Source organism: Mesoplodon mirus, assembly GCF_964341445.2.
Source record: "Mesoplodon mirus genome assembly, chromosome: 6".
Lineage (NCBI taxonomy): Eukaryota > Metazoa > Chordata > Mammalia > Artiodactyla > Ziphiidae > Mesoplodon > Mesoplodon mirus.
The window spans coordinates 115,889,343-117,042,775 of record NC_138982.1 but is presented as its reverse complement, the minus strand read 5'-3'; the positions used below and the strand labels follow the sequence as shown (position 1 = coordinate 117,042,775).

General features: G+C 35.6%; 1 protein-coding gene across 1 annotated transcript; it reads left to right on the top strand.

Moving 5' to 3' along the window:
* Positions 1-232,691: 232,691 nt before the first annotated feature.
* ROBO2 (roundabout guidance receptor 2) lies at positions 232,692-814,917 on the top strand (the record flags this gene model as incomplete). Its single annotated transcript, XM_082624487.1, has 28 exons — positions 232,692-233,323; positions 292,244-292,570; positions 656,051-656,208; positions 658,940-659,060; positions 669,935-670,073; positions 693,017-693,144; positions 697,892-697,903; positions 716,878-717,002; positions 721,715-721,886; positions 726,397-726,602; positions 731,064-731,145; positions 731,579-731,741; positions 733,345-733,511; positions 736,630-736,751; positions 744,125-744,356; positions 747,390-747,514; positions 749,851-750,022; positions 759,940-760,122; positions 769,227-769,269; positions 770,700-770,827; positions 775,892-776,173; positions 781,487-781,643; positions 790,144-790,404; positions 794,623-794,828; positions 803,801-803,983; positions 806,222-806,395; positions 812,619-812,891; positions 814,682-814,917. The coding sequence occupies exons 1-28, from the start codon at positions 233,263-233,265 to the stop codon at positions 814,915-814,917; spliced, it is 4,638 nt and encodes a 1,545-aa protein (XP_082480613.1). The 5' UTR covers positions 232,692-233,262.
* Between the last annotated feature and the right edge of the window lie 338,516 nt (positions 814,918-1,153,433).

The window sequence follows — 1,153,433 nt, the reverse complement described above, 5'->3', positions numbered from 1 at the left end:
TCAGACCTGGAATACCGAATACCAATCTTTGTCACATCAAGAAAGGATTGAGAAGAAGATTGTGCTGTAATTTCAAAACCTTGTCCCTATTTCTGTTCTCCAGACTGCTTTCCTGGCTTTTTGTATAGTTTCTTGTGCTTCATTTTTTTCTTGGCTTGGGGAACAAGATATTATTGAAAGGCTTTTTTTTTTTTTCTCTAAACTGTCTAATTTATTTTATGTTAAGTAATTTACAGCATATTTTATTGTAGATTTTATCTATAATTTTTTAATTGTAAAATTGACATATAACATTATATTAGTACAGGTGTACATATAATAACTTGATGTTTGTATATATTGTGAAATAATCACCACAATAAATCTAGTTAACATCTATCACCATACATAGAAAAATTTTTTTGTTGTGATGAGAACTTTTAAGATCTGATCTCTCAGCAACTTTCAAATATGCAGTATGGTATTTTTAGCTGTAGTCATTGGAAGTTGAACCCCTTCACCCATTTTGCCTACTCCCCATCCCATGCTTCTGGCAACCACTAAGCTATTCTCTGTATCTGTGAGCTTGGTTTGTTGTTGTTGTTGATTGTTGTTTTTCTTAGATACCATAAATAAGGGAGAGCACATGGTTGTTCTCTTTCATGTCTAACTTATTTCACTTAGCATGATGTCCTCAAGGTCCATTCATGTTGTCACAAATGGCAAGATTTCATTCTTTTTAATATCTGAATAATATTCCATAACATAGATACACACACACACACACACACACACACACACCCCTTCTTTAACCTTTCATTCATCAGTGTACACTTAGGTTGTTTCCATATCTTGGCTGTTGTAAATAACACTGAAATGAACATGGGATACTTATATCTTTTTTGAGTTAATGTTTTCATTTACTTCCAGACGTGAAATTGCTGAATTATATGATAGTTCTGTTTTTAATTTTTTGAGGAACCTCCATACTGTTTTCCATAGTGGCTATAGAACTTACATTCCCACTAACAGTGCATGAGGGTTCATTTTCTCCACATCCTCACCAACATTTGTTATTTTCTCTCCTTTTGATAATAACCATTCTAACAGGTGTGAGGTGATATCTCTTTGAGGTTTGGATTTACATTTCTCTGATGATTAGTGATGTTGAGCATCTTTTTACCTACCTGTTGACCATCTAAATGTCTTTGGAAAAATGTCTGTTTAGAGCTTCTGTCCATATTTTAATCAGATATTTTGTTTTTTGCTATTGAGTTTTATGAGTTTTTAATATATTGGGGATATTAACTCCTTTCACCTAAATTATTTGCATTATTTTCTCCCATTCAGTAGGTTGTCTTTTTGTTTTGTTGATAGTTTCCTGTTCTGTACAAAAGTTTTTTTTTAGTTTGAGATAGTTGCATTTATTTGTTTTTTTCTTTTGTTGCCTTTGCTTTTGGTGTCAGATCAAAAAAAAATCATTACCAAGACTGATGTCAAGGAGCTTACTGCTTGTGTTTTCTTTTAGGAGTCTTGTGGTCTCAAGTCTATAACATTCTTATTATATTGAAACAAATAGCTACATTACAAACTAAAACTTTAAAATTATATGAATTATAAAGATAAAAGATCTTTTAAAGAAATAGCTTTTGCAGCAGGTCATTTCATGCCCAACTATCTTGGGTATTTAGAATTTCAGCCTTATGTTATCAGAGATTTCTAGATCTGAAGAAGACGGATTTTGTGGGGGATTGGAGTGAAGGAGGAGGCTTTGTCCTGAATTCTAAAATGGAAAACTTGAAATTAAAAAAACAAAAGTTAAACAAAAAAGAACTAATTACCTATGATCTTTCTCTACCTTTATGTATGTATGAGAGAATCAGCTTTTTATGATGAAGCTGCATTTTTCTCTCAAAAAATATTCAACTGTTTCTCTACAAAGTACTAGTTCTCAAATGAAGATATTTATAATTGAAATGAGACAGTAGAGCTTTCTAAAATACATTCATAAAATATCAATAGGTATTCAGTTAGCACTTTTTAAACATTAGAAATGCAACTGTAAAACATGTAGAACAAAATTAGTAAAAGAAGAAAGCTTTTCACAAGTGGCATAATAATGATTAGAAATCCAATTAAATATAATTTCACAAATAAAAAAAAAAAACTTGCTTAGGAGACTCCTCAAAGAGAAGAATGAATAAATAAATACCTCTCATTGTTTGTACTGGCACTCTTACTGGGCAAACTTTAAAACCTGGAAAAATATTAAACCAATTTTTATCAAGAAATTTGAATTAGCATATCACATGGGCTCTTTTAAGCATAGCTATAGCTCATTAAGAAAAACTGTGCCTGCAGCTCCTCTCTCCAAGTACATATACATATGCAAGATGAAAATAATTATATTTAAGGTATTTTCCATGTTTAAATAACATTACTTTTTTGAAACTTTAACCTTGACTGACCTTTAGCCAAAACACCTAAAATTAAAGTAGCACAAAAACTTACTAATCTGTAGATAACATAAGCCTGAGACTTAGGACATATTTAAGTTTGTACTGGCTCCATTAAATGTAATCGTGTGGTAATTTTTATGCAATTGATTTGTCCATCCTTTTGTGTCAAAACATTTTAAAAACTTTATTTAAAAGTAACTTTGTTTACAAACAAGAATAATTTCCCCCATTGTTAAAAAGTTATCTTTTTGCTTTAAGAAAACTTAAAAGCCAAGTTGATTTAGCCAGAATTCTCCACCCTCAATGTCTGTTCATGGGCCTCATCCTTCAGCATCCCCCAGGTGTTATCCGATCACCCTGACTGCCCTCAGCAAGAATCCTGTTAGATCTGTTAGCAAGAATTGACCCTACATTCCACCCACCAACTACCACCCCGACTCTGCTCCATAGCTATAAATTCCCACTTTTCTTTGTATTCAGAATTGAGCCCAGTTCTATCATGAGACCTCCTTTCCTTGATTGCAATAATTTCTGATTAAAATATGCTTTTATCACTTAAAAAAAAAAGAAAACTTAAAAATGCTGGAGAGGGACAAATGATGCTTTAGTTTATAATTAGTTTGTACTTGTTAAGTAATGTTGTAAGGTAACTATTTCCAAACTTATGAAGTTAATGTGATTTTTAAAAGAATGTAAATATTTAAATAATTCCTTACTCAATGTTATAATTGAATAGCCCAGTATCTGTGTTCATTTTAGTTGATCTGGTAACTCTCAAAAGAAATTCACTATTATACATATAAACATATTTCTCAGGGTCCCTATTTTTGGCATTCTCTATGTAAGAGATGATTATATAGAGACAAAGACAGAGAGAACAAACATATGGATAGCAAGGGGGAAAGGAGGGGGTGGAGGGTGGGATGAACTGGGAGATTGGGATTGACATATATACACTATTGATACTCTGCATAAAATAGATAACTAATGAGAACCTACTGTATAGCGCAGGGAACTCTACTCAATACTCTAAAAAAAAAAGATAATTAAAGATGAAAATTAAGGAATATATTGTGTTCTTGATGAAAAATCTGCTTCTACTGATTTAAGGACATTGAAATATAACATACACATTTAAAAGATAAGAACTAGAAAAGTATATCAATCTTTTCAATAAGTCATTTTTAAATGATCACATAATAGCAACATGGGCAAAATATAAGAAGGTCATTCCCAAAAGAAACTCAAATGCTTGGTAAACAAAATAATATTCACTCTCATTAGTAATCGGAAAAATACATAAAAATATATTACAAACTAGATTGGCAAATTAAAAACAGACTCTGTCTAGTTAGTATATGAGAAAATGAGCATTCTCAAGCAATGCTGATAAAAATATAAATTCATTTAAGTAAAAAGTTTCTCTCTGCTCCAACCCTGAGCAAGGCACACATTAATACAAAGGCTAGATGACTATGGCGATGGAGTAAATTATGAATTCTGTTTGTAATCAGAGATGATGCAGAGAAAATGAGATAGAAGTGAGTAGAAGAGAAGGCCTGAAGGAAACTAGGAGTTTGAAGGATGTATCCCTTCCCACCTCTCCACTTCTTGTTTGTCTCTACCAACAAAAAGAACAAAAACCTTCACAGCTGTCATCATGAAGAGTAGTTACGGTACATGTCAGTCTGTCCATTGTATTGGAAACATCCATTTCCGTGATGAGTTAACATGAACCTCTTCAATTAATAGGAAGCAGCTAAACTTGGTTTGGGCAAAATAAATATATTCTTTTAATTAAATTAGTTGGAGCAGTAGAATATATAAAAAAGGTAACAGTTCTTTCCCATCAACCAATTAAATATTTATTGTGAAAAACATGCACTTAGGATGTCTTCATATATTTTAGAATAAAGTTCCCACTAAGAGATGAGTCTGAAAACCATGTAATTCGAGAAGTAAAGAAGGCACTTTAGATGTTTCACCTGGTACGTGTCCTCACAATTTCACATTGTGCCAAAGGGATAATGGATAAAAATAACATGGAAAAAAATTTTCTGGAAAATATAAGAACTTTGTAATAAAGGATTTTATTACTATTTTCTGAACCAGACCACTAAGCAACAAAGAAAAACAAAGAGGCTCATCTGCTGAGAATCTGCTAGTGTTGAGGATTCAGAGAGGAAACCACACAATGCCAGTGCTTGAGGAGTTTATAGTCATATTTTCTCTTCAATTATGATTTTCAAGCGTGAATTGTTAGTCCAGTGGATCTGAAATAAGGAACAGGTAAATAGGCTGCTTATTGGATTCTTCTCACTTGATAGGGTAGCCAAGCTACTGATCCTATTGTCTGACAATAATATTTATGCTGAAGAATTTTTGTCTAAAAAATTCAGCATCTAATTTTTCATAAAGGATCCACGAGGATATTTTTTAATATCAAATGTGTTAATAGTCAGCAAAGAATTAGATAGCAAATATCACCTCTTCTCTAGTAGATACTTTGAAAGTCATCATTACTTATCTCTGTGCAATTTATGTAAGTTATGGTAAAGATTCATTGAGCTCTTTAAGAACTATTTTAAATTTAAATTTGCACAAATATTTGTGTTTGCAGCCTCTCCCCAGTCAATAGCAATAAACGATGACCAGAAAAATAAAAAGTGTCAAAATCAATAATGAGAAACTTACAACTTCTATTAAAAGTACTAGAGGTGGGGGCTTCTCTGGTGGTGCAGTCGTTGAGGGTCCGCCTGCCGATGCAGGGGACAAGGGTTTGTGTCCCGGTCCAGCAGAGCGGCTGGGCCCATGAGCCATGGCTGCTGAGCCTGCATGTCCGGAGCCTGTGCTCCGCAACGGGAGAGGCCATAACAGTGAGAGACCCGCGTACCACAAAAAAAAAAAAAAAAAAAGTACTAGAGGTGATTCAAGACTGTCCCAAATGATAAATATTGTCTGTAAGTTTCTAAAACTGTAGTCACACAATACTTTTTTCTTCCTCTTCTTTTACTTTTTTTTGTCTTCTTCTTCTTTTGTTCTTTTTCTGTTTTAAACAGAATTGCTCTGTAAGGGCTAGAGATGGCCTATCTTCTCAGAAGTTAAATTACATGTCAAACATTTCAGAGTTTAGAAGGCAGCTAATGAGGGTGTAATATTAAAAGGTCAAACATGCACATACCATTTTCTATCTCTTCGTGACTCTGAAACCCTCTGGTAACAACTATAATGATCTGTTTAGGCTTCGGCCCATTGTTCCCTTTCGTCACTTATATTTAGTAATTACTTTCTCCTCAAGTCTGCACTTTTCTTGAGGAAAGTAAATTTCCAAAGCGGTGTTCAGTTTTGAATTAAATTCTGCTTGTATGACAGCAAAGACACATTAGAGGAGTGGATTCACCAGCTTGTAGTTTCCTATTTATTTCCGTCTTTACAAAGTCCCTTACAAAATATTTAAGCATGTTTTTCTGTGTTGAGGAGGACTTTTCCTTCGAAAGCTATCTGACTACCTGCCTCTGGACAACATCAGAGAAGATTTTAGACTGCCTAATATGTGTTATACTCTTTGTTACTCAAACAGGGAGTGAGAAGAGAGAAGGAAAATATTTGTGCAAGTGCTGAGTAACTGAAAACAAAGTCTCTAATGCAGAGACAGGACACTGGTGTTTGAAGACCAAATGTAGATTGGGAATTTTGTTATCAGTGACACTCTAAAGAAGAATGTAATATGATGCAATATGTTTGTTAAAACACATTCTTTCCGATTCTAGTTAATGTTGAAAGTGAATTTACATGACCGATTTTAGTGTCTTGCAGTATTCTATTGAAAGAGTACAGAATCCTCATCAGGAAATGCTCCATGAATAAGTGTAATCATTGAGTGAGCTAAAGTATGTGATTCTGAATTTAACAGTGACCATAATTGCGTTGCTATTGTTTTTAAGTGCAAGGTCAGTCTAATATGTGAGATAGCTATGATACTAGCAACACTTTTTTTTTTTTTTTTTTTTTTTTGCGGTACGCGGGCCTCTCACTGTTGTGGCCTCTCCCATTGTGGAGCACAGGCTCTGGACGCGCAGGCTCAGTGGCCATGGCTCACGGGCCCAGCCGCTCCGTGGCATGTGGAATCCTCCCGGACTGGGGCACGAACCCGTGTTCCCTGCATCGGCAGGCGGACTGTCAACCACTGCGCCACGAGGGAAGCCCAGCAACACTTTTGATATGATGTTTATCATGCTCAAGTGCACATGGTTTGTTCTAATGTCAACCATTAGCCTATTAAAAATAATTCTAAGCTATTGGCAACACCTGGAGCCTCCAAGTACATAAACAAGGAATGAGTCGAAGAATCAGATGGCTGCTATATGGTCCATTCATTAAGCTGGTAAAAATTATTTGTAGCATTGTAGCATGTGTACTATAAAGTTAAGGACGTTTGTGTTTCTCAAGGCATCAGGTTAATTGTATTCCTTATGCTAAAATAAGCTGAGAGCTGTGACTCCAAACCAGAGGAAGAAATCATTAAGAAGTGATAGAGAAAGATGGTCCGGTATTGACTTATCAAGCTCAAACTACCTACCTTAAATTTTCTCCCTAGAAGCCCAGGATAAAACATAACTGCTTTCACTGATCTCAGTTATTTATTCATTCTTTTAACAAAAAATTTTGAGTGCGTGTTATAGGCAAGGAACTAGAAATTTAGGTCAAAATTAGATAAACACAGCCAAACAGATAAGTAACAGTGAATTATACAAGGGAGAAGTGGCGAGTAGTGTGAGTGTATAATAAGGTACTTTAACCTAGTCAGGGGGTCAGGGAGGACATCTCGGTCCAAATGATATTTAACTAGAGATCTGAAGCATGAGTAAGGGTTCACAAAGGGAAAAAAGAAGGAGGGGTTAGGTAGATTAGGCCATGAAGGAATCTGTTATCCCCTTGAATACATTCATCTAGACAAATATTGTCTCCCTGATCCATTGCTGAGCTGAATCATCCTTTATGCTACTAGGCTTTCTCTGGATGTTGTACTTCTTGATCCCAGTGATGTCCTGAAAGGTGTGAGACCCTCTGGAAAACTCTTTCCTCATCCCCAGCCACTGAAACATCACTAAAAATGTGTAATCTCAGGAAGGGAATGGAGAGCATCATCATGATCTCTAGAAAACTAACAAGAGAGAAAACATGGCAGTCTTTTGTTGAGAGCCTTTTATGTTGGGGTTTGGGGGAGTCTGTTTAAACCTCTAGGCTAGTAGATCAAGTTATTTAGTAGAGAAAAAGTTAATATATATTATTTAACTGATCATTTTTATGAATAAGATCTAGTATACCAGAAAACAGCAAAGGGAAATAATCCAATTTGTGTTGTTTTGTTTTAGCAGTTTAAAGTATATTCAGAGCAATAACCAGCACTCTGCTGTTATTATACTGCAACTTCAACTACGACCTGTGTTGTATGAGCCTACACTGGGAGAATTAGGATAAATACTGGCTTTGGTTCAATAGAAGTTTTTAAGCAAGTCAATCTCTATTCTGTCTGTCTGATGACTCTATTTTTCTGTATGTTCTAGTCAAAGACATTACTCACTTTCACGCCAACAAAATGCTCCACCAGGTAAATCATGACTGACAGCCTGACTTGAGTTCAATCCTGGTTCAATATTGCTCTGCTCACATGTCAGTTATTAGAGAAGGCCTGTTGATTGATTTGTTTCATGTACACATTATTTTGATTCACAGTGATTTTAAGCATCAGAATTTCAAGTACAATTATACTCCGTCTAAATCAACACCTCTAGCATTCTCAAACACCCACTCTTTCTTTCATTTCCACACATATGAACATGCATGTTTCTTATCATAAGACAGGAATTTACTTATAAAACTTTTTCTGGCATGGTACTAGTTTCAATATGAAAAATGTCCTCTTATGTACACAAAAATCCATTCCATATTCAGTGGTGAAAACCTATTTATTTTCTCTTATAATTTGAATTAAATAATTAAAATATATAATCTTATATTCTTATGATTATATGTAATTTATGCCATTACCATAGTCCATAATAAAGAGGAAGGAAAATATTATATATTCAGTTTTCCTTTAAAAATCTACGAATGAAAATCTTTAGCTACGGCCAAATGAATTACACAAAATAATAATAATTGCTTGGTCTGAACTAGTTTATACCAGGAAATTCCAATGGGAAGTAGACAAAATTCCCCACACTAATGTACTTTGGAAGTAGGGTTACTTGAGGTGGATTGAAATATGGGAGTCTAAAAATATGCAGCTATTGTTACAATATGTAGTGTAGTATGGATTATTATGTATCTGTTTCATTATGAATCATTCCCACCAATCAGCTACATTGGGAGTTATGTCGTAAGATTTCCTACCAATGGAAAATGTTTTTTATTAAAATTATAATTAAAATTATAACAGAATATACTGATAGGAATATGTAAAGCATAAATGATGTTGGCCTTACAAGAATGAACACTTGGAAGCTGGTGAAAATTTTAAGTTCTTAGGCTCACAGAAATCACTGAAATCATTCAGTTATTTATTTGAAAGTTTTCTAGTTTTTAAAATTCAGGAAATATTCCTCTGTGTATTGTCAAAACAATCCCAATAACAAACACTACTATATAGTTAAGTGTCATATGTTTTCCGTGTATTAGTATTATTTTGTTCTATTCCTACACTTGGGACAGAACATAGACCCAGACTAAAAGTGACTGTTTCTTTTTAGTTATTTCATTAAACAAATGTCTTTTATCATTTCATCGCCCTATGGATTTTATATTTCCTTTACGTATCTCAACAATGCAAATATTGGGTTTGTAGATAAGAATTCAATTAGCATTTCAAAGAGGTTAAATTAATTCCCTCTCAGACAGTAGCTGTTATTTCAGTCTACAAGGTAAAACTCAATTCTATAGTACAAAGCAATTTTAAAATCTTACCAGTATCTTTGCTCATAGAAAAGCAGTAGTGACTCTTTTTAAGTGAAGTTTTTGAACTAAAATCCTTAAGTTATTTAAAAAATATTTTTATCTTCATTAAAAGGCTGTTATGAGGGATCTTGGAGTTAATATATGTGAAGTACTTCCGACTACACCTGGTGTATAATAAATGATCTACAGATATAAGAGTAGATCATAAAATACCCACATTCAAAAGAATCATTATTGTCTATAGTATTATTGCTTACATGATTCCAACATTATTGCAGGAAATCAGTGGCATAGCAAGGGGTAAGGATAGCAGGAGCGTCCCGCCCCAGATGCCTTCAATATTGGGTACTCTGGGGCTTCCCTGGTGGCACAGTGGTTGGGAGTCCCCCTGCCAATGCAGGGGACGCGGGTTCGTGCCCCGGTCCGGGAGGATCCTACATGCCGCGGAGTGGCTGGGCCCGTGGGTCATGGCCGCTGAGCCTGCACGTCCGGAGCCTGTGCTCCACAACGGGAGAGGCCACAACAGTGAGAGGCCTGCGTACTGCAAAAAAAACAAAACAACAACAACAAAAAATATTGGGTACTCTGTAGATGGGATAGGATATAGATTTAAAACAGTAATAACACTGACTAAAAGTTGGTCAGCCTTTTAACTGTAACTATGCACAGGCAATTCTAAACAATATCGGTGATAAAATATTCCCCTCTGCCAGGGTCAACCACTCGCACAGCCCTATCCTGTTTGGTATGCAGCTTCAGAAACTGATAATAAAAGGGCAAATGTTGTTTGACTTCTTAAGTGATAAAACTCTAGTTTTAAGTCATAAACTTTCATTCTCTTAATGTAATACTGAGAGAACTTCTCAGTTCCATTTTTTAGTTCATGTGCTCTTGACATGTGGAATACAAAGTAGGAATTAGTAACAAGAACAATAATAATATTTAACATTCATTGAGTATTTACTATTTCTAGGCAGTGTTCCATGCACTTTATATGTCTAGACTTATTTAATCTTCATACCTGTCACCCCCAATTAATAGAAAATAAATCCTTTTTATGAATAATCATTTTCATTGATGAAACATTATAAATAGTATAAGAATAGAACAAGTTCTGCAAAGATAAAGTGTGGCAGAATATGGGTTAGAGAAAAAATGAGTTTGGATTGAAAGGTCAAATGAAGGAACCCCTACAAATATTCACGGACCCCTAAAGATTAAGAAGATAGGATGTAGATTTCCTATCTTCTTAACTTCATTTCTTCTTCACTTTTTTTTTTTTTTTTTTTTTTTTTTTTGGCTGCGTTGGGGTTTCGTTGCTGTGCACGGGCTTTCTCTAGTTGCAGCGAGTGAGCGGGGGCCACTCTTCCTTGAGGTGCAGAGGCTTCTCGTTGCAGAGCACGGGCTCCAGGCGTGTGGGCTTCAGTAGTTGTGGCACACAGGCTCAGTAGCTGTGGCTCTAGAGCTCAGGCTCACTAATTGTGGTGCATGGGCTTTGTTGCTGAGCAGCATGTGGGATCTTCCCAGACCAGAGATCGAACCTGTGTCGCCTGCATTAGCAAGCGGATTCTTAACCACTGCACCACCAGGGAAGTACCTACTTCTTTTATTTCTATATTTATTTGTCTTTTCTTTATTCTCCACCCACCCCCAAAGTAGCAGTGATATTCTTAGAATAAATAGAGCCAGAAAAAGACATTTCTTCTTATAGCTGTGCACTGATCCTATAAAATTATGGAGAATGGTGGTTAAATAAGAACTTATAACCTGCAGGAACTTGGACGAGTTACCTACTTTTTCTGTTCCTGTCTTAAATATCTTTATCTGTAAACTAGGGAGAAAAATAAACATGTGTGCCTCTATCCATTGCAAATTTTTATGCATATTGAGGCTTAAATTGTCCTATTTTTGATAAGTGGGGGCCTCTTCAGATTGGTTTCTTTTGACATATTGCTAGTAATATTTGATGGCTTTCTAGCTTTCTGGTATGTCAGCAAGTTCCAGGCTTATCTTTTATATTTATTGACCCACACAATGAATCCATTACTCCACAGAATGCTGGTTCCTATTAGTTCAGAATAAAAGTTAAAACAGTAAGCTTTTTAATATTTCCTTTGTATAGAACACTGGGTTAGACTTAATGAAAGTTAGAAAGATGCTTTATTTTCAGAGAATTTATAATCTATTTGATGAGATTAAAATTAAATACAAGAAGGATCCTATTATAAAAAATAAATGCATATCTTAAGTATTCTAGACAGGAGACATTTCATTTTGGAATTGATGCTTAGCCTTGTGACTTGTTCAGAAAATAATTGCATTCATAGTTAGAAAAAGTAGAATTAATCTGGTCAAAAATGTGTTATGGGTGAGATGAGATAATTTTTGAAAGGTGGGAGGTATTAGAAAATGAAACAATAGAAAGAGTAAAAACATTCCAGGCTTATAGAATGACAGAGAAGACCAAGACGATGTTCTAGAGATTGGAAATAATTTTTTGGGGGGATTGAAAAGACATTTGGATATGGAAATAGGGGAATGATAGTTTAATATTTCTGAAAAAGTATAATTAGATAATGACATCTAGGCTGGAAAGACACAGAAACAGTAGTGATTTCCCTGATTGGCAGTTCTGTTAGGGTAAAACGCAGCTGCTATAACAAACAGACCCTAAATTACAGTAGCTTAAAATTATCTTATTCTGTGAATCAGATTTTAGGTGAGTGGTCCAGTTTTGTAGGGGCATCTCTGCTTTTCACAGTCAACCAGGAACGAGGTTCCTTCTAAATTGTTGTTCTACCACGCTTTAGAGCAATGTTGTCATCTGCATGGTCAAAGCTGAGTCACTTTACATCTGGGTTCCCACCAGAAAGGAGGAAAAGAATGTAGTAGAGACATTCATGATCTCTCGAGTCCCAGAGAAGGATGTGACATGTGTTACTTCCACTCATACTCTGTTGGTGAGAACTTGGTCAGGTGGCCATACATAACTGCAAGGCAGCAGGTGAATGAAGACCAGCTGGGCAGTCATGTGTCTGGCTGTAATTCTGTGAATATCAAAAGGAAGATGGCAGATTTTAGCAAAGAGCTAATAGTTTCTGCCATACTGGTCTCCTTTTTCACACCTCCATGGTGTGTTTTCATAGTTTTCCAAACTTTGTAACTTTCAGCTGCTTCATTTGTTTCTTTAATTAATATGTCTCTTTATCCTCTTTCCTGAATATTTTAACTAACTGAATGTATCACTCAGGGTCCAATTAGGAGACAGAATCCATGCCAGTAGTTTGAACACGGGAATTTTAATGCTATTATTAACTAGTATCAGGATATTAAGCACTAAGGGGTAAAGAGAACTCCAAAGAATTCAGAATTAGAAAACACAGAGTCAGCTACTATCCCTAGTGTGGACAGAAAAGGCCCAAGGAAAAGATAGACTTGGAAGCCCCCGCTACCTACTACCCACCCTCCTCCCCAAAGCTGAGTTTCAGACTTTGTTGCAGAGGGTGTGGGAGTAACCCCTGGATGGTAGAGTTTGTTGAGGTGATGCAGGCCAGCAGTAGCTAGCAAGAAACCATCTGCCCGGCTCCTCCTGAGACTGTCTGGGGAAGCTGCCAAATCAAGGACCCGCAAAACTCACTAGGCAGCTTCCCTTGGGGGTGCTGGTGAAACTTGCTGGAATATGAGTACCACTGGATATCCTTTTCTCCACTGGTGATTGTGCACTAGGAGAAAGAATAATAAATTGCACGTGAAGTAAGGGGAAGACCTCCCTCCACCCCCTCCACCAGCCTCTTCCTCAGTAGGGGTCTACCACAAAGGCTGACCATCCTCCCAGCTGGCAAAGGAGATGTGTTTACAGGATCCAGCTCCACTATTATAAAACAAGGCAGAGAAAGGTGGAAAACAATACACTGATAACTGGCACAGTGGCCATGACATAAAATTGTTGTATTATTTCCTTATTGTTTTATCACAATAAAGTTCCTTAGTTTAGAACTGAATGAGATGGAAAATGTCATAGTGCATCAACAGTGCACCAGGGTTCCCTTTTCTCCACATCATCTCCAACATTTTCTGTTTCTTGTCTTTTCTATTAATACCCATTCTAACAGGTGTGAGGTGATTTCTCATTGTGGTTATGATTTTCATTTCCCTAACAATTAGGGATGTTGAGCGTCTTTTCATTTGCCTGTTGGCCACCTGTTTGTCTTGTTTGGAAAAGTGTCTATTCAGATCCTTTGCCCATTTTTGAATCAGGTTGTTTGTTTTTTGTTGTTGAGTTATATGGGTTCTTTATGTGTTTTGGATATTAACCCCTCATTGGATATATGATTTGCAAATATTTTCTCCCATTCAGTAGGTTGCCTTTTCACTTTGATAATGGTTCCCTTGCTGTTCAGAGGCAATAGAAACAACAAAAACTCTCATAAAAAGGAAGGTTGTTTGAGCTTCCCTGGTGGCGCAGTGGTTGAGAGTCCACCTGCCGATGCAGGGGACACGGGTTCGTGCCCCGGTCCGGGAAGATCCCCCATGCCGTGGAGCGGCTGGGCCTGTGAGCCATGGCCGCTGAGCCTGCGCGTCCGGAGCCTGTGCTCCGCAATGGGAGAGGCCATAGCAGTGAGAGGCCCGCGTACCGCAAAAAAAAAGAAAAAAAAAAAAAAGAAAGAAAAGGAAGGTTGTTTTTAATTCATGGATAATCTTCAATCTGCAAACTTCCCCTCCTATTTCCCCCAGTGCTGTAATGGCCGTGAACAAGTTCCTCACCACTATGTACAGGAACCATGAAGGAAAAGTTTGTCAATTGGCTAAACAATGATGGAAGTCCAATTTTGTATAGTCTCAGCTAAAAAAATCTTAGGGTTCATTTTTTTCCTACTTTCACACAAGGCAGTGTCTGTTTCATAGGACTGCTTGTGCCCATCTCCTCAATGACCCTGTCATTATCAGTGTGAGTAGTGAGAAAATGAAAACCAAAGCTGCAGATGTGTTCCTAGAGCCATCTGGCTCCTTTTGAAGGTAATTTGCTACCTAAAAATAATCACATGCATTCGGACTCCCCCCATCTCCCCCCCCACCTCCGCCCTTACCCTAACGTATTCCTAAAACAGTTAACATTCGTTCCGTTGAGTTTACAAAAAAGCATTTCTCCCGTGCACAGTGTTCTTTTGTTAATATTCATGTGCGGTATCTGAGGAAAAGAAGCAACTCTCACACATCCTAGGAAGCAGGAAAAAATCTGTTGATGAGTTTTTTTTTTTTTTTAATCAAAAGCGTTCTTTTAGGCACATTCAATCAGCGAGTTTGTGTTTTTTCTTTTAAGTAGCTGTAATAGTGTCATATTTTGAAGTAGCAATTTAGAGTTTGATTCCAAACTCATTTCTTCATATGCAGAGTTCTGAAAGGTGCGTTTCCAATAGGCTGTGATCGTCTTTGAAAATTTCAGGCTGTGTGTAGCCCAGCCAAGCACTGGAAATTGGAATTCCTTGAGCATGACATTACAATCCCCCATGGAGATAGGATAGCGTAAGGCATACCCTAGGCCCTCATACATCATCCTTTTGTTGTTTGGTTGAATAACAATGAAGACAGTTTAAGTTTGTGGGTGCAGTGCTGTCCACGGCTTCAGTGATATGATTGTGGTAGCCATACCAGATTTCCTTCTGGTAATCAGAGGAGAAGGTAATTTATTATCATGTCATAACATTTTTATACTGTGAAATGCTGATAGTGATTGTTGAGGTAATTCCCATGCACATCAGCTGAGCCGTCTTCAGCTTGAGTGGTGTGACCCATAATGCTATGGGCATGCTTCATAGGGCTAATTATATGGAGGACCACCCATGGTGGTGGGTTCTGCTCTTGTATAGGCTCAGTTTTGAATCTCTTAAGATTGAAGATATAACACGTTAAACACCCAGCATATTGCCTGTATTCCAAAATATAAGCTAGTTGTCTGTTAGTACAATTGGCTTAAAAAGGAAACTATTGATTTTATGCTAGTCTCCATAATTTTACCTGACTTGCTTCTACCCTAAATTATAAAGATGATGCTCTTTTACAACTTTAGCTTGTCAAAGTGTTTTCAAATAGCATAGAAGTAAGAACAAAGTGGAGAAACAGCTGTCCCTTGTTATTTTGTTTCCTGAATACAAATAGTCTTAAATTGCTGTAAATGGAGAGGCTGGAATGAATTCAAACGCTGCTTGTTTAAGTACACTCAGCCTGATGTTTGTGTGTTGGAACCTTTGGAGAGGGCAGCTCTAGAAAATGTTCCACATTAACTTGTCACACATGACAATATACGGTTATAGCTTCTCTTTTTGTTTGTTAGGTAGGGTTGCTTTGGTATCATTCAGAAATTTTTGTGACAGTAAATCACAAGAGATTTGAGCTAAGATATCTGAACAGCAGCATTAACTCCTGAGACATTTGGTGTGATTTTAAGTTTAACTCCTCTTAGGAAAACAAAAGCCCTTTTGAACTTAACTGAGTTCAGGTGGGTATTTTGGATTTTTATAGTATGTCAGGAATGAATGGATACATCTAGTCTTTGATTTTTCCTTCTGGCTTCTGATGGCTTGCTACTTGAGAAGTTAGTCTATATGTAAAAGGCCAAAAGAAAGTGATTTGTTTGTTCTCCCTCCATAACCCATTACTTTAAGGAAAGCCCTACTCCTAAGAGGTTCTTATATAGAGCTCAATCCAACAGCTTTATTGACTAGGTGGGGTCTGAAAGATTGTTTAATGAATTCTTTCTTCTATATTTGAGGAAACAGCAGCACTGAACATTTAAGGAATTTGACAAGGTCACATTTACTGGCTCAGTCATAAATAACTTCTTGGTGTTCAGACTCATGGTCCAGTAGGTTTATCACAAAACCATTTTCACAATTCACTTTAAGGATTCTTTCTGGCTAGGGTGCATACTCTGCAGAGTATCCTCCAAATTCATTATTACACTATTGCATAATATTGCAGATTATTCTCCTGTTGGTCTCACCCACAAACTCACTGCCTAACTCATGATGTGGGAGCTTAGGGGAAAAGTTGTTATGGTTAGCCTTTTGTAATTAAAACTGCCATGATTTGAGGACCTCACAGACTTCTGAAAGATGATAAAGTGACAGTACCAACCAAGCAGAAAAGAAATAAAAGATTGAGGACCATTAAGAAATTAGATTTGTTTATTGGAGAAAATAATAATAAATGGTGAGTCAAAGGGCTTTACATCAAGAGTTGTAGGCAGCAGATAAGGATCAACTGTTTTCTACCCCTAGCACAGATCTAGAAATAAAATTATGTCACTAGACATGATCACAGACTATTTAAAGCAACACCCTGCATGCAGTATTGTGAGACCTGAGTTCATGTCTTGGCCTTGCTTTGTGCCTTTGGATAAATTGGTGAACCTCTGTGAGTCTCAGTTTCTACTTCACTGTGTGACTGTGAGGGTTAAATGAAATAATGTGAAAAGTCCCTACCTAGCACAAGGCTGGCACATGGTAGGTGGCCAATAAAAGATTTCTGTTTTTATTTTATTTATATATTATTATTTATATTATATAATTATAACATGTATATAAATATTGAATTAATACATAATTTAAGTAATTTAAGTATAGGAGAATGATATATTAATTAATTAATATATATTTAATTTAATTATATTTAATTCATATTACCCTCCCACCTAGACCTAGACACTATATAAAATTATATATATATAATTATATATATGTATATATATATATATATAGTTCTTTTTTATTTACACTTAGCACAGACAATGCTCATTTTATGGTATGAAAAGAGAACAAACGCTCAATAAAACTTATCAGTGAGCAAAAATGAATAGAGCAAAAGGTGTGTGTTAGTGAAAGGCAAGAGACTTGTTTGAAAATTCATTCATAAATTAGGTTCTTAGAAGCACTCTCCCATTATTAGGTAATAATTTCCTAGGCTCTTTTAAACATCGTAAAATATTCACTTTCCCAATAAAAATTCACATGGGAATATCTGTTTCTATGTAACTGACATAAAATGCATCTAAGTATATCCAATCACATTGATATTCTTATCATCCCTTATAATCGATAGCTTCCCAATAAAGCTCACATTGCCATCCCTGTCAAAATTACAGAACATTTTTTACCTCTTCTCGCAGAGAAAAAAGCCATTTTTCCCCTTTTACAATCCACGACTCTTGAACCCATTTCTTTTGTTTTTTTCTGATCTATATTCAATCTTACAATTTTTTCCCCTAAATGCATTTTACAGTTCAGCATCCTCTCTGTTTCCTCTTAGACTGAAAAACAGCCTGATTCCCTTCCATCCCAATAAAGACCCTCTCTTAATCCTACCTTCTCTAAATTACCCTCCCTTTTGTTTTCTTCCTCTAACCTTCGAAACTCATATAGTCTCTATATGCAGTTTCTTCTTCCTCACCTTTCAATAGGCAGCCAGCTCTCACCGTTTCTCTTAGTGCTCAAAAATGCTACTAATTGCTAAACCTAGTTGTGTCTTTTCAGACTTTATCTTGGTTAATCTTCCCGCAGCATTTAATGGCATCTCTTTCTTCCTTCTACAAAATCCTCCTTCACATGACCCTCTCTATACTTTTTCTTCATTCTCCTCTTACATGGAATTCCCATGTTGGTTCCTTCTCAGATTCTTTACCCTCCACCACCCCTTAGATACTATGTTTTCTAAGGAACCATCCTCAGTCATTCTTGTTTTCAAGTATATTGAAGAACTTTAACAGACATATTTCTCCAGTCCTGGACTCTCTTGTCTGAAGTCTCAGCCTAGATTTTTCAGTGGTTCCCAGAACACAGTTACCAGAACACCTACAACTCTGTTCCCTTGTGCGTGTTCTTCCTTCACTGCAGCCATCCCTGGGCATCTATGAGTGATTGGTTCTAGACCCCCACAGATACCAAAATCCTCGTCTCTTTTGTAAAATAACATAGTATTTGCATATAACTACAAATCTCGTTTGTAAAGTAACATAGTATTTGCATATAACCTACACACACCCTCCTGTACACTTTGTCATCTCTAGATTACTTGTAATACCTAATACAATGTAAATGTTATGTAAGTAGTTGTAAATACAATATAAATTCTATGCAAATTGTTGCTGGTGCATGGCAACTTCAGGTTTTGCTTTTTGGAACTTTCTAAAATATTTTCAATCAGCAGTCGGTTGACTCCAAGGATGCAGAACCTGAGGATAAACAGAGGGCCAGCTGTGTTCACTTTCTTGATTATTGCAAGAAATATCTGCATATTTGTGTACCTTGGTCACTGTAACATTCATTTTTCCCTCATCCTCACAACTGACTAGCATCTATCAGTTCTATCAATATTAGCTCAGAAATATCTGTTACACATGTTCCATGACTCAGTTTTTACTGATATACTTCAAATTCCTATGCAGAAGATTCTCTCTTTTCTAGTTTTTTTTTTTTCTTTTCTAATCTAGCTTTCATAACTCCAACAGGATATCCTCTCCAAAGAAAAAATCTAATATTATCTCCTAGTCAAAAAAACATTCATTTGCTCCATACTGCTTACATAAGAAAATGAAATATTTTTAGCATTTTCCACAATCTGAACTTTGCCATATCCCAGTTCTTCAGGCAGTTCAAGAATTTTCTCCCCTTCATGGCTTAGTTCATGTCATTTCCATTTTCCACCTATTTATTCTACTTATACTTCAAAACCACTGGTCAGAATCACACCATGGCATGCCCTAATTAGAATTACTTACATTATTTTATAGTCATTCTTTCTAGCACTCACCACAATGCACTTGGATCTTCTTCAGTAGATATTGAGCCCAGTTACTACATGGTATGACAAAATAACACCTAGAGATATGGTGTACGTCCAGAAGTGTCCTATCCTGGGTCAAAATACCCTGGAAAGTAAGAATTAGGGTGGGGGTTGTTTTATTTTATCTTTAAATCGTGAGTTTTCTCTCCATGCTATTTAGGGATATAATAAAATAAATATTTTCAAATAAAAAATATGAAATTTTATAATATGGTAAGTCCAACTACCTATTTAAAGAACGTCAAAAACACTTGCTGATTTTAACAAATCTACAAGGCAGGCTTAACACATAAACAATATGGATTATTGTGAAAAATCTACTAGAATATCTAAAAGTGCAAATTTATATGGGGTTATATTTTTAGGCATAGTATTACCTGAAGTGTTAAGTATTCCTTAAAGTGAAAAAATTTGACTAGTTTTTAAGCTTCTTTAAAATTACCTGTAATATTAAATGCATTCATTTTTCCCCAAGACTCAACTTACTGTAGGACACCATTGCAATCATTTGCACTTGTTTCACATTTATAAATTTGTGTTACCTATTTTCAATCATTTGTTTCCCTTTTTAGCACATATTTCCATATGAGATAAAACATATTAATGTCTTCTCAAATTATTGCCTTAAAGCATCACAAATAAGAACTGTTAGGATGCTTTGAGTTATATTTAGTGGAAATTCCAACATAAATTGCCTTAAACATTTTAGAACACTTTTTGGACCATGTACCTAAAAAGGAAAGGATTTGTGTTGGCCAAATTAGCTAATCTTTGTGCTGAATGGGTCAACTCGGAACCAGTTTTGTGGCCAGGGGAATACCATGTGCTGACTGTTTTAGTCCAGGATTACTGGAATTTACCAGAATAGAAAAGAATACTTATTTGTTTAAACCAGTCAAAGCAATCCATGAAATAGAGGGAGAAAGGAGAAATCAATCCCTTCCAAATTACAGGATTGCTATACATGGGGAAATGGTGAAATTGATAAAATGAATGTTGGGATGACAAGTACAGTGATCACCAATATGATTAATTAATAACTTTGACTTCATTTAATGCCTTCACTTTGCAATGTTCTACATAAGACTGTGAAGAAATTTAACACAAATCAGTGAATTAATTAAAGTCTTTCCATGATATATCCAAAGAAAGTAAAGACTTATTGAACCAATTTTCAATTAATGTCTCTAAATAAGCATAGAATTTGAGGACTATTCTATATTATTCCAGACTATTTCCTGCTCTCTGTTAAAATCAATACGAAGTTATTGCACACTTATTAATGACAAGGATTACAGAATTTATATAAGCTTTGGTCTTTGCCCTCAAGAAATTAACAACTTTGGTTGTGAAGGCAACACCTAAACACGTAAAACAATTGACGAATGACACCATTTAATGCATCCTAACATGCAATAGAGAATAGAATCATGATATAAGATAAACACTCCCTCAAGGAAAGGAAATGTCTTCATTGACCAGAAGTCATGGAGTAGACTTCTAGAAACAGTTGGGAATTGAGATGACTCTGGAAGGATGGTATAATTTGGATAAGTAGAAAAAGGCAGAAAAATCCATTCAAAATAAAGAAAACAAGATAAGTAAGTGCAAATGGTTTGGGAAGATGTTCACAAGATGTCAGTGTGTGTGGGAGTGGGGGAGCTTGAGACAGGTAGGTGGCGAAGAACAGGAAAGATTGTTTGCCCTGAGAAACAGGTCCTTGTTTAAAATAACAGTAGAGGGCATTTTATAGATCCAGTGAGGATAGATTATACCTAAAATTCTAGCATAAGGACAGGTTTCAGGAAAATTGGTTAGTCTTTATCTGAGGGAAAACATGGTCAAAGCAGTCGTCTAAAAATTCATCTGTCTTAGACATACAAATTCAGACACAGCGAGAACAAAGAGATAGGCTAAGTTTCAATCTTGGGGAGAAAGCACATATATCTTAAATCCAACATGACAGGAAAGGGTAAATAAAAGTATTTTAGCCAAAGTCATTTCAGATCAAGAAGTGCAGAAATGAGATTAGGACCTTTTAACTCTTACAAGGTATGGAACCTTAAACAAGTAATTTACCTCTTGACATTTCAGTTCCCTCGTTTATAAAATGAAGGGGGTGGGTTTCAAATCCTTATTAGGTCTGAATATATAGTCGGCAGATGGCAAATATGTCAACAAAATAATTTCCTTTATTCTCCTCTGTTGCTCACTGTGAAACAGGTGGCAAAGGTTGGTGGGATCACACATGTATCCAAAAAATTAAAAAATTAGTATGTAGTAATGTATGATTACCACCAGGTGTCAGATATTTCAGCAAAAGTAAAACAATTAGAGAGAAATTAAAGTTTGTCAGATAGAGTGTTTTGTCTAAGAATTATGAAGAAATAAACTATTTAAAACGTGTAATATTATGTGGAAACACACACGTGTAAGAGAAATATATAGTTTTCATTTAGACTTTGATTGGTGTTGTATGAATATATTTAATAGAGATGTCATCTATACGTTGACATGGTAGTGGGAAATACCAAAAGTGAGCTCATAAAGAAATGTATCTGTATTCCACAACTGCACATAAGCACTTACGCACAAATACTCATTTACTGTCTCTCTTTCCTACCTCTTATCCAGTTCTTCCCTTCCCCCCATCTTCCCCCATCTTCCCTCCCTCCTCTCCATCCCCTCCCTCCCTCCCTCCCTCCCTTCTCTCCCTCTTTGTCTCTCTCTCTCTCTCTCATAATTGCCAATGCACACACAGACACATACACTCTCAGGCAAACATAAGTTTCAAATCTACTTCTTTCAGTTATCGAAATTAATTGAAAGTGCCTACTATGTTCTTGGGCTGGCTAGATTTAGATCTCCAATGATAATGGCATTGTTCCTATTGTCTTCTTGATAGTAGAGATATCCAAACACCCACTGGTGATTCTTTTATGGAATTTATCTAGACTCTGAATTTAGTCTACATCGTTTATTATATCACCCTCCTTAATGAGAAAGCATGCATATATACGTAAATACATGTAATCTCTTCATTGACCAAAACATTACATTCTTCAAATTCTTGAGGCAATCCAAATTATTAAATACATATAAAAATTTGTTTCGATTTGTTGTGGCTTTTACAGAATTCTTGTAAACCAGAAACTTGAAAATTTTACAATTTTACAAAAGCAAAAGCAATTATATCTCATAAACGATAAGAAACCATTTTACAATGATTGTCAATGTACAATGCAAACTTCTTGGCATAAATGAATACTCAATAAGCAAATGATTGAGTTGAGCACAAAAACAAGGTACAAGTTACATTTCCTTGATAGTAAAGAGTCCTTTTAACTTATCTCTTCTAAGTGTTTACAACTGACTTACAACAATGGTAATTGAGAATTTGTATGATGAGAAATCTAAAAATAATCTTGAAAAGTTGTTTTCTTTTTAATATGGCAGTATTGGCGATACTTAAATAGAATTTTTTTCCTATTACATTCTATATGATGCAGTGAGTCATTTTTTTAAAATAAGGATAAACTTCTATTAATGTATATAGGCACAATATACATATATATTTCTACAAACACAATAATATATAATACATTAATTATAAGCAAACACTAATAGATATACACACAGAGTCACACACAGAAATATATATTCAGTTTTTGTTTTTTTTGCAAAAGGATCACTAGTATATGTGTTTAATTTGATATGCACCACAATGACTCTTAGTTATATTTTTCCCGGGACAACATAATTTGCATTTAACATGTTAATTTGTTTTCATGTCCTGAATTATATTCAATACAGGATCTTCCTATTATTGATACTTATTCAGTGTGTTGATAAACTTTTCAACATAGCTCTCTTTACAGTCTCTACTTTTGTCCATTTAAACTGTTTTCTAAAAATTCATGTTTCCTAATATAAAGAATAAATTATGTTTTCCCTGGAATTGACATTCCCAAATCCAAGACCATGTCCCTATAGATATAAAACACACATAAGTTTTGTAACTTATTGGAATTTCATTTGAAGCAACATGAGTAGACACTTTGGATCCTTGAATTTCGTACCAATGAGACTAAGCAGCTCAGAGCCAGTTTTGGTACCAGCTCTGCCCCACCTGATAGATGGGTTGTAAGAACAAGCTCTGTTAATACCCTATATGTAGTAATGAGAATACCATTTGAGGATTTGTTTTTGTTACTTGTACTTGGTTAATATTTATTTGAGCAGGGACTGAGTCATTCAGAATATATTTGTTATGTGAGTGAAATAATGAGTTTGAAGATTTCATTAATACATCATATATGTAAATATCAATGAGGGATTCTCTATATGATCTTCTACTGGCTTCAGTTCTACATGGTCTACTGCTTATTTATTACTACTTCCTTTATTCTAATATGTTCCTAATAGTTAAACAAATATTTTATGAGATTCTCCCAAATGTCAGTTATTGAATTTATGTATTCCCAGTGCCATATTTAATTAAGAACTAGTCCTCTCCCACTACCATATTTGCTCCTACACATTCTTGATTTTGACCCTTTTCTGAGTGAACTGTTATCCTCTTAACTGCATATTTTGTTCATTACTTTGAAACTGTGTGTTAATTTGTTAATTTGTTTAGAGTCCTTAAAAAATAGAACTTTGGATGGAGAAAGTATAGATTTTTTTAGTAGCTTCATTTGTTAATCTCTTCACTTCTACGTTGTGTTTTCATTTTTATTGAGTCCACATAGTTTTTAATTTCCCTTAGAGAGTCCAAAGCCTTTATAATTTCTCCTTTGGTTTTCATTTGACCCATTGGTTGTTTAGAAGTATATTATTTAATTTCCTAATATTTGGGGATATTCCAGATATCTTTCTTTTATTGGTTTCTAATTTAATTTCATTGTTGTCAGAAAATTATTTTGTAAGACTTTAATCCTTTTCAATTTATTTATACGTGCTTTATGAACTAGTATATGATTTATTTCAATAAACGCTCCTTGCACACTTGCATGAATGTTTTTTCTTCTGCTTTTGGGTTGAATAGTCTATAAATATTAATTCAACCAACTTGGTCAATAGTGTTATTCAAATCTTATGTATCTTTAAAGATTTTCTGTCAATATGCCCTATCAATTGTTAAGAGCAAAGTTATAACTGTGGAATGTACTATCACTGCAGAATGAAATATAATATAGTATGATATAATATAACATGACAAAGTATGACAAAATACCTTTCCCATGGCAAGATGTTACCAAGTTAATGTTACTGACTACATGTATTGTTCTGGATAGTGCATTTTTATTACAATGTTGTCCTATAGCTTGCCATGCTGCATTCAAGCAACTTCATACAATCAAGGAAAATTGAGTTGAAGACGTTGAATCTTACTTTATACCAAATTTTGCAGGTGATACATATTTCAAGTGCTTTAGATTTATAGAATATTTAGGATACTGCGTATCCTAAAAACCATTCACTAATATGCTAAGTTATTTCAAAAATCACCATTAAGGAATTTATAAGAGAATACTTCAGTAAGAACCAACCACCTATATAGGTATTTGATTCACATAAATGTAAGTATATTAAAGAAGTTGAGCTTTTTTAGAATACCTCTTATACCCAAAAGAGTTAAACTGATTTAGAAAGCGTACTTACCATTTTATATGGTTATTTTTTTTACTTTTAATGTTTTTTAACATCCCAAATGTTAAAAACAGAAAAATTTGCAATAGTGCAATAAGCTTACATACAACTTTCACCTGGATTCAGAAATTAATATTTTACCATGATTGATGTAACATCCTCTATTTATGTATATTATTAATATTATTATTACTGTTTGCTCATTTGATATAAAATTGCAGACAGAATATCTTCTTCCTCTAAATAATTCAATCTTTACCTCCTGAAAACAAGTACAATCTGTTTCTTTGTAGTTATCAAATTTAGAATATTTAACTTATGCCATACTGTCTAATATACAGTCCATATTCAAGTTTTGCCAGTAATATATCTTATGGGTTTTTTTTTTTCCATCTTGTCTCCTTTTGTTCTTTAATTTGGAGCATATCCTCAAAATATATATGCAGTGTTCTTAGCGCTAAAGAGGCAATATTCTTTCATTTAATGAAACATTTCATTACTCTATACAACATTTAAGAAATATCTTAGGGCTTCCCTGGTGGCACAGAGGTTGAGAGTCCACCTGCCGATGCAGGGGACGTGGGTTCGTGCCCCAGTCCGGGAGGATCCCACATGCCGCAGAGTGGCTGGGCCCGTGAGCCATGGCCACTGAGCCTGCACGTCCGGAGCCTGTGCTCCACAACGGGAGAGGCCACAACAGTGAGAGGCCCGTGTACCGCAAAAAAAAAAAAAAAAAAAAAAAAAAAAGAAAGAAATATCTTAGCTGAAGTCCACTTTTTGAGATTTGGCATATAGATGCCACATACTTCGTGGAGTAGAAAACATCTAGCATTTGAGTAGTTAGAATATGTTCTGAAAAGGAAGAGTTCTAGTGGGAGCCTTTTAGAGCATTTGACCATGGACCTGCCCTGGTGTTTCATGAGCAGTCAGTCCTTTAAGGTCTTCTCAAAATCAGCTTGTATAGGTGACCACATAACCTAAGTTATTTTATAATCATTAGGAGCAGCTTTACATTACTGTGTATATTTTCTAAAGTTTCCTTTGCTGATCTGTATCCAGAAATTGCCACAATGCCATTAGAGCATTGTTGTTCAGTGTTAGGGTTCTGAAGGCAGAATTCTTTTAAACTCTTACTTTACTTAATACACATGATTACAGAGCACAGGGAAGTAGTCAACTCAAATGATTACTTTCTAAAGTAGAAAAAGGAAAAAATATCACAGTAAGAATTTTCCAAAAGCAAAGAGGAATTCAATGTTGAGAACTAAAATGCTAATTAAATAAAAAATTATTTCATGAGACAATATGCTAAACACTGTAGGAAATCAGGGAAATATATCTTGGACCCATCCACGATAATTGGTGAAATAAAGCATGCAGGAAAATATAATAATAATCTGAGATAATAGAGTACTCAGGAACCTTATTGAATGTTACCACTACACCGTAATAATCCTTATAAAATCTGAACAGAGATCCCATCATGGATTTAGTGCTGAAACAAAAAGGCCCTATAAAGGACTCGCAGAATTGATTTGGGCTTTGAAGATAGATAAGATTCAAATAAGAGGGGAAAAGCAGAAGTTAGGAAGGGATGAGTACCGGGTATTCCATTCAAGGAGGTGAAGATAAATACACACACACACTCTCACACACAAGCACACATAAATAAATTAGTCCACCTCAAGTAGAGCATTTGTTTGGGTAAAACTGACAATGTTGGAGAGTAGAACTGAGCCAGATGCAAGGTAATTGATACCTCATTCTTTAGACGAACGTACTACTGAAAAGTTTTAAAGTAGGAAAATATAATCATGCGCAGTTCCTGAGTTGCAAGCATCCAGAGATCTCTGAGTAAAGCCTTGCTAAAATAAGCAAAAGAAAATACTGTAATTGTAGTCAGAGCTCAAATATTCCAAGGGAATTTAGGAGACAAAGTGACAGAATTTGGGTTGCCCCAGGTACAGGACCGGTAGGAATTGTAGGAGATGACTTATAGTAAGTATATTTATTGAGACCTTCCTTTTGTTTGGGGCTTTTCTAATTAAGAAAACAGACTTCCAACTATTTCTTTTAACTCTATGACACTCCCTCAAGATTCTAAGTCCCTGAAGGGAACATCTGAGGGACCAAATAAAGGTCACACATCTAACTCCTTGACTATATCTGAGTAGTGAGTAGAAGACTCTGATCCTTTCTGTTACAGTAGTAAAAGGAAAACGCCTGCATTTCCACAGTACCAAGACTACACACAGTAAGGCAGAGCTAATTCTCCAAACAGAAATAGGAGTGCTGTTAGGAACAAAGGAGAGGTGATGTTTACCAGGTGTCCAAAAAAAAGGAAAGAAAATGTCTACAACATAATGAAAACATTTTCGGGAACTAAAGTCTCGTGGCACTGTGTAAGGGCCATTGGATCAGGAAGATTGAGAAAGAAACAATTGCAGACTTGTACTGTCGCAGGTATGTGGTAGTGATGCTCTGGATTCAAGGACACGTGTGGCTCCAGATGATTGACAGAGCTTCTGCTTTCAATACACAAATTTCTAGCACTTCCCTGTGCACCTGAACAGGATTCCTCTGTATTTTTTCAGTGTCCTTAAATTGTGGTCTTTCTAATTTATATAAGCTAATAACACACATATAAAAGAGGAAGCAAGATATAATATATGAAATGCATATTTTTAGAAAAAACTGTGCACTAAACTGACCAGGGTTCATGGAATTTGTTTGGATGAGGGTTGGTAAATTTATTCTTTTTTTTTTTTTTTTTTTTGAGAGAGAGAGAGAACATGAACAATTCTGACATCCATCTTCTCTTTTTACTCTACATGTAATAAATCCAACTTCATCAGCCTGAAGAGTGCTAATAAAAGATCAATTGTAGCTTTGTAAAAGGCACCACTATTAAGAACATAGAAAGGACCATTGGTGTTTTTTTTCATGCCACCTATTTTAGCACATATGAGAAAAGGGAGGACTTATTAGACATTTCTAAATACTCAAGAAGGAAGGACATCTTTCATACATAAATCTAGAAATATTTTCTTAAGGAGAATTAAAAGTACAATTTAATAGAAATTTGTGTCTGGCAGCTAGCTGAAGCAGAAATTGTCTATTTGCTGCAGCTGATGACTATCAGAGTCCAAGGCGCAGTATGTACCAGCTGAAGTCTGTCAACAGGGAGACCAGCATAAGGGCAACATGATAGTCAAAACAGGATGAAACCACAGTCCAAACAAGATGACATGAGCATTTTTGTAATTAACAGCATCAGCAAAAGGAAAGTTGTGTTTGGAGCATTCAGCCAGGAATCAAAAAAAAAAAAAAAAAAAGGCAGAATGCTTATTTTGCCACAACAGTGCTGTGTTATATCTGGCTAAATAGAATCGATGGCTTGATGGAAAACACTGGGTACACAGGAGTAAAGGATACAGTAGAAGCTGATAACAGACTTGTAAGATGGAAAACCTTACCATGCTGTTGCTACAGTAAGCAAAGCCCATCTCAAAACTAATATTCACTTGATGACAACTCTGGAGCGATGAGTATTACCTGCAGTGATGGCTGTGGACAGGGACTGTGTATTTGTTGCTAGTTTTGTGCCAGGCCTTATGTGGGTTTTTCAGTACTCATTATTTGGTTCAATTTTTAAAGTGTGTGTGGTCTACATTATTAATCCCATTTAACCGATGACAACACCCCAGGGGACAGTTTTATACATCACTGTAGTGGAAAGACCAGGAATTTTGAAGTGAAAAGCTCTAAGCTGAAATACCAGTTCTGCTGTTAATAATTAACTCTAGGGACTTTAGGCAAACCACTTAATTTTTCTGGACTTGATTATTCTTAAATAATATATAAACTTCAGATATGTACCAGGATTGAATGAGATTATTTACTGCTTTTCACACAATACTTGACATGAAATAGGTATTCAATAAATGGTGAAATCAATATTATTATTGCTGTTTTTAGGAGTAGTACGGTGAAAGGTGTTTTGTGAGTATTTTCTCATTTATATGATGTTCGCAGAAACTCAGATTATTAAGAGAACTAATATTTTAAGCTAGTAACTGTAGGTTGCCAACTGTGGGCAGACACAGTGCTAAGGATCTTCCATGCATTATCCCATTCCTTTGTCCCAGCTCTATATGTATGAGTTATTAGTCTCACTTAAGTACTCAAGGAGCAGAGGTTCCTGGAGGTTTGGATTACACAGGTAATAATTTTACTTCAGAGCTTCTCATTCTCCAACCCAATGCTCATTCTACTATTTCATCCTTTCCATGGATTTAAAGGTAACAAAAATAAATAGCATTGTTTTCTACTAATCTAACAAGCAGAAGGTGAGTCAGTCTTTATGGCATTTCCATTTGAGCCATATAAAAGTATCTTATAATTAGTTATTTTGTTTTTTTGTTTGGTTTTTTTTTTGTTTGTTTGTTTTTGCGGTACGCTTGCCTCTCACTGTTGTGGCTTCTCCCGTTGCGGAGCACAGGCTCCGGACGCGCAGGCCCAGCGGCCATGGCTCATGGGCCCAGCCGCTCCCTGGCATGTGGGATCTTCCCAGACCAGGGCACGAACCCGTGTCCCCTGCATCGGCAAGCAGACCCCCAACCACTGTGCCACCAGGGAAGCTCAGTTATTTTGTTTTTGAAATTCCATCAATGACAGCCTTACCTCACAATTTTGTCCTTAAAGATGATTCATTAAGTGTCATGTTTTAAATATATGTATTATTTATTAATATCACGTGCTATTCAAAATCTACTTCCAAGTTAAGAATTGAGAGGTACCATGTGACTCAAAATAGTGCATCTATAGTGCATTACGTTGTTGGTATAGTAAATATTTTATGAGTATTAATGAGAAATTTGAAGCATTACTACCTCTTGACAGGAATATAGGGACACTGACCTCTGTGGTTGGTGCCGTTTTCCTTAGCTCAGATTCCTTAGCTACTTCTTGGGGGCCACAGTCATAATTCCCACCGCATTATATTTGTGTTATTATTGAGCTATTCATAGTTGCAGGATTTAAAAAAAAAACAAAAACTTTTGCTATCATTTGAAGATTTGGTGAAATATTCCTTCTCTATGTGTTTCAGGACCTTGCTGCTACTTGAGAGCAGAATGGACATCATCTGGTGGTTTATTAGAAATGCAGAATCTGGGCCCTCATGCCAGACCTGCTGAATTAAAATCTGCATTTTTACAAGATCCCCAGGTGGTTTGTCTATACATTAAGGTTTTTAGAAGCATTGTTCTAGAAACCACAAGCAGTGAAAAGCTATGATTTTGCTGGGCGTATCTTTCATACATTTTGAGTAGAAGAGTTAGGTTACCTTGATCTTATATAAAGAGGAGTAGAATTGCAGGAGAAAAAAGAAAAAAAAAAGAGCTGGCATCCTTTCAAGTGAAAAAATAAGGTGGAATCATTGAATTGCATCATCATTAAATATAAGGGTTCTAAATCTTACTGGGTTTAAGTTATTTTAGAGATTGAGTGATGTTAATCTTTTTAGAATCATTCAAGTTCTTTGTTGCTAAGGGACTTTGGCATCAGACTTTTTGTTTCTCCAACACTTACACATTTGAATAAACAGTATGTTTATTTGGGGTTAAAATGCTTCATGCAACATTGTTTGCAATTGAGTAAATATGAGCTTGTTTTGATGTAACTGTTATAAATGCTAGTATAATCTATTGGGAATATAATATGGTTTTCCAGTCTTCCTGAACAGATTTCACATTACCAAGCAATCTTAATGTGAATTTTTCTGAATTGGTGAGAGTTTCACACCAATAAATTAGAATATATAGAAAGATCTATGTACACAGTAAACCACATATGCAAATTAAACTTAATCAGGAGAAATGGTTTCTTACATCAGTTGTGAGTTTCAGATCAAGGAACAGTAGTAAGTGAAAACTATGAATTTTTTTTTTTAAGAAAAATCCTTCAATTATCTATTTTAACATTATAACATACTTAAGCCCCTACCTTTTCCTTAGTGGTTTTCCTCTGAGCTTCATTTTTGCCTGGACCCCACCAAAACTTAGTCCCACAAGTGCTATGGAAAGAGATATTTAGAATTTCATTTGTATATACTTTATAATAAATTGTCATCTATTTGTGTAGAATTCTATATTCCTGTCTTAGCACTCAAACCAGAGGTTTGTCTTTCCCACTATCATCTCCTTCTGCCTAAGACCAAAGGAGAAATAAAAAAACTAAGTCTCTGTACACTAGCAAAATAAAGATGTATTTACTGCATTAGAAAAATCAACAGAGTAGTGACTTCAGGCTAGTAAAAACAATGAATTGGGGATAGCAAATTAAAAAAAAAGAAGGAAAGAAAAGACCTACTACTAAACCAGGAAGGCCTTTTGAAAGATCTTTTAAACAGTGTACAAACTGTTTTTAGCCTGGACTTTATCTAGTTTTAGATTGATGAAAATGTAGTCATCTCATTTTTTTCTTTTGAAATGTACAAAATCAACTGTTTCATAGCCTGCCAGTATCTAATAACCCTGGCTTAAAATTAAAGTTAAATCTTTACTACTATAGTTAACAGAAAATAACTTCTGGGTTAATTAGCAATTTAGAAATGCTTACTTCCCATTTGTGTTCTAGAAAAGCATATATATCCTTTATGATCAAATTCATCCTTGATAGAATTACAGACATGACCAATTGAGGGAAAGCAGTAGATCCAATACAGTTTTATTTCATAAAGGTTTTGGTTCTGTTGGAATTATTATATTTTGTTTAAAACAATAAAAAATTCAAATGCAATTTTACATCTTCTAATAGAAAATGTTATCTAAGTCCTTTAAATTTTTCAGCCCTCCAAAAATCCTATAAAATGTGGATAAAATATCTGTAATTTGAATGTTGTTGCCTTTACAAAAATTATTTCCGAAAACCAACATTAATATAATGATTTAAAATTCACTATGTATTTTTACACAGATTATCCCAATTATTTTTATTGAGCTCAAGACTAGTATCACCTCCATCTTTCAAATGAGATTCAGAGATATAGTATGGCTCAACCCAAGATCTCAAAGTTAGTAAGTGTGGATCTTGGATTCAGTCTCAGGTCTTCTGTCCCATATCTTTTGTCCACAGTGCCATGCTGTTATTACTTCATTCAAGTAACTGAGTCTCTTTCTCCCTTTAAAACTTACAGTACATTGTGTACCCATATTTGACTTTTTAATCACTTTCTCTGTGGTGCTTCAGACTTTCTTCAAATATGTTTATGCATAGACAGCATTTCCTCACTCTTATATTTCCTTAATTTTTTTCAATCAACATGATAATCTTTATTTGTGCCTCTTGAATTTCATCATAATTAATTCTGAAAACTTGTGGAATTTCCTAAAGTTATTTTATATTCTCATTCTTTTCCTCTGAAGTGCTCAAGATGTCACTCTCTGCAGCTTATCTGCAAAATTAATGATCATGTTCATGATTCAATCATCAAAGTCACTGATTAAAATGCTCAACAATAAGCCTGGGACCAACCACTGTGAAACATTACTTATGTCACCTGAACTTGGCAATGGCCCATCAAATACAACTCATTGACTATAATCCTATAGCTCTGTGCTGTAACTTAATGGTGGTTGAAATGAGACAATATATCTCAATTTATTGATGACTTCTGGCATGTGGTACAGAACCAAAACCTTTATGAAATAAAACTGTATTGGATCTACTGCTTTCCCTCAATTGGTCACATCTGTCATTCTATCAGGAATGAATTTGATCATAAAAGATATATGTGCCTTACTAGGAATTAACAAAGTAATTATTCTTCCACACTGGTAGTTAACAGAATAGTTATTCTTTGCACATATACTTGTCCTGAAAGAAATATTTTACATAGATTTTCATAGCTTATTGCAATGAATATCATATTCTGCCCAAATTTCACTATGCAGACATTTATACCTTCTGAATTGTGTTCATAATATACATATAGTAAATGTCTTCACATTTTTAGAAATCTGAAAACATGAAAGATGAATGAATGTCCTGTGTTTCTACTTTTGTATTTCTAAATGATGGTTTGAAGAGTCAGTACTTCTATTTACTACCAATGCTGGTACCTTGTTATTCTTAATACTCACTACTGTTGTCTGGGCTGGAAGTGGTTTTGGAAAACCTTTCCTCTATATTTGTACCTGTTTACTGGCTCTTCTGAGATCACATAAGCTAAAATAGCTTATATGCTTTCATTCACGAAACTCTTCATGGTTCCTTAGTCTTTTTTTAAGTCATTTTATTTCAAAAGTTCAAAATTAGTTTCCACATTTTCACTTGTAAGTATACTAGCTGACAAAGAGAGTCAATCCGTATCACACTCTCAGTGATCGTTGCAGTCTGCCTTTTGCCAGTACTTCTCTGTTTCTATAATTCAGTTCAGATGCTGGCTGACCTTGTGATTCACATCTTTCCTGGAACTTAATTAAATAACTGAACAACAATCAACTTATTCACTCTCAGTGGCCCCTCAAGCTGAAAATGTCAATAATAATTCTCCTTTACAAAAACAAATTCATGGTTAATTTACAGCTATTGGTTGGTTTGCTTTGTTAAATATGCCAAACACATACTTGACTGTACCTCCTTGCTTGATTTGTTACTGTACATGAGTTTAGTTTTTTCTCAGGTATCAATCTTTTGATTAGAAAAAGAGGTGACATAAAATACACTATTCCTGTTACATTTTCAGAGGTAGAAAAATAACATTTAAATACATTGGCAATAACTTTCTAGAAATAATTACACACGGAATAATGATATCTGATCTCACTTAAAAGTAAGTGAACATTTTTCAAATAAGTTGAAATTATATTTACCATAGTTTGAAAGCCATGGGGTAGTGTTGATGCCAGGGTGTCCTGATCAGCTATCACAACAGCAGTTGATCAGGCCAGGCTTGAATCTACTCACCTTCTCTGTTGTTAGAGTCCTCATTTTTCTCATTATAAAACTACATGTGATACCCAGGATGATCAAGTTCAGCAAAACGTATTAGAGACTAACAGATGTTTCGGAGTAAGAGATTATTGAGCTTATTAATTTTTCTGAAAGACAGCTCGTAAGGAGACCACATAGTTGTGATCACATTTTCTCTGTAGAAAAGTTAACACTGGAAAAACTTTTCTTATGAGAAATCTACTTAAGTGAGTATAGATAAGGAAGCCAGGAATTTAGATAATCTGATAACTCCTCAGCTAAGAGATCCATGGACACCCTATGATTTTTGTATGACTGGGTATTCTGTCTGGCAACCTCAACTCTCTCAACATTGTTCAAAGCTGGATATAATCATTTTTCAGGATATTGTTCCTACTATCTATTATGCTCGTATTCCAAAGTTCCTGTTCAGCTCGTGACAAAGCTTTTATTGATACATAGTAAGATGGTGGTGAAAGAATGGAAATTTTTCCTTCCTAGGAAGAATTATAATTTATTCTGAGATTATATCTTTTGAATTTTTTTTTTACTTTTTTAGGATTAAATGTTCTTTCAGCTGTGAAATTAAGATGAGAAGATATGGCAATATATTTTTTATGATTTCATTAACAAAATAATAATTGGAAACCTTGTGATGGTCTCAGAATGAAAGGAAAAATTTTAATTGCAATAAAAATATAAATATGAAAACTACAAGTCTATACCATTACTTTCTCATGCTCTAGAGCCAGTCATTATATAAAGCAACACCTCAGCTCTAGACTCATGATTTTTTGGTTCCAGAAACAATTTGGTCACCTAAGTATGATGTATCACACAGGTGAGGTGCTTCTACGAATAAATTTTATGTTGAGTTAAATTAGTTATGAGTTCTGAGACACCTCATAGGCTTTGCTATACAGTGGCAAACTGGTAAATGATGCTGCTAAATGTTGAAGAGGATAGGGAGCAGAACGACTTGATTTGTAACATGTACAATTTCAGTGGTGTAGATACTCCCACCATGATGGATTTCAAGCTCCCAAGGTGAAGTCTCTTCACTGAATTTGGAATTGAGAAGAGATGCTGCACATCTCTGCACATGATCAGCTAAGTAAGCTAGTTGGTACAGGCTTCAGTAAACCACTGCCGCTGCCCCTATATATCTAACTATTGTAGTTTTATCAGAAGCATATCAACATTCTCCACTTGGTAACACGCATTGATACTGGACTTAAAAGAATGGAAAGAATCCAGTGTAAACAAACTGAAGTAAAATCACAGAAAGTTATTTTAATTTTTCCACTAAACAACATTTTTACCCAAGTTTCAACTGATCTTTTTCCTAAATGACTCTATTTCTGGGGCAGTAGAATTCTAACAGATATTTACCATCTTACTACTTTCTGGTTAGTAAAACTATACGATAATATAGACATCAGATATGCTCTGCAGACGTTAATTTCTTAGTAGACAAATAACTTAGAAACCTGTTCTAAAGTCAAGGAAATGGTTTGTCCTAGGTATCACATCGAATAAACCTAGTGAGTGCTCAGTGTTTATTGTCGGAGTGTTATAGCAAGTATCTTGGAATCTCTTATTTGGAAAAAGAAATTTAGGGGAGAAGTAGTATATGTTCCTTTCCAGACCCATATGCTCCCCTAAACTCTGGTTTTCTTTCATTGCAATGTCTGCATTGCATGCTTCAGAATACCACTAGTTTTGCAGCTAAATTTAAATACAGAGATGCATAAGAAGAACCAAAGTCCTTAGGCTTCCATCCCCAGATTTCAAAACCAAAGAGATTCCAAAATAAAAGATCTCCCAAATTAGAAATAATAATAATGCATTAGACTTCCGGGCAAGATGGCGGAAGAGTAAGACGCGGAGATCACCGTCCTCCCCATGGATACACCAGAGAAATACAGCTACACGTGGAACAACTCCTACAGAACACCTACTGAACGCTGGCAGAAGACCCCAGACCTCCCAAAAGGCAAGAAACTCCCCACATACCTGGGTAGGGCAAAGTGGAGAGATTCCCGCACAGAGGATCGGTGCCGAGCGGCATTCACCAGCCCGAGAGGCTTGTCTGCTCGCCCCGACGGCGCTGGAAGCTGAGGCTCGGGCTTCGGTCAGAGTGCAGGGAGAGGACTGGGGCTGGCGGCGAGAACTCAGCCGGAAGGGGGCTAATGAGCCACAGCTAGCCGGCAGGGAGTCCGGGAAAACTCTGGAGCTGCCGAAGAGGCAAGAGACTTTTTCTTCCCTCTTGGTTTCCTGGTGCGCGAGGAGAGGGGATTAAGAGCGCTGCTTAAAGGAGCCCCACAGACGGGCGTCAGTCACGACTGAAAGCACGGAGCCCAGTGACGGGCGTGGGACGCTGGGGCTGCTGCTGCCGCCGCCAAGAAGCCTGTGTGCGAGCACAGGTCACTGTCCACACCGCCCTTCCGGGAGCCTGTGCAGCCCGCCACTGCCGGGGTCCCGGGATCCAGGGGCGGCTTCCCTGGGAGAACGCACGGCGCGCCTCGGGCTGGTGCAACGTCACGCCGACCTCTGCCGCTGCAGGCTCGCCCCGCACTCCGTGCCCCTCCCTCCCTCCCGGCCTGAGTGAGCCAGAGTCCCCGAAGAGGCTGCTCCTTTAACCCTGTCCTGTCTGAGAGAAGAACAGACGCCCTCCGGCGACCTACACGCAGAGGCGGGGCCAAATCCAAAGTTGAGACCCAGGAGCTGTGGGAACAAAGAAGAGAAAGGGAAACCTCTCCCAGCAGCCTCAGAAGCAGCGGATTAAAGCTCCACAATCAACTTGATGTACCCTGCATCTGTGGAACACATGAATAGACAACACATCATCCCAAATTGAGGAGCCCGGAGTCAGTGCTGTGCCTCTGAGGTGGGAGAGCCAACTTCAGGACACTGGTCCACAAGAGACCTCCCAGCTCCACATAATATCAAACGGCGAAAATCTTCCAGAGATCTCCATCTCAACACCAGCACCCAGCTTCACTCAACGACCAGCAAGCTACAGTGCTGGACACCCTATGCCAAACAACTAGCAAGACAGGAACACAACGCCACCCATTAGCAGAGAGGTGGCCAAAAATCATAAAAAGTCTGCAGACACCCCAAAACACACCACCAGACGTGGACCTGCCCGCCAGAAAGACAAGATCCAGCCTCACCCACCAGAACACAGGCACTAGTCCCCTCCACCAGGAAGCCTACACAACCCACTAAACCAACCTTAGCCACTGGGGACAGACACCAAAAATAACGGGAACTACGAACCTGCAGCCTGAAAAAAGGAGACCCCAAACACAGTAACATAAGCAAAATGAGAAGACAGAAAAACACACAGCAAGAGAAGGAGCAAGATAAAAACCCACCAGACCTAACAAATGAAGAGGTAATAGGCAGTCTACCTGAAAAAGAATTCAGAATAATGATGGTAAAGATGATCCAAGATTCTATTTCCCAGATCCAAAATCTTGGAAATAGAATAGACAAAATGCAAGAAACAGTTAACAAGGACCTAGAAGAACTAAAGATGAATCATGCATCGATTAAAAACACAATACATGAAATGAAAAATACTCTAGATGGGATCAATAGCAGAATAACTGAGGCAGAAGAACGGATAAGTGAAGTGGAAGGTAGAATAGTGGAAATAACTGCTGCAGAGCAAAATAAAGAAAAAAGAATGAAAAGAACAGAGGACAGTCTCAGAGACCTCTGGGACAACATTAAACGCACCAACATTCGAATTATAGGGGTTCCAGAAGAAGAAGAGAAAAAGAAAGGGACTGAGAAAATATTTGAAGAGATTATAGTTTAAAACTTCCCTAATATGGGAAAGGAAATAGTTAATCAAGTCCAGGAGGCACAGAGAGTCCCATACAGAATAAATCCAAGGAGAAATATGCCAAGACACATATTAATCAAACTGTCAAAAATTAAACACAAAAAAATCATATTAAAAGCAGCAAGGCAAAAACAACAAATAACACACAAGGGAATCCCCATCAGGATAACAGCTGATCTCTCAGCAGAAACTCTACAAGCCAGAAGGGAGTGGCAGGACATAATTAAAGTGATGAAGGAGAAAAACCTGCAACCAAGATTACTCTACCCAGCAAGGATCTCATTCAGATTTGATGGAGAAATTAAAACGTTTACAGACAAGCAAAAGCTGAGAGAGTTCAGCACCACCAAACCAGCTTTACAACAAATGCTAAAGGAACTTCTCTAGGCAAGAAACACAACAGAAGGAAAACACCTACAATAACGAACCCAAAACAATTAAGAAAATGGGAATAGGAACATACATATCGATAATTACCTTAAATGTAAATGGACTAAATGCTCCCAACAAAAGACACAGATTGGCTGAATGGATACAAAAACAAGACCCATATATATGCTGTCTACAAGAGACCCACTTCAGACCTAGAGACACATACAGACTGAAAGTAAGGGGATGGAAAAAGATATTCCATGCAAACGGAAACCAAAAGAAAGTTGGAGTAACAATTCTCATATCAGACAAAATAGACTTTAAAATAAAGACTACTAGAAGAGACAAAGAAGGACACTGCATAATGATCAAGGGATCGATCCAAGAAGAAGATATAACAATTGTAAATATTTATGCACCAAACATAGGAGCACCTCAATACATAAGGCAAATACTACCAGCCATAAAAGGAGAAATCAACAGTAACACAATCATAGTAGGGGACTTTAACACCCCACTTTCACCAATGGACAGATCATCCAAAATGAAAATAAATAAGGAAACACAAGCTTTAAATGATACATTAAACAAGATGGACTTAATTGATATTTATAGGACATTCCATCCAAAAACAACAGAATACACATTTTTCTCAAGTGCTCATGGAACATTCTGCAGGATAGATCATATCTTGGGTCACAAATCAAGCCTTGGTAAATTTAAGAAAATTGAAATTGTATCAAGTATCTTTCCCGACCACAATGCTATGAGACTAGATATCAATTACAGGAAAAGAGCTGTAAAAAATAAAAACACATGGAGGCTAAACAATACACTACTTAATAACAAAGTGATCACTGAAGAAATCAAAGGGGAAATTAAAAAATACCTAGAAACAATTGACAATGGAGACACGACGACCCAAAACCTATGGGATGCAGCAAAAGCAGTTCTAAGAGGGAAGTTTATAGCAATACAATCCCACCTTAAGAAACAGGAAACATCTCGAATAAACAACCTAACCTTGCACCTAAAGCAATTAGAGAAAGAAGAACAAAAACATCCCAAAGTTAGCAGAAGGAGAGAAATCATAAAGATTAGATCAGAAATAAATGAAAAAGAAATGAAGGAAATGATAGCAAAGATCAATAACACTAAAAGCTGGTTCTTTGAGAAGATAAACAAAATGATAAACCATTAGCCAGATTCATCAAGAAAAAAAGGGAGAAGACTCAAATCAATAGAATTAGAAATGAAAAAGGAGAAGTAACAACTGACACTGCAGAAATACAAAAGATCATGAGAGATTACTACAAGCAACTCTATGCCAATAAAATGGACAACCTGGAAGAAATGGACAAATTCTTAGAAATGCACAACCTGCCAAGACTGAATCAGGAAGAAATAGAAAATATGAACAGACCAATCACAAGCACTGAAATTGAAACTGTGATAAAAAATCTTCCAACAAACAAAAGCCCAGGACCAGATGGCTTCACAGGTGAATTCTATCAAGCATTTAGAGAAGAGCTAACACCTATCCTTCTCAAACTCTTCCAAAATATAGCAGAGGGAGGAACACTCCCAAACTCATTCTACGAGGCCACCATCACCTTGATACCAAAACCAGACAAGGATGTCACAAAGAAAGAAAACTACAGGCCAATATCACTGATGAACATAGATGCAAAAATCCTCAACAAAATACTAGCAAACAGAATCCAACAGCACATTAAAAGGATCATACACCATGATCAAGTGGGGTTTATTCCAGGAATGCAAGGATTCTTCAATATACGCAAATTAATCAACGTGATACACCATATTAACAAATTGAAGGAGAAAAACCATATGATCATCTCAATAGATGCAGAGAAAGCTTTCGACAAAATTCAACACCCATTTATGATAAAAACCCTGCAGAAAGTCGGCATAGAGGGAACTTTCCTCAACATAATAAAGGCCATATATGACAAACCCACAGCCAGCATCGTCCTCAATGGTGAAAAACTGAAACCATTTCCACTAAGATCAGGAACAAGACAAGGTTGCCCACTCTCACCACTCTTATTCAACATAGTTTTGGAAGTTTTAGCCACAGCAATCAGAGAAGAAGAGGAAATAAAAGGAATCCATATCGGAAAAGAAGAAGTAAAGCTGTCACTGTTTGCAGATGACATGATACTATACATAGAGAATCCTAAAGATGCTACCAGAAAACTACTAGAGCTAATCAGTGAATTTGGTAAAGTAGCAGGATACAAAATTAATGCACAGAAATCTCTGGCATTCCTGTACACTAATGATGAAAAATCTGAAAGTGAAATCAAGAAAACACTCCCATTTACCATTGCAACAGAAAGAATAAAATATCTAGGAATAAACCTACCTAAGGAGACAAAAGACCTGTATGCAGAAAATTATAAGACACTGATGAAAGAAATTAAAGATGATACAAATAGATGGAGAGATGTACCATGTTCTTGGATTGGAAGAATCAACATTGTGAAAATGACTCTACTACCCAAAGCAATCTACAGATTCAATGCAATCCCTGTCAAACTACCACTGGCATCTTTCACAGAACTAGAGCAAAAAATTTCACAATTTGTATGGAAACACAAAAGACCCCGAATAGCCAAAGCAATCTTGAGAACAAAAAATGGAACTGGAGGAATCAGGCTCCCTGACTTCAGACTATGCTACAAAGCTACAGTAATCAAGACAGTATGGTACTGGCACAAAAACAGAAAGATAGATCAATGGAACAGGATAGAAAGCCCAGAGATAAACCCACGGACATATGGTCACCTTATCTTTGATAAAGGAGGCAGGAATGTACAGTGGAGAAAGGACAGTCTCTTCAATAAGTGGTGCTGGGAAGACTGGACAGGGACATGTAAAAGTATGAGATTAGATCACTCCCTAACACCATACACAAAAATAAGCTCAAAATGGATTAAAGACCTAAATGTAAGGCCAGAAACTATCAAACTCTTAGAGGAAAACATAGGCAGAACACTCTATGACATAAATCACAGCAAGATCCTTTTTGACCCACCTCCTAGAGAAATGGAAATAAAGACAAAAATAAACACATGGGACCTAATGAAACTTCAAAGCTTTTGCACAGCAAAGGAAACCATAAATAAGACCAAAAGACAACCCTCAGAATGGGAGAAAATATTTGTAAATGAAGCAACTGACAAAGGATTAATCTCCAAAATTTATAAGCAGCTCATGCAGCTCAATAACAAAAAAACAAACAACCCAATCCAAAAATGGGCAGAAGACCTAAATAGACATTTCTCCACAGAAGATATACAGACTGCCAACAAACACATGAAAGGATGCTCAACATCTTTGCTCATTAGAGAAATGCAAATCAAAACTACAATGAGATATCATCTCACACCATTCAGAATGGCCATCATCAAAAAATCTAGAAACAATAAATGCTGGAGAGGGTGTGGAAAAAAAGGAACACTCTTGAACTGCTGGTGGGAATGTGAATTGGTACAGCCGCTATGGAGAACGGTATGGAGGTTCCTTATATAACTACAAATAGAGCTACCATAGGACCCAGCAATCCCACTACTGGGCATATACCCTGAGAAAACCATAATTCAAAAAGAGACATGTACCAAAATGTTCATAGCAGCCCTATTTACAATAGCCCGGAGATGGAAACAACCTACGTGTCCATCATCAGATGAATTGGTAAAGAAGATGTGGCACATATATACAATGGAATATTACTCAGCCATAAAAAGAAATGAAATTGAGCTATTTGTAATGAGGTGGATGGACCTAGAGTCTGTCATACAGAGTGAAGTAAGTCAGAAAGAGAAAGACAAATACTGTATGCTGACACATATATATGGAATTTAAGAAAAAAAAAATGTCCTGAAGAACATAGGGGTAAGACAGGAATAAAGACACAGACCTACTAGAGAATGGACTTGAGGATATGGGGAGGGGGAAGGGTAAGCTGTGACAAAGTGAAAGAGCGGCATGGACATATATACACTACCAAACGTAAGGTAGATAGCTAGTGGGAAGCAGCCGCATAGCACAAGGAGATCAGCTCGGTGCTTTGTGACCACCTGGAGGGGTGGGATAGGGAGGGTGGGAGGGAGACACAAAAGGGAGGGGATATGGGAACATATGTATATGTATAACTGATTAAATTTGTTATAAAGCAAAAAAAAATGTAAAATAAATATAATACATTGTGCATAATACATATGCATAATCATTATACTACATATGGTAATATACATAGCTACAGTTTTTGTAGAGATTTCCTTTTAATATGGGGATGATGAATGACTAATTTCACTTTTTATGCTTTTCTGTAATTTCAGAGTTTTTAGCAAAAAATGTTAGTATATTCATATTAGCATAAAAATGTTTTGGCTTAATAAAAACATTTAAAATGAATAATAATAATAATAATAATAATGCATTAAATTATAAATGCAAATTTTGAATATCATAGTTTATGTATCATTTAAAATACGCACAAAAAGTCCTACTTATGCTTTGTTGTAGTATTATTTTATGGTGAGAAATAGTAAATACAGCTTAGAATTAAGGTGAGGAATAATGAGTTAATATACAAAAATTATTTAGAAGTAGATAGTTGATACAATTAGTATTTACTGTTAAGAATAGTAGGAGGAGTAGAGTATTAAAATATTATGTTGTTCTTTTGTGTATTATGTTGACAAGATTAAGTTCTGGCAATCATTTGAAAACCATTTATTTTGTGCTAATCACTGTGCTAGCTCCTGGGATACAAAGATTAGTATCTCTGTCTGTCTTTAAAAGCTCTTAGTCCATTAAGATTTTATGGCTAAAAAAAGCTATTTTGCACCTTATCTCTTTATGGTACATAACATCTTTCCCATTATATGTATTCAATAAAACAAATACTAATTTAGCAACTACTATAGATTAACCCTGTGCTAAGTATGAAGTGGTCAGAAGCTGGAAAAGCCTCATCATTGGGATCTGCTGACTTCCACATGTCCTGGATCTAATGGGAGCTGACAAATAAATACTCTAGTCCTCTTACTTGACACCACCTCACCCTCCCAAACGGAGATAACTCTGATGTATGCATGTTTAAATTGTATCCCAGAATTTTCTTCATTAAACTAAGCTCTGAGGCCCACATTTTCTGGCTTGATAATGCTCTTTCTTGCTACCTAGCCTTCCCTGCCGGTGTTCTCCACACCTCCCAAATTAACAACCTGTATTTTAATCCTGGCTTTACGGTCTGCTTTCGGGTAACCCCAAAACAAAACACTAAAATAGGTTTACAATTTTACAGATAATGAAAAAACAAAATGTTTAATGACCCCCAAAATTTCAGAATATTATGGCAAAAATACTACCCTGAGAAACTGACACCTGAGCTCTAGCCCTTGCCTCTTTACAAACTTGTTGAAACAAAGACTCTTGTCTTCCCTGGACTCAGTTGTCTCTTATTTGTCAAATAAAGGTTTGGCTGGTTAAATATCAAGAGTCTCTTCCTAGGCTAACTTTATGATTCTAAGATAATTTATCCCTAGAATGTTTGCCTTCATAAATGATTTGTAATACTTTCCAAAATAAAAGTTTGGGTGCAGATAGATATTTCCTAAGAACCTGAGAACTTTTATGTATGCATTCATTCATTCATTCATTCAACAAAATTTATTAAATATCTGCTCTACATTTATCACTGTAGGTCTACATTGTCTAATAGGCAGCCGCTAGCCACATGTGACTAAATTTAAATTTGAATTACTTAACATTAAATAAAAGTAAAATTTCAATTGTTCTGTCCCTCTAGGCACATTTCAGGTCCTCAATAGACATGTGTCTAGTGGCTACTATATTGGACCATACAATTATGTAATATGCCTGTCTCTGCAGAAATTATATTACATAGAGCTGCTTTTAATGACAAAAAATTAAACCAGGCAACTAGTCTTCAAGAAATAATACCTAAAAATTCAGTAAAATGTTAATATGTGATTGGCTGTAGTTGATACCAAGTGAGCATTTCAACCACATACTTTAAAGTCATTTAGATGCACATTTTCAGGGAAGACTTCCTGGTAGATAGAGAATCTGAAGGTTAATCAGAAAAGTAGATTGTTACAGGCATTATACACATTTGAATAGAAACAGGTCAGAGAAATTGGTGACACTGATTAGACTTAAATTAATAGAGAGGAAAAAAAATTGCATAGAGTAAAATCATAAAATAGTCAATAACACTTCTTTAAATATATCCTTACAACCATTTTATTTAAAGCCTTTTAAATATAGTGGTTGTAAGAATACATAGATGAGAATTACAGAAACAATAGAAAGTTTTTTGTCTCATATATTTTAATTTGCTTACTTGATGTAATTGGAAACTAGTTAGAATAGTAAAGAGTTTTCTAAAAAACTTACCTTTGTATTGTTTCTTCAGCTTCATTTTGTTTGTCATTCATATCTTTCTTAGTTGCATCTACCACCATGCCTAACAGTAACTAATAAATACCTGTTGGATGAGTCCATGGATAATCATCACCCTCTCTTCCTGTGACCTTTCTTTTGAAAAAAATATAACGTGATTTAAAACATCTCCTTAATGTTCAGTGTAGTTTAGTAGTGTTTAAATGTGTAAATTTCCTTGGTTTGGATTCAGATTCCCCACCCAGTTCCATGACCTTGAGCAAGATAAGTAAACGCCTCTTCACCTCAAATTCCTCATCTGTAAATGAGTTAATAATACTGCCTATGTCATAAGGTGGCTGTAAAGGAGTAAACAAACTAGAGAGTCTGAAAACACTTAGAACAGTGCTTGGCACATAGTAAGTGTTTGTGGTAAGTGTCGTTTTTATTGTTGTTTTCAGATACTCATTAGGGTATCTGGGCTCCATTAAATATAAAACCTGGGTTAAGATTTCCAGCTATATAATCAGAAGAGCCAGTAAAGCTATTATTGATAATGAGAGAGCAAATCCCTTCGTCCCCCAATGGGACACTTATTAGGAAGCTCTTCACTTTGCCTGTCAGCTGCATTATTTCCCCTTAAAAACTAGAAAAAAGGATTTTGGTGAAGGCTTTGATATCCAAAATAGATATTATAGAATATTCTTTCCCACCATACCCTATGGATATGAATTTCATTGCCTCATGTTCCTTCATTTATTAATTAAAGGGAAAGCATATTTTTTACCCAGATATTAAATAAAGTGCTCAATCTAGGACCCTAAGCCATTTAAACCTATATTCTGACCCCTTAATAGCAGAGGCTCTGCTGCTACCTTTGTCTAAGAAGGATCTCTGTAAGTTCTAGATGTGTGGTAATTATGTTGATTAGCTGAAAGGAGTGTTATTGAGAACATGATGTCATCTCAAGGGTAATGGATGCTTGAGGGTTGTTGAATATTTAATTTGTCAGAAGAGGTCAAAGGAAAGAGATGTTATGCTACTTTTCAAACATTTTAAGAGAGGGAAAATGAGAAGCTCAAACAAATCCATGAAAATAACTAATGAAAATCTCCAAATACAAAACCTAATCTGAATGAACAGTGATATTATGTTAAGAAGAACATATCTATGGGGTGATTAAATACCTTTCATTATTTTTTAGTAATTACAAAATTTACATTAACCAATCTTCCATGTATTCTGCCTATGTGCTTAGCAGTTAGACTTGTATTCACTATTATTTTAAAATCGCATCATGATTATTGTAAATACAGTACTAAAAAAAAATCTGTATACATATACATAAAAACATTGTCATAGTTACATAAACAACTGAGAGTAATTGTTAAGGAATTTTGTGTATGCAGAGAGGTAGTATCTTAGTGACTACTACTTTTTTTGGGGGGGTGGGTACACAGGCCTCTCACTGTTGTGGCCTCTCCCGCTGTGGAGCACAGGCTCCGGACACACAGGCCCAGCGGCCATGGCTCACGGGCCCAGACGCTCCGCGGCATGTGGGATCCTCCCGGACCAGGGCACGAACCTGTGTCCCCTGCATCAGCAGGCGGACTCTCAACCACTGCGCCTCCAGGGAAGCCCAGTGACTACTCTTTTAGGCAATACTGCTTATTTTTGAATTGATATTGAGATTTATATCTTAAAATAACATTAGGCCTCATCACACCCTTGAAACTAGTTTCAAATAAATTTTTTAATGGCAGAAAAACCCACCTTGTTATTATTTTGCTCTTGAAATATAATAAAACTTTCTTAATATTTACTTTCTTTTTTCCCTTAGGCAAATATTTTTAAAAATTTTTCAATAATGATGAAAATGCTGCCAACATACAAAATAACTAAAAAAGGAGTTGGTGAGATGGCCACTTGGGACTCTAAATATATTGCTCTTCAAGAGTTAACGCAGGCTTAGATTATAATCACAAATTTCAATCACATGTATTTCTTTTTAAGGTCTTGTTCAAAGTGATTACTAGAGTCATTCTCTGTATATGATTTGAGAATGAACAATATGTATTGTTCATTCCACATTTATATCATTATTAAAATAAGGAGTTGTTATCCCAAGATTCATAGAATATTAAAGATCCATGGATGATGGTCTTGGAGTGCATGTAATAAATATTGATAAGTCTCCTGAGTTTATTGCACATTTGTGGGTGTGGGCATGTGTGCAGTTTGAGGAGGAGAGGGCCTATAACCTTAACCAAGCTGAAAAAGTGTAACATTGACTGTAAAATTTTAAGATATAAAGTGTAGCTGATTGGATAGAAACTCAAATAATCAAAGTCCACTATAAGAATATTCCCTAACTGTACCTAGTATCCAACACCTGAACCTTTAGGATATGATCATTTTTTCTATGTATACACTAACTCATACTTTTCATAATGTGGTATAGTTTTAGAAATGAATTATTTGCAATTAAAATTTTATTTCTTAAACCTATTTAGCTGATACCTTCACATGATAAATATCTTTTAAAATGCAAAGAGATTTAGAGTGAAGAGTGTATATTCCCACCCTAGTCACCTATAGAGAGAGAATCACTGTTTTGAGTCTCTTATATATCCTTCTGAATAGATAAATAGATTAAATGAATAAACAGAAAAATATATTCTCTCTTTTCTCTCTCATGTTAAAACTATAGCATATTATGTACACAATTTTGTGCCTTGTTTTTTTTTAATTAAAAATACACTTTAAAGATTAGTCCACATCAGTACTTATAGAATTACCTCATTCTTTTAACATCTACAAGTCATCCACTGTATGGGTGAACCACGATTTATTTAACCTGTCCTCTACTAATAGATATTTAGATTGCTGTCAATCCTTTGCTACTACAACTCTGATGCAGTTAATACTTTTGAATGTGGTAAACTTTTATAGGTTCAATGCCTGGAAGTGGAACTACTGGCCTAAATGGTGCATACATATTTAATTTTCATATGTTAGGTGAATTATCCTCCATAAAAATGGTAACAAATTATCCTCCATAGACAAGACTAGTCTACACTGCCACCAACAATTAGTGAGTGTGATAATGCACACTTTTGAGAACTCAGAACCATTTACTTTTGTTTTGTCAACCAAGCCCAGTAGATTGGGGATACAGTCTTCTTGTTTAACTTCTTGGCGTAGTTGAGGAACGGTAACTGGGGGCTTCTTGTTTCAGATCTCTGCAGGTCTCTTCAAATGCCTCGTCTTGTAGAAAAATGCAATGATTGTTTTGCCAAACAATTCACTTGAAATCTTATGATTATTGGGTAAAATACAACCCCAATTCTTCTCGGCCTCATAGTTCCATTACTATTTTATTCAATTAATTAATGTAGAAATGTCCATTAGTATTAGCTATGTCTTTATTTAAGCTATAAACAGAAAGAGAAAAACCTATACCTATTTAAAAGATTGTATCAAACATACCTAAAAGGTAAGCCAAAAAATATTTGAACCAAGTAAGAACTGAATTGTGTATGTGAGAATAATATATTCAAAGGATAGTTTTTATTGCTTCTCTGCATCCTTTCCTTGCCTATAAATGAAAATGCTGAACTGCTTCAGGAAATCTTACGTTTTTGTAACATTTCAACCCTGGTAGTCATCAGGAAGCACTGAAAATGCTCATGAAAACTGTATTCCACAAATTAACTGAAATTCTCACATGGTTAAATAAGTAACCTAACACACCTAAGCAAACATTTTATATGGTTTCCCATTACTCAACCTTCCAAATAAATCCATAGCTGCAGTCTGTTATCATCCATTTAAATTATACCCTCAAATTTAATCAGAATCTTTCTTTAGGGCAAAATAGTCCAATGTGTTCGGATACTGATGTAAATGGTGCCTAAGGAATGGGGCAGACATTTATAAAGTACGACTCAGACTGTTAATGAGTATCTTTACGCACAGCTATCCCATGGCAAGTTGATAGATATTTGGTTTCACTGTCTTTCATAAACCACAAGAGAGGGTGCTATAGTGGATACAGAGTTCAAATCTCAGACCTTTGCAATCTGCATGTACAAAACAAATGTTTTCACAAAATAAAAGAAATAGGTCTTTTTTGATAAGATTGCATAATTCCAAGATCAGCATCCATCTGTGTATATATATTTTTTTCTTTTAGCTTATGTTAATGGCTTTATTTGGCAACTTAATGTTTTCCTTTTCCTCCTAACAGCAGGTGAAAGAATTCATAAATCTGCCATGAACAGTTGCCAATGAATATTCATATCTGGGATGTCTGATTGCAGCAGTTTGACATTTTTATTCGATTTCCATCAAGAAAAAGAACTGCTTCATTTCTTAATTCAAAATGCATTCTAATAGGGTTCAGCACATTATACCACTGGTTAAGTTATTGTAATTGTCAGTATCAACCAATTTATAAAATAAGAATATTTTATATGATCCAGAAAAACAAAGTGACTAAGAAATATCTCACAAACTCACCAAAAACAGTATACCTTTTTTATAGGAAATTTATTTTAAAAAATTATCCATACTGAGCACCTTCATTTTCTGTCCTAATATAGTCTATAGTCTAAAAATTTATCCACACTGAGCACCTTCATTTTCGGTCCCCAATCTTTCTGGCACCAGGGACTATGGAAGACAATTTTTCCATGGATGGGGTGGGAAGTTGGGGGGTGGGGTCGGGGGAGGACGGTTCAGGTGGTAATGTGAGCGATGGGGAGAGGCAGATGAAGCTTCCCTCAGCAGCCAGCCCCTTACCTCCTGCTGTGTGGCCTGGTTCCTAACAGGCCGGGGACCGGTAACGGTCTGTGGCCCAGGGGTTGGGCTACATACTGGTATTCCTTGCTGGTTAAGTCAATCAGGTCTACGTGACGTAGGAGTCCCATGAACAGACAACATGAGCTTAGCGGGATATATTTTCTATAGGTCATTATTATAGGAACAAGAAGACATAATTTGTTCAACGGGAGGCAACACAGGCTTGGTACAATTTTAGTGGATATTTGTGTTTATCTGCCAAAAGTCAAGACATTTGTAGCAGCAAAATTAATTTTTTAATTAATTAAACTCTGCCTTTAGATTGACCGTTTACTATAATCTTTCTTAAATTAAGATATATAAGAATAATTTGGAAACCTTACCAAAATACAGTGAGTTTCTGGGCCATAGTGCAGGTTATTCTTAATCAGCATATCTGTGGTATGCCCCAATAATTTTTTTTCTATCAAGTTCCTAAGTAGTGATGATGCTATCCTACCACACTATCTATAAATATTTTATAGTATTGGCCATCTATTGGTCTTCAGCAAAATATGCACAGATCTTCCAGAAAAAAACAGAGCAGCAAATCATTAAGAAGCCTGTAATGGCAGACAAGTTGCAGAAATTATGGGGGGAGGAGGGTTCAGAACAGCATACACATTCAATAATCCAACACAGCAAGTGTTTTCTCTAATCCTGGTTTTGTATAGTATGCTTGCATATGGTATATATTATATGCAAGGAGTTAAAAACTAAGCAAGAATTTAGTTTTTTAATCCTCTTATGATGTAGAATCTGAATTCCCCACGTTTTTATTGAAAAGTGAAGTATAATGTGACAGTATATTAATGCATCCCTAATCTTAATTATCTGTAAATAAAATACTGGAGAAAAATATCTAAAAGATTAGAAAGCCATGGGAATTAGAGGATATTTCCTTAATCTGCTATTGAACTCAGTGGGTTTATTTTTACTTGCAATTTAAGAAATACTGATCTCTGTGTTTTGCAAAGTAGGCACATATTTTCTTGAAATGTTTTTTATTTTAATACATCTTCATTATCAAAAACAATTTTGTTGGCCTATAGGGTTTCAGCACTGATGGTGAAGAAAAGTGTGTGGTGGTGATTTTTAAGCAGCAACTGTTTTCTCAAGACTTTATGAGAGGGCCAAACTTTCTAACTTTTTTGTATTTCACTCATTCCCTTCCAAGCATTTTCTACTTTGCTGCCAGGCATCTTTCTAAAACACAAATATGATCGTGCAACTCATTATCTTAATTAAAATCTTTCGACATCTTCCCTTTGCTTTTAGCATGAAATAAACATTTCTTAGCCTTACTTACAAGGCCCTTCATAAACTGACACCAGCCTTCCTCTTTGGTTTTATAGCTAAATCTTTTAATCCTGCCATCAAAAACAACTTAGGAGTTCTTAAATATACAATGTGTTCTCAAGCTACTTATCCCCATGCCTAAAATATCTTCATTCCTTATCTTTTCCACTTCATTCTATTTGTCTTTTGACTCACCTCATTTTTCCACTTCTCCTGGGAATTTTCCTCTGTGGTCCCTATTAGGTCCTTATTCTCAAAATCCCCATTTAAAACCCCTGAGATACTTCAAACATAACCACTAGGGACACTAGGCATTGGCCTTACTGTAAGTCTTAAGCTCTTGGAAAACAGGACCTGTGCCATCTATATTTATGTTTATCACAGAGTCAACATGTAACAGCAAATCAATAAGGAGATTTAAAAAAAATTACTAACCATATCATGAGTAATGAGAAGTCAGATTTGATATCTAAAGCAAAATTGTGGAGGACCTACTAAACCAGGCAGAGAAGTTTGATTTTTAACATGATAATTAGTAGAGAACTATTACCAAATTTTGAATTGGAAAGTAACACAATGCAAACATTGATTTAGGAAAACTAAGAGAATGTATTTAAGCTTTTACAGTAGTTCAGATGTGGGATGAGTATAATACACACTTGTATGGTGTTAATGTTGGTGAAGCAGGGGGAGATATGTTTTATGCAAGGCTTGATAACCCCAAGATTTCTGTCCTAGAGGATAAAAAGTGTGATGGTAGTACTTTGGAAATAGGGTGATAATAAGGAAAGCCATTTGTCTCATGGAGGATGATGGGATTTTGGAAACATCACGTTTAGGTAAAGGTCAGTGAGAAATCAGAAAATTCTGTAAGCAATTAAAAGTAAGAGTCCATGGTGTGAATGAGGTTCTGAGGCCCAAATTCTGAAAATGGGCATCAGTTGCATAAGTCAGGGGATTGATTCTATGAGTGTTGAATGCTCACTTTGTCAGAGAGAGAGTAAAAAGAGAAGTCGGAAGGTGAGGAACTGTGGCAGAATAGAGAGAAAAGAGATACTGACCAAAGAACGTGTGATTTCAAGAGAGGAAATTTCAATATTATCATCACAGATATTCCAGTCCAAGCAGATTGTGTGCAACTGCACCTTCTGATGATTCATGCCTCTCTATAGCTCTACTCCCTCCCTTCTATTTCAATCTCTTCCTCTTGCTTGACACCTCTTGGCTTATCTCTCTCTACCCTCTGTCTGCTTTCCTGCCCTGCCTATTCTTTTATTTCTCTCCAGAGAACCCCACCATGGAGGTCCATGAGGATGTGGTGAGACCACATGAGGAAAGCAGAAAAGTTTCCCATAACTGAACAGAACTTTCCTCAGCCACAACCTCCGGCAGCATCTTTTTCCCACCCCTCTGGGGGTGGCCACACATCTCTCTGTTCTGCTGGGTAGCATATGGCAGCTAACCATTCACTGTCCAGCAGAGTCATCATCCCCTGGACCACTTCCCTTGTTCCCACTGCTGCCTTGCTGTTTAAAATTATGTGTGACTCATTGGAACACAAAATAAACCAGATGTGACTTCTGTGGCATCTACCTCTACCCTCCACTGAGCTATCTGGGCATGAATGCTGTTCATCGTCTCTTAATGCTATTATTACCTTCGGTTACAGATGCTATGTCATGATTCTCAAAAGAAGTGCTTTGTGTGGTGATTTGTATTATAGTGTTTTCATATAAATTTAGTTCGATCCTTGAGCAGGTCTTTGATCTAAGGGCAATTATCCTTATTTTACAAAGGAAGTGACCAAGGTTCAGAGTGCCTGCATGATTTGCTCAGAGACACTGTAGATGTGGCAGAGCTGACCCATGGCTGGGACTACTCCCATGACAACAAATGGTGACTTTCAGTTTCTTCATGTTTCTCCTGATAGTGATAAATTCATGAAACATATTTTTATCTCAAAGGCTTTTTATTTCAATTTTTCATAAAAAGTATACTGTTTCAATAGAACTATTTTTCAAGTAAGAAAATTAAGATACCATAATTCTAAAGAAGATGCGTTCTGCCAGTGAATTTGTGACAGAGCTCATACTGGGAGCCAAGCTTTTTAATAATGATCCCCATACTGTTTTATGATGGATGCTGTCATCTGGGTCCTTTTTGGCTTTGTTTCTTTTCTTTGTTCTCAGAAGATAATTAAGAGTGCATTACTTTCAGGTTTTCTTTATTTTCTACTACCTTCTACTGAACCATGAGGACATTTACATCCATGTGCTCCAGGCTAATCCTGCCACACGACCTACTGATGACATTGTCTTCCACAGTTTCTTGCAACTTGGCCAATTAGTTTTCCATCTTCCTTCTGTATTTTTGAACAGTCCACCTACTGAGCTCTTCACTACATAGGATAAATCACACGTGTCTCTTCCGTCTAACAAGGAGCGAACAAAAAAATCCCTTTGTCCTTCGTTTCTTCTCACAGACTCTCACCCTTAATGCACATATGAAGGTTATGCCCTTTCTCTCCATTTTCTCACCTGCCCTTTCACTTCTTAAATACTGCACTTATAGTGTGTGTGTGTGTGTGTGTGTGTGTGTGTGTGTTAAAAGGAAGGCGTGAACTTTCTCTTCAGTCCATTGCATCCATGTCAAACTTTGACTCACCATTCCACTGAGGGGGTCTCAGCTAAGTCACTGGTGACATCCAATATTTCTAGTCTGGTCAGCTCTTAACATCTGACCAGACATCTCTGAACGTTAACATCTCTGAACATTAGTAATAGCGAACAACTTCGTCATTTTGAAATTCTCAACCCTTCTCTGCCATTATTCCATTCTTGAGTTTCTTCTTAACCCTTTGAACTTCTCCATCTACTTTGAGGAAGTCGGGTAGAATAGTAAGGAGCAAAAGCACTGGAACCAGCCTACTGGAAACCACAGCTAATCGTGTAATAGTGTGTCAACTTACTTAACTTCTTTGTGTCTGTTTCCTTTAAAATGGGGATAATAATAGTACCTACCTTATGAGTTAGATAATACCTTAGAGGATTGTTTTGAGGATTAAGAGTGTTAATAGGGCTTCCCTGGTGGCACGGTGGTTGAGAGTCCACCTGCCGATGCAGGGGACACGGGTTCGTGCCCCGGTCCAGGAAGATCCCACATGCCGTGGAGCGGCTGGGCCCATGAGCCATGACCGCTGAGCCTGCGCGTCTGGAGCCTGTGCTCTGCAACGGGAGAGGCCACAACAGTGAGAGGCCTGCATACCGCAAAAAAAAAAAAAAAAAAAAAAAAAAAAAGTGTTAATACATGTAAAGCACTTATGATAATGGCTGGCATATAATAGTTGCTTAGTAAATTATTGTTTTACTGTTAACAGTTACTGTCCACCATCAACAGCACCACTCCTATTAATTCTCTTCCTCTTGCTCCCCCTATTTTCTTTCACCCACAGTCTAGGTATTGATGCTCCCTACCGTTCTTTTCTCAGCTCTCTTACCTCCTCTGTGTGCTCTCAAAGGGCCATCTTATACATTTTTAAAGTCTTCACATCACCACATATATTTTTATGCCTCTCAAGTCTTTATATCCAGCTGGTCACCTGAATTCCAGGACAATATACTTAACTACCTGCTGGACAACATTTTTTGATGTCACTCTGGTATTTTAAAGTCAGAATTTCTAAACATGTCAGTATCTTCTCTCAATACATGCTTTTTAATTGACTTCTTATTAAAATCAGTAATCTTCCAAGCCAGAAGTTTCAACTTACTTTTTCCCTTCCCTCAGATTCTGATTCCTGTATCATTAGAACAAGACTTTACTACATGTAACAGAGACCTCAGGTAGGAATGGCTTAAATATGATCATTTATTTTGTTTTATTTATATCCCCAGAGACTCAGGCTCTTGTAGTTCACTGCTCTTCCTTCCTAAAATGGAGACCTCAAGAGAGTAGATAGAATTCCAGCAATCATGCCTGTAGCTCTGGCAGCAGTTAAAAGGAAGATTTTTTTTTTAAAGGCGCATACCCTCCATCTTATAGGTGGGAATTGTTCCCTAAAGCTGCTACATAATATAATTTCTCTTACATCCCATAACCCAGGACTTAGTTACATGGTTATGGGTAATGACAAAGAGGCTGGGAAATGATGTCTTTATTCTGGATGGCCTTGTTCTCATCTAAAATTCAATACAGAAGAAGATAATATTTTTATTTTTTTAATTTAAGCTTTATTAGGAAGTATAATTGACATGTAAAATGATAAGAAATTTAAAGTATACATCATGGTAATATGTATATACCATGAAAGGATTCCTCCCATCTAGTTGATTAACAAAGCCATCACATCACATTTTTTTGGTGTTTTAATGAGTGGTCTCTAATATCTATTGTTTCATAAATTATAATTCAACAATTTACCATCTTTTGCCTCTTCTCTGTTGCCATTGCCACTGCCCTAGTTTAATGTTTTCATTCCTAAAAAGCAAATGCTATGAATCTTAGTGTCCACATTGCTGATAAAGTCAACTCCCTAGAACACAAACCTGATCATTTAACCTCTCACCTCAAAACTTTTCCTTAACAACCCCAAACTATAACATCTGCAATTTTTTTGTTAAAAAGGGCAAAAACTGCACTCTGTAAAGCAAATCAACCTAATTAAATAATGTTACCTCCCAACAGTCTTTCTACCTTGTCTTCCAGCCACATCAAATTATTTGCAGTCTCTTGTATTTGCTGCTCATCTGTTTGTCTTTGTAGGTTTGTACATGCTGTTTCTTTTGTGTGAAATGTTTTCCCTCTCCTTTCAATCTTATGAATATATGTCCTTCAAGGTCCAACTCAGATATTACTCTCTTATTAAGTTTTTAATCAGATTGAGTTTTCTACTAGCACCTTCATACTCCTATAGATCTGTATCTTGTATATATTATATATTCTAGTATAGAACTTATTCTTTGTCTTGTAAGTAGAATTTTATATATCTGTCTTCCCTTGTAGACGGTGAATGTCATGGGACATAAGCTTCTCTGTTTATCTGCAATACTGATACAAAAGTATAGGTACTCAATAAAGCTTTCATGAATTGATAAATATGTGAATTTAAAATGTTAGTATATATAATAATTATTTTAAGAATATATGTTGGGACTGTAATGACGATAACCATCTCCACCAATCAACATCTCAAGCAGTAACACTAAACTTTATAGGCTATCCAAATCTATATTTGAAAACTGTGAATTAAATGACCTTTTGCTAAATAATTGTCTTTTATTGATGTTTAACAAGATTTTTGTTCCTTAAATAAAAATAATCCTGACAAGACTTAAGGAATTCCACTGTTGTGAAATGTAAATTTTTCTAGTACAGAAGAGTGCAGTATTTCCAGGTGAGCGAGCATTTCCCAGGAACCAGTGTGTTCTCTGGTGCAGTAATTCACTACATATCATTCTACTGAGTTGAACAAACTCCTTTTCCAGAATAGGCTCTTATTTAATAGGATCTGGGCCATAGATTTAAAAAATTATAAATACTTAAGATAAATCTGGGAACTCTGTCATTCACAATATGTTTTATTTGATGTTTATAAATCTATGTTTTTTTCAGTTTAAAAATCTGAATGTTGTTTTATAATATTGGGAATATATTCCTTGATTTATATTTTCAGTAAAATATTCCTCTCTATATGAAAAAAGTAGATTGAATAATTTTTCACTTCAATCATTTTGTCCCAGAATATCAGTTAAGGTATCAAACTTCCTTCACCTTATCTTGATGAATAGGAAAATTATTCCACAGACATCACAGAACTAATCACGAGAATTCCTTAGTCTCTGCATTTCATATCTCATGTTCAGTTTTTTCTCATCCATTACATCTCTAAGGTAGAACTGTCAGAAACTCAAGTTGACATCATAGCATTTCTTACTCCCGGGACGTGCCTTTATTTTGGCATTCATCAAAAACTTTGTCACTGTACATCTGTAAGTACATGCAGGTCTTTAGGCATGAGCATCAGTTTGCCATAAAGAGAAGCAGTTTATCTACACCTTGATAGCAATTTGTGTTTAAGTTTAACATCTGCAGACAAAAAATAATGTTTTGTTTCCTAATAGTTAGTCGAACAGGTTATCAAATTATGTATATATGCAAATATAAACAATGAAAATCAGTCTATATAATGATCTAAATTCAGAAAAAGTACTTTCCATCTGAATTGTTAAAATGACCTAAGAATAGACTTGTACTAAACTAACTAAAAATGGCACGTGTTACAACATGGAACTAGTCTGCACTTTTTTGAAAGTCAAGATAAATTTTAATAATGTACAATATAATAGTTGTCTAACGAATTTAGCATAGCTAAATTGAAAGCACTGTTAGAATGGCAGAAAATCAGAATTTAAATTATTGAGCAATGGAGCTGTCATTAAAAATGTCAAGTATGACATTTATTTTCCCTAGGGATATCTCACGGAATATTCTATTTCCACCCTGTGCTTTTTCTTTTATTTTCTTTTTTAATATATCCAAAAACGTAGACAAGCATATCACCTACTTCTTTGTTTGCAATTTTGTTTTCTTTTGCATTATGTTTTGATTCAAAACTTTCATATAATACAATAAAAATGAATTACTAGAAAAATAAAAAGACAAAGTCATACAAATTAAAATCACCCATTCTTAAAATGATTATTAGACTCAATAGTACCACATAGCTGTCAAATTGCTATCAAAGCTTACTCTTAAGTTCTGTACTTGACACGCCGTGGACTGGTAACAAGCACTTTGTGGACCAGCACTGGTCCAGGGACCACCCTTTGAGTAGCACTGCTTTATGCTATCACAATGTACCAAATTGAGTCGATCTCCTATGTCCTACCATAGTCTAGGTTATTTAAAAGTGTAGATTGTATCTCCAAGGTCATAACCAGATTTGTTACACTAATTTCACCATGTTAGTCCAGATTACTAAATTAAGGTCACTGATATTTTTTTCACGAATATTAATCAACCTGGCCCATGGTAGGTAAATAAAATTTTGTTTAATTGCAAGTATTGAACGAAATTTTAAAAGCTATAAAGGAATATCCTGCTATACCCACAAAGAATATCTTAAACAGGACTGATCTAATTCATTCCTGTTCAAATGCCATGTTACATTTTGAATTAAGAGGCATTTTATTCCTGCAGGTAGAATTTTAGGATCAATTATAGCTACCTTGTATTTTAGTAGGTACTTCAACATGATTATATTAATTTAAACATAAAAATTGGGCTACTTATGCAGGAGTTGAAGTATGAAAAAGCTTCTCAATAGGCTCCTTATTTTAAGCCTTACCAGCCAAATTACAGTGTAATTGCTTTTATTTGATCTTTTCCTATCTAAAAACTGCCTTGGGGGTGCATGTTTCACTCCATTTACTTTGATCAAAGAAAGAGAAGTCCATGAGTTTTTCAAAGAACTTCCAGATTTGAAGTGGTAAAGAATATTCTATATAGTTTTACTACTCCATATGGACAAGTAATTTATACTGCTTTTAAAAAAAGAAAGGAAGGAAAAAAATAAAGGATGTACATAGTGTTTAGCTTTTCCATAAAGTTAATTTTATATTTTTAATATAAAACATTTATATTTGCTATGATTCTGTTATTATCAATTACATAAAGTGTGTGCCTTAACCTCTGTTTACTTTTATTTACTCTGTTTACTTAATTTTTTACTCCGAGATGATATTAACGATAATGGTTATGATGATAATGGTGATTTTTAAATATTATGGCTGCCAGACCTGAATTATGTGCCAAAAAGTTGGTTTTATTAATTTACATTAAAACAAAATTAATCCATTTGGGGACTAAAAATGATAAATTTAATGCTATTCAAGACTCCAAGTTTAGAGAAATATTTGTGATTGTCTTTGTTAGTTAACCATTCAAGTTTCTATTCTATATCTCTTCTTTCCATTTAATTCTCAAATAATATTTTGTTTTTAAACCTTAAACCAGTACTTGTGCTATAAACTTTTTCTGCTATAAATCTGGCAGTTATTTTATTTAATTTTAGTATTTTATTTTATTTTATTTTTGGCAAATAAAAAACAAATGAAAAATGAGGATGATTGTTTATACATAATCAGGTTGAATAACAGAAAAGTAAGATAATTTTCACAATCCACACTAGCTCTAATTATATGCACCTGCACATCTCAACTGCTACTTCCCAGTGTGCTGGGATTTTCTCAAGGGCCTGATCTTCCTCATTTAATGAACTATATGTTAATTGTTCAGCCATTTCTAGTGACTTACCAGGATAAAGTCATTAAGTGACTTGGAATATATAATGTACTGTCTCACAATCAGATAGTAGCTACATTTTAACTGAAAAGTGCGACCACCATTTATTTTTAAGCAAGGAAAGGGAGAGGGCGTTGGTTCAGTTCAACAGACATTTATTAAGTGTTTATATGTTGGAGAGTATTAACCTAGCCTAGATTACTGTTATTTTGTAAGACAGGAGGAAATGGCGTATAATGGACTATCAGCTTGACCTTTGTTCTCCAGAGAAGTCTTGTTCAGTGAAAAACTTGTCATTTGGTCTCTCATAAGGCATCTGTTACTTATTTTAGTAAAGAATATAGGTTAATCGGGCATTTATACATTATACAGACAGCATTCTCATTCTAGTGCTATTGACACATGCATGATCAGGGATCATCTTCAAGAAGAGAGTATTTTATGGGAGGTTTATGTACATTGTAGGATGTTGTGCATTCATTTTGCTTTGTTTGTTGGTTTTTGTTTTAGCTTAGATTTAAGAAAAATTTAGCCCCAGAAATTGACTTTTAAAGCCCACTATTATTGAAGCTCAGTTTTGAGGGCATTTTTATTCAGTGCTGCTCAACAAGATAGGAAGACAACCAAGAAGAACTTGAGTATCCAGTTTCTTTCTTTTTAAAAAGTATCAGCATCAATTTCCAATGGAATGCATTAGCAGTTTCATTCTTCTATTTAAACTGTTTCAAATTAGAAAGGAATTCTAAAAATAAAAGAAGTGTTTATTCAGGAAAAAAACACATGCTCATTCTATCCTGGAAAATGCTTACATTTTGTTCGGAAAATTTAACTCATTGCATGAGAAAGGGAAAGGGAAAGTGCTTCCGAGAAGCCAGAACATTTTTTTCTCCATAGAGTTTTAGATACCACAACAAAGCTGCCAATAATACTTGAAGCAAATGATCAAAGTATCAGGTATGTACTTCATGCCAGGGACTCTGCTTAACACACTCTGCCCCTGTCACCACCCAAAGGTTTATATTTTCTCATGGTATTAGATGCTTGGCAATGTCATCCCATCCCCTGACACACAAACTAATCTTCTTCATTGTAAATTACCATATGATATACATTCAGTTCCATTTTAGGACCATCCTACACAGATACTACTATAGGTTTTTATAGGCAGTGGGTATAAATGTAGAAACAGCAAATATTCAGACATGGTAAAACAAATGCATACATATATCAATTTTATAAGTTACAATTATGTCTTTTATTCAACATGGATTCTTTTTGGCATCCTCCCTAATTTCTGAATCTTTGTTTCTCCTGAATCTTTGCTTCTTCTAAACATCTATAGTTCTTCTTGAGTTTCAGATTATAAATTTATTATCTGTCGACCCAATGACTATGCTCTTCTAAATACTTTTTTCTCTTCCTCTCATCTTCCACTTTGTTCTTCTTTTAGCATGTTTGTCTTAATTCACTGCCCCTTAATGAACAAGAGCTGACCACCAATTCTCTTTGGAGATGGAGCTTTCCCTCTCATGTACATATTTGTTACATTCATTAATACATTAATACTTAAGAATTATCTCAAGACAATAAGTAATAACTTTCAATTTTTAAAGTAGGACAAATTACTCTGGTAAGTTTCTGATAGAATCTTATGAAAGTATATCCAGACAGTTATCAGATAACACTCGAAGTTGCCTCTGTTGTTTAAATCACTAAATAAATTGAATATAAAAATCCCAGCCAAAAATCTCAATAAGAACTCATTGGAACCAGATTCTGTCTTACAGCAATAAATGGATTAACAATGATGACAATACAGGAATAAAAGGAAAGTATCCAAATAGCCTTTAAATGTCATATTATGTTTATGAAACATCTAAAATCACTCCTTGCTTTCACAACATAGATAAGTAGGAACTAAAAAAGCACTTCAGAAGAATAGCCTGTATCATGCTAATGTGTATTTTCTCTCTTAGATGTATCACTAAATAATATTAGGAATAATTATCTCTATCGGTAATATTATGCCTGTGTGAAAACTTTCCATTCTAACCAGAGTATTTTAGTTCAGTATAGATAGATAGATAGATAGGTAGGTAGATAGATAGATAGATAGATATGCCAAAGAAAGGAGTCAGAGAAAATGTATCATAATATTTAATAATCTCTTATTCTGTGCAAGTTTTTTTTCCTTCCTCAGTGCTTTGCATTTATTAACTCGTTTAATCCTCTCCAAGCCCTTGGAAATAGAAATCATAATTCTGTTTTTATAGATGAAGAAACTGAGGCACAGAGAGCTCACGTACTTTGTTGAGAGTGACGTAAGGGATAGAATTAGGAGTCGAAACCAGCTATTCAACCATTGTGTGTCCTGTCTCTCTGTTAATGAAGACATAGATCTGAACAGTTGCAATGCTATTAACTTTTTTTTCAACAAGGAGTGTTTATAGCATTTGGGGAATATCTTGTGCGACTAGTAGATATTGACCTTTTTTTAATATCATGAATTTTATCACTGAAACTGAGAATATCAGAGTTGGAAGAAACCATAAAAATAATCTGTGTCATTGCTTTCACTCATATTGAAAAATAAAGTCACTTCGCAGTCAGATTTGTCACTTGCTATTTATATCTACTGACCATATACTGGGAGCAAAGAAGGGCAATGAAAGTTTAGTGGATTGGTTTCAATTTGATTGGTTCTAATTTAGAGGTGTCCTTTAACAATTTTTATTCTGTTCCTTCCACTCAGTCTTCATGCTCAATGCCAAATAATTATGACACACTTAAGATTTCCTCCTGATTTATTAAACTCTCAAAGGCATTAAAAAAATCCCACAAATATCACATAACCCAACCAATCTCCTAGGAGCTGTTGAATTAGGGCAAACCTGAAAAGAACTTCAACCTCCTACTTGGATTAGGATATTGGTCTCCTGATCCCCTGGCTGGAGTAATGTGGTCTGATAGCCCCCGCGTCCCCAAGCAGTATGGGTTTCTACTAAAATTTGCAAGTTCCAGCAGCTTTGGCAATTCTGTGAGTTGAACAAATATTTGGCTTCTTGTAACATTACCGGAACCAAACTGAGAGGTAAGTTTAGCCTTTTAGTACAGAGAGATTAGGGACAAAAAAATGGTCTTAAAATGTACCTGTAAGCTGTTATCTTAAAAAAAAAAAATCTACTTGTTTAAAACTATTTAGAGACATTTAGAGACTCATGTGTTGAAAAACATTATCTAATATACATACACAAAATTATTACCCTTAAATTATTTTAAGGGTATTACTGATGGTTGTGACAGGTACTAAGGCATATAATTGTGGAGAAAAAAAGATATTAATTTTTAATGGACACAAAGTGGTAAGTTAAAAGATTTTTTTTTAACTGAAATTCTTTGGAACTGAGCAAATGCCCGGAGTTTGTGCAAGCTAAGCAGTGAGCAGTATTTGAAATAGATAATGTCACTGAACTAATGGCAAACACTACTTTCCCATTCTAGTTTAGATAGAAACTTGTCTCTAGGTATAAAAGATGATAGGAAAGAAGAGATAAAACTCTCTGTATACCCAACAAGACACAGTAGAGAAACAAAAAGATTAAACATACTCCTTAAATATCATATTATTTTATATTATTATGAAAAATCTAAAATCATGCATTGATTTTGCAACACAGAGTAGCAGGAATTCCAAAAGCCTTTTTCAGAGTAATAACTTGTATTGTGCTAATGTGAAGTATTTTCCCTTTGGTGCATCACTGAATAATATTATTTTCCATATCAGTAATACTACAACTGTGTAACAACAACAATAATGTGCAAATGACTGACCTCTTAGGATATATCCCCCCCCGCAAGAGTAGATTTTTAACCTTACAGTTATTCACAAACCTGGCTTTCATCAGAATCACCTGGGAGTACATTTTCAATTATAAATTCACACCCCATCTCCAGAGTCTGATGCAATCTCTATTTTTATAAGTTCTTCCAAATGATTCTCCTATTGAACAGCCAAGCAATAGACTGTATATTTAGAAACATGTATTCAGATGATCTTCCAGTTTCCTAGGAAGTCCAGGTTTCTATGAGGTATATCAGTTTAACTTTGAAAATTATCTCTGGTGTACATTAAAGTGAGTTCTCTGCACTAGGCTACAGTTTCTCACTAGACTCTGAACTCCTAGAGAGCATGTCTCATTCATCCCTGTCACCCAGGGTCTAGGAGAGTGGCATTCAGTAAATATTAATTTAACAAGTTAAATATACCAACAAATCAACATAACTTCTCACATTAATTAAAAAGAAATGCATAAGTAAAACATTTTATGTAACAGAAAATGGATCTTGCCTAGTTTGTTAACTGTCAGTTATCTCAAGGATAAGGCAAAACGATACAAGATACACCAGATCTTAAACGTCCATATGCTGAGTCAAAATCGTTAGCCAGAAATCAAAAAAGAAGAAAAAAATTATGAGCCTTATAGTACATTTAAGGATATGGAAAACTGTAGAAAGAGAAGAGAGACAAAAATCAGGTTTTTGTTAGAAGAAAAATCAGATATTAGATGGATGAGGAAAGGTAACATCTAAAAATGTCAGTAATATGCTAGCCAGGAGAGAGCTGGACTTGGAGCTGTCAATATTCATCCATAATACAGTATTTAAAGTGAAAGTAATTGTGTTTGTTAATCATTCAAACTAATACCCAGTATATAAATTTCATAAATAGACAAACATATCAGTTGTGTGTACAATAAAATGACTGAATTTATTACCTTTTTTTCCCCACCAACTGACCTTAATAGATCTAAAGTTTATTATTAAGCAATTTTTAAATTGAAGTATAGTTGACTTACAAGGTTGTGTTAGTTTCAGATGTACAGCAAAGTGATACATATGTGTGTGTGTGTGTGTGTGTGTGTGTGTGTATATACTTCTTCAGATTGTCTTCCCTTATAGCTTTTTAAAAAATTTTGAGTAGAGTTCCATGAGCTATACAGTAGGTCCTTGTTGGTTATCTATTTTATATATAGCAGTGTGTATATGTTAATCCCAACCTCCTAATTTATCCCTCCCCCCACCCCCCTTTCCCCTTTGAGAACCATAGTTTGTTTTCTATGTCTGTGCGTCTCTTTATGTTTTGGAATAAGTTCATTTGTATCTTTTTTCTATTTTAAAGACATAATATAAAAGGTATATTTCTTTTGGCATTTAAATGAAAAAAAAAAAATTAAAGGAACTCTGCCAGTTGCTCCCTCACCCACCATACCTAGAAATAAAATTGGGTTATAAAATATATTTAGTTATTTAATTTTCACTTTATTAAGTATAGGAATTATAACTAGGGGAATGTTTGTAGACTGGAACAGAATATACGGACATTTCTAAATAATGGATTTACATCATCAGGCTATGTGGACTTAATCCATAGAGACAAACAACAATGATGAAGGCATTAAGCTTATTCAATAGTTTTTGGGTTTGAAATGACATAGGACTTGGTGACTGTTTTTGTTTTGTGACATGTGCGACCTGCTCTTCTCAGGAATTGGGAATGTTTTCTCTAAAATCTTTGGTCGTCAGCCACTATTTTGAATTCTCCAAATACCTATCTTTTTTAGTTTAGTTTCTTTTTTAATTCCTCTGTACTCTGTGGCGTTTTATCTAACTTAATCCAAGATTTAGTCTTTGAAAAATATCTATTTAGCTAAAAATTCAAGCAATCACTAACTCACTTCAGGAAATGATTAGTAGAATCTATGAAGATAAAACACATTTTTCAGGGAAATGAAGGAAATTGGTTGGGAGATGAGAAACATGCCTGTGATCATCACCTATTATCTGGAGATTTGTGATTGTGAATGGCAGCCAACTTGTTTCACGGATAGTCTGTGTCTGGCTAACTGTGACAACAGTAGATCCGAAAGGGACTAGCTTTTGGTTACATCAAAATTGAGCTGACCATGGATATAATTAGCATTGAAGGTCTGTGGCTGCAGATGGCTGTAGGGATGTAAACCTGGCGGAAATAGTGACAGGGCTGCAGCTCAGCAGTTAGTCTTCCCAGTTTTTAAAAATTTTTCTTTCATTCTTTTTTAAACGAAAGCTCTAAACTTGGAAAATTATAAGACCTGGAGATTTGTCATAAATGTCACTGAAATATTAATTGAGGCACCAATAGAAAATAACAACTTTTGATTTTCTTGTATTCTGCAAAGATCTTCTCTCTTAAATTTTAGGAACATAATCCAAAAAATAGTATTTTTAAATTGAGCAGTAAACTCTGCTCAACTAAAATATTCCTGTAATTTTTTTTCTGATTTATCTTGCAGACCAGAAGCCAGTGTATTCTTGCTACAACTTTTAAATTAGAATTAAGTGAACTTTTAACACCAAGTTTTTTTGTGTTAAAAATATTCTTACTTGTAGATCTAAGGTTTGGAATTACATGCATCTCTGCTTTTAAAAAATAAATAATTTACCATTAGGACTTACTATATGTTTTTTTTTTATGTTGCTTTTCTTTATACCTGTCAAGTACTTTATATTTATATAGACCAGAATCATCAATGTGCCTGGCTAGCAAAAAAAAAAAAAAAAAAAAAAAAATCACATTCATTATATCAAAGTGAACAACAGCAACATGAAAGTCCTAAATATTCTTAGATGCTGACAATTTCAATAATGTATAATATAAAACTGGTGTTCTGCTCTGTCCATTCAAAGCATTCATATGAATTTTGATACTGTGAATTATCTTTTACAAGAAAAACAAGTCTTGTATTTTTAACTCTTACTTAACTAAAAAATAGCCAAAAACTTCTTACTCTTCAGAAGCATGTTAAACCAAGATTACTTTTAGTGCACAGTAAATGTTACAACGGTTAATAAATGTCACATTACAATGGATCAGTCAATATTTAAGCCTCTTCTAAAGCAAAGTTCACGTGCTCTAGAGCAGGGGAAAGCTTCATAAATATTTTAATTATTTCAGATCTGGAAGAAGGGTATATTGAATGACTTGTAAACCGTGGAAATTATTTTATTTTTTATGTAGTGTCTGGAATCGCTATAGACTCCTGAGGACATTCAGCATTTTAGAAACAGCAAATCCCCTTCGATAATCAGCAAGGAAAACTTTTTGTTTGAATTTCCAATTTCTTTTATAAAATGTTCTTCGAATTGGGAGATGAACTGAACAATTTGCTTTCTGGACACTTGTGGCACTTCTCACTTCCACGGATCGCCTTGTACTGCCAGTTGCAGAAATGGAAAGAATTGAAACAACAGAAGCAGCAACACCCATTTTGAATGTAAGCTTTGCCCTGAAAGCTTTCTGGTAAGATTTGTTCATTTGGCAGAAGAGCTGCCAATGCTAGGAAGGAGTTTCTCTTTCCATTCTTCTTTCCAATTACCAGAGGCAGAGGGGGTATTCTGAAGTTTACCACCCAGAAAGAAAAGGCTTTGGTTGCCTCCTAATTTGATTATTGACCCTGGTGACCTTGAAATAGAGAATGGCACTAGCTAAGATAAATAGAATGGAGAAAGAACCAAACAGAAGCATAACAGAAGTAAGCCAAAGAATGACTGTTTCCCTGAGACCCCCAAGTTAGAGAGGAGAGCAGGATAGTGGGCCAGCCCAGTTGATTGACTGAGGAGATAAGTCACCCTGGGAATCTGAGAAAAGGAATTTAAGTGCCATTAGGTTAAACAAAGGCTTTAGGTTAAAGACTCTATGTAAAAGTCAGTTGTTTGTTTTCAGACCAATAAAAGAAAAAGTGCCTTTGACTTCTAAGAACCATTAACTCTGTTTCTGTCAGCCCATACTTCATCTCACCCATTAAGCATCTTCCAAAGCCGAATTAGGGACAAGTTATTTTGTCCTCAAGTGACCATCAAGTTTCTTGAATCTTTTTTTCCTTTCAATTAATTATTTATTATTGCTCAGAAATCTTACTAAGAAATCCTGAGGGTGCTCCTGATTTCTTTTTAAGCTACATACAAGTTCCGGGGGTTGGGTTGGCATGGTTTTATTTTAAATCAGATGGCAGGAGGGTCTTTGTACTCTGATTCTCAAACCAGTGGAGAGCCCACGCTGTCTCCACTTTCTCCATAGCCCATCACAGAAGTTCATATCCAAGGCTCAGGGGTGGGGAAGAAATGATAATTATTTGAAAAGCATTTTTAATGTGCCTATTTTCCCATAATCCAAGCAACCAAAATTAAAGTTTAATAAAATTTAAATAGACAGGGAAAACCTCTAAAGGGACATGGGATTAGTAAAGAAAATTTGGGAGATGGTGATCATTTTTAATTCCTTCACAGTCAATACAAGAAGAAGGAATATGGTCCAGGCAGGTGAAGTGACTTCCTGGTAACCCAGTTAGTCAATGACAGAGCTAAGACAAAAACACAAATCATCTGACCCAGTGGGAACATTTGATTGAGATGCTACATGTGTAACAGAATTCATTCTTTCTGTGATTTAATTGTTTAATGATTTAACATGAGCATCCTTTCCTTGCTATGCATAGTGTATTAATTTCCTATTGCTGGTATAACAAATTATTGCAAATTTAGTGGTTTAGTGGTCTTATTCAATGTAATAAGACCCTAAACAGAAAAATTACATGCAGGAAGTAAAATCCACAGAATTCTTGCTATTTCACCGCATCTAGAAATTGCTAACACTTTCTCCTAGAATGATAAAGTTAGCATAATCAAAGCATAAATATTTTCTGTTTCATATCCTAAAATGTCAGTAAATGGATTTCTACCAGATACTATTTTATAAAACATTCAGACTCAGAAAAAAAAATTATTCAAAATCCTAAGAGCATATTTTATATTTTCTATAAAAGTAAAAAAAAAAAATCTTGTTTTCCAAGACATTCAAATTACACAAATATTTTATACATGAACATGTAACATAAAATAGTATTATTTTATTAGTATTTGAAAGTCAGAGCTTCTAATAGCAGTATCATAGAATAGGAAATGTAATAATGAAGTTCCTCTGCACAGACTAGCTTGATGTTATCTTAAAGGTTGCTCTTAGAAATATTCTGGTTCTGGTCGAAGGACAGTGATCTGAATTACATGCAAGCAATGCACACCTAATTTCATTTTTCTTTCAGGATAATATGTTGTTAGGCCAGAAACCAAGCCTAATTCATTTCATATTCTGTTCTCCAAAGCTATGTAGAAGTTCTGGAATACTGAGCAGTCAAGAGGGAAAGAAAACAAATGTTTTAGAACTGTAAGGCTGTGGGAGGAAAGGAGATAAATAGAAAACTGGTAGCTGATGTACAAACCTAGGGCCTTGTTGCTCCTAGTATGAAGTAACTTATGAGACAGGTTGGTTTGTTTGTTTTGCTTTTGAGCACTATTTTCTACTTTGTGTGTTCAAAAGTTCTGTAACATACAATAGATATTCTAGAAATATCTGGTGTCTTAGCTCCAGCTGCCATAACAAAATCCCATAGATGAGGTGGCTTAAACAACAAAAATTTCTTTTATCATAGTTCTGGAGGCTGGAAATCTGAGATCAGAGGCCAGTATGGTCAGGTTCTGGTGAGAGCTCTCTTCTGGCTTCTAGACTGCAATCTTTCCCTTTGTGCTCGCAGGCCTTTCCTTGGTGTGTACACAGGAGGAGAGAACATGATCTCTGTCTTCCTCTTCTTAAATGGCCACTAATCCTATTGGATTAAGACCTTACCCTTATGACCTCATTTCACTTTAACTACCTCTTAAAAGCCCTATCTCCAAATACAGTCACATTGAGGGCTAGGGCTTCAACATATGGATTTTGGGTGAGAATTCAGTCCATAGTATTCCACCCCTGGCCCCCAAAATTTGTGTCCTTCTCACATGCAAAACACATTGACTCTACCCTAACAGTCCGACAAATCTTAACTTATTCCCCCATCAACTCTAAAATCTAAAGTCTAAAGTCTCATCTAAATATCTAAGTCAGTTATGAGTGAGACTAGTGGTATGATTCATTATGAGACAAAGTTTCTCTCCAGCTGTGAACCTGTGAAATCAAACAAGTGATTACCTCCAAAATACAATGATGGGGCAGGCATAGATTTGACATTCACAGTCTGAAAGGGTGAAATCAGAAGGAAGAAAGAAACAGCAAGTCCAAAAACTAGTAAGGCAAATTCCATTAGATCTTAAAGCTCAAGGATAATCTTCTTTGGTTTGATACTCTGCCCTCCAGGCCCACTGTGACTGCAGCATCACCCCCAGATTCTAGGCAGGGGTCTCACTCCTGCAGCTCTTCTAGCCTAGGGTCCGGACCCCAAGGCAGTGGCTATCTGGCCTATTGAAACCAAGAAGGTGGCCTTGATCTCTGAATCACCTTCAGGGTCATGTTCCCCTCTTATTTAAGAATAGAGCACATTCACCGCCAAATAGGTCTATTGTTTTTTCCTGTCAAATCTTCCAACAATCTTCCTTCACTTTGTCCCATCTCTAACCCCTTCAGTTCAAACTGGCTCTTTATCAAGTAAAATCTTGTAAGCTCGTTATCAAGTGCTAGTTCAACCATACCCTTGTTGTTTTCTTCACAACATGCTTTCTCATTTTTTTGGCCCAATATGGGTCAACTAAGAATTTTCCAAATCTTCAAGTTCCAGTTCCGTTTTGCTCAATAATTCCTTCCCAATTTCATTTCTCTCCTTTCACATTTTACTATAAGCAGCCATCAGGAACCAAGCTGCTGCTTCAACATTTTGCTTAGAAATCTCCTCAGCTAAATATTCAGCTTCATAGCTTGCAATTCTATCTTCCACAGTAATACAACACAGTTCAGCAAAGTTCTTTGTCATTTTATAACAAGGATCACCTCTCCACCAGTTTCCAATAACATTTTTCCAGATCTCATTTCTGTCTGAGATCTTACCAGAATTACCCTTAATGTCTATACTTCTAGTATGAACCTCAGAATTCATCCAGCCTGTGCCCATTACCCAGTTCTAAAGCTGCTTCCACATTTTAAACTTTTGTTACAGCAGCACCTCACTTCTCAGTACTGAAACCTGTCTTAGTCTGTTCAGACTGCTGTAAGGGAGACAAACTTTTTCTCTATCCTTTTAGGTCTTTTTCTTTTTCTTTTTTTTTTCTTTTTTCTTTTTCTTTTGCTGGTCTAATAATTAAATTGACATAAAACAGATCAACAGGAGAAAACTGTCAAATTTAATTTTGTACATACTGGAACCCCAAAGATATGAGGTTCAAGGAAGTGACCAAAGCAGGCAGCTCTTATCCTTTTTAGACAGTTATTTTTGAAGATTTGACAAAACAAAGGTTTTTTTTGCTTGGGATAGCAAAGTAATAAAGTTTGTTTATACAGCCTTGAATTCCCTATCTCTGGCAATAAAATGCCTCCTATCCTCCTGGTATAGGGAGGATAGCTTCAGATGAGAAATTTATTTCCTGCTTTCAGGAGGACAAAGAAGGGTCAGAGTGTTCTTCTTGAACTGGCCATTTCTCAAGTAACTTTAATTCAAAATAATCAATATGTCAAAATGGTATATTTTGGGGTGGCCTGCCCTGGACCCTATCACTGACATATCAAAATACCATAAACTGGGTATCTTAAACAACAAAAACATATTTTCTTGCACTTCTGGAGGCTGAAAGTCCAAGATCAGGGTATCAGCATGGTTGGGTTCTAGTGAGAGCTCCCTTCCTGGCTTGCAAACATCCGCCTTTTTAATGTGCTCACATAAACTTTCCTCACAGTGTGTGAGTGAAAAGAGAGAGGTCTTTATCTTCCTCTTTTTAGAACCACCAATCTTGTCAGATTAGGATCCCACCCTCATGACCTTACTTAACCTTAATTACCTCCTAAAAGCTCAATCTTCAAATACAGTCACACTGGTGGTGAGAGTTTCAATATATAAATTTTGAGGGGATATGATTCAGTCCAGAGCATTCCATCCCCATGATTCATGGAACACTTTATACATTCCCTTATTTAGGGGGCCTTCAAGAAAATTTATAAGAGATGGATACAGAATTAAATGAAAGAAACTTTTTAACTCTGGATGACAATAATTTTACTAAATCAATTTTAACAACTGGGGAGACTTCCCTGGTGGTGCAGTGGATAAGAATCCGCCTGCCAATGCAGGGGACATGGGTTCGAACCCTGATCCAGAAAGATCCCACATGCTGCATAGTAACTAAGCCTGTGTGCCACAACTACTGAAGCCTGCGTGCCTACAACCCATTCTCCATAACAAGAGAAGCCACTGCAATGAGAAGCCTGTGTGCCACAACGAAGAGTAACCCCCGCTCGCCACAACTAGAGAAAGCCCACACCCAGCAACAAAGACCCAATGCAACCAAAAAATAAATTAAAAAAAAAATTAAATCTTAAAAAAAAAAAAAAATTGGAGTTGTGGAAAGTCCCTTAAGCAGCTACTCTTAGATAAAATAAAGTAAACATTGACACAAAGGAGATTTATTCATTATTGCCTCTCTATCAATGGCTGTTTGAAAGAAGAGGAAAAACAAAGAAAAAGCAAAATGTCATTAAGATTTATTCATTTAACTCTAATGGTATGTTACTAGTTTACAATGAAAGGATTTAGGCTCTTCTTAAATATTTCCTATGGAAATAAGTATAAAATAAAAGAAATATTATCTGATCTTTGTTTTATATTCAATAACATTTAAAGCATTGCTAGAATGTAACACCGAATAACAAAATCTGAGCTAAGACCAATATTAAAAATTGTAAACCAAGATTGCCAAGTAAAATTCTGCCAACCGCCTCTATTTTCTTTTATCACTTATTCATCGGGGAGAAGAAACCTCTTGTAATTGGGGAAGTAGTCTAGGACTTCATCCTGTACATAAGCATCCTGTGCTTATCCAGAACCCACAGACACTATAAAAATAGAAATAAAGTTGAAAAAGAAATGTGGTTATGGTTTCAAACATTTTTTGAAAGAATTTAAATATTAAGCTGGAATAATAAAAATGTGAGGGGGAATAATTTAATAATGTTCTTAAATGTAAAGCTAATTCATTTAAAATGTAAATTTCAGTTGAACAAAGCCACAAAATTTATTCAGCAAAAGATCCATCAGGTGATTCCTCTAGTTCTACTTTTATGTAAACTTCCATTGCTGTATTGAATTTCAATGCCATTCCTAATTGACCCTTTTATACTGAAAGTGAAGTCAAAAGAAATGTGCAGGAGAGAGGAGACAAATCATGTCTTCATTTTCAAACGAGTACAGGCACACCTCGTTTTACTGTGCTTCCCAGATGTTGTTTTTTTATAAATTGAAGGTTTGTGACAAGCTATGTCCAGCAAGTCTATTGGCACCATTTTTCCAACAGCATTTGCACTTTGTGTCTCTCTGTCGCATTTCAGCAATTCTCACAATATTTCAAACTTTTTCATTGTTATTATGTTTGCTGTGTTAATCTGTGATCAGTAGTCTTTAATGTTACTATTGTAATTGTTTTAGGGCAGCACAAATTGTGCCTGTATAAGATGGTGAACTTAATCAATAAATGTGTGTGTTCTGAGTGCTTGGCCTACCAGCTGTTCCCCTGTCTCTACAGCTCTCCTCAGGCTTCCCTATTTCCTGAGATATAATATAGTAATTAGGCCAATTAATAATCCTACAATGACCTCTACGTGTTCAAGTGAAAGGAAGAGTCACAATCTCTCACTTTAAATAAAAAGCTAGAAATGATTAAGCTTAGCATTGGAAACCAGGATAGGCTGAAAGCTCGGCCTCTTTTGTGAATGCAAAGGAAAAATTCTTGAAGAAGATTGAAATTACTACTCCACTGAATACATGGATAATAAGAAAACGAAACAGACTTATTAATGGTTAGGAGAAAATTTTAGTGGTCTGGATAAAAGATCAAACCAGCCACAACCTTCCCTTAAGCCAAAGCCTAATCCAGAACAAGGCCCCAACTCTTTTCAATTCTGCAAAGGCTGAGAAAGGTGAAAAGCTGCAGAAGAAAAATTTGAAGCTAGCAGAGGTTGGCTCATGAGGTTTAAGGAAAGAAGCCATGTCCATAACATAAACCTGCAAGGTGAAGCAACAAGTGTTGATGTAGAAGCTGTAGCAAGTTATCCAGAAGATCTAGCTAAGATAATGAATGCAAATGGCTGCTCTAAACAATAGATTTTCAATGTCAATGGAACAGCCTTATATTGGAAGAAGATGTCATCTAGGACTTTCATAGCTAGAAAGGAGAAGTCAATGCCTTGCTTCCAAGCTTCAAAGGACAGGCTGACTCTCCTGTTAGGGCCTAACGCACATGGTGACTTGAAGTTGAAGCCAGTGCTCACTTACCATTCCAAAAATTCTAGGTCTCTTAAGAATTATGCTAAATCTTTTCTGCCAGTGCTCTAAAAATGGAACAACAAAGACTAGATGACAGCACATCTATTTACAACATGGTTTACTGAATATTTGAAGCCCACTGTTGGGACATATTGCTCAGAAAAAAAGATTCTTTTGAAACTATGAGTGCTCATTGACAAGGCACCTGATCACACAAGACTTCTGATGGAAATGTACAAAAGATTAATATTGTTTTCATGCCTGCTAACACAACATCCATTCTGCAGCCCGTGGATCAAGGAGTAATTTTGATTTTCCAAGTCTTATTATTTAAGAAGTACATTTCATAAGACTACAGCTACAGTAGATATTGATGCCTCTGTTGGATCTGCACAAAGTAAATTGAAAACCTTCTGGAAAGGATTCACCATTCTAAACACCATTAAAAACATTCATGAAACATGGGAAACGGTCCAAATGACAACATTAACAGGAGTTTGGAAGAAGTTGATTCCAACCCTCACAGATGACTTTGAGGGGTCAAGACTTTAGTAGAGAAAGTAACTGCAGATGTGGTGGAAATAGCAAGAGAACTTGAATTAGAAGCGGAGTCTGAAGATGTGACAATTGCTACAATCTCATGATAAAACTTTAATGAATGAGTTGCTTCTTATGGATGAGCAAAGAAAGTGGTTTCTTGAGATGGAATCTACTCCTGGTAAAGATGCTGTAAAGATTGTTGAAATGACAACAAAGGATTTAGAACATTACATAAACTCAGTTTATAAAGTAGCAACAGAGTTCCAGAGCATAGACTCCAGTTTTGAAAGAAGCTCTACTGGGTGTAAAATGCTATCAAACAGCATTGCATGCCCCAGGGAAATTTTTCATGAAAGGAAGAGTCATTCCATGCAGGAGACTTCCTTATTGTCTTACTTTAAGAAATTATCACAGACACCTCAATCTTCAGCAACCTCTACCTGATCAGTCAACAGCCATCAGCATCAAGGCAAGACCCTCCACCAGCAAAAAGATTGACTCACTGAAGGCTCAGATGATTGTTAGCATGTTTTAGCAATATTTTTTAATTAAGGTATATACTTTTTCAGACACGATGCTGTTGCACATTATAGACTACAGTGTAGTGTAAATATAACTTTTACATGCACTGGGAAACAAAAAAATTTTTATGACTTGATTTATTGTGATATTTGCTTTATTGCTGTGGTCTGGATCCAAACCCACAATATCTCCGAGGTGTATGCTTGTGTCTATGTGGTACCTTCTACAATGCTTCTAAAATTTTAATGTGCATTTGGATCACCTAGAATCTTGTTAAACTGAAACTTCTGATTTAGTAGGTCTGGGGTAGAGATCTAAGAATCTGCATTTTAACCAGCTCCCAGGGGAGTTCCATAGACCATCACTTTGAGTATGAAAGTGCTAGAGAACGATGACAGTGGGGAAAATCTAAACAATTCCAGTAATTGTAACATCTTCCTTAGAAAAAATAAGAAGAGAAAAAAAAATCAAATTTAAACAACAGTAAAAAAGGTGTAGCATTAGAATAAATGCAACGAACAGAATGCATCTTTAAAGGTCTCTGACATTATTTCAAATCTAGAAGATTAAGACTAATGAATGCATTCGAGAAGCCAGAGCTGTGGTAATAGAACAAACCTTATATGGACTGTATCTGAGGGGTATCTAAACAATTGTTTAATAATAATGATTCTATGATACCAATAGTAAAGCTAATATTTTATAGCATCTGTACTGTCTACATTGTTTATTCATAGTTGACTTGGATTATAATTAACAGAAACCTGAACCATTGTGTTCTAAACTGTTCAACATCTGCCTCATGAACAAAAGATAATACTAGTAAAAAGATGAAATCAAAAACAAATTGAAAATGGGATATGATACCCTTCATATTTGACCAAGTAAATTTTGCTGTAGGATAAATATATTGGGATTCTGATGCAAATTATTCTTTAAGACAAAGAAAAATAATGGAAGTAGTTCTCAAAGTAATGATTTAAGGCTTGAATTTTACATGTTTTCCAAGGGCCTTTATGACTATACATAATTCATGAATCTGTATTTCTGTAATGTTTGAGATTTTTTTCCCCTGGAAGTGTTTTTTAATGATTAGGTCACATGGCCAGAACAGTCCTTTAATGTCCTTTAATGTCTCTTTTTTTCCTGGTTTATCATTTTTCCATTTTGCTTAGGAATACATTAGCCTTTGCTACATACCCTCAAAACATCTACTTTTGCAATCAGCTTGGAACAGAAAATGAACAGTGGGACCTAATTGAACATTATGTGTTTAAGGTGGCTTAAACGAACAAAATTTTGAAATATAAAATACATACACATACACACAATGAAGAGCAAAATATGATCAGCACTAAATAGAGGAATGTATGCCAGCCGAACATATTTTTGTGTGTACCAAAAGTACTTATTAAATATAAAAGATCTTGCTGTGCTGAAATGATCTAATGTTCCTATATAAGATGGAAGCAGTTTCACACTTTAAAAATTTGAACATTTTCACTTACAGATAGTTTACTTGACATGTTAGTATGGTTTTAATTTGAAAAAAATAGGTTTTTGGAAGCTTTCATTTAAAAAATTCTAGAAATTTAGACATAAATTCAATGTTGGTGGTCTTTGTTTTGCCTAGCAAATCATTACTACTGGTTATCATACCTGATACTGAAGACCTTCTAATTGTTTGATACTCACTTGGTAAATGGAGAAAAACAATCATTTCTGATTACATTGAATGAAAACATCTATGAGTACAGCGAATTTAAAAGATATGCTACAGAACAAAGTAAATATAAGTACTTTAATGCATTCTTAAAAGTTTGGGCTTGGTGACACTTTATTAACACAGACTTTTTAAAATGGGAATTTGAAAAGAACTTTATTTTGTTTACTGCTCAGCCTTTTTTCCTGGGAGAGTTTCCCTATATTAATTGCTTCTGTGCTCAGATGCTTCTAATTATTAACCTGCAGGTGTCTGTAATCACTGTGTCTTCCAGCAGAGTTTTGTTTGAGGGCCATTAGCTGTGATGCTTAATTACAACACACTGTACCTAGTTTTGTGTACTGTTTGATCTTTCTGATGGCTTCCCAGACCTCAGAAAATAGTCATTGGCAATCATTTTCTACAATTAACCACAGTGCTCTGTATCTCTCTGTTATTAAATTGGATCAGAGCGTATAGAATTATCCAAGAGCTAATTCTTAAAACTTGAGACTAAGCTCTAAGACATGCCTAATGATCCTTAGTCTCTAGGATATTCAAACCAAAGAATATAAATTTATTCCTATGTTTTAAAATCTGAAGTCTGAAGTATGTATAAAAACATGTAGAGTCACTGAATCTTCAAGTGTTCAGGGTTCTTAGAAATACTCTAGTTCTTGCATTTTATTTATTTATTTAACATCTTTATTGGATTATAATTGCTTTACAATAGTGTGTTAGTTTCTGCTGTATAACAAAGTGAATCATCTATATGCATACGTATATCATCATATCCCCTCCCTCTTGCATCTCCCTCCCACCCTCCCCATCCCATCCCTCTAGGGAGACACAAAGCACCGAGCTGATCTCCCTGTGCCATGCAGCTGCTTCCCACTAGCTATCTATTTTACATTTGGTAGTGTATATATGTCAATGCTACTCTCTCACTTCATCCCAGCTTAGTTCTTGCATTTTAAAATGAGAAAAGCATAGTTACAATAGACTTCTGCCTAAACGAGACTTTTCTGTTTCTGAGCCTCATCTGCTACATGTTTGACCACTTACTTCCCATGTGCCATTTTCAAAAATTTCAGAAATATGTCAAATTTGAATAATGTCAATATTAGAAATATCCTGCTGCAAAATTATTCTAGAACTACAGACTATGTATCTACTATTTCAAATCAGAATAAATTGCATGTTGAATAAAAATCAACATGCAAATAAAGATGTTCATAGGTCAATAGTTTGCTCCTACTCAGAGTGCTTATTTGGATCTCTGAATATGTCTTTTGACCCAGACGTGGCATCTAAATGGGGCACTATGATTATGGCCCTGAATACGGCAGAAAGCATGGAGGCAAGGCCTGATGTGTGATCAAACATAACTCTGTCCGCTGGTTTTCATGCCCACCCTTGTAATTACTATTTGGTTTGACTTAGCAGGATTACCAGGGCATTTGTTGTGTGGCAGATTGGTTTTCTTCGTGGGCAATATTTATTTTGTTTTGTTTTTGATTTGTTGGTTGTAGGTTTGGGTTTTGTTATTGCTGTTGCTGTTAGTTAGAAACGCTTCTAAAAATAAGCAGAGTAAGTCACAAAGAGAAAGACAAATACCATATGATATCATTTATATGTGGAATCTAAAATACAACACAAATGAACATATCTACGAAACAGAAACAGACTCACAGACAAGGAGAACAGACTTGTGGTTGCCAAGGGGGAAGGAGAGTGGGGAGGGAAAGACTGGAAGCTTGGGATTAACAGATGCAAACTAAACTAGTATATATAGGATGTATATAAACAACAAGGTCCTACTGTATAGCACAGGGAACTATATTCAATATCCTGTGATAAACCATAATGGAAAAGAATATGAAAAAGATTATAAATATATATGTATAACTAAGTCACTTTGCTGTACAACAGTAACTAACACAACATTGTAAATCAACTATATGTCAATAAAATTTTAAAAATAATCATGGAATTAACAATACAAATTCTTGTAGAGGTGAAATACGTGCACTGGTAGTCTATCACATTCAAAATCAGAATTATCATAACCTATGAGGTTACATAGCTTCATTTTTCTGCCAAGATTTTACCTCCAGATACAAAGTTAATCTTCAGTACATTTGAAAATACAATATCATCACTCCTCCCTCACAAATAACTCACTTTTCCCTCCACAACACCGCCCTCACCTTTGCTGCTGCCAGCCACCCTATATTTCAAACGGAGTATCAAAATAGCTTTTAAAAACATTTTGCATTTGTTTTCCTTGAAAATAGCATTTGTATTTTTAGCACTTTCAGCATCTGTTACCTATAGCATGCTAAGCAAAAAATACCTTCAAGTAACAAAAAATAAAATTAGGAAAAATAATTCTGATATAAATTTTAAAATAGGGTATGATTATATGATTTTCAAAATGTATTAAGACGTTTCTGGGAAAAGAAGTTACTTGTATTAATTTATTCACAATTATTTACTGCATTTATTAATTGTTAAATTTTTCTGCCATCTATGAAGTTGAAAGAAATTTATTCTTTCTATGCTAGGAAACTAAAGTTGTATTACACTGGAAACTCAACTCTTGCATAGAAGCTCTAGGCTACTCTGCCAGTGAAGGAGAATTTTGATGATGAATGACTCTTAAACATGATACTTCAAACAGGGTTGGGTTCACAGTCTTAATTGGTTTCCAATATCAATTTGTTTTGTCCATGTTAGGGAAACTCATATCTGTAAAAGGATATTAACCTGGAGTTCTGCCTACAGGAAGGAGAATGGCCTCTTTTGTTTACATAATCCCAAATGAAAATATTATCATCACCCATTAGATTACTTATTTTAGGGTTGCTCTAAATTTTATAAAGCCTTTATCAGCCATATTATAATGATTTCAAAGGAAGCAATTCAGTCTTCTGAAATAATTGCCTAGAATCATGAAAGATCACATGTGTAATTTATCATATATATACTTTACTCCATAATACATATAAATATAAATGTCTGAATTAAAATCGTCATTGAAAATTTCTTTTATATTGTTTTTAAATTAATTATGTAAGTCTACAACACCAAATTCATTACTTCATGGGCTGGCAAGAGGAAAACTATTATAAGTATGTAAGAAATCTTAAAATATTATTGAAACATATTTCTAATCACTTTACACCACTATCATGTTCACATTTTGTGATTTATATAAATGATCCTAAACTTTGTAGTCATTAGCAAAGCCCTCTAATATGCTAGGAAAACAATCTACAGACCTGTTATCTCAGTTCTTTATTCTAATCTTCCTGAATAATGAGGTGACTTCAGTATATTAATAGTATCATTTTCTGGTTTTTATCCTGAACAGAGGCATATGATAGAAACCATTTATCTCAAACCAATTTAGTATCACACTGTAGATGACAGTAAATGGAAGAAGTCTTGTATTATGATTTACTTCATGCCATATGATCTAAGGTTGCTAACTATCCATTTACTTTATCTGGTGTCTAATACTAGGTTGCCTAATTAAATTCTGGTGTCCAAAGAGTAGCTATTATCAAACCAATGGTTTCCTAAGATTGTTAAAAATATTCAGTGTAGAGTTTGTGATGGAACTTGTTGTTCAACAATGTTCTCTTTCAAGATTGCATTAGAGAGTTCTGCTTAAGAGAGTCCTGGCTTTAATTATTCAAGTTGAAGCTATATTCAGGCTATGGAGCAATGCAATGAGAAGAATTCAACTTTAGAGCTAGACACCAGCTGATTTTAAATGATCCAGTATATATTGTCTTTTGTTAACTTTAACACACCCATAATAATTAATAAACATTTATCAACCCTCTGTATGAGCACACTAGGGGATTTAATTATCTCTTCTTGCTTAGTATGGGCATAAACAACATTATGAATCATCTAAGTGGCACATATTTTTTTAATGATAGATAAAACCTTCTGATTAGGAATTAAGTTTAAATTCATCATTATGCTGTCTTAAAATATAACAATTACAAATATGGAGTAAGTACAAATTATCTCGATTGTCAGTTAATGAAATTTAATCTAATATAATATATTTTAAGAGAATTGTAAGAATTGATAAGATTTTATGTGGAAACATGCAAAATTAAAAGTTCTCTTTTGTTATTGTCTCTTCAAACATTTTTGAGAACCTATTACCCCCTAAACTGTGTTGGACATCAGGGATACAAAGATAAGAGAATCCCTGTTTTCATGGAACTCACTTTCTAGTAGGGTGGATGGCTCTGGGGAGAACCAACCACAATGCTGTTACAGCTGTAGAGAACTGTAGCAGAGAAGCCTTTCCAGAAGGACAGCTGTTATGTCAAATCAGGATGTACCAAACAGGCCTCCCTTAAGACCATGACCGCTGTTAGCTTCGGTTCTCAGCTTTGTGATCCAGGAACAAGTTGTCTACAACTAAAAGATCAAATCAAGGTAATGGATTTTTACTTAGCAAATTACTAGAAACATAGAACTGTTGCAGTTTTTTCATGTTATTATTCATAATACTTTCCTATTATATTCTATTTTAATCTTTCCTAGTTTTAATTCTAATGTCATTGCCTATCTAGGAAGACAAAAACATTATATCCAAATGGGAGATGGCTGTAGGGAATGCCTCACTGTCACATCTCCCCAACTAGAAATGATAAATATGATAAACTACCTGCCAGTGGCATAAAGAGGGTGAAATAAAAGCAGAGAAGAGATGATATCTTTTTGAGAAGGTCTGGGTCAATGGAGTTGAGTCAAACACCTAATTTAATTCTATTAAATAAACAATGGATATAAGTAAACCTGAAACTCAAGAGCCAAAATGATAGAAGAAATGTGTGACTGATTTTAAGGCTTTCTTGAGACTTGGAGCCACATAGAAAATACTGACTAGCCAACACCTAGTGGATTCCATTTGGTTTGTATAAACAAACTATATACATAGATATATGTATGTATTTGTATATATTTAATACTGTTCCTAGTGGGTGATTTAAATAATTTTTATGGGTAATTTTGACTGTATTCATTTTATTCCTTAAAAAGGGACTTTAAGAACTTAAGCTTTAGTAAGCTTCAATATACAATATCATCTTTAGAGAAAAGGTGACTTTTGAATTGAGTCTGGGGCATTCATGAAATTTTGCTAGCTCAAAAAGACAAAAGGCCACATCAGGTTGATGAAGTACATCTTTATCAAACAAATATAAAAAAGATTTGTCTAGAGATTATAGGATTTCAACGGTCAAACTATACAGAAATAAAGCTGGTATGAAAATCACCATAATTTATCAATATTAGAGTTAATAAGCGAGTCAGACCACCATTCCTACTCAAACTATCCCAGGATGTGTATTATCTAAAAATATCAGTGTTCACACACTTGTACATTCACTGTCTATAATTACCCCATCACAAAAATAGAACTCAAATTAGAGGCTGTATGCAAACCACCCTTGAGTGCAAAGGCCAAAGAAGACAGAATGAAGTGGCTGGTACTTGTGAACTATATCAGAAACCTCTTAGTGTCATCTTAGAACCTCTTAGCAGGATCTCTCTGAGACCATTGAACACTATATCACTCCAGATACTGTAACTACCTACTTTGCATTGGCCAACATGACTGCATCTCGCTTCATGCCCACATGGTACATTTAGCCTTCCTCCCTGGTGCTTTCTTATTGCTTCTGAGACATGAGATATCATGGGACACATTAGAGATGTTTGCATGAAACCTAGCAGTGTGTGTGTTTGGGTCGGGGGAGGGTGTGTTAATAGCCATGAAGCAAACCTGTGACAACTGAAATGGGAAATGACAGATGCATTTTTCTCCTTTCTTTACCCCAAGGTAGACTGACATGTAGTAGTTCATGCTGCCTCTTAAAAATGGCAGAATTGTGCTTGATGCAAAGTGTAAGGAGTTGGCAAATCACCTCCATGTTTTTGCTCTACCCCCCTTCTTTTTCCCCTCATTGTGACTTCCTTGGAAGAACACTTCCTAATATAGTATTAGCACATAAGTTTTTGTGTGTCTATGCCCTAAGGGCTTAGAGAATAACCTATTACAAAAAAATTCTTGTATAGACCCTGTAGATTATGGATCCTTTTTAATTAAGCACCCAAGGTTTTGTAAAACCTATGACAAATACTTCTTCAAAACTATTTATATTAAGTTTGAAGGGGTAAACTTTTAGCAGACCTCAGCCTTCCATCTCTTTAAAAAAAAACAAATTCCTGGTCCCAAACACAATAAAGAATAGTAAACTCTGTCTCTGAATTTATGGTCTTATATCTGGAGCACAGTCCTCTGGCCACTTGAGAAGTATGGAATGTCAATATTTCTTCTTTGCACTTTTATACATGGCATAAGAATGACAGCTGTCTCAAAGAACACTCCCTAAGACATTTTCTATCCAAATTTCATTTTTTTCATGTCTTTCCAATTCAGTTTCTCTTGGGAAGTCAATACTTTTAACTATGCCCCTCTCCTTAAAACTCTTACCTTTTGATTTTTGTATACTTCTGAATAGTCTACTGGCATTCCCACTTCCTTTTGTCTCTTAACTTGGATGTATTTAAATACTTACTTATTCAGTGTTTTCTTCCTACACTGATTTCCATCAAAAGCTCAACCAATCATATGACTCTAATATCTACAACCTTCAGCCTGATTGTCCCAATTCACACTCAATAGTCATGTATTATCAATTGCTTGTGCAACTTAGACATTTCACACTTTGACATTCCTCAGAATTTACTAGCCCATCATCATTTTTATCGTGCATCACCCAAAGTTTTATTTGGCTCCCAAATGTAATATCTTTGTTTGTTATTGCTGTTCTCTGTATTTCTTATGAAAGGCACATTGAATTGTTTCTAGTTACTCAGTGTCCTTCCATTTCTATTCAACCCAATTCTCAACATGTCTTTTAGACACACACCTTCTTTTCCATGATCACTTAAATGACTCTAGTCCAGACCATCATCACATCATTGCTGACTATTAAAATGGATTTCTAAACACTATTCCATCTAATCAGCTCATCACACTACTGTTGGACTTAAATGTGGAGTTTGTCATTATTCTGCTTGAGAGATGACAATAGTTCTCCATGTTGCATCCATTTTTTTCTGCCTAACTTTCAGAAGTATAATTAAAACATTTAAGCAAACATTTCAATATTCATTTATTCATTCCTATATTAATTTGTTCAAAATACATGTGGCAAGTCATGTGCTTGTGGCTAACACAGTTTTTTTCCATAGAGACTCTTAAAATCTCATAGATGGAAAGGGAGAGTAAAAATATAATTGCCCTAATGTAGGTTAAATGCTGTCTACCTTAGGTGGATGCTGTAAATATGGGGTTAAGGGAGAAGAGGGTTAGAGAGTTAAGACAGCTTCTTAAGGAAAGCTTCGTCTCATCAAATACAAAAGGTGAATAGAAGTTAGCAAGTAAAAGGGAAGTGAGGCATTAGGGAGTCGTACTAACAAAATGTTTAGAAGTCAGGAGAGAGCAGGTGAGTTCATAAAACTGAAATGTAATATGGACAAGCCATAAATTGGTAGGTGAGGGTTTGGTGAAAGGTGAGACTAGAGAGGAAGGAAAGTACTAGGCCTGGGCTGTCTGACATGGTGGCTCCCAGCCACATGTGGCTACTTAAATGTAAACTAATTAAAATTAAATATTTCATTCCTCAGTCACACGTAAGAAACACATTTGAAATGCTTCATAACCACACGTGGCTTGTAGCGACCATATTGGACAGAGCAGAAATATCATAGGATGTTTTATTGGGCAGTACTTGTCTAGGTCTTGGAAGGTGTACTAAGGTTTTCTTAAGGAGCAACTATCTGTAATGGTTGATGGGTTTTAAGTAGCAGTGTTTCCTTCAAAATTATCTATTTACAAAGAAAAGTATGACATTTTATTTTTTAATGTGCACTCTTTGAATACTAGTAAGGTTGCTCTGCCTTTGCTTCAGGAAGCATTTTTTTTAAGGATTGATGTAGTAAGAAAAGCACTGGACTAGATTTCAGTCTAAAAATTAGCCATGTGATCCTAGGGAATCGCCTGGCTTCGTGGCTTCTCTGCTTTTTTCAGTTTGAAGTAAGTTAGAGAAACAAATATCATATGATATCACATATATGTGGAATCTAAAAATATGGTACAAATGAACCTATTTACAAAACAGAAATACAGTCACAGATGTAGAAAACAAACTTATGGTTACCAACGGGGAAACGGGGCGGGAGGGATAAATTGGGAGATTGGGATTGACATATATACACTACTATATATGAAATAGATAACTAATAAGAACCTACTGCATAGCACAGGGAACTCTACTCAATACTCTGTAATGGCCTATATGGGAATAGAATCTAAAAAAGAGTAGATATATGTATATGTATAACTGATTCCCTTTGCTATACAGCACAAACTAACACAACACTGTAAATCAACTTTACTCCAATAAAAATTAATTTAAATAAATAAGGGCATTAAGCTGCCACACCCACTTGTTCTTACCACTCGGCAATAATTTAAAATAAAATAAATGAAATTAAAAATGAATTTTTAAAGAGGTTAGGACCTTTTCTCAAAGAAGCCTCAACTGAGCCCAAAGGTGTAATGGAGGTGTCAGAGACAACACAGTGGCACATGGTGTTGGAATGGTGGTGGTATGGTCTTTACCCTCTGCGTTCTCCACCCATCTCCACACTTCAGTGAAAGAAGCTTGGGTTATTACATTGAGATTGCTAGTATTGCTGCATTAAAAACTATTCTGCTACTAAAACCAATAAAACCAGTTCTCTCCCAAATCTTTTCTGAGATACTCTGGTTCAAGGAAACCTGGACTCTAGCACCAATATTCCACTGCAGTCAAATTATGGGTAAACTCAAGTGCATGCTTTCTATCTGGTGCGTTTATTTGTCAAACCTCAGGAAGCTGTATTAGGAATATAATCTCAGGCTGAGAGTCTTGTAATACTCCCACTCTGATTACTATCTGTATAAGATGGAACTAGTGAGTAATTTGAGGGATAAAGTATTATTACCTAAGGGTTAGATCAAATCCTGAGTGTTGGAAGTTCTAACAATCAACTATATCTAAAAGTCTATAACTATAGATTTATATTCCTCTGACATTAGGGAATTCAAAATATTTTGTTGACTTTACCTACATTCAAATCAAAGTAGTACGGTTACTGGATAGTAAGATCCCAAACAAAAGCTTGTAGGTGAATCTAGTTAAGTATTATGATGGTGAACATCAGCAGAACCAGAGTTAACACTGATTTTCTAATATCCTAATCAGAAAATGGGCATGAAAATCCAATTAAAATAAATATGAATATGAATTAGATAAAATTTTATAACTTCAACCAAACTAATACATGTACTCCATCAGGATTATAACTGAAGCAATATATGGGAAGAATTGTGTTATCTAGGTTTTGTTTACCAAATGACATGGCAATCTTTACGGTTTATAAATCACCATATACACATCACTCTAAAAAAATGACTTTGATTATCTCACACCACTGGAGGACTTTGGCTTTAGTTTTTAATCAGTTCCAGTAAGAGTTAAGGAAGCTGATTTTTTGGCTCATTTTCTGGTGTGAATGTTCACATGTGTGTAATGTTTAAAATCCTCTAATCTCTGTGGAGCCTCTTTAGTTCAGACTTCCTCCAGAAAATATTATCTGTTGAGGTCTAATAACCTTTAACATAAAAGCCAATTTTTCCTGGATCTTGTAATCCCCTCAAAAGTTGACAGATTGTTTGGTCAGAATTTTGAGAAAGTTCTTCATCATTTTTATTCATTCTTCACACTGTTTATACACTTCAGTGGCTCCTCTGTTGGAGCCAGGCCTACACAACTTCCTATGAGCTTCTCCAAATCCTAGCTGTGCCCCTAAGGTTTGACGGATGCTAGGTGTTGAGAATCTGATTCATAGTTACAGTGATAGAGAAAAGCCTTTACTGAGCCAAACTGCCGACTGAGATTGGACTGGCTCACTTGTTTAGTGTAGGCACTGTGGCAGGTTTTTTCAGTCTTGGAATTTGATCTTAAAGTAACTCATGGGAAAGATATTTGAAATGAGGCATTTTTAAAAAAGATTTGTAGCTTGTTATGGTACAGGATCCTAAAGAAATGGATATCAAGAGATGTTTGGGAGAGACCTATGTGGGATATTAACAAAATCATAGACCAGGATAATCAAGGACCACTACAATTAGAAGGTAGCTTTCCTGTAGTAGGAACTACAGGGAGCAAAACGAAAAAAAAATCACTCTAAAATATGCTGATGAAATACAATGAAAACTTTTAATTTTTTTTTTTTTTTGTGTGTGTGTGTGTGTGTGGTATGCAGGGCTCTCACTGTTGTGGCCTCTCCTGTTGCGGAGCACAGGCTCCGGACACGCAGGCTCAGTGGCCATGGCTCACAGGCCCAGCCACGCCGTGGCATGTGGGAACTTCCCGGACCGGGGCACGAACCCGTGTCCCCTGCATCGGCAGGCGGACTCTCAACCACTGCGCCACCAGGGAAGCCCAAACTTTTAATATTTTACAGTCAACATATTAACACACGGAGATAAAATCAGTAACTCCATTTAATAGTGTTATTGTTATAATAATGGCCATTATAATCATGCAACAAATATTTATTGAGTATATATTGTGTGCCAGGCACTGTTTTGGTACTGGGGAAAAAGAAAATAGATGAAAATCCCTTCCCCCGTGCAGATTACACTTTACTAGGGAAGACAACAAAAGACAGTTTTGTGAACTATAATGCTACATAGTGGTAATGGAAAAATAATTTTAAAAGGAAAAGGGAAAAGGGAATGATCAGAGAGAGGGTTTTGGGTTTTGTTTTGTTTTGTTTTTCAATTTTAGATGGGATGGTCAGGGAGTCTGTCTACCAAAGGATGACATCTGAGGAAGGAGACGAAGGAGCTGAGGTAGCAAACTTAGGGCAGAGTGCTCCAAGCAGAGGGAACGACAGATTCCAGTTCCCTGAGAAAGAAGTGGGAGTGGAGTAGGAGAAGAGAGGGAACAAGGGACTGAATAAAAAAAGGGCCATTTAGGCCACTGTAAGGGCTTTGCTTTTACTCTGCCTATAATAGGAAGTCATTTAAGGATTCTGAGCCAAAGATTATCATCGTCTGAATCACTATTTGACAGGGTCACTCTGCGTTGGGAACCAAAGGAGCCGAAGGAAGCAACAGAGAGACCAGTCAGGAAGATAATTGTAACAATCCATGAGAAATATGATGGTGGGTTACTGAACTATTAACACATGCTAGACATTGCACCAAGAAAGTTATACACATCTCAATTCTAACTACAGTCTAATAAAGATAGATATTATTGCCATCCTTTTGTTAAAGCATATTGAGGCTCAGAAGAATGAAATCAACAAACATGCTTAGTACATTGTACAGTCAGGATCTGAAGCCAGTGTTTTCTTTTTCCAGAGTCTACAGGATTCACCACTACACTTTATTACCTAACATCAGGTGAAAACCACTATTAGACTAAATCGTTTTAAAGTGGGACTATCATGGGTGTTTTGCCCCCATCATGAGTAAGTATTCTTAAGAGTTGGTCCTTCCTTTGCTCTAGACTAGGCTTTCCCAAGGTTTTGATATAGGGCTTGGAAATATGTTAGGATGATTTCTAGTTATTTCATATTTACTTTTGTTGCTATAGTGAACTAAATATTTTCTATCATATTTCTATGATCATTTATAATATTACTTTTTCTATACTGTCCTTATAACTCTGCCACTTACTGGACACTCCAACCAGTTTCAGTAAAATATTTTTTTCATTAATTATTTTGTGTTATCTAAGCAGAAACTATTAAACAATGACAGTGCTGTGTGTTTCTTTTTACCACTTGCCTGTCTTGTTTATTCCTGTCACTGGTAAGTCAGTGACAATAGCATCCTTATCTCATTGCTCACCTTAGTGGTAATTATTTCGAATACTTTACTATTAAGTATGATGTTTGTTGAAGGTTTCTGATGGATACTCTTTATCAAATCAAGGCAACCCTTTCTTTTCCAAGTTTGCTAAGCGATTTTGAAAGTCTGGAATGGGTTTTGAATGTTATCAAATGCTTTTTTTTGACATCAATCAAAGTCTCATGGTTTATTTTTTCACTTTTTACTCATTAATATGACTGATGAAATGTATATAACTCCTAATATTTAGCCACCTTTATATATCTCATGATATATTTTTTTAACATCTCTGGATTTTATTTGCTAGCACTTTGTTTAGAATTTTATACTTGTCTTCTTAATTCACATGAGTAATCTTCATAATATAGATATAGATTTCCTTTGTGCTAATATTTTCCAGTTTTGTTATTAAGAATATACTATTTTGTAGACTAAGTTGGAGAGATCTCTATATTTTTCTATGCTCTGGTCCAGTTTAAATAACTTAGGAATCTTTAGTTTTGATTTTTAATAAAAATCAAAGTAAAGCCATTAGAACTTAACATCTTTTAGGATTGGATAGCTGACTCCTTTTTGGTATTTTCTGTGATTGTAGGTCTGTTGGCTCTTTCACCTCTTCTTGAGTTGATATGGATATTAAAATGCGAGAATTATGACAGGAGTGGTGTTGGAGGGAGGGAGAGTGTTTGAATAGGCTCCAGTTGATAGTATTTTACGACACTAAGAGAATGACAGAAAGGTCCCAGGATGACCAAAACAACTGTTGGCGGATGGTTGGATTTAATGGTATAAGCTTCATAAAACTAAAAGAAATTGGGGAGGAAGAGGAGAAATAATGGTCCAGATCTCACTGGGGGCGCCATCTAAAGCACCTTGAGCTCAAGAAAGAAGTTTGTGGGAGATAAAATTTCCTCCACTTAGCAGGGTGTCAGCAGAAGCAATATTCTCACAAGAAATAGCTATTTTAGTTCTGTAACATTCAGAGAAGAAGGTGATGACCCCGAAGGATTTGGGTGATGGTTGGGGGGGCGCATGAGTTCCAGAGAGTGCAATAGAAGGGACTGGGGGTCAGGATAGGTAAAAGAGTTGGTAAATTTAAAGAATATGCATATAAGGATGAAAGTCTTTGTGTTGGAAGATGACCTGGGAGCTGAGCTTCTGGTGACATTGGTAGGATCAGGCCTGATAGATTTTTAGGAAGAGTGTGACAATGAAGCTATAAATATTGGCATTTTTAAAAGGGATACAGAGGTGGGAAATGTTCTGTAGGACATGGAGAACTCTGCTTCAGTCTCTGGTTTAGTCCCCCAGTCCCTGGATGGAGACCACAAAAGGGAGGAGGACCAACCATACACAAAGATCTGTGCTCCTAGGCAACTTCACCAAGATCATTTATGGCTATCTTGAATCTCTGCAATATGACTTTCTACAAGCACGATACATCCACCACTGTAGCCTTCTTTGACTCTGACTCCCGTTATTTTGACCTCTTGTCCTGTCTGCCTATAGTCATCACCATAATCTCAAGTCAAGCATTCTACTCTTAGCTGTCATTTTCTATCTGTCCTATACACCCCATCTACAGCCCAGATAAAAGCAAAAGTTCCAGTTCTTTCAGGTTTTCAATTCGTTGTCTGACACTCCAAACTGCCTTCAATTCTCTCCTTACTTGACTGAAATTTCCTGCTCTAACATAGTAATCAGTCCCTCAAATACATCTCTCCAAGTTTTCTTTCATCTGCCCTACTCATCTGGCAAAAACACAACTCTTGCTAAATTCTTCACTTAGTCTTCACCTGCATAGTTGGAGAGAAACACACAATCAGACTGGCTTGACACATTTTAGATTCATGACCAATGACCTCCAATGGAGCCAAAAACTCCTCCTCCATTTCTTGAGCCAATTCATTTTCTCTCTTTACAAGATGAATATTTCAAACCTTTCCCACTCTCCTCAAACCTATATGAGCTCCTCTTCCCTCCTTCTCGAAGCTGGTTATTTTGCTTGTTAATTCATTGAAGAAATATAAGCAATTAAAGAGAATTTCCACATGCCCCCACAGCTCTTCTACCTACCTTCCTCTTTACCTGTATACTATGACCAACCTCCTACTTCAAAAGGTAACTATTCTGGTTTCTGCCTAAGATCATCTCCTCTAATTGAAACACTGGACCTATCCCATCCCTAGGTAGATCTGACAGTTTTGTTAATTAACTAAATTTTAAAATTTGGCTGCCTTTTTGAAAATATATAATAAACATTATCCTTTGATTTATTTTTGCAGTGCTTTCACAGTTTGGCCAGACACTTGCATGCAGGAATTCATTTAATTCATTTCTGTATCATTTAAGAGGAGAAGTGTGATCAGGGTAACCTTAAAGATAGGAAAGAAAAAATCGCTCAAAATCATAATAATGTCTAACTGAACATACTGATTCATTACTCATGAACTCTTTCAACTAGTTCGTTTTTATTTTTATAAGCAAAGATTAAGTAATTATCCCAGTATATGAACCTACAAGTAGATAGAGGGTTCTGTCTAACTGATATGAAAAAAGTTAAATTTTTCAACAGTAAGCATTAGTAAAGAATTCCCTTGAGCAGTGGTTTTTCTTTTAGAGGTCTTGGTTTATACTTTGTTATTTAGGGAATAGTGCGTCCATTATGTCTTAGGAGAAAAATCCCTTTCTCCTCTTTCACTAAACTTTTTACCATACTTGCATGACAACTTGCTAATTCAATGCATTTCAGATTCCATTAGGCTTTTGGTATACAAATATGGTTTTGACATGTTTTGATATTTCGAAATTTCATCTCTGTGGATCAAAAATATGATAATTGAATTACCTAGCAAATTGATATTTCTGTAGATCTGTTGTCTTCTTAAACTGATAAATGCCTGTTTAAATCATAGATGCCTGTGATTTAGTATATCTTACTATCTTGGATTGGTATGTCAAAATAAGGAATATTATTGTTTTGATGTATTTTTGTAGGTAATGTAATCTCCAATTATTATTATATAATTTTCTTTCAATTAAAGAATGATGCATGGTGTCTTAAAAAACAGATCTATTTATACTACTATGTTTGGCCTGCCATTAGCAGTGTTGTCTTATGAAAGGGATCTCTGCGAATGAAATATTTTATGATTTGTGCTGAAGTAGTCATAGTAAATTATCATAGCTAGTTTGCATTTGAATAGTTTTAGCCTTCTGAATTGCTTACTAACTAAAAGTTCTTCTCGTCAATTTTAGTCTTGTTCATAGATATGAAAACTTTTCTCAGTACATCAGAGTCAGAGTTTCTGGGGAAAACATGCTCATCCAACTCTAGTCACTTAATTTTTTTTCTGAATCATTTGACAGGGTGGACTTAATCCAACTGAATTAACTCAGAGAAACCCAGTTTTTTCAATCCAACCAAAACAAATGGAATTGCAATTGTGTGGAAGAATTGGGATAGTTTTCTTTTACTTAACTTAGTTTTGTTTTTTTGTCCTTTTAAAATTATATTAAAAGGTATTATGTTAATTATTTTCATAATGAGGTTGCTAGTAACAATTAAAACTCTGAAAGTGAAAAAATAGACTTTTAGCTCCAAATTGCAGTTTCCCTGCCATAGAAAAATATTTTTTATTCTTGGTTCAATTTTTCCATTTCCTACACGTCATCATTTTTATCTTCTCTTTTATTTATTTTCTTCTTTTTAAATAAATTTATTTTATTTATTTTTATTTTTGACTGCATTGGGTCTTTGTTGCTGTGAGCAGGTTTTCTCTAGTTGTGGCAAGTGGGGGCTACTCTTCATTGCGGTGCGCGGGCTTCTCATTGAGGTGGCTTCTCTTGTTGTGGAGCACAGACTGTAGGCGCATGGGCTTCAGTAGTTGTTGTGTGCAGGCTCAGTAGTTGTGGCACATGGGCTTAGTTGCTCTGTGACATGTGGGATCTTCCTGGACCAGGGCTCTAACTCATGTCCCCTGCATTGGCTGGTGGAGTCTTAACCGGTGTGCCACCAGGGAAGTCCCCATCTCTTCTCTTCTTGAAATATCTTGGTGACCAATTAAATTTTCTAATGTGTTGGCCCTGATACTATTTGGCTTTAAAAAGTAAACATAAAAAATGCATTTACTAAAGAAATCTCTCAAGTAAAATAAATATGTGCTATTGGTAGTATGAAAAATATCCACTTGATATTTTTTCCTAATCAAAATGCATTGTACCCAAATAAATTTTCAACTAATTTGAAATTTGTGATAGTTCAAACAGGGCTAGAGCATTGTATGTTTCGTGCCAAAAACATATTTCTATTGTATTTATAACTATTAAAATTAACTTATAATATATTCATTATCCATTAACCTTTATCAGAGCATATATTTTTTATAGCCCAGTGCTATATAATTTCTTTAGTGATTATTGAGTAAATCTATTTAATTAGGGCCAACTACATGTTTATATAATAATAGTGTTTTAAAAACAGCTTTGAGAACATTAGTAGGAATCTTCAGAAAAGGAAAAATCACTTTCTTTGTGTTCTTAAAAACTCAAGTTCTTGGGAGTCTGCAATATTAAGCTCAGAATAGCTAAAATAATTTCAAAAGATGATTACATCATAGAGCGCTTAAGAATGGGTGTTATGTTCCTGTTTGAGAAGAGTTTTCATTTATTCGAGTTTGTTTGATTTTTGGGTATTTTATTTTCTGATTTGGAATAAAATGTTATTAAGTAGCTTGAATTCTCTCCAGACTGCTGTATGGATTTCTCATTTTGGCCAAACTGCATCTCTTGCTCCCTTGAACTTGTACTTGGGAACAAGAAGAATCTTTTCTTTTGCTCCTGGGAGAGCTTGACTTGCCTTCTAATCCATCATAACCACATAGGGGAGGCCTCATCTCTGGTTGGAATCCTGTACCTGACCCGCCCCCGGGAGCTCAGTGCTTTAATTGCAATGTTGCTGCCAATTTGGTATATTTAGAGAGTGGACTGTCTCCTCTATCTCTAGAAGACAGAAGGTCCATTCCTAACCTTTCACCTACATCGAAACTATTATTCCCTACTGTAAGCATTATGTATACTGTCAATTTCTGAGGGTAAGACATCAATATTTCTACCTGGAGAATACTGTTATATCATTTAATATTGTCTATCTTTAAATACAAGGAATTAAACTGTTGTATCTACCAGCAAAACTGAACAAAAAGATCTTTCCAGTCAAAATAGTAAAAGCAGCTTCAACCTTAAATTTTTCTAGGACTTGAGCCTAATGATTTTGATGATAAATACTTGAGAATATTAAGGAAAAAATTTTAAACTTTTAGGGAATTTCTGGGTACTTTAAAAATGTTATTTCTTAAGCTCTAAATTTTGAAATATGCAGAAGTCAAATCTTGACCTCTTTCTGTAAGTCACTATATCATTGATGAATGAGGCAGAGGTCCTAAATTATACTTGGGACTTAGTCCACAGTGTGGGCAGCTGTCACTATACACGTGAAAACTAAGCATTCTACTCCTAGAGTCCTTTCAGGTCCTTTAGTTATAGATGGGTCTAAAAATATGATGGACAAAGTGTTCGAAATCTGAGAACCTAGTTTGCATATATACATAAACCATATGCAAAGTAATTTTCATTTTCACTTCATATTTATGATGGATCTATCAGTAATTGGAATAGGATTGAAATTTAGATACACATTACAAATGCTAATTATATTCTTGTGTAACTGCATAACAACATCAGGAAACAGCTGCCTTCACAAAAATGCTGGCTTTAACTTACATTAAAGAGAGTTTCAGCAATTTTGTAAAACTTTGGAACATCCCAACACATTTTTGGATGATTTGTATGAGGCCTGGAAAGTTTATCCATGAAAATGTCTAAGGCATAGGAGGCTCATCTTCTTAAAAGAGCAAAACAGAGGGTATGATACTGACATCAATACTAAGCACATTGAAAAATCATTCCCTGCTACAGTTTTAAAAATGATTTTAAAAATTCATCTAAAATAAGTATTAAATTATAATTGTAAAATACCTTACTTAAGAAGGTGCATAAAATTTATAGGTAATACTTAGTGGAAATTTAATACACATAAAATCAAATTCATTATATATATGTCAGTTGCTATGTTCTCAACAATGTGAAATAATGGGCTAAGATCTTATATTTGGTACTCATACTCTTATTTTGCCATTTTTACTAATGAACATTAACAATTCCCAATTTAAGTTTAGACAAAAATATATATATATATATGTCAACAGACACTCCCCCCCACCCAAAATTCAGTTTTAGGAGAAATTTACTTAGTCTTAATCAATTCAGTTATTCTCTCTAAATTTGTTTGAGAACAGAAAATTTTCCTCCAGCAGTATGTAAGTGGTGGAAAGAATCATTATTACATTAACCTAAATTTCTCTGTATATTTAGGGTCATCTCAAGGTCTTTAGTAATATATATATATATATATATTTCTTAGAAGTACATGCTCTACCATATACAGTATAGAAAGGAAAAATACAGTATTTCTAGCTGGCATTTATTACATTCTAATTATTCCAATCCAGGACAGTGGACATTCACAAACAGAGCCCTGTCTTCCATGTGTTTGTCAGGAGAGAAGAATGGATCGTGTGATAACCCCAGAAAGTGGAAGAAGGGTAATTGGACACCAGTTCCATGTGTTTCCAAGATCACCAGTGCCAGATGCAGGATGTACTCAACCATTCCTCTGCTTTCCTCAAAAGAAAAATCTCTTTTTTATAGCCAATCTAGTGTAGCACTATAAATAAAACCAGATTTTTTTCAAAGGGGGAAGGAGAAGTTTTGATAGAGCTCTTGATCTGGCATTTAAATATCTGTTCACAATTTTTTTCTCAATTGTTATCTTTAAAAAACTTAGAGTACTTAGAAAAGCAAAGACCTAACCCAGTTCCTATGTCAAAAGTATGCAAGTTCAAATATTTGGAGATGTATACTAAGTAAGTGAAGAAAATACCACAGTTTTAATAACTAATGTAAAAAAATGTATTTGGATTTAAATGCCTCCTACATAAAATCTGAAAATTAAATTCTCTTAGACTTATGTTTTAGTTCATAAACATTTGATGAAGATTTTGCTATGTAGCGCTGACATTTTAAAGTTATGCTTTTTTAGATTAGTCAGTTTATTTGATAGCCATTTTCTTTCCATAGAAAGGATGAACCTTTAATATGCACGGGTATGACCTTGACATCTACATAGATTTTTTTTGACATGGACAGGTACCATTTCTTCATTTATTAATCAGACATCTATTGAACACCTGTTGAGTGTGAGACACCATTCAGGGTGAATTTCTTAAACAAAACCCCTGCTCTCATCACGCTTGCATTCTCTTCTCTTCTTGTCTTTGGAGTGTGAATAATTTCACATCTTGTTACTGCATAATCACATACTTAAAATTATTTAGAATTATATGAATATTAATGATTATAATTATACTCATTAGTATATATATATATTTATTATTTATTTATTTTGGCTGTGTTGGGTCTTCGTTTCTGTGCAAGGGCTCTCTCCAGTTGCGGTGAGCGGGGGCCACTCCTCATCGCGGTGCGCGGGCCTCTCACTGTCACAGCCTCTCCCGCTGCGGAGCACAGGCTCCAGACGCGCAGGCTCAGTAGTTGTGGCTCACGGGTCCAGTTGCTCCGTGGCATGTGGGATCCCCCCAGACCAGGGTTCGAACCCGTGTCCCCTGCATTGGCAGGCAGATTCTCAACCACTGTGCCACCAGGGAAGCCCTCATTAGTATATATTTTATACCCATTAGTAGCTATTTTTGAAGTGTCAGCAAAAGTAATCAATAAGCAATCAATAATAAGAATAGAAAAGAGTTTTATTTGAGCCAAACTGAGGACTAACCCAGAAGCCCGCTTCCCAGATTACTCTGGTAAACTGCTCTGGAGAAGCAGGGTTTTCAGCACAATTTTATATCTTGTCAGAACAAAGAACATTTAACAAGTCAGGGTTACATGTCTTCAAGGTTTAAAGACAAAACAAAACAAAAAACAGTCCAGCATGTACACAGCAAGTCAGCATGGCATTGGCACCCAGGAAGGGAGTCTTATCATCAAAGGAAGACCAGCATTTGCTTCCTAGGAAGATATATTTTATTTTTATTGGGGTATAGTTGTTTTATAATGTTTTAGTTTCTACTGTACAGTGAAGTGGAGTTCCCTGTGCTATACAGCAGGTTCTCATTAGTTATCTATTTTATACATATTAGTGTATATATGTCAATCCCAATCTCCCAATTCATCCCACCCCTCCCTTTCCCCCCTTGGTGTCCATATGCTTTTTCTCTACATCTGTGTCTCTATTTCTGCCTTGCAGACCAGTTCATCTGTACCATTTTTCTAGATTCCACATCTATGTGTTAATATATGATATTTGTTTTTCTCTTTCTAACTTACTTCACTCTGTATGACAGTCTCTAGGTCCAGTAGCAAGAGGCATAAATCTTTATTTTTAATATGGATATTCTTTACTTTTGGCCAATGTGTCCTTTTCTCTAATAATTAAGCAGATATACAGTGTATGTTTGATAGGTCACAAACAGGCTATTTTAGTTAGCATAAAATTCAAGTTAACTCATGTACAAGCAAAATGACTTTCCTATGTCTCAATATATGAAAATTTCTTTTGTCAGAAGGTTAAGGGAAAGTTTATACCTCTGGAGCAATGTTAATGGCAGATTTCATGACCATCTATCATGGAATGGAAGTGGACCCTTTTCCCAAAGTTTGCCTGCCTAATTTTAAATTTGACTCTAAGCTTAGACTGGTTGGAGAAGACCTTTCTCTCACAATTCATTAGAAGGTATGTCACTTAAGGTGGTGTCATAATGTGACAATATGCATAATAAGGAAGTTGGGTCAAATCATTAAAAGTATTATCAATATAAATGGATCCTTGATTGTCATATTTTCTCAAGACTCTGGAAGATTTTTTTTCCCCATAGCTGTTGACAAGAGTTACAAACAATTAACTTAATACAGTGATTTTAAAACTCCCATAGAGAAGGTAGCCCACCAGCTAAGGCTAAAATTTGGGACCGATGCTGCTAGCCTATACGTAAAAACAACAAAAAAACACATTACAAGAGAAGCTGTTGATTATTAAAAAGGAAACATTCCTGTGGTTCATTTGAAGGCAAATCTGTAGTAGTCAGCAGAGGATACATGTGACCACATCTGAGGCCTGGAATTTTCAAGGTCCTGTGTGCAATGAGAAACTGAGTGCCACGGCAATGCAGATGAAGAAAAGATGGTATCGAACTGTTTCCTTTCCATCTGGAGTTTTACAGCAGCTATGCTTACAGTTACTGTTAAAGGAAAATAGACTAAAGGAAAAAAATACATTCACAGTCTTGTGTTGTTTAGGCTGAATGGTCTAAACCAAATTATTGCTTAGGAACAAATTAAATACTGAATAAAACCGAGTCCAAACATAAATAATATACACTCGAGGGAAAGGTCTCACTACAATGAGAGCCTGAGCTAATTTGACTTGCCTGGGAGGGAGAAGCTAATAGTACCAGTCCCAAGAATGAGGGTTAACATGTATTTTGCCATTTTCACATTGGATTAAATTGCAACACTCTCAGTGTTCTCTATCACTGTCCCTAATTAATTTTTATCTATGGAATGTATTCCCAAATAGCATATTATAGATTTAACTTTATTTTTGTTTATGTTATTTCTCTGACACTGGAATATAAGCTTCACAAGGGCAAGGATTTTGAAATATTTCATTCCATTTTAAATCCCTTGTTCATAGTAGGCACTCAACATATATCTTTTAAAGAAATAATGAATTAATCTTTTAAATTTAAATATGATACAAGGGATATGATCGCTTATGCAACAAATATTTATTCCAGATGCATTCTAAATAACAAAAACAAGTTTGAGTCCTATGAAGAGGTTTGTTAATTAATCATTCTTTTACCTAGATGCTTGAGAAATATAACTATTTTAAGATATTTTAATATAATTTAAAATCTTAAGAAATATGTTCACATATGTAATTTATATATATACATACATTTGATCCCATGTAAGTTTTTAGTACATTTTTTTCTTTTTTCTACATAGTTTGACTCAACACTAAACTTTTTCTTACTCTTCCCTCCTCGCTCCCACCACAGGCACCTAAGAATACCCATGAAATTCATCTTTCTCCCAAAAACACAGGATAATTTCTATGGAGAAGAATCATGTACTTTTTGTTATATTTCAAGTTTTTTTAAGGATTGACGTTTAAACGAATTTGCTGAAAGAACTGTACTATATTCTTAAAGACATATGCATATTTATGCTAGGGTAAACTCATGATTTAATAATGGAATGATAGGAATTACTCATCATATGGAGACTACAACAAGGGGCTGTAGGTTATGTGGGTTATGGAAAAAGCAATTCTTCACATTTGTTTCAATGCGTTTTCTCATAGTAATATTGCTAAATATAGCAATTACATTTATAGGTAAGCTGACAAAACCTATTGAACCAAGATATAATTGAGATATTTTACTCTCCTAATAAGATTTTAGAACTAAAGTCTATCAAAAGGAATGATTCTGTAAAAGATTGTTTCATGGTTGTTTTTTCCCAGTTGGGGAACCACCTTTGTACATCTCGAGTCATAGATCTGGACAAATCCACACCTTTCTCGCTGCCTCCACCTGCTGACAAGTGAGCTTGACAATTCTCCATCCCTTAGCCCTTAGTCCTGTCATCCTTTTAGTCTAAGGATACATCTTAGTTTGGTCCTGAATCTTTGATATGCCTGTTCTTCTCCCTGCCTTTACCCCATGCGTATGAGCCTCCCAGGGCAGAGAAAATCTCATGCTTCATATCCTCAAGAACATTATCTTAGCCCAGTGTGAGTTTGTTACTGAATTTCTTCTGCCACCGGCTGTTATTTCTGCCTTGTGTTTCTTTTACCCATGACTAATTCTGGTAGGAGTATCCTTTATACCTCTTTACCCTTTCTTCCAAGTGCATTCTTTGAGAGTTTTGAAACATTGCTTATGTAAGTAATGAAAAATATTTTTTAAAGAAATATGTAAGCTACCTCCAAATCTTTTTTTTTTAACATAAATGCCACCAAAAGAAAGGCTGAATTCCAGAGTTTCACTTAATTCTAGGTTATCCTAGACAATGCTTGCAAGGGTTTGGGCGAGATAAATGGAATGGGAACATATTTGAGGAGATCAGTGTTGCACCCCAGCTGCTGTGTAGGACAACAGAGATAGGAGCCACAATTTTCCTCTGTGCTCTTTAGTTGCTCCATCACAAGCCCTACATGCTGGAAAAGGAAGACATTATAGCTGGGATAAACTGAGTAATGAGAAGAGAAAGGGCAAGACAGGCATGTATTAGTGACACATGAAAGATAAAGAGTAGAAGAATGCTAGGCGAGACTAGTGTAGAGTTAGAGAGAGTTTCATAATCTGACACTTGAATATATAATAGGCATTTTTAACATTTACATTTTCAAGTCTCAGATTATCTTGAGAATAGTAGTCAATTTTCACCAGTCCAAAAAGTAAAATCCTACTTTATTCCAAAAGCACGGACGGGCCACAGCCAACCTAGAAGAGGAGCTGTGACCCAAACCCCTATTTCCAGATTCCTATTTCAGTGCCTTTTCACTGCTTTTTCAATCTCGCAGTTTGTAACCAAGAGCAGATATATTTATCCAAGTTAATGAGGGTAAGAGATGCAGTCTTACACCATGGATAAATAATAGGGATAAAATAAAAATTATTGACTTCTCAAAGATTCATTTAATAATTTAATAATATTCTGAGTGCCTACTATGTGCCAAGGATTCTATTGGATACTTAATCTAGAGCCAGGGGCAAAAATTTGCAGTCTAATGGGGAATATAGTCATTAATTAAATGGCTAAATGAAATGACCCTCGCAGATGTTGGTACATGGCCTTTCTAATACTGTGTTTCAAATTAGTCAAAAGTCGTAGATAAATTGTCAACCCTGAAAATTTATATATATATATATATATATATATATATATATATATAAATTTATATATACATATATAATATGTATATACGTATATATACACATATGTGTGTGTGTTTCTTTGTAACATTAATTCCTTTGGATAAAGTTGAATATTTGTGTGAAAAATCAGCATTGAAACTTTAATATGTAGCTCCAACTTGGCAGTCCAGACATTCCAGTATTGTTCCAATTTTAACTCTTTACTAAAATGAGGTTCACCGACAAAGAAGTATTCTCAGCGTAGACCCAGATATATCAGTCGTTGGTCCGACACCATTTTTTAGGAAAAAGTAGGTGATTGGTTTGACTAAACGTCAGAGTAGAATGATTCTCACATCCCCAGCCATGTCAGATTTGTTAACAGAGCCTCATCCTGTCTTTCTTCTGTGGTACTTACATCCAATACTGTGCATTAAACAATTAACTCAGATGATCCTTTTATGAGCTGCTGCTATTCAAGAGGCACTGAGAAGTCGCTAGTAGAGGTGAAAGGTTAATTTGGGGAAAAGAAGACTAGATAAATGACAAACACAAGTGAAAAATATAATTAAAATTTCTCCTTGGGAGAGTTATTCTACTCTTCCTGTTTCATATACACTTGCTTAAGAGAAACCTCTTTACTAGGAAAGGTGAGGGGAATTATACTTTCCAAAGTAGTCAGTGTTCAAATGAATGACTTGGTACATACTATCAAGATAATTGATTTAGTCCTTCAGTTTGATAACGCTAAAATTATGTGCAATCTTATTCATCTTCAACATTTATTTCTAGTTTGATTTTATAAATTTTGAATTTGGAACAATAATGGGCTAATTTACCCTGAAACTTTTGAGATATTGACCCTGTGTAGTCTTATCTAAACAGATGGAAATGAATCCAACAAGATTTTCATTTATTATAGCTTTTTTTTAAAAAAAAATATTTATTTATTTATTTTTGGCTGTGTTGGGTCTTCGTTTCTGTGCAAGGGCTTTCCCTAGTTGCGGTGAGTGGGGTCCACACTTCATCGTGGTGCGTGGGCCTCTCACTATCGCGGCCTCACTTTGTTGCGGAGCACAAGCTCCCGAGGCGCAGGCTCAGTAGTTGTGGCTCACGGGCCCAGTTGCTCTGCGGCATGTGGGATCTTCCCAGACCAGGGCTCGAACCCATATCCCCTGCACTGGCAGGCAGATTCTCAACCACTGTGCCACCAGGGAAGCCCAGATTTTCATTTATTATATCACATGCAGAGTGACAATAATATCTTTGGACAGTGAAAATGAAAGTATAAAGATCAATGGGATCTGACTTCAGCTAAATTTGGTCTCATTGCAACAACTTCTGTATTCAGTGATTCTTCGTGGATTCTTTTTTAAATTGACACTTTCACCTAGCATCTTTTGGAATCCTTTCAATACTTGAGTTTTCCTATTCAAAATTACAGTTTTACAATTCTAGATTATTTAATAAACTCAAAATTTAAGGTAAATTTCACCTCACATAAAACTCTCATTTGGTCTTTCCAAGATAGCAGAAGTAAAGATTAAAGGAAGGGGGGAAAAAATCTGTTTTTCACATTTTCCTCTCCTTGTCATACGATTTACTTGAGAGGGAGAATGCTGTGAGGAAAGGAGCCCTGGATTTTAAATCAGGAAATCGGGAGGTCCCGGTGTTCCCCTCAAGGGCTGTGCAAAGTTAAGCAAGTTTCTTAACTTTCCAAGCTTTCTTTCCTTCCTACTATTTTTGTGAAGCCCTAAAATCAGTATGAAATCATATTTCTTGAACGATGGTACAAAATTACTGTTATTAATAGTAAAATATATATAAGAGTAAGTCAGTGTTGTTGTTCTAAACTTTCCTCATCTTATACACTCATCAGTCTTCTCAGAGAAAAGTTATTTCAGTGCCCTATTCAAGGCGTTTGAATCATCTAGTCGGGACACTGTTCTAAAAATCTGTGGCATTTATTAACTCATTAGCTGCTACAAAAACTATTAAGTGTAAAGAAACTGTTACAATCTCAACTTGTAGATGAGTCCTTTGAATTTTGATAAACATGAAGCTATTTAAATTTATTTTTTTCTTTGTACACTTATGAAATGATGAGAAAGCAGGGAAAATTTGGTGTGAATGGGCTATGAAAATGGAAGCTTCTAGAAATCATACACATTGTGACTATACATATTATTTAATGTTTATAATAAATGAATATATATCATAGAACATTGAGCCTTAAAACATTTTTCATGGTATTAATATTTCATCTTGAGAAGTGACAAGTATCATGTATTTACTTCACAAAGTGATCCTAAGAGAACAGTGATTTTTTCATTGTTTCATGGTGCTTTAAATAGTCTACTTAAAATACTCTCCACAAAATTGTCCCCTAAATGATTTTGAGAAAAATACATGATTTTAATAATATGGGTGTTGGCGGTCATTTGGAAACTTTCTCTAATGTATCTCTGCCCTTCTGAGATACACAAGTGAGAGAGATTAGTTTAGAAACTAAGCAGAAACTTATTTTAATAAATGGGAAACTGTAGTGCTTGCTGGTGATTTCATTTTCAAGATCAAAAACACAGTTGTGGCACACAACAAGGTCCTTTCTGAGGAAATGGAAATGACTGTCAACAAGTGGTGTAATGTTTGTTCCTAACACAAGTCTTATTGATCTGATGTAACCCTTTCTTTCTATCTCACAATGACGTATTTGAGTCTCTGTAAAACTCATTGCCACTTTGTATTTGCAAGGCAACTGGAAAACTTTTCCTGAATACCTGTTTTACTCTCTTAAAATTATGAGAAAAGCATGGCAGTGGATTTCAAATTTAAACCAAAAAAACACAAAGAAATTGAGTTGAATCTATTCAAGGAACAAGAAATTGGTTAGAACTGGCAGGGAAACCTAATGATGATTAAGGGAGGGGAAAAAAAATCAAGGTTACAAGAATAGGCTAGATGAGGAAAGCTTTGCTTAATATAAAGGTTACTTTAAAAATTCAGTTTGCAAAGTAAAACTGTAAAATTAAAACTCAGTGAAGTTTGTCAGCAGTGCCTATAACTACAAATGTTCTTTAGTTAAAAAACTGCAATTCTCCCAGATCCTCAAAATATGTGCTATTACTGTTTCCAAATTTGAAGTTTTTTTTATCATTCTCCAAAGTCATTAATGAATTATTTAAATAGAAAATATTCTAACCAACAATGTATACAATGATTATTACGAGAATGTCCTACAAGTTTTCAAAAGAAAAAAAAAAAGGTAAAAAGAACCTAACACTCTTCCAATTAATCTCTAAGAAGATTTTTCAAGCACAGGTAAAATTTGTCATGACATTTTCAGATTATAAAACCAAAAACCAATCCTATAAGCATAGTGGATAAGATATTGAACACTAGACAAAAGACAAGTTTCTTATGTTGACTGAGTCATGAGTTTTGTGACTTGAGCAGATTACTTCTCTTTATTTGCCTTCTTCTCTGTGAGGAGAAATAACTGAGTTAGATGCTGCCCAAATTTCTTAAATTACTAGAGCACTCATGTTACAACAGCTCCTATCCACAAATCACAATTGAAAAGTTTTTAGTTCTAGTGATACAATAAGGTTTATCTTCAGAAACATGAAACAAAAAATAAGAAAATTTTATTTCTTTTCTGAAGTAATGATTCTCTTTCTCATAATTTTTTGAAATAATGAAAATCACAGGGATAACATAAATTGTCCAAGAACATCTAGCAAGGATTATAAGTTGTTTAGAAGGCTAAAATTCCATTTGGTAGATAAAATAATTTACAATCCTGTCCACTTTATCAACACACAATAATCAGTAGCCAATTAACTTCCTAGATGTTCTTATAATTCTCAATCGATAACAGCTAATTGCTCTATTTTCCAATTAATGACTCTCCAATTAATGACCCAAATACAACTTCAAAAAGAGGTGAAATTTATCACATCAGAAACAACCCCATAATCATTTCATAAGAGGATAATTTATAGATAAAACTTCTGTTTGACGGAACTAAAGCTAATTAGGCAGTATATATTCAACCTCAGGCAATGAATCCTTTTAACCAAAAAGTGTTTTTTTTTTTTTTTTCTGATTTGGGAAGAGGGGATTATTATGATGAATTACTACTTTCACTCTTTACTCTGACATTTCTCAGTTGAAATAGAGAAATACTATGACATAATCCAGAACCCAGGAAGCTAAGATTACATTCTTTGTACAGAGGGAGTTTAAAAAAATAGGTCCTACATGTCCAAAGGGCACACAGATAACTTCTGAGTAACTTAAACATAAACAGGAAAGAAATTTGATAGAAAATCTTGGTGGTAGTCCAGAGCAGGTCTAATTAGCACCACTCCTTGTGAAAAATTTTGAATTAATAGGATGGGAAGACAAAGGAAAAGGCAAAGTATGATGAACCTTCCGACTGTATAATATGAAACCTTGACCCTCTTTCAAAATGGGCCTCTCCCCATGAAACTGCCTGAGTTGATGTATGAATGAATATTTTATGTGGTGAGAGAGGTCTTAAAGAGACATTTCTCTGGTCATTTTACTGTGTGGAACATCATCATTATGGAGGGAGTCAGGCTCTCCCTACTCATGAAAGCATGCAAGGCATTCTAAGGGCATAGCTATCAATTACTTACTGGTGTTAACTTAAGTAGGAAATTATTTGGGTCTGTTATTTAGCATCAATTAGGGCCATGTTTCCATCTGCAGTATGTATGTATATTTTACATATGAATACTTCTTTAAACGTTATTTCTATGTATTATCAGTCAAGAAATCTGTGAATGAACATCTTAAGGGCATTTTTTTTTATTACAAAGATGGTTAAAAATCTTTAATATGATTTTTTAAGACAGATCAAATCTGGTGAATAAATAAATCAGTACATTGTATATGTTTAACAGATTTAGTTTATTCTGCCTAGAAATACTGTGACAGTTACTTCAGTTTCGCCACTCATTTCTTGGGCTGTTGCTGGGCCATTCTAACGTTTCTCATTGGTGAATAGTTCTCCTTAAGATTAGTAAGTGCAACGTGGATTAAAATCCAGTTGGATTCCTGATGTAATTTTGTGAATTAAAATAATGGTTTAGAAGGGAAATCTTTTACCAAAGCATTTTTGTGTTGGGAGTATGTGTATCCATGGGAACTTCTTAAGTATGTATACTCATGGGAATTGCTAAAACGTGTCCTCAATTGCATGGAGTATGCCACATAGGTTAACGCCCCACCCCCAACTCCAAGATTATCAGCATTACACAGAGTTCTCTGCTAAGTGCCTCATGAATTTACCACCAAGAGTAAAATCTTTCCTTGTTGACTAACCTTTTAGAATTAAAATGCACAGATGGAACATAAACTCAGAATTTTCCTACTCAAATATACATAAGAGAGAATAGCAGAGAAAAAGGAAAACTTAGTCTCTGTTTAGTATATTAGCATTCATTAGCACATTATCTTATTTTTTTTAACATCATGAATAACTGTGACCTATTCTACTATGACATCATGAGTACTCACTTTTCTGAAGAACCACAAGAGAAATAATTCTTTTAAAAATATATATTTATTTATTTGGTGGCACCAGGTCTTAGTTGCAGCAGGTGGGCTGCTTAGTTGCAGCTCGTGGGCTCCTTAGTTGCGGCACATGGGCTCCTTAGTTGTGGCATGCAAACTCTTAGTTGCAGCATGTATATGAGATCTAGTTCCCTGACCAGGGATCGAACCTGCACCCCCTGCACTGGGAGCATGGAGTCTTATCTACTGTGCCACCAGGGAAGTCCCCAAGAGAAATAATTCTTAGTTCTTGGTGCCAAGAAATCTGTATCACTTCTTAGTAGGTAGTATATTTTTTACTTAATTTTTGGTCAATTTTGTATCTTTCTCTTTCACGGTTGGATGCAGCTGATTGAAACAGATTTACACAATTGTACAGGACCTTTTGGTATATATTTCAGCATACTGCTATTACACTGACTATATCAAGATGGAGAAGAAAAAGATAATATTGCACTCTTATTTTAGTCAGTTTTCTCAGTTTGATTATAGAGCAAAGTGACAGGTGCACATGTTGGAAGAAGAGAAAGCAAAGAGCAAGAATTTCAACATATGAGAAATCAGGGCAGTTGTCTTCTAAGAAAAGAAAGAGGCATGAACAGCCCCACATTCTCAGTGAGAAGAAGGCTTTCTTGTACCCAGTGGGGTTGACCACTGCCAAACTGAGGTAACTATACATGGGAACAGAAACTAGTCTCTCTAAACTTCAGTATAACATTTTTAGAAAAATTTCCCTCCCCTTTTTTAAGATACCTATTTGTAATTCTGTTAATGTGGCACTTTATTCTTTCATAGTATTCATCATGGTTTGTAACCTTATTTTTATTTCTTTATTGTTGGTCTCACCCACCAGACTGTGTGGGTTCCAGAACAGCAGGGATGATGCCTGTTTTATTCACCACTTTATTTCCAGTGATTAGCCATGTCTAGCAAATAATTTGAAATATATGTTTTAAATACACGAATGATTTGTCTTCTGTGTACTGAGAAATCCATTATGAAAGCTTAAGAACAGAATATTAAATGATTCCAGCCTTAGTACTGTTATGGGTAAGGGCTTAAAGAATGAAGAGAATGACTTTAGTGAGACAGGTCGTGACTGCCTTGTCCTTTCCTGTTTATAATAAGTCTTTTCCTGCTTTTACAGTCTGGGCTCCTATAATAAAAACACCATAGATGGAGTGGCTTAAACAACAAGCATTTATTTCTCACAGTTCTGGAGGCTAGATGCCCGAGATTAAGGCACCAGCCAATCCATTGTCTGATGAGGACCCTCTTCCTAGTTTGCAGACAGCCATCTTCTCCATTGTATCCTCAAATGGTGGGGAACAGAGAGAGGAAGCAGGCTCTGTCATCTGTCTCTTCTTATAATGGCACTAATCTCATTCATGAGCACTCCACCCTCATGACCTAATTACCTGCCAATACCTCCTGATACCTTCATATTGAGGGTTAGGATTTCAACATATGAGTTTTAGAGGGACACAAACATTCACTCTAAAACAAGTTTAGAATAAGTTGTGGAATGTTACAGTTGCTGGTAGTTCTTTTGAATAAAGACAGGGTAGCTTTAATATGCTTATCTTTTACTTGACATTTTGATGTGAATTAAACAGATATATACACTTGAATGAGACATGTTTTTGCAGCAATCTTAACTGTGGTTAATAAAGCCTGATAAAAGAAAATAAAATTGTTAGAAAATGGAAATAAAGGAGATTTTATAGACAGATGCATTTTTGTACGTTAAATACAATTTTTGTGAGCCTCACATGTATTCTAAAAACACATGTGAGGTAGTAGCCAGAGTGATTTTTATCTGGACATTTGAAATTAAATAAAAAAGAATATATTATCTAACACCATAACATTTCTTTCTGAAGGTTGTTCAAAAAGAAAATGAAATTTAAAAATCCAAAGGAATTCTTTGAGTTCACCCAGGAGAGAACAACAGGTCTTTCCTCCCACACAGTTATTATGAGCCACTACATACTTTTTTTTTCAATTAGTAGTAGAGGTTTATAATAATGAAAATACTGATCCATTTGAGGAACAGATAGATTCTGGCTTAATTTTCTAGTTATTTGTTGGGTCATCCTCTCCTGCAGACACCGTATTGACTAGAAAAGCAGATGTGTCTTAGCTTGACAAGGGACCTTTAAATTTTAGTGTCTCTTTAAGGCACTCATTGATAATGACTGACTAAGGGAGGCTGGGATCCATGGACAGGCTGGTATCCATACCCGGAGGAAAGAATGCTACAGCTTGGCATTAGTGCTATAATGTTTCTGCTTCATCTTTATGTTCTATATATGGTAATCAAGAGTCCCATTAAAGTAAAGAACGAATTCTGGTAGTCTGTGGCTTATTATGCACTGGCATCATTGCTATTTGCTTTTTCAGTCATGGTGATTTCTTTTCTGTCGAGAATTATAGACTTTTCCAAGGATATTCTTACCTTGAGAGGATTCAGAAATTGCAGTACCTTCAGGCAACACTTAATGTGGACACACACAAAAAAATGAGGTTCTTACTGACAAGAAAAATGATTGATAAGTATATGCTGAGGAAATCGTGAAAACATTAGGAAACCCAAGAAAACTATTCAGTGGAATCAGCTCCATGCAAATGAATACGAACATTTGCATATTTCCTTTTCCTGCTTCATACATTAAGAGGCCACAGGTGGTGCTGAAACAAGAGCTCAGTTTGTTTTGGGATTCTGTAACAATTTGTGTCTTTTGCTCATTCACCAGCTGTGTCAAATATGGTGAATGATGGCTGGCAGGACCTTCCCATTGAAGAAAAAAATGTTCTTTTTAAAACCTGGTTCCTGACAGTCATTTAAGTGGAAAATATCTGATGAGCTAGAAAACCATGGCTTAAATCTTAAACTCAGGCTTTTACTCTAAGAAAAAATATGGTGCCTTATTGCTTTAGAAAATATAAGCAGGTACAAAGAAAGTTATGTAATCAGTGAGAACCAAAGCACTGGAAAGGGAGAGAAAAAAAAGATCACAGTAAGAAGATATTACTATGTTATCTTTTCTAAATATTAAGATAAACAGAAATGAAAACTTCCCACTTAACTGTTTATTTTAATTAAGAAAATTGGACATAGAAAACTGTGATCAAGGATGGTTACATAATGTGTAGAGCCCACTGCAAAATGAGAATGCGGAGACCCCTGTTCAAAAAGCAGGGGAAAAAATACAGTTAAAGATACTAAGATATGAAGCTATTTCTTTTAAAATATTTTATTACTTATAAAGCATGGTGGGGTAACATGAGTAATAACTTACAAATTGCAAAAAATAATATTCTGGTGTCATAATTTTATAAACTACAGTAATGGTTTGTTAGTATGATATCTTAATTGATCATAAGATATTCCTGGCTCATTTTCCATAAGTTTATTTATTGTCATCAAAATTTACACTTTTAACAACTTCATCTTCAATCAACATTATTACAAATGATGGCAGTTACTCTAGGCAGCTGTCTGATAGCAAACAACTTTGATAATTTTAAATTTAGAAGTATCATTCTGATGACACAACTGAAGCTATTAAGAATATTTTATAGATTGACAATATTGGAATACATTTCTTATAAATTATTTCAAAATGTGGGTTTTAGTTCATATAGAGCTGTTGATTCTCATAAAAAACTTTTTCTGGAAAGATTTATCTCTTCATACAGATCAATTTCATGTTAGTCTGAATTTAATTTTAAAAGTGAATGTATATAATGGCCTTTTCATGTTTCCTCTGATATTTCCTTTAACTTATAGGGCTCATACAATAAACCAAAAATGAGTTCATGATTTGTAAATAACTCAAAGCTCTTATTTATGCAGTCTATCACTGTATCTTTAACTGCAAGGAAAAAATTTTAATTGTCATTTTCCTTAATAATTCATTCACCAAAAACTTGATACTGAAATGGAGTTCTTTTGCACAGAACAGCTATCTTTACGTTTAATTAATTAATTAATTAATTAATTAATTTTGTGTGTGTGGTACGCGGGCCTCTCACTGCTATGGCCTCTCCCGTTGCGGAGCACAGGCTCCGGACGCACAGGCTCAGTGGCCATGGCTCACGGGCCTAGCCACTCCACGGCATGTGGGATCTTCCCAGACTGGGGCACGAACCTGTGTCCCCTGAATCAGCAGGAGGACTCTCAACCACTGCGCCACCAGGGAAGCCCTAATTTGTGTTTTTTAGCCTATGGCTATTTACTTTGCAATGTTGCAGCAGCTTTCAAAAGGAGATTCTGGACTCTGAAGAATTCTAATAATTCCATGATATGCCTTATTGCAGTGTCAAACGTACGCATTTACTTTGTAATAATTTACTGACAGAGTTTACTGCCTGAGCAATTATCTTTTCTAAATGTTAAGGTAAACAGAAAAAGAAACTTCCCACATACCTTAATTTTTTTTTTATTTTTAAAATTTATTTTAAGAAAATCAGACACAGAAGGCTGTGATCAGGAATGATTACATAACCTGTAAAGCCCAGTGCAAAATGGAAATGAGGAGACCCTGTTCAAAAAGCAGGAAAAAAAAATGCAGTAATCCAAAACTCCAGTAAATTCAGGGAACTTTTGCCAATAAAGGTATCTTTTGGCTTTCAGCTATATCATTTTTTTGTGATTTAAGATTCTTTTTTCTTTTTTTTTTAAGAAGAAAAGGTAGCCTAGTCTAAAGTCTCAATATTGTAATAGAAAATGCAGTAGATCTCTAGAACTTATTCATCTTGCATTTAAAGAAGAGCTTTATACCCATTAAGCAACAATTCCCCATCTCCTCCTTCCCCCAGCCCCTGGAAATTACCATTCTATCCTCTGCTTCTATGAGTTTGACTTTTAGATACCTCATTTAACGGCAATCATGCAATATTCATCCTTCTGTGAATGACTTATTTCACTTAGCATAATGTCCTCTAGTTTCATCCACATTGTCACAAATGGAAGAAATTTCTTCTGTTTTAAGGCTATAATATCTATATCTATACACCACATTTTCTTCATCCATTCATCTGTTGATGGACATTTGGATAGTTTCCATATCTTGGCTGTAAAACATGGTACCTATAGCTAACAATATGGTATTGTGCACTTTAAAATATATAAAGAATCTGGATCTCGTGTTGTGTCCTTACTACAACACACACACACACACACAAACACACACACACAAGCCAAAGAACACAAGGAAATTTGGGGGGATAATGGGTATGTTTAGTACCTTGATTGTAATGATGGTACCACAGGTATATGTATGTGTCCAGACTCCTCAAAGTGTACACATTACGTGTGTGATGTTTTGCATTTCAGTTATACTTCAACAAAGCTTAAAAAGAAAGAAATGATAACATGTTTATTAGAAAGTGACAGTTAAAGGCATCAAAACTCACTTTTTTTAGCTTATTCAAAAGACATTCTCTAAAGGAGACAGTTTCAAATATATTATTAATAAATATGCTGTCATCATTTATATCAGATGTCATCTAGGAAGAAAATTTGGGGTTAACTTTTTGATATTTTTGGCCAATATAAATAACCAGTTTCTCTTGTGTACAGAATTGGAGTTTAAAGTTCACCTTTTTCTGGTCAGTTTAAAATTTTACTGTTTGGTCTCTTCTATAAACCAGTTATCCTTAAATTCATAACATATAGTAACCTACAAAATTGTTCATTTGGTGCTGTGGCTACTGCACTAAGCTAAAACTTTTGAAGTTTGAATCAGTGTCTGAAATACTTAGTCTTTCAAAGCTGTATCTTACTTAAAAACATTACATATGAAAGCAACATTCTCTTTACACTAATGTGAATTCTGTTTGAAAAGTTTACATATTGTATATGTTGAAAATCAGTATCAATTAATTGAAACTACTAGGTTCACTGAAAAGAAGATACAAAGTGATACAAAATATATTTCCAAACCAGTACTCAAGTTAACCTTTGATTATGAGTTAGACAAATTTAAATAGTATGAGTTTTAAATAAAAATGCAGTACATAAAATGAAAGTTAAAACAGCAATGATTTTAATAAAGCTTCATTAGAAACTGTGATTCTTGGCAAGCATATCCATTACTATGTTAAGCTATAAAATCTATATGTTCAGAGGGAAAACAGTATTCTCTTTGTTAAGCCAGAGAATGGGAAAAAAAAAAAACTATTTCAAGCTACACCAATAAAGTTTTAGTGAGTCCTTTCAAGTATCTTGCCAAAACATTAGACAGTTTTAGGGGAGAGCTTGGCTGCAAATTGGTCCATAATAAATTGATAGGTGTCATCACTTGAATATATGCCTTCCATGGTCTGTGATTGAGAATGTACTACAGTGGATATGTGTTTGACCCATCAAGAATTCCTCCTGTGAATTGTTTAATTATAAAAAGTAAATGGAAAAAAAGACGTAAATGAGAAATACCCGACATAAGAGTACCCAATTTTTGCTAGGTACAACCTCAAATTTTTGTTATGATAATTTTAATAGCACTGAATGTTTTTAATATGCCAACACTATTCTTGGCATTTGAGATACTCCATAAACAAAAATAGACCCCAAGCCAATCACGAGATTGTCATGTTGCTGCTGTAGTTCTGAAAGAACGTAGAAACATATCTGACTTTCTGGAATTATGTGAGCTGGGGTAATGATGCAAAATTTTTGCCTTAAAATTTGTGGAAATGTTGAGTATGTATATACTAGAAGAATCAGAAAATATCATGGTTTTCTACAAAGCAGAATGAAATAAATTCCAAAATAATTTTCTGTGAATAGGTAGAAATACAAATAGAATGGAATCAGAACAAATTATTTAACTACTACAGAAAGCATAATGTACAAGTTACTATGATGGCAAGTAGAATGAGACACAGTCCTGCACTCACGTAGTTCAAAATCCACTCTTCTACTAAGCCAATGCTGCAAGAACACAAAGAGTGAATACTAATCGTAGCATTAGGCACCATCTTGGCAAAAGAAATAAAACTGAGGCCCAGTCCAAAGCATTCAAACAGAAAGAACCTCCCACCTTTGTTCTGGAAGCATGAGAAGGGTGAGCGAGTAGGTGTGATTTTGAGATGGGGATTGCCGTATTTCAGGTGGGAAAATAGTGGGCCAGGAAGACTTCCCTTAGAACGAAAAGTGAAGACCTATTTTACCCACCCCACCGATTTGGAGCAGGAGGTACTGTTTGTCTCAACATCTCACAGACTTTGAGAGGCAGAAGCTGGAGCTCATTCCTCATTACTTCTCCCATCCCCCCAGGTCTCAATGTACAGGCTTTTGAGCCAGGAGCCTTCCAGAGATCCAGGACTCATTATAAGGGCCTCACTCTACACAGAGCTTTTGTACAGTGCTATATATTGAGCTGCTACCATTTCATTTAGTCACTGAGTCTAGGCTTTCCAACTTTCTTAACAGAGTACAAAAGTACCATGTTCTCAGTCTTCTCATGATCAGGAATTCATTTTTATCCCCTGTCAAGATAACTCAATAAAATAAAGCTTTGTTTCCTGAAGAACACAGTAACAGTGAGGATGTTTACATTCAGTTCTGTTTCTGGCTGTTGCACAGTTACTTCTGGCATAAAGGTCACAGTATATGGGCTCCATTCCTTCTGGTGCCCCCAGGATTTATATCTTCATCCAGGTATAAAGAGGCTGCTATGACAGAGACAAAGCTTACCTCACTCAGAGCCATCAAAAATATGAATCATTGCAGAGACTCAGATGTAATGGCTCCCTGCCATTTAGCTTCTGAATACCATTATTGTCCTTTCTAAAAATAGATGATAATGTTCCCTCATAATGGTCTACTTTGGAAAGTCAATCTCTGTGATTTAAATTTTACTGTGTTTTGCTTTGGAAGGGTACACATGTATGTAAACAGATACAGTATAACTACAAGTATAGCTAAATTGGTATATGGGTACATATGTGGATAATATATATATATTATAATAAGTAATAATATGTAGTCCCTATTTCATCAAATAGGATCCATCCAAACTCAGTGACCTGGAGGAAATGACCATACTGAGAAGGGGAAAATGCTAATAGCTCTAGCTCCTTTTTTGGTTTTCAGTCAGCATTCTTCTGGCTCATTGGCCAGGAATGAGTGAAAAGAGCAAGTAACTAGTGGTAATCATTCTGTTCTGCTAAGTATCGTTGGTACATCAGAAAGATTAATTACAGAAACACTGTGTCCTGTCTACTACTGTGCCAACAGCCTGAAACTAAGCAGTTGTGCTTCTGAATCACACTGAAAGGATTCTGGCAGCCTGACCCTTCCCTCTGTGCTTCTCCAAGTTCAAATGTAAAAGACGAATAAGGAAATGCGACCCCATGAAAAACTGAAAACCGTAAACATGAAGTTGTATAACCTGGAAGTAGTCCATTTCTTCTTAACACATTGTTCAGCAACCAAAAATGAGGTAAATTGGAAACAATATTATAGGTCATGATTGTATTTGACTTTGGAAAACCATTTATTGCTGTCACTTAGATTCAATCTTCTTTTTCCATGTCTCAATGGAGAGAACAGTTAAGAATTTGAACAAAGGTATGTAGACCTTCAAGTTATAATTTCACCTAAACAAGATTTTATCATATAAACTATAATAGATTTTTTTTTTTTTTTTTTTTTTTTTTTTGCGGTATGTGGGCTTCTCACTGCTGTGGCCTCTCCCGTTGTGGAGCACAGGCTCCGGACATGCAGGCCCAGCAGCCATGGCGCAGGGGCCCAGCCGCTCCGCAACATGTGAGATCCTCCCGGACTGGGGCACGAACCCGTGTCCCCTGCATCTGCAGGCGGACTCTCAACCACTGCGCCACCAGGGAAGCCCTATAATAGATTTTTTAAAAAGATTTTTTTAATGTGGACCATTTTTTAAAAGACTTTATTGAACTTGTTACAATATTGCTTCTGTTTTATATTTTGATTTTTTGGCCATGAGGCATGTGGGATCTTGGCTCCCCAACCAGGGATCAAACCTGCATCTCCTGCACTGGAAGGTGAAGTCTTAAGCACTGGACCACCAAGGAAGTCCCTAAACTATAATAGACATGTATCTATTTCTGTCCCTTAACATTCTATTATGTATTATAGTTGTTTATGTACCTACACTTTCATTTTTACAAACTAAAAGCTACCGAATCCAGAATCCACATTCAATTTATTTTAGTATTCCCCCAGTGCATATGGACCTGCCCGTTGCACAAACTCAGTGAATCACTGAGGGATCATTGTACTTTTATTCAGGGACTTTAGATTAAAAATGCCATAAATTAAGATCCCAACTCAACCATCTGACAGTTGTGTCCCCTGTGACACTTACACTCTTAGAGCTCCATTCCTTCCCTTGCAAAATGGGAATAGCTCATACCTAGTGGTATTAAAATGATGGAATGAATTTATATGTGTGAAATACAAAATATAGTGGCTCACAATTAAAAAAAAAAGTCTAGGGGCTTCCCTGGTGGCTCAGTGGTTGAGAGTCCCCCTGCCGATGCAGGGGACACGGGTTCGTGCCCCGGTCAGGGAAGATCCCACATGCCGTGGAGCAGCTGGGTCCGTGATCCATGGCCGCTGAGCCTGCGCGTCCGGAGCCTGTGCTCCGCAACGGGAGAGGCCACAACAGTGAGAGGTCCACGTACCGCAAAAAAAAAAAAAAAAAAAAGTCTAGCTCACTTCTCCTTTTCCAAACCACAGTAAATACTTTTTGGATAAATAAATAAATAAATAAATGACTGTGAAGACCTGACAGGTTCTGTTTTGTTCTTGGGTTACTTAATATATATTTGCCCAATAATAGCCTATCATGGATGTGGAAGCTTTGGAAAAGATTTCTCAAAATTTTACATTTGAAGTTGAGTAAAACTGTAAATATTTCTTAAAGCCAGTTCTGCTAAAACGTCAGGATATTAAATGTCTTCAATATCATAATGTTAACATACCAAAATATTAAAATTAACTCACATATATTTGGGGGAAGGATACTTAACAAAGCAGAAGTATCTATAATTCACTAAAAAGAGTAGAATACTGTTTTCATACTCACAGTGTGCTCCTCATATTCTTATGTGCTTTTAAGTGCATGATGGAGGGGAGGGAATAAAAATGAGAAGGGGATGCTGGGAGTGCTGTATGAACCAGAGCAAATCAAATCCCATAAAGAAGAGCCACCTACAAAAGCGAACTAATTGAAATTTCAAAGATCTCATCACTGAGGGGCTTCCCTGGTGGCGCAGTGGTTGGGAGTCCGCCTGCCGATGCAGGGGACGCGGGTTCATGCTCCAGTCCAGGAGGATCCCACATGCCATGGAGCAGCTGGGCCCATGAGCCATGGCCACCGGGCCTGCGCGTCTGGAGCCTGTGCTCCGCAACGGGAGAGGCCACAGCAGTGAGAGGCCCGTGTACTGCAAAAAAAAAAAAAAAAAAAAAAAAAAAGAAAAAGAAAGAAGATCTTATGACTGAAATATGTATCACCAGATCATAGTAGCAATCATCTTCGATTTATGATGGGGTTTCACCCACTAACCCATTGTACATTGAAAATATCAGAAGTGGAAAATGGCTTTAAAACACCTAACCTACCAAACATCATAGCTTAACCTAGCCTACCTTAAACGTGCTCAGAATACTTACATTAGCCTAAATTGGGCAAAATCATCTAACACACAATCTATTTTATAATAAAGTGTTGAAAATCTCATGAACTTACTGAATACTGTACTGAAAGTGAAAAACAGAATGAATGTATGGGTACACAATGGTTGTAAGTGTGTGAATTGTTTAACATCATGATCAAGGGTAAAATGGGAATTGAGGCTCACTGCCACTGCCCAGCATCATGAGAGAATCATACTGCAAATCACCAGCCAGGGAAAAGATCAAAATTCAAAATTCAAAGTACAGTTTCTACTGACTGCATATTGCGTTTGCACCATGGTAAAGTCAAAACATTGTAAATCGAACGATCACAAGTTGAGGACCATCTATAGATTCATTCATTTATTCAAAAAAATATTGAATGAGTGCCAACTATGTTCAATAGACTCATAGGGATAAAGCCAGATCATAAAAAGTCTATATTCTGGGGACTGGAAGAAGTTGCTGCTGCAGGCAGCCGGGCTTTAGGAAGACCAGATGTCCTCTTGTGCTACTGACCACTGATATGTGCAAGAGACCCTGAGGCCCAGCAGAGTTAGCCGTGTGGCTGACAGGGTCTTGGTGCTCCAGCTGGTGTCAGGCCTGAGCCTCTGAGGTGTGAGAGCTGAGTTCAGGACATTGGACCACCAGAGACCTCCCAGCCCCACGTAATATCAGGAGGCAAGAGCTCTCCCAGAGATCTCCATCTCAACACTAAGACCCAGCTCCACTCAACGACCAGCAAGCTCCAGTGCTGGACACCACATGCCAAACAACTAGCAAGACAGGAACACAACCCCATCCATTATCAGAGAGCATGCCTAAAATCATACTAAGTTCACAGACACCACAAAACAGCACCAGACACGGTCCTACCCACCAGAAACACAAAATCCAGCCTCATCCACCAGAGCACAGGCACCAGTTCCCTCCACCAGGAAGCCTACACAACCCACTGAAGCAACCTCACCCACTGGGGGCAGACACCAAAAACAACAGGAACTATGAAACTGCAGCCTGCGAAAAGGAGACCCCAAACAGAGTAAGATAAGCAAAATGAGAAGACAGAGATATACGCAGCAGAAGAAGGAGCAAGATAAAAACCCACCAGACCAAACAAATTAAGAGGAAATAGGCAGTCTACCTGAAAAAGAATTCAGAGTAATGATAGTAAAGATGATCCAAAATCTTGGAAATAGAATGACAAAAACACAAGAAACGTTTAACAAGGACCTAGAAGAATTACAGAGCAAAAAAACTGATGAACAACAAAATAAATGAAATTAAAAATTCTCTAGAAGGAATCAGTAGCAGAATAACTGAGGCAGAAGAACGGATAAGTGACCTGGAAGATAAAATAGTGGAAATAACTACCACAGAGCAGAATAAAGAGAAAAGAATGAAAAGAATTGAGGACAGTCTCAAAGACCTCTGGGACAACATTATATGCACCAACATTCGAACTATAGTGGGCCCAGAACAAGAAGAGAAAAAGAAATGGACTGAGAAAATATATGAACAGATTATAATTGAATACTTCCCTAATATGGGAGAGGAAATAGGCAATCAAGTCCAGAAAGCACAGAGACACCTATACAGGATAAATCTAAGAAGAAACACGACAAGACGCATATTAATCAAACCATCAAAAATTAAATACAAAGAAAAAATACTAAAAGCAGCAAGGGAAAAGCAACAAATAATATACAAGGGACGACTTCCGGGTAAGATGGCGGAAGAGTAAGACGCGGAGATCACCTTCCTCCCCACGGATACACCAGAAATACAGCTACACGTGGAACAACTCCTACAGAACACCTACTGAACGCTGGCAGAAGACCCCAGACCTCCCAAAAGGCAAGAAACTCCCCACATACCTGGGTAGGGCAAAGCGGAGAGATTCCCGCACAGAATATCGGTGCCGAGCGGCACTCACCAGCCCGAGAGGCTTGTCTGCTCGCCCGCCGGGGCACGCAGTGCTGGAAGCTGAGGCTCGGGCTTCGGTCAGAGCGCAGGGAGAGGACTGGGGCTGGTGGCGAGAACTCAGCCTGAAGGGGGCTAATGTGCCACAGCTAGCCGGGAGGGAGTCCGGGAAAACTCTAGAGCTGCCGAAGAGGCAAGAGACTTTTTCTTCCCTCTTGGTTTCCTGGTGCGCGAGGAGAGGGGATTAAGAGCGCTGCTTAAAGGGGCTCCACGGACGGGCGTGAGTCGCGACTGAAAGCGCGGAGCCCAGTGACAGGCGTGGGACGCTGGGGCTGCTGCTGCCGCCGCCAAGAAGCCTGTGTGCGAGCGCAGGTCACTGCCCACACCGCCCTTCCGGGAGCCTGTGCAGCCCGCCACTGCCGGAGTCCCGGGATCCAGGGGCGGCTTCCCTGGGAGAACGCACGGTGCGCCTCGGGCTGGTGCAACGTCACACCGACCTCTGCCGCTGCAGGCTCGCCCCGCACTCCGTGCCCCTCCCTCCCTCCTGGCCTGAGTGAGCCAGAGTCCCCGAAGAGGCTGCTCCTTTAACCCTGTCCTATCTGAGCGAAGAACAGACGCCCTCCGGCGACCTACACGCAGAGGCGGGGCCAAATCCAAAGCTGAGACCTAGGAGCTGTGAGAACAAAGAAGAGAAAGGGAAACCTCTCCCAGCAGCCTCAGAAGCAGCGGATTAAAGCTCCACAATCAACTTGATGTACCCTGCATCTGTGGAATACATGAATAGACAACACATCATCCCAAATTGAGGAGCCCGGAGTCAGTGCTGTGCCTCTGAGGTGGGAGAGCCAACTTCAGGACACTGGTCCACAAGAGACCTCCCAGCTCCACATAATATCAAACGGCGAAAATCTTCCAGAGATCTCCATCTCAACACCAGCACCCAGCTTCACTCAACGACCAGCAGGCTACAGTGCTGGACACCCTAAGCCAAACAACTAGCAAGACAGGAACACAACGCCACCCATTAGCAGAGAGGTGGCCTAAAATCATAAAAAGTCCACAGACACCCCAAAACACACCACCAGACGTGGACCTGCCCACCAGAAAGACAAGATCCAGCCTCATCCACCAGAACACAGGCACTAGTCCCCTCCACCAGGAAGCCTACACAACCCACTAAACCAACCTTAGCCACTGGGGACAGACACCAAAAACAACAGGAACTACGAACCTGCAGCCTGCAAAAAGGAGACCCCAAACACAGTAACATAAGCAAAATGAGAAGACAGAAAAACACACAGCAGGAGAAGGAGCAAGATAAAAACCCACCAGACCTAACAAATGAAGAGGTAATAGGCACTCTACCTGAAAAAGAATTCAGAATAATGATGGTAAAGATGATCCAAGATTCTATTTCCCAGATACAAAATCTCGGAAATAGAATAGACAAAATGCAAGAAACAGTTAACAAGGACCTAGAAGAACTAAAGATGAATCAAGCATCGATTAAAAACACAATACATGAAATAAAAAATACTCTAGATGGGATCAATAGCAGAATAACTGAGGCAGAAGAACGGATAAGTGAGGTGGAAGATAAAATAGTGGAAATAACTGATGCAGAGCAAAATAAAGAAAAAAGAATGAAAAGAACAGAGGACAGTCTCAGAGACCTCTGGGACAACATGAAACGCACCAACATTCGAATTATAGGGGTTCCAGAAGAAGAAGAGAAAAAGAAAGGGACTGAGAAAATATTTGAAGAGATTATAGTTGAAAACTTCCCTAATATGGGAAAGGAAATAGTTAATCAAGTCCAGGAGGCACAGAGAGTCCCATACAGAATAAATCCAAGGAGAAATACGCCAAGACACATATTAATCAAACTGTCAAAAATTAAACACAAAGAAATCATATTAAAAGCAGCAAGGCAAAAACAACAAATAACACACAAGGGAATCCCCATCAGGATAACAGCTGATCTCTCAGCAGAAACTCTACAAGCCAGAAGGGAGTGGCAGGACATACTTAAAGTGATGAAGGAGAAAAACCTGCAACCAAGATTACTCTACCCAGCAAGGATCTCATTCAGATTTGATGGAGAAATTAAAACGTTTACAGACAAGCAAAAGCTGAGAGAGTTCAGCACCACCAAACCAGCTTTACAACAAATGCTAAAGGAACTTCTCTAGGCAAGAAACACAACAGAAGGAAAAGACCTACAATAATGAACCCAAAACAATTAAGAAAATGGGAATAGGAACATACATATCGATAATTACCTTAAATGTAAATGGACTAAATGCTCCCACCAAAAGACACAGAGTGGCTGAATGGATACAAAAACAAGACCCATCTATATGCTGTCTACAAGAGACCCACTTCAGACCTAGAGACACATACAGACTGAAAGTAAGGGGATGGAAAAAGATATTCCATGCAAATGGAAACCAAAAGAAAGCTGGAGTAGCAATTCTCATATCAGACAAAATAGACTTTAAAATAAGGACTACTAGAAGAGACAAAGAAGGACACTACATAATGATCAAGGGATCGATCCAAGAAGAAGATATAACAATTGTAAATATTTATGCACCCAACATAGGAGCCCCTCAATACATAAGGCAAATACTAACAGCCATAAAAGGAGAAATCGACAGTAACACACTCATAGTAGGGGACTTTAACACCCCACTTTCACCAATGGACAGATCATCCAAAATGAAAATAAATAAGGAAACACAAGCTTTAAATGATACATTAAACAAGATGGACTTAATTGATATTTATAGGACATTCCATCCAAAAACAACAGAATACACATTTTTCTCAAGTGCTCATGGAACAGTCTCCAGGATAGATCATATCTTGGGTCACAAATCAAGCCTTGGTAAATTTAAGAAAATTGAAATTGTATCAAGTATCTTTTCTGACCACAATGCTATGAGACTAGATATCAATTACAGGAAAAGAGCTGTAAAAAATACAAACACATGGAGGCTAAACAATACACTACTTAATAACGAAGTGATCACTGAAGAAATCAAAGAGGAAATTAAAAAATACCTAGAAACAAATGACAATGGAGACACGACGACCCAAAACCTATGGGATGCAGCAAAAGCAGTGCTAAGAGGGAAGTTTATAGCAATACAATCCCACCTTAAGAAACAGGAAACATCTCGAATAAACAACCTAACCTTGCACCTAAAGCAATTAGAGAAAGAAGAACAAAAACATCCCAAAGTTAGCAGAAGGAAAGAAATCATAAAAATCAGATCAGAAATAAATGAAAAAGAAATGAAGGAAACGATAGCAAAGATCAATAAAACTAAAAGCTGGTTCTTTGAGAAGATAAACAAAATTGATAAACCATTAGCCAGACTCATCAAGAAAAAAAGGGAGAAAACTCAAATCAATAGAATTAGAAATGAAAAAGGAGAAGTAACAACTGACACTACAGAAATAAAAAAGATCATGAGAGATTACTATAAGCAACTCTATGCCAATAAAATGGACAACCTGGAAGAAATGGACAAATTCTTAGAAAAGCACAACCTGCCGAGACTGAATCAGGAAGAAATAGAAAACATGAACAGACCAATCACAAGCACTGAAATTGAAACTGTGATAAAAAATCTTCCAACAAACAAAAGCCCAGGACCAGATGGCTTCACAGGCGAATTCTATCAAGCATTTAGAGAAGAGCTAACACCTGTCCTTCTGAAACTCTTCCAAAATATAGCAGAGGGAGGAACACTCCCAAACTCATTCTACGAGGCCACCATCACCTTGATACCAAAACCAGGCAAGGATGTCACAAAGAAAGAAAACTACAGGCCAATATCACTGATGAACATAGATGCAAAAATCCTCAACAAAATCCTAGCAAACAGAATCCAACAGCACCTTAAAAGGATCATACACCATGATCAAGTGGGGTTTATTCCAGGAATGCAAGGATTCTTCAATATACGCAAATCAATCAACGTGATACACCATATTAACAAATTGAAGGAGAAAAACCATATGATCATCTCAATAGATGCAGAGAAAGCTTTCGACAAAATTCAACACCCATTTATGATAAAAACCCTGCAGAAAGTAGGCATAGAGGGAACTTTCCTCAACATAATAAAGGCCATATATGACAAACCCACAGCCAGCATCGTCCTCAATGGTGAAAAACTGAAACCATTTCCACTAAGATCAGGAACTAGACAAGGTTGCCCACTTTCACCACTCTTATTCAACCTAGTTTTGGAAGTTTTAGCCACAGCAATCAGAGAAGAAAAGGAAATAAAAGGAATCCAAATTGGAAAAGAAGAAGTAAAGCTGTCACTGTTTGCAGATGACATGATACTATACATAGAGAATCCTAAAGATGCTACCAGAAAACTACTAGAGTTAATCAATGAATTTGGTAAAGTTGCAGGATACAAAATTAATGCACAGAAATCTCTGGCATTCCTATATACTGATGATGAAAAATCTGAAAGAGAAATCAAGGAAACACTCCCATTTACCATTGCAACAAAAAGAATAAAATATCTAGGAATAAACCTACCTAAGGAGACAAAAGACCTGTATGCAGAAAATTATAAGACACTGATGAAAGAAATTAAAGATGATACAAATAGATGGAGAGATGTACCATGTTCTTGGATTGGAAGAATCAACATTGTGAAAATGACTCTACTACCCAAAGCAATCTACAGGTTCAATGCAATCCCTATCAAACTACCACTGGCATTTTTCACAGAACTAGAACAAAAAATTTCACAATTTGTATGGAAACACAAAAGACCCCGAATAGCCAAAGCAATCTTGAGAACGAAAAATGGAGCTGGAGGAATCAGGCTCCCTGACTTCAGACTATACTACAAAGCTACAGTAATCAAGACAGTATGGTACTGGCACAAAAACAGAAAGATAGATCAATGGAACAGGATAGAAAGCCCAGAGTTAAACCCACGGACATATGGTCACCTTATATTTGATAAAGGAGGCAGGAATGTACAGTGGAGAAAGGACAGTCTCTTCAATAAGTGGTGCTGGGAAAACTGGATAGGGACATGTAAAAGTATGAGATTAGATCACTCCCTAACACCATACACAAAAATAAGCTCAAAATGGATTAAAGACCTAAATGTAAGGCCAGACACTATCAAACTCTTAGAGGAAAACATAGGCAGAACACTCTATGACATAAATCACAGCAAGATCCTTTTTGAGCCACCTCCTAGAGAAATGGAAATAAAGACAAAAATAAACACATGGGACCTAATGAAACTTAAAAGCTTTTGCACAGCAAAGGAAACCATAAAGAAGACCAAAAGACAACCCTCAGAATGGGAGAAAATATTTGCAAATGAAGCAACTGACAAAGGATTAATCTCCAAAATTTATAAGCAGCTCATGCAGCTCAATAACAAAAAAACAAACAACCCAATCCAAAAATGGGCAGAAGACCTAAATAGACATTTCTCCACAGAAGATATACAGACTGCCAACAAACACATGAAAGGATGCTCAACATCTTTACTCATTAGAGAAATGCAAATCAAAACTACAATGAGATATCATCTCACACCAGTCAGAATGGCCATCATCAAAAAATCTAGAAACAATAAATGCTGGAGAGGGTGTGGAAAAAAGGGAACACTCTTGCACTGCTGGTGGGAATGTGAATTGGTACAGCCGCTATGGAGAACGGTATGGAGGTTCCTTAAAAAACTACAAATAGAACTACCATATGACCCAGCAATCCCACTACTGGGCATATACCCTGAGAAAACCATAATTCAAAAAGAGACATGTACCAAAATGTTCATAGCAGCCCTATTTACAATAGCCCGGAGATGGAAACAACCTAAGTGTCCATCATCGGATGAATGGATAAAGAAGATGTGGCACATATATACAATGGAATATTACTCAGCCATAAAAAGAAATGAAATTGAGCTATTTGTAATGAGGTGGATAGACCTAGAGTCTGTCATACAGAGTGAAGTAAGTCAGAAAGAGAAAGACAAATACTGTATGCTAACACATATATATGGAATTTAAGAAAAAAAAAATGTCATGAAGAACATAGGGGTAAGACAGGAATAAAGACACAGACCTACTAGAGAATGGACTTGAGGATATGGGGAGGGGGAAGGGTAAGCTGTGACAAAGTGAAAGAGCGGCATGGACATATATACACTACCAAACGTGAGGTAAATAGCTAGTGGGAAGCAGCCGCATAGCACAGGGAGATCAGCTTGGTACTTTGTGACCGCCTGGAGGGGTGGGATAGGGAGGGTGGGAGGGAGACGCAAAAGGGAGGGGATATGGAAACATATGTATATGTATAACTGATTAAATTTGTTATAAAGCAAAAAAATAAAATAAAATAAAATTAAAAATATATATATATACAAGGGAATCCCCATAAGGTTAACAGCTGATCTTTCAGCAGAAACTCTGCAAGCCAGAAGGGACTGGCAGGACATATTTAAAGTGATGAAAGGGAAAAACCTACAATCAAGATTACTCTACCCAGCAAGGATCTCATTAAGATTTGATGGAGAAATTAAAACTTTTACAGACAAGCAAAAGTTAAGAGAATTCAGCACCACCAATTCAGCTCTACAACAAATAAGGAACCTCTCTAAGTGGGAAACACAAGAGAAGAAAAAGACCTACACAAACAAACCAAAACAATTAAGAAAATGGTAATAGGAACATATGTATCTATAATTACCTTAAACGTGAATGGATTAAATGCTCCAACCAAAAGACGCAGGCTCGCTGAATGGATACAAAAACAAGACCCATATATATGCTGTCTACAAGAGACCCACTTAAGACCTAGGGACAAATACAAACTGCAAGTGAGGGGATGGAAAAAGATATTCCATGCAAATGGAAATCAAAAAAAATCTGGAGTAGCAATTCTCATATTAGACAAAATAGACTTCAAAATAAAGACTATTAGAAGAGACAAAGAAAGACACTACATAATGTTCAAGGAATCAATCCAAGAAGAAGATGTAACAATTGTTAATATTTATGTAGCCAACATAGGAGCACTTCAATACATAAAGTGAATGATAACAGCCATAAAAGGGAAAATCAACAGTAACACAATCATAGTTGGGGACTTTAACACCCGACTTTCAACAAGGGACAGATCAACCAAAATGAAAATAAATAAGGAAACACAAGCTTTAAATGACACATTAAACAAGATGGACTTAACTGATATTTATAGGACATTCCATCCAAAAACAACAGAATACACTTTCTTCTCAAGTACTCATGGAACAGTCTCCAGAATAGATCATATCTTGCATCACAAATCAAGCCTTGGTAAATTTAAGAAAATTGAAATCTTATCAAGTATCTTTTCCAACCACAACGCTATGAGACTAGATATCAATTACAGGAAAAAAAACTGTAAAAAATACAAACACATGGAGACTAAACAATAAACTACTAAATAACCAAGGGATCACTGAAGAAATCAAAGAGGATGAACAAAGAAAACCTGAAGTTAGAATAAGGAAATAAATCATAAAGATCAGATCAGAAAAAAATAAAAAGAAATGAAGGAAACAATAGCAAAGATCAATAAAACTAAAAGCTGGTTCTTTGAGAAGATAAACAAAATAGATAAACCACTAGCCAGACTCACCAAGGAAAAAAGGGAGAAAACTCAAATCAACAGAATTAGGAATGAAAAAGATGTAACAACTGACACTGCAGTGAGACAAAGGATCATGAGAGATTACTACAAGCAACTATATGCTAATAAAATGGACTACCTGGAAGAAATGGACAAATTCTTAGAAAAGCACAACCTTCTAAGACTGAACCAGGAAGAAATAGAAAATATAAACAGACCAATCACAAGCACTGAAATTGAAACTGTGATTAAAAATCTTCCAACAAACAAAAGCCCAGGATCAGATGCCTTCTCAAACTCTTCCAAAATATAGCAGAGGGAAGGAAACACCCACACTCATTCTATGAGGCCACCATCACCCTGATACCAAAACCAGACAAAGGTGTCACAAAAAAAGAAAACTACAGGCCAATATCACTGATGAATACAGATGCAAAAATCCTCAACAAAATACTAGCAAACAGAATCCAACAGCACATTAAACGGATCATACACCATGATCAAGTGGGGTTTATCCCAGTAACCCAAGGATTCTTCAATATACACAAATGAATCAATATGATACACCATAGTAACAAACTGAAGGATAAAAACAATATGATAATCTCAATAGATGCAGAAAAAGCTCTCAACAAAATTCAACACCCATTTATGATAAAAACTCTCCAGAAAGGAGTCATAGAGAGAACTGACCTCAACATAATAAAGGCCATATATGACAAACCCACAGCCAACATCTTTCTCAATGGTGAAAAAATGAAAGCATTTCCACTAAGATCAGGAACAAGACAAGGTTGCCCACTCTCACCACTCTTATTCAACATAGTTTTGGAAGTTTTAGCCAGAGCAATCAGAGAAGAAAAAGAAATAAAAGGAATCCAAATAGAAAAAGAAGAAGGAAAGCTGTCACTGTTTGCAGATGACATGATACTATAAAGAGAATCATAAAGATGCTACCAGAAAACTCCTAGAGCTAATCAGTGAATTTGGTAAAGTTACAGGATACAAAATTAATGCACAGAAATCTCTAGCATTCCTATACACGAATGATGAAAAATCTAAAAGAGAAATTAAGGAAAAGCCCCCATTTACCACTGCAACGAAAAGAATGAAGTACCTACGAATAAACCTACCTAAGGAGACAAAAGACCTATATGCAGATAATTATAAGACACTGATGAAAGAAATTGAAAATGATACAAACAGATGGAGAGATATACCATGTTTTTAGATTGGAAGAATCAACCTTGTGAAAAGGAATATACTACCTAAAGCAATCTACACATTCAGTACAATCCCTATCAAACTACCAATGGCATTTTTCACAGAACTAGAACAAAATTTTTCACAATTTGTATCGAAACACAAAGCACCCAAATAGCCAAAGCAATCTTGAGAAACAAAAACAGAGCTGGATTAATCAGGCTCCCTGACTTCAGACTATACTACAAAGCTACAGTAATCAAGAGAGTATAGTACTGGCACAAAAACAGAAATATAGAGCAATGGAACAGCATAGAAAGCCCAGAGATAAACCCACACACATATGGTCACTTTATTTTTGATAAAGGAGGCAAGAGTATACAATGGAGAAAAGAGACAGCCTCTTCAATAAGTGATGCTGGGGAAACTGGACAGCCACATGTAAAAGAATGAAATTAGAACACTCCCTAACACCATACACAAAAATAAGCTCAAAATGGATTAAAGACCTAAATGTAAGGCCAGACACTATCAAACTCTTAGAAGAAAACATTGGCAGAACACTTTATGATATAAATCACAGCAAGGTCCTTTTTGACCCACGTCCTAGAGAAATGGAAATAAAAACAAAAATAAACAAATGGGATATAATGAAACTTAAAAGCTTTTGCACAGCAAAGGAAACCATCAACAAGAGGAAAAGACAACCCTCAGAATGGGAGAAAATATTTGCAAATGAAGCAACTGACAAAGGGTTAATCTCCAAAATATACAAGCAGCTCAATATCAAAAAGGCAAACAACCCAATCCACAAATGGGCAGAAGACCTAAGTAGACATTTCTCCAAAGAAGATACACAGGTTGGCAACAAACACGTGAAAGGATGCTCAACATCACTAATCATTAGAGAAATGCAAATCAAAACTACAATGAGGTATCACCTCACACCTGTCAGAATGGCCATCATCAAAATATCTACAAACAATAAATGCTGGAGAGGGTTTGGAGGAAAGGGAACGCTCTTGCACTGTTGATGGGAATGTAAATTGATACAGCCACTATGGAGAACAATATAGAGGTTCCTTAAAAAACTAAAAATAGTACTACCATATGATCCAGCAATCCCACTACTGGGCATATACCCTGAGAAAACCATAATTCAAAAAGAGTCATGTACCAGAATACTCATTTCAGCACTATATACAATAGCCAAGACATGGAAGCAACCTAAGTGTCCATCAACAGATAACTGGATAAAGAAGATGTGGCACGTGTATACAATGGAATATTACTCAGCCATAAAAAGAAACAAAACTGAGTTATTTGTAATGAGATGGATGGACCTAGAGTCTGTCATACAAAGTGAAGTAAGCCAGAAAGAGAAAAACAATGACTGTATGCTAACACATAGATATGGAATCTAAAAAAAAAAAAAAAAAAAAAAAGTGGTTCTGAAGAACCTAGGGGCATGACAGGAATAAAGATGGAGACCTAGAGAATGGACTTGAGGACACAGGGTGGGGGAAGGATAAGCTGGTATGAAATGAGAGAGTAGCATTGACATACATACACTACTAAATGTAAAATAGATAGCTAGTGGGAAGCAGCACATAGCACAGGGAGACCAGCTCGGTGCTTTGTGACCACCTAGAGGGGTGGGATAGGGAGGGTGGGAGGCAGACGCAAGAGGGTGGGGATATATGTATATGTAGAGATGATTCACTTTGTTATACAGCAGAAACTAACACAGTAATGTAAAGCAATTACACTCCAATGCAGATGTTTAAAAAAAAGATGTCTATATTCCTCTGGACAAAGAAAAAGTCAAACTGTCCTTCAGAGATGGGGTCAGTGGAATGGTGACAAGGACAGGTCTGGCTTAAATGGCTATCCATTCCTCTTCTGTGGTGATTGTATTAAAAACTACCATGCTACAAATTGGTTGTGGGACAGTATCTTTTGATTTCCATCACAATTAAATTTGGTGCCTTTAATTTTAACTCATATCTGAGAATTTCATGTTTTTCCAGTTTGATTCTAATTATTTTCCTCTTTCCAGAGTCCTAAAATTGCTGTCTCAGAGAAGTATGACTATGTCTAAATGATGTGAAATTCACAGTCAAATGTGGCTGAATTTCTTGGAGTCCTGTTTTGAATTTCCTCTAGTTATATTAAAATTGCATCTTCTTGTTGAGCATGGAGATGCCTTAAGCAAAGACATTAACACAAAAAGATAACAGCATTTTGGCAGTATATGAAGAATCAGAGATAACTGATTCTAGGAGCTAATTATGGAAATGTCTTCTTAGAAACTTTCAACTGGAAACAAGGCACCATAGTCATCTACGAATCTCTGTGGGTCTTTTTGGAGTTTTGTAAATTTGCCTTGATTTTCCTTCAGAAAAGTCATCAGGATAATGCATTTGAAGTATTTATGGAAGTATATTGTCACTAATAGCTTCACTATTCATTTTATAAAGCTCCCTTTCTCCTATTTATTTCGTATCCATAAGTAATTCACTTCACTGAAGTGGATATGTACATACTGGTCTTAATGAGGGAATGTCAACACATGGTAGTAGGTAAAGAGAGAATCTGAGTAGTTTCAGAGATAGGACTAAATCCTGTAATTCAAAACACAGGAAATTTGATTAGTTTGAAATTGTCAACAGTGCGAACTGTGCTAAAGATCCACAGAGGGCCATTGAATAACTCATCAGTAATAACTACCTCAAGTAATTTTTGAGGACAACCCAGCTCAAGGAAACACTATTGCAACCTCTTCCCTAACTCGTTTCATTTAAAAACTGAAGGAGATGAATCATTTTCAAATATTTGAAGCTCAGCAACACATAAAGGAAAAAGTAATTATTTTTATACTAAAAAAAAATTTACTGTAATAAAGTTTCTTGTTACCCAGTCTCCCATTAGATTAAATATTTGCTGAACTTAAGAAATTGCTGAGAATGCAGCAGTATTGACGGGGGCGTTTCCAGACTCTGGGTTGGTATTCCTAATTTTTAAAAAAGTTTCTTTCACATCATACAGAACAGCACTCAATAGATGGTCAAGTAATTGTCGTTTGATTCAAGTGAATAGAACTTTAATATAGCCACAGAAATAGCATTTCAAATATATCTCCATAATGTTGAAAAATTACCCCCTCTCCCCCCCAAAAAACCTTAACCCAAAATAGTTTTCCCAGTAATTTCTTCCAAATTTCTAAGAACATTTTATGATAATCCCTGTAAAATACAAATTATGCTAAACTATATGTAGTTTTCTTCCAATTTTCCCAACAACATAACAATGGACACAGTTGTACATATATCATTGACATCTCTGATTATTTTCTAATGGTAATTCCTAGAATAAGAATTACTAAAGTCTTAAATATTTTTTAAGGTTCTTGCTACATATTGCCAAGTTGCTGTGTGGGAAGGAAATACTATTTTATATAAACAGCGCATAAGAATGCTTTTTTTTTATCAAAGCGTCTTTAACTTTGCCAATAAATAAAGAATATAGCTTATTTTTTTAAATAAACATTTCTTCAACAATATAGAGAAATATGGAAACAAATATATTAAAAATTACAATGATCATCTCTTGGTTATGAAATTGCATAAACTATTATTTTCTTTCTAGTTTTGAATCTTCTAAGGAAACAAACTTATTATATACTTTAACCTCTCCCTCCACAACCACTTCATCTCTCCCCACCACCACCCCCAAACAGTTCCCACCTTAGTTTTGCTATTTATGTTATGGAATGGCCATGCACTCACTATCTTCAGGTCATTTGTGTGTTATCATTGAATTTTGTCTTCTGTCATTTGTATATCCATTATCATCAAAGTCTCTTATTTTTTTCACTTCACACTATCTAGCTTCCTTTCACAGTTCCTCTCCCATCTAAGCCTTGAATTCCATTTCTAAACACAGTGACTCTCTTTAAATTATTGTAATTTTGAATGATAAAAATAAAATCTTAACTAGTCTTTATGACTCTGATCTTTTCCTTGCATAATCTATTTTATTTACCATGTTGGACTAATCTTGCAAACAATGCTTTGATCACCTCATATACTCTTAAAAACCTATAATAAGTCACTATTATTGAATTCCCACTCAGGCTTAAACTGACTTTTTATCTAGGCATATAAAAGAAAAGAACCTTGCTTTTTTTTTTTTTTCAGTTATTTTTCCTAACAGAACACTACATTGTGGTCTTAGGAAATCACATGTGCATTTTATTAATGTATTACTATTCAATATTTGCCTGCTTATTTAAGATTTTTGTATATCTATGCTCTATCCACCCATATGATGTAAAATGTTAAAGAGCATCATCTTTATATTACCATAGAATCTAGCACTTTACATGAAATATAACAAGTGTTTAGTAAATATTCATTTTATTTGAAGGCAGAGAATTTTGTCACAGAAGTTAGAAACGTTAAGAGATTTTTTTTCAGTTTTATTGAGATATAATTGACACATGACATTAGTCCAAGGTGTACAACCAATAATTTCATATATGTATATATTAGGAAATGATTACCACAATAAGTTAACAGCAGTCACCTCACATAGTTACATTTTTATTCTTGTGATGAGAACTTTTAAGATATACTCATAAGAGACTTTGTATTGTGTTACACTTCCAGAGATTGGAAGTACAAGAGAGTTGTTAAGAATATGATAAATTGTCAGTGCCATACAAAGGAACCCATTGATACTGTTAAGAAGCCCAACTCTAAAACTTAGATTCCACATCTTTGTACATCTGTTCTTATTGATTTTGACCCAAGAATGACATAGGTATTTTGTCTCTCGTATTTATCTCATTGGATTTTGTTGACCTCTGACAAGATTTTCCTAATAACAATTCCTAATCATGTTTGCTAACTTTGCTTCTGCCTCACAACCAGTACCTCGCTCTAGTTCTATCATTTCCTTTAAGGCAGTCTGCTGGCTTTGGGCTCTTTCTTTACTTCCTCAACACATAACAAAAACTGAACAATTGCACAATGTGTCACAACTTCCACATCATCTACATTTCTAAAAGCAAAGTTTTGTACATTATCCATTTACAACCTGAACTTCTTTTCACATGTCAAATTTAGAATTTTAAACTTCATCTGTTGTATGCACCTCACAATTATATTTCAAGAGTGTAGACACAATTGGTCAAGTTAAAATGTGTAGTTCTGTCTGTTTAAAAAATTTTTATATGAAATGCACTGGTTTGTTTATTTAGCAGAAAGTACTGGGCTTAGTGGAGAAATAAACATGCTGATACTAATAAGAAGAAAAAGGATAATTTCTTATTCAATAGCAAGGCATATTGTCTGTGTAGTAGGCAGAATAACTGCCCGTGGAAAATGTCCATGTCCTAATCCCCAGAACTTGTGAAAGTGTTAGTTTACGTGGTGAAGGAAAATTAAGGTTGCAGAAGGAACTGAGGTTGCTAATCAGCAGACCTTACAATAGGAAGATTATATTGATTAGGCAGGTGGGCCCAATGTAATCCCAAGGGTATTTAAAAGAGGAAGAGGAAAGCAGAAGAGAGAGCAGGAGATGTGACAAGCAAAGAATGGTCAGAGAGCTGCAACGTTGCTGGTTTTGAAGATAGACAAAGGGGCCCTTCCCTAACCCTAACCCTCACCCTAACCAAGAATGTGAGCGACCTCTGGAAACTACAAAAGGCAAGAGAACACATCCTCCTCCTGAGCCTCCAGAAAGAAATGCAGCCCTGATAACACCTTGACTTTAGCCCAGTAAGACTTGAGTCAGACTTCTGACAAATAGAACTATAAGATAATATATTTCTGCTGTTTTAAGCTACTGTTTGTGATAATTTTTATAGCAGCACCAAAAAAAATTATACATAACAGCCTTCCAGTTCCTGCCCAAAGAATTTTGGCATATTAGACAGGCTTGTTCAAGGTCCTCAGCAAAGGTCTAAAGTCTCCTTCTCTGCCCCTAATTACTCAGTTCCTCCTGTTGTCTGAATGCATTCTTTTAATTTTCTCAGAGGTCTACCAACAATTCTACCAACTCAGACTTTCTACACTAGACTTCCGAGACACCTCTGCTGGTTTTCTTCCTCTCTATCAGCTGTTCCTTCTCAGTCTTTTTTGCTAGTCTCTCTTCAACTCCTACAGTGTCTCGGGGAAGTCCTTGGACCTCCTGTCCTTCCATCTTCTCTCACCTCCTTGGGGAAGTTATCTGGTCTATTGGCTTTAAATCTATTCAATATTCTGATGATTTACACATCTTTAGACCATATTTCTTCCTAAATCACACCCCTCAATGGTTAACCCCCAGCTCAGTATCTCACATGGATGTGCCATGGACATCTCAAATATAAAATATCCAAAACTGAGCTATTGACTTCTGCCCAGTCCCCATCTCAGTAAGGAGGGACTCCATTCTTCCTGGTGCTTAGGCCAGAAACCTTGGAGTCATTCTCTATTCCTCTTATGAACAATACCTGTTCTGTCAGCAAATGCTTTTGACACTCTCTTCAAAATATATCCAGAATGCAACCACTTCTCATAACATCCACCACTCTCAACCTGGCCTAAGCCACCATCATCTCTCTCCTGGGTCCCTATGGTAGCTTCCCAACTATTTTCCCTGTTTCCATTATTCCCCCACCCCCACCCCAGCCTCCTTCAAAATAACCAAGATAAGCCCTTAAAAATGTAACTCAGGATATGAAGCACTGCTCTGAACACTACAGTGGCTTCAGATTTCACTCAGAGTAAACGATAAAACCCTCAATAATAAATGCTGTCCCTTCCATTCTCCTTGGCTTTCTGACTTCATCTCTTATTCATCTTCCTCTCACTCTCTCTACATTGACCTATTTGCTGTTCTTTAAATGTGTCAGACACACTCCCGTCTCAGGGAAGATTCCTGCATGAAATACTCCTCACTTTTCTTTGTGCGTGGTTCTCCCTCTCTTCCACAGACCTTTTCTCAAATGTAGCTTCTGAAGTCTTAACTGACTGCCATATGCAAAATCACAGCCATTGCTCCCAAACACTTCCTATCCACCTTCCCTGCTTACATTTTTTAAATTTTATCACAGTCTAACACCTTATATTCTGCTTAATTATCAAGCTTATGGCCTCCCCCTCCTTCACTAGAATGTAAGCTCTAAGAGTGTTGGGAATGTTGTCTATCTTTTCACTGCTCTATTCCCAATACTGAGAATAGAACCTGGCAAAAAGTTAGGAGCTTCATGAATGAATGAATAAAAGCAAGGGCAAGGACTGTATAAAGGAACAGAGTGGAGGAAAGCTTTCTGTTACTGTCTTACAGAGCTCAGGGATTTCTAGTTTTGCTGCCACTTTATTTTTTGGTTAAAGTTCAAATGTTATTTAAAATTAAAATTTACTGATTTATTTATAGTTCAAAGGTTTCATTTTTTAAAAAACTTTAATTTTAAACCATTAAGGTAAAGCTTTAGAATAACGAAATGAACTAAAATCAATTTGCATTTTTATATTTAAAAATCTATGCCATGCTCTCAGTTTAATTTGCATTTTATTTTACTTAGAAAGTAAAATAGTGAAAGCTGCCAGTTTTCATTTGATTTCAGTTCAACCCACACTTACTGCAGGTCAAACATGCCTTTTTCCCACCCAAGAAAACATATAAAACTTTTGATTCTTTTATTAACTTACACAATTTACTTAAATATTTGCATTACATTTTTAAATATTATACCACCATATATGTATATGCTTTACAAAACACATGTGCACACATATGCACATATATTAGAGCACTTAGTCTTAAACTGATTATATTGTCAGTGTCATCAGCAATATTTTTAAATATTTTTATTAGCCTAATACTCTATTTACAAGGATGTTAAACACATATTTTAAGCTACATATAAATGCCCAGATCTCCACTGAGAATCATCATGCAAAGGTTTTAAAGTAGTTTATATGGTTGTAATGACTCTCAACACCAACTTGTTCTTCAACTTTTATCCGGACTTCTAAACATAGAATACAAATAAAAAATTTAAAGCATCTAAAAAATATGAAGTCTAGTAGCAGTCTCGCTTTGGAATCAGTATTCTACTAGAAGACATGAAAAGGAATATAAAATTTTTACCATAAAGGAAAAATAAAAGACTGAAAAATATTTTATACATTTGTTTAATATGTTTGATAAATAGCTCAGCATCTTCCTAGTGATTTAAAATGGACATTTAGTCTATACCATGAGAAATTGCCCAAGATAAATAGAAAAAAACATTGTATTACCACAAAAAGGGAAAGAGCCTATCTCCTATGTTTCTACACATATATTTAGAAACATACCACACACACATATCCCTGAAAACATAAAGTCTATGTTGCAACCGTAATCCCCAGTGTACTATGTAATGCCTCCACTCTTCCTATGCTATAGCTATTTTTTTCTCTTTACTTGAACTACAAAGAATCTTCTGGCCAAAAAAAGAGCAACTTATTTCTGATTATTGCACAAAAGTATACAAATGAAAAACATCAATTCAAAAGAAAACAAACCGCTGTTTTAAGATTTCTTGTTTAAGAGAACTACCTAAACAAAAAATACTAAACTTTCAATAAAGTCAGTACTCAGATGTTGTACTTCGAAGAAAACATGGAAAAATTAACCTTTCACATTTCACTTTCAACATAAAATTGAAACCTAGGCATATTCCTAAAACAATCCTCCAAGTCCTTCGAGTTGTGAATTTCATCTACTCTCAGATGTTCACAGAAAGAGGATAAAGATAATGAATCCACTTCACTGAAAAATCTCTTGCCCTTACTATTCAAGGCTGAATCGAGAATGATCGTAAACAAACATATTTTGTAATTGTTTCAGCATACAAGTATTTTGTTAGAATAAATATATTATTTTTAAGCCTATACAACTGAAACCAGGTTTGGGAAAGTAGATAGGAAGTGAAATGTAAAATAATAGTTATTGAAATAGAAAATGTTAAGAGTCAAGAATGTTATAGTATTAACATAATCACAAAGTATGTTATAATTCTTCCCCATTCTTATTCTTCATATTCCATATACTGTATAGCCCCCCAAAACATTAATCTAAAATGGAAAATAGTTCCACTTAACTTACCGTTTGTGATTTTCTATCACAGCAAATTTACTACTCATCCTGTCATCCCAGATAAGTTGTGTTCCTTAAATGAACTAGTTCCAATAACTTCAGCACTTTTTAGGGTTTGATTGTCTTCTGGAAAAGCAATCCCTACAGAAAATTTCTTTAACTTCATGGAGTTATGTATACATATATATAATTTGCCGATGTCAATTGTTTTAATAATGAATATTGGAGTCAAAATTATGAATGAAACACCTTTGATCAGAACAAAATATATGAAGAACACTAGAATTGATTGATAGTAATTAGTGATCATGACTTGACTGATTAAATTACAGAAATCAGCTTTGTAGCAACATTTCACACTTGGCTAAAAAGCCTTTCCCCCTCTAAGTTTGGACTGTTGAACTCATACATTATGTATTTACTTTAATGACCCACATAGCCAAGAGATGGCACTTTAAATTGATGAGGGTTATATATTCATATGTAGAACAAATTAGTTTAGGGACAAATGAAGAATAGATGTGCAGTTGAGCTAGCATGAACTGTTACAATTATAATGATTATTATAACCACAGTCTAATACCTTCCAGACATCAGCTATCATTATATGTGTCTCTATCATAAAAACACAATCCTATCTCTCCTAAAAAATACTTTATTACAGAAATATTATCTGTATAAAAATAGTTTGGATGTTGCCAGTATTTCCACATCAGTTGTTATTTTCAGGAGTTTAATATTCAGTAGGATAAAACTTGCTTTAATGCATATCTAGGATTACAATTCATCCATTTAAAAGCTTTTGCTGTATTGTGTTCTAGAAACTTTGTTTTGAAAAAGATTATTGAACATAATGACAATTTAACTCATAGTCAACATAAATTGCTGCCTCATAGCCATATTGTCATACTCCTAGCAACTGACCTGCATATGCCATGAGGTAAAGAGTGGGAAAAAATCCACACATTAAACCACATTTAAAACAAGTTATGGAACAACAACTTTATAGATTTTAAAGGTCCCAAATCAGAAAATATTTCTTTTAAAATGTGGTGATTGTATTTTACTGTTTATATATTTTTAGAATATCAGATTTTTGTGACATTTGTGATTTCCTTGATTAAAAAAATAGATGCATGAATAAAATGTTAAATAGTGTCCTAATGACATGGAGAAAATACTTTGACTTCAATTTGGAAGTTCAGAAGGATTACAAAGTATTATTTCACTAGTGAAATTTTCTGCAATGCCAAGATTGTTTGTAGGAATTATCAGAACAGTCTTATTTTTCACAAACATAAAATGAAAATCTCGGCCCCTTGGGCTCAGAATGTGGAATTTATTTTTTACTTTATTTTAAAATAATTTTATACTTTAAAAATTTTGGCAAAATATAGTACCCACTGTTCTTTTATTTCCCCCATCTACTGTCTTCTGTTTACCTAATTACCTACAATTAACAATAATACAATACTATTAACAAACTTAGAGATCTAATTTAAATCTTGCCAATTCTCCTGCTAATGTTCATTTTCTGGCCCAGGATCCAACCTAGGACATTACATTGCATTTTGGTCTCATGTCTTCTTAGTCTCCACTAATCTCGGACAGTCTTTCATTTTTAATTTTTTTCAGCCTTTCTTTATCTTGCATAACCTTGTCATTTTTGAGAGTACTGGCCCATTATTTTTTTTGAATATTCCTCAACTATCCAAGTCTGGGTTTGTCTGAAATTTTCTCCTGATTAGATTGAGGTACTGCATTTTAGCATGAACACCACAGAAGTGATTTTATGTCCCTCTCATCACATGATATTACAGGACGTATGATGTCCATCCGGAAAAGAAGGGAGACAAAGATAGAAACTATAGATACAAATCACACAGGTGACTTTATGCCCTCATTAAAAAAGTAGATATATTTTTCAGACCAGAAATCTAAGTTCAGTAAATCATAGATATGTCATAACTTTCCAAAATAATGTGAAAATCTATGTCATAGAAGGGTACTTTGTATATGTCCCCCTCTGACCAGGATTTGTGTATTTATTGTTATATAGAAAATATCCATGTAGCCTCTATGCATGCAAATTTTGAAGTTGTAGAGTTAAATATAAATTACACTTGAAATTGAAAATAATTTTAAATGTCTAAGGATTTCATGTGTCACAACTTTGAGGCAGAAAATGAAAATATTATTGGGGATGGAGTTGCCCCTCCAAGTCAGAGAAGGTGTGACCTGAAGTATTTAGGAGGTATTAGAAGTTAACTTTTTGCTGGAGCCAACACATGACAACTAGCACCAACATGTTGACATTAGTAAGTTTTCTTTATAAATGCACGTCTATTAAATATAAATGACACCAGTTATGAAATTAGGATCATTCTTATAACGCTGGTTGAGCAAATCGTTTTAAAGAATTCATTTTAATCACAACTGTGCTCTTTTTAGACTATATAGCAATTACATTTTCGTGTTTAACTCAATTTTATTTTCTTACTTTCTGCCTTTAGCCTTAGTCCTTTTCCTCTTAATGTAGCAACTTGTTTATATATATATATATATATATATATATATATATATATATATATATATATATATATATACATATATATATATACATATACATATATATATATATACATACATATATATACCCACACATATATATGTATGTGTGTGTGTATATATATATATATCTCCCACCCCATAGGAGCATATTTGATCCTGAGCTAGTTGTTTGAAACATTATTCCAAGACAATTACAGAGGTTGCTAGGGAGGCTACTGGGGAGTGTTAAAATCAAGATTAGCTTCTAGATTAACGATGATGTCAATGTAGTGTTCACTGACACCATAAACTGGTATTCATGTTGATCTATCCCTCCTTATCCTCAACCCACCTACATTGATTGATCCTCAATTTTCCTCTTATACTTAGTAAATCCTAAAGTGAAAAGCTACTCTTACTTCACCAGTTGATCTTTATAACACAATATGAGTTTGTGGCAGTTAAAATATACAGTGTCCATGTAAGAGCTAGATAATTTTTCCATTACATAATTATATCTATCTGATTCAAATGTCTACCATACCCATGCCAGAAGAAACAAACAAACTAGCTCAAGTAAAATGTCAGGGTGGTACTGTGTGCTGTAGGTCAGCATGGAAATACAGAAGCCATAGGAGGGAAGTACAGATAGACCTTATAAAACAGGCATCATCGGGAAGCTAGTCAGTAATCAAGGAAGGTATCGAGGCAACTTTTCTTTCCTTGAGGCCACACACTCTTTCTCATCTCAGTATCTCTCTACTCTTGTATTGATCTGCTTCCCTCCTCACCTGATTTTCTCTGCTTCATCTCTTAGATAGAGCCCTACAAGCACCACCAGCCTGCACTCCACTCCTGTCAGCTGATCTTCTCATCTCTGAATTTTTATCGTTCTAGAAATTAGTAGATAGTCAGTTCACATAAGTGACACCACATAGGTGGCAGGCCAGCTAATCCTCCACTTTTTTTCCAACAACTGTTGGCCACATGTAGCTCAATCAATAGTCACCTCAATCAATAGTCACCTCTGCACACACACACACTAAAAGCCCAGCCTTTTACTCTTTCACTGAGTAGAAGGCAATGTACAGAACAGTTTAAGCCAGAAGGGGAGGTGGGTAAGGCAGAAAATTGAAAGATGATATGTTATTGATTTAGTATAGTGAGTTAAAGGTGCATGGTTCTGTTTTAGATATTTTATGATAATAAAAATGAAGAACAAGGGAAAGAAGTTCCCTATACTTAGTGTACTAATTAGGTTTCAAAATCTGTTTATTTTTCCACTAACTTTTCTTGAGGTTATTTAGATATTTCTTGATAAATCTTCATGGTAACATATGTGAAAGCGAACATGTTTTATCTGTGCTTTGGTGGAATGAATTGTCAGAATCCTAGTTTTTAGCATTGGTAAAACTTGTAATAGGTAAAAAGTTCTAATTAAAGAGTGAATACCAGTGATGATCCAAATGATTTTTTTCTTATGGAATTACCCTTTTTCCCTCCAAAATCTAAAGACTGGTGACCACAGAGCAGAGCATTCAATATCCCCATTCTATGACCATTGTACATAACAAATTGCACCCCAACCAGTTCTTCAGTTGACTGAATCTGTTATTGGGACTAATTTTAACACTATGTAAGTTTCTAGACTGGTTTGTATATCAGCATTTAATTTGATGGGGGCCTGGCAGATGAGGGATGGGGCAATAAGAAATTCTGAAACTGCCAAACACTAGAACTACAGACTTTAAAAGGCTTTCTATTTAGCAAAATGGAGAATAAATGGATTTTACCATGTTAATCTAATTGTTATTCTCAAACATTTTCTCAATACAGGGCCAACAATGATTTGGTCAAGTCAGGCCAGCTATTATATTTCTCAGTGAAACAAAAACTCCATTCATCTGCTTGATTCACTGAAATTTTGGATGTATTTTACCAAAAGATTTTTTTCTTTGATTGTATTCAATTTAGTAGGATAACTTTGTCTTTGTCATTCACACTGACTCTAATTCATCCCAAGGTTACTACAATGCCCATCAATCTGCAGAGTTCTAGTTACTCAGATTTGAAAAGATATTGAACACCTTCAACTACATTCACACAAAATAGGCATCAGTTTTATATACAGCTGATCTCACTAGGTTCTTACTTCCTTTTTCACTCTTTCCCCAGGTGATGTCCACCATTCCAATGGCTTTAAATCCATTTATAGTTTGATGATGCACAAATTTGCAGTTTTCATCCAAACTCCTTTTATGAGTTTCTGATTGTATATCCAACTTCTAGCTTGTCTTTTGCACTTGGGTTTTTCAAAGATACCTTCAAATTAACATATCCAAACCGAACCCTTGATTTTTCTCCAAATATTTTCATCCTTAACTCTTTTATTTCTCAGCAAATGATACCAGTCGACAAAAATTCAATTAACTAGCAAGTTAAGAAGAAAAAAGGGAATTTTATTTGAGCCAAACTGAGGATTATAACACGAGAAGCAGATTCTCAGAAAGTTCTGAGAACTGTTCTGCCTGTTAGAAGTCAAAGGAATAGTCATATACCTTTTTGAGACAAAGGATCATACATCAAAATGACATACTGATATTTTACATAAAGTTCACCAAGGATATATAGTTCAGGTAAGCACATCCAAAGTGAGCAGCAAGTCACCATGACCCCCTACAGAGGTGGGAAAGAACACTATTTTTTTTAGAAGGTACACTGCTAGAGTCAGAAGAAAGGAAAAAAAAAATGGTCTTTATGGTTGAGCCGCCACTCCCATCTTTAAGGAGCTCTGGTTTATGTACAATGCATATGCACACTGCACATTAGGGAGGGATGGAGAAGGCCCAAACAAACACAGAGAGAGAGCTTTATGTTTAATTTTTTCTTGTCCTGCCTTAAAATATAAATCTGATTTCATCATACCTTCAACCATGCTTTACCCAAAGTCAAAAGCTTAGGAGTCATCTTCAAAATGTCTCTTACCCCCATCACTAAATGCTGTCAATTCATCCTCCAAACTGTGTTTCAACTGAATGCATTCTTCTTGATCTATTTTGCCACTAGCTTTCTTCAAGTCAATATTACAGTATAGTTTATTTGGCCTCCTTGCTTCCATTCTTGTTCTCTTTTACTACTTTCTCTTCAGAAGCAAAAAACGGAGAATTTTTCAAGTAACTTATTAGGTCATTCCAGTGTTTTAGGTCATTTAAAATGTTTTATGTTACTACTTTATATTAAATGTTTAGAATGTACCCTGCTATAATATACATTCTTCAACCAGATTCACAAGGTCCTTCATGATCTGACTTCTTTCTTCCTCTCCAGAACAGTATTATGCCACTTTCTCCCTAACTCTCAAAGTTTCAGCTCCACTGGCCTTCTTTTAGAGCCTTAATTAAAGCCAAGTTCTTTTAAAGCTGAGTTGTCACACATGCTTCTCCCTGTACTTGAAAGGCTCATTCTCCTTTACCTCGCTAACTCTTGAAATTTCTTGTAATCTATAGTGATAGAAATAATAATCTCTTAGACTAGTAACCTTTTGTAAACATAATGGTCTCCTGAACCCATGCCAGGGTTGTAGCCCAGGCCAAGACCCCTTGTCTCGGCTGAGGAGGTTCTCTTTCCACTCAAGGCACAGCCAATAGCGAAACCAATGCTAACATTAGAACAGCACAAGCTTTATTCAGTGGCCAAAGAATGGATAAGTACGAACTTAGTTCGCAATCAATCAACCTGACTGGAGCTGAGACACAATCTATATATGTGGATTGAGGTAAAAAGGAGGGAATTGAGTAAAGAGAGAGAGGAATATTCATGACTTATCCAAGAATAGTGGTGTGGTTTGGACCCAGAACTGAGGAAACACTCCTTTTCAGTCCTTGTATGGGCTCTTCTGATGGGTGTCATGGCAATGGTCAATGGTAGTGGTGATGGTGGGTGTGTCATTTAACATGCTAGTGCATTACATTGGGCACATAACGAGGTTCAAGGTCTACTGGAGGCCATGTCTTCAGCCATCTCGGGCCTAGCTGGTTCTAACCAGTCCTAGTTTCACTCCTTGCAGCTTCCTCCTTTTGTAATTGGGCCTGAAACTCAGATAAGGTCTGTTAGTTTCCATTCGAAGGGGCAGCAGGAGTATGATTCTGGGGCAACAGTGTGGTAATGCTTTCCCTACATAGCACTTACCTCTTTCTGATTATTATGTCTCTCTACTTCTCTGTAATTTTTGGGAGGGCATTGCTATAGCACCAGAACTTGATATCTGCTGTATTACTGGAGCAAACCCCATGCCTGTTACATAATAATTGCCTAATAAACTTTTTTTGACCAACCAGCAAAATTTTAAAATACATGATATTTTAAAATTAGAGAATAGGATCTCTTCCACTTTAGAAAAGGGACTATCTCTCTTAAGATATAATCTGTATGTTATTAGTAAGAAAGTGTTAACTGAATGATATTATTACTAAAAGTTAGCTAAAAGAAAACATATTTACTTGACTTATTTATAATAAAATTATAGATCAATTTCATAGAAAGATGTTGCTACCTAGTTTATTTCTGAAAGTTATACCAAGTCATTTTAATGTGAAAGAAATTCATGCATACAAAAATTATTTAGATTATTATATGGAAAATTATAATTATTTAGAAATTGGAAATTTAAACTTTTTAGTAGTTTCTATTTTAAACGTTTCTTCTTTCTTGTTGAAACTCATTGATTTGTTTTTCTTTTCATCTTTCAACCCAGCAGGTCTAAGTTTGACATTTTTACCACCCCAGTGGAATGCCTGGTTTTCATTTGCAAGCACACCTCATTATTACAAATAAAACACCATTTCACTTTTACAAGTGAAACACCATGGGCTGAGCAGCACCTACAAACCTAATGACCAGCTCAGCTTTATTGTTTTGAATCCCCTTTCCCACAGACTGGGAATACTCATAACATAAAAGTGTTACATAAGTGGAATTCATTTCAATTTAGAAGGGGAAAACTGTCCGCTGAGTTTGCTTCTGATTCTTTGGATGGGAAGCACCTCTGATGTTGAAAGAGTATTGACCTCACATGTCAACATGTCCATGACAGCTGCTTGTGGAAGTGCAGAAGTTCATGTGTGCCTCGGTACGTTCTTCTACACGCAGTTCCATTGGCTACACATACCCATCTCCTCAACTCAAGGAGACAAAATAGAGACACATCAGTCTGGCTCAGAGAAAACACTGGTCTCTGGGAGTCCAGAAGTCCAGTTTCAGTGCTGGTTCCAACTCCAATTCCCTCTGACACTGAACGGTTCTCTTTGTTTTTAATTTTTTACTTTACTTTAATTTAATTTTTTTATACACAGGTTCTTATTAGTTACCCATTTTATACATATTAGTCTATATATGTCAATCCCAATCTCCCAATTCATTACACATCCCCCACCCTGCCGCTTTCCACCCTTGGTGTCCATACGTTTGTTCTCTACATCTATGTCTTCAATTTCTGCCCTGCAAACCAGTTCATCTGTACCATTTTTCTAGGTTCCACATATATGCGTTAATGTACAATATTTGTTTTTCTCTTTCTGACTTACTTCCCTCTGTATGACAGTCTCTAGATTCATCCATGTCTCTAAAAATGACCCAACTTTGCTCCTTTTTATGGCTGAGTAACATTCCATTGTATACATGTGCCACATCTTCTTTATCCATTTATCTGTTGATGGACACTTAGTTTGGTTCCATGTCCTGGCTATTTTAAATAGTGCTGCAATGAACATTGGGGTGCATGTATCTTTTCGAATTATGGTTTTCTCAGGGTATATGCCCAGTAGTGGATTGCTGGATCATATGGTAGTTCTATTTTTAGTTTTTTAAGGAACCTCCATACTGTTCTCCATAGTGGCTGTATTGATTTACATTCCCACCAACAGTACAAGAGGGTTCCCTTTTCTCCACACCCTCTCCAGCAATTGTTGTTTGTAGATTTTTTCATGATGCCCATTCTAACTGGTGTGAGATGATACCTCATTGTAGTTTTGATTTACATTTCTCTAATAATTAGTGATGTTGAGTGGCTTTTCATGTGCTTCTTGGCCATCTGTATGTCTTCTTTGGAGAAATGTCTATTTAGGTCTTCTGCCCATTTTTTGATTGGGTTGTTTGTTTTTTTAAGGTTTAGCTGCATGAGCTGTTTATGTATTTTGGAGATTAATCCTTTGTCCATTGATTCATTTGCAAATAATTTCTCCCATTCTGAGGGTTGTCTTTTCATCTTGTTTATGGTTTCCTTTGCTGTACAAAAGGTTTTAAGTTTCATTACGTCCCATTTGTTTATTTTTTTTAAATTTCCATTACTATAGGAGGTGGATCAGAAAAGATCTTGCTGTGATTTATGTCAAAGAGTGTTCTTGCTATGTTTTCCTCTAAGAGTTTTATAGTGTCTGGTCTTACATTTAGTTCTCTAATCCATTTTGAGTTTATTTTTGTGTCTGGTGTTAGGGAGTGTTCTAATTTCATTCTTTTTCATATACCTGTCCAGTATTCCCAGCACAACTTATTGAAGAGTCTGTCTTTTCTTCATTGTATATCCTTGCCTCCTTTGTCATAGTTTAGTTGACCATAGGTGCGTGGGTTTCTCTCTGGGATTTCTATCCTGTTCCATTTATCTATATTTCTGTTTTCGTGCCAGTACCATATTGCCTTGATTACTGTAGCTTTGTAGTATAGTCTGAAGTCAGGGAGACTGATTCCTCCAGCTCCGTTTTTTTCCCTCAAGACTGCTTTAGCTATTCGGGGTCTTTTGTGTCTCCCTACAAATTTTAAGATTTTTTATTCTAGTTCTGTAGAAAATGCCATTGGTAATTTGATACAGATTGCATTGAATCTGTAGATTGCTTCAGGTAGTATAGTCATTTTCACAGTGTTGATTCTTCCAATCCAAGAACATGGCATATCTCTCCATCTGTTTGTATCATCTTTAATTTCTTTCATCAGTGTCTTATAGTTTTCTGCATATAGGTCTTTTGTCTCCTTAGGTAGGTTTATTCCTAGATATTTCATTCTTTTTGTTGCAGTGGTAAATGGGAGTGTTTCCTTAATTTCACTTTCAGATTTTTCATCATTAGTGTATAGGAATGCTAGAGATTTCTGTGCCTTAATTTTGTATCCTGCAACTTTACCAAATTCATTGATTAGCTCTAGTAGTTTACTGGTGGCATCTTTAGGATTCTCTATGTATAGTATCATGTCATCTGCAAACAGTGACAGCTTTCGTTCTTCTTTTCCTATTTGGATTCCTTTTATTTCTTTTCATTCTCTGATTGCTGTGGCTAAAACTTCCAAAACTATGTTGAATAATAGTGGTGAGAGTGAACATCCTTGTCTTGTCCCTGATCTTAGAGGAAATGCTTTCAATTTTTCACCATTGAGAATGATGTTTGCTGTGGGTTTGTCATATATGGCCTTTATTATGTTGAGGTAGGTTCTCTCTATGCCCACTTTCTGGAGAGTTTTTATCATAAATGGGTGTTGAATTTTGTCAAAAACTTTTTCTGCATCTATTGAAATGATCATATGTTTTTTCTTTTTCAGTTTGTAAATATGGTGTATCGCATTGATTGATTTGCATATACTTAGAATCCTTGCATCCCTGGGATAAATCCCACTTGATCATTGTGTATGATCCTTTTAATGTGTTGTTGGATTCTGTTTGCTATTATTTTGTTGAGGATTTTTGCATCTATATTCATCAGTGATGGTGGTCCGTAATTTTCTTTTTTTGTAATATCTTTGTCTGGTTTTGGTATCAGGGTGATGGTGGCCTCACAGAATGAGCTTGGGAGTGTTCCTTCCTCTGAAATTTTCTGGAAGAGTTTGAGAAGGGTGAGTGTTAGCTGTTCTCTAAATGTTTTATAGAATTCACCTGTGAAGCCATCTGGTCCTAGACTTTTGTTTGTTAGAAGATTTTTAATCACACTTTCAATTTCATTACTTGTGATAGGTCTGTTCATGTTTTCTATTTTTTCCTGGTTTTGTTGTCCATTTTATTGGCATAGAGTTGCTTGTAATAGTCTCTTAGGATGCTTTGTATTTCTGTGTTTTCTGTCATAACTTTTCCTTTTTCATTTCTAATTTTATTGATTTGACTCCTCTCCCTCTTTTTCTTTATGAGTTTGGCTAATGGTTTATCAATTTTGTTTATCTTCTCAAACAACTAGCTTTTAGTTTTATTGATCTTTACTATTGTTTTCTTTGTTTCGATTTCATTTATATCTGCTCTGATCTTTATGATTTCTTTCCTTCTGCTAACTTTGGGTTTTGTTTGTTCTTCTTTCTCTAGTTCCTTTGGGTGTAAGGTTAGATTGCTTATTTGAGATTTTTCTTGTTTCTTGAGGTAGGCTTGTATTGCTATAAACTTCCCTCTTAGAATTGCTTTGCTGTATCCCATAGGTTTTGGATCATCATGTTTTCATTGTCATTTGTCTCTAGGTATTTTTTGATTTCCTCTTTGATTTCTTCAGTGATCTCTTAGTTATTTACTAACGTATTGTTTAGCCTCCTTGTGTTTGTGTTTGTTTTTTTTTCCCTGTAATTGATTTCTAATCTCATAGCGTTGTGGTCAGAAAAGATGCTTGATATGCTTTCAATTTTCTTAAATTTTCTGAGGCTTGATTTGTGACCCAAGATGTGATCTATCCTGGAGAATGTTCCGTGTGCACTTGAGAAGAAAGTGTAATCTTCTGGTTTTGGATAGAATGTCCTATAAATATCAATTAAATCTATCTGGTCTTTTGTGTCATTTAAAGCTTGCATTTCCTTATTTATTTTGTTTGGATGATCTGTCCATTGGTGTAAGTGAGGTAAAGTCCCCTAGTATTATTGTGTCACTGTCGATTTCCTCTTTTATATCTGTTAGCAGTTGCCATATCTATTGAGGTGTTCCTATGTTGGGATATATATGCATATAGTTATAATTGTTATATCTTCTTCTTGGATTGATCCCTTGATCATTATGTAGTGTCCTTCCTTGCCTCTTGTAATATTCTTTATTTTAAAGTCTATTTTATCTGATATGAGTATTCCTACTCCTACTCCAGCTTTCTTTTCGTTTCCATTTGCATGGAATATCTTTTTCCATCCCCTCACTTTCAGTCTGTATGTGTTCCTAGGTCTTAAGTGGGTCTCTTGTAGACAGCATATATATGGGTCTTGTTTTTGTATCCATTCAGTGAGTCTGTGTGTTTTGTTTGGAGCATTTAATCCATTCACGTTTAAGGTAATTATCGATATCTATGTTCCTATTACCATTTTCTTAATTGTTTTGGGTTTGTTTTTGTAGGTCCTTTCTTCTCTTGTGTTTCCCACTTACAGAAGTTCCTTATTTGTTGTAGAGCTGGTTTGGTGGTGCTGAATTCTCTTAGCTTTTGCTTGTCTGTAAAGCTTTTGATTTCTCCATCGAATCTGAATGAGATCCTTGCCAGGTAGAGTAATCTTGGTTGTAGGTTTTTCCCTTTCATCACTTTCAATATGTCATGTCACTCTCTTCTGGCTTATAAAGTTTCTGTTGAGAAATCAACTGTTAACCTTATGGGAGTTCCCTTGTATGTTATTTGTCATTTTTCCCCTGCTGCTTTCAATAATTTTTCTTTGTCTTTAATTTTTGCCAACATGATTACTATGTGTCTTGGCATGTTTCTCCTTAGGTTTATCCTGTATGGGACTCTCTGTGCTTCCTGGACTTGGGTGGCTATTTCCTTTCCCATGTTAGGGAAGTTTTCGATTATATACTCTTCAAATATTTTCTTGGGTCCTTTCTCTCTCTCTTCTCCTTCTGGGACCCCTATAATGTGAATGTTGTTGTGTTTAATGTTGTCCCAGTGGTCTCTTAGGCTGTCTTCATATCTTTTCATTATTTTTTCTTTATTCTGTTCCACAGCAGTGAATTCCACCATTCTGTTTTCCAGGTCACTTATCCATTTTTCTGCTTCAGTTACTCTGCTATTGATTCCTTCTAGTGTAGTTTTCATTTCAGTTATTGTATTGTTCATCTCCATTTGTTTGTTCTTTAATTCTTCTATATCTTTGTTAAACATTTCTTGCATCTTCTCGATCTTTGCCTCCATTCTTTTTCCGAAGTCCTGAATCATCTTCACTATCATTATTCTGAATTCTTTTTCTGGAAGGTTGCCTATCTCTACTTTATTTAGTTGTTTTTCTTGGGTTTTATCTTGTTCCTTCATCTGGTACATACTCCTCTGCCTTTTCATTTGTCTACCTTTCTATGAATGTGGTTTTCATTCCACAGGCTGCAGGATTGTAGTTCTTCTTGCCTCTGTTGTCTGCCCTCTGGTGGATGAGGCTATCTAAGTGGTTTGTGCAATTTCCTGATGGGAGGGACTGGTGGTGGGTAGAGCTGGCTGTTGCTCTGGTGGGCAGAGCTCAGTCCTGAATGGTTCTCTTAATTCTCAATTTTAATCCCCTCATCTATAAAATATGGAGCTGATTGGATGGACTCTAAGTCTGTCAACTCTCACTTTCTGTTACTCTAGTATTCCATCTTTTAACTGAAAAAAAAAACAGTATTGAAATACTATATTTTATTTTATTAACCATACTGTGGCTAGAAGGTGGTACTCCTTTTCATTTACACTCCTAATATATATACATTTATAATCATACATATTTTGTGACTTTATTTTATTCTTACCTATCAAAAATATTTTGTAGACACGTAGACTTTAATGCAATGCTCCCCTTCAATGTTTGCCTAACTTCATGTGAATTCTTCAGTTGTGCATAGAAAGGTAGAGTATATATTTTAATATGTTAGCAATAAAATGTGCTTTCAAATTTATTTTGGCATTTTTTTCAGTAGATTGACTTTGACTTGGTCATTTCTAGGAAATCTGTATCATGACCTATTGAAAGAGCTACTGAGAGGACTGGTATTTTATTTTGTAAATTACCTTCCATGATCCTCCAACATTTATCTTGAGGTTTGCATACCACTCATTGCTATCTATGTTAGTATCTGTTTCTGCAGACCTGGCAAAAGCATTTAAAAACCTTTCTTGCTTATTATTAAGGTTGTCATTCGACTATAATGTTCTTGTATTTCCAACCTGGTCTTAGTGATCCCAAACCTGGCAGAGATTGAAATGTTGAACTAGATCTTTAAGGAAGTCAGAAAAATACATACGAAGTCTGTAAAACCTATGGGAAAGTACCACTTAAAATTACTGCTTCTTTATAGTTGAAGTCAATTACCAAACTAGAAAATCGTGACCATATTTTAAATCTGGGTTTTGCACAGTACGTTTTGATAACTAAAGAGCACATTCACAGTTAAATTATGGAGCTATTCTAAGAAGCAAAAAAGAGAGAAGCCACCTTTTGTGTCAGTACTTTTTTCTACCTGGTTCCTTAAGAAGTTAGAAAATTTTACTAAGGTTTAGGTTAGTTTTTTGTTTTGTTTTGTTTTCTTTCATCCTTACAATACACTTTTTGCTACAGTGTGCTGAATGCTGTTGACTGATATTAAGCTGTGTTATTAGTTCCTCAAAAGTACATGTAGGACAGGTAGTATAGCTACTACTTTACAAAAGAGGAGTAAAGTGAAGCTATGGTAACATAGCTAATAAATTGGGAGACAAGAATTCAGGCTGGGCTTAGTTATCTAATTCAAAGATTTTTATTTTTTGTTTAAAGAGTAATATAGACTAATTGGAGAAACATTTTGGTGAACATATAGAAAATCAAAATTATTATCTTTAAACACATAGTTTAAATTTTTTAAATACATGTAATTAGAATTAACCTAACAATTAAAGACATTTTCCAGTTAAAAGGTCTTTTATGTTAAACTCTCAGTTGACTTATTATAAATAGTTAGTTTTACAGTCAGTAAGAGTCATATAAAAAATAATGATTTTCTAAGCACCTTGTATACATACTGTGGAGTCCTATTATACTTCTACTTTTTTAGCAAATATATTTTTATAGGTAGTGAAAAGACAAATTCTAGCCTTACCCTGAATGAATTATCACAAATTTTAAAAGTACAAATGAGCAAGGTTGATTCACTCAAAACAAAATAAAATACATTGTATTTACTTAACTAACAAAGAGAAATATTTGGTATTTTCAGATTTTTCTCAACACTCATCTCACACTCCCACAGAACAAATCACACACAATTTTCATGGTTTTACAGAAACAAGAGTTTGACATTTTATAAATCCATAGATATTATAGTACTAAATCAAATCTTGAAAGATTTTAGCCATTAATTTAAAGCATGTTATGTTTTAGGAAACTGAAAAAGGAAAAGGAAAATATAAATTTCAGTTATGTTGGTTTTATTGTCCCCTTTATTATATTGTTTTAAAAATACAGTGAATAGGATATTCTCAAGGCAACATAAAATAAGACAATTGCTTTACAGTGTTGTGTTAGTTTCTGTTGTATAACAAAGTGAATCAGCTATATGCATATGTATATCATCATATCCCCTCCCTCTTGCATCTCCCTCCCACCCTCCTTATTCCACCCCTCTAGGTGGTCGCAAAGCACCCAGCTGATCTTCCTGTGCCATGCAGCTGCTTCCCACTAGCTATCTATTTTACATTTGTTAGTGTATATATGTCCATACCACTCTCTCACTTTGTCCCAGCTTACCCTTCCCCCTCCCCATGTCCTCAAGTCTGTTCTCTATGTCTGTGTCTTTATTCCTGTCCTGCCCCAAGGTTCATCGGAACCTTTTTTTTTTTTTTTTTTTAGATTCCATATATATATGCTAGCATACGGTATTTGTTTTTCTCTTTCTGACTGAATGTTGGACATTTCTACATAAGAAGAGGAATTATTTTCTGATAGTTGACTGTGTCTACCAAATTCCTGAATATCCTAATACCAAATTCCTCCCAAATCCTAATAGCTGATATGAATATTGCAGTGTAGTGTGAACTTATGGAAAGATTAAATATGGCTACATATCTTTAACACTTCTTCCATCAGGAGATGAAGGTCAGTGTCTCCCCTTGAACCTGGGTATGTGCTGTGATGATTTTTAACAATAGAATATGGTAGAAGTGGTGATGTACCAGTTTAGGAGCTAAGTTCTTAAGAAATCAGAACTATTTACATATAATAAGCATTAAATGAATGTTAATTATTAATTTTATTATTAATGTTGTTATCACTATACGTAACAAAAAAACTGAAGACTGAGCTTATTATCCTTCTAATGTTTCTTATGAAATCTGAATTGGAACCTGGAGTATCCTATTACAAATTAGGGCATTTTTTAGGCTGTGAACATATGCTTGAAGTTCATTAAACTACTTGGATCTATGAAACTATAGTTTTCATCCAATTTGGAAAAATTTCATCCATTTATTCCTTTAAACATCTATTCTGCTCCAGCTCAAGCACACCTCCTCTTTTGGATAAACTACAGTTACATGTATAGTATCAGGCCATTTGAAGTTGTTCCACAGGTTACTGATTGTGTTTTTGTTGTTGTTTTTTAGTCTTTTTTCCCCCTCTATGTTTTACTTTGAGTACCTTTATTGTTATGTCTTCAAGATCATTAATCTTTTCTTCTGCAATGTCTTATTGGCTATTAGTCTTATCTCACACATTGTCGTTTCACCTCTACAAGTTCAAATTGATATATTTGTTTTATAGCTTTCATGTCTACATTTAACATGTTCAGTCTTTCGTCTGGCTTTTGAATATATGGGATACAGTTATTATAACTTCTTTAACGTCTTCATCTACTATGTCTACCATCTATGTCATTTCCAGGTTGATTTTGACAGTTTCCTTTTTGTTTGTTTTATACATTATGGGTTGTATTTTCCTGCTTCTTCCTGTGGCTGCTAATGTTTTCTTGGATGCTAGACATTAAGAATTTTAGTTTTTTAGGTGCTAGGTACGTTTATACTCCTAAAAATATCCTTGGGTTATGTTCTGAGATGTGGTTAAGTTACTTGAAAATAACTCAGTCCTTTCTGGTCTTGCTTTTAAGCTTTGTTAAGTAGGACTAAAGCAGTATTTGGTCTAGGGCTAATTATTGCCCTAGTGAAGCAAAACTCTTTTTAGTTCTCTACCAAATGCCCCTTGAAATATGATGTTTTCCACTCAGGCTGGCCAGATCAGTAACTATTCCTAGCCCTTTGTGATCCTCAGGGAGTATTTCCTCGAATTCTTTTGGCTGGTTCTTTGTCCAGTGATGGATATTTGCTCACACATGTGTACTAATCACATGAATACTTGAAAAGAACCCTCTGCAGATCTCCCAAATTCTCTCTGTGTGCAGCTCTTTTCTTTCTGGAACTCTGTCCTGTGAACTTTAGCCACTAGCCTTCCTAAAATATCAGTTCCATTGCCTCAGTTTAAGGAGACTGCTTGGTTCCACCTGCGTCCCCCTCCCTGCATAAAGTCTGCAAACCCTCTCCAGCTGTAAGTTGGGGACAAATATAGGGATCATTTTATTTTTTCCCTCATCTCTCAGGAACTAATGTCTTTCTTTGCCAATGTCTTGAAAACCATTGTTTCATATATTCAGTATGATGTTTTAATTGTTTCAGGTAGGAGAGTATATCCAGTTCCTGTTACTCCATCTTAAATTGAGGCAGAGTTTGAAAACTATTATTCTTATCATTCAAAACTCACCATATGATAAAAAAATTTCCATATCTTTTGTAGGTTCATTAGTGTACTTAACTCCTTTTTCACAAATCAAGAAAAAAATAATATTTATATTAGGATCTTAGTCCAAGAATAATATCTGTTCAGAAGACATATTACAATGTATTTAGTCCATCTATTTAGTACTTGAATTCTTTCTACAAGAACATATATAAGCAGCCTTATGTGTGATACCTCTAGAGACTAGAAAATTATTCATTTCTGAGGAAGTTCTTTTTTTTAGAATAGCCTTGACAAAACAAAAGATTTTCTTTATATTTCATTGAAATCTGTACTTCATTGTTCCTTGATCTACTACCTAGTAAGATTCAGAATAAAACGTAAATGTTCCAGTATGTGACAACATTTATAATTATTTAAGGTAGGTTTTATTTTCCCAAAGTTGTATCTTCTCATAGCTAACAGTTTTAGCAGTTTCAGATTCCCCTGATCAATTTCATATGATGTCGTTTTGTGCTCTGTAACCATTCTCATCTGAAAGCATTACTTTTTACTTCAAATCCTGTCATTGTTTTGTTGTTGTTCTGCTGGAGTTTTTAACCTCAGAAGTTAAAAATTTTATAGTCAATGTTAGTTTTTATTTTCCCACATGTTTTTCAATATCTGTACTCATCATTATTTACTGCATCTCAGAACTTCCTTATAGGATAATTTCCCTTTATTTTTCAGGAACATTTCTAGGATTTCTTTCCCTGACAGTCTAGTGGTGGTCAACTCTCAGCTCTTACTCATATTGGTTTGTGTTTCTTCATGTGTTTTGAAACTTTGGATTAAATGTGCTGTATTTTGTCGGAATCCTTCAAGGTCTATGGTGAAGGTGTGTTTTTTCCAGAGAATTCAATTTTTTTTTCCCCCAGCTCTACATCATCCCCAAACCAGTGCTAACAATGAGGACAACTTTCAATTAATTTATTGACCTGAAATTTTCTGGATGAAGCAGGAAGAGTAAATTTGAACTCCAAACTAGATGGAAGGCAGGAATGTAATTATGAATTATCAGAGAGCCTTATTTTTAAGGTTAGGCTGAGTCTGACAGGCTTCCCACCTGTTTCCAATTGTTAGTGGGTGGACTTTTCTTCTAAAGTACTTTTTCACTGAAGATATAGTCCTTCAAGGGTCCTGACTTTAATGGAATCAACTTGTTTACCTTGTGGGGCCCAGCACTTTGCCTCTTGTCTGCAAGATGGTTGTTAAAACATGACACTTTAGGATTCAGAGGTTGTTAAACATTCACAGGGCAGCTGTAACTCCCATGAAGAGATTTGTAGTCACCTCTATTGCTGCTACTTTGTTTTTTGTCTTCGAAGACTTCCTTTTCTATCTTATAAGCATTTGGAAATCATGATTATGTTATTTTAGTAGATATTTCCAAGGTTTTGTAATGGGAAAGTTTGTGAAGTTTACTAGGTCCAAAATACTGCCTTATCTTCCATAACTTCTTCCAAGTCATTTGGAAACACACTCACTGTGACAAAGATAAAGATGAAATACCATATGGTATTTAATTGAGAACTCTGTGTTGTTTAACAATAATTATAGAGCTCAATCAGCCATTCTACCAATTTCCCAGTCACTTAATTGTCTTTATGATCAGCCCATATTTCTTCATCTTGTCCCCAGGTATAAACAGATAGGTTTGATGTGCAGATAGACTGGGTGTAAAGTCAGGATTTCAGTTTTAATGAAAGAATCCCAAGTCAAACCATCTTAAGCCAGAAATAAGACTTTTTTGGACAATGTACATGAAGAGTCCAGTAGTTAAAATAGGTAATTTCAGGTGCCCTAATGATGTCATCAAAATTCTCTTCATGTCTCAGATCTGCTTTCCTCATATGGTTTCACTTTTTTTCATCAAATTTGGTGGAATGACAACCAGCTTACTCTCACAAATTTGCTACAGTAGAAGTAGATCTTTTCTAATAATTCCAGGAAAAAAAGAAAAATCCCATGTATCACTGTCTTTTGTTTGAGTAAAATGTGAATCCCTGAATCCAGAGTGCAGGGTTAGCCCTATCAAAATGATATGAATAAAAGAGGAGGCAAGGAAGACTCCCAAAAGAAGAGTTGAGTCTATTACTACAATAAGGAATACTGTGCTAGCAAAATCAACAGATCTCACTGCACTGTGTGCCCTCTGTTTTTATGCTCCAACTGTCTAGAAACACTGCAAAGAAAAAAAAAAAAGATGATTCTAAAACCACATCTTCTTAGTGAATCATATTGGGAACAGTAATCAGTACCTTCTCAATACATTCACAAACCATGTCAGTATGATTAGCTGAACTTATTTTCTTCCTATAAAATTAGAATGACCCATACATTTTTGATATCCTTCTTTTTGTCGTGAATTCTCCAAAATCCATCAAATTGGTTTGGTGATTATCTTTTCAATTCCCTGGGATGCAATTCACAGAGGCTAGTGACTTTATTGAATTTACAGTCGTGGGGGCCTTCTTTACAATTTCCTAACTTTGGGAGGACTAAAATCCCTTCTATCAATATTTGTTCTATAGTGTTAAAGTTGAAGATTATAATCGTTGACAGAGTTAAGAAACAGTTGAGGAATTCTGCAACTACATCAGCTCCTACTCAAAGAGAAAGCCAAAATTTTCCTTGGTTTTCTTCTTCCTCTAACAGAATCAAATCAGTCTTTATGTTGCTTAGTCTTTTGTAAGCCTTGATTCCCATTTAAGTAACATAATTATACATGAAATCTTCACTTTCTAAGACAGTGATTCTCATTCTAAAGCTATCTGTGATGGAAAAATTTCAAAAGTTTTATTATTATTGTTTATTTCCAATCCATCATGGATTTTGTAAAATACATTAAAAGTGAATTATAATAAAAATGATTACATACTAGGACGTCACAGCCATTTCGATTGCCATGATGATTTCTAAACATTTACTTTCAACTCCTATATGCATCCCATTATGGCAGTGGGTTATAGACCACACTTTGAACAACAGCAGTCTGGGGTATGCATTTGACCATACCCAGCTGATGCTCCCATATTATAATCAACTCTGAGATATGCTTTATTTCTTTGTCGCTTTCTTAAGGATATGAGTTGAACATAGATTCACTTAATCACAATATTATTATCATCAAGATAATGAAAGTCAAGAATTTATCAGCTTTTATAGGTGTCTAGAAAGTTAAAACCACCATCAGTACTACACTTGGCCTCAGTTCTCTATTGTGATCTAAATCTGAATTCCATATCCCATTCCTTCTTCAATTTTAAGGACTAAACAACTTGTATTCATACAACTTGTATTCTCTTTCTAATGCATTTCAACTCTCTTTTTTGGGAACTAGCACTCTGGTTATAACATCTATCAACACGACAGATTTTTATTTCTTTTAAAGTGGTATAAACTTCAATCATACCATTCCAGTCATTCAACACTATCTAGGTGATATATTTGAAATTATATTTACCTTTCTTCAATATATATGTCACCTTTCAGTAAAGATAATATAGGAAAAATGAACCTGAAATTCTGTATGTGTATGTGTGTATTTAAGTATGCATTTATATGAAGATAGGAAAAAGAGAAATAGAGGCAAAAACACTGTTTTTAATTACTTTCTTGACTTTTTAAAGTGACACATTATTTTTATTTCCATATCATTATGCTTGCTACTCCCCTAGAACAGAAATAGTGTACTACATATATATGAATGTCTTTTCTGTTTTTTCTTATTTAATTAAAATTAATTAAAATTTTCTTTCTTTTAAGAATCATATTCTTCTACTTCTCCATGAGATTTTAGGCGTTCCAAAACTAATATAAACCATGTTCCAAAAAAGTCCCCATTTTCATTTTTCCCATGGCCAACCGCTATAACCTTGGATCATTTTTCTCATCTCCAAAGGCCCAGATAGTACATATAAGTAGCCATTTTTACCTTGAAACTCTCAAGTTCTTCAATTATCTCACCAAGTTTTCACTGGCAGCTTTTCACCAGCTTTGTTCTGCAAGATATAAAATATATTTTTTAGTACACATGATCTATGATTATATAACTTTAGTAAGTTATATCTGGTAGTTTATTTTGTCAAGTAATGTATCCCTCTGAATCAGCATAAGTCAATAACATGTGAGATTGATGAATTTCAGCAGGTCTCCCATCAGACAGTAGATATATTGTCTGAAAACTCAGCCTACATTACGATTGACCATGTCTACTAATATTTTTAAGTCATCCCGTACAATAGTTGATTACCAATGGACATAAATAATTTCTGCCTCAGGGCATGACAAAACAACTCTCCTATTATAAGCTACTTTTATATCTAACCTGTGAAATAAACTTTTTGTAGAGTCAGTTATCATTATCACGTATGGCATAATTTTCTTATCCAGACATTTAGTATGTGTGCATGTGTGTTTGTGTAGATACTTATGTATTAAATATTCAGTTGTTATATTTGTAATAATAAATAATACAATTTATAAACTACATTTGCTTCCCTCCTAGCTTGTTCAGCAGGGAGAATTTAAGTAAACTAAAATTTCAGATTCTATTTTAATTTGTACAGATGTCAGTTTTTTTATTTATTGACTAAAATTTGCACACATTACGTAAACCTCTGCCAAATGGTAGTTATAATTCTAGCATTTTAATGCAATCAAACACCAGGGAATTTTGACAGTATTCATCACAAAACCTGTAGAAAATTTTGCCATTCTCTACCATCCTGACAAAATCATGACAATGTACCAATGCTGAAATTTTTAACAATTTCTATAGAAAAAAGTCAAATAGAAATGTTATCCAGCCTTTTAAAAATTGCTTCTGAATTAGCATCTCTTCATCCTTGAAAATATACATTTTACTATAATAGACAAGTTAGTGGAAGATTGACGCTGCTAACTTCAGCTGTCTGCTGCCTGTAAATGCCACCCAGCTGGAAAGTCACAAAAAAACTTTTGGTAAGTGTGCATTTTAGTTTGAAACAAACAGATATAAGTATTGGAATCAAGGAAACTGCATATAATCATTTAGATATAACAGCTTAATCAAGGGATGAGTGTTTAAAACGGCAAGAAAAGGGCAGAAGACGCCATTCATTACTCCTGTATCGTAGTGTACCTCGGCTACTTTATGGAGCAAACAGGACTTGAGGATATTTAACTGAAACTTAATTTTATCCTGAATGACAAGGATCAGACTTAAAAAGCTGCAAATCTATTCTATATACTCAAAGGCACCAATGTCTTGCTGGTATTCTTATAATTCAATGTAGTACTTCCAATTCAACAAGCACTCTCCCCTGATAGAGTGTTGAATTTCACTTTGGAGATGAATTTTTACAGCAAAATGGTCCTTTCGATCTGTATTTCTGGTTGAGTAAGTACACTATATATCAAACATCATTTTGTATTATGTTTGGTAGAGAGTATGTTTAGCCATGAGGACATACCGTCTGAGAAGCACACACAATGACACACAGACATATACACATGCATGCACACCCTTCCCTCCCTCACATATTAATCTCAATAGGTCAACATAAAAGACCATATGCTCCTTTCTTAATTTGTGTGTGTGTATGTGTGCTACCCCTTTACATTTAAAGGGTGGCAATTTCTGTTTCACCAGGGTAAGTCTTTACTCAAGTGCTCCTGTGCTAGAAGGAATTTTTAAAAGCCATATAGTTATAGTCTTAACCTTGACTGTCTTTCATTCTCAAATATCTATTCAGTTATATGTGCTGAGTGACTTACAACGAAGTGAGAGAAAATTCAGTGACGATTTACAGGTTCCAACTGATTCGTTTATTTATTCAGCAGAGTAAATATTTAGTCAGTGGAATTAAATTGGAAAATGTTTATCAAGTTTGAAACCACCTTTCTTTCAATATATAAAACATAAATCCAGGGGCACAGGCCTAGGGAAATTTGCCTACAAATGTGCCCTACAGAGAAGGGCACATTTAAATGTCCCGACAGGTCTTCATTGGCCGCAAGTTTCTTTTGAAAACGTCTGTCGTATTTTAGGACAGCGTTATTGAAATAGCACCTAATAAACCATAATTTACATGTAACTACACTTTATTAATCATTTTTTTATAATCTTACAATGCAAGAAGTCCCCTGAATGTATTTCTATTTCAGTCCAAAGGTGTAATATCTGTGTTAGTTGCCACACCTGAAGAGTATATATTTCTCTCATCATGTGTAACACCATAGCTGTGTCTACACACTAAGGAAGAGATTAGCTAAAAAATGCTTATGGGGGCTTCCCTGGTGGCACAGTGGTTAAGAATCTGCCTGCCAATGTAGGGGACACGGGTTCAAGCCCTGGTCCAGGAAGATCCCACATTCCACGAAGCAGCTAAGCCTGTGAACCACAACTACTGAGCCTGCATGCCACAACTACTGAAGCCCATGCGCCTAGAGCCTGTGCTCCACAACAAGAGAAGCCACCGCAATGAGAAGCCCGTGCACTGCAACGAAGAGTAGCCCCCTGCTCGCCGCAACTAGAGAAAGCCCGCGCACAGCAATGAGCAATGAAGACCCAAGGCAGCCAAAGAAACAAAATGCTTAATGACCGTAACCAGAAGACAGAATCTTAAAAAACATGTCTCGGCACAATATCATGATGAAAATAAAGGCTTTAGGTCTCTGCTTATAACAATGTTATATGGATAAGCTAACCAAAAATATTGTCCAACATTTCCAATGGTTCTCAGAATGATTTGACTGTCATTAAAGCAATAAAAGCAATAACATTATGCAAATGACCTTTAAAATCTGAGAATATAGTTATTTTACATTTTCATGATGGACAAAATAATTACAAGCCTAGCTCTTCCACTGAAATCAGAAAGCACATCACTGCAATTTCCATGGATATATTCAAGGAAAATAATTATGTATAACAAAACTTACCATTTTAATCATTTTTATGTGTACAATTCAGTGGCATTAGTTACATTCACAGTGCTGTGCAACCATCATCACTATCTGTTTCCAAAGGTTTTCTTCATCCCAAACAAAACTCTATACCCTTTAAGCAATAGCTCCTTATTCTTCAACCCTAGAACCACTGAATTAAAACCTCCAGGGGAACACAAAAGAATTTGCATTCTTAACACAACCGAAGAGTCTTATGATTAAGCAAGTTTTGGAAATAGCGGAGGGCTGTGAGGTGCTGGTCTAAGCTAACCTTAACAACTAGAGTTATATAATTCCCAAGTCACAGATTTAAAAATCGAGGCTTCAAAAGATAACGATTGGTTCCTAAAAATAAAATCTAGGCCTTTGTTTCCACTCCTGTGTTTACACATATATATGTTTAGTATCTGAATTTTAACACGTCATCTCCTTGCAAAATGTTGATATTTTTGTGAGGAAACTATTGAAATGTTTTAGTCTGTTACTGTTTTTTGGTTTCTGGTACTAGAAATAAAAATATATTTCTACCAGATCAATGGTAGAATAGTATATCTGCATTGTAATTTTTTATTTGCGTATTATGTCCATTTTACTTTCAATATTCTCTTGTTCATAAAAGAAAACTCAATTTGGTTTCCTTACATATAATTTGCCTATGACTCTAATTCCCTGCTTTGCCAGTTTTATAAACATCATGTTTCCAACATTAAAGATAATTAAACATTAGAACACCTCTTAGGTCTTTTACTAGGACATGGAATATTTCTGTAATATTTGGATAATGACATGATCTGTGAGCTTTTCCAACTAATTCGTAAAGAATCAATAGTAGCTAATTAGACAGGTATCCACTGCCTTTGATAGAATCAATTATTTTGGTTAGGAAAGTACTAAAATTTAACTCTGGGTGAACTGAAATGAGCCTAAAGACATTGTGTTCACGACCACAGGGTAGAAGAAAGAGTGGAGCTTATCTACGTGGAAGTCCTCTGAGGGGCTTTGAGGCCCAAGTGAAGGAGCTCTCTCTCCTTTTCATTTCTCCTCCCTCTCTTCTTTCCTTCTTTCTTCCTGAGAGCTTTCCTTCAAAAGTGGAATTATGGGGGGGAATGTTGCCCTTTAGAATACAAAAGAAGACCCAAAATAATAAATACTAATTTCATGATTACAGTGAATTAAATATTCCAAACTAAAAGCTTTGTCCCAGTGCTGCCACCGTTGTGTGCTAAGGTCTTGAGACAGTCATCTCAATGTGCCTTCTTATCCACTGGATGAACAGAGGTGGCCTGAGGTTCCTAATTACAATCTGTTTTCTAAGTATTTACATTCCACCTCATATTAAAACAAATAATCTCTCTTCGGAATATAGCTTGTGATTTTTCTCTGTCTGTTCTTCCTCCCTCAGCTTAGGCTTAGGAATTCAACTGCACTGAGTACACACATTTAAAACCCCAATCCAAATGATGCAACTCTGCTGTAGCAATTCATCTGGAGTGCTAAATCATACCAGCTTCATATCACCGGTTTCTAGACTTGTGCTTGTAGAATCACAACTGTCTCAGAGTTTTGAGAAGGGCATATTTTAACATAATTCTCTGAAGCTGTATTTTATCACAGCCCTACCATGAACCCTGCAGCAATTGTCAAACTATAGCTTATGCATTTGGAAGGCTTTTTAAAAGTATGTATTCAGTTTAGTGCCAGTTCACATTATAATAGAGTGATCAAGTTTTATCCACATGGTCACGTGATGAAGCTAAATACAAGGACAATGCAAGAGGCTACAACCTTCTTTTTGTGCATGATATATTCACATTTGTTTTCTGGAAGTAATTGTGGATAAAAGGTTTACCTTTTCACTACCTTTTCAATTACTGTCATAATTGATATTCTTCTTTCTTTTAATACAGTTCCCTCCCCACTTCTTCTCTTAGGTCAGACATTTAGTTATCTCCCTAGCAATATTTCCATCTAATAGAAAGATACATCTTTTGAATGGCTAGCAATGCAACATTAACTGTTAGAACATAACATTTTTCATATTGAAAACATCTGGAATTCACAGCCAGTCAGGATGTATAAAAATGTCTTTGGCTCTTTAGCAGTCACCCAAGGCTTAGCTTGCTTGCTCTATTAGAATTCATTTACAAACAACTCTTATTAACAAGCAATGTTGCGTAATAAAACTAAACTTTATTTCAACATCAAAAAAGGTTTAATTTACAAGTGAAGTTGCTTATAAAGACTCAAATCACCCTTTGTGAAAAAGAGCTTATGGCAGATTTGGGCTGTATTACCAACCTATTACTAGTGCACTAATGCCTCTATTTACGGGCTGATTATGTCCTCTGGCAAAATTCGGAACTGTCTACTACTCTGGTGCCAACTAATCAGTTTTCAAAATTAGTTATTGATCTCAGACTCATTGTGGTGGACCAATTTAGTGGCTGGTTCATTGAGTACTGAAGTGACAACATTTGTGTAAGTAGCAGAGAAGTCACAGCAAATATAGTGTTTAAAGACAGTGCTCAAAGGTAGTTTTCTATTGCAGAGAACTGACAAACACAAGTATTCAAGGATGCTACATTTTTCTCATTAGAGATTAATGATAGATGCATCCCAGCCAGTTCCATGAATTTATGCTTTTCATATACACATTTGTCATTCATATCCTGAATTTAAATAAGTAATGGATGATAAAGCATTAAAAATGCCACTAAGTAAAATATTTCCTGCTGATTCTTCAAACTTAAATTTTATATGAATTTATGTAAAGTTGACTAAAGGGAGTGTTTATTTTACAAGTATAATGTGATTCTTTGCTGATAAACTTATGACGAAAAATGCTAGAAAAGTGAACCAAAAATAATGAGTTTGAAATATTTCAGTGCCTAAATTACACTTCATGTTACTCATAATTTATCAATTCTTTTTGTTTCACTGACTGTTTTATATATTTCTTTAAAAATTTTCTTAATGATTTGCTTTCTATACTTTGTTTCAGTCAATGTTAGAGAGAACTGAGATGTGACAGTTTTCTGAGTATCTCAGAGAAACAAAAGTATGGATTATATAACTTGGCTGCCTACATAGATGGAAACTTTTCAAAAATTGTCCTTAAGTTTTCTCATCAATTTGACATTCCTGAAGAGAGGTTAATCTTTGAGATTAGGATGCAAAATTTACACACAAAACCCCAAATAAGATTCACTTATCTTTAGCTATAATTCTTTTTCAATACACAGTCTGTATAGGCAATACAAGAATCCACACCCACACAGTGACCATACTTAATATTGAGAAGAACTAGAAGTGGCTACAGTAGAAATATCTTTTTATATTTCTTGTTGATGTGGGTTGTTAATCATTTTTTAAACACCTTAATTTTCAACAGTATACTGATTTTTTTCACTTCTCTGAATCTCCTTATAAATGTGTATGTTTGTATATATAGTATGTAAATTTAGAATATAATCTTCAATAATTGTTTTAATTTAAAATATATTTAAAATTTACACATTATGTTTCATTTTTGAAGTCTTCTTTAGTTTCAAGAGTTGTGATTATTTTAAGTTAGAAAAAGAGAAAAAAAACGTTTAAATATATACTTAAAGGTGAAACCTCACACCTAACTGAAATCAACCTTAAATAAAGTTGCTGTGAATTACAAAGGTGTGAACAGCTCTCTAAGGTGCAAAGGTGATACCAACTCTGGTTTACATATTGCCACAGAATTCCATAATTTAAGAAATCCACTTACAGTCCTTTCATTATAATGACCTTTAAAAACCTAAGAAACTGTAGCAGTATTTACACTGCAAAAATATAAAATAACATAATACTGGAGGCAAGAGAAGGTAACTAAGAAAACAATGTGGTAAACTTTTTCAGACCTTCATATTATTAAAATCTAAACCTACAGGGTAAAATGTATATCACATATCAAATAATCAGCAGGTTCTCTAAGATAGCAATTTGAACATCCAATGGCATATTGCATATGAACACTTTTATATGTCTTCAGCACTGGGCACGGTTAACAGATCTAAGAACATTCAGTGAAGTTTTAACTTGGTCTAATGTTAGGACCCATTTTAGGCAGATAATTTCTTTAGGACTCTGTCCCTTCAGAGTAAAAAGAATGAACAAGAAAATATGGTTTAGCCTTCAACTTGAAGGGTGAATATCAGATTAGATAATTTCTCCCATAAAGGAACAAGTTAAACAGTGAAGTATGACATTGTGGAAGGTTGTCAATATTCTTTGGAAATTTTGTGAATCCAGGATTGCTTCTCATATGTGTGGTCATTAAGGAAAAAATGGATAGCACTGAGATTGGCATCACATTGGTTTTAATTCAAATGAAGGTTTAAATGATAGGTCAAATGATGACCTTCTGAATTTCATCCACCTCTTAATATACTCCAACTATATCATTCTCATCACCTTAGTTGTCATCTAAGTGAAATCAGATTTGCTTAGATGACTGATATAGGTCGTTCTTTCTCTCAGATTCTGTTATTTCCCCTGCAATTATATTATTTTTTTCTACACTGTATCATAGCACAAGTTCTAGTATTTCCAGGGTTTTTTGTGTGTTTGTTTTGTTTTGGCGGGGGTGGCTGATTGTTTTTCTGGTGCTCCAGGAAGTGACACAGTAGATATGACCTAAACTCATGGGCAGCAAGTGGTTCAGACTTATTATTGTTGATGATTTCTAAGTTTTAGTAACCTAGAAATCAGCTAGTTAGTTGCTAGCTTACCTCTTTAATGACTGGAAAATACTTAAATGGGCCACTTTGTAATTAATTTTTATTAAGAAATCACATCTGAATGTCTTTGATTCCCCAAATGGGCCTTAAGCTCCTTTCTTTTGGTATTCCCAAAAGAGCTCCTGCTGCTATGCATAGCACAAGTTCACATGAGCAAGTGGATGCAAGAGTAAGAAGTAAACACAATCACTGAGTCAGCAGAAGACATGAGCTGACAGTGAGTTTGGATGAGGACGGTGGACCAGGAATGGAAAGGTGAATCAGCTGCTTATTAGGCTGCAGCCACCCTTCTTCTGAGTTACGGTGGAGGTATCCCTCAGACCCTCTGCCAGACAAATCCAGATAACTTGAATATCACTGCCATGGGCAGAGGTGACCCATGCTCTAGCAAGCTGACTTCCGGTCTACAAATAGGGCAAGGTGTGCCTCTAAGCTACACTTTGGAGTTCAGTTGCCTCAGCCTTCCTGACTGCCCTTGCCTTCGTAGTTGCATTGGTTCCATAGACATCTGCAGATATTCCATGTCTTATTCTTCAGTCATTGCATAGCTATACCACAGAGCGAACTCCCTACAAAGGGGAAATTCCTATAACTTGTATGGGGAGAAAAGTTGGAGCAGCTTCAGAAACCAAATCCTTGCTTTGACACAATAGCCGTGTAACCTTAGGCAAGAAGCTAAATTCTCATTGGCTCTTTCACATCTATAAGAGATGAAAAGTAATACTTTGTTGTTTTAAGAATTAGAGATGTCTGTAAAGAAACTTTCACAATGTCATTATGCAAAAGGTAGTTGCTATACCATTATTATTTTAATATTAATTATTCTTTTGTGGACACTATACATATCTATAATTTTTTCCTACTTGCCCTTTTCTTACATTTATTTACCAGGCAAATCTTTTATTTGACTCATAAAGATGACTTAAAATGCAGACACTCATGGTTTATTCACAAAAAGTTATAAATGCTACATAAATAATATTTATTGAGCCTCTAACACGTTCCAGGCACTGTGCTTAGAGATTTACCTGCGTTATTTCATTTTTTCCCATTTACAATGAGAAACTGAGTCATAGTGTAGTTAAGTACCATTTCCCAAGGTCATAAACTAGAAAATGGCACAGCCAAAGCTTGAGACCAAGTATGCTTTAAATCTTTCTACTATAATGCCTCTTTCTGTGTCTGATGTTGGAGTTTTAAGAATAAGAATAAGAATGCAGAGAAGAGAGAATATGAGCAAATGCATAACTGATGAGTGGAAGCATAAGAAATGAAAAAAGGTTATGGTTTGGTAGGTAAGAGCTTAGTCACTGCTATTAGACTGGGTTCAAATCCCAGATTTTCACTTGCCATCTATATGATTTCAAGCTAGTTCTTTCACCTCCCCTCAATCTTTGCCTCCATCTTGGGACTCTTGTGAGGATTAAATGAGGTAATATCTTGTACACAGTAAACATTCAAATAATAATGAGTATATTTACCATAAGTCCAAAAAGAGGAGGTTTAACATGTAGAGGGAAATTACAATATGTTCTTGTTCTACTAGCTTCTAGTGAAGGTTAAATCTTGAATATTTCAAGTTTTAAAATTGAGGATAGTATACTATTATATGCAAGTTTTCATCAGGTTTGTATTGTTTGCCAGAAAACCATCATAAATATTATAATTTCATCAGTGATTGGTGGATACTGCCAGCTAACTATGTGACAATCTCTGTTGCTATATAGGTTATTCTTTTTACAACAAGGTTTATATTTTAGAATGTTGTTTCAGTGGCTTACATTTTTCAAGAGTTGATATTTCCCATTTAATCCTTTTTAAAAGTTAATTTAGTGACAGCCGCGTAACTGTGTAATCAGTCAGTTTTATTCTACTCAGCATGGATAGCTTTTCATTAATTTATGTTTTAATCTAGGTAATGTGTGTCTTGATACCACAGCACTTGGAGACTTACACATTTATTAAATAAAGACTTGAAGTGAATGAAAGTCATTTCTGTTAACTGTAAGGTAGGACTATCAGCTGGTTCAATGAGATTTGAAAATAAGTGAAAATAGCAGAATTCAATAAGGTGGCTAGGAAATTTGACTTTACCTATTGCAGATTTTAGAATCAATACATAAACATGTTAATATAGAAAAAAATGTAAAAGTATTCCTTATGGAAAATAATGAAGCTTTAATATTTAATGACTAATTGAAATACAAGGCCCCTTTTGTGTGACTGTGGCTTCTCTCATTATCCTAGACCAGAAATTGAGCTGGACTGCAAGGCACATAGAGGGTCTTTGAGAGACTGATCTTCCTTGCAAGAGGCTCTCTAAGCTCCAGTAAATCGTTCCAATAACCTAATTTTATTATTTTAGAGAATCTGATGGACTCTGTCTCTAAGTACCAAAGAGCCACAAAACCCAAGACAGTACGTTTGCTGAATCATACAATCAAACTGAGAGGAGATTTGTTAAAAATAATTCTTTTGAAGAATATATTCAGCCTCAATTGTATATCCTCAGCTGGCCACATGCTGGGTTTCTCTCTTGATGTCTACCCTTTTAGCTTTCCCTTTATGTCTTCTTCCTAGTTAGAAAGAGAGCATTTCAGACTCTGATAATGACTTGCAAGCTTTATTATAAATTATTGGGGGCTTTGGAGATATGTAACAAAGAGGACTGTTATTTCTTAAGCTGTGATAGGACAAATCATATCAGAAAGACTTTGTGTGTCTATGTGTGTCTGTGTGTATGTGTCTGTGTGTATTTGTTAGTTTTAGAATTTTTTGAAGCAGACAATATTTCTTTGATAATCACTGTATCATTAATTTTTAAGAATATAATTATAGCAAGTGTTATAAAAGTACCTTGCAAATCTCTCCAAAAGGACAAGATAAAGCCAACGTAGTTCAAAAGTTCAGGATTCAAAGCTTCAAAGTGTAAGCCTGGAAGAAAGGAAATTCCTCCGAGACCACTATCATTTCTTACATTCCCACCAATGCTTTGCTGGTTTGTTCTGAAGAACCATTCTCCACAGACCCCTCATTACGATTTCTGCTGTGACTGGCCACAGTCACTTGAAACTTGCGTTAAAAGACAAGGTATTTATCCACGTTGTCATTTTGCTTCTCTGTGGCCAGGGGATTAATTGCTTTCTCAAGGGCCTAACTCTACCATTTCCTTTACTTTCGGGAAAGGAGATTTTTAACAAAATGCCACTGTATGACCGCATCTTATTCTTTAGAAAGAAATGTAATATATCATTTAAAGAAAGAAAATTACCAGGAGATAATTTTAGCCAGAACTCAGTTACTTAATTCATATTTGAGAGATGACCTCACTTCATCGTCAAATCAGAACTAGAAGTACCCTTCTAAATATGATGAAAAACTAATGTCTTCATACGAGTGAGCCCCGGGGCCTGGCTGGGTGACAAGCATTTGGTCAGCTTCCATTTTCACCAGCGTAAATCTACAAACTGGAAAAGGGCTAAATGGAAAGTGACAGAAGAGTCTTTCCAGGAAACAAAACTGGTTAGAATGCATAAGGACTGGTGCCTGGCTCAGGCCATGAATCAGTGTAGTGAATTTAGTACTTGTGCTTTAAATGACTCAGTTAGAAGGTTTAATAAACCAATAGGAATTCTCTAAAATACACAAATGTCAAAGAGTGAGTATTTAGGACTAGATAATTTCTAAAGAAAAAATTCATCTAAAGAATATTAACACCTTGTATGTTTAGTTTCTTTAGATTTAATTAATTATTTTATTGAATCCCTTCCATTAACCACATAATGTCACATAAATCATATTGTTACTTTTCCTAGAAAGTGTTTGAAATATATGTTATTGCTATTTCCATTTTATGAACAAGAAAAACTGGGTCGGAAAAGAATTAAGAAACTTTGGCTGACATTACATATTTAATTTGTGACCCAGGATTCAAGTTCTCATCTGTCTTATTCTCAGTCTACACTTTTCTCATTACTCTATGAAATTCTGCCTTTGACATTAATATAAATTAATGTATATCCACTTATTTGTATGTAGTTACTTATAGTAATAAAATACTCCAGAAAAATTGCATTTGAGGAAAATATATTCTATGCATTTAAAATAATGGCAAAAACCCTTTTTTATTCCAAATTTAATCTTTTATGATTAATTGCCCATCATTTTCTCATGAATATTCCCACCTCTCAAACTATAACTGTCATGGATGTGTTGCTTCCACTGATATGAAGATGACTGTAATAGGATTAAAAATCCTTTTATAAAAGAAAAATATGCTAAATATTCCAGAATTTTTTAATCCAAATATATTAAATTTGTAAAAGATTCAATTGCCTAACATCTATATAAATTGAACATATATACCCAGGCTTACTATCAATTTAGGCACAGTTGAATTAACATCAGTTAGATTTTATATGTGGGTGATGCATTAAGATGTGAAGGGTAAATCTGGCAGGAATAAATAGAGAACATAAATGAAAACCATTATATTTACGTTTTTGCATGTGGTTTTTAGTTCAAAGCGCATATGTCTTTGGAGACAAATTATTGAGCAAAACTAAGATTTACCAGATTCTGCTAAGAACTTATTATCTTGTTTCAACTCAACAAATTGTTGTGCACTAGACCCTCAGCAGTAAAGGGAAGCCACGTGTCAGATGATGCAGACATGAGCAGGATCTAACCTGGCAATTCAATCATGAGGCTGATTAACTGTTTCTAATAACGTATTTACTGAACTTTTTTTTGATCACATCTAAATGCAAGCTCTTACAATTTCACTGTTGAGCATCTGATACTTAACTTCCCCGAACAACCTTACTAGACACTATATTTCTATCCTTTTCATCTTTTGCTCAAGACCCCCACAAGAATCATGGCTAACACATTAACGAATGCTTTAAAGGAAATTGTTGGAGGAACTGTATTTCTTACTCAATGAGCTGTAAAACAAAAACTTGATAAGTTTCCGGAGTAGCCACAGAAATCCCACTTGCTTGGTTCGGCCCCATTTCTACAAAGTCTTTTGTGTTTGAAAATGAACTACATTTCACAACCTGCCATTCAAGAAAAAAACTTTATCTGAGTTGATTTCCTTTGTGGAAATTGGTTGTTGAGAAAAATATTTTTTTAAAGACCTCCTCAATAACCTGAAAATTACACTGTTTTGTTAGTTCTTACTGATTTTTTTCTAAGTTTCTTTTGAGTATATAGAAAACTGTTAATTATATTTTATTTTTTGCAAGGAGCATGACTCTTGTACACATTCATGAACATATGTGTATACATTCATATATATTATGGGCATAAATATAATTGATGTTTTCTTACCTTAATGATGACTAACAGCAAAAAAAAATATCAACTGCTAAGGAAACTCATAGTTCTTTGTTTGTTTTTTTTTTTTTTTGATTTTTTCTTATCCTTAAAGTTTTATTAAGAGCTATTTAGTTGTTTAATATAGAAGCTGTTTGTATTAAGTTACAGAACAAATACTCAACTAACATAACCTTGGCCTGTGGACCTGAGAGGCCTCTATAAAGAGAGGGTATTTGTCTCATCTTCAGAAAGATAAGCTAAGACCCAAGTTCAGCTGTATTGAAGCCTAAAGTTTGTATCTCTCAAGCTTGGGCTTCCTTCCCCTCTTCATTTTTCCAGTTATACCTAAACCCTGGCCAGTCCTAGTGGAAAAATCTTAGGCCAAGTCCTACCAACTCAATGGGTAACATGCATCAGTACTCCACTGAAAATTACTACTTAGTCTATTACTTGCTTCAGGTGATTATCTATAAATTTTTTGCCTATCCGCTCACGCTGAGAAAAGAAAAACATTAAAAATACTTTGAAAAAAGAAGTCATTAAAATTCAAGTCAGTATACATAACATTCTATTAATAAGAATACCACAAACTTAATAATTATAATATTCAGTTTATTATTCAATTAATGATTAATGTACAGTCCAAAACCATAACCTCTACTGTAAAGGAAAAGAAATCATCATATCTTATACCTTATCAATAATATTGCCTTCATGTATGATGGATACCATATTTCAACATGCCACAAATAATCAACATCTTTATCTAACTATAGATACAACTACAGGCATGGCATGACTTTTTCTGAACTTTAGACTTCAAATTTCAATGTAATAATGAACACTTACTAAGTTTTAACTATGAATGAGATCTTGTGCTAGGCATAAAAAGAGTAAGATAATAAGAGATAAATTAGATGCTGTCCCCAACTCAACCCCATCTCAGGTGTTACCAGTCTAGCTCAAAATGCAATAGACAATATCATTTTGTAAAGGGGTTTCACTGCATTTGATTAGCTTCAGATCTGTGTAGATTGCAGGGAGGAGGGTATGATGAACTCAGGGAGAAAGAGTATGCCAAAATTATCCTATGAATTTAGGATGAGTTATGGCAATACAAGAAATTTAAAGGCTCTCTTGATCAGATAACAGACAAATACCATTCCATAACACTTTTCTCTTTTTAATGTTGAGGATTCTGTTAACAAATTGCACAATTTTCAATTCTAGAAGAGTTCTTCTTGCGTAGAGTAGCCTTTTAACAATCATATAGCAAAAGGAAATTTTTATCTAATCGTAATTATATGAAAGACAATAATTCAGTGATATTGAAAAGAAAAAACTGTAATAAACCGTCTCTTTTAACATACATTAAAACTAGAGGCAAAGATTTTTGAACTATTTTTTAAGCAGTTCAAACCCGTTCTTTTCTTTTTTCTTTTTTTTCCATTTGATATTCTATTATTCGGTAAAGGAAAAGGGGTTGGTGGACAGCTGGCCAGAAACCGTCAAAAATTTGTAAAGTCCCATGAATTAACTAATTTGATCTTCACAAAATAGGTAATATATTTAACTTGGGCTTACAGATGAGGAAAGTAACTTGCCCAAGGTTGATTATCTAGTAAGTGGAGGAGTCGGAAGGTATGTAATGCCAGTGATCTGGTTACTGAGCTCCTGTTTCTCAAAGGCTTTGTAATTTATTTTAGCTTATTTATTCTTCTCTGACAGGCCCTCTTGTAGTGTCCCAGGAACCGCCCTGATATTGCTTTTGCCTTTTATGCCTTCACTGTAAATTTTAGTTTCTAAATCCCTACAAAATCTGTTGATTGAAATGTGCTTATTTTACTTAGTCTTTGGAACCATCTATTCTTAGAAATGTTTTTGGCATCTCTTCCTCAGCTATTGGTAGCTCTTCAAGGGTTTTGTGGGATGGTAATAGTTTGTTACAGTTGGCTGAATAATACCATTCCGAAAAGCAAAAATAGTGCATAGCTTAAAGACAGCTAAGATATGTCTTAATTTTCCCATCTTCCATAATGGTCCATCCTCACCCTGTAGGAGGATTCTCTTTTAATTTATTATAGTAATACTACTTTATGGGAAATAACAAGATGCTTGGAAGGCAGACATGCTTGTTTTATAAGTCTATTTATTTATTTATTTATTTATTGGCCATACCATAGTGCAGCTTGAACGTTAGCTCCCTGACCAGGAATTGAACGTGGGCCGCAGAAATGAAAGCTTGGAGTCCTAACCATTGGACTACCAGGGAATTCCCCAGACATGCTTTAATATGAATTGATGTCTTATTATGTAACATACAGATGAAAAACAGTAACATATACATGGAAAATACATCATTCTTTGGTTGACAGTCAGTGCTTGCTGTGCATGTGTGTCCTTGGGTCTATGCAACAATTTTCAGCACTCCTGTACTTCAAACCGCATGTTGGGAATGACTGATACAGACCACTGTTATGCTCCATCTCTTTTTATCATATTGTCTTGGTTTGACATTCCATGTAACAGCGAGGACGATGTTAAAATTGTTTCCTCTATTTTCCCCAAGCTTTCTTTCCTAATTTACTCTTGGAGAAAATTATTACCTTTCCTCACAAAAGTGTCTTCTGACTTATTTTAAAATTTTGCCCTTTAAATTTAACCACAGTCATTTTATCACTGTCATTATCGAAACATCAATAATTTTTGAAATTCAAGCATATTTTAAATTAAATCCATTCTTTTAACATTTAAAAAATTAGTTTTCCAGACTGTATGCCTCCAAAACTCTTTTTACAGACATGCTTTAAACTATATACATATATTGATTACGCAAATGAAAGCACAATTTAACTGTGATATAGATGTAACTAGAAGTCAAGTATGATAGATTAATGTTTATGGAATAGACATTCTTAAATTGAACAAGTAAGAAGGGTGTAGAGAGTCTTGTCTGCCACTGAATTTAAGCTCTTTGACCTTTATCAGGGTCGAAATATAGTATTTTTTCATGGTGTTTTGATTAGAAATTAACACAGAATTTAGACAGGCAATGTGTCTTAAATATCTAAACTAAAGAATCACTTCATAGGGCTTCCCTGGTGGCACAGTGGTTGAGAGTCTGCCTGCCGATGCAGGGGACACGGGTTCGTGCCCCGGTCCGGGAAGATCCCACATGCTGTGGAGCGGCTGGGCCCTTGAGCCATGGCCACTGAGCCTGTGCGTCCAGAGCCTGTGCTCTGCAGCAAGAGAGGCCACAACGGTGAGAGGCCCGCGTACCGGAAAAAAAAAAAAAAAAAAAAACCTCTTGGTGATTCTTATGGTTAATTTTCAAACTCTGTTAAAAATTAATTACATTGGTAAAGTGATTAAAAATCCAAACCTAAATAAAGCAGGTCATCTAGCTCCAGATAGTAATAGCACACATTCAAGACCCTGATTCAGGTTTCTATTTTATGTTATAAGCCTATTTGGCGGGGGTGAGGGGTGGGGTGGGGGGGGTGGGTGGTGATGAGTAATTGAAATGTAATAAAGGTTACTTTAGGCATCAGATTTATGGTCAGTGTCAGAATGAAAATACTCATTTTACATGAAACAAAGCACTCTTTTCTATATTTTCATGTCAAAATACATATTGACATATTTTTTATTTGGAAGAAAGAATATCAAGAGTGCTCTTAATGACCTGAGGTCTGTAGGAATGTATCTGAGTGTCTTTTAAAAATGAATAAATGCTACAGATTCTTCTAAATTGCTCAATTTAGCTCTCTGTTGGCAGGTGGAAACTATATTGCTCACAAAATCAAAATGAATAACCAGAGAAATCAATACTTCTCAGACTTAAAACATGAAAACAACATTATAGAGAATATTTTCAAGGTTCTGAAAAAAGGGAGTTGTCTATGCCTCAGAATAATAGGTGACCAGATGCTTGACTAATTTTGAAAAGAGGAACTGCTGCCTTATAATCAATAGTGGAAATAAAGTATGTTTTCACCCTACTGAGGTCATCCACACAAATACACTAAATGTGCACTCATGATTGTTAAAGGGAATTGCCCGAATAAAGACTTAGAACGGTATTTCAGAGTTCTGAGGACTCTTTTAAGTTTCTGTTTTATTTTGATTTCTTTCACTATACTGGAAAAGTGAACAACTTCATCCAATTACTTTTCTTACATAAGCAAACACACACACACACACACACACACACATTTTAAGGTCTTCACTTTCCCATGTATTGTGTTATCTACCTAATGTTCTCTTTTACTGAGTAAAAACGCACTGCTTTCCAGTCCGAGGGGATTCCTGAAAACAAGGCTTGGAAACTTTCATAAGGTCAGGGACTAAATAGGAATCAATTATAGTCACAGACAAAAAAAGGACCTCCTACTCTGAAACCTGACATGGAGACAGAGTAGAAAATTTGTCTCTGATGAATTGTTCCCTAAGGTTATAAAGGAAGTAAACTGCAATATTTAGAGATGATGCTTGGCAGACAGACATCTGGTCCCATACTCCAAGAAATAACTTACTTTGTTTCATGAGAAGGTGGTGAAGCTCAAGAAAGATCACACATAAAACTCTGCAAATGGAAGGATTTTTTTTTTTTCTATTGCTAGCTCTTGGCTGCCTTTTGGTTTTCAAAGTTGTTCTATGTGACATATCCTGAGCTTGATCTCAAGGGAGTTCTTTCTCCATGGGTCTCTAAACCACATTAGCCTATGTAATCAAGGGGTAGAAATAGCACTGCCTATTGCCCCTTAGCCTATTGAATCCATGCTGGCTTTCTAAGTCTATAAAAAAAAAACAGTTCAAGAATGTAGCTTAGAAAGCATCACCTACTTTATGAAGGAAAGTGTGTGCTGAATAGAAGGAAGTTGGAAAATGAACTTTTTTATCCTCCCCCTTTATGCTAGGAGATTCAAAGCAGAATACTACAGTTCATGTTAATGTGATGCATAAATAACAGAAAACATTTTTGTTCAATAAAAGTGGAAAATGAAATAAATGCCTGTTCTCCCAACAGCCATACTGGGAAACAGTATGGAGGTTTCTCAAAAAACTAAAAATAGAACTACCATATGACCCAGCAATTCCACTCCTTGTTATATATCCAAAAACAACAACAACAACAAAAAATTAATTTGAAAAGATACACTCACCAAAATGTTCATAGCAGCATTATTTACAGTGGCCAAGATATCGAAGCAACTTCAGTGTCAATCGACAATTGAATGGGTAAAGAAGACATGGTATATATATATATATATATATATATATATATATATATACAATGGAATACTACTCGGCCATAAAAAATGTTTTTTATTGTTGTTGCTTTTGGTTTGGGATCATATCTAAGAAACTACCAAATCCAAGTTCACCAAAATTTACCCCTTTGTTTTCTCTCTATGTTTTAGCTTTAAAGTTTAGGTCTTTGATCCATTTCAAGTTAGTTTTTGTATATGGTATGAAGTAGATATCCAATTTTGTTCTTTTGTGTATTGATTACAAAATGTTCTAGCATCATTTGTTAAAAAATGATTCTTTTCCAATTAAACATTATTACACCATTATTGAAAATCAATTTCCTGCATATATGAAGGTTTCTGTGTCCTCTCAGATATTTTCCATTTATCTGTATGTTTATTCTAATGCCAGTAATTACATTCTTTTTTGGCTATTATTTACATCATTATTTTTTCCAGCTTTATTGACATATAATTAACTTCTAACATTGCATAAGTTTAAGGTATATGACGTGACAATTTGATACACCTATGTATTAGTAAATGATTACCACGATAAGATTAATTAACACATTCATCACCTCACATAATTACATTTTTGTGTGTGTGGTGAGAACACAGAAAAAAAGTTGTGCTACTCTCTTAGCAACTTTCAAGTATATAATACAATATTTAACTATAATCACCATGCTGTACATTAGATTCCCAGAACTGATTCATCTCATAGCTGGAAGTTTGTACCATTTAACCAACATCTCCCCATTTCCTCTACTCCTAGCCCCTGGTAGCCACCATTCCACTGTCTGTTTTTATGAGTTTGACTCTTTTAGATTCCCCATATACATGATAACATAGTATAGACAGTATTTATCTTTCTCTGACTTATTTCACTTAGCATAATGGCCTCAAGGTCCATTCATGTTTTGGCAAGTGGCAGGATTTGCACCAACTTACATTCCCATCAACAGTGCACAAGGGTTCCCTTTTCTCTACATCCTCACCAGCACTTGTTATCTCTTATCTTTTTGATAATAGCCATTTTAACCTGTATGAAGTAACGTCTTATTGTGGTTTTAATTTGCATTTCCCTGATGATTAGTGATGTTGAGTACCTTTTCATGTACCTGGCCATTTGCATGTCTTCTTTGGGAAAATGTCTATTAAGTCCTCTGTGGTGCAGAAGTACATTGTCTTGATTAGTGTAACTTTGTACTAAGTTTTGTAATTGGCAAGTGTGTCCTACAACTTTGTTTTTCTTTTTCAAGCATGTTTTGGCTAACCTGGGTCCCTTGATTCTCCATATGAATTTTAAGATAAGCTAGTCAATTTTTACTAAAGTACATTTTTATTACATGAAGACATATTATGAAATAAAACAAAATGAAACAAACCATGAGGAAGGGGTTACATCCTGTTAATTTATACCTATTTATTTTGTGATTGCACATAAATAATCTCAAATATAATTTTTGGATATGACTTTTTAAAATTTCTTTATTTTTGGCTGCACTGGGTCTGCATTGCTGCGCGTGGGCTTTCTCTAGTTGCGGCGAGTGGGGGCTCCTCTTCGTTGCGGTGTGCAGGCTTCTCATCGTAGTGGCTGATCTTGTTGAGGATCACGGGCTCTAGGTGCGTGGGCTTCAGTAGTTGTGGCACACAGGCTCAGTAGTTGTGGCTTGCGGGCTCTAGAGCTCAGGCTCAGTAGTTGTGGCACATGGGCTTAGTGGCTCTGCAGCATGTGGGACCTTCCTGGACCAGGGCTCGAACCCGTGTACCCTCCATTGATGGGCGGATTCTTAACCACTGTGCCACCAGGGAAGCCCTAGATATGACTTTTCTATGCAGTGCTAAATTATAATAGAAATTGTATTGAAAATGGTGTTTTACATTAGGAACACCAACAAATGAATCTATATTTTGTTCCATTTCATAACACTGCATTAAGAGGTTTCTCTAAAAATCAATGCTCCTTAGAATTCTTTTTATTCATTTGACTTAAAAAAATCATACCCAAGCAACAAAATATTCAGGTTTAATATTTTTTAAGTAATTAAAGGAAACAGCGTTGCTGTTTATCTCAATTTAGTATTTATGAAATGTATGTATTTAATATTTACAAGAGTGAATAAGAATTAGTAAGTCAACAATTTATGAATTTTCTCAAGGATTTGAAAGGTATATCCTACATTTTTTAGACAACAAATGATTTAGTACATACATTTATCTAAACAAAATATAAGTATAAACTCAAAGGATAAATTATACCTATTAATAAAATGCATCCATGAATTCTATTGGTAATGCCCATATTGATTTCTTTGATGCCTTTCTTTTACCAAATATTAGAGTCTGATCTTATGTTAGAAGAAATACCCAAAGTAACTTCTTTGACAAGAATACTGACTGGTTAAGTAGATTTGACTGGATTTTATTTAAAGTTTTTTTAATATTTATTGAGTACCTATTATGTAGTAGACAATAGTAAAATTGACTTCACATTCATGATCATATTTAATTCACCTTATCCAGATAATATATAATATGTTCTCCATATATATATATATATATTTTAAAATGAGGAAAGTGAGTTCCTATAAGTTTAAGTGACTTGGCCAAAATCAGCCACTGGTAGAGTAGGGATTCATATTCAGGTTATTAGACTCCAAATCTGCATTTCTTTACATTTATCGTCTTGTCTCTTCTCTAATTCCTTTCTCTTAACTTGAACTACTAAACATACACCAGCTATTTTGACTCCCTACTTATTGGAGCTCAGCCTTCTTCAAAGACCCAATGTAATGGGAGATCAAACCATTTAAAAACAGAGGGTTTAAGACAGGTTAGAAAAAACACAAAAGAAGCAAAGTCAGATCCATTACCTGCACTAAGCTTACAGTTCTTCAAGAGTCCAACCACAAGAATATCCATATTCTGTCAGACTAATAAGTGTGGTTTGGCTCCAGAGAAGACAGATGCTTTTACCATAATCCAGAGACAGTTTGGACCCTTTTGCTTTCAGTTAACCATTCCGTTAAAAAAAAAAATGTTTGAAAAATGCATAGAAAGGTTGTGGAAAGGGAAAGATGTAAAAGCAAAAATTATATTCATAAAATATGAAAAGAAGATATACAATTCTGACTCACATCAAATGATTATATTGGGATCAGGATGGTACAAGAAGAATAAAAAAAGAAAATTGATGGGAGGAGTAATGGAGTAGTAGAATGAAGGGACAAAAAATGAGCAATAAATAATTTTATGCTACTATGATTTAAAACGAAATTTATTTAACACAAAGATACATTCTTTCTAATTTTTTCAACTTCACACAAAAATACATATGTATATGTTGGAAATAGTTTACTGTAATCATATATATATTAGTATAATTTAACTCCAAAATAAAATAAGAAATTCCAAATTATTAATCAGTATAGAATTAGAGTTAAACAATAATATTATAATTATTAATCAATATAGAATTATGTGAATAATTTTAGTTTATATGAAACATACCTTTCTACTGCTTTGATTTCTTTGTTCTTTTGTTCAAATTCATAAAGTTGCAGAAAGCCTAATACACTGAATTCATTGGGCTCAGCATTTTCCATTTTAAGCTTCTAATTAACAGTTGAATTAATCAGAATTTTATTAAACATTGAAAATCATCTAAAATATATATGGGTTATACTGAATGACTTTAAAATATCTGTTTGAGGAAAATGTTGGCTAGGAAAACTGTAAAATGAAGATAATTTATATTTGTGTAGAAATTAGAGCATTTCATTTCTCTCTAGGGGGACATTATCAATTTTATAATTATTGCTAGTAATAGCTAATGTCCTTCAGGACTTTTTCCATTGCATATTCAACTTGAACTCAACAGGTGGGGTATAACTCAAGCAACAATGAAGGAACAAAGTGGAACTCTTGGCTATATATAGTTTCAACAATAACATATATGATGCCAGTATTTCCTGAGGATTAATGATCAACTGGAAGAGCCTGTGGTCCTAGGGCCATTAACTCCGTGTAGTCATTAATTTTGTCTGAAATATCTTACGACAAGGACATTTGTAACAATTAATTCCCTTCTCTTAATACAGTTTTTGGGCAGAACTTTTAAAATCTTTTCGTTTTTTGAAGATGCACTTTTGTTACACACTGACCATGAAAAAATATCAGTGACTTTATGATAAGCATTTGAAGCAGATTCTGTTTAAGATAGTTCATGTGCATGTATATTTTGGCATTGTTTTCTTTCTTTTAATACCACAATGGCAAAGATGTATTGCATCCTCATGAATCAAATGGCTCCAAGTAATTAAAGCCAAAGCATCTATTTAAATGGTTTGCTGTATAGTATGCATTGGCCAATGATGAAATTCACAGAAGTCCAAGTTACAAAATGTAGAGTATTTATCTTCAGGGCTGTTTCCTATAGATTAAACTTCTGAGGAGTTGCCAGTGCTTTAAAATTTTATGTTATTCCTTTCAAGACTCAGGTCAAATTCATGGTAGGGTTCTGGTACCTAGCCTTATTTGGGTTTTGTAACACATGATTTCGACCAAAAATATTTTTTCAGTTATTTAATAACAGAAAACAGTGCCTAATTTCCTATGACTTATTACCATAATGCCCATGAAAATACTAATGTTCTACTATAAATTAAATTTTTATTCTCAGAGATAAGAAAATTATTTTTAGTTATTACTCAAATAACATAGGAATATCAGCAATTCTTTAAAAAATAGAACCTATTTAAATAATAGTGTAAATTTAATGTGCATTTGTATGAAAATACTAATCATTAATAGAAAAATACTAAAAAATATATAATTGCACTTGGTTATGCTATTTGCATTAGAGTGTGGAACTCAGTATATTAGCAATTTTTATATTACACACATATATATAATTAACTTCCATCTTTAATTGTTACATATTATTAAAACCATCAGGAAATGTAATAAGTAAACCCCTAGCTGAGACAAGATGCAAAAGCAACTGTAAAGACCATGCCAAATTAAGGCAGAATGAATCCCACACTGCCTAAAATGAACATGATGTTATCAACAACTGATGTCACATCTTATTGACAATAACAGTGCCAAAAGCATACATGTTAGATTAGAGCTAACCTAATCGGAGGATGTGGGATGTTTGAAGTAGACTAATAGAAACAGGCACTAATCTCTGTCATGATATGCTATGTCACCACTACTTGAAATTCCATTGGGCAATATTAATTCAAGCAGAGGTCTGAGCTACTTATAAATGAGGCAAATTGAGTCAATTACTAATTTCATGCTTTTATGATTTGGAGTTTAGCTAGATAATATCTGCAATTTAATACACTGGCCTCTAGAGATCTTGACCATTTACAAAGAACATGCTTTTACAGACCTGTTTGCTCTATTCGTTTTGTTTAAGTTCCACACTGCTAGGGTTATGGGGGATGGGCAGAGAAGGAGGCTGTTAGGCCACAAGGATATTTTCCTTCTCAGGGCTATAGTCTATGTGTGACTTCCCTTTGATTGAAATCTTCATCAGGGTTCATAGTGGAATTCCTTGCCTTCTAGCAGTATTTACTTGGCCTTATTTCTCTTTTGGGAAAAGTAGTCACAAAAGATGAGACAAACCCTATGTATTAATATATTGTACTGGGATACTGCAAGGGGTTTTATGCCATAAAGAATTCATGCACTTTAAAAAACTGGCTTGATCTTCTAGTTTCTCAAAAAGCCAGTTTTATTTTGCGTTCAAATCAGTAATTCTAAATTCCTCTCTTCTACACCCCACCCCTAAAATGATATACCAGTTCTCACATATTCTTTGTATCACTGCTGATCACCTAGTTAATTTGTGCATAAATAGGTATCTCCCTGAGAATAGTTTACATTGAAGTTCTCCCACATGTGCATTTCATTTAGTGTACAAGAATTTTTCCCCCCATGGCAAACATCTGATGAATTAAGTGTGTTTATTAATATTTAAAAGTTTTAACTCTGCCACAGATAGACAATGAGAATCAAAAACATAAAAGTATTAATCTATAAAGATCATTTGTCAGCATATATGCTTTTAGTTTTAAAAATCATACATTTCTTACTTTAAAAATGTATGTACATAGGCTATACTTTACTTGGCTGAAAGGTAATTACAAGACAAACTAAAATTTTATGCAACCTATTTATTGATATGATCATTATAGCATTGCTCATCTTAATTCCTGTTAGAAAAGCAGACTTTTGAAATAATCTTATGAAGTGCTCATTTGTACCAAATCCAAAGGTAGGGCTATTAAGCCTGTTTTGTCCAGTTTCACCAAGGACCAAATAAAAATACAGTTTATATCAACCCTTTCCATCTGTGGTTAACCTGCTTAGGAAGAGGTCAGTAGGGAAATGGATGGTTGCCAAAAATCCTCTTTGCCCACATCCTCACCACCAGAGTGAAGTACTAAATTGAGAATTGAGTTAATTATGCGAATAAGTCAGGCTAAAAAGCACTTTCCAAAGAACTCTATCAATAATTTACCTCAATTGTGTTGTGGGAGTTTGGGCCATGATGAAGGTCAGAAACCTAGGAAAGAATAGCATATTCGTTTTTTTTTTTTTTTTTTTTTTTTTGGCCTCTCCATGCAGCACTTCCCTGACCTTCCCTGACCAGGGATTGAACCCAGGCCTTCAGCGATGAGCACCCAGAGTCCTAACCACTGGAATGCCAGGGAAGTCAAGAATAGAATATTCTTATTCTCTTTCCCCTCCCTCCCTTCCTCCCTCCCTCCTTCCCTCCCTTCCTTCCTTCCATTCTTCCTCTCTTTCTTTCTTCCTTCTTTTCTTCTAAGTTATCTTGATAAATGTCTTATTTTCCACTTCATTCTGCTGGTGTGGGCCTTGCTTCCAATACCCTGTTATTCCCAGTGGAGTAATTTTCTTTGTTTCAGTAGAACTGAGGCATGTGTGCTTCTAATTCTTTGTTCTAACTGACAACAAAGCCTAAAACTTTCTTTCTGAACTGCAGTTTGTGCTCTGTGATCAAGAAATGAATAGACAGTAGCAAAACTGAACCTCACACTGCATTTGAATAGACTTAGTCTAGAAAAGAAATGGTTGTCCCCAGTCCTATCATGATGCTGCTCATTTAGAGATCCACTCCAATGAGAAACTTGAAATTTCCCCACTGTGCTATTTAGAAAATTAATGTACCTAGCTTAAAAATATTATGCCATAATTCAGGATTCCTAGAAGGGATATTAGTCCTGTCTCTTCATATGTATTAGCTCTCTAAGGTCCTTATTAACATGATAATTACACACTCACTGAATACCAATACTTTTCCATACTAATTTTCACTGACCACCAAAAAAAATTGATAGTTTTAACAACAAAAAATCATTTAATGTGAAACTGCTAAAATATTAATAAAATAAGCCACATAGAGTGGATAATAATAGGTAGTTTTTTTTAGGACCTATATAAACTTGTCATATTCTAAGCACTTTACATGAGATATTATGTTCATTTCATGGATTAGGAAACTGAGGTACAGAAAAGCTACCTAAACTGGCCAATGAAACAAAGTAGCTTTTGAATCTGTGCAGGCTGAATCCACTCTTAATCACTCTTTTGTAATCTGGTGAATATAAACAACATATAATATGGTAGACTAAAAATGCCAATTTCTATTTCCCATTAGTAAGTAGATTGGGAGTGATTTTGTTTTAAAGTTGGTCCATATTTTAAGTAACATTTGAACTGAAATGTTTGCTATTAACATGCCATTTTTTTAGAATAACATTTGAAAAAAAATTTAAAAATTGAGTGTTATCCTACTAAAACAAAATTTAATTTAATTTTTTAATTTAAATGTTTAAATGATTCCTTGTTGGGAGAATGTTTCCTCTTATGCACTCTGATTTTCCACCTTATGACCATCCTGATATTTTAATAAGACTTAGCATTTGGTACTGGAACACTGATATAAGCAAGACGGTGGAGAGAAATCTGGCAGGATATTTGGGACAAAGCATTTCAGGGAGCTCTAATGGTAGATGAAATAAAATTTTCTTACATAGTGTATGTGTGTGTTTGTGGACACATGCACATAGGCACAGGGACATGCATGAACAAGGAAACCCTTGTGTTTCTTTTACGTCTAACAGACATTATTTATCTTTCTTCCACCAGAATCCTATTATTAGCATTAAACCTAAGGATTTAAATGAACGAATGATTTGAATTTATACTCTTTTATCTTTTGAGATCTAATAGATCTCAGAATGGCAACACTATTTTTTTCCTTCCCAACCCCAGTAACTTACTTTCTTACTTTATTCAGTAAGTCTCATATTACTTTCTGAGACTTACTGAATAAAGAATTTTGTTTTAATTTCCCCTTTTATCCCCCTACTTAGTTAAGAAGTAAAATAAGATGTAAAAATGTAATAGGGAAGCTTAGGGTACCTATGACCAACTCTATGGGATTCATCTTGATTTAATTTCTTCTTCATCTCTCTTAAAATTACCATTCTGAAAGTCTTAGCCAGAGGTTCAACATGATCAGGTAGCTCTCTTGCCCATATATTTCCAGTTAGGACATATGCACACAAGAATGCATACTGCATCTGCAAAATCATTAATAAGAGAAACAGAGAACTTTTGAAATAACGAAGCTATCTATATTTAAAGTTTGTCATGAGTGTAAAAATTTAGGAAATCAACATATTAAGGTTAATAAATACTAGCTCCACCCAACATTGACAATTTTCTTAAAACATGATATTCAGCATATAACTTAATACATTAACATTGTGAAATAACAGCCATTGAAACTTATGGTTATTTATTCCTATGGGAGTTGATGGCTACCAGTTAATTCAAACCATTGTGTAATATGCTGTATTGCAACATTTCTAAATCATATAAGTAATTAATCTAAATGCAATATCATCCCACAGTATGCATTGTTTTCTAGTTTTCGCTTTCTATGTGTAGTTTGAAGTCATCGATACCAATTACAATGAAATGTAGCTCATATTTTTATAACCACCATGAGCTAGAATCTCTGTGTTTATTCAAGGGAGCTGTATAAATCATGGTTCCACAATGCTGTTTTGTTTTGTTTTATCATGGGATTTATTATTTTGAGGACTTTTGAAGAGATAATAAATTCACAATCCAAAGAAAAGAAAAATAATCTTCTTTACCATAGAAAATATAGATAAAGACCTAATATTAGATTAACATGCAATGCTTTTAGTGTATTAATATGCAGAGCATGAATATCCTGACATTTATTGATTTGCAATAAGAAACCAAGTGAATAGATCGTTAGTGGGAGTAGAAAGGCTTTAACTATCAGAGAAAATAGAGTATGGCAGAGTTCAAAAAGCTCTGAATTCGTGTTTTTCATTCCAGTAAGGCTAATGACCCCAGTGTGGTGGACATATATCCTCAAAAGCACGGTTATTTGAAAGCTTTTAATCAGATATTCACTCTGCTGTACGTATGGAAAACTATATAAATTTAAAGGGGTTGCTCCTTATAATTTCCATGACCAAATAGGGCTTCCAGGTCTTCAATGCTGATGCTTGGTTTTTTTTTTTTTTTATGAGTGTGAAATTTATGCCACCCAGAGAATAGACCTTCCTGTCCCAAGAAAAATTACTTAGTATCCAACAGTGTAAGCAAAATACATTGTTAGAAATAGATCTATCCTCCCACAGAATTATACATGCTCTGCCAAAAGTAAGTCAGACGAGGGACATATAGGACAGAGAAGGCATGGAACCAGTGACATTAATATATTTTCACTCTTAAGATCATTGTCTCCAATACTCTTGCATATCCTATCAACTTTTCTAAAGAAGCCATCTATATCCACATATTAGTAAACATATATTTTAAATTTAACTTTAATTTAAAAAGCTATGAATGAATTTAAAGCTCTGTTCTCCTAAATAACAGATTATACATCACCATTGCTAAGACACATCATGAGGAAGACTTAACACCACCCTGGTCTTCAATTTTTAAAGAGACCCATTTTCTACTGTGATTATTCTAAAAAATAAGAACTCAAAGGTTATTTTGGCTAGAAACATTTTTTTGAGAAAAATCAAAGTATTTCTTGATTTCAAAACTTCTGACTTGCAGTCAATCTCCTGTTCATCAATTTTTGTTCTACCTACCTTCTAAAAGGAGCTACTAATATCATTTCAATGTGCAGTATTATTTTTTATTAAATAATACAATTAGATAAAATTAACAACTTGGACTCTTGACAACTCTGTCGTGAAAAATGAAGGAATAAAGATTTGTGAAATTCAAAGATATCTTCGAGGAAATGATCCTAAAAATCACATACAAATCATTAAAAATAAACTTTTTTTATCTTAGTTAACTGCCCTAAAATGTCTTCACTCACTTTGTCTATTTCTTTTTTTGAACATTATTTTGAAATAGTGCTTGAAATTCTTTCAACTAATGTTGATTTTGGTTAATGACCTGTTTAAAAAAAAACAACAAAAAATGCAAATCTCTCTCTTGAATTTAGTTAAAAGGCTTTCAGTCATTTATACCTCAGTGTGAATTGGTTTAATTATCATGTTTCCATCCTAATTGCTCTCTTTAAACAGGAAGAGGAAATAAAGGTAAGTTACATGCCACACTTTGATGGGTAGGGCTCCTGAGACTTCTTGGGGCCTTAAAGTAAGAGAAAACTTAAAAAAAAAAAAAAAAAGCTGATAAATGAGCCCAAAATACAATCTGTGTACATCTTGAAATGTTAACATTGGACAACCCTGTATAAGAAAAGGAGAAAAAGTATTTTTCTTGCTCCTCTGTATGCCCATCAGTTATCATAACTTGGAACTTAAACTTGTTATATTAGTAATATAATTTAGGTACGTTAATGATCGAATAGGAATTTGTGTTCTGGCCTGGGAACCTAATTATTTCTAATGTTGTTCCTATGGAAAAAGCACATTTGGAGTTCCCAAACACAAACTCTAAAATTTGAATGTGTGGCGTAAGCTAGAAACTGCTTTCATTTGTCATAATTTTCTTTCATAATTCTAAGTGATTGACACTGAAATGATTACAAAGAGCAAAGATGATAACAACAGTGCAGTAATAAAAAAAAATTTGTCATATAACTTTCCCTGAAATTCTAATGTGAAACCTAATTAGTGACAGAGTCAAAATAGCCAGTAAGAAATTGTTTATTATATCTTTTAGCAAACCTTTATTAAGGGCTCATTATGTTCCAAGTCATATGCAAGGCTCTATAAGATACCATACTAAGAAATAGGTAACTTGATACCTGCCTTAAAGATATACTCTTATGAAACTATATCCTCAGTATTCCAGAGAAACCTATGTTAATACTTTGTCCTCATCCTCCAACAAACCACAGAAATGTGCTAGAAATTTCCACATTTCATCAACTAAGTGAATTATTACAGTGAACAGTATAATAAAAACATACCTAAGTCCATAAAACCTTATGTTAATCAATAAGTCCCATTTTTAAAAAAATTTGAAAATGTTACTGGAAAATCTATCCCAGATGTTAATATTGGTAAAGTTTTAATTAATTTAGAATTAGGAATAATTTGAGCATAAGCTTGAAGTTTACTGTTACACTAGATATAAATAAATGAGCAAAATTAGTAATCAAAATGATAATTATGTACAACAGTCTTTGAAGGAGACACCATAAGCTATATTTGACCACATTCTGAATTTCTGTATGTACTTGAAAATAATCTCTTTGAAAATAATTTGTAATCAGCCATTGTTAATTCAGATTGACAGTAGACTTTTATTGAGTATTTTCATATAGAACTTTGGTGGATCATGAAAGAGAGTTTAACAAAGTAATCCAGACCTTCCTTATTTTATTCTACTAGTCATGCATAAGTATTCACTTTTAGTGGCGTCTTGGCTTGATGTTACTGTTTGATTGAAAAAAGCAACACCAACAGTCTGTACCATCATTATTATCAGACACACGTTTTAATATGTGACTGCCAGTGTGTCTGCCCCAGTATTACAGATCTTCTTATTGTCTTTTTTTCTTTTTTTTTTTAAATTAATATTGTATTTTCTAAAGCAGTTTTAGGTTCATGGCAACATTAAGGAGAAGGTACAGAGATTTCCTATATATCCCCTGCCCCATACAAGCATATCCTCCCCCATCCTTATTGTCTTTTTGTGAATAAGTCAATAAGATGAGTAAAAACAAATATTAAGATATAATATGTATGTACAAGTTATTTAGTTTTTATACAATTGTTGTTCTGCTTATTTAGACATAAGATATTTCAGCCTTTTTAAATTCCATACTTATATCTATTCCATGTTTTTATAGAAATTTTTGTTTGGTAGCATAAAATTTAAAAAAAAAAAGTACTGTTTTTAAGTATATATGAAAAACACATCCGTCATATATATCTTTCAATTTAAAATGTGAATACTTATACATGAATGAATATGTTAAAGCACCTGAAACATTTGATCTGATAGTAGAATTGATAATTTTATACTTTATTATGAATTTTTATTTCTCTTATTATTGTATTTTCCTGCTAAAGAATAGTGCTTCTTGAATACTGTCTGTCCCTCTGTGGTTTCTCATCATCCAGGAAGCTAGGCAGGGCTTATTCATATTTTGGTGCACGACTCCAAGAGGGTGCACAGAAGAATGTAAGGTCTCTTGAATCCTGGGCTTGGAAGGGATTCTGCATCACTTCCACTACATTCATTGGTCAAAACAATCATGGAGGTCTAGTGATCCTTAATATGTTTATCAATGACTTTGCTGACTAATTGAGAACGTGCTCACTCTAGATATCCCTAAATCTTAGGGTTTTCTAATATCTGAGAGCACATGAAGACAGTTCCAGTGATATTCACAGATTAGAGAAGTGTTTTCTGATAACAATATCATTATAATGGGACAAGTGAAAATAAATACTGATAGTATGAAAAATAAAAGAAAAATACCAGAGCAAGAATGACATGAGAGAGATTTTATGATTTGGGCTTTTGATGTCTCAGTTCTGTATAACCTGATAACCTGTCATCAGTAGGGGTATCAGTTCATTTTTGTTGCATAACTATTGGTAAATAAATTTAGTGGCTCAAAACAATAACCATTTTATTTTGTTCATGATTCTGTGGATAAGCAATTTGGATTGCTGGGTGGTTTCTCTGAGGTAAGCAGGGCTTATTCATGCACTGGTGGCTGCTGCATTGTAGGCTGGGAAATAGCATAAAATGGATGCAACTGGGAGGGCTTATCTCTTTATCCAGGGGGCTAATATGGGCTTATATACACTTCAGTGCAGGTTTCCAAGAGGGAGTACAAAGTAATGTAAGGCCTCTTGAGTCCTAAGCTCAGAATGGTTTCAACATCAATTCCACTACATTCTATTGGTCAAAGCAAGTCACAGGACCTGTTCAGATGCAAGGGGTGAAGAGATTCCATCTTTTTATGAGAGATTCTACAAAGAATTGTAGTCAGTTTTAAAATCTGGCACAGTAAACATGTATACACTGGCCTACATATTAAGGACTGTTGAGAGTTGCTTATTTTAGGAGGACAAGTTGATTAATACTCACAATCATGTGTTATAAATAATGAAGATAAAGACAGGGGAAGAAAAAGAAAGAAAGGATGGAAGGAAGGAAGGAGGAGAAGGAGAAAGGGAGGGAGGGAGGAAGGGAAGGAAGAAAGGAGACAGAGTGAGTGAGGTAGATTGTATAAAAATTAACCCAAGATAAGATGGCGGAAGAGTAAGACACGGAGATCACCTTCCTCCCCACGGGTACACCAGAAATACAGCTACACGTGGAACAACTCCTACAGAACACCTACTGAATGCTGGCAGAAGACCCCAGACCTCCCAAAAGGCAAGAAACTCCCCACATACCTGGGTAGGGCAAAGCGGAGAGATTCCCGCACAGAGGATCGGTGCCGAGCGGCACTCACCAGCCCGAGAGGCTTGTCTGCTCGCCCGCCGGGGCGGGTGGCGCTGGAAGCTGAGGCTCGGGCTTCGGTCAGAGCGCAGGGAGAGGACTGGGGCTGGCGGCGAGAACTCAGCCTGAAGGGGGCTAATGTGCCACAGCTAGCCGGGAGGGAGTCCGGGAAAACTCTGGAGCTGCCGAAGAGGAAAGAGACTTTTTCTTCCCTCTTGGTTTCCTGGTGCGCAAGGAGAGGGGACTAAGAACGCTGCTTAAAGGGGCTCCACAGACGGGCGCGAGTCGCGACTGAAAGCACGGAGCCCAGTGACCGGCGTGGGACGCTGGGGCTGCTGCTGCCGCCGCCAAGAAGCCTGTGTGCGAGCGCAGGTCACTGCCCACACCGCTGTTCCGGGAGCCTGTGCAGCCCGCCACTGCCGGGGTCCCGGGATCCAGGGGCGGCTTCCCTGGGAGAACGCACAGTGTGCCTCGGGCTGGTGCAATGTCACGCCGGCCTCTGCCGCTGCAGGCTCGCCCCGCACTCCGTGCCCCTCCCTCCCGCCCGGCCTGAGTGAGCCAGAGTCCCTGAAAAGGCTGCTCCTTTAACCCTGTCCTGTCTGAGCGAAGAACAGACGCCCTCCGGTGACCTACACGCAGAGGCGGGGCCAAATCCAAACCTGAGACCCAGGAGCTGTGAGAACAAAGAAGAGAAAGGGAAACCTCTCCCAGCAGCCTCAGAAGCAGCGGATTAAAGCTCCACAATCAACTTGATGTACCCTGCATCTGTGGAATACATGAATAGACAACACATCATCCCAAATTGAGGAGCCAGGAGTCAGTGCTGTGCCTCTGAGGTGGAAGAGCCAACTTCAGGACACTGGTCGACAAGAGACCTCCCAGATCCACATAATATCAAATGGCGAAAATCTTCCAGAGATCTCCATCTCAACAGCAGCACCCAGCTTCACTCAACGACCAGCAAGCTACAGTGCTGGACACCCTATGCCAAACAACAAGCAAGACAGGAACACAATGCCACCCATTAGCAGAGAGGTGGCCAAAAATCATAAAAAGTCTGCAGACACCGCAAAACACACCACCAGACGTGGACCTGCCCACCAGAAAGACAAGATCCAGCCTCATCCGCCAGAACAAGGCACTAGTCCCCTCCACCAGGAAGCCTACACAACCCACTAAACCAACCTTAGCCACTGGGGACAGACACCAAAAACAATGGGAACTACGAACCTGCAGCCTGCAAAAAGGAGACCCCCCCCAAACACAGTAACATAAGCAAAATGAGAAGACAGAAAAACACACAGCAGGAGAAGGAGCAAGATAAAAACCCACCAGACCTAACAAATGAAGAGGTAATAGGCAGTCTACCTGAAAAAGAATTCAGAATAATGATGGTAAAGATGATCCAAGATTCTATTTCCAAGATCCAAAATCTTGGAAATAGAATAGACAAAATGCAAGAAACAGTTAACAAGGACCTAGAAGAACTAAAGATGAATCAAGCATCGATTAAAAACACAATAAATGAAATAAAAAATACTCTAGATGGGATCAATAGCAGAATAACTGAGGCAGAAGAACGGATAAGTGAGGTGGAAGATAAAATAGTGGAAATAACTGCTGCAGAGCAAAATAAAGAAAAAAGAATGAAAAGAACAGAGGACAGTATCAGAGACCTCTAGGACAACATTAAATGCACCAACATTCGAATTATAGGGGTTCCAGAAGAAGAAGAGAAAAAGAAAGGGACTGAGAAAATATTTGAAAAGATTATAGTTGAAAACTTCGCTAATATGGGAAAGAAAATAGTTAATCAAGTCCAGGAGACACAGAGAGTCCCATACAGAATAAATCCAAGGAGAAATACGCCAAGACACATAGTAATCAAACTGTCAAAAATTAAACACAAAGAAATCATATTAAAAGCAGCAAGGCAAAAACAACAAATAACACACAAGGGAATCCCCATCAGGATAACAGCTGATCTCTCAGCAGAAACTCTACAAGCCAGAAGGGAGTGGCAGGACATAATTAAAGTGATGAAGGAGAAAAACCTGCAACCAAGATTACTCTACCCAGCAAGGATCTCATTCAGATTTGATGGAGAAATTAAAACCTTCACAGACAAGCAAAAGCTGAGAGAGTTCAGCACCACCAAACCAGCTTTACAACAAATGCTAAAGGAACTTCTCTAGGCAAGAAACACAACAGAAGGAAAACACCTACAATAACGAACCCAAAACAATTAAGAAAATGGGAATAGGAACATACATATCGATAATTACCTTAAATGTAAATGGACTAAATGCTCCCAACAAAAGACACAGATTGGCTGAATGGATACAAAAACAAGACCCATATATATGCTGTCTACAAGAGACCCACTTCAGACCTAGAGACACATACAGACTGAAAGTAAGGGGATGGAAAAAGATATTCCATGCAAACGGAAACCAAAAGAAAGTTGGAGTAACAATTCTCATATCAGACAAAATAGACTTTAAAATAAAGACTACTAGAAGAGACAAAGAAGGACACTACATAATGATCAAGGGATCAATCCAAGAAGAAGATATAACAATTGTAAATATTTATACACCCAACAGAGGAGCACCTCAATACATAAGGCAAATACTAACAGCTATAAAAGGAGAAATCAACAGTAACACAATCATAGTAGGGGACTTTAACACCCCACTTTCACCAATGGACAGATCATCCAAAATGAAAATAAATAAGGAAACACAAGCTTTAAATGATACATTAAACGAGATGGACTTAACTGATATTTATAGGACATTCCATCCAAAAACAACAGAACACACATTTTTCTCAAGTGCTCATGGAACATTCTCCAGGATAGATCATATCTTGGGTCACAAATCAAGCCTTGGTAAATTTAAGAAGATTGAAATTGTATCAAGTATCTTTTCCGACCACAATGCTATGAGACTAGATATCAATTACAGGAAAAGATCTGTAAAAAATACAAACACATGGAGGCTAAACAATACACTACTCAATAACGAAGTGATCACTGAAGAAATCAAAGAGGAAATTAAAAAATACCTAGACAAAAATGACAATGGAGACACGACGACCCAAAACCCATGGGATGCAGCAAAAGCAGTTCTAAGAGGGAAGTTTTTAGCAATACAATCCCAACTTAAGAAACAGGAAACATCTCGAATAAACAACCTAACCTTGCACCTAAGCAATTAGAGAAAGAAGAACAAAAATATCCCAAAGTTAGCAGAAGGAAAGAAATCATAAAAATCCGATCAGAAATAAATGAAAAAGAAATGAAGGAAACGATAGCAAAGATCAATAAAACTAAAAGCTGGTTCTTTGAGAAGATAAACAAAATTGATAAACCATTAGCCAGACTCATCAAGAAAAAAAGGGAGAAGACTCAAATCAATAGAATTAGAAATGAAAAAGGAAAAGTAACAACTGACACTGCAGTATTACAAAAGATCATGAGAGATTACTATAAGCAACTCTATGCCAATAAAATGGACAACCTGGAAGAAATGGACAAATTCTTAGAAATGCACAACCTGCCAAGACTGAATCAGGAAGAAATAGAAAATATGAACAGACCAATCACAAGCACTGAAATTGAAACTGTGATAAAAAATCTTCCAACAAACAAAAGCCCAGTACCAGATGGCTTCACAGGCGAATTCTATCAAGCATTTAGAGAAGAGCTAACACCTATCCTTTTCAAACTCTTCCAAACTATAGCAGAGGGAGGAACACTCCCAAACTCATTCTACGAGGCCACCATCACCTTGATACCAAAACCAGACAAGGATGTCACAAAGAAAGAAAACTACAGGCCAATATCACTGATGAACATAGATGCAAAAATCCTCAACAAAATACTAGCAAACAGAATCCAAGAGCACATTAAAAGGATCATACACCATGATCAAGTGGGGTTTATTCCAGGAATGCAAGGATTCTTCAATATACGCAAATCAATCAGCGTGATACACCATATTAACAAATTGCAGGAGAAAAACCATATGATCATCTCAATAGATGCAGAGAAAGCTTTTGACAAAATTCAACACCCATTTATGATAAAAACCCTGCAGAAAGTAGGCATAGAGGGAACTTTACTCAACATAATAAACGCCATATATGACAAACCCACAGCCAACATCACCCTCAATGGTGAAAAACTGAAACCATTTCCACTAAGATCAGGAACAAGACAAGCTTGCCCACTCTCACCACTCTTACTCAACCTAGTTTTGGAAGTTTTAGCCACAGCAATCAGTGAAGAAAAGGAAATAAAAGGAATCCAAATCGGAAAAGAAGAAGTAAAGCTGTCACTGTTTGCAGATGACATGATACTATACATAGAGAATCCTAAAGATGCTACCAGAAAACTACTAGAGCTAATCAATGAATTTGGTAAAGTAGCAGGATACAAAATTAATGCACAGAAATCTCTGGCATTCCTATATACTAATGATGAAAAATCTGAAAGTGAAATCAAGGAAACACTCCCATTTACCATTGCAACAAAAAGAATAAAATATCTAGGAATAAACCTACCTAAGGAGACAAAAGACCTGTATGCAGAAAATTATAAGACACTGATGAAAGAAATTAAAGATGACACAAATAGCTGGAGAGATGTACCATGTTCTTGGATTGGAAGAATCAACATTGTGAAAATGACTCTACTCCCCAAAGCAATCTACAGATTCAATGCAATCCTTATCAAACTACCACTGGCATTTTTCACAGAACTAGAACAAAAAGTTTCACAATTTGTATGGAAACACAAAAGACCCCGAATAGCCAAAGCAATCTTGAGAACGAAAAATGGAGCTGGAGGAATCAGGCTCCCTGACTTCAGACTATACTACAAAGCTACAGTAATCAAGACAGTGTGGTACTGGCACAAAAACAGAAAGATAGATCAATGGAACAGGATAGAAAGCCCATAGATAAACCCACGGACATATGGTCACCTTATCTTTGATAAAGGAGGCAGGAATGTACAGTGGAGAAAGGACAGTCTCTTCAATAAGTGGTGCTGGGAAAACTGGATAGGGACATGTAAAAGTATGAGATTAGATCACTCCCTAACACCATACACAAAAATAAGCTAAAAATGGATTAAAGACCTAAATGTAAGGCCACACACTATCAAACTCTTAGAGGAAAACATAGGCAGAACACTCTATGACATAAATCACAGCAAGATCCTTTTTGACCCACCTACTAGAGAAATGGAAATAAAGACAAAAATAAACACATGGGACCTAATGAAACTTAAAAGCTTTTGCACAGCAAAGGAAACCATAAACAAGACCAAAAGACAACCCTCAGAATGGGAGAAAATATTTGTAAATGAAGCAACTGACAAAGGATTAATCTCCAAAATTTATAAGCAGCTCATGCAGCTCAATAACAAAAAAACAAGCAACCCAATCCAAAAATGGGCAGAAGACCTAAATAGACATTTCTCCACAGAAGATATACAGACTGCCAACAAACACATGAAAGGATGCTCAACATCTTTACTCATTAGAGAAATGCAAATCAAAACTACAATGAGATATCATCTCACACCAGTCAGAATGGCCATCATCAAAAATTCTAGAAACAATAAATGCTGGAGAGGGTGTGGAAAAAAGGGAACACTCTTGCACTGCTAGTGGGAATGTGAATTGGTACAGCCACTATGGAGAACGGTATGGAGTTTCCTTAAAAAACTACAAATAGAACTACCATATGACCCAGCAATCCCACTACTGGGCATATACCCAGAGAAAACCATAATTCAAAAAGAGACCTGTACCAAAATGTTCATAGCAGCCCTATTTACAATAGCCCGGAGATGGAAACAACCTAAGTGTCCATCATCGGTTGAATGGGTAAAGAAGATGTGGCACATATATACAATGGAATATTACTCAGCCATAAAAAGAAATGAAATTGAGCTATTTGTAATGAGGTGGATGGACCTAGAGTCTGTCATACAGAGTGAAGTAAGTCAGAAAGAGAAAGACAAATACTGTATGCTGACACATACATATGGAATTTAAGAAAAAAAAAAATGTCCTGAAGAACATAGGGGTAAGACAGGAATAAAGACATAGACCTACTAGAGAATGGACTTGAGGATATGGGGAGGGGGAAGGGTAAGCTGTGACAAAGTGAAAGAGCGGCATGGACATATATACACTACCAAACGTAAGGCAGATAGCTAGTGGGAAGCAGCCGCATAGCACAGGGAGATCAGCTCGGTGCTGTGTGACCGCCTGGAGGGGTGGGATAGGGACGGTGGGCGGGAGACACAAAAGGGAGGGGATATGGGAACATATGTATATGTATAACTGATTAAATTTGTTAGAAAGCAAAAAAAAAAAATAACCCAAGATGAAAGGAAGAGCAAGAGAAACTGAGGATACTTCTCAAAAAATCTTTACTGAAAATTTGAAGACAAAGGTCATAGTCTCAGCTAATATTAACAACAATGCTTATTCAATACATACAGTACTTTTTAGAGTTTTAAAAGAAACTTCCACATATATTTAATCCTCATATGACAAAAGTAATATACCTGTAATCCTCATAATAATCAGTGGGACAAATATTACAAGTTACAGGTAGGGAAACAGAGGCTCATATCATACTGTGCACAGTAGTCATTTTGAATATAGTGGTATTTACTTTTTTTTTTTAATAAACTTATTTATTTATATTTGGCTGTGTTGGGTCTTCGTTGTTGTGCGTGGGCTTTCTCTAGTTACAGTGAGCGGAGGCTACGCTTCCTTGCGGTGCGTGGGCTTCTCACTGCAGTGGATTCTCTTGTTGTGGAGCACGGGCTCTAGGCGCGTAGGCTTCAGTAGTTGTGACACGCGGGCTCAGTAGTGGTGGCTCGCGCGTTCTAGAGCACAGGCTCAGTAGTTGTGGCGCACGGGCTTAGCCACTCCACGGCATGTGGGATCTTCCCGGACAGGAGCTCGAACCTGTAGTGGTATTTACTTTTCAGGAAAAAGTTATACAGGTAATTGAGTATAAAAACCCTTCACATCTTGGTACTCTCAAGTGAGTGCACAACTAGCCTATCACTAATTTTCCTGCCCAGGGGAATTAGGTGATTAATGAAGCCAACAGGCTGGCAGTTCTCTGGAAGGGTTGAATTCAGTGCACCTTCTCACACACACTGCAGAACGATTTGCCAGGTATACTGAGGGTGTAAGTCTGACTGTAGGAAACATTTTTATTTGCTTCATAAAACAGTTTTTAAAGGAACTTAATAAACTTATCTATTTATTGAAGTAATCCCAGCAAGATTTCAACTTATAAGTATTAAATTAGCTCTTAGTTCAAATTAATATTTATATTCAAAATCAATAAAACTATATTAAATTTCATATTGGCCTTCCTCCAAATTAGTCCAAATCCACAAGGTTTTCTGTGTTTAGGCTTACTGCAGACTAATGATGTTGCATCTAGAGTACATTTTTAATCATCTACTGATGGAAAGGCCAAGATATTTTTACATAAACTAGATAATGATCCCAAACGCTTATTTATTTGTTGTGAAATGTACTCTTGTTTCCTCCACTTAGACTCAGAATTAGTACTGTCACCTATAGCCTGGGCGGCCCTCAATCTGAGCATGTGTGAGCAGGAGAGTATACTCCACATTGTCACAAATAATGGCAATAACCCTTTTGTAGATAACTGGGGGTTCCTTTAAAACCCTTACCCCAGATAACAGTGCCCTTTAACTTAAAGTGAAAAATGTCCAATGTGTCCACTGTTACTTACATGTTTTTTTTTTAACCTGCGTCTTTACAGCTCAGCAGAGCCAAATGCTCTTGTCGAAGGACTCCGTGTTAAAGTAACATTAGGTCGTTTAGAAATGTCATTATTCTTTTACCCCCTGGAGAAACTGTAATTTAGTTAATGGTATTCCCTCTAGTAATAATTACAGGAATTCCAATTCTTGACTAAAACCAGAAAAGACCCACATTTGAGAAAGAAATGTGTGTCAAGACTGATAACATACATGAGAAGCGCCTGGGATTTGTATAAAATACATTTTTTAAGAGTTTTACACTTTCTGCCAGTGTTAAGGCTCCTAATGCAGGCCTTACTCCACAGTCCTGAGCTGCAGCATTTTAAGTATGTGCTTTCCAATTCACTGTGGAAACAAATATAACTGTGTGTTCTCTATTTCATGTGTTTTCTTTTTGACTTGGTAAGCTTGACAATACAGATGCATTTCACCTCTTTTGTATCCTCCACTGCAACTAGCACAATACATGGTACATGGTAGGCACTCAGCATAAACTTCCTGGTGAGTTTCTGGCAACCTGTACTCTGTAACTCCCCACATTTTCAGACTTATTTTATTCCTCCTTTATATTACTCTTCTACCTGGGACAAGATGGCCTAATTAATGTCCACTGAAAGCTGAGAGAGAGGGAAAGAGAGAGAGAGAGAATCAATCCTTGATTTGGGCTAAAACTATTACCCCAGAACTTTAAGAACCCTCCCATTAGAAAGAGACCACGGAGGAAGGGTGATTTCACACATGAACTATGGTTAGATGTAGATGGACTCTCTCAAGGTCAGTGGGAGTTGATGACTCACTCCCATCTATACTGGGCATGACGTGATTCAAATGTGTTCTTGGTAGGTCACTGAAGGTCTTCTCATCCTACAAAATTATATAAAACATCAAATATTAAATGTCAAGTTCCAACCAAAAACACACCTACCTCCAGAATTTCCCTTTGCCAGTATCTCAGTGTGAACAGCTTTTCCTCTATTTCTCTGCTCAGTCAAGGTCCTGTCCTTCCAGTTAAGTTCCATGTAAGCTAAGCCTTTGCCAGTCATTTCAGGCCAGAGTGGTCATTCTGTCTTCGGAACCCTTTCAATATTAATGTTTGCAAACACTCACTGGAAATGTACTTATGGGTAGCTGATATTTTGGGGCTACTTTTTCTCTAGGCATGGCCTCATCAAGTGTCTGAAAACTCCCTGAATCAGATGTTTGGGGGAAAGGGGAGTTAAATAGGCTGAGCACAAAGGATTTTTAGGACAGTTTAAATATTCTATATGGTACTATAATGGAGAATACATGTCATGATACATTTGGCAAATATACAATACATAGAATATAAAACACCAAGAGTGAACCCTAATATAAACTATGCACTTGGGTGAAAAAAAAAAAAAAACTCCTTAAGGACAGGGACAATGTCTTATGTGTTTTTATATGCACAGTTCTTAAACCAGAACTTTGAATATAGCAGATAATTGATAAACATTTGTTAATGACAATACTGATCTATTGGGGAAAGGTATCTTGAATGTAAGGAAGTAGAATGGGAGATGGAAATTACATATACAAAATAATAGAAAATAAAGTAAAAAAACTTTCATATCTAAAATACTTCTTAGTTTAAACAAATATTCCCAGGTACTATCTCATTTGTTACAATGTTAGTAATATCTGAATAATGAATTGCTTTCCACCCAGAGGTACCTCCTAAAACCTGCCATGCCGTGCCATGGCTGTTAATATATCCAAGTTAGCACCATATATTTAAAAGGCAGTTTTGACAAGTTTTGACAAGCTTACTCAATAGACATTGCTTGTGTGCCTACTAACTTTCTAGAAATAAGCACAAAGTCTAAAACAGAGAATGCTGGCTTTACCTAAGAACAAGGAGGCAACCAACAGTGCAGCCCCTTTTTTTTTCCTCCTAAAATTATGTTCCATAAGTGAAATCTGATACTACTTTGAGCAAAAGTAGGGCAAGAACAGAGTTATTACTTTAGAACAGACTGATTTTCAAGCAGAAATCCAAATTGGAATGTCAGCTAATGCCAGTAGTAGCAGGGTTTTGGCTACAAAACAGTCAGTTTACGGACTCATTAACAGTTCATAAAATGTATGGCATTCTTCTGGTTCTTGTCACTGGTGAACATGTGCTCTGAATTTGCAACAGACTGAAGCACCATCCCATAAATATTAAAAATAGTTGTGAGCATCACAATGGAAATATTTCAGACAACAGTAGAAACATGATTCTTATTCAAAGAGCAGCAGATCTTTTAGATATGATCAATGATAGATAACACTGCCAACACATGTGGAGGGGGTTTTGAAAGGGGATTTTGAATGGGGATTTTCGAGGTTTTCTAAAGAGCAAAAATTACAACATCTCCATCTCATAAGGATATGTTAAACACCATCCTGTGTAAAATCTATGATTGTTTTTTGGTGATGGGATGAATTAGGAGATTGGGATTGACATATATACACTAATATGTATAAAATAGATAACTAATAAGAACCTGCTGTATAAAAAATAAATATAATAAAATTCAAAAGTTCAAGAAAAAATAAAGAAGATGAAATACAAACTTCTAAAAAAAAATCTATGACTGCTCTAGACCAGAATTCTGAATTGGCTAGTGGTACCAAGATTCCTTGTGGGTGGGCAAAGTGGTCCTCTTAAAAGCAAACTCAAGCAATAACTATGAACATCTTTCTAATCCTAAATGAACTAACAGTTTTACAACTGTATAAAGTTACTCTTGCCTTTTTGCTCCAAAATATAGTTGTACTTAATATATTTTGTTGCACACATGTGGGTGACCATCTTCCTGTTTAGAACAAGAGCTACCCGGTGTTAGGGATCCTGTCTTCTTCTTTGTGTATCCTCTCCACCTACTTAATTGATCCTCACAAAGCATCTAACACAATGTCTAGCCCCAAATTGAACATCAGTAAGTATTGTTTAAATGAATGAAAGTATTTTCAAATCTATTATATCATTGGAGAGAGTATGGTAAATATATCTGTAGAAATAAACATCCTATTTTACTAATTATCATGCATGAATGTATCTTTTAAAATGAATTTTACCTTTCAACCACACTAAAGTATGGTTTCTAAATTTCTTAGTATTTAAGTTAATGTTTTATTTTATTTGTCCCTAGATTACCACTTTCAGACTCTTGGAAAGACCATTATATTCCATATTGGGACTTGACAAACTAATTCTAAGTTTATTAATGTAATTATTATTTACATTAATTTACACATTAAATAAAATGTTTTTTTCTCTCAACATTTTATCTTACAACTCCATATCTTCAATATATAAATTTTAATGGCTCTGACTCTTATTAAAGACATAAATTATATTGATAATACATTATTCTGTATTAAAATGATTGCCATATTCTAGCATCTATTTTATAGTTGAAGATAATTATTTGAAATTCTAAAACTGGTGGTTTATTAAAGTATCTCAGAAGATTCAAAAGTCCAATTAATACTAGAAAAAAATACTAGAATAATAAGATAACTGTGATTCTTCCTGTAACACAGTAGTAACATTTTTATTTACTAAGAAGACCTAACAGACAAATATAAGAATTCATTTCAGCTTTGATGTTTCTAGTCTTGTTTAAACATTGGCAAAGGATTTCAATTTGGATTTTAGTTTTCAATGATATCTTTTTTGTCTCAGTCTCTAAATCCAAGCCATAGATAATTATTAATTTAGTTGCGATTTGTGTTACCTTTTTATGTTTTTCTTTTTGATCTGGCGTACCCACGAAAGCCAGAGAAATAGTACAATAATATTTACATAGTACAGGTCCAGAATACATATTAAAGGAGGAGGGAAATGCCTACTCAAACATTCATGTATAATGACAAGATCAAAGCATTTTGACGATAGACCATATGTCCAGACATACACTGTAATTAAGGTAGAAGAACAGAAATATCCCCTATGACTCTTTTGTTGGAAAACCACAAGGAAAAATAAAAGGAAAAAGCAAGCTCTCTTTTTAGTATATTTACTCTATTATTCTCTACTTTTTATCTCCCTTCAGAGAGTATCTAATATTTTTCTCAACAAATCTGTGAATATGGTAGGTGCTTCTTAAATGTTCTTTGTTACATAGCATCTTTATAGCTCCTTAACTTGCTTGGAATTAATAACCTCTATGAAATAAGAATTAGCACATCACTTCTATTGTTCCAGAAGCACATCAATGCCATGATACTTACTGTTGCTACAGCTGGAGAAAAGATAGGACCAAGAGATGTCTATATTCAGGAGTAATTCAGAGGGGGCAATAAAAATAAGACATTTCTTTCAGAGGAGCACTGTAATGATGTCACATAACTCATAGTGTTGGGAGGATAAATGAGACAATACTTGTTAAAGAGTTAGAAATCAGTACGTTGTACATACTTACTACTCAACAAAAAGAACAATTATTATCACCTTCAGTCTTTGTTCCTTTTCAAGCTATTCTCTACCGTTAGACTGAATACAGAGCAGGCTTTATAGAGATGGAGATTCTTTAATCAGATCTAGTGGAGCTTTCCTGGAAAAGTTGTGAAATGCATCTTCTCTCAGCCTAGCATTTATCTAGTTGGCTGGTCCACTAGCCACTCATTGTGAACTTGGCAGCCTCAGAATATATAACCAAACCTAAAAATGTGTTCTTACGTAGAAATTCATGTTCACTTCTTTAATTGTGTTTCAGTTGATAAATCAGCTTTAAAAAAATGTTTTGAAATATTTAAATTCTTATCTGTGTCAAAGATACTTAATTTTGAGCTGTTTATAGTAAGGTCCTCTATAATAAACTCTGGGCGCTTTAAAAATGTACATCAATACCAAGTGTTCATTGCAGCACTATTTACAATAGCCAGGACATGGAAATAACCTAAATGTCCATCACCAGATGAATGGATAAAGAAGATGTGATTTATATATATATATATATATATATATATATATATATATATATATATATATATATATATATATATATAAAATGGACCATTACTCAGCCATAAAAAGGAATGAAACTGGGTCATTTGTAGAGATGTGGATGGACTTAGAGTCTGTCACATAGAGTGAAGTAAGTCAGAAAGAGAAAAACAAATATCATATATTAACACATATGTGTGGAATCTAGAAAAATGGTACAGATGAACCTAGTTGCAGGTCAGGAAAAGAGACACAGACATAGAGAACGGATGTGTGGACACATAAGGGGAAGGAAAGGGTGGGATGAATTGGGAGATTAGGTTTGACATAAATACACAATCATGTGTAAAATACATAGGTAGTGGGAACCTGCGGTATAGCACAGGAAGCTCAGCTTGGTGCTCTGTGATGACCTAGGTGGGTGGGATCAGGGGGCAGGGGCGGTGGGGAGGTCCAAGAGGGAGGGGATGTATGTATACATATAGCTGATTCACTTCATTGTACAGCAGAAACTAACACAACATGGTAAAGCAATTATACTCCAATAAAAATAAATAAATAAAAATAAAAATGTGCTTCGATAACAGAATTATTTTGTTGTCATGTTAAACTTTTTAGAAACCTCACGATTTAATGGCTATTGACATTAATAAAATCTTCATAGTTCTTTTGGTTGGCTTCTCAAATATAGGAGCAATCTTTGTGACTTGTAATTCTGCCAATGGTATTAAAAAAAAAAGAAAAAGATATAAAGAAAATCCATAGGCAGCAATGCTTTCAGTTTTTTATTTCTTTGTTCCTTGCCAGCAACTGGTTGTGTAATAGTTCAGAACTGAAAGTAGAAGGAGAGATTGTAATTGAAGCTACGCCTACCCTCACATTTTACTGCCTCAGAAAATAGGAACCCCTGTTAGGTCAATCACTTTCCAAGAGCTACACAGCATCCACGGTATTTCTAACTTATGCAGGGAAGCAATCTAAACCAAATGTCTGAATTCAGTTGAAAGTTGCTTATCAAGGAAGTTCTCATTCATGCTTTTGGGACCAGACTGATTATTGAGAGAACTATGGCAGAGTCAGAAGAAAGCGCCATTTATAGGCTTTTTGCTTTCAGTAAAATGTTTTGGTACTGGTATCTGTTTCTTTAGATATTTTGCAACTGATTATCTAAAGTAATATGATGGTGATGAAATAAACTTTTCTTTTTATAGAATCCATCTATCTCAGCAGCTGTACCATGCAATCCCCATCTTGTACATTTCAGAGGCAATATTCCCCCCAAATACCATGTCTTTTTTTTTTTTTCTTTTCTTTTTTTTTTTTTTTTGCGGTACGCGGGCCTCTCACTGTTGTGGCCTCTCCCGTTGCAGAGCACAGGCTCCGGACGCGCAGGCTCAGCGGCCATGGCTCACGGGCCTAGCCGCTCTGTGGCATGTGGGATCTTCCCGGACTGGGGCATGAACCCGTGTCCCCTGCATCGACAGGCGGACTCTCAACCACTGCGCCACCAGGGAAGCCGTACCATGTCTTTTGCATAGAATTTTCCCACTGACTACAACTTCTTCCCACTGCCCAGATGTTGGTACACCTCTATCCATACAAATGACACTACCAGTGGGAAGCATTTCCTAACTCCCATGGCCCCTTGCCCTTCTTTGCTGCCTGGTACTGCATTTTAAGTACCTGGTAACATAGTATCCTTCCAACCACTTCAGAAGCTTCCTGAGGGCAGAGACCATGTCTTTACATTTGTAGTGACAGCACCAAGCACAGTTTCTAGAACAGATTTGATACTCCCTATTATCCTAAGTGACAGTAGAGTATTATTTGTTTGGCATGACAGTAATGTATTATTTGTTTGGCATACAATTCCTTATATTTGTTTTTCAATATGTTTTATAAGTAAAATGGGCTTATGCTAAAAAGGCAAGTATCATTCGGTACTGATGAAATAATTTCATTTCTGGTTCAAAATGGACTTTATATTTTGATAATGTTAATGAGCCAGGTGGAAAGGAAAGGAGTTTGTTGAAGGTATTGGTACACATATATATGCTCTATGAGGACTAATAAACATGTACTTTATATAGTAAAGGAAACTAAATAAGAATGACAAATGACAGCAGAAGACTAAAAGGAGACAAGGCTAGCAACTAACGTATTGTCCGGCTGATTTTGTCGATTCCATCAGGACAGTGAATTACTTACGGTTTGTGTATATGACTCTTAGGAAACTTGACCAAGAATGTGAATTTGGTTTCTGTAGCTGTCCTACCCTCATACTCTTAAAGAAGATTATGCCATAAAAAAGGACACAGTCATTTTTCTTCTACTTGGAAATTGCTGGCACCAGAACTTGACACTCTCCACAAATACTCTGTTTCTTTGTCTGCCAAAGAATTCATTGGTTTTCTGAATTTTTTAATAAGTTGATTATTAGACTAAGCGCTTTCTTAGAGAACTTAATTTAGTGATAACCTTTGTTGACTAAAAAAAAAATCTACAACATGACAGTTGTGAGTTATGTTTTATTTGGGGCAAAAGGAGGACTATAGCCTGGGAGACAGCATTTCAGATAGCTCTGGGAAACTGCTCTGAAAAAGTAAGGGGGGAGGTCAGTATACATGTGATTTTAGTGAAGGGGGTATGCACGGTCCAGCACACATTTTGGCCAGAAGATTTATTTACTTGCAAACTTTGCTCAAGTTCTTTTGATTATCAGTTAATCTTTACCACACAAAGTGTGGAGATAGTCACTCTCTCGTCACCCAGACTTGAGCAGTCTGAGCAAGTTGTCAACAGTTATTACCAAAGATCAGCCCACAACATTTCTAGGCACTGAAGTATAGTAATTAATAAAACACATAAAATCTCCCCCCATAATCTCTAAGAATATAAACGGTAGGAAAGCCTAGTCTGGAAAATAATGACAACAGAATAGCTGAAACAACATAAACCATAGAAAGTTGCTCATGGTTTTAGAAAACCACTTGTTGCTTTTAATTTTTCAGTCTGTCAGATCTAGGCTAGAGATATAGAATTGGAAAACATCTGTTGAGATAGTTATAAATATTAGAGTCTTGTATCAGATTTATGTGAAAGCATATAGAAGGAAAACATAGAATAAAAACTAATCAGAAAATTTAAAGGACCTGAAATAGGGAAGATTCACAAAAATTGAGATTTTTTTTTTCTTGTTTTGTTCACTACTTTATCCCTAGCACCTGGAATTATGTATACCACAATGTAGAGATCCAATAACTATTTTCTAAGTGGATGTGTAAACTATTGTTCGTTTACTTGTATCCTTTTCTTTGGGTGTTAACTCATTAAAAAGTGATGATAAATACATATAATAAAATTAGCAGTAGGGACACTGAAGCATAGTGCTGTGTGGTCAATTCTCTCATTCCAATGAGAATAAATTAACACTTACTTCAAAAGTAGTATTAAACCAGATAATCTGTTTAAAGGACCTTGCCTAGAAACGGATTCTATTATGAATATTCTATTAAGCATGGTAATGATAGCTATTTTTATTATTATTAATGTTAAACTGTGGAATGAGAATTCAGAGTTCTTGAGTAGTTGTCCTCACTCCAGCAATAATTTTACTCAAATACTGAGAAAATACTTTGAGGGTTTGAACTGATTTTTCCCTTTGAGTAAATCAATGTTAACCAATCTAACTTATTTAAAATTTAGGATACTGCTTTTTAAATGAGAAATCAAACCCAATTTTTAAACAATTAAAAATAAAAACTGTAATCCAATGTATTTATATTCTTGATAATTTTCATTACTTCTCTGCATAAGAATTGTATTTAAAATACCAAGCTATTTTGGAAACAATATTTAAATACAATATTATGGTAATGACACTTGGTCTCATCTGGTGTTGACAATTTAGTTTTGTTTCGCTAACAAACCCAAAGGATAAAACCATTTTAAGAAAAGATTTATTCTAAAGTACACACCTTTAACAAACAATTACTCATTAAAAAAAAAGACTTATAACAAAATTAGATCTTGGTTTACAGATATATTCAGCTTTTAATTGGCATAAATTCAGAATCTGATTAATTTGATTGCCATAAACTGTTTATGCAAGAATCCAGAAAGCTTACTGAAAGATCAGTTTTTAGATTTGATCCTATGTTATTTTCACTAAACTTGGTTGATTTCAGAAACCGGAAGTGAGGGAGTTTGATCATTCAAAATTCTTATTAGTAGTTCAATTTCAATGAAATTGAAATACACATGGAGGAATAAGCTACAACCCATATGCAGAATCTGTTCTCACTATCTCCACCTACCACCAGTACACACTACTATGATCTTTAGCCTAGACTACTGCAGTAGTTTTATAACCCGATTCCTGCTTGCCTACACAAAGGAAGATTAAACAGAGCAATATTTTTAAAAGCTCAAGTTAAATCACAACTCTCCTTCTTAAAACTTCTGAAGACGTCTCTACTTTATAATGAAAGAAACACTCTTCAAGGAATTAATAAACCATAATTCCTTGCTTGAGCAGACCACGTGTTGCCGCTCCCACCTCAACTCTCATCAGCCTTACTGACTTCTTCTTGACCCTTTGTTTTCTTCCTTGAATACACCTAGTGTGTTCCAGTCTCAGGATCTTCGCACTTGCTGTTTCTTTTTCGTAAGATGTTCTTCTTCAGATTATCCTGTGACTAGCTTCTCTCAGTTCTTGTGTATTTCACAGAATTCTTCCTTGAACTCTTAACTAAAACACCACCATGGATACCCATGCCCCAGTCACTCTTTATCCTTCAAACTGCACTGTTTTCTTTACAATACTTATAGCACCTAAAATTCTTTCTTTCTCTCTTTACCTGTTTATATACAGAATGAAAGCCCTATGAATATAAGGATACTGTGTGTTTTGTTCACTATTATATCTTTAATGCCTCTCGCAGAGCCTCATGAATAGTAGGTACTCAATAAATATTTGTCAAATGAATGAATGACTAGTTTTACATGCAAATCCAAATAGGTATACATGTTAGTAGCATCAAAAGGATTTGTTCGCTGTGGTGGGTATCTTTATGCTTATTCTTCAAGATCCACCACCACCCTTCACCCTGCTCTGTGCCCTGGGAGACTGACCATTTGGACAATATCAACAGCCTGACTTCTACTTGAGTTTGGCCAATGGGGGCAGTTGCAAGTGATTGTAAAGAAGGGAGAGGTGAACTTGGGAATTTTTTACCAGACTCTCTTCTCAACTATTGAACTGAGTTGGCTGCATCCCTTTAGCCCTCTACAAAAGGCCACAGTCCTATCAGATGGACATCTTCATACAGCTTAGACCTAGGGTAATTTTCCTTAAACTTTGAATTAACTTTTGTAAATAGTTCCTTTATTAGACTTAAAATATCAGAGTGTGCCATCTGTTTCCTGCTAAAAACCTTCTTTTGAAATTTCAATCAAAAGGTTTTTCACCCAGATTTCAAAAATAAGGAATGAATTCATCATTTGGTGGCATGGTATAAAAACAAGAGCTATGAGCACCCAACTTAAAGCAACTTAATCTAGGCTTGAAATATTTTTGAAATATATTCTTCTTCTTCTCTAAGAATGAATATATATGTATTTATACATATATGTTCATTATATATTCTTTTTTTAACATCTTTATTGGAGTATAATTGCTTTACAATGGTGTGTTAGTTTCTGCTGTATAAGAAAGTGAATCAGCTATACATATACATATATCCCCATATCTCCTCCCTCTTGTGTCTCCCTTCCATCCTCTCTATCCCACCCCTCTAGGTGGACACAAAGCACCGATTATATAAGAATATTCTTATCCACATGACCATGTGAAGGCTATATGAAATATGAAATATTTTACTTTATGAGATATTGGGGTTTATTATAATATAAATAAATAAATAAATAAATAAGATATAAATAAACTTGATACTTCAGGCATATGCACAGTTTACACTGTGGTTTTCTGTACCTCAGTGTCTACTACTGCATATCTTATAATCACTCATGGTCCATTTGAAATATATGACTTCAGAGCATAGAAATACCAAAAAATGGAAATTTGCAAGTTTGTTTTGGGGATGTTACCTCTTTTGTTGACTTTCTATTTTAAGGCTTCATGAAGCTTCCTGCATGAAAATTGGCTCCCCTGATATCAAGTTCATATTAACAAACAACAAATGTTAAATAATTCTAAGACACTATCAAACAAACTTGAATAACATATATGAATTTAGTCCCCTGGAAATAGTATATCTGCTTTGTTGTAACTTGAAGAGTCATGTCATAATAGGAATTTCAGTTATGTGGGTGGATAGAAAGATAACAATTGGGTGAAAAGCTTTTATTGTCAAAATTGATTCTATGGAAGCTTAGAAATCAATGATTACCAAATTTTGCTGATTATCAGAATTACCTGATAAACTTTTTAAAATATAGGTTCTCAGTGTGAGCCCAGAAATACTGAATTCAAATTCCCAGGAGTTGGCCTGGGAATCTATTTCAATCAACCCAGGTTCTTCTGATGATCAGCTACTGTGGATTATTTTTTGTGACATCTTCCTAAATCCATTTCAGCTCTATTTCCCTTTGCATGGGCAGATTTCTATTAATTCCACTTTTGCATTTGCAGATTTCTGTTACTACCTGTTTCAATTTCTTTAATAGCACCACCTTTTCTTAGAAGTGTTTCTAGTTTAATTTCAGGTGTTAAAGTAAGAATTAGAAAATGCAGTTGACTAAAGCTATATTCATTTAAGAAAAAGAAATAAAAATTTCTTTAAAAATGCTTTTATCTTTAAGCATTAACCAACATTAGTGTCTTAATACAATTTGCAATCACTAGGCTTCACATCACTAATCTAATAAGAATTGAAATATTTTTAAAGGAAAGTAGAAAAATAATGATAAAATAAATTAGGTTATAGGTGCACCTTAATTTATAAGATAGATGTGTTTCTGAAAGATTGGCTGTTGAGGTAATTTCTATTAACTAAATTATATTTTCTCATTGATTTTGGCTTATAATTGCAAAGGCATGATCCTTAAGAGTGGGGTGCAAAGGAGAATGTGGTCTTGTGGCTAAAAGAGAAAGAAAACATTATTTTAATGTAAAGTTATTTTTGAAATCATATATTTAAACATAACTTATAGCTGTTGATAAAATAATAATACTTGAAGAGGTCAAGAAATAGTATACCTCAACCCCATGCATTTAAGGCTGTAGACATAAGTGAAGAATATGAAACCTATAAGGAGAAGCAGATTACATAAAGCACATTGTTGCTTCCTTCCTGTTGAGTTAATATATCTCTGTATCCCTAGTAAGTATGGACTTTTTAAAGATCCTAAACTTAAAACAAATTTTTATTAACACTGATGCGTTAATTGTACATTGGACTGTGATAAACACTACTATGGGGATTGAGGGGGTGTAGTTAGGAAGAGTGTTTCTAAAAGCTGACTTTTTTATACATTTCCAGTAACCTAGAACATTTTGTAATATAAGTTACCGAGGTTTAGTATTTTGATAAACATTAGTTTCTCTCTGGTTAATTTCCTTTCCGTGAGGTCTGCCCAAATACTAGCAGGGTAATTATAGTTGTGTGAAATCTCATATTCTTTATTTTTGAGCCTCAATTTTAGTCGGTATAAACATGTGGTCTGACAGACTCTAAACTTTTAATGCATTAAACTTTTATAATGGCTGCTAAATTGGCCCTGTCTCTTATTCAACATTCCCCACACAGCCACCTAATGGATTACTTTTTCATTTGACATTCTTTCCTCCCAAGCAACTTAGGTAATTTGTCCAGGCGAAGGAAGACCTTGGTAAAACTCTAATTCAGCTCACAATAACAAACAATGGAATTCAGTCCTTCCCCAGCGAGAGCTGTGCTTGAATAGGGAGCTGACTGAGATACTCACAAGGTGAACAGCATATGAGGACTAGGCTCCAAATGGGGCTACAACCCTGTGATACAGATCCCAGCAGTTTTCACACTCACTTTCTAAGATGTGAAACCCCTGAGAACAGGACAGTGGGTAGGAAGTTTTCAACATCAGTCTCCTCCAGCTCTATTTAAACCGTGGAGTAGCCAGTTCGATTGAAATGTGAGGTGCTATATCAGGCGAGACCTGGTTTTGTTAAGGGAGTGGACAATAGGGGCTGCCGGAGACTGGGGGTGGTCAAAAGACCACCTAAGTTTTATTCTACTGTCACAGAGAAGCAAAGGAGTTGTGGGTTGATGGTGGCCATTTGAAAGACGAGGGGGGCCGGGGAAGCCCAAAGGAACAAGCAGAGCCTTATTCAACACTTGCATGCCTGTTTTCTTAGACTTTTGCTGAATAATGAATCTTTCAACCTATTCCTTATGTTTCTATTATTAAATTTGTCCTGTTTGTATTATTAAAAAAATTATAGATTATAATCATGAATATCTAGTGAATTCTAATAAACTTATCTTTAAAGATAGATAGTTGCTTCTCAATTGTATCATTCCTACATATTCAAAGTTCAACTTTAAAAAAAGTCTCTTAAAAAAGAAAGTATTCTTTTAAGAAAAAAAAGGAAATATATTTCTAGTCAGGATTTCAGGAGAAATCTTGTCATTTCCTTCCAGTGCAGTTCATCATCAAAGCTCTAAGGAAATAGTGTTTAAAATCAATTAACCAAGAAGACCAAAATCAATTTAACAAGAGTTAGCTAATGTTTTACTCAAGCAAACTCTCTTTTATTTAAACATGATTAATATCATTTAGGGGTTGTTATTAGTGGTGTCACTTCTAAAAAGTGTGACCAATTTGTAATGAAAGAGCCTTTGTGTACACGTATGGGATTTATGGGAAGCACAGACATTTAATGCGGTATTAGTGATTACGTCTTTTCCTTGCCTTTGATATTTTAAGAGAACACTCCATTTTTACTCTGTCTCCTTGGAATGTCTCCCCAAAGGTCACTGAAGGATCAAGAAATACTTAACCTATAACCACCCAGGATTAAAACAACTCTATGCAAATTATACTCTAGGATGACATTTAACAATGTTGATATTAAGTAGAATCATAAAAATCAACGGCTTGTAGAGTAAGAAGGGGCTACACAATACAGGCCAGTAATTTTCAAACAATTTTTACCAGCGTACTTCTTATAAGAGCCCCAATACATACAAATGCTTCAAAATGCACCTTGCTATGACTGAAGGGATGGGTCACCTAAACTGAGCCTACTGTGTTTCTCCAGAATCACATCTCCTCACCCACAGCCCAGAGACCGTAGGCTGAAAACCATACAATGATCTCTTATCTCAGCATAACAAGAAACTGAACCTGAATGTGTTAAATGCCTTGTCTATGTCAGCACTGTGCATTCACACATTTGAAACATAGCCTGATCCACATCTGGTATTAATACTACAATTTATTTATTTATTTATGTTGCCTCTCACTATCCATGTTTTAATATGTTGTTTTTACCTACAGAGTTTTACACTTTATATAAATTTGCTTTCTCACATCATGGTGCTACTGCAAATTGGATCCACACATAAATTTATGTCTCTTCTTTAAAAAAAAACAAAGGTATAAAACAAACTGAAAATGTTTTACTGTTGGTTGTCAATAGCACACTTTTCACCATCTTTATATACATATAAGACTCCCCGCCACCAAAAACTACATCATGCTTATCTTCGCAAGTCCAGCTCCTGGTAATAGCGATGCTAATACCAATAGTCTTCGAGGGACTGGAGATCGTATCTTCATATACATTCGGTTGAATCATATAAAATCGCTAATATTTGAATGTTTTAATCTACAAAAACATGTTCATGTGACTTAACCTAATACAACCGGTACTACTTCCAATAGCCCTGTAATGTGACTGTCATCTCCATTCTCTAGGTGAGGAACCTGAGGTTCACAGATGGGATCCTTGCCCAGGGTGACACTGCCAGGAATATTAGAACGGGAATTGGGCATACACATCTCTCCAAATCTCATGCCTTTTACTCTTGCACCAAGCTGCTCTACCTGCTCAGACCATATGGATGTATAAAGAGAGCAAATTTGTTCAAAGCATAACTTAGTTCCATGGGTTCCTGAAAAAGGCAAACAATTTTCAAGTGGAACATATTTCTTTATGAACTAAGCTAAGCATCATATATTATAATAATATGTACTAAAACTGTGATTAGCTATCAGTAGTACAGATTATCTTTTCGGCTACCTCTTAAGCCCACCACTACATCAATCAGCTGTCAATCTTATTTAGTTTACGCTAGTTCTTATGCACAATAATACTTCCCCATCTTATTATCTGACCAGGAAATCTTTATTTTGTCTAGAATGCTGAACTAAAATATAAACATATTAGACCAAAAAACAAGAAAGCAAGGCTATTAAAATGTGAGAATGTTGCCTTGGAATTTGTATCTAATTTCTGAACCTGTTAGGTAGGAAAAATAATCAGACTTTGTGTCTATGAACTTTCATCTTTTAAATTCAAAGGAAATGAGTTAAAAACAAAAAACCACGACAGAAAACCTTCTACTGTAAAAGGAACATAAAATAAATAGATGAGGGAAGTAATGCTGAAGTATGAAAAGATTATTTGACTCCGTCAGGGATAACATCAAATGACTATTAAGACCGACCCAAGAAATTAAAGTGTATATGAAGTAGATTGGCCATGGTTTTCTTTCACAATCATTCCAGAGTATTAGTCCAATAAAAGTACACAAGTGTTGCTTAAGCTGAAAACAATTTGAGAATTTTTTAACATTTATAACATTTTGTTCTATCCTTAGAAAAAGCCACTTAGACCTCTTATATAAATTATATACTTAAAAAGGAAAGGCAAAATTAAAAATGAGACACATCAGGAAAAAACATAAACCTTGGAAGATTCTCATAGTATTTGTTATATTCTTTGCATACTTTTGTTTATTTTATCACTTTTTGTGGACATATATCTGAAGAGCCCAATATTATTCTTAAATAGATGCTGTGATTCACTCAATTTTTAAAAAATAATTTTTTCAATTTCTTCTTGATTTACACTCTAATTGATAATAAACAATACTATGGGCATAAGACTACATTTCTAACAGTTTGTTTTTGTTTTAAATTTATATTAATAGAACATTGATAGCCTAGCCCAAAACCTTTATATTGCCTTCCTATAGAAAAGGTCATGAACATGATGTATATGGTAAGGGAAAGATCTTCTCAGTTTAGAACAATATTTTAAATATATTCTACTACTGACATGTATAAACTCAACAGAGATTTTCTTTTTAAAAAATCAATAGGATGTAAGGGATGTAAGCGTAATCTGGCTGCATCTCCAGTCATGAAACAGTTGTCACAGTTGATTCTGCCACTCTGGATTACCAAGAAAAAACATCCCCACCTGTCTCTGATCCAGGGGCATCCTTTCCCATGTGGGTAGCAGGCCAACAGGGCATTCTTCCAAAATAGAACATCTTTCTTCTCTCAGTGATCTGACATAGCAATGGTCCTTTGTTTGGACCTCAAAGAGCTTAGGATAAACTTCAGATGAGAGCTCCCCAAAATAAGTATTAAAAAGGGGAAAGAGTTGTCTCTGGCTAAAGAACTCAGGAAATTCTTCATGAAAAAATGTGCCTTGAAGGGAATGGAAGGGAGAAGGTAAATAGAAAAGGAAGGAAATTCCAGAAAAGGAAATGTCACATGGGGTAAAGTAGAGTCAGGAATGCCCAAATGGACCCTGCTCTTTAGGAGTTTATCTCTTTCACTTTAAAGGATTTTTGAGTGACCCTTTCATCTGCAAGTATTTGTAACTCTGCTAAGAAGTCCTTTGCTTCAACATTCTGTGGAAAACTGAAAAACAAGGCTAAAGAGCCTGGTTGGTTTCTTCAAAATGATGATTCTACATGGCCTCTTGAAGTTTAAGACTTTGGGTCATATATTCAGACAGATTTGTATCTGAACCACAACTCTGCGACTTCTAGCTAGTTAATTTGGTAAAGGGGATTTAGGGTAATGTGAGGACCAAGTGGGGACTTAGTAATGGGAATCCAAAGGATCATTACCAAGTTCATGTATATAAAATGTTTAGCAGAGCAAACATAAAGCACAGTCATTGATTCTGGTCATTATCATTTTCACTATATTGCTAGAACGATTGAAAGGGAACTTGCTGCTTTTAAATAGTAAGAACAGGAAAAATTATAAATAAATGAAAATTGAATAGGTTTTGGAAAAATAATTTAGATATTCACCTCATTTTATACTAAAATAGAAAATACATCTTGATTTTTATAGTTAAATGTAAAAATAAACCCACAAACAAAGCAGTAAAAACTGAGAACTGAATAATTTATCAAATATCTGGTTGGTGGGAACTCTCTCTACATAAAAGCATTAGTGAAGTAGACACTCTTATTCATGGCTGGTATAATGTAAATGTTTTCTGTTTTTCTCAGAAATATTTTTACAATGCTTATTAAAAACCTTAAAAATGTTCATGTCCTTTGAGTCAGCAAGTCAATCTATTTAAGCAAACACTTATATTGTAATAAATAAAAAAGGTACGCAATGGCTTATAGAAAAATATGTTCAAGACAGTGCTGTTCATAAAGGGAAACAAAGAATATTATGGAATATGTCCCAAATCATTCTGGAAATAAACTAAATGTCCTATAATAAGAGAATATATTAAATAAATATGGCATATCCAAACTATATAATATCACAAACCATAAAAATTATGTTTATAAGTTTAATGATACAGGAACGTTTTCTTTTTCAACACTAAGCTGAAGAAAAGCAGGATACAGAATCATAAATATTAAGCTTGCAACTATAAAGCAGTATATGGAGAAAAATGGAAACACAAGAAAAAAGTGTTTATTTCTTGAATGGTAAGGTCATGAGTTGTTGAATTTTTTCTTTATACATTTTAGTATTTGAACATTTTCTATAATAAACACTGCATGAGCTACTTTAAAAAGAAAACATGCACATTAATATTTTTAATTAAAATATAAAATATACCATAAAATTAAATCTTTTCGATGACATAAAATTTACCATTTTAACCATTTAAAAATGTACTCTTGGGCTTCCCTGGTGGCACAGTGGTTGAGAGCCCGCCTGCCGATGCAGGGGACACGGGTTCATGCCCCGGTCTGGGAAGATCCCACATGCCGCAGAGCGGCTGGGCCTGTGAGCCATGGCCGCTGAGCCTGCGCGTCCGGAGCCTGTGCTCTGCAACGGGAGAGGCCATAACAGTGAGAGGCCCACGTACCGCAAAAAAAAAAAAAAAAATGTACTCTTCAGTGTATTAAGTCAATTCACATTACTGTACAATCATCATCAATCACCACCCATCTCCAGAACTTTTTTCACTTCTGAAACTGAAACACTGTACCCATTAAGTAATAACTCCCCAAGCTCTCCTTCCCTCAGGCCCTGGCAACCATCATTCTACTTTCTCTCTGACGATTCTGACTACTCTAGGAACCTTGTATAGTAGAATCTTACAGTGTTTGTCATTTTGTGACTAGCCTGAGGATTAATGTTTTTGCAAACCCTTTTTTTTTCTCTCTCCAGGAAAGTACTAGAAAGCAAATCAAATAGTGGATAAGGAAATAAAACCATAAAAGGCCAAACAGGCTCCAAAAACTTGTAACATTTTTGAGCTATATTATGATTGGAGTGATGTATAATAATTTTAATAACCATTTGTATGTCAAAGGTTTTAGTATTTTTAGAGTTCAAGGAATTTAGACACTGTTGAAAGGATACAGCCTCTTAGGGGCAGGCATGAAAAGAAACCTAATTACCCCCTTATCAACACAGAATTATGTTATAATATTTCTTTCAAACATAAACTAGACAGAAAAAAAATCAGCCTATACTAGTGAAATTCTTATGCCAAAGTACTGGCTTCTTATTTTGATGGGTCTACAGCCTATAATTTCTACAGCCAAAGTAGTTTTTAGTAACATTCTGATTATACTTAAATTATAAATTATATATAAAATGACACAGTAAAAGTTTCATATCTATATTTTTGAAAATTAAGAATATCTATAGTATTTTTATAGTTACAGTTAGCCACCTTAATATAACAGCTTGAAGTACAAAAATGTGGTATTTCATTTGACATTTTCTTCAGGTCTAATAATTGAGATTCTCTGTATATCAGGTACACTTATGATCAAATACGCACAGGTCATTTCTGCAGAGGGAGCACACAGACTGACATGGATTCACTTAGTTGTCATAAGTTCTCCACATTGCTCCAGAGTACAACTTTATTGATAAGCTTAGTGTGTCCCTACCCAGTTGAACTTCTGAATTTAGGTGAGGCATCATATTGTGTGACTATTTCAGCATAGATGGAATTATTACCTCAGAAATCTTTAAGAGGGGATCAGATGGAAAAGGAAACTGGATGGGCAAGTTTGAGTCCCAAGAACATTCCTGTATGTTTTTTGTTCTGAATATTAGTTTCAGTGCAGAACCTGATCTGGCACTGCGAGAAACTGTGTGGGAAGTGAGACAGTAAAACGGGCAGCTTGAGGGTCTGATGGAGAGGAAGAGAGATCAATAAAACAGAGAGTGATATCAGCTACAAAAGGAAATTGTGTATACCGTTAACACAAACATTTATGATACTCTGATCTAGTGTTTAGAGACAGTGGTATACTTAGAGGAAAAGCTGGAGTTGAGGGGCTTCCCTGGTGGCGCAGTGGTTGAGAGTCCACCTGCCAATGCAGGGGACACGGGTTCGTGCCCCGGTCTGGAAAGATCCCACATGCCACGGAGCGGCTGGGCCCGTGAGCCATGGCCACTGAGCATGCACATCCGGAGCCTGTGCTCTGCAACGGGAGAGGCCACAGCAGTGAGAGGCCCGCGTACCACACACACACAAAAAAAAGCTGGAGTTGAATCTGTAGACTCTGTCCTGAGAGGAATAACTAAGAGATGGAAATGCTGAATTCTGCACTGAGAGAAATAACTGAAGATTGGAGATACCAAGACTCCGTACATACCAGTTGTTATGGATTTTGTTTTGAATAATAATAAAGCAAAAGAGGACGGAAAAGAAATTTGAAATTTGCTTTTATAACATGAATCTTGGCATCACCATTTTGGAGCATTTTCTTATGTTAACTAGTGTTTCAAACATGCATATCTTTCTTTTGAATTGGTGACTTAATACCGTACTGGAAGAGGAACATACATGATTTGAAATATATGAATAGCATGAAGTGAAGATATTGAAGCATGAGTGAACTGACCACTAGTTTGACCTTTTCTTGTTTTATTTTGTCTTTTTTTCTTTTGGACTTTTTTGAAAAGACAGAAGGTCTGTCCTTTGGCAATAAATTAATTTAGTGTGCCTCCTTTAAAAAGCAGGGGACTGGGTGGCTAGCTCCTCCCTTTAGAATGGATGATGGTCATGTGGAAAGGAAGTGGTAATAAACCCCTAACACAAAATACTTAACTGTAATAAAAAAAGATTTCTTTCAACTTTTGCTATTAGGTATTTTAGGTCAATTAAATGTCATTTTCATTCCAAGTCTTAGTTATTATTTTGGACTTTACAAATGACTGTTTAAACCTGCCGTCAGCTCTTAAGACTCCTCCAAAATTGTTCTCCTTTTCTTTAGGATTCTGTTACGATATTGTGCCTTGAAAACAAAATATAATCAAACATGTACAAGTGACTTCAATAATTAAATTTGTGGAAGCTTTCCAGTTTGCTTGGTATAACAAATTCAAGTATAAATTTATTGCTGAGGGCAAATCAAAGTAATGTCCTGCAGTGACTTGGAAATTTAGTTAACATGATAACTAACAAAAGTTTCCGAAAGAATAGACAAATTGCTCCCAACTGAACATAAAAGGGGATGACATAAGGTTAGACAAAAGATTCATGATTTAACTGAATTTCTTTTGAAATGCAAACGACCTCAAAAATCTTTACAGCTCTCCTTGGAAAAAATCTCCTGGGTGGTATCATTTGTGTTGAGGGGATCCTAGAATGGGCTGGTAGGGTGCTAATGGAAAGTACTACAGTCTTGGTGTTTGGAGATTAACATGTGGAAATCCCTGCAGCAGTTGCTGAAGGTGCCCCCATAAATCTCTGCCTTACTCCTTGAGAGGCATTTTCCTTGTTGCTGCTTGTAGCTTGATGTTTTACTCAGTTTTATTGTTTAAGAGGTATCTGACAAAGAAAGAGCCTCGACACTATCTACTGGCAGACACAGTTCTACCATGAGCACCTCAACGTTTCCATTTATTTATTTTAAAAATGCCTTCACCAGGATCGCTGCAACCACCATCAGATCAACAGTCAAAACTAAATGGTCATCATAAGAAGATATCCAAGTGACTTTTAAAAAGTCTGTATGCTCATATGCTTGGTTTTAAATCTCTGGGGTTTTTTTTTTAGATTATTTTTTATGTGGACCATTTTTAAGGTCTGTATTGAATTTGTTACAATATTGATACTCTTTTTTATGTTTTGTCTTGTTGTCTGCAAGGCATGTGGGATCTTAGCTCCCCGACCAGGGATGGAACCCCCCAGCATAGGAAGGCAAAGTCTTACCCAGTGGACCACCAGGGAAGTCCCTGTCTTTTGTTTTAATGTTGAGAGCCTACTGTAGTTTCCTTCAGTCCCATAGGTTTCTAATACTAAAACTTCATGGAATCCCTCCAGACCACTTAGCATCCAGAGGTTAAACATTGACCTTTATGATATCCATATCTGTATCATTATAAGCTGTGCTATATTAGGGATGCTAGTATCCTTTTTTATTTTAATAGAGGGTTGTGATATTAGAATAAAGCAGGTACTTTACACATATGTAATGTAACACTGATGAGCCAGCTACCAGGAATGGCCATAACTTTTCAGTCTACACTTGGCCCTGAAGAACAACTGCTAACATTCTAACAGCTTCCCATAAATACAAGCATGATGGATTAGACCAGATGTGCCAATGGAAGACTATCAAAATAAACACCACTTCATATCATAGCTTTCAAAGTAACTTTGTGTCACAGAATCTGAAACTTGAGGCAGTGATTCTTTATCTTTTGCAAAGGGCTCAGGGCCGATTATTGCTACAAGAGCTGAAATCCATGCTTTCTACATGAGCAAAATAAGTAATAGAATGTCTGCTCTTAAGGAGACTAGTCTTTAGAAGTCACTTGTCCAACTCTTTCATTTTACAGATGAAGGAACTAAAATCTAGAAAAGCAGTGTGTGTTTATGAGACAGACATTTCTGTTATAGGGTGGCATGTAACAGCACTCAATAAACATTTGTTGAGTGATTTGAACAAATGAATCCTTTTTCCCCCAATCTTTTTTATTTTAATTAGTGCACCTCATCATACCTAGGTGACCTATGCAGAAATATATGCGAGTATTTTGTCTAGCATGATATATTTTGGGGTTTGTCTTTTATGTAAAAGCTAGTATTATAAAGCCACAGGTTTTTAAGGGTGAGGTTAATGGATTTGTAACTAGAAGAATAGAGTCATACTGCTACTTATCGAACATTCAGATAAAAAAGCAAATTACATCAGCCATAAAAAGTCATGTAGCTCAAACATCACTTCTAATTTATAAGCGTTTCTGGAGAAAGGGCAAGATATAATTGTATTTCTCAGTTGAAGCAATACTATTTCAAGGAAAATTAATATAGAAGTCTGAAAAACAATTATGTTAACAAATCCCTTCATATGTCTTTCTGATGACAATAGTGATGACAACATCATATTACAAAAAATAATAATAATCTCAGGCTGAGAGAAACAGGTAGAAGAATCCCACTCAAGCCCCTAATGCAGTTGGGTCTCTTGTCAGGCTCATGGACCAGACACTCAGAAAGTGACATCTCCAGGAGACTGGCATTGTGTACGTCAGAGGGGCTGATACTAAATCGCTCAACCACTGCTTCCAAAGCTCATGCAAAGCATACACAGACATTTCTAGTTTGGACACCCCAGAGAGCATATATAGCAGCAAAAGTCAATTGGACAATAAATGCAAAACCAAATTGTGAATAGGAAATTGCTACATGCACTGGCTAAGTTGCTTTAACTCTTCCAAGGTCATATAAAAGGAGCTGTTAAAAACCATCTTTGACAGCATGGTACTTTATTAAACTACAGCAGTTAGCATAGTCCTCTAAGCACTGAGAGCTCGCTTAAAGACCAAACAGGGTCAAACTCAGAACTCTAGTAAGGGTATTAGTCAAGCACTCCTCTCTAACCCACTTTGCATATTTAATTAAGTGGAGGGCGAAACATGACGGCTAAGCTGGCTCAAAAGTTCTGTGGTGTGCACAAATGAGGCTACATCTCAGTTTTCTTACAAGACCAAAGTCAAGTGGGTAGAAAGAAATCAGAAAGAATACTTAATAAGAGCTGCAAAACAAAATTAGAAGCCCAAAGAACATCAAATCACATGGCTTTCTCTAGGTGTTTTTTTTTTTTTTTTTTTTTTTTTTTAGTGAAACCAAGTTTATCAAACACTCCTCTCTCCTTCCTTACCCTCCTGTTTTTCTGTCCTCTCACCTTTGTTTTCCTTTTCTTCTATTTCATTTCCTTACTCCTTTTCTTAACTGATTGAGGCAAACAAGCAAGGAACTGCTCCTGAAATCCCCTAGTTCACTAATTGCCAATGCTTCTCTCAAGTTAAAAATGTTCAGCACACCCTCTCTGTAGCCAGAAAGCAATGATGAACATTAAATTAGTTAACACGGTTTAGTGGAAATGAAATAGATTCTGATGTCAGTGAGGTCTCAGCGCTCATTTATTTTTGTAGTCTTTTGTCAAAGTTACTTAATTTCTCAGAACCTCAATTTTTTGTTGTTCATAGTGAACAGTCTTCTTTGTCTCTTGTCTAAGTCCTCCGAGAACTTTACAAGACCATCTGACATCTCTTGTCTACTTTTATCTTGATTCTATGCATCTGAGTCTTCTCACTTCCCTCCACCTCTGGCTCCATGCTACCATCAATGGGATTCAATACATGTGGAATATTTTCTTCCTTTTCAAAATCTTCTAACATTTAACTTCCTTGTTTCATTACTTTGGTGTCTGTAAGACATTTGATCATTTCTCTCTCCTTTCTAGCACTTCCCTTTCACCCTGAGGTTTCGGTGCAACACATAGCACTGAGTGTAGCACAAAGTTTCATTGATTAATAGCATGTCTATTTATGAATTTAGTTCAGAAGTTGGTCTTGATTTCACGTATGTTTCTCTGTATGAGTATAGCTTGTGATATGTTTCAATCTTTGTTATGGATGTTGCTTTAGATTGAAAGTTAATAGACCGATGAGACTGTACTCCTTCAACTTGATGTAAGAGGCCCAGCATGTGAGTGTGTGTGTGTTACTGCTTGTTAGTAATTTTGGTGACTGGCTGGCTTCTGTTGTGGCTAATGTACATATGAAAAAGTTGCCAAAGATCATGTTTCATAACTTGGGGAGCTTCTAAGTTTAGAGAGTATCTTGTTTTTTGAATTAAAAAAAAATGGAATATAGAAGAAAACTGATGTGGGAAGTGGACTAGTGACATAGAAATTGAGATTTGGCTAATTCTTTTCTTTATTTTAAAACAGAAGAGCTGTAAGAAGATGAGAATTAATCCTTCCCTCTAAGATGATATTAAATAATCAACAGAGGAAATGACATAAGTCTTCTATTTATTTCCATAGGCAGTTGTGTAAATCTGGTTCTGGGATAATCTTTACTACATTCTGCACGAGGCATTCTGTAATAAACATTAATAAGACCAGGATCGAATATTTTCATTTAGTATTTTCGCATAGAGACTATAGTTATTTAGTATTTCTTCTAACATCTTTATGGTATAGAGTTATTTTTAAATTTTGATATATTTTAATTATACAAAGATTTTTAAATGGACTATATGTATAAATTAAATTTTAATCAGGAAATCACTGGCAGGTGTAATAACAATTAACAAAAGACAATATCTAAACTCAAAAATTCTAAGTTAAATTAATATAATTTTTAAAAAAACTAATTTATGAATAAGATAAGGTATCTATTATTAATTTAAATTGGCCTCCTATCCTTGAGATATATAATGAGATTATAATAGATGATCTTAAGGCTATTATTCAATTCTGAAATTCTAAAATGGATCATTTAAAGTAAAGTTTTTAAATTTTAATTTTTCTCTCTCTTTAATCTTCTTTGTGTTAGACATACATGTGTTTGTTTGACTATATATATGATAAACTTTTGATTTAAATAGGCTTAGAATGCGTATTACCATTGTTTCCCAAGATTTCTACTAATCTATCATTCATCTACTTGGCTTTTCATAAACAAAAAGTTATTTTCCCATTTTGAATTTATTAAAACTTGTAATGGTTATATTAATTTCATAGGGCTACCATAACAAGTACGACAGACTTGTTGGCTTAAACAACAGAAATTTATTCTCTCACAGTTCCAGAGGCTAGAAAATCAGGGCCATGTTCTGAAGGCTCTAGGGAAGAATCCCTTCTGACTTCTTTCAGAGTCTGGTGGCTCCAGGCATTCCTTGGTGTAGAACGGCATAACTCCAATCTCTGCCATTGTCTTCACATAGCTGTCTTCTCCCTTTGACTTCCGTGTCTGTGTCAAAATTTCCCTCTTGTCTTAAGGACCCTAGTCATTGGATTAGGGCCCATCCTAATCTAGCATAAATTCATTTTAACTTGATTAAATTTGCAAAGACCCTATTTCCAAACAAGGACACATTCTGAGGTTTTGGGCGGACACTACTCAACCCAGTGCCAAAACATAAAATAATAAATTAGAGTTTCTCTTTAGCCTGCAATAACCTATACTGCCATAATGAATTTAAATAATTCCTTCCAAAAGCAAGGAAGTCTGCAGGGGGTGGATATGTGGGATGGTAAATAGAGCTGATCAACGAATATTTCCAGCTTCTTTGCATCCACGAAGGGGAAGTGGGGTGGATATTTTGTCTTGTTTTGGCAATGAAATATAAGAAATAGTATAATTCGTCCCCAGCCAAGGAATTTAAGAGCCATATTCTGCTTTTCCATTTGTTCAGAAAGTGAGTGCTCCAACAACCTAGATCCTGGAACGAGGATGATGTAGAACAGAGTCTCCAATAGACTCACAATATAGCAAGAAATAAACCTTATTGCTTAAGACTTTGGAATTGTTTGTATTTGTAGAATATGCATCCTTAATGGCAGTGATGTAAAATTGGTTTTGGGGGGCAAACAAAATCTTACTCTTTTTATGTATAAAGTGCATACATACATGCAGCGCATAAACATATGTACTGTATCTGTGGTATAATTCCATGTGGAGCTGATTAGGACAAAAATACCTAAAAATGCATCTTAGAGTAACCGTGAGAAAAAGGTTGAGAAACTCTGCCATAGAAAAACCTAGTCTATCCTGTGTGATACCACAGGTTTGTTGACACTGAATATGAGTTAGTTTCAAATTATGATACTTCCAAAGTTTTTTCAATTTGAGCTTTCATTAACTACTCTGAACTGTGGGGCTAAAAATAACATTACCCTCATATGCTTTGTGCTATTAAATAAGACAATCAATATAAAGACTTATTGAAGTGCTTGCCACATAGTTTTTAAAAGTTAGGTATTTTTCTAATATTAATCATGGTTCAATATCCTGTGAAGAAATAAATACCACATTTCCATTTAAACTTTAGGCAATATTCAAAGTAGCTTCTTATATTTGTCAGAATAGGCTAAGTGCTAAAACAAAGAATACAAAAACTTCAATAATTTATTAAGTATAATTATAAGTTATTTCTTTGCCCAACTCAATGAAAAACATTCAGGAGAGAGTGTGATCATTCGCTCTACATACTTATTCTGGGACTCATTTATTCCATCTGGTGGTTTGGTGTTTTCTACAGGATTTGGCCATCCAATGAATGATAGAATAAAGTGTCTGGGGTGCTATGGGAGGTATCTTAGAGGCCAGTCCCAGAAGTGCCTGCATTGGCCACATCTCAGTCACATGATATCTACCTGCAAGGGAGCTGGGATATTTAACCAAGCTCTTAGTAGGAGAAGGAAAGAAAATAATTCGAGGTTGCCGTACAGCATTGTCTCTGCCACCATGATGGAGATTCATTAATACACTCCAACACCCTAAGTGTTGGAAACCAGTTAAGATGTTCACTGTGCAAGTTCTTTAAAACCATCATTCAGGGCTTCCCTGGTGGCTCATTGTTTGAGAGTCCGCCTGCCGATGCAGGGGACACGGGTCTGTGCCCTGGTCCGGGAAGATCCCACATGCCGCAGAGTGGCTAGGCCCGTGAGCCATGGCCACTGAGCCTGTGTGTCTGGAGTCTGTGCTCTGCAACGGGAGAGGCCACAACAGTGAGAGGCCCGTGTACCGCAAAAAAACAAAACAAAACAAATATCATTCATACACCCATCTGAGTAAGCACTATTTTAATCTTTATTTTATGGTTGAGACAATTGTAAGATCACACTGTAAGTGGTATAACCAAAGTTAGATCTGCTTGTTCCAGAGCTCCAGCTCTTAGCCAGCATGCTCTGTAATTTCCCCAATTAGGCATTAATTCATCATTCCATCTCCTCCCAGGGATAAGGAAGTAGAAATGCTACTTCACAGTTAGATTGGAGAAGAATAAAATTTTCCCAATGATGAATGAATGGTTTACTTAAGAATATTGTAAAGTCCCTGGAAGTCTTAAAATAAAATGTTTTCCTCTCTTTTTTGATAATTTAAGCAAGATTCAGAAAAAAAGGCTGGAAAATAGACTACCAATACACCTATAAATTGTTTCTCCACCTTTGTGACATAATGTCTTTTTAATGTGTGTGCTTGGTGGGAAGTAGAGAAGGGAGGAACAAAATAATAGGTAAGTAATAACCTGAACTTAAGGCCAGATGTAGAGACAAGCTAAAAAAAAAAAAAAAGAAAATTCCACAGTGCTCCTCATGCTATATAATTTTCATTGACCCTGTCTATACCAATCAGTGCTTCAAACACCCATGTTTGCCAGATTGCCGAAGGAAAGGATCATAGATTAGTAGTCTTTGAAAAATGAAAAATTAAAGAATAGAAATTTGGGGCTTCCCTGGTGGCGCAGTGGTTGAGAGTCCGTCTGCCGATGCAGGGGACACGGGTTCGTGCCCCGGTCCGGGAAGATCCCATATGCTGCAGAGCTGCTAGGCCCGTGAGCCATGGCTGCTGAGCCTGCACGTCCGGAGCCTGTGCTCCGCAACGGGAAAGACCACAACAGTGAGAGGCCCGCGTACCGCAAAAAAAAAAAAAAAAAAAAAAAAAGAATAGAAATTTGGTGAAACATTTCTCTCATTGTTAAAAATTATAAGTTAATTTTTATATGCTCAATATAGCTTACATTAGATACAATATAAACATATTTAAATTGTATATTCCTACTAAATATAAAGAGCTAGTCATTGAAAATAAAGTATATTAAAAATTAAAACAAGCCAATTTGATAGGAGGACCATACCATTTGTATGAAATTGTCAAAAACTACACTAGCATTTTTCAATTTTAATGATTTGATTTTTCGATCTTTTTACATTAGTATTAGTATATAATGGAAAAACCAAAATTACTCAAAAAACAAAAGTCACTTATACCTATACTGCTTTTTAGTAAATGATTAATCACTAGAAACTGCTTAAGAGAGACTTTTTATCCAAATTGAAATATTTTGATCTGAAGTACTTTATATGTCATATTATTCCTTCATTTGTAGTTTTGTTTCTAAACTTGTACCATGACAATTTTTCCAGATATTTCACTTTTTAAAAAAAGATTTGTTTTTGATGTGGACCATTGTAAGTCTTTATTGAGTTTGTTACAATATTGCTTCTCTTTTTTATGTTTTGGGCCACGAGGCATGTGGGATCTTAGCTGCCCCACCAGGGATGGAACCCGCACTGCCTGCACTGGAAGGTGAAGTCTTAACCATTGGACCACCAGGAAAGTCCCCAGATATTTCATTTTATCACTTTAGTAAGAGAATGTGTATTTACAGCTCTCATTTTTTAAAGCAAAATTATATTACCTAGCCTCCCTGTTGGTATCTAATAACTAAAAACATAGTACTCGTTGTACTCTGCAGGCAGCCGGAAGTTATTTTTTCAGGCAGAAATAAGATAATTTGGATATTGGAAGAAAATCAGAATTTGCTCCCGACCAGATTAGTTCTTCTGTATGACAGAACCATAGGCAGTTCAATTGGATTACATGTGCCCTTGGATTAATTCCATGATATTATTGTTAAGAGAGAGTAAGCAACTTCTTTTGAATTTGAAGAATCCATTGTTAAATAGTCTAAAAGACAACTCAGTGAGCAGATAACTAAAAATTTTGGCCTATAGGTATGATGAATATTTTTCTAAATCTTTGACAATCCCTTCTTCTTAAGAACAACAAAAATTCTGTTTTGGATTTTTAGAGAAAGCTTCTTATTAGGATTACAGTTGTGTTGCTAAAATTCAATTATACAAAGCCCAGGTTGGAGCAGATGGACATGGAATAGTTTGGCAAAAAATCAAAGGGATTTTCTTGGGTTCATTATGTTGTGGTATAAAAATAGCAGAAAGTGTATTATTTAACATCATTGAAATTAGGCTGTATACTAAAATTAGAACTGGAGAGCTTTAAATAGAGATGATAAAATAACCAGCAGAAAAAGACTATGCAGGGATAGGAAGCCTAGCCTGTTATGGTCAGAAGCCACATAGATGGAGGTGCACCTGTAAATAATTTCTATCTTTGCGAGACTGGCAATTTTGCTTATTTCTAAAAACACTTTCCTAATCTAGATGAAAGGTTATCTTCCCCACCAAAGAGCTACTTTTTAATTTAGGGCCGAGGTTGCGGTTTCATAGATCACTTAAACGGAGGGAGGAGGGTAATGGATAACCTCAGAATGAGGAGTACTGACCTTAAGGAGATAAAATCTCATTGATGAACTCTGAAATAGCTTTATGTGTTTTTAAAAATTCTAAGTTTTAAGGTATACACACTTAAGAGAAACTATGCCTCGATATTATTTATTATTAATACTTAATGTAATATTTTATTTAATCAAAAGCTATGTTAAGTTTGGAAGTATCACTGAAGTTTTCAATCAAGATAGAAAATAATTTTCCAAATTGATTTTAATTCTAAAAAAAAGAAAAATTCTTCTTGACCACAAATGACGGTATTTGGTAGAAAATACTTTGTTTTTGTCATATATTGCTACATTTCAGTCAACTTAAATCTCAGATCTCTAAGAATGGAATATTTTAATAACTCCATGTAATGTACCAAAAGTACTAATCATAGATAGATACATAGATAGGCAGACTGATTACATACAGAGTATTAGTGAATATTGAAAATGAATTGACTGAAATCAGATACTTAGAACATATTTCAGAAGAACAATATGCAATTTATCTTGGCTCCCTCAAATCGTTTTGCAACAAGTTGGAGTGTAATAAAAAGAAGAATAACCTAAGAGCACATGAGTCATTCTTCTCTGATCTGGATTTTTAATGCTTCACTTATTTTAATTGTCCTGTGTTCTTTTGTAGATAGTAACCCATATGTTTCATGTAGATGTGTTGTTTCTGCATAGTATGGTAAGATAATCTTATATAGAAAAATTCAAACTGAACTGATAACAAATGGTCTTCTGGCTGTAAGAAGATTCTTCAATTTTGGAAACAAAAACCGATTATGTATTTCTGTATGTTTTGGTGTACCAGATCTTAAATTAATCAATCAAAGCAATTTATTAAAGTGTTACAGTGTTTCTACAATGTGGAAGATATTTTAAAACCCTTAGGAGCATAGATTTTGTAGAGAGATCTGGATTCAAAGGAAGATTGCACTTTTTATTAATTTGGGTTAGATATCTAAACTTCAATTTTCTCATCTGTACAATGGGAATAATATCAACCACACAAGGCTCTCATAGGATTTAAATGATTTAATGAATTTTTAAAAACTAGAACAATTCCTGACATATAGCAAGTGCTCACCACTTCATAGTAGATATTAAAATTATTAACTACAATTATTAGTTGATTTGCCTATGTATACCACCTTGCAACTATAATGAGGGCATGATGGGAAGAGTAAAAAATAAATAGATTGGGGTTTTTCAAATTATACCACATCCTTTGGGAATCTGGTATGGAAAATAAATATTTAATATTTTATATCTTATATTGTGCAGATTGGCTTCAGATGAGTATTTTATGTTTCTCCAGGAATGCCAACTCAGAAGTGCAATCACAAAGAAGATCATTTGATCACCTTACCCCAGTTAGGGTTAATTATAGTCTCCTACACATAGATATCTTTAGATATCTTAAAATATATATTTATCTGGTAGGCACATTTTGAGCACATCATAATACCATTCCAGGTTTTACATAAAAGGAGACTAGATTTCCATGTACATTTTCTATTTAGCAGCTTGTTTAGAGAAGAAAAAAAAAAAACACTTGATATTTGGGGAGATATAATAGCCAAGTGCCCACTTAATTTTATGTATCTTAAACCTTCTAATTTGGCGGTGTGGGTGCTTCATTGTTCTAAGATATTTCTGGCTTTGTCTTAATGAAAACCTAAAAAAATTTTTTTAGCTAAAGCACTACTAAAATTGAATTTCCAACTTCTACTAGAATGTTCAAGGTTTTAAAGATTTTCCTTTTAGAAAAACCAAGTGAGGAATCCATTTCTTCTATAGACACTGCTCACTAAAATTGTGTTAAATTTAATAGAAATGTAAACTTTTCTCTAATACAGATCTTATCAAACCTCCCAGAAGGTAGTGTCTTTGTTCCCCTTGGATTTATTGTTGTCCATATTACATTTCTGTCTGTAGACTTTTACAGTAACTGTTAGTGTTGAGAGTTTTGGTCATAATCTTCAACCATCACTTGGTATGAGAGTCTTATATGTAAAGTTATCAGTTTTCCTTGGTCACATTTTATGTCAAATGAGAGACCGACAGAGTATTCTTTTTAAACATCATTTATGAACTTACCTTCAAGAAAAATCACAAAACGTAGACCCCTAAATTCCTTTGTTACAGACATTATTAAATAATGTAGGTAATGTATTGCAAAAAGATGGCACTAGACTGAAATCAATGGTGTGTTTTGTCACTTTTAGTAAGTAAAGTATGAATGCAAAATTGGTCCAAAATGCCAAATAAATATAACCAAAGGAATGTCTCTTAAATAAATCTTTTCTCTGTGTGAGGTCATTTGTCATACTCTATACAAGGACAACTTTCTGTGAGATGTGAGGTAACATTTTTCTGCCCTAGGCAACAACAGCAATTGCTAGGTCATTCTCCTTCAAACTACCCTCCTCCAACTTCCCACGCACACCCTTTCTGCCTCCGAGTGACTTTATAGATCACCTAAGGAAAAGCATTTGTAGATGATTGAGTGCAACATATATGAAGTCAAATCTACCTTTTTCCCTCCAGATGAATAGCCATGACAAAACTCTTCAAGATGAAATGTCCCAATATCTTCCTTTCTGAGATCTATCTTAAAATTAAAGAGCTTTAAATCTATATGATTTGTTAATTTCTGCATTATTATTAGGGAGACTTTACTTTCAGAATATTTTCTGTTGTACCCAGGTAGGGAAATTTGAAATAGAGATTGGGGGGTGGTGGTGGTGGTGCATTAGAGGAATAAATTAGACTTTGTAATCCCTGATTTTAAATCTAGTCAGAATGTTTAAAATGAAAAATTTAAAGAATTATAAATTATTTGGCAACATTAAAGATAGATAAGAGAGATATTAATCCAATGAATTTTGTCATTTTCCATGACCACCATATCATCTAAGTTAGACCTGGCCCTTTGGGTTAAAAAAAAAAAAATAGCATGTGAACTTGTCTCCTCCTCCCCTCCCCACTTCTTTTCTTAGAGTGGTAAAAGAATAATACATTTAGAAATCATTACTGTGAGAATTCAAGTGATTTAACTTCAACACACTAATGCACTTTTTTAAAACAACTAAATAATGTATATAAAAATTGTGCTGAAATTACTCTTAATGCTTCACAAGAAGAGTGGCTTGTTTTATTCTTCTGCAAGACTATTTCATTACCATAATTTTCAAGCATGCAGAGGTGCCATAAAAACTCTCCTAATTACTTGAGTGTCACTGACCATTTTTTTTTGAAACCCACAATATCACATCCCTAATAAGCAAGGGAGCGCTAAATTGAGTGGCAACACCAAAATGTACCACCAGACAAAGACTCTTCAAACTGCTTCACAAGGCCACGAACAGAAAGAATCTTTTCTAATATTTTCCAGTAGGGGGAACTAAAGACTCACCATCCAGCTTTTAGTTCGGCTCCGGAACCTGCGTGAGTTCTTATAACCCGCCTTGTAATTATCCGAACTAGCATCAAACAACTACCAGCGAGCCTGTGATCACACGTAGGCCGGGCTCCACCGGCCACACCGGTGGCACCCCAGACACTAGCATCCCTTTGATCTAATGTGGCCTGCATTAATCTTCCTGGTCCTGAATGGCATTCACTTGGTGGGTTCTGCCTTAATTTTCAGGATTTTGTCATCTTTGGGCTGCAATTCAGCTGTTTTTGAGCTTCGTTAGCTCAGTTGGGTTTTCGGGTTTTCCGAATTTCCTTTCAGAGGTGCTAGTCTCTGGAGGGTAATAACTTCGGGTACCGCCCCCCCCCCCGCCCGCACCCAAGCTCCCTGATCTCCTTTCTCCATCCTAAGCGTTTTCTCAACTCCTTGGCATCCCTCAGCCCCGCGTCAAATTCATCTTTGAGGAGGTCATAAGGCAACTGAGTAACAGAAGAGGGGATGCCACCCCTTCCCCTGCCCCCCAACCCGGGATTCCTCAGGGGGCCATAGATCTTGGCTAAAACAAGCCAGTGGAGACTACAGATTTCTGTACATCTCCCTCCCCCCTTTTCTGTGCCTTTTTAACGACGGAGAAAGCACCCCGAAACAACCTCTCCGCTCCAAGAGGTGGTTATATTGTTTCCTTTCCTTTTCTCCCTCCCGCTCAGCTTCTCATTTTGCTAAAAGGTGAAGAGTGAATGTTTGCGTGATTTTAACGGGTAATGAGGCTGCACCCGGGGTCCTGGACGGATGAGCTTTTTTCCAGAAAGCGTGTGCATCTCCGGCAGACGGAGGGATGAATAATTAGGAAGGGCTTCCATGAAATCGCTCACCAAGAAAATTACCTGCCCATTAAACGGGACGCGGCGAAGGGCAGGAGGCTAGAGCCCACCTATCCCCCTCCCGAGGCGGGAAGCAGGGGGGGACGACGAGGCGCAGAGAAGGGGAAGGAGTTGACCGGTAGCCTCGGCTCCGAATTTGTTCATTTCTGTCCCACTAGGACTCTAGGCTTTCCAGCTCCTCCTCCCCGCACTGCCCAGCGGGCCGGCGCCCCCTGTGCGGGCGGGTGGCGGAGCGTGGAAGTGGGGGCTCCGTGCACCCCCTCATCACCCCCCGCACCCCCTCCCCGGGGCAGACTCCAAGCAGCTTTCATTCCTCCCCTCCCCTCCCGCCTCCTCGCCTTCCCTCTAAGTCCTTCCACCCGCGGCAGCTTCAGGAGGAGGCGGACGCTCTGCTGCGGGGCCGCGGGAGCAGCGGCGGCGGCGGCCGTACCAGGTGGACTGGCGGCTAGACCCGGGCGGGCGGCTGCACCGCGCGCTCCCCTGCTCTCCCGCTCCTGGGCCCCTGGGCTCACCCGCCCCGCTCCGCACCCGCCCGCCGCCTGCCGCCGCCCGGGTTCACAGCCGCTCGGAGGCGGCACCGCGGGGGGGGGGGGTGGCAGCAGCCTCAGCCCTGCCCCTCTATCCCTCCCGCCTTCCCTCCCTCCCTCCCTCCCTGCAGCCCCACCACGTAGGAGTTCGGATTCTCCACCCGCCTCATCCCTATTTCCCTTTGCCTCTCTTTCGGAACGAGAGAGGTGGAGGGAGGCAACGGGGTTGCAAAGGAGAGGGCCGCCAAATCGGCCCGCCTGCAAAGTGTTGCTTTGACACATCCTTATTATGGAAGTTTAGTGAAAAAACTCTGGACGTGGAGCTGCTACCCAGACGGAGACCGGGGGAAAGGAAACCAGTGGGCAGGCCAATGTTTTTTTTCGGCAGCGCGCTGGCAAGTTTGTGGAACACTTTCTAGGAATTAGGTCTTTTTCCTCTCCCGTCATCTTCTTGACTTCTGAAGAACGAACTTGGCTTTGGATTGCCATGGAGCCTGAGGAGAGGGGGTTAGACACACTTGAATAATCCCTCCGGCTGGGCTGAATTCGTGGGAATTTAGGAAGCCACAGTGAGGAAATACAGCAGCCTTGGGAGTGCTCCCTGTTAATTTGGATGGATCTACATGTGCCCCATTCAAGACCTCTCCACTAACCCCTTCTGATCTTGCCATTTGCTCTTCTTGACTTTAATTAGCAGCTAGAAAAGTCTAAACTTTGGACCTACCTCTTTTTTTGATACTTATTTTTGTACTTTTTGCTCTCTGGGATTGGTTTCTTAAACAATCTGGATCCTTTTTAATATGTCAAAATGAGTCGGCTGATGTTTACACAACTACTGCTCTGTGGATTTTTATATGTTCGGGTTGATGGTAAGTTAAAATGTTTCTATCCTGTCCCTCCCCCCCCAAAAAAAAACCCCAACATTTCTTTCTGAGTTGGATGTGGGCTATAAATAAAATGACATTATATCTTTCGGTCCCTTTGGGCCAGGCATGGGGACTTTGGGGGAAGCAGAGGTTTTAAGTCTTTTGTTTCTAAACTGCTGCAAATGGAACGTGTTAGGAGTCACCTATTGTTGTAATTTACTTAATTAATTGAGGAGTTGGGTAATAAATGATGGGCTCTCAGTTTTGTTAGAAAAGGAAATATGAAAGTAAATCTCTTGAACGAGTCTAATACTCTTGTGCTTGTTCTCCATTTGGGGTTTGTTCTTGTATCTGAACTTTGGCTTAGAAATTCAAGTGAAGTAAGTAATAGACACCCCAGTGAAGGTGCAGTAGGTTAGGAATTTGAGCCAGGGATCTCAGGGATCAATGTGTATCACCTGCGTGCTGGTAAGTGCTCTCCTAGCGTGATATCAGAATGAAGCTTTAGATCATAGGGAGAAAACTGTCAAAAGTAAGACAGGGCGAGGCTCCAGGAAGGGGGAAGCAGAAGCTGTGGGCTGGCTGTGGGTACGGAACACTCAGCTCAGTCCCTATTGGCAAACACAATGGGGATCTGAAACAGGTGCTGTAGGTGTTTCCCTCTAGGTTGAGTCAGTCTGTCAAGCAGGCAGCATTCTGCCTCTGATTCTCCTGTCTTTTGTTCAGATTTGGTTTCCTGGGGTATTTTCATAGGATGTCAGTTTCCTGTGGGAGGATTGCAAAATCCTTTTTTGTAGCTCTTTTGAATGATGAGTGGAAGTAATCGTTAACATGCTGTTTTGTTTGTTTGTTCTAAAGAAGAAAATCAAAAGAACATTTGGTATTAACCTAGCGACTTTAATTTTCACTTCAATGGAAATAATTAGTATAAAGAGAAGATTAGAGCATGATATTTTTGCCTGCATGTGTGGATTGTAGTACTTTAGATTTTTAATTACTGTACTTATAAATAATCTGAGGTGTATTGGTCCAGATACTTGAGCCATTATAGTAGCTTGTTGCTACATAAACTTTCCTCCAGTATTTACATTGTGGACGAAGTCATTATTTGGGACACTGCCTATTTTCGCCCGCCTGTAGGAGCTAACTTTGTTCCTGGCAGCTGCTGTTGCACAGAGCCCCATGTATCAGACTCAAAAAGGAAGCCCTTCTATAAACATGAGGCAATACGGATGAGTTTACCTTCAGTCAAGTGGCTGTTTTCAACCCTGGACTACATAAGTACCCGTGCCCCCCAGCGATAGTAGGCGAGGCGTTCATGTGGGCACACTGCTTTTTTCTTTTTTCCCTTCTAAGTAGTAGATGTATAGGAGTAAATCACTGTGAATTCTACTGTGGCAATATCTCTAATCATATCTAATCATTCACCAGACATTTTCTTCCTCAATACATTTACCTTTGTAATACATTTAGATTACCATCACAAAAAGGTTTTGTCCCAAGTGTTTTGATTATCACAATAAGACTTTGATATAACTTTTTGGATATGTCCTCACAAGCCATGAATTTATATACTGCAATGCCAGAAATGCATTATAAACTATATATTAGATTACAGAACTATCACCAAGTTTTTGTTTTTTTGTGTTTTTTTTCAGTCGTTGTGTAGCTAGCTGGAATACAATTAAATTGCTCAGTGGAAGTGACAGAGGGAATCAGAAGAGCTTGGTGTTACAGAATGTAATTAATGTACCAGGGTGTTTGGAGATATATGAAACAAATGCAATTAACCACCTTGCTGGAACAGCAGTAGCAAGACATCATTTCCCCCCTGCCCTCCCTCCTTCGTATCCTAGCTCACTCCCTTCTTTCCCGCTCTCCCCTCACCTTACCCTTCCTGTCCCACAGATACACCTAGGACCTTTATTCTGTTTTAACATTATAGGATAAGGGGGTAGTTTGTGTCTGGGCCATAACTGTGCAGCAACATTCATAGTAATGTAGTGAAAAATGCCCAAGATTGAGGAGTTGAAAAGGTAGTATTAAATTCTTGTGTGTGTGAAACTAGTTTTTGTATTTAGCATCTACTATGTCCAAAGCAATGGAAATGGTGGACACTTACTGAATTAGTATGTAAGTCATACGTTTGACATTGGATTGCCTTTGGTTTACCCCCTAATGATGACAGCCCCTCCATGGGAATTGTTAAAAATTTGGGATGTAGACAACACTGCCCTCTAGGCTATTTCAACACACTGGGATTGTGTGTTTGCATATATAATGAGGGGGTTGTTTGTAGGATCTCTAAGCCGCCTTAGTTTTCCAGGGTTCTATGATTTCTAGTTACTTATCCTTCTTAGAAGTGTGTGCTTATTCTCCCCATGAATTTCAAATTTAGAGAAGCTTGTACCATTTCAAAGATATACTGACTCTCCTTGTGCTAGACACAGAAATTAATTTTATTCAGTGACAAATGATCCATAGATTTGCATTGAAATTTGCTTGGTGGGTTATTTATATGTGCATTTTTATAGTATATGAAAAATGTTAGAGTTTTGCATCCTCATGGAAGTTATGTGCCATTATTATTTATGATTTTTCTGTATCTTGTGTCTGTAGGCATCTGTAGAGAATAAATATTTAGTTGAAAACTACAGGCAAACTTTTCTATTTGGGATGTAAATAAAGATTATCTCATTCGATACAGATTAATTAACCAAATGCAGATTTTTCCTTACTATTATGTATGAGAATATGTGTTGAATTTAGCCTTTGTTCTCCAGATTTTCTTTATTTTTAAATAAGAATATGGTTTTGTAATCATTTACAGGGAAATAATATGAACTGTCACAAGACTGTTGGATTACATCTATATTTCATACATTGTGACAGTTCGATAATTTTACAATACTGGTGAAAAGATGTTTTGCCTCTCACTGTTGTGGCCTCTCCCATTGCGGAGCACAGGCTCCGGACATGCAGGCTTAGAGGCCATGGCTCACGGGCCCAGCTGCTCCACGGCATGTGGGATCTTCCCGGACCGGGGCACGAACCCGTGTCCCCTGTATCGGCAGGCGGACTCTCAGCCACTGCACCACCAGGGAAGCCCGAAAAGATGTTTTTAAGATGAAAATATTTCTTGTCTTTAATCCTTAACGGTTGTAAAATGAAAATGGCACTTGTGATATTTGGAGAGATAAAGATGATACATATGCATGGTGCAGATATATAATCTCATATAGGTTTATAGGTTTTGCTAAAGTGCTTCTTTCAGTAATGGACTCATTATTGTAGCCATATGTAGTCCATTTCAGAACTTAAATTGCATATAAGTAACCTGAAATTTCTTCTTGCAACTATACACTAATATCACGTTTGAAATGGCTTTGTTTGAATAACCTTTGATTCTAGGCAACATTTGGACCATAAACCAAAAGGATTTCTTAATACATAGAGAAAAGAGTATCTTAAAGAAAAAAAGGTCATGATTATACCAAAAAAAAAAAAAAAAATTCTAGTCATTGCATCCTTGAGCAACCTGTATAAAATAGCATCTTTGCTAATAAAAATATGGATACATAAGCACATTGCCTACATTTGGATACATATATAGTAATGAAGGAAACTTATGTATGTAGGATGTGTGTGTCCAGTAATATCTGCTTCAGTAGTTCCTGCAGTCCATAGGAGTTATTTATTTATTTACTTCCTATGTGCAGTTTGTTTTTTGAAGAGTTAGAAAAAACAGATTTTCCTTTTTTTTTTTTTTTTTTTTTTTTTTTTGCGGTACGCGGGCCTCTCACTGTTATGGCCTCTCCCGTTGCGGAGCACAGGCTCCGGACATGCAGCCTCAGCGGCCATGGCTCACGGGCCCAGCCGCTCTGCGCCATGTGGGGTCTTCCCGGACCAGGGCACGAACCCGATGTCCCCTGCATCGGCAGGCGGACTCTCAACCACTACGCCACCAGGGAAGCCCAGGCTTTCCTTTTACTTATTTCTACTCCTAGTTCTCCTCTTCTCCTTCTCCTACTTCTCCTGTACCCCCCCTTCCTCTTCCGCCTTCATTTCTTCCTTCCCCTCCTTCTTCTCCTTCTTTTTTGGACCCAGTGGAAGGAATTAAAGAAATATTTGAAGAATGAAGAAAATAGGTGAGAGGTTTCTTGGATAACAATTTAGAAAATCTGCATTTAAAGGAGATATGCTAATAATATTTTAACTTTGGATATACCCAATTGGGGTCTTGACTCATCATTTTTCTTTTACAATCCTGTAGAGCTTGATGCAAACTTATATAGTTCTTTTTCCAGTTTAGGCAGACAGAAGTCTACAGATCTGAGTTCTAGCAGAAAGTTATAGGGTGCTATATTAGTGATTTATTTTCAAAGAGAAGTATTGTTATGTTTCTTATAGTGTTTCCAGGTATAGACCTGTCAACCTAAATCAATACATTGATGTTGTTAATGATTTTCTTCTTTTTTAAATTATTGAATAAAGCATGAATGAATGATGACATAAAGTCTTTTAAGGGGAAATTCCATAAACTCTGGCAATGTTTCAGCATAGCAAAAATCTAATATAGCATCTAAAGTGTAGCATATTCACCCAAAAAACCTGTCTCTAACAAAACAACATTGGAGTAATCTAGGCCTCAGTCCTTAGTGTTTTTTCCTCCATTTGCACCTAATCCTTAATAGCTTTCATCTGGTCACATGGGTTTTACATACTTCTTTATGCTGATGCTTCTCAAATTGCCCTAATCACTTGTGGAAGAATGTAAATTCCATGAGATTACAACTTGGCTCTTCTATATACCATTGTATCTGCAGTGCCCGTACATTACTTGACATATCCAGCTGACTACATGACATCTTTGCTTGATATCTAATAAGAATATATCAGACTTGGATAGTAACTAGATTTGTTGTGATGATCATTTCCCAATGTATACAAATAGCAAATCATTGTGTTGTACACCTGAAACTACTATAATGTATGTCAATTATACCTCAATAAAATAATTTTAAAAATGAATATATCAAACTCAAGCCAGGGATAGAATTTGCTTCTCTTTCCAGTCATCTCCAGCTCAGTAGATGGCATCAGTATTCACAGTTTTTCATGACCCGAAACTAGGAATCATTTTTGACTTGTTCTCACAGCCCCTATCTGACTTGTTAGTAAATCCTTTGAAATATACCCTGATACCTAAAATTTTATGCATGTGTTTGTGAATTTTTCCCCAAAATTTTAATATAAGCATTTTCAAACATGCAACATAGCTGATTTTTACAGTGAACACTCATATTCCCACGTAGATTCTACCATTAATTTACTATACTCGATGACCACATATCTATCCGTTTACCCATTCCCCTAGGCATCCATTAATTCATCTTATTGTATTGATGCATTTTTAAATAGATTCCAAATGTTTCTTACTAATTCAACCACTACCATCCTGGTCAAAACATGGACTATTGGAATAATCTGATCAATGATCATCCTGCTTCCATTCCTGCTCTTCCTATCCCCACACCTTACCTCCATCCAGTTAATTCTCCACCCAGTAGCCACAGGGACCTTTCAAAAGCATGTAAATAAGATAATGGCAGCTCCTTGCTCAGAAGCCTCTAATGGCTTCCACTGATAACTCTTCGAAATAGTTTACAAGACTCTTCAAATTCAGGTCCCTCACTGCCTCTCTGATCTCATCTGTTCACACTCCCTACTGGAACCTAGGTTTAGACCTTTCTTTTTGATGTTTTGTTCCTGACTCAGGGCTTTTGCATTTGTTCTTTCTTTCATCTGAAATGTGCTTCCCCTGATTATTGCATGGGTGAGTTTTTTCAATTGGTTTAATGAGTCCCTATCCAATATCATCTCTTCAGATATATGGACCACCTAATGTAAAAATGCTTCCCTTAAAACACTATTGGACTACCCCCCTTACCTATCTTAATTTTTTTCTGAGCTCTTATCACCTTCTTAAAGTTTATGTGGGTGTGTGCACGTGTCCACACGCACATGCACGTGTTTGTATAAACAGCCTTGAAGGGACTCACATTGTACCCTACTTGTGAGCTAAGAAGTTAGACTGCTACAACTTCATGAATGCTGGCAAAGGACATGAAACTCCTGGGTCCCAGATGGTAGATTTCATTAGTCATGTCACAGCAAGCAGCATGACTTCATGTTTGTATAGATTTACCTTTCCCCTGAAGACCCTTAGGGGCAATGCAGTGGGGCCCAGGTAGATGATGCACACATAATGGGTTAGCCTCACAGCTGATGAGCCCTGAGCTTGGGAACCAGGATATTTTATAGTGGGCGATAAGGAAATCTGCCTAACCTTTGGCCTGGAGGGAAACATTGTCTTGACTATATTAGACAGTAAGCAAATCTGCCTTCTGTTCTGAAGGGAGACCATCTAGAGTTTAGAAGACTGTTTGCTGTATGCATATGTTAGTATGATTATTGTCTGCCTCTTCCACTGAGCTCCTAGGGCATGGACTTTCTTTGTCTATTTTGTTTACCTGTGTTCCTCCAATGCCTAGAGCACAGGATAACACATAGTAAAATCAAGTATTTGTTGAATAAATGAAAATGTGCTTATGGAGTGCTTTTGAGATGTTTATTTTCATGCCCTAGCCCAACATGTGAAACTTTTACCATTTGAACTAGGTTTATTTATTTATTTGGGGGTGTGTATTTGTACGTGTCTCTCATTCTCTCTCTCTCTTTTTAGAGAGAGAGAGTTATCAAACATGCATATTTTGACATAAATGACATCATGATTTCTGATGATTTAGTATTCCACCTTTCACCTGGCAGGAGATATAGAATTGACTATTTGCTTTGATATGTCTCTTTTCTAACCAAGAGTATTTTCAACAATGGTGTGACTTACATGGTCACTCCCAATCCCCATACTAACACTGTTGGATGTTTTAGCACACTGTTGAGTGGTGTATATATTTTGACAAGACACTCCTTCAAATGATTCTAATGTGCCTTAATAGGACCACATACACTCTTATCTGACTAAGGAATTTTGACTTATACAATGATATCTATTCCAAAAAGTGAGAAGGTCCTTCAATAGCTCAGTTGGTAGAGCGGAGGACTGTAGGTACAAAAAGTGAGACTTTTCTTCACCTTTAGGGCAACTTTTCATTTAAGCAACAGATAAAAATGATTACTTTAGTTCAGGCATAGAATTAAAAAGAATACTTTTAAAATTGGTCTCCAATTATATAGCTCACTAATAATTGAAAAAGAAGAGGAAGATTAAAATACCTGCAGCAACTGGAATTACCCTACCCTATCTACTGTTGTAATCATCATGTCTAGGACCCTGTTTACCATCATTGATACTAAACTGAGATATACCCAGGAATTTGGCAGGTAGACCCTCTTTGTAGACCTACTTTTGATTTTAAGAAAATAACTCAAAGGAGTCTTACTAGAAAATTTATTCTTTAAAACTGAGATAAAGCAAACATAGACATTCTCTAAATTTTGCTACTTAAATATTTTCCCCCAACAACTTCACTGAAATGATTGAAATATAATTCACATTATATTTCACAAACAAGTTACTCATGTAAAGTGTACAATTCAGTGGTTTTTAGTGTATTCAGAGAATTGTGCAACCATAACTACAATCCAATTTTAGAACGTTTTTTCATCCAAAAAAAGAAGCCAAGTATCCTGCTCCTTATCTGCCATCCCTTCCCCAGCCCTAGGAAGCCACTAGTCAACTTTCTGTCTCTGTAGGTTTTTCTATTTTGGACATTTCATGTAAATAGAATATTACAATATATGCTCTTTTGTGACTGGCTTCTTTCCCTTCATCTAATGTTTTCAAGGGTCATCCATGTTGTAGTGTATATCACTACTTCATTCTTTGTTATTGCTGAATGGTATTCCACATCGTTTATTCTTTGAATTATCAGTTCATGGACATTTAGGTTGTTTCCACTTTGGGGCTATTATAAAGATCGTTGCTATGAACATTTGTGTATTAATCTTTGTGTGCACATATGTTTTCATTTCTTTTGGGTGTATAACTGGAGTGGACTTGCTGGGTCATATGGTAATTCTGTGTTTAACCTTTTGAGGAACTGCAAGACTGTTTTCCAAAGCAACTATATCATTTTACATTCCCACGGGCAATGTATGAGGTAAATATATTCTTTTAATTCACCATGGAAAGAAAATGTTGAACAGCCTTTACAAGTTGGATATATGTTTGTAGTGAGACAGTTTTATATGATAATAATATGCTTTAAGTTTCCAGTAGTCCTAATTTCTAATCCCTTCAGTGATTGTCTTCTCAATCTTCTTCAGTTGCCCTGTAAAGTTTTACAAATGAAATTAACCCAAATTGAAATTGTCACTTTTAGCAGAGACTTCAACAATACTAAATGTAAATCACAGAATGATAACATCTCAGAGTTAGAAGAAGTTTTTGCAGTTTTGTGGTACAATTCTCTCGTTGGTTGGACAGATGGAGAATGAAGCTCAGAGGTTTTTTTAAAATTAATTTTTATTGGAGTATAGTTGCTTTACAATGTGTTAGTTTCTACTGTACAGCAAAGTGAATCAGCTATATGTATACATATATCCCCTCTTTTTTGGATTTCCTTCCCATTTAGGTCACCACAAAGCATTAGTAGAGTTCCCTGAGCTATACAGTATGTTCTCATTAGTTATCTATTTTATACATAGTATCAATAGTGTATATATGTCAATCCCACCCTCCCCTTCCCCCTTGGTGACCATATATTTGTTCTCTACGTCTGTGTCTCTATTTCTGCTTTGCAAATAAGATCATCTATACCATTTTTCTAGATTCCACATATTTGCATTAACATACAATATTTGTTTTCTTTTTTTTGACTTACTTCACCCTGTATGACAGTCTCTAGGTCCATCCACATCTCTAAAAATGACACAATTTGATTCCTTTTTTATGGCTGAGTAATATTCCATTGTATATATGTACCACATCTTCTTTATCCATTCCTCTGTTGATGGACATTTAGGTTGCTTCCATGTCCTGGTTATTGTAAATAGTGCTGCAGTGAATATTGGGGTGCATGTGTGAAGCTCAGAGTTTTTATGTGCCTTGTCATATAGCCTATTGCTGCTTAGTAGTCGAGCTGAAACTAGAGTCCAGGGATGTTTTTTATCTCTATACCACGCTTCTCTCAAAAGACTATTTCCAGCTTCTCAACCCTGGAACTCCTTAACAAGAGTTCCAGGCTCTTGTAACTAACTGAAAATGGCCAGCTGTTTTCCAAATATGTCGACAAGGGAATTAGCTTGAGATGCCTTGAGGTTATTCATCTGATTCAACACATGCTTATTGAGCACCTATTTATAAACAAAGCACCTTGCTGAGGGCTCCGTGAGGGACATAATGAAGTTAAATAGTTCCCACCTTCAAGGAGGTGATTCTTTAGTAGAGAAGATAACAAATATTCAAGTCACTAAAATAAAAGTAGTTATCTGGTAAATGCGGGGGGCGGTATGTGGGGTTGAAGGAACACAGAACATAGTCTGGGAACTCAACACCAAATGGGTCACTTAATGTGGGCCTTAGAGGAAGAGTGAATTTTTTTTTTTTTTTTGCGGTATGCGGGCCTCTCACTGTTGTGGCCTCTCCCGTTGCAGAGCATAGGCTCCGGACGCGCAGGCTCAGCGGCCATGGCTCACGGGCCTAGCCACTCCGCGGCATGTGGGATCTTCCCGGACCGGGGCACGAACCCGTGTCCCCTCCATCGGCAGGCGGACTCTCAACCACTGCGCCACCAGGGAAGCCCAAGGGTGAACTTTTAATAGACAGAAAGATTAGAAATTGCATTCCAGCAAAAGGAATAACAGGAGGAATGGCATGGAGATGACAAAGGTGTGCTAGGGGAAAGGCAAGGAGTCTAGTTTAATTGTAACATAGTTGTACGGAGGGGCAATGTGAGATGATTACTGAAAGGCAGTCAACAAACACTACTGACTGAGTAAGAGCAAATAATTTAACCATTCTGAGTGTCCTTATCTTTAAAATTGGCATGGTAATAGTGTCTTCTCAAATAGCTGATATGAGGAATAGATTAATATATATTCATCACACACACACACATATATATACCTATGTATGTATATGTGTGTATGTGGAACATATGTGTGCATATATATTGATATGTTATCATATATGGAATTAGATGTGTGTATATGTAATATATATCTCTATGTTACATATATATGTTATATATGTAGAAATTATATTAAAATGCTTTGAACAGCGCCTGGTACTTAATAAACTCCAATTAAGTGTATTTATTATTATTTTTTTATTAGTAGTAGTATTTTTATTCTATTGGTATCCCTTTCCTAGTATGGAGTAGAAGTAAGTTTAAGAGGACTTTGTCTATCAGGCTAATCATGAACTACATTTGAGATGCGTTTCACGAAGATTTTCATATAACCTTTCAAGCATGAGTCTTCAGGTGACTAAATAAGAACTTTTGTTGCCTCTTAAGGGGACTCATCTGTGTCCACACCTATGCAACTGTGACAAACGTGCTATGACATGTATGTTTCCATTGCATCACGTGCTGATTACAGAGCAAATGGGATTCCCAAGTGAGTGATATTATGAATGAAAGGAATAAACAAGAGAGGCATACTACAAATAGAAATTCGTTAACAAACAGAACATGCTAGTAAAACCCTGCGTTTTGGTTCACATTGACTGATTTACATTTTTTACTTGGTGCTTTTGATATAAAGTATCATGAAGATAAATCTTTTAAGAGACAAAGCTTACTGAATTCCAAGTAAACACTTCTAGTACAGAAAATTTTTAAAAATTAACATTGTCTCCACTCAACATTTTTTTCCTACATAGCCCACTTATCTTTCTTACATCTAGTATAGACATCATTGATTCTAATACTTTTTATAATTATACATTAACCAGATTTGCATATTGAGTGGTTGTGTATATCAAGTGTAACCTGACTAAAGCAAAATCATTGCTACTGTGGAAGGGATACACCATGGGTGTCCAGAAGCTGTGGACTCCTCTTTAAGCTTTATCACTAATTAATTGTATGACTTTAGAATCTTATAAAAAAATAGATATTTGACCATGTACTCTTCAATGTCTCAGCCTTAAATTCTCTTACTGTAAGTCATTTAGTTAAATGTCCTATCATTTGCATTATGTTTGAGTACAATTAAAGGGGAAAATTTATCCTGGAAAAAAATTATCCCAAACCATAAATACCCATCTTTGAAAATAATCACGAATTATTGTTCAGTCTGCATGGGGGCTATATTTTGATGTGGGCTTAATGATTTGAATATAGATGACAGTCAAAATCCACTAGCCTTATGATGCACATCCACTTTCATTCATTAATGACCAATGGTACTTATTGTTTCTTTATGAATAAATGGGATTCAAAAATTTAATACTAAAAAAAATAGTCTTAAGCCAATGTACTCACTAGTTTATGGCCACTGTGACTAGAACTGTATGTGACATGGCAGTTTTAGCTCAGGAGAGGGGTTAACAGCCACTTTTTTTTTTTTTTTTTTTTTTTTTTGCGGTACGCGGGCCTCTCACTGCTATGACCTCTCCCGTTGCGGAGCACAGGCTCCTCCGGACGTGCAGGCTCAGTGGCCATGGCTCACGGGCCCAGCCGCTCCGCGGCATGTGGGGTCTTCCCGGACCGGGGCACGAACCCGCGTCCCCTGCATCAGCAGGCAGACTCTCAACCACTGCGCCACCAGGGAAGCCCAACAGCCACTTTTTAATTTCTGTTGTAAGGATTGATGTGGGATCTGTTCCCCTAGTTTTTGGTCCCAAGCCTTTTTGGAAATGAACTGGAGAACATGGAATATAACTCAACTCTTTCATTACACTGCTTTTCAAGCTTAAGCAAAGAACAAGGAAACCATTTGGAATTTAAAGGATTTGTCCAAAACCTGTACAACAGTTATAACCAATTAAAATGTTCATAAGTATGAACAAAAAAGGGAGAACTTTTGACCTTCAAAAAAGTTAAGTCAAGAGGTTTTTTTTATAAAGAAAAGGTCATAAATTTTATAAATCAATGTTATAGCCATACTTTAAAGTTTAACAATATATACTTACAAATACTAGCAAATGCTCGAATACAGTACACTAATTTGTTAAGGTACATCTGATAATTATAAAACGTAGTTTTCAGGGTTACAGTAAATTAAGGGAAATTCAGGATGAACCTAGCAATAGGAATTCTAAGTTGTGTTTTGTATCTTTATTTTAAAGTGAACTTTAATGTGTTGGCAAATAATAGTGTAGTTATTGAAAACTGAGTTAATTGTTGATCTATTAAAACTAAAGCAGGCATTTCAGTTTCCCCACCTTAAATATGCAACTGCTTGTTCATTCTAGAACACCTTTGCATGTCAACAACTACAAGATGCCTTCACCCAAATGCAAATTATGCGAACCCCTCCCTAACTGCATCTGCATCATTGATTAGAGGAGATACTGAGTAAGAAGAATGTTACCTTTCAAAAAGAAAGTGCCTAGTAACTTAACATTCCTCAGCATTTTTTCATTCAAAATGGGCTGTGAGGATACTTTTCTTCGAAACAGTGATAATTTCAAGAGTTAAAAACTAACAGTGAAAAGGTATTTCCATGGCACCTGAGCCCTGTACTCACAAATCTTCAAGCTGTCATTCAACTGAGGTTTGCAGCCTCCTTTTCTTCTCACAAATGCTGTTGAAAAACTTCAGCAGAAAAGAAAGTGCTAACAGAGTTGGTTGGGGAGTTCCTCACTGGCTATCCTGAAAACATGTAGGTGATTTTGCAGCTAAGTACGTTTTTAAGTGTTTCACTTCGCCTTTGTGATTTGAAAGCCTGGATAATGCGAACTTGTAATACAAAATGAAAGAATAAAGAATGGGAAAAATAATGTACAGCATGTGGGTACAGATTTTGGGCAGAGATACCTCTTATCCCCCCCCCCCTGCCCCATACACACATGACTGTAAGATATGAATAAACTTCTGAGTTGTTTGATACCTGCCCTCTACTCACAATCCATCAGACAACTTTTATTTTATGAAGAACATTTCCCGGGCTATGAATTATTATTGTACTTTTCTGTTAAACTGTAACACCTGTGATGTTCGCCAGTTGGATCTTATGAAACTCCCCAGGTTTTTGAGCTGCTCAGTAAAAGCGTCTCATCATGTTAAATTTAAATTCCAAGTTCGTTTAACTTTTCTTTTCAGAAAGTGGTTTTTATCTTTCTAAGCATCAACCAAGCATGGCATGCAAATAAGACAACTAGGCAATTGCTTTTATAGTCTATCTTTCTCAGGGTGCAATTCAAAGCTTTCTGAACTTGGGGTGTTATAGGAGTTTATGTGTGATCTTTGCATTTGAAATAGTCCAGGAAGTGCAAGGATATACCTGGGAGAGGCAGTTTCTATGAACAATGAGGAGTGAGGGGGTGTTGGAAAGTGAAAAGCTGAACATTTGAACGAAATGAATTGGACCAGCATTTGAAACTCTGCTATATAGCAAGCGGACAAGCTGATATTTAGTTCTATGGATTGTTAACATTCACATAAAACAGAATTATTTAGCATTTACTGAATCCTTTTTGATAATCAATTTGGGATCAGATGCAAAAGAACATGTGTCTGGCTTTGTATGACCCCAAATTCTTCCGTTTTCCCTTTGAGCAGATGACATGCCTTCTTTGCTGACTGATATTGGTTGCTAGGAGAAGTGCACTGGTCTGGTCCCCTCTTATCCAGCAGTAGAACTAAAGAGTGTATTGAATAAGAAAAAGAGAGGCGGAACACAGTACAGGCCATGAATCATGACTTGTCTCCAATATGTCCACTTTGCTCCCATTTTTTTCCCCTTTAAACACTTTTGTTTTTACCAATGATGCTTTCTTTCAGCTGCTATCTATAATCCTTTTGGAGCCTGAGGGGAAGAGGGTTGCTAAAGGGAGGCTGTGCTGCTAAGAGTCCACTCAGCCCTAATAAAAGCCTTGAGAGTTATTCATGGGGCCACATTAGTGAGAATGCCCTACTCAGTGAATAGCATCAGTCAGCTGCCTTTGAAATCCAGTGATTAATACCTTCTGTTTTTAATGGGGGGGGGGAGGCAGACAGGAAAAGTCTTCATACTACTTTGGCTCTTTTGCAAATTAGATCTTATATATTGTCAATGCTTTTGAAAAAGAAGTTGCTAAATTTTCAATACCTGCAGTAGTCGTTAAAAAAAATAGTGTTTCATGAACTGTTAATTGTGGCTATTGTCAGATACAACTGAAATGGTAAAAATGTCCCAAATGAGCGCTTATAAGAAAATCAGTTAGCCATTCTTATATTTTGGCAATGTTTTATGATGACCATCAAACTAAAAACATGATGTTAAGTGATTATATTCAAAATGTTGTCTACACTGATCTATTTCACAGCATCCAAATCACATTTTTGTTTGTTTGATAAAGAAACTAATTACAATACTCTTGAGATTTTAGAGAAACATCTAATGAGAAAGTGTTAAGGGCGGCAGGTGTTTCCCATGAGCACTTGGATATAAGGGGCAGTCAGTGATTTACAAAGAAGTTCTTATATATTGATACGTATATACACACACACACACACACACACACACATGTTTATATCTATAGGCTAGTTTAGCATAAGGGATTTGGGATGTTATCATTATAATCCATCCATATTACCTCTCTTTATATATTTTTATTGCATTGAGTACATGGCACAATTCAAATAAAGTTGTGTAAGGTTTAGAAAGCTTGCCTATCATCTGAAGTGCATAGATAGAAAAGCTTCTGGTTCTGGTGCCCCGTGTAGGCAACTAGAAAATGCAAGGTGGTGCTTCTTCATACTGTTTTTCAGTATGATTCTAATGTCATCCAGGCTGTTATTATTTAGATGGTAATTTAAGCCAAGCCTCAGTGTTCTTTTAAAATTATTCTAATTCTTCTGTTCATTTTACATTTATTTTTGATGTAGCAGCTTAGTCTGGCTCTTCAATATGTACTCACGTTCATTAAAAAGGCTTCACTGTAGTCTGAATATGAGAACAAAACAACATTTAAAGAACTCGGCATGATGCTTCCTGTAACCTGTTTTTGACTCTGTGGAAGTGAAATATCTTGTTAAGAGGTGGTAATACCCAAGGGCAATCAGAGATGAAAATGTAACGACTTGGTGGGTGATGTCTAGAGATCAGCTTCGAGTGAGGTCTGCTTTAACATCTTTATTAGTGACATAAAGGAGAGGACAAAATGATAAAGAAATGGACATATTTCAACATTAGAAAGCTATGGGGAACTTTTTCCCCCACCACCTACCCATACCCACTAACGAACATAGAAATGATTTAGAAAACTTTAGGCAGCAAAAATTGTTAGCAGATTATGAACTAATGCCTTATTCCATATATAAATGTAAAGTAATTCTTCAGGGAAATAATCAGAAACCTAGATATCTAACTAGAGAGAGAAGCCAGCAAAGCAATAAAACTGAAAGGGCCCAGGGGATAAATATGGGAGTGGAGACCGGGAGAAAATGCGATTCAGATTAGGAGTGTTATGTCCCAGTTTTAAAGGTCAGGGGATTATAGTGCCCATTTAGGGAGTATTGCATCACTGACTGTGGAGATTCTCTTTCAGTGAGCGTGGCTTAAGTGCAGTTGAAATACTTCTTTCATTTTGCACTTCATTGCCAGAACATGAGTGTGGGAGAGAGATATTGGCAGAATAGAAGCAGGAGTGAGTACAAAGACAGATTCTTTTGGAAGATGTCTGTCCCCTTAAAACTAGAGAAGGATGTACTTATTGCCTCTGTATATCCTGACCTATATAGATGAGAAACAGTATTGAGATGGATCCCATTAAACTTTTTCAAATATTGAGGGGAAAGGTTGGCAAAATGTAACCATGTTTAAAGTGTTTCACCAACCACTTTCCATAACTAAATCAGAAAAACTTGGAAGGAATGAGTTACGCTCAGGGGGAAAATACTCATATTTTAACATTTTTATTGATTTAAATGATAGGAGATGCTTAATACAAAGTTGCACTGTATTTCAAAGGAAGGGTAATAAACAATGAGTCCACTATGTAAATAGACAAGAATTGTAATCAGACTCATTGGCTGAACAGGATCCAGAACATAATCCACTTTCAACATTAGTGAGGTCTTATTAGACATGCACCCTTTGGGGCTATACAGTTTAAGAGAAATGTGAAATACTTGATAGTCTCTGTTCTATAGAGAACTGCAAGATGGTAGCAGGAATGGAAAATAATGTGTAAGATCGGCTTCATGAGTTGGCATTCTTTTTTTCTGTTTTTCCTCTGGTCTCAATATTTTGAATGAATTATTTTGAGGGGGCAGAACAATATCCTGTCATTGGATTTAAAAATCACCTTTCTTGGTTTCAAACATTTTCAGTTGTTTGACAGGCATCATATACAAGCTAGTACCTGAGCTTGGTGATTATTTTATAGCATTAATGATAAGCCCAAGAGAATAGAAAGAATGCAGAGCTGACTGCCAACACTGATCAACGCCATCCTGATCTAACAGTCTTCTGGTACATGTGTTAGGAAAGGGAGCATGATGCTGTGAACTGGGGTGCCTTAGAACTTCAAGAACCAGGTAGTAACTATTTCTGGCTTTGCTGGCCATAAGACACCCTTTGTCACAACTACTCAGCTCTGCCTTTTGAAGGGAGAAGGTGGCCATAGACAATATGCAAATGAATGGCAGAGTTTTGTTCCAGTAAAACTTTATTCATAGACACAGAATTTTTAATTTTTTAATAATTTTTTCATCTCACGAAATAACATTTTTCTTTTGACTGCTTTTTCCCCTATGGTTTAGAAATGAAAAAAAAAAAAATTCTTACCCACAGGTCATAGAAAAACAAGGGGTGGGCCAGCTTTGGCCTAAGGGTTATAGTTTGCTGTAGAATATAAATCATTGCTTTTTCATTAGAGGAGTAGAAGAAAGAATGTGGTGGGATGGGGCAAGAGGCAGATGGAGCCAGAAAATGAACACCCCCACACACACTGCCCATATTATCTCTCCCACTTCCTCACTCTTCATCCATTCTTTCAGCACATGTTCAGAGTGCACCTACTATGTGCAGTGGATTGAGCTCTTTAGATCCCAAGCCCCGACTTAAATACTGTCACTGCCCTCAAGTCCTGCTGCAGTTGAGGTATTTGTACATTGCGCTGAGAACCCCATGCAAGGCTGCCTAGAGCCTTAGGAGAAAGCTTCCTTACTGATTCTCTCAAATCGGTTCCCAACAAGGGCTCTCCTGCCTGGTGTTGCTCATGCCAGTAGTTCAGAAGCAAAGGAAAGCTTTATTCTTTGATCAGAGACTGGAGAGGTGGGCTTTCGCTCTAGAGTACCCAGCTCTACTGACAGGCCGCGGGCAGGGCTGCTTTAAAGGGATCCCATCTGCCGGCGTGAGGCGGGGCCTGGGTTCTCTCGGGGGAAGTCGCAGCTGCTCTGCTCAGCCTCCAGATGGCTCAGCGTCTCTGCGCACGGCCCGCCGCCGCCATCTTGGATTGAGTGTTGTGCGTGGCTTCTGCCTACGGTCCCGGAGCTGAGGTGTCAGCGCAGCAGTTTCTCGGGAGGAACTCTGGTCTGGAGGCCTTGAGGCAAGACCTCTGCACGGGGCACCCTATGAGCAAGTGAGACAAGGGTAAGCATCAAGGAAGAGGTTAGACCTTGTCTTATCACCTAGATTCCATCTTATTTTCCCCTGGGACCCTAATGGGCTTTGCAGGTAACAGCTTCACACCTGTCAGGTAACTTGAGCAGAGTCTTAGAAAGAAAAGGAGTGTTGCGACTGCCATTTGGACAAGCGGTTGTAGAGCTCAGGGATAGGGCGGAACGTATTTAAGGCATGAGATTACTTGATATGGTGTTTCTGGTTGAAGTATATAGGTGCAGAGAGGAGATTCCTCACTGGGAAATGGGGTTGGAGGGTTTCTTGAGAAAGGCTCAGTCATGGAAGGAAGGCAATGAAAAACTCACCTAGAGGTTTTAAAGTTGGTTAACGTTCAAAAATGCAATACATGGGTTTCCCTGGTGGCGCAGTGGTTGAGAGTCCGCCTGCCGACGCAGGGGACACGGGTTCGTGCCCCGGTACGGGAGGATCCCACATGCCGCGGAGCGGCTGGGCCCGTGAGCCATGGCCACTGAGTCTGCGTGTCCGGAGCCTGTGCTCCACAACGGGAGAGGCCACAACAGTGAGAGCCCCACGTACCGCAAAAAAAAAAAAAAAAAAAAAAAAAAAAAAAGCAATATGTGACCTCTATGAGGGTGTTGTTAAACGTGCAAAGACCAAAGGCAGAGAAAGCCCCTTAAGGCTAAAATGGTGAAGGCATAAACAAACAAATTGTCAGGAGATATGAAACAAACTATATTGTCAGTGTATGTGAAATGGATTAAAAAACTATTGAGGTAGATTTGACAGAATTGGACTGGGGGTGGGAAAACAAAGGAAAGGAAGAAAGTTCAGGAGAAAGTATTTTTAGAAGTTTAAGTTTAAATTGGGAATTTGAGAAGGTGAGTCAGAATTAAGACACCTCCCATTCTATTTGTTTTAATTATCTTTCAGATTAAACAAGAAAGATTTTTCTTCATATCCTTTTTTGCTGCTCTAAAGTTGAAAATGTTGGTAGTTCTTTTGCTAGGTGTGATTTCTTCACACTCTACTTTTTTAGGCTGGTGTAAATTTGAATTCAGCTTTAGATTTGCAAGTAATTTAGAGGTATGACATCAACTCCTATGTACATGCTTTCAATTAAAAATTTGTAGTTCTATTTATATAGAGAATATAGCATCTTCAAACTCAAGAAGAGATTCACGAAGCTTTCCAAGAAATCTCTACTGCCTGTCAGTGTATAGCGAGGCCCATGTTTACATCTTAGTGCATTTTATATCTGCTGAATTGTACAAAGTAGGGCTCAATGTTAGATGAATTAAATTTTTCCTTTATAGACAGCATGTTATGCAGAAGCCAATAGAGTTTATGCCACCTGACCCCAAATATGTTCAAGAATAAAACTTCCTGTTGAAGTCAAGGATCTAGCTTTCTTCCAGTAAAAGAGGAAAGTATTGCATGGAGTGGAGCAAGTCTGGACAATGGCTCCTCAAACTAAATATATTCCCTGTACCAATGTGGTAGTTAATTAACTACTCGGCTGGACGATAAAGGGCTGGGAGGCTGTATAAGTGAGATTCTATGCTTGCTGTACAATTATGTGCTGGCTCCTTTCCCCCAGTCCATAGAATTCTCTGTATTTGTCGTTCCTGATGTAAGAGTGTGATAGATAGAAATAGGATGGATCCAGTATCTCAGTAATTTAAAAGTAAAAAATAAGTTAAGATGGACAGTGAGGTGATGAGGGCCAATTCCTAGAGTTACAAATTGGCTTTATTTTTTTCAATTTTATGTTACTGTCATGCTATGGGGCCATATCATAGCTAACATTTGAAAGCATATGGGCATTGTGCCATAACATCTGCAACCAGTGATGGAGAAGAGGCTAACTCTATACAATTTCATCAATATGTGTGTGTTTTATATCTATATCTGTATCTATCTATCTATCTATATTTGCTAAAAGTGTAATATATCAATAATGAGATAAGAGTCCCAGTAACTAAGTGCCTCCATGTTAAATTTGGAGGTATGGTACAGGATAGAGAGGCAGTCATTAATATTTAGAAATAACAGATACAAAAAAGTATTCACCTGGAACTCACCCTTGTATGATTGTATGCTATTTTTATAGTTTGATTTTTTTTTTTTTTTTTTTTAGATTTTTCTCTGTTATCCAACTTCCTTGGCCTCTTCCCATTAACATCAAACACTTTCGCATGTAGTATTCATCATTCTGTAACACAGAGCATATAATATTGAAAAAGATGCTCTTGGTGTTAGGGGTCTCTGCATAAAATTCATTCTCCTGGTGTTGTTATTAGGCCAGTAAATTGCATATTGTATTGATGAAGGGACTTTCATTCTCATAATCGTCTGTGAACTCAGGAGGGACTAGTTTGCTGACAGAGTGTATATAAATGACTAGAACTATAGAAAGTCTCATAATGAATCCAGAATAGAAATATAGATGCTGTAAAAGAAAATACAGTAGTCTCATTTGGGGCATACATAAATGACTAGAACTATAGAAGGTCTCATAATAAATCTGGAATAGAAATATAGATGCTGCAAAAGAAACTACACTAGGCTCATTCTCCTTTTTTTTCTCTTCATTGTGATCTCCTAACATGTTATCCTATCACGATATTTCTCAGTACCTTCAATTTCCATTCCATGTAACGCTTATAAAGAATTCTCCAAATATATATATATGGAGAGCTCATTTAAGTACAATATATTCACATAAAACCTAATATAAATCGGTTTGGACTATAACTTGTGTAATATAAATATAACTAAACTACATTTTTGTACCCTGAGGAACTAATCAAAACCAGCAGGGTAACTTTATTATACCCAATACCAATCAATTTATTTCTGTAAATTTATATAACTGCCAGATCATTTTTTACTTTTTCCCCTCTAATTTCAAGTTTTAAAAGTAGAGTCAAATTAACCAAAAGAAGGTTTGTGAGGTGAACTTGGTTTGGCAAAATGGTGATTGTTATAACACAGCCATTTTAAGTAGCGTGAATGCATTAAATGAAAAAAAGTAAATAGAGTAGTTGAACTGTCCTTATAAATGATGCACAGAACTAATAATATCTTTTGGGAGAGGATTTAGGACATATTTTGTAGGTATTTATCTCACAATAAGAGGAAAGTTTCCTTCACAGAGAAAACATTAGATCACAGGGAGGCCTGAAATATTTGAGTAACAACTTTTTGAAGCCACACTCAGTCTAAACAAGTTCTGGCAAGATAAAGTACTCAGAATAAGACAGAGAATGGCCACAAAGACCTACTACTGTTTCCCAGCTCTTTTCTGTAATGTAGCTAGGACTCTCTTTGATGAAGTCATCCTTTCTCTATTCATTTGTGTAAAAACACATTCTCCCCCTTCCTTTTTTCAAAGGAGGTGGTATTTAGTAAATTTGGGAGAGCTTATGAAGACCTAATTTTGTTTGATGAGATTCACTCGGATTAGCCAATAAAAATAAAGATGTATATTTTTAAATAAAAGATCCTGTATCTTATTATTAATATCTTAATTCAAGATGTGCTTTTATTCACCAGAACACTTGAGAACTGTGTACAATTCTATTCTGGATTGTGAGAAACTAGCAATCTTTCATTTCTTGAAATTATATGGGCAGTTTGAAAAATTAAAGACTGAAATACTGGGAACTGAGCATATAGGAAAAAAATATATAGTATATTTAGTATAATTTTCACAGCTCTAAATATATAGGTAACTCAAAGCTTAGATACAAGATATACATTTTTTTGGCAATTACATTAAGGATTGTAGATACAATAACATAATAATAACTTTTTTCAAATATATTGCTTAATAATTCTAACATGAAACATAACATGGTTGAATTGAAGCCATAATCATAATCCATAACACACACAATGTGTTTTGTAGATTAAGGAATATACATGTAGAAGTATATATGTAATATATGTGTATATAGACATGCATATATGTGCACACATATACACACAAATGCATGCATGCATACATATACAGATATACTTACAATGTAGTTAAAAATTTATACAATCAAGTTGAAAGGCTTTGGCATGTCTATCCTTTTGTCTTAACATTCATGTGAATTAGTTACTGGCATGCAAGCCATCCTTTCTTGCTTTGAATTTTATGGTGTTTCTGTTTAATATGAACTTGGATTGGGATTATGATTGAATTTTGTCATTACGTGTGTGTGTGTGTGTGTGTGTGTGTGTGTGTGTGTTGTTTTTACCATCAGAAAAAGGAATAATTACATTTCTTACTAATTTGCTATTAAGAAAACTCTATTAAAATATTGGGGGGTAAGAAATGTCTTTTGTTAAGTTTTCAAATATCATGTGAATAGAATATGTGAATAAAAACCTTTGGGAATAGTTGCTTTTAGCTTAATAGCAAACTAGGTTTATTCAGTTGCCTTGAGACAAAATTCATGAAAATTAAAGCTATAATACTCTAATATTTAGTTACCTGAAAGTTCCAACCAAATGTAAGTAATATCCACAGTAACCTTGTTATTGTAATTTAAAAAGGCAAATTGTGTCCTATCTGGTACATCCTGCCCTCTGTTCCATAACATCCCTAAGAATGAATCTGTAAATCCTCTTAGGGCTAGTGAAGACCTCAAGTGATATTGTTAATACTCTTGAAAAAGTAAAGGAAAACAATGGGTCTGTGGGATATGGCGCTTAGGGATAAATTGTTATTTTTTAAAAATTTCATCTTGCTTAGCTATTTCCAAGTTTATGACTATTATTACTAGTTTAGATGATAGTGCAGATGCACATTTTTTCATTAGTTCTCTCAGGAAATATTTACTGAGCAATTGCATTGTTCTGGGTGCTTGGAATCGGGTGCTGAGCTTTCAGTTTAAGTTACAAAAAATCTAGAAAATTTAGTTTGTTGGGCCTAGAGGCTTTTGGGGAAGTTATATTTATGCTGGGGCCTGTGGTATTAGAGATAGTCATGTGAGGGGTGGGATCTGGGAAGAGTATTTCAGACGGAGAGAAGGTCCTGAAGAGGGTGGGAGGGGGAAACCTGTCACCTTTGAAAACCTAGAAGAAAAGTAGAGGGGGAAATTGTGAGCCAAGGAAAGGTAGAAGAAGGCTGGGATTAATGGTGCAGATTATATGGGTAAGGATTCTAAACTTTATCCTAAGACAATGGGAAGACAATAAGAAGACACTCTAGCATTGTTTTGCTCCTAGGGGAACTTCCAGGCTGGTAGAAGAGGTTCAGTGGTAAATCGGAATACTATAGAGTGCAGTTAGCTGTTAGCTGTGGTTAGTTGTTAGCTGGAGGTGGCCTCAGGAGGCTATGAAAGCATAATGAACCAAACCATTCTGGGGGGAGGGTTGAGCTAAGGATTCTGAGGGGGATACCTTGGGCTGAGTCCAGACTAAGAGTTAGCTAGAAGCATTGCCCAGTCCTCACCCCAGACCAGTTACATTAAAAAGGCTGGGACAGGAGCCTGGGTGTCAGTTTTCTAAAAGCTCTCTTATGATTCTTCACACTCATCCAGGGTGGACAGTGAGAAGGTAGTAAGGAATAACACAGGAAGAGGTTGCTGAGGAAGTGGAAGTCAGTCGGTGAGACTGGAGCAAAATGGATGATGAGGGGATGAGTTAGAGAGATACCTAGGAGTTTGGCCAAAGTAACTAAAGAAATATATAAATAAAATAAGTTTCAATTATGCTGCAATGAGGGATGCAAATAATGATTGACAGGATCTCCTGTCCCATCAACTCCCATAACTCTTTCTTCATCTCCCTGGATTACATCTTGTTTTACTTGAATTGTAATAATTTATGTATAAGCTTTATGAATCACACTTATGTTAGGCTACTTCATGTCAGGAGCTGTTTCCACCTTATTTGCTATTGCTTGTTGTGGGCGGCAGAGAACTGTACATTTATAAAGTGTTCAGTTGAATTAAATTAAAATGGTCCACTTCATTTAAGTCTTCTTTGTCCTTACTTGTTCTAGACTAAGCAAAAGCTACTCTTTTCCCTTGGTTTTGCTGAATTCATCAATGGTGTGTGCAAATTAAAAATGATCTATTCATCACAATATTTTCCTGAATATACACAATTTATGTATTCTGAATTTGGGCCATCTCCTATCTATATTTGTGTGATTAAATCCAATTTATCATTTAAAAATATTCATAATGTACAATTTGTATTGTAATTGTTAGTTTACTTAACTGGATGGAAGGAAAATCTGTTTTCTTCATGTTAATTTAAAAGTCTGCAGAAAAATTAATGTGCTTATATTACTATTAAGCTTTCTGTTATGTAATGTCAGGAAATTTCCTGTCATGAAATTTTCATGTTTTATGTTTCACTTTTTTCCATTAATTTTCATAGTTTCTGTTGTAAAGAGTTGACTTTACTTAAAAAATTACCTTAAGGGAATCCCCTGGCAGTACAGTGGTCAGGACTCTGTGCTTTCACTGCCAATGGCCAGGTTCAATACCTGGTTGGGGAACTAAGATCCCACAAGCCGTGTGGTGTCAACCAAAATTTAAAAAAAATTACCTTAAAAAGCAAATATATTATGTTAGTTTATTCTTTTCAAAGAAAGAAGATTAAAGTACAATATAAAGATTAGTTTATAAGAGTTTGAAAAACAAAGTCCAAGCATATGAAAAATTTGTAGTAAAAATATATTTATGTAAGTTGCAATTTTATATTATACATATTTTAATAAAATAAATAGTTGAATTCTAATGATATTACAAAATATAATAAAAACATATTATTCTAGAGGAAAAGTGCAGAAGTTTGTAACAGTTTAATAATTTGTGATGTTTAACTACTTGAATCAGAAATATCACAATTTATGTAATGATGATTTGTGCTTTTTCTTTCAAAGATTTTGCTTTTGTTTCCTGAGGAAAAATGGAGGGTGAATTATTTTCTATGATAAAATATTTTCAATAATGATTCCTTGATGTTCTCATTTCCCATTTTTCTGTAAGTTTGACGACCACCAGGGGGATATGGAAGTCTTGATAGCATTAATGCTTCAGGCAAGAAATAGTTTTCTGGAAAGTGACCAGAATTATGTATCTCCCAGATTTGGGAGGCAGGGGTGCTCACAGAGTATTTTTATTCAATGATTTAAATGCAGGGTGGGTCTAGCTTGATCAAGGCCACTACATTAATTTAGGAAAAAAATATTTGCAAGAACTGCATGTAAAATAATAATAGTAACAGTAGTGTTTAATAATATCATGACAGCCTTTCCCTAAGGAGCTTCAAGTGCTTGGCTATTGTCTCACTAATTCTCAGAAGCTCCCTGGGAAGGAGAAGGGCAATAAATCACATGTTGAAGAGAAGATGATTTTAATCGGCTATTAGAAATAGTTGCATTCTTAGTATGTATAGATTGGTCAACAAAAGTTGCAACTCATTTTTATGGAAATACACTTACTCTCTTTCATTATAAGAAATTAATGACCAAACAAAAACTTTCTTCAAAATTAATTGTGAAGTATAGTTCATTGTTTCCCTTTGTATTTTCATTTAATCCCAATTACCTGTCATTCCTATGACCTATTTTCAAAATTCCATTAAAGTCAGCGAGTAACAAGATCCTTAGCAATCTTTAGTCAGGTGTCATTTGACCATCGGTGATCAAGATTGAGAGCACCTTAAATGAGGAGTTTCAATCTATGGCCATCATCCATACTATTGATTAAACACTTTGTTACCTTAGTAATGATCCAAATTTTAAACATTTAGAATTGATTAATTTTAAGATACAATTAAAATAATAAAATAATGTCACTGCATAATTAATTGAAAAATTAATGGAATGTGAAGGTAAATATATATGTTTCTCTTTGAAAATAGTGCCTTGTGCACTATTGGATATACAGATGACCTTTCCACTCTGAGGTCAGAGTTCAAATTAAGCCTTGGGTCCTAAGTAAATTGAGATGAATGGTTTGGCCTCTGTCCCTCGTGTAAAACTAGTCCATATCACAGAATCACCATACATCTGTTTTTGCAAAATTGGCATAATTGGCATTCTCATAGGATTTTGTTGGCAATGAAGGTGAAGCTATTTCTTATGACAAAGGAAGATTCTTGTACAATCATAGATTTCTTTAAAATGTCTGTAAAAATGGCCTAGTATAGGTCTGTTCTTTTTTGAGAAGGGAGGATTATGTCTCATCATCATCAATTTGGTAATTGATAATAGCACAATAACACTTTAATACATTTACTAAGATGGGAACACCTATGGGAAGTGACATAATAAAAAAATTGAAATAATTTTGAAGAGACCACCTTGATCTTACTAGTAGTTTTATAACTATCTTCATTCATACTGAGAAAAATAGAGATTGTTTTTATATTCTAATGACTTGAAAGTTATTCATATTTATCATAAACTTTAAAAAATTTAAATGCATAGCTATGATATTAGATGTCAAAAGACATTTGGCAATAATAATTCTGACAATATTAACTTCAGGTGGAAAAAATGTTTTCAAAATCAGCTCTGTTCCATAGGTTCCTCTGTTAATAATAAATAATCTACATAATTTCTCAAAAATTTATCATGTATATTAATAGTATGTCAATTTAAAAAGTAACCTTAGCCATTCACCCTATAAATTATACAACGATGTGTATACAATAAACTAAAGGACTAAGAGTGGGGAAAATAAGTTAATGTATGCATATATAATATACTCTATATAATAAGGTCTGTGTATACATTAACTTATTTTAATGTATACATAGTCCTTATTATATAGCGATGTATACGTTAATGTTAAAGATGTCCGTATTTCAGTTACATAATTGATCTACATTTTGGGGGATGATTGTTTTTATTTTTTTAATAGTTTTTGATAGTACAAACAAGCAACCTAAAGAATTTTTAAGGAATGTTTACTTAGTGCTGAGTATTGGAAGATTGTATTAAAACATAGAACAGTTATCCCCATTATCCACGTGTTTACTCAAAATAAAACAAACAAATCTTTAGTAGACTTGCAGTAAGTTTTAAAATTAACACTCATGTTCAGGTTAGCAAATTTTAAGCTCTTCATTTGCTTTTGGATTAAATATCATTTTAAGAAAAAGACCCTCTTCCCTCCTCACTGACTCCTACAACATACATGCATACCCCAAAACAAAATTACAAAACAATTTGTAGTTGTTGGTAAGCCTGAGAAAGTTTTCCAAAGATTTCAAGAATTGTCTCTACTTCATTTTTCGTGACCACCAAAGTTGTAGTAATGGGTTAACCAAAGTCATCATTCCCTTTGCGAATCATACTGACTGAAGCCAGAGTCCCTTCAAACATACACAACTCATGGGGTCATTCCCAGTGTGGTGGGCGCTAGTGCTCCCATCAGTTGAATGGTATACTCAGCAAGTCTCAGCTCTGCTCTCTCAAACTTTTTCTTTTTTTGCTATTTGTACTCAGTATTTTCATTATCATCTTTATTTATCAAAAGTTAAGCCAGAGGACAACTGTGAGTACAAAAAAGCAGGAATTTTATTCATATATACCAAAGTGAAAAGAATGAGTATATATCTACAATAAACAGCTTTTGAGTTGGATATGGGTAACAGACAAAAGATTGGGGAAGATGTCATGGGATTTTTTTTTTTTACATATTTATTGGAGTATAATTGCTTTACAATGGTGTGTTAGTTTCTGCTTTATAACAAAGTGAATCAGTGATACATATACATATGTTCCCATATCCCTTCCCTCTTGTGTCTCCCTACTACCTTTCCTACCCCACCCCTCTAGGTGGTCACAAAGCATGTAGCTGATCTCCCTGTGCTATGTGGCTGCTTCCCACTAGCTAACTATTTTACGTTTGGTAGTGTATATATGTCCATGCTACTCTCTCACTTTGTCCCAGCTTACCCTTCCCCCTCCCCATATTCTCAAGTCCATTCGCTAGTAGGTCTGTGTCTTTATTCCTGTCTTACACCTAGGTTCTTCATGACATTTTTTTTTTCTTAAATTCCATATATATGTGTTAGCATACGGTATTTGTCTTTCTCTTTCTGGATGTCATGGGATTTTTATGCAAATGTTAACTGAGATGACACATGAAAACCAACTAGCGCCATGCTTGGCATAGAGCCAGTGCTGATTTAAGTATTTGTTCCTTCTTTCCATAAAGTGTTTGATGAAGGGCATCTGTTCTTTACTGACATATTATCATTAGCCTCAGAGGATACATACCTTTAGTAGGAAGTACGTGAGGAAATCAAGACTGCTGTTAGTATGAAATTCCTGGGAATTAATCCTACATGGCATGTTTCCATTCACAGTTACGAGAGTAGCTCAGTTTTTAAAGAGGATGTAGAGGATGCTTCAAAACATTTTTTTTCTTTTTCATTTTATTGATGACAACTTCATATATTGATTTTTAAAATCATCAACACTAATTCTTACACAGTAGACCACTTTAAGAGCTATTCTTCAACTCTAAACAATCATGTCTAAAACTGCTCTATTTGTTTCTCTTTGTGCTTTCTTTTTCTTTTTTTTTGTTCTTGGCACCTTTTTAGTTGTTCTCAAAATAAGTATAATTGTATATTTGCAAAAATTTCCAAAGAGACACCATTAGCCTTTGTTGTTGTTTTAAAGTCATAATTAGAGGGAACGGGCTGTCTTATTTTTGAAGTTCCACTTCCCTCTTACCACTAAGAATGCACAGGCTTCTTGGTTGATATTTATGCTAAGGGTGTGAACCTTAATTTGATATGAGAAAACATATTTTTGTGGTGAGAGAAAGCTGTCAGTCTTATGTGTTGGAAACAAAGAAGAAAATTAAGACAGCATTTGCAAAGATGTTTCCTTCTGCTGTGCCATCACTTCCCAAGGGAAGCAATAGAAGCCATTCTGTTTTGACTTTTTAAAATGAGAATAAACAAATCACCCTATTGAGAATAATCTTTGTTTAAACGAACATTGTATACATTAAAGCATAATCATTTTTTCCATTGCTAATATCCAAAACCTCCTACCAACCAGTCACTTAACAGCCCCATTTAATATTCACTCTAAAGAAAAACGTATCTTGAAAATATAATTCAAGCACATTATTCATTTGTAGGAGTGGATGAATGGCATCGAAACAGCATGAGAGAAGGTGGAATTGGAAGTAGACCATGTGAATTAAGACTTCAGTGATTTTGTGATCATTAAAGTCAATGTAGTTGCACAGTACTGGCAGCCCACTCCCACATGCTACTGTTTTCCTAGGCTTCATTATAGAACACATGATCTGAAATAGACATGGGCTCCCTGCAGCCTGTGGGCCAAATTCAGTCTGCCACCTGTTTTTGTGTGACCCACAAACTATTATATTTCTGTTTTTTTACATTTTGAAATAGTTGACTAAAAATCAAGAGCAGAATAATATTTCATGATAGGTGAACATTTTATTCAATCTGATTTTCTTGTCCACAAATAGTTTCACTGGAACCTGGCCGTGCTCATATATTCACACACAGTCCATGTCTACTTTCCTACTACAAAGGCAGAGTTAAGTTGCTGTGACAGACAGGGTACGACTCACAAACCTGAAAATATTAACTGTCCTGCTCTTTAAAAAACGTTTGCTGATCTTTGACTTAAAATGAAAAGGATGATCCTTGTACTCTAGCGTGTGTTCTTAGACCATATACGAAAGTGCTAAATTTTAAGACAGAAATAGACAAATTGGAATTCATGTAAGGAGATCACTTAGGAGAGAGGAGGAGGGCTGAGGTGGGTTTGAAAACATGATATGAGAAATGGTTGAAAGAATGATGATGCTTTGCCAGAAAAAGCAGTTGATTAGGATCACAGTTATCTTTAAATATCTGTTATCACATGGGAAAATGATTAGTCTCATTATATTTAACACAAAGGGGTAAAGTTGGAGTTAGGAGCAGTAGGTGGGAATTTTACTGAAAGGTATGTTGATTCAATGTGGGGAAAAATAATATACTAATAGAATTATACTGTTAAAATGGAATCTTTTTTTCTTGTGTGTCATTGACTTCTAGTACTTTGATTATCCAGCCATAAGCTATTTAAACCCTTGGTCAAAATGTCTGGAAGAGGTTGGATTGAATGACTTTCTTCTTTTCTCATTAATTAATTCAGCAAATAGGCATTGAAACCTCTTTCAGGCACTGAGATTATAGTGGTAAGCAGCATAGACCAAGACCTGCTCTTCTAGAGCTGACAGGTTGGAGTCCTTGAGGTGGAGAGAGACAAAGTGCAAGGAATCAAACCAGTTGCTAGATAATTTTAAAAGACAAATTGACGTTGTGAGGATGCAGTTTACTGTTATGACTGTGCCAGGCAGGCCAGGCATTCTTAGGTAGAGTCATCAGGAGAAGTCTTCTTAGGAGGAAATGTTTGAGCTAAGACCAGGATAAGGGCCAGCCTTACAAAGATCTGCAGGAAAAGCATTCCAGGAGAGAGAAGGGCCCATGCAAACCCCTAAAGTGGAAAAGAACTTGCTGTGTTAAAGAATCAGAGAGGAAACTGGTGTATTAGCTTCCTAGGGCTGATGTGACAAATAACCACAAACTTCCTGGCTTACAAATAATAGAAATCTTGGCCTTTGATAGTAGCATCAGAAAAATGTCTGGAAAACGAACAAGCAAACAAACAAAACTCATCGTCTCATAGTTCTGGAGGCCGAAAGTCCAAAATCAAAGCGTAGGAAGAATCCTTCTGATATGGATTGAATTGTGACCTCCAAAAAGATTTGTCAAAATTCTAAGTCTCAGTATCTCAGAATGTGATCTGCTTTGGATATAGGGTCTTTACAGAGATAGTTAAATTAAAATGAGGTCATTAAGGTGGCCCGTATCCAATAGGACTAATGTCCTTATAAAAGGGGGAAATTTGGATGCAGAGATACAAGGAGAATCCATATGAAGATAAAGGCTGAGATTGGGGTAATTTACAAGCCAAGGAATGCCAAAGATTGCCAGCAAACCACCAGAAGCTAGGAGAGGGGGCAGGAACAGATTCTTTTTTTATAGCCCTCCGAAGAAATCAGTCCTACAGACATCTTGGATTTGGACTTTTAGCCTCCAGAACTATTAGATAAAATGTTTCTGTTATTTACACCACCCCATTTGTGATACTTTAATATGACTGCCCTAGGAAACTAATACATGTTCCTTACCTCTTCCAGCTTCTGGTGGCTCCACATATTTCTTGGTTTATAGCAGCATAACTCCAGTCTCTGCCTCCATCTTTACATGGACTTGTCCCTTACACCTCTGTGTGTCTTTTTCTACCTCTTATAAGGATATTCTCTTTGGATTTAGAGACCATTGTAATCCAGTATGACCATATCTTCATTCTTACCTTAATTACTTCTGCAATGACCCTATTCCCAATAAGGTCACATCTTGGGTTTATGGGTGGCCATGAATTTTGGGGGACACTAGTCAACCCACTACAGCTGATATACCTAGAGAGCTGTGAGCAAAGGGGACAAGGTGGTACCAAAAGAAGGTAGAGAAGACAATGGATGGGTTACGTAGGTTATTGTAGATCCTGGTGAGGAGTCTAGATTTTATTTTAAATACAAAGAAAATCCCTTGGATGGTTTTAAGCACACAAGTAGAATAATTTATTTGTATTTTAGAGAGGCATCTTTGGCTGTAGTGTAGAGGATGGACTCTGATGGGAAAAAAGTGGAAACAGGAGAATCATGTTTGGCCCTCGTGGAGAGGTGTACCAGGGGCTCAGCAGAAATGGAAAGAAGTGTGGCCAGGTTTGGAAGATGTGCTGGTGGAATGGATATAAACCAAAATGTTTACGAGTGATGTGATACAGAGTGGGGAGAAATCCTGTATGGTTTTCTTCCTGTTTGTTTGCTTGTTTATTTTTTTTTAATTATTATTATTTTTTCTTTTGCTGTACGTGGGCCTCTCACTGCCGCGGCCTCTCCCGCCGCGGAGCGCAGGCCCAGCGGCCATGGCTCACGGGCCCAGCCACTCCGCGGCATGTGGGATCCTCCCGGACCGGGGCACGAACCCACGCCCCCTGCATCGGCAGGCGGACCCCCAACCACTGCGCAACCAGGGAAGCCCTTGTTTGTTTATTTTTAATAGTAATAGCAGACTGTAAATCTTTCGAAACCTCCAGAAAGTTATACTGTGAAAAGAAAGTCTCCCACCTGGTCCTGTCTCCCAGTCTCTGCTCTAGGAGCAAACGCCAGATTTATCTGCATTCGTCTGAGAAAATAATCTATGTAGAATCTTCTCTTTCTAAGGTGACATATATCTCTTTCTAAACTAGAGTTATTCTTTTTCTGTAAAATCCAGTTAATGAGCAAGTTTCCAGACTAGAAAACTTACTTTTTAGAAACAGCTGTTCATTCAGTAAAAAAAAAAAAAAATATCAGTAAATAAATGAAATTAAAATAAAACCAGTAGTTTTAGTATAAATGTCCCTTATGATATTTGTATAATGAATACTTGTGAAGTTACCTAAGACTTTAATAGCCTAGGCTTTTTGCCTAGAAATAAGAAAAGCACCTCTCCCCCAGTTGCAAAAATCATAAATGAAAAATGAAATGGTTTCTCTCTTCCATTGTTTCTCCTCTCACTCCTTGGAAATGAGTGATGATGTTTTAGAAAGCATAAGCAGCTTGCCCAAGGGGCATGGGGAGTCCCTGGAAGAGTCCATATGAGGTGAAGCCTGGGGTTGGTGGTATGATATTCCCTCCTGTGAGGTACTGCTGCCTTTCTGCTTGTTTCAGGGTGTTTCTAGCCCATTTAAAAAGTGATTAGGAAATCATCAGCTTCCTGTGATAAAAGCATTGAACATAAGAAAGTTTCCTTGCTACCATGAAGCCGAGCTATGTTCTGCTGATTTTGTCTCCTACATAAATAACAAATCTGCTTACTTCTCCCCATACTCACAAGTCACCATCATTTCTTATCTGGGTTGTTCCAAGAGCTTCCTGGACTCTTAGAGAAGGCAGGGCGGTTTTTGAAAATGTGAACCAGATGATGTTAGCTTCCTGAGATGTTTAAAATATCTCTATGCTTTCTGTTGCACTTATGATAGGATTGTAATCATTGATACAGCCTTATAAATTCCTACATAATCTTGGTCTCACTACCTACTTTTTAAACTTTGTTCCACTATTCTTTCCCTTACCATATATTCCAGCTACATTGATGTTATTTCAGTTTCTAGAACATACCAAGGTCATTCATTCCCATTTAAGAGACTGCTTATGGGGCTTCCCTGGTGGCGCAGTGGTTGGGGGTCTGCCTGCCGATGCAGGGGACGTGGGTTCGTGCCCCGGTCCGGGAGGATCCCACGTGCCGCGGAGCGGCTGGGCCCGTGGGCCATGGCCGCTGGGCCTGCGCGTCCGGAGCCTGTGCTCCGCAATGGGAGAGGCCACGGCGGTGAGAAGCCCGCGTACTGGAAAAAAAAAAAAAAAAAAAAAAAGAGACTGCTTATGTTGGATACTCTGCCAGGAATGTTCTTTTCCAATTCTTACTTTAGCTAACTCCATTTATCTTTCAAGTCTCTGCTTACAAGTCACTTACTTAGAGAAGACTTCCTTGCCCAATAATCCAAACTGGTTCTTCTTACTACATCCTTCTTTATAGCATTTTCCACAATTAAAAAAAAATTATATTCTATATACTTATGTACAACCAGATAGCAATCTCTGTGTGTCTCTGCTTTGTTCATTTGTGTGTACCCAGTGTCAGCTGGTAATAAGTACTCAGCATATATATTTGTGAATGAACGTATTTTATGTTTAATACGTAGTAGAGATTATAAACATTCGTCATCCCTAAAGTTTGCGTGCTTTGAGTCTGTGTCCCACATTAATCTGTTTTTATTTAAATTCAGGATTGCATTTATATTTATTTGCTATAAATATAACAGTGAAGTTCATTTTTTCATGGAAGGACTGTAAGGCCATTATGATTTAATTCAATGCAATGATTACTAGAAGTCAAAAGGGAAATCATTTAAAACACATGAATAGGAAATGAATCAGCTAAGCCTTTATTATGTTTGTAACATTGCCGCTTTTGAATGGTTTTGTAGGTAGGTTTTGAGGAAAATGCTTAATAGATATGAAAACAATTGCCCTTTAAAAATTACAGCAAATGAGTATTTAATCCAAAGGGGGTTAATAAATTGCTCAAGGGAAAATGGTTATAATTATATTTAATCACTGTCATTAAAAATAGTCTTTAACAGGTTGAATGCTTTTAACTCAGCATTTTGAATACCAGGTAAACATTGACCATTATTTTTCTAATGTTTACTTTGTCATAAAAAGTGAGCAGAGTGTGAGAGGGACACATTTATATTTGCTAAGAGAAAAAAAGAAAAAAGCGTGCTGTTTCTGAAATCACCTGTAGGGTGAAGTAAATATGAGAGGGACTATTCCTTATAATTGTTTAAAATTCACTGAAAGATTGCTTTTCTATACAAAAAAGGAGAAAAGGTTGTGAGAAGCACATTACAGAAAACAAAGATCAATGGGACAATATGATTAATTTGAAGTAAAAGTAAGGAAGGTCTCTCATTTGTCACCCAGTGCCAATTTGCAGTAAACCTTAGCGTTTCATCAAAGGGTTGCTGTGAACTACTTTAAAGCAATCAACTTTCCTGGAACTGGAACCTAGGGCCTTCTTGATTCCTCTTTGAGAGCACAAAGTCCCCGTGATTAATCTTCTCTTCTGTCAACATGAATATTAAGTGATTTCCTCCCTGGTGCATTATTAAGTTGTCTTATTTAATGCTACTTTCTGGGGACTACACAGCTTGACCCTCACACTCAGGGTGAACAGATAGAATTGTCCTGTGGGTGTGGTGTTCTCCTTAAATGTGAAATTATGCAGATTCATGTGGCTTTAGGCCTAGTTGGAGATTGTGCCCTGAAAATATACACAAAGAAGGGGAATAAATGAACTTCGTTAACTAGATCATACATTTTATCTTAAAAAGTGGCTTTTTTGATAACCATTTTTGATATATATTGCTAAATACAAAAGTGTATGACATTTACATTACAAATTAAAATCCTGTCGTACAAATGAATGCATATAAATACATTTGTACAAAATGTCGTACAAACGCATGAAGCAGGTAATGTTAATATTTCTTTTTTATCACTAGCACTATGAACATTGATGGGTTACAAATGCAGATTCAAATTTTGATGTGGCATAAATATTCACTTATGCTGTGTTCTTTTACTAACATTAATATGTGATGTAATTGTATTTTCTGTTCTCCACACCTGTGAAGGCTATCTCTAAAATGTCAAAATATCATTCTAACTTACTTTCTTTCATCTTTCTTTTCTGTAAGGTTCAGTTTTAAAATATGTTCCCTTCCACCAGTATGATAATTCTAGGACATAAAAGAAGTAGTTAGAAACAGATGATTTTTTATGTGTCTTGTTTCCTTGCAGATGTTTACTAAGGCAATTAGTTACATGCCTGAGAGGGTCTTTGTATTTATTATATTTTGAACGAATCAAGTCATACTCTTTTTAACACATTAAGGTGTTTATTAGTTCAGCTGGTTCGCTGACAGATGTTTCCTTTAGGATTGAAGAAGAACTAATACAGCTAGTTCAGTTAAAAAAAAAAAAAGTCCCTCCCTGGATGAGTTCATAACTTTGTATTTCTGTCCAATTTTTAGAGCAACTCTTCCTGGAGAAAGCATCTCCTTTATTGCTTTTTGTTCCTGCTGTGAAGTATATTAGTCACTGGAACATTACCTATAAATAAACAAATAAATGATGAATGGATGAATGAATTCAATCCTTTGAAGAAATAAGGTTATTTCAGCACAGCATAAATGTCCCTAAGGGCAGGGTGAGATGACAGTGTAGCAATCTTTTGCACCAAGGGAAGTATTCTTTCATGAGTATTTAAAACACTATATTTTTCCTTACCCAATCTTGAGAGGAAAGACTTAAGAATGTCCAACTTTGTATTTTCACTGTTTTCAAGTAAAGGTTTCTGTTGTTTTGCTCCTGTCACATCACTTAAATTTTCATAAATGGAAAGTTGAGTACATTAAAACCTGACTTATGGAAAATGGACCATAAGTAGAAAGGGAGAAGTGACTTTGCTTGTGGTCAGTGTGAATACACACAAATAAATATACATAAAGTGAATCTCTTTATATGTGAGCATTATAATTTATATGTTAGCATTCTTTATTAGCATTATAATGCTATAGAGTGACCAACCAGGTTTATTAGCAGCCATATCTTTCTTTTCTAATTTCAGTTGAGAATTTTTGGGGATCATATCTGTATCTGAAGGTACAGTATGTAGAATACCATGCAGTTGTCCCTCAGTATCTGTGGGAGATTGGTTCCAGGACCCTCATGAATACTAAAATCCGGGATGCTCAAACCCCTTATATACAATGGCGTAGTGCAGTCGACCATCCATATTCAGGGGTCCTGCATTCACAGATTCAATCAACCACGGATTGAACCACAGTTGGGAGCACTTATGTAGATATAGCAATACCTCAGGTGAACATACTGATGAATTTTACTAATAAAAGAAATTGAGAACACCAGTAAGATTTTAAAGTTAAGAGTAATGTTTTCCCTCTCTCACCGAGGCTGGGCAGGCTTTTGAGATGATTTGGGATTCCTTGGAGGTGAGTAGGGGAGGGGTACCCTAAAGTAGTCGCTGTGTCAGGGTTGGGCCTATCTCTGTTTCCTTTAATCAGTAAACTCCTGATGAGAGTAACTAACAGAAAAAGTAACTTTGTTTTGCATTTTTATGTTAATATATACACCAAAATATTGTCAATATATTTCCTGTAGGAGGGGTGCTTTAATTATTTACTATTATTTCTTCTGGCACACTAATGGGACTTAAAATTACTGTTCTTTGCTGAGGTCAGGAAATAGTAATAGCTTGAAAACAGTTTGAAAACTTCAAGCATATTTTGCTGTCTTGCAGTTTTATTTAGGAGGACATTTTCCCCATAATTTTCCTCTTGATTGTATCATAAGATCTAATATATAAATTCTATATTTTTCTCTCCTACACTGTGGTACTGATTTTATTGTGCTTTCTTGTGCTTCCTGGTTTGTCTTATTAATACATTTTAACTTTTTAGGGATTAAATTAGACTGGTTCTTAAAAACACACCTAATTTAAGTGTTTAGAACTTATTTGGCAGAAGGGATATGTTTTAACATATATGGTACAAAAAAGTCTGACAACAATTTGTGTTTCTGGATTTTTTTGCTTAAAGTTTGCTTTTTTAAGTGATAGAGATTTTGAAAGGTAAAGAGAACAAGTAACACTGGAGAGAAGACAAAGTGGTCTTTCTTCTCTTAATTAAACTATATTTCACCAACCACCTATAAATTATTTCAAGATGAAACTGTATGAAATCTTTATGAAGGATTGCCTTAAAATTAATAAAACTTTTCAAATAAATATTAGTTATATTTTCTAATGTCAATAATGTAGAACTTTGCATCATATACAACTCAATATCATGTACAGATAAATCTATATGAAGCATTAATAATTTGCCTCAACTAAAACTATAGGTTTGGCATTTATGGAAAATTTTGAGTTTTGAATGTGTTTATTCTACAAAAAAGAACTCAAAATTATGAGCTTTCAGTTTTGCCTTAAAGATTTCAGCAAACTAAAACTGATCAGTGCAAATTTTGTAATGGACTCTAAAGGGGAGGACAAATATCTTTTCCTTCTACCCTTCTAATTTCTTGGCTGGGGTTTCCATAATAAAACAGATTAACAAGAGAAAAGCTACACATTTCTTTAAGTTTTACATGACACAGGAGACTTCATAAGGAAATGAAAACCCCAAAAGTGGTTAAACCTAAGTGTCTTTATACTAGGTTTGATGAAGAAGGGAAAGTCTTGGGAAAATGTAATAGGACAAAGGGTATGAGGTAAGTTTAGTAAACTGGGGGAAACGTAACAAGGCCTGTTCCTTCACATCTATGTTTCTCCTCATTCCTTTCAGTGTCCCTTAGTCTTTGGAGGTAAGGATGCTCCTTTTTCTTCCAGGTATAAGGAGGTCACCTGTCACATGAGGGTCTTATGACCTGTTTCAGGGGAAGGTCACAAAGTCATTCTTACACCTACCATTCCTCAAATTCCTTTAGCTTAAAAAATTCAATATACAAAGGTGCCCTATTTGGGGGGAGCATGTTCTGAACCCCGTTAACTATTTAAAACTGATGATGCTAATGTTTTTAAGGAGAGGATTTGATGATGGGGAGCTTCAAAGATGGTGCTGAAACAGCTCACTTAAACAAACCAGGACTCTTTCCTGATAAATGTACTGTCTCCTAAATCTTGGGCAAAAACCTCACAATAACATAGCACATTTAAAATATATCTTCTTGCCTTTTGAAAAAAAGGACACAAAATTTCCTATTGTGTTTTGATAATCTTGAGTTCTGTGGATATGAATCTATACAAGCTATTTCAATTCTTGGATTTCTCACCTATAAAACAAGGATAATTATACAAAGGTTGTACTGAGAATGAAATAAAAGAGTCTTTTTTGCCAAAAGTTTGACAAAGTGTAGCTATATTGATAATATTTTGTTATTGAATATTAGAATTATTGAAAATGAGTTAATGTTTGTTACATATATGATATACTAGGGTACTGTGCTAGGCAGCAAAAATACTAAGTTAAAACTTGCAGCAGAAATAAGGTTTATATACATAACTAAAATGATAGAATAACAATTGAGAATATACTTATGGTACACTTGTGTGCAAATTGCTGGCAAGCCTGGTCAATTATGGATTCCGTTTGGGTGAATGATTGCTGGGGAGGGGCTTGACACTGAGAGGTCATTGGTAAAAGTTTAGAAGAGAAATGACTGGAATCAGCTAGGACTGTTGTTAACACAGAGGAAGCTGGAACTGTGTTCCTTCATCAACTGGACCTTCCAATTTTCTCTAGATTTTCAAGGCTTTTTTCTTCAGAGTAGCATCTGTCCCCCTTGGTTATTCTTCTATAATGCATACGTGTGTGTGTGTATGTATGTGCATATATATATATATATATATATATATATATATATGTATATATAGAGAGAAGGAGCACATATACATATATATCAAACATATATATGTGTATATATATGTGTGTGTGTGTATATATATATATATATATATATATATATATACACACACACACACACACAAATACTTACATTTACATACATATTATTATCCATCAAAGGCCATTCTTTGCCTTACCAGAGGTGGGGCACAGGTAGTCTTTGAGTGTGTAGGTGGCTCATCCAAGTATAGAATCATTCCCGTATGTTCTAAAATTCATACCCATTTATATTTCTACTTTAGTTTTGAGGCCAGGATTATGGAAGTGGGCTTTTGACTAATACTTTTACAATTCTGAGTCAGTTTTGTGAACATCGGCATTCAAGGAAGCATGTGACACGTCTGCTTCAGATATTCTACTGCCAAGAGTGGGAAAAGGGTTTAATCAATCAAAGTGCCAGGGCAGAAGACTCTGAATTCCTTGAGGGTGGGACTCCCTCCCTCTAGCACAATGCCTGGCACATGGTATACAGTAAGTGTTTATTTCAGTAACTAATAAAATTACTGATACCATTGAGGTCACTGTTTTCATATGAAAGCCAATCAAAAGTACAATATAAACCATATTTTTCTTTCCACTCTATAGATAGACCTCATTGCAGCACTTGAAACAGTTATATCCTTACAAGTTAGTTCGCCTATATTATTGAAAAGAAGAATGCAATTGAAAAAATAGACACTACCTTCAGCTGCTGAACTGTTACTGCACCTCTAGATTAACTTGAGAACTTGCCATACAAAGACAAATTTCTTAGCTTTTATCCTTTACCTGACATTTATGTTTTCATGAGATACTTTGTTCTAGCTACTCATCTAGACATAATACATTCGTTAATTCTTTTTTTTTCTTGTAACATGGGATAGGAGCTATTATTATCACTATTTTACACTGAAGTACTGAGAAGTTAGTAATTTATCTGAAGTTAACCTAAGTCTGGATCTCATATTTGAGATCCAGAGTCCATGTTTTTAAATGGCCTTGCTCTGGGCTCTTACATTTATTTATATAGTGACTTAGAATTCAAAAATGGTCCTTTACATGAATGATCTCATTTCATCCTTAATACAGTGGATAAAAGCAGACATAATTTTCAGTCCACATTGCAGGTGAAACAACTGAGACTTAGAGCATCAAATCTGTGACTGAGCTAGGTCCAGAAGTGCTTGGTTTTATTCACTGAGTAGTTGCATGTCACCTACTATCTTCGTGCTGAGATCGAAAGATGGATCAATGTCTCTCACCATGCCCCCAGTTCCCCAGTCCTGCCATTTTCCCAGAAGATCCAATGTTGTTGCCCTCTGATTTCTCTACCTGGGTTTCTCTGGTTATTTTGGACACCCAGTGACCCAGCCACAAGAGGCCTTACCTTTTATATCTTACTCTAGTCAAAATTATAGAAATAGATTCTGCATTCAATTGTTTAATCCAACTGTTTATGCTTTATGTTATGCTTTATGAAGGCATTTTGACATTTTTCTGTTTCATAATGTTAATGAGGCTGACTTATCAAGAATTCTTCACTCTAAGACTATGTTATAGATTTAATGATTTTCTATGCTAATTTTTCAAGTTTTTCTAATAGTGAAAGGCTTCCTGAGGCTAAATCCTTATGTGGGCACATGGAACACTTTAGTATTTCTATTTGTGATATCTTGAAATTTGAAAAAAATATTTTAAAATATTATCAAGATACACTGTGTGTGTAAGTATGACTGTAAATTAATGAAACCAAGTCTCCTATGAAAACCGGTTCCACTTCAAAGTAGTTCAGTATAGTGTTTGTCTTTATATGTCTTGGGTCCTTTTATTTATTTACATTTTTGTTAATTACTGTGTCTCCAGAATGATGTTTATTCCACAGGTAGTGCTGCCAGCTTTCTCATAGGGGATGTTTAATTTGTGGTGTTAATTATGGATCACAATGGAACTTTCGTGGGAGTGGAAGTCAGTGCTAGCCAGGGGCTTTATTGTTTTTATGACATATGCTCCAGTGAATAAATTAGTGCATAGTTCCAAAATTCAGAGGCATATTTTAAGAATATGTTTGTCAACAGAAGTTAGGTCTCAGTATGACTTTGTGACGACTAGACAAAACTCCTCTAATACCATATCCTGCAGAGGGTAGGTAACTTTTTAGACCATGCAATATTAAATAATATTCTCACCCCATGTTTGTTAACCTAAAGAGAAGACAGATTGAATTGTAAAGCTCATTTGAGAAATGAGCGTATTTTGCCCTCTTCCTGTAGTTTTCTTCTCTTGGCTTTTGTGTCCAGTGCTTCTTCCCAAGCAGTGTTATGCAAATGAACCAATTAATGACATATTAAATGGTCTTCCTACCTCACAGATTTTGTAACTGGAAGGGCAACACCGTAAGTCACGTACCTATTCAGCGGATTCTATAGGCCACTGCGAGGGTCTGATTAGCTTGACTGTGGAAGACAATCGCAGAGGCATCTGCTCGGTTAATTTTGAGAGAAAATTTACCAGATGGAGGCTGAAGATTTAAGTGATTAGAAGGTAGTAGATTGGAATACAAATTGGATTAAAAGAAATTAGATTGATATAAATCGAATTGAGTCACAACAGTTTGTGTTGTTTGTACCAAGGGGCAGTGGATTATGGGAGAAGCAGATGCTCCAATGAGATAGGAATTAATGTGGCTTTGACCGTCCATCTGCGAAGGTCTGAATATCGAGTACATCCCTAATCTCTCTCTCCATTTATCAATGCCATAATGTTAATTAGTACTTCATTCATTAAGTTACTTACAGAAGAAAAAATCTCACCCCTATCCCCTCTCTGCTTGAGAATCTGTTATTCTGCCAAGAATCGGACAGCTCTCTTCAGCTGAGCTAGCTACAGTTGACTCTGGGGGTACAGTTGACTCCGTGTCCTTTGCCTCATGCATACAACTAACTGCCTTTGGCAGGAGTGCAGTAAGCTTGAAAATCTTTGCTCATATATTTCTGTTCATAAATACATAGTTATTTGAAGTTTTGCGTTAATGACTAGACATGGTTCCACTAAAAATGAGTGGCTATATTAATTTGATTATAAAATTATATATATTCTACATTCTGTTTTTTATAAGATATACATTGGAGTTATCTGTTTTGCTTAATGACTCAAATATTTGACATTAATGTTGAGTGCAGATTCCTCCTTGAAGGGAAGAATGAGAAAAATTTTGTTCCCATAATTCTGTGACTGTGTTTATACCTGTGTGTGTGTGTGTGTGTGTGTTGTCTCTATGCTAGTTTATGGGAAATTTCAAGTTATTGACAGTGTTATGCATTTTGGGGTATAATATTGGACCTGATCCTGAAAGAAAAAAGTTGAATGAAATGAAATTAAAAGAAACACATCATTTTAAATGCCTGTGCTTATATTGGAAATACGACCCTTGAAAATCCAGGGTGCACTGACATGGGAACCTCATTTTTACACCATTGGCCACAGCAGTGAAATTCAGCATAAGGCAGTTCTGTCTTGGATCCCGTCCAAGGGAACAGAGCCAGTGGAGATCCAAAGGTGATCTTACTTCTGAGGCAGCCCAAGTGTGTGGGCTCTAAGGACAGCCATGCAGAAATGCCCCTGTGTATTAATAATAATTCAGGCAAATGCAACTTCTGGAGACCAAAGCAATGAGATGGACAAAAGTGGAACATCGAATCCTGTGATGCAAGAAGCATATCATTAAAGGTTGTGCCACATCATTCAGAAATAATCCTAGTACGGGCAAATGTGGGATGCCAGCTGGTGTACAAACAGAAAAACTTTCTTTTTTTTTATGTGGGGGAAGGCAGTGGCTTGTGCAAAATTGTGTTAAGTGTTTGAAAATTTTTGGTTTTATGAAGAAAATTCTGTGGGCAATGATCTCTTCAGGCAATATTCTTGATGTGGGAATAAGATATATACATGGATATATGTGTGTGTGTGTATGTGTGTGTGTGTGTGTGTGTGTATATATATATATATATAGATATAGATATGATATATATTTCCTATGTGTCTCCTATTTATATGATATATTGACAAAAATGGCCACTTCTCCTCCAGGCTGACCTGGGGCTTCTCCTCAATCCTTATTGGATGGACCCCGGTACTAAGATAGCTTTAGTCACTCTAAATATTGGCTAAATAATGTGACACTCGTATCTTCTACTTAAGAAATAACCTGCCCTCTAGGAGCCAGAACTAAACCTGAGGTCTGTCTAAATCCAGAATCTATGCACTATCTGCTTAGATCCTAGGTTTAGATATTGTTTGTGGCCCATCTTTCTAATTGTATGTTCATTGATACAGGTTAATCGTAATGAAATAGTGTATCAAGCTAGAGTCCAGCAAAATTTAGAAGAGTGAAAAAAAAGCTAACATGTAGACCTGCAAAATGTAAAGCGTAAAGCAGAATTCCTCATTGTAGTAAAGAGCAACCCCTAAAATCTGTCTTTTGCTGTTGTGAGAGTGATTAAATACCACCTAAAAATAATGTAGTATTCAGGGGTCAGTCCCTTGTTCCTGTTTTGACACTTTAGTTTTCAACCTAATTGTCAGTTGTCTAATTGGTGGTGGTTGTCTTCATTAAGAACCATCAGTACATCAAGGTGGTGCTCACTGAGCCTGGCAAAGTCAGACATTGCACTCTTATTCATGCCTTTGTTTCCGTGACTGATCATTGGGTGTTTAATACCTTGTTGAGCCCATTGAGGATAATTAAAGAAGTCATTTGGTTGTAAACTAATGACAACAGATATACAACCTCCTCCATTTCCTGATTGTTGATAGACTTTAGACAGTGGGTGTATTTTTACTGTGAATTGTGTTTCATTGTTTTTGTACATTTGAGTTCAAACTTCACGTAGTAGACATATAAATACTGAGGTTGGTGAATGCGTGTTAACTATATTGAAGCTACTACAGTCTTTTTTTTTCTTATTTTTTTGCTAATTATCTCACAGGGAATGTTTAGAAATTAAATTAAGGTGCTTATTTACTAGGTGGTATTTCTTTATTTTATATTTAAAGGTACTCATAAGTAAAATAGAAAAAAATCAGCCTGATTTTATCAATGCCTGCATCATCATTTCAGAATTCATGTGACAAAGCTGTTCCATAGGCCTGATTTCAGTGTGGGCAGTTTAGATACATTTATCAGCTATAAGCTACCTCAGTAAGTAAGAGTTCTGCATCTCATTTTTTCCCCTGCAGTCAACATATTTTTTCAAATTTGCCGTGAACTCAGAAAATGGAGAAACACAGCCAAGCTTTAATACAGTAAATGATGTTCTGGCACCTTTGACTATAAATCAGTGTTGCAAAGACGTCGTGGCAGCATGAGTAAATGCTATCCAAATAAATGCCGAGCCTTGGCATGATGGTTCAGAGTTTTTGCTTCATCGTAAAACTCACAAGGCAATTTGCTTAATCCTGGCTGCATAAGCTGGACTTAGAAAAGTGCAATTTGTAATTCAGCTGGCTGAATAAATGGATTTTTACTGGCCAAGGGAGTGAAAAGAATTTAGAGCACTCTGTGAAAGTTTGAAAAGATTTAGCTGGCTAACCTACTTCTTTGTTCGCTTAAAGGAAAGTTACACCTAGCTCTCTAAAATCCGAATCTATTTTTCTAGGTATAGAATGATGAGGGAAAGGAATAAGAATGTACTTGGAACTGAGAAACTCTAAGGCTTTTGGAATAATGATAGAGAGGGATGGAAGTGAGCAGTAGACATAAAGTGAGAGAAAGAAGGAAGAATCCACAGGAATCTATGCCTAAGTGGATAACCCTACAACGAGTACTTTTAGTATTAGGGACCTGAAGAAAGATGGAATTATGTCGGGAAGCAGAGAAGGATGAGGTATGGGACAGGAGAGAGGCGAGTGATCCATTTTGAGAGATAGAGAATTTGAGGTTATGAATGAGCATTCAGCAGGCCCCTGAAACAAGCCTAGAGCTTTCCTTAACTGGACATACCAAACTAGAGATTTGGCTGTTGTTGTCATGGAAATGATACCTGACACAGTGTGAGGGAATGAGTCCCCATACACTGAAGAGACGGGCCAAGGTCTTAGGAGGCCTTAACTATTGAGTCAGAAATTATTTGACTTAATTCAAACTTCTAGTTCAGTCGTTTATATTGTAACTCAAAGATTTTTTTCTCCCTAGTGATAGAAATTGATAACAAAAGTACCCAGTAGCAATGTTCTTTATTTTTTAAATGTCAACAACATTTTGTATATCTCATACAAAAAACCCCCAATACAGTTATTGCCTCTTTTGAAAGTAGTATACCTACCTGGAATATTAAGCAAACATAATTAAACCCTTTTAAAATTCATACACCTTTCATTTTCTTCCAGATTTTCAGTTGCTGCTTTTTTATAAATTCCAACTTGTCAGAGTTTGATGTATTGAGTACTTGACTGTAAAAGCAACTTCCTACATTTAAAAAAATAACCACCCTATTCTAAGCTATTGTTATTCTTGTCTTTCACAATGACTGTAACTCCATACTTTTTTATTCCTCTGCCTGTCAGCATTTTCCTTCCCTTCAACATAATCCAGAATAATTCTTTGTGTTCCACTTCTTTTGCTTTGCGACAAGAAAGCATTGCATTTTGAGAGTGGCTGGATGGAGGTTAATTCCATGTCCTTATGGTAATCTGGGAAAACCTGGGGATGATCAGTTTCATTTGATCCCTCATCTGATAAGGCTTCAAAGTAAATGAAATGAGTGGAAAATAACACTTTTCATAAGTTCTCTAGAAACTGCAGACGTTTTTTGAGAGAACCAAGGAATTGAGTCGCTGATGTATTTTAGTGAAACATAATTCAAGCAGAAAAAGATCATTTTAAAATATTTATAACACTCCCATTTGCTGCTTTTCTCCATCCAGCAGAAAAACAAGCTCGTTTTTCTCTATGCAGACAAGCTCTTTTAACTGAAAACTACATTCAGTATTCCTGTTGCAGCAATGATGTTATCTGGTAGTCATTTCACTCTGAAACAGAAGACATCCCTTGAAAGGAAATTTAAAGTTTTATTAAATCACTCATTTTTTAAAGGCATCAACAGATAGCATAAATAAACAAAAATGAAGAGAAAGTAGATCCCCAACTGAAAAGTATCCTGATAATTAAAGTAACTCATATTCTTTATCTGCTAGACTAAAGCTACTCTGATTTTCAGTCTAAATGTAACTAACCATTTGTACACGTTATGACAGAAGTTATATCAAAATCATTGTGATTTACTAAATCAATCTTTCTTTTCTTAGAGACTAATTTAGGTTTACATTTATTTATTTATTATTTTAATGCAATGCATAAAGTGAAGGACAAAATGCCAACTTTGAAATTTTTCGACAGCATGCTAAAGATTTGAAAACATTCAATTCCAAGTCTAAGAACTGTTTGCAACTGATTAAACATGGCTTCTTTTTCAACCTCTTCTGGATCAAAATCTTGTTCAAGGTATTTTTAGTGGAATAAACACTTCAACAGTGAATTTAGGTGCCTATATTGCAAATACCTCCACAGAAATGTGATGCTATCACTTCCATTCGGTTTGGTCAACTGTGAAAGCTCATTCACTCTGAGCTTGATCGTCAGAGACAAAGCAATAAGTATAAGTTGTATTCAGATACCTTTATAAACCTCCTTTACTCTCCAAGGTATAGGCTTCAGAAAAAGAATTACAACATTGTACAACATCAGTCCATTGTACAACATTAAGAAAAACTAGGGCTTCCCTGGTGGCGCAGTGGTTGAGAGTCCGCCTGCCAATGCAGGGGACACGGGTTCGTGCCCCGGTCCGGGAAGATCCCACATGCCGTGGAGCGGCTGTGCCCATGAGCCATGGCCGCTGGGTCTGTGCATCCAGAGCCTGTGCTCCTCAACGGGAGAGGCCACAACAATGAGAGGCCCGCATACTGCAAAAAAACAAAAACAAACAAACAAAAAACTAAATACAATATGGCTGTTCCTACTATGCAAGAGAAAATCTTTTCATCTTTGGGATTGCTATACCCACCTTTGACTTGTCTTTTTATTTATTTTTTTAGTCGCAAGAGATCTTAGCCTTATTTTAAGGATACATAATTTCACAGAACTGTAATTTAGAGACTTCAAGGAAGAAATGTGTTACTTTAAAAGTGAGAAAATGGTTTTATCACCACCGCTTTAAACTACTGGTAAGGGTTAATTTCAGACAGTGTTCTGATAATACTCCTGTTCCTGTTTGTCATTTAACTTCAGTCATGTTATTGTGCCCTCAAAAAGATTCTTTTGATAGTCCTTCTTGTTAAATTTATAATGGAAAAGTCACCAAAAAATAGATTCTTCCCATGTATTAATCACGCAGTGGTTTCAAGATTTACATAAAGAAAAATCATCAGTATTGGTATAACCTATTTCAATAAAATATTTAAGGACACACAAAGAATGATTAAACATCGATATTTGATTAAATTCCAATGAATATAATTTGCAGGTAATTTCTTCAGCATGCCTAGACAGTAATGCCTGGTACTAAAGTCTCATCCATCCAATTTGTCATGAACTACAGTAGAAGTATTCTTTAGTTGCTATAGCTCCACTGAAAGAATAGCAAAAGTGATATATTTATTCATGCATTTATATATAATATTGATTGAGCGCCTAATATTTTCATCTTTAGAACTTGATAGTGTATGTGACAAACCTAAGGTGCAGAGTTGTTGAAAACATGGAGGCTTTAGGGAAATGTAGGTAAGGTATATTATTCAGAATGACCTTTGATTTGGTAGGTAAGAACAGGCAGTAGTAGAAAATCACAATAGAGAGATAGGCAGAAACTTACCTTGGATGACTTGTTATTGCATAAAAAAGACTATATTTTATAGATGGTAGTCTTTAGCTTTATAGGGTCACAAATTCCTTTGAGTATAGATAGAGGTTATACTAATAAAAGAATTATACATTATAGTAACAGTAATAGTAGTGAATATTCACTGAGTGCTTACTGTGTGCTCAACACATGGAAAAATCTCATGTAGTCTTCACAATATTAGGTTGGTACTGCTATATTTTATAGATATGGAAACCAAAGTGTGGAGAGGATAGGAAACTTGCTTGATTTCATACTCCTATCTCATACTTGGACAAGAGCAATTGCAAGTCAGAGTCTTCTTAAGAACAGAAAATCTATATTAACTGTCAAAGATCTGCTTTGTTATTTCTTAAAAATGTACATGCACACATGCAAACAAAATTTTACCCCCAATATCTGAGGTGTCATCCTCTATTCCATGTTTTACCTCTATTCCACATAAGATAATCCATGGTTTAAGAACCATATTTAAAAAGATAATGGTGTAATGCAATGCAATTTCATATGTTAGGCCAAATTGCAGTTGGATGTCAGTTGGAAATGAACAAGTCTAAACCCACTCATTGTGTGTATGACTTGGAGACGATGCAGCTAATACATTTGGCTCATGACAGCTATAATTTTGGGGGTAATGACTTAGCCATTATTCTTTAAAGAAAGTTTCTGGATTGTATTAACATTCTCAATTCTGTTTAAAAAAGCCTTAGTTACTATACAGTAAATGATGTTTGCAATTTTAACTAGGGTTATCGAATCTCAATTTAAATTTATAATAAAACATTTCAGATTAGAGGAAAATATGTCGAGTTTAAGGCAAATTTATCAGAAACTACATATTTAACAGAGCTTATTAGCACAGGTGTAAAATATCAGTGCTGGTAGGAATGGTGTTTTCTGACACTGACCCTGGGATCTTTGACTCTGCAGTTACTAAGATTAATGCTACTGCCACAGCATTTTCAGAATATATTGCTTAGGAAATAGAATAGAAAGCCAAAATGTTATCAGTCCATTAGGAGTTTATGTAAGGAGAATGCTTTTTCTGGAAACCCATTCATAGTCTCCACCAAATAAATATTGATAGTTTTTAGAAAATTAAACATTATTAAACAATTGAATGAGGTTGGAGATTGTTTCATTGCATCATCTTTTGCAAAGCCAAATGCAATTTTAAAACCACATCAAAATATTATAAATACAACAGTAAGAAGCTAAATTTCAAAGATACCTTCCTGGAATACAGATTGTTTTTGTCACCATAAGGCAAATCTGCATAACCCATGAATACCTCTGATTTGGTGGCAAATCACTCTTTAAAGAATGACTTCAACCATGGTAAGATGAAGCAAATTGATTTGAAATAGTTTTGGATGAATGTCCAGGTTAATACGTTGGCTCCTCACTGAATTTTTGGAAAATGAATTTATAAAGTAGGAAATTAATTTTTTATTTCTCAGGAGTAAATCACTACTAAAAACTTACTGGAAACTTAGAGACTTGTGGTTTCAAAATTTCTCTTCAGTTTTATATAGATATTCTCATGTGTTTAACCCCTGTTTTTGATTGCTTTCTGCTATTGGTTTTAACTTGCCCAAACCAGTCCTGCCTTCCGTCTGGATGCTGGTGTTCTGTCACCTGGGCCCACCTGCTCACAAGAGGTCAGTGGCTCACTGCATTGGATGTAGGCAGCCAGAAAATGAATTACTATGTTAAGCAATTAAAAACTTATGTAACAAAGGCACTGAATAACGTGAGGTCGTGGGGAAACAAAGAGGGAGAATGTGTTCCACTTTTAATATTTTCAGTAATTTCTGCTAAGGATACACTGATAAAGACCTGAAATACAGTTTTGAAAGTCAGAGAAAAGTTTTATGAAAGCTGCCTTGGTTACCTTATCCTGAAATAGCAGCTACTCACCCTGAATAAGGAAGGAAATTTTAAATATCTTTAACTAAGATTATATTATAAATAATTGATTGTTTATATTTTAAATAAACAATTTACTTTTAAGATAAGTATCTATGTTTTACCGGTTGGTGTTTGGTTTAAATGATTTGTAGCACCATGTATTTATTGGCAAGGTAAGTAAATTTAACATAAATTTAAGAATAAATTCTAAGTGTTACATGAGCTGCTTTTTAAACAAAAGCTTTTAAATCATTGTTAACCTTTGGAGGGTGCTCTAAGAAGGCATTTTTGGCAATCACTGCTTTTTGATAGTAGACATAAGACCTATCAAGGGCAAACCTTTCTAATCTCTACTTATGTTAAAAGTATGAACATTAATCTATAGTGTATATCTTTAAAAATTTGCTCTGTGGTAATAAATTTAAACTGCTCCCTATTATCTTTTCCTATGGTTATGTCCATTATGATGTGACAGCCATAAAAAGTGTATCATGTTATAAAAAAATGAACCTGCAGCAACTTACTCTTCTAGTTGCCTCAGTTATGGGATGAAGAAATGGTACCATGAGGAAGTTTAGGTAACTTGCTTAAGGTCACATACCTAAAAAACAATGGCCAAGGAAAAAAGAAGCCAAACCAAAACAAACAAAAAAACCCAATAACTGAAATCTAGTACTTGGGACTTTCTATTTTAGACTTACCCAAAATATGGGTAAGGAGGAGGAGAGACAGAGAAGAAAAAGTTATCCTGGAAATGGACTCCCAGCTAAGGCAAAGTGTTCTAGTCTCAGCTTTGGGGAAAGAAACTTCAGTTATTTGCTTCTCTTTTTCTTTCTCCTTCTCAACTCTAAAATGGGGTTTGGGACAAGAGGGTCTCTGGTAGCTCAACGTTTTGCCTGTTGGACCTGGAAGACTGTATACATAGGGACGATACTAGATGCCATATTGTACAACTGAAACGTACAGAAGTAAGGCTGCCAAGTTTGACAAGAAATGTCTTTAATCTTTGTCATTTTCCTTTCACACCCTTGGCCCTTTAGTTTTATGACATTAAAAAGCCAGTTAGGGGGCTTCCCTGGTGGCGCAGTGGTTGAGAGTCCGCCTGTCGATGCAGGGGACATGGGTTCATGCCCCAGTCTGGGAAGATCCCACATGCCACAGAGCGGCTGGGCCCGTGAGCCATGGCTGCTGAGCCTGTGTGTCCGGAGCCTGTGCTCCCCAACGGGAGAGGCCACAACAGTGAGAGGCCGGCATACCGCAAAAAAAAAAAAAAAAAAAAAAAAAAAAAAAAAAAAAAAGCCAGTTAGCACCAAAACAAGGATTAATCTCCAAAATATACAAATATCTCATGCAGCTCAATATCAAAAAAAAAAAACCAATAAAAAATGGGCAGATCTAAATAGATGTTTCTCCAAAGAAGCCATACAGATGGCCAAAAAGCACATGAAAGATGCTCAACATCACTAATTATTAGAGAAATGCAAATCAAAACTGCAGTGAGATATCACCTCACACCAGTCAGAATGGCCATCATCAAAAAATCTACAAACAGTAAATGCTGGAGAGGGTGTGGAGAAAAGGGAACCCTCCTACACTCTTGGTGGGAATGTAAATTGGTATAGCCACTATGGAGAACAGTATGGAGTTTCCTTAAAAATCTAAAAATAGAACTACCGTGTAACCCAGCAGTCCTACTCCTGGGCATAACCCAGAGTAAACCATAATTCAAAAAGATACATGCACCCCAATGTTCATTGCAACACTATTTACAGTAGCCAAGACATGGAGGCAACCTAAATGTTCATCAACAGACAAATAGATAAAGAAGATGTGGTACATAGATATAATGGAATATTACTAAGTCATAAAAAGAAATGAAATTGGGTCATTTGTAGAGATGTGGATAGACCTAGAGATTGTCATACTGAGTGAAGTAAGTCAGAAATACAAATGTCATATGATATTTCTTATATGTGGAATCTAAAAATAAGGGTCAAATGAATTTATTTACAAAACAGAAGTAGAGTCATGGATGTAGAAAACAATCTTATGGTCACTAGGGGATGGGGGGTGGATAAATTGGGAGATTGCAACTGACATACATACACTACTATGTATAAAATAGATAACTAATAAGAGCCTGCTGTATAGCACAGGGAACTCTACTAAGTACTCAGTAATGGCCTACATGGGAAAAGAATCTAAAAAATAAAAGCCATTTAGAATTTTTGTAATAAATAAGTAGTATTTCAGGCCTCAATTTAATTTTGATGTCCTTTCTAATTTAAACTTATTTTTTTAACACTGCTGTGCTTCCAGAAGAAATGAGAATCTTATAAATGTATTTAGTTCATTGCTAAATTAGATCATCTCCTGAGAGAATTTCAGTAAGGTTCAAACGGATAAAATAGTCTTTGTGTTTTCCAAACATTAGCTTTCTCACCACATCTTATCACATCATAGGACTCCTAGGAAAAAAAGTTTCTTGTATCCCTCTTCTATTTCCCCCTCTGATAAGGGAAGTACACTGGAACTTAATCATTATGAAGAATTCAAGGATGGAACAGTTCTAAGGACAGACTTGAGAGAGTTATTAATTAACTCCATTGCATTACAAATTACATTATCTCACTAAGAAATGTGGACAGCATTAGTAGTGGCATTGAGATATGTTTCTTTCTGTGGAGAAAATTTTGAATAGGATTTATTCTGGTAAAATAGAAAGCAGTAACGGCTTTAATCCTTTTGAAATCTAGTGTAAAGCGATCAGCCTGGTCTAGCTAAAATTCACCATGCAGAAAAAATTAATACAAGAATGACCTCAGAAAGGAGAAACTTGTCAGTGAGATTCGTTTTAAGGGGCAAATTTTGGAAAGAATATTTGTAATAGATTATAGACGGGAAATATCAGGTACACTGGATGCTTACCACATGTCCTGGTGATCTGTATATATGATTTCTTTTAATCATCTAAACCAACTCTTGAGACATTGGTGTTCTGATTCGTATCTGGTAAAAGTGAGGCATAAATATTTGCTGGTCAGTAACCCATTCCTTTATTCCTACCACACCACCTCTTTTTTGTGATGGGTCATCCAGCCTTCACTTTTTCATGTTGCACTAGGTACCTCTCAAACTGGGGGAGGGATAACTTCAGTAAGAATCTCTGGTCACACTCAGATCTGGAGTAATCATAGAATATCTTGCTGGCTTTATTTTACTAATTTTTTTGGAAAATATTTTGTTAAAACAAACATACTTATTATGAACTAGGACACCATGTATGTTACATACGTTTTTAAGAAAAAGAAAAACGGACACTGCATAGAAATTTTGCTGGAAGGAAAATTCAGAGAAGTTTGAAACGTGTTGCTTAGCTAGATATGCTATCTAGTATGTGAATGGAAAGTAAAGCTTAGTCCAAGGAAATATTATATTCCAACTGAATAAAGAGAAGAAGTTTACTTTCAAATATGTGAAATGAAATCAACAGGTGTTCTCAGTGCTTCATCCTCCTTTATTATATTATGTAATTGAAATCACTTCTGAAAACAACAGTTCTGTAGCACTCACTGCAGATGAGTGGTTATTGACTACATAAAACTAAATTTAAATATATTCACAAATTATGATTTTATACTTCACCTCCAATTCTTTAAAGTTTAAAGCACTAATAAACCATTCAATTTGTTTTTTATTAAATATTTTACTAAAATCATCACAAAATCATTGTTTGAGAGTCTCTGAGAAGTGGAAATAATCCATTATTTAAATTTGGGTGCTTAGAACATTATTCAAAGATGCATCTCCATTCAGCTCACTAATTTGGTATTTCTGTGGCGTGCTTACATCTAGCCAGATATAAGTGTGTGCCCTTCTCCTGGTAGGCATGCTATAACTGCAGCTTCTTACATCCTTCCACTTGTAACTTCTGATGCATTCTGTTCAATGTGGAGCCAAGAATCTTCATTTAAAAAAATATCCCAGGTGATTTTGATGCCGGTAGTCTAAGAATCACACTTTGAAAAAACAAGGAAGATGTTTTCTGATTTTATTACGACTAGAGGCATTAATTTGACTTATTTTATTGAAATCAATTTTAGAAGGGGTTTTGTAATTAGTGTCATTGTAGTATGCATTCTTTACTTAAGCTTCCAGCATTTTCAGAAGGCTAGTACATTTTGGATGAAAGGCCTTGAGTTCTAATTCTGCTTCTACTAGCTGTTCAATTATGGACAAATCACTTGACTATTTTATAGCTTACTTTCTTGGACAGTAAAAATAAACATTTGGATATTCACCTATAGTACCCTATGACTAATTTACATTGTTTCTTTATAATAGCTAAAGACAGTTGAATAAAATGTTTTAGATTAAACTTGACTATTTTATTGCACAATTCATAATTGAGATATAAAATGATGTCCGAACTTGCTATTAGCTGCAAGCAAAGTTAGAATTGCAGAGAGTAATTCTGATACAGTGCTTAGCACATCTGACCAAATAGAGATCCTGAATATTTCCCATTACATGAGCAAAATATTATTTTCCTGCTGTTGATGTATTTTTTCATCTGAAATCTAGAGAAAAAAGTTCTATGGTCCTATATAAAAAAATAATAAACTAAAGTTATTAATGGAAATTGATAAACAGGTGCTCTAGAGCAGGACTGGCAAACTTTTTCTGCAGAGGATCAGATCACAGTATTTCAAGCTTTGTGGACAATATACAGTCTCATTCTCCCTTCACCTTCTGCTTTTATCCTTCTTCCTCCTCTTTTGTTAACAACATGCTAAAAATGTTAAACCATCCTTAGCTCAAGGTCATGCTAAAACTGTTTAAAGCAGTGCTTCTCAAACTTTAACGCACATATGCATTTCCAGGGAATCTTGTTAAGATGCGGATTCTGATTCTGTTGGTCTGGGGTTGGGCTGGGGATCCTGTATTTCTTATTTGCCCTTGGATATCAAGGCTTTTGAAGTTAAACTGTTTCATGGCTTTTCATGTGATGAACAGCCTCCTCTACTGTTGGGTTTTGAATCCCCAGTGACTTTGGCTGACAACTATCTTTTTTGTTTTTTTTAACCAAATAATGGGGTTGTTTTCATCCTAGTACTTTAGTGGCCCTTCATAATTTTAAAGCCTCAGACCTCTTTGGAAATTTGATGAAATCTGTAGCCTCTCTTGCTACTACTCCCTCCTGCACACACAAGAATACCCATTTTTATACACAACTTCAAAGAATTCACGAACCCATCTAAGGCTTACCCATCTTAAGGGTCACTGCTATAGTTGTGTAATGTCTGAATTTAAGGGAGTTCAAAATTAATTCCCTCACTTTTAATAACATCTTAAAATTTAGATTGCAGCTATGTTTTTGCATATCTCCACATCATTCTATCTATCTATCTACCTACCTATATGACCATCAATCATCTATCTGACTGGTACAACCTTTTAACTTTATTTTATTCCCTATTGGCCATTGCTGGCCTGATGATTACATTTAAACTTAAAACTATGAATGAGGAAAATAACCTAACTATTGGTCAGAATGAACATGAATTGTTACAATGCCTTGTATTAAATTTGTTCACAGTGCCTTTACTTATGCCTTTTTAAAAACTACTTCATTGAGATATAATTCATACATACTTTACTCATTTAAAGTGTACAATATAATAGTTTTTATTATTTTCGTGGAGTTGTCCAACCATCACCATAAATAATTTTAGAATATTTTCATCACCTCCAAAAGATTCTCCAGTCCCCTTTCACCTCTCACCCCCATTACCTACCCTAGACAACTGAAAATCTATTTTTGTGTCTATGAATTGAACTATTCTGGACATTTCTATGTAAGTGGAATCATTTTGTGACTAGCTTCTTTCACTTAGCATAATATTTTCAGTGTTCACTTATGTTATAGTGTGTATTGGTACTTCATTTTTATTGCTGAATAATATTCCATAATGTGGATATATAACATTCATTTATGCATTCATCAGTTAATGGACATTTGGTTTCTTTCCACTTAAAAAAATATTATGAATAATGCTGCTATCAATGTTACAGTTTTTGTGGGTACATAAGATTTCATTTCTCTTGGGTATATACCAGGCAGTGGAATTGCTGGGTCATATGTTAATTCCAAAACTTTTTGAGGAACTCCAGATAGTTTTCCAAAGTGGCTGTACCATTTTACATTCCCACCAGCAATGTATGAGGCTCTCAATTTTTCAATTTCCCAGACAATACTTGTTATTTTACACTTTTTGGATTATTGCCATCCTAGTGGATGTGAAGTATATCTCGTGGTCTTGATTTGCATTTTCCTGATAGCTAATGATGTTGAGAATCTTTTCATGTGCTTACTGACCTTTTGTCTAACTTTTTTGGATAAATGTCTATTCAAATCCTTTGCCCATTTTTAAATTTGTTTATTTGTACTTTTATTTAGTTGTAAGAGTTCTTTATATGTTCTAGATATAAGTCCTCTATCAGATATATGATTTGCATTTTTTTTTCTGATTCTGTGGGTTGTTTTTCCTTTTCTAATGTTTTTTTCAAGAACAAATATATTTGTTGCATGTGATTTTGGTGTCATATTCATGAAGGTTTTGACTAACTCAAGATCATAAAAATATGCTCCTGTAATTTCTTTTCATTGTTTGATAATTTTACCTCTTACATTTAGGTTGTACATATTCTTTTGAATTTTTTATAACAGTGGAGTAAAGTTACTACAAGAACATCCAAATGCAACAGCACTAGAATAGTTTACATATGTTATAGTGATAAATGAGTAAAATTCTCTGAGTGCTATTGGACATGTTAGATTCTAAATCTTATTGTTACATAGTTTAGATGTTTTGCCTCTAATTCTCTTATTAGTCTATTATTTTATATTTTATTTAATAAGTGTTAGTGTATTTCAGGTCCTGTTCAGGCCTTATTCAGGCCTTATTCAGGCCAAAACTGACTAATAAGGCAGAGAACTTTTTGATGTAGAAAATAGCACTCTAAAAACATGGACAGTTAACTTGCTTAGTTTTAATAATAGAACAACTTTGGCATTAGGGAGAATGTAGATGATTGCATATGGAAGATTAGAGAAGAGCAAGGAAGGTATCCACACAAGATAATTGTGGCTACCGTATGTCTGTTACATGAAAAGTGACATATAACTCTTGGTGCATTTTAGTATCAGTTTCTATGGCTATGTGTCCAGACCTTTACATTTGGAAATATGCTACTGATTTGCAAGCTATGGTTAGTTATTCATATTTAAGTACTTTTGGATCTTATTTATTACTTTTTAAAATAATTCTTACTTTTTATATTCTATAAATTCCTCATTTGTGTTAGGACCTCAGTACTAACAATATATAACCTTCTTTATTATTGTGATTCAGGTTGTGATTTTCTGTCCATATTTAAATGCTTTGGGTCTCTTTAGTTCTTTTCTTAAAATTTTGACCTGTGTAGTGTAAATTACTCTTGCTTTAGGTACCTAGCACTTGTAATATACAAGTTCCTTCTTGCATCTGATGAGCTAACAAATGGTAATTGGAAACCTTTAAAAGTTAATCCTCTTCAGAAAAGGTTCATTCACTACCAAATTAAATTCCCTTTATTAAATTCAAATACAAATTTTAAATTAATATTGAAAGTTAACTGGAATAACATTGATGAGTAAATATTACTTCTGTTTATTGAACAGAAATGTGCCAATATTGGGTGATTGGTTGGAAAATTGTAAGAGCTTTTAAAAGCACCAATGTAGATTATCATTATGTCTCCAGACAGAGTTCTCTCAGCCGTCTCCTTTAGAATTATTTGCAGCAGCTGGTAGGACTTTTCCACAAATAATGGCTTTTGACACTTCATAAATTAAAATATTCAAAACAGTACATTATGCAAAATTTTCATCTTAAAATACCAAAAAGGTCCTTCTCTTCCTATTTCTTCTAACTTTTAATGGCCCCATTTTCATTCTAGCCACAGGAAAGTTATTGGTACCTGTCACTCTTCCTTGCTGTATGGAATACCAAATTCTGTCAAGTGTTTATTTTATGGTATAACTTATATCTTCCTTCTTTTTTCTGCCTTAAGTGTTTCAAGGTCAGGTTCTTTTATTTGTTCTCTGGGATATAGAAGTAACTCTCACCTGTCTTTTTTGCCTCCATCGCTATCTATCTTTTACTGTACAGACCAAAAGAACCTTTCTAATACACAGATAGTCATGTCACTGCTCCCTCAAAATCAGTTAGCCATATGGAATAAAAGTCACACTCCTTAGTGTGGTTTTTTAAGCCCTTTTGTCTCCGGCTATAAGACTGCCTTTTACCCTCACATGCCATGTTAACTTCCTCCCTGATTATGAAATGTTTTATACATATATTGTCATTTCTCTGTCCTTTTGCTCATGCTACTTCTTCATTCTGAATGTCTTTCTCCTTCTATTGACATATTCTTTTCATTCTTTACAACTCAATTTAAATGCTACCTTTTTTGGGGAAGCCTCTCACTGTGCTCTAGTTAGAGTTGACATTACTTTTCCCGATCTTTTCCTGTAATACATTTCTTGGACCTCCGTGCAACACTTATTTCAACATAGTGATTTAACCTGAGTTCCTCAGTCAGACATACCTGGATTCAAATCCTGCCTCTACTGCTTACTTCTTCCACAGTCCTGGTCAATATATGTCATTAAACTTCTTCCTCATCTGTTAAATTGAGTTACTATTTGTACATAATATTCAGGTCTTTTTTTGTGTTGACTCTGATAGCACAATGCCAGCATGATAAACGTTTTCTATGTGTGTATTTTAGGCACTTGTCCACTTGGCTTTCTCCCCTAGTACATAGTAAGCACTTTGAAGACAGGAAATTAACCTTACACATCTTAGTACCCATTGCAACTTACTGGTTCCAAAAGAAAATTTCATGCTTATTTTTATTTGTCCTGACACATGGAACATGTTAAACCTAACTCATTAGAATTAACATATTAATTTATTGCTATATTGTCTTGTTCCACAAGGGACTTGGAATGACTTAGGAGATGCATAAAGAACAAAAGACTGAAACATAAATAAAATAGTAGAAAATGCAGTTTGAGTGATTGAATAGTTTAATTTTATCAGTGTGAACCTAAGTGAAACAAAAGCTATAGATAAGGAATGTTAAAGCTTGTCTTCATTCTGTCACATTTTGTAGGATCTCGTCTTCGCCAGGAAGACTTTCCCCCGCGGATTGTGGAGCACCCTTCCGATGTCATTGTCTCTAAGGGAGAGCCCACCACGTTGAACTGCAAGGCCGAGGGCCGGCCAACACCCACCATTGAGTGGTACAAGGATGGCGAGCGGGTGGAGACTGACAAGGATGATCCCCGGTCCCACAGGATGCTTCTGCCCAGTGGATCCTTATTCTTCTTGCGCATTGTGCATGGGCGCAGAAGTAAACCTGATGAAGGAAGCTACGTGTGTGTTGCAAGGAACTATCTTGGTGAAGCAGTGAGTCGAAATGCATCTCTGGAAGTGGCATGTAAGTAAACGTAATGAATCCCATAAATGGCATGTGCTTTTACTTTGATTTTTTTTAATAAGCTTTGATTTGTTCTCATAGATGCTTAATACCTATAGAATAAAACAATCAGTACTCTCTGCATAATTTTACTTTGCCTTCTCCAAAGAAAGCTCGTCAAAATAATGTATAGCCAAGGTGTTTCAATAAGTTTATTTATATTGAAACAATGTGGGTATTATGATATTACATTAAAGCAAGGAGGCGAAGATGCTGGTCGTATTTAAAATTTGAATTATTAATGAGAGATATAATAAAATATTAAGGTTGGCGATGTTAAAATAAAAGTTTACGAGTAACATGGCATCAAATACAAGGTATAAATTCATTATTGTACCTATTCCTGTTACCTATTTATATATAACTAATATATATACATGTATATATTTTTAAAATCTAACTTTTATTGGGCAACTTTAAAAAGTATATACTCTTTAGGTTATATTAACTCTTTTACTTCCAGGCTAAATTCAGGGATCGTTACCCTAGGGATGAAGGGGAAAATATACCAACAACAGCAACTATATTTTTTTATCAAAAAATTCATCAGAGAAGAGAACTGATTCCTGTTTAGGGACAAAATGTGCATATAGAGGAAGGTCTTGCTCAGTTTTGGTAATCAGCAGTAGCTAAGGATTTGTCCTGCCTTTGCCACTTAAAAATATATTTATTTATTAATCAGGTAGCCCAAATAGCATTAGTAAATCAAGGCATCAAGGCTTTGCATCTATTTGATCAATGAGTCTATAACTTTGTTTTTCTGGATGGTTTTCCAGAACAAATTTCAAAATATGTTAGAGTTGTTTTCTGGTTTATAAGTGAGGATTTGGTGTCATAATTATTTTGGTATTCTCTATTTTGAAGGAATACTTTATCAAGAATTATTTGTGAATAAGATGGCAATAACTGAGCTTAAAAAAGTTTGTGCTCTTCAACTTTCTGCTTATACCAGTAGGTGTTCATAGGTAAGAGAATTGAAAAATTTCAGGATGCATGAGTCTTTTTTTTATAGCTGGGATGAGAGTGCTGGATAATAGTTCATGGTCTCATGTCTGCAATTAACTTTGATACTTATACTCACATGCTATATAGTATCACTAAATTATAAAACTTGTGTATATGTGCATCGAAATTCTCACAGTGTATCATTACCTTTATACATGAAAACATCTTTTAGTAAACAAAATCATACAATTTCTTATTCAGCTATCACAATGAAAGCTTTTGCTTTTATGCATCCAGTCTTTTGATTTATGCTTTGTACCAAGAAATCTGGAACCCGGTCCATTCTTGAAATGTGTAAGTCCAATAGGAAAAGACTACAGGAATCCTAAAACCCAAATTTATTATGTGAAGTACTTTGAGATATAAGCATTAGAACTTTTGCTAGCAATGCCATTTTGCGCCAGTTGCTAGGTAATTTCATTTTTATAACTTACTTCAAAAAGCAGTTAGATTAAATGCAGTTTAGTGAGATTTGAAATATACATACAGAACCTCAAGAATGCAAATATTGCTAACTGTCCATTTTTATTTTGAAATATCTTACTTCTGGAACATTTTAAGCATATTGAAATATGTCATTGTCAATTCTATTGATTGTTTTCCCTACCAGATCCCTTTATAGTAAATATAACATGCATTATTCTTTCCTTTTATAGATAAAATGAAACCCATGATGGTTAGGTGACCAAGACTAAGACAATAAATTATTGGGGAATTCAAGATCAGACCATGATTGTTCTAATTTTCAGTTTGAGAGAATTGTACCATATTTCGAAAAACACTCAAACGAAACCAGGCTCATCTTATATAAATAAAAATAAAGAACTTTTAATTACAAGTTTTTCTTTTATCCACTCAGCAGTAAATAACTTTTTTTTTAATTGAGATATAGTTGTTGTATAATATTACATCCGTTTCAAGTACACAACCTAGTGATTCACAATTTTTAAAGGTTAAATTCCATTTATAGTTATTATAAAATATTGGCTAAATTCCCTGTGTTGTGCTGTGTATATCTTTGTAGCTTATTTATTTTAAGCAAATAACTATTTTTAATCCCTCACTAACTTTCTTCTCAATATTAAAGTTTATCTAAATTGGCAAGTCATTTTACTGTTAGACAGCTATAAACTTATCTTTATTCTGATCCTTAGCATTGTTAAAATTGCTCCCAACACACAAGTATCTTGTACTTTTATTTAACATAAAGGATTTCTCTTTCTTAATTGCATCATTGATAATGAATCAAACTGTTTTAGAGGGAAAATTTTAAGCCACGATTTTTTTTTCATGTAATATGACAGTTGCATTTTTCTTTATTTTTAAATCAATGAGCTTTGAGAAATGCTAAAAAATACTTCTGACCTAGAGAGGAAAACAAGAAGAGTTCTAAACTGGATTTAGCTAGTGAATAAAATTCTTTCTTCTAATGCCTTGTCAACAGTTCATGCCATTTGAGGCAACAAAAGATCAAATAATATCCATTTATATGTTGCTCATCCCTTTCACATTAGCTCATCAGTCTTCTCCATTTCCTTATGTGTTTCATAAAATGTGTTAATATGGAAATTTAGGTCAAAGCATTGTGATTTGTCAATCCTATTGGTAACCAAGGTGTATTTTTATAAAATGATAGGAACCGCTGTGGGTCATATAAATGTCTGGCCTTCATATTTTAGGACACTCAACATAATTGCTGAATTATGGCATATCCATTTCTTCATTTGTTAAAGGAAAGAATGGAAACCTAAAAACACTATGTATTTGGAGAGCTGCAGGTAGCTTGATATGAGGTAGGTGGGCAGCGTAAGTTAGAAAGATAGGCATGTGTTGAATCATAAAATCTAGACTTTTTGTTATGTAAAAGGAGAGTCTTTTCTTTCAATTTTGAAAGAAAATTGAAGATAGGGTTAAAGGGATGATGATTGAAGTTGAGCGGAGTTAAGAAGCTGTCAAATCATTCAGAAAAGAGTATATGTTAGATTTTAAACTGAACAAAACAGTGAGGATTAAAAAAAGGAAATAGTTTGAACCGTATTTATAAATTATATCACTTTATGGTTGGTTTGGGGAATAGAGGGTGATTCCCAGATGTTTTTGTTGAAGTGACTGTGTATATTATGATACCTACTATCCAAAGGGATGGCAGATACAGGAGAAATAACTCTAGTGAGAACAGGAAAGTGAAGTCAGCTTGATTGTATTGTTTGACATACCAATGAAATATCAAGGTAAAAATATGCCATATTCCATTAAGAAAAGAGCTTTTGGAATTGAGAAGTCTTTCCCAGATGGAGGCTGAAGCCAGGGGAGTAGATAGACATAGATGTGATTGTCCAGACAAGCTGTGTGTAGGGCTGCGATCACACCCATTGTTTGGAAACAATATTTAACGTTGGGGAAAAGAAAGAAGTCTAGTTCAGGAGGCTCAGAGGAGGTGTTGGAGTGATGGAACATGGGAAGTGGAGTGACAAGAAAAATAAGGAAATAATTTTAAGAAAGAAAAAGTGGTTGGCAATGCCAGTGCCACGTGGTGGTCTAAATAAAAAGTATCTGTGGTCTCTAGGGGTGGAAAGAAAGCACAGCAGCTGAAGAATGAGTTGGTAGTGGAGTTGGAGTGGCAAGTGCTGCCTGTTCTTTCAGGAACTCAGGGGTGGTCAAAATCAGTTGAGAATTGATTTAGGTGTATATAGGAATATCTAGGTGGTATGGATAAATAGCAAACAACCTTGTTGTAACTCCTATTGTGAAATAATTATTGATAAAAAATCTGGAATTTTTGACTCTGCTTCATCTTGATTTTCATTTTTAATTTCAACAATCTTGCTTTCTGCTGTCATATGATATGAGCAGTTTTATTGATAACCGTCTGTCTTGACTGACTGTATAGAAGTTAGCCTGTTTTTATCATACTCTATTCATTCTCTTTTTGTTTTATTAAATACAGAGTTCACTTTTATGTAACAGAACAGTATAATTGAGGAAAAAACTGTTCAGGGCCAATCATTGCAGTGGAGATTTGAATCACTTACCGCATATTTTCTTTTTTCCCCTCTTGGTTTGGAAAAAAAAAAAGCAATCCAGAAAGTACTTTTTAAATCACTTTAACTCAAGGAAGGTATTTAGGGAAAAAAGTGATTTTTACATATTTAGAAAACAGAATTGCAGGTTCTACAAGTAAGGCACTTGGCACTGAAGAATTTAATACATAGTTTTCCAATGGGACCACCAAGATAGCTGAGACGTAGCTGGGGCAGATAGGATTTCAGTTTGAACTCCAGGGCTCCCTGTGTTTGGAGCAGAAGGAGCACAGGGGTCCTCACGCAGATTGTGGCTGCCTGTGATGCAGCCTGAATCAGTGGCAGTGCCTAGAGATGGCAGCTGTAGCCCCAGGTGGTAAATATATGACAGCAGCTTGATCTATCGACCAGGGTAAGATGGGGTTCTGGCCTAAATGAAAATTCATGAAAAATTGATGAAGTCCCCAGATTATTTTTTCCGTTTCCTTTTCTCTGCACTATGCCAGTGCAGAGAGGGGAGATTAAATGAAGTGATGAACGCTTTAGTGGCAAGGAGGTTGTGGTTCAAAGGTCAAGGGTCACTTAGAAACTGGTCTTTTTTTCCCCTTTCCTTCCTTATAAATCAAAAACACAAAAACTTTTCAGATTAGCTATGATTTACCTTTGCTTTGATAAAAATAAAATAAACTGGCTAAATGTTTGAAAGTTGGCTTTTGATGCAACTACAAAAGAGAACAGATGTGGTTCATAAGTCAGTTGGGGAACTAGAAATAGATTGAATTCCATGACTGCAGGGTGATTTCTTTTCCTTTCTTCTTCCTTTTTTTTCCTTTTTGTTTCCACGTATGAAGACCCATGCCTCAAGAAAGTCATTTAGAGAAGGAAAAGGTGTTGCATTATTTATGTCACATATTGTTAGAACAGCAAAGCTATGGAACACTCTACAAACATAATGATCCTGCTTTAAATCCAAAACTAAATTGATGTTTTATCTGTACAAGGAAGAGAGGTTATAGAAGTAGACTGACTTTAGTAACAGAGGTCACAGGTGGCATTAAAAATGAGCACAAGGTGAATTGTTTCATTGGTATTTCCAAGTTAATAAATATGTAATCTTTTTCTTTTTTTACTTTCGGCTGTAAATGAATGTTATCCAGGCAAAATACCTTTATGCTCCAAAAACACATGAGATAAATTAAATTGCAGAAAAGCCTGAGCCATGGAGAGCTTTTTTTAAAAAAATTACTTTATTGAGATATGGTTCACATATAATTTACCCATTTAAAGTGTATAATTTAATGTTTTTTAGTGTATTCACAGGGTTGTGCAACCAACACCACAATCTAATTTGAATATTTTTGTCACTTATAAAGGAAACTCTGTACCCATTAGCAGCCAATTCCCATTCTCCTGGAACCCTTCTGCTATATCCCTAAGCAAACACTAATCTACTGTCTTGTCTCTATATATTTGCCTATTCTAGATATGTCATGTAAATGGGATCATACAATACATGGCCTTTTTTGACTAGCTTCTTTTCCTGAGTATAATGTTTTCAGGGGTAATCTTTGTTGTAGCATGTATCAGTATTTCATTTCTTTACACTGCTGAATAATATTCTATTGTGTGGATATACCACATTTTATCCATTCACTCATATGTTGATGGAAATTTGGGTTGTTTCCATTTTTTGTCTATTACGAATAATGCTGCTATGAATATTTTTGTACAAGTTTTTTTGTGACATATGGTTTCATTTGGGTATTCTCTTGGGTATATATCTAAGAGTGGAGTTGCTTAGTCATATGGTAACTCAACTTTTTAAGGGACTTATAGGTAACTTTTAAGTGTAGATAAAAATATTTATTAGTGTTATTGAATTAACTGTATCCAACTCCCCTCTTAGTACAAGGCACAGCTAGAAACATTGCCAGTATTTGATAAATATTATTGACTGGCTGGCATGTTATACTTCCTTGTGTTATATGTCCATATTTTAAGATAAGATTTAATTAATTAAAAATATAAAATAATTAACTCTATAAAGCCACTGAATGGTCATGAAGTTTCTATTTTTTTCTTTGACCTAGCTATTTAATTCAAGTAGGTATGAATTGATGAAATAAATTCTGAAATCACTTCCCCTTATAAAACTTCTTACCAAACCGTGTTGACTTTGGCCCCAATTAAGTTGGATAGTCTTGCTATTTGAATCTTACTTCACTTTCTGCCACATTTTCATTTGTCCTGAAAGAGGACAGTATTCTGGCTTCTCAGGAGATGACATTATATTTTCTGAGAATAACTGACATAACCTTTCCTGTTCCCAGGTTATTTTTCCTTTCAAAGGTCTTAAAGTTTGTTTGTTTGTTTGTTTTTCTTTCATTTACTAGGAAGGTTTAGAATAAGAAATTAATGGTGATTATAATAGAAGTTGATTAAGTAATTCCAGGAGTAGGGAAACAGAACTGCTATCATGACTCAACCTTCCTAAAACAAACAAATGTATCTATTTAAATGCATAAGAGGCAACTAGTCAATTGGAACTGATATTCATAGATTTTGACTAAGAAGAATATAAGAGCTACTGGCTTTTTCATGATTCCTCTGTTTGTATTTCTACAAATTTCAATAGAGAATGCAGATAATTTGGGGGGAGGGTATACAGACAACCACTCATACCTTAATGTACTTGGGCCATGTTATGCACTAAATTGTATCCCCCCAAATTCATATATTGAAGCTCTAATCCCTAGTACCTCAGAATCTGACTGTGTTGGTAGATTGGGTCTTTAAAGGAATAAATTAAAATACAGTTGTTAGGGTGGGTCCTAATCTATTCTAACTGGTGGCCTTATAAGAAGAGGGCATTTGAACACATAGACACCAGAGATGCACATGCACAGAGGAAAGACCATATGGGGACACAGTGAGAACGTGGCCATCTGCAAGCAAGGGGAGAAACCTCAGAAGAAACTAAAACTACCAACACCTTAATCATGGACTTTTAGCTTCCAGAACTGTGAGAAAATAAATTTCTGCTGTTTAAGCCACACAGACTATGGTATTTTGTGATGGCAGCCCTAGCAAATTAATACAAGCCATTTGTCTTACAGCAAGAGTAACCACTAGTAAGAGACCATATAAAAAAAATAGTGATTTGAATCAAATATTGTTTGTGCTCTGTGGATTTGTACTGCCCTGCATCCACAATGTTGGCCCGAGGCTGTTTTGAAAGAAATCTGTAAACTCAATTGAAAGTATTATAAACTGTGAATGTATGGGCATAGAGGAATCAATCTAAAACATCTTTAACTAGAAAGAAAATCCAATAGCAAATATTTGGTTTTTTTTTTTTTTGGTATTAGAGAACAGTGTTAGAAGATACATGAGTGTGCACACGCACACATCTGTGTTACTTGGGCTGTTTTGTCTGTGTACCTTTTAATTGTGTAATACTCCATCAAATTCTTTCACATACATGTCTCTCCTTTAATCTTCACAAATGAAGGTGTGAAATTACTATGCCTGGAGTACATGTTTGAGCTTATGAGCTATTTAAATATGTGTAATGCTGTATTTTGATATCAGGTTTCTCTTAACTGTATTAGCTGTATTCACCCCCTCTCCCTTTACAAGTCTCAAGTTGCCATTCACTAAAATTAGCCTGAATTAACTCTGATTCCAAGGAAAGCACATAAATAAGAGAAAGAGGAATCTTGATGTTCTCTTCTTTTCAAAAGATTATTTCCCAAAACAATTTAATCCTGAACTCTGCAAACATGTAAATCCTATCCATGGAATGATAGCCAAACATATTCAGTGATACTAAGGTGTATTAAGACAAAACTTGTTGAGTTCAGCTCTTTTCAATCTCAGAATTTTTTATAGATAAAAGTAAGAAAAGACTATTTATGGTTTGGAGGGTTTCCCACCTATGAACCTTCAATTTATTTGATTTCAGCTGGTTTGTAAATATAAATTGATTCTACTGAAAATGTATATAGGTTGACACTGTAGTTAGGAAACGTAATTTTGTGCAGCAACTTGTATGCTTTTCTCTCAAGATATGTGTTTCATCAGAAAGACAGGTCTCCAATTTTCCTTCGTTAGGTTGAGTTTCTTTCTGATAATTACAATATACATTGTTTAATTCTGAAGCAGCTCCCACAAGGTTTCTATAATTACATAAAGGGGGTTGTACTTTTTTCATGCATGAGTCAGTATATATGTTAAGCACTTTAGAGGAGTACAGAAGTAAAAACGGCAGGTGAAATTTTGTTCAACTCTGGAAATTTCTTCTGTAGAAGTCTGTAACAGCCTGTGACTTAACTGCTAAAGGATCAGAGGTTCAGTTGAGGAATCAGCATATTCTTTACACTCTAAATCATTGGAATTGGTTTTCCTCTTAGGATATTCTCAAATGCAAACACAACATTTTCAACCACCTCTTTCTTAATTAGGAGATATTCATACATTTTTGTCAATAGGGTATACGTTTTACAAGAAGTAATCTAGGAAAACAATATTGGGCCCCTGTTTAGGATTTCTGTTAACTCTCTGAAGTTCCCTAGCACTACCCTTCTGGGGCTGCTTAGACATCAGTAGTGTCTCTGACCATTGGAGAGAAGTCAAGCAAGGATTGTAAGAGAGGCAGGTGCTTTGAGGATGTGACAGACAGATATATAGGCCCAGAATCTGGTGGATTCCAATAAGTTTTTGTATGTTTATTTTGTCTTGCTCTTTTGTTTTTGCAGAAATTCTACCACCCAAAATAGCCCATGGTCACTTACTCACTGGTTAGCCTAAGCCTGTTAAAAAATTGATCCTCCCAAAGCCTGCAAGCAAGGGTGTCAGCCTGGGTTACAGGCAGCAAGAAAAGTCCGATTGGCCTATGCCATTGGCCCTTTAAGTAGCATCACAAGTAGGGCCTAGAAACTGAATATAAAGTAACATCTAAGAAGAAAAGGACTATTTTTATCACATATACCTTTTTCTGATAATCAGGCCATTTTCCAGTTATGCAAGTACTTTTTATTTATAAACACAATCATTAAGTTTTTTATGTGGTTATCTAACATCTAAGTCTGTACAAAGACTTTGGCACAAACTTTACAGTTTTTATATATAAACTGTAAAATTATGGAGAGGTTACATGACTATTTTACTTTCATAATGTCGTATTCAATATAGACTGTTATGTATACATATATATCAACCTGCTTCTCTCTCCTCCTACTTGCTTTTTCTGCTTATTCACATTGAATGAGGATGTTCAAAGGTCTTTACTGGCTTTCTTAGGCATTAGGATTAAAAAGCAGCTTAAGAGGTCCATGCCTTCAATTGTGCTTTTGTTATAAGTGAGAAGCCTGGGAAGCCTGATCAAGTAACAGCTAACCTTCCACTGTGGTGTGGGGTAAGGGCCCTCAGACAGGACATGCCACAGACATTAGAAGAAGAAGTGACATCAAATGCTTCTGGATGAATATGAATGGAAAGTGGCCTTAGAAAACTGGAGAGAAGTATAAAAGCAAAGACCTGAGGCTGTGTGTGATTGGCCAGTGTGGGGAGTAATTACTATATTGTTGAATTGGAGAACGTATGTAGGAGAGTAGAGGGAGATAATTTAAATAGGGAAGTAGAGATTGGTCATAATTAAACGAACTAAGGAGCTTGCACGTTATCCTAGAAGACCTGAGGGACCCTTCAATGTTTTTTTGATTTGGGAATGTTACTTGTAAGGTATGAGAGGGGATATGTTAAAGGCAGTATAAGGTGGATTAGAACATGGAAGAGTGTGAAGGTAGGAGATCTATTACCAATTAAGGTATGATAAGAAGAAGGTTGAATTAATTTGATGAATTAAATTGATACCTGAAAGATAGGAGATGGCATTTCAAAGGAGAATTGATACAAATTTAAGAAATGAGTTTGTGGTCCAATGGATAATATAAATTTAGTTTGCTACAATTTTGGACAGTACTTTCTAATTGCTAGGTACTCAGATGCTGAGGATACTGATATTTAAAACAAGAGTTGTTTAATAAGTATAGAGTTTCAGTTTTGCAAGATGAAAAAGTCCTGGATATCTCTTGCACAATGATGTGAATATACTAACACTACTGAACTGTACACTTAAAAATCATTGAGATGGTATATTTTATGTTACCTGTGGTTTTTTTTTACCTCAGAAACAAAAAACAGAACAAGAGATGACTCATGCCATCAAAGAGTGTTCAACAAGATGGTATAAAATGTAACTCCTAGAGTAAGGAACACCTGAACATGTGGGAATTCAGAGGAAGAAAATATTGATTTTACCAAGAGAAATATGGACCAGGTGAAATTATTTCTGTAAGTGGAAAGTCAGTAAAAATAATCACTAGGGCTTCCCTGGTGGCACAGTGGTTGAGAGTCCGCCTGCCGATGCAGGGGACACGGGTTTGTGCCCGGGTCTGGGAAGATCTCACATGACGCGGAGCGGCTGGGCCCGTGAGCCATGGCCGCTGAGCCTGCGCGTCCGGAGCCTGTGCTCCGCAGCGGGAGAGGCCACAACAGTGAGAGGCCCGCCTACCACAAAAAAAAAAAAAAAAAAAAAAATCACTAAATGCCAGGATTTTTTCCTAAGTGTTTTATATTTATAGTTTATTTTGAGTATAATTCTCAAGACAACTTATTATTTTCTTTCTATTATATCTGAGGCCAAATCTTTGTTAACTTAGCAATTTTTGCACAGTAAGAAGAGTCAGGATATGAACCCAGACAGCCTTTGCCTAGAGTTTGCTTTCTTAACTACCATGCTAAGTGGTCTCATTGATTCATTTAAACAAACAAAATCATTTGACACTTAGAAGAAATCATTAGCATTTGTTTTAGGTATTCTATCCAGAAATGGTTATCCAGTTGTATACATACAATGAGAATGCTGGACTACATGAAGTCTAAAGCTTCATTTTGGTGCTAAAATTCTGTGATTCATGGGGTACTAAAGGAAACAAACAACAGAAAGAGTAAGCTTTTCTTTTTTTTAAATTTAGTTATATATTGACATTTAAGAGCTCATTAGTTTATTCAAGGAATTTGATTTTCTCTGTACAGTTCCTAGTTGTCAAATATCAGTATCAGGAAGATCCATCACTTTCAGGTCTTATTGACATGTTTTCAGGCCAAAGCAGCTTGGAGCTTAAGAATCAAATTTATAAGAAGAGTTATCTATCATTTAATATCTAAAGATAACTTGACTAAGTTTTATTTAAAAAAAAAAGGGAGTATGATAATAACAATGATACCCTTACAGTATTTTCTCGAGTTCTTTGGAAGTTATTAACATATTAACATGCATTATCTCATGGCATACATATTTGTAGAAATTTGCTAACTTTGATAGTTTCTTTCTAAGTTCAGTAATTATTGTTAACAATGGTCAATTTGGCTTTCAAATAGCTCTTTTTAATTTAAAAATTGATTAAAGGAGGAAGAATTGTTTTTTCAATAAATGATAACTTAGAGCAATTGGATATTCAAAGGCAATAAAAGAAGCTCAACTTACAGTTCAAACATTATACAAAAATGAATTAAAAATGGATTAAATATTTAAATGTAAATCATAACATTTATAAAACTTTTAGAAAATAGGACAAATATATTTGATACCTTGGGCTTGGTAAAGAGTTCTTAGACATGATACCAAAGCACAACCCAAAAAGATAAAATAAATAAATTTGACATCATTAAGATGAGAAATTTTTATTCTCTGAAAGATCTTGTCAAGAGGATAAAAAGACAAGTTAAATACGAGGAGAACATACTTGCGAACGACATATATCTGACCAAAGATTCATACCTAAAACGTATAAAGATCTCTCAAAGCTCAACATTAAATAAAACAAATAATCCAGTTAGCAAAAAGGGCATAAGACATAAAGAGACATTTCACCAAAAGGATGTATGGCAGGGAAATAAGCACTTGAAGAGATGTTAAAAATCACTAGCCTTTGGGGAATGCACATTAAAATAGACTATGATGAACAATCGCTACCTACCACTTACAACAGCCAAAATACAAAATCGTGATCTCTCATTCATTACTGGTAGGAGTGTAAAATTGTACAGTCACTCTGCAAAATAGTTTGACAATTTCTTAAAACACTGAACGTACACTTACCATACATTTGCACTCCTGGGTACTTAGCTAAGAGAAATGATAACTTACATCTGCACAAAAGCCTGTACACAACTTTAAAGCAGTTTTATTTGTAAAAGCAAAAACAATGGAAACAACAATTAAAATGTCCCTCAATAGGTGAATGGTTTAACAAACCATGTTATATATATACCACGGAATACTACTCAACAATAAACAGGAATGAATTATTGATATGCACAATGACTTAGAGAGATCTCGAGGGCATTATGCTGAGTGAAGAAAGCCATTTCAAAAGGCTACATACTGTATGGTTCCATCTATATAACCTCCTCATAATGACAAATTTATAGTGATGGAAAAGAGATTACTGGTTGCCAAGGGTTAGGGATGGTGGGGAGAGAGCCATGGGTGTGTTTATGAGGGGAGAGCAAGAGGGTGATCTTTGTAATGATGAAACAGTTGTGTATCTTGGTTGTGATAATGGTTACACAAATATACATGTGATAAAATGACATAGAAGCACATGTATTGTATCAATGTCAAATTCCTGGTTTTAATATTGTACTATCATTATGTAAGATGTAACCACTGAGGGGAAACTGGGTAAAGGGTACAGAGGACATCTCTGTACTATCTTTACAACTTCCTATGAATCTATAATTATTTCAAAATAAAAGTTTAAAACAAATAATCTAACTACCTTAAGTAAACATAAGTATATAAAAATGTCTCATTAAAAACTAATAATTTATGACTTTTAAATGTTAAGTGTTTTGCTTAAACTTTGATGAATTCAGATTTTTCCAAATTTCTTTAAAATTCACTTATTCAGATTCACTGTTTGAAATTAATTAAATACAACTTGTGGTATGTTCTACATACAGTTCTGTGAATTTCTTTTTCTATGTTTGATTTTTGCTCCATCATGGTTTTTGAGTTTAATTATAGGGTTTTTTATTGGGGAAAAAGAAACAGGCGTGTTAAAGTAAGAGGGGAGTGGTTGTTCCTAAGAATAAAGAGTCCCCAGTACTTGACCTAATGAACAGGGTCTCTTATTGCATAAAGCTGCCAAAAAAGTCTCTTACTCTAAACTGCATTAATAGTTCAGATTAAGAAATGTGATCCAGCTTGATTTTTTTTCTGCTAAAACTATGGGTGGAATATTGTTAATAGTTCTGAGTACCAGTTTAAATTCACCATTAAAACTGGAATACCACTAGAAGAGAAAGATTAAGTATTTAAGACTGTCACAAGTAGAAAAAGTGGGAGGAATTGGGATTATTATTGAGGAACAACGAAGACACGGGTAGGGCTGGTAGTTCTCACCAAGCACATCAAGAACTGTCATCCCAAAGAGAGAATATATTTGTTCCATGTGACCCTTGAGGAAAGAAAAGGACCAGTGTATGGAAGCTGCAGGTTTTGCCTCAGCATGCCAGACTATAATTATGGTGTACGTGTTCTTTCTTGGGATTTTTAGGGAATTATAGGCAAACCAAGGCCAATATGATGATGTGGTCAGAAGAGAACCTAAAAAATTACATACAACTATATATTTTCTTATAGCTTTACCTTATGTTTTACCTCAAAGGAAAAATCAGTCTTCATGATAATGAAACAAGATAACAAAACTTAAGTACTGGTGACTTATTTAGTCTCATCACTTTATTATACACAAGGAATTCCATAAAGTAGAAATGATTTCCTTAAATTTAGTATTATCATGTTTCATGAAATGTCCTTGGAAAAATCTCACTTATGCATATGTCTTACACATCTTATCTTGAAATCCTTTGAGATTATAAGCAATTAAATTAATTGCATTTTGTAGTCCAACCCCTCATTTATAACATATAATTCCCCAGGACCCACATGTACAGATTCAAGAGTAGCTTGATAGAAAGACTGATTTATTTTTGTTTTCTTCCTGGATCTGCTTTGAATATTCTTAAAAGAAGGAAGAAGATGCTGTGTTTAATATTCATATAAGATTTTCTTTTAAAAGCAGCTTCTCTCAAAAGCCTATTGTTAAACAGGACTACCTAGAAAGGGATGAACTTGCAAAATCCTTCCTAACTACTTGTTTGGTTTTTTAGGGTTGATGGATAAGCTGATAGAATCTAATCTTCATATGTGTCTGTCATTAATAGAGATGTAAGAATTTACATCTCTCAATTTACTTTGTCTTTCTTTTTTCTGTCACATCATAAGGAAAAGCTTTACTAATGAAGTATCCAATGGTAATAACCCATTATATGCTAGGATCTCTCTTTATATCAGATGACATGCAAATGAACTGTTCTATTTCTGTGGAGAAAGAAAGACAAGGAGTGGTGTAGTTAATCATGCTTGAGGGCTGCCATAATGTCTTCTGGGAAATATTACCATTATTCATTCTTATTTAAGGGTCCTTATCCTGTGCATAAGAAAATCTCCCATTCATTTCATTTGGGTTTGATGTTAATTACAGGGGCATTAATGGAAGCTTTCTCATAAGAAATGGATGTAGGACTAAATCAGAAAAAAAAAAAAGCAACCTTTGGGTGAATCAGGTCATCATAAAACCGTGCATGAAGAAGGTGGCAGGTTGGAGGAACCGTAGAGATCATCAGTCCCCTTGTTCAGATGTAGAAACTGAAGCCTTGAGACATGAACTAACTTAAGCAAAGCCCCCAGTTGATGAGAGGCAGGCCTGAGATGACAAATGAGGGAGCCAATTTCATCAGACAGCAATGGAGAGGAAAGATAATTTGGGGAATTTCTTTTCCCAGAAAGGACCAGGTTCTGGCCCTGTTCTCCTATTAACTAGTTCTATAATTTTGGCAAAGCTTTTAACCTCTCTGGGTCTCTTTTCTTGAATTTAAGGTGAGGGGAGTAGACTAGATCATTCGTCCTCCAGAAAAGTGGAAATCTAACTGAGCTACTATAGAGGGTTTGCATGCGACTACTGGACAGAGTTCATTGAAAAAAGATATTTCCAACAGATCATGTATGTTTGGATTCCAGAAACTGACAAGAGCCAACCTTGGATATCAAGTAATTGAGCAGTAGTCTTTTTTTAAATTATTTTATTTATTTATTTATTTATTTATTTATTTATTTATTTATTTATTTATTTATTTTTGGCTGTGTTGGGTCTTCGTTTCTGTGTGAGGGCTCTCTCTAGTTGCGGCAAGCGGGGGCCACTCTTCATCGCGGTGCACGGACCTCTCACTATCGCGGCCTCTCTTGTTGCGGAGCACAGACTCCAGTTGCGCAGGCTCAGTAGTTGTGGCTCACGGGTCCAGTTGCTCCGCGGCATGTGGGATCTTCCCAGAACAGGGCTCGAACCCGTGTCCCCTGCATCGGCAGGCAGATTCTCAACCACTGCATCACCAGGGAAGCCCGAGCAGTAGTCTTTTTAACTGGCCATTCCCCTAGCCTATGAAAAAAACCTTTTTTCTTATTCTAGATAATATTATTTTTTGTTTCTTTTTCACCATTTCTTCAAGCAAATTCTGGTTGACAACAAGTAATTGATAATATTGCTGATAAAATGAAGATTTTCCTTAATCTTCTATGTCTTTTGAGGATTTAACTGATCATGGATCCACATCTATGCAGTCCTTAGTCACCTTGTCACCATGTAATTAAGTCATTTTTCTTTTAGGCATTCAGGTCTAAGGTAAATTTTTTTTTGCAAAAGTATGTATATTCTGGATCAGTGTTTCTGGTCTCTTGAAGTTTAATGTAAACAAATATAAATTTCTAGTATATAAATTGGATTTTTTTTGTTTCTCTAAAAGAAGTATATGAAGCAAAGCAGCTAATTTTTGAGATTTATTTGACTTACACTTAGTGTATAAAAGATTTTATTAGGTAAAATGCATGTTTGTCTTTTACTGAAATATTTTCATAATTATATGAAATTAATTTCATAATTATACACATAAGCAGATATATATTAGACCAACATAACATCGCTATTGTTTCTGGACCCATGTTATCTAAATTACTAAAAAAAACCTTTTTACTGTGTGTGTCTTTTTGTTTGTTTCTACTTTTTTTCTGGTTATAAATACCTTCATTTTTTTTTTATTGGAGTATAGTTGCTTTACAATATTGTGTTAGTTTATAATGTACAACAAAGTGAATCAGCTATACATATACATATATCCCCTCTTTTTTGGATTTCCTTCTCATTTAGGTCACCACAGAGAACTGAGTAGAGTTCCCTGTGCTATACAGTAGGTTCTCATTAGTTATCTATTTTATACATGGTATCAATAGTGTATATATGTCAATCCCAATCTCCAAATTCATCCCACCCCCCTTTCCCCCTTGGCATCCGTACGTTTGTTCTCTACATCCGTGTCTCTATCTCTGCTTTATAAATAAGCTCGTCTATACTAATTCTTTTAGATTCCACATAAATGTGTTAAAATACCATATTTGTTTTTCTCTTTCTGACTTACTTCACTGTGTATGACAGACTCTAGGTCCATCTACATCTCTACAAATGACCTAATTTCATTTCTTTTTATGGCTGAGTAATACTCCACTGTATATATGTACTACATCTTCTTTATCCATTCATTCTTTGTCCATCTATTGATGGACATTTAGTTTGCTTCCATGTCCTGGCTATTGTAAATAATGCTGCAGTGAACATTGGGGTGCATGTATCTTTTTTGAATTATGGTTTTCTCAGGGTATATGCCCAGTAGTGAGATTGCTGGGTCATATGGTAGTTCTATTTTTAGTTTTTTAAGGAGTCTCCATACTGTTCTCCATAGTGGCTGTATCAATTTACATTCCCACCAACAGTGCAAAAGGGTTCCCTTTTCTCCATGCCCTCTCCAACATTTATTATTTGCAGATTTTTTTGATGGCCATTCTGACTGGTGTGAGGTGATACTTCATTGTAGTTTTGATTTGCATTTCTCTAATAATTAGTGATGTTGAACATCTTTTCATGTGCCTCTTGGCCACCTGTATGTCTTCTTTGGTGAAATGTCTATTTAGGTCTTTTGCCCATTTTTTAATTGGGTTGTCTGTTTTCTTGATATTGAGCTCCATGAGTTGTTTGTATATTTTGGAGATTAATCCTTTGTCCATTGCTTCATTTGCAAATATTTTCTCCCATTCTGAGAGTTGTCTTTTCATCTTAGAAATGTTGGAAACTACAGAAAAGTAAAGAAAAAAATTGCCACCAGAAATAAACATCATTATTTCCACTTCCATTATTTCTTTATCAACATTATCACTTTAATAATAGACAATCTGTGAAATGGATTCAGTTTTAATACTTCAGCAAAATAAAAGATGAAACTATTATACATGTAAATAAATATATCTATAATTTGATCAAATTGGATAAGCTCTAACATAATTTATCTATATTTCTTCAAAGAACATTTAGAAATCTTATAATGATGGTTTGCACATGCACTAAGGAAATAGGAATAATCTAAATTGCAAACGTGTTTAATAAGTCGCTACAAATTCTAACATTGTGGTTTTTTGGAAGAGTTTTCATATCATAGTCTTACTGCCAAATACTTTATATCATCTCTGTAAAACAAGTTATAATCATTTATATTTCTGTCACAAAAAAAGTTGTCTTTCAGCTTTCTAACTGTGGTGATACCTTTGTGAATACTAGTCCTTCTTCCACCTTTTTAAAACTAATTACCATATATAACAGGCCAAATTTTACTTGGTAAAGATCAACAAAATAATTTTCAGTGCAGGGACTAACTAGACTTTTATGGGCCCTTTAAAAATGTTTATGTATTTTTTGCTTGGGATTTTAGAGGTAGTTTATTCTTCATTTCTTAAAACTATTTATTTTAATAAATAGATATATTTGGGACTAGAAAGCAAATTGAGAATAGTTTTGTTTTCATATGTGATGTCAGTTCTAAGAAAAATTTGTTTATTTCATCCACCTAGTTTTCTTTTACCTATACCCTAGTCCTCAGTTGGGGTGACATTTGGAGTGACTGGTGTCTTGAGTGGTGTAGTTAATGAGATCTAGCGACATCATGACCCTGACCCCTCTGTGGCTCTGGCTTCTCTCATCCATCTTCTTAACCCCACAGGCTGAATCAGTGTGTAGAATCAGGATTAAACAAGTGTGAATAAACAAGTTCAAGAGTTTTCTGTCATGGCTGCCAGCACATGGAATTGGCAAAGTAAGACATAGAGAACTTAATGATGAGTATGCTCTTGGTGCACCTCCACAAATCCTGTTGGAGAAATCACTAGTGTTTGTGGTCACTCCAGTGCACCTAATCTCAGTTTGCTCCATTCCTGGACAGTGGCGGTGGTTGGCCTTTATAATCACAGAGCTGTTGGCACGTTCAATGAAAGGATGGCTGATCTATCACTTACCTAGTGTCACATGTTACTAAGGCTTTTATCTCATTAACTATGATTAATGTTTGTGTGGAATGGGCTTGTCATGTAACTGTTCACATTCAGCAATTTTCAATCCCTTAGCTTACTTGAACAGATGAGAGCTTTATCTTAGGCACTGAGCGTCCTTATTTGCAATCGCTATTGTAATGTGGCATGGTAACTGCGTGATGTAGCTCTTCCTTGACTCTTGCCCGTTATCAGCATTCAGTGTGTTACTTGTCATTGAACTTGGGATGTCTTTATATAACTGTAGTCAGATTGAAACCTATGAACAGTTTGGCTTATGTAGAAAAGAATAGAAGAAATGAAGTAGAACTGTAATGCAATATTTTTCTGTTATTTCTTAGCCTAAAAGTTGTTTTCCTAATATGATTTCCACTTAAGTCTATTTTCTCAAAGTGAGATGGAAAAAGGTAGAGATTAAGGATGTTATTTTCTTGCCTTTGGCTATGGTTCTTTCTTTATCTGTTCCACATTTGACAAGTCTTTCCCCTTAGCCCAGTGCACCATTTGATAAGTTGACCAGTCAGTGATTAAACATATTTATTTAGTTCAATGGGTCAGAGCTATTGCGACAGATAGAAAATTACTGATGGATTATCAATTTCAGCACCTCTGACATCTGGCCTCAATGTAGTCCATCATCTGAGGACTCATAACACATTTGCTTGGACAATAACATGCTCAGCTACCTGTGTGATCACAGAGCTGGATATTGGAAATATTTTGTGCAGAATTAATAACACAGAAATCACAGAATCTAGAAGAGCTCTGCACCTACACTTGAAAAGTAAAAACACCCAAGAGTTTACACTGTTTAAGGCTGGAATGAAAACTGCCTTGTACTTTAGATATGCTTTGCTGATTTGGGTAATGTTTTTTATAATTTCTTTAATAAGCACATTTTGAAATTGCTGAAATAGATGTTTGGAAATACTTTGGAAACTATAATACATGTAAAAAACTACTTGGGTCAAAATGCTTTATTTGGGCTTCCCTGGTGGCACAGTGATTGAGAGTCCGCCTGCCAATGCAGGGGACACAGGTTCGTGCCCTGGTCCGGGAAGATACCACATGCTGTGGAGCAGCTAGACCCGTGAGCCATGGCCACTGAGCCTGCGCGTCCGGAGCCTGTGCTCCGCAACGGGAGAGGCCACAACAGTGAGAGGCCCGCGAACCACACACAAAAAATAAATAAATAAATAAAAGTTTTATTTAAAAATTGTAATGAAATTAAAAATGGGCTTAAGTTTTGGCCTACTGAAGTTATGGAATTTCCAAAATAAAACCCCAAGTCAAAAATTTACCATTGTAATTCTTTTAAATTATAAACAAGATTTCAAATAGGATTTGTAAAAACCTTTCTTCTTTTTATTGTTACTGTTGAGTGATCCTTTTATCCTAAGTGAATTCTAATAATAAAGAATGTCTTGTAGCAAATGCTAATCTAACATGGAAATAATTCTACTCCTCTGTCCATTTGACTAAAATTTATTCCAATACAATCTTCTTCACATCCTTATTTCAAATTTTCATATAAAATATAAAAATAATCTTGTGATTAGTTTTTTCAAACAAATATGATTCAGGTTAGCAGTTTGTTTTAAGGTATGTTTGTATCTTTTAAAAACTGGTCACACTTGTTAAGAAATTAATAGATCATGACAGACAATAAGCTCTAAGTTTTATTTCAGCTTTATTCTCATTTGTAAATATTTCATGTGATTATCCCTATATCCTTATATCCAATGTCTCTAATGCCCTACTTTTCAGTGATTCTACATTTAATATTTATGTGTTCTGTCATAAAAGTATTTGTGAAGCTGAAAATGATTCTTAATCTTCAGAGGGCTCATTTTCACACATTCTCTTGAATCTACAAACTGGTTAGAACTTAGAAATGTTACCTTTGTTCACAAAATAAAGATTGAACTCACTGACATTATAATTTACATTTATTCACTAAATCCATATCAGAGCTATTTGCCATAAAATTGATAGGCCCTTTGGAATGTCCAGCACAATGTGTAATAACTTGACAATATTACAGGTCATAATAGGTCATTATTTATTGCTACAGACTTCCTGATTTGTCTTGAAATTAAATGAGGTTTCTTCTATAATTTTGTGAAAACGTTTAGTAGTTGACTATAGCATTTAATCAACTCATCTCTCCTTAGATGCCTCTGAGTTGGTTTGGAAAATTCTTGGATGAATTCTAGTTGTAAGATCCTCTCTGGAATCAAGGTGTGTGGTCAGTTAGACTGTCATGCATGTTTAGATCAGACACATTAAAAAATGAAGGTGGTCAGATTAGGATATCTGGATTTGAAGGGTTGTTTTGAGCAGTCACAGGGAAGCCATTGCAACATCTTCCTTAAAGACCAGCCCTTCTAAATATCAGAACATTTCACATCTGTCATTTGCTTTAACTCCTTAAATATGATTCCTAGTACTTAATGCTTCTTAAGGTTTGTGCTTTTAAAATTAGGAGTGCTCACTATGTTCTCCATATTTTGACTAACTTTTACCTGCCTAAGTTTGCCTTTCACTTTTATTTTATACTACCTACTTCTCTCCAAAATAACATTTTTTTTTTTCATTTGCAATTTCTGGCATATGAACTGTATTTAAGTTACCAAGAACAGGTCAACAGATATTTCCATGTGCAACAAGTAAACAGCAATGGAAAAATGATACACATTATTCTGGAACAAAGATCCATTACATGGAAGCGTGATTTAATCAAAATGAAGCAACTTAATTCATTAACATAAATTATGTGTCAAAGTTTCTTTGCATAAAGGGCACTCATATGTTAGATTGCCAGGTGCTCTCATATAGAAAATGATGCTATTATCTGATGCTAATATCTCCCTATTACCACACAGGGAGACTGAGAAATTAAGCAAAGAAATGCATGTGAAAGTACCTTATAAACTATAAAGAGCTCTAATGTGAAGTATGTTATTTTAATGTTGTGTGCATTTTTTGGAACAGAGATGGTAAGGGAGAAAACACATAACTATCCATTCTTAGAGGCTTCTGTGCTGACAGTCTAAGACTTATGGTTTTACAGAATTCATATTGATATATAATTATTTTTCATTCAAGGTTATTAACATTGGCCAATTTCATGTACTAAAATGCTCAGAACCACCGTCTCAAAATGTTGCCCGGGTCAGCATTTGTATCGGTAATTTGGAATGACTTTCATCCTCGACTATTTTTTTTTCATAAATCCTATTAAGTAAGCATCAAATATTTTTTTTCACTCTTTTTATATTATGGGATTACTGCTTTGCATCATCTACAACCTTGATTGCAGCATGTAAACTCCATTTTTTAATGTGATGAACAATTATGGTAGCAAGTAAATGAAAGTATGATTATTTTAACTTGTAACATGCACTGACATTTATTCCAATGTGTCCAGCATATACGTTTCTTCTAAAAATGTACAGGACATTTGGGAAAGATATGGAAAAGAACTGAGTCAATGATGTTGATATAACAACCTAATAACTTTACTTTGATGACCTAAAAGGTTGTAGGCACTGGGGTAATTTGGCAAATTATAAAACTTCTAAAATGTATGCTGAAGGGATTCAAACTAAATCACATTCTACTCCTGAGCTGGATTGATTCACACTGTAATTACCTCTCAAAAAACTGATGATATGTTAATATTCAATTGATAGTTGTAAGTTGACAGTAAAATTTTAAATATGGAGTAGCTACACAAAATATGAAAGGAAAGTTTGCCTTTATTCTTTGAATTTGTGATTAGCCTGGCATAATTATGATTTCTAACAGTTACAGACATAGAATTCAATGGCATAGCTGGAATTACAGTGATAGCTTTGGCTGTGAAAAAATTCCAACTTTGGGCTTCCCTGATGGCGCAGTGGTTGAGAGTCCGCCTGCCAATGCAGGGGACACGGGTTCCTGCCCTGGTCTGGGAAGAGCCCACATGCTGCGGAGCAGCTGGGCCCGTGAGACATGGCCGCTGAGCCTGCGCGTCCGGAGCCTGTGCTCCACAATGGGAGACGTCACAACAGTGAGAGGCCCGCGTATCGAAAAAAAAAAAAAAAAAAAATTCCAACTTTGCCAGCTAAGTATATTACTCTCCTCTGTATTCAGAATATTATGCATTTCAGCTAAGTCTGAATAAAGACTTAAAAAATAATTAATAAAAAGCACTTGAGCGATTTTTTTATACTGAGTTGAAGAGGCAGTTTAAAAATTGGAAATTGTGGGCTTCCCTGGTGGCGCAGTGGTTGAGAGTCCGCTTGCCGATGCAGGGGACACGGGTTCGTGCCCCGGTCCGGGAAGATCCCACATGCCGCGGAGCGGCTGGGCCCGTGAGCCATGGCTGCTGAGCCTGCACGTCCGGAGCCTGTGCTCCGCAATGGGAGATGCTACAACAGTGAGAGGCCCGCATACCGCAAAAAATAAATAAATAAATAAATAAATAAATAAAAAATTGGAAATTGTAGCTGACCAGTCTTGTTTGACAGAATTCTTACACTTAGGAATCCCCAAATTTCTTATAACTCAATGTTTGGGCAAATTAATGGGAGGCACAATGCAGATGTTTAGTATTATTATGCCATCATTAAGTATATACTCAGGTTTTGATATTCTTTTTAAATTATTTAAAACTTTTTGATATTCTGTTAGCAGAATAGTTTGGCTAATAATTTGACTAGTTTCACTGTCTATCCTTGTAAGTCCTTCATTGCTTGAAATTGAGTGAGAAATGGGACATTCTGGTTTAAATATTTTCCAGTTAACTCAGTTAAACCAGATTCCCTTGGTTTGTTTTGTATAAGCAACGATGCTCTGTTGGAAATTGTTATTAAAATTTTTATTTTATACTTTGCATTAGTTGAAATTTCTTGGGTGATTAAGGTCGCATCAGGATACTGTAAGCATTCGTTTTCTTTATATTATGAAACTTGAATGTGCAATGGTATTGCACAGTGAAAAATTCAGCCTTTCCTTTACATAAGTTGAACACTAATTATATTCTGGAAACTTTTCATACTCCGTTCCATCTTCACTCCAAGCCACTGATGTTTAGGATGTTATTTTTCTTCTTTTCATTGTGAAGAAATTGAATGGTAAGTTGGACAAAAACTTTGCCCAAAGCCATACAGCTTGTCAGAGGGGAGTTTTGAATCCCTATGTGTCAGTTCACTGATCTGAATTTCTTTCCACTTAAACAGTTTCTAGAGTATTTGATCTAAGGGAGACTTCTTAGGATTGATCTTTTTGTGAGTATGAAGTGCAACAAGGAATTTTGATTTTTGTGAGAGTTCAGGATCTTGGTTTATAGAGATGTAGCTCTCATTCTCTGCAGATGAAGTAGATAACTGTTCACAGTACTGGAGTGTGTGTGTGTTTATATGTGGGAAGAGAGAGCAACAAGGTATTAAATACTAATGTGCTCTCCCCAACAGTAGAAAGGTGGACTGTTTGCTTTGTGGCCACAAACATAGGCACTTTTTGTATGATTTTAAAATTCAGACCAGTGCCCCTTGCCACCTAAAGCTGCAGAAACGAAACTGAGCTATTTGTAATGAGGTGGATAGACATAGAGTCTGTCATACAGAGTGAAGTAAGTCAGAAAAAGAAAGACAAATACCATATGCTAACACATATATATGGAATTTAAGAAAAAAAATGTCATGAAGAACCTAGGGGTAAAACAGGAATAAAGGCACAGACTTACTTGAGAATGGACTTGAGGATATGGGGAGGGGGAAGGGTAAGCTGTGACGAAGCAAGAGAGAGGCATGGACATATATACACTACCAAACATAAAATAGATAGCTAGTGGGAAGCAGCCGCATAGCACAGGGAGATCAGATTGGTGCTTTGTGACCGCCTGGAGGGGTGGGATCGGGAGGGTGGGAGGGAGGGAGACACAAGAGGGAAGGGGTATGGGAACATATGTATATGTATAACTGATTCACTTTGTTATAAAGCAGAAACTGACACACCATTGTAAAGCAATTACACTCCAATAAAGATGTAAAAAAAAAAAAAAACCAAAACAGATGTATGAATTAGTAAGCATTTCTTAGACAAAAAATTGGGGTTATAATTTAGGTCTCACTGCCCCTCTCCTTTTGTGTGGACTAAAATAGTTAACATATAAATTCTTCATTAGCGTTCATAGTCAAAGAATATGTAGAAATCCAAAAAGTTAGCTGATTTAAACAGATTATCTCTACACCAGTGTTAAACTCATAGAGAATGGCCATTCGAAAGGCTGAAGTCCAGTCAAATATATTTTTTACGGTGATGACAACGTAAAAAATGAACCTATGCTGCTTCCTCAAAGCTTCCTTCTTGGATCTATTCCACATGTGGTGTTGTAGTAATATCGCGAGCAGTGAAGTATTAAAATAGTTTTGTCTTGTGTTCTTTCATTCTGACAGGCCAATGACATAATGCCGACAAGCCAGGTCTGATAGATTCAAAATTAAAAGTGAATGCCCTCTCTTTTTTCCCCAGCTTGTGCCTAATGGCCTTTGAGCCAATGTGCAATTTCACTGCTTCTGACATAGTAAGTCTTCCATAGTAAGTCTGGGAACAGCTGGTGAGGGTCTTTTCTCAGGCTGAAAAGGATGGTTTTATCAAAACCATATTACTTTGTTGTTAAAGGAAAAGAATGGAGAGGAATCAGCAATGAAAACAAAGGCTAGTTCAGGATCTGAACTCAAAAGCAGTTTGCTGATAAAGGTATTAGCCATATATATACAATTTAATACTTTCACAATAAAGTTAACCAGTTGATTTTCATAAACATGCATGGAGCAACAGCATTGAGAAAAATAAAGGTAGAAATTTAAAGTGCTCTGTGGGTTGATTCTTAGTTATACACTATATTGTACAGTTCTAGTAGGGAAGGTGATCAGCAATGTATGGAACCAAGACTTTAAATATATTCTAGGCACATTTTCTCTGCTGCAGCTTTTCCACTGAATCAAAAGTTTTTCTTCTCTGGCTATATAATTCAAGGTGGTTTATTTGACTCTTGCTTTTACAAAGACATATGAAAATATCTTGGAGAATTTAGAAAATAATTGAGGTTGATTATTAGAAAAATCTGCAAATATTTTGTTCATTTATTTATTCAGTCAGTGAAGTACTTACTAGAATTTATTATGAACTTAGCCTGTTTCAGTGTGTTTGAAGGTGTGGTCTTTGCCTGACTGTTTATATACTAATTGGAAGAAATAAGACATACACATATGAAAGTGTTGTCAATTCTAGGTAGAGGGGAAGAAAGTAATAAATGTAAGTAATGCTATAGGACAACAGTTTTAATATGTACACCTGCATGTGTGTGTGCACGTGTGTAAAACATTTGAAAAGATACTTTCTTAAAATCTTGTTGGAAACCCCAGTGTCCAGAGTCCAGGTCGGATAAAAGCAGAGGTTGTTAATTCCTTCCATTTTTGAATCTTCAGAGTTCAAATGGTTAAAAACCATTTTCATAGGATACCAGAGAGGTCTGAGCTGAATGTAGGCTATGGGATAGAGAAGTTGCAGCCTTCCTTGTTAGAGAAATGTTTTTGAATTCAATAATATTCGAAAAATTGGAAGAGAGGAAAGTGGGGTATATTAGAAGGGAAGAACATAGTGAAGGTAGAAACTTGAAGCTAGAAAGGAGCAGTGTTATCTGAACATCTGGCCAACCTGGCAGGAGTGGAGTTGATAATATTGATTTAAGTGGGGCCTAGGTCAGGTGGAGCCAAGTTAACACGAACCACAAATTCCAGGCAGAAAATTTTTGGAGTATCCAGATGGCAAAATGAATATGTTCAGGAAGCTTTGAAAATGGACAGGACACAATGAAATCAGTGTTTATATACTGTAACGTTTGGTGGGGTTGTGGATATGAGTTATTGAGCAAAATAAAATCAAAGTAGGAGCAGAGATTGGAGATGTTTTCTGGATTCTTGAGTTCACTTTGGTAAAATAAATACTGAATTTGAAGTAGTAGTGCAGTTACCTTTATTTTTGTACCGTGCATTAGTCATAAAAAATGTACATCCCAGTATGCATCTTGTTTAAGCAACCATTTTTAATTCCAATTAAAGTAGCAAATTGATTTATTCATTATAATTGCTTACAGCTTTCAAGGACTTGTTTTTCTCCCTTTCCTCCCTCTCTTCATCTTTGCTCTTTTCTTATTTTCTGTCTTTATCTTCTCTCTCTTTTTTTTGCTTCATTTCTTCTTTCTATATCTCTTTCTGACCTTTTAATTATTATAAATATTAAATTATAATATAGTATTATATCTTCATGATACAGGAATATCAGGGTTGAAAGGGGAGAATCCAGGCACTTTTCAAATATTTAGTTTTAATGATGAGAGCTCCCTGTTTTTACTAATTTTCCAGGTAGTATTTAGCTGAAACCTTTATTTGCTATGAAACCTGGGACTATAATAAAATGTAGGCCAGATATCCACATATAGTGGAAAAACCATATTAATTATAAGAGCTGTGGTCTGTCTGCACAATCTCACAGTCATGGTCACATGAGTGTTTCTGGATTTCTACCTCTCAGAGTGCCGTTTAGGTAGATCCAGGTGGTTTTGTTGAAGGAAGAGTTATTGCCTTTGAAGCATAAATCACCACAGCTTTCAACCTTTCCAGGGACTTGGATAGTCGATTGGTGTGTTTTGTTTTTTTTTTTTTTTTTGCTGGTATGCGGGCCTCCCACTGTCATGGCCTCTCCCGTTGCGGAGCACAGGCTCCGGACGCACAGGCCCAGCGGCCATGGCTCACGGGCCCAGCCGCTCCGCGGCATGTGGGATCTTCCCAGATTGGGGCACGAACCCGTGTCCCCTGCATCGGCAGGCGGACTCTCAACCACTGCACCACCAGGGAAGCCCGGTGTTGGTTTTGTTAATTACTTTGAGTTTCATTCAGATGTGGTGCTACTGTTTTAATAGATTAATATTAATTCCGCTCAATTTAAGGCTCTAGGTCTCTATCACTTGCTTTACTACTCTTTCTTCTTCTTAACAAAGAAAAGATTGAGAAGTGAAAGAAAAGAGATAATGTCCAGACTGCTCATGGGTTACTGTGTTCTTTGATGCTTGATTGAAGGTGTGATGTGAGTGAATCTAAGCTTTTCATTACAAGGAAATGTGAAAAAAATGTTTTGGATATAGAGTTTCCTTCACCATAATTGTAACCTTTAAAAAATTATAACCTTTAAAAATTTTTTTAAAAATAATATTTTTTATGAAATTTTCCTGATGTGTAAATTTGAGTAACAGCTGTTTTACAGAGTGCAGTTGTTAGGAATTGACATCATAGAATAACATGTGCAAAATTGTCATAAAAATCTGCCTATGTTTAGCTCATTTCTACTTCTGAAGTACTACTAGTTGTTATAGCTTACATAATTAAAGAAAAACATGTTAACAAAGGCTACAGCCCACAAATTCAAAACAGCTTATTATTATTTATTCAGCTCCCAGCGATTGCACACATTTGACCCTAAATGACAAAGTAAATGAAAGCCCTTTTTCAAAGTAATACAATCAGTTCAAAAAATATTGTGCTAATCAAGTTATATATTCTAATTGAAAGATTGATGGCAATCCATTTAGTTGTTACTAGGTTATTTGTGACAGACAGATGCAGAGTAACCTCATTACAGTCAGAATTGTGATGACTTGTAGCTGAAGAGAGGAATAAAGCTTTAAACCATTGTCATAGTCCATTTCCAAAATGTATTCAGAGGATGATTTAAAAGAAAATATACGACCATTAAATATAAGTTTGAATTGGTTACCTAGTGGTGTTATTATGGAAGCAATGAAGTAATCATCTGTTTGATCCATAATTGGCCTACTTAAAATTCACAAATCGGATTTACAGATTCCAATTTATGGAAAAGAAATGCAGGAGCAAACACTGGATTAAAAACATTATCCCTTGTGGTTTGGTATTTCCAGCTCATATTTTTAGTTGTTTTCTTCTTGATCGTTGTCTATATCAGTTTATTTTAGACATTTCTGTCCACAATCACCAATTCGTGATAAATTATTCAGCACTTTTCATTTGTATGTTCTCTAATAGTTTAATGTCAGGCTTTCAGCACAAGTACTCAGGGGAATTTGATCAACATTTTAAAGTTATGTGGTTGAGAGAAAGAAGGAATATAAATGCACAATAATTATTTGTTTCCGTGTGAAAGATGTTGAAATCTTTGTGGGATATACGTTCTATATATTTGATTTTGAAACTTATCTTTCTCGATTAATAATAATGTAGAAATTTTAACCTAAGAAAAGCTCTGTCTTCCCACAGTCTTCTTACTACAATATCTGAATGTTTCTCTAGAATTTCTTATATTCAGAAGTATCCTCATAGATATCCTTTTTGTTTCAAGTACAATAATAGAGTGGAATGTCTCACATATAAAACCCATTTCATTTCATCACTTCTCATTTCTGGTCCAGTCTTATGCACAGTTGTCCTTGCTTCTCTCATTTGCACTTTCTCCTATTCTTCTGCATCCTGAACTTCTTCTTGGGCTCCTTACAATCACTGCCATGCCTTTCATTACAGCTTATCTTTCATCATGAATTCTAAAATTCTTTTAGATTGACAGAGATACTTTTTACAAGAAGATTCTTGCAAAGTTGATTTAAGGTTGGCCCTAATTTTTTGAGAAAAGTGCATTTAGGGAAAGATGTTCATTGTTCGGATAGGTCAGTTATGTATTGGATATCTCCTAACTGCTAATAACTTTAACATAGTGTTCTTTCTAAGACAGTGACTCTACATAAGGTTGACATTTTATCTGTCCTAAGGAATGAATTAAGAGGAAGTTTAGGATGGTGCTTCTTCTTCCTTGTGTCATCAGTTAAGGCTAAAGTTTTCAGTTGTCCAGGCAAGTGAATAAAAAATGGTGTTCTGCTAGTTAGTAAGATCCTAACCAGCAGAATACCATTCATTTGAGGTTGTGTCATTGAGGTGAGGGGCCAAGGTTGAAGTGGGAACAAAGGACCTTTCTTCTAATCCTAGCTATAGATCACTTCCTTCCCATAAATTACCTGTTAGCTTTGTGACCTCAGGCAAATTATTTAACTTCTGAGTCTTAGTTTTTTTTTTTTTTTTTACTTATAAAACTGGATGAGGATTCTAACCTTACAAAGTTGTTTTGATACTTACAGATATAATTTTATAGTTATAAAAGATTGATTCATTTGTGAGTTATAAAGATTGGAAATGTTTCAAAAAGTAAACATACTTTTTTATTCATTTAAGCAAACGATAGAGTGCATTTACTATGTGCCAGGTTCAGTTCTAGGTGTTAGGGATATGTCAGTGAATAAACTAGAAAAAAAGTTATGGCTTCATGGGACTTATATTCTCAGTGCTTGTATATTCAGTGCAGAAACGTGAAAGATATATAAATGTAAATATACTAAAATAAAATCACTCAGAAGTCTGCTGTTAATGATTTGTGGATGACTATATTTTTGCATGCTTTTATGTGTATCTCTGTTTTGCATTTTTTTCAGATTATCTTTGTAACTTGTCATCTTGCTTCTTTGCATTTCATAAATATTTTCTCATATCATATTCTTCCTCACTATAGTGTTTAATGGTACAACTTTTCATCCTGTGCTGTATGCTAATTTTCTTATTCTTTATCATTGTATATTTAAGTTGTTTCCAGTTTTTCAGGAATGTATATGAATATATAAACTATGAAGAACATACTTTGATGAAAATTCTTGTGCACATTCCAGATTATTTCTTTCCAATAAATTCAATTACATAGAATAGCTGAATCAATGATTATAGATATTTTTAAGAGTTTTGTAGGTTCTTCTGTAAGGCTGTTCCAATTTAAATTCCCATCAATAATGCTTGAGGGTCCAGGTTTACTCATAGCCTTCCTTTTCGACATTTTCCTTTGCCAATATGATAGATAAAATTGTTATCTCCTAATAATTACATTTTATTTCTAGTGAGACTAAAGCTTTTGTTATGTGAGTGTTGGCTTATTTTTCCTCCTTTAGTGAATTTCTTGTTCATGCTGTTTAAGTGTTTTTCCTTTTGGAATGCTGTTTTTATTGGTACTTGAGAGCTTGTTATATATGAAGAATATTGTCCTCTTTTCATGTCCCTGTGTGTCTACATACATAAAGGTTTTCCATTTTTATATAGCAAAACTATCACAGTAACCTCCATGATTTCCTATTGATTACTTCAAAATTGAAACAGATGAATTCCCATCATTCTTTACTAATCTGTTATACTGACAATACTAATATAAGATTGCTTGTGTGTAAACTTATATTAACTAGTTGCAGAAGTAGATTTTTTTTTTCCTATTAGAGTACTAGAGTTCTTATTGGCTTCCCCTTTGATATATATTATTGGAGAAGTTTTAGACACTGCTAGCAAAAGGTGAAAATGACATTAAAGGGACTGAGGTGCAGTGTACTCTTTATGTGGGTGTCATTTCTACCTCCCCAGTTCTATTGGCTTGGTGGAACCCTAGGTCTACACTGAGTCTTTGGGTGAAAGATATCTCCCTAATACCCACCGAGAGATAGGCTGGAGGTATTCTGCCTTATTTTCCTTATTTTAATACAGGCAACTGAAAGGCTAAATACAGACAGGCTCAGCCCTCCTAGTGTTTTGCTATTATGTTCCAATTGCACTTATGCTTTTAGATAAGTCTTGTTCTCTCCAGATATCCACGTGTCCTACAAACCAAATTTACCCACACCTTGAATGATTTACTCATATAGATTACTTTGCTAGACCCAGTTGGAATGTAAGTTTAAGACAACTGCATTAGTGGCTGAAGACTGATGATAAAAAATGTCAGTTGTCAAGAGATTTATAAGTCTTATGCTTTAAGAACTATTAAAGCTTTCAGTAACATAAGGGAAAATATATAATCTTAGAGATCTGTATATATGAAAATAAATGATAAACTCTAAGCTCAATGGGGCAGAACTGTATGTTTCATTAATTTTTTAAATCTATGGCACATATAATTTTTTGAAATAATATAAGTTTCCACACTCTTCATTACAATTTACCTGTGAGATTAAGGAATTTAGAAACAAATCTTTAGTTCCTGTCAGATTTGACCATTTAGTAAAGGAAATATAAAATTAATTGGAAAACAGTTCCTACCACTTTCTTGTATTTATGTGTATTTTTTTATATGTGGCTATGTTTTCAAAAAGAATAATATTCTAAAACTTGGTCATTAAAGATCAGAAAAGCACATTATTAAAGTATTGGGTGAATCTCTTTGAAATCCATCATTTAAAATGTATTGAAAATGGATTAATTTGAATGTATATTTTCCTTTAGAATAGGACCTAATATATTCCTGTGACTCATAAGATTATTAGAATAAAGATAAGTATATTTTAATCTTTACCTCCAAAATACATATGATTTATTACAGGATTGTGATTTTTATCCAATGTCCTAGTGTTGAATGATGGTGTTTAATAATACTGTAATACTGTATATCAGAAGATTTATTGTAGTTTTAATTTCTCTGAGCCAAGAGACAGAGTACTTGAATGCGTTTGGTGATTATTGACTGATAAGTAATAAAATGATCCTACATAGAGCTCAGTGGCAAATGTTTCTCCAACCCCCTCTGATTAATATGGTCTTTTTGGCATAATGTGTCAGTTTTATCAGATTCAAATTTATCATCAAACTAGCTATGATAGTTTCAACTCTTGGAAAGGGCTATTTTGACTGAGTTATCATTATATTCACAAACAAGATTATTTATACCACAGGGAGAGAGTCCTTATGAAAAGTTACTCTTGGTTACTACTTGATCAGCCAAAAATATCTTTATAAACATTAGATGAAAAAAATGAACTATGTATCCACAGATTTAAAAATTTTTAATTATTCCTAATAAACTAATGGAAGTTTTCATTCAGTTGCTAAATCTCTTTTGACTACTGACTTTTTAAGTATAACTGTCTTTATTCTCTTGAGTGTGAAAATGTCTCTAATAATTGAAAGTGATGGAAAAATGAGGACCATTAACAGAAATGAAAATTCCAAAGAAAGAAAGTAGTCCATGTAAACCATGTTTTATATGTGTCTAGTAGAGTTGAGTTTAATTCAGCAAATATCTTTTGAACATTCTTCTATGTTAGGCTGTGTGCTAGGTTGCAGGGTTACAAAAATGAATATAGGCTAAGAGAGAGACGAATGGATAGGAGATGTCCATTCATCCTTTCTAGACTATGACATATGAGATAACCAAGAATGGAGGCATATAAGTAACTTTTGACTTTCTTCTTCCTTTAATCTTGCAATGTACCTCTCTACTTATTTAGTTATATGGTAAAATGCATAATTAGGACATTGTGTGGCAAATAAGGTTTGTAAATGCAATTTCAGATTTTTTGGGTCATTGAGACCAAAAAACCATTTATTTAAGTGAGAGTTGAAAGGTGAAGGAAGATTATAAAATAAAAATTTTCCATTATGTGTCAGGTAATTTTTTGAAGGGACAGTATGAGGCCACTGGAGAGAGAATTGAGAATACATGTGTGAGTTTCAAAGTAACAAAAGATTATGGAACCCAGACTGTCTTATTTCTAAGAATTGCATCATTCCTTTGTTAAAATCATGGTACTAACGATGAAATTTTACTCACAGGGAGATCAGATAACAACTCTATTAAGAACTATGAAACCATCAAAAGAAATCTTGGCAATATATTTATCAAATATTTTAAATCTAATATGTGTAAAGCACAAATTCATGATTATTCAAGGAATCATGTACATGTAATGGATTATGTGTTTTGAGAAAGACAAAGAAAAAGCAATTTTGTGCTCTGCTCAACTACGAAGCATTCTGTCTTGGGATTCCTTCTAGTTTCTATGCTTGCTCCTACGAAAAATTCACCCAATGATTTTATTTGGTATCTTAAATACTATATTATTAAGAAAAAATGTACATATCTGGTTGTACATATGGACAGTGTCTATAATAGAACTATTTACAAAGGATAGTGATTTTTACTAACCTGCCATTTTTGGCTTTTATATATGTTGAAAGAGATGAGACACCTCATAATTTTATTATTATTTTTTATTCAGAGGGAAATTAATCTGATGGCGCCCATATGTTTGCAAAATTCCAACTAAAACTGTTCAGAAAAACAACTGATTTATTCTATTTCCTTTCCCCAATATTGCATCAGAGACATAGGAAGGTGAAGAAAAGTGGTTCTTGTGACAAAATATTTTAAAGTTATTTTCACAGAATCTTTTCTACTTTTTTTCATGATTTGTGAGCTTTAAAAAACCTAGAGAGTTAAAGAAAATTAGCACACATTTAACTTTTTTATTTTTCTACTACTGATTCTGGTCAAAGCATCTTTAAAGATTAAAAACATGTACATGACTTTTAACCTACTGACCTATTCCTCTCAGCCTAACAAGGTACCTTGCGTCCCAGGTGTCTGAGATTATGGTATCAAAAAGAGGAAGGAGAAACTGAAGGACAAAGGTTAACTTACAATGGTTCTTTCAAGAAGGTTCCAGCATTAGCACAGGCTTATGCTACATATACACCCTTTCAATTATAAACCAATAGCTCTGCAGTGAAGGTATTTTGAATGTTCACATCTCTACCTGTCAACACTTCTGAAACCTTTTCAGCACCCTATTTCTCAGTCTCTTCTTGATCAAAGCGTGACCTGCTCACTAAGGCTTTCATAAGATAATAATTTAATAACAAACTCTGAGCCAGAAGACAAAGGAAAAGACTATGAAGGAGGCCACCGCTAATTTCCCTCCCAACATAATCAAATCAGCACAGCTATCCAGCCAGGACTCATAACCCTTAATAAGTCACTCTACTCGATTAAGAGAAATTGATTTTCCTCTACCATGGATCATAGTGATTATGATAAATCTGGTATCTGCTGTTCACTGAACTTCCCCTTACTGCCAGTGTCCATTTGTTTGCAGGGCGGCAGGTAAACGAGCTAGAGGATGATGCTGTGTCATTAACTGCAGTTGGTATCAGTGCTTTGACAGCTGTGGAATTGAGTGGTTCCATAGATCAGCTTCGAAGCCAGCTGTAAAAGCCTTGCGCAGCAGTTACACATCCCTGACAACACTACTGGCAGCTTTCAACATGCAAAACTCCTGGCTCGTGATTTTCAATTGGAAATATGGGAACAAAACAGAATTGGTGGGAATGAGGGAGTTTAAACTCTAGATTTATAATATGAAAAGTTATGTGAGAGCCAAACAGCAACATAGTCCTTTGCCAAGGTTTTAACGTGGTCCTCAGGTTATTTGAAGTGTATCGTGGGTGTATGCTAGTTATATGACTACAAACACATCTAGATTTCCAGATAAAGGAGTATCTTCAAAGAATAATGTTGGTTGCAGAAACTTTGGGCTTATCTCATCTTCTGCCCTTTCTTGTCACTCACATGGAGAATCTTGAGGTGACTGGTTTTATTTTGAATCATTCTCTATCTCTTTACTTCACGTGATAACTCTTGGTACTTTACTTGGTACTTTAACATCAGTGGGGAGAGAAAGGAAAGGAACCTCTTCTATCAGAGCAGACTTATTATAATTGCTGAGAATTTTCACATAAACTTTCTACGTAACATGTCAATCGAATGTTTGTTTCTACAGTTAAAAATACATTAAGTTCTTAACTTCATGACTGAAAGGTATCTCATATAGTACGGTACAGTGACAGTAGTAGTGATAAAGATGTGTTTTTTACTACTTTTACTTTACTTGTAGAATAATTCAGGTTAGGTACTTTGTGCACACTGTTAACACCCAGCAGATACCTCTTATTTCTGTGCTCTACACAGAATGTGATATTACAGAGTAAGGAATTACAGACAGATGTGCAATGTTATTCTTAACTATGGAGGCACTAACATAATTACAAAAGGCACTGAAAATAGAGCTCAGAGCTATCTTTATGAAAATAATAGATGAATTTCTTTTGATTAAAATTTTATCTTGGCCAAGTCAGACTTAGGATTTTTAAAAACTAGCTCCATAATTAAATACCAATGTGCAATTTTCTGTTAGGTTACACTAAATTCTTCTTCTCAATTGTCGTTCCATTGGATAATAATATATTCTAGTTGTATTAAAGAAAATTAATCTGTTTAATTCATATCTTGATACATTTCACCTTTTCATATAACTAAGAAAGGACAAGAAAATATACCTTTTTCTAGTTTTAAAAACTAGAGGTTCTGGGCTTCCCTGGTGGAGCAGTGGTTGAGAGTCCACCTGCCGATGCAGTGGACACGGGTTCGTGCCCCGGTCCGGGAAGATCCCACATGCCGCGGAGCGGCTGGGCCCGTGAGCCATGGCCGCTGAGCCTGCACGTCCGGAGCCTGTGCTCCTCAACGGGAGAGGCCACAGCAGTGAGAGGCCCGCGTACCACAAAAAACAAAACAAAACAAAACAAAACAAAACTAGAGGTTCTGGTGAGGTTCACTTTATTCTTGATACCATTATTAAAGAGTCTACTGCTCTTTATCTTTACTACTATGTTATTTCTTAGCATTTCCCAGGAAAAGAAGGCCATGACAGTGAGATTTAATGATAGGGTATATATTCAATATAATATCTAAAGAAATTTAATTTGGCTTTTATTTGCATTTAACTTTTTGTGAGTTGAGAAGTAACAAACTAAATGATGATAAAAGTTATTAAAACTCTGGCTCAACTCCCACCAGTTTTGAAGGAAATTCTCCTTGTTATCTAGGGGATTCTATTTTTACAGTCTAGTGAGCACAAACAAGTCTGTGCTTGAGAGAAACTCTCCAAATGGCTGCCTGACCATAAGCGTCAATTATCCAGTGAGGAAACGTGGAGAAGTGCTTTGCTCCGTCCTATCTGCCTAAGCAGGACATTTAATGAGTACAGCTCAGTATATTCAGAATGATCTCCCTTAGAGCTGGGCAATCCGTCTCTCTACAGTGACCTTGAAAGAGAAGAGCTCTGTGCAGCACTTCCAAGCAAAAGCAATTAAATTTAATAAAAATTGTTCAGAATTCAAAATATTTCACACACCATGGAAAACTTGGAACACAAAGATGGCTCCAACACCTTGAATCTGACTGTCATGAACTTTCCTTATCATCCAAAAAATTTCCCCTGCAGTGTACAATTTCTTAACTTTTAAAATAATGATAGATTATTTGAAGATATTGTCAAATTCTCCAGACCAATAATACAAGAAATTATAGTTTTCCCACTGGTTTTAATTTGTTCCTTACTTTTTGCACTAAAACACATGTAATCTATTGAAGTACAATAATCCTTTTTCATTCTGATTCTATTTTAAGGAAATACAGTTAATTACTCATACTATCAATGACAGTACAGTGTATCCTGGTATCTACTACATACTCTTAATTCACCAAACTGCTTAAATCTGGTTTAAGGGATTTCCTCTCCATAGTAGTTTAGATAATGTGATACTTCCAAGATGAGAGAATTGCAAGTTCAGAAGTTATTTTTGATTAATAAATGCAACTGTCACAGAATCTCTTGTGTATCTAGCTCAGAATATTAAAAAACATATTTCATATTAAAGATAGAGCATGGACTATGATTAGCAGAAAAGAGAGAGACTTAATTATATGAAGAAATAAATAGATAAAAGAACTAATGTGATGTTTAAGATCTTTTAAATTAACTATGTGGAGTGTGTTTTTAAAACTCTTTTGTATGTGTGTTTACCCCTTGGTTGAAGTTCTACTTTAGTTCTAAGTCTAGAGTATAACTAATAACAGAGGTGAAAACACTTGGAGTGATGATTTCTGTGTTCTGTTTTATGCCAGAAAGTAGCCACAAGCAAGCAAGTAGAATGTGGCATAACAGGAACAATCTCAGAGCTTATGCAGACTTTGGCCAATTTTAGCTTCCACACTTAGTGAGGAGAAGACACATGCATGAACACTGGAAATGCCTGGCTGTGAAAAAAGAAAAATAAATGTCTGGCTCTGTGTTAAAAGCACAAGAGTTTCTATACTAGATCATGAGTTCACAACTGAACTGTGTTTAAAAGTATTTGTGATACAAGAATTTATTATAAAATTGCACTCTATTAAAGGGAAAATGGTCAGGCAGTCTGAAAAATTCTAATCTCTGAGTGTACAGGAAAATAGGGAGCAGAGAATAGACAAAAAGAGCAATGGAGGAAAATGTTAAAACTCTACATTTAAAAGGATACTAGGAGTTAATCTGATCATTCTCAAGAGTATGGAGAAGAGACAAGCCTCTTCCCACTGCCTCAATACACACAGAAAATTTTCAGTTACAGTTGGATAATTCCTGACATTGAAAACCTGGTATTAGACAAGAATATTTGGAATACTTTTATCCAAGAAAATATCTCCCACCATGTACTTTATTCCATTAATACACTCTATTGACAATTACAAATTATTGAATTTTATGTTTTTATTTTTTTAACATCTTTTTTGGAGTATAATTGCCTTACAATGGTGTGCTAGTTTCTCTTTATAACAAAGTGAATCAGTTATAAATATACATATGTCCCCACATCTCTTCCCTCTTGCATCTCCCTCCCTCCCACCCTCCCTATCCCACCCATCTAGGTGGTCACAAAGCAGCAAGCTGATCACCCTGTGCTATGCGGCTGCTTCCTACTAGCTATCTATTTTACGTTTGACAGTGTATATATGTCTATGCCACTCTCTGTTTGTCCCAGCTTACCCTTTCCCCTCCCCATATCCTCAAGTCCATTCTGTAGTACGTCTGTGTCTTTATTCCCGTCTTGCCCCTAGGTTCTTCGTGACTTTTTTTTTTTTTTTTTTTTTTTTTTAGATTCCATATATATGTGTTAGCATACGGTATTTGTCTTTCTCTTTCTGACTTACTTCACTCTGTGTGACAGACTCTAGGTCCATCCACCTCACTACAAATAACTCAATTTCATTTCCTTTTATGGCTAAGTAATATTCCATGGTATATATGTGCCACATCTTCTCTGTCCATTCATCTGTCAATGGACACTTAGGTTGCTTCCATGTCCTGGCTATTGTAAATAGAGCTGCAATGAACATTGTGGTACATGACACTTTGAATTATGGTTTTCTCAGGGTATATGCCCAGTAGTGGGATTGCTGGGTCATATGGTAGTTCTATTTTCAGTTTTTTAAGGAACCTCCATACTGTTCTCCATAGTGGCTGTATCAATTCACATTCCCACCAACAGTGCAAGAGGGTTCCCTTTTCTCCACACCCTCTCCAGCATTTATTGTTTCTAGATTTTTTGATGATGGCCATTCTGACCGGTGTGAGATGATATCTTATTGTAGTTTTGATTTGCATTTCTTTAATGATTAATGATGTTGAGCATCCTTTCATATGTTTGTTGGTAGTCTGTATATCTTCTTTGGAGAAATGTCTATTTAGGTCTTCTGACCATTTTTGGATTGGGTTGTTTGTTTTTTTAATATTGAGCTGCATGAGCTGCTAGTAAATTTTGGAGATCAATCCTTTGTCAGTTGCTTCATTTGCAAATATATTCTCCCATTCTGAGGGTTGTCTTTTGGTATTATTTAGGGTTTCCTTTGCTGTGCAAAAGGATTTAAGTTTCATTAGGTCCCGTTTGTTTATTTTTGTTTTTATTTCCATTTCTCTAGGAGGTGGGTCACAAAGGATCTTGCTGTGATTTATGTCATAGAGTGTTCTGCCTGTGTTTTCCTCTAAGAGTTTGATAGTGTCTGGCCTTACATTTAGGTCTTTAATCCATTTTGAGTTTATTTTGTGTATGTTGTTAGGGAGTGTTCTAATTTCATACTTTTACATGTATCTGTCCAGTTTTCCCAGCACCACTTGTTGAAGAGGCTGTCTTTTCTCCACTGTATATTCTTGCCTCCTTTATCAAAGATGAGGTGACCATATGTGCGTGGGTTAATCTCTGGGCTTTCTATCCTTTTCCACTGATCTATATTTCTGTTTTTGTGCCAGTACCATACTGTCTTGATTACTGTAGCTTTGTAGTACAATCTGAAGTCAGGGAGCCTGATTCCTCCAGCTCCATTTTTCTTTCTCAAGATTGCTTTGGCTATTCGGGGTCTTTTGTGTTTCCATACAAATTGTGAAACTTTTTGTTCTAGTTCAGTGAAAAATGCCAGTGGTAGTTTGATAAGGATTGCATTGAATCTGTAGATTGCTTTGGATAGTAGAGTCATTTTCACAGGTTGATTCTTCCAATCCAAGAACATGGTATATCTCTCCATCTATTTGTACCATCTTTAATTTCTTTCATCAGTGTCTTATAATTTTCTGCATACAGGTCTTTTGTCTCCTTAGGTAGGTTTATTCCTAGATATTTTATTCTTTTTGTTGCAATGGTAAATGGGAGTGTTTTCTTGATTTCACTTTCAGATTTCTCAGCATTAGTGTGTAGGAATGCAAGAGATTTCTGTGCATTAATTTTGTATCCTGCTACTTTACCAAATTCATTGATTAGCTCTAGTAGTTTTCTAGTAGCATCTTTAGGATATTCTGTGTATAGTATCACGTCATCTACAAACAGTGACAGCTTTCCTTCTTCTTTTCCAATTTGGATTCCTTTTATTTCTTTTTCTTCTCCGATTGCTGTGTCTAAAACTTACAAAACTATGTTGAAAAATAGTGGTGAGAGTGGGCAACCTTGTCTTGTTCCTGATTTATTGGAAATGTTTTCTGTTTTTCACCATTGAGGGTGATGTTGGCTGTGGGTTTGTCATATATGGCCTTTATTATGTTGAGGAAAGTTCCCTCTATGCCTACTTTCTGCAGGGCTTTTATCATAAATGGGTGTTGAATTTTGTCAAGAACTTTCTCTGCATCTATTGAGATGATCATATGGTTTTTCTCCCTCAGTTTGTTAATATGGTGTATCACATTGATTGATTTGCCTGTATTGAAGAATCCTTGCATTCCTGGGATAAACCACACTTGATCACGGTGTATGATTCTTTTAATGTGCTGTTGGATTCTGTTTGCTAGTATTTTGTTGAGGATTTTTGCATCTATGTTCATCAGTGATATTGCCCTGTAGTTTTCTTTCTTTGTGACATCTTTGTCTGGTTTTGGTATCAGGGTGATGGTGGCCTCGTAGAATGAGTTTGGGAGTGTTCCTCCCTCTGCTATATTTCGGAAGAGTTTGAGAAGGATAGGTGTTAGCTCTTCTCTAAATGTTTGATAGAATTCGCCTGTGAAGCCATCTGGTCCTGGGCTTTTGTTTGTTGGAAGATTTTTAATCACAGTTTCAATTTCAGTGCTTGTGATTGGTCTGTTCATATTTTCTATTTCTTCCTGGTTCAGTCTTGGAATGTTGTGCATTTCTAAGAATTTGTCCATTTCTTCCAGGTTTTCCATTTTATTGGCATATAGTTGCTTGTAGTAATCTCTCATGATCCTTTGTATTTTTGCAGTGTCAGTTCTCCGTTTTCGTTTCTAATTCTTTTGATTTGAGTCTTCTCCCTTTTTTTCTTGATGAGTCTGGCTAATGGTTTATCAATTTTGTTTATCTTCTCAAAGAACCAGCTTTTAGTTTTATTGATGTTTGCTATCATTTCCTTCATTTCTTTTTCATTTATTTCTGATCTGATCTTTATGATTTCTTTCCTTCTGCTAACTTTGTGTTATTTTGTTCTTCTTTCTCTAATTGGTTTAGGTGTAAGTTTACATTGTTTATTTGAGATGTTTCTTGTTTCTTGAGATAGGATTGTATTGCTATAAACTTCCCTCTTAGAACTGCTTTTGCTGCATCCCATAGGTTTTGGGTCGTCGTGTTTTCATTGTCATTTCTTTCTACGTATTTTGTGATTTCCTCTTTGATTTCTTCAGTGATCTCTTGGTTGTTAAGTAGTGTATTGTTTAGACTCTATGTGTTTGGATTTTTTACAGATTTTTTTCCTGTAATTGATATCTAGTCTCATAGCGTTGTGGTCGGAAAAGATACTTGATATGATTTCAATTTTCTTAAATTTACCAAGGCTTGATTTGTGACCCAAGGTAAGATCTATCCTGGAGAATGTTCCATGAGCACTTGAGAAGAATGTGTATTCTGTTGTTTTTGGATGGAATGTCCTATAATTATCAATTAAGTCCAACTGGTTTAATGTATCATTTAAAGCTTGTGTTTCCTTATTTATTTTCATTTTGGATGATGTGTCCATTGGTGAAAGTGGGATGTTAAAGTCCCCTACTATGATTGTGTTATTGTCAATTTCCCCTTTTATGGCTGTTAGTATTTGCCTTATGTAGTGAGGTGTTCCTATGTTGGGTGCATAAATATTTACAATTGTTATATCTTCTTCTTGGATCGATCTATTGATCGTTATGTAGTGTCCTTCTTTGCCTCTTGTAATAGTCTTTGTTTTAAAGTCGATTTTGTCTGATATGAGAATTGCTACTCCAGCTTTCTTCTGGTTTCCATTTGCATGGAATATCTTTTTCCATCCCCTCACTTTCAGTCTGTATGTGTCCCTAGGTCTGAAGTGGGTCTCTTGTAGACAGCATATATATGGGTCTTGTTTTTGTATCCATTCAGCCACTCTGTGTCTTTTGGTTGGAACATTTAATCCATTTACATTTAAGGTAATTATCCATATGTATGTACTTATTACCATTTTCTTAATTGTTTTGGGCTCGTTATTGTAGGTCTTTTCGTTCTCCTGTGGTTTCCTCCCTAGAGAAGTTCCTTTAGCATTTGTTGTAAAGCTGGTTTGGTGGTGCTGAATACTGTTACCTTTTGCTTGTCTGTAAAGGTTTTAATTTCTCTTTCAAATCTGAATGAGATCCTTGCTGGGTGGAGTAATCTTGGTTGTAGGTTTTTCTCCTTCATCACTTTAAACATGTCCTGCCACTCCCTCTGGCTTGCAGAGTTTCTGCTGAAAGATCAGCTGTTAACCTTATGGGGATTCCCTTTTGTGCTATTTGTTGTTTTTCCCTTGCTGCTTTAAATATTTTTTCTTTGTATTTAATTTTTGATAGTTTGATTAATATGTGTCTTGGCGTGTTTCTCCTTGGATTTATCCTGTATGGGACTCTCTGTGCTTCCTGGACTTAACTATTTCCTTTCCCATATTAGGGAAGTTTTCAACTATAACCCCTTCAAATATTTTCTCAGTCCCTTTCTTTTTCTCTTCTTCTTCTGGAACCCCTATAATTCAAATGTTGTTGCATTTAATGTTGTCCCAGAGGTCTCTGAGAGTGTTCTCAATTCTTTTCATTCTTTTTTCTTTATTCTGCTCTGAAGTAGTTATTTCCACCATTTTATCTTCCAGGTCACTTATCCATTCTTCTGCCTCAGTTATTCTTCTATTGATCCCTTCTAGAGTATTTTTAATTTCATTTATTGTGTTGTTCATCACTGTTTGTTTGCTCTTTAGGTCTTCTAGTTCCTTGTTAAACGTTTCTTGTATTTTCTCCATTCTATTTCCAAGATTTTGGATCTTCTTTACTATCATTATTCCGAATTCTTTTTCAGGTAGACTGCCTACTTCCTCTTCATTTGTTAGGTCTGGTGGGTTTTTGCCTTGCTCTTCCATCTGTTGTGTGTTTCTCTGTCTTCTCATTTTGCTGAACTTACTGTGTTTGGGGTCTCCTTTTTGCAGGCTGCAGGTTCGTAGTTCCCGTTGTTTTTGGTGTCTGTCCCCAGTGGCTAAGGTTGGTTCAGTGGGTTGTGTAGGCTTCATGGTGGAGGAGACTCATGCCTGTGTTCTGGTGTGTGAGGCTGGATCTTGTCTTTCTGGTGGGCAGGTCCATGTCTGTTGGTGTGTTTTGGGGTGTCTGTGGCCTTATTATGATTTTAGGCATCCTCTCTGCTAATGGATGGGGTTGTGTTCCTGTCTTGCTAGGTTTTTGGCATAGGGTGTCCAGCACTGTAGCTTGCTGGTCATTGAGTGGAGCTGAGTCTTGGTGTTGAGATGGAGATCTCTGGGAGATTTTCGCTGTTTGATGTTACGTGGAGCTGGGAGGTCTCTTGTGGACCAGTGTCCTGACGTTGGCTCTCCCACCTCAGAGGCACAGGCCTAATGCCTGGCTGGCTGGAACACCAAGAGCCTGTGATTCACACGGCTCAGAATAAAATTGAGAAAAAAAGAAATAAAGAATGAAGATAAAATAAAATAATGTAAAATGAAATCAAGTAAAGTTATTAAAATAAAAAATAAGTAATAGTTAATATAAACATTTTTTTAAAGTAATAAAGAAAAAAAGAAAGAGAGCAACCAAACCAAAAAACAAATCCACGAATGATAATAAGTGCTAAAATGTATACTAAAAAACACCAAACAAACAAAAAAACCGGATTGAGAGAACCCTGGGACAAATGGTAAAAGCAAAGCTATACAGACAAAGTCACATACAGAAGCATACACATACACAGTCACTAAAAGAGAAAAAGGGGGGAAAAAAAAAAAATATATATATATCTTTGCTCCCGAAGTCCCCTCCTCAATTTGGGATGAGTGGTTGTCTATTCAGGTATTCCACAGATGCAGGGTACATCAAGTTGACTGTGGAGGTTTAATCATCTGCTCCTGAGGCTGCTGGGGAAATTTTGCTTTCTCTTCTTTGTTCACACAGCTCCCAGTGTTCAGCTTTGGATTTGGACCCGCCTCTGCATGTAGGTCGCCTGAGGGCGTCTGTTCTTCGCTCAGACAGGACGGGGTTAAAGGAGCTGCTGATTCGGGGGCTCTGGCTCACTCAGGCCGGGGGGAGGGAGGGGCACAGAGTGCGGGGCGAGCCTGCGGTGGCAGAGGCTGGCGGGACGTTGCACCAGCCTGAGGAGCGCCGTGCGTTCTCCCGGGGAAGTTGTCCCTGGATCCCGGGACCCTGGCAGTGGCGGGCTGCACAGGCTCCCGGGAGGGGAGGTGTGGAGAGTGACCTGCGCTCGCACACAGTGTTCTTGGTGGCGGCAGCAGCAGCCTTAGCGTCTCATGCCCATCTCTGGGGTCCGCGCTGTTAGCCGCGGCTCGCGCCTGTCTCTGGAGCTCCTTTAAGCAGCGCTCTTAATCCCCTCTCCTCGCGCACCAGGAAGCAAAGAGGGAAGAAAAAGTCTCTTGCCTCTTCGGCAGGTCCAGGCTTTTTCCCGGACTCCCCCCGGCCAGCCGTGGTGCACTAACCCCTTCAGGCTCTGTTCACGCCACCAACCCCAGTCCTCTCCCTGCGCTCCGACCGAAACCCGAGCCTCAGCTCCCAGCCCCGCCCGCTCCGGCGGGTGAGCAGAGAAGCCTCTCGGGCTGGTGAGTGCTGGACGGCCCGGATCCTCTGTGCAGGAATCTCTCTGCTTTGCCCTCCGCACCCCTGTTGCTGCGCTGTCTTCCACAGCTCCGAAGCTTTCCCCCTCCACCACCTGCAGTCTCCGTCTGCGAAGGGGCTGCCTAGTGTGTGGAAACCTTTCCTCCTTTACAGCTCCCTTCCAGAGGTGCAGGTCCCATCCCTATTCTTTTGTCTCTGTTTTTTCTTTTTTCTTTTGCCCTACCCAGGTACATGGGGAGTTTCTTGCCTTTTGGAAGGTCTGAGATCTTCTGCCAGCGTTCAGTAGGTGTTCTGTAGGAGTTGTTCCACGTGTAGATGTATTTCTGATGTATCTGTGGGGAGGAAGGTGATCTCCACGTCTTACTCTTCTGCCATCTTGAAGCTCCTCCCAAATTATTGAATTTTAAATCCAGTAATGGGTTGTACTTGGAATGGTACTTCAAACCAAAACTTACCTAGGGTATATTAATACTAAGAAGCCTTGAAACCACATGTTCCAACATTGTAAGATCTTCACAATGAAATTATGACTTAATGCCTAAAGTTTGTGTTTGAATCCTACATCACTTGAGTGATTTGGAATTGTGGTATGTAATGCGGATGTGAAACCAGTTCAGTAACTTTAAAAAAAAATTTTGGCTGATCCAGGTGTTCATTATGGCATGTGGGATCTTTGTTGTGGCATGCAGGATCTTTCGTTGTGACATGCGGGTTCTTCATTGTGGCATGTGGGCTTCTCTCTAGTTGTGGCGTGCGGGTTTTCTCTCTCTAGTTGAGGCGTGTGGGCTCAGTAGTTGCGGTGCGCAGGCTTAGTTAACCCGCAGCATGTGGATCTTAGTTCCCCAACCAGGGATTGAACCCCCGCCTCCTGCAATTGGAAGGCGGATTCTTTACCACTGGACCACCAGGGAAGTCCTACCAGTTCAATAACTTAACAGTTCCTAGCTATAAAGATCAACACATCCTCACAACAGAACACTCCTTCAGAGTACATCAGTATTAGTGCCAATTCGCACTTTACAGTAAAACTTTGTGTTCCTGTAGGCTGTGTCTTCTGCACTCAGATTTTAAAAAGACCTCTCATCCTCTCTTTCTCTGAAGTTGGACAGCAGCCGAAGTAGCAGCTGCCTCACTAGTCACTTTTCTTCCCCTTGTTTGGATAATTATGAGCAAAGGTCAATCACTTTCCCATCAAGGCAAATCCTGACAACCCCACTTGTCAGAGCCTAGGTTATAGATGACATGCTTGTCAACATCAGAAAACGTGGATGTGTCTTTACTTCCTCGTGACCAGCTGAACGTCAAAACCCCACAGAAAACTGGAGGCAGGAGGGGATGATGGAAGGGTGACTCTATGCCCTGCGTTTATCAACTGCAGATATATAGTTCTAGGGAGATTTTTGTAATTTTATGCTTCACAAATGGACAATTACATTCCGCTTGTTACACATGGACTATGAGCACCCTGATGGAATGGAAATACTTCTGTTAACAGTGTGACCTTGTAGTGCCTCAGACAGAGAGGTTTTACTTTTTTTTTTTTTTTTTTTTTTTTGCGGTACACAGGCCTCTCACTGTTTTGGCCTCTCCCGTTGCGGAGCACAGGCTCTGGACGCGCAGGCTCAGTGGCCATGGCTCATGGGTCCAGCTCACAGGCCCAGCCACTCCGCGGCATGTGGGATCTTCCCGGACAGGGGCACGAACCCGTGTCCCCTGCATCGGCAGGCGGACTCTCAACCACTGCACCACCAGGGAAGTCCCAGAGGTTTTACTTTTATTGTGGTATTTTTTTTCTGAAGCCAGCTTAATTTTTACATGAAGATGAAATATTTTAAAGCTGAGAGGGGACCAAATAATGCTCTTTTTATAAGCAGATTCTGAGTGAACTAAAAATTCAGCTAGGACAATTCTAGGGATAAAGACACACTGCACACTGAAGGAGCAAGGAGATATATATATTCTTTACGCTATGAAATTTGATATTAAGCTTGTACTGCTCAGATTATGTCAGAGATCCATTTACATTTAATTATACAGTACCTCCCAGTCTCCCTGAAATCAACATTCATAGATATATGCATGATTGAGTCTGCTGTTAACTGACCCTGAAAACATAAACAGAGCAAATTATACTCCTATCAGCATGTTAACTTCATACACTTTCAATAATCCCAGCACTTTGATTTAAGAGAATATGGTGCGAGGTTAAAATTTAGCCCAGGTTTCCAATTTAGTACCTACTCGTGGTATACCTTCCTTTATACAATAAAATATTTTCCTGAAATTCTGTGGGCCATTTTATTCTAAATACTTGAAGGGCTTTCTGTTTAAAGGGAGCCTGTAGAAATTCCTCTTTAACTTCTTCTTGGAAAGTAAGAAATCCTTCTGTACTGTAAATCATTACCGTCAAGTCTTTATGTTGTACACCTTAAAGTTCTAGTGCCATATGCCATATTATATCTCAATAAAACTGAAAAAATATTACCTCCTCACTTCTCCCTTGTTTAAACCAAAATTTTTATCTGCTGCATTCTATGAGTGTTATGTAGTGAGTTACCTATGGTGTGTCGTGATAAATTGTTAATGAGACTTTCACTCTCAGGGTGAAAGAAATCATTAATTTCCAAGAAAGTTATGACCCAATGTGATAATTTAGGATTAGAAAGAATGTGTGCTAAGTATTTTCTGAAATGAACAAATCTAACCTAACCTTACAGCAAGTAATATTTATCCAAGATTAATAAGAATTTAAGCCTGTATAGAAATATAGTAAGTTGTGGATATATAATTCCATCTAGCCAAGCAGCACTTGCTTTTTCCTTTATATCCTAAGGTGCAATACATAAGCTCTCATAACAGGTGTACTTGTTTTATCCTTGGTCATTCTCATTATGTCTTTAGGCAGCATGATATGCTCTAGGTGACACTCTTGAAGCCCATTGCTTTGATTTTCTTCCTTTCTTCTCCATCACCCTGTTGCCTACCTTCCAGTTGTTCACCTTTCATGATGCCTCCCAAGAATGGAGTCAAAGACTGGCAAATATACAGGTGTTTTGTCACTTCTTTTTTGTCCCCTCCTCAGTTGTTCATTATGGTAATGGTACTTTGTGATGTGCAGTTTCTGGATTTATGACCAATTCTTGATAAGCGTGAATCTGGACTGCGTGTGCATCTTTGATAAGGTTCTAATTGGATAGCGGTGACCTTTCTGAATGTAATTCAGGGAGGAAGATTAAAAAGCAGTCCAGGAAGTGACAGGTTTGGGACAATAACGTATGAATTCAGCTCTGCTGGCAGGCAAGAGTTGTAAGCTGTGATAAATTAGAGGCAAGCCAAACAGGCTTATACTGAATGAATGATTTTTCATTTCTTTTACATCCTTGGGTAAAATTCTATTGCAGGAATGGTGCTAACACCACTGTATCTTCCTACTCCTGTGTTATACTACCCTTTTACTGATTGTAGAGGCTAGAAAATTATTCAGTTAATGTAGTTTTAAAATGACTTAAGACCACATACTTAATTAAAAGTACAGGCTCCGTTTAGCACACTTGTGAATTCTTATAAATTGAACAGTTAGTATTTGGAAGAGAGCTACCAAAACTCAGAAAAATCTCTTTGTCTCACTCTCTCCTACTTTCCCTCGCTTTCTCACATCTGTATGTAAAGCCTATTAGAAATATCCAAGTGTCTATACACACTCAGATCTTGAGAACACCTTTATCCAATTTTAAAGCTTTAAATTTAAATTTTAAAGGATTGATTCTAAAGGAGAATCAATCTAATCAGGAAACACCTAATTAATATTCCTATATATTTGAGAAAATCATAAACTCTTAACATATCGTCAACTTTGAATATGTAGTGGAAATACACTTGCATAGAAAAGTATATTTAATTATATGTTTAAAGGTTAAGAACACATACCCTCACTTGCAAATAGATATGTCTTCAGAAGTAGGCTGAGATTTTTCCTCCAAAGCGACAGTTCTCCTTAGTGTCAATATAAGATAACCAAATCCTAAGTATATTACTATAATAAAAATATTAATCAAATGGAAATAACTTTAAAAAGGAGACATTGTAAAAGCTAAAATGTAACTATCAGATGATTTTGTAAAATCGGCCTTTTTTTTTGCTATTGGAGCCTATTGCTTATACACATGGAATACAAAATAAGTTGTACAAATAGCAGGAACTTACTGGTTGGGCCTCCCTACCAGGAGGAGGGATGAGTTCTTCCCTTTAACTTCCTCCCCACACTTCTCACACGTGAGCTCCTTCAAGGAGCACAGGGTGCGCCAATTCAGAATTTCCTTTAAAGGGAGCCCTCTGGAGCTTGCTATAGGAGGAAGGGAAGGCAGATACCTTTTCTGAGGGCCTGAGTTGGGTCAGATCCCATGCTCCCCGTGTACGTGTAGAATTGCATTCTGGCCTTATCATAACTCAAGGAGATGTTGTTATTAGCCCTGTTTTTACAGGTGAGAGGTGTTTCCCCCAAATTCAGCACAGGGCTTGGTCCCCAGTCGTCATTATGCAAGTGGAAAACAAAATGAGTAAGGCCAGGTATACTCAACTAAGGTTACAGTAATTGAAACCGGGCAAAACCAGATTTGAATCTGGGCTCTGTGTATCTTAACATAAGCAAGCGTGCAAAGAAAAGAAAACTCCTAGTTGTATTTCTTTATGACAATTTTGCCAAGCATCTCCCAGACACCATTTTTTAAACAAGAGCTTTTAAAGATATTCTTCACATACTATACAATTCATCCATTTAAAGTGTCAAACATCATTTTATATTTTATAGCTGCTATAAAATCAGTAAAATATACTGTGTCTTCTTCATCTCTGTTTAATACTTGTGGACTGAACACCTATTTTTTTGACCTAGATATAGAAAATAAGAAGTAAAAAGTATTTTCCCCACTTCTGTGTTGCATATTTCTGCTAAATTCTTGGTTACCTAAATATTGATATTCTTTCAGAATTTCTCTGACATTCATTATTTCCTGTTCATTTTTTCATATTCACTCTTCTGGTGTCCCCCTATGACAATTACTTGGACTATTCCTAGGAGCACTTGTTCATATGCTTTCTAGACTTCTTGCTACTCCGTTCTACCCTGTAAGCTTACTGACAATTGAATTATTCTAAAGCATTTACTTTCTGTATGGCACTTTGCTTTTCTTAAAGCACATTGTCTGTCAGATTAAGTTAAAAAGGAAGACCACCATTCACTGATTTACTCTCAGTTCCCTACATGCTCTCATTCTACCTTATTTATGCAACCCTTACATTTCATAATTCCTATCAGGAAATGCCTCCTCTATGTAGACAAAACCCTCAATCTCTCACTTATGTTAATGTTTATTTCTGACTCAGTGGCTTTTCTTACTTGTTTAACCAACTTACTCTCCATTTTCTTTTCCTCTTAAATGTACTGCAAGATGAAAATTAAATCGTAGTTCCTTTATCAAACCTTACTCTCATACAAGTCCAGATTCTATTGGCCCTTTCCTCCTTTGAAATCCCATTGAATCTACAGGGGTCTTTTTACATAATTTAACTCTGGGTAATCATTGGTCCCATATTTTTTCATGTGAATGTTTCATATGGGGAAATTTTGACTCGTTAAAAATTTTAAACCTCTTAAGAACATTCTCTATGTATGATTTTTTCCATGGCAGTATTCTTCCCAGCATCTGCTTAAAACAATATATTTTTGTCTACACTATATATAAATACACATGTACATACACACATCACCTTGTTCAAAAAGAAAATATTATAAGACGATTTATTTACACTTTGTAAACTTTGAATGAAATATTGAATCAAAGATAGTAATTCATTTTTGAGTGGATTCTACAGATGAAAAATAGACAAGACATATGGCACTAGGGTTTTAATATGAAGTTGTATCACTCATTTTTAGCAAGTATAAAAAGCTAACTGGGGAAATGAGGTAGAATTGGTGGAAGCAAGTAGAATTTTCATTAATTCCAATATGCATGCTTTGTGATAAACATAGGTGTAGGGGCTTCCCTGGTGGCGCAGTGGTTGAGAGTCCGCCTGCCGATGCAGGGGACCACGGGTTCGTGCCCCAGTCCGGGAGGATCCCACATGCCGTGGAGCGGCTGGGCCCGTGAGCCATGGACGCTGGGTCTGCGCCTCCGGAGCCTGTGCTCCACAACGGGAGAGGCCACAGCAGTGAGAGGCCCGCGTACTGCAAAAAAAATAATAATAATAGGTGCAATTTGGCCCTCAGTCAGGATCAGGCCTCAAATATCAGTGATAGTGTGAGCCCTGAAGTAATTATTTATTAATGCCTTGCTCAGTGGAGCACAATGATGAAAATGGGCAGTAGATACATCTCTGAGATTTGTTTTATCTTATTTTAATCTCTCTAAATGTAAAAATACGGATCATGAAGGGAAGTTGTCAGTGGCCCTGGTACATTTATCTTTTTCCACTTTCTTTTAAATATTAATATCATATATAATGAAGGTACTGTGATTCAAACTGAAAACGAATATGAGAAGTTCATTGGCTTTAACAGTATAGAGTCCTGAGTCTCCACAATAGTTATCTGAAGAGTGGCTAGTGTAGTTTAGCTGGGTGAACATGAGCTATGTAGATAATGTAGAGAATTCATTTCTCCAGGAGCTAAGAAGTCAAAAAAGACATTCTAAGTAAAAGAAGTTCATGATCTTTTAACTTCTTAAAAAGTATTACGATAAAATAATATGAATACTGATTCATGGGAGACATTGAAAATTCAACACTTGGGTTATAACAATTATGGTTATGAAAAATGTATGTTTAGATTTGCAAGTATATTACTGTGATTCTTGCAGCTAATTTTCTAAAGGAGAAGTAATGTGATTTAGTACACATGCTTTTATATGGCATTGAGGTTAAAAGCTCTACATTGCTTTAAAAAGTTAAGAGAGACACTAATTTAAAATGTTAGTAAAGCATTGCTTAAACTTTTATGTGTTTCAGAATATCCCCACATATTCTAAAAGTAGGCAAGCTATAAAACCTTGATGGATCTTTTAACATGAAATATGACAAGGTGATACTTTTCCTGATTTAAGGATATCATTTTTCTGCCTCCACCACCCCTCAACTGAATGAGATTAGTGTTGGGGTGACCTCAAATAAATATGGCATAAATCTGTATTGGTTTAAGTGTCGATAGAAAAGATGGCTTCTACATGTACAATAAACAACCTGACGACATTCTTCTTTTCTAATTAATAATCTTTCACATACTTTCTTTCAAACTCTGGGAGCATGCTTATCCATTTGTGTGTGTTGTGTGACATTATTGCTGTTTGTTTCTTGACAATTCTGAGGGAGAAGAGGCAGTGGTTTGGGACTTCTGGTATCTTAATTTTCTGGGTAGCCATCTCATGCACTTAACTGCTGGAGGTAGCGATTAGAAAATGCAGAAAGCTGCCGTTCAGGTCATCTAAAAATTTCATTCCTGCCACTTAAATATCATAAGGTAGTGAACATAAGGTCTTCTACAAGCTGCAGACTCCCAGGCTGCTGCCATGTCAGGAAGCCAAAGAAATCAAAGAGCCACCTACTGACCCTCCCTATTCTCTGGGCTTGTCGTCTTCTATCAGTAGCGTGCCACCATCAGTGAGATACACGTGTACCTCCTGCCTGCTCCGGGTTTGGCAGCCCCCTGATCTCTGCACCTGTTTGCTTATATATGAGCTGTGCATGTTTGAATTTAAATAGATGCAGAGGGTGGAGCAAGGGGGGAAGGGCAATGGTTCTGTCAGAAGCGGTTCTTTACTGTGTGCAGAAAAGCCAAATCCAGCTTGTAGGGAGATGGGGAGGCACGATTGGACAGTTTTGGTTGATAAAAATGAGTTTTCTCTGTGGAAATAATCATTTTTTCTTCCAAGAGTTGAATAGGGGAGGATTTTAGTAAAAACAAAGTTAATACTCATTTTGATTAACTTCTCTATCAATAAATGGTATCTCCAGTTACATAGAGAATTGTAAATACAATGATGAATTGTGTTACCTAGGATCTTTTCTAAAGTTACTGTCCCTAAAAACTTCAAATGATGCCACTGTAAAAAGCTAATTGATTAGTCTAACATGTTAAAGAAAGAATGTGAAATTCAGGCATGCATATAGGTGAAATTTTTAGTAAATTTATATATCTATGCTATATGCAATACACACCTGTTTATGTTAGGAAGTTATCTACCTAACAAGAAGCAATACTACTGGCTTTCTTTTTTAGCTTGTTTGCTAAACTGCAGTTTATTTAGATATAGTTCCATTCTGGTTTACTGGCTCTAGCATCATGTGTTCTGTCTTCTGGTCTTTGAATCAGAAGACCTGAGACTGATCATTGCCTTTGGTATTTCTTAGTTTTGTGATCCTTGGGTGGTTTATTTAATCTTCCTGAGGCTCAGTATTTTCATCTGTAAAAAGGGAGAACTGGTGCCCACTTGAGAGGGCTCCAAAGGGTGAAAATCTAATAACACAATAATAGTGTTTTTTTCAAACTATAATGTGTTAAATAAATTGTTACATTAGGTAGTGTTACTTTTAATATTGATGTTATATAAAATTAGCCACCATCTTCATAAGATAAAATACTTAGTTTACTAAATAAACTTTCTTTATAAGGGCAAAGTATTTTCAAAAACGAATTTGTGACCACAGTGATAAAAGTTCCATAGAAGTATTTCCTTTGTAAAGCACAGTTTTGTATGTTAAAATGTTTTCATGATGTACTTTTTTATTACATGTAGTTTACAAAATAATTCTAGAGACTAAAAATGGAATCCTTAATATAATATCATTGCTGATATCACACTTCACTCTTATTTTATTTTGCCAAGAATTAGTGTAAAAGTTATACAGACTGATGTATCCTTTTTTCTCTGGGTTTTTAACATTTAATCTAACAAGAAAAGATGAAATACCTTGGGGAGAGAATCTGACATTTATAAATATACACTTCTTCCCTCTCACACACTTATATCCCTAAAAGCTGTAAAAGATCTGTTGAACTTGGGGGATACCTTGAAAGACTTAAAGCTGTCAGCATTGCCCTACCCCATGTGGTTTGAGCAAATGAGCAGCCTTGAACTTTACACACAGAGTTCCAGGGCCTGGGCAGGAAGCAGTGCATCTGCAGGTCCTTGCATGACTAATTTCCTGTTGGCAAGTGATTTTATTATCATTTAAATAAGAATTTATAATAATAACAGTAAACTTGCCAGATGGCTAAATTAGTAAATTTTAAAGGATACAGGTTTAAAACACTTCTGTGCTTCCTCCTTTAATGTTTTCCCCCACTCCTCACCCCATTGCAATTAACTGTTTTGGTTACCACTTCTGATTTAGCCACTTTCACCATTCCTATTGATTAAAAGGATTTTAATAACACAATATTGCTTTGCCTGTTTTAGCACAGGACATACTGTGATTCATTGCTAGTTGGGGAAACGCAAGTATGAGTAGGCATTTCCTTGTGCATTCCCTATGCCTGATCATCTCTGCATGAAAACTGTGTTTCTACCTTTACTCACCCAACATTTAACAAAAGAAATACTACCGGAACTCATTTCTTATACCTTGTACAAAGGTAAAATAATACACAAAAGAATTACATTGTATTCATTTCTCATGTTCTCTGTCCTTAGTAAAAACATTTTTAAGGCAGCATTATGTGAAGATAATCTCAAGGAGAAGAGATGACTGATGTTGCAGCTTTCACAATTTTTCCTAGAGAGTACAGACACAAAAATAATGCCTATCATATGAGATCTTACAAATATTAAATCCCATTATGTCAAACAAATGCCATTAAATATGAAACAAAATATTGACTCATAAAATAGTTTATGGTTCACAAATACATTTAATATAGCATTTTAAACTACCAATTTAGCTTAATTAAAAGGTACAATTTCCTTAATCCTGATTAAATAAAAGCAAAAGCATGTACTGCATACTCTCCCTCAGATTTTTTAACGGAATGCCTGAAAAAGTTGGGTGTTGGGGTTACAGTTACCCAACAGAGATTCTGCTGATTCCTTTCAATTTAAGGTATTAAAATCACTACTGACCAAAGTACATTAATTAAAAGCTTGGAGATAGTGCGAATTCTAATGGTATTTTGCAAACATATGTACGTAGATAGTATTTAATGTAGACTAGAGGTCCTGGCTGGGGGAGTTAGTATCTATGCATATGCCCTTACTAAGCCTTCCTAGTAGCTATCTCCATGCTTGGAAAACTCAACTTGCAACCTGTAAGATTATGTACTTGTCCTGAGTTCAGTAGTTGTCACAGGAGGTTTGTATTCCCACAGGTCAGGAGTGGCTTATAGGAGACTTAGATACTGTTGTTGACATTAGGCAGCTTCAAACAACCCTGCCCTCTCATCCAACTCACAGCTTGAACTTCCTCACCCACCAATATCTGTGTTGGCTGCCTGAAAAACAAACTGTTGAAGAACGTCTTTAAGGAGAATAGATTATTGATTTGGTTGCATTCAGTCTTGTCCCAGATGTGCTCTATATTAAATATTTTGGTCTTTAAGGCCTTATTCCTATTTTGCTTTTTTTTTTTTTCTTCTCTTTTTGTGATTCTACTGTCAATTAGTGCTGGGGTTCTCATTTTCTTTTCTCTCAATTCGGCATATTTACTTCTTAATTGTGTACTATTTAGGCAGGGTTATAGCTAATTTGTGAAATAACAGGAAAATTGGTGAAGAAAACAAAGCAAAAAAAATGGCTTCCTCAGGAAAATGTCACTCTTGGATGATTATTTTATTTTATTTTTTGTTCCTGGTTTTTCCCTTTCCAATGGATATATAATTATATCATTGTTTCAGTAATGTGAAACAAAAATTAGATGTGGAGGAAAACTCTAAATAGGGAACGATAATATTCTTTTAAAATGAAGAATTTAACTAAACCACTCTAAATTCCCCTGCTGGGCTCAGGCAAGCTGAAATTAATTCAAGACGGCAGATAAAATTTTTAACCAGGCCGAGTGGAGATGACGGATGTGACAGCTCTCAGTTAAAATGTCTTTTAGTGGCAAATGCATGCGTATTAGTCAAGAGATGTGACATAACTGTCCCGGGTGAGAGAAATGAACCAATGACCATTTGCATTGAGAACAAAAGAAAAATTCTTTATAGTAAAACGGGGAGAAGGATAGATGTGTAACTCGTTCACTTTTTGTAATCTTTTTACCTTAAAAAAAGCCTCTGAAAGTTAAGAGGAACATTTTATCTCAAACTGTGGTTCTTTTCTTTCTTGTTTATATATCAGAAAAGAAAGGATTGTTGAATAAAATATTTATGGCCAGGAAAGATGGGTTATCTTTTTTCCCCCTTTTCTGCAGAGAACAACAGAAAAGTGTCTGTAGATAATCATACTTCAAAGCCAGGCTAGAAAAGCCTTATAAATTATAAAATGCAGATTTGTCTACATCAATGAAATCCTGGAATGAGAAGTTTTTGTTTTTGTTTTTGTTTTTTCCCATAAGGACACTGGCCCCTCATTCTTCCACTTTTCAAGGATAGTTTATTACAGAGCAGTGCCAACAAAACAAAAGTGGATGTGATTCTATGGAAGAGTGTTATAGGGAATTAAAATGATTTGGAAACTATGGTTGGCAGGATTTGAATGTCAAGTTTAATTAACTTTAAGAACAGATGCTTTCAAGACACAGTAGTTACAAGTTAGAACTGCAAGTATAATTGAGTTTTTAACAGTGTACAGTTTATTTCCCAATTAAAATAAAATTTCATTATCATTTTGTTATTAGAAAATGTGACATTTCATGCTTTAAAATGGACACTTATTTATGAACTGAGAACTTACCATCTTTCTGTCAAAATAATTAAGCTAGATGTATTTTAAGTATAAAGACAAAAAAATACATATTTCCAGTTTAGAAGTTAGTTGCTATTTCCTTTAATAATGTATTATCCTCAAAAGTTTATATAAGAACATAAAAAAATATTACAACAGTATATGAACCAAAATAGAATTATGTGTACAAATGTACAGTGAAGCTGAGTGGGTTAAGAACATGCCACAGAAATAAAGTAGTAATTTATCTGGGCCTTCAGGGATAAATAGGAATTTCCCATCAGAGAAGATTATTTTTATTCCAAGTGAGGTAAACAGAGAAATAGTTTTTTGTTTGGTTCGGGTTTTTTCTCTTTTTTTTTTTTTTTTTTTTTGTGTGTGTGTGTGTGGTACGCAGGCCCCTCACTGCTGTGGCCTCTCCCGTTGCGGAGCACAGGCTCCGGACGCGCAGGCTCAGCAGACATGGCTCATGGGCCCAGCCGCTCCACGGCATGTGGGATCCTCCCAGACCGGGGCACGAACCCGTGTCCCCTGCATCGGCAGGCAGACTCTCAACCACTGAGCCACCAGGGAAGCCCTCTTTTCTTTTTTTAACATCTCTGGTCTTTCCTTCTCCTTCTCCTTTGCAGGAATGTTCTTGTATACCAGGTTATTAAAATTTTGAATTCCTTAATTCTCAATTCTGAGTCCTTACAACCTGTACATGCTTCCTAAACTATTGCATCTGTACACATGGCTTTAATTATAACCTGTCTGTAAATTACTACCAAATTATGTCTCTGAGGTAGGCCATTCTGCTAAGCTACAGGCCCATGTTTTCAACTGTGTATTTGACAATTATTCTTAAATGTTTCAGGTGCACTTCAAACTCAAAGTGTCTAAAATGTTACTAACGATGTCTCTCAGCATCCAAAAGGACCCTCTTCAGGTACTCTAGCCCAACAAATGGCATTCATTTACTTTTGCTCTTTGACTCCCTCTCTTAGCCCCCAAATCTAACCCAGAACCAAGTCCTATTGATTTTACCTTTAAAAAATCTCTCTTATAATCTCACTTCTCTCATTTCCATCAAACAACCATCATATCTCACCTGGGCTACTGTAATTTCTTTCTTTTTTTTTTTTTTTTTTGCGGTACGCTGGCCTCTCACCGCTGTGGCCCCTCACGCTGCAGAGCACAGGCTCCGGACGCGCAGGCTCAGCGGCCATGGCTCACGAGCCCAGCCGCTCCGCGGCATGTGGGATCTTCCCTGACCAGGGCACGAACCGGTGTCCCCTGCATCGGCAGGCGGACTCTCAACCACTGCGCCACCAGGCAAGCCCGCTACTGTAATTTCTAATTCATTTTTCTCTTCATTGCATTCTCAATGATTTATCAAAATGAAATATGGATTAAATACCTTTCATTGGCTTCTTATTGTTTAAAAAGACTTAAATTGGATGATTCCCACCTATTTTCTCCTAATTATACTTTCTCTCTATGGTTCAGCCGCATATTCTAAGTTCTGTAAATTCATCAAGCTTCCTCCTGCCCCAGAGCCTTTGCACATGCGGTCTTTGGCTTGTAATGTTTTTTTTTAATTCCATAGACACATATGTAACTTCTACTTATCCTTCATGTCAGCTCAAAGTCACACCAGGGATGCCTGCATTGACTATCCTCCTCTTTCCCCCCAGGCTACATTAAGTTCCATATTATGCCCACTCAATGCAGCATACATCTTCCTCTCTATGAGTTCTCAGAGTGAGAAATTTTTATATATTACTGGCATTAGTTGCTTAATGTCTGCCTTGCATATTAGGTTACCTTTTCCAAGTGTATCAGGAAAATATTATATACCTTCAATTTGAGGAGTCATTTATTTTTTGTAGTAAAATTGGTTAGTGAATATACCTCATACATGTGTAATCATTGAGTTTGGGTTGCACATAAACTTAAAATTATTTTCAGTTTTGCATTGAAAGTTAATTTTGGTGCTGACTTTATGTGTTTAGGTACAATATCACTTAGTTCACTGAGTGCCTTTCAAAATGGTCTGAAGTCTTAAAGAAAAGGAAAAAAAAATTTTTAGTGGAAGATGAATTAATATTCTTTTTCTCTTTGCCTGGTTTTCTACCTTTACTCTGGACCATTCTGACCGTAAGAAGACTGCAATCAGCTACAACCTCAAGGTTTCGTTTATCCAGTTTGCCAGAATGAATGCTTGTGAATCTTCTCTTTCAGATCTCTAGCATAATTTTATGTGGACAGCTATCTGTCAGCATACACTATTTTGACAGACCACACCTTGATTTGCTGTTCAGGTTGTCTTTGACTAAGTTTGTGATAATGCTCAAGTATTTCTATTTTATGCTTATTTACTGATATAAGTACCCAATGCACCTTAAATAGGTAAAAAATATTTTTTTAATTTTCCATGCCCAGCTCAGCACAAAATAATGGCATTTTCTTTTATGTCTTACTTTAAAATTTGCATCGCAATTGGCATATTTAGGTGAGGTTGAAGAAATTAAGCAATACCAGTTGGGCCCTTCCATGGTACATATACATAAAATTTATCATTGACCATGAATATATTCTTGATTTTCACAAAATCTCTCCCATTTAAGTTCTGTTCTTTAGATTTTTTTTTTTTGTCCATTGACTTTGCTATGCTCTAGTATATGTACTTTCTTGTACTATAGCATCAGCACAAGCCTCAGTTATATCACATTATTTGAAGATGTGCATTTCAAATAATTTTCTCCTACTCTTCTGCTTTTGGTAGCACTTCTTAAGATCACTGTACAACAGTATTTTGGGTATATTCCTGTTATCTATCCTTTGTATTCTTTCAGCAGAGTACATCTGTGCTACAACTATGGCCTGCCTGTTTACAGATGATGACAATTAACAACCTTCTTGATACCAATAACTCTTGGCCTTTAAAGTTCAGCAACACAGTTTGTTGATGATACTGAGAAAATACCCTAGGATAGCTCTGAGAAATATAATGTAAACCACATAAGTAATTTAAAGTTTTCTGGGAGCCATATTAGAAAGGTAAAAATAAACAGGTGAAATTAATTTAGTAATATTTAACACAATATCCAAAATTTTGTATCGGTATATAATCAGTGTAAGTTATTAATGAGATACTTTAAATTTTTTTTCCATGCTAAGTCTTTTCAGTCCAGTGCTACCTTACACTTGCAACACATATTAATTCAAACTAGCCCCCTTTCAATGCTCAATAACCATATGTGGCTGGTGGCTACCATATGGGACAGTGCCTTTCTAGGAACTTGCTATTCAAAGTGTGCCTCTAGAACAAGCAGCATCCACATCACCCATGAGCATGTTACAAGTGCAGAATATTAGATCCCACCCCAGACCTACTAGATCAGAATCTTACACCAGTCAGAATGGCCATCAACAAAGAATCTACAAACAATAAGTGTTGGAGAGGGTGTGGAGAAAAGGGAACCCTCCTACACTGTTGGTGGGAATGTAAACTGGTACAGCCACTATGGAGAACAGTATGGAGGTTCCTTAAAAAACTAAAATTAGAACTACCATATGACCCAGCAATCCCACTCCTAGGCATATACCTGGAGAAAACCATAATTCAAAAAGATACATGCACCCCAATGTTCACTGGAGTGCTACTTATAATAGCCGAGACATGGAAGCAACCTAAACGTCCATCAACAGACGAATGGATAAAGAAGATGTGGTACATATATACAATGGAATATTACTCAGCCATAAAAAAGAACAAAATAATGACATTTACAGCAAGGTGAATGGATCTAGAGACTGTCATACTGACTGAAGTAAGTCAGACCCAGAAAGGCAAATATCATATGATACCGCTAATATGTGGAATCTAAAAAAAAGGATACAAATGAACTTATTTACAAAACAGAAGTAGAGTCACAGATGTAGAAAACAAACTTATGGTTACCAGGGGATAAGGTGGGGGAGGGATAAATTGGGAGATTGGGATTGACATATACGCACCACTCTATATAAAATAGATTACTAATAAGAACCTACTGTATAGCAAAAGGAACTGTACTCAGTATTCTGTAATGGCCTATGTGGGAAAAGAATCTTAAAAAAAAATAGTGGATATATGTATATGTATAACTGATTCACTTTGCTGTATACCTGAAACTAACACAACATTATAAATCAACTATACTCCAATAAAAAATTTTTAAAAATTAAAAAAATTAAAAGATCCTCAGGTGATTGGAAGCACATTAAAGACTGAAAAGCATTGCTCTAGAATTGATGTGACACTTCTAATTTATTAAATGTGTAGAAAATAGGTATTAGTATTACTCTTTATGCCATGAATTATTTTTTATAACAAGTTTACTGAGATATAATTCACATACCATAGCATTCACCCTTTTAAAGTACAATTCAGCGATTTTTAATATATTCACAGTTGTGCAACTATTACTACTGTCTAGTTTTAGAATATTTTCCTCACTTCAGAAAGGAAGTACTGATTAGCTATCACAGCCCATTCACTTCTGGCCCCAGCCTCTGGCAACCACTAATCTATTTCCTGTATGTATGAATTTTCCAATTCTAGACATTTCAGGTGAGTAGAAGTACAATATATATACTGGCTCTTTTTGTCTGGCTTCTTTCACTTAGCATGACCCTTTTCGTCTAGCTTCTGTCACTTGGTAAAAAGTTTTTGAGGTTCATCCATGCTGTAGCGTGTGTTAGTATTATATATTTTTATGGCTAGATAATATCCCATTGCATGGATATACTACTTTTTGTTTATCCATTCATCAGTTGGTAAAAATTTGAGTTGTTTTACCTTTTGACTATTATAAATAACACTTTATTAACGTGTAGGTTTTTGTTTAGACATTTATTTCCAGTTCTGTTCAGTAAATATCTAGGAGTTGAATTACTGGGTCACATATAAACTCTATTATTAACTTTTGAGGGAACTGCCGGACTGTTTTACAAAGTAGATACACCATTTTCCAAAACCACCAACAATGTTTGAGGATTCCAGTTTTTCCACATCCTTGCCAACACGTCATTGTCCATCATTTTGATTCCAGCCATTCTAGTAGGTATAAGTGATATTTCATGTGGTTTTCATCTGCATTCCCTAATTGCTAATGATGTTGAACATTTTTTTCATGTGTTTATTGACAATTTGTATATCTTCTTTGGAGAAATGGCTCTTTAAATCTTTTGCCAAATTTTTAATTGAATTTTGTGGCTTTTTATTGTTGAGTTGTAAGACTTCTTTATATACTCTGGATTAAAGTTCATTATAACATATTTGATTTGCAAATATTTTCTCCCATTCTGTTCATTGTTTTTTAACTTTTATTGATGGAATTGTTTGAGGCACAAAAGTTTTAAATTTGAATCTTATCTATTTGTCTGTCTATCTATCTAAGGCAGCAAAGCATTTCCTTCTCAGTAGATTTGTAACATAAATATAATGGATCAAACTTTAAAAAAATTCTGAGAACATAATCTACACTTTAAATTCCTAATGAATTTTCTCTTGAAACAATACACGTAATTTAAAGTATCTCCTATCATTTTCTAACCATGCGTTTTTCTTTCTTGACCTTGTTTCAGTGTGACATAAAAGAAATAATCAAGAAACAGTAAATATGTACAGAGAAAAAGCAGCTAATGACATATATTTCTGTAAGTTAAAATAGAAAAGAGATTTGCCTAGCAAAGTGTCTCCTCAAAGTGTTTATTTTAAAATGACTTGTTTTGGGGAAAATGTAGGAGATTACTGGACATATGGTCAGTGCTCAATAAATGTTAAATGACTTTGATATGGAAGGTGGAATAATGGCCATCAGATGTGACCATGTCCTAATCCCTTGAAATTGTGACTATGTTAGGTTACACGGCAAATGGGGAATTAAGTTTGCAGATAGAATTAAGGTTGCTGATTAAGCTAATCTTAAAATAGGGAGATTATCTTGAGTTATCCAAGTGGGCTCAGTGTAATCACAGGGTCCTTAAAGGTGAAAGAGGGAGGCAGAAGAAGGAATCATAGTCATTTAGTGTGAGCCCTTGACTCACTGTTGCTAGCTTTGAAGACGGAGGAAAGTGGCCTGTAGCCACAGAATACAGGTGGCCTTTCAAAACTAGAAAAGGCAAGGGAAGAGATTCTCCCAATAGATCCTCCAGAAACTCTGCTAACACCTTCATTTTAGCTCAGTGAGACGCCTGTCAAACTCCCATCCTAAAGATGTCTAAGATAATAAACTCTGTTAGGTCAGTAAATTTGTGGTAATTTGTTTTGGTAGCAATAGGAAGCTAACACACATGGTAGTTTTTTTTACTGGAAACTAACACACTGTGATCTGGATACAGGTCTAATTACTAAAACTGTTCTTGTGCAAATCATCAGTTACCTCCATGCTGTTAACCCTCTGCATATTTTTCAGTCTTCACTTTATTTCACTTCTCAGAAGCATTTGACATTGTTAACTGTTCTCCTTTTACCTTCTTAAAACACTTGTCTTCTCTGCCTTCCATGACCTAGCACTTCCTTGTGTTTTTGTTTATTTGTTTGTTTTACCTCTTTGACCTCTCCTTCATGGTCTCTTTACAGCTCATTTCAGTCCATCTCAGTTTATTTAGAGCTCTCTACTCTTCTTTCTCTAGGAGCTCCCATCTGCTGGTTAACTGCTTTTATTGCCACTCTTTCTAGGTGGTGTGCAAATTTCCATCTTCAGTCTAGACCTTCCTTCTGAGCTCTACCCATATAGTCTATTGCTTACTTGACTTTCCTTTCTGTGTCTCAAAGACTTTTCAGCTCAGCATCTCCCAGACTTAACTTATAGCCTTCCTGTACACATGACACCATTCTCTTCCTCCTTTTATATCCAAGAATTGCTACAGCATGCTATTACTTTTTAGATCTATCTTTAGTTGATCCTGTTTATTCCTGCTCCACCTATAACATCCTAGTCTAGCTATTATTATTTCTCACCTGAACTACTAAATGACCCACCTGCATCCACTCTGTACTGTGTTCATTCTATTTTCCATATTTTAGCCAGAGTCATTTTAAAGTGTCAATCTCACCCTGTCACCTCTATCTAATAGTTTCTATGCCTTTAAAATCAAGGCAGAATGCCTACAAGTGCCAGTTTGCTAAAATATTTCAGTAACCCTAGAAGCAAGTGAAGCATCACCTCCTCAATATCATTTTAGCACAATTTTCATCTTAATCACCATTTTTTTATCAGAGACCATAAATAATTGGGATCATGACTTTGAAAGCATAAAGAATAAATAATATGGAATGAAGATCTCCTAGTTTCTTCCTAGTTTTCTCCTCCAGTATTGTCATAAATTGTGTGTCCTTCTGGGTTGATTGAGAAGGTAAAGGTAGGCTCTACTTTGGAAGGAGTTGGGGGATGGTTGATGTAGGCTAGAAGATGTGTGGAAAATGCAGTCAGATCTAATGTTGAGATCATGTTAAATAATGTAAGATTGTATCTTCATGCATATAAATAATTTTGCATATTTTCCAAAGTTAAATTGATGTCAATTTAATTGATGGCAATTGTTATCAATTGCCAATTTAGTTGCACCCCAAATGTCAACTGGTTTTGCATTCACTGCCTGGTTGAGTTGTAAATGTGCTGATGTACCTATGACATTAGGAAATCATTATTAGTTAAATCAATTGTCACACATATCAAATCATTAGAAATTCACTGGAAAAAACATATTCCTATATATTGCAGGTTGACGTAAGAAATTATAACAGATTTTTTTCAAAGATTTCAGTAGTGTTTGTGCAATACAGTCTTAAAATTATTAAGCTCCTGTAATATTTCAGGTTTTTTATTTTATAATGCTTCAATTTAATCCTCACAACTTTGTGCTGGTGTTTAGTATTCCTTTTTATTGATTCATTAGAACTTATAAGAATTAAGCTAACTAGTGAGTAAAAACCCTGGATTTGAATAGAGTGCTTCTGTCTCTAATGTCTGTACTCTTTCTTTAATATCAATGGTTCCCAAAGTGTGGTTGCCATACCAGCAGCATTAACCTCACTTGGACCCCACCTCAGACCTACCTAACCAGAAACTCTGGGATGGAGCCCTGCAGTAGATGTTTTAATAAGCCCTCCAGATGATTTTGATGCACAATGAATACTAAAAATGATGTTGTTATAACTCTTATAGTCCAAAGATATAACAAGCACCTAATGTCTTTCTTATTCTTCTTTGACTCACTTATTTCTGGCCACTAAAGCAGAATAAGCAAGTAATTCAATGCTTTATTCTAACTTACTAAGCAAGGGATAATAGATGTAGCAATTAGCTTCCCCAACTAAATTTGACTGTCTAAAAATTGATTGAATGTTCTTGCTGTGAAGTAAGTTTAATTTCAGTGTCCTTTGCTAAAAGTTTTATTTCATTATGGAAGCTCAATGATTCTCCAATTCCCAGATAGGATTGCCAAAGAAAGAAACATAAGTTTATAATTGGAAGAGAATTATCTTGCTTTCTGCGTGGTTTCAAAGCAGTTCTTATTACACTTCTGCTCTACTCCCATTGAAAAGGATATGGTAACCCTGAAGGCTGTCAGAGTCCAAGAAGTGGGGACTTGTTAGCAATTAGTAACAGGTGAAGATGCTGTGCGCTCCTTGGTTTTTGGCATGTTGGCTGTGAGTTGATTTAAACAGCCTTGCTTTGCTACACTATAAAGCTAGTGCTTATGAGGAATTGCATTCTGTGTTCTAAAACCAATTCTGAATGAGCTTTTGGGACACAGTTTGTTTCTATATTAGAGATTAACTGTATTTGATTCTGGGAAATAAACATTGCTACTTAGATATTAAATTTCAGTGAGTAGGTATTTACTAAAATTCTTATGGGAGTTGTGGGAGAGAGGCAATAACAGTACACAGAGGAAATCCTGAAATGTAGCCATGATTGGCCTTGCCTTTAGCCAAGGCTTCATAATTCAGTTGTTTGATATGTAAAAAAGATAAGGGAAACATATGAAATACAACTCTAAGTTCTTATATAAAAATAATCTCATTCAAATTGCCTAGCCTGTACATAGAGTCACTGAAATTATACTTACGTATTGTTTTCCTGCAGACTGACCCAGGGTTGAAAATGGTTAACAGTGAAAACTTTGAAAAAGATTTAAATTGGCAACATGCAGTGTATGAATTGGACACATGCCAGGACCCCTAGTAACCCCGTTTCAACATTGAGTAGAGCTTGGTGATAACCAAAGTGGTTATTGGAAGCTTTCTCTATGGTCTATCCAACCTCCATGGGAATGTCCTCTGCTATTGATGTTTGAAGACTATTACTTGGTCTTAAATAGCTATGATTTAGAGAGCTACCACTCAGGCACTAATGTAGTTCACCATGTGAAAAGCAGACCGCTCACCATATGAGATAAGTTATTATATGTAATTGGGGACACTGCAAGTTGGATTATTTGGAGGAAAAGTGGTTTACACATTGAATACATTAATAATGAATATCATTACTAGTTTACTCATGACATAAAGAATAGGGCCAAGGGATAAAATGCATCTCTAGCCTTTGCAACTCAAAAGATGTTTTCATATTTCCATAATAAATAATTGTAGCAGGTAGTATCTTGTAACTAAAAGTATGTGCTCAGAGACTCCCCTAGAGGCGTTTGTCTTCTGACATGCTGAATTGCCCTGGCGTTGGTGGCAGCTTAATAAAATATGTGAGTGTTCAGTATGGAGCTGTTAAGTTATTTATTCCTCTTCTGATACTGTATGCATGAACTGCCACTGTTTGATGAATCACTAAAGAGAATGGGAACTGACAAACAACTCTTCCTTTAGCGGCTGGTCACACTGACAGCATCAATAGAAAAACACATTGTGGGTTCTAAAATGCCACATTTTCACCATTTACCCTGAATAAGACATGAAGCTTTTTAAGGAAAGCAGTAGTACGTTATCATTAAGGGCCAGCTGATAGAGAGGCCAGCGTGCTTTGAACTCTCTCAACTCGTCATTCTTAATTTCTTCTCTCCTCAGATGGAAGGCCCACCCACACGGGTTCTGAGCAAGGCAGGGACTATTGCACCTTTTAAAATCTCATTGATAGATTGGTTTCATCCACACCCATCCTGGCTCCTGCCCATCAGGACGAGGCTCCTGTTCTCATTAGGGTCCTGTAATATCTGTGACTAACATTGTTCTCATGCAAATAGAATGACACAGAAGATAAGTGCGCTGAAAATTCAATTTTCCCGGACCATCATTACCCTTTTTCTTCTAGTTATTCCCACTTCAATCTGCAGGAGGTAATGTGTGCAAAATGCTGGTACTTTTGCAAGATGATTACTGCATTTTAGTAATGAATTTCCCAGCTATTGCACTAGGGGGTGTTGTAGCAGGTTCCCTCATTTTCCTAATGCAGACTTGGCAGCAATCCTTGCACAGTTCTTCCCCAGCGGATTTTCACTATGACAAATGCCTGGTTAATAGAACTTATATCCAGCACTATCGCTTCTTTAGTCATCAATGGCACCTGTAAAGTAGAGTAGGTGATTTGTTTAATATTGTCTGGAAAATGAAAATAAAATGTGTCTACCTGTCCAAATCAAAGGATAAAAACCTCCTGTCAAAGGAGGCATCATAATATGTATCCATAGTCTGTGACCAAACTTGGATAATTTAATAAGAATGTAAAATTCAGGGTAGCTCATATAAATATAAGAAATTATAAAAGTGTGTAAGTTAAATAAATCATGTTTTCTTCATTAGTCTGGGAGTTAGCTGTAAGAAAAAAAGAAGAGAGAGAGAGAGAAAGAGAGAAATGTAGATTTACCAGAGATAGCAGATTTGTGTCTGTGTGTGTGTTCACCTCAGACAGAACATGAATTATACTTTCTCTGATGCTTATTATCTTAATAGTATTGACAGTTGTGGAGGGCAAACACACAAGACATGCTTTTCAATGTGGTTTTTAGAAAACGTATTTATTTCCTAAATAGAGATGAGCTTTCCCAGTGATTAGGAAAACCTCATTACATATAGTAGCATTTCATGTGTGAGGGAGACAAAAAGTTTCAAAAACTTTAACACATTTGAAAAAAATGATACAGTTACTGTCTATAAAGCTTGTCTTGGAAAATACTTTTTCCTACAAACTATGAAACTATTTTTGTAGAGTAACTGCATTAATGCTATTCTATTTACATCATCTTGAGATATTTTTATTGGAGTAATGTATTGGATGCATTAGCCATTTCTTTCATTACTGAAATATACTCATTTGATAATGTATCTCCAAAAGGTGATGTTGATACAATGAAAAAAAAGAGAGGGGCTTCCCTGATGGTGCAGTGGCTGGGGGTCCGCCTGCCGATGCAGGGGACATGGGTTCGTGCCCCGGTCCGGGAGGATCCCACATGCGGCGGAGCGGCTGGGCCCGTAAGCCATGGCCGCTGAGCCTGCGCATCCGGAGCCTGTGCTCCGCAACGGGAGAAGCCACAACAGCGAGAGGCCCGCGTAAAAAAAAAAAAGAGAGAGAGAAGTCAAGTGTTTTCTTTACCTGAATTATTTGATCAACTAGTATATGTAATATAGTTCAGTAATTAGGATGAAACTGTTCAGAATATCTATGGAACATACCATGCACTTTAGGTATGAACGGTTGCCAATAAGAGGTATAGAAAATTACATTTGAACTACAGTTTTATTACTGCTACTTCAAGTTAGACACTGAGCATATAATTACTGCATTCTTGGCGTGTAATTACTCAGGAGTTACAGATTGACCTAGAGAAATACTGATACTGTAATTTTAAACTAATAAGAACTTGAATGTGAAATTGTATGTTGATTTTGAACGGATTGTATTGTGAGTTTGGGCTGCTGAAGAATAATTTATTGCTATGATAACTTCCCCAATTTTCTATGGAATTAGAATATGTAAAGTGTTATTAAAGCATCCTTTATGGCTGAATGGTTAACTGGTTCCACAGATAGGTAAAAGGAGTACTCCAATGGGTTGGAAGATGCTGCTAATTACAACCCTCCCTCCCTGTAAGCTTCATGGCCTGCACTTCTCAGAAAGAGGGAGCCAATGGAGCATGATTGCCTAGGGCATTTCAATCCCAGAGGGGTTTAGTTGTTTGTTTAGGTGTTGAGAAAAACACATTATGACCATAATAATAATTATGTATTTGGAATTGGATTTTTGCATCTAAAATACAAAGTTCTATCTTCCATGAAATGCAACCTCGGCATCATTTTTATGATGCTTCATTTGCATATGGAGCCGAGACAATTCAAATATAGGCTTCATTTGATGCTGGTGCTTTATTTTACTTTTTTTTTTTTTTTTGCGGTACGCGGGCCTCTCACTGTTGTGGCCTCTCCCGTTGAGGAGCACAGGCTCAGCAGCCACGGCTCATGGCCCTAGCCGCTCCGCGGCATGTGGGATCTTCCTGGACCGGGGCACGAACCCGTGTCCCCTGCATCGGCAGGCGGACTCTCAACCACTGCGCCACCAGGGAAGCCCTATTTGACTATTTTTAATTTATTATTAGTATTATATGTTCTTGGTGACTGCTCTTCAAGCAACATTTCAACCCTTTATTAAGGACAAATATGTATACACAATCTTTAGTTGATATTAAAAGTAAAGTAAAAGATGATAAATTATTTTCCATTTCATAGTAATATATCACCTTCTTATAATTTTGCATTAACATGACAAAAGTAAACTGGTTGAAGTTGGTTTATTTAGAGAATGATTCCATAGTAATTTATTTTTATTTTCTGAAAAATAGCCCAAAGATATTCTATTTTCATTTCCTCTTAAGAAATCAGATTTAGAAATAAAAAATTCAATTTGAAAATTACTAAGTTAGCTTTCATTCACTTCCCTGTATTTTCTGAAAATATATATTCTTCTCTTTGTCTCTCTTACCATTGATTCCCTTTTTCTATTCAACCTCCTTTCTCTTCTTTCTTGCCCCATTCTCTGCTGTCATGTTTCTTTATTGAAACATGTAGCTTCCTTTCTAAACAAGAATATTCCATATTCCATATCATTGTCAAATTAGTAGCTTTGTCCAAGTTACATACAAAGTCATGGTCTGAATATAATGTAGAATTAGAACTTCTCTATTGCAAATTCAGTAATACCAACAATACATTTAAAAATAATCTCTTTCTAAAGAAGATATAGATACAGTTCATCTCAAATTCAGTGTGTAAAAACTTGAGAGTTAAACTCACCAAGTTTTAACTTGGAGCATTAGCAAACTTTCTTAAGTCAAAACTCTCCAGTGTTAAAAAATAGGGCATATAGCAGAAAGCATACTCTGTGAAATATAATAGCTAAAAAAGAAAGAATAAAACAATTTAAGAATAAATATTATGGCCATGCCAGTAATAACAACACAAAATATATTTATACTATGTGTTTTTCACGGTTTAAGTTTCAAAAGTGTTGGATGCTTTAAATATGTAATTCTGATTGGAAGATGGATATTAAAATAATGCATGGCTTAACAAATATTGACCTTACACAGTTTGATATCCTCTATAAAATGAATTAGGATAGAAGTACTGTGTTGGGAAAAACGCTCCCATTGTCTTCTGCATTTAATTAAAATAACTTTCAAACAGATAAGCAACAGTATTTCCATTGTCAGGATCCAAGAAGTAGCATCTTATATGCCAAGTTTAGTGTCTTGATGAATTCTAGAAACCTTGCTAATGCAAACAGTATACCCCTGCCTGTGTATCACTCTCTCCCTGATCAAAAACTATAAGGCATGGAACATTAAAATAACCTCCCTTTTATATGAATTAAATAACTTATCCTTTATAGAAGGTATGCATTTCCCTTTTTTTAATTTATTTTTTATTTATTTTTAGCTACGTTGGGTCTTCGTTTCTGTGCGAGGGCTTTCTCTAGTTGCGGCGAGCGGGGGCCACTCTTCATTGCGTTGCGCAGGCCTCTCACTATCGTGGCCTCTCTTGTTGCGGAACACATGCTCCAGACGCGCAGGCTCAGTAGTTGTGGCTCACGGGCCTAGTTGCTCCGCGGCATGTGGGATCCTCCCAGACCAGGGCTCAAACCCGTATCCCCTGCATTGGCAGGCAGATTCTCAACCACTGCGCCACCAGGGAAGCCCTGCATTTCCCTTTTTGTCTAATAAGCCTGCAAAGGACTTAAAGCATTTTTGGCCAGGAGAAGTGGGGATGTGGGAGTGGGAGGGGTGACGAGGATTGCCACTAGAGGTGGGAGACACTGAAAATCCTCTGCTTTAGGACCTAAGAGTATAACTTCAAAAATTTCAGTAAAGTTGGTGTTACAAATTTTGCTTCTTTTGAATCTATACAAAATGTTTACATTTTCTGCTGCCAGTGATGCCCACTAACTCTGAAAATGTATATATAACCAAGACATTCTTCTTGCTGTCTAGACATGCTATAGGAATAAACAACCCATACATAGATAATACAAATGTTATTTTACATTATATAAATCATCCCCAAATATCTTTGAGTGAGAGTTAATCTTGCTATAAGGCAGAGGTCTAGCTGATTCTGACAGTAGTCTCGCTAATCACTAAGCATTGAACTGTTAACCTACAGAGATTCCAATAATCCAGCGACACACACTGTGTTCTAGGCCATGTATTTCATAGTGCTTTATATTTCAAAATTCCTTAATCATAGAGGCCATCTATACTTGCTGGCATCTTTTTAGGGTCCTCCTGCTATTTTCTTTTATAACACCCTTTCATTTCACATTATAGTATTTATTATAATTTGAAATCATATCTGCATGTTTGTTTGTTTAATGTCTGTTTTCTCAAGTTGGCTGACAACTCTCTCTTGTTAAACAACTTACACCTTATACTTAGACATGATCTGGGGCACAAACTGAGAGCTTGAGAAAATTATTTTGAATTTACGTGGCTTGTAATAGTTTAAATATCTTACTGTTACTTTAAAAAAATCATCTGTGTTTTAAATTTATTTCTGGCATAGTCAAAAATGGTTTCTCTTGAAGAATGGATGGATAACTAGACAGACATACCATAGACCAATACAGATATATTCATATACACACAGAGCTCTTTTCTTAAGATGAATATATTTGAATCAACCAGATCAATTCCCCACTGCATAGAGGTAGTCTGATAAAGAAAATCCATTCTAATACATAACCATATATAGATAAAATGGTATGTGGATGTCAATATCCTGGTTGTGATATTATACTATAGTTTTGCATTTTAAACATTTTTTAAAAAAATATCATATATTAATCCTTGAATCTTCTCACCTCATAAATTTCTCACATTTTTTTATGGGAGGCCCTGTGCCACTTCCATCAGAATTATTGGAATATGGAACTCTATATTCTAACTCTATACTCTATTCTAATTGTCTCCCAAGAGAGGAGATGTGATGTTTCTCTGCTGCATTAACTTTATTGTCCCTTGTAAAACATTAACATGGCGAAACTCTGAGCCTGTAAATGAGATCTTGTCTTCATCTGGATCAGAGAAATGAAATTTGTAATTCAAATGAGAAAAGGAAATGAACTTAATGCTTAGCTGGAAAATGTGTTGTAATGTGCCAATTTGGTTCTCATAAGGTTGATTCCAAACATCCCCATTAAGGTATTGATTGTGTCCATTTAGTAAGGTTGAGGGTGCAGTAACTCCCCAATGGCTTGGCATTTCATCATTATACTTGGACCTCCACAATAATAAACATTGCACACAGTTTGCTTAACATACCTCCTGCTCCTAAATACAAGATTAAGTCAATGGCAGAATGGCTGTGTAACTAGTATGGTTCTTACAGTTGATGTTAATCTTGGTCTTATGAAATTTGATTATCAAGGAAAAACATCATGACTTTGTATAGTTGAAAGGAATTTCACTGTGTAAATCGTTCTATTTAAGGAGTTATCTCACATTCACGGGGAGCATTTGTCCTCTCAATTTCATGTGTGAAGTTATAGCTTTAAAAACTAGCAAGAAGCATAGGAAATATCCAGTCTGATTGAAATGTTGATCTTCCTTTCCATTTCCTTCACCTTAGAGACCCAGACCATGGAAGTGCTGGACATGGTTACATTCCTCACACTAACTCTCATAACAATGTGTTTATTTCACATTACAATTAATTTTACTTGCTTGTCCTTTCATTAGAATATCTCTTTATATAAGATACTATCCAATTGTAATTTTTTGTCCTAGCACCTAGTAAGTACATAAGCCGTAGTATGGAATTTAAAACAAAAAGTCTGCTCAATCAGGGAATGTTTTAATGATTGAATGAACAAATTGTTCAATTTCACCCTCACCAGGGGTTCCCTTTGCTTCTTGCCACATGGAGTCCTGCTCATGTCACCTTGAAAAAGTGCAGTGTCCATCTCAGGGAAGGACAAAAATTGGTGCTGGAGTGTGGGGACTTGCCTTCTCTCATCTATGTGAATAATTTCTCTCAGGTTTAGATAACTGTGTTTTGTGCAATAGTTGTCTTTAAGTGCCAACAGGAAGTGTGGAGTGATTCTATTTCCAATGTTCAAAGAAGACTAAATGAGCACAGGATAAGAATTTGTACTTCCTGCATTTGTATAATGTCTTGATTGTGTCTACATGTATACAAATGGAAAGCATTCAAATTCCAGCTTCTAAAACTGTGAATATATAAAACATATGTCTGTGTTCTTTGAGCTTGTGAACAAGTCATTAGGCTTGTTATATAGGTAAAATGTTTATTTAGCGTTTTGTTTATTTAAAAACTTCACTTGGGGCTTCCCTGGTGGCGCAGTGGTTGGGAGTCCGCCTGCCGATGCAGGGGACGCGGGTTCGTGCCCCGGTCCGGGAAGATCCCACATACCGCAGAGCGGCTGGGCCCGTGAGCCATGGCTGCTGAGTGTGCGCATCCGGAGCCTGTGCTCCGCAACGGGAGAGGCCACAGCAGTGAGAGGCCCGCGTACCGCAAAACAAACAAACAAACAAACAAACAAAACTTCACTTGGATACTTGGAAGTTTTTTACGCGGGCCTTTCACTGTTGTGGCCTCTCCCATTGCCGAGCACAGGCTCCGGACGCGCAGGCTCAGCAGCCATGGCTCACGGGCCCAGCCGCTCCGCGGCATGTAGGATCCTCCCAGACCGGGGCAGGAAACCGTGTCCCCTGCATCGGCAGGCGGACTCTCAACCACTGTGCCACCAGGGAAGCCCTTGGAGGCTTTTTTTTAATGTTCCTACTGGGATGTTGTAGATATCTACGACTACAATAAACCTTCTGTTTCATTTTTAGTCTTCAAATTTGTCGAGCTTTAGTAGTCCTTTATCTTTATTTACTAGACAGAAGCTCTAAAGGAAAATAAAATAAAAAGAAATCATAAGACCTCCTGACTTGCTATGTTGTTTGTAAATCGCTTTTAATATGTACCAACATTGGATTTAAACTCCTCAAAAGAAATGTTTTCATTAATATTAATAAATATTTCATATTAAATGGAATTCACGCATACATATAGTAGGAATTTTGTGAATATTGCTTCTGAAAATTATAGTGCTACTTGTAAATCAAACCTACTTATCCACATTTCAGTGAAAACTTCTCTGTATCTATGACGGAGTGCTTAAACTACAAACCTGTTTTAGTAATAACTACCTTGATGTTTGCATTTTTTTCCTTCTTTTTTTTATTCTAAAGATAAAGGTCACTCTAAGAAGGTAGTTTATGAGTTTAAAGTATTCCAAAAGGTTGGAGATTACAGTGGAAACAGACACAGTTCCCCACAAAGGGGATGGGAGGTGAGCAGGAGCCTCCCCACTTTGGTCCTCCTAGAGGCTCTGGGGGGTGAGATGGCATGTGACGATGATGGGCTTCCCTTGACTGGTTCCTTCCTTTGTACCTAACTCTGGTCCAGAAACAGAGCAGCACATCATGCTCCCTGACTGACACATGTGAAGCTTCATAAATCAGCAGGTGAGTGTTCCGGCATGATCCTTTAGCCACTCACTGCCTTCCCCCCAGAGCTGACACTCATCACCTTTTAAAGAGTATACATTCTCTGTCACTGTAGTTGAATCCTATCTTTTTTTATCCACTTCCATATTCTGCCTAGGTGGTATTTTCTGGGTGGCTGCCCATGTATTATAAAATCACTGTCATTATAGACAAGGCAGTTTTTAAATTTATGCCCTAAAAACTTGGAATTTCCATATAGTCATTGGGTACACAACTAAACACAACCCAACATGCATTTTTTTTGTAAAAAAGTAAGCATGTAAATGTATGAACATGTATTTGTAATTACTGATAACATTTTGCATTTAATGGTCTTATAACTAATATTTCAGAACATTGTACATGATAAGAGGCTTTAAAAATCTGTGAGTTGGGAAAAAGAACTTTAACATCATCGGACTTTAATGATTGCCATTAAGTCAATAACCATTGGTTATTTGTTTCTATTAAAAATAGGTATCTTCTCTGTGATACACATTTCACTTTACTAGAAAGCCACATGTGTATCAACTGTACTGTTACCTGGTCTTATTTTGTCCTAATTTGGTTTATATGTAAATGGCAGTAATAGAATTACTTAGCCTTTAGAAAGAGTTAATGGAAAATGTTTGTAAAACTTTGGCAAGTCTCAAATCTAAAGGAGCAGAAGTTTATATCTCTTCAATATTTTCATCTTAATCATATTAAAAATAAATTGTCCATTACATATGAGGATTTCTCTACCCCCTCCCAAATGAATGTTTCAAATCTTACTGTGAATTCTAGTGACGCAAACAAGGACCACAGCGTGTTTGTAATTGGGGGGTATTAAGTGCAAAATACAAGTAGAGGGTGCTTAAAAGGGACAGAAGAAGTCAGTTTCCTATTGATTGGACTGTGGTGGGATAAATGTGTGGCTTCTGTCCTTAATGGAAGCTGATTGTTCGGGGATGTGCCAGCGGGACTGGTCGATTCTTGAGCTGTTGTTTACTGGGAAGGACAATATCAATTTTCCAGAGGGATGAGTGGTGGGATGTCAAGGCTGTCACCCTTTTCTCCTCGTCACTGACAGACAGCCCAGTGACAATTACCGGTGATGGGGCATTGCCTGCATTGGCATATACACTAGAGGATATAACTGGCAAACAAAAAAGAGGAAAGCACTCCTGTAAAAAAGATATAATCAGCAGTTGTCAGGACTGGTTACATATATGATGTCTGAATAACAGGACCCCAGCAGATTGCCTGTACTTGCTGAAGAAACACGGAGCCGACTTCATCCCACTTAGAAAAGTAATCATGGGTTAGTTTTTAGGGGGATAACATTAATTGTTGGCATTATTTCTCTTTGAGAGTTAATATCAGAACAAAGATGTTTCCTCTTTTTTTATATAATTAAAATAGACTTCGGAGAATTCAAATGGGCTTGAAAGTCTTTACAAAAATTATTATTACATTGTCTTATGTTTCTTTGTGAGTTAAGATAACTTTTCTAACTTTTCCTCTTGTGCTCATGTTATTAGCCAAAGTCCAAATGCACAGCTAATGAATTTCACTCAGTAAGTATCAGGATGAGACCCTCAGCTCCATCATTTTAGCAGAAAGGCATCATTTAAATGTGGAATATATTCTAGGCACAGTGGGTGGTACATGTGCATATCTGTCAGACTTTTTAAAAAGGTTTGTCTGTCAGTCTCATGTTTTCCATTTCTTTCTGTATTATTGTTTAATAATTTCAAATAAGTTTGAAGAAAACACTATTTCCATTGCCTACCCTCAGTTGTAGAGAAAGTAACACCTAAATTAGTCAGACCACGTGGAGCATCAGAATTGTCTGTTAACTGTATTTCTTTCTCAGCAAGAGACTTTTCTTTGTGTTAGCTCATAAATGCCATTTATTTATTACACCCAGACTAATAATTTCATAGCTCTGTTATATTTTGCCTGGAATTTTACTGTTTGGAAAAATTCACAATATAGTTTTATGTAGTCAAACTTACAAGTATTTGTTTTGTAGAAATTAGATATGTTCCCCTACTCCAGATTTTCTTAGCATTAGTGTGAAAATATCTGTAACATACATAGGCAAACAGATTTTTGTTTGCTTCCCAATAAGAAGAATAGACTAGGACTACTTCCGTGGCTTATACCCAGTTGTCTCATGAGGTTGCTTTCCACAGAATTGGTCACTGCAGAGATAAAAAATAATTGTATATAAAATGTTGGTTTTCTACCATCTATGTGTCATTCATGACTTACATTGGATATATTTCTTTTTTGTGAGAAATATTTTCTTAAATACCATTTATATAATTTTAAAGGAATATGTTTTTATTACACAATTTAACAAACATTATCAAGTGCTAATAATAAAATTAAAATCACCTACCATTTAGTGGAAGACATTGTTAACATTTTCATATTTGTCCATTTTGGCCTTTGTTTTAAGATTTTAAATGTTTACATATGTGGGTGTGTTTTTTAAGTGTTTTGGGTGATGCTGTTATAGAGCTTGGTAAATATATAGTTAAGTCTATGATTTTGGTGGTGTACTTTTATTTTAAATAAGTAGGTTACAATATTGCCAAGTGATTACATATGCAGGTTATTTGTGATTAGGTTTGTAAGATGCCATACAAAAGTTATCATTAATTTCCTTCTGTAAACCACTAGCTAATTGATTTTCCATTGCACTCATTAAAAATAGATACTTAGATTTTCAGAAGATTATCTCTGAAAATCGAGGCAGGGCCCAGGTCCTCTGGGATGCCATCAACTGACCATTCCATCAGGCATAGAATAGTGGCCCTCCTACTTGTCAGAACTGAAGTATTTATCCCATTTCCCAGCAGATAAACATTTGCAAGGCAAATAATAAATTAGCCATTAATCAGAAGGATGTTTGCATTCAATGAACTCTGAATGGAGTGGAGATGTCATGTAGATAGACAAGGTAAAACAACAAGGCAGAATCAATACCTAGGAAGAACCATCTATTTAGAAAGGGTTGACTCATACCTTTGAAGACTTTGGGAAGTTAGAAACAGTTTGTAAAGGAAGAAACACTATTTAGAAGAAGGTGTAGGTAGATTTTAAGAATAGATAACATATTAACGATTTTTATATATTTAATCCTACAAGGTAATGATATATCATTGAAAAATGACTATCAAATATTTATTTCTAAAAGCTTTATGTATTCTAATTTTTTTCAACCCCAGAGAGCACTCATATTTCACAAAAAGTTTCCATGCTTTTATTATTTTTCCACATTAACAATTTGAAAAGTATATTGTTTTAAAAACAAGAAGTGACCTTGATAATTTAGGGTTCTTTTTTTTCCTAATTGTGTTTGCCCTTTCACATGTATGATGCAAAGACTCAGATTCAGAGTCTAAGAGGTTTTGCTTACCCACACAATTTTTATATAATCTTGAGTAAGTTGCTTAATCTTTTATGACCCTCAGTTTCTTCATTTGTAAAATAGCGATGATAATGCCCATCCCAAAGAGTTTTCATAAACAATGAAATCATGAAATATATATATATATATGCATATATATGTATATATATACATATATATATAATCTAACACAGGCCTGCCACTTTTATTTTAAGTCGAAGACATGTGTATATTATATAAATTTTCCTAAAGCATTATTTATGTTTAATCATTTCAAAAAAATGTAATTAATTAGGGATGCATATTGTATTTCTGAAGGTATTATATCTAAAGAGTTTTAAAAGATCCAGTGGTTATAAAGAGGTAATATTATCTCCCCTAATTCTCTCTAGATTTGAAACTACAACATTTGTTTTCTTAGCATTGACCATAAGGGAAATTGTTCTTGATTCCAAACACCTACTATCTCGCATACTCTATCTTCTCATTGTGATATACAATGCCTTAGGCATCCTAAAAGTTAAGTGTGTAATGTATCCTGGACTTTCCACATGTTTATTATTCATTTATTTACTCAAAAGAAGAAAAAGGAATGAAAATAAATGGAATAATTATAACCCTCAGGACTGCTTTCCTAACTCTTCATTTCTTGTCACTCACTTTTTTCTTATGAGTAGAATTCTATCCCCAAGCTAGATTTCCTAGACTAGGTAGTTTATAAAGTAATGACACCTTTCAACTAAGACATTAACTGGGTCACGGGTGTCCCATGCCCGTAGCTTTGCTTGACTCTGAAAATCCTAATCATGAATTTTAAATAAAGATTTTTTTCAGTGTTCATTAGCATTGCCTCAAGCTTAGAGAACAATAAAAATATTTTGAAATTTTTAAATATATAAATTACTCTTACAAAGGAAAGAGAGGTTTTTTTTTATACAATCCAGAAAATGTTATATTAACCTGTATCAATAGATTTAAATTGAAAAACATCCAAACCAACACATTTCAATTTTGCCTTCAATACTACTTGATGGTTTCCTTTTTTTCTTTCTTTAAATTCATTTCTCCAGTGCCATTGGCATGGATCTCACCTCCTCCCATACCACCTTTCATTGTTAGAGGATAACTTTAATCTGAATGTCATGTAACAACACCAAGTTATTATATGTGAATTATTTCTGTTTCCCTCTTCTTTATCTTAAGATTTCTCAAAAACTTCACGTTTCCTTTTCTATTTGGTTTAGCTCTGTTAAAACTAATTTATATGTCTAAGGCCAACCTATTTAGTTATGTTTATGGTTTTCATTTCTCCAATTCTGTACCTGACAAATAACCATTCTGTTTTACTCTTTACTGACTCTCTCTTAAAATAGAAACATACTGGATACTCCTCCATGCCAAACAGAGAACAATATAGATAAACAGAAAAATTCTATAGAATTTCATTAAAAAAAGACTACATTTAGTTTTGGAAAATAAGAAGACTTCATAAAGTGATGGTATTTAAAGACATCCCTAAATACTAAGCCTATCATAACATAAATACTACTAATTGTTACCAATAATTTTTTTTTAAAATAGAGCTCACTTTTAATAAATAGCTAAAGCATACAGTGAATCACATAATCTTCTTAATGGTTTGAATTTACAACCCATACATTTTCACTACAACCCTGTAAGATATTACTATTCCCAATACTATTCTATTACTGTTCCCATTCTACAGATGTGGAAAGTGAGTCAAAAAGATTAAATAACTTGCCTGAAGTCATACATCTAAGTAGTAGTAACTGTTAGAGTCAAAGTGTGTACTTAGTTGGCTCTAGAGTGTTTCCCTGCCACTGTACTTACTGGCTCTCCACACAGTACTTGCACATATTATTAACTACAAAGCTGTTAGCTCTATAAGCTTTCCAAATCTATTTTCAAAACTAGTTGTTTATTTTGGCGCATCTAAAGAAAAGTAGCATGAGGTAGGGACAGAAATGTAAATCGGACCTATATTGGAGAGGTTCTTGAATTCTAGACTGCAGAATTCTGACTTAATTTAATAAATATGCAATAATTAGTCATCAAAATTTTGAACATGAAGTGATGGTGTTAGAGCTACATGTTAACAAGTGTAGGATAAATTGACAAAGGAAACATTGATAAAATGGGTAATCATTTGGAAACTATTGCAGCAGTGTAGATGAGAAATCATGACACCTAAACCAGGAAGGTGATAGTGCAATGAAAAGGATATAAATTGGTCAGACTTGTTTAGGTAGAATTTCCAGGAGTTGTAAGCTGGAATAGTCAGGGACCTTAGGATCAAAGGCAAGGGTGGAGAGAGATGACTCAGTGACTGAGAAGAAAGAAGCATCATTAATGGAAACTGGAAAATCAAGAGGAAAATTGGATTTTGGTGCTATCTGAATTGATACATACTAAGTTTGATATATTAATGGAAAAACCAGAGAAAAGTTTGGAAATGTCATTCTAGAAGCAGGGAGAAAAGTCAGAGGTAGAAATAGAACCTATGGAATCATCTAGTTTAAGGAAGCTGAAACCAAACTTAGAACAGAATAGAGCATCTATTCGAATAGATGGAATCATTAAGAATGAAGCACAGGAAAAATAAGAAAGAGAGAGAGAGAGAGAGAGAGAGAGAAGGCTGAGGAATTAGCCTACAGTGACACTCACATTTAGGTAGCAAGTAGCAGGATCCGGAGGAGGAATTAGGAAAGGACAATTCCAAAAGTGCAGATGAATTTGGGGAGTCATAAACAGTGAAAGGGAAGAGACTCTCAAGAAGCAGGAAGTGGTCAAATTTCATATACCTCAGAGCTAACTGAGAAAAGGGTGTTTACTTCAACCAAGGTCTATAAAGAAAGCCTTCTGTTGGTGATCATTGCTGAGGACCTCCTACAATGGTAGACATAGATTGGTTAAATATGAATGAGGCAGTGAAAATGCCCAATAAAACAAATATATATAAAAAACTTATGTGAACAGATTATTCATTTGGGTACTTTCAGAGATTGTGTGGAAATAATGTCTTTAGACTATTTGTTCATAAACACACAATCTCTAAAGTAAAATTTAGGGTGCATAGGGCTTCCCTGGTGGCGCAGTGGTTGAGAGTCCGCCTGCTGATGGAGGGGACACGGGTTCGTGCCCCAGTCCAGGAAGATCCCACATGCCGTGGAACAGCTGGGCCCATGAGCCATGGCCGCTGAGCCTGCGCGTCTGGAGCCTGTGCTCCGCAACGGTAGAGGCCACAACAGTGAGAGGCCCGCATACCGCAAAAAAAAAAAAAAAAAAAAATTTAGGGTGCATAATTAATTTTTCCATTGTGTTCAAACATCTTTAAAATTATAATGGAAGTCAGTAGGTAAATATGAATTGGTAGACAGTATTTACCTTATACACAGATATATGCTTCAAGAAGCATATAGCACCTTGGAATAAGATCAAAATGCACTTTGTTTCTTCTTCACTTTATGAATTTATTCATCTTTATCTCTGCTGCCAAAAACTTGTGGATCTTACTAGATCCACACATGCTTAAACTAAAAAAAAAGAAAAGAAAAGAATTGAGATTAATGCAAATAAGTTGTTTTATTTCTTTCTAGGAATAAACTACATTATGTTAAAACTAGATTACTCTGGTCTGCTCCATATAGATCAGAACGAATTTTAGTCTAGAAGTATGTGACATCTTATTTTGGTCAACTGTTGTTTAATTTTATCATCTAAAACTTTCAAGTTCAAGACTGAGAATCTGACCAAAGTCAGGAAGCAAAAATACAAACTAGTACTCTATACGTGTAGAACAAAAAAAGCATATCTTTAAATAATTTATAGATAATTTTTTGTGAATTCAATAATTTTTGGCTAAAAAAATTATGGAAAATGTACAAATGTAGTCCAAACAGCTGTTGAAAGGGCTCTCAGTTGTACCCACTGGTTATTTGTTTACCTCCATTTCACTGTCTGTTAATACGTTGGATATATCTCATTAATTAGAGTTGAAAAATGTTCAGATGCAGCCAAAATATTTTCAGTTTTGCATTTAACAAAATTTCAACTCCAAAACCTCTGAAGATTTTTTTTTCATCTAGATAAACAAGTACTAAACATGCTCTTTCCCTGTCCTTTGGTTCTAAGCACCAAACAATATTTTCATATTTCTTACTATATTTTTATAACTTTTCATATCATAATATGAACTATTTCATATTATACTATCCTTAGTGGTAGTTTTCAGTCTAAATTTCCATTTTTCTGATTAATCACATATATTGAAAATTATATTTTTAGCCAATAGGAAAGAAGAAGGAAATTCCACATACCCTACTAAGACTGTGGGTGAATTGATAGGTTAATTTTTGTCCTTCATGTTTTCTAGTGAATCAACACGAATCACCCTTCTGTTCATAGATGTGTATGTATATGTAGAAAAGAAATGGATCAATTACCATTCTATTCTTCTGCACCTCCTTCAGTGTTTTCCTAATTTACATATTTAGCTGATATATATTGAGCATCTACAATGTACCTAGTGGTGTTATAGGCTCAGGGACAGAGCAGTAGATAGTAGAGGTAAAGATTTGGCCTTGTAGAGCTTCCATGTAAAAGAGGAAGGCAGAAGATAAACCTATAGACAACATAAAATTTAACATCAGGTAGATAAAAGAAGATAAGGGGATAGAAAGTGCTCTTGGGGTGGGGACAATATGTAAGGTAGATCTGGGGACAGCAATGGATGGTAGAAGGCAAGCTTTGCAGGTATCTGTTGCATAGTCTTTCAATAATGTATAATCCATATTTATCTTTTCCCTCCATTGATCATTTTGTCTTGTAGAACTGGAGTTCCCAACACACAGATTAGGATGTGATTTCAGAATACCTTAAAGCACTGCCAGGTAGAACGATATGTTGATGCCTAGATTATTGTTTTTGACTTTTTAAAGGAAGAGGCACTCTTTCAGTGTGTTTGCCATGAACTCACGCTCAACAGTTTTGATCCCAGATCTCCAAAACCTGCTCTACACAAAATGCACACTTACAAACTGATTTCAGTGCTTCAGATTAATGAAAAGACATCCCACTTTATTAAACAGTTGAAGATGCATGCTCAAGAGAACCAGCAAAGAGAAAATTTTAAATATCTAAGAGATGAATGCACTAAAAATAAGTATCATTTTAGTTTTTTGAAGTAATTTTATAACCTCCTCAGTATATATACAATTATTTGTTGCCATGTATATATATATATATATATAAAACAATTTACAAGGATTATTTTGGCTCATGGTTATATTTAAATATTTTCTTAGCAACATTTTCTAAGATTTAGCTATTTTGTTTTCTTCAGTACTCTGCAGAAATATCTTGAAAATAGGAAGGCTACTCATAGTAAGAGCAAACTTCATCTTTTTTCAGTGTCAAATTTGAGGTTGAGTTGGAACAGAAATACTTATCTTGTTCTATTGCTACTGTTGTTTAGACACCTTGCTGATGCTAGGTGTGCTGGAATACTGGTATAAATTTGGATGACTTGGGTATCTGCCAGTAGTTCCAAAATAATTCATTTTGATGGACTTAGTGTATTTTAGGTATGTATTAACATATCATAATGTGTGGCTACTTACTATAGGTATTCCTTTTATTTCTAAATTAGTTATTTTCATTATTACAAGGTACAGAATATTCCTTAGAAATAATGAAAATGAAAGACTTTTTTTCTTAAACTGTCTTTTGCATAATGAAAATTCAGAGAGTTTTAATATTTAGTAACTGCCTTTAAGTGTAGATTGTCAGTGTCCTTTCCATCCTTAACAATAGGCTTCAAAATTCCTGGTCACTTGCTAATAACTCTTCAGTTCTCGGGAGATTGGATTGCTATAGGAAAGTTTACTTAATAAATGTGCAAAAAAAAAAAGTTAAATTAAGCAAAAGACGCCGTACATATCTCCTTTTTAATTGTATTTTCCTACAATGCAGTGCAAATATGTTTTATTCTTTCACATAATGTATGAATGTATACAAATACATACATATATATTTAACAAGATTTATGTTTTGAGGAAAACATATATTAAAAAGTTGTAAATATTTTATGTGAAAATAGTAGGACCAGGGAAGATCTAATCAAAAGTAGGAGGCAGGAAAAAGTTACACTTTAAATTTGTGCAGCATCAAGATAATAACAATTAATAGCATTAAAAAGAATGCATTGACACTTCTATTGCTATCAATATCCAGTGTTTTTTGTTTTGTTACATAATTACATAAATATGTAATCTTAAATCTCCCATAAACTTACTTTGTTACATAATTACATAAATATGTAATCTTAAATCTCCCATAAATTTACTTTCCATAAAAACACAATCAAATATAGACAAAAGAGAAAAAATGCCGTTATTAAGGAAATATATAAACAAAAGAGAAAAAATGCTGTTATTAAGGAAATATATGTGAATATAAGAAGATCTTAAACAACTGCTAAAGTTAGTTAAATTGTCTCTTAACAAGTTACAGTCCTGGGTGTACTCTAGTATGAGATACTTTCATGAACAGGAGCCCATTTGTAATTAGATAAGGAAAACTGACAGCAACAGCGAGTTAGTGGCTCCCATGGAATGACAAGTATTGACTGAATACTGGGCTGTGTTTGAGATGGTGAGGGAGTCGATAAAAGCATCAGGGCTTGTTTGAAGTACAACTGCAAGCAATGCTTTAATTTGCCGCCTGGAAAAGAGCCACAGACATTCTTCCCCCATGTTTAGTGTTGATGAGATCTAATACTTACATTTAATCTTCTGTTTACCACTAAAAACACTTGTAAGCGGTATAAGGCTCCACAAAGAAGAAATAGAACAGGGAGCATATTTTGTATGAACTACATGGTGCAGCCAAGGTCTAGAAAAATAAACTTTATTTGAATGATCGAACCAAGTGTGAAAGGAACAGTTTAACAAATAAAAAAATCAATCAAGAACAAAAGGGTCAAATGATTTGGGGAAGTGATAAAGAGTAGAAAATATTTCTAAACTATCTATAGGAATCCTTTATATGTTTTTCTCTATACCATGTCAATTGAATGAAAGACACTGAAAATAAATGGAAATGCTATGAAGTTCATAAGCACATTAGGGGTGTAGTATCTCTGTAGAATTGAAGATCTCATTTCATACTTCTGTTTAAAAGCAAATTTTTCTTAAATACTTCCTAAGTATTTTTGAAACTTGTTACATAGAAAGGTGTATGCATGTGTGTGTATATGTATATACACATACAGTATAGTATATGAAGAGAGAGATAAATTCTGTGATAAAATATTAATGTATACTTTTATGTGTGGTATTTGTTTTGACCCATGATATCTACTCATAAAAATCCACAAAAGCACCTAGATTTTAATATTGACCTTTAGAACTCTCAAGTAAAATGATTATTGTAAAGTGGTGCTTCTTGTCCAGATTCTATTAAGTTGCACTTACCTTGCTGCCAGAACTCCATAGACACCATTATAAAACTTGCACATACTTATTACTGCAAATTCAAATAATCCCCTACATGTGACCTTAGGGTCTAATTAAATAAGGGTAGCGTTTAAAAATACAGTACTACTTTTTTTTTTTTTTTTTTTGCGATACGCCGACCTCTCACTGTTGTGGCCTCCCCCGTTGCAGAGCACAGGCTCCGGATGTGCAGGCCCAGCGGCCATGGCTCACGGGCCCAGCCGCTCTGTGGCATGTGGGATCTTCCCGGATCGGGGCATGAACCCGTGTCCCCCGCATCGGCAGGCGGACTCTCAACCACTGCGCCACCAGGGAAGCCCAGTACTACATTTTTAAATCTCACTTGGTTGCCAGTGTTTAATGTTGTCCACCTGTTGTAATAGATGAACTGCCAGAGATAAACTGGAATGCCTTTTGATTATGCTAGGAACAGCATAGGATTTTGTAGTGAATCTGCACTACACTCCTGTTAGACTTGATTAGATGACGTACCAGATTATCTGACATGCTGTGGAGCTAATGACTGTATAGTATAGGGGATGAGATATGGCCCATGTTTCCAGGAGGAGCTCATAGAAGGGGATATTTCCTAATTTCTGTATGCCTTTCAGAGTGGTGTGTGTGTCTTTCTGGATGAAGGATTCACCTGTCATTGAGAATGTAGGTCTGAATTTATTAAGATAGGGTTGTTCTGCCATATTAAGCATTTTATTTCAGTATATAATTTTAAACATGGGAAATGAAAAAAAAATTGAGACATTAGTGTAATATTTAGCTAATACTTTCTCACACATGCCTGTGTCCCCTAAGGTGTGTAAAGTATATCTCTCTTTCTAAAGTCTTTGCAGAAATTAAACAGGAAAAGGAATAAAACTTAACAAGTCCTTTAGAATATAAAATATTCAGATTGAAAATGCATTACTGAGTACTGTAACTAATAAAAAGAATGATGCACAAATATGCTGGCTTTTTGTGTTTCAGAATGTCTTAATAGTTCTTATTATTCTAGTATATATAAATTGTCAAACATTTAATTATAATGAAAATATTTAAAATGCAAAGTCACATGTAAGTCGATTAACATAGTTTTGTGGTAATCGCAATAAAGTTGATTAAATCAATCATTTCTTAAGTAAGGAGAACTATTAACACTTCTCTTATTGGTGCAATGATTGATTTTAGTTAAAATAGCCTTAAGTCCTTTATGAGCCACAAACATCAGTATAGTTTTAGCTGTATGTATCCTGCTGTTATAAAAATTGTCAGTAACCTTCTGATTCTTAGTAAATCATTGTCTCATGCAAAGGGTTTTATTTTATTCCTTTGGAAAGACTTAATTTATATTTGGCAACTTTTGTAACCATCCTCAACAAGGCTAATTGAGACTAAAGCACTCCTTATCAAGAAATTTCCAACAGCTGAGACTGAATATGTGGGTAATTCATATTGGTATCATATACAGTAATAACAATGTACATTTATGGTGGTGGGAAGAGCCAGATAACTCATTCATTCATTCACCCATTTAACAAACTGGTTGAGGACTGACAGAGTACAGGCCTTGTGCTTGGTGTTGGGACAAAAATGATATACACTGTCCTCATCCTAAAGGAGTCCCTAGTCCAGGAGGAAAGACATGCAAATAAATTATTGTAATACAGTAAAGTACAATGTGATCAGCATAGTAACAGAGGTATGTACAAGCTAGAACAGTAATTCTGAAGGAGGGAGTGATTAATTCTGTCTGAGGTGGGGTAGGGGAGGAACTGAATTCGAACACATTCTTTTGAATAATTCATGAGAGAGCAACAGTCCATCCTCCTAATTTGAGTTGTTTAGCCAAAGAGAAGTGCCAACCTCGATCAGCTGATGAGAAGACAGACCTTAGATTGAGCAGACCTCAATGAATATTGAGCTGACAGAAGCAGGGCTTGGTGCCATTTGTAGCTTTATTCCTGAAACTACAGTGAGTTGGTGTACTGCTCCATCCCTCCCAAGAGAGGCAGTTCCACAGTGAAAGGAACTTTTAAAAAATAGGTGTTAGTAAAGAATGTCTAAAGCTGCATGTAACCAGACTGTAAATTACATGATCTGAGACCTCCTGAATATAAGCACTTTTCATAAAATATGAGTCATCAAATCTATCTTTGAATGAAAATGTTACTTTATCATTTCTGAATGTTCTGCAAGGTGTTCGTCCTATCTTAGGGGATAGAAGGAATAAACAAAATGAAACTTAACAAAAAAAGAAGTTTCCTTGATCTTGCTCTGTTCCCTAAGTGGTTATCAGATGATAACCTAATCAGATTCCAGATAGTCTGCAAATCCGTATCTCACCAATGCCAGCACATGTTTTATTGTTACTAACCCATTAAGTGTTCTCAAAAACCAAACCAAACCAAACCAGACAACAAACAAACAAAAGACCTTTTTGTTCTAACCGCCAAAGCTGCATGTTCTTCCCTTTATTTGCTCCTCTATAATCTTTAAGAATTCCAGGACACTAAGAGTTCCCTCTTCTCCAGTGTTGCGAAGGGATTACTTCTTTAACTGGACACATGACTAGGTAGTCATAGTTGTTATGGGATGAATGGGTGCCCCCAAATTCATATGCTAAAGTCTTAACTCCCAACACCTCTGAATATAACTGTATTTGGAGATAGAGTCTTTACAGAGGTGATTAAACCAAAATGAGGTCATTAGAGTGGCCCTAATCCAACATGAGGACTGTCCTTCTAAAGAGGAGATTAGGACACAGATATGTACAGAGGGAAGATCATATGAGGAAACAGGGAAAAGACAACCATCTGTAGGCTAAGGAGAGAGACCTGAGAAGGAACCAACTCTGTTGACACCTTGATCTTGGACTTTTAGCCTCCAGAATTATGAGACAATACATTTCCGTTTAAACTCCCCAAAATGTGGCATTTTGTTATTGGCCTCCCTACAAACTAATGCAATGGTGATGAAAGGTATTGCTTGTGTATTTTGTCTGTTAAATTGCCTTGATATTTCATGTGGACTAGAACCTCTTGATCATTCTAGAACATGATGCAGATCACTAGGCACATAATAAACACTCAATAAATCACTGTTGAATTGATTAACTTTCTTATTTTCAAGTGATATGCCGAGATTTATAAAAAGCTTTGCTATCATTGTTGATTTGCCCTGTGCTGTTTATCACATTAGCACACAATGTCAGTTTTTCTGCTGTCTTTAATCATCATCGTATCTTTCACATTCAGTTGCATCTGAGGTTTACTCTCTATTCCTTTATGGCCCTGGACATCATTAGATCCCATTAAACACCAAGTAAACCTTCAGGATAAAAATATTTATAGGTATGTTCACTGAATGATTAGAAGCATGTTTGCAAGGTTGGTATAATGAATGAAGACACAGGAGATTTCCTTACTGCTGGACAACATAACCTGAATCTCCAGAGCTGATCTTGACTAATTATAAAGTATATGTGTTTTACCCTTATAAATCTTGCATCAGCTTCAATTTTAAATTCTGAGATTCATAAAGTATTTGATCTTTTGAACAGAAATTCAAGACTAGAAATGCAGCCATTTGATTGACAAAATTATGAAGCATCCTCTATGTATAAGGCACCATGGGAGATGGTGAGATGAATTAGATGTAGATTTTGCTATTAATGATCTTATATTCTAAAAAGGAGATATTATGTGAAGATAAGGAACTACAATAGAGAATATGCAATCAAGAAGTGATACAGATAAAATATTAAGAGTTCGAAGGATCACTTCTATCTGTGGAACCAAGCAGTGAGTAATGGAACGTTGGCAATCGTAGCATGTATAAAAAAGATGGTGAGATTTGGGTTTGCACATCAAACATTTGCAAGGGAAAGGACATTTCAAGCTGGTGAGATAATGTGAGTGAAAACACAGGTAAGAAAATGCACGTATTTTCTTAACTACATGTTAAATACATTTATTGAGAAGGAAAGAAACTATTGAAATAAGTTTGCTTCACATTAGGTAATCCTTCAGTGTCAGTTTAAAGAAATTATATTATTGTATAGGAAGTAGAAATATATATACTATTTATGATTATGAGTTTCACATGAAAATATTCTGCTTCTTTTATATATACCATGACTTGGGGGAAAAAGTTTTAGAGGATATTTCAGGCTCTTCAGTTGGGCAGATAAGACTAAGATAATACAGTTCTCATTTTTACATTCTCAGATTGTAGCATAATGCCTGACACTTAGTAGCTTATAGAACGTGTTGATGAATTAATTATAATCACAGCCAGAAATAGCAGAGCAGCCATAGAAATAGAACATAATAGATGAGGGAGATATTTGAAAACAGAACCTGCAAAACTTGACAAGTGTTTGTGTGGGTTCAAGGCTGCCATAAAGATAGGTCCCACCAAAAAGAGTGAGGACAGGGGTAAGTTTATATGGAATAGAATGTGTTCATTTGGGGACCTAGCATTGGAAATACTATATAATGGCCAGCTTAGATTTAGATGTAGATAAAGTAGAAGAGTTATCTGTTTAGAATGGTAAAGTCAGATTACTAACCTGGAAATTATAGGCAGACATAGATAATGCTGAAAAACAGATTTTCGAGGAGTGAATATGTTTGGAAAAGAAAAGAAATGGAATGACAGAAGGAAACAAGTGAGTAGTGGGAGAAGTAGAAGGGATACCAAAATGTCAGCATTGCAGAGAATAAGGAGATTAGAAGTGAACAGTAATATTTAATACCATGGGGAAATTGAAATGAAGTCAAGGAGGAAAAGCCCCAAAGTTCTGAAGATCAGAAAGTTCACAGATGGTCTTATAAAGAGAAGATTCCATAGATTAATAACTTTTGAATCAAACTGGCAAGGGGGTAAAAAATAAATGAGTGATTATTAGTAGAGTGGGAGATAATAGTTTGAAGGACCAGCAGGATGAGAGGAAGGGTCCTTTAAGATGGAGAGACAAGACCAAGGCAAGAGACAAATTCTCATAGAAAGCAACTGGTGAAGGCTGGACCTCAGTCAAATGCAAATGAGTTTATCCAGAGTACAGAGGGTTGTATAGGACTTTTACAAAAAGACAGAGTTTTTGTTTTGTTTTGTTTTGTTTTGTTTTTCCTGTAATGAGAGAATTGCTTTTCGTGGTTATCTTTTAAACCTGACAACAATTCTTAAAGGTAGATAATACTGATCCCATTTTGCAGATTTTGAAACTGTGGTTCCATGAGGTTAAATGATGTAACTCAAATCATACAACAGTTTGTGCCAAGTTAGAATTCTAGCCTAGATCCATGTGGCTTCTAACTTGCAGCCTATTACTACTACTTTACTTTTGACTGTTTTTTTTTTTCCCATGCTGATGAGCTGATTAAAATACTACTTTAACTTTCTTTTGATTAGGTAATATTATTTATAGAGTGAACTGGCCTGCTGAATTGTTATATATATGTAATGTAATATACACCACGTCAACATCAGATGATTGAAAACTTGTACTTTTAGTATTCAGGAGGCAGAAAATAAAAGCTATAAATTTCTGTAATAATTGTCACAAATGTAATCACAGCTATTGTTTCTCCTACAAAATTCTCACTGAACTAATTGAAAATGAAAACTATAAGACTGATCCTTCATTGTAAAAACACAATAAAAGAGCAACTAGGATTAAATAAGTCATGTATATTAAAATATTTCTTCTATAGGTCGGCGAGGTTGGAAGAAGAGTCTAAAATTAGTATTTGCTCTAGTTAAGTGAACTTGTCTATTTAGATTAACTTGAAATGTTGGCCCTTTAGGGAAGTTCAGACTAATTCTTTCATTTTATTTTATTATTTTTCTTCTAGTTTTTTTGAGAAATAATTGACATACAGCACTGTATCAGGTATATAACATAATGATTTGATTCATATACATGATGAAGTGATCGTCACAAAGAATTGAGTGAAAATTCATGGTCTCATACAGATACAAAATTAAAGAAATAGAAGGAAAAAATTTATCATGAGAACTCTTAGGACTGCTCTCCTAACAACTTTCATATATAACATACAGCAGTGTTAATTATATTTATTATGTTGCATATTACATCCCTAGTACTTATTTATCTTATATCCAGAAGTTTGTACATTTTGTCTGCCTTCATCCAATTCCCTCTCCTCCTGTCCCCACATCTGGTAACCACAAATCTGATCTCTTTTTCTATGAGTTTGTTTGGTTTTGAAGTATAATTGACCTATAAAACTATGTTAGTTCCTGTTATACAACATAGAAATTCAATGTTTCTATACATTTCAAACTGATCACCATGATAAGTCTAGTTACAATATATCACCATACAAAGATACCAGATAGTTATTGACTACCTAATTCTTTCATTTTAAATAAAAAGTAATATGCATAAGGTTTGGTTTTGCCATTCTTGGGAATCTGAAACTTCTGATTCGTGCCTAAAAGGCCCAGTTATTCAACACCCAAACTGCACTGAAAGTAATTGAATACCAGTTTAAAACAAATATACTTGAAATTACCCAAATAAATTTTTTAATTTGTATTAAAAATCTTTTTATTTATGGTGAATATATTTGACTTTACAGTTGTCTTTGGTCTAGTTTTGACAGGTAGATGTGTATAGTGACTTGTTGCACTTAAAAAGTACTTTAGTCCCACTGCAGAATCTAGATCTTCACATTCACTGTTTCCTCAATAATTCAAAATATCAGTACCTTTTTTCTTTTTAAAAATCCTAGACAGTTTCTCCAGTTTGCACTTAGAGTCTCTCTTTATAGTGAATTATAGGAAAAGCAATTCTGCAGTTCTTTTAAGTTCCAAATCTCAACTGCTTCAAGAATAAAAAATAAAGTGCACTATGTTTTAAATTAATTTATGCACTTATCATTGGTATGTGTGTATTTTCTTTCATCAAAATTCATTGAAATAAGTACCAGAGAATAACTTGACTTCTTCATTTTAGAACTGAGTAAGGGATAAATTCAGTAAATTATAAAAAAATGTTAACTGTAATTGCTCAGAGCCAACTACAAGAATACAGACTGTATTACATATATGCTATGAACAAAATGACTTCCAACCTCAAATATTATAAAATATTGGAGTAATATTTTCAAATGGGGTAAATGAGTAAGAGCATAAATTTTATAATGTTAAGCATGAGAAGTTTCAGGTCTGTTGTGCTTTGCTTACATATTATTTCTCTTCAATGTTATGTGGATTCTTACTTTGAATTATCAGTGTTACAAAAAAAAGGACAAAAAAAAAACAGGACAAAGGATAGATTGAAATAAAATAGGCTTATAGGCTTATTCACTTATATATGATTTACTCTGAAGGGTAAAAGCCAACTGAGTGGATTTACAAACATCCGGGGAAATTAATGTATATGATATTTTTTCCAACTAAAGGATTAAATAATTTGAAGGGAAGCACTAATATTTGTCAAAACAGAGCTACCATTACCCTAGAGGGTTATTAAAGTCTGGATATATTTTATATGCAAAATAACCTGTCAGGATTATGGAAAAAAATTCTGACCCTACCTCCTCATCAATGCCCTGGAAACAAAGGTGAAGAAATGAGTTTCTGGGCATGTGATTGCATTGCTTACTGGATTTATTTGAGAATGCTTATGCTTTTACATGGCATTTTCATACTTATCTATGTGTCCTTGATTAGTTGAAGGCAGAAAAACTACCATTAAAAGTGTAATGTGTAGTGCTAAACCAAAATGTACTCTTTTCAGGATAAAACTGGCAATAACGTTCTATTATTCTATAAGAGAACATTTTTATTTTGTATCTTTATAGTCTAGCATCCGTCTAGTTACATTTTCTACTCATCAAAATTTTTAAAGTTAGTTCTGAAATTACAAAAGTCTACCAAAGGGATATTTGTGTAACATAGTTTTAGATCTATGGTCTTGACAGAGCCAAAAAGCAGTCTAGAAGAAAATAATTTTCTTGATATATTTTTAAGCAATGCATGATGAGAAAAGATAACATTTCCAGTGCAAGAACAAATATTTAAAACTTAAAGCCACATTACTTATGTAATCTGTGTGTGTGTGTGTGTGTGTGTGTGTGTGTGAAAGAGAGAGAGAAAGAAAAAGTGAGGGAGAGAGAGAGAGAAAGAGAGAGGCAGTTGACTTTCTGGTTCAAAATACAGAAATTTTCCCTATATATAACACATTTTTTTAAAGTAAAAATATTGTATCAGATACTTTCTAAAATTTAACTCATATTATTCTAGCTTAGACTCTTCTCATGGGTTCTCACATTCATTTGATCTCCTAATGAAATTTCTGAGAATTTTATGTTCCTGATGTGACAAATTTTGTAAATGCTTATTGTGCTAATGTGTCTTGGTTTGATATTGTGAACTCTTGTAAGTAGATATGATGGGGTTAAAATGTGGAACATCCTGAAGATTATGTGGAAACTGAAGAAGTTACATGATTGCTGACACAAAAACACTGAAGATAAGATTTGTAAGAAACCCTCTTAGAAGTGACCATGGAAAGATGATAAATGATATTTACCTCATATGTCATGCATGATAACTGTTTTTTAAAGAAGATACCTGTGCCCTCTTTTATCGGGGGTACAAGAAAATGTATTGCTTACAAGCATTCAATCACTATGACACAAAGAAATAGCAAACCTTGAACATGTCAAAACAGTGCCTGTTCAATCTACTTCTTTTCTTGAAGGCTGAGTTTATTTTCAATATTATATTCCCCAAATAAGTAGTCTTTAAAATATGATGTTTATTTTATGGTAAAATTTTATAAGACATATAAGTAGGTATGTGAACATATACAGTATATAACAATTTACTATAAAAATAAATTTCAGAGTAAAACAAATATTTGAATAGGACAGCAATATCTGTAGTTGTATATTAAGTAGAATGTGATGGCATTAGCTTAAAACAAGTTAGTTGAGTTTTGTGATGCTGAAATCAACTTAAGTTACTTATGTTAGTACTCTTGTCCTTATTCCTTATAGCTTCATGAAAAAAAAAAGAGGCAATATTTTAGGCTAATTTAGCACTGCGATTGAAACCATATATCTATTCTTCTGTGTCATGAAATATTATTCGGTGGAAAATTTGACCCTTTTTCCTAAAGAATGCATGAAATTATTGCAGAGAAGATCCATATCTCCATTAAACACCAATTTTATTCCAAGTGTTCATGAAGGACTAGAATAAAGTTAAAACTGGACAATTAGCTTAAACTTATTGGAAAATTCTAAGTGTGCTAGAAAGTAATCTTTTTTTTTAGTCATTTGCAACTTTTTGAGCGAGGCCTTATCTATGTGTAAATGAGTAAAACATGAATTCTGATCTCTACTGTTAACTGCTCTGCCAAATGTTTCTCAAAATAAAAGATATTGTCTCTGAGAGCTCTGTAAGCAAATCCTGACCTGAATGCCTCCTTTAACATTCCTCCCAATTTATCAGATAAAAGGAATTCTATTTTCTTTTCAAATAAAAACTGTATAACTTATTTTTAGAGAAAACAGTGAAATGCAGCATTATAATCTGTGAAACACACCGGATCTTGGCAGGCAGCATCTAGCAAGGAAGCATTATATTTTGGCTGAACATACTTTGTACTTTTATCTTGGCTAAAATCCTTTTTAAAAAGCACATGCTTTAAAAGAATTTGTTTCTGCTGTTCAATCCTAGATTTTGAAGAGTTTTATTAGTTTTATTCAATGGTTAGACTCCTGGACTATAAGGAATGTGAAGTGTATACACAAAAGTATTACACTGATGTAAACTGAAGGAACTTCTGAAATGGTAATGTCTGTGTTCTTTATATAATTTACAGTGATGTACAAAAATGCTAAGGTAGCCCATATCAAAGGTGAATGGCCCTGCTGGCCAGAAACATCCATGTGAAGCTCAGGAAAAGTGTTTGCATTTTGGAAGTACATTTCATAGAGATGCTCCTGCAAATATACCAGACATTATAAGCAAAAAAAAAAAAAAAAAAAATTGGAAGAAAGACACTGAATTTTTATTCAGGAAGATAAAAATAAATGATCAACCTTACCTTTCGAATAAGGCTTTTATTAGATGCTAAATAAATACATTATACATGTCTGGAATATTTGTCTAAGTTCTTATGGTCAGTTTTAGTAATAGAAAGTTAAAAAAAAAGTAATAGAAAGTACTATAATATGAGCAACCATATATTAATATGACTTACTGGGTGACAGATATTGTACTTTAAGTGTATTATTTCATTTAGTCCTGAAATAACCCTAATAGACAATGTAAGTTTACTGACAGAACAAATTAGTGTGAGCACCTTAATTTTTGACCTGTTGTGCCACCAGCTTGTCCAGTAGAGAGCCATAAATTGAGCAGAGAATCTTAATTGTTCAGGGACTCAGTGATAGGGCTAAATACTCATGAGGGATTTCTCTAGATCATTCAACTCTTTAAAAGTGCGACCTAAGACAGGTAGGAACCGTGATCTCTAGGGATAAGAGGCTAATGCATTAAACTTGTACACTGTCTTGCTTTTGGTATTCACCATTTTGTCCTTGCTTGTTTCTTTTTACCTAATAAAACTCAAGGCAGTAGGATTTTTTTTTTTAACACACGCAATGCTAAAAGCTTAATTCAATTGGGCAAAGCCTACAATTTATGATTTGGTTGTTAATTAGACTTAAAGAACAGAGCTAATGCTGTTCCATTTACTGAGAAAGCCCTCTGAGGACGAGAGAACTGACCAATATTGGTTCTCCTACTGGGAAAACACTATACATAAACAAGTCCCCAGGGCTTCATTACTGAGCCTTTTAGACAAACACAAAATGCATCTTAGTTTATTTGAAAATCCTTACAATGAAGCTTTATTGTATGTCTATAAATTTTTCACATTGACATGTCAAAGACTTGTAAAAGTATACTGGCAAGCATGATAAACATTATAAATAGCACTTTTCCTTTAAATGTCAGATGATTGTAGATAGTACACAGCATGGTCATAAAATGAATGTGATTCTGTTTGGGGAAGAAATTGCATGATATATATGGAATCTAAAAAAAAAAATGTTCTGAAGAACCTAAGGGCAGGACAGGAATAAAGACACAGACGTAGAGAATGGACTTGAGGACATGGGGAGGGGGAAGGGTAACCTGGGACGAAGTGAGAGAGTGGCATTGACATATATATATACACTACCAATGTAAAATAGATAGCTAGTAGGAAGCAGCCACATAGCACAGGGAGATCAGCTTGGTGCTTTGTGACCACCTAGAGGGGTGGGATAAGGAGGGTGGGAGGGAGACGCAAGAGGGAGGGGATATGGGGATATATGTAAATGTATAGCTGATTCACTGTGTTATAAAGCAGAAACTAACACACCATTGTAAAGCAATTATTCTCCAATAAAGATGTTAGAAAATAATATTAAAATAAAAAATTCAAAATAAAAGAAATTGCGTGAATCTAAACAGAATGGTTAACTATGCATTGAAAAAAGTAAGTAATTTAATATTATTTAGAAGAGTTGGGTATGCAGTTTTTGATGCATATCAAAAATGTGTCATTTGGGTGTGTCACTTTATTTCTTATATTTAACAAGATAGTTTGAAAGTAAAATTTAAATGCCAACACATCCTCAATGCAGTTATTTTATCTTCATAGATATCCTGTCTTCATAAGTTTATAAAAAATGTGTTCTGCTTTGTAAGTATTTTTTTAATATACTGGCCATGCTTTAAAAAAAAAAAAAGAAAGTATTTTTCTAAGAATTTAAAATGGAAATCCTCCAATTCATAAAGCTAATGAGTGGGTTTGGACTACCACACATTTCTCTGCTTTGCTAGGTTATCTTTATACATTTATTGGAACTAATTCTTACAGAATAAAGATACCTTTAAATATTGACTGCAACTATTCAATTTTGGTCATAATTTTAGCAATAGAAGTTATCTGCTAAATAATTTGAACTGCTGGGTAACTATTCTTAGCTAATGAGTATTTTTTGCTATAACAAATAAGGTGCTGTAAACCAAGTTGTTTCTCATTAAATTTGAGAGGTCTTTTTCTTCTTGATAACAGAACATACTTCCTTTTTGACACTTACTCTGCTTTACAAATATTAGAATACATTTGCATAATATGTTCACAGCCTTGCCTGGTCTGTAAGTGGCATGCCAACACTAAAAGGTCAAAGTTGTTTCAATATAGTTTGATTTTCAGTCTGGTAGGATAATCAATGCTAGAAGGAGTAAAAATGCTCTCAGAACAAAATTTGTAATGGTACAGTTACCTTGGATTCAGAGAAGATATCAATTTCCAGGGCAGAGTCATACCTAATTCTATGAGAAAATTGTACAGAAAGGATTCTTCTTGGCATGAGGGCTTACTAAGATGACGGGGAGGAGTTTTTGATGGATGTGTGGACCATTGGAATCTTCATGTATTTAAGTCAACAAAATAATTTTATGGACAAATTTCCTTATTTACTAATAGGGCCATGACCTTGGAGTAGCAGAAGGTGAAGACAGGTCATGACCTAAAAAGCAAGGCTAAACAAAACTATATCATCACTCGGGTAGGGAATTCTTTGAAGAAGTTCTTTTTTTTTTTAAAGAAGATGTTGGGGGTAGGAGTTAATTAATTAATTAACTTATTTTTTGCTGTGTTGGGTCTTCGTTTCTGTGCGAGGGCTTTCTCTAGTTGTAACAACCGGGGGCCACTCTTCATTGCGGTGCGCGGGTCTGTCACTATTGCGGCCTCTCTTGTTGCGGAGCTCGGGCTCCAGACGCGCAGTCTCAGTGGTTGTGACGCACGGGCCTAGTTGCTCCGCGGCATGTGGGATCTTCCCGGACCGGGGCTTGAACCTGTGTCCCCTGCATCGGCAGGCAGATTCTCAACCACTGCGCCACCAGGGAAGCCCTGAACAAGTTCTTGTTTTAAATGACGCAAAACCTCATATACCTTTTCAAATTTGTGAAAATACCTAAAAGTGGAAAAATTGAAGAATAAAAGTGAAGCACTCCCTTTTTTGAAGTTCTAGTTATCGAGTTATAGCTAGATATTATTTATTGGACCCACGTGTATGCATCTGTTTTTTTGTTTGTTTTGTTTTGTTTTTTGTGGTACGCGGGCCTCTCACTGTTGTGGCCTCTCCCGTTGAGAATCACAGGCTCCGGACGCGCAGGCCCATAGGCCATGGCTCACGGGCCCAGCCGCTCCGTGGCATGTGGGATCTTCCCGGACCGGGGCACGAATCCGCATCCCCTTCATCGGCAGGCGGACTCTCAACCACTGCGCCACCAGGGAAGCCCAGCATCTGTTTTCTAATGTAGACATTGGGAACCTATATTTTCAGGTACAGATTAGTTTTTTATTATATTTTGTTGTCCTCAAACAGCTGTCAAAGCCTAAAGTGAATATAGCAAAGACTAACTTACGTTAGGTGAGATGATAGCTGATGTCAAACACCAATGGCTGTGGAATACTGATTTAAAGATTTTATTATTTCATATCTAATCCAGAAAAATTTCCTAAATGTTATAGCTAGTTCTAGTTGATAGTAAGATCAGTGGCAGCTTAATTCAATATATCAGTTTACAGCCTCCCTCCAAATTCTCTGGGGGACTCTCCTTTTAAGCTGTCTTCTTGTCACTGGCCCCATTCACTCCTAACCCCTTACCGTCCTGTGTCCTTGTACCAGCTACTCTTCATGTAAGTTCGCTTGTGCCAAACTTAACATGGTTATTACCTTTAATGACTCCTTTCTCAGGATGTTGCTTAATCTCTCTTACATATCCTCTGGTCATTCCAGACTCCAGACCTTTCATTTAATAATATTTTCTGATTGAATGCAATAGGTCTATGTTTAAGATTTCCTAACAGCAGAAAATTGGGTTAATTCATTCAACTCAGTATGTGTTTCCTGAGAACTTGGTAATTGCCAAGATTAAATGTTCACAGGGTAAATTATGTTTACAAATCTCTTTTACTAATCTGGAAAAAGTATTCCCCAATTTTCTGGAATCAACACTGGGTTAACTGCTATTATTAACTTATAGTATCTTGGACTTGCTGTGTCATTTAATGGGAAGTTACAAACTTAATGGGAAGTTATGAACTTCCCATTAAATGACAAATTTATGTCCTTCAGGCCAAAATTGAAAAAGTCAGCATGCATTACTGGGTTGTTAGAAACATGGCAATGGATGGAGGAGTAATTATAGTGTAAAGCTTAATTTGTAATGTTTGATTTATATCAGAAAATCATTTTTCATAGTAATCATTATAATTTATCAGAAATTGAACATCAGGTGACTGTTGGAAGAAAGAATTTCAAAATGAAGGGGCAATGCTATTAGGATTTTCCATGTTAACAGTGACATTAAAATCTGTCACCATCTCCCCCTCCCCAATCTTAACCCATGACGTGTGTTGTTTCCTTTCAGTGACTAATATTTTTTTAATAGTTTTTTCAACTTTATTAAATTCAAATAAGCAGGAGGCAATACAAATTAAACTTGGCATTTATTTTTTCCTTGCTAATTTTGCCAACTATATTTTATTTGACTTGTTTATAAAACCTAGAATAATTTCTTATATTAATTTCCACATGTCCATTACTTTGGTGAGCTGGTGAAGGACAGGAAGTTGCTCAATGAAATGTTAAGTAAACATTTATGAATGAAGGATGAATGTAAACTGTTTTAAAAGGAGAACTTATTTAAGTGGCTTTCTTACAGTTTTTTCTATCTTTTAAATGAAAGTATATGCACTGATGATCAAGGTCAAGAAAAATGTCCTAGGCTAAGAGTAACAAAAGAAATGAACTCAAGGAAAAAGAAGTGAATAAAATAAAATAATTTTAAAGCTTATATTCACTTCATTTTGAGAATTATTCAGGAATTTAAGGTTTCTGGAAATATTATAGTTAACCACAAACATTTTTAATCTATCATATCCATATTAATAACATTTTCTAGGTTTATTTTATAAGAAAAATATTTTAGAATGAAACATCAGCAATTATAGACTTCCAGATACAGCTTTTAATAATTGCATATACTTCCCTTGCAAATTTCAAAAGGAAGCACACTTGTTAGAGAAGTACTGAAACATATAGAACCTAAATCTGTCAAGTTAGCTGTCAAGTTAACTGTCTCACCATGTCCCTTTCCCCACTTCCCAGGCCTCATTAAATTAATCTGAAAAGGACACTATCTCTTTAAGGCTGGGAAAGTATTGTGCTGATGAGCCAGGGGCAGCCCACCAATTGGCAGACCCATTGGGTGATGAATGTCCAAGGACCTCTAGGCTGACGACACATTTTTCATCATTAATCCAGCCCATTGTAACCAGGACCACTCACATTGATTCGAACTAGAGGGCATCATCTGCTGTTAAGAGGGTGATGACTTGCTAAAAATGAAGGCCTGAAACTAATCAAATATATTTAGAGCCTTCCCTGGCACCTTGCTGGAGAGAAGCGGTAGCTAGCGAATAGGGAGCAACAGACAGGTAGTGCAGGGCTCTGCTTGCTTCGTATGGGAATGTGAAAAATCCATTTGAAAGCCTGTTATGTAATTTTAGCTACTGTGTATCATAGTACAAATGTGTGTGTGGATTAATCCAATACTATACTTACCTGAGTGTTTCATTAAACATGTAACTTTGAAACATACTTCTTTCTGGAAAATCTAAGAACTCCAATTTGAAGAATCAGAATTCTCAAACCCAAGTCTTTGGGGGATTGCTAATTAGTCTTGTGTTTTTGTAAGTGTGTAATAGATCATTTGAGAAGGATGTTAATATTTATTTTACTGAATTAGCAAAATTTGATGAGGAGGAGAGCATCTCATTTTCCCCTTGCAGAATTCAACAATTTGGCCCTTTTATATTTTTATCTAATAAATTGATTTAGTATGTATTTTATCAGAATACTTAAATATACTGTGGTAGTTCAAGGGTATATGTACATATTATACATTTTATTATTAATATATTCATATATATTTATTTTACCTTAATCTTTTATTATTTTAATTTATATTGATAGATTGATATTGATAGATTGATAAATTGATCTCTCATAACTAGAGAGCCACATAACACAGGGAGATCAACTCGGTGCTTTGTGACCACCTAGAGGGGTGGGATAGGGAGGGCAGGAGGGAGGGAGACACAAGAGGGAAGAGATATGGGGATATATGTATATGTATAGCTGATTCACTTTGTTATAAAGCAGAAACTAACACACCATTGTAAAGCAATTATACTCCAATAAAGATGTTTAAAAAAAAAAAAAGGTAATGGTTAAGCAACCTTGTGTTGCCTCAGGCAAACACAGACAAATACGTTCTTTATTCCCTGCTTGTACCCGATTAAGCAAATTCAGGAGCAAGCAGTAAATAAATTTAAATGACTAGATTTATTCATTGGAAAATTTAACTTATATACTGAACCAAATAACTGTATACAATAGAATCAAAAAAGGAGGGGCAAAAGTTGTTAAAAATTTGGCTTAATTAAAAAGAAAAAAGAGAGACCTAATGAAATTCCTTGTTACATTATAAAGAAGAAAGCAGAGAGGTGGAAAGAGAGGGAAAAGACAAAGTAAATTGAATAAAGCAAAACTTCCAACAGTTCAGATAGTTCCAGTGTTCTCATACATGAAACCATTGGCTATCTCCTAAAATATTTTATGGTATCGTGAAATAATATTTCTCCTGGACAGAAGTGCTTCCACGTGATTTCTCTGGAGGAAGATCATCAATCCCATTTCAAAATCTTATTTCCTCCAAGTACCCAAGCTGAAATTTCACACCTTTCACTTTTGCAAGTTTTAATGAGGGCAATATATGTAGTGATCAACTGCTTCCAGTGTTGGCTGAACTTATGTGGAAAGCTTCATTACTGAACAACAGATGACTTAACTTTATCTACCTTGTGATGAATATTCACAGTCTTACGTTCATCTTCACTGGGTCTGTATGATACAGTGCTAAAAATCATCTGGTTATTAAGCATCACATATAAGCAAAAAAGAGACTGGTTAAATTATTATGTTCTTTAAAAAACAGGGTTCATTGTGGAGTCTGTTGGTTCCAGTGAAGACAAGTGGAGGCTAGTCAGAAAATGGTTGGAAAAATGGGGAATTGATCCGAACACTGCTGACTTCTATGTTTCTGCCATCAGAAATGGAGTGAGAATAAATCAAACAGCCAAACATCCAACTGCAAAGGAAGATGAAAAGTAATTCATTTAGCTTCCTTTAGCTTGGTAGGCAAAATAATGGATTGCCAAAGATGTCCACATCTTAATCCCCAGAACCTGTGGCTACATTACCTTACAGGACAAAAGGGATTTTAAAATGTAATTAAGTTAGAACGTTGAGATGGGGAGATTATCTTGCATTATCCAGATGGACCTAATATAACTACAAGAATCTTTTAGAGATGAGAACCTTTCTCTACTGAACTCAGAGGGAGATGTGACTATGGAAGGTGGGTCAGAGAGATGAAACATTGCAAGCTTCGAAAATGGAGAAAGTGGCCACCAGCCAAGTCTCTCTATTTGTTTATCTTCAGGCTCCCTACCTAGAATGCAAGTTTCACAGGGGCCAGAAGCTGGTCCTGTTCACAGTTGTCTCCCTGGCACCCAGAATAATGCCTGATGCATAGCAAGTGCTCAACACTATTTGATTGAATGAATAAACTAGTGAACAAATGAATCAGTGCTACAGAACATAGTTTTTCAAATTTTGATAACCCATAAAGATATATCTCATGATCTCCTAGTTAATTATTTAGAAATAATGTATATTCATGGTACGTTAGCAATGGGACAAAACCCCTTTATTTTCAGCCTATCTAAGCTTTCCCCAAGCAGTCAAGAAGAATTCCCTCTTGACTGCTATCTGCAAGCATCTACAGATTTTGTTGTATTCAGAAGTCCAGCTGAGAGAAGGGAAAAAAATGCAGTAAAGAAGATATATACTGTACATCTGGAGAGTTGATATTTTACACTTAGATTGAGTTGAGGCCTCAAAATTGGATGTGCCTCATATGATACTTGTCACTCATGTCTATTCCCTTGTGGAGAATACATTCTACTGGGGGAAGACACTGAATAAGAAGAATCTCTTTTCAAAATGGAGGTTAGGATAAGTCCCGGGAAGAAATTAACAGCATGCTAAAGTAGTGAATAGCAGGGAGCCCCTGTCAGGGTGGTCAGCACTGAGGAGGGAATATTTGAACTGAAACTTGAGGATGAGAAGGAATCAGTCTCATAAAGAGCTAGGGGAAGAGAATTTCAGGGATAGGGAACCATGTGCCTAAAGTTCCTAAGTTGAAAAAGCAATTTGCTGGTTTAAGAACTGAAAAAACACCCAGTAGCTGGAGAGGAGTGAACAGGGGGCAAGAGTTATCAAATGGGAGGGTGGAAAGGCCACAGTGGCCTGACTATGTGGGCTTTTCAGGACCAAGGTAAAGAGTTCAGATTGCACATGACTTCTTTGGTCAGGCCCCAAAATGTTTCTTAGAAAGACATTTCATTTCAACAAGTAGTTCATAGAAATATACTCTATATTCAAGTGCTTGGTCTTCATTGATAAACTTTAAGTAATCCCTACTCTCAAAGAACCCAGACTCTAGAGAGACAGATGTATAAACAGATAATTACCATACAGTGTGATACATATAAATGACACAGTAATCAATAGTAATGATTCCCAGAAGGGTAATATTTGGTGGTTGATAAAGTGAAGTGTTAGCCCCTTTGGTGAAAAGACTTTATAATCTCTTGCAAGATTCCATCCTGGGTTTTCATCTCCTTGTGGTACCAGTCACTCCTTGGCACTTCCTTTAATGCAATTGTTTTCTCCCTTATTTTGTTATGCATTAGGGTTTTTATCTAGGTGGCTTGAATCATAAGTGTTTTGCCTTTCTCCCTTGGAAACTGAGGTAGAGAACCTAGCTGATCCCTAGTTGAGGAGCCAGAGACATCGAATGAGGTCAAGTGAAATGAATCATTGTTCGCTAAGTGGTGGTGTCCAGGTGAAGTCCAGAGAGCAGAGACAAGGTATTCAGAAAAAAAAAAAAATCATAAAGGCTAATTCAGCTGTTTTCATTATGGGTTAATAGTCAGTGATTCCTGGGCTTCCCTGGTGGCGCAGTGGTTGAGAGTCCGCCTGCCGATGCAGGGGGCACGGGTTCGTGCCCCGGTCTGGGAAGATCCCACATGCCACGGAGCGGCTGGGCTCATGAGCCATGGTTGCTGAGCCTGCGCGTCCGGAGCCTGTGCTCCACAACGGGAGAGGCCACAACAGTGAGAGGCCCGCGTACCACAAAAAAAAAAAAAAAAAAAAAAGGTCAATGATTCCTTAGTCAACATGGTCAACCTCTTGTCCCTCAGCTAATTCATCTCTTCACAGTGGGCAGTCAGTAATGCAGGCTATTCTTATTCTCATAGTCACACTTCACATCACATATAAATAGAGTATTTGTAGAGATTTATGAACTGGCATGGAAATATCCATTACATAGTGTTGAATGTAAAGAGTAAGTGGAAAAAGAGCATGACTTCATTTATATAAAAAATCTTTAATTTCTATACTTTTACATATATATGTATGTGTAAGAAATGGTATGGAAAAACACCCACAAACCTGTTTACTCTTGGAAAGGGAATGGCATTTTAGAAGGTGTTATGGATCACTTTCATTGTAATAATATTATTTCAGCTATTTACAAGGAGACAGTAGTAATGAAATATATACCAACAATGTGTGTGTATGTAACCTATGTAATCTATTATATATAATCTAATTACTGTAGGCTAAGGGCATAAAATGGAAAACATTTAAAAGATTGCAGATATTGTTATTTTTGGTAGCTGTCCATGGTGTTATATCAATTTCAGAGCCACAAAGAGCAACATAGTAAATGCAACTTAGAAAAGAAAAATTAAATCAGTATTACTTTCTCATTGGTCCTATAAAAGTCTTTCAAAAAGGTGTTTATATTGTGCTGTGGGTTGTTTTAGGTTACAAGTGGTCTGTTTGTCTCTAGTGAAGAGGATGCTCCTCATCTGCAAGCAGACCAGATGTTAAGATAAGGTATTGTCAGAAGAACTATAGTTCGGCTTCTTTCTTAGTCACTACCAGACTGAGGATTAAGAAAAAGAGTGTTCTTAAAATCAAAAGTCCCTGAAAGCCACATAATTTTCTTAAAGAGTACATGGCATGGGGCTTCCCTGGTGGCGCAGTGGTTGAGAGTCCGCCTACCGATGCAGGGTACACGGATTCGTGCCCCGGTCCGGGAAGATCCCACATGCCGCGGAGTGGCTGGGCCCATGAGCCATGGCCACTGAGCCTGTGCGTCCGGAGCCTGTGCTCCACAACGGGAGAGGCCACAACAGTGAGAGGCCTGCATACCGCAAAAAAAAAGAAAGAGTATATGGTGTGTTTGCTATGTAGGGGAGGAAAAATCTTTTCCCTAACTTCCTTAGGATCTTGTCTGGAACTCCATAACAAAAGACAGATAAAGAAGAGAAAAACATACAAATTTATTTAATATACATTTTACATGACATGGGGGCCCTCGTATGGAGATGAAGAGCCAAAGAAGTGACAAAAGCTAAGTGCCTATACATTAGGTTGAACAAAGAGAGACAATTAAACATATGGGGCTTTAAAGATGAAAGTTACTTTAAAGATGAAAGTTACTTTAAAGATGAAAGTTACTTTAACAGGTCTTTTCCTACAGAATTCTGTCTACCTCTACTCCCTTTCTCTGGTGATAAGAATTTGTCTTTCCTCTGGTATAAGGAAGGCATCTTCCACATAAATTTTATCTCCTACTTTCAGGAAGAAAAGGGAAGGTCAGAGTGCCTTTCTTGTACCTGCTATTTTTCAAGTGCCTTTAGCTTAAAATTATCCTTATGCTAAAGTGGTGTATTTTGGAGTGCCATATTTTGCCACCCTTCAGATACCAGTGACTGGAGAACACATAGGATTTAAACATATTGTCTCTAAACAACAAGCCACCTGGCAAACAGGGACTATCCCAGAGACTACAGGCCAAGCATTCCCTTTCCTCACCAAAGCCTCAGTCAGATTCCAGGCAATCTGTAATTGCATATTTGCAAGTCTTTCTTTGTTATAAAGAATATGTATAATTTGAATGCAATTACTGTACCTGCTGCCTTTGTCATTGCTGCTGTTCTAGTTATAATATCTCAAGCACCTACTAGGTGCTGGTCATTATAAGTGCTATGTCACTTACCTAATTTTTATTACAACCTTGAATGGTAAGATAGTATTATCCTCATTATGCAAAACGTGGAAAACAAAGCTGTAGAGACTTTAAGTAACTTGCTCAAGGTCATACCTCTCATATTATGGAACAACTGAGAGTTGAAGTCAGGTGTTTCTGGATTCTGTGCTCTTCTACATCGTCACATTCCCTTCCTTTGTTTGGTGACGCAGCACCTCACCGATTCATTGTTTAAGGAGATTTACAGAATAATGTAAGAGCAAAATCCTCCCCCAAAGTAGCAAACCCCATTGCAGCCATCTGTGCTTAACTTAGAATCTGAGCATATAATAACAGTTACAGTTTAATTTTTCTTATTTTTTTAAGTTATATGTATTGTGTTGCTCTTTGTGGCTCTGAAATTAATTTAATAACAAGACCTATGAACTTCGAATAGATCAAGGAAATTCATACTTTTTGTAGCTGAAAATATAATCCCAATTTTCCATCTTTAAATTCTACATTAAAGTATATTGGTTTGCCTTATTTCATCTGGACATGTTATCAGAACAGAGTATTTATTTCTGCATGCCTTGGCATGCTCATCTTGAACTGAGCTCATGGACATTTACTGCATTTGTCACCTAAAAATTTCTTTTTGGATCCTGTGTATGACTACCCATAACTGGACTGGTGAGTTTAGGGCAGAAATACCCAAACTTTAGAGTATAAGAATCACTGAGGAATTTGTTAAAAATCCAGATTCGTGGAACCACCCGCAGAGATTTTGATTTAGTGAGTATGGGGCAGAGACTAGGAACTTCCATTTTTAAAAAGCATCATTGGTAACTGGGGGACTCATGGTCATACTTTGAGGGGAAAATGATTGGGTAAAAAGAACTTTCCAGTTCTGAATGTAATAAAACTACAGTACAGGTACACACCACAGGGTAATGGTTGCAGGCTGTGAAAAGAAAAAGAAAAAAAAAAACAAACTAAACAATCTAAGGACAAATAGACACAGAAAGTAATCATGAAATCATGAATGGGGATAAGGTATAAGGAAAATAAATATTTTTCTCCTGGATTTTCATTGAAGGTTTCTGCTATACTTCTATTTTTTTAACAAATAATAAAATATAGTAACATTTTTATATTATCTGGATGTTGGTTTTTAAGTCACTGGCGTAATTTTCATGAAAAAAAAAGACCTATATTCTGAAATCTACATTACAATATAATGTGTAACTGCCAACAGCCAATTTCCTGAATATTGTTTACCTTAAGATTGTACCTTGAGGGACTTCCCTGGTGGCACAGTGGTTAAGAATCTGCCTGCCAATGTAGGGTTCGATCCCTGGTCCAAGAAGATCCCACAAGCTGCAGAGCCTGTGTGCCACAGCTACTGAGCCTGCACTCTGGAGCCCATGAGCCACAACTACTGAGGCCACGTGCCACAACTACTGAAGCCTGCGCATCTAGAGCCCATGCTGTGCAACAAGAGAAGTCACCACAGTGAGAAGCCCGTGCACCGCAAAGAAGAGTAACCCTTGCTCGCCGCAACTAGAGAAAGCCCGTACACAGCAATGAATACCCAACACAGCCAAAAATTTAAAAAAATAAATATTAAAAATAGATTAATAAATTAATTTAAAAAATAAAGATTGTACTTTGATCTTCAAGGACAAACAAATTATGGATGGCCTAATGAGTTTTACTAACTTAAAAATTATACATCTAGATTGCTCACAAATTCCTAGGTTTTAAACAAATTACATATGCAAGCTACTTAGAGGTAATAAGGGTGTAGGTGTGATTCCTATTTAATCTACATTTTGATTAAAGTAGTAACTTTAATTTTGACTTGCCCAGATAGGTACACACTTACTCAGAAGTCAAAGAAAGAGTCAAGAATAATACCAAAGATTAGAGAGAAGCTGGCCAACTGTGAAATTACTAGTTGCTGGGCTTTTTCTCTCAATTTTGACCATGTTTCAAACTGCTATAGACAACATTTCCTGCAGTGTAGAGCACTGCTACCTTACGGTACTTTATTCTAATTTGCTCCATCTGATTACACATCTGTCTTCTAGAGTAACAGAAAAATGCTGAATGAGTTGAAGAAGAACAAATTGGTGATATTTCAGGAGGGAAGACATAGTAACAGTGACTAATGTTTTTAATGTATGCCTATCCTATCATCCTTCTCCTTAAAACTTGTAGAAATGGCCAGGGCGGGGCTTGTTCTGAAATAGTTATTCCTTCCTGTCCTTCTAACTTCATTACTGTTTTAAAAATTATTCTTTTTAGGCAATTTGATTTTCCTTGGCAGCATGAGTAATGGAAGCATTACGTAAGAAAGCCCTCAACTTAAATGACTTGACTTCCTCCCTTCCTCCCTTCCTTCCTTCCTTCCTTCCCTCCGTCCTTCCCTCCCTCTCCACTTCCTTCCTTCCCTCCCTCCCCTCTTCCTTCCTTCCTTCCCTCCATCCTTCCCTCCCTCCCCTCTTCCTTCCTTCCTTCCTTCCTTCCTTCCTTCCTTCCCTCCTTCCTTCCTTCCCTCCGTCCTTCCCTCCCTCCCCACTTCCTTCCTTCCCTCCCTCCCCTCTTCTTCCCTCCCTTCCTTCCTTCCTTCCCTCCCTCCCCTCTTCCTTCCTTCCTTCCTCCCTCCCTTCCTTCCTTCCTTCCTTCCCTCCTTCCTCCCTTCCTCCATCCTTCCCTCCCTCCCCACTTCCTTCCTTCCCTCCCTCCCCTCTTCCTCCCTCCCTTCCTTCCTTCCTTCCTTCCCCCTCTCCCTCTCCATCTCCTCTACCCCACTCCATCACCTCCTCCCACTACCCCACCCTCTCTTTTGGTTGATCTCTCTCTCTCTTTCTTTCTTGCATTCATCAAATATTTATTTTAGTGTCTATCAAATGACTCCTTGGGTGATTGTAGCAGCCCCATGAAATGAAATTACTCACCTTCTCAGAATAACATGACTGAACTTAACTGAAAGGCCTTAGGTTAGGAGATCCTCAGCAAGATGGTTTCTAGCAGACTCTCTCTCATTGAGAGCTTCCCCAACAGAGCTGCTTTCCTGCACAGTGTCTTTTAGCATGCAGCAAAATAGAATCTCAGCCGCTCATAGGAATACAGCTGGATGGGTTGGCAGCAGTCATGCCGTAAAGTCATTTGGGATTAGGAGGAAGACCTATCTCTTTTTCTTGGCATTGCAGTGTAGCATTGTGTCCTATTGTGCCTAAAGAATCAAATAACCAAGTAATATGTTTCTCCAATTCCACTTGATGCTAAAAGACAAAGCATTGCATGTAAAGGTACTACTCAAGGTGTGTGAAGGGTTTATGCAATTTGTAGAATATTTTTTGCCAGAAGGTCACCTCACCTACTTTTCTTATTGTGTTGATTAAGAAGATTAAGCAATATTTAGTGCAAATATATCATGGGAATGATTGATCACACTCTGTTCTTGGGGGTGGGGTACAAACTGTTTATGGCATCTTGAGAGTTTGCAAGTAATCTTAGGTTAAGAATCTATTTTTTCCCCAAAACACTTATAAAAATAAATTGGGTTTCCCATTTTCTTGGGAGGGAAAACTAGTTAAAGTAAGATTGATGTGTAACTAAGGCATCAGAAGCCAATGATGATGCTGACATTTTAAATGTCAGCTTCAAAATGTTTGAATACACTCACTGTGTAAAAGTTACTGAATCAAACTTGTCTATCTTTTTCAAGAAACCAAATGCCAGTTAATTATTTACATATATTTAATTTTTTCCTTTTTTACTGCTTCATGTTTTTATTGAAATAGACTTCATGGCTTCTCTGCAGTATAGTTTGGTGATGACTGTGTTGATAGTGGTGGCTGAAACTGACAATGTTGGAATTGATTTACCTGTATTTTCTCATTCAGTCCTTAACTACAACTTTGTGAGATAGAAAATAGACTCATCCCTATTCTGTAGATGAGCAAACTAAAGTACAAATGAATTAGTAATATCTTTAAGGCTACACAGCTAGTAGGTGAAGGAGCAAGGTCTAAGACCTGTGCTATTAACCACAGTTCAAAACTGCTTCTCCATGAAAAAAACAACTTAAATAAGTGTAAGATCACTCTCTTTTGGATACTTTCCCTCCTAGGACAAAATATGATGCATGCCTTATCTCAACCAAAAATGTAAATAGGAGGTGAACCTGTTTTAGAGTAGAAGGTAAATAAGAATGATGCACTGCCTATATTATTTAAAATATATTAGGGAAACCATTTTGAGTCAGAGCTCCCAGCCAACCTGGCTTAATTTTGCAGGATTCCAGTGGAACAGCTAGAGATGAAGGACTAACAACAGAGCTCAGTTGTTACCCAATGGTTACCCATCATTTACTCTGTACTCTACCTCTGCACTTGCTTCACAACCATTAAATAATACTGGATGGCATTTTCCTAGAGCCACACTAATCTTAACATTCAATTCAGTGGGTGCAATTTAAAAATATCGCTTTTCTTGTTAGCAAAATACTTCTTTACATTATTCAAACTTGAAGATTCTTTCACTTCAAATAAAAAATATTTAGTGGTAAACTGCAAGATAACTTAGAATTAAGAGCAATTTTTTTCCCAACAAATACATGAAATAAGTTTTAGAAGACATTTATGACAATAGCTTTATACTTTAAGTGCCATGATTTTTGTTATGGAATTCATAATTTTAAAAGATCTATATGTTTAAATCCGTCTTTTGAAACTTTTTAGACTGCTAGACTTCCCTTCAATTCTAATAAAAGTAGAAAAAAGTTTCAGATTTTTCCTAGAATATGCAATTTTCTTTTCCTTTTGTGAAGTCTATTTGATTATCCAATGGTTTACCTGATAGTACTTTTTATAATTCAGTATTTTCTCCCTGTAAATGTGTGAACAAAAAAAGAAAATGAACTCCAAGTTAGATAATCCATATTTTTCTTCCTCAAGAAAATGTCTAATGTTGGCCAGTCTAATTAACCAGATCTTAGGTAGGGAGGTAGGAATGTGTGGAGATTCATACCAATAACTCAATTACATGTAGTCTTAAACTAGTTTAATGTGTTGTGCCATTGGAGGAATTATACTTCTTTAATGTGTAAGCAAAAAAAAAAAATATTACGGATTTTATTGCAAATATTGGCTTTAAAAAATAATAACCTTGCTTTGACTGATGAGAAGGAAAATATTGAAATAAATTATGTAGATCACGGTTATGCAGAACAAGAGTTGATTCCTAGGGCTACCTTAACAAATTACTGTATTACAAACTGGGTGGCTTGAAACAGCAGAAATTTATTCACTTTACCTCATGGTTTTGGAAATAAATTTGAAATCAAGGTTCATGCTCTCTCCAAATCCTCTAAGAAAGGATCCTTCCTTGTTTCTTCCAGGCCTAATTCTAGTCTTTGCCTCTGTCTTCACACGTTTGTCTTCTCGCTGTGTCTGTGTCTCCACGTGGTGTTCTCCTCCTGGGTATCTCTCACTCCTCTTCTTATAAAGACACCAGTCATATTGGATTAAAGGCCCACCCTACTCCAGTATGACCAGATCTTAACTTGATTACATCAGCAAAAACCTTAGTGCATATAAGGTCATATATGTAGGTACTGGGGTTTACAACTTCAACACATCCTTTTGGGGGACACAATTCAGCCCATAATAATGAGGATATAGATTTAAAATTTTTTAAATATTATTTCCCTTTTGGAATAAGATTAATTGTAGTGCTGCCCCTTCTTTGCATGAAGACAATTGCCCTAGCTATGCTCTCTTGTAAGAAAATATTTCTGTGGTCTTCTTAATATTTTTCAATTTTTTCATGGACATTTTAAATGCATTGTAATATTCTTGAATTACTACATGATTGTACACTGTTCATTGACTGGTCACACATAAAGCATAGCACTTGGTTGAGCTATTGTTTATTTTTTTCTCCCTTCATTAATGGACTGGTGATTTGAGGTACTCTATCCTCTATATAATAGACACTCTGTTCCTATAAACTACAAACACAGAATATAGTTTAAATAATTTTATTTAAATATGGGCATTATATCAATTTAATTGATTTATTTGGCAACACAAACTGTGGTTATAGAGAATATAAGGAATATCATTATATATGTATGATTTTTCTCTCCTATTGAGTCCTGCTTCTCCCATCAGAAGTCTAAGATTTATTTTTATTTTATTATTATTATTTTTAATGTATTTATTTTTATTTTTGGCTGCATTGGGTCTTCGTTGCTACATGCGAGCTTTCTCTAGTTGCGGTGAGCAGGGGCTACTCTTCTTTGCAGTGTGTGGGCTTCTCATTGTGGTGGCTTCTCTTGTTGAGGAGCACGGGCTCTAGGTGCATGGACTTCAGTAGTTGTGGCACACGGGCTTCAGTAGGTGTGACTCGCAGGTGGTGCACAGGCTTAGTTGCTCCACGGCATGTGGGATTTTCCCGGACCAGGGCTCGAACCCGTGTCCCCTGCATTGGCAGGCATATTCTTAACCACTGCACCACCAGGGAAGTCCCTAAGATTTATTAGAAGGACTTTGAGGTATGAGAGGATTTAATGGGAGAGTTATTACTGTATGTCTATTTTAGTTAGCAAGGATCATTCTAAAATATAAATTTTATATGATATAAAATAATCCATTCTGGCAGTCACACTATTCATATTAAGAATCATGTTTCATCCCAGTTTTATATTAAATAAGTCAGATTTATTTTTGATCTGCATTTTACATTTAGATATTTAAGTAGAACACCCATTTATTAATTTATGGTTTTACTAGTGTTTCTACCTTTCATTCACTTTAGCCATCATTTTATTTTTAGAACATACGTATAAATATACACTAGCAGAATTTGATCTCAACATCATTTTTAGATAAAGGGAAGGTTAAAAATGAGCGTGTAGTACCCAACACAGCCATAAAAAAAAAAAAAAAGAGCATGCAATTCATATTGACACTCTTTGTATGTTGTGCCCATATGAAATACAAAATTATTTTCACTGTCCAGTGAGGAGCATGTCTAGCTCCCAAAATGGGATTAGAGGTAAGTTCCAGCAATCACAAAAGGACAGTCGTAGGCTTTTAGTGTGTAGCAGTTTTAAGAGTATCCATGGTTCATGTAAGATAATTGCAGATTCATTGGCTCTGTGTTTGAACCTCTAAATACTTTCAGTGGAGTCTATTCATGATATACCTTTCATGCAGCTGACATTTTAAGATCCTTGCTGCTTTTCAGAATGTGTGGGCACTAAAGATGTCTTCTTACTCCTGAGAATTGATTTCATACTCAACAGGAGCTTGTGGTGGATTCTCTCCCACAGTGGCAATTATCTGTGAATATCTGAGGGCAACAATTGGCTCAGATAAAGAATCTCTCATGAGCTCTCTCCTTAAAGACTAAGATTTGTGCATTAAAACTAAGCAATGCTAAGTTTAATTCCTAGTCTTTTTCTGTGATTCTAAACCATTTGACAAAGATCTACCTAGTGTGAACAGAATGATTAGGGAACGTATTCATCTCATGACCTTGCCCATTCACTTGTATTTCTTAAAAAAGTGTCTCACCTGGAACTCAAAGCTCCCTAAGAATTCTGAAGTTGTGACTATATTACTCTCTCAGTCTATAGAACTACATTTTGCTTTGGATGAAATGTAGTATTGAGGGAGAATTTTGATTGATTAAGCTATATATTGTATCAGTTGATTTTATCATAAATTCACATTTTCTTTTGCTTTAAAGAACGTGGAGATTGAATTGAAACCAGTTAATACAGTTTCACAAGTTGGCATGACAGACAGCATGCTGATGGCTAATAATGAACACAGTTAGAATTATCAGTGTGTTTTCATTGGCTTCTGACCTGTTAAAGCTTAGCTCCTGAAGACCTATTAGGCTGGACAAAGTTAATACTAATGGACAGATGCTATTTTTACAGCCATGAATGAGAAATCAGTCTCATATTTGTTTGAAGATGGACAATAGCTTATGGCCACATGTTTTATGACAGAATGCCTCACTGAGTTATCTGTGTAATCTGAAATTGGTGTTTTGTTTAAGAAAGCCATATTTTCATATCTCACGTGATATAGAGATATATTAAATTTTTCACAATCCCAAATTAAATTAACAAATTTCTTTTACATAATGAAAAAATATTTAAAAATGAAATGTTGGCTACAGTATTTTATTTGATCTCTATTCCTGTACAAACTCATTCATTCGTTCTTCCCAACACCTACTTATGGAAGACTACCTGTGAATAAGAGAGACATAGCCTCTCTCTTGGTGATTATATTTTGGTGGTCAAAGTGAGTAAAATAAACAAGTAAGCAAATAAATATACAAACAAGCAAATCAGAAGAAGCATTAGCTAATCACAACTGTTGTAGAGAATTAAAATCTGCTGCAGTAGATGTTTATTGGTAACTATTTTACACATGCCTGTCAGAGAAGTTCTCTCTGAAAAGGAGGCATTTGCCTGAGAAAATCACACAGCTCTCTGGAGCTAGAGCATGGTACTCCAGGTACCATGCTAGTTTCAGGATCCAAATGTGTAGAAGAATTTGGCAGAGTGAAGTAGACAAAGAAGGCCAATATGACTGGTCATAATAGATGAGGAGAATAACAGCAGAAGATAAGTTCAAAGAGAAGGTAGTCATGTTCAGATGGCACTGGGCTATGTAAGCTACAATTAGGCATTTGAATTATTTTTAATGCAAAAAGAAGCCATTGGACTGTGTTAAATAATGGTGTGATATTATATTGTATATCTTTGAAAGATCCTTATGGTTGATGTATTATAAACAATTCTACTTCATTTTTGGTGAAGTTTTGAAAGATTCTAAGAAAGAGATCTCTCATCTGATTCTTTGAAAAATAGGCATGGTCTTGTAAAGTTAATAAGGCTATTCATGAAGGTATTAATCTATCATTTATAAACAACTTTATTCCAGAAGTAATTTGGTAATGTTAGTTCTATGCAGCAAATATGAATAGTAATGAAGAATAGAACTCAATATTTTTGTTTCATGGTCTATAAATCTAAGACCAGATAGTTTATAGAAAAAATAATTAAATATTTATTTGCCTTGGACAAAAACATTATTTTTTGCTGATTGATTTTTATTTTAGTGGATTGATGTCACACAAAGACATCTTAACTGAAGGTAAGATTGTCTAAGAGTATTTTACTTTGATAGTTTCATCTAATTTTCAATAAGTTCAAGGTTAAAAAAGCAATAAGATCAAAATAACAATAAACAGGGTTCAAAACACATACATTTCACTTTGTGAGATAATGCAATGAATATTATTAAATAATCCATTTCTTTCCTGTTTGGTCTTCTAATGGTAGATCCAGTGGGCTGATTATCATGTGAGTCCATATTGACAGCAATAGAAGCAAATTAATATAGCAAAAAGAACACTGATTTGAGATTTAGAGGTCTCTATCTGCCTGTTTAACTAAAGAGTTTGGTAAACACCAAAATGAGTGTGGAGTCAGTTTCCTAATCTACAAAATGAGAGGATTGGAGTAGGCAGTTAGATCCAAAATTCTGGTCCAAGGGCAAATGTCAGGCTGGCCACATCAGGATCGTTTAGGAAACTTTTAAATACCACTATCCCCAGTTTCTGCACTCAGAAATAATTATTTATTAAGTCCAGACTGGTGCTCACAAACAGGTATTTACACAAAGCAACACAGGTGATTCTGATATTTCAAGACAGTTGGAACACATGACTCCTAAAAGTTCCTAGTTTTTTTTTTTTTTTTTTTTTTTTTTTTTGCGGGCCTTTTTTTTACGCGGGCCTCTCACTGTTGTGGCCTCTCCCATTGTGGAGCACAGGCTCCGGACGCGCAGGCTCAGCGGCCATGGCTCACGGGCCCAGCAGCTCCGTGGCATGTGGGATCTTCCCGGACCGGGGCACGAACCCGTGTACCCTGCACCGGCAGATGGACCCTCAACCACTGCGCCACCAGGGAAGCCCCCTCCTTTTTAAAGGAAAAAATAAACAAATTATATGTTTTTCTAAGCTGTTTCCAAGAATATTTACCGTATAAGTTAGGATACATTTATGGATTTGGTGATCAGGTTCTTAGGACTTTTGCTTTGGAAGTAATCTCGTATTCCTGTAGTTTAGCAGCATCCTGTGCAGATATTTTTATAAGTATCTCAAAACATCACCCTGCCCCCTTCCATTTGGAAAATGGCCTTCAAATATCTATTGCATGTGCTTTAGGCTAACAGTTTTCTTCTAGGAATTGATCTTAAATTGTGTTCAAATATTTATGGATAAGGATATTATTTGCAGCATATTTTGTCATAAAAATTAATTTAAAATATCACAAATACCAAAACCAAGAAATTGGTTAAAAGAGTTTTGGTATAACCATACACTATTATACTCTGCTGAGATTAAAAAGTCTGTATTAGAACTATATTTACTTTATTGACGCAGAAAATAGTCACTATATATTATTTAGTAAAAGAAGCAAATTACCAAATGGTATTATTCTATGTTCGTAAACAAACAGACTGAAATAAAATCTCCCATGTGCAAGGGAAAAAAAGACTCTAATGCAAAATATCCCAATATTGAGATATTCTTTCTATCTCTAAAGAGATAGAATTATGAAAGGTTAGTCTGTGTTTTGTTTGGTTTAGACGGACATGTTTTTCTTCAAAATATATGTTACTTTGTATTATTTTAAAAATCCCCATGGCAAGTGTGTAAGACGGTGTACGGAGACCAGTGACATGAAGGCACTTTTTAACCTAAAAATCTGAAGAACTATCTTAAGACCCTATGTAACTGATGTCAGAGCTTCAAAACATAGGAGATCATTTGCTGAGGGAAAATTATAAGTAGTAAACTCACAACCAGAAATTCAAAGGTGTGTAGGCCTCCTCATTTTTCTACTGTTGACTTGAAGATAAACATACTTAATAGTCAGTTTGGACCCAATTAAGCTATACATCACTGCATGGTGAAGCTTTTTCATTTCTGGCCATCTTTTGTCAATAATTCTTTATTTTGCCCCAGTTTCATGATGTGACTTTAATGGAATTATACTTGAAGAGCTCAAAATTAAATGCTTAATTATGTTCAGCTTCAATTACAGTTATTAATTGATCCAAGCTTATTAACATGACATCTGAAGGTAACCAGTTCCATAAAAATTGTAGGAGGTAGTATGTGGGTATTATACTCATGTGAACTAGCAATCTAGATCAATTTTCTTTTATTAATTTGATTAAGCTTCACAGCTTTTGGATTCATACTGGAAACCCAAGGTCTAGGCTTAACCCTTATTTCATAAAGAAGAACAATAGGACACAGAAAAATAAATTAATGTAACAGGCTAGAGTAGTTTTCTATCTAAATGAGCTAATATCTCATTATTTTGAAATTAGTTATCTTTTGTCCATTTGGGATACATTTGGCACAATTATCCATGCCAAAGACAGCTTTGAATTTCCAAACAGACATTTTGAAGTAAATAGATACATACTTCCCAGATTCCAAGAAAATTATAACCAAGATTTAAGAGTATGGAAATCTCTGTTTAAATTGATGATTTGTAGGGTCCAGTCATTGTGTATGAATGTATTAAATCCCCTTGTCCACTATGCTTTCCTAAAGCATAGAGTGGGCATTAAAAAGCAAGTTCTTTAAATAAGACCCTTCATGATCTAGTCCTTACCTCAGTCATCTTCCCCTCACCCTGCTCTTTTAATATGCCAAGCTCCTTCTCACACTAAAGTTTTACACGATTTCCTTTCTGCCTGGATTTCTCCACTTGTCTAATTCTTACTTATCTTCCAGAGTTAAGTGAAATTCTTCTTTATAGAAGTTCTCTCAGTATTATATCACCCTATTTGTTTCCTTCATATTTTCCTGCAGTTTGTAGTAATACATTTATTTGTGTTTGATTAAAATCTGAACTTCCCTCTAGATTATACATTCTATGGCATTAAGAACTATAAATTTTTATGTAATACTATACACTTAGAATCTAGCACAAAACATGGCACATTGAAAGTGTCTATTTGTAATATTTTTTTTACTTTTAAAACTTTTTGAAAGTGTTTAAATGTACATGAGTGAATGACCTTCTCATCTTTCCAATATCTTTAGCATTATGTTTTATCAACTTCTTTTGAGATACAGTGCCCATTATTGCTCCTTTTCATTTATCTTAAAACTTCTCTCTCCCCTCACCCCACATTTTGTTAAATGATTATAACCAAACTCACTAGTCTTTATTTTATAAGTAAAATTTTTGAGAGAACCATATTGACTACCTATGTATATATATCACGTTGGGTACTTTCCTTTGGAGGTAATAGATTTAGGTAAGAAACTGAAGATTTGAGTTGTGATGCTTACGGAAGTCATTTAGCTTCTGTGAGCATCAGTTTGCTAATTTGTAAAATGGCTAAACTTGCCCTCACGAAATCACAGTTGTAAGTTAGATGTAACAAGCAGAATGTTTTATGTGTCAAAGGTTTTTACTAATTTCCCATCAAATTAAAAGTCCAAATTGTGTAGGAAGTTTTTAAATGTCTGATACTAACTCTAAAAATATGTTTGATATAGGAAAGAGGTGTAAATGTCAATTATTTTAAGTAAAAATCCTTTAGTAATATAGGAGCAGTAGCATATCCAATCAGAAGTACAGATGACAATAGAAAATATTCAGAACATGGCTTTAGAAAACATGCTTGCATTTCTTCACAAAGCGGAAACTTCACATACAAAAAAGTTACATTCAGGCCTCAACTGAAAATATGGATATGCTTCTCCTAGAAATTTTACTATAAAAGCGTGTGCCATTATTTAAATGAAATTACTCATTTTAAGTCAATGCTTTATATATATATTAAAATGTGTTCATTTATATTATCATTTCCCCATATATCTAAAATATTAGATTACTGTCTCTACTATTTTAATTCAGTTCAACTTGATTCTTTATAGAAATTATAAATGATTCTTAAAATTAATAGAGGCATGAATCTGCCAAGATGATTAAATGGACATTTTTTTCTAATGTTCTATTTGAATCATGGAATCTTGCAGTGTATACTTAAAATTATGTAAGTTCTGAATACACTTTCATAGAAGGTGTAACTAACTTCACCTAACTAATGAAGAGAGATTAGTATCTCTTTTATCATTTAGACATTAATGAACTTTCAGTCTTACACAGCAGAGTTACCCATTCATCTTTTGGAAAAAGATTAATTATTGTTTAACTTTTGCATCCTAAGTATTAAGATGTTGTATAATAGGAGAAATCACATATTTTCTATTACAAAAAAATGGGTGAAGGAGATTCATAGAAAATATAATCCAAATGAAGGAGTCAAAGGTAGTATTTAGCATAAGTACAATTTTTAGTGACTTTTATGTATGTGATGATAAAGCTTTCCTATGCATCTTAGGTTTTACACATTCTGAACATTTTTGACAAGGAAAACATGAATTACATGAACACTGCAGATGTAAACATGACAGGTGCACAGCTTTGTCTTCCCATGGCTTTAATGGTTCATATATCTGGGTGCACTCTGTCTTGACCTGGCTCCCCCTGCCGGTGTGGAAATGCTCCTTGGTGCTCTGCAGTGCAGCACTGCATGGCTCTATAAGCTGAAATCCCATTACACAGACCAGTTTCATGGTAGATAGAAGGTGTTTACCCTTTTAAAGTGAGTTTATAGGGTTACAATGTATTATTTGGTAGTCTTTAGTTAAAAGTAACAGAAATACAACTTCAATCAATTTGAGTTAAAAAGGGTTTTGGGGGCTTCCCTGGTGGCACAGTGGTTGAGAGTCCACCTGCCGATGCAGGGGACACGGGTTCGTGCCCTGGTCTGGGAAGATCCCACATGCCGCGGAGCAGCTGGGCCCGTGAGCCATGGCCGCTGAGCCTGCGCATCCGGAGCCTGTGCTCTGCAACGGGAGAGGCCACAACAGTGAGAGGCCCGCGTACCACACACACACACACACACACACACACACAAAAGAAAGGGGGGGGGTTGTTATAAAGCTGGTAGCATGTGTCACTGATCCAAGGCATAGGAAGGAAGCTGAGCCTGACACCAGGATTCAGACCTTCTCCAACCTTTTTTGTCTCTCTCATACCTTCCTCCCAATGTCTGTCTGTCTGTCTGTCTGTCTCTTCTCCTAACTAAACTTCTTATGCAACCTTTTATAGTTCATACTACAGAACGTCCCTTAAATAAAAAGGGCTCACTGTCCAGTTTAGATCAAGTGCCCATCTATGCACCAATCTATTGGGACATATAAAAATGTGGCCACTGGACAGGAATTATAGAATAGGAGTTCCCAAAAGAAAGGGAGTCCTGTAATGAGAGACAATACTTGTCCAACAAATGAACGATAGATATTTGTTTTTAAAAAATGAATGGATAGCCCATTGGACTATTAATATGCTATCTTATTTTACCCTCCTGTCCCAAAACCCTAAGTGGAAAAGAGAAGTTATATTGATTGAATATATAGATCCTAGCCAAAAACTGGTACAGAAACTTTGTCAATGTGAAAAATTAAGTATAGGGAATAGTACCTGCTCTAGATCCTCTTATTTTACCAATTTGGTATATGCATTTCCCAGTGGGTTATATATATATGTATGTACCTCTGGTATATCACAGAGGATTTTCTGAGTAATAAAGAGATGAGAGATTTTCCTAGAAGGTTTTCCAAAAATTGCAACATTTTTCAGTATGAAGGAATGTCAGTATGAATTACTTTGCAAAGTAGATTCTGTTTTTCCCTTCAGCTTATCTTTATTGGTCATTCTCTTCAAAATTTCTTTAGGTCATTGGAAACAACTGCTGTTCAAAACTTTACCTTTATATATATATATATATATACATATAAGCATTTATAAATAAAACTTTTTAAAAAGCATTTTCTTCCCACTTAAATTCTTTCTGTATTTTAATCTGATGATGAGACAGCATGGTGATATGTCCACGTGCTCCATGTGATATGCACATTTGTTCAATGGGAAAATGTGGCCTACTCCTAATTTCATTTTCATTTCCTAAATAAAGAAGACCCATTAAAAAGCAGACATCTGGTGTAGAAAAGCACTTAAAGCTGTAGCTCCCAAGGAGTACTTTCCTTCCTCTTTAAATATGTATGAACTGTTGTTTTGGTAATCCACTTCACCCTGTCAAAATAGAATCAAATAGAATGTATGTGTGACCTCTTCCCCTTCTACCCTGGGAAAATTATTTCCAAGATCATTGAGCTGTACAATATACAGGAACCTTTGCTTTCTGTTTTCCTCACAGTCAAAGCTCTTACCCTTACACAAGCTGAAAGTCTAGGTGAATTACTTTATTAGTTAGCTATACTGTTTTACTTATAAGGATGGCTCTGTGGGCTTTTAATAGTTCAACTGTAAAGAAGGAATTTTTAAACTTTAAAAAAATAGGCCTTGAGGGCTTCCCTGGTGGCGCAGTGGTAGAGAGTCCGCCTGCCGATGCAGGGGACACGGGTTCGTGCCCCGGTCCGGGAAGATCTCGCATGCCGCGGAGTGCCTGGGCCCGTGAGCCATGGCCGCTGAGCCTGCGCGTCCGGAGCCTGTGCTCCGCGACGGGAGAGGCCACAGAGGTGAGAGGCCCGCGTACGGCAAAAAAAAAAAAAAAAAAAAAAAGGGCCTTGAAAAGAATATCTCTATCTTCATTTTGATATGCATTTGGAAAGGGCTTCACTTTTTTTTTTTTTTTTTTTTTTTTTTTGCCGTACGCGAGCCTCTCACCTCTGTGGCCTCTCCCGTCGCGGAGCACAGGTTCCGGACGCGCAGGCTCAGCGGCCATGGCTCACGGGCCCAGCCACTCCGCGGCATGCAGGATCTTCCCGGACCGGGGCACGAACCCGTGTCCCCTGCATCGGCAGGCGGACTCTCTACCACTGCGCCACCAGGGAAGCTCCGAGGGCTTCACATTTTAAAAACACAGTTACCTCAACAATTTTAGGTATAACATAGTCATACTTAATGGATACTGAGACTAAATATTGATAACTTGATTTCCCAAGAGAAGGGAACACCTAAACAAGGCATTTGAGCCATGTTTTTTCAGGGGGTGCAAATTCGATGTCAACTTGTTTATTTGAGGTTTTGATGCACATTCCACAAAATTGTGTCCTGCAGAATACTAATTATTTATACTTGCCTACTCTGTTCTTTGTTCCATGACAAAAGGGTTACACAGTCAAATACTACCTACTCTGCTTTCTCCTGTAGATTTATAATTGAAATTTGCATATTACACTCTCTGCAAAACTTGTAGTAAAGTTATCTGTGCTCTCTTGGTTCAACTGAGTTGCCTAAGCATATTTAATCCTTGAATAATAAAAAAAGTCATTTTGAGAAACTGTGACATAGACTATGTTTATATGCGGATTATATTAGGAGTCATTACAATACTTCATTAAGGCCAGAGAAGAGAAAAACCTTGTTTTGTTTTCCTTTTAGTTTTGTTTATGTGTTTACTTCAGTGTGATTATATCAAGGTGATTTGATTAGCTTAGAATATTATTTTCTCATATGGTTGGGTTTCCCATAACTGTCCATGTATATCATATTCATATGTGGCATCTTCATTGTTGTTCAAATATTTTAAAGGAGGTTAGTGTATACTTTTGCTATTGGAATTGATTTACAAGTTATGTCCTTCTAAATTTGTATAAATGAGCCTTTGCTACTTCTGTGTTTTAAGATGGTCTGTTGTAGTCAGAGTACTTCAGGCCTATGATCTTAGAACTAGCATTACTCTTTTTGACTACTAGTTGTAAACCATATTCTGTAACACTGTTCATGAATGTGCTTTCAACCAATATGATGCCTGTGAGAAGACACCCCCTTCACCAGAAGAAAGTAAAAGGAGTATTGAACCCTGAGACAAATTTCTGATTTTACTTACTGTATAGTCAAAATCCAAAGACAGTGTACATGGTTCTTCATAAACCACAAAGGTTTGAATATTAGAGCTGAAAGATTGCCTAATTAAGTAAACTACAGTACTTAAAAGAGGCTTGGGGAAAAGATATCTGGCTAATTTAAGATTATGTAAAATAGCATTCTTGGCTTACATTTTCTCAAAGAAATCCTTACTGCCTTAAAAGATGCATTAATAAAATACAGAGAACAACATTTAATATTCTTTGGACTTAACAGTTTTATAATGCTTCATTGCTATCACTGTGGATATTAATGTTCATTGGACCTACTGTATTGGTGAATTAAATCTATGTTAATTCTACAGTTTATCCTAAAATTTGTTTTATTGTTTGACTGAATTCCGGGGGGGGGGCATGGGTTTTTTTAATTAAACTTCTCCTGAGTTCATTAGTTACAGATACTTTTCTCCTAAAATCATAGGAAGAGTGATGATCCAAGAAAAGTTAGGAGAATCCATTTGAAATTCTTGACTATATAGATTCTAGATAAGATATACTTTATATTATTAGACACTTATTTCTCCCTAGGAAAGATTCCTGAAAATTTTCAAACATATACAGAATTATAGAACACAGTATAATGATCTGACATGGAACCATGCTGATATTTTGCTACAATGCTTATTCCTTCTTTTCTTCACTCTGAAGTATATTAAAGCGTCTCATTTTACTACTAGATATTTCAGTAAGTATCTCACACAGTATATATAGACTTTTCCTTACAAAATTAGTGAAATTTACTCTAGGTATTTTATTTTTTAATAGAAGATATAGAATAACTGGGGTTACTATGCTCATATTATTTCATTCTATTGAAAGCAATGACTGAATTTTTTTCAAGGGTGTTTCCCCCAATTTTCCTTTCATTAATGGAGTCTAGTTTAGTAAATTTTGCATTAAATGTAATGATGAAAAAACACCTTTTCATTCTTTCTGAGCGCTTTTGGATTGTGTTGCTCAGAGGAAACTCATCTTCAACAATATGCTCGGGCTGTGTGAAGCCCTGTTTTATTTTTTTCCTTTTGTTCTTCAAAGTGCATTTCTTTAATATACTTTCAGCCAAGAATTCATTACCAGGCAACCTTTTTAAAAAAAATAAATCCTATAATAAATTAAATAAAGCTCTGTGTGGGTCATTTTTGATTAACCTGATTTTAAAAATATGATTAACTAAAGAGGTAGGGGAAAGTAGGATATGCAGCTAAATCAATTTATGAGCATATATACCATCTAGAGATTGTGTGTAATAGTGTATTAAAATACACTTAATAGTAAAAAAAAAATGACTCATTCATTGAAACTGAATTAACACTTGTATGCTTATAATAGTATTGGAAAGGCTGTAAATATTTAAGCAAAATCCTTCACTTTCAGCCAGAAATATAATTTCTACATGTGGTTTCATGCTATGCAAATTTCATTACAGGAAAATGTTCATGATGTTTACTTTAAGACCGTATTTCTTGTAAAGTTCAAATTTTAGGGAGAAACATTTTAATGAGAATGGAGTAATGTATCATGAGATTCAGTTAAACATATGATATCACACATCACTATCCTTATCATGGGATCACTATCCACGTCACTTGTTCTTATCATCTGGAAAATTTCTGTAATGAAAATTTGGAGGTACAGTTCTACTCCTCCATTATCTGCAAGAAATAATATAACATGAATCTTTTATTTTAGGAATGTTATATTCATCAAAAAGTTGAGATATGTTTAAACTGAGTAAACAACAAGCAAATTCAATTAAGCCTGTTTTGACTAGAAAAATACAATTTATTTTTTGTTAAAAAACAAAAAAATAGGGCTTCCCTGGTGGCGCAGTGGTTGAGAGTCCGCCTGCTGATGCAGGGGACACGGCTTCATGCCCCGGTCCGGGAAGATCCCACATGCAGCGGAGCGGCTGGGTCCGTAAGCCATGGCCGCTGAGCCTGCGCGTCCAGAGCCTGTGCTCCGCAACGGGAGAGGCCACAACAGTGAGAGGCCCGCGTACCGCAAAAAACCAAAAATCAAAAAAAACAAAAAATAAATAAATAGCAAGATATTACTACCCTAGTAAAACAAGATGACCTTAGTAGGACTGTTCTAAATGAGCATTTTCCTTCTTACTTCTTCTTCCTCCTCTTCCCCTCCCCCAGCGCCTTTCCCTCCTCTTTCCCTTTCCTTCTTCTCCTTTCTACTCTTTACGTGCTCTTTCCCACACTTACATGGCTCAGAGCTGCTTGTAGGTCTGGTGCCTATGCTGAAATGTCCATAAGAAAAACAACATAAGTATAAGCTGGGGTAAATCTGCCTCCACACATGCTATTTTGACTCCTTGTATTGTCTTGATTGATCAAGACAAGATTACTCAGTTAATGAGTAGTGCTGACCAAGATTTTTCTTAAAAGCTTGAATTGTGAGGCCAAAGTAAAATGCAATTTTATTCAACAAATTCTTGACCTTTTTATACAATGGAAAAATGTTTCACCTTAAAAGCATTTTGTTTTTTATTAAATGGCTTTTAGGCTCATAATTTTCTGTTTATAGTAGTGGAACACACAGGTTCTGGATTTCTTTCTTGTAGTGCAAAATGAATAAAATATTTTTGGGGCTTCCGTGGTGGCACAGTGGTTGAGAGTCTGCCTGCCGATGCAGGGGACATGGGTTCGTGCCCCGGTCTGGGAAGATCCCACATGCTGCGGAGCGGCTGGGTCCATGACCCATGGCCGCTGAGCCTGAGTGTCCGGAGCCTGTGCTCTGCAACGGGAGAGGCCACAACAGTGAGAGGCCTGCGTACAGCAAAAAAAAAAAAAAAAAAAAAAAAAAAAAAAAAAAAAGCATAATGTATTTTAACTGCCCCAAAATATGAGTAAAAAAAAATAAAATTCAGAAACTTTGACTAAAAATGACATTTAAGGAGGTCATAAACCTCAGTTTAAAAAAGATCAACAAATATGGCTTTTAAAATATTCATGCAAGATTCAGACATACAACTTTGTCAATTTGCTTTATTTCTCTGTTTCCATTTAGAACAGTCAAGAAAAATATTCTCAGATAGATTATTTTTCTCTCATAAATGGGTTTGAAGAAGATTTTTCAAATGGTGATTATTGAAAAAACTTTACTATGATACATTTTGACTACTAAAATAGGATTTTGGTAAAGTAATTAGCAATTTGACTCCTTTCCAAAGTGCTCTTGGACAGACACTCCAGGACAACCCAGTTCTAAGGAAAGAACAAGTTAAGGATAATATATAACACAGTTGAATTTTTGTGAAGACAGTTCTCTCCTCTTTTAGAATGGCATCAGTTATGCTGCCCAAGCTAATGTTTACCTGTACAAACCGGTTTGTATATGATGGGTTTGACTGATAGGTTGGATCAGGATAAGGTGGAGTATTGGGTGGATGAGGGAGAGGAAACAGGTTATACTGTCCTTTCAAGTCAATCAGATAATCTGATTGTTCTTTCAGCTGCCTTGCCCTGTCATTGACTGTCAAGTCCATCAAAGTACTGAAACTAGTTTTTGCATGTATGCAGAAGTTTATTTTATGACTCCATTACCTTGCTCTTGCAAACACAGACATAGCAGTTATTTCAGTCCACGTGTTGAAAACTCTACACACATGTTAATGGGTGTGCATGTGTATTAGGAGAGAAACCAGACTAAAGTTAAATCCAACATTGTATTTTCCTAATATTTGACTTATTATTTGACAGACTCAAATAATTGGTAAAGCCTACAACTAAAATATTTCTTTATAAAAACATTTAGCAATATTTTCTCTGTATTGCTGGATTCAAATTAGCAGTAATTCTGGGATTTTATTGAGGGTTTTCATTGAATAGCTAGGAGAGCAGATACTGTGATTCACACACACATACACACATATATATTTTTTAAATTTTAAAATATTAGTTGCAAGATTAAAAATAAAATCCAGAGAGAAACATAGAACCGTGCCAGTAAAAGACCTAAATATTTCTGATCTCTTGAAGTTGTTCCTCTGTTGATATGCTGAAGTCCAGATTAAGCTTATCAAGCCAACAAACTAGCTAATAGGACACAAACTTTAAAATAGTTAGACTACTCACTTTTAGTTCTTATGCACTTTATGTGGCTCAACATATATTCAGTCTGCTAGGTTCATTTGGCATGCTTTGTTGATAAGCTATCTGCTAAACCAATGAAATTAATCTCTAAGAAACTGTTCTCACATTCAAGAACTCATTTTAATTTCTAAGACTTCACCTCAGTATCTGTAACATATTTCTCTCAAATAACACATAATGACAAGGATGCACCTTTTGGTTAGTGTGTGTGTGTGTGTGTGTGTGTGTGTGTGTGTGTGTGTGACTTAATACTAAATTATGTAGCTGTGTATAGTTTGAGATTGTTTTATGTACATTATATAATTTGCTTTTCAGAAACATCCTCAGGAATAAGCATCATGAGTATTATTATTATTAGTAGTAGTAGTATTATTATTTTTTGCGGGCCTTTTTTTTACACGGGCCTCTCACCATTGCAGCCTCTCCCGTTGCGGAGCACAGGCTCCAGATGCGCAGGCTCAGCAGCCATGGATCACGGGTCCAGCCGCTCCGCAGCATGTGGGATCCTCCTGGACCGGGGCACGAACCCGTGTCCCCTGCATCGACAGGCGGACTCTTCAACCACTGCGCCACCAGGGAAGCCCCATGAGTATTATTAAAGCTATTGATCAGATACATAAATTGGGGCTTGGGAAAGTTAAAAGAATGGGCCAAGTTGAAATAGCTCATAAGAAATAGAATAGGCAGTGGTGTCCAGTGCTTGCTGCCATGCTTCTGTAGTGCTATCTTTGTTTCTTTTAGGAGATTTCAACCCATTGGAATCAGGAGGTTATTAGTTTCCCTAATGATTTGTATTCAGAATTCCCTCTGTGATAAAAGTTGGATCAATTTTTTACTTCAGAGCTATTGTACAATAATACTACAAATTGTTTAACTGGGTTGTATTAGGTTAAATGGTGAAAGCATATAATAGTTTATATGAAAGTAAAAGTATTGCTTTTTCTGGTGAATAAAAGCTTGAGCTTTATTAAGTGACTTCTACCTGGTTCTGGGAAATACATCTTTTTTCTGTGTCAGAGAACTCTGGAGTTATTACTTGAATTGTCCATGTTAAACTACTTTAAAAATATAACAACAATAACAATAATAATAATATAAACATAAGTTACTCTATAAGTATAATGTTAACCTAGATTTCTTTGAGGGCAAAAGTGAATGCAGTAGGGTCTGACAAAGGCAACAGGAAAAGAAAATTAAAGAGATATTAATACTGGAATTGGATATATATGGCCATATCAATTGAAGGCCTATTTATTAGAGTACATTAATTTTGTATTAGTTTACTTTTCTATTAGAATCCTTCAGGCAAATCTCTAAGTACTTATCTGAAAGCTTGTTTCTTTTTCAAATTTTCTTAATGTAAAAACTAGGAGATTTGCTGCCACATAAAATATAGAGAAACTACAGTTTCTCTAAAGCATAGGCCATTTGTAAAAAATATTTCAAACAGCAATTCTGGTTTTCCTTAAAATTAGACTTTTTTGAATGCAAAATTATTCATTTGTTATCTTTTTCATGAAAATCATTGACTTAGGCATATTTTGGTTCTCTAGATTTTGCAGTACTGTTTTATTTTAAGTTTGTTTCTAAAATATTTACTCAATATGCAGTTTAATTTTCAGTTAATAAAAGAAAGTAATTTGTGTGATTCAACATGTGCTTGGCAGGTTTGGTAAAAAATATGGCTTTACTTAAAATGGTGAGTTGCTTTCTCACTAGTTAGGAAAATCATCCTGTTCAGTAGGATCATATAATTTTTTGGTGATAAGGGCCTTAGTCTAAAGGAAAAGCCTTTTATTAAAAAGGGGGAAGAAAAGAAATGCTAGGAATCCTCATCAGGTTCTTTTTCTTTATTGGATGTTCTATGCTATGCCCTACTCTGTTGTTTGAGTTCTTAAACTCTCACCCCTTACTTTACAAAGAAAATAGAGTTGGCTGTGCTAGAATCTTTTATCTGTTTTTACCTATAAATTCTTAATATGTTATCTTAATTTTCTTCTCTTTCCTTACAGTTTCAGGGACAGACTTGCTTCCACTCTTTCCCAGTCTGAAACCCTATACTGGTGTTTTATTTCTAATCCTGTCACCCTCCTCTGGGGTGATATTTTGTCCCTTATGGCTCTCTTTCATAGCTCTATTGGTTTTCTCTCCACTGATTCTTTGTCCTCACTCACTATCTCTTCTACACACTTTGTGGAAATAGACTATCCCAGTCCTCCTCTCTTAGACTCTAGCCTCTATCCTTGTAGCCCTACTGAAACTATTATCTCCAAAGTCTTTCAATGCTTTACCCAGCTCTTGTTCCCTGTAGTTTTCAAATAATTGACCATTTGCTCCTCCTTGAATATTTGTCTTTCTTTGAATCCACTAGTATTGTACACTCTTGGTTCTCCTCCTATCTTCAACTTTGCTGTGTTCTTCCTTCTTTCCAAAAATCTGCTGATTTTTCTTTCAATTTATTGCATGTCACCATGAGTCGAGCAATGTTAGAGCAACTGTGTTGACAACAGTGACTAAGAAAGAAAATATCCCAGCTATCATGGAGCTGTGTGCTGTTGAAAGAGAGAAAATGAACTAGGAAACATGCAGATAATATAATTTTAAATGGTAGTTAAATCTTATGGAAAAAAAATAAAGAAATGATATATAGAGTAACTGGATCAGGGAGAGCTATTTACCTGGTGTGGTCAGGAATGTTCTCTCTTAAAGAGAGGCTGTCCTACAAAGACCAGAGTAAGAGGAATCCTGGAAGAAGAAAGAACAAGTGGAAAGCCCAGACACAAGAATGATGAATCTGGTAAGAATAGTTTCCAAATTGTGTTGGCTAGCTGATTTGGCCCATGATCCCCTTTCCCATCATCTAGTTCAGTGCTCAAAGATATCTGTTAATTTCAGTTGCCTCATGATTTTCAAAGTACTTCTGTGCTTATGCTACAATAATATATAATGTTCAGTTGTATATTATTTCCTTTAATTTAAAGAATAACTTTTGATTTACCAGCATGGGTTGCATCTGACACATATTTTACACCTTCTGAAACCAAGTCATTATGCTTGAGGCTAGTGCTTGTAATATAATAAACCAACAAATATAAAGAAGTATATTACTTATGTGGAAAAATTAAACGGGAAAAAAAAAAGTCTACAACAGGTCATACAATCGCTTTTACCTATCTTCATGGTCAATTTTTATCTCTGCATAGCTAATCTGATTGATTGCTGCCTCATCAATTAGGATGTCTGAAAATTTGAAGTTAATACTGTGAACAGTTCAGTAATATCAATGAGGTGAAGCCTCTTTGTATTATATTTGGAATGTGATTTAAATAATGTGAAAAAACAATCCTTGCTTTTTTTCTCTTTAGCAGTTCTCTGGGTTATGCGTAATGGATCTGAAGCAGTTATGCCTTGGTAAAGGCAGTATGATTTAAAAGAGTATACTATTAGGCCCTGGTGTCAAAGAAAAAAAATGACATCTGCTTCGTAGGTTTTCTGTTGTACAGAAGGAGAGAAACCTACTCATCATTATATGCAAAAGAACATTATCCAATGTGCGTAATGCCCATATGAGTGTTTAGAAGTTAATGGGGATTTAACTGTCTTTCAAATTTTAGTACAGTACTGGTATAATACTTTTGGAACACTATCCCATGTGAAGTATATATACATGTCACTGTTTTAAATAATTTTTAAGAATTATAACCAAATCTTAAACAAGTATTTATATAGATTTTTATATGTTTTAAGTTAATATTATATATAATCAGATGTTTATATTAATTTTAGAAAAGAAAATGTGAGCATTTCATTCTTATTATTTAACTTTGTTTTTTTTCTCAAGAAGAGCAATATTTAAATGAAACTAAAATTCATTTGCTTTTAACGTCTATATACAAGACAGTATATGTGTTAGTGAATCCTCTTAGTATATAAATACATGTGTATTAATATTTGCAGAATTTTAAAATATGCATACTTTGTGTTTCTGTTTAAAAAATAATGAAAACAACCTGGGGATTTATAAATATTTCTAAAGAAAGTCCCTGTATCTTACAGCCAAATTAGTGCTGAGTTTGGTAATTGCTCCTGATACCCTAACTAGGGAGAGGACCATTAGCTTTCACGGAGCTTTGGAACCTTGGGGTTTTGGCTTTGGAAATTAAATATTTAATATTGCTTTGTCTAGGCTGGCTTTGAACAGACTCCTTCCTTCCTTCCAAGGCAATGTCAAAATTCACAGAAGAGCAACAACTCACACTGTCTATTGAAATCAAACCTGACTCCTCGCCCCTCCCTTCTCCCACTTTTGCCCTTGGGATTGTGACATCATTACCATCTCAGAACCCCTGAGGTTTTTGTTCATGTTAAAATGAAGTGAGACTAGGGTTCTAAGAGAGAGCAGTCAAATATTAGAGTACTAATCATGCCTGGGTGTCTGTTATTACTTTTGAGGCAGTGAAATTCTCTTGGCTTCAAGAATTACACTGCAAACATTTAATGTGAATGTGGACAGAAAAGAATACAATTAGGTGAATCACAGAGACAATCTGCTTTTTAGAGTATTCTTTGAAATGAAAGGTGCATCTATTTAAAGGTTATCTGGCATATGAAAGGGACATTTATCCCCCAAGGAGAGAGGGGAACTACTTAAAAGGAATAAGACTTTTATTAATATTTTTCAATCAAATGTTGCAATCTCTTTATCCTTTTTCCTTTTGTAATTTTCATGTTGGCCTATGTAAGTGCTTTGTCCATGTAATACTCACCCTTTCTAGGAAAGTCATCAGATGGGACGAGTTTATTGAAAAAGAAACAGAATTAAAAATTCAATGACAAATGTTCCAATAGTGTCTGTTTAGAGCTTATCTTCTCAATGTCAGGGCTTTCTGGTTATTGGTTGGGGACTTTTGGGATTGGTTCCTTGATGCTCAGGTGGATGAAGTCAGCATCATGAAGTAGGCTTACTTTAATTCTGGGGGTTTCTGGTGGTTGCTTGTATTTAAGCATTGCGGATATTTTTTTCACTGTAACATTCAAACAGTGATGCATTTCTGTGATTGAAGTATTTAAATTAGAAAAGACAGAATAGCTCAATCAGACAAAATGAAGAGGTTGTTATTGTGTCTTCTCCCAAAAGATGACCAATGAAAAAACAATGACCTTGTATCGTATTTTGGTAGATTTTATAATCTATTACAGTAAACAATATTTAAATAAGCTTAATATACCATATATTTGGGAGAAAAAAATCACACATAAAGGGATGACTAAATATGAAATCAGAATAGCTTAAATACTAATTTTTTAATCTCTAAAATTAAAGAAATGTTATATGACCTGAAAGTCCTTTTCCAGCTTTACAACCTTATATGTACGTTCAATAATATGAGAGAAAAAAGACGTTAATGATGTGAGTGGAATTTACCTAAATATAAAATATGAACTTGAACCAATGACACATACATGCTTTTTTAATGCAATGTCAAAAATTGTGATGTTCTGTCAGCAGAAGAATCAATTCACTTATATATTAGACAGATAATTTCAGAGATTTAAGAAAATTTATTTTAACATATTTCTATCATGCTTTCTGCCAAAAGTACAATGTGATTCAAAAGCTTTCATTTGGATAATTAAAATTCTTTCTGCTAGAATAATCTGGTATTAACGTTTGATGCCTTTTTGATCCCACTTGCCCCTAAAAATAAAGTACATATCACAATTACTACTTCTTATTTTGCCAATTTTATTAAGAATACTTATGGCTTAAAATTTTCTAAATAGTTTCCTTTTAAAATTAAAATGAAGTTTAATGAAAAAAATTGTGTTTAAGAACATTTACTGTATTTCTAAATATTTGCTTTTAATTATAGCTTCAGCCATATTTACTATTTGATTTTCTTTTATAGAGACATATTTCATTTAGTAGACTAAAACTACTTTTGCTCATTATGATTACATTTTTCACTTCTTTCTAAAGAAAATTTGTTTATCACTGGGCCTTTTTAGGAAAACAGGCTACCTTGTTTGTCAACAAGTATTTTCTGCCACTGTGTCCAGTCACCACTATGTATAATGCAGAACTATCCTAGTGACATGGACCTTTACTCAGGAATACTCCTGTTTTCTTTCTACCTGCAGATAGAGGAGGTAGCTGATATCCTGAAAAGTTCATAATTTTCCCAGTGTCCCCCCAAATATATAGTTTTTGATGACATTTTTACATATCTCTAATAACTTTAGGAAATGTTGATATTTCTAATGAAAATGGGCTACTAATCCCTACCCAGCTAGAACAGGGAAAATGAGAGCTGAATGGCTGTGCTGAGGGAAACTGTATAACATAACTTTACATAGCAGCCCAGGCTTCACATGAAACTGTAAACAAACAAACCAAAAATGAACACCAGGCTGTAGTAATTTTAAATTTAAGCTACAATCTTATTTCAAATTTTCTTTGATTTTTCTTTTTGTCTGATGATTAGCTGAGAAGTCAGAGATGATTGGCAGGTGCAACAATTCAAATGAAAATATTTCAGAAACTCCACATAAGCATCTCTTGATAAAACTCACCTGTTTTGATGAGTGAGTACATAAAATGCTTCTATTTTTATACAGAAATCTCTGTACTTTGTACATATTTGATCACTGGTGCATCAACTGGCATATTGTAAACAGATCTATTCACCAAACCTTTTACTGGTTGTCAAAGATAGTAATAGTAAAATATCAAAGACTGGATGAGGTGAAGTATTTTAAAAGTTCTAAGCATTATAAGTCAAATTTTAACTATGTAACACCCTCTAAGTCTGGTGAAATAGAAGCACTTGTGAAAATTACACTTTTTGGGGGGATGGTACTAACAGAATAATGATCTCATATTTCTGTTTCTAGTTTTGACTCAAACCATAAAGTGCACAAATCAAAAACTAAAATAATTATAGTAAGGAAATAGACAAATGTTATTTTTTATTTTCTTGTTTCCTTTAAATTCAGTTTGTGCTACTTAATGATAACACTATTTCCAATGCAACTTTACATTTTAAATGAATTTCTATAGTTCATTTATCTGACAAGAATAGTATGAATAAATAAAAACAATAATCACTATCCATTTGTTCATTAAAATAGAGGTAAATTATTACGGATCCCAAATGACAGAGGAGAAAATTGGTGTACAGACAAGTTAAGTCAGGTGGCAGGCTTACACAGGAAATAAATAGTGGCTAAGCTAGTATGAAAACATCAATCTTCTGACCTCTAATTCAGGGCTTTCCACAACTGCAGTATGATTAATCAATACCAGGAAGCAAACTAAGTATCAAGAAAGGATCATCCATTTGTATCAGTCTTTCCTTTATGTGGTTGGAATCTAAAATACCAAGTGCATAAGGAATCAAAAGTCAGAAGCTTTGACTATTTTAGTGACTTTTGAACAGTCTTTTTTATTATCAGGAGATTTGATAATAAACACAGACATTTAGCAAGCCCAACTATGTGAAGCACTTTGTAGATATTTTGCTAACATGTGGAAAATAAGCTCTTTTAACAACTTACTTTGATTTACTTTTATTTTTATACTGAGAGGACCCAGATATGTGCTGAAATACGTATTGCCTTATGGATTACAGTTGGCAGGGGTTGTTAGTGTTAAAGATTCACACATTTCAAGTAAGATTGGATACATTTATATTTATGTCAGGAGAAGAAATAATATATTCTAAGAATTTAAAGTGTTACCAAAAGGCAAAACATGGCATTTGGTTAAAGAGATAGCAATTTTCTTCCCTGTTAAGGTTCTTTTCTCTAAGGCTTAGTTTTCTAACCAACTTTTTGGCAAGCAGACATTCTTATTTTGCATCATATAGTCTTCTTTCATATCTTTGAATGAAAAGAAAAGATAATTATATAGCTAAAGCAATATAAATCTAAGGTGTGGGAAGGTATTTAGCAGAAAAGCTGACACTCTTTCCATGCTATTGTTATCCAGAATATACTCTCTTTTGAAGTTTACTGAAATACTTTCTCCAGTGTGTTGAAATTTCCTTTGCATCCAGCTCTGCTATAGATACAACATCATGACAACAGTGACATGACTTGTTTACAAGAGGGTGGTATAAACAGCAAATGTTCTTCCGTAAGACAGCTTTCTTGTTGAACTTCAACAGAAAAGGGAGAAGAAATGTGGGAGAGAGAACAGAAGGGGGTAATCTTGAACATGTAGAGTCACATCAAAGGCAGAGGAGAGAGTGGCTGATAGTGTCTTTTGCCTTCTTTTTATATGTAAGGAAGGACCTTCAAATTTTATATGGTCCTTAATGTGGAAGGTTATATATGACCTATTATAGTGTGCCTTAATATTGCAAGATATTACCTGGTTTGAAATTAATTAAATGAAAGATATCAAACAAGGGAAAACAGAGGAAGATAGAGATAGAGAGAGGAAGAGATAGAGATGATAGAAAGATAGAGAAACAGGGAGAGAATTAGAACCCTAATACCTGCTCCAACCTGCCTTAGTCAGCTTTCTGACCTAGGATGTTGCAACAGAAACTCTCTGAAGGAATTTTATTTATAGGAAAGCCTTTCCTATCTTTATGATCTTGTGTTAACCTTATTTTTTTTTCCCTAGAAATAATGATGCTTTGCATAACGCATTTCAGATTAAACCTGATCATATTGCAAAATATTAAATTGCTTCTTGCATGAGAAATAGAATTAAAGAAAAATAAGCTAAATTTTAGCACTTCGAACCATCTTTTGGATCATGATTGCTAACTGCACCCTGATACTGATTAAAGACCTACATTATTATTATTATTCCTAGGACCGGGGAAGCCTTAGAAGTATCTGTGGGAACACAGTGGTCTGGAGGGAGGGGGCTCTGCCAGAGCTCCCTGGAGCTGGGAATGGAAGGTGGGTCACTTCCTTAGATATTAGGAAAAATCATCTGGTAAATTGAGTGAATATTCTGGGTACAGTGTTATGGATTTGCTAGTCCAGTCTCCTCAGGTTCCTCGGGACATACATTTGTGCTTTGTGAAATCATTGAAGGTGCGTAGTACATGTTTTTTTGTCATTAACATACACGACCTTGAACCCCAGTACTGTCAGTTCTTGGAAGGCAGGTGGCCTTGCACAAGTGATTTAAACTCTCTGAATCTCTGATTTCTGATATATAACACTGGGCTAGTATTGCCTCCTTTATGGGAATGTTTTAACATTAAATGATGCATTAAAAGTACTTTAGTTACTGTTAATCCCAAGGCAAATGCTGGTTATCATTGTTACAAGGAATGAGTCATAGAGATGTCCCGAGAATTGTCCTCAAAGCCTGGTGCCTACACTCTAGCTTAAAGCTTCTTGAAGATAAATACCAAATTCAGACACTCTGTTGTGTTTTTTATAGTACAGAATATACACGTATTGGGACTTCGAGATTGGGTTGCTTCTTGGGATCAATTATCCAAATTTCTTGGCGCCATGGTAGTAAGACAAGGAAGAAACAATAGTGATTGTATCATTATGATGTGTGCAATTGGTCATGTTTTTTCTTTTTAACATTTATTGAATCCCTGATATGTATAATGCCTCAGGCTAGATGCTGTAGGTTATGTAAGGATGCCTAGGAGCTCCTTGGAGAAGAAATACATTTCTAGTGGAGGAAATGAATTAACACGTGAGACAGAATAAATAAATGAATTAAGTGCTAAATAGATGAACAAGGCACATATTGTGGTTACTTATGAGGGTGTATGTCAGGAAAAGATGGTGAAAATCAAAGTAGGATTGTAATAGTTTGAGAGACAGAAATACAGATAGGAAAGTGTACAGCATGCACAAAGTCAGGGATCTATAAATATCACTGGGTTTGTCTAAGGAAATGTTAGTAGATGTGTGGGCTATGCTAAAATATAGAGTGAGAAATCTTCTGTAAATCTTTTTTTTCTTTTTTGCCTATTTCCGGATATTGATGGAGATATTTTTGGGAAATTCCAGCTTAAGTACATGTGAACAAATGAATGGCTAATTTTTATTAAAAAATAACAGATCTTTGTACTAATTTTACTCAGATTATGGTAACAAATATTATATTTCCATTTTGATTTCAAATGATGAGGATGATGGCTAAAAATAAAATGAACCAAGTTTTATGCATGTTGCATTTTAACAAGTTGGATGTCTCATTGGAATGCACTGCCTTCTTGCTCCACATTTATTTTTGGAATTTAATAAGGCACCTGTCATATCTGCCTCAAGGCTAAAAAACATCATGGGGGAGAAATCCAAAGTACTGTCACGTTTGAGTGACATGGAGCCAATTTTATTTTATTTCCTCTTCATGGTGGGGGGGTGGTGGTGGCTGAAATTAGCCTCCCTGACTTCTGAAAAGGCATTGCTATACCATCTGTTCTAAAGGCCTTGTGCTGGTTAACCGGTGATGACGTTGCCCAGTGACATTTGTCAGGTGGATTTGACTCAGAAAACCAGTAGAGGATTTTCATTAAAAAATTAATTCTGTGCATTTTACTGTAAAGCTCATTCTCATGATAGATTCTGGTAGAGCGCCACATATCTCCAGAAGTGGGTCTCATTGCCTGAGAAACGCGGGAAGGTAATAACTTCTTTATTTCTTCTTTGTGCTCCCAGAGCACATAATTAACATACTGACTCATTTAGCTCAACTCTCCATAGGATGAGGCTGTGTGAATACAATGGAGACTTCAGAGAAACTTTGGCAAACAAGTGTGGTTTCTGATTCTCATTCAGGGTGAGAGGAAAACTCTGCCATTTGCGGCTTCTTTCTTTCAAGCTGATGTTTAGTACAATGTGACTTTTTAAAATAGAACCTTTTTTTTTTCAAACATCTAAAACTTTGTTGCTAGAATAGCAAACTTCATAAAGACACCTTTTGAAAGTACATAGAAAATGACAAGCAAAATAAACAGAAAACTGTGACCAAAGAAAAGCAAAGATTGCTAGGATTTAAATGGAACCATAATATTTTAAAGAATTTTAAGACCAGATATCACAGAATGATCTTGCTATTGCTGAATTATTTATAAAATTGGAAATTGTAGTCAGCTGGAGGATCTGTCTGAGGCATAAAAATAAATTGTGTACCTTTATATAGGTATGCAGTTATAATAACTGGAATAAGCACTCACTGCTAATGTTTTGCCCATTTAGTCTGAGTTAAGGTCTGTTTTTTTAATAGTTGCCATGGGGAAGTAAGTTAGTTAAATAATGTGAACTTAAAACAGGTAGACATAGTACTATGTCAATTAATATGTACTATGAACAAAGTCAAGAATTTGTAGCTGGTCAGCTCTTCTTACATTATTACTTGGAATTTCCTGACTCTTAGGTAAAAGGAAAAGAAATAGTCTAAATGACTTTTTAATGAGTTTGTGGCTTCTTGGGCACAAAAAGAGATCCATGAGCTCTTCCCTGAATCCCAGAAGACCCCTGAGCTAGGATCAAGAATTGAGTTTGGGGGTTTCCCTGGTGGCGCAGTGGTTGAGAGTCCACCTTCCAATGCAGAGGATACGGGTTCGTGCCCCGGTCCGGGAAGATCCCACGTGCCGCGGAGCGGCTGGGCCTGTGAGCCATGGCCGCTGAGCCTGCGCGTCCGGAGCCTGTGCTCCGCAACGGGAGAGGCCACAACAGTGAGAGGCCCGCGTACCGCAAAAAAAAAAAAAAAAAAAAAAAGAATTGAGTTTGGCTTTAAAGTATCTAGTATATATATAGGTGTGTGTTGGGTGGGTAAGTAAGGGAGGAGAGGACCATTGTAGACAAGTTTAACCCTGAGATTGTGTGGCTACACTCACTCTAATTCCAACTATATAGGTTGGATCAATCCTCAGTTGAATGGAGGATAATTTAGTGGTAAGGCCAGATCTAAACCATTAGATATTGAGCCACCATGCAAAAAAAAATAAATGTGAAATACAAGATAGCAAAACGAACTCAGCCCCATGTGGAAGATGCTGCACACTTTAGCATTCTCAAGGAAACATGAATCATGAGACGTCAAGTAACTTTTGACGTGTTGGCACTCAACATTTTATTTTTCTTTCTGATGGAACTCCAAGGCAATATTGCATAGATTCCCTAAAATATTCTGAAAGCCATCAAGAAAGCACTTTAGCACTTTTTTGGTAAACAATGAATTTAATTTAAATAAATTCATTCCTTGGAGAGAATCTGCCTCTTGATTATAGCTGGACTTCTTATTTTATACAACCTGTCTCTGAGGCATAATTTTTAAGTCAAAGAAACAGGAAAATTTATTGGCTGTTTGATTTGAATGTCTAGCTTGTTCCCAAACATTGCTTAACTGATCACTGATAACTGGTGCTGAAAGTTGAATGGGGGTAGGGTGAACTGTGTATATTCAACTTAATGAAAGATTTAAGGTAAATATTCATGAAGAAAAAACAAGGGGGTGCTTTTTAAAGTATTTCACTCTTAGTAAACAGTTGCATTTATTATTTCAGTGGTGATCTGCTGAGAGAGGAATCATTCTGAATAGCTTGAAGCCTTTAGTCCATGTCTCTACTTATAGATTCCAAGCTTAGAACTGCTTTATTTAATGCAAATGGATCACTAATGATATTTGCTGTGGGACTGTGTAACGCTTCTCCCATAAGCAGCTCGGAAATGCTCCCAAGCTTTGAGTCTAGTCTTTATTCCTGCAGCTGGCAAGAGTAGGTTGTCATGGAGCTAAGGGAGAAATCAGTAGACTCTTATTTATGTTTTAGGTGAGAGGATACTGCCTTTCTTCTGTAAAATTTTTGAGTTAGGCTGTACTGCAGGGCAGTTAGTCTGAGTGCTCGACAGAGTACTCTGCACTTGGGGCTCAGTTAGCTTTGTTGATAGTTCTGAGAGTAACTCCGTATTCACATCCCAAATATGAGGCCCATTGTCACCCTTCACTTATCCTCTCACAAATACATGGGCTTCTCTTCTCTTCGGTAAGAACAATGGTGCTACTTATAGAGTATTTCCCCTACAACTCCAAATTCTGAGTGGTAGAATCATTTTCCTTGACAGAAAGGCACAATGTTGCTGACTTTGCAAATGTATGTGCGCTCTCTTTTTTCTTTGAATTTTAATATTTTTCACTATCTCTCTTAGCATTTCAAAGCATCCAACTGATCTGGATTTGAATCCCAGATCTGCTTCTTACCAATTGTTTGATGTTAAGCAAGTAAAATTATGTTGTTAAATTAGTAATAACACTTCCTTAAATTTTTGTCAGAGAAAAATTACTCAATAAAATGAGTTTGGGAGATCATTTTATACAAGCATTCTGGAACTTGAGTCCACCAATTTTATTCTCATAAGTGTAAGGATTCTTTATCAGAAAAGTTTTTAATTTGGATTTTTTACTTCATTGATAACTGAAAAAAAAATAAAACTAAAATGCTTTTTCTGGGTTACCTGGAAACCACCTATGACAAAACATTCCTGCTGTGACTTCTGTGTCTAATTTTTTACAATTGCTTTTGTTCCAGATGATAGTTCTTTAATGTGTGTGATCTAGAGGGAAATAATCAAAGTTTTACAGATATGTGACGCATTAGGGGAAAACAAAGACTGTAAGACAACATAGTAAGAACAAAGTGTTTGCAGGTGTTTGAATAGAAAAGGATAAGTGGTATTCACGTGGTCCCTGACAGTCAGCCTCAAATTAATATTGCCAGTGACATTTAGTTTCAGCTGCATAATATCATCTATCAAACTAAAATTAGGTTGCTCATCTAAATTTTAGAAGTTGCATAGGTTTATACTTAAAAATTTTACAGTTGCCCAAGGACATATACTTATGAAACTTAAACTTAATTTTATATTTGTGAATTCATATGTATATTTAAGTAATATAAAACAAATAATTATTAATATTAGAAGTCAAAGAGAATGTTTCTTTTAAAAAAATATTAGTATAATCAAAATTGATTATACTAATCAAATTTGAGGATAGCTACTGTATATGATGGTGATGATGGTGATGATGATGATAATGATAGCTAGGACCTAGATCCATAACCACAGAAAACTAAGAGCTGGCTATAAAGTTCCAAAGTTTTAGAGTTGTTGGTTTTTCCTGATTTTCCATCTGCAAGTTTTACCTTAGGAACCATTCTTCTAAGGAAGCATTCGAAGAAATTTTTTATATATAAACACAGAAAAACTTCATTATATCATAGCATATTAATGTTCTACATACAGGAGGTCAGATCATAGCCCTAAAGTATTGCTATTATATAAAAAAATTGTAAGTAAAATGACTTGCCTACTTCAAAACCACTATAATTCAGAGTAGCATATTAATTTTAGATCTTGAAAGGATTAGAACTGAATTCTGTCTTAGGTTTTGACTGATTTACTTTGTAATCTTGATCAAGTTATTTAGCTTGGGTCATTTTAAGTCTCCTCACCTATAAAATGCAGGCCCTCAGTCTACCTTGGAAGATTACTTTGAGTCTGGTAACTGTCAAAAATGCCTGGACTGGGCTGTCTCCTACTGGGCTTTCAACAAATGTTTAGCCTTACGCCATTCTATCATTCTACAGGTGGAAATGCCTTCTCTCTTTGCCCTTCAATATCTGGTCTCCCTGACACCTAGTGCTGGAAGCAAGATGGAGCTGGGTGCTGTATGTCTAAATACAGTGTATCTCAGAGAGAAATCTTCCATAACCTTAGTAGATGGTTGGTTTTACTTTTTAGGTTTAAACATTGTTTTAATCCTTTTTTAAAAAGTAAATTAGTCAAACTAGTCAAAAGTACCTACAGTCTTTGTGGGCTATGATTGAGCCGTGCAAATAAAACAGCAGCTGAGGCAGACACAGGTCTTTTCCTTCAGAATCAAACATGAAGGTTTGGAAGAGGCACTCTCTTTGATGTTGTCCACTTTGCAATCTTTTTGCTTACTTTGTGATACACCTGGATTGTGTATTAATGACCACCAACCAAGTGGTGATGCCTTTCAGTGTTTGCTTTTTTGCAGCTGTGATTCATAAATGAGGAGAGGCCACTCTTTCTTTAAAAACAAAACAAAACAAAACCTGGTGCTTAATACATTGACTCAGAGTGACAGATGTGTGCATGGCTTATTCATAAATCACTTCACTCATTTTAAATGGCACCTGATTTTTTTCCAAAGAACAAACAGTTTGCATCTTATTTTTAAATTAGGGATAAACAAAAAGTTTTGGTAAATGAGTTGTAACTGGGCACCTGTTTAGAGAATGTGAATTACTCTATTTGACAAAACAGCATTAAATTAATTTATATAGCTAGTTGTATTAACCTTCAATTTATGTTGCTTCGAAAAATGTATGGGTACACTGAAGTTGACATTGCAGGTGTGTGTGGAGTATTTTAAGATCCAAGCTAAAGAGAACTAGGAAGCATTGCAAACAAATCTTTGAGAAGTAAGCACAGTATAGGAGTCCTCAGCTGGCATGTCTCTGTGTTTCTCCAGATGGCCAGCAGATGTTTATATTTGATTCTGTAAAATGGGGACTGAGTCTGAAGTACACAATTTCAACACTAAAATTTTGACTTTAATGAGAATATTAGAAATATGATTATTGTTCCTAGGAGACTTTTTAAAAAGTTGAATTTAGAAATTAAAAGTTCATATAAGCCAAGGAATTAGTTCTACAAATTGAGTCAAGTATTTAAATATAATTGCATGGAAGAGGTATTTAAAATTAAATCAAGTGGAGAAAAATAATTTCTCTGGAAGTAATTTACATAAAGAGCTTTGTGCCATAAACTGCAAAATTAAGTTTAATATTCATTGCATAGCTCTATTCCAGAAGATAACTTCTTAAATTTTGTCTTTTTAAAGATTAAATCTAGTATTACCAAAGTATTATGAAATGTATGTCTTGACATGAAACAAACTTGAAACAAACATGAAACAAACTTTTCTCCAGGGTAGAAAAAAATAAAATCTATTTGGACAATAAAAATCATACAATGTGATCAAAAGGCCTGAATGAGTTTAAAACGATGGAAGATCAGATTTTTTTTCTTCTTTGCCACTGAGAAATGACAACATATGTCAGCACCGTGGCAATGGTATATTCTTCCATCTAAATATTTGGGTTATTTCCATAAGAAGATTGTTGCTTTCTTAGACACAGATGTGGTTTCTATGCTCTAGATACAGTAAACTAGAAATAATGGTAAAGAAATGACCTAGAACCATGATTATAAAAATTGACATTAAACAAAAATCCTAATCTATTGTATTTGAAATATATGGCGTTCAAAATAATAAAAAAGACACATATTTGACATAATCTTTCTTTTCATATTCTGTTTTTATACTTTGCTTAATTACTATGTTTAAGGAGAATTTAGCTAAGTAGTTGCTTCTGATTTTGTTTGAGAAGATAATGAATCTGTTGCTTTGTTTTTTCTTTAAAGACATCATTTTTAGCTATTCTAGTGAATAGTGATTGCTGTATCAAATCAACATATTCATATTTTAATTGAACCAATACAAAACAATTTGTCTAATATGGTTGCTGTATTCCAGGAAGTAGAAAGAGGCTTAAACCTTAGAAGTAGCTTTACAATGTAGTAAGTAATTAAAACATTTCTTTGTTGGGCTTTTTAAGAGAATGATGATTTTGTCTCATTTCTCTAAGCTGAGAACTTAAAAGCTGGAAACAAAACTATCAACTATTTTTACTTATAGTCTTATGTGATGTTAAGGTAGAACACCTTTCAGAACTGCTAGAAAAGAGGAAAGAATTGTTCCACATTTTAAACTTTGGTTTTATTACAGGTTGTTTTTATTCTTAATCTCTTTTTTGGTTGCCAAATTACAGTGAGAAATTAAAGCACTTCTAGTATAAAATTTGTTAAAGACCTACTCTGTTTTAGGCACTTATTTCAGTTACATTTATTTAACCTTTGTTTCCATATTGAACCAGCATTGCCATTTGACAGAAGAGGAAACCGAGGGTCAAAGGGGTTAAGTGTCTTGCTCAAAGTGACCCAGCAGAAAAGTGGCAGAATAGAAAAAAGGTCCCAGTTCTTCTGACCCAAGGTTAATGACCTTTTCATTGAACTTCAGTAGCCAATTCTGTGCATCATAGAGGCAGGCCACTATATCTTTTCTTAGAGACAAAAATATATTGAAATGCAAAGTTTAAACTGTACTTTTGGAGGGAAAACTAGAGAAGGTTGTTATTAATACTCTTTATTAAGGTCCCAAATAACCTAGGGAGGTAGGATTCAGATTAGTACTGGGGATACTGGATTTTTTTTGATACAAGAAACACAGAAATGTGATATTACCCAGGGAAATAAGAATTTATGGGAACCAAGACCCTTTTGGAGGTTTTCAAATCAAACTCAGTTAAATGAGTGTGAAAGTAGAGAAAGCCTTTCTTAAAGGCACCTGTAAGTTTAAAGAAAAGTGTTGGCAAAGTGTAAATTTGTAAGAGTTAATAAAACAAGCCGAGTGTAAAGTAGTCCATGTATAAAAAGAATTCAACTACTGAGTAGATGTAGTATACACAATAAATATGTTTAAGCACCAATCTTTGAAGTTAGACCATGTGACCACAAATCTCTTCTGCCACCTTGTGGTTACAAGTCTATTTCAGAGACAGGCTCCCTGAGTGTGAGAAAAATTAACCTCTGAAGTGCTAAAATAATAGTACAATACATGATGTGGGTGGTTCTGAACTCAAGAAACAAACAGTCTGGGGGGACACGGTTACTACCCAAACTCTTACTATAGCAATTCAGAAACCCCTTAGATTTGGAGAGCAAAGCTATTTTATAGACATCACAAGATAAAAAACATGAGCAAGAATAAGAACTAAATTGCATTTCAGATTCTTTTGTGTTCATGGTGGAAGAAAACATTCTGTTTTTTTTTTTTTTTTTTTTTTTTTTCTTTTTGCGGTATGCGGGCCTCTCACCGCTGTGGCCTCTCCCGTTGCGGAGCACAGGCCCCGGACGCGCAGGCCCAGCGGCCACGGCTCACGGGCCCAGCCGCTCCGTGGCATATGGGATCCTCCCAGACCGGGGCACGAACCCGTATCCCCTGCATCGGCAGGCGGACTCCCAACCAGTGCGCCACCAGGGAGGCCCGAAAACATTCTGTTTTTAAGCAGATCCCAAACATCAACACAATTTTCTTCTGGAAAAATACATTTTAATTTATTCTGTAGAAAGCAATGAGAAGACAGTCTTGCCAATGGGAATCTATGGGTGTATGAGAGTGGAAGTCATCCGGTTTCTTCTCACATTTAGCTGTAGTTATAAAACTGACTAATGGTGTTTCTGTCTGGAGGTTGAGCATTTTTCTTGCAGGTTGTAAGCCAGGTTTGCTGTCAGCCTTGGGCATGCGTTTCAATTATCACATCAAAAAATATCTTTGATTCCAAAACGATCAATTATTGAAGCTCTGTATGTGATAGCTAACGGTGTCTATAAATTCATTAACCCAATGAAGCTGCCTCATTGTCAACGGTTGATCAAATTTTGGTTTTTCTTTAGATAATTTCTCTTTAGGTGCCAGTGATCCTCTTGTTTTAATTTCTCTAGCAGAAATGGGATGAATAGAGCAAAAAATACAGATGACAACAAAAGACAAATCTAAGGTACTTTCTGCTTTATTATCCTAGAAATATTTTAAAAAGTCAATACTTACGTGTTATCACTGTTCTTGGTACACGGGCCTCTTACTGTTGTGGCCCCTCCCATTGCGGAGCACAGGCTCCGGACACGCAGGCTCAGCGGCCATGGTTCACGGACCCAGCCGCTCCGCGGCATGTGGGATCTTCCCGGACCGGGGCACGAACCCGTGCCCCCTGCATCGGCAGGCGGACTCTCAACCACTGCGCCACCAGGGAAGCCTTCACTGTTTTTATATTTTATAACATTTAAGAATATTAGTAATGCATTTTTGCCCTAAAAACAAGCCTGTACCAATTACAGGGTATGTAATTTTGGAAAATCATTTATTCTGTTTCCTTAATGTGCATGATGAGGATAACATCAAGATCATAAAGTATAAACAGAGGTCATAGAAGTAAAATCCTTAGTGTGCTTTTCAATGTGTGTGTATGTGCGTGTGTGAAAACAATAAACAAAAACATCTCTTTTATTCAGCATAAACATCTTGACATCTCATATTTTATTTAGCTTAAAGATGATGGGAGGTTTAAACATTAGTCCAAAAATTTAGTACAGAAAGCTTCAATAATTGATCAATTGGTATTGTAAAGTACTTTATTTGTGGAGAATATTGATGGAGAAGGGAGTAAAGAAGAATAAGCTAGTCCCAAGACAGCCTTTTGCTAGGAGCAGAGGGTGAAACCAAGGTTTATAAGGAACACCCAAACAAACAAACCCTGGCACTGTCAGAGTAAACTAGCCTGCTTACCCCAGTAATTTATATTGTGTACCAGTGATCTTCCAGGGAATTTTTAGATCCTTTTTGAAAATGGTCTCTGAATTATGCACTAATACAGCATTGCTAATGAAAGTCCTCCTAGCATACAACCTCATTAGCTCTCACTTTCTGCTAATCCACAAATTCTGTCCTTCTGGGTGGACACCTGGTGGTCCCCCTCCCCTCCCCATATCTCAGCAGATATATAATTGCCAAGGAGTGGAGCAAGGTTTCATATTACCTAGATGTGTGGCTTGTGCAGCCTCTTCCATGAGTCTGTCTGTTGTCAGTAATTAAGAACTATCAAAACACTTGGCTAATTTACACTTGATAATCTGCAATGAGGGTCCCTGTGATCACCAGCTTCTGTTTTATTATTTAAATACACATAATGCACAAAGCAGACTGGGCCCTCAGCAAACCATATCAGGGAAAAGATGGGCTTTTCAGCAAACAGAATGTAGCCCAAAGGTTATGACTAGGCAGAACAAACAATCCTCTGAATTATCTTTATTGCTGAGGAGCTTCACAGAGCAGGTGGGACTTTAGAAGCTCTTTTAAACGCTGAAATGACAGGACCTGGCAAGACTTAATTGGCAAGCTGCTGTGGTCAGATGCAGAGACCATGAAAATGGGCATGCATTTTGGACCTGTGTAGGGCACTAGAACAGTATTTCAGAAGGAATGATTGCTATAAATAATAGGAAATCATTAGGTACTGATTGAAAGCAATAAAAAGTGTTACTCTTTAGAAAGTGCAGACTCTCAGTAAAAATAAAGAAGGACAAGGTAGCCTGTATGTGAACAGTGAAAAAATCTTTGGTAAAAAAAGGTCAGACTTGTGTTTTCAGCAACATTATCTTAACATAGGATTGCCTACCTAAGTAATCTGATGAGTTGGATGGAATTCAGGGTTTTTATGATATTCTGCTTCCAGCTTAAGAGGTGAGAGATCAATGGTGTAACTGAAGATGTTATTACCAGTATTTTCATATTACATTATGGATTAAGACACAATTGGGGAAAAATAATGTGTAATAAGAAACAATGCCATGAAGATATTTTGATAATAATATGTCAGGATATGTTATCTGAATCTATCTCATAGATAAGAAAGATGCTTCGTTATAATGTCATTTAAATATTTCTTCAGCTAATGTGTTGAGTGGAATCTGGAGCAAGATAACATGTATTCAGTTCTACTAGCTAGGGAGTATATGATAAAAGATATTGGTTTTGTAACCTATTGATGAGCCACATTCTGTGAGTTTAAAATAAGTACCAGCATGTCAGAGGGAGGCCAATGTGCCATGGAAAGTATGTATAGGAGACTACAAAAGTAGATTCAAATCCACTTGTACAAATTTCAAGTGAAAGTATAGCTGGAAATTTTAGGTCAACCCTAAAGGTAGAAGCAGGATTAATGCTGGTTTAAGTAATAACCAAATTAATTAAACTAAGTAACTTGGTGAGGGGGGGGGACATGGCTGCTATAGAAGTTCAAGTTTGTGTTACTTTTTATCTAATCCTGTATTCTTCCTGAGTTTGCTTAACTTTAGAAGTTGAGAAATTATACTCATTGTCCTCAGAGGAGCAGACTGTTTTAAAAGTCCAACTAAGAGTTTCAGGTATTTCATACTCATCTTTGCCAGATTATCCATGATCCTCTTCTATAGAATCCTACTTCTGCTTCATAGTTCAGCATAAATGCCTCCTCAGTGACCTTCTGCTGTAAATAAGTGTGATCTCTTTTCTCAACGTGCAAAGTATCTTTCTTTGGGAATGTATCCTTTTAACCTATATATAGGTATTTATATATCTATAAATCTCCCAATTAGGTGACCTTCAGGAATAAAATTTTTTTTTTTTTCTGTTCATGGATGTTTGCAAAAGCCCTTCATGACTGGCCACTGCTGCTCACTCTACCTTTATTTCTTTCCATATTTTTCTCCCATTTTACAATTTTACATTCCAGCTCTGCTAAACAATTGGCTGAGCTCGGCACATTCAAATAGTTTTCTTTTCTTTTTGTTTTTTCCCTCTGGCTGTTCCCTTGGTGAATTCCTTCTAAACCTTCAGTTCTTAGCCGAGGTCTCTCTTCCTTTGCAAAGCCCTTCCTGATACTTTCCTTATATTCATATCCAATTTAATGACCCTTCTCTGTGTTCTCAGGAAATTATCTTCTGCTGTTGTAGCTAGCATTTCACAGGCTTGTTATTACCTATTTTCTTGTCTGTTTCCTTGGACAGAATTTCCTCTGTCTTTGAGATGAGAACCGTATGGCATATGGTCAGTGCACAATACATATTAAGAAACATATACATGAATTTGCATTAGTAGAATGTAAGCATCATGAGAGTTGGGACTTTGTTTTGTAAATTCCTTTATCTCTCATGCTTGGAACAGTGCCTGGCCCATGGGAAATCTTCAGTAAAATAGTTGTTGCATGAGTAAACAAATAAGTGAATAAAAATATTGTACATATTAAAGAGAAGACAATTGGTTACTGAGAGGTTATGTCATAAGTGATAGATGTGGCTGAACGGAAGTACTAAGAATTCAAATGATGACAAAAAAGATAGATGACAGTAAGCAGAGCTTAATATTTGGAACTGGCAAAATAAAAACAGTAATAAATAAAGGATGATTATTTGCTAGCTGCTGTTCTTTGACAAATAAACCCTTATTTGCCGAAAGTTTACCTTAGCATTTCAGCAGCTGACTATAATAAAAGGAGTGAGAGGTATGAAAAATTACATGCCATTTTACAATCAGTTCCATGCTTTGTCTGTTTGTTCCATTGTGATGGTTCAGATGATTCCATTTGACCCTAACCTCTAGCTATTCCAGTCTCAGAACCAGTATTTATTGCCACATATGGGCTATGCATGGCAGCTGCAAACTCCAGATGCCAAGCTTTGGAATGTATTTTTACAGCAGCACCATCTGGGGCTCTGGCCAGCCTTCCTTATTGTCTCTTGGATGTGTACACTAACAGCTTTGCTGGGCCATGGCATTACCTGTGGGACATGCTGAGGGTCAGGCCATTTAGGAGATCCTCTTGTCATTCTGGTTAGAATTTCACTTTCAACTACTCTCACATGCTATCAACTTATTCCTCTTAATGTATCTGCAGTGTCCTACAGAAGTAATAAAACAGGTGATCCTTGAGTCTAAGAAAGAAGAGGGCTATTCTCACAGCACTGGGTTAAGATGTCTTTCATGGATGCACAGCATCTTGTTTGTGGATTTAGGGGAAAATATGAATACCCTTTTGATTTATTGACTATCTTGTTTAAGACAGTTATCATTGAAATGGAAGACATACTTTGTTGTAAGCTCTTTATCCAACTTATTGAAATAGGCATATTCATCACTAGTTGAGGTGATAATACTCCACAGCACAGCTAAACTATTTCTCAGCAGTCAATGGACTGAGTCGTTTGAAGATTCACTGGCCACTCAGGATGGAGAAAATGACTATTCATGATCCTTAGAAATGTGCTTTAAGAAGTTTCTTGACAGTGAAGCAAGTTGATTCACTGTTTTGAATTGCAGTAAACCCATCATTTGAAATGAAGCAATACAGCATAAAGAAGATTCAGCTCAAACAGTAATTTGGTGTGTTATATCTGGCAAGAGGAATTGGCTCTGGGAGTTTAAACGACTTACCCAAGGTCACACAGGCCATAGATTCAGAATGGAGGTGAAAATGCAGTTTGTGCAATTATTTGACGACAGTAGGACTGATAGGAGAGTCAGTCATGATAGTCGAGTCCCTGAAATGATTAAGTGACCTAATAATTGTGCACCGTCCCCTTCACTTTCACTACTCTGACAATTGTGCTGCCCCAGTGGGTAATCCATCTTTGGCGGTGGCTTTGCAGTAGAGGATGTAGAGCAAGGCTGCAGCAAGGCAGGAACATAAAGGAAACTGCATTGGTTTGATTCCTGGTGTCTGCCGACCCAGAATTAGTGCTGAAATGAGGCACTCCCAGGCTCTTGGTTTCCAATTGACCTGTCGCATATCTGAGGAGGTATCTCTGGACAGAGAGAGGGTATGGGAAAGAAATGTATCTGGAGATCTGCCTCGGCTTTCTTTGTCTGCAATAGAAACAAAGTGCTTCATTTTAAATAAAGCCAGGTAGGGAGACAGAGATGGGACCCTGATCCTTGCCTCTACCCAAATGGCAAATGCATTCCTGGGGAATGCCAAGAGGTTCACAGAAACAGCCTTACAAGTTCTGTAGCCACTTAAGAATTCTTAACAGTGACAATTAGATCCAAGGGAAGGATGATATTCTCTCCAAAGACACTTTGAATAGAAATGAGCTGTTAAAGCTTTTCTGTAGACTGAGAATAGATCTTTTTAAAATGATGTTTAGTCTTGGAAAGAACAAGACATATTGCTATACTGTGTTGTCAGTTCTCTAAGGAAATGGCATAAAAGGGAGCTTTTACTGTGGCCTAATCCTTTGTTCTGGAGAATCTCTGCTATTTTTATACAAGGATATATTTTAATCAGAAATCATGACACTATTACTACTCATATATCAGCAGTGAAATGCTAAGATACACTGGCACTATATGCTCCCATATGCATATTTGTGTGCATGTTTTCTTAAAACTTGGCTTATTACCTTAGTTCGAAGAAAGGCAGTACAACTACTGCAAAACCTCTGGTTGCTCTGTTATAGAAGGAATACATTTCAGATTTCATCTTTTGTGTGAATGAGAGGAGAAAAGTTTATAGTACTTTGAAATATCCTTACACTGATTGACACATTCTCAGGCCTTCTGAAAAACAGTAGTTTAAAGCTGCCCACCTAGTAATTTTCCCCACATCAATTCTGTACATTAGTTTGCTTGTTAGAAAATAAATATTTCACAAAACTATGATGGTTGGGAACAAATGTATCACCCGCTCCATTTCATACAGTAGCTAGAAGATATCTTTGAGATGAAGCACAAACAAACAGATGTTCTCAAGTGAACCAGTAAGTTATATGTTATAGATAATGTCCAGTGATTGAAAAACACATCAGAGGATTCTATTGTTTTGCTTTTGTTGTGCCACCTATGTTTTGCATACTGAAAAATGGCAAAACTGCGGTGCTTAAATTGCTGCAGATGTGCAAGAGGTGAAAAAAGTAGTGAGTTCATGATCAATTGGGACCACATTTTTATTACACAAAGCAAAAGGGCATTTGTGCTGATAGGTGTACCAGGAGTTGTGCCCTCACAATTAGAGAGCATTCTGTTCATACAAGTCTTTGAATGGACCTTGGTTATAAATCTTTGTGAGTAATGGATTACTACTGAAAAAAGCCTTGGGTGTTCTTCTGAAGGGGGGCCAGCTTCAAGTTGAACCTGGAAGTGGGTTCAAGAGCAAGTCTTGATGGTGGCTTTGGGGGTGGAGGATGTGGAGTGAGGCTGCAGCCAGGCAGGAACAAGCACACACACAAAGAATCCAAAATGTATATCAAAAAACTCCCCAGAAAAAGCATATAAAAATTTCTTAAAAGCTACTTGGGAAGTCGTGCATATTTTAACCATTGTCATTTCGCATCATAAATCAAAGTTGAAATATCATAAAATAGGCAAATATTACATTAAATCTTTGAGAGAGCAGATGACCTTGAGGAGGAGGAGGAGGATGAATGTGATGACTGTGATGATGAAGATGATGATAGCTAACCTTGCCATGAATTACGTGCTATTATAAATACTTTGGTAATTAATTCATTTAATCCTCACAACGTTTCCACACTGTTCCCATTTTACATCTAAAAAACTGAGACACAGCGCTTAAATAGATTCTTCAAGATTCTATTTTCTGTGTTGTAGTGGATCTCTCTGGAACAAGTTGCCAAATGATTTGTAGGGTCATCTGATCAGGTATGGAAATTTAAAACCCTGAACGACTATAGAGGTAGAAAAGGCTCCCATTCCAAACAGGTGTGCCTTGAAAGGAGTAAAGCCAGGTTTTAAGCCATTTACCTGCCATTTAAAAAATTAGAATTTCTGAGGTTTCAAATTCACTGCTTATAACCAATGGAGAGTATAGCCATGATATAAGTAGTTATAAAAACAGAAAATATTTGTTTGTTTGTTTGTTTGTTTATAGATCCTGGTCTAAGTCTAAACTGAAAGTTAAAGATCCAGGGACAAATTTCAGGTTTCATCTTTATTAGTGAATCTCTAACGTGGACTTTCTGATTGGTCATTGCTGGTCATATCCATCCTCAGCTTCTTTTCACACCAAACTGATTTTGTAGTAACTGCCATTTCACATAAGCTTCTAGAATTTTTTTTCCTTTTTACTTGCGTACGTTTGGAGAAAGATTGTAATTTCCATTGATATTTATTTTGCTTTACTCATATTTATTCTCTGCCATCAGAGGAATTTTATTTTTAAAAAAAATTTTTAACATCTTTATTGGAGTATAATTGCTTTACAATGGTGTGTTAGTTTCTGCTTTATAACAAAGTGAATCAGCCATACATATACATATATCCTCATATCTCCTCCATCTTGCATCTCCCTCCCACCCTCCCTATCCCACCCCTCTAGATGGTCATAAAGCACCGAGATGATCTCCCTGTGCTATGTGGTGCTTCCCACTAGCTATCTATGTTACACTTGGTAGTATTTATAAGTCCATGCCACTCTCTCGCTTACCCTTCCCCCTCCCAATGTCCTCAAGTCGATCTCTACATCTGCGTCTTTACTCCTGTCCTGCCCCTAGACTCCTCAGAACCATTTTTTTTTTTTTTAGATTCCATATGTATGTGTTAGCACACTGTATTAGTGTTTGTCCTTCTGACCTACTTCACTCTGTATGACAGACTCTAGGTCCATCCACCTCACCACAAATAACTCAATTTCATTTCTTTTTCTGGCTGAGTAATACTGCATTGTATATATGTCAAAACTACAATGAGGTATCACCTCACACCAGTCAGAATGGCCATCCTCCAGAAGTCTAGAAACAACAAATGCTGGAGAGGGTGTGGAGAAAAGGGAACACTCTTGCACTGTTGGTGGGAATGTAACTTGATACAGCCACCATGGAGGACAGTATGAAGTTTCCTTAAAAAACTAAAAGTAGAATTACCATACGACCCAGCAATCCACTACTGGGCATATACCCTGAGAAAACCATAATTCAAAAAGAGTCTTGTACCACAGTGTTCATTGCAGCTCTATTTACAATAGCCAGGACATGGAAGCAACCTAAGTGTCCATCAGCACAGAGAAATTTTAAATTTACATGTTTTTAAACATCTTTATTGGAGTATAATTGCTTTACAATGGTGTGTTAGTCTCTGCTTTATAACAAAGTGAATCAGTTATACATATACATATATCCCCATATCTCTTCCCTCTGGCGTCTCCCTCCCTCCCAGCCTCCCTATCCCACCCCTGTAGATGGTCACAAACCACCTAACTGATCTCCCTGTGCTATGCAGCTGCTTCCCACTAGCTATCTATTTTATGTTTGGTAGTGTATATATGTCCATGCCACTCTCTCACTTTGTCCCAGCTTACCCTTCCCCCACCCTGTATCCTCAAGTCCATGCTCTAGTATGTCTGTGTTTTATTCCCGTCTTACCCCTAGTTTCTTCATGACTTTTTTTTTTCTTTTTTTTTTTCTTAGATTCCATATATATGTGTTAGCATACGGTATTCGTTTTCTCTTTCTGACTTACCTCACTCTGTATGACAGACTCTAGGTCTATCCACCTCACTACAAATAACTCAATTTCGTTTCTTTTTATGGCTGAGCAATATTCCATTGTATATATGTACCACATCTTCTTTATCCATTCATCTGTTGATGGACACTTAGGTTGCTTCCATATCCTGGCTATTGTAAATAGAGCTGCAATGAACATTTTGGTACATGACTCTTTTTGAATTATGGTTTTCTCAGGGTATATGCCCAGTAGTGGGCTTGCTGGGTCATATGGTAGTTCTATTTGTAGTTTTTTAAGGAAGCTCCATACTGTTCTCCATAGTGGCTGTATCAATTTACATTCCCACCAACAGTGCAAGAGTGTTCCCTTTTCTCCACACCCTCTCCAGCATTTATTGTTTCTAGATTTTTTGATGATAGCCATTCTGACCGGTGTGAGATGATACCTCACTGTAGTTTTGATTTGCATTTCTCTAATGATTAGTGATGTTGAGCAACCTTTCATGTGTTAGTTGGCAATCTGTATATCTTCTCTGGAGAAATGTCTATTTAGGTCTTCTGCCCATTTTTGGATTGGGTTGTTTATTTTTTTTTGATATTGAGCTGCATGAGCTGCTTGTAAATTTTGGAGATTAATCCTTTGTCAGTTGCTTCATTTGCAAATACTTTCTCCCATTCTGAGGGTTGTCTTTTGGTCTTTCTTACAGTTTCCTTTACTGTGCCAAAGCTTTTAAGTTTCATTAGGTTCCATTTGTTTATTTTTGTTTATATTTCCATTTCTCTAGGAGGTGGGTCAAAAAGGATCTTGCTGTGATTTATGTCATAGAGTGTTCTGCCTCTGTTTTCCTCTAAGAGTTTGATAGTGTCTGGCCTTACATTTAGGTCTTGGCTCCATTTTGAATTTATTTTTGTGTATTCTGTTACAGAGTGTTCTAATTTCATTCTTTTACATGTATCTGTCCAGTTTTCCCAGCACCACTTATTGAAGAGGCTGTCCTTTCTCCATTGTACATTCTTGCCTCCTTTATCAAAGATAAGGTGACCATATGTGCATGGCTTAATCTCTGGGCTTTCTATCCTGTCCCATTGATCTATCTTTCTGTTTTTGTGCCAGTACCATACTGTCTTGATTAATGTATCTTTGTACTATGGTCTGAAGTAAGGGAGCCTGATTCCTCCAGCTCTGTTTTTCTTTCTCAAGATTGCTTTTGCTATTCGGGGTCTTTTGTGTTTCCATACAAATTGTGAAATATTTTGTTCTAGGTCTGTGAAAAATGCCAGTGATAGTTTGATAGGGATTGCATTGAATCTGTAGATTGCTTTGGGGAGTAGAGCCATATGCACAATGTTGATTCTTCCAATCCAGGAACATGGTATATCTCTCTATCTATTTGTATCATCTTTAATTTCTTTCATCAGTGTCTTATAATGTTCTTCATACAGGTCTTTTGCCTCCTTAGGTAGGTGTATTCCTAGATATTTTATTCTTTTTGTTGCAATGGTAAATGGGAGTGTTTTCTTAATTTCACTTTCAGATTTTTCATCATTAGTGTACAGGAATGCCAGAGATTTCTGTGCATTAATTTTGTATCCTGCTACTTTACCAAATTCATTGATTAGCTCTAGTAGTTTTCTGGTAGCATCTTTAGGATTCTCTATGTATAGTATCATGTCATCTGCAAACAGTGACAGCTTTCCTTCTTCTTTTCTGATTTGGATTCCTTTTATTTCTTTTTCTTCTCCCATTGCTGTGGCTAAAACTTCCAAAACTATGTTAAATAAGAGTGGTGAGAGTGGGCAAACTTGTCTTCTTCCTGATCTTAGTGGAAGTGGTTTCAGTTTTTCACCATTGAGGACGATGTTGGCTGTGGGTTTGTCATATATGGCCTTTATTATTTTGAGGAAAGTTCCCTCTGTGCCTACTTTCTGCAGGGTATTTATCATAAATGGGTGTTGAATTTTGTCGAAAGCTTTCTCTGCATCTATTGAGATAATCATATGGTTTTTCTCCTTCAGTTTGTTAATATGGTGTATCACATTGATTGATTTGCATATATTGAAGAATCCTTGCATTCTTGGGATAAACCCCACTTGATCATGGTGTATGATCTTGTTAATGTGCTGTTGGATTCTGTTTGCTGGTATTTTGTTGAGGATTTTTGCATCTATGATCATCAGTGATATCGGCCTGCAGTATTCTTTCTTTGTGACATCTTTGTCTGGTTTTGGTATCAGGGTGATGGTGGCCTCGTAGAAGGAGTTTAGGAGTGTTCCTCCCTCTGCTATAGTTTGGAAGAGTTTGAGAAGGATAGGTGTTAGCTCTTCTTTAAATGTTTGATAGAGTTCACCTGTGAAGCCATCTGGTCCTGGGCTTTTGTTTGTTGGAAGATTTTTAATCACATTTTAAATTTCAGTGCTTGTGATTGGTCTGTTCATATTTTCTATTTCTTCCTGGTTCAGTCTCAGCAGGTTGTGCACTTCTAAGAATTTGTCCATTTCTTCCAGGTTGTCTATTTTATTGGCATATAGTTGCTTGTAGTAATCTCTCGTGATCCTTTGTATTTCTGCAGTGTCAGTTGTTACTTCTCCTTTTTCATTTCTAATTCTATTGATTTGAGTGTTCTCCCTTTTTTTCTTGATGAGTCTGGCTGATGTTTTATCAATTTTTTTATCAATTTTTTTATCTTCTCAGGGAACCAGCTTTTAGTTTTATTGATCTTTGCTCTTGTTTCTTTCATTTCTTTTTCATTTTTTTCTGATCTGATCTTTATGATTTCTTTCCTTCTGCTAACTTTGGGGTTTTCTTGTTCTTCTTTCTCTAATTGGTATAGGTGTAAGGTTACGTTGTTTATTTGAGATGTTTCCTGTTTCTTAAGGTAGTATTGTATTGCTATAAATTTCCCTCTTGTAACTGCTTTTGCTGCATCCCATAGGTTTTGTGTCTTAGTGTCTCCATTGTCATTTGTTTCTAGGTATTTTTTGATTACCTGTTTGATTTCTTCAATGATCACTTGGTTATTAAGTAGTGTATTGTTTAGCCTCCATGTGTTTGTATTTTTTACAGATCTTTTCCTGTAATTAATATCTAGTCTCATAGCCTTGTGGTCGGAAAAGATACTTGATACGATTTCTATTTTCTTAAATTTACCAAGGCTAGATTTGTGACCCAAGGTATGATCTATCCTGGAGAATGTTCCATGAGCACTTGAGAAAAATGTGTATTATGTTGTTTTTGGATGGAATATCCTATATATATCAATTAAGTCCATGTTGTTTAATGTATCATTTAAAGCTTGTGTTTCCTTATTTATTTTCATTTTGGATGATCTGTCCATTGGTGAAAGTGGGGTGTTAAAGTCCCCTACTATGATTGTGTTACTGTCGATTTCCCCTTTAATGGCTGTTAGTATTTTTCTTATGTATTGAGGTGCTTCTATGTTGGGTGCATAAATATTTACAATTGTTATATCTTCTTCTTGGATCGATCCATTGATCGTTATGTAGTGTCCTTCTCTGTCTCTTGTAATAGTCTTTGTTTTAAAGTCGATTTTGTCTGATATGAGAATTGCTACTCCAGCTTTCTTCTGGTTTCCATTTGTATGGAAAAACTTTTTCCATCCCCTCACTTTCAGTCTGTATGTGTCCCTAGGTCTGAAGTGGGTCTCTTGTAGACAGCATATACACAGGTCTTGTTTTTGTATCCATTCAACAACTCTATGTCTTTTGGTTGGAGCATTTCATCCATTTACATTTAATGTAATTATCCATATGTATGTTTTTATTACCATTTTCTTAATTGTTTGGGGCTTGTTATTGTAGGTCTTTTCGTTCTCCTGTGGTTTCCTCCCTAGAGAAGTTCCTTTAGCATTTGTTATATAGCTGGTTTGTTGGTGCTGAATTCTGTTACCTTTTGCTTGTCTGTAAAGGTTTTAATTTCTCTGTCAAATCTGAATGAGATCCTTGCTGGGTGGAGTAATCTTGGTTGTAGGTTTTTCTCCTTCATCACTTTAAACATGTCCTGCCACTCCCTCTGGCTTGCAGGGTTTCTACTGAAAGATAAGCTGCTAATCTTATGGGGATTCCCTTTTGTGTTATTTGTTGTTTTTCCCTTGCTGCTTTTAATATTTTTTCTTTGTATTTAATTTTTGATAGTTTGATTAATACGTGTCTTGGCGTGTTTCTCCTTGGATTTATCCTGTATGGGATTCTCTATGCTTCCTGGACTTAACTATTTCCTCTCCCATATTAGGGAAGTTTTCGACTATCATCTCTTCAAATTTTTTCTCAGTCCCTTTCTTTTTATCTTCTTCTTCTGGGACCCCTATAATTCGAATGTTGGTGCATTTAATTTTGTCCCAGAAGTCTCTGAGACTGTCCTCAATTCTTTTCATTCTTTGTTATTTATTCTGCTCTGCAGTAGTTATTTCCACTATTTTATCTTCCAGGTCACTTATCCATTCTTCTGCCTCAGTTATTCTGCTATTGATCCCATCTAGAGTATTTTTAATTTCATTAATTGTGTTGTTCATCATTGCTTGTTTCCTCTTTAGTTCTTCTAGGTCCTTGTTAAATGTTTCTTGCATTTTCTCTATTCTATTTCCAAGATTTTGGATCATCTGTACTATCATTATTCTGAATTCTTTTTCAGGTAGACTGCCTATTTCCTCTTCATTTGTTAGGTCTGGTGGGTTTTTACCTTGCTCCTTCATCTGCTGTGGTGTTTTCTGTCTTTTCACTGTGCTTATCTTACTGTGTTTGGGGTCTCCTTTTTGCAGGCTGCAGGTTCGTAGTTCCCATTGTTTTTGGTGTCTGTTGCCAGAGGCTAAGGTTGGTTCAGTGGGTTGTGTAGGCTTCCTGATGGAGGGGACTAGTGCCTGTGTTCTGGTGGATGAGGCTGGATCTTGTCTTTCTGGCGGGCAGGTCCACGTCTGGTGGTGTGTTTTGGGGTGTCTCTGGCCTTGTGATTTTAGGAAACCTCTCTGGTAGTGGATGGGGCTGTGTTCCTGTCTTGCTAGTTGTTTGGCATAGGGTGTCCAGCACTGTAGCTTGCTGGTCGTTGAGTGAAGCTGGGTCCTGGTATTGAGATGGAGATCTCTGGGAGATTTTTGTTCTTTGATATTATGTGGAGGTGGGAGGTCTCTTGTGGACCAGTGTCCTGAAGTTGGCTCTCCCACCTCAGTGGCACAGCCCTGACACCTGGCTGGAGCACCAAGAGACTGTCCTCCACATGGCTCAGAATAAAAGGGGGAAAAATAGAAAGAAAGAAAGAAAGAAAGAGGATAAAATAAAATAAAGTAAGATAAAATAAAATAAAGTTATTAAAAGAAAATAATTATTAAGAAAAAAAATTTAAGTAAAAAAAAAGAAAAAAAAAAAACTGGACGGACAGAACCCTAGGACAAATGGTGGAAGCAAAGCTATACAGACAAAATCTCACCCAGAAGCATACACATACACACTCACAAAAAGAGGAAAATGGGAAAAAAATAATATATCTTGCTCCCAAAGTCCACCTCCTCAACTGGGATGATTCGTCCTCTATTCAGGTATTCCACTGATGCACGGTGTATCAAGTTGTTTGTGGAGATTTAATCCGCTGCTCCTGAGGCTGCTGGGAGAGATTTCCCTTTCTCTTTTATGTTCACACTTCTCCCGGGGTTTGGCTTTGGATTTGGCCCCATCTCCGCGTGTAGGTCACCTGAGGGCGTCTGTTCTTCGCTCAGACAGGATGGGGTTAAAGGAGCAGCTGATTCGGGGACTCTGGCTTACTCAGGCCGGGGGGGAGGGAGGAGTACGGAGTGCAGCGTGAGCCTGCGGCGGCAGAGGCCAGTGTGACGTTGCACCACCCTGAGGCCGCCGTGCGTTCTTCCAGGGAAGTTGTCCCTGGATCATGGGACCCTGGCAGTGGCGGGCTGCACAGGCTTCTTGGTGGTGGCAGCAGTAGCCTTAGCATCTCTTGCCCTCTCTGAGGTCCGTGCTGATAGCTGCGGCTCGTGCCTGTCTCTGGAGCTCCTTTAAGCAGCGCTCTTAATCCCCTCTCCTCGTGCACCAGGAAACAGAGAGGCAAGGAAAAGTCTCTTGCCTCTTCGGCAGGTCCAGACTTTTTCCCGGACTCCCTCCCGGCCAGCCATGGTGCACTAGCCCCCTTCAGGCTGTGTTCATGCAGCCAACTCCAGTTCTCTCCCTGGGATCCAACCTCTGAAGCCCAAGCCTCAGCTCCCAGCCCCGCCCGCCCCGGCGGGTGAGCAGACAAGTCTCTCGGGCTGGTGAGTGCTGGTCGGCACCGATCCTCTGTGTGGGAATCTCTCTGCTTTGCCCTCCACACCCCTGTGGCTGTGCTCTCCTCTGCGGCTCCGAAGCTTCCCCCCTCCGCCACCCGCAGTCTCCGCCTGCTAAGGGGCTTCCTAGTTTGTGGAAACCTTTCCTCCTTCACAGCTCCCTCCCACTGGTGCAGGTCCCATCCCTATTCTTTTGTCTCTGTTTTTTCTTTTTTCTTTTTCCCTACCCAGGTACGTGGGGAGTTTCTTGCCTTTTGGGAGGTCTGAGGTCTTCTGCCAGTGTTCAGTAGGTGTCTATAGTAGAAGTTCCACGTGTAGATGTATTTATGATGTATCTGTGGGGAGGAAGGTGATCTCCGCATCTTACTCTTACGCCATCTTCTCAAATCTCTGCTCTAAATTTACATTTTTATAATTTTCCCCATTTTGAAAAAGGCCTGTGTCTGCTGGGAGAAGTATCCTTCAGTTTTTCAACTTGGTCCTTCTAGAGGATTCAATGCTATTTTGTTTTCCCATGATCTTCCATTACCATTCACAGTCTTCTAGAATCACAGCTTTACAGTATGGTTACTTCTAGTGTATAGATGACCATATAGTAAGAGAAATATTTTTCTCTCTTTTTCCCTTTAACATTCTCTGTTTCTTTGATAATTTTATTAGTCATTATATTACTTCTGACAAGTCTGAATGGAGAGCTGCCTTCCCATTTAACTGTTAGGAAAATGGAGAGTGTAGTTCAGATATTATATTTTAACATTTAAAAAATTAAAATGGCATATAAGACAGATTACAACTTCAAGTATGTCACTGCATGAAATATCTAATTCCTGTTCCTTCAGAAATACCTTGGACAATTAGAAAATTGTGTAGATTGATGATTGTCCATTTTATTACATGAATACAGAATTTGGTCAGTAGCTATTATTCTGATGTAATAACAATAAGACATCATTAAATAATTATCATAACTCAAAAACCAGTTTTTTTTCTAATTTGCTCCAAAAGCTTCATTTATATTATCTGATTCATCCTTGCATCTTATGACATAAAAGGGCGGGCATATGTTATCCCTATTTTCCCATTAAAGAATCTGAGAGAGGGAAATAGAGCCACTTGCCTACCGTTTCACATGTCAGACTCAGGAGTAACAGAAGATGCTATGTTTGCTCACTGTCAATCCACCCTTTTTTCCTTAGTCCCTATCCTCCTTATTCCTTAAGGTGTAGGCCATTACGGAATTGATCTTGCAGGGGGAGAATCATCTGTTTTAAAATTGGATGCCTTTTACAAGTTTGTGTGCTTTGATATAATTTTAATAAGTGTATCATTGCTTGTTTTTTTTATGAGAGATGATATAAAAGTGAAAAAATACACTTGCAGAAATGAAATGAAAATAATAAATAAAGCCCTCTTCCATTTCCATTATTCTAAGTCATGCTCCTTGAGACTTCAATCTCAATTTGATGTTAATAGAACCATTAAATATGATTCATACCATACATAAGACACTTCTATTGACAATTCCATCTTGACCAGGGGTCAATGGATCCATTACAATGCAAATCTTACTGTATACTTTCCATCTAAATCAAAAGAATTTAGTCTTGTGTCCACTCTAATATGTTTCGTGAACTAGAGTCCAATCTCAGATGTGAAGTACACATCTGTGTTTCTCATACTAAATCATGCCTGTGTCTATTTGCTCTCAGTCTAAAAGGTAATTAATTAAGTTTTGTATTGATAGACTACTTTAGAGTATTTAAGGAAATACATAAGGTTTATGGGAATGCAAGTTTGCCCTTTTAATACATACTAAACCAAGAGAAAAAATCTTTCATGGATATATATCTCAATATTTTTGTACATTTAAAGGTATTTTATATATTCTGGAAAATATGCAGAATCAAAAACTTTCCAAAAGGATACCCAGGCCCAGCCTTATAAAGTATAGGAAACAAACTGAGGTTTTAACCAGTTTTTCAGATAAGATGAAGAATATCTCATTAAGTATAGGCATCTCTCTCAACTCTTTTACCTTGTGCTATTTATTTCTAAGCTGTTCTGTCTTTGTCTCTTTTCCTTTTGATCTTGGGCATCCCTCAGAATCCTGCTCTACTCAGTGTTACAGAAAATGTATAAGTTGAAACCTAGCCTCGATATGCACAATTACTGAGCTTATTCCTGGCAACATTTAAGCTTCAGAGCTGTACTGATCTACAGTTATCCGTTCTCTCTTCTTTAAAAAAATATTTATTTTTTAATTGAGGTATAATTTAACATGTAAGATTATATTAGTTTCAGGCATACAATGTAATGATTTTATAGTTGTATATATTGTAAAATGATCACCACACTAATTCCAGTTAACTTTTGTTACCATAGGTAGTAGAATTTTTTTTTCCCTTGGGGTGAGAGGTTTTAAGATCTGCTCTATTAACAACTTTCACATATACAGTATGGTATTATTAACTGTAGTCTCCATGGTACATTACATCTCCATAACTTATTTATTGTATAACTGGGAGTTTGTACCTTTTGACCCCCCTTCACCCATTTCTCCCCCACCCCCCACCTCTGGCAACCACCAATCTGTTGTCTGTACCTATGAGTTTGTTTGTTTTTAGTTCCATATATAAGGGAGATCACATGGTGTTTGTCTTTCTCTGTCTGACTTATTTCACTTAGCATAATGTCCTCAAGTTCTTTCCATGTTGTCATGTAGCAAATGGCAAGATTTCCCTCATTTTTATGGCTGAATAATATTCCATTGTATAAATATAAACCACGTTTTCTTTATCCATTCACCTGTTGATGGACACTTAGGTTGTTTCCGTGTCTTGGCTACTGTAAGTAATGCAGCAATGAACATAGGGGTGCATATATATTTTTGAGTTAGTATTTTGTTTTCTTCAAATAAATACCCAGTATGGAATCGCTGGATCACATGGTAGTTCCATTTTTAATTTTTTGAGGAACCTTTATACTGTTTTCCATAGTTGCTGCACCAATTTACATTCCCACTAACAATGCATATCTTTTCTTACCTGTATTACTTTTCTTCTTGAACTGAATTGCTGCTTCTCCCCCTTTCTGTTTCCTGTGAGTGCTTCTTGTTTAAAGTCGCAGAAAAGTGGTTGAGCAAGATCATATGTAAGGGCTTTCCCTCCCCTAGAATCCCATGACTTCTCAGCCCCACTGTGGATCTCACAGCTTCCTCCGCCTTTCTTGGAAAGTTGGATGGCAGTGAACTTTGGACCAGGAAGAGCTGTCTATAAATCCCTGTTCTACCTCTTCTCAGTGTGTGATCTTGGGCAGATCCCTTAATCTTGTCCTTCTCTATCTCTTTTTTTTTTTATTCTATGTAATAATGGTAATAATTACTGATATCAGAGGATTGTTGCAAGAATTAAATGAAGTGGTACTTATTCCTCTTTACTTTCCCATTTTTCACCCCAAATACCCTGCTTCTGTGAAACAGGTTGTCTTTTTAAATGTACTACCAGTCAATCACATGGCTACAAACTGATGAACTTCTCCAGTATTTATTCGTTTTCAAAAGTGTTTGCTTCTTTTTGGGTACCAAGCACTATATATATATTTTTTATTTCAGATATGAAAGACACTCTCAGACTCACAAAGCTTTAATTTTTTTGTGCAAAAGCACCGAAGCATAAAAGTTCTGAGATTATGCAGTTAAAATAACAACTGAATTTACACAAAAACCATCTTAGTTGAGCTCTATTTTGCATGCTGTTTCAAAGGTGCCCCAGCATTACCAGTTTCAGAGGTTCTCTCCACATATACATGGTAGTGAAATAACTGGTTGCTTTAGTGCTGACATTCTTAATTTGTAAATGGACAATGTCAAAAATGCAAAGTACAATATTCCAGGAAGTTTTCTCTAGCAAACCCGTCTTTGGGCATCAAAGGGAAACTCAGCAGAAAGAAATAAGATAATGTGTTGAAGTTTCATCTTCCCAGGTTATAAATGACCTGCTTCACCTGTACCTTAGTTACTCTATAAGATATGTTCCATCACTCTGGAAAAGACAAATATATATTTTTAAAACTTAGTGTACTTATTAGTGGACTGGCCTGACTATGGAGGGAAAGTCTTGTGTGGAAATGATGGGTCACAGTATTGTACCAAAATGAACAAGAATAAATAAAACAGTTTATTTTTAAATGGGGCTGGTCCCTCTTGCTCATGCATTAGTGTCTGGCTACAGGAGAGTAGTAATTTATTGATGCAGATGGCTATGTAAAGTGCATGCAATTTGTGAGGGGGCTTGACCCTTGACTGATGGGCCATATGTTGTAAAGCCCTAGGGATGTCATTTGCCTCAGCTCTCTTCCTCTCTCTGTCTCTGCACCTATGGTCCTTGTTCAATCACCACATATTGAACTATAGACTTACTAACTCCCCCAATAAATCTCCACCTAATGGCTCACAAAAGCCATAACTTAACCCTTTCTGCACAACAGAGCACATTATTTGGCATCATGATCACACTCAGTGAAATAAAAGATAAATATTATATGACCTGCATAGACTATGAGATCAGGTTGTTGTGAAATGCCATTCCCTGCTGTGTATTCACTGTATCTGGATGTACTAGAGGTGCTTTGAGCTTGCTGAATTATATCATTATTCTGCCATGTTATAATTACAGCTTACTGTTATAATTCATAAATACTGTTAATACACCACACTAAAGAAACATTTAGTGTTTTTTAATTAGCTTCTTTTGTCTGGGTCTTCTTTTTTCCTAGTAAAATATGGAACCTATGCTCAATGAAAAATGCATATATTTTAATTCCCGCAAAGAAGCAAGTTTTTAAAAAATATTAGGGCATTTGTATGGAATAATGGGAAAAAATACAGAGTATGTTTTAAATACTTAGTGTACTCCAGTTTTTCAGCAGAGTCAGTTCCAGCAGAAAGACTTCACACCATGAAAGTATTAATTCTCAGCCTCAGCACTGGGATCTTCTCATAATGTAGGCTTTCTGAGGCCCATATGCTACTTGAGGGAGCAGGGGACGGACACAAGGACACTAAGACTAGGAAAAGTTCCTGCTTATATATTGTGTTAGTGTAATTTTTACCCATCAAACAGAGTAAAACTGAAGAAATACTATTCAATGACACCCTTGTTAGCAGTTTGCCTAATTTTAGGAAACCTAGTAAGTTGACACAGGTTCATGCCCATCACTTGGAGAAGGGAGGAAAAAGTGTCCTTCCTTAGAATTCTGAGAAAACATCATTGCAGGCAACAAGCATACATTCTTTGCTAATCTAGAGTCTAAAGTGGCATTTTCATATTCACTTTATTTGTCCTCTCTTGGGCACAGCTCTTGACAGATTTGACAACACTGAAAAGACGCCAGAGATGTGTAGGAAGAATCAAAGGAGCTATGTATCTCTGGCTGGATCCCTAGGTTTCCCCAGGGCATTGCCCATCTTTAGAAATAGTAGTAAGAGATGGGTATACCTGCTTATATTTTGTGCTCATAATAATAATAGGCTTCTCATGAAACAATTCCTCTTCTAGATAGCTTGCTACTATACTGTTCATTGTGTATGCACAATATGTTTAAATAATAGTTCTATCATATATTAGATAAGTATATAATGTTTTCATTTTTATCAGATTCAGTTTCATTTCCCTCATTGGTATGAAAAGAAGGTTTTCATATTTTTAATTCTTCTAACTAATGAATAGTTCTCTCACACTACAGTGAAAATCCAGATCTCTGAGCCAATTAAAAGACAGACGAGAGGAAAGTTGACTTACAACACTACATGAACATTTTTCATTTTTGAGTAACTGGTCTTATCAACATGGACAAGTGATGTAGAAAAAATATTAAAATATACTGAAAAGAAGTTGTTGTCTTCTGTCCTAAACCCAGTGGACTTAGAGCATACAATGCAGCTAGAAAGCAAATCAGCATAAATAAGCCATGCATCCACAATTGAATTTCAATAATTTAAACATAAATCCTTTAGGCTTTGATACATCTTTTTTCCACATGGGCTTTTCTTTTAGATTTTGGCACTCCTAGCATTCATTTAAAATTCATTTGCAAGTCACAGGTATATAGGGTGCCTAGAAACCTCTGATAAACAATCCCCTTTGAGGTTATTTTTCCATAATTTAAGGAATTCTAATGAAAACATGGTTGGCAAGGGGTTTTCTGAGATAGAGGGTAAATATATCTGCCTATAAAAGGGACCAACATTTTGAAGCACAAATCATCAACTCTCCTACACATACTAATGCACAAGGGATGATCATCTATAATATGTATTTCTGAGATTAATAACAGGCAAAGATTAATCACTGATATTCTGGTTCCTATGTTTTAGAAGAAGTCTTGAGAATTTTCAGAAAGTGTGTTGGCAGGAGAGCTTTTCTCTGGCCTGGTGTGATTTCTCCTCGATTATAATTTGGCAGCTAGAATTCATTGTGTGCTTTAAAAATAAATGAAAACTATATTGCAAATTATATTAATTTTAGTTTTTATAAGTACTCTAATTAAAATTTAAACATAACAACAAATGGCACATGAAACATTTGAAAATACAGAATTAAGCTTTAAGTTGAATGTCAAGCTTTAGAAAGTTGAATGTGCCAGTTAGAGTTGGTGCAAATGAAGATTAAGAACATAGTTCTTCCATGTTTCCTATCATGTCTTTTCCCAGTTCTTTACTTAGTTAAATAATGTAGCTGAAATCAGTTTGTACTCCTTGGAAACAACCAACAGACTCATCTTTTCTAGAATGCTCAAATAAATACCACTTTCTAAATTAAACTTTCTTGGCTCAGATTAAAAAAAAAACTGTGGATGTTTGGTGACCTATTTTTATGCTGGCTCACCAAGTGCCAAGTAATCTTGCTATCACTAGAGTGACATCCTGCCACATTTTGATGGCATCATATTTGATAAGAACACTGAGTCAATTGTTCCCTGTGTATATACATTTAAATATATTTGTTTCTTAGAATTGTATGGATATATGATATTACATTAAGTTATAGCATTGACCATATTGGCAAAAAGCCTCAATATTGAACTCAATGGTTCAAAATATTATGATAATGCAAATAAGAATCCCTAATCATTGATGTTTGACGATTGCTGCTGTATACTTACCAGTAGGACAAAAATTACATAAAAGATATAAGGATAGTTACTTATGATTGAAAAGGATGCAAGATATGTAATGAAAATTTAGAGTTTGCTTTCTTTTTTTAAAATAGAGCTTCTATGTCATGGTTGAAAGTGATAAAGATGTTTATTTTGTACTTTTTATGTAAAAAATATATTTTATCACTGTACATGTACGTTTTCAGTCTTCAGAAATTCCTCATTCTCTGTGTAAAAATTATGCATTAAGGCAATTATTTTATATCTTCTATTTAATATATACAGTAAACCAACAAATATTTACTGAGGACCTACTCAGTGCTAAGTGTTAGAAAGGTAACATTGAACAAGATTACCTCTTCTGCCTGTAAAAACTTGCAGTATAAACCTACAATGATATCTACATGAATATTTCAGTTTCTCTAATAATTCCTAAAAATAATTCTGTAGCTGGAGGCTTTCCAGAAGCAGTGGGGAAAGTTACTGGTAAATTATAATAGAAAGATATAATGCATTTTGAAGGATGACATATTTACTTTATTGTATTTATTTTATGTTATACTTTTAAAAACATGGCACCATCCGCTGACAGAAGTGAATGTGTCAAACATTAACCTAAAGTGTATTAGAAGTAACAGCTGAAGGATTAAGGAATATCAGGATTGAGTGAGGAAATAAGTATACATTGTGATTAGATCCTCTGCAGTACACTATTGTTAGCCAGTCTCTTACTATAAAATCACATTGGTAGTTTTTTAGTGACATTTTTTATTGTCCTTGTACAAAAGAGAATAAAGTAGAAGAAAATAGAATCACAAGTGAAAAAATCTAAGTACCACTCAGATGTACCCTGTTGTTCTTTGCCTATTGGTTTTGGGTTCCCTAAATTACATATTAACAGAAAACTACCTTGTAGCAACATTAGATGCCCTCATGGGCCCTGCCTGACTTTACCTTTTTCATGTGGTTTCATTATTGCAAGAATTTTTCCTTATGGTTAACCAATAGCTTTTTCATCTTCTGAACAAGTTCTTAGAGCAGGAAGGTTTGAGTGCTATTTTTAGCATGCTTCTGTAAGCCGTGGAGAGTGGCTTCTTTCCTGCTGTAAGACACTCTTCTCTGCGGAGTGTAGAAGGAAGTACTTAATTTTGAGCTTTTTATTTGGTTTAGTAAGATTGCAAACATAGGGCAGGTGGCTATAATTTTACACCATGTGAGAGAAATACCTCTTTTTCTTTCTCTCTCAACCTGATTGTTTTGCCATCCTAAACCCTAATATGAAGAATTAGAGCAATTGATATTTTAAATTGATGAACTATCTTAAAAGAATCTTTGAGGGCTTCCCTAGTGGCGCAGTGGTTGAGAATCTGCCTGCTAATGCAGGGGACACGGGTTCGAGCCCTGGTCTGGGAAGGTCCCACATGCCACGGAGCAACTAGGCCCGTTGAGCCACAACTACTGAGCCTGCGCGTCTGGAGCCTGTGCTCTGCAACAAGAGAGGCCGCGATAGTGAGAGGCCCGTGCACCGCGATGAAGAGTGGCCTCCGCTTGCCACAACTAGAGAAAGCCCTCGCACAGAAATGAAGACCCAACACAGCCAAAAAAAATAATAAATTAATAAATAAATAAAAAGTCAAGCATTTGAAGCTCTTAAAAAAAAAAAGAATCTTTGAAAAGGAATCTAAGCTTTCTATAATCAAAATACAAAATTGTTAAGGATGAGGAAAGATTTATAAATATAAGGTTCAAGTTAATATAAAAGTGGTAGCATCATCCAGTAGTTACTCTGTTACAACTATATCTTTATCATAATTAATCACAGTTTTATTACTATCTTTTATTACTTTTATTACTATCTGCCTTATCTTTGTGAAAACCTTTCACAGTTATCAATGAAATAAAGTCTTGCCACTCGGCAACTTTTAAATCAGAGTCCTTTCTTGTAGGGTAGAAGGTGTCTGTAAATGGCTTTGTCAGGCCAACTCAGGCATGAATAATCTTGTTGACGTACCAAAATTGTGACTGGATAATTTCAACTATCCCTGAAGAATATTCATGAATCTGAGTCCTAGATACAGAAAAATAAAAGAAATCTAGCAACTTTACAAAGCTGTAACCAAAGTATAGATAATGTATTATGTGTAATTATAGCAAGTAATAAAATTTTCTCTTGGCTAGTTGACCAGTATCTTCTTTTCTAAAGTTTCTATTCTTGTCAAGACTTTTCTCTTAGTTTCTAGTTTGCCCTAATGGTGTTTTTAATATCCTTTTATTTAAGTCTTGCTTCAAATGTTCAAAGATTTTCATGCCTTAATTTCTACTGTTATTTGATGTGACAGTTCTTTTTTAATCTGCAACTTGGCCATAAAACATAATTTTTATAGGCATGATGTTTAATTTTCCTTCCTAAATGTATATAAGCACACAATGGAAAATTTTATATCATATTTGATAAGAAGCAAAATAAATGACATTTTTGTAAAAAAAAATAGTAACCACAAGTCATGAGATATACTTCTTAAATATTAAGGAAGAATAACAATTCTTTATAAAAATACTGTTAGGAAGCAAAACCAGTATATAAAATGATCTAATTATTGAAGTACACAAGGTATCAATATCTTGGTGCTATATAAAAATTAATTTCACCAGCTATGATGGAGTAATGGTTAGGATTTATCCTCCCACCCTAAACAACTAGAAAACCAGATAAAATAAAGAAACAGTGGTTTTTCAAGTACTGAATAGCAGGCAGTTCAAGGCAGTGATGTCTGAGAAAGGGGAGACAAAAAAGATTAGCCTTTCAGTTGTTCTAGCTTTCTTTCTGGAGGCACTTTCTAGGTTACAAAGTAAAGAGGGGGAGCCCAAACAGGGCCTGGTCATCTCACTGAGATGTAAAACAGAGAGATCCCACACACTTTGGAGAGTAGGTATATATAGAATTTGTAGGGTAAAGCACTGGAGAAGAAGCTCTGAGAGAGAGAGAGAGAGAGAGAGAGAGAGAGAGAGAGAGAGAGAGAGAGGAAGAGAGAGAACCTGCAGAGAAGCCCCCTCAAATCTTTGGCTGAGTTTTGATCAGTTCATAAATGGAAGGAAACTACCCAATGGCAGAAATCTTGGCACTCACACAGAGGCTGGGAAGTGTTTATGTTCCCACCAATGGATAGAATTATCAGACAAGTATCACCTTAGTGGGGGGTATGAATTAACCTTATACTAAAGCTTCTCTGAAGTTGTCCTAACAGAGGTTAGAAGCAAATCTCAAAAAAATTCAACTGATTCCCTCTAACTTAAATGCACACTACAACAAAATCTAACATTATTTAAAGGAATACAACAAAAATTTAGCAAGAAGTAATATAAAGTTCATAATGTTTATCATTCAATCAAAAATTACACAACATGAAAAGAAGCAGGGAAATATTATCCACATCCAGAATAAGTATCAACCATTAGAAGCAGTCCTAGACATAGCAGAGGTAATGTAACTAGCAGACAGTGAAGTAGAAACAGTTATTATAAATAGGTTCCATATGTTCTGGAAAGTAAAGAAAGCATGATGAGGAGAGACGTGGAAGATACAAAAAGATACATCTTTTAGAGATAAAAAAATATGATGTCTAAAATAAAAAATATTGTCTCCATAGTTTTTCCTCTTCCAGAATGTCATATAGTTGGAATCATACAATGTGTAGCCTTTTCAAACGGGCTTCTTTCACTTAGTGATGTGCATATAAGATTTATCAGTGTCTTTTTACTCCTTGATAGCTCACTTCTTTTTAGCGCTGAATAATATTCCACTGCCTGGCTGTTTATTTATCCTTCCACCTATTGAAGGACATCTTGGTTGCTTCACATTTTGGCAATTATGAATAAAGCTGCTGTAAACATTCATGTGCAGGTTTTTGTGTGAAACTAAGTTTCCAATTCCTTTGGGTATATACTAAGGATTGCAATTGCTGAATTATATGGTAAGAGAAAGTTAATTTTATAAAACATTGCCAACCTGTCCTCCAAAGTACCTGTACCATTTTGTATTCCCACCAGCAATGAATGAGAATTCCTGTTGCTCCACCTCCTTGCCAGCATTTGATGTTGTCAGTGTTCCAGATTTTAGCAATTCTAATAGATGTGTAGCATTAAAACTTATTTTTTAATGGCTAATTTTCCCAACATGATTTGAAATGCCACCAGTGTGAAATGCCACCTTTTAAATTATTTATTTATTTATTTGTACTGAAGTATGGTTGATTTACAATCTTATAATTAGTTTCAGGTGTACAGCATAATGATTCAGTATTTTTACAAATTATACTTCACTAAAAATTATTATAAGATAATGACTATAATTTCCTGTGCTATACAATATATCTTTGTTGCTTATCTATTTTATACATGGTAGTTGAATCTCTTAATGCCATACTCCTAATTTGCCCCTGCCCATTTTCTTCTTCCCATGTGCTGTTCTGGAAAAGGTAAAACTATAGAGACAATAAAAGACCAGTGACTGCCAGAGGTTAGGGGAGAGCAAGGGATGAATAGGTGGAGCACAGAGGATTTTTAAGACAGTGAAAATACTCTGCATGATACCATAACAATGGATACATCTCATTATACATTTGTTAAAATCCATAGAACATACAATGAGAGTGAACCACAATGCAAACTGTGGACTTCGGTGATGATGATTTGTCAATGTAAGTTCATCAGTTTTAACAAATGTCCCACTCTGAAGGGGTATGTTGAATGTGAGAGGCTGTGCATGCATGGGAGTAGGGGTTATATCAGAAATCTCTGTACCTTATTCTCAGCTTTGCTGAGAACCTAAAATTGCTCTGAAAAATAGTCTTAAAAAATAAGTTGAAAAACTCACACGACAAAAAATAAAATGAAAAACGTACTGAATGAGATTGACAGCAAATTAGAAAAAAAACAGAAGGAAAGATCAGCAAACTTGAAGACCTATAAAACAAAACAATGTTAGCAGGATGATACCAAGAAATTTAGCATATATGTACTTAGAGTACTAGAAGTAGAAGAGAGAATAAAAGATGGAACAAATCTTTGAAAAAATAATAGCTGGACATTTTTCTAATTTAATGGAAACTGAACTGACAGATTGAAGGGATCTCAGCAAACCTAAAGCAGAATAGAACTAAAGAAAAGCATGTTGAGGCACATCATAATCAAATTGTTGAAAACCAATGATAAAGAAAAAATCTTGAAGGAAGTTAGAAGAAATAAATACCCAATATTTTAAAAGGAACAAAGATGACAATGAAAGTAAATTCTCTCCGGAAACTATGCAAGCTGTGTAACAATGGAATGACTTCTTTAAATTACTGAAAGAAAAAAAAAAAAAACTAAGGCTTCTTTACCCAGTCAGTTTTGGAAAAGAGCAAAGATGGAGGACTCACATATCTCATTTCCAGTCTTATTGTAAAGCTACGGTAACCAAGACTGTGTGATATTGACTTGATAGACATAAAGAAAAATGGAATAGAATAGAGTCCAGACATAAATCCACATATACAGGCAGTTGATTTTTTATAAATATGGGAAGGTAATTTGATGTAGGAAAGGATAGTCTTTCAACAAATAATGCTGCAATATGAAAATAAAAATTAATTAATTAAAAGTATCCAAAGAAACTTTACCATTACTAGGTGCCTCATATAATTATTAACTCAATATGGATCCTAGCTTAAATGAAAGAGCTTAACACTGTAACATGTATTCTAAAAATACATAGGAGAAAATCAAGTGACCTCGAAGTAAACAAAGATTTCTATAAGCCATCAAAAAAAAAAAGGTTAGAATTCATTAAAATTAAAAACCTTTGCTCTTCAAAAGACTATTTTTAAAACATATCTCTAAAAAAGGACTTACATACAGAATATGTAAAGAACACTTACATCTTAATAGGAAGAAAACATGCAACTCAAAAAAAAATTTATAATTTGAATAGGCACTTAACCATTGAATAAATATTCATGGCAAATAAGCACACGAAAAAGTGCTCATTGTTATTTGTTATTATAGGGTGTGCTAACTAAACCACAATAAGTTATGCTACAGACAAACTAGATTAGCTAAAATTAAAAAGACTGACAATATCAAATGTTGTTGAGAATTTGGAGTGACTGGAACTCTCATACATTGTTGGAAAGACAAATGGCACAGTTTGGAAATTTGGCAATTTCGCATAAAGCTAAGTACACAATTACCATATGATTCAACATTTCAATTCCTAGATATTTACCCATGAGAAATGATGATATATATCTACACAAATACTTATTTGTGAATGTTGTAATAACACCTTTAGTAATCATAGTAAACATCTGGAAATAACCCAAATATCTATAAATTGGTGAATAAATAAGCAAATTGTGTTATATCCATAAAATGGAATACTACATAGTAATAAAAAGAATGAACCCCCCAAACAATTATATGCTTCATGGTTTGATTTATGTAAACTTTTTGAAGAGGTAAAAGACTGTATTGATGGAAAGGTGAACAATAATTTCAGAGATGGGTTTGGGGGAAGAGAATAACTGCAAAGATCAGAGGGAATTTTTGGTGTTATGGAAATGTTCTTTATCACAATTGCAGCATGAGTGTAGTAGTAATTACATGACTATGTACGTATTTCAAGACCCATCCAATTCTTTATTAAACTTGGTCACATGAAATTATATCCAAAAAAAGTTTTAAAAATATTATTTCACTTTGATGTAAACATCATCTAAATAATTTGACATTTAAAAAATTTTTTCCATGAATTAAAGCTATACTGAGTTTACTGATAGTTATTGTTGTAATCATTTATAGCCCTAATATAATTCTAGCTTCGTGTTAGTGGACTTTACCTCTAGTTTCTCTGTATTTGAGTAGAATAAACTGAAGCATAAATTTTTAACCAAAATTAAACACCTTTTTTTTTTTTTACCAAGAAACATTTATCACACAAATGCATATAAAATAAATGCATTTTACATCCAAATTTGCATATATAGTGTTGTGGGAAAATTAGGAAGCATGTGGTCTTTTTTTTTCTTTTTTATTATCTAAGAAGCACTAAAGCCAAATAACTTGGCAGGATTCTTCTGTTTTAGTCTTTCAAATGGCTTTATTTTCTGGCAGATGGGGAGTGTTAGCTACCTATTAAAATTACACTTACATATATTGTTAGAATGTTTTATATTTATTCATGAAAATAAAATTTTTAGAATTGTCATTTAAAACTAGCAAAACCTATCTTTCATAAGGTTGAGAAACAACTGTACCTGTCACTTCCCAGCCACTTTGAAATATGTTGCAACATGGATGGCTACCTAATGAATATTCTGCAATTGAGTTTCATTTTAATGATATTTTCAAAAATTCTCCATCTTTAAAAATAAAAGAATATCATAAGCTAGGGATTGAAATAGATGAGGAGAATGAATTTCAAGATGTAGAATCTCTTCCAAACTGTTTTGGGAAAATAGATGTGGTAAAGCATTATCATATACTTTTTAGTAAGTAATTTTCCCCCTCCATGAACAATTTAAAAATCAGTACTTATAATGGATAGTCTTCAAGCATTGTTTTGTGGATTAATAAACTGATTCACAGAGATGAATTTAAAGTCACTGTGACACAATCTATGAACAGTAGACAGTCAAAATATTCTTCTGTTTTAGATTAGAATGAAAAGAAAGATTGATTTAAAAATAAAAATCAGATATCTGTATTTGTTCATCAGGATTTGGTACTAAGAATTTGAAGAAGTGAAGGATTCTTTTATATATTTAAAAAAACATATTGTATTGAGATATGGATTTTTAAAATTAGCTATCTGAATTACTGATACTTCCGTTAGATATATATTGCAATTAGAGAAGTTAATGAAGCATTTGTTAAGGAACATTTTTAAATTGTAAAATTTCCTATTTGAAATGTGAAAATATATCACATAATTCAATAGATATACACATGCATACATATATATAAAACATATATACATATGTGCATACGTGTCAACCAACAAGCATATATAATTGACCTGGAACACTTGATTTGTCTTGAGGACAAATCTTTCAGACACAGTTTTGAGGAGACATCCTGTGTGGTGAGACAATTTGTATAAACTTGAAGTCAAACTAAATTTTCTGTCATTCAAAACTATCATATGGGGCTTCCCTGGTGGCACAGTGGTTGAGAGTCCGCCTGCCAATGCAGGGGACACGGGTTCATGCCCCAGTCCGGGAAGATCTCACATGCAGCGGAGCGGCTAGGCCCGTGAGCCGTGGCCGCTGAGCCTGCGCATCTGGAGCCTGTGCTCCACAATGGGAGAGGCCACAACAGTGAGAGGCCCACGTACCACAAAAAAAAAAACCCAAAAAACAAATAAAAAAAACTATCATATGTCAAAACCTTTTTAGATAAAACTTTAGATAGAACATCAGCATTTCATGTCTGATCACTGAGGAACTTCAGTGTATGCAAGAAACTTACTGAAATAAAATGAGCACATTGTCTGAAAAATCATTACTTCTGGCTAAAGATATTTCTCTTCTATTTCTCTCTCCAGTAGAGTTGCTCTGCACCTATAGTTTATTCTTTTTTAAAACTTTTTTTTTTTTTTTAATTTTTGGCTGCGTTGGGTCTGCGTTGTGTACGACCTTTCTCTAGTTGCGGCGAGTGGGGGTTACTCTTCATTGCAGTGTGCAGGCTTCTCATTGCGGTGGCTTCTCTCATTGAGGAGCACGGGCTCTAGGCATGTGGGCTTCAGTAGTTGTGACATGCGGGATCAGTAGTTGTGGCTCGTGGGCTCTAGAGCGCAGGCTCAGTTGTTGTGGCGCATAGGCTTAGTTGCTCCGCGGCATGTGGGGCTCTTCCCGGACCGGGGCTTGAACCCATGTCCCCTGCACTGGCAGGCAGATTCTTAACCACTGAGCCACCAGGGAAGTCCAGTTTATTCTTATAATATGTACAACTAGTGAAGAAATATAAAGTTTGGAAAAAAAATAACTGGTATATAAATGCAAATATCATCAAGTATTTTTCATGCATCTCTTCTTTATCCTATTTTATTCTTCTTTCAGTAAATAATGGGTTTTTCTCTTCACATTGCAGTACTGAAATTATGGTGTTAAGCCATATATCAAAATAATAGATAAAGTTTTATAGGATCAATTGCAAAAAAAATTGATGCAAGAGTGCCAGGACCACAGTGTGGTGTACAATATGATAAAAGATTATATATCTTAAAAACTATTTTTCTTAATTCATCTCTAGATGAAACACAAGAAGTGATGTGGTGTTTGGAAAGGATGTTTTAAATTACCCTTGTTTTTAGGGGTTTTTGACTTTGTCTACATGAAGCTCTTAAAGCAATCTGAAGCATGCATTTTCTACATGATGGCATCTAATTGTTTTCCCCTTATATGAGGTGCTATCAAAATACTCTATGAGTTGAGCAAAGATACTTGTGTGCTAGTGATGCATTATGTAATTTAGATTGATTTTACAATCTATGGAGAGGTTGCAAAAATTCCTAAACACACTATAAAAAGTTGTGCATAATCCCCTCCACTCTTTCTACACATTTTAATTGTATTCATGATTTTCTAGGTATGTCCTTCCATGTTAATAGTTAATAGAATGTATTTAAAAACCTCTCTGATATCAGTAGCATAGTGTTTCTCACCTTTTTCCATTATTGCCCCTTATAAGAGCTTTTTCAACATTTTTTCCTAATTGCTATCCCCATGAAATTTTAATACTACCGATTAAGTCTTTATTTGTTTATGTACTGTATGCATGTCTGTGCTTTTATATATAAAAAGCACATTTGCACCCAACCCTGCAATGAGAATCTATTTGACCCCTTGGGGTTGACATTGCTCCAATGACCCCATTGAGAATATGAATATGAATTGAATATGAACTGACATGCTCTGTCAGTATAAGAAGACCACCTATAGTTAAGACACATTCTCATGAATAAGGATTTTTTTGTTATTCTTTATTATCTCTCCTGATCTTCACCTGGAAAAGCTTCAATAATTGTACCATTCAGAGGAATGCAATTTTCTTTGCCCGTTTCAGAGAGAACAGGGAGGATGGGAAGAGATGAGAATAAAATTTTCCCTTTAAACAAAGAGTTTAGATTTTGATTCTCATAACTGACATATTTAGAGTTAATATTTGTTCCATGAGTGAAAGGCCATGTAAACCTATGGAAAAAGCCCTGCTGACAGATTGAGGTTGTCTGTCATGAACAACTCCAGTAGCTCCTGTGGACTCCCATGATGTTAAATGATAGTATGAGTATCCTGCATCCAACTCTAGCCTTCCTAATACCGCTGCAACTGATGTCACTCCAAAATCTTATAAATAGTTGTGTGTTCAGGGTTTATATCCTGAGCTGAAGGATAGTTTTACTAGGAAATAAATATAATGTAAAAACATATATACTATTTTTACAAATTAGAATAATTTATACAAGTGGGTACATGAATGATTGGAATTTATGAATTATTATTACATATATTAAGTGCATACTAGAAGCCAGGTACAGTGCTATAAACTTTATATACATTTTCTAATGCTATCTTCACAATAAGCTTATAGAGTAGACACTTTGTATTATCTCTTTTTTCTTGATAAGTGAAATAATATCCAAACTGTATTTTTAAAACTGGTTTTAATAGTTAATCTTATTGATGGTTATAATTAAGGATTATACAAGTAAGAGTTGACTAATTTGTGTTTTACCCTTTTTTTTTTGGTGTCTTTCTACCTTCCCAGTTGTGGAGATGTTAGCAATAAGTATAAAAGCAAAATAGCCATTAGGAGTAAAAAAAGACAAGAAACATGACATAAACTCAGAACTTATGAATTGGCAGTTTTGAAACTACAATTGTCATTATCATAATCATGAAAACAGCTGGCATTAGTTAACTATTAACTAAATCATCATCACCGTCATAGCAGCATTTTTTCTTACTGAGAAGATGAAAGTTTAGAGACCCTAATCATATTCCTTAGACTCCAGACACCAGTATTTTATTAGTGATGCTCCTGATTATTTGTTGGTGTGAGAAGTGTGGATGATAATTAAACAGTGCTCTATGAAAATTGAAAACATCTTATAAGTTACCACAATATAAAATGAATAGAGTGCTCCATTTATTTTTTAAATGCTTAAATTTTCAGAACCTTATATCTTTTCTGAGTATAATTGTCCTCAATAACAAACTTAATTCTTTTGGGTTTAATAAAATGTACTTTTCGTATGAAAAATTTCAGTAACTTAATGATGGCATTGCTTATATAGGAAACATTATGCAAATGATTGCAATGAAGTCTATGAGTTTAGTTAAGCTGAAGAAAAAGTTTGTAATTAACAAATTAGCATTTGAAAAAGACATTTGAATATGCATAGTAGAAAATTCTACTTAAGTTGTGGGGTGTGTTCATAATGATTATTTCAGAATTCATGCATATGCATTTTTTAACGTGCAAAAAACAGTTGAAACCTTAGCGGACCAATCCAGACCTGACTAATTTTTTCTTTTTTTCAGTTAAATGACTAACATTATAAGTAAGGCAAAATGAATACACATGTTAACATTTGGAGTCTTCTTTCCTTCTCTTTTTGATGTAGTATTTTCTTAAATATTAAGAACACAGAATTAAATACTTTCTACTTATTATGGCTTCAGTGTGGATGAAAATAACAACATTAAGAAAAAACAGTTTTGGTATCTGCCTTTTCCTATGAAGTATATGCCATGCTATGCATTAGAATGCTGTGGTTAGGGCTTAATTTGTTTTGTATGTTAAATTGTGCTTTTGGGGGTTGTTCGGATTTTGGTGTCACACTCACAGAGACATTCAATTATTAATGGAGAGTGAAAGACTATCACGTGATTACTTTTAAAAATGCTATATATTTGCTTCTAATAGTGTAAATATATTTGCTTCAATATAGTGTAAAGTATATTTTCTTAGGTATTAATATAAGTAGGTTATGACCTTCTATTTAAGAGACTATTAATTCTTGATTAATTATTAGATATGATCTCAAATCTTTAAGCATTGAAGGTTGTTCTTCAGTACAAAGTATCTCTCTTGCTCACTGCTCCTGAGATGTTCCATTCTCATCTGGTTTCTATACTGTTTCTTATGTTTCCCATAAAGGCATGATCGTTAAACTTTTCTCTGCTACCACCCACATATTTGGGGAAACAAATTTTCTGTCATAAAACCTTATGCAACTTGCTTAGGCCACAGTGATATTTTCTATTGCTGAATTCGTACAATATTTATGGTTGGTTTATTACATTCCCTACAAATTGGTTATATAACTATTAAAGCTAATTTAAATCTATAGTTGATAAATATGTGAATGCTTTGTCTTTCCAGTTAGAGAAGAGAAATCATGTCTTCTGTTGGTTTGGTTAACCCCATAAAATCTAGTAAGCAGCTAAAGACAGGACAGATTTGGCTTGACTAGGCTTATTGAAAGGATGGGTACTTCTTTCTAATTAACTCTTAACTTATAAGTTCATTATCATCTTATAATCAAAAGGAATGATGAGACTTACAGAACTATAAAATGAGTGAAATGTTTTTTTCCCACACCAGTTTGATTATAACCCAACAATAGAAAATAAGATAATTTTAAGCAATCTCATGAAATCCCTGACAACAATATGATTCCATGTATTATAGTTTCTTTCATTTTCTTTGTTTGTTGTGACTCTTTCTTTTTCAGTACGTTGATCGTCTGTCTAGTGCCAGGCACTATTCTGTGCACTGATCACATAAAACCAATCAAAATCTATGTTGGAAAAGCTAAGTAACTAAGAGTCAAAACAAAGTCATGCCTAACATTAGCTTCAGGGACTAAGCAAGTGACACTGAAGTAGAACAGGAACATAGGGATGAGAATTATTCCAGTTCTAGAGAACAGAACATGCAATGGCATGAGAGAATAATTTTTTTCTGGGGAAATCAAGTGGAATGTAAAGCTATCTGTATTATCGGGTGTTGGGTTAGGCAGGGTGTTAAGGGCCATGCTTACACTTTCCCATGTAACCTACTCAAAAAAGCAGCCATTCAATGGTTGAATATTCATCCCTAGCTGAAGATGCTTGCATTTGTTCATTTTCCTTATAAGCATGACTTCAATTGACAGTGGATGAGTCCCAAATCTGTACTCTGTGTCTTGAATTGCCCGGACTATATTTGGCCTTTAGGATGATTTCCTGAGAAAACTTCAATCTTTCTTTCTTCTCTTAAATTCCAGGCTTTAACTTCTAAAAAAATTATATTTTCACAAAAACAAAAGAGCAGAAGTTTTTCTTATCGACAGTTTTAGTACAAAATTTTTCTGACTTCAATTTAGCAAGTCTCCAGCTAGACAATAACTCTTCTAAGCCTCTATATTAAGATTTTACTTTGCATTAAATATAATTAAAGATAAAGAAAAAAAGTACTAGAAATATCCTTAGAAGTGCATATATTTTGCAAGCTATTAGAGTCAACTATTGGAGTTCTTTATAATTCTACTGATTTTTTCCTCCCCCTTTTTATGACTGATTTTTTAAATAACTGATTTAAAACATGAAAGTATAATTTTTAACATAATTTATAGGGATATATAGACTATAATATGGTTGTTGAATGATAACTAACTGGCATTATAGATGAAATTTTATTGTGTTCAGAATGACAAGACTTATTCCATGGGCTGCTTCCTTTAGAGATTCTATCCTTCAATCTTTAATATTTACCATGCTTCCACAATTATTACTATAAATAGAAAATAGATCTTAATTATTCTACCTGTAAAGTAGAAGCACAAACTTTGTATTAAAGGAAAAAAGAAACAAATGTGGTATTCACAAAGCTATCTACAACCAATCATACCTTATAAAATGTAAGGTTATTGTCAGATAAATTCTTGATGCACTTAGCAAAACACTATCTTTATACAGATAAGGACATAAACTCTCACACATTTTACTATAAGTATAATTTGATCTGAGTCATTGTTAGGCTCAGAGCGTAATATGATAATCAGAAAAATTGGGGGTCTAATCAAATAATTTATAAATTGGCTATAAGTTATTATGTATTTTGAGTGAATGATTTACTAGCATATGAAGAAAAGTCTTTATATATTAAATGAAACATGATAAATATCTAAAGTTTTGAACTTTTTCATTAAACAACTGATGTTGGCATAAAAAGCTTTCTGCTTTTTTTTAGTTGCTTTTGTAAACTTGAGAATCTAAATGACAATGCTGGCAGATTGAAATATTTTCTTTAAACTTTTAAAAAGCATTATTAATATAACCTCTACTAGATATTAAAATTTTCATCCCTCCTGCAAATCATTGGTGAGTTCATTTGGTCTGTATCTAGAACAACCAAAATAACATGTATAATATATGTATCGAAAAGGGAAATGAAAATGCATGAAGATATCTAATTGTGTATACTGTGAAGCTGGAGAATTAAAGATGATAACCCCTTTTTACCATTCAGCCAAGCGTGAACGAGCAAAAGAGATTCAAAACTTCATTAATTGCTCTCACACGACATTACAGGCCACCTGCACTTGAAAGAATTTACATTGGAGCAGATGGATTGCTGAATGCAGTATCAAAGATTTTCAGAATGTTTGTTTTAAAAATAAACTGGATTCTAAGACAAGGACAAGCAAAGCATACAATTTACAAAGATGACAGAGCTTTTATTATTGGGGCTCTTTAAAAAATATGAGTAAGGGCACATTTTTATCTCTAAATTAAAAATACACATACCAACCACTCTTAAAAATGGTAAAAGTTAAATATTTAAATTTACGAATGGCAATATGTTCATGCATTTTAATTTTGCTGTATTCATTTGAGGCTGTTGAACCTACCTGACTGGTTTCCTTTACTAACTCCTAGATCAATGAAACCCAGGCTTTGCCTACATTACATAATGCAATGTTTTTACAGCTCTGATTATTCAGGCCTCTGAATAAAGTTTGTTCCATATGTAAAGTAAGAGAGGAAAAGTTAAGGTTAACTTTTTGTTGAGGAAACTCATTTTCACTTGTCATTTGATTCTGGTCTGAGCTCTGCATTTGCACTAAGTCCAAGTTACCCACTGTGGAATCACTAGTTAATATGGAATCTAGCTTACTTATGCTTCTGGGTTCCACTGTATTATGCTTTTGCAACGTACTTTAATTTTTATATCTTGCAAGTGTTTCTACAACTTCACCCATGAATTAAGTTTTACTTGGAATTTACATTATGGTATTTTCAAGCATTCTATGAACATTGATTCTAAGAAGTCAGCAAACTACAGCTAGTGGGCTGAATCTGACCCAGTGCCTCTTTTTGGAAATAAGGTCCGATTGTAACACAGCCATGCCCATTAATTTACTTACTGTTTATGGCTGCTTTTGTGCTGTGACAGTAAAGCAGTGTAGTCATAACAGAGACCATATTGCCCATAAAGTCTAAAATATAATATTTACTATCTAGCTCTTTATGGGAGAAGTTTACCAACTCAGATATACTAGTACACTGTGTGACCTCAGGCAAGTTTTCTTACCTCTCTGGGCTTTAGTTTCCTCATCTGTAAAATAAGAATAATGATGGTACCTACTTCACATGGTTTTTATGATGATTAAATGGAATAATACAAGCTTTCGAGAAAAGACCTGACCCATAGTGTCAGCATCAGCGTCATATTTTCTAAGGAATAATGCTAGGTCATGAAAGTGGGGAAATAGACTTTAAACTATATTGTTGTAGTTTTTTCCCCATTTTCTCTGTTTAAATAATAATGGAGATAATGTAGTCTTGTATTATGATCATGGACTTTGAAGGTGGAAGCTCTGACTGCGAATAACAATTAACTCCTTACTTGCTGTTTAAAGAAGACCTTCAGTAAGTTATTGCAAACTCTCTAATCTCCACTTCCTTATCTGTAAAATAATAATAATAGTAATAATATAATAATCCAATCTTCTAATAGGTTATTAGTTTATTGTAAAGGGCAAAGGAAGTAAGAAATATGAAGCAGTGTAAATTGTAACGTGCAATACGGTTCATAGGTTTTAATGCCTAATTATCCTTACCTTGTTTCCATGCTTTGTACTTTGGGGTAGTGAATATGTGTAATTATTTAGCCAGAGAGCTCAAGGTTAACCTTTTTGTGTCAAGGATTGCCACATGCATCAACACGGATAAACCTTATAGACATAATGAGGGAAAAAAGCCAGATCCAGAAAAACACACGTGATATGATCCTCTCTAGTTAAACTTCCACAACTAGCAAAACTAATCTTTGATGATGGAAAAGAATATTGGTTACCTTTTGGGGGTGTGAATGTGGGGGAAAGATCTTTTGGGAGGCTAGTGATATTATAGATCTTCATCTACGTATAGGTATAGGTTACGTGTATACATTCACTTTGTATATCTTTATTCACATGAGCAATTTTGACTTGTGCACTTAACTGTGGGTGTATTAATACTTGAGATTTAAAATAACTGCAAGAAAAAGAAAAGAAAGGAGAGAAACCAAATAAGTACAACCACTTGTCCTGCTTTCAGAATCATAAAAAAAGTCTTCTGCCATCTGATATATTCACCTCATTCCAGCACTTACACACTCACACCCACATTTCTCTCCGCAGCCACATAGAGTCCGCCAACACACGTGTGTGCACACACACACACGCACACACAAATCTCTGTAATCAAGTGGGACTCTGCTTTGGCCAACCTTGTCTTCGTATGGTGCTTCAAATATGTGATTTTTGACAGAATTGCCCTTTTATATTTCTCTCTGTATAAATCCTACAATGTCCGGTTTTACCTGAAGTCTTTTCTTAACTATTTAAGGCATTATGACCTTCATGGGGCTCCTAGACCACTTTCACTCCATATCATACACCCATTATGCTACTTTCCAAACTTTTGTTTGAATTTTATTTTTTTATGTACATATCACTTATTTTCCCAAAATATATGTTCCATGAAGATAAGACAAAAAAGGTCTTAAATCAAGAGCTGGGTTTATAGTGGAACTCAAATATGATTTTAATATATAGATTTTATTTATTTTTAAAACAAAATGCTCTATTGGTACAAAACCAAAAAGTAAAAAAGCAATTACAGGAAATCAAGTCTCTTTCTCACCCTAACCCCGAAGCATCCCGTTCCTTTCTCAGAAGTAACAAATGTTGCTGCTTTTCTTGTACAAACTTCCATTAATATATGTGAATAATCTCTGCATATTCATATAGCTTTGTGCTTTACAAAAATGGTAGCATGTTGTAGATATTATACTATGTTTTATTAAGTGAATCATATATCTTGAAGATATTCCATTTTGATAAATAACGTGAATTAAAAATACCCAAAGAAGTTATGGAAGCATAGAAATATGAAATTATGGGGCAATGCCATTTTTTAACTGAATAACTTTGCAAATACTCTAAAATTGTCTTCTTGACATCATGAGTATAGACTATTCTGATAATTATTTTTGTAACTTTGAGAGGAATTTTTAAAAATGATGTTTATGTATTGAACTATGCTAAAAATTGTTTTTCCACTTTGTCTATGTGGTTTTCCCTTATCCTTCACATAAGCGTATTGAGTAAATATTTAGTCTATTGTTCTTGAAGTCTACTCTGAAAAGTATGTGAGGCATTCCCAATTTTTTCTTATTTATTTGTTGCATTCTAGCCAGGAGCTTGTTTAAATTATAGTTCAGAACTTTGGATCATACCAGATGTTGAGTAATATGCCACTAAGATATAAGTGCAAATGGTTTCACTCTTGATTCCTTTGTACAAGTGAACGACAACTTGGAATTCTAAACAGATTAAAAATAGATGTTGCTGTTCATTTGGGTTCTCTTAGAAAGGAAGGCTGTTTTTGACAAATTCTGCTGCTTATTAGACAAAGTGCAAAAACATTACATCTGGAGTTCATAAGCCATTGTTTTATGGAATTGATTCATCATACAATCCCTTCTACTCTTTTTTTTTTTTTTTTTTTTGTGGTACACGGGCCTCTCCCGTTGCGGAGCACAGGCTCCAGACGCGCAGGCTCAGCGGCCATGGCTCCGTGGCATGTGGGATCTTCCCGGACCGGGGCACGAACCCGTGTCCCCTGCACTGGCAGGGGGACTCTCAACCACTGTGCCACCAGGGAAGCCCATCCCTTCTACTCTTGAAATAAACCCAGGAGAATTTATTAAGATGCTGTATGCACACTAGCACACATTCTCCCATCCACATGAACACCCACAAACTCCTCAATGCATACATGCTCCCTTTAGAGATTTGTGCCCTCACAAAACATCTTATAAAGTGGAATTGCAACATGCTTTTCAAATTGGCAGACATTGTTTTAACATTATCTTTTAATAGATTTCTGGATCTAGCTGCAAGAATTATTCTTATTCCTTAAAACCAACAATCCCTTATTTCTTTAATTTAAAACACTTCTGTGATACATTTTCTTTTAGTTGAAAACATTCAGCAAGTGACTATATGTGTAAGAGATGGATTTTTCGAGGATTTTAGATATTTGAGAGGAGCCACTCATAGATTCTGCTTTCAAAATTTCTTAGGATGCCATTTTAAAAGATGACTGAAATTCAGATCAGTGAAGTGCTTTGATGTCTTGTTTTTTCTTTTGCAGATTGTAATCCACATGTTCAGAAGGCCTCTCCCTAGAGTGTAATTTAACTTAATTGACAGTCATTGTTCCTTGAAAGCTTTGAATTAAATGAACATAAGCATGAATGAAACAGGTCAAATAGCCACATACAGTCTTTATTATTATTTTTTCCTTTAGGATTAGTGACAATATTATATATAAAATTGACATTTGGCTATTAGATCCTCATTGAATCATTCCAAATTTGATTAAAACTGGATATCTTGGTGTACAGTAATTTAGGTTCATGAGAAACTGTTAGGTTTCCCATTTAATTCTTGGGTTTATTGAAGAACAGGGTATTTTATGTGTGTAGTGATGAATTTTGTTCTTTCTCTTTTTCATACTAAGATCAAGTACAGACTGCAAAACTGACTGAGCATGAAATTGTTTCTAGAAATTGTGGAGCTAGTTTAGATGGCAAGAATCAGATGAACAGTTGTTAGTAAAAATGTGTGTATGGAAAGGATGAGGGTAATGGATAGGGAAGTTTAAAAGTAGAGAAATATTAACATAAAGCAAAAATATTCAAGTGGCAAACATTTCAGTAGAGCGTTTACATGCCAGCATCCTTAAAAGCATATAAGTTTTTGGAAAACATATATATATATTTTTATTTTTCTGTCTTTTTTTTCACAGGAGGAAGACTGGTATGGGTTTTGGGTCTTCCAGTAACTGCCACTGCAAAAGCAATTAGACTTCATTATGGCTGTGCTTATGCAATTCTAATTAACATGCCTGATGTGCTGTTTTCCTTATTTGACCATGTGACAGCCCACAGGTCTGACACCCTCTGTGAACCAACAGCTGAGGAAATTTCAATGTGGCAGATTTTTTACAAAATACACCCCCCAAAAAATGTAATCACGCTTTTCCTGAACAACTGCATTAACAGAATGTGTTACAGCAGATCCACAATTAGTAGATTGCATACATTTGTACTGGAGAAAAAATAAAGGAGGCTAGAGACGATTTAAGCCAATGCATGCAAATGATTATACCTTGTGTCCAGAATTGAAAAGTGCAATAACACTGTATTATATTATCACAGAGAATATCATTTTACCAGTAAAATCAGATCTAGCAAAAGTATCACTAAAGATTAGAAGCAAAGTTGTCAATATATTTATAGCACCATTATGGACCTCTATGATGTCCAGCTGATTTATTGAATCTATACATGTTATGAATTTAAGAGTCTAGACATTGGCAAATTCTGTTTTAGTTTGTTTGTTTCTGTTGTTGTTGTGGGACTGGGGATACTCTTGTTAACAAAATTAGATGCTGTATAGTTACTGACTACATAGATTGTAAAGTCTAGTTTGGAGTTTGGGACAGAGAGTATAGCCCCAACCAATAAATATAAAATTAACACTGCAATACGAAGGAAGGTGCTTGATGCTGTAAAACTGTAAATAGAGGTATTTGGCCAGATTGTGAATTGTGGAAGTTTTTCTTAGGAAGTGAAAATTTGTAGAGACCTGAAGTCAAATTGGAGGTTAAGCAGATGAGCTGAGGAAATTAGAACACTGGGTCACACACTTTGCTGCACATCATAAGCACTTGAGGATTTTTTTTTAATTACTGATGGCTGACTCCCATCTCTAGAAAATCTAATTTGATTGTTCAGAGTAGGACGTGGGCATTGAGAGCTTTAGAATGCTCCCAGGTGATTTTAATGCTCAGCAAAGCTTGAGAACCATTGGAGAGACATTCTAGGCAGAAGGAGAAGGCCAGTGGTAAGATGAAGCTCAGGAGAACCTTAATAAAGCTAAGTTCAGGTACTGCTGAGTGGCTGCTGAGAGGGGGGAGCTGAGGAGTCATGTGTGACAGGAGACTGGAGAGCTGGGAAAGAAGAAGCAGTCTATGCCGGGCTTTGTAGGCCATGTTACCAATTAAGGTTTTTGTTGAATGGTAATGGGCAGCCATTCACGTCTTTCCCTAGAAATGTCCCCAACATACACATTTTTCTCCCAGAAAAGCATGAAGCATGAACAGGGTCGACTGCTCTTTTTTTTTTTTTTTTTTTTGCATATTTTGACCTGTCTGTACCTTTAAATGAACAGGAATAATTTTTGAGATCAAGGGACATTACAGAAGCTGAAAGCTTTTGTTTTTTTCCAGGCTTAAGTGACCACAAAACTGGAAAATGTATAAAAATATCGAAATGGTTCTTAAACAATCATTAGATAAACCTCCCACCCTCCTGGTCTCCCAGGCACCAAAGACAGATCGAGCTGACTATACTGCAGTGAGTTTCGAATATATATATTATATATATATAATATATATATATATAATATATATATATATAATATATATAATATATATAATATATATATAATATGTATATTATATATATATAATATATTATATAATATATATATTATATATATATGAATTTAATTTTTAGAGAAGTTTTAGTTTCACAGTAAAATTAAGAGGAAGGTACAGAGATTTTCCATACACCCCCTGTCCCCCACACATGCATAGCTTCCCTAAAATCAGGTAAAAGGTACCAGAGAGGTACCTTTGTTACAACTGATGAATCTACGCTGACCATCATTGTCATTCAGAATCCACAGTTTACATTATGATTTACTCTTGTTATACATTCTATGTGTTTGGACAAATGTATAATGACATGTACCCATCATTACAGTATCATACAGAGTGTTTTCACTGCCCTAAAACTTGTCTGTGATCCACTTGTTTATCTCCACTACCAACCACTGATCCTTTTACCATCTTCATAGTTTTGCCTTTTCCAGAATGTCATATAGGTGGAATCATACAATATGTAACCTTTCAGATTGGCTTCTTTCACTTAGTAGCAGTCAGTTAAGCTAACTCCATGACTTTTCATGGTTTGGTAGCTCATTTCTTTTTTGATGCTGAATAATACTCCATTATCTAGATGTACCACACTTCATTTATCCATTCATGTACTGAGGAAGATCTTGGTTGCTTCCAAGTTTTGGCAGTTATGAATAAAGCTGCTATAAACATTTGTGTGTAGGTTTTTATTTGGATGTAAATTTTCAACTCCTTTGGGTAAGTACCAAGGAGCTTGATTGCTGGTGGGAAATTTTTACTAATACTGATGTCCAGGCTTAAATCAGTCAATTTAAGGGTGATAGGCAAGCATAATTTTTGAGGTCCCATAGGTGATACTTATGTTTAACCAGAGTTGATAACCACTGATCTACTGACTAAATCTCTTAAAATTTAATGGAACTTTGGACATATTGATCTTCAGGCTGAACTGGAATCGCTGGTGTTTTGGAACTGAGGGGATGTTAAAATGAGGCATTTATCTAAGTACAGTCTCTTCACAGAATAGAGATAAGTTCTTTCAAGGCAGATCCAATGAAAGGAAACAGCTTCCAGAATGCTTGGTGATAAGATGACAGAATCCCTGCCTCCTCTGGAAGTTTGCCATAGACGGTATCACATTTACCATACTGCAATTTCAAGTCTGTCATCCAGGATCTAATGTTAAACGTTTGTACCTCCATTTCTTGGTTCTGATTATTTCCCCACATTTATGTCAAGCCCACCCAATTTTATCAAAGCCTCTGATTTTCTAGACTTCAGTTAACACTCAGAGTCTATACATCAAGAGAAGACAAAGGAATTGGCAAACAAAAGAAGTAAAGGAAATTTGTACAGAATAGAAAGGAAAGGAAAAATACCTTGAATGTGGGTAGAAAGGAAAACAGACCATGGGATAGAAGACACATTGACATGAAGAGGCATAGTTATGAAGGTCAGAAAGAGCCAGAAGAGTCACTGGACACGCGCCAAGAAGGTGGAGAAACCAGGCAGCAGATTCAGGAGCTTGTCAGGGGACAGCTACCCAAGGAGGCAAGGCATTAAGCCTGCGCGGTCTGTTCAGCAAAGCCTAGCCTTCTCAACCAAATAAAAAATGGCATTAGAACCCTCAGAGGATTCAGTGATAGGGAAATGAACCCTTTTGGGTGAAGAATTCCAGGGAAATTCTGAAGGCTGTGACACATATGTAGGGAAATTCTCAGCATGAATTGAACAATATTGAAACAAAGTTTGAAAGTTAGAGATCAGAATGAGTGTTAGAACCATACCAGCCAGCACCAGGGGAAACAGGGATCATTTAATAATAATCCATAGGAACTCAAGCATGTAAAATGATTTTCAAAAGGTCAAAGTTGGTAGATTATACCTTTCACCTCCAATAAATTTCAGAGCTGGAAAGGAACTCCTGAATCATCCAGCCCAAACCCCTCATCTAACAAATGAGAAAATGAAGGCTATAAGTGATTTGCCAAGCTAAGAAATTTTGGAGAGGTAGGCCTAAGAATCCAGACTGCTTCACTCACAGGCCCTTTGCCTTCTAACTGCTGCCCTCAGATCAGGGCAACATATAAGGAGACTGAATTGCTGGGGGAAAGGTTTACATCAGTCATGGAAAATTGTAATGAAGATTATTTAACCCTGTGCAAGTATAATGTTTGAAGTAGGTTCATCGTAACAGTCACAGCTGACTAAATAGTGAGTTACCATCATCAAAGCAGTGAACAGAATAGCTTGGTGGGGTTCAGGAGACTTGAGTTCAATTTTTTTTTTCTGTTATGGATAAAGTCATCATTCTTTCATACATGTGTTCATCTGTGCCTCCTATATGCATGCAGTGTGTTTGGCACTGTAGATTAGATAGTGTAAGAGACTATGCCCTTAAACTGCTACAGTTAGTGTGGAAGATTAGATATATATGTATATAATTACAGTAAAACACTGATTATAAAAATTGTGCTCTAATGTCTAGTTCAGTGGTACTAGATTAACAGCCAGGGAATCTGAGAAAGTGGAATTGTTGAACTGCGGGAGTCAAGGAAATTTCATGGAAAAAAAAAAGAATTTGAACTAAATACTGAAAGCTAAGTAGGATGTGTATGGCAGAGAATAGGGAGAAAGCATTTTAGAAAGAGGGAAAAGAGAGGCACGCATGAATAAAAGTCATGCTCTTTCACTGAACGTGAAATATTATTGAAAATAAGGTTAGGAAAGTGAGTTGGAATTAGATCCAGGCAAACCTAAAATATTGGACTAAGTATGTTTATATTGCCATTGAAATCAAGGAGAGGAGGCACTGAAATAGATGGAGATGGCAGGGTTAGTATCAGAATGTGTTTTAGGAAAAGCAACTTAGGAGAGAGTCGAGGGTAATCTGGAGAGAACGAATAAAGAGCGAAAGTCTAGAAAAGTGTTGGTGCATGATTGCAAAATTAGTTCAGGATAATAGAAAGTGGAACTTAGAAAGGCAGCTGTAGGAATGAAGATTATGACATAGAAGGCATTGCAGATGAATAGCAGGCAAGGTCTGCGAACTAGATGGACGTAAAAAAAGGAAGATGGAGACTCCAACTTACTTCAAAGATTCTGAGTCTGGGTGACACCAAAGAAGGCAGATTCATGAAATAAATATGGAATGCGAATATTTCTATAACACTCATCATAGTCTCATACTGTAAAAAAATTCCTCATTCTTTCTTTTCATAAACATATAAATCTGCCATCCATATTATATATTCTATATACACAACACGGACACCAATGCATATGCTGTATCTTTATTCACTTTTGCAGATTAGCGTAGATTCAGAACCAAAGAGAAATTGATACAGAATTAAATATGCTATGCAGTGGTGAAATCACTTTTATTATTGCTTTTGTTCAAGCTATTGACACTGCCTAGAGTTTTACCATTTGCAAAGCTGCCTTATATATTCCAAAATATATTATTTTAAAAAGTTACTTACTGAGTTAATTTAGTCTATAGAGCAGCCACTCAGGATTGAAGATAATCTATAGTAATTTACAATTCAAGCTCTAACTAGATATTTAGGCAGGGACCCAAAGAGATGGTTATTCCTTCTAATTCAATTTAGTACAATGTAGGGAGCATGAATGTAGGAGCCCAACCCATCTGTTCTTTTTTTTTTTTTTTCTTCTAATTTTATAAAGAGGTTATTTCTACATCGGTCTTTGGAATTTTTAGTTCTGTCTTTGCTGTGCTACAAAAAATACTGATGTCAAAAGGCTGAAAGAAAACAAATTGTTTTTAAGAGGAAGAAGAAATTGTGGTACATTAAACCTAGTCATTTTCCCATTTAGGTGGTAGTCCTTACTTTTTAAATAAACCACACGTGATCTTTTACTTCCTCTCTCTCTGCTTCAGTCATTTTCATTAAAACCTCGACATTTTACATAATGAGTATTTCCAGAATTTCTTTATAAGAGAGTTTTAGGGACTACAGTATAGCTGAAATAGAGAGGTTGGGGGACTTGTCTTAAACCTACATCAGAACAATAGATGCATTTAAAAATTTAGATATGTTACTGATTTAAAATGATAGCAAAGTTCTCTAAAGATGCATTTATTAATACTTTCCATAATACTTTTAAAGACTCCAATTTCCAGTGAATTTTATTATTATTACTATCATTATTGTCAGGATAGTTATGAACAGTGATTGGGAGAGGTGCAAAGCAAATTCCCACCATGGTTGATAATATAATCAATTGCATTAGCAAAGTGCAGTTTATAAATGATACTCAGTAGTGACTCCTAGTTATTTCTATGTAACCTCCATTCACTCTTCTGTGTTTGCATGTGCATGCAGTGCTCCAAAATGACAAAGTTATATAAATATATTTTATACAGAGATCCATGTATTTATTCACTTACCAATCCATCCACTCTGCAAATATTTGAGTTCCTATCCTACATATAGTTGTAGATATCTAAATTCACATGTGAACAAAAACAAAAATAAGTTTTTATATCATTCATTTGCAAAATAGGCATAGACAGTCAAGTGAAAAATTCCCTTTTCTAGCCCTTGTACCTAGTACAAGTACTCTTAATAATAGTTAAAATGAGACCTTCCTTTTAGTTTACAAGCCAGTCTTCAAATATTATAACTTCAGATATCACTAGAGATACAGTTGGTGGTTAAACACATGACTCAAACTAAACTGCCCAATTTTGTCACATAGTAGTTGTGTGTCCTCAAACAAGTTACTTGACCTCAGTCTTCTCATTTAGAAAATGAGGATAATAACAGTACTTACATCACAGGATGGTTGTAAAGATTGATTGAACTAATATATATATAAATTAGGTCAGTGCCTTGTTCATAGTGATCGCTTAATTTAACTATGATCGTTCGGACTAAAGCTGTATTTCTCTTCACTAAGCCTACATAAGTGTTAGGCTTAACTTTCCTATCTTCCACAATCAGTCCTAAATAATTGTGAGTTGTATTAGCTAAGCAAGTAAAACCAGTGAATGAATAATCACACCCTTTTTTTAAATATATTTAACGTCTATTCTTGGGCTAGAAATTCTTACAATTTATAGTGGCATGGACACCAAATCTAGGGGATAATGCCAGATTCCCAAATCTCTTCTCTACCGTGTTGCAGCTCACTGTATTATTTTGAAAGATTTAAAATCAACTGTAATTTCAGGCACTTAATGGAAAATACACTAAATATTCCCTAAGTGATAAAAAGATAAAATAATGCATTAATATAGCTGAAATATATACTTGGAAGGAAGCCATAGCAGCTGGCTATGACCTTTTTATTGAGAAAGTGACCCAGAAAATGGACAAGGAGATTTCATCATTTATTTCCCACTTCTAAACCAAAGTCTTAGATGCCTTTAAATCCCCATTGGATAAAGTTAGCTTTTGGTTAATTAAGCCAGGGAATACTGTATCTTTCCTGTTCAGATATTTTTCATCAGCATCTAATAGAAAGCAGCAGTTATATTTCTTTCCTTAAAATGAACAATAGCCTTTATTTTTAATCCCTCTATAGCTGGAATTCATGGGATTTACTATGCTACCAACTTTGAAGGTAGATCTTGCTAATTCCCTCAGAATACACATTTGATTCTGGGCTAACCCACAGTAGTACCTCCCTGCCATGTTCCTTCTATATTTCTACAAAGTATGATAAATTAAATTGTATGTACAGAGTACCATGTTGAATTGAAAATATTCCTAGAATATTTTTCATGTTTGAATATGGATTGCTCAGGGTGGATACTCAGTGCATGATCTGTTTAATGAGTAACAAAGAACAAGATAAATGAAGCTCTTTGATCAACTGTAGAAGGCAAAAATTACCAATTCATATGTTTGTTTTTATGATAAGGTAAAAAGATTGTTTTGTCATCATTTTTCTTCCTATGGAAAATGTAAATATTCCATGTTTACAACAGAGTGAAAATGTTTCCATTTACTCATGGAACTATTAGAAAGCATCTACTGTGTAGACTTATGAAATAACCTGCATGCCTTGCCTTCACAATGCTTACAATTGAGTTGGGAAGAAAGATAGATGAGAAGACAATTAAAATATAGAGGCAAGAGTGAAGGATAAGTCGAGGTTACCCTGGGGACACTGAAGCTGCCACCTTAAGATCATTAAATATTTTGAGAAGAATTAAATCTCAGTTTCACCTTTGTAAGGATGTGTAGTGCTGGGGTCCCTTTACAAATGAAATGTGGAGTGATAGAAAATGGACTGATATAGTTCGCTGTAATGGAATAGCTCTCCTTCTCAACATCAAATAACATGTCTTATAGGTGTCCTTAAATTTTAAACCTATAAATATTCTACTTCATTAAACATAAGGACCAGCCATGGACATATGCCACTAGTGTCCACTTTCCTTCAGAGATTTAGGGTGATGAGAAGATAAAGGGTCTGCTTACCAGATGGAGCTTGTCAGATTAGCAATTGGAGCAGAGTAAATATCACTGTCATATTGTTTTTTGAAGCACAAAGAACCCCCTTTGTATAACGCATGTGCATATTTAATAGTTTAAAACAAAACAACTCAGCAGAAGGTTGGCTGGTGGTGTACCTCTAGCCGAGTGGCCATTGCCTGAAGGCACGTTTCTGCTTTCCTCATAATAGGGAACATTAACAACCAGTGGCTTGAGAAATGCAGAGCCAGATAAGTCTCTTGGGGCCCAGTCGGCCACATGAAGTTAGAGCCGTTAGACACAGCAATGAGATTACTGCTCCAGAAAGGGTTTACCACATATATTACCACATAGACCTTGCAGAGCTGCCAGCTCACTCGACTTACAAATGTCAAACATGATTTAAAAGGTTATTATACTATCACGAGGGAAGGAGGATGATTTTCCATCACTGAAATTTCTATTTCATTCTGTTGCACATACTGCATCTCACAAAGTCCAGTATTGCTAAATAACCTGCTTTTATCTTTAATAAGTGTTTTATGGACCTTAAATTGGAAGAACTATTTTCACTTTATTTGTATTAGGAAATGTTATCTTTTTCTGGTCAAACAGCAGTGTGATAAATTTGGTGTGTGCATCTATGTATTGTGCTTAGAAGATTGTTCTTACGAGGGGAGTAAATTTATTTGTAATATGTCAGTTGGGGAGAGGATACCTAAGTAAGCTGTAGTTTTTGGCAAATGCATTTATAAGCCTGCAGTATTTCGCACTAAAATGATCAGATGAAGTTTTCTATATTGCATTATTTATTTGTCTTTGGGTTTAGTTACAACTGGTCTTTAAATAGTCTGCTCTCCCAGTTCTTTGACCCCTTGGGGAATATTTATTTGCTCATAAGGACTCTACCAGTCATCCTCCATCATGAGTTAATTTGAGCACAGTTATATTTGAAAAGTTGCTCAATAAAAGTAGATGGCTGTTTTACTTTGATTTTAAGGAGATTTTGACCCATGGCTTGCAACATTTGAAAAATAAATAATCTTTGAGTATAGCTGTTAAAATATACAATAAACATCAAATAGTCAATGTGAAATTTTTAAACACTGCATTCATAACAGAGGTTAGACAAGGGGTTTCAACTGCCCTTGTGGAAGCATTCTTCACTAGATTTCCTAGCAAATCATTGTGATTGCCTTTTCTGAGTGTTAGACTATAAAACTGAAGGTTGCCTACATATCCAAGTCCCAGAATGTGCCATGCACAGCAGTATGTTAGCACTGTAGGCTGACACCTTTGGGGACAGTGTTCTCAGGTAGGAAGTAAAAAGGGTAGAAGAGTACAGTCTATGATATTGAGATATTGTCAGTTTCTCCCTTTATCTCCAAGTCTAAAATGTTAAATTAAAATCTGCAAATTCACTCACGTTCACATGGCATTATCAAAATTAAAGCCCATGGTAGAAAGCATTCTCAGCCTGAAGGATAACATCTTTGCTCCAAGTTCAGTATCTATTTTAAAATTATCATTTGTCATAAGTGCAAAAAAAGTCACAAAAGAAGAAAACTAAAACTACTTTGAATTTTAAAAAACTATTAGACTTCCATGTGAAAATAATATTAAAAAATTAATTTTTCAAAGTTTTCCAGAGTATGAAATTAGCTTTATAATATTTAAATGAGAGTGAGCCCAAATATCAACCTAAGAATTTACGTGCATTTTTGTGTGTGTATCTTTTATTCTTCTTCAGAAAAAAAAAAAGAAAAACTGAATATATTTATTTCAGGGAACTTCTTTATTGTTCTAAAAATATATTCATAAGACATGGGAGTATTTTAGGTTTAGGAAATCATGAAAACATCCTATTTCCCCTTTTCTTCCACATAGTAACAATAAAAGTAGAAGAATCATTTAAAATATTAAATGAAAATAAATATATTTGTTTCAGTTTTGAAGTTTGCTCAAATAGTGAATTTACTACAATAATGTATATATACAGTAACCAATACTATATTTATGTAAGTATTGGATTTTAAAAGAAACGTCTTTAAATACTTCAAAATATTATCGTATTCTAATTGGATAGAAACTCCCTTTCACAAATCTCTCATTTTTTTTTGACAGCTCTATTAGTATGTATGGTATATAATTTGATTAATAAAATATAAATACATGTTTACACCTTTTTAAAGTATTCAATTATTTGGGCAAAGCAAAGTATATGTATAACCTCAAAGTTATAAAATGTGATCATTACTGTGATGAAATATATCTCACATTAAATTATACAATACAATAAAAGTGTTTCTTCAATCTTAGCTTCTGTTAAAATAAACATATATTTAAAAAATGCAATGTGACACTATTTTAAGAGGTAAGTTCACCAATAGACCAATAAACTATTTTCTGAAAGCTAAATTGACTTTTGAAAATAAATATTCTTTAAAAAAGATGGAGATATAAACCATATAACATAAAACTTGTTTTTGTCAGTCTGTATGTGGGATAAATTTATCTTCCCATGGTTCTATAATAACAAAATAATTAACTGACATCTCTTAGTTTAGTTCAAGAATTAGAGGAATGTATTATTCTAGAAACTTTGTTTTCAAAGGTCATTAGAACATTTATTTAGAAACCTTAGCCTGAAAATCAAATGTCATGCTAATATTGTTTTGCTCCTATCAGGAACAAAGGCATTGTGTGTGAAGGACATTATCTCTGCATTTGACAATATAGAGTATCACTTTTCATTCTAGTTTTCCTTGAAAAATGTTCAATAAATGCTTCCTTGCCACCTTGGACCCTCCCTCAAAATGGATACCTTATCACCTTAAACATCTTATTTTACAAAACAATCGCAGGTTTAAACATACATAACGTAGCTGTCTGTAAAGTACAGTACATTGAGTGTTTCTAACAACTAAACTTCATTGGATGAGAAATCAAATTACTCTTGCAGCCTTGTCTCAGCTTACAGATTTAGTTCATATATGTTTGGGTGGTATGAAAGTGATGATGGGGAGATACCAGGTTGGTATTTTTCTGTGTTCAAATAGAATTGTTCTGTTGGAACCAAGTAACCTGACACTAATATTATTTCTTAATATCAGAAAATTATAGATTAGAATATATTCTGTGGAATTTAAGTCAACTATTTTAAAACAGAGTTTATCATTTTGGCCAAGGGTTGCAAATTAAAAAGCATACAGGGGCCAAGTGAGTAAAATTAATGTGGGTGGACTGCAGTGAAATGGACAGTCAATGCCCTGAATAAAGACAGGCACATTTTCTTTAAACACTCGGTGTAAACCTTACCCAGGGCTCTCACTTCTGACATCTTGACGAGGTTCTAATCACTCGACTAATTATGACTAATCAGGATTTTCAGTAAAGGGGGGGAGTAGGGATATTTTTGTCAAATTTGAGAAACAGATGAAATTTATCTTGGGAACAACATGAGTTAAATTAAAAATATTAGCTATAGGTAAGTTGGGTAGAAGAGATTTTAACTTGATTAAAGGAGAACATTTCAATTTTTTTCTGCTAAACTGCATTCATACAAAGAGTACATATTCAAGGTGTACAAAAGGAAAGTTAAATGTAAGCATTAATTTGAAAATTTTCAGAAAATGTGGTATTCATTCTTTTCATGCTAGAAGTAACAAGTCTAAGCCAAATATTAAGTCATATTCTATGTAGGCAGGAAGATCTTATTTAAATTCCCTGGACTTTTGGGGATTTTGATTCACACTATCATTATCAGTTTTCTAGTGATATTTGAATAAAATTGAATTAAAAGATAAACACCAGGACATAGTTAGATGTTCATGGGAGAACATCTAGTGGAAGAAAGAAGCTCTAAGTAGCCTAGGACTCTAAAAGTTGTGCCAGTGACTTTGGACACATCCTAAGAGACTGGAATGAAGAGGACCTGGAAAGAGAAACAGAGATATCTGGAGGCAAGATACTAGATGTAGATACTAGAGTATCTGCTGAAGAATTTAAATAGGGCTATTTCTGACCATTCTTGTGTTATCATAAATTTATGGAGCTAGGACAGACTAGTAAAGATGATCAACGCCTGTCAACTTCAATGAAATGGATGTGACCAAGAAATTCTGTAATTTCAGTAATATTTAAAATTCCTATATCTGTATACAAAGGCATTATTTCATTCACCCTCTTTAGAATGTGTAGGTAATTTGGGAATACTGCATTTTTCTCAGATTAAGAAACTCAATACCTAGAGAAGTTAAAATAGCTGACCACATGACCATGCGTACAGTAAATAGCTGATTTGGGATTAGATCCAAGGTGTTTAGTCTAATATTATCTCTACTAAAGCAGCCCATAGGCATATATTTCTAAAGTTGGCTGGTATTATTGTCTGCAATAGTAGCTCTTAACCTTGACAGCACATTAGAATTACCTGGGGACCTTAATTAAAAATACCAATTGCTTCTCCCCATCTAAGACCTCCCGACTCAAGACCAATTCAATCAGGATCTCTGTGGTTGGGATCAAGTCACCAGTTTGGGGAGGTTTTTAAATCCCAGTTAATTCCTATTTATAGCCAGGATTGAGAAACATTGGTTTAATATCTAAAAAACCAAAATTTATTTTCCTTCTATTTTATTTTCGTATGCATTCTAATGTATATTGGTAGCTATTAAACCATATATTATGTACTCACAACATATAAATATATACATACATCCTTCACAGAAATACAGTTTCTGTGCTTAATTATTCTTCCCAAATACAAATTTACGGGATTCCGGAGAAATACAAAATGTGAAGCCAATTAGAAGGAAAAGTGGGAAAGATGTTTCTTTTGTGGGGCGTGGGGGGGGAGAGGAGAGGTTTTTTTTTTTTTTTTTTTTTTTTTTTTTTTTTTTTTTGCGGTACGCGGGCCTCTCACTGTTGTGGCCTATCCCGTTGCGGAGCACAGGCTCCGGACGCGCAGGCTCAGCGGCCATGGCTCACGGGCCCAGCCGCTCCACGGCATGTGGGATCCTCCCAGACCGGGGCACAAACCCGTGTCCCCTGCATCGGCAGGCAGACTCTCAACCACTGCGCCACCAGGGAAGCCCCCTTTTTTAATTTTTTTTGAAGTATAGTTGATTTACAATGTTGTATTTAATTTCTGCTGTACAGCAAAGTGACTCAGTTATAGATATATAGATGTAGATATACTTTTTCATATTCTTTTCCATTATGGTTTATCACAGGATATTGAATACAGTGTCCTGTGCCATACAATAGGACCTTGTTGTTTATCTATCCTATATATAATAGTTTGCATCTGCTAATCCCAAACTCCCAATCCTTCCCTCCCCCATCCCCCTCCCTCTTGACAACCACAAGTCTATTCTCTATATCTGTGAGTGTGTTTTTGTTTCGTAGATATGTTCATTTGTGTTGTATTTTAGATTCCAAATATAAATGATATTATATGGGATTTGTCTTTCTCTTTCTGGCTTAACTTCACTTAGTATGATAATCTCTAGGTCTATCCATGTGTCTGCAAATGGTGTTATCATGGTGTGTGTGTGTATATATAAATATACACATTTTCTTTATGCATTCATCGTCAATGGACATTTAAGTTGTTTCCATATCTTGACTATTGTAAATAGCACTGCTATGAATATAGGGATGCATGTATCTTTTTGAATTATAATTTTCTCTGGGTATATGCCCAGGAGTAGGATTGCTGGATTATATGACAACTCTGTTTTTAGAGTTTTGAAGAACCTCCATACTGTTTTCCATAGTAATTGCGCCAGTTTACATTCCCATCAACAGTGTAGGAGGGTTCTGTTTTCTCCACACCCTCTCCTGAATTTATTATTTGTAGACTATTTAATGATGGCCTTTCTGATGGGTGTGAGGTGGTACCTCATTGTAGTTTTGATTTGCATTTCTCTAATAATTAGCAATGATGAGCATCTTTTCATGTGCCTATTGTCTATCTGTATGTCTTCTTTGGAGAACTATCTATTTAGGTCTTCTGCTCAATTTTTGATTGGGTTATTTGGTTTTTTGTTATTGACTTGTAGGAGCTGTTTGTATATTTTGGAAATCAAGCCCTTGTCAGTTGCATCATTTGCAAATATTTTTTCCCATTCTGTGGGTTGTCTTTTCATTTTGTTTATGGTTTCCTTTGTTATGCAAAAGCTTATAAGTTTGACTAGATGCCATTTGTTTATTTTTGCTTTTATTTCTATTTCCTTGGGATACTGACCTAAGTAAACATTGGTATGACTTATGTCAGAGAATGTTTTGCCTATATTCTCTTCTAGGAGTTTTATGATGTCTTGTCTTATATTTAAGTCTTTAAGATATTTTGAGTTTATTTTTGTGTATGGTGTATGGTATGGTATGTGTATGGTATTCTAGCTTCATTGATTTACATGTGGCTGTCCAATGGGAAAGATGCTTCTTTTGTGTGTGTGTTTGCATTTTGTTTGTTTGTTTGTTTTGCTAGATTCTGGTGTTTGAATCTAGAGGGAGTGAAAAAGCTTCTGTTGATTGTCTACAGTGTGCTTAGTGCTTCATACTTACAGAGAGATTCCTTCTTCCACACTGCCCTGGAAAAAGCCACTGGATAATGATGTAAGGCTCAGAATTAGAATCGCCAGATTTAACAAAATAATGATATTTGTACTGAATTTGATCATCTGGCAATGCTATTCCTAAGAACTTGGTTCTCAAGTAAATCTCTGAACCAGTGTTTTTAGCTTCCTACCCAGATGAGTGAAGGCAACTGCCCTGCCTGCAAAAGACAAAATGTCATCCTTCCCATCTCTAGAGATAGTAACCTAGCCGCAACCTCCCTCTGGACAACTCCAGGAAGAATCAAACATTTATATCAGCAAGAACCACATTTGTGTATGCAGTTCTGTGGAAGGGCCCATAGGGAGATGACTGTGATATTTAAAGCAGTGATACTTGAAAAGCAGCAAGAGTAAGGCCTTGATGTCAGTGTTAGAAGGATTTCCTTCATTCCTTAATATAAATTCTTCCTCTAGACAATTCATAGTAAATCAAAATGGGGAAGTGGTATCAGACCTTAGCTCTTCCTTCCATTAAAAAAGTTTAAAGACTTCAAGTTCAATTTCTATGTACTATCTAGGATGGACATCCAGAGATTCTTTATTCAGAGTAAGATGGCTTCTCCTATGATTCCAGTGACTGAGAGAAGAAATTTTCCCCTTATTTTAAATTTCTTTCAGTGGATCACATATCAAATTTTAAGTACACATAAACTCAAATCTAGAACACATTTATGGAAAAAATTAACTGTCTTTTTAGGAATCTAAATATAAACATATAATAAAATTGAGTCCCTATTTATAGCCTAAAAAGAAGTTTTAGATTGAAAAGAAGTTTTAGATTAAGTTATATTCTCTACATCTCTAAACAGAGAGTTGCAGGTGGCTGAAAACCTATGAGAAATTAAAGTGAGAAAGATATTTTTGGAGACCCTTTTAGGAGAAATGAATTTCTTTTTTTCATCCTAAGAATGCTAAAGCAGACAAGAAAGCAAGACAATGGCTCCAATTCTTTTTGGAGCATAAAATCTCTGCAATTGAGGATATATGCATAGAAAAGATTTTGTCTCTATCTACTCATTTGTTGTTCAGTTCAAATCTGGTTCTAAAAAAAAAAAGAAAAAAATATTAATTTCCAGAGAGAGCAACTGTATCTTTCAGAAAAACTGTGAATTTCTTTCCACTTGAGATGTCTTAAAATTAAATGGTATTGCAAAAACTTATATAATCTTGTTTCACTTAAGACTCAACATCTGTTATCAGAACAATTACTTATTCAGTATCTTGATAGATAAAAAAATAATTTAGAACAGCATTTTAGTCTATGACCATGATTTACCAGTGCATTATCTTAACCATTTAAATATACAATTCAATGTGCATAGTAGTGATGATCTTTAAATGAAAAAAAAAAAAAAAACACCATAATGGATTAGCTCTGATATAGCCTTTTTGTCATGAGTAAAGAGGCTAATGTAATATAAGCACTCATGAGTAATCAAATGTCTTCTGATGAGTAAATTGAAATGTCATAGCAGAAGTAATCCACCACATATTTTATTATGAATTTCTGTGGGTAGGTTTAAATTCATTTTCTGACTCATTTAATTTATTAAATCAAAGCAAAATCTAGATGCATGAAAAAAGCGATTTTGGTATTAAGAGTTTTACATCAATGTAGGTATTCGTTTCTAATTTTTTCTTTTCCTCATCAGCTGACTGGACTGTGATTTGTGCAATCATTCTTTGCAGCTTTGTTTCTGGTTTTTGCCAAAGACTCCACAATTACAAACAACAAGCACTTCCAATAATATTGTAGGATTCTATGTACACTCGAAATAACCTAGTGTTTTCAATAGCTCTGATCAAATTTATCTTTGACATGATTTCTCAGTTTCCATAGATGAGCCATATTTTTGCACAACTGGATTTTACAAGACACAGTCAATTAGGGATATATGAGGCTATTTAATTGACTTCTACTGTTTTCCTCTTATCATCATCTTTGGTAAGAATGTAACTGATGAAAATATTTTGAAGCCACTGAGTCAATGATTAAAAACAAAAAGGAGTTAGTATGTAATAAAAGTCCTCATACAGCATACATCATGGCTATCATTATCCCCCATAGAACACTGGAATTCAACTGAATTCACTTCAATAAAACAAAGCTACTTCTTTTGTTGTTGTTGTTGCATTTTTTAAAATTAATTAATTTTAGTTGATGTATAATATTGTATAAATTACATGTGTACAATATAGTGAATCACAATTTTAAAGATTATACTCCATCTATAGTTATTATAAAATATTTGCTATATCCCCTGTGTTGTATAATATATCCTTGTAGCTTATTTTATACCTAATACTTTATACCTCTTAATCCTCTACCCCCGTATTGTCCCTCCCCCTTCCCTCTCTCCACTGGTAACCACTAGTTCTCTATATCTGTAAGTGCTATCATACAGTATTTGTCTTTCTCTCTCTGACTTATTTCACTTAGCGTAATGTCCTCCAAATCCATCCATATTGCTGCAAATGACAGGATTTCATTCTTTTTTATGGCTGAGTAGTATTCCATTGTATATATATACCATATCTTCTTTACCTAGTCATCTGTTAATGGACATTTAGGTTGCTTCCATATCTTGACAATTGTAAATAATGCTGCTATGAACATTGGGATGCATGTATCTTTTCAAATTAGTGTTTTAATTTATTTTTTCTTGGGTATATACCCAGGAGTGCAATTCCTGGGTCATATGGTAGTTCTATTTTTAGTTTTCTGAGAAATTTCCATACTGTTTTCCACAGTGGCTGCACCAATTTACATTCCCACCAACAGTGTATGAGTGTTCCCTTTTCTCCACAGCCTCACCAACATTTGTTATTTGTGTTCTTTTTGATGATAGCCATTCTGACGGGTGTGAGGTGATATCTCATTGTGGTTTTGATTTTCATTTCTCTGATGGTTAGTGATGGTGAGCATCTTTTCATGTGCCTGTTGGTCATCTGCATTTCCTCTTTAGAAAAACGCCTGTTGAGTTCTTCTGCTCATTTTTTAATCAGGGTGTTTGGTTTTTTTGATGTTGAGTTGTATGAGCTGTTTATATATGTTGGATATTAACCCCTATCAGTCATATCATTTGCAAATATTTTCTCCCATTCAGTTGGTTGTCTTTTCGTTTTGTCAAGTGGTTTTCTTTGCAGTGCAAAAGCTTTTAAGTTTTATTAGGTCTTATTTGTTTATTTTTGCTTTTATTTCCTTTGTTTTAGGAGATGTATCCAAAAGAGTATTGCTAAAATTTATGTCAGAGTGTTCTGCCTATGTTTTCCTATAAGAGAGTTATGGTATCCAGTCTTACATTTAGGTCTTTAATCCATTTTGTGTTTGTTTTGTATGTGGTGTTAGAGGATATTCCTAGTTTCATCCTTTTACATGTAGCTGTCTAGTTTTCCCAGCACCATTTATTGAAGAGACTGTCTTTTCTCCATTGCATATTCTTGCCTCCTCTGTCATAGATTAATTGACCATAAGTGGGTTTAACCACTTCTTAACTTCTAAAGGTTCTTGCTCTATATTAGATAGTATGATATGGTTTAGTATAGATCCCTAATTCTTTTCACAATGAATTGTTCTCTGTTTCAAGCAACTATCTCACTTTCTCATCCTCGTCTCTCAAAACAAATGATTCTCATCCTTATCTCTGAAAACAAATGATTCAGAAAACTTTTATGCTGCTTAAAATTCTTACCTGCCTTTAGCAGCAGTTATTCGTGTATATAAAATCCCATTGAATTCCAGCTACTTTTCAGATTGTTTCTGTAACGTTTGACACTATATAAATAAAAGCAGGTGCAGAAATGTTTTATTTATTTTTGTTTTTACATGCCTAGGGTATTTTGTGTGTGTGTGTGTGGTACGTGGGCCTCACACTGTTGTAGCCTCTCCCGTTGTGGAGCACAGGCTCTGGATGCGCAGGCTCAGCAGCCATGGCCCACGGGCCTAGCCGCTCCATGGCACGTGGGATCTTCCCAGACAGGGGCACGAACCCATGTCCCCTGCATCGGTAGGTGGACTCTCAACCACTGTGCCACTAGGGAAGCCCGCTTAGGCTATTTTTCATTTTTTATTTCATTTTTTTATTTTTATTAAGGAATAATTAATGTATAATATTATATTACTTTCAGGTGTACAGAATAATGATTTGGTATTTGTATACACTGGGAAATTATCACCATAATGAGACTGGTTAACATCGGTCACCATACCTAGTTACAATTGTTTTTCTTTTTTTCTTCTTGCAGTGAGGACTTTTAATATCTACTTTCTTAGCAATGTTCAAACATGCACTACTGTATTATTAACTAGTCACCATGCAGTATGTTATTATTTATTTGACAGCTGGAAGTTTGTACTTTTTGACCCCCTTCACCCATTTTACACCCTCTCAATACCTAGGCTATTTTTAAAACAACTTGTTAGTGACTTTAATTATGTTTTGATCTCTATCATTTATCATATCATTCATGCATTATTTGCAAACGATGACCTTCATCTGTATTATCTAGAAGCTTTTTATGAAGCCAGATTTATGAATGCCCTTAGAGAAATAGAAAAACTCACATTCCTATATCTAACCCAGAACAGGAGAGAAAACAAATGAGTTCTTTTTGTCTTACCTTTCAGTTCACACATAAACCATGATGGAAGTAGTAAGATAGTAAAATATAAACCCATGTCTCTTTTAAGATTTTTGAGTGAGTGTCTAGACAAGTCTTATAATTCATCATTTTTGTTCCCCAGCCATAAAGTATAAGACAGATTCCTCTCACAAGCTAAAGAGTTTAATGACTATATGTTTTCTTCTGTTAAACCTTAAATGTCTTAAATGAAAAGCACACAAAGTTTGTATTATTAGTGTGTGAAAATGTTTACCTTGACCCAAAAGAGGAAACAGTCCTTACTCCATCATTAGAGTGAAATAGAAAATTGCACTTCAGAATTCACTATGTCAGTTACTCATGGAAATGACTGCACACACATTTTTAAAATTCAGAAATCTTTATTATCACCAAATCTATAAATCTACAACTTTTATTCTTCTTGCCTGATGGCTTTTAGAGTCATGCTTAATTTCACAGCTGACAGTACAAAGCTTATCTTCATTTTTTAAAATGTCTAATTGGAACTTAGCAGCTGTTTTCAATAAAAGGAAATGCCTCTTATATGAATGTGGTGTAGCCTGCTCCACCCTCCATCAAGGAAAAGATCTAAAGAATAAGATAACACATGCCTACATTCAACACTTTGGGCACCAAATTTTATTATGTTTGTTGGGATGGGTTAGAAATTCTGTGGTAACAAAAGTTCAAATTTTTCAATAGTTTTAAAAGGAAAACAAAATTTATCACTCTTTATATGCCTATTGCAGGTTGGCGGGGGCCTTGCTCTGGTATAGGCATTAACTTTCTTTTATCAGCCAGGGTGAAGGAATATTGAACTCTGGTGACAGTGGCAGAAGGAAAGGACAGTTCCAGAGGTGGTTGCATCAGGATAAATGTTTCATCCTATAGTAACACATGCCATATTCTCTCACAATTCATAGGCTTCAGGAAGTCACATGGCCATATAAACCTACAAAGAAGTCAGAGGGCAGTCTAGTCATGTGTCTGGAAGGAGGGGACAACCAGAAACATTTGACAAACAGTGATAATGAATTACACAGATAGTAACTACAAATCTCCAATCTTAATATAGCCCCATTGCTACCAACCTTATTTAGTCTGGATGCTGATTAACTGCATATTTGATGTCTTGACTTTTTATTTTTATTTATTTATTTATTTTGCGGTACACGGGCCTCTCACTGTTGTGGCCTCTCCCGTTGTGGAGCACAGGCTCCGGACGCGCAGGCTCAGCGGCCATGGCTCATGGGCCCAGCCGCTCCGCGGCATGTGGGATCTTCCCGGACCGGGGCAAAAACCCGTGTCCCCTGCATCGGCAGGCAGACTCTCAACCACTGTGCCACCAGGGAAGCCCGATGTCTTAACTTTTTAAAAACTGCATCTTGCATTAGCTTCTTTTTCTTTTAGTAGAGTTCTTTCCCATGTATTATTTATGGGTTTTTTGTCTTAGGTCATAACAAACATTAGTGAATATGTCATTAGTACTTAAACCCAGTGATTATGATATTGATTCAACAGGACTAAATTCTTTACATGAAATTCTGCTCTCAAAGAGTTCAAGGATATTTCTGACCATTTTACATGCATTAGCGTAGACTGTGTATCATAGAGTCCTATCATCAGAGGGCTGATAGGGAATTGTTAAAATATGTCATTTATTCCTTATATTTCAACAAGATTGTACACAAAGCATTTATATCAGGCCACTTAGGGTGGGAAGGAAGACAGAGAAATTTTAGCTTGAAGTTATTTTATGCAGTTCATTGGAGAGCAAGACTATCACATAACCTGTTATAGAGCATGTACCTGCAGGCTGTTTTGTTAAAAATAAGCTCACCTTTTGGTCTTTTGGCTAGATTTCAGTAACATATTTACTCTTTTACAGCAATTTGAAATCAAATTTCAAATTTTTTTTTTTTTTTTTTTTTTTTTTTTTTTGGTGCTACGCGGGCCTCTCACTGCTGTGGCCTCTCCCGTTGCGGAGCACAGGCTCCGGATGCACAGGCTCAGTGGCCATGGCTCACGGGCCTAGCCGCTCCGCGGCATGTGGGATCTTCCCAGACCAGGGCACGAACCTGTGTCCCCTGCATCGGCAGGCAGACTCTCAACCACTGCGCCACCAGGGAAGCCCAAATTTCAAATTTTACATGTATCTGCTTAGCTAAATCATTACCATTATTTTGTAAGCTCATGGATATTTTGAGTAATAATAATAATAAAGTGAATGTGGTACAAGGAGAAGAGTGCTGGACGATTACATAAGTCACATTACTGTGACTTATGAAGTTTACTAATGTCTCCAATGCCTCAGTTTCCTCTTCTGTAAAATGGAGAAAACAAAACTGACCTTTTACAAACTAATAATATGAACTTGGAACCACCAGAGGCTTATTGGCAGAACAGTCTTAGCATAGCTACGTAAATAGAAGCTTCATGTGACGGTATATAAAGGAGCCCACAATTTTAAATGGAAATTAAATTTCATTATTCAGGCCACACTGATTTTATCTGATCAAACTACTCTCATGTATTTGAGTTACAATGTCTGAGGGTGAATGGCATTCTGTGATGAATTCCAACAAGTCTGGGCTTTATTTAATCGAATTTTACAGTGTTGGAACAAACAGTGAATGCTTGTGAAGCTGACTTGTTCTTTTCTTCTTATCTTTGGGATTCTTAATCTAATAAAGTCATAAAAGTTAAGAACTAGAAGTGACTTTGTGGTTATATCCTTCAATCCCTTTGCTTACATTTAAGAAAACTGGGCTATTATCAGTTAGGGATTTTATTCAACTGGTAGTAAAAGAGTCCTAAAAGTTAATGTCATATATAAATTATCAATTTATGTACCTAAGGTGTTTGCAGATTTCTTGGTCTCCCTCTCATAATTGCCTACATGTTTTGCAAGAAAGTCTGCACAACGTCTTATTTATAGAATAATGAGAATGACAAAAGACTAGAGGCTAGTGAGTCTGTCCGCTTTTTAAAAAGTGCCAGTGTGTTTTGCTTACAACTCTATGCCCAGCATTTTCTCGCAGTGTCCCACATTGCAATAAGGCTGGGCAGTGTGGTTTTATCATTGATCACATTATGCCTCCCCCCGCCCCTGAAACTAGGGTTCTATTAATAAAAAAAAAATAAGGAGAATAAAGATATTGCATCAGGGGACTTCCCTGGTAGTACAGTGGTTAAGAATCTGCCTGCCAATGCAGGGGACACGGGTTCGAGCCCTAGTCTGGAAGGTCCCACATGCTGCAGAGCAGCTAAGCCCGTGTGCCAAAACTACTAAGCCTGTGCCCTAGAGCCCGTGAGCCACAACTACTGAACCCATGTGCCACAACTACTGAAGCCCGCACACCTAGAGCCCATGCTTCGCAACAAAGAGAAGCCACCACAATGAGAAGCCTGTGCACCACAACGAAGAGTAGCCTCCCACTCACCGCAACTAGAGAGAAAGCCTATGCACAGCAACAAAGACCCAATGCAGACAAAAATAAATAAATAAATTTACAGGGGGGAAAAAAAGATATTGCATCAGAAACTGGTGGTTTCTGACATAGAGACCTGTTTTCCTATTATAGATAAAAGTGTTACAGCATTTGTCTTACTTATATTTGCTAGTATGTCTGGGCTGGAATCTTAGCAAACCAGAGTGATAATTAACAAGAGACAGTGTAAATTAAAATTATAGGTTCTAAAAGTGAAACTGACTTAGATTCAAACCAGGGCCACACCATTTGCACAAATTACTTAACATCTTTAAACCTCAGTTGTCTGTAAGATAAGATGGCACCTCCTTTGCAAGTTCAAGTTCTAAATTAGGTAATACCTGTAAAGTACAATATCTAAAGACAGTGCCTAAAATATAATAATCACTCTTGTACATAGTTGGTGCTGCCACCGACCACCCAGTGTTCTTTTATACATTTTATGATTGAGAAATTAAAGCTGATTTACATTTTATTGAAATCAATGTCAAGGTAATAATGTTCATCAAATTATTGTACTTTAGGTCATCAGATTTGCTTTAGTGCCTTTGAGGTTCTTCTTTAAGATGACAGTGGTTATTGTTCATCTTTTATAAATCTCTGTATTTTTCCGTTTAAATCGTTGGATTCATCTTCTATAGATATGCCCAAGTCAATTATTTTGATTAGCCTGTGCTCTTTATCCAATATTATAATACCTGGAAAGTAATTATGTTTCTGTTTTTCATTTTAATCTGGTCTTATCACATTGACAATATGGGCTTTGGTCAAGTCCATTATGAACTAATTGCTCATGTGCCGGATGTTCAGAAGTCTACCCTTCAAATATAAAAAAAGGAAAAGATCAAGCCACAGAACACTGATACATTTTATACATGCATTAGTCTAATTATGGGTAGAGAAATAACTATTCTTTCTATTCTATGCTTTAAACTTCTCCTATCCCTGGAAATACAGATTTTTTTTTATTACAATGACTTTAGTCATTGATCAGGTCCAACTGCAGAAGTCTCTTAATTTAAGAGGAAGGAATTGTCTTTGGACCTGCCTAGAGTTGCTACAAACTAATAACCTAATTGCTCATGCCAACTAACAGAACAAGCATTGACTCTGTCAGTAGTCTAGGCCTTTGTTTTTTTCATTGGGATTTATCCATTTGAGGTTTGTCCATTGACTGGGAAGTTTATACTACAACTGACTATGGTATGAGTAAAACAGCTTTAATTGAAACCTCTGAAGAGTAAAGGAAAACAGGAAAAAAAAAAAGACACTGTCTTTTTCCTCTATCAATAATGCCTGGGCCTGTCAGTGGTGCTGAATGGCAATATTGAGCATGCCTTTTCTTTCACGTAAGATTTTAGTATGAAATTATTCAAATTATACTCTGGCTATGTCATAATGTCTATGTTCTCTAGTTTTATATGAAATGGATTTAAATGAAAGTTAAGTGGCTTTCATTCACACATTCGTATTTTAAAAAGCACTTAGGGAATCTGTTGATGTTGCTTATCCTCCCTGCCCTGTTGCTGTTCAGTCTGCCCCCAAGTGGTGGAGAGCCTAAGAACCTGAAAAGGTAACAATGTGGTCCATCGATTACTGCTGCAATTGTGTGCCTGACTGATTTTTGTTGGTATGTAACAGCTGAACAATTTGAAATTTATTAAATGTAATATGAATGCACCTGTTCAAATCATAGCAGCATAATAATTCTTGAAACTGTGGCTGTACATTTTAATTCAATACACTAAGTAAATAAACTTTAAAACATACAGCCACCCTTCATGAAACATATTTCTAAGGCTTTTATTTTGTGCTCATCCTCTTCTTCCTTCTTCTCTACTTGTTTTAAAAAACTACTCCCTGCTTTGGGCTTATACTGGAAGACATTATTCGTCTGGATTTCTAGCAGTTGCTAGCTGCTATTGTTGAGTTTTAATATTCAGTGTGATTCAGAACTCTTACTTTTTGTCAAGTTCTTGGGCTCTCTCTCTTGTCTCATTTTTTAAAATGGCCTATGGGGAAGGACAGTGATTGTGACAGATGGTAAAGGAATAAGATTGCACTTTGATGCTGCCTCTGTCTTTGCCTCATGATCTCTTTCCACTTTCTCAAGGCAAATTATAGGTTTCCTTTTGCCTCTAGAGGGACACAGATACCAGTTAGCAGTTATGGTTCTTTGTTTCTAGCTCTTAGAAAAAGGGTCTTTTATTTGATTACACATTGTCATTAAATGTATTGTTAATGAAGGATTCTGATTAGTACATTGACCAAATACCTGACTAAACCAGGGAGGGGACTTGTTAAATGAGGAAAAAAACAAAAAAAAAAAAACAAAAAAAACTTCTTTGATGAGTTTGAAGGTAGCTTCCCTCCAGTGGCCAAAAATGGTACTTCACTCACAGGCTACCATCCAAACATTTTTTTTTTTCTTTTGTGGTACATGGGCCTCTCACTGTTGTGGCCTCTCCCATTGTGGAGCACAGGCTCTGGACACGCAGGCTCAGCGGCCATGGCTCACGGGCCTAGCCATTCCGTGGCATGTGGGATCCTCCTGGACCGGGGCACGAACCCGTGTCCCCTGCATCGGCAGGCGGACTCTCAACCACTGCACCACCAGGGAAGCCCACAAACATTTTTTTGAGAACTTTATTTCATTGTTTCTTTTTAAAAACATGATATGATATGTGTAATTATTTATTACATGTATCATTGAATGTGTCTTGCAACTAAAATTCAACTCTTTAAAAACATTAGAAGTCTTTTCAATTATTAGACTCAAAATTGTAGGTGTGAAAGAGTAGACAAAGGTACTTTACTATGCACCCACACAAGCACAGCACACAATTCCAGATGAAAGGATTTTAACTAACTAAAAGGTAGTAGAATGGTTCTGTATTTTTTTTTTTTTAGAAATTATGTGTCTGGAGGAATTTAAAAAGTATAAGTATAAAGTTGGGTGGTGAGTATATTCACTATGTTTATGAATTTGAAATATTTCATAATGAGAAAAATTTTAAAGAGAGTTGATAGAGCCATAGTTAAAATTTAAGTAGGAGAATTTAAATGGCACTGAAGGTCAGTTGAGCGTTGTAATTATAATCTGAGTTTATTTGTTCACATTTATTTATCTACTTGGAAAGTATTTAAGCAATACCAAGAATGTGCTACATTCCAGGCAACATGGAAGAAATACAAAGACAAACAAGACATGTCAAAGGCTAGTGAACAGATGACTAAGCAGTGACACAGTGCTGGTAGAAATATAGTAAGTTCCCTGCATACAAACGAGTTCCGTTCCAAGAGTGCGTTTGTAAGTTAAGTCCAATTTGTTTGAAAGTCCAACACAGTTAGCCTAGGTACCCAACTAACACAGTAGACTACATAGTACTGTACTGTAATAGGTTTATAATACTTTTCACAAATAATACATAAGAAATGAACAAACAGAAAACATAAAGAAAACATTTTTAGTCTTACAGTATAGTACCTTGAAAAGTACAGTAGTACAGTACAACAGCTAGCATCCAGGGCCTGGCATCAAGTGAACAGGCCAGAAGAGTGACTGACTGGAGGAGGGAGAGGGTGTGGGAGATGGTAGAGCTGAAGGATCGTCAGCAATGGGAGACCAAGGGCAAACTGCAGTTTCACTCACGTCTGATAGTGATGGCACAGGTTCTGGTTCCTTGCTGGGACCAGATGCATGTTCGTATATTTGAAAGTTCACAGCTTGAAGGTTCCTATGGAACCAAGGGAGCATGCCCACAGTGCATAGGGCTGGGAAACACAGTTAAGTCCAGAAAGGTGGTTGAGACAATCAAGAGATTGGGCACAGTGCTGGGGTGTTACCTATGCAGAAAGCACCGCAGTATTTGTGGTTCTGAGTAATCGGTAGAGAAGGGGCTTCAAGTATGGAGGAGTTACCTGGGCAGACCTGAGGAGGCCACATCACTTAATTTTCCTGAGCAAAGCTTAAGCAAGCAGTATGTTTTATACAATGACAAATTATCAAATGAGAGAAGATTAAGTTTTGATCCCTAGGTCATACACATAAATATTACAAGTTAATCTTACAAAAATTATAGATAGATTCAAATAACACCAGGTAGTCCAGAAACTTGTGATAAAACAATGTTTTCATGTTTCAGTTTGATTTCTTAACATAGTGTTTCTTGGAAGGAATTAGTTTGTCACTCTGCTGCATGATTTGAAGGAGACGTAGAATGAGGAGGTGCTCAACTTTGAAAGTATTACTGAGAAAATTGCTTCAATAGACATCATGGCGATTGGAGAGTTAAGCATGCTCAAAAGTTTTGCTTTCCTTCTAAAGTAAATTGGAAGTTACCAGTTCTAATTGTAAGTGTTTTTTGCCTAACGTAATGCTTAAGACAGTTTTTGGTGGCAAAGTTTCACAATGATTTGAAGGAACGTGAAACTCTGAAGATGAGATTGCAGCAAATTTAGCAGATTGATGACCAAGAGTGAGGCAACCATAAGTAAGGAAATGGGGAAGTCATGAGACAGATAAACACTTATTTAGATAATATCCTTAACTGGTTAGGTTGGCTATATTTTATGCATTTTCTATGGCTATTTTCAAGCTTGAGTATTATAGAGTCTCTGAGTTATTTAAGATACTGGTATTATTGCAGGTATAAAGGTATAAGGTGTATGTTATATATAATGTGTATATATACTCATATAATGTATATAAGATATATGATGCATATATCTTATATATAAATATTATATATATAATTATAGGTATAAAGACAGGTATAATTCGATGCATCAAATAAAGTTTCACCCCCATGTCCATAAACACATTCTCTATGCTGGAAATCACCCATGCTACCCCACCTTCACATACTGAAGGATCTCCAACTGCTCAGGACTATGGCCTTCACACCCCCAAGCAGTCAACCCTTCCTTGGCAGTGCCCTCATGCTCTTGACTTTTCTTATCTGCTCTCCTGAGTTGAGACTTCATTGTTTCTTACAACTATTATCTCAAGCCCCAGACATCAAGTATGTGAGGAGATCAAGTGTGTGATGTGTGTGCTACTCCATGCTAATAGAGTAACACATTTGCATTTTAACCTGTGTTTCTCCCCAAATTAAATGAAACAAATAGCTTTTCTGCAGAAAACATGCCATTTGATTGAGAAAATAAGTGTCAAGTACATTTGACATCACCTAATCACAGCAAGTACATACCTTAGGACTCTACTTGTGTGTAGAGCTGAACCTGTACCTGATAGGTATTTGCAATATTGATAACAAATTTCCTAAACAGTTGTGCAATGTTATTCATTAGTCTGTTTTTACAGGATGAAACTCCTGAAGATGGTTACAAAGCTCATTGTTTCATCTCTCTCTCTCTCTCTCTCTCTCTCTCTCTCTCACACACACACACACACACACACACACACACTTTCATGCTTTGAAAGGCTGATGTATTAGAGAAAGGATGCTGTGAGTAGGCTTGGAAATCACTTGGCATTTCTGAGATTTGCCAAACAGCTTGAGATATTTTAAAATACTTTTGTTCGATCAAATCCCAAACATGTTTTTCCAAGTACTTTTTTTTAGGTCAATTTTTATAACCATGTGTAATTTCATGGAAATTTAACACATATGTTTGTTTCTGTTACCATATATTCAAATTGATTTATAGCACAGATGTAAGTATTTCCTTTGACACTGGTGTATGAAGAGGGTGAGAGAGACTTGCAATTTGAGGCACAGGAAAGTCCACAGTGAGACTTTAGATTAATGACCACAGACTATAACCCAGTTCTAACCCCAACACACTCTTCATGATAAAAGTCACAGGGGACTGTCTATAAGTGTCAGCAAAGGATGAGATCCAGGTCCTGCAGTTTGTTGATGAATGTATATTTCTAGCGTTGACTCAAAAGATGGAACTCTGATTGGTGCTTGTATAGCACTCTGGGATTGAAGCCCTTAAATGTTACTAAAGGTCTTTGCCAACTGTAATGAAAAACTGGATCAATGAGCACTGATATTTATTGGCAAAATAGGACTGAGAATAGCCAGCACATTCCATTATTTTTTGTGGCATAGAGACTAGAAAGGGCTTGTTGATGGGAAAGTTGAAACACAAGCAAAATGCCACCATACTTTACAGGAACAGCAAGAAAATGAATCTTTTAAACCAGCATATGTATTACCTAGAAGCTATTCTTTGTTGTTTTTTTTAACATCTTTATTGGAGTATAATTGCTTTACAATGGTGGGTTAGTTTCTGCTTTATAACAAAGTGAATCAGCTATACATATACATACATCCCCATATCTCCTCCCTCTTGCGTCTCCCTCCCACCCTTCCTATCCCACCCCTCTAGGTGGACACAAAGCACTGAGCTGATCTCCTTGTGCTATGCGGCTGCTTCTCCCTAGCTATCTATTTTACATTTGGTAGTGTATATATGTCCGTGCCACTCTCTTGCTTCATCCCAGCTTACCCTTCCCCCTCCCCATGCTGGAAGCTATTCTTAAAATTAAATGGAAATAGAAAATCTCTAGTAAGACCCTTGGATTCAACCCACGTGCTACCTTAGAAGTAAGTGATACCTGCCAAGGCAAAGATGCTGTGGGTGAGAATGGATAATAGCAGGGTATCATAATCAGTGCCAGTCAAAGGAAATTAAAATCCAGTTATGATATAAGGGGGCAGACATAAGTAATTTTAAAAACCAATGCATTTAAGAAGTTAATAAGAAATGGTTCATAAGCATTGTTTGTGAATGCAAGCTGAAAGTCAGTCATCACATGTATACTGATGTCTGGCTGTATACAAATCTTATAACATTCACAGGGAGAAAATATGATCTCTGATCCTAGATGCTGGACCTACAAACAGAGAGAAAATAAACCTGTCTCCTGGAGGGAGGAATTCCTGTGATTGAAGAAGTCAAACAACTTCTTGAACTCTGAGAGCCATCTTGGCTGTTCTGCTTCAGGGTTTTTGGCAACATAACAGCATCTTTATGAATGTTACCTTACAGAATGTTAGTTATACCGGGGCAGACACAACCAGGGATTTGACAACTCCCCCATGCTTTGACTGGACTGACATTTCCTTAGCAGTAACAAGCTGCCACTGTCTGGTTCCATGGAAGCCCTTGGGCTTGATTTAGGAGTGTGACATTGACTGCTTGTTATTTCTTATCTTAGAGCTGTCAGGGCCAACTGATGTCAGCATAAAATTATTTGATAGCTCTACATCTTGTGAAAAATGTGAACCTATTGATGTCTGTAAAATAGCCATCAAAGTCTTGGAATTGGGGGTATGTGTGGAAAATTGAGAATTAAGACTCATCTGGCTTATTGTTATGTAATACTTTGTTTCAAATTTGGTCCACAAAAATATGAAGTGTAACTATCTATTGGGCACGTAGTGGTCGCACACATTAAGCAACCTGCTCATGTAATCTTCACAACAATCTTACAAGACAAATAGTATCATTTTGACCTCATGTGACAGGACAGATTATACTCCTAGAAAATGGTATAATGGGGATTCAAATACAGACAAACTAGTTCCAGGGTCCATGCTTTCACCTTAAATTATACTGCTTCTACCAAGGAATTGAATATTCTGGATTGCTGAAATTCTTTCATTGGGCCACAGTTGTTGTTTTTTCTTTAGTTTTAATGCAAGAAAATAATTGTTCCTTTCATCTAAGAAAATATCAATTAACAACTTGTATTGTGTGAGAAATACTGAAAGAAAGCATTTTTTATCATCCTTGTAGTTTTTCCGGAGTAAGCATGTGTCTAATGGGATGATTCTAGTCATAAATGGAGTTAGTCAATGACCAGTTTTCTCCTCATACTATGTAGACTAATGTGCTTTTTGAGAACACTCAAAATTTGTAGTGTAGTAAATAAATGTGTGGGAATGTTTTGGTTGATATCAAATCTCAGCAATGAGCAAAATAAGCAATTAATAATTACCTAACTTGCAAATTGTAGCTCAGTTTGTCATTCTGTTTTTCATTTCACTTATTTCTAACCATGGTAAACTTCTTCAAATGTAGCCATTTTCTAAAGAATGTATTTTCCTGCTTCTGAAAAATCACTTCTAATCTCCAAAGCAATTTCACGTATAATATTTTTTGTATGCATTGATCTGGTTTTCTGCCGTTTAAAAATATAACCCTTTCATTTTTCATAATTAACCTGAACAATGGCAGATGACAGTTTAATTTCTAGAATGTGTGTGTATGTGTGTGAGTGTGTGTATTTCTTTCTTTCAACCAAATGACAGAGATCTAGGGGAATTCTGATTCTCTAATTCTAGCTCAGTATCTAACAATTGAAAGCATTTAGCTGTGATTAAAACAGATTGAAGGAGATAATCCCTTTGAGAAAGCAGCTTCAGATGGCTTAGCAGTGATTCTTCAGGGATAAGAACTAACACAACACCAGCTAATTCCTGCAAAGTCGCCCTGGTGGTGCTGGAGATGTATCCTGCATTTGCTGTTTTCCTCCTTACTGGGTTCTATTCAAATTCTTCCTCAACATGAATTCTGCTTTGAAGACAGTTTTATTCATTCTGTTTTCCAAGAACCAAGAATTAGCCAGTTTTGCTTCAACTCAAACAGTGAAATACACTGTGTCATAAAGGAACAGAGTGCAGACAGTTCTCAATTCATGATTGAATCATATTCTAAAAGACCATGGGTAAGTCAGACAATTTGGAACTTGGGATGCCATTTACCATAGAAACATTGTTCCATAAGATTAAGTTTCTTTGTCAGCCCTCCAAAGCCTATTTAACCCATAATGTAGCTTAATATACTTAAAACTAGCACTATAAACATCTAGCCTCTGTGTATAACAACAGTTCTATGAGAATAGTTCTAAGCCATGTTGTAGATTCAGTAGTGGTGGGGAAAACACCTTCTTTGTTTGGGAATGCCTTCAGATTAATTTTATTCACAGTGTGCCATTCCTAGGATCAGAGAGACAGGCAGGTTTGTACCTTCTGAGATAGGAGAAAGAGAGAGAACTAGGTTGGGGATAATTTATGGGTTAAGGGTTTCTTTATTTCCTTACCCCTTCCATCACTGTATCTCCATATTTCAGTTTAAGCCTGTACCCTTGAGACCAGGAACCATGCCTAGGGAAGGGAATAATAAGGTCATGAGGGGATTCCAAGTGTCAAAGGCTAAGAATATGCTCCTGGGTCTTGGATGCACATGGAGCAATACTTCTGAAACTATGCTGAGTGGCTACCCTTATATGTTGCATTACAAAGTAAAACACTGGAAATGTTCCTGTTGTACCCACCTTCTGCTCCTTCCTCCCTCTCTCCCTACACAGCTACCACTCCCATACCTCCCCTCCCGGCCAAAATTGCTAGGAGCCTTTTCGTCTCTGGTGCATCCATAATGCCTTGTGGATGAGACACACAGCAAGCTAATATAAGGGCTCCTTGAATTGAGCAATTAACCACATGCCACCATTGAGTTTAATAGTAAAGTTTTGGCCACATTTTGAAAGGCATTATTGTTTTAAGACATGGAATACAGTTGACTGTGTAAATGTTTACAAGCTGCAACAACAGTGTACCAATTCATATTCTATAGGGCCATGCTGTTAAGCCAGAATTCATTGATTGACAGTATCTAACCAAATCTCAAGTTGTAAACTAGCTATGCTTATATGAATCACCTGCCAGCATTTCATCATTTTTCTATATACCCTTTGCTATGCTGTGATGTGACAATTGGTCTGCTGTTTAATGTACAGTAAAGATGATGAGCTGGCATTAATAATAATGGCATATATTAAAAATGTAACTGAGCACCATAATGCAATAAGAGATAGGTGTATAGTTGAAAACCTTTTGACATTGCATTGCCCCTGCTAATGTTTTACAACACTTTACACTTTGAAAAAAAAGTGGCATTAAAATAGCAAGTAAAGTGTTATTCCCACATGCTGTTCTTGGTCTTTGGCATGCCTGTTTTCTCTGCATTCTCCAAAAATGACAAGAATGTATCCCATCTGATACATCCTGTGAAAATTTTAAGAGCATATTTGAAAACACAAAATACTGTTTTCATAAACTGCTGAAATCTGTGATATTTTGGCAATAATTGCAGGAACAATGCTGGAACTCAGCTCTTTACTTTTTCTTTCCCTTGCATTCTTTTGTCAAACCCACTGAATTTCTTTGTCCTGCATTGCTTTCTGATGTGTTGATCTGAGTCTCCCTAAAACACAAGTTAGTGCCTAAACAGAGTCTGGCAGTTGGGTTTTCTCCATTAATCAATGATCTAATGTTGATATTGATGTAGTCTTTCAAGGACAAAAATAAATAATCTGAAGCTAATTTAGCACTGGGTAAATTAGAAAGAAAGCTTTTAAGAAAAGGAGGAATGATGAAATAGGCAATACTAGATGTAAGACTTTCTAGAAGGATACATGTGAGTAAAATTCTATTGGGTCTTAAACAGTTAGAACTCTGGGAACTTCTGTTTCTATTTTTATTCTCCTTCTAGTACTTGAGGTTTTAAGATTCACTCCTTACTGCATGGCAAATCATAACAAATGCCACTCTGGTTCTCGTGTTTAGACTACTGGAATACCACTGTAACTCTTGTTTATATAGGATCCCTTTATATTAAGAGGATCCCATATCATTTATGAAACATGACTATCCTACCTGGCTGCTTTTTTGACAATAAGTAGAGTAAAAACAATTTCAAAAGAAAGAGTTCTCTATGGTGATAGTGATATTATAGTGAGTTATTTAACCATTTTATTCGGGGTATTTAACCTTAATTCTCATTCCCTACTTCCGTATGCCTTTCACTGGGTCTACTCTTGTGCAGTGCTTAAGAGATGTGCATTCATCTATTTTTTTGTAGCCAAGCTAAGGAGTCAAACCGTTGATATACACCGATTATGTTAACCAGATTGTAACCTATCTCTACTTTTAGTGTCATGGGAGGGGAAGCACAATGACATAAGCAATGGTAACTAATACTTATGTAATGTTTACTGCGCTTGACATATATTAATGCTCACGACTCTGAAGTTTAGGGTTATGAAGGAAGAATTCATAGACATGATGGATGTTCAGTTAGGCTAAAGTGCATGAACTTTAGCATTAGACAAATTCAAACTGAATCCCTTCTCCACCACTTCTTTTGATTATTTTCTTTACCTCTCAGTATAATTTAAACCATTGGTCCCTCTACTTCACCCCAAATTCCAAGCATAAGGCATATTACTAGGTACCACTCACTTTTTGGTGATTTGGTGTCTATACTGTGTCAGAGAATGACCTCGAACTGGGCATGATTTATGTCTAGTAATTACTCACTATGTTTTTAAGGATCATATTTAGATTTGAATGGAAGTCAGTTAGGACTGAGCTCAGGGTCTGTGGTAAGGAAACACATCTAGATAAATGAATAGACGATGAATAGAGGTGGGCATTTATGGAGTGTGTTTAGGGGGTTATTAGAAGATCAGTTGGAAGTGTGGGGCTAGGCATGAAAGTAAAGAATGAACAATTTGGTGGGAGCTCATACAAAGCTTTGAAAGGCAACCAAAGAATTTTGGGTCTTGGTCTGATGACATGTTGTAAACTTTGCTTGCTTTCTATTGAGGTATACTTACTGAATACCATCTTGGCCCTCTTGTTTTTTGGGGTTTTTTTTTTTTGTCTTTTTTAATAAATTTATTTATTTTATTTATTTAATTTTGGCTGCATTGGATCTTTGTTGCTGCACCTGGGCTTTCTCTAGTTGCAGCGAGCAGGGGCTACTCTTCCTTGTGGTGCACATGCTTCTCATTGTGGTGGCTTCTCTTGTTGCAGAACAAGGGCTCTAGGCATGTGGGCTGCAGTAGTTGTGGCTCGCAGGCTCTAGAGCACAGGCTCAGTAGTCATGGCACACGGGCTTAGTTGCTCCGCGGCATGTGGGATCTTCCCGGACCAGGGATCGAGCCCGTGTCCCTTGCTTTGGTGGATTCTTAACCACTGTGCCACCAGGGAAGTCCCAGATACTAGTCTTTTATTTTTTACTATCATAAAATACACACAAATCTATTATGAAAAGTTAAAATTTATCAAAACTTACACACACACAGCTCATACATGGTGCCATTCTCATTGAGTGAAATGTAAATGTAAGCAAAGATGCAGTAATCTCATAAAATTAACTGTAGTACACACTGTACTACTGTATTAATTTTGTAGCCACCTACCATTGCTATGGTAGTGAGTGCAAGTGTTTTGAGTATCTGCTTAAGATGCCATGTGAGCAGTTCATCTCTCCTCCAGTAAATTTCATGGAGCAGTAAAAAGTGACCTCTTGTGGTTCTCACAAATTTTTCATCATATTTGGTGCAATACTGTAAACCTTAAATAACACTATGAGACATATATGAAGTGCCACTAGTGATGCTGGAAGTCCTCCCAAGAAGCAGAGAAAAGTCATGACATGACAAGAAAAAGTTGAGTTGCTTGGTATGTACCATTGACCATAGATTGAGGTCTGCAGCCGCAGACAGTTGAAATGGCAGTTGACTGCCATTTCAAGATAAATGAATCCGGCTTAAGGACCCTTGTAAAAGCAGGAAAGGAAATTAGTGAAACATGCTGCTGCTACACCAGCAGGCGTGAAAACCTCCCACGTTTTGCAAAATACCTTTTAATCTCATTTTGAAATATGCAGCTTTTATGTGGATGCAAGATTATTATAAGAAAGGCATACCTATAGACTGTAATATGATTTGAGGAAAAAGTAAAGTTATTATATGACAACTCAAAGCAAAAGGAAAATGAAGAATCTAAAGTTGGAGAATTTAATGCCAGCAAAGGATAGTTTGATAATTTTTTTTTTTTTTTTTTTTTTTTTTTTTTTTTTTTTTTTTTTTTGCGGTACGCGGGCCTCTCACTGTTGTGGCCTCTCCCGTTGCGGAGCACAGGCTCCGGACACGCAGGCTCAGCGGCCATGCCTCACGGGCCCAGCCGCTCCGCGGCATGTGGGATCTTCCCGGACCGGGGCACAAACCTGTGTCCCCTGCATCGGCAGGCGGACTCTCAACCACTGCGCCACCAGGGAAGTGCTAGTCTGATAATTTTTAGAAAGAAGTTTGACTTTAGAAATGTCAAGATAACAGGAGAAGCAGCTCCTCCCAACCAAGAGGTAGCAGACAAGTTCCCAGATGCCATTAAGAAAATCATTGAGGAGAAAGAATATCTGCGTGAACAGGTCATTAATGCAGACAAAAGCTTCCTATTCTAGAAAAAAAAAAAATTGCCACAAAGGACATTTATTAGTAAGGAGGAAAAAGGAGCACCAGGATTTAAGACAAGAAGGAATAGGTTACTGTTTTGTGCAAATGCAGTTGGGTTTATGTTCCAGACTGCCCTTGTCTATAAAGCTGCTAACCCGCAAGCCTTGAAGGGAAAATATAGATACCAGCTTTGGCCCTCTTTGGTGATATTCTTTATTTGGTAAAGAAAAGGGGTGTGTGTGTGTGTGTGTGTGTGTGTGTTTAAAACAAAGTGTTAGAAATTCTAAATTCCAACATGAAATAAGTTACCAGTTGAAATTTTTTCTCAATATTCAGCTGACTTGATTCATCCATTTTTTAAAGAAAAGGTACATCATATAGTATTTATTCTATATGAAATAGACTTTGTCATTTTAGTGTGAAAAAGTTAACTGTGTCTTCTGTCACTTGAGGGTGTGCTGTGGAATCTGACAAGAAAAAAACACCAGGGCATTAGGAATACATTTCTCCAATCTAGATTTCAACTTGTGCAGTAGATGTTTGGGGTATGCCAGAAAAATATTAAGCCCATTCATATGGTAATTATGTAGAGTGTTTCTTTGCTTCTATGTACCTTGCACTGATTGCTACATAAACAGCATTCAGTATATAAATTTTTGTGTTTAGTGAAAGTGCCAGTGTCTGTGTCTGAATTCATAAATACTGTCTTAGGAACCAGGCAATTTCTGTTTACAGCCCAGGGCTTTAGGGAGACTGTTTAATGAGGAGATGTGAAGCCTTTTGCAGTTTATTGCTGATGACATTTTGAGGACACTTGCAGTTGCAGTTGGGTAGACTGGAAAACAGTAGAGCTGGGTATTTTCTTGGATGTGGTTTATGTGCCCCAGAGTGTTGTATCAAATTTTATCTGTAATCAAATTTCTATTAGTAAAACAAAACAAAACAAACAAACAAAAACCTTTCAGCAACTAAATTTTGAATATTTAAGGCAAAGGAAAAAACAACACTATTGCAAATCTGATACCTAGATTTTCTGAGGTTCAAAGAATCCCAATTTTACTACTTATACAGTTGAACTAAAGGTTATTCTCACTGTTTTTACAAGCTTGAAATGGCTGCTTTTGTGGTTAGATATGGTATTTGTACACTGGTAGATATTCTTTGTTCCCTGCATTTAAAAACTCTGAAATTGCTTGAAACATTCCCACAATAGAAATTAAATTGGCACTGCTCTTCAGATATCTACTCTGGTGTTTAATGTCTCATTTTTGTATTCATAGACATAAAGTATATTCACATCTATCACCTGAAACTTTTAAAATGAAAAAGAAGTCAGATGATATATTTGTTCTTGCCTTTGTTTCTATTTGAAATGTTTGTGACCAACTTGAATTGGTTAAAATTATAGGACTATGACACAGAGATATGGTAGCAGATGAGCCAGTGAATCTGTCCAGGTGGGAGTGTGGTGTTGCGGCTTCTTCATCTAGTCTGGTCCTCAGCTTTGTGGGTTGCTTTTCCAGAGACTGTGTTCTAGAATGAGTAGTTAAAAGTTCTGGAACTGAACTTTGTGGCCTTGATTATTGATTCTATCAATTTCTTACTGTGTATCCTTGACCTAGTTATGTATTTCATTAGGCCTAACTCCAAAATAAGCAGTACCTATTTGTACTTCTTGGATTATTATAATGATAAAAAAAAAAACACATGGTCGAGTCAAACAAATCTATGTATGGCACAAAATGAAGAATCAGTATTAGGCATTATTAATATTAGTGTTAGTACCGTTTCATATCAGAAAGGCGCTTGTTGAATACTAGGTCAAAGTAGGCAAAAAAGAGGGAGAGAGTCTTAATGCAGATTTCACACAGGCTGTGGAAAACTTCCTTGCTTTAATCAGAAAATGTGTCTGATGATTTCTAGTTGGTGTTGACTGAAGTCTACTGAATTCTTCCTCTGGACTCCTCTTTTCTGTACTCTGTACAGACTCCTCTCCTTACCACCCCCCCCAAAAAAAAAAGAATTATTTAACAGGATACCATGCATGTGACTACAGTTCTGCTAGCTTAAGGCAGTTTATTATAATGGATTCAGTTGAGGCTTGGTTATATTCCAGCCTCAGCCATTTTATTAACTGTGAAGAGGCTATAGCTTTAGATTTGTTGATTCAACCATGCATCCTTAAGATGGTGTCCCAGACACCTTAATTAAACCTGGTTGTTCCTAAATTTCACCAGCTACTTCTTGCACTGTATTTCTCATTTTACTGTTAGAAGGGAAGCTTTCTGCTTCTTTGCAATTGACAAGGTAAAGAATCCTAGATTTTAGTTTTATTAGATTGATTATTATGAACAGAATTCAAATACGGAAGCTTATAAGTGAAAAAATCTACGTGAACAAATTCTATACTTAACATTTTTGTTATAAACTGGTGATTTGAATTTTAGTGCATCTGTTGATAAAGAGAAATATATTTGTTACTATGATAAACAAACAGTGACAAACCATTGCCCACATGACTCTTGATAAGAAACCTGGCAGTGAGTTTTATCTCATGTGTTCAGGATCCACCATCACATATGCCTAAATTTTTATAAGTGTGTGTCCTCTAGGTTGTTATAACCATCTGTAATCAAATATGTTATGCAAAGCAAAGACCAGTTTGTCTATTTCCTTGCTTCAATAATGAAAATCATCACACTGTGTTTTTTAGAGTAATTACCCATAGTTTGGGATGAGGTAGACACTTTTTAGAAGCATGTACTTTGGAGCCAACTTTAAAATATATATATACAGAAAGGGTATTAATCCAGCTTAGGCAAGAGGAACCAGCAAGCCTCTGGAATGTCTGTCCCAAACTCTCTACAGAAAAATTCATTCAGGTTTAGTAAGCTTTTTTTTTCCATTTTTTTAAAAGACAGAATCTAACATCTGCTGTCCTGTCCACACCTATAATTTAGGGTGAAGGATCTTGATAAAGATTATAGGTACTTTTCTTCTAATGCCTTGATGAACTCAACTACCCCAGAGGCATGGAAATTTTGACTGGTAGGTAGGAAGTGATAATTTCAGAACTTTCAAATTGTGCTCAGTTTCTACAGACAGCCAAAGAGGAAAATAACGTTGGGAGTAAGGAGTGAAAGAAGTATGATTAAAAATCTTGAGAGGACAGAGGCAGAGCAGAAAGTGAGAGGAGGCCAAAGGAACACTTTGTTGTGTAATTCTCTGTTGACCCATATGAAGCCAAACATCATCTCCAGTGAAATCTTTGGTGGACCTGTCCCCCATTGCCTGTGCTTAGCTTCGGGCACTAATTTTCTTTACTCATACAATCCAATCCATTAGATGTCTACTATAGGTTTTCAGACCTGAAGAGGGATTTTTTTTTTTTTGACCCAGGCTCAGGATAAGATGAAGCATTCACTGCTTCATTCATTCATCCATCACAAATTTGCTTCTCTCACACCTTCCCTTCCTCATTCCCTTACATACATAGGCACGTCTACAGCTCTGGGATATTCCTTATGATATAATGGACTTTGTGGCAGAAGAAGAGGCAATAGCTCTTTGGTAGTGCTCAGAGGAGTGACAGATACTTTTAAGCCTGGTGGGAAAAAAATTGACAGAAGTTACTTTTCAGGAATTTTTTTGATGGTGTATGCCTTACTGAGACACAAACCAGCAGCAAAGGTGGCAGTTATAAAGCCCTGTAACTCAAGTTTACTTGTCGTCCTGAAAAGTCTTCACAGCCCGTAGGAGAATTCCTTGTAAGAGCAAGACACATATCTATTTTGTAAGGTTATGTCTTTCATTGCGTTTGACATTTTCAAGTCTATGGCAGTAGGTGAGAAAGATGGACCTTCTCAAAGATACTGTCACACAAACAAAAAGGAGTTAAAAGTTGAAGAAACAATGTAGTCTTTTCTTCAGATTTGTTTCAGTACACATATGATTAATATTAACTTACTTTATCTTTTGAATGTAGCAGATAGCTGATCATACTTTAAACCTGGAAAAATCCTAAATATTGAGGGCAAAAAAATCTATCCTTTCATTTATATCTCTGTCTCTGTCATCTCGAACTATGTCTATATCTGTGCTCTTTAACCTAATTACAGAACAAAAATGATGCTCTTTAGTATTGTGCTGGGTTATAAATATTTCTCTACCTCTATTTATTCACCTACATTACCTTCTTTGCTACACACCCCAAGCCCACTTAGAACTCATCTGCCTCTAATTGGGTCTACATATGAACATTAGTGATCATACTTGAAGGAAGAAGCAAAGAAAATAATTCACAGTCATTTCTTGAATGATAAGGCAACCTTGGCTTCAAAGTGTTGATATTACAATGGGTGAGAGACACATACACCAAAGATATGCAGTGCACCATTCTAAGTGCTGACTAAGATGCAGTTAATGAGCCCTCATGCTTTGATAGGAAAAACAACATCATAAGCTAAAAATGCGGAACTTGTGATAACTGAGCTCTGTGCAAGGAACTGTGGAATCACAAAATTGAAGCTCCATTAATAGCCCATTATGATTAGTATGGAGAATAAAGTACAGAGATTCCAGTGACTGCTTGGGAAAGACAGGAATGGCCTCATAGTAATGACATTTGAGATGGATTAATGAATGAACAGGAATATGCCTGATGAAGAAAAAGAAAAGGGAAGACAGGGGATCCTACTTGCACACATGGAGAGTTTTTTGAAGTGTTCCAGTAGGCTCTGTAGGTGAACAGAGAGCCTGTCTGTCAGGACCATAGTGTGCAAGTGGCATTATGGGAAGTGAGATTGAATTGTTAGACAGAGAACAGAGGGCAAAGGATAACTTATTTGATTAAGGGAAAAAAAGGTTTGATTTTGTGAGCAACAGGAAATCAGAGGGATTTTCTTCTCTGTCTCCCTCTTTCATCTTCTCTTCTAACCTTCCTTATGTCCCTCCTTCTTTCTTTCTTCCTTTTCTTCCCCTTCTCCTCCTCTTCCTTTTCCTCCTTTTCTCCCCCCTTTTGCTCTTAATTTAAGGATAATCCTTCTTACTAGAAGTATGACAGATGGACTAGGGCTGGGGGAGACTGTTGGTATGTGAAACAATGAGAAAATTTAGCAACTAGCAACTAGGAAATGAGTGTCTTCCATATGAAAGTAGCTGGTATAAAAAGTGGGGCATTTTCTATACAAACTTGGAGAGCAAAGACAGGGAAAGGTCTCGTTTTCCCTCCCTAAGCCTAGTGTATCACACCATTGCCTGACACCATATAGGCAGTCTGCAAAGGTTTATTGCTGGCAAAAAGTAATAGTGAATAAAAGGATACTTTCTATTTTGTGTTACTGAATGAGTTGGTGATGCCTTTTTACCGAGGTCAGAAACGAAGGGTGTGGAAAATATTTGTGAGGTGAAAACAGAGAAACAAGTTCCAGGATGTCTCCAGGATGAGGTGATATCTTTGTCCAACAAATACTTGGAAATACAAGTTCTATAAAAAGAGAAAGGAGGAGAGATGGTCTCCAAGAGATGAAGTTTCATCTTAAGTTTGTATGGGACAAATAATTTAAAGGGTTGATTTTTATGTCTGGAAGAAATTGTTTACTTTCTAAATGAATATCAGCAATTTCTAGCCATTAGAACATCAGCTACTATTTCTTAAGAGGCGCTAGCACAAAGACAAATTGGGGAGCCGTAAAATGTCTTTTTTTTTTTCTTTCAAAGGTGAACAGTTTACCTTTTCCATCCATAGGGCAGGCACAATTATCAGAAGATACATTGCTTTTTTCTTAGAAGGAAAAACTTTGCTCTAAGAATAAGGACATTTCTTCTCCAAGATTAGTCTCCTAAAATATTAAGCTGGGAATGAGACAGCCAATTCTGTTCATCCTTATGATCAAAAAGAAAATTAGGGAGTTTTTATTACAAAGGCTATTCATGTTCAAAAGTTAGTGAGTTTGTACCACAAATTATGTTCATGTTGAAATATATTATATTAACTGAACTTGAGTTGAGTTCACTGTACTTTTAAAAAGTACTTAAAATGTAATAACAACAAAATACCTTATTTGAGATGAATTATGTTAATTATGTTTCCTGTATTTGTTACTTTATTTTATTTGAACCTAGCAATTAACTTGCAAGTTGCATAGCCTGTCCAAAATAGCTATTCCTTAGGTCCACACAAAACATTAAATAAGAACATCACAAAGCAAATTGATTCTGGGATCACATAAGCATTTACTAATCTTGGTGCTGAATTCACTTCTTTTAAGAACATGTTGCAAAAATTAGGGGAAAAAAAATCTTTGTATTACTTTCCAGTATGAAATGGTAGAGTCTTTTAAATGTATGCATAATCAGTAAAACGTGTTTATCTGAAATGACTTTATTAGTCAATTTCTGGTTTTTTTGCCAGAAAACCCTCAAACTTGACTCCACAAACCAATGTAATCAAAATTGTTTTACTAAATAATAAATCATTAAGTATTGGTTGAAGTTTAATCCCAGTATCCTTGAAACATTCCACTGAACATTTAGATTTCCAATAAACAACTATAGTCAGTAATAATATACTTGGGTAAAACAAAGAAAATGTGGTTATTTCCAATTCTAAAACTAAGTTTTAGAAAACAGGCATCAAGAAGGGAGACCACAGACCTATTTTTAATGTTCAAAGAAGCTAGAGCTCATAGCTTATTTTGATCTGGGGGATTAGGAAAAATCTTTGTTTGGAGGAAGTATTTAACTTCAGAGTTTCCACATTGGTTTTCTTCCAGTTCTCATTATTTGGGATATTTTTATGGAAATTCACTTTGTTTTTAGATGCCATCTGCTCCTCCCTTGCTTTGGTCAGACCCCACATCTTGTTGTTCTGGACTTGTTCATGAGATCTGAGACAATGATCATCATGACCTCACTAGAGAGCGGTTGAAAAAGGAGCAGATGAACATCAAGAAGACTAAAGCTCATGCATTTCAGATAAATGGCTCCAAAGATAAAATGCAGAAAGCAAAACACATAAACATCGTTGATACAGAGCAATGAGACAATGTTGTGGTGACTATTTTTAAATAATTTATTTTACCTTGTAAAAGGAAAAGAGAAAAAAAGCAGACAAAGATCTTTAAGGAACCACAGAACACAACTACTGAATGAAGATATCGTTTTCAATATGCTTAGTTATTAAGTATCTGCAGTGACAAGTATTCAGTGTTTTTAAAAATACTAATATATTTAGTCATAGATCAAGAAAATGGATTAGGATTAGGTGTTTGATACTAAAAGAGCAATGCCATTTTTTCTAAACTGTTGCATTTCTGTTGAGTAAATTATTTAAATAATTGTTTGATTCCATATTTCACTGATAAGTGAGGCTAGAATAATAAAGCTAATGTATTGAAAGAATTGATTTGATTTGGAATTGCATGTCTAATAATAGAAGCAGTGCTAGAGGTGAGTCACTAGTACCATCCCAAAATGCTCATTTAATTTTCCATATTAGAGGAGTATCCTAGTAGAACAAATACCAGGTTACTTAATCATTTATAATGTATTTACTTAATCCTTTGTGAGATACTTAATCATTTCTAATGTATCTACTTTTTCCTGGTGGGAAGATAGGGACATAGAGACAGCTTTTCTTTCCTTTATTATTTTGGCAAATAATAAAAAATAATACCTTTTTAAAATCATACTTTTTTAAAATATGGGTGTGGCCCATATTGTTAAAGTAGGTGCATCCAGGATTAGGTCAGGGTTAGAAGATAATCTGCAGTTAACCTACTAAATGTTGACTGTGATTAAATGAGCAAAGAGAATTTGAGCACGAGTTTATGATTGAGATAATTTGGCTATACAGCTAATTTTAACCAAAAAGATGTTGAAATGTTCAGATAATGAAGAAAAGTGTGGTGAGCTTGAAAGTTTCAGATGTGTTTCACTGTCTTCTTCATGTGGAAATAAAGTTCTGAGTACCTGAATCTCAGCCTTTACCAAGAAATCTTTGGAGCAGTGTTGATGCTCTGAATGGGAAATCTTAGTGAAACCTACATGTATGGACAACATCTGATCACCTCAAAATGCAAGAGATGATCCTGGTCAGTATAGCATTAAAGTAATCCATTGAATGAAAGAAAAGACACTTTTCAGTTTTTTTGTATCTTTAGGTAGCCTTTTAAAATTTATGTCATTTTTTAGGTCTGCAAGAAGAAACCATTTTTATCATGGCCTTTACATAGAATGAAAATATATGTTTTAGGGAATGATGACCTACTCATGAATTGCTGGCTTTAGGCATCATCATGTATATTAAAGACAGAGTTGGAGAGGCAGGCATACATACAAACATTCTATAGGCTTATTTTTTTTTCTTTCCTCTTCAGTGCATTTGTTTGAAAACTGCTTATTTGCCTGAATTTGCTCTGCTGGCAAAATTTTTGTACCAGACAGCTACTTTTTATTGTTGCTGCACATCATGAATAACAGATTTATTTGATGGCAAATGAGATGCCCTAAGTTGCAAGCTTTCCATAAACATATCTGAATTGTTCAATTTCCTTCTCATTGTATAATTTCCACCCTGGCCCTTTCCCTGCTGATATTCAGATAAAGATGTCATTCAAGTGATTTTCAAAACTGTCCTATGTTACTTGCTATCATAAGTGGTAAGACTGCTCAGTTCATATAAGCTATACAAGTGCTGTATGGGTTTTTATCAGATATTTCTAAAATCATTTCTTTGTAATGAGTGGTAAAGAGAACAATAAAAGAATGCTTCCAGTTGGTTTTCCAAACAGTGGTGGTTTATTAGCAATAGAATTAGTAATATGACTGTGTAGAAGTCACTTTCTGAAGAAAATATCTTAATGAAATATTCTCTTTCCTTTTCTTTCATGTCTTCTAACATGGATTTGGAAACAATGATTGCTGATTGATTTCAAATGACTTTGCTCTTTGTTTTCCAATTAGGTAAGTGATTTTGATTCTTTGATACTTGTAGGAGTCCATGGTTGTATTTTTAAATCATTGTTCATTGCCAGTTTGCACTGTTGAGTTCTCTGGTAGAATGAGGTAAAAATTGGACATAAAAAGACAAATCACCTTTTTCAGAAATGTATTTAAGGTCTATTTCATTAGCTAGCATAGGACACAAACTATTAAGAAGACGCAGTTCAGGTCGTTCCTTTTCACAGGCACCATATGTTTAAATTGATTTAAGTCCTTTTTGTTGGCTAGCTTTTGTTTATAAACGAGCGGTCAGATCTTGCCTAGGAAGTTCCAGATCATAGCAGACAGGTTACTAAATGTAATACTAGTGACCTAACTGTAAGAATGCATTCCATATGGTAGCTAGTGACAGTTTGACAATCAGTAGCTCACCCTTTTGATGATCCCAAAGATAGCTAGGCTAAAATAAATACATAAATAAAAAATAAAAATTCAGCTTTAGATTCTGAGGTGTTGTCACTTATTCAGTGCTAAAGCTGGGATTAGTAAACTACAGTCTGTGGACCAAACCTGGCCAACCATGAGTTAGATATGCTCTTTATATTTTTAAATGGTGGACAAAAAATCAAAAGGATAATACTATGTAACATAGGAAAATTACATGAAATTTAAATTTTGGTACCCCAAAATAAATATACTTTGCATATTGTTTATGGCTGCTTTGTGCTACAACTGTATGGCCCCCCAAATCCTAAAATATTAATATTTACTGATTCTTAACAAAGTTTGCTGACCCTATTGCTTGAGCATCAGAATTCAAGGGGTTAACTCTCAAAGCCTCCCACTTTGGGGATACTGATAAGAACAAAAAGTCAGTATGTATCTGGCCTTTTCTTCAATCACAGGGGAATCTACCATACCTAGAATGACCAGTTCAGACCAAATGGAAGAGGAGATCTTGATTGTAGATTTAAATTTTCCTGAATCAGCTTTTTACATAGTTATAGTTCTTGTAATTTTAAGCCCTAATACATTCAACACATTAAGTCTAATTTATTTTCACTGCCATTGGGTCTTTGGGCTTGCCCACAGACATTCAAAGCCCAGTGGCCGATGGGACTGGGGAAGTGGTATTTTGTGTCTGGTGAAGCAGCATCACATCATATAATGAAAACTAATTTTCTCAAACTTTTAAATATTTCTCAAGGATTTGTTTTACCTAAGAGGATACTAACATTCTATAGATACTGAATTACATGTAATAGTGTTGCGAAAGTGTAATATTGATCATTGCAGTCTAGCATCACACCTAAAACAATACTGGTAAGCATGGTTGTGCTTTGTGAAATAGACTTTGCAGAATTTTTCAGAGTCAACCTGGAAAATGAGTGGTTATATTCTTATTCTGATTAAGGCAATCTTAAAATAATTATAAACATATTTCTAGTTCTTTTCATCTCTGCATTTATCAGAAACAGATGCATTTGTAGTTTAAGACAGAAGAAATAAAACAAAGAAAGCATATTCTTGGAATATTGCAAGAGAGAGCAATGTAGAAAGAGGTGGATATTAAGAATATGCATTATCTTGTAGGTTTAAGCCACTGGGAAATAAAGCTTCTGTGCATGTATTTGATATATAAAGACAGGCACAAAGAAAATGGCAAATGTACTATGGATATTCCGGCATGGTACAATTATACAGTATGTTTTCTAACCCTTTTCATGAAAATTTGACATTACTATACCTCAGCTAGAGGCAGCAGAAATCACCAGGGAAAGAACAGCTGGATACTTTATTAGGTTTTATGTTGTACATAAGGAGACCATGTTTTCCATTGTCAGTGTGTAAAAGAAAATGAAAGCTCTGGGCATCATTAAAGTCTAGGAAGCATAGGATGTGTCAGTTCTGTTCTCTCAACACCTGGATTGAAAGCACTGTGTGAGGTTACTGTAAAACAAAAACAGACCTTCTACTCTAGTTGAAATTTCCAGAGTTGATTTAAAGATAAAATAGTCCATAATTGTCGTAGAGAGAAGTATTCCTTTGTAACTAGACAGTTACATACATGTATGAGTATAAACTTAAGTATCTGAACATGTTTTCTATATTATTGCACCTGAATATCTCTTTGCTGTACCCTGAGGGACACCAGGAGGCTCCTTGGAGTCCAAGAAGTCCACTCCCCATTTACTGGTCCATATGGTGTCACACCCTTGTTGAACCTTTCTCCCTGACTCTCCATTTGGCCCCTTTTGGCCCCTTTTGTTAAATCATTTTGGGGGAACACATCCCCCCACCCCCCTGACCCAATACACACATGATTCTTATTGGTGTAGTCACTGTGCTCCTCCTTGTAAATGCCCATCACTGTGTTCCTCATACAGTGTTTGCCTTTAAAGTACTGTATTAGTCAGCTCCAGCTGCCATGGCAAAATATCATAGATTGGGTGGCTTAAATAACAGAAATTTATTTTTCTCACAATTTTGGACACTGAAAGTCCGTGATCAGTTTGCCAATGTGGTCAGATTCTGATGAGAGATCTCTTCCTAGCTTACAGATGGGGCCTTCTCGTTGTGTCCTCACACAGTTCTGTTGGAAGGGTACCTTGCCCATATGACCTTATTTAACTGTAATTACTGCCTAAAAACCAAATCTTCAGATCCAGTCACATTTGCGGTTAGGGTTTCAACATATGAATTATGTGGGAGTGGATGTAGTTCAGTCCTTAACAAGACCTTTGACATAATTTGAGTTGTGTAAGCAAGAGAGAGCATTTTTTTCTCTTCACATGAAGCTATAAGAGATATTTGTAGAGTTAGACTACTGTATCTTCAACCATGAGTTGAAGTTGAAGTATTCTCTTAATCTTCATCATATGCTCATATTAGTTCTAGCAAACTACAAAATGCATTTTAAGTATTAAAGGATGTTATATGTTCTAGTTGTGATCTCCTCTTTTATTATCTTAAAAGAGTACAATAGCTTGAACACTGATTTCATTCATCATTCATGAATCCATATATTTGTATATTTCCCATTGATGAAGTGCCCAACTACATGCATAAGGAGTACAGACCAAGAAGTATAGGATGTAAGGAATAACCTGACAACATTCTGCCCTTTAGCATCTGAGTGGGCAAGAAAGAGAGTTTCAGAGCAATATGTTAAGTGCTTAACATAATTTGCTATTGAAATAAATATCCTTTGTATATTAGTGACTTTTCAATGGTGATAACATCTGATCATGAACGTGAGATTGCAGTTGAAGAAAGAAAGGGAGTAAACAGCAGGCAAAGGGAATGGCAAGTAGAAAGCAAATACATGGATGAAAAAGAGAGTATCACCAGTGTGCTGAATGAGATGAAGACAAAGAAATGTTCTTAAGTTATTTTTTAATTGAGCTTCTCACGTTCCAGGTTACATGGCTTGGTGTGAGTAGTAGACAAGAATAAAATCCTTGTTCTCAAGCTGACTTTTTAGGGGGAGGGGACAATAAATGATTAAGTAGGTGATCAAGAGTTGTAAATGCAAAGAACACAAAAAATAGTTTCATCTAAACTGGCTTGACTGAGTGGAGGATCTGTATCCAACGTGGTTTACTCACATGACTGCTGAGTTGACCATGGTCGTTTACAGGAGACCTCAGTTTCTACCTCAGAGGCAGCTCCATGGGGCTGCATGTGTGTCCTCACAGCATGGCACCTGGCTTCTCTTGGAGCGATCCAAGATCAGGTAGAAATAGCAATGTCATTTATGACTTATGCTTGGCAGTCACACACCCTCACGTTTACGTTATGGTACTGTTCACACAGGTCAGCCCTATTCAGTGTGGGAGGGGACTATCTAAGGACATAAATACTAGCAGATGAAGATAATTGGTGGCCATCTTGGAAGCTGGCACCACAGGGAGAAATAGTATTTTTAGTATTTAAACAAATAATCTTGATATTGTGCTCATGGAATTGATGCCAAAAAATAAAATAAATCCCTAGTTAATTTGTAGTTTTCAACCAGTAACTGACATAATTATCTTTGAACCTTATATCCATATCTGGTTTCTAAAGTAAACACTTACAAAATAATGTCTTTCTTCTGACCAGGTACTTAAATTAGCTTTACTTAACAGAATAATGATATTAAATAACTTTGTAAATCAACTGGTGAAAATATATGCAGAGAATAAATTAGGAAGACTTTGTCCAGCATAATTGATGGTGATTATTTTTCAGTATTCTCTTCAATTTATTACTGTAATAATCTTGTCAACCAATTAACAGTTAATTTGGTCTATGTTAAAATGTTAGCCACATTATTTGCCAGTTAATGTTGGTTAAATGTTAATTATGCTGTTCTATAGAGGCTAACATGGTACATCCTGCAATTGCACTTATTATTGGTTGGTTCTTTGGCTGTCCTATATTAAGGTGCCTCATTATTATTGTGCTAATTTTAGTACAAGCACATCATATCCTGCATCATTTAAAACCAAATCACCAGTCTTACATTACTTTCAATCAAACATTAGATACTTTTGTGTTTAGGAGTAGTTTACATGATTAAATATGTAATGATCTTTAAGTCTTAGCTTGTATTTGATATATTTAGGCCGCATTGTTCAATATAATTTAAATATTTGTAGGTCAAAGTGTAATCTCCTCTACAACAAATGCAAGTCATAATTTTAAGTTAAATGTACATTTAAGCTTCATGAGGGCTACAGTTATAAGTACGATTATGATTATTCCTTCAACTGTACTGCTAATGGAATGGAATATCAACTTACTACCTGGGTCTACTTTTATTACCCCTCATTCCACTCTTACAACATCAGCTATTTTTTTAGTACCAGTGAGCAGCATTTGGAAATAGGGTTTTATTAATGTTCTCTTGCTACATAACAATTTACCACAAATTCAGTGGATTAGAACATCTATTTATTATTGCACAGTTCCGTAGGTCAGAAGACCAGGCTCAGCTGGTCCTCTGCTCTGGATTTCACATGACCAAAATCAATGTGCTGGCAAGTGTGCATTTCTTTCTGGAAGCGCTAAGGATGAATCTGTGTTTTAGATCATTCAGTTTCCCGACAGAATTCAATGTCTTGCAGTTGCATGATTGAGTTTCCCATTTCCTTGGTTGCTGTTGACAATGGGAGTGGAGGGGTGTGTGTGTGTGTGTGTGTGTGTGTGTGTGTGTGTGTGTGTGTGTGTTGTGGGGAAGGGGTGCTTCTTACCATCTAGAGGTGTCAGCATTCCTTCTCCTGTGGCCCATCTCCTCCATTTTCAAAACCAGCAGCAGGGGGTCGGGTTGTTTCAAACTTAGAATCTCTTTGAATCTCCTTCTTCCTAGCCTTCTCTGCCTTAAAGGCCAAGGATTATATTGGGCCCAACTAGATAATCCAGGGTAATTCCCCTATTTTTTTTTTCCACATCTCTACTGGAGTATAAATGCTTTACAATGTTGTGTTAGTTTCTACTGTACAACAAAGTGAATCAGATATATATATATATATATATATATATATCCCCATACTCCCTCCCTCATGAGCCTGCCTCCCACCATCCCTATCCCATCCCTCTAGGTCGTTGCAAAGCATCAAGTTGATCTCCTTGTGCTATGAAGCAGCTTTCCACTAGCCATCCACTTTACATTTGGTAGCGTATATATGTCAATGCTACCCTCACTTCATCCCAGCTTCCCTTCCCCCACTGTGCCCTCAAGTCTGTTCTCTATGTCTGCATCTTTATTCCTGCCCAGCCACTAGGTTCATCAGTACCGCTTTTTAAAATTCTGTATATATATGCACTAGGATATGGTATTTGTTTTTCTCTTTCTGACTTACTTCACTCTGTATGACAGATTCTAGGTCCCTCCACCTCACTACAAATAACTCAGTTTCATTCCTTTTTATGGATGAGTAATATTCCATTGTATATATGTGCCACATCTTCTTTATCCATTCATCGGTTAATGGACATTTAGGTTACGTCCATGTAAATAGTGCTATTGTAAATAGTGCTGCAGTGAATATTGTGGTACATGTGTCTTTTTGAATTACAGTTTTCTCAGGGTGTATGCCCAGGGTATATGTGGGATTGCTGGGTCATATGGTTGTCCTATTCTTAGGTTTTTAAAGAACCTCCATACTGTTCTCCATAGAGGCTGTATCAATTTACATTCACGTCAACAGTGCAAGAAGGTTCCCTTTTCTCCACACCTTCTCCAGCATTTATTGTTTGTAGATATTTTGATGATGGCCATTCTGACTGGTGTGAGGTGATACCTCATTTGATTTGCATTTCTCTAATGATTAGTGATGTTGAACATCCTTTCATGTGTTTGTTGGCAATCTGTATATCTTCTCTGGAGAAATGTCTATTTAGGTCTTCTGCCCACTTTTGGATTAGGTTGTTTGTTTTTTTGATATGGAGCTGCATGGACTGCTTGTATATTTTGGAGATTAATCGTCCATAAGTTGCTTCATTTGCAAATATTTTCTCCCATTCTGAGGGTTGTCTTTTCATCTTGTTTATGGTTTCCTTTGCTGTGCAAAAGCTTTTAAGTTTCATTAGGTCCCATTTGTTTATTTTTGTTTTTATTTCCATTTCTCTAGGATGTGGGTCAAAAAGGATCTTGCTGTGATTTATGTCATAGAGTGTTCTGCCTATGTTTTCCTCTAAGAGTTTGATAGTGTCTGGCTTTACATTTAGGTCTTTAATCCATTTTGAGTTTATTTTTGTGTATGGTCTTAGGGTGTGTTCTAATTTCATTCTTTTACATGTATCTGTCCAGTTTTCCCAGCACCACTTATTGAAGAGGCTATCTTTTCTCCATTGTGTATTCTTGCCTCTTTAGTCAAAGCTAAGGTGACCATATGTGTGTGGGTTTATCTCTGGGCTTTCTATCCTGTTCCATTGATCTATCTTTCTGTTTTTGTGCCAGTACCATACTGTCTTGATTACTGTAGCTTTGTAGTATAGTCTGAAGTCAAGGAGACTGGTTCCTCCAGCTCCTTTTTTCTTTCTTAAGATTGCTTTGGCTATTCAGGGTCTTTTGTGTTTCCATACAAATTATAAAATTTCTTGTTCTAGTTCTGTGAAAAATGCCATTGGTAATTTGATAGGGATTGCATTGAACTTATAGATTGCTTTGGGTAGTATGGTCATTTTCACAATACTGATTCTTCCAGTCCAAGAGCATGATATATCTCTCCATCTGTTTATGTTATCTTTCATTTCTTTCATCAGTGTTTTATAGTTTTCTGAGTACAGGTCTTTTGTCTCCTTAGGTAGGTTTATTCCTAGGTATTTTATTCTTTTCGTTGTGATGGTAAATGGGACCATTTCATTAAATTCTCGTTCTCATCTTTCATTGTTAGTGTATAGGAATGCAAGAGATTTCTGTGCATTAATTTTGTATCCTGCAACCTTACTAAACTCATTGATTAGTTCTAGTAGTTTTCTGGTCACATCTTTAGGATTCTCTATGTATGGTATCTATGTATAGTATCATCATCTGCAAACAGTGACAGCTTTACTTCTTCTTTTCCAATTTGGATTCCTTTTATTTCTTTTTCTTCTCTGATTGCTGTGGCTGGAGCTTCCAAAACTATGTTGAAAAATAGTGGTGAGAGTGGGCAACCTTGTCTTGTTCCTGATCTTAGTGGAAATGTTTTCAGTTTTTCACCACTGAGGATGATGTTGGCTGTGGGTTTGTCGTATATGGCCTTTATAATGTTGAGAAAGTTCCCTCTATGCCTACTTTCTGCAGGGTTTTTATCATAAATGGGTGTTGAATTTACTTAAAAGCTTTCTCTGCATCTATTGAGATGATCATATGGTTTTTCTCTTTCAATTTGTTAATATGGTGTATCACACTGATTGATTTGCATATATTGAAGAATCCTTGCGTTCCTGGGATAAACCCCACTTGATCATGGTGAATGATCCTTTTAATGTGCTGTTGGGCTCTGTTTGCTAGTATTTTGTTAAGGATTTTTGCATCTATGTTCATCAGTGATATTGGCCTGTAGTTTTCTTTCTTTGTGACATCTTTCTTTGGTTTTGGTATCAGGGTGATGGTGGCCTGGTAGAATGAGTTTGGGAGTGATCCTCCTCTGCTATATTTTGGAAGAGCTTGAGAAGGATAGGTGTTAGCTCTTCTCTAAATGTTTGATAGAATTCTCCTGTGAAGCCATCCTGTCCTGGACTTTTGTTTGTTGGAATATTTTAAATTACAGCTTCAATTTCATTACCTGTGATTGGTCTGTTTATATTTTCTAATTCTTCCTGGTTCAGTCTTGGAAAGTTGTACCTGTTGAAGAATTTGTCAATTTCTTCCAGGTTGACCATTTTATTGGCATATAGTTGCTTTTAGTAGTCTTTTATGATGTTTTGTATTTCTGCAGTGTCAGTTTAATCTCTCCTTTTTCATTTCTAATTTTATTAATTTGAATCCTCTCCCTTTATTTCTTGATGAGTCTGCCTAAAGGTTTATCAATTTTGTTTATCTTCTCAAAAGAACCATCTTTTAGTTTTATTGATCTTTGTCATTGTTCCCTTCAATTTCATTTATTTCTGCTCTGATCATTATGATTTCTTTCCTTCTTCTAAATTTGGGTTTTCTTTGTTCTTCTTTTTCTAGTTGCTTTAGGTGTAAGGTTAGATTGTTTTTTGAGATTTTTCTTGTTTCTTGAGGTGAGCTTGAATTGCTATGAGCTTCCCTCTTAGAACTGCTTTTGCTGCGTCCGATAGGTTTTGGATCCTCGTATTTTGGTTGTCATTTGTTTCTAGGTATTTTTAAATTTCTTCTTTGATTTCTTCAGTGATCTCTTGGTTATTTAGCAATGCACTGTTTAGCCTCCTTTTGTTTGTGTTTTTTACAGTTTTTTTTTCTGTAATTGATTTCTAATCTCATAGCGTTGTAGTTGGAAAAGATGCTTGATATGATTTCAATTTTCTTAAATTTTCCAAAGCTTGATTTGTGACCAAGAATTGATCATTCTGGAGAACGTTCCATGGGCACTTGAGAAGAAAGTGTATTCTTCCACTTTCAGGTGGAATGTCCTAAAAATATCAATTAAGTCTACATGGTCTATTGTGTCATTTAAAGCTTGTGTTTCCTTATTTATCTTCTGTCTGTATTATCTATTGGTGTAAGTGGGACGTTAAAGTCTCCCACTGTTATTGTGTAACTGTCAATTTCTCCTTTTATGGCTGTTATCATTTGCCTTATGTATTGAGGTGCACCCATGTTGGGTGAATAAATATTTGTAATTGTTTTGCTTCCTTCTTTGATTGAACCCTTGATCATTATGTAGTGTTCTTCCTTATCTCTTGAAACAGTCTTTATTTTAAAGTCTATTTTATCTGATATGAGTATTGCTACTCCAGGTTTCTTGTGGTTTACATTTGCAATGAATACCTTTTCCATCCCCTCACTTTCAGTCTGTATGTGTCCCTAGGTCTGAAGTGGGTCTCTTGTAGACAGCATATAGATGGGTCTTGTTTTTGTATCCATTCAGCCAGTCTGTTTCTTTTGGTTGGAGCATTTAATCCATTTACATTGAAGGTGATTATCAGTATGTCTCTTCCTATTACCATTTTATTAAGTGATTTGGGTTTGTTTTTTGTGGGTCTTTTTCTTCTCTTGTGTTTCACACTTAGGGGAATTCCTTTAGCATTTGTTGTAAAGCTGATTTGGTGGTGCTGAATTCTCATAGCTTTTGCTTGTCTGTAAAGCTTTTGATTTCTCCACTGAATCTTAATGAGATCCTTGCTGGGTAGAGTAATCTTGGTTGTAGGTTTTTCCCTTTCAACACTTTAAATATGTCCTGCCATTCCCTTCTGGCTTGCAGAGTTTCTGCTGAAAGATCAGCTGTTAACCTTATGGGGATTCCCTTGTATGTTATTTGTTGCTTTTCCCTTGCTGCTTTTAATATTTTTTCTGTGTAATTAGTTTTTGATAGTTTCATTAATATGTGTCTCGGTGTGTTTCTCTTTGGGTTTATCCTATATGGGACTCTCTGCACTTCCTGGACTTGATTGAGTATTTCCCATTGTTAAGGAAGTTTCCCACTGTAATCTCTTCAAATATTTTCTCAGACCTTTTCTTTTTCTCTTCTTCTGCTGGGACCCCTATAATTTGAATGTTGGTGCATTTAATGTTGTCCCAGAGGCCTCTGAGACTGTCGTCAGTTCTTTCCATTCCTTTTTCTTATTTTTCTCCCTGGCAGTTATTTCCACCATTTTATCTTCCAGCTCACTTATCCATTCTTCTGCCTCAGTTATTCTGCTCTTGATTCCTTCTAGAGTATTTTTAATTTCAGTTATTGTGTTGTTCATCACTGTTTGTTTTCTCTTTAGTTCTTCTAGATCCTTGTTAAACGTTTCTTGTATTTTCTCCATTCTGTTTCCAAGATTTTGGATCATCTTTACTATCATTACTCTGAATTCTTTTCCATTTCCTCTCATTTATTTGGTCCTGTAGGTTTTTACCTTTCTCCTTTGTCTGTAAAATGTTTTTGTCATTTCTTTTTTTTTTTTTTTTATGGGTGGGGCTGTATTCCTGTCTTACTGGTTGTTTGGCCTGAGGCCTCCAGCACTGGAGTTTACAGGCATTTGGATAGAGCCAGGTCTTGGTGCCAGGATGAGGATCCCTGGGAGGCCTCACTCTGATTAATATTCCCTGGGGTCTGAGGTTCTCTGTTAGTCCATCTGTTTGGGCTCAGACCTCCCACTACAGGAGCTTGGAGTCAACCTCCAGCCTGGGAACCAAGATCCCAGAAGCCTCATGGCACAGCAAAAAAAAAAAAGAAAAGAAAAGAAAAGAAGAAAAGGAGCAGTATAATAACAGACAATAAAAAGTAAAATAGGGCTTCCCTGGTGGCGCAGTGGCTGAGAGTCTGCCTGCCAATGCAGGGGACACGGGTTCGAGCCCTGGTCTGGGAAGATCCCACATGCCGCCGAGCAGCTGGGCCCGTGAGCCACAACTACTGAACCTGCATGTCTGGAGCCTGTGCTCTGCGACAAGAGAGGCCACGACAGTGAGAGGCCCGTGCACCACAATGAAGAGTGGCCCCCGCTTGCTGCAACTAGAGAAAGCCCTCGCACAGAAACGAAGACTCAACACAGCCAAAAATATAAATAAATTAATTAATTAAAAAAAAAAGAGAGAGACAACTGTCCATCTTTAAAAAAAAAGTAAAATAAAATTAGAAAGATAAAAAATATATAAGAAAAATAAGAATATAATTGAAACAACTGCAACAAGGTAAAATAAAACCACAATAGAAAAATGAAAAATTTTTTTTTAAAAAGTGAACTACCCAAAAGGAGCAGAACCATAACAAAGTATAAAATAAAATTAGAAAAATAAAAGGTTTATTGGAAAAAATAAAAATATAAATGAATCAACAACAACAAGGTAAAACAGAACTCCAACCTAAAAGAAGAAAAAAAAAAAAAGCCTTGGCTATGGGGGGCAGAGTTTAGGCAGGGGGTGGAACTTAGGCAGGGGCAGGGTTTAGGGTGGGGCAGGGCCTAGGCAGGGGGGAGACATTTAAGCATGGTGTGGGGACTCTGCTTAGGACCTGTGCAGAAAGGGAGAGGCAGCATGTTCAAAGGGGGACCTCCGGAGTGTGGAGTCCCAGAGTTTGGAGATAAGGCCCTGGTTGAGGTTGCGTGGGTGACGTTTATGCCTAGTGCAGTTGCAGGGGGTTTCGGAGGGGGTCTCCGAGTGGAGAGGTGGGGCTCTGGCTGGGAGTTAGTGGCAGGGCTTGGGCTCTGCAGCAGGAGGGAGGCTCCGAGGACAGAGGATTAGGCCTGGGAGCCAAACAGGCTCCACAGTGCCTAGGTGGACAGGGAAAGCACAGGCCGCATTCCCTTCTGTTCCTCTGCACCCACCCCGCAGGGTCTCCCCCATCACTGCCTGACCCTTAACTGTGGGTGGGTCCTGCTGGGTGTAGGAACTCTTCCTCTCCCCGAGCCACCCCTCAGGGGTGCTGGTCCCTTAGGTCCAGCCTTTACTTTTGCTTCTCCTTCCCTCCCTCCCACTCCCTCAGGACCTGCACAGCTGGAGGGGACCTCGGTGGGCAGAGGATCAGGCCTGGGACCTCAGCAGCTTCCTGGGGGCCCAAGTGGGCAGGGGGAATGCTGTCCATGCTCCCTTTTGATCCTCTGCCCTCTCAATGGTCCTCTTCTTTCCCCATCTTGGCGTGGGATCCCTTCCCCTCCCCCAGCCGCCCCTCAAGGGTGCTGGTCCCATCCCGCCTCCACTTCTCCTCCCCACTCACTCCCCCCATGCCCCATGTCCTACCCGGTTGCTGGGGGTTCTTCCCATCCCCTTAGGTGACTGTGGTCCCCCACCAGTGGCTGGTAGGTGCCCTAGTTGTGTGGAGACATGAATTTCACGTCCTCCTCCCCCTATTTTAAAGTCAGTTCATAACCTTAATTCCACCTACAATGTCCCTTCATAGCAGTACCTAATTGATTAACCAGTAGAAGGAACTATTTCAGGGATTTCTTTAGAATTCTCCCTACTATAAGATTGTTGGTTGGTCAGAAGCTTAGAGTGATGTAACTTGATTGAGTCCTTTCAGGAGAAGTTACATTTCAGTGGAGCCTAGGAAACTATGGAGAGAAAACTCATGAAAAGGCTGCTTTAATTCCAAGGACACCACACAACCTTAAGTTTCATATTTGACTCATCTTATGGCCTGTCAAGAAAAACAGACGCCATCACAAACGAAAACAACTGTAATATAAATATCTTATATTCCATACCTTAAGTTATTTCTGATTATACATTAATAAACAAACATCATAATTTGCCCTTCTTTGTTCTGAAAACATTGCTGCAGCAATGTTTCTCTCTTTCCCTCTTATCTAGATGGTTCCCATCAATACATGATTATGTTTATTTTTCCCATTAAACACACACACACACACACACACACACAGAACTTTTATTTTATCAATTCTCTCCTTATCTCTCCTTCTTATTTGTATTTTTTTGTCTGAAATTTCGTTCTGATTTTTTTCCTGAGTCTACTCTAAAATCCAGCATTTTTTTCCCCAGCCTTTTTCCCAAACTGCCTTTATCATGAACCATGGTGACCTCCAAGTTACTAAATCTGATGGCCATGTCTGAGTATTCATCTTAATAGACCCATAATCAGCATTTGATCCAGATGATACACTTTGATGCACTTTCTTCCTTGATATGCTTTCTTCCTTGTTGGCTTCCAAGACATTATTCTTGCATTGTCTTTCTCCTGTCTTCCCAGCTACTCCTTCTTTGATATATGTTCTGGTTTCACCTTCTTGCCCAAACCCTATATTTTGAAGTGCCCCTACTCATGGCATTTGAATTTTCTCATTTTCTATGCAAATGTGCTTACCAGGTAATCTCAATGATTCTCATGGCTTTAGCCACCCTCTCTATATGTTGACAGTCACCAAAGTTGTATCTGAAGCCTGGAATTCTTCCTTCAACTTCCAAAACTATTGACTCAATATTTCATTTCCATGTCCAACAGTAATCTCAAAATTAATATGCTCCAACCTGAACCACTAATATTTCTACTTTCCTTCCTGAAACCCTCTCCGTCCACAATTTTTTATTTACTTAGGCCCGAAAACTTTGATTGATCTTGTACATCTTTCTTGCTCTAATCTCTTATCCAATTCTTGTTGAAAACATGACTCTTCTATTTTCAGAACATATCCAGATTATATTCATCTTCTTTGCCACTGCCCAAGGTCAAAAGTTCAGGCAATCACTATCTCTCACCTGTATTATGGCAAAATTGGCACGACAGGTCTCTCTAATTCTGTCCTTGCACCCTTCAGTTTATTCTCACATCAGCATCAGTGCCTAACACATCTCTGACTTCTCTCCTAATACACCTGCCAAGTCCTCATTTACTTTCTTGCTTTTTCATGCAAGTGACCCTGGCTTTTACCCCAGAGTCTATGCATTAGCTATTGGTTCTGCCTCATTAACTTTTCCAATGGGTACCCATCTGACCAATTCTTACTTTCTTCAATTCTTTTCTCAGAAAGCTTCTTCTGAGGGAGATCTTCCCTTGTCACTCCTCTTAAATGGCAGTGCTCTCATTCCCACTAGACATTTCCTATTCCCCCTTCCTGTTTTATTTTCTTCTTATAACTTACCTATCATCCACCTAGACTATAGACTCCATGTGGACTGATACATTTGTCTGCATTTTCCTCACTATCTCAGTGCTTAGAGCAAAACATGGAATATAGTAAGTGGTCAGTAAACATTTCATGGTGGGCGAAAAGGATAAGTAAAGTATATGGACATAGAGTATACTTGGCTACAACCCTATAAGGTAAATAGAGCAGGTATTATTTTATTTTCCAAATGAAGGCAATTATTATGTCTTACCCAAGGTCACAAAACTAGTTAAGTGTGAGAGATTAAACCAAAACTCAACTCTCCTGACGCCTAACCTGGTTTTCTTCCTACTGCAATAGGTGCTAAAAATATAGCATTATCTGTTCTGGGGAGCTGTAGTGCAGTGTCCCCCAAGAACCTGGAAATAAAGAAATAAGATTGCCTTCTGAGAATTACTCTATGAAATCAACATATAATTAATCAGTTACTTTAAAGAACTAGAATTACTTTTAAACCAAAGGGACCCTTACCTATTAAATGGCTTAACATTTCTAAGGAAAGAATATTTTAATAAGAAAAGGCAGAGTTTCTAGAGGCAATTTAAAAGGATACTCAAAAACAAAAGTTAGTAAAATGTGTCCAAAGGGAGGGAGCCTCATTCAGCCTGTGAACTATGGGAATTCCAGAGCCTTTGTGTCCATGGGTGAGTCATATTCTCTTAGTCCATGCCAATGAATGTTTGATTCATCTCCCTAACTCATTTTTTTTGAGTTTATAATCACCAAACAATATTATGATTAATACTTGATTTTCCATGCACCTCTTGTCTCCCTGCAGAAGGAAAATTCCTGGCAAAATGTTCTCCTTGCAATCTTGTCCTGATGTTAAATATTTCTTAGTGAAATTTAATAAATTGACCTTATAATTATGATTTGGCTTCTCTGAAAAGACATGTACTGACACACATATTCTGATTCATTTGACAGTTGTAGTCTAAGGATTTTTAAAACATCAGTTTATGATTTTATACATCAGTTTCCTGAACTTGGTTAACTGAATGTGAGTCTCTTCTGCACCTTCTCCCACTTCTGCTGAATATGAAGATGCTCTTAACCTTTCAGCTGTGGAAGAAAATCAACCACAGCCTGCTTCGTGTCAGCTGCTATTTGAAATGCTGGGCAAGAGAAGACTCTGAAGGAGAGTTCTGGCTTAGGGGGGAGGACCTTTCTTTTTTTAATAGAACATTAGCAAGATACATTAGCTGAAGTTCAGCTACTTTAGGGAATAATTAGTTGGTTAAAAACTGCTCTGGTCCTCAAAAGTGGGAGGAATTGTTCTTGTAGACTAGCAGCAATTATTTTGGCAATTTGGATTTTTATCAGGAGTGGTAGGGAAGGACAGTTGGGGCTAAGGTCACCTGCGAGAGAGATTGGGGAGAAACAGCTGCAGGGAACAGGGCACAAGTGAGGCGCAGTGGAAAACTCTCAGTCTTTAGGGATGTCTCACACACGAAAACCAGGTTTCTAAGTCTGCCAGGCTTAGAGCTAAACACACACTCACTGACATCCTGATTTACCAAGTACATTTGGTCACAAATAGTTTTTAATTCTTGCATTTCTACATTTATATATGTTTCAATAAGCTGTGTTTTGATGGTTGCTCCATTTTAAAGTGTTGAATAGTAGCTAACAAAACATCTAGGGAAACTATTTTATTTCCTGCAAGAAAGCTCCAGTCCTCTTATTTGTTTGTTTTACTCCTTACTTGCCTTTTTAATTTATTTCATCATGGAAGATAACTATTCGGGAGGTTTACTGTGACGACTTCAAGTTTCTATTGTACTGTAGTCAGATCTTGAATAAATAATTTGATGGAACAAAGAGCAACATAAACATATCAAAACATACTGGCATTGTGTTTAAATAACACCTGAATTTTAGCTGTAGTGCTTAAATTTTCTTTTTAAAATCAAGGTACCATTTAGTTACCGCATAAGTAAAAAATGACTAGTGGAAAGTAAGTTGGAAAAAGGCGTCATGATTTTTACGGGAGGGCATGAAATGACTTATGATGGCAGGTGAAGGGATTAATGAGGAGTAGACAGGTTACCCCCCACCCAGCTCAGGAACCAGGACTGGCGGGGATGGGGGTGAAAAGGGATAAAGAGTTCTGTGGTGGAGAATGTTAAGGTACCTCACTAGTCATCATGAGTATTTTCCCTTAACATGGTGGCTAAATCATTGATGCTGAAATACAAGGAGGTGGGATACTTCAGGCATCAGGAAGGCTGCATTTATCTCCAAGTAAAAGGGAGGATAACTCTAATAATTAATCATGTTTTCTCACTAGCCTAAAGTTGTTAAGAGTGAATCAGGAAGGACATGTTATGTCAATAATATAAGTAGAGGGACTTCCCTGGTGGCACAGTGGTTAAGAATCCACCTGCCGATGCAGGGGACACGGGTTCGATCCCTAGTCTGGGAAGATTCCACATGCCGCAGAGCAACTAAGCCCATGTGCCACAACTACTGAGCCTGCACTCTAGAGCCTGCATGCCACAACTACTAAGACCACGTGCCACAACTACTGAAGCCCGCATACCTAGAGCCTGTGCTCTGCAACAAGAGAAGCCACCACAATGAGAAGCCCATGCACTGCAATGAAGAGTAACCCCTGCTCACCGCAACTAGAGAAAGCCCGCACACAGCAACGAAGACCCAAAGCAGCCAAAAATAAATAAATAAATAAATAAATTTATTTAAAAAAAAAAAACAGTATAAGTAGAAGGAGCACCATATAATCTGGAGTCTCCAATAGCAAGAATTGCAGGTATCAGCATTTCACACTAGCTTTCTAGAAGAGCTTGTTTTAAACTCAGGCCAAAGCACTACAGAGCTGCATAATGAAAAATCTAGACTTTTTAAGGTATCAAAGAAGGCCTGGGATTTGAACACATGGACAGGCATGACTAGAGATGTATTGTCAAACTTCTTGATTCGGGGGTGATGACAAGGGCTTCATTATAACTTGTACCTCATTCTATATTATAGAAGATATTCTCAAATGGTCTGCCTGACATTATGTGTCTATGCACAGCATCATCACCAAAAGGAGACACATCAATTACAGGAAGCAGTGCTGTGTTTTTCCCCAGTGTTTTGAGTCAATGACATCCTGATGGTAGAAGTTGCAAGGTCATAATGTGCTTTCTTTATTCTTTTGATAACCCATGAAGAAATTAAGACACGGGTTTTTTTAACTGAAGAAAAGTATAATACAGATTGAATAATACAGAAAATTTCAAAACTCTTACTTTTTAAAAAAAAAATGGACAATTCATTGAATTTTACCCTGATCTTACTTTTTGTGGGTTCAACATCAGGAACACTGATGTGGCAACCAAGAGGTTATCAGTGCAAATTTGTCTTTTTGTTGAGTTGATCTTACATTAATTTGCTCTGGACGTTGGATATTGGAAGGTATTTCTTTCTGTGACGAGATGGCTAGATTAGGAGGTCAGGAAAATAAGGATGCAGTGTATTTCTGGATTTAAACAGCTCATTTCATATGGTCCATCACAAAATCATTGTAACTAAAACAACTTGCATTTGTCTCAACAGATCTATTAATCTTCTGGGTCATATATTGTCTGTGTTTGATTGAATCTCTTTGTTTACAGGTTATCAACAGAGTTTTTTCAGAACTGTTCCTTTAAATTCCATGATGAAGGAAGAATTCTTACTGGCTCTGCCTTTCTTAGGCCATTTTTTTTTTTTAAGATTTATCATTTACTTATTTATTTTTAACTCCATCGGGTTTTAGTTGAGGCACCTGAGATCTTCGTTGAAGCATGCGAGATCTTTTGTTGCAGCACGCGGGCTCTTCGTTGTGGTGCATGGGCTTCTATTTAGTTGTGTCATGCGGGTTTTCTCTCTCTAGTTGTGGCACGCGGGCTCCAGGGAGCGTGGGCTCTGTAGTTTGCGGCACGTGGGCTGTCTAGTTGAGGTGCATGAGCTCAGTAATTGTGGCGCCCAGGCTTAGTTGCACTGTGGCCTGTGGGATCCTAGTTCCCCGAACAGGGATCAAACCCATGCCCCCTGCATTGGAAGGCAGATTCTTTACCACTGGACCACCAGGAAGGTTCCTCAGGCCACTATTAATGTTAATTTTTGTTTTTAAAAAAGATGATCTTTTAAGCCCCCTTTATGAACTCTGGGCTCAAGTTCATATGATAATGTTTCAGTCTATTCTCTGAGAAACTCCTGTAGCCAAATGATACAGTTTGGCACTGTGGGACACACAAATTTAGGGGGCTCTGTTAGTGACAGGAAAGACTGCTGCTTCTGAGAAGGGGGCTTTATTACAAGTCCACATTTTAGGTAAAGCATGCTGGGAGGAGAGCACATTTCTGGACATAGTTAAGAGCCAGGAAGAGTGTGGTACACTTCTGTTTGTGTCTCTTCTTTTTATTTGAATTGAGATTGGCAATGCTGAAACAAAAATGTTCGAAGGAGAATTTTTGGCATCAATCTCTTCAGTATACTTCAAAATAGTTCTTTCATGCATAGGGTAACTTACCATGGAGACTTGTTTTTTAAACTCAATACCTATTAACACCGCTCAGAACATACACTGGAAAATATTGCTCTAGGTAATCTGAAATTTCTTCTTGGATTAAACTATAAGTATAAAAAATTGTGAAAATGAATTACATCAATCAAGTACCACCACCCGTCTCTCCTGCAGCTCCATGCCTGAATTGTTTTTACAGAATTGTATTTTGGAACTATGCCCTTGGGCCACACTGAGGATCATTAGAAGAAACAGCCCTGAGAAACTCATTACTTTATTTACTGCAAGAATTTTGTTGAGGATGTTGTTCTCTTCATTACCCTGCGGACACCTCGTGAGAATCCCCTGGAGAAATATATCTCCAGAGTCAGTACCAAGAATAGTCTTCTCTTTCCTGAGCAAGTGGTTGTTGGTCTCATAGACACTGAGAGTTACAAAAATGATTGTTTTTCAGTTTATACTAGGGACTAGAAAACACAGAGCAATTTAGGGCACATCTCTATGATTGGTACAGAATATCACAGCTCTTTTGTGATGGTCTCACTGCATATTTTAAAATTTTTTCCTATTTTATTTTCTTCCACCTTGATACATTCACTACTTAGTTTAATTTGCTTTTGTAGTATGTATATTGTAAGCAATCTAAAATCTTTGGTAAAAGCAGAGTATAAATAAGCAAACTAGATTTATAATATGAGTGAGACCAAGATATCTTTGGAAAGCCAATGGCCTAATCTTAAATGAAGAACTTGATTGTCATTTGAAATAGCCATACCTCCATGAAGTCTCCTAGTGCAGGTGTATGTTGAATGAGGGTGTTGTTTGAATCAGAATTTCTGAGGCCAATGCCTAAGCATAGGTATTTTTTAGAAGCTAGTAATTCTAACATGTATAATCACAAAGAAAGGCATTTCTGGCCTAGAAAAGAGCAAGTGCAGTGCCTTGAGAAGGGAAAAAGCTTGGCATTGCTCCAAGAGAATAAAAAGCTCTGCCTTCTTGGGTCAGAAGATGTTGAAAGGAAAGGTGTGAGAGATAAAGTTGAGAAGTAGACAGGCTTGATTTCAAGCAGAGCCTTATAAACTATGATAAGAAGTTACATTGCATTTCAAAAACAATAGAGGGCCAAAGAGGGTTATTTGTTAAGTCAAGTTTATTAAGATATAATTGACATATGGCAAAATTCACTCTTTTTAGTATATAGTTCTATGAATTTCGATAAACACATAGAGTCAGGTAAACATATTTGACCATCAATACAAAGAAAAATTTTTATCACTCCAAAAAGTTCCATAATGTCTCTTTGGAAGTCAGGCCCTCCTCCCACCCCAAATTCCTGGCAACCATGGCTCTGCTCTCTGTTGCTATAGCTTTGCTTCTTAAAGAGTATCTTATAAATTAGATCATAGCATGTGTAGCCTTTTGAGTCTGGCTTCTTTCACTTAGCAAAATGCACTTGCCATTCATTCTTACTGTTGCTTGTATACAGAAGGCTTTGAGAAGGAAAATAATACAAACTGCTTTATATTTTGTGAAAATAGCTCAATTACTATGATGAGAATCATGGCATCATGGTTGTTAAGAGGTGATTATAGCAGCTTAGGCAAAGGGAGATGGTGATGGTTTCCACAGTGGCAGCAGTGGAGGTTCTGAGAAATGGTTGATGTGGGAAATATATTGAAGTTTGAACTGACAGGCATTCTAGTGATTTAGGTATGAATGAGAATTGTCCACTTGGGCAAAAATAATATTAAATTAATAATTTAAATATAAAACAATGAAAGTATTAAGAATTCTTAGGAGACTTATTTAGTATAATCTTAGAATGAAAAATAGTTTCTCAAGTGAGACAAAAAAATAATAGAACTTAGGGAAAATTTGCAATATAAAAAATTAAAATTTGTATAAGGTGAAAGACACCACAATTTAAGCCAGGGAGAAACTTTAATAGTGTATATAACCAAGTATTGATATACACACTATATAATGAGCAAAGAAACAACCCAAAAGAAAAATGGGCAAAGCAGAAAAAACAATTTACTGAAAAAAGAGTGTCCAATATACATATTAAAAGATGTTTATTCTCGGGCCTCCCTGGTGGCGCAGTGGTTGAGAGTCCGCCTGCCGATGCAGGGGATACGGGTTCGTGCCCCGGTCTGGGAGGATCCCGTATGCCGCGGAGCGGCTGGGCCCGTGAGCCATGGCCGCTGAGCCTGTGTGTCCGGAGCCTGTGCTCTGCAACGGGAGAGGCCACAACAGTGAGAGGCCCGCGTACAGCAAAAAAAAAAAAAAAAAAAAAAAAAAGATGTTTATGCTCATTACTGTATGATTCAGCAATTTCACATCTGGAACTACATTCTATAGTAATACTTATATATGTGGGCATAGATTGTTTTGCATCAATAGGGAAATAAATATGTAAATTTTGGTTCATGGGCACAATAAAATATTATGCAGCCATTAAAAAGAGTGAACTAGATCTGTATGGTGTTGTGGAAAGTTCTATGTTAAATGAAAAAGTTGCAAAGCAGTTTATTCATCATGATTCCTTTGATAGCTAATTAAAAGAAACTTTTGTGATTTTGTGTATGAAAAAGAGAGAGAGAGTAAATACAAAGAAAAACAACTGGATTCACACCAGATGGTTAAAAGATTAACAGCAGCATTTCTGCACAGGGTGTAGGATTGGATATGATTATAAAGAAAATATTTCACATTTTTCTTCATTTTTTGTAAGTCTTGACTATTTTTTAAGATTTAAAATTATGCTCTTACAAACATTGTTGCAATTATTATTCTTATTCATTTACTCTTGCAAATATGCATCAATAATTTCTCTCAGATATTTACCTAAAAGTGAAACATTTGCATTATAGATATATGCTTTTTTTCATTTATTGGTTAGTGACAGTGAAGAAATATATAGACAGTAGGAATTATCATACAATGGGATGCTTTACAGCATTAACATAAATAATCTAGAGACACCTGTATTAATGTATCAATGTAGAAAAAATTATTTGAATGAATTGAAGTCTCATAGGATACCTTTTATGAACATTTTTAAGAAAACTGATTTTATATATTATTCTGGGGAAATACATATTAGTAAATGGTTGAAATGTGCAAGGAACAATACCACACTACCACAAGAGAGTGGTTAATTTTGGAGGAGATGGTATGAGTTGGGGCTTTGTCTTTATATTTGACTCCTTAAAACGTCTAAAGCATATATGACATGTAAACTTGTTTGCTAATAAACATGTTTGCTAAATCTGGCTGAATTAAATATGGGGACCTGTTACATTATTTTCTATTATTTTTCATTACTAGAAACAAAGTGAGTATTTTGCTTAGATGAAGACTAAAGAAAAAACAGAACTACTTTGAGGAAACATGATAAATATTGCTTAAAATTGGGGAAGGGGAGAGAAGTGTTTAGTCTGGAATGAGATGATACTATTGAGATTTCTCTTCAATTATCATAATACAAATAATCAGTAATATTTATTAAAACATTAATGTATGCTAAGCACTTTGCACATGCCTTTTGGTATTTTATCATTGAATTCTTAGAACAGTTTTATGAATCACACATATGGAAAATGACCTTAGATGGGTTTAGAACCTTATCCATGGTCACTCAGTAATCAAGGGATAGAACCAAGTTGAACCTAAGCTTTCTGATCCTTTTCAAAGACCCAACTCTTAACCTACATGTTCTATCACCAAATACTATTTTTCTATTGTGAGAAGAAACATAGAGGGGCCTGGTGCTAGTCCTAAATCAGATGAGTTATTAGGAGCTGTGGCAAGGAAATGAAAGCAAGATTTGAGGAAAAGTAGAAAAGTAGTACAGACTAAAATTTACCTTTCCCTCTGAAAAGAAAATCACCAGCTTATTACATCTTTAAAAGATTTAATTGGAATGGGTGTGAAGTACTTGTATTTTCAATTTTTTTCCAGTTGCTCAAGCACATGCAAGATTTTTTAAATTAATTTTTATTGAAATATACTCATTGAACAATATTGTGTTAGTTTCAGGTATATAACAGTGATTGGACATTTAAATAGATTAGTAAATAATCACCATGTTAGGTCTTGTAACCATCTGTCCCCATACAAAGTTTTTACAGTTCTATTGACTATATTTCTTATGCTGTATGAATATGTCCCTGTGACTTATTTATTTTATAACTGAAAATTTGTACCTCTTAATTTCCTTCACCTATTTCACCCATTCCCCCCACCCACTTCCCCTCTGGCAACCACCCTTTTGTTCTCTTTATGTGTGAGTCTGTTTCCCTTTTGTGTTGTTTTGTCTCTTTTGTTTTATAGATTCCACATATACATGAGATCATATGGTATTTGTCTTTCTCTGTCTGACTTATTTCACTTAGCATAATACCCTCTAGAGCCATCAAGGTTATTTCTAATGGCAAGATTTAATTCTTTTTTATGTCTGAGTAATATGCCACAGTGTGTGTGTGTATACATACATATATATATGTACACACACACACACACACACACACACATATATATACACATATATATATCTCAACTTCTTTATCCATTCATCCATCTCTGCACACTTAGATGGCTTCCATATCTTGGCTATTGTAAATAATCCTTCAATGAACATAGGGATATATATATATCCTTTTGAATTAGTGTTCTTTTCTTTAGGTAATACCCAGAAGTGAACTTGCTTGATCATATGTTACTTCTTTTTTTAATTATTGGAGGAACCTCCATACCGTTTTCCATAGTGGCTGCACCAATTTACAATCCCACCAAGAATGTATAAGTATTCCCTTTTCCACACATCCTTACTAACACCTGTCATTTATTGTCTTTTTATGATAGCCATTCTGACAGGTGTGAGGTGATATCTCATTGCAGTTTTGATTTGCATTTCCCTGGAGATTAGTGATGTTGAGCATCTTTTCATGTGCCTGTTAGCCATGTGTATGTCTTCCTTGGAAAAATGTCTACTCAAGTCCTCTGCCTATTTATTAAATTTTTCTTTTTAATTATATGAGTTCTCTCTATATTTTGAATATTAACTCCTTATCAGATATGTTGTTTGCAATTATCTTCTCTTATTCAGTAGGCTGCCTTTTCATTTTGTTGATGGTTTCCTTCATTGTGCAAAAGGTTTTTAGTTTGATGTAGTCTCATTTGTTTATTTTTGCTTTCGGTTCCCTGGTTTGAGGAAACAGATGCAGCAAATATTGCTAACATCAGTCTTAGAGAGTGCACTGCCTATGCTTTCTTCTAGAAGTTTCATGGTTTCAGGGTTACATTTAAGTTTTTAATCTATTTTGAGTTTATTTTTGTATATGGAGTGAGAAAGTGATCCAGTTTCATTCTGTCACCTGTAGCTGTCCAGTTTTCCCAACACCATTTGTTGAAGAGACTGTCGTTTCCCCATTGTACATTCTTATCTCCTTTGTTTTAGATTAATTGACCATATAAGCATGTTTTCTTCTTCTGGGTTCTCTCTTCTTTTCCACTTATCACTATGTCTGTTTGAATGCCAGTACCATATTGTTTTTATTACTGTAGCTTTGTAGTATAGTTTGAAATCAGGAAGTGTGATACATCCAGCTTTGTTCTTCTTTCTCAAAAAAAAATTGGTCACAGGTATTTTTATAGGAATGAATTGAATCTGTACATTGTCTTGGGTAGTATAGACACTTTAACAATATTAATTCTTCCAATCCATGAGCATAGTATATCTTTCCATTTGTTTGTGTTATCTTCAGTCCCTTTCATCAGTATCTTATAATTTTCAGAGTACAGGTCTTTAACCTCCTTGGTTAGATTTACTCCTAAGTATTTTATTCTTCTTGGTGCAATTGTAAAGGGGATTGTGATGGTAATTTCTCTTTCTGACAGTTCATTATAGTGTATAGAAATGCAACAGATTCCTGTATATTAATTTTGTTTCCTGCAATTTTACTGAATTCATTTATTAGTTCTAACAGATTTTGGTGGAGTTTTTAGGGTTTTTATATACAGTATCATGTTACCTGCAAGCAGTGACAGTTTTACTTCTTCATTTCCAATGTACACTCTTTCCTTTTACTTTTCTGATTGCTGTAGCTAGGATTTCTATTACTATGTTGAATAAAATTGGCAAGAGTGGGCATCCTTCTCTGTTTCTGATTTTAGAGGAAACGATTTTATCTTTTCACCATTGAATATGATGTTCACTGTGGGTATGTCATATATAGCCTTTATTATGTTGAGGTATGTTCCCTCTACACCCACTTTGTTGAGAGTATTTACCATAAATGGATGTTGAATTTTGTCAAAAGGTTTCTGCATCTATTGAGATAATCATATGATTTTTATCCTTTATTTTGTTAATATAGTGTATCAAATTGATTAATTTGCATTTATTGAACCATCTTTGCATCACAGGAATAAATCCCACTTGATCATCGTGTCTGACCCTTTCATTGTATTGTTGAATTCAGTTTGCTAGTATTTTGTTGAGGATTTTGGCATTTATGTTCATCTGGAGTATTGGTCTGTAATTTTCTTTTTTTGTAGTGTCTTTGGTTTTGAATTCAGAGGAATGCTGGCCTCATAAAATGAATTTGGAACCATTCCTTCCTCCTCAGTATTTTGGAATAGTTTGAGAAGGCTTGGTGTTAATTCTTATTTAAATAAGAATAATTTCTTATTATTCCCAGGTAGAATTCCCCTGTGAAACAGTCTGTTCCTAGACTTTTGTTCGTTCAGAGTCTTTTTGATTAGTGATCAATTTCATTACTAATGCTCTATCTGTACAGATTTTCTATTTCTTCCTGATTCAGTCTTGTAAGATTATATGTTTCTAGAAATTGACCCATTTTTCTTTCTGTGTTGTCTAATTTGTTGGCATAAAATGGTTTATAGTAATCTCTCATGATATTTTGCAGTTTTGTGATGTTGGTTATAACATCTCCTTTTACAATTCTGATTTTATTTATTTGGGCCCTCTCTTTTGTTCTTCTTTATTAGTCTGGTTTATCAATTTTGTTTATCTTTTTGAAGAACAAGCTCTTAGTTTTATTAGTCTTTTTTTTTCAGTCTGTATTTCATTTATTTCTGCTCTAATCTTTATTATTTCCTTCCTTTTGCTAACTTTGGGGTTTTTTTGGGGGGGCTCATAAGGTAGGCCTGTATCACTATAAACTTCCCTCTTAGAACTGTTTTTGTTGTGTCCCATAAGTTTCAGAGTGTTGTGTTTCCATTTTCATTTGTCTACAGGTATTTTTTTTCCTCTTTAATTTATGCTATGACTCATTAATTGATTAGGAGCAAATATTTATTACTACTGTAAGTAGTTATAATTTTGGTGTGCCCTTGGGAGGAGGTGAGTTCAAGGTCTTCCTACTCCCACCATCTTGATCCCTTCTCCATCTGTAGTTCCACTTTTGAACTGCTAGTTCAAGCATAAAAGAGAAACAATGTATTCTCAAGGAGATCCTGTTTCAGATATTATCTCCACTGGGAATCTTGAAGGGTAAATAGGTGTGTTAGTTTTCAAGGGTTTTCATAACAAAGTAAAATAAACTTGTTGTCTTAAAACAAAAATGTATTCTCTCATAATTCTTCAGTCTAGAAATCTGAAGTTAAGGTGTTAGCAGAGCCATGTTCCCTCTGAGACTCTGAGTAGAATGTATTCTTCCTCTTCCTGGCTTCTGGTGGGCAGCGCTCAATTTTTGGTGCTTTTGGCTTGTAGCTATATAACTACAATTCCTGCCTCCATCTTCAAATGTCAGTCTTTTCTTGTATTTTCACATCTTTTTAAAAGTATACTGATCATATTGGATTAAGAATTCACCATACTCCAGTATTCCCTCATCTTACCTAATTATCTCTGCTATAAACTTATTTCCAGTAAGGTCACATTCTAAATTACTAGTGGTTAAGACTTCATCATACATTGTTGTGGGAAACAGATTGTCCCATAACAACCGGGAAAACAAATTTATAAGTTTCAGGTTTTATTCTTGACATTGGTAAATATTCAGCATTAATAAAAAATTAGAATTACATTAAAATATAAATAATAGATATAGATATCCAGTGCATCTATATATATGCTGTGCTTTATTTCTGAGTAATACACATAATTTAAATCATTAGCATTTATTATTATGTACTGAGATTTTTGTATCTAAATAATAATCTCTTTAGAAAAATAAACTTTTAAAGTATCACTACAATAAAGAAACCAGTGGCATAAAACTGTATTACCTTTTCTCAGATTCCTTATTCAGGATAGCTTATAGTATTCATATCAAACAATCATTGCATAAATAACCTTTTGGTGAGGTAAATTTTTATAGTAGGCCTGCAAGACATGCAGAATCTTTGTAGGAAAAGCTGTTGATGAGTATGTTTTGTGTTCCTTTTTATTTAGTTGTTCCATTTTGTTTTGTTTTATTTTCTTCCCTGGCAGAAAGCCTTAATGGAAACAAAATTGTTTTTCTCATGTGAAATGATTAGTGCTCTTTCTCACCCTGACTTCCTGCCCCATCTTGAATAGAAAGCAGCACATGAGTATCTAAATAGGAATCAAATGTTCTTGGAAAAAGATGCAAAAGAAACAAGAAAACAACTGGATTTTATTCTCTTCTCAGGGACGCGTTCATTGAACTGCAAAAGCTGAAGCACCTGGGAAAATCTGTCTAGGCAGGCAGGGATGTGAACAATAATGGAAAATACATTTCTATGTCAGCTTAGAGGACTGGGAACTATTATACACTGTGGTTGGAGTGTGATCAAGTGAAATTCAAAGGAGAGATTATTTCAGAACCTTATAGCATAACAATAAAATGTAGAAAACAGATGAATGTGTGTGTATGTCCTTTCAGGCAGAGAGCATCTGTTTTGGAAAAACAAAGTTTACCTATGCTGATTTAGAGAACTCAAACATGTCTCTCCTGAGTATTCTGCAATTATTTCCATCCAGTGAGCCTTCAGAAATCAAAGATCACTATAACAGTGTGAATGTGTGTTGGGTTGAGTTGCCTACCAGAACAGATAGTGTGGAGAAGACAACTACAGACAACTCAGGAAAAGAAAACACTTTAAATACAGCTTTCTTAATTCAGTTCTTCAATCAAAGAAAAAGGAGGGTACATGGGGCTAAATCTAGAAATTGAAGTGCTATATTTCTCCTATGCTCCCAGCATTGCTAGGGATGGAATCCCCCAGATTCCACTTGAGCACTCAAGGTAATACTCACTAGCATCCCCTGGCTTGACCAACCCTTTATTAACCATCAAATGCAGGTAGGTGTCTGTTGGGGTGGGTGAGGGAGGGAGCTGCTTAGATATTCTAGTTGCACATGTACTAATCTGCAAGAATTAGAACATAATTAAACCCCATCAAGATTTGGAAGCCCTGGAAGGATTTATTTTACCCACAAATAGCCATGAATTTGACACCTGTAGAAAATTAGATTGTGTAAAAGAAAACTTCACTGATTACACTTTTTTTTTTGAGATGCAGATGGAGAGGGAGGGTGGTGAAGAGGTAAAAATAAATTTGTCTAGGTAATTAAAATAAGTGAACTATGTCAGCATGTGTTATTATTAAATGCTCTAAATATTACCTTGAGATTGTATAGTTAATGACAAGTATCTGTATTTTATCAGCAAATTCCTTTGTGATAGTTTAGTGCAAGCCTTATATAGGCATTGAGCATGCTAGGTGTCTTTTTTTCATAGTGAATTTTTTTTTTCTTTTAAGTTAAAGACAAAACTGTGACATATGACCTGCTATTAGCTTTACTTTCAAGTTAAACATGTATTCTAAGAAGCAAATTGACTTGTGTTCACAAAGCTTTAGGATCCTGTCCATGCCCCTCATTTCTAAACATGTTGCTGAACCTGTACCTCACCCCCACTTTCTATCAACTTAATTCTTTGCATTTTTATCTCAATACATTTTATATTTTCAGGAGAACCTGAAGGTTTTCATAGAGACTCAGAGCTAGTTGCTAAATCTTTTTTATCTGCATATTGCTTGGTGCCAACTAAAAATTGTCACCTGCCATCTGCCTCTATAAGGATTAGGTCACTAGTCACTGTAGTTGCTGACCTTCAACACACCCTGAAAGGAGTTCAGGGCAGAGATCAGGAGTGTGGCAATCTGTGCTCTGGAAAAAACTAGCAGAACAGACCTTTCCATAGATATTTTCAAGAGAAGATTTTATGAGCACAATTTCTGGCATCTTCTTCTATCTAAAAGAGCACTAAAATCATTAAAGGAGATATCTGCTAGCAGCCACCTTCTTGTGACTAGGAGCAACCTCCTGTCAAAATGTGTGCTTGATTGCATGTATCCTCTTTCACCAAAATCACATACATACTTACCTCTTCGGAGCAGTTCCACAGCGCTATCTGAGAAGTGGTCTCCAAGGCTATAGCCATCATTTTGCCCCAGATAAAACTTAAGTCACCACTCTGATGTTGTGCATTTCTTTTTCAGTTGACATTGGCCTTGTGTTTTGTTTTTCTGGTTAGATTAGTTTGTTGGTGGTTTGTTTCTCTTTAATTCTGGTGATTTTCTTATTTCCAAGATTATGACCTTTTCAATTTCATAAACAAGCATTAGTATTACATTAAAATGCCACATCCCGGGCTTTCCTGGTGGCGCAGTGGTTGAGAGTCCGCCTGCCGATGCAGGGGACCCGGGTTCGTGCCCTGGTCCAGGAGGATCCCACATGCCACAGAGCAGCTGGGCCCGTGAGCCGTGGCCGCTGGGCCTGAGCGTCCGGAGCCTGTGCTCCACAACAGGAGAGGCCACAACAGTGAGAGGCCCGCGTACCGAAAAAAAAAAAAAAAAGCCACATCCCTTCATTTCTATCAGTCACCTTCTTCGATGGTAATTTTATCATCTGTTTATGCTAATGCCTAGTTAGAACCTCAATAACCAAGTCAAATTTACTTCTCATTAGAGACCTCTTTAAAGTAAACAACGAATAGTTTTTTTCTTAGTATTGGGACAAAATTTTTGTGTGGAACTTGCCTATATTACAAAAGGTATTTGTTGTTCATCTTAAATCCAAATTTCAGAGGTCATTCTGTTTCACTTATTTGTATATTTATCTTATTTTCATCTGGCAGCAGTACTTTAAAGGAGAGAAAGATCTAAAAACATTATTAGTTTTGGGCTTCCCTGGTGGCGCAGTGGTTGAGAGTCCGCCTGCCGATGCAGGGGACCCGGGTTCGTGCCCCGGTCCAGGAAGATCCCACATGCCGCAGAGCGGCTGGGCCCGTGAGCCATGGTCGCTGAGCCTGCGCGTCCGGAGCCTGTGCTCCGCAACGGGAGAGGCCACAACAGTGAGAGGCCCGCGTACCACAAAAACAAACAAACATTATTAGTTTTAAAATGTTGTACATCAAATCATCTTTAAATCTGTGTATAACTGACCCAGTTACCCTTTAATGGTTTGGTGGGGAGGGGTAAACATAAATTTAGGATCTTGTTAATGTTTATTCATTTCACAAATGTTCACTGAGTACCTAAAATGCCAGGCAAAAGGGATGAGCAAAATAACCATAATCCTTGCCTTTGCAGAATTTATAACAATGGAGAAGAGTATTAATTAAATAATCTTACAAATATATAGTAAATTGTAATAAGTCCAGTAAAGGAGAATGATACCTTTCATAGGACAGGGAGCCCAGCTAATGTGTTGGAGAGGAAAGGTGTGGTAAGACTTGCCTGAAGAAGTGAAAGTTGAGCTAAAACCAAAACCTAAATGGGACTAACTTGGGCAAAAGAGAAGGTAAGAAAAGAAAGTGGATTTCCATGTAAATGGGAGCATCCTGAGCAAAGGAATTGAAAGCAGTCATCTGTGGTTGAATTCCAGTGGATGGGTTAAGTGTAACTAAAGAGCTGCCAAGGAAGTCTGTAACCAGATAAAGTGGTACCCAGCAGGCCATTTTAATCTTCATTGTGAAAAAACAATGGAAAGACTTTGCAAAGCTTTAAGAGAGTGATAAGATTTGCATTTGAAAAGATAAATCTAGCTGCCTGAGGGAAAGATTAGAGTTGATGGGAAGATTTATAAACCATTTCCTGGGTGGTCAAGTATAGCCCTTCAGCCAAAAGACCAAAGAGAGTCTACAACAGAAATTGGTAAATTTTTCTGTAAAGGGCCATATAGTAAATGTTTTAGGAGTTGCTGGCCTCACAGTCTCTGTTGCAACTACTCATGTTTTCCATTGTAGTGCCAAAGTAATCATGGATGATATGTAAATGAGGAGGCATGGCTGCATTCCAATAAAACATTTTTTATTGATACTAAAATTTGAATTTCTTATAATTTTCATGTGTCATGATATAGTAGTCTCTTGATTTTTTTTTAACCATTTCAAGATGTAAAAAGCATTCTTTTCTTGTGAGCTATACAAAAGCAGCACTCTTCCATATTCTAGTGTTTGGAAGTGTATTTAAGGGAGAGTTAGATGGTTGGAGGGCTATTCTGGAGGGAAAATGAAAAGAAATGGTAACAGCTTAAGCATCGAGGTTGAGGAAGATAAGTGTCCAAAGATCTCTCAAGTTTCTGATCTGTGTAGTTGGCCAGATGGATGGTAGTGCCCTATCCTGAAACAGGCAAAGAAGTCTGAAGGGAGAAATCATGGATTAGGAGATGCTGAGTTTTGTCATGTCTCTGAACCATCCATATGGAGATATTGAATAGCATCAGAAAATATTTCAGCTAGAAATAAAAAATGGATAATCACAGTTACCAGGCAGTTGAAGCCTGCAGAGGCTGACTTATTTTCTATAATAGTTAATTTCTGAAGCCTTTCTATCACCTCCCCATTCTGGGCAGGTCCTGTATTTTATTCACTTTTTTGATATTTTCCAATATTATTTGTATATCTTCTCATGGTTCTCAGCATAGCTGTCCATCACCACTAATTGAACCAGCTGCTCTATAATGCTTGATATCCTCTAGTCTGGTGCTTCCCAGCCACTGTGCCTGATGTCACAGATGGGCTGCCTGTTAGCCATGGGGCACTGGAGAAGAGGTTTGGTAGGGCTGTGTGTAGGCTGCCACAGTTATCACATATATCAATAGCTACAAGTGGCCTCTTTCATTTCCTTTGGTGTGGGCAGTACCAGTGCATTATCATTTTCTATAAGTGCATTGACTGGGAAAAGTTTGGAGAGCCCTGATAAACTATAAAGGAGAGAGTCAATAGGAATCATATCAGAGTCTCTTTGCATAAGGAAATAAATATTGGAAAGAGGATCATTTTGGGGTCAGAATGCTGGTTCTACCACATATCAGCTGATGTATCCTTGGTCACACAGTTTCTCTAAGCTTCAGTTTTCTGATTTGTAAACAGGGAATAATGATATTAAGAAACAATTTATTCATTTTTATTTAGATTATTTAATGAGATAATGCTTTTAATTCCTAGCATGGCTTTGGGAGGAAAACTTCCTCTAGTAACTCCAAGTGGTCAGGGACCTGCAAATTAAGTGACAATGGATTAACAGGAGAAAAATTTTAATTGACGTGTATGTGGGAGTACTCAGTAGTGAGAAAGTTGCTGAATAGCAAAGGGCAAGGGCTTATATACCAGCTTAGCAAAAATGAGGAATTTGGGGCTTCAGTGGGAAAGTGTGGAGGTTTCCATTAGACATGTTCATCCTTAAGCCCGTAGACAGTCTCCCTCCTGGCCAGAAGCTCCTCCAGAGGGGGTTTATGGTAGCTGAATTTATATCTCTTAGTGCTAAGGGTCAGTCTTCTTTCAAGCAGGAGACTCCCTTGGAAGCATTTAATGGCAGCTGTATGTTAAGGAGGCTCTGCTTAAGTTTAGATAAAGTTTGTTTCTGCAGCTGTGGTTTGTTCAGGTGGTTTCAAGCTTTGTACCGTTTTGATTGGTTGCTGGTCCCTTCAATGACTACAGTAGACCTTTGTCTAAGTAGTTGCTCCATCCCTACAATTAAAATGTAAAGGATCATCCTATCTTCTTAGAATGATTCATCACTTTGTGTAACATTCACTTTGTGTAACACGTATGAGATTCAGCAGACAAGTTAGGTGTGGAAAGGAATTCCAGATTTCTTGGCTACATGTAAACCATTACATAGATAGTAACAAAATTCATAGTGAATTCTGAATCACTTTCACATTTTTGTGCCAATATTAGTATGCTCTCACAGTATACCCCAGACTCAATTAAAATGCCTTCAGTGAACTATTCTAGCCAACCCAAGGACATGGAGATGTGAATAGAAGCTCTAAACCAATTATTGGACAATGCATTTCAATTAGGGAGGAGAGAAAAGTATTGACTAGCAAAATTTAAAATATCTGAAATGAAAGGCAGTTGTAAGGACTAGAAGCATACTTTGAGTGAGGAAATTTTTTCTTTTTTTCTCTCCACCTCTTTTTAAAGAACAGTTCAACATAAAACAGATACCAGAGCAGTCTGAATGATTATATTCTGCTTTTGTTATGATAACTAAAATGAGAGTACAACCAAAGTGATTTTTTCTGTCGAGTTTGCAAAAAGAAGTGTTTATTATAATAAATTTACTCATCCACTTATGGACCTTTAGAAAGAAACATTTTGAAGAACTTGCATGCCTTCTAGAAAATGCAGTTCATCTGGTGTGGTGATTTCTGCTCAGGGGCCTTCCTCACCTTGAAACCCTAGCACTGTCTTGATTATAATCTCATTGACCACTATTGAATCTGTGGACACACTGCACTTTGGAGTTCAACTAGTACCAGGGTACTACTGTATGATTGTGTTCTTGTGTGGATATATGCATTAAAAACTACAAGCAAGAAATCTGTGCACAATTCTTATTGAACTGGTGATTAACCAAAGTGAAAAAATGATTAGGCACAAGTGTCCATTTTCTAAGGAGAGTACCGGTGTGTTCCTTTATATCTGTATCCTTGTGAGTATCTTTGGAGTGTAGCTTCCCTTCCCCTGGCCCCTTCCTCCACCTCCCATTCCATAATGGTTAGTTAGTTTCTAATACATACTCTGAGAGTCATCCCCACTTTGGAAATAATAATAACTCAGTAAGGTTAATAGCTGAGCTCTTGATAGTTTTCTTAGCTGAGTAATAAAAAAAAAAAAAAATTCAACGTGAAAAACCAAAGGTATTGTGAAGATGCCAAGAGACATTTTCTTCATTTTACTATGGAATTATCAGAAGGAGATGGAGTCTCAATCTTTGAGATCAGCAGTAGTGATTTTCTGTAATTCCGTGGGACATGCTATGCTTAGCAACGAAACTGTGTGTAATAAACTCTGTGGTTGAAAGATTACCTCTAGCTTCCAGAACTTTATTCTGTTTATCCTCTCAAAGGGATTCTGCTTTCATGTTAACACTTAGAGTGCTAAGATTTACCAATACCTGACACTTCAGTACCTCACTTGTGCTGCTTTATGTGAATATTTGACTACTGAGCCTCAGAATTTAATAAAAGTCTTTAGTGGATATGGCAAATGAGCTTTTGGATGATAATATAGTTTTATGGGAACTTAATTTTTCTTCCATCTAATAATATTAACCTATGAAATTACTAGAGAAATTTTATGAATAAGTTCATGTTTTCAGTGTCCTATACCTTTTCTGGTATTTCTCTTCACATAAACATTTTCTTAGAGTATTCATTATACATCTATCATGTGTTTGTCTATTAAACAGATTCCAGTTATAAGTCTTTAAGAGGCATAGCTTACAATACTCAAATACCTTGATTCTCTATTTATCTTTTATCCATACTAAATTTCTATGATTCTTTTTTTTTCTTATTGCAATCCTTTGTGGGGTCAAATACATTTTGTTCTTTGTCATTTTTAAAAAGAAAAACAAAATTAATCATCCAAGAGCACATTTAACGTTTTTTTTTTTTTGCTGTACTTGTTTTTATTTTTTTCATTTTTTTAACATCTTTATCTGAGTATAATTGCTTTACAATGGTGTGTTAGTTGCTGCTCTATAACAAGGTGAATCAGCTATACATATACATACATCCCCATATCTCCTCCCTCTTGCATCTCCCTCCCTCCCACCCTCCCTATCCCACCCCTCTCGGTGGTCACAAAGCAGTGAGCTGATCTCCCTGTGCCATGCGGCTGCTTCCCACTAGCTATCTATTTTACATTTGGTAGTGTATATATGTCCATACCACTCTCTCACTTTGTCCCATCTTACCCTTCCCCCTCCCCGTGTCCTCAAGTCCATTCTCTACGTCTGCATCTTTATTCTTGTCCTGCCCCTAGGTTCTTCAGAAACATTTTTTTTTAATTCCATATATATGTGTTAGCATGCGGTATTTGTTTTTCTCTTTCTGACTTACTTCACTCTGTATGACAGACTCTAGGTCCATCCACCTCACTACAAATAACCCAATTTCGTTTCTTTTTATGGCTGAGTAATATCCCATTGTATATATTTGCCACATCTTCTTTATCCATTCATGTGTTGATGGACACGTAGGCTGCTTCCATGTCCTGGCTATTGTAAATGGAGCTACAATGAACATTGTGGTACATGACTCTTTTTGAATTATGGTTTTCTCAGGGTATATGCCCAGTAGTGGGATTGCTGGGTCGTATGGTAGTTCTATTTTTAGTTTTTTAAGGAATCTCCATATTGTTCTCCATAGTGGCTATATCAATTTACATTCCCAACAGTGCAAGAAGGTTCTCTTTTCTCCACACCCTCTCCAGCATTTGTTGTTTGTAGATTTTTTGATGATGGCCATTCTGACTGGTGTGAGGTGATACCTCATTGTAGTTTTGATTTGCATTTCTCTAATGATTAGTGATGTTGAACATCCTTTCATGTGTTTATTGGCAATCTGTATATCTTCTCTGGAGAAATGTCTGTTTAGGTCTTCTGCCCAGTTTTGGATTGGGTTGTTTGTTTTTTTGATATTGAGCTGCATGAGCTGCTTGTATATTTCGGAGATTAATCCTTTGTCAGTTGCTTCATTTGCAAATATTTTCTCCCATTCTGAGGGTTTTCGTCTTTTTTACGGTTTCCTTTGCTGTGCAAAAGCTTTTAAGTTTCATTCTCAAGTAGGGCCATCTTTGTCTTTGAAGATTCTAAGGCTATTTGGCATTCATTTTCAGAAATTTAGGCACAGTTTAGGAGATATTTCCTTGGGAATATTTCATTATAGCTGATGGGAGCAGACCCTGTTATAGGTACTACTGTAGAATGCAAATCAGCATCATAATTGGGATGAACTTTTGTAAAGTTTGTGTGCACAAACTGCAAGTCTTCCTGATTTTGCATTAAGGTTAAAATAGCACAAGCTGTGGAAGTTTCATGAAAAAGTCTAGGTGTGCGGTTCCTGAAGACCATTTCAGATTCATTTTCCCTGAAATCCTTTCCTTTTCTTTTTAGGCCAGTTGCATATGCTTTCTACGTATATTCAGAATGTCCATTGCTTAACTTGCCTTAATCTTGCTGAATTTAATTACCTGTATATTTTCTGCAACTCTTACTGCCCTCCCTGCATTAGACAGTAAGTCCCTTGAGAGCACAAACTCAGTACTAGCATAGTGCTGGGCGTATGCTATAAATATATTGACTTTGGCTATCATCATAGTATCCAATGATCATTCACTTGTCAATCCTACCATTTCTACTATTCAGTTAGTATGAAACTGTTTGGCAAGATCAAATGTGTTTGCTTCTTGAAATAAGCTTACTAGATTAATGGGAAAATGTCACCCCAAATTATTCCCTCATTCTCATTATGTAGGAATAATTAAGCCCGGTTTATTCACTTGTAAATCTAATGTACTTAGGATAAAAGTTCTTTTTCACTGAAGTCATAATTTTATATAGTGATTTATGAACTTGACCAGAAGCTGATTTTCTTATCTTATTTTAGAAATTTTAATTATACCTTAAATTTAGATTGTTTTTGTTTATTTTTGAAGATACAGTAAATTTGCATGATTCAAAACTCAGAAGCAGAAAAGAATAAACAGTAAAAATTATCTTGTGAGCCCATCCAGTTGTTCTTTCCAGAGTTCTTGGTTAGTCCTCCTAAAATGGTTTTTGAGTATGCAAATACATATATAAAAGGTACATTATTTCTTCCCCTTTTTATAAAGTAGTCAATTTACTATATAGAATTTTATGAATCCTTGAGATTTCCCCTTAATATATTATGGTGATCTTCTGCATTCGAACCAGAAAACATCCTCATTCATTTCTATGGTTCAATAGGTGTTGCATTATATGTCATGTACAAGCTGAGTTTTGTTTGTTGCATTTCATTTTTGGATTACAAATTCAGTAGGCATTTACACAGAAGTCAATTATGTCCTCAAGACCATAGGAAAGATATGAGATCATGATCCATGGCAGGAGTGTCTAGCTGTTGTACCACGTTGTTAAAGTGACTGAGGTTATTGACTTACTGTAATTGGAGTCAGATATCTGATTTAGTTGGGTATATCCATTTCAAAAGGAAAACCCAGGATTTTTGATGTTTAATCCTTTGTGTACTTTAACCCTTTGCCATTAGGTTGGACATAAACAATACTTAATATCAGTGACTAATGGCAGTGATTCCTCAGCCTGGTGGCAAAACAAAGCAGTTCAGAACTAATCAGAAAGATACAATCAGGTATTTCCAGAGGTGAAGGATACTTTTTTATTTTCTTTGCTCTGACTCTCTGGAGTTTTCTCTTTGCAGTAATTTAGGTCATGTCTACATTTACTGGAAGAAAGCTTTATCTGTTGCATTTTTTAAATGGTGGCGCCAACTAAATCTAGTTCTTAGCAATAGGACTTTGGAAAGATGAATAAATCTCAGACTATTTTTTTTTTAGAAGGTATACATAAGACTTGTTTTTCCTTGCTTGAAGTTAGAAGGGAAGTAACATTTTTGAAAATTATCATAATCTTATTGCAAATCAATCGCTAAGTGTTATTCTCCCCAGTTTGAAGATACAGCTAATATATATTGAGGACTTTGATTTTACCAGGTACAGTTTATGAGCCCTACAAGTATTAACTCTTTGAACCTCTATGAAATCGGAATATTATTATCCCCACTTTACAAAACAAGGAGCTGGGAAGCAGAGAACTTAAAAATTTCCTCAAGAAAACAGCAGAACTAGGGTACATTAGAGAGAAAATTTAAACAAACAAACAAAAAAAAACCCCAATAAATTTAGTTCCGATGCCATTATTTTTTTACCACTGAATTTATGTAGCCTCTCGAATGAGGAAATTAGTTCAAAAAGCTCATAGCCATGTATCTATTAAGTGGCAAAGCCAGGGTTTGAACCCAAGTCTGAGACCAAAATCTATATATTCTTATTCACTATATATAGATAGATATGGATAAATACAGGTACAAATATAAATACAGACAGAGGTAAAGATATCTGAAATAGGTTGTGTGTTATTGAGGTGAGTGAATTTTCTCTTTGCATTCACTGGACAAATCATAGATTCTTTGAACTGTTTTATAACTCCACATCATGGTCAACTATGCAGTCTCTTCTGCATAGATGCCTGTAAAACTTCTACTGAAGATCTGTTCAACTTTTGTCTCTTCTATGAAGTTTTCTGTGGCCATTCATCCCCAGACTGAGCATGCAGAACAGGTGAAGTTTTTCGATCTCTCCTTGGTGTCACTTCTGTATTCTTTTACAGAGCTTAGTTAAGGTATTTACCAACCCTTTATCATATGTATTTGTTTACACATGTGCATCTTTAGTTAATCTGTGATACCATTAAATTAAGTATGCTGATTTGGTTTTTGTGCCCAAAGTATATAGCATGTTGTTGGCTTCTGGTAGGCACTCAGTAAAAACATTGAAAAATTGATGATGGTTCTTATACTGTCCTAGATATATCTAACTTAATATTTGCTTAACTGTAATAAATTCAAGCTACATAACTTGAAGAAATGTGATACTGTTAAAGCAAAATATGTATTAATATCTTTGTACATTCTTGGTTTGGATAAAAATTTTTAAATAATAGCTTAAATGATTTTTATCCTTTATCACCATATGTGAATCAATCCTTTTATGCCTCTAAACTCTGATACAGGCATACCTTGGAGGTATTCCAGTTGGTTCCAGACCATCAGAATAAAGTGAATATCTCAATAAAGCAAGTCACAGAAATTTCCCAGTGCATAAAAAAGTTATGTTTATACTATAGAGTATATTGTATTCTATTAAGTGTATAATACCTTTATGTCTAAAAAAATGTACATTCCTTAATTTAAAAAAATATTTGATCCCTTAAAAAATGCTAATCATCATCTGAGTCTTCAAGGAATTGTAATCTTTTTGCACTAGTAACATCAAAGATCACACGGTGACCACAGATCACCGTAAGAAATAAAATAATAATGAAAAAGTTTGAAATATTGGGAGAATTACCAAAATAAGACACCGAAAGTCCAATTGAGCAAATACTGTTGGAAAAAATGGCACCAATAGGCTTGCTCAACACAGGGTTGCCAAAACCTTCAATTTAAATAAAAAACAACAAAGCAAAACCCACAGTATCTGTGAAGCACAATAAAGCAAAGCACAATAAAATGAGGTATGGCTTGCTCTAAATTCCCTAGTCTTGACCTGCTACCTCTTTTCAGGGCACTACTTCACTTCTGTGGAGCCTGTTCTTTGCTTTATCAGGATCTCTCCCTGTTCTATCCATCAGTCCCCTCCTAGCCTTGCTGCCCGCAGCTCTTCCCCTAGATGACAGTCAGCTGCATGCAGGCTGGCTCCCATTCATCTTTATTAGTCCTGGGAGAGGTTCTAGATCCTGTGTCGACTCAGTTGTTAGCTTTCACCCTCCATCTCTCAGCCAGGCACATATCTGTCTTCTTATCCCCAGGGAGAAGCAAAGTTATTTGGACTATCCTAAAACACTCAGAAGGACTTAATGGATAGTCACTTCTAAAGCATCTTTTCTGTTCTAACATGCTCACTCTGAGCCTCTGTGCAGTTAAAGAAGTGGAGGCTACTGATATTATGTATGAAACAAGACCATCAGTAAACAATATGAATTTGAATTTTTTCCTTGTAATAGGCAGCAAGCCAAAATATCCTACTTTTTTGTAAGAAATCAAAATAATGCAATTTTTACTTCAAAGCTGGAACACACTAGCACAGTGGGCTGTTTAAACTTCTTAATTATCTTTCCCATTGGAAAGTCAGATGGTGTGGACCTTCATGGAATGCTGGTCTATTGTTTTTCCTCTCCGGCTGTCATAGGGAAGGAGAATGGAGAGGTTGAGGAAAACGTGATGAGACCGAGGACCAAAATGTAATATCATGTTAAAGCATTTCAAAATTATATGAAGACAAATGAACATGAAAGGAAAAAAATGAAAATAAAAGGGTAATACTAATGATAAATCACAGCTGGGAATTTTTTAGAATTCAAGCACTAATAGAATTGATAGTGCTTTATTTTCTTACACATTTTCTTATGTTCTTAGGCTAAAGTGTCCCTTCTTTCTTTCTTTTTTTGTCAGAGCAGTGGGTGTTACAGAGATTATTTCAGTGGTGAATCTGTGTGAAGATGAATGTTTCTCTCTTTCTTGCCACTGATTTGAACCATCCCAAATGGCAAGTGTCATAAACCCTGATCTTTTGATGCCATTCCTGCATCCCCACCCCAGCCCCACACTCAAAGTGAGCAAGATCAGAGAGGGTTTTTTTCCCTTTTTTCCCCTTGAAAAAGACACTGGCATTTCTCCCCATTTCTTCCTAAAGCAGACATTTAGAATAATCAAGACAACGTTCTTACATTTCCTGTTTCCATGGAATCTATAGAAGGTTGAAAGTATCCAGGATGCCCTGTTATGTTAGCCCATAAAACCACTATCAGATTTCCAGTCTCTTCAGCTTAACTTAGATCTTCAGAAATATAATGCAGGGCTGTTTTCAACAGAGAAACTCTGCATGAAGGGCCTTTTAAATGATAGCTTCTAAACTTTCAGTATCCCTTTGATGATTTCACACTCTATGACTATTTTTGCATCTTCCTGACATTTGCAGTTCCCTTGAGGCATATATTACAGTACACACACTACCCATGGTTAGATAATCACAAGTTTAGATATTTGTGAATGTTTAGGTTCTGAAGAAGAAAAAATGACTTCAGGCAAGGATACTTGTCAACATAATCATAGAAAAACTCAGAAAATTCCATTTGCATGTATTCACATATGTGGGTAGTTACATTTGTTTCCCTCCATATGATTCTCCTTTTTTATTTTTGCTATTGCTATTCTGTTTTTCTTGGATTATATCTTTCTATAAATTTATTTTTAAAACAGAGTAAAGTCATCATGGAACTTTTCTGATTTGTTGAGGAAAGAGTATGTGAAATGTGATACCATCTTGACATGAAATCTATTTTTTCTGGAGAGAACTTTGAGGTGTTTAGGAGATTTTATTTTTTAACTTTTTTTCCCCTTCAGATAACATCCATTAAATGCTAAATTTGTCCTTGATGCTTTGCAAAGAACTCATAATTCCTGGTTGAATCACATATTTCAGGCACATACCAACAAGCAGACACATACTAAAATAAAGATTCTTTAGTTCTTGACTTTTTTTTCCCTAAGTGGAGGAGTAAACAACAGCAAGGCTGCTGATTGAATAAAAAGTTGTGCACAAGACTGAACCTGGAAATATATGAAAAATAGTACATAACCTGAACATTAGTTAAAGACATGAAAAGGGCTTCCCTGGTGGCGCAGTGGTTGAGAGTCCGCCTGCCGTTGCAGGGGATGCGGGTACGTGCCCCGGTCCAGGAGGATCCCACATGCCGCGGAGCAGCTCGGCCCATGAGCCATGGCCGCTAAGCCTGCGCGTCCAGAGTCTGTGCTCCACGATGGGAGAGGCCACAGCAGTGAGGGGCCCGCGTATTGCAAAAAAAAAAAAAAAAAAAAAACCAAACCAAACCAAACCAAACAAAAACAAACAAAAAGACATGAAAAAATAATTAAAATTTTAGATAAAATTTTGTGATTAAGAATTCAGAAAATTTGATAGGCCCTTTAAAATTAAAGGGCTACTAAAATTAAAACATTCTAAATTACAGCATTTAAATAATAGCAAACATCTTATTCTTTAAAAAAAGATGAAGTATTTATAATACTTCATCTTTATTTATTGCTAATATATCAACAAAATAACTTTTATGTGCCTGAGGATTTTAAATTGCTGTCAGATTTTTGTTTTTCTTTTGTTCCTTTTTACAGATTTATTTAATCTACAAGTTCCTAGCTGTTGGGAAGGATAAAATAGGCAACCACTGCATATACACTTAATATTATAACTTTAAAAATTATATTTTATTAATTTTCATGCAATCTCCAGCTACTTAAGTAAAAATATTTTTATTATCACACTGTGTATAGCTGGTAAGAAAAGAGATTCTGGAATCTCCTATTAACCATGTCTCCTTGGACACATTGTTTAACTTCAGTTTTATCATTTGTAAAATGGAGATAATAATAGTACCTAACTCAAAGGGCTAAACTGAAGATTAAATGGGTGCATATGGTAAAAGTGCTTGGAACTCAGTAGTGAAATAGCTATTGCTATTACTTTGCTATCAGGAAAACTACACAGGGAGTTAAGCAACTTATTCAATTCAGGAAACTAATCTTCCATATTTTCTTTTTATTAAACTTAAAACTATTTTTCTTTTTTTATTAATGTATATATTTTATTATTTCATGCTTATTACATGAATGGAGTGAGGACTCAGGTTTGCAATAAATAGAGCCAGCTTTCAGCATTATGCTGGTTTGTACTCACTAGTCTGTTTTTATTAAGTAAAATAATAGCTCAGTGTGTGTCAACATCCAGTTGCTTCAAAGTCACGTTCCAGTCTTCTTTCTCTCCCATCACACTAATCAATTGTTAAATCATATTGATTCTTCTCCACTTCTCTCAAGTTTTTCTGCTTCTCTTCACTATTCAACCACGACTTCAGTTCAGGATTTCCTTACCTCTTTCTAGTCTTACAAACTTTACTCCCAACTTCCTGACCAGTCTTTCCATGGCTCCAAGACATTTTTAATATTGTATTTCTAAGAAACAAACTGACAATGTGCTTAAGATCCTACAATGGTGGACAAAACTCTTCAGTCTGTGCTCCTCATATTATGAACATGGTCTACTTATTGGCCTTATCCCACACCAGTTATTCCTTCTAAAACTTAACCCTTCAGTTGTACAAAACCTTTCACTTCCGCCACCTTGAGCCTCTGCTTCTTCATCTCGATGCTAGTACTCAGGCAGACTTCTCTGCCTGGAATTCTCCTTTGTTTTTTCTCTCTCTTACTTTTTGCCTGCCTAACTCATCCTGTTCCTCTCTTTGGAGTCTTATGACTTTATAACTTTTCCCATGAAGCTTTTTCTTAGCCAACCAAAAGCTCTACAGTTCACACTCAGGCTTGGTGGAATCCAAAATCTGAGCTCATCCAACTCACACTCTTCCCCCAGTACAGTGATTCTCAAAGTGTGGTCCTTAGACCAGCAGTATCAGCACCATCTGAGAACTCATTAGAAACGCAGATGTTTTATTACCAACCCAGAGACCAAATCAGGAGCTTATAATAAAATCCTTATAATAAATTGTTGTAATAAAATGTATGTATCAATATTTCTGGCCTTCTCCTTTTACATTCTGTTGTAAATCTAAGATTTTTCGTATTAATCATCACTTTTAAAGTCTTCTTTACTTAAACCTACTTTCAACTGTATTGAATTTCAAGGCTTCGTATTAGGACAACTCAAAGTTGGGATGAAAGTTAACTACTTTTTTGTTTAGGTTCTTAAAGTTAGATATATTGATTTTGATCTAAAAGCTAATGATTCAGGAACTCTCTTCTACATTTTGCCATGGAAGAAAAGGAGATTGGGAAGATACCACTTATGGGAAGTTTAACATTTGGGTTATTTTCTTTCCCTTTGCTTCACCCATGCTTCTTTTCAACAAAAGAGATCTTTCATGCATTATATAACCTTTACTGTTTCAGAGATGTTTATTATTTCAATTCTAGTAAGCTTGCATAGATGAGCTCAAATAAAATCACTAAAAATCCAGGGCTTTATTTGTGTGTGTTTGGGGAGGGAAGAGGTTATATTTAGAATACTTACCTGAAAAAGTTCTATGAGGGAGTTCCCTGGTGGCCTAGTGGTTAGGATTCCAGGCTTTCACTGCCAGGGCCGGGTTCAATCCCTGGTGGGGGAACTGAGATCCTGCAAGCCGTGTGGTGCAGCCAAAAAAAAAAAAAAAAAAAAAATCTGTGAAAAATTTGAGAGGTATTCCAGAAGGAATTGGCCAATTGCCAAAACAAAATACATTTTATGGACTGTTTTTACATGTAAAATGTTGCAAAATGTTTGCAAAAACATGAATCAGGATCAGTTCTACTTTTTTCACATACCCTCTTTACACATATAGTCATCATAAATCTATGTGATATTTGGCTGGAGATTAGTGATAATTATTTATCATAGTGCTAAAATCTAAATATATGTCAACTGAAACTCTTCAGATAAGGTTTTTTATGCCAAACTGAAATATATTAATTAATCTTTCCCAGGTACTCTGATAATACTTAGTCCTCAGTGACTGTGTAATGGCTTGCACATTACAAGCTTGCTCTAAAGTTATTGACCCAAGTAAATGCTTGCTCTAAAGTTATTAACCCAAGTTCTTTCCAGCAAATCCATCTCTTTTCTGCTGTTGCACTCTGTGGCACTTACACTACTTATTTTATACAAAGTTGTCTTCTGAAAAAAGATTTCAAGTACTACTGAGACCCATTTTCCAGATGGATAAACTGGTCTTCTTTTTAAACAGGAAGATAAATTCCTCTCTTGAAACTTATAGAAATAATTGGATGATAGCTTTGTAGTCACTTGTTACTCAGAAGATTGCATGCTGCTTGAAAACAAATATCGTGCCTTATTCGTCTGTATGGCATTCTATCGAGTACTTTACCTGAAACAAGTGATACTCAATAAATCTCACTTTAATTCATTAAATAATAAATGAATAAATATAAACCTTTAAAAAGTTCCGCAAAATATCTTGCATGCTCCTTATAGAGTCCTGAACCATAAATAAAACACAACTAAAATTTGAGTTATGAGAATTTGAAATATTAAGATGTAGAATATAACTATAGATTTCATTTATGGATAAAACTTTAAATAGTGTGAATCTTCCTCTCTCTACCCCTACTTCTTCAAAATTTCCCACAATTTTAAAGCTGTTGGGCTTATTGAATTGATAACTATAAGAGACAGTTTACATTCTCTGGTAATTAGAGACACCTGCTATGTTTTGTTAGAATTCAGGCCCTGTGGTTTCAAATATGAAGTTTGTTTCTTTGTTTGTTTTAATTTATTAATGCATCTATGAGTGGTTTTAGTAGCATTGTGCTATTATTTTAACATTCATACTTTATATTATTTTAGATCTTTTCACATTTTAACATTCATAATTATTACTATTTTAAACCTTTTCAATATCCATTGCAATGTCGTTGATGTGACATTTTAGTGATAGTGCATGGATCTAGAAAATATGTCTGGAGATAAATTACTTTGGAACAGAGTTTAGCAATGGTAAAAGGCTAGGAAGAAAACTAAACACCCACCTTGGTATATCTGAGGAAACCCCTCCTCCAGACTCATTTTATACCTATTCCATGGGAAAATTGAGTTCTGCAAGTTTTCTATTCTGTGAGATCTTTGGAATGAACCCTCAAATGAGATAGGCCATCTCAATTCACAATCCTGTCTTACATGAAGTTCTTGCTACATAGGAGGAGTTCGCTATGTTCTCCTATCTCATGGAACACTGTAGACACCTCGCTGCAGAGTTAAATGATTTACCCAAAACCCTCAAAAAAGTGAGTGACACAACATAGAACAGAGGAATCCTAACACTCAGTCCAGAGATTTTCTATCACATCATTTCTAATTTTTAATTTTTAATGAAAAAAAATTTTAATTTTATTGAAGTATAGTTGATTTACAATGTGTGTTAATTTCTGCTGTACAGCAAAGTGACTCAGTTATAGATATATATATATTCTTTTTCATACTCTTTTCCATTAGGTTTATCACAGAATATTGAATATAGTTCCCTGTGCTATACAGTAGAACATTGTTTTTTAATCCATCCTCTATGTACTAGTTTGCATCTACTAATCCGAAACTCCCAATCCTTCCCTCCCTCCCCACCACCTTGGCAACCACAAATCTGTTCTCTATGTCTGTGAGTGTGTTTCTGTTTCATAGATCTGTTCATTTGTGTCATATTTTAGATTCCACATATAAGTGATATCATATGGGATTTGTCTTTCTGACTTACTTCACTTAGTATGATAATCTCTAGGTCCATCCATGTTGCTGCAAATGGCATCATTTCATTCTGTTTTATGGCTGAGTAATATTCCATTGCATATATGTACCACATCTTCTTTATGCATTCATCTGTCGATGGACATTTAGGTTGTTTTCATGTCTTGGCTATTGTAAATAGTGCTCTTATGAACATAGGGGTGCATGTATCTTTTCAAATTATAGTTTTGTCTGAGTATATGTCCAGGAGTGGGATTGCTGGATCATACAACAACTTTGTTTTTAGTTTTTTGAGGAACCTCTGTACTGTTTTCCGTAAGGGCTATACCAATTTAAATACCCACCAACAGTGTAAGAGGGTTCCCTTTTCTCCACACCTTCTCCCATATTTATTATTTGTAGACTTTTTAGTGATGGCCATTCTGAACGGTGTATCACATCATTTCTAATCCTAAATCTAAAAGTACAATCTAGCAGCAGCAGCAATGGCAACAATACAACAAGGAAACAAAAATATGAAATACTGTACTATAAATTCATAATGACAGTTATATTTTACTGGTGACATTTGTTCAGTACTTTCTAACGGCAAACACTGTGTGCCATGCTAAACATTTTACTTTCATTTTATTATTTTAACTTTATAAGAACTGCTCAAATGTGGATATTAATTTCTTCCTCACTTTGTAGGTGATAAAAATAGGACTTAGGAGAGTTAAATAACTTTCCTTAGGTTGCACAGCCAGTAGAAACTGATTCAAATTCTGACCTCAGAGCTCGTTCTCATAACTGAAACACAAGTGTTTACCAAAATGTTTACTAATGTTTACCAAAGAGCTGTCTCCTACTTTTAAAAAGAGAGATACTGTGGAAAGCTTAATTTTCTAAAACACACAGAGATTTCTTGAATATATTTAATTACAATTCGGACTACAAAAATTCTAGAACAGAACTACCGTAGCAGCATTTCTTTTAGTGTTAGGTGCATTTGTAGCAGCACTTGAGGTTCAAGTTGATGATGTTTTATTAAAACCTGGTGTCTTAACATTTAATACCCAAGATTAAGTTTTCAACTAGATTATTATCTTTTGTATGGTAGTCTTGCTTGTGCAAATGGGAAAAATTTGAAGGTCAGATTTTGAAGTATTTTTGCCTTATTTATGAACATGAATATAGCCTGTCCCACTGCTTACAGCTGCCAAGTGGTCAGAAGTTTATAGCAAATTTAGTTAGATTCTTTGAATATCTAAAAGCAGCCCAAACTCTGTTCTCAATCATTCATACACACCCACACACAGACACACACATCACCTGCCCACACTCAATAAAGGCATCATTTTACTAAAATGTAAAGATGTTGGTTCTCTTCTCAATTTGTATTGAATAAATGAAAATGTTTTGGGGTACCCTTCCCTCCCACTCCCCCTTTTCTTCCCCCTTTATCCCTTCCCTTCTCTCACAATTAATGCCAAGTTCTAGTTTGTGCTGGCAAAGAGTGATGTGTCTTAAGTACTTTATCACACTCTTCAATTTGTGGCCTTTTACCTCCATAGTAAATTGACTGTAAATCAAGAAGGAACTTTAATACACCAATAAAATCTATAAAAAGCTGTCTTAAAGAACAATGTTCTCTAAAAGCAATTTTTAAATGGAAACAGGATTTAGCATTGTTAATTATAAAATGTACAGCAAACTCAGAATTTGCTGTAGAGGTTTTTCTTTTTTAATTTAATTTCTTATTTAAATTTTTTTTCCTCCTCCCTAGATGTATGCTGCCATTTGGTAGCCACTTGATGCATGTGGCTTTTTACATTTAAATTATTAACAGTTAAATAAAATAACAATTTCAGTTCTTCATTTGCACTGACCACATTTTAACTGCTCAAGAGCCACTTGTGGTTGTTGGTGACTCTGTAAGACAGCCCAGGTGTAGAATATTTCCATCATAACAGATGATGTTCTGTTGACAGCACTGCCCAAGAGAGTTGGATATTGAACTAATCAAGAAAATCAGAAAGTATATATATATATATATATATATATATACACACATTAATTATATATATATATACACATTAATTATATATATACAGTAATTATATATGTAATATATATATTATATATGTATATTCTCCTTTTTCTTTCTTTCCTTCCTTTATATTTTTCTTTTCAATTTCTCTCTTTGAATAATTTAAATTTTGACCTGAAGCATTGTTTGTTTGTTTTTTAACATTTCAGCAAGATCACATTTGCTATCACTTTATATCCAAATGGGTGTGTGTTTGTGGTATCATTTGCAGCTAGCATGGATCCCAATCCAGAGATGTGCTCCTCCAGGCTATGGCAGGACTGGGTTGTACTGTTGCCTTACACTTCATAATGTTGACACATTTACTAGAAGAGAATAAAAAGAAGATTATAACATTGTGATTTTACCTGAGAGTGTATACTAAATGCAGTGACCCATATCCAGAAGAGAGAAAGTGGGTTTTCCCAAATATCAGTCTTGGGGCTGGGCTACCTATAGTGGAGTGAGGATTAAGGGGATGATGGTAGGAAGAGCCAGGTCCTCAGGCCAGTCTCTGAGCCCCTCCTTGCACATCAACCATGTAGCTTTGAGTGCATCCCAGGTTACCTATTTTACCTTACCTATAGGTAATCAGTAAATTGATTAATCTCCTCCTGGAAAATCTATCATGTATGAAAATATTCCAGTCAAGTGCTTTTTGGTTTTCTCTTTGGTCTATGACATCTATAATCAAAATGTGATACAATAAGAAGGAATGCTATATTTTTAAATAACACTTAAACCATTTACATTAAAAAAATTTTTATAACATCTTTATTGGAGTATAATTGCTTACAATGGTATGTTAGTTTCTGCTGTATAACAAAGTGAAACCATTTACATTTTAAAGACATATGGCAATCCAGGTTATCCATTATTCTTGCAAGCACCACATTCAATGTACATAGTGACCGAAGAAGTTCTCATTGGGGCGATTGCCCTGCTGAGTCCCCAGCATCACAACAATCCTGGTCATCTCTCCAGTCTTCACCTCTCATTAGAACAAAGTCCAGCCTGCAGATAAGTGAACACATGTTTCCCTTCCTTCTAAATACTATCTGGATGTGTTCCAGTCCCTTTGGATTCCAAGTCTGCCTTCACTTTAGACGCCCTCCTGAGTTCTGGGTCTCATACTTTTGAGGCTGCTGTGTCCTCCCTAAAGGATTTAATTCCACCTTTCAGAATCTTTCGCTCTCTTGAAGCCCAGGAGTCTGTGCATTTATAGGAGAACATTATTTTCTCTATATTCTATGGATTAATTTATTCTCAGTGTCCGATATTATACTAGCAGTTGAGGAAGAAGGAGGCATAAGACAAAACACCTTCCTAGCAAATAACATGAAGTATTTGTTCAAAGCTGTTTCCGTTAGAATTCCCTGGATTTGTATTACAATATGATATGTAAATATGAAAACAGAAAGCATTCTGTTTTGTAAGGTGAGGAATATATATATCTTAGAGAGTTTGGACAATTTTTTTTTTTTTTTTTTTGCTTCCTAAGATCTATTGTCCGTATCCTTTCTTTTCCCTTGAGACTCATTACTTCAAAAACTTAATTTTAGCCAGACCATGCATAACAGATTTTATCTATGGAAGAACTGTCAAAGCAGTGATATTTAAGGAAGGTTTGATGTCAAATTGAAGGTTGGCATTTTAGTTTAGAAGTGTATTCATCTATTCTTTGACTTCAAAGATCATATTTAGGCTATTAGTAGCTACAGTAATGAAGTTACTGTGGATTCTAGAAATGAGGGATTGCTAGTGTGGTCTAACATGTATCTTTAATAAACTCTGGTTTTGAATTGCTAAAATTCAACCTATTTGACTGTGTCAGAAGAGCTTTAATGTCCTTCATTGTGCAAACTTTGTTTCTGTCACCATTGACAAATCCTAATAGGGATTAATTTAGTTATGGGTGACAGAATAAGCTGCAACAGTAACCCAGCATTCTGTCATGGATCCAAGCTAGTTACGAGCTTTGCTTTTCTTGCTGCAGGCAGGAACTTTGCTCCATCTACAATGGACACAGAAATCCTCGCCTCTTCTTTCTATCTGTCAGTTGTTCTTATTTACCATAACCTCTTTCTTTCTTGTGCTGCCCAATTTAAAATTATATATTATGGAGGTATTGAAACTGTGGTAATAAATATGTGTTCTACACATTTTTAATCACTTGCCAGTCTGCATTAGCTTTTTAATTATTAATAAAGTGAAATCCATTGATTTCCTCCAGTTGTTTGAACACGAGTCTGACCTAATCCTGCCTCAGGCTTGAGGGGCTCTGAGATGAACAGCAAATCCTTGAGCTAAACATTAATTTTGTGGGATTTAAACATAGTACTATTTTTTTATTCCTAAAGGAGGCTACTCCTTTGTCTTTTTCTTTCTGAATTTGCAGAAGTATTATGAACTTTGGTCTGTTCATTTTATACATACAAAGTAAATCTTGGACAAAACAAGTTTGTGATAGCACTAAAATTTGACCTTTCTCATTATTTTGTGCTGATATTAGAAATTTTACCATGAATGTTCATAAAATAATAGGTTCAGAAGACTTTAATACCATTTTTAATTTAGATTAAAGCACATTTATGAGTAGAGCATTTTTGTTTTTTCTGTGTTAGGAAGAGCTCTTTTTTTCTAATTATATTTCAAACCATGTTAAAGTAACACATTTGGATTTATTAATGAAATCTCATTTTCTAAATCTCTTTGCTCATTGACATAATATCAGTTAACATATTTTTATTTCTTTTACCTATAGAAGTTGAATGATATATCAATTCCCCTTCTCAATCTCCTGATAATCACAAAGATGTGTTAAGCAGGGTGGCAAGATTGCTTTTGAATGGAAATTTATGTTTGGTTTTGTTTGCCTATTTTTTTTTGAAAAATACAATTTAAAGCTTTAGAAGTTGGTGAATAGCATGAGCTAAAACTTCTAGAAGACAGAGAATAAGCATAAATAACTTACCTCATTCTATTGGCTCAAATTTTGTTTCTCAAGAACAAAAGAAAAATTGCCTATGACTACAGTATCACACACTGACTAGCATGTAGTCAGTTACTTAAAAATGTATGAATGAATTTGTGAATGAATTGGCAATCTTATATTCTATGATAAACTTCTCAAACAATGCTGTTTGATGATGATAGCTCTTTAGCTAGGACCATTTCAGATAGTCCAGAATATTCATATTTGGAGAAAATTGATTACAGCCTTTACTGATCCAAATGTCATAGTATTATTATTCAATCGTCATTGATTTACTGTTCATATATGAGCTGCTGAGTATTTGACTTGATCAATTTGGCTGTTCCTTGCAACCAAATTTGGAGTTCTTCACTTAGTATACCCTGCTTATGGAATATAATTATACATTTTTTCAGCTAATTTATGAAAATCTACAGTAGACTTTATCAAACTCAGAGTTAATGTAAATATTTATAACTGGGAGCTGAGAAATGGAAGGTTACAAGTGTTTATTTGACCAAACAGTGGCCAAAAAAAAAAAATGTTATTTTTATGTGTGTAGTCTTTCCCTGTATGGCAAGCCCCCCTAACTGTTTCTGATCCCAAATCTCAGGGAATTTGTTTCTAACACCATAATAATCTTTCAAAAGCAACCGTGATTATAGTAACTTCAAAGCAGCAAGCATGTGTACTTTAAGATGGGCCAATGGAAGCTAGCATTCGTCTTTCACAAAAAAGCAGTCGTGCTTTTCTCTGCTGCCACTTAGAAGGGCTTCCTTGGGGACCTTGTTAGATGCTTTCATGTGAAGACCATTTGACCCACTTCTGATTAGTGTGCAAGTTTTCATGGCAATGGCTTCTGGGAGGGAGATGCCGTTGGCCTGTCGCCTCCCTATTCTTGAAGTGAAAGAAAACTCTCAGTGGAATATATTAAGGATAATAAAGGGAAGAAGAAACACCAGTTAAAAGAAGGATGAAATATTGAACTACTATTAAAAAAATTCAATGAACACATTTCTGTACCGATTATTAAGAGGATAACACAGTCAGTAATACAGTTTCCTATTTTGTGTTCAGAAGAGTTTAACTTCTCCATTTCTTTTTCTTACAACATACAGAAATATGTGTTTTGAGAATGCAAAAAGTAAGTGAATTTGTAGCTCATTTTACTTTGGGTCAGTCAGTTTTCCTTTAGATGAATACTCATTTCTATGTTAGAATAACACTAAAAAATATTAAAATGTCTTTAAAAGTAGCAATAAATGTACCAAGAATCTCTGGATTTTAATGTTTCTAATAATTTTCATTATAGCTTTTATAGCCTTAGGTAAAATCTTTCCTCACCAAATTGTCTGTTGGCACGAATATCAGGAACAGTGTTGATATCAAGGTATCAAAGAGCTTCTAACCATGTTACACCACCTTTAAAATTCAATGCCAGGAGAAGATGGCAGAAGAGTAAGATGCGGAGATCACCTTCCTCCCCACAGGTACATCAGAAATACATCTACATGTGGAACAACTCCTACAGAACACCTACTGAACACTGGCAGAAGACCTCAGATCTCTCAAAAGGCAAGAAACTCCCCACGTACCTGCGTAGGGCAAAAGAAAAAGGAAAAAACAAAGAAAATTCAATGCCAATTCTTCAGTAATAACTATTATTCAATTTGGAATTTATTTAAGTTCCAACTTGCATAAATAGGCCCAATATTTCTCCTTTTCTTGTACTAACAGGATGCTTACACTCACAAAATCAAACTACCTAGAAAATAATTTACTTAGTCGTGTCTCCTGCTGTTTTAATTTACTTATACATATGGCAATAGGTTACCACATAATCCAACATTTGCTCTCTTTTTACTCCCTCCTCCCATTTAGGAGTACCACAGTGTAATTTTCCATTAGGATACATTCATTTTGATGTAGTTTATTACATATCACAGTAGATTCCACACACAGTGTTCAAGTACTCTCATTTTTAATTTCTCTTGCTTTATCCCTTTAAAAACCACAGCTGTTACTAGGATAACAAAAATGATGTTGAATAGCTGCTTACTTTTCCACTTTCCCAGAGGGGTGGGGGAACAGCAGGTAGCATAGCCTCATCCCCAAACCAGATGTTACTTTATTAAAAATTGAACATTTTGGAGGGAATAGAAGGAGATTTATGCTTTAGGAGAGCAGCAAAATTAGAAGGGATAAGACTATAAGATGGTCCAATTCAGTTTTAAATTCAAGCTTTGTTTATAGTTTATTATCTGTATTTTATTTAAATTGTATTTTAGATATTTGTGGATAATAAAAGCCCAAGTTCTTACCCGATACTAATTAATTGTTATCATTGTTAGTCAATCCAACAAGTTTTTCTGGAGTTTTACCATACACTGACATCAGGATAAGTTCTGTAAAGGACCTAATTGTAATAGAGTATAATACAATATAATTCCTCCCTTATAAGAGTTTAATTATTAATCACAATTTACTAAATTATTTTATTAGAAGTAGAATTTTTAAAGGAATTTAATATGTATCATGTGATACATTAATCTACCATTTAAATTTATTTTTGTTGGATTATATTTTGCATAGATTGTTTCATACTTCTTTAAGGGATGAACAAGTCACAGCTTCAAAAGTGCTATAATTTTGCCAGTATTCAGGACTCTTTTTTTTTTTTTTCTTCTCCAATTCATTTTGGAAGCATGTTGAAAATTTCAACTACTAGGAAATCATTCTTCAATAACTTAATCATTTGGAACCTCCAAACAATCAAGAAAATTGTGTATTTTCAAATCTAGCCATAAGGTTTAAAAATTACATCTGATAAAATTTTAAAGAAAATGTTTTCCATTCTCAATTGCATCCATCCATACATCCCCAAGTTGAAATTCTTATTTTTGTCTCATCTACTTTCTAGGTTATTATTTGTATTTCTACATCCTAAACGATAAGATAGGTAGTACCTTTTCCCATATCATTCAAAGAGAGAAGATTCATAATTTGTAAGAAAATTATAGAAGAGTCAAATTTTAAGGCTAGACAGTCTGTTATTCACTCTAAATAAATTTCTTTCTTGCTGTGTTTCTGAGTTATCTCATCTTTGAAATAATCAAATTAATAAGAGCATCCTCATCATCTTCCAATGACATTGTAGTGACAAAACAGTAACTACATGAAACACTTTGATCTTTAAAATTATTATGCGTTATTGTATTACTGTTATAGTTATTATGGCCACTAGGGACTAATTGAGCACAATTATGCAGAATCATTGATATTTAATCTATTGTACTTAAACACTTGTATCTATTTGCAGGTGTTGATATCTACTAAGCTTCCCCCCTCTACCCCAGAGTGCTAAGTATCTCTGGACACAACCATTCTATTAGACTCTGCCATGCTTAGATTGCTGCTGTTGAGTGTCTCAGTTATACGCCTGTCAACTGCCAGTTGAGCATGGATGGTTTAAGTCTTGCAATGATTCAGTCAGCAAAAGCACATCCTGTCATTTGTTTTAATCTTATCAATTTCATTTTATTTTATTAGGTAAACAAAGAGAAAGACCACACTTATCTTGTCAAGTTATTTCATAATACTGTGAACTCATGAGTAGAACAGTTTTTAGCTTTTCTTTAGAGGGAATGAAGATTTCATCTCTGAAGTCTATAGCAAAAATGAATACATTGAGAAAACAGTGGCAAGTTTAGATTATATATAAATATATGTTAAAATTTCCTGGTTACAGATACTTAAGGAATATTTAAAGCTATGACATATCCGAATTTTAGAAAAGATCTAGCTGTGTGAGTAGTACACATATCATTATAGTATCTGTTTTTTCAAAGAAAATATTCACAGTGTTACTGTAGAAATAAATCATGTTTCTGAAAAATTATTTATCCCTTCATCCAAAAGGGAATTCATGCATAATGAGTGACCAAAAAACTTAGTCAGTGAGATTGATCATGGTCTGTTTGTCTTTTGCACCCTACTAACCTAGATATTCTGTGAATTCAAAGTACATAAAAATCTACATGGTAGAATCCCTCTCCATGAAGATGCATTTAAACCAGTCTTATCTGAGAGTAATAATCAGACATTAGTTTCTATAGAGGGGTGGAGATGCATCCTCTAGAATAATCCATCTTTAGGCAGTCCATCATCACATCTCTTACCTAGAAGGCTCTGCCTACCTTCTGGCTGACAGCCCAGGTTGGTGAGGGAGCTTTATAGGTGAGAATACAATCAGTTACTTTGACTAAAAAACCCTAAATAAAAAACATCTTTATGTACCCCTGTGTATTTAGTAGCCACATCGTTTGGCAAAGATGTATGTCTTTCTTTAGGCAATGTATATATGTATGATATTTACTTATAAATAAATGTCTATGAGTGCTTATATCATTCATAAAATATTTTTTGGCAAAAAATTGGGATTTTTAAATTGCATTTATTTTTTAAGAATTTTTTAACCTAATGGAATTTATTAAATTTTAGTGCTCTAAGCTGTCTTGAAGTGGAAGAAACTGTTAAGTGTTTTTCTAGCTTTTTTCTGGATTTACCTGCAAAGCCATTTAATTACTTTATTTTAGGAATATATGCTATTTTTAGAAAAATTAAGCAGTAAGAACAAACAAAAAGAAGAGAGACAGAGAAAGAGAGAGAGAGAAAATTTTAAACACTTTTAAATCTTAGTACCAAAAGAATGTTTTTAAGATTCAGGTGTTTAGGGGCTTCCCTGGTGGCTCAGTGGTTGAGAATCTGCCTGCTAATGCAGGGGACACAGGTTCGAGCCCTGGTCTGGGAGGATCCCACATGCCACGGAGCAACTAGTCCCGTGAGCCACAACTACTGAGCCTGCACATCTGGAGCCTGTGCTCCACAACAAGAGAGGCTGCCATAGTGAGAGGCCCACACACCGCGATGAAGAGTGGCCCCCGCTTGCCACAACTAGAGAAAGCCCTTGCACAGAAACGAAGATGCAACACAGCAAATATAAATAAATTAATTAATAAACTCCTACCCCCAACACCTTAAAAAAAAAAAAAAAAAGGAAAAGGAGGCTTAAAAAAAAAAAGATTCAGGTGTTTAGTCTTTATATTTTCTAAGCAGGAGGAACTATACAGTACATAAGTATTTTATTATGTATGTAATATATTTTATGTATAAATTATATACACTAATAGTCACTTCAATAATGGAATAATAAGATTCATTTTTAAGCCAATTATATGACCTTTCCTTATGCACTTATTTGGACTTTAGACATCTAAGCCATTTACAATCTCTTCTGATTCAGGGAAACCAAAATAGAGGATTTTCAGGGAAGGTGCAGAAGTGAGTGTGGAATGCTGGATTGGGAGAAGTGAGTGTTCAGACTAAAAAGTAAGAGGGTGGTCTTGGTGCCCAGCTAAGAGTTTATTCTTAATTTTATTAACTTTGCCAGTGAGTTTGTTCTATTCTTGAAATCTGAAGAGAAACAGAGAAAGAAGGAGATTACATCTAGTAGTTTATACTTAGTCTATGTTTGGTGCAATATAATATTACCTACATGAAAAGAAAATCATTTACTTTAGTAAAGACATTTTTCTTAGTCACATTTGTAAACAACATAGTTTTTTTTACTAGACCTCTTTTTAATGACTTTATTAAAAGCAAGTCTTGTAAAAAGCCTGGAGTTAACAGAAGATTTTTCCCTCTTTCTAAAAGTGATATGATTCAAGATCCTGTGTCAGAAACTATCAAAGATCAGAAATTACTTCTTAGTAGTTGGTTTTTAACAGGTGCCTTTGAAAGTGTCTTTGAAAAGACAAGTTAAATTGCCAAGTTTGTTTCATTTTGCTTTGTTTTTTCATATTTCCCTCCTTTCTACTCTCATTAGATATAGATTTTAGGAAAATACTTAAATGAACTGCAATGAACAATTCTAGAGAAGTACTCAAAACTGTTAATTATGAGAATAACCTAGTTAAAAATTTTGAATGAGTGATAAAGAGAGTTAAGTTTATTTTGGCACATTAATTCTCTTGATATCTAAAATTTCCCCCAGAAGTTCTGCAGACAGGGTGCCCTAATGAAAACATTCTTTGGTGACAAGAGATATTTTAATCCTGGCTTTGTAGTCAGGACATGTTTTATGGAAGTCTCTTAGTGATTTCTTTACAATGTGTGGCTTGACAAACCAATATTTTGTTTTGTTTTGTTTTTTAGTTTTAAATCATAATTCAATACACCTTAAGCTGCTGAATTGGGGATCTGAAATCTATGTTCTTTGACACAAATTTCAAATTGTACCTTTTAAAGCCAAACTCCAAGCAAGTCCTAAATCCCTAAGTTTCTAAATTCCTTGAAGATAAAACCATACCTTAATGAGAATTAGACCATTGTTATGGACAGCATGTTTGTGTCTGCTCCACAGTTCATACATTTAAACCCTAATCCCCAGTGGGATGACAGTAGGAGGTGAGACCTTCAGGAGGTAATTAGGTGATAAGAGTGGAGCCCTCGTGATGAGATTAGTGCCCTAAAAGAAGAGAAAGGAGAAAGCTTGCTTCCTCTCTCCTTTTCCTCCACCATGTGAGGTCACAGCAAGAAAAGAACAATTTGCAAACCAGGAAGCAGGCCCTCACCAGACAGTGCATCTGCTGGCAACGTGATCTTGGACTTCCCCACTTTCAGAACTGTGAGAAGTGAATATTTGTTGTTTAAGCCACCCAGTCAATGGTAATTTATTTAGCAGCCCAAACTGACTGAGACAAGAATATGCTCAGGAGTAAATTGACTTAAGTGGCCATGATAATGACTGGCACATATATGGTACTTAACAGTGCTGAACAGTGCTTTTAAGGGTAAGAATACCTGTGGTGGTGGGTGTGTGTGCATCCATGTTGATTGATCTATCCTTTAACTTTTTTTTTTTTAATTTATCAAAAGTAGAAAAAAAAAACACACTTGTATTATGCCCCAGAAAACTGAGGTCACAGAAACCCTAAGTAACCTGCCAGAATCACATAACTCTAAGAATCATGGTGCTGAAACTGAAATCCAAGCAGCCTGACCCTAGGGTGTAGGTTGAAATCACTGCAGTACACTGCCTTGGGCTGGGCTTTTCTAGGTTAGGAGATACTTTGCTGTGTGGGTATCAGGTGGGAAAAGAGAGGTGAAAAGGGGAGTATGTGGAGAAACAAGACAAGGAAGATGGATAAGCAGGTAGAGGAAAGCAAACAAAAGCATTAGGAATAAAAGCATTGAAATTGATTTTAAAATTGTACTTCTTAAAACTGTCATTTTGTAATTACTCTAACCACGTAGCTTGGCTTTTGTTTAAAAAGATTCCTTACTTCTGGCCCAGAATGTGTCATTACCCATTCAGAAAATTCAGGCCTTAAAAACAATAGACTTAGCTCAAAGAGGAATGTATGGGTGACATGAATAATCTGACTGTTGGTAAATTATAATCAGAACTATTAAAATGTTTCAATATCTTTAAGGACATCTTGTATAATTACTGTTAGTTGATATTTCTGAACTGCACTTACTTTCCTGTAGCTTTTTGCAGGGATTGATAATGTGAAATCCACCATGGATTTTTCTAGAGTCATTTTGGGGACCTTGTGAAATAAACCAGACATCTGGGAGTATAGCTCTGAAAAGCCAGTAAACTCACTTTAAATATTTAAAATTATCCAGTGCATTTTGTTCTTCTAAACATATCACTTTACAAGTAATTGATTTAAAATATTTAATTTGCATATGTTTTAAGTGAGAAAGAGCATGATCCACTTTTCTTCTGAGGAACATTCCCTTATTAAACTGTGCTTAAATTGTGATTTGGTTCAAGATCACTTTTATACTGGCTAGTAGATGGCGTGTTATGCATTTGAGAGTGAGCTAAATGCAGATTTATTTAGTCTCACAGCAGCCCTGTATTTCCATTTCAAAGATGAGGTAAAATGAGGTAGAGCCTAGTTAGGTGAATTTTCAAAATTCTACACCTAGTGAGTGGTAAATTTCTAATTACAAGTCAAGTTTTTTCTCATTACAAAATTTCTGTTGTTAATCTCTGTGTCTTATTCTGTTTGAAGTAAGTTTTAATTTATGATCTTTCCTACCTTCTCTGGGAGGGTCCCTTGTAATAATAAAAATACAGGACTGTGTGAGTTTTTCAGATTGTTCTTTGGATTCTTGGTTATTTCCTGACACAAGTCACAGATACAGGGGATCCAAAAACATTGTAGAAGGAATTAAATATGTCCAGAAATTTCTTGCCTTTGGTTAGATTGCTTCTTCATCATCCCCTACATTTTACTGAAAATCCAGCTCTTGTCAGATGGTTTATGAGCTTATACTTCATGTCATTTATACTGGTCATGTGCTACTACAGAACTCTAGGAAGGGGATTCCAATCCTTAAATACAAAATGACTTCGTTTATATTTCTAAAATTCAGCACCTAGTATTCATCCAGTGTTACGGACTTTTCCATAAATCCAAATCTCCTCTTCATATAGAGACAGTGTATTTTATATTGCTTTGTATATATGCTGGATAGAACTCAGGATTTTTTTTTTGGCTGCATTGGGTCTTCGTTGCTGCGCACGGGCTTACTCTCTAGTTGCGGCCAGTGGAGTTTACTCTTCGTTGCGGTGCACAGGCTTCTCATTGCGGTGGCTTCTCTTGTTGCGGAGCATGGGCTCTAGGCACGCGGGCTTCAGTAGTTGCAGCACGCAGGCTTAGTAGTTGTGGCATGCGAGCTCTAGAGCACTCGGGCTTCAGTAGTTGCGGCATGTGGGCTCAGTAGTTGCGGTGCACGAGCTTAGTTGTGCCTCAGCATGTGGGATCTTCCCAGACCAGAGATCGAACCTGTGTCCCCTGCATTGGCAGGAGGATTCTTAACCACTGCACCACCAGGGAAGTTCCAGGATTTTTCTCAAATGCTTCTTGAATTAGATTTTGCACTGTAATTCATTTTGAAGACTATCCTGTCTCTTTAAGAGGCAGAGTTAAACCTATTGGACCTATAAAAGGAGTATGCACTTGAAAACTCTGTGGGTTGGTGTCCTTCAGAGAGCATTGAGATATTGGAAGGAAAGCTCTAAGGGACATATTCTATGGAATTAGTAAGCAGGTATAGACCAAACATTTCAATGGAGTAGCAAATCCAAATGAGAATAGTGGAGTTTGAACTAGACCAAGGTAACAAGGTTTTACAGTTGGCACTTGGTCCTCAGGCCTCAGTTGCCTGGAGTAGATCAGTGTTCCAGTTAGGTTTTATGCTTACAAATGGTTGGCTTCTCACTTGGCATGTGCTGTAATAAAACAACACTGGCAAATGGGTGCCTCCAATTAAAGGTACCCAAGGACCACAGTTCCTTGACAACTATGGAGGAATTGGGGGATGACTCCTTGGTATATTGAGACTGCAAAAATTTTATGTGACAGTTTCTATATAGAATATCATTACTCATGGGTGATTTGTTTTAAAATAAACATTAGGCATGGGGAAATCATTAAAAGAGGGTAAAGCCTTGTGAAATATAATAGTTTATGTGTAAGTTTATGTACATAGCCCCTCTGTATAAACATTAAGTGCATGCGTATGTATAAGATGTAAGGAGGCAAAACCGACTTTTAGTTGTGTTTATATAAAACAGATAATTTCATGATTACGTTTCTTATTCTGTGTGTCACTTAGAGTATTTCTTCTCACAGTTGTTGGACAACAAGCTTTGACATTTTAAGAGCCTACAGATGTCATAATTAAACTTAGTAATCAGTCTAGAAATAAACACATAAATAACAAGGGATCCTAAAGGTCAGCAATATGGCACGGCATAAACATGGAATTCCAGTGCTTGCTTCTAACATGAAAAAATGTATTATGCAGTTCAAAGCATGTCATTCTTTGCATATGTTCAAATGAAATATGAAAGAGGAAAAAACTCTCTCCAGATGATTAATGTAACATTTTACAAGGACATATGGACGTTCTTAGAATTTAAGGGGGGCAGGGGAACTTACCTGGAATCAATTATGGGAAATTTGGCAAAATGGAAGTGAAATACACATTCGCTATTCTTGCTATAATTACTTGACATGTATTATAAGGATTTTTAAAAATCTAAAAGAATAAGATGAGAGTTATTCCAGTCAATGGGAATTAATTCTATTCAAATAATAGCATGACAAAAATGGCATCCTCAAGTTTTGGAACTGATTTTGAAGGATAGATTTCCATGTGTGAGGAATAAAGCTTTAGTACTGGCATTTTTTCTGCCCTGAAATTTTCTTAAACCCTCCCCAAGTGATGTTGTTTCTCCCAGATCTTGTGCTTCTTCAATTTATATACTTGCACCTACTTCTCTGAGAGCAAAATTCACAGAATTGCTTCTTTACTCATCTGTGTCACCAGACTAGGAGTTTCTTGAAACCAGGGACCTCTCTTAAAATACATCTTTGCATTTCCAGTTATTTTTGACTCATCAGGTACTTATTTCATATACTGCTAGGTCAGGGATGAGAGTTCCCAGTAAGTGATGAATAAGAATTACTTGCAAAGAAAAAAAAATGAATACATGTATATGTTAGTACATAAATGTATAGATATTTACTGATTTTGATTTAAGAATTTCCATTTTAATCACTAGAGAAGGTAGAAAGTGTACTTTTTCATAGGGATAAAATAATATCTTAAACCTTTTTTGGAAAAGATATTTAAATTTATTTCAATACCACAGTTGTATTTAATTAACAAAAAATTTAAGGTTACCTTAATATCTTTCATAGCTTCATATTATCCTTACAGTTAAGCCTTGAATAACTGTTAAGACTTTAAAGTGAGTGAGTGGCAGTATTCTGCCCTAAATATAAGTTAACATTGCAGGAAACATTAGGCAATGATGGGAAATGTGCAGAAGTCAGAATTGCAATTACTAAGCTTAGGATAAATATTAGTTATAGAAGGTACAAGCTTCTGCCAAATACCAATTTTTCCAAGTCTAGTAAAGGACTGGAGATTTTTAGGAGTTTAAGAGTTTAAAGTGAAAGAAGGAAAAGAACACAAATGTCCTTGGAATGCAAGAAATACAATTTAATGGTGCAAAGGTTAGCAAAAAGTCCCCTTGGGCCAAATCCAACTCGACCCAAAGCTGAAAATATTTGCTATCTGGCTTTTCATAAAAATGTTTGCTGAATGGCAAAAATTAGAGGCCTTCATACTTGTTATTCTATGTACTAATTTTTATCTTGCAAACAAAAATTAAAGTTAAAATGACTAAGTCAGAAATTAATGAAGCAGTTATTTTTCTTAGCTCCTATAGGAGAGGTTTGAGGCAATAACTTAAAAATGTTTTTCAACATGGCCTTATATCATTTTTACATGTTTGATAACACTGACTAGATAACAGTTATGAATAGTAATAATAATCCTATGCTAGGTCTTATATTATTTATTTTCCAGGATTTTAGAATATATTTATGTGTCAGTTAAAAAGTAATAGTATGACTGTAAGCGGTTCACTTGGTTTTTACACATTTTTTAATTCAAGGCTTCAAATGTCACTCTTTGTCCCCCCTCCATGCTTTCCCATTTCTAAAATCATTTGTAATTATTTTTGTTATTTGGATTATTCATGCTTCTCTTCAGCATCTTGGGATTGCTGATGAAAATGCACAGTGCATGGCTTTCTCAAAGTTTACATTTTAAACTTAGCAAATATTTGAACTTTAGTTAAAGCTTAGGTTAAAATGTGATAACTACTCAGTAATGAGGCTCTTTTATGAGGAAGAAGAGGAAAAAAATCTTTATTGGTTTTAATAGCTGTCACTGCTTTTATGTTTGTAGGTATTCACCACTCCTAAGGGATGAGGGAGCAGGGAACATTCATATTGCCTTCTGCTCTCAAGGAAGATATGGTACAGGGGCATCTGGAAAATTGGTTTTTTGGTAGATTAAAGAAAAAGTTATTAATTGGTTGGTCAAATATTTCCTGAAATAATTACTACATCAACCACAGAATAATTTGTCCTGGACCTTCTAGAAGAGCTTTTTTTAAACTATTTATTATGGCTTTATTAAACAAATATAATAAAAGGACTATGACAGTTCACTGATGTATCGCCTTGTTGAAAATGTGGTTTCCATGCCAAGAACAAATATGAAAAAGAGCATTCTATCTCCGTAGCACAGCTAATCACACTGTAATGTGTGTCCATCAATTGATCTTTTGGAGGAATTAAGGGAAATTCAAAAGAAAGATTATCATGTGCAAACAATGAGAGTTTAGATATCTTGCTTTCTGGCCTAGGGTCCTTCTATCCTTCCTGCAGCGTTTACTTTTTGTATCAGGAGTTAATTAAGGTGAAACATGAGGTAATTAGAGTTAATCCTACTGGCCTCCCGCTGGCCTGTTGCCTCCTAGGCCATGGCCTGAACCAAACTATGTTCACAGTTTAAGAAAGAAAGGCATTTTTGCAAAAATGATGCTCATGCTTCTTTTTGACATGATTCCTAAGCTTTAGGACTCTTAAAATAATATTATTTTAAAAAATAGGTCTTTGCATGGAAAATGTGTAAAAATGATCATGTTCTTCTAAGGTTTTGATTTAAAAAAATCTATTCTATTAATACATACCTAGTCACTGACAGGATTATGGAGTTACATTCGGCCACATTACAAGTTACTGGCAGATTAAGTTAAATTTATAGTAATATAAATCTTTAGTTTTGATTATGCTGGAAAGTTATGCCTTTGTTCCCAAATTTATCTTCCTTTAACAGATTTGTCAATGAATTATGAATTTATAAATGTATCTTAGCAATTGAATGGTGGAAGGGAGGGGATGAAAAAAAAACCAAAACCTTCCCTGAAGTTCCTTGAGGAACATTCCAGTCCTTATAATGCAATAAACAGATCTGTTAGGTAGTAACTGACTTCTCCTTAGAATAAATATACCTCTGTGTTTTGAGCATGTTCATTCTATAATGAATTTGTGTGTGTGTGTGTGTGTTGATTGTATTTTTGCTTTTTCAGTGAAGGAAATAATAAAAAGATTTAATATCCTTGTGAAGCTTCTCTAAGTTGAAAGGAAATCACATGCCCCTTTATAGAAACCCTAGTCTTCTAATTTACCAACCATAATAGAATCTATACTCTTTCCAAAAGGCATTTTATTAGGTTGTTAAGATTTTAGAATTGACAGACCCTCTGTATTAATTAAACAGCAAATTGCTAGTAAGCAAGTCATGACATTTATAAAGGAGGACACTTAGAGAAGGAGTAAAATCTCTTCTATTATAGTTTAGAATATCCTATCAGGTCCTGGGCTAAAAAAATCTATTATCATAAATTTATTTTTGTTTGTTTGTTTTCCCAAGTGCTATCAGGGTTTTAATTTCTATTTAGGCTACATTGACTTCTCATTTTCTGTCTTTTTAGATGTACTTTAGAAGAATTGTTTGTGCAAGCATCTTGAATTTATATACATTTTTAAGTCCTTTACTGAAATTAAAATCACTTCTGTGGAGTAAACTGTTAAAGATTACAGAGCAGCTATACTGCAACAAGTTGCTAATTCATATCTTCTGTTTGCGACTCTGAAGCTGTTTATATTTATGTGGCCAAATCATAAACTCTTATTTATTATGGTAGTCAATTACAAATCTTCGAAGTGTCTGAGTCTTACTTTTATTTTTTATGAGAAAAAAAGCGTTATTTTTTTTCTACAAACTTAGGCTTTAAGTCTAAAGGAAATGCAGGATAAGACTGTGTTTTTTTAGTGATTTGGTGTCAGTCCCTTAAAGTGGAAGTGGAACCTTTTCTCTGCAAAATTGCGAAGAGAGCATTTGTACTCTGGCATTTAAGGATATATCAGATGAGATTTTCTATTGATCCCAGTGGCAGGGATGAATGCCCTGCGAGAATAAATGAGCCACCTTTATGAGGCTCCCTGTCATCAAGGATTTAGCTGTTTCATTTGGAGATTCCTGTAAATGTTCAACAGATTCATGACCAGTAATTTTCACTGGAGAAGGACTGCACCATGGGTAAGCAAATGACTCTTTGTCATTAATGGTTTCAAATAGCATTAAAAATGTTCTGGCAGCTCTGTTGATTCTGATGAAGCTATAGAGCCAAACTGCAGTGTGTCTCTAGCTAATATTTCCAATTGTCAGGCCAGGGAAAGGACCAAAGTGAATAATATGTAACGTATATGTACCCCCCTTGCTGCCCACATACACATACGCTAATTCTGCTCACATAGTTTTTCAATATGAAGATTTGAATTGAAGTCCAGAGATGTTCATATTTAGAATAGCAGAATAAAAATACATGTTAACCAGAAACTACTCCTTATGTAGTTAAATTTATACATGCTAACCTTCGCGTCCTTAATTGGGTTATCTTCTAAGGGATCAGTAAATTGATGCAATAACTAATTTACATGCTCTGCTAGAAAGATAACTGCCTGAAGCTGTTAGATATGAGGTCCTACTAGTCTACCAAAGTTGGTTTTGAATTAACATTGAATGCAGCAGTCTTCAAAAATTCTTGAAACATGACAGATAAATGGATTAATACATCTGTCTGTGGGAACTGTTTCTATATACCCACGTTTTTAGTGTATGTATTAATATTTAAATTACTCACCCTTAATATAAGGCTTCCATTTCTAAAATTCTTATTCTAATTATTAGTCTTTAAATTTCATTTAGAAGTGTATTAGAAAAATCTATAGCTCATTTTCTTGCTCTGTAATAGTTCTGGCAGGGGCTGACTCAGAGAGGACTGTGTTACATACAGTATAATAAAATGTTAAGTAATTTGTAGTTTCTCATAACCACAGAGCACAAATAAAATGAGTTTAACACCACTTTTAGGGTTCCCCTAACTTCTGATGCCCATTCATCCCTGTCTCCACAGGAAGAAAGTGCCCACAGGCTGCTTGCATGCTTATCCAAAGTCACCCTGGAGGCCCTCTCATGCATTGCTAGTGCAATGGTGTGGTTACACATTAATAAAACCTTTATTAAGGACAGTTTAACAATAGGAATTACAGTAGTTTTAGATCCAGCATTTACTTTTGTAAATGTATATTTCAGATAAATATATGTATGTGTGTAAAATAGCACTATCTGTGTGTAACTTTATGTATTATGGCAAAAGGTAGGCATCAACCTCTAAAGAGGATCAAGTCAATAGAATCATCACTAAAAAAGGCAGGGTATATCTTATTTTGAGCCATAAAAAGAATGAAGAAGGCCTTTATGCATTGATACAACAAGGCTTACAAGATACTTTATAAGGAGGAAAAAAGAAAAAGATACTGAATTGCACATCCTTTAATGTTTTCATCCCAACCTGACATATCAAGTTTGAATGTTCAAATTACATTTATCCTCCTCCTCACTTTAGTATTGTCGATTTTGGCTGGCTATTAGAAAAAAACCCTAAATTTATATTAATATGTTGTTGACCAATAGCTTCATACCTTCCAGTGATGTTTCTGATTTAGAAGAGGAGAGTTATTAACTCACATGGAATCCTCACTGGTTAAGTTTCAGGAAGTTCTAAAAGGATTTGGCAGGCAGTATGTGTGTGATCATTTGACTAAAGTGAGCCCAGCAAGCCAAAGACAGTTATAGGTCCTTTAATCCACATCCCTGACAAAAGGAAGAAATGGCCACACCAGTCACAGCAAGCTTCTACCTGGAGATTGACACCTAGAGGGCTTCCTGGGAACTGCCTGTTGGAAAACCAAGAGAGGACAAGTTCAAGTACAGAAGGAACTGAGCTGCTGAGCTTTAAACCAGTGTAGCTTAAATTGGGGTTATGACACATGTTATAAAGACACACAACATATGACATTTGCTTTATGCAGGGTTGTTTGCTAAAAGTGAAGACTCCAGAGACCACTCCATCCCCAAGATCTACTGAATCAGACTGTAGAGAAGAACCCTGGTTTGAGCACGGCAGCTTCACGACTTAATCTTGCAGTTTTCCTCCTCCCAGTAACTGGTGAGAATGGAATCGCAAACCAGAAGTATTTGTTCCTGGAATACCCAAGCCCTGAGTGATGTTTGAGCAGCCAAGTCCAGGATTCTCTAAGTAAAAGATCTGAAAGTCTTTGAAAAGGGCTTGAAAGTCTCATCCTGCCTGGACCGTATCCCAGAAATGTTTTCCTAATCCATTTCCTAGGGGCTCTTAGCTCAGTCCTGGTCTAGCCCCACACTTTGTTTTATACTTAGCATTAGCCTCTGCCCTGGGACACTGCGCTAGTGAAGTATGTTCCTCTCCCACTGTAACTAATGCCTCTTGGCCTTCTGGGGATGAGTAACTGCAGTGGATTCTTGGAACTCTATTCAGTCATTTAAAAAAAAATTATTAAGCACAAATTTTGAGCCCAACACTTTTCTAGGCCCTGGGAATCAAGAAAGGAGCAAAAGAGACCAAAATGGAGCTTTCTTTCTACAAGTGGATATAAACAACAAACAAGCAAATAAAATATATTATTTGGGTAATCACGTTGCATAACAAAGAGAAAAAAGTATGAACTGGAAAAAAAGTGTGTGCTTGGGTTGGGTGGTGGCATCTGAGAGGTTCCAATCTTAGATAAAGTGGCCTGGGAAGGTTTGCCTGAGAAGGCGACTTTTGAGTGAAGCCCTAACAGAAATTAAAAACAAAAATAAACATGAAAACAAACTAGTTTGTGGAAATGAGGGGTGGGGGTAGAATATGTTCTAGGAAGAGGGTTCCAAGTCAGAAAGTGCCAGGAGGTTACTGTGAATGGCGTTGAGCAAGAATAAGGTAGGGTGAGCAGGGTGAGTTGAGTTAAGAGTGGTAAGCAGAGGCCAGGTCATGTAGTCCCTTGAGGACTTTGGCTTCTATGTTAAGTGAGTCCATTGAAAGTTTTGAAGAAAGAAGAGACATGGTCTATTTTATGTTTTAAAAAAGATCACTCTTGGCATTTAGTTGAGAATTTGATAAATCAGGACTGAAACAGGGAGATAAGTTACTATGATCCAGGTGAGAGCCAACCAGGTGGAGGCAGTGGAGGTGCTGCAAGGTGATTAGAGTCTGGTACGTTTTGAAATGAAAATCATCAGGATTAGATCACTTTATGTGAGGTTATGAGAAAAGGGCAACATCCAAGGAAGAATCAACTATTGTCAGCTTAACTGAAGGGAATTGCCATTCAATGAGATGGAAAGACTGTGAGAAGTGAAGACTTTATGAGCAAGTCAAATTTGGCTTGTCTATTTGACATCTAAAAATGTAGACGTCAAGTAGGCAGTTGGAGGAGTGAGTCCAAGGAAGAGGTCTGGCTTGGGAATATAAATTTGGATAGGAGCATACATGTAGTAAAGTCATGAGATTTGATAGGACTATACATAAAGACTGTGGAGGTGGAAGAAATCCTAAGACTAGGCTTTGGGTCACTTTATTTTTCAAGGTTGAGAAGATGAAGAGGACGTAGCAAAGAAGACTGAGAAGAAACCTGTTAGATAGTAGGCAGAAAGCGGAATGAATATGTTATGCCATAGGTGAAGTGAAATAAATGTTTAAAGTTAGAGAGAACATTCAACTGTGTCAGACCTTACTGAAGCGTGAAAGGAGATGAGCCACAGGAACTGACCAACATGGAGGTCATTGGTAACCATTATAAGAGTACTTTTGCTGGAATAGTGGAGGTGATGTCTTTACTGCAAGAAGTTCAAGAGAGAATGGGAGAAGAGAAATCAAGAGGCAGTAAGGAAGTTACACCACAGTTCTTCAGTCCAGGCAACAGAGAGATGGAGAGTATCAGGAGAGGAAAGTGGGGACAATAGAGAGGTTTTTTTTTTGTTTGTTTGTTTTTAAGGTGGGTCTGTGTGTTATGGAAATCATCTAGTAAAGAGGGAAAAATTGCTGATACATGAAAGAGAGAGGGAAATTGCTGAAGCAATGCCCTTGAGTAGGCAAAAGGAGATGGGCGCTAGGTAAAAGTGGAGAAGTTGCTCTAATCTGGACACACAGACAGATCATCTGTTGTCATGAGAGAAGGTAGATAATGGGCCCAGATGCGGTTGTATGGGTGGGTAAAGGAGGTAGATAATCACATATATCATTTTCGTAGGGTACAGTTCAAGATGCAAGATCATTTTTTCACATTAATGTTTGAAGATAAAATGGGAACACTGGCTTACATTGTTTTGTAGAGAAACAATGAATTGTGTTGAAAGAGAACAGATTTCCAGACAGTGTTGAGATTGCACGTAATCTGTTACATCTGGCTCCTTTTATAGTCAACTTGTATAAATAGAGAATTCCTTTTACAATTTAGTTTAATTAAATAATGAACCTTTGAGTGTTCATGATTACTAAGACCCCACCCCTGCCTTCAGGGAGCTGCCTGTCTGGTGGGACAGCCCCAAAGTGTGGTGACCATGTTTTCTAAATAGAAATAAAGACTGGTGACCCCACCCATGGGCTGAAAACAGAAGAGAATTTTTAACATGAGGGCCATCCAGTGATATTCAGGGCATATGTTTGCCCTTATTGTAATTAGTGTCAGATGTTTTATTTGCTGAACTAGAGAAATACAGAGTGTTATGGAAGAACAGAAGAGCAGATGCTCAACTTTTCCAGAGAGGTGTGGGAAAGCAAAGTTATGGCTTTGAAAATTACTGAAACAAAGGGAGAGGCAGGAGTTAAGCCTGGGCAGGTAGTCATACTGAATGAATTTTATTCTAAGGAGTGTGTGTGGATACTATTCTCTAACCATCAATGGTGACATAGTCATGTCTGTATTATAGAAAGATAAATCTGGTAGCTATGTGGAGCAGAGAATGGCCAAAACTGGAGGTAGTAAACTATTAAGAGTCCTCTGAAATAGCCCAGGCAGAATATAATAAGGAAATAGCAAGAGTGATTGAGAGGAGAAGGTAGATCCTAATGTGGTTTTTTTAGGGGAAGAAAAACAGGACTTTAAGACATATTTGGAAAGTAAGAGAACATATAACAATGACTACAAGGTTCTATTTGGGGTAAAAGTTGCACTTTGATGTCATTTGTCAAGACATAGAGTACAGAGGATGGGCAGTTTTGATCAGGAGGTGAGCAAACATAATAAGTTCATTATGTGCGTGTTGAGTGTTAGATAATTTCAAGCAGCTGGAAAGTCTGGGATCTGTTTCTCTGACATCTCTCCTTTCTTTCACTGGGCATTGGATTTATCATTGGAACTCAACAGAAGAAGAAAAAATAGCAATATTTAGGTGCAATTAAAATGATGTGAAGAACATTCAATGCTAAAGGACAAATTCATTACATACCGAGCAAAATCAAAGCTTCCCAATATTTTTAATGCAGGGTAACCACATTTTCTTGATTTATTTTTTGTAAGTTATAAGATTTGCCAAAAATATTTTACTTTCTTCTTTGTTATTATATATTCATGTTGAATCAATCGATTGATTAACAAAAAAAACCTAGAGAGATCATAAGAAAGGAAATGATAAAATAATACACCATAAAGAGAAGGAGTAATCTGCTTAGAGATACCCTTTTCTTCCTAGGTTATGTGCCCAGTGGAAAATGCTGTGGGGTATAGTTTTAAGATTTCTAAGAACTTCAAGAAAACATACATAATAAATGCATCAAGCTCCCTATTGCATTGGCCAAGTCATTAATTATACACCAAGACCATTTAATGACAGAATAGAATGCTTATCTGACCAGTCCTCAAAGACCTAATTAATTTGTGCCTTCCTAGTTTATGGATTCAATATACTGTAAACCTTCAAATATTAGTAAATTCATTAACAAGCTAAAGAATGCCATGATATGCCATGATGTTTCCTTCTGTTTTCGAATTACACTATCATAACATTTTCATACTCAGAAAATGGTAGAACAACAGGTAGATTTTCACATGAATTTACTAGCATTATGTTTTATTGCAAGATAATATATATTCAATGCATTTTTTCCTGGAAACTTGGTTAAATTTAATGCATAATCGTGGCAAATACATTAATTGCCTTTATTGTTAATATATCTATAATTTTCTCATTTAACATGTTTAAAACTTTTCTTTTAGTTTTAATATTTTTATTAAATAAATGACTTTATTATTTGCCTAAAGTGTTTTGGGGGCAGCAGAAAATATAAAAGAAAGAATAAATAAATGTACAAACCGAACTAACAAACACTTTTACTACCTCAAGTTTTTTTTTTAAATCTTACCTTGAACAATGTTAGTAACCCACTAAAGCTAACATTATTATATGATTTTCTTACTTGTGGAGAAGTATATGAAAAAGTCCCAGCAGCCTTTTTGGCACTTCTAGTGTCTCTGAAGAGATGCCAGCTTGGTCTAGCATGGAATGGGTATAGTACTTGAGCAGTACGTTATCATTGGAACGCAACAGAAGAAGACAAAAATAGCAATATTTAGGTGCAATTAAAATGATGTGAAGGACATTCAATGCTAAAGGACAAATTCATTACATACCGAGCAAAATCAAAGCTTCGGAATGTTTTTACGGCAGGGTAAGCACATTTTCAATACTATATACTTTTTATAGTATTAAAAAGCAGTTGGTGCTTTTTTAATCAGCTTCTCCTCATTTTTTGCACTATATTCTTATATAGAACAATAACTTTCCAAATTATCAGCTACATCCATATCCCAAAACAAGTGTACATTTTTATTGCAGATATAAATAGTAACCTTTTGAATTATAAGGTAATTTTTTATTAATCATGGCTCAGCTTACCAAAGATACTTTAGAATTGACTTAATTCTTCTAAATTTTACAACTTACTCATTTCCATGTATATTTCTCATTTCTTGTTTTTCTTGGAGAGTCACAATTCCGAATTTTTTTTTTTTTTTTTTTTTTTTTTGCGGTACGCAGGCCTCTCAGTGTTGTGGCCTCTCCCGTTTTGGAGCACAGGCTTCGGACACGCAGGCTCAGCGGCCATGGCTCACGGGCCCAGCCGCTCTGCGGAATGTGGGATATTCCCAGACCAGGGCACAAACCCGTGTCCCCTGCATCGGCAAGCGGACTCTCAACCACTGCACCACCAGGGAAGCCCCACAATTCCGAATATTGTTTGACGTGAAATCTCCTTAAGAGCCATGAAGAAAAGTATTCTGATTCATACATTCATATGACTGATACATTTATGGAAATTATTATTTTACTAGGTGTTATGAGATTTAGAAGGGAAAGTCCCAACCTACATTTTCCAAGAGCTAGATAATAAATGTTGTTTTCATTTAATTATTTATTTTTTAACATTTTTATGAGTATAATAATTGCTTTACAATGTTGTGTTAGATTCTGCTGTATAACAAAGTGAATCAGCTATATGCATACATATATCCCCATATCCACTCCCTCTTGTGACGCCCTCCCACTCACCCTATCCCACCCCTCTAGGTGGTCACAAAGAGCTGATCTCCCTGTGCTATGAGGCTGCTTCCCACTAGGTATCTACTTTACATTTGGTATTGTGCATATATCAACGCCACTCTCTCACTTCGTCCCAGCCTACCCTTCCCCCTCCCCATGTCCTCAAGTCCATTCTCTACGTCTGCATCTTTATTCCTGTCCTGCCCCTAGGTTCATCAGAACCATTTTTTTTTAGATTCCATATATATGTGTTAGCATACGGTATTTGATTTTCTCTTTCTGACTTACTTCACTCTGTATGACAGACTCTAGGTCCATCCACCTCATTACAAATAACTCAATTTCGTTTCTTTTTATGGCTGAGTAATATCCCATTGTATATACGTACCATATCTTCTTTTTTTTTTTTTTTTTTTTTTTTTTTTTTTTTTTTTTTTTTTTGCTGTACGCGGGCCTCTCACTGCTGTGGCCTCTCCCGTTGCGGAGCACAGGCTCCGGACACACAGGCTCCACGGCCATGGCTCGCGGGCCCAGCCGCTCCGCGGCATGTGGGATCTTCCGGGATCGGGGCACGAACCCGTGTCCCCTGCATCGGCAGGCGGACTCTCAACCACTGCGCCACCAGGGAAGCCCCCATATCTTCTTTATCCATTCATCTGTTGATGGACACTTAGGTTGCCTCCATGTCCTGGCTGTTGTAAATAGTGCTGCAGTGAACACTGTGGTACATGACTCTTTTTGAATTATGGTTTTCTTAGGGTATATGCCAAGTAGTGGGATTGCTGTGTCATATGGTAGTTCTATTTTTAGTTTTTTAAGGAACCTTAATACCTTAGTGGCTGTATCAATTTACATTCCCACCAGCAGTGCGGGAGGGTTCCCTTTTCTCCACACCCTCCCCAGCATTTATTGTTTGTAGATTTTTGATGATGGCCATTCTGACTGGTATGAGGTGATACCTCATTGTAGTTTTGATTTGCATTTCTCGAATGTTTAGTGATATTGAGCATCCTTTCATGTGTTTGTTGGCAATCTGTATATCTTCTTTGGAGAAATGTCTGTTTAGTCTTCTACCCATTTTTGGATTAGGTTATTTGTTTTTTTGATATTGCACCACATGCGCTGCTTGTATATTTTGGAGATTAATCCTTTGTCGGTTGCTTTGTTTGCAAATATTTTCTCCCATTCTGAGGGTTGTCTTTTCATCTTTTTTATGGTTTCCTTTGCTGTGCAAAAGCTTTTAAGTTTCATTTGGTCTCATTTGTTTATTTTTGCTTTTATTTCCATTTCTCTAGGAGGTGGGTCAAAAAGGATCTTGCTATGATTTATGTCATAGAGTTTTCTGCCTAAATTTTCCTCTAAGATTTTTATAGTGTCTGGCCTTACATTTAGGTCTTTAATCCATTTTGAGTTTATTTTTGTTTATGGTGTTAGGAAGTGTTCTAATTTCATTCTTTTTTTTTTTTTTTTTTTTTTTTCCCGTACGTGGGCCTCTCACTGTTGTGGCCTCTCCCGTTGCGGAGCACAGGCTCCGGATGCGCAGGCTCAGCGGCCATGGCTCACGGGCCCAGCCGCTCCGCGGCATATGGGATCCTCCCAGACCGGGGCACGAACCCGTATCCCCTGAACCGGCAGGCGGACTCCCAACCACTGCACCACCAGGGAGGCCCTAATTTCATTCTTTTATGTATAGCTTTCCAGTTTTCCCAGCACCACTTACTGAAGAGGCTGTCTTTTCTCCATTGTATATTCTTGCCTCCTTTATTAAAGATAAGGTGACCATATGTGTGTGGGTTTATCTCTGGGCTTTCTATCCCCTTCCATTGATTTGTAATTCTGTTTTTGTGCCAGTACCATATAGACAGATACTTTAAATGTCTTCTAAGTTAACATAAACATAAATGTGTGGTTTCAGTAATGCCCTATCATAGAAAAGCTTAAATCATACTTTGTCAGCTTACAGAGCTACACTGACCTTCTCACATACTAATAATAAATATTATTAACAACAGCTATCAAGTATTGAACACAGGTATGTGTTTCACATATACTGTCTCATTTAATCCTCACCTTAATGGTGATACTAGCATGTTCTTGATAGAAATAAGAAAACGGAAGAATAAAAAAGTTAATTAACAGTGATATCTGTAAACACATGTCATAAGTAGAGTAATAATAAAATGAATTGAACATAAGAACATATATTACTATGAAAATTAAAAAAAAAAGAAACAAATACGACATGGGCATAAATGTTATAACCATATTGTGGTATGTGACAGATAAATGGAACTCCATGTATTATAAGCAACTTACTTCTAGCACTTTCTGCTTCTGCCTTCTGCCACAAAACTCATCTCACAATATAAAAAATATTAGCTGGTCATTTACTATGACAATAAAAATAAAAGCTACAGTGCACATAGCTTTGAAGCCCTGCTGTTTGGAATTGAAAACTTTATCTGTTTACTAGAGTTTAATATGAAATATCATTATAAATAAATTGATATTTGTTAAAAAGTAAATAAAACCAAGAACTCCTCTAAAATGACTATATTTCTATGCTAGGACTGGAGTTTTTGAATTGCCTTCTCAGGCTGGTATTTCTCAAGTATGCTCTCCATACAGGCTTCCTGGAAATGGGGTTGGAGAAATGATTAAAAATTAAGATTACTGTGCCCAAATCCACACCTTCAGAATCTAAGTCTCAAGGAACAGGATGAATCGGTAATATGCATTTTAAGCAAGTATCCAGGATAATTTTTTAATACTAAATACCTAAGAACTATTGATCTCTGTTAAATATTCAAAATATCCCTGCCCCAATTTCTTTAAAAAAAAAAACCCATTTCCTTAATTTTTAATTTGATCGTATATAAGAGTCTGATATTGGTGAGAAGGAAGAGAAGGCCACAACATGAAGCATTATTCAGCTTCCATACATTTCCAGTTCAAAGAAGCTGTATTAAGTAAATATTTAAGGTAAATATTTTACAGGCTACTTTTTGTTAGTCAAGTCAGTATGTTTGAAAAGCCATTTAAAAATACATTTAAATAAGTCTGAATATATGTATGTATATGATATTATGTATGGTGTGTCTCTCAAAATGAAATAAAATTAAAAGGTGTATTTTGGTCTGTCTCTAGCTATTCAGAAAGAAGCCTTCACATTTCATGGGATTGGCTCTACAAAGGGCCAGATTTCCTGGGCACACATCCTTCTGGGAGTGGCTGCTCTCTTTACTTCCCATTTAGCAGCTGTACAACTGGGAAACGTCCAACAGAATAAAAGCCACCTGCTCCAGTAATGGTTTCAGCCAAACAGGCGGTTTGAAGCTTTACCAAATGTGTTGTCTGTCACTCTGATTCAGTTTTTAAAAGGAAATTAAACTGGTCAGATATTCATATAGAAAATATGTCCTGTTTGTTAACTCCGGTTGTGCTTGAGGTTTCTTTCAGTCTACCAGATTCCATTGATTTGGAGATGCCCTTCTAAAATGAAGAGTGGGGATTGTTTGGAGAGATAGGTTTGGAAAATGAGACATTCTAGAATTTGTCCCTTATTGCATGTTACATTGTTGTACTCTGAGACTGCATTATTGCCTTAGTCTAATCTCAGTAGATTTAGGTATATTTTTTCCCCATTGACAATTTACCTTTAGTATGTAGTTTTGTCACTAGTCCTGCAAACTAAATGTCAAACTCCCATTAGAATTTTCAATTCACTTTTCTTCCCACCTCAGTCTCTATAATTATTTAAATTAGTCTAAAGATGAGACAATATAAATAGAAAGTAAAAAAAAAAAAAATCACAGGCTTTTTCAATCACATGGATGCAAGATGAAAGCTGGCCTCCACTGTAATTTGCTCCATGGGCATGCTTTTTTACCCCTCTGAGCCTTAGTTTTGTAATCTGTTAAATAGGATTATTTTGTGGATTAGGTGTCTCTAGAAATATCACAAGGCATTTGTTTTATGTAAAAATTTAGTATTATCTGTTTTTTAAATTTTGTATTTTGATAGATTTATGTTTTATATAATTATCCATCCCATTGATATCTACATCATGGCAAACATCCGGAGAAGTTTCAAGTTTTATCTCATTTTACCAATCTGACCATGTATAGCACCTTTTATTTCTGTTGCCATATTCAGCATTATGCAGAGGATGATGCAACTTCAGTATGGATTTGTAAGAGTATTTCATAATGATAAAGGCTTAATGTAAAGATTAGCTCATATAATCAAGATTTTGTTTAATGATTTCAGGAAAATGTTCTATGCATGTACTTTTTAAATGGGGCTCAGGTTTTAATAACCAAAAGCATTGAACTAGTGAGCATCATAACACTGGTAAAAACTATAAAAACAAGTTAATTGAAGTGGATATAAAAGATGAAGAAGACAAGAAGGAATGGAAAAATAAAAGTGGATCAATAGGGTTTAAAAATAATCCATTGACTCTCCTATTTTCAGTAAAGTAAAAATTTTATTATAATGAACAAATAAATTATAGAAAACTTAAAGTTTGAAAAAAAGAATATTTGCTGTTAAAGATATTATCTCCCTTTGTACATTAATCCCATTAATTTAGACTCTAATTTGCAGTTCATCAAAATTCATTTGAATGAATTAGAAATAATATCATGAGAAATTAGATTCATGTGCTGATTTGTATTCTTGCATTTAATGGGCACTTTGCTTTATACTCTTCTGGTAATTTTAAATGCTGAGGCAGCACCGTAGAATATGCCAACATTGGCAGACTAGTCACAAAAGTTAAGAAGCCATTTACCTAATGCAGTATTAGTTTAACTGCCCAATAGCCTATATGCAATTTTATGGTACTGGTATCTGAAAGCAAAATAAAGTTGGTGTAGAATAAGATAAGTGACTGGCAGGCTCTTATATTTGCTATTTTACAACTTTTACTTCCCTACTATACCCATTATATCTTTTAATGTCAAGACAGTCTTCCCCAGAAATAGACATGAGGCTAAGAAGGCATTTATAGCTAATATGTATCTCTCTGCCCTACAAGGCAATTATGTCTTAGTCACCTTTGCATCTTAAACTGTTCCTGGCACAAATTTTGCATATGGTGGGCATTCAGCACGCATTTTTAAAAATGTCTTTGCCATGTCTTGCTAAGATAGAAGGATGACTCTGGAATCAATCTGTTCCCAAACTGCTCTGTCAAAAATTACAGTCAGTTCAATGATATTGAACCACAGAATTATTTAAATAGAACTGCATTTCAAGCATGAATTTTAAAGTGATTATCTTAATATTTTCCTGCAAAACATAGCTAATGTGTTTCTTTGCATTTTCCTGACCTCCCCTCATTGAATTGCTCCATCTTTATTGCTGAAGGGCGTGGCACTGATTGGACACTCACAGTGATTTGCACCTATTTTTCATGAACATGTCAGCCTATCATTAGATAATTATACGTCTTTTTATAAAAGCGTAGAAGGCTTAGAAAATAATGTGCCCTCATTTTATGAATACTCAAGTACCCTTTGAATATAACACTTTGCTCACTTTTAGAGATATGATATGCCACTGGAAGGCTATCATTGGGTCTTTTATGTAAATTACTATTTTTCATTATTTACCAGTTCCCAGGTGCCCCATACATAGTGTAAGTATATTCTCTGTGGCAGTCAGAATTGTACAATCTAGAAGTTAAATGATTTAAAAAGCAGATTTCCTGGGATAAATGCAGTGTAATGCTATGCTGTGCAGTGTAATGCAAGTAACTACTTTTTCTATTATTTAGTTACTAGGCAAAAATCATCAAAATATAAAGGGGCTTCCCTGGTGGCACAGTGGTTGAGAGTCCGCCTGCCGATGCAGGCCACACGGGTTCGTGTCCCGGTCCGGGAAGATCCCACATGCCGCGGAGAGGCTGGGCCTGTGAGCCATGGATGCTGGGCCTGTGTGTCTGGAGCCTGTGCTCCACAATGGGAGAGGCCACAACAGTGAGAGGCCCGCGTACCGCAAAAAAAAAAAAAAAAAAAAAAAAAAAAAAAATATATATATATATATATATATATATATATATATATATATATGGTAGTTAAGTAAATGAGGATGCTATATTTTTAAGGAAGATTTATTTAACCTTACTATTTAGTCTCTATGATGTCATTCAGATAAATTATTTTTTAAAGTCTAAATGAATTATCATGTCATTTTAATTACATATTTATTGAGAAGCTACTATGTCTAATTAAATGACTTTCTTATATAAGAAATGGACCTTTCATGCTGCAAGCTTTCAAAGTAGTTACAGAATTAAGACATACATGCAACACAGAACAGCAAATAACAAAAGTTTATAATAAATAACTGATAAGGTTATATTAGTTTGAAATATATGATATTGTCCATTTTCAACTGTGATTGACCTAATATAAGTCCAAATTTATCACAGTTTTACCTAATATCCCTCTGTACCTCTACTCTGTGCCTCTGTCCTTACTGGTCCCTCTACTTGGAAGGTCCTTCTCTACTTTGTCTGAAGGGAATACCTGCTTTTCATCTGTAACAGTCTCAGGTAGAGCACTATATTCTCTGAGAATCTTTCCTGAAATTCAAGGGATGAGTTAGACACGGCATTATTGATTACACACCTCTTACTTTTAAAATACTTCAATGTGTGGATATATCCTATAGTACATAATTTCATATACCCCTACCTCACTGTGGTCCTTCCTGAAAAGTAGTTCCTTGTCTATAGAACTTATTAACCTGATTGGCATGTAACAAGAGTTAAGTAAGTGCTGAAAGAATGAATGTGTTAATAATTCAGTAACAACATATTTTTAACTGGGGGAGATCTTGTAGATCTTTTACTTCTGCCCCTCATTTTACAAATGAGAAAACCTGAGGCTCATAAAATAAGAGTTTTTCATGGTTCTTTAAGTGTTGAGTTAGAGCTGGGATAGCACAAGCAAGATATGAAAATCATCTATAATATATTTATTTACTTGAATATCTGTTCCCACTAACTTCCTATCTTATTCTACACCAGGTTGGTGTCGCCTAAGGGTACCAGTATCTCTAATATGTGGGAGATAATTAGCACAGATATTCAAGCAAAGAAATAGTAACTCTAGAATAACTCCAGACAATGACGATCAGTGGAGATATTGTAGAAGAACTGGGATTTAAATCAAATCTTGAAAGATGGGCAGATTTTTATTGGAGGAAATGGGTGAGTGTGAGTGGAATGGTATGAGCAAAACGTTGAGGTAGGAAGGCCTAAAATGTGCAGAGAAGATCTAGTGAAGAGAATATTAGATTAGTCAATGGTAATTCTTATGTCCTTAGAAAGTGTGTGGTTTTAGTCATGGGATAAGTTCTTGCTGGCTTTCTGATTTTGGTATAAGATAATGCATGTGAAAGTTTAGAGAGTGTCCCATCTAGGTTGAAAAATAAATATCAATTTGCAAAAGTATTCTACATTAAAAGTTAGAACAATGTTGAAAATTAATTATACTCTCATACTTTAAAACTTGGTTTACACATAAATGTATTTTTACATTACTAAAACAGCTGGTCTTCCACACTGGTAATATAAAGGGTTTATTTTTTTTTCTTCTTTTCCTTCTTATTTATCACCATCAAATTATTTCTATCAACTTTAGAAAATGCTGAGGAGGTTTCTTAGATAAAGAGCTTAGTTTTCTTTTGTATATTTCCTGGAGATAAATATGAACACTCTCTGTGTGTGTATGTTTGTGTGTGTGAAGTCATAAGGATGGGGTTTGGGGGAAGTCGGTGGAAAGAAACACTCCCTTGATAATGTAGTTCAGGGTTTGTCAGCTCTGCCCATGTTCCCACCTTTCCACAGAATGACATCACAGCTAACAAAATTTCTTCCTATGTTTGGCCTTGGCTCTAACGTTCTCCTAAGAAACGTCACCACAGGTAGACAAAAGGTTCCAATCCCAGAAGAAAGAAAAACTAGCTATTGCCTGGAGTGGACAGCCTGCTGACTCCCACTGGCAATAAGGGAAAGATAAGGAAATGACAGCAAGTTGTTAATTTATAAACCATAATTTTCCCAACTGCAAGGTTTGCAGTTTCTGCACCTGTTCCATTGCTGACTCATCTCACCTGAATCATTTAGTCAGCTTCATTGTGTTTGCAAGGACTGCTAATTACCTCACTGGAATAATTTAAACTATCAATAAAGAATGCAATAAATCATTAAAGATAATGGTTAATAAGGAGAAATAATTTTGACTATTCAGCTTGCATTGATCATTGATATAAAAAGATTAATTTTATATTCTATTTTTAACCTTACAGGCAACTATTAGCCATTTTTTTGGCTGAGTTGAGCTGAGCTGTTTTTTCATTAAAAACTTGGCATTTATTTTATCATTGAAATCTTTACTGTGATATCTCATTCCAAGGAAAAAGAAAATATTGTGAGTTACCAAGAAAGCACAACAAGACAAATGTTATCTTTTTAATAAAAAATCATTGCAGCATAGCTTTACAGTTTTAGTGCTGAAACTGAAATTTTCATCTTTTTCAATCTACACAAGTACACACACTTCTTAGTCCTGTTAATTCACAAGATCGATCTTTTTCCCTCTTAGAACTATAGCAAATATGTGATTTTATTTGTGACTGAAATTTAAAGAAGATACAGTATCAAAATTATCTGACCTGTAAGACCTGACAATTGAAATATTTTATATTTCAGGCATTCACATCAAAGCTTAAGTGATACTTTAGTGTTAATTTCCATTTGAATGTTTTCAGAACAGTGCTTTTTTTCCCATAGCTTTTATTTATTTTTATGTTTTTGCTGTGGCTGGACAAAGTTGAATAACAAGAAATACTTATACTTTGTAGTCATGTTGGACCATTGCATACTAGGATTATATTGCATAATGCATATATGCATGACATCAAGGAATTTTAATGCAAAGATTTTCATTTTAACAGTATAATAAAAACAATGCATTTTGTGTCAAAACATATATCTGTGGAAGACAAAGTCAGAGCCATACTAAAGAATGTTGAGTTATTTTTAGATTGTAACCAAGGAAATAATTAATGCTAATCTAAAATTATACAACAAGACTTTTTTAATCTATGAAAATGGTTTACTTTGCCCAATCTGAAAACATTAGAAACATATATGAGAACAGAGAAAAATTTTTAATCTTATTGTATCATGAAGCAAATTGGCCATTTAAACCCAAAGTATGAAATTGAAAGTATCCTCAACTACTCTTGCATATGGGAGAATGAAAGGTCACAAATGCAGTCTCTTTTCTGTGTTTTATTTCTCCATACACTGATTCTGGGAACAGGCCAGAGCTACATTTTATTACAATCCTATAAATGCACCTGACTTGTTTTTATTAGGATTTCCCACATATTTTTTAAGCCATCATGGTGGCCCCAACTGGTACCCAACTGGTCAGAAAGCATATAATAGAAATGAACAGGGCCTCCCTGGTGGCGCAGTGGTTGAGAGTCCGCCTGCCGATGCAGGGGATACGGGTTCGTGCCCCGGTCTGGGAGGATCCCATATGCCGCGGAGCGGCTGGGCCCGTGAGCCATGGCCGCTGGGCCTACGCGTCCGGAGCCTGTGCTCCGCAACGGGGGAGGCCACAGCAGTGAGAGGCCCGCATACCGCAAAAAAAAAAAAAAAAAAAAAAAAAAAAAAGAAATGAACAGTAGTGACCTAGTGTTCCCCCCCCCAACCCCTATGCAATTAACCAATTAAAATTCTACTCTGCTAGCATCTGAGGGGAATCCAATGAATTATACAGAACCAAGGACATTACTGTTTGTTCTGTTCATGCATCTTTTGGTTAAAGTAATAAAAAACAACTAAAAATTGCTCATGTAAAAAGCTGGTTTATTGGCAAAGATGCTCTCATTATTTCATGAAATTCAAAGACAAAAAGTGAAGTTGAAAAAACAAGGTTGTAGTCTTCTGTAAGAAACACAGCATTCTCTCTGTGCCTTGTTTCTTTCTGCCTGTTGGTGCCTCTGCTCTCTCTGTTTATACATTTCACCTGTAGTTTGAAATGACCCCATCCAAGTTGCAAAATTACGGTCTCTGAGTTCCAATGACTGCTACCAACAGTTTGGAGAGAGAGAGAGAGAAAAGGTGGATTAGCATGGCAGAGCTTACGAATGAGAGCCTATCCTGGTCCACTCTGCTGTTAATGTGACCATGGGTATAGATCAAGTGAGTCTATTAGTAGAACAGAGAACGATAAGCGTGTTTTATATAATCCAACCCCTATGCCTGGAAACATGGCATAGATACTGAGTGATGGCTAGAAATCCAAGCCAGTGTTGATCAGCAGTTCTGAATAAATTCTGGGGAGAAGGGAGGACTTGAACAGATTCTTGAAAGATGAGTAGAAATTGACTGGTGGGGAGGAAGACAGGTCAGTTCAGTCTGGGAGAGTGGTGGGAACAAAGATGAAGGATTGGAACCTGTAAGAGAGCTCTGCTGAATGGTAACTAGAATAGTGAGGACAGGAGCTGAAGGTCTACGTGAAGAAACTGTGAAAGTTTGGAAAGGAAGGCTATATGGAAAGCCTTGGATGACAAACTATGAAGTTTTTACCATCTGGGAGGGTATCTTTGAAGTTTTATTGTTGTTATTGCATTTGTATGTATGTCTGTAGGGAGTGGCTGCTAATCAGATGTGTGCTGGTAAATTTATTTATTTATTTATTTATTTATTTATTTATTTTTGCTGTGTTGGGTCTTCGTTTCTGTGCAAGGGCTTTCTCTAGTTGTGGCAAGCGGGGGCCACTCTTCATCGCGGTGCGCGGGCCTCTCACCATCGCGGCCTCTCTTGTTGTGGAGCACAGGCTCCAGACGCTCAGGCTCAGTAGTTGTGGCTCACGGGTCCAGTTGCTCCGCGGCATGTGGGATCCTCCCAGACCAGGGCTCAAACCCGTGTCCCCTGCATTAGCAGGCAGATTCTCAACCACTGCGCCACCAGGGAAGCCCTGGTAAATGTTTAACAGACAACTTCCAAAATAAAATTGTGTGTGCATGTAAGCATTTATTTATTATAAATTTTACAGATGTGAAGGATGTGCAACACCAATTTACAAATAATAAAATATATAATACCTTTTATTGTGAATCTCATATTTCAGAGTGCTTTCATGGATTTTTGCAAAACTCTTGTACCTGTTGTCAGTCTATGGTTGCAGTTCAGTCATGATTTACCAAATGGAGTTGAATCCCAGTATGCTAATTCTTTTCCCAATACATTTATTGTCATCACCTCTAATGTGTAATCTACTGTTAAACTATTTCTCATCTAAATTATATTCTTCAAACTGAAAACTGTTTCAGCTTCAGTACCAATTGTAAATGTATATAATTTATCAACAGACTCACAAAATACCTGAAAATTTAGCAATTGGCTTTTGTGGCCCTGCATGAGCTGCCTCTAGCAAGTAACTGCTTAGTATATGAAAGGTGATGATGATCTTGATGTCAATGGAAAATAACGTTGCATGTGGGAAAATCTGCAAAATAATCAGTGGGATTTGATTGGACATGGGAGCAAAGTGGAGTTAAAGAAGATTTCAAAAATTTATACTTAGGTGAAGGGGATAGGATGATACCATGAGAGAAAAGGGATATAAAAATCCATGCATTCAACAAATATCTATGGAAGAGCAAATACTAATGAGGAGAAGCTAAACATCCTACATGCTCTTCAGGATAATTTTCTAATTAATTGTTGAAGTCACCTACAGTTCAAAAATAGATGTAAGTAATTACTGATTCCTATTAAATTAAACTTCTCTTTTCAGCTTTTAGTGATAACCTTATTTGCATGTTCTTCCTGCAATGGCACCCTCACTGGACTTTGAGCCTTCCCAAAGCAGAATCTGTCTTACTTTCATCCTGTGTTCCCAGCATCTAGCTCAGATTTGACTCATAATGTTCAATAAATGTGGGTTGGGTTAAGAAATAAAGAATCTATAATTGGCTCCATAAAAGAGGAAGGCTAGTCAATGATGAAAAAGGGCAGACTAGTTGATGTCAGTCTTTAGCCAGGCTGAGAGAAGATGTTGATGCTAAAGCTAGAAAGGCTTGGTTTTGTTCCTGTCAAATCCAAGGAAAGCCTATCAGTCTATAAGGAAGTCTATAGGGAAGAATCAATAACAAAAGTATGTAGTTTGATGCTGATGTTTCACTCTCTCCAGAGTGAAAACTCTAGCAGTCATTGGATATAGAGACACCCTTGAACTCTAAACCCTGGAACTAAGGATAAGGATTAAGAGACTTGTACTGGATATTGTCATAGCTATAAATATTTAGAAAAACTAGGCAGAACAATTCCCTCTGCAGCATACAATCTATGTAAAATATGCTTCCTACTTCTTTAGCAATTTGGAATCAAATCTTTGAGATTTGTTTTAACTCTTCTGTTTTTATTAATATATATAGTCAGAATAAGGCCAAAGAGGGCACTATAAAACAAAAAACTATTTATATATTCAAGCTAGAGCAGTGCCTTTACAGAATTTTATAGGAAGTGTAAGGAATGGCATTTTATATACAGGTTTTTCTTTTAACCATGTATAATTAAAGAGAATTATATATGAGGAATGCAGAATGGCCTTTGTGAATTGATTGTGTTCCCAAAATTCATTTGTAAATAATCATTTGCAATATAGTAGACAGTTTTGCATAGAAACAATCCTGGTTTTTAGTTATCCCCACACCAGTCTATGACACCTGATTTAGCTCAGTGCCTGAAGTCTATGAAGGCATTAATGATATTACAGGCCAGGGATTGGCAAACTCTGGTCTGTGGGCCAAATCCAGTCAACCTCCTAATTTTGTAAATACAGTCTTATTAGAACACAGCCATGCTCATTCACTAACATATTGTCTATGGATAGTTTAGGGCAAAAGTGGCAAAACTAAGTAGTTGCAACAGAGACCTTTTGGCCTGAAAGCCAAACAATTCAGAGAAAACATTTGCTAACCCTTGAAGAGTCTTTAATTAATTCTTTTTTTCTTTCTAGTTTTATTGAGATGTAATTGACATATGGCACTATATAAGTTTAAGGTGTACGGCCTAATGATTTAACTTACATACATCATGAAATGATTACCACAATAAGTTTAGTGAACATCCATCATGTTCACTTCTTAATTAGTCTTTAACACCACAAGGAAGAGTGAATTGTGGGGAATTTCATTCTGAGTTTTGACTCTGAAGATCAGGAATATGGATTGTCCTCTACCAGAGCAGTAAGAAGACTTATTGTGCCTTGTAGCTTTCCTCTTGTATTTTCCTGTCCCACCAGTCAGTGACTGGCAGGAATTGATTCACAGAATCTGAGGGAGAGACTCCAGCAGGACATAGGCTAGAGACATAAGAGAGTAGGCCTGGCTTATTTCTTCTGTTGTTTCAAGTCATTTGGAGGAGTGAAGACATGTGGCTTGATTGGAGGACACTGCCTTCTATTGGGAGCTTGTGATGAAGGAGTCTTTTGCAGGGTTTAATCTCCTCTGCTTCCTTCCTTCCCTCTCTCTACCACTGTTCCCACCTGGCCTCTCTGCATCTCAGATCCTCCTCAGGATAGGTCTTAGGATGAGGTACCATGTAGACATGAGTTGAAAGTTAAAAGATTTTATCCTGGGCAGGAGCCAACAGAGCAAGAATGGGAGAGAAAAAGAGAATATTAAAAGCAGCTGTGAGAAGGAAAAAGGGGCTCCTGGGCCACTTGGGTATCTCAGTTTATTAGGTAGGAAAGATGAACATAAAGTAGGTATTGCCTATCCTGTATTATACTTTCCTAAGCTGTTCTGTATTAGGCTCTATTATCCTTTGTCATACTGGAAGTGTTCCTGGTAGATGACACTTATGTAATGTTGCCGTGGACCAGGCAGGGTGCTTGGCATGCTCTGCACTCAGAGGATTTTCCTTCTCTCTCTCTAGCAACTGCTTTTCCTTTTTCTTAGATGTAATCCTTGTCATCTAATCTTTAAATAATTGAATTCCCCTAGATATCGTTGTGTGTGCTCTTAAACCTCTCATTCTGTACATCTCCCTGGACAATCACCTTTACTTCATGGCTTCAACTGCCCTCTCTAAACTGATAACTGAAGTGTGTAACTCTCGCCTGGACCTATCTTCTAGATATCCAACCACCTACTTGGAAACATTTCCTTTGGGCTAGCTCTTGGTTTTCAGTTTTGTTTGTTTTTTTATCTTACTCTTCTATCATAGCCTATCTTAGTGAATGTCTCCATCTTTTTGAAATTTCTCTGTACAAGAATTCCTGTGTCTATCTGGCCCCTTTCCTTTTCCTTATTCCCTGTACTTAGTCACCAGGTCCAGTGGATTTCCTCTCCTAAATTACATTGCAAATCCATCTACTTCTTTCTATTCATACTGCCACCATCCTAGTCAAAGCAGCGGCATTTCTCCACAGGAATATGAAACAGCTTGTTATCTGGACTGGCTGAGGCCACTCTTAGCCCTAATCATGTTGCCCTTCTACTTGAAACTGTTCAGTGATCTCCTTTTGCTTTTGAGAAAAAGTCCAGTATCGTCAGTGTTACCTATAAGGTCATGCATGATCCTTACAGACCTTTTCACTTGTCCCACATGCCGTCCTTCTTCCAGTCTTTGATTATGTTATTCCCTCTGCTGAAAAGGCCTCTACTTCTCTATCTTTCACCAAACAATCCCTGGATATCTTTCTCAGCAGAACTTAAGTCAGAGCCTCAATGTGAATTGTTCAAGAATGATCAGACTAAGTGAAGTACCGGAAATTTCCTATATGCAGCTATAATCACAATTGTAAATTAGTACATAATTATGTAAAATCTGTCAGCTTCACTAAAATCTAATCTCTTGGAGGATAAGGGTTATATACCCCTGTTTAGAGTTATGTTTCCAACTCCTAATACACCAACTCTATAAATATTGAAAGAAATGAACCTACTGACAGGTTGAATGAATGAGCTCTTTAACACATGCAATCTTGTAAGATATTAATTATTACCGCCATTCATAGTAAGTAAGTAAAACTAAGTTTCAGATCTAGGCTGAGACCCTCAAATCGGGCACTGCAATATGCTGCAAAGAAGGCTTAGGATGTATTTGTTCTCATCTGTGTTCCCCACTGCCACGTATAATGAAAAGTTGTTGAGGTCCAGCTACTTACTGGATCCTAGGTAAAGGAAGAGCAAATCAATATGCAACACTGTTTTTGGTGTTAAGGGTCAAATTTAATAAATTGTGTACCTTATTACTCTTACATAGGTAATGGCTTCACTGAATATCACTCTTTTAGTTGAAGGCCACTTAGTCTGACTATTATTATTTTTGATGCACTCACATATAAATTTAAAAAAATGGCCTAATAATGAATACTTGATCCCCAAATCATGAAATCAATCTTACTATGCTTGGAAGATTTAACATTTTCTTAGTGCAGTGAGATTGATGAAGTCCCATTAATGAATATATTGATGAGATGGAAGAAAATGGGCTCAACTCTCTTTTGTCACTAGTGAAATGAATCTTCCATGCAAACTAAGAAGTAGGTAAAAAAGAGGCATTAAAGTAACTGTGTAAGTGTAAAAAAGTTAATTCTTAACATTCCTTTTAAAAAATGTCTTAACTGTGCATTTTTATATAGATAATAAAATAAAGCTAAATCAGAAAATTCATTTAAGATTAATACATTTATTTTTAAGTTTCTTCAATGAATACTCTATGAATCTAATTATTTTCTTTCTAGACCAGGACTATATAGACTCAAAAAGAACTCCTTTTCCTGATCCATCAATGGAAAGTATTTTATTTCAAATCATATTTTATTAAAAAATATCTAATAAGAAAATGTCTTTTTAAATCAACTAAATACTAAGAAATGTGAAAAATAATTTTTTAAAGAAATTAAACATTTCTTTTTGAAACATTTATATTTTAGAGGCAATTTTGATACGACTTAAAAATTTCAAGAGAATTTTTTCCATCTAAACTCTACCAATCAAGCAGTATTCCCATGTTAACTAGCTTGAAGACAGATACTAATTGTACCCCCAATTTGTAATGCATCAGTTTAGCACTATTGATCTGCTAACAAAAATGAAAGTAAACTATGCAAGAGCCAGTCTCAATACCAAAGGAATGATCTATTGATTCCATCTGACAATGCTTTGTCTTCATATCAATGTGTATGTGCAGCAGAGACCAGTTAAGAATGAAACAGGGCGGACAAAGGTCACAAAAGAAATAGGGTATCCAAGATTATTGGAGACCTTGCAATGAACATATCGTAAAATTCATCTGATAGGTGTTTATAAAGGAATTTGGTAGGTTTACTGCATTAAAAATTCACAACATAAATATTTAATGACCAAAAATGCCATACCAGGATCATAGGAGCCACTCTGAAGAAATTAAGACTCAATTCTTAAGAATGACTTGGTAGTGAATTTGTGAGTTAAAGACAGTCTTGCTCAGTCCTGCCCTCATTTCACCATATGTGTGTTTTTTTGTTTGTTTGTTTGTTTTTAAAAACCTGTTTCCCATTCCCTGTACCAAACACTTGTAATATTCAAATGCCCATAAGTCATGAATTCCCAGACACCTCCCTCTAGGCCTTAATTCAGATCCGAATGGTTGATCTATATAATCCTCTGGGAAACAAATGCTGGTTTACCTTTTGGTCTTCTTCGGGTTTTTTATTAGAATAGGTGTACAGTCTTTCAACATGACAACAAAATTTAATGGCATATTATTCAATACATCTGTTGTGTCTCATGGCATTTTGGTCCCCTCAGGTCAACCACTTCCCAAGCAGAAGCATTTGTTTAGTTCATAGTCTGATTAGCTCTTTATTGATCTTTAACTTTTGAATCTTGATTTATTTCTTTAAATTATCTTTTCTTTATTACTTTGAGCATAGGCATGTATTGTGACTTTGGATCTAATTCTTCAAATAATGTTGCTCCTATAGCTATGCTTGGTCTTAGCTAGCTGGGTGTGATTTGTAATACAGGTGCTTCTTAGGTTCTCCAACCCACGTTTTATATTATCTTTAGATATTTCTTAAGTTTCAGATTTTAAAAAATCAGATATATCATGCTGGGCTGATAAAAGGTTGAGAGATGGAAGAAATATTTTCTGGAATAATCATGAAGTAATCATTTATGAGATAGCCAGCTTCCCCCCTGTGGAATAAAATTGAATATGTTATAATGAAATATATGCATAGGCAAAAAATTGTCTTTGCATAATCCGAACCACTATATTATAGAACCAGAGAAGGCTAATTGCAATATTAAAGCTATGGAAAAAATAGCCTACCACTAACTTTCTAACCCACCTCCCCACCCTGATTGCCACAGTTTTTCTGGGACTTGTTACATTTTAAGAGCAAAACTAGCTGTCAGCCTGTATCAACATTGTTACTTTAAGAATAAAAATACTTTATGAATTATTCAAGTTAACATGTCTTTGGGGATTTTTGAGGAGTCTAATATGGTCAGATGTGACCTTCTGAGATGATACAAGAGGAATAGAGAAACTAATTTATATGTAGAAATACTGGATTTCAAAAGAAAATAATATGCTAAATAATCAGAACATTATCTGCCAAAAAAAAATATATGTGCAGTTAGGAGTTTTCTTATGTAGATGTTACCTTTGTTTTTAAAGCCGATTTAAATGTCTATTTTGATTTAAAACCTAGAGGAGTAAAGAAAAAAAAAGTACGATAACTTACATCCAAAAGAAATATCTGTCAATTCTAAAAATTCAGTACTATGCAATAACACATAATGCATGTTCACCCTCTTTGTTTATGCAACTTATTTTATTAGTAAGAAGTGTGAGTCTTCTATACTAGCAATCAATGGACGATTTTATATATATGTATGATTTTCTGCTTTTATGTACCTTCTGACTCAGGTCTAACGAAATATTAATACATTGCAATTGTAATTCATGCAAGGAAATATGTGCTTGAATACCTTATACAATCCAAATCTTGTGTCATTCCTTGCTCACGAACAGTATAGTTTTTTTTCTTAAACTGTGGTTATGTCATGTGGCAGTTCACCATTAACTTGGCCTGTCAGTATTAAAATACTTTGAATAATTGACAATTTATTATTTTTTTAATTTGTGATTTCTAAAATTTTGTTCATAATGTGAGAATTTTTTTAATGCGATATTGTTGCTGAGTCCAAGCTCATACTGCCTGCCACATAAGAGGACAATAAATTGAGAGATGAGGTGTTTGGGCAAGGAATATCAACCTTATTTGGAAAGCCAAAAGAACCATCTTACCCAAATTACAATCAACTTCGGTTATACTAAAAGGGGAGGAGTGTGGTTGGGTGTTGCAAACTTCTTGGTACTAGAATCTTTTGTTCTTGCAGCTGTCCGTGTAGGTCTGGTCACAGTGTTCCTGTAAACCTCCAACAAGACAAATGATATTCTCTGTTCTGCAACTTTTTATGAATGAAAAGTGTTATACTTTTAAAGGTCAAGCCTGGGAGGCAGAGCCTTGAGAATAGACTATCATGTATATTTCAGGCTATAGGGAACATTCTTTTACAGGTGTTCACAGCCAGCATGACTAAGCGCAGGCAGCAGGGCAGGAAGGTTAGAGCTAAATGAATAGATCCAATATGGAGTCAGGGTTGTTTTGCTCTGTTACAATACTGTTTCAATTAAGCACAAAATGTTACTGCATCATATTTCCTTTCATATTATAAAACTTGTACTCCAGAACTGAAATTATAATGTGACTGGGGTCATATATTTATGATTTTAAATAGTAATCGAAGGAATAAGCCATTGGATTTAAATAAAGTAGTGATTATTATTACTTTATAACAAAACTACATAATAGTAATTAATAGTGTACTTTTTATGTTAGCAAAAGAAATACATAGTTTTATGTACCTCCTATTAAAGCATCTAATTTTAGTTCATTTCTTTGTTTCTTATACTGTTTCTTTGTTTCTTATACAATATTTGTATAGAACTGAAACATGTCTAAACTTTCTAAATGAAATGGAGCTAGAAAAATTCCTTTATTAATTGTATCATCCATCACAACCTTACAGATAAGTGAGGGAATTTGACATTGTTTTCACAGTCTAGCATAGAAAATGGCAAAGTTTTCTGATTTGGTGATGACCTACTCAAAATTCCTCCTGGAAAATCAAAGAAAATCTCCTTTGAAAATGTCTACAGTAAAATATGGCAGCCTTTTTTGAACACACTCTGCCTTCTGGCCAGTCTATTCTTAATCTTAGTATTTGGATGCCAGAATTTTTATCAAAGCCCAGACACTACAGTATGCAAAGTTAGGATAATAAATAAAATGTACTGTGTGGAAATGAAAATCTATGCCTTATAGCAAGTTAAAACATGGTCATGATTTGGATTACCTTATATATGATGTCTGGGATATTTGCACTGTCTTGCCATACTCCCTCCTCTTTGATAAACACTCAGTTTCAGATACACACTTTTCAACCTACATAGCCTTGATTGGTCTGGAAAATGCAAGTGTGCTTACTCTCTTGCTCTGTGTGTGTATATATATCAGTGCTGGCCTCTGAGGGGGCAGAGCAAAAATGGCAACAGAGACAAAAAAATGGCCAAGCAGGATTCACAGTTGTCCAAATCGCTGCCCACCTAGACTGATTTCCTAGCATGTCAGACCTGACTCTGAGTCTTACCAGGTGTTAAAACTGTATATGTTATATATTTGGAGAGAGTGCACATACATAGTTTGTAAGAGAGCAGCCTTACTTACTAGAACACTTGAGGCTATTTAAGCTAAAGAGTGTGTATCTGAAAAGGAGTTTCCAAAGGAGAGAAGACACACATACATACATGCATATGTGATATTATGTAGATTATATATAATATATTACATTAGCATTAATAGATATGTCTATTATATATAAATCAAGGGTATTATGTATGGACTTAACTACTTAAATTGTAACCATTAAAACATGTAAATTTTTTGTGTATAAAATAAACAAGCAACAAGGATATATTGTACAGCACAGAGAAATATGGCCATTATTTTATAATAACTTTAAATGGAGTACAGTCTAAAAATATTGAATCATTATGTTGTACACCTGGAACTAATATAATATTTTAAGTTAACTATACTTCAATAAAAAAATTAACTAAAAAAATGTAAATACCATTTTTACCCTACTAACCTTAAAAAAAAAAGGGTAACAGACCAATTTGATCCATGGGTTGTTATTTGCAGACCTCTGTGCTAGACTATACTTTTTATAAGTACATACAAAATGAGAGATATTTCTTTTGTGGAGGATGTGTTACTATGTAACTATCATAGTTTTTTAACCATGCTTTTTAACCCTGAATAAATTATATTGACTTTATTAAAAAATGAAATTGTTTCTTGAAGTAGTATTACATATAGAAACGTTAAATTGGTAGCATTCTGTATTTCCAAGGTCATTTAAAATAAAAGCAACCTCTTTACTTCAAGGGAAAGATAAAATCATAACCATTATAACTGAAGAAGATAAAAATTACCAAAGAACATTATTATATATTAAATTATTACAGTTATCATCAGGTTTGGCAGCTAATTTTCTGAATGGTAATGAAATACAATAGAACCTTCTATTTACTATTATTCATTAGCCATTAAATTAATAGCAAAAAAATGAATGATATCTTGCAAGTCATTAAGGAGCAATTAACATCTTAATATTTCCAGAATCTGGACTCATCACTTTATTGAAACAGCACTCTATCTGCTTTGCTCGGGACTTAGACATGATGATCAAGGAAATATGTTAAAATGTGAGGAATATGGAATATTTAAAAGGAAATGCTTTTTTTCCATTGTATTAAGTCTGTATTTTATCAAGCTTCATAGTTTTGTGACCTCTTATCATATAAATTAGCAATTTTTATATCCAAGTTAGTCCTGGAAAAGATAGACTATGTTTTCTCTTCCCCTGTCCTCTGGCATATGCAGAAATAAATCCTTATGGTGTTCAGATTAGAATAGAACATGATCCACAGAGGAAAAAAATGTTTTCTTTAAGGATGTGGAGTTCCTTGCATCAATACAATTTTAATGAAGACAGTGTCTTCACCATCGCCATTCAGGAATGCAGGGCAACTCTCTAAGGTGATAATGTCAATCAATTTTGAAAATTCTATTTCCTTCAACATTTTCTGCTACTTTCTTTCATCTCCTATTTTTCTCTCGTTTTTCTTTCCTCTCTTCCTTCTCTTCTCTTCTTTCCTAAACAAACATTATTTAACAGAGCATCTCACTTTCTGACATGCTTTAGGTCTATTCTAGACACCCTCATACAATTCATACCTTGTTATCTAAATGGCTTTTTTTCTTTTAGATTTACTGAGGTATGATTGACAAAGTTGTAAGATATTTAAAGTGTATGTGATGATTCGATATACTGTAAATGGCTTTTAACCAAGTTAAATACACTTCGGTCTGGTACTGGTCCAGCAGGCAGCCGGGTAGTGTTTCTTGAATAAATGATGTAGCAAAAGGATGTGCAAATGGAAATGAATTTTTTACTTAATCTACAGTTTCAAAATCATAAGATACTTATACATTGATTCAATGTCAGAAACAAAGAATACAAATGTATCTAAAACGCACAAGTTGTTTCCATTTATGTTATCCTATTATCTGTTTGCTGTAACAATGAGATAGTTGAATAAAACGACCATTGCTAATACCATTTCCTTTCTCAGGATGCTTTTTAACCTTGTCCTTACATCTGATACATTCTTATATCATTTGGTCAATAAAAAGCCTAATTTTTCATATCGATGGGTATGATGTACCAATTGAATCTAGAACTTTACCCCTGTAATTACTTCCATATGACATTTTGCATCTTTTTTTTTTTTTTTGTATTGAATAGCAGAGTTCATTCTTGACTTGGGAGTCTTTTGATATAAATAAAAGTTACATTGCAGCAATGCCTATTGACTATTTTTCAAATAACTGTAACAATTTTGCATTTAGAGGAATAGAGGTTTCTTTTTATAATGAGGTGTGCATATGGCTTTAGTAGTTATAATGTGCACAGATTAAATGTCTCAGCCAATATATATGGGTCATGACATGATAAATGGAAGTGTCTTTTTTTTTATTCTATAAGAAGCAAAATGAACCATAAAAGGATAAATTCATTGTGTTCATAGTAAAGTAAACATTTATAGTTAGTTTCCTGTGGTTTCGCTTTGGATAAAATGTCTTAAAATTTCCCTAAATATTAATACCTCTGTGAAAGACCAATTTTATTTTTCTCTGTGGATTCTTATGTGGGAAGAAGGAAAGTCTCCGCCTAGTGTGCAATCTTGATCACTTTTTGCTAGTTCCCTTTTCCATTTACACCATTGTGAACTGACCTGTTTCTGGAAACTGCCTCTCCAGAAATATTTGAGGGTGGGTGGAAGGAGTGTCAGGAGAGACTCTCTCACTAAGCACCCAGATCCAGGAAGAGCCTTCAGTCCACCCTCTTTTGTTGCTTGCCTCTCTATTTGTCCCTTTCTTGCCCTAAGTCTCTTTAGATTTTCCAAAATTGGTACAATTCTTCCTGGCAAAGATTTCATACTGAGTCAGCAAAGTCAATATCCAATGGAGAAGATACAAGTGAGAAGTGCATTGTGTGGAGTGTTGTACATCTCAGCCTCTCCTTGTGAATATTTCCTCTTTCATTTTGGGGCTTGACCCCATGTAACTTTCATTGTCCAACTGGTTTTACAGTAGAGCAGCTCTTTTCCATTTCTCTTGCATTTGAACATTGTATCCTTTCATTTAATCCGAGAAATATGTTTTGAAGTATGTTATGCAAAACGTGCAATATTTTCAAAAAAGTGACAGGAATGTGTATATATATATGCATATTGCATATGTATGTATACATGTATATTGTATAAGGTAATATAGAGTAAAAATAGATAACAATTACTAAGTTAAAAATACCAAAACTGTATTTAACGTTGTTGTAAAACAGTACTTCAAAAGACTTTTGGAACGATTAAAAATAATAGACACTAAGAAAATATGCATCTTCATGTCTGAATTTAAATAAGGAAAGAATTCCTTTATAAAATGAGTTGCACTGCATAAGAAATCAGTATTCCAGAGGACATCTGTGTAAGTGAGGCATTTGGGATCAACCTGAAGAAAAATGATCACCCAGAGTAAAAGTAAAAGTCTTTGGTCGAGGTCTTCAAAGTGACTTTTTGCCTTCTGTAGAAAACAGGCTGCTAGTTTCTAAACCTTAAAAATCAATTTTGGTGAATAAGCATGAAGAAACTGGAAGAGTGCTACTTTAAACTATTCTTCTGTTCAGCAATTCAAAGAAAACACAAATTTAGAATGATCTATTTTGCTGATGCTTATCAATATTTTGTTTATGGGGTAAGGAATGCTTTAAAGCATTTTAATTTGAGTCTTTTTTTTTATAGGTTTAAACACAAAGCATTTTAGAATTGATTTTTAAGTTAAAATATCAGAATAATATAAAATTTACAGTCATGAATCCTTCCATGCTGCTATTTCTAGTTCAAAATAGGTTATGGCCATTATGCAATATCATCTTATTATGTAAGAAAAAACAGTGCAATTTTCAAACCTTTTTTTTTCAACCAATGGAAAGCTTTTCAAAAGCAGAACTCTAACATATAAAATATAATTAAACAGTATTTAAAGAGATATCACTATTATGAATGTCTGATAAGCATCCAAAAGTGATGAATATCAAAATAATCTAGAGTACAAATTCATGTTGCTGTGACGTGTTATATCATTTGGTATTGGTCAAATGACTCTAACACTGTGATGTGTCCTTATCCAGCACAGCAGATGCCCCTCAGTGTCAACGAGCCCTGCCAGAGTTCATGTGTGTAGTATTCTCATTTGTACCATTTCACAAGTAAAGAAGTTTCACTTTTTTTTCAAGTGAACAAGCTTTAAATTAAAAAAGAAAAAATCATAAAGTCTATGATTCTGACCAGACTTCTGATCCAAGATTTATGACAATGTAATGTGTGTGGATGTCCTAGATTTTTAAAACTTTATAATGCTATATAAGCATGAGTAATAACAAGCAGTTTAGTTTTATATTCATTGCTCAGGATGAGTTTGAGTCTAAGCTCTGAATCAAGTCAGTTATATTGGCAGTACATATGTTGGTTGCCGAATGGTAGGTTAGGAATACAATATATTTTAGTGCATATTATTTTTTATTGTATTTAAAGATAGTTTAAAAACAAATTTAAAATGAAATTCAAATCTAATATTGTTGGAATCCTTAGACACTTCCAAGGAATACTAGAATTTGATTGGCTACAATCTGAAGAAAAATAAATGTAAAAGCCAAGGTATTATTTTTGCTTATAATAAGATTTGTATAGCTCTGAATAGTTTATAGAACCATTTCTCAGATATTATGTTCAATAATCATTAAAACAATCTTGTCAGATATATAGGACAGAGTGGTTAAAATTATCACTTCTTTTCCTAAAAAGGAAAAAGACTCAAAAGAAAAATAAATTCAGCTTGATATGAATTTTTCCTCCTTTGAAATCTTAGATTTCTGAGATCTCTTTAAATAAGATCTCGGGTGACTGTTGCAACATCATTTACATATGTTGTCAAATAGTCTAAGTCTCACTCACTTTTACTGTCAACTAAAGACAGTGAAGTTCTACTCAATTTTATAACTATTAAGCTATTATCAATAACATGAAACACCTCAGAATGATATTGGAGGATAAAGTTATGTGCTTTCGGAGTTCCTGTTTTAGAGGCAGGACATTCCTACTAAAATTGAATTTTACAAAATAATAGAGCCATTTCAGAAAAAAAATACCTTAATTCTCTTCATTTTTCCTTCAAAGCATTTTTACTCTGTCCCTATAAGACACTATTGTAAGTAATTTACAGTTTAGTATATTAATCACTTCTCATATTAATAAAAATAATTTAGATCCTCTGGTTTTATTTGGAGTATTCTTCTCTCTTTTCCCCATGCAAGTTGTACCCTGCAGGCAAACATGTCACTGAGGTGACCATCTTGGGCTAAAGAAGGGATAAAGGTAATGCCATGCGTTATCTAATCAGAGCCTCTCCCTCATGCCAAACCTTTTTTTTTTTTTCTTGATACCAATATCAATGTTACCTACCTCACAGCCTTCTAAAATGATCTATATGTAGCATCTCAGGCTGTATACTTTACAAATTAAGCAGATAATGTCCCTAATGATCCTCACCTCTTTTCTTCCTCTGATTACTTCTGTATTTGTTTCTCATTTATTATTGTTCATGCCTTCATCTTTCACTTCAGATCTTCTCTTCTATTTATTCAACAGTTCCCTTTAAAGTTCACATAAATAAATTTAAGAATACTGCTGAGCAGAATTCTAATATTCATATCACCCCTTCCTACACATGTATTTGCATAAATTAGTTTCGGTTCATGTCTTTTTATATTTTAATAGAGAGACTAACCTAAATACTACAGAGGTTTTAAGACAATATAAACTTTTTATGGTACTTGGTAGATTTGAGCATGTCATTAGGCACTTTGATTAGGTAGATATGTATGTATAAAACTTTTATATTTTAATGAACATTATGTATACATTAACTTATGTCTCCATCTAAACATCTTCAATAACTCTGTTGAATGTCATTTTATACCAGTTTCTTCCTGTTGGGATTTATTAGTCTGCCCTTTGACAGGGAAGTTATACTTTGCTATGTTCAGTTAATTGAAACTAACATTCTGCTAGCCTGAGAACTTTTAAAGAGGAAAAAAGAAGTTCAAAAAACTTCGTGGGAATTCTGGTTTTAGCAGCATTGACTTTTCCACAAAGAATAATTGCTGCCTGAACTGTGGAGTCTCTGAGTGAATCAGATATAAAATCCTAAATGGGAAAAGGATAGCAATTACTGAAAAGAACATGTCTGTTTATCTCAAGCTTTGGGAATTAGCAAAGACCTTTATTTCAGTTATGTAATGTATAGAGGAAAGTCCTGGATTTCATATCTGATTAGTTAGTATCTCCAGTTAGATGTTGTCAGAAGAATTGTCACCTGTGTTTGCAGTGTCAGGAGTCATCCTTCCTAATTACTGTGACTGAATCAGGATGGGCCACATGTCTGCAGTTCAGTGCTTCTCAGTTCCAAATCCTGAGCTGGTTTGGTATGGTATTCTCATTCTTTAAATGCCATATTGTCCTTTTTTGGCAAATAAAAATCAGTAAGTGATTGATGTGCCACACCAGTTTGGTGACATCTCCTGCTGTATTGCTGACATATTTTGCTTCTTCCTTAGAAACAGCCTTTTCAAGGACTCAAATAATTCACTATCTTAGGAGGATGACTGGCATGAAAGCAGAATGACGGGCACCTGGCCACCAGCATCATTAGCCACTGTGCTAATAATGAAAAGATACATTGTAAAAATTGTAATCATTTTTTTATTTAAGAAAAAATATTATATTAAAATTAAGACTATTTCAGGATTGCTAACAACCAGTTGGACAAATATAACATTCAATAACTGTTATAGGGCTTCCCTGGTGGCGCAGTGGTTGAGAGTCCGCCTGCCGATGCAGGGCACACAGGTTCGTGCCCCAGTCTGGGAAGATCCCACATGCCGTGAAGCAGCTGGGCCCGTGAGCCGTGGCCGCTGAGCCTGCGCGTCCGGAGCCTGTGCTCCGCAACGGGAGAGGCCACAACAGTGAGAGGCCCACGTACCGCAAAAAAAAAAAAAAAATAATAATAATAATAATAATAATAATTGTTATATATCTCTAAGTCAATCTAATATAAGTTAAAATAAACAAACCAAAAGCTGACTGGGTATAATATGAACATGTTAAGTACCCACAGAATATTCCCTTCTCCCCCAAAATTATATATACTTTTTAGTACTCTCACCCTTATATGTCCATACAAAAATGGTCATATATGCTACCTAAAAGTGATTTTTGATCAAAACTCATAAAAGGAAAAGAAAAGATGACTCTTACAGTAGTAAATAATTTTGTAAAACGAGGTTAGAGACTTTATGTTTGTCCACAACATCTTTCAACAAAATAAGTGCACAGTTTAAATACAGACTTAAACTTAACTTGGTGACTGTGGAAGATAGAATTTCCATGATAGTTTCTTAGAAAAAAGAAAGATATATAAAGTTGTGTTTTCGTCTAATTGATTGTACTAGAATAAAAAGGTAGCAGTTGCTTTTCAACAATTTAAAAGTGTGGCTTTGCAAATAGAAAAATAGAAAGACTAGCTTTTCTTTGAAATATAAACTATAGGAATACTTGAAACTATGTCTAATATACTGCATAAGTGAAATAATTACTGAGGATGACATTTAGTAATTGGGTTTGTAACTCCAATTATCCTGAGGCATTGACTCATTTAGAATTATGCCTTTATTCATTAGGTTTGTGAGATAAGCTTTTCTGTAGAAATAAATCCAGAGTATCTTCCCTTGAATTCAAGGATTCCACAACCCTCCTCTCTAGAGAACTAGCAAGAAGTCATTGAATTATTTGCTAATTGTGAGCAAAATTTGTATTGATTTTTTTCTGTCTTTCTAGCTGATGTTAATAGCATCATACTTCAGGCCACTAAATACTTTTCAGCACAATCTAATTGTCAAAGAATCACTTACTAAGACAAAATTGTAGACATCAAAGCCAGACATACACACACATGTGCATACAAACACAAAGAAAATGATGACACAGGCAGTTAATATTTTCTTTCTTCTCCACCTCATCTGGTAATATTTTGCAATGCATATGACATAGTTTAAAACCAATAATAATTTTAAGCATTATCAAAACTACTATATCACTAAGTTCTAGCCATGCCTGATTTAACTGCTAGGCAAGTATTAATTTCTCACTGCATCCCAATGCCACTACCGCAAAAACGTACAACAAAAAATAAACATATGTCCACATTTGTTCATTATGTTGTCACATCCTCTGAAATATTATATAAGGAGCATAACTTTTGCTTTTCTTTTAAAATCACTTTATGGATGTAAAAATAGATGTATATTTTTTTTCTCACAGTGCTCAAATGCTGTGTTGTGGTTTCTAGCAAAACAAAATTATTTCCATGTATTATAATTTCTATAATACATTAGCAGTTTTAAAGATGCATGTCAGCTCTCTGCAGCGATACACAAAACTTACTCAATAAATTTGACTGAATTTAGTGAAATATAGCTGTGGAGAAAAATAGAAAACACTCCTTTGGATGCTCACTATAGACTTTTACTTGGGAAGAGCTATTCTTCTTTTGGCCCCTAAATAGTTGTTAAAACCAGTGTACCTCATCTTCGACATCTGTTTGAGCAGAATGAATCCATTTTAAATCCCCAAATCTCTTTCACTGTGACAGAATGCAGTAAATGAAACAAAATGGTTTGGGGAAATGAGAAAGTGTAAACAAGCCGATCAGATGCCATTTAATTTCCTGGAAAGTCAGAAATTTTCTCAAAGAAAAGCGAGATCAGACTTTGATAAAGGAAAACCTGCTTATAACTCATTTCTATTTGTGGGAGGTTTCCCTCAAGTATATTGAGATTTAAATTGATCCTATGCCCAGAAATGTTTCATAACAACAACCAAGACTAATAAGTTACTTAGCAGTATTGCTTGATAGTTTATGAATACCTAACTGTTCTTGTGTATACAGGAAGAAGGCACCATTAACATTTGCGATGAAGCATGCGGTACTAAGAAACATGGTATTCTGATTGCCATGTGCTGGAACATTCAACACTTGTGGGGGTTTTTTCTGCCCATTAATAATGATGAGATTCTTTTTCAGTATTGTTGTTGATTGTTAACATCTGTTAAATTCTGAGAACATCAAATAAAAACAAACTGTTAACAATTAAAGCTTTTATACAGTAAACCGAAGTTTAACAGAGTGAGCTTCAGTTAGTCGTACTCTGCCATGTAAACCCATGGAGTCTGCTCGTGGGACATCTCTGGAGAGACAGCTAGGTCGCAAGGTGGATCATGTAAATTATAGAAAAACCTTGGCATCACACTTTGCTTGGGATGGATTTCATGTTTTATATCCATACAGTTCCATCAGGAACATCATGCATAGCATCCTTTTGAACTAACAAGCATTTTTCTTTAAATTAAGAGTAAAATTGAGGTCTCATCTGCTGGCTCCAAAATTAAAGTTCCATTATTGAGAAGTTCTAGTGCACAACACAATAAAGAAAGAGAGACTCCATGTTTGTTATACCTTTATGTTTTCATTGTCGTTTTTAATTACTTTTTAGGTTTTTCCTTGAGAGATTATAAGAGGTGGAGAAAAGTGCCTGCAATGTTGAGCTATTTAAATTTGTATGTGTGAGAGATATTCTGTTGAATATAAACTCTTGTTTATTGTATGTAAAGCTTATAAAGTGTCACATTAATTTTTTTAAACTATAGTAAACTGCAAAGACGAGTACACTAATTTCTTCCATCACTGTATCTTTACTCTTTACAATGTCACTTCTATCGAGAGGAGGAGTCCATTTCTCTACTGCTTGTGTATGGCTGGCTTTGTCACTTGCTTTGACCAATAGAATACAATAGAATTGATATGCTGATCCTACATCTCATGAGGACCTTGCTGATTTCACATTGCCTTCTTGGAACATTGATGACACCATGTGAAGTAGCATGACCTAGACCCTTTGAGACTGAGAGACCAAATATGGAGAATGGCCTAACTATACAGCCATACAGCTGCCCCAGTATGCTGGGACAACTACCTGGAGATGTTGATGAGACTGATTTTGACCATCCAGCCCCAGTAGAGCCCCCAGACGACTATAGATGGATGAGTGACTGCAACAAGACCAGAAAACGTACTCAACAAAAACCAGCCTTAATTGCTAACCCACCCAAGTGTGAGCCAATGGAATAGTTGTAAGCCATTAAGTTGATTTTTTTAAAAATTTTAATTGGAGTAAAGTTGCTTTACAATGTTGTGTTAGTTTTGGCTGTACAGCAAAGTGAATCAGTTATACATATACATATATCCCCTCTTTTTTAGATATCCTTCCCATTTAGGTCACCACAGAGCATTGAGTAGAGTTCCATGAGTAATACAGTAAGTTCTCATTAGTTACCTATTTTATACATAGTAGTGTGTTTATGTCAAACCCAGTCTCCCAGTTCATCCCACCCCTCCTTCCCTCCTTGGTATTCATAAGTTTGTTCTCTATATCTGTGTGTCTATTTCTGCTTTGCAGATAAGTTCATCTGTACCATTTTTCTAGATTCCACATATAAGTGATATTATACGATATTTGTTTCTCTCTTTCTGACTTACTTCACTCTGTATGACAGTCTTTAGGTCTATCCACGTCTGTGCAAATGGCACTATTTCATTCCTTTTTATGGCTGAATTATATATATATATATATATATATATATATATATATATATATATATACCACATCTTCTTTATCCATTCCTTTGTTGATGGACATTTAGGTTACTTCCATGTCTTGGCTATTGTAAATAGTGCTGCAATGAACAATGGGGTGCATGTATCTTTTTGAATTGTGGTTTTCTCCAGGTATATGCCCAAGAATGGGATTGCTGGGTCATATGGTAGTTCAATTTTTAGGAACTACCATGCTGTTTCTTTTTTTTTTCTTTGAGGAACCTCCATACTGTTCTCCATAGTGGCTGTACCAATTTACATTCCCACCAACAGTGTAGTAGGGTTCCCTTTTCTCCACATCCTCTCCAGCATTTATTGTTTGTAGATTTTTTGATGATGGCCATTCTGACTGGTGTGAGGTGATAACGTCATTGTAGTTTTGATTTGCATTTCTTTAATAATTAGTGATGTTGAGCATCTTTTCATGTGTTCGTTAGCCATCTGTATGTCTTCTTTGGAGAAATGTCTATTTAGGTCATCTGCCTATTACCAAGTTTTGTGGTTGTGGTGAGGCAGCAATAGTTAGCTGATGCATATACCTCTTAAGGGAAAAGTCATGTATTAGTGATTTTATGTACTTTACACTGCCTGGAATATAGTAGATAGTAAGGAAAAATTATTCAATCAAATGAAATGAAACTTTGCTTTAAGAGAGTAACAACTTCACTAGGGAATTAGGCAACAGAAACTTTATCATTTACTTATCTAGTGCCTATGAGAATTACCTCCATCCTCTTACTGAGTTCTGGGCTTGGGACCAACATTAAGCTTTTTCATCATAAAATCACTTATAAGAGCCAGGGTAAAAATGTTTATATGCAAAGCTATGTGAAAAGAAATTATCTGAGGAAATGTGAATAAAAACCATCAAAAATCAATTTCATTCTAGATATATATAGATAGCTATAAATTGTTTATAAATATCTTAGCTCTCTAAGGTAATTTTTTTGTAGTTTTACTGGTCACCAAGTGAAAGGTATTTCTAAGAATACGGGACATTTAATCGGATATGTCAATGAACTTAATGTGAAGGGGTAATAATAATCATAGTACAATTAGCTTGATTGTTCTTTGGAATTAACATGTATGAAATATTCTATTCTATAATTCAATATTAAGTTTTACAGAAGAAAACTTGAGCTTGAAGTTCATAGCATGAAATAATCACTCAGTGATAGAAGCAAATGGTTATTAAGATTATAAAAACAAAATAGAAATAAGAAGAAAGAAAGGGTATATATTTTCAATTTTTATCTTTGAATTTTAAAAAAACACATATGGAGGTAAGTGAAATTTTAGGTTCTTAGATACAGAGTTAGGTTGGCAAATATATTTTTAGAGAAATGAGAGGATAATATATGTGCTGTAAAGTCTGTAAGTCCTTAAAATATATTATAAATGGCCTTTTCTCTATTTACCAAAAAATATGTTCCTTTTAATCACAGAGAGGACAGTTTGGTTGAGTTTCATTGAAAGTAGGGAAGAAAGAAATCTGCATCTTTCATTAAAATCTCCATCAGCCATGTTTCCATTAGAGTTCACTGAAAAAAATGACTCATAAAACCAACAATTTTATGCATCAGGTGACAGGTTTTGACAGAAACAGAACTGCAGTTTTTGCTATATGCTACATTTTGAATGCTTAAACTATGTGATTAGGTGTGCTTTATATGACTTCCACGTGCTTAGCTAGCAAAATCTGAGTTTATTTATACAAACTTATTCAAGTGAAAAAAATGGTGTCTCTCAAGTGAGTAAAGTCAGACCTCGAAAAACACCAGAGGGGATTGATTGGCTAGCATTCTATTATCAAGTGAGCCATTGTAGCTCTGCTAAAATTAAGACACAAACCTTCTTGGTAAACACAATGAGCTTTTTTATTTTTAATGATGCAAAAGTAAAAATAAGGAATCCCATCCTTTAATAAAGCAACTTTCTGTTTCAGCTTCTAATAGCTCAGCTCTAGTAAAAAAAAAAAAAATCTACAAGTGTCCTGTAAACAGAAAAAATAAAATGTCCTAAATTTGTAATGTGTGCCATAAGCTTTTGCTTTTCCATTTGAGAAATATCTGGTTGCTCATCTTTAGATACTCTCTAGACACTTTTCTCTGGGCATATTTTAGAATAATTGCATTGTAGAGTCAGCTGGTTTTTATTTAGAATTGAGAATCCAGTTGTTAAAGTGTTCAAATCTACTTTTTCCACTTTGTTGGTGAATGAGACACTTCACTTCTTATTGTTAGCATGGCATGCTAATAGTGTAACTTAAACTAACATGAGCCATTTTCTTGTAAGGGAAGTGAAAGGAATTCACACTTTAGAGAAAAAGAGCCCTGGGTTTCTAACTCTAAGCTATATGACATTTAGAAAGTCAATTTCTGAAACTCAGAAACATACATCTTTGAACTGGAGATACTCTCTTGAAAAGTGTTGCATGGTTTAGGGGTTATATATCCAATATGGTGCCTGCTGGGTAATAGATATCCCAAGAATGATGAAGATAATTAGAACAGGTATATTTAGCACATTTTTATTTTTATTCCTTTTATCCCAGAAGTTAACATGAAAAACATTTAAATATTATTCATGGATACATATATATATATGATTTTTGATTTTTTAATATCAAAGATGGTAGAATCAGTAGAACAAGGCTAAAGCCCTTATCTTTTAGAGATACTAGAGTTTTTTGTGATATTTGTAAGTCTAGGCAAGGTAAAGATGAGTTTAATGGAAGAAAAATGCCTTTGTTATATATTTTAGAATCATTTTTTGAGATAATAGATGGCATTCAAGCTAAGTAGAGAATTAATTTTGATTCATTAATTATACTGCAGAATATAGTAAAACATATTGTGAATGCACATTTAAAATGCTATAAAGTTAAAACGCTTTCAAATGCATAATTTTCTTTTACATTTCATTACATTTGTCAGTTTCAATAGTTATGTCCTTTGATGTTATATAGATATAATTTTACAAAAATCCAAATGCATTTGAGAACAGTTGTGATTTTCAAAGAAATCAAAACAGATGCATAAGTGGATTTCTATATGTTCTTAATTCCTAGTTATATCAAAATTTTCTTCAGTAGCTTGAAATTCAGTGTAAAAATGTTTCACTAAGAAACATTTATAATTTCCAATTCTCTTCATTTAATTCTTATGAATTTTGAAGTTTTAGAATTGTCCATGTCTAAAAAATCAAAAATTTCAATTGATATGTTAAAAGTATTCTCCAAACTTAAAACAAACAAACAAATCTATCTCCTCCTACATCTTTCCGAAATTATTATGATCTCATAGTGCTTTTCTCTGAACTCCTATATTTTTCACTATCTAGATCACACATTCTTGGCTTAATGTCCTCATGACAAGAGGGTATAGCTATTTCAATGAAAGCCTATAGGGTTCAGGTATGTTTTGGCTCATCATTGCATCCACTGATGCTAGTGCAGTGTTTGCCCAAGTTGGTTTTATTTAATATTTATTAAATGAATAAATGAGAAGAATATTGAAAGATCTCACTCTGAAATTTCAGTGTTCCACCATTGTTGGTTAAGATGCATTATTTGATTTCTTCCTCATTCCTTCTTTGCTTCTTTCCTGGCTTTCTCCATTTCTCTTTTTTCCCTTCTTTCTTTCCCTACTTTCCATCTTTCCCCCTGGAAAAACAATAAACATCTCACTGAATTACATTTTAAATTGGAATTTATTTTAACAGTTAGTTAATAGCAAAATAATGAAAAAAAAATGATCTTTCAAAATTCATTGAATCATCCATAAAGTATCACACTCATTCATTTCAATCAGAATAGTGAGATGTTCTCATTACATGTGGAAAGGGAGACTGTGAGAGGACAGATTTCTAAATCCTATTTCATAGGAATAGTATTGGGAAGTGACTGAATTGTGGAAATAGAGTCTCCCTCTCCTTCTGAGTATGTATAGTTAAACTCAGATAAATTCATCATGCTTACGTTTCAATCTTATATAGTGAATACAAGGAGCATGCTTTTGGGTAAAACAAACACTGTCTCCAATCTCCCAGTTACCCTTTACTATCATGGGAACAGTGGGCAATATATATTGTATATATTTGTATGGCTAGATATTCTCATTTTTAAGATGGTAATTTAACAATATTTATTTTTGGTACTATTATTAAGATTAAAGCAGGTAATTCTTGTCAAGGATTTAGAACAGTATCTAGTATATAGTAAGTGCTCAATAAATGTTAGTTATTATGATGAATAGATCAGCTTACAGGTGACAGGATTAGTTTTTAAATGATTAATATGATGTATGTGATTTTTGTGCCCTAAAACCAAAATGTTTTTTCATAAAAATGTAAATTATAGAAATCATTGGAAAAGTTCATTTAATTTGCAGAAATAGGTTTGAATATCAAGGGCACACATACAAACCAATGTGAATCAAATTGCAGTATTCTCAACAGTTTCCATTTCTTCAACTTGCTCTGTAAACTTGTATTTCTCATAGCTCTCCTCCAGGATTCCTACCACATCCTTGAGTGATGCATTTTAATTTTATGTCTTCAGTTATTACATGAGTGCTGACATTTCCTCAGTGAATAGCTACTGCCTAGCTATCACAGATCTTCATGTTCAAACCAACTCAACATTGTAACTTGGATGTCTTACAGATATTTTATTCTATTTTCTCATTTGTCCAAAACTAAAAGTACCATCTTACCTATTAAGCTGCTCCAAATTGGGGAAAAATACTTATAAAAATTAAAAATATTATATCTGTTCCATAAATGGTCTTCCATGTCATCTTTTTAATTCATTAAGCATTTATGGAACAACTTCCTAATCATTGTATTCGACTTTGGGAGTGTGGAGTTTAATAAGGAGGGTTTCTCCCCAACACTCATCTACATAGATTGATTTTTTATAAGTTACAAATTTAAAGGCTGGCATTTTTTTCTTTTACTTTAATCTAAATTTCTAATCATATCCACTTACTGGACCTTATAATTTCACATTCACTGGCCATACTGGTTTCCATTACTGTTTTGCTTATATTATAGGTTGTAAGGGCTAAAATGAATTGGAGATAATCTAATCTCTCAATTTAAAGATGCTAATTGGTCTAATAATTTGAGATTTTTTTCCAAACAGCTATAATAATGAGGTATGTAAAGTTTAGTTAATATTCCTGATTATTTCTGAAAATTACTAAACATTTTCTCTTTTTGAACCATAGTTCCCACTACAGTCCTAGGTCATTAATGACAGAAATGGTATCTTATTAACTGTTATCTTACAGGTCCTACTTGAGTGCATAGCATGGAGTTGTAATTAAATGATTATTTGATGAATTTACATCAGTTAACTACCCAACCCAAAGGCAAGTAAAAAAAAAAAGAAGGCAAGTAACAATATGACCTTTTTATAATGTGAGTTTCTAGAAAGGAAAGTGAAGGAATCACTAGGAGACTAGAAGATTTCGCATGTGTTTTAGGTGTCTTCAAATACATGCACTTCCTGTCGCTCCTTCAGAACATTTGTTCTCAATCTTTATTTCTCATCAACGGTTACAACTGGATTGATCAGGGACCTTCATTGGAATTAAAAAAAAAAAAAGGAACGCGTGTGTGGCCTTATTTGAGATTGGCATCCCCTTCAAAAATCTTCTTACTCTGGGCCTTTCTTTTATACCATCCCCTTGAACTATTTGTTCATTTATGGCACAAATACCTGCTAGTACGTTAATTTTTTAAAACTTGTCCAGGACATTGATATTTATTTTGATAGTTACTCTGTTGTTTATCATATGAACATGATTTTGTTTCAAAAAAAGATAAGCATTCAATTTTGTTTCACTGTTTTTGTATTTTCTATTGTTCTGCCTTGTTAAATGCAGCACAGTCTCTAGTTATCAATTTCTATATATTTCCACTGTCATCACATTGGTCATGCACTATGCCAAACCCCAGACTCCTTTACAATCAAAACTTTCCTGAATGCCTACCAGTTTTTATATTCAGGAACCTTTTCATTTAGTCCTTACTTACACTAATACATCTTGAGGCAGAAAGATGGAAATATTATATTAATCTTTACACAGCAACAATGTATGATATGATATCAGATATCATTTTAACTCTGTACTGGCATCATCTGTGCAGAACATTATTATGAATCCATAGTGTAGCTGACCTATAACATTTCACAACTTGACATGTTGAAATGTTGTCCTTTGAATATTTCTTTCACATTCTTCTAAATTCATAAGAAGCCACCATATACTCTTGAAATTTCCTAGGATTATTATTGTTTTTCATTATAGTTCATCTTATTTAATTGTCTATTCTATTTTTCTCCCTTTCTAATGACTTATTTATATTATTTTGTTTATATCTGTTAGTGATAGAAGTTGACATGCTGCTAACTCAGTTTGTTGGGATACCATATGAATCATCATGGTTTGGACAAGTTAGTTTTGCAGTCATTCCTACACCCAGGCTGTACCTGTAATTTAGGCTACTATCTCCCAGGTGTGTGAAAGTGGCTTAACACTAAGAAATGGCAAGAGAAATTGCTTGAATAAGTTTACTGTTGATGTAGAGTAGATTTTTTATTCTATGGCTAATGTAAAGTAGATTTTTAATTCTATGGCTTGTAATTTGAAAAGGTAAAATTATCATGATATAACAAATAGAAGAATGAAGCTGTAATGCTGAACCCAAAACAACCAATTTAACTACCTTTCAAATGAATAGAATTACAACTGTCGTTAGCAAAACTTGCATATTGTTTGATTAATGGCAGAATCTTTTTCACATCTTTGAGAAGACAATACATTAAACTTGAAAAAATGTTTGAGCAGCTACAATCATTAATGAAAAAATTATTTTTGTAAATTACAAGAACTAGGGGAAATATTGTATAGAAACATTCAAAAAGTATGACACTAAAAAAAAATTCCTATAGTAGCTGACATTGTGAATATAGTTAATTAGGAAAAAACAGGTGAATCTGAATGTAAGCAAGAGTAAAAATCTTTCTTTTCTTCCTTCAAAAAAATTTTTGGTGATAATAGCCAATGTTCCTTTTTATTCATTTATTAATAAGTATCAAATACCATCATAACATACATGATCTCATTTGCAAAGAAATTTTCTTATAATATTTCACTTTATAGTAAACTCCTTTGAGGTAAATGGTAACTAAAGAATTTTGTCAATAAAGTGTCTTTAAATGTGGAAGGAATTTGCAAAGTCAATGCCAATTTTTATTTCTTTTTCTCTTATAAAATGGTTATTATCAAGGCTGTTCATGTCTTCTTGTAGTAAAGTGATGGAGAAATTATTCAGTAAATATTATTAGTGTTCTGATATGACCTTGAATTCTGAGCACACTATTTAGTACCATGGTGTAAAAATATACCATAATATCATAGCACATTCTACATAGAACTACATTCTATGTAGAACTACAAATAAGTAGACTGCAACTGGATGTCAACTAGAAAATGAAATAATATTGAATGCCATTTAGTATTTTCACTTGCACAGTGAAAATTTTCATAGTTAGATGCAGTAAGCCAGTGAAAATAGTCATTAAATATATCAAATTGAGAGTGAACAGGAGTTGCTCTTTTTAGATATGAAACATAATTACTTATGTTTTGTTGGTAATTGAAGAAACCTCAAGGCTTGGCCCTGCTTCAAAGGAATGAATCTTAGCTTGGTAGAGAGGAAGTAGGGGACAGTCTTGGAAATGATGGGCAAACGGTCATGTGAAAATATGAGGTTTTAATAAAAGCTAAAAGATATACAACATGCTGCTTTTTGTGTGCAATGCTTTCTTTCATTCTGTTTCAATTAAATATCTAGTTCTAACACACAGAAGTGAGAAATTCAGTGGCAAAAGGAAAATGAAAAGAGGACAAACAAACAAACTTCTTTTCATCCCACTATGCCTAGGCAGCAGTCCAAGAAGTAGATCTTAGACACCATATGTGCTGTCCTCCCAATAGGGATGACATTTTACACGGAACTGAAAATGCCTGGGCTTGTCTGAATTCTGCCAGATCCTTTTTGCTTTTTCTCAATATAAGATACCTCTCTAGGTACAATATGCTCTCAAAAGACTCAATGTTAATTGTCAAAAGGAAGGCTCAGCATGGCCAGTGTCTTTTTCTATCATTTAGTTCCCAACATCTAACACAACTCAGGGTCACAATCTAAATGTGGTGATGCGAAGCATCTTCAAGATGTCTGCATGTAGGCACCAATTTCCCCAGCTCCCAATTACACATCTTCCTTCTGTCTCAAGAGTGCTGAAGGATTATTTGTTGCTTTTCAGATAACCTTTGGTTCTTCTTCCCACATGAAGTAGAGATTATGCTCTCCCTCCAGCCCTTTTAAAGTCCAACACACCCACTTTTGCCATGTGCGAGCAATCTGCAGGCACTATTAGCCCCGCTTGAGTAGCTCTTGATAACACTCTCTAGGAAGTCAATTAAAGATGTCAGGGCGTGGGCTGGACTGCTTTCCTTTTATAACAGGCATTTGGATAGTGGAAGATGGAACTGTCAGGAACAGGTGATTTTTGATTCTTGAGGAACTAAACCTGATTTGTTTTTTCCTCTCACTATTTCAACTATTTCCTTTTTGTGTTCTTGAGAAGATTTATTTTAATCTTTAGGCATCACCAGCTATATAATACTGAGGATCAGATACCTAAGCTAGTAAATGATGAAAATATTTGTTCAGCAATTAAAGATATAAAGAGAGATGTCTGACAAATTTGAGCATAGTGAAAATTTGTTATAAGAAGGAGCTAATTTTTTGGTTAAAATATTTACATTTAAACTAAAATTAAATGATTGCTCACTAAAAATTAGGCATAAAAATCTCCTGGCATTATAGTAGTGTCATTCTTTGCACTTGTTTGCTCCTATTGTGATTCTTTCTTTTGCTGAAAATCTTGACCCAATTGTTCTATGTGTTTTTAGTAAGAAAGACTACCCTAAAAGTAAATGATTGATTTTTTTCTTAAATAATATAAAGCAAAATTAAAGTGCTACAACTTTTAATCTAATCTAATTAATGTAAATGTTTAAACCAGTTATTTAGTCCCAGTAAACATTATTTTGCTTATGCAAAATATTATTTGATGTTACTTTATATTCCACTATTAAATTAGTGCAATAACAGAGAAATTTCCATGATACTGTATTTAATCTACAACTTTGTTATATATTTATGTACTTAACTGGGAGAATTATCACTGTGGGGAGATGCATACTTTATAAAGGAGAATATATAACTTTGAACATCACTGTATTTGATTATGCAAAACCATGAAAATTAATGAATACTTCCTCTTTGCTAATTATGTGCTAAATGCCAAAAAGTGCTTTCACTTAATCCTCATTGTCACCCTAGATGATAGGCACCATGATCCCATTTTACAGATGAAGAAGCAGAAACTTACAGAGGATAAATACCTTGCCCCAAGTTCCATGCTAATAATCAGCAGTGCCAGGACTCAAACCGAAGGCTTTCATTCACCAAAACCTGTGGGCTTCACCTGCAGAGGGCCAGGAACTGCTGAAGATGTAATGTTCTGTCTGTACCTATATTTGCAAGAGATATAATCTCGTAATGATTATATCACTCAGAAATGAACTGTCTCCAAGATGGTTACATGTATTTTCTAATGTTCTGTTTAAAATAAATGAAAACACAAAAATGATTGAATCTGACTAAAAGTTTAGTTTTGCTGAAAAAAGAGATTGACATATATTTTTTTAAAACATGAAGACTGCAATCCTCAGGGCTTGAGCTACCATTAGAAAACCTGCAATAGTTTATTATACAGAAAGATAACAGTGTAATACTGATCAGCAATTCACTCACCATTAGCTTTTGTTCTCCAGTTTTTATGAAAAAGCAATTGTACAGAATCAAGCTCATATTAGGGATTCATTCAAAGAAGCAAGTTTCATCATGAATTTTAAATTAAAAATAAATTTAGTCTAATGTTTGAAATCACCATCTCACAGCATGATATAACTGATTATAATGACGACCTTAGTTTCCAAGTTAAATTATTTTTAGTATACTTTAATTGTTGGGTTAAGGAATTATAAAATATGTGCATTATGCTTAAGTTTCTTTCAAAATAATAGAAAATGAAAAAAAAAAAAGGTCTATTTTCAAATCCTGGTCCCTCTTCTTGTTAACTGGATGAAGTTGGTATCTTCAAACATCTGTCTTTTCATTCATAAGCATACCTACCTCACAGGGTTATTGTGGGGTTTCCATTATAGGCAATAAATCTTGATCATTATTAGACACTGATTTATCCCATCCAACTAGACAACTGAGATATTTTTTAAAAATGCAGAACATAATCTTGAAAACATTATGAATGTTTTAAGCAGGGATATAAGTTTCTGACATTTTTCTGACCATTTGAATACTGTGAAATTTGTGTTAGTTTTTAACTTTGAAAATGAGAAACTACTAGCATTCCACTACTGGAAGATCATTCCACAATAATGCCCCTCAAAGCATACTGTATTTTTTACTAAAGCAAATGACAAGCAACTTCCCATACATTTATTGAGTAAAATCATTAAACCAGTGTAGGGAACTTTCTACTAAAGATGCATATGTAATAATCAGCTGTATCCAGTTTAGTCTTATCTTGATGACAAGAATTGAAATTCCTCACTCATCTATTCATTCAGTAAATATTTACTTTGCACTTGCTATGTGCCAAGAATACCATTCTAGACCCTGGGGATACCACAGTAAACAATGAATGAGGTCCTTCCTTTCATGGAGCTGGCTTACATTCTACTGAAGGCAGATAGATAATGAACAAGCTAGCAGACAAAATAATTCCACATAAGCGATATGCAGGGGGAAAATACCAAAAGAGTGTGATATGTGTGATCTTGTTGCTTCTTTAGATTGGGTAGTCATAAAAGGGAAACTCAAAGAATTGACATATAAACTGAGGTTTGATGGACGAGAAGAAGAGAGCTAAAAGGAAGTCTTAGGGGAAGAACATATCACAGTGAATAGTGTAGCAAAAGGACCTAAAGAAGTATTTGCCTTGCTAGAAGAAGAGAAGGACCAGTGTGGCTGGGGGAGAGGGAACAAGAGGAATGGGTATCATGAGATGAGAGTCCAGATCTCAAGATGCCTTGTAAGCCAGAGTAAGGATTTGGATGTTTCTGTAGATGTGATGAGTCTTTTGGAGAATTTTAAGCAGAAGGATGACAAGATTTGTTTTACAATTTTAATGAGGTTACTCTGTTGGCTATGTGAGGAATTGACTGTAAGAAGAGTAAAAGTAAGCTTGTTAAGAGTCAGTTGCAGTATTCCCTGAGAGATGACAGTGACTCAGACCAAGTGATAGGGGTGGAAGTAAAGAAAAATAGGCAGATTCTGGATAAGTCTCTTGGTAATTGGGGCTTACCAATGGACAAGATGACGATGATGTGTGTGTGTGAGGGGGATGTTCATGGGTGACAGAAATGAAGGAAAAATAATAATTTGTTGGTAATTTATACCTGATTGTACCACAGACAAAGACACAAAAGTTTTGCAGGTGGGGGGGAAGATTTGTGTGACAAAAATCAAGAATTCAATTTTGGTCACATTAAATTCAGGATACTCTTAGACATTCAAGGGGTGATGTCAAGCAGGCAGTCTGGAATTCCAGGGAGCTCAAGGCTGGAGGCATTCATTTTAGAATCATCAGCATGGAGGCAGGACTGACAGGGTTTAACTACAAAGAATTTATGTCTGGGACCTCTCCTTTTTTGAGTAATATTGACTATGTTTTAAGAACAAGAAGTTTCTGGCAAAGTACAGTCAAGAGTAATGGCTAGAGGGAGGAAAATTATGAAAGTATCTCAAAACACAAGATAAGAAATACAAGCTTAAATTAGATATGTTTTTGCAGTGCTTTAATGGTATTGGTTTCATCATGTAGGATTTGGGGGAGAGTACAAAAAAATCACTATAGTTATTTTCCACATCTTAACTCTCAGCAATATTATCAAGCAATTTCTATGGCTAAGCTACTACAGGAGAGAAACATGAAATGATCACATCTATATTGGAGACATAGCTAATTTCCAATATAGTTTCCATCCAACACTTTTTAGTCTTACAAGACACTGAAATAATACCTAGTGAAGGCAATTAAATGTAATACTTGATTAATAGATCTATTGTATGGAAAGTCTCTTCTACCTAAACATTAAAAATATTCAGAAAGAAAGAAAGACTATGTTAGTGTATTTTAGTATTACCTCAAATGATTTTGTCTCTAATAACCACCATCTCTAAGATGGTCACATTATCTAATGGAAAAAGAACATAAAAACAGCAACCAGGACTCTGCAGGAACAAAATTATTTTTAGAAAATAACATTTTTTAGTTATTGGGCTGCTTAATTTTTGAAGACTATTGAAAATATACAGTGAACGTTTTATTATACAAATATATTCAGTTTTGAAAACAAATGATAATAAAGCATTTTCTTTTTCTTTACATCATATTACAGTAATGAAGCTGTTACCTCTCCAGATGCATTTAATGAGTTTTAACCAACATTTTAAGCAGCTGACATTATCATAAACCTAAGAATAAGACAAAATTGAATTTACTGGTATAGAGAATGATTCCTTGAGCTAATTGTATTGTTTAAGATGGACTATAATTCATTTTATAATATACCACCATCTTTCTTTAAGAAAAACTATAGTAATGGATCATTATACTTAATCTTTTTTTATCCTTTTTTTCCAAGTTTTAAAATAAAAAACTCATGATGTTTTTATACACTCAAATCATATGAGTATAAAAGGCATAGACATATCAAGGAAAATAAACCAAAATTTTTATAAAGTTAAAGTTTTTCACATTTTCTCTAAATAAAACTCCATAAAGGAACTTCAAATGGAGGTAAGTTTTTATTTTTAAAGGAGAAATAATTTATAATTTTCTTAATTCACATATTTAAAGTGGGCTTATAGAATCACAACTTATAATTTGGGAGAAATGAGGAACTTTTTTAAAATAAGTGATATTTTGCCTTTTATGGGTCATGTGTTGACAGTGAATATATGTGATGGCTTTAATCCTCTCTCATCTAGAGCAGTCACCACTGCTTGCTCCTTCCCCTATAACTTCCTCATTTTTTATTTAGTCCTCTGTTGAGGCACTTAAGAGGCCTAGGTCTAGATCAAAAGGTTGTCATCTTACCTTTATATCTCTTGTACCTAGCTCAGAGTTGGCCTTCAATTCATCTTAAATGAACAGACCTTCTTAACATTAATTTTTTCTGAATATTCATTCTACCTTAGAAAATAACTAATTAATCGAGTTATATATTTTGATCTCAAAGGTCAGACTTATTACCATTCTACAGGTATTTTGTTGGCATTTATATTTGAAAGCACCAATTTTCTGTAAACTTGCACTTTGTGTCACTGAGTGACTCTTGTGAGAAACCAGGTTTCCATACCCTCTTCCCAACTCTTTGTGTTGAATCCATCTGGAGCAGATGGTATACTTTCAAAACACTCTTAGTCAAAATTATTTTTCTTTATACATTGTAAAATATACATATTATTAAGTAATTAATACACTTACAGGGTTCAAAAATCAAAATGTGTGAAGTGCATATAGTGAAGTCTTCTTCTCTCATCCCTCACTTCCCGCTTTCGTTTTTCTCTGCAAAGGCTTTTTTATTATTAGTTTCTTGTGTGTCCTTCCAGAGATTGTTTTTTGTACATGCAAGCACATTCCTGCATGTTTCTTTTTGTAACTAATTAAAGCATACTGTGCATGTTTCAAACCCAGCTCTGAAGCTGGTCCTGCTAAAATGACTTTCTTGTTGAAAACAGTTTCCCTCCTTTGTATCCTAATACATTTTCAATGTGGTTCTATGATGCTGCATGCTTTTTTTTCTTTCAGATTGTGATTTTTGACTTATATTTTGGTAACTTTCCTAAATCTCTTTAGCACCCTAAGGACAAGATCTCTGCTTGAAATATCTTGTACTTCTAAGTGTGATAGATAAATAGCACCTGTCACCATCAAAATATTCAGTACCTACTTTTTAAATAAAAAAGAAACCAATGATTAAAAATACTCTTCTATTATCTCAAATTAGTAGTTAGAACTAATTGAAAAGTGAAAATATCTAATTTACTTGGTATCAATTAAACAAAGCAAAATTAAATATCATATTAAAATCACCATTTAGAAATGAGCTGGGTAAAACTTATTGAGCAAAGTTAAACTTCTTGATTTGGAGGAACCAATGATATTTTATTGCCCAGATAATACTTTACAACATAAAAAATGATACCTAAATACGTTTGACTTTAGAATTATACTGTTATATATAAATCCTAAATCTGATAGTACTCACTCATAGTAATTATCACCATCCAGTAGCAATTGCATAGTATTTGACTGTCTGACCCTCAAGACCTTAAAACCTTAAAAGATGAATTGTTTTATACACAAGATAGGGTTCTTGAAGATAGGGTTCAGCGTCCCTTTTTTTTTTACTAGCATTCTTAATTCCTAACAACAATAATAATTCTTATTTCTGAAGTGTTTCCTTTGCTTCACAATGTGCTTTACAAAGATCGCTTTCTTTATTCTTCATAACTATCTGAAGACATAAACTTTAATATCTCCATTTTACAGATGAAGAAGGTGAGCCTTAACGTGACTGAGACTTAAGACCATCAAGTTAATAAAGTAGCAGAGCCGAGCCTCAAACCCAGGCCTCTGACTAAGCCCATTATTTTACCCACAATACCATATTGCCTCCCCGTCAAAAAGTAATAGTTCCATAAACATTTATTAAATGGAATTTCTAGGTATCGTGAAAGGAACTGGGCAAACAGTGGAGAGGAACTAGAGTGCACCTAGAAATAGAAAATAGTGTGAAGATCCTAAGATGGAAAAGAGCTTGCTATGTTCCTATGTTCCAGGAAAGGCCAGTGTGTATGCGAATTATGATTGAGAGGGCAAAGATGAGACAGTAGAGATCTTTAGAGAATAAACCACACAGAAGAAAAGAAGAGGGTAGTTAACATTCTGCCTGGATTTCCTGGAACTGTCCTGCCATAATTATGAAGAATGCTTCCATTTACTTTCTCAAATGTTTAGTATGGAAGATAAAATAATAATAGGTAAGGTTAAAGATTTTAGATTTCAGAAGGAATGAATAAATTTTTCCCCAGCTACTTGTGATAGTAGCAGGGAAACGAGCAGGCTTAGAGTCCAAACTCCATACCCAGCACTTTTATCAACTGACAACATTCCCAGTGATGAACTGAAGCCATATCTCCTAGAAGCTTAGTGAAGCAAAGGTCTTCCTTTTAAGTAAATGTGCAAAAAAACATTTCAAGGGCTGTATTAGCCATGTGCTTTAGACATCACTGGATAAATATATGTAACATCTGATTTTTTTAGGATCCACTAATTCATTTTGAAAATTAACCCATTTGCTAACCTCTGATTTTCTTATTTGGCCCACATTTAATACACGTATTTTGCCTTACATTCAGAACAGTTATAATTTGATTGTTCATTGAAAGTATCAAGAAAAAAGTTTCTAATTTTACCATTTGTAGAAAGTTTGGGGAAGAGTGAGGTGAAGTGGCTGATATGTGGTGCATGAAAATGGCCCAAATTAGGAATTATAATAATTTGTGAATTATAATAATTTGTGAATTTTAATAATCTGGCATCACAAATAGCTTTGATTAGGACTAAACAATAAAGGTTTGGCAGGCTTTCTGATAAATCTTACTTATTAAGTTTTGGTACCCTCCCAGGCAGAGAAGCTAAAACAATCACATGCAACTAGATGGTTATCTCCATATAGGGAGTTGGCACCTCACCAAGCAGGAAGGAAGTGGCTCTGTTTATTTTTTATCCATGACTATTTTGAGAGTAAAATTGTACTGAGTCTTAGTCCTAGGAATAACCATGGAGCCCAGAAAATAAAAATATAGCAAAAAACTCTGAGGGCAATTTGATTTATTCCCTTATTGCTGAGCATATACTCTGTGGCTGACCAAGGCTACAGGGTATGAGGAAGAGGAGGATTTTTCTCTAAACCTCCATGCTTAATATGACTTCTTTCTCATTTCATGTAAGATATGAAGGTTTGATTAGAGTTTACATTAATTTCAAAATATTTGAACACTTTTGGGGAAAACATACTTATAATAAATTTTCATCATGAGAACTCAGTATCACTTACACCTTAAAAAGATATCTATTATTTGTTCTTTGGTATCAGTTTGTTTTCACAGAGTATATGGCAAGGTTGGATGGGGGCCTGTGGAGTTAGCATCAGGAATAAAAGAAATTGTGCTACTCATAGGTCCAAGCACATTGTTCGCTGGTTGTTGTCAATGATATAATATGAATTTTCTGAAATAATTTAAATGTGGTCTCTAGCACATTTGCATTCATAAAAAGTGCTTGGATATGCTTCTTGCTTCCTCTTCTCCTGCTTAGCTGTCAAAATATGGTGATGATTTTGAAGATTTACAGTAGATGGGTAATGAGATTGCTGAATATTAACCGCAGCGTTCAGAATTCATTTGGTAGCAAAAGAAAAGAAGGTTACTGGGTCTTTGGGATAGAGTAGAGAGATGATAGAGCTTTTTTTAATCAGCCAATTAAAAAATAAATATGCTATGTTCTGGATTAGGAAACATTTCAAAGTTCTTGTCATGTAGTAATCAAATAGAACATTTCCCAAAGGTCAAATTACATCCATTTCAGCAAAATTCCTGAAGCTTACAGTAATGCCCATATTTTGAAGTGTGGTTTGCGAATCTTAATATTAGATAGGAAAGACTAAAGAGCCCACAGGCATGTGGAACATGATTTTTTATTATGTAAATTTCAGGTGTACAACATTATAGTTCAACAGCTGCATATACTACAGAGTGATCACCTCCACAGATTTATAAAAAATACTTTCAGGGCTTCCCTGGTGGCGCAGTGGTTGAGAGTCCGCCTGCCGATGCAGGGGACACGGGTTCGTGCCCCGGTCCGGGAAGATCCCACATGCCGTGCAGCGGCTGGGCCCGTGAGCCATGGCCGCTGAGCCTGCACGTCTGGAGCCTGTGCTCCGCAACGGGAGAGGCCGCAGCAGTGAGAGGCCCGCGTACCGCAAAAAAAAAAAAAAACAAAACAAAAAAAAAAAAAACTTTCATTGTTGCATTTGAATTCAAGTAAGTCTCATGCAGTTATGCTTTGGTCTATGTTCCTGTGTAAAACAGGGAAATAAACAGCATACTCTCCCAGTGGTCATTTTTAAGTTCATGAATTATGGTGAGATTCACTGTTACACTCTAAATCAGACCACTAGTGATTATGGTTATGAAATGTGTTGTTAAAATAGGTGAAATGATGGAAATTGTGAAATCATGTTGAAAGCCCATTATAACATATAGGTCAGTTATTCAGAAATTTGTTGAGTTTCAGGTAGACGGGAAAAAAGATAGAGCAATAGTAGTTTCAAAGTAACTGGCATTCTTGACAAGGAAGGTTGACCTTGACCTTCTTCTCCTTCCAACCCTCATTTCATCAGCAGGGGTGAGATTACTTTGAGACCTTGCCAATAGGTAATAAATAACACATAAATTCCAGGACACCCTTGCACTGTAGGGTGCCCTAATGTGTAATAATCCTTAGACTATTGAGTTTATAACTCATGACATCTGGCAGTTACTTGGCATTGTAATTCATGCTGATCAGGCACATCAGAATACACCATGGGAGAGAAATATCAGAGCACTAACCCACTGATACTAGGAAAGGGTGAAATGACAGAGGTACACAGCTGCACAGACTGTGTACCTCTGTGAACTGTGCAATGTTAGAATGCTGTAAAAGCTAATGCCTTCAGATAAGGACCAACAAGGCGGGAGGAGAGTAGTAATCTATTGGGACCCAGAATAAAGCAGCACATTCATATTTACTTGATAGCACTTTATTTCTTTATTCAAATTGACAGATGTAACATTAAGGCAGTAATGAATCTTGAAGTTTGAATTTAAATAAATACTTATGTATATTTTATTTTACTTTTATTTTTTTTTTTTGTGGTACGCGGGCCTCTCACTGTTGTGGCCTCTCCCGTTGCGGAGCACAGGCTCCGGACACGCAGGCCCAGCTGCCATGGCTCACGGGCCCAGCCGCTCTGTGGCATGTGGGATCTTCTCGGACCGGGGCACGAACCCGTGTCCACTGCATCGGCAGGCGGACTCTCAACCACTGCACCACCAGGGAAGCCCACTTATGTATATTTTAAATTTAAATGTGCACTTAAATAAATACATAAGTATATTGAATTAAATTTTTTTACAGATATATATATACAAATTATATATATATATAAAATATAAAAAAGATTTGTCCCTTTCAATTTTTTGTTTTCTTTGGTCTTACAGTGAGAGCTAAATGAGGCAAAAAAGAGTGTGCTAAAAAAATGAGAAATAGTGGGCCAAAAAAAAAAATACATTCCACAAAGCACCTGTAACAAGCCTTCCTGATACTTAGAAGCCTAACTGCTTTAGCTGAAGACTTGAAGCTCATGGGACATGAGCCAGATTGAAGAGCTGGAAGCAGACAGATGGTTATTTGTGATCGTCCTGTAAATGTAAATGCTGTAAAGATGTTGTGATTATTTATTTATTAATGCCCCAACCCAGATTTAGAGAAAGTAGGAGGCAGTATTTTAGCTTGAAATAATCTGGGGTTTCCCTTTGTTACCATCTTGAGAAACATCACTTAATGCTTTTTTTTAGGACTAATCTGTGTAGTTCTGAATTTTAAATTTAATGTATTATTTCTTCCAATATCCAGAGTTATAGTTATCTCTGTGACTGAGATTGAAATTAGCAAAAGGGCAGGTGCTGGGAGGAGGTTGGGTAGCAAAGTAGAACATTTTGGGGATGTGGAGAGTTTTTGTTTTACAGTAGAGGAAGGCCGCCTTGAACACATTTTGGCCAGTACCCTCAATTCTACACACCGTTCTCCTCCTGACGTACTATTATATTTGGACACACCCTCTAAGTTCCCCTCATGCCTTTGAATTTTCTGTGATTCTGGAAACATCAATCCCACATGAACAATTTTGTGGACAATGGCACTTTAAGAAAAAAGAGGAACTGATTAAACATTAATTAGCCTCAATCCACAACTTCCTCACAAGCTAATGGATAGGGTATGCAGATCCCTGTCAAATATCAGATGCTAGGCTTTGCCAAAAATAGGACTTCCAAGTGTTGAAGGAGTGCCAACTGCTGGCTCCTTAACTCAAACCAAAGGAAATGATTACCAGAGACAGGCCTCGAGTCTGCCGTGGTCAGATGTCACCAGTTTGCAGTGCCACATGTGATCCAAGAGTTTATGAATGATCTCAACTCTTGGTCCCCAAGGAGAACATATGCATTACAGAGGTTACGGATACAAATTACAGAGAGCATGATGTTTCCATGCAATTTCTAAGAATCCTTCAGCAAGTTTTAAACTTTAATGGAAAACATTAAGGAAGGCTTGGCACTCTTAGGGGGACTTCAAATTATATTGTGGATGAGGATAGAACAGGGCTAAAAAAAGGATTCGAGAATAAAGACTTGGCTAAGAAATTTGGAGCTGGCCATTCCTCTTGGATGACTTGTGTGTTTGTGTGTTTTATTCCCTGCAGAATTCGAGGCTTCACAAAATGCTATGACTTGAAAATGAGCAAGTCACAGGGTATCCCTGTTCATTTATCATGCTCCAATTCATACCACTGGTTTATCTGGATCATTTGCTGAGTGAATTTGCTTGCACAGGGAATCTTAGTGGGATGAGGGGTGAGAGCTTCTCATTTTGGAATTGTCAGCATGTTGCAGAGGTGCCAGAGTGTCAGCTTGCACAGCGGTAGCAGGATGTCTCCCCACTGAGTTCTTTCTTTCCCATTCCCCTTCTGTGCAGAATAAACCACTTATGACTTGTTCCCTAAATATCAGATCTTATTGTCTATTTAGCTGGTGGCTGGCATGTCCATTCTGACCAAATCTTGTTTTATTGTACCAAATATAATAAAGTAGTTTGTTGTGAATGATGGTTCCTCTTTAGATTTATTAGGTCTTTTGGTCTTTGCAACTTCGGAAAAATACAAAATTATTGTAACTTATCCATGTAGAGCTTTCAGTTGAAGGGGGAAACTCAATTTCAACTGGCCTAAAAATGAAAGAAAACTTCTTTAGATCCCATATGTAGAAAGTCCAGATTTAACACAGTCTTCAGAATTGGTTTGTTCAGTTATGGCATCAAGAACCCAGATATTTTTTTCTAGTGTGCGGAGCCTGTTTCATTCTGAGGCTGGAGCTCCCCCTGGGGTCAGAGCATGGCTGTCAACACCAGCCATTTACTGCAGCAGGACAAGACAGTGCACTTTCCTGGGAAGTAGAGGACCTGAACTTCAGGCTGGCTGGGATTACACCCGATCATTCCCCATGGTGAGAGGTGCTGCTGGTGATAAGGATAGGAAAATAATGTGTACCAGTTGTAGAAATGGCTATCACTATTCTTCCTAACCTACTGTAATATTTACTATGATAGACTATAATTTGTGCTAGCAGTTTTATTGGTTGCACATAAATATGTTGTTCCTTTGAGTGATTGATTTCTGACCTTTTTGAACTGCCTGGCTTTTATTTTAGAGATATACGAGCTTGTAGGTAGGCAAGTCAAGTGCACTGTCTCTTAAATCCTACCAACTTAAATTGTTCTTCAGAAATGACATTTTGAAATCAAATGAAAACGCTGTAGTGTATTTTATACAATAAGAAAAAGACTGTAACACACCCTTTGAAGAGGAGTTCATCAATTCAATCAACCTGTCAAGTATACTTGATGAACTCGTCTGATGCCCTTCAAGATGGGAGCCCTGGGCTTCCCTGGTGGCGCAGTGGTTGAGAATCTGCCTGCCAATGCAGGGGACATGGGTTCGAGCCCTGGTCTGGGAAGATCCCACAGGCCGTGGAGCAACTAGGCCTGTGAGCCACAACTACTGAGCCTGCGCGTCTGGAGCCTGTGCTCCACAACAAGAGAGGCCGAGATAGTGAAAGGCCCGCACACCGCGATGAAGAGTGGCCCCTGCTCGCCGCAACTAGAGAAAGCCCTCGCACAGAAACGAAGACCCAACACAGCCAAAAATAAATATATATATATATAAAAAAATGTGGGAGGCCTGTGGTGGGTTACCTAGTCCCGTGTAAGTGTAAAAGAAAAAACTTTTCAGATGAGTGAATCTGAAGCTGACGCTGAAGGAACAGTATGTGTTTGAAGAAAGAAATAGGAAAAAGTAAGGGAACAAAGAGGTGTCTGGGGAAGATTTTCAAGCAGAAAGGCCATATATGCTAATGTGCACCGATAATTAGATGTTCCTCTGTGTGTCTACGGTAAGAGGGTAGCAGAAATGTATGTGATGAGCGTGGAAATATAAACACAGAGACCTGATTCTATACAACACTTGATATCACATTAAGAAGATAATTTTTTCTTAAGAGCCATTTAAAAAGTTGTGAAAAAGGAATTGATGTGATCATATGTGCACTTTAGCAAACTCATAATAGCCACAATAGAGAGATTAAAAGAGAACTCAGAGAAAAAATTTAAATAGGATACCCTGGAAGTAATTAAGGAAGAGATAAGGACATCCTGAACTGGGGCAGTGGGGACAAAAGCAATAGATACAGGCGATATTACAACTCATTGTAGCATATGACTGTGCGTAGGGTCTAGAGTCAGATCTGCAGGGTTCAGACTCTGTACTTGTCCACCACAATAGGTCATTCCGAATGACCTATGACATGTCCATGATGCCAGGTTTTGCACATAGTGTGTACTCATTAAATATTAGCTATTATTGTAGGGCAATTACTTTTAGAATAGGGAGATCAAAGTGTTACTGTGTGTGCTGCTGATTTAAAAAAGCAAGTTTAAAAAAATTCTTGTTATTTCATATATTATGCATGACTAAATGCTTCTGATGGTCCTTTTAAGTATCAAGATTTACTCAAATTTTGTATTCTTAAACTGAAATATGCACTGGATGGGCATCTCTTGGAACCAGTCGTCAGTCTTCTACTGAGAAGTCTCTTGATGCACAGCTCTGACAGCTCAGGTGCACATACAGAGAGAAATCCTGCTGGCATGGAAAGCCTTGTGATCAGCGTTGCTTTGAGTTGCCAGAGGTTTCAACTGCTGCTAACTATGCTTTTAATTACCTATCTCTTTTAAAATTACCTTTCCCATGATCAGTTTAATTTGTTGCGGATGGTCTTTTTATCTGATGGTGTGTATGAATACTTTCATCCATAATGTTTTAGGCTCTACATTTTTAATAACTGCTTGGAAGCATGTGTAGGTTGTAAGACAGAAATGTATCTTTCAGAAGTCTGCTAATTATGCAGTCTCATTTCATTATTATTGCTAATTTATTTTAAAATGATGAAATGTCAGAGTAATGATTTGCCTTGTCTCTGTTGACTGAGGCAAAAAAAGAATTTTGAGAACTATTGAATTAGGACAGAAAGGAGAGGACTTGGTGAGCTAAAGAATGTGAGACAGTAAGAAGCAAGTGTCCAAGAGGTCTGTTCTAAAGGGATACCTAGATGTGAAGCTGTTTTCAGGGCACTGTATTAGTTACCTATTGCTGTATCACAAATTACCACAAAACGTAGTAGCTTAAAACAACACACATTTATTTTCTAACTGTCAGTGGGTCAGGAACCCAGACACGAGTTAACTTAGTCTTCTGCTAAGGATCTCTCACAACGCTGCAATGCAGATGTTGGTCAGGGCCGTGGTCTCATGTAAAGGCTCAACTGCAGAAGTTTCTGTTCCCGAATTTCAGTAGTTGCTGGCAGGATTTGAGCTCTCAAGGGATGTGGACTGAAGCCTCAGTTCCTTGCTTACCGTTGGCTGAAAGCTGCCTTCGGGTCATTGCCAAATGGGCCTCTACATCGAGCAGTGTGGCATCTTGCATGATCAGAGGAAGCACACGAGGAGAGAGGGAGAGAGAGAGAGACAGAAAGACAGACAGAACCAAAAAGATGAAACTTACAACCTTTTGTAACCTAATTTTTTTTTAGGGGCACAAACTCGTGTCCCCTGCATCGGCAGGTGGACTCTCAACCACTGAGCCACCAGGGAAACCCCTGTAACCTACTTTTTGAAATGACATTCCATCACTTCATTAAAGGCATTTCACCAGGTCCAGCCCACAGTTAAGGGGAGGGGATGAGATAAAGAAATAAATACCAAGAGGGAGAGGTTATTGCGGAGCATTAGAGAACAAACCTACCACAGGCACCGTCATGTCATTTCTGTTTTATACAGTATTCCTTAACCATTTTATAAGACACTGCCAAGCACATTGTAGTATTCAGTGTCTTCCTGTAGAATTGAATTAATTTGTTACAAATCTTTACGTCATGAATAGGAACTCTATCATATCAAGCACAGTAGTAATTCAGAATTGATTGATCTTCCAGAATAACTTTCTAAGTCACCGTGCATGTCAATGTAAAAAAAAATTCAAGTCTAACCCAGGTTATGACTAGCTTAGTGAAGTCTCATTTGTGTTTTCAGCTCATATAGAGAAATGAATACTTGGGTTCTAGCCAACTAGATTTCTATTTTTCCCACAGGGAGATTTGAACCCTTGTATTCTAAACTTAGATCTGCAAGCAAGTACTATATCAAAAGTGTACCTATTATATCTTTTTTTCTTTAAAGTACAACTTACCTCTACCCTGCCCCCAGCTTTTGTCTTTTTAACCAGATTCTTTTCAGTTCATCATGTTTATTTATCTTCACCCTATTTAAAGACTTGTTTGGAGCTTTAGGTAAACACATATTGCTGCATGTTCTTGTTTTGGCTTACTTGTCAAGTCACATTGAAAATATGGCTCCCAGTTCTTTCTAGAATAGGAGCTTAATGAGAAAAAATATATAGACTCAATTTGGACTTGCTTTGCTTTTTTACATTTACAGGACTGTTTTAGTTCCCATTATCTAACATACATAAATCCTTTACTGTAGAGAACACCTTCTATTTTTTATCACTTGCCATAAAGCAGAGGGCAAAATCCAAGACAGAAATGAATAATTAGCAAAAATTTGGAAACAATAAATATTTCATTTTATTTTGTTTACATTTGTGAATGGGTTTACAAACCTCAGAAACACAGAAGCAGGTATCAGAACATTTATACAATTTGAGATGAGGAAAAATGACTTTCTATTTCCTAAGACAGATTCTATATTTGTTTGCTGTGCTAGAACCTGCTGAAAGGGTTGTTTTTCTCTTGAATGTTTTATTTGAGAGAGAGAGAGAGAGAGAGAGAGAGAGAGAGAGAGAAGAAACACATTTTATTACCCCCAAAGATGTAAAAGAAATGGGTAAAAGAAATGGTATCACTAAGCAAAAATGAATTACTCTAGAAACCCCAAAGAGCATTTTACAAGTTGAAGAGGGTACATTACCAATTATATTATTATCTCACTCTACTCTCTGGGTGAATAGTCCGAAACCCTAAAATTACAGTTGATGTTAGATTTCTTGGCTTCATTTGCAAATTGGAGTCATTTTCTTTTTTTGTCAATGCCATAAACACACGTTATATTGTTTAAGGGCAGCAGCCCCTAGTTTGTTATGCTATTTTTCTCCTTTTTATCCCCCATATCAAAAGACTTTTTTTTTTCTCTCTCTTAATTTAGCTTGTTGAAGATTGATGTAATACTGTGTTTATGAATCATTTGCAGTGGTCTTAAGTACCATTTGATCAGAGGCTTTTTGGCTTACTTGTCAGTAGACCAGTTCCGGAGAAGGTTCTCCAACTGGCCAGATGTGTCGTTTTGGACTAGATTGAGAGCCTGCCAAAACACCATTTGCTGTCAGTACCGGATATTGTAGGGGTGCTCACCACCCTGTTACCATATTTTTTCGGGTCTTAACATTGCATAAATAGGCAGCTGTTCTGTATTCAGAATATAAATGACTCACCAGCTTGCTCTACCTTGAGGATTTACCTGCAGTAGGGAACCAGTGTTAACCCCTTCTTACCCTGCTGTCTGAACATCACATTTAAATGCACGCTTCTCTCAGCCCATTCAGAAGCAAACCCCTATGCATATAAATCACATCTTTCTTGACAGTTAGACAACAGAACCGAAAAATGTGCAGTTCATTGTGCTAAAATGGAACACATTTCCTCAGCAGCTAAAGCAGTAAATTAATCAGCTTATAAACTAAGAGTGAGCAATTTGTGCTGAATTCTTTCTTACTGCTCCTTCAATAGGAGACAAGGTTCTCTAATCTCATAAAGGGCATGACTTCATTAAGATGGAAAACCATGTTGTAGGAGACAAGAAAAGCAAAGCCTTAAAAGTCACTCAGTTGTCTCTCTGGACTTATTTTCAGGACAGGGGATTTTTATTTATTTGGAAAATGACAATTAACCTGGAGACTTGGCCCAACAAAGAAGCAGAGTGCTGAAGTGGGTCTCATTACAGGACATGAAAGGCAGTTGGTTTGACCTAATCCACATTTGCAGCAGATGATTTACATAACAAGCTAGCACAAGCTGTCCAATTTTGATTTCAAATAGCTGACCAATTTCAAAGAGCTTGACCAATTTATATCTAGAAAATGTATGTGTGTGTTCATATGTATATATGTATGCAGGTGTGTGTATATATATGTACACATGAATAACACACATACATATACACGCATATATTTGTGTTGGGGGGTTATTTTTTTACCCCAACGTACATTGGGAAAAACCTTGTCTGTATTAGAATATCAAATAGGAAAAGTCAAGGCAATTACAAAAAGCAGAGGCAATTGTGTTATATGGTATATTAGCTGGTCTCAACTGCATTTTTTTATTGAAGTATTGTTGACTTACAATATTATATTAGTTTCAGGTGTACAAGTAGTGATTAAATATTTTCACAGATTACACACCTTACAAAGTTATTATAAAATATTGACTATATTCCCTGTGCTGTACATTACTTCCTTGTAACTTATTTATTTTATAACTGGTAGCTTGTACCCTTTAATTCTCCTTCACCTGTTTTCTCAACTGCTTTTTCTAATGTTTACCTAAAATAGATATAGTCCTTATTTGCTAAATAAAACCAGCATTCTTCAGTCTGATAGTACCGAGTCATTTCTCCAGGCTTTTCATTTTGCCAGGGGAAGAAAAGTGCACAGATAGACAGGTGACATTTGGAGAGCCAGGCATGCCAGATTTTCGGAGGTTACAACGGAGGTCCAACCTGCTGTTCTCCTAATGAAAGGAGGGGAAATTCAGACTGGCAAAACCGCTATAAGGGATATCTCTGCTCCGAATGTCACGCTGCCCAGATGTCGCTCGGCAGGTGGAGATGCAGACAGAATGAAAATGTAGCCCTGTGTATGTGGGTGCTAGTGCATTGCAAGGGTGAACAATGAGTCTATCTTCAGAAGTGTAATGAAAGCAGTGTGGATCTTGTCCATATTCATGTCACGAGAAAGGGCTTTCTCAAGGAGTTCTCACCCCACTTCCCCTCCCAGACTGAACAGGCATACATGCTCCCAGACCACGTGCACATGACTTGTTTCAGGGCTTTAAGTATAACAAGCATAACAACTTATTTTAATGCATTTATATACACGTATGTATACGTATATGCTTTTTAAATAGAAAATGGGGTCATACTGCATAAACAGTTTTGTACCTTGAGTTTGTATTAAATGTCAAAACTATATCATGAATGTGTCTCATCTTATTTTCTTTAGGCTTATCTCATTTTAAACTCAGATTTTATAGCAAAGGTTCATAATCATAGTTAATCATTTCCCTGTTGATGAAGTGCTTAGATTGGCTCTAACATATTTTAAGATGGGCATGGTTCTGTTCTCAGTAAATGCCAGTAAATTTTATTAGAACAAAGTAAGTTAAGACTTGAAGTTACCTTTTGCAAGGGAAAGCTAAAGTTACTGTCATTGAGTTTTCTTTTACTACAATTGTTTTTCTTCAGTGTTACGAGATGACTTCCGGCAAAATCCCACAGATGTTGTAGTGGCAGCTGGAGAGCCTGCAATCCTGGAGTGCCAACCTCCCCGGGGACACCCAGAACCCACCATCTACTGGAAAAAAGATAAAATTCGAATTGATGACAAGGAAGAAAGAATAAGTGTGAGTTAAACTAAAATGGACCCCTAGAGAAATTGAATATCAAGGCTTAAAATTGACGTATTTCATTATTTTATTTATATTATTTATAATATTTTATTTATATTATTTATTATTTATTGTTAATAAAGTTGTAGAACTGTATTTGAGTGCTAATTACTATTTACACTGTATTGAAAGGACTGAAAAAAGATAACCAAAAATAAAAACTTTGGAATGAGGCTTCAAAGAGTCAAATATTATATAAATCAAGTGTATATGATATATTAATAACTGGACCAATGTGAATATGTAAATATATCTTTGCAGTAGAATAGTGATGTCGAAGCTCTTTTTAAAATCTCCAAATACGTCTGTTGATCATGCAATACATAAGTGTCAAAGTGTAAATGTAGCCATAAACTGTATTAACTATAACATTTCTTTTCATACTACTTTCAGAATTATAAGAGGAAATAATTTGAGGTGATAAATATTTCAAGCTCTTTTCCAGTTTTGCCAATGTAATATTTATAACTAAAATATTATATGAGAACTCATTTCAAAGTTTAAGAGATAGAAAGTAAAATCAGTGTAAAAATAACTGCCCGGTTTTGCAGTTTAACCCTTGTAGAAAAATAGTCTGTTTTCAAGGGAAATGGATGATCAGGCTAATCAGTCAATTAATATTCAAAATGGAACACCCAGAAAATGGTAAAAAGGTAGAGAAATGGCATCTAGTTATTTTATTTTTTCAGAGGATCCATTCAACATGTGTATGTGAAGTTTGTGAGAGCAGTCCACTGAAATAGTAGATAATGCCTCAACCTTCTGACATGGTTCTTACTATAATTTTTATACTCAGTACAATAACTGAGAATTAATATATTTTATTTAAAATAATGTCTCAACGAAACAAATGTACCATTTCTATAAAAAAGTCCATATTTTCTGGGTGTCTGTTCTCTTTAAAAATATCTTATAAATGAGGTTTTATTCTTATGTGTACATTGCGATTACATCATAACACAGGACGAGAGAGGCCATGCAAAAGATCACAACATATTCCATATGATTCTGGCTTGAACTGTTGACACTGTGAGGATCTACAGTGAAAGATAATTTGTTTCCCGATGGTCTGTGCTCGGGTACCAAACTTATGAAAATGTGCTCCTGTTCAAGATCTTCTTTTTCATGTTTGTAATCATTTAGCTTTTGCTTTGTAACAAATCACCCCAAAATACCATAATTTATAATAACCATTGCATTTACACTATGATTCTGTGGGTAAGCTGACAGTTCTTTGCTCTGGGCTAGCTTGGTTGATCTTTGCTAGGCTTTCTCATGCTTCTGTGGCTTGTTTAAACGTGTGCTGGCAGCTGGGATGATCTAGGATAACTTTACTCACATGGCTGGCCATTGACTGTCTCTCAGCTGGCCATCTTGGTTCTTCTTCTCACGGCCTCTCATTTTCCAGCAGGCTAGCTCGGGCTAGTTCTCATACAGGTCTCAGGGTTCCAACTGCAGCAAGAGAAGGCAAGTCCCTATATGTGAGTGCCTTTCTTCTGGTGAAATGTTGCTTTAGTTCCACTGGTCAAATCAAATCAATTCATATTGTCACACTCAGCTTCGGGAAAAGGAGAAATGGCCTCCATGGTTTAAACCTATCATTTATTATGCTCTACTGCATACAGTTGAGAATAGGTTGACTATGTTTTCTTCCTAAGTAAAAAAAAATGTTGAAAATCCCTTTCTATGACATGGCTAGTTTTAGAGACTGAATAAATCTGATGAAAACGTACCTACTTGAGTTTTGTCTGCCTGTGAAATTAAAATTAAAGGAGGAAACCAGCATATTCTTATCTCATATCTCTTTAAGAACACTCAGTCATTGTAAAGTTAAGATTGTTGAACTAGATAAATAATAAAAAATTTTTTTAATTGGAAAAGAAGCTATAAGCTGATGATTCACTTACTGAAAACCTTATTCTGCTTTAATGTACCCTTTAACTAACAGACATTTTAACATTATTACATTTGTTTATTCAAACAAAAATGCTTCTCATTTAAGAAACATTTAGGGACCACATATTAGAAGCCAATGGTTTGTACCAAGTCATACTCATCATTCAAAAAAAAGTTTTGTTTTTATTCAACCTGACCTCCTCTTCAAAAATTATCTCATAAATACAGTTAAGATGAGGCAAAGATAATTTTAATACTAACAATTGAAATGTAAACTCCATGAAAGCAGAGATTTTTACTATTTGGTTGACTATTGAATCTCAAAAGCCTAGAACACCACCCAACCCATAGAGGTACTCAACAAATACTCACTGAATTCCTCTGAGTCAATTAGATTTCATTATATTATCCAAAGCAGATGTCTAGTACTTCGTTCTGATGACAAATGTCAATAGAAATTCATTCAACAGAATCTCAGAGTGAAGACCAACCACTGTGGTTTAATGGGGGCAGTCTCAAGATTCAAAATAGGACCAGGAACGAGAGAGGAAGGCTACCTTAAAGAAGCATTCTCTAGAAAGGGAATATGGGGGCTTATATTGAGGGTGAATTTAAGAGAAGAAAGTATACACGCAGATGCCAAAATAGTGGGAGAGTTTTGTGTCTTAGACACTCAGCTATTTCTTTTAGAGAAAAAAAAAATGTGCTTAAATATTTAAAATTATTTATTAGTGACCTTTCTTTCTCTGTTTCTTTTCCTTTCCATTTTCTTTCTTTTCAATTTTAACAGATCCGTGGTGGAAAACTAATGATCTCCAATACCAGGAAAAGTGATGCAGGCATGTATACCTGTGTTGGCACCAATATGGTGGGAGAAAGAGACAGTGATCCAGCAGAGCTGACTGTCTTTGGTAAAACTCTCTTTTAAATTATAAATTGCTATTTACTACCTACTTTTCCTTTTCCTTTAAATATTTTTGCTAATACCAAACACCAGGCCATACAGGGACAGTTACTTATGACTTGTGGTGAGCTCAATAGACTAGAATTGTCTTGTTTTCTAGTTCTGTCTTTCAGCTGAAATCTTTGATGTGAAGAAAATTAAACTTTTGAAACATTAATTTACCTACATTATTCATATATATTTATAGGATTTTGCCTTTCATCAGGATGTAAAAAACTGTCCTTTCTCAAAATCTATTTGAGAGATTATATACATTTAAAGTTTATCACTCGTTCCATTGTGATGCATTTATCAAGTATTTATTATGTGCATGACACAGGGTAAGGTTTTTAAAAATTAGAGAGTGCAGTGTATAGCCATTTCACTTGTTTTCTAATTTAAAAAAATTCAGATTGAGCTATTTGCAGTTTTACCTCATGGTAAAAAGACTAGCTTGCTAGTTATACACACGCAATCAAAATTAGAAAAAAATTGATCAACTATTTTGCTATAATATTCATGTTTCTTCAACTTAAAAAACAAAGGACTTGGGCCTCCCTGGTGGCGCAGTGGTTGAGAGTCCGCCTGCCGATGCAGGGGATACGGGTTCGTGCCCCGGTCTGGGAGGATCCCATATGCCGCGGAGCGGCTGGGCCCGTGAGCCATGGCCGCTGGGCCTGCGCATCCGGAGCCTGTGCTCCGCAACGGGGGAGGCCACAACAGTGAGAGGCCCGCACACCGCAAAAAAAAAAAAAAAAAAAAAAAAAAAAAACAAAGGACTCTTTAGCTGGAGTAATTCAATTAGTTAGTAAAAACGTGATTAGATCTGTATCACAGAAATAGTGGAGAATGCATTAGGAAGGAGAAAATTGGAGGTAGTAAAGATGGCCAATTAAACGAAAGTAAAGAAAATGCTACAGGGCAGCTGTGGAAAATTGAAAGAGAAATACAATGGAAGAAAATTGGGGAAAATGGGGATCCTAAAGATGCTGGAAAATGAAACATTCCTTTAGATGACACTGAAGTCCCATTGAAGTCCCATTCAAGTATCTGTATGGAAATATATATGTATACACACAAACACACTCACATACACATATGTATATACACACACATATATAGATGCATGTGTATATCTATCTCTCTATATATATGAATAAAAGAGTCACTTTTGCAGATATTATGATTTCTTTTTTAAATGCAAGAGATAATTGTGAATTTCAAATTACTTTTTTGTGTGTGCCAGTAAAATAATCTTCTGAATCTGTGCATGGTATGATAAGATCCTATGTCATTACTCCAGAACACACTGAGGTAGCATCAGAATCTGGCATACATCCCTAAAGAAACTTCTTTTGCAGTTTGGGATGTGCCACCCGTGGTATAAAGGGATCCCATGCTGCGATGCAAAAAAAAAGAGCCATATTATGGTTTCCATTACATTTAGAGTGTTAGGGGTGGTTTATGAATATGTACTAGAGTGCAGGCCTCTCTTTTCAATTGCTCTGAGTATCAGGTAATCTCTGGTAATACTCCTTGTGGATACTAAGCAGCTTGAAGTCCCAAATGACAAAATCAGTATCCCATAATTCATTAAAGGAATTGAACAGTAAAAATAAAACTGTTCAAAGTATGCATGTAAATTTCTGTCCTACAGAGAGCTCAGACAATATCAGTTTGCCCTTACATTTTATGCAGTTATCTATGTATAAGAGTCTCAAAATGTGCTTTACTCCGTAATGAATAAAATACAGTTTTGCCTGCTAAGATATGAAATTAGCGGTCACTGAACATTAGCATTGAAAACCCACAAGTACAGCTATTCTATTTAAAGAAACACTCATCTCTATTCTTCTGTAGCTACCACCAGCTTTGGAGCAGAAATATGTTTCATTACAGCATTATATATTGCCTTCAGAAGAAAATTGAAAGGGTTTAGTGTTATTACCCAAGCAATTAGACTTACAAATGTGACTTGTGTTATGAAATATTCACCCTACTTTCTCTAAAAACATGATGAGAACTACAGGATATCCCTAAATATGTCAGGAGTTACAGGGGGGACTTCTAAATTATTTTGAAAGTAGCTATAAACCAAAAAGATTGAATTTGTCTACAGGCAGTTCTTCTGGAACAATTTGTTTAGGAAGCTGAGAAACATTTATCTCATGGTGTAAACTAGTCAGAACTGACCTAAGTACAATATTAAGTTGAGGGAAAAACCAGAATTCCATAATTGATAAGAAAACAACATCCAAACCTAGAATTAAAACATAAAAAGAGTAGTGATGGTCTAAATCAAGATTGTGACAAGTATTGCATGGGAAAGACCCCTTCCTGTACCTTGATTCCCCAATTCTTAGAGAAAATAAAATAACTAGTGTGCTATGTATAATGAGGCCTTCTTTAGTTTATTTTGATGCCCTATATACAGAAAATGTTTTCTAGTAAACCTATCTGTATTTCATCATTGTTAGATATTCTATCTCTGGTGGGAGGTTTATAAACGTAAAACTGGTTCATGACAGTTTACCTCTCCTCTCTCAATTATATTTTCATGTAGCAACACTTCTGCCTCTAAAGCTCTGGCTACTATGACAACTCTGTACTCTTCCAGCTTTTAAATGGAAGTTTTTAAATGTCCTTTGCAACTCCATCTTTAAGATATGTAATACAGAAAAAGTAACTGATGATATTTAATTGTTCAAAAATATAATTCACTTATAATGGCAAGGAAACCAATGAAAAGGTTAAAGGGTCTTTACCAATACAATAGCCATCTACAAGTATTTTGACTCTTTAATAAGTGGGATTGGACTTAGAAGTTTTTTAGTTTGAAAATTGCAAATTATGCTTTAAAAATCTTCACTTTAGGAAAAGTCTTAATCAGTGTGACTTAATTTTCAAAATGTTACTCTGCCATACTCTCTGAATCATCTATGCTGTTTGTTCTTCTTTAATATTTGCTGACCATAAAGTAACATCCTAGTTAAGTGGCAGTACCAAATCTAAAAATTAGAAGTAGGTATCACAGTGTAGAAGGATACTAAAATCTATGGCCCAGTCTAGATGTCTTCATAAAGAATACTTTGTAGCAATTTACATATGTTAATTAAATTCTAGGGATCCTGAAGACAGAGAAACTAGAGTTGAAGTACATAATTAAATTTCCAGTTATGGATAGGTTTGGGATATCTGTTATCTAGAATTTACTATCATTAAAAAGCAACTAAAAATAAGATTTTTTTTCCTAATGTTTGTAAAAGTAATACATGAAAAAATATTTTCTGTGTTACATTTCTAATAGACATTAGAAGTATTGCAAAACTTATGATGAAATACAGAAAGAGCTTGCAACCTTCCCTCCTCCCAACACACATACACACATGCACATTTCTCATCTTTGAACATTCCTGTAAGCCTGTTTTATCTTTTTCTTCTGGGATTTATTTCCATATTTCTATGTGCTTATTCTGCAATTTTATACATTTTAACTTCTTATTTGGGAAGATGATGATCTGACCCACTTATACTCCCTTCCCCAACTTCTCACCTGTACTTTCCCTTCTTTCTGTCTTTTCCCTTCTTTGTCTTTTCAGTATATTGACTTTAGAAACATTGACTATATTAATATTTAGAATTTAAGTTATTATAACCTTGTAAATATTGACTGTGAGCTAAGTGTTATGCTATTATAATGGCATTACTTTTCTGGCACTATATTTGGTCTTCTTTGAATTAATAATAAATCCATTTTTCCTTTTACTTATGTTTATCTATGCCTGTCATGAGTTCGTCTTGAAATCTTCAACAGAAGGTTTAAAATTCTCTAAATTCTATTTAGCTATTAAGTCTACTCTTGCTACAGCCATCCTGGAGGTGTCAGACTTCTGCCCAGTCCAACCAAGCTGGATTCTATTTAGATCTACTCCAGAAACTTCATTCTGATATTCATCTTCCCTTTCCTTTGATGCTGGATTCCCTGTTTCCTATATCCTGTATTTTTCTTTCCTTGTTTAACTCCTATATTCAAAACAGGGTTTCCCTCCTGATTTCTCCTTGCCTAGAGCCTAGAGCACATTCCAGACCAAGCTATCTTTATTCAATCCAAAACTTAATGGATACTTCGGCTGGTTATAGAATTCAAGTTTAAAAAAATATTTTTGCTCCAAATATTAAGGTCGCCACTTCAATATCATTTTGCTTCCATCATTACTGTTGAGGAGTCTACTGTACTTTTGATTCCTATGCGATCATTTTCCTTTTTTTTTTTCTCTTTCCAAACTTTACTTAGTACCTTCTCTTTATCCCATGGTTCTGAAATGTTTCAATACCATGCCTCATTTTGGAACTTTTTTCTTTTACTGTTTCGACACTTACTGAGCAATCTCAATCTAAAAACGTTCTATTCAAACAAGTCAATGAAATATACTGTCCATTTTTTTCTATTCCATTTCTCTGTCAAGCATAAATTCATTAATGTGATGTTAAATCTCCTAGATCTTTCTTTTCTTGAAATATTCCTTATTTATAGCATCTTGTTCTTATTTCATGGATGTTTTACCTTATCTTGCATTTCAGGATTTTAACAATATTCTTTTTCTTAAATAAAATTTTCTCCTGATGCATTCCTCCTTTTCTTCTAAGTTCCTTTCCCTGACCTCTCACCTGCATTGTTCTGTCTTTTACACTGGAGGCTTTCTTCAGATGACTATTTTCTTCGGGATGAGGATAGAGGTTGGGTCTGGTTATATTGATATTCAGTTATTGAGTGAGAGAGAATAGTTGATGGCCTGAGTGTAGTTGAGATACTGTGAGACAAAGCTATGAGGGAAGAAATCTCGGAACCAAACCTTAGGAAATATCTCTGTGTTATTGATAACTTGTGGCCTTCATTTAAGAATTTAAAACATAAGGTGTTAATAAAATCAATGTGATTGTTAAGAGCAATTTAGTTCTTTTAAATAATATTAACTTGAAAACTTTAAAACAGCAAAATATTTCTCATTTGTTCACTTATTTAATAAATATCTTTTGAACACCTACTATGTGCCAGGCTCTGAGTGTTTAAATAGAGTAGGGAAATGAATAGACAGGTCCCCTGCTTTCAGTAAGACTCTCATATCATATCAGCAATAACACGAAACTTTGCCTCTAAAACATGGTGAGAAAGGCATTCTTTTCCCTCTGAGAATATTTACCTATGTTTGCTTTTGCTTCACAGGATGGTTTCTTTCAGACAAAGAAAATTCTTGGCAAGAAGAGAAATTAGTACAGCAAGGATTTATTTAATCACAGTCAGGCAGACTGATCATTATCATCCAGTCTATATTGGAAGGGCACAGTAATTCACATTCAATGGCTATCATAACCCCCTGCCCCTCACACATACCCATTTAAAAAAGGAGACATACTACGACTAGCCATCTCACTTTCCAGTGTAATAGACACTACTGGGTGGCGGATCCTTCTGGGTCAACTGAAGTTAAGATAAGATTTACAAGCAGTGGTTAGGTCTCATGTGCTTTCACTGCATAGCTTTGGTCTTAGAGGACTTAATGGACTCTACCTATATAATTATTGCCATAATGCTACTTTTATAATGTCAAGCAAAGTTTATTTTTAAATTGTTAAGGTTGTCCTAGTAATAGCTGTCACAGCACAGCCTTTGCCAATTTTACAGCCATAGTCAATGACTGAATACAGTTGAAAGAAATTTGTTCTCTGGACACTTAATTTCCTTCATTGTAGCATGTAAGTAAGAAAGTTAAGAGATATTATGCAACCACATTTCAGATTTATGGTTTTGGGGTTGAAGTGAATATTTTGCTTTCTGAGTATTATTGATGTAACCACAAGGAGACTTGGCATTTTATTTTATTACAGTTGCATACGAAGCTGGATTTTCCACAGTGCCAATTTGGAACTAAATTAACCTGGCTACTTGAGACCTGTACTTTACATAGTACCACGCTGCCAAAGAACACTGCTATCTCAAGAGAGTTTAACTTTATAAGTAAACTATGCAGGTGATTCAAATCCAGTTAATCTCACAATTAAAAAATGTTAATTGCATTGGCAAAGACATTGCCTCTGATCACGCTATGGCTATATAATTAAGGGACAGGCCATTCAGAGGGACTCTAATCTCATTGATAAACCTTCAGCAAATAGCCCTTGAGATGTCTACCTGTGTTTCAATGTGTGATCAGCCATAAGGTAACAACGTAGAAAAATCAGTGACCTTATTTTGACATGCCTTAAAATTTGGTTTGCTTGTTAGTCAGTAGTTCAAGATGTTTCATGTATATTTATTGTAGTTGTACAGAGCTTCATGGAGTACAAACTTCATGGGGCATTAATGGGTATTGAATGTGGTCAGTTATCGACTTGCTGGATGCTTCTCTTGTCATCTTACTTTCTAATCTTTCTAACTACATTATTTGCAGATGATTTTTACACAAAACAGTAAACTCCAAGATAATTCCTTGTAATTTTTGTAATTTGCGTCTGAAAGGGGTGTGGTTTTGTGTTTGGCTATGGTAGCAGTAGCCCCTGCAAAGGCAGAGCATTTAAAAATACATTTCTGCCTGTATAACTTATTTAGTCTTGAATACTCATATTTTTGATTCTCAGATTTTCTGGAAATAAAGTCTAGTTAATTAAACTGAAAATAATTCCTACCAAAAAATGTCTTTCCATCTAAATAAATGTTAAGCAAACCTACAGTTTTTAACATACTGTTTTGTTGTGGGCTGTTAAAATTACAAAGTAGAAGATGAACTTAATATAATTAGCAGAAAACAACTGAAATAATGAATAACACAATTTAGAGATAATTGCTGCAACAGGTGCTATGGAAATTCTCAGAACAATTTTTTAAAAGTTGTGACCAAATTCCAATGAATTGGTAAATTTCAATGTTACTTTGTTGGAAGGCACAACCTCAGATACATTCAGGTATAAAACCCTTTCTGATGTACCATGTATATGCAAATGACTTTCTTCTGGGTTATTCTTTGCATTGTCCATTTTTTTTTTATCAGTTGAATTGCATTTTCCACCATAAACCAATGTTAGGCTTCCAAAAATTCTATACAACATAGTCTCCTGTGGTTATCTAGTTGCTAGGCAACTAAACTCTGCTTGAGGGCAGAAGAGAATAGACAAAGTTCCTTGCAAAGTTCTCCACCCCTACTTCGTTCATCAGAACAGCAACAGGGAACCCCATAACTTTCTTCCTTCTTGAAATTGTAAATCAGGTGCTTCCACGTGTCTCCATACAAGACAGTGGGACTTAGAACAGGTATCATAACAAAAAAATCCTCAAGGACCCTAATGGTGTCCTCTGAACGAAGAGATAATTTTAGTTTTGTGGCAACGCTTTCAAAGTTTGCTCTTTGAACTAATTATACTCATATGTTGCAATTTTGTGACTGGTGGCATGTTAAGGGAAACATACAATAACTTTGCCTGAAGATATTCATGTGTATTTTAGTGGAACTAATCTATATACTCTTATGCAATTTACTTCGTAGTCAGCATCATGCCATGAAAAATTTCCATGTTAGAGAGAGAGATACAGAGATAACATTAACATCCCAAGGTAGTGGAACTAATCTATATACTCTTATGCAATTTACTTTGTAGTCAGCATCATGCCATGAAAATTTTCCATGTTAGAGAGAGAGATGCAGAGATAGCATTAACATCCCAAGGTATGATTTTGCCACAATTTATCCTAAAATCCCGGATTTTCCAATACTGCCAGCATTGCTGCAATGATCCTATATTGTTCTTATCTCTTGTCACAGTTATCAATGATCAAAGTTACTGTTCTGTATTATTTGTATTGTGGAGTGTCTGTAAGTAATGACTATTTTGGTTCTTCTCCAATACTCACACTTTCCTTCTTCTTCTTACTGATTATTAATGTCAGCAAGTCCATTTTGTTCCTGATTGTATTAGGCATGACTTTAGTATATTACTTTTAAAGAATAATTTTTGCATTTAGTTTCTGATAAAATATCTTCATTATACTTAAGAAGTTTCTTGTGATTCCTTCTTTATTTAGAATTTTTTTAATCCACAGGTTCTCTATGTCTATAGATGTAATCATATTTATTTTCTCCTCTCTGTAATATAAGTAGCCTCCTTTACCATATTAATTATGAATGAATTTGACTTCAAGTAACAGAAGGCTAACAGTGGCTTAAGTGTAAGGGGTCCATTTTTTTCATATCTACCATATCTGCAATGAAAGGATTGACACAGTCACACACCATATCCATACCTTACCTGCCACTTTGTTCCAGTTTGCCAAATGGAAATCTAAGAATCTTTCTAGACTTTCCTTCCACATCTGATTGATCACCCAGTTCTGGTATCTCTTCATTCTGTTCCCTCTTCCATATCCCTAGAACCACTGTGTCAGTTCTAAGCTGAAATAATTTCTTACAGTAACTGTTTGACCTAATTCACTGCTTCATATTCTCTTCTAATTCATTTTTCACAGATCTGCCAACATGATTGTTTTCATATGCTTATTAAAAATGCTGCTTCCTTAGTTAAAATCTTTCAACATCTGTCTATCACCTTTAGGGCAGAGCTCACATTCCTTGACGTGGTATAGAAGGCCCATCATTGTCTCACCATTTACCAACTAACTAGTTTCATCTCTCACCACTTTTCTGATGAAACCAAGCTGCTGGCTCTTCACCAGCTACCAAGCTCGAAACCTGGCATAGGAGAAGCTGCATTAACATGTGCTGAATGAATGAGTGGATGAGGGAAAGACTTCTCTTAGCTTACTCATCCATATGCCAAGTTCTAGGACAATTCCCTCTTTAAAATCGGAGGGAGAAGGAGAGATAGCCTGACAGATGATTTCTCATTCATTAGTGATATCAACAGTGGCTTGGATCTCTTTTAATATTGGGTTACTGCAGCTTTTGATAAGCTGGATGAATATCCCTAAGTGATAGCAAAGAAGAAATCAATCCTGCTTTCTATGCTAATGACTCATCTTTTTCTGTTAATATTCCAAACACTCATACGAAGATACTGATCCTATTGCCTACATACTGCCAAAAACAGTAGCTCAATATGAACTATGCAGGCACTAAGATAGTTTGGAGCACACAGCGTCCAGTGGTCAAAGGAGAACACTAAGTAATTCTATCCAACTTGAAGATTTGTTCTGTGGTCAAAGGGGCACACTTAACTGCTAATTGTTTCTGACCACCTAAAATCTTTTGAAGCAAACTTTTCCCTCAAGTCTATATGGATTATTTCTAAATCCTGCATTATAAAACCTCTCCATGATAAAGTCCATGAGCCTTGTTTGATGGCTTGGGGTTTGGGGGCCCCAGTGTACAGACACTTGAGCATGTGCATGTCTGTCTGTGTTTAAAGAAAAGTTTGATCCCTACTGTCGGCTGCCTGTGGACAGATGCAGTTGTCTTCCTTCTGAATACCAATGATGGTTGACTTTATTGCAGTAAAATATGCTTTTGTAGCTTACACATTTGTTTCATAAATATGGGTCTTTATTTAGTCAGTAAAATCATATACTTCCAGTCTATACTCAGCATATGTTATTTGATGTGATTTATTTTCCTTAAAGATTTCTTGCTAAATATGTTTCAGTTTTTGTGCCACTGTATTCACATTCTTAAATTGGGTTTGAAACTAAAGTTCTAAGTGACTAAATATGGCCATATGGCCATAAATTGTGTCAACTCCCTATGGATTTCATTTTTCTTTTCCTTGACTTCTCTTCCTACTTCAGTAAGTAGCAATATTGGACTTCCTTATGATTGAGAGACATGGGCTAAGAAAAGTTTAAATGGTGATTTTTCCTGTATCAGAATCAGATCATTATAAAAAAGAGAGGAAACTAGACAAGAGATTGAAGTGTTTACAGATATGTAAAACTACATTTTGTTTTATACTTCTCTTCAATAGTAAGATTCTTATGGACAGGAATTTATTTTTTCCAGGCTTTATTTAGAAGAGTGTTAGAATGCAGATTAACAGTGCTAGGTACAGATTAACAACAAAAGACTAAAGGACAGAAACACTAAAACAGAATACTAGAGAAATAAACAGAAAAGTTAAGTAAATAAAAATGGGCAAGTATCTGGAACACTTAGGAGAAGATAATTAGAAGTAGCCTTAGCAAAGTATGTGACAGTAAATAGTTTACAATAATTAATAATGATAGTGTTTTTTATTTAAGAAAAATTAGATTGACAGATTTTTTAAAAATTTAAGACACAAAAAAATCATATATGAAGTGAAAATATTCATGGAAGTATTGGGTCCTTATCAAATGGATAGCCTTAGTGAGAAAATTTAGATAATACTCATCTTGAGAGCACAACGTTTTTAGTTTTCTCTAGAATTCTTGATGGAATATTAATATTTGTTTCCTTTTTGATATTTTCCATTAGTTTCAACTTTCAGTTTTCCCACTCTGAGTCATTTTAATGGATTAAGATAATCATCTCTTTCCTTGTTTCTTTGGAATTCATTGTTCAGGGTTTTTTATGACAAGTTCCACATGATTTAGCTCAGAAATTCAGAGAAGATTAAATTTAATATTTTCCAACAGATTGTATGGATTTATATGCAAACCATAGTTATTTATGTGTTCCAAAAATATTTTATCTTATACAATTACGTTGGATCTGTAAGGCCTTATCAAGACATAGTTGAGCTATAAAATTAGGTACCTATGTACCAAAAGTAAACCACATATTTTATATGCTTTTTTTCGTAATGCACTTGAAGTATGCACAACATTCATTTTATTTTACTTTTTTTTTTTTTTTCCCTAAGAACGACCCGCATTTCTCAGGAGGCCAATTAACCAGGTGGTGCTGGAGGAAGAAGCTGTAGAGTTTCGTTGTCAGGTCCAAGGAGATCCTCAACCAACTGTGCGGTGGAAAAAGGATGATGCAGACTTGCCAAGAGGAAGGTAAGAACATCATATGGATGGAAAATTGTTAGATAACCATTGAATAATTATAAAAGAAAAAGAGAGCCTCCATTGTACCACCAAACACTCATATCTTGGTATGTTATTTTCACACATAATTTTTATATATGAAAGCCAGATATCTGCTGTTTTATATACTGAAGTCCTCCAGGCTTTTGATGTCACTCTTTCATTGAATTTTCACATAAATGCCTGACCCTCCATTCCATCTATTATGCCCCAATATCAAGGATTCCTAAGGCACTCTCTTCTCCTGACCCCATCTAGGCCTGCCATTCTGTTCCTGCTGAATTTCTAATGACCCACCCATCCCAAATGCCCCCTTCAACTACTGCTCTGTTGCCATGGCTACTGGGTGTAGCAGACTGTAGGGTCTGCAGTAAACAACGGATCTCATTCAATACAATAAGGAAAAGGCACATCGCTATCCACATAGGGAATTTTTCACTTAAGGACTTCCTTTCACTTTCTCACTTGCCATCTCTTCATGGAGATCTTCTCTTCCAACTCTTTTCTATTCTTATCACCAAACCCAAAACCCAATCTCTCAACTCTCTAGGGTAAGTCCAGAAATGCTTGTCATCTTTTATAAAAATAAAAATAAAACTTTTTTGTAGTCTAAATTCTCCCAGGACCTTGTCTTTTATGATCAAATAAATCATTCAAGTATGTTTTTTTTTCTATGTAACAAGCGTATTTAGCTATAAGATTTCTTTTGACTTCATCCTAGTCCTACCTTCTGAAACTACAGCCATCACACCTACTACAATCAGGGTCTGCAAAAAGTTTCACATCCTGCTTTTTTTGCTAATCTTCTTTCCTAAAAAAGAAATTAGGTTTCATTCAACTGACTGAAAGTAAACATGCTTTCACAGAAATCAAATTGAGTTTTTTTGTGCTTTCACTGGCACTGCTATCGATTCTTTCCTGAATTTATACATTCATTTCAAAATCTCATTTTTACATATCCCTAGGTCTCTGATACTATACTTTCTAAAGTCACATCATCAACAACACTGGCTTCAAATGGACCAAACATTTTTAATAGTGACAGGTTCTTTGCAATCTATAGGAAAGAGACAAGTGAAAATTTTACTTTGCTTAGCTTTTTGGCCTAAATGGTAGAGAAAGTTGACTATGTTTCTTTTCTCACTTTGCTGTCAGACACCTAGTTTTAAAGCATATTATTAGGAGAGGTTAGTGAATGTGAGCCTCCTCAAACTCTCTCAGTGGGGAAGCAGGTTGAAAAGCAAGTAGAGGTCATGGAATTGAGGTATTGGAGTCCATCTTCTGTGTATACTCAATAACTTTCCACAAATTTGAGGGCACTTCATGTATAATTTTAAAATGTTGATGTAAGACTGAGATTAATTATACTGTAAAATTACTGTAAACAAAGATTAATTTTCAATTAGTAGAAATAAATAGCCTGTCCATAAAAAAATTTTGCATTTTGGAATAATTTTGAATTTACAGAAAGTTACAGAGATAGTACAGAGAATTCCCATCTACCCTATACCTGGTTTCCCCTATAGTTAATATCTTAACAGATATGAAAAATTTGTAACTCATAATAGACAAATGCTGATACATGATAATTAAAGTTTATATGTTATTTTGATTTCACCAGTCTTCCTTTTTCTCCAGGATCCTACCTGGGGTATTTTAGTTGGATATTATAGGATATTGCATTAAGTTGTCATGTTTTCCCAGTCTCCTCTGTTCTATGACAGGTTCTCAGTCTTTCCTTGTTTTTATGACCTTGACAAGTCTTAAGTATCCTAAGACTGTTCTGGACAGATATCCTAAGAATGTTCCCCAAACTTGGGATTGTCTAGTGTTTTCTCATGATTAGACTGGCTTTCTGGGACTTCAGGAAGAAAGTCATGAAGAGTGCCCTTTTTGTCACATGATTATCAGGGGTTACATGATACTCACATTACCTCCCTGGTGATCCTGATATTTTTAATCATTAAATAGGATCCTATTGACAAAAGTTGAGAAAGTAGAAAGTGGTAAGGGTGTATTACATTTTAATGCATCTATGTCTTTGAATTAAGGTAAAATACAACTTAAGCCCAGTTTGATTTGTTCCCAGATTGCTCTAGGTGTTAGGTCGTTAAAGCTGACAGCTTTGTTTGCCACAATATTCTCCAAATCTTGCCATATTCATTTGCTTCTGAGCTCAAATAATACATACAAATCAAACAACGGCATTAAAACTGCCTATTTAGAATGGCTGATATAAAGGCCTCTAAAGACGAAGTTGAAATTTTTCGAAATCATACCTCTACCAACTTTCCTTAAAACATTTCATAAGTTTGTCCTCTTTATTCTTCTGTTACTGGCATGATATGACTACAGTGCTTTGTGTGACCAGCTAAATATTTTTAAAGTATTAGGCAAATGGAAATGCTGTGTAAGCTTTAAATTGTATGTTAGAAAGGCTTAAAGCAAGGATCAGTGCAATGTAGAAATTGAGGTCAGTACTTTTATCGTGATAGAAGCCATGTACTTTTTCTTTAAATCTCAATCTTTAGATGGTATTTCAAAGAAGCTTATTCACTCTTAGATTTGTATGCATTAGCATAAGCTTCACATATGCATAATGAGGGGGAAGGAGACCTTTTTGCTTGGTGAGGAATAACGGTAATGACTTACCCAACCATAGCCTAAATCAACAACATTGATTCTATTACATTATTTAGGTCTCAGACTAGGGAGATGGCCATTGTTCTTGTGTAAGCGATTGTGTGGAGTGGTGTGGAGGATGACATTTCTTTGGCTTAACATTTAATGCAATTTGAATAAGGTTTGTGTAGTGGTTCATGCTTAACACATTTATAGTAAAGCTCTGTAGGGCAGCTGCATAGCCTGTAATTACTACGTAAGTAATATGTGACTATTTTTCTTTTGGAGACAAGAAAAGCTTTTCAATTCAAGTTTAAATTTGTGAAATGCTGTGATAGCTATTTAAACTTTCAACACAGAAAAAGATATCTGTGCCAACCTTTCAGTAGCCAGAGATGAATTTTTTTCTTCACTGGGAAGACAGTTTTTAAGTAGTACCCGTATACCTCTTTCTTTGATTTAGCCCTAAATTTCTGACCTTTCTCAGTAACCATCGTTAATGAAATTACAACTTACCATTGGTGAGTTTTATTAAAGACATTTTTTGATTAGATAAATATTTTGGTGAGGTTGGTAAATAGCAATTGCCAAGTCTAACAATAACACTGATGCCCAACCAGGGAAAAATTATTTATTTAGACATTTTCCATATAAAAAGGGGACAAAATAGGAAGAGAGCCTTCATTTTATATATGCTACTGTTAAAATGTTAATTTCTTGTGTGAGGGCAAGTTCACGTGCCCAACACACAGCAAGGCCAAACAAACCTAAGTGTCGCAGTTTGGAGCAGAGAAAGGTTTATTTCAGGGCCATGCAAGGAGAGGAGTGGATCATGCTCTAAAAAACCCCCAAGGTCCCCCGATGGGTTTTGGCCAAGCATTTTTAAAAGCCAGGTGAGGGAGGGGGTCGCAGGGTATGTGATCAGCTCATGCACAGTTCTCTGACTGGCTGATGATGAGGTAAAAGGGTGATATCACAGGGATTAACATTATCAGTCTTCGGCTCCTGGAGGCCTGGGCCTACGTGCTCATGGTCATCAAGTAGTTAATATCTTCCAGTTGGTGGGGGGTTTTCACATCTCTCAAACAGCTCAGGAAATGTGCATCAGGTACTGTTATCTAGGTACTTCAGAGAGAAGCTAAAGCAGAGGATATGGGGGAGAGCTTGTCATAGGAAGGCCTCATAGGATCCTGCTTGGTTACATTTGCAGAAACATCTTACAATACTACTATTTCACAACTGACGATCTCAGGAAGAGAAAGGTCACTGTTTTTTTGTGATTGTGCCAGGTATCAATATCTTTTTCTCCAGAGAGTCTCAATACGTTATGTGCTCAAATAAATGCACAACGACTCATTTATTAGGGATAAGAATTTTACACACTACTGTGAAAATAAAGTGGGTAGGGGGAACAAAGTGAGGAGATAAGGGAAAGACATTTCGTAGATCATAACGATTATGTGTTTAAAAAAAACTTTTTTCAAGGCATAATTGAAATTGTAGAAGAAACACTTTAAGGTTTACTTATGTTTATTAAGTGCCTATTGTATTTATTAAGTGCCATTGATAGGCTGTGGAAAAGAAGTCACTTTAAGCAAGGTAAGTATGCTGTTATTATTTTTTATTTTATGTTGATCAAATTGAGTGATGTAGGAAAGTCTTCACATACTGAATACATTAATGAAAGTTAAAAATGAAGTAATTCTAGTGTCTTGCTTGGGTGCTGCATGTTTTTTTCTCAGGCAAACCTTGAGCTTTTTGCTAATTAGTACTTATCACAAAGTGTTTCATGTGATAGAAATTGCCAGTATTTATGATAACTGAGGCAATGTTCCATCATAGCATAGGGATATTGTATATTTTATAATGAAAAAAGTATATATATGCTGAAGCTTTATGAAAAATAGCATGTACTAATATAAAAGAAACAGAATACTAATCATTTACAACCAAAGACATAACAATAAAATTGAAATTTACCAATGCTACAATATTCTGTTCAATTTATATTTGTGAGAAGAATAAAAATATCTCTTCTCAGAATTTGGGTAAGAAGTAGTATGATTAATTCAACCATGTTTTCTTATCTGGGTTTGTCTGTACAGTTTGTATTTCAGATAATTATTAGCAATCTTTTAAAGGACTATAAACAGGAAATTTAACACCTTGCATCAATCCTATATCAGTATACCACCACTAGTGAGGTCCACCATATTTTTTATTTCATTTTTATTTATTTTCTAAACTAACTCTAAAGTGACACTAACTTTCTCAATAAGGATCTAGCGTAGAGAAAGGAATGTTCATAATAGCTTGTCACAGAAAAAAAGGAATAAAATATGTCATTTACATTCTTATGTATGTCTGCGACTTCTAAATGCAGTTGATGGCTTTCACATAGTGGATATAATTCATGAATATTTCATAAAAATAGAAAAGGGACTAGAGAAAAAGAGTTTCAAGATATATAGTGCAAAATTCTATCAATTTTCCTGAACCAACTGACAAATTCCTTTTTCTAAAGTGCAAATCTATTTTAAGAGAGACTTTTTAGAGTTCTCAGTTCCATGAAATGGGAGATTCACATAAATACATGATTCCTTAAGAAAAGGCATGAATAGGACCACTTATAAGGCCCCTTTTTGTGGCGTTTTTACACTAAGTGGCTCTTTTCGCTTAGCCCTGGAAAATGTTCTTATATTAATTGTTTGGAAGCTCCATTGTTTAGAGCATGTGCTTCTGGGATGCAGAGACGCTGAACAGGTGCTAAGCTACCCTGCTGAGGAGATCAGCCTTCTTCACATACAGTGTGTGTTTCAAGGACATGTGGTAATTTGGGCTCATGATAAATAACCATGCTGATAAGGTTGGCTGGTCAAGATTGGTCAATTAAAGTGGTTTTCAAAAAAGAAGGAAAAAAACCTGAGAGCAGGAGAAAAGCAATGTATATAAATACTGTATGTGGCATTTGAAAAAATAGACTGGTCCCTAAGATTTAGAAATATAAGGAAAAGTGTAAATGAAAATTCTATGATTTTTCATCTATACAGATGTCTTAGCCATTTCTGCTTGAAAAAATAATTAGAACTGCCTGGACCATTATTGTGGGATCTTTTAATAGAGCAACCAATAACAAAGAATATTTAGGTCATTGTCAGGGATGTTGGATTTTAGCCTTGTTCTGACACTGTTTGATCATTTATCCCTTTAGTTATACTCGCATGTTCTGGAAATGATGTTCAACAGATTTCTCTACCACTAACTAGGAGTGTGACCTTGAAGAAGCTATTTAAACTCTTTGTGTTTTACATCCTGAAGATATGGACCAGCAATGCATTGGGACTAATGATTAACTTATACTTTGACTCATTTGTACAGGGTGAATAATTATGCCATCCATTCTAATTCAAAAGGTTATTAAAATGATATAACTTATTCAGAGCACTGTAAACACTGTACAGTGGGTGTACGTAACAGGTGCCTCAGTTTTATAAATCCTACTGATTGGTGGTATTTATTAGTTATGTAGATAACTACAAAGAAAACATAGTTAATGCTAAAAAATACAGAGTATATAATTTTCATGAAATAATCCCAATTCTCCTTTCTCTGGCCAATTGATTTCCAAAGAAACACATAAAATATTATTGATTTAAGAGATATCACTTTTTCTTTTAAATCATATAGGTTTATTTATAAATTTTTCCAGCCCGTTTGCCAAGCCTAAAAGTTGTCACCCTCTTCTCTACCTCTGGGAGATTGAACATGGTCCAGATATTATATTCTAACCCCAGTGCAATCAGTTATCTGGGTTGGGAACTTCAAATTTCACACATTACCTGTATCCTTTGTCCACTGGTAATAAGAAAATCACCATCTTTCATAATCTTTGTAAGAAGGTTATGTAATGATTAAAGCAAGTATTATTGGAGGACTTACTATTTGCCATGCATTCTTCTAAATGATTTTTGCATATATTAATTTCGTTATTTTAAAGCTTAGTGTTCCAGAATAATATTACTCCCATTTGAGGTATGTGGAAATAGCTTAAAGAAGTTGTTTCCAAAGACACACATTAATATGTGTTAGGGCCAGGACCTGACTTAGTATCTGTCCAACATGAAACCTGTATTTTAAACTAATGGACTCTATAATTATGTGATTATGAATTGTTTATGGAATTGAGCCCCTTACAAATTTTACATTTTAGATAAAATTTTACATAATTGGTTAGAAACACTATATTATGAGCAACTTTATAGGAATACTGTATAGCATTGCTATTAAGGGTAGGTTTTAGACCAATTGCATAACCCTCACATAAAACGTCCCAGTGTTTTGAAAATCTAAAGTTGGACCAGGTCAAGCTTCCCTCCTTGGAAGCTGAAAATATAGATTTTGTTTATAAACAGAATTAATTAGCAATTTTCAGAGGGATGCCAAAATGGTATTTTTTCTGTGTTTTCATCAAATAGGTGCTAATAGTTGCTGTTAACACAAAACTAATTGCCACCTAGGGTGGGGAGTACAAGTTGCCTCGTCCTGTGACCACACTGGCCCATCTGTTGAGAATCTCTGCTAAGGAACAATGCAGGAACTGGCACGCAATTTGGGTTCTGGCCAGTGGTCAACTAACAAGCTGGGACCACTTGGACTAAGAAATGCCTTGAAGTCAGAGATGCTCTGCTGTCCATTAACTGGCAACTCTTGTGTTGTGTGAGGGCAGAGCCAAAACCAAGTGCCAGTTTGCAAAGCAAAGGATCTGTCTGAGTGCCACCTGTCACTGGCATGTGAGTGTCGTCCCACCAGGAGCCACAGCAGGTGTGCTTTGTCCATCAAAGTGTGGCATATTAGAATATTCAGCTAGGCTAAGGTCGGGACCAGGGCAACATTTTACCTTAGCCCAAAAAGGAGGACAGACCAAACGCTTACCAGGAGATGAGATAGTTGTCACATCACACCATATCCCAAGGGTGGATATACTGGATGTTTATCATTAGAGACGCTCTTTCTCATACCTGGGTTCTTGCCTTAACTAAATAAATAACTAAATAAAGGGAAGAGTTATGTAATTGACTGTATCAACACAAATCCTTGCCTTTATAAGACAATTTGTGGTTAGAATCACTTAGATGAATTAATTATTCCACAGGCTTTTCAAATTAAGATAAAGTTTCGGTTCTTTGTTTATCTTTTTCTGTTGTTATTCTTAATAAATTGAATCGTCATGTGGAGCTGCTAGGTTAACTAGAATTTAGGAGATCAACATTCTTATCCCAGCCCTGTCATAACGCATCATGTTATTTTAAACAATTTATGTTACATGTCTGAGTACCACAGTCCACATCCGCAAAATGTGTAAGTTGCCTTGGATAGTTTCTGCAGTACCTTTAAATTCCAAAATGGTATGAATCTATGAATGGCAACAATGCAAAACGATTTAAAAAGTATAATACATTTTTAGAAGAAAAAAATCCCTAAGATTTGAAATGAATGAGCCTAAAAAGGAATATTAAAATTACTCATACAACCATTACCAATGGCATCTACTTTTTATGCGTTGCATATATCTTCTCAGATTTCTATGTGTAAATGGGCTTTTTTTTTAAATTCAAAATTGTTTTTGACCCTGAATGCTTATCTAAAATGTCTATTTAAAAACTTTACTTAGGGCTTCCCTGGTGGCGCAGTGGTTGAGAGTCCGCCTGCCGATGCAGGGGACACGGGTTCGTGCCCCAGACCGGGAAGATCCCACATGCCGCCGAGCAGCTGGGCCCGTGAGCCATGGCCCCTGAGCCTGCGTGTCCGGAGCCTGTGCTCCGCAACGGGAGAGGCCACAACAGTGAGAGGCCCGCATATCGCAAAAAACAAAACAAAACAAAACAAAAAACTTTACTTAAAAAGTTTATTAGACTTTATTTTAAAAGTCTAGTACTGAATCAAAAGAGTCGTTTTTAATTGCATTTTCCTTTCCCATAAATATAATATTAATAAATTATATTTACAGAGTGCTTATTCTATATCAGACCTACTTTAGGCATTTTACATTAATACACTTATCCTTAGGATGTGATGTAAATACTATTATTATTCCAATATTACAAATGGGAAAAATGAGGTTAAGTATGACAAAGTCACTTAGTAAGGGGTCTAGGATTTCTGGCTCCAAAGTCCACACTCTTGACCACTACTTTGAGGTACTGGATGGGAACAACTTTTTTCCATTTTCCATTTGGGATTGAAGATTAGGAAAATACAGCTTAGTAAACACCTGGAGCATTTAGAAGTGTCACTTTAATCAGAAAGTCACAAAATATATCTGTGTAGTAAAGTACATAATAAAGATTTTATAATCTTCATTATAATGGTACTTATAAGCAATAAATAAGTCCATTATATCATATCAAATAAATTTTTTTCATCTTTAAAAAAATTATTTTACACTGCTCATTGAAATAGAATTTATAACTATCTTTATTCTCACAGAACACTTTAACTTAATATATCTGTGTTCTTCACAACAGTGTATCTGGAAAACAAATAAAGTCATGAGAAACACATTAGAAGCTTAAGAAATGTTTGCCAAGTGAATTAAATAGCGCGAGTAAAGGATAAATACTAGAACTATGAACTCTTCCAGGGCATGATACTTTAATTCATCTTTTCTTTCTCAGGGCAATTTTGAATTTACTAAAAGAGTATTTTTTAATATTTTCGTGATAATATTTGATTATCAACAGTTCCATGGATGGTTATAAACTGGAAGGCAGGACTGTGTTCCAGACTTTATATTTTCTACAAACATATATATATTTTTTAATTTCTTATAATAGTTCCTTTGGGAAAGTTGCTGCTTGACCCACATATTCACGTCAACTGGTATGAATTGAAAGACAGAGGGGAAAAAAAAAACAAATAATAACTTGAGACCCAGTATTACAATGACAATGTGAATGAGGATTATATCTTTGTTAGTGTGTGAAAAAGATACAATTGTCAGAGATAAAAGATAAGAGAATGCTGGGCTTCCCTGGTGGCGCAGTGGTTGAGAGTCCGCCTGCCGATGCAGGGGACACGGGTTCGTGCCCCAGACCGGGAAGATCCCACATGCCACCGAGCAGCTGGGCCCGTGAGCCATGGCCACTGAGCCTGCGTGTCCGGAGCCTGTGCTCCACAATGGGAGAGGCCACAACAGTGAGAGGCCCGCGTACCGCAAAAAAAAAAAAAAAAAGATAAGAGAATGCTTCCAAAGCACACTAAGAATATACTCCACCACAATAGAAACAATTTTTAGTGAAATCTATTTTATTTGGTACACGGTATTAACTTATTGGAGCTTCATTCTAAAAGACCATATTTAGATAGGGAGAGTTGTGATTGGGGCACAGTGAACTTTTGCCAATAAATTCAAGTACCAGAAGTTTCTTCTGAGAAGGGGATTGATCAATCATATAGATCTGTGGAATAGCCTTAAGGAGTTCCCTGGTTGCCTAGTGGTTAGGGTTCAGCTCTGTCAGTGCCGTGGCCCAGGTTCGATCCCTGGTAGGGAACTGAGATCCTGTAAACCACACAGTGTGGCCAAAATATAAAATTTTATAAAAATTTTTAAAAAGATCTATGTAATAGCCTTGTGACAAAATCTCAGTGCAGAAATTTTGCTAGTTATTCTTATGAGCATAACTGTCACAATTGCAAAGGTTATTATAATATCTTTCAACTCATTTCATCGACTATACAGGCATTTAGCACTTTTATAAAAGAATATCTGGGTGAGTATTCTCTGTTATTGCAATTCATACAACATATGGCACTTGTTATTAAAAATGTTCAATGAAAACTATAAATATTCCATTCATTGACTCACATTTTCTAATAGTTTTGTCCAAATATTTACAGCACATAGAGCAGAGACAAAAAAGTCAATCAAGACTTTTACCTTTATTTGAGATTTCATAAAGAGACTGAAAGAAAATATTTTGAACATAATTTATAGTAAGATATCAATTATCTCAAAGGAATGATGAAAATATTCAATATAGACTAATAAAATATTATTTATATTTCATGAATTATTTCAAAAGTAACCACAGACATCAATTAAACATTTCTGTGTGTTGATATCCCAGCATATTAAAAAAAATGAGTTTGCTCTCAAGAATTTGATAAGGAAGGTAAGACTTTTAGAGGAAAGTATGCGATATAAAAACATTAATTATTAAATAAGGAAAATTATATACAGACTATGATGTACAAGACTCTTTAGGGTTTCAGAAAACAAAAGTGTCTGTATTCCCATGTGACACTAGAAATGGGTCTGAAAGGAAGAATATAATTTCTATAAGTGGAAAGAAGACTATTCCAAGAGATGGAAGCAGGATGAAAAAGCTCTGGTGGTGGAAAGTGTAGGCCAACAATTTGTGGTTCAGTTTCCCTGGAGCGTAGTGGAGTGGCACTTAAGGCCAGCAAGGTTAGTTGAGGCTTTATTATGAAAGCATCTAATCCCAAGTGAAGTGTTTATACTGAACACACTGTGAAATGGGGATTCACTAAACACATTGAATAGAAATATATTCTTGTTTCTACGTTTAGAAAATTGATTCTTACATTTATATGTAGTGTAGCTTGGAGCAGAGAAAGTTTGGAGGTAGGCGTACCTGGTAGGAAGTTGTTTAAAAACTAGTTAGTGGATTACTTTGGAGTATTTCCTGTGAACACACCAACATGGATATTAATGCAAGTAGCAATACAAAGAAAAATGTGGAGGTTTTTTTTTAATTAGAAATTGATTCTATGTCAGGGTTCATGGGAAAAGAGGGATTAAAAGTAACACTGAAGTTTATTCTGAGGTTGGGTGCCTGGATGAATGATGTTGTCCTTAATAAATAGAAAAGTAAAGATTTGTTTAACCTAAATCATTTTTAATCATATAATAATACCATATGTAACTGAATTCAAGTTAGAATTATTTGTGAGATACAAGAGTATTTTTTCTCTGAGTTAAGCAGAAAAAAGATTGCCAAATCAACTATGATATGCCATCTCTGATAGACGATTTCTAATTTCAGAGACTTAAAATATGAAAAATGTGTATCTTAAAATTGATTAACTATGGGAGTAAAAGCTAATGTTTACAGATGTTTTACATGCAAGTAACTCATTTAATCAATTGTCACAATTGCCTCATGAAGTATTTTTATACTATCTTTATTTTACAGTTGAAGGATCTGAGAAGCAAATTTCACTGGCAGACAGAGATTTAAATCGAAGCACTTTAGCCCTAAAATATACTCTCTTAACTACTACACTAAAATAATTTGTTTCAAAGAAAATTATATTAAGATAATAACAAAAACTGTAATTTTTTGAGGGCCCACTGGCTTCATGTTAGGCTGTTTCACATTTTATAATTAATCTTTCCAACAGCCTTGAAGTATGAATCCCCTCTTTTAACAAAGGAGGAAACTGAGGCTTAGAGCAAATGAACTATGTGCTCAAGATCACAGGACCTGTGGGTGGCAGAGCTGGAGTCCATGCCCAGGTCTCTCTGACATCATTATTGTAATTGTTTCTTTTTCTCCCAGACTCCCCAACTCCCTTTCCCATATTTATCTTGATCTCAAATATCCAGTCCTACATCTAACATGTGGGGCTCACCAAATACACATTCAGTACAGTATAGTAGCTCTCAACTGGGGCCAATTATGCTTCTCCCTTTCCTAAAAGGACATTTGGCAATGTCTGAAGGCATTTTTAATTGCTACATTTGGGGAATTAGGTGTTACTGTCATCTAGTATGGAGAGGCTAAGAATGCCACTAAACATCCTGTTATTATGCACAGGACAACTCCCACGGCAAAGAATAATCTGCCCAAAATGTCAATAGTGCTGAGGTTGAGAAACCCAATTTAGTGGAAACGATGAAACTGGGCCTTGCTCACCTGAATGCTATTTTATTTGATTTTTATTTTTGTTTTTAATGTTAGGACAAAAATAATAGAATATAGTTCAAAGATAGATTTCAAAGATAATAGTCTTTTCTTATTGCCTTAACTATGAAGGTTATACCAGTGAGATGGACAAATAATACCATGAATGGACTTGACATAAACATGTCATCATTTAACACAAGAAGAAGATCCTTTGGTTCACTAATGACTTGAAGTGAATGTATATTTTTGCATATTTTCCAGAATATATGAGGCAGGTAATTTTTCTTTACATTTCTTGTTCATGAAATTGTTGCTGAATTGATCAAACTAGTTGAGTAGCTTAATTAGAGAAGTGTCTGAGCCTTCATTTTCAAATAGACCTATCAACCCACAAGTTCTGTGACACATTTAATGATAAATGCTCCTATGTCATGTTGAATTTCTAAATTACTCCATAAACATATTTCACAAGGAAGTTTCTATGGGCAGAAGGCAAGAAAAGAAAGCCTTTTGAACCTTCCATAGAACCGCCTAGAATGAACATCTCTCTGAGGACACAGAAGCCTCCCCTTTCCCTAGCGCTCACTTTGAACACCTATGAAGGAGAATTCCTGGAGTTTGTCCATCAAATACTGCAAAGCCACTAAGTATGTGGCAAATTTAAAAATTCATTTTATCCCAAACGAAGTCCCTTATTGCACAGATTTCATTCCCAACTCAGAAGAGTGCAAGAAGAATGGGAGCTGCTAATCAAAAGGTCTGGTCTGAGCTGTGAGTTCTGTGGACTCTTGTGAATTTAATCTCTAAAGTCCATTTCTAAAAGAACTTAAAGTTAAGATTAAATTCTAATCAAACACAAAACTGTGAGATATATCCACTTTTCCAAATCTGATATTGCAATTTCTAGTCCTATTGTAAAACCAAATTGTCTTAAATGCACTTATGCCAATAAAATAATTATTTCTAAATTGGAGGATAATTTAACCTGCTTCAGCACTTAATTTGTTCCAACATTATCTCCTTAATTGTGATATATTTGCACTTTTTACCCTAAATTTTTCTGTTCTAATTAGTTAAAATAATAACTGCAATATTTTAAAAAGTATTTAAAAGTAATACATTTAAGGTGTTGCAGATATTATTTGAATAATCTGCTAAAGGTTAGTGAAAACATTATCACAAAATGGTTACATATTAAGGACAATCGAGAAAATAATTAAACATTCCTTTCTGTTATTATGAGCCAAAGGAAAATCCCAATATCTCTAGGATGGTTTGAACTTGATTTCATATGAGTGTGAAAGGAAGAGTACATGATTTTATAAGAGATATATATATATATATACATACACACACACAATTATGTCAATACATAATTGAGGTTTTCCTAGGCAAATGCAACAGAAAGGCAGTGGGACAAGAAAAGTGAGGATATTGGCAAGCATCTTAGGGCCATGGAATCTAAGCAGGGTAGACAAATAAGTGTTGATGCAAAAGAGTGATAGAAATGGAGGAAGATGTTCAGTTTGTAAACTGATTAAAAGAGTAGGAACCATCCAAGGTTATGGCAGGATCAGATATTTGAACTTTAGATTTCAAAGATGGAGCCATTCCAACTGAAGAAAAGTTCCAGGATCTTGCTATGAAACAATGGCAAAGGGAGATGGAGACAATATCTCTGAAGGAGGAGATGTTAGAGAAGTGAGAGGCAGCTACGGAAAATCTCATGTGACACCTATTGGGCATTTACCATATGCTAGGTTCAGGTCTCAACACTCTTAATGTATTAACTCATTTAATCCTTACAGCATTCCTGTGAAGTAGGTCCTTATGAAATGCCATCTTTGTCAAATGGAAAGAAATTCTAAAGTTTCCATTTGAAAACTGGATAACATAATTACTATTCAATGGGATAGGACTTTTTGGTTTTGCTTTTGAAACTTTGCTTTGTTTGTTTTGAGGCTATGTAATTCTTTCCCAAAATATTTATTGAGTAACTGCTCCATGTCAGGCTCTGGGTATTATTTGGAATATCTGGGAAGATGTTCTCGCTTTCACTCTTTCTCCACCCTTACACAAACCCACAGGGAAGAGCCAGATTTCTATTAATGCATGGAGGTGAAGGTGAAAATCTGAGAAAGATAGAGGATCAAGAAGTTGATCAATGAACAGGTAGTTAAGAAGGCACAGTGAAAAATTTTGTGAAGAGGAACACAAAAAAATTGTCCGAGGTTATATCAGAGGAGATAAAACTCACTGCAGAGGAGGTGAAAATGAGAGAATAAGATAACAGAAGATGGAAACTTGGATGTTGACCAAGGGTACCAGGCTATGAACTTCACAGTTGTCCACAGATTTGCCAGGGGCGTTAACCCTTGGAGTGTCCGATGTCTGTCATAGGTGTAGAAGATGGGAGAGACAGGGGGTACTCAAAAGACAGCCATAGCCTCAGTGATTAAAACTTGGAGGCACTTTTAGTTAGAGTGAGCAGGGTGCTTTGGCCTTTCTGGAAGGGCTCGGCTGTAGTATGCTTTAATTGCCCAGTCTCCAGAGAGGGACTCTGTTTTCAAGATGATCAATGTCTGGGATTCCCTGGCAGTCATTTTGAGGCCTTGTCTTTTGGGCCTATTATCCTGTGATTTGAAATGTGCCCTGTGTTAAGTTAACTATTGTTATATTCTTGTGGGTATTTTAGTTATCTTTTTTGTTTGCTTGCTTTCTCTTAGCTTTTTAGTTGGAAAACTCCTTGCTCTCTCAGCTGTGCTAAAGAGAGACTAGAAGAGGGGTTTTCCATTGATGGGTCAAGCTTACAAGGGTAGAGCCACCTGTGATTGGGATGAAGATAGCGAGGATAGCATTTACGGAAAGCCAAAAAAAAGGATAAAATATTGTTTGGTTAATTAAGACAGAGTGAAGAATGCCATCATATTTCAAGTTTCATTTTGGCTTTCCGTATAAGCTTCCAGAATAGAACAGCAGGTTCTCTTTGGGGACCACTTTTCTCTTGCTATTTCCCTATAAGTCTAATCTCCCAAGATTTTTGTTCCCAATGAATGTTATGTTAATTTTAATTTTTAAATGATATCTCTTCTTCATACTGCCCTTAAGTGCCCTGCCTAGTCTTGCTTACGACCGGAACCCTGAAAAAATAGATAAAGGTTGCTTCATCCAAACTGTAAACATTAGCCTGCGTTATAATTGTAGATAAAAAGAAGGATGTGACCCACGTAGGTTATAAAGTATAGAAAACTTTACTTGGTATCCTTTTGCCAACAAAATAATGGCCTATTGTGTTCATTTCAGGGTCCCAGCTCTCAATTGTGATTTAAAAGCTCCACTTTAGAATACACCTTAAATATTATAGATTGAGAAAATATCACCTGGGATTTAGGCTACCAAGAAGTGCTTACGTTAGTTTTAATAACAGTTTCAATTATTATCTGTGGAAGGATTTTGTTTGATAAATTGTGAGCAGAAAGATCGTTTTAGGAAAATTGATCCACTTTTCCTGTTTTCAGCTGCCAAGCGTGAAAGAAGCAAAATATTTAAATTTCTCCAAGAAGGTTTATGTTTTATAGAAGGGTGCCTTGATTCGAAGTTGTGAATTGCTAAAATGCACTCTTTTTGTGCAATTGAAAAACATCACTGAGTTCCAATTGGCTGCATCTCCATGTTCATTGTCATCCCTACAGTGGTATTGATTAGTTGATCGGTGTGTCTCTAATTATCAGTGAATGATTCCGTGAGATTAATAAGTGATTTTTTTAATCTTAAAAATTCTTCTGTTGAAAACAAAGCAATAGACTTTGTAACATTTTCATGTAAAAGCTCCATAGTTAAATTTTCACTGAATTTGGAAATATGGAACGCCTATTATTGCAGACATTCCTTAATTTTCTGAAAGAATCTAAAAGGTGTAAGGTGATCTTCAGCTATTTTGATAGAGTGCAAGTATTTTGAAAACTGAAAACAAACTTTTCAAGTCTCTCTAAAAGGAAAGAAACATTTACTTGTGTAGATATTAAATATTTCCTGGTTCAAGTCATAGTTTTTACGATTGGCCAACTTAATGATTAATATAGCAGATACATAATAAAGTTTTAAGTACTAATTCAAAACACTCATTCTAGAGTTGGAGCCAGACATCCTATAATAAGAAGTAGTAGGTGATTTCAAAACTAAAAACGCTGAGAAAATAAATTTCCTTCCACGAAAAACAAAGGTGCTTTTGAGATGAGAATGGTCTTTCAGGAAGTTTTATTAGTGTAGAGACCTCACACAAGTCAAACAAGGCAATGAGATACAGGAATTTAAACTGAACATGGTAAAATTCCAGTTTGTAATAGAAAATGTAGTGTATTTTCTTTCGTCTTTTCTCCTCTCAAATTCTATAACTTGGGCGATTTGGAGGGGGTTGTCCCTAAGTTATCTTAGTTATATTCATAAAAGCCAGAAAATCATGAGAAGTTCCTACCCTAGAAGCTTAAGGTACAGTGGGGATTGCAGAGTATGAGAAATGTATAAAATGCGGTTATGTTATAAAACTTTGCCAGTTTTCAAAAATCTTGTTTGGTATTTTCAAAGTAAATTTAGATTTATAGGAACTCTTCCCATTAGTTGTGAGAGGTTTCTTTAGCAGGAAGAAATAAAATAGATTATCTCATTTAAATTTGGAAGTGATTTTAACATATAGTATTCTGTTTCTTAAAATATCAGTAATATTTTCTCTTTTGACACATTTTTAAGATTATTTAAGATCACATACAAACAGAACCTTGCATACCAACTGTTGTTTTAAGTATTAAAAGAAATGTATTTTGTTTTGTTTATTATTTAGCTGAACAGATGGTAACGGTTTGACACAATTTAGTTCCCTTTTTCTCTCTCTCTCTCTTTTTTTTTTCCTTTGGGAAAAAAACAACACAAAAACCAGAGCTTCTTTTCCCACTTTGTCACAGCTGGTTACCAATCAATCTCAATTCACGGTACAGTGATGATAGCACATGTTGTCCGGGGGCCAAATCTGATTGGGTTGCATTTTTCAGCAGTGTTTCATATCAGAAAAAAAAAAAAGGTATCTTTATAGTGGGGACTGTCAGCACATGATTGTACAACTGTCATTAATCAAACCTGGCAACAATGACTGCATTTATACAAGTCTGAGACTGGCAGATTTCACAATCAAAGTCACCCAATTTCTGTTAGGATTTCCTCACCAGTAATGTTTTTTCATCTGTTTCTTTTTTTTTTTCTTATTTTTAATTAAAGTCAGACAATACCTCCTACATGTTGATCACATATAATATCATACCATGTTGGAAAACTAGTTGTTTTATATCAAAGTGTGCTCTAGTTACTAAAAATTTATTTTCCACTATGTAAAGAAGGCTAAGAGCAAATCAGGGAAAATTTTAGGTACATTAGATTGTTTAATAAAACAATAATTTTAAAGTATATATATATATATATATATATATATATATATATATATATATATATATATACACACACATTAGGAAACACATTTATGACCCTCCTAGGATTAGAGATGGTTTTAGAGTAATACTGAGAAAAATATTGATAAAATTTAGTTTCTGGAGTTTTTGAGACTCTGAACATAGAGTCTGATGCAGAAATACACACCTGCTCAAAGCACATGCACACAGAGCAATAAACACACATATCAAATGGAAAAGGTGTGTTGCTCTGTGTTAGAAAACTAAATGGACACCGATGCACAGGACATGGATTTCAGTCTCTCTATAACTCGAGACAACAGTCTCAGAATCTTCTTTAAAATGGTGTTTGGAAATAAGCATTTTTCTCTAAGTCATTTATTGTTGTGAAATTTATATGAATCTCAGTTGTAAACTGTAACGATCTTTTTAAATATAAGGAACTATTATTTATAATTATTTATATTACTCAGTCAATATTTGCTTTCTAGAGAAAAATAAATGTTTCCCCAATTATCCAATCTAGTAGTGTAAAGCATCAATGAGATGACTATTAAGCATGTACAAATTTATCCAGAAAGAAATACAAGAAATAAGGCCACAATTATTGGACCTGTGGAAATATTTGACATCTAATTTCTTGTGAAATATGTACTTTTAGGAAGCAAGTTTCTGTCTCAGAGACATCATGACCTGTAGAGAAAGCAGAGACTGGTACTCGATACACATGACAATTTTTCTCCTGACTATAATTGTCTCAATGTGTGTGGCCTGGGGAAAGGAACTTTGTCATATTTTGCCTCAGCTTCCCTAAATATGAAACTAGCAATGAGCCAAATATCTCATTCTTTCTGGGTTTTGAAGTTATTTAGATGTAATTTCTTTAAAACCAACCCTCAAATATCTTAAGTTTTTGCAGGTAAGAGCTAATTTGATCATAATTATAGGTTTATAATTTCTCTGATCTGAGTTGTATCTTATTGTGAAAATCGACAAAGGTACCATGACATGCTTCAGTCTCTTGGGTTGTGGGTACTGTCAGCATTCAGGCTAGAGACTGGCACAGTGGTTCAGTCATGTTGGAAGGGACCGCAGTGTCTACAGTTGTACAGTTCTATTAGACCCATGTAGGCAGTGTGATGAAGGAGAAAAAGTGTGTACTTCGGAGGAAGACAGACCTTGATTTGAAAATCCAAATTTCTATGTGAAAGTGTCAAAATTTTAAATATCAGTTATTCCAATAATTTTAAAACATTAGTGAGCCAAAACACAACACACACACAGATACACATACACCACTTGCTCTCATGCAGACTTCAGTCCACAAATGAGCAAACTGCAATTATGATTTTATAGTATCCAGTGTAAATTTCTGTAGTCAGACCACAAGGCCTGAATTCTAATAACAACTCTGCCACTAAAAGCTTAATTGGCATGTTGACCATTTATTCATTGAACCCATTAAGGAAAAATTTGTGGGAGTATTTGCCATTTTGGTAGTATATCCCCTGTTTAATTTCTCTTTATAGATTCATAAATCATGATTTTTAAAAATTGAAACTTTATGCTTTCTTTTGGTAGAATGTTGTAACCTTTGTAATATAATTGATGAAAAATGTGCCAGGAGAGCTAATTTTTAATATGGTCTAAACTTTTGCTACCAATGAATTCCCAGACTCTGAATAGCAAAGTATTATTTTTCTAATCTTAAAATTAGAACATTAGACTAGACTCAATATTTTTTCATTTTTTCCCCTATGTCTCAGAATTTATAATCTGTTGGTTTCCTGGAATAACCAATTTCCATGTATTTTCTTATAATTGCATAATTAAATAGCCTTTTCCCCCCTCTTATCCTAAAGGTATTTTATTTAGGCTTCAAGTATTCTCCTTTAATATTGATATTTGGGGATTTCCTGAGTATTTCCATGTTCACTGATTCATATTCTTCATAGTTTTCTAGACTTAAGTTATATTTTTTGAAGTTATTGTTTTTACACGTTAAGAGTTCAAGTTCATGTATGTCACCTTTTCAATTTTTATGTCTCTAATTCCTTTCCTGATAAATAGGGGGTAAAATTGAACATAATATTCCACTATGCCATATTTTATAAAAGTGTAAAAATAAACTATATAGTTTCAGGTTGAAGTTTATATGCCTAAAATTTCTAATTTTTAAAATAGGAGACATAATAACTTTACTCCTTACCTACCAGAATTGTTATGAGAATACATTAAAAAGTATATTTAAGAACACTATGCAAATTCATTTTTGGTCATTATTTTATTTTAATAACACATGTGATTAGAAACCACCCTAGTTGCCAAAATAATGAGTTGATATTCTCAAAAGCATTGAACAAAGCACAAAGCTTTATTTTGTTCTCCTGTAGTCTTCACATTGTTTTAGATATTCTTCTAGAATTATTTCATTTATTTTTGTGCAGAGAGAGAGGGTTTTTTTCATGTTACTAACTTACAGAGGGAAATTTACAGTGATAATATGTAAATCAAAAGTCTAGATTGCTAGTCAGGATTTGCTAGTTTCTTTATTTTAGCTCTATCTCCATAGTAGCATTTATGTATTAAATATTGTGAGTCTTAACATTTACAGTATTTTGTTTGATTTAAAACATTAGTTTTCAGAACTAACTACTGATATATAAAGCTAATAACACTACTCTGTTTCTTGATATAATAGAGTTCTATATTTCATATTAGTTTCCCTTTCAGTTCTGCATACAATTGTTTTACTAATAACCATGCTATGAAAGAACTATAGAAGAATTTTAAGAATTTGTTGGATGGTTCATCACTCATTCTGTAAGCATTCATTGAGCACATCCAAGATCTCAGGAGCTGTTTGATAGGGTTCAGAGTATATAGTTTGGAACAAGAGAGAATCAATTATTGTTCTCTTGGAGCATACATGCTCTTGGAAACTAGGAAGACAATAAACAAGCAAACAAAAATTTGATAGAGGTGTGTGCTGTGAAAAAGATAAAAAGTACTAAAACTAACAAAAAATATGAAAACAAAGAATAAAAACAAGTAAAAGTAATTTTATAATGTAACTGGTGGGTAAAGGGCTACTTTACATTGTTTGGTCAAGAAGATATCTTTGAGGGAATATTTGGGTTATCTTGAAAGTCAAGAATGATCAGCAATGAAAACTGTAGGGGAAGGGCATCCCCTGAAGTTACAAGAGAAGTACAAAGACACAGTGGTAATTAGGTTGTTATGCTGAGCTAGGGAAAAAGGGCCATGTTGTTCGAAAAGAGTGAACAAGAAGTTGGAGAGATTATTTAAAAATCTCAAAGACCAGAGTCTGTGCTCTTAACCACTTGGTTATGCTACTGGATGTTAAAAGCTCTGTGTTGGGGTTTTGGATATTGCAGTGAGTGAAGCAGACAGGATCTCTGCCTCTATCAAAATAGACATATCAAAATGTGAGTAAGTGCAGAATGATTGGTGTAGCAATAAGTTTTTTTGTTTGCTTTGGGTGGTCGGTTTTGGTTTTTGTTTGTTTGTATTGTTTTATTTTCTTCTGAGGAGAGAAGTATCATGGTTTTCTAGTGTGGTAATGGATGGCTTCAAACAAGAGGAGTGGAAGATAAGGCTTCCCTCATGACTTAAGACATTGTAAATCAGCAGAAGTTTAACCCGAAATATGCAGACAGAAAAGTAACCACCATAACCGGAGGACGGAGGAGCAAGGATAGTTGAGTTTAGTTGGCAGGCTTGGTTCATAGACACTTGATTTCTGTCTTGCAGAGTTCTGTAAAACAGAACTTTTATTAGGTCCATGTCTCAGCTCGTAATAATGTTAAGTTGTGTTATTCTTTTATAACTAGCTAGAAGTAGAAGAAATCTGATTATAATAGTCTTCAGTGCAAGCCTAAAAAGTTTTTTTTGGTCCCGAAAGCAGTAGGAAGTCACAGCTAGTTGTAAGCAGACAGAACCAATTAAAGTAATATTTTGGAAATATAGCTTTAACTGTGTGGTATGTATGAGGAGGACAGTCAGTGTGATCAACCAGAAGCTATTGCAAAAATGTGTGCGTGAAATAACAAAGACCATCAGTGAAAATTGAGAAGTAAAATCAGATATGAAAACAATGTAAAGATAACTTCTTCATCAATTTGTATAATTTCTTAGAATCTAATAAGAACATATTCTTAGGCAAACTCTTAAAAAAATTCATGTTAAAATTTTAGAATTTTTTTCTGAACTACTATGTTAGTGTACTTGTTAAAAAATAAAAGTGTGATGATAAATGTTTGTGAAAGAGCCGAGGACGTGCATTTCCAGAAATCACTCCAAGGCATGTTGATGTTTTAAAAGTTAATATTGCTAATTTAAAAAAGGATTACCCCTTCTTAATTCTTTTAGCCAATGTCTGTTTTGTCAATTTGCCAACAAATAAGATAATTTTCTCCTTTAATATATTTCAGCTCTATTATATTCCAGGTACCTAAAAAATAAATCATATATTTGAATGCAGTGTAACTTATAAAATATAAAAACAGAACTCACCAAGAAACTGAACTATACACTATAGAACTATACACTGTTTTCTTACTATCTAAGAGCTACCAAAAAAGTCAAAGTGTAAATAATACCTTTGATAGTTTTGATGCAGCCAGAGTTGTATACGTATCTAAATTATCGGTACTTGATAATCAAGCAGCTAGAGATAAGATACAAAATTAATGATCTTATTAGCAGTACCTTTAATCTAAGCAATTGCATTTTATGGCCGAACGTTGTGTGTGTGTGTGTGTGTGTGTGTGTGTGTGTTATTTTAGGTAAAATACCATATAAGAGAGAAAAATGAAGGTGAATACTTAGTGTTATCTAAATATAATCAATATTATTTAATAAAACCAATTCATATTCTACACAGGTATGACATCAAAGATGATTACACACTGAGAATTAAAAAGGCCATGAGTACAGATGAAGGCACATATATGTGTATTGCTGAGAATCGGGTTGGAAAAGTGGAAGCTTCTGCTACCCTCACAGTCCGAGGTAAGAGACTTAAGATGTGAAATACAATTGAACCAGCAGACTAATATTTGGTTAAATTGGTAAGTGAACTCACAATCAAAATAATAGCTTATGCTGTTTTATTATTACATTAAAATGCCTAGATTTTGTGTCCTCTTTATTTTTTAGTTGAAGTAAAATTGCTTTCAGATTTGGGTTTGAAGGGATGATCATTTGAAGTGATTAATTTTTATTTAATATATAATAGCTAATGTAGTTTAAAAGTAAATCTTAGGGCCTCCCTGGTGGCGCAGCGGTTGAGAGTCCGCCTGCCGATGCAGGGGATGCGGGTTCGTGCCCCGGTCCGGGAGGATCCCATATGCCGCGGAGCGGCTGGGCCCGTGAGCCATGGCTGCTGAGCCTGCGCGTCCGGAGCCTGTGCTCCACAACCGGAGAGACCACTGCAGTGAGAGGCCCGCGTACCGCAAAAAAAAAAAAAAAAAAAAAAAAAAAAAAAAAAAAAAAAGTAAATCTTAAAAATGGGAAAGATTTACACTAATCTTTTATGTTTCCATTGTTTTGAACTATTTACTGCTTTTAAATGTCACTAATTTCAAAGATACTTGGTTTTCTGTTTACTAGATTGTCACCTTATACTAGTAGACTTTTTTTGAAATCCTTTTTTATTTCAGCATTCAAAAAGCAATCTGAAAAAGCTAACACTGCTTCCAAATGTGAAAAATGGACACAAAGGAGCTCCCATGTTGAGAAAATCTGATTTAGAAAGTGATTTGTGAAGTTCATTCACCTTAAAAAATTGAAATAGTCAGTGCCACTCCTGTAATAACTTTCACTTTCTGGGTATCATGCACTTTCTCAGTCATGGAATAATTTTCATTTATAGACTCCCTGCAATTGCTTATAAGTGAAAGAAAGCATTACTTAACCCTACAGTGAGCTAGAATGAATTAGCTACCTTCCTGGTGGTGCATGTTGATCCACATGAGTAAATTATATAGCCCAAGGTACCAAGTAGTACCAAGTACACAGCTACACTTACTCTCGCCAAATAGATATTACCCATGGCATTGTTTACACCCACAGAACTTCAGAGATAAGCAAGTACATCCATTGCTCTGTCTTTCAGCCTTTCTTCCAGTACCTTAACTAATGCCTCCTCCTCCCATCCCTTATGATAAGGAAGTTGGCTGCATGTTTATATCCATGTCTCACTTGCATCTCACCCTGTTCAGTCAGACCTCTTAGCCTTGTGCAGCTTTGCTCGCAGAAGTTTTCATAAGATTAGGAGAAAGGCTTGGAGGAATTTGGATTGGCAAGAAGTGTGTCAGGGATTCTCAGACTGGTCCTCTAGATGGTAAGAAGAATGATTTTTGCCAGATGTATGATTTGGGCATCATATCATTAAAAAAAACCTTCCTCCAGGTAAATATTAGGAGCCATTTACTCTGGATACCTAGAAAAAAAACTGGTGAGTTTCAGACTTCTCAATCACTTCATTCCTATTCCACTTAATCCATTTTCCCCCCATCCAGATATTCTAGTGTGGACTTAGATATAAAATAAACTTAGACAAAATTAGCAAGCTAGTTGCTTAAAAAGATTTTCATTCCTCATTAGTTAACAGATCACAAAAAGCTATGATGATAGACCAATTGAATATATATACTGATAAAATATGATCAAAATCTGATTTGTAAGCCACTTTAGTATAGTTAACCTACATTTTCTGGTAGGTGATTATACATTTATGTATATTTGTTTGCTTTTATCTAGTCAGTCCTTTGCAAAAGCAATTCACTTGACCATAATTCACCCAAAGTTTGTTTGTTTGTTTTTTCTAAAGTAAGTGGAAAAAGAAAATAAACAACTAACCAAGAAATGTTCCCGTCAAAAAAATATTTGCTGACTAAACAAATGGTGAGAAAATGTGAGGAGTTGTTTGTTTGTAGAAGCAGCAAGGTTCCTTTTATACTTGAATGCTTGGATGAATGAGATTTGAAGTGGTCTGTTTGCTTTAAGATCTTTCCCAGCTAATTGTTTTCATGATTTGTTGAAAGTTTCAGGTTTACCATTTCATTTAACAAAGCCTGCTACTCCTGGATGGATGTTTGAAGCTAATTTACAAAACTAATAAAAGAGTTGTTTGTTTTCCATAGGATTCTTTTTTTTTAAATCAGCAAACCTTAATGGTCTCTCCCCTAATCTGTGTTCTGTAAATGGATTAGAGTGTTTAATCTGTGTAGTATGCATTTCATCTAAGACTGAAACCTCAAAAACAGGGTTAAAGAATTAAAACCTCCATAATATAATAGAATGTGGAGTAAAAATTGTTTAAAAATACTTTTTACCATTAGGAAAAGCGGTTGGGATTTCTCATACTAAGAGGTTAATGGAAAAAAAAATATCTACGGCTTATTTTTTTTACACTCATTTTTCTATGCACATAAATGAAATGTTCAGCCCTTCTCTGGATTGTTTTATTAGAACAGGGTCAACTGACCCAAGAGGCCACATCCATTTTCATCCATTTAATGCAGGGACACAGTTTAGTTTAATTTGCTGATTTTGAAAATATCCACCTGCTGGGTTTTTTTCAGGATGAAATGTTGCTATGTTACAAGGACAAGTTTTATTGTGATGTTTGTGCTAAAATTTTATCATGATATTCACTTTAGCCAGTTTGAGAAAAGAAAAAGAAGTTTTATAATCACAATCTGAAACAGACTTACTCAATTGTTTTCCACTTCAGAAATATGGTGAAAATAGACTATAAAATTAAACTTAATAACAAGTAGCCCCCTTGGCTGACTAGACAAACATAAAATTAGAAAGAAATATTGCTAGATAATAATAAGCCTGCTAGATTTATATTCTAATCAAATATTTCATGATCTAATAAAACTTTTTTAAAGTGGCTCCAAAATGAGTGAACACGAACTGCATATTCGTAAACATATTTTTTCCCATTTTTCAGTTGCTTAAATTGGCTTTGCATAAATCAAGGCTTCATTGGGAAAACTATCTTGGCTCTAGAGCAATAAAGCTTTAATTTTTTTGGAATTTTCCTAGACTGAGAAATATATTTTATTTCTTTAAAACATGATTTCTCGCCATGTTTTTTTCTTTTTCTCTCTTTACAATCATAGACTCAAAATGCCTTTTTGTTTCTAAAGGAAACATGTTTCAGATTCAGCTGGAGGTGGCACCTGAAAAATGCAAATTCAGAAGTGAAACACAAAGTACTTTTACTACTAGACATTGGCAAAATCAAGAGAAATCTCATCAGTTAGAATAAGGCATAACTTCATTACGTTAGTCTGTTGTTTTGTTCTCAGTTGTTATTTTTGTGCCCCCCCCAAAAAAAAAGAAAGAAATTATTGTGTATAGTTCAACTTACTTTCTCCCTCTTGCTATAGTAAACACACTATAGACTGTAGGACACACTAGAGTTTCACTAAGCTAGAATTTTCATTCAGCTGCTATAATTGCTTCAGTCTTCTCTGAGATGTATTACCCCCCCCCTTTAATTGTGAATAATATTCTAAGACCATGAATCTCATAGAGAAGAAACTCCAATATAGTTTCAAAGATTGCACAGAACTAGAATTGTGATGTATTTGTTGAGTGAATGAAGGTCTATAAATATGGTTTCAATGGCTATATCTATCTCACCATGCCAACAAGTCATCAAGACAAAACTACTCATAAGTTCGAGAGTTACATTGCGTTCACACTGGAGCTTTACCCACTGGGGTACAGATGAAACGCTTGCTGAATAAATTTATATTTTGAAATGTAAGATTTAATAAAAGTTCAAACGCTACTAAATCTATTTCTTCTTCATTTGAAAATGGGACCATATGTTTTATATTTGTCCATTGCTTTTATATAAAGTGGTTTACTATGTAAATTGATTTGGCATTATTCTTTTTAAAGAAAGTATTATTAAACCCATGTGTGTCTCTTATAGTTTCTGTGCATTAAAAAAGTGGGCAGTCTATGACAACTGATTTTAGTGATTGAAAGTTATAGAATAATAAAAAAATAATAATTTGTTGAAGCAGCAGTTTGAAAGCCATTCTCAGTATGAATAAGAATCTATTTGTCAGTCATTGTTTCCTGCCCTCTGCCAAAAAAAGAAAAGAGCTTAACAGTAGTTAGAGAGCTACTCAGTTGAAATCTCTAAGGATGTTCCAACCTATTTGTTATATTTTCATCTACCCTGTCCACGGATGAAAAGTGATGTGATCTTAACTTATTACTGGCTGAAACGCAGTGTCAGGGCCTTTTCTGTAGTCCTTGTAATGGTTCTGACTAACCATGCTTAAAATCCAATTGCTATTTAAATCAGACAGCAAGCCCTTCTTTTATTGACATGGCATTTGCTAGCCTGTGACTTGAATAGTTATATTCATCAGGTTCTTAACTTTGGGGTAACACAAGGCTGTTTAACTCTAATAAGATCTTTGAAATAATAACTCTAGTAAATGATGATGACAATAAGACCTTATGTAAAGTACCTCTCAAATTGCTTAGAGTTAAACTCGGTGTGCAAAGTAATTATTTTCTTAGAGTTCTATCTATAATTATGTTCAGTTTTTATCAAGCTAGGACATCCTGTTCATACTTGAATAATGAGACTAGAAATCACCCTACTGTCCATACTTAAATGTAACATTACACATCATGCATTCTGATAATTTTCTTTTCTTTCTTTTTTTTTAAATTTCTTTTTTATGTTCTCACCACACCATTGTAATGTCTACAGCTCGCCCTGTTGGTAAGTAGCCATCCTTCTATCCATTTCGCATGGCTTTGTACAATGCTTCATAGCTCATGCATAGTAGGATATGACTGAATGAAATACATTTGTTCATCCCTGTTAAAATATTACTTGAGGGACTGTCTGCTGTAAAAGTTGCTCCTAACTTTTTCATCACTTTACTAAACCGTTTTGTAGTGGCTTTTTGTTACTTAGCAATTAATAGGTAACAATTTTCTTGTAAAATAATATATGAATGATGAATATCGTAAACTTCTAACTTTTCTTGAGAAAAATACAATACTTCATTTTTCTTATGTGTATAAAATATTCAATTATTAGTTATGTTTGATATTCATTAATATAAAAGATTATGAACTAAATTAAGAAGTTCTATTATTTTATGCACTTTTATTTTAAGCTGCTTAGAGTCTCCGCTCTGTAAGGGTATTTTGTACTGCTGCATACTTATTATCTGCATGCCTACTTAAAATTTAGTAGAATGCTTCAAGTTACTGTAAGTTGATGCTTACACTAAGAGGAAAAGGGAGGGATGAGCCGTGTTCTTTGGCATGAAAAGTTGTTTGAATATATCTTTTTCTTCATTTGGCTTTGCAAAACTGAAGTTAACAGCTTGTGCTTGCAGTAATTTAAGTGGTAGTTATTTGTAAACAAAAATAAGGTATTTTCAAATGTATTGATAAACTTTCTGCATCTCTTTTAAAGTTTTGCTTAACCTACTGAGAAATGTGTTTGAATAAAAGAAATCTTGGTAATTGTGTTATAAGTAAATAAATAGATATATGCATAAATGGATGGGTGGGTGAATGAATAAATTAATTTAGTACACTGCTTCTTTAATATACCAAGAGATACTTTAAAAAGTTATTCAATTTGACACAGCTTTATAAATGGTCCACCTCACTTCAAAAGCTTTCTTATTATACTGGCTTGACATTGTTGACATTTGATGTATAGCCATCCAGACTCATAACATTTTTCCCCCTTTGGTTGAAACATTCACAAACATTATTGTTATGTAATGTACTCTTATATGGATAACAAATACAATAAATAAAACTTTGCCTTCCCAATCTGAATTTCTGCTCTGCCATTTCTGAGCAGTACTTCCTTTGTCAGTTATTCAACATCCTTAATCCACAATCACTTCCTCTATAAAATGGAGAGAAAAGCGCTGACGTATCAAAACTGCTATAGGAATGAATTGAGTTCAAAATTGATCATATATGTGAAAAAGTTTTGTATGCCAACATTTGTTAACACATTCCTAGTTTCTGAGACATACATTATTTCACATTTCAATATTTTTGAAGTATGCTTATGGCTTATGATTAATTTGAACATAAACTGCAGGCATTTTTTCTTAAAACACAATTATTAAATTGATCATGCTTTTTACAATTGATGCTGTTAGAAAATTAAAGAATATACTATAGTTTTAATTTTCTTGCATTTGTAAGAATTCATATTAATAATAACTTTACATATCTATGGTATGACATCTAAAATTAAGAAGTAAACGGGAAAGAATAAGATAATAACTTCATAAATTAACAGGAAAAATCACATTTAAATGATAGATCTTTATATATAGAAGCCTTATGCCAATAAACCATGACCACTTGATTTCTATTATTTCACAAGCTCCCGGAATATAGAACAGTATGTTAATAATTTCCAATATATTAAAATTCATGAATAAAAAAATACCTTGTTTAGAAAATGTGGTATACAGAGAGTATTGAGATATATTTGTCACCTACAAGGCATTTCAAAAGTTATTTCTGTTTTTTATTCTTTTTTTTTAATGATTTCTTAAATTCCCATTGGACTGGAACTAAAGAATAGCTTCTTGACACATTGTACTTTATTCTGGGAAAGTCTGTCATTTCATAAATCTTTCTTAAATGGCTTATGACAGTGCTCAGAAATATGAAGGACTATACTTTAAACCTGACAACTACTATTAATTTGGGAAACTGAATGTATGATATGCTCTTATTGGATCACCAAGGAAGACACTGATAATGTGGAAATTAGCCTGCTTTTTCTTTGCATCAACTTTTTACATCAATTTTAATTCAGGAAGTATAGATAAGCCAACTTTTATTGTAAGGTGAGAAGCTACAAATTAAGTAAAATCATGAATTAAATATTCAAATAATAGAAAACTACATTAATATTTGTTACTAGACTAAAAGTTTTTTAACTTTGAAGCTCTTAGCAATAACATAATCAGTATTCTACAAAGTAGAAACCACAGAAGGGGGAGAAAATCCATCTTTTGATTCTAGTATAAATTATGTGAAGAACTACGTACCAACTATGTAAAATTTAGAGAAAGCTCAAGGGGTAGTTCCTAAAGATTTTAAAACAAAATTAGAAATATATGCATATTCTGGAAAACTTACAGATTCAGAAACCAATCACTACATTACATACCAGATGAAACATGATTGTCTGTGTGGAAAGCCAATTTAGAAATCATTTTAAACCTCCAAACTGGATGACTCTTATAAGCTGCATTTGAGTCAAAGAATTGGAAACTCTATGCAATTTACAGTTGGAATAAACACCTTCTTGCCTGTACTTTTGAGAGTGTAAGAAAACTCTTGATTTTGAGGATCATCAATGTGGGAAGTCCTACTGAGAGCAAACAATCACATACTTGCCAATGGAACAAAGTAGTCGCCAGATTTCCCTTCCTCATCTGCAAGGTCATCAACACCTCAGAAAGAGTCCTGGAATCTAACTTCCCTAGTTGCCCTTTACCACAAAATCCAGATAAATGCCACTTTGGTCATTAAAAATCCACCAACCCTTCTTGTGGTTTTGACTTTTTACTGTTCCAAAGGCATTCTTTATATGAGAGCAAAAGTACATCCTAGGACAGAGTTAAGTCTGAATGCTGAAATATTCATTTGTTTGTTTGGAAAACTCTTTTGATGAGGGAACTGACAGAAGAAAAGGGTCTAAATAGAGATAAATATCTTGCTTCCTATACCCATCTGTCTTATTTTCTATTGGAAGTCTTTCCCAAGCTTAAAAATAAAAAAGAACATCTATTTTGGAGATGGGCAACACATTTTTTCCTAGCAGCAACTCAAAACATAATGAGTAATTTGGAAAAGGACTGTCAAACCTACCAGCTGCCTTGCTTGTGAAGCTGAGGCCTGCTCCATTTTGAGTTGTATATACCATATGCTAGACGGTGATTGCCTCCAGTATGGAAACTAAAAAACTGAGTATATCAGGTGAAACTCATTTAAAATATCAAAAACAAATTGACAATACACGACTTTATGGAAACTTCCAATTATTTCCTAATTTAGTAAATCAAAAGTATGTTTCTTTTTATAGAATATAATTGGCCACAAGAGTGTATAAGTATTGAGAAATATATACGTTTTTGACAAAATTCCCATCTTTTATTATTATTATTATTTTAAAGAAGCAGCCACTATTCTAAACAGAAATCTATAGGGACATATTTTTTTAATCTTTTAACTGTTTAAACACAAAAATTAACATATCTTCATTTTAGAAAGTTCTCTTTTGAGTTGAAGTGGAGTTTGTTTTATAACATGCTCTGAAGCATTTTATTGAGGCCACCAAAATATCCAATAAAAAGTGAGTGACTAAAAAAAATAAAAATAAAATTAAATAAAAAATAAAAAAAATTGAGTGACTGAAAAAATTCATTCAGGAAAAAATAGAAATCAGATAATGCTTTAAAAATAATGTGAAACATTTAAAACATCTTTAGCTCATACTAATTTTTCAAGTGAGAAACAAGTAGTGGTTACTTCTCATGCTTGGCTGGTTTTAGTCACTGACAATTCTTTTGGAAGCACCTTGTGTGTTTGACAATGTCTGTTCAATGCCTCTAATTTGAAGGGTAGGTATAAAATTATTGAGTCATACTTTCTTTTCTCAGACTTTGGTGAAAATGTTTTATTGTTTTTGTATTGAATGGTACTGTAGGGAAGTACAAGGCTTACAGAATATTTTTATCCTCAGCTGGGATACCATTTTATGAATACAAATATGAATACCAATGTATTCCCTTCTTCCTTAACTTTGCTGGGTTATACCTTGGGCCTGATCACCCTGTGTCTAATGTTCCTAGGACAGCACATCCCCTAGAATCTTCAGATTCATCCTTTAATTTACTCTATTTCAAAATGGTTTCTTCTGTTTTATCTCTGAATACTTTTTCTGTCTCACTTCTTTTTCTCAAATACATCAGTTATATTGGCTTTCCTTTGTCTCAGTTCCATATTTGTTAACTTCTCTATAATAATTTTGAAGTCATCATTCTTTCACATTGTATTATTTCTTAATGCCTGTTTATCACCTTCCTAACTTTTTCAATTGCAGTTATCATTTTTTCTTATTTCTAAAATATATTTCTTTAATTTACTTTAACTTTTTGTTCATTTCCTTGATAAGCTTGAACAAAGTATTCTTCTTCACTTGTGTTTTAACACCTTTACCCCTTTTTGAGATTTTTTTGTTTGTTTCTTTTTGAAGGAGAGACCCTGTTGTACATAATTCTATTTAGACTATGGACAACTATTTATTCAAAAGTATTTCTGTGTTCCCTTGGGTTATTTTTGGATGATATAAATGCTTTATCCCCCTTTGATTAATTGATTATGTTCTTTTCTGTCATTAATTAATAAGTAACTAGTTAATGTACAGTTTGCTTTATTTTATTTTACATAGATCCTGTTTTGGTCCCTATTTGATTATTAATCATCTAGTTAACTGCTGAAAACTAGGATTTACATGTTTGGAGAAGAGAAAGTGAAAAGTATCAGGGTCATTCAGTAACCTCTACTTGAACTCTTATCTGGAATATTTTTTCAAAAAACATGTTATTTTCTCCTTGGTAAGCTAGTGATTCTAGTAATACACAGCAAAACACTTTATGTTACAAACTCTCTGTATTCCATAGGAAACACTCTTCATCTTCCTTCATACTCCCTGCTTTGTAATGAAGACTAGTTTTCTACTGCTGCATAACAAGTTACCACAAATTGAATGACTTAAACAGCACCCGTTTTTTAGGCCACAGTTCTGTAGATCAGAAGTCCAACCAGACTCAACTTGGTCCTCTTTTTAGCATCTCACAGGCTAAATCAAGATGTTGATCAGGCTGAGTGCTTCTCTGGAGACTCTCCAGAAGAATCTACTTCAGAATTCATGCAGGTTGTTGGCAGTATTGAGTTCTTTGAGGTTGTAGGATTGAAGTCCTCATTTCCTTGTTGGCTGCCAGCCAGAAGTTGCTCACAGTTCATTTGCTAACCTTTGCGCATGGCTGCCACAGCCTTCAAAGTCAGCAGTGATCCCTTGAATCCTTCAGGTGCTTTGCTTTGTATCTCTCTCACTTCCCAGTCTGCTATCAGCTAGAGAAAATTCCCTGATTGAAAGGTCTTATGTGATTGGGTTAGACCCCTAAACTAATCTTAAGGTCCCTAAGACCTATCTTAAGGTCAACTGATTAGTTACCTTAATTACATCTACAGAATCCCTTTTGTCACATAACATAACATACTCATGGGAGTAACTCCATGAAGGGAAGGTCATAGGGGCCCCCTTAAATTTTCACCATCCATAGTAGGCTTGGCTTTTTCTTTCCTTCAATACCTTCTCTCCAGACTCCTTAATTTTAGTTGGTTATCTGCAAAGTCATGTCTCATATTTCCCAAATCTCCTTCTTGACTCTAGATCTCCTTTCTTTCTATCAAAGGATCATGGATTGGGCTCTCACAGTATTGACAGAAAATTTTTGTGAAATTGGCATTGATAGAGGATTGTGGATGGGGCTAGCTGTTGCTCACCTTGCATCCTCATTTTCCTCCAGATTTGACCTTGTTTGGCAGGAGTACTTCACAATTAGTGGTTTGAGGCAATGGTAGTTTTTCCATATTATTCATTTATTTTGTTATGCTTGATAGAGGAAGGTGGAGCAATAAGCCTTTACTCCATTACTCATTAATTTTGGGATCTATCCAAATGAAAATAAAATAAACACTAAATCTGTTAACTTAGTAGTTAAAAGTACTATAAATATCAAATATCACAACAATGTAAATATTCTGGCTAGAAAGAGTATTATGAGATTAGTAGCAAGAGATTTCACTGGCTATTGCCAGAAAGAAATAGCATCAATATTTTAATCACACCTTCTTAGAAAGTAAAAATCTTCACTTTTATAAGTTATAATAATTTGTTGACAGAAAGATATCATCATATCTATTTACATATGTATATACTGTAAAATATATATCATGATGTGCATTACACCTAAATATTATATGCAAGACATTTGAATTACTGCACTACTTATTTAAACATATTAAATGTCACTCAAGGGAATAGTACATAATTATGTTCATTAAAATATATAAACTACTAAATTAAATTAAATTTTGAGTTAAAATACGTCTGAAAACTTTTTTAAATCTCTTATGGCAAACATGGCTTCCCAGATTCATTGAGGCTATTATTTTCATCTCCCCTACAAAACTATTAGCTCTTTGTCAGTAAATACATTGTTGTATTTATCTTTCTGCTGCCTCTAGGTCTAGCATAACATTTACATGTGGGAGGGGCACGCCAAATGTTGGTGCAGTTAATTGATACACACATATGCATACATAGGTAATACTTGCCTAGAAAATGTTTATGCAAGCAGTTTTAAACAGTGCTATAAAAAGATTAAGCAACATTAATGGTAACAGGCCAATCATATAGTCCCCATTCTGCTAGTAGGAGATAAAATACAACAAAAAAGCAGGCACTAATGAGTTAGGATGGTGCCTTACTAAGCGTGTAATTAATGTTATTAAGAAACATTGCAGTTGCATATTAAAATTCCGTTAACTAAGCAGCCCTTCAGCTTCAGTACATTTGTTCCTTGCTTGCAAGTTTCCCCCCCCTTTTTTTTTTCTGATTGGCATCTTCATGCAGTCTTTTTCTAAAAAAATGAGATAATGGGATGTGATCAACCTTTGTGGTTTAGCTAGAGTGCTGACATGACAGTTCTGGCAAGTTGACAGATTAAGTGAGTGAAAATGGATGTCTTGTCTCACCATTTACATGAAGAGCCATTTTTAAGCTATAGTTTTCCCTCCTCACCTCCACACTTACAACCTCTTCTACCCACAATACTGAGAACTCTAGCTTTCTCAGTTAGTATCTGGAGAGGATTTTTTTCACCACTACTTGAACTACTTTTCTTCTGCTGGTGAAAATGAGATCTTTTTCAAAAATAATGTAAATATTGCCTCATTTAAAGATTCCTTAGTTTTTAAATTAATAGTATTTTCCTTGAAAGTTAACAATCCCTTAAAGAAAACAAAATTTTATTATTTTATTTTCTACTCAGTATTTTAGTTCGGAAAGCAAAGTAGAGAAGCAAAGCTAGATGGTGAAGGACAGTATAATATGGGAAAATGTGATTTACAATTCAGAATTCCTTGAAATTTAATTTTTTTCTTAATTTGTAACTTGTAGAATTCAAAGGTTTATGAAATTTGCATGTTAGATTTCAGAATGATTTCCTATAGTTACATGATTTTCTGTACTTGCCTATAATTTAAGTGCCAATCTGAAATATAATAAAATCTAAAATGATCTGTAAACATATCCAACTTAGTTACTTTATGAGTTAGCTATTTCATTTATTACAATATAGAAATATTTAATACCATTAGAGGATTAAGTTGGACTTGTTAAAGCCAGTAAAGACCATTTACACAGAAAAATACATGTTTCCACCAATATAATCCTTCTGTTTAACAAACAGACTTACCTGCTTTTCTAAAGGTGTTAGTGAAGCCAGGTGATGGTAATGGTGCATTGGTGCAGTCTGGAAAACTTCTATCTCTAACATAATGCATGTATTTTTCCCTCTGTGAGGAACAACCTCACACCCTTCCTTTCTTACCTACTTAATCTCAAAAGAACAAATCTCTCTCTCGCTCTCTCTTTTTCTCTTTCAATGCTTTCCCCAACTGTTGGAGACAGACTGAGTCAAGTTACTCTCGTAATGGTGGGACATCCTGTATTACAGCAATTACCATGTTCATCATGTTGTTTCATGCTTGATTGTTTGCATGTGAGTTTCCTCTGGTAGGCGGTAAGTTCCAGAGAACAGAGATTTTAGTACCCTCAGACCCTGACACCATATAAAACCAGTAAATGTTTGCTTAAAATAGTTAAACACTATTATGAGTTAAAGTGCCAACAAAGATCTGAATTCATTTCTAGTACAAATTTATCATAATAAATTATTATTTTTATATTTATTTAATAATTTAATAATAATAATAATAATAAATTTTATTCATTTATCTATTATTTTTTCCAGTAATATGTTGCCTTAAAAAAATTAAGGTCAAATATGGCTATGTGATGAATTGGGAGATTGGGATTGACATGTATACACTAATATGTATAAAATAGATAACTAATAAGAACCTGCTGTATAAAAAAGAAATAAAATAAAATTCAAAAATTAAAGAAAAATTGGCTATGTGGTGGAGCTGTTTATTATAACACTGTTTTTATGTACATGCAGTGAGATCTAAATGTGCAGGGTACCTTGAACCAAATGAGTTTATCCTTTTCAAAGGCATTCTATTTATTCTAGATAATTGTAGAATTATTTCATTTTTTATATTTACATTGCTCATTTTCAAGGAGAAGCATATTATCTGTGACTGTACATTAAAGAACATGGTTTTAATCACTATCACAAAACATACACATACTTTTTTGTGTGTATGTCACATTATCACCAAAACTCAATACCTTTGACCCTCTTTGGAATTGCTTTCCCAGTTATTATACATGTCAATTTAGAAGGTCACTTACATTATTTTATAGTTATACTATATAACACATTTGACTAGCTTCATGGCCTACTTTAGTCATCAGATTTTGAACAACCATGAGTAACTTTTAGTTTTCAATATTATATGAACCTTCAAAAATTAGTCTTCCCACAATCAATAAATTCCACAACAGTGGTTAAAAAATATAAAGAGTATAGCTGCAAAATTGGAACACGTCTTTACTCGTGCAAGGATTGAATGCAGTTTGTACATGCGAGGGCTCTCATAGGTGGAGAGTAGAATATGAAATCTAAATAGATGAAGAATCTAAAGATTTTGATTCATTTCAGTCATTTTATTTTTTTGACCACTATACTTTCCATATTTATGAAAACAGCAGACTATTTAGTAGTTTTACTTTTTCATTTTGACATTAAGAAAGCATATATATATATATATATATATATATATATATATATATATATATATATATAACATATATATTGAGAGATAGATTATTAGATTATTGTTGAAAAAAGGTATAGATATTGGTTTTTGTTATGGAATAAGAATTTTTATTATTAGTTAGAAGTAAGGTAATGGCTGAGAAAGAAATCACAGCACTCATCCAGAAGAGTTATTGCCATGGACTCAGTAAGAAAATGATTAATTGGAAAGGTAGGTAATTTAGCAATTTGATCATTTATATTCCTGAAAAAATAGTGAAAAATGAACAAAATGTGAATAAATGGGGTTTATAAAAATGATCATTTTAAATCCTATATCCCTAAGTTATATTTTTCATTATAAATTCATTATTTCTTCTGGTATGGATTATGTGTTAATAAGTTTCAAATCAAATATTTTTATGACATTATGCATTTTTAGTATTATTAACAGAAATTCTTTTGAAATCAAGTGAAGTGTTAAATAGTAAAAATTAAATAGAATTAAATAAGTTGAAGAAACAATCATTTATCAATTAGAAGCCAGCCTATTCTGATTACTGAGTAAATGTTCATCTCTTACTCCTGCTCTACATTTCATGCTAATGAAATGAATTTTTGCTATTTCTTGTTGCTGAGGCTAAGCCTATTAACTAATTTTTTTTGCAGGAACTTTTAGAATTGGTAAACATTTTTTATGCTGTTTTTGTCACTCTGGGGTGGTGGCTACTCATTTATAGTCTTTAAGTTATAGATTTTCATTTGGTATATTGGGCATTCTTTACAGAGGGGCATATAAGAAACAGTTAGGAAAATTTTTCAAACATATTTTCTTTGACTTCTCCCCACCCAAATTACTATAATAGTGAGTTACTGTCACTGGTAAGAATGCATCATAGTCTTTAGTATGATGAGATGGAAAAAAGCGAGAGTATTTGCTTTAAATCAAGAATTTTATTTTGTGTTCATTATTTGGAGATTTTCCAGGCCAAATAAAGATACCATTTCATTGCAAAATAATAGACAGCACACCATACCACTAAGAGTTTACAATGGAACAGAAGACTCAAGGCACACAGGCAGGGGAAACAAATAGAGAAACAAGACAATACAAGCAAGGGCAAGTACCTTAAGTGGGAAGAACACATGAAAAGTACAAGATTAGAGTGTGTTCAGGTTAATCGTTGTCGACAAGGTGGATCAAAGGATAATAGATATCAAGATGGATTAACCACTAGAACAAGCAAATACGCATGCAAGTGATCGAAAGTAGACTGCTCTGCTGAAATGTTGGAGCTAGTTGGGGACAGGTGAGCATCAGGATGGTAAAACCCTGGGCTAGCTGATGGAAGACAACATGCTACACAGAGAAGAATGATTTGCAAGCATTGCAATGGCAAGCAATAGAAAAAGCAATGTAGGTTTTTGAATAAAGAATCACTTGAAATAAGTATACTTAAGAAAGGTTGTACTTACATGTGGCACAGAAAGAGCAAGATTATAGGTTTTATGTACTTTAACAATAAAAGCAATTATTTAGGAAAAACATGTTATGATTTTAACAACATTATACCATATTGGAAATTATAGCATATAATTCTTACCCTTCAGTTTGGTAATAGAAATGACAGATTCTCAGTTAGTCATGTGGTTTGAAGTGAACCATATGTGTTTAAGAGGTCCAACTATATCAGATAGATCAGAAGTCAAGGCCTTCTTCCTATCTATTGATTTAATCTTTAAAAGCCTCCATGAGATTCAATTTTCTGGTCTTTACATCATAATGATAGAAGTTAAGACATAGGGCTCTTTGAATATTAAATGAGATAATGCCTGTGGATGGTTTAACACACCTCCAGGTACTTAATAAGCACTCAATTAATTTTAATTATTGTTGTTGTATTAAGCAGTTTTCAACTTGCAAATCTTTAAAACAAGCAAATGATGGAAGAATGTGTGTTTCAGATATGCTTATAGAATATAATTTAACAAGCAAAAAATATTAAATAGCAAAAAAATTTTATACTTGAGTTTAGGATACAAAGTTCATAATCTTTATTGTTACAGAAGAAGAAGCTTATTCACTCAGGTGCAAAACTGTACCCAAAGGAAGAGCTGCTGAGGGTGCCTATAACCACCCTATCACATATTAATGTATGCAACTTCTTCATGACTTTCTCCATGTTCATGTCTGCCACAGAAAGTCATATTTTCCTGTAAAAACAACTCTGAACATCATGTGATCACCTTTAGGGTTCCCCATCCCACATCTCCAAGCCCACCTCATGCAAGGCCTATGCTTCCTACTCGTGTTCAGCCATCTGATTTCCATATCACCCACTCACTCACAGCAGCGGGCATTAGTGTAACAGAGCTGTAGCGTGACTTTGATTGAAGCCAGCTTGGGCTGAATGCAGTATCAAAGCATAACCTAACAAAAATCAAATTTAATTTACTGTGGATTGTATTTAAATTTTCAAGAACACAGTTTTGGGTGAACAGTACCAGACCTCTAATCTTTTTTTTTTTTTTTTCTGTGTCTTCTTCTAAGACTTATTTTATTAGGTCTTATATTTAGTTTCTTGATAAAATTTCCTTAATTTTTTAAAACATCTTTATTGGGGTATAATTGCTTTACAATATTGTGTTAGTTGCTGCTGTATAACAAAGTGAATCAGCTATATGTATACATATATACCTATATCCCTTCCCTCTTGCATCTCCCTCCCACCCTCCTTATCCCACCCCTCTAGGTGGTCGCAAAGCACTGAGCTGATCTCCCTGTGCCATGCAGCTGCTTCCCACCAGCTATCCATTTTACATTTGGTAGTGTATATATGTCAGTGTTATTCTCACTTTGTCTCAGGTTACTCTTCCCCCTCCCTGTGTCCTCAAGTCCATTCTCTACGTCTGTGTCTTTATTCCTGTCCTGCCCCTAGGTTCATCAGAACCATTTTTTTTTTTTTTTTTTTAGATTCCATATATATCTGTTAGCATATGGTATTTGTTTTACTCTTTCTGACTTACTTCACTCTTCATGACAGACTCTAGGTCCATCCACCTCCCTACAAATAACTCAATTTTGTTTCTTTTATGGCTGAGTAATATTCCATTGCATATATGTCCCACATCATCTTTATCCATTCATCTGTCGATGGACACTTAGGTTGCTTCCATGTCCTGGCTATTGTAAATAGTGCTGCAATGAACATTGTGGTACATGACTCTTTTTGAATTATTGTTTTCTCAGGGTATATGCCCAATAGTGGGATTGCTGGGTCGTATGGTAGTTCTATTTTTCGTTTTTTAAGGAACCTCCATACTGTTCTCCATAGTAGCTGTATCAATTTACATTCCCACCAACAGTGCAAGAAGATTCCTTTTTCTCCACACCCTCTTCAGCATTTATTGTCTGTAAATTTTTTGATGCTGGCCATTCTGACTGGTGTGAGGTGATACCTCATTGTAGCTTTGATTTGCATTTCTCTAATGATTAGTGATGTTGAGCATCCTTTCATGTGTTTGTTGGCAATCTGTATATCTTCTTTGGAGAAATGTCTATCTAGGTCTTCTGCCCATTTTTGGATTGGGTTTTTTTTTTTTTTTTTGATATATAGCTGCGTGAGCTGCTTGTATATTTTGGAGATTAATCCTTTGTCAGTTGCTTCATTTGCAAATATTTTCTCCCATTCAGAGGGTTGTCTTTTCATCTTGTTTATGGTTTCCTTTGCTGTGCAAAAGCATTTAAGTTTCATTAGGTCCCATTTGTTTATTTTTGCTTTTATTTCCAATTCTCTAGGAGGTGGGTCAAAAAGGATCTTGCTGTGATTTATGTCATAGAGTGTTCTGCCTATGTTTTCCTCTAAGAGTTTGATAGTGTCTGGCCTTACATTTAGGTCTTTAATCCATTTTGAGTTTTTTTTGTATGTATGGTGTTAGGAAGTGTTCTAATTTCATTCTTTTACATGTATCTGTCCAGTTTTCCCAGCACCGCTTATTGAAGAGGTTGTCTTTTCTCCATTGTACTCTTGCCTCCTTTATCAAAGATAAGGTGACCATGTGTGCATGGGTTTATCTCTGTGCTTTCTATCCTGTTCCATTGATCTATATTTCTGTTTTTGTGCCAGTACCATACTGATTACTGTAGTTTTGTAGTTTAGTCTGAAGTCAGGGAGCCTGATTCCTCCAGCTCCGTTTTTCTTTCTCAAGATTGCTTTGGCTATTTGGGGTCTTTTGTGTTTCCATACAAATTGTGCAATTTTTTTGTTCTAGTTCTGTGAAAAGTGCCATTGGTAGTTTGATAGGGATTGCACTGAATCCTCTAGTATAGTCATTTTCACAATGTTGATTCTTCCAATCCAAGAACATGGTATATGTCTCCATCTGTTTGTATCATCTTTAATTTCTTTCATCAGTGTCTTATAGTTTTCTGCATACAGGTCTTTTGCCTCTTTAGGTAGGTTTATTCCTAGGTATTTTATTCTTTTTGTTGCAATGGTAAGTGGGAGTGTTTCCTTAATTTCTCTTTCAGGCTTTTCATCATTAGTGTATAGGAATGCAAGAGACTTCTGTGCATTAATTTTGTATCCTGCTACTCTATCAAATTCATTGTTTAGCTCTAGTAGTTTTCTGGTAGCATCTTTAGGATTCTCTCTGTATAGTATCGTCATCTTCAAACAGTGACAGTTTTACTTCTTCTTTTCCCATTTGGATTCTTTTTATTTCTTTTTCTTCTCTGATTGCTGTGGCTAAAACTTCCAAAACTATGTTGAATAATAGTGGTAAGAGTGAGCAACCTTGTCTTGTTCCTGATCTTAGAGGAAATGGTTTCAGTTTTTCACCATTGAGACAGACCTCTAATCTTGATTAACCTTTTTATATCTGGGTCTACTCCTCTGGAAATCACACAATGTACTTTTCTTAAGGAGCTATTGTTTTTAACTAGTACATGTGTAACTGAACATTGAATTGTGCCACTCTTTTTTCTTCATTTCATTTCTTGTTATAGCTGAAGCAATAAAGAATCATCACTAAATAGGTTAAGCAAGTCGGTCGTTACATCATAGTTACAAGAGATTTGTCTAATGCTTCAGGTTTTAGAGAAGACAAAAAAATATGTACTTTATAGTCTTCCTTCTTCAAAATATATGAGAATTGCCATTTCTATAACTAGCAGATTCTTCTGGAGTTTATAACTCAAACTCTTTAATTCACATTGGGTTTAAATATGTGTTTTGGATTGTCATCCTGAGGACCTAGTTGTGTTTTTTCATATTTAATGAGAGCCATCATAGAAAATCCATTTTGTGTGTAGCACACTTTGTGCTATCGTGCTGTGTTGATAAAATGCCACCTCTCTGCTTACTCCCTCCCATTTTTGCCATCGGCCAAGTACTGTCTTTTCAAACCATTTTCATTGCCACCTGGCAGAAATACTGAAACTGTGAAGTGTTATCAGAAGAATTATTGATGCAGTTTTTCATTTTAAAACCTCAAAAATAAATTCCTTCAGCTGATATCCCTTCACAGAAGATTACAGTATAGGTCTTGGGCAGAGAAGGAGAGTCTACAGAAGTAAAAGTGATTGATGCAGTTGGTTTTGGTGGCTCAACTTCAGATGACAATAAGAAAAGATGTACATTTTCAGAGACTTGAATACTTTTAAAATCTTTTGCTTTGTTAAATGCTTTAGTATCTTTATTTTTTAATTTTAAAAATGAAAAGATGATTCTAGTTTCAGCAAGATCAGTGTGATTTAATTTCGGGTGACAAAAAGCAATTTGGTACATTAGAAATACAGTGTATTTATAATAACTTGGAATAAAAGTACATTATATATAAACATCACATGAAAGGATTTTTCATAGCATGAATAACACAAATGCTGATAGCATTTCATTACTAGTCTTTAAAAAATCATTACTGTGTAAAAACTCAAGAAACTTTGATTTCCTGGTCTTTTAGATTATATCATCAGTGGTAAATATTGCACTGTGATATTGCAGAATTTCTTTGTCCTTTAAGAATTCTTATGAAATATTATATTTAGGTGCTACTATGAATATAGCAATTCTCAACTGGATTTGCTGTCCCAACTTGCTAAGCTTTTTCAGCCTCATATCTGCCTTTTCTCTTTTAGGAAGAGCATTCTTTCTAGAACACAACCTTATTATATCTTTCTTGCATAAGCATCTGTGAAAAGATCTCCATACTTTCTAGGGCAAAATTTAAGCTCCTTTAGCATAAATTATCTCACCCTACCTATGTCACTTCTGCATCCCTGATTTTATTTTAAAAATCATTTATATCCTCCTAACACATCTGCTTCCACAAGTCTCTGCCTGTGTCTGCCTCTCTCTGTCCCAGGTGACCTGAGTCCTCTCCATCTCGTGAGCTCTTAATTGTGCTTCAAAGCACAATTCAAACATAGCCATCTCCTGGCATCTTTCCTCTTTTTTCCTCAGCAGTTATTTGATCTAGTTTGTGCACTTCCACACTTTTCCCCCTGATGCCCCCTGCATATTTCTATTATTAAACAAATCATATTCTGCTGTATTTGTTTTATTTATTTATTTAATAGCAAGTCTCTGCCATAGGCTATGAATAATTTTTTATTCTGTTTTCTATCTCCTGTACCAAGCAGAATGTATCATAGTTTGTAGCCAGTTAATACATTTTTGAACGAGTAAATAGATGAATCATATATTTTGCAAAAAGTGGATCGATAGGTGTGGTTATTCGCCAGTCCTTATTTTGGAGGTTATGTTTTAGCAGCTGTATTAAAATTGTAGGATCTGGATTCCAAAAGCATTTTACAAAATCGCTCATCTATCCAAAGGTTTTTGAAAGCTTGAAAAATCAAATTTAAGAAGTCTATAGTTTAATATTTAAAGTACAAATGGTAATTTTACTGAGATAGATGATAGATAAACAGAGTAAGCATAATATGCTTAAAAGTATAAAATTTCTTTTCATTGCTTGCATTTGATGTTTTATCTGATGATTTTGATCATGTGTATTCTGTTATTACATTTTAAAATTATATAAAGAAGGATTTTATAGTTCATATGGGGCTCTAAGTTTTTACTAACTAGTTTTACTAGCTAGTTTTGAGAGCCAATTCAAATTCTTTCTGGTCCAAAGCAATACAGATGAACTAATAAGCTGTGTATGTGATTTTCATCAAAGACTGTTAACTGATTTTTACTATATTGACTTTTATTTTAGTTTTTATTTTTTATAATGAGGTACAAGCTAAATTACTCAGTACTTCTTACTTAGTGTCCATGTTGGCAGTAAACTTTTTTTCATAGAATTACTAAGAAGTAAAGAAATATACATTGATCTTTAAATTGTTTTAATGTATATAATTTTTCTTAGATATTTCAGATGATAGAGACCAATCTTAAGTATTTTGGGGTATAACTATCGGTGGTTTCACATCTCTATTGAAAAATGGACACTGCAGTGTTTTAAGAGTCATATCTAAAGTAATTTTGTAATGTTGATTTAAACTATCATTCGTATTAGAAAAAATGGAACAAAAATCAGTGTATCTGCTGATTCAGTGGAATTGTGTAGAAATAACAAGAAGATCATAAGAAGCAAGTAATCTCCTAAAAATACAGGGCAACATAAACCACGTCCTGTTCAAATAGATCCATAAATCTGGGTTCTTCATCCTTTTAAACTGAGTCTTCTATTATCTATAGCTGTAGAAGAAAATTTCACTTAGTAGATTTATTCCTTCTGTCTCTGAGGTGTGTGTAGAATTAGGAGGCAGTATAATAGGACACCAAAAAATAAGCCACTACAGATCTCGAGATTTTTGAAAAAATGCTGCTGCTGTTTCTATGCTAGCATTCTTGTAAGGATGAGTAACTGGTTGCATGTTTGAGGATACCCTACATTTACTCTGTTCTTAGACCTGCAGTTATGTACTCCTAAAGGACTGAAAGAATTCTGGGTAAAGGACTTTACCGAATGGTGCTTGCTGTTAAAATTCTTCAGCGTTCAAATTTTAGGACTGTGGCCATGTACACTGGGTTCTAAAACTTCGAGTTCATTTTAAAGTTTTTTTCTTGGTCTTAAGTTTTCTAGTATAAGCCAGGAGTTACACTGGAAACAGATGGTTAGAAAAGTCATAGAATAAACATGCTGTTTTCTCTTCAAGAGGAGTGGATTTTAGTATGAAGAAGATGTCCTTGTGAAAACGTCCAGTTACACAGTCTACTGTTTTTCACTTTCTTCTTTCTCTTTATAATTAGCACCAAATTTAAATCTGAACTTCCTTGGCATTTTTACCCCATCCTTTTATTTTCTACTGGAGTTCCTTGTACATAGGTCTCATTATTTTTGCCTACACCATTTTACTGGCCTTCCAGTCAGACTCCCTACTTTATTCACTGATCTGTCTCACTCACAATCTATATACTACATTCAGTAGAGGGTTAAAGCTTCCAAAAGTTTTGCTTTACATTTATCACTCCTCAGCTTAGAAAGAGTCGGAATAAAATCCTCAGTTTGTCTTCTCAGGCCATTCTTAGACAGGATACAAATCTGTCTTTTGTAGCCAATGCTGTTTATACAATGGGGACTTGCCATTCCTTTGGGATTACACACTGTATACCAGATGTGTTCTTGCTTCTTACACTTTGCTCAGTTAGCTCCTTGCTTGGAATATGTTCATTTCTCCACTTCTCTAAATGCCACCCCTTCCTCCAAGTCTCCATAATGTCCACCTCCTGCATAAAGCCTTTCACAGCTACCTTAACACAAAGGGATCCCTCTCTCCTGAAGTCCTGTCACAGTTATGTGTACTATAATTTAAGTGCTTCTCCTCTGTGCTCTGAGAGCACCTCTATCATTGAACTTACCACAGCCTTAGAGAATTTTTGTTTTCATTTTGCTGTTGTTGTTGTCATCATGATCATGTTCTGTATTTTCTCTTAGACTATGAGCACCTTCATGGCTGCAGGGTAGATGATTTTATCTGTGTACCTTTAGTGCCCAATAGGGGAACAGAGTAATTGCCAAATGTTTATTGATCTAAATTAAATGAATTAAATAGAATCAAGCACTTTCATATGTTTCTTTATATCGTTAGTTATCTTTGTATGTAATTCCCATCTCTTCAATTCTTTGATATTTTCAACACTTCAATTCCTCAGGTCTAGAATATCAGCACTTTGAGAATAGGTCTCATATTATTTTATTCCTTCTGGTATCTCTGTGTCCAGTACAATGTCTTGCAAATATTACAAGAACAATTAATGTTTGTTAGTAGATTGATTTCACAGGAAGGAGATGTCTGAGTAATGCAATACTTCTTTTTCTCTCTTCATTCAAAACACAAAACCATATTGGGAAACCATGTTTTTTCTTAAAAACTTTAGAATAGCATTACAAATTTATTTTCCTATGCAAGGATAGGGGCTGCAGGATTTACAGTGTACATTTAAAATGTGTCTAAGAATACATTTACTTCTTTCCTCACATTTGATAGAGTGCTTTTTTTTTTTCTTTCCCCATTGTGTTTTGAGAAATACTTTAAAATAAATCAAAAACTGTAGCCTCTGTCTGGCACTGAGCAATCCACCTAGTATCAGATTTTCTCTTTGATATATTTTTCTTTGTCAACAGTTTATATTGACACACTTTCTTTCCTTTTAAATTATAGCTCCTCCACAGTTTGTGGTTAGGCCAAGAGATCAGATTGTTGCTCAAGGTCGTACAGTGACATTTCCCTGTGAAACTAAAGGAAACCCACAGCCAGCAGTTTTCTGGCAAAAAGAAGGCAGCCAGGTGAGTGTAAGCCTTGACTGCTTTTCTGAAATCTCTGAACTCCCCGTCTCTAGTGATCCTCAAAGTTTGTCTTTCCTTTCTTGTCATCATGTTGAATTTATTTTTTTTCTGAAAGAGACCAATTAATTCTAAAATTAGCGGGAGTCAGATGCTTTAATATAACATTCTTTTTTTCTAGTGTTGATTGTCTAGTATTTTTATCTTACGTCAAATAGATACAATGCAGTGTAATCAAATTATCTGAAAAAGTCTAACCTCTAGCTGTTTAAAACCTCCTAACAGAAAGGTAAGTTTGCTTTCTTGCATTGAGCTACATTGGGATAAGTAAGTGAGCTAGTATATATAAAGCACTTAGGACATCCTGGGTGAAGGTAAAACAGTCAAAAATATTTCCATTATTAATCAGACTAGAAACTAGTTTCAACCCCCTTTCATAGATATATAGTATAAATACCTTTTCTTTACCGTTAATTCAAGCACGCTTCCATTTGAGTAGGAGAAATATGTTCTTCCATGATCCCTTCTGGATTCCCTCATGGTGGGGTTAGACAGGAAATAATACATTAAATACCAGAAAAAAAGCAAACACTTGTCTGGTCTTTGCTGTGCCCTGGTTTGTCCTCTCGGGGCCCTCTCCAGGCAGCATGATCTCTCAGACTCTGCTAAAAGCGAATTGAATACACCAGTTTTCTCATTTAGAACTTAGTCCAAACTTGGACAAGCACAAGCCTCTAGGTTCTGAGGCAATGAGTGGAACTTACAGCCTAAACCAGATCAGGAATTGAGTTCTTTGTCTAAAGACTTATCCGTGCATTCCTGAGGGACCTAGAGATATTTTCATTCTAGTCTCTCCAGAAGCATTCCGAAGGGGGCATATAGTTCACAGGAAGAGACCTACTGGTCTTCCTCCTCAGCACCCTCTGGTATTAGTCCAAGTTCTGGAAGAATTTCCTGGGCAAACATGGAAACCATGATTTAAAGTCTCAGGCAATCTAAAAACTTTGCCAGAGACGGAAAATGCTTTAGGCTAAGTTAAGAAAACTTGTTGATCAAAACTCGTGTATGATTATCTGGGTAGAGAGACATCAGGAAGTTTCCCTCAGCCATCATTTTGCATTGTTGTGAATTCCTTTACAGTTCTGTACCTCCCCAAGGTAGCAATTTTAACATCTCAGTATGGACGGGCAAATTATCTTTCTTCCTTTCCTCAATGCTCTTCGTTGGATTCACTTCCCCCATGATTTGTGGGATGTAAATACAGTGATGAGAAGGATAAGGTAAAGTTCTGGCCACTGCCTTATCCCACATCAGGATTGTTCCAGGACTTAGTTGTCATCTTTTTTTTTTTTTTTTTTTTTTTTTTTTTTTTTTGCGGTACGCGGGCCTCTCACTGTTGCGGCCTCTCCCGTTGCGGAGCACAGGCTCCGGACGTGCAAGCTCAGCGGCCATGGCTCACGGGCCCAGCCGCTCCGCGGCATGTGGGATCTTCCCGGACCAGGGCACGAACCCGTGTCCCCTGCATCGGCAGGCGGACTCTCAACCACTGCGCCACCAGGGAAGCCCTGCCATCTTTTTTATCAGTTAGTAACTATACAATGGATTTCTACTCATAGACTTCCTTGATTCTTCACTTAAAAATTGCTTTCAGATTAAAACATCCCAAACTCTAAAGTGAGTGTAAAGCAACACGATATAGTTATAACACACTTGAACACACACACACACACACGTACCCTGAAAAAGGAAAGAATTCTAAAGCCATTTTCCCTCCGTATAATTTTTACAATCTTTGTAGCACTGTTTAAATTTACTGAAGCTCATTTTCTTAATCTAAAATTTGAGGATAATATATTTTACTTCACATAAGTTATGAATTACTTACTTCACATAAGTTATGTGATTAAATTAGTTTATATGTAAAAATGCTTTACACATTTTGAAGCTTAGAAATGGGGAAAATGCAGAATGCATCTGCCTTCCCTTATTCCTGGCTGAAGTGGCAAGTTCATGCTTCCCTCTGCCCATGCACAGAAGCTCAGCACCACTCTGGTCACCTCTGTCCCCAGACCCACATCGTGCCTGAGAAGGCAGGAGGGGATGAGCCTGGAGAGCCCTGGTAGCCTGTCAAGATTCTCACTCCTGCCTGTAGCTCCTTCCCTCCACCTATTCGGGGAGGTATGGGGTCCACAGAAGTTACTTTCTCAAGCCACTGACAGTAAATATATTTATGTGAATTTGTTATTTATTTATAAATGATACAAATATAATGATATAAAGCAATTTGATTGTGGCAGATCTACACTTTAAATCCATATAGTGAGTTAAATCTCATTATAACTTGTTATCATGTAGATACAGCTATATCATGTGTAAATCACGTGCCCTAAAATAGCTTCAGGTTTATACATGCTATTGCATGAAATGTGTATTGGTCTTGTGGCCCAATGAGCATGATATTTAAATATGCTACATTGTGTTTTAATGTTTTTTAAACAAGTAATGATCAAATAGCATTAAAGTATTTCTTTTTCTGTTATTTGACAAAGTGGCATGTAATTCCAGAGATATTAATCTCTGGGAAAAATTTTCAAGTTAGGTGATTTGATTTGATTATAATCTTAGGCCTCGTTTTCTTTATTTCACCTATCTCCCTCACATGAGACAGAGGGGTTGGGTGAGAGAGGAAAGGGGAGAGAGAGAATGGAGATTGTGAATGAGAACAAAAGAGAAATGCTTGAGCAAATTGTAAATTTTCAAATCTTGAATTGGGATATTAGGAAAAATAAATTGGTCTTACTGTCTGCAGTATCCAATTTTTACAGTGATCTATGACTATCCATCAGTATAGAGAGTTAAGAGCCTGGACTTAATGGTCCATATTCCTCAATATGTGCTGATAATGCCAATTAGCACTAATAGGATACCCAGGCACTTCAAGGCAAGAAGAGCTCTGTAGAATTCCTGGGTTTCGCTTGTCATCCATTTTCTTTTGCCTATGTCATACAAACAGGGAATAAAGATGATGGGTTAACCTCAATCATATGCCATTTTCCATGTCATCGAATCATTTAGAAGGTGGACTGATAACACATTGTAGAGGAAGAGATCCCGGAGAGAATTAAGCCCATCTGATGTATTAGTGTTATGTAAATTAGTATTCTAATGGCTAATTGTAGGAAAGTGCACACTTTGAGTTATTGTATCATTTCCAAGTGCCTTTAAAATTTAGACCCTTCTCTTTCAGATGGTTTATTTCAGTGATATATTTGGATTCCACAGGAGAATTAGCTTGTTCTCAAATTATACTTCGTATGTATGAAAAAGTCTAGCCTTATATAGTAATACAAATTTTATAGGAAGGCAATAGCATTTTGAAATTATATTCCTGACATGCTAGCAAACATCACCTCTTTTAGAAAAGGTTTAATAACATAGTATGTTTATGTAAAGTGGGCTTACAGTGTCACACTCGAATCTAATAAAGTGGACATCCATCATGTTGCAATAAAGAGAAGAGCTTCTAATTAAAGTAGGACCTCGTTCGCAGGATTAAAGTCATTTAGCGTAATTGAAAAGTGTTAATACCCTATTTTATCCTCTTTCATTGCTATTACTTCAAGGGTAGAAACATTTTAAGGGGAAAATGTGTCTTATGCCTTTAATTGAATGTTATTACCTCCTGATTGTAACATATTGAAACTGTTTAATTACAAACCTGGAAAATTAATTACTATGTCGAGAAACAGATCCCAGAGGGTTATAATGTTCTTTTTTGTAAGTAAATACAACATAAAAATTGATATGTCCTTATTTATAATCCAACTTGGAAGCATATCTCAATATAATTTATTATATCCAAATTTTTTTTTAATTGAACAACAGTAAAGCAACATAGGTTATCCAGGTTAACCTTACTGCTGTCCTATAAGAACGTTCACAATTTCGTGTTTGGCTGCTTGTATTTAATATGAGTTATGTAGGAAACTAAAGAACCTTTTTTTTTGAAAGGGTAATATTATGAAATTCGTTACCATCACACGCATCCTTCAGAAGCATCCCACATCTTCTTTTTATTTTCAATGATTTGGTTAATCTTGCTCAGACGGTAGCCTTTATACCTAGCTCCTTTCAAAGCTGTTACAGCCTGCAGAAATCTTAAATCAGAATGAGATTCAGTTGTCTCTCTGGGTCAGTCTCAGTCACACACTTTTGAATACCTTTAGGAGGAATTGAGTTACTTATGTCAAATATTCAAAAGGGTCAGCAGAAAATATTTTTTGGGTTCTCTAGTGGTCTGCAGTTTATAAAACACAGACACAGTTGATGTTACCTTCCAGATTCTCACGATGTCTTATGAGTTGAGTCAGATGAGCATTATTATGTCCATTTTACAGATGAGGAAACTGCATTTCAAAACTGTTCAGTAACTCACAGAAGGTCAGGCAGAGAGTAAAAGGTCATGATCCAGACCTAGATGATTGTTCCTTCAGCCAGAGCATGCTCGCTTCTTAGAGCACATTATTTTCCCATGATGGGAAAAAAGTTTCCCAGTGAGACTCACTGTGCGGCCTTTAACCCTTTCAGTACCGTATTTTTAAATCTTTGTGTTTTCTTTTTCCAGCCACATTTCTCTAACTGCAGTAGCTGTTGTTAATATAATTTTCCTTCTGAGTGAGAAGAGAATCTTAGTAACATTGTGTTTGTTTCCACAGAACCTGCTTTTCCCAAATCAACCCCAACAGGCCAACAGCAGATGTTCTGTGTCGCCAGCCGGGGACCTTACAATTACCGACACTCAGCGCTCGGACGCGGGTTACTACATATGCCAGGCCCTAACTGTGGCAGGAAGCATTTTAGCAAAAGCTCAGCTGGAAGTTACTGATGGTGTGATATTATTAGAATTTGTTTTCCGAAAATAATGATTTTTATTTCAAAACTATGAAATTCTCTGACCTGTTAGTTAAATCCCTAAAATTAATGCTTATCTTCTAAGTTTGAATCTAGGTAAAATAACATTCTTAATAGTTTCTAATTCTCCCTGATTTAATACCATTTACTTCCCCAAAGAAGAACATCAAACACAATCTATTTTATTCTTAAAAACATAGTGATGCATTATTTTAGTGAAATAGAAATAGGAATGTTAGCTGTATATTTTTATTCAGTCTTGTGCTGATATGATTGCTTCTAATGGATAGTAATAATCTTATTTTACTAGAGGGGAGAGAGAGATAATCTTTATTATCAGTGGAAACAGAGATGACTTTTCAGTTAGCCAATCACATTATGACATCCTATGATGTGTTAATTACACATTCACTAAGTTAAATTAATTAAATACCTTTCAAACTACAAATGGATGCTAAAACTGTTTTTTTATTTGTATGTATGCACTACAAATCTTAACTGAAGCACCTGATTCAGGTGAAAGTTGAAGACCGTGCAGCACTCTTCATGTCTGATTTTTTTTTCCCAAGAGCTTTTTTGTCACAATTGACACGTCTGGAGTTTTAGATATTTGTGAACCTCTGAGCATTAATTTAAGCCATATTCTTTGATATCTTAAATTTAAAGAATCTCTCTTGCCCTCTTAGATTTGTGGGGTTTCTGATTCTCCCCACACCCACACCCTCCCACTCTGGGTTCTGCGATAAAAGAGCTTTGGGCTGTGACCTCTCTGATTCTCTTCTTTCTCTGCTGAGCTTCCATGCAATTCAAATTTACATGTAGATTAAAAGGTCATTTAAAATTAATAGAAAGGCAGTATTTTTTAATGTCAGCCCATGGTATTGCCTGATTCAGCGCCATGTCAGGAATGGGAATAAATAGAACAGACAAACATTAGCTGAGGGGATATTGAGCCGTTAATGGCCATACCTGCTGATGCAGCAGAGATTTACTGCTATGGAACTGGAAGAAGTCAGGTTCAAGGGTAATGGTGCCAAGAAATTCTTCCTTTACATGGACAAGATCGTCGATCCTTCAAACCTCCATATTTCTTTAAAAGAAATAAAATATAATTATTAATCTTTTTTAAGGTCCTATGTTTTCTTCTACTAGAAAAAAATGTCTAGAAACATATACTTGGAAAATAAGGTATTCTGGCCAAAACCTAAGTTTTATTCTATACTACTATGAAAGATTCCAAATATAATGCTTAAGAACTTATGGTATTTTACAAAAGACAGACTTTTAAGTGTTTCTAAATGAAGAAAGTGTTATGAAGAAGGCAGACCATATTTGTAGAAAACAAAGTTGATGATTTAGAAGAGCCAGTTGATATGACTGATGTGGTTCATGAAACAGGTGGATATTCAAAACTGTGCCTGATATAATGAAAAGGAAAACTTGTTTTGAGAAATTATGTTTGTTGTTGATATAATCTCTCAGACCAGTAGTAATTCTAGCTTTGGTTCTGTGGTCAAACTGAAAAGAGTGATAAGGACATTTAAATCTGATGACTGAGATGTCTCTGAACGTTTGGTTACAAGTGGCTTGAATATTAGTTGCTACAATGATTTTTACTTTCGTAAGCATTCACAAAGTCAAGATCCTTTTGCAAGAACGTTGAATGGAGGTTATAGAGTTATTGATTTTGACAGTAAAATCTAACTTCAAGACCTAAACACACACACACACACACACACACACACACACACACTTTATTATAAATAACGGTCTCTAAATATTAACTTGCCACATTGGCTGATGACTTCAGCTTTTATTCATAGTTTTGAATTTTTCAGACTGGTTAACAGTTTAATAATATGCAAGTCATCCCCTTTTGAACATGTTGCTTGGTATGATCCAGGGCAGTTTAGAGCCAAATGAAATTCCAATGTAGAATGAAAACATATGTCATGTTCAGAAAAACAAGCAAAACATCTATAGTGATGTTTCTGTTGTTACATTTTTGTACTTAGACTCCTTTTTGGAAATATTTTTAACTCATGTGTTCACATGAGATGAGATTGTTAATGGTGATGAAAGCTGCTGTTGAGTGATAATTTTACTTATTATAGGTAGAGCTAAGATCTTTCATACACTTGAATTTCAAAACATCCCTTTAAAAGACCTTCTTATTATTTCATTAACACTGTTCTTCATTTCTTTTCTTCTCTTAGAAAATTTGAAAATTGTAATGAGAATTCTGAGTAGAGCCAATAGAATCTAAAAGGACTGGAGAGAAGAAATGTACAATAGATGTCACATCATGATCTTACATGAATGGTTTATTGAGGATTCACAATGCATAGTTAGAGAAAACCATGGAATTGTTCACAGATCACTGGAAACCCTAAATGTTCATTTAACCCCTGACCTTAGTGTCATGGAAACTTGTGGTCATCTTTCACCCATAACATCCTTGAAATTGAAAGTTCTTTCTGGCCAGGAGATTTTCAGTTACTTTTTTGATCAAATTCATTTAAAAGACAATGAGCTACTCATTTGGACAGTAAAAAAGAGAAAAAAGAAACTAATTGTATGTCCTTTGACCATATATAATGATTTCAGGGATATGACAGTAAGAGCAGGTTATAAGAAGTTACCAGAATTCTATATAGATATTTAATTTGAAACAAAGAAGTAACATTATATAAAATTTAATAAATAGTTTCTTCTCTGGTAATGCAGACCCATTTTTCTTACTGAATTTTAAAATTATTCATAACGTTTGGTGAATTGGCCTTCCATTTTTGACTCAGAGAGAAAATAAATTCCACACAGCATCCAACTTGAATATCTATTTGCACAATTATTGCCAGATATGTCAGAATTGGTATAATATTGTGCTTTCACGTTCTCTGAAGATTATTTAATTTACTTCTAAAATGAAGAATTTGATCAAGAAAAGCAGTGAACTAAATGGATCTAATTTTTATTTACAAAGAATACACAGAGAATCTTGTTTTCCTTAGGTTTTTATAAGGTTTTCTACATATACACACATTTTAATACATATTTTAATATAACAGGTTTAGGTTGATTGGAAGTCCACTCTATCTTCACATGCAGGGGACCTCTATTTAAATCAAGATCAGTTGGCTTTCTCATGGTAGCCTCTAAAAGGGCTGTTTGATTTAATGTCTTTCCCCCAAACTGTGAGCTCTACAAATAAAAATACACATAGATTGAGAAATATATAAACATATAAACGGGTATTTGTAAAAGCTAGTAGACAGAGGATATTAGAGCATTAATAAGCAAAATGACTTTTTTTTGATTATGTACATAGTAATCCAAGATGACCTTGAGAAAAAGCACTCTTCACAGTTGCTTAGCAATAATTCAGATTCACCATCTTTTTCTTTTTGTGGAACTTATATATATATATTTAAATATTATATTTGTTATTATTATATATTATTATACATAATAAAGAGCATATTTGGATAATTAACCAAAACCTATGTGAAGTTTATAAAACTTTCTCTTAAGAAATCCTTTCTTGGACTTGAATATATCAGTTTCATTATGAGATGGTCTTCTAATGAATTGTAGATGAAAGCCTGCCTCCAATTGATTCCATATTTTCATTAGCCATTTAAATATTACTATACCTTCTGATACACTTCCTAAATCATTATATAATACTTCTAAAGGCACTGATGGTACTGCTACAAATCAATATTCAATTTAAAAAACAGTGAATTAAGTTTATGAAATTATGGAAAATTTACTCAACTGATCACAAAAATGGATATGTAAACACAAATTTTCATGAAAACGCTATTTTTGTCATGTCATAAATATGGTCTTTAGATTTTTTTGCTTAAATGTATAGACTAATTAAATTATATCATCCACATTATATTACTATAATCTAGAGCCCAATATCACAATTTTAGAAATAAATCATTTATAGTCTAATATTTTAACATCATCAAAATATTATAGTCTATATAAATAAAGCTGGCAACTGGTGCTATGAAGGTAAAATTATGTATTACTCATATATTTATAATAAAAGAAAAAGTGAAAATTGATTGTACTCATGTGATATTCCACAGGCTTTCTTAAACATGCATATGAGAGACAAAATGGCCATTTTGCAAATGATTACCATAAGCTCTCAACATTTTAATTTTAATTTTAATTTTAATATGATTAAACCTTTCTAAGATGTCAGAATTTATCTTATTATCATCTTAATTATAGGTAACTCAGAGTAAGTTATAAATATAGTATGGCTTCAGTAAAATATGTACAGGTGTATGTATAGTAATTATAGATGATAGATATATAATGGATGTAGAATATTACAGAAAAAATTATAAGTAATATGTATGACTTTGGGGCTTTAATCTTACTTTTGATATAAGACTACTGATGATATAAAGACTACCAAGTTTCATGAAATTAAAATATCCTGAAAAATATCTTTGTCCTTTAGTTTTGACAGATAGACCTCCACCTATAATACTACAAGGCCCAGCCAACCAAACGCTAGCAGTAGATGGTACAGCATTACTGAAATGTAAAGCTACTGGTGACCCTCTTCCTGTAATTAGCTGGCTAAAGGAGGGATTTACTTTTCTGGGTAGAGATCCAAGAGCAACTATACAAGAACAAGGAACCTTGCAGATTAAGAATTTACGCGTAAGTAATGTTGGAATTTGTATTTGGATCTTCATCTCAACAGAAGTATGTACTTCCCTAGGGAAAAACTGTGTTGTGAAATTAAAATCTTACATCCCTGCATAATTGCTATACATTTTATTATAGACCCTGTTATTTCTTATTTTACAAATGGCAAATTGAAATTAGAGGGAAGTTCATTGTCCTTAAGTTAATTATAAGTTCATAACAGGCCTAGAAACTTTTTATTCCTTCATTCTATCCTATATGTATGTAACCAATGAAACTAAAAAGGTTAAACACATAAAGTTAATGATAGTAATAGTACATTTAAAATAATTGAAAAGGAGAAATCCTTCTGATTTACTCTCATGAACAAGGGAAGTTCATAATGAAACGTGGATAAATTGGCTCAGCCAAACAGTTATGTGGAAAGTAATAAAGAGATGAGACCGATGACTGCATAGGAAGCAGGTTTGGCTAGTTGGTAAAAATATCTTACATTTTAGGTAAAGTTGCTGTGCAGTTTAGATTTAAATCTGTGCACAAGAACAAGCCATTGCTGGTCTTTTAACAGAAGATGACATGATAGAAAATGACCATTCCTTCCAACTTACCAAGTTAGACTTGCTTCAGGAGCAGCTCAAAATAAATGTTTACTTCTGAATATTATATTAGCTATCTACTGCTGTGTAACAGTATTAGCAAACACTTCACAACACTTGTGTTGTTAGGCTCAAAACGACACGTTTATTATCTCATATCTTCTTTGGGAGCCTGGGCATGACTTAGCTGGGTCTTCTGCCCTAGGGTCTCACAAAGCTACAGTCAGGGTTGTAGTCTCATCTGAAAATTGACTGGGGATCAGTTTGCTTCCAAACAACATAGTTGTTAGCAGCATTCAGTTCTTAATGGCTATCAGACTGGTGACCTCAGCTTCTTGCTTGCTATTGACTGAAGGCTGCCTATGGTTCCTTGCCATGTGGATATTCCCAATATTATTGCTTGCTTCCTCAAAGTCAACAAGGAAGAGAGTCTTTTAGCAGGACAGGATTACAATCCTATATAACATAATCACAAATGTGACATCTTGTCACCTCCATGACATATTTTATTGGCCAGAAGTAAGTCAACAGGTCCTACACACACTCAAGGTGAGAGATTACACCAGGTGTGAATACCAGAAGGATGTTATCATGGGGGCCACCTGCCCTCCACAAGTATAGTCAATTCATTCAACCAAATATAGAAAGCCTCCCCTCCATGTAGCAAGCACTATGCTAAAGCTCAAGAGTATGTCAGAATAGTCACAAGATTGGGAATGAGGGCCAGAATTAGGGTGGTTGATGTAATAGTACATGAGGAAAAATTGACTGAAAATGATTCAGTGGAAGAACAATTAGTAGCATCTGGTATCTAGGTATAAATTGGGAACCAAGGTGATTAAAAAACAAACGAAAAGATGTTGAACTTTCCCATTCAGAAGCCTGAGGAGGAAGATAAAATATTTTTATTATGCGTATTTTCAAATGATCACAACGGGGAGTGTTTTTTTCTTACAATGTAAATTATTTATAATCACATGTTTATCAGATGTATAAAATACGGACACATAACAAAAAGGAAGAATGACTTTTTTTGTAGTGTGCACATGCATACACAAACACAAATCTTTTGTTACTATAATGAATGTATATATATATATATATATATATTTTTTTTTTTTTTTTTTTTTTCTCGTACGCGGGCCTCTCACTGTTGTGGCCTCTCCCGTTGCGGAGCACAGGCTCCGGATGCGCAGGCTCAGCGGCCATGGCTCACGGGCCCAGCCGCTCCGCGGCATATGGGATCCTCCCAGACCGGGGCACGAACCCGTATCCCCTGCATCGGCAGGCGGACTCTCAACCACTGCGCCACCAGGGAGGCCCTGTATATATATTTTTTATTTTAATTTTGAGATAGGCATTAATTATTGCTCTAAGTAGACAAAATGCTATCAAATTCAATTTAAAGAAAAATAAATTAATACAGGTTTTTAGCCTGTCTTTTTATTTATTGTAAATTAATTGTAAACCTTCTTTGGACAAAATGGGAGTTATTAAAAAATTAATGCCAGCTCTCCTTGAGTAAACAATTTAACCTCTCTCTTTGAGCTAAAGGCAGACTTCTTGGGCCATGGAGGTTAATGCATTTCCAATGTACTGCTGAATTAAAGGGTGTGCTTGAACAGTCGAGACCCCCAATAGTGTTTAAAAGTAGCAATTAAAGGTGGGTGCTTGATGATGTCAAACAAAGTTTGAGCCCCTCTCTCAGGCTTCTGAGTAGTCTTTCTGAGATGCATACTCCTGGGAGCTTGTCTGCAGCCAGCTACACAAGGAGAAAAGTCGGTGAGAGAGTTTGCCAGCACATTAGTCTTTTTCAAAGCACTGATTAAGGATGAAAAGAGAAGGACAGAAACGATATGAAACACTCATGACCAGAGAAGACATTATTTAAAGTTAAAGGAATAAAAATGAATATGGTGATGATGATGGTGATACAAGAGTGAGCTTTAGCAATGATATTTAGGGTTTTCATATCACTTTTGATAAGCTCCACAATGAAAAAACATTGTTATTTTTTCTGTAAGATGACCGTCTTTAACAGAAATAAAATGTTTTACACTACTTCACTGATATAGTCAAGAGAGGGTTTCTGTAGATCATATTCCTTTACGTCTTACTTTCTTTTCCAGTATTTAATGCAAGGGGGGAAAAATAATGTGATGAACACTGTTCTCATGGTCCAGTAATTGGTAGCTGAATCCGTTTCTTTTGAGAAAGAGAACATTCCAATAATCATTAAAACCTACCTACCACAGCTAATGTCAGACTTGTGTCTCCACACAATGACAAGGAGATGCAGTTAAGAAGCATTACCTAGTATTCTTCTTTTAGCATTTGCACATAATAACAACTGCTACATTTTAGTTCAACTGCTATAATAAAATGCAAATGTTTTACTCTTTCACAGACTATATTCAAATGAACATCCCATTAAAATCCAACCTTGGCTCATTATATTTAGTTTGTGAGTGATGCTTCTTAAAAGCAAAGGTTTCTAATGACTATAATGCGTGCACAGCCACATTTGAAAAAATGGCTCTTTCTACAATGGCTATCCCCCATCTTCCCTTGGTATAATAGAAGACAATTGTACAGAGATAATATGGCAAAGAATGACGTGACAGAGTAATTTGAAACTTAAGTTAAAATACATAATGCCATTTAAAATCAATTAAAATTGTGGAACCGCAGTAACATCCAGGCACTAATGATTTACCTGAGAATCAGTTGTGGAAGGTTGAGTCATCAATACACTTGCATTTTGAACCCAACAGATATTATATTCCATGAACTCCCATATTTTATCAACAATTAGACTCACACTCATCATGGAATTTTAATTCTACATCTTCTGCTTTGCCTTATTCTGTTTGGTCATCAGTTTCTCTTCCCAGTCTCGCTTTTCCTTCACCCCTAAACTAACGTGAATGAATGTTGTTTGCAATTTAAACCCATGGAGCTCAACCACAGGGAGGATTTTTGATTTACATATTACGGATCTTGAAGTTTTTGTCAAGGTATAATCACGGAATCTTCTGCTTTTTAACATTTACAAAAGGGAACTCTTGATTATATTGTCAACTATTCCTCAAAGTCTTCTGCTGCTCTTCAATGAATAACAAAAACATTTTATGTAATCAGTGAAAGACAGTTTTTAGTATGCTTTAAAAAGTGTTATGGATTAGGTGATTTCTGTGACCCTTTCAGCTCTCTATTGCAATGATTCCATGGGTATCGTTTGCTTGTTTTTAATGACACAACTTTACTTTATTCACTGTTACACTGCTACAATTTTAATAAAAGTGAGTACTGCACTCTTTAAAAGGAAAGATTTAGTTTTCCTTTTAAAAAAAAATTCTTCTTCACTTTTCTCCATGTCTTTAAAAAAAAGAAGTAGGTCTGCCCCCCTATTATCTTAGTGCTTATTTACTCCTGGGTATATTTTATTCTGTGAAATACAGTTTATTGAAGACAAAGAGGACAGCTTTGCATTACTGATCTCTGAATGTTTATAGGATGCTGAAAAATTCTGTCCTGAGTTATCCATATCTAACTCTGACACAGTGAAGCACCAACATAAACTGGAATTAAAAGATAAGGGGATTGCTGTGGAGGCAAATAGAAAGACAACTAAAGTTTACAGACAAATAGCATTTAGTTGTAGAAATATAATAAGAATCTGTGAATCACCATTATGAATAAAATACATGTGCTTATTTTACTATTTTATGTGTGCATATGATTGACTCTAATGTATAATTTGGACAGCCAAATGATATATCACATTTTCGCAGTCAAATATTGCCTTGTTGAGATTGAGTAATTATTCTACAAATCAATTAAAACAATTTTATTCTCTCCCTTCTATGCCCACTAGATTTCTGATACTGGCACTTATACTTGTGTGGCTACAAGTTCAAGTGGGGAGACTTCCTGGAGTGCTGTGCTGGATGTGACAGGTGGGTTCTTTGTGAACTATTTTAACGGAAGAAATCTTGAGCCAGTTTCAGTGATTAGCTCATTATCAAATAACAAGTTAAAGAGAGATCAATTTTTTAAATTTATTGAATGTAAAAACTAAGCTTTATGCCACTTTTCATTTCTATACCTCTTGGTACATAGCATTGCACATATGAAATATGATACATTTGTCCTTCATAATCTTGTTATTTCATTTTCTCTGTCTAAAGAACAAATAAATCTAATGATCATGTGTGAAAGTAAATATTTACTAATATGTAGGAAAAATCAAATATTCACTTATATACTTTTGATTCATGAAGATGAATTGCTCACTGTCTATTCAAATTCTTTAATAGATTGTTTTCCTTTTAAGCATCTGTGTCAGCTTATGCAATCAGAAATGAAGCTTTTTCTATTTGTCCTCTCTAGAGTCTGGAGCAACAATCAGTAAAAATTATGATTTTAATGACCTGCCTGGACCACCATCCAAACCACAGGTCACTGATGTTACTAAGAACAGTGTCACCTTGTCCTGGCAACCAGGTACCCCTGGAACCCTACCAGCAAGTGCATATATCATTGAGGCTTTCAGGTATGAGACTGTTCCTTTTTTCTCCACTGGGTTTTTGCTTTAGCTCCTATATCCTAAAATCTCAAGTGAGCTATCCTGCTGTTTTATTCTAAGGACATGCTTAAGCAGTGCATTTTAAGAATTTATCTTTTATATCTGACTTTATTCAAGAATAGACTTTAGTTTTATTTTTCATTCATACCTTAATTATACGATTAAATATACATTATCCATGCCTACATCTATAGGGATCTAGTTATGACATAATCATTTAGCTCTTGACCATTGTAGGGATTTATCAGATGTGAATTTTGGCTTTAGAACTAAGCAGAAAATAATTTAATTAGGCACAGGCACTTTTTAAGTTATGCAACTGTTATTGAGGCATGGAAGCTTGGAATTTTACTTCCTAATAATTAGAGCAGAATTTAAAATAATTCCAGTGTTTTATGCTATATATTTGAATAAGTGTATTGGCTATGCCTAAGAGAATATTAAAAGCTACGATTAAGAGATTGAGTACATGCACTTCTGATTGCTGAAAGGAAAAGGTATGTCAAACTGTTATTTGAAATAATTGCCGTCAATTCAAGGAAATAGACTATAAATTAGCAAATACTAGTATAAAATTTTTTTATGAGAATTTGAAAAAAATAGTTGTACTAATGGGAAAATCTGGCTTCATATTTAGTTTCAATGTGCTTCTGTTTGCCATTATAAGTATAGTGATAGCCTCTCTCCTTTTTAAGCACTAGGACAAATCATCACTTTCATTTTAGGTTTCCCTAACCTATTAAAGTTAAGGGTCGATATATAGTTTTCAAATTTCAAAACAGTGTTTTTCTATAAGTTTCATGCTTTGATGTAAAAAGACTTCTAAAAAATAAACAGACAGCCCTGAAAATCACATTTCCTCCTCATTCTAAACAAAAGCAGCATTTGACCTTAGACAAAGTGCTATAAAAGGGCATCCCATCAGTAGATGACTGTTAAAGGGTCCACACATACAGATTCAGAGATATTTCACCATTTGGAAGTGATAAATCACAATATTGTGTAATGTACAATTTTATTAAAAATGTGACCCAGGGAAAATATTCATTACATGCTTCCTTTCTTCTTTTACAGATATGTAGTTTTAGAAGGCTCTATTATAATATTGCATGTGGAATTGATGCAAAAGAAAACACACCTTGTAACAGGAAAATGTATTGGCATAATTTACTCTGTAGTCCATTTATTCTTTCTACAGGTTAATTCTTTTCAAGGTATATATACATACATTTACGAGGACCATATTTATTGTATAAACTTGATGTTGTGATCTTGGCCTCTGTTCCTTTTACAGGTATTCATTTAGTGGCTGCTGTGCTTTAGCAAAGGGCTATCACATCTCCTGGGCTGAGTTTAATTTTGTTGTGCATGGCACTTCCGTTAGGTGGGCTCGGCTTTGTTGTTGAATAAACTGAAATCATCCAAATGTTTCATTTATTGGGCTGAACACTTCAAGCGTTGTGTGTGTGTGTGTTTAATTTTCAGCCATTAACCTTTGTCATTGATACCCAACTCCATTTCCAACACCCTTATGACTGCTGTTTAAATGAAATTTCTGTTCATGTTTCAGCCAATCAGTGAGCAATAGCTGGCAGACAGTGGCAAACCACGTAAAGACCACCCTCTATACAGTGAGAGGACTGCGGCCCAATACAATCTATTTATTCATGGTGAGAGCAATCAACCCACAAGGTCTCAGTGACCCAAGTGCTATGTCAGATCCTGTGCGCACACAAGGTAATTTCAATAGCTGCAAACATGACTGTTTCTAGAAGGAGGCATTAAACAGATCTTTAAGGACAAAGGGGTTGCAGGACCAAAGATAAATGTGACTGCATTGCTTATTATAATGTTTCACTAGACCTGATCCAGTGAAAGAGAAGAAAACTTGTTGTTCATGTTGGTGAGTGTCCTCTTTCTGGAGCTGTCAGGGTCTATTTGGTAAAAAAGAAACAGAATAATTTGGTACAACTACATAGTAAGTTAAATTGGTGCTTAACTGTAGGGCTTTACTATATTTCAAAAGAAGGAAAAATGTTTCTCCTTCTTTGAAATTAATTGTACAATAGCAAAAAGTGATCTTTAATGGATAAAACGCCCTGTTAGGGATATCAAAATTACTTCCTCTAGTTCAGGAATTGTGTTTTGATAGTGCAGTGGGTCTCAAGGTGTGGTTCCCACAGAAGCAGCATCTGCATCATCTGGGGCCACATAAGAGATGCAGATTCTCAGGCCCTGACTCAGAAGCTCTGGGGATGGAGCCTGGCAGCCTGTTAAAGTGCCCCCCAGGAATGTTCATGCTTAAGTTTGACAAGCATCATTACAGTGTATTTTATTAAACCACATGTTTAAAGGAACAATTTGTTCCAGGAAGCAGTAAACCAAGCTTTCTTCCCGAGGTATGCAATGCTTTTGACTAAAAAAAAAAAAAAAACCCACCCAGAATATTATAAGATCAAAATGGGAGATTTCTCATCACATCTTTCATAGCCTGCCTCTTCAAACTGAGAAGTTACTGCAGTCTAGGGGTTAATATGTGATGTTGAATTATAATTTTCCCTCTTACTAGTAGGTGAAGAGAATTAATAAAATAGAAACGGTGGCTTTATTATTTGTTACAGCTTACTTCCCACAGGGTTCTTGAGAAAGGGTTAATTATTTCTTATTTGTAAAAGGCTTTGAACAAGATATTTATAATTCAAAGTAGTATTTTTATGCTATGAAAAGCACCATACAGCCATAAAATATTATTATAATTACAGTGTAGTTCGGTGATAGTAACTAGCATGCTATTATAACGGAGAAGGGCACCTTAAAGGAATCAAGTCAAATAAAGTCACCACGTGATTTTGCAACGTTGCTGACATGATGACAGTCAAGGGAGGAGGGGATGCCACTTTGCTATTGTTCTCTAAGCAGTAATGTGATTAATTTCCCATAATGAAAAAGGGCCTGTAGGTAAAGAACCTGTCTCAAGAGAAGGAAAAAGTGCAACAAGGAATTTGACGACCTGAAACTGTTTCTATTTTACCTTGCCTGGATCCAGTTGCTTTTAGTGTGTCTGAATTTAATGAGTAAATTAAATATTTGAACTTGAAAATGAAGAAGTGTATGGTTTTAAGTCAAGAAATTGTAGTACCCAGATCTTTTTTTTTTTTTTTTTGCGGTACGCGGGCCTCTCACTGTTGCGGCCTGTCCCGTTGTGGAGCACAGGCTCCGGACGCGCAGGCTCAGCAGCCATGGCTCACGGGCCCAGCTGCTCTGCAGCATGTGGGACCTTCCCGGACCGTGGCACAAACCCGTGTCCCTTGCATCAGCAGGCGGACTCTCAACCACTGAGCCACCAGGGAAGCCCAGGATCATTTTTGACACCACACTTTCAGCAGCTTTACATTCTGCAAAGCACTTCTTTGCAAAGAACACTTGGCTGTGTGAGCTCTTATTTTTCAAAGATATTAAATACTGTAGAATTTAGCAATTTCTTATTTCAGGAAGGCAGCAGGTACTTGTACCATCAATATCACAGTAGATCATAGATATGTCAGCAAAGATTAATAGTATTCACCTGATATTAATAATATAAACACACAAATACATATATATATATATATATATATATATATATATATATATATATATATATATAATTTCTAAATCAAGTAAAACTCACTGTGTTGTTTATGCTAAGGATGAAAAAAAGTGGAACTGGAAAAAAATTACCAAAATGTAGTCCCCAATTATTTATGTTCCAACTTAAGTTAGTGCACCCAATTTAAGTTATGGCTGAGATATGCACTTAAAAATATTTTTGCAAGAGTGTTGCATTGTGGCCTGAGAAAATAGGAGAAAACAAGATTAAGAAAATAAATCATTTTAAATTGGACTTTGTTCCTTAAATAAGGTGATTGAAGAAAAAAATTCAACGTAACATTGCAGTGCACCAGTTAAAGAAGCTGATTTGAGTATGTGTGAAATTCAGTGTTTGATATCAATTTGATGGACTTGGACATCTATAATTTATCTTTTTTCTTAATGGACACATAGGATGTAAACCATTGTATGGGAAATAGAGTAGTATTTAGGCAAATGGTGAATAAGGGGTCAGAACAGTTTATGGCTGAGAGTATATCATTTTACACATTGTAATTCTTTCTCCCTCCTACCCCCCCATCACTTCGAAAAAATAGCAGCATGATTTTTTGTCAGATATTGGAGTACTGTTCAGAATTTATTACATAGGACATTTTATCAGCATTTAAAATTGGTCAGTCAAAATTATTTTTGTGAATTTGGGAAGGTTCTTCCTCTTCTTTCCCTCATTTTGTTTACTTTTAGTAACATAATTCACTCCCAGTCCCCCTGATTACTTTCTCTTCCACACTCCCAGACTGAAATAGATCAGGGAATAGGAACACACAACCTACTAACTGGGGAAAGGGATTGAACAAATTCCTCAACAGCAATTTTCAGACCTGGCCCCATTAACGACTTGGAAAAGTCCTTCAACATGGCAACATGTTGTAAAACTGTGTAAAACTGATGTTTCTAAAGAAGTCTTGCAGCACATACTTCATCCTTTAATAAGAAAATAATAGATCTTTCACAGTGGTGTACTGAGTGGGGTTAAGGGGTTGCATACACTTTTATTAATATTATTTTAGTGGAGATAAATATCAGTTCTCAAATTATGTTCTAAAATAGTGGTACATATATAAATATGCTTTAACGTTGTTTGTCCCAAAGAGTTCTTAATTTTTCCCCTGTAATTATTTCTAATGGCATAATATTGGCTAATATAATGTATATTAGAATTCCACTGTTAATTTTTAAAAATTGGGAATGGTTATCCCTATAGATATCAGCCCACCAGCACAGGGAGTGGACCATAGACAAGTCCAGAAAGAACTCGGTGACGTCCTTGTCCATCTTCATACTCCAGTTGTATTGACTCCCACCACTGTTCAAGTCACATGGACGGTAAGTTTTTAAAGACTATCCTAATGATAGTCTCTTTTACTCCTTTAAGAAAACAAACCAAAACAGAAAAAAGCAAACAAACAAACCAAAAAAAAAAAAAAAGTAGCAAAAACACTCACCATTTCAAGTCAAGGTGTAATCAAAGACAAAGAAGAAAAAAAATTCAATAGATAAAAGTGTGACTAGAGTAAAACTAGATCGCAATATAAACAATATGATCTGTCTCCTGACTTTTTAAATGGCCTTACTGAGATATAATTAACATACCAGAATTAAAGTGTGAAACTCAGTATTGTTTGGTATCTTTGCAGAGTTGTGCAGTCATCACCAGAATCTGATTTTAGAACATTTCATCATCCCAAAGTGAAACCCTCCGCCTATTAGCAGTCACTCCTCCATTCCCCTGACTTTAGCCCTTTGCAGCCACTAGTCTGTTCTCTGTCTATATAACTTTGCCTATTTCTTCCATGTGAATGAAATTATACAATATACAATCTTTTGTATCGGGCTTCTTTCACTCAGCATGATGTTTTTGAGGTTCATCCATGTTGTAGCATGTATTAGTACTTTGTTCCTTTTTATTATAAAGTAGAATTCCGTTGTATAGATGTATCACATACATCTGTTTATCCATTTATCAGCTGATTCACATTTGAGTTGTTTCCACTTTTGGCCATTATGAATGATGGTGCCATGAACACTTGTGTACACATCGACATATATTTTCATTTTTCTTGCATAGACTTAGGAATTGTTGAATTAAACTCCCTGCTTAACATTTGGATGAACTGCCAAAATGTTTCCCAAAGTGGTTACACAATTTTATGCTCCCACAAGCAATATTTGAAGGTTCTAGTTTCTTCCACATCCTTGCCAGTTTCTCTTGCATCTTATCCTGTCCTTTTGATTATAGCTGTTCTAGTGGGTATGGGTGGTATATCACTGTGATTTTAATTTACATTTCTTTAATGACTAGTGTTTTGAATCTTTTATGTGCTTATTGAGCATTTGTATATCTTCTTTAGAGAAATGTCTGTTCAAATTCTTTGCCCATTTTTAAATTGAGTTGTTTGTCTCCTTAGTATAGTTCTATAATGTTCTTTACATATTGGATACAAATCGTTTATCAGATTATATGATTTGTAACTATTTTCTCCCAGTCTGTGGGATGTTTTTTTTTTTTACTTTCTTAATGATGTCATTTGAAGCACAAAAAATTTTATTTGAAGTTTTCTTCTAAATATAAATCAATCATCTTTACATTCTTTTAGCTGAATCCCATCCAGCAGTACAAAGAAAAGTGTATAATTTTAATAATTTGACATATGTAGTAAAAAAATTAATGGGTTTTAAGAAGTAGATTGATATTTTAATATATGCTAAGAACATCCAATTCCAAATTCCATGCATTATTAAATGTCAACGGGCCCACTGTTATTTCAAAATACAAATGTTTTCATCGCATGATAGCCACTGCAATGAAAACAAGAAATAGCATAACAATAGCCATATTACTCATATTAGAGGATATTAGCCCTTGTATATGTGTGTCTGTTTTGTGAAGAGCCAGATAATGTTCTTCCCTGTGCCTAATACAGTTTTGCCAACTTCTCATTTATGCCTGAGATCTCTTGCCACTAAAAATCCATAAGGATGATAAAAGAGCACAGTTTTTTAAAGCCTCCTGTATATGTGCTAGATCTTGTATGTTGTGTAAGTAATGGTCATTTGAGTTATGGATCTCTAGAAAATTTTCACTTTAATTATAATATTAGAATTATATCAATCATAATTAATTAGAATGAATTATATTAATTAGAAAGTATTTATAATTATGACTATTAGTTTTGTTGTTGTTTTTGTGGTAGTAGAAGAATGACTGTAAGTTAAAAAAAATGGATTTTCCCCCCTTAGAATCCAAGTTTCTTTAGGGAACTAACTATTTCACCCATTTCCATCAATTTCCTTAACAAAAGAAGTTGAAAAAGGAAAACCAGTTATTTTTCATCAGTTCTTAATTAATTATGTTTGAAATATGAAACACAATGAAGAGAATCATTCCAGCGTCCTCTTAATAATAAAACCATTGAGCAAACATAGTTCAACAAGCATTTTTTGAGGACCAGTTTTGTACTAGATGTGGGGAAACACTATATAAAGAGACACAAATCTGCTTGAGAAAAACGTGGGAATTCTTAATGATGGTACACAGGGATAAGGGCCATAACCGTATGTACACATTTTATAAACACAGGTTTCAATCAAAGAGGAAGTGATTAACTCTATCCTCAGGCATCAGAAACAGCATTATCACTTATCTACTTCTATATGGGGAAATATAGAGGCATTATTTATTTGAACAGAGGAAACTAAATTAACATTTAAGGCTGTTTTGTCCAGTTCTATAGACTTGTAAAAGGAAACCAATGCAGACAGGTTGAACAGTGTTCCCAGTATCCAACGTCTATTTACAGGTAAAGATAGGATTAGAATTTCCTTACTTTAAACCTGCTTTTATTGTTTTTCACTTTAAAGATAAACTGTAGACAAATATTTAGTTGAAAGAAATACCTTTTAACTGTGGAATTCAAACATATGATCCTGGATGGGGCACTTTACTTCTTAAACCAGACCAGTCAAATGTTTAGTGAGTACAAAACTGGGTAATGCTTTAACAAAAAATAAAACTAAATTTATGCTTTAAGAGTAATTATGATTATTTAAGATTACATTGTTTCCAATTTTATTTTTGATTTAATTTCACATAGACTTATTTTGTTTTCTGCATATAATGATTTCTATTCTTCTGCTCCCATGAAGGGAGTATAATGACCTCATCATTTTTCCAGTGGCACAGAAAGGGTATCATCTGCCATGGCTCTTCCATCTTTCTGTAGCTTTGGCTAGATACAAAACAAATAAAGCCAAGGAAAGGGTTGTATTTTTAACAACAGATTTTTCCTCATTCTCAATTGAAAATGTCTTCTCTGCTTTGTTGTGAGTTTTGAAGGGGTTTCTTTTTTAAGCTGCTTCTAAATGTGGAAATTATTTGGGTAAGAATCAAAGTCATTATGTTTATGAAGTTAATCACTTTAAAAGTCACTGAATTTAAAAGAATAAATCAAGTTAGAAAAAAATTTCAGATCATTAGTCTGGGAGTTCTTCCAAGAGAGGGACCTTGTCATATTCATCTCTATATCCCAAAAAACTTGTCATTACTAGTTTTCATATCTCTATCCCTCATGATCTTGAGTTCTGAGAGTCCAAAGTTCATGTTTTCATTTCTGTTTTTTCAGAACAAAGCATTCATTATGAAATACTTTTTCAGTAACTGTCTGTTGAATGATCAAATCAGTTGTTTTCATACATTTTAACTTTTTACTTTAAAAAAGAAACCAATTATATCACAAATTCCCCATGAATTTGTAGTTACACATGAGATAAGTATGTATTTCAGAGGTAAATTTTAGTGAAATAAATTTAGGCTGGAAGTCAGATCAGTTGCCAAAGAAATTGTAACCAAATATTTCATTTTCATGTCATATTTTCAACTTGCTAAATGTGTATGTTCTTTGAGTTATAACATTGTTAGTATTTGAGTTATAGACATGTTGATGTTTGAGGGGAGAAATATATTCCCCAGCCCATGTATTTCGATTAGGGGTCAGCTGATATGGTTTATCAATAGTTGGCAGGATTCTATTACCAAACACATAGGATGTTTAGACTGGAAAGACCATCTGCCTGCCCCACAAGTCTAATCTTGAAGCAACAATACTTAACAAAAGCCACTTTCTAAAAGTGACTGCTGTTATAATGAGGGTAGGTAAAAATGATGAAAATGGCTGTTTTACAAAGAAAATAGCAATAAATCCCTTATTTCAAAATCATTATTCTAGTTTTTTTGTGTGTGAGTGTTTTGTTTTTATTCAAGGACAAAAAGGATTACAGGCCCCTTGCCCCTTAAACATCACAGCTACTGGAGTTGAAAGAGTGCTTTGGCGAACTGGAATTTCAGAACTCAATTAAACCCAGATCAGTTACTTAGAAGGCTAAGCCCACCAAAGGAAATTAAATTTGAATTTTCAGTATAGATGGAATTTTTAAAATTGAAATGATAGATATTGAGCATCCCGCTTTAAACCTTTTAATGAAAGTGCTGATTTGAGGTCCACATATGGGCCCCCATTTTTAGTATATCCCTTATGTAGCAATGCTTTATCATCGTACAGCTCTAAAACTTGCAGAGTGCTTTAAACTGTATTAGTCATTTAATTGTTTCTGTGCCCTTGTAATATGCGTATTATTTGAGCAAACTAAGTAAACTGAGGCTCAGAAAGTTTAAAAGGCTAAGCCGTCACTTAATAGAGACCTTATGACCTGAAGACCGAAACTCTCTTCACTTCACGTGTTCCTTAAGACAATTCTTTTTTATTCAGATATCAGAAAATACCAATTTTTAAAATTCTATAAGCCCATGCATGGATTTGTGGCTGGACTCTGATTATAATCAACTCTAAAAGAAAATCCTCCTTCTTATAACTAGAATGTTAATAAAACTAGTGACAAGCATAAGGTTTAACTCAAACGTGACCACTTGTCAAAAGGTGCTCCAAAAATCAGTGCTGTAGAGCCCATAGCCACTAAAAATCCCACCTATTTTTTAACAGGTAATGTGCAGCATTTTCATTTTAGCTTTCACCTGTAACAACAAATTTCCTTCTGAAAAGAATGTATAGCAACCGCGCAAAATCAAGTTAAACTATTTAGCTATTAAGTAGGCCGTTAGAATACACTGGTTGAAGGCAGTGTACACTGAAGTGAGCAAAGCAATGTTGTGTAGTAAACATTAGCTTCATAAAGTCCTAAAACACTTAATTAATGAAAACCAAACATGGATAAAACCAATTTACCCTGATTTACAGACTCCCTTCATCTGGAAACAGCTGCTTAATGTCCTTCTTAAAAACACAGCTTGCTTCTTTCAGTATTAACAAGCTATTATTGTGAGTTATGTCTTTCTTTCAGTATATAAATTCACTTAAAGTGAATGCAGAGAAGTTTATAAAATGCAAGCTTAATGTTGTTTTAACATATGCTGCAGGGATTTTTTTTTGGACATTGACAGCTTTGATGAAAGGCATCTCTCTCTGGCTCTCATAAATTTACCTTTTTGCTTTTTACTTGCCTTGTTTTATAATGTCAGAACAACTTCTGCTTTTCAAAAAATATGTTCTTTGGTATGAACACAAACTGGTAGCATGGATGAGGACTCAAAGATAATGAGCTTTGGTATCAGAACCGAGCTTACTTTTCCTTGACATAACCTCATACAAATGTAGCACTAATTCCACAAATCTTTGAGGGTTAGAAAACTGTCAGGTGGGTGAAGGAATTCTTGTTGAGACTCATCTGTGAACCTGGAATTAGCTATACTTAGAAACACACATGCTCATGCTCATGAACTTTATGGATTTTTCTAGCTTGGACATTCTAAATACCAAAAAAATGTCCCTTTGTTTCACTGTATTTTGATTGAGGTTCTGTATTTTTTAATTTTCTGTCTTCACTTAAAAAATATTTTAAAATGCTGCAACTAATGAAGAAATGCCAGAAGTTAATACATGAAAGAATACCTTTTGTTTATTATGTGTTAACAGTTGGTTAAAGACATTTTTAGAAAGCTGAAGTAACTGTTTCCATCATCACCTTCTTTATTTCCTCTCTCTCTTCAACCTTCCTAAAATGAGGTTATTCCATCTCTCCTCCATTGAATTTTACACTTTATTTGACAGTGAAATATGTCAAGTTAAAGGCTTCTTAAAATATGGCTACTAAACTATAGCATATGTAATATTAATTGAAGAAGGTGCTGTGATAGTTATATTTGTCAAGCATTTCTAAAAAATGGCAAGACATTAAAAAAGTTTAAAAAGCTAAAAGTCCCTTTCTCCCTGAAATGAAACAATGGTAACTCCAATAAAGACTCTTCAATAAATGTAAAATGAGAACTTGTTTTTTGATATTTTTTGATATTTTGATATTGGTTTTCAGGTTCCAAATCTCAGATTTTTATTAAAAACAGCTGCTTATCCTCTGTACCTCAAATGAATGAAAGGATCAAGAAAGTTGTCAGGTTGTGCCAATAGTGGGATATTGGAGGAGCCAGAAGTTGATAACTTAATAAATGTCTTTCATTTAATATTTGTTAATGGGTATAAGCTTTTCATATGCATTTAAAACAGACGCTCTGGCGCCACAACTCTTGAGTCTCTTTCATATGCTTCCTCCAGCTACAGGAATTTTACACATTCTGTTCCTAGTCTTCTTCCCCTAAATAAGTCTTACTTTCCATGCAGATCTCAGCACTTGTTCTTCTTCCAGGAAACTCTCCCCTTCCTGATCACTCAACTTCCTCTCCACTCTAGGCTTTCTTAGCTCCTAGTACAGCTCATTCATAATATCTGCATATGCTTATTTGTTATGAATGTAACCTGCCCATTGTTTGAGTGATCATTAAATAATGCTCACCTTCTACCTGAATTCTATGCACCATGAGGCCTGGGACTGACTCTACTTTCATTCTCCATTTTTACCCTCAGAGTTTACAGAATAACTGGCACCTCTCAGTAGGAACTCAGAAAATGTTTGAGTGAGTGAAGGCATTAGTGAATGAACAAGGGGTGAGAATGGAGATTCCTGACCAATAGCACACTACATATAAAACCACAAAAATGAGAATTGTTGACTACAAAAAAAGAACAAACAGACGAGCAACAAGGCTAGAAACATTGGCAGGTCTACGCCTTGACAGGCTTTTGTGCTAATACAAAGAATTTAAATTAATTGAGTATCTTAGCTACTATGAAGTATTTTTTTTTAAAGAAGATGTTGGGGGTAGGAGTTTATTAATTAATTTATTTATTTTTGCTGTGTTGGGTCTTCGTTTCTGTGCGAGGGCTTTCTCTAGTTGTGGCAAGCGGGGGCCACTCTTCATCGCGGTGCGCGGGCCTTTCACTATCGTGGCCTCTCCCGTTGCGGAGCACAGGCTCCAGACGCGCAGGCTCAGTAGTTGTGGCTCACGGGCCTAGTCGTTCCGCGGCACGTGGGATCCTCCCAGACCAGGGCCCGAACCCGTGTCCCCTGCATTAACAGGCAGACTCTCAACCACTGCGCAACCAGGGAAGCCCCCTATGGAGTATTTTTAACAGGAGAGAATGTTGTTCTACTCTTCATTTTGGAAATAAAAACTTAGGAGCAACGTGAACTCAGAACTGGGAAAGGATATTAGAAGCAGGGAGATGAATTAGAAAGCCATGGCATCACTCAGACACTTCCATTTGGTTTCAAAAGTTTTTTGCTTTGTTTTTCAGGTGGATCGCCAGCCCCAGTTTATTCAAGGCTACCGAGTGTTGTATCGTCAGACTTCAGGCCTGCAGGCTATATCAACATGGCAGAATCTAGATGCTAAAGTCCCGACTGAGCGAAGTGCTGTCTTAGTCAATCTGAAAAAGGGGGTGACTTATGAAATTAAAGTTCGACCATATTTTAATGAGTTCCAAGGAATGGATAGTGAATCTAAAACAGTTCGTACTACTGAAGAAGGTCAGTATTCAGATTTCTAACGTAAACCAAACTTAAACCATAATGAAATCAAGTTCTGTTGAAGTTCTAGTTTATCATCTTCCTTAGAAGGGTAGCAAAAGAGATTCTAAAAGTGAATCCAGGAAGTATCATTTTCTCCTTTTATTCTGAGAATTTCATAGAATCTAACAACTCAAAAAAGTGACATTCAAGTAGTTTGAATTTTCCTTAAGGAAACATTCGCTTCAAATCCTGTTTTTCAGTGCACTGGAATTTGATTATAATGTTTTCCTATTTTTTTTTTAACACATGGATTTAGCTCATTTGGCTTCATTAAAGGACAGGCTAATGGAAACCCAAGTACACAGGCTGTTCTTTGTCTCTCTTTTTTGGGGTAGAGTAAAGCATGACATTTCCTTTCATAAGCCTCCTTCCCTATGGGCTCTGCCAGTCTGATTCATAATTTCTAATCCAGAAGGCCCCTTGCATGTTTGCAGCAGCATTCTTCTTAGTGATGTTCCCTCTCCCTCTTCCCTTTGTAACTTTTCTTACCTGCAGATACTTTTAAAGTCAGTCTGTGATGGACATGAAATTAATGTTGGTCTCAACCAGTCCATTGTCTAGTGTCTCCTTCCCTAAACTAGAGGTTTATAATGAATGCTATCATCAAAGTACAAAAAAATCAGATACCAACTATAAGAAATTTCCCCCTTTTCTGCTTTTGTACTAATTTTATGTACAAAAACATATTTCATATAAATCAATATAAGAGCAACCTTAAGAAAATGTGTGTAGCTTGTTCATGGTAACATAGATGTACATGTTTGACCAAAGAACTTTTAAATTATACATATCTTATAATAAGCAACACAGAGAAATGTTATCTTCATATTGGTTTACAGTGTGATATACTGACATGAGCAGAAGTACATATTTTTAAAGGCATCATTAGTCTACCTTTAAGATTTGTAAAGAAAAAAAATTAATAATAGGATCTTCATCCCCCATTAAATTTTACTTTATGTGGATAATGTGTAGAACTAATGAGTGGGGTGGGTAAATTTAATATAGAATGCTACATTTGAAGCATATTTCCAAAAATCAATTTCACTGCAGTTAGACTTTTCCTCTGGACTAGACATTTGTCACCATTCGGTGTATGTTCATCTCCGCTTTCTGTGGCCTTCTGAAGGGAACAAATGGAACTCAGCTGGGCTTGTCTGGGAGCAATGAGTGGGTTCTTTCACATCTGTGTAATAATTGACAAGTCAGGAAATAGGCACAGTGTTCTCGCCAAGCCAGCGGTAAGGCAGATGAGAAACCAGTTCTCCAAAATGTTACTTTTCAATGAAGTCTACTTAATAACTACAAAACTGGTAGGCAAATAGTTGGATTGATGTCATTGTGCCACATTTTGGAGCAACGTTATCACACAGAGGAGTGATAAAGAGCAGTATGGTGGTAACGTGACTGTGTGTGTCTTACACTCAATGCAAAGATGACTATACCTTAGTGAAATATGTTGTGACATTTATCAAACGTGGGAAACTTTTTTGATAGGCTTTTTTTTTTTTTTTTTTTTTTGGCTGCGTTAGGTCTTTGTTGCTGCACGCAAGCTTTTCTCTGGTTGTGGTGAGCAGGGGTTACTCTTTGTTGCGGCGCGTGGGCTTCTCATTGCGGTGGCTTCTCTTTGTTTTGAAGCACGGGCTCCAGGCACGTGGGCTTCAGCAGTTGTGGCACTTGGTCTCAGTAATTGTGGCTCTAGGACTCCAGAGCGCAGGCTCAGCAGTTGTGGCACACGGGCTTAGCTGCTCCGCGGCATGTGGGATACTCCTGGACCAGACCTCGAACCCGGGTGCCCTGCATTGGCAGGTGGACTCTTAACCACTGTGCCACCAGGGAAGCCCCTATTGATAGTCTTTTAAAATATCTTTTATGTTTGAAGTGTACACGTTTTCAAAGAACTATGTTGTGTAGTTGTGAAAGCATTGATCTTATATGTAAAAATTCTTTTGTACCACAAAAATTATCTGAATTTTGCTTTAACTGTTAGTACTCTGATTTGTTTTTTCAACCTTTGGTTTAAATTCAGAGATATACTGAGAATTGATTACTTTTCCAGCCAAATTAGTATGATTTAGCTCTCAAATATACTGGATAGGAGATGCTACAGTCCAAAATCATGATTTTTCTTCTTGTTCATCTTTTCTCAGTATGATTATAATTAGTTATAAGAAAAAAAAAAAGAAAGAGAACTGTAGGATATTAAAATTTGTCCATTTCACATTTGACCCAACATGAAATGTTTTCATTTATATCATCAGAGTTCCTTGCTCATCAATATAAAATAAGTTTTAAATCTTAAATTATGGGTCAATTTATAACAGTCAATTATTTTTCTCAATATGAAAACAGAAGTGTCTTTTTTCTGCATTGGTGAAATTTGTAGCTGTGTTTCTGTTTTTATGTATTAAACACAAACCAGAACAAAACAAAAAGATCGTCAGTAATGCTACCACTCAGAGATAATGACATAAAATCTTGGAATGCATACTCTCAGAACATTTTTCATAGCAGTGTTTTTTGTTGTTGTTTTTTTTGTTTTGTTTTGTTTTTTAAAAAGGGAGCCTATTAGAGTCAAAAGAATCATAGTTCTAGAATCAATCAGACATACCTGGGTTCAAATTCTCCCTCATTGTTTGACTTAGCTAAGTCTTCAGTTTCCTTATCTGTAAAACTGAGTTAAGAGTTGTTTTTATTTCCTGAGGTTATTATGAGAATTAAATCTTACTCTTGCCTCAGTTCTGGGCACATAGGAAACATTCATTTAAATGTTAACTGTTAAATTTACTGTTGAGAACATATTACCATAGCTATTGGATTTGCTTTAATCTATCCATTATATATAAAGGATTTTTTTTTTAACTGTCACTGTTAATTCAGAACTGGAAACCAGACCTTCTTGCATTTTGTCTTTATATTCATATTCTGTAAGCAGCCTTAATGTACACCAAGACTTACAGTTTGTGTTTATTCTAATCACTTCCTCTTCAGCCCCAAGTGCCCCGCCACAATCTGTCACTGTGCTGACTGTTGGAAGCCACAATAGCACAAGTATTAGTGTTTCCTGGGATCCTCCTCCCCCTGACCATCAGAATGGAATTATCCAAGAATACAAGGTAAGGCCTGGATGAAGAAGGAAAGTTCACAGGTAAAAGTGCCCAGAGAAGTCTCAGAGTCACATGGAGGGGGAACGTTTCTAGTGGCCTTCTTATTGAGTTTGAGTGTAAAGTAATATTTTATATCTTTGTGTGACAGGTAAGGAAGCAAATGCTTAGGATGCATAGAACCTAATTCCAAGGTCACAGATAACACAAACTCAGTTGGACAAGTAAACCATAAGAATGCAGCATTGTGGTTGTTGTTTGTTTTAATAATATGATTGCAGAACCTCAGGGATTTAGAGAGACAGGGTAGAGGGTAGATAGTGAAGCCCTATCCTAGGAAGTGCCTTTATCTTTGTTATTAGATTTCTGTGTAATGGGACTTAGAACAGCTGTTTTTAAACTGTATTCTCATAAAAAAAAAGATGCTTCAGGGGTTTAAAGAGTTGAGATGGAGATAAGAGGGTGGGCAGTACCACCTCCCACTGTAAATTCTGCTTTTACCAAGTTATTGGTAAAAGGTTCTGTAAAATATTTCACTTGAAAAAAGGGAGCCATTGAAAAAACAAATTTTGAAAAACTCTTATTTTTCAACTGATGAATTTGTTGCTATTTGGAAACAGTATATATTTGTTGTTTCTTCACCATCATTTGAGCGACATCACTTAAGAATCACAAGTTGTCTAACTTTGAGAAATAAGGTTCTGATTAATTGTGATGTGATTAGACCGCATGGGAGAGTAAAACACCTCCTTAAATCTTGTAAAAATTCAAAACTATGCTTTTTTGCTATTAGTAAATTTTTATAGAAATCTGATAATAACATACTAAGTAGATCTATTAGAAAAGAAAACTAGACACCCCACCTCACCCCAGAAATTCATAGTTGGTATGTGAAATTAAGCTGAATAATTTTACTCAAAACATTGTTACTTCTAGGAAAAAATGTGAAAGTTAAAGTAGAATTTTCCTAAGTTAATGGTTAAGTTACTGAAGCAAATGGACTAAAGTTGCATAAGAATTTATTTTAAAATTATTCCCATCACATTATAAAAAATGTGAATAAGAAAATAAGAGTAAGTGCTTTTACAGTAGCATAATTATATAAAATCAGAAATTTTTTAAGTGTTAGAACACATTGTTTTAAAAGCAAAACATTATCTACCCTGGAGTGTGTGTGTTTTTTAATGAGTTTAGGATTTTACTTTTATATCATCTAGGACTAAATATCTTCAACTTCTATTTATTTAAATATTGATTTTTTTCACAACATGATAATTTTTCATAAGTTGTAAATTTTCTCACTCATATGAGATTGTCCTATTTTGATAAAAATGTGTATATTTTGGTAAGGGCTAAATAATCCTTCACTAGTAACTTAGGTTTCATAGACTAAATAAAAGACATTTGCAATTCACAGGCATTCTTTTAAAGAAAAAGTTTCAGGAACTTACCTCTTTCAGAAACAAGCAATGTGTGTTCCTACTTACGTGTCCCCATGTAGATTATAAATACTGTATAATAGAAATACAAATAAGTACACACAGTAGAATTTTTTATAACACATTTTACAGTAACAGATTTCCATATCCCAAAAGAATGTATGACTTAAAATTTGATTCTTATTGGAAGTACAAGCCTAGCATCCCTCACATCAGTGTTTAAAGACTTCCCACCACTCTCTTCTCATGCATGTGTATGTTTTGATCAATATTAAGATTTATTACTGTCAGTGTAAATATTGGCTTTAATTTTATCTCTGTCAATACCTATAACTTTAGTCAATTTATCTTGTTAACCACTTCTGTGTAAGTTAATAGTTTCTTAAATGAAATATAAATTACTTCGATGTGCACCTATATACTTTGGATACTACAACTCATAATCACCATATTTTTAATAATTCTTTGCATAATAAATCTTGATAAGTAAATTAAGCAGAGGAATTTGTGTGTTTTAATCCATACCTAAATGCCATTTGCAATCAAGGACCACTTTCCAGACCTTGCAGAGGTGTTGAGGGAATCATTGTACTATGAGCATTCAGTGTTGACTGTAAAATATATAGGAACGTTGCATAGTTTTAGCTTCTTTTGTTGTTCTTTAATACACACACACATACACAGACACAGACACACACACACACACACACACACATATATATATATACACATACATACGTCTATATATAAACAGCAGAAATTAGGCTTTAGAAAATGTCATTTACAAATACTTCTATAAGACTAGAAAATAGATTGGTCTCTACTAAAAGATTTAATCAATTATAATGAACTAATTACCAGAAAAAAATAATTTTATATTCTTTTGATATTCACTTTACATTTCTATAGATCTGGTGTCTGGGGAATGAAACACGATTCCACATCAACAAAACTGTGGATGCAGCCATTCGATCTGTAATCATTGGTGGATTATTCCCAGGTATTCAATACCGGGTAGAGGTTGCAGCTAGTACCAGTGCAGGAGTTGGAGTAAAAAGTGAGCCACAGCCAATAATAATTGGTGAGTACCAATCCATATGGTATGTGTTTTAGAATCAGTCAACTGGTAACAAGGTAGATTATTTTTTTGAATCTACATCCCAACTGTGGAAATACAGTAAATAATGAGTAATAAGATGCACACATCATATAGGCAAATAAACTGACTAGAGCTTCTAACAAAATGTTCAGCAATTGCTTATGCTCTTAGGATTTCCACAAACTTCTTAAAATCATAATCATTAAGAGTTTACATGCTGAAAGTTGGTTTGAAAATTATTTTTAATCTATTGTTTCATTTGTAATTTTGATGCCTTTGAAATACAATAGGAAATGAGGCAGTTACTGAAGAAGGCGCATTATGTTTCAAATCTGTATACCTCCTCTTAGCCAGAAAAATGTCAAAAATTAACCAGAAACAGGCCAAAAGAAACTAGTAATCCAAATAAACTATCCCAAAGAAGAAATCCCTATTCAATCTACTATCATCATTACAGAAAATTGCTTCCTATCACCATGGATTATGTTTGACTTTTCTTGAAATATATATAAATGGAATCATACAGAATATAATATTTTGTGTCTGGCTTCTTTCACTAAACATAATGTTTTTGAGATTCTCCCATACATGTGTTATGCAATTCATATGTTTTATTTCTGAGCAGTATTCAATCTTGTGAATGTATCATATTTTGTTTCTCTGCTTTTCTCTTGAGAGAATGTGTAAGAAGTTTTTTTGAGGACATATGTTTTTATTTCTTTTGGAGAATTACCTAGAAGTGGAATTTCTGGGTAACAGCACTGATGTAGTTTGACTTTATAAGAAACTCTAAATATTTTTTTCAAATTGTATAATTTTATACTCTCACTGGGAAAGAATATGACTTCCAGTTTTTCTACATCCTCACTGACATTTAATGTTGCCATCTGTCATTTTAGCCATTTCAGTGAGTGTAAGAGTCCCTCATTGTCATTTTAACTTCAATTTTCTTTGATGACTAATGATGTTGAGCAACTTCACATGTGTTTATTGGACATTCACATATATTCTTTTGTAAAATTTCCAAGTCTTTGCCTTTTTTAAAATGCTGTCATTTGTCTCTTGTTACTAAGAGGAGTTATTTGTACATTTTCAATATAAATTATCTGTCATAGATTGTATCACAAATATTTTCTCCCAATTTATGGCTTTCTTAGTCCTTTTCTTGATAGTGTCTTTTGATGAGCAAAAGTTTTCAATTTACATGATCTATAACTTATCAAATTTTTCTTTCATGTTTAGTACTTTCTAAGAAACTATGTCCTACATCTAGATAGCAAAGATATTTTCTTCCAGAAGCTTTATAGTTTTAGCTTTTATGCATAGGTCTATAATTCATCTTAAAGTAATTGCATGTGATTTGAGGCTTGAGGCTTATTTATTTCCATAAGTAAAATCAAAATGCATAGGTATCTTTCACTGAAACTTTCCTTTCTCCAGTTAACTATACATGTGTGGATCCATTCCTGGGTTCCCTGTATTATTCCATTTGTTTATATGTCTATCCATATGCCAAACCACAGTGTCTTGATTACTAATAGCTCATAAAAAGTCCTGAAATCAGGTAATGTGAATACTGCATCATTTTCTTCTCCAAAATTTTTTTGGCTGTTCCAGACCTTTTGCTTTTCCATATACTTTTCAAATCAGCATGTCAGTTTCTACAAAATTATGTTGGAAAAAATTTTGGAAAATTTTTTTCTACAAAATTATGTTGGAAAAATTATATTTATGTTTAAAAATACAGTGAATCTATACATCAAATTGGAAAGATTAAACATTTTCATAGTCAGTCTTTCTCTGTGGGAATTTGATGTACCTCTCCATTAGTTGTCTTTATTTTTCTCAACAATATTTTGTAGTTTTCAGCATATGGCCTTAACATATGTTTTGTTAAACTTTTTCCTAAGTATTTAATGTTTTTTACACTATTACAAGTGGATTTATAAAATTCCCTTTTTCAACTACTTTATGTTATATATAAATTTAACTTTATGTATTGCCCTTTTATCTTATGGCCTTACTAACTTCACTCACTTATTTTAATAGTTGCAAAATACTTTTTCTGAGTGTATTCAGATAATCATCTATTTTCTTTCTCCTTATTTGTGTTAATATGATAAATTCTATGATTTCAAAGGTAAATAAACCTGGCATTCTTGGGATAAATCCCACTTGGTCAGGATATATTATGCTTTTTACAGATCCTACTGGATCTGATTTGCTAACATTTAGTAAAGAATTTTGGATCTGTGTTCATGAGGGATATTGATCGGTAGTTTTCTTTTAATGTCTTTGTCAGGTTTTGGAATCAGGGAGGCTAGCTTTAATGGGTTGGGAAGTATTCCTTCCTCTTTTACATTCTGTAAGAGTCTTGGTAGACCTGGTCCTATTTCTTCCTTAAATACTTCTAGAATCCAATGATGATATCTGTGCCTAGAGTTTTCTTTGTGAATTATTTTTATTGTTATGAATTTACATTTATTCAGATATTTTTTTTCTTCTCTGTTGGTTGTGGTAAATGGATTTTTGGTGTTTGCCCACGAGTGAATTTGTTTAATCCATCTAAATTGTTGAATTTATTATCACATGTTTATTTGCAGTATCTCCTTATTTGTAATCCCTTTAATTGTAATGTTTGCAGGATGAGTAGTAATGCCATCTCTTTTATTCATAAGTACTGTGGATTCATGCTCTCTCTCTCTCTCTCTTCTCCTTTTTTGTTGTCCCCTACCCTCTCTCTCTCTTCCTTCTCTCCAACTTTAATCTTGATAAGGATTTATCAATTTTATTAATCCTTTCAGCGTACAAATTTTGGCTTTGTTAGTTTTATTTATTTGTTTTCTAATTAAGCGATTTCTGATTTTTTTCTTCTGCTTACTTTTATGTTGCTTCTTAAGATAGAAACTTAAATCAATGATTTGGACCTCTCTTCTTTTCTAATACGAATATTTAAAGTTATAAATTTCCCTCTAAACACTTCTTCAGCTGAATCTTACAAATTTGATGTGTTATGTTTCCATTTATCATAAAGTTGAAAACACTTTTCACTTCCCCTAAAAATTTTTGGGTTTTGCAGAAGTTATTTGGAAATGTGCTATTAAATTTCCAAATGCTTTGGTATTTTCCATATAGCTTTTTGCTGCTGATTTCTAATTTAATTCCACTGAGGTCAGAGAGTGTACTTTACATGAATTTAGCTTTTTAAATATGGAGACTTAGTTTATGGCCCAGAATTTCATTTTAGCGAGTGTGCCTTGTGCATTTAAAAACTATGTTCATTTTTATTTTTCTATCTTGAAATGGAACATTCAATAAATGTCAGGTAAAATCAGTTGGTAGTATTGTTCAAGTCCTTACTTATTTTCTGTAATGCATTCTTTTAATTAATAAGAAAAGAGCCTGGAAATTTATTATAATTATAGATTTGTGTATTTCTCCTTTTTGTAAGTTTTTGTTTCATGTATTTTGCTACTCTGTTTTAACTGAGTATATTTTAAGATTGTTATAGCTTCTTAATGAACTTATGCTTTTTCATTATGAAATGCCTCACTTTATTTCCTCATAAGATTCTTTGTCTTGGAACTTACTCTGTCTGTTGTCAGTACACCCGTGTAAGTGTTTGCATTTTGTGATTTTTTTTCATCCTTTTATTTTAACTCCTATGTCTTTGTATTTAATGCACATTTGTATTATTTAAATTGCATATTGTGAGGCCTTATTTTTTATCCAATATGACAATCTTTGCCTTTTAATTGGAGTGTTTATTATCTTTAATGTGATCATTGATGTTTTGGAGCCTAGAATTACCCTTTTGCTATATTTTTTATCTGACTTTGTTCCTGTTTTCCTAATTTACTGACTTCTTTTGGATGAATAAAATGACTTCTTGTATAATATTTTATGTTCACTATTGAATCATTAAGTATACCTATTTTTGTAATGTTACTCTAGGATTAGCCTATGCTATATGGATCTTAGAAAATATAATTCCATTTTCCTCCCTTTCAAGCTTTTTCTATTATTTTACCTTTTACTCCTGCACATGTATTAAAAACCAATACACAAACTAAAGTATTATTATTGATTTTGCTCTAAACAATCAACTATCTTTCAAATAAATTAAAACTAAGAAAAAATATTTTATATTACCCACCTTTATCTGATATTCTGTTCCTTAAATTCAATCCCTGAGTCTGCCTCAGTTTTACTGTCTCTTTAACTCAGGAATGCTATTCAGTCATTTTTGGACTCCCCTTCCTTGCATCGCATTTTAGAAATTGTCTCCAGATAGAAAGATATGAATATCGTATGATTCCCTTTGTTTATTTCCTTTTTTATCATAGTTCTGTCCTTTTGTTTCCCATATTTTGCCTAGGTTTTCCTTGTTTATGGTGGGATTGCATGTCTCATTCCTGTTATTCCTTCATGGGCAGAAGTGGAAGTATCCATATAATACAAATTCCATTTGTTCTCTTTTACATTTTTCATTTCCCTCTGAAATTCCCCATGTGTTCATTCATTAGGACTCTATTATTTTAAATTAATGAACATATTGTAATAGCTGCTTGAAAGTCCTTTCCTCCTAATTTCAACATCCATGTCATCTCGTGGTCTATTTCTATTGATTACTATTCTTCTTGATCTTGGATTATCTTTTCCTCATTTTTGCTATTGTGGTTGTTATTATTGTTTTGCTTGTTTTTCCATGCCTGGTAATATTTACTATATACTGGACGTTGCAGAAAACATACTATACAATTTTGTGATCTTCTGAAGAATGTTGTTTTTCTTTCCCTTAGAGGCAGTTATGTTACTGGCTGATCATCTTGATCTTGTGGTGGCTTGGTTTTTACATATTGTTAATATGGACTATTTATGTTTTGACAATATTCTTCAGACAAAACCTCAGTCTAATTTTTACTTCTAAGGCATAGGGCTCCTGGACATTCAGTGAAAAGCCTAATATATTTATCTGGTCTGCCTAACTTGATGGAATTTAAACTTCAAACACAATCTTCTCTGCAGTGAGAGAGTCTGCTCCGTCTTTGCAGCCTTTTACCTTTTGAGTTTCACCAAATCCTTGAAATTGTCCTTCTGCATGCACAATTGAGGGTTCACACTAGTACTGAGGGAGAATTTATACACAGATTTGAGAACATCACTCTCCTGTCTCTCCCTCTTTCACATGGTTTCTCCCTTAATTTTTTGTCACACTGGCAGGTGTGAAGGCTATCTTCTGACACCTCCTAGAAATAAGACTGAGATTTTCAGCTTGAGCTCTAGCTCCCTAGTGCTGCATGGATTGAGCTCTCTAAGGGAGTAGAAAGCCTCATAAATGCAGATTTTTTTTTCTTGAGTGGTTTCATTCTTTCAGAAGGCAAATCCCTTCAGTTGACCCTGATTTTATTTGTTTGTCAGTGTCTTTATCTTTTTAAATGTTCTTCCTAGAGTTTATATATTTTAAAAATACTTGTCCAGAGTTTCATACAAGCCAATGTGCCATTTGCATTCTTTTCTGTTTATTTTCTGAAATATGCACATAGAACATACTACCAAATTCTGGGAAGTTGTTTCTTTTTACAATGTATTTATTATATAATGAAGAGATTTAATATTCAGTCGTCATGTTAAAATTTTTTAGATTCTCAAGTATTCTTCCTTTTACATATTAAAAACATTTTAAAAGTTATAGTATTAACTTTTCTTTAAATTGCCTTCCCTCTGTTAATTAGTCATACAAACTGAATTAATTTCTTAACCTGAGGGAAACCTATAATCTTGCCCTTCTGAGATTTTCTAAAATAAGTTGGAATAAGAAAGAAATACAGGTACACCCAAAAGGATTTAACAGATATAGATGAACTTATTCTTATTTCTACATATTTTCTAAATAACATTTAGAATATTTGTTATTTAGAAATAAGGCAGTGATATTTCACTTAAAAAATATGAAACATGTTTGAAAGATATAGCTTTCTATGAGAGCTCCTAGATAGGTAAACAAACCTGTTTTTTTCCACTGCCATTCTAGCATATATATGAAAAAGATTGACTGAATGTAATTTTTCTAAATCAAAGATCAGTAGGATTACCAAATATCTATATTTTCCTTTCATGTTTTCTTTTTGTTTTCTATCATTTTGATAATAAATATAATTCTCAAGCATAGAAAAGCTGGTTTGTTTTGATTTGATTTTGGTTCTAGTAGCTACTTATTTGCTTCACAATATTTGGGGGATTTATTGTATTTGGAGGCAAGTAAAAATTGCAGTAACACCATTTCCCCAAGTTCATGTCATGACAGTTAAGAATAAACAATTGTATGGTAACTTAAAATAATAATGTTAACTAAGATTATTTTAAATCAAATGGAAAGTTTTGCATAACTCATATTATTTTAAAAAGACTGAGTGATCAAGTGGATAATGAGTACCTTTTAATTTGTTTATGTATCATACTTTTCAAATTTTTCTATGAAATAAAAAATAATCTAATAAGTAATATTTCTATCTCCTTTTCACGTAGTTAGAATACACAATACCCAAGACATAATTATAGACAATAGAATTGTACTACTTGAAATAAACACACACACACATACACACACACACACACACAAGCACAATTCAACCTGGAAAAGGCTATTTGTCCTCGAGAGATTTATTTCTTTTTAATATCTACTGTTGTACTGAAGAAGCCTTTAATTGTTTCTTTAATTACCCCTGCATATCTACCTTAACATCTTGTCTGATAACCTTATCTACACAACTGTTATTCCTTAGTTGAAAAGTGATTTAGTGATAGCTAATCTCCATTTCTCTTTCAATTTATGATTTTCCTATTGTCTATTCAGTACTGGAAACAGCACTTGAAGTGACTCAAGCTCTTCCTCATTTCCCCTTTGCTTTAATTAAATCTTGTATTGGCATTTGATGTAATTTATGGCTGATAATTTTAGATTTGTCTTATGCCAGACAATGTACTGTTTCATCTATTCCTTCTCAGCTTAGTTTTTATTCCAAAAAGTTACATTAAGGGACCTTTAATTAAAATTTGTATAAATATAATAAATAGCCTTACACAGACTTAAAAGTAGTATTGTTCTTTTATTTGCTGTCTCCACTGGTAAGGTGACTTTTACATCAAAATATCCATAATTTTATATGTTTGCAATTACACACACACAAATACAACCAAATACATTTATATATATACGCATCAAACAGCATGTCATATAACAAAATTACATTGACTTAAAATTCTCAGTAATCTTGCTTAGTAATATACCTATTGTTTCTTTAATCATTTGCCTATTTCACGGTTACCTTACATAGTTGGTAATAATATGTGGAACAACTGCAAACTTTCACAGTAATAGGTACAATCGAATCTGATGTGTCTAATTAATTTTTAGTCCAACAAATTAGTTTTGTTCTTCATTACTCTCCAGTGGGAGGAAGACATTATATTTCATTATATATTTTTTTTTGTCTGAAAGAACAATGGAGTGTTACAGGTCACACACATCCCATGTCTGTGCTTTAATTAGTCCAACTGACAACATTGTTTTAAAAATACTAGCAGCACAAGAAATACTCATACACTTCGGGTAACATAAGTAAATATTTCACTATATTCAATAAGACATTTTATGGATCTTTTACACAAATGAACGACGAATTTTCTTTTCTGTTTTTGCTATAAGGTGTTTTCTTTTTAGTAACTACTAGTGTTTAACACAATCACCAGATATATGTATTGATATGTCTCAAGTTGAAAATATGAGCTCATTTTAAATACATTTTTTATTATGTTTATATGTATAGTAACTAAGAGCAAATAGATTAGGAAAATGAACCAGCTTCGCTACATAAGTGAAGCTGGTTTTTAAATCTGGAAATTAACACAAAAGTCGTTTCAAGAATGGAATATTAGACTATAAAAGATGCTAGCAGCTATAACAAACAAGTGGGCATACAGATTGGCTTAACAAAAGAAAAGTTTCTTTCTTATTCATAGTCCAGTCTAATATGACTCAGCAGAATGGAGGATGGGGTTTCTGCCCCATAAAATTTTTCAGGGAACTTGGCTCCTTCCATCAATGGCTCTACGTCTCTTAGAGCAGGGGTTCCCATCCCCTGGGCTGCGGACTGGTAGTCACCAGGCCACAGAGCAGGAAGTGAAAGGCAGGCGGGCAAGCTTCATCTGACCATCACTTGCATTACTGCCTGAACCCTCTCCCCTCCTCGACGCCCGCCCATGGAAAAATTGTCTTCCACGAAACCGGTCCCTGGTGCCCCAAAGTTTGGGGACCACTGTCTTAGATGGTCAGCATCCTGCCGCGGATCCCTCGTTTCTATCCAACATGCTAGGAAAGAGAGTGTGATGTATTGTCACAGTGGTTTATGGGTCACGTCTGGAGGTAGTATGCATCTGCCTGTGTACAATTGGCTAATATTCAGTCACTTTGTTGTACTCAGCTACAAGGGAAGCTGGGGAATATAGGCTAATTTTCTGCCCTGGAAGAAAGGTGAAACCTTGGTCAACAAGTCACCTATTGTTTGCAGGACTCTCACATCTAGATAATTTACAACTTATATTCCTGCCTGATTGTCCCTTAAAGTAACTCTTAGCCTTACATGGGCTATAATTACTGTCTTCCTATTAACCTCTTTACATACATCGTCTCAATTAATCCTCCCAAATAAATGAAATAGTACTGCTGCCAACTCACAGAAACAGGGATTCCAAAAGATTAAGTGCCCTACATAAGCTCACTGCTTACTTAGCTAATAAGTGGCAGAGATGATACTCAAATGTGGAACTTTGAAGACCTTGCACTTTCTAATATATTACAGTGCCATGATAACTGAAACAATGAGAATTACACATTCCTGTGATGTGATGTGCTGAAATTTGTCATTTATATTTTGCTTACAATTTATTTTTTAAGTATTGGATTAGTTACTAATGAGATATGATATTAACATAAGAAATCACTTAATTTCCAGTTCTGAATTCATTCATCTGTTAAATAAACACATAAATCATTGATCTTCAGTGATATGATTCCATGAGTTTAAAACCTGTTTAAAAATGTGGATTGAGATTTTCTTTATTATCTCTGAGAGGGCTAAACGGTCAGAAACATGACTACTAGAATCATCTTAGTCCAGATTTAAATTTATGATTTTGTTACATAGACCTTAGAATTAATTTTCAAGTTGTTTTGTATCCAACTTTCAAGTGGATTTTCAAATTAGTTTCAAATACTTTAAGGACATTTAGGAATTTTATCTTTTCATGACGTTTTAACTGTAGATACTAATCTCTATGAAAAGATGTTTACATAATTGTCATTGTTTAATATAGTAATTTTAATACCTTCCAGAAAATTAAAGTATGTTTGATCAAATAAGACCTTTGGTAGAATATTAAGGGCAATATTTTAAACATTTGTATTTAGGCAGTGCTGTAGGGGGAAGGTAATTTTCAAATACCTGGCGTTAAATGTTGTAGTTGCTTTTTTTAAAAAAATAAGATTTATATTACAAAATGCTTTACCTAACTGAAGAAAGGTTACTATTATTTCAGCCCACAGCACTTGTTTTAGTACTTACTTATGAGGCAATATATCAAGAAGTGGTTCTGAATCTGTCCACAGCAAAACAAAACACAAGGGAGCAGTGTTCTTAATCACATTTCAAACTTATGATTTGATTCTTTTTCTGAAACTTACAAAATACACTTACTAATAAATTGTGACAGGCTCAGGACACAACGAACATTATCTGCTTCAAAGAATGTTCTAATCTTCTGTGCCTTTGGCATACCATATATGCATTTTTGTGGGGGTTTTGTCTTAATATTTACTAACACTGTTGTTTCTTCCATAGGGGGAAGGAATGAAGTTGTCATTACTGAAAACAATAACAGCATAACTGAGCAAATCACTGATGTTGTGAAACAACCAGCTTTTATAGCTGGTATTGGTGGTGCCTGCTGGGTAATTCTGATGGGTTTTAGCATCTGGTTGTATTGGCGAAGAAAGAAGAGAAAGGGACTCAGTAATTATGCTGGTAAGAGGCTATTTCCAGCTAAAAAAATGTCTTATCTTTAGAAATATGACAAAATTCAAGGGAAGGAACAGAATGGAATAACTGAGTGAATGAATGGATGTTTTTGGCTTGATTTAAACAATTACAGACAACGTGCTTTAATGCACTGCTTTTCACCATATAACATTATAACCATAAGGCAATATTTTTGCTTGTATCTCCAAGGAAGCATAAGAAGAATGCACACTGATAAAATGCTTAGACATTTTTCTCAACTAGTTCAACACACGCACACACACAGACTTTGCATGCTATGACACCGTTGTTTGAAAAGTGAATTTAAGCAAGAGCATTCCTAAAATGCTCAGAAAAAAAGAGAAAAGATTTGAAATGTAGTTCTTTGTATTTCATGATACAGATTACAATACAAACTGTGTCTCAGATGGAAAATACAAACGAAGCAAAAAAAATCTCACCAGTATTGATGAGACTAATGAGACATTAATTAAGTGATTTACTAGTCACTTAAATAGGATGTCTATTTCAAAGTGACCAATAGGCATTTTAGAAGGAAGAAAAAGGAGAAGCAAAAGAAGCAGCAGAAGAAAAAGAAGACCGTTGGTGTTCTACTTGTTCACAAAAATGTTTTCTTCTTAGAACCAAGAACAGGAATTTTAAGGATGTCCAAAATTATGGCCTTCAAAATACTTCCAAGGAAGAGAGAGAGAGAGAAAATTATCAAGTCAGTGATTGAAAAATGAACTCAATACTGAAACTATATTCAATTACAGTTTAAATTGCAATGCATTTTAAGTACTTTCTCTAACAATGATCATCAAAAGAAATTGTCTCACAATATTTCACACTTTGTAGAATTTGCAAGGGAACAATTTTAATTTACCATCATCCTACAAATATTTTAAAATTTTTGAGATATTTTATTCATCTTCTATTTCTAATTTTTACTTTAGTAAGAAGCATAAATGTGTTAAGTGACTTTGACAGAGGCTTCAATTCTTATTAAGTTCATCCGCTGCTGTAGCTTGTAGGTGTCTGAGCTTCTGAGAATAGTTCAAAATAAAAGGAATAGCACCCACTTGGTTGTCTTTCTTGTTATTCGATAGCATTTAAATACGATCATTTGACAATCACACTGTGGCTCATGTCTATATTTTGTGAAAATAAAGTTTATTAGTTACTGGTTAGAACAAATTCCCAGGACTAGAGAAGGTAGTATAATGTATCCATTGAAAAGGGGCTTTCCTGCTTTGTGACTTGCTATTGCTCTGCCATTCTCATTTCTCATTGGTTGCTGATGCCTGCTTCCTTACGCTTTGTCACCTGAGTGCTTTATCATCCTACCAGTGAGTGATTCTTCCTGGAAAGGTATGCTGGGCAATAACTGCTGAGTGTCAGAGTCATGAACATTAATGATACTTTAACACAACTTCTTGTTTTGCAGTCCAGTCCTCTGCTTTCATTCCTTGAAGGTATTGTCCATCAACGTGTCTGTTTAGTCAATCACCACGTTCCATTTCATCTCTGTGACACGCTCATATAAATGACATGAGAAATCAGGAAGAATGATTTAATTCAAGGACGATTTTTATGTTTTATCTCATTGCTTGGCTTTAGTGAAAATAATAAAAGATTGACTATGCTAGCCACTTCAGTACAAAGTTCTAAGATGCCACGTTTGGAGTGTTGCATTTTTACCTTCCATACATCTTTATTCACTCACTCCTTCAAAATAGCATAGGTCTCGTAATTAGTTGTTTATGTTTTTAGTAAAATTATGTCAGATAGCCTTTTTTCTTCTTCTTTTTTAAACAGCAGTTCTTTGCAAAACCTATGCATTTAATTTGAAAATATCTGTTGGTCTTTGAGCTTGACAAGAGTAGTACATTTCCTATTATCAGTTCTCAGTGTGATTGATATCCATCTGCTTGTAGAAGAACTGCTAACTCGGAAGGTGCTATGCACTTCAAATATTTTGGAATAAGGCCAAGCCACAGAGCAGCCTTTCTGAACCTTTATACTTAATTGATAGATGGCTGACTTTCAGAATGGATTCACCTTCTGCTGGTAATTTGCCTTCCAGCAACTGCTGTTCTCTTCTAGGTGAGAAGCAAATGAAAATCCAAACCACAGGTACTTAGCATTGCATATCTGACCTGGCAATATTCTCTACACATTTCCCTCCATAAATATCCTATCCTCCAACTCCTGGAATTTTTATATTCTTGAGAATATGAGGATTTTAAATAGGAATGATTAGTGTAGTACGTATTTATCAAATATTTAAATTTCTGATATTTCATGCATGAGCTAATGATCCATTTTAAGAGCACAGGGATTTCATACAGGGATATTTTTCTCTGAAGTGTTTTATAAAAATTATAGAGAAAATAGTCTATGTGTACTAGTTCTGTTTATTTTTGGTTTTCATAAAAATTTATCTGGAAATCTTATAATTTAACAAGCATGAAAACTAAACCCAGTAACATTAAAGCAATGTAATTTTACTCACAAAACGAAAAGTCTAATGTTTCCACTTTTTACTACATGGTAATATCTATATAGTTTCAAATTTTTCTTATTGATTTATGATAGCAATAACATTTTTTTTCAAATAAATGAAAGTCTACTTTGGGATCGGTATTTAAATTAATTTATAACAAAAAAATGTCTTCATTTATTTCAAACCCCAAATTTGATCTTGGATTATATTTAAACTCTGCTGCAATTGATGTAAATTAAGAAACATGCATTTTAATAATGCTAGACTGATCCTAAGTAGAACTGAAAAGCAGGTAAAATTTGATTTCAGCACTTGCTTTTTCCTACTTCATTCCAAGTCTTCTTAACCATCACAGGTAGATTTTATTTTATTTTATTTATTTATTTATTGTGGTACACGGGCCTCTCACTGTTGTGGCCTCTCCCGCTGCGGAGCACAGGCTCCGGACGCGCAGGCTCAGCAGCCATGGCTCACGGGCCCAGGCGCTCCGCGGCATGTGGGATCTGCCCGGACCGGGGCACGAACCCGTGTCCACTGCATCGGCAGATGGACTCTCAACCACTGCGCCACCAGGGAAACCCCACAGGTAGATTTTAACCACCAGAGGGAAGATTTTAACTAGTAGGGAGAAGAAGTAACTTGCAGAGTGGAGAATCTAACTTTCGGCAGGATACTTTCCACTCTCTCTGTACAGGCAAAAACTCACCCGCTAATTCTACTGTGGCTAATCTTTGATTGTCCATCTCCATGTGGAAAATTATATTTGAATGCTTAAAAGGAAGGTAAAAAAAAATGGCATGCTACTCAGTGTTGATATTTTTCTTATGTTTCAGAGGATTTAACATATTGATCATAGAACACTAGTGGATTAGCTCCTTAGATTGTAAAAGCAACTATCAAGAATCAAATGTAAACTTATACACTTAAATGATCTGAGAGTAGAATTTGGCCTGAACGTGTTTTGCTTCTTTACATAGAAGAACTTGGAGATTTCCCCAGGGCAAAATTACACACTAACTTCCTATTCAATTTTTTTTCCTATTTATTCTTTATTTAAATTCTTCAGACACAAACATGCACGACAGGTTTGCTCGTGGCTCAAAGAGGGGCAGCTGGAATGAGAAAGGTATCCTCATATCTCATGTTCTACATGAATTCATTTTATATTTTTCTAGAGTAACATGCAGTGTTATTTATCTTAATCTTCACTGAACACTAACAGGCTGCTTGTCACTGCATGTGAGGTTCCTGACTGCCAGAAGAATTCACTACCCGAACTACCAGGCGAAATAGAATTGTAAACATATTTAGGCAGAAAATACTAGGTGATTTTGAATCTAGAGTAAATGTTTGATTATATGTATTAACGGTATTTGTGAATAGAAAAGTGAACGACATAAGTTTGAATAAGAGCCATGCAGCCTTCATGAAGATTCTATATATTGTATTATAATCTTCATGAAGGCTACATGATTCTTTTCAAACTTATGCTGTTCATATTTCTATTCATAATTTTTAAGTCACCAACTTTTTAATGAAAATAAACATATTTTCACTTTTAAAGGGGTGTGTTCTATTTTATGAATATTACCTTTGAGGAGAACAGATTTTACTCAGTAAATATAAATAATTTAATGAGTGAGCAAATTATGAAATACCAAACACTTCATGCATAGGTTTTAAACCCTTGGTGAAATTATTTGACAAAATGACCCTAAGACAGCTAAAAGATTTGATGGAATTTTTATACTCTGATTATCTGGGCTTGAGTTAATGCTTATTAAAAGAGGATTAATCTACATTCATAGTTGAGAAATAGCTTATCAGGAAAGGGAGTGAGGCTTGGCTGGCAACATTAAAGTTTCCATTTGGAGTAGGAAAATGTGGCCTACTAGAGATAGGCACTCTGAAAGCTTCCTTACCTCAAAATGTCAATTTACCACGTAGCTCTGTTTCCCTTCCCCCTCAATTCTAGAAAGCGAGAGATTAGGATTAATCCTGTCAGATAATAGTAGAGGTACTTTGTGTATGATATGAACTTGCAAAATCTCTTTACCTTATATCTTTTATAAATATTGCAATAAATTCAGAATATTTAATGCAATTCTAAAACATTTAAGATTGTGGTGTCTACAGAGCTTTTTGGAAACCTTAGCACTAGTCAGTCAGTTTTAGAAATAAAAACTTCTCTATGTGGCTCCCTTGAAAATTCTTAATTTTAGATGCTAGCAGAAACTCCTGGTAAAGATTCACACTTATTTCAAATTTAATTCTAATAAGCACATAGTTACCACACTGTGATTATCAAAATTGTGACTACAGCAAGATTGTCCAACCACCTACCCTCCCCACCCTCTTGCTTTCAGCTTTAAGGTAGTTCTACATCTCTGAAATGAGAGCTACCTCAAAACAGCTTTCCCTTTGCTGTGGCATTTATTTTTCTGTTTTTCTCTCTCTGCACACACAAAAAATGCTGATCAAAACACCAAATATGACTTCCATTTTAGGAGTTCTGATTGTTCATCCTTACACGCAGGCTCAGCGGCCATGGCTCAGGGGCCCAGCCGCTCCGCGGCATGTGGGATCTTCCCTGACCAGGGCACGAACCCGAGTCCCCTGCATCGGCAGGCAGACTCTCAACCACTGCACCACCAGGGAAGCCCTCTAGTCTGCTTTTAATCTCATGTTCTAATAGAACTCAGTTATTTTGGGTCTACTTTTCAAAATGGAACAAATCTAAAAGTTTTGGAGCATGGGAGGAAAAGGATACTCGAAAAAGTGTTCTCTCTTTTTCCCTTACTTTAAAAAGACAACTAATCAACCTTATTATGTAAAGGGATTATTTGTTGTTGTTGTTTTTCTCTCCTGTAGAAACATACAAAATTGAAGATTCTCATGTATATCAAATTGTATCCATGGGCCATTTTAAGTCAATTATGTATTTACATAATGACTGTGTATTTTTGCCTTTGTATAGTTGGTATGCAGAGGTACAAAGATAAATGTCTTTATGAAATATTTTGACAGTTTTTTAGTGGTCTAGAACCATTTGAAAACAGTTTAATGATTTGGAAGACAAATAGGAAATCGATATATCTTGAAAGTTTTGAAATTTAAAAATTTTTATTCACAACATTTAATTCTCCTTTGGTAAATATGGACCATACCATAGAGTCCATACACTAACACAGCTGTAAATTAACTTGATAAATTTTTTTTCAATTTTTTATTGTGGTAAAATAAACATTACATAAGGCTTACTATCTTGACCATTTTTAAGTGTACAATTCAGTGGCATTAAATACATTCATGATGTGCAACCATCACAACCATCCATATCCATAAATCTTTTCATCTTCTAAAACTGAAAATCTATATCCAGTAAAAAATAACTCCCTATTACCCCCTCCCCCCAGCCCCTCACAACCACCATCCTTCTTTCTGTCTCTATGATTTTAACTACTCTAAGTACCTCATATAAGTGGACTCATACAGTATTTATCTTTTTGTGACTGGCTTATTTCACTTAGCACAATGTCCTCAAGGTACACCAAAGTTTTAGCATATTTCAGAAATTCCTTCCTTTTCAAGGCTGAATAATGTTCCATTTTGTCTATATGTACACTTTGCTCATCCATTCATCCATCACTGGATGCTTGGTTTGCTTCCACATTTTAGCTACTAAGAATAATGTTGCAATGAACATGGATGTACAAATATCTCTTTGAGACCCTGATTTCAATTCCTTTGGAAATGGAATTGATGGATCTTACGGTAATTCTATTTTTAATTTTTTGAGGGCCCAACATACTGTTTTCAACTATGGCTGCGCCATTTTACCTTCCACCAACAGTGCACAAGGGTTTCAATTCCTCCACATTCTTGTTAATGCTTATTTTATGTTTCTTGCATAGCAGCCAACCTAATAGGTGTGAAGTCACAGCTCATTGTATTGGGTTGGCCAAAATTTTCGTTTGGGTTTTTCCGTAAGGTCTGAATGAAATTTTGGCCAACCCAATAATTTTTTTTGGCCGTACGTGGGCCTCTCAATGTTGTGGCCTCTCCCATTGCAGAGCACAGGCTCCAGACGTGCAGGCTCAGTGGCCATGGCTCACGGGCCCAGCCGCTCCGCGGCATGTGTGATCTTCCTGGACTGGGGCACGAATCTGTGTCCCCTGCATCGGCAGGTGGACTCTCAACCACTGCGCCACCAGGGAAGCCCTAACCCAATAGTTTTGATTTGCATTTTCCTAATGATTACTGATGTTGAGCATCTTGTCAGATGCTTATTAGCCATTTGAATGATATATTTTGGATAAGATTTTCAGTGCTGCATCATAATACTTTAAAATTTACAGTTTATGAAAAATTTACCATTGGTAAGTACATGAAGTTAAATACAACTTAATTTCTGTGCTTCTGCTTCAGTTGTCCTCTTTTTCTCTAATATCATTTATTGTTCTGACAGTAAAAGAAAATTTGGGTGAGGAAAAAGAGCATCTAAGTTAGTGAAAAGGGCCCAGTTTCTCCCCATGTATCTCCTAAGCAGCACATTTGGAGGTGTAGCCCATCAGTACCTGCTGATTTGCGTATTCACAATGATATTCACAGCATTACCTTAGCTCTCTTTTACCAGATTAAAACAATCACTTGATAGTCCATTAAAAATCCACATAACTAGGAAGTCACATCAGATAGAAAGCTAATTAGCTGTACTGTTTTCACATTTTGTGTTTTTTCCTCCAAATCAGGCCTGTATTTAATGCCACCAGTGCTCAGTTTTTTTCAATAATTGTTTCAGATCAATTTTTCATTGTTGTTCTTAAAAGCAGTCATTAAAGGCACCCAGTGTGGTGTGGATACACTGCTGATTGTTGATTCCCAACCCTTGAGTCCGTCAGGAAGCAGATTAGTGATCAGTATTCTTTTATTTTCTCCAAGGAGCTGTCCATAGCCAGTCGTGGGCAAGTACAAAGGTTATGTCAGGATTGTTTTATAATTCACTTGACAAGTTACCTAAAAACTTGATGAGGCAATGAACTTTTAGGTGCCAAGATGTTTCTGAAAGCACTGCTTCATGAATTCCTGAAAGAACCTTAGCCATCTTATTGCCTAATTATGATGCCATGAGAGATATATCCTTAGATGACCTTAGGGAAGGGATTAGGGAACTACATTTAGAAAGTTATAAGATCTAAAGAGTGATCATATTTATTAGCTCAAACTTGAGAAAGAGGTGAATGATGGAGAGATTATCCAAATGAGAAAGTATTTACTATGTGTGCACTTTAAGTAGCAATATGACCTTAGTTTATTAAAAATATGAATCAATTCATAAAATTTTATTTTTACTTTTGCTCACCAAGTAACCACAGTAAATCTAATCAGTATCTTCCAAAGATAGGATATGTTGGATTCACATCTGTGAAATGGTATTTTTGCCTTCATCCCCAGGGATTGGTTTAGCTGATCCATACTCATTTTGGTCAGAATTGCAATCTTGCAATCCATAAACTTCTAAACACCAATTTTTTTTTCCCAATGATTTTCTAGTTAAGTAATTTTGTGGCAAAATTTGGTCCAAAATAATATGAAGTTATTTATAGACTTTTTTCCACTAATCATGAATATTCATATCTCATTGCAAAAGCAATAATTTTAAATACATTTGCTGCCTTGGACCCTCTCTGCAGTATGCATCATATTACCTATCTCAGATCTGAAGCATTTTGAATTCCAAATAAATTTAGCTGCAAAGGTTTTGGATATGGAATGATGGACCCAAACTGATATTTACCTTCTTTGGCCAGTCCTTGAAACCCACTTTCATGTTGTTAGTTTTGTAGAATGGAATCTAGTGACCAGAGGGGGTGGATTCTTCAGTTGTGGCCCTCCTGGATGCTTATTGATATTGCTAATAAGTTCCACAGTTTTATAAAGAACTTAAGTTTTGTCATTATATACAATTGGAATATATTCAGTATCAATTATTTGAAAGTTTCATTTTTGTAAGAGTTGGCTAATGAAACAAAGCACCCAATACATTATGTATTCTCTATTCATTACAGTTCATGTCTTTGTAATTATAGTATTTCAACTCATAGTGCTTCTCAGTGTCCCTAAAAGGATCTATGATGGGGAGGAATGTGTTGTCAATCAGTACTTTCACTTGTTTCATTGAAAGGATATTATCTGTTTGGACTATCCTGTTTCAGTTTCTACTATGTGCATTTTGCATTATGCCCTCTGATCAGGCCACCTATATGTTAACATTAAACGTCATGATTTGATAATTCCTCGTTATTGCATGTCGATCTTCCAATACTATGTATATACCAATTGACACCCAAATAAAAATTGTCCCTTTGACTTAACCATATGTTTGGCTTGAGGAATTTTTAAATGTCTTATTAAAGATGGAGCAAATGATTGCTTTGCTTTAGGCCAAACCACTGCTTCTTATTCTCTGCACAATTATGTTAATTATATTTTGTTAAAATTCCCAGAGGTTTCAGCTCTAAACTAAGGGCCAATATGTAGTTGTTATTAATCATAATTAATATTGACTACTTGTGTATGTTTCTTTTTTTTTTTTTTTTTACAGTTACATTTCAAAGAGGAGATGGAGGACTAATGAGCAATGGAAGGTATACTGAGGAGATTTTTTAAATTATTATTCTTAATCAGGACTGAGGAAACTCTATAGTAAGATGCTATTATTGTAATAAACAATCACTTATAAGTGAGAATTCTAGGAGGAATTAAATGGCTTACCACAAGGTTTAATGACCTATCGTGCACTTTAGAGGAATCAAGTCCAGATGTTTCATATCTCCCAGAGGCCCCTGAAGAAATTAGTAGTAAATATCACAAGGAATGTGTTCATTTGTTAGCAGGATGTTTATTGCATTAATTAGACATTAGCAAATGAAGTTGCTGTTGTTTAAGACTCCTTATTGGTTCTCACTAAATTGCCGTGAGTGAACAATTACACATAATCGATCACAAAGTAAATGATTCATGGATGATGAATAGGCTGTAGATTGATCAGACTGGATTCCACAACTTTGGATACTCAATTGAAATTGATAAAAGTTGATAACAAACCCATATATCCTCATCTATTTTCCTTTTGCCGATATGGAGATTGTAATTAGGCTCTGGTAATAACTTCCAATCTCCCATTTAATCAATATTTTAGCAAAAAGAGATTAGGTCTAATGAAAGCTAGTGGATGTAGCAAGAAAGCAGTTGGATCTTCTTATTGCAGTTTCCATAGGAACACATGTTTCTCTTAGGGATTGTATCACAAAGGGTCTATCAGAAAAAAAAGTACAATGACTATAGATGTTGCTGTATCTTTGTAAATATGCTAATAATCTGGAAAGTGATCAGAATCCCATCTTTTATATTAAAAATGGGAATTCTGTATTAAATAGGATATGAAGGAAGTTTTCTTCGTAGATTATATACACATGCTGGATCAGACCACAGTGGATCTCACTTTAAAAGAACCTTTAATATTCTCCTAATATTTTAAATTTAGAGAACCTGAAAATGTGCTATTGATGGAACAGTATAAATACTGTTCATTAATTTCCCTTAAGTTCCTTGCCTCTAATCAAGCATGAGGGCCCATATCAGGGGTTATAGCCTATAGGGGACAGATAAATATGGGAGTTGCAGGAATTAAGGAAGCAATAGTTCAAAGTCCTGGAAATGGCTGATACTGAGCAATCATTCTGAGCAATTGTTCCCTTGAGGTGCCAGTTTATCATCAGACCTTGTTTCGGGATGCTGCTATGTTACCAGTTTCCCACCAGTTTCAGGGAAGACGACTGAATTCATTTGGATATCAGCAGAATCCCAGGCAGCATGCTTCGGCTTCCACTGACAGGGTTGATCTATATATAGCCTTAGTGAACTGCTAAAGTTCCTTAATTCTTGAGAGCCTACAGATTTTAATTTGAAAGTGAATTAAAATCTTAAATTCTTTAATCCATTTTAGTTCATGAGACTGATGTCCAAATCTCTCATTGAGTTCCATGGATTGATCTCCTTTTAATTCCTGTTTTAGCCGCCCAGGTCTTCTAAATGCTGGTGATCCCAGTTATCCATGGCTTGCTGATTCATGGCCAGCCACAAGCTTGCCAGTAAACAACAGCAATAGTGGCCCAAATGAGATTGCAAATTTTGGGCGTGGAGGTAAGTTATGTTTTTCAAAATTTTTTCATTTATTTGTTTTCTGGGCTTTCCTAGATGCTTTGAAAAAGGCATACTAAAAAGTATTTTCTTCCATAATTAAATTTAGTGATGCACAGGTACATATAATGCTGTACATTTGCTAAATATTTTATTATAAAACTGTTGTATCTATTATCTGGAGTAAAACTAAGTTTTTAAGGATGTCATCACTAACCAAGAAGATAAATATTCATAAAACATTTGGTTTTGAGACTATTAGTACAAGATTACTAAAATCAGGAACCATGCTGCCAAACAGGGCTTATGATTTCGAACTAGTCTTTTCACTTCTCTGATTCTCATTCAATATATATTTATTGAGCATGTCCTGTGTATCTGGCACTATGGCAGACAGTAAAAATATAATATCACATAAGAAGTAGACACTTAAATAAGTATAACAACATGTTGACAGAGAGCTTTTCTGTAGTTCTACAACTGATATCTGGTACCCTAAATAAAAGACAAAAAAATGCTAAGTGGCTGACATGCTAAGATCTTCAAAATTTGGTACCAGGGTCCTCCCCATAGGACTTTATAAGGAGACAGAATTGGACCTACTATAAATAATCACCACCTCCCCCTCTCCAACTTTTCATCCAGTCACTAGGAGAGCAATGGGTTTAGAGAAAGATGGGACTAGAGAAGTCTCAGGCCCCATTGTTTAGTTCAGCCGATACATGAGTTTTTCATTGGCAGAGGATTGTACGGACAGTAAATGGAATGGAGCTGCCTTGCCAGTACCCCAGATGAAAGAGCTGCCCCCTGGAAGTAGGAAAGTTCTATGAATGAATTATTATTTAAGCTGATATATGAAGGAAAGGTGGGGAGTCAAAAGTGTGTAGAAAGTGTGTAGAGAAGAAATCTCCTGTGTTTTAAGGCCCAGAAGGTAAGAGAAACATTGACCTATTTAAGAAGCGAATGAATTTCCTAATGACTTGAGTATAGATTGCAAGGCAGAAAAAATGATAAGAAATATAGAAGGACAGGTAACAGAGGGCCTTCTGAGCCACACAAAGACTATAAACTTTGGCCAAAGGATGTTCAGAAACCATTGATGGACTTTTAGAGGAGAATGCTAGAATGCGAGTACTGTTTTAAATCATCCATCCTGCTGCTGAGTGGAGAATGGAGAGAGTGTGGAAAATTTGGGTGATTAATTAGGAGAATAGTGCTGTAATCTAAGAAAGTTCATGTGAATCCACTGGAGGATTTCTACACTTCTAGGTAGAATTAATGTAGGAGACCTAGGGTTGAGCTAAACTCTTCTGAGTCCATTATAAGCCTCAATGATGGATTTCACATGTATGAGTGTATAAACATATTGACTTAGAAGAATAGTCATGGATATTGGCATTTTCTCTTTACAAATGTAATATCAGTGCAAGTTTGAATATAATTAAAATAGTGTTTCAAATAATAAAGTTACTAATTATTGCACAACTCTGCATTGTGTCAATACCAACTGAAAAAGAGGGGTCTCCCTCCCATTCTCCAAATAAAATGCAGAAAATTACCAGCCCTACCTGATAGGTGTGTAATGAGAATTAAATGGATGACTAAATACACAGGTTTAGCACAAAGCTTGACATACAATCAGTGGCCAACAGGCATGACTGGGGAGTAAATGATAGGACAGAAAGTAAGTTGTATGACTCCTCAAGAGTCTTGCTTACCCTCTGTAATCAAGTACTCCCCGTTTAGCTTCTCACTTGCTCAGACCCTCTGATAGTGGCTGCCTCCCCTAGGTGTCCAAACTCTGAGCCCTGCAATTATAGGCTACTACTTTACATTGGGTAGTTCTATGCCCAAGCATCTCCTCACCAAGAAAGCAAAACACTGCCCTGACCTACACACTGACTTTGAAATTCTGGTCCCAAAGCTTTTATCAATCAAGGAATAGCTGCCTATCTTTCTTGTATTTGTATTGGAATAACAAGCCATTCTATCTACATATCAAGAATTAAATGCGCGAAGATGGAGAAAGTGTTTTGGTTTTGGGTTTTTCAGTTTCTAGCAGACTACATCAACATCTAAAATGTCTCAGTCTAATTTAGCCAAAGGGTACAGTTGAAGATTTTCAAGGTTTCCTTCTATTTCCACTTCATTTTCATGACATGAAAATATTTCACAGGTAGCTATCAAGGCCAAGACAAAGTTTTGGCAGGGTTTACTGTATCTCTTTTCAGTGTGATAAGCATTTTAAGCATTGACTATGTACCAAAGATAGGATTTTTTGCAAATTTTATTTCCTTTGCACAATAAATGTGAGACATAGATAATTATATTTCCATCTTAGAGGTCAAGAAATTAAGGTTTATCAAGATGAAAAATTTGAGATCCAGATCTAACAGATTTTAAAGCCTAGGTTCTTTTATTTACACTGTTCTGCAGTTAAGGTGGTATTCACATGTATGATTGTATTACCATGTTCACTTAGAAGAATAATCACGGTTGCTGGCATTTTTTCCCTTGAGAATGTTATACTGGGACTTCCCTGATGGTCCAGTGGCTAAGACTCTGTGCTCCCAATGCAGGGGGCCCGGGTTTGATCCCTGGTCAGGGAACTAGATCCCACATGCTGCAACTAAGAGTTCTCATGCCGCAACTAAAGAAAAAGATCCCACGTGCTGCAACGAAGGTCCCGCATGCCGCAACTAAGACCTGGCACGGCCAAATAAATAAATAAACATTAAAAATCTGGTTTCTGACACCAAACATGTCAATTTTAATAACAATAAAAAGAGAATGTTATACCAGTACATGTTTAAATGTAATGAAAATAGTATTTTGAATAATACAGTTACTAATTATCACATGTCTACATTTTGACAATACAAACTATAAAAATTCATTTAACTATTCATTAAATGCTTACTCTTTGCAAAATGCTAGGTGAGGAATTATGGAATTAGAGACATAAATCCCAGGTACTCCTGTCTTCAAGTAACTTAAGATACAGTGACGGGGACAGTCATTCATACAAGTAATTATTCCAGGCAAAAAGAAATAAATACATGTGTAACCAAGGTGCTGAAAGACTGCAGAATGAAATCATGAGTAAATCCAACTAGAGGGAAATGTTTCTATAATGCATAAGCAGAGAGAGGTTCTATTTCTAGAACCGTAGCTTTGTTTGGTGCAGAATAACATTATGAAGGATTAGATTCTCGGACTATTTTTTTTTTCCATTTTTAAACATTTAAACACACAACAGTTCAAAAACTTGCAGTGGCTCACAATATAAATCTAAAGCTTTGGAGAACATCATATTCAAGGTGTTTGGAAGCTGGGGTCAATGCTGGAGAAAAATCTATCCAGTTAATATTCATCAGTGAAAGACATGGTGGAGGAAGTAGAAACAAAACCCTAAAAACTTCCCTAGAGTGAAGGATCTACCTTCACAATCTTGATATATTATTAAATATCAAAAGTTTTTGATAATAAAATGATACTGACCTAATGCTTTAGAATGAAATACGTTTCTTTATTATCAAATTTTCTAATTAGTTTATAGCTAAAAACAAGAAGGGCGAGAAAGTAGTTACAAAATTCTGAATCCAAAAACAATTTACTTGCTTATACCACTTGGTGAAATATTACAAATGTGAACATGTTTAACAATCTCACTGATATGTATTTAAAATAGTCATTTAATAAAGTACATATATACTTAATTATAAAACAATTTGGAATTCCAGACATCAAAACCCTCAGAGAGACCTAAATTATACAGTGCATAAAATGCATTATAAATGTCTTGTTACTGTTGCTAAAGAAGATCATTTTTAGCTTTTGTAAAATGTAAAAGCAAAATTAATATTTTACAAGGATCCTTATTTCAAGTACTGTTGGGTATCATCTCATCTAAAAGTTTTAGGATATTTTGACTATTTCAGCTTTCTCCTTGTGCTGATAAGCTGGTTTTGGTACTGAGACAACCTGGTTTATTATTATAGTACTATAACTAGTTGAAAATTTCCCATAATGAAGAGATCAAGTGGGTTGATGACCTCATGTCCTATGAAATGTGACTTTCAGAACATACATTATTAAGGAGCATAATATAATTATATTCACTTTTAACACTGCATGATTAAAAATAGCATTAGTGTGTGTGTGTGTGTGTGTGTGTGTGTGTGTGTTTCTTTTTTTAGATACTAGTATCTTTCTTCTGGGAAGGAAAGTAAGTGCTCAGGAGAGAGGTGGCTGTTCTGAAATAAAAAGCATCATGTAAAGATAATTTAGCACACCAAAGTGATAAATGGACCAATTGATATACAGTATTGTTCCTAAATTTTAATTTTATACTTGCTGTGTTACAACTTGAAACTATAATTCTCCACTTCTAAGATTTGGTAGCATAAACTAAACTCGCTGATCACTCATTGCTTTTTCTATAGTTAAATCCTGCTGTATTGTGAAAATGACTTATTCATGAAAATGTTCCTTTGTTATCCAAGAAAAAATAAATTGCTACCATTGGTTACACTCCATTTCTGGAACTGTGAAATCAACCCAGATAAACAGCAAGTTGAAACTTCAGAAGAAAGTGCCTCATAGTTTGGAGAGTATAATTTTGGACATGTTTGCATCTATTTAGCAGTTATATTCCATGTCTCTTGAGATAAAGTGGAAAAAGATGCTTTTATCCATGATTTGTAGATTCACTTTTGTCATTGCTTCAGTAAAGAACTAACAATTTCATAGATTCTAAAACAGAATGAGCATCTGAAAGCATTTTTTAATAGTGAAATATACCAAACTTCTCATTCATGGTTGAAGAAAATGGGGGAAGGGGTGTGTTAACCAGTGAGACATGAAGGACGAGCTGTAGGCCTGCCTGTCACAAGGCTGAGAGCTTGGTGATGGTTGTATATCATCTACCCTTCGTTGGCTCATGAAGCCCATCTCAGCTGAAATGCAAACGTGTGGCATGACACATTTATTTTTCATCTTCAGTCCTGATAGTTTTGGGCTTCCTGTGCATCATTAAATTGTTTCATTTCCCTATGTTCACCACAGATGTGCTGCCACCAGTTCCAGGCCAAGGGGATAAAACGGCAACGATGCTCTCAGATGGAGCCATTTATAGCAGCATTGACTTCACGACCAAAACCACTTACAACAGTTCCAGCCAAATAACACAGGCTACTCCATATGCCACTACACAGATATTGCACTCCAATAGCATACATGAATTGGCTGTTGATCTGCCTGATCCACAGTGGAAAAGCTCAATTCAGCAAAAAACAGATCTGATGGGATTTGGTTATTCTCTACCTGATCAGAACAAAGGTAACAATGGTATGTCAAGTCCTTACTTCCTGAAGAGTTATTTTCATATCATTTTTGCATGAGATAGAAATTAGTATTTGTTGTTCAGTTTAGTGATTCATCACCAGGTTCACTACCTAAACTAAAAAATATACCGGCATGTATTCAGTACCTTCCACAATCCCCACCACCACCACCGTCGTCACTATCACCACACACCAACACCAATTAGTTTCATCCTTTTAGCTCTTTTTTCAATAGCGATCAGTAGTCCATCTCGACTTCCATTAGGCAGGTAGACAAAACATGCCTCCACTGTCCTATGACATCTGCTTCTGAGTTGCTAACTGCATGTTCTGCATGGGCTTGTGCTGTGAACTAATCACATGATGCCACTATGACCTCTGCCCTTTAACCCTTAGCCTTACTTTACATCCCTGACTACCGATTGGCTGAGGGATTGTCTAATAGAATGCCACACAACCAGTCACAGGAGTTCAGCACCACCAGCTCTCACAACAGCTCAGAGAGGAGTGGCAGTCTCTCAGGTTGGTCTCATCACAGTAAGGAGAACTATTTGTTTGTCACCAGCATATGACCTGTGTTCCTAACAACCATGAAGAAGTACCTGGATCACAACTCACTGTCAGACATTTATCTTTCAAATAACAATAACAGTTTATCCTAGTGAAATCATGATTTGGGGGAGGGAGTAAAATTCACCATCACCCTTTATGTACTAATTGTACAAGGATGTATTCAGTACCATTTTACTAAATACAAATTATTAAGGATCAGATGAGTTTGATCTACCTTGAACCCTACTTAAGAGTCCAGAGAACTTTACAATAAAAAAGATCTTATAAGAAAGTCAACCCCATGGTGTGGACAGCAAAAGATGAATTCAACAAAAATGCAAATGATTTTGGAGATTGTTCATAATATTAGGAGCCTGGTGATGTGACTTCCTATATTTGGACAATTTTTCCGAAATATTATGTAATAGGATTCTATTGAATGATATTATTTAGAGTAAGGTCCTGATACCATGCTAAACAAGAATGATAATATGGGACATTATTCTTTACATTTAATTGCCAAAAACCCCCTAACCTTTCCTATTGATAATTCTTTTGTGCTGTAAATTTTAATATATATTCAAGATACATCAGCTGAACTAACAGTCTGTACTGCAGGTATGGTATAGCACACGTGGGGAAAAACACATTTTACTGGAAAGAAATATATACCTATCATAATGAATACCAGTGATTTTCTCTAGGCCCAAGGATCCTCATCTCTAAAATGAGGAGGTCCTAGTAGACACTCTAACTTTCAAACATAACATGTATGTTGTGTATGACTGACGACTTTATCTGCACATTTCTAGTTGATGCCATGACCTTATTTGCTTCTTTTTTCATACTAATGATATACTATTTATTTCTATGAAGTTTGTTTTAACCTCAGTTCCTTAATAAAAGATTATGGTGTATTATGATATGTCACAGACTACGAGGCATCAAGACCATAAAGAGTTAATTATTTTACGTCATTAGGTTAACATTTACTAAATGACTTTTCCTCAGAGATAAAACCCTTTCAGTCTGAAAATGTTAATGTTCTCTCTCCCCTCCAAAATGAGTCATTTGCTCTTCTTACCTATTGGTAGAATTAGATACATTGTAGAATGCAGAGAATTTTAAACATCTGTTATGAATTTAAACTGGCTTAATAATATAGGGGAATTTTTTTGAATAACCTTATATGTCATTTGTACTGTCATTTATTTATGAGGAATCCCACAACTGTACTGAATAATTAAAAAATTAATTTTATCCTAGGCTTATTTCATTCAAGATATGCAAAGTCTCAATTTATATATATATATATATATATATATATATGTATGTATGTATATTTTTTAATCTATATATTGTAAGCCAAGGATTGTTTAAGACCTTCTGTGAATTCCTTATTAAATATTCTGTATATCTTGATTACCACTGAGTTTTTAAAGTTATCTTTTGAGTAATTGTAAGCAGAACATGATTCACAATAGTGCTTATTGCTTTTTTGAATCCATTAATCTCCTGAGTGACATTTATATATATATATGTATATGAATTATATTAACTACTTCATCTACATTTGAATACAAAATTACTTAAATCGGTGATAGAAAGAATTCTTTAGGGGGTAAGAGTGACGTGATTATTCTCTTCTTAGTTTAGTCAAACTGAGTTTAATATTAGAGTTTGTTTTGTGCTTATAATAAGAGGTATGTTTCCTAAAGCTTAGATTTAAGATCAAACTTCCCTGTGGATATTGGATCATATTATATTGATATTATAAGATTTTCTTAATTTGTGCACAGTGATGAAACAAATTTAAAATAATCACAGTAATAAAGAAAATTGGACATTCCTGAGTTATATGAATGAATTTCTCACCCTGTTTGAAACACTCTTATAATATATTAAATACATAAGTTCTTAGCACTTCTCTTAAAAAAGCCAATCATTAAAAAATATAAAACTCAGATTTTTTCAAAATAGTATCTGCAATCATAATTTTATATATATACATCATATATAACACAGTGCCAGTAGTAATAACTAAATCTTTTTATATGCCATTTAAAAAAATAGACTATAAGTTTAATTTTAAAATGAGCTATTTTTGTAATTTTCTTTACATAGAAATCATTTGTTCAGCATAAGTAAATATAAATCCAAATATTTACATTTTCAGTTGAAGAGGGATGGGTCAAATATGTTTGCAAATCATCAAAATATTTTCCCCTAAAATATAATGCAGGCAGTTCTCACCTTAAAATGCTTGATGATCTTTGGTTGCAAGTAAACAGCAACACAGTAGGTTCACTTAGATCAAGATATAGATCTCAGATAGAGAATTTAATTTTCTTAGCTCATATCATATGCCACTATTATGCTAAGAGCCCACCTCTTAACTCATTCTAGAGAAGACAAAGCATGTTGATTGATAGTCTTACCATAAGTACCCACAATGAGAGGCAGAAATTTCCCCCAAAGAGGGGAAAGTAGACATTGTATGGAAAACCCTCACAAATTCCCCTATGAATCACCTCTGCTTCCACAGCACATTTTTACGTAAGTTGTTTGGAAAAGTTGATAATGGCTTTCCTGACCTTGGACAAGGATTTCAACAAAGCTGCGTTCAGAGCTGCTGAAATTGTAATTTCCAGTAAAGCTGCTGCATTGTAAATTGCTTGTTCTCTTACTGTGTGAATATGGACCACAAATTCAGAAAGAACCTCTATTTTCTCATCTATAAAATGGAGATGTAAAAACTTCCCTATTTGTATCACTCAGTTCTGGTGGTGATCATATAACATTTCTAAAAGTGAAAAGAGCATAGTACACATATAAATATACAAAGGATAAAAGAGGTACAACTAGGGAAAAGCTATGAAGAACACACGCCCAACCCATTCTTCTTTTATGTATTGGGACATAGTTCTGATACTATCGAGAAAGATACAATCTTGTTTATGATTGTTTTGATCAAGAAACAAAGAATTAAGGCTCACCTACCTTAAACACAAAAATTACAGACTTAAATTCAATCAGGTTTATTATTTTTATTCTAAGAATCGGGTTATTTCTGGGATCCTCATTGAGGTATGAGTTGGGTGTGGAATGGCTTTGGAAACAGGTAGATTTGAGTTTGCTTTGAGATAGGTGAGATGGGAGAGTGTGATAATGACTGACATTTATTGAACATTCTATACATTCTGAGCCCTTTATATGCCTTATCTCTTGTAATACTCAAAATAATCCCCCAAAATAGTAACTTTATATTTTTTTACATGCATGGAAATTGAGGTGATATCTATGAATAACTTGTCAAGTAGGTGAGAAACTAGTTTTCAAACCCAGAGATCCAGCTCTTATCCTCAAAGCAGAAGATACCTGCTCTCCTTTCTCTTAATGCTGCTTCTGCCAAAGATAAAAAGTGAAAGGAAAGGTGAAAGCACTCAGTTTTCAGGGATGCTCTTTTAAATATGTGTGTATATGTGCACACTACCTAGAAAACAGACATAATTCCATAATTGGCAATAGAGTATATGTCCAGTTCAGTAGTTTCATCACTTTCTGGCACTCAAAGTTATTATTACATTCCATAATTTTCTGAATTGGCTGATGCAGGTTAGTAATTGGTAGAAGAAAGGAGTTGAGGTAAACTTCAGTGATAATCTCTATTGTTAGATAGCTCTGCTACAAATATTTGATGCTCATAACTTTTAGTTCCAGAAAGATGTAGTTCAAGGGGTCAATACCATTCTTTTTTTGGAAATAGAGCTGTTGACTATAGTGGAAGTGACAGAAGTTACTTAGGTTCCCCTGAAACATTTTTTGTCATTCTGCTCAAGAAGTACACATTTCTGCATCCAACTGTGGTCCATTTAGGAAGAAACTTGATGTACTTAATTTTGGCAGAGTAAAAAGTACTTCATTGAACAAACGATAAAACTATATTTTTATATTTTTAAAAATATTTTTATATTTTTATATTTTTTAAACTCTATTTCATTAAGCTCTGGTAATTCCAGATATGGCTTATATGCTGCCAACCTACTTTCTGCTCATATTTTGTGCATGAATTCATTTGTATTATGAGAATACTGAAACTGATTACTATATTTCCATTAATTTCCCGCATATTTGGAATTTTAAGAAATGTTATGCTTAGACATCTGAGAACTACTCTCACTATATGCAAAAATAATTGTGCCATTCATTAGTCAGAAATTCTATAAAACATATCATTGTGAAAGATTTACAAGTATCCTCCAGATTGTAGTTGATTGATTTTTATAAGTTACTTTTGAGAGAAAACTGTTACTCTCCTGGATTAATTAAATTGAGTAAATTCTAATGGAAAAGTTTAGCCTGTATCCTTAGATACTGCATTTTCCACTGAGACAGATTATGCAAAAGAGCATTATAAACGCACTAAAATCTGACATTTGAAAGAATTTGTTATGGCCCATTATTTCATCTAACAATGAAAATGTGGAGGCAGCAAACGTGAATAAATCAATAAATTAGCTTTTGCTACCGCAGCCATGTTTTTGGTTTATTCAACTCTGCAGTTAATGCATTGTGAAAGAAACAATATCATTTTGAGTGATTTATAAAAATGTTTTTCTTATTATATCATTTCATTGTTTATTGCTTTTAACAGCTGTAACATACTGATTCTGGTGTTTTGAAAACATAAATACATCTTCCTGTCTGATATACTCTGTTTCTTGTGATATTCACTATGTCTGAATAAATGTATTATTATTTTCAGGTGGGAAAGGTGGAAAAAAGAAGAAAAATAAAAACTCTTCTAAAGCACAGAAAAACAATGGATCAACCTGGGCCAATGTTCCGCTACCTCCTCCCCCAGTCCAGCCCCTTCCTGGTACAGAGCTGGAACACTATGCAGTGGAACTGCAAGAAAATGGGTAAAAATATCTCACACACCAGCAAAATGCCCAGGGCTATCCTCCTTTCTCTGTTATGCATTTTTGTCTTGATACTGTGTCATCTTCCTGTTTTCCCTGCCGCCTTCCCAACCTGTTCATTGCTCCCCCCCTTTTATTGTTTGCCCCATCTATATATTTTTAGCTGATAAATACAACACAGCACATATTGAGGACGTAGAATCCTTGGCCATCAAGTGCCTTAGATTGTCTGCAATCATGATAATGCAGCCTCCATTTATAATATTGCTTGTTAGTTTGAAAGCAAGTAACCCAGAGCTCTGTGAACTAAAGGGGCACTCCTGAGAAGGGCTGAAAAGGAAATTAAAATAACCTTCTTCATCATCCCTTGCATTTCTCTAATGACTTGATGTCTGGCCGTAGCAGGGCGCCCACTGTTGAGCTCCATCACAATGGGATAATTGTAAGGATCTGGACAGTGGGTAGGACTTTATTCATCAGCTTTGCTGGGAATTTAGGGGTCCGAACAATAAAGGGGGTTCAAGCCAATGCACACTCTGTAACAAAACCTTTTAAGTTAGAAATTTTCCTTTAAGAGTTTTAAATTAAGTGACCAGCTTCCTTATTCTTTCCCAAACATCTCACAAGAATTAGTTTGTTTTCCTCTGTTAGTTTAAGTGTTAATTGATTTTGAAGTAGAAAGACATTGATACTGTTTATTTTTTAATCCAAAAGAAAAAATAGCTCGTCAGAAGAAACATAGTCTCTTTTTCTATTTTAGTAATTCTAAGTGCTCTGTCTTCCTCACAATTTCCAGGTCACCCATTGCTTTTGACTGAAACTGAAAAATGCAGAATAGAGGCAGTTTTTTATTCCAAGTTTTCCTTTATTTGGAAGTATTTAGGTATTAAAATATCTCAGTTTATTTAAATAATGGTTTTATTTCCTATCTTGTTTTACATAAAGATCACATGCACATGCTTATAATTTTTTCTCCATCTCCTTTTTTCTTACATAACTGCTATCTTTGAGGTCTCCAGATTAATTTTCCTAACTAGAACTTTCTTTATCACATTTGCTTCCAAAAAAATATTCCATTTGCTTTTTCTTTCAGTTACCTAATATATATATACACATATACTCTATATATTCATTATATACACAAATAGATAGATGGGCATGCATATATATAAATAAGCATACCTCCATATTTTTTTCTCTATATCTTTCTTTCCCTCCAAAGGGCTTCATTTGCTTTTGTGAGATTGTAGTTCCCATATATATGCATGTCATTTTTATTGTACTTTTGTTAAAATGTTCACATCTGAAATAGGAAGTTAAGAGTATACCTTCTTTCTCTGACCTTTTTAAAAACAAAACTTTGCCCATGATCTTATGTAATACATATCAATAATAAAATATGTTAGTGTCACACAATTCCTAGGCAGGGAAGCAGGGAACAGAGGTGTGTATTTCACAAGAAAATATTATTACAGGGCTTAGAAAAATACATTTTAAAGGCCGTAATTAGAAAATAAGAAAATAAAACTTGTTAACTGGGGAGAGAAAAGTAGTGTTGTTAAACATTTATAAACATAAAGTCTTGAACTCAGCTAACATAAGTATTGTAGGTAATTTGGAATTTTTATTAGTAGATTTGAGATGATTATGACTTTGTCCATCTCTTGTTATCTTATTAATATTTTTTGTATTTTCTAATGTGAAAACCTTATAATACTGAGAAAAGATATTTTTAATATTTTCTATATTTATACTCTGCTATTCATGATATTAACTTTGAGTTTTTATAGAATTGTTTATATGCCTTGATTTGAAACTTATGGAAATTTAAAGTTTTCTTGAAATATAAACAACAAAAAACTTTAGAAGTCACCTGTTTTTAATAATTTTTATTTCTAACAAACAAGGATTCAGCAATTGTACTTCTTATGGTGATATGTAGATTTTGTTTTTGTTGTTTTAGTATATCGTAATAGAGAACTTATTCAACATACTTTTTTTTTTTAAGTACATAAGAACTGTTAAGCCCAGTGCCAGAAAGGAAAGCAAAAGAGATGAAAGAAACAAAAACACAATTAATAAGGAGGATCTGATCCCTGATTTAGGAAACTCACAGAATTCAGAGGTAGAGACCAGAAACCACACACACACACACACACACACTATTTTGTATGGCAAGCCCTAGCTAAGCAATATGTACAAAATAACAACTTGCATACAGAAAGGGATAACCATGTAAGCCAGATAAGGCTGGGGCAGGCCTATAGAAGTTGAATTCTGAGGTGAATCTTGAATCACTTATTCACAAATTATAGCACACAGAGTTGGGTGTCTATTGGGTGCCAGACTCTGAGCCAGAAGCAAAAAGGACAAAGATAATGAGAAGTAGTCCCTAACATAAAGTAATCTCCACATCAGAATAGATTTCTAACCAATGAGTACAACAAAATATTACTAATGTCACTATTTGCCATGCAGATGGAGAGAAATTTTCCTAGCCAAAGCCAAAAAATAGAAATAAAATGAAAGATGAGGAAAAAAAAGGAATAGTCCCATTAGTTTTCCTTAGGTACTTCCTACTCTTCCTTTGAAACCCCACCCTATTCTAGTTAAGGTTACTTACCTTTCCTTTATTTGTCACTATTCCTTAAACTTACTTCTCTATTGTAATACTCATCACATTGCATTCTAGTTGCTTGTCTATATCTTTCTGCCATATGAGGTTTGTTGAGCTTGAAACATGCACAGGATAGAAGATAATTTGAGAAGGTGTCGTGAGGCCAGTTGTGAAGTCTTGTATGTCTTATAGGAATTCTGATCTTTGGGTACAGAAGATGGATTGGAGGACATGAGGCTAGGGCAGGTAGATGATGTATGGGATATTGCAGCAGCAGAATGGCCAATACCATGAAAATGATAAGAGAATTAAATAAGGCAATGGCAGCAGGATGGAGAGAGAGGGATAGATTTTAGAAATGTATCTAACCCAGAATAATCACAATCTTGAAAAGATTGTCTTTTGCTTTTTATTACAATGTTTAATATTGTTTCTAAGAACTTAGATATCATCAATTTTCTTTCTTAGCCTTCCTTGAGCCATTTTCCTCCCACAATACTAAATATCAAAAGTTATCTAATCATTGTCCTAATAGACAATGATTTGTTAATTCAGTACTATATCAACAATGGTAAATGTTCTCTCTCATCAATATGCCTCTCTCAGCTAGACAAAAATGTATCAAAATGTATGTTCTTAGCTATAAATATAATGTATTTTAATGTAATCATATGATGCTAGGAAGAATTCAGTAGTAATTCAATAGAAAACCAATGCTTTGTTTTGCCATTGCAATTAGAAATTGGCAGGCTTTCGTGGTTGTTGAACTTTATTGTATTTTTATTAGTAGTTTGGTGTTTGTATCTGGCCTTTCACAAGTTAGTTCACGTGCAACATTGATTTGTTGTCATCCTGCTCATTATTCACCAGGCAAGACAGATAATATGATGCCTCATATTTCACTGACAGTAAGTCAAAGAACAAAAGCTTCTCTAAGAAAGGTTGGCCAAAAGACCTTTGTATTGGCATTAGAATCGTTTTCACAGTCTATTTTAGGTTGCTACAAGAAAAAGTTGAATTTTCATCACTCAAATAAGATATACATCTGTAAATATGAAGGAAACTCTAAAACCGGAGCTATGCTTTTCATAACATTCATAGAGTCATCTATTACTTTCTTGCCCTTCTTCAGAAACTGCACAAAACCTAAGTATCTGTTGTTCTGGAATGAATTAAGACATGAATACCTCACAGGTGATGCACAGTTCTCCCCATCGTGTGATTTGCACTGTATCCCACATTTCTTTAACCTGTTCTCGCATGTTCTTCACCTAGACTTCCTTTTATCCCCCTCTTTCTATTTTCCACTTCTTGCACAAATGACTGAGATGAATCCATGGATTTTTCTTAGTTCTGCTTATGTTCCACAGGGGGACAGAGTTTGCTCACTACTGTTCTAGATTATCTTTGTAGAAAAGACTTGGAAGAATTGATGATAAACACCCATTCTAGTTAAATGGAATAGCAATTAGAATATTTTTTTAGTCATTTAGTACATTATGCAATGTAATTGTATAATGTTAAAACTCATATTTATATGGTAGACTCTTCTTTGCCTGATGGTATTTGAATAATAAAAAAATGAGTTGAGTAAAACTAATTACAATTTTTTATGTTACCTTAACACATGATATATGTACAATTACTTACTCCTTTTCTTATGTTCTGTATGTATTTTCATTCCATATGTGTGTTTCCTTTAAATTATTTGAAGTAAGAATAGTTTACTACTTATGAAGTAGGGAAATTTTAGGAGATAATTGCCTACTTCCATTTGAAAGATTGAATATATAAATGTTCTTTCTTTGTTCAAAGGTAGGACATTCCTGACAGTAGTCTATGTAAGCAAGGAAAGTACATGTACTAGTTTATAGAATAAAATTGTGCTATTTTGTAACAAGTTTATGAAATAAAATTAATTGTAACTATTGATGAGTACAACAGGATACATATTCCATATTGAAAATGGGCAGTTTTAAAAAAAAATAGGCTACTTATACATATTTTTGTTTGATGTAATAATATAGCATTTAAAGCTAAGTAAGTTAAGAAGAGAAACCTAAGCATTCTTAATAATGAAGCAGTTTGTGAGTTTTCATTTCTAATCAATAAATATGCTTATCATGTACTATTTTTAAGGTATTACATCAGATGTGGCCAAACAGGAATAGTTCAATGTCATTATGTTAATGTAGCTTAAATCCACTTGAGGAAAAATACTATTAATATGTGAAAGGTTAAATACTAAAATAAATTGGACAACAGTTACAGAAATCAACATTGGAAATGGCAGAAGACAGTGTATAATCAATTTTCAAGTAAATGTGCAAAAATATTATCAGCGCAAGTTCAGAAGAGTAATATATCAGTACTACTTGGCCTCATCAGGGAAATCTTTATAAAAGATATGGGATTTAGCCTGTAGCTTGAAGGATTTGTAAGAGTAAGCTAGGTGAAATTGGAGGAGTCTAGCTTATTTGAAATAAGTTGAATTCTTTAAACTAATGCAACAGGATGGAAAAGTACAAAGAAAGGAGGAAACAAACCAATTTCTTTTGAGCAGGAGATTCTTGTTGAGAAACTGAAGAAAACATCTGAAAAGGTAGGTTGAGGCTTTGACACATTTAATGGACAGAACAAAGTGAAGTGAATGTTTTATTCCAAGAGTTCTGATATTTCCGTAGACAGAAAGTGTAAGTGATGTGCAAGATTGATTAGAAGATGGGGAAAATTAAAAGCAATAAATCCAACTGGGATAGTGGGTTATGAACCTTTACACCCCAGACTCTTATCTTCAATTGAAATCTAACTGTGATCTCCAACATAAAAAACATTAAAAATACCATCGTTTTAGAGCAATATATTTTTTCGGGTCATACTGGTACTTATACAGTCAAGAAATGGGAATACAAGTTTAACCGTTGATATTTTCTAATATATAAAAGTGGTTATTTGTAACACACTAAAGTGTGCCTGATACTAAAATGTAAAAGACATTTCAGAAGAGATATTCCTATCAGATTATACAGGGCTTCTGAAACAAAGTAATCAGTTTGCAACTCATCAAGGTAGAAGATTATTCAGGTACCCTCAATAAGAGATGAAAATTCAACAGCCAGAGATGTCATCACACCCTGTATAAAACCTCTCAGTGACTATCCATCACCCACAGGCAAAATTCCAAACTCTTTCTCGGGGCTGATGAAGCCCTTCATGATCTAGCACATACTCACCTCTCTTGCCTCATCCATAACCAACCTTCTTTATTTGCCAGCTCTTACCAGTTAGAAAGCTGAGTTCTTCAAATACTTTATATTCTCTCTTCCTCTGGGCCCCCTCATGTGTTACCTAAGAATATCCCCTTTTTCAGTGGTCGGCAGAGCCTCACCCAAGCTCCAAACTAATTTCAGCCTCCCTGCTTTATTCCTATAATACTTGGTATCTTTGATTATTTGCTACATATCAGTCTGCCCCACTGGATTTTATGCTCTATAAAAAGATCAAGTTACCTGACACATGATGGTCAAATCAAAGGATGATAAATTCAGGAGTTTTAAATAGACTTTATTTTTTTAGATCTGTTTTAGGTTAACAGCAAAACTGAGCAAAAAAATACATAATTTCCCAATTTCCCATGCCTCCACACATGCATAGCCTCTGCCACTATCAACATCTCCCACCAAAGTGGTACATTTGTTAAACTGATGAAAAACTACATTGCCACATAATTATCACCCAACATTCATGGTTTACTTTACGTTTCACTCTTGGTGTCGTACATTCAGTGTGCAGATGTACAAAGAAAAACTGGATGAGTGTATAATAACATGTATCCACCATTGTAGTATCATCCAGAGTAGTTTCACTGTTGTAAAAATCCTCTGTGCTCAGTCTGTTCATTCCTCCCTCCCTCCCCTTTACCTCTGGCAACCACTGATCTTTTTACTGTCTTCATAGTTTTGCCTTTTCCAAAATGTCATATAGTTGGAATCATACAGTATGTAGCCTTTTCAGGTTGGCTTCTTTCACTTGGGTAATATGCATTTAAGATTCCTCCATGTCTTATCATGGCTTGATAGTGCATTTCTTTTTAGCACTGAATAATATTCCATTATCTGGATATGCCACGAGTTATTTACTCATTCACCTACTGAAAGACATCTTTGTTGCTTTGAAGTTTCACTAATTATAAACAAAGCTGCTATAAACATCCATGTGTAGGCTTTTTGACAAATTCATTTTTAAACAGGATAATTGGAAAGACACTCAAGTAAAACTATTCAAGAATCATCTGGACATTTACAAATTAGTGTTTTGTAAGGGACATTAAGACTAGATATATATATTTGTAATATTCATTCTATTTTCAGTTTCTTTAATAGAAACCTTCTATATGCTAGATACTGTAATAGGTGCTAGAAATGCAAAGGGGAGAATTACAGAGTTCTCGAGTTAAGGATCTCATAGAATGGTGGGGAAAAAGAGACGTGAGACAAATAACTCCAGTATAACATGGGGAGTGCACAGTATAAGTATTATGGAGTTGTAATCAGTTCCATATGGTGGGACCAGAGAAGGCTCATGAAACTGAGGACATTTGACTTGAACCTTGAAGGAGAAGCAGGAGCTCACAGTCACGTGATTTGAGAGTAGTCATATACAGACCCAGAGATGAAAAAAACATAGAGTAGGCTGGTGTTGGGGAAATAATGGGAAATTAAGCTAGAATAATAGGCTGATGATATGGGGAAGTATCTTTTAGTTCTTGCTAATGGGTTTGAACTTTTTCTTACATTAGCAATATCACTAATAATTTAAACATAGGTGTGATGTGAATGAAGATTTTAGAAATATAATGCGATTGCCTGTATGGAAGATATAGAAAGGATGATGTTGATATTCCAAGAGACTAGGAAAGCTAATAGGCTGGTTCACCTCAGAAGGAGGTTGATCTGTGATTGTGGGAGTAGAGGTGAAGTGTAGAATAAAGACTTGGGAGATATTTAAGAGGTTGAATTTATAGGACAATTACATCTAATAAAATTGCTTATCTTATCCTTGTCTCCTTTTAAAAGTACATTGGGATCTATTTGATTTAAGAAAATAATAGCACTACAGAGAAGGTGTAAATAAAAATGCTACTGATTTTGTGTCACAATTAAAATATTTTGGATTAATTTTCTATGTTCCCTCACCAGAATCCCTAAAACAGCTGTTTTTAAAATTGCTGTTTTTCTTTTTAATATATATTTTATAGGATTAGGTTTTAAACTTCTGTTTCTATAGATTTGAGATGTTGAGATACAAGGAGACATCAGTTTCTAATGAAAAAATTAAGAAAATTAAGACAGTTTAAAGGTTATTGAATACATTTTGTAGCACAAAGTCTTAATGATTGACATGTCATACAGAATGAAAGGTTGGCATAGATCTAGAATAATAGTAAATAAAATTATCAAACACTTCTTAGATGAATATTGGCATATTCTGTTGGTGCACAAGGATGAAGAAGAGAAGAAAGTGGTTAAATCTACAAGCACTAAATTCATTAATTGTCTTTAACTGGCAATTTGGTTTTTCCACGTGGGTAACTTTGTTGGGAAGTTATTGCCTTTTGTAACTGTCGGGGTAACAATTAGCTAAAAAGATCTTTTAAGAATAAATTGAGATCTTGAGATAACCGATGTACTTATGATTAGAAATTAGATAACAGCCAAGTGATTTACTATAATAGTGCCAACAACCAGAAATCAGGAGGAAATACTGGGAGAACATTTTAGATGCTACTGTGGTTGCCATTCATTGCCAGTGTAATTGTGTGTGTGTGTGTGTGCGTGTGCGTGCCTAAGTGTTAATGTGCTTTTTTTCCTCATTTAATTTCAGCTATGACAGTGATAGCTGGTGCCCACCATTACCAGTACAAACTTATTTACACCAGGGTATGGAAGATGAACTGGAAGAAGATGATGATCGTGTCCCAACACCTCCTGTCCGAGGCGTGGCTTCTTCCCCTGCTATTTCCTTTGGACAGCAGTCCACTGCAACTCTAACTCCCTCCCCACGGGAAGAGATGCAGCCCATGCTGCAGGCTCACCTGGATGAGTTGACAAGGGCCTATCAGTTTGATATAGCAAAGCAAACATGGTAAATATCCTCGTGAGGTCAGGGGACCCATGCTTTCAACACATGGATAGAGGAAACATTCTTTCACATTAAATTCATAAGAGAGTCTCATTGAACTCTACAGCTGGGGTTAGAAATGCTTTTGTACAACTCGTTCATCATCCAGATAAGGAAATTGACTGAAGAAATGTTAAATAATTTGACCAAAGTCACACAACTAATTAGAGTGAGCTGGAGCAAGAATTCAGATCTGCTGAGTTTCAGACTCAAGTACTTTTGGCTACACCAGCATCTTTTCTAATTTACAGTTTAGCTTCAATTAGCTTATCCTTGAACTCACTTCCAACACCATAATGAAGGACTCTTTTTAGATTCTTCAAAGTGTCTGTGATTAATTCTGTATGTGGTTGTGAATATGTAAATGTAAGCTTCTGCAAATCACATATGGTCAGTGTCAGTTGTTAAAAGACCTTCTCTGGGCTGAACTAAATAAGACAGAAAAGAACAACGATGTTAGTAGCAGTAAATGCACACACACACAAAAAGCCCCTAGAATAAATTACAAATCCCAAATTCCTTTTTTTCTCATTGATTCATAAACTTTCATAAGGTAGAGATGGCAGTCTGCTGATGTATCCTGTGAAAAATATGACAGGAATACAAGTGGAACCGACTCTCACAATTCTGTGCAGTTATTTTTTTCTTATTTTCTCTCCCTTCTCCCAAACAGTAACATATAAGTTTGACTCCTGAAAATGGAATCTCAGTAACATACCTCTGATTATCTTATGTTGATTTACGTCCTGTGCTTGAAGTTAAAGTTTTATGAAAGAGCTTTAGCTTCTTTTTGGGTAGTTTTAGCTACTGGGATAAGCTGATAATGAGATGCCTTATTCTCAGTGTTAATGAACTATGTGTTTTAAAAATACAACTAAATATACAGAGATACTCAAACCAGGAATATCCTTGAAAGCTTATTACAAACATAGGTTCTTTTTTTAGAACCAGAGGTTCTTGAACATTTTCTCAATCATCAGATTCTTTTCCAAAGGTCAAAGACATCTTACTGTTAAACAGTATTCTTTTGCATCAGTCTGCTTTATAAAGTACAACTATTGAAGTTGAAGCCAGCTGCTTTAAGAGCCAGAGGATTTCTTTCAAGTTAACTAAATGAAGCCCTGCATATTAGTCCTTTAAAGCACAGATTCTAGCTTGGAGGTTCTCAACGCTGCCTGCGTTTTGGAATCATCTGGATAACCTGGATGCATAGGCCCCAACCCCAGATATTCTGATTGCTTGGTCTGGGATTTGACTAGGGTCAACCAAGGCTGGACCACTGCCACTGCCACTCCTTACTAGCTGTATGACAATGGGCAACTCGCTTAACACTTCTGTGCCATGGTCCCCCATTTGTAAAATGATAATGGTAATAGGAATTGACTCATCTACAAAGTGAGAGGGCAGTCCCCCCAAGACCACCCTCACTTCCGACACTATGTACAAGTTTGGAGAGTCCCCAAGTCTACCCCCAGGTTCAAGAATCACTAGAAGGAGCCACAGAACTCACTGAAAGCTATTATACTTGAAGTTATAGCTTATTATATTGAAAAGATACAGATTTAAATCAACCAAGGGAAGAAATGCGTAGGAGAAAGGCTAGGAAATTCCAAAGACGGATCTTCCATTTGTCCTCTCCCAGTGGAGTAGTGAAAATCATAATTTCTCAGCAACGTAGTGTGACAATATGGGTCAACCAGGGAAACTCACATGAGCCTTGAGTTTCAGAGTCTTTATTGGGGGTCTGTCACATAGATGTGGTTGACTATCTGCATGGCTGACCAGGGTCTATGGCCTTGCCAGAAGGTGAGCTGATATCCTGTGACTCAAAGTTCCCTCCATAAATCATATAGTTAGACTTTCTGGAGGAGCCTCTGGCCTCCAAGTAAAGACATTTTATCAGATAGGATGTTCTAGAGCTTAGAGATTACCTCTCAGGAGGACAAGGCAAAAGTCTAACTTCTCTTTGGGCAAGGTCAAATTCTTTATTTCACACCATTGTTTTTGGGAAGAATTAAATGAGTTTACACTTGTATAGTACTTAGTAAATTATCTAGCCATGTTATAGCTGTGATTATTCAGAAGGCTTGGGTTTTCACCTGAGTTGTTTATTGCTGTCTTTCCACTCTTAGAGCCCCACTTAGCGAGTGCTCCATAGGCACTTGCTGAATGAGTGAACAAACTAGCTCTTGTCCACCTGCCCCAAGTACCCACTGAGCACACCCTGCTTCTCTCTCTGAGTATGCTTCTGTTCATCCAACAGTCCTCCAGAATGCCATGCTGACGCCCCATATAGGAGGTATGAGTCTTCATGTGTTCACACAGGACCTTGCCCTACTAGGATGGCAGTGCCAGCCCATCTGGGCTGCACATCGACATCACAGGAGGACTATTTAAAGATAATAATTCCAGTCTTCACCTCCAGGGATTCTGTTCATATTGACCCATGAAGTGCCGAACACAGTGCCTGTTACTAGAAGATACTTAAAAATGTTATGTACCCTTTTCCTGTTCATCTCCTAATTCTCCCTAATTCAAGGAATACACTTTCACCACTCAGTGTGTCTTGGTTCCATCAAAAGGTGTCAGCAGTGCTGTAGGACTAGAGTGTTGGTCTGTTCGGTCCTTCTCAGGACCAAAGTGCAAATTATTAGACAAGAATGGCTCATGTATACAAATATCACTTTATATTCTCTTGCTCATGACTTGACTCACTCCATCCCCACTTCACAGACAGAATTTGAGGTTACACTTAGAGCAAGAAGTTGCCACCAACACTCAAGATTTTCTGTGAAAGTATTAGTTAGGAAACTTCCTGACTTTCCAATGAATGAGATATGATGAATGCCAGGTAATAAATGGGACCTCAAATGCCTTATCAGATTAAAGATGTGGGCCTGATGATATTGAGGTAGCTTCCAGAACTAATATTTTAGGTTTTTTAACATTAAAAGGTCTAGAATCTTGTTAATATTGGAGTTGGTTACAAGTTCAAGAATGCAGTTGGGAGAAGAATATTAAACAAATTCTGGAAAAATGAAATATTTTCCCCATAAATGCAAATATTAAAGAAAAATAACCTTGTATCTTTAATTCAAAAACTAACCATAAAAATGCATAAATCACCCTTAACTCCAGTGGTTTTTTAAGTATTTTGTATCAAGGCAAAAAAAAAAAAAAAGACAAATGTGTCAAAACATGCCATATTTCGTCTTTAATGACAGTAACAAATAACAGACTTACTTTCCTTCAGCATTTTATGGTTTAGAAAAAACTCCTAAGTAGTCACAAAACGAGCTGGCTGGACTATAGTGTCCAGCTCTGCATTTTACTAGCCATGTTATTTGAAACTTAAGTCACTTAAATTTGAACCTCCCTTTAAAAAATTCTGAAAGAGAGGTGATAATACCAGTTCTGTCTACTTCCCAAGGTTGCAATTAGAGTTATTCATTCATTGCAACTGGTTTATTTGGCACACCTCCTGTTCTAAACACAGAGTGCTGAGATGAATCTTTTCTGCCTTTGAGGTGTTTAAGACTTTGGTGGCTAAGACAGATGCAAAAATATTAGCTAGAGCAAAAAGTAGCCATTCCTCCCCAGTTTAACCTAAACTCGTTAAAGTGGAAACAATCACCCAGCCTGATTCCTGGGGGATCGTGCAGAGGAGGAAAGTCTCATAGGGCAGCGAATGGGCCATGGTTGGAGGGAGAAGGTGTTGGTATTAGATTTTCATGTGACATCTTTTCTTCATAAGGACCAGCAGGGAACATGGGTTACACAGGCTGAGTAGAACTTTGACACAAAACTGGGAATGTAATTGTATTCTTTTTGGACCAAAAAAAAAATCAGTTTTAAATAGATATGTGTGATGAATATTCCTATTCTCCTTTGGGTGATTTATTTGCACAAAAATGCTGGGTCTGTATTCTTTTTCCTCTGTGTATTGTCCCGTAAATACCCACAGAAGAGTGTAATAGTCTATACTGTTGTTACTGTTTCGGCAAGTCATGTATACGTAGACCATTGTCTCTGCTGAAATGTAAGAAAGCATAGTAAGCTCCAGAATTAGTTAAAGGAAAGCAAGAAAACAAAATTAGTTACCACAGCAGGCTGTTTCATTCTAATTACAATTTTGTGGAATGCTAACCAGTACTTTTTTCTTCCTTCCCTTGTGAATCCTAGGCATGTTCAAAGCAATAATCAACCTCCGCAGCCCCCGCTTCCACCATTAGGTTACATGTCCGGAGCTTTGATTTCCGATTTGGAAACAGATGTTCCAGATGATGATGCTGATGATGAAGAGGAAGCTTTAGAAATCCCCAGGCCCCTGAGAGCACTAGAACAGACACCCGGATCCAGTACGGACAATCTAGACAGCTCTGTGACAGGTAATGGAACTGATTTAATAGGAATAAGTGACCCATTTGTAATATTAAAATGCATCGAAAGTCAAATACTTTCTTATGTAAGATTTATTCCACTCCATCTATTTCTTTAACATTTTTAATATGTTAATATTAAACACAAAATTCAAAAAGGATTTGGAAATACTTTTGCTTTGCTGCAAAAATGATAAGAAAAATTCATGAATTTTAAAAAGCTTTAAAGACATGAAAGAAAATGCAGTTATATCCAGGGCTTTCATGAAAAGTTCACTCTACTGGGGAACCAAGTCTATTACATAGAAAACCTTGACTTTTAGAAATGATATATTTTGTATATCAGGAGCAACATACAAAGTGAATGCAATCTTAAAACGCTTCTTGATATTTCACTCCGTAAAATCATTCACTGATGAAAATAAGCAACTCTTCAGAATAAGGCTCTCTAATGTGGCACAAGGTATTATTTTTAGAGGGGAGAAAATGTATAGCGAGATAAACCATACATTTATGCATTTCATATTGTTGATCCAATAATTGCTCCTCTGCCAAGAAATAGTTATTTTTGCTGTTTACCCCTTTGACTTCCTCTGGCCTCCTTCATTCACCAAGTGAAAGGCTGCAACTGGTATCCACCTAGGATGATCCCAGGATTGCCACCTATTTCCAAGCATTTAAATTTAGCAAATTGTATTTTAAAAAACTTAAATCCTAATGTGTACACAATGACTGTGGAGAAAAGTAAAAATTCAGTCTTTCTATTCAAGTAGGTATCCGTTCTTTGATACACACACGCAAATGCCTCTTACGTGACTATAAAGACATAACTGCTACAAATGTGTTGCCCATGCACGTCCTATCCTTGAGTCTTCTCTCTATACCACCCATTTCTATATTTACCTTCATGACACTCTTCATTCTAGGAGTGCATTTTACCACAGTCCATTTAATTCGCTTTTCCTCCAACGGCTTCTTAATTTGCACACATTTCACACTGTGTGTTACAGTTCAAAAACACTGATGGAAACTCCTTTCTGAAAGTGATGGAGAAGCATAAGTACCTACATGTTTCCTCGGCACGACTTCCCGAATTACACAATGTCATGCACGAGCCTACACTTTTCAGGGTTTCTTTTTACCTGGGGGCTGTCTGCATGCCGAGCTAATTAAGATTTAAGAACTGCAGATAAACTGCTGTGATTTGAAATCCAGATCCGACTGAAGGTGGCAGGGCAAAAGTTTAAATCTTTGAATGCAGAGAGCTAACTTTTTACTGCACTATTATGTTAAGCCCCTTTGCCTGAATTTCTAGCATAATCTCCTTCAGGGTAAAATCTGCATAGTTTTGCATGTCTCACTGCTGATACTGGACTCTTTTCTATTAGGAATGCAGTAAAAATTGCAATGATAAAAGTCAGCCAGAGCCTATGTAGTTCTTTTCTTAAATATTATAATGTCAAAGATGATAAATATATCTATAAATCAGGAGAAGGTCATTTTGAACTTTTACATGCTCACCTGTTAATAAGATGTTTCACTGTTTAATATGACTGCGGTTAAAGACAATCTGAATTTCTCCTTGTAGCTGGTATAATGTTCATTCCAAATGAAGCTTTTATTGGTAAGAAAAAGTCTGTTTTCCTACTTGAATTCGGTGCTTAATTACTGCCATATATAAAAACCTCAAGGTGTTTAGGTATGCATTCTACAATGAATTTATCCTATGAATAATATCTCTCCTTAGTTAGTAAAAGAAGTTGCAGTCTACACCAAAGTAGCCAAGCAGGAAATATTTTTGGGGTTTCTTTGGGGTTTTTTGGATTTACAATAACTTTGTGAGGAAGGTATGATCAAAGATTTAATTTGCTTTCTAGGGTGTAAGTGTAATTTAAAGTAAATAAAAGTTAAAAATAAAAGTAAATATAGTTTTTCAGAAAAAAAGGATGTGTGTGTAGGGAGTATGTGTACAGAAGAGTGTGCATGTCTGAAAGTATAGCCTGGGTTTGTGATTATGTGTAAGGTGTGTGTGTGTGAGTGTATGTAGGAGTGTGTATATGAGCATACGTAGGATGTTGAGTGTAGTAGAGCATGTGTGTATGTGTGTATGTGTACCTGGGGGTGGCCCTGAGATGCATGTGTGTACGGATCAAATTCTACAGAAACCAACATGCTAATGAATATTGCTCTAACGTGTTTATGTTTTCTTCAGACACTCAAGGCTAGTTTAATGGTGCTAAATGAGGTGGGCAATAAAACAGAGGCTATTTCCATTGGCTTTGTATGTTTTTAAGATGGTAAGTGCCCACGGAGAGGATTCTGATTTTTCCGCAAATTACTTTGAATTCTAAATTTGTGTGTGGTGTGAGTAAATGAGTCATCACTTTCATCTGAATTCTCTATTTTCATTTTCATGAAACTAATGACCATTTTTTTATGTAATAGAACTAACAGTTACGTACCAGTCCTTGAAACTCTAAAGCCAACCAGAACAAAAGCCCAGTGATAACACAAAGATGGGCTAATAAGGCTGTATATAAAATTATTTAGAATTTTACTTCTGAAATATGTTGCATTCCAACAGCTGCCACATTAAGGAATATAAGCAGTTAACAAGGTACAGAGCCTATTTTTGTAAAGAAATAAGTATATTATTTTCAAATGTTTTCTGAACTAAGTAATTTATGAGGGACTTTAAATTTGTTGAAATAATGCTTCATGAATGGAAAAGGCCAAGAAGAAAGAAAAATATCAGTAATTCTATAACCCATAACCTCAGTGTCTTAGTCTGGTTGGGTAGTTATAACAAAATATCATAGACTAGGTGGCTTAAACAACAAACAGTGGAAAGCTGGCAGGTCCAAGATCAAGGTGTGGGCAGATTGGGTTTCTGGTGAGAGCCCTCTTCTTGGCTTACAGGAAGCCATCTTCTCACTGTGTCTTCACATGGCAGAGAAGGAGGCAAGCTCTCTGATCTCTTTTTATAAGGCCCGTAATCCCACCCTCATGACCTCATCCTCATGACCTCATCTAAACCTGATTACCTCCCAAAAGCTCCACCTCAAAATACCATAACGTTATGGGTTAGAGCTTCAGCATATGAATTTTAGGGGGATGTCAACATTCAGACCATAACATTCAGGTGTGGAAAATGTATTTGAAAATCTGTTATTTATTGATTTCCACAACAAATATTTATTGAAAGTCTATTCCTTCCAACCACTTGGCTAGGAATTTAGATTTGGTAATAATAGTAATAATAATAACAGCAACAACAACTTGCACATATATAGCCCTTAGTACACCCAAGGCACTCTTCTAAACAGTTGCCTGTTTTTTATATAAGTGGCTTAGTGAGCTAAGAATGCTTCTTACATTTTTAAAGGGCTGTAAGAAAACAAGAAACAAACAAAAAGAAAAAATAAATGACAGACAGCAAAACCTAAAATATTTAGTATATGGCATTTTGCAGGAGAAGTTTGCTGATCCCTGTTCTAAGGTTTTAACATGTATTAACTCATTTAATTGTCACAACCCTATTTTTATTCTCATTTTATAGATAAGGAAATTGAGGCACAGAGGGGTTTAAAGACTTTCTTTAAGATCTCCCACCTGATAAGTCACAGAAGAATGTTCAAAATCAATCAGCCTTACTCCAAAGACCAGTTATCATGATCCCTGCTCTGGAAATGTTCAACTGTTTTCTCATCTTTGGATTTAGCATATTTAAGAGGAAAATGATTTCCTGGTCTGTTCTTCTCTCTCCCTTTCTGTGCATGTGCATGTATACATATATGAATAAATATATATTTATACAAATACAACACATTATTTTATCTCTGGAAACATTCATTTTTACCCCTTATACAGTTAATCAAGATCAAAAATATTAAATTTTTAGATGTAACTTTTATTATTTGTTTTTCTCATATTTCATTCTGTATTCAGTTATAATGACTCATGCCAACAAAATTCAACTCTCATAGGGAGTCACATTTTTATAATTTTATTTTAATTTATACTTACAGTTTAAACCTACTTGGTTGTAATAAAGTACAAAAAATGTTCTGATTACAGCACATCACACTCTTTTTTGTCTAGAAAGTAAACATACAGGATTGTTTCAGTCTTCAGGAATATGCTTGTAATATTTCTTTCTAAATGGCAAACCCACCACTTTTGGGTAACAGGTTGGGGGAAACCTTTAATACTTTTTTCTTTGACTTCCATGGTGGGAGTCAAAGGTGAGTGTTTCCTGGATTTAATGACTCCAGCACAGGAAAAAAAAAAAAAAAAAACAGAAGGCAATAGGAGAGAGGGCAGGAGAAAAATATCCTGAACATGGAGCCAAGGTTCTAACTGCGTCAGTGATCACAAATAGTAAGACTGAGAGTGAGTGCTGTTAAATGAAACAAATAAAAGTTTCCTTGACTGCTGAACCCCACATAAATACCCTGGTTGAAAGGAAATCAGGGCTCTATATTTTCTGTATTTTATGTCTTTGGAGGTTTTTGTTGGAAGTCCCAAAGCAGATTATTTTGAAAACAATAAAACCTGGCAGCCTCACCACCTTACCTGACCACACAGCTTTTAAAGAATTGGCCACTTAAAAGCATGACCTGATGCCTTACTTTTGTTGCAAAAATTTAAGGAAAATATTTTTGTAATAGGGAAATTTCAGAGGTAATGCTAAAAATCACTAAATAATTTTCTTAGACATTCTCCACAGCTCTGATTTATTTAAAAAGAAATTAAATACACACTTCAAAATTTAACAGATAAACATGGAATATCATATATTCAATTTTTATCTGGGTAGAACAAATTAGCTGGTGTCATAGGTCGCAAGGAAGATATTTTTTTAATTTCTTATTTTGCTTTCCCTTTTATATTACACATTCCTTTCTCTCTGAGGAATGTAGGTGAATTGTTGTGTATGCAATATGTTTGAGTGAAAGAACTTCTAAATATTAGAAATGTTTTTCTACATCTAGGCAGAGGTCAATATTTGGATTGATTTGTCCAAAGGCACTCAGAGCTGAAGATTTTGTTTAACAGATAGTTGACAGATTGCACTTAATAGGAAGAGTTCCTGGATTAAATATTGGCTGAAAAAATGGGGGACAGCCAGTTTTTGTATCTCATAAAAATGGTAATGCAACAATTAGCAGGGTCATATTATAAAGCATACACTTTACTCTAGCTTAATGGGTCTAAGGATGAGCATCTATCAGCAAGGAAGGATTTAGCATAAAATGACATGTAAATGAATTGATGACTGATCATAAATTAATTTTAGTGCTGAAGACATAATGGAGATACAGCAAGATGCCACTTTATCGTGGTATTTTACTGCTCAGTACCATTTTGCAACAGCTTAATGTCCTATCTGCAGTTCTTCCTTAACAGCTTGAATACATGTGAGATTCTTTTTGGCCTTTCAGCAATTTTTAAACCTGAGAAATTTGGAAAGATGGAAGATGCAAACACAAATAAATCTGGCTATGTTACACAAATTCATTTTTCATTAAATGTTTAAATATGTATTGATTATGTTTGTGTCTATAACATGTCAAATTGGTTTGGATTGCTTGTAATTTGTGAAGAATCTCTACCTTCGCTGTTTTACCTAGTTTTCATTTCAACTTTTGTGGTTATGTTTACATTTATGAAAGAAAGCCAGTTATCAAAAAAAATGGCTTACTTTCTAATTGATGAATCACTGTTTTTCTTTTCTTATAATCATTGTCTTTTTTTGGTAATAGTTTACATAAATCTTCAGATAACCTTTGATGTTTAAAAATAAAGAAAAGGAAAGAATGGTAGCCACAGAGAGGTGAAATCAGTAATCATTAAATAAATTTTAACAATTTTACACTATGGAAGAAATTTAATATATGTTATATACTTTTTTACTCATGGTGTATTGCCAATTTGCCTTAAAAATATTTCCCGCAAATGTAGCCATTCCATATATCATAAGTACTCCATATCTCAAATAGAGAGAATGGGCTGTCAAACATAAAGACAAAGGAACAAAGAGGGAAAGAAAATTTTTTCCTTCTGTTTGTTTCCTTCTTGCCCTCCATTTTGAAGGCAAACTCAACTATATTAAGCTGAGGGCACTTGCCCCTCTTTAGTTTGTTGTGATGAGGTTTCCTATTGCCCATTATAGGCAAATCACTATGGCACACATCTCTTCAACCTGAAGTCATCTATCTAGTTTCTTTGCTCTTTCAGAGAGTGGTGAAAAAGAATATCTTTCTGTATTGACCAACACCCACTTGAAGCCATGTCATTCATCCATGCTACCCTGTCTTCCCAGGGAAGGGAAAAAAAGCATCAGGGAAAACTTCATGAATAACTGGAATTTCTGAGTAATAGTAAGGAGCATTAACGATTGAGATAAAGTCAGAGCAAAGACCCAAAGGCCGGAAAATAGTTGATTTGTTTAGGAATTGGCAAATCTGTATGTGGAAATCCTCATATGAAGGACTAGTTACATCACTGCTTTCCCCATTGTCCAAGTAATCAACAAGAGTTGACTTACCTTATATTCCTTAGTTAATAAAGTTTCTGGGAGTTATTATGAGTATGTTCTTTCTGTAACTAAAGTAAGGCCATTGCTAGGAAATTACACATGGAATAGAATCCCATGCAGAATTTATACTGAATAATGAAAATATCGAAGGCATTTAATTCATTACCCCAATGTTCATTGAATTTTTACTGGAAAATGTCCCTGTATATGAGGTATTAAAATGAATAATAAATAGTTCCTAATCTCCAGAGTTCCACTGTCTGGAAGAGAAAACATATATGCAACAAACACTAGTTTGTAGAGATATGATATGCTACCGTATGCATACTATTTGAAAAACACAAGAGGTAGAGAAACTGATTCTCTCTAAGACAGGGTTGAAGATGAAGTGGAGTCAGGGTGATAAAAGAGATGATATTGATTTGGACTTTGAAGTTAGGCACTGGGCAATAGAGTTAGTAACAATCTAGAGGTGTGTCAAAGGAATGAGAGGCCATGGGACTGAACTGGCTATTAGAGGGAATGGGACTGGAAAGGTAGGCTGGGCTAGATAATGAAGAACCTCAAATACCTCAGTCAGTGTTTAAATATATTGGCAAACTAGGTAAGGCTTTGAATGGAAAGACCGAGTTATGTGATAAATGTTCCAGAAAAAGTAATTCATATGACAAGGAGGAAGATAGAAGGGACCAGAAGGAAATCAGTTAGGAGGAGCTTAGGAATGAAACTGGAGATGTAGAAAAGGAGATGCTTGTTTGGAGAGTGAGTTTCAAATAGTCGGCACAGATTTATTTGCAGATTTCAGCACACATTTAGAAATACAGAAAACAGGACATAGAAGGGACCAAAACTGAGCTTTCCCATGTTTCCAAAGTATCCTCAGTTCTAGGGTTTCATATTCTTTTGTGATCACTGGCTGAATCACTTTGATTTTTTCTTATCTACTGTAGCATTATATTGCAAAGCTGATTGCATCATTTCTCCTCCTTTGGGCTGTTGGTCCTTGACTTGTGATTATTAACTCAGAAATGGTTCTCTCAGAGCAGGCTCAGTTGCTGGTGTTATCTTGGCTTCCTTTCAGTGGCCTGTGTCAAGGGAATTTGTTTGGAAAGTAAAAGGTGTATCTCCATGCTTTTGGCAAACAGAATCAAAACTCTTTCTTTTTCTGCTACACTTAACACCCTTTTAACTTCTCTGATCCTTCAAACCCCTCCAGTGTCTGTTCTCTCTGTCTTGAAAGTGCATAAACCCGTGTTATTGTATCCTGGTCCCTGAACTAAAAGTACAAACACTTTATCATGGCAACACTTCTAACTCTACTGCTGTCTCTTAAATATTAGAGTAAAGGGGGAAGAAAATCTATGGCACTTAACTTTAGCCTCTTTTATGTGTTTGTTTTATTTTGGAATATTAAATTAGCTTCCTATAAATACTTTGTGCTTCTCTTTTTAAAAATTTGGGGTAAGCAACTCTTGGTATTTTTATTGTGTCATACACTAACGGTACAACAACCTAAATAAATACTGTAATGTTAATTGTTTTAAGTAATAGATAGTCTCAGTGTGCTTTGGTCTAAGAAAAAAAGGATAAAAGTGTAAATGACTTGCTAAAAATTAAGAATAAGCATTATTTCTCAGTAGCATTGTATTTTGCAGTTCTTTACACATAAAGCTGTGATACTTTTCCTCTATTGCCATGTTGCACTTTGCAGAAAAATCCATGTTAATGTCAATGGTATTCTTTATAATGATTAATTTTCTAAAATAAAGATTAGTATTAAAGAGAAAACTGGAGGTCTTAAAGTAATTGAAAAACAAAGAAATCATACTAAGCTTTGAAAAAATAGAACTTTTCAAAACTAAATATTTTGTTATATTCTAAGTCTATTTGCTCTGGTATTATTTAAACATTTTTGATTATTAGTGTTTGTTATTTCCTGAGTAATTAAATTTTTATTTTAAATTATTGAAATAATTCTAGCCCTTCTGCAGTATTTGAGTGTAGATTTCATGAAAATTATCACTAGTCTGCATTAAATTCAAAATATATTCACTATTTGTTCAACTGAGTTCTTGATAAGTTGAATTAAACACACTATAATTTATTTCAGTAAAAATGTTTTTCTCTGAAGTCTAGGCCTTAAAATATACATAGCAATTCTCTTTTAGAAAATAATAGTGTAACAATTTAAACAATGTAAGAATGGAATCATACAGAACATGTTTTGTTCATGTGTTGAAAACAGATACATGTCTTAAATGAGCTTAATTCTTCTGCACTAGAACTGTTTAAAACATGGATGATGCTTGCACATGGCTAAAGAAGTCTTTACCTCAAGGAAGAGTGAGGAGTGAAGGCTCTTGTTCATTACTATAGTTATGTACAAGCAGATGAGCTATCCAATATATACAACTCACTAGACGACTACATTTGTTTTTAGGTTCAATGGTAAATGGATGGGGCTCTGCATCTGATGAGGATCGTAACTTTTCTAGTCATAGATCTAGTGTAGGTAGCTCCTCAGATGGCTCCATCTTTGCCAGCAGCAGTTTTGCACAAGCACTGGTGGCAGCAGCAGATAAAGCTGGTTTTAGGCTGGATGGAACCAGCCTTACAAGAACAGGTTGGTAGACTGAGTCAACACTCTTTGCATGAGAGAATCTTGTCCTTGGACACTGAGCTATTTATCTTCTGTTCTTTCTCCTCAGTAAGTCTGACTGCAGGGTTTTCTTTAATATGCATGAACACAGTTTGGATGCTCAGTTATCAGAACTCTCTTCTGATGCTCCCTTTGCAGAACCAAGAATAGGCTTCTACTCACCACCTTCCATCCTTTGTTCCCCTTTCCCTTCATGGCTCTGCTGATTAATTGGAATATGCTTCCTTCTTATACTACAGCAAAGCTGCAGCTCAGATTGCCATTAAATTTTCAATAACTCACACTTTGCAAAATTCTCACACAATCAATAATGTACCCAGTGATTAAAATTATTCAGCTTTTATCTCCATTACTTTCCTTTGCCCCATTTCTTTCTGCAAATGCATTTTCTGGAAAGGCTTTCTCAGCATGGGGTGAATGGGTCTGAGGCTGTCAGTCTAACAGTTCAAATGGCTGATGGTCTTATTAGTTGTTTGGCTGTTAAGATTTTAATCCAATAATTTATTATTTGTTTTAAAGGATGCTAATTAAAAATACACCCACTGCATTTGCAAGTTAAATAAAATGATGACTACTTGTGTATTGCTCTTTATCACAATCTAATTTTGGTTTCTGAAATTAATAAATAATAATAATATAAAAGACCAAATATGTAATTTTTCACATTTCTGCTCATTAACTCAAAAATAAATGTGGGATTCACTCTATTAATAGATCAGTAATTTTGTAATCATTTGTTTTACTGAGCAAAATAACTTTGGCATGATCATGTTACATGACTATGTGTACTTCTTAAATGCACATAGAAGAAACTTCTGATATATGAATTAAACTGAGTTGCCTTACAAAACAAACTAGTGAAACTCTAAATACATTTTAGAAATCTTAATAGTATTCAAATAGTAAAGAAAAATAAATGACTTTGACCCTTCACTAAACTCTCAAGTTATAAAAATGAGTCTTGGAAGTTTTCTTTGAATTATACCATCATATAATGTTATACTATTTCTTTTGAGTATGCACTAGGTATCTTCAAAGTAAAGAAGATTTTCCAAGCATTGCAGAGGTTTATTTTTCATATAGCATCTGAACTAAAATATGTTGTAATATAATGGTTATTTGAATTTTCTTGCTTTCTAAGGCATAAGTCAGAAACTTTATGTTGCCTGAGTGCTTTTTGTGGCATAGTTATAAGCAGAACAGTGAGAAAGTTCAAGGAAACTAATGAATTAGAAGGCACAAGTACATATCTTGCATGTATGATAATAGCTAATAAAGCATTAAGCAATATCATGTAACATTGACTTAAAATGTAACTATATACAGTAATTTTGAATGAAATGAAAACATGCAATAAAGAATAAATACATGTACATAAACCAACCCTCTCATACCATAATAATCATGTTAGTAAAATTGTAAGATATTGAAAATTTATTAGCTTACCTTTTGCCAGAATATATTTCCGTGTATATGTACACTAAACTACAAGAAAAGGACATAGCACATTTCATTTTTCAATGAGAATTTGGAGTCTGCTCAAATACAATACTATTCATCAGAAAACACCTATTGCACTTTGGATATACAAGGTGATTTTAATCTACTATCTATCCTATACTATACACTAGTGTTATTGAGTTTCTGCTAAGAGAGGTAGAATTCATCATGTATGTATATGGGTGATAAGGTCAATTAAATATATGTATCTGAGCAGACCTTTCATGTAAAATTTCAAATATAATTACTACAGGACATTTTCTGTGCTCAAAGAGAGTTTGTAAGATTCCAAGGGTGAAATTTGATTAAACAGATAAGACAGTACATAATTCACTTTAGAAATAGCTTCTTTAATTTTAAGGAGTAAAAGCTGCATGAATTTGCCTATATCTATGAAAATGTTAGTAAGATTGTCAAGGTTAAATCAAAATATAATCAAGGAATATTGAGTTTTTGGTTAGTGGTTTTGTTTCATATTCATTTGTTTAAGTTTTTTCAGTGGGTAGTATATTGTTTATAAAAATCAGACCAACTAACTGCAGCAGGGCAGATTTTTTTTCTATGGAGATGCATCAGTATTTTGAATCTTCAAATGTCATCTCCAGGAAGGTTTAGAGACTAGTCTTAGAGCAGAAATACAAGACAGAATCAAGGTCTTATAATAACATTCTCTATACCTCATTCCCTTTGTTTATGTTTTAGGCAAAGCCTTTACCTCCTCTCAAAGACCTCGACCAACCAGCCCATTTTCTACTGACAGTAACACCAGTGCAGCCATGAGTCAAAGTCAGAGGCCTCGGCCCACTAAAAAACACAAGGGAGGGCGAGTGGACCCACAACCAGCATTGCCTCACCGAAGGGAAGGAATGACAGATGGTAGGTTTGTTTCCTTCTCTCGTCTCCTAACTGAAAAGACATGCTCTGTGCAATCATTAACTTAGATTAAAGAAGCTATGGTATATTAGGCATTGCCTTGTTATATAACCAGGCTGAACACCTGGCAATGTGGTCTTGTTTCAATAAAACACCTTCTTTTTTTTTTAACAATCTGGAATTATTTCTACATTATCCAGCCCCAAGAAATACAGGCCATACTTCTTTGCAATGTTGATTTTTCTGCTGTTCTGGCATTTTCCATTAGTGCTTTTTAGTGAACATTCCTTTTTAAGATTAAGGAAGAAAACATAAGTAGCATTGCAGTTGCCATGTTGTTGGATCATTTTTGAAATTGAATTAAGATATCTTAGATGGTATTTCACTTTTGAAAAAGACTGTAGTGATTTCCAATTTAGTAATTTTTTAGTTTCATTAATTCCAGGGCTAAAAATATGCAATAGATCATCTGGTTGATGGATCAGTAAACTTTTTCTGAAAAGTCCAGATAGTAAATATTTTTGGCTTTAGCGAGCCAAACAGTGTCTGTCAATACTACTCAACACTACTCAATTGTAGTGTCTGTGAAGCTACAGAAAAAATGTACGTGAATGGGTGTGACTGATTTCTTATAAAACTTTATTGACAAAACAGGCAATGGCTTAATTTGGCCCATGGGCCATAGCTTGCTGAGTTATTTCAGTTCTTGTATTTATGTATAGCATCCGGTCTTTGAGTATTTGTTTAAATACTGCTAGTTTCAGGAAACAAAGTATTATTGGATGATATCCTTGCTCAATAATGAGTAGTTCATCAGCTCTATATTCAACTTAATTCTCATATGTTTAAATATAGGACTAAAAGTATTTATCCTGAAGTTTTATCCTCAGGAATATGTAAGATAATATATGTAAAAAGCCCAATATAATGTCAGACCCAAAGGTAAATTTCTTCCCCCTTCTCTGCACTGTCTCCTGCAAGCACACACACTTTTTCCTGAGATAGTACTACTAAACATCAAAAAGATGAACCTAGCCAAGCTGCACATTAGAACCATCTGGGAACTCTTAAAATATATCCTGGAGATTCTGATGTAATTGTTCTGGGGTGACAACCAGTCACGAGTATTTTTAAAGCTCCATGGGAGAATCTAATGTGCAGTCAGCTTTGAGAAGCTATAACTGAGTTCTGTGCACTCAGCTCAGTCTCTTAGACTTATCATTATAGGACAGAATGAGGCTTAGTTGGAAAAGAAGTATTTGTTCTTTATTGGTTTGGGGGTAGGTCCTTAGCTGGCAGCCACCATTGTGCTTTCCCCTGTCATTTTATAATGCTAAGAAGATTTTAAAAGCCAAAATAACTTGGTCTAAAAGCCTTCAGGTTTACTTATCTTTCCTGCTTACTTTGTCCCCATTGGAAAGTGTTTCTATGGAATGCAAGGGTAAGGGTACAATCAAGATTTTGATTCTCTATAAGTGGATATCCTGTGGTGAGCAAAAATGCTTATTACCTCCTTTCTGCCTCAGATGATCTAAAGATTAGTTGAGCACTTGAAGCATTGATCTTGTTCCCTCTAAATAAAAAGGACTACTCTCACTGATATTCTAGTTACAAATCTCGGCATTAATAATTTCGTGTAATTTTCCTGATATGAATATCATGGAGAGAGGAAAAAATCCAGGGACAATATGGGTTTTTTGTGGCTTTTCCAAAATGTTTGAAGATCATGTCCAGAATATGTGGAAGATATAAAATATAAATCAGCAAAATAGAGAGCTCTTTTCTTTCTTCCTAAAACACTTTCCTTGCAACCTTTCTTCAGGATGTCTAGTTAAAACAAGCTACCTCCTAGTTTAAAGCATGATCAATATATTGCTTGTATTTCTAAAAAACAAATAGGTTCCTAACATTTCAAATTTACTGGCATTCCAAAAAATGTTATGGATTAGGTGCTATTAGTAGATACATTTTGGAAGTGGTGATATTGCAAAGCAAATTTTGGCTCACATATCTTTCCAAGTGTTTGATCCAAAGACGTATTAGTTATGACACAATGACATTTATTTTGGATAGCATTCTACAGACTATCCTTAAGGATTTTGTTATTTTACCACAGATGTATATGTCATAGCTTTTGTATGGTATGAATCCATGCATCAGTAATAAATTTATAATATTTGTATATAAAATCAAACTGTTCTTTTGAGGAAGGTTGCTATTTAGTAGCTCTTAATGTATAGACATTTTACCATAAAATTTTTGCATTATAGATTTTAGAACAGTGTTTTATGAGTACATTAATCAGAGTAATTATTGCTAGCTGCTATACCAAACAGCTTCTATCCCCTCAGTGCCTTAGCACATTAAGCATTATTTCTCATGGACACAGTGATTTATAAAAGTCAGGTGACTCTCCTCTAAGTTGTAGTGTAAAGATGTATGCTTCTTAAATATTGAGACACCATTATTTCCAAGATGGGACCTTGATGGTTTCTGAGTGAGGGGAAGACAGAACGTAGGTGATTATTTGAGAGGTTCTATGGCTAGTCCTGAAAGTGGTACATGCCTCCTTCAGTGGCAAGAACTCTGTCACATGGCATCAAACTAACTACTAGAGTGGGAAAGTAATCTTCCCTTGTGGCCAATAGAGGAACTGGGAGTGGTAAGCAACCTCAGTCTCTGTCTCAAAGACTATGCAAAAACTCACACACATGTTAAGGAATATTCTTCTCCCTTGGATAAAGTCTCACCTAAGCAGGCATTGTTCAGTTCAAATCATCTATTGCATTTGCACAAGCCAAAGAATATCCTTTAAAGCAAATATATTGAGCAATGCTAAACAAAGGAGGCAGAGAGGTAGTGCTCTATCTGTCAGCCTTTTTTCCCATCTCCTTCCAGCCTGTCCTCCCCTCACCCTACTGTCTATTCAGAGAAAGGGCTCTTTTCCAGCTCTACCATGGACTAGCTTTGACCACTGAGCAAATTTCTTTATTCATTTATCTATTCATTCAAATATTTATTAAGCTCATACCAAATGGCAGGCACAATGGGAACCATACAGACAAAATTCCTTGCCCTCTGGTAGCTTACATTCTAGTGAGAGAAGATAGATAAAGACCAACATAAATATATAAGTGAAAAATAAAAGTATACAAGATGGTTGTAAGTGTCATGGAGAAAAAAAAACATAGGAAAGAAGTTGAGAAATATAGAAGTGGGGGGAGTTTTAAACTAGATTGCTCAGGGAAGGACTTAACCAAGATGATGACATTTGAGAAAAGACTGGAAGATTACAAGGGAAAGAGCAATGATGATATCTGAGGAAAAGTCATTCCAGGAAATGAGAACAACAAGTGGAATCCTGAAATATTTGATAAAAAGGAAGAGGAGCAGTGTGACTGAAGCAGAGAGAGCAAGAAAATAGACTGTGAAGTCAGACAAGTAAGTGAGGACCAGCGTTCTGTAGGACCTTTAAGTTTCTATAAGGACATTGGCTCTTTACTTTGAGTGGGAAACCACTGATGGTATGTACGTGTGTGTGTGTGTGTTCATGTCTGTGTGTTTAAGGCAGAGGAGTAACAGGATTTTCCTTCTATTTTTATTAAAAAACAAGTCATTCTAGATGTTAGGTTGAGATAGACTGAATGTGCTTCTATGTGGAATCACAGAAACCACATGGGAAATTGTGGAAGTAATGTAGAGAATAGATGCTAGAGGTTCATGTCAAGCTAGAATCAGTGGAAGCAATGAGAAATGTTGAATTCTGAGTATAGTTTGGAGGCAGAGCCTGCAGGGTTTGTTAATAAAATTAATAAAGGCTGTAAAGCAGGGAAGCCAAAAATTACTCCAAAGTTATGGTCAACGTGTAGTAATTGAGATGAGGAACACTAGGGAGGAAGTATAGTTTGTGGAGGAAAATCTAGAGCTCGGATTTCATGTGTGAAATTTGAGATACTTTCTAAACATCAAAGCTGAGCTCTCCAGTATGGATTTAGTTAGATGAGTCTGGAGTTCATGGAAGGAGAGACCCAGGCTGGAGATATTTAATTTCTTTATGCCTTTTCTTCTTACCTAAAAAAAAGAGTATAATAATGGCACATATATCATTGAACTGTTGTGTGCCTGACAATAGAAAATCCTCTGTAGGCCAGCCAGAGACTCTTTAGTGAATTGATTTAGTTGAAATGAATCAGCAGAGAAATGAATAATAAATTTAATTTAAGTAAACATATTTGATTACATACTTTTATTTTTTTTCCACAGCCATTCTTAATCTCATCTTTTTTCCAATTTGTTTATTTCAATGTGCTTTCAATGTTCTTTCTTCTTAGACTATACAAACTCCAAGGATATTACCTAATTACATAGTCATATAATTTCAGGTTAAATTAAATAGTAATCAGAATTTTAGCTAGCATAAGCAGATGCCATTTTGGCCATTTGAAAAATTAAGCTGCTCTGATGGAGAATAAAAATCGGTGACAAGATATGTTATTTTAGAAGCAAATATAATAATTTCCCCCCAACTGGCAGTCTTAAGTCCAATTACTCAAATGAAATAATTAATTTACATTTATAATAATACAAACTGAAGGGAGTCAGTGTTGAATATAAAGAAAATACCAAACTCATTGGTGGATTATTCAACAAACAGTTTTCTCAGTATTGGATTAGCTCTTCATTTTGGAAGAAATGTTCCAATTGCAACTTTATTCTCCCAGATAGAAAACCTGTTCCCTTCAATAATTAGTAATTCGTAATCTAACAAGAAGACATACATAAGAACTGGAAATGTTGCTCCAATGTGGGAACTCCCGAAGCAGATATGGAGGAGATTTTCATTGTTGGTTCAATGGAGGATGGTATTATTTTGTTCATAAAAGAGAGTATGAAGCTTCTTAATAAAGTCTTTAAAAGGAGCAACTTAGCCTTCCTTAAAGAAATTATGTTTTGTACACAAGAAATTTATACTTTCCCCTTTCAAATTTCATGAACAATATTATTAGAAACAAGTGCATCACTACTAAAATGGCATGGGAAATAATTACCTATGTTATATACAGTATCCTCTATTAATGATATAAGTATGTATATTGTCCACGATATTTGATCTTTGTGAACAAATAACATAATTACTGATACTTTAAGGATGAACAAAGCAGTTTGCAACAGGATTCCAGAAAAATGAGAAGAAAATAATCCAAAAGAATGTGAGAATGTTTAGAAGCTTTCAAAATCTTCCATAAAGTAATTTCAGGACTAGTATAATAGTATAAATTATATAATAGAACTATAATATTTAAAGAAATATGAAAGAAGGGACTATGATTTCACAACTAAAGACATTCAAAATATAAAAGTATCATGGAAGGAAAAGCTAGTAAAAGAAAAATGAAAAATTAGCTGAGTTTTTGAACTTTTAATTTTTTCATATCTGATATTTAATGTAAAGAGCTTTTATGAAAAATTATCTATTCCACTACATCTCAAATTTTTATGATGCATTGTCTGCTCTAGCACCATGAAGCATATTCTATCTAAACTCTGAACATTGGTTATTACTTATTAAAATTAATCCATTGGAAGATTATAATATATTAGTTGTAACTCATTAGCTAACTCATGAAACGAACAGCCAGAATTGGTTGTCAGGCAGAATGTTAATTGCATTTAATAAATGTTAGCTTAACCCTTTGACTGTTGCTAAATGTGCCACGCACACGGATAAGAGCAGTCATATGCTGTATATGATATGGCATACAGTTCTTAATTTCCCAAGGGCAACATTTCCTATGGAGATTGGCAGCGCAGCTTTTATTATTCCCAGGGCCTTTTATTAACACAGCTGCTAGGATTTCTATTCACTTTGTGTCTTGGTATTTCTACTTTGGGGAGGTGGCAGTGGACAATGGATTAAAGATGGAGAAAAACCATAAACTGCTCTTTACACCTTGAGCATCAGCCTCAATGTGCAATTGAAAACAGTCTCTATGTACAATAGTCGGATAAAGCCAGTTGATTTTATTTCAAAGACACTGTGGTTAAAAGATAGCAAAGAGATCAATAATGTGCATTTTAGATATAAATAACTGACCTTTTCCTCCCCCAAATTCATTTCGCATAGGTGATACCTTTAGGAGGGCAAGGGTTTTTTCTTCATCTTGAATTAAAACCTGTACTTTTCATTACATTTTAGTCCATTCTAAACATTATTCAAAATTTTTAGATCTTCCACCACCACCAGATCCCCCTCCCGGTCAGGGTTTAAGGCAGCCAATAGGCCCGAGCCAGCATGCTGGTAACGTGGAAAACTCAACAGAGAGAAAAGGAAGCTCTCTGGAGAGACAGCAAGCATCCAACTTAGAAGACACAAAGAGCTCTTTGGATTGTCCAGCTAAAACATCCCTAGAGTGGCAGCGACAAACCCAGGAATGGATAAACTCCACAGAACGCCAAGAAGACATACGGAAAGCCCTCCACAAACAAGGTGTTGGACCAGGTGTGTTCTGCACAGTCCCAAGAAAGTGTGGACTTTTACCTTTTTTTTTCTACCAGGTATCTTGGAAATGCCAGTTGTTTAAGGACATCTGAAATGCGTTTGCTTTAAATCACTAATTGAAGTTGGAATTCCGCAGCAGAGATCACGAGCACACCCCTTAAGGCTGAGTCAGTTCAGTGAGGGTTGCTCCTCAAGTTTACCTCTGCATAGGGTCTTTGAGCTCAAGAGACCTCCAGGCTTCATCTGCAGTGCTCAAGAGACCATTTGATTTTTTTTTTGTTTCTTTTGCCTTTTAATGTTTGTATTGAGTCCTTTTAGACCACTAAATTTCATCTTTAGTGTCAGTTGAATCTCTGCCTTCAACCGTTTGTTCATTTTGACTGAAGTAACTAGTCATTTTGAGAGGAAAACTCGCTTCAGTCAAATAGGTAAATTAATGGAAATAACAAAGTTGCAAATAAATAGGCAATCACAAAATTCTCATATTAGAAAAGGTTAAACTGGAGCCTGCACTTGCTCCAAAGGATTAAATTTAGTTGATAACACTTCAATGAGAAATGTTTTTGTTTATAACTCAAACTTCCTGGAAATGTCACAAAATAAGTTTCATGGTTTGTGGTTGGATTTTTTTTGGTAGGGGGATGTTGAGCCACTTATAGAAATGGATTTTCTAGAACATCTCTTCTTATGTCAGGATTCATTGAGTATTAAATCATACACACACACACACACACACACACAATTGAAAGAGTTTCCTTACACATTCTTTTATTCATTCGGACTCAGTCTTTTCTGGATATGTCCTCTACTCATGCATTTTCAATAATTATATTTTGTCACAACTTGGTGCTTAAGGTTTTAGAAGATACAGTTATAAAAAAGCCAAAAGATGATAATATTAGTATCTAGATTTAGTGGAACATTTAGGATGCTTACACCTTTTAGGTTGTGAGAGAAAAATCATGTGACCCTTGTCATTAAAGACTATCTAAAAAGAGAAATACTAAATTCAGTCAGCATTTTTTCTAGTCATCTAATCGCAGTAATAATAACCCATACCTAGAAAGAAAGAAAAAACAGAGAGGTGGAGAGAAAGAGAGGGGGGTAAAAAAGAAAGAAGAAAGAAAGCAAAAAAAGAGAGAAAGAAAAAAGTTATTTCAGTGTAAGTATTTAGTAATGCACATCATGAATTATTTTTAGAGAGATGGTACATAAAAAGAATATGGACATTATTTATTAAAATGAATGTTTCTCTTTTTCTTTTAAGGAAATACACAGCTTTTCAAATAATGTATTTCTATCTAAAGAAGCAATAGAAATTTTAAAAGCTTTGTTTATTACACTGATATATACTTCTTTATCTAAGTTGATTGAGAAAATGTTGCCATAATTTAAACTAAAACAAAAATGATGTTCCTTCCTTCTTAATGAAAAAAGTAAATTGCAGCCTCTTTGGACCCAGAAATTATTCTCAGAAATGCTTTAGTTAAACAATATGATTATTGTATGCAAATATCTTTTAAACTGAGTTTAAATTTTGCAAATAATATATATCATTAGATACTTATCCCAAGATCTCTTTTAATTTAATCCTACCTCAGTTCCTATTGTCAGAAATGTTGCTTGCACATAGAAATTCCTTTACTATTTGGGCCTTATTAATCTCTTATTTTTAATTTTACTGAAGAGTGGAATCATAAAATAGCCTAGCTTGAGCTTAGTATTTAAAGTTAAGTTTGTTTTGCCTCCACATTGCTGTTCAACTCAACCTTTTGTGTTTCTTTTTTCAGAGGAGACCTTGGTGCCCTACAGCAAGCCCAGTTTCCCATCTCCAGGGGGTCACAGCTCATCAGGAACGGCTTCTTCTAAGGGATCCACTGGACCTAGGAAAGCCGAGGCACTGAGGGGAAGCCACCAGCGCAATGCCAGCGACCTTCTTGACATAGGATATATGGGCTCAAATAGTCAAGGACAGTTTACAGGTGAATTATGTAAGTGCTTTAGGACGTTTAAAAGGCTATGGTGATTCAGAAAGATGACTGGGTTAATAATGTAAGGGAGAAAAAAGTTTTCCTTGATGCTCTTAGGATCTCTGACTGGGTCTGAAAGCCAAACTGATGAGATAGATTAACAGGAAAAAAGCATACAAATTTTATTGAATTTTTACATGAACATGGAGCCTTCACAAGAGAATGAAGATTCAAAGTGACCAGAGCAGGAAACTTTTCAATCCTTTAGACAAAGAAACAATAAATGCATTTAAATTTGGTAAGACAGAGAGGTTTGGGCTAGGGGTAGTAAATGGTGGAGAGGTAACTGAGAATATAAGGATTAGTCTAACAAGGTTTGTTTGTACAGATTTCTCAGCCCCAACTTCCCCATCTCTGGTGACAAGACTATCTTCCTCCTGGTACTACAGGGTGGGTACCTGTCACATAGGAATTTTTATGATCCTTCAGGGAAGGATGAGGTGGGAGTGGTCACAGTGACCGCTCTGTTTCTGCTGGGGTTTTTTTTCCAAACTCCTTCACCTTAAGGTATTCAATATGCCAAGGTACCACATTTTGGGGTAGCATGTCCTGAACCCCTACAATGACATTGCCACAATAAACAAATTTCAAAATTATAGAAAGCTTGCTTTACTATGAGAAAAAAATCATGATTTTGAGTAGGTTTGGTTATAATGAAGACCATTGCTATTTACATCAGTCAAATAAACAGTTTTCTCTTTTGTTTGAATTATTCTGTGCAAAAATTGCATAATTTAGGCAATTAATTTTAATACTTACAAATTAATTAAATATAGTTCTTGTTGTAGTTTTCTTTGCCTTTTCTTTCTTATTTAATAAGGAAATGTTGGCCCTTTGGTAGTTTTAAAGAACCTCCTTGGGAATTCCTCATTCCTTAGTTGCTCTTCATTTATTTATTTTTTTAAATTTAGGCAGTCAACTTTGAAAGGTTGATCTTTGATTTTTGTTAATTTTAATACTTGAATTATAATAACATATAAATAAAATTTCTCTTTTGATAAAGAGCTATCATTGGTAGTTAATATAACTAAACTACTTTCCAAGTATAAAATACTAGAGAAAGGTAGGATGTCACAGTATGTCACACACAGTAAAAAACATTGAACTCTTTGTGTTAATTTCATCATGAAAGTTACCAATTTCACTATCCAATGTCAGAATTATACCTGCTGAATATTTTCAACTGCTTCCGTGAATTCAGTTTACCTGAAGGAATAGCCCTGAATTCCAACCTTGTCAACTTTTACTGGTTATGTGAGAAGAGAAAGTAAACTACCTTCTTAATTTCTCTACTTCCTTATCTAAAAAATTGTATTACTCTTATGCTCACATCACAGACTGGGGGATGCCATGAGATAATGAAAGTGAAAGTACTTCAAAACTAAATTTCTTTATGAATGGAAGTTATCATTACTGTTGTCTATTAATAATCTGATTAAGATAGGCTTATAATTTTTCATTTGATTCAGGACTACTTGGATTTTTGTTTAACTATTATATTGGAGTAATTATAGACTCATAAGAAGTGCAAAAATGATCTCAGATTTTGTCTCCAAATTTTACAGTGTTTTTTTCTTTCACTTTCCATAAGTATAATTTTTTAAATTCACAACCTCACAAAATCCAAGATGTTATCTTCATCTATTATCTGTTTGCTTTGCTTTTTGTTATGCTGATCAAGGTAAAGAATACTTTAAATGCAAACTTATTTCTGATTTTTTTAAATCTCTTTCTAGAGTAACTGAGAGGAGACATGCAAAGCTGCTCTGAAGGACCATCAGGTCTGAACTCATGGAAGTGATGACACTAAACAGTGCAATGAACAATTTCTATTTATGTACTATTAAAAGAACTGTAAATGCAATGTAAAGACACACAGCCACACATATCCCACAGATATTTTACTTGTGTTCTTCTCTTAAGTACACCACCCACCTTAACTCTTTCTTGTCAGGAGTATATAAGAAAAGAAAGAAAACAAAGCTCGCCCTCCAGGAAGAAAAGGATTTTCCTCTGTATATAATTTCTTTCGTGCATTGCTATGCAAGCTCACTCTTTTTAGCTCTGTTCATATTATTGTCTGTTCTTATTGGTCTGTTGTACTATATGTGAATTAATAGGCTGTGGTGCCATATATTAACTTTTAATTGTGTAACTTTTATGTTTAAATTTTGCACTGCAATTTTATTTGGTGATAAGCACAAATCTCTACTCCTCGTGACATGAAGAAAAAGACTGAATGTGAAGGGAGTTTCTGTACTGTAAGCTAGGTTGGATAATGCTGGTTGTAACCAATCATGTTAGGGGGTTTTCAGTTGGGGTGTAGAAATAGGAAAGATGCAAAGGAACAGTGGTGTTGGCGAAGTCTTCTTGGAACATCAGCGACTGAGTCAATAAAAAAAAGCAGAAAGGTGGCTTTTACTATTGACAAAAGCAGGGGTCAAAAGAAGGAAGTTGAAGTCTTAAGACTGAATAGGCATTACAAAATACAGGTAGCAATGATGTACTAAACTTGCTTAAAAAAATAAATTAAAGTTATATTTAGAATCAGCTTTACCTGTCACTGTAATTGACCCATCTGAGAACTACAACAAGCAAAAGGAAATTAAGGTATTTCACAAGAGCTGTATTTATATTACAGTTTTTCTAAAAAAGCATTTTCTGAATTACCATAACTAATCTCTCCAACTCATTAAGTCAGAATATAATATGAAGTTCCCCAAGGAAACAAACAAAATGAACTCTAGAGTATCTAGCAAATAGTTAAAGAGGCAATTTATTATTAGGACATACTCGAGCTGCTTCCAAATACAAAAACTCTATTGCAATATCTTGTTTCATCTTTCTAATACATGTACAGTAAACACTAGAGGATAGAGCTGCATCACTTAAATTCATGATTTTTTAAAAATAATGCAGTCTATATACAATTTTGTGTTTTATTTGATTAAGAAGTGAAGTTATGCCACCAAATATATAGCCAAATTGTAAGTGCTTAAAAAGCAGTGCTCAGAGTATGTTCAGTTCACAGTAAGTAGAGTTATTGGAATAAATATTTTATGGTACATTCTCAAAAATTGGCTACCAACTAAAATGTTTGACCCATTTTGAATGAGTAAATCGAAAAGAAAAATTTTAAAGAAGAAAAATGCATGTTTATACACTTTTTAAATAAACCAAACCTCGTAAGTGGACATTAATAACAGTGTCCTGCCTCATTTGTTTACACGACTTTGAGAACAAGAAGTTCCTGAACATCAGTCAGGTATCATCCAAATGAATATGACTTTGAAATATATGTTAGCTACTGTACATGTATAGTCAATCAGTCAAGTAGAAGAGAACGTTCCTGAATTTCCCAAACTTTCCTGAAATTCCCACTTGTGACATTTTCCCATGTGCTGCCTACACAATTGTAAATTCTATTTCTAGTTATACTTTCTCATGTTTTTCCTATGATGTGTTCAGTAGTTGGTACTATGAAAACTATTCAATGTAATGATTAGGATCAGTTCTAAAATATGGGGCCAGTTTGAATGAGAGTTCATACTCCGTGCATTATTGGCTCAGTCACCAATTGTGTGTCATATTATTATAGCAAAGGAAGGACATAGTTAAATGTTTCCATCTTTTTTATTCCCCGAGACTGCATCAACACAGGCAAGAGTAGAGGAACATAATATTCTTTATGGGACCAACATCTTCTTGGTCCCATGTAGTTCATTTCTTCATAGAAGAGAAAAGAAATTCTGAGACCCACTTACTAATCCCTTTATCAACTTTCCACCATCAGTGCCTGAATTTTAATGCAGTTTGATTTCTCTGGGACAGAGAGACTGGGGAAGATGAGAAGTTTCTGTGAAGAATGAATACATACTTATTCACAGCTCTAAGATGTGAGGAATTCAATTCTTTCTTTATGCAGTTCCCTACTTCACCTCTTTCTATTTAAAAGCAAAGTTTTGTTTGTTTTTCTTTCCTCTTTATGCTCCTCTATAACCCAGTTTAGACTAAAACTTTAATTCATTATGCATAGTACACATAAACTTTTATCCCTGGTAACTGGCAGGTGTATGTGACTAATAAACTAAGACTTCAAAAACAGAGTATGTGTATGCAGGTCACTTCTGGAGTAATGCAGGGCAGAGCATCGTACCTTCCTGATTGTCTTCAGTGCATAAAAATTAACTGATTTGGTTAGATTATATCAGGCCTTATGGTTACTTGGAATGTTCTTTTACAATAGTTCACAACCTCTGTTAAGTCTAGTTTTAAATTAATTGATTTTGGTCTAATATTGCACCCAAAATATCCTCCTCCGTAGGTATAAAGCAAGAAAAAAATACCGTGGAATTCACATGAATTCGGGAACACTACCGAAAGTCAAAAGCCTTTGTCAACTTGCTATATGTAAAAAACTTCCAATAAGGATAAGTCAGAGAGTATCATGAGAGTTACCATGAACTTTTTCGTTTTTGAAGCCAGTTAGGTGAATGTGGAAATTCACAGAGCTCACTCTTGTGCAGGTCTAAACAGAAACCTGCATAAACTGTCAGAAGGAAGCCTGGGTGGGAGAGAATATAATCTTATCTTGCACTGACTGGCAGCGCTGCTATGCAGTCACGCCCAACACAAGCACAGCTCCATTCTTAACATGCAAGGTCTGCACTGGGGCCATGGCCGAATCAGTGCTCCAACTCAGGTGTGCCTCAGTGTATGCAGGCAGATTTGCCCTACCCCTTCTCCAAATCTTCCCCATGCTGTATTTAAAGTAAGGTGAGATAGTACGGGAGCATGAAAACAATTGATTTCTTCACAGGATTTGAATCCAGTTCAAAGGAGAATATAGGAAAGTCCAGACCAACATTTAAGATATCCTGTAACCAAAGGGAAATAACAGCATTGCAAGTTGACTTTCTCTGTAACAAAACATTAAATGGCGTTCTATGTCACAGTCTAATGCTCTGGCTATTTAAATATACCTTCAAGGGGATTTGAGTTGAAAGTTTGTATGAGTTTAATAGAACACCTCCAAATTTCTACTCAACAAAGTTATGCAATTCTCCATTGACAACATAATTATAATACCAATGAGCTCTTAACTGTGGTTTCTCCACTGGAAAGTGATTGTGTGTCAGTATTAAAGATATGCAGAACTGTAACATTCACTGATTTGTTCATCTGCTTCTGTATATTGTATTTATAGAATTACATGACAAGAATTGGTGTAAAGCAACATGTCTTTCCACATTATCTTAGAGGTGAAGTTACTTTTATTTTGCTTCCTTGCGATATGTACTTCAAATGAAACACCATAATTTTTACTAATGAAGTTAAATTTTTTCTTATCTCGTAATTTTCAAAAGCATTTATTGTGACTCTAAAGTGTTGCAAGATAAGGGATTTTGTGGCCGTGGGTAGACTTTTTATACTTTGTTTTATAGATGTACTTTTTTTTTTAACTGTAGTTTGTTTAAGTCACCAAACAGTGTCCAAAATCTTAATGTGTTTCATTTGATGTTGTTAGATTGGAAAAGAAATCAGCATAAAATTGATTAATAGTATTGTCAAAGAATTGTGTATTGTGTACTCACTGGGAAAAAAAATAAAATATATTCACATTTCAAATCTGTAAAAAAGCCATTTATGTAAAACAGACTTGCTTGTAGACAAATCCAAAACAGACCATTTTGTCACTTTCAGAACTCTACATTAATATTTTGTGGCCAAATGCATAATCTCATTTTCTCATTTGGTTATGGGTTGGTGGTGATTAATAGAAATTGGTGTTTACTTATAGTAGTGACTAAAAGTCACTGATGAAATGTTAAAAGCGTTTGAAATTATAGATCCCACTCCATCAGCACTACTTTACAGATCTGGTCATCCCCATCCCACAAAGGCCTTCAGATAGATAAAATACAAACTTCTTGGCTCACTCGTTTTCACTAAGTACAATTATAGGATCAGATGCTCTGTAAAAATAAAAAGAATTTTTGAGTTCTTTAAATTAATAATCATAGTAACAGGAAAATGAAAAAAAAGAAAACTTTAAATATTTTTAAAAATACATGGTAAGTGGACAATACATTTCAGAGTTTAATTTAGATTAATAATAAGAAAATAAAATAATTACAAATAATGCTGTCTTGATATAATACAATGGTAATATATAATACATGTGGTTAAAGAAAAATATATCAGTTACCAGTATGGCAAATGGTAGAGAAATTACAAAACAATCATTGCTCTATTGAGTCTGAGTGTACCATGGAATCTCCTGCAAATGGCAGAAGTGCAAAGTTACCAGAAAGGTTTATTAAAGATACACTATGCTCTATTTTCTTTTCACTATTCTCTCTTAATTATTGTACATGAGCTAGAGAAAAGTTATATCAATGTTACAAGAAAGCATTTAAACAACAAATAATATTTAATGTCCTCAACTTGTGAAAATGTATTTTATCTCTTTCAAAGAAGCGATCAGAAGAGTTCATGCTAAATTTCACTTTATAGCAGAGATGTGAAATAAAACTGCAGTAACAGAAGACTGCCATAAGAATTCAAAAGAAAAGGCAAGTGGAAAGGTTTGCTAAGTGTGGGACGGGGAGGGGGCTGGGATTCGTGACTTAGGTGGGGAGGTTATATGCCATCTCCAAAAGCTCTCAAGGACTCTTTCACCTCCATGAATTTAGCGTTTTGTTTTGGTCTTCACCCTCAGAAGGAATTTTCTTCAGGCCCAGGGAAGGAATCTGGTACACAAGAGTTGCAAAGTTGTCAAGAATCCAAGTGACAGATGCAAGACACTTGTATGATTGTGCATTTAATTTATAAAGAACTACAAAGGTGACTTCCTTTGCATCTTCTAGTCAACACATTTTCTCCTTCCAGCTGTCAAGCTACAAGAAATATATATATATATATATATATATATATATATATATATATATATTCAGTTACCTTTGTAATTAATAAAGGAAAGATACTTCTGTTTTATAATTCAAATACAATGACTTTGGGCTCAGGTCAACCTCCAATTTCCAGGCCCTTGTAACTGCCTTTAGGTCACAGCACCATATTACCCTTTGTCTATAAAATGCCTTGGTGGATACAGCTTCTGGGTAGCAGACAACATTTTTTGGTCAATTTTTAGACAATGTTTTTCTAGAGAACATCTATGAATAATTTGTTTCTGACAAACTGTTTTTTTTTTATCGTTGTTTGCTTATGCATTCCTTTTGCAAGCAAGCATTGAGATATTATGCTAAGAATTAAAGATTCAGAGTAATTAAAACAGAAATGGATTTTGCCTTCATAAATAGATTAGTATCATCTGTGAAGTCTGGCCCTGATATCTAGAAAAGTATCTTTTTGATTAATGTTTTTGAATTAAGGGAAAAGAGGCCTGAAGCAAGACTTTCCAAAAAATTCACAAGCAATAAAATCTGCACTAGTTTCATTAATTTCCCTTCACTCCATCACATTATCCAATATTCTAGTTTTTCTCAAAACAGTCTATGGAATTTTAATAGGTATATTTAAAATAAAGAAGAAGATAAAGGAGTGAAAATTCTATGGTTGAATATGTAGAGATTTCTTTACTACTTGACTTCTTTTCAAATCTGTTCAAATCTTATCTGACATAAAACCCTTAGTCCTGGAGCATCTTGTAAGACTAGTACTATGTGAACCCACTTTGAGAAATACTCTTCTAGAAGCTGACATACCTCATTCTGTCCCTAGGCTCTACATTAGTGGCCCCCAAGGCATGCATGCCATGCCTTGCTGTGGTTTTTTAAAGTCATTATAAAGTCATGCAAAAAACACATGTGAATCCCAGGTATTCTGTGGAGATAATAGAGAAAAAATATGTAGTGAGAAATTGCATGTATCCTCCCCTTTTTGATAGAGTTTCAAGTACTTAATTGATATCAGTGTTGAGCACTTGATCAACAGGTAAGGTTGCAATATGTTCTTTAGCTTTTCCGTATTTCTTTTGTGTATTGTTAAATCTCCAAATCATTAGGCTAAAACAAAAGCACGAAAATACACTCATTGTCTTCCCTCTCCCCTAACTCCCAACTCTTACAAAAGGATAGTTTATTCATTTTTTAAGAGTACTGTCTGATTATTACTAGGTTCTACTTCAAGCGGAACATTGCTAAAAATAATAATGGATCACACAAAATTAACAAGGACAGAACTTATAATTTGTCAATAAGACAATAGAGAACTAAGTTGCAGTGGGATGTGGAAAACAGCTAATTAGTAATGATGAACTTCAGTGTACTCAGAAATTGATAAATATAAAAATATAAAAGAGAAATTGAGGATTACCATTATATGAACTTCTGCTGGCATTAAGTGTAAAAGAAGATGATATGTTATAAGGGAAATTAAAGTGAAATGGGGGGAGTGGGGACTTAAATGTACTTGATTAATTTTGAATAATGGTAGATGAATGCAATCAATAGATTAAAATGCCTCAACATAGATGATTTGAGAGTAGTTGCTTACGGGTAATGGTTAGTTTAATAAAAAAGATTAAATAGGTAAATGGAAGCAGCCTGGAAAAAAAGACACAAGATGAAAGTGGCAGTCAGCTTTAGAAAAGCGATTAAAACATTTTCAATAAATGTGCAAGCATTTTTGTGCAAGTAATTGTACTCCAAAGATTAAATCCCTGTCTTCATTAATGTTGATGATGCTAATTTTTCTTAACATTTCCCTGGCATTTAAAGTATACTTCCACTATACCTAAAATGTATAAAATACACACTCATAAACATAAGACAATAAAGCATAATTTTAAAGAAATATGTGCTAAATATCCAATATCACCCAATTCTTATTAAAATCATTTAACTAGTTATTATAATAAAAGTTAAAATTTATAATGATGATAAGAGCTGCTTTTGTCATTGACTCTCAAGAGGAAAGATATTTTGGATCTGTTTAATAATATTAAAAATAAAATGAATTTTAACACTTAAAATGTATTTTGTAGCCAATAAATGCAGTAGGAGATACACACATATGTATACACACACACACATACATATATAAATGATTTTCAATTCAGTAGAATCTAAGATATGATGAATACACTCATGCAGTATGGAAAAGGGCACCTAACAAAGACTATAGACATCAAGACAAGTATCCCAGACTGAATAATGCTTTAGATAATCTCTGTTTCTCCTGGACAAATTAGATAAGCATTTATACTTATATGTATGTATATATACACTCATGTGCATATATGTTTTTATATATATGCATTTTTATTTGTGTGTAGTACACATACACTCATTTTTTATATATACATTTATATTTATACATATGTGTACATACACTCACGTACACAAAAACTTATGTATATCGTGTGCATCATATATATCATAATATATACATATATGTGAAGGAATGGATATTTTGTTGTTTGAATAACCAAATGTTTTAGAATGAATAAACAAGTGTATGCATAGTATTGTGCTTGGCACAATGTCGTGGGAGGCTGGCAATGATAATTAATACAATCTCATTATAAACTAGTCGAAAGGAATAGAAGGCATGAACATTATATTAGAAGTAGAAAGTGAAGTAAACAGTATAAGACTGAATGTCGCAGAAATCCATTTCAGGAGTTAACAGGTAGGAGAGAACACTGAGGGCTGGTATGGTCAGTGAGACTTCGGTGATAAAACAGATTGAGTTTGGCCTTAAATGGGAAGAATTGATAGAACATCACCTGGTGGAGAGGAAGCAGACACAACGCAGTCTCCAGCCTACAGGAAACTGCAGTCTCATGAGAGAACCAGCAAATTAAACCGTTTCCAACCAACATCATATGATGGAATCCAAGATATGATAAGTATGTGCAGTGTTATGGTGAGGTATGGAAGGTGGGCACCTAACTCAGACTCTAGGGGTCAAGCCAGGCCTTCCAGATCAAATAATGCCCCAGAGAGTCTCTATTCCTCCTAAACAAAGGAGTTAAATGAGGGCTTCACTTTCCCTCTGCAGAAGCACATGCTTCTTTTTCCATTCTGGGGAGGTAAGGACATCTCACCCTCAAAGGGGATTTCGGCTTTTGGAAATGGGAAAATTCAATTCTACCTTTAAATTCTATGTATCCAAATTTGCCATTCATGTGATAAGTTTCCAAATAAAGAATGCTATATATGCCTAAATCTGCAAACTAAATAAGTATCATAAACATAACACAGTGTGAAGTATTCCTACTTAGAAAATGTGCAGTTTCATGTAAACAACAATAGGAAATACCAGGCAGAGGCAAAATGAGACCAGTTACAAGGAACACAATCCCAAATGGGGCAGAACAGCTTTCCACACATGTGCAATTGAATGCAGCAGAGCCAAACCAGACCCCAGGGCTCAAAGAGGAACTTCATTAGGGAAAATTAAGAACAATACACAATACTGATAAATCTGATACAGTAATCTGCCTGAGGACCAACCACAAAAGGAGCACAAACAACTCAAACTATATCCTGGCAAGAACAGATGAATTGAAACAAAGATAATGATGTGAAGTAAAACTTTGTAGGGAAAAATAGATCTTGGTCCTCCTGTCTTACCTCCCTCCCATTCTGCCTTCTCCCAGGATCCTAATGAGTTGTTGATTATCTTTTATTAAAGACCAACAACAGAAAAGCTCAGAAACATGAAAAATAATTAGAGCATAAGACTAAGTATGGATAATTATGAAGTGGCAAAATATAATTAATCATCCTTTCCCTGCAAATCTCTTCTCAAGTGGCTCCATAATTTTATTTTAAAATGCACAAGAACTTTAATTTTGTAAAACCCACGCACATTCATGAACACACAAGTACAAATGGCAAACAAAGCTATTTGCTGACAAAATAAAGTTGCTATGAGATTTAGGGGCAATATTCAACATACTCTTGAATGTGAGTTTGCTAGATTAGCTTTCCAGGCATAAACTATACCTGCTCAACACTTTATCTGATATCTTTCTCTAGTTATAGCTTGTCCTCAGGGATTTCAAGTTTTCCATGTTTAAATTTAGTGCTACTAGAAATGATTTTTTTCCCTTGAAAATGGGGATTTTTATTTTCCCAACCATGTGAGATTTGAGAGAGGGTTTCTTAAAAAATATTGTGAACTATTTAAAAATGTGCAACACTGAAACATCATGTCTTATGCCCCATTTGTAACTTCCAGTTTCTGATGCAACACTAAATTGTAAGGCTGCTAAATTGATTTGACTATACTGGCACCCACTGAATTATTTTACCACATTAAGTAAAATAGTATTGTGACTTTTCATGTAAAAACATTCATTCTATTTGACTAAATACCCTATCTAAGAGCTTAAAGTCTAAACATATTATAAAATAAGCTAATCAGTAGTGGAAACAGAATAGAGGGCAGCAAAAATGTGTTTAGAAACTACTAGGCACATGCCTGTTGAACAGTTAAATTTGGGACTTAAACCCGCTTAAGAGAAGCAAAACATAGCACATCATTTTACCTCTTTATGTCAAAGTAAATAACATGAAATTCCTCTAAAGAGACAACCATATTTATTCTACTAAAACCTCAGGCAAGCAAAAATTTACTAGGAGATTTTTTTGTATAAATTGTGGGTAAGCCAGTAGAACTGTCTTCAACTGCAGCTTTGCAAAAGTCAGAGAACTATTCTTCCAATAGATCATTTTTTAATATAAACCCTTTATAAAAGCTGAGGATTGAAGTCATAGTAAATATTACCTTATCCAAGGCAATTTTATTGGTGGTTGTTAAAGTGTAGGCAGTAGACCAATATTTTGTACCTGGAGAGGTCAATCCACTTAAGCAATATATACTTAGGGAGCAAATAGAGTCAATATTTTCCTGTGAGAAGATCTTTGCATCATCTTAGGCATTTAGCAAATGCCTGAATGCTGTGTTATGTGGAAGAAATTGTCCTTGAGCATAAAACGATTCCTGCATGTGTTCTCATAAGAGAAGCTAAAGAAACTCAGCTATGCTGTGGAACGTACTGCAGTCTGTTGAGCACACCAGAAGTCACCCAATATACTCATGAAACAAGCAACTCATCAGTGAAACCAGTGAATCTTAGATTTTCCGTATAGATGTTGATGACTGTGATATACACACTGGTTTTGTTTAGTACCGTCGACAGAAAAAAATAATGCACAACCTAAAAGTTGAGAGTTATGTTTTATTCTGCATTCTTGGGACTTCAAGCCTGCTAGGCAGCATCTCAAGTAACCCTAAGAAAACTGCTCCGAAGGGAAAGGGTTGGAGGAAGCCAGAATATATAGGAGTTTCTGCAACAACACCAGGTAGTGAGAACAAAGTATTACTGTTAATAAAAGAAAACCAGAACCTCAAGTTAAGGGATTTAGCGTTTTTCTAAGTATGGGAAGATGCAAGATTCTGGGCTCACTGACGTCATTCCTTTGATATGCACCTCAGCCATCTGGGGCCAGTATCTTACTGTGCTTTTAAGACAGGCTGGGACCTGGGACATGGGACCTGGGACCCTTTGCTTGCACCTGGACAAACGTCTCCTTGAGCAACAAAATAAAAAGAAACTATGAAGGGGCTTCCTTTGTGGCGCAGTGGTTGAGAGTCGGCCTGCCGATGCAGGGGACGCGGGTTCGTGCCCCGGTCCGGGAGGATCCCACATGCCGCGGAGCGGCTGGGCCCGTGAGCCATGGCCGCTGAGCCTGTGTGTCCAGAGCCTGTGCTCCGCAACAGGAGAGGCCACAACAGTGAGAAGCCCGCGTACTGCAAAAAAAAAAAAAAAAAAAAAAAAAGTACTAGTAGTCATTGTACTTTTTACTGTATCCATTGTATTTGTTTCCGAGGGCTACCTTAACAAAGTACCACAGACTAAGTGGCTTAAAAAAACAGAAATTTATTTCCTCACAGCTCTGGAGACTAGACATCCAAGATCAAAGTGTGGGCAGGGTTGGTTTCTTCTGAGGCCTTGGCTTGTAGACAGCTGACTTCTTCTTGTGTCTTTACCTGGTCTTTCCTCTGTCTCAATATCCTCTTCTTATAAGGACATGAGTCACATTGGATTAGGGACCATCCTAATGTGCTCATTTTAACTTAATTACTTCTTTAAATACCCAGTCTCCAATACAGTCACATTCTGAGATACTGAAGGTTAGAAATTTAACATATGAATTTGAGGGGGACAGAATTCAGCCCATAACATTCACCATCACACATAACTTGAAAAGATAAGAATATCTTGGGCTTCCCTGGTGGCGCAGTGGTTGAGAGTCGGCCTGCCGATGCAGGGGACACGGGTTCGTACCCTGGTCCGGGAAGATCCCACATGTCGCGGAGCGGCTGGGCCCGTGAGCCATGGCCACTGAGCCTGTGCGTCCGGAGCCTGTGCTCCACAATGGGAGAGGCCACAGCAGAGAGAGGCCCACATACCGCAAAAAAAAAAAAAAAAAAAAAAAAAGAATATCTTGATGAAGCAGTAAAAAGTATTAATTTTATTAAATCTCAACCCCTGAGTAAATGTATTTTTAATATTCTGTGTAATGAATGGATGGGAAATACTCATAAATACTTCTGCTACACACCAACGTATGAATGGGAGTCCCAGATAAAACATGTGTGAGATTGAACTAGCCACTTTTTAAAAACAGAACATATTTAATTAAAATAAAGACTAACATACATGTGTTACTATATGATATTTGTTTTTCTCTTTCTGGCATACATCACTCTGTATGACAGACTCTAGGTCCATCCATGTCTCTACAAATGACCTAATTTCATTCCTTTTTATGGCTGAGTAATATTCCATTGTATATACGTATGTGGAATCTAGAAAAATGGTACAGATGAACCTATTTGCAGGGCAGGAGTAGAGACTCAGATGTAGGGAATGGCTGTGTGGTCATGGGGGTGGTGGGGAGATGAACTGAGAGATTGGAATTGACGTATGTGCACTGCCATGTGTAAAACAGGTAGCTAGTGGGAAAATGCTGTATAGTGCAGGGATCTCAGGTCGGTGCCCCGTGGTGACCTAGATGGAGAGGACGGGGGTTGGGAAAGAGGCACAAGAGGGAGGGGATATATGTATGCATATAGCTGATTCACTTTGTCGTACAGCAGAAACTAACACAACATTGTAAAGCAACTATACCCCAATTACAAAAAAAAAAGGTTTAAAATATAAAATAAACAAATACTAACTGACAAATAATAGCTATTCAGATGTGAGTATTTGACAGATTTAAAACAAAAACAAAAACAAAGGAAGTAAGCCTGACACCTCAAGCAAAAATACATGAGAGTATTATTAATGACAACATTTGAGCTCTCAAACAAAAATTAGAATTAGAAAACATACATGTGCCACCATGAACTTGACAAATTTATAATACTTAAAGGCTTTTCTGGTAAGACTGGTAATAATATTGGCATATATGATTTTTTTGATATTATATAACAAAGTAAGCCAACAATTGAAAGATCTGCATAACTCAATGGGTCAATATCTTCCAATTAGCCAGTGCATGGTATTTAAAATCTTGTATAGACAAAAGATCTATTCGAAGTGCCTGATAGGCTAATGGATTTTAATGTAAGAGAGTTTTATTTTTTTTTTTATTTTATTTTTTTTTGCTGTACGCGGGCCTCTCACTGTTGTGGCCTCTCCCGTTGCGGAGCACAGGCTCCGGACGCACAGGCTCAGCGGCCATGGCTCACGGGCCCAGCCGCTCCGCGGCATATGGGATCCTCCCAGACCGGGGCACGAACCCGTATCCCCTGCATCGGCAGGCGGACTCTCAACCACTGCGCCACCAGGGAGGCCCCTGTAAGAGAGTTTTAAAAGTTCACTGATACGGTTTCAAATTTTGCATTGTGACTTAATTTCAGAAAATTCCACTTGTCAAGTTTTAAATAGTATAAAAAGAGGAATAGGCATCATTATTTGAAAAGGCTGTTAAAATACTCCTCCTTTTCCAACTACTTATGTGTGTAAGGCAGGATATAGTTCAACCAAAATGACATTTCTCAGTAGATTAAACATAGATGTGTATGTGAAAATCTAAGTCTTTTTATCAAGCTAAACAAATATATGTTATGTAAAGTGTTTACTATTGTTATTTCAAAATATATTAACATATATTTTATTAATTAATTAAATTTCGAATACAGTAAGTCTCTGTAGTTATAACCCACATAAAACAAAAATTTTTGAGTTATCTCATCTTTTGAGTATAAAGCAGCTATTTCCAATAAGACCTTCTGCAGTAATGAAAATGTTCTATATTTGTTGTGTCCAATGTGTTGTGTCCAATATAGTCACATGTAGCTACTGAGCTCTTGAATTGTGTTTGTGTGATTGAGAAACTGAATTTTTTTAATTTTATTTAGTTTCAATATAAATAGTGGATGTGGCTTGTGGCCATCTACTGGATAGTATAGGGATAAAGCATCCTGAGACCAGTGACATGGAGAGCCACTGGAATAAACCATTGTGGGAGTTTCTAATTCATTCATTAATTCAATTATATTTGTTGTGTAACTGTGATGGTTAATTTATTTGTCAACTTGACTGCAATAAGGGATGCCCAGATAGCTAGTAAAACACCATTTTTGGGTGTATCTCTGAGGGTGTTTCTGGATGAGGTTAGCATTTGAATCAGTAGACTGAGTAACGAAGATTGCCCTCACCGCTGTGAGTGGGTATTGTCAACTACAAATTGGCACTTGTCATTGGCACTTGCCGTTGGCACTTGCCGTCTACCTCTACAGAGATTAAATCATGTGCTGCTGCATCTGCTGACTTTCAACACCCCCTGAAAGGAGTTCAGGTGGAGAGCAGAAATGAGGCACTCTGTGCTCTGGGGAAAACTGGCAGAGCAGGTCTTCAGATAGTAAGATATTTTCAGGAGCTGATTTTATGAGCCCAATTCTTGTACCTCTTCATATCTAGAAAAGCACTAAGATCCTTCATGGTGATGTCTGCTTCTTGTGACTAGGAGTAACCATGAGACTAACAGAAATCTTCTGCAAAAAATATGTGCTTGTTTGCATGTACTCCCTCTTCACCAAAATCACATATATTTGACCTTCCCCCCTACCTCTTTGGAGCAGTTTCACAGAGCTATCTGAGATGCTGCCTCCCAGGCCATAGTCCTCATTTTGTCCCCCAGAAAACTTAACTCACAGCTCTCACGTTGTGCATTTTTTTTAAGTCAACAGTATCATCCAATCTACTGAGGGCCTGAATAGAAGCAAAAGTTAGAGAGGGGGAGAATTCATTTTCTCTGCTTGAGGTGAGGCATAATTTTCTCTTTTCCTTGTTTATTTGTACTTCTGGTTCTCAGACTTCCAACTTAAACTGGAACTACACCATTGGCCTCTAGATTCTCAGGCGTTCTGAATCATACTGAATTTTACTACCAGCATTCCTGTTTCTCCAGCTTGCAGATAGCAGATTATGGCACCTCTTGGCTTCCATAACTGGGTGAGCCAATTTCTATAATAAATCTCTTATATCTCTATCCATATATCTATATTGATATCATCTATTATATATCCTATTGTTTCTGTTTCTCTGGAGAACCCTGACTAATACAGCAATATGAGGTGCCAGGCCCTAACTAAGGTGCTCAAGGCAAAAATAGACCCTGTACTTGCAATTTACGTACTGGTAAAATATCACCTTCAAACCAATGATGCAGGAAAGGCATATGATACTACGGGACTTTCTAATTGGGGAACTTGATGTAATCATGGGTTGTGGTAGAGCTGCCTCAGTTTCCTAGCTGCCTTACAGTTAAACTGGGCTATATGACAAATTCCAGTGAGTAGGAAATGATACTTATCACTTCCGAGCCAATGTAGAGAAGAGCACGTGTGCCTGACTTGGAGGATTCTTCTCCTGCCATGGAGGAAGCATGTATTTCTGGGGGTTCAGTTACAAGATTCTGGATTTCCCATAGGCCTGGATTTCTCCATGAGTAGATGGAGTATGTTCCCACGATGGGCATCTGCCGTTAGTGAGCAGGACCAGTTACACAATTTGTAGGGCCTAATGCACATGTGAATGTATTGAATGTCATTGAACTATACACTTAAAAATGGCAAAATTCAGGGAATTCCCCACTGGTCCAGTGGTTAGGACTCAGGACTCAGCACTCTCACTGCTGGGGCCCAGGTTCAATCCCTAGTTGGGGGACTAAGATCCCACAAACTGCGCAGCGTGGCCAAAATAAAGGCAGAATTCAAGAATTCAAGTTATGTATATTTTACCACAATTCAAAAAAACCTTATGAAGAATATCGAAACGATTACAGCAGAGCCTTAAACCAGACATTGGTCCTCCTGCACATGAGGACCTGTGTGACTGCATATGTTGCATGACCATGAAGCTGACCTTGTCAAGTAGGAGATAAACCTTTGTTGTATTAAGCCATTGGGGTTGTGGTGTTATTTATTATCACAGCATAACCTGACATATCCTGACTAATAAAGCACTGAAGAAGAGTTAACTAAAGAAGTGACTTTCTAAGCTAGTATCCAAAGTATAAATAGGAATTAGCAAAGTGAATAGAAGAATTACTCAAGGAGAAGGAATGACATATGCTAATATCATTTCTCAAGAGAGATCATGACAAACACAGTATAGAGATACCCTATTTGCTGGATATTTCTATTTATCCCTCCCAAATACTCTTTACCATTTAGCTTTCTGCCCCAGGAGCTGGCCTGAATAGTTTATAACAATGGAGTCCCTTATCGCTGGCTTGTAGTTTTTTAGTTTTTGGTCAGTGGGGAGACCTAACCAAAAAAAGAAAAAAAGAAAAAAAGAAAAAACAACTGAAGGAAGCATAAAGAAGTCAAGATATCCATTCCTCTGGCTCCCTCCTTGTGGGGTTGCCTCAGGAGATGCCTTTCACTACAGGTCATGGTTTCTTTCAAGTCTTTTCCAAAAGGATCTATCTTCCTAGTTTTCATAAGCACTCCTATCTCACAATCCCTTTAGTCCTAAGGATAGTAGCACTTTTAGGGTGTGGTTTCAATCTGTCTTACATATCTGTAAATAGTTCATTTATTGAGCTCTTATTGAGCTATCTTGTTTTAAAAGTTGTCATATCGTTCCCATTTGGCTGTAGTATGATGATGCTAGTATCAGAGAACACAAGGACAAGTATGGTTTGAGATGTGGTTAGAGGGCAATGTAGAGGCCAGACAATGCAAGTCCATGTGGTTATTTTAAGCAGTTTTGTCTATCATTTTTTAAGTGAAGCTACTGAAGTACATGCTGGAGGCATGTTATAAATGTAGGTACACTTGGTAGAAGAAAACTGCTACTACATATTACATTTGAAGCAAAATATAACATAGACTCTGGCTCAGTGAATATACTCACCCTTGGACTCTACATGGTTAAATCCATTTTTTTTTTCTACAAAGTCAATCACAAAACTGTTGTCGTTACTCTGTAGATATGAATCATAGTACATATGAGTAAGAGAATAATGTAACCATCTCAGTTGCCTTGTCTATAGGAGAAAAAACGTATATAATTAGTCTAAAAGGACAGCCCTAGAGGTAAGAAAGAACAGGTTTTTAGGTTTTAATCAGCTCTAAACTGTAGGTAATTGGCCATAATTTCAGAGTAAATCTCAACTGCATTACCAGGTTTATAATTTTCTCACTCCTACAAAGAAATTCACATCATATTTACTTTATAGCTAGAAAAAGAACTATTAAAGCTACCAGTTGAATGAGGTTTGTATCTCATTGTGGCTCATAATGGTATCTAGCTAGAATACTCTGAATAGCTATTTAGTCATGCTATTTATGTCCATTCATGTCAATTTACTAAGCCCAAGAAATATTTGTTTCCTTTTCATCAAGTTTGTGTTTTAGAAAAAGTTTTATGTTGTATACAGTCTTGCTAGGAACTGAATCGAGCCACCCCCCTCTTCGTTCCCCACCTCCAAAATCATATGTTGAAGCCCTAAGTCAAAAGTTACCATATTTGGAGATAGGGCCGTCAGGAGATATTAAATTTAAATGATGTCAAAATGATGGGGTCCTAAGTCAATAGGACTGGTAGTCCTATAAAAAGAATAGGAGAGAGGCATGACACAGGGGAAAGGCCAGGTGGAAAACAGCATGAAGGAGGTCGTCTGCAAGCCAGGAAGAGATTTCTTCCTGGAAACCAACACTGCTGGACCTTGACCTGAGACTTCCAGCCTCCAGAACTGTGAGAAGATTAATTTCTGTTGTTTAAGCCACCCAAGCTGACTAGAACAGATTTTGATACTGAGAAATGGAGTGCCACAGTAACAATTATGTACAAAGGTGGAAGTGCCTTCGGAACTGAGAAATGGGTAGAATCTGGAAGAGTTTTGAGGTGCAGGCTAGAAAAATCCAAGATTGTGGTGAAGGGGGTGTTGATAGAAATATGAACGTTAAGGGTCATTCTGATGAGATCTCAGAAAGAGAAAAGAACTGGAGAGAAAGCTTACATCTCCTTAGATGATAAATAAATAATCATGAGTAGAATGTTGGTGGAAATATGGATATTCAAGACCATTCTTGTGAGATTTTAGATGGAAAGGAGGAAGAGGTTATCAGAAACTTGAGGAAAGGCAATCCTTGTTACAAAATGGCAAAGAAATTCGCTGAACTGTGTGCATGTTGAAGTGTTTTGTGGAAAGTAGAGCTTGCAAGCAATGGATTAGATATATAGCTGAGGAGATTTCTAAGCAAAGTGTTGAAGGAGCAGCCTAGTTCACCCTGACTGGTTACAGTAAAATGTGAAAGGGGAGAGATGAATTAAAGAAGAAATTGTTAAGCAACAAGGAACCAGAACTTGAAGATTTGGAAAATTCTCAGCCTATCCATTATTACCAAAAATGAGAAAGCTTGTTCTGAAGAGAACGCTGAGGGTGTATCTGAACAATCATTTGATAAAGAGGTTAGTATGAGTGCAAAGCATGATTTTAATCAGCCACCTCAGTAGAGGGCAGAACAGAGATGAGACACTGGACCAAAGGAAACAGAGAAAATAGGGCGGAATGAAGGAAGGCTGTGAACATGTGTTAATCTTCAAGAAAAGGGAAGAATGACCCCCAAAGTCAACTCAGAGAATGTGAGGGCTGCCACTCCCACCATAGACCCAGGGGGAAGGCTGTTTTCTCCTTTCAGTGGACAAGAGGCTGCCACAGATAACTGCATGAGGGGGACCCTCACAGAGAGCTGCATGAGGTGGGGAGGTTACCCCACAAATCCAAAGAGACGACTGCCCTGCAGAGCCATGGGGTGATGTTGCCACCCCAGTGGGCCTGGAGGGGAAAGCATCAGAGCAAAGAGGACTGGTTTTAGCCTTAAGATCTAAAGGGATTTGCTCTGCTAAACTTTGGACTAGATTGAGGCCTATCGCCCTTTCTTCTTTCCCATTTCTCCCCTTTGGAATGAGAATTTCCGTCTTACCCTTGTTCCACTATTATACTTCAGAAGCACATAACTTGGCTAGTTTCACAGATTCACAGCTGGAGAGGAATGTTGCCTCAATGAAACACACCTTGAGTCTCACCCATACCTGATTTTGATGATATTTAGATGAGACATTGGACATTAGACTATCTGCACTGAGTTAAGACTTTGGGGGATGTTGGGGTGTAATGAGTGCATTTTACATTTGAAAAGGACATGAATTTTAAGCTAGAGACTGAATTCTCACCCCAAATTGCCATGGTGAAGTCTTAGCCCCCTATGTGACTGTATTTGGAGATAGATAGGACATTTGAGGAGGTAACTGAGGTTAAAAAAGGTCATTTGGGTGGGGGTCTCATCTGATATGATTGTTGGCCTTATAATAAGAGGAAGAGCTCTCTTTCCACATGCCACAGAGGAAAGGCCATGTGAGGATGCATCAGGAAGGTGGCTGTCTGCAAGCCAGGAAGGGAGCTCTCCCGAGGGACCAAATCTGCCAGCACCTTGACCTGGGACTTCCAGCCTCCAGAACTGTGAAAAAATAAATTTCTGTTATTTAATTCATACTGGTCTGTGGTATTTTGTTATAGCACCTTGAGCTGGCTGATACAATTCTCATTTTTAAATTATAGATAATAGAAAAAGAAAAAAATTCCTGTCTCCCCTACCTTAATACACCCTATGTAACTTTTGTCTTAAAGGAAAACTGAATCCGTATCAGTTTGAGTCAGAAGCCTGGATTTGGGGGATAGAATGAAGCATGCATAAAATAATGTAATGCCCTGGCAATACTCCGCTCTACTGTTTTGAAAGCCAGATGGCTAACGGTGCTACCACAGGTTTCTCATGAAGACTGTTGCTATCATATGAATCGCTTGGCAGTAGCTTTTCTACCCCTTCACCAGTTGCCAGGGCAACTCGAGTATTGATTGTTGTCTTTTTGCTTCTATGAGTTCCCTTTGCTGTATTTTATGAGTTTGCTGAGATATGTTTATATGAAGCAATATATACGTGTATGGGGGAATGTTGCTTGTATACATATGAGAGATTGTTTTTCACATGCACGAATCTGACACATGTTTGTTTATTTGTCCCCCCCCCCATACAACTAGTGGACCACTGACCATCTTTGGACCTTGTAAATTCTCAAATAGAAGCAGAGCTGACCTCCACTGTGCTTTCGAGGGTTACCTAGGGCTTTCAAAGCACATGGCCTGCTAGGACTCTGAGGCAGGCCACAAATCGTCTATAGGAAATGATAATTTCCATTTTGTCTGTCAAACTATAAGTTCTAGATTTAATGTCAGGCAAGAGATATGTTTTTTTCCTTGAAGAAAACCCCCCACTGCTAACAGTGTTATTAGTTTTATTTTCCGCATGCTCCAAGCTCTCATTAAGATCATCCAAAGGGGTTTCCCTGGTGGCACAGTGGTTGAGAGTCCACCTGCCGATGCAGGGGACATGGGATCATGTCCCAGTCTGGGAAGATCCCACATGCCGCGGAGCGGCTGGGCCCGTGAGCCATGGCCGCTGAGCTTGTGCGTCCAGAGGCTGTGCTCCGCAATGGGAGAGGCCACAACAGTGAGAGGCCCGTGTACAGTAAAAAAAAAAAAAAACCAACAACAACAAAAAAACAAAAAACAAAACAAAACAAAAAGATCATCCAAAGGAATGAGTAAGTACAGGATTAGAAATCAAAGAAATTTCTTCTAGTTCTGGCTCTGCCACTGTCTAGCTGGACAGGTTTGGACATTGTCATTTAGCATTTTTTTGCCTCATTAACTCATTAAGTATTATTCAAGGACCCACTGTATGTCAGATGTTGTGCAGGGATAAAGAAAGAAAAATAAACAAAAACAAACAAACAGATAAAGAAACCTAAAAGCTCCAAGTCCCAGAAGAACTTAAAACCTTGTAGAAAAAAAAAAGCATAGGAAACAGCAGGGTGTCAGCTGACATCAGCCTGGGAGCCTGCCTGTGTGTAAAATGTGTGGTCCATGACTGCTGTGCCAGGTAGCCAAAATGTATGCATTCTTTAGAAGTAGTAAAGGAAGAGGAGGAGAGATTTGCGCTGCAGTCACAGGGAAAAAGAGAAGAGAGAGGAGGGCCATGGAGGAGAAACTGGGCTATACTGGCATCTGGCCTCCTGCAGGACCACGGGATTGGATCTGAGCTACAGCCTAGAGAAACGTGAGACACTAAAGTTGATCCTGCGATTCTGACACATTGGTGGTTTTGCAGCTTTGGGCTGCCCTGGACTTTTGGACTTTTGTACCCAGAGCAGGAGCTCACTCTCCCAAGAGGAGGGAGAATTTGTGGCAGGTAGAACAGGAGCTAAGAAACTCATCAGATCCAACAAATGCGCAGCAGATAGAAAAGGTCAGCAGTAGAGGCCTGAGTCTGGGGCAACTCCACCTAGAGGCAGGTACTCATCCTTTCATACATGTGGCATCCACAATATTTGAGAAATGGATGGGTTGTCTTTGCAGGAATTTCCTTTCTCTGCAGGAACATGAATGTGAAGGGGACTGAGGTAACAAGTGATTATTAATGCTAATATAATCTCAGAGTCTATGGAAACTGAATGGGAACATACAGGTTATATGCAGAGTTATCACTAACATGTAAGAAATGTCTAGTGACTGCAGGTACAAATAGCTATGAGGACACCTAAAGGTGTGGAATTAATAACTCCAGGAGGATTTGAGGGAGAGATCAACAGGAAAGGCTATAGTTAATTATTTCCTTAAAGGTAGAAGAACACTTTTCACATGAGGAGAGAGGAGACATTCATTTCAAAATGGCCAGTATTTAAAAAAAAAAAAAAATGGGGCTTCCCTGGTGGCGCAGTGGTTGAGAGTCCGCCTGCCGATGCAGGGGACACGGGTTCGTGCCCCGATCCCGGAAGATCCCACATGCCGCGGAGCGGCTGGGCCCGCGAGCCATGGCCGCGGAGCCTGTGTGTCCGGAGCCTGTGCTCCGCAACGGGAGAGGCCACAGCAGTGAGAGGCCCGCGTACAGCAAAAAAAAAAAAAAAAAAAAAAAATGGACGAATAACAATGGCATGTTGAGAGAGTGCATTAGTTTAGAATGTTCTCCACTGCAAGTAATAGAAAACCTAATAACAGTATTTTAAACAAAAAACTTGGCTTTTCTGGCATAACAAGAATGCTCACAATAGGTAGTTGCTGCACATGGTTCAGGGAATCAATTATGTCTTTCCTTCATGGTTGCAAAGTGGCTGCTGCAGCTCCAGCTATCACACACATTTTTTAGTCAAGATGAAGGAAAAAGACAAAATGTTCATACCAGCCATCCTCTTTTACCTGGAAGGATAGAGCTTTGCTAGGACCCTTCCTCCCTTCTCCTATGACTTAAGCTAGATCTCAGCCTGGATGTACCATGTTTGTTCCCTTTCAACCCTTCTCCCCTCTCTGCATGCCTGTCAGCAAGGAGACAATCTGGGAAAGCAAATATTTAGCTGAGAACGTTGCTGTATTGAAAATAACAACAACAAATAATTCGTTAGGAAGAATAAAAGAGGAACAAACAGGGAATAGGGAGAAATGACGTATGACTGGAAACGTAGTCTTTGAGATGGAAGGGGGGTAGGGGGCAGGGAGCTTCCAAATGAAACCTAAAAGCAAAGATATGGTCTGATTTTAAAGGCCTCTTTTGGCTATGTTTATAAGGCTTGTTCTTTTGTTCCTTGAAACATGGAATAGTTGAATTCTCTTTTAACTTTAAGATTCTATAAGATCCCTTGTCAACAATCCCTAATATTTAAGATCTTTATTCGAACGTCAGAAATTTTCTTTTGGTCACACGCTTACTGCTTGCCCTACTTTCCCTAAAGCTCGACGAATGTAAACAGTGAACCCTTCCTCCCCCTCTTCCTCTCTCATCACCATCAGTGCTAGGACTTTAGCTACATAAAGAAGAACTTAACTGAAAGTAGCCTGTTTTTAATAGAATGGCATCTGTGGTGTATCCAGCAACTTGAAGGAGCAATGGGTTGAGTAAAGGCGCAGAAGCAGGAAATTCTGGTCAGGTCCTGTCACAGATGTGCTGTGACGCTTTGTGCAACTCTCAGTCTCTGGGCTGGTGTCATGGAGAAAAATCTAAAATAATAGACTGAAACCAGTAAAATTCTGGAGTCCCTTCTTGTTCTATGGTTATTTGTTGACTCACTTCCTTCAGTTCCTCCAAGCATGCACATACTATGGCTGTATTTTATAAGGACTGATCTAATGACATTTAATGGGGAAAAAAATCAAGGTAAAAAATTCCTTTATTATGAGATGTATGGATCTGTAACTCAGCTAGATTTGTAGTCTTGTGCAGCTAATAGATTTTGCTGTAAAGGAACCTATTAAACAATACTCCCTTAGTTTGGGGGTCCTATATTTTTATGAATTCAGTGCCTCTTATCGCACTGTCAGAAGTTTTGAAGTCTTGGGTTTTCAGATAATTCTCGTTTCCTTCAGAGCGCATTTCTGCCCATGAAGCTTGGAGCTACGGCCTTCATGTTCCTAGACAGTCACCAACATCTTTAAATGCCTGTCAGGCATGACTGTGCTTATAAGAATTGAGGAGGTTTTGCAATTGAGTTCAGGGAAATAATGACCTCTCTGTCATTTATCATCAATAAGCTGTTGAAAATAGTACATGAAGGCGCACTGCTGGACAAAGATGCCAAGCTAGGCTGTTCAACTAGCATCCTAGCAGCTCTGTTGTTTATTGTTCCTCTTGGATCACTTCCTTTATTTAATTTTGGCAAGTTACCAAAGTTGAAGAAGATATTTGCTGCTGTTGTGGCTGAGATCAGCCCACTTGTCAAACAAACTGATTGTGAGATGTGGGGGGAAACTTCTCAGTGCCAGAGACCAAAGACAACAATGTTCACTGATGGAGGAAACCTTTATTACTGTGAGGTGGAGCATGTTGTTTTTACAGGAGAGCTGTGACGTTTTGCTAACTGGATTGCATCTGCACTTTTAAAAGACAGACAACTGGAGTATCACTGGAGATAATAGGATCTGGGGCTGGAAAGCCTTCATATTTTATTAGGGCTGCATTCATTCCATTTCTTTAAGTAACTGGAGTGTTATTTCATGTTCTAGTGTCTGCATAACTGTGTTGCCTTTGATTCTCAGTTCCATTTAAAATTCCTTGGCATATCAAGGCTAGTGAATGTCAGCAAAGATAACTATCAACATGTAATAACTTCCAAATATGGGAACGTGTAGCTGGAAAACACTTAAATGAGCAGGTCTTTCTATAATAAGTGGGAGTCAGGGGAGGACAAAGTAACTCCAACTACCCTGTGTGTATGTCAGATTTCATTTAGGTCTTGACTGTGTGTGTGTGCATAGACATAGGCATTTATCACAGACGATCAAGGAACTGGAGTAGGTCTCAATGAAGAATAAGGTTACATAAACCAAATGAGAGACCCATAGGGTACATCACAGAAAACGTTTATATCAACCAGCTTCAAAAACTTGTAGGAACTGGGGAAAGGATATAACCCAACTGGGACAGTAAGGAAATCCTCAATGAAAACTCAATTTAGTAACTTGCTTAGAACTCCATCCAGGTTGTCTATTGTTGCATAAATAACCATGACAAACAGTGGTTTCAAGCAACAACTTACTATCACCTTTATTGGTTCTGTAAGTCTCCCATGAGGCTGCAGTCAGATGTTGGCAGGGTCTGGACTCTTTTGAGGGCTCAACTGGAAATGCAAGATATCTTCTTCAATCCCAGATGTATTGTCTGCCTGAGATGGGACAACTTAGGGCCACCTAGGCATCTTTCCCTCCATGCTACCTCCTTGCATGGCTAGATGGGTAGCCACAGAACATGGCATTCTCAGGAAGCTAGCCTTCCCTGGAGCAAGTGTTCCAAGAGATTGAGACAGAAACTATTAGATTTTTTATGATCTTGCATCAGAAATCAGACAGTATTCTTTCTGTCACATATTATTTATTACAAGTGAATCACAAGAGTCAGCCCAGATTCAAGGGAAGGGAACTAAACAAGGGCATGAGTATTAGGAGGCTGGGTGTTTTGGGATTCATCTATAGAGACTACCTACCAGAATCTTATCAGTTCATTAGCTAAGTGAATTGTTATAGCTTACTCTTTGCCAAGCAATATACTAAGTTCTTTTAAATAAATTTCTTGGTAGGACCTTCAAGATGGCAGAGGAGTAAAATGTGGAGATCACCTTCCTCCCCACAAACACATCAAAAATACATCTACATGTGGAACAACTCCTACAGAACACCTACTGAACGCTGGCAGAAGACCTCAGACTTCCCAAAAGGGTCTTGGTGCTCTGGCTGGCTGTCAGACCTGAGTCTCTGAGATTGAAGAGCCAAGTACAGGACACTGGACCACCAGAGACTCCAGAGCCCCACATAATATCAATTGGTGAGAGCTCTCCCAGAGATTTCCATCTCAATGATAAGACCTAACTCCACTCAACGAACAGCAAACTCCAGTGCTGCACACCCCAAGCCAAACAACTAGCAAGACAGGAACAGAACCTAACCTATTAGCAGAGAGGCTGCTTAAAATCATAATAAGTTCACAGACACCCCACACCGCCAGACACGGTTCTGCCCAGCAGAAAGACAAGATACAGCCACATCCAACAGAACACAGGCGCCAGTTCCCTCCACCGGGAAGCCTACAGAAGCCACTGAACCAACCTTACCCACTGGGGGCAGACACCAAAAAAAAAAAAACAGGAACTACGAACCTGCAGCCTGTGAAAAGTAGAACCCAAACACAGTAAGTTAAGCAAAATGAGAAGATAGGGAAATACACAGCAGATGAAGGAGCAAGGTAAAACCCCACTAGACCAAACAAATGAAGAGGAAATAGGCAGTCTACCTGAATAAGAATTCAGAGTAATGATAGTAAAGGTGATCTATAACCTTGGAACTAGAATAGAGAAAATACAAGAAACAGTTAACCAGGACCTAGTAGAATTAAAGAGGAAAAAAACAACAATGAACAACACAATAATTGAAATTAAAAATTCTCTAGAAGGAATCAAGGGCAGAATAACTGAGGCAGAAGAATGGATGAGTGACCTGGAAGATAAAATAGGGGAAATAACTACCTCAGAGAAGAATCAAGAAAAAAGAATGGAAAGAATTGAAGACAGTCTCAGAGAACTCTATAAAAACATTAAACACATCAATATTCGAATTATAGGGGTCCCAGAAGAAGAAGAGAAAAAGAAAGGGACTGAGAAAATATCTGAAGAGATTATAGTTGAAAACTTGCCTAACAGGGGAAAGCAATAGTCAATCAAGTCAAGGAAGCTCAGGGAGTCCCATACAGGATAAATCCAAGGAGAAACATGCCAAGACACATATTATTCAAACTATCAAAAATTAAATACAAAGAAAAAATATTAAAAGGAGCAAGGGAGAAGCAACAAAAAACATACAAGGGATCCCCATAAGGTTAACAGCTGATCTTTCAGCAGAAACACTTCAAGCCAGAAGGGACTGGCAGGACATATTTAAAGTGATGAAAGGGAAAAACCTACAACCAACATTACTGTACCCAGCAAGGATCTCATTTAGATTTGACAGAAATTAAAACAAAAGTTAAAATAATTCAGCACCACCAAACCAGCTTTATAACAAATGCTAAAGGAACTTTTTTAGGGAGGAAACACAAGAGAAGGAAAAGACCTACAATAACGAACCCAAAACAATTAAGAAAATGGTAATAGGAAGATACATATCGATAATTACCTTAAATGTAAATGGATTAAATGCTTCAACCAAAAGACATAGACTGGCTGAATGGATACAAAAACAAGACCCTTATATGTGCTGAATACAAGAGGCCCACTTCAGACCTAGAGACACATATAGACTGAAAGTGAAGGGATGGAAAAAGTTATTCCATGCAAATGAAAATGAGAACAAAGCTGGAGTAGCAATTGTCATATCAGACAAAATAGACTTTAAAACAAAGACTACTACAAGAGAAAAAGAAGCACACTACAATCAAGGGATCAATCTAAGAAGAAGATATAACAATTGTAAATATTTATGCACCCAACATAGGAGCACCTCAATACACAAGGCAAATGCTAATGGCCATAATAGGGGAAATCGACAGTAACACAATCATAGTAGGGGACTTTCACACCCCACTTTCACCAATGGACAGATCATCCAAATTGAAAATAAATAAGGAAACACAAGCTTTAAATGACACTTTAAAGAAAATAGACTTAATTGATAGTTATAGGACATTCCATCCAAAAAAAACCAGAATACACTTTCTTCTCAAGTGCTCATGGAACATTTTCCAGGATAGATCATATCTTGGGTCACAAATCAAGCCTTGGTAAATTTAAGAAAATTGAAATCATATCAAGTATCTTTTCTGACCACAATGCCATGAGACTAGATATCAATTACAGGAAAAAAATCTGTAAAAAATACAAACACATGGAGGCTAAACAAAACACTACTTAATAAGCAAGAGATCACTGAAGAAATCAAAGAGGAAATCAAAAAGTACCTAGAAACAAATGACACTGAAAACATGATGACCCAAAACTTATGGGATGCAGCAAAAGCAGTTCTAAGAGGCAAGTTTATAGTAATACAATCCTACCTCAAGAAACAAGAAACATCTCAAATAAGCAACCTAACCTTAGACTTAAAGCAATTAGAGAAAGAAGAACAAAAAAAAACCCCCAAAGTTAGCAGAAGGAAAGAAATCATAAATATCAGACCAGAAATAAATGAAAAAGAAATAAAGGAAACAATGGCCAAGATCAATACAACTAAAAGCTGGTTCTTTGAGAAGATAAACAAAATTGATAAAGCATTAGCCAGATTCATCAAGAAGAAGAGGGAAAAGACTCAAATCAACAGAATTAGAAATGAAAAAGGAGAAGTAACAGCTGACATTGCAGAAATACAAAGAATCATAAGAGATGACTACAAGCAACTATATGCCAATAAAACGGAAAACCTGGAAGAAATGGAGAAACTCTTAGAAAAGCACAACCTTCTGAGTCTGAACCAGGAAGGAATAGAAAATATAAACAGACCAAGCACAAGCACTGAAATTGAAACTGTGATTAAAAATCTTCCAACAAACAAAAGCCCAGGACCAGATGCCTTCACAGGCGAATTATATTAAACATTTAGAGAAAAGCTAGCACCTATCCTTCTCAAACACTTCCAAAATATAGCAGAGGGAGTAACACTCCCAAACTCATTCTACAAGACCACCATCACCCTGATACCAAAACCAGACAAGGATGTTACAAAGAAAGAACACTACAGGCCAATATCACTGATGAACATAGATGCAAAAATCCTCAACAAAATACTAGCAAACAGAATCCAACAGCACATTAAAAGGATCATACACCATGATCACGTGGGGTTTATCCCAGGAATGCAAGGATTCTTCAATATATGCAAATCAATCAATGTGATACACCATATTAACAAATTGAAGGAGAAAAACCAAATGATCATCTCAATAGATGCAGAAAAAGCTTTTGACAAAATTCAACACCTATTTATGATAAAAACCCTCCAGAAAGTAAGCACAGAGGGAACCTACCTCAACATTATAAAAGCCATATATGACAAACCAACAGCCAACATCGTTCTCAATAGTGAAAAACTGAAACCATTTCCACTAAGATAGGAACAAGACAAGGATGTCCACTCTCACCACTATTATTCAACGTAGTTTTGTAAGGTTTAGACACAGCAATCAGAGAAAAAGAAGGAAATAAAAGGAATCCAAATCAGAAAAGAAGTAAAACTGTCACTGCTTGCAGCTGACATAATACTATATATAGAGAATCCTAAAGATGTTACCAGAAAACTACTAGAGCTAATCAATGAATTTGGTAAAGTAACAGGATACAAAATTAATGCACAGAAATCTCTTGCATTCCTATATACTAATGATGAAAAATCTGAAAGAGAAATTAAGGAAACACTCCCATTTACCACTGCAACAAAAAGAATAAAATACCTAGAAATAAACCTACCTAAGGAGACAAAAGACCTGTATGCAGAAAATTATAAGACACTGATGAAAGAAATTCAAAATGATAGCAACAGATGGAGATATATAGCATGTTCTTGGATTGGAAGAATCAATACTGTGAAAATGACACTACTACCCAAAGCAATCTACAGATTCAGTGCAATCCCTCTCAAACTACCAATGGCATCATTCATAGAACTAGAACAAAAAATTCACAATTTGTATGGAAACACAAAAGACCCCAAACAGCCAAAGAAATCTTGAGAAAGCAAAACAGAGCTGGGGGAATCAGGCTCCCTGACTTCAGACTATACTAAAAAGCTACAGTAATCAAGACAGTATGGTACTGGCACAACAACAGAAATATAGATCAGTGGAACAGGACAGAAAACCCAGAGATAAACCCATGCACGTATGGTCACGTTATTTTTGATATAGACTTCAAACTATACTACAAATCTACAGTAATCAAGACAGTATGTTACTGGCATAAAAACAGAAATATAGATCAATGGAACAGGATAGAAAGCCCAGAGATAAACTCACATCCCTATGGTCACCTTATCTTTGATAAAGGAGGAAAGAATATACAAAGGGGAAAAGACAGCCTCCTCAATAAGTGGTGCTGGGAAAACTGGACAGCTACATGTAAAAGAATGAAATTAGAACACACCCTAAGTCCATACACAAAAATAAACTCAAAACGGATTAAAGACCGAAATGTAAGGTCAAACACTATAAAACTCTTAGAGGAAAACTTAGGCAGAACACTCAATGACATACATCACAGCAAGATCCTTTTTGACCCACTTCCTAGAGAAATGGATTTTAAAACAGAAATAAACAAATGGTACCTAATGAAACTTAAAATCTTTTGCACAGCAAAGGAAACCATAAAGAAGATGACCCTCAGAATGAGGGAAAATATTTGCAAACAAAGCAACTGACAAAGGATTAACCTCCAAAATTTACAAGCAGCTCATGCAACTCAATGTCAAAAAAACAAACAACCCACTCCAAAAATGGGCAGAAGACCTAAATAGACATTTCGCCAAAGAAGATATACAGATTGCCAACAAACACATTAAAGGATGCTCAACATCACTAATCATTAGAGAAATTCAAACCAAAACTACGATGAGGTATCACCTCACACCGGTCAGAATGGCCATCCTCAAAAAATCTACAAACAATAAACGCTGGAGAGGGTGTGGAGAAAAGGGAACCCTCTTGCACTGTTGGTGGGAATGTAAATTGATACAGCCACTATGGAGAATTGTATGGAGGTTCCTTAAAAAACTAAAAATAAAACTAACCTACGAGCCAGCAATCCCTCTACTGGGCATATACCCTGAGAAAACCATAATTCAAAAAGAGTCATGTACCACAATGTTCATTGCAGCAATATTTACAGTAGCCAGGACATGGAAGCAACCTAAGTGTCCATCAACAAATGAATTGGTAAAGAAGATGTGGCACATACATACAGTGGAATATTACTCAGCCATAAAAAGAAATGAAATTTAGTTATTTGTAGTAAGGTAGATGGACCTAGAGTCTGTCATACAGAGTGAAGTAAGTCAGAAAGAGAAAAACAAATACCATATGCAAACACATATATCTAAAAATAAAAATTGGTTCTGATGAACCTAGGGGCAGGAGGAATAAAGATGCAGACATAGAGAATGGACTTGAGAACACAGGTGGGGGAAGGGTAAGCTGGGTCTAAGTGAGAGGGTGGCATTGACATATATACAGTACCAAATGTAAAATAAATAGCCAGTGGGAAGCAACTGCATAGCGTGCATAGCACAGGGAGATCAGCTCAGTGCTTTGTGGTCACCTAGAAGGGTGGGATAGGGAGGGTGGGAGGGAGACTCAAGAGGGAGGGGATATGGAGATATATGTATAGGTATAGCTGATTCACTTTGTTATACAGCAGAAACTTACACACCATTGTAAAGCAATTATACTCCAATAAAGATGTTAATAATTAATTAATTAATTTCTCTTTTGATGATACTATTTTCTTAATTTTATAAAGTAATTGATTCAAATATTTTTTGATGGAAACTCTGTAGCAGACTGTGGTAGACAGAATTCTGAGATGGCATTTGTAATCTCTGCTCTATAGTGTTACTCTTGTGACTATGTTGTCTTACTTAGCAAAGGGTCTTCTCATATTTCATTAAGGTTCCTAACCAGTTGACCTTTTTATAAGAGGATATTAACTCCAACTACTCTGTGTGCATGTCAGATTTAATTTGAGTTTTGACAGTTCATGGATATAGGCATTCATCTCCGATGGTCAAAGATCTGGAATGTGTTCTAATGCATAATCAGGCTCCATAATCCAAATGGGAGACAAATATCCTACACCACAGAGTCTTTGTATCAACCAGCCTCAAAATCCCATAGGAACTAGGTTCTTATATAATAAGTGAGCCTAATCTAACCACACTGGTAGCAGAAGTGAAAGTCAGAGATAAAAAGCCCATGAAAGATTCTAAGGGTCATTGTTGACCTTGAAGATAGAGGAAGCCATGTGCAAAGACTGTAGAGTAGACTTTAGGAGCTGTGAGTGACCCTGATCCTGATCAACAGCCAACAAGGAAACATGGATTCCAGTTCTACCCTTGCAAGGAACTATATTCTGCTAAGTACCTGTATGAACTTTGGTCAGACTCTGAATGTATTTTTAAAGTAGAGCTCATATTTGTTGATTAATTGAATTGTGCACCTAAAGGGAAGAAAGGTGTCAAAAATAACTCAAGATACTGGCCTGGATAATTGGAAGAAAGGAATTTCCAGTTAGTGAGAAGTTGTGGGTTTTTTTTTTTTTTTAAATTCATAAAAATGTAACTGGAAATAAGCTAAAAGCAGGTCAATCTTAGCAATGTGAAAGGCTCAAAATGTTTCTTGGCTGGTTTTCCTCTTTCATTTAGAGCAAAATCAGAGCTAGAACATTCAGCTTCTATGCTTCCCCATATCTTTGCAGCCCATTCCTATTCCTGCTCAAACCAAACTTCAACAGCAGTTTTGTGAAGCCTTTTTAGAAAAGGCACCATCTCCATACCCAGCCCTTCTTGGGCTGTATCATGTTTAGAGTTGCAGACTCTTGAGTTAGACTGAATTCAAACTTCAGTACAACCACTAACTGCCTTGAGTAAGTCACAAAAACTTTAAAACAACGCATCTGTAAAAAGAGATAATTATAATACCTGTGTCTTGGGATTAAATAAGACATAAGAAAATAAGATGACAGGTTTAAATGATTTAGGCTGTGTTATTCTGGTGTTAAAAACAAAAACAAAAACAAACAAACAACAAAACAACAAAACAGATCGCCAGGTTAAAAGAAGGACCTGATTTGTAGCATCATGATGCCACTGAAAGTTGAGTTAAATGGATACGCACCAGATTGGATTTTATGTGCAGGTAAGAGTCAGCTCCAGCACACCTATAAATTTGGCACAGTGAGTCACATGTAATATGTGTTCATAAACACTACCTATTAGTGTTACTATTCGTACATATATAATGCTTAGGACCCTGCATTATATTGTATGTTCATGTGTCAGTCTTTCCTCCTATATTATGTACTTCTTGAGGTCAGAGATTATGATTATAGTTTGGAAAACCTAACAAGATACTCTGATCTCTTTCCTTGGATTCTTCTCATCCCATTTTGGGAATAAAGACCCATGTCCTTGTTATTATGTTTGGATATGAGCACCCCATTTACCTCCATCTCTCTCAGGGCTGAACTGGCTAAGTCATCTCTGCTACCTCTTTGCCTCATTTCTTGTCTTTAACATAAGCCTCCTTTTTCCTGCTTCTTTTTGCAAAATATTAACTGAATAAATGAATTGTTGAACAAATGAACTAAAATGGGAGAATACTGAAAGAATAGCAATCCTGAAAACTGGTGCAAATACCAGATCATTAGTTTGGGTGAGACAGAGGCACCCATCATTTGGTCCTGGAAGATAATAATTAATAATAGTAATGATAGGAAAAAAGACAAATAATAAGTATAGATATCACTAACATATATAATAACTATAGATATACAAATGAGAGTCATTTGCCTAAGCATTGTCTCTCCATTTTAAAAATTAATCATCACAGTGACTCCATGGGACATACACATTATTTCTACTTTACAGAAATTAGCAGCAAGGGACACTTGAGAGAGAGAAATGCCTGGAACCTTAATGATAAGTATAGGAACATAACAGTTCAAAGCCCCATCTGATTAGGTTGGAATTAAGGAGAGGGTGTTATGGCTGCTATGGAAATATATTCTGGTTCAACTGGGATTAATTCAGAAAAGTTGGGGATGCTGAATCTGCATATGGGAAATCAGAGGATCTATAGAGAGTTGAAGAAGATAGAAAAGAGAAAGCAAAGGACAAGAGTGCATATAAGGATTCCAAATCAACACAAATATGAAGAATGGAAAGGGGATGGAGAAAGACTTCACCCACACCTAGCATACAGTGAGTACCTTCTCTTTCCAAGAAGATGCTTTCTTGAATGTGAATTCCTTTTATATTCACAAAATAACCCTGATTGATGGGTATTCTTCTCTCACCTCTCTCTGTCTGTGCTGGTTGGATTTCACTATTACTGTCTTCCATTAGACTCTGAGTTCCATCTCAGTTCTTGCTACATGGTAGCTGCAAATAATTCTAAACAACAACGATGACAAAAAGCAGGGGAAAATATCACAGAACTTGCTTTGCAGAAGAGATAAGCAACTCGAATCTCTCCATTTTTAATTTGCCATTTATATTTTTACTTAGTGCTCAGCCAATTAAGTTTATACTAACTTGTGTATAGAAAAAGCTATGAAGTTTTTGGTGAGCTAAAATAAAGAGTAATGATTTAGTATCTTCTACCTGATGTAATCACATTATAAAAGGAATAAAATTATCTGTACTAATTTGTGTCACACTAAACTATTAAAATCTCTTCAGCATTATTTAACCTCTGAAATATAGTTTATATAAACAATTTTATTAAGAAAAAAATTGGGGTCAATTCTAGACACAAATCTGGCACCATAATGTTTTTTATATACACCATAATTAATATGTAACACTCCTTCTCTCCAGGATACCTGAAAATCAATGACCTTGGAAAATATATCAGGACTCCTGGTTGCAGATTACAAAATCCCAAATTGAATTAATTAGGCAAAACACAGAATGCTTCAGCTCAAGGAACAGAAGGTATAGATGAATGTCCAGTGTATGAGAAAGTTGGGGGTGTAGCTGAGGCTTAAGAACTCCTAGAAACAGGGCTTAAAGGACCAATGTATTAACTGAGCTGCCATTTGTCTATTTATATCATTTCCCTCAATATATAAAAGCTATAATGGCTTCCTTTATATGGCAGAAAACATGGTTTTTTATAGCTTCTGTGTTTTTCATCTTAAGTTTTCAAATCTCAGAGAGACAGACTTACCCTGGTTAGTCTGGTAGGATACAGTTCCCAAGCCTGGACTAGTGACTTCAACATCAGAGAATTCTATTTTTACCAGCTTTGGACAAGTTCTCACCCTTGGACCAATGATGGTGCTTAAGAGATAGAGTCATGAAAACATGGCTTCTACTGAGAGAACCATTAATAAACAGCAAGAATTCTGGAAGAAGGAGAGAATCAGGCAGAGCAAACAATAGATATTCAGTGTAGGAATATAAAGAGAGAGTTTCCAGTTCTTACATTAACTGTTACGGGGGGACCCAGTAACCTCTTTAATATGGCTCAAAATGGTCCCTGGGTACCAACTCTCAGATTTCAGCAGGCCCTTTCCATATATCAGATCTACCAGGGATAGTTCCCTTCCTGTCATTTGTTATTCCTTCTCACAAAAGGAGTACTGTTAGTATTCACAACAACACTTAATAAAATGAAATCATCTATTTACTCAATACCAAAGGCAGTGTTGGCTATTAATTAACCCTCATTGTTGCTATAGAAAAATAATAACAACAGTTCTTTATTCTTTTATTACTAAGATTGTAATTTAGCAGGAGTTCCATTCCTGTCTTTTTCTTTAATAGGCACTGACCTGTAACAAATTTCTACAAATAACATTAATATTTTCCTTCTCCATCCTTGCCCTCTCCACCTTTTGTCTCCACTCTGTCTTTCAAATCACTGTGGGTCATACAGAGGACACATGTTTGATGTTTGGATTCCAGAATTACAAGCTTCACAGCCAATTTGTATTTGCATAAAAGCAGACTCCTTTTTCAGACATTAGACACACATTGCAGCATTCTGCCTGCCAACTTTATTACTGTTCATTTCACCATCTTACAGTAGCTCTTGCTGAAAAGAGTACCATAAATCTCAGCAATATAAAGATAGTAGACCATAATCACTCATCAAAGAAAGAAGATATTATTTTATTCTATGATACACATCAATGATATGGTATTTGTCAAACAATTTATGATTTGGAAACAAAGGTGATAAAATCTAATTGAATATTTGAACCAGATACCTTGAAGGATAAAACTAGAACTCAAGGAAAAATTATATCTATCTTTTATTTTGGCTGGGAGTGCTATGCCAGCCATGCTATCCAAATACCTAGGTACAAATGTGGCAGCGTAATAAAAATGCATCCATAGGAAGAGACTATCCTATATATTTTAAAACAGACAGACCCAAACACACACTCCCTGTACCATGTGTTCTCATTATAAGGCCCATTCTGTGACTTGCTGAACCAGCTAGTGGGTTACTCTGTATTTGAAATATTTACACTAAGCCTTTTCTTTCCAGTTTTCCTGTTACTGCAGGAGTTACTGATGCTGACTGAACTCAGTGGCTCAATAAACAACTTTGCTATCTCAAAAAGTACACTCACTTTGCCAGCAAGATGTTTGGAGTCATTCCAAGAGAAAGGAAAAAAAAAAAAAAAACCTGATCAACAGAGAGAAGGGGCCACATTGAAACGTATGTACTCCTATTTTTACTCTGGTCACAAATCATTATCCACTCTGGCATTGATTAATTGGTCTTCCTCAAATCCTCCAGGATTCTTATGAAAACCCAGGATAAAGGACGATTACAATATTAGCAACAGATAGAGAGGGATACATTTTCAAAATGTTGTCTGGAGATAACAGTGCATAGACAAAAATGTGCCACATGGGAGGCAGCTTTTGGTTATTTACATTTTTTAAGTGATTTAGTTCTTTTTGTCAAAGTCTTCATTCACTCCCTTTCTTATCTCAGGTCCACAACCAAGTCTGAGAAATGCGGGGGTGACATACTTTACATACTCTACCTGTCAGGTGACACCATGGCATCCGGGACCCATTGACAATTTCTGTGTTATTATGTCTAATTCTTCAGGGTGTATTGCTAATGATCAAGTTTCGCATTGTTAATTTCAGGTACTACCTTAAATGGATGATAAATGGGCTAAAACAGCTGTCGGAACGTCACATACGGTCAGTCTCGTGGAGAGTTGCCTTGTAATTTTAACAATAGTTTCACTTTGATAGTTAATAAGCTTTTCATTTGAGTACTAATGTTCATCCACATTCTTCTTTACTTACCCACTCTTCAGTGACTGGATTTTTTCCACTTTTGTTTCTCTGTTTTAAAATAAGCTTCTCATTACACTCTATAGTTTGTAATTACCATCCTAAGTGATACATATTGCTCAGTAAAGAATGGCTATTACTATATGTGTATAAAGGTTAAAAGTGTGGGAAGGCACAGGAAAAGAAAAAGAAATAGACCAATGGATTACATTCAAGGGTCTAGATACAGACCTGTGGACGTATGAGCACTTTGTGTATGATAAAGATGCTGACACTTCTGTATATGGATGGCTTAGTATATGGCATTGTGAAAATTGGCTAATTATATGGAAAATAATAAATCTAGATGCCTATTTTACATGACACAAAGTGTTTAAATTTAGGTGGGTTAAAAAGGAGCGAAAGGTAATACTGTAAATCTTGTGAAAATGTATGAACCCATCCCCACTCTACCCCTAGAGTGATGAAAGCCTTCACAAAATCTCCAAAGCAAAGAACCTAAGGTAAAAATTAAAATTAAGTAGACAGTTTAGATTAAGTTTAAATAGTTCTACAGTGATAGTAAACTATCCGAGTTCCAAAATTTTAGAGGATTTAAAAATAGATAGAAAAATAAATTGGCAGATTACTGTTATGCCTAAATTAAGTCTAAAGCCATTTATTCATCAATTGTCAAAGAAAATGTCAGGTAAATAAATCTACAAAATTGAGCTTTGTAATGAATCGCAAGAAAGAGGAACACAAAGTATTACTAAATGTCCACATTTTAATTAACAAATGGTATACAGCACAAACCATGTGGCAAAGCATTGTTCTAAGTATTGTTACAAATCTTAACTCTTTCACTATTGTAACAATCACATGAAACTCGTACTATAAGGATCATCCCCATTTTACAAATGAAGAAAGTAGAAAGAGGTTTGTGACTCACCCTAGGTAAGACAGTGAAGAAATGCACAGACTGAGATAGGAACCTAGGCAGTTTGGTTACAGATCTGCCCTGTCAACCACTACCCTGTATTGCTTTCCTCAAAATTTTGTATAGAAATAGCAATTAACATTAGACTTCTGGAAAATATTTGCCTTTTGCTTTGATTTTTTAAAACATCTCATTTATTTTAGCTACAATCATAGGAAAAGACAGCAAATATTCCACGTAGTGACAATTAAAATATTCCCAATAGCTCACCAATGTAGACTTGTAATAAAAATCCTACATCTTTCTATGATTATATTTCCATTTCTAATGTTTTCTACTAAACCATAATTTAATAAAAAATAACAGAATAATTCTTACCTTTCTCAAACATGTAAAAATTAGCACTAAGAAAAATAGAATAAGGATAAAAATTGAATCAGATGAAAATTTACTTGGAAGAATTTGGGTTGGATGAGATGAAATTAAATAGCATTAGTTCCTTAAATGTATAAAACATGAACCAGTGAGGACATAAGTGCATGCTGCAGCTCTCAGTCTCTTTGAGGGATAATTAACTAAAATACTGCAACATTTTAAATTATAAATACATATATGAATTACTAGTCTGGGAGACAGAGAACCCCAGAAACATGTAAGTGGTGTGCTACTGAAAAGACTGTTACTTCTCAGAGGTCAGACACATGTCCTTTTTAAATCATAGAATCGTAACATCTTGGTGTTGGAAAGATGCTTCTATATCATCTGCTCAAAAGACCCATCCTACCTTGTACTCCCTTACACCACACTCCTGACAAGTAGGAAGTCAAGCTCTGTGAAGAGCTCTGGAGGTAGGGAAGCCAAGACTTCCCAAGAGGAGTAGTGGAAAATGAAATTGATTGATTTAGACTTATTTGGTTCTAGTTCTGGCTGAGCCAATAAGGAGCAGAGAAGCAAACCATTTGACCTTGTTATGTCTACATTTCCTCACATGGAAAATAAAAATTAAAAAAAAAGAACATTAAATATGCTCATTCTATGATTGTATTTTGAAAATAGATTTTCATTATAAAAGTATTTATATAGTCAACCAAAATTGGTCTCCATGTAATTGTTGCAAAAATTTAGAGCTAACCCTTCAAGTAGTAATTGCTCTTTGTTCTGGATATTTCTTGCTTCCTAACAAACCATCACAGATCTTAGTGGCTACAAACAATGACATATATTTTGATCATGGGTTTGAGAGTTGATCAGAGCATGGCAGTCATCAGTTTGTCTCTGCTCTACTCAGCTTTAGCTGGATGGTCCTAAGGCTGGTGGCTGAAGTATTGTTCACTGAGATGTCTGGTGGTTGATGCTAGCTCTTGACTTGGACCTTGGCTTGTGCCAGTGGACAAAATACTTACAAATGGCCTCTCCATGTGATGTGACCTGAGCTTTCTTCCTAAAAAAAATGGTGGCTAGGTCCTGAGGATGAGTGTCCAGCGAGACAATCAGGTAAGTTCTATCATCTGGTATGACTATGAGTTAGATGTGGAAGGTCATTCAGTGTCACTTCCTCATCAATCTATTCATGAGAAGCAAGTCACTAAACTTCCACTTTAAGGGGGAAGGACTCAAACTCCACCTTTGCATGAGAGATGTCAGTCTTCTATGTTAAGCCTTTAAAATATTTGAATATTAATATCCTGTTCCCTTATATTTTCTCATTTCTTAGCTAAATATATTATTCAGTTTTTTTAAACTTTTCTATCAGACTACGTTTTAGGTAGTAAAATGACTTGACTTTAAATAAAAAATCCTTTTTGACTTGACTTTAAATAAAAAATCCTTTTCATTGGCCATGCTGAATGAGACTGCTCTTCTTAAAATTGTGAAGCAGGAGTTCTCAAAATATGATTCTGAGATTACCTGGGAGTTTCTAAGATTGTTGGGGGCTCTGCAAATTTAAAATTACTTTCTTAATAATACTAAGGCATTATTTTTCTTTATTGTTCATTTTTCTCAAGAATATAGAGTGGAGTTTTCCAATCCTACACAAGTGAGTTCACTGTTGAAAGATACTTTAAAAAAAAAAAAAAAAAAGGTAAAATTATGACTCTCCTTTGGATATAAAATGATCATGCAATTAAGCTTTATTCTACTCATTAACTGAGAGAACCAGGCATATAAGGGAACCAGTTTAAAGAAAAAGTCAAAAAGGCCCAAATTTATAGGAATAAAAGAATGTTGCAATGAATTGCTGATAGAAGTAAACCTTTTTTTCACAGAGTTCAAGGGAAGATGTTTAAACCTCTACCAAAAAAGAGAACATTTGTCTATCTTTCAGCTACCTACGGAATGGTAACTAGTTCTCACAGAATTAGAATCTGAGAAGGTGAACAGGTGTGTTATAGAAAATGCAATTTTTCTTCTATGTCACAACAGATTGGGGCTTTTTAAAGAAAAATGGAACTGCATTTTTTCATCTCCAGTCTTTTGGCACCTCTTTCATTTTCTGCTTCTTTTATCAATTTACCACTAGTGGTCCAATTATCTTCCCTGATTTCAGTTAATTTCTACATTTTTTAAAAACATAGTTTTCTCTATTGTCAAAGATTATCCTCAAGTACTTAAAGATTTGGTGTACAATTTGGTATACTTTAGGCACGACATTTCAATCTTGTCTGTACTCTCTATGGCTTACTGAGGTTTCCATCCCCATCTTCCAGATGCTTTTAGATCTGGACCATTACATTCTCTATCACCTCCTGCCTCTCATTTTGTAAGGTCTGTGGAATATTCCTTGAACCCCTAGAAGAGTGTTCTTTGAAGTATGTTCCGATTATCACCCATATCAGAATCTTTTGCTGGCTAAACAAATACACATTTCTAGACAACAACACATTTTTACTATATCAGAATTCCTGGTTTGAGATGAATTTCTGTCATTTGTAACCAAAAGATTTTTCACTGGCATTCTTATAATATTAAACCTTTTAGGAGTTTTAGCTATTGTACTCATTTAGCCTTCATAAAAACTTATTAGCCTTATTTTATGGTTGAGGACACTGAAGAACTAGCTCAAGGTCACATAGCTAGTAATTGTCAGAGCTGGGAATCAAATCAGAGCCTTGTTTATTTGTTTTTCTCCCTCTTAATGTCTCATAGGCTGAGGAAACACCTGAGGGGTCCTGGGAAGGGCTTGATGACAAAAAGTAATTCACATTGGCCCTGCCTCAGAGTCTGAAGTCCTCAGCATTCTCCAGTTCTTTCAGTTCCAGGCAGCTGTTTAATTGCAAATTATATCCGGAAGGGTGTCACATTAATAGCTACTACCAGCTATTAACTCCTAAACACAAATCAGTGTTCTTGTTCTCTAGACTAGACAGGACTCTTAAAGACCGTAATGTTTGTAGGAAATTTTTGAACTGAGAGTGAAGGGAATAGGAAAGGTTGCGGGCAGAAGGCCGCTGTCACAGTGGAGGCTTTGGACAAATGATGGATCTCAAGTGCTGGGGGGTGGGTAGCCCATGACAAGTGAGGGGAGGGCTGGGCTGGGGACATAGGCTCAAAGGATTTTAGAAGGGGTGATAAAAGCAAAGATTACCTGCTTTCCATTTTTGCATAGAACCATTTCAAATTCTGGCATCTATTTTGATCCTGCTTCAGTCTTTATGATAAAACACAGGAAATTACCCCCCGAATGTGCAGTGTGTGTTAAATATGAAGAATTAATCCAAGACTGCCAAACCTAATTCACATAAGGTCCCAGCATGAGCTCACATTCAATAATCATTAACATCTTTAACCTATTCTTCAATTTCTTTAATGAATACATGTATCTTATTTCCTTAGAATGTAGGATGATTGGACTGTTCTTCAGGGTCGTATATACATGCAACGTAAAATATGACATTAAAGTGATTAAATCATGTAATAAACATTATCATGTTGCTTTGTTGTCAGAATCATAACTAATGGAATGAGGTCGGAAAGGTACTGCAGAAACAGCTGCAGATATATAATTTTTCCCATGAATTACTCATAGAAGATTTCACAAACCAATAAAGTAATTCCGAAGCTGCATAAATTACTAAATTACTTGTTAAGTTAAAAAATAAGTGACAGAGCTATTTGTGTCCTCGTGGCTAGTGTCAGTGCCCAATAAATTTGTTATAAAATGTTACAGGATTTTAAAAAAATGGTCATCATTTAGGCTTAGATTAACAATAAAAAGCAGGAGCTTTTCCTAAAGCTCTAGGTGAACAATGGTACTTGAAAATGAAACACTGGCAAATTGCCCATCCCCTGTGGGAAAAGGAGGAAGCAGGGGGCAGCATCTTTGTAAGGAATCACACTAGAGAAGGCAAGCTTCTTCCTGGGGCATTAACAACATCTCAACAGGACTCAGAGATTTTTGTCAAGAGCCACAATTTACACAATAATTACACTCATTGGAGCAAATACTGATCCCAAATTGCCTCCTACTTCTCATTCTCTCCCCAAATGGACTGTTTTGTCTATGGACCCGAGTTGTTTTAGAGGATTAGTTTACTCATGTATTCATTTAACAAATACTGGCTTTTGTATGTCTGTTTTATTTTTCCAAGCAATCAATTCATAGAGCAAACACCCTTTTCCTTTCTATTAATGTACTAAAAGAAAAAAAAAAAAAAAGGAATATGGTTTGGAAGCTCCTGGCATACCTAAGCCATGACTCTCTTACAAGCTTAAGGAAAATAGGTATGCTAAAAAGTGTGTCTAGGCATGCTAATCATAATTTATTAAGAAACACAAAGCCAAAGGTAATGAAAGACAACCTGGATTTATGTGGAAACGACAAAGGTTATATTGTGCATTTTACAAGACAAAGGTAGTTTTTCCAGACTATTAGTTGCTGGTTTTTCAAGGACAAATGCAAAGCTATCATTTTTCCAGATGAATAGCATGAGGAAGAGAGGTGCATTTGCCGTGGCCTTTGCTCCTATGCTTACTGTTGTTCAGGAAACATTCACCTATGTCTGTTTGTCTTGACAACGTGGGAATTCACTGAACCGATGCTCAGACTCTGCCTTCGTGGTGCCATGAAAGAGAAGGGTAATTTTAGTCCACCACAGCTGAAACGATTGATGTCCAAGCTCATTATGCATTATTAACTTCTTTATGGTGTTGGGACACCAAGAGACATCCTGTTAAGAAGCAGAGAGTGTAAAACAGGATCAGTGGGATATTGTAATCAGGTTGGAGGAGCAACCAAAGTGCCTGGGAAAAGACCTCCAGATGGTGATGAAAAAAAGATGACCTCCAGTGGCTATGCTACACAAACTCCTGGAGGGGGGCCTCGTGACCACACGCTGGGAAGGGAGCTTGAAGAAGAAGAAAGAGCAGCCAATTCTTCCTTCTACATAGAGATCACGGCAAAAGCCTCCTTGGGGATAAAACACAAACCCTTCGAGCAAAAGAAGTTTGTTGATTATCAGTGGATTTCCATCACTCGTACACCTCCCCCAACTCCTGACCAGCAAGAATTAGGTGCTGCACATACACATGAAAATATCCTTGCCTATCAAGTCTAGGAGTGTTGGTGCCTTGATCTGATATAGCCCAGCTCTGCTGTTTCTTCAAAGCTCTAAAGAAGCAGACCTAATTCATGTTCCAGGAATTCTCATTTGGAGGCAAATTGAATGCTTTGATATGAGAGGTCTTTTCACTTCTGCCGGTGGGAAGAACACCCATGATTTATCTATTAACATTTTTTTTAATCCACTCTTAAGTTTCTCTTCTCATAGAGTTGTGAGAATCAAATAAATTAATATTTGTTTTAATATTTAAAATCCTGTGCAGATGTGAAGTATTCGTGTTATCCTCCTGTTGACATTGAAATTCACGCATTAGGTAACTGATTAAAACTCTACTACGAAAGGATGAGGCAACTGCTTAATACTGGATCCTCACCACTGCCCTCCAGATTTCCCTCCTTGTTGACAATAGTTCCCCAGAACTATGAAATGAGATTATCATTTTTAGAGTGACATTGTAATGGTCAAAATTATTTGCATTGCCTCAACTTGAAAGAAATAGTAAATAGTGACTTAGGCGACCTATGGACATGATTTCAGTGTCCTATTTGAAGCTATGTATGAATATTTTTTACTAACTGAAGCTCTAATGTAACTGATCCTATTCAATCACAAACATAGTCATATGCAAATGTATAAATAAAAACAAACTCAGAAAGAAATACATACATTTCAACAGGAGACAAGTTTCAAATGACAAAAATAGAACAATTTAGCAACACCTTAGATGTTCTGTATTCAAGGTAAGACAATCCATGCACTGGGGGAGTACAGTCCTTTACAAGCAGTGAAGGGCTGTTCCCAAGAGATTTAGTGCAAGAGTTTTACAGAGCATTAGAAGCGCCAATACTCAAACAGGGTATGATTGGCAAGGGAGCCAGGGATTTCTGTATAAGGTGAGCAGGTCCTATTTTCTAGGATAAGGTAAGCTAGCCAAAGCTCCGTTGGAGGATTGTAATTGGTGTACGTTAGGTTTCCTTGTCAGTGAGGTATTTCCCCTGAAGGCCAGCTGGTTTAGGTTTTGACTTGTGACATAAGCTGGGCCACTGGAGAAGCCTCCATTTTGTGGGTCCCACCTGATGGAAGAAATACCGAGGCATGTCATTTAGAAACCAGGAGCTTAGATAGTAAGAACTTGTCTCTGCAATATGCACAATGACACAAAAAGACAGTCTGTTGATCTGGTAAACCTAACCAACCATATAATTTGAGTTGGGCTTGAATGATCTCATTACTTACTCAAAAAAAGCCAGAATGAATCCTGAGGTCCAAACATGATCCAAATTTCTGCAAACTAGACTAGTCTATGTCGTCCTCACAAGGTACACATCGTGATCACACAGAGAAGAGACCGAGAGAGTGTATGCACAGGGTGTGTGTTTGTGTTTCTAGAAGTAGGGAAACGGTGGAGGGGAATGTTTGATAGGAGTCATTTTGTCCATTAGATTATCTAATGTTTTCTGGAAAAATAAAACCCTGAAGGGAGGAGAGGTGTGAAATGCCACAGTATGTTGGGAGAGTAGGACCACTCTGATTGGGCCAGACCCTTAGCTGTGAGGTATTGTAACAACACAAGACAGGAAGAAAGAGTAATTCCTTGCCCGGCTGGAGAGGTGGGGTGTGGGGGTGTGTGTGGGGGGGGTTGCATTTCATCACCCTGCAAGCAAATCTTACCTTTCCATCCTCACAATATCTCCATTAATATCTACCTTATGTTACTGATGCACAAGTATGACTATTTAGCTGTTCATTTATTGAGGGCAGACATTTTCTTACTTATCTCCAAACTTCTATTCTTAGCAGTGTACCTGGAAAATCCTGGCACTCGAGAAATACGGGAAGTAAGAGGGATGAGAGCAAGGAAAGAATCGCAGACTCTGAGACCAGCATTTGACCTGCCAAGGGAGTCTGACTCCCTCTACCAGGATTCCTGAGATTCTTCTCCATCTCCACCATCAGGGCGGTGGCTCTGTGGCCAAAGTGGGAGGTATCTGAAGAGCAATCATAGGAGTGGATAGAGAAGTAGCTGATCTCATGTGTGGCTGTTTGACTTTTAACTCACAGAGAATACTGCACCTGAAAACGAAGGTGAGGGCACGTTTACCTAACTCATTTGTCCTATGTCTCTAACCTCCTGCCATCTCTAACGTTCCACAACTACGTCCAGTTGTATTGGTCAGAGGCAGACAGCATTATCGATGCCTAATGATTTCATTAACAACAGAACTCTCATTAGAGCAAAGTGCTAAAAATGAAGTGCACTATTCCTTAATAACCAGGAAAAGAATTTGAAATGAGCTTAATTTAATTTTGCTCTAAGGAATTGTAAGGCTATTCACAGCAAGCTGTGAATAATCTGCCTCAGATCACTGCAGAAAGGGCTGTGTATTCAAGGAGAGGAGAGAGAACATTTCAGTCTTTTCAGTGGCTATAGATTCATGTGGTCATTAGCAAAACTTTATACATCCACCAGCTTAGAATCAGAGACAGCGAGAAGGTCACAGGCTAAAATTTCTCAGAGCACAGCCATCAGAGACATTTCAGAAACAGTTTTATAATTTCTCCTTGAATTCTTGTGCTTTCTGCATTAGACTATTTACATTTTGACACACACATCATGTCAGTCAAGTAAGAGAAGATAGACATCAAGTGCTCCAGGGCCCTAATATACCATTTAGGAGGGAGCCACCAGCTGTGGCATGGAAAATGTGAGGGAAGAATACAATCTTTTTAAAGAACCCTTTGAAACATAAAAGAAAAATTACAGTGTGCTTTGCTGCTTGATTGTCTCCCGTACAAAGGCAACTGACACTGACTAGAATCTGTGGCCTTGCAGTCCACGTGCCTTCCAGATGATTTAAATTACTCAGGCTTGAAATGAGAAAACTTGAAGCCGCGCCTTGTATGTAGACACATGCAGGCATTTGGTTGTTTTCAGTCGAACGTTGATATGAAGTATCCCTCTGTCTCCTCTCCCCCTACTCTCTTAAAACAAAAACAAAATCAAAACCTGACGTGAAAAATGTCGCCTTGATTCCTGTCGAACGTCATCAGTAGAAAACTGTCTCATAACCTCCATAAATAAATAGGTTCTAGTCTGTTCCTGATGATCATAATAACAATATATTGAACCCTGACAGTGTCATTTCTAAGCTAGTCAATGGAACTTACCATCCTTTCCCAGAAATTCACCAATTCTGAATTGGGGGCTTGATATAATTAAGTGCTGCCAGCTGAAGATTCCTTGAGGATCTGACCATTCCCTCGAGAGAAATACATTTACTCCATTCTTTAAATGCTGGTTGCCAGCATCTCCGAATAAATAAGATGCAACAGTTGATTTTGACTTAGTGCATGATGTTTATAGGATGAGAGCTAATTTGTGTTTTCAGATCCTATATTCCATCTATTGCTTCACTGACTAAATAGATTAACCCAGGTAAGTCTTACATGTTATTTCTTTATTTTTTTCTGTCAGAGTCTCAGTATCAATATCCGAATTAGAGATACTGTGGACACTTTCACGGAAATGTATGGGGAGCAGGTGACCAGCATCGATAGAGTGCCTGCACAGTGATCCAAGGCATCACGCTGTTGGCAGTGTTCTCAGATTTCACTGTGCATTAGGTCCCCTGGGTGGTTGTTTGTTAAAAATGCAGATGCTAATGCCTTATTTCACATCTGCAGAATCAATCTCAGGATATGTGTCTGAAGCTATATCGTGAAAAGCATCATAGATGATGTAGGTGAACCTGGGGTCTATATTTTGAAGAACACTGGTTTATAATGTATCAGGTAGAGTCCGCTAGAATGGAATAGTGAAAAAGGTACTGGATTTAGAAGCAAATAACCTTGATTCCATTCTTAGTTTCTTGGTTTTCTAACTGTGTTCTTAGAGAACACAGTTCTAAGCCTTAATTTTTTAATCAGTAAAAACAAGGAGGTTTTATCCTTCCATCTAGCATAGTCCAACTCATTGTTTTGCTTTGTTTGTTTCAGCCAGGCCATCCGGCATGCAGGGGGGATGTTAGTTCCCTGACCAGGGATGGAACCTGTGCCCCCTGCATTGGGACCGTGGAGTCTTAATCACTGAACCACCAGGGAAGTCCCCCTACTCATTGTTAATATTGTGTTTTAAAGGAATTTTAGTTAGTTTATTTATTTACTGGCTTTAGAAAAAAGAGATTTAAGCCAGGTTAGTATTGAAAATTTTTTCATTGAAATAATCATGTTCACCCTACAATACTTTTTGAAAAACTGCAATTCTAAAGTAGAGATACATGAAAGTAGTTCCATTTTTATTTACATGGAGTTGAAGTACATCAACATTAGCGATTTGGTGCATAGCTAAGAACGGGTCCCGGTACCAGTGAAAAAAATGAATAAACAAACAAAAGAAAACAAATCATCTTAGGCCTCGGAAATTATGGCATGGCCAAAGAAACAAAACAAAGCTGAGGGCTTGGTAACCACATACAACACACTTGGGGTGCAGGCCCTGTTCCACAACTCAGATCTTGGTAATTTATACCATCTACTCCCAACCTCTAAGTTAAATGTCAAAAGAGAAAGAGATTTCCAAAAACGTGCCCTTTCCTTCCAAAATTACACTCTTTATTCCAAAATAATATTAGCTCTGCAGTTAATAGCTTATTTTATTTCCTTACTGTGAAGAAATTATTATTATGTATTTAGCCATTACAGGTGTGACCAGGGTGATTGCCATGTATACCACATTTCAAGGAGGAATGAAGCTTCTTGAAAGCTCCCCATGTGCAGACACTCCTCACTTGCCCATCACTTAAACAGAAAGAACATTCTGGAAAAAACATTTGTGTACTATATCTACTCCTGTCTATAGCAGAAGATTTAATCATATGGACAGAATTTTATACCAATCCTGCAAAGGTGGCTTTATGTATGCAACTTGGCAAGGGTGGAACTAGGAATGAGAGGAAGACCTCAGAATAATTTATGATTTTCCAAGAGCTTAATGATTTAAAAAATCCTTTGTTTCTATAATATTGTTCTCATCTTTATTTCTAATTAGATCTTATCAAAAGTTAGTACAAACCAGACCGGTGACATTGTCTTCAGAATCGGAGGAGTACAAAAGGAAGCATTTGGCAATTCATCTGTGAATCCTTTTTGCACCTGCATAATTCCTTTCTGAGTTATGTACTTGGAGGCCTAATGCCATGCCTCAAGGGTAGATCAAGGTGTGCCCTGGCAGCGACAGTCTAAGTAAATTTCCCAGCACCTGCAAATATTGTTGGTCAAATTTAGGCAGCAGAGGTAGGCAAACCCTTTTTTCCTTCTTTTTTTTCATGTGGTTCCAACCACAATTACGGGTAACTACATGATGTTTGACATTAATAAGTGCAAATTTACTTCTAGGTCAGGTTCGTTTCTACAATATGGAAGAGGGGGAATGGTATTCTCTTTAACTAGTGATTAAAATTAAAATGTATTGTAATTTCCAAAGAGAAAAAAATTACTGCATTAAACGTACTAACGATACAGTGTATAAAAAAGAATTAAATACTAAAATGCATATATAAATCTCTAACACAGCTAAGACTTCCAAGTTGGGGATGAGACTGAGGTCAGGCGGCCAGAAGCAGATTCTACAGGAAAGGGAAGACTGGAAACATGGCACTTGTTTCCCTGACATGGTAAGGATGAGCCCCGAGTAAAAATGCAGTTTTATAGGAGGTTGGATGAAAATAAACCACTATAAGGAAGAGAGCAAAATTTTCTAAGGCTACACACAAAGCCATCAGACTACACCACTAGAACACTCTGTCTTGCCACTTCAACTTCAGAAATCTTAAAAGAATAAATTTTGAAGATATAGTGTTACAAAATGGAGCGTGGCTAGTTTGTAGAAACTTATTCCCATTGTGTACGTGCATGATGCGTATTTTCTATTTGCCCCTCCAGACCCACTTCTCTTCTCCCCCAACTCCTGTCTCTGCTTGTTCCCCGTGAGGCTGGTCCCAGTCTATAAACACTCTGGCCCTCTGTACCGAGACAAGTTTATATGTCCCCAGAACTGCACCATTACCCTGCTTGCCCTCTGACTGATGCAGCCTTAGCAGAGCTAACATTGTTTTAAAGATCATGGAGCTAGGTCTTTCCAGCCACTTCCGGCTGAGAGTGACTCTGCTTTGGTGGTTCCTTCAGATGGTTCACAGGTGTGACCCCACAGAACGCTGGCTCAGGCTTCACAGTTTTTTCCTTGCACCCTGCAGCTTCCTCATTGTTGTTTAGTGGGAAACACCTCAGGACCACTCAGTGCCCCTGCATGACACAATCCAGAAGATCAGAGGAGTTGACACTTCATAGGGCCACTAAGAGCCAACGGGACCCCTCAAACTCTTGACAGACATCACAGCTTCATACCACTTTTTCTGGAGATGTTTTGTGAAACCAGGACATCTGCCTGTTCTGAAGATGGGCCAGCTCAGTAAAGCACTTTTTATACTTGCTCTCCTTTTGCTTCTTCACTCCTCCTTCCCTCAGTTCCACTTCCCCAGGATTGTACTCCCAAGGAATATGTTAGCTTAGGCTCTGTTTAAAATACACTGGCTTCTGGTTTGGGACAATGGGAGGTACGGTATGATATAGGTAGTTCAGAAGAAAGTGAGTTCAGCGTTTTTGTTTTCCTGTCTTCATTCTTACCAATTCCACTCCAGCCCTCTCCTCCAACCATTCTCTTGGGGTTCCAGCGTCTGCTTCCTCTCCTGGCTCCTTCAGGCCCACGGGAGACAGTGAGTTCAAGGTACTGCACCATCTCTTATTGCTTTCTCTTAACCCTGCCCACACCTTTGTAATTAGCCCATTTATAACATATCTTCAGTTATACTGCTGGTTTGTTCAACATCTTCCTTGAAAAGTTTGCAACAGATCCAGAGAACAAGCCTCATAAGTAAGTTGGAAACTGACACGTTGATAATCTTAGAAGAGAAACAATGGAGTCTACGGCCATACCACACTGAACATGCCAGATCTTGTCTGATCTCGGAAGCTAAGCAGGGTAGGGCCTGGTTAGTACTTGGATGGGAAAAATGGAGAAGGTCTGCCAAGTTTATAGAAGGTATAAATGAAAAAAGGATTTGGCAAACTTGTCAAACATGTTTCAGATCTAACATTCCGTGATCCTTGCTCAATGAGCAACACAATACTTAATGTTAAGCGTGTCTAATGTATGAAATAATAAAGGGGAAATTTTTAGTAGTTTTTCCTATTTTATGTCGGTAAATGATACAAAGTAAGTGGGAAATGTGCTCTGATATACTAAAATGTAAAACAAAAACCACTCAGCTTAAAACCAGAATAGATGAGATAGAGTCATCATTGAGATACTGATTGACTATATGACACCAAACAAGTCATTTCCCTGCCCTGAGTCTTAGTGCCCTAATATGTAAAATGGGGATTAAAATGCCATGCTATGTGGGTCACATGATCGTTATAAAAATTAAAAAAGATGAAGCATGTGAAAGTATATTATTTTGCTAGAGCATTAGTGCTATTATAAATATATATGTAAATATTTGTCCTCCATGGAAATAGCCTAATATGCACAAAGGGTTGCAACCTAAAATTATGAAATGGAAAACACTGGAAAACATTGGACATGCCTATTTCTTTGAGAAGAGAATAAGTTCTGGGCTTGTCCATGGTGAAATTCACATTTTGATAGCAATTTATAAATATTTGGCTAAATAGTGCATACTTATATGCAATGCATCATATAACTTTTTAAAAGCCTACTTTATATTATTTCCAACAAAAAATTCATTTTTCTGGCCATAATCTTACAAAAGATGTTTCTCTAATCAGTATGTCTGAATATTGTGTTCTGTCATTCTCTACCATTTTTGCAGCATAGTAGAAAAAAAAAGTCGCCTTTCCAAAACAAACAAAACATGTGCCCTCTAGGAAGACAGCCATAGGCATAGACCAAGCCCCAAGCAAACCCTGGTCTGAAGATGAGACTTAGATCCAGTTCCTCTGGCTCCACAGGCTTTGCCTCATTCTGTGGCGAAAACTCAGCTGCTCTGAATCTTGGTTTCTTTGCACAGACTCTGCCTGAAACTGCAGCATATGTTACCACAGGCATTTGATTTGCTCTTATTTCTGAGACTGATTCAGAAAGAACATTTATCAACTGTTCCTGCTTTCTTTGGTTCACATGTTGAAGTTTCACCGACATCCACTGTAGAATTGAAGTCAGATTCAATATCCCATCAATTTTCAGCATAGAAAAGCAAGCACATTTCAGCTGTGTCACTGCATCAGCAGTAAACATATTTAATAATATCAATTACTGACTTCAACACTTTCATGATCTGGAAAAGCATACTTCTTGGGGATAGAGTCTTTTGCAACTAAGAGAAAAATGCATTTATTATAGAGTATGGTGCAAACACTTTCAGTGGGTACTAACTATGTAGCTACAGGAATAGCATAATCTTTTGTGATTATTTTGGGAATAGAAATCTAGGCTGAAATGCTAAATAAATCATCTAATTCCTTTAGATATGGTTCTTCAAGAAATCATTGGATTCTCTTAAAGGAGCTATATTTAAGTATTCCAGAGAGGCAAATTAAGTTGGTTTTTTTAACTTGTAGGAAATTCCACACTGACTCTTGGAAATTACATGTAGTTGAATTCAACACAGAGATGAATAGGTGGATTTTTGTTATGATCACCATACTTTTGTTAGTTGCTCTATATATTTTCTCATTTTATTATATCAAAAGTCATATCAAGTAGATATTAGCATACCCATTTCATAGAAGAGAAAGCAAATACTCAGAGATGGTAAATAATTCAAGACAAGAAGTTAGTAAGTGGGAGAGTCAGATTTTAATCCATGTTCTACTAATTTAAGATTAAGTTCTCTCAAAGGTGTTCTGCTGTTATTTGTTTTGTTCAAGAAGGCATTAGGGATGGATTTCTTTAAAATCTTGGTTTCTAAGATTATAAGCAGTATTCTTTTCTGAAGTAAAAATTTCTCCACTGCTCTCCTTGCAGCCTTGCACATAGTATGCTACTCTATAGAAGACACTCACGTTGTGATAGTTTCCTATAGATTGTAAGTAAAAAAAAAAAAAATTGGCTAGCCACAGTTTTTTGTAGGATCTAATGTGCTTAGCTAAGGGCTATATTGTAAATGTTTCACCTTATGGAGGCAATAATAAAGTGAGAACTCCAAAACTTAAGAAAGATTTAAAAAATAGGAGTTTTCAAAAGAATGAGGATGGGGTCCTAATTTTGGACCCAGCCAAAGGAGGAACGAAAGACAACCCAATTCTGTCTTCCCTATCACCTCCTTCTTAATAGGTTTATGGAAATGTGCTCCCATTAACTGGATAAACCCATTGGCACTGCACTAGTAGTGATGGCGTCCTTAGATTCTCACAGCCAAGAATGTGATGGGTCAGTTAAATATCCCTGGATGAGGAAACCACATACATGGGACTACTCCTTGGGGTCTACAGAACTGAAATAGAAGCTGGTTGATTCAGCTTCAGCTGGCAAAGTGGTCAAGCAAAGCCTCCATTTACTAGTGTCAGAGAGACATGAAAAGCAATAAGGAATTCTAGCACAATGCAGAGGTGAGCAGTCAGAGGCCGGACTCCTGGGCCCTTGGAATCTGTCAAGCTCCGTCATGGGAAAAGGACCTACCCACCTGGTGAGGAAAATGGGGCTGGAGGGAGAAGGTGAGCCAGTTCTTCACCTTGACATGACCAGAGAAGGCTGCATCAACCTGCAAGGGCAAATTCTGTGTGGATGGCCACAGGAATGGCAGTCCTGGGGGGCATCTCTCAGAGACCATAAGAGCAAGAGTTTCTCCCAGACAAAAGGGGATGTGGAAGCAATGGCACCAGGACAGAGGATTAGCACAAAGCCAGTGTGCCTGACTCCCCTGGGTTTGCAGAGTTGCTGATTTACCTTTCTATGGCAGGATGAGGTTTGCCGTTCTCGTCACGCTTTTTGCTTTTCATTTTGTCCTTGCTCTTTACATATATTATCAATTAATTTAATCCTCAACCAATGATATGAAGAAAGACATTAAATAATGTCAGAGTAGTGTTTCAAACCCAGGCAGTCTGGCTCCAGAATCCATGAGCTTGACCACTTTTTCACGTTTCCAGACTTTACCCATTAATACTGGAACAACTTTAAATAAAGAAACTTCATGGGAGAGTATGGGAAATCTTGGTGCAGAGGTACACCAAAAAAGTAAGACTTATGCTGTAGCTTCTCCATTTGGAGACTCCTAAGGACTATAGCTTCCTTGTATGAAGACCAATAAGGATCTATTGCTATCTTTCCAGTCCGGCACCAGTACCCTGTAGAAAGATCAAGAAAGGTTTGAAAAGACCCTGAAAAATGCAGGTAGAAAGAAGAGGGGAAGAGAACAGCTAGGGGGAGATGAAACACCTGATGTCCATCTGAAAAGGACTCTAAAGAGAATGAACTTTTTCTGGTTAGAAGAAGAAAACAAAGATTTGGTATCATATCCTTGACTTTGTTTTTGTTCACAAGTTATTAATAATAAGGTTGATTTCTTTCTATTAATAGATAATCATTCCAGCTCTTCTAGGCAATTCAGCCACAACTGAGGAGTTGCATTTATTAATTACTGTAATTATTGTAAGGTATTTGCTTCTGCAACCCATCTCCCTCAATGGACCATGAGTTCCTCCAGGGCCATTCCATGTTCATTTCATCCCCATTCCCTGCACTTAGCTCACAGTGCTGTTGAAGAAAAAAGGAAACCATAAACAAAACGAAAAGACAACCTATGGAAATGGAAGAAACTATTTGCAAATGATGCAACTGATAAGGGCTTAATTTCAAAATAGACAAACAGCTCATACAGCTCAAAACAAACAAACAAAAAAATAATAATCAAAAAATGGGCAGAAGACCTAAATAGACATTTCTCCAAAGAAGAAATATAGATGGCCAACAGGCACATGAAAAGATGCTCAACATCACTAATTATTAGAGAAATGCAAATCAAAGCTACAATGAGGTATCACCTCACACTGGTCAGAATGGCCATCATCAAAAAGTCTACAAATAATAAATGCAGGAGAGGGTATAGAGAAACGGGAACCATCCTATATTGTTGGTGGGAATGTAAATTGGTGCAGCACTATGGAGAACAGTATGGAGGTTCCTCAAAAAATGAAGAATTGAGTTCCTATATGATTGAGCAATCCTACTCTGGGCATACATCTAGAAAAGATAAAACTCTAATTTGAAAAGATACATGCATCCCAGTGTTCACTGAAGCAACATTTACAATAGCCAAGACATGGAAGCAACATAAATGTCCACTGACAGATGAATGGATAAAGAAGATGTGGTACATATATGCAATGGAATATTACTCAGCCATAAAAAAGAATGAAATAATGCCATTTGCAGCAATGTGGATGGACCTAGAGATTATCATACTAAGGGAAGTAAGTCAGACAGAGAAAGACATATATCATATGATATACTTATATTTGGAATTTAAAAAATGATACGAATTAACTTATTTACAAACAGAAAAAGACTCACAGATATGGAAAACAAATCTATGGTTACCAAAGGGGAAGCAAGGGAGGATAAGTTAGGAGCTTGGGATGAACAGATACACACTACTATATATAAAATGGATAAACAATAAGGCACTACTGTATAGCACAGGGAACTATATTCAATGTCTTGTAATAATCTATAATGGAAAAGAATCTGAAAACGGATATACATATATAAATATATATTTACATATATGTATAACTGAACCACTTTGCTGTATACCCTGAAACTAAATCACCTATACTTCAATTAAAAAAGAAAAATTAGAGAACAAATGTTATACTTGTGCCCAGCTATTTGACTTGTATCTCTAAGCTATGGAACTCTTTTATTTTTAAACAATTCTACCTGGCAATTCTTTGGCTATGGGAATGATCTCACATCTTAGAAGTTACCCATGACCATGTTCTCCACTAGGACTTGGAAAAATAGAGTCTGAGAACTTCTCTGTGAACTGCAACTTTTAGGACATAATCCAGTCACTATCAGTCTTAAGGGGAGATTTAGACCTTCCACAGAAACAAAGTCAGGCCCAATTTCACTTCAAAGTGAATGTGAATGTTGGGGAATGTCGGCAGAGACAAGGAAAGTCACAAAGTTCAGTGATAAATGTTACGTGGTTCCTGCATCTAATGAATGTGCTACTAAGAAGTTGGCACATGTAAAAGTCAAATAATTAGTATGGATTTTTTTTAACTTTTAAAAACAAACCTTATCACTTGAATTTTAAACACACTGTGATTCCCCAAAATATAAACTGCTCTAGTTTCTCATATTTTATTTTTAGAATGACGTGCAAACATTGAGGTGAGAAAATGCATTCTGTGTATTTATTTAAAATTCAGACCTGTTAATGGCTTGTGTGCCTATCAAACACTCTGAAGGTAAAAAGAAAGTTAGTCACTTTAACAACTGTCAGGCAAAGAACCAACTCGAAAAATTTTTTAAAGCTAAAATTATTAAATGTCAGAAGCAGATTAACCTATTATTTGCTCCAAGAAGGGGTAAGAGAATGAGAGGCCATTTAATATAATTATTGGGATAATATCTTGTTATATTTTTTCCAGTTGATCAAATAGTCAACATGACAATATGACACTTTGTTTAATAGCTTTAATTTTAATTTTATTTTGCGTATGTGCCCATGTATATGGGGTTGGGCTGAGAATGTCAGAAGAACTGGGTGAAATAGACTCTCTTTCCCCTATCATGAAGGCACTTCTACTGCACAGGTTGTATTTAGAGAGTGAAAGCACTTGTCTAGTTTAATAGCTTTCACTCCCAATTAATTATTTAATTAACTGGGGTGACATGGCCATTATTTTATTTAGAACCACGAGATATCTCTGCCTAAATGCAAGCCCATTTCATGAGTTTTTTCTTCCTTCCTCTGCCCACCCTATGTATTTTCTTCTGTTATATTCCTTTAGATCTTGTGATTGTGCCATTTGGGACCTCTTGTCCCACTGACAATAAACTGTCTTATAACGCAATGTCTCCACGTGATTTCCTTCTCTGCATTGCCTTGAATCTGAGTCTCCTTCTAGTGTTGCTTCTTTCCTCTCCTCCTTTGTATGAGCTTTTTATTCCCCCCTGCCTTACGTGTCAATGGGACACGAGGTTGGGATGGCATCATCCTATCTCCCAATCACAAGTGCAGTCATTACATGCCAGCATCTGAGGTTTCCACCCCAACTCCTACCGCCATCTTGGAGAATGTCAGCATTCACGCACATGATTCTCTAACAGCTTAGCTCCTTATCCAGTTATGAAGACATTCACTTGGTTGCAATTTTGAAAGTATTCACTCCTGGAAAATTAAATATCAGTACTTTGGAATGTCATATTCTATACTTCTAACACTTTCATTTTATTATTTCCACTAATTTGCTTTGCTGATTTCCTATCAAATGCCTTGAATTCTCTTTGTTCTCCAAATATATTAGTCCCTTATTTTAATGAATGTAAGTGAATTTCTAGCTGGGTGTCATGCATATTAAAAGTATTTAGGAAAAACTACTTTATTGTTAGCGGTATTGTTATTATAATTATTACTATATTATATGTAATTATATGTTATGTTATAATTATTACTATATTATTACTATCTAGATGGAACCCATGGTTTATCTGTTCAGCCATTTTCTTAGTTCCTTTAGTTCTCTAACCTTATTCTTCCTTCACTGACCCCACCTGGAAAATTGCAACACTGTTTAAACCAACCCATTGCTTTTCCATTTTGCTCACACTATCCCATTTAGCAAATTGCTCCTTACCTTTATTTCCCTAATGTGGTTCCCCTAACAAACAAATATCCTGATCTTAACCTTGTTTCTAGTTCACGTTTGGAAAAAAGACACAGATAGCTGACAGTGAAATAATACTTAGCAATTAGAAACAACTGACTAGCTGTTCACCCTTCAGCATGGATACATCATAAAAACGCATAGCTGGTGAAAGAAAAGTAAGAAGGAGAAGGAGACATATAGTACAAGTACAATAATAACATTTGTCATAATTAAAAATACATGAACACAGGATAACACTAAGCATTTTATAAGAAGCTAATCCTCGTCTATCATATCTACACTGGTTTATTGTACCACTCTACTGACAGGCCTCCCTTAGCCCTTGACCCATTACAGTTAATTTGCTAAAATTCTTCCAAGGTTTCTCACAACACTCAAAGCAAAAGCCAAAATCCTATTGGGGGACAATAAAATGCAGCATGATCCGCCTACTGCCCTACTTTCCTCTCTGTGGTCATCTCTTCCAGCTACAGTGGCCTCTTTACTGTTTTGTTGAACAGGCCAGGGACACTCTTCCTCTGGTCCACACGCTGTGGACATCTCCCATATGCCTTCCAAATATCCCATGGTTTGCTCCCTCTGTTCCCGTATTTCTCAAACATTTATTCAAAGACTACTTTTCTAGGTACTTCAGGGATGGAGTGGGTGGTTGGTGAACGTATCCGTGGCTAAAACTGAAAAGAATTCTTCCTCCCCCGCTCCCCCAGGAGCTACCTTTTAGTGTGTGTGCCAGTGGGAGGGTGGGGAGGGGAGTTAATGAAGACAGATAATAAACAAAATGAGCAATTCCTATAGCATGTTAGAAAGTGATACACTGTCTGGAGTTAGATGAGGCAGGGAAGAGCTGTAGAGACTGTAGATGTGGGATACAGAATATACTAACATTTATTTATTATCTTTTGGATGCTCTGTTGGCTTTATTAACACCCTCTTTCAGGGATGGCAGGACTTCATAGCTGGAGAGCAAGAAAGGAAGCCAAGAAGCTGTCGTCTCAGTATGGGTCATTAAAGGCGTACAGAAGGCACCCTCCATCTCTTGGAAATCTATTCCCATCCAAAATAAGCATGGACACAATGTATCACCATTTTTTGTTTAGGGCATGTTACTGCTTTCTTTTAACTGCATGCTCAAGGAAGGCCTTGTTGGGAGAGTGACAGTTAAGCAAAGAACAGAAAGAGGTAAGCAGGGGGGCTGTTTGGATATTTGGAGGAATTCGATTCTAGCTGAAGGAGGAGCAAATGCAGAGCCTGGGAGGTGCTGGCATTGGCAGCAGCATAGAGTCCATTATTTCTGGGCCTTGGGAGAGAGGGGATGTGGGAGATGAGTTTACAGTGATGAAGGATGCACAGGTGTGTAGGGCTTTGTGGGCCTTCCTAAGGATCCTTGGTTTTGCTCTGGGTGTTGTGGGAAGCTCTTTAAAGGTTCTGGGCAGAGAAGAGACAAGATGTGACGTCAAGTGTTTATTCAAATGTCACTTTCTCTGTGAGACTCTGACTGCCTTAATCAGAACCCCAAACCTCTCCCTTCCTGGGCACTTCCTATTCTTATTCTCTGATTTCTTTTTTCTTGTTAAGACTTATGAGCATCTAAGCTATATGCTTTACCTATTTATTTTCTTTTTCCTTTCTCCCTGCTTCCTCCCCGAATATTAGAATAAAAAATCCACAAGGGCAGGACGATTTTTTTCTTCTATTTTGTTCGCTGACATATTCCTCAACCCCATCTAAACATGTGCTAAGAGTAATGCACTGGGAGATAGATAAATATCACTGGTAAAAGACATTTGAATAAGTGCCTATAGGGGCAGAGTAGATGAGTGAAAGTTGAAATAGGGATAAAATTGATGAATAACTAATACAAAAGAAGAAACTTACATGGGTCAGTTTTGATAGGGTGCCATGAAATGTTAAGTCAGATTTGCTCTAGGCAAACAAAATAAAAATACATATATACATGTCTAAACAGAGAGAAGCTCTCAGATACAAATTTCTTTAAATTACTGATCCTCTGTGATAAGCTTTACTGCCTCTGTGTCCATTTTCATATCTGTTCCACCCTTAGTTTAGAGACAGAAGCCTCTCTCTTTTATAAAGTGAATCCTTTTATGTTTGGTCAAGAGAGTTTCCTCAAAGAGGAAAAGTCCTCAAAGAGACTTTCCCTTCACTACATTGGTATGTGTATGTGTTTCCCATCTTGATAAACAAAAATGAAAGCAAGTAAATAAGGTAACTTCTGATCCTGTGTACCTTTCCAAATGCTGTTCTGTTTCTTTCAGAGCAAAGCTGTGAGAAGAGGCCTAAACATTCTGTTTCTACTCAACTTCGGGTTCCCGGAATCATTTCTCACACTGGTTCCTGACCATATTCCATACCTAAAACTCTTTAGTTAGGAGCATCATTAATTTGTTAATTTTTGGCTAATTTAAAAGATTATTAGACATATGTAATATGTGTCATCACTCTGCTAGACATTGGGGATGCAACATGGCAGGAGAGAGTATTTTCTTTACAAATCTATCACTACCACCTTCTTGGGCATAAAATTTAGCCTCTCCTTTTGGGTATTAATCAAGTTAAAAAAAAAGATGCAGCCTTTAAAATACAACTTAGAGAAAGAAAGGAAAAGGAAATATCTCTCTGTGTATAAAACACAGTAGTTATGCTAAGACAAGATTGCTCAGGACGATGTAAATGACTGATTGTCTTATCGATATTTGATCCCGAGGCTGAAACTGTCATGCTTTCCTTCAATATTTTCTCTATTCTCAGAGATCCAAAAATTCTCAATTCACTTTAATAAAATCAGACCAAAAGGAAAGCTTGTAAACCAAGGATAAAATCTGAGAGAAAGAAGCAAGATGCTAGGGCAGGAATAAGAGAGAAAAAAATCCTTAAGGGACTCTGGAATGAATGGGAGAGGGGTGAATAAAAAAGGAATTTACAGTAAGGAGAGACTCCCAAGTGTACTTGGGAAGTGAGATAAGAAAGAATGAAGTTCTGTCACATTCAGGAAGTTACTGGTAGGTTTGCTGAGTAGCGATTATAAGCCTCTTCTTACACCCCACTCACTATGCAGTGCTGTGTGGAGAAGACTTGGACCAGAAGTAAAGAATTTCTTGGTATATCGTTCTGACTCTGGGTGCTTAATTCATGGGATAACAGAGACAGGGGACTTGATTCTGTTAAGAACTGTACTCATGTCTCCTTCCTGTGTTAATGACACATAAGAAATAAGACACTACCTAATCCCTCAAGGAGCTATAGCCTACTGCAGAGGTACACTTCAAGTAAACAGTTGTAACTAAATAAGATAATTGATTTAATGATGTGTGTGCCAAGTGCACTAGAAGGAGAAGCACCTAAATCAGCCTAGGGGTGTCAAGTTCAATGTCACAGAGAATACAGCATTTGAGCTGAGAGTTTTAAGATATAAAAAGTTGATTAGACTCCCAAGAGAAGAGGATACCAGGCAGAGGGAACAGTGCATACAAAGGTATAGAGGAGAAAGGCTTGTTCTGGAATCTATGGGCAATTCAATATTGTGGGATTATAAGTAGGAGGTAATGTAAACAAGCAGAACCCTAGGGGGCCTTTTCTAGGACAGACTCCGCATGTCATCCGCCTGCCTCTTGTTTGTAGAAAAACTTTAGCCTCTAGCCCTTCCCCGTGTTCCAAATAATAAATTTAATCAGAGAAGTGAGAAAATGCAGAAACAAAGGAATACAGTCAAGCAAAACAAAATAGTAATAGTTTAGCCATTAAACGAAGTCAAGGACATTTAGCTCCTCCTCAAGGGTTATAGATAATATTCTGAGTTGTTTGGCAGATACTGAAACCCCCACCAGGTGGAAGAAGTTAACTGTATGCTTCCCACAAGCACATAGACCTCAGATCAGTTGGAACCAGAAGTTTGATGATGTTGACTCCCAGTTACCTCACCACCAGCCGATCAGAAGAATGTCCATGAGCTGGTCACATACCCCACAACCCCATTCCCTCACCCTGTCTTTAAAAACTTTTCCTTTTTTCCCTACAAACCATCAGGGAGTTGGGGCCTTATGAGCACTAATGGCCTGGACTCCTTGCTTGGCACCTTGCAATAAACACTGCACTTTCCTTCACCAAAACCCGGTGTCAGTAGATTGGCTTTACTGCACATGGGCAATTGGACCCAAGTTTTGTTGGGTAATAATAATAGCTAGGGAGAGGTTGCAAAGAGCTAAGTGGTTGGATCAGGAACCAGAAGTTCATTAAATGTTGAAAGACTATTTTATGTCTTGCCAAGGAGTGTAGACTTTTATTTTGTAGGTCAATGGAAAAACATTGAAAACTTTTGAGATGGGAGGACCATGGTAAGATTTGAATATTGGCAAGATTACTCTGACTTTTTTGTGGCAGGCAGACTGGAGAAATGTGAAACATTTCTTAAAGAATCTTCCATGGAACAGGACTTATGTATGATTTTCCTCAGAGTAAGTATACTGTAGTCAAATACATTTAAGAAAAACACTGCATACTTTATATTCTTGGTGGTTCATAATGCACAGTTAAATATCCTAAAGTTATATTTAGTAAAAAAAAAAAAAAAAAAAAGCATAATAAAATTAGCCCTGAGCTTTCCATGTTTATTTGATGTGTTTTTGGTCAGTATTCTTTTTTTTTTTTTAAAGATTTATTTACTTATTTTATTTATTTTTGGCTGCATCGGGTCTTAGTTGCAGCACACAGGATCTTCGATGAGGCATATGGGATATTTCATTGCGGCTCATGGGCTCTTCATTGTGGTGCATGGGCTTTTCTCTAGTTGTGCCATGTGGGTTTTCTCTTCTCTAGTTGTGGCGCACAGGCTCCAGGGTGTGTGGGCTCAGTAGTTGTGATACGCAGGCTCAGTTGCACTGCAGCATGTAGGATCTTAGTTCCCTGACCAGGGATCGAACCCTCGTCCCCTGCATTGTAAGGAGAATTTTTTAGCACTGGATCACCAGGGAAGTCCCTTGGTCAGTGTTTTTTCTTTTTTTTTTTTTTTTTTTTTTTTTTTTTGCGGTACGCGGGCCTCTCACTGTTGTGGCCTCTCCCGTTGCGCAGCACAGGCTCCGGACGCGCAGGCTCAACAGCCATGGCTCACGGGCCCAGCTGGCATGTGGGATCCTCCTGGACTGGGGCATGAACCTGTGTTCCCTGCATCGGCAGGCGGACTCTCAACCACTGTGCCACCAGGGAAGCCCGGTCAGTGTTCTTAATCTCCAAAAAGAGAAGCCACTTCAGGAAGACTGGGGGAATGCAGTACGCTTTGTTTGGGTAGGAGAGCCTGGAAGACACACTCCTTTCCTTGTCTTTTCCCCACCAGTTGTCCTTGGATGTCAGTGTGTAACGAATATAACCTACCAGGCTCTTGTGGACCTGAGAGAGAAGAGCCAGAGGCTGAAGTCTCTCAACCAAGTGACGGGCTTTAAGACCTCCTTCTTGATGCTGACAGAAGCGAAAAAGAGAGAGGCTGAGGATACTCTGAAAGCTAAGGAAATGGACATGATCCTTGCCAAAACCACTGTACCAGCAGAAATCAGTGGCATCAGATCAAATCATATTTAGAACTCAGACACCTGTCTTCCACTCATCAGGCAACAATGGACTTCACCAGCACCAGGGACCACATGCAGGTGGGGGAAGATACAGGTAACAGGAGTCAGCTGTGGAAATCCACCCCCACCACCAATACACATACACCCTATATCCACCATGCATATCTTCCTTCCAAGACACAGACCCCATCTCAGAAAGGACAAAGAATCTTGAATGTGATGAAAATTTCATCCAAAGGAAATTCAGTTTCCTTTAATTGTAAGTTTAAGATTTTGCATCAGTCACTGAAAGTTGAGGTTAAGGTTAGTTGTGGAGGAGGTACGCTGCCTACTTAAATTTCAAATATCACATAAACAAGGCAGTACTAAAGCCAAACAAAACTTTTTTCTAGATACATTTCATTACATCAAAAATATCTGTTATATATTATTAAATAAAAAACGGCAAGTTGTAAAATAATATATATAATTTATTTATTTATTTATTTCTAAAATTAAAAAAATATATATTAAAGTGTGCATAGAAAGGCTGGAAAGGCATACTACAAAAAGCTAGCATGGTTATCTCTGGGTGATGCACATGTGGTTGAATTTTATTTTCCATTTTCAGGTTGTCTGAATTCTCTAGATTTTCTACATGAACAACTTCTACGTTGGTAATAAGAAACAAAATAAATGGAAAATCTTTGCCCTCTTGCACATACCTGGGTGCAATTAATACATTGACAATGAACTTTAATATTTAGTCCCTTGTGGATTTGTTAGGTATAAACATTGTCTTTGAATGTAATCACTGCTTGTGAATTGATAAAATCAATTCTCTAGATGTGATCAACTATTTTCTAAAACGTCTACTGGTGATGAATAAACGGAACCACCTACAACTCATAGAGGAAAATGCCAACCAGAAGAAGCATTTTTCAAATTCTATTTCTAAGGCTCAGTTGCACATATCTTAGCAACCATATACACACTCACAATGTGCCATAAGGCTTTGCCTGGGACGAAGCTGAGTTTGAAGACTGCTGAACTGTAATTTTTTTGAAAGGCTCTTTGTTGTATTTAATATTGCTTCCTATTTTTTAGCAGCACTATTTTTAAGACAGTTAAATCTTCGATTTAGTATATCCTCTTGCAAGTTTTATTTTCATAGCTGTTTCCTGTATTAATGGCGACTGCATTTTTTTCCATTTTATCTTAAGCTCTTGTTAAGGATGGAGCTGTATGATCTATTGTTCCTAGGAATGACTTCAAATTTTCTCATTATTGCAAGACATTAAGTTGCCAAGATATGATTTACTTTAGTAAGTGCCTTTTATGTCATCTATGTTGGAGAGTTTTTGTGACTGTTATTTAAATTTCATTTCCCTGGCACTCTGTCTCGCAGTTAAAAAACAAAGGACAGACTAGATGTTGAACTCCACTAAAATACCTAAAACCTTAGATAACGGCCACCGCCTCGTTAGGCAGACACCACCACCACAGACCACAGACCACATGAAACTGGAGCAGCCCTCTGGAAAAAGCAGAGGAGAGGGGTGCTCCTCGGCGCTGCCTTTCCAAATGTGTTCCTATCAACTGCACACATTTCTGAATATGTTGAAGCAAAGAGAAGACCACAGAAGTGGAAAATTGGAAGGCAGGAAAAAAAATCCCCTCAGGCAAAGATTTAAAGTTAATTTTCAAGAATGTTTGGGTGGAGGATGCTTGCTGGGGTTCGATAAAAGCAAGGAATACAATAGAAGGCTTCTGCTCGGAGGCTGAGGGACTGTGTTGAATTGGCTGATAAGAAAATGAAACTGTGTAAACAAATTTAAGGTGACGATGAAGGGGTTCAATCATGCTGAGGACTTGCTAAGCAGAGCTCAGAAAACTGTCACCATATACATCTGAGAAAGTGATGTTTTTCATGTTTGTACTCTGCGATATTTGGAGGAAAAAAACTAAGGTTGATAGGGATGGTCTAATTTAAATCACCCCTCCATTGGATGGCAAAATATTATAATATTTTTATTGACCGCATTAAGCAAGAGAGAATAATTTGAAATATTGGGTTAAAGCAAGTGTTTAATAAGGAAAGCGAAATAATAACACATTATATTTAAATATTACTCTGTCACTCAGATAATTTAGTAGTCATATTTTATTTGCTGATAATATCTAAAGCCATTATTATTATTCCTTTGATTTATAATGTGTACTTACTTTTAAGGCCTCCCAGCACATGTAAATTACAAAAACCTAAATGATTTAAACAATGGCATAACTAAAAATGGCACTTAAGAATTGTATTAGCACTGCAACACTCCTATTAGTCACATCAGCAGACCTTACGTATATTATCTCAGAAATGACGTTATTGAATTATTCCCTTCTGATCATATGTACTCCTGTTCAATGACGTTAACCTAAAACATTTTTTAAATGTTAAGAATAAAATTTTAAATCATATTTTCTAGAAAGATTCCTAACATCAATTATTATTTTTCTTCCAATGCCACCATCTTCACATATTGCCTCTTAAAAATAATAATAAAAATGTCAAGATACTATGTGCCATAGATGCACTTTACATACCAACAATCTTATGAGGTAAGACCATTACTGCATTTGTTTTTACAAAGGAAGGAACTCCAGGCACAAAGAGGTCTAATCATTTTTTTGCAGCATCCCATTGCTACTAGCTTAGCGAGGCTCAAACCCAAGCGTCCTGGCTCAGTTTTGAAACAAAGAAGAAACACTTCCCCTTTCATCACTGATTATTTTAGGTTAATTTAATGTGTTTTGTTCTTTTTTTTTAAGCAAATACTAATAACTATAACATATTAATTGGTGTTACCCAGGGTGTGAATTGTCAGTTGCCAAACACCTAAATATTTGGAAACGTATTTTGGACCAAGTTTTAAAACTTTTTGTTTCTGTCTTTATTCTTTCTGCTGGACTCCAGTTGGGGGTTGGGCAAGAGAGACTGAACAGAACAAAAATGATGAGGCAGAAAATCGGGGAAAGTTCCTGAAGCGGGCAAAGGAGGAAGTTTACACAACTGAGATATCCTGCCATTAAACAGGCTGATGACCTGGCAGGTGACACAGTTTGGCAGCAGAGTCCTTTAAAGCAATTATCACTAGGAAGATACATTCAAAACTATTGTGATCCCAGCCAAATGGTATTCAGAGGCATGTGCCTGGCCTTGGGAAATGAAACAGAAGAAAGATGCAATTGAATAGAAAACCAAAACAGGTAGGATAGTGGGATCCAGTGAATAAAATAAGAACCTGAAATTTATAGCATGGACTTTTTTGGAGCAGAACAAGATGTGAAAGTAAAAGTCAGTCCTGACTGTGCTTTTCCTCAAGGAACATAAACCATTTTCCAACAAATTAGGGACAATGCTGACAAAGAAATGTGTTTCTACAGAATCATGCCCACGGCCACACCACAGCTGCAAACGTTCTGAGGATCAGCTCTTCAGAGGGATTGCTACTTTCTTACCAATGACATTCCCGGCCACATATCATTTCTCCGACTTCTTGAACAAAGATGACTGCAACAACTAATTGCAGAACTGTTTCACTTCTTTAACGCATCCATCTCAAAAATGGCCCCTACTTCCATGTCCCTACTTAGAATCAACCAGTACAAGCCAAAACCCTAAAGAGACCCTCTTCTTGCACACCTCTATTTCTGTGTGTTCCCCACCCATCCCCCCAGCCAGTAGCTCTGCTAAGTGTTTTCTTTTGCTTCCATAAACTAATAATTCTCACCTTGTTTCACACATGTGTGCTCCTGATTGTCTTTGGTCAGTGGGCTGCAGCAAATAAAATGGACCAGTTTTTAGAATGAATATGATTGGACAAATAAAATTTGCTGTTTCCATGAAATGGGTATATGGTAAACCAGACTAGATTCAGACTTCAGTCCAGAACCTTTAGAGGAGATAATTCATGAAGTTAACTAGCCCTAGCTACAAAGTTCAGAAAGACTGAGGGCCAGGGAGTCAAGAACATAACTATAGCTAAATATTAGTTATATCATAGTTCCCTAATTTATTTATTTTTTACCCTAGAATTATAGAGATGCAAGATAAAGGTGGTATTTTAGGTAATCCAGTAAGGGAGTCAGACACTTGCTCATTTATCTGAATGTTCAGTCTTAATGGCAATTTTGTGATAAATATATTTTAAAAGATCTAAGACTATATTAATGGGTTTTGTAATTTGTCTGTTTTCATCTATAAAAGAAAATTCAGAGCTTGTAATCATTATCTGAAAGGTGCTACCCTTGACACAGGGACATTTATGTTTGGTATAAATTTCCCTAGCAAGGCTTTCATGGACTGTTTAGGGTTGCTTTGAAGACAGTATGAAAAGAAGATATGCATTGCTTTACCCCCAGAAAATTTCACTATGAAACATAAATATTCTACAACATTTTAAACACAGAATGTAATCTACTATAACGTATAGTTTTGAAGATGTTTCCAAGCCTCCCTGTTTATTTACCAAAAAAAAAAAAAAAAAAGGGAAAAGAAAAGTAAAACAGTACCTAAACCTCATTCTAATTTCCTGACTGTGCAGAAAAGGTACAGCTGCTAGCCTTTCATCACCTAAACTTTGCTTTGTTTCTATTGACAGATCATTTTCATAACCCCAGTTCTCCAGTTGATGTAAAGTATTCCACATTTCCATGCTTGAGCAATTTATTATCTAACTGCCTAAAATAGGAAATTGTATTTCTGCACTTCTCCTTGGTACTTCTTCTTCTTCTTCTTCCCAGTACATTTGTTTCTCTTTAAAAGGGCACCTGAATAACAATGTTTGCCTCTTCAAAAAAAAATTTTGGTCTGACAGTTTAGCCAGACTTGAGAGATAATGTAAAGCTATTTAAATAGAAGGAGCTCAGTGTCACATGACCTACCATACTTCAGAACTGTTTTCTATGCTGGTCGACACTACAACTGATCTCTTCTGTCTGAATTTATAGAATTTGAGTTAAGTAATTAAAAAAAAAAAGAGTGGAAAAATTAACACACAAAAATCAGGGATGACGTTCAGTGTTGTATAGAATAGATAGAAAGACTGACGTGTGTCCACTGCCTAACATCCTCCGGATCCTCGGCCGCATTCCCAAGCCTTCCATCCTTTCTGCTTAATGAAAGGTGGAAAACATTGCTATTTCTTTCCATCGTGGTTAGTCTAGGAATCGATACAGCAATGACGTTATTTTGAACAGTAAAGCATTTCTCCCATATTGTATTCTAAGTTAACGATGTGACAAGATCCTGGAGAATATACACTCCAGTTTTGTTTATGACAACAAAATGAGTCTTGGGTTGTCCACGTATTCACTTAATGTATTGAACTATGAAACTGAAAAATACCCGTGAAATAAGAAACCACAGTGTTTTGCAGGGATGAACTTCAGCAGGTCTTTTTCATGCTGTTAACTAGCTGAGTGCAAGCCGATTTGAGAACCACCTGATAAAGTTTATATTTTTAGTCTCAGGGAAAAGTAAATGATAGCTCAAAAGGCTATTTTCATTGCCCTTGATGATTTTGTTCTTCATGGCATTTCCTTATTTCTTGCTGAAGCAACTTTGCTAAAGGCTACAATATACTGAGAACTAGAGCTGGTGGAGTGGAAGTAAGTTAGCTTTGAAGCTAAAAGTGGCCAGACTGCCTCCCTCCGGCAAAAATATCTCCTTATGATACAGCAGAATTCCTTTACAATAGCCTTGGTGAACTTCTAAGAGATTACCTAAGTGTCAGGCCCAGTTTAGAATGTACTTAGGATGTCATTTTGAAGGAAGAAAATACCACTTTTGTCCAAGTAAGCCTTAAAAAGAACACTCAAGCTTTACTTTTCTTTCCCTCCTGCAGGCAAGGCAGGATGAAGTTCGGGATAAGGAAAACCTATAATTAGCATCAGGGAAAGGGTTCATGACCATACATTGTTGCAATTTAAAAAAGAGTTTGGAGAAAGGAGCCTAAATAACCAATATGTCTGGCTTCACCAACTTCAGGTTCAATGTAAGGTTGTATGACTTTTCATAGTCATATCACTATGGCTTGGAGACTGCATGCCATGAATACTGAGGAAATCTTATCTATTCCTCAGTTTCTCTTCCTGAGATCTTCCCCAAAGCCCACTAGAGTTAGTTTTGAGCAAGGGTAAGTAAATCCTGGTTACCATCACTGGAAAGTAATGCTAGCTTGAGGTAGAGACCATTGTCACATTAGCTTGTTGTCAAGACCTGGAAAACTCAGTAGTTTGGATCAATGTTTACTGACCATGTCTCTGCACCCCATCGTAGTTCCTCAGGATGCAAGGTCACAAGGAATTTAAAATCATCTACATACTTTGCTGGTAAATTTGCTATTTTTTCAATGTGTAGTGTGGGTTCCAGCCTTTCACAGAAAAATTCAACCAATGAACAAGATAAACCAATAGTGCACAGCAAATTTTCCCCCAGATCTCTGTTATTTCTTTCAAGTGACCTACTGTAGAGGCCACCAACATTCCAATTAACTTATTCATTTATTTCAAGAAAAAAATGTAATCATTTATAAGATTATCTGGCTATAGATAAATCCAGTTTATATAACCATGTGGAATCCATTAATATCTCCATTCCAATTAAGGAGACTTTTTTATTCCTAAATGATAGGTGGGTACTTGTCTTATATATATGCAACTGAAAGGCCTTTTCTGGAGTCTTTCCTGAAGTAGAGGAAGGTTAGCTTCAAACATAATTATACCTTGCATGTTGTCAAGAAAGCCAAAGGTAGCCTCTCTATTAAAAATCAAAACAATAATGTACATTCAAACAAACCACATTTCTAAATAATTTTAATTGTACCTGCCTGTATATTTAGCTTAGTGCTTTATATATGGCATCTGGGTTATTATCATGAGATTCTACAGAAGAATTTCAATTACTGATATAATTTGGATCTGGAATTTTGGAGCCATTTGATTAATACATTCTGCTCATGAAAGATCTTCCTTGCTTTTGTTTTCTTTGTCATTTCAGTTGGAAAAAATAGCTCCTTGATTATAAAAGTTTTTCAGCATAGTGTCAAATATTAATTAAATAATCCTAGCTGTTTAAGATGCTATGTGATGAATGTTTCAAGCCCATATTTTCAATTTGTTTGATTCTAACCAACTTCACAGTTGTAATTAAATTTTCTCTCTCTAGACAGACATTCAAATCGGAACCAGGGTCCTATTTTAACATCAAGATGTACTGAGTATAACTAGTGGAGCAATGATTTTAGTTTTACTGTGGGCCTAGATTAGGAAACACTCATTTTTTGCATAACATGTTTAGCATAATTTAACATATGTTTAGCATAATTTAACAGAGTTTTATTAAATATTTTTAAGTTTTGGTCCCCTGAGGTATAAGAAGTTGACCTTGACTTTTTTATTATTACCAATGGAATCACTTCTCCATGGTTAACAACTCTCAACATTTCTCTCTTGCTCAGAATGCAGATGGAGTAGGAAATTCATAAACTGAGAAAAAAGAAAGTTCTGTGTCATTCATGAGGGGAGATTTTCTAAATTTAGAAATATACCATAGCTATACAAGTGGTCCGCCAGCTGACACAGGTATGTTTGCTTTTGGCTGTTTAGTTGAAAAGATAGAACAACTGGCAGCTGTTGTATATGTAAATGCTCACCCTTCATCCGTTTTGAAGAACTTTGGTGGAGGATGAAACATGATTCCTAAAACTGCTGGACCAGTTTGGGGAGCCAGGTATAAAAGATGCCTGTATGGTAAGAGACATTAATTAACGTCTCATAACAACAATGCTAGTTGTTATAGCAAATACCCCCAACACACACATTTGCATCATAGTTGGATGCAATTGAGTGTTTGCCTGGGCAAGGTTTTCCTCCAAGGTTGTGACTAAGGGATTCTGGCTCTTTTTATCTCATAACTCTGTCACTTTTGAGTCTTTTTCATTCTTCCTCAGGGCAAAGGGGAGAGAACACTCTAGTTGAATCTGGGAAATTTTATCTGCGAGAATCTGGAAGATAGGAAGAAGCAAATATCACTCCCATTCACATTTCATTGGCTAAAACAAATCACATGGATATCTAAGTTAACTTGGAGAGAGGATATGAAATATTCTTCTGGTATGCTCAATAAGAGAAAATGGGAAGATTGAGTATCTACCCAGGGTCTGCTACAATGCTTTTGACAACAGCCAGATACTGCTGCATTTTTCTGAAGTCTCTTAAGCTCACTATAACCAACTAGGGGTGAGCAGAAAGTCTGCGGTGATCAATGCCCTCATCACAAATCCTGTGCAACTCATTTTAGAGACCTAAAGAAGTTGTGGGGTTTCAGCAAATATTATAGGCTATATATTGAAACTACACGTGGATTGTCAAACTTCTCACTGATTTGACCTGGTCCTGGAGCTGCTGGGTATCTATTCAGTAAGGAGACTAAAATGGCAAAATTTTGTGTGAGGGGACTTGGCTGACTCTGGTTTGGGACTCTGTTCTCTTTCATGAACAATCAGAGGACTTGTGAATATTCTCCACCACTAAAAAGGAATTCCTTGAGAGTGTATGTTTTCTATGACATGTTTAAACATATCACTTCAGAAATAAAATGAGGCTGCAATACTCACTTTTTTGTAACTCTGGATCTCTTCAGTTTTCATCTCTTTCACCTAAATTAACTCCATTTTTAGTGAGAACTAAAGGGAAATTTCAGACGAATCTTATGCCCTGAGGTAGACTATCAGCTCCTGGATATACCGATCTCCTTTCAAAAATTGCCTAAGCAATGCCTAAGCCCATGCTGCTCTTGTCTGCAATCAGTCTGATAAAATATATAAGAAGCATGTCAACCATTATTTCCTGGGTGGTTAAATAATCGTAATTTTCCTCCTTTATCCTTGCTCTTCTCCAAAAATGCTCACTTACAGCCCAGTGACGTATGGTACACTGAGGGTGACGTGTTCAAGGATTTTAAGCATTATAGAACCCAAGGACTGGGCCTTTCTTGTTCTAATATCCCTTGTTCTTTCCTGAATTTCTGATAAAAGTCAAATGCAAAACCCCTTAACTTTTAGTACATGGTTATATCCAAAACAGACTGCCCTGCCTGGCCTAACACTTGTCCCAAACCATTGGTCTAGGAGCTCAAAGTAGCCACCAGTGAATTGATGTCTGCTTGGGTTTTCCTATGAATTCTCTCCTTGGATAAGCTTTCTCTCTCTCAAAGTCACATTACTTTCTTCCAAAACTCTGGTAAAGATGTGATCTTACATGCTCCTTTACAGAACCTGTTTCCTTCTGGCATTTTCCAGGTCTCTCTTGGGAACTACCATTGGTAAATTCGCATAAGACATAGTGCTATCCTTAGCGTAGTGTTCTCATGCAGAGACAGTTCCTTTTCTGTCTGTTTTCCTCTGAGAGGGAATTGTGACCAATAGTCAGTACTCTATAAATACTTATTAGATAAATGCATGGCAAATACTAGGTATGCTTCTTGTACCTTACACTAACACTTTAATTATCATACTAGTGTCTTGCCAGGGTTAGTTCTATGGAATAATTTAGTTAAGGCACAGCCAAATACTGTGTCAGAGTATAATATTTTAAGACAGTGCCACCCTCAAATTATAACACCTCAAATTATAGATAATGAAGCCTATAACAAATATTTTTATTAGAAGCAAACAAATTGTAGAACAATTATCACTTTTGTTCAGTATAAACACTAAATATTCCAACCCAAATAGCAAGTTTCACAATATGGTGGGGACATAGCCTGTTCTATCCATCCCTGCCTGAGTCCACTGATATGGAGGCCTCACTTCTAGGTTTTCAGAAGAGACTGTGTGGACACAACCATGCTCAAGAGAGAGCACGACTTTCAAACCTTATTCTTTGTCCATTTCCAACACAGTTTCTTAGACCTTTTGTCCCTTTTATTCATACTCCTCACCATGTTTATACCTGCCCTAGTGCTGGCCTCTGGCTTGGATTACCAGGGATTTTGTTTATCAGTGGAGGTAGGGGAAAGAGAAAAGTGGAGAAAGATGCTTATGGATGTTGGGAGAATCTAATAGAAAATCAGTCAATTTGTGCTTCAGAGATTAAGCTCCTTCTGGCATATAGTAGACACATTTTTAGACCAAGAGTGTCTGTCTCTTCCCCAACTTTGAGATATATTACAGAAGCTCCCTTTCTATTACTTTAGACTCAGAAGACAGCTAAGAGGAAAGCAAGCTGGGAAAAAGATGATAAATCTATCATGACTTTGTTATCCATGCCTATTTTAATTGGCTCCTAATTAATTCAAAGTGATGGGCTCCATATACAGATAAGTGTGTCTTATCAATGGGGCAAGAGAAAGAGCATAAACTTAGAGAAAGGAAAATGTTAACTGAGATATCTTGGAAAGTTAAGAGATTTTCTTTGGTTCCCACAGTTATCTTTGACTAGGATTATTGAAGTTAAAATCTCAACTTCCAGGGGACAATCAATAAATATAGATCTATTTCATCAAATAAGGCAAAGACAAGCTAAGCACTGAGATTCATTATCAAATTTATATAATAAAAAAAGATATTTTTCTTGATTACACATTTTGCAGCTACTGATATCTCTTGGGAATGACGCCTAAGCAATACTAAAAAGAACAATTTTTCAAAAATTATCATAAAAAGTTTTTTATAGTGATCTTGCCTGAATCACATGAACTGTTTTGATTTCCCTCTAGGGTGGTGACATTACTAATGTGATTCTTCATTTATTTTGGCAAATATTTTATTTTGGTTGAATTATTTTCCAGTCATTTTGATGTTTATTAATGTCCTCACCATTGGGTACGGAGATGTGGGGATGAGAGAGAACTACAGTAAAAAGGAGAGGCTTAGCGTGAATGAATCAAATTTGCATCTTATTATGAGCAAGTATAAGTGTGTGGGTTTTTTTTTTTAAGTTGTAAGCCAGGGATTTAAAAATAGTATAAAAGATTTGTGTTTTGCATGTTTGTATGTTTTTCTTCAATTTTTATATATACTAGAGTTTGTATTAAATTTATGAGCATTTTGAAGTACACTACATCCTGAACTACCATTTATGATTATAGAATATTCCTAATAATGTAAAATTTATGGAAATTCTGCTTAGGATTATTTTATTTAGCTGACTGTCTCCATACATATTTACAACTTTTGATACAATTACTTTAAATGCTTTAATGCTATGATAAGTGAAAGCCAATATTTTATATACTCACTGTTGAAGGCACCATGCTATGGGTCACTAACATTTGTGTACCAGTAATTAACATTACACAAGGAGTAAGCACAAAATAAGTAGCAATCATATGAAGACATGTTTTACTGGTACTTCAAATACAGCATTTCCAGAAGGGATCTTATTATTCTTCCTCAAATTCTCACTTTTGATATTGAAAACTACCATGTGTCTCATCCTCTGGCTCCCAATATTGTTCTCTGGGAGTAGAATCAATGTTCTGCTCAGGCTACTATCTCAAGAGTCACAAACCACCTACTCTCTTCTTTCACTCTTTTCAGCACCTTCGCAATCAGCAAGTCATATCAATTTACTAATTATATCTCCACATTCATATTGTGTTTTCTTTCTTTTCCTCCCCTGTTCTAGTTCAAGCTCATCATTTATTATGTCCTAGCAGATCAACCATAATACATTTCTTCTTACCATGTCTAGTCCTACCCCTTTTCATCCACACTACAGACTGGTCAGAGTGAACATCTTAATGCAGAAATATGACGGCATCACTCCCCTTATAGAAAAACCTTAGATAGGAACCTATTGTATTAGTCAGGGTTTGTGACTGCAGGCTCAGAAAACAATTCCAGTTTTCTAACAATGAAAATGGAATATAATGACAGACTTAATGGGAGGTTGGAGAACAAAATTTGAAAAATGTGTGTTGGGAAAAGCCAGTTTGGAGGGCTTTCCTGGAAATACAATAATTGTATTTTAGCAGGAAATGTCTGGCCAGGATGCTGCTGTTTCTGCTACAGGCACTGTCACCAGGAGACAAGAGAGGAGTCTTTGGCTTCCTCAGTATGAGAAGAGGTATTGCATCACATGGACACTACATGCAGTGGGGATGCCCCAAATCGGGAGGGAAGTAAGATGCTGGGCAGTCACTCCAAACAAGACCCACTTGCACAACAAACAAACAAACAATAAACTACAAGTGTCAATTAATTACACGAATAAGGCCTAACCTTGTTAGCATTGCACGTAAACTTCCCAAGCTGAGTTTCAACTACATTTAAAAAATAATTGCTTGCTGTCCCCTTCTCTTATGAACTGAATACTTGTGTCTCCCCCAAATTCATGTGTTGAATCCTTAATCACCAATGTGATGGTACTAAGAGATGGGGCCTTTGGAGGATAATTAGGTGAGGCCTTGAGGGTGGAGAACCCCTAATGGGATTAATGTCCTCATAAGAAGAGCAAGAGAGACCAAAGATCTCTCTCTATGCACACAAAGAAGAGGTCATGTGAGCTCACTGTAAGATAGCAGCTATTTGCCAGCCAGAAAGTGGGTTCTCACTAAGAACTAAATCTGCTGGCAACTTGATGTTGGACTTCCCAGCTTCCAGAACTGTGAGAAATACGTCTGTTACTTAAGCCACCCAATCTATGCTATGTTTTTATAGCAGCCCAAGCTGACCAAGACATCTTCCAAAATGTCAGCTATACATTAGTCATCCCAGACAATTAATTATTCTTTCAAATTGTTGCACACCTTTCACATTCAAGTTTGTATACATTCTGTTCCCTCAATTCTGGATTTCTCAACTGTGACACTCTTGATATTATGAGCTAGATAATTCTCTTTAGAGGGGGCTGTCCTTTGCATTATAACAAGTTTAATAGCATCCCTGGCCTCTACCCACCAGATACCATAGCAACTCTCCAGTTATTAAAAACTAAAAGTATCTCCAGAAATTGCCCAGGTGAAGAAGAAAGCTAAGGAGAAATGATTAAATTTCTGGATCCTAGAAAAAGAAATCTGTGGGAAAATTTGTGAAATTCAAATAAGGTCTTTGGTTAATAGTATAGTATCAATTTAATTTCTTGGTTCTTATCATTATAGTATGTTCATGTAAGATGTTGCTTTAGGAAATGAGTGGGAATTTCTAGTTTCTGGTTCTCCATGTAAGAAGCTTGGAAGTTGCCACTCTGCCTTAACAACAAGTAAAAAACCCAACAGAGGGCAAAAAAACTCAACAAAGGGCGATGATGAATGGATAAAGAAGATATGGCACATATATATAATGGAATATTACTCAGCCATAAAATGAAACGAAATTGAGTTATTTGTAGTGAGGTGGATAGACCTAGAGTCTGTCATACAGAGTGAAGTAAATCAGAAAGAGAAAAACAAATACCGTATGCTAACACACATATATAGAATCTAAAAAAAAAAAAAAAAAAAGGTACTGATGAACCTAGTTGCAGTGCAGGAATAAAGATGTAAACATAGAGAATGGACCTGAGGACACAGTGTGGGAGGGGGAAGCTGAGGCAAAGTGAGAGTAGCATCGACACATATATACTGCAGAATGTAAAATAGTGGGAAGAAGCAGCATAGCACTAGGAGATCAGCTCAGTGTTTTACAATGACCTAGAGGGGTGGGATAGGGAAGATGGGAAAGAGGCTCAAGAGGGAGGGGATATGGGGACATATGTATGCATATGGCTGATTCACTTTGTTGTACAACAGAAACTAACACAATACTGTGAAGCAATTATACTCCAATAAAGATCTATTTAAAAAAAAAACTACAAAGCTAAAAAAAAAAAAACTCAACAGATTGAAAAATCAAGAGCTCTTCTTGATTCAAAACAGAGGGGAAGATGCAAGGCAAACCACTATTGCCCCAAATTAGAGAGAAAGATAGGCAACCACAGGGAGTCAAATCTCACCACAGCAGAGACTCACTAGCAGAAACTCCATGGCAAACAATGCTAGGGTAGGAAAATCTGAGTTCTAATTGACTAATTCCTGTAGGTTCACTGTGGACAAGTCTGAGAGTCCAAAACTCCAGGGGGGCTCAGTCATAGGGACCCCCTGGAGTTAGGTGTACCTCTAGGAATTTGACCAGGTTGCCACAGTAAATATCAGAGAAAAATTCCCTCTCACTTCCAACAGGGAGAGGAGGAAAGGGACCATTTTGAAATATACCAGAGCATTTTCTTCTTAACAAGGACTGCCCTCAAGAGAAACTAGTTAACTAGAGTCTAACTGCTGGGGGTCTTTGAAAAATCTAACTGACCTGGGAAAAGGGAAATACCCAACTTGAGTTAGCTCTAGCCTTTTATGTGGGAGAAGAGAAATACCTACCTCCAGCCTACTCTAGGCATCCTGTCCCACTTAAGGAAAAAGCTGAGAAACACATGGAAGGTCACAGGCCAGAGGCAGGCATAGGTTCCCTAAAAGACTGAAACCGAATCATAGGACTATAGAACCCTTCTATTCACCCACCACATTTCACCTCCACAGTACTCTAGGCCTATTTACAGCAGTTCCTTTCACTCATTGCAGCATGACCAGCTGTCAAGAAGAAATTACAAGGCATACTAAAAGGCAAAAAACACAATTTGAAGAGACAAAACAAGGATCAGAACCAGACATGGCAGGGGTATTTGAATTATCAGACTGGGTGTTTAAAACAATTACAGTTAACATGGTAAAAGCTCTAATGGATAAAGTAGATAGCACACAAGAACAGACAGACAAGGTAAGCAGAGAGAGGCAATCTTAAGAAAGACCAAGAAGAAATGCTAGAATTAAAAAAACACTATGATAAAAATGAAGAATGCCTTTGATGAGCTTACTAGTAGACTGGACATGGCTGGGGAAAGAATCTCTGAGCTTGAGGATATGTGAATAGAAACTTCAAAAACTGAAAAGTGAAGAGAATAAAGACTGAGAAAAACAATATCCAAGGACTGTGGGACAACTACAAAAAGGTGTAACATATGCATAAGGGGAAGACCAGAAGGAGAAGAGAGGAAGAAACAGAAAAAATATTTGAAAAAATAATGACTGAGAATTTCCCCAAATTAATGTCAGACAGCAAACCACAGTTCCAAGAAACTCAGAGAACAATAAGCAGGATAAATGCCAAAAAACCGACACCAAGTTATATTATTTTCAAACTACAGAAAATCAAAAACAAAGAGAAAAAGAAGGAAGTCAAAGAAAACATTGAGATATGGAAACACTTTCTGTACTATCTTTACATTTTTTAAGTCTGAAATTTGTTCAAAATTGAAATAAAAAGAAGTTATCCAGGTTGTTCTCACTAATTCCTCTAGTCCAGTGATTCTCAAAGTTTTGGGGGTTTTGTTTGTTTTCTCCCTGTCACTGTACGTCCCTCAACCATCCAAGAGCTGTTGGAAACATTTTTTCCTAATTGTCCTCCCTGTGAATTTGGAACACCACAGATGGACTGCATATGTTTATGTACTATATTTCTGTTTTATATACAAATGAGTAGGTTTTCTTGCTTTCCACCCCCAGAACCATCATCTATCATATAATTATCAAGTATTGCTTTGCATTTTAGTAAAAAAAAATTTACATATGTGTCTTTGCTACCAGATCCATTAGCTTCTTAAGATCACTGGTACTATATCATTCACGTTATATTCCTCCCACAGTGGCTGACACGCAAGGCACTCAAAAACTGAATTACTTTAAAGCAGAGATTAAATTCAACTGAGATGACTTGTGTATTTAATAAATGTGGTAGAATTAAAATAAGCAGAAAATACAGGAGGTCAAATTTAAGTAAAGACAAGAAAGTAAAAAAAAAGCAAGTTTGTAAAGGATGATCTTTATTATTTGACTAGAAATTTATTTGTGGGAATAGTGAGGAATTAGGCAGAAATAGATGTGTGTGAGTTTGCAGTAAATTCACTTACCATGTGATTTATTGAAAAGAACACAAGATTTGTAAAATAAAAATTTAAAAAACACAGTTACTGGCTGTATGACTATGGACAGAATTTTAACGTGACCTGCATTAGAGATATTGTGTGAGTAACCCAGTTCGTAAAATGAGCTGGTCTCAGTAAGATAACAGAAGTCAACTGCAATCCCATTCCATTGTTTATTGTTTCCTTCTCCTGCATAAAAGTCATTCAAGGCCAAAGTTTTTCTAGAGAGTTTCAGGTAAATAGTTAGTCCTTTTTTCCTAGTATTCAAAATCAACTCCAGTATCATCTTAAAACTCTAAACTTCAACAATTAATATTTCTTCTCTTAACTTGCTGGGCCTAAGTTGGGCTGAGAAACTTGCTGTGGGAAAAGTCAGAAACTCTTCTTCTTTAAATTTTTCCTGCGTGAATCAGAGACCAACCCTTTGTCTATCAAAATCCAGACAACGTATACTATGCTCTCCAGCAGTCTCCAGGAAGCCATTGTCACTTAGCTTGAGAGCAGGGGACTCCTTCTTGTGGCTGCACCATGGGAAGGGGAGGGTTCAGAACATACTGACCACTGTCTCCAGATGAGTTCTCACTACCATTGTCCTCAATTCCCTGGTACCCTTGCCTCCCATGTGTAGAGGCTGAAGATAGGTGATGGGTTAATGCTGGCAGAAACAAGCATTATGCAAATACCGCATAGATGTTACAGGAATCAATTTAAAACTGGAAGGGTACTGGCACATATTATAATTTTTCTGGCCTCAGAGATGTTGGTTATAAACTCTCAGATTATAGGAAACTTCATCTCATCTGGTTATATTTTAAAGCATGAGTACCATATCTGGCACATGATAGGTACCCAGAAGACATTTATCTCCTTTATTTCCTATTTCTCTCTCTATCTCTCTCTCTCTTTTTTATCCTTCTCTGAACTAAATTCCTTTCCAGTCCACAATTTTAATTCTATAAATGTCCTCTTGTATAAATACATCAGATTGCAAACTTCTGTACATTTTTATCAATCCATCTGCTTCCCATATCATGGAAAAGAGAATCGTATTAATAAGTAAAGAGAATCATATTAATAAGTAAACACCATTAAAGAACGTTAAAATATTAAATATATGAAAACTTAAAAATTATACCCTGAGAGCATAGCAACAGGTTATGTTATTTTCTTCTCATAGCAAATTGAGAACAAAATAACATAATTATACTAAATATTGCCAGAGGTCTCTTTTTGTCCCTCAGTTCCTTAACCACCATGAGAGTTTAGAACTAGACAACGTTATTAATTTATAACTGAGAATGAAAAGATATCACACTGGGTGGAAATATGTTCCATCTCCTCAGTGCTCTGTGTCTGCCCACTTAGGGGTGTTTTATGAGAGGTCCTCCAACATATTAACAAGAAATATTCGTCTCCTTTCCTCCTTTGAATATCCACATGGATTTTAATAATTTTATGGATTTACAGATTCCCATGGATTTAATGATACATCAAACCTTCTTAAACCTACTTATAATTCTAGAGTCTACCATTTACAGGATAGGTTATATAGAGAAATACTTCCTGTTTTTTGAATGAAGTCCAAGGACTGTCCTCTATCTAAGAGCCTTAGATCACCCACAGAAAGAGCTGAGGTGGCCTGAGGAATGGCAGGAGCTGATATGCTGGGGTGTCTGAGCAGCTGTCAGCCAGAGATCAGATAAGCCAAAGATATCAAGAGAACATCCATACCTGTGAGCAGAGGAGTAAAGAGTGTGAAGTCCAGCTAAATAATCTGAAACTACTGGCAGGCAGCACAAATAACTGAAGAGAGCTCCCTCTGGAAGGAAAGGCGGATGGGTATGGGGAGCAAAGCAAAGAATTCTGACACAGAGCCAGCCCACTGTCTTGGCCTCCACTGTCTTTATATTCCTTGCACTTGGTTGAGATTCCATCCTGACTAAAGCTGGCTTGGAAGTAAACTGTTAATAACTACAAACAGCTGCCTGCCTGTCTGAGTAGCAGATACTTCATCTACATTTGCTGGGGTAGAGGACAGACGTATTTCTCCAGCATTGGCCATTCCCTGGCACCAGTATCAGTGAACATGCTCTCTGGGCCTCCCTGATTTTACAAACTTTGATCACAGTTGCTTCATCTTTTATGTTTGCAGTCTGAACGAGCCTTTAGACCTTCCACACGTGGTAGCCCCTTTTTCCCCTCAAATTTATCATTCTCCAGACTTTCTTCAACTCCATTATTTCTTGAGGTGGCTCAAGGAGATTTTTCAGATGTGGATTGTCCATTCATTTGAACAAGGATAAGACAATAACTTCAGCTTTATCCCTAAGCATTTTTCCCCATATCCCAACATGCTTTGGGCTCCAAATGTTCTTTGAACAGTTGTATTCGTGGGATAATATGGTACTTTTAAAACATTTAAAAAAAATGTTATATTGGAGTACAGTTGACTTACAGTGTTTTGTTAGTTTCTGTACTTCTTAATATTAATGTGCATGGGCACCACCTGGGGTCTTCTTAAAATACAGATGCCAATGAAGTAGGTCTAAGTTGGGGTCTGAAATTCTGCATTTCTAGAAAGTTCCCAGGTGATGCTGCTAGTGAGTAGACCACCCACTGAGTAGTGAGGGATTAGTACAATAACTATCAGAAGTTTTCTGTGTGGCAGAAGAAAGAGATTTCAGTAGAATGCGGATTATTCTCTCCATTACGCCTCCCATGCCCCAAACCATGGCTTTCTATTTTTTCCAAAATGGCATACAATGATTGATCTTCCTATGAAAACAAATACATAGGATCTCACTACAATTTATTTACATAAATTTAACATTATAAAGTTTGGAAGAGTTTAAAGTTTGTCAAATACATTTCAATTTAATTATGCACTTCTTGTGACACCATGGAATTTGTCATCAAGGCACGGACATACATAGAGTGGAGCAAACGGCAAAGAACTGGGATGACCCCCAATAGGGAGTGACACAAGCTAAAAACACAGCTTTCTGACACTACAGTTCATCCAAAATGACATAAATGGTAACCAAGGAATTTGACTATCTCTAGTCATAGCTCCAGTAAAAGTTGGTATCAGGAGCCCAAACTCTGTGCCATCCCATTATATGGATAAAAAGATGAAGAATTTGCTTTACAATTAAAAATCCAGTGCCAGTGGGTGGGGTGACTGGGTAAAAGACTCATTACTATATTAGAAATTCAAAATGAGGGACTAAGGTAAATAAACTCTCTATCCCACGGGTAGAAGGGAGGATCACAACCCACATAAAGCTAGCTCTAGTTGGCAGATAATACTAAGCCTCATTTAAGTTGTTTTAACAAGCTACACACTTCCTTCCTTATATCAGTTTAAGAGTGTACAGGAAAAAACAGGTATACCTCACCTTTAGAGATTATTTTTAAAATAGGCCAATGGGGACTGCAGGTTTAGCATAAATACAGGAATGCCACTATGTCTCATTTGAATGAAATAATTATTTATTTGGGTAGTAGGACTGATATTTTCTTTAACATTAATTTTTTGCATCTCCTTTTGTGGAAAATATTGACACTTCATGAATTTTTGAAAGCCTTTTTGAAAATCTAAATAGTATTCACTTATATTTCTTGTTTATATGATTATTTAACATCTACTTTTAGGGAGAAGAAACATTTCTTCCCCACTCCTGATAGTTTCTCCCCTGTAGGGGGAGCTCTGCTAGTTCACACTCCTGCCTCTCTCTACCCGGTCACTCACCTAAATGTCAGTATTGGAATAAACTGGACCTGGGAAACTTGGCCTCTTCTTTCCTTGTGGGTTCTGCTTGCCCTTGGAAGCCATGTACTCTTGGTTATGGAGTTATTTTACAAGCAAAGACTCTGCCCCATGGATGCTTGTGGTGGTCCAGGGCTGTGGATAAACTGGGAGGTTATATCTTTCTGATTTTCTGGGACCAGTAGTTGGAAGTGCTTTATTGCCATTTGTCCAAGCCACATTCTCCAATTCTGAGTTTAGTATAATTTTGGTCCATACCTGTATAATCTTTTGTCTTACTTCTCAGTTGTTTCAGACTTTGGCAGAGAGTAGAGGTGATACTTACTTGGCATACCTTTGTACCCAAACATTCATTATCATCATTCCTTCAGAGAACTCCAGAAGGTTTGTTGTAACAGGAAATGTGTTGTTTCCTCCTCATGCTTAGTGTATGTGGATTCGAATACTTACGAATGACCATCTCATATCAAGACTTTGAGAGTTTGGCATGAGAAAATTTGAATTCAAGTTCCAACTCCGACTTTACAATTGAGTAAAGTTTGGAACTTAATCTCTTTGAATCTCAGCTATCTAATCGGTAAAATGGGGATCAAAAAGTCTGCTGTCTACCTAAGAGTGTGTCTGTAAGGTTAAAATTGATACATGTGAAAATGTATTGACAAGCATAAAGCACAGAACAGGTGTGTGTTATTATTGTAAGAATTCTCTATATGTGTATATAGGCAAACATACATTGAAAAAATATACATTGCTTTTGATTGTATTCAACTTGCTTCTCTTTATAGAAAGCCGGCATTTAAACCACTTTTTTTTTTCTCTATACACTATTTACCTTATTCAGTGGGTCTAAGTCTTATTGCATACCATAATATCCACTTCTCTCTAGAGTTACTTTTTGCTATGTATATTAAAAATGTATCATTTTTAAATCTAAACACTGTGATTGGCAGAAAGTATTTCCTCATCTCATAAAGACGTTTAAAAGTGAATTATGTTTACAGCACTTACACAGTTTTCTTAAATGATGTAAATATCACCTCGTCTTGTTGCACATTTTTAGATTTATTACTTTTAGTTATACGAGGTGTCAAATAACATTTGTTAGCTTTATTTCAGTACAGGCTCCTTTAAAATGTCAACCAAACAGATGTTCTACTATAAACATGAATAAAAATGAGGGCATAGTGAGACTAAATATAGAATATTATACTATGTTAATATTAATATTACTTAAGATTCAGTAGTGATGAAATTATACGTAGTTAATGAAGATGACAAGAAAAACTCCCACACTTATAATTCTTTAAAACAATGTTGTGCTTTTAGTAATTTTTCAAGGCTAAGAAGTGATTTAATAATTTTTTAAAAGCAAGATTATGGGAATAAAGTTAGATATGATTTCTAGTGTTATTTTATTTCTGATTTCTGATTCTGATACTGATTTTATTCCTGATTCTCATTTTAATAGTGCTAAGTTGCAGTACTATTTCGAGTTCAATATCCAAGTGGATGTTCTACGTTAATAATATATGCATATTACCTCATAAAAAGGTGTGAAGGAGAAAGACTCATGCTATCAAAGAAGAGAAAACATAAATGCCAATTTTTTTTGCAGTTTTGTATGCATCATAGCACTTAAATAATTTGAATTTTTAAAAAAAAATTGTAACTAGTTACAAAAATAAACCAAATATGTTCAATTAAATTTTCAGGTAAAACAATTATTACTTTGTCCCTTTAAACATTTAATTCTTTCTGTAGCTGAATTAAAAACTCTTATAATATATGTTTGCATAGATTGAGTCTTTCATCCATATGAAAATGTGCATGTAACACTCTGGCCCTTTCTAAATTGATAATATTAATACTGATATAATAATATAATATAGTTATAATATTTTATTTTATTACAGCTGCTTCTACTTTCTGAATGCCTGTTGTGTATCAGGGATTTTGGTAGGTAATTTATATGTGCTATCCTATTTAATATACTTGTTTTTAATTGAAATCAAACTGATAGCAAATCATTTTACCTTAAAATTCATTTTTCCTAATTCACGATAGGAAATACTTAAAAAGAGTTCTTAAATTTTGAATCTTATATGTAAAGAAATTTCAGAAGTATAAAACAAACAACTCTAAGTTTATTAATAATAGGCATTCTTGTGAATATTCATGATGAGCTGAAAGTAGCCCTTGTGTGCATGGTGAGACTGTTCTAAATTTAAAGGAAATGTATATACATGGAAAGAAAATCACTTTTGTTCTGGAGAACGCTCCATAATCTCAGCCAAGCTATTTAAAAATACTACACTGTAGGACTTCCCTGGTGGCGCAGTGGTTGAGAGTCCACCTGCCGATGCAGGAGACACGGGTTCTTGCCCCGGTCTGGGAGGATCCCACATGCCGCGGAGCGGTTGGTCCCGTGAGCCATGGCCGCTGAGCCTGCGCATCCGGAGCCTGTGCTCCGCAACGGGAGAGGCCACAACAGTGAGGGGCCCGCGTACAGCAAAAAAAAAAAAAAAAAAAAAAATTACACTGTAGATATTTTATATTTACATGTGTAATCCTTTTCTGTTGGTGGCTATTCAAAGAACCCCTAGTTGATTCCTTTTAAATAAATAATAGCTCTGTAAAATGTTCCATAAGTCTAAGTTTTTGTGACCTAGATTTCTTAAAATAATACCTGAAATCCATCCTTAATTGTTCTCAGTTCATACACAAAATTATGCTTTTAAAATATTTGATTTGTTATAATTAGAAGCTACTTTGAATGATGCAAAAAATAATTTAGCTCTATAATTCATAACTCCAGACATTTAAAAAGTAAATCCCTAAATAAAATAAAATATCTTTTTTTCCTTCCTTGGCCAACAGGGATTTAAACAAATATTTAAGAAATGATATAATAATGAAGTAAGGTGAAAATTGTAAAAGGTTAACATTGCAGCTATTTTAGAATTTACAAGGGAGGTCATTTGATCCCCATGGTTATCTCATAAACTTGGTATTATAATTTCCTTCCTTTATACATTAGCAACCTGAGACTCAGAGAAGTTAAGTTACTTGCCAAAGGCTGCTGACCTAAGGGAAAATAGTGAGGTTAGAGTTATAACCTCTAAATAATCTTAATTCTCATTCAAACAAGGATGAAAATATATCATGTAAATCAGAATGTATTTACTGACTTCCTCCTGACTCATAATTTTTTCCACTTTGCTGTCAGAAAAAAAAAAAATCTGCTAGGAAATGTTGAAAGCTTTTCTGACAGAGTTCCACTGAAACCAAGGTCTTCTACTTTTACTTATTATTGTTTGGAGAGGTTACCAAACACAAACACCAAATTTTTTTAAAGTTTGAAGGATTGTTTATTAGTTTCTTATTGCTGCCAAAACAAGTTAATACAAATTAGTGGCTTAAAACAAGACATAGTCTCTTACAGTTCTGATTGTCAGAAGTCCAAAATGGTCCCCACAAGTCAACAGATGGAGAGGATTTTTGCCCCAGAATGGATTGTATCTAGACCCTCACTCATCCCTAATTTAGATGATTTAGGTTATGAGATCTGGGAATTTTCAGCTGATGAGACTTCTATGAGATTTTGGACTTGAATTGATGTTGTAATGGTTTGAGAATTTTGAAGACTTTGGATGGGGTAAATGTATTTTGCATGTGGAACGGACATGGATCTCTGAAGGCTAGAGTGTGGCTTCTGCTGAGATAGCTGAGGAGGTCTGAGTCATGCATCTAATCTCATCAAGGGCCCTCCATATGACTGAATAATTTACCTTTTGATACTTCAGAGGCACTAGCAAAAGGTTGTCACCCACACACTTGGTTTTCTCTAGAGCTTGCTTCCTGACAGTGACCCTCCAATGTAGTATTTTTTTGAAATTGAATGGACTAAGAATTCTCCCAATCATCCACTGCTAGTTCTTTTTGGTTAACAGTTATTACCTCAATATATCTCTTTTCACTTGCATTCTACCAATGCAAGAATAAAACATGCTGCACTGCTAACACATTCTTTGGAAATTTTCTCAGCTAAATTTCCTAGTTCATCACTTACAAGTTCTGTTTTCTACAAAAGTGTAGGACATAATTCTACAGTAAAACTGTGGAACACAATTCTGCAGTTTTCTGCCACTCTATAATAAGATATCCTTTCCTCTGATTCTCAATAATACGTTCCTCTTTTCCTTATGAGATCGCATGAACAGCATCTTTACCCCCCCCCCATATTTCTATCAGCCGTCTGTTTATGACCATTTAGGTATTATCTAAGATGATATAGGCTTTAACACACTCCTCACTTCCTTCTGAGTTCTTACTATCCAGAGTCATTAAAATCCATACTACTTCTAACAGTTTTTTCAAGGCAATTTACATTTTTAAAATTTTCATTTTGAAATTAAAAAAAATGTACTTATTCAGTCTATTTCACATATGTCTTGAGAACCAAGTAATTGCAAAGCACTGTTTGTTTGAGGTAGAGGGGACACAATAGCCATCAATACGGAGCGGAATTTTGTTCTCAAGGAGCTTGCATTGTATTTAGAGGAATGAAAAGTAAAGAAGTTTACCAAAAAAATCAGGTAGCTATCATTAGCTTGATTTGAATTGAAAATTTTTCCTTTATATGTACCTTTTTTCCTGTTATACTGCTAATAATTTTTCCAGCTTTTCCCCATTACCCAATTCTAAAGCCGCCTTTCCATGTTTGGATATTTGTTGCAGCAGTGCCCCACTTCCAGGTATCAAAACTGATATTAGTTTCCTATTGCTGCTCTAGTAAATTACCACAAACATAGTGTCTTAAAACAACACAAATTCATTTAACTATAATTCTGAAGGCCAGAAGTCCCAAATGAGTCGTTCCTGGCTCAAGTCAAGGAGGCAGCAGGGCTGGCTCCTTCCTGAGTCTCCTGGAGAGATCTGTTCCTTGCCTCTTCTGACTTCTTGAGGCTGCTGGAAACATCTCCGCACCATCCCTGCCTTTGTTGTCACATTACCTCTTTCTCTTCAGTCAAGTCTATCTCTGCCTCCCACTTATAAGGACACCTGTAATTGCACTGGGTACACTCGGATAGTCCAGAGTAATCCCCCCTTCTTGAAAGCCCTTACTTAATCCCATCTGTAAAGTCTCTTTTACCATATAAAATAACATATTTACAAGTTCCCCTTCGGGGGCCATTATTCAGCCTGCCACGGCTTGATGTTATCCTTCATTGATTTTTTGTCTTCTGGTTTTAGTCAACTCTGAAATGTAACTGTATTTTAGTTGCCCAGAAACTTAAATTAGAGGTTTATTACTGGTAATTTATCCTAAGTCTCTGTTATTCTTTAGTAATATAATGATGCATATAATAAGGTATTGTACAACACAGATGATTTGGAGTTTAAAAGAAATGATTTTAAAATTATGCAGAGGACTTCCCTGGTGGCGCAGCGGTTAAGAATCCACCTGCCAATGCGGGGGACACGGTTCGAGCCCTGGTCTGGGAAGACCTCACATGCCGTGGAGCAACTAAGCCCGTGCCCCACAACCACTGAGCCTGTGCTCTAGAGCCCGTGAGCCACAACTACTGAGCCCGCGTGCCACAACTACTGAAGCCTGCGTGCCTAGAGCCCATGCTCCACAACAAGAGAAGCCACCACAATGAGTAGCCTGCACACTGCAACAAAGAGTAGCCCCCACTCGCCGCAACTACAGAAAGCCCACGCGCAGTAACGAACACCCAACACAGCCAAAAATAAATAAATAAAATTACTTTAAAAAATCAGTAATAAAATATTTTAAAAGCTATGCATTAAAAAAATAAAATTATGCAGAAAATGTTTCTGTGATAGTCAAGATGTGAAATCGTCATATTAAAGATGATTTGTTATGTTACTTTTCCAAGTGCAACCTGGCAGAATATACCATATTTTGTTAGATAAGGGAGAAGAAAGAAGATGTGGCCAAGAATCTTTTGTTGAAGATGAATTACTTGCTTCATTGTTTATCATTAACCTTAACCAAGAAAGATAAGACCATTGTGTATGCAAGTTCACTTTTTATAAATTTCAGTATTATATTCTGTATATAAGCCTATGTTGAAAGAAAATAAACATTACCCATCTACAAAGGAGAAGTTGAGGACATGTGATTTTTTTTCAGATTATAGAAAATCTAAAGTAAGTTTCAATAAATAGATGAAATGTACAGTTGGTACTACCCTCGAAACAAACCAGTTTTCTCACATATGCAGTACAACCACAAAGTTATGAGTCTGGTTACACAAACTACAAAAGAATATCAGTGTTTTTTCTTCCTAGATACTTGGTACCAGAGCTAGTTTAAAGTTAATGCTTTAGTTACATTGGTGAGTGGACAGTAACACGATACAGCCAGCTTTTAACCCAGAATCTCCAGTCAAACTCTGATCCCCTCCTATCTTATTCAATTGACCACCAGTATCTGCCCCATCCATATCCACTGCCACTAAGCTAATTCTGTTCCATGAAACTACTCCCTGGATCTATTCAACAGCATCCCAAGTAGCCTTCTTTCTCACAGACCTGCTCAGCTCCAATCCATGTTCTCTATAGTGACCCCAATGAGTTTTTCCTAAAATGCTAATTTGATCATGTCACTTCCCTCCTCAAAATCTTGTGCAATAACTTCAGGTTTAAGTCCCAACAGTTCAGCATTCAGGGATTTCAGGATCTGGCTCTTTCTTATCTTTATGAGTTACCTACTCTTAGATCCTCCTCTTCTGAACACCCTCTAGGAGAATTAAGTGCTTTTCTCTTGGCTTCACTTCTGGATACTTACCACAGCTGACCAGTGTTTTAGGAGAAATTATAATTATTCTCTATTATAATGAGAATAACCAAAAGAAGTAAATAGTAATTAATAGTTGAGCCATATATTGTCTAGCTAGTTCTACCTTTGTTGAGTGCCTGGAGAGGATTTAGAAAGACCTTCATGTTGTGGGTTAGAATTTATTACATGTAAAAGAAAGGATTCTTTTGATTCTGCATGCTTGAAAGAATTCCCAGGTACTGTAGAGACCCATTGTTTCTCCCTAATAACTTGGCTAGAATTAGGTGTAAACAATTAATCATGTAGTTACCTATCATATACCTTGTGTCCTATTCTACTGGTAAACACCTCTGTCCAGAAGGAATTTGGGAGTAGAAAAATAGGAGGGGCTCATTCTCTTTATGCTGCATGTAAGTGGGCTTGTGATAAGAGTAACTGTAAAGGCCAATACTTATTACCACCCAGAAAATTAGGAACCACATAGAGAGGGTAATAGTTCTAAACCAGGGAGCCAATAAAGGCTTATTACAAATTAAGATCAGTTTGTCATTGTTTAAAATAATCCTGGTTTACTTTCTATGCCTAATTTAGATCCATGTCTCAGAGCCAGCAACCATCCAGATGGTGGTAGTTCTTTGGGAGTTGACATTATTTTAAAAGGTCACCATAGGCAAATTATAACTGGCACCTCATTCTTATCAGAGACCAAACTTGCTCCAGTCTTAAAATCTGTCACATGTATTATATACACAGACCCATAATGTTCCTAAAATTTTGTCACTTAAATTTGAGTCAAAAGATATTAGGTTTTTCATTTAGAGGCATGCCATAGATTCCCTTACAGTAGCATCAATGTTTAAGAAATGTCCTCTAAGATATATTTTCTTCCCTGATGTGTCACTACATCGTAGAAAACTTACAACCTTTACTCTGGTGCTTCAAAAGTATTGTATAAATAAATAAAGTGTGTATACATGTAATATATATGTTATTATACATATTATAATGCTTAAAATATATGTTTTAAAAGTTCCTTTCTCCTTTCAATATTAGATGGTAAAAATGTATGAGTCAGTTGTACATTCTCTCATATTATGAGTCAGTTGTACATTCTCTCATATTATCTCCATGTACTCTCATCCACAGATATACAGAGCTCTGGGCTGTCTGTTATATGTAGGCATATATTACATGTATATGTTATGGGAAGAGGCAGTTTGGGAAATGGAAATGTACCTTTTATTTCACCATTTTGATATATTTACTATTACTTTGCCAAGCCAGTAAGGATTTATAATTATACTGAAGATTCAGAGGTCTTTAATTCTGAATGGAAACTTAAATTATGCTCAGTGTAGTTTTTTAATTTAGTGAATTTAATTCTTTTTTTGCATCCTTCCATACACCTACTTGAGCAATTATAAAAACCTTTGTTCAGTAGCAAGTTCTTGTTCTGAACCCTAACCCTATACCTAAAGTCTAGCTTCTTTGCCTGGTTTGTGCTAATAAACTCATCCACCATTTCTGAAGAGACGCTGTGACTTTAGACTCTTGCCCTGTAAACATATTCCCTTACTATAAGAAACTCATCCATTTGACTTTTGAGTGTAACTCATGTAGTGAAGATCATTTGCTGTACCTCTTTGATCACTATCATTGTAGTTTGTTTTATATTAAAGTTACCAACCCAAGAGGCCACCCAACACCTGTCTATGGCAAATACTGCAATTTTAGAAATCAACTGGATGTGTTGTGAAAAATATATAGATTATGGAGTAGTGCTTGAGACTCATTTTTATTTATAGAATCTAAAGTATAGTCTCACTTAACAGTCACTAACTATTCCTAGAATATAACTCCCTAAAGTTTCACACATACATATTACCTCTTGGTGGAACTAAATGATCTTCCATTCCCCCATTCATAACTCCAGTCAAGGACATAAATAGGACATAGTGATAGGTTATAGTGTTTTCAGACAAAGAAGTTAGGAGGCCTTCCACATCAAGTGGCCATTTTTCTGTTTGGAATACTTTAGCTATCATTCTCTCTTGGAAGTCTTGGAAATGTAGATGGGATTATCTCCCATTTTTGGAGGGGATCTTCAAACCATAGTTAATTCAGGTTATTGGAGGAAGAATGTTGGTCTCTTTCTGGGCTCCATTCTAGGCTCACAAATAGTTAAGTAGAGTTTGTTAGAGCAGGAGATCACAAAGAGAGTCCAGGCCAAACCCTGGTCAATAATCAAGTGTTCCTTAAAGTGCTATCCACATAGTGATATCCATTGGGAACTACCTGCATCTTTACAGTTGCATGATGATTTCAAGAATGTGGAATTTAACCATCTTTGTCTTTCTTAATTAGACACTCAGCTAATTTTTAACATACTGTCTTATATTTATGCCTATGCTTTAATAAAGAATTTTTGAATGAATGAAAAGATAGTTTTCTTTATTGACTTATGTAAAATGTTTTCTAATGCTTTAAAAAAATGACTTTATTCATTGAAAAAGTTTGAAATCATTATTTCCTCCCTGATTGGGCTCATCCTATCTGTAATTTGCAGACAGGTAAGTTTCTGCATATGGATTATGATAGTTATGCATACATTAAATCTCTTTTAGTGTTTGGATCTCTCCAAATAGATTTCCAAATCTGACTGAACAAAACATGGCTAGATAGCTAGATAGCTAGATAGCTACATATATAGTCTAACCTCCTTAGCCTGGTCATAGAATTAATAAAAAAGATATCTGAGAATATTCTGACAGAGTTCAGACTCTTGATTAAAAACAGACATATTTTGTATTTATGCATTAGTAATTTTGTAGGAAAAGAATGACTCACCATTATGTGTAATTGGTAAACAGATGAAGAGGAATGCTATGTATGTCTTTCCTTTGTTTGTTTTTATTTAAAGAAGAACAAGTTCATTTTCTTGTCCAACTTAAAGTGTTTGAGAGCAGTATAACAGATGTGGCTAATTTCATCTTTTGGAATGACACTTTTTGGAATGGAAAGGGATAGAGAAAAAACATTTAGACATATTCTCATTCTATGTAGATTCTGGCTAGAATTTAAAATAAAATATATTTTAAAAACATCCAAGAGAAGAATTTGAATATTCAGAATATAGATCCCATCAGTTGTCATTTTTAAATGTATCAACTGGTATTATTCAAGACAGAAGATCTGTGGTCAAATGAATTTGGAAAAAAACTGGTTTAAACAAGTCAGACAAATGTCTTTACTGTAGTACTTCTCATAACCTTTAAACTGTTAATTTGTACTATATATATATGAATATTTATATATTTACTTATTTATACATCCATACTCTATGTACAATATATGGACTAGTTTTCAAATGCATCTATTTCTTTTTCCCTTAGAGCATCTTGGAGTAAGTTTCTATAGTCTATACTGAAGAAAACTGAAATAAATGTTCCTCAATTCATCCATTAAGTCTTCAAGATTACCACTGTGTATTGGTATTCACTAGTGAGTAGACTAACTGGTATTTAACTGTTCTGAAAATGTTAATCTCAGATAAGTGAATCATGTACTGGTTTCTATCTAAATTCGGGTTCACCTCTCCCTTTTATCTAACCTGTGAAAGAAGGTCATGATTAACATGTGCTTTAATTTTTTTTTTTTTTTTTTTTTTTTTGCGGTACGCAGACCTCTCACTGTTCTGGCTTCTCCTGTTGTGGAGCACAGGCTCCGGACATGCAGGCTCAGTGGCCATGGCTCACGGGCCTAGCCGCTCCGTGGTATGTGGGATCTTCCCGGAGCCGGGCACGAACCCATGTCCCCTGCATCGGCAGGCAGACTCTCAACCACTGTGCCACCAGGGAAGCCCAATGTGCTTTAATTTTAACCTAAAAATCTTTGTCAGCAGGAGGAAAGAAAAAGAGCCCTATTTTTACTTGAAATTATACCAGACTTTAACTCTGGTTAATAAGATACTTAGATCCTTGATGAAAGAAATCATCGTAATAACAATATTTATCATCTTTATTATTTCTTCAGAAAGAGAATTAGCTTCTGGGTATTCTTAGAGTAATCCCATCTGCCACCACAAAATTTGAACTTTGAAGCAAATGCATTGGATATTTCCTGGATCACATTGCCAGATAATGAAGAGCTTCATTAAATATAGAAAGCTTGCTATAGCCTCTGCCTCCCACTGGTTTAATATATAAAACCTTGCAGTAGACACAGAAATTATATTTGCATTATCAAATCCACAAAGTTGCATAGCATGTTGTATGAGAGAGACCTGAAGCCAGTCTCTATGCAATAGCAGACAAGGACTAGTGTTTGGATTTGCCTCCCTTTTTGCTTGATTTCAATTAAAAAGAAACAGTAATAATGATAATGACACAAAACATTTTAAATCCAGTTTTCAAGTAATAATAGCTTGCATTTCTGCAAAAAAGTAAAGGTTTTCCAACTGAAAGCCATGCTGACATCAGCTCTGGTGATCTTTCGTATCCATGCAAGGCAGACAAAAACACCTAAGGGGGCATATGCTGAAAAATAAACTGGAAATGTGGGTAAATTTGCTGTGGAAAATTACTGGATACATAACAATAGTAATATATAAATAGGATTTAAGTGAGAAAGTCAGGCCAGGCAAAATGCTGTTCTGGCTGTCTGCAAGTCTAGTCTTAGTTCCAAGCTCTGGGACCTAAGACCAAGAAAAGATGTGGTGGGACTTCCCTGGTGGCACAGTGGTTAACAATCTGCCTGCCAATGCCGGGGACATGGATTCAAGCCTGGTCCAGGAAGATCCCACATGCCATGGAGCAACTAAATCTGTGTGCCACAACTACTGAGCCTGCACTCTAGAGCCCATGAACCACAACTACTGAGCCCACATGCCACAACTACTGAAGCCCACATGTCTAGAGCCATGCTCCACAAAAAGAGAAGACACCGCAATGAGAAGCCCGCACACCACAACAAAGAGTAGCCCCCACTCGCCACAGCTAGAGAAAGCCCGAGCACAGCAATGAAGACCAAACGCAACCAAAAATAATCAAACAAACAAGCAAGCAAGCAAATAAATAAATAAATAAATAAATAAATAAATAAATAAATATATTAAAAAAAGAAAAAATGTAGCTTCCTTATCGAGACATCTTGCCTGACAATGGTGAACATTTTGCTGTGTATCTTTTAATGCTAACTTTAAAATTGCTTTTTATAAATTCTCTAACAAATAAAACAGTTAAAAATCTAGTGTGGTAATCCAAATGATCTGAATGAGAAATTCTCATAAGCTATGTAAAGAGTATAAACCTTGACAAGATTCCATCAAGGAACCTGAATAACTGGGTACAGAGTACATATGTGAAATTATCATTGCCAATATTCTACTGGCTGGACCACAAAATGTCAGTTGTTGTTTTTTTGTTTTTTTGTTTTTTTTGTGGTACGCGGGCCTCTCACTGTTGTGGCCTCTCCCGCTGCGGAGCACAGGCTCCGGACGTGCAGGCTCAGTGGCCATGGCTCACGGGCCCAGCCGCTCCGCGGCATGTGGGATCTTCCCGGACCGGGGCACGAACCCGCGTCCCCTGCATCGGCAGGCGGACTCTCAACCACTGCGCCACCAGTGAAACCCCGAAGTGGAATTTTGTTTAGTCCCAAAGTAGACCAATTTTTTTTTTTTTTTTTTTGGTACGTGGGCCTCTGACTGTTGTGGCCTCTCCCGTTGCGGAGCACAGGCTCCGGACACGCAGGCTCGGCGGCCATGGCTCACGGGCCCAGCCGCTCCGCGGCAGGTGGGATCTTCCCGGACCAGGGCACGAACCCGTGTCCCCTGCATCAGCAGGCGGACTCTCAACCACTGCGCCACCAGGGAAGCCCCAAATGTCAGTTTTATATTGTGTAAGATAATAAAATGGAAACTAAATATTAGAGTGGATAACTACTACAAACTGAAATTTCATTTTTTCTTTTGAACTCTTTTTTCATCTCTTATTTTCTGTACCTTATTACATGCAATTAAAAGAAGCCAATTTACATTATCAACACTAAACCTAGAAATCCCCTTACTGATCAAATCAGCACATAGTCTAGTTATCTTTTAACAATGAGACAGAAAGAGTGTTTTCTTAACACAACAAAAGCATACCATTAATGGACACATTTTGGTAAATTTTACTACATTAAATTAAAATCATCTCTATATCAAGACAATTGTAAACAAAGTGAAAAGTCAAGTGACACATGGTCACCTTATTTTTGATAAAGGAGGCAAGAATATACAATGGAGAAATGACAGCTTCTTCAATAAGTGGTTCTGGGAAAACTGGACAGCTACATGAAAAGAATGAAATTAGAACACTCCTTAACACCATATACAAAAATAAACTCAAAATGGATTAAAGACCTAAATGTAAGGCCACACACTATAAAACTCTTAGAGGATAACATAGGCACAACACTCTATGACATATATCACAGCAAGATCCTTTTTGATCCACCTCCAAGAGAAATGGAAATAAAAACAAAAATAAATAAATGGGACCTAATGAAACTTAATAGCTTTTGCACAGCAAAGGAAACCATAAACAAGATGAAAAGACAACCCTCAGAATGGGAGAAAATATTTGCAAAAGAAGCAACTGACAAAGGATTAACCTCCAAGATTTATAAGCAGCTCATTCAACTCAGTATCAAAAAAACAAACAATCTAATCCAGAAATGGGCAGAAGACCTAAATAGACATTTCTCCACAGAAGATATACAGACTGCCAACAAACACATGAAAGGATGCTCAACATCTTTACTCATTAGAGAAATGCAAATCAAAACTACAATGAGATATCATCTCACACCAGTCAGAATGGCCATCATCAAAAAATCTAGAAACAATAAATGCTGGAGAGGGTGTGGAGAAAAGGGAACACTCTTGCACTGCTGGTGGGAATGTGAATTGGTACAGCCACTATGGAGAACGGTATGGAGGTTCCTTAAAAAACTACAAATAGAACTACCATATGACCCAGCAATCCCACTACTAGGCATATACCCTGAGAAAACCATAATTCAAAAAGAGACATGTACCAAAATGTTCATAGCAGCCCTATTTACAATAGCCCAGAGATGGAAACAACCTAAGTGTCCATCATTGGATGAATGGATAAAGAAGATGTGGCACATATATACAATGGAATATTACTCAGCCATAAAAAGAAATGAAATTGAGCTATTTGTAATGAGGTGGATAGACCTAGAGTCTGTCATACAGAGTGAAGTAAGTCAGAAAGAGAAAGACAAATACTGTATGCTAACACATATATATGGAATTTAAGGAAAAAAAAATGTCATGAAGAACATAGGGGTAAGACAGGAATAAAGACACAGACCTACTAGAGAATGGACTTGAGGATATGGGGAGGGGGAAGGGTAAGCTGTAAAAAAAAAAAATTAAGAAAAAAATAAATAAATAAAAAAAATTTTAAAAAAAGAAGACCTAAATAGACATTTCTCCAAAGAAGATATACAGATTGTCAACAAACATATGAAAGAATGTTCAACATCACTAATCATTAGAGAAATGCAAATCAAAACTACAATGAGGTATTACCTCACACCAGTCAGAATGGCCATAATCAAAAAATCTACAAACAGTAAACACTGGAGAGGGTGTGGAGAAAAGGGAACCCTCTTGCACTGTTGGCGGGAATGTAAATTGGTACAGCCACTATGGAGAACAGTATGGAGGGTCCTTAAAAAACTAAAAATAGAACTACCATGCGACCCAGCAATCCCACTACTGGGCATATACCCTGAGAAAACCATAATTCAAAGAGTCATATACCACAATGTTCACTGCAGCTATATTTACAATAGCCAGGACATGGAAGCAACCTAAGTGTCCATTGACAGATGAATGGATAGAGAAGATGTGGCACATATATACAATGGACTATTACTCCACCATAAAAAGAAACAAAATTGAGTTATTTGTAGTGAGATGGATGGACCTAGAGTCTGTCATACAGAGTGAAGTAAGTCAGAAAGAGAAAAACAAATACCGTATGCTAACACATGTATATGGAATCTAAAAAAAAAAAAAAAAAGGTTCTGAAGAACCTAGGGGCAGGACAGGAATAAAGATGCAGACGTAGAAAATGAACTTGAGGACATGGGGAGGGGGAAAGCTAAGCTGGGATGAAGTGAGAGATTGGCATGGACTTATATATACTACCAAATGTAAAATAGATAGCTAGTGGGAAGCAGCTGCATAGCACAGAGAGATCCTTTTGGTGCTTTGTGACCCCCAGAGGGGTGGGATAGGGAGGGTGGGAGGGAGACACAAGAGGGAGGAGACATGGGGATATATGTATATGTATAGCTGACTCACTTTGTTATAAAGCAGAAACTAACACACTATTGTAAAGCAATTATACTTCAATAAAGATGTTAAGAAACAAATTCTAATTGCTAGTGGCAAAAAAAAAAGTCAAGTGACAGATCTAGAGAAAATTTTTGCAACTTATATAAGCTATAACAGAGGATTATTAAAGTGTACAAAGTAGTACAAATTAATAAAGCAAATCCAACAACCTGATAGAAAAATGGGCCAATATTAAGAATAGGTAAGTCACAAAAGAGTAACATACTAACATCCAATTCTACAGTTGTCATAATAAGTTACTACAAACTCGGAGGCTTAAACAACACAAATTATAGTTTTTGAGGTCACAAGTCTGACGTAGTTCTCAATGCACTAAAATCAAGTCAGCAGGCTGTTTCTTTTCTAGAGGCTCTGGGAAAATGTTTCCTACACATTCAGGTGGTTGGCAGAATTCAGTTCCTTCAGGTTGCAGTACCGAGGTCCTTGTTATCATGCAAACTGTAAACTGCGAGTCGTTCCCAGATTGAGAGGTTACTTCCTTCATTGACTTATGGTCCCCTTCCTCCATTTTTAAAGCCAACAATGGTAGACAGACTCCTTTTCACATTGAATTTCTTTGACTCTTCTCTCATTTGTATGCTTTTAAGAGCTCATGTGATTGGGTTGGAAGAACCCAGATATTCCAGGATGATCTCTGAATCTCAAAGTCTTTATTTTACCTGCAATTTATACTCCTCTTTTTTTTTTTAAGCCTGGAAGCATAATATGTAAAATAATAAAATAATAACAGGTTTTTACTGTGGGAAGTGGGATACAGGGCTGGTTTTAAACTACATATGTATCTATCTATCTATCATCTATCTATCTATCTATGTTCTATGTATATATTTGGATTGCTTTTTACTTGTAAGATAAGTATATGTTAAAACAAGAGGTAAGAGATTTATTTAGACTATATAAACATACTCATCAAAGTATCTTCTAGTAATTGTTTAAATCAGGTGTTGGCAAACTTGAGCTTTCTGGCCAAATCTTGGCTGATGCCTGCTTATTTAAATAATGTATATTAGAAAACAGAGATTATTAGCATATTGTCTATGGCTCCTTTCCTGATATAATGGCAGAGTTGGGTCATTGCAACAGAGATGACATGGCCCAAATATCCAAAATATTTACTATTTGGCTTTTTAAAAATCCTTTTTGCCTAGAAGAGACGCCTCATTAAAGCTGGCTAGGGACTGTGTAAGACTAGAATCCATTGCCTAAATGTGGGTAGATGAGTTGCAGAATTATTTAGCGTCAAGTATATCATGTAGTTCCTTAAAAACAGAGATGATACAAGGTCTGGTTAAGAATAAGTGGTAATGGAATTATTAAATGTATAGATCACATCTTTCTACTCAGCCACAGACTGTTCTAGTTAAAGGTATGCACCAAAAGGCAGAATCTTGTTTGGTTCCTGATTGTGGACAGCTAGTCAATCAAATAACTATTTCCCACTATGTTTTTTTTTAACATCTTTATTAGAGTATAATTGCTTTACAATGGTGTGTTAGTTTCTGCTTTATAACAAAGTGAATCAGTTTTGCATATACATATGTCCCCATATCTCTTCCCTCTTGCATCTCCCTCCCTCCCACCCTCCCTATCCCACCCCTCTCACTATGATTTTATAGAACTTTCTATCCAAATAGTATCTCATTTAACCCTTTTAGTCTATATTCCAATGATAGGATTAGTATCTTCATTTTACAGCAGAAAAAATTAGTTTCTGTGAAATTATTTGCTTAGTACATGACATAGAGAACTAGATCTTTGCTTCTTGTTAGTGTGCATTTATGTAAATATAAATATACGTATATATCATATAATTTTTTTCTCTCTTGAATGGGGCCATAAGAAAGATGACTATTTGATGGGTGTGGACTGCTGAGTGTGGACTGTTGTTTTTTTGAAAGACAAAGGGCTCTATTTAAGGATATGGCTTTGTTCCAAAAATAAAGAAATGGGAAATCATGTACATACTCTTTGTAAACCAAATTTCTCCAGCACTCCCTAACCCATGGGTGCAATTTAGGTCATCTTTGCATTACTACTGCAGTCTCACTAGCTTTGAGCTCCTAATTCTTCACACAAAAGTTCTAATCCCGGTCACAATTCACCACTAGGGTTGCTGATATTCTCCACATTGACTGGGAACCAGTCTAAACTTCTATTCACCATGGTCTTCTAGACAGAAAATCTCTCCCTGGTCCTTTGGGCACCAGTGCAGGCTTTCCTTGCTCTCTTGTCCTCCTCTATTCGGAGTCCTGCCAATGCTGCCAGCTTCCACTTTCCCCTTCCAATTCCAACACTGCATGGCAGTCTCTTGAGAAGAGGAAATGCTATATCTGGCTTTTTTTATTCTTGTTTTTTTGATGTTCTTGCAGTAGGGTTTCTAGGGCACCAAAATAAAAGCTTATTCTATTCACTCACTCAGTCACTCAGTTATTTTTCTCCTCACATGCACATGCCATCAGATGGTCAGATTGCAAAAGATTACTGTGCCTGCACTCTACTGTATATGAACAAACCAGTCTCTTCGAAAAGCCTGGACCTTCTAGGTAAGGTAGTTGAAGAATTGCAGAAAGCTTGACTCAAAGGGACAGAGAGTAGAAAATGAAAGCTTTTGGATTTCCAAACTTCTGTAAGCATGAAGCAGCTAGAGACATACATTTCCTTTTGTGAAAAAAATGATAACAGTGCAGAACCAAGATACCAGAGTGTGGAGGCCAGAACCACAGTAAGTCATTTGCAAGCAGGAGTTGAACTGAGTCCTAATCAAGGAACTTTCAACATGTGTCTGGATGGATTTCAGAACTGCTGTGGGTCAGTATGTGTACCTCCTGTCTTCCCTTTTGGAATAAAAGTTCCTGTAGCAGTTCTCCTGTGCCTGTCCCAACAGTGATGTATGTTGGCTTTTGTTGGGGGAAGGGGGCAGATCACTTGTCTCTTTAGTTAACAGGACACCAGATTGAGAGGATCTGGACTCAAGGAGTTTTCCTTAAGGAAATACACACAAATAGACTCTCCTGCATATGGACCTGATTAGATAAGATTCTGTATATCACACTGAAGGTGGAATGAAGTGAGACTTGGGGGTCCTTGGGAGGAGGGGAGAGTATTTTTCATGTAGGACAGACATGAATTATTGGTGGAAGGGGTAGACTGCCTCCAAAATAGCCCCCATGTCCTGGAATGCAAACTCTATTGCAACCCCTTCCCATATTGTAACAGAGTTAGGCTCTGTGACTAATTTATTAGAAGTAATGGTATTTCATGTCTAACATAGATTACAAAAGATACTGTGCCTTTCATCTTGATGTTCCTCTCCCACACTTTCCATCCTTCCCTCAGATCACTTGTTCTGGGGAAAGTCAGCTGTCATGTCATGAGCAGCATAATAGAGAGACCCATGTGTTAAGGAACTAAGTCCAGTAAGATCAACCACCAGTAAGAAACTGAAGGCTACTATCAACAGCTACATGAATGAACTTGGAAATGGGTCCTCCAGTCTCAGTCAAACTTGCTGCAGACTTCAGCCTAAATCTCAACTATAACATCCCTAGAGAACCTGAATCAGAATCATCCAGTTAAAAAATTCCCTGATTCCTGACCCTCAGGAACTATGTGATAAAATAAATAATTCTTGTTTTAAGCTGCCAAGTTTGGGGGTAAATTGTTACACAGCAACAAATAACTCATACAATCATCCAAGTGCTTATTGATATCTTATTAGATCTCCTACTTTGTATGAGGAGCTGTCAGAGATAATAATGAAAAATAATATCTAATATCTATATCAGTCAGGACTCAATGCTGAACATAGAAATCACTGTAGGAATTATTGACTGGAAGAGTTTTAATAGAGGGAATTAGGTGCTTAGAAATATATTGGAAAACTTCAACTTCATGGTCAAGTCAGGGCCTTTAGGAATGTTGACCAAAAACATATAGATTGCCAGTTATTTATCTAGCAAAAATGGGCTTATTCAGGATCAGCAAAGAACTGCAGTTCAGCATGTGCAACCATGGTGAGCTACATGCAAGACCCCACAGAGGGAGGAGAGTAGAATCTTTTAAAGAGGGGAAAAGGAATTGGGAGAGCTAAACTAAACAGAGTTTATTGGAAGAACTAAAAGTTCAAAGTATAGTGGCTTTCCATTGGCTGAATTGTGACAGTATCTCATGAGCTGAACTCTTGTCAGGCAAGAAGAGGAGTCTTTCTTCTCCTGTTGGGCTCTGCCATTATATTAGGGCATGAAAGCTTCCCCCATTTGACTCCTGACTGTATTGTTTTTAAAAACATCTTTACTGGAGTATAATTGCTTTACAATGGTGTGTTAGTTTCTCCTTTATAAAAAGTGAATCATCAATACATATACACATATCCCCACATCTCCTCCCTCTTGCGATTCCCTCACACACTCCCTATCCCATTCCTTTGGTGGTCGCAAAGCACCGAGGTGATCTCCCTGTGTTATGTGGCTGCTTCCCACTAGCTATCTATTTTACATTTGGTAGTGTATATAAGTCCATGCCACTCTCTCCCTTCATCCAGCTTACCCTTCCCCCTCCCCGTGTCCTCAAATCCATTCTCTACATCTGTGTCTTTATTCCTGTCCTGCCCCTAGGTTCTTCAGAACCATTTTTTTTAATTCCATATATATGTGTTAGCATACGGTATTTCTTTTTCTCTTTCTGACTTACTTCACTCTGTATGAGACTCTAGGTCCATCCACCTCATTACAAATAACTCAATTTCGTTTCTTTTTATGGCTGAGTAATATTCCATTGTATATATGTGCCACATCTTCTTTAGCCATTCATCTGTTGATGGACACTTAGGTTGTTTCCATGTCCTGGCTATTGTAAATAGAGCTGCAATGAACATTGTGGTACATGACTCTTCTTTAATTATGGTTCTCTCAGGGTATATGCCCAGTAGTGGGACTGCTGGGTTGTATGGTAATTCTATTTTTCATTATTTAAGGAACCTCCATACTGTTTTTCATAGTACCTGTATCAATTTACATTCCCACCAACAGTGCAAGAGGGTTCCCTTTTCTCCACACCCTCTCCAGCATTTATTGCTTGTAGATTTTTTGATGATGGCCATTCTGACTGGTTTGAGGTGATACCTCATTGTAGTCTTGTTTTGCATTTCTCCAATGATTAGTGATGTTGAGCATTCTTTCATGTGTTTGTTAGCAATCTGTACATCTTGTTTGGAGAAATGTCTATTTAGGTCTTCTGCCCATTTTTGGATTGGGTTGTTCGCTTTTTTGATATAGAGCTGCATGAGCTGCTTGTAAATTTTGGAGATTAATCCTTTGTCAGTTGCTTCATTTGCAAATATTTTCTCCCATTCTGAGGGTTGTCTTTTCATCTTGTTTATGGTTTACTTTGCTGTGCAAAAGATTTTAAGTTTCATTAGGTCCCATTTGTTTATTTTTGTTTTTATTTCCATTTCTCTAGGACATGGGTCAAAAAGGATCTTGCTGTGATTTATGTCATAGTGTTCTGCCTATGTTTTCCTCTAAGAGTTTTGTAGTGTGTGGCCTTACATTTAGGTCTTTAATCCACCTTGAGTTTATTTTTGTGTATGGTGTTAGGGAGTGTTCTTATTTCATTCTTTTACATGTAGCTGTCCAGTTTTCCCAGCACCACTTATTGAAGAGGCTGTCTTTTCTCCTTTTTATATTCTTGCCTCTTTTATCAAAAATAAGGTGACCGTATATGCGTGGGTTTATCTCTGGGCTTTCTATCCTGTTCCATTGATCTATATTTGTGTTTTTGTGCCAGTACTATACTGTCTTGATTACTGTAGATTTGTAGTATAGTCTGAAGTCCAGGAGCCTGATTCCTCCAGCTCCGTTTCTCTTTCTCAAGATTGCTTTGCCTATTCGGGGTCTTTTGTGTTTCCATACAAGTTGTGAAATTTGTGTTCTAGTTCTGTGAAAAATGCCATTGGTAGTTTGAGAGGGATTGCATTGAATCTGTAGATTGCTTTGGGTAGTAGAGTCATTTTCACAATATTGATTCTTCCAATCCAAGAACATGGTATATCTCTCCATCTGTTGGTATCATCTTTAATTACTTTCATCAGTTTCTTATAGTTTTCTGCATACAGATCTTTTGTCTCCTTAGGTAGGTTTATTCCTAGGTATTTTATTCTTTTTGTTGCAATGGTGAATGGGAGTTTTTCCTTAACTTCTCTTTCACATTTTTCATCATTAGTGTATAGGAATGCAAGAGATTTCTGTGCATTAATTTTGTAAACTGCTACTTTACCAAATTCATTGATTAGCTCTAGTAGTTTTCTGGTAGCATCTTTCTCTATGTATAGTATCATGTCATCTGAAAATAGTGACAGCTTTACTTCTTCATTTCCAATTTGGGTTCCTTTTGTCTCTTTTTCTTCTCTGATTGCTGTGGCTAAAACTTCCAAAACAATGTTGAATAATAGCGATGAGAGTGGACAACCTTGTCTTGTTCCTTATCTTTGAGGAAATGGTTTCAGTTTTTCAACATTGAGAACAATGTTGGCTGTGGGTTTGTGATATATGGCCTTTATTATGCTGAGGTAAGTTCCCTTTATGCCTATTTTCTGGAGGGTTTATCATAAATGGGTGTTGAATTTTGTTGAAAAGTTTTTCTGCATCTATTGAGATGATCATATGGTTTTTCTCCCTCAATTTGTTAATATGGTTTATCACATTGATTGATTTGCATATACTGAAGAATCCTTGCATTCCTGGGATAAACCCCACTTGATCATGGTGTATGATCCTTTTAATGTGCTCTTGGATTCTGTTTGCTGAATCAGCTTTTGTTGAGGATTTTTGCATCTATGTTCATCAGTAATATTGGCCTGTACTCTTCTTTCTCTGGACATCTTTGTCTGGTTTTGGTATCTGGGTGATGTTGGCCTCATCGAATCAGTTTGGGAGTGTTCCTCCCTCTGGTATATTTTGGAAGTCTTTGAGAAGGATAGTTGTTAACTCTTCTCTAAATGTTTGATAGAATTCTCCTGTGAAGCCATCTGGTCCTGGGGTTTTCTTTGTTGGAAGATTTTTAATCACAGTCTCAATTTCAGTGCTTGTGATTGGTCTGTTTATATTTTCTATTTCTTCCTGGTTCAGTCTCGGAAGGTTGTGTTTTTCTAAGAATTTGTCCATTTCTTCCAGGTTGTCCATTTTATTGGTGTATAGTTGTTTGTAGGAATCTCTCATGATCTTTTGTATTTCATTCAGATTCGATGGAGAAATTAAAAACTTTGCAGATAGTAAAAGCTAAGAGAATTCAGCACCACCAAATCAGCTTTACAACAAATGCTAAAGGAACTTCTCTAGGCAAGAAACACAAGAGAAGGAAAAGACCTACAATAACAAACCCCAAACAATTAAGAAAATGGTAACAGGAACATACGTATTGATAACTACCTTAAGTGTAAATGGATTAAATGCTCCAACCAAAAGACACAGACTGGTTGAATGGATACAATAACAATACCCATATATATGCTGTCTACAAGAAACCCACTCCAGACCTAGGGACACATACAGACTGAAAGTGAGGGGATGGAAAAAGATATTCCATACAAATGGAAATCAAAAGAAAGCTGGAGTAGCAATTCTCATATCAGAAAAAATAGACTTTAAAATAAAGACTATTACAAGAGACAAAGAAGGACACTACATAATGATCAAGGGATCAATCCAAGAAGGTATAACAATTGTAAGTATTTATGCACCCAATGTAGGAACACCTCAATACATAAAGTGAATTCTAACAGCCATAAGAGGGAAAACCAACAGTAACACAATCATAGTAGGGGACTTTAATACCCCACTTTCACCAATGGACAGAACATCCAAAATGAAAATAAATAAGGAAACACAAGCTTTAAATGACACATTAAACAAGGTGGACTTAAATGATATTTATAGGACATTCCATCCAAAAACAACAGAATACACTGTCTTCTCAAATGCTGATGGAACATTCTCCAGGATAGATCATATCTTGGGTCACAAATATAGCCTTGGTAAATTTAAGAAAACTGAAATCATATAAAGTGTCTTTTCCAACCACAATGCTATGAGATTAGAGATCAATTACAGGAAAAAGCCTGTAAGAAGTACAAACACATGGAGGCTAAACAATACACTACTAAATAACCAAGAGATCACTGAAGAAATCAAAGAGGAAATCAAAAAATACCTAGAAACAAATGACAATGAAGACATGATGACCCACAACCTATGGGATACAGCAAAAGCAGTTCTAAGAGGGAAGTTTATAGCAATACAATCCTACCTCAAGAAACAAGAAACATCTCAAATAAACCACCTAACCTTACATCTAAAACAATTAGAGAAAGAAGAACAAAAAAGAAAACCCTAAAGTTAGCGGAAGGAAAGAAATCATAAATATCAGATTAGAAATAAATGAAAAAGAAATGAAGGAAACAATAGCAAAGATCAATAAAACTAAAAGCCGATTCTTTGCAAAGATAAACGAAATTGAAAAACCATTATCCAGACTCATCAAGGAAAAAAAGGGAAAACACTCAAATCAATAGAATTAGAAATGAAAAAGAAATAACAACTGACACTCCTGACTGTATTTTAACTGAAGTGTCTGTTGATTTATTTTTACTGGAGCTTCTGATGTGGAGATCATCACTATTGCCAGGATTTCAAAAACACACCACTATAGCTGAATGAGGCAGAAGAGGTGAAAAAACCATCACCATATTAGCTGCTGTTACTGATGCAAGTGTCTGGTAAGGTGGAGAATGGACACAAGAATGTTACTGCAGAAAAACAGCACATGGCTATAACATTTCTCATTAGCATAACCAAAGATGTGCAAGAGAATGGTTTCTGCCTCACTTTCTACCCTCCAGTTCTTCTCAAAGTAAATCTAATTGGTGGAACCCAATTTTCTTCTGGAATCTTAGTGGCCAGGAAGTCTAGGAATGTTTTTAGCTTTCTAATTTCTTCAACTTGAAAGGAGATAGAATGACAGTTGAGAGAACCAATTCTCAGCCTTCTGCATAGTCTGTGCTCACAGGGGTTTACAAGCGTAATAGAATGACAAGATTAACATAATGTGACAAGATTAGAGATGGGGCATGTGCTAAATGGAGTGTTACAGCTTAAGTGCAATAGAAGATCAGAGAACAAGGGGATTAGAGTGTAATGGAGAATTCAGAGAATGAAACTTAATGGAAGAACTCAGCGTTCAGCTGGGGCTTTAAAAGATGGTAGGAATTAAACAAACATAGAAAAAAAAGGTATTTAATGCAGGTGGACAACAAGAGTAAAGGCCTGATTTAAGGTAGATGACAGCAGATAGCTAGTCTGATTCTTGCAAAAAATAAATAATAAAGGGTGGTGATAACAGGACTTTGAAATATAAAGGGCTTTGAAAATTGAAGTAAAAGTTTAAATATATTGCATGTGGGTACACATGTACTGAATGTCCATAACAGACATTTGTATAATTATGTAAAATAATGGATGTTATTGTCATTCAGCAAATTTGTTTCTTTGCCAGATGATGGTGGACCTAGACTGAACTACAGAGATCTCAACATTTCCTCGCCCTCCATCCCCAACCTCAGTCATATTTGTGCAGTCACTGAGACAGTCTTCAGCCTTGTATTAATTCCCTTATTGTAAAAAGAAGCTTTCCCTGAATTCCCTACATCTTGTTGCTTCCTTCCTTATTGAGGGCCTGTACTAGTCCTCGTATTTTCCCAGCTACTGCCTGTGGACTTGTTTCTCAATGGACAATTTGGGCAGTGTCTTGTGAACCTGTCTGACTTTGAGTAGTACATATACCAGAAATTGCCTCTTACTCTGCCTTCTCATTTAGATCACATCTTCACCCTTTTCGATACATTAATAATAATTATTATTATCACTTATTGAGCATGTGTTATTTTTCAGGAAAAGCACTAGATACTTTCCAAATATCATTTCAAATCCAAATACGTTTTTCTTCCCATTTCATAGATGAAGGAACCAATAAGATTTATTTTTTTAACCCCAGAGCCTGTAGTCTTTCCACTGTATCACAAATATCAAAACAAAAAGTAATTCCTTTGTATCATAGTATCTCAGATCTCACAGCTTACAAAGTGTTGCTGTTGTTCATTATCTCATATGATCCTCAGAATAAGCCTGCAAATGAGAAAAGTGGAGAATTACCCTTCCTTTTTTTATAGATTGGAGAAGCAACTAACTTCTAAGTCACCTGCCTTAGCAAGTTGAATGTTTGATAACCATTATTACATTTTGATAAAGTCTTAGAAAAAGAAAATTTTTATTCCATGTACATTAGATAGATGGATACATTGGTAAATTGATGGGTAAATAGATAGGTTCATTTAAGGATTTGAAGTTTAGAGAATTTAAAGTTTGGAAACTTTCTCATATCACAGGGAATAATTTTTTCTGTTACAGCAAACTGATAAAATATAGTTATGATAAAACTTTTTCTTATATAATTGATTCACCTTGATGGCAGCTATTCATGATCTCCACTTGCACAGGAATGTCATATCTCACATTTTAGACAAGGGAAACAAATCAGACATCAAGTCACCGTTCTGGGTCTTTAGCCAGTCTCTGATGTCTTCTGTTAATGAGTGCATTATTTTCAATAGTGTAAGAGTCAAATGAACCTTGTTGGTTTCTTTTTTATCCCCAGTTGGCCCTTTACTGCTAAACACTCCAGAAAGGTATTCTTCAGCCAACTTATACATATATGATTATATTACGTTGGAATATGAGTTTTATATTGAAGTTCACTATAAATGTAGATAGTTGTTTTTGAAAGTGCTAATGCAAAAGGTAACTTCAGAAAATAAAGCTTAACCTCAAATTTAAGAAAAAAATGGAGTTTTAGTTATTTGTCAAGATGTGGGAAAGATATATAACTTCAGAATGACCTCCAGTTCTCAAATTTCATCTTTCAGCAATTAGACTCCACAACCAGCCTGCCCTTTTCCAATCAAGAAAGAAAAATTTATGTCTATGTAGTATCAAAAATTCCTTGGTTATAATCAAGAGGAACATAAAGGTGAACATTTTCATTAGTGCATGTCATGAGCATTGTAGAAAAAAGAATTATAACCTACCCCAGTCCAATCCATCTCCCCCAAAAAGCCATTTAATGAAAAAAAAAAAAAAAAAGCAAAAAGAAAGAAAAATCTTTAATCTTTAGTTTTTCAGTTACTCCAACTCCTTGAAATAAGTTTTAAAGTTACACAGGAAAGTTCTCAAGAAATAGCACAGGCTTGATCTCAGCTGGAGCCATGTAAAAAACTCTAAGTTAGAGACTAATGACTTTACATTAGGAATAATGCATTCAATTCTAAAATGAGTGCTGTTGATTGAAATCCAAGAGATAGATGTGGGCCTTAAGACTACATTTTCCCATATATTTAAGTAATCATGGTCATTACAGGATAAAGAATTAAAGATAATGCATTAATAGTGTATGCCTTTTGAAGACTTTATAACTACATGAAACATATGAAAAGTAAAATATTTTGCCTTCAAGTCACATGGAAAGAATTTTGTAGCTTAACCTTAAATTAAAAGTTGTCAAGAAATACTCAGTTTTTGGCTGAATAATATATTATTACTTCTGTAAAAACCACAGAATCATCTTTTAGACTAATAGATTTATTAATAGATATGCAAGTTGTTATTGATACTGTATCTTTCTCAAAGGAGTAAATTTTCAAGTTGTCAACTCCAAAACTAAGTGTGTTGAAGAAAACTAGATTTTCTTAACTTTTTGTGGATTAAACTAATATAAATTTGATGTTACATAGTGCATGGCATTCCAGATTATTACAGTTAACCCTTGAATAATGAGGGAGTTAGGGACACCAACCCTTGCAGTCAAAAATCCTTGTATAACTTATAGTAGGCTCTCCATAGGCATTTCCTCCATATCACAGTTCTGCATTCATGGATTCAACCAGTAGTGGATTGCATAGTACTGTAGTATTTACTATTGAAAAAAATCCACATGTAAGTGGGCCTGCAGAGTTCAAACCTATGTTGTTCAAGGATAAATTATATTTGCTTATGCATTTTGATATCTTTAATTTTCACTATACTGCTGACCCTTCACATTACATTATCTCATTTATTTCTCACAATCACACAAATGATCTTCTTTGTTAAGCATAACCTTCCCTGCTTTTACAGTTGAAAAAACTGAGCTCAACATCACGTAGCTGGAATTTGGCTGGGCTGCTAGTTACACCCAACTTTGCCTAGTTCCTAGTCTTTGGTAGATTGCATATTTGACTTAGCATCTTCATATCTCCCTAAATCCATCCTCTTTATGGTGTCTCCTACTATCGTTTGGTGAACTGAGTTTATCCATGGGACTTGATTTGACCAATGGAATTTCAGCAGGCGTGATACAAGCAAAGGCTTGAATTGAGTTTACACAACGGGACTTGATCTTTTGTGCCTCTATCATTGTCATGAGAAGAATATTCTCAGTCAATCTCCTGGTTCCAGGAAGGAGATGAAAGACATGAAGAGCATAACCTCTCTAGTTAAGCTACCCAAGGTAAGCAGTAAAGAGAAGAACTCTCCTAGACTAGCAAATTGCACATGAATAAATCCAGTCAACCCAGCTAAGTTTAGCCTAGACCAACTGTGTCTGAGGTGTTTACAGAAGTGTGAGCTGAAAGGATAAACAGTTTTTGTTTGCAGTGGAGGGGTGGTTTGTTATGCTGCAATAGATAACATACAAAATTGTATGCTCTTTCCATAGCATATTGCAGATAATGAAATGAAACACAATGCCTGTTAGAAACTTATAGAAGTGTTGAAGTATCTTTACTATCCTTGGGTAAGGAAAGTTTAACACTAAGGTTAAGAAGCAGGAGGAAAGGGACCAAGATAGTGACCTAGGAGTCTCCTGAACTTTCCTTTTCTGTGGACATACTGCATGTACACATGAAAGTTTCCTCTGGAAGAAATCCACAAGCTAACTGAGTGGCTCCTACACATCAGGGGAATGAGAAAATACCCACTTTGAAATGAATACAAAAGGCTGAGACATACTCTCACCATAAACCCCACTTCTGGCACAGTGCCATACAATCAGGAGGAAATGTCCAACTCCCAGATTCCCCCTGAAGAGTAAAGGGTTTGGACTGTGTGTCTAGTACATCACATTTTTAGACTTTCACCCAAGGGATGGGCCCTGAAAACATCTAGCTCTGGAAGCTGAAGAGAGTTGTGTCTACAAGACTCACAGGACTATAGTAAACAAAGAGGCAGTTCTGATAAGTCTCCAGCAGATATTTCAGAAGCTGAAATGAAAGGATGGTAATTACTAACATGAAAACATGTAAAAGTATAAAACTCACTGGTAAAGGTAAACATGTAGTTAAATTCAAAATATCCTAAAAAAAAAGCATCCCACTACAGAAAATTATCAAATCACAAAGGAAGAGAGCAAGAGAAGAAGAAAGAGGCAGGGACTTACAGAACAGTTAGAAAGCAATTTAAAAAATGGCAATAGTAAATCCAAACCTATCAACAATTATTTTAAATGTAAATGGAAAATAATTCTTCAATTAAAAGACACAGAGTGGCTGAAAGGATTAAAAAAAAAAACAACACCCAACTATAGGTGGCAAATAAGACACTCACTTCAGCTTTAAAGACACATATAGATTGAAAGTGAAGGCATGGAAATGGATAATCCATACAAATGGGAACAAAAGAAAGCAGGGGTAGCTATACTTATATCAGACAAAACAGATTTTAGGCCACAAACTAACAAGAGATGAAGAATTAATTATATAACAATAAAGGGGTCAATTCATCAAGAGGCTATAACAATTTTAATTACTTATGTCCCCAACATAGGAACACATAAATACATAAAGTATATATTAACAAATTTGAAGAGAGAAATTCACAACAATACAATAATAGTAGGGGACCTCAATATCCCACTTTGAACAATGGGTAGATAATCCAGATAGAAAATCAATAAGAAAACGTTGGACTTAAACTACACATTATACCACATGGCCCTAACAGACATATATAAAATATTCCATCCAACAGCAACAAAATATACACTCTTCTCAAGTACATATGGAACATTCCCTAGAATAGATCCTGTGTTAGGCAAAAAAATGTCTTAATAAATTTAAGAAGATTGAAGTCTCACCAAACATCTTATCTGAACACTATGGAATGAAACTAGAAATTAATTATAAGAAGAAAAATGAAAAATTACAAATATGTGGAGATTAAACAACATACTCCTGAACAACCAGTGGATCAAATAAGAAATCAACAGAGGGGGGAAGGCAGGAAGATAGTGGAAGAGTAAGACACGGAGATCACCTTCCTCCCCACAGATACATCAGAAATTCATCTACATGTGGAACGACTCCTACAGAACACCTACTGAACGCTGACAGAAGACCTCAGACCCCCCAAAAGGCAAGAAACTTCCCACATACCTGGGTAGGGCAAAAGAAAAAAGAATAAACAGAGACAAAAGGATAGGGACGGGACCTGCACCAGTGAGAGGGAGCCATTAAGGAGGAAAGGTTTCCACACACTAGAAGCCCCTTCGCGGGCGGAGACTGCGGGCGGCGGAGGGGGGAAAGCTTCGGAGTAGCGGAGGAGAGCACAGCAACAGGGGTGTGGAGGGCAAAGCGGAGAGATTCCGGCACAGAGGATCGGTGCCCTCAGGCACACACCAGCCCGAGAGGCTTGTCTGCTCGGCCGCCGGGGCGGCGGGGGCTGGGAGCTGAGGCTCGGGCTTCTGTCGGAGCGCAGGGAGAGGACTGGGGTTGGCGGCGTGAACACAGCCTGAAGGGTCTAGTGTGCCACGGCTGGCCCGGAGGGAGTCCGGGGAAAAAGTCTGGAGCTGCCGAAGAGGCAAGAGACTTTTTCTTCCCTTTTGTTTCCTGGTGCGCGAGGAGAGGGGATTAAGAGCGCTGCTTAAAGGAGCTCCAGAGACCGGTGCGAGCCGCGGCTAAAGGCGCGGACCCCGGAGACGGGCATGGGACGCTGGGGCTGCTGCTGCCGCCGCCACAAGGACTGTGTGCGAGCGCAGGTCACTGTACACCCCCCCGTTCTGGGGAGCCTGTGCAGCCCGCCACTGCCGGGGTCCCGGGTCCCCAGGGACGGCTTCCCTGGGAAAGTGCACGGAGCGCCTCGGGCTGGTGCAACGTCACGCCGGCCTCTGCTGCCGCAGGCCTGCCCCGCATTGCGTGCCCGTCCCTCCCCTCTGCCTGAGTGAGCCAGAGCCCCCGAATCAGCGTCTCCTTTAAACCCGTCCTGTCTGAGCGAAGAACGGACGCCCTCTGGCGACCTACACGCAGAGGCGGGGCCCGGTCCAAGGCTGAGACCCGGGAGCTGTGAGAGCAGAGAAGAGACAGGGAAATCTCTCTGTGCAGCCTCAGAGGCAGCGGATTAAAGCTCCACGGTCTGCTTGATGTGCCCTGCGTCTGTGGAGTGCAGGAATGGACAGCGAATCATCCCAAATTGAGGAGGTGGACTTTGAGGACAAGATTTAAGATTTTTTCCCTTTTCCTCTTTTTACAACGAATTATCCCAAATTAAGGAGGTGGACTTTGAGAGCAAGACTTTCGATTTTTTTCCCCCTGTTCTCTTTTTGTGAATGTGTGTGTGTGTGTATGCTTCTGTGTGAGATTTTCTCTGTATAGCTTTGCTTCCACCATAGGTCCCAGGGTTCTATCAGTCCGTTTTTGTTTGTTTGTTTGTTTGTTTTTTCAATAATTACTTTTTTATTTTTAATAATGCTACTATATTTTATACTTTATTCTATTTTACTTTATCTTCTCTCTATTTTTCCTACCTTCCCTTCCTCCCTCCCACCCTCCGCCCCTCTCTTTCTTTCATTCTTTCCTTCCTCCCTCCCTCCCTCCATTCTTCCTTTAACTTTCTTTCCTCCCTCCCTCCTTTCTTTCCATCCTTCCTCCCTCCCTCCCTCCCGACTTTCTTTCTTCTTTCCTTCCTCCCTCCCTCCCCCTTCTTCCTTTCACTCTTTCTTTTTCTTTCCTTCCTCCCTCCCTCCCTCCCTCCCTCCTTTCTTTCTTTCTTTCTTTCCGTCCTTCCTCCCTCCCTCCCTCATTTCTTTCTTTCTTTCTTCCTTCCTTCCTTTCTTTCCTTCTTCCTTTCTTTCTCTCTCCCTTTCTTTCTTCTACTAATTCTTTCTTTCAACGTTTTCTCCATTTTATTCTGAGCCAGGTAGATGAAAGGCTCTTGGTGCTGCAGCTAGGAGTCACTGCTGTGCCTCTGAAGTGGGAGAGCCAACTTCAGGACACGGATCCACAAGAGATCTCCCAGCTCCACATAATATCAAGTGGCGAAGATCTCCCAGAGATCTCCATCTCAAAACCAGCACCCAGCTTCACTCAACGACCAGCAAGCTACAGTGCTGGTCACCCTATGCCAAGCAACTAGCAAGACAGGAACACAACCCCACCCATTAGCAGAGAGGCTGCCTAAAAACATAATAAGGCCACAGGCACCCCAAAACACACCACCAGACGTGGACCTGTCCACCAGAAAAACAAGATCGAGCCTCAACCACCAGAACACAGGCACTAGTCCCCCCCACCAGGAAGCCTACACAACCTATTGAAACAACCTTAGCCACTGGGGACAGACACCAAAAACAACAGGAACTACGAATCTGCAGCCTGCAAAAAGGAGACCCCAAACACAGTAACATAAGCAAAATGAGAAGACAGAAAAACACACAGCAGGTGAAGGAGCAAGATAAAAACCTACCAGACCTAACAAATGAAGAGGTAATAGGCAGTCTACCTGAAAAAGAATTCAGAATAATGATGGTAAAGATGATCCAAGATTCTATTTCCAAGATCCAAAATCTTGGAAATACAATAGACAAAATGCAAGAAACAGTTAACAAGGAACTAGAAGAACTAAAGATGAATCAAGCATTGATTAAAAACACAATAAATGAAATGAAAAATACTCTAGATGGGATCAATAGCAGAATAACTGAGGCAGAAGAACGGATAAGTGAGGTGGAAGATAAAATAGTGGAAATAACTGATGCAGAGCAAAATAAAGAAAAAAGAATGAAAAGAACAGAGGACAGTCTCAGAGACCTCTGGGACAACATTAAATGCAACAAAATTCGAATTATAGGGTTTCCAGAAGAAGAAGAGAAAAAGAAAGGGACTGAGAAAATATTTGAAGAGATTGTAGTTGAAAACTTCCCTAATATGGGAAAGGAACTAGTTAATCAAGTCCAGGAGGCACAGAGAGTCCCATACAGAATAAATCCAAGGAGAAATACACCAAGACATATATTAATCAAACTGTCAAAAATTAAACACAAAGAAATCATATTAAAAGCAGCAAGGGAAAAACAACAAATAACACACAAGGGAATCCCCATCAGGTTAACAGCTGATCTCTCAGCAGAAACTCTACAAGCCAGAAGGGAGTGGCAGGACATAATTAAAGTGATGAAGGAGAAAAACCTGCAACCAAGATTACTCTACCCAGCAAGGATCTCATTCAGATTTGATGGAGAAATTAAAACGTTTACAGACAAGCAAAAGCTGAGAGAGTTCAGCACGACCAAATCAGCTTTACAACAAATGCTAAAGGAACTTCTCTAGGCAAGAAACACAACAGAAGGAAAACACCTACAATAACAAACCCAAAACAAGTAAGGAAATGGGAATAGGAACATACATATTAATAATTACCTTAAACGTAAATGGACTAAATGCTCCCACCAAAAGACACAGATTGGCTGAATGGATACAAAAACAAGACCCATATATATGCTGTCTATAAGAGACCCACTTCAGACCTAGAGACACATACAGATTGAAAGTAAGGGGATGGAAAAAGATATTCCATGCAAATGGAAATCAAAAGAAAGCTGGAGTAGCAATTCTTATATCAGACAAAAGACTTTAAAATAAAGACTATTAGAAGAGACAAAGAAGGACACTACATAATGATAAAGGGATCGACCCAAGAAGAAGATATAACAATTGTAAATATTTATGCACCCAACATAGGAGCACCTCAATACATAAGGCAAATACTAACAGCCATAAAAGGGGAAATCGACAGTAACACACTCATAGTAGGGGACTTTAACACCCCACTTTCACCAATGGACAGATCATCCAAAATGAAAATAAATAAGGAAACACAAGTTTTAAATGATACATTAAACAAGATGGACTTAATTGATATTTATAGGACATTCCATCCAAAAACAACAGAATACACTTTTTTCTCAAGTGCTCATGGAACATTCTCCAGGATAGATCATATCTTGGGTCACAAATCAAGCCTTGGTAAATTTAAGAAAATTGAAATTGTATCACGTATCTTTTCCGACCACAATGCTATAAGACTAGACATCACTTACAGGAAAAGATCTGTAAAAAATACAAACACAGGGAGGCTAAACAATACACTACTCAATAATGAAGTGTTCACTGAAGAAATCAAAGAGGAAATAAAAAAATACCTAGAAACAAATGACAATGGAGACACGACGACCCAAAACCTATGGGATGCAGCAAAAGCAGTTCTAAGGGGGAAGTTTATAGCAATACAATCCCACCTTAAGAAACAGGAAACATCTCGAGCAAACAACCTGACCCTGCACCTAAAGCAATTAGAGAAAGAAGAACAAAAACATCCCAAAGTTAGCAGAAGGAAAGAAATCATAAAGATCAGATCAGAAATAAATGAAAAAGAAATGAAGGAAACGATAGCAAAGATCAATAAAACTAAAAGCTGGTTCTTTGAGAAGATAAACTAAATTGATAAACTATTAGCCAGACTCATCAAGAAAAAAAGGGAGAAGACAGAAATCAATAGAATTAGAAATGAAAAAGGAGAAGTAACAACTGACACTGCAGAAATACAAAAGATCATGAGAGATTACTACAAGAAACTCTATGCCAATAAAATGGACAACCTGGAAGAAATGGACAAATTCTTAGAAAATCACAACCTTCTGAGACTGAATCAGGAAGAAATAGAAAATATGAATAGACCAATCACACGCACTGAAATTGAAACTGTGATTAAAACTCTTCCAACAAACAAAAGCCCAGGACCAGATGGCTTCACAGGTGAATTCTATCAAACATTTAGAGAAGAGCTAACACCTATCCTTCTCAAACTCTTCCAAAATATAGCAGAGGGAGGAACACTCCCAAACTCATTCTATGGGGCCACCATCACCTTGATACCAAAACCAGGCAAGGATGTCACAAAGAAAGAAAACTACAGGCCAATATCACTGATGAACATAGATGCAAAGATCCTCAACAAAATACTAGCAAACAGAATCCAAGAGCACATTAAAAGGATCATACACCATGATCATGTGGGTTTTATTCCAGGAATGCAAGGATTCTTCAATATGCGCAAATCAATCAATGTGATACACCATATTAACAAATTGAAGAAGAAAAACCATATGATCATCTCAATAGATGCAGAGAAAGCTTTCGACAAAATTCACCACCCATTTATGATAAAAACCCTTCAGAAAGTAGGCATAGAGGGAACTTAACTCAACATAATGAAGGCCATATATGAAAAACCCACAGCCAACATCGTCCTCAATGGTGAAAAACTGAAACCATTTCCACTAAGATCAGGAACAAGACAAGGCTGCACACTCTCACCACTCTTATTCAACTTAGTTTTGGAAGTTTTAGCCACAGCAATCAGAGAAGAAAAGGAAATAAAAGGAATCCAAATTGGAAAAGAAGAAGTAAGGCTGTTACTGTTTGCAGATGACATGATACTATACATAGAGAATCCTAAAGATGCTACCAGAAAACTACTAGAGCTAATCAATGAATTTGGTAAAGTAGCAGGATACAAAATTAATGCACAGAAATCTCTGGCATTCCTGTACACTAATGATGAAAAATCTGAAAGTGAAATCAAGAAAACACTCCCATTTACCATTGCAACAAAAAGAATAAAATATCTAGGAATAAACCTACCTAAGGAGACAAAAGACCTGTATGCAGAGAATTACAAGACACTGATGAAAGAAATTAAAGATGATACAAATAGATGGAGAGATATACCATGCTCCTGGATTGGAAGAATAAATATTGTGAAAATGACTCTACTACCCAAAGCAATCTACAGATTCAATGCAATCCCTATCAAACTACCACTGGCATTTTTCACAGAACTAGAACTAAAAATTTCAAAATTTGTTTGGAAAAACAAAAGACCCCGAATAGCCAAAGCAATCTTAAGAACGAAAAACGGAGCTGGGGGAATCAGGCTCCCTGACTTCAGACTATACTACAAAGCTACAGTAATCAAGACAGTGTGGTACTGGCACAAAAACAGAAAGATAGATCAATGGAACAGGATAGAAAGCCCAGAGATTAACCCATGCACATATGGTCAACTTATCTTTGATAAAGGAGGCAGGAATGTACAGTGGAGAAAGGACAGCCTCTTCAATAAGTGGTGCTGGGAAAACTGGACAGGGACATGTAAACGTATGAGATTAGATCATTCCCTAACACCATACACAAAAATAAGCTCAAAATGGATTAAAGACCTAAATGTAAGGCCAGAAACTATCAAACTCTTAGAGGAAAACATAGGCAGAACACTCTATGACATAAAGCACAGCAAGATTCTTTAGGACCCACCTCCTAGAGAAATGGAAATAAAAACAAAGATAAACAAATGGAACCTAATGAAACTTCAAAGCTTTTGCACAGCAAAGGAAACCATAAACAAGACCAAAAGACAACCCTCAGAATGGGAAAAATATTTGCAAATGAAGCAACTGACAAAGGATTAATCTCCAAAATTTATAAGCAGCTAATGCAGCTCAATAACAAAAAAACAAACAACCCAATCCAAAAATGGGCAGAAGACTTAAATAGGCATTTCTCCAAAGAAGATATACAGACTGCCAACAAACACATGAAAGAATGCTCAACTCATTAATCATTAGATAAATGCAAATCAAATCTACAATGAGGTATCATCCCACACCAGTCAGAATGGCCATCATCAAAAAATCTAGAAACAATAAATGCTGGAGAGGGTGTGGAGAAAAGGGAACACTCTTGCACTGTTGATGGGAATGTGAATTGGTACAGCCGCTATGGAGAACAGTATGGCGGTTCCTTAAAAAACTAAAAATAGAACTACCATATGACCCAGCAATCACACTACTAGGCATATACCCTGAGAAAACCATAATTCAAAAAGAGACATGTACCAAAATGTTCATAGCAGCTCTATTCACAATAGCCCGGAGATGGAAACAACCTAAGTGTCCATCATTGCATGAATGGATAAAGAAGATGTGGCACATATATACAATGGAATATTACTCAGCCATAAAAAGAAATGAAACTGAGGTATTTGTAATGAGGTGGATAGACCTAGAGTCTGTCATACAGAGTGAAGTATGTCAGAAAGGGAAAGACAAATACCGTATGCTAACACATATATATGGAATTTAAGAAAAAAAATGTCATGAAGAACCTAGGGGTAAAACAGGAATAAAGACACAGACCTACTTGAGAATGGACTTTAGGATATGGGGAGGGGGAAGGGTAAGCTGTGACAAAGCGAAAGAGAGGCATGGACATATATACAGTACCAAACGTAAGGTAGATAGATAGTGGGAAGCAGCCGCATAGCACAGGGAGATCGGCTCGGTGCTTTGTGACCGCCTGGAGGAGTGGGATGGGGAGGGTGGGAGGGAGGGAAACACAGGAGGGAAGGGATGTGGGAACAGATGTATAAGTATGACTGATTCACTTTGTTATAAAGCAGAAACTGAAAAAAAAAAGAAATCAACAGAAAAATCAAAAAATATCTGCAGACAAAATGAAAATGAAAATATCACATACCAAAATTTATGAAATGAAACAAAAGCAGTTCTAAGAGGGAAGTTTATAGTGACAAATGCTTTCATTAAGAAAAATAAAGATAGATATAGATATAGATATAAAACTGAATCGCTTTGCTCTACACCTGAAATTAGCACAATATTGTAAATCAATTATACTTCAATAAAAAGTTGTTTTTTTTGAAAAAAAAAGAAAAGAGAAAGATTGAAATAAACAACCTAACCTTACATCTCAAGGAACTAGAAAAAAACAAACGAAACCCAAAGTTAGCAGAAGGAAGGAAATAAGAAAGATCAGAACAGAAATAAATTAAATAGATACTACAAAGACAATAGAAAAGGTCAGTACAATTAAGAGCTAGTTTTAAAAAAAAATTAGATGTTTTTTATTTTATTTTTTTTATTTTTTGACCATGCCTCATGGCATGTGGGATCTTAGTTTCCTGAACAGGGATTGAACCCACGCCCCTGGCATTGGCAGCACAGTCTTAACCACTGGATTGCCAGGAAGTCCCCAGAACTAGTGTTTTGAAAGGATAAATAAAATTGACAAACTCTTAGCTAGATTAACTAAAAAAAAAAAAAAAAGTGAGAAGACTCAAATAAGTAAAATCAGAAAACAAAGAGGAGACATTACCAGTGACAACACAGAAATATTAAGGATAAGAGACAACTATGAACAGTAATACACCCACAAATTGAACAATTTAGAAGAAATGGATAAACTCCTAGAAACATACAACCTACCAAGACTGGATCATGAAGAAATAGAAAATCTAAATAGACTAATTACTAGTAAAGAGATTGAATCAGTAATCAAAACCTCCCAGAAAAGAAAGATCCAGGACCAGATGGCGTCACTGGTAAATTTTACCAAACATTAAAAAAAAAAAAAAAAAAAAAAAAAAAAAAAAAAAAAAAACACCAATTCTTCTCAAACTCTTTCAAAAAATATAAGAGGAGGGAACACTTAAATATCATTCTTTAGGCCAGCAGTACCCAGATAACAAAGCCAGATAAGGATGCTGCAAGAAAAGAAAAGGACTAGTCAACATCTCAGATTACATAGACACAAAAGTTCTCAATAAAATATTAGCAAACTAAATTCAACATTACATTACAAAAGTATACATTATAATCAAATGAGCTTTATCCCTGGGACACAAGGATGATTCAATATACAAAAATTTATCAATGTGATACACCCTATTAACAAAATAAAGGATATAAATCACATGATCATCTCAATAGATATAGAAAAAGCATCTGACAAAATTCAATTGCGTTTCATGGTTAAAAACTCTCAAAACCTGGGTACAGAAAGAATGTTTCTCGTCATAATAAAGACCATATATAACATACCTACTGCTAATGCCATACTTAATAGTGAAAAGCGAAGGACTCTTTCTCTAATATCAGGAACAAGACAAGCATACTCACTCTTGCCATTTCTATTCAACATAGTACTGGAAGTCCTAGTCAGAGCAATCAGGCAAGAAAAAGAAACAAAAGACATCCAAATCAGAATGGAAGAAATAAAAACAGACAAAAAACCAACAACAACAACAACAACAACAAAAAAAACCCTGTATTTGCAGATGACATTATATATAGTCAACCCTAAAGACTCCATCAAAAATACTGTTAGAACAAATAAATAAATTCAGTAAAATTATAGGATACAAAATCAGTTGCATTACTATATATTAATAATGAACAATCAGAAAGAGAAATTAAGAGAACAACCCCGTGTACAATGACATCAAAAAGAATAAAATACCTAGGAATAAATTTAACCAAAGAGGTGGAAGATTTATACACTGAAGGCTATAAGACATTGATGAAAGAAACTGAATAAGACATACATAAATATAAAGCTATTCTGTGTTAATGGAATGGAAAAATTAATATTGTTAAAATGTCCATACAACCCAAAGTGATCTGAAGGTTTTAATGCAATCCCTAAAAAAATTCCAATGATATTATTTACAGAAATAGAAAAAAAGTTCCTAAAATTTGTATGGAACCACAAAAGACCCCCAACTAGCCAAAGCAATCTTGAAAAAGAGAAAGCTGGAAGCATCACAATTTCTGATTTCAAACTATATTACAAGCTATAGCAATCCAAATAGTATGGTATTGATAAAACAACAGACACATAGATTGATGGAACAGAAAAGAGAGTCTAGAAATAAACCCATGCATATACGGTCAATTAATTTATGACAAAGTCAAGAATATACAATGGGGAAAGGATAGTCTCTTCAATAAGTGGTGTTGGGAAACTGGATAGCCACATGTAAAAGAATGAAACTGGATCCCTATCTTAAACCATACACAGAAATCAACTCAAAATTAAAGACTTGGAATATAAAACCTGCAACCATAGAACTCATAGAAGAAAACATAGGAGTAAGCTCTTTGACATTAGTTTTGGTAATTATTTTTTGCATTTGACACCAAAAGCAAAGAAAACAAAAGCAATCAATAAACAAGCTGGATTACATCAAACTAAAAGTTTCTGTACAGCAAAGGAAACCTTCATCAAAATGAAAAAGCAACCTATGGAATGGGAGAAAATATTTTCAAACCACATATCTGATAAGCAGTTAATATACAAAATATACAAGGAACTCATACAACTCAATAGCAAAAAACAAATAACCAATTGAAAAATGGGCCCGACTAGACATTTTTTCAAATAAGACATACTAGTGGCCAACATGTACATGAAAAGTTGCTCAACATCCCCAATAACTAGGGAAACAAATATCAAAACCAAAATGAGATATCATCTCATGCCTGTTAGGATGGTTATTATCCAAAAGACAAGAGATAACAAATGCTAGCAAGGATGTGGAGACAGGGAACCTTTGTACACTGTTGATGGGAATGTAAAGTGGTGCAGCCACCATGGAAAACAGTATGCAGATTCTTCAAGAAATTAAAAATACAACTACCATATGATCCAGCAATTCCACTTCTGGATATATTTCCAAAAAAACCCACAAAATCACTAACTTGAAAAAAATATCTGCAGCCCCATGTTCATAGCAGCATTATTTACAATAGCCAAGACATTGAAACAACCTAAGAGTCCATTGATGGATGAATGAATAAAGAAGTTATTGAACCTTACAAAAGAAGCAAAACCTGACATTTGCAACACATGGATGAACCTGGAGGACATTATGCCAAATGAAATAAGCCAGACAGAAAAAGAAAAACACTGCATGGTATCACTTATATGTGGAATACAAAAAGAAAGAAAAGTTGAACTCATGTAAGCAGAGGGTAGAATAGTGGTTGCCATGGGGCTTGGGGTGGGGAAAATAGGGAAAGGCTGGTAAAAAGGTACATACTTTCAGTTATAAGATGAATAAATTCTGAGTACCTAATGTACAACATGGTGACTATAGTTGATAATACTGCATTGTATAGTAGAAATTTGCTAAGAGAATAGAACTTAAGTGTTCTCACTACCACCATCAACAAAAAAGGTAAATATGTGAGGTGATGCATATGATAATTAAGTTGGTGGGAATCCTTTCACAATGTATACTTATAACAAATCATCATAGTGCACACTTTAAATATCTTACAATTTTATTTGTCAATTATACCTGAATAAAGATTTTAAAAAAAAAAGAGGCAGAAAGGACCGGGTTTAGGAGACATGTTAATTTTTCCATCTGAAACAGTTTGGTTTGGTGACCGCTTTTACTCTAGGGCAAAAGATGAGAACAAAAAGGAAGGAAAGTTACTATCCCAAATATAATGTAGTGACTTTGCAGTACACTCCTGAGTGGACACGTATCAAGAGGAGGTATTCCTGACTGGCTCTTCCTCTCGCTTTGTAAACAGTGCTCAAAGAGGTATCATTATTGGCCAAACCCACATCTGTACTTCAGGTAAGCATGGGGAGTTGGGATGTTCCATCAGGGATTGGCAAATTATAGCCCATGGTCTAAACCAGCTCACTGCTTGTTTTTATAAGTAAAGTTTTATTAGAACATGGACCTTCATTCATTATATATTTTCTGTTGTTGCTTTTGCTCTACAATGGCAGAGCTGAGTAGTTGAGACCGACATTAGAGCCTGCAAACCTGAAAATATTTATGATCTCTTGCCTGATTCAGGAAAAGTTTGCTTACTCTTGCTCTAAAATGCTATAGGAGGTCATGGCTGGAAGATATAGGATCAGAGTAGAAAAGTACAGTTGAGATTGTCTAGAAAGGGCAGTTTGTAGGTGTGCCAGTTTGTAGTTTGTAGGTGAGGTTGTAGTCATTGTAGTTAACAAAATGGGAAAGGAGATGTGATTTCAGGAAATTCTCACTGGCATCCACTGTGAGATTTGAGGCCAATTCTGTGTCATTTGCTTGTTGCAGAAAATTATTTACTGGTTTATCTGCTTTAAAAGAAATCTTACTTTGATGAGGCATATTTACAATATTGGTGCCATCTGAAAAATTTTACTTGTTTTCTAGGTGGAAATTTGAGCCAAGAGCTAGGTGACACTCTTAAAAGATAGGGAAGTCCAGATATATTTTCTTTAAAATATCTTGTGTGTGTGTGTGAGGGTATATTTTTTAAAGCTATTTCTCAGACACTGTCCCAATAACATACACATTTCCATTTGGATATAGGTTAAAGTGTATACATTATTACAAGGTGTATGCTGTCTGACCATATTTGGGGGCACACTGAATTATTTATGTATTATGTGCATCCTTTAGCCCTGACAAATCCTGAAGGACAAAATACTGCCCTTTTGTGCACTTCAAAGTTCCTCTGAGTTCTTTCAAATTACAGTGGTGGCTAAATTTCCCCTTTCCATTTGTCTGTCCTTTGTCTGTTTCCACAGTCCTCCTGGCTGTGTAATCACTCATTCTCTCATTTATCACAGCCTTTCCTGGTCCTGACTACACTATCTCCCCATTTTTGTCATGGTGCTCTGGTACATTACAAATACAATTAAACCTCTTACAATACTGTGGCTTTTGGCCAAGACATCCCAGCTTCAAGGTTGAAAGATTTCTGATATTACCTTCGATATCACTTCTTTCCCATTTATAGGCAGTGTCCGGACTAATGCAGTAGTGTTGCATTAATTAAAGGAAGCATCTAGTAATACTACTGTTTTTGCCAGTTCGACACTGAATCGGGTGCCTGATGCCTGCTCATGTTTTAAGAGCCATTTATCACCCATGTCATCCAAAGCAGCCAGCTGCCTGAGCCAAGCCTCATTTGCATTTCATCAACCACAGACTCTCTTTCCCCATCTCACTCTCAAGTCTTTGTATAGCAGCTCTAATTTTTTTTTAAGTACATTTTTCAAAGAATGAGCTTAGCTAAAATTAGTATGCTACGTAGAAAGATGATTTAAATACCAGACACAAGTCTCTATATTGATTGTGGCCAAAATAAGTAACAGAGACTGTGCATTGAATTTGCTTTCTCTTGGTGATGGGGAGAGTTGTAACCATTACTCTACTCCCCAATGTTGCTATATGAATTTCATCGATATTTGTACTCAATAATAAGCATAAAGATTCAATTTCAATTCTGATTATGAAAACAATTTTTACGGTAATAAATTAAATGTATTTGATTCAATTTCATCCTTCATTTTGTACTTGGATTACTGTTCTACCCACTTTCTCCAATCCTACATTATATAACCTTCTTCTCTACTCACTAAAGCTTTGAAAGGCAGAACTTGATTCAAAATTTCCTAAACCAGAGGAAAATCAACTTATGAACTTGTGCAATTTGAAACTATTTTGTAATAAGTTTTGCACTTGTCTTCATAATTTTAAAACCTGTGTAATTAATACACGCAGTTTTTCTTTTTTCATATGTAAGGCTTTGATATATCATCTTTTTCTATTGATCCAAATCTTAATTCCCCTTGAGAAAATTTAGTCTTTTCCTTTCCAAAGCATAGGGGTAATTCCCCATTTCCCTGAAGCATCTTCTCAATAAATACCTTTTAGTGAAGCTTATGCAGAGTGTGTGTGTTGTCCGGGGGTGGGGAGAGAAAGAGAGAGAGAATGAGAGAGAGAGAGAGAGGGATTATGTTAAGTCATTGTGCATGAATTTGTCTACTGTCAATGTTTTGCCTAAACCAAATCTCTGGAGATCACTTTTAGGGGCAATCATATCCTTTTATGTTCTTGCTTCTTAACCCAGATGGTCAACAACAGTGGACAACTGTCTCTCACCGAGACCATATGATAAAGGTCATTTGACAGCGTTTCCTGATAATGCCTTTTAGTTCCTGTGGGTTTGGTTTCAGATTCCATGCAGTGACCTAGAAACTTGAAAGTTCTCTATCCATAGCTGACCCCTTGGGATTTCTAGTCCTCAGTAGATAATTATTTCAACAAGTTTCTCTCTGAAAAGAAAGTGGTCTTTTGGAATTTCTATTAAATTAAATAGGAAAATAAGAACTTTGTAGGCATTAGATTTAGTTTACATCTAAAGCATATTTTAAGATTAATATGATTTAAATTTTAGTTGGCCACAAACCAGTTAGAGCAAATGAACAAAATACTTTTAAATAAACTCTGCAAAAAAATAAGTTTTAATTTGATTTTTAGGATAAGTGTTTTTGATTTATTAGTATGTATTTTATAATCTTCTTAATCTGTTCTCCAAACACCTTGCAGTTTTAAAGCAGCAAAATGTGTTTCATAGGGAAAGGTATGTTCTAGAATCCCTTTTAATTCAACCAGGATACTATAAATTATTGCATAAACAACATGAGTTTATTTTCTATTGACTTGAAAATTCCATGTTGATACTTCTGAACTCATATTCACCCTTCAAACAGTAAACTGGTTTTCTGTAGCTTGTGTGACACCATATACTGACAGAGATTCATGAAAGAGACATTTATTCTTTTACATTTTTTCATCTCTTCTTCTAATGCCTTTATTTTCTACCTATTTCCCTTCAGATTTATGAACTAAGACCTTAATGCTGGAAGTTGAAACTTTTTCCCTTAGCTTTTGTACATGTAAATCTCTTTTTACATTACAACTCTTCCTGCCATATCCAAGGTTATTAAAATATGTTCACATCTGTGTAGAAGGATTGTTTCATTAATAACATTTTTGTAAACAATTTTCCCTTGACTGCTGTAATTTGCTTTCATATTTTTCCATGATCCATTCAATATCATGGATTTTGAGAGAAGGATAAGGGCTTCTGACATTATGAAGAATGGATTTAATGAAACCAGCGGTTTTTTTTTTTTTTTTTTGGTTTCTTTCTGGGGAGATTATTATTATGTCCCTCTTTAAACAAAAGCATAATAAAATTGTAATGGAAGATGACTGTTGGTAGTAGGATGGATTGTTTTAAACACTGATTGGGTATGCATATGAAGTCATTGTATCTGATACATTTTAATTCTTTTTTTAAATTTTATTAATTTTATTTATTTTTGGCTGTGCTGGGTCTCCATTGCTGCATGTGGGTTTTCTCTAGTTGCGGCGAGGGGGGCTACTCTTCGTTGCCATGCACAGGCTTCTCATTGCGGTGGCTTCTCTCCTTGTGGAGCACCGGCTTCAGCAGTTGTGGCACGAGGGCTCAGTAGCTGTGGCACACGGGCTTAGTTGCTCTGTGGCATGTGGCATCTTCCCAGACGAGGGCTCGAACCCATGTCCCCTGCACTGGCAGGCAGACTCTTAACCACTGCACCACCAGTGAAGCCCCTCTGATACGTTTTTATTTTAGAATTGTTTTAGATTTACAGAAAAGTTGTGAGTATGACACAGAGAATTCCCATACACCCCACACACAGTTTCCTCTCCTGTTAACTTCTGACATTCATAGTGTACCTTTGTCACAGCTAAGGAACCAATATTGATAGGTTGACTAAAGTTCAAACTTCATTCAAACAGATTTTCTTAGTTTTTACTGAATGTCATGAAACCATTCTGATACAAAAAAAATTTGTGGTGTAATCTCCAGGATGACAACGTGCAAATAAAAAGTAGGTGGTGGCTGGGGGTTTCCCTGGTGGTGCAGGGAATCCGCCTGCTGATGCAGGGGACACAGGTTCGAGCCTTGGTCTGGGAAGATCCCGCATTCCACGGAGCAACTGGGCCCGTGAGCCACAACTACTGAGCCGGTGCGTCTGGAGCCTGTGTTCCGCAACAAGAGAGGCCATGATAGTGAGAGGCCCGTGCACCGCGATTAAGAGTGGCCCCCGCTTTCCGCAACTGGAGAAAGCCCTCGCACAGAAACGAAGACCCAACACAGACATAAATAAATAAATAAATAAATAAATAATTTTAAAAAAAGTAGGTGGTGGTGTATGCAGTGGGCAAGGGGTCTTGCAGGGGAGGAAGGACCCTTCTGTCTCAGCTGTAACTTTGAAATTCACAGTTTTAAACCATCATGTTTTCCTAAATTCATTAGCTATGTGAACATACTCAAGTTACTTTGCCTCTCTAAGTCTTAATCCCTTTACATAAATGTGAGCATAACAATGACACCTCCCAGAGAGTGGGGGTGAGCATTCAATTAAATGTTGCAGATAAAGTTTTTAATGTAACATCTGGAACACAGTAAGTTCTCAACAAATGTACTCAATAAATGTTGGCTATTTTTCACTATTATTACTAAATTTGAAGCCTGGGGAGGAAGTAGCCTGAGCATGTTCAGAATGACAGAATGTTACTATTGCTTCAGGCTGATGGGTATGTTCACACAACCAATAATTACCTCATTTTCAGGTATAGTTCTCCAGTGCAGATACCTGATCTACCAAACAGCACATCAGGTATCCAGCAGTGAAAACTAAATAGAAAGAGAAAATCCTATTCTATCTGGTTTGCCTATAATTGTGGCTGAATTCTTCATGTGTAGTAAAATAATAGTGACGTTTTGATTTTCCAAGTTTTACCATTTCCAAAACATCTGGGAATTGTTGTGGAATAAAACTTAAAATTCTGATAAAATATAGAAAGAATTCTTTTTTTTCCCCATTAAACAGTTTGTGTTGGTGACTACTTTGCATTGTGCATGGATGAAAAGGTGTTCCAGGCATTCCCAAAATTTAACATAAATTAAAAAGTCTTTAAAGCTCCTACTGTCCTCATATTTGCATCATAAAGACTCAGACAAAAGATTTGCTATTTTGAAAAACTATATTTCTTTGAGGAAATGTAAGAAGAAAAAGGAAATAAAAAGAAACCAAAACAAGAGTTTTGGAGGGTAGAGTTTTGACAGTGGTATCAGACTGAAGGATGCAAACGTGGATTAGTTTCAGTCAAAAATTAAGGAACAGCTACAGCTGTAACAATGAACCAAAGAATTGGTGTGCACATGGGGAGAAGGAATCAGACAATGATTTGATAGCCATTCAGACATTTTTCCAACAGCAAGACTTTACAAATTGTGCATTGGAAATAAAGATTTCTAAATTAAGAAACCCAATATGCAGTCCACCCTAGGATAACTGCAGCTCTGTGCGCACAGATGACTGTTTGAGCATGGCTTGTGCTTTGTCAATCATAACAATGGGTGATGGAAACAATAAGTGTATATGAGACACTGTGCTAATGATAATGTTACTGGGGTAAAAGCAAAAGGAAGGCCATTGCTTTTAAGCAATATCTAATGTAATGTTAATCAAACATTGGAGGGGCTTATTCATATTTAGATTTTATAACTATACATTTATGGCTATAAAAGAAAAGTCTATACTATTAAAATTTCTGTAGTTAAAAAAACTCATTTGTTATTGCAAATCTGAATTTTTCTAACCTGTTAAATTGACTTCATATAAGTTAATTTTTTTGATAAAACAAAGTAGATTTTTTTTTGTAAACAGGAATGAGGGTGCTCAAATTAAATTATAGTATGAAACCCATCCTTTCTTTATATGTATATCTTTTTTCTGTCCTTCCTCAGAATACTGTCTTTCACATATTAGCACAAATCTCTTCCAACAACTTCTCGGAATACTGCATATTCAATCAATGTCCACAAACCTTGGATACAGAATGTTGAATTACTACTATTATTGAAAACCAGTATGAGTTATTATTCAATGTTAGAAGGAAATTCAGGAGCAGTGAGCACCACATGGACCAAATTATTCTATGTAAAGGTACTAAAAATTGTCAGAATTTTATCTAATTTGTGAATTCATGAATATTTTGTTAATAGATATGAACAATTTTGATTTATACGTCCTTGGGAAAACAAAAGATTAAATGATATAGTAGTAATACGCTCACAAGCACTTTTCATTCATGCTTTATAATTTTCAGAGTGCTTATCTGTTCATTATTTCAGGTGAGTATGTGGTTAGTTAGGTGGTCAGAACTGCAGATGTCACATAGAAAGAAGACTCCTTTCTATGCTGCATTCCACTCTTAACTTCTCATTTTCCCTTCCCCTTCCCTCACTCCTTAAAAATCTCAATCCTGGGTTCTAAATCACACATAATTTTATTCATGTGTAGTTGTACCTGAAAAAGAATTATACTACATAAATCCAGCTATTAAAGGTGTGGAGGGATAGACACAGAACCATTCACGTTGATTACCTTAGTGTAGGTGGGATTGGAGGAGGAAGAAGATGAGGAAAAAGAGATTATTTTTCTCTTTATACAATTTTGCATTATTTGTGCTGTTAAAAGGCTCATGTATTACTTGTAATTAAACACCAAAAAGTACATGTGTTTCATGTACTGTAAAGGAAGTATAAAATCACAAATGGAAAAATTGACTTTATCCCTCAGATTATTGATCCTGAAAAAAATCAAACCATTCTGAACTTGCATGGAGGTATTGAAACAAAATACTATAGAGAAAGGGAAAATAATGAATGCATTTTTCTTCATTACTTAATCATCATTAGTAGATTGAAAGCATCTAATTTATAGGTCCTGAATTAAATCTGATCTTTTCTGGGAGAGTAGTGAGGAGTGCTGAGGGTGGACAGGGAGCAAAGTGTGTTTTGAAAGATATAAAATTTAGAGAAACTTAATTTAAAAGCTTCTTGTGTGTCAAATAGCTATTAAACATAATTTTCATTATTTTAATATAAGCGAATCTGAACTAGCATATGGACTAAATTTCTTTTAAGTTACACATGGATTTAAAATGTAGGGGGAAAAGATCACTTGGCAAACATGTTTTTGGTTTTGAAAAACTTCCAAATGTTTAAAAACTAGTTTTCAAATCAACCATATCCATATGCATCCAGGTTTTCTCATCCTCACTATTGAAGGATGAAAAGAACTAGAATGGGGGCAAAATGGTTGGAGATGTGATACATATGCCGTAAAATTAAAAATGAGTTGATACTCCAAGGAACTGGTTAAAAAATAAATTTAGTCCTTATGGCAACTTTACCAAAAGAATCTAACACTTTTATTCTTAGAGATTTAGGATCATAGATGATATTAATCTGTCATAAAATGATCCTATGACCATTTCCAGAAATGGAAAAATGCAGAAATAGAAAATGTGTATAATATTGCTATTTTATTTTTTTCCAGGTCCTGTTACTATCTGTGGAAAGCAGTGTTCCAAGGGAAGGAACACTTAGATGAATTATGACATGAACTATCATTTGCAATGACTTATGCAGAGATAAATTGATAATAACTGAATATTTTTGGCATATGGCTTCCAGATATGGTAAAGTTTCCCTCATAACATCTAAAAACTAAATATATGTGTATGCACACTTTTTTAAAAAAATATAAAGACATTGTTTCTTCAAACAATTATTTTGAAATGATTTTTAAAACTACATTCTAAATTAAAAATTTTAAAATAAGAAGCTGAATTTAGGCAAATAGTTACCAACTGTTTTTCCAAACAGCAGGTAAATATGTTTTGTTTTTATTTTTGTTCTAGATGAATTTGAATATATAGATGCAAAACAAATCAAACAGTGCTACAAACAGAATATAAGTAGTGTCAGTAATTCCTAAACATTGAATAATACACAATGAACTTCTACACATGCACTTGGTGGTCCACTATTAGATTAAGAAATAAATACACAATTTGCTTACCTTTTTAGTCTTTGTTAGTTTCTTTCATTTTTCACTATGTAGACTAAGTAACTAGATAAGTATGACCGAATACATTTGCTTTGTCCCCAATTCTTTTCAGCAAATTTCTTCTTTTGTCATTTTAATTATGTAAATTTTTTAGAGGCTAGTGAATATAGATCCTATAGCAATACTCATTTGTATATTTGGGAAATATAAAATTATTGTCTTTTACTCATCAAACAACAAATATACTGTCAGGTAAGTTTGATGAAGAAGGCAATATTTTAGCCTATGAATGAGAAGTCTATAAGAAAATATGGTATTTTATAATATCAGGTATGTAGCCCTTCTATACAATCATATATTGGTTATTGTTATATCTTTTTTGCCCTTTCCTCTGGGGAGAGTGTGAATAAAGGATTCTTCTTTACATTCATTTATCATATCTTCTCCTACATAACCACCTACAAATAAATTTCCTGGAATATATTAAATGGAAACAAAAACAAAGAAACACACAAAAACAAAATGCAGGAGGCTGGAAGGTGAGACATTAAATGTAGTACAGGTTAAACTTTATACTGTACAAGTAGCCCAAAGTAGTGTTTTAGATAATTTCACTTTGGATAGAGACATGGTCAAGTGATGTATTTCCTTTATCCTTGTTTAAACCAATGCATGGATCTGTATCTTTAGAAGAGAGGCATGGATTGCAGTAGACTGATTACCTTAGATTTCTGTTGGGCTGTGGTGAAGGTGAATTGAGCCAAATGGAAGTATAACTTTCCTAAAAGATATCCAGGCTTCTGTCACATTGATTTATTCTTTAAAAATTTATTTATTCTGCAAATAGATATTGAACATCCATTATGTACCAGATAGTGTTCTAAGAAATTGGATATATGTGAATTAACACAACAGATCAAATCTGCTCCACGGAGATGTGACATTATCACTCAAACCTAATTTTTCTTTTGCATCCTCTTGGCTCTGGCTTAAGATCCCATTATGTTTTTCTCGGATTCTTGGGTCTCCTAAATACTGAGTCTACTTTCAGTGTTGTCTTCTCCAGTTGAACCCAAATACTAACAACACTTTCACTGTTCTAAAGCATGACTCTCCACTTAATAAAATTTCAATAGTTTACATTCACATCTAAACATTTTTATAAATACTTATATTAGAGGCCCCTGCATTCTCAATATAATCACTAATAAACTTACTTTTCTCAACTCATGTTCTACAACATCCCACTATTTTCCACACCTACACCCCCATTTCCAGCTGCACTGCATGATGCCTGTAAACTTCATGAACACAAGACTTAAATTTGTCAGTTTCTCCCCTACCTACGGTGAGCCTGGTGCAATCTTGGTATGTAGGTAGTTGTTCTCTTATCTATTGATCTTGCAACATATTACCCCAAATCTCAGTGGCTTAAAACAAAAATAATATACTATTTTACTAATGAATCTGCTTTATTAGCATAGTAAGAATTGGTGGGATTGGGCACCTCTGACGAAGCTGGTTCAGTTTGACTGGGGCTGGATAATACATGTCAAAGATGGCTCACTCATGTCTTATAAGTGGGTGCCGGCCATCAGCTTGGAGCTCAGCTGGAGTTGTTGTGTGACTCCTCTCCACATGGATTGCTTCACATTACTGCTTGGGCTTCCTTACAGCATGGGAGCTATGTTCCAAGAGCAAATATTCCAAGAGACAGAAGTAGAGGCTGCCAGTCTCTTAAGGCTTAGGTCCAGAAACTAGCACAATATAAATTCTGCTATATTATACTATATAAAATATAATATTAAAGAAGAGCCCTCCTAGATTCAAGGGAAGGAGTGGCAAAGATTTTGTACCCATCTTTATGCTGTGACAGGGGTGCTTGAAAATAATTAAGTGAATGGTTATTTAATGTCTCCAAATACTTCTTACATTTCTGTATTATGGTGCCTCGGCTCCTCTAGTCGTTGTTCAAAGGATGACTTTATATCTCTCTTAATTCTTCTAGAAATGCCTTTCTACCAATTCTACATGCCAATGTCTTATGTATTACCCCTATGAAATTGGTCATGTTCCCTTTCCCTTATTTTCTTATTGTTTTTTCATGTTTAATTACCTTATAATCACTAATCAATCATAATCTGTTTTGCTAAATTATTGAGTATGTGCCTGCCTCTCTCATTAGATTTTGGGCTTCTTGTGATTAATAACTGTGTTTATTCTACAGGTATGGTTAAACCAATGGAAAGATGGGGTTTCTCCAAACATAATATAGAGCAACAGGTTGAGTCTGTATACAACATGCTTGGACTTCTACTATCTATTTAAAAGAGGTAACCTGGCCAGGCAAATTAGGAAGACTCTTCTAGCCTCTGTGACTAAAAAATGAATTGCCAGTAAGTTTATGAAATGTGAGATAAGAATAAGCTTTTTAAAAGATTATTAAATGGTCTTGAATACTTTCAACCAAAATCTTATTGTTTTCCAATTCTCATGGAATAGAGCTAGGTAGGAAGACTTTGAAGAATATCTCATGCTTTCCTTTTCTCCATTGTTTTAATGTTTAAAAAATTATCTCTGGAAATGGACTATCCCAATTCATGTACTCACATGTTTTCCTAGAACAGTTGATCAAATCCCATTTTTCTCAGGTGAAGGAAGATCCATCACACAGTAAATGGCCAAGGTGACTCTTTAACCTGTAAGGCAGCAATTTTCAAGCATTATGTGGCACAATCAACCATTTATAGACAGTCATTCCCTCATTTTTATTATACAAGTTACTGGAATAGGAGAATCTAAATCTTGTAACTGAAAGGGATTGGGGTACCAGGTGGAGATTAGGTTAGATCTTGGTGAGCACAGGGATGGGAACCAAAGAAAAACACAGAAACAATTATTCTCTTCCTATCTTAAATTTGAATTAAGGTGTTTGAATTATAGATTGAGGTGGGATTCTCACAGAAAATGAAATATCTTAGTTACAGGTGAAATGCATCAAGAAAAAATAATTGAAAATTAGCAGCCATCACCTTCAATCACATCTATCTATCATCTACCTATCTCTCTACCTATCCATCAATCATCTATCTATGTGTATATTTACCTTAAAAATAGAAAAGAAAAAGAAACTAAGAACACTGTCATTCATTTCTTAAAATCTGCTGATTTAGTGGAGATACTGCAACAAATGGTCTATGAAATGATAGCTTGCACAAGCCAGTGAGCTTAATAGACTGTGACGTTGATAGTCTATCCTGCAGTTATGCACTTTACTATGTGAGGATTCTTTGTTTCACAATAACAAGAAAAATCTAATTGTGTTATTTCTAATTTTTTAGTCCCTATTTTAGAGAAAGTGTGTGCTGCCTCAAGTGCATTAATCTAGGATTTGAAAAATTGTCCCTGACTTTCCTCTGGATGTTTTGGATGCAGTACAAATAATGTTTTGAAATACATGGACTCACACATAGCAAATGAAACCATGAGGTAATTGGTTAATTGCAGGTGAAATTGGCCACTCACCTCTTTTATTGAAAGATCAAGTGACTAATTGCATTTGTGAATGCTCTAGGAGAACAAATTGTTACCTAATTATGGAGTAATGTGGGTTTGGTGGGCATGAAGAGGCTCATGTGGGAAATAAGCCATGATATACAAACATGTATTCCCTAGGTCTGTCCACTGAGAGGACCTGGAAATAGTAATAATTCAAAAGAAATGATGGAAGTGTGGAAATGATACCAGGGCAAGGAAGGGAAAGTATAAAATAAACCTGAAAAGTGCTATTATGCCAGAAAGTAATGACATACTCAAAAATGATGGAAACATCAAAGTAACACAAAAGCCAACTTGAAGGGCTCCCACTGGACAAGTAAAGAACACATTGATTATCAAACTAAATAATATCAGTAATAAATTATGCCAAATGAATACATTAGAAAACCATAAATCCATATTAATAGATTAAATGAATGAACTGAAACTTTGATGAGAAATCTGATTAAGGTATTTTATAGTTTCAGAGTACCTACCCTACTCCTGTCCCAAATTCTTACCAGTAAGAAAGGGAAGATGTGTAATTTTACAATGGAGAAGCTGGCAGATACCCCCTTAAACAAGTGATCAAATTTATCAACAACAATAGGACAAATCAAAATCATGTAACACTTGTTGGAATGCAATGAGAAGAAAATAGCATCACTTCTATGCTATTCCTGCTGAAGATGCATAACCTGATTTTAATCACGAAGAAACATTTGACAAACTCAAAAGAGAGACATTCTATGAAATAACTGGTTTGTATACTTCAAAGGTATCAAGGTCAAGAAACCAATGAAAAATGGAGGAGTTGTTCCAAACTGAAGAAACTAGGCATGGCAAGTAAATTAAATTCCTGATTTTAAAATGGATCTTCTTGCTATAAAGACATTTTAGGGCCATGGATTAAGAAAAATATTGTTCATTCTACTGTACTTTCAATTCTTCTATAAATTTGAGCTTATATAATTTTCTCTTCTCACCTGATAGTTGTCATTTCTTTCACAACTTCTTGGCATCTAAAATGGGTCAGTGGATTTTAAGGTATTATAACCTAAACACATTAAATATTTTAAGATATAGTAAAACAACTAAATAGTTTCTACTTTGTCCTATTTTATTAGAGAAAATGAAAATATAATTTCAGAAGATGCAGTATTCTTTTGGGAAAAATCCTCACAATTTAGGTTTTCAGTTTTGGAAATAACTTTAAGATTTAAAAAATACTCGTTTCAATTTTGGTCAAGTAATTAAGTTTGTTGTTTCACTATGACTTTGTCTATGTGTCTCAAAGCTGAAACTTCATTCTTTCATTCATTCAAGAAATATTGATTGACTACTTATTTTGTTCTAGGCTCTGGGGATAGAGCAGTAAATAAAATTGATATGAATCTCCGACCTCATGAAGTTCACATTCTAGTGGGGCAGATAACAAACAAACAAGTAAATTATGTTAACAAACAAACAAGTAAATTATGTTATATGTTTCAGATATTTGCAGTGAAGGAATTAAGAAAGGGAGGAAGAGAAGGAATTGTGAGAGTCTGTGCCACTGTGAATGAAGCAGTCAGGGAGGACACTGCTGAAAGGGAAACACTGAAGCAAAGAGCTGAAGAAGGGGAAGAACTATGCCACACATGTGCTTGGGGCATAAGTGCAAGTGTAAGGAATGTACTGTTTTAGTTAACATCATGTGGTTTAACATGTTTCTGGTTTAGGTGAATTTTGAAATGTTGGCAAGAGACTGCTGATTGAATTTCTCCATATGTATAACAAGCAAACAAATCTCTGCTTATGGGAATGAATGCCATTTTGAAACAAAACAAAACAAAACACTTGGACAAAGTCTTGATTTGAGCATAATATATATAAAGAACCATGCATAGGACATAAACACATGTAAAATCAAAGGAAAAGCTGAGGGGCTTGGTACCATAAAAAATGAAATGTGTGAGAGGAGCAAAAGGAATAAATGAAGAAAGAAAAAAGTGACACAGAGAGAAAGAGGGCAGGGAGAGGGAAAGTAAAGATAAAAAAGGTAGGAAAGGGAAGGACAATAGATAATTAATCAAAGGGAAGAAAAAACCTAGGGTAGGGGTAGAAAGGTTTTTTCTCTAAAGAGCCAGATGGTAAATATTTCAGGCTTTACGGGCCAAAAGGGAGCTCCGTCACAACTACTCAATGCTGCCTTTACAGTGTGAAAGCAGCCTCGGGAAATGCATAAAAGAAAGAGTGTGGCTATGCTCCAATAAAACTTTATTTATAAACATTAATGTTTAAGTTTTGTATGTTTCAAGACATGTCACAAAATGTTTTTCCTCTTGTTGTTTCTTTTCAAACTTTTAAAAATGAAGAGAAAGATTCTCATTATGAACTCTACAAAAACAGAGGGCAGGGCTTGGTCCCCAGGCCATGGTTTGCTGACTCCTGACTTAGAGTCACAGTACTAGTCATGTGAGTCAATATGGTGCATTGGGCAGTGGAGAGGAATCGGATCAAACTCCTGGGTTCTTATCCAGGCTTGATAATTTGTTAGCTCTTTGACTCTGAACAAGATTCTGCCTCTCAATGATTTACTGTTTTAACCAATGAAATGAGAGTGTTGAAATAAATGAAAATCAAATTCTCTTCTTTCAATAAATTCTATTTTATTACCTATCAGAACTAAGAATAGATATCCACAAAGGAAAGAGCATTTGATTTCAGTTAAAGCTTATTTTTTCAGTTCCATTCTTTGCAAAAATCTCTTCTTAAGACAACAATGTTTTTCACCCCTTGGGTATAGAATTTAGTCCTTAAGGTCCTTTAGAAAATTGGTGTCACCATGATTTCAATGCTAGAAAATACCTGAAGTGACCACTCTCAAATGCTCAAGGCCACACTATGGCCCCACAAGAGGTTAGTAGTTTGTTTCTAAATAAAAGCCATTCTTAAGTGGGGTGAAAATTCTCACCCATAACAATTTACATCATTCTTTCCAGTCTAGACTTCTTTGAGAGGCCAGGTGCATTGAGGTTTGGTTTCATAACGGTGAACATGTGCTTCTTGTTGAAACAGCTCTCACCACACTGCTTCAGGGCAAAGAGGGTATGGCTTCTGATTTCTTGTTTAACTATTTTTTGATAATGATTTCAAATTTATATATGTAACGAGCAGTTATTTCAAGATCTATCTCATCTCTCTTTCAGAGACAATGTCTGTGTCTAATATAATTTTAAATGTTATTCTATAAAACGGCCATCCCCAACATTTTTGGCACCAGGGACTGGTTTTCGTGGAAGACAAATTTTCCACGGACAGGGAGGGGGCGTGGTGCAGGCAGTAATGTGAGTGATGGGAAGTGATGGGGAGCGGCAGATGAAGTTTTGCTTGCTGGCCCACTGCTCACCTCCTGCTGTGCAGCCCGGTTCCTAACAGGCCGCAGACTGGTACTGGTCCACGGCCCGGGGGTTGGGGACCCCTGCTATAAAATATACGGTCTTTTTGAATATCAAAACAAAATATATTCAACTGATTTATATTGTGTTTCTAAAGAGGGCCACAGTAGTAGCTCCCATTCTACTCCCACGTCAAACTTTAGAATCTATTTTCCCCTCCCCTTGAGTCTAGATGACTAGCGAACTGGTTTTGATCAATGGAATTTGGTGGAAGTGACACTGTAACCTGTGAGGCCAACACTGATCTTCAACTTCCTATTCCTCTCTTGGAGCCTTTGGCTGCCAGGCAAAAATGTCCAGCTACTGGAAAGATGACATAAAGAGAGAAAGAGATATACACCCAGGCAGTCCCCAGCTCTTCCAGCCATTCAAACTGAGACACCACACAGGTGAATGAATCCATCTTGGGCATTCCAGCTCTCACTAGCCCCCACTGAACCCAATTTCTAGCTAATAACCCAGCTGAATGCAGGCAAATGAGTAATCCCAGGAAATGGCATAAAAAAGAGAAAAAAAAAATGTCCAGTCAAGCACACCCACCTCCTGAATTCCTGACCCACAGAATCTTGAGCAAATAAAAATGGTACTGATGTTAAGCTACTATATATAAGGGTAGTTTGTTGAACAACAGAAGATAACAAAAACACACTTTACTTGAATTAAATTTCCAAATGATCAATTATACTGCCACCTACACTTTAGGGGACTATACACGGCTTATCATCGACTAGCTGCTCTGGGGTAAATCATGCTGAAATCTGTAATATTCAGGCTATATGTCTTCCTTATTGTAAACAGCCATTGTTCTTTAGGCAATATTTCTTACTGGTTAGCATCATTAGTTAAAAATGAAATATAACTAATAATGAAGTAGAATATATAAAATTTAAAATTATCTGCAATAAAGTTAACATGAATTAATTCTGATTTATCCTTATTAGAATTAGCCATTTGATCCCAATACCAATAAAAATGCAATTACATTGTTCTGTGGAATGTTGTGTTCATTCTCCAAATAAATATATTTTTTAAATAACTGTTAAATCAGGGAAAGATGGAGATTTATTCAATTCATATGTTATTGAAATTAAAATAATTTTTCTTAACATGGGGGTAAAGTTGCACTATATAAAACTACTTATTAAAATGGCATTATACATCTGATTTTCATTTTAATCATAGCATATTTGAGGTTGGTCTAATGTTTTCTTGATGCTCCCTCTTCATGACAAAAAACATGAGACTACTTAAATGGTGACACAAATTGATGTTAATAAATTAGTACATTCATACAAGGACTCCTAATTTTACTGCTAAAAGCACGCCATTATATGAAGCATTATGTAGTTTAAAAGGCACACTGATAAGTGCCTGTATTCAAATCCATTTCTGTGCCCTTTGTGTTCTTATCTTCCCTGGGCCAGCAGACAATCCCGCTTTTCACTAACCTTTGGCACTCCACCATCAGCAATAAACTGTGTGCTCCTTCCAAGTCCCTGGGCTTCCTTAATTAGCATCACCTGTGGTAGGTTCTATTCCGAGCAGCCCCATGAGCAGCACACACCTGCTTTGGTGCCTGCAGGTAGAACAAGGCTCAGTGTCTCAGGGCTCTGGGGAGTCCATCTGCGTGCCCTAAAGCAATAACTAAATATCATCTTCTGAAAGCTTAGTGTAGCCTCTAATCCTCCTAATTGTGCCTCAATGAGGTAGAAGTAAAATGATAAACAAGAACCTGAACAGATCCACACATCCACACTATAGCATTCCAACAAATTCAGTAAAACATTTGTCCTCTGTTTTCAAAGTGAAAAATATGTGTTTTTACCCAAGAAATTAAAACATTTTCTACCCTTTTCAAGAAGAAATGTGTTTATTTTTACATTTGGATTTGCTCTAAGCTTTCCTTCATAAGCCCCAGAAGTTGCAAACGTGTACATTTTTATTTTGTCATAATACATTGTAAAGCACAAATTTTGAAGTACAGCTTCAAAAACATTCAAGGTCATGTTTTCCCTTAAAATATTTGAATGGCATAAAGCATTTCACGTGTATGTTAGAAGGGTAAAATTGACACACTTAAAACATTGAAAATAAAAAATCACCTAGCAAAGAATCATGAAAAATGTAATGAATGAGTTTTACTGAACAATGGATGAAACATAGGTTGTTAAACCAAAGGAATTTTAAAAGGCTTAATTTGTGTTCTTCTCATGAATCTACAGTTTTGTTTTTTCAAACCTTTTTTCTTCACCAAGAAGAAATGGCTGTGACACTTAATGGGTATATTTCGTTGAAGCTAAGTTCTTTTAATGTCAGGCTATTATACCTTCTATATACAGAAGAGAAATGGTGCCAAGATTTCTAACAAGTAGGTGCACATTCTTCTTGAAACAGAAAGGCACTAAAAAAGCTTTGAGTTGGTAGATCAGCGAGCTGAAAGATATGCAATTCAATTCTGAGTCTATTAGACTAAAGACTATTTTTGAGAAAAGAGCCTATAGATTAATACTCATGCTAATAAGTCTCTGATCTTACCCAATTTATAATAAACAACACACATTTTTATCTATAATAATTTGACTACAAAACTAGGGCAGGAAAGTTGCCTTAATTGTACAAGGTTTTAATAAACTGAGTATCAAAGTCTATTTCTGTTTATATATTTTAAGTAAAAGTTAAAAAAAGAAATACATTTTTAGTCTTCAATGACTTCTAGTTGCAATGGCTCATATGTGTAAGAAAGAATGAGCCATTGTAATTTAATTACTTATGAAGTTTTGATTTCCCATTCCATGTTCAGAATGAAAGATTCAAATATATGAATCATATACTCTTCATCTTACATATGAGAAACTGAGATCCTGAAAGTGACTTGCCCAGGGTTATACTGTTATTAGTGATTAAACTCTGGTCCCTTGATTCTCAGTTTAGTTCTGTTTCCACTACAATATGCCACCTTCCTCCACTGACTTTGAATCTCTGGATATCAAATGAAAAGGAGGAGGTGAATTTTAATAATTATCAGTTTACATTAAAGCTCAAAGCTGCATATACTTTTACAATTTGTAATGGGCTGCATCTCTCTTATAAAGAGGGCAGGAAATGACCCAGAATTCTAGATTACAAAGCATAGTCCTCACAGTCGTAGTTATGAGTTAGTTCCTTCAAGGTATGTCACATTAGTCACAAATGGCCATCAACCTATCTAGAAGTTTTTCAGAAAAAGAAATAGACTGCATAGACCAGGTTCTAGCTCTATAAAATAGCAGAATGAAAAGAAAATATAACACACAAATGGAGAGTCTGCACATCGTAGCACTGCATTGTATCAGAAGGCTGACAGTAATGATTAAAATATAAGATCAAAGATCATTGGTTGTACTTATGAATGCAACATTAAAGTAGCATTTTTCAAAATATGCTTTGCATAATGTAAGTTTCTCAGGATATTAGTAGGTTTTAATTGAAAACAAAAGTTTTCAAATTCATGTATACTTGAGAAAAACTGCATACAATATCCCTTTTTTGATATTTTCAATGCATATGAACATATGAAAGGCTCTGCGAAGGTGTACAATAAAGATACATATTTAGCTTTGTTTTATCAAGTGTTTCCCAAATTTATTTGATCACAAGACCCTTATTTTTTTTTTTACAAATAATAGCATTTTCTAGTACTTGATAGGAAATTCTGTATAGTTTATGTTCCGAGAAGCTGAAGCAAAGAGTTATATTATCCATTCTCAAGCGAAACAGTTGTTTCAAATCTCTTTCCTGAGAATAAAAGATATACAAAATATCATTTTATGATTAACGTTTCTCCTTTAGTTTCATTTTTTTTCTGAGCAAAAAAAAGTTAAAAACCCACAAAAGTTTAAAAGCAAAACATCAAATGTGGCTATCTCAATAAGTAAAAGATGAAATCCACATCCTGGTTTCATTTGCTTATAAAGGTCACTGCATCTGTCACGAGGGCCAATCATTTTATGTAAGATTATGGATTATCTCCCATCCCTAACACATGCTCACACACACACACACAGTCTGTTTTATGGCTTATGAATTAAATGTGGCAGCACTGCATGGAGCTGAGTGCCTGAAATTCTGGTAGGCTACGTCTTATGAGTTTCCCGCTAGTATGGAAGTAGAAGAGCAGGTTACTTTGCATACAAGTTAAAAACAAACATACAAACCCCCAAACAGAGCCTCCTGTAGAACAGAGGTTTTCAAATGAAAAAGATAAAGAAGAACTTGGCAAAAGCGATCTGCAAATTGTTTATAAGAGCTGACCAAGAAGTTTTTCTCGCTAGTTGCTAGTGACTTGGAGAAATTGCTAACAACCCTTGCTGATAAGAGCTCTTAGCTCTTAAAGTCTTACCAGGATATAAACATTTAGCCTTATTCTGTACAGAGTAGATTTCTATTAGATTATGTGAGAATGTGCAAAGTATGGTTAGTTAGAATTTTTCTTTCATGTGCAAGCTGCACAGACAAGGATGGAAGTGAACATGTCTGCCGGTATGGTATGGAAATTCAAGGCTCCTTTTGTTAATTTGCTAGGTATTGTTTCACATCCTGAGTAGTTAAAATTTAGTATTGACTTATACAGAGAAATACAAACATCATATGATATCACATATATGTGAAATCTAAAAAACGATACAAATGAACTTATTTATACAACAGACTCATGGTTACCAAAGGGGAAAGGGTGTGTGGGGGGGGGATAAATTAGGAGTTTGGGATTAGCAGATACAAACTACTATATACCAAATAGATAAACAACAAGGTTCTACCATATAGCACAGGGAACTATATTCAATATCTTGTAATAAACTATAATGGAAAAAAATCTGAAAATTTATATATATATATATATATATATATCTCCGAATCATTTTGCTGTACACCAGAAACTAACAGAACAAACACAACATTGTAAATCAACTATACTTCAATAAAAAAAATCAGCATTGAATTATAAAGAGATAGGGGAATGATTCTAAAAATGTGATTTAATCAGGTATTACCAAGCAGTTTAGCATTACTTTAGCACTGAATTATAAGCTTCAGAGTTAACCAAATATCAATGATAAAACCCTAAGCTGTTTACCCCATCCTCAAATATATATATTTACATTCTTAACAACTCATTGAGCATAGAGCTGGAGCTTTGTTTAATGCAAAATCTGGCCATGTGAAAAACACAGGCACTGAAGTGGAAAATATTTTTGCATTTTTTCATGTCAGTGTTGCCCTTTTCTGTCAAGTTGCACATGCACGTGTCCACAATGGGAGCAATATTTACAAGCTGTATTTTACATAATTCCAGGGAATGACTATCTACTCTTCCACTGAAGAGAATTCCCTTGGCACTTCTGCTTGCCATTCCATCCGGCTGGTTCGTTTGTTCTATTGTACAGCCTGTGGAGTGATACATTGTAGCATCCTTACCGGTTGTAGCTGAAGTGGAGTCATCCATCATTCCAGTCACTGGAACTGAGGACCTTATGGACTGGGAGTAAATTATGAAGCTATGAGGAAGGTGATCATTTTTGCAGAAACAGCTATTTTATGTTCCTGTTCTCTATACCATCCTTCCTTTCTTGTTTGGGATAATGAAAGAGGAAAAGTCACAGGACCAGTTTTTGTCCTTTGTATTCATGCTGAAGGAAGTTAATACAATCAATAAAAATGCACTTAATAAGCCTAAGATTGACTGGTCTTTTTCTTGTTTATTTTGAATTTCAGATGTGATTTTCAGTTGAACTGCTGTTAATGCCATGTAGCTGGGAATTTCCCAGATTTAAGTGTGCAATAAATGGATAAACTTCACCATGTGGGATGATTTAAACGAACTGATTTGAGAACCAGTCTGGGCACTACAAAAAGAAAGTTGTCAATTATCTTAGCGAATTTCAGTCATGTAGAGTCAAACTAGTTAATTTATTCCTCTCCTACCCTCTCATCCCTCCTCTTCTGCAAGTGTAAGCATCAATTAATGGCTGAACACTTGCCATTTTGCTTCATGTAATTTACATAAGTTTGTATTTTATCCTAGTGAATTTAGAATCAGTTTAACATTCAGAATCTGGGAGAAATATGCCTAGGTAATTTCAAGAAAAGGTGACTTGTTTCCCAAATATTATTAAGGAAAATTGAAATTGAAGATTATTAAACTTTAAAATGGAAATATATAGTTCTAATACATGACTAATTTGACTAAATATTTGTTCTTCCTCCTTACTCTATAGTTATACAGTGTGACCTTGTAAAACCTACCAGCACTGATCTGTTTTAGTTTATCTTTATTGGTTTATCTTTATTATATACATATTGACTATTTTCCAATAGAAGAGTGCTATATAATAGAAGAGTGCTATCATGGACACTTACTAATTCTTTAGAAAACTTTTAAATCTAAGAAGTGATTATTTTGTTTATTAGAGAGAGCTAAATAGCCTCACTTTGAAGACATTTTTCTTTCTTGTAAACAATGTGATGACACTTCAATATAGTTGCTTTGAAATGGCTCAATAGTAAAACTTTTGCATATAAATCTACAATACAGTAAATGTAATCTAAATTAATGTTTTAAATTTGGAAGATGCATTGTCTTTTATGCACAATAGGACATCAAAGGAAGCATTCTAATTAAAAATTAAACTAACCCTGGGTTACATTTGGTTGCTGTACATGGGAGATAGATATTTAACACAAATTAAACTACTATTTTGAAACAAATATTCACTTTTTATATAGGATGACCACACACGTATGTTTTTGTATTACAGATACTGAACGTTTATGCAAAATACCAACAGACACAGTAGTAATAAAGTCTAATGGAAATAAAAGTTGGAAAAGACATTAAACTTCCTTTGTACAGGGAAAAAGTGTTTTTTTATCTGAAACATACGAAAGGAAGCTAATCTTACCATGTTTAAATGCAAATTTTATTGAGATAAATCAAAGGCAGTGAAAGGTAGGCCTAGTAGTTTCATTCTATTTAACTACTTTTTTGGCCTCAGCTGCTGTCTTTGAATGATGTCAGTTTCTCATACTCTGTTGACTGTTGCCTATGCCCAATCTTCCACCCCAGAAGAGAAGGTTCCCCAAAACCTGAAGAACATTTCCATCACCTTTTCTCACCAAGTGAGTAAAATAATGAAAGAGACACATTATGTAAAAACATATATATGTAGTTGTATATTTTTAGTTTAAACATTGGAAACTCTGAGTGTTTTACAGGAATTACAGGAGCAGTAACTAAATGTAGACTGTTCCAGAAGCACTCTTAAATGCTGCACCCACAATTTTCAGTTGGTGGACAAGGCTGTTCATCCAAGGGTAGTTTGGAAGGGGTGCTTTTAAAAGTTCCACAGTGAGCCAACCTCAGGCTCCAGAGGGACACGGTTCTAGAATTTCACTTGTCTTTGTAATAAAATATTGAAACTCTTATTTCAAACAAAGATTTATAGCTTGTATGTAACTAGGTTGCTCACATTTCACATGAATATCCAAAACCAGATTCAGTTCATATGGTTTTCTGTATGGGATGAAAACCAGCTTTGGTTGTACTACCTTCTTGTGTCTGCTTTTACTAAAAGCTAAATCACATAATCCATAGTTAGTGGCCTCTGATGCTTAGGAAGTGTCTTTACAGCTCTTTGTAGACCATTTCCAGTCTATTGTATAATTTAAAAGAATTTATGTCATTGACAGAGCAAGAGATTCCCATGTCATATCTTAGACAATCATTTGGCTGATAAGTACTCTAACATGACTAAACTCTTCCAGTGGTGCATTAATTCACTACATAAATAATTAATAAAAGCCATTGTTGAACTAGGTGGAGCAAGGGAGGTAAGTTAGTCTAATTGCTGGCATGCATAAATTTCAAATATATATGCGATTACAAAGTACTGCACCTCAATCAGATAATGTAATATATTAAATATTACTAGTTCTGAGCCCTATCATTCACTTCAAAAGTAATATCTACATGTAAACTAAAATAGCTAATTTGAAATATGCTAATATTTATAGAAATATAGACAGAAAATATATGCTATGTTCATATCAGAAGCAAACAAAAATCTGCTATTGCTCAGCATCGTCTGACTTACCATTTTACTTTCTATTTACTATCAAAATTCAGAAGTTTCACTTAGTAGGTTTCTATGCTCAATATCTTTATACTGTAACACAATTATTTTGATATAAATCACAGAAGCATACATGTATCTTCCTTCATCAACCCATTTGAAAATGTCTTCACAAGAGTAGCCTTTAAATGTTACAAAATTTGATTTTATATTCCCAAGAGGAACCCCATTTTCCATCAGAGGAACATCAGGATTATTATTTCATAGGAAGGCAATCATGATGGTGCCTTTAGCACCTGTGACTGATTTTCTCTGTTTACATGTTCCTACATATTGTTAATCCTTCCCTTGTGTACTGAAAAGGCATGTGGCATTAGTCAGTAGTGAATTAAAGATCTGTTTGCTTCAAAGATAACTTTAAGGCCCTATATTCATGATGTAGAAAATGCATGATTATTCATTTTTAAAGCCCATTGTGTAATTTTCCTTGGGTATCTTTCAAAATTAAAACATTAAAATACATAAAACATAAGCTAGGAAATAAAATTAACTCATATAGCTGCACAGTAACAAAAGATTTCTACCGTCTATTCATGCATTTTATTAGACACACACTTTATCCAGCCCATTTTTGCCTTTGATATAATCACCAAAAAATAGAACTAAGTATTGCATTTGTACTGGGATCCCAGACAACAATATTGTAGGAAAACAATGTCAGAAGCCTAGGAATAGCTTTAGGACATCTATGGATTATGAAAAGTTTTCCAAATACCCTATGTCCAACAGCATAGAAAAGAGTCCATGGTAACTCACAGGGCTTAGAATTCCAAGCTCAAATTTCCTCTGGACATATCTTGATATTTTCATGTGGTCCTCTACCTCTAGTACTTTTTCTCTGCACCAACTCTGATGAGACATAGAGTAAATCTGCCTCATGTATGAGGAAAATGGCTACTCAGCACTTCTTTGGTTTGCATTTCTGTGCAGTAATTTTTGCAACTCATGGAGCTGCAGCCAATCAAGATTTGTTCAGCTGTTCTCATTTGTCTGTAGCAAAGAAGGTCAGAAGGCATAGTGAGGATAGCCAAAGAATACACTAAATTTAAGAGTTCTGGTAAGAAAATCAAATCAGCAACCATGAAGAAATCAAGAACCCAGAAATCTTGTCATGAGTCTAGATATTGGTGGAGCATCTCTATGAATGCAGGGGTTTTTGTCTGTTGTTTTCACTGCTGTAACCAGAGTAGAACATATTAGGCACCCAATGGACATTTGCTTAATGAATGGATGAATCAATATATACAACACGAGAGCAAACAAAAGACAGAGCAGATAGCAATATAGAGGATGAGGTAAAAGAAGAAAGGCAGAAACTACAAAGCAAGCTAATCAGTGAAATATAAATCAAGTAGGCATACAGACAGGAATAAGAAAATCCCAAGATATGAAAGCAAGGAAGGCAATAATGAACTCTCTAATAAAGCTGACTTTTTGTTTTTGAGCATTTACTATGTTCCAGGTATTGTTCTAAGTGTTTCACATATATTACCTTTCTTTGCCTCTCACATTATCCTATTATCATTATGTTACAGACAGGAAAATAAGTCACAAGAGGTTTTCATCTTGTTCAAGGTCTTGATTTCACACCAGAATCCAGAATTTCTGCTCTTCAACACTTTGCTCTATTGCCTCCCTTTGGATCCCCTGGAGATAATAAGAAATGGGGCCTTGCAAATCAAGCACAACTATGGATGCACAAAACTAGGAAGAGAACTTGATTTGGAGCCAAACAATTAGACCAGCCAGGAAAATTAATAAGTCAGATTGATGTTTGAGCAGACACCAACCCTGAAGCTTAGCTGACCCAGGAAGTCATGTTAGAGTGACATGTTGGAAGCACATGGCAAGATATGGGCAGATTAGGAAAGTAAGTTGTTTTTGCCTTTTGCCTTTATGTCATGCCTCATCCATTTTAATTTTCCTAGTCGAATAATCCAATGTAGTTTTTAACATTAAATCATTTTAAAGATTACCAAAGATTAGAATTTATATTTTTAGTACCTGATCTAGTGATTGGTGAAGTAAATGAATAAATTAAGAAATATATAAACATGCCTAAAAATAGAGTAATATTTCCTATGCACTTGCATTTTAAACTTTATAAGAGCATCTGCATAACTTAAAAAATGGAAAGCCATACATTTAAGACATATTCTTTACTTAATTAATAGACATGTTCTTGTGAATTTGGATTATTGAACTTTTGGATGAAATCTGATGGCCACAGAAATTTAATCTAACGAGTAGATTCTAAGCTACATTAGGGTCACTATTATTTATTAAGTTTTTATTTGTTATTTCCTTGTATTAATTAGAGCAGTTATTCTCAGCTGATATTTTTGTTATGGGGGACTGCATTGTAAGATGTTTAGCAGCATCCCTGGCCTCTATTTTTTTTTTTTTTCAGTACATGGGCCTCTCACTGCTGTGGCCTCTCCCATTACAGAGCACAGGCTCCAGATGCGCAGGCTCAGCGTCCATGGCTCACGGGCCCAGCCACTCTGTGGCATGTGGGATCCTCCTGGACCGGGGCACGAACCTGCGTGCCCTGCATCGGCAGGTGGATTCCCAACCACTGTGCCACCAGGGAAGCCCCCTGGCCTCTATTTACTAGATGCCAGTAGCAGCCCCCTTTAAGAGTGAGTTGCATAGGGTACAGAATATAATGCCCTCTCAGGTCATTTGTCACCTTACTCTGGTCCCAGCTCTGGCAGATATTGTCAAATGCCCCCACTTGGGGGGCATGATAGTGGAAAAATTTTACTCAGTGAAACACTGAGAGGAATACTAACAGCTTTAACAAGTACATTACAAAATGTATAAATGGGCTCAATAATCTAGAAGTTTCTTTCTCATTCAAATAATAACTCAAATATATATCACTTGCCCTGAGAGTGCTACATGACCATTCAGGGAATGTTGTTGGAGGTTATTGAGAGGACATGACTGCCAGTTGATCCAAGAGCAATCAGAGAGGCTCCCCACCCCTCCCCTGTCCTTGGAATGTATATTTTACCCACCATTCCCACACTAGGAGCCATTTCAAGGATACAGATTTGAGAGAAGAATGTGTTGTTGAGACCATCTGGACTGATACATGACTAAACCCCATTAGGGCCTACTTTTAAGATTCTGGCAGGGGGTGGAGTGTGGTAGGGAGATCTGCTCATCTTGCATCTGCCCAGGACAAGCCTCCTATGTCAGTTTTCTTGCTTATTAAACCTGCCATCGGGCTTCCCTGGTGGCACAGTGGTTGAGAGTCCGCCTGCTGATGCAGGGGACACGGGTTCATGCCCCGGTCTGGGAAGGTCCCACATGCCGTGGAGTGGCTGGGCCCATGAGCCATGGCCGCTGAGCCTGCACGTCCGGAGCCTGTGCTCCACAATGGGAGAGGCCACAGCAGTGAGAGGCCCGCGTACCACAAAAACAAAAAAACAAAATTAAAAAAACCTGCCATCTACCAATCTGGAGTGGTCTGCCTCTTTCTTTGGTCTCTCCTTGCCCTCTGTGTATAGAGGCCAGTTTCAAATTTCACCCCTGGAACTCCTGAGGTTGTGACACAATGGGGACCCAAGATCTTTCCCTTTTGAGCCTCCTCATCTTCTAAAGCCTCCTATTTTCTGTGACCAGTTGGTGGAGGGGACATGGAAAGAGAAAACACACTTCTTGAAAGCTGTATCCCAGGTATAAAACATTGTCTCACATTCCACTGACCAGAACATACCTGTGTCAAGGAAAGCTGAGAAATGTAGTCTAGCTGTGTACCCAATTTAAAGAGGAAACATAGACTTAATGAACAGTTTGTACATAGACCCTAGAGAATACAGAAGTAATGTTTGTGAGGATAAAAAAGAGAAAGACACACCCTTCTAAAACTTGAAAATATTCAAAATCACTTTGACAAAAAAATAAACAAAGTGGGGTATATTCATACAATTAGACACAATGCAGCAGTAAAAAGAAATGAACTACAGTAAACATGACAATAGGAATACATCTCTGGAAATATATCAGGGCAAGATAGTACATCTTGGAAGATGACTTACATTATTATATAAAACTATAGAACTTAAACAAAGCCCAACAATGCATTCACATGACAAAAGTAGAAAATCTAGGAAGTGGGAAATACAACATGTAGAATAGTGGTTATCTCGAAGGAAGGTGTGATAGAAGAATGGCACAAAGGTAGTGGAAGTTATAGGAAATGGTCCAGTTTGGAGGGTTGGGTGGTGAGTTCAATGTAATTCTTCATATTATTATTCTTTATATCTTACAGATATCATTTATGTATTAAATAATATACTACAATGTAAAAGATTAAAGCAAAAAGATCAAAATAGAACAAGCACATTAATATTTGTTTATTATTGAATATTATATATTTGCTAAGCACTGGTTTGTGGTAAATTTAACCAGATTGTTAAAGCTTTAGGACTTGCACTGCTACTTATTTTAGAAAACTTCTTAAGGCAGGACAAAGCGACTAATTATACTGCTATGAATTTCTGATATTATATTTCACATTTGCTTTAATTACGGTTATTTTGTGATTTATTTTGATTACAACACATTAGTTTTAATATTGAGATTTGTTAGTACACTATTTTGAATAACTTGGAGGAAATTGTTTTCCACTCTATTATGCATTTGAAAATGTAATTTTATTATTTCAAGGAAGAGTTATTTTTTCAATATTTAAAATTTTTAATGTGATCCAAGAGCAAGTAAGATGAAAATACAGAAATAAGTTTTATATTAAACTCTATTAGTATAATATATTTCATTAGATAACGAATGTTAAAAGGGAAATAAAAAACCTCTTAGGAGTATGTTGTTAAAAATAGCCTATCTGTGCACCAGAGAGTCAATTCATTTGGAATTAAAAACTTAGAAATAATCTTTTGGGGAGACCTTCAAGATGGGAGAAGAGTAAGACGCGGAGATCGCCTTCCTCCCCACAAATACATCAGCAATACATCTACATGTGGAACAACCCCTACAGAACCCCTACTGAACGCCGGCAGAAGACCTCAGACCTCCCAAGAGGCAAGAAACTCCCAACGTACCTGGGTAGGGCAAAAGAAAAAAGAAAAAACAGAGACAAAAGAATAGGGATGGGACCTGCACCAGTGGGAGGGAGCTGTGAAGGAGGAAAGGTTTCCACACACTAGAAGCCCCTCCGCGGGCGGAGACTGAGGGTGGTGGAGAGGGGGAGCTTCGGGGCTGCAGAGGAGAGCACAGCAACAGGGGTGCGGAGGGCAAAGCGGAGAGATTCCCGCACAGAGGATTGGTGCAGACCAGCACTCAACAGCCCGAGAGGCTTGTTTGCTCCCCCGCCAGGGCGGGCGGGGCTGGGAGCTGAGGCTCGGGCTTCGGTCAGAGCACAGGGAGAGGACTGGGGCTGGCGGTGTGAACACAGCCTGAAGGGGGATAGTACACCATGGCTAGCTGGGAGGGAGTCTGGGAAAAACTCTGGACCTGCCTAAGAGACCACTGTTTCAGGGTGCTCAAGGAGAGGAGATATAGCGCACCATGTAAACAAGCTTCAGAGTTGGGCATAAGCCGTGGCTATCAGAGTGGACCCTAGAGACGGGCATGAGACACTAAGGCTGCTGCTGCCGCCAGCAAGAAGCCTGTGTGCAAGCACAGGTCACTCGCCACATCTCCCCTCCTGGGAGCCTGTGCAGCCCGCCACTGCCAGGGTCCCCTGATCCAGGGACAACTTCCCTGGGAGAACTCACGGCATGCTTCAGGCTGGTGCAACGTCACGCCGGCCTCTGCTGCCACAGGCTCGCCCCTCATCCGCACCCCTCCCTCCCCCCCGGCGTGAGTGAGCCAGAGCCCCCGAATCAGCTGCTCATTTAACCCCGTCCTGTCTGAGCGAAGAACAAACACCCTCTGGCGACCTACATGCAGAGACGAGGCCAAATCCAGAGCTGAACCCCAGGAGCTGTGCGAAAAAAGAAGAGAAAGGGAAATCTCTCCCAGCAGCCTCAGGAGCAGCGGATTAAATCTCCAAAATCAAACTGATGTACCCTGCATCTGTGGAATACCTGAATAGACAACGACTCATCCCAAAATTGAGGCGGTGGACTTTGGGAACAATATATTTTTCTTTATCCTTTTTTCTCTTTTTGTGAGTGTGTATGTGTAGGCTTCTTTGTGTGATTTTGTCTGTATAGCTTTGCTTTTACCATTTGTCCTAGTGTTCTCTCTGTCTTTTTTTTTTATTAGTATAGTTTTTAGCACTTGTTATCACTGGTAGATTTGTTTTTTGGTTTGGTTGCTCTCTTCTTTCTTTCTTTCTTTTTTTTTTTTTTTTGATTTTTTTTTCTTTTTATTAGTTTCTGCTTTATAACAAAGTGAATCAGTCATACATATACATCTGTTCCCACATCCCTTCCCTCATGCATCTCCCTCCCTCCCACCCTCCCTCTTTCTTTCTTTTTTAAAATTAGTTTTTAAGTTTTTTTTATTAAAAAAAAAATTTATTTATTTATTTATTTATTTTTGGCAGTATGCAGGCCTCTCACTGTTGTGGCCTCTCCATTGCGGAGCACAGGCTCCAGACTCACAGGCTCAGCGGCCATGGCTCATGGGCCTAGCCGCTCCGCAGCATGTGGGATCCTCCAGGACCGGGGCATGAACCCGTGTCCTCTGCATTGGCAGGTGGACTCTCAACCACTGAGCCAACAGGGAAGCCCCAGTTTTTTTTAATTTTTAATAATTATTTTTTATTTTAATAACATTATTTTATTCCATTTTTTTCTTTCTTTCTTTCTTTTATTCTCCCTTTTCTTCTGAGCCATGTGGCTGACAGGGTCTTTGTGCTCCAGCTCGGTGTCAGGCCTGTGACTCTGAGGTGAGGGAGCCGAGTCCAGCACATTGGTCCACCAGAGACCTCATGGCTCCATGTAATATCAAATGGTGAAAGCTTTCCCAGCATCTCCATCTCAATGCTAAGACCCACCTCCACTCAATGACCAGCAAGCTACAGTGCTGGACACCCTATACCAAACAACTAGCAAGACAGGAACACAACCCCACCCATTGGCAGAGAGGATGCCTCAAATCATAATAAGGGCATAGACACCCCAAAACACACCACCAGACACGGTCCTGCCCATGAGAAAGAAGAGATCCAGCCTCATCCACCAGAACACAGGCACTAGTCCCCTACACCAGGAAGCCTACACAACACACTAAACCAACCTTAGCCACTGGGGGCAGACAACAAAAACAATGGGAACTAGGAGCATGCAGCCTGTGAAAAGGAGACCCCAAACCCAGTAAGCTAAAATGAGACCAGAAAAATATGCAGCAGATGAAGGGGCAAGGTAAAAACCCACCAGACTAAACAAAGGAAGTGGAAATAGGCAGTCTACCTGAAAAAGAATTCAGAGTAATGACAGTAAAGATGATCCAAATTCTTGGAAACAGAATGGAGAAAATACAAGAAACATTTACAAGGACCTAGAAGAACTAAAGAGCAAACAAACAATGATGAACAACACAATAAATGAAATGAAAAATTCTCGAGAAGGAATCAATAGCAGAATAACTGAGGCAGAAGAATGGATAAGTGACCTGGAAGATAATATAGGGGAAATAACTACCACAGAGCAGAATAAAGAAAAAAGAATGAAAAGAATTGAGGACAGTCTCAGAGAACACTGGGACAACATTAAATGCACCAACATTTGAATTATAGGGGTCCCAGAAAAAGAAAGGCACTGAGAAAATATTTGAAGAGATTATAGTTGAAAACTTCCCTAATATGGGAAAGGAAATAGTTAATCAAGTACAGGAAGCACAGAGAGTCCCATATAGGATAAATCCAAGGAGAAACATGCCAAGACACATATTAATAAAACTATCAAAAATTAAATACAAAGAAAACATATTAAAAGCAGCAAGGGAAAAGCAGCAAAAACATACAAGGGAATCACCATAAGGTTAACAGCTGATCTTTCATCAGAAACTGTGCCAGCCAGAAGGAGTGGCAGGACATATTTAAAGTGATGAAAGGAAAAATCTACAACCAAGATTACTCTACCTAGCAAGGATTTCATTCAAATTCGACGGAGAAATTAAAACCTCTACAGACAAGCAAAAGTTAAGAAGATTCAACACGACCAAACCAGCTTTACAACAAATGCTAAAGGAACTTCTCTAGGCAAGAAACACAAGAGAAGGAAAAGATCTACAATAACAAACCCAAAACAATTTAAAAAATGGAAATAGGAACATGCATACTGATAATTACCTTAAATGTAAATGGATTAAATGCCACAACCAAAAGACATAGACTGGTTGAATGGATACAATAACAATACCTGTATATATGGTGTCTACAAGAGACCCACTTTAGACCTAGGGACACATACAGACTGAAAGTGAGGGGATGGAAAAAGATACTCCATACAAATGGAAATCAAGAGAAAGCTAGAGTAACAATTCTTATATCAGACAAAATAGACTTTAAAATAAAGACTATTACAAGAGACAAAGAAGGACACTACATAATGATCAAGGGATCAATCCAAGAAGAAGATATAACAATTGTAAATATTTATGCACCCAATGTAGGAACACCTCAACCCATAAGGCAAATGCTAACAGCGATAAAAGGGGAAATAGACAGTAATACAATCATATTAGGGGACTTTAACATCCCATTTTCACCAATGGACAGATCATCCAAAATGAAAATAAATAAGGAAACACAAGCTTTAAATTCTACATTAAACAAGATGGATTTAATTGATATTTATAGGACATTCCATCCAAAAACAACAGAATAATTTTCTTCTCAAGTGCTCATAGAACATTCTCCAGGATAGTTCATATCTTGGGTCACAAATAAAGCTTTGGTAAATTTAAGAAAATTGAAATCATATTAAGTATGTTTTCTGGCCACAATGCTATGAGACTAGATATAAATTACAGGAAAAAATCTGTGAAAAGTACAAATACCTGTAGGCTAAACAATGCACTACCTAACAACCAAGAGATCACTGAAGAATTTAAAGAGAAAATCAAAAAATACCTAGAAACAATTGACAATGAATACACGATGACCCAAAACCTATGGGATGCAGCAAAAACAGTTCTAAGAGGGAAGTTTATAGCAATACAATCCTACCTCAAGAAACAAGAAACATCTCAAATAAACAACCTAACCTTACACCTAAAGCAGTTAGAGAAAGAAGAACGAAAAAGCCCCAAAGTTAGCAGAAGGAAAGAAATCATAAAGATTAGATCAGAAATAAATGAAAAAGAAATGAAGGAAACAATAGCAAAGATCAATAAAAGTAAAAGCTGGTTCTTTGAGAAGATAAACAAAATTGATAACCCATTAGCCAGACTCATCAAGAAAAAAAGGGAGAAGACTCAAATGAACAGAATTAGAAATGAAAAAGGAGGAGTAACAATTGACACTGCAGAAATACAAAGGCTCATGAGAGATTACTACAAGCAACTCTATGCCAATAAAATGGACAACCTGGAAGAAATGGACAAATTCTTAGAAAAGCACAACCTTGCGAGACTGAACCAGTAAGAAATAGAAAATATAAATAGACCAATCACAAGCACTGAAATTGAGACTGTGATTAAAAATCTTCCAACAAACCAAAGCCCAGGACCAGATGGCTTCACAGGCGAATTCTATCAAGCATTTAGAGAAGAGCTAACACCTATCCTTCTCAAGCTCTTCCAAAATATAGCAGAAGGAAGAACACTCCCAAACTCATTCCCTGAGTTCACCCTCACCCTGATACCAAACCAGTCAAAAATATCAGAAAAAAAAGAAAACTACAGGCCAATATCACTGATGTGCATAGATGCAAAAATGCTCAACAAAATACGATCAAACAGAATCAAACAGCACATTAAAAGGATCATCCACCAGGATCAAGTGGAGTTTGTTCCACGAATGCAAGGATTCTTCAATATATGCAAATCAATCAATGTGATACACCATATTAACAAATTGAAGCAGAAAAACTATATTATCATCTCAATAGATGCAGAAAACGCTTTTGACAAAATCCAACACCTATTTATGATAAAAGCCCTCCAGAAAGTAGGCACAGAGGGAACTTGCCCCAACATAATAAAGGCCATATATGAGAAACCCACAGCCAACATCCTTCTAATGATGAAAAATCTGTATGCAGAAAACTATAAGGAACTGAGGAAAGAAATTAAAGATGATACAAAACACTTGGAGAGATATACCATGTCCTTGGATTGGAAGAATCAACATTGTGAAAACGACTCTACTACCCAAAGCAATCTACAGATTCAATGCAATCCCTCTCAAACTACCAATGGCATTTTTCACAGAACTAGAACAAGAAATTCACAATTTGTATGGAAACACAAAAGACCCCCAATAGCCAAAGCAATCTTGCGAAAGCAAAACGGAGCTGGGGGAATCAGGCTCCCTGACTTCAGACTATACTACAAAGCTACAGTAATCAAGACAGTATGGTATTGGCACAAAAAACAGAAATATAGATTAATGGAACAGGATAGAAACCCCAGAGATAAACCCACACACATATGATCACCTAATTTTTGATATAGACTTCAGACTTTACTACAAAACTACAGTAATCAAGACACTATGGTACTGGCACAAAAACAGAACTATAGATCAATGGAACAGGATAGAAACCCCAGAGATAAACTGACACACATATGGTCACCTTATTTTTGATAAAGGAGGCAAGAATATACAATGGAGAAAAGACAGCCTCCTCAATAAGTGGTGATGGGAAAACTGGACAGCTACATGTAAAAGAATGAAATTAGAACACTCCCTAACATCATACACAAAAATAAATGCAAAATGGATTCAAGACCTAAATGTAAGACCAGACATTATAAAACTCTTAGAGGAAAACATAGACAGAACACTATATGACATAAATCACCGCAAGATCCTTTTTGACCCACCTCCTAGAGAAATGGAAATAAAAACAAAAATCAAAAAATGGGACCTAATGAAACATAAAAGCTTTTGTACAGCAAAGGAAACCATAAAGAACACAAAAAGACAACCCTCTGAATGGGAGAAAATATTTTCAAATGAAGCAACTGACAAAGGATTAATCTCCAAAGCTCACAAGCAGCTCATGTAGCTCAATGTCAAAAAAACAAACAACCCACTTCAAAAATGGGCAGAAGAACTAAATAGACATTTCTCCAGAGAAGATATACAGCTTGCCAACAAACACATGAAAGGATGCTCAACATCACTAATCATTAGAGAAATACAAATCAAAACTAAAATGAGGTATCACCTCACACCAGTAAGAATGGCCATCCTCAAAAAATCTACAAGCAATAAATGCTGGAGAGGGTGTGGAGAAAAGGGAACCCTCTTGCACTGTTGGTGGGAATGTAAATTGATACAGCCACTATGGAGAACAGTATAGAAGTTCCTTAAGAAACTAAAAATAGAACTACCATAAGACCCAGCAATCTCACTACTGGGCATATACACTGAGAAAACCATAATTCAAAAGAGTCATGTACCACAATATTCATTGCAGCACTATTTACAATAGCCAGGACATGGAAGCAACCTAAGTGTCCATCGACAGATGAGTGGATGAAGAAGATGTGGCACATATATATAGTGGAATACTACTCAGCCATAAAAGGAAACAAAATTGAGTTATTTGTCGTGAGGTGGATGGACCTAGAGTCTGTCATACAGAATAAAGTAAGTCAGAATGAAAATAGAAAATTATAGAAAATAGAAAATAGAAAATAGAAAATATGGAAATTTAAAAAAAAATTGTTCTGAAGAACCTAGGAGCAGGATAGGAATATAGATGCAGATGTAGAGAATGGACTTGAGGACACAGGGAGGGAGAAGGGTAAGCTGGGACGAAGTGAGAGAGTGGCATGGACATATATACGCTACCAAATGTAAAATAGATAGCTAGTGGGAAGCTGCTTCATAGCACAGGGGGATCAGCTCAGTGCTTTGTGACCACCTAGAGGGGTGGGATAGGAAGGGTGGGAGGGAGACGCAAGAGAAAGGAGATATGGGGATATATGTATATGTATAGCTGATTCACTTTGTTGTAAAGCAGAAACTAACACACCATTTTAAAGCAATTATACTCCAATAAAGATGTTAAAAAAAAAGACCTAAAAAAAAAAAAAAGAAAGAATCTTTGGGAGCATAGATATGGAGAAATAGAAACAATTTACCAAAAATAATGTTGCCTGGTCTCTGGGCCAATTAGTTGACAGATCTTTATTATATTCAAATACTGTCATGTGTCTTCAACTCAGAGTCAGAAAAATTAGAAGGTAGACTTGGAAGATGTCTAAATTTAGGACTCCTGTTAGCACCTCAGATCCCTGCACTATGTATTTTTTAACCTTCAATCTGGGACTATCTAGATGCTAATCATGACACTGATACTATGCTGGGTCCTGACAAGAAGGAAGGAAAGACGTAAGAAATTCATTCAATCTGTCTTTTCCCTTTTCTCTTTAAATATCATAGGAATGCCTCTAGGTATCCATTTAAAGTACAGAATCAGAGAAATATCTCATAATCTTATTAGCAATGGGTGATTGATGAAAACATATTAAGGAATTAATGCCTATGAAAAGCATTGTTTAAAAGATTTGACATAAAGCCCAAAATGCTCACTTATATTTCCTTTTATATTTAGTTGTCATTTGGGTTTGAGTATTCATAGATCTGCATATTGTTTAAATATCTTATTTTGGCAGAGGTACATACAAAATCTGAAGCAAATATCTTTGCCTAGGGATGGCTGTGATATTTTGACAAATTTAGGATGGATAAATATAAAACTGATGAAGAAACTGTGATGCTTGACAGACTTTGGTGTTCACTTCATTATTGTCATGGAAATTTTGTATAAAAATAAATTTGACAAGCTTTGTTATGTTTGGTGCAATTGAAAAAGTTGTTTGTGTAATTCCTTTGATGATTAACTGACTGGAGTTTTAATGATGCCATTGAAGAGAAAAACAATGAAGCATCATTCCTAGCAACTGGTACCCAGCAGCATAGAAAATGATTCACATTTGGCAAATTTACCTTGAATACAGCTGTGGGATGAACATAAAATTTGAATAGTTGGAAGAAACATGAGATATGGAGCCTGGCATTTATAATGAATTATCAAATGTGAGTAATTGTATTCAACTGAACCAAAACATTGAACTTTTGGAAGCTGACTCATCACTTTAATAATTTCCTTTTAAAACTTATTTTATGCCTAATAAATCCACATACCACCAGAGAGCTATAAAAACATAGCCAGTGCTATTTCTTTCATTACATGAAGAAGGAGGGAGCTTTAAAGTAAAAGTTTTTCTCCTGAAAAAAATCTATTTCTCAATGATACAGTGATTACCAACTCTTGATTCTGTCTGTCTGGGTTCTTGATCTGGCTAGATTTGCTACCGGATTGCTACTGGGGGTAGAAACTGTGTAACAATAATGTAGTTATTTGAGCAAAATTTGGTTTCTGGAACCAAGAAATTTGCCACAGAGAAAGAGCATGAGAACATCTGCAGGATGAGGGGTGGACAGAGAAGGAAAAGCTTGTTTTCTTTTACCTTTGCTAATATGCTGGTTGCTTAGGGCCAGTTATCCAGAGCCCATGATCTCTGAACTTAAACCTAATTGGCATAGATCTCACCATCAAGAATAATCATGGTAATATCTAGAGGGGAAAATATCCCCAATACTTACAATCATCTCAGAGAATTAATGGCATTTGCAAAATTACTGCCTTTTTCCAGAATTTACAATAAGACAAAGGAGCCTTGTTTAATGTGACTTCTTAATTTTTATTTCCCCCTTATGCATAGTGTTTATTGAAACAACTATGTTCCATTAAGTGGCAAGAGGGATTTTTACTTATTGCGCCATAAATAAAAGTACAGTACCCTTTTACCTTGTTTTTCTGGCTGGGACCATTAAGAAATAGATAAACTCTGGCATTTAGGAACACAAATAACACACAGAAATTGCAACTGCATTAGGTGAATTTAAGATTAAGGCATCAGTAAACCAGACTGAGAGGCATGTTGACTTTTCAGGGTCACATTAGGAATTTGTGGCTGGTGTTAGGAGACAGACTATTCACTGGTAGGCAAAGATCCAAGAAAATGCAAGTCTTTTGAAACTTGTAAAATCTGTTTATCATTCTCCTGTATTTTTAAAGTTTTACTGTTTCTATACTTAATATTTTGTTTGCTTTTGCATGTTTTAATGTATATTTTGCATGTTTTATAAAGTATATTTGTCATACTATAAATATTCTTCAGAAGCACATTCTTTAAATTAACTGTTCCTGAGATTTAGCCATGTTGTTCCTTTTAACTGTTATCCACCAATTCTCTCTGCTGCACACTATTCCATTACCTGGATATACCACAATTTACTTATCATTCTTCTGATTATAGACATTTGAATGTATCTGATTTTTTTTTTCTAATGGGAACAGTGCTATTTGAACATTCTTATACCTTTCTCCTGGGTATATAAAGGAGTTTTTCTACGACAGTGGCTTTTGATATGTTTGGCCATGACACAGGATAAGAACTTTGTTTTTCATGGTGACCAAGTAAACAAAATTTTCTCAAAACAAAAAAATCATTCTCATTTGAGGCAGTCTCAAGTTTTCTATACGTTTGTATTAGATTCATCATCTATCCTATGTAATTTTAGTTAGTAAACCTTATGGTCACCTTCTAAGGGCTACAACCAGGGGGTCATGAAAATTAAAGCTCAAGTTCATCCAATTTGGCAGATGAACTCAGTTGAAGGCTGGTTTACTATTACCCTAATCTCTTTGAGTTTCCTCTTTTACTGAGTGTTGGGTCTTAGGGGACTATCAAATTTGTCCATATCATAGTCAGTATCACAGAATCTCTCTTCCCTGCCTTGCCACCTTTAAGCAGAGTGAATTCTTCTCTCTTTCCTCTCCCAATGTGATAAATATCCTGGGATCTATCCTCCCCTACAGTGAGTGGAGAGATGGGGAAGAGGCTGCTGCTCTGAAATGTTAACTGTAACTAGGTAGGCAAATTCAAATAAGAGTGGAAAGTAGCATATTCCTGCTGTAAACTCCAATCTAGTTTTACCAGTAATGCACACTTAGATTCTCATTTGGCTTTTCGTGTTTGCTTTCAGTTGAGTGGATTTAAAAGGACTGAAAATTTCTTGACAATCTTTCCATTGAGAGGTGGGGTCATTATCCCCTCCCCTAGAAACTGAGTGGGAATCAATGTTAATTTGACCTCCAAGACTCGGTCATAGAAATGCCACGTGGCTTCTACTTTGTTCTCTTTGAACACTCACTCTCCAGATACTTCTTCTTGAGTATCTCAGAACCTAGTAGCCAGTTGCCGTGCCCAGAAAAGTTCAAACCATCTAGTGAGGCCATGTAAGACTATCCAGTTGACAGTTCAGCTGAGCCCAGGGTTATGCACTCCTACCCCGGACACCAGATACATGAGTGAAGGAGGCTCCATGATAGTCTAGCCCCAATGTTTTTGAGTCATCTCCATCCATTTGCTCCAGAATCCTGGAGCAGAAATCAGCTTTTTTTTTTTTTTTTTGGACTCTATCTGAATTCCTGACCCACAGATTAATGAGCAGAGAAGATGGCGGTGGTTTTAGGCCACTAAGTTATTAGTGGTGGTTTGTTATGCAGCAGTAATGGTTGGAATAACTGTGAAAAAGAAAGTGTGGATGAGGGGAAACCAGAAAGCTTTCCCCTAACCTCCAAAATATGTCCAGGGAACAGACAAGTCATACAAAGGAAAAAGGTAATTCTTGGGAAAAAGATAATTCTTGGGAAATAGAACACTCAGAAATGTGTATCATTCTTAGGAGTTCTTCAAGGCTTATCTGGATCTAACCAGCTAGGATAGATTCCTCCTAAGGAAGCCCCTAGTATTCAAAACCAGTTATTACAGGGAGTCAGAAATGGCATTAGGATTGTGAGTTGGGGATGATTGAGGCCAGCTGGTAATAATTAGACACAAATATCACCTACCTGGCCAGCTCTGTGTTCTGGAATGCAAATATATATATATATATAAGATATAATTATAGAAAATTTATATATATGTATATATTTCACTTCCTTAGAGAAAAGGCAAATGACAAGAAAGTAGATTTATATCAGTGTTTAGGTTTAGTAACACATATTCATCTTCAGATATTTAAACATATATCCTGGATTTGTTGCAAACCTTGTACCATCTCTTATATTGCCTGCGTTTATATCTACATTTCTGAACAATGAGAATTAGTATTTATGTGAATTGAAGATCCTGAGAAAATTAAATATTTATTTTCTTGACTATACATCAGCAAGTAAGTATATTAAGACCTAAAAAGTTCAATAAACAAGGATGAAACAAAAAAGCATGAGCTGAGTGGCTGAGGTCACAAGAACCATATTATTCCTGGAATGTAATAATCAAAGGTTTTCCCCCCTCTCTTAGGACTGCAAAATGGTTGCAAAATTTATTTTGGAATTTATATATATAATCTATGCCATTTTAGTGCCTGATTTACATCCTTGGGAGGAAAATTTTCTCTTTGTACTGGTTATTAAAATTCTTAGTTTCAAAAACAGATACTCGTAGGTGCTAGCTTAACAATGTGGGGTTTAATGATTTAAAACTATCTCGTAGAAGTGAAAGAGTAGGTATAAATTTCCTTCTTAGGAAACATCTGGGGATAGCAAGGGGAAGGTATTATGCTTCTCTTTGTGTCTGCTTCAATTTTCTCCATCTCAGAGATAAGCTTACTCTTAGTTTCCTGACCATAAAATAAAGAAAAACAAACAAACAAACAAAAAACCCAACCAACAGCAAATGCAACAAAGCAAAAGAAAGCATCAGCATGACTGCTGATGAATCCTCAGCTGACATGTTGCACTCCACAGTGGACTTTTCTTTCTCAGTCCCAATTTTAAATTCTGAGGGATTGAGCCAGGAGTAGCTTGGGCTAAGTGATCATCTTTGGGGAATGGAATCTGATGGTCCCACCTGGCCTCGTAAGAAGCAAGGTATGTTGTTCAAAATAGCTGCCCAGACTAACCCCTGCCATCCTGCTGTAAAATAGGGAAAGCAGTCCCCATATAAGTGTGGCATGGAGAGACAGGGCCAAGTGACTTCCCCTGAGGAATTCATTATGAATATAAATAGTGTATTTTGACACTCCAAAATGATTTACTTAGAGAAGCCAGTGAATTAAAAAAGAGTCTTGCTGTGCCCTTAACACGCATTCAGCACTGGAATGCTGCACAACGCATCTACCATTTACACTGATTCCTTCAAGAAGCCTCAGAATAACAGCCACCTCTGTATTGATCTTGTCACATTCTGTTCCCTTTCTGTTGGCTACACAGTTGATGAACAAAGGATCACTGCCGGGCATACTCTGTGGTGACCAAGGGGAGAGCCCCTTGTATGAGGGACGCACTACCCTGGATTGTGGTGACCAAATCATCAAGGTGTTTCTTTCTCAGTGAGTTTGAATTGAAATCACTGACCCTGACTTTAGAGTCAGTTCAGGTGTAGCGGGCTCAGCAGAAGCAGCTGGGTATTGAAGAGGCAGAAATATTTCCCCAGAGCCCAGGCAATACCTGTTTCTGCAGAAATGACCAGTAGAGATGCTTCCGAATCAGTACAGCTATTGCCAGTCCAACAGAGCCACGGGTTACGAGGAACAGTAAAAAATGGTATTTTAGGTCTGGAGTGGCTTCTAGGATCACTTCCTATTTTCCCAAACTTTTCTGTATATTGTAAAAATAAGCCTAGATCATCTGAGGATAACTGAGTGTGATTCTCTGCCGTGGAAATTAAAAGAGCCCAGCTGACACACTTCTCAAGATACAGAGGCACTGACAGTGAGTGACAAGGCGGAGATTAACAGTAAATAATTTTGAAGGGGGGTAGTAGCGATGATGAAAAAAAAAAGTGGTAGTAATAACAAAGACAATAATACTAGCTACTTTTCATTGAGTGCTATGTTCCTATGGAAAGCACTTCACAGATATTATCTTAATTTAAACAACAGAATAGTCCTATGTGGTAGGTTTAACTGTTATCCTTCTCTTTACAAATGATGAATCTGAGGCTCACAGAGGTTAAGTTTCCCAAGATCCCATTGCCAGAAAACGATAAAGCAAAATATGTGACTACAGAATCTGGGCTCTTAACCGCTTGGCTGAACTGCCTCTGCTAAGAGATTTAAAATATATATATAGTATTGAGAACAGATTGTAATTTCATTTTGAGAAACCAAGTAAAGTGCAACATAAAGACACATAGAGGACTCCCAGTAGCAAATATGCGGTTACCTTTCCACATAATTTTTGAAATATTTGTCCTTAGATACTAATCCCAAAGTATTTCAACATCTGGTTCAAATTATGCATTTTGCTTTATCTATAAAACTGCAAAACGTTATGTCATTAGCACCAAGCAAACATGTGTTCTTCATTATGTTTTATTCTATTCATATTGAAATAGTTATTAAAATAACATAACACAGTTTCTCTATTCTCTTTACTTGTACTATTTTAGGAGCAAATAAAATGTTTTATTGTTAGCATGAAGAGGCACATTGGAAATTGGAGGAATCTTATTCTCTTATTTTGTTTTTGCAAATTATCAACTGTGATAAAATATTAAAATGTTGTAACCCAGAGTTTATTAAAAATATCTCCCACTCTAATGAAACTGTACTTCCAAGTGCAATCAGTTATTGTTTAAGAGAAGTTGGAAAGCTTTTTAAAAATTAGCTTGTCTCTATTCACCATTTTAGGAACCTTAACCCTGTGGATCGCCTCCTCTTTTCTAAATAAAAATTTCCTTTTTTGACGTAGTTGATGTTTTATTCTGGTCCATCCACCACTCTGACTGCTCCTCTAGGTCACTGTACCTTAACACAGTTGTCTTTCAAAGCACAGTGTGTTTTTACTAGAATTTTTGATATTTTATATTCATCCAGGAAAACAAGTGTTGTTAACTATGGTTTCAAAAACTGTATGTAATTCCAAGGAGCATGTGTCCTGGACTCTCACTTTGAGTATTCACATCTCTCTCCAGTTACTATACCATGACCTTGAGTGGGAAATCGAGTATCTTCCTACTTCAGTTTCTTTATCTGTAAAATTTGGAAAATCATAATACCTTCCCATAGGGATATAGAGAGGATTAAAATGAGATAATATGAGATAATAAATACATGGTACATCATAAGTGCTTAATCAACATGGGCTGTTTATTTCAGCTTTGACCTCACCATACTCCAGTTCTGTATTCCTCCCACTCTCCAGACACAATATTTTGTAGTTAAAAATAAAGACCCAGGGGCTTCCCTGGTGGCGCAGTCATTGAGAATCTGTCTGCCAATGCAGGGGACACGGATTCGAGCCCTAGTCTGGGAAGATCCCACATGCCGCAGAGCAACTAAGCCAGTGAGCCATAGTCTGGAGCCTGTGGTCCGCAACAAGAGAGGCTGCGACAGTGAAAGGCCCGCGCACCGTGATGAAGAGTGGACCCCACTCGCTGCAACTAGAGAAAGCCCTCGCACAGAAACGAAGACCCAACACAGCCAAAAATAAATAACTAAATTTATTTAAAAAAAAAAAAGAATAAAGACCCAGTGATTAGGAGTAAATATATTTTAAGAAGAGTAGTGAAATTCTAAGAAATTTAGGGTCTGGAGGCAAGACTGCCCGATAGATGGCTGCTGTAGCTATTCAGGCATGGGATGCTGGAGGGTCTGTTCTAAGAAATGGTAGTAGGTATGGCTAGAATGATCTTTTGGAAATGGAACATACATGACTTTAAGACTGACTGCAAGAAAAAGAAAGGGGAGGATAAATAAGAATAAATAAGAGGGATTATTTCCACTGATTGAAATACTGAATAAATTGTTTGACAATCTCTTGATACTGAGAATAGAGAATATTGAGAGTGGCAATGAGGGTGACAGTGAAAGGGGGTGTTAAGTTCAGTTTTGGACATCCTAAGGGTGACCTTTCTGTTAGACATTCAGTTAAAGCTGCTCAATGTATGTGTGTGTGTATGTGTGTATGGCTAGTGTATATGTATATATATAGTATATATATGTACATATGTATACATGTATATATGTACACATACACACAGACACACCAGTTTAAAACTCTTTCAATTATGAGGAACAGTATACCTTTATTGGTTATCAGCTCATGAATATGCATAAGATCACTTAAGGAGAACTCGAAGACTGAGAAGAAAATTGAATCAAGAAAAAAAATGCAAAGCAATATCAACTATAAATAATATGTGAAAGAAACAGAGCTCAGAAATGTAATTGAGAAAGACTGTCCAGAAATACAGAAGAAAAATCTTGAGATACAGTTTCATGAGACACTAGTTCATGGAAGCTGGGGATGAATGCATTTAAGAGTTGGAATGTGAAGCAATCTAATAGCACTATATGCTGTCAAGAAGAGAAGATCCCAACTTGAAATTGTGCCTGAGATTTGGCAACTTGGGGACACTTGAAATTTTCTGAGAATATTTTCCACTTGACTAGTTGAATTGGAAGCCATATGTACATCAGTGAGTCGAAAAACAAATGGGAATAGGAATGTGAAATAGGAAGAGGAAAATCCTGTGTTTAGAATCTTGGCTGTGAAGGAAAAAGATTTTGTAGCCATAGTACATTACAGGTGTCTAAAGGTAAGGTGAAAATGGTCTGTGCGTTTGTTTATTGGAGATGATGGAAAGGTGGGAATGTTTACTTTTTGAGAGGAAAGAAATAATAGAGTGAGAAATTTGGAGTCACAGATGAGCTAGAGGATGACCCATGAGGCAAGAGACATGGTAATAGAGGAGATGGGAAAAGATCTCCTCATGAAAAAAGCCAAGTATTAGATTTTGAGAAGGATGTGACATACCTGAAAGTGATAGAGGGTAGAAGGTAATGATTAATGAAAACACAGATAAGTGTATAAACTGAGACAGAAGCAGAGTGAAGACTTTTCTTCTGATACACCACCACCACCACCACCATTACTACCACTACTACACTACCACTACCACACCACTACCACCACCACTACTACACTACCACCACCAACACCACTACCATTAACCCTACCACTACCACTACCACTGCCACTACCACTACCACTATACTATCACCACCACCATCACTACCACTACCACCATCACTACCACTACCACCACCACCACCACTACTTCTATCACTAGCAATACCACTACCACTACCACAACCACTACTACACTACCACTACCACTACCACTACCAATACACTACCACCACCACCATCACTACCACTACCACTACCACCATCACTACTTCTATCACTACCACTACCACTACCAATACACTACCACCACCACCATCACTACCACTACCACCACCATCACTACCACTACCACCACTACCACTACTACACTACCACTACCAATACACTACCACCACCACCATCACTACCACTACCACCACCACCACCACTACTTCTATCACTACCAATACCACTACCACTACCATCAACACTACCACTACCACCACCACCACTGCTACACTACGACTATCACTACCACCACTACCACTACTACACTACTACCACCAACACCACTACCATTATCCCTACCACTACCACTACCACCGCCACTACCACTACCACTACCACAACCACTACCACTATCACTACCACCACCACTACACTACCACAACCACTACCACTATCACTACCACTACCACTACACTACCACCGCCACTACCACTACCAATACACTACCACCACCACCACCACTACCACTACCACAACCACTACCACTATCACTACCACCACCACTACACTACCACCACCACCACTACCACTACCACTACCACTACCACTACCACTACCACTATCACTACCACCACCACTACACTACCACCACCACCACTACCACTACCACTACCACTACCACCACCACCACACTACCACCACCACCACCACTACCACTACCACTACCACTATCACTACCACCACCACTACACTACCACCACCACCACTACCACTACCACTACCACTACCACCACCACCACACTACCACCACCACCACCACTACCACTACCACTACCACCACCACTACACTACCACCACCACCACCACTACCACTACCACTACCACTACCACCACCACCACACTACCACCACCACCACCACTACCACTACCACTACCACCACCACTACCACTACCACTACCACCACCACCACTACCACTACCACTACCACTACCACCACCACTACCACTATCACTACCACCACCACTACACTACCACCACCACTACACTACCACCACCACTACACTACCACCACCACCACCACCACCACTACCACTACCACTACCACTCTCACTACCACCACCACTACACTACCACCACCACCACCACCACCACTACCACTATCACTACCACCACCACTACACTACCACCACCACCACCACCACCACTACCACTACCACTACCACCACCACTACCACTACCACTACCACCACCACCACCACTACCACTACCACTACCACCACCACCACCACCACCACTACCACCACCACTACCACTACCACTACCACCACCACTACCACTATCACTACCACCACCACTACACTACCACCACCACCACCACCACCACTACCACTACCACTACCACCACACTACCACCACCACCACCACCACCACTACCACTACCACTACCACCACCACTACCACTACCACTACCACCACCACTACACTACCACCACCACCACCACCACCACTACCACTACCACTACCACCACCACTACCACTACCACTACCACCACCACTACCACTACCACTACCACCACCACCACCACTACCACTGTCACTACCACCACCACTACACTACCACCACCACCACCACCACCACTACCACTACCACTACCACCACACTACCACCACCACCACCACCACCACTACCACTACCACTACCACCACCACTACCACTACCACTACCACTCTCCTCCTGTCCTTTTTCCTTCATGTTCCTGTTATTGTTCTTCTTGTTCTCCCCTTCCCTTTCTTCCTATTCTTTTCCCTCTTCTTCTCCTCTTTCTTTTTCTTCTTTTCTTCCTGTTTATTAAAAGGAGACTCAATGGAGTGAAAAAGCTTGAGAGCCATTAGTGTAAATATACCTATTTTACTCATATTGTGACAGTAGGGGAAAAAGAGGCATGGGGAGAGGGAGAGACAGAGAGAGAGAATAAGAGATATAGGTATATATATATAAAGATAGATAGATAGATAGATAGATAGATAGATAGATAGATAGATAGATGATAGATATAAAATACTTGGAATCCAAAGACAACACATTTCTGGAAACACAAAGATATCATTGTATTTTGTATTTCCAGGTTGAAAAATAAAATAATGTTATGGTTGTTGAGATGTCAACAGAGAAAATATAATGCATTAAAGACTGGAGTGAAAACACTTTTGGAAGGAAGAAACAGCAAGTGTATATTTTCTTGGTTCTCTAACATTCCCTTCGATTATGTTAAAGTAAACAAACAAAACCTATGAGCTCAATATGGCCACAGAAAGGCATACACCCCAGTGAAATTTTCTATAATGAAAAAGCTGGTGAGCTAAAAATAAATGAATAATATATATATAGAAAAATAATTAGAGATAAACCCATGCACATATGGTCACCTTATTTTTGACAAAGGAAGCAAGAATATATAATGGAGAAAAGACAGCCTCTTCAATAAGTGGTGCTGGGAAAACTGGACAGCTACATGTAAAAGAATGATATTAGAACACTCCCTAACACCATACACAAAAATAAACTCAAAATGGATTAGAGACCTAAATGTAGGACCAGACACTATAAAACTCTTAGAGGAAAACATAGGCAGAACACACTATGATATGAATCACAGCAAGATCCTTTTTGACCCACCTCCTCGAGAAATGGAAATAAAAATCAAACAATGGGACCTAATGAAACTTAAAAGCTTTTGCACAGCAAAGGAAACCATACACAAGACAAAAAGACAACCCTCAGAATAAGAGAAAATATTTGCAAATGAAACAACTGACAAAGGATTAATCTCCAAAATTTACAAGCAGCTCATGTAGCTCAATGTCAAAAAAACAAACAAACCAATCCAAAAATGGGCAGAAGACCTAAATAGACATTTCGCCAAAGAAGATATACAGATTGCCAACAAATACATGAAAGGATGTTCAACACCACTAATCATTAGAGAAATGCAAATCAAAGCTACAATGAGGTATCACCTCACACCAGTAAGAATGGCCATCCTCAAAAAATCCACAAACAATAAATGCTGGAGAGGGTATGGAGAAAAGGGAACCCTCTTGCACTGTTGGTGGGAATGTAAATTGATACAGCCACTATGGAGAACAGTATGGGGGTTCCTTAAAAAACTAAAAACAGAACTACCATATGACCCAGCAATCCCATTACTGGGCATATACCCTGAGAAAACCATAATTCCAAAAGAGTCATGTACCACAATGTTCATTGCAGCTCTATTAAAAATAGTTAGGACATGGTAGCAACCTAAGTGTCCATCAACAGATGAATGGATGAAGAACATGTGGCACATATATACAGTGGAATATTACTCAGCCATAAAAAGAAACGAAATTAAGTTATTTGTAGTGAGGTAGATGGACATAGAGTGTCATACAGAGTGAAGTAAGTCAGAAAGAGAAAAACAAATACCGTATGCTAACGCATATATATGGAATCTAAAAAAGAAAAAAAATGGTTCTAAAGAACCTAGGGGCAGGACAGGAATAAAGATGCAGATGTAGAGAATGGACTTGAGGACACGGGGAGGGGGAAGGGTAAGCTGGATGAAGGGAGAGAGTGGCATGGACTTATATACACTACCAAATGTAAAATAGATAGCTAGTGGGAAGCAGCCACATAGCACAGGGAGATCAGTTCAGGGCTTTGTGACCACCTGGAGGGGTGGGATATGGAGGGTGGGAGGGAGATGCAAAAGGGAGGAGATATGGGGATATATGTATATGTGTAGCTGATTCACTTTGTTATAAAGCAGAAACTAATGCACCATTGTAAAGCAATTATACTTCAATAAAGATGTTTTTAAAAAAGAAAAAGAAAAAGAATTAATATTTTCAGATCTCTTTTCAGGTGGGTTTCTATACAGCAATGGTTCTACTAAGCAGGTACAAACACATGAACTCAGAAGGAGGAAGAGAGCAATGAGTTGAAGCAAGTATACTCAAGGATGTTGGTTCTTTTCGAAAGCATGTTGGGCAGTGGCTTAAGGGGTTGATGCCTTGTGTTCAGCCCTAGTGGAAATCCTTGTACACGGTTCCTAGTACCCTAAGTGCCTAGTGCTATAATGAGTAGTGTTGGTGCTTTCATTAGAGACCTAGAGACTGTCAAGCAGAGTGAAGTTAAGTCTGAATGAGAAAAACAAACATTGTATAATATCACTTATATGTGGAATCTAGAAAATGGTAAAAATGAACTTATATAGAGTCACAGATATAGAGAAAAAACTTATGGTTACCAAGGGGGGACGTGGGTTGGGGGATGAATTGGGAGATTGGGATTGACATATATACACTACTATGTATAAAATAGATAACTAATAAGAATCTACTGTATAGCACAGGGAACTCTACTCAATGTTCTGTGGTGACCTATATGGGAAGGAAATGTAAAAAAGAGTGGATATATGTTGCATATGACTGATTCAATTCCTGTACAGCAAGAAACTAACACAACATTGTAAAACAGCTATACTCCAATAAAAATTAATAACAAAAGAAGAAACTTAAATATGATTAGCTTTTCCTAACTTCTATTGTTGCTAGACTTCTTGGAGATTCTTCCAGCTTGCTAATAAATCTCTTTCTACTTAAACTAGCTAGAGGAAGATAAGAAAAACACAGATGCCAATAAAGAAAAAGGAACATATTTAGGTTAAAAACTACACTTGGGTAGAAGGAGTACCCCAAATTTCTCCCTTGGACCATGGGGATGGAGCAGAGGAAGGCCAAAGTCTAGAAAAAGGAGAAAGAAGAGGTGGAAGAAGAGAAAGAAAAGGCTGGGGAAAGTGATGGAGAATGCATGCATTTTAACAGCCTCAGACATATCAGTGAAAAATTTCCAGATACTTAACATTAGCTGATGCTGGTGATAAAAGCAGGCTGGCTTTAAATTCAGGGGCACACGTTATTTGACTTTTAATACTTCTAGCAACCAGATACCAACCGGATCACTTCTATTCTGCATTACCTCCTGTGGTGTCAAATGTCTAGGCACCTTATCCAGCTCGCCTCTCTTTTGCCTCAGTGTCCCAGGACTCCCCAAGGATGCTTACTCCTGTTTGAACAGCAGTTCAAGTGTAGCCAAATCTCCATCTGAAATACTGTTTTCCTTAAATTTTACCCATTTCATATTTATTCTGTAAACACAGACATCTTTGAGACTAATCTATAGGTCCATATCTCATCATGCTTTCTTTTTCCTTGGGGAAATACTCTGCTTTCATTATGTATGCCATCCTATACTAGTGTCATACTGTCTCTTTAGCAGGACTTTCCCCTTCTCTCCAGCAATTTTAAATATCTTTCCTTCACAGGACTACCTCTTCATATCCTCCAGGAAGCCTTTCAGGATTACTCCAGCTGGAATTTCCATATTAATATTAATTGAACTGTACTGTAGCACCTACTCTCTGATCCACTATTTTTTTAATTTGTAAAGATAGGTTGCTTTTTCTTTTTCTTTTTTTTTTTTTACTGCTTAATTTTTTGATGTATCATCTCATCGATTAGATCCTAAGTTCCTGAAGAGTAGGGAAAAGCTTTTAGCTTTTTAACATTGAATATGATTTTTAGCTGTGGGCTTGTCATATATGGCCTTACTATATTGAGGTATGCCCCCTCTCCCCTTCTTTATTACATACCTCAAGTTCTTAGGTTCTGCTTTATTCAGGGAAGTTTGATGACTACAGTGATGATTTGCCTGCATCACTTTCTCATTAATATCACTGGGCTTTAAGGCAACTATAAAATACAGGCTCCAATGAACCATCCATATCCTGCTCCTTGTTCCTTAGACTCCGCTCTGTAAGTAGGATCATTTTGAATATGAGCTCAAACGGCAACAGAAATAAATTGAGAAACAAAAGATTTATGGATTAAAAACTTCCTTGGCGAACTATCTTGATAGGGTCCACTCAGCGGTTGTGAGCTACTTTAAACAATTTTTTTAAAAGGAAGTTTATAAGTAAACATGTTAAATAGATATAGTAAAATGGGTTGTCATAGCCAATAACAGCAATTCATAATATGCATCAATATACATGTATTAACTTCTCTTAAATATGTATTTTGAATGTTTATGGAGTTTTTCTTTCTGAAACACTCTTCTGATTTTGATCATCTTGTCTAATTTTCTTTAGCTCATATGTGTTTTACTGAGCATAATTAAGTTTGATTTTAGAGAAGGGATAATTAAATTTCAAGAAAATGATGGAAAAGTGAAAATGGCAGCCTTATATTATCTATTAGTGGAATATTATCCATAAATTACTCATTTTATCAATTATCTTCTATTTTCAAGCTCTACTGTGATGCAATAGAAAGCTTATTGTCTCTAAATCTCAGAAATATTTCATTATTGCACCTAAAATCTAAAACAACAACAAAAATTTCCTGTGTCTAAAAGTAAAATATCCCAAATATACAAACTAACAATAATGTTTTAAAAAGCAAATAAGCAGAAGCTAGCAAATAAAAGGTGCTCAACGAATAGTTTTAAATGAATGGAAAACCAGGTGGTTGAGACATTGTACTTCAATCTGTGTTATTAGCAAGTACTTCCAAGCTAGTTATTAATTCAGGGTGAATATGGGCAACCAGAATATAGTTTATTGAACTTCAAAAATGCATACTTAGTTTTTCACATTGCTCCACAGACGGTGGACATTGAATCTCTGAAAAAAAATTATGTAAAATCATATCACTGCCTCTCTGAACTGGTAACAAGTAACTGTTTTACCTTCCAAGTGTCTTCGTACATTTTTATTGAACTCATAATACAATTTTCATCTTTTCACTCATTCTTTCTTCTAAATAAATGTGCTTAGTTTAATCATGCTCTAAAAAATGACTTAGCCATACTTTAAAAATATAAAAGCTGTATTTGAACTACCTGTGTTCAGTCATAACATTCAAAGAAAGTTTTGTGCAGAATGCATGCTTCACTTTGTGGAGAGTTCAATAAAAGTTGAAAATGAATGGGATAAAATGAACTGCAAAATATGGCTTTTAGTACTGAAATGGCCTGGTTCCTCAGAAGATGTAAAGGTCAAATTGTAATGTCATGCCAATATATTTTGTAAAGTATACTAAGGGCACTGCATTTAGAGAAGCAAATTTGCGTGACAAAACTTGTAAGAAAAACAAAGGTTGGCACAAAAATCAATACATTCCTGCGACAGGCACTGCAATAAATAATAAAAATGAAGAACTGGTTGAATTTAGCTCAGTTTTATTATAAAGTCAAACTAATATCCTATTTTATTGTCTAAGAACAGTATGCCCAGGAAAATGCATAAAATTATGAGCTGTACTTTACATTATTTTAGTGCTCAATCAGTCTCAAAAATAAAATTGAAAAATGTTTCTGACCTTCACTTTTATACTTGAAGCACAATACCTACATGTATCTGTAAATTGGCTAGATTTTACATAACGTGAGCATAATCAGGACATGATGTCCATAATGAGGATTCACTCAGCACGTACATCACACTTCATCATGTAAACCCAGCTCTTCCCCCTGGGACCAGATTTATTTTCATACTACATTTCACAAATAAGGAAACTGAGGCATAAAATGATTAACCTATCTGGCATAGGTCATAAGGAAAATCTGTGCCAGATATCAAATTATGATTCTTAGCTGCTAGAAGCAGGATTCGAGGCCACTGAGTCTTTAATCTCCTGAATTTTTATTTCTTGGGTCATGTCAACATGGATATAATTGCTGGTATACATAGGCTAAGGGATTCTCTGTCAGAATGATTTTCCCATTTACTCAAAGAATTGCAGCTATGAAAAACTAGCTTTGGTTCTGAGAATAGCATCTCGAGGGCCTGGGGACATATGGGGATGTACACAAGTATATGCATGTGCATTTTTAAAGCTAAAGGAAGTTAAGTGTGTGAAAGAGAAAGCTCACATATAAATCTAGAGTAGTAAATTTCTTTGTGTGGATATGCAGTCATTATGACCTTGTTCATGGCCATCCTTGAAACTGGAACATCTAATTAGCCATAGATATAACCACTGTATGTTTTGAATTGTCCAGAACAATCTTAATTTACTATAGTTATATTATTTTTAAAAGATTGTTTATTACATATATAAATATGTGATTTATTAAAATTTAAATGCCTTTTTGAGATTTTTCATTTGCATAAATCCATAAATATTAAAAATATCTTTGATAGTCATTATGTCTAAATTTTAAGTTTATTATCAGTGGAGAGGACTGAAGTCAGGGAAATCATATATTGCATTTTTCAAACTCCCAAATATATTTTAATTGCTTTGTGTAAAATCAAGACAGCTTCAGAGAGAAAATATAGACACATGAAAGGCAATTTAAAGGGGATATGGTCATAGTGAGAAATAATTGCCTTGGTGATTCTTTTGCAAGATATTGTGTGATAATTTTATTTAGCAGCTGCTGTCTCTTAAAATATGATATGTTGTCAGAAATAATGGGCCCCATATATTCCAAGAACAGGACATTCACTGAAATATGTTACCAAAGATGGCTTTGTCCTGAGTTTGAAAAACCAGTTTAGGGACAACATCTTCCATATTACTGATAATGAATTGAAATTCGAGAAAAAAATTAATGTTTATAAAATTTATATATGCATATGATTTTTCCAAGAATTATGTATACATAGATGACTATGGATAAATGTGATTAACAATATAGACATTTCACATACATTTGCATCTTTGAATATATATATACATAACACAGAGAATCTTATTTTAGTTGTCATTTAGTGAACAGTAATTATACTTTAAGTTTTTATTCTGTCATTAGGGACGTTCAACAAAATAACAATGATCCTGCCGCTGCTGAAAAATGCTACTTGAGCTGATTTAAACATATGAAGAGAGAAGGAAAGAAGATCCTTGGCAAGAATTGATCTCTGTTTTCTAACAATGACTTGCTTTGTTTAATTCCTAAAAAAATCACCATATAATCTTCAGTAAATCTGAAGTCTTAAGTCTTTTAAGAATCAGAAACAGATGTAGTGTGCTAACCACAAATTTGCTTACACTGTGACTTACCAGTCTAAGGTTGAATTACTTATTTTTCTATCTACTCAGAATTTAATTAAATAAAGCCCTTTATTTTTTACTTGATCAATTACAACTCTTTACTCCTCATAGTGTTTACTATGCTATGAGATTATCTCGATGGGGTTCTGTGAAAAGCAATTTCAACACCAGCAAGGGACCTAGTTAGACCCATCGTTCAAACCCAACAAAGGTGTCTCCCTGTTTCACTCAGTTTTATTAATAAAAAAAAATTGTCAAAACTGATGAAAAATCAGGCTGATCAGAGGTCCATTGCTTATCCCCTCCCATTCTCTGTTTTCTTCTTTTCTCTTGTTTCTTCTCCATCTCCTTTTCTCCTTCCCTTTAGTGATTCCCTGAGGTCCACAAAAAGTCCAAGAGCCATGTTAACAAGTGACAAGGCAGCCAGGGCAGAAATATGCCAGGTACTCACACAGGGTTCAAAATTCAAGAGTGTCTGCTGCTCCTAGGGACATCTGCTTCCTGCCACTATTCCAGAATCTTGAGTGGGCAGCACCTCTTCTGTAGCATCATTTCCTTTTCAGAGGTCATGATATTCCTTTTAACAAAATTTCACCTTTGGAGCACACAAAATTTTATATTTCCTGGAGATTTTTCCCTAAGTAAAAATTTACTTCCCTCCCACCACCTCTCTTTCTCTCTCTCTTTTTCTCTATCTCTCAATCTCTGTCATCTTTCACTATTTCAGATTTGGAGGCAACCAGCCCCACTAACCAAGCTGAATCAACTGATCATCCTATGACTTCTGAAATCCATGAATACTGGGCCTATATAAAATTGTATTACTTTGTACTAGTTAATACTTTTTACTGTTTTACTTTGTTAGATGAAAACATTAAAATGTGTTAAAAAGTAGTGTACGATTATGCAGTGTTTAGAAAACATTGGATAGTTTTTAATCCTGTGTCCTTTAGAAAAATGAATATGAAAAATCATGATCAAGGAAACATTTGAATCTTATTACATAATTGAGCTTCATATTCTCACATGTGAAAATTTTGATACAGATTATATCCTTAAGTCAGGAATCAAGAAAACTAGGTTGCAATTCTGCCAAACATTTAGAGAAGAGTTAATGCCTATCCTTCTGAAACTATTCCACAAACTTCCAGAGGAAAGAACACTTCTGAACTCATTCTATGAGGCCACCATCACCCTGACACCAAAACCAGACAAAGACATCACAAAAAAAGAAAATTGCAGGCCAATATCACTGATGAACATAGATGCAAAAATCCTCAACAAAATACAAGCAAACCAAATGCAGTAATACATTAAAAGGATCACACACCATGATCAAGTGGGATTTATCCCAGAGATGCAAGGATTTTTCAATATCTGCAAATAAATCAATGTGATACATCATATAAACAAAATGAAGAATAAAAACGCTATGATCATCTCAATAGATGCAGAAAAAGTTTTTGATAAATTTCAACATCCATTTATGTAAAAACTCTCCAGAAAGTAGGCACAGAGGGAACATACCTCAACTTAATAAAGGCCATGTATGACAAACCCACAGGTAACATCATACTCAATGCTGCAAAGCTGAAAGCATTTCCTCTAAGATCAAGAATAAGACAAGAATGCCCTGTCTTGCCACTCTTATTCAACATAGTTTTGGAAGCCCTAGCCACAGCAATGAGAGAGGAAAAAGAAATAAAATGAATCCAAATTGGAAAGGAAGAAGTAAAACTGTCACTGTTCGCAGATGACATGATACTATACATAGAAAACCCTGAAGATGCTACCAGAGACCTCAAATAATTTGGTAAAGTTGCAACATACAAAATTAATGTATAGAGATCTGTTGTATTTCTACACACTAACAATGATCAGAAAGAGAAATTAAGGAAATAATCTCATTTATCATCACATCAGAAAGAATAAAATACCTAGGAATAAACCTACCTGAGGAGGCAAAAGACCTATACTCGAAAAACTATAAGATGTTGATGAAAGAAATTGAAGATAACACAAATAAATGGAAAGATATACAGTGTTCTTGGATTGGAAGAATCAATATTGTTAAAATGATCATACTACCCCTGGCAATCTACAGATCTAATACAGTCTCTATAAATTACTAATGGCATTTTTCACAGTATTAGAACAAAAAGTTTAAAAACTTGTATGGAAACACAGAAGACCCCAAATAGCCAAAACAGTCTTGAGAATGAAGAACGGATCTGGAGGAATCATGCTCTCTGACTTCAGACTATACTACAAAGTAATGAAAACAGTACAAAACAGCAGCACAAAAACAGACAGTAAATCAGTGGAATAGGATAGAGAGCCCAGAAATAAACCCACACACTTATGGTCAATTAATCTATGACAAAGGAGGCAAGAATATGCAATGGAGAAAAGACAGTCTCTTCAGTAAGTGGTGCTGGGAAAACTGGACAGCTGCATGTAAAAGAATGAAATTAGAACACTTCTCAACACCATATACAAAAATAAACTCAGAATGGATTAAAGACCTAAATGTAAGACTAAATACTACAAAACTCCTAGAGGAAAACATAGGAAGAACACTCTTTGACATAAATCACAACAATACTTTTTGGATCTGTCTCCTAGAGTAATGGAAACAAAAGCAAAAATAAACAAATGGGAACTAATTATACTTGAAAGTTTTGCACAGCAAGGGAAACCATAAGCAAAACAAAAAACAGCCTAAGGAATGGGAGAAAATATTTGCAAATAATGCAACCAACAAGGGTTTAATTTCCAAAATATACAAACAGCTGATACAGCTCAATATCAAAAAGCAAAAAAACCTAATCAAAGAATGGTCAGAAGACCTAAATAGACATCTCTCCAAAGAAGACATACAGATAGCCAAGAGGCATATAAAAAATGCTCAACATTGCTAATTATTAGAGAAATGTAAATCAAAACTACCATGAAGTACTACCTCACACCAGTCAGAATGGTCCTTATCAAAAATTCTACAAATATTAAATGCTGGAGAGGTATGGAGAAAAGGGAACCCTCCTACACTGTTGGTGGGAATATAAACTGGTACATCCACTATGGAAAGGAGTATGGAGGTTACTCAAAAACCAAAAATAGAGTTGTCATATGATCTTGCAACCACACTCCTGGGCATATATCTGGAAAAGACAAAAACTCAAATTTGAAAACATACATGCACACCAATGTTCGTAGCAGCGCTATTTACAATAGCCAAGACATGGAAGCAACCTGAATGTCCATCTGCAGATGAATGGATAAAGTATATACACACACACACACACACACACACACACACACAATGCAATATTACTTAGCTCTAACAAAGAATAAAATAATGCTATTTGCAGCAACATGGATGGACCTAGAGATTATTATGCTAAGTGAAGTAAGTCAGAGAAAGACAAATATCATATGATGTCACTTATAGGTGGAATCTAAAAAAATGATACAAATGAACTTATTTACAAAACAGTAATAGGGCTTCGCTGGTGGCGCAGTGGTTGAGAGTCCACCTGCCGATACAGGGGACATGGGTTCGTGCCCTGGTCCGGGAAGGTCCCACATGCCGTGGAGAGGCTAGGCCTGTGAGCCATGGCCGCTGAGCCTGCGCGTCCGGAGTCTGTGCTCCGCAACGGGAGAGGCCACAACAGTGAGAGGGCCGCGTACCGAAAACAAACAAACAAACAAACAAACAAACAAAATAACAGTAATAGACTCACAGACATAGAAAACAAACTTATGGTTACCAAAGGGTAAGAAGAGAAGGAATTTGGGATTAACAGGTACACACTACTATATATAAAATAAACAACAGGGCTCTACTGTAGGGCACAGGGAACTATATTCAATATCTTGTAATAGCCTATAATGGAAAAGAATATGGAAAAGAATATATATGTATAACTGTATAACTAAATCACTTTGCTGTATACCTGGAATATTATAAATAAACTATACTTCAAAAAATTAAAAAACAAAAGAAATCTGGGTTGCCGTTTTGTGGTCACCAAATATTTCAAGCTTTCCCACTTTCTGACACATAGTTGCACTGCACTTTTTTGTTTTTTTGACATTAGTTTTGGTCATGGGACTTGCTTCCAAATGTGATTAACAGTGACATGTGAAGGGTGAAAAACCAGAACTCGAGCCGTCAAGTTACCTGAAAACTTCTTTCAGCCTGGCTTTTCTTTCTTTTTTTTAAACATCTTTATTGGAGTATAATTGCTTTACAATGTTTTGTTAGTTTCTGCTGTATAACAAAGTGAACCAGCTATATGTATACATATATCTCCATACCCCCTCCTTCTTGCGTCTCCCTCACACCCTCCCTATCCCACCCCTCTAGGTGGTCCCAAAGCACAGAGCTGATTTCCCCGTGCAATGCCGCTGCTTCCCACTAGCTATCTATTTTCCATTTGGTAGTGTATACATGTCAATGCTACTCTCACACTTCATCCCAGCCTGGCTTTTCTTATAAACACGGTGAGTAAAGTGCCCTAATAACCTGCATTGGTCATGTGAGAGAGAAATGACCTTTTGTAGGGTTAAAATACTGATAATTTTTGAAGATCAAAATAAGTATACTAGGTGTAAATACTTAGTACATGCCAGACTGAAATAAGTGCTAATAAATGTGTTTTCTTATTCATAATCCAAGTAGTATATTTCATTGAAAAGCAAGAGGAGAATTTAAATATCAATTCTAAGACCTACATCCTTTTTTCCAAATAAATAGGCAAAGATAGATTTTTGTTTGTTGGTTTTAGATTTAGGGTATAATTGATATTCTTTCATCAACCTCTTTTAGTTTTCAGCATACAGGTATTTCACCTCCTTGGTTAAGTCTATTTCTAAGTATTTTATTGTTTTGATGCTATTATAAATGGGATTCATTTCCTAATTTCTCTTTCAGTTAGTTTATTGTTAGCATATAGAGATGCAACTGATTTTTGTATGTTAATTTTGTATCTTGCAACTTTACTGAATTCATTTATTAATTCTAACCTTTTGGTGATATCTTTAGGGATTTCTATATATCAGATCATATCATCTGCAAAACTCCTTCCTTTCTGATTTGGATACTTTTTATTTCTTTTTCTCACCTAATTGCCTTGGCTAGGACTTCCAGTACTATATTGAATAGAAATGGGAAGTATGGGCATCCTTGTCTTGTTCCTGATCTTAGAGGAACAGCTTTTAGCTTTTTACCATTGAGTATGATTTTTAGCTGTGGGCTTGTCATATATGGCCTTACTATTTTGAGGTATGCTCCTTCTATACACAGTTTGTTGAGAGTTTTTAATCATGAAAGGAAGTTGAATTTTGTCAAATGCTTTTGATGAGTCTATTGAGATAATCATATAAATTTTATCCTTCATTTTTTTAATGTGGTGCATAACACTGACTGATTTCAGTATGTTGAACATCCTTGCATACAGGGATAAAAATGACTTGATTATGGTATACACTCCTTTTAATGTTCTGCTTAATATTATTTGCTAGTATTTTGTTGAGAATTTTTGCATCCATATTCATCAGGAATATTGGCCTGTAATTTTCTTTTCTAGTTATGCCCTTGTATGGTTTTGGTATCAAGGTAATCTTGGCTTCATAAAATGAGTTTGGAAGTAGTCCTTCCTTTTTAATTTTCTAGAAGAGTTTGAGAACTACTGGCATTAATTTTTCTGTAAATGTTTGGCAGAACTTACTAATGTAGCTATAGGGTCCTGTGCTTTGCTTTGTTGGGAAAATTTTGATTACTGATTCAATCTCTTTACTAGTTATAGTTCTATTCATATTCTCTATTTTTTCATGATTCAGTCTTAGTAGGGTGTAAGTTTCTAGAAATTTATTTATTTATTTTAGTTCTTTTCATCCTTCAATGGTAAAGATGAGAAAACCTATATGTATATGGATATAGTTAATTTGAGAACTATTTTTTAAACACTTGTAAGTCTTTCAAAACCAAGAATATATTTACCAAATGATCATTTTCCCCTACATTTTAAACCCAGTCATTTAAGTTAAAAGAAACTTAGTGTGTATGCTAGTTCAGATTCACTTATGTTAAAATCATAAAAATTATGTTTAGTATCTACTTGACACACAAGGAGCATTTAAATTAAGCTTTTATAATTTTATATCTTTCAAACTCTACATGTTCTCTATTTACCTCACCACTCTTCACTACTCTTTAAGGTCAGATCAGATTTACTTCAAATAGATTTAGTTCAAAAACACATCCTCTTGGTTAATTGACCGCATGGTATCTATGGGGGATTAGTTCCAGGACCCCCTTTGGATACCAGAATTCATGGGTGCTCAAGTCCCTTATGTAAAATGGCTTAATATTTGTAAATAACCCATGCACACCCTCTTATATACTTTATATCATCTCTAGATTACTTATAATAGCTAATACAATGTAAATGCTGTGTAAATAGTTGGAAATACAATGTAAATGCTAGGTAAATAGTTGCCAATGTGCAGCAAATTTGAGTTTTGCTTTTTGGAACTTTCTGGAATTTTTTCTTCCAAATGTTTTCACTCTGTAGTTGGCTGTATCTGCAGATGCAAAGCTTTTGGATATGAAGGGCCAACTGTATATACTGACCTCCTTGTCTCTTGTTACAGTGCTTGAATTAAAGTCTATTTTCCCTGGTATAAGTATAGATAATCCTGCTCTCACTTGGTTTCCATTTGCATAGAATATCTTTTCCACCTCTTAACTTTCTGCCTATATGTATCTTTGATTCTAAAGTAAGTCTCTTGTAGGCAGCATATAGTTGGATCCTTTTTTTGATCCACTTGGCCACTTTATGTCTTTTGATTGGAGAATCTAGTCCATTTACATTTAAAGTAATTATTATGTAAAGGTATATTATTCCCATCTTGTTAATGGTTTTCTGGATGTTTTCTACTTCCTTTTTTCCTTTCTTTCACTCTTGCTATCTTGCTTTGTGATATGATGATTTTCTGTAGTGGTATGCTTTGTGGTTACTATGAAGCTTATATAAAACGTCTTATAGTTATAACAGTCTATTTTAAGCTGATAACAACATAACTTTGATTACATATAAAAACTTTACCCTTTTATTACCCCTCCCACATTTTATGTTTTTGATGGCTCATTTTACATCTTTTTATATTGTGAATTCATTAAAAAAAATTATGGTAGCTTGAGTTACTTTTAATACTTTTGTATTTTAACTTTTATATTAGAGTTAAGTTATTTACATACCACCATTAGAGTATTAGAGTATACTGGATTTGACTATATATACTTTCCTTACCAGTGGAGTTTTATGCCTTCATGTTTTCATATTACTGAATTTAGTGTCTTTTCATTTCAGATTGAAGAACTTTCTTTAGCATCTTCTGTAAAGCAGATCTAGTGATCATGAACTCCTTCAGTTTCTGTTTGTCTGGGAAAGTATCACTCCTTCATTTCTGAAGGACAGCATTGCTGGGTAAAATATTTTTGATTGGCAGGATTTTTTTCTTTCAGCATTCTGAATATAACATCAGACTCTCTCCTGGCCTACAAGATTTCTGTTGAGAGATACGCTGAGAGCCTTATGGGCCCACTTTGTTTTTTGTTTGTTTCCCTTACTGCTTTCAAAATTCTTTTTGGGCTTTGATTTTTGACAGTGTTAGTACCATGTGTCTCAGTGAAATTTTCTTTGGGTTGAATCTGTAAGAGATCTATGAATTTCATGTACTTGGATGTCCATAGCTCTTCTCAGATTTGGGAAATATTCAGCCATATTTCATTAAATAAGTTTTCTGTCCCTTTCTCTCTCACTTCTTCTGTGACTTGCAAAATGTGAATATTGTTTCATCTGATGATGTACCATAATTTACATAGGCTTTCTTTACTGTTGTTCAATTTTTTTCTCTTTTTTCTCTGCTGACTGCCTAATTTCATCTTTGAGTTCTCAGATTCTTTCTTCTGCTTAATCAAGTCTTCTTTCAATGCTCTCTATTGTGTTTTTTATTTTATTCAGTGTATTCTTCAGCTCCAGAATTTCTGTTTAGTTCTCTTTTAATAACATATCTCTCTTTTAAACTTCTCATTTTGTTCATATTTTTTTCTGACTTTGTTGAGTTGTCTATGTTCTTTTATAGATCACAGCTTCCTTAAAATGATTATTTTGCAGTCTCTGTCCAGCAATGTTTAGATCTCCATTTCCTTAGATTTGACCACTGGAAACTTATTGAGTTCCTCTGGTGGTGTCATGCTTTCTTCATTTTTCATGTTTCCTGTAGCCTTGTGTTGATGTCTATGCATTTGATGAAGAGGTCACCTCTTCCAGATATTATGCACTAGTTTTTGTGGGGAAAGATTTCACCTGTGGGTTGAGGTGAGGGTGCTATCTGGGGGTGTGCTAGTTCCAGCTCCTGGGAAGGTCCAAGAGCACAGTCTTATTTAGCTTCATCAGCTGAGGTCAGTGTTGATGAAGATTTCAGGGGCCCTCAGTGACCAATGCTGAGGGTATCTGTAGCAGTGGTGAGGGTTATCAGAGACCACCTGATCTCGTTTTTTTCCCATGAAGGACATGGCCAAGGAGTTCCCTGCTGGTGTCAGAACCAGCTTGTGGGCACCCTTGTGGTGGTGGTGGCATGCAGTGGTGTGGTGGTATTGAGGCATGTGGGATCTTTGTTGTTGTAGCACGTGGCTCTTCCTTGTGGCCCACAGGCTTCTCTCTAGTTACAGTGCATGGTCTTCTCTCTAGTTGTGACATGCAGGCTCCAGAGCACGTGGGCTCTCTAGTTGAGGCACACGGGCTCAGTAGTTCTGGCATGCAGGCTTATTTGTCCTGCAGCATGTGGTATCTTAGTTCCCTGACCAGAGGTTGAACCCATGTCCCCTGCATTGGAAGACAGATTCTTTACCACCGGACCATCAGGGAAGTCCCCTATGGAACTCTTTTTTTAAACGTTAAAAAATAAAGAGAAAAGCAATTCTCCAACTAGGACATAGCAGGCATTGTGGATACTCTTAACAAACTGGACTTCTGTTGTAATTCACAGCGGTCAATAAAGGAGTTCTCTTGTCTTTAGTTATTGCCTCTTGGGGCTATGCTAGTATGTTAATGCTTATATGCAAGTGGCTACTGTTCATTCCCTAAATATAGGGGGTGTATCCCTATGGTTTAATTCACACTTTTGATGGACCAGTTCCCAGTTAACCAGGGACATTTGAATTCATTTTTGTGCCTTGTAGTGTTGGCAGTCTTCCAAGATGGGAACAGATAGTGTGCTCATTAAGCTGAGTGTGAGGCTATCTTCCAAATCATTAATAAAATGTATAAAAAATACTGGGCATTAGAACTGACCACAGTGGGACAGCTCTCAATATGTGATCCTAGGTTGTCACATAATCATTGATCATCACCTATGGGTATGAGCTTTCCTGAAGTTATACATTGACTTTACAAAATATTCCAAATTTCTTGGTGAAAAATGGCATATGAGTCTATAATAGAGGCCTTACTAAAACCCATATATATTAAATGTCTTGCTCTTTCTTAGGCATCACTATCATGGAGAAATTAACTTGTTCTAGGGTGATTAACTTTCATAAAATCATATTAAGTTACGGTAGAATACCTGAGCTTTTCTAGGTATTTGCTAGTTAATAATCTTATGATTATATCTAGTTGATATAAACATCAAAATTAGTCTGACTAATCTCTATTAGGATACATTTTTCTTACATTTCTTCAATTCTACACTTTCATTCTCTGTTGCAACATGTCCATCCCATCTCATTATACTTTCCAAACAACTCGTTTTATCTTCCTGCTTTAGATGATCCCCCTTCCCCAATATTGTCTTCCTACTTGATCACAACTAGCACAGTCTTACTCTCATTGAACTCACTGGATTTGTATCTGTTCCTTTGTCTCTAACTGTTCCTTTCAGAATGCTTATAATTTTGAGAATGGAAGCCTTCTACATCCCCAGTGCCTGATAAAGGGACTGGCAGAGTATTGACACTTCATCAATAGACACATGTTCAAGAAATTTATTCTCAGGCTTTTCCTTAAATATCACTTCCATTTCTTTGCCTTTCCCCCAGAACAGATTGCAGCTGGATGTTTAATGTGCTCCCCAGACATCCATATCGACAGAACAATGCATTTATACATTCCTTGCTCCCTGCAAGTGGCCAGAGTGTAGTCATTCCACCCTCTTCTTCTTTTCTCCAGTTCATATTGACAAGGTTCCTTGTTGTCCTTTAACACAGTCATTTACTGAGCTACCCAGATCTTCTTCTACTTTCCTCAGTAATTTCAGCACCATGTCTACATTTTCACTCTCTGCCTTGTTTCTTGCAAACTTTATGGTTATAAGATATAATTCAAACACTTTCCAGTTCCACAACCTCCTCAACTCTAGTAATTTAACTTCTACAAGCCACAAACACAGCCATATAGCCCTACAAGTTCATGATCAATGACATTTATAGTTTCTCATATATGATAAGTTCTTACTCTGCATCTAAGCACGCAGATCTAAACATTCAGAAAGTGAGTTTGGAAATCCCTTTAACATGAGGAGTGTTCCAAGAGGGCTTGAATTGTCCATGTAGTCAGGAGGGCTGCAGTGGGTAGGAGATTTGACAAGAAGGAACTTAGCCGTTGGATGCTAGTGAGGCCTTCAAAACTTTCTTCAGATAATTTCTTCTGAGTCCTTTCTCAACTCCCACTCTAACCCTCACACCTAAAGAATGAAGACTTATTTCCCTGAGATGTAAGTCAATTCTACACATCTTTATTGAGCATCTTTTACTTATGAGATACAGTTCTAGGAACCTGGCATACGTCAGTAAGCAAAACAGGTAAAGCTGCCTGCCATTTTGGCATTAATATCCCTGGCTTGAACACTCTTGTAGAATGTATTTTGTCTTGTACTATATATATTGTTTACAATTCTGTAAGTTACTATTCAACAGAATCTTGGAACCAGACAAATCCTTCCATTTCCTAGCTTAAGTAATATCTCTAAGTTTTAGTTTCCTCTTCCATGATAGGAATGGGTAAACTCATAGGCTTGTGGACAGGTTAAACAAGATAATGTTTAGAGTGTCTTGGATGGTGCCTAGCACATAGTAAACATTCTGAAATATTTTTACTACTATTGATATTATAATAGTAGTATATTTATTAGTATTGATTAGTATTAGTATTGATATTATAGCGGTAGTAATAGTACTGTACTTATGTGGGAAATAAATTGTAGCTATTTATATTATCAATATTTTTTACATGACACCTCCCTACTGAACAGTAAGCTCTCTAAAGCCAAATATTCTCTCTTTCTCCCCCCCCCCTTTATGAACTTCTGTGTGGATGGCACATTGCATTCAAAAATTTTTTACTGTATTGACTTTAATTAAAAATTATAATTTCATCTTAATAACTTCCAGGTTTGTATTTGTTCTCTAATTTTTCCAAAATAGCCCGTTTCTAACACCTAGTAGTTCCTTAAACTAAACCTGGAGAGCAAATCCTAAGATACCACAGATCTAAATATTATTAGGTTTAGAAAGGAATTTCAAATTTCACTCTCCTATTAAGAAAGTTGTAATTGATTTTCTGATCATAATTGAGATTTACCCAATATATAGACAACTTATGATACATAAAAAGTTTCAGCATTGCTCATTGAAATGGGATATGAGACATCTTATTGTCTAGATCTAGAGCGTCATTTATGGGGAGGCAAATCTGAAACATGTACACACTGGAGGTCATCATGAGTACATTTTTCAAAAAAGATACAAACCACCCAGTTTGAGGACAGTAAAATCTAGCCTCCAACCTTTCCAAAGCCTGGATATTCCATATTTGATATGCTAATGACTAATCAAATCACAACCAATATGCCTTTTAAACCACAATGCAAATATAAAACTTCATTTGGTGGTGTAAATACACAATAATAATTATGGAAATTTCCTTGGGTGAAGGGCAGCAAATATTAGTACAACTAATAGGTACTTATTAGGTCCTAACTATCTCAATCTGCCAAATGCTGTTAAGGAAGCTGCCCCCTACTGTCTTGGTTTTTCATTCTCATTGCTGAAAAACTAGAAAGGAACAACATCCATTGCAAGTAAGCCAACCTACTCTGACACATGTCCTCCATGGTTTAGCTGTGCTTTTCCAGATAACTTTATGATAATAAGATAATTTTATGGCCCAGGCTGTCTTGCTTCAGTACTTTAGATCATCAATATGAATATCTGGAAGTGTCTTACATATGGAGAATAATTCATTTGAATAAACAAAGAAAGAATCAGATGGCCATTTTTGCATGGGAATAGTCAGAAATATAATAATATGCAGGAGCTTTTTGGGGATTATTGGAGCTTTTCCTTTTGAAGTTTGAGATTTATTTTGTTCTACTGACTGATGATGATAGCCTGCTCTGAAGGAGTTAAACCCGGCTGAAAAAGAAGGCAGTGTCTTATCTCTGTAAGAGCCATTTACTGCACTGTCTTCCACCTGGAATTAGAGGTGGGCAAGATAATCTTATCAATAGTTCAAAGCAAATTCATCTTCAGATTTCACATTATGAGATAGCACTATGCATTGCGGAGTGTTCTTCCTTGATTTATCTCAAATTATTTCCACAATTCTATAAAGTAGATTAACTGAGGGACATAGAGTTAAATTACTTTGGTTATTTGCCTTAATAGACAAGCTTTCAAATTATTTTTAGTTAGAAAATGATATCTTTTCTTACAGAAGATATTAATATATACTGAAATATACAAAGTAATACAAAGTCTAAACATTAGAAAGATATGTAATATAGAAGAGAAAGTCCTCTGTAATCCACCTCCCCATGCCAATAACTGTTTTCAGTTCACATTCTTCTAACATTTGCTACATATATTTTTCATTTTTTCACTATTAACAAAAAAGCAACAATAAATTGATTCTATCCTCAACATATTATGAAAAAAACTTGTTTCTTCCCCTTTCCAACAATACTTATACTTTTTTTCTCTATGTCTCTATGTGTGTGTGTAGTTGGATTGTTTTCAATTTTTCACTAATAACAAAAACATTACAATAAGAATTCTTGTGCATACTGTTCACTCTCAGGTACATATATTTTTGTTTAATTTAAAAAACATGAGTCTATATCAATAAGTAATATTATATATGTTGAATAATTTTATATATATACATACACACACACAGGTGGTCTTTAAGGAAAAGGCATTGAATATCACTAAATATATATCATTATACTCTTTTTTCTTGAATTTTTGAATTTTATTTTATTTATTTTTCTATACAGCAGGTTCTTATTAGTTCATTACACTCTTTATATGTCATTTAATTCCTGACAATACACAGTAATTATTACCTGAATATTGGGAGTTGATTTGAAAAATTAAAATCACATTTTCTAAATTATTTTACAAAAATACCTTTATAATCTATTGGAAGTAAATTGGCCAATTTATGTGTATTTAACTGACTAGTAAATGAAATAAAAACATTTACTGTGCATTCACAATGGAAAACTTGTAGGTTACACACTCCAGAAAAAGGGAAGAAAAGGGGAAATAAGGCTTATATAATCTCTATTATGATATAATCACTGTGTTGGATATTTTTTCTGCCATTTAAAAATATACAGACAATCCTGCATATTATGCCTTATTAATTATTTTTATAGATAAAGAATCTGATGCTTTAATTGGTTAAATAAACAAACAGATAAACAAAATGCCAAGATTGCAAACTTTGTGGTAAAGTCGAGATTTGAATCAAAATCTCTGATGCTAAGGTTAATACCATCCTCATTACACTACACTGTACAAGATGTAATGCAAAGACATTAAGTATTTTCTAAGTATACAGTCTATTATCTGCTTGTGTGCTTGTAAATGGCATATTTATAGAGATACATATGGATATGATATATGGTTTCTTATAACACAATGGGGTCTCATGAATTTAATAATACATTTTTCCTGTAAAGAGGAATATAATTCAGCTGATTGTTTCCAAGGGGTAGATTAGATAAAGGTGTTAATGTTGCACACTTAGACAGAGAGATCTTAGAATTCAAATATTAAATTTCTGTAAAAAGCTAAAAGTGGAAACATAATCTTTTCTAATAAGTCTAGGTTGCTACTAGCAATGTGGAGAATGTTAAAAGGGACATTAATAAAACACTTTGCAGAGCAAAAAAATCAAGAAGGATTTGCCAGGAATTAGAGCAACATGATGAAACGTAACACAGACAAAAATTACTGGAGTTTATTTCTTACAAAGCGCTCAGAGTGGTTAACGAGGACTCTTATCATGTTCTGATGAATTTTAAATCATAAGTTCAGCTCCCACATATTCTGTCTAATTCTAAGTGCATCTACCCTTACAAGTACAGTTGCTGGCTTTTCTCCCATATTTTGAAATGGCTAACAATATGGAGAATTTATATTTGCCAAAAAATATCTTCTAGGAAACACTGTATATATTTATTTCATTTTGGGAATGGTATAACTCTTAGGGATGGTTTGGTTATATGGTGCCTAAACTCGTCCATGACAACAAACTGCATGCCCATATTACATGAATTTACATATCGCAGATGCCACAAACCCACTGAGTGAAGTTTTCTGTTCAAGCACGCTTCATTGTAAAGACGGGCATAGCTTATTCCCCAGGAAGTATTTACTTACCACGACATCAGGAGTTTTATTGTACCACCTGCACATTTATTAGAGTAAAACCCTGTATTTAAAGGAAATGTACCCAAACAACATAAAGTAGAAGCAGTTAAACACAGGTGGCCTTTTTTTTTTAAAAAGGCATTGAATATCACTAAACTAAGGCAGAGTCACCTGCATCTGATTATGACTAAATTGTTGAACTTTTGATAATCCTTTCCTTCCAAAGTTTTTGGGAAATGCCACTATACATTTAAAGCAAAAGGATCAATGCCTTGATGAAGTTTGCCTGGATCTTTGTTTCTTGCCTTTAGCTCCTTCTAACTGTATGAAATATTTGGCCAGTTTGTATTCCTTTTAGAAATGAGTTTACCCTGCTTGCCTGTGAGTATCTTGTGTGTATTGGCAACATCACTGGATTTCAATAGAAACTCTTTTCACCCCATCTTCTGGGTTCTGGAAGACCTGAGTGTGATAGAGATTTAGGGAACTTCCAACATGGGCCAACACTCTGGAATAGGGCAGAGTTCACTCTAGTGTGTTCCTTTTCAAGGGAGGAACTGGATACTATGTGCGTGGAAATAATCTCATTTGCCTTTCTTTTGTTTGCATATTTCTACTTGGAAAAAAAAAAAAAACAACCACAATGAGTGCAGCTTAGGTAACAGTGGAAGACAGTAGGCAGGGAAAGAGAAGAGATTTTATAGTAAAAGACCTGGTTCTGCCTCTGACTAGCTGTATGATCTTGAAAAAATCCTTAACCTCTGGAAGTGCAGTTCAGCACCACTGCAGATTAAACAAGGCAATGAAAAGCATCTAGCTCACAGTGGACTAGTTCAGGTAGATAGTTAATTTTAAAAAGTTACAAAAATGTTCCAATAAACCAATTTCATATTACACTGTAGTAGAGGATGCCTAGGGTATGTATGATCTTAGTGTACTACTAAAATATGTGCTGGATAGGATCTTTCACCGTTTGCCCCTGGTGGAAAAAAAAAAAAAAAGCCATTATAATGCTTTCTAGGAGGTCATTTTGTTAGGCCTGGGGACTGCAAAACAAGTTGTTTGAAATCATGATGTAAACTATATGTCACAAGAATTCAATATTTAAGTGTTATTAAATTAATTGATTACAAGAGAGTGTTTCTTTGAACTGATGCAATAACTCTGTTAGGTTTGCTCCTTGGAAAGAACATCAGCCAGAGGGATTCTGAATACACAGAGTAGATGGAAATAATTGCTAAAGATGGATTAAAATTAAGGGATAGTGGCCAGGTGGTTCTGTAGCCTTTGATCTGGCATCAGGCTCTGAGGATGTCCAGTTAACACCCACGTGTCCATCACAAGGTGCCTAGGCCCTAAGGAAACCCAACAGGCACTTTGATGGATCTTCTGCATTAAGGTCTTGGGTCTCTTTCTGGTATTATTTCTCTCTCAGTCTATAATGACCACCCAATCAGTGCCTGAGATCTCAAGAGTCCAGAAAAATTTCTCCAATTTTTACTGCCTGTTGAATTGACATCCAGATGTAAATGTATGAGGGGATTTGTACTATGACAAAAAGCTTGGTTTCTTTCTTGAGGGTTTGGGAGTTGCAAGTGGCTGGTGACTGACAGTAAAGAACGTGCATGTGCTTGAAAATAAGCATGGCTCATTGTAGACAGTACCTTATAAGTTCCTGGCACATAAAAGCAGAGATAGCACTTAACACAGAGGAAGAGCCCGTGTACACTCGTTCCTTGGAAGATTCCCCAAATAGCGGTGTAACAGCAATATATGGTCAGAAACATGAGGTCTGGGCTGAAGCAGAACACTTGGAGGAGACAGTATTGAGAAGTGACCATTTTGAGACAGGGAAGATTTTGAAGCAAAATGTAATATTATGGTTTTTGGTTACCAGTGGATGCAAGAAACATATATCTGACCTTTCCTGTGGCTAACTCTGGTAAAGAAAGACAGTCCATTTCTATTCATTTATTTCTTTAAAATATAGTTATTTAAGAAATTACATATGCACTACTTTGACAATCAGAAAAATAAAATAATGAAATCATTATTTTAAATTAATTAGATCTGGGTTTGTCTCTAAGGACATTTCACCCATATCCTCAGGTTATGATTAAAAAAGAGCTTGGTAACAACAGTTCAGGGATAAAATGGATTCAGCCAAGAAGTGAGGATGTCTATTTTAGATATTGCTTGGTAACTAAAAGAGTTTGTTTCCTTGCTTGCTTATTTTCCATCCATCCATCCATTTAGTAAGTGAGTAGGATGGTGATGGGGCCTTTGTTAAAATGTAGCACATACAACACAAAATGGCTGATAGGCCAGAAGTTGAGTCCATGGGGCATGGCTTTGGTCCAACATTTGGGCCTACTGAAAAGTATTTATATAAGAGCTAAACAGTCTCCCTTCCTTCCTTCCTTTCTTCCTTCTTTCCCTTTCCTTTCCTTTCCTTTCTACTTGTTATTTTCCTATAATTTTAGAATTAAAGAAATGAGCATTCACATATACCTTTTCTCTAATATTAAAAACTTACAGAACCTTCATATAGTTATCAAAACAAGGAAATTAATATCAGTATCATACTATAAAATAAACTACAGGTCATGTTCTAATTTCACCAGTTTTTTCACACCTCTTGTCTTATGTTCCAGGAAACAATCTAGGATCTCACATTGCATCTAATTGTGACTCGTTAGCTTCCTCCAACCTGAGGTGGTTCTTTAGTCTTTCCTTGTTTTTCATAACCTTGGTGTTTGGATAAGGACTGGCTAGTTATTTTGCAGCTTGTCTCTCAATCTGGACTTGTCTGATATTTGCCCATGATTAGATTGAGGTTATACACTTTGGCAAGAATACCACAGAAGATTATTGTGTCTTTCTTGGTGCATCTATATTGGGGGTACATTGTGTTGGTATATCTCATCACTGATCTCTTGGTTACAGTGGTGTCTGCAATGTTTCTCCACATAAAATTATTATTTTTCACTTTGTAATCGATAAGGCAGATACTTCAGAGAAATACTTTGAGACTATGCAAATATCTGTTTTTTTCTCAAACTTTTGCTCCCCTGATTTACGTATATATTAGTGGGACTTTTTTCTGCAACAATTGTTGCTATAGTGCTTGCCTATGGTTATTTTCTATTTCTTCATTCCTTCTATAATACATTTAGTAAAATTTGAATTTATCTCTAATGAAGAGCTGTCTGTTCTCCCCAAGTTATTTAATTACGTACATTGGTATGGACTTATCAATATTATGGGAGGCTGGAAAATGGCCCCCCAAAAGATATTCATGTCCTAATTCATGGGACCTATGAATGTGACATTATACAGGCAAAAATATGATTACATTATGGGTTTGAGATGAAGAGAGTATCCTGGAAGAAAGAGGCAGAGAGAGAATTTTCTTCCTTCCACCCCTTTCTTAGCCACCTCTTAGAGGTAACAAATTTCTCAAGCTTCTGTTTTTGTCCTTTCTGCAGTTATTTTGCATAAATAAGAAGATAAATGCATTTTCTTACATCCCCTTCTTTCTTGTAAGAAGGGTAAGGTGTTCTTTTGCAATTTGCTTTTTTCACTTTACAGTGTATCATGGAAATCACCTCCATATCATTTCACAAAGAACATTTGTATAGTACTCCATTGTATGACTGTAACATTATTTATTCAACAATGTTCCTATATGTGAGTATTTAGACTGTTCCCCATATTTTGCAATTATAAACATCTCTGGAATGAATAACCATGCATATATATGCACTTTCATGTTGTTTGAGGCTTACCTTTAGGGTGGATTCTTAGAAGTGGGGTTGCTGGGTAAAAGGGTAATTGCATCATATGTAGTTTTGTTAGGTATTGACAAAATTTCTTTCAGGCAGTCAGACCCCCGAGCATAGATCAAAACCATAAGCCACATTATATAGTGGCTAAGAGTTTGATTTTCTGAAATACAAAATATTATTTATCTGGAAACATAAGAAATATTCACACAGCACAGTTGTGCAAAAGACATTTTTAAATGTCTATTCACTTTTTTCAATCGGATCATTGTAATAGCCTAATAATGACTCACTACATTGTTCAGTGTGTGATGATGGTTTAGTTTGCCAGCCTGTGAAAGTTTGTTGAGTGAATACTTTGTAGACTAATCTATATACTGTAGACAAGTGCGTGGATCATAAAGAATGAAAACAGTGAGTTATCTTGCTGGTATGGAGTTTCAGTGATCTTTGTTTACTTAAATATTTAGGAAGCTAAAATTTCTTTCAAATAATTGAATTGCAATTATGTTAATATAAATAATATATTCAATTTCTTTGTCATTATAATGTAAGACAATAACAAATCCAAGAAAATGCACTCAGAAGATGTCTGGTGCAAGATCAAGTCTTTTCAATATTTATTTCCTTTGTAGTATAAATGTCTAAGTTTGGGAATGACTGATTAATCAGACCAGGAGAGGGCCTGTATAATTTAGATACATTATTTGTCATTGCAGCAAATGACTGGATCATAATCAGGACTAAAGCCCTCAAGTCTCTCTAATCATGTTTCTTTTGCAGCACGTGGAATGCATGAGGAAGGCAATGTAGAAGGAGAAGACAGCATCCATCTCAGGTGACCAGAGATGGCACAGGAGCAATATGGGATTAAAAGAAACACAAATCCAGTAAGAAGCCTGGTGTGAAGGAAATGTAGCATGACACTGGGAAGACAGCACGCTGTGCTCAGCAGTATGAAACATTCTACTTGGTGCTTTCAGAACTTATCATGAAAAATGAAAGTGATCTGAGGGTACTTTTAGTGTGGATAGTAGTCTCTAGAAAAATGTTTATTACTGCGACTGCTATAGAAGAAATATAAATGATACAGCCAGGGGAAAAGGGGGCAATAATATTTTACTTGAAAGGTTAAACAATGATTATTGAATCAAGGAGAGTTCTGAACATATAACCAATTATTAACTGCTAAAAACTAAGACTCAGGTACTGTAATAACATGTACCTTAAGATAATTTCAAAGTTTTCCTGAAATACTTAAATTTCCTGGAATACCTAAAAGAAATAAAAACATGTCATTTGAGTCCCTACATCTAATAAACAGAATATGACTAGTAAAATATTAATTTGATTTTTGATTTCCATTGAAAGCAATCTGTAAAAATAGTCTATTGACTCTCCTTTACTGCTGGTGATCTTGTAAATGTGTATAATCACTTTGGTTATTTTTAGAAATACTGAAAATGAACATAAGCTGTATCAGCAATTTCACTTTCAAATATACTTTTAAAATATCCCAAGTATGGCATAAGAAGGTCCTCACAAGAATGTTCATTTTAAGCATTTTCTATAGTAGTGAACAATTGGAATCACTTAAATGTCCAGCAACAGGAGAATGGATGAGTACGTTGTGGTATATTCATATAATTGGAATAGTATATAGCAGTTAAATTAAGAAACCAAAGCTATATAAATCACAGATAAATATTTAAGGAAAAAAGTTGTAGAATTGTAAATATAGTATACTATTTATAGAAAATTTAAAATGTAACCCAAAGAATACACACATGTTTATGGATACTTGCATATGATATCCAGTATTAAAAATTATGCATGGAAATGATAAATAGCAAATTAAGGGAATATTTATCTCTAGGGAGGGAGAGAGGAAAGGGAATGGAGTTCATTAGGGGCACATAAAAGACTTTAGTTTATCTCCAGAATTTCATTCATTAAAAAAATTAATATGAGTATTAAATTTTGAAAACATTTGAAAGAATTAGTAGGTGGTATTTACTATAATAACAGTAATGTTTAAAACTTTCTCTAGTTTAAAATATTTCAAAATAAAAAATATCGTTTAAAAATTCCCTTCACCCAAGAATTTTAGACTATTCCCACACACCCAGTTCATTTGCCCATAAACTTACAGGCACTAGGTAAAATACAGATACACTTATGTAAGGAATTTTAGGTTTCAAAGAACTTGATTATTTCACCAGCTAAATTTCTCTTATTAAGGTCTATACAAAAACCATTCTTTGTGGCTGAAATGAAAAGGTGTGATTATCTATTTTTTTGCACATCAGATTCTCTTTGTTGATTGTAGATAGTAAATAATCCAAAACAACAGATAAGTTTTGTAACAATAAGTATATTCAGTAAAATTTTGGTGGGATTTAATAGGTTGAATTTAAAATAGTGATCTATATCCATCTATACGTTTATGTGCATTGTCAACCAATGTTGTGTGTTGTGTAAAGACGCAAGAGGGAGGGGATATGGGAACATATGTATATGTATAACTGATTCACTTTGTTATAAAGCAGAAACTAACACACCATTGTTAAGCAATTATATTCCAATAAAGATGTAAAAAAAATAATAAAGTAACTTGGAAATCAGTTTCAGGGCAGTAAGAAATCAACTTCTACCATTTAAAAATGTTATAGATAGTACACAAAGATGATAACAAAGGGGGTATTGCATCAATATATAAAGAAGATGAAAGGAATGACAAATCAGTAGACTTTTATAACATTTAGAAAATTATTCATTAAGAACCTTTGTTAAAATTGAGAAAAATATAATAATGTTTAAGGCAGAAATTTGAAAAAATAACTCTTTACAGAATAAATTCACTAGCTCAGTAAAAAAGGAACATTATAAAATATAGAAACCATACTGACATATTTAAGTGAAATTTGACTTATCCAATTACAGTGATGTAAAACATTTTAAGCCATAAATTATATGTGATTATATTACTCCTTTCAATAAAATTTCACCACAAGATTTTTAAATATAATTCTACTAAATTGTTAACATAACCGAGACTAGCCTGTATATCTGAATATCATATGTGAAAAGAAATCAATTTTTAACATTTAAGTATATACTTAATCATTTAGTTTTTCATTTGGAATTGGCTGCTAGCAAGTTTTAGTCATCACCTTATCATGCAATGTTGGAGGCATGTGTCATTTTATTTAAGAAATGCTATGCTTCCTTTGCTTATACTTCATGGATGGAGGAGCTGAGATTTTCATCCATAGTTTGGCTCATATTTTGAATTATGTAGATAGATATGTATTTTAGTCCCTAGAGGTTTCTACAAATGCATCTTGATGATAAATGCTATTTCTACACAGGCAATACTCATTTCCCTTGGAATCATAAAACCAAATGCAAATGGTTATTCAATGTGTAAAGGGATATTACCAATAAATAAGAAATGTATTATGTCTTGTAGTCATTAACATGAAGGTGACAATATGTATAGACTAAATGCCATGTACACTACAAATCAGAGGATAAAAATGTATAGAAGAAAATCGGCCATGAGGAAATAATAGTACCATACATGTCACCCCAATGTAAACAAACAGAAAACTGGGGAAAACTTATAAAACAGCTCTTTTCAGACATAAAAAGCAGCATAAAACTGTGCTCATTAAAAAAAAAATTTAAATTCAAACACACAAGTTAGCAGTAAAAGGATGGAAAAAACAAAACCATGCAAACACTACACATAAGAGAGCTGAACTGACTGTGTGAGTCAGACAAAATCAAATTTAGGTAAAGGAACATCATCAGGGATAAAGAGAGATATTCTTCAGTGGGTGGTGCTGGGAAGAATGGACGGATATATGTGTAAGAATGAGATTGGAACACACCCTGACACAATACACAAAGGTGGACTCAAGATAGATTGGAGATCTAGTTGTAAGGCCGGACGCTGTGAGGCTCTCAGAGAAGGACATGGGCAGAACACTCTATGACATAAATCACAGCAAGATCTTTTTTGACTCACCTCCTGGAATGAGGGAGGTGGGAGCAAAGGTGAACAAACGGGACCTAATGGAGCTTGGGAGCTTTTACACGGCACGGGAGACCAGGGACAGGATGAAGGGACAGCCCTCAGAATGGGAGAAAATATTTGTAATGGAAGCAGCTGACAGGGGGTTGATCTCCAGAATATTCAGGCAGCTTGTGCAGCTCAATATCACAAAAGCAAACAACACAATCCAGGGATGGGTGGGGGACCTGAGTGGACATTTCCCCATGGGGGACAGGCAGATGGCCGGCAGGTTCATGGAGGGATGCTCGGCATTGCTGGTCATTGGAGAGGTGTTTATCAGGACCACGGTGGGTCACTGCCTCACACCGGTCAGAGTGGCCATCACCAAAAAATCTAGAAACAATAAATGCTAGGAGGGTGGTGTGGGGAAGGGGGAACCCTCCTGCACTGTTGGTGGGAATGTGGATTGATACAGCCACTGTGGAGAACAGTGTGGAGGTTCCTTAAAGGGCTGGAAGTGGAGCTGCCATGTGACCCAGTGGTCCCACTACTGGGCATATACCCAGAGAAAACCATAGGTCTAGGAGATGCATGTACCACAATGTTCATTGCAGCACTATTTACAATAGTCAGGATGTGGAAGCAACCTAAGTGTCCCTCGGTGGATGAATGGATAAAGAAGATGTGGCATGTGTGTACAGTGGAATATTAGCCATAAAGAGGAAAGAAATTGAGTTATTTGTAGTGAGGTGGATGGACCTAGAGTCTGTCATACAGAGTGGAGTAGGTTGGGGGGAGAAAAATACTGTATGCTAACTTATATATATGAAATTCAAAAAGCGGTACTGATGAACCTAGTGGCAGGGCAGGAATAAAGACACAGATGTAGAGAAAGGACTTGAGGGCACGAGGGAGGGAAGGGGAAGCTGGGATGAAGTGAGAGAGTAGCATTGACATATATACACTACCAAATGTAAAATGGATGGCTAGTGGGAAGCTGCTGCATAGCAGCAGGAGATCAACTCAATACTTTGTGATGACCTAGAGGGATGGGATAGGGAGGGTGGGAGGGAGGCTTAAGACGGAGGGGATATGGAGATATATGTATACATATAGCTGTTTCACTTTGTTGTACAGCAGAAACTAACACAACATTGTAAAGCATTTATACTCCAATAAAGAAAAAAGAACAAAACAAAACAAATAAATAAATATGATGAATTTATCAAGAAGACATGATAATCCTAAAGACTATGCACAGAAAAACAGCTTCAAAATACTTGAAGCAAAACTTGATAGATCTGAAAGGAGAAATAGACATATTCACAATTAGAACTGGAGACTATAGCACTCTTATTTCTGTAATTGACAGAACAAGTGGGAAAAAAATCAGAAATAATCTAGAAGATGTGATCAATATTATTACCTAACATGACCTAATTGACATTTAGAGAAAACCCCATCCAACAATGACAAAATGCATGTCCTGTTCAAGTGTGTATGGAATATTCACCATAATAGATATATATGAGGCCATAGAACACACCACATTTAAAGGGGTAAAAAATTTTAAAGTGTGAAAATTATACTGAATGTGTTCTATGACACTTACCTAAGAGGGATACAAATTGGAAAGGATGAAGTAAACTGTCTTTATTTGCAGAAAACATAATATGAACAGAGAAAATATTAAGAAATCTAGAAAAAAAAAGGGTAGTAGAACAAATACTTGAGTTTAGCAAAATCACTGGAAAAAAGGTCAATATATAAAATTCAACTGGATTTTTATATACTAGTAATGAAAAGCTGGAAAATAAAATTTAAAATAATACTGTTTATAATAACATCAAAATATTAAATTAGGTGTAAATAATACAAAAGATATATAAAAATTCCCCAAATATTTGGAAATTAAACATTGCAGTTCTATAAAATTCATGGGTAAGAAGACAGCATAAGTGAAATTAGAATATATTTTACACTGGATAATATTGAAAGTATAGCATATCTAAATCTGTGGGATATAGCTAAAGTAATGCTTAGGATAAATTTATAAATGCTTTATAAGAAAGGGGAAAATGCCAAATATCAATGCTCTAAAGTCCCACCTCAAGAATGAAAAAAGAAAAGCAAATTAACCTCTGTATAAATAAAAAGATGGAACTTAAAATGATAATAAAAAATGAACTCAAAATTAGGTAAATAATAGGGGAAATTAATGAAACCTAAAGCTAGCGCCACACCAAAAACTGCCTGAGTTTTACTGTATGTAAATTTTTTAAATGAATAAAAATTTTGAATGCTTGAAGTGATACTATGACAATATGTTTTATAGTAAGATATTTCATGAACGATCACACAAATCCCATGTTGAACTTCCCACTTCTATCTTTCCACATGGCCCCATCATGGCACCTACACCCTGCCATGACATGTTTGTAGATGGACTCAGCCCAGCTTGATCATTCCTACTGCCTGCCCAGTTGGATTCAGGCACAGGCTTGGCAGAAAATGACAGCCAGGGATTCTGTTACCTTTTAAGGTTCGAGTCATAAAAGTTAGTGCTTTATTTATTAACAAAGCATTTGTAAAGAATGTGTTAGATTACTGATGACAATACATCATGCTTGTATTGGATTTCCACTGTATCTCAGAACAGGCTAAGGTAAGTAATATTATTCCCACTTTATGGAGAATAAAGTGAAACAAAAAATTAAGTGACTTATCCAAACTCAGTAAGATAATAATAACTAGAGGAGACTCAGTATTAGTCTTTAATGCCAAGCCTTGTTCTCTTTCCACTTCATTCAGTGATAAAGAATCCTGACTATCCCAGCCAGGTCAATAAATCTTTATTGAGAATAGCCTTATGCTCAGGACTATGTAGATATTTTAAGTATTAGAAAATACTCTCTACCCTCCAGAGTTTTGGAATGTAACTGGATACTTGTACAAAAATAGGTGAGAAGATGGTGGCAAAGAACAGCCTATAAGAAGACAGGAAACCCAGGGGCTATATTTTATTCATTTGCTTATTTTTTTAACTTGGGCAAGTTAACCACTATTATTTTTTTTTAACTTGGGCCACTTAACCACTACTATTCATAATAACATGAATGAGTCTCACAAATATGTTTAGCCAAAGAAGCCAGGCATATAAAAGTGCATTTTGTATGATTCCATTTATATGAGATTGCAAACCAGGCAAAACTAACTAAAGGTGATAGAAGTTATAAGAGTGGTTAACTTTGGGAAAATATTGGCTAGAAGATGATGAGGAAGTTTCCTTTTGCTGGTAATATTGTATATCTGAACCAGTGTGGTGGTTATTTGAGTGCATTCATTCATAAAAATTTCTTAAGGACTATGTTTAAGATTTGTGAACTTTAATATATGTACATTTTATATTAATTTAAATAAAGTTTATAAAAACCTGTTTTTTAAAATCAGTAGATCTGATAAACCTCTAGGTAGACTGATTAAGAAAAAAAATCATATACAGGTCGTCAGTATTAGGAATAAAAGAGTGGACTTCACATAGTTCTAAAAGTCATTAAAGATAGTAAAGAATGAAAAATTTTTAATAAATTAGATAAAATGGACAAGTTCCTGGAAAGAAAAGAAATAAATTAATAAATTACCATAACTGACACAAGAAAAGATAGAAAACCTTGATTGCCCCAAATCTATTAAAGAAATTGAATTCATAACTAAAATATCCCTCTCATAAAGATAATTTCATGTTCAAATGGCCTTAGTGATAAAGCTCCGTTCAACATTTAAGGAATAAATAATGTCAGTGTACACAGCTATTTCAGGAAAAAAGAGGAAGTGCTTTCCAAATCATTCTATGTGGTCAGCACTATCCTGATAAGAAAACCAAAGAAAGGTATCACATGAAAGAAAAAAATTTCCCTCATAAACACAGAATCAAAACTCTTCACAAAATATTAGCAAAGAAAATCCAGCAAAACACAAAGTTGTTAACACATTATGACCAAGTAGAATTTACATTAGGAACGCAAGATTGACTCAACAGTCAAAAAGTGTAAAAAATAATACATGATATTAATAAAATAATGAGAAAAATCATATAATTTTACTCAATAGATATAAGCAAAAGCATTTGACAAAATTCAAAATCCACTTATAATATACAAAAAAGCTTCTTAGCATATCCCCCACTTGACTAAAGGCATCTATGAAAAATCTACAGCTAACGTCAAACTTACTGATGAAAGATGGAATGGTTTCCTCCACCCCACCCACCAGGATTGGGAGGAAGGTAAAAAAAATTCTGTTTTTACCACTTTTCTTCAACATTGTGTGTGACTGTTTAGTAAGAAAAAAGAAAGAAAGAAAGAAAGAAAAAAGTCATACTAGAAAGAAAAATATATAATTACCTTTATTTACAGAAGACATCATTGTGTACATGAAAAATTCTACAGTATCTACAAAATAGCTACTATACTGCAGAAACAAATATTTGAAATTAGCAAAGTTGCATGATATATACAAAGTTAATTGTGTTTCTATATAATAACAATTAAAAATTGGAAAATAAGATTGTAAATTCAATACTATTTACAATAGCATATAAAATCATGAAATAATTATGTATAAACTAAGTAACATGTATGTTAGTATTGTACACTGAAAACTATAAAACTGCTGAGAGAAATTAAAGAAAATCTAAATAAAAAATATATAAAATGCCATGTTCATGGACTGGAATGTTTAATGTTATTAAGATGTCAGTTTTCTCCAAATTGATCTACAGATGTATTGCAATCCTAATCAAAATAAAGACATTATTATAGAGGGTTTTTTTGTAAAAATAAACAAATTGCTTCTAAAATCCATAAGGAAATCTGAAGAATTCAAAACTCCAAAACAATTTTGAAAGACAATAAAATTGGAGGATTATACTCCCTGATATTAAGACTTACTATGAAATTACAGTAATCAAAACAAGGGAGGTATTGGTATAAGTAAACTATATCAATAGTATAGAATAGAAAGTCCAGAAATTGACCCACATATATATGGTCAATTGATTATTTAACAAGTGTAAATCAGTGGGGAAAAGAATAATCTTCCATCAAATCATGTTGGAACAATCAGATACCCATTGCCAAAATATGATACTTAATCCTTACCTCACTTCAAATTCGAAATAGCTAGACATTACTCACACACTTAAAATTAAGTGCTAAAACTAAGCACACCTAAAAGAAAATATGGGAGAAAATATTTGTAACATTGAGTTAGGTAAAGATTTTTTTGGAGAGGATGTAAAAAGCACTAACTACAAAAGTAAAATAAATAGCAAATAGGACATTATATTAAAATTAATAACTTCTGCTCTCTAAAGGCATTATTAAGAAATAAAAAGTAAATAACAGACTAGGAGAAAATATTTTCAGTACAATATCTGACAAAGGATGTGTATTCATAAAATAGAAAACACTTCTACAAATTAATGGTAAAAAGACAAAATCTTAATTTAAAAATGGGCAAAAAATTTGAATAAACATTCCACAAAGGAAGATGTACAAATGATTGATTAATTCATGGAAATACTGTCTGCTTAACATTAGTCAAAAGGGGAGTGAAAATTTAAAGAAAAGTTATATATCATTAAATATTAACTTGAATGTCTAAAAAAAAGTAGAAGTGTTGGTAATGATATGGAGCAAATTGAACTATTATACTTTGCTCTTGGTAATTTTAATTGTTTCCACCATTCTGGAAAATACTTTTACATTTTCTTATAAAGTTAAATGTATAATAAGACACAATAAGTTCACTGCTATAATAATTACTCAAGAAAAATAAAAATCTATGATTACACAGAAACTTGTACTAAATATCCACAGTAGTTCTATTCCTAATAGCAAACAGTATAAACAGCATAAATTCCTATCAACAGATGGATAAACACATTGTATTTTATTCGTACTCAGACTATCATTCAGCAATGAAGAGGAATGAACTCACGGTAACAACAACGTGAGTGAATCTCAAAAACATTATTCTGAGCAAAAGAAGCCAGACACAAAAGAGTATGTATAATTCCTCTAGAAAAAAGAAATCTAATCTATAGTGACCTAAGTAGATCAGTTAATGGCTGAGGCTGAAAATAGGTCAGGAACTGACTAAAATGGAAAATGAGGGAAATTTTTAGAAAGATAGAAATATTCTAGTTTGTGTTGGTGATTACCCAGCTGTACACGTTTGTCAACACTCATAGAACTACACTATTAAAATGGGTACATTTTATTATAGGTAAATTATACCTTAATAAAATTGATTTGAAATTATAAGGAGAAAATTAAACAAAGATATTTTCATTTGAATAGAAATAAAATTATATGGATTTTAATATGTAAGACAAATGAAGTATTCATTTCTCAACTTACTATATTTTATTATTATCAGTTATGTTCTATTATATCTCAAAAAGATTGTTGACTGTTTCCTATTCTAATTTTATTAAAGGGCATCCATAAACAATTTACCTTTGATTTGTGTTTTAATTACACTGCTGAACATAAAGCTATGGCCAGTAATTTTCAGAATGCTCTTCTTTGGTAATCTTCTGCAGATTTCTAGGATATGAATTTGGCATATAAATAGGAATTAAGAGATCACCATCTTATGAAAATTATATCCCAGCACCTGAAAACTGAACCCAGCAATGGTAGGGTTGAAGTTGCCCTTGCTAAAACAGGTAAGAAAGGTGTTAAACCTAAGTCCGTCATGGTTTTGGCTTTGTTTGCAAACTGCAAGGAATTGAGCAACCTTGTGAAATCATGGTAATTTCCTGGAAATGAAAGTAGACCTGTCACACAATATAACTCTGTTCACAGCCTTAGCTTTGTTCTGAAGCACAGTTAACTTTAGAATAGTGCAAGAAGGGTATGGCTTTTAAAATATCTTTGAATCTGGGAGCAAATCAATGTGGCCAAAAGATAACTGGTTGTGCCATGTTAAAGAAGTGATTGGTTTAAGAAATTAAGTACTGAAACCAAACATGCTATCTTTCAAGTTAAAGATAAACTTAATAGTGGGCATAGAAATAGAAGGGTTAATTTGAATTCTGAGCTTTTTACTTATAACAACTGTCTGCATTAAACACAAGTTGGTCATTGTGCTTGCAAAAAAGATGCAAACCTTTGCTTCTGTATAACAAATCTCACCAAATACAACAGAGTTCTTATAAAGAATAGAAAAAAAATAATAGAAAGAAAACCAAACAATATAAGAATCAAAGTTTAGAGGAATGAAGAGATAATATAGGAGATGTATAGATGAAAAACAAGAACCACCTCCATTACACTGGAGACCCCTGAGGAGAGCAAACATTGCGTCAAAGTACAGACTATGTGCCAGTCATTTGTGTGTTTTGTGTAACTTAACAATCATCACAAGCACCCCGTGTGATAGGAACTCTCATTTCCATTGCACAGGAAACACGAGTAACTTGCCCAAGGTCATATAACATGTAAGTTGTGAAACTAGGATGCGAATCCAAATAATACAGCTCCAAAGCTCATATGATGACTGCTAGGTATTTTTTTTTCTTACATCTTCTACTCTTACCTTCCTGCACAATGAGTAAGGGGTCCTTTCAAAGCCCTCCTAGACCAGTAGCACACTCTGAATAACCAGAATCTAGCTGAGACCATGGATAGAGTCAACATCAGAGATGAGAGGATGAGAGAGGAAACTCTGCTCCAGTGGAAAGAACTGCAAGGCTCTTCTGACAAGTGATGGGCATAACTCTTCTGGGCACCAGGGTCCAGTTGGGAAGTGTAAGTCAACCTGTTATTACAGCCAGCAATAAAAATACACATCAAAATTCATAATAATTTGCTCTGAGGGCTTTATAGAGGGTTATAGTTCTAAACTAACATGATCAAGCAGGAAGGCACAGTCTATAGAGAACACATATCTAAAATGGAAAGCAAGCATATTTACTTAGACTCCTTTCATCCTCTACTAACTATTTATACTGACTTGTAATGGAAAGAAGCACAAATGTAGAAGAGGTAAAGAACACATCTGTAAGACCTCTGGGACAACATTCGAAATATAGGGGTCCCAGAAGAAGAAGAGGAAAAGAAATGGACTGAGAAAATATTTGAAGAGATTAGAGTTGAAAACTTCCCTAATATGGGAAAGGAGAGTCAGTCAAGTCTAGGAAGTCCAGAGAGTCCCATACAGGATAAATCCAAGGAGACACACGCCAAGACACATATTAATCAAATTATCAAAAATTAAATACAAAGAAAAAAATATTAAAAGGAGCAAGGGAAAAGCAACAAATAATATACAAGGGAATCCCCATAAGGTTAACAGCTGATCTTTCAGCAGAAACTCTGTAAGCCAAAAGGGAGTAGAAGGACATATTTAAAGTGATGAAAGGGAAAAACCTACAATCAAGATTACTCTACCCAGCAAGGACCTCATTCAGATTTGACGGAGAAATTAAAAGCTTTACAGACAAGCAAAATTTAAGAGAATTCAGCACCACCAAACCAGCTTTACAACAAATGCTAAAGGAACTTCTATAGGCAGGAAACACAAGAGAAGGAAAAGACCTACAAAAACAAACCCAAAATAATTAAGAAAATGGTAATAGGAACAAAAATATCGATAATTAACTAAAACGTAAATGGATTAAATGCTGCAACCAAAAGATACAGACTGGCCAAATGGATACAAAAACAAGACCCGTATATATGCTGTCTACAAGAGAACTTTAGACCTAGAGAAACGTACAGACTGAAAGTGAGGGAATGAAAAAACATATTCCATACAAATGGAAATGAAAAGAAAGGTACAGTAGCAATTCTCATACAAGACAAAATAGACTTTAAAATAAAGACTATTACAAGAGACAAAGAAGGACACTACATAATGATCAAAGGATCAATCCAAGAAGATATAACAATTGTAAATATTTATGCACCCAATATAGGAACACCTCAATACATAAGGAAAATGCTAACAGCCATAAAAGGGGAAAACGACAGTCATACAATCATATTCGGGGACTTTAACACACCACTTTCACCAATGGACAGATCATCCAAAATGAAAATAAATAAGGAAACACAAGCTTTAAATGATACATTAAACAAGATGGACTTAATTGATATTTATAGGACATTCCATTCAAAAACAACAGAATAGACTTTCTTCTCAAGTACTCATGGATCATTCTCCAGGACAGATCATATCTTGAGTCACAAATCAAGGCTCAGTAAATTTAAGAAAAGTGAAATAATATCAAATATCTCTTCGGACTACAACACTATGAGATTAGATATCAATTACAGGGAAAAAATCTGTGAAAAATACAAACACATGGAGGCAAAACAATACACTATTTAATAACCAAGAGATCATTGAAGAAATCAAAGAGGAAATCAAAAAATACCTGGAAATAAATGACAATGAAAACACGATGACCCAAAACCTATGGGATGCAGCAAAAGCAGTTTTAAGAGGGAAGTTTATAGCAATACAATCCTACCTCAAGCAACAAGAAGAGTCTCAAGTAAATAACCTAGGCTTACACCTAAAGCAATTAGAGAAAGAAAAACAAAAAACCCCCAAAGTTATCAGAAGGAAAGAAACCATAAAGATCAGATCAGAAATCAATGAAAAAGAAATTAAGGAAACAATAGTAAAGATCAATAAAACTAAAAAGCTGGTTCTTTGAGAAGATAAAATTGATAAACCATTAGCCAGACTAATCAAGAAAAAAAAAGAAGACTCAAATCAATAGAATTAGAAATGAAAAAGGAGAAATAACAACGGACACTGCAGAAATACAAAGGATCACAAGAGATTACTACCAGCACCTATATGCCAATAAAATGGACAATCTGGAACAAATGGACAAATTCTTATAAAAGCACAACCTTCCGAGACTGAACCAGGAAGAAATAGAAAATATAAACAGACCAATCACAAGCACTGAAATTGAGACTGTGATTAAAAATCTTCCAACAAACCAAAGCCCAGGACCAGATGGCTTCACAGGCGAATTCTGTCAAACATTTAGAGAAGACCTAACATTTATGCTTCTTAAACTCTTCCAAAATATACCAGAGGGGGGAACACTCCCAAATTCATTCTATGACGCCAAAATCACCCTGATACCAAACCAGACAAAGATGTCACAAAGAAAGAAAACTATAGGCCAATAGCACTGATGAACATAGATGCAAAAATCATCAACAAAAATCCTCAACAATATCTGATTCAGCAAACAGAATCCAAGAGCACATTAAAAGGATCATACACCATGATCAAGTGAGGTTTATCCCAAGAATGCAAGGATTCTTCAATATATGCAAATCAATCAATGCGATAACCCATATTAACAAATTGAGGGAGAAAAAACATATGATCATCTCAATAGATGCAGAAAAAGCTTTCAACAAAATTCAACAACAATTTATGATAAAAACCCTCCAGAAAGTAGGCACAGAGGGAACTTACATCAACATAATAAAGGCCACATATGACAAACCCACAGCCAACATCATTCTCAATGGTGAAAACTGAAACCATTTCCTCTAAGATCAAGAGAAAGACAAGGTTGTCCACTCTCACCACTATTATTCAACATACTTTTGGATGTTTTAGCCACAGCAATCAGAAAAGATAAAGAAATAAAAGGAATCCAAATCACAAAGAAGAAATAAAGGTGTCACTGTTTGTAGACGACATGATACTATACATAGAGAATCCTAAAGATGCTACCAGAAAACTACTACAGCTAATCAATGAATTTGGTGAAGTATCAGGATACAAAATTAATGCACAGAAATCTCTTGCATTCCTATACACTAATGATGAAAAATCTGAAAGAGAAATTAAGGAAACACTCCCACTGACCACTGCAACAAAAAGAATAAAATACCTAGGAATAAACCTACCTAAGGAGACAAAAGACCTGTATGCAGAAAACTATAAGACACTGAGAAAAGAAATTAAAGATGATGCAAAACACTTGGAGAGATATACCATGTTCTTGGATTGGAATAATCAACATTGTGAAAATGACTATACTACCCAAAGCAATATACAGATTCAATGCAATCCCTATCACACTATCAATGGCATTTTTAACTGAACTAGAACAAAAAAAATCATAATTTGTATGGAAACACAAAAGACCCCGAATAGCCAAAGCAGTCTTGAGAAAGCCAAATGGATATGGAGGATTCAAGCTCCCTGACTTCAGACTATACTACAAAGCTACAGTAATCAAGACAGTATGGTACTGGCACAGAAACAGAAATATAGATTAATGGAACAGGATAGAAAGCCCAGATATAAACCCACACACATATGATTACCTTATTTTTGATAAAGGAGGCAAGAATATACAAAGGAGAAAAGACAGCCTCTTCAATAAGTGGTGCTGGGAAAACTGGACAGGGACATGTAAAAGAAAGAAGGTAGAACACTCCTTAACACCACACACAAAAATAAACTCAAAATGGATTAAAGACCTAAATGTAAGGCCAGATACTATAAAACTCTTAGAGGAAAACATAGGCAGAACACTCCATGGCATAAATCACAGCAAGACCCTTTTTGACCCACTTCCTAGAGAAATGGAAATAAAAACAAAAATAAACAAATGGGACCTAATGAAACTTAAAAGCTTTTGCACAACAAAGGAAACCATAAACAAGACGAAAAGACAACTCTCAGAATGGGAGAAAATATTTGCAAATGAAGCAATTGACAAAGGATTAATCTCCAATATTCACAAGCAGCTCATGTAGCTCAATGTTAAAAAATCAAACAACCCAATCCAAAAATGAGCAGAAGATCTAAATAGACATTTCTCCAAAGAAGATACACAGATTGGCCAGAAACACATGAAAGGATGTTCAACATCATTAATCATTTGAGAAATGCAAATCAAAACTACAATGAGGTATCATCTCACACCAGTCAGAATCACCATCTTCAAAAAATCTACAAACAATAAATGCTGGAGAGGGTGTAGAGAAAAGGGAACTCTCTTGCACTGTTGGTGGGAATGTAAATTGATACAGCCACTATGGAGAACAGTATGGAGGTTCCTTAAAAACAAAAAATATAACTACCACACAACCCAGCAATGCCACTACTGGGCATATACCCTAAGAAAACCATTATTCAAAAAGTGTCATGTACCACAATGTTCATTGAAGCTCTATTTACAATAGCCAGGATATGGAAACAACCTAAGTGTCCATCAACAGATGAATGGCTAAAGAAGATGTTGTACATATATATGATTATATGATGGAATATAACTCAGCCATAAAAAGAAATGAAATTGAGTTATTTGTAGTGAGGTGGATGGACTTAGAGTCTGTCATAGAGAGTGAAGTAAGTCAGAAAGAGAAAAACAAATACCATAGCTAACACATATATATGGAATCTAAAAAAATAATAATAATAAATAAAGGTTATGAAGAACCTAGGGGCAGGACAGGAATAAAGATGCAGACGTAGAGAATGGACTTGAGGATATGGGGAAGGGGAAGGGTAAGCTGTGACGAAGTGAGAGAGTGGCATGGACTTATATATACTACCAAATGTAAAATAGATAGCTAGTGGGAAGCAACCACGTAGCACAAGGTTATTCAGCTCCATGCTTTGTGACCACCTAGAGGGGTGGGATAGTGAGGGTGGGAGGGAGATTCAAGAGGGAGGGCTATGGGGATATATGTATATGTATAGGTGATTCACTTTGTTATAAAGCAGAAACTAACACACCACTGTAAACAATTATACTCCAATAAAGATGTCAAAAAAAAAAAAGAAAGAATGTATCCATAGGGATTTTGAAAAAATTAACAATAAAATAAAGCCCTTGAAATCTAGAAGTAATTTCTAATGTTATAAAACCTGACTTTTGTGTAATATTATAAAAACTGATTTCTGTGTAATGGTTTATAAAAACTGATTTCTGTGTAATGTGTAAAGGTGTACCAGGAAAGAAAGTATACCTCCTTAGACCTACTGAAGAATGTTTTCTCTTGGATATTAGCTTACTCCATTTAGACTATAATAGCTAGAATATATTGACTTAAAGAAATATGCGCTTTACAAAAGTTTTTATATAGCCTAGACCTATTAAGATAGGAGGCCAGGAGTTATAATAGAGCAGATGGAGATAATCCTATATCTTTTGTAAGATTTAAAGTGTAAGAGAAAATACAGGTGAAGTTAAAGTGAGATGATGGAGGGAATAAATGGAATATTTATTCCTGAAAATAATAAGAAAATAGCATCAGCTGGATACTGTCTGAGCCATGAATTTTTCTAAATAATTTACAAACATTATCTCCTTATTACTTTTTCCAGTTATCTATTGATGAACAACAAACCACTTCAAATTTAGACAGAATAAAACAAAAACATTTTTTGTTTTTATGCTCATGCATTTTGCCAGTCCAAAATTTGGACAGGGCACAGTGAGATTGGCTTACCTCTGCTGCAATATGTCTGGGGCCTCAGCTTGAGGGACACATATGACTGTGGACTGCAGCCATTGAAGGCATTTTCACTCACATGGGAGGGCTCCATGGCTGGGCACAGTTAGAACTGCCAACTGCAGTGCCTACACAAGACCTTCCTTCACAGCATGAAAGCTTCAAGGTTGTCAGACTTCATTCATTGTTGTTCAGGGGTCAAACAGAGAGTGTTCAAGCAAATAAAATCATGACCTTCTACTCAATTCAATTAAATCCCAAACAGTGAATGCTTAACAATGTTAAAAGTTTTCTACAATATACCTATCTCCTCTGATCTCAATTCTTGCGTTCTAGAGATATCCCAGAACTGGTAGTAAGTATGGGGAAGGTTTCCATGCCAGAAGTTATGGCAGCAAAATCTTCTTCTTCAACTTTATGATGATGTTAATTGTAAATGGAGAGATACCATGTTGAATAGGAAAATATCTTTAGAAATTTAACTTCTAACATTGTTCCTAAACATTGTATCTTGTCTATGTTAGGTCCTCATTAAATGTTAAGTTTTATTAGGTTTATTATTAAGTTGTATTACTTTTAATGTCACCTGGCAAAATCTTATCCTTCTTGAAGGCACAATTAAAATGTCATTTATTTTGTGACATTCACCAACCCTTCCCAGCAGACATAGCTTCACATATATGGATCAGTCTTTTGTGCTTGGTAGCAAGCTCATTAAAAACATTAAAATGGCTTATTCATCTTTTATTCCCAGGATCAAGTATAATGCATAGGACATATTCAAATATATCTAGCTTATAAACTCTCAGAAGCAGAGAGTAGGATGATGATTGCCTTGGGCTGGGGGGGGGTGAGGGAAACTGGAAGATGTTGGTCACAGTGTACAAACTTCCAGTTATAAGATGAATAAGTTCTGGGGACCTAATGTACAGCACAGTGATTATAGTTAACAGTACTGTATTATATACTGGAAGTTGCTAAGAGAGTAGATCTTAAATATTCTCACTACACACACACACACACACATGTAAACATACACACACACAAAGTGATAATCATTTATACACATGTATCATCATCATGTTGTATACCTTAAACTTATACAAAGTTATATTTCAATTATATTTCAATAAAGCTAGGAAAAAATAGGAAAAAAACCCGGAATATATCTGGCTTAAAATGATTAACACAGCAAGAGATGGAAAAATAAAATAGTTGACGAATTAAAGCCAGGAATTCTTGAAAAGCAGATTGAAAACAACAACAAAAAAAAAAACAAAACCCCCTCTTTTGAAAAGGGCAGAGGCCAGCCATATTTCTTTCATGTTAAATATAACAAATATTTGATAAATATTTGGGTTGCAAACCATACTATGTTATGAACTCTGTCAGCAAAATTGAGTATGTCTTGCAATACTATCAGAACTGTGGAAAGATCTGGAAAAAAAACAAAATACATGAAGGACATTTAACAGAAAGAGAAGTAGAGAAATCCATGGAGAAGTGGATTGCCTGGACTAAGTGTTGCTGCTGGCAGACCTGCTATAACCTCTCCTGAGAACTTGTCAGAGGTGCAGAATCCCAGGCACCACCTTAGAACTACTGAATCAGAATCTGTAATTCAGCAAGACCCCAGCGTGATTCATGTTCATTTACTTTTGATAAGCACTGAACTAAGGACATCAAGTCCATTTCAAAGGATCCTGTACGAATCCCAGAGCTGTCTCATAGTTCCCAATGGGGAAGCAAACGTACAAACTTACTGGTTTTTCTTACTCAATCGCATTAATCCAGAGAGAAGAAAGACACAATTTCCAAATCTAATTCACCCAGAGTTATTGGTTTAATGGTTAATGAGAAATTCCAATAAATTTGAGGACCTTTTTTTTTTTGTTTTCAATTTCTCAGTAATAGTTTTCCCAAATGGGAGTAGTTGTCTTAGACTACAGAGTTTCTCAGACTACAAAGATTCGATTGCTGGATTTTGATCAATTTCTGTGTTAGCATTTCTCAGTTTAGGCATCTGGTGAAGCAATCTAAAAGACCTTTTTTTATCACAACCAGTCTGCTGCAAAAAGGCTGTGGAGAGGTTTAAAGGTGTTATTTGCAGTGGGCATAAAATAAGAATTATGGCTGTTGTTTTTTGCCTGAAGACAGAAGTTGCTTGGAGGGAAATTTCCCAGCTATAACTGAATGCCTCCATGATACTCTTTAAGCAATTTCAAAATTTGTGACAAATCTTATTTCTTGTTTTCAGTTATATTTGTAAATTACATCAATGTTAACGAACTATTTTGAATATTAAAAAGATGCTCTCTATTGTCTTGGAGAACAACTAAAATTTAAGTATCTCATTCTGCTTAGAAGAATGACCGACTTTCACTTTATCCTTTTTAATATGTCATAAATACATAAATCAAATAGATTTCTTTTTTCCCTGAGGCTTGCTTAAGTTAAGGTCAAAAAAAGAGAAAGCAAAAAGCTTTATTCCTCTTCTCTTTTAGATCTGATGAAAAGCCCCAAAATGAAATTAATATTGATTTCCTCTAAGAAAGGACAGATGTTTTAGGTGGGTATATATGTTTATAATAGGCCTATTATTGATGGATGGTAAATACAAGGGAACCACTAGAAAGTGGAATTATGATTCAGTCACGAAAAGAAGAAAGCAGGATTTCAATTTTCTAAGACTTCAGGCCATAACTATGCCAAATTTTTTTTCTCAGGAATAATCCAGACAACATAAACAGTCAGTATGAGTACTGAAATCACATATCTGACTTTGTACAATCTAGCCATTGCTTATATCTGCAGCCATCTGTGGTAGACAGAATAATGGCCCCTGGAGATGTCCATGTCCCAATCCTTGGGAGCTGTGAATATGTTAAGTTACATAGCAAAGGACAATGAAAGTTGCAGTTGGAATGAAAATTGCTAATAAACTGATCTTAAGTAGGGAGATTATCCGGGATTTTCTGGGTGGGCACAATATAATCACAAGGATCCTTAGAAGTTGGAGTGGGAGGTAGAAGTAAGAACCGAAGGGTAGCAGCATGAAAAGAGCTCTGCTGACATTGGTGTCTTTGAGGATCTAGGAAGAGGGCCGCGAGCCAAGGAATATGGGCAACCCCTAGAAACTGGAAAAGGCAAGAAGATGGATCCTCCCCTAGAGCCTCCAGAAAACAATATACCCTGCCAATACTTTGATCATGGCCCTGTGAGACCTGCGTTGAACTTCTGATATTCAGAATTAGAAGATAAATAACTTGTGTTGTTTAAGCTACTAAGGTTGTTGTATCGTCACAGCAACAATATGAAACGAATACACCTTATTACCATGATTCCTACTTCCACACTGCAACTACAAAATAATAACACTGCAACCGCAAAATGATCATGGCTGCTGTGTATATTATACATTGAGCACCTGTTATGTGCTAGGAACTTAAAATTTATTATTTTTATTTCTCGCACATCTCTGCCAAAAAAATCCTAAATTTATCATTGAGGAAATTAAGCATTATATAAAATAACGTGTTATCAAGTAATGGTTGAACAAAGATTTGAATATAGATATTTCTAATTATTTCAAAGTCTGAACACTTTCTAATATATCCATTATCTCTAAGATAGTAAGTGTAATCTTGCTTTAGTTGAGTTACTCTAATAACTGAATCATTACTGGATAAGAACTAAACTCAAGAACTATGTAGCTATCTGTTGTTAACCAGAAACAATCCGTAAATTTCAGTAATTAAATAAGTTTGTTGTTATAGGATACAGTGACAAAAATCTGTGCAGATAGAAATTGAATAAATGTGTACTTGTCCTTTGAAGGATACATTTGAAGAATATACTTAGACTTTGAACACATGTATTATTATTTGTGCTGACCCCCAAACAATTATTTCATGTTTATAAGAAATAACTGGAAAGGTCAAATTTATGGCTCAAATACTATTTTGCATTATTATATGTACTTCTTTCACAAGAAAGAGAAATATTCTTTCCTAACTAATAGAGAATGAATACATCTCCTCGTGTGAGATCTACTACAATGTTTATATGAGAATACTCATAAGCCACTGTTACCTTCTTTATCAGCAGAGGATCCCCTCAAGCATTGTTTTGTCTGCAATAGTACAAAAGTGTTTCCTAGCCCTCTTCTCTCTTCTGGTGGCCTTATTACCTGGTCAACCTGCAAACCTGGCTTTACAACCTGTGATGATGCTCTGTATTTTCCCTTATAACTTTTTGCCCATTTGCTGGGGATGGGGTGGGGGATTGGTTAAGGGAGTGACTCCACTGCAGTTTTTACTTCTGCTGAAAGCAGTACAGAGAGCGATGATTACAAGTCAAGCACTCACGTTTCCAACGACATCACTATTTTCCGACAGCTGACTCAATCTCTCAGCAAGCACTTTTAGTGCCATCTAGCCAGGTATGTGATTTTCAGTGGATATGTAATTTGGATCTTGGCCTCTCACTTCTTTAACTGTCAGAACATGGGCCTCCTGGAACAGCAGATTGCTCAGATCCTAGAGGGAAAGGGCTGACTCCCATTCATCAACAGACCATTAAATGAAGAGTCCCATCTGGTGAACTCCATAACTTTCTGTGTTCCTGTATAAAGCAGGATGGGAGGACATAGGGTGGTGGTAAAATTAATGAGAATGTACTGAAGAGAACAAGTCTTTCATGATAATTCAGAACTAACTAGAAATATTTTCTTCTGCTTCAGAAATAAAATAAAATTTTAGAATGAATTAAAATTTAAATTAAAATAAAATTCTTATTCTTGAATATGTAGGCTTGAAGAATATGTTTGTGGCATCTAAATTTTTTCTACTTCTCTTTAGGCCAAAAGAAACATGTTTTATAAATTACTTTCTCAATATCTTTGATCCAAAGTTTCCCTTTTTACTTGAAGCTACAAGGCTAAATTTTATTATTCAAATGCAAATGTTTCATGATTGGGATATATTTAAAAATATAAACAAATTTAAAAAAAATCTCTCTGTGAGACTCAGGGAAAGGCTGACATTTTTGCGTTAATATAGAATCTAAGAAATTAGACCAGCTCTCTGTGCCCTGTAAAGCCAAAATTAATTTTTATGTCCCATGATGTTTATATAGATACGGTAATACGCAAATCCTTCTTTTCACGAGATGTTAGCTAAATTTGAAATATATCAAGATATTTTGGAAGACATACACATTCTTCCAGTAAAATATAGTTCAAATATGGTTTTACAAATGAAGAGCAAACATCTATGAGGTTACAGAATACTCATATATCTTAAATTTACCAAGAGTAATTTGTTAGAGAGCAACACCTAAATCATATTTTCACATTGACTTTACCCATAGTACGTGAATGTACTTCCCAATTGATTTGCCAAATCAGAATTCAATCTCTCAAAGCATAGGTCTCACCCTGATATTTACCTATTGAAATGGTCTCTTTGCTTAAGGAATCACAAAGAAAAACAGAACTAAAACGATGTCCATTCTGCTGCTCTCCCACAGATACTTCTAAATCTCCCAAGCCCAAATACTTTTGAATGGGATAACAAAGCCCCAGAGCTGTGTGCCAGTTTTTCCACATTCTGTTTGGAAATCACCTCTTTTTTCTTTATTTTTTTATTTTTTTTAATTTTTTGCTTTATAACAAATTTAATCAGTTATACATATACATATGTTCCCATATCCCCTCCCTTTTGCGTCTCCCTCCCACCCTCCCTATCCCACCCCTCCAGGCGGTCACAAAGCACCGAGCTGATCTCCCTGTGCTATGCGGCTGCTTCCCATTAGCTATCTACCTTACATTTGGTAGCGTATATATGGAAATCACCTCTTCATTACCACTGTCTGTTTGGAAATTCTTCATCATTAAGTCCCCTTGCTTGTTTTCAAACCAGGAGCCGTCATTTTGCCTAGCCTGATTTGGGCTGTTGATTTGAAATCTGATTGTCTACCTGCTTCCCATATAGTATCCTTTGGCCTGTTGCACTGCCATTTGGCTCTGTGAGTTTCACGCTGCTAAACTCCAGGTTTGAATGTCTTGTGCACTGCCCAAACCCCTGAGGGCACTCATATATCCTGACCCCTCACGTCTGGTGAGAAGAAACCGTGTACTGAAAACTTGTGTCGATGTTTTCATTTGCCTTAATGACTTTACAAGTGAATGAATTGGATAATAATGTTCCTAAAGCACCATCGCTAGGAGGATGTTTGATGACGTAACACAGAAAACATCTCAAGAGAGACTCTATGTTCAGGTTAGGCCCCAAAGTGTAAATGGCTCTTTCTGCCAAAGACATCAGAACAAAACATCATTATTCCTAGGGGCAAAGAGAAAGCAGACTGTTCTCAGGACACATGTGCACAAAGAAGGCTCAGATTTGAAAAGGAGAAAGCCATTCCTGCACTAACAAGGCAGGCAGACAGCTACATTTTTGCTCACCCAAAAGGAGGACATAATTAGTGAGATTTAAAGTCTCGAAATGCAGACTAAGAACTAGTACTGAGAGCATTAAAACAAATAATTGCCAGTCAAGGCGTGGAAGGTTTGAGGCAACAAAGAAGAATATACAGTTCCCAGAAGAAGGAAAAATTGGATGCAGATTCTTTTATCCACGTTGGTTCAAGTTTGCCATTATTTTTCTAATAAAATATCGCCACAGTTTTATACCAGACTTACACAGCACATCCCTTATGCGCTTTGTGTATAATTATGCTCAAATTCTCTGTATAGCAAAATACAGAATTCACACTCTAGATTGTTGGATTCAGTCATCTTCCGCTAATCCTTTTCTTGTCACTAGGGTGTTGTAGTTTGAAAATATTCTTGTGATATTAGGTAGTGGTGTCTGCCTCAGCAGTCCCTCCTGGGGGTTGACAGAGCAGATTCCAGGGCTCACTATTGGAAAAGGGGGAGAACAGCACAAACGAGCAGACAAGTGACCTTCCTCAGGGTAAGCTGCCTTTAAAAAGCTCTGTTTCCTTTGTGTCTAGAATACATTGAGGAGGGAATGATCCTGCTTTTCTGCCCTCAACAAAAAGTCATCTTTACACAACAGTAACCAAGCAAGCCCAAGAAGATGGAAATACTAGATGGTAGCTTTGTATACACTTTGTGGTAGCATTACGTGCTTAGTGAGAGTTTGGGCTTTGGAGTGAGACTGCCTGGATTGGAATCCTGGCGTGGCTCTCTCTCATGTTTTTCATTACTGAGGATAACTTACATCTAGTTTGGTGGTAGATGTTGCCCGTCTGTTTATTTTTACAGGGATATGGGAGAGGTTCAAAAAGGACCTCTCCACAGCTACCATCTTTTCAGAATCCCCTTTGTTTATTTTTGAAGAAGAGGAATTATCTTTATTGTATATGTTCTTTCTTGCCTAAAAGAACATATCATGTTGATTATTTTAAGGAAATTTTGGGGGATGGTTAAGTAATTTCAGTAAGCAGACTGGGCCACATAATACCTAGTCTCAGGTTTAAGCACACATAACGTGGAACATTCTTTCCTAATTTTGAGGCAAGAAGGTATGTCATAAACTTTTGAATTCATTTATTCTCTTTCACCTTGGAAGGAATTTACAATATTTGAATACAAAAAAGTTTTGTTGAGCCACCCTTTTACAGCTTATTCTAAGTTTAGACTTCTGATTACAAGTATATTATAATGAATATCTTACAACAGATCTACTATAATCTGTAAACATGCATTATTAGGATGAAAATGTCCCTGACATAGTCTCTTGTCTTTGGAATAAAAAGCAGCCAAATAGAGGTGGTAACAACAACAAAAAGTTTCACTTACCAGGAAATAAGAATGAGTATAAATTTGTAATAACAGAGAAAATCCAAGACTGATACTGCTATTGGAAAAGCTTATAAAATAGTTACCAAGTAGCATAAATCTCCCCTAAATAATCATGAATTATCAACAATGTGGATATTTAGATTAGTCCTTTCTTAGTTATGCTTGTTCTTAAAGTAGTAACAGAGGTAATTTTCTATCGAATTAAAATAAACTATCGGCACTTCTTTACACATCATAGTACACTTTAATAATAAGGCCTATTATTGTTAACGGGGGAGAGTGATTCTACCAGATGACAAACCTGATGCATCCCTTGGTGCTCATTTATAGTGGTTAAATGGGATTTAGTGAATTGTTAAACTGGTATATATTGTATAAATGCATTTTATTGCCACTTTTGAGATAAAAATATTTCTATAAATTGAATTTCTAATATTTTAATCTCCACGGATTCAAATATTAGTATTTTGTCAGTAATTAACTTAAGAACAAATGGGCAAGGTTGAAATGAGGTAGCTTTTGATGTATAGTAGGGAAGAACCTACTAATGATTCAAGCCATACTGAGATGGAATGCTTAATATTTTTAATCCTTAAAAATATAGTGAGCTTCCTTTTATCAGAGGCATTAAAACAGTGCTGAGAAATTTATTTGTAGAAATGCTTCACATATGTATAGAGGCTTGGATAAGTTGCCTTTAATATTACATATGAATCTGAGATACTGTCCTTTCACGGTCAGTTTTGAATCCATATCAAAACAGTGTGTCTAGGACAGTGCAACATACTCTATCAATATTATTATAATTGCAAAGTTGTTACTTTTTTACATACAAGTAGTACATGTAGAATAAGACATTCACATGGTTAAAAAAAATCAAGCAATAAAGAGAGTATTAAGTAAAAATAAAATGTTGTCCCTTATCTTCATTGCCATCTCCTAGATGTAGTCAGATTTAACCATCACTTTTTAATATTTTTAGTTAACCAAAATCAGAATAATATGCTTATGTCTAACATTTTTCTTTATTAAATTTAGATACTATTGTTCTCCTGCCAATAAAAATAATGAATTCATCACTATTACGTCTCCTGCCTCCAGTTGTCCGCGTTTAAGTTATTATAATTCAGTGTTTTATTTGCTACCTTCTGTTCTAGTTCTAACCTCTAGTTAGAGTTCCATCAATTTTAAACAGTTTACTCTCCACTTTTACACTTGAATAAACACCTGAACTTCCCTCTTTTTACCTGTACACCATCAAAGTTTATAGTATTTATATTCTGTTACTGTGATTAATTCTTCTGTGCATTGCCTATAGAGTCTAAAAATTGAAATTCAATAAACTCTGATTTCAATTTTGTGTTTATTTACATATCATACACTTCAACTAAGCAGAGTGATTGGAGCTGAAGAGAAAATTATGCTATCCTATGTACCATTTAAAGGAGAATGTTACAAGTTTCAAGGTCAGATATGTTTATTTTATCTTTCCAGTTGCTCAAAAGAATGCCTGATTTGAGAGATTCAAGTTCCCTAACACTCATTACAATTAGCAATATTTTTCTTTCTTATGGGAAGCAAATTAGATTGGAACTGAAAACCATATCTATTTTTAATATGTCACAGTAAGATCTGTTTGCTCACCTTCCAGAAGAAACATTATGCATTTTATAATGAGGGGCAAGAAAATAAAAATATGTGGAATTCATGTACAACATCTTATTCTATCCAAATCTTATGTTTGTGTTCTCTTTTAATTTTCTATTAAAGAATAGAGAGGGATCTGCACAGTCTCAAGTGAAGTCATAGAGCTGTAACTGGGTATCATCATGGCTCATAATATATGCTCTAGGGATTTAAAAAGTTGGAATAATCTCTCCATTTTAAGAGTTCCCTGTTGATCATACAAAGCTCTGTGACAAGTTGTGTACGAGCTCCTTGGTGTCCCTTTAGACCAAGTGAACCATGCCATTTGGTAATTTCTCCTTAGATGACAAGGAGTCAAACAATATAGATGATATCATAATGTTGCTTGACATTTGTGGCTGAAACTATCATGTTCACTTTTATCCAAGTGCTACTCCACTTCTGTTGGCCATGGGATTGAGTGGAATGTGGATAGAAGTGATGGACGCCACCTCTAGGACAGGCCCCTAAAATGTCCTGCACATTCTATTTCCCCTGCTAGTCATCTGGAAATCAAGAACTATGAAAGCTGAGAATCACACAGTGGAAGGAGCATGGTTCTCTGGGTCACTCTTTGCAGAAAAGTACACAGAAGGGTAACTTGATCAAAACTGATAAATCAAGAAATAAAATTTCATTTTGTTAAAAAGTCATGAGACTCTTTTCATTTCAGTGACATAAACTGGCTTATTCTGACTTATATATCATTGTTTTATGACGAAATTATGGTATACTTTATTGGTCTCTGTTTCTTGGTGTCTTGAAACTTCTGTCATGTTTATTAAAAAAAAAAAAAGCATAGCTCAGAAAGGCTGGTTCTACCCGATTTTAAAACTTTTTTTTAAATTTTTAATTTTATTTATTTGTTTATTGGCTGTGTTGGGTCTCAGTTGCTGCGTGCAGGTTTTCTCTAGTTGCAGTGAGTGGGGCTAATCTTCATGTGGTGTGCGGGCTTCTCATTGTGGTGGTTTCTCTTGTTGCAGAGCACGGGCTCTAGGCACACAGGCTTCAGTAGTTGTGGCACGCAGGATCAGTAGTTGTGGCTCGTGGGCTCTAGAGCACAGGCTCAGTAGTTGTGGCACACGGGCTTAGTTGCTCCACGGCATGTGGGATCTTCCAGGACCAGGGCTCGAATCCATGTCCCTGCATTGGCAGGCAGACTCTTAACCACTGCGCCACCAGGGAAGTCCAGTTACACCCAATTTTAACACCAATTTCATTTACTTCTTATTTGGACCAAGACTTCTTGTGGGGATGTTTTTCTAGAGTTTGTAAAAGCTTTTCTTTTTTGTTGACAAAAATATATTATGACTTCTTCATCATGTTGCTAAGATAATCCATCTTAATCACAAAGTTTGTTTAATAAAATTTATTTTCTGAAGACATACTTCTCTGAGTCTCTAGTTATAATTTGTGGCATTTTACTCTAAGCCAAATCTCTTTATTTCTTCTATATTTGCTGCATAGCTGTCATTTCAAGTTTTCTTTTCAAGGGTTAGATCCATACCATTCCTATATACTATGCTTTGTTCTTTTGGTATTCCTTTTTCATTTCTCCAGATAATATCCTTTAATAATTAAAAATATTATTCAAAGGATATAAAATTTTTGACTCCTGTATTTCTAAAATTATCTTTAATTTCCCTTCACTAATTATGGACTAACATAGGTGCAGAATTCTAGGTTTAAAATAATTTCTCTCAATCTTTGACAGAACTGTTCTACTGACTTCTAGAATCCACTGTTGTGAATCATAGCATGTTGTCTATTATAGTCTAAGTTTATTCCTTCCTTTGGAGATAAGCTGCTTTTGTTCTCTGTAAGCTTTTCAGACTCTCTCTTTAGTATTAGTATTCTATAATTTCACAATGATGTGTCCAGTGTTGGATAATTAAAAGTTTATTCTGCTTGGCACTTGGTCAATTCTTTTGGTCGAAACTTCTTTTCTTCATCTCTGGAAAATTCTCTCTCATTTTTCTTGCATTTCCTTTTCTGCATTTTTTTAGTCCCACTCATAGCCCCACCACCCTCCAGAACACCCCCAGTTATATGTTTAATATCATGGCTTCATGCTTCATATCTCATTTTCTTTTTCTGTGGATGCATGCTGTTAACTAGGGTACAATACAGCCTCCATATATATATATAATGAATATAGGCATTGGACTTTCTTGCCTTTCCTATCTCTAAACAATTCAGAACCATTGAGATTTTATGCTATCTTTTAAAATATGCTTTAAAATACATAAAATCACTACCTTTATGGCTATTTAAAATGTATTTAAAATACTTCATAAATAACTTTGCTTTAGATTTTATCCTTTCATCTATTTTAACCACATTTTAATTTTTCCCATTAATACTCAAACTTCACATTATGGGGAAAAAGCATAAGGGACATTTATGCCTGTGGAGAAGGGTCCTTACATCATTCGATCATAAATCAGAACTTTCTGAAACTACACCAACTCTCTCAATCAGTTGACACTGTTGAATGTATCATATAATGAAGATCTGAAAGAAAATTGATACTTAGGTCCTATTTCTCTTCCTGGAGTCTCTCATTGATTCTATATAGATTCTCAACATATGCTCTCAATATTCAGAGGTTTCCAAGTGAAAGCTTTTTTCCACCTCCATGATTATGCCTCTGAGACGAGATTATCTTCCAGGTAACATTGTTCAGTCTTAATATATATCTGCATATGTTGTGTTTTGCATTTATGTCTTATAGCTAAATAATGTTTCTATGGGACTAGGAATATATCTTATTACCTTTGAATTTCTGCATTTTCCTATAGAGTCCAGTTTCAAATATGTGTGTGTGTGTGTATAAAATTTTGGGTGACTATGGAAGGAGGAACTCTTTGATGGTCTTCAGTGGTAAGGGAATTCTTGGGTACACTCTATTAAGTGTTGGTTCAGGTTTTAGCTATATAGTGTAGTTTCAGGCTTACTGTGTGCCACCAGACTCTAATTTGCAAACAGTTGTTTCTTTTTTATTGATTTCTCTCTGTTCTTTCTTTCCCCCTGCAACATCTCTTTGGCTCTTGAGAGCACCTGTGCCATCAGGTCTTAGTTGAGCCAGTTTCTTGGCTTATTCCCTCTTTGACACTGATGACAGTCTCCAACTTTTTTCTTATCTACATTGCCACCTTTGCATTTCTACAATAGGTTTCATTAAAGCAAAAAGTCCTAAAATTTACATTTACATTTTAACATAAATAGCTACAGTTATACAAAATAATCACCCTTATATCCCCATTTTGCAATGTGGATGCTACCTTATAAGAGCAAAAGAGGATTTTCCAAGAATCCTGTTGGTATTGACATTGTACATGGCTAGCAAGTAGTAGTCAGTATTGTGGTGTAAGTAAGACACCTACACAGAAACAAAGAAACAGAAAAGCACTGGTACCTTAGGCTTGTCCTTTGCAGGGGTGGGGCGGGTTGTGTGTGGAGGGGGGGTGTTTGTGCTTTCAAATATCTTCCTTCTCTGATTGGTTGGGGTTATCATGGTAGGTAGATGGATCTTCAGTAAACATTTGAAACTGATTAGCTAACTAAGAGCATAATTTATGCTATTTCAAGCATAAATGAATTATGCTTCTATAAGATAAAATATAGAATCATTAAGTAGAAAATAAAAGATGACATCATTTTTATCAGCTTGTGCTTAAATAGAAATCCTATTCAGGGCAAGTTTCCTAGGTTCACAGACTATAGAAACACCTGTTTACTTAAAATACTGCAAGTGATTTGTGAAATTTAGAACACAGACTGTAAAACACTCATAATTTGAAATATTATTTTTACTAATAGCAGATATTTAATTTAAAAAGTCCATGGTTTTTAAAGCAAGAACTATTTAGCACTTATTAGTTATACAAAATACACACACAACAGAACTAGAAAAGATAAACCCCGAAGACTCTTATATGCATTATAGATTAAAATATAAAACCTGTCTATAAAACAGGTTTTGAATTTTACTGTAATTGTGATTTTCAAAGTAGGTAATTAAATTGCTATGTATTTGGGAAAAGGTCAGCTGGGATAGCACAGATTAATCTCTCTAGGGCATTTGCTCTTAATAACCATGAATCGTTGTTTCATAAGCTTGAAGGCTTGGCGAGGTTCCATCCAGCCTAAAATCCTTAGAAAATGACAGAAATTCACTAAGAAACACTCTAATAGTTTTACTTAATCACCAGTTAACCTGCATAAGTACCTTTGTGTTCTCATCTACCTGTTAACCTACACTATGATCAGATATTGGGGAAAATGAGAACATGAAGCCTCCTGGGTTTTTGCTGTTCTTGTTGCTCATTCCTGTATTGGGTATGTTTGGGCCCTGAGCTTGATGTAGAGGGCAAAAGAGATGAGCTCAGGTTCAGACAGAATAAAACTTCTAATTCTATAAATTATTACTGAGTGTCTGTCATCTAATTTTGCATTTCTATTGTAATGTTCCCATGCTGTACCTTTATACAAATTACTGAGAATAAATTCTGGTACAACTTATAAGAGAGTCCTAAAAAAAACCTTTCTAAGATATAATGGCAAAATCTATGTCTATACAAGCAAAATTAGAGTCCTTTATTGAGACTATGTCAGTCTCAAGTCCTTCTAATGAGAAACAAGCAAACAAAGAAAAAAAACAGCTAATTCGATCCTGAATTATCTAACTTGAATAATCTCATGTTGATGGGATTATCCTGCCTCCCATTCCCATAGCCTAAAAGAAAAAAAAACTGATGATAAATTATAAGTGAAAAATGCTATTTTCTAAAGCATAACTATTAGAGACATAATATAATTCCTACATCATTTTTAAAGTTGTGAGCCTAAATTTGATAATTCCACCAACATACACTTAAATTACCAGTAGAATATCTAGATGCCATTGGGGAAAAAGAACCCTTTTTCATATGGTAATTATTAGTGTATGCTTAATAATTATTTTTCAAAAGCTTGTTTAAAGGAACTGGGATCTCCAGTGCTTAAAAGAAGGGCTCTTCTAAAGTGAATACCTGTTTCCAGATTATCCTTCCTGGCCATTCAGCAACTTGTGCTTTCTAGTAACATCCTCTGACTTCTCTGAGTTATTAAAGAAGATTTTCCTTGTCTTGGTATTTGAAGAAAGGAGTCTTCCCTCTTCCTAATGCCTTCAATATGTGTGTTGGCATCAACAATTTGGACTCCTAAGGGAAGTGTTTAATATCCTGTAAGGGCAGCATTTAAGGGGAAGCAGCAAAAATGGAGACTATTCTAGGAGAAAATCACATTTTTTATTAGTCTTAATTAACAAGGTTCATAACAACAACAAAAATATACATGTAATTGCTTTCTTCTCTGGGTTAGTAAGGGCTTCTTTCTTGGGACACTTAAATTATACTTTAATCTTAAAAATAATTTTGTTCATTGATTTTGATTTAATCACCTTTCCCTGTGAGCACTGACTGTTGAGAACTTTGTGTTATGAAAGTTCAAAATGAGGAGATAACTATTACTGTTACATGATTACATCAACCTGAAAATATTTACAATTTAGTAAATTGTTGCCCAGAACAGCTGTCCTGAACCACAAAAATATCTACAGGACAAAGTATAGACTAGTATTTTTCTTATCAACAATAGTTCAGTTTATCCCTTTTTAGTATTTACTATATTTTATTATTATTATTAGCAAGCTATTTTTATAATCAATTGCTAACAGAAGGATTTTTTAAGTTGACATTTATTATTTTTTGAAACTGATTTCTTAGTTGCCAGTGATTTGAAAAATATACTAAATAAATGTGAGAGCGATTTCAGCATAAATATATGAAGCTACCTGACAGAAGCTGTAGCTGCAAAGAAATTGCTGAATCATATTTTTTACCTACTTACTGGGATCCTAAACACTGCTGACTAATATTTTCATATTCTTCTCTTAGTATAAGTGTTTTTCTACAATTAGTAAAAGACATTTATTCTGCATTTCACATTTAGTAACACCTCAAATATTTATTTGTGCATCAGAAGGAGTTTTTCTAAAATAAAATGAACATAATCCCCACTGAGCTTACAAATCACATGTATTACATGTGTATCGTTAAAACATATAAAACGATTCCAACTGCTGAGAAGATCTATATATATATAGATATATACATATATAAAATGTATTTGACTTTAATGTTAAGAATAATTTTAAAGAACTCTTACTTTTGTCCACTGTTTGTTTATTTAATTAACTGAACGGTTACACTCATTCTAGTCTATAATTTCTAACAATATAGTGAAAAGTTACTACATCTCAAAGCTATTCAGATCTGAAATTAATTTTATTTCTCTGCTAGATCATTTAATACTAATCCTTTTATATCTCCCCATCCTTTTTCAAATTATTTGTTTCATTTACCATTAATAAACTCATTAGCCTAAAAAAGTTATTGCTTAAATTGTGTTTTCATGTGATGATAAAAATCTGCAAAGTCGTTTGTTCATTGTCATGCCCCAAATTCAGTCATTAGCATTGAGGTAATCACTCTACCTTTAATTATTCTGCCTATAAAGGCTTACAATAGCTTCGATACTGAACAGAACATTCCTTAAAGCAATTCACCTCAAACTATTAAACTAAGAAATTAATGGCTCTGTCTACTGTGGCTCTTTCTGGCAGATACTTGAATAAGATAAAGTTTTGTGTAAAGCAAATTCTTTTTCCTTGGTCCTTGGTTGGCAACCTATCATGAAGTTTGATGACTTTCCTCCAATTCATCATTCTAATCAAGCTTTCTGACTGATGCCAGCCACTTCCTGTGGTGTGCATTTTAGTTGTTGAGTGTGAGTGTGTGTGTGTGTCTATATGTTTAGGGCAGAGAAGTTGTTACATGAAGAACAGTGTCTTAAGGAGTCATATGACAAAACTAAAGAGTATAAATATTAGTGGTAGAAAAATAAGATGGCTTTTATCCCATGGCTTTTAACTTTGTCTTTCTGACCAAGAACTTACCTAGTTCTTGCCTGATACAACCCATAAGAACTTCCTTTTAGAAAGGAATTTGATGAATTCATTCATACTGAGATGTAAATGATGAAGGGTCAAAATATTGCTAAGGGACAGGGCTTTTATGTTTACAAAGAAATAGCACTATAGTTATAAAAATTCATGCTTAGTTAAATAGTAGATTAGTACTATTCTTCAAAAATAATAACAACGATGATGATCACAATATATAGTTTTTATTAAGAAATACATGGGCAAGACACATCCTATGAGTTTTACAAACATTATCTCTTTTATTTAACAACAATTCTTTGAGGTGGGTAATATTATTCCTGTTTTGCCTACATGCATCCTTAGAAAAGTCTCCCTGAAATCACATTCCTGAGGCAATTAGTAACATTTTAAATCACCTAATCATTGGAAGGGGTGGTGGTGGGGAGTCCTTGCCTTCATAGTTCAAACTAAGTTAAAAATAAAAAATATTCCATACAGAATATATGCATAATATTACTAACTTAAATTTTGAAATATAATAATACCCATAAACTTTGGGGGAGAAAACCAACAAAATACTACTTGAAGGCACTGGAGAACAAGCAAAATTAGGGAGAAACTGGATTGGAATCTGCCCCTGGAGAAAGGCATAGGGCAGGTCTAACAGACCTGTAATTGACCTCCCAAAAGGAGAGAAGATAAATAATGGGGAAAAAAATGAAAATTAAGAATAATTGCAAAAATTTCCCCAAAGTTGATGAAAATCAAATTGCTGAAAACTAAATATGAGAGAAAACTTTGAAATTAGCTAGAGAAAAAAAATGACACACTAAGAATAAGGGACTCAAAACACATATTACTGGAGACTCTTCATGAGAAATAATGAAGTCCCTAAGACAGTGGAAAGACACTTAAAAGTGCTGAGACAAAAAGTTGTCAACTCTATACCTGTTGAAAATAATGTTGAAGAAGGAAAATGAGATACAGACTTTTACATATAAAGGATAAAGAAAATAATTCATCATCAGAACAACTACACTACAAGAAATGCTATAGGAAATTCTTTAGTTTACAGGGAAATGATACTATATTGAAACCCAGGTCTTCAGGAGCAAATGAAATTACTGGAAAAAATAAATATGAGAATAAATATTATGTATCCTTTTTTCTTTTAATTAAAAAATACATAATTTTGTTAAAAAATATAAACTTGTATTATGTGTTGTATGTAACACACAGGACAACTGTAACAGAAAGGAGGGAGGAGATGAGGTAAGTGGGCCTACATGGCTGTGAGTTTCTTAAATTTTACATGAAATAGTACAATTTTAACACTGAGTAAACTGTGAAATGTTAAAGATATATTTTGAAATTCCTAGATAAACCACTAAACATATTGCAAAGAGAGTTAGCCAAAATCAAATAGTTAAATAAAAATAGAATTCTAATAAATGCAAATAACACAAATTAGGGAGAAAATTTTAGATGAAGTGAACAAATTCTGTGAAGAACATACCAAACTTTTATACAACATTAGCAGAAAACTTTACCTTTCCTACATACATTAAAGAAACTAAGCTTATTATCAAAAACGTATTCACAAAGAAAGCTGCAGGTAGATTCACTGGTGAATTCTAGCAAATATTTGAGGGAAACATAATACAAATCTCACACAGACTGTTTCAGAAAATTAAGTATGAAACACTTCCAATTTAATATTAATTTCCCTGAAAACAAAATTAGGCAAAGTCATTTCAAGGAAAAAAACTATAGACAAATATCTTTCATGAAAATAGAAAGATATTCCCTATAAAATATCAGCTAATAAAATTCAGAATACATATATTCTCTACAAAATATCAGCGAATAAAATTCAGCAATACATGCCAAATCGACATGATGACCAAGAGGATAATAATACCAGGAATGCTAAGTTGGTTTAACATTTTAAAAATTCAATGGAGAACTAGAACCCATTCCTCTCTTACCACCTCCTACTTTCATTTCACAGGTTACCCGTGGGAGAAGGTGGTATCTTTAACCCAGGGTTGCACTTGCACTTGGACTGGAATTCAGAAAAGCTGAAGAAGGAGATCCTCTGAGAAGTGGAGAAGCTACAGGCCCCATTGTATGCCCCACACTCACAAAGTAAACTAGTAGATTAATAAAAGTCAAGGTAATACCCTATTAACTGAATAAGAGAAAAATCATATAATCATTTCAATAGATTAAGAAACAGCCTTTGAGACTATTCAATGTCCGTTCATTATAAAAGCTCTCAGCAAATACGAATAGAAGAGAACACCTCCAATTTGATGAAAAGAGTATACAAATTCCTTCAACTAACATGACAAAGGTCAAAGACTAACCACTTTTCCCATAAGATCAGGAATGAGACAAGCCTGTCTGCCTGCACCACTTATATTCAATATTGTGTTGGAAATCCTTCCCAATGCAATAAGGCAAGACAGTGAACTATAAGACAAATAGATCAAAAATGAGGTAGTAAAACATTCTTTTTTCACAAATGACATAATATTTCTTTTTTAAATGTAGACTATGTTATCTATAAAACAAACACTACAACAAATAAGTGAATTTAGCAAAGTCACTGGATACAAGGTCAGTATAAATAATAATAGTATTTGTATATAATAGCAATAAACAATCAGAAAATAAAGCTGACAATTAAAAATTGCATTTAGAATTAGAAAAGCAAAAACAAAATAGAGTCGAAAAACAAAATATTAAGAATAAAATAACAGGACTTCCGGGTAAGATGGCGGAAGAGTAAGGCGCGGAGATCACCTTCCTCCCCACGGATACACCAGAGATACAGCTACACGTGGAACAACTCCTACAGAACACCTACTGAATGCTGGCAGAAGACCCCAGACCTCCCAAAAGGCAAGAAACACCCCACATACCTGGGTAGGGCAAAGCGGAGAGATTCCCGCACAGAGGATCGGTGCCGAGCGGCACTCACCAGCCCGAGAGGCTTGTCTGCTCGCCCGCTGGGGCGGGCGGCGCTGGAAGCTGAGGCTCAGGCTTCAGTCAGAGCGCAGGGAGAGGACTGGGGCTGGCGGCGAGAACTCAGCCTGAAGGGGGCTAATGTGCCACAGCTAGCGGGCAGGGAGTCCGGGAAAACTCTGGAGCTGCCGAAGAGGCAAGAGACTTTTTCTTCCCTCTTGGTTTCCTGGTGCGCGAGGAGAGGGGATTAAGAGCGCTGCTTAAAGGGGCTCCACAGACGGGCGCGAGTCACGACTGAAAGCGCGGAGCCCAGTGACGGGCGTGGGACGCTGGGGCTGCTGCTGCCGACGCCAAGAAGCCTATGTGCGAGTGCAGGTCACTGTCCACACTGCCCTTCCGGGAGCCTGTGCAGCTCACCACTGCCGGGGTCCCAGGAGCAAGGGGCGGCTTCCCTGGGAGAACACACGGCGCGCCTCGGGCTGGTGCAACGTCACGCCGACCTCTGCCGCTGCAGGCTCGCCCCGCACTCCGTGCCCCTCCCTCCCTCCCGGCCTGAGTGAGCCAGAGTCCCGGAAGAGGCTGCTCCTTTAACCCTGTCCTGTCTGAGCGAAGAACAGACGCCCTCCGACGACCTACATGCAGAGGCGGGGCCAAATCCAAAGCTGAGACCCAGGAGCTGTGAGAACAAAGAAGAGAAAGGGAAACCTCTCCCAGCAGCCTCAGAAGCAGCGGATTAAAGCTCCACAATCAACTTGATGTACCCTGCATCTGCGGAATACATGAATAGACAACAAATCATCCGAAATTGAGGAGCCAGGAGTCAGTGTTGTGCCTCTGAGGTGGGAGAGCCAACTTCAGGACACTGGTCCACAAGAGACCTCCCAGCTCCACATAATATCAAACGGCAAAAATCTTCCAGAGATCTCCATCTCAACAGCAGCACCCAGCTTCACTCAACGACCAGCAAGCTACAGTGCTGGACACCCTATGCCAAACAACTAGCAAGACAGGAACACAACGCCACCCATTAGCAGAAAGGTGGCCTAAAATCATAAAAAGTCCGCAGACACCCCAAAACACACCACCAGACGTGGACCTGCCCACCAGAAAGACAAGATCCAGCCTCACCCACCAGAACACAGGCACTAGTCCCCTACACCAGGAAGCCTACACAACCCACTAAACCAACCTTAGCCACTGGGGACAGACACCAAAAACAACGGGAACTATGAACCTGCAGCCTGCAAAAAGGAGACCCCAAACACAGTAACATAAGCAAAATGAGAAGACAGAAAAACACACAGCAGGAGAAGGAGCAAGATAAAAACCCACCAGACCTAACAAATGAAGAGGTAATAGGCACTCTACCTGAAAAAGAATTCAGAATAATGATGGTAAAGATGATCCAAGATTCTATTTCCCAGATCCAAAATCTTGGAAATAGAATAGACAAAATGCAAGAAACAGTTAAGAAGGACCTAGAAGAACTAAAGATGAATCAAGCATCGATTAAAAACACAATACATGAAATAAAAAATACTCTAGATGGGATCAATAGCAGAATAACTGAGGCAGAAGAACAGATAAATGAGGTGGAAGATAAAATAGTGGAAATAACTGCTGCAGAGCAAAATAAAGAAAACAGAATGAAAAGAACAGAGGACAGTCTCAGAGACCTCTGGGACAACATTAAATGCAACAACATTCGAATTATAGGGGTTCCAGAAGAAGAAGAGAAAAAGAAAGGGACTGAGAAAATATTTGAAGATATTATAGTTGAAAACTTCCCTAATATAGGAAAGGAAATAGTTAATCAAGTCCAGGAGGCACAGAGAGTCCCATACAGAATAAATCCAAGGAGAAATACGCCAAGACACATATTAATCAAACTGTCAAAAATTAAACACAAAGAAATCATATTAAAAGCAGCAAGGCAAAAACAACATATAACACACAAGGTAATCCCCATCAGGATAACAGCTGATCTCTCAGCAGAAACTCTACAAGCCAGAAGGGAGTGGCAGGACATACTTAAAGTGATGAAGGAGAAAAACCTGCAACCAAGATTACTCTACCCAGCAAGGATCTCATTCAGATTTGATGGAGAAATTAAAACGTTTACAGACAAGCAGAAGCTGAGAGAGTTCAGCACCACCAAACCAGCTTTACAACAAATGCTAAAGGAACTTCTCTAGGCAAGAAACACAACAGAAGGAAAACACCTACAATAACGAACCCAAAACAATTAAGAAAATGGGAATAGGAACATACATATCGATAATTACCTTAAATGTAAATGGACTAAATGCTCCCACCAAAAGACACAAATTGGCTGAATGGATACAAAAACAAGACCCATCTATATGCTGTCTACAAGAGACCCACTTCAGACCTAGAGACACATACAGACTGAAAGTAAGGGGATGGAAAAAGATATTCCATGCAAATGGAAACCAAAAGAAAGCTGGAGTAGCAATTCTCATGTCAGACAAAATAGACTTTAAAATAAAGACTACTAGAAGAGACAAAGAAGGACACTACATAATGATCAAGGGATCGATCCAAGAAGAAGATATAACAATTGTAAATATTTATGCACCCGACATAGGTGCACCTCAATACATAAGGCAAATACTAACAGCCATAAAAGGAGAAATCGACAGTAACACAATCATAGTAGGGGACTTTAACACCCCACTTTCACCAATGGACAGATCATCCAAAATGAAAATAAATAAGGAAACACAAGCTTTAAATGATACATTAAACAAGATGGACTTAATTGATATTTATGGGACATTCCATCCAAAAACAACAGAATACACATTTTTCTCAAGTGCTCATGGAACATTCTCCAGGATAGATCATATCTTGGGTCACAAATCAAGCCTTGGTAAATTTAAGAAAATTGAAATTGTATCAAGTATCTTTTCCGACCATAATGCTATGAAACTAGATATCAATTACAGGAAAAGAGCTGTAAATACAAACACATGGAGGCTAAACAATACACTACTTAACAACGAAGTGATCACTGAAGAAATCAAAGAGGAAATTAAAAAATACCTAGAAACAAATGACAATGGAGACACGACGACCCAAAACCTATGGGATGAAGCAAAAGCAGTTCTAAGAGGGAAGTTTATAGCAATACAATCCCACCTTAAGAAACAGGAAACATCTCGAATAAACAACCTAACCTTGCACCTAAAGCAATTAGAGAAAGAAGAACAAAAACATCCCAAAGTTAGCAGAAGGAAAGAAATCATAAAGATCAGATCAGAAATAAATGAAAAAGAAATGAAGGAAATGATAGCTAAGATCAATAAAACTAAAAGCTGGTTCTTTGAGAAGATAAACAAAATTGATGAACCATTAGCCAGACTCATCAAGAAAAAAAGGGAGAAGACTCAAATCAATAGAATTAGAAATGAAAAAGGAGAAGTAACAACTGACACTGCAGAAATACAAAAGATCATGAGAGATTACTACAAGCAACTCTATGCCAATAAAATGGACAACCTGGAAGAAATGGACAAATTCTTAGAAATGCACCACCTGCCAAGACTGACTCAGGAAGAAATAGAAAATATGAACAGACCAATCACAAGCACTGAAATTGAAACTGTGATAAAAAATCTTCCAACAAACAAAAGCCCAGGACCAGATGGCTTCACAGGTGAATTCTATCAAGCATTTAGAGAAGAGCTAACACCTATCCTTCTCAAACTCTTCCAAAATATAGCAGAGGAAGGAACACTCCCAAACTCATTCTACGAGGCCACCATCACCTTGATACCAAAACCAGACAAGGATGTCACAAAGAAAGAAAACTACAGGCCAATATCACTGATGAACATAGATGCAAAAATCCTCAACAAAATACTAGCAAACAGAATCCAAGAGCACATTAAAAGGATCATACACCATGATCAAGTGGGGTTTATTCCAGGAATACAAGGATTCTTCAATATATGCAAATCAATCAATGTGATACACCATATTAACAAATTGAAGGAGAAAAACCATATGATCATCTCAATAGATGCAGAGAAAGCTTTCGACAAAATTCAACACCCATTTATGATAGAAACCCTGCAGAAAGTAGGCAGAGAGGGAACTTTCCTCAACATAATAAAGGCCATATATGACAAACCCACAGCCAGCATCGTCCTCAATGGTGAAAAACTGAAACCATTTCCACTAAGATCAGGAACAAGACAAGGTTGCCCACTCTCACCACTCTTATTCAACATAGTTTTGGAAGTTTTAGCCACAGCAATCAGAGAAGAAAAGGAAATAAAAGGAATCCAAATTGTAAAAGAAGAAGGAAAGCTGTCACTGTTTGCAGATGACATGATACTATACATAGAGAATCCTAAAGATGCTACCAGAAAACTACTAGAGCTAATCAATGAATTTGGTAAAGTAGCAGGATACAAAATTAATGCACAGAAATCTCTGGCATTCCTATATACTAATGAATAAAAATCTGAAAGTGAAATCAAGGAAACACTCCTATTTACCATTGCAACAAAAAGAATAAAATATCTTGGAATAAACCTACCTAAGGGGACAAAAGACCTGTATGCAGAAAATTATAAGACACTGATGAAAGAAATTAAAGATGATACAAATAGATGGAGAGATGTACCATGTTCTTGGATTGGAAGAATCAACATTGTGAAAATGACTCTACTACCCAAAGCAATCTACAGATTCAATGCAATCCCTATCAAACTACCACTGGCATTTTTCACAGAACTAGAGCAAAAAATTTTGCAATTTGTATGGAAACACAAAAGACCCCGAATAGCCAAAGCAATCTTGAGAATGAAAAATGGAGCTGGAGGAATCAGGCTCCCTGACTTCAGACTATACTACAAAGCTACAGTAATCAAGACAGTTTGGTACTGGCACAAAAACAGAAAGATAGATCAATGGAACAGGATAGAAAGCCCAGAGATAAACCCACGGACATATGGTCACCTTATCTTTGATAAAGGAGGCAGGAATGTACAGTGGAGAAAGGACAGTCTCTTCAATAAGTGGTGCTGGGAAAACTGGATAGGGACATGTAAAAGTATGAGATTAGATCACTCCCTAACACCATACACAAAAATAAGCTCAAAATGGATTAAAGACCTAAATGTAAGGCCAAACACTATCAAACTCTTAGAGGAAAACATAGGCAGAACACTCTATGACATAAATCACAGCAAGATCCTTTTTGACCCACCTCCTAGAGAAATGGAAATAAAGACAAAAATAAACACATGGGACCTAATGAAACTTAAAAGCTTTTGCACAGCAAAGGAAACCATAAACAAGACCAAAAGACAACCCTCAGAATGGGAGAAAATATTTGCAAATGAAGCAACTGACAAAGGATTAATCTCCAAAATTTATAAGCAGCTCATGCAGCTCAATAACAAAAAAACAAACAACCCAATCCAAAAATGGGCAGAAGACCTAAATAGACATTTCTCCACAGAAGATATACAGACTGCCAACAAACACATGAAAGGATGCTCAACATCTTTACTCATTAGAGAAATGCAAATCAAAACTACAATGAGATATCATCTCACACCAGTCAGAATGGCCATCATCAAAAAATCTAGAAACAATAAATGCTGGAGAGGGTGTGGAAAAAAAGGAACACTCTTGCACTGCTGGTGGGAATCTGAATTGGTACAGCCACTATGGAGAACGGTATGGAGGTTCCTTAAAAAACTACAAATAGAACTACCATATGACCCAGCAATCCCACTACTGGGCATATACCCTGAGAAAACCATAATTCAAAAAGAGACATGTACCACAATGTTCATAGCAGCCCTATTTACAATAGCCCGGAGATGGAAACAACCTAAGTGTCCATCATCGGATGAATGGGTAAAGAAGATGTGGCATATACATACAATGGAATATTACTCAGCCATAAAAAGAAATGAAATTGAGCTATTTGTAATGAGGTGGATGGACCTAGAGTCTGTCATACAGAGTGAAGTAAGTCAGAAAGAGAAAGACAAATACTGTATGCTGACACATATATATGGAATTTAAGAAAAAAAAGTCATGAAGAACATAGGGGTAAGACAGGAATAAAGACACAGACCTACTAGAGAATGGACTTGAGGATATGGGGAGGGGGAAGGGTAAGCTGTGACAAAGTGAAAGAGTGGCATGGACATATATACACTACCAAATGTAAGGTAGATAGCTAGTGGGAAGCAGCCGCATAGCACAGGGAGATCAGCTCGGTGCTTTGTGACCGCCTGGAGGGGTGGGATAGGGAGGGTGGGAGGGAGACGCAAAAGGGAGGGGATATGGGCACATATGTATATGTATAACTGATTAAATTTGTTATAAAGCAAAAAATAAAAAAATAAAGAATAAAAAAAAGAATAAAATAACAAAAGAAGTACAATGTTTTTACACTAAATACTACAAAATATTGCTGACAAAAATTAAAGGACATCTAAATAAAAGAAGAGATATACAATGTTCATGGATCAGAAGGCTCAATATTTTTAAGGTGTCACTTCTCCCCAAGTTAAACTATAGATTCAATGCAATTCCAATCCTGATTATATCAGGTTTTTTTTTTTTTTTTGGTAGAAATTTGCAAGCTGATTCCAAAACTTAGGTAGAAATAAAAAGAACTAGAATATCCTAAATATTCTTTTAAAAGAAGAGCTAAGTTGGATGACTGACACTAGCTGACTTTAAGATTTTCTACAAACCTACAGTAGTCAATAAAGTGTGGTACTGGTCTAAAGATAAACAAGATCAACTTGGACAGAATAAAGAACTCAGAAATAGACCTATCTTAGATTAATTTTTATTTAATTCCATCAATTTTTGACAGAGGGGCTATAACAATCTAATGGGGAAAGAATATCCATAAAGAAAAAAAACCAAAAATAATTCAAATTTAAACTCATATCATAGAAATTTAGGATGAATCATAGACTTGATTATAAAAGTGAAAACTGTAAAACTAAATCTATACAATATAGGAGAAATTTTTTGTGACTTAAGTGTAGAATAAGGTGTATTATAGAAGGCACAGAAAGTAATAATCATAAAAGAAAAATGATAAACTTCATCAAGATGTTCACCAGCTTCACCAAATGTAAAAACTTTGGTCCATTAAAAGATTCTCTTAAGAAAAGGGATAAGACTGTCATACAGAGTGAAGTAAGTCAGAAAGAGAAAAACAAATATTGTATAATATCACTTATATGTGGATCTAGAAAAATGGTGCAGATGAACTTGTTTTCAAAGCAGAAATAGAGACACAGATGTAGAGAACAAACTTATGGATACCAAGGGGGGAAGAGGGGGTGGGATGAATTGGGATATTGGGATTGACATATATACACTACTATGTATAAAATAGATAACTAATAAGAACCTACTGTATAGCACAGGGAACTCTACTCAGTGCTCTGTGGTGACCTAAATGGGAAGGAAATCTAGAAAAGAGGGGATATATGTATATGTATAACTGATTCACTTTGCTGTACAGTAGAAACTAACACAACATTGTAAAGCAACTATACTCCAATAAAAGTTTTTTTAAAAAAAAAGAAAAGGGATAAACTACAGACTGGGAACAAATATTCACAAACATATTATCTGTCAAAGGATCGGTATTGTAGGGGTCCAAAATGAGCCTCCCCAAAATGTCACATTTGCATGATGATCATTCTGAGCCAAAGATAATCGAGACCCTGTGGATTCAAGAGAAACTATTACCCCTCCATTAACTACCTAGAAGAATTTAAATTGGGGATTTTTCCCAGAAGAGAGTTATTATTGGAGATAAATTGTACCCAAATGGCCCCATCTATGTAACAGGTCAAACATCTGATTATCAAACATCTGCTTTTCTTATCTTCCTGTGAATGACCCTCCTGTTCTGTCCTCAGGCCTCTATCCCATTCCTTACCTCAGGATGGCATATATACCTTATTTTACTTTTGTCTTTTGGAACCATTCACATATGTGAGGTTCCAGTATGCATAAATTTGATTTTCTCTTGTTAATCTGTCTCATGTCAATTTAATTCTTAGGCCAGCCAGAAGAATCTAGAAGGGCAGAGGAACGTTTTCCTCCTTCCGGACAGTATCTAGAATTCATAATGAAATATTACAATTCAATAATGAAATCTCAAACAACTCAATATAATTGGGCAAAATATTTGAACAGACATTACATAAAGAAAGGTACATAAATGGCCTTAAGCACATGAAAAAGTGTTCAAGATCAGTAGTCATCAGGGAAATGCAAATTAAAACCACAATGGTATATCATTATACAGCCACTGAAATAATTAAAATTCAAAAGAATAAAAACACCAAATTTTGATGGGGCTGATGAGCAACTAGAATTTTAGTACATTATTTGTGGTATTACAAAATGGTACAACTACCCTTGGTATTATAAAATGATACAACTACCTTTGGCAATTTCTTATAAAACTAAACACACAGTAAAACTCATTTTTCATTGATGCTTTGGACTACTCTTTCATTACTGCTGTTGCTTCCTCTTCTGAAGTCCATTATATCCTCCATATTCCTTCATTTCTAAATCCTGTGGCTAATGTTTACTGTTGTCCAGATGTATCTTGATGTTACTGACAAGTTTTCTTCCTTAGATTGTTTTATGCCTTTCTACTTAGTGCTTTTATTGACTGCTTTGATAACCTATATTGCACAACAGTTCTTTGACCTTCTCACCTGCACACTGACTTACAATTAAAGAGTTGCCATCTGGCAAATCCCCATCTCAGACTTTTCCTGAAGCTGGAACTTGAATGATTTTTCTTTGACTTATAGCTTTTAATTCTCTCCATTTTCCACTTTTACATCTGTTCTAAGGCCTTTTGACTCTTGGCTCCCATTGTGACCTCTGATCCTTCACCACCTGCTCATTTTCCTGGTTTTGTTCTTTCTTCACTATTGGGATCTAGCATTGGCCTTGAAACTGGAGACCTCCCATAAATGCTAAATTGAATTGAATCCACTCACCTCTCTGCTTTGGCTGCACACTGTGATCTGTCTTCTCAATGTCCCCTTTAAGGCACCCTAGAATCACTCATCCCCTTGGCCTGTACTGCATTCCTGAACCCTTAATCACTCTTACCTGTGGTTTCCTCTGTTCTCTCTTCCACCTTGTTGAAAGTTGATGTAAGAAGTCTATACAAATGTCTGATTACATATAATGATTACTATAGCTATTTCAGAGATACCTAGCTGTACCTCAACAGGTCTTATATTCATCTTGTGTTCTATTCCTATTCTACCTCTACAGTAGCTAATCTAATATTTTAAAATTTCTTCAAATATTATGTTCCCAATCTTTTTTCTTTCCTGAGAAAAATAATGACTCTCCTGTTTTCCAATAATAATGAGTCAATGTTTGATTCCTTTTCATCCTGGCTTCTACAAAAGAGAAAGTTGTATCAATCATTGCCACCTCCCCTGCCCATTGCTTTTTTTTTTTTTTTTTTTTTGGTACGCGGGCCTCTCACTGTTGTGGCCTCTCCCGTTGCGGAGCACAGGCTCCGGACATGCAGGCTCAGCAGCCATGGCTCACGGGCCCAGCTGCTCCGCAGCATGTGGGATCTTCCCGGACCGGGGCACGAACCCGTGTCCCCTGCATCGGCAGGTGGACTCTCAACCACTGTGCCACCAGGGAAGCCCCCCATTGCATTTTTGATATTGTTTGCATTACCCTCCTTTCTCTCTTTCTATACAGTTACTCAGATCTCCTCTCTCAAAAAATAAATACATATTTGCCACTCAAAAATTTTTTCCATGGTACCCCTCCCGCCCCAACACTGTGAACTCAAACAAGTTAAAGACAAGCTTGCACTCATTATTTCTATTTCTTCAATTGTAAATTCTTAGCCCCTGGCCCCTTAACCACTTAAACCCTCCATTTGTGGAAGCTGCTTTCAGGAAGGCCACCTCTGACTTTTTCATCAAAAAACAATGATTTTTCTGTTTTCTTCATCTTGAACTGTCAAGTCATGTGACATTCTTACTCTGTGTTTCAAAATTTTATCCTTGACTTGGATTCTGTACTTGAATTCCATTTTACCTTGTATTTTGTTCTTGAATATCTTCATCACTGATTTATGTCCTTCTCCACTTCCTTCTCAAAGTTCTGTTCTACCTTGCCCTTCTTTTTGAAAGGGTTAATGGCTAACAATTGCAATTGGGCTCACCTAGTTCAAATACCTCTCCCTAAAAATAAATAAAGTTCTTCTTTTAATGAACCTATTTAAAAATGCTAGGAGAGGGCTTCCCTGGTGGCACAGTGGTTAAGAATCCACCTGCCAATGCAGGGGACACAGGTGCAAGCCCTAGTCCGGGAAGATCCCACATGCCGCAGAGCAACTAAACCTGTGCACCACAACTACTGAGCCTGCGCTCTAGAGCCCATGTTCCACAACTACTGAGTCCGTGTGCTGCAACTACTGAAGCCCATGTGCCTAGAGCCCATGCTCCGCAACAAGAGAAGCCACCACAATGAGAAGCCCACACACCGCAACAGAGTAGCCCCTGCTTGCCGCAACTAGAGAAAGCCTGCGTGCAGCAACAAAGACCCAACACAGCCAAAAATAAATAAAATAAATATTTTTTTAAAAAATGCTAGGAGAAATTCATGATTTAAAATAAATTATATTCTGTTTGCTGATGGTTTATACCTCTTTTTCTTTCTCTCTCCCTCTCCACACACACACACATACACACACACACACATATACACACACACTCATGTGACAATAGGAACTGAGTAAATTATACATTATGCTTGGCCATGACAACCAAGTAGTTCAATTGTTAACGATATATTTGTCCCACATTGGTACTGGTGAGGTCCTTTTTAACTAGTATCTGGGTCCCAGTTCTTCTGTATCTCCATCTTCATTTATCCTGTTTCCTATATCAGTTCCACTTTGTCCACTTCTGGGACACATATGGTCTAACTCATTTGGAGCACACTCTCTGAAATTTCTAGAAACTCATTCCAAAAAATAAAGAGCCCTTTCTTCTGTTGCCTCATAAAACCCAGCAACTATACTTCCGGTAGCACAACCATTTCTGTTTGTAATTGCTATTGCACAAGTCCAAGGAATGCCTTCACTATGGTTCTCCATCTCTCACTTCCAAATCCTCCCTGGTAGCAGAAGCTAACATTAAAGCTGTCTACTCTAAGTAAATGATGCCTCACTTTCTATTTGCCAACAATATAGGGATTAAATTCTAATCAAGTTACTTTCTGCTCAGTGAATCAAATTTTCTCCCATCAGTATACCACACCAACTATAAATTCTTCATTAAAGCTTTCAAAATCCTTCATAAACTTGACCAAACTTATGTGTCAATCTTATTTTTATTCCAACACATGGTTCTCCTTTCATCGCATAGATTGCATAGTGCCTGACACAGCATGATGATGCCTGTCAGCACAGCTTCTTAAATCGGGTTTGCTTCACTTCACCTCGATGGCTCTTCCCTTTTGCTTGTACCATTATTAATTCTACATATTATTCATGGCCAAACTCAAGTCCCATTTCATCAAGGGATCATTCCCCCATTATTATACCTTTCTTGTCTTCCCTTTCTCTGGTAACATTTACTCTGTACCACCACTGAGTATTTGGTCACAAGTATTATTATTTATTTTTAAACTACATTGTGAAATTCCTGCTGTCAGGTGCTTTATTAAATAAAAATATTTATTGCCAGAAGGGAAGTAGACTTATATTTCAATTGCACATTTACAGTGCCTGAATATTATATATTCAGAGCGTTTGCTGGGCGCCAGGTGCTACCCTAAATTCATTTAATGATCACCACCACACTCGGCAGTTGTCATTATTAAAGCCATTAAATAAATGAGAACTCAGGTTCAGAGAGGTTAAATCTCCAAGGTCAGAGAGCTAATCAAAACCAGTTATGTTTGATTGCAAAGCCCATAATCCTTCCATTATACCTGGAAGATTCCAAATACTTGTGAAATGATTGTTTTAAATGAAAAGACTGTATTGGTTTAATATGATATCCAGTATTTGTTTATAAATATTCTGCCTAACTTTGAGTCTACACTCTGAAAAGAATTCTCCGTCTTCTGCTATTTTGTTGCTGTTGCCGTTGGCAGTGAATGTCCTTCTGGCCTGCCCCAAAATGCCATTTCAACCTGTGAAGTTCCGTATAATAGAAGTCAAGGTTTGTATTATTCGGTAAAAAAAAAAAAAAAAAAAAAAAAACCCTGAAGATCAAATGATTGAAAAAAGAAACTGTCAAGAAGTACAGGAAGAAATTTTATCTCATAATGACAAACAACAGAGTAATAAAACTAGAACATCTTGAAAATCTGCTAGTATTGTTTAGATGACCTGAATAAATTATGGGTGTTTTAGTAATAAGGTCGTTTTAAAGGGAATGTTACAATATTTATCTCATAGAAAATGTGAAAGACAGAAAATGGAAAAAATGTTAAAAGAAGTCATATAAAAGCTTCCAATTTTACTTTGTGTGAATAAAATATGTTTTCACCCTTAGGGTGGAGAAAAAAAAATTGAGCAAACCTCACAAGACAAAGAAGTATCATGTAAGTAGAAAAACTGGGTCAGCGAGGTAGTATTTGTTTTACTGCATCAGCTATAACTATTCCTGAGAAATATATATGAAAAAGAAACCCATGTAGAATAGAAATAGTTTGACCATGGAGTTATTAGGTTGAAAATCTTCAAATTTAATCAGATTATGTCAGTATATCTGAATGACATTTTAACTCCAGAATGTTAAAGGAAAATGCAATGGATAAGCAAAGGAATTTAGAACTTTTTGGAGTCTGTGTTCAGCTGAGAAACCCAGGAATCTGTCATTTTCTAAGAAAGGTTGATGTCATTATGCAAGGCCATCAGAACTTTTAAAGAGAATAAATTCTCTTTCCCTTAACTGCTTATCGCTTGTGCTATTAGTGAGTCAACTTGAATTTTCTTTTCCTAGCCCTGAATAAGGATCTTAAAATTGTTTGTTTGATTTGGAAACATCCCAGATATGAGGGCTTATGAGGTCTTCCAACACCTGGAACATCTGCCTCGAGCTCGTGGCGCCAGGGCACATCACCAGATCCCCTACCATGATTTGTTTCCAATGACTTTCGTGGCAATCCATACAGGAGAAGCTGTTTATATTCATCTTCCTTTATTATCTACATCATTTTGTTGGCTACAGAAGACATTCATTTAAAAAAAAAAAAGAAAGGAGAGGGTCTCAATTTAGAAAAGTAAAAGAAAAGCAGCTTAGCTGCTATCAAGGGACTTTGAGGCAAATAAAAACTTTCTACATGAGAATAAGGAAAGAAATCTGACAGAGATGACAAAAAGACATCTCTTTCTGTGAACAGTCTTACTTTAGTTCCGCTGAGATCCATTAGCATCTGTGAAGTGTGAAAATTAGGAGTTAAAGCACAGATGATATTTTAGGGCTGAGAACGCACTAAGTTTTCACATTTCCTTATCACATCCCCCTTTATTCTATCCAACATATTATTCGTGCTATTTTTTAACGATTTCTCAACAGACTCAAATATTGCCTCAGAGCTCTGATGAGGGAACAAGCTGGTTTGGAGTGATAGCATCGGGGGCCTATTTCCCAAGAGAAACTTTCAAGGGATAGGGGAAGAAAGCAGATGTTTTCCATCAACAACTGATGCTGGAGAGCTACCACATGCTCTAGGCCGTAATCATGTACTCCTCTCTTCTGCTTTCATAGACACAGCAGCATGTCATAATTCAAACCCTGTCTTGTTGACACAGCTTGCTTCAGCTGTTCACAGAGCAAATTGTTTGTTCACTGAAACTGAAGACATGGCAGCTCTTTGTGGAATGACGAAAAGGAGCTGCAGATTTCTGGATGATGTTTGCAGTCAAGTTTGCTGCTGTGTGAGGGTCCAGAAACATTACACAAATATGTTTACACTCTTTCAGTCCCAGCTACATATGGGGCATTTCCATCACTGCTATTCACATAACACACATTAGCTAAAACAACTCCTGTATGTCGTTTGGTGAGCCTGACGCTACTACCAAAGCGACTTGATCAAATTTCTCTCTCTACCAAAAATGTAATCTTTATAAATGAGGGAACAAACGTGAAGGGGCAAAGGCTATAGGGATTATTATATGGGAGATAAAATCAATCTCTTATTAGGGCACTGTCAATCAAAATATACCACTGGCCTCATCTTCCTATATCATATATGTTTCCTTATTATTAGGGACAACCTACTGGTAATTTACCATAATGGATTATTTTATTTAGGGTATTTGTCTCATCAAATGTGGTTGGCATTAGCTCATGGCAGCAAGCCTTAGTGGACAGAGAACTGATGTAGAAGTTTATACGGCTGGGCTTGTCCCAGCTGGACACAAATTATGTAACTGGAACAAACTCACTTTAAGACTCAGTTTCCTTATCTATAAAGTGGGAACTAAGATAACCCAAAAACTCATTTAAGTTTTTAAATGCCATTTTCTCCAAATTAATGCTTAGTTATCAAGGCTGCAAATCAGCACAATTGCAATCTAATCATCTTTCCAAATGATTACAAATATCTTTCAAAGTCAAAGTCCATAGGACTAAGTTTCTCTGCTCTTCTAAAAGTTATACGTTCACAGAGAAAATTTTCCTGTGAAAAAGAGCAATTTTGCCTAATCAGATCACTCCTTTTTTTCATTCCACTTTGATTGTTCAAGTCCAGGGCTCTATACATTTTCTGGTTGGTATTTTTGGTCTTTAAGTCTACCTGCCCTTGCCCCCTGCCCTCCCTCATCCAACTCCTTTACATCACAACAAGAATCATCTTTAAAAAAACTATTTCATTATTTCCTTCCCCTTTTCCAGGGTATGAAATACTTCTCTGTTACCTGTGAAATCAAGTCTAAATTATTTGGTCTAGCTTTCAAGATCCTCATTTTTTAAGATTAAATTTTATAAATGCCCCAGAATCATCCACCCTTGCCAGGTCAGTTTCCTTACTGACTGAGATACGTCACCTTTATTTCTCAGTGATCCCCCTTTTTCCCTCCTCCTGTCATTTACATGCCTGGAATCTCTTTTCTCCTATACTTGATTTCACTGGGTTCTGCTCATCCTTCAAACCCAGTTTAAAGTCCTTCAGGCTGCTTCCTCCCAGGATCTCATAGGGCTCCCCAGTTTCTCTTCTCTTTGCATTAGATCAAAGTGGCATTTTTGGGAGATACATCTTAGTGCTTCTCCTTCCTGAGTTTGAAAACAAATGAGAAAAATGAAGCTTGAAATGTGATCTCTGTGATAAGGAAAGGCTGAATTGGAAGTTATGACTTACCTAGAGCTAAGGTTGCAGGGAGTTTGACATCCATTATTTCAGCCCACATTTGAACAACCCCACCCTAGGGTCTGGCAGATCACTGCCTGGAGCCCATGCTCCCTGCCAGCAGGCAGATTGGACAAGACAAGACAAGACAAGTAAGAGGAGGCTAAGCTCCTTTTCCTAAATTCCCCAACCAGATGAGCCTCTCCCCTTCCTCTTGGGTCAGAGAGAAGTCAGAAGCTGTAAATATAATCTACATGAAGTTACTCCATGTGGAAACTTGATGCCTCTACTTCTTGATCAAAATAAGAGATCAAACACATTTTGACCTTGTTAGTGCTTTACATATATTAAACATGTGTTCTCAGTTAGATTCTAAGCCTTAAGAGGACACGAAACATTACCTGTATTTCCTTCATTCCTCACAGTGCTAATCACACAATATTGGTCAAAAATTAATCATTGCCTGATTGCTTAAGACATTCAGCTCTTCTTTGTTTTTACAATTAAAATGTATCTTATGAATTTGTGTGCATGTTGAATGTGAACAAAAATAAATATTTGCAGATGACAATAATCTTGAGAACAGTTATCATGTGACCTTCTAAGAGAAGTATATATAAAAAGTCATATAGAGAGAATACTTTTTGTTGAAGCAGATGGATTTATGAAGAGATATAACTACTGAATCTTGTTTTATTTCTGATGGAGTATAAACAAACAGAGCTAACAGTAAGTGCAACAGCAACAAACAGACAAAACCTGCCATCTTTTGTTAGCTCTTCTTGTTAGGGAGGGAGGTCAAAGTGTTTATTATTTTGCCTTAATGGGATACTGTTAGTCATACATTTTACTGATATTATTGAGGGAAAGGGTCATTTTTGTAACCATAACAAGGGACACCTTCTTGGGGTCACAAACTTGGAATGAACTTGGGGGGAGCATAGAAATGTTTAAAGTATTACACCAAAATTTTAAGAAATCGTAAAATGGGTAAAACCACTGTGACAATAATCACAGTAAATTCATCTTAAAATAGTAAACTAGATGTCTTTGAAGGGCTAATTGCTCTTGGCTATCTTTATAACATTATAGATATTTTTTCTAAAATTTCTATTATAGAATTTTAAAATTTTATTCCCTTTCCACTTGTATTTTGCTGTATTTTTCTGATATTTGTGGAATACCTAGTAAGGGAGGGACAGAGAAGCTATTAAAAATTTATACGTGATATGATTTATACAATATAGATTATACATTTTAAAATTTACATATTATGATATACATTTTGTATGAATGTTGTATATGTTTATTACATAGTATAATAAAATATAATATTATATATTACATGTTGTATATAATTTTTCCTTGGTGACATTCTTTTATCTTGGGAAGAGGTAACATTGTGTTTTGCCTTCAATGTTGTTTTTGTCTATTTACTCAGGGACATTATAACCAATTAAGTCTGAGCTCCCTGTTGGTAAGACATACAGGAAGTGGCTGGATATTGCATTCCAACAGGAAATTCTCCAGAGGAAACTTGGGGGTCTTATGCCCTTAGGCCTTTCTCATACATAATAAAGGGGTCTCTACTATGTTGATCTTCTGGCAAGAGTAACTTAGTTTTAGGCTGTCTTAGTGAAGAAGACAACATGAAATTCATGATTTGTTAGTAATTGGACATAAATTGAGTTATATACTATACAGGTTGATGGGGCAATGTGTGCCAGGGGGGTAGAAGGCTGGCTATGATAGTCTGATAACTCTCTCCCTTCTTTCCAACTTCACCCAATGATGTTCATATCCTAATCCCAGGAACCAGTCAATATGTTATCTTACATGGCAAAAGGGACTTTGCAGATATAATTAAATTAAGGACATTGAGGTAGGAGATTATCCTGGATTAACTGGGTGGACCCAATGTAATCACAAGGGTAAGAGGGAGATAGATTGGTCAGACTTGGAAGATGTGACAATGGAAGTAGAGGGTCAGAGTCAGAGAGTGATTCGAAGTTGCTATGCTGACTGTGAAGATGAAGGAAGAGACCACCAGCCAAAGAATGCACCAAAGAATGCAGGTGGACTCGAGAAGCTAGAAAATGCAAGGGGATACATTCTCTCATAGAGCCTCCGGAGGGAGCAAAGCCCTGCTCATACACTGATCTCAGCCCAGCAGAACCCATTTCAGACTTCTGATCTCCAACAGTATAAGATAATAAATGTGGATTGTGTTAAGTCACTAAATTTGTGGTAATCTGTAACAGCAGCAATAAGAAAACAATACACTGACACCTGTTAAGAAATGGGGAAAGACTCAAGTATAAGCTAACTTTACATTTATTAGAACATTTTGCTATGTTAAAGAAATTTATCAATCTTCACAAAGGTCTTAAGGGCTTGTTGAAACAAAGCATTGTAAAACTTTCCTAGAACTTCTGTTTTTACCTTTTAGAAGGTCCAAAAAAACTTGCAAAGACAACTTGAATATACGATACCCCTGATTTGGATAATCCCTGAAGATTTAGGTCTATGTCAAAAGAAGCCTTGTAACCCTGGGTTGGAATACTTCCTAATACTGATCAATAGAACTTGTAATCACTTGTGACCTCATCGGCACTCAGTTAAATTTAATACTTCACCAATATTTGGTCAAGTATGTTCCGAAGCATTGTAGACTTTGAAAAGTTTTACTTTTTAATTTACCTGAAACAAAATCTACTCTTCAGTTTTGAGAATTGCATATATCTGTGTGTTCACCACCAGAATCAAGATATAGAATGTTTCCAAAAGCCCCCAAATTCCCTTATGCTCTCCTTTTGTAGTCAAGCATCCACCCCAGCCCCATTCTTTGGCAACCACCTATCTGTCTTTTATTCCTACAGTTTTATGTTTTCCATAATGCCATATAAGTGGAATCATATAATAATTTGTATAATCACCTTTTGGATATGAGTTCTTTTACTTAGTAAAATGCAGCTGAGGTTTAAACACATAGTGAAGTATATCAATAGTTCATTCATTTTTATTGAGTAGTTTTCCATGGCATGGATGTACCACAGTTCATTTATCCATTCATAGTTAAGAGAGGTTAGGGTAGGTTCTAAATTTTTATCACAAACAAAGCTACTATAAATATTTATGTGCAGGTTTTTGATGATCCTAAGTTTTCATTTCTTTCTACGAGTGGGAATGATAGGTCATACATTTAATTTTATAATAAATGGCCAAATTGTCTTTTCTAAAGTGGTTGCATCACTTCTGCTTTACTGCCAGCTATGTGTGTCAGTTCCATTTGCTCTATGACTTGCCAGCACTTGCTATTTTTATTTTTTTCATTTGTCTTTTTAAAAAAGTCATTCAAATAGGTATGACAATGTTGACTTAATTTCAATTTCTCTAAATATTATGTTGAGCATCTTTTCACATTATTTACAACCTATTTATCTTCCATGGTAAAATATCTTTTCAAATCTTTTGCCCGTTTTAAAAATTGTTTTACTACTTTTGTGTTATGTGCTCTGGATGTAATTCCTTTCAGATATATCATCTGCAAAAATTTCTCACAGTCTATGGTTGTGTTCTCATTCTTTTAATAGTGTCTTTCACAGAGTAAACTTTTTAATTTTGATAAAGCCCACTTTCTATCAATGTCTTCTTTTATGAATTATGCCTTTTGGAGGTCATATTTAAGAACTCTTTGTCTAACCAAAGGCTACAATGATATTTTTATATGTGTTCAGGAAGTTTTCTAGTTTTAGGTTTTATATTTAAGGCTATGATGCATCTTGAATTAATTTTTGCATAAGGTGTGAGATATGGGTTAATTTTTTTGTTCTGTTTTGTTTGCATATAAATGTCCACTTGTTCCAGCATCATTTGATAAAAAGACTATCGTTTTTCCATTCATTTACCTTTGCAACTTTATCAAAAATCAATTTACTATATTTGTGTGGGTCTATTCTTGACTCTCTATTCTACTCAACTGATATGTTTCTTTTTGGTCAATACCACACTCTTTTTTAAATTTTTTTATTATAGATTTAAAGCAAAGCTTGAAATCAAGTAATGTGAATTATCCAACTTTGTTTTTCTTTTATAAAGTTGTTTCGGCTATCCTAATTCCTTTGCCTTTCTATATGAATTTTAGAATACGCTTATTAATTTCATGAATGTCATGGTGGGATTTTTATTGAGATGAAAAATCCAAATTTAAGAATAATTAACATCTTAACACTATTGAGTCTTCTAATCCATAATCATTGTATAAATTTCTATTAATTTTGGTTTTCTTTGATTTTTTTATTGTGTCCACTATAATGGCTCTGCAAATATCTTGTAATATTTATATCTAAGTATTTCTTTTTCTTTGGTGCTATTGTAAATTGTAGTTTTTCTTTTACATTTTGAATTTCAATTGTTCACTGCTACTATAGAGAAATACAATTGATGTTTTAAAATATATTGATCTTGTATACTGCAACTTTGAATGGGGTTAAATTCATTTAACTTTAGAACTTTTTGTAGAATTTTCATGAATATATATATATATATATATATATATATATATATATATATATATATACACACACACCCAGTTATATTGTCTGTGAATAGAGAATGTTTTGATCATTCTTTTCCAGTCTGGATGCCTTTATTTTCTTTTGTTGTTTTATTGCATTGTCTGTGACTTTCAGCATGTTGTTGACAGGAATTGTGAGAGCAAACGTCCCTGCCTTGTTCCCCATGTTGAGAGGGAGAAATAAGTCATAAGTATGACATTGGCTGCAGGTCTTTTGTAGAAGCCCTTTATCAGGTTGAGGAGGTTCTTTCTATTCCTATTTGGCTGAGAGTTTTATCATCAATGGAATGTGGAATTTTGTCAATGCTTTTTCTGCATTTTTTGAAATAATCATGGTTTTTCTTATTTAGTCTACTAACATGATAATGTACATGGACTGATACTCAGTTATTATATCAGTCTTGAATTCACATAATAAATCTTGCTTGTTCGTGATGTGTTATGCTTTACTTATATGTTTGTGGAATTGGTTTCATTATAATATTGAAGATTTTGCTATCTATACTTATGAAAGCTATTGGTCTGTAATTTTTGTTTTTTCTAATGTTTTTAGTTTTGATATAAATGTAACTATGGCCTCATTAAATAACTTGAGAAGTTTCCCTCTTCTATTTTCTAAAAAGACTGCATAGAATTTGAATTATTTCTTCCTTGAATGTTTGATAGACGTCACCAGTGAAATTATCTGTATCTGGAATTTTCTATCATTAGAAAATTTATAACTGTTAGTCCAAATTTTTAATCATTGTAGGTACCTTCAGATTATTTCTTCTTGGGAAAGGTTTGGTAGTTCGTGTGTTTCAAAAAATTGGTCCATGTCTGTGTTTTTCATGCTGTTTCTGAATTAACAGTTTATTGTCCATGAATTCTGTATGATAACTCATATTTCATTCCTAATATTGGTATATTATGACTTTTCTCTTTTTTTGGTTAATTAGCCTAGAAGTTTATTAATGTTATTAATTTTTTTTAAAGAAGACTTTGGCTCAGTTGACTTTTTCTATTGCTTTGACTCTGCTCTTATCTTTATTATTTTTTTTTCCTTCATTTGCTTTAGTTGTAATTTGCTTCTGTGTTATTTTTCCTAGTTTTTTGTGGAGAATATTTAGCTTGTTGAATTAAGACTCTTATCTGTTCTACTATAAATATTCAATAGTATAAATTTCTCTTTACACACTGTTTTAAATGGATTCCATTCATTTTGATATGCTATACTTTTTATTTTCACTTAATTCATAATACTTTTAAAATTCATTTAAATTTATTTAAATTTTTGAGACATCCTCTTTGACCCACAGAAGTGTGATTATTTTTTTTTTCTTTTTGTGGTACGCGGGCCTCTCACTGTTGTGGCTTCTCCCATTGCAGAGCACAGGCTCCGGACACGCAGGCTCAGCGGCCATGGCTCACAGGCCCAGCCGCTCCATGGCATGTGGGATCTTCCCGGACCGGGGCACAAACCCGTGTCCCCTGCATCGGCAGGTGGACTCTCAACCACTGCGCCACCAGGGAAACCCAGACGTGTGATTTTTTAAAAATTCCAAACTTTTGAAATTTTCCAGACAGTTTTCTGTTATTGATTACTAGTTAATATTTTGTGATCAGTTTAGTTCTATTATGGCCTAAAAACATACTTTGCATGATATTTATATTTTTAATATTTATTAGAGCATGCTATATGGCACATATTTACATAGATTTTGGTAAATATTTCAAGTGCATTAAAAATGTGTATTTTACCATTGTTGGGTAAAGTATTCTATAAATGTTAAGGCGATGGATATTGCTGTTTGGGTCTCCTATATGCTTGTTGATTTTATGTCTGCTTATTCTATCAATTATTGAAAGAGGAGTATTGAAGTCTTCAACTATATTTATAGATTTGATAAATTTCTCTTTCAGTTCTATCAGTTTTATTTTCTGTACTTTGAAATTATGTTATCAGGTGAATACACATTTAGGACTGTTATATTTTTTAGAAGATTGGCCACTTTATCATTATGTAATGTCACTCTTCGTACATTCTTAATTTTCTTATTTCTAAAGTCACCTTGCCTGATATTAATATAGTCACTCTGGCTTGATTTTGAATTGTGTTTGCATGGTATATCTTTTTCCATACTTTTACTTTTAAGCTATCTATATGTTTATATTTAAAGTGTATTTCCTGTAGATAGCATATGTGTGTGTCTATCTTTTTAATCTAATCTGACAAACTCTTTCCTTTAATTGATGTGTTTCAACCACTTACACTTAATGTAATTATAGCTATAGTTAGAATAAAATCTACCAGTTGCTAGCTATTTTCTATTTTTTGATCTGTTCTTTGTTTCACTTTTTCTCTTTTCTGCCTTCCTTGGGGGTAATTTAGCAGTTTTTATGATTCTGTCTCATCTCCATCACTGACCTACTAGACCTATTATTTATATCTCTTTTTCTAAAAACGGAGTTTTCCTACTGTATACAGTACACATAGAGTACACTTTCAAATAATTTTACAATATATTTCTAATTCCTCTCTCTTATTTTTGTGTTACTGCTTTAATATATTTTAATTTTGTATATGATATAAGCAGAATGTATTGCTAAGTATTCTTACTTTTGGACAGCTATCTTTCAGAGCCAATAATGCAAGAAAAATAAATTTTAATTGCACCTTCATTTATTTTAGTTCCAGTACCATTTATTTCTTGTGTAGATTCAAGTTACTGTCTGGTATTATATTTCTTCTGCTGAAAAATTACCTTTAACATTTTGTTGTAGTGCAGAATGACTGGCAATGACTTTTCTCAGTTTTGGTTTGCCTCAGAAAGTCTTTATTTCTCCTTCATTTGTGAGAAATATTCTCACTGAGTATAGTTTTTTTGCTTCTCAGTTTTTTCTTTTAGCACTTAAAAGACAAGAGGTCGTCTTTGATTCTCATCTTTGTTCCTTTGTAAGTAATGTGTCATTATTTTCCCCCTGGCTGCCTTCTAGATTCTCTCCTTGTCTTTGATTTTCAGCAGTTTGAATATGGGACGTCTAGATGTGTGAGTTTATTCATTTATTTATCCTGCTGTTGTTCTATGATCTTCTTAAATATATGATTTGATATTATTAACTTTGGAGAATTCTTAGTCATTGTTTCTTTACCTATTTCTCTGTTCTGTTCTTTTTCTTTGGCCTCTGGAAGTCCAAATACATGTAGGTTAGATCACATGCAATTGCCTCACAACTCTTGGTTGTTCTATTCTGTGGGTTTTTTCCCCCCTTTTCAGTTTGGTAATTTCTACAAACCTATTTCACTGACCTATTCCTTAGCTGTTTTGAGTCTACTAATGAGCATGTTGAAGGCATTCCTCATCTTTTAGTATATTTTTCATTTCTATTATTTCCACTTGTTTCCCATAGTTTCATCACTCTACTGAAAATATCTATCTGACTTTCCACATTTTCCATCTTTTCCACTGCAACGTTTAACTATGACAGTAATCACAGTTGTTCTCAACTCACTGTCTAATATTTCCAACCTCCATGTCATTTCTGAATTTGGTCCAGAGATTCCTGTTTTCCTTAACAGTGGTACATTGTCTTTTTTTTGCTATTTCATGTTGGTTAATCACTCTGCAAACTCAGCTTTCTGATGGGCTTAGGAAAAGTTGTGAATTTGAAGTTTGTCAGTTTGGTTATTTTAATAGTGGAAGTTTTACTCTTTCCTGCTTTATATATCCCAAGTGGAAACCAAAACCAGTACTGTATACTTTTAATAAATAAGTAAAATCATCTCTGTTTTGAGGCAGCATATAGATCTAGGTGGATATATGTAGCAGGAGTGAGGTAGGGGGATCAGAAAGGAACCGATACCCAAAAGCTATAAAATGATTCATTTATTTTATTTAAGACATATTTATCATGTATCTATATTGCCAGATCTAACAAAAGTTTAAGCAAAATAATCAATGTGAAATCAGAGGCTTTTTAAAATTATTCGTAGTTTTACATGTTATAATAGCTTATAATACAGGTGTTATTATTTGTGTCAGTATTGAAAATACAATGGAATAAATAATTTCCCCAATGTCATATATACGGTACCTATTGAAGCCAGGATTCAGACCCCTGTCTTACATGCCAAAACTCATGTATCCATCAAATTTTACATTCAGTTGGAGGCTGGTGGCAAAATGAGAAAAAGTCTTATTAAGGATACCTTATTTGTGGTAGATTGAGAAATATTAAGAACAGATAAGGTCTACTGAAATAATTCAGACTAAAGATTAATTAGGGATGTGGCTATGGAATTAAAAGAGACAAATGAATGTTAGAGCTATCCGGAGATCAAGTCTAGAAAACTTGGATGTGGAGTTAAATAGAACTCGATCAGTGACTAGAAATGGTGATGTCAAAAGATAGATGTTTCGAACAAGGGGAGGATTAATAAAGGGGCAGATGAGGGAAGTGATGAGGTAGGTTTAAATATAGTATCTTGAATTGCCAAAAGCATATATATGGCCTCATGTCTAGTAGAGAGTTAGGAAGTACTAATTTGTGAGAGGATTGAAATAGAGAAATAGGCTTGGTATACATCTATAAAGGAAAATCATTAAACTTGTGGAAGCAAATGATATTCTAGAATTATTAGGGTGCTTATAGGGAAGAAAATAATATCAAGAACAAGCCTTAATGGATACCTATATTTAGAGAATGGGAAGAGAAATGAAGTCCAAAGGAGATAGTCAAAGACTCAGTGTGTAAGTAATGAGACAGAAAGGACAAACATTTGTCATAAAAGCCAAGGGAAGAGAGAGAGCTTAAAGAAAACAAAAACAAAAACAAAAGCAAGTTTAACCATGTCAAATGTTCATCTTGAACTGAGTAGGGGAAAGTAATATGTGAAAAGGTTACTGAACTTTTAGATGAAGACATTGTTAGTGAAAAATCGTTCAAGTAGTCTTGTGGGGCAGAAGCCATAAAGCAGGAAGTTGTATTCTCATATCGATGTTTATTAAATATGCATGTTCAATTTATGAGAATTTACCCAAGCTTCCTTTCATTCAACAACACATGCATTACTTTGGAAAAGGTTTACATTATATGCAAATGGAGAATAATTTGAAAATTGATATGCAAAGTTAAAACACATTTATTATATAGACCCACAGACATAGAAAACAAACTTATGGTTACCAAAGGGGAAAAGAGCAGGAGGGATAAATGAGGAGTTTAGGATTAACATATATGCACCACTATATATAAAATAGATAACCAACAAACACTATATAGCACAGAGAACTATACTCAATATTTTGTAATAACCTATAAGGGAAAGAATCTGAAAAAGAATACATATATATGTGTGTGTGTGTGTATATATATATATTTAAAATTAATCACTTTGCTGTACACCTAAAATTAACACAACATTGTAAACCAACTATACATCAATAAAAAAATAAAATAAAAAGAACTAGATCTTAAACAATAAAAAAACCATTTATTTTAATTTTGCCTTTTGCCCCCAAAATTTTAGTTAAATTTATGCAAAAATGAATTTCATGATTTTTTTCAGATTATCTTTTTTTCTTCCCTATTAATATTTTCCTGGGATTCATCAAAATATGGGCATGATTTTACTATCCATTTAAAAATTCTTTCTGAGCATGAGGTAAATACCTTTTTTAAAATTCTTAGTTTAGATTGACTAGCTTGGTGTTTTAACTACACAGGTTCATTTCACTTTCTTTGGTTAGCCATGCACATCTCTAATTTCAGTTGGAATATTGGCCACTCAGGATCACATTACTTTTCAGTGTCATTTGTATCAATTCTTTTTTGTTACAGAATTGTTTATACTAAATTCACTGGAAGCAGTAAAATCTTCAGCAAAGTGGCACTGGAAAGAGTTAATTTTCAGGGCTGAACTGTTCCCATAGTTCCCACTGTAATTGATGCTAATTATTTTTATGTTGTAATGAAGCAATAATGATCAAAGCACAGGGTATTTCTTAGGGATTCATGACTGGATGGCTTTGCTTCAGGCCATTAACCCCAGTCATTAATTCCCCTGGAAATACTTTGTGCTGAGGTCATTATTGTTAATAACAGAGCTGTATGAAAACATTTGCACACTCTCTGTAGTAAAACTGTTGATTATTTTCTGCCTGTAAAGTTTTGTGACTGAGAAAACTAAGACTGATGAAGTATGACCAAGAGAGAAAAATATTGTTCAGTGGAGAGGAATATGACATATGTTTGACATATATGTAATATGATATCGTGTGTATGTATATATATTTATCTAAACACTTAATGTGGACAGATGAGCAAGGATTGTATCTTATTTTTTGTCCTTGGAACGTATAAACATACTTAATTTGTGAATATATTTTTAAATTTTTTTTATAATTTGTGAATATATTACGTATCAGTTGAAGATTTTAAGGACTGCCATTCTTAATTATAGATACATTCTCCATTATGAAAAACAAAGATTGAGCAAATTTTCTTTCTCCTACTATACATCTGTTCCTCCTTTATACCACTTGGAGAATGCACATGAATAAAAATTTCTTTGAAAATTAATTCTTTATTCAGTAATAAACCAAAAATACACTTTTGTTTTCCCCATTATAATTTCCTTAAAATAATGACAGGTGGTGGGACTGTAATGATCACACTGTAAATGTTTTATTTTATTGTTTTTAATATCCTGTATGCACATCACTGCAGTTCTTGCCAAAAGAGTAGCTACAATGTGAGATTTAAGACCGGGGAAAATTAAATAGCAAAACAACTTAAACTCTGTCTTAAAGTTCAAAGACCGTTCCTAATCAAAGGACTATAATTGAATCTTCTCTTTAAGCTTCAAGTTAAGCTTCCTTAAGGGCAAGTGGTTGCCCTCAGAAAAAGGTTAGAGAAAAGGAGACACCAAATCGTTAAACTGGAATTGAGCAAAATTCAGTATATTCTGTCCTCCCTTTACTCCCTTGTAAATGAAGTTGCTTCTGTGATAGACCTCAGTCAGTCACTAGAGAAGTTTAACTTCTGAAGAAAGATAATTTCTAATATTTATTAAAGTTTTTAATGTGTACTTTTAAGACCATTACAGATAATTGCTATTTAGTTATCTTTCATAGTCTCCTATATTTAAAGCTTATATAGTGAGGAAAATAAACAAAGGGAGAGGGATATAGCTAGGGAGGATTTCAGATATTTTCCCTATATAATTAACTCTATCCAATATAACTGAAAACATTAGGTACCATACAAATGTAAATTTTTAAAAATTAACAAGCAAAAAAAACCAACTTGGATAAAATTTTTTTAGCCTTAAATATGGCAGAAAGCTAGTGATTCAATCTGTATTTCTCAAATAGGTGCAAATCAATGAAATGTGAATTAGTGGAAAGATCTATCCTCATTTTACAGATGAAAAAGCAGGGTTCAAGTAACTAATTTAATTGAGGTAAATCACCTACAGAACAGCAGAACTAGGACTTAAATTACTCACAAGGCATATTTTTCTCCCTTGTTCCCCTTGGTTTTATCACAGAGAAACATTCACTAGTCTGTCGTTTTTAAACACATTCTATAGATACACAGATGTCTATAGTGAGACAACTCTTTTCAGTAGTTGGTGTGATGGTTAATCTTATGTGTCAACTTAGTAGGATCATGGCACCCAGAGATTTAGTAAAACATAATTCTGGATATTTCTGTGAAGGTGTGTTTTGGATGGAGTTAAACTTTATGTCAGTGGATGTTGAGTAAAGCAGGTTATTCGTCATAATATGGGTAAGCCTCATTCAATCAGGTGAAGGCATCACTAGTCTCTACAATCTCATGAACCAATTCCTTAAAAAATAATCTTTCTCTCTCTAGCCCTATGTGTATCTACGTAGATACACATCCTATTGGTTATGTTTTCCTGGAGAACCTTGACTAATACAGATAGGAAAAAAGAAAAGAAATAGGAAATATTGTGATGAACCAAATGTATATGGAAAGAAATACAGATATGGAGGACATAGTATGAATTTGAAAATATCTGTGGGTGGAGTTTCAAAGGGATCCCTACCCTTTCCCTACACGCAGAAACAAACAAACAAACACCATTGCAAAAACTTCTGGGTAGAGTGTGGGTTGATATGATGATCTAGTGATATATATATATATATATATATATATATATATATATATATATATATATACTTTTTTTTGTGGTACGTGGGCCTCTCACTGTTGTGGCCTCTCCTGTTGTGGAGCACAGGCTCTGGACGCGCAGGCTCAGCAGCCATGCCTCACGGGCCCAACCGCTCCGTGGCATGTGGGATCTTCCTGGACCAGGGCACAAACCCGTGTCTCCTGCATCGGCAGGCGGACTCTCAACCACTGTGCCACCAGGGAAGCCCTAGTGATATTTTATTTATGCTTTCTTGCACAGTGAAATGCTGAAACCATTTATATTTGATATATCTAAACTCTGATTTCCCTTAGAAAATCTAGGTTCATTTGTAGTTTAAGATTAAAAAATACTTAGGAAATTCTCTTTCCAGACTAATTTCTTTTTAAATTTTTATTGGAGTATAGTTGACTTATAATGTTGTGTTAGTTTCAGGTGTACAGCAAAGTGAATCAGTTATACATATACATATATCCAGTCTTTTTCAGATTCTTTTCCCTTATAGGTTATTACAAATTATTGAGTATAGTTCTCTGTGCTATATAGTAGGTGTTTATTGATTACCTATTTTGTATATAGTGGTGTGTATATGTTAATCCTAAACTCCTAATTTATCCCTCCCCCGCTTCCCCCTTTGGTAACCATAAGTTTGTTTTATACATCTGTAACTCTATTTCTGTTCTGTAGGTAAGTCAGACAGAGAAAGACAAATATCATATGATATTGCTTATGTGTGGAATCTAAAAAAGGTACAAATGAACTTATCTGCAAAACAGAAATAGAGTTACAGATGCAGAATAATTTTTGAGCAGGATATATATGAATGAATGTATGTGTATGTGTATATACAGAAATAATAATTAGCTAAACAGATAAATGTGGAGGTTGGGAAAAATATATCCTTTGTGATATGTATTTCACAAAGACTTCTATCTTCTGTAAAATTAATTTGCTGTAGAAAGAAAAAAACCTTGAAAGCCTCTCAATAACATATCATCTCTCCCAGAGGCTTCATATTATTTTAATTACAGGTAATTATATACACAGGTATATGTGTATATATACATTTATATATATATATATATATATATATAATTTCATGTTTATATGCAGGGTGGCCTCTTTGCAATGAGATTCATTTCATACCTTATTGTTTTAACAGACCACCCACACATGCTTTAGAAGTACTCATGCCTATATATCCACTTAAGATTCTTTCTCCTGTAACGGTCTCAATGGCGGGAGGTGGTTTCCTCAAAAACAGAGCATCATGGGCGAGGGGGTTTGTTTGAAATGGCAGCATGTGGAAGAGAGTCAGTGTCCCCTATCCCTGGACTCAGCAATGAGTAAAGATGATTCCTTCTTTTGGAGAGCAATGATACTTGTTATTCCTTGTATTTAATCTGCTATATTGCTAAACTGTATCTCCAAAATATCATTTCCAGCAGTGGCAAGGAGGGAGATAAACGGAAAAGAAGGCAAGAACTCAGGAGGAATGATAGCGTATTCTTTTTGCCATAGATGTTTACCGCTAATTTTGCTGGCATAGAATGTTTTATGTATTTAAGGGGAGATACCTTCACACCCACATCTGTGGGACAGAGATAGGGAAATGGATCCCATTTTTAGACAGTTACTTTGGATGCTGCCTCCTGGCCTGCCTTCTCTGAAATCTCTCCTGCATTATAGCATTTTCAGGATGAAAGGTAGGAAAGACCCTTCTCCTTAGGAATAAATACAAATGAACACTAAAAGTCTGCAGATAGATTCCTCCTCTACAATTATTTCACAGAATAGAAAAGTGGCAGGGCTCATCTTCATTATTTTATTTTGTGTAGTGCCTTTCACAAGAAGAGCTCAAGTTGATAATTTGATGATGAGTTATGATGATGATCAATTAAAAGTGAAGTATTATTCATGATAATTGAGGGCTTAAAATGAAAAGTTTTCATTTCAGAGTGGTGCCAAAAGCAAAATTTTACATAAATAGTATTATCCATCATTAGCTTAACATGCAGGCGTTCTTTCCTATGAAAACAATTTTTAAGTAATATTTGTTGATTGCTATTTCATTTCCAAATATAACAAAACCATCCATAATTCTACCACCCCAAAATAAAATGCTTTTTTTCTTTTTTCCAAATTTACATATTTGTACATAATAAAAATGGTACTGTGAAATCATACAACTCTTTTAGACTTTATTTAGTGGAATAATACTATTCAATACAGAATATGAAAACCCTTCTACTAACATATTTGTAAAGATGCTACAGTGAGGGAAATCCTGTTATCCTATTAATGCCTAAATTGTCATTATAAAATATAGTCTCACAGATATATACTTACTTCTTTAGAGAGATCCCTGCCTCCCTTCATCCAACTTTCCCTAGTACTACATTCCTGCAAAATTCTTGCTGAAATTCTAAGAGTATCTTACATTTATGTTTTATAATGTTTGTAGTACTTTCACAATTATCTCATTTTTCTATGTTTCTGTGTGTCATAAAGATAACAACAGACAATTATCTCCTATTTTACAGATGTATAAATTAAGCCTCATACAGATTTGCTGAAATTTTCATAAGTAAAATGGTAGTAGTTGAGCCAGGACTAAAACCTAAATTTCTGGTTTGCAAAAAGGTCGTATGTTGTATCATAGAGTCCTAAACATATTCATATTAACAATCATCATCAGTGGCTTAAAAATTGGAGCAGAATTTTAAAATGGCCCATTATTTTGGGCCACTGTTACATCCCTCTGGTTCATCTGTTTTATTGGCCACTATGGGACTTTCTTTAGTTCCAAGACACTTGATCAATGCCCACCATGTATGTGTCACCATTTTAGTGCCCCAAATGAGTATTACAGTATGAGTAACTTCTTTATTCCAAGTTAAATACAGTCATTTATTTTCTTACACATCCATTTATTCAGTGCAGCAAAGGTTCCAGCAGTAGGTCATAAGCTGAATAACCATTGGAAATGCAAATAAGTCAGAGAATGAATGGGCTAAGTTTATAGGAAGTAGGTGGGCAGCAAGAGTCAGAAGGGGAGAAGAAAGAGTATATGTTGGGAAGGGCAATTTGACTGTCACATTAATTCAAAACCATATGCTTCTTAACTCCTTTGGACAATGTCTAGATATGAATTCCCAATTCAATGAACCAAATCCTGCTCACTGTAATACCTGGTTATCCTCAGATTGTCTTTTGGCCCGTTTCTTTTAGAACAATGCAAGAGCCTTGGTGGTGGAGACCATAATAAAAGTGGATCAAATAAAATGCTTCATCAGTAGGGTTCCCGTTTAAAATTAAGATTACAAGTTTTGTGTCTAGGCAACAGGGTGTAATTCCAGAAGAGAAAGTTATTTCTCATCATCAACTTCAACATCTGGATTCCAGAAAGTAAAGACAAGTGGGGATAGATAAGGCACAAAAATCAGTAAAGTGTCCTGCCAGCAGTTCTCGACAAAGAAATTTCGAGTAGTTGATCTACCCTCTGGGTGGTGGTTATAGGACTAAAAGTGAACCCATCTTGAGAGTGAATGAGGAAAAACACTGTAGCCTCATCAGAGAGGGAACTTTTAAAAGACTATTGAAGTACAGTTGACTTATTATATTACTTTCAGGTGTACAACATAGTGGTTCAAAAGTTTTATAGATTATATATCATACAAGGTGGTTATAAATATTGATTATATTCCCTGTGCTGTATATTACATACAGTAACTTATTTTATAGTTGGTAGTTTGTAGCTCTTAATCCCCTTCATCTATTTTGCCCCTACCCCTGTCCCTCTCCCTGTGGTAATCACTAGTTGTTCTCTGTATCTGTGAGTCTGTTTTATTTGTTCATTTGTTTTGTTTTTTAGACTCCACATATATGTGAAAACATACAGTATTTGACTTTCTCTGACTTATTTCACTAAGCATAATACCCTCCAGGTTGATCCGTGTTGCTGCAAATAGCAAGATTTCATTCTTTTTTTGGCTCAGTAATATTCCATTGTGTGTATGTATGTGTATATATATATATATATATATATATATATATATATATATATACCACGTCTTCTTTATCCATTCATCTGCTGATGGGCACTTAGGTTGCTTCCATATCTTGCCTACTTTAAATAATGCTTCTGTGAACATTGGGGTGTGTGTATCTTTTTGAACTAGTGTTTTTGTTTTCTTCAAATAAATACCCAGGAGGGGAATTGTTGGATCATATGGTAGTTTTATTTTTAATTTTTTGAGGAATCTCCATACAGTTTTCCAGAATGGCTGTGTCAACTTACATTCCCACCAACTGGGTGCTAAGGTTCCTTTTTCTCCACATCCTTGCCAAGACTTGTTATTTCCTGTCATTTTTATGATAGCCAATCTGACATGTGTGAGGTGATATTTCATTGTGGCTTTGATTTGCATTTCCCTGATGATTAGTAATGTTGAGCATCTTTTCAGGTACCTGTTGGCCATCTGTATGTCTTCTTTGGAAAAATGCCTATTCGGTCCTGAGAAGGAGAATTTTATGTTTTAGAACAAAGGTAAGTTATGGGAGTAAGTGATTTTACTCACTGTCTCTATTCTAGTGTGGTCTGAGAATTTTCTGTTCAATGGGAGTTAGGTGTTTAACTCTGGGCAAGACACTGTGCCAAGCTTCTGCGGAATATAAATAGGAATAAGGCAAATTCCTTGAATTTAAATATAGGTGCTTAGACGCTATTAAATGCCAAAAAATTATTAAACAGAGAATCAAAACAGGAAAATACATATGGAGAATTGAGGGGACAACAAACGTGAAAATGGTAAACTTTAAGCTGGCCACTCAAGGGAGGATCAACTTTATCAGCTAGATTTCTGGGTTGCGGCACATTGACCCCCTGCATTAATTACTTTTACTATACTGAGATTTGAGTAAAACTCTCAAATTATATGAAAGACAACTATAAAAATAACTACGAAATATGACATTGAGTCTATTGTAGAGAGTGGTCAATGATTTTGTTCTTTATAACATAGGATCCTGAGAGAAACTGTTGTCTAGACTTAGTTCCAGAAATATTTCTGCTTAATAATTGGTTTTGTTGTATGGACTCTCTAAATTGTGCAACTGATGAGATTTTAATTTTAACACAGTTTGTTAAAAAGGAAATCTGTGGCCCAGGCATAGTTCTGCTTCATTTGATAGCCCCGTTCTTGTTCTTCTTTATTCTTTTGCCTGTTCTTCAGTCTGTTTATTACATTTCATGTATCTTGCTTTTAATCTTTTCTAGATGAAGTAGGGTCAACATGGCTTCAGCAAAAATGAAAATTAAAATGGTGAAAATATAGTTTCAAAGTATAGTTTTAGCAGAAAGATAACCAGAATTCTGAACACAGATGTTGTTTGTAAGAGTCTGTAATACCCTTTGAAACATAACATGTTTGAAGAAGCACTGTTCTTACAGTAGTGGATCTGGAAAAGAGTAGATTCAGATTTGGGGTTTGGAGGATACTACTGAACCAAAGAAATGTTGAATCACTTGAGGATATTCAACCCAGTGTCTTCATGCAGATTAGAAGAAAGATATTTCTTAGTGTCTCAGGTCGCAGTAAGAGAGCCAAGGTGATACGAGTATGTACTCGTTTCCTAGAGCTGCCATAACAAAGTGTCACAAATTGGGTAGCTTAAGACAGCAGAAGTACATCAGTTCCCAGTTCTGGAGGCTAGACGTCTGAAATCAAGATGTCTCTGCAGAACCATGCTCCAATTGAAGGCTCTAAGAAGGATCCTTCCCTGCCTCTTCCCAGCCTCTGGTGGTTGGCATTCCTTGGTTTGTAAACACATCACTCAAATACCTGTCTCCATCTTCATGTGGCATTCTTCCCTATGAATGTATCCAAATTTTCCTCTGATTTCCAGATCCACTACTGTGAGGATAGTATTTCTCCAGAAGCAAGCAAAATTTTTATGCTTTAAAGGTTGTTTACAGAATTTTACAAACATCTGAATTCAGAATTTTGGTTATCTCTATGTTAAGATCTTCCCTACTTTTTTTTTTAAGGCCCACTGTAATTCCCTATGATCTCATCTTAACTTGAGTCTACAAAGACTCTATCTCCAAATAAGGTCACATTTAATTCAACCCACAATAAGTAGTATCAACAGTAATGATACAACAAAAATTATACTACAAAACCAGGTTTTGGCCTCCTTCTCCAATAAGTCTTGTTACAGTTCCCTACTACTCAGCTCAAGTAGTTGTACAAGTTTATTTTTCCACTTTCAGTGATACCTGCTCTGTTGCTGTACTTGTACCTGAATTCTCCCTCACTGTATAGCTCCTTCAGGTGAATGATTCATTGGCTGAGACAATCAGATGATTATTTCAGCTGCTAAAAATCTTCCTCCTTCCAGATGACCCACCCTGGACTCCAGTGAGCAAGTGATACTACATTTCCTCATAGACTCAAGCTCCTGTAGACAGAGGATCCCATACAAGCCACCTGGCTTAAGGAAAGTAAGGAGGCTCCGTTGACCCCTGTTTGAGTATGAAACATTTATCAACTTAACATGCATGGAATTCGGAGCTAGATCGAGATGAGTTCAAACTCTGATTTTGCAAATACTGGGACAGACTATTCTATCTGGGCTTGGAGAGGCACAACCATGTGTAAAACTGAGTCCCAGTTTTCCTGACACTCCAAAGCTTGAAGTGAAAAAACAGTGAGCTCTATGACTCTCCTAGGAAACACCAGTTCATCAAAAGAAATAAATCTTATTTACATACAACTCTAGAGTAATTCAACAAAATATACATCCTGGTTTTGCCACTCTTGAGATGTGTGAACTCACACATTAATTCAACCCCTAAAATAAAATTCCTTTATGTATAACATGAAGGAGAAAACAGCGGTTGTTAAGAATCCGCCTGCCAATGCAAGGACATGGGTTTGAGCCCTGGACCGGGAAGATGCCACATGCCACAGAGCAACTAAACCTGTGCGACACAGCTACTGAGCCTGCAATCTGGAGCCTGTGAGTCACAACTGCTGAGCCCATATGCCACAACTACTGAAGCCTGCGAGCCACAACTACTGAGCCCACGTGCCATAACTACTGAAGCCCGTGAGCCTATAGTCCGTGCTCTGCAACAAGAGAGGCCACCACAGTGAGAAGGCCGTGCACCGCAGTGAAGAGTAGCCCCTGCTCGCCTCAACTAGAGAAAGCCCGCATGCAGTAACAAAGACACAATGTAGCCAAAAGTAAATAAATAAATTTATGAAAAAACAAACAAAAACAACATATTCAAGTGATGATCAATATGCCTTGTTTGTAATTTATAAATAATGATAACATACTGGAAATGGTTTGGTTTTTTGTTTGTTTTTAATTTTAATTTAAATAAAACTAAATATTAATTCACACTTGAAAGTAGATGGATGATCTACCAGAACTCATTTTGGGATTGGGGGAGGAGGGTGGGAAGAAGAAAGCAAACCTTTCAGAATAGGGACAATTTAAACATCACTGCACTGTTTGGATAAAATATGACAATAAAAGGAAAATGACATACTAGTAAATGTTTATTTCCTTATAATTTCCCCTTTCTAATGGATATCGATCTTCAACTACCATAAGCTGAATTTAGCACCCAATAAGAATGCTACAACCCTTTTCATATTATCACCAACACAAGTGGACTGCAGAATTTATATATCTTGAAGTTTAGAATGTTTCCTGCTTTGTGAAATCAGGATAAAATCTGCTTTCATTGGTAAATTTAGGGTATTAGGGTCAAGGCAAGTGGAGACTCAGAATGACAGCTTCTGAAGAGCTAAACTTATATATTTCTTTAAAATAACTAATCTAGGCATGTGTGCTTGGGAAACATTGGAAAATGTCATGGTAATATTGATGTACACTTCCCTAATGTGGAATTATTATATTTTTAGTAACCTCCTCAAAAATATTTTCCTTCTGTAATTGGCATTATTTCTATTTTCTGTCTTGTGTTTTATCCAAATAAATATCAGCCTAGTTTCATATTCTTTTATGAAAGTGTGCTACATTTTGAGCACATGATATCTGTCTATCTGAACATTTTTTTTTTTACCCTTTTACTCTTAAATGCTTCAGGGTATATTTCCTAAGAATAATAATATTCTTTCATAACCACTGTACAGTTTAAATTTTTAGGGGATTTAATATTGACTCACTCTCCATGTTTTCTTCTCTACATATTCCAATTTTGTCAATGACATTCTTCACGGCAGCTTTTTCCCCTCCAATCTAAGATCCAGTCCAAAATCACAGGTTGGAAGTAGTTTCCTTTAATCTGCGAATATCTTTCATGACAGTAACATTTTGGAAGACTTCAGACCCTCTCTTTTCTTTCTTTTTTTTTTTTTAACATCTTGATTGGAGTATAATTACTTTACAATGGTGTGTTAGTTTCCGTTTTATAACAAAGTGAATCAGTTATACATATACATATGTTCCCATATCCCTTGCCTCTTGTGTCTCCCTCCCTCCCACCCTCACTATCCCACCCCTCTAGGTGGTCACAAAGCACCAAGCTGATCTCCCTGTGCTATGCAGCTGCTTCCCACTAGCTATCTATTTTACGTTTGGTAGTGTGTATATGTCCATGCCTCTCTCTCACTTTCTCACAGCTTACCCTTCCCCGTCCCCATGTCCTCAAGTCCATTCTCTAGTAGGTCTGTGTCTTTTTTCCCGTCTTGCCCCTAGGTTCTTTATGACCTTTTTTTTTTTTCCCTTAGATTCCATATATATGTGTTAGCATACGGTATTTCTTTTTCTCTTTCTGGTTTACTTCACTCTGTATGACAGACTCTAGGTCCATCCACCTCACTGCAAATAACTCAATTTCATTTCTTTTTTATGGCTGAGTAATATTCCATTGTATATATGTGCCACATCTTCTTTATCCATTCATCTGTTGATGGACACTTAGGTTGCTTCCATGTCCTGGCTATTGTAAATAGAGCTGCAATGAACATTTGGTACATGACTCTTTGAATTACGGTTTTCTTAGGGTATATGCCCAGTAGGGGGATTGCTGGGTCATATGGTAGTTCTATTTTTAGTTTTTTAAGGAACCTCCATACTGTTCCCCATAGGGGCTGTATCAATTTATATTCCCACCAACAGTGCAACAGGGTTCCCTTTCTTTTCTTTTTAATAATGTGTCTTAATGGGTTTGTCAGAACTTTCTTCACATTTAGGTTCACACTTAGATGTGTATCCTGGCTCTAAATTCTATGTAAAAGTTGGTGCACTATTCAAGGTGTCATATTAGGAAATGCACCTATGTCTCTCTATCCCTCAATGATGATGGCAATTTGGATCAACATAGCCAATACTGTCTTGTTTCTCCACTGTAAAGTTACTGTATTTCCCTTTGCATGCTAAAAGCAATCTGTAGGGAGACCCTCTAAGACCATGGAAATTCTGCTCTTCGTCAAAAATTTCCCCTCCATATTTAACTGAAAAAAATACTTTTTATGATGAGTGCAAAATGAGGATTTTCTAACTCCTATACTTTCTCTACATTTATTGATCAGCATTCTATTTTAAAGAAGAGCCCTCCCTTCTTTTTCCTTATTTACTTACTTATTGATTATCAGTATGGATACATTTGTTTCTATTTATAATTCATTACTCTCCCTGCTTAACTAACTTGTTCCAGGCTTGGTTAGTGGGATCACCTTCAAGCTGGTGATGGTGTCCTTTTAATAGGTTATCATTTCTTTTTGCACATTTTTACTTTCTTGCATAGTAAATTATTCCAGACTCAACCTACCCTGTTCTAGACCATAAATTGGTAAATTATCTGAAGATTCCTGTTTAATTTTTCATGGGGAGTGGTATAGAGGTGTGTGGGTTCTACATGTGCTTGTTACCACTGGAGTTTCTCTATATATTGGCTTTGCAACAGACAGAAGTAGTATTTATACCATAAATTCATACTATACTTCTAACTGCAATCCACCTCAACATTATTCTTCCTTCCCTCCTTGCCCCCTGCCATGTTTATATTTTCCTTCATCTATAGTAGGGACCCTGGCTCTCAGCAATAACAATACACTTATTCATTTGATCAAACCTACAAATCCTGTGTAATAATCTGAGAATTGTTTCATCCATACTAGTACAAAAGGAATTCTACTAAAAAAGTTCAATATTTCTTTGCATTTCCACCCAAATCCCAATATCCCACCCCTGGACTGAGGGTACATAGTCACATACTGTGTTCTAAAGTTACTTTGATTAAATTTTTTGTTCAGTTTACCTTTATCCCTCTGATGTGATATTGAAATACAGTTGAGTTCATCTGTTTTAATTTTAGTTTTTAAAATTCTCATTGTTGTTGACTTATTTTAAATTTTTGAATATGTAAAACATTAACATGCTCCCAAGAGTCAAATCCATATAAAAAGGTACACTCAGAAAAGTGTAACTCCCTCTTTTTTTCTTCTCCTTTCCACTCATACCTCGCCTGTAATAATTTCATAGTTTTCTTGTTTATCTTTCTTATATTTTTTCTTCGAAGAGCAGATATATGCATGCTTATTTACATATATATTTTTTTCTTTTGCCTTTTGCTTTTTAAAAAATTTAACAATATATTTTTAGGGGGAAAAGTTATCATTTTTTAAAGATGACAATATCAGCTACATGGAATGTGTATGTAATAGTATAGACTAATATACAAAAAGGAGAATGAGTCCACAGAGGAGAAGCACTGCATTCTCATGTTGAGGACAGTAAGGTAACTCCTGTCATTCCATCAGGTACAGCCTGTGCTAGGCCACATTAAACTACATGCTTCCCTCAACTTCCCACTACAAGACTAAAAATTCATCTTTTCGCTTTTGCCTCCTATTCTCTGTGGAAAGACTGTCCCTTCTCTTAAAACTAGTCTTTAAGAATTTGTTTCTTCAATTTCATTCTGGCTTTCCTTCTTCTCAATATGTTTTTTTCCCATTAGATTATTTTCCTCATAATAGAAGTGTTTCTCATCATATTCCATGCCTTAATTACCTCCATTATCCTCTATCTCCTTCTGGACATCTCAGCATTTCACTCTCACCCTTTATTGTAAAACTTCTCAGACAAAAGGTTTAAGGTTCATAGACTCTTCCCTATCTTCCATTCACTCTGTAATTCATTTCAGTATTAATTCTTCCCCACCACTTAAATCATTTTTCAATTTTCCTTTCTAAGTCATTGATGATGACACTGATGAGCATTACCTCTTTCCTACTCAAAGTATGGTCAAAGCACCAGAATAAACAGCATTACTTAGTTTATTAGAAATGTAGCACGGATACAAGGGAAGGATAAATAGAGCTTGGTGGAAGAACTGTCAATGTATTTGGCAGTCTTTAACCCACCAATGTCCAACTTAGAAGGAGAGAAATAAAGGAATCAGAAGAGCACAGTCCCTCTATTTAATATAGTTCCCAAAGTTGAGCACTCCAGCTTATGCCTACATTCCAAGTCACACGGTCACCTATATTGGAGAGTTTGGGAAATGTAGTTTTTCTTCCAGGTGGCCACATGCATAGCTAAAAATTGAGATTCTATTAATTAAAAAAAAATAAAGGGGGGTGAGAGAATCAAAATTCAGGACAACTAACAATATCAATGTTAAACTGTCCAAAATGGAAAGCTTTAATTTCCTTCTTCACACATTTCAAAACAAAATTTTTCCTATCCCAATCTTTCCCATCTCAGAAATTTGCATTGTTACTCAAGCCTGTTATTCATCCTTGATTATTTCCTTTCTCTCACCTCTCCCAATTTATCATGAAGTCCTACTCATATTTTATATATTTCTATGTTTATGTCATTCCATCTCCACAGTTGCCTTCTCACTCCAAGCCAGTGTCATCTCTCTTTGGTTCTCTGTAATTCTCTTCTACTTGGTCTCACTGCCCACACATTTGTTTACCTACCATTCATTCTCCATAGAAATGTCAGTGTGATCTTTTAAACATGGGAATCATATCATTCCTTCATTTAAAAATCCCATTTCAGGCAGGATAAAATCCAAAAACCTCCAATTTGAGTTTTCTGATTTGTTTCCTTTCCCAACTCATCTTGTGTATTATTGTCCTTCTTATTGGCCAGACTTCAGCCCTGTAGGCTTTTTGTTGTTGTTGTTCTGTTTCTCAGAGATACAGGACACTTTTATTTGAGTTTATTATTCTCTGTGCTTAATAAAGTGATTTTTATTTGTTTCTTTTTCTCTTTTTAGCACTCTGCATGATGAAATCCTTCTCATCTTATTGGTGCTTCATCTTAAAAGACCTCAAATGAACTTCTCAGAAATGCCTTTTTGGACCACATCTCTAAAATAGTTTACTCTAGAATTAGTCTATATCATAGCAGCCTTTGGATATCTTTTGGACATTTATCTGATCTATAATTATTTCATGTACTGATTTATTATTTTACTGTTCATCTCATCCTATCTATAAGGCAGAGTCCTTATCTGTCTTGTTTCCACTTTATCTAAAACACTTAGCACAGTGCTTAGCATATAGAGAGGCTGAATAAATATTTTCTGAGTGAATAAATAAATGATTGAATGCATGTTCTTCTAAAAGAACTCCCAGTTAAGACAACAATTGTGTGGCTTTAGTCAAAACTTATTCTGGAGTAGCTGGACATTTGCAAGCTGATGAAGATAGGCTTCAGTCACTCATAATCTTTTTCTTTAATTAATTAATTTATTAATTAAAGATTGCACAGAGGGCCCTAATATTAATATTACTATTAGGGCCCTCTTTGCAATATTAATATTAATAAATATTAACATGAAGTCTATAGGCATTTCTGAAAATTGTTTCCAGCTGATAGCATCTCTTCTCATTTTTCTATCACACCTGTAATACTTTCCTTCTTCTACAATCCTACCCCTTTCTCCTCCTTCTCTTTATAATCATCATCATCCACAACCTCACGTATCTTCTCTGTTATTCCCTGGATTTCTATCACTAAAAGCAAAATTTAATATTTTGTTTCAAACTTTAGTTGAACAGCTTTGAGAAAAAAATTTTAAGAGAGAATGGAAGATCTTTGGGGGTTCAAATCCTGAAACATACATTCAGAACTCAATGTCTTCATTGCTTTGATTACAGAAATGACCAACTTTGCCCTTTTATGCATGGAAACTTTCTAAAGTCTTGTTTTGACAATTTGTGGAAACATAAACTAAGGAATACTTTTTGTTGCCACTTCTAATCCAACTTGTGTTCTCTAGGGGACTCTGATTTTCAGAATGTAAAATTTTTATATGAGCAAACAATGCAGTAAATTAGTGCTCTTAAATATTTGTTTCAAGGCCCATATATCTAGGAATAATTCCTTAATCTTGGCAGATGAATTATTCCTATGGTTGCAATATGAATTATATTCTAAGTAGAAAAACAAGCCACTCAAGAAGCACATTTTTACTCAACATTAGTGCTTCTGGATGAGCTGTAAAAATGTCATTGCAACATTTTCCAGATTATCTCAACTTTACAAAAAGAGAAAAAAATGGTTTTTAAATAAATATTACAAATTATATTTTTTTCTTGAGGTTTCTTGATACTTATTTCCTAAATGTCCTGTCAAAAATTTAAAACTCAAAATGCCACCTAGTGAGGGTTATATTACATTAAATAATAAAAACCTTTACCATAGTTCTTAACTTATAAAACAATGATTTTTATAATTAAAGACATGTTTTGTTTCCTTCTTTAAAGATAGATTGTTAGATGATAGTTGATTTAGGATATCTGCCAAGGTTATTTGAAACTATATAATTTAAGCTAAAGAAATTTGCCAAGCAGAATATGGTTTAACAGAAGTTAAATTAGGGAAAACTCAATTCACAAATCAAGTTTTCTTCCACTTAAGTTTTCAGACCTAGCTAAGAAACATCCAAGTCTTGACAGTTCAGGATGAGGGGTTTTCTAACCAACAGTACTGCTTTTCTGTGCCGTGTAACAAATTTTTTAAAAGGAGGTAAAGACAGTGCTCTATCATTAAACTCTCCTATTCTATATAAAAACTTAGTCAAATATATTTTCTTCTCTCTTTTGAGAAAAATAATACATTTTTGCTGAGTCATTTCAAACTAAATATTAGTTTTGTTTATAGACATACTTTTAATTACAACATATTAATGACAGTCTCAGCTCTACAAAGCTATGTAAAGGTGTATGATCAAGACCTGATACTGCTTTGTTAATTGGTTTTCTGTGGTAAGCTTACAAATGCATATATTTCTCCATGGCATGTTGATTCTACATAGTAGGCCATCCTTCCATCACACCCGTACAACTTTTAACCAAGCTTTTTCATGCTCCCTAAGTTTCTACTATTAAATTTTTTAATTTAACCATTTGTTGACAACACATTCTAATTCTGAGCTGGATCAAATTATGATACTATTTCTAAATAAGAAGCAGACTGGTTATGAAATCATATCTATTTCAGTCATTATGTAAGAATTTAATGGTAGAGATTATGATTCTGCTATTAAAATATACTTTAATTACTTTTTTTCTATTATGGACTAGAATACTGCTATATATTTGAATGAGAAACAGGTAAACCAAGATCAAAGACCGATAATTTTTTCTCTTATGATGAAAGTGAAATTGAGTAAGGAGTTTTGTTCTGAGCATTTTCTTACTTTTCAATCATATATACACATATATATAGCATACTTTTGTAAATCTAAGTCCAGGAGTGAGAGTCTTTTTGTACTGGGCTCATGCTTTAATCTTCTATGCTCTAATATTTCATGTCAAGAGTGAAACATTTTGGGCTTCCCTGGTGGCGCAGTGGTTGAGAGTCCGCCTGCCCATGCAGGGGACACGGGTTCGTGCCCCAGTCTGGGAGGGTCCCACATGCTGTGGAGTGGCTGGGCCCATGAGCCATGGCCACTGAGCCTGCGCGTCCGGAGCCTGTGCTCCGCAACGGGAGAGGCCACAGTGGTGAGAGGCCAGCATACCGCAAAAAAATTAAAAATAAAAATAAATAAATAAATAAATAAAAGAGTGAAACATTTTAAAGGAAATTGAGGGCTGCCAAAAAAGTTTATGATTGCCTATTCAAGATAATAATTATTGTGAAATATATTGAGAGGAAAAAAATCTTTAGCTTCAATATGAATATATCCATGCTAATACTTAAATGTACATATATCAAATTAAGTTTCTCATTTCTTTGAGAAATAGCCTAAAGCACATATCAGGTTAAATTACAGCATAGACCTCTAAAGAAATGTGAGCATTAACATTGCGGTTTGTCATGGAGCTACCTGATGGGAAATATAAAATATATTGGGTTGACCAAAAAGTGCCTTCGGTTTTTAAGTAAAAATAAAAGACACATTTTTCATTTTCACCAAGAACTTTATTGAACAACATATTCACCCTTTTGTTCCACGACCTTCTGCCATTTTTCAGAGAACTTCATAATTCCATCTTCTGAAAACTTTTTATTTTTTTGAGCAAAGAACTCTTCCTGGTGCTTTTTACAGTTTTCCAGGGAATTGAAATTTTTTCCATTAAGAGAATTTTGTAAAGACATAAGTATATAGAAATTTGAAGGTACAACGTCTGGTGAATATGGTGGATAAATCAGAACTTCCCAGCCAAGCTGTAACAGTTTTTGCCTGGTCATCAAAGAAAACATGTGGTCTTATGGTATCCTAATGGAAGATTATGAGTTTTCTGTTGGCTAATTCTGGATGCTTTTCATCGAGTACTGCTTTCATTTGGTCTAATTGGGAGCAGTACTTGTTGGAATTAATTGCTTGTTATCCCAGAAAGAGCTCGTAATAGAGGACTCCCTTAACCCACCATATACACAACATCACTTTCTTTGGATGAAGACTGGCCTTTGGTGTGGCTGGTGGTGGTTCCTTTCACTTGCCCCATGATCTCGTCTGTTCCACGTTATTGTACAGTATCCACTTTTCATAACCCATCACAATGTGTTTTAAAAATGGAACGTTTTCATTACTTTGAAGTAGAGAATTGCATGTGGAAATACGGTCAAGGTTTTTTTCGCTTAACTTATGTGGAACCCAAACATCAAAGCAATTAACATAACCAAGCTGGTGCAAATGATTTTCAACCCTTGATTTGGATATTTTGAGTATATTGTCTATCTCCCACGTGGTATAACATTGATTGTTCTTAAGTAATGTCTTGATTTTATCGCTATCAACTTCAACTGGTCTACCAGACCACGGAGCATCAGCCAGCAAGAAATCTCCAGCATGAAACTTCGCAAGCCAGTTTTGACATGTTTGATCAGTCAGAGCACCTTCTCCATACACTGCAGAAATCTTTTTTTTTGCATTTCAGTTGCGTTTTTACCTTTCTAGAAATAATAAAGCATATTGTGCTGAAAATGTTGCTTCTTTTCTTCCATCTTCAACATGAAAATGGCTACACAAAAATTCACCAATTTTGATGTCTTTTTTTTAATGCACACTGATATGACAGCTGTCACATACAATCTAACAAAATTGTTTGGAATGAAGTTAAAGACAACTAAGTGCTACTAGAACCATCTTACGGAAAAAAAAATGAATGAACGTTTTGACCGAACCAATAGCATTTTCAATTGTAACGACATTTTAAAAACTGGAGTTGGCTCTCTTATGGAGGTTAAGAAGTCCCAGTGAGCAAGTTCAAGACTCAGGAGAGCTGATGGTACAGTCCGAGTTCAAGTCCAAGGCAGAAGAAGAACAATGTCCTAGGCTGACAACACTAAGGCAGAGAGAAAGCAACTTCTCCCTTATTCAGCCTTTTTGTTCTATTTATGCCTTGAATGTTGTATGAAGCCCACCCGTATTGGGCAGGGCAATCTGCTTTACTCAGTCTACCAATGTGAATGTTAAACTCTTCTAGAAATACCCTCATAGACATACCCTGAATAATGTTTAATGAAATTTCAGGGTATCTTGTGACCCAGTCAAGTTACACATAAAATTAACCATTACAAGCCCACCTTGTAAATTTGGCACCCATATGCATCTCTTTAAACCATATTTAATCTCCAAATAAAGATAATAGCAGGATCATAATTCCACCTAACATGATACAACTATCATACATAGAACTGAAAACACAGTAACTCCTTCTCCAGAAGAGGAGGTAAAGTCCTTGAGTGATGTTTACCCTTCTCCATGATATCCCATAATTAAAATGCAATGGCGTTATACCCTGAGAAAACCATAATTCACAAAGAGCCATGTACCATAATGTTCATTGCAACTCTATTTACAATAACCAGGACATGGAAGCAACCTAAGTGTCCATCGACAGATGAATGGATAAAGAAGATGTGGCACATACATACAATGGAATATTACTCAGCCATAAAGAGAAACGAAATTTAGTTATTTGTAGTGAGGTGGATGGATCTAGAGTCTGTCATACAGAGTGAAGTCAGAAAGAGAAAAACAAATACCATATGCAAACACATATATATAGAATCCAAAAAAAAAAAAAAAAGAGGTTCTGAAGAACCTAAGGGCAGGACATGAATAAAGACACAGATGTAGAGAATGGACTTGAGGACATGGGGAGGGGGAAGGGTAAGCTGGGATGAAGTGAGAGAGTGGCATGGACTTATATACACTACCAAATGTAAAACAGATAGCTAGTGGGAAGCAGCTGCATAGCACAGGGAGATCAGCTCAGTGCTTTGTGTCCACCTAGAAGGGTGGGAAAGAGAGGGTGGGAGGGAGACGCAAGAGGGAGAAGCTATGGGGATATATGGATATGTATAGCTGATTTACTTTGTTATAAAGCAGAAACTAACACACCATTGTAATACAATTATACCCCAATAAAGATGTTAAAAAAAGAGTTACACAATGTTATAAAAAAATGCAATGACATAAAATTAACAATACTTAAATACTATGGTATAAGTTCAATGTAACTTATGTTACATGGTTAGGGAATAAGAGAGAGAAGAAAATAAAGATATTTTCTTAGTGTATATATATTTATGTGTATATACATATTTAGGTATATACACATATGTATATATACACATTCATAACAAAATAAGGAGAAAATACTCATTAACATTACAGTCCTTATTTCTGTAACCAGTTACATGGTTGTATTGAATAGCTGGTATTTTTAACTATCTTCTTCCACTACTCAGTGTATTCCATTTGCACTCAGCAAGCAACTCAGCTGGTCTTAGTTCTTCACCTGGTGGAGAAGTCTAAACCTTCATTCTTGAAGGGTCTTGACCACTAATATTCCTGACTGGATAGGGTTGTTGTAGTTTTCCATTGACCATAATCACAGAGCATGGTAATACTAGGACAAGCCCTAAGGGGTCTCCTGTATTCCAGACATACTCTTCCCTACCTTCACCGGAGAATAGCAGTCCAGTTTCCACTTAGTAATCAGGATCAGTCACCCTGGCCAGCACAGTAACTCCCTTCTTTTCCTACTGATTCAGTGGCTTGCAGAGTCCAAAGTGGCCAGCTGGAAGTCAACTTCCAGTTCAATGGAATCATTGTTGTGTCTCCTTATGGTGGTACTTCTCCCTTTGGAACTAAGACCTCCAGGCCAACAGGGTATAAGATTGCAGAATCGGAAAGCAAAAATTTTGCTAATGGGTCACTAGGGGTAATAATGAGTGATGTCACTCCCATTTCCACTCCTTGATTCCTGCACCAGTGAATCCTGGCTATAGGAGAACCATGACCATATATTGGATGCTGATTCAGAACATATACAGCCTTCTGGACAACCTTGTCCATGACTTGCAAGGTATTACCACCTAATTGGTGCTGTAACTTCATTTTCACAAGGCCATTCCACCATTTTATCAAGCCAGCTTCTTCAGGATGGTGAGGAACATAGTAAGACCAATCAATTTCATATGCATCTGCCCATTGCCACACTTCTTTTGCTATAAAGTGAGTTTCTTAATCAGAAGCAATGCTGTCTGTAATATTATGACAGTGGATAAGGCATTCTATAAGCCCACAGATGGTAGTTTTGGCACAAAAACTGAGTACAGGGAAGACAAATCCATATCCAAAGTGTCTATTCCATTAAGAACAAAAATCTACCCCTTCTATGATGGAAGAGATCCAGTGTAATCAGTCTACCACTAGGTAGCTAGTTGATCACCTTGGGGAAGGTTCCATACTGGGGACTCAGTGTTGGTCTCTGCTGCTGCCGACTAGATACTCAACAGTGGCTATAGCCATATTATCCTTGGTTAGTGAAAGTCTGTGTTGCTGAGCCCATGCATAAATTTTATCCCTGTCACCATGGCCACTTTTCATGAGCCCATAGGGTAATGACTAGAAAGAGAGGTTGACTTATACCCACAGAATGGGTCATTCTATCCACTTGATTGTTTCTTTGCTGAGGTTACCCTTTGTGAAGTTCATATAGATGCAACTATCTTCATTTTTTCCCCCATACAGAGATACCTATTGACATACCTCATTCCCAAATTTCATTGTCACCAGTTTTCCATTTGTGTTCCTTCCAAGTCCCTGACCATCCAGCCAAACACAGCCCATCAATTGGTATATAATTGTACATCTGACCAATTCTCTTTCCAAGCAAGGTGAGCAAACAGGTGCACTGCTTGAAGTTCTGTCCACTGGACAGATTTCCCTTCACCACTGTCCTTCAGGGATGTCCCAAAAAGGGGCTATAATGCTACAGCTGTCCTCTTTCAGGTGGTACCTGCATTTGGTGCAGAATCATCTGCAAATCAGGCCTGAGTCTTCCCTTTCTTTGTCGTTTGATTATAGGGAACTCCCCATGAGGCCAAATATGTAGGCTGGGAGAGAGAAGGCAGTGTAGCAGGAGTTGGAACCATGGGCATTAGGGCCACTTCTTCCTGTAACTAACTTGTGCCTTCAGGGCCTATTCAGCCCAATCATGTACACCATTTCCATTTCTTGATGGAGTGTAGCTATGCACACATGACTTTATCTAGCTTGGTGGGTCAGATAACACCCAGTTCTGCTAGGCATCTCAGGTCACATGGTAACTTAATGGCCCACGGTTAAGTGTTCATTCTCTACTAAGGCCCAGTAGCAGGCCAAGAGCTACTTCTCAAAAGGGAGTAGTTATCCATAGAGATGGCAGGGTTTTGCTCTAAAATCCTTAGGGCCTGCACTGTGATTCATATACAGGGGCTTACCAAAGGCTCCAATCAGCATCCTTATCTGACACTACAAGCACCATTGAATCTGTTGGATCCTATGGACCAAATGGCAGAATCGCTCACATGGCAGCCTGAACCTTTTGCAGAGCCTTCTTTTATTCTGGGCCCCACTCAAAATGAGCAGCTTTTTGTGTCACTTGGTAAATGAGTTCCAATTCCATAACACACCCAAAGGAGGAGTATGTTGCCTCCAAAACCCAAAGAGGCCCAATAGGCATTGTGATTCTTTTTCAATTGTAGGAAGGGCAAAATGCAACAACTTATCCTTCATCTTAGAAGGGATGTACTGACATGTCTCGCACCACTGGATCCCTAGAAATTTTACTGAGATAGAAGATCCCTGAGATTACATGGGATTTATTTCCCACAGTCTGATAGGCAAATTTCTTACCAGTAAGCCTAGAGTAGTTGCTACTTCTTCTCACAAGGAGTAATAAGCATAATGTCATCAATGTAAAAAGCCAGTGTGATATCTTGTAGATGGAAAAGGCAATCAAGACCTCTATGAGCTAAATTATGACACAGGGCTGGAGAGCTGATATATCACTGAGATAGCATAACAAAGGTAAATTGCTGGCCTTGCCATTTGAAGGCAAACTGCTTCTGGTGAGCTTTATTGACAGGGATGGAGAAAAATGCATTTGCTGGGGCATAGTACCTGGGAGCACACCACTGGATATGATTATGTGTATAAAAACACTTAGAACTTCATCCTGAAGGGAAAGAAAGGGAGTATAGCAGGAAAGTTCTTATCTTTTGAGAAAATAAGTGTGAATCTACCAAAGAAAAAAATAGATTTGTCCCCTTCCTACACCTTCCCTCCCCTCTCAACCCAAATTTGTAGAGAACATCATTCAAGAACATCAATTTCAATTAAACAATTAATGAGCAGCTACTACATCTTAGATCACTCTTGAAGCCATGTGGAGAGTAAATCTGTGAGGGGGAGGGCCAGCAATAAAGACTGATCAGTTGGCAATAAACTAAGTGAGATGTGCTGAGAGTATGATACAAGAAAGGGGCAATGGGAACAGGAAGAGAAAAACTTAGGGTGGTTATTTTTGATCAAGTGATGGAGGCAGAAACCAGATTGCTATGAGAATTGAGAACTTAATATGTTTAAAATGACTAAACCACAAGAGAGCCTGTAAGCAGCTCAAGTTTGAAAGACATTCCTTTGCAGTACATCAGTTCTCATACAGCTAGAAGTTGGCAGAGATCTCGCTATTCCAGTCCAGAGTTCTTTCCGTTACATTACCTGCCTTGGCTTCTGCCTATATAAGTAAAATGTTCTCTTTGAAGGAGAAAAAAAAAGTGAATTATGTAATGGTTTCTTTTACAACCGGATACTTCTGTGATTAGAGGCTATACGTAAGAATGCTATTTGAGATGGTGTTTTCACTCTCAGCAAGAGATTTTCAGTTAATCATATGTTGGTCTACTTGACTGCTGATACACATCTGCTTCTGAATTCACATTTCTGTCTTGATCAGGTCATCGGAAGGTTATCATTTATTACCACCCAAGTAAATAATTTCCTTCTTGTCTTGTGGCTCTGGGTTAACCAAACCCTTAGGTTCCCTGCCATTGCCTCTTTTTGCTGGAAAAAAAAAGAGTATCTGTGTTTTGTTTTGTTATTCTTATTTATTTCCTTGCAGCATCTTTTCATTCTTTCAATTGACGAATATTTTTAATGGCCTATGTGATAATTGTTATGACTCTTCAAAAATATTCTGATATTCTTCTCCTACTAGGTGTGATAGAATTGCACTCCACTGACCGTTTTGAAGTTAGGTGAGGCCATGTAATTTGCTTTGGCTGGTTAAATGTGAGCAAAAGTGATTCATTTCATTTCCAGGAATACGCTCTAAGAATCAAGCAGCAAGCCCCCCATCCCCATTCTCCTTATTGCCATACAGATCACAGAAGCCCATGCAAAGACAGAGACTAATTCTGCCTAGATTAAGTGAGACTTGTGTTGGATTTGTGGTCTAAATAAACAACATACCTGAGACTCTGGAGCTATTTATTATTAAAACTACTGAAATTTGTACTTTGAGATGCAGTGCTAATGTAACAAAAATCTAAAATATATGGCATTGGTCATAATGGTCAATTGGTGAGGAAAAATATATATATTTATATCTTGGAAGGTGGAAAACAGAAGTTCAATGTTTTGAAATAAAAGATTTGGTAAAGCTGTCTTCTCTTGTAACTTAGAAAGAAGATCAGTGGACGAAAGCAGTTCAGGAGCTTGTAGTTCTAGAAGTCTGAAAACAGAATACCTGCATTTCACAATATGTTCAAAGAAAGAGAAGCTCAGAAAAAATCTGATCAGCTTGAGAAGAAATTAAAGAAATTGGTAGAGTACATAAAATCAAGACTTTCAGAGTGGAAGGAGGCTATCACTTCTCACTCCAACAAAAATGAGAAGAATATTGAGCAACGGAAGACTGTTAAAATTCACCTTGCACCGGAATTAAATCAAGGAAAATGCCGATATACTTACATACTGGTAAATCTTCTGTTTTGGTTATGGTATCCCAGAGAAAGAATACAGGCTGTGATCTTGAGCAAATACTTTCCATTAGAAAAGAAAAAAATGCCCTAGCAACACTGACAAAGTATTTGCCTTTTTTCCTCTCAAAAACACTAGGCTCAAAGTAGACATTACTAAGTCTAGAGAGAAAGGATAGGATTAAGAAAGCAAAGAAAAATCACCAATTAAGAATAATATCTAGAAAAGAATGCTGTTCTTAAAAGAACTCTAAGCATGAATTTTGACACACAGAGGTCACTGGAATCAACTAGGTAAAACCATTAGAAATTTTTTGAGAGAGTTGTCTTGCCAAGAGAACCAGCAGCTCGACAAAAAGAAACTGTGATTGTTCACAAGTTAAAGTGACCTGTGGGGCTCCATCCAACCAGCAGCTAATAGTTGGAAACTAATCTGAGAAAGAGTTCAGGGCCAGGATGAACACATTCATCAGTGTCACCTATTTCAGCTAGAGCAAGGAAGATAATGGAAAAGACAGTGTCCCATAGGCAAAGCAAAGTGCTGTTTTGGGCCCTGGACAAAGCAAGCATGACCAGGATGGACTTGCGGTCAACTCAAGACATTCTCCATCCAGAGGATGGGATCCCTCACTGTCTAACCCCTCAGGACATCAAAATTGCTACTGCCACTGTCTGAAGTGCATCTGCCTTTCTTCCCCTTTCTGAGTGAGAATGTTTACTTTGGTTATTTCTTCTATCATATGTTTCCATCAAGTACAATCTTTATTAGGCTATTAAATCTATCTGTCTACTCCATGTCTCTACCCAAACACTTAATATCAGTGTGTGGGGGGGATTTGCTGACTGATCTATCTTTAAAATTAAAAACTAGAAATTTCAATAGGATTAAAATCATCAGTGCCTGAAAAATATACCATTCATCCTTTATATGCTCAATTTTGCACTCTATATAAAACCATCACAAGAATTGTTCCCGTCGGGCTTCCCTGGTGGTGTAGTGGTTGAAAATCTGCCTGCCAATGCAGGGGACACGGGTTCGAGCCCTGGTCTGGGAAGATCCCATATGCCGCGGAGCAGCTGGGCCCGTGAGCCACAACTACTGAGCCTGTGCGTCTGGAGCCGTGCTCCGCAACAAGAGAGGCCGCGACAGTGAGAGGCCCATGCATCATGATGAAGAGTGGCCCCCGCTCGCCACAACTAGAGAAAGCCCTCACACAGAAACGAAGACCCAACACAGCCAAAAATAAATAAATTAATTAATTTTTAAAAAATTAAAAAAAGAATTATTCCCATCATTTTAAACTTGTGAGAAAAATAAGATCTGATTCCCAGTCATTTTCAAGTGTTACCTTTATTTTCACTTACGCAGTTAATGAGAGAAAAGCAAGAAAGAAAAGGGAGGAATGACTTTAGGAAAAAAGAAAAATAAAAAGAAGTTCAGAAAAAAAATTTTTTAAATTTGAAAAAATTATTAAAATGAGTTTGTTTTAAATCAGATATTGTGTTTTACATATAGTTCTTTTCTGTCAATGTTTCTGAACTCTAGATTATTATTCTTTTATCTCCATGAAGTCAAGAATTTTAAAAATATATTTTTAATTCTGTTTTCATGATTAAAATATATAAGTATATGAAAATGTGTAAGCATAAAAGCATATGAAGAAATTCCTTAAACATGACTGTTTAAAAACAATTACATCCACAAGATAATTGCATGAACATCATATACCTTTAATTTCCAAACATGCAGATATTTAGCCAGGCCTGTGTTTACAACAGGAAAATATTTGTAATAGTGTGGTTAATCTTATTTTTTTAGTCTTATTTTTTTTTCCATCCACCCAGTAAACAAGATGCTATAGTGGGACTAGATGTAGTTCCACTATAAATATATCTTCATCTAAAAGTAGCTTTAGGATACATGTTATACATGTTTTGAATTAAACTGGTATCATTGTTTTTATGTCTGAAGCAAACTGCTTCTATACTAGCCTTGTAAGCAATATAAAGATTCCAGTACAACTGTTAAGTTAGCCTCAGGACTGCTTATTGAAACAAATATTTTCATTAAATGCTCTATTTTTGACAACAAATGTGCACCAGCTTATTTCCTTATGGAGCATCTATCCTTTTCACATCTCTTTTGGTTCCTTGACCAAATCAAGGACATCTTGGCCCGGAGCAGCAGCACACAGCTGTGTTTATAGGTGTTGTTGACAAGAGAACATGCATCCCATGCACCAGGAACATGAAACAGAGTTGTTATATAGAAAGAATAGGACATGTGATGAATTCCACTACTAAGAAATTCCATTTAACTTTTCCCTACTTCAGTTTTTTTTAAGGTATTTGAAAAGAAGTAGTCTTACTATATTAAAGGTAATTATTTAGAAAGTACTTTTCAAATGTAATTTGGATAATGTTACTGAAAAAAATAGTCAATATTGTCTGAAAAGCATTGAACATGGAAGGCGTCAATAATTTAATTCCAAAAGTAAGTATAAGGAATAAAATAAAATCAGGGTGTGATATTAAATAAACTATTGGTCTATTGAAAATAATTATGCCAATATTTGTAAGAAAGATAGACTATAAATTTTATATATATATATATATATATATATATATATATATATATATATATAGTAAATGTTTCAGGTAATTAATTATACCAGGTAGATATAAGGAAATGAAGGTACAAATGAGACTATCATATATTTTTTCCAAAGGATTAGTTATAATTTTCCTAGATTTAAGAAAGAACAATTTATTAAACATCAAAAAAATTGAAAAAAGGAACATCAAGCTTATAGCTGAAATAAAAATGGTGATGGAAATGATATAATGTTGAACATAGTAGTTCATCTTGAAATTGAGGTGGAGGAGTGAGGGAGAGCAAGCTGAGATTAACAAAAATGAAAGTGGATTTTAAAATGCTGTTTAAAGAAAATTATGTGTTATTTTGATACACAGTTCATGGAAAACGTACACTGGTACATTTTTGGAGGATAACTGGGCAACAGTTATCTAGAGACGTAAAACCGAACATTTCTTAATTTGCAAAAAAGAAAACCATCAAAAATATTTTCACAAAATAATTTTCTCCTCAGTACAATACTTTCATCTTTGAGATGACAAGTATGACAGCAGTCATGATTCATCTAGAGTATTAAAAATATCACCAAGCTTCCTAGCTGCCCAAGAGGGATGCAGAGAAAAATAAGCATTCCTTTAAAATTTCCCTCTTTCACTACAATGCATCTTTCCTTTTAAAAACTACAGAAAACCATTACCACACAGAATGTATTTTGTCTTTCACAGACAAAAGAGAGAGTTAAGAGAAGGACTAGTTTGCCACAGGCTATTGGGAAGAGTGAATAAAGAGACATGTCTCCCTTCTGTCTTTCTGAACTCTATTTTCTTTTTAAGTATACTGTCCCCTGGCCTCTGCTGAACTGGCTGGCCCAAACCTAAATTGGACTGAATTTCTGTGGTAGAAATATATGCTTAGTCAATGGTCCTGATAAATGATATCTCCCATGCTTTTTCTGCTCTGTCCACAGAAAAGCACTAAACCAGTGCATTTGCCACTATCTTCTTGGATAAAAAACAGAACAAGATAAGACCTGAAAAGGAATAAATTCTTAATGTCAATGCCACATTTCCTGATTTTGGAACTCACTTTGTATTTACTCCTTCTCTCTCCTCTATCAAAACCATGGTATCATATAGAAACTATCCAGCATTCTCAATTTTTACCCCTCCAAAATATATTTCTCATCATAAAGGAGGAATTTTATGGAATAAAAGTGGTTGATAAGGAAGTTTTAGAACAGGTAATATTTAAATTAAGAGAAAAAGAAGTAAGGAAGCATACTGAAGAAACAAGTTTTCTAGAGTGGAGAGCCCATATTGTTTATTTTTTAAATTAATTATTGATTGTTTTAGAAACAAATACTTATTTAGTAACAACTAGGTGCTAGGAGCTATAATGGGAAGATATGCTTTTTTGTTGTTGAATAGGTTTGGAAGGCCAAGAAACTAGTAGTAGAAATAAGGACTTAAATAGGCAAAATGAAGCCTTTAAAACTTTTTGAGAGAGAAAATAACAAAAGTATTAGATTTGACATTATAAGTGAGTTCCTCAAACTACTGTTTATGGGCCTAAACTGGCCCTCTCAAGTAAGAAATTTCTATACATTTTAAAATAGTTTTTAAAAAGAAAAAGGATATTTAGTGATATAAAAAATTATATGAAATTCAAATTTCAGTGTTAATAAATAAAGGTTTTTTTGAAACACAGCCATGATTATTTTAGTGCATTGTCTATGGCTGTGCCCGTGCTACAATGGTGGACTTGAGTAGGTAAGTAGTTGTGTTTTGAGGTGTTTACCAATAAGTGGGACCAATTTTTTTCCTCAAGTTCTAGGCAAGTTAAAAAATGAAAGAGTAGGGGCCTCCCTGGTGGCGCAGTGGTTGAGAATCCGCCTGCCGATGCAGGGGATACGGGTTCGTGCCCCGGTCTGGGAGGATCCCATATGCTGCGGAGCGGCTGGGCCCATGAGCCGTGGCCGCTGGGCCTGCGCATCCGGGGCCTGCGCATCCGGGGCCTGTGCTCCGCAACGGGAGAGGCCACAACAGTGAGAGGCCCGCATACCGCAAAAAGAAAAAAAAAAAAAAAAAAAAAAAAAATGAAAGAGTATATTAAATGACACAAAAATATAGCTCTGGGCTTCCCTGGTGGCACAGTGGTTGAGAGTCCGCCTGACGATGCAGGGGATGCGGGTTCGTGTCCTGGTCCGGGAAGATCCCACATGCCGTGGAGTGGCTGGGCCTGTGAGCCATGGCCGCTGAGCCTGCATATCCGGAGCCTGTGCTCCGCAACGGGAGAGGCCACAACAGTGAGAGGCCTGCGTACCGAAAAAAAAAAAAAAAAAAAAGAAAATATATATATATATATATATATATATATATATATATATATATACACTAACTAATAAAGCTCATTTTTAAAAAAACAAGCTTTATATCAGTGGGCTAGGGGACCTCCTAATAGTGATTCTCATTTTGGAGAGATTCACCTATTAAGTTAAAAGAAGTTCTGGGCTCCTATATGGGTGGGCAGGCTTCTTCTACCATATGACATATGACAGAACAGGAGACAGAGGAGAAGTCATCACAGGGATAGAGAAAAGCCACTTCTGTTTTCTTATCATGGAAGTTAAAGGACTGGGAGATATATATTCCATCCCAGCTACCCCCAACATTTTGTTTTCTTCACCCTCTGGCCTTAAGCAACAAGTCAATCAGAACTATGATGATCCTCTTCAGGGAAGCCATCAGCACATGGACAGTCTTGCCCCACCTTCTTTGAACATAAGCCACTGGTCTTTTGTGGTTCCTCCTGGCATAACTGGTATGGCACATAGATTTTTCACCTACAAGGCCCTAAAATATCTCAGAAGAGTATACAAACAAAACATACTCCAAATCCACTGTGCCACCAAAGCTATACATTCAGTACAAAGTTGTCTGTTATAGTCTATCTGAGCTTCTATAAACAATGAAATTATAGGACACCATTATAGTATTGCCATAATAAAATGAATACCAGAACTTCAAAAATAAATTGCCATTAATAAAAAGGTATGCCGAACTTGTGTGCAAATCTTCTCTTCCCATTATCAAATTCCCAGAATTTTAGAGAGAACCTGAATTCTGAACTTACCATGCCTCACAAGTTAAAGTCTAAAGAAATCGAAGTGCCTGTTTTTCAAATTCCCCAAATCAATATCCCTACCTTCTGCTGCCTTTTCTTCCTGGGTTCCATATTTCTGTTATTACTGCCACTTTCACTCTGGTCTCTCACACTAGAAACCTGAAAGTGACCTCCGTCATCTATTACACATCCTAAAAACATGTGATTGTCAAATCCAGGTGATTCTCTCTCCTAAATCACCTGTACATGTGTCCAGTTCTTCTATTTTAGTTTACATTTGCCGAGAACAAACTTTTATCACCTTTCAAGTGGACTACTGTAAAAGCATCTTACAGGTCTCCTGCCACCAGGCACCCTCTCCTCCACCCATCATCCCATCCACACTAGGCAGGAAGTAACCTAGATTCAATCATAACTGCCAACATAGAATATAAAGCGTTTATATGCAAAGAAAAATATATCAGCCCACTCACATAAATAATAAAAAAGGGAATGATCTAGATGTAGGCATGCATGCATACAAATGGATAAAAGAAGCTTACAAGTATTTGGAAATACCAAATGTTTAACGGTGGTCACCTTTGGGGAAAAAAGACAGGAAGACTAATTTGGGTAAGTGAATGTGAAGGTAGAATGTTATCTTTTATGCCACATAATTCTATATTATTTATTCTAATAACATAGAATATCACTGCTTATTATGTGTGCTATTAGAAAAGAGTAAAACAATGTCTGGAAATACATACAGCAACAACAGTATAATAAAATATATGGCATCTACCTGATACAATATAAGAGCCTGGTCACAGACACTAGTCAGAGGGCTTTCCACTGGCCTGGGTCTGAGGTGGTAAACTTCTGGAGAGGGAAGCATCAATGGATAAGGGAGCAGGATAGCAGAGAAAAAGGGGCAAAACCAGAACACATTTGGAATGGAGAAAATCCAAACAAGTCACCCAGCCTAGCAGATGAAAGATAATGAAATATCAAAGGTAGAAACTTCCCTCGTGGTGCAGTGGTTAAGAATCTGCCTTCCAATGCAGGAGACACGGGTTCAAGCCCTGGTCCGGGAAGATCCCACATGCCGTGGAGCAACAAAGCCCATCTGCCACAGCTACTGAGCCTGAGCTCTAGAGCCCGTGAGCCACAACTACTGAGCCCACGAGCCACAACTACTGAGCTTGCATGCCACAGCTACTGAAGCCCACGCCTAGAGCCTGTGCTCTGCAACAAGAGAAGGCACCACAACAAAAAGCCCATGCACTGCAACGTAGAGTAGTCCCCACTCACCGCAACTAGAGAAAGCCGTGTGCAGCAATGAAGACCCAATGCAACCCAAAATAAATAAACAGGTTTATGAAAAAAGGTAACTTCAAGGTTTCCATCTTGACAGTTGTGGTGATTTACAACTGAAATAAATAGCTTATATGTGAGGCAACATATTTTTCAGGTGATATTTTTATTTCCATCTTAACGGGTTAAGTTTGGGGTCATGATAAGACAATCAGGTGGAGATATATATGTAATCAGAGTTGCAGGCTTAAATGCAAAACTTGGGGCTTCCCTGGTGGCGCAGTGGTTGAGAGTCCGCCTGCCGATGCAGGGGACACGGGCTCGTGCCCCGGTCCGGGAGGATCCCACATGCCGCGGAGTGGCTGGGCCCGTGAGCCATGGCCTCTGAGCCTGCGCGTCCGGAGCCTGTGCTCCGCAATGGGAGAGGTCCACGTACCGCAAAAAAAAAAAAAAAAAAGAAAAGAAAAGCAAAACTTAAGGTGGAAGATTTGATTGTTTCATTACTATGAGTATATAGGTAATAGCTGGATCCATGAGTTCTTGTGGGGAAGGAATGGAATGAGAAGGGACCAAAAGGCTGAACACAAACCTTTAAACAGAGTCATGAAAAGAACAGAAAGGTAACAATGAGAATAGAATATACAAATAATATTGATTGCACAAAGTACTCAAAGGGAGAAAACATTCCAAGCAACACTGGGGGATCAGCAATCCCAGATTTTACAGTGCTATCAAGGATGAATGTGTATGAGAAAAGTCCTTTACATTTGACAAGAAATAATTATTAGTGACCTTGCAAAGAAAATTTTCTGGAAATATACTTTTCCCCTTTCAGGAAAAAAAGAATACATGTTAAAATAAGGTACCTGTATTGTATGAGTAAATATACGATACCATATTAAACATACATTCTGTGAGTAGAAGCTAATATGGGCAAATGATATGAACAGATGATAAACAGACAGTTAAACACAAATAGCTATCAAGTATATGAAGAGATTCTCAAGCTCATTTGTAATCAGAGAAATGCAAATTAAAGTCAAATAATTTACCACTTTACAACCATCTGATTGGCAGAAACTAGAAAGTTGAATGATGGTAATTATTAGTGGGATGTGGAGAAAGCAGATGAGCTTAATCTTGCTCAAGAGCACTCCAGCAATACTTACTCAGATTTAAAGTGCATGTACCCTATGTCCCAATATTCCTATTTCTGGTTACATAGCCCCAAGATAATTCTCACACAGGTCTAGGAAGGGGTTTATATGATGATTATATCAGTCAGGAGAGATGAGATTATGCTGTGATAACCTCCAAACCCCAACCCCCTTACTTGGAATACCATGGGTTTCTTTTTTGTTCACACTGCAGGTCCATCACAAGATTGGCAGGTTAAGTCTGCTCAGTGCACTCACTCAGACTGAGGATGTAGCCACCCATCTCAAACAACGTTAGCCACCGTGAAGAGGGAAAGATGAACTCTGGAGATTTCAAGCCAGCAATTAAATGTTCTAGGCCAGAAGTGATACACGTCACATCTGTCCACACTCATTGGCCAGAATTGTATATAAAATTGATCAGACAATACAAAATGCCTCCCATGTATTCATACACTGCAAGAACCAGAAATACCTGTGAACAATGCCAATGACTTTCAAAACACAGTCAATGCTTGTGTGGGGTAGCAGATAGTCAATCTAGGTGTCCATTTCAAGAGGATTTTTGGAGATGTAAAATATTCTATAGGTTTTGTGTGGAACACTCTGCAGCACTTAGAAGCAAGGAGCTAGAATATGCACAGAGAGGTGGATGGATAATTAGATTCTGAGTGGAAAAAGAAATAAGATAACAAGGTTTTGGACACAATAACATTTACATAAGTTAAACATATATGCCTACACTAGAAAACAGTGCAAGGATACACACAAACTTGAGGATATATATCAGACACATTTAATTTAGTTGACCATGGGGGAGAGGAAGGAGGCCGACAGTAGGAAAAGAGTGAAGAAAGTCGTAAATTAAATAAATAAAGCAAAAGGGCATTCTATACTGTCCACTGTTGATAGGTTCTGTGAATGGAGTAATATGATTAATTTGTTGCTTCATATGAGGGTGTACACAGGGCGTAAGCAACTTACATATGATAGAAGTCATGATAAGACTAGAGATTGTCTCTGAAAGAGACTGGGGAAATTCAAAACCCAGTGGAGAAGTTGAAACCCATTCTATAAAGTACCACTTGCCTACTGAAGTGAGGCAACATTTTGAGAATTAAAGGGAAAATGTGGAATGTTGTGGAAATAGATATAGGCGACCAAGGTGTTGTAAAGTAGACCCATCAAGTATTGTTAGTTCAGTAAAGAAAGAAAAAAGTAGAGTTGAAAAAGGGACAAATCAACGTATGTTTGAGGACACATGTCACCTTTTATGGAGGCTGTTTAGAATTACAATGACAGGAAAAAATGCTAAGAATGATAGCTCAGGATAAAGCAAATTATTAGCAGCTGCTTATTAGAAATTTTAAATCAATAAAGAATACTGAATTGCTGTCCTCATTTTTAAGAGAAACTATACTTGGGGACAGATGTGAAAGCTTACCATACATCATGCATGTTCTCTATCATGTGGCAATAACTTCTATTTTCGGACCCCATCTTTGCTTACTGTTGAGCTTCTTTGCCTTCTTAGATTTCTGTTATTTCTCCTCCAAATAAGTCAACTTGTCTCTGATTTGATTCATGTCAGAATTGGCCCATCTACTTAGCTTTCCCACCAGAAGTGAACATCATATGGTGTTTGATGAGTTTTAGCCTGACCTTAGGCTAGAAATTCCCACCTTGTAAGGATTTCATACCTATCACTGCCCCTTAACAATCTAACGCTTCAATACACACAAGCAGCATACATTTAAAAAAAAAAAAAAAAGTGCCCAGCGATCTTGTTTCTCCTCTTCCTCTTGTTACACGTCCAGGTCAGAAGCTGAGGGGAACGTGGATATTAGGCTGAGGGACTGCCAGAAATCCATAACCACATCTTTAGAGAACCTACTGGTAAAGATCATGCCTCTATTACTTTACTTTTATATAATACTGAGCCATTTTCTAAGTAGTACTCTTGCATTTGCATGTGTGAACTTCCTGAATTTCCTGATCATATGAAAGATAGCTAAAATTAGAGAGCTGACAAAATTGTAGCGTTGAGGGCTTCCCTGGTGGCGCAGTGGTTGAGAATCCGCCTGCCAATGCAGGGGACACGGGTTCGTGCCCCTGTCCGGGAAGATCCCACATGCTGCGGAGCAGCTGGGCCCATGAGCCATGGCTGCTGAGCTTGCGCGTCCGGAGCCTGTGCTCCGCAACGGGAGAGACCACAACAGTGAGAGGCCCTTGTACCGCAAAAAAAAAAAAAAAAAAAAAAAAAAAAAAATTGTAGCGTTGAAAAGGCTAGAAGTGATTTTTGTGGTTAGTCAAAGTTTCACAGTTCTCTTTTGGGAAAAACATGACCTCTATTTTATAGATCCAGAAATTGATGCCACATTAGAAATATATTCAGACAGAAGGGAGAAACAGTAATGAAAGGAAGAAAGGCAAAAGGACAGAATTAAAATTATGGGCTTCTTGTAAAGTAGTTTATTATTTCCTTGAATATGTAATAATTCCACATTGTACTAAGTGTTTGAAATAAAACTTAGCTGCATTAATTCTAATATGCATATAACCTTAAATGATAATTTGTTAACGATTCTATTCAGAACTCAAAATAATACTGGCATCAAAAAATATGTTATTAGCTGGAGATGTATATGGCTTACAGAGATTATAGTAAACAAACATTGATTTTTGCTGAGGTGAAGATCAATGTAAAAATCAATCAATGTTCTTCCATTTCAACAAAATCTTAGAATTACCAGCATCAAAATCTCTCACTCTTTCCACTGGAAAGCTTATGTGAAATTGCAGCACCCCCTAAAGAAGTAAGAAAAATTTTTCTCCAGAACCTTCTTGTATCCCTTCTGGGCCATCTTCCTGCCTCCAGATGTATATAGACCTGTCCAATCCCTCGGTCAGGAATTAAATGACTAGGTGACAACAGAGGGATGCCTCTTCTTTAAATGCTCCCTGCTCCAAATTAGGATTAATTACCCTCCTCTTCAATAATTTTTTAAGAAAAGAGAAAAAAGAAAACAAAATGGAAACAAAGAACTATTGAATGAGTAATAAAGAGTCAGTCATATTTTCATATACTTCATTCAAATCCTACAGAATTTTTAATAAACCCTTCTTGTACGTTCTTGTCTAAAAATACTTAAGAATAAACTATACAAAAATTGATAAATTTTATTGCCACTATCACTATGGCAACAATATTTACTTTTTTAAATTTTAAATTTTTACTGATTTTTTAATATATCTTTGAGTTATAGATTGAGGATTGCCTCCACCTCCCCATTAGATAACTACCTTAAAAATCAAAACAAATTTTTTCTGTTATTTAATTTTTTGTCATTAATGCACACACACGCACACATGAATACACTCACAGCCTAAACAAAAGACATTGCAGGGAAAAGAAGATGCCCTACCACGTGAAGTCTGTTTTTCCTTCCTCACCCTTCCCTTCTCACCTCATTTTAGAAAAAAAAGAGAGATCAAACAATTGATTCCAAACGCATATACTATGACCAGGTGTTTCCTGCTTTATTAACATGAGATGAATCAAATCACAAAATGCCAGAGCTGGAAATTTCCTTATATACCAGTCCCACCTGCTTATTTTATAGATAAGGAAATCATTCAGAAAGGTTGCTACAAACACAGAGAAGATGGCAGAGCTGAGAAGAGAGAGGAGGTCTCTGGTATGTAGCTTATACAAATAAAGTCTCCAGGTTTTATTCTGTATACTTTTCCAAACATGAGATTGAACATTGAGAAAGATCTATGTTTCTATTAAAGGGAGGTTTGAAAATGTGGAGAAACTTTAAGAAAGGAGGAAGAAGAAAGAAGGAAAAGAGTTGCTAAATCTTGATTGGAATTGAACTTTCTAAAATAGAAAAACCTTGTTCGTAGTTTAATGTACACTGGTCCTATTGCTCAGTCCCTCTTTCCATCTTTTCTCCAGATTCTTACCGAACACCCCTTGTTCTTAAAATTTACGTTTCCTCTATGCTTCTTCTGTCTCTGTCTCTGTCTCTCTCTTTCTCTTTTTAATTTTGGCAAAAGATTTATTTTTATTTTAAAAATTTATTTATTTTACTTATTGTTTTGGCTGTGTCGGGCCTTAGTTGCGGCACATGAGACCTTCATTGAGGCATGCGGGGTCTTTCGCTGTGGCGCACCATGCGGTCTCTTCGTTGTGGCCCACGGGCTTCTCTCTAGTTGTGGCGTGTGGGTTTTCTCTCTCTAGCTGTGGCACATGGGCTCCAGGGCACGCGGCCTCTGTAGTTGTGGTGCGCGGGCTTTGTAGTTGTGGTGCGCGGGCTTCAGAGTTCGTGGGCTCTGTAGTTTGCAGCATGCAGGCTCTCTCATTGAGATATGTGAGCTTAATAGTTGTGGCACACAAGCTCAATACTTGTGGTGGGCGGGCTTGTTTGACCTGCGGTATGTGGGATCTTAGTTCCCCGACCAGGGATCCAACCCACATCTGCCTACATTGGAAGACAGATTCTTTATCACTGGACCACCAGGGAAGTCCCTAAATTTTGACAAAGGATTTGAAGTGGCTGACACATCTGGGATGCCATTAACCTCAGGCAGCCTTTGTTAATAAGCAGAAAACTGGAAATTCCCTCCTGAGTATTTACTTTGGCTCCAGGAAGCTATTATAACATGAAACTGCTGTGAAAAAAAACAAGTTCAAACCACACACTCTCCTGAACTGACTTTCAAGCTCAGTCTAGTTCGATTAGGAAACAAGGTCCCAAATCAAACTAGCGCTTGATTCACATTGAAATGAACATACACAGGTCTTTCCTGGCAGAACTGGTAGCAACACCAGTTGCTGATTCATATGACTTACTCTTAAAGTTCCCATTTATAAAATTCTGCATTTTTGGATATGGCACTTTTCTCTCCTTTAGATGGCTAGTTTTGTTATGCTCTCTTCCCACTTATACCTATTAGAATTCTACAGAAGTCATTAAACACAAGATACCATCATTCATATTAAGGCACGGTTTACTGGATGTATTTTTCTATATGCTATTTTCCAGACATTTAATTATTAATAGCAACTACTATTCCCACTTTATAAAAGATGGAATGAAGATAGAACAGTATTAAGATACTTGTCTAAAGTTACATCACTGGTAAATGTATTTGTTGGAATCTGAAACCAAGTTTAGCCAACAGTATCTCCACACTGATGCCTTTTTCTCACTGTGTCTCTCCAACCCAGGATCTGCCCTGATTTCCAGACTCATGTATTCACTGCCTACTTGGCATCTTTGTTTGGATGTCTGGTGGGAATCTCGAAATTAATATATCTACAAGAATGAGTCTTTTAATACCATACTCTTTCTCTGACCCTTATTTCTACTTTATTAGTAAATGGTACCACTATCTACTTAGCTGCTTAACCTAGAAACTTACAGATCTCTCTATGAATCTTCCCTTTCTTTTAGTCTCACTAAGCATATCCAATTAACGAGGAAATCTAATGTTTTACCTCCAAAATACATATCTCATATATAATTCTTTCCATTTTCACATTTCTCCCTAGATACCAAGACACCATGATATCTGTCCAGAACTATTTCATTCTAACTTGTCTCCCTGCTTTTACTCTTTTCTTACAATAAGCAATTTTTTGCAAAATGGTTAAAAATATAAATCAATTGATATCACTTCTTTGACTGTAGTGATTTTTGCCATTCCTCTTAAAAATCCAAATTCTTTAATTAAGCCTGAAGTCTGCATGATCGGCTCCCACATTCATCACAAACTCTCTTCTCTTTTACTGTGCTGTATTTACATGAACATCCTTTCGATTTTTTTAACACCTAAAATTCTTTTCCAACTCTGGGTCTTTACGCATAGCTCTTTCAGATATCTCCCCTTATTATTCTCATTTCTCAAGACTGGGTACCAAAATCATCTTCTCAAGGAGGTCTTCCCTAATTATCCTATATAAAGTAACACAGATTATTATACTTTACCAAAATTACCCTGTTTTATTTCCTTCCTTTCATCATAATCTATCAATTTATCTGTTACATATTTGCTATTTCCCTCCTCTAGAACATAAATTTCATATAGTCAAAACTTCTTCAGTCTTGTTTGTTGATGTATTAATAATGCTTAGTTTAGCATCTAGAACATAATTGTCATTCACCAAGCAGTTACTAATTGAATGACTAGAAAACTCACAATCATTCCCTAGCTCTGCTCCTGCATCATTAGGAGTAGAGGAAGCAGAAAACTGAATGGCTGCCATCCCAGGAAGCAAGTACACTTTAACTAAGGGCAAGAGTATATAAGCTATTGGACTAAACCTTACTTCTGCTCATTTTTGGAGGTATCAGTCTAATTTCTGAACTACTCATAAAGGTAGTGAATGGAGATGTAATTATTTAGTGTCATGGTTTGCCTATAATCTATGAAAAAGTTTTGTCACCTGCAATTCTAAAGCAGATAACTTTCACTAATGAGGTTCATTTTTCTTGATGAAGATAGGCAATTAGATAGGTAGACATAGAGAGAAAAAAATAAGGCATGGAAAAGATAAGAAAGATTAGGGAACAAAACTTGCAAGTACATCAACAAAGCGTATGAAGTGCTAAACGAGGCTCTGAAAACATGAGCCTAATGATCACCCGATCCTTTTCTAATTTATTTTCTAAGGTGACTGTTATGATTGTCTTCCTTTTTATTTTTTTAAAAACTTCCTCCTTCATCATTTCATTCACTAAATAAACAATGGCATTGTACTAACTTTAATTTCCATTTTGCAGTAAGATTGAGTTTAAAAACACCCACCCCTACAGCAATACTGAAGTTTTCAATTGCTGACTTTTTAGTGGACTACATTAAATATTTCAACAAGGAGTGCTTCACTGAACAACCATCTGTTGCATGCCTATCGTATACTAGGACCTGCTAGATCCTGAAATTATAGCAACATATGGGACATACAATACTCAGAAGTTTTTGGTCTGGAGTATGTGGGGTAGATGTAAAAGCACTAGCAGATACGTTACAGTACAATATAACATTACTGAAAGTAAATAAGTCCTGTAACTACCTCGGGGAGAAAAAAGTAAAAATAAACACTGCTTAGAGATATTGTAACATATACAAAGGGGAAGACATTTTGCAGATATAGTTAAAGTCCCAAATCAGTAGGGTTTGAATTATTCAAAAGGGAGAATATCCTCGGTGGGCCTGACTTTATCAGGTAGAAGACTTTTAAGGAGGGCCAGAGAGTCCCTTGCTAGTTTTGAAGAAGCTAGCTGCCATGTGTAGAGAGGGTCTATATAGTGTAGCAAGGAACTGTGGGCAGCACCTAGGAGCTAAGAACAAACCCCAGCTGATAGGCAGAAAGGAAACGGGGACTTCCATAGTACATCTGGAAGATGACTTACGCTAAAGCCTGAAGGAGTGTGGGGTATTGATAGATTGTATCATGGACAAACCTCTGATGAGACCACAGCCTCGGCCTGCATCTGATTGCAGCTTTGTGAGGCTGAGCGTAGAACCCAGCTGAGTTGTGATAAGACTTATCTGTGGAAATTGTGAGATGATAAGTGTGTGCTCTGAGAAGATGTGAGATTTGTGGTAATTTGTACACAGTAGTAGAAAACTAATACAGAAGGATTTACCTTGAGCTCCACTTGGAAGGATAAGTTGCAGTTGCTCACACAAAGAAAAGAGATAAGTAGATATTATGTGAAGGCACAGTATGAATATACTGAGAAAGGACATGGCATATTTGAAGAAGGGTGAAAATTTCATTTTGGTAAGAATTTAGGATGTTGACTTACTTTTCAAAGAAATATTATTTTTTAATATTTTTCTACCCCCTCTTGTCATTATTTCTTAGATTTATTAGACAGAAATAACATCCAAATGTTTATTTACAATTTGGAAACTTGAGACCTACAAAAGATTACTAACTTGTCCAAAGGTAGAGTAAGGTCTTGTGGTATTTGAGGCTTATACAAGGGGAAATTTCTTTAATAAGAAGAATAAACAATTATGAATACAAAATTAAATACATATTAAGAACGAGGAAAAATATGAGAAATTGGAAATTTTAAATACCGCAAATATTGGAAAAATCAGAAAAGTAAAATAATGTTATTTAGTTAACTGGCTGACATACTGTGCTATCATCTTGGATATGTGAACACATGGTAGGAAGGGTATTTCTAAAACTCATCCCACACTGGGCTATCGACCTAACTATTCACAAAAATGAATGCAAACCACATAAATATATCCCATATAACCTAAATTCAATCTGCCCTCAACTCAACTTCCTCATGCCAGATCCAAAAACCATTAAAGATGACCAGAATGCCACCTAATAAGAGGGAAAGTCTCACAGAAGGAAATTTAGAGTGGAAAGAAGCTGTAATCTTAATCTTTTATAATTAAAATATCTACTTCTGCAAATTTCTACAAAGGCATACAATCATATGAGCACATTTATAAGGTCTCTTACAGTAGCATGAAAGAAGCCTATACAAGTGACGGGTGTGAACTAATGAGCTAGCATTCATTAGTTCCATAGTAATCTGCCCTGGATTTGTCCACAGTCATACAATTAGTGGCAGGACCTTGACTAAAACCGCATCTTCTTAAACTCAGTCTCATGTGCACACGAAAATCATAGAGTAAAAAAGCTAGTGGTACAGGTGTATACGTTTGTGTGTGTGTTTCCAGATATGTAATGAAGAGTCAATTGACAGAGCCTGCCTAATGTGTTTTAATCCTAAAAAAATTGTGGCACTTAGCTAAAGTGTGCAAAGGCAGTTTGTATTCATTAGAAAAAGTACTCAATGGATTTTGAATAAATAAAGCTGTAATAGGAGATTATATTAGGATTATATTAAGAAAGTAGGTTGGAACATGTTTTTTGTAAATTAATTTGGCAGGGATATGCTCCTTGGGAAACCAGACATGTTTTGAAACAGTGCTGAGGCTATGAATCATAGTCTGTTGACAAAATATCCAAAATGTGGAATCAGCTTGTTAATAAAGTCATGCACAGACAAGTATAGATGTTCCTTTTTCTCTCTAACTCCCCTCTCTTTTCACTCCTGCTGCCCTAAATAAAAGAATATCTCATTATGGACAATTGGTTATATGGCAATGATAAGAATCTATGAAAAGAGGCTAGGAGAAACCATGGGGAGTAGGTTGGATCTTGAAATAGGGGTAAGAACAGGAGACCAGGGAGGAGAATAAACCCTTTAGCCATATGTAATGGCCTGGAAAGGCTAAAGCAGCATCTTTAGTGTTATGAAGAACAGGAATGGAAAGAAAATGATTAATCTGGATAATCCTCTAACGCAAAAACTTCCACCTAAAATCATATGAGTGGCCAATCAAAGGCTCTCTTCCTGGACTAGATGGTGAACATTACAGAAATGGAAACTGATGAACTTATTTGCTCCAAATATGTTATAGTATTGTGAAAGAATATAGACTCTCAAAGTGAATCACTAGTTTTAGAAATTTTATTGTAATTAAAGATATAATTTTATACCATTTCTGGGAATTTGAATATTGTTACAATCAGTCTCATTCTGAATTCTTACAATGTTAAGTTGATATCTGAAAAACACTTTAATGGAACCGCAGGAGGGTGACTTGGACGTCTGAGTTTTATTAAGTATGAAAATTCTATATTTTCAAGGATAATCAGAGCCTATTGATTGTTATAATTTTCTATTTATTCCTTCTTGACAATATTCAGAGTATTTTTTTGTTATACCACTACAAACATACAGTAAATTCTGGGTGTATCCACAAAGGTCTGATTAAGTGTTTGGTGTATTTCCCTTGTCTTATGGTGGTTCTTTTTCTTCCTGTTACCTGCATATAGATAGGTTTTCAGTCAAAAAGTAGAAAGTATTCTAATATAAATAAATTATATTAGTGATTGTTAAAGACTCTCATACTTTAAAAGAGATTAGCCTGTAGATATTATCTTTTAAAATTTCTGTCACCCAACAAAGTAGATTATGTAGATTCATTTCCATAGGAATTTTAATGTTATTTCTGTTACTAATTTCTAGAGTGCTTATTTTAAAATGATCTACAATGGAATCGCTTCATTTAATCAATTATATAATTTACAGTTAAGTAAATTAACTATAATAAAGACATTATTTTTTCTTCTAGTATTTCATATCAGTAAGTTAAATCATAATTGGATTTTTGTTACTTGTTTTCTGGTAGTTTTAAAACAAAAAGAAAAGAGGAGTAAAATTAAATTCAACCCACAGACAAGAGGAAATTTGTTGTAGGGGGAAGACTATTGGTTTGTGTGTCAGTCAGACTTGCATGCTGTATTGACAGGAAAGAAGGTTTGGAAGTGGCTTCTGCATTTTCTTATTTGCTTTTAGTGTATTTTGACTTATTGGTATTTAAATGACCATATTCTTTATTTTCAAGGCTGCTAAGCATGTAAAAGAGAGGTGATGAGGGCATGAATCCATAAGAACATTAGAAATAGGCGAGTGCTTAAAAGTTTCAGCCCTGAGTGTTGGATTCACAAACAGTGGTAAAAGTATACAAGTGTTTAATAGTTGCCTGCAGAGCAACCAGGTCAGGTGATATGCGAGCAAACACAAGTGACTGAGAAAATAACAAAGTTGCCATATTTGTATTCCTGGTATGGACTCCTAGTCAGCCATGTTCTGGAGTAAGAAATAAAGAAGATCTAGTCATATCTGAAACAAATCTGGCCAAAATAATAAAAATGAACAGCAATTCGCACAAATGGAAACACCTCCTTCTCCCTGACCAGCTGTGCTCTCCAAAGCCTGTGGAACTATATAAAGACCAGAGCTTGAAGTCTGTCCCTAATTCTCCTTAATGAGAATGACGCTCATTTCAGGAACATAACTGCTGGGGGCAAAAAAAGCAGAAATGAGGAGAAAATAGTTCTGTTATTATGCTTCCAGTGCAGTTTGAGTTTATGATCATGACAAAGTGGTTAACGCTACATGAGATATTGATGGTGATGTATGCAAAAGTAGGAGCAGACATGCAATGAGAGATAAAGTTGTGGATTACTGGTTAATAGACTATTAAGAGTCAGGAAAAATGATCTATATAAAGATTTATAAAGATCATCTTTGGCATCTATGCATAACTCCTTCAGTTTACAAGACCTTTTTTTTTTCTTTTTTTTTTTTTTTGCGGTACATGAGCCTCTCACTGTTGTGGCATCTCTCGTTGCGGAGCACAGGCTCCGGACGCGCAGGCTCAGCAGCCATGGCTCACGGGCCCAGCCGCTCTGCGTCATGTGGAATCTTCCCAGACCGGGGCACGAACCTGCGTCCCCTGCATCGGCAGGCGGACTCTCAACCACTGCGCCACCAGGGAAGCCCTACAAGACATTTTGATGGTTGATAAGGAGTTAGGGAAGTGAGGTCCTAGGAAACTATCCAAGGACAGTTTGAGACCTAGAGGATGAAATAATTTAGAAATCTCAGTGACGAAACTATTAAAAAGTGCAGATCAGTGATCTGGGAAGGCAGGTGTCAATTAAGATTCCAGTTTTGGAACAGTCAGATCTCTGGATTATATACAGACGCTAGAGGGTACATTGGAGGGATGCATGGGTAGCTTCTTATTCACTGATTTTTATCAGTAAAGAGCTCTGGTCTATTTGGGGGTTAAATTATATGTTCATAATCTACCTTCTTACCTCTAAATTAAATAAGTAAAAAGAATTTTATCCCATCCCATGTTTTTCTCCAACCCCAATAAAGTGATGTGTCTGATTTAACTATTTGACTACCATGGAGGAATCCCAGCTAGTATTTAAAACTGTATTAGTCTCCAGGCTTCTTGTGAGTTTCCATTACTTGAACAAATACATAATTTCTCTCTTGTGTTATCAATCCCACACAATTCTCTTAAAATACTGAGATTTTAAGTAAATCTACATGATTATTGTTTTGAGATTTGAATTAAAGCTATAATTTTTTGGCAATTATGTTTCTGTTTTCATTATGTAGAAACGTGTCAGCTTTGTTAAATAGAAGTGGTTTGTAAAGCCTGCATCCTCCAGACTTCTTTTTTTTTTTCTTTTTGCGGTACCCGGGCCTCTCACTGTTGTGGCCTCTCCCGTTGCGGAGCACAGGCTCCGGACGCGCAGGCTCAGCGGCCATGGCTCACGGGCCTAGACGCTCCGCGGCATGTGGTATCTTCCCAGACCGGGGCACGGACCCGTGTCCCCTGCATCGGCAGGCAGACTCTCAACCACTGCGCCACCAGGGAAGCCCTAGACTTCTATTTTTATTCATACTTCCTGCCATTAATTTCTCTGATTAATAAAAATCAATGCTTATAAATCCCAGAAGAGAATAATTCTGTGAAGTCTTAAGAAACTGTTCACTCTCTCCCAAATGTCCTAGTAAGTCTGAACCATTTTGCACCTTACTTTACATCGATATGCTTCCCTGATTCTCAAATCACTTGGGACATTGGTTTAAAATAAAGATTTCAAGCCCAGCATAGATCACTTCCCCATGTAACTCTCAGGATGAGCCAAATTTGGGAAACACTACTTCACATATCATTGTTTACCATGTATACGGAAAAAAAAATAAATGAGGAGTATACCTTTTACATATGCAGATGGTCTTTGCAGAATCAATTTCATCAATAGTGGCATTTGAGGACTTGATTTATCTAGAAAATTCACTCCAGTGATAGACCTTATTGAGCATGAGTTTCAATGGAATCTATGATATTACTCTACTATCCACTGGGAACATTTTAATTTAAAATCTTTAGCAACTAGAAGTCTCCAGGATGGTGAGTGATTACAACTGTGAATTATAGTTGCAGCAGCTCAATATTGAGACAAGAACTGCATGACAATATGCAGGAAAACTTTTGACAACTGTCATTCAAAGAGATTAATTAGAGGGACTTCCCTGGTGGTGCAGTGGTTAAGAATTCGCCTACCAATGCAAGGGACACGGGTTCCAGCCCTAGTCTGGGAAGATCCCAGATGCCACAGAGCAACTAAGCCCGCGAGCCACAACTACTGAGCCCATGTGCTGCAACAACTGAAGTCCGCGTGCCTAGAGCCTGTGCTCTGCAACAAGAGAAGGCACTGCAATGAGCAGCCCACATACCACAATGAAGAGTAGCCTCCACTCACTGCAACTAGAGACAGCCCGCACACAGCAATGAAGACCTAACACAGCCAAAAATGAAGAAATTAATTATTTTTTTTTAAAAAAGAGAGATTAATTAGACAGTTTTGCTGAAAAATTAACTGGTGTCTTTTGGCTCAAATTAGATTAAGAGATTTAGAAGTGATATATGTATATTTTAATTCAACAGGTGTAAGATGAAAGAATAAGACATGGTATCCCTGTTTATTTGTATATCTTGATGTTTAGGAGGAAAGTGTTTCTTCTGAATTTAAAGAATATATTAAAGGCTGCCTCTTGAATTGGAGTCAGATTATATCACCACCCCTTGTACACCCACACTCCCAAGATAATCTTAAGGCAATACATGTTTGAAATGTCCAAGATTTTCTCAGCTGGATCAGAATTCAGGCAAATTGATAAGCTCCCCAAAGCCCATATTCCTACCATTACTGTCTTTTCTTTCTCTAGCACTTTCCTACTCCTTACTGCAAACCCATCCCAGACCCCAACAACTTGAACTAAAATATTTCCCAATGCACAAACATTTGAGTGACGTCTCTCAAACATGTCTTGCTCTTGTCAATTGCTCTAGTGGCCAGGACCACAAAGGTGGGACCTGAGGCCTCTTTCCTCACATCTAAACCAAAGCAGCAAGCAGTAGAGCCATTAAAATACTTAATGGAGGGCAGTGGTATCAGGCAATCAAATCAATAGAAAATATGACTCCCAGCATTTTTTTTTTAATTTCAGTATATTCCCACGGTAGAACATTAATGCAATCATTAGAGAAAATACTTTGTATAGTTTCTAGTAAGCTAGGGAAATGCTTTTATTTCTTTCTTTTAAACTGAAGTATAGTTGATTTACAATATTGTGTTAATTTCAAGTATACAGCAAAGTGATTCAGTTATACATACATATATCTATTCTTTTTCAGATTCTTTTCCCTCATAGGTTATTACAGAGTATTGAGTATAGTTCCCAACTCCCAGCAATTTAGATATTACTTGTCATCAACATGGACTTTTAGAACTTGATTTTATTATTTTAAACAGTGTTTAGACATTCTTCTATGTACTTAACAAATAATAACATTTAATTCTAAGAACAAGCCCATGCAATAAGTAGGTAATATTACTACCGTCCTTATTTTACAAATGTGGCAGACAGGATTAAGAAAGCTGCCCAGAGTAACAGAGCATCTAAGTGAGAGGGCCAGGATTTGAACCCAGGAAAAACTGCTCCAAGTCTGAGCTTTGACAACTATTGAGATTATTCAATACCTCACAAAGTTAATGGCACAGCTCTGCCACCTATATATAAAGGTGACACTCCACTAGGACTGAGTGTCCTTCTTAAAAGCTCAAGGCATCCTCAGGATATCAGGTTACTAGGTATAAGATAATGCCCGCCCTCATTCATCCCCTACACAGCGTGAAAGCCACAGCACGCACTGCTTATCATGTCATAAATGTCCTCCTTTCTTGTCGTGATATTTCCCCACAAACTCTTTGAGAAAATCACATGCTGGAATAAAAGACTTTCCAAGTCACAAATCAACAACCTAACCTTTAAGGAAACTGTCACAGGGACTTTATGGCTGCTTGTGGCACACTGAAAAATGACTCGTGATCAATCCTGTGGGGTTTTGAAAGAAAATTAGAACAGAGGCTCACCAGTAGTCATCTAGTTCCAACTGGAAGAGGCTATGGACGGCTACTTCTGTCATTTGGTCCCTTTCTATAGATTTAAGTTGACACATACTCGAGAATAGGGTTTCTTGCCATTTTATGGTCTATCTGAGAAACAGATTAAAAGTATAGACCCTCTCTCCAAAAAGATGCATAATGTATATACAGAGCAAAAGTTGTCACAAAATTTATAGACACTACCCCTACTTCTCACCATGCCCCGTAATGAAACCCTGGAGAGCCATGAACTTGCAGTTAAACTTCATCACTCAGAGGAATCGGGTAATGACCCTTTAAGTTGTGACTGCAATTTGAAGAATCTTTTTTGATAACCTTAACTTTTTTTGTAAAGTGGTCATTGATCACTGGTGACTCTACTCTCAATATAATTGTTTTTGTGCTTTCTTGGGAAAGTTAATTTTAAACTAATTTCTCTATATATATTTCTCTATATGTCTACCTCATGATCTATATAAAGTGTAGAATACTATATATAAAGAGAAAATTACTTAACATAGGGTGTGAAATGGCAAAACAATTAAATGTTTAAGTTGCTTACCTAGAGAGTATAATTATGTTTTAAAAATAGCTGTCAAAGAGCATACAGTCTTGCCCAATGGGATGTCAGTTTTCAACTCTAACTCAAAATGAAAGGCCCTTTAATCTCTGAAAAGATTGGAAACTATTTGGAAATCGGAGGGCTCAGATTAAACCATTTCTTCAATTAAAATATATATATATATATATATATATATATATATATATATATATATATAGAGAGAGAGAGAGAGAGAGAGAGAGAGAGAGAGAGAGAGAGAGAATTTAAACTACGTGCATGCAGAGCTTTAGTACAAAAAGAAAAGTAGCCACTAGGTTGGATATTTTGCTCCTGTTAATGTATTTTCAACAAAACCTAGACTTGGTCTATCACAATATTTATTAACCTTTACTGGCTTTGTTGTTTAATTAGATGACTTTCCTGCTAAACCATAAGTTTTAAGGAGGTAAGGATCACATATATCATTGTAATGTATGCTTCATTCCATTTATAATACTTATTAGGGAACACATTTATATATTAGTAATAATAAAAAATAGAATTATAAGTATGTGCCAAGCATTGTACTAAGTAAGTACATTCTCACTTATATTTCCTTTCATTGCAATAGGCACAAGAATGTTTTGGTAATCTGAAGTAAATATAATAGCACATAGAGGATCTATGCATTAATATATATTTGTTAACTATATAAATGTATTTATGCACTTTTCAAAATTTATAACAATTTTACTTAGTGACGTTATAGTAATTTAAATAAATTTCAAGCATTTTTTTTGCAATTAGTAATTGGGATACATATATGGACACTATGTAATTAAGCCTATTGCTGTTGCATAAGACAAACATGAAAGGTACACTAAGTCAAATAGAATATAAGAAAAGAAATCCAGATCTGATTAATCAAAGGCAGAGATTATTCACTTGGTCATATCTTGCTAAGTATCATCACCATTTTATTGATGAGGAGAAGCTGAAAGATTATATCAAATCCTCAGAATATCATTTATAGTTTTGGCAAGTAATTTTTTGTTTTGGTTAACTCTACCATAAATTGCACCCATTTCTCAATCTAAATGTAGGTATATTTGTTCATAACCCATCTCCCCATTGTCTTCATGAAACCTCAAGTTAAGAAATGCTCTGTGCGCCATTACAAATGGATGTTGAAATGGGATAGACTCCTTGATAATTGCATTCAGGTTCTGGGCTCCAAATGAATAGAGGTGAGCACCACTTCCAAGAAGGCTATCTTAGGTATGCTTATTTAAGCTTTTCTGTGCCATATAATCCAAGACCTAGAAGATACACAGAATATCCCTGTACCTAGAAGAAGCCAACAAATAGCTTTAAGTTGTTTTAATCATCATGGAGGTACACATCTGCTAACTTGCTTTATTTCCTCTTCTCACATCAGAAACCACTGAGACACATGTCTTTTGCTTGCAGACCTACTATTTCTTTCACTTTGGTCTTTAAAGCCTTTAAATGCAAGATAAATCTGACTAAGTACCCTCCAAATAATTCTATTTAAAAATCATGTGAAATATGAGTGTCAAGGTGAGGCCTTTCTGCCTTCAGCACTCAGTCCTAATTCAAAGTAAACTCTCCAACTACAATGAGATTTTGTTCACTTGATCCGCCTGACCTGCCTCTACAACGTTGACTACATTTTTGTCTTTGGAAAAGCCGGATACATGATGGAAGTATAGGATTCTCTCCATCCACTGAGAAGAGAGCCTCACAATTCCAAAACCCCACCATGACGTTGAGCTAGGGAAGAGAAAGGAGACAGCCATCTGTATTACAGGGACAAAATTAACTTCAGAGATCAATAGAAATTATAATTAAGCTGCGGATATTTATCCCTCTCAAAGCCTTCCATTTCTCAAATATTTAAATGATGACTTTGCAGTACGACTTTCACTTCATCAGCGTCTCCACGGAAATTGGAAATTACTGTATGTGATACAATTAAAATGTATATCCACAACCACTCAGAATAATCATGGCTAATTAGAAATTATGAATCATTAAAATGACATGGTTTTCTGTCAGTATGTGTGTACAGCACATTCATGTCTTCTAACTTCCCAATCCAATCTCAGTAAATCTAAGGAGGTACATTTGTTTCAAAATTTCTATTAAGACCCTCCATTAAGTAAATTACCATTACAGCCAAAGTTTAAAGGTTATCTGGGCTAGCAAACTACTCAACAGAGCTAATACATATAATTAGCCATGGTGAGATTTTACATTAAATTTTTCCACTGCTATTTAGTGAATTTTCAAAAACAAATCATTTATACAGGCTTATCAAGATTGCTACAGTCCTTCTAAAGGAATTCAGGACATCTTTATCATAATAAAATCCTAATTTCTATTTTTTCTTGTATCTATCATTAATTTTAAGGTTGACTAAAAAAATCAACTAAATACTTTAGTATTTCTAAAACCATGTTTGGGATGTTCTATGAGGAGAGTAGAAGTATAAGAAAATTTAAAAAAAGGAAAACAAAGAAAACTGAATTAAAACTGATTTTTTTGATAATTCAAAGACTTTGGTTTTCCTTTTTTTTTTTAAGTTCAGAATAAATTTAAAGGAAAAAATACCTACCTAAAAATTGTTTCTGTTCAAATAGGCTGCATCCAAGCAATAGTCAGAGCTGACAGTTCTGAATTCATAATCCAAAGAAAAGCTTCAGATACCTCCTTCCCTGAAAGGGTGATAAACACGCTCCAAGGTCTAAGTAGATTATGATTCCAAAACTCTCCAACTAGAGGAGAAAGAACTTGATGTAAGACTACAAAGTTTTAAGTACCTAGTGGGTCGTGAGACTGGACTGAGTCCCAGGAGATGTCTGGTAGTAACTTGCACTTAGGTGTGTATGTTTCTAATTATTAGTTTATCCATAGATAGACAAAACCCCATTGCTAGTGCATAAATATTCTCCAGCTGATGCAGAATTGATGCTGCCATCACTGACGTGCTAGTTATTAAGCTGTTGTCTCTTAGCTTTAAATCTGCCCTTCTAGCCTCTTCTTTGTCATGCTGAGGCTGGGACTGTATGAAATACATTTCTGCTTTGCCAGCAGGAACCGTGTTAAGCTTTGCCAACAGGGGCCACTAGAAGGAGAACAAGAAGTCTGGAGGATGAAGAAAGGACTTGCTCCTCTTTGTTTTTCATTCTTTTCCTTTCATTGTCCCTTCAGCAAATGTTCTTCACCCTCAGAGTGGCATCTAGCACCTGTTTCCAGTTTGCATTTTCACATCCAGGAATGAACCCCATCATGGTCCCTCACAGACACCAGCTCTAGTGGGTCAATACTCTCTCCTCAGAGGTCTGGCTCCCAGAACTGCAGGTACACCCCTCCAACCTTCTAGGTTCTAATAACTTCACCCTCTTTTTGGGGGATAAGTGTCCCCCAGACATGGAGGCTCTAGCTGCTTCTTGCAGTTACCAGTTCTGAAATAGCTCTGTATTACCTTTGTCTTTTACATCTTCCAGTACCTGTTTAACTAATTCTCTACATTCAAAAGTAACTGGTGTTATTTTCTGACTGAACCCTGACTAATATGGTAAGTAAACAACTATTTTAATATTGACGTATGCAGGCTTGCTCTACATTTCATGATTCTGGCTTGGTGTACACCATGGTGGACTTAAATTGCTTGTCTAGCATCCTTTCCTTTGAAGACCACCCCGTCCTTAATGCTTTGGTCCTGGTGGGAGTAGTGGTGCTGTCAGATATAATAACCCATCCCATGACAGGTGTGGACTCAGGATCTAGGTTGACTAATCAGATCTCACCCATCTTTTGCTACACAGATTTACGGAGAAGGTATGAGATGTAGGTGGGCCAATCACAGTCTCCCCTGGGACTTTTCTATTCGAGTTGGTGACATGGTCATATGAGGGACAGAAGTTGTGGGAACTAGCTTCAACTTACCCTCTTGCATGGAATTTTTATCTACAGTAGAAGGAAAATATATTTTGAGAGAGAGAGAGAGAAGACAGACACAAAAACAGAGAGAGAACAAACTTCATCTGAACCCTCAGATCCAGTTATTATGCCACAGGGACCTACCTACCCAGGCATTTCTATAACTAGAAAACAAAAGTTGTCTAACTAACATGCACCAGCAAGAATCATGTGAAGGACTAAATAAACATTAGTAATGGAAGAAAAAGAAAAATACTTTTGCTTAAATGGCCAGAAAATATACATTTCAGATTTACAGAGATGGTAATCAAGCTACTTTCACATTTTTTATTTAAAAGGGAAGCAAAACATACTACCAGTGTTTAGGAGGCTAGTGTAGTCTTTTTGCTCACAATTGAAATCAGCAGAAAACACTCTCTGCTGGTTATTTATTTTGTATGTTTTAGAAGTACATTATTAATTAGTATATGAAAAACTAATTATAAGTCAAAATCCAATCTTGCTTAAGGGCATATCTAAGGGTAACAAATCCTTGGTATTTAGGAGTAACAATTTTTGGTTTTACATGCCTCATATGATACATTACAAACCATTAGATAATCATATCTTTTCATGGGGCAGTGTTACAAGAGATAGTAAACAGATTAGAGCAGCTAAATCAAATTTAAAAAGCACCAAGCTTTAGAAGTCCCCCCCAGTCTTTGAACTTTTAATATACACTCTGGTCTAGTAAACAGTTATTTCCTGTATACCACTCTTTCTAAAAGCTGATGGCCTGTTTCCTTTCATTTGGTCTAGAGCATCAAAGAGAGTAAGAGAAGTTCAGGATGACTTAGGATTTCTCTCCTGGGGTAATGATGTCTTTTCCTAGTCTCAGAAAGAAACCTGATCCAATCGTGAGAGAGGCTTCTCCTTCTTAGGGGTATGCAGCCTGATAAGATTTCTATATCATCTCAAAGTGAAAGATTCCAAGAAGTTGGACCTCAATTCTGCTTGTTGGAAACACAGCGTCCACAAAGTGATTTTTCATCTCATTCTCTTAGCATCCAAAAGTTGCCACTCCAAGATCCTCCCAGGAGGGAGGAGGGATTCTAGCAACACACACACTTTGTGTGACCTATTATATCCAAATGTCCATTCCAATTCAGTCTTGTTGCTATTGTTTGCAAGCTTATTTACACAAACCTTGCAGTCCAATAGATGAAAGTGTTGACACATTTCTCAATCTTGGGTGAGAAATGTGAAGATCAGATCCCCGTTTTAGAATGACTTTATAGTCCTCTCCAACACATTGGCTCTCTCAGATGCTCTTCCTCTTTGAGCATTCACTAAATGTTGGTCCTGCCATTTATTTTTTAATCTCAGCTTAATGAATATTTACATATGAAAGTAGACCTCTATTTTTATCCATACTACTGGGTCATGATCAGGAGGATTTGAAAGCTGCACTCCTGTGCTTGTATCTTCTGTCTCTGCTGCCCGTGCCTTCATTCCTCACCCCCTCCTCCAATACCCACAGACCATAAACAGAAAAACCTAAGATAACTGCACTGAGCTAGCGTGACTGAATCTTATATTTTATGCCATGGTCATAAAAAATAGGATTTTTCTCTAATCTTAAAGGTATTCATGCCAATTGTCTGTTCACTAGCTGGGCCATGAATATATGAAATTACTCATCACAGCTGTTTGACTTTAACTCTTACTCTTTATACTTTTTTCTATCATTGCAGGAGGGTTGCATCATAGCTTGAACTTACTCTACTGTCACAACAAAACAGCACTTCCCAATGATTTTGCAATTGACTGAGTGCTTAAATATTTTTTGGTTTTTATTAAAAAATGTTAGAAGCCCCAAGGAGAAAAAGAGTTAACCATCTGTACATGCACATCAATTAAACAGGCTATATATTACAGTTATATAAATTTTTCAAGTATCTGTAAATTTGTGAGTCATCTTTTCTATGCACTAGAATTTTTAGCTATCGTTGTTGGGCAGACACAACCATAATCAATTAAATTGAATAGTTCATGCAAAGTGCTTGTTGATACTTGACACATAATGTCTATTAATGTCAATTATTAGTATTATTTACATTGTTAGTCTTTAGGCTACCTTTAAAATGATTAAAAAATATAAAAACTTACAAATAACAAGAAGGGATTTTTTTTTTCATTTCATAATGAACATTTTATACATGAACTGCAGTTTAACTTTCCCAAGATACCTTCATAAAGTTAGCATAAACCATTCTTAGCATTACACCAGAACAACTCATTCCGTATAAAAAACAGGAGACATAGCTCAAATAAACCTTCAAGTTTTATAGAACTGATTTTCCATTTTCAAAAGAAGAGTATTTCTTAAGCATTCTGCATTATTTTACTTATTAAATTGTCTCCTTAATGTAGCAAAATTGACTTTCTGAAATCCACGCTTAAACACGTTATAAAGATTAAAGAAGTTTATGTTCTCTCTGAATAACAAAGCATCCACTTACCTGTAACACATATGCACACAATATAGTGAGATTATGCAGTTTACTTAGTAGTTTACTTAGTAGCAGTGATGCTAGATACACATCTCTAGGCATCATTTCTGTGACTGATGCACTAGAAGTATATTTTAATGTGTAAAATTTTATTGAAAATAATTTATTTTTACTTGTTTATTACCTCTTTTTAATATTTAAAGATAATAATAAAGATTTAACAGTATATAATAAAAATATATAAATAAAGATATAAAGGGGATTTGTATATAGCCAAAAAATGGAATGTTATATTGATTTTGCCAATAATCTTAAAAATTGATTAAACCTATATGTAATGGGGTAGTTACATAAATTTTGAATAAAGAAAAAGGAATCAATTTAGTGATAGATTTAGCAGTACTAACAACCTATATTACAAGGAAATTGACCCTTTATTATAGATCAATTGTATTGCAAATATCATGATGTTAAAATATGTGAGTATAAATATTGTCCTATCAGATATGAAAACGATGTACCTGGGAACTAAGGGAGAAGCGCATGGTCATAAGTTATATCAAAGATGAAAATCATTTTTATAAATTATATTCATTTGTTTACTCTGCAATTGGTAAGACATGTTGTTTGAAATATAAAAATATTTTAAAATGCCATAGTTTATAAACCTGTAGTTTATTTACACCAGAACATTTTATTTTATAGTAGAACAAAAAGATATTTTACAGAATAAGCACAATTGATTTCTATTAATAATACTGTTCTCAGAAAATAAGAATGCCCTACTAAAATTGTATACTTCCCTTGTTTAACCTATTGTATGATGATGGATTTATTTAAACTATACTTGAACATGCTTTTATTTTGCAAGACTTTCTGTTATAGTATTGTGCATTTTGATCACATTTGATTGCCACATTCATAAACTACATGGGTGAGCAATTTCCCAGTATATTAATCCAAATATAGATGAGATGTTTGTTCATCTGTATTAGTAATATGCATTAATTTTCCTTTTTATCCTATGTAGCTGTCTACCTTAAGCTAGGATAGCTGTTTCCTCACTTAACATGAAAATTGAATTCAGCTGGGAATTACGTTGGAAAAATAAGCCATAAAAGAAAAATCCATTTATATGAAATACATAATTCAGTACTTAGAAGTCACACAAAGCTTTGGGTGGATATAAGCAGATGCCTTTGTTTTTTATTTATTGAAAGCAAAAGAGATCAATAGTGAGAAAAGACCTATTCATCTAGTTAATGGGATATTTTCTAACTCAAAATTACAATAAATTTTGGGGCTTCAAATATTTTTTAATTAAGTAAGGATTTTAAATATTCCATAAGAAGGAGAAAAGTTAGGATAATTGTATTTACTGTTTACATTTGGATTATTCTGTCATCAAATTTGTGAAAATAATTAACAGCATTTTAGTGGAAAACCACTTATATCTTTGGTTGCATCTTGGGTGTGCTGTGGAGACAATAAAAAAAATATGACTTTAATAACTACAGATACACTGACCTAACAGAAATATTTTAGAATTTAATAAGAATCATTTTGAATCACTGCTGTAAAATACAATTTTTTTCTAAAGGGTAAACCAATCTAATTCTAGAGGGTACAAAGGGACTAAATATAAATGCTATAGCCACTTGCCCATAAATGAGTAAGTTAGAAGAAAATAATTTTTTAAAAAAACTATAAGTGGTAGTTTCAACAAAAGTTATTATATCAAAAATGATATAATTTTAATCCCTTTTTATGAACCTCTGAGTAGTACAGGAAGGCAGTAGGTCATAATTTAGGATGAAAAAGAATTCGAATTGGGGTTCTACTTCTGTTTCTACCCTATGGAGAACTGGTAGCAAATACTTGGTTCTTAGAATGTAGGAAGGTAAGGATAGGCTATTAAAGAAAAAAATTAATAGAAAATATTATGGCAAACATTTCTATTTCTATAGTGTAGTGCCAGTAACATTACCATTAACACAAATTTTTTCACAAAATGATGTAAAGACTATAGATAGTGTATAATAATTGTCTTTACTGGGAATTTCATTTCAAAGAAAATAAATCAGAAAGTTAAAGCCCCAAATTATTTTAATTATTCTGTCGATGGACAAAAATGGGTCTAGAGAAACAAATCATTTCCACTCATGAGGGCCAGCATTTTATATTTACTCATCAGTATCTCAATAAAAATAACATTGGAATATGCATATAAATATATTTATTTTATGATAACATTTTAGCAAATATATTTTTGTGGAATCCTTAGATGTAGTTTTAAATGTTAAATAGTTATCCTTCATGATTCTTCTAGAGAGAAAAACATTTTTAAAACTTTAGCTGGTTCTACCGATATTTTATAGATATTGATAATTGAACGTGTTCTTGTTTTTTAATGTTATTTTCAAACTTTAGCTGTGTTTTATAATATTTAGATTTTGATAACTGATATTTTTAGTGCTTTTTCTTTTTTTAACCTCCAATTTACTGACTTACTAATAGGGTGGACAAGGTTTTAGCTCTCATTCACAGTCCACATTTTAGGCACAAACACACGTACACAAATGTGCAGACACATACGCGCATAAAATCCCACAGGTTCCACATCTTACCAAATGTATTGCATCATTATTCTTTTTGAATAATAATTGGGATTTGTATTATTTCATCTTTGTAAATGTTATTTACAGATATCTATATAGTATATTTATTTTATAATTCCTTTGTTGGAGTTGAAAACTGCATAAATTTTCACATACTTAGTCTTTTTATTCATTCTCTAAATCTTTGTCAGAAGTGTAAACGCCTTTAATTCCCCCATGAATTGTTTTTTTTCTTGGAGATATTATTCCTTAAAACCTCCATCCTTCCACTCCAATTTGAATTGGTTGATTTTCTGCCCTGATGCATGAGTGTTTTACTGATATTTCCTTTCTCTAATTTCCTGGGAACTCCCTTCATCCCTGTCTTGGGTTGAACTACCATTTCTTATCTTGCTTTTTCTTTAGGAGAAAATCCAACAGGATTATGTTGGGAAAAACAAATGAATCATTAACCCAAATTATGCATAACCGTTTGTCTGGAAAATAGGAAAGGGGCACCATATTACACAGAGTGGCAGTTTAATATACTGGTGATGTTTTCTCTTTTAATTTGATGGCTAAGAATTTGAGGATTACCTAATTATTGATTGTTAAACTGTACACGTACGTATATGTTTACTCATCTCTTTTATATATATTTCACAATTTTTAACAAAATTTGTCAAGCATTCTATCCAGACTATGTCAGAGAAACTGAAACATTAGGGGTTTGGGTAACCTGCACTATATGTACTTTTTTCAGAAATGGAGTGGTTCTCAAACCCTCATCCTATATCTGGAGTCCATATCTTCTGGAAATTTACGCAGACAACTTTGGGGAGATAAACATTAAAATTCTTAACATAAAGTTATTTACTTTGAAAATAAAGTATTTTGCAATTTAAATATTTTTTCAAGATTTTAAAAAAATTAATTAAAATATAGAATCATAGAAAAAAAGTATGAAGATCAAGATTTAAAAACGCCTTTCATCTTTGGGTTACAGAGATTTAGACATGTATAATATTTTAAAGGTTATCTTAGTTTGAGGATATAAATAGAATGCAAAAGAAACTGAAGTAATACTATTTGAAATGTGTAAACCACTTAGAAAATAGTTTGATTCAAAAGAGTATAAATAATAAGCCATACTAATGTACTACAATAAAAAGTAACCAAGCAGCATGAAGCTTCAGCTGGTATAAACCTTCATGATTTTAACAGAAATATAACTTTGCAAATAATAAGGGATTAAATGTGAAGTGTTGCCAACCTTTTTCCCCGCATAAAAAATAACGGTGATTTTGTTAAAAATCATTAATTTATAACATAAGTTTAGTAAATATTGTCTCTAAAATCTCATTCTTGAAGAGATGACATAGGAAATAATTGTGTTGTATATAATTGGGGTACTATTGGCTTATAGAAAATATTTTTGTAAGTATAGTTAGGAGATAAATAACAAGGTAACTTGAAATTATCAAATGATCTCTCCTATATACTAATGTGTACATGAATTTTATTATATGCTCATACTTGGAAACATGCCATACTACGTATAGAAGCTGTAAACTAATACAATTAGGAAAATAATTTACCAATTCTTTTATACAAACATTTTCTGAGTTCATATTATGGACAAAAAATAGACTAATTATTCTAACCTCAATGATTTCATAGAGGCCAAAGGAAGAAACTTTCGAGTTGAAAAAGGCAGCAGTGTCAAATGTAGTAGAAGAACAACAAAAAGAGGATTTTTTAAAAATGACAATTGAATTTGGCAAGTAGATCAGTGATGTCATTTGCCTAAAAGTATCACTGGAGTAGTGAGATAGGAAGCTGGATTTCAGCCTCCTCCTGTTGATGGGAGGAGAGGAAATGAAGACATTGCATGATGACAAATAGAGCTTGAAGGAGCTTAGTCCTGAAGAGACGTAAGCATTAGGAGTCATGAGGGAAGTATGAGTGTTTTGTTTGTGTGTGTGTATGTATATGTTTTTCAAGTTAGAGAATATTGTAGCTTGTACTATGGACTGAATTGTGTCCCCCTACTACCAAATTAATATGTTGAAACCCTAACCCCCAATGTGACTTTGTCTGGAGATTGGGTCTTTAGGAAGTAATTTAAAGTTAAATGAGGTCATAAGGTGGATACCTCACCCAATAGGACCATGGCCTTATAAGAAGAGAGAGAAAAAGAGATCTCTCCCTCCCTCTCTACCATGTGAGGACACAGCAAGAAGGTGGCTGTCTACAACCCAAGGAGAGAGTACTTATCAAACACCAGCCCTGCTGGCATGTCAATGAACTTCCAGTCTCTAGAACTTTGAGAAAATAAATTTTGGTTTTATAAGCCTCCATTCTATGGCATTTTACTATGGCAGCCCAAGTAGACTAATATAGCATTATTTTTCCCTGAATCTAAATCATAGAAATACAGTTTTTATAAAAGCATTTTTATTACTGTTAATGTTTGATGAAGAATTTTTTTCATTTGTAAAAATGTTATCTGATAGATATATATATATATATACACATATTTCTAGCTGTACCATTTATATAACAAATCCATTTACTATTGAGTGGTAACAACTTGAGATTAGGCACTGGCTCTCTCTGATCTGTACACCAACCTTTTTCACTACTCAGATGAACGTATCTTAGACGATATGTGCTTAATTATGGGTTGTTGAATTGAGTTTAATAATAAAATTAAAGACCTGTGGCCATTCTGCAGAGTCTCCCAATAAACCTAATAGAAGTATTTTGGTGAGAAGTCAGAAGGTAATAGTTGCTTAAGTAAAGTGGTGTGTGTTGTAGAAGAACACGGATATCAGGTTACTGAGAACAAGAGTCTCTACCAAAAATTTTCTTTTACCTCAGTGTGTTGCAGTAATGCTTTTATCCCAGCATTTTCTCTCCAGATCTTGGGATGGTCTAATTCTACCTGTAGAGTTAAGAAAAATTTGCACTATGATGAGAATTTTTTCCTCCTTATAAAAACAAGTGATGTGGTAACTCAAGTTTTCTAAGTATATTTAGTATCAGTCTAATTAATTTTTGTTATCCAGGAATGAAATTCAAAAGTTAAAGTTGAGAATGTGTATGAAAAGGCATAGCTCTTTCCTCAAACAATATCCCCAATTTCAAATCAAAAGCCAGCAAGGCAGGAAAGACCAGGAAGTGTATATGAGTTTCCCATGGCTGCTATAACAAATTACCACAAACTTGATGGCTTCAAATAACAGAAATATATTCTTCCACAGTTCTGCAGGCTAGAAATCCTAAATCTAACAGGGCTACTCTGCGTCACAGGGATCTAGGGGAGAATCTGTTATTTACCTCCCAGCTGCTGGTGGTTCCAGGCGTTCCTTGGCTGTGGCCATCATCACTCTAGTCTCTGCCTCCCTGGACATATATTGCTACCTCCGCTTCTCTGTATCCCTTAAAATTCCCTTCGCTTTTCTCTTATAAGGTATATGTGACTGTATTTAAGTCCCACTGGGGTAATACAGGGGAATCTTCTCATCTCAAAATTTTTAATATAGTTACATTTGCAAAGACCCTTTTTCTAAATAATGTAACACTTGCAAGTTCCAGTGATTAGTACTTGCTATCTTTGTGTGGCCATTGTTAAGCCTATTACCAAGGGGACTTTTTTTTTTTAATCTTAAATGGTAAGAACTCTCAAAGAAGGCATGCACGTAGATGTTCATAGTAGTAACAATAAACTGGAAATAATCTAATGCCCATTAGCAGCAGAATGGATAAACTATTATGGTATAGTCATATAATAGACTACTACTCAGCAAAAAACAAAGAGTGAACAATTGGTATACCTGGATGAACCTCATCAGATTATGCTGAGCAAAGGTAGACAGACAACATAAGCATGGACTGTATACTTCCATTTATATGAAGTTCAGAAAAAGGCAAAATAAGTCAATAGACATAGAAATAAGAACAGTAATTAAGTTTGAATGGGGGAGCAGAGTAGGGGATTTATAGGAAGTGAGTTTGAGAGAACATTCTAGAATGATAGAAATGTTCTATATTTTGATGGGAGTGTAGATTAAATGGGAATATTCATTTGTCAAAATTTATAAACTGTACTTTTAAGATCTGTGCATTTATCATATGTAATTACACCTCAATAAAAGTAGGGCAAGAGCCAAACTGAGTAGATCTATGGAGAGAAAAAGAACCCATCATCCTACTTCCCCTGGCAAAGGAATCTCAGACTCTGTGCCTTTATGGACAACCCCATAGTCCAAACCCCAGACTGTGTTCTCTGGCATATGATTAAAAAGAAGACTACTCTAACTATTACAAAACACAACTGAATTTCTCTTTTTCAACATTTCATTATTTTGTTTTTGTCTAAAATTGCTGTATCTCCAAAATATTTCAAGAAGGCATGTTCTGTCATTTTTATTGCTGGCAGTTTATAACACTACTGGTTAGCCAGTATATGCTGAGAGCTTAGTGGTCTATTTACAACTGATTTCAGGCAAACCACAACCTCACCCCCCATAATACCCTGGTAAATTGAGAGTTGACTGTGGTTGTCTCATTTCATCCCTCTCCTCATATTTCCTACAGAATTTACATAAAAATCCTATAGATTTCCACTTCATAGAACTATGCTTTCACATCTTTGTACACAAATTTATACCTCCATTTCCTTCCAGGTCACCTTAGTCCAATGACCCAGAATATGTCTTTCATTTTCTTTCATTTATTTTGGTCATATGATTTTCAATCTGGACTTAACATGTTGTCAAGTGGGCTTTACTTTTCTTCCCCTGGCACTGGTTGAATCAAATTCCTTTGTGTGTACAGGTGCCCTTTATTTTTTGGATCTCATTTAAATTGTTATGATTTTTTATCTATATTGGACAAATCAAGGTCTAGAGTCTCTTTTTAAGAAAAAATAAAAAGAGGACAGCTATACTGTTTTGTAAGGAAAAGAGGAAACATCACAAATAACAAGAGAATATTAAAAAACAGAGTATACTGTGTTTTAAAGAAACCATATACAGTGGTGAAATTCAGATAAATATTAGGGAACACAGTTCCAGAAACAGCAAGAGATTGAAAATTATTCCTTTAAATGTGTGGAGAGGGTGGGAGATTGGGAGTGAAAGCTGGTAGAAATTTGGTTTGAGTTGCTTACAATAAATGTTTCAGGGAGGATTTGAAGATCCACCACCCCTTTAATTGTAGCAACGTAAAATCTGCGTGAGCTCTGAATTATACACAGAGGAGAATCTACGGGGATTTAGCTTGGGTTAATAAGTGTCAGCTTCCTGGGACTATGAAATAAGCTGGAAATAATTTGCTAAGAAGTTTCCTGAATATGAAGTGGCTTTAACAAGATAGTTTGATGAGTAAATGAATCAGAAAATTGAGGGCTAAATTTCCCTTACATTTCATACATATTTGCAGTGATGGTAAGGTCAAAACATTTGGATTATAATTTCAGAACCATCAACTCTTGAGGTAAAGATTATTAAACCAAGTCATTGTCAGGCACTAAAATAAAATCATGAATCCCACTAATTCAAATGCAATTCATGGGTCTAGAGCTCACATTTGAGAAAGGAAAGCTAAGCTGCACGGTTATACATATTATGCAAATGTATAGCTCAGCTGCAACATTCTGAGATTGTGAAGTGTGCAGAAAATCATGTCTACTAATAATCAAGGATGCAAATTATTTTTAAGTAAAATCGAGTGAATTTAAAGTTCTTTTTATAAAATATCACATACATTTTTTATTGAATAAAATAGGGTTACAAGGAGCACTAGATATTTATACATAATCGGAAGACTCTCATCTTTGCCAAGACACTGTGCTGTTAATGATTCCTGTGATCACACATTATTGTAGTGTTTTAGTTTCCTGAACATATTTTTTGAATGACAATATAAGCATATATCTACAGCAAGGTAGTGCCCTTGTGAATGTCATCCATAATAGGTATTATAACAGAAAAATATTTGACATCATCACATATACTTTTATATTATATTTATTCACACATCCAAGTATATAGAGTATTTACTCTGTCCCATGCACTTTTCTAGGCACCGGGCATACAGTATTGAACACGAGAGATAAGGCATGGGCCCTAAATTTTCCACCCGAGCAACCCACCCACGCACACACAAATGTACAAAATATATGAAGTAATGGTTTTCATGAGGATGTTGAAAACCCCACAAATAACATCCTCCTTCTTCCTTTTTAAAAACTGTTTTTCGATTTACTTCTATCTGATTATGCTGTGATGATTTAGCCCATCACCCAGACTAGATACCTCAGAATCATCTTTGATTGCTCATTGTACTGTAATCCAGAAACATAGTTTTTGTTTGTCACATGAATCTGAGTATTATTATCTTCTGTTTTCCTTCCAGATGGCCCTTTGAGTGTGTGAAATTAGTTTCTTCACCATGTGTGTCTTCTTCATGTTCTAGAAAAGAATAAGATTTGAGGTTGCTCACCTAAAATCCAAGTTTATTATCAGATAACCTTACCAGGTACTTACTCTTTAAATACAGATATAGAGTCCTGCCTAAACTCTGGCCCATTTGCCTTCATTCCTGAATGCAAATTTCTACTGGAGGAGCATCAAGCTGAATATTTCCTGGGTGGAAACACAAGGTTATGAAAAGGAAAGTACGTGTTCTAATGTTCGTTTTTACATATTTGAAGGTTTTATTTGACTCTCCACATGACATATCTACTGCATAAAAGGAACAACCGAGCAAAGAATGTTTTACATTTTACAAAATAAAACGTTCAGGGCTTCCCTGGTGGCGCAGTGGTTGAGAGTCCGCCTGCCAATGCAGGGGACGTGGGTTCGTGCCCCGGTCCGGGAAGATCCCGCATGCCGCGGAGCGGCTGGGCCCGTGAGCCATGGCCGCTGAGCCTGCGCATCCGGAGCCTGTGCTCTGCAGCGGGAGAGGCCACAACAGTGAGAGGCCCGCATACCACAAAAAATAAATAAATAAATAAATAAAATTTAAAAAAAATAAAAAATAAATAAATAAAATGTTCAGGCCAAGGCATTTTGTAATTTTGAATTTTATTTTGCAAAATGTGAAACATTTACTCAGTCTTTCCTTATTGGTGACTTAATCAATTTGACCTTATCAGAGTTCTCTTTTTTCATATTTTATAGTAAAAATTAACAACAGGGGATATTGAGAAGACTGATAATTTTTAAATCACTGATTATCATGCTATTAACAGTAATTAAAAATTCAAATGTGTTCTCTCAAACCCTTAGATTTTATAAATTCAAAGCAGTTACACAAACATTAAAATAAATTTTTCCACCAAGTTAATTTTCCAACAAATTAATTGACTATTAAAACATTCATTAATACATTGCACAATATCAAAGAGTTTCAATTGATCAAAAGTCTATACTATAGTCAAATTTCATTAAGATAGAAGAGAGTACAGGCTTTCAAATCTGTTCACGTTAACATTTAGGTTTTATTTTACTTTCAAACCATAACATTTAAGTAGAGGAAAAGGAGAGGAGCGGAAGATGTTGGTAGTTTTACAAAAAAGTATCTGTTACTAATACAAATGCAAGCATGTCTGGGAAGAAAACTAATATTACCCTGTGCACTAAAAATTATGCACACCAGAAAGTACATATTGAAATAGCAGTAAATAAAGGCTTCCAGGTGAAAATAATGTAATAATTATCAAAACTTTCTTATTTAATTATTATCTGTTATATCAGTTGGGATGCTTTCAACTGTAACTAACAGAAAGTCCAACGAAAAATGTTTTCAAAGTTATTAGCTCCTAAAACAGGAAGTCAAGAGGAAGGTAGATGTCATGGATTGTTGATTCAGGGGCTTAATGATATCACCAGGAACTCAGTTCTCTCCATCCCTTGCTCTGCTGTTCACACTGTTGGCTTCTGGGGATAGTATAGCTCAGGGGAATAGCATTTGACTGCATACTGTTGGTTTCATCTTAAGGTGTTTCCCTTGGGATCATAGAAAGGCTCTCAGCAGCACATGAAAATATGTTTCCTTACTAACATCTAATGGAAGGGAGCCTCTCCTTCACTCGGGAAGTGTGATCCTTTCCCTAAGTCAGAACAGCTAGGATTTCAATAACCAGGAGAATAGCCCGTAGGTGTCGATTTATTTTTTATTTTATTATTATTATTATTTTTGTGATACGCAGACCTCTCACTGTTGTGGCCTCTCCCATTGAGGAGCACAGGCTCCGGACGCGCAGGCTCTGCAGCCATGGCTCATGGGCCCAGCCGCTCCGTGGAATTTGGGATCCTCCGGGACCGGGGCACGAACCCATGTCCCCTGCATTGGCAGGCGGACTCTCAACCACTGTGCCACCAGGGAAGCCCAGATTTATTTTTAAATCATGATTTTTTTTTTACATCATGATTTTTTAAAGATCATGAAATAGCATTTAAACTGAGGATGGATCCAGTTTCTCCAAAAATATAATGGGATGAGTAGTTTGTCATCAACATCTGAACAAATCAAGTTTTGGTTATGAAAGAGGAAGTGGGGAATAGATTCAAGCTGGGCAAATAGCCACGGTTTCTACAACTGTGGGTCTGTCTCCACTGAGTGCTCTTAAGTACATTCCTCATAGTCCCCCATTGCAACACCAGCACGAGGGCTTACACGTGGTTGGTGCTCCACAGATGTTTCATTGTCCTGCCTGATGGGGAATTTGAAGGAAGCATCCCTACTGTAGATAAGAAATGAGGAACAACAGAGGAGTGAAGAGTAAATATTAAAATGCTGGCAAAAATGGACTTGTTATCTTGGATTCAATAATGGCCATGCTGGGCACAATCAAAATGTGCGTGAGAAGCTTAAAAAATCATGTGGTTCAGTCTCATAGAGGTGCTGTGGACCATAAAACATAATCCATGCAATCAAAAATAATTTCAACATGCATCAAATCCTTTACTTGTCAAATACCGAGAAGGAATCATAATCCCTAGAAATACCTCTTAGCTTCCCCCTTGTTTTTCTCTGCCATCCTCAGACTTTATGTACTTTTCCACTCTTTGTCTCTGTCATCAAACTAACTGAGCACTCTGCTCCTTCCTCTAGCCTATGGCACTTTTACTCCATTTCTTCCTATATGGGCCTTTACACATGAAATTCCTATTCATTGTCTAAGAGGTGGGAAGGGCTACCCATTCTTTTACATTAAATACTTTTTGTCCTTATAATGAAAGAATTTAAGGGGAATTGAATTGCAAGAATGCGAATCACCAAAAAATTAGTTCAATCGTCTCAGATCACTAACAATTTTATCCTGAAACAATGAAAACAGATGAATTTTCTGAAACACTGTAAGTACTATGAGATAAAATTATGCAGAATGGACATGATGTCATACGAGTGGAAATTATCTACTTAGCATCCAGATATACATATTCTTATAACTGCAGATTTCGTTGTGCTTTTCCTTTTCAATAACAGAATGCTGGCGATGGTGATGTGAGAGCAAGCAGCAAGACAGGTATTCTCATACACAGCAGCTGCTGAGAGGATGACTGTTTCGAGGCTAGACCTTTAATTTGCTCATATCTTTTGATCCCGTACTTCCACTTCTCTGAGTTAAACTTAAAGAAAAAAATATACACTGCAGAGAAGACCAGTCTGCATTTTTCTCAGTGTCATTCATAAGTATAAATTATTTGAACAATCTAAATACATAATACTGATGAAATAAAAATTTATATTCCTCAGCCATAAAAAGAAACAAAATTGAGTTATTTGTAGTGATGTGGATGGACCTAGAGTCTGTCATACAGAATGAAGTAAGTCAGAAAGAGAAAAACAAATACCATATGCTAGCACATATATATGGAGTCTAAGAAGAAAAAAAAAAAGGTCATGAAGAACCTAGGGGCAAGACAGGAATAAAGATACAGACCTACTAGAGAATGGACTTGAGGATACAGGGAGAGGGAAGGGTAAGCTGGGACAAAGTGAGAGAGTGGCATGGACATATATACACTACCAAACGTAAAATAGATAGCTAGTGGGAAGCAGCCACATAGCACAGGGAGATCAGTTCGGTGCTTTGTGACCACCTAGAGGGGTGGGATAGGGAGGGTGGGAGGGAGGGAGACACAAGAAGAAAGAGATATGGGAACATATGTATATGTATAACAGATTCACTTTGTTATAAAGCAGAAACTAACACATCATTGTAAAGCAATTATACTCCAATAAAGATGTTAAAATTTTTTTAATAAATAATAAAATTTAAAACAACAACAAAAAAACAACAACAAAAAATTTATATTCTAAGGCAAGTTGAGGAAAATTTAAACATAAAAATTTTGTCTTCCTTTTGGCCTCCTCTCTTCCCTCTACTGTGCATTGTGTATCTGTACTATGGATCCACCAAACCTCCCCTTCAACAGAAATACCTGCTCAACCATAAAGAGCAACATTCTCCTAGTGTCAAGATAACTCCTTGGGAAATAACCATTCTTCTTAATCTTGTAAGAGGCCATGATGGCCCATTACCCACTACTTGCTTTGTATGTATAGATCTGGATTGTGTAAACAGTCAATAATATATCATTTAATGTACAGCCCTCTGTCTCAAAAACTTATATCTGTGCTTTGACCTCTAATGGGTGGAAAAGTTCTCAGAGCTATCTGACAGTCTGTTCTCGGGTTATAACCTTCAATTTGCCTCAAATAAAATTTTCCATTTCTTTCTTGGAGCAACTGATTATTTTTTTCATCGATAATACAAAGCTAATGATTCAATAAATTCTAGTTCATTTATGAAATAGAATAGAATTTGGCTATTAAAAATGTTACCTAGGGCTTCCCTGGTGGCGCACTGGTTCAGAGTCCGCCTGCTGATGAAGGGGACACGGGTTTGTGCCCCGGTCCGGGAAGATCCCACATGCAGCGGAGCGGCTAGGCCCGTGGGCCATGGCTGCTGAGCCTGCACGTCCAGAGCCTGTGCTCCACAACGGGAGAGGCCACAACAGTGAGAGGCCCGGGTACGGCAAAAAAAAAAAAAAAAAAAAAAAAAAAAGCATTGAGCTCTTAACTCAACCAATCTTTAGCAAGCCCTACTGGACTCCTTGTTTTGTGAGCTGATACATTTACTTTCTTGTCTGAATCAATTTGAATTTGTTAATACTTTCATCTAAGTTATTTTAACTAATTCATAGACCAAATTCAATAGCATATTAGAGAAATAGCACATTGTGACCAATTGATTTATCCAAGAATTTAAGAAAGGTTCAGCATTAAAAATATATATATATATGTATATATATATATACACACACACAAACATATATATGCACACACACATATATATATGTATATAAATTCTCTAGATTAAATGAGTAAGGGAGAAATGAACATATGATCATTTTCCAACATATTACATGTTTAAGTAATTATTGACGGCCCATTCCTGAATAAAAAATTATCATAGTAAGCTACAAATAAAAGCAACATGATAAAGATATCTACAGCAAATTAGAAATATTTAAAAATATTTTAATAGTTTCTAATTTTCTCATAGTTTCTAATTCTAATATTTGGAAGTTTGGAGATAAAACAAGGATGTCTGCTACCACTTCTACTTTTCAATATTGTCTTTTAGCACCACCTCTTAAATCAGTAACTTAAAAAAAAATGAGTTCTAAAATTTTTAAAGACTGAGATAAAACTATCATCTTCCTGTGATATGACTTTAAGTCAAACAAGAAAAACAAAAAGAAGATGAATTAGGAAGTAGAACTACATGTCTAAATTTAAAAATTCTGAACACAAATACAAACAAAAACATCTGAATCAATTCAGGAAATGTGTTTGGGGTGGGGGAGTGGTGCATTCCCAACAGCAATAAAACTAGAATATTTTTTGTTCTACAAAAAGCATGCTTAAGGTCTATATAAAAAAATAATTATCACTGTTAACATATAGGCCTAAAAAAGGATTGAAAAAAACTGAAAAGATATATCCTGGAGAGGGAAGAATCAACAGTGTAAGGATATCACTTTTCCCAAAATTAACTTTTAACTTAAATGTCTCCCCAATTAAAATCCTTGTCGGAAACTGAAACACTTGATTCTAAAGTTCATCTACTGAAAAGGTGCAAAAACAGTTGCGGTTTTTTTGAAAAAAATAAGTATTAATTGTGTTAAACATCAAAAGTAATAGAAGAGAAATATGTCACCATGTTAAAAGTAATAATCCTGAGTAGCAGGAGGATAAAGGAGCCTCTTTTTTTTTTTTAACAGATTTAGATTTTCTCTAGTAGATACAACTTCTATTTTCATTTAAAATATTAATAAGTGGGCTTCCCTGGTGGTGCAGTGGTTGGGAGTCTGCCTGCCGATGCAGGGGACACCGGTTCGTGCCCCGGTCCAGGGAGATCCTACATGCCGCGGAGCGGCTGGGCCCGTGAGCCATGGCCGCTGGGCCTGCGCATCTGGAGCCTGTGCTCCGCAAAGGGAGGGGCCACAACAGTGAGGGGCTCACGTACCGCAAAAAAAAAAAAATAATAATAAGTATCTTTATTTTCTTAAATAAAAAGATACAGATTCAACAAATTGACAAAAGGGCTTAATATAATCACAAAACAATTTTACAATGAATTGTTACCGTAAAAGATTATGAAGCATTAAAACTAGGTGCTATATTTAGAGCCCCTACTCTGTGTCAGACATGTCCTTATATTGATACAGTGCTTCCACTGACATTACAATGTTGATAGTAACTTTTTTCATATGGAAGAAAATTATAGATTTTCCTACTGATTGATTAAGTTTATAGGAAGTTATATCAAAATTCATCCCCATTAGTGAATAATAAGTGCTCTCTTTGAAGGTGCAGCTTTACATAAAGAATTATTCAGAATTTATTCACATCTGTCTTGAACTCTACAAGCATTTCATATTTGGACAATTTGTATAAATCAAAATAAATCAAGAAATTAATTCAGAATGATGTCATATTTAATGAGAAAGTTTACTCATATTATTTAAATGCTCCCTCTGTTTTCTATTACTGTGAAACCTTCAAATATTTTTGTTCACTCAACACTTTTGGACCATATTTTATTACTAAGAATTTCAAAATAAATTGTATTATGGAGACATAAACAAAAGTAAGAAATCATTTTTTCATCTTTACCACAAAATTTTATAGAAACAAATGAGTAAAGAAAGACATTTTATCATATGGAGATAAGAAATGAGACTTTTTTTTAAGGAGGCAAAGCTATAAAGCAAAGAGTTATAAAATCTGCAGGTTTTAAAGATGTAATATGTTAACAGAATAAACATAAGACTAAAGCTAAAATAAACACAGACAAGGAGATATGAATAATAGGCAGGGGACATTGAACTATTCAGATAATTAGGGCTAATCTATTTATTTTTTCCTAATTATATCTCAATCTGACCTCAGGGTCTGGTCAGACTCCCTTGGCAAGCTATTACATTTGTTTTCAGATATTCCAAAGGGCATCAGGGGTTTCTAAAATCACTGGAGAACAATGTCAATATCAAGTACCAATAGAATCTATCATAGCTGAATCATGTCACAAGATTTAGGAAACAAGATGCTGAAAAGAATGTTGATATAGGCAGCAAGTAGGATCAAATGCTCAGACCGAATAATCCCTAATTTCACCCAAAGGTCCCAAGTGGAGACGATTATATCCCAGGTAGAACCAACAGTCTCCTGAAACCTGATCCAGAACCAAAGTTGTATAAGGCAGAAACCTCAAATATATTTATCTCAAGACATGAAACTAAATAACAGGAACATAAACCCGGGTCTAGAGAATCTCTTGCTCTCATTTTTTTAATACTTTTGGGGATTACATGTTGACCTATGGTTAAAAATACCTCTTTTTCCTTTCCATAGTTCCATCAGGGAAAAAAAATAAATCAGGTGAGAACCCACATATATTTCAGCCACCAATTATGAGGGCTTCTCTGAGAAACTGTGAATAAATCATTTGTTGTGATTATATGGTTCCTAATTGACAAAGTTTTAACAGAATACTGCTATGGGGTAGATACTATAAAATACCTAAATCTGTTCATTTAGTCAAACATTTAGTCACTCATTTCCTCATTAGCTCAACGAGTATTTTTCAGGCACTTCAGGTACCATGCTTGGTTCTGGGACTACAACTGAGAACAAGAAAGTATTGATAATATTGCTCCTCAGAGAGAATCTAGTGGCAGTTTCCAAGAGTAAGTAAGCAATCAGAATCAAATGATTATAACTGTAATGACCTGAGACCACCAACCTCAGACCTAGTCTCTTTCTAGAAGAGTTGACGAGCGACGTAAAACCTGTGATCTGAAAGTTAACACCCTCTGCCAGGTAAAATGTGTTTTCACGTGTGATGGGGGTTAGAGCAGACAAAAGGGTATGTCATCAGAGGTATTCGGAGGCAGAATAAAGGTCATGTCTAAAGTTCGAGAGGTAAAAGAGCATGTGGCTTGTTTGCGGTACTGAAATTCTTCACTCTGGCTGGATCTCAGAGTTTGATATGAGTGGATAGAATTTAATCTGAAGAGAGATTTGCCTGGCAGTCTGGTGGTTAATACTCCCAGCTTCCACTGTAGGGGGTGTGGATTCGATCCCAGGTTGGGGAGCTAAGATCACGCATGACATGTGGTACGGCCAAAAATTTTTAAAAAATAAATGAAAAAGAATTTAATCTGAAAAGGAAAATAAAGGTCAGATGCAAAGGGTTTGTACACCCCTTTTGTACACCTTGCACACCTCAAGAGTTTGGACTTTTGAGATCAGTGGGAAGCCATGGAAAAGTCTACAATCAGGGAGTGCTATGATCCATTTCACATTTTAGAGTAATTGTTCTGGCTGCAGCATCATAGATCATCTTCAGGCAGACAAGGTTGGAGTCAGGAAGTCCAGTGGGAGGGCAATAGTAACACAGTAAGTGCAGTAGTAATGTAGAGAATGTAGTCATTGTAGTAATGTGGAGGGCAGTGGGTGCTCAGTCACTATTACAGTTGCTACAACTGGCTGTGAATGTGGCCAGCAATAGGAAATAATTATTGTACTTTCTTCTTTCAGTGGATTATTCCCTGTTTGATCAGTTATCAGCCATTTAATGGTCTTCTAACTGGTTTCCCACATTCATCTACTCTGTCCACCACTTCATTAACACTGAAGTCAGAGTTAAATTTAAAAAATAAGATTGCTTTACTCCATTATTTACTGCCATCCCATTACTCTTGGGGTAAACACAATTCTTAACATGCCCTTCTGTCTGCTGGACCACACCTAGCTCTGCCATTATCATTTATAATCTGTCCTCAATACACCAACCACATTAACTTTCCTACAGCCATTCTTCCCCACTGGATTAGTTCCTCTCCCTTAAACGGTCTCATATCATTTGTCTTCCCTTCTTTTTACCAAATGGCATTATGAGTAATGATTGGCACTTCAAAATGTAGCAGAAATATATGGAAATACATATAGAAAAATAATGGACTGAACTGATGGGAACCCCCCCTTTTTTTTTTACAAACACACCAAAATGGTGGATAAACATATCAAAAAATGTTTAATTTCATAAACAACCTCAAAAGAAGGAAAGGTATATCCTTAGGTATCAACGCTAAAGAAGAAAACCTTAAAGCCATAGCAATAAGCAGAAACTCACACTGTTGTAGCTACTGTGATTTTTTTTACTCAAGTTTAGTCTTTCATACCCATAAGTGGATGCCATCAGAAGACAATCATAGCCAAAAATTATTTTTGTACATAAAGACTAAAGTTGCAAAAAAGTTGCTCCAATTCTGAAAAGAGGACCAGAAAAAGACTGAAAAGCTAATGGGAAAACTTTAATTTCTTCCTAGGGCCTAAGTAGGGGAAAAAAAGTCACCTATGGAAAATAAAAACAAAACACCTAACTCCTTCTAAGCGTAAGTATTGAAACTGAATTTTCATTTCTATCATGGTGCTGTAATCCCAAGCCAAGAAATTAACACAAAAACTAGTTTAGGACCTCTTAGGCCACTGCAGAAATCCATACAAAGACCTCCTTGGGGGACATTTGCAGAATCTAGGACACATGGGACTCTTATGAAATAAACACACACTTATTACAGATTTAGTTTATGTATATCCCACATTCAGTTTGGCCTCTCTACTACTCAGGACTCAGTTGATTGCCTCAGTTCCTGGATGAATAACCCTAATGATGACTTATACTGTTATAGTCAAAAATCCCTGCCACCTGCTAAAGATGTCATGCACACCACATAGACCAAAGATGACATGCACACAACACCAATGAAAAAAGAAAGCCTATCACAGCAGCACATGGTCTGAATGGACCTGTGGAAACTCTGCCTATGTGCAAGGAACATCTTCCCCTGGGAAAAGACTTTTGATCAGTTAGAGAGAGGAGACAGGAAGAAGACATCAAGTAAATTGTTCTCTCTTAATCATTTCACCAGTGTCCTCTTCCAAATGCATTGTTCCATAAAGGTTTTCTAGAGAGATTATGTGTGACTAAGCGCCAGCTCTGTTTTGTTTGCAAGGCTGTGGACAGCTCAGTAATGCCTTATCTAGCGTTTGCTCCCATTCCTTTCTTGGCTCACTTTAATCTTTTCTTCACTCCTCCTTCCCCAGATTTTTTATCCTCCAATATAATGTTAGCATTATAGAGGTAAAGAAATAAAAAAGAAAGGAGAACAAGTAAAAGATATTGAGAACAGAACAAGAAGTCTCAAAAATAAATCTACAGGTATTTTGGAATAAGAAATTAGAGAAAGAGAGAAAAGGCAAAATTTGAAGTGATAAAGATTGAGCATTTTTCGCAATTGAAGAAAGCCATTGTTGTAGAGAAAGCACACTAAGACTCACCACCATCGTAAATTATGATGAAATTGAAGCAGCTAAAAGACAAAAAGGAAATATTGAAAGCAGCAAGGAAAAAAAAGGACAAATTGTAGACAAAGGAATAGCTACTCAATGTACAGAGGACTTCACATTAGCAAGACTGACATCAGAAAACAACAGAATAATATCTTATCAAGCTGAGAGAAAATAAATGTCAACCATGAATAATACACCCAAACTATTGTTTAAGAGACATATTCAGACAGATTTTTAAAATTTATCATCCATAACCCTTGCCAAAAGAACTTCTGTAATACTAAGATAGGCTAATAAGAAAGAAGGAAACAACCTAGAGTTGAAAAGTTGTTGGAAAAAGCAATAGCATGCAAGGAAATTAGTGTGTTATGTTTTTAGAAGACATCAATTAAAAATAACAATAATAACTGTAAATAATAAAGGTAATAGTAGTTTGGGGGGATTTTAAAATGTAAAACAGAAAATAATAATGAAAGCATAGAGGTAAGAAAATTTGAAATAATAAATTCTGGCAATAATTGATAAAATAAATTAGGCAAGTTATAAATTTAAAGTAAACAGGAATAACAGAAGTATAATGAATATATAGTCTAAGATAATAGAAAAGTAAAAAGATTTTTAAAACCCTATCAATATACTAGAAAGCAAAAAAAATCAGAAAAAAGATATTAAAGGATAAGCACAGTACATTTTTAAAATATAAGTATAATGTCAAAAATATCAGTATCACAATTAATGTAAAAAACTTAGATATACTCATTAAAACATAGAGTTTCTACAAATAAATATAACCAAAATCTGGGTATAGGTTATTTGCACATACCTATTGATACATCTACATATAGATTTATACCTAAGCATTATAATGAGAGAAAAAAATTGAAAGTAAAAATTTTGTACAAATATAGTAAGTAATCATTAATCAAGTAAGGATGGTATTAATATAAAAATATTAATTTCAGACAAAATACTCTGGGGCAAAATGCATCATTAATAATGAACCATAATTTCAAATTAATTTAGGTATCAATCCACTAAGACAATTTTATACTTCTGAATGTATATTTACCTAACATTATTGTCTCAACCTATATGGGTGTTTATATATAGTATAAATACATATACTATATTTATATACAGTATACATATATTTCATAAATATACAGTGTAAAAATAAATGTACACAGAGATATATGAACCCACACAAGGCTTGAGTTGAGACATATCTAGAAAACTCAGCCCAAGAATTCAGGAACATTCTTTAAATACATGCCTGAAATATTTATAAATTATGACAAGATAGCCACTCAAAGGAGAATAGCTATTTCCATGGATATGATAGAAGTGAACTGAAAGGAGAGGAAAAGAGGGGATCGATGAACCAAAAGATGCTGTGCAAAGTGTTATGGAGAAAATAAACTGGAAGACAGAAGGATGAGCCATATGTATTCTTTTTGTTAGAATTTGATTATTCATTTAGAATTCACATTAATTATAAAAATAATAAAATGTGTTGTATAAATTGTCAAGGAACTATGTTATTATTATCAAAGTTAATTTACTTTGAAATGAGTTGCAAAAATAATAAGGTGAAATTTGTATAAGCACTGTGTGGTTATTTTCTGTTCTGTGTATTTGCTGAAGTACAATGTACAAAAAGAACCCCCAAGTCATCTTGGTGTATCTTTTAAAAGTTAGCTTTATAGTTGAGAAAACACAAACACACACAGGAAAAAAGTAATTGTTCTAAAATAACACGTCTGAATGTTTCCAACAATTCTATGAATTGATTTTCAATTTCATGGTGTTTTTATTTGTAATGCACCTTCAAAAATGCAATCATGTGCATATATTTTATTGAGCAGGTACGTAATACAGGTTAAAGCACCTACATATATTCAACTGATTATCTGTCCTATTAGAACACATGTTTCCTGTCTGCCCCTCTTAAATCCTACTGATGTATCATACATTAAAAATTATGGAGCAACACTGCTATATTTAAAATAGATAACCATCAAGGAGCTACTGTAAAAAAAAATTATGGCACAAATTAAGGCATTCATCTGAATCATTCTCGCAAAAAAAGTTACTTTTTTCCTGGAATACTGGGTGGGCCAATAAAATATCATTAATTTCTATAAGTTCTGAATATTTGAGAAAGTTCTATTCATGCTTGCCCCTAGATAGTCAATTAGGAAAACGAGCCTGTACACAAATTAATACTGTAAATAAATGGAAAGTGGCCTGCCTGAGTTAAGGGCAAATAACAGCTCTCATATATTTGTAAACTCAACTGAGACAGAATATTTTTGTAGACTTGAGGAAAATATTATCATAATATATATTAATACATTATATTATTAATATATTACTTATACAATATTAAAGAACATTTAGATTCACCAAGAACTATCTCCATTCATTTATTCTATCTTTAATACTTTCTTTTATTTGCATGTATTAGTATTTCATAGACTATAATAAAATGTCAGTGTCCTGAAAATAAATTGTAGGCATTATTATTCATCTTTTAATTTTTAATGTCAGAAGGTTTATTGTCAAATTGGTTGGTAACCTAATAAATGAATAAATAATTTCTTCTGAAATTAATTAATTTAAATGGAACTATCTCATATAATCCAAGTTGAATTGTATATGCCTACTGCATGAAGTTCTAAATCCCTAAGGCAGCTATCTAAAAGCCCTGTTTTCTCTCTCCAGACCTCCTTTTACCGTCCTTCTACGTATCTTATATCTCTCATCTATCTACCTTTTTACTAATCTACTTACCTAGCTATAACCCACTGACTATAAAGCAGTTCTATCACTAGTCCCAGTCCACTTGTGACAAAAGTCCAATTCAAAGATGTTAAGTAACTTGATTAATGTCACACAGCTAATAAGTAGGAAAGCCAAGAGTGGATCTCAGAAATGTCCAACTCCAAATCCATAATTTCAGTCCCTGCACTGTACTGCTACTGAGTGTCCTCTGACATAGAAGTCATACAAATATTTCAGATTCTCTGGCAAATTTCCACATTCTATTCTTGCTCAGCCTGTTCTACATGCTCAGAAAAGACATCGGTCTTTTGAATTTTACAGATTCTTCATATCTTGTTAAAATGAGTTAATGTTCACAAAGCTTTTCCCAATTCTTCTTAGTAAAACATGCTGAAGAAATGAAAACACAAGAATAGACTATGGATTTTGTTCAGTTTGAATACTAATTTTGACTATATTTTTGAAGATTAAAACTTCCTTTTCCTAACAATTTTAAAATTTAAAAATGTATTGACACTTGAATATTTTTTTAATTTAAAGAGCAATTTATATAGTATCTAGATCAGAATGCAAATATCTTTACTATAGGTGTAGAACTGGAGAGCAGGGAGGGAAGAGAATCTGAATACACCCTGTGGTAACTGCAGGAGCAGAGTGGAGGCAAGGGTTATATTTGCAAAGAAGTTGGGGGTGGAGGGAGGTTTGGAGGGAAAATAGGAAAGAGATTTAGACATGGTTCTCAGATCCGAGGACACCAGGTTTAGACTGTCATGAAGGAGTGTGTAGAAGCTCCTTTATCGTCTCAGATGAAAACTGAATTCACTGGAGCAGAAAAGACTCAGTGGGCATGAGTTGATTTTTGAATAAGAGAATAATTTTAGGTTGAAACTTGTTTTATCTTTCTATCCACGTCTGAGGCAACTGGACACAGGGTTCTCAAAAACAAGAAGTTTGAGAAACTGAAAAAAAATTGATAAATATAAATGCTGTAACATTTGAAATATTATTTAAAAAATCAAGAACTTCTAT